The 1,080,307-nt window shown below is 40.7% G+C and overlaps 151 protein-coding genes, 14 long non-coding RNA genes, 1 other non-coding gene and 3 pseudogenes across 257 annotated transcripts; 92 read left to right on the top strand and 77 right to left on the bottom strand.

Annotated features, from left to right (window-relative positions):
* Positions 1–71,844: 71,844 nt before the first annotated feature.
* LOC130704239 (serine/threonine-protein kinase pim-3-like) lies at positions 71,845–75,512 on the bottom strand. Its single transcript, XM_057525710.2, is given in 6 exon segments — positions 71,845–72,699; positions 72,702–73,205; positions 73,891–73,990; positions 74,065–74,328; positions 74,415–74,635; positions 75,106–75,512. Coding segments are annotated over 6 exon segments (1,494 nt in total). The 5' UTR covers positions 75,227–75,512; the 3' UTR covers positions 71,845–72,415.
* Positions 75,513–85,103: 9,591 nt separating this feature from the next.
* On the top strand, positions 85,104–88,557 carry LOC130704268 (serine/threonine-protein kinase pim-3-like). Of its 2 annotated transcripts, none has more exons than XM_059496135.1 (5): positions 85,104–85,236; positions 86,500–86,711; positions 86,925–87,188; positions 87,293–87,392; positions 87,984–88,557. In XM_059496135.1, the coding sequence occupies exons 2-5, from the start codon at positions 86,505–86,507 to the stop codon at positions 88,553–88,555; spliced, it is 1,143 nt and encodes a 380-aa protein (XP_059352118.1). In that variant the 5' UTR covers positions 85,104–85,236; positions 86,500–86,504; the 3' UTR covers positions 88,556–88,557. The 2 variants fall into 2 exon arrangements, with proteins under 2 accessions (XP_059352118.1, XP_057381733.1); XM_057525750.2 differs by lacking the exon at positions 85,104–85,236 and adding an exon at positions 85,887–86,228.
* Positions 88,558–96,602: 8,045 nt separating this feature from the next.
* On the bottom strand, positions 96,603–100,644 carry LOC130704324 (striatin-interacting protein 1 homolog). The gene is given in 16 exon segments (XM_057525801.2): positions 96,603–97,144; positions 97,205–97,317; positions 97,442–97,646; positions 97,771–97,942; positions 98,024–98,251; positions 98,421–98,548; positions 98,612–98,728; positions 98,796–98,950; positions 99,011–99,021; positions 99,023–99,177; positions 99,260–99,414; positions 99,481–99,645; positions 99,723–99,898; positions 99,963–100,246; positions 100,304–100,420; positions 100,484–100,644. Coding segments are annotated over 16 exon segments (2,421 nt in total). The 5' UTR covers positions 100,562–100,644; the 3' UTR covers positions 96,603–96,982.
* Positions 100,645–100,696: 52 nt separating this feature from the next.
* LOC132088136 (uncharacterized) lies at positions 100,697–103,079 on the top strand. Of its 4 annotated transcripts, none has more exons than XR_009421392.1 (3): positions 100,697–101,077; positions 101,134–102,414; positions 102,487–103,079. It is a non-coding gene; the product is annotated as an uncharacterized LOC132088136 (long non-coding RNA). The 4 variants fall into 4 exon arrangements; XR_009421390.1 differs by having other exon boundaries at positions 100,702–101,327; positions 101,437–102,414; positions 102,487–103,077; XR_009421393.1 differs by having other exon boundaries at positions 100,707–101,936; positions 102,183–102,414; positions 102,487–103,074.
* A 2,025-nt stretch (positions 103,080–105,104) lies between these two features.
* Positions 105,105–111,405, bottom strand: LOC130704219 (dual specificity tyrosine-phosphorylation-regulated kinase 2-like). The gene is made up of 2 exons (XM_057525690.2): positions 109,324–111,405; positions 105,105–106,619 (listed from the first exon to the last, which is right to left on the bottom strand). Exons 1-2 carry the CDS (start codon positions 110,746–110,748, stop codon positions 105,438–105,440), a joined length of 2,607 nt encoding a protein of 868 aa, XP_057381673.1. The 5' UTR covers positions 110,749–111,405; the 3' UTR covers positions 105,105–105,437.
* A 1,416-nt stretch (positions 111,406–112,821) lies between these two features.
* LOC130704228 (OTU domain-containing protein 5-B-like) lies at positions 112,822–115,786 on the bottom strand. 3 transcript variants are annotated; one of them, XM_059496133.1, is made up of 8 exons: positions 115,523–115,786; positions 115,061–115,221; positions 114,744–114,996; positions 114,507–114,662; positions 114,261–114,417; positions 113,524–114,201; positions 113,245–113,463; positions 112,822–113,183 (listed from the first exon to the last, which is right to left on the bottom strand). In XM_059496133.1, exons 1-8 carry the CDS (start codon positions 115,652–115,654, stop codon positions 113,170–113,172), a joined length of 1,770 nt encoding a protein of 589 aa, XP_059352116.1. In that variant the 5' UTR covers positions 115,655–115,786; the 3' UTR covers positions 112,822–113,169. The 3 variants fall into 3 exon arrangements, with proteins under 3 accessions (XP_059352116.1, XP_059352117.1, XP_057381683.1); XM_059496134.1 differs by having other exon boundaries at positions 113,245–113,457; XM_057525700.1 differs by having other exon boundaries at positions 112,822–113,463.
* Positions 115,787–115,976: 190 nt separating this feature from the next.
* On the top strand, positions 115,977–125,438 carry LOC130704182 (dynamin-binding protein-like). Its single transcript, XM_057525658.2, has 17 exons — positions 115,977–116,124; positions 119,299–119,422; positions 119,545–119,725; positions 119,834–119,955; positions 120,048–121,233; positions 121,760–121,853; positions 121,919–122,087; positions 122,147–122,326; positions 122,403–122,552; positions 122,624–122,863; positions 122,952–123,188; positions 123,254–123,415; positions 123,475–123,657; positions 123,722–123,943; positions 124,009–124,198; positions 124,270–124,721; positions 124,778–125,438. The coding sequence occupies exons 2-17, from the start codon at positions 119,318–119,320 to the stop codon at positions 124,988–124,990; spliced, it is 4,086 nt and encodes a 1,361-aa protein (XP_057381641.1). The 5' UTR covers positions 115,977–116,124; positions 119,299–119,317; the 3' UTR covers positions 124,991–125,438.
* LOC130704276 (zinc transporter ZIP3-like) lies at positions 116,230–117,822 on the top strand. Its single transcript, XM_057525763.2, has one exon. The coding sequence runs from the start codon at positions 116,450–116,452 to the stop codon at positions 117,569–117,571; it is 1,122 nt and encodes a 373-aa protein (XP_057381746.1). The 5' UTR covers positions 116,230–116,449; the 3' UTR covers positions 117,572–117,822.
* On the bottom strand, positions 117,920–119,162 carry LOC132088135 (uncharacterized). Its single transcript, XM_059496136.1, has 2 exons — positions 118,399–119,162; positions 117,920–118,325 (listed from the first exon to the last, which is right to left on the bottom strand). Exons 1-2 carry the CDS (start codon positions 119,160–119,162, stop codon positions 117,920–117,922), a joined length of 1,170 nt encoding a protein of 389 aa, XP_059352119.1.
* A 148-nt stretch (positions 125,439–125,586) lies between the features above and the next one.
* Positions 125,587–127,735, top strand: LOC130704286 (solute carrier family 25 member 35-like). Of its 3 annotated transcripts, none has more exons than XM_059496138.1 (8): positions 125,587–125,723; positions 125,812–125,876; positions 125,932–126,006; positions 126,097–126,125; positions 126,184–126,361; positions 126,442–126,595; positions 126,651–126,715; positions 126,777–127,735. In XM_059496138.1, exons 2-8 carry the CDS (start codon positions 125,865–125,867, stop codon positions 127,083–127,085), a joined length of 822 nt encoding a protein of 273 aa, XP_059352121.1. In that variant the 5' UTR covers positions 125,587–125,723; positions 125,812–125,864; the 3' UTR covers positions 127,086–127,735. The 3 variants fall into 3 exon arrangements, 2 of the variants coding, with proteins under 2 accessions (XP_059352121.1, XP_059352120.1); XM_059496137.1 differs by having other exon boundaries at positions 125,602–125,704; positions 125,770–125,876; XR_009421389.1 differs by lacking the exon at positions 125,587–125,723 and having other exon boundaries at positions 125,778–125,876; positions 126,777–127,429; positions 127,506–127,735.
* Positions 127,245–134,381, bottom strand: LOC130704172 (histone-lysine N-methyltransferase ash1-like). The gene is made up of 6 exons (XM_057525643.2): positions 133,400–134,381; positions 130,165–133,336; positions 129,753–130,097; positions 129,464–129,690; positions 128,022–129,398; positions 127,245–127,954 (listed from the first exon to the last, which is right to left on the bottom strand). Exons 1-6 carry the CDS (start codon positions 134,105–134,107, stop codon positions 127,790–127,792), a joined length of 5,994 nt encoding a protein of 1,997 aa, XP_057381626.1. The 5' UTR covers positions 134,108–134,381; the 3' UTR covers positions 127,245–127,789.
* Positions 134,382–135,076: 695 nt separating this feature from the next.
* Positions 135,077–138,982, top strand: LOC130704209 (centrosome-associated zinc finger protein CP190-like). Its single transcript, XM_057525678.2, has 9 exons — positions 135,077–135,419; positions 135,480–135,607; positions 135,692–135,962; positions 136,027–136,452; positions 136,518–136,799; positions 136,884–137,360; positions 137,426–137,650; positions 137,718–138,078; positions 138,146–138,982. The coding sequence occupies exons 1-9, from the start codon at positions 135,297–135,299 to the stop codon at positions 138,469–138,471; spliced, it is 2,619 nt and encodes an 872-aa protein (XP_057381661.1). The 5' UTR covers positions 135,077–135,296; the 3' UTR covers positions 138,472–138,982.
* LOC130704337 (cytochrome c oxidase assembly protein COX16 homolog, mitochondrial-like) lies at positions 138,956–139,645 on the bottom strand. Its single transcript, XM_057525802.2, has 3 exons — positions 139,460–139,645; positions 139,194–139,308; positions 138,956–139,131 (listed from the first exon to the last, which is right to left on the bottom strand). Exons 1-3 carry the CDS (start codon positions 139,573–139,575, stop codon positions 139,069–139,071), a joined length of 294 nt encoding a protein of 97 aa, XP_057381785.1. The 5' UTR covers positions 139,576–139,645; the 3' UTR covers positions 138,956–139,068.
* A 576-nt stretch (positions 139,646–140,221) lies between these two features.
* Positions 140,222–141,296, top strand: LOC130704314 (ras-related protein Rab-9B-like). Its single transcript, XM_057525794.2, has 4 exons — positions 140,222–140,278; positions 140,361–140,613; positions 140,673–140,730; positions 140,791–141,296. Exons 2-4 carry the CDS (start codon positions 140,416–140,418, stop codon positions 141,183–141,185), a joined length of 651 nt encoding a protein of 216 aa, XP_057381777.1. The 5' UTR covers positions 140,222–140,278; positions 140,361–140,415; the 3' UTR covers positions 141,186–141,296.
* A 397-nt stretch (positions 141,297–141,693) lies between these two features.
* On the top strand, positions 141,694–145,257 carry LOC130704252 (galactokinase-like). Its single transcript, XM_059496404.1, has 11 exons — positions 141,694–141,890; positions 141,950–142,085; positions 142,231–142,268; positions 142,344–142,539; positions 142,628–142,760; positions 142,819–142,944; positions 143,015–143,196; positions 143,258–143,408; positions 143,470–143,590; positions 143,668–143,809; positions 143,869–145,257. Exons 1-10 carry the CDS (start codon positions 141,828–141,830, stop codon positions 143,785–143,787), a joined length of 1,266 nt encoding a protein of 421 aa, XP_059352387.1. The 5' UTR covers positions 141,694–141,827; the 3' UTR covers positions 143,788–143,809; positions 143,869–145,257.
* LOC130704248 (uncharacterized) lies at positions 143,928–145,647 on the bottom strand. The gene is made up of 5 exons (XM_057525722.2): positions 144,777–145,647; positions 144,512–144,718; positions 144,312–144,445; positions 144,065–144,253; positions 143,928–143,991 (listed from the first exon to the last, which is right to left on the bottom strand). The coding sequence occupies exons 1-5, from the start codon at positions 145,581–145,583 to the stop codon at positions 143,928–143,930; spliced, it is 1,401 nt and encodes a 466-aa protein (XP_057381705.1). The 5' UTR covers positions 145,584–145,647.
* Positions 145,648–146,163: 516 nt separating this feature from the next.
* On the top strand, positions 146,164–155,741 carry LOC130686704 (DNA excision repair protein ERCC-6-like). The gene is given in 19 exon segments (XM_057509849.2): positions 146,164–146,414; positions 147,430–147,526; positions 147,893–148,067; positions 148,219–148,238; positions 148,513–148,672; positions 148,845–149,168; positions 149,220–149,606; positions 151,281–151,929; positions 151,931–152,201; positions 152,265–152,862; positions 152,931–153,076; positions 153,133–153,312; positions 153,377–153,508; positions 153,569–153,743; positions 153,812–154,492; positions 154,560–154,657; positions 154,718–154,818; positions 154,886–155,417; positions 155,679–155,741. Coding segments are annotated over 18 exon segments (4,872 nt in total). The 5' UTR covers positions 146,164–146,265; the 3' UTR covers positions 155,415–155,417; positions 155,679–155,741.
* A 12,155-nt stretch (positions 155,742–167,896) lies between these two features.
* On the top strand, positions 167,897–180,116 carry LOC130704200 (guanylate cyclase 32E-like). The gene is made up of 19 exons (XM_057525668.2): positions 167,897–168,029; positions 172,455–172,814; positions 173,544–173,717; positions 173,796–173,944; positions 174,982–175,164; positions 175,252–175,369; positions 175,436–175,588; positions 175,679–175,784; positions 175,854–176,091; positions 176,180–176,347; positions 176,482–176,666; positions 176,759–177,302; positions 177,380–177,500; positions 177,565–177,762; positions 177,836–178,019; positions 178,097–178,237; positions 178,312–178,679; positions 178,742–178,932; positions 179,004–180,116. Exons 2-19 carry the CDS (start codon positions 172,505–172,507, stop codon positions 179,541–179,543), a joined length of 4,071 nt encoding a protein of 1,356 aa, XP_057381651.1. The 5' UTR covers positions 167,897–168,029; positions 172,455–172,504; the 3' UTR covers positions 179,544–180,116.
* Positions 180,117–181,405: 1,289 nt separating this feature from the next.
* LOC130703617 (putative inorganic phosphate cotransporter) lies at positions 181,406–183,705 on the bottom strand. Its single transcript, XM_057525052.2, has 11 exons — positions 183,571–183,705; positions 183,298–183,497; positions 182,995–183,231; positions 182,846–182,933; positions 182,544–182,773; positions 182,333–182,479; positions 182,134–182,266; positions 181,994–182,067; positions 181,889–181,936; positions 181,685–181,804; positions 181,406–181,614 (listed from the first exon to the last, which is right to left on the bottom strand). Exons 1-11 carry the CDS (start codon positions 183,656–183,658, stop codon positions 181,480–181,482), a joined length of 1,500 nt encoding a protein of 499 aa, XP_057381035.1. The 5' UTR covers positions 183,659–183,705; the 3' UTR covers positions 181,406–181,479.
* LOC130704125 (ras-related protein Rab-37-like) lies at positions 182,619–191,153 on the top strand. 3 transcript variants are annotated; one of them, XM_057525606.2, is made up of 8 exons: positions 182,619–182,743; positions 187,929–188,218; positions 188,277–188,387; positions 189,899–189,961; positions 190,068–190,113; positions 190,294–190,404; positions 190,476–190,614; positions 190,684–191,153. In XM_057525606.2, the coding sequence occupies exons 2-8, from the start codon at positions 187,931–187,933 to the stop codon at positions 190,790–190,792; spliced, it is 867 nt and encodes a 288-aa protein (XP_057381589.1). In that variant the 5' UTR covers positions 182,619–182,743; positions 187,929–187,930; the 3' UTR covers positions 190,793–191,153. The 3 variants fall into 3 exon arrangements, with proteins under 3 accessions (XP_057381589.1, XP_059352099.1, XP_059352098.1); XM_059496115.1 differs by lacking the exons at positions 182,619–182,743; positions 187,929–188,218; positions 188,277–188,387 and adding exons at positions 188,815–189,470; positions 189,583–189,693; XM_059496116.1 differs by lacking the exons at positions 182,619–182,743; positions 187,929–188,218; positions 188,277–188,387 and adding an exon at positions 188,813–189,470.
* A 1,196-nt stretch (positions 191,154–192,349) lies between these two features.
* On the top strand, positions 192,350–195,904 carry LOC130704083 (eukaryotic elongation factor 2 kinase-like). 2 transcript variants are annotated; one of them, XM_059496132.1, is made up of 9 exons: positions 192,350–192,484; positions 192,855–193,419; positions 193,482–193,884; positions 193,952–194,162; positions 194,228–194,449; positions 194,516–194,617; positions 194,683–195,064; positions 195,133–195,391; positions 195,448–195,904. In XM_059496132.1, exons 2-9 carry the CDS (start codon positions 192,961–192,963, stop codon positions 195,564–195,566), a joined length of 2,157 nt encoding a protein of 718 aa, XP_059352115.1. In that variant the 5' UTR covers positions 192,350–192,484; positions 192,855–192,960; the 3' UTR covers positions 195,567–195,904. The 2 variants fall into 2 exon arrangements, with proteins under 2 accessions (XP_059352115.1, XP_057381553.1); XM_057525570.2 differs by having other exon boundaries at positions 192,352–192,484; positions 192,833–193,419.
* Positions 195,905–198,342: 2,438 nt separating this feature from the next.
* On the top strand, positions 198,343–201,341 carry LOC130703774 (uncharacterized). The gene is made up of 3 exons (XM_057525234.2): positions 198,343–199,986; positions 200,062–200,927; positions 200,998–201,341. Exons 2-3 carry the CDS (start codon positions 200,074–200,076, stop codon positions 201,116–201,118), a joined length of 975 nt encoding a protein of 324 aa, XP_057381217.1. The 5' UTR covers positions 198,343–199,986; positions 200,062–200,073; the 3' UTR covers positions 201,119–201,341.
* A 1,274-nt stretch (positions 201,342–202,615) lies between these two features.
* On the top strand, positions 202,616–204,377 carry LOC130703784 (uncharacterized). Of its 2 annotated transcripts, none has more exons than XM_057525241.2 (4): positions 202,616–202,769; positions 202,832–203,007; positions 203,076–203,936; positions 204,016–204,377. In XM_057525241.2, the coding sequence occupies exons 3-4, from the start codon at positions 203,089–203,091 to the stop codon at positions 204,137–204,139; spliced, it is 972 nt and encodes a 323-aa protein (XP_057381224.1). In that variant the 5' UTR covers positions 202,616–202,769; positions 202,832–203,007; positions 203,076–203,088; the 3' UTR covers positions 204,140–204,377. The 2 variants fall into 2 exon arrangements, with proteins under 2 accessions (XP_057381224.1, XP_059352362.1); XM_059496379.1 differs by having other exon boundaries at positions 202,618–202,769; positions 202,864–203,007.
* Positions 204,378–204,788: 411 nt separating this feature from the next.
* LOC130703900 (cytoglobin-2-like) lies at positions 204,789–217,626 on the top strand. 2 transcript variants are annotated; one of them, XM_057525369.2, is made up of 6 exons: positions 204,789–205,018; positions 211,288–211,477; positions 211,580–211,630; positions 215,635–215,739; positions 216,121–216,241; positions 216,807–217,626. In XM_057525369.2, the coding sequence occupies exons 2-6, from the start codon at positions 211,293–211,295 to the stop codon at positions 217,023–217,025; spliced, it is 681 nt and encodes a 226-aa protein (XP_057381352.1). In that variant the 5' UTR covers positions 204,789–205,018; positions 211,288–211,292; the 3' UTR covers positions 217,026–217,626. The 2 variants fall into 2 exon arrangements, with proteins under 2 accessions (XP_057381352.1, XP_057381350.1); XM_057525367.2 differs by lacking the exon at positions 204,789–205,018 and adding an exon at positions 210,886–211,094.
* On the top strand, positions 206,861–208,051 carry LOC130703874 (uncharacterized). The gene has a single exon (XM_057525333.2). The coding sequence runs from the start codon at positions 206,876–206,878 to the stop codon at positions 207,620–207,622; it is 747 nt and encodes a 248-aa protein (XP_057381316.1). The 5' UTR covers positions 206,861–206,875; the 3' UTR covers positions 207,623–208,051.
* Positions 217,627–221,607: 3,981 nt separating the features above from the next.
* Positions 221,608–227,119, top strand: LOC130703236 (rab3 GTPase-activating protein non-catalytic subunit-like). The gene is made up of 20 exons (XM_057524785.2): positions 221,608–221,760; positions 221,833–222,015; positions 222,074–222,155; positions 222,222–222,345; positions 222,416–222,599; positions 222,661–222,997; positions 223,064–223,299; positions 223,376–223,580; positions 223,636–223,749; positions 223,809–224,184; positions 224,250–224,658; positions 224,728–224,882; positions 224,948–225,206; positions 225,266–225,451; positions 225,519–225,559; positions 225,625–225,757; positions 225,823–226,004; positions 226,068–226,289; positions 226,351–226,479; positions 226,561–227,119. The coding sequence occupies exons 1-20, from the start codon at positions 221,676–221,678 to the stop codon at positions 227,005–227,007; spliced, it is 4,089 nt and encodes a 1,362-aa protein (XP_057380768.1). The 5' UTR covers positions 221,608–221,675; the 3' UTR covers positions 227,008–227,119.
* Positions 227,120–227,221: 102 nt separating this feature from the next.
* Positions 227,222–228,405, bottom strand: LOC130703980 (apolipoprotein D-like). Of its 2 annotated transcripts, XM_057525448.2 has the most exons (6): positions 228,319–228,405; positions 228,133–228,224; positions 228,012–228,053; positions 227,659–227,872; positions 227,443–227,594; positions 227,222–227,368 (listed from the first exon to the last, which is right to left on the bottom strand). In XM_057525448.2, the coding sequence occupies exons 2-6, from the start codon at positions 228,211–228,213 to the stop codon at positions 227,222–227,224; spliced, it is 636 nt and encodes a 211-aa protein (XP_057381431.1). In that variant the 5' UTR covers positions 228,214–228,224; positions 228,319–228,405. The 2 variants fall into 2 exon arrangements, with proteins under 2 accessions (XP_057381431.1, XP_057381440.1); XM_057525457.2 differs by lacking the exon at positions 228,319–228,405 and having other exon boundaries at positions 228,133–228,274.
* A 234-nt stretch (positions 228,406–228,639) lies between these two features.
* Positions 228,640–231,040, bottom strand: LOC130703846 (apolipoprotein D-like). The gene is made up of 7 exons (XM_057525298.2): positions 230,894–231,040; positions 230,664–230,807; positions 230,413–230,583; positions 230,293–230,344; positions 230,066–230,217; positions 229,777–229,948; positions 228,640–229,115 (listed from the first exon to the last, which is right to left on the bottom strand). Exons 2-7 carry the CDS (start codon positions 230,784–230,786, stop codon positions 228,934–228,936), a joined length of 852 nt encoding a protein of 283 aa, XP_057381281.1. The 5' UTR covers positions 230,787–230,807; positions 230,894–231,040; the 3' UTR covers positions 228,640–228,933.
* LOC130704148 (uncharacterized) lies at positions 230,807–231,990 on the top strand. Its single transcript, XR_009004876.2, has 3 exons — positions 230,807–231,356; positions 231,451–231,594; positions 231,708–231,990. It is a non-coding gene; the product is annotated as an uncharacterized LOC130704148 (long non-coding RNA).
* LOC132088173 (uncharacterized) lies at positions 231,647–232,691 on the bottom strand. The gene is made up of 2 exons (XR_009421469.1): positions 232,191–232,691; positions 231,647–232,101 (listed from the first exon to the last, which is right to left on the bottom strand). It is a non-coding gene; the product is annotated as an uncharacterized LOC132088173 (long non-coding RNA).
* A 94-nt stretch (positions 232,692–232,785) lies between these two features.
* On the top strand, positions 232,786–234,290 carry LOC130703866 (3-hydroxyacyl-CoA dehydrogenase type-2-like). The gene is made up of 6 exons (XM_057525323.2): positions 232,786–232,935; positions 233,151–233,207; positions 233,276–233,383; positions 233,480–233,564; positions 233,621–233,910; positions 233,978–234,290. Exons 1-6 carry the CDS (start codon positions 232,927–232,929, stop codon positions 234,194–234,196), a joined length of 768 nt encoding a protein of 255 aa, XP_057381306.1. The 5' UTR covers positions 232,786–232,926; the 3' UTR covers positions 234,197–234,290.
* Positions 234,291–235,165: 875 nt separating this feature from the next.
* LOC130703414 (pre-rRNA-processing protein TSR1 homolog) lies at positions 235,166–238,065 on the top strand. The gene is made up of 7 exons (XM_057524911.1): positions 235,166–235,357; positions 235,418–235,688; positions 235,748–236,817; positions 236,880–237,097; positions 237,152–237,415; positions 237,487–237,796; positions 237,854–238,065. Exons 1-7 carry the CDS (start codon positions 235,246–235,248, stop codon positions 238,042–238,044), a joined length of 2,436 nt encoding a protein of 811 aa, XP_057380894.1. The 5' UTR covers positions 235,166–235,245; the 3' UTR covers positions 238,045–238,065.
* Positions 238,066–239,344: 1,279 nt separating this feature from the next.
* Positions 239,345–241,323, top strand: LOC130704155 (uncharacterized). The gene is made up of 7 exons (XR_009004877.2): positions 239,345–239,495; positions 239,549–239,620; positions 239,679–239,818; positions 239,889–240,072; positions 240,135–240,228; positions 240,390–240,479; positions 240,580–241,323. It is a non-coding gene; the product is annotated as an uncharacterized LOC130704155 (long non-coding RNA).
* Positions 241,324–242,345: 1,022 nt separating this feature from the next.
* LOC130704164 (uncharacterized) lies at positions 242,346–243,981 on the bottom strand. The gene is made up of 6 exons (XR_009004878.2): positions 243,933–243,981; positions 243,735–243,874; positions 243,481–243,664; positions 243,325–243,418; positions 243,074–243,163; positions 242,346–242,973 (listed from the first exon to the last, which is right to left on the bottom strand). It is a non-coding gene; the product is annotated as an uncharacterized LOC130704164 (long non-coding RNA).
* A 1,069-nt stretch (positions 243,982–245,050) lies between these two features.
* Positions 245,051–254,685, bottom strand: LOC130703454 (protein ecdysoneless-like). The gene is made up of 12 exons (XM_057524937.2): positions 254,474–254,685; positions 252,551–252,611; positions 252,407–252,463; positions 247,613–247,700; positions 247,319–247,497; positions 247,102–247,243; positions 246,810–246,989; positions 246,620–246,745; positions 246,372–246,552; positions 245,985–246,302; positions 245,730–245,914; positions 245,051–245,661 (listed from the first exon to the last, which is right to left on the bottom strand). Exons 1-12 carry the CDS (start codon positions 254,673–254,675, stop codon positions 245,461–245,463), a joined length of 1,920 nt encoding a protein of 639 aa, XP_057380920.1. The 5' UTR covers positions 254,676–254,685; the 3' UTR covers positions 245,051–245,460.
* Positions 254,686–254,781: 96 nt separating this feature from the next.
* Positions 254,782–257,540, top strand: LOC130703405 (xylosyltransferase oxt-like). The gene is made up of 2 exons (XM_057524899.2): positions 254,782–257,071; positions 257,130–257,540. Exons 1-2 carry the CDS (start codon positions 254,933–254,935, stop codon positions 257,538–257,540), a joined length of 2,550 nt encoding a protein of 849 aa, XP_057380882.1. The 5' UTR covers positions 254,782–254,932.
* LOC130703891 (alpha N-terminal protein methyltransferase 1-like) lies at positions 257,382–258,841 on the bottom strand. The gene is made up of 5 exons (XM_057525355.2): positions 258,613–258,841; positions 258,468–258,550; positions 258,229–258,412; positions 258,043–258,151; positions 257,382–257,970 (listed from the first exon to the last, which is right to left on the bottom strand). Exons 1-5 carry the CDS (start codon positions 258,713–258,715, stop codon positions 257,751–257,753), a joined length of 699 nt encoding a protein of 232 aa, XP_057381338.1. The 5' UTR covers positions 258,716–258,841; the 3' UTR covers positions 257,382–257,750.
* Positions 258,842–259,121: 280 nt separating this feature from the next.
* LOC130703689 (casein kinase I-like) lies at positions 259,122–261,255 on the top strand. The gene is made up of 5 exons (XM_057525130.2): positions 259,122–259,510; positions 259,590–259,928; positions 259,990–260,139; positions 260,204–260,374; positions 260,441–261,255. Exons 1-5 carry the CDS (start codon positions 259,429–259,431, stop codon positions 260,926–260,928), a joined length of 1,230 nt encoding a protein of 409 aa, XP_057381113.1. The 5' UTR covers positions 259,122–259,428; the 3' UTR covers positions 260,929–261,255.
* LOC130703515 (RNA-binding protein 28-like) lies at positions 261,170–263,566 on the bottom strand. The gene is made up of 8 exons (XM_057524982.2): positions 263,419–263,566; positions 263,178–263,346; positions 262,653–263,107; positions 262,422–262,599; positions 262,138–262,355; positions 261,929–262,078; positions 261,525–261,863; positions 261,170–261,467 (listed from the first exon to the last, which is right to left on the bottom strand). Exons 1-8 carry the CDS (start codon positions 263,527–263,529, stop codon positions 261,345–261,347), a joined length of 1,743 nt encoding a protein of 580 aa, XP_057380965.1. The 5' UTR covers positions 263,530–263,566; the 3' UTR covers positions 261,170–261,344.
* Positions 263,567–263,811: 245 nt separating this feature from the next.
* On the top strand, positions 263,812–266,892 carry LOC130703626 (splicing factor U2AF 50 kDa subunit-like). Its single transcript, XM_057525063.2, has 8 exons — positions 263,812–263,995; positions 264,289–264,588; positions 264,660–264,922; positions 264,986–265,199; positions 265,270–265,343; positions 265,637–265,759; positions 265,822–265,980; positions 266,050–266,892. The coding sequence occupies exons 1-8, from the start codon at positions 263,968–263,970 to the stop codon at positions 266,347–266,349; spliced, it is 1,461 nt and encodes a 486-aa protein (XP_057381046.1). The 5' UTR covers positions 263,812–263,967; the 3' UTR covers positions 266,350–266,892.
* A 6,447-nt stretch (positions 266,893–273,339) lies between these two features.
* LOC130703920 (uncharacterized) lies at positions 273,340–280,376 on the top strand. Of its 2 annotated transcripts, none has more exons than XM_057525388.2 (3): positions 273,340–273,529; positions 279,017–279,284; positions 279,595–280,376. In XM_057525388.2, the coding sequence occupies exons 1-3, from the start codon at positions 273,516–273,518 to the stop codon at positions 279,985–279,987; spliced, it is 675 nt and encodes a 224-aa protein (XP_057381371.1). In that variant the 5' UTR covers positions 273,340–273,515; the 3' UTR covers positions 279,988–280,376. The 2 variants fall into 2 exon arrangements, with proteins under 2 accessions (XP_057381371.1, XP_057381364.1); XM_057525381.2 differs by having other exon boundaries at positions 279,011–279,284.
* An 18-nt stretch (positions 280,377–280,394) lies between these two features.
* LOC130703714 (mucin-2-like) lies at positions 280,395–298,383 on the bottom strand. Of its 2 annotated transcripts, none has more exons than XM_057525167.2 (3): positions 298,179–298,383; positions 293,312–293,418; positions 280,395–282,039 (listed from the first exon to the last, which is right to left on the bottom strand). In XM_057525167.2, exons 2-3 carry the CDS (start codon positions 293,323–293,325, stop codon positions 280,881–280,883), a joined length of 1,173 nt encoding a protein of 390 aa, XP_057381150.1. In that variant the 5' UTR covers positions 293,326–293,418; positions 298,179–298,383; the 3' UTR covers positions 280,395–280,880. The 2 variants fall into 2 exon arrangements, with proteins under 2 accessions (XP_057381150.1, XP_057381158.1); XM_057525175.2 differs by lacking the exon at positions 298,179–298,383 and adding an exon at positions 293,560–293,677.
* Positions 298,384–299,990: 1,607 nt separating this feature from the next.
* Positions 299,991–302,970, bottom strand: LOC130703497 (centriolar coiled-coil protein of 110 kDa-like). Its single transcript, XM_057524956.2, has 3 exons — positions 302,786–302,970; positions 300,980–302,717; positions 299,991–300,876 (listed from the first exon to the last, which is right to left on the bottom strand). The coding sequence occupies exons 1-3, from the start codon at positions 302,861–302,863 to the stop codon at positions 300,818–300,820; spliced, it is 1,875 nt and encodes a 624-aa protein (XP_057380939.1). The 5' UTR covers positions 302,864–302,970; the 3' UTR covers positions 299,991–300,817.
* A 245-nt stretch (positions 302,971–303,215) lies between these two features.
* Positions 303,216–304,322, top strand: LOC130703857 (THUMP domain-containing protein 1-like). Its single transcript, XM_057525309.2, has 5 exons — positions 303,216–303,433; positions 303,492–303,698; positions 303,753–303,863; positions 303,944–304,026; positions 304,095–304,322. The coding sequence occupies exons 1-5, from the start codon at positions 303,275–303,277 to the stop codon at positions 304,306–304,308; spliced, it is 774 nt and encodes a 257-aa protein (XP_057381292.1). The 5' UTR covers positions 303,216–303,274; the 3' UTR covers positions 304,309–304,322.
* LOC130704005 (uncharacterized) lies at positions 304,306–305,097 on the bottom strand. Its single transcript, XM_057525480.2, has 3 exons — positions 304,876–305,097; positions 304,570–304,782; positions 304,306–304,509 (listed from the first exon to the last, which is right to left on the bottom strand). Exons 1-3 carry the CDS (start codon positions 305,047–305,049, stop codon positions 304,345–304,347), a joined length of 552 nt encoding a protein of 183 aa, XP_057381463.1. The 5' UTR covers positions 305,050–305,097; the 3' UTR covers positions 304,306–304,344.
* A 222-nt stretch (positions 305,098–305,319) lies between these two features.
* LOC130703530 (transforming growth factor-beta-induced protein ig-h3-like) lies at positions 305,320–307,995 on the bottom strand. The gene is made up of 11 exons (XM_059496383.1): positions 307,867–307,995; positions 307,708–307,801; positions 307,420–307,640; positions 307,163–307,352; positions 306,894–307,100; positions 306,678–306,814; positions 306,509–306,608; positions 306,198–306,412; positions 305,897–306,086; positions 305,623–305,829; positions 305,320–305,558 (listed from the first exon to the last, which is right to left on the bottom strand). Exons 1-11 carry the CDS (start codon positions 307,948–307,950, stop codon positions 305,470–305,472), a joined length of 1,734 nt encoding a protein of 577 aa, XP_059352366.1. The 5' UTR covers positions 307,951–307,995; the 3' UTR covers positions 305,320–305,469.
* A 1,773-nt stretch (positions 307,996–309,768) lies between these two features.
* On the bottom strand, positions 309,769–313,126 carry LOC130703470 (transforming growth factor-beta-induced protein ig-h3-like). 2 transcript variants are annotated; one of them, XM_057524942.2, is made up of 12 exons: positions 312,788–313,125; positions 312,586–312,679; positions 312,299–312,519; positions 312,044–312,233; positions 311,632–311,838; positions 311,402–311,563; positions 311,280–311,305; positions 311,122–311,221; positions 310,819–311,033; positions 310,538–310,727; positions 310,264–310,470; positions 309,769–310,133 (listed from the first exon to the last, which is right to left on the bottom strand). In XM_057524942.2, the coding sequence occupies exons 1-12, from the start codon at positions 312,893–312,895 to the stop codon at positions 310,045–310,047; spliced, it is 1,809 nt and encodes a 602-aa protein (XP_057380925.1). In that variant the 5' UTR covers positions 312,896–313,125; the 3' UTR covers positions 309,769–310,044. The 2 variants fall into 2 exon arrangements, with proteins under 2 accessions (XP_057380925.1, XP_057380921.1); XM_057524938.2 differs by having other exon boundaries at positions 311,280–311,563; positions 312,788–313,126.
* Positions 313,127–314,089: 963 nt separating this feature from the next.
* LOC130703387 (sorting nexin-14-like) lies at positions 314,090–318,276 on the bottom strand. Of its 2 annotated transcripts, none has more exons than XM_057524891.2 (15): positions 317,978–318,276; positions 317,708–317,912; positions 317,515–317,649; positions 317,219–317,457; positions 316,943–317,159; positions 316,764–316,878; positions 316,386–316,666; positions 316,207–316,262; positions 315,850–316,044; positions 315,467–315,779; positions 315,132–315,400; positions 314,873–315,030; positions 314,636–314,800; positions 314,381–314,562; positions 314,090–314,295 (listed from the first exon to the last, which is right to left on the bottom strand). In XM_057524891.2, exons 1-15 carry the CDS (start codon positions 318,091–318,093, stop codon positions 314,209–314,211), a joined length of 2,733 nt encoding a protein of 910 aa, XP_057380874.1. In that variant the 5' UTR covers positions 318,094–318,276; the 3' UTR covers positions 314,090–314,208. The 2 variants fall into 2 exon arrangements, with proteins under 2 accessions (XP_057380874.1, XP_057380871.1); XM_057524888.2 differs by having other exon boundaries at positions 314,873–315,057; positions 317,978–318,270.
* Positions 318,277–318,872: 596 nt separating this feature from the next.
* On the top strand, positions 318,873–322,260 carry LOC130703565 (uncharacterized). Of its 2 annotated transcripts, none has more exons than XM_057524996.2 (12): positions 318,873–319,022; positions 319,090–319,245; positions 319,311–319,629; positions 319,692–319,882; positions 319,964–320,030; positions 320,091–320,354; positions 320,420–320,825; positions 320,904–321,001; positions 321,082–321,313; positions 321,389–321,470; positions 321,914–322,092; positions 322,167–322,260. In XM_057524996.2, exons 1-9 carry the CDS (start codon positions 318,987–318,989, stop codon positions 321,243–321,245), a joined length of 1,701 nt encoding a protein of 566 aa, XP_057380979.1. In that variant the 5' UTR covers positions 318,873–318,986; the 3' UTR covers positions 321,246–321,313; positions 321,389–321,470; positions 321,914–322,092; positions 322,167–322,260. The 2 variants fall into 2 exon arrangements, with proteins under 2 accessions (XP_057380979.1, XP_057380981.1); XM_057524998.2 differs by having other exon boundaries at positions 322,164–322,259.
* Positions 322,261–322,506: 246 nt separating this feature from the next.
* LOC130703487 (chitooligosaccharidolytic beta-N-acetylglucosaminidase-like) lies at positions 322,507–325,008 on the bottom strand. Its single transcript, XM_057524951.2, has 5 exons — positions 324,856–325,008; positions 324,449–324,692; positions 323,192–324,381; positions 322,946–323,123; positions 322,507–322,855 (listed from the first exon to the last, which is right to left on the bottom strand). The coding sequence occupies exons 1-5, from the start codon at positions 324,939–324,941 to the stop codon at positions 322,652–322,654; spliced, it is 1,902 nt and encodes a 633-aa protein (XP_057380934.1). The 5' UTR covers positions 324,942–325,008; the 3' UTR covers positions 322,507–322,651.
* A 4,133-nt stretch (positions 325,009–329,141) lies between these two features.
* On the bottom strand, positions 329,142–337,111 carry LOC130703971 (uncharacterized). Its single transcript, XM_057525438.2, has 7 exons — positions 336,927–337,111; positions 333,928–334,346; positions 333,570–333,787; positions 331,089–331,185; positions 330,095–330,212; positions 329,861–330,017; positions 329,142–329,750 (listed from the first exon to the last, which is right to left on the bottom strand). Exons 2-7 carry the CDS (start codon positions 334,163–334,165, stop codon positions 329,367–329,369), a joined length of 1,212 nt encoding a protein of 403 aa, XP_057381421.2. The 5' UTR covers positions 334,166–334,346; positions 336,927–337,111; the 3' UTR covers positions 329,142–329,366.
* A 6,974-nt stretch (positions 337,112–344,085) lies between these two features.
* On the top strand, positions 344,086–359,323 carry LOC130703794 (calbindin-32-like). The gene is made up of 12 exons (XM_057525253.2): positions 344,086–344,318; positions 349,966–350,157; positions 353,504–353,589; positions 356,108–356,197; positions 356,438–356,524; positions 357,142–357,198; positions 357,339–357,422; positions 357,494–357,549; positions 357,711–357,756; positions 357,973–358,029; positions 358,421–358,492; positions 359,041–359,323. Exons 2-12 carry the CDS (start codon positions 349,986–349,988, stop codon positions 359,191–359,193), a joined length of 960 nt encoding a protein of 319 aa, XP_057381236.1. The 5' UTR covers positions 344,086–344,318; positions 349,966–349,985; the 3' UTR covers positions 359,194–359,323.
* A 1,190-nt stretch (positions 359,324–360,513) lies between these two features.
* Positions 360,514–363,139, top strand: LOC130703437 (large subunit GTPase 1 homolog). The gene is made up of 8 exons (XM_057524936.2): positions 360,514–360,711; positions 360,775–360,897; positions 360,959–361,261; positions 361,338–362,096; positions 362,164–362,431; positions 362,510–362,721; positions 362,780–362,916; positions 362,991–363,139. The coding sequence occupies exons 1-8, from the start codon at positions 360,595–360,597 to the stop codon at positions 363,094–363,096; spliced, it is 2,025 nt and encodes a 674-aa protein (XP_057380919.1). The 5' UTR covers positions 360,514–360,594; the 3' UTR covers positions 363,097–363,139.
* LOC130704137 (RNA polymerase II subunit A C-terminal domain phosphatase SSU72-like) lies at positions 363,065–364,163 on the bottom strand. 2 transcript variants are annotated; one of them, XM_059496070.1, is made up of 5 exons: positions 364,002–364,163; positions 363,725–363,868; positions 363,520–363,659; positions 363,331–363,446; positions 363,065–363,284 (listed from the first exon to the last, which is right to left on the bottom strand). In XM_059496070.1, the coding sequence occupies exons 1-5, from the start codon at positions 364,076–364,078 to the stop codon at positions 363,249–363,251; spliced, it is 513 nt and encodes a 170-aa protein (XP_059352053.1). In that variant the 5' UTR covers positions 364,079–364,163; the 3' UTR covers positions 363,065–363,248. The 2 variants fall into 2 exon arrangements, with proteins under 2 accessions (XP_059352053.1, XP_057381597.1); XM_057525614.2 differs by having other exon boundaries at positions 363,065–363,270.
* Positions 364,164–366,708: 2,545 nt separating this feature from the next.
* On the bottom strand, positions 366,709–368,476 carry LOC130703659 (pachytene checkpoint protein 2 homolog). The gene is made up of 7 exons (XM_057525098.2): positions 368,317–368,476; positions 368,095–368,254; positions 367,624–368,034; positions 367,361–367,554; positions 367,142–367,295; positions 366,977–367,086; positions 366,709–366,917 (listed from the first exon to the last, which is right to left on the bottom strand). Exons 1-7 carry the CDS (start codon positions 368,373–368,375, stop codon positions 366,749–366,751), a joined length of 1,257 nt encoding a protein of 418 aa, XP_057381081.1. The 5' UTR covers positions 368,376–368,476; the 3' UTR covers positions 366,709–366,748.
* Positions 368,477–368,836: 360 nt separating this feature from the next.
* Positions 368,837–371,345, bottom strand: LOC130703644 (bestrophin-2-like). The gene is made up of 11 exons (XM_057525083.2): positions 370,915–371,345; positions 370,735–370,830; positions 370,620–370,658; positions 370,450–370,557; positions 370,331–370,389; positions 370,112–370,266; positions 369,970–370,047; positions 369,751–369,906; positions 369,588–369,668; positions 369,360–369,520; positions 368,837–369,294 (listed from the first exon to the last, which is right to left on the bottom strand). The coding sequence occupies exons 1-11, from the start codon at positions 371,097–371,099 to the stop codon at positions 368,994–368,996; spliced, it is 1,419 nt and encodes a 472-aa protein (XP_057381066.1). The 5' UTR covers positions 371,100–371,345; the 3' UTR covers positions 368,837–368,993.
* A 177-nt stretch (positions 371,346–371,522) lies between these two features.
* On the bottom strand, positions 371,523–378,570 carry LOC130703110 (paramyosin-like). 3 transcript variants are annotated; one of them, XM_059496066.1, is made up of 22 exons: positions 378,355–378,570; positions 377,856–378,058; positions 377,590–377,770; positions 377,242–377,454; positions 376,833–377,018; positions 376,577–376,749; positions 376,418–376,511; positions 376,103–376,339; positions 375,907–376,043; positions 375,687–375,847; positions 375,489–375,619; positions 375,228–375,425; positions 374,833–375,156; positions 374,584–374,772; positions 374,312–374,504; positions 374,065–374,248; positions 373,812–373,987; positions 373,545–373,730; positions 373,201–373,475; positions 372,950–373,135; positions 372,659–372,884; positions 371,523–372,578 (listed from the first exon to the last, which is right to left on the bottom strand). In XM_059496066.1, exons 1-22 carry the CDS (start codon positions 378,382–378,384, stop codon positions 372,196–372,198), a joined length of 4,266 nt encoding a protein of 1,421 aa, XP_059352049.1. In that variant the 5' UTR covers positions 378,385–378,570; the 3' UTR covers positions 371,523–372,195. The 3 variants fall into 3 exon arrangements, with proteins under 3 accessions (XP_059352049.1, XP_057380733.1, XP_059352050.1); XM_057524750.2 differs by having other exon boundaries at positions 377,590–377,767; positions 378,355–378,569; XM_059496067.1 differs by lacking the exon at positions 378,355–378,570 and adding an exon at positions 378,154–378,292 and having other exon boundaries at positions 377,590–377,767.
* Positions 378,571–379,000: 430 nt separating this feature from the next.
* LOC130703327 (tectonin beta-propeller repeat-containing protein-like) lies at positions 379,001–383,415 on the top strand. Its single transcript, XM_057524810.2, has 13 exons — positions 379,001–379,514; positions 379,579–379,835; positions 379,892–380,014; positions 380,087–380,945; positions 381,005–381,394; positions 381,464–381,687; positions 381,784–381,913; positions 381,982–382,095; positions 382,162–382,371; positions 382,434–382,671; positions 382,730–382,932; positions 382,987–383,109; positions 383,201–383,415. The coding sequence occupies exons 1-13, from the start codon at positions 379,044–379,046 to the stop codon at positions 383,246–383,248; spliced, it is 3,390 nt and encodes a 1,129-aa protein (XP_057380793.1). The 5' UTR covers positions 379,001–379,043; the 3' UTR covers positions 383,249–383,415.
* On the bottom strand, positions 383,297–384,462 carry LOC130703933 (motile sperm domain-containing protein 1-like). The gene is made up of 4 exons (XM_057525400.2): positions 384,193–384,462; positions 383,767–384,117; positions 383,546–383,710; positions 383,297–383,478 (listed from the first exon to the last, which is right to left on the bottom strand). Exons 1-4 carry the CDS (start codon positions 384,320–384,322, stop codon positions 383,447–383,449), a joined length of 678 nt encoding a protein of 225 aa, XP_057381383.1. The 5' UTR covers positions 384,323–384,462; the 3' UTR covers positions 383,297–383,446.
* A 54-nt stretch (positions 384,463–384,516) lies between these two features.
* On the top strand, positions 384,517–387,923 carry LOC130703428 (gamma-tubulin complex component 3-like). 2 transcript variants are annotated; one of them, XM_059496068.1, is made up of 13 exons: positions 384,517–384,711; positions 384,802–384,983; positions 385,048–385,161; positions 385,245–385,347; positions 385,404–385,522; positions 385,587–385,743; positions 385,819–386,379; positions 386,447–386,621; positions 386,683–387,023; positions 387,089–387,309; positions 387,371–387,475; positions 387,543–387,620; positions 387,688–387,923. In XM_059496068.1, exons 1-13 carry the CDS (start codon positions 384,636–384,638, stop codon positions 387,865–387,867), a joined length of 2,412 nt encoding a protein of 803 aa, XP_059352051.1. In that variant the 5' UTR covers positions 384,517–384,635; the 3' UTR covers positions 387,868–387,923. The 2 variants fall into 2 exon arrangements, with proteins under 2 accessions (XP_059352051.1, XP_057380914.1); XM_057524931.2 differs by having other exon boundaries at positions 385,048–385,179.
* A 50-nt stretch (positions 387,924–387,973) lies between these two features.
* LOC130703953 (uncharacterized) lies at positions 387,974–390,106 on the bottom strand. Its single transcript, XM_057525426.2, has 5 exons — positions 389,940–390,106; positions 389,169–389,266; positions 388,913–389,107; positions 388,640–388,842; positions 387,974–388,533 (listed from the first exon to the last, which is right to left on the bottom strand). The coding sequence occupies exons 2-5, from the start codon at positions 389,263–389,265 to the stop codon at positions 388,378–388,380; spliced, it is 651 nt and encodes a 216-aa protein (XP_057381409.1). The 5' UTR covers position 389,266; positions 389,940–390,106; the 3' UTR covers positions 387,974–388,377.
* A 4,721-nt stretch (positions 390,107–394,827) lies between these two features.
* LOC130703732 (inositol hexakisphosphate kinase 3-like) lies at positions 394,828–396,837 on the bottom strand. The gene is made up of 5 exons (XM_057525179.2): positions 396,665–396,837; positions 396,340–396,596; positions 395,980–396,282; positions 395,766–395,919; positions 394,828–395,696 (listed from the first exon to the last, which is right to left on the bottom strand). Exons 1-5 carry the CDS (start codon positions 396,719–396,721, stop codon positions 395,307–395,309), a joined length of 1,161 nt encoding a protein of 386 aa, XP_057381162.1. The 5' UTR covers positions 396,722–396,837; the 3' UTR covers positions 394,828–395,306.
* A 372-nt stretch (positions 396,838–397,209) lies between these two features.
* On the bottom strand, positions 397,210–399,454 carry LOC130704114 (28S rRNA (cytosine-C(5))-methyltransferase-like). Its single transcript, XM_057525595.2, has 7 exons — positions 399,221–399,454; positions 398,885–399,161; positions 398,240–398,496; positions 398,064–398,182; positions 397,827–397,999; positions 397,630–397,763; positions 397,210–397,562 (listed from the first exon to the last, which is right to left on the bottom strand). The coding sequence occupies exons 1-7, from the start codon at positions 399,365–399,367 to the stop codon at positions 397,326–397,328; spliced, it is 1,344 nt and encodes a 447-aa protein (XP_057381578.1). The 5' UTR covers positions 399,368–399,454; the 3' UTR covers positions 397,210–397,325.
* Positions 399,455–399,684: 230 nt separating this feature from the next.
* Positions 399,685–401,914, top strand: LOC130703588 (4-trimethylaminobutyraldehyde dehydrogenase A-like). 2 transcript variants are annotated; one of them, XM_057525028.2, is made up of 8 exons: positions 399,685–399,994; positions 400,058–400,347; positions 400,405–400,536; positions 400,613–400,712; positions 400,773–400,900; positions 400,957–401,149; positions 401,226–401,448; positions 401,517–401,914. In XM_057525028.2, exons 1-8 carry the CDS (start codon positions 399,985–399,987, stop codon positions 401,734–401,736), a joined length of 1,296 nt encoding a protein of 431 aa, XP_057381011.1. In that variant the 5' UTR covers positions 399,685–399,984; the 3' UTR covers positions 401,737–401,914. The 2 variants fall into 2 exon arrangements, with proteins under 2 accessions (XP_057381011.1, XP_057381003.1); XM_057525020.2 differs by having other exon boundaries at positions 400,051–400,347.
* Positions 401,749–406,414, bottom strand: LOC130704063 (pre-mRNA 3' end processing protein WDR33-like). The gene is made up of 11 exons (XM_057525548.2): positions 406,303–406,414; positions 405,721–406,066; positions 405,444–405,575; positions 405,230–405,367; positions 404,999–405,150; positions 404,406–404,503; positions 403,979–404,339; positions 402,933–403,909; positions 402,707–402,874; positions 402,468–402,638; positions 401,749–402,395 (listed from the first exon to the last, which is right to left on the bottom strand). The coding sequence occupies exons 2-11, from the start codon at positions 406,039–406,041 to the stop codon at positions 401,929–401,931; spliced, it is 2,985 nt and encodes a 994-aa protein (XP_057381531.1). The 5' UTR covers positions 406,042–406,066; positions 406,303–406,414; the 3' UTR covers positions 401,749–401,928.
* A 743-nt stretch (positions 406,415–407,157) lies between these two features.
* LOC130703802 (uncharacterized) lies at positions 407,158–409,223 on the bottom strand. The gene is made up of 7 exons (XM_057525265.2): positions 408,697–409,223; positions 408,551–408,604; positions 408,259–408,376; positions 408,104–408,198; positions 407,925–408,042; positions 407,615–407,853; positions 407,158–407,521 (listed from the first exon to the last, which is right to left on the bottom strand). Exons 1-7 carry the CDS (start codon positions 408,805–408,807, stop codon positions 407,297–407,299), a joined length of 960 nt encoding a protein of 319 aa, XP_057381248.1. The 5' UTR covers positions 408,808–409,223; the 3' UTR covers positions 407,158–407,296.
* A 416-nt stretch (positions 409,224–409,639) lies between these two features.
* LOC130703942 (STING ER exit protein-like) lies at positions 409,640–410,632 on the bottom strand. The gene is made up of 4 exons (XM_057525410.2): positions 410,430–410,632; positions 410,209–410,365; positions 409,969–410,152; positions 409,640–409,903 (listed from the first exon to the last, which is right to left on the bottom strand). Exons 1-4 carry the CDS (start codon positions 410,545–410,547, stop codon positions 409,700–409,702), a joined length of 663 nt encoding a protein of 220 aa, XP_057381393.1. The 5' UTR covers positions 410,548–410,632; the 3' UTR covers positions 409,640–409,699.
* Positions 410,633–410,720: 88 nt separating this feature from the next.
* On the top strand, positions 410,721–412,041 carry LOC130703826 (nucleoside diphosphate-linked moiety X motif 17-like). Its single transcript, XM_057525279.2, has 2 exons — positions 410,721–411,640; positions 411,694–412,041. The coding sequence occupies exons 1-2, from the start codon at positions 411,032–411,034 to the stop codon at positions 411,985–411,987; spliced, it is 903 nt and encodes a 300-aa protein (XP_057381262.1). The 5' UTR covers positions 410,721–411,031; the 3' UTR covers positions 411,988–412,041.
* Positions 411,970–413,622, bottom strand: LOC130703748 (GDP-fucose protein O-fucosyltransferase 1-like). Its single transcript, XM_057525204.1, has 6 exons — positions 413,467–413,622; positions 413,152–413,391; positions 412,889–413,080; positions 412,642–412,814; positions 412,321–412,554; positions 411,970–412,254 (listed from the first exon to the last, which is right to left on the bottom strand). Exons 1-6 carry the CDS (start codon positions 413,564–413,566, stop codon positions 412,051–412,053), a joined length of 1,143 nt encoding a protein of 380 aa, XP_057381187.1. The 5' UTR covers positions 413,567–413,622; the 3' UTR covers positions 411,970–412,050.
* A 90-nt stretch (positions 413,623–413,712) lies between these two features.
* Positions 413,713–415,238, top strand: LOC130703812 (peroxisomal targeting signal 2 receptor-like). The gene is made up of 6 exons (XM_057525273.2): positions 413,713–413,881; positions 413,966–414,141; positions 414,206–414,319; positions 414,382–414,490; positions 414,568–414,761; positions 414,826–415,238. Exons 1-6 carry the CDS (start codon positions 413,770–413,772, stop codon positions 415,072–415,074), a joined length of 954 nt encoding a protein of 317 aa, XP_057381256.1. The 5' UTR covers positions 413,713–413,769; the 3' UTR covers positions 415,075–415,238.
* A 159-nt stretch (positions 415,239–415,397) lies between these two features.
* Positions 415,398–416,792, top strand: LOC130703884 (uncharacterized). Its single transcript, XM_057525343.2, has 2 exons — positions 415,398–416,346; positions 416,485–416,792. Exons 1-2 carry the CDS (start codon positions 415,680–415,682, stop codon positions 416,529–416,531), a joined length of 714 nt encoding a protein of 237 aa, XP_057381326.1. The 5' UTR covers positions 415,398–415,679; the 3' UTR covers positions 416,532–416,792.
* A 118-nt stretch (positions 416,793–416,910) lies between these two features.
* On the top strand, positions 416,911–417,717 carry LOC130704053 (uncharacterized). Its single transcript, XM_057525536.2, has 3 exons — positions 416,911–417,019; positions 417,116–417,277; positions 417,339–417,717. The coding sequence occupies exons 1-3, from the start codon at positions 416,962–416,964 to the stop codon at positions 417,428–417,430; spliced, it is 312 nt and encodes a 103-aa protein (XP_057381519.1). The 5' UTR covers positions 416,911–416,961; the 3' UTR covers positions 417,431–417,717.
* Positions 417,718–418,366: 649 nt separating this feature from the next.
* On the top strand, positions 418,367–420,688 carry LOC130703758 (mannose-1-phosphate guanyltransferase beta-like). Of its 3 annotated transcripts, XM_057525215.1 has the most exons (7): positions 418,442–418,527; positions 418,900–418,937; positions 419,048–419,274; positions 419,347–419,538; positions 419,636–419,791; positions 419,848–420,237; positions 420,331–420,688. In XM_057525215.1, the coding sequence occupies exons 2-7, from the start codon at positions 418,925–418,927 to the stop codon at positions 420,460–420,462; spliced, it is 1,110 nt and encodes a 369-aa protein (XP_057381198.1). In that variant the 5' UTR covers positions 418,442–418,527; positions 418,900–418,924; the 3' UTR covers positions 420,463–420,688. The 3 variants fall into 3 exon arrangements, with proteins under 3 accessions (XP_057381207.1, XP_059352343.1, XP_057381198.1); XM_057525224.2 differs by lacking the exon at positions 418,900–418,937 and having other exon boundaries at positions 418,367–418,527; XM_059496360.1 differs by lacking the exon at positions 418,900–418,937 and having other exon boundaries at positions 418,375–418,523.
* A 619-nt stretch (positions 420,689–421,307) lies between these two features.
* LOC130704034 (pre-rRNA-processing protein TSR2 homolog) lies at positions 421,308–422,092 on the top strand. The gene is made up of 3 exons (XM_057525512.2): positions 421,308–421,448; positions 421,518–421,574; positions 421,670–422,092. The coding sequence occupies exons 2-3, from the start codon at positions 421,568–421,570 to the stop codon at positions 422,026–422,028; spliced, it is 366 nt and encodes a 121-aa protein (XP_057381495.1). The 5' UTR covers positions 421,308–421,448; positions 421,518–421,567; the 3' UTR covers positions 422,029–422,092.
* An 827-nt stretch (positions 422,093–422,919) lies between these two features.
* On the top strand, positions 422,920–424,559 carry LOC130703739 (protein artemis-like). Its single transcript, XM_057525192.2, has 5 exons — positions 422,920–423,128; positions 423,193–423,451; positions 423,517–423,958; positions 424,029–424,277; positions 424,342–424,559. The coding sequence occupies exons 1-5, from the start codon at positions 423,005–423,007 to the stop codon at positions 424,417–424,419; spliced, it is 1,152 nt and encodes a 383-aa protein (XP_057381175.1). The 5' UTR covers positions 422,920–423,004; the 3' UTR covers positions 424,420–424,559.
* Positions 424,560–424,927: 368 nt separating this feature from the next.
* On the top strand, positions 424,928–427,631 carry LOC130704093 (uncharacterized). The gene is made up of 6 exons (XM_057525581.1): positions 424,928–425,195; positions 425,254–425,368; positions 425,429–425,502; positions 425,562–425,701; positions 425,762–426,491; positions 426,524–427,631. Exons 1-6 carry the CDS (start codon positions 425,056–425,058, stop codon positions 427,299–427,301), a joined length of 1,977 nt encoding a protein of 658 aa, XP_057381564.1. The 5' UTR covers positions 424,928–425,055; the 3' UTR covers positions 427,302–427,631.
* Positions 427,632–427,661: 30 nt separating this feature from the next.
* Positions 427,662–429,026, top strand: LOC130704024 (retinal rod rhodopsin-sensitive cGMP 3',5'-cyclic phosphodiesterase subunit delta-like). Its single transcript, XM_057525500.2, has 5 exons — positions 427,662–428,006; positions 428,082–428,144; positions 428,213–428,348; positions 428,424–428,545; positions 428,615–429,026. Exons 1-5 carry the CDS (start codon positions 427,966–427,968, stop codon positions 428,694–428,696), a joined length of 444 nt encoding a protein of 147 aa, XP_057381483.1. The 5' UTR covers positions 427,662–427,965; the 3' UTR covers positions 428,697–429,026.
* A 2,242-nt stretch (positions 429,027–431,268) lies between these two features.
* LOC130704074 (rap guanine nucleotide exchange factor 4-like) lies at positions 431,269–457,563 on the top strand. 4 transcript variants are annotated; one of them, XM_059496354.1, is made up of 22 exons: positions 431,269–431,421; positions 434,538–434,680; positions 434,780–434,895; positions 443,428–443,640; positions 447,075–447,267; positions 450,505–450,794; positions 450,857–451,103; positions 451,197–451,395; positions 451,477–451,622; positions 451,760–451,904; positions 453,436–453,630; positions 453,772–454,111; positions 454,674–454,764; positions 454,875–455,087; positions 455,168–455,314; positions 455,383–455,483; positions 455,585–455,710; positions 455,819–455,997; positions 456,070–456,175; positions 456,238–456,361; positions 456,449–456,574; positions 456,669–457,563. In XM_059496354.1, the coding sequence occupies exons 1-22, from the start codon at positions 431,384–431,386 to the stop codon at positions 456,791–456,793; spliced, it is 3,603 nt and encodes a 1,200-aa protein (XP_059352337.1). In that variant the 5' UTR covers positions 431,269–431,383; the 3' UTR covers positions 456,794–457,563. The 4 variants fall into 4 exon arrangements, with proteins under 4 accessions (XP_059352337.1, XP_059352338.1, XP_059352336.1 ...); XM_059496355.1 differs by lacking the exons at positions 431,269–431,421; positions 434,538–434,680; positions 434,780–434,895 and adding an exon at positions 439,217–439,373; XM_059496353.1 differs by lacking the exons at positions 431,269–431,421; positions 434,538–434,680; positions 434,780–434,895; positions 443,428–443,640 and having other exon boundaries at positions 446,120–447,267; positions 456,449–456,562.
* Positions 457,564–457,603: 40 nt separating this feature from the next.
* LOC130703835 (dermonecrotic toxin SpeSicTox-betaIB3-like) lies at positions 457,604–459,055 on the top strand. Its single transcript, XM_057525291.2, has 3 exons — positions 457,604–457,667; positions 457,742–457,899; positions 458,000–459,055. The coding sequence occupies exon 3, from the start codon at positions 458,050–458,052 to the stop codon at positions 458,920–458,922; it is 873 nt and encodes a 290-aa protein (XP_057381274.1). The 5' UTR covers positions 457,604–457,667; positions 457,742–457,899; positions 458,000–458,049; the 3' UTR covers positions 458,923–459,055.
* Positions 459,056–459,134: 79 nt separating this feature from the next.
* On the bottom strand, positions 459,135–460,295 carry LOC130686722 (alpha-(1,3)-fucosyltransferase C-like). The gene has a single exon (XM_057509868.1). The coding sequence runs from the start codon at positions 460,293–460,295 to the stop codon at positions 459,135–459,137; it is 1,161 nt and encodes a 386-aa protein (XP_057365851.1).
* An 881-nt stretch (positions 460,296–461,176) lies between these two features.
* LOC132087693 (dermonecrotic toxin LarSicTox-betaID1-like) lies at positions 461,177–462,505 on the top strand. The gene has a single exon (XM_059496361.1). The coding sequence runs from the start codon at positions 461,271–461,273 to the stop codon at positions 462,186–462,188; it is 918 nt and encodes a 305-aa protein (XP_059352344.1). The 5' UTR covers positions 461,177–461,270; the 3' UTR covers positions 462,189–462,505.
* A 252-nt stretch (positions 462,506–462,757) lies between these two features.
* LOC130703667 (alpha-(1,3)-fucosyltransferase C-like) lies at positions 462,758–464,544 on the top strand. 3 transcript variants are annotated; one of them, XM_057525111.2, is made up of 3 exons: positions 462,758–463,050; positions 463,108–463,162; positions 463,241–464,544. In XM_057525111.2, the coding sequence occupies exon 3, from the start codon at positions 463,265–463,267 to the stop codon at positions 464,519–464,521; it is 1,257 nt and encodes a 418-aa protein (XP_057381094.1). In that variant the 5' UTR covers positions 462,758–463,050; positions 463,108–463,162; positions 463,241–463,264; the 3' UTR covers positions 464,522–464,544. The 3 variants fall into 3 exon arrangements, with proteins under 3 accessions (XP_057381094.1, XP_057381101.1, XP_059352342.1); XM_057525118.2 differs by lacking the exon at positions 463,108–463,162 and having other exon boundaries at positions 462,758–463,009; positions 463,248–464,544; XM_059496359.1 differs by having other exon boundaries at positions 463,046–463,162.
* A 282-nt stretch (positions 464,545–464,826) lies between these two features.
* On the top strand, positions 464,827–468,181 carry LOC130703380 (ER membrane protein complex subunit 1-like). Its single transcript, XM_057524875.2, has 6 exons — positions 464,827–465,007; positions 465,072–465,181; positions 465,242–466,977; positions 467,034–467,463; positions 467,528–467,767; positions 467,865–468,181. Exons 1-6 carry the CDS (start codon positions 464,916–464,918, stop codon positions 468,023–468,025), a joined length of 2,769 nt encoding a protein of 922 aa, XP_057380858.1. The 5' UTR covers positions 464,827–464,915; the 3' UTR covers positions 468,026–468,181.
* A 106-nt stretch (positions 468,182–468,287) lies between these two features.
* Positions 468,288–470,326, bottom strand: LOC130703574 (BRCA1-associated RING domain protein 1-like). Of its 2 annotated transcripts, none has more exons than XM_057525008.2 (6): positions 470,187–470,326; positions 469,657–470,133; positions 469,500–469,592; positions 469,247–469,443; positions 468,867–469,189; positions 468,288–468,797 (listed from the first exon to the last, which is right to left on the bottom strand). In XM_057525008.2, exons 2-6 carry the CDS (start codon positions 469,945–469,947, stop codon positions 468,346–468,348), a joined length of 1,356 nt encoding a protein of 451 aa, XP_057380991.1. In that variant the 5' UTR covers positions 469,948–470,133; positions 470,187–470,326; the 3' UTR covers positions 468,288–468,345. The 2 variants fall into 2 exon arrangements, with proteins under 2 accessions (XP_057380991.1, XP_057380982.1); XM_057524999.2 differs by having other exon boundaries at positions 469,657–470,119; positions 470,187–470,313.
* A 1,713-nt stretch (positions 470,327–472,039) lies between these two features.
* LOC130703698 (dnaJ homolog subfamily B member 6-A-like) lies at positions 472,040–474,611 on the top strand. Its single transcript, XM_057525142.2, has 5 exons — positions 472,040–472,526; positions 472,601–472,718; positions 473,090–473,469; positions 473,542–473,848; positions 473,914–474,611. The coding sequence occupies exons 1-5, from the start codon at positions 472,220–472,222 to the stop codon at positions 474,008–474,010; spliced, it is 1,209 nt and encodes a 402-aa protein (XP_057381125.1). The 5' UTR covers positions 472,040–472,219; the 3' UTR covers positions 474,011–474,611.
* A 6,026-nt stretch (positions 474,612–480,637) lies between these two features.
* LOC132088187 (uncharacterized) lies at positions 480,638–532,299 on the bottom strand. 3 transcript variants are annotated; one of them, XR_009421485.1, is made up of 5 exons: positions 532,165–532,299; positions 520,980–521,017; positions 483,535–483,675; positions 481,736–483,378; positions 480,638–481,663 (listed from the first exon to the last, which is right to left on the bottom strand). It is a non-coding gene; the product is annotated as an uncharacterized LOC132088187 (long non-coding RNA). The 3 variants fall into 3 exon arrangements; XR_009421484.1 differs by having other exon boundaries at positions 480,639–481,917; positions 482,016–483,378; XR_009421483.1 differs by having other exon boundaries at positions 480,639–483,378.
* LOC130703706 (transcription factor Sox-21-like) lies at positions 499,340–501,562 on the top strand. The gene is made up of 2 exons (XM_057525155.2): positions 499,340–499,840; positions 499,946–501,562. Exons 1-2 carry the CDS (start codon positions 499,546–499,548, stop codon positions 500,836–500,838), a joined length of 1,188 nt encoding a protein of 395 aa, XP_057381138.1. The 5' UTR covers positions 499,340–499,545; the 3' UTR covers positions 500,839–501,562.
* Positions 531,688–537,044, top strand: LOC130703507 (transcription factor Sox-1-like). The gene is made up of 5 exons (XM_057524962.2): positions 531,688–532,131; positions 533,064–533,769; positions 535,119–535,313; positions 535,418–535,572; positions 535,701–537,044. Exons 2-5 carry the CDS (start codon positions 533,088–533,090, stop codon positions 536,481–536,483), a joined length of 1,815 nt encoding a protein of 604 aa, XP_057380945.1. The 5' UTR covers positions 531,688–532,131; positions 533,064–533,087; the 3' UTR covers positions 536,484–537,044.
* A 5,562-nt stretch (positions 537,045–542,606) lies between these two features.
* LOC130703370 (peroxisomal ATPase PEX1-like) lies at positions 542,607–569,883 on the bottom strand. Of its 2 annotated transcripts, none has more exons than XM_057524863.2 (20): positions 569,763–569,883; positions 569,472–569,705; positions 569,370–569,410; positions 569,240–569,313; positions 568,635–569,182; positions 568,238–568,554; positions 568,063–568,181; positions 567,891–567,998; positions 567,670–567,832; positions 567,428–567,590; positions 567,176–567,338; positions 566,918–567,102; positions 566,719–566,853; positions 566,591–566,655; positions 566,380–566,439; positions 565,360–565,549; positions 565,072–565,234; positions 564,368–564,479; positions 564,013–564,192; positions 542,607–542,743 (listed from the first exon to the last, which is right to left on the bottom strand). In XM_057524863.2, the coding sequence occupies exons 1-19, from the start codon at positions 569,844–569,846 to the stop codon at positions 564,120–564,122; spliced, it is 2,997 nt and encodes a 998-aa protein (XP_057380846.1). In that variant the 5' UTR covers positions 569,847–569,883; the 3' UTR covers positions 542,607–542,743; positions 564,013–564,119. The 2 variants fall into 2 exon arrangements, with proteins under 2 accessions (XP_057380846.1, XP_059352340.1); XM_059496357.1 differs by lacking the exon at positions 542,607–542,743 and adding an exon at positions 546,510–546,527.
* On the top strand, positions 554,102–556,609 carry LOC130703636 (transcription factor Sox-1a-like). Its single transcript, XM_057525075.2, has 3 exons — positions 554,102–554,432; positions 554,565–554,631; positions 554,731–556,609. Exons 1-3 carry the CDS (start codon positions 554,234–554,236, stop codon positions 555,887–555,889), a joined length of 1,425 nt encoding a protein of 474 aa, XP_057381058.1. The 5' UTR covers positions 554,102–554,233; the 3' UTR covers positions 555,890–556,609.
* Positions 569,884–570,111: 228 nt separating the features above from the next.
* LOC130703541 (uncharacterized) lies at positions 570,112–572,728 on the top strand. Of its 2 annotated transcripts, none has more exons than XM_057524993.2 (10): positions 570,112–570,408; positions 570,470–570,587; positions 570,665–570,873; positions 570,940–570,976; positions 571,050–571,196; positions 571,259–571,610; positions 571,695–571,774; positions 571,843–571,880; positions 571,940–572,153; positions 572,218–572,728. In XM_057524993.2, the coding sequence occupies exons 1-10, from the start codon at positions 570,252–570,254 to the stop codon at positions 572,549–572,551; spliced, it is 1,686 nt and encodes a 561-aa protein (XP_057380976.1). In that variant the 5' UTR covers positions 570,112–570,251; the 3' UTR covers positions 572,552–572,728. The 2 variants fall into 2 exon arrangements, with proteins under 2 accessions (XP_057380976.1, XP_057380975.1); XM_057524992.2 differs by having other exon boundaries at positions 570,113–570,408; positions 571,680–571,774.
* On the bottom strand, positions 572,680–573,676 carry LOC130704016 (uncharacterized). The gene is made up of 2 exons (XM_057525491.1): positions 573,414–573,676; positions 572,680–573,331 (listed from the first exon to the last, which is right to left on the bottom strand). The coding sequence occupies exons 1-2, from the start codon at positions 573,450–573,452 to the stop codon at positions 572,849–572,851; spliced, it is 522 nt and encodes a 173-aa protein (XP_057381474.1). The 5' UTR covers positions 573,453–573,676; the 3' UTR covers positions 572,680–572,848.
* A 128-nt stretch (positions 573,677–573,804) lies between these two features.
* Positions 573,805–579,007, bottom strand: LOC130703358 (uncharacterized). The gene is made up of 18 exons (XM_057524842.2): positions 578,803–579,007; positions 578,605–578,728; positions 577,923–578,089; positions 577,685–577,820; positions 577,463–577,605; positions 576,948–577,328; positions 576,751–576,886; positions 576,552–576,688; positions 576,355–576,475; positions 576,158–576,288; positions 575,691–576,090; positions 575,274–575,626; positions 575,132–575,208; positions 574,937–575,074; positions 574,732–574,854; positions 574,519–574,676; positions 574,313–574,448; positions 573,805–574,212 (listed from the first exon to the last, which is right to left on the bottom strand). The coding sequence occupies exons 1-18, from the start codon at positions 578,978–578,980 to the stop codon at positions 574,135–574,137; spliced, it is 3,117 nt and encodes a 1,038-aa protein (XP_057380825.1). The 5' UTR covers positions 578,981–579,007; the 3' UTR covers positions 573,805–574,134.
* A 264-nt stretch (positions 579,008–579,271) lies between these two features.
* Positions 579,272–583,123, bottom strand: LOC130704103 (uncharacterized). Its single transcript, XM_059496358.1, has 17 exons — positions 582,840–583,123; positions 582,690–582,756; positions 582,517–582,618; positions 582,383–582,461; positions 581,880–582,326; positions 581,535–581,816; positions 581,329–581,468; positions 581,093–581,270; positions 580,935–581,034; positions 580,611–580,876; positions 580,471–580,547; positions 580,274–580,408; positions 580,089–580,214; positions 579,862–580,022; positions 579,670–579,805; positions 579,517–579,607; positions 579,272–579,463 (listed from the first exon to the last, which is right to left on the bottom strand). Exons 1-17 carry the CDS (start codon positions 582,929–582,931, stop codon positions 579,408–579,410), a joined length of 2,535 nt encoding a protein of 844 aa, XP_059352341.1. The 5' UTR covers positions 582,932–583,123; the 3' UTR covers positions 579,272–579,407.
* A 129-nt stretch (positions 583,124–583,252) lies between these two features.
* LOC130702955 (receptor-type tyrosine-protein phosphatase H-like) lies at positions 583,253–591,390 on the bottom strand. Of its 3 annotated transcripts, none has more exons than XM_059496351.1 (21): positions 591,355–591,390; positions 591,172–591,270; positions 590,408–590,928; positions 589,347–589,694; positions 588,932–589,288; positions 588,526–588,867; positions 588,105–588,440; positions 587,689–588,048; positions 586,959–587,627; positions 586,184–586,900; positions 585,846–586,112; positions 585,660–585,787; positions 585,419–585,602; positions 585,266–585,362; positions 584,938–585,197; positions 584,804–584,883; positions 584,613–584,747; positions 584,432–584,551; positions 584,190–584,371; positions 583,988–584,123; positions 583,253–583,927 (listed from the first exon to the last, which is right to left on the bottom strand). In XM_059496351.1, the coding sequence occupies exons 3-21, from the start codon at positions 590,532–590,534 to the stop codon at positions 583,757–583,759; spliced, it is 5,016 nt and encodes a 1,671-aa protein (XP_059352334.1). In that variant the 5' UTR covers positions 590,535–590,928; positions 591,172–591,270; positions 591,355–591,390; the 3' UTR covers positions 583,253–583,756. The 3 variants fall into 3 exon arrangements, with proteins under 3 accessions (XP_059352334.1, XP_057380655.1, XP_059352335.1); XM_057524672.2 differs by having other exon boundaries at positions 590,726–590,928; positions 591,355–591,388; XM_059496352.1 differs by lacking the exons at positions 588,932–589,288; positions 589,347–589,694; positions 590,408–590,928; positions 591,172–591,270; positions 591,355–591,390 and having other exon boundaries at positions 588,522–588,661.
* A 1,135-nt stretch (positions 591,391–592,525) lies between these two features.
* On the top strand, positions 592,526–593,648 carry LOC130704042 (putative ATP synthase subunit f, mitochondrial). Its single transcript, XM_057525524.2, has 4 exons — positions 592,526–592,677; positions 592,863–592,961; positions 593,027–593,143; positions 593,206–593,648. The coding sequence occupies exons 1-4, from the start codon at positions 592,599–592,601 to the stop codon at positions 593,235–593,237; spliced, it is 327 nt and encodes a 108-aa protein (XP_057381507.1). The 5' UTR covers positions 592,526–592,598; the 3' UTR covers positions 593,238–593,648.
* On the bottom strand, positions 593,317–595,096 carry LOC130703995 (ras-related C3 botulinum toxin substrate 1). The gene is made up of 6 exons (XM_057525468.2): positions 594,852–595,096; positions 594,489–594,560; positions 594,313–594,430; positions 594,192–594,254; positions 593,990–594,124; positions 593,317–593,925 (listed from the first exon to the last, which is right to left on the bottom strand). The coding sequence occupies exons 1-6, from the start codon at positions 594,884–594,886 to the stop codon at positions 593,770–593,772; spliced, it is 579 nt and encodes a 192-aa protein (XP_057381451.1). The 5' UTR covers positions 594,887–595,096; the 3' UTR covers positions 593,317–593,769.
* A 467-nt stretch (positions 595,097–595,563) lies between these two features.
* LOC130703339 (myocardin-related transcription factor A-like) lies at positions 595,564–604,830 on the top strand. 3 transcript variants are annotated; one of them, XM_057524826.2, is made up of 8 exons: positions 595,564–596,420; positions 599,234–599,343; positions 599,428–599,575; positions 600,062–600,127; positions 600,207–600,338; positions 600,414–600,581; positions 600,663–600,764; positions 600,836–604,829. In XM_057524826.2, the coding sequence occupies exons 3-8, from the start codon at positions 599,434–599,436 to the stop codon at positions 603,352–603,354; spliced, it is 3,129 nt and encodes a 1,042-aa protein (XP_057380809.1). In that variant the 5' UTR covers positions 595,564–596,420; positions 599,234–599,343; positions 599,428–599,433; the 3' UTR covers positions 603,355–604,829. The 3 variants fall into 3 exon arrangements, with proteins under 3 accessions (XP_057380809.1, XP_057380815.1, XP_057380801.1); XM_057524832.2 differs by lacking the exon at positions 595,564–596,420 and adding an exon at positions 596,733–596,847; XM_057524818.2 differs by lacking the exon at positions 595,564–596,420 and adding an exon at positions 597,215–597,593 and having other exon boundaries at positions 600,836–604,830.
* An 852-nt stretch (positions 604,831–605,682) lies between these two features.
* Trnat-cgu (transfer RNA threonine (anticodon CGU)) lies at positions 605,683–605,770 on the bottom strand. Its single transcript is given in 2 exon segments — positions 605,683–605,718; positions 605,735–605,770. It is a non-coding gene; the product is annotated as a tRNA-Thr (tRNA).
* Positions 605,771–606,479: 709 nt separating this feature from the next.
* LOC130686730 (uncharacterized) lies at positions 606,480–610,798 on the bottom strand. Its single transcript, XM_057509882.2, has 9 exons — positions 610,594–610,798; positions 609,401–609,576; positions 609,214–609,336; positions 608,336–608,530; positions 607,955–608,141; positions 607,315–607,464; positions 607,044–607,181; positions 606,795–606,924; positions 606,480–606,718 (listed from the first exon to the last, which is right to left on the bottom strand). Exons 2-9 carry the CDS (start codon positions 609,554–609,556, stop codon positions 606,610–606,612), a joined length of 1,188 nt encoding a protein of 395 aa, XP_057365865.2. The 5' UTR covers positions 609,557–609,576; positions 610,594–610,798; the 3' UTR covers positions 606,480–606,609.
* A 1,871-nt stretch (positions 610,799–612,669) lies between these two features.
* On the top strand, positions 612,670–618,814 carry LOC130687819 (uncharacterized). Its single transcript, XM_057510979.2, has 8 exons — positions 612,670–613,213; positions 613,750–613,870; positions 616,145–616,255; positions 616,327–616,464; positions 616,687–616,781; positions 617,498–617,532; positions 617,601–617,731; positions 618,313–618,814. The coding sequence occupies exons 1-8, from the start codon at positions 613,088–613,090 to the stop codon at positions 618,399–618,401; spliced, it is 846 nt and encodes a 281-aa protein (XP_057366962.1). The 5' UTR covers positions 612,670–613,087; the 3' UTR covers positions 618,402–618,814.
* An 834-nt stretch (positions 618,815–619,648) lies between these two features.
* On the top strand, positions 619,649–621,014 carry LOC130687973 (uncharacterized). Its single transcript, XM_057511014.2, has 2 exons — positions 619,649–620,591; positions 620,677–621,014. Exons 1-2 carry the CDS (start codon positions 620,353–620,355, stop codon positions 620,789–620,791), a joined length of 354 nt encoding a protein of 117 aa, XP_057366997.1. The 5' UTR covers positions 619,649–620,352; the 3' UTR covers positions 620,792–621,014.
* A 1,409-nt stretch (positions 621,015–622,423) lies between these two features.
* Positions 622,424–626,421, top strand: LOC130688040 (uncharacterized). The gene is given in 15 exon segments (XM_057511038.2): positions 622,424–622,575; positions 622,639–622,857; positions 622,920–623,096; positions 623,150–623,407; positions 623,409–623,521; positions 623,589–623,814; positions 623,879–624,075; positions 624,140–624,320; positions 624,380–624,585; positions 624,649–624,894; positions 624,958–625,204; positions 625,350–625,465; positions 625,533–625,586; positions 625,646–625,787; positions 625,894–626,421. Coding segments are annotated over 15 exon segments (2,610 nt in total). The 5' UTR covers positions 622,424–622,530; the 3' UTR covers positions 626,077–626,421.
* Positions 626,422–627,123: 702 nt separating this feature from the next.
* LOC130687639 (guanine nucleotide-binding protein subunit alpha homolog) lies at positions 627,124–629,239 on the top strand. Its single transcript, XM_057510816.2, has 5 exons — positions 627,124–627,787; positions 628,037–628,087; positions 628,177–628,394; positions 628,457–628,622; positions 628,708–629,239. The coding sequence occupies exons 1-5, from the start codon at positions 627,317–627,319 to the stop codon at positions 628,897–628,899; spliced, it is 1,098 nt and encodes a 365-aa protein (XP_057366799.1). The 5' UTR covers positions 627,124–627,316; the 3' UTR covers positions 628,900–629,239.
* Positions 629,240–629,527: 288 nt separating this feature from the next.
* LOC130687856 (ankyrin repeat domain-containing protein 49-like) lies at positions 629,528–630,311 on the bottom strand. The gene is made up of 2 exons (XM_057511006.2): positions 630,108–630,311; positions 629,528–630,040 (listed from the first exon to the last, which is right to left on the bottom strand). Exons 1-2 carry the CDS (start codon positions 630,175–630,177, stop codon positions 629,544–629,546), a joined length of 567 nt encoding a protein of 188 aa, XP_057366989.1. The 5' UTR covers positions 630,178–630,311; the 3' UTR covers positions 629,528–629,543.
* Positions 630,312–631,032: 721 nt separating this feature from the next.
* On the top strand, positions 631,033–631,574 carry LOC130688077 (uncharacterized). The gene is made up of 3 exons (XR_009000303.1): positions 631,033–631,140; positions 631,238–631,377; positions 631,440–631,574. It is a non-coding gene; the product is annotated as an uncharacterized LOC130688077 (long non-coding RNA).
* Positions 631,575–633,856: 2,282 nt separating this feature from the next.
* Positions 633,857–634,670, top strand: LOC130688118 (uncharacterized). Its single transcript, XR_009000325.2, has 3 exons — positions 633,857–634,120; positions 634,191–634,374; positions 634,437–634,670. It is a non-coding gene; the product is annotated as an uncharacterized LOC130688118 (long non-coding RNA).
* A 3,121-nt stretch (positions 634,671–637,791) lies between these two features.
* On the bottom strand, positions 637,792–638,439 carry LOC130687956 (uncharacterized). Its single transcript, XR_009421470.1, has 3 exons — positions 638,363–638,439; positions 638,040–638,309; positions 637,792–637,969 (listed from the first exon to the last, which is right to left on the bottom strand). It is a non-coding gene; the product is annotated as an uncharacterized LOC130687956 (long non-coding RNA).
* A 1,020-nt stretch (positions 638,440–639,459) lies between these two features.
* On the top strand, positions 639,460–640,949 carry LOC130687604 (galactose mutarotase-like). Of its 2 annotated transcripts, none has more exons than XM_057510782.2 (4): positions 639,460–639,670; positions 639,731–639,998; positions 640,061–640,589; positions 640,643–640,949. In XM_057510782.2, the coding sequence occupies exons 1-4, from the start codon at positions 639,460–639,462 to the stop codon at positions 640,886–640,888; spliced, it is 1,254 nt and encodes a 417-aa protein (XP_057366765.1). In that variant the 3' UTR covers positions 640,889–640,949. The 2 variants fall into 2 exon arrangements, with proteins under 2 accessions (XP_057366765.1, XP_057366768.1); XM_057510785.2 differs by having other exon boundaries at positions 640,657–640,814.
* LOC130687755 (caspase-1-like) lies at positions 639,684–644,516 on the bottom strand. Of its 2 annotated transcripts, none has more exons than XM_059496269.1 (9): positions 644,301–644,516; positions 644,146–644,246; positions 643,662–643,798; positions 643,349–643,596; positions 643,116–643,291; positions 642,928–643,060; positions 642,643–642,856; positions 640,776–640,963; positions 639,684–640,712 (listed from the first exon to the last, which is right to left on the bottom strand). In XM_059496269.1, exons 3-8 carry the CDS (start codon positions 643,724–643,726, stop codon positions 640,930–640,932), a joined length of 870 nt encoding a protein of 289 aa, XP_059352252.1. In that variant the 5' UTR covers positions 643,727–643,798; positions 644,146–644,246; positions 644,301–644,516; the 3' UTR covers positions 639,684–640,712; positions 640,776–640,929. The 2 variants fall into 2 exon arrangements, with proteins under 2 accessions (XP_059352252.1, XP_057366928.1); XM_057510945.2 differs by having other exon boundaries at positions 642,647–642,856; positions 644,301–644,515.
* Positions 641,151–642,501, top strand: LOC130687659 (caspase-1-like). Of its 2 annotated transcripts, none has more exons than XM_057510847.2 (5): positions 641,151–641,339; positions 641,416–641,675; positions 641,736–641,911; positions 641,984–642,131; positions 642,194–642,501. In XM_057510847.2, the coding sequence occupies exons 1-5, from the start codon at positions 641,236–641,238 to the stop codon at positions 642,454–642,456; spliced, it is 951 nt and encodes a 316-aa protein (XP_057366830.1). In that variant the 5' UTR covers positions 641,151–641,235; the 3' UTR covers positions 642,457–642,501. The 2 variants fall into 2 exon arrangements, with proteins under 2 accessions (XP_057366830.1, XP_057366821.1); XM_057510838.2 differs by having other exon boundaries at positions 641,395–641,675.
* A 423-nt stretch (positions 644,517–644,939) lies between the features above and the next one.
* On the bottom strand, positions 644,940–665,901 carry LOC130688029 (integrin alpha-PS1-like). Of its 2 annotated transcripts, XM_057511027.2 has the most exons (20): positions 665,476–665,901; positions 654,178–654,305; positions 653,523–653,549; positions 652,125–652,228; positions 651,340–651,381; positions 651,158–651,243; positions 650,729–650,940; positions 650,219–650,426; positions 649,465–649,605; positions 649,179–649,320; positions 648,260–648,510; positions 647,890–648,121; positions 647,499–647,733; positions 647,159–647,381; positions 646,919–647,083; positions 646,589–646,812; positions 646,210–646,460; positions 646,025–646,119; positions 645,819–645,945; positions 644,940–645,734 (listed from the first exon to the last, which is right to left on the bottom strand). In XM_057511027.2, the coding sequence occupies exons 1-20, from the start codon at positions 665,655–665,657 to the stop codon at positions 645,513–645,515; spliced, it is 3,297 nt and encodes a 1,098-aa protein (XP_057367010.1). In that variant the 5' UTR covers positions 665,658–665,901; the 3' UTR covers positions 644,940–645,512. The 2 variants fall into 2 exon arrangements, with proteins under 2 accessions (XP_057367010.1, XP_059352247.1); XM_059496264.1 differs by lacking the exon at positions 653,523–653,549 and having other exon boundaries at positions 665,476–665,900.
* An 8,031-nt stretch (positions 665,902–673,932) lies between these two features.
* On the bottom strand, positions 673,933–674,538 carry LOC130688110 (uncharacterized). The gene is made up of 2 exons (XR_009000324.2): positions 674,206–674,538; positions 673,933–674,139 (listed from the first exon to the last, which is right to left on the bottom strand). It is a non-coding gene; the product is annotated as an uncharacterized LOC130688110 (long non-coding RNA).
* Positions 674,539–678,662: 4,124 nt separating this feature from the next.
* Positions 678,663–681,294, top strand: LOC130687558 (caspase-2-like). 4 transcript variants are annotated; one of them, XM_057510752.2, is made up of 9 exons: positions 678,663–678,906; positions 678,978–679,045; positions 679,155–679,296; positions 679,358–679,656; positions 679,737–680,088; positions 680,161–680,393; positions 680,475–680,623; positions 680,685–680,794; positions 680,851–681,294. In XM_057510752.2, exons 3-9 carry the CDS (start codon positions 679,159–679,161, stop codon positions 680,968–680,970), a joined length of 1,401 nt encoding a protein of 466 aa, XP_057366735.1. In that variant the 5' UTR covers positions 678,663–678,906; positions 678,978–679,045; positions 679,155–679,158; the 3' UTR covers positions 680,971–681,294. The 4 variants fall into 4 exon arrangements, with proteins under 4 accessions (XP_057366735.1, XP_057366718.1, XP_057366746.1 ...); XM_057510735.2 differs by having other exon boundaries at positions 678,663–678,910; XM_057510763.2 differs by lacking the exon at positions 678,978–679,045.
* LOC130687492 (solute carrier family 13 member 2-like) lies at positions 681,052–684,312 on the bottom strand. Of its 3 annotated transcripts, XR_009421441.1 has the most exons (14): positions 684,052–684,312; positions 683,931–683,984; positions 683,637–683,848; positions 683,453–683,570; positions 683,316–683,395; positions 683,121–683,252; positions 682,934–683,056; positions 682,658–682,849; positions 682,413–682,597; positions 682,097–682,343; positions 681,951–682,035; positions 681,461–681,894; positions 681,348–681,401; positions 681,052–681,263 (listed from the first exon to the last, which is right to left on the bottom strand). XR_009421441.1 is itself a non-coding variant. In XM_059496268.1 (12 exons), the coding sequence occupies exons 1-12, from the start codon at positions 684,169–684,171 to the stop codon at positions 681,730–681,732; spliced, it is 1,713 nt and encodes a 570-aa protein (XP_059352251.1). In that variant the 5' UTR covers positions 684,172–684,312; the 3' UTR covers positions 681,052–681,729. The 3 variants fall into 3 exon arrangements, 1 of the variants encoding a protein (XP_059352251.1); XR_009421440.1 differs by having other exon boundaries at positions 681,052–681,401; XM_059496268.1 differs by having other exon boundaries at positions 681,052–681,894.
* Positions 684,313–684,849: 537 nt separating this feature from the next.
* On the top strand, positions 684,850–690,224 carry LOC130687401 (uncharacterized). Its single transcript, XM_057510574.2, has 4 exons — positions 684,850–684,934; positions 685,168–685,752; positions 685,812–685,984; positions 686,044–690,224. Exons 1-4 carry the CDS (start codon positions 684,922–684,924, stop codon positions 688,510–688,512), a joined length of 3,240 nt encoding a protein of 1,079 aa, XP_057366557.1. The 5' UTR covers positions 684,850–684,921; the 3' UTR covers positions 688,513–690,224.
* A 510-nt stretch (positions 690,225–690,734) lies between these two features.
* Positions 690,735–695,505, bottom strand: LOC130687674 (mite allergen Der f 3-like). Its single transcript, XM_057510849.1, has 6 exons — positions 695,374–695,505; positions 695,110–695,302; positions 692,165–692,451; positions 691,845–692,098; positions 691,077–691,152; positions 690,735–690,971 (listed from the first exon to the last, which is right to left on the bottom strand). The coding sequence occupies exons 1-6, from the start codon at positions 695,441–695,443 to the stop codon at positions 690,883–690,885; spliced, it is 969 nt and encodes a 322-aa protein (XP_057366832.1). The 5' UTR covers positions 695,444–695,505; the 3' UTR covers positions 690,735–690,882.
* Positions 692,567–697,032, top strand: LOC130688089 (uncharacterized). 2 transcript variants are annotated; one of them, XR_009000305.2, is made up of 3 exons: positions 692,567–692,938; positions 693,025–694,891; positions 695,009–697,032. It is a non-coding gene; the product is annotated as an uncharacterized LOC130688089 (long non-coding RNA). The 2 variants fall into 2 exon arrangements; XR_009000307.2 differs by having other exon boundaries at positions 695,003–697,032.
* A 1,017-nt stretch (positions 697,033–698,049) lies between these two features.
* Positions 698,050–700,590, top strand: LOC130687512 (uncharacterized PE-PGRS family protein PE_PGRS54-like). Its single transcript, XM_057510694.2, has 4 exons — positions 698,050–698,386; positions 698,879–699,022; positions 699,097–699,467; positions 699,532–700,590. The coding sequence occupies exons 1-4, from the start codon at positions 698,107–698,109 to the stop codon at positions 700,237–700,239; spliced, it is 1,503 nt and encodes a 500-aa protein (XP_057366677.1). The 5' UTR covers positions 698,050–698,106; the 3' UTR covers positions 700,240–700,590.
* A 2,433-nt stretch (positions 700,591–703,023) lies between these two features.
* LOC130687503 (uncharacterized) lies at positions 703,024–705,179 on the bottom strand. The gene is made up of 5 exons (XM_057510683.2): positions 704,780–705,179; positions 704,351–704,716; positions 703,844–704,256; positions 703,667–703,787; positions 703,024–703,604 (listed from the first exon to the last, which is right to left on the bottom strand). Exons 1-5 carry the CDS (start codon positions 705,082–705,084, stop codon positions 703,292–703,294), a joined length of 1,518 nt encoding a protein of 505 aa, XP_057366666.1. The 5' UTR covers positions 705,085–705,179; the 3' UTR covers positions 703,024–703,291.
* Positions 705,180–709,358: 4,179 nt separating this feature from the next.
* Positions 709,359–737,176, top strand: LOC130687989 (uncharacterized). 2 transcript variants are annotated; one of them, XM_057511015.2, is made up of 12 exons: positions 709,359–709,708; positions 728,609–728,842; positions 729,008–729,693; positions 731,592–731,812; positions 732,108–732,579; positions 732,730–732,825; positions 733,050–733,424; positions 733,527–733,667; positions 733,762–734,829; positions 734,932–735,092; positions 735,162–735,582; positions 735,649–737,176. In XM_057511015.2, exons 1-12 carry the CDS (start codon positions 709,639–709,641, stop codon positions 736,483–736,485), a joined length of 4,782 nt encoding a protein of 1,593 aa, XP_057366998.1. In that variant the 5' UTR covers positions 709,359–709,638; the 3' UTR covers positions 736,486–737,176. The 2 variants fall into 2 exon arrangements, with proteins under 2 accessions (XP_057366998.1, XP_059352240.1); XM_059496257.1 differs by lacking the exon at positions 709,359–709,708 and adding an exon at positions 720,049–720,205.
* Positions 737,177–737,306: 130 nt separating this feature from the next.
* On the bottom strand, positions 737,307–739,011 carry LOC130687631 (acidic fibroblast growth factor intracellular-binding protein B-like). Its single transcript, XM_057510804.1, has 8 exons — positions 738,873–739,011; positions 738,584–738,815; positions 738,443–738,524; positions 738,351–738,379; positions 738,174–738,290; positions 737,832–738,111; positions 737,534–737,763; positions 737,307–737,465 (listed from the first exon to the last, which is right to left on the bottom strand). Exons 1-8 carry the CDS (start codon positions 738,985–738,987, stop codon positions 737,387–737,389), a joined length of 1,164 nt encoding a protein of 387 aa, XP_057366787.1. The 5' UTR covers positions 738,988–739,011; the 3' UTR covers positions 737,307–737,386.
* A 3,767-nt stretch (positions 739,012–742,778) lies between these two features.
* On the bottom strand, positions 742,779–744,179 carry LOC130688100 (uncharacterized). Its single transcript, XR_009000311.2, has 5 exons — positions 744,101–744,179; positions 743,780–744,047; positions 743,525–743,708; positions 743,118–743,462; positions 742,779–743,014 (listed from the first exon to the last, which is right to left on the bottom strand). It is a non-coding gene; the product is annotated as an uncharacterized LOC130688100 (long non-coding RNA).
* Positions 744,180–744,791: 612 nt separating this feature from the next.
* On the bottom strand, positions 744,792–752,285 carry LOC130687770 (thymosin beta-like). 5 transcript variants are annotated; one of them, XM_057510957.2, is made up of 9 exons: positions 752,124–752,285; positions 747,680–747,901; positions 747,128–747,241; positions 746,854–746,967; positions 746,615–746,728; positions 746,079–746,192; positions 745,748–745,861; positions 745,488–745,601; positions 744,792–745,408 (listed from the first exon to the last, which is right to left on the bottom strand). In XM_057510957.2, the coding sequence occupies exons 2-9, from the start codon at positions 747,822–747,824 to the stop codon at positions 745,383–745,385; spliced, it is 855 nt and encodes a 284-aa protein (XP_057366940.1). In that variant the 5' UTR covers positions 747,825–747,901; positions 752,124–752,285; the 3' UTR covers positions 744,792–745,382. The 5 variants fall into 5 exon arrangements, with proteins under 5 accessions (XP_057366940.1, XP_057366943.1, XP_057366948.1 ...); XM_057510960.2 differs by lacking the exon at positions 752,124–752,285 and adding an exon at positions 749,933–750,042; XM_057510965.2 differs by lacking the exon at positions 746,615–746,728 and having other exon boundaries at positions 752,124–752,284.
* A 724-nt stretch (positions 752,286–753,009) lies between these two features.
* Positions 753,010–758,664, bottom strand: LOC130687398 (structural maintenance of chromosomes protein 3-like). Its single transcript, XM_057510559.2, has 23 exons — positions 758,650–758,664; positions 758,508–758,580; positions 758,403–758,441; positions 758,186–758,325; positions 757,967–758,125; positions 757,753–757,864; positions 757,480–757,661; positions 757,180–757,419; positions 756,992–757,113; positions 756,828–756,935; positions 756,660–756,765; positions 756,484–756,587; positions 756,303–756,402; positions 756,053–756,219; positions 755,823–755,979; positions 755,599–755,766; positions 755,171–755,539; positions 754,681–755,112; positions 754,455–754,616; positions 754,068–754,382; positions 753,810–753,989; positions 753,592–753,738; positions 753,010–753,523 (listed from the first exon to the last, which is right to left on the bottom strand). Exons 1-23 carry the CDS (start codon positions 758,662–758,664, stop codon positions 753,410–753,412), a joined length of 3,711 nt encoding a protein of 1,236 aa, XP_057366542.1. The 3' UTR covers positions 753,010–753,409.
* A 322-nt stretch (positions 758,665–758,986) lies between these two features.
* LOC130687381 (uncharacterized) lies at positions 758,987–787,718 on the bottom strand. Of its 3 annotated transcripts, none has more exons than XM_059496255.1 (19): positions 787,541–787,718; positions 770,065–770,380; positions 765,725–767,977; positions 764,692–764,855; positions 764,377–764,491; positions 763,708–764,211; positions 763,445–763,587; positions 763,109–763,296; positions 762,652–762,956; positions 762,288–762,496; positions 762,037–762,181; positions 761,647–761,949; positions 761,400–761,527; positions 761,152–761,314; positions 760,705–761,067; positions 760,446–760,628; positions 760,268–760,378; positions 760,006–760,188; positions 758,987–759,922 (listed from the first exon to the last, which is right to left on the bottom strand). In XM_059496255.1, exons 1-19 carry the CDS (start codon positions 787,663–787,665, stop codon positions 759,725–759,727), a joined length of 6,099 nt encoding a protein of 2,032 aa, XP_059352238.1. In that variant the 5' UTR covers positions 787,666–787,718; the 3' UTR covers positions 758,987–759,724. The 3 variants fall into 3 exon arrangements, with proteins under 3 accessions (XP_059352238.1, XP_059352239.1, XP_057366517.1); XM_059496256.1 differs by lacking the exon at positions 787,541–787,718 and adding an exon at positions 783,345–783,549; XM_057510534.1 differs by lacking the exon at positions 787,541–787,718 and adding an exon at positions 774,107–774,286.
* Positions 787,719–807,279: 19,561 nt separating this feature from the next.
* Positions 807,280–866,073, top strand: LOC130687427 (uncharacterized). Of its 3 annotated transcripts, none has more exons than XM_059496266.1 (4): positions 807,280–807,297; positions 863,830–865,206; positions 865,269–865,620; positions 865,685–866,073. In XM_059496266.1, the coding sequence occupies exons 2-4, from the start codon at positions 863,841–863,843 to the stop codon at positions 866,058–866,060; spliced, it is 2,094 nt and encodes a 697-aa protein (XP_059352249.1). In that variant the 5' UTR covers positions 807,280–807,297; positions 863,830–863,840; the 3' UTR covers positions 866,061–866,073. The 3 variants fall into 3 exon arrangements, with proteins under 3 accessions (XP_059352249.1, XP_057366582.1, XP_057366593.1); XM_057510610.2 differs by lacking the exon at positions 807,280–807,297 and having other exon boundaries at positions 863,816–864,117; positions 864,400–865,206; XM_057510599.2 differs by lacking the exon at positions 807,280–807,297 and having other exon boundaries at positions 863,815–865,206.
* On the top strand, positions 814,737–830,756 carry LOC130687476 (cholecystokinin receptor type A-like). 2 transcript variants are annotated; one of them, XM_057510660.2, is made up of 9 exons: positions 814,737–814,886; positions 817,123–817,715; positions 821,501–821,615; positions 824,214–824,414; positions 827,254–827,318; positions 827,392–827,584; positions 828,998–829,412; positions 829,497–829,759; positions 830,281–830,756. In XM_057510660.2, the coding sequence occupies exons 2-9, from the start codon at positions 817,275–817,277 to the stop codon at positions 830,331–830,333; spliced, it is 1,746 nt and encodes a 581-aa protein (XP_057366643.1). In that variant the 5' UTR covers positions 814,737–814,886; positions 817,123–817,274; the 3' UTR covers positions 830,334–830,756. The 2 variants fall into 2 exon arrangements, with proteins under 2 accessions (XP_057366643.1, XP_057366635.1); XM_057510652.2 differs by having other exon boundaries at positions 814,738–814,886; positions 830,319–830,756.
* On the bottom strand, positions 830,854–833,716 carry LOC130687450 (translation factor Guf1, mitochondrial-like). The gene is made up of 12 exons (XM_057510620.2): positions 833,547–833,716; positions 833,267–833,454; positions 832,805–833,196; positions 832,464–832,735; positions 832,146–832,388; positions 831,977–832,091; positions 831,898–831,910; positions 831,741–831,837; positions 831,616–831,656; positions 831,344–831,558; positions 831,073–831,284; positions 830,854–831,006 (listed from the first exon to the last, which is right to left on the bottom strand). Exons 1-12 carry the CDS (start codon positions 833,615–833,617, stop codon positions 830,880–830,882), a joined length of 1,986 nt encoding a protein of 661 aa, XP_057366603.1. The 5' UTR covers positions 833,618–833,716; the 3' UTR covers positions 830,854–830,879.
* On the top strand, positions 833,944–835,204 carry LOC130687827 (vesicle transport protein USE1-like). 2 transcript variants are annotated; one of them, XM_057510986.2, is made up of 4 exons: positions 833,944–834,146; positions 834,234–834,362; positions 834,425–834,971; positions 835,031–835,201. In XM_057510986.2, exons 1-4 carry the CDS (start codon positions 834,048–834,050, stop codon positions 835,075–835,077), a joined length of 822 nt encoding a protein of 273 aa, XP_057366969.1. In that variant the 5' UTR covers positions 833,944–834,047; the 3' UTR covers positions 835,078–835,201. The 2 variants fall into 2 exon arrangements, with proteins under 2 accessions (XP_057366969.1, XP_057366977.1); XM_057510994.2 differs by having other exon boundaries at positions 834,026–834,166; positions 835,031–835,204.
* On the bottom strand, positions 835,325–838,448 carry LOC130687461 (ATP-dependent Clp protease ATP-binding subunit clpX-like, mitochondrial). 2 transcript variants are annotated; one of them, XM_057510641.2, is made up of 14 exons: positions 838,283–838,446; positions 838,087–838,190; positions 837,812–838,024; positions 837,603–837,751; positions 837,339–837,531; positions 837,072–837,269; positions 836,883–836,992; positions 836,765–836,819; positions 836,444–836,700; positions 836,076–836,372; positions 835,906–835,998; positions 835,793–835,841; positions 835,665–835,732; positions 835,325–835,597 (listed from the first exon to the last, which is right to left on the bottom strand). In XM_057510641.2, exons 2-14 carry the CDS (start codon positions 838,169–838,171, stop codon positions 835,520–835,522), a joined length of 1,845 nt encoding a protein of 614 aa, XP_057366624.1. In that variant the 5' UTR covers positions 838,172–838,190; positions 838,283–838,446; the 3' UTR covers positions 835,325–835,519. The 2 variants fall into 2 exon arrangements, with proteins under 2 accessions (XP_057366624.1, XP_057366615.1); XM_057510632.2 differs by having other exon boundaries at positions 838,087–838,448.
* LOC130687413 (threonine--tRNA ligase 1, cytoplasmic-like) lies at positions 838,525–841,861 on the bottom strand. 2 transcript variants are annotated; one of them, XM_057510590.2, is made up of 8 exons: positions 841,653–841,861; positions 841,147–841,278; positions 840,682–841,086; positions 840,292–840,607; positions 839,902–840,206; positions 839,570–839,833; positions 839,061–839,501; positions 838,525–838,986 (listed from the first exon to the last, which is right to left on the bottom strand). In XM_057510590.2, the coding sequence occupies exons 1-8, from the start codon at positions 841,707–841,709 to the stop codon at positions 838,723–838,725; spliced, it is 2,184 nt and encodes a 727-aa protein (XP_057366573.1). In that variant the 5' UTR covers positions 841,710–841,861; the 3' UTR covers positions 838,525–838,722. The 2 variants fall into 2 exon arrangements, with proteins under 2 accessions (XP_057366573.1, XP_057366564.1); XM_057510581.2 differs by lacking the exon at positions 841,653–841,861 and adding an exon at positions 841,428–841,643.
* On the top strand, positions 842,302–848,475 carry LOC130687685 (receptor-type guanylate cyclase Gyc76C-like). Of its 11 annotated transcripts, none has more exons than XM_057510909.1 (16): positions 842,302–842,458; positions 842,562–842,706; positions 842,778–842,900; positions 842,976–843,089; positions 843,155–843,258; positions 844,707–845,228; positions 845,295–845,439; positions 845,498–845,773; positions 845,930–846,062; positions 846,123–846,227; positions 846,301–846,538; positions 846,641–846,790; positions 846,852–846,916; positions 846,977–847,098; positions 847,161–847,279; positions 847,346–848,475. In XM_057510909.1, exons 10-16 carry the CDS (start codon positions 846,123–846,125, stop codon positions 847,405–847,407), a joined length of 861 nt encoding a protein of 286 aa, XP_057366892.1. In that variant the 5' UTR covers positions 842,302–842,458; positions 842,562–842,706; positions 842,778–842,900; positions 842,976–843,089; positions 843,155–843,258; positions 844,707–845,228; positions 845,295–845,439; positions 845,498–845,773; positions 845,930–846,062; the 3' UTR covers positions 847,408–848,475. The 11 variants fall into 11 exon arrangements, with proteins under 11 accessions (XP_057366892.1, XP_057366883.1, XP_057366859.1 ...); XM_057510900.1 differs by having other exon boundaries at positions 842,976–843,258; positions 844,707–844,787; positions 844,853–845,228; XM_057510876.1 differs by having other exon boundaries at positions 842,976–845,000; positions 845,118–845,228.
* On the bottom strand, positions 856,624–857,302 carry LOC130687940 (uncharacterized). Its single transcript, XM_057511012.2, has 3 exons — positions 857,148–857,302; positions 856,947–857,084; positions 856,624–856,874 (listed from the first exon to the last, which is right to left on the bottom strand). The coding sequence occupies exons 1-3, from the start codon at positions 857,209–857,211 to the stop codon at positions 856,639–856,641; spliced, it is 438 nt and encodes a 145-aa protein (XP_057366995.1). The 5' UTR covers positions 857,212–857,302; the 3' UTR covers positions 856,624–856,638.
* On the bottom strand, positions 857,585–861,370 carry LOC130687521 (PRKCA-binding protein-like). Of its 5 annotated transcripts, XM_057510705.2 has the most exons (13): positions 861,152–861,370; positions 860,554–860,580; positions 860,162–860,371; positions 859,574–859,685; positions 859,373–859,503; positions 859,079–859,298; positions 858,934–858,985; positions 858,724–858,857; positions 858,542–858,649; positions 858,393–858,478; positions 858,256–858,319; positions 857,998–858,186; positions 857,585–857,912 (listed from the first exon to the last, which is right to left on the bottom strand). In XM_057510705.2, exons 1-13 carry the CDS (start codon positions 861,196–861,198, stop codon positions 857,802–857,804), a joined length of 1,491 nt encoding a protein of 496 aa, XP_057366688.1. In that variant the 5' UTR covers positions 861,199–861,370; the 3' UTR covers positions 857,585–857,801. The 5 variants fall into 5 exon arrangements, with proteins under 5 accessions (XP_057366688.1, XP_057366690.1, XP_057366698.1 ...); XM_057510707.2 differs by lacking the exon at positions 860,554–860,580 and having other exon boundaries at positions 861,152–861,369; XM_057510715.2 differs by lacking the exons at positions 860,162–860,371; positions 860,554–860,580 and adding an exon at positions 860,757–860,819 and having other exon boundaries at positions 861,152–861,367.
* Positions 866,074–866,079: 6 nt separating the features above from the next.
* LOC130688085 (uncharacterized) lies at positions 866,080–870,436 on the bottom strand. Of its 2 annotated transcripts, none has more exons than XR_009000304.2 (4): positions 870,234–870,436; positions 869,621–869,948; positions 869,302–869,517; positions 866,080–866,202 (listed from the first exon to the last, which is right to left on the bottom strand). It is a non-coding gene; the product is annotated as an uncharacterized LOC130688085 (long non-coding RNA). The 2 variants fall into 2 exon arrangements; XR_009421442.1 differs by lacking the exon at positions 870,234–870,436 and adding an exon at positions 870,014–870,085.
* Positions 870,437–871,025: 589 nt separating this feature from the next.
* Positions 871,026–882,702, top strand: LOC130688018 (guanylate cyclase 32E-like). The gene is made up of 21 exons (XM_057511023.2): positions 871,026–871,477; positions 873,757–873,980; positions 874,248–874,415; positions 875,198–875,348; positions 875,501–875,578; positions 875,753–876,000; positions 876,066–876,211; positions 876,796–876,940; positions 877,461–877,551; positions 877,761–877,951; positions 878,144–878,323; positions 878,405–878,509; positions 878,772–878,843; positions 879,039–879,207; positions 879,357–879,555; positions 880,228–880,362; positions 880,572–880,684; positions 880,802–880,953; positions 881,031–881,274; positions 881,376–881,474; positions 881,535–882,702. The coding sequence occupies exons 1-21, from the start codon at positions 871,312–871,314 to the stop codon at positions 882,260–882,262; spliced, it is 3,804 nt and encodes a 1,267-aa protein (XP_057367006.1). The 5' UTR covers positions 871,026–871,311; the 3' UTR covers positions 882,263–882,702.
* A 1,527-nt stretch (positions 882,703–884,229) lies between these two features.
* On the top strand, positions 884,230–907,256 carry LOC130687390 (receptor-type guanylate cyclase Gyc76C-like). Of its 2 annotated transcripts, none has more exons than XM_057510546.2 (21): positions 884,230–885,826; positions 896,274–896,422; positions 896,484–896,909; positions 896,993–897,067; positions 898,449–898,698; positions 899,206–899,352; positions 900,622–900,818; positions 900,987–901,152; positions 901,292–901,479; positions 901,596–901,895; positions 902,395–902,637; positions 902,844–903,081; positions 903,485–903,634; positions 903,759–903,823; positions 904,341–904,498; positions 904,623–904,763; positions 904,846–904,969; positions 905,043–905,141; positions 905,221–905,365; positions 905,433–906,037; positions 906,115–907,256. In XM_057510546.2, exons 2-21 carry the CDS (start codon positions 896,315–896,317, stop codon positions 907,054–907,056), a joined length of 4,767 nt encoding a protein of 1,588 aa, XP_057366529.1. In that variant the 5' UTR covers positions 884,230–885,826; positions 896,274–896,314; the 3' UTR covers positions 907,057–907,256. The 2 variants fall into 2 exon arrangements, with proteins under 2 accessions (XP_057366529.1, XP_059352241.1); XM_059496258.1 differs by lacking the exon at positions 884,230–885,826 and adding an exon at positions 895,736–895,891.
* A 247-nt stretch (positions 907,257–907,503) lies between these two features.
* Positions 907,504–908,660, bottom strand: LOC130687888 (SUMO-conjugating enzyme UBC9). 3 transcript variants are annotated; one of them, XM_057511009.2, is made up of 7 exons: positions 908,596–908,660; positions 908,414–908,488; positions 908,238–908,321; positions 907,996–908,113; positions 907,825–907,934; positions 907,711–907,745; positions 907,504–907,648 (listed from the first exon to the last, which is right to left on the bottom strand). In XM_057511009.2, the coding sequence occupies exons 2-7, from the start codon at positions 908,477–908,479 to the stop codon at positions 907,570–907,572; spliced, it is 492 nt and encodes a 163-aa protein (XP_057366992.1). In that variant the 5' UTR covers positions 908,480–908,488; positions 908,596–908,660; the 3' UTR covers positions 907,504–907,569. The 3 variants fall into 3 exon arrangements, with proteins under 3 accessions (XP_057366992.1, XP_057366993.1, XP_057366991.1); XM_057511010.2 differs by having other exon boundaries at positions 908,614–908,632; XM_057511008.2 differs by having other exon boundaries at positions 908,414–908,643.
* A 181-nt stretch (positions 908,661–908,841) lies between these two features.
* LOC130687621 (E3 ubiquitin-protein ligase RMND5A-like) lies at positions 908,842–910,850 on the top strand. Its single transcript, XM_057510795.1, has 8 exons — positions 908,842–909,062; positions 909,163–909,308; positions 909,371–909,508; positions 909,576–909,846; positions 909,909–910,074; positions 910,133–910,235; positions 910,303–910,457; positions 910,520–910,850. Exons 1-8 carry the CDS (start codon positions 908,927–908,929, stop codon positions 910,620–910,622), a joined length of 1,218 nt encoding a protein of 405 aa, XP_057366778.1. The 5' UTR covers positions 908,842–908,926; the 3' UTR covers positions 910,623–910,850.
* Positions 910,772–911,674, bottom strand: LOC130687842 (fumarylacetoacetate hydrolase domain-containing protein 1-like). Its single transcript, XM_057511004.2, has 2 exons — positions 911,519–911,674; positions 910,772–911,435 (listed from the first exon to the last, which is right to left on the bottom strand). The coding sequence occupies exons 1-2, from the start codon at positions 911,587–911,589 to the stop codon at positions 910,853–910,855; spliced, it is 654 nt and encodes a 217-aa protein (XP_057366987.1). The 5' UTR covers positions 911,590–911,674; the 3' UTR covers positions 910,772–910,852.
* A 914-nt stretch (positions 911,675–912,588) lies between these two features.
* Positions 912,589–914,824, top strand: LOC130687649 (glyceraldehyde-3-phosphate dehydrogenase 2-like). Its single transcript, XM_057510827.1, has 5 exons — positions 912,589–912,607; positions 913,377–913,480; positions 913,543–914,037; positions 914,109–914,366; positions 914,436–914,824. Exons 2-5 carry the CDS (start codon positions 913,403–913,405, stop codon positions 914,601–914,603), a joined length of 999 nt encoding a protein of 332 aa, XP_057366810.1. The 5' UTR covers positions 912,589–912,607; positions 913,377–913,402; the 3' UTR covers positions 914,604–914,824.
* A 674-nt stretch (positions 914,825–915,498) lies between these two features.
* LOC130687872 (28 kDa heat- and acid-stable phosphoprotein-like) lies at positions 915,499–916,533 on the top strand. Its single transcript, XM_057511007.2, has 4 exons — positions 915,499–915,583; positions 915,676–915,767; positions 915,997–916,369; positions 916,444–916,533. Exons 1-4 carry the CDS (start codon positions 915,574–915,576, stop codon positions 916,506–916,508), a joined length of 540 nt encoding a protein of 179 aa, XP_057366990.1. The 5' UTR covers positions 915,499–915,573; the 3' UTR covers positions 916,509–916,533.
* Positions 916,534–920,213: 3,680 nt separating this feature from the next.
* Positions 920,214–947,748, bottom strand: LOC130688005 (ankyrin repeat and fibronectin type-III domain-containing protein 1-like). Of its 6 annotated transcripts, none has more exons than XM_057511016.2 (20): positions 947,597–947,748; positions 935,801–935,910; positions 932,450–932,930; positions 932,195–932,373; positions 925,955–926,062; positions 925,754–925,832; positions 925,344–925,447; positions 925,054–925,236; positions 924,830–924,943; positions 924,450–924,674; positions 924,263–924,336; positions 923,998–924,146; positions 923,748–923,880; positions 923,558–923,671; positions 923,215–923,430; positions 922,780–922,946; positions 922,210–922,708; positions 921,607–922,153; positions 920,925–921,536; positions 920,214–920,844 (listed from the first exon to the last, which is right to left on the bottom strand). In XM_057511016.2, exons 1-20 carry the CDS (start codon positions 947,725–947,727, stop codon positions 920,627–920,629), a joined length of 4,443 nt encoding a protein of 1,480 aa, XP_057366999.1. In that variant the 5' UTR covers positions 947,728–947,748; the 3' UTR covers positions 920,214–920,626. The 6 variants fall into 6 exon arrangements, with proteins under 6 accessions (XP_057366999.1, XP_059352243.1, XP_059352244.1 ...); XM_059496260.1 differs by lacking the exon at positions 947,597–947,748 and adding an exon at positions 945,980–946,047; XM_059496261.1 differs by lacking the exon at positions 947,597–947,748 and adding an exon at positions 944,356–944,499.
* On the top strand, positions 930,501–967,141 carry LOC130689538 (PRELI domain-containing protein 1, mitochondrial-like). 2 transcript variants are annotated; one of them, XM_059496272.1, is made up of 5 exons: positions 930,501–930,511; positions 966,050–966,163; positions 966,223–966,436; positions 966,519–966,677; positions 966,749–967,141. In XM_059496272.1, exons 2-5 carry the CDS (start codon positions 966,075–966,077, stop codon positions 966,893–966,895), a joined length of 609 nt encoding a protein of 202 aa, XP_059352255.1. In that variant the 5' UTR covers positions 930,501–930,511; positions 966,050–966,074; the 3' UTR covers positions 966,896–967,141. The 2 variants fall into 2 exon arrangements, with proteins under 2 accessions (XP_059352255.1, XP_057368461.1); XM_057512478.2 differs by lacking the exon at positions 930,501–930,511 and having other exon boundaries at positions 965,913–966,163.
* Positions 937,246–938,824, top strand: LOC130687924 (uncharacterized). Its single transcript, XM_057511011.1, has 2 exons — positions 937,246–937,330; positions 937,410–938,824. The coding sequence occupies exon 2, from the start codon at positions 937,425–937,427 to the stop codon at positions 937,905–937,907; it is 483 nt and encodes a 160-aa protein (XP_057366994.1). The 5' UTR covers positions 937,246–937,330; positions 937,410–937,424; the 3' UTR covers positions 937,908–938,824.
* Positions 949,991–954,886, top strand: LOC130688058 (phosphatidylserine synthase-like). Its single transcript, XM_057511058.2, has 14 exons — positions 949,991–950,193; positions 950,381–950,498; positions 950,561–950,674; positions 950,747–950,889; positions 950,964–951,078; positions 951,146–951,270; positions 952,823–952,953; positions 953,023–953,191; positions 953,260–953,349; positions 953,411–953,569; positions 953,646–953,686; positions 953,742–954,107; positions 954,180–954,408; positions 954,476–954,886. The coding sequence occupies exons 1-14, from the start codon at positions 950,095–950,097 to the stop codon at positions 954,611–954,613; spliced, it is 2,037 nt and encodes a 678-aa protein (XP_057367041.1). The 5' UTR covers positions 949,991–950,094; the 3' UTR covers positions 954,614–954,886.
* LOC130687595 (uncharacterized) lies at positions 954,889–958,476 on the bottom strand. Its single transcript, XM_057510771.2, has 8 exons — positions 958,260–958,476; positions 957,166–957,416; positions 956,452–956,718; positions 956,333–956,392; positions 956,063–956,253; positions 955,799–955,958; positions 955,520–955,720; positions 954,889–955,452 (listed from the first exon to the last, which is right to left on the bottom strand). The coding sequence occupies exons 2-8, from the start codon at positions 957,411–957,413 to the stop codon at positions 955,218–955,220; spliced, it is 1,362 nt and encodes a 453-aa protein (XP_057366754.1). The 5' UTR covers positions 957,414–957,416; positions 958,260–958,476; the 3' UTR covers positions 954,889–955,217.
* Positions 956,609–963,337, top strand: LOC130688051 (ubiquitin carboxyl-terminal hydrolase 20-like). 2 transcript variants are annotated; one of them, XM_057511050.2, is made up of 17 exons: positions 956,609–956,708; positions 959,819–959,943; positions 960,047–960,163; positions 960,225–960,405; positions 960,469–960,582; positions 960,657–960,781; positions 960,854–960,941; positions 961,008–961,227; positions 961,288–961,414; positions 961,473–961,586; positions 961,642–961,775; positions 961,846–962,024; positions 962,100–962,372; positions 962,438–962,627; positions 962,689–962,766; positions 962,839–963,041; positions 963,102–963,337. In XM_057511050.2, the coding sequence occupies exons 2-17, from the start codon at positions 959,824–959,826 to the stop codon at positions 963,188–963,190; spliced, it is 2,352 nt and encodes a 783-aa protein (XP_057367033.1). In that variant the 5' UTR covers positions 956,609–956,708; positions 959,819–959,823; the 3' UTR covers positions 963,191–963,337. The 2 variants fall into 2 exon arrangements, with proteins under 2 accessions (XP_057367033.1, XP_059352248.1); XM_059496265.1 differs by lacking the exon at positions 956,609–956,708 and having other exon boundaries at positions 959,689–959,943; positions 961,654–961,775.
* Positions 963,197–964,405, bottom strand: LOC130687809 (uncharacterized). Its single transcript, XM_057510971.2, has 2 exons — positions 963,958–964,405; positions 963,197–963,889 (listed from the first exon to the last, which is right to left on the bottom strand). Exons 1-2 carry the CDS (start codon positions 964,181–964,183, stop codon positions 963,264–963,266), a joined length of 852 nt encoding a protein of 283 aa, XP_057366954.1. The 5' UTR covers positions 964,184–964,405; the 3' UTR covers positions 963,197–963,263.
* A 13-nt stretch (positions 967,142–967,154) lies between the features above and the next one.
* On the top strand, positions 967,155–968,155 carry LOC130689547 (MORN repeat-containing protein 4 homolog). The gene is made up of 4 exons (XM_057512489.2): positions 967,155–967,307; positions 967,370–967,565; positions 967,636–967,745; positions 967,805–968,155. The coding sequence occupies exons 1-4, from the start codon at positions 967,298–967,300 to the stop codon at positions 967,957–967,959; spliced, it is 471 nt and encodes a 156-aa protein (XP_057368472.1). The 5' UTR covers positions 967,155–967,297; the 3' UTR covers positions 967,960–968,155.
* On the bottom strand, positions 967,348–973,153 carry LOC130689557 (nicastrin-like). Its single transcript, XM_057512501.1, is given in 18 exon segments — positions 967,348–968,224; positions 968,306–968,407; positions 968,469–968,708; positions 968,796–969,067; positions 969,124–969,242; positions 969,316–969,478; positions 969,548–969,726; positions 970,340–970,539; positions 970,595–970,706; positions 970,771–971,007; positions 971,069–971,389; positions 971,446–971,615; positions 971,679–971,999; positions 972,067–972,217; positions 972,272–972,417; positions 972,509–972,645; positions 972,721–972,844; positions 972,942–973,153. Coding segments are annotated over 18 exon segments (3,333 nt in total). The 5' UTR covers positions 973,111–973,153; the 3' UTR covers positions 967,348–968,054.
* A 63-nt stretch (positions 973,154–973,216) lies between these two features.
* Positions 973,217–974,847, top strand: LOC130689638 (abasic site processing protein HMCES-like). 2 transcript variants are annotated; one of them, XM_057512589.1, is made up of 5 exons: positions 973,217–973,301; positions 973,482–973,722; positions 973,797–973,994; positions 974,055–974,580; positions 974,719–974,847. In XM_057512589.1, exons 1-5 carry the CDS (start codon positions 973,282–973,284, stop codon positions 974,724–974,726), a joined length of 993 nt encoding a protein of 330 aa, XP_057368572.1. In that variant the 5' UTR covers positions 973,217–973,281; the 3' UTR covers positions 974,727–974,847. The 2 variants fall into 2 exon arrangements, with proteins under 2 accessions (XP_057368572.1, XP_057368571.1); XM_057512588.1 differs by lacking the exon at positions 974,719–974,847 and having other exon boundaries at positions 974,055–974,640.
* Positions 974,848–974,961: 114 nt separating this feature from the next.
* On the top strand, positions 974,962–976,591 carry LOC130689660 (flavin reductase (NADPH)-like). Its single transcript, XM_057512600.2, has 4 exons — positions 974,962–975,107; positions 975,178–975,373; positions 975,436–975,603; positions 975,676–976,591. Exons 1-4 carry the CDS (start codon positions 974,970–974,972, stop codon positions 975,822–975,824), a joined length of 651 nt encoding a protein of 216 aa, XP_057368583.1. The 5' UTR covers positions 974,962–974,969; the 3' UTR covers positions 975,825–976,591.
* Positions 976,592–978,129: 1,538 nt separating this feature from the next.
* LOC130687210 (puff-specific protein Bx42-like) lies at positions 978,130–980,309 on the top strand. The gene is made up of 6 exons (XM_057510352.2): positions 978,130–978,240; positions 978,301–978,921; positions 978,987–979,185; positions 979,253–979,569; positions 979,631–979,909; positions 979,977–980,309. Exons 1-6 carry the CDS (start codon positions 978,224–978,226, stop codon positions 980,176–980,178), a joined length of 1,635 nt encoding a protein of 544 aa, XP_057366335.1. The 5' UTR covers positions 978,130–978,223; the 3' UTR covers positions 980,179–980,309.
* Positions 980,303–981,079, bottom strand: LOC130687220 (uncharacterized). Its single transcript, XM_057510364.2, has 2 exons — positions 980,765–981,079; positions 980,303–980,678 (listed from the first exon to the last, which is right to left on the bottom strand). The coding sequence occupies exons 1-2, from the start codon at positions 980,943–980,945 to the stop codon at positions 980,464–980,466; spliced, it is 396 nt and encodes a 131-aa protein (XP_057366347.1). The 5' UTR covers positions 980,946–981,079; the 3' UTR covers positions 980,303–980,463.
* Positions 981,080–982,525: 1,446 nt separating this feature from the next.
* Positions 982,526–995,267, top strand: LOC130687275 (roundabout homolog 2-like). The gene is made up of 9 exons (XM_057510433.2): positions 982,526–984,016; positions 985,960–986,313; positions 990,532–990,706; positions 990,807–990,937; positions 991,596–991,774; positions 991,855–993,268; positions 993,371–993,486; positions 993,544–993,795; positions 993,878–995,267. Exons 1-9 carry the CDS (start codon positions 983,905–983,907, stop codon positions 994,745–994,747), a joined length of 3,603 nt encoding a protein of 1,200 aa, XP_057366416.1. The 5' UTR covers positions 982,526–983,904; the 3' UTR covers positions 994,748–995,267.
* A 96-nt stretch (positions 995,268–995,363) lies between these two features.
* LOC130687241 (activator of 90 kDa heat shock protein ATPase homolog 1-like) lies at positions 995,364–997,049 on the bottom strand. Its single transcript, XM_057510386.2, has 7 exons — positions 996,803–997,049; positions 996,659–996,738; positions 996,481–996,590; positions 996,211–996,418; positions 995,814–996,139; positions 995,613–995,749; positions 995,364–995,546 (listed from the first exon to the last, which is right to left on the bottom strand). The coding sequence occupies exons 1-7, from the start codon at positions 996,880–996,882 to the stop codon at positions 995,459–995,461; spliced, it is 1,029 nt and encodes a 342-aa protein (XP_057366369.1). The 5' UTR covers positions 996,883–997,049; the 3' UTR covers positions 995,364–995,458.
* A 551-nt stretch (positions 997,050–997,600) lies between these two features.
* Positions 997,601–999,273, top strand: LOC130687259 (sepiapterin reductase-like). The gene is made up of 3 exons (XM_057510410.2): positions 997,601–997,856; positions 997,927–998,850; positions 998,926–999,273. The coding sequence occupies exons 2-3, from the start codon at positions 998,239–998,241 to the stop codon at positions 999,142–999,144; spliced, it is 831 nt and encodes a 276-aa protein (XP_057366393.1). The 5' UTR covers positions 997,601–997,856; positions 997,927–998,238; the 3' UTR covers positions 999,145–999,273.
* Positions 999,274–999,383: 110 nt separating this feature from the next.
* On the bottom strand, positions 999,384–1,001,524 carry LOC130687250 (uncharacterized). The gene is made up of 4 exons (XM_057510398.2): positions 1,001,126–1,001,524; positions 1,000,821–1,000,998; positions 999,897–1,000,022; positions 999,384–999,781 (listed from the first exon to the last, which is right to left on the bottom strand). The coding sequence occupies exons 1-4, from the start codon at positions 1,001,286–1,001,288 to the stop codon at positions 999,385–999,387; spliced, it is 864 nt and encodes a 287-aa protein (XP_057366381.1). The 5' UTR covers positions 1,001,289–1,001,524; the 3' UTR covers position 999,384.
* A 692-nt stretch (positions 1,001,525–1,002,216) lies between these two features.
* LOC130687286 (SID1 transmembrane family member 1-like) lies at positions 1,002,217–1,007,403 on the bottom strand. The gene is made up of 21 exons (XM_057510444.2): positions 1,006,979–1,007,403; positions 1,006,688–1,006,887; positions 1,006,453–1,006,589; positions 1,006,211–1,006,363; positions 1,005,990–1,006,134; positions 1,005,836–1,005,919; positions 1,005,633–1,005,767; positions 1,005,434–1,005,540; positions 1,005,307–1,005,356; positions 1,005,148–1,005,196; positions 1,005,016–1,005,062; positions 1,004,844–1,004,922; positions 1,004,536–1,004,686; positions 1,004,224–1,004,427; positions 1,003,928–1,004,042; positions 1,003,605–1,003,844; positions 1,003,449–1,003,532; positions 1,003,078–1,003,328; positions 1,002,646–1,002,719; positions 1,002,472–1,002,511; positions 1,002,217–1,002,365 (listed from the first exon to the last, which is right to left on the bottom strand). The coding sequence occupies exons 1-21, from the start codon at positions 1,007,142–1,007,144 to the stop codon at positions 1,002,303–1,002,305; spliced, it is 2,574 nt and encodes an 857-aa protein (XP_057366427.1). The 5' UTR covers positions 1,007,145–1,007,403; the 3' UTR covers positions 1,002,217–1,002,302.
* Positions 1,003,700–1,006,560, top strand: LOC130687293 (uncharacterized). 3 transcript variants are annotated; one of them, XR_009000093.2, is made up of 7 exons: positions 1,003,700–1,003,840; positions 1,003,917–1,004,074; positions 1,004,996–1,005,205; positions 1,005,285–1,005,543; positions 1,005,616–1,005,740; positions 1,006,201–1,006,348; positions 1,006,423–1,006,560. It is a non-coding gene; the product is annotated as an uncharacterized LOC130687293 (long non-coding RNA). The 3 variants fall into 3 exon arrangements; XR_009000094.2 differs by having other exon boundaries at positions 1,005,613–1,005,740; XR_009000095.2 differs by having other exon boundaries at positions 1,006,426–1,006,558.
* A 585-nt stretch (positions 1,007,404–1,007,988) lies between the features above and the next one.
* LOC130687265 (three prime repair exonuclease 2-like) lies at positions 1,007,989–1,009,064 on the top strand. The gene is made up of 3 exons (XM_057510422.2): positions 1,007,989–1,008,385; positions 1,008,452–1,008,539; positions 1,008,614–1,009,064. The coding sequence occupies exons 1-3, from the start codon at positions 1,008,030–1,008,032 to the stop codon at positions 1,008,899–1,008,901; spliced, it is 732 nt and encodes a 243-aa protein (XP_057366405.1). The 5' UTR covers positions 1,007,989–1,008,029; the 3' UTR covers positions 1,008,902–1,009,064.
* Positions 1,009,065–1,009,358: 294 nt separating this feature from the next.
* LOC130687230 (glutamate receptor ionotropic, kainate glr-3-like) lies at positions 1,009,359–1,012,762 on the top strand. Its single transcript, XM_057510375.2, is given in 14 exon segments — positions 1,009,359–1,009,694; positions 1,009,793–1,009,954; positions 1,010,204–1,010,379; positions 1,010,456–1,010,574; positions 1,010,649–1,010,802; positions 1,010,872–1,010,978; positions 1,011,056–1,011,146; positions 1,011,202–1,011,360; positions 1,011,421–1,011,579; positions 1,011,581–1,011,853; positions 1,011,948–1,011,981; positions 1,012,050–1,012,138; positions 1,012,215–1,012,363; positions 1,012,416–1,012,762. Coding segments are annotated over 14 exon segments (1,995 nt in total). The 5' UTR covers positions 1,009,359–1,009,615; the 3' UTR covers positions 1,012,660–1,012,762.
* Positions 1,012,763–1,030,092: 17,330 nt separating this feature from the next.
* Positions 1,030,093–1,031,108, top strand: LOC132088155 (ribosomal RNA processing protein 1 homolog A-like; annotated as a pseudogene).
* On the top strand, positions 1,031,103–1,032,144 carry LOC130686737 (protein MAK16 homolog B-like; annotated as a pseudogene).
* On the bottom strand, positions 1,032,086–1,036,102 carry LOC130686745 (receptor-type guanylate cyclase Gyc76C-like; annotated as a pseudogene).
* A 5,355-nt stretch (positions 1,036,103–1,041,457) lies between these two features.
* Positions 1,041,458–1,043,729, top strand: LOC130686763 (glutamate receptor ionotropic, delta-2-like; the record flags this gene model as incomplete). Its single annotated transcript, XM_057509928.2, has 11 exons — positions 1,041,458–1,041,560; positions 1,041,810–1,041,985; positions 1,042,062–1,042,180; positions 1,042,255–1,042,408; positions 1,042,478–1,042,584; positions 1,042,662–1,042,752; positions 1,042,808–1,042,966; positions 1,043,027–1,043,174; positions 1,043,242–1,043,459; positions 1,043,554–1,043,587; positions 1,043,656–1,043,729. Coding segments are annotated over exons 1-11 (1,383 nt in total), but the record flags the coding sequence as incomplete, so codon positions are not given.
* Positions 1,043,730–1,047,607: 3,878 nt separating this feature from the next.
* Positions 1,047,608–1,049,762, top strand: LOC130687103 (CYFIP-related Rac1 interactor B-like). The gene is made up of 9 exons (XM_057510263.2): positions 1,047,608–1,047,997; positions 1,048,060–1,048,181; positions 1,048,318–1,048,420; positions 1,048,490–1,048,626; positions 1,048,703–1,048,924; positions 1,048,978–1,049,057; positions 1,049,130–1,049,256; positions 1,049,334–1,049,404; positions 1,049,510–1,049,762. The coding sequence occupies exons 1-9, from the start codon at positions 1,047,913–1,047,915 to the stop codon at positions 1,049,574–1,049,576; spliced, it is 1,014 nt and encodes a 337-aa protein (XP_057366246.1). The 5' UTR covers positions 1,047,608–1,047,912; the 3' UTR covers positions 1,049,577–1,049,762.
* Positions 1,049,763–1,080,307: the final 30,545 nt, after the last annotated feature.

The raw sequence follows: 1,080,307 nt of genomic DNA, 5'->3' as shown, positions 1-1,080,307 counted from the left end.
CATATTTAGAAATATAAAAGAGCGTCTTCCGCTCTCTTTTGTGCTCTCACTAGTTGCCTTCATTAAGACCAACACATTTATGAGGAAATCCGTACAATTATTTGTCGTTTCCCGCGTTTTTCCTTCGTCTCACCATGCGCGCAAGGGAAACGTAACAACAACAACAGCGAAGAGGCAAACAACCTCACTGTTATTATTTTGAAGGAATAGGATGGGAAGAGAGAGAGAGAGAGAGAGAGAGAGAGAGAGAGAGAGAGAGAGAGAGAGAGAGAGAGAGAGAGAGAGAGAGAGAGAGAGAGAGAGAGAGAGAGAGAGAGAGAGAGAGAGAGAGAGAGAGAGAGAGAGAGAGAGAGAGAGAGAGAGAGAGAGAGAGAGAGAGAGAGAGAGAGAGAGAGAGAGAGAGAGAGAGAGAGAGAGAGAGAGAGAGAGAGAGAGAGAGAGAGAGAGAGAGAGAGACAGAGAGGGAGTGAGAGAGACAGAGAGAGAGAGAGAGAGAGAGAGAGAGAGAGAGAGAGAGAGAGAGAGAGAGATTTGGCCTTCCATGGCAACGGTCAATGTTTGAATGGGGGAGAGGGGGAATCATTTCCTTCCGGATAGCAAGCAACACCGGCCAAGAAACCAAAAAATCCTTTATTAATTAAGGCCCAGATAGGCGGCCAAAAAAAAAAATAAAAATGAAAGCGGAAAATCGTGAAATGATTACGTATCGTGTAAATGGTATTCTGAGTCTGTGGCGCGGGAGCGGAAGTCATTTACTTATTGCGTCGAATCGAAAAATCTTTGATCCAAACATTTGGGGGGAAATACTGTTATGCCCACACAATCAGTTTAGGTTGTGTTAAGGCAGGAAAAAAAAAGTAGCGGAACTAACAAAAGAAAAAGAAAAACCAAAACACAAAAAAAAAAAAAAAAATAATAAGAGGAGAAAAAAAAAGGCTTCATTTCAAAAATGAAATTCACGAGCGCACAAGAATTGGCAATTCTTTTAACGCATTCAAAACAGAGCAAGATTAAAAAAAAAAAAAAAAAAAAGTTAAGAACAAAAACAAAGATAAATGACGGAGTCTCTAGCGCATTTCACTCCGTTATCATAATACGCTATTCAATTCGTTTTCTTCTCGAAATGCCAGGGTTTTCCCACCAGCAACAGCCTCAACAGTTTCGCAAAGCATCCGCCAGGGGCGCTCTTGTCGCTCACGCGGCTCTTTGATTATTATGAATGTTTCGGTATCCCCCCCCCCTTCCCTTCTCTCCTTTTTTTTTTATTTTTTTCAATGCGCATGTACGCAGACATTTCCTTGTTGCTGGGTCATGTTTTTCTGAGCGCGGGAAACGTGTAGAGAAGGCGAACGGAGGAGGAAAGCGGAGGGCGCAAAAAAAAAAAAAAAAAAGAAAAGGAAACAACAACAACGAAGCCTGTGGGTAGCAGACGGCGTGGGCGGCAGCAGCGTGAGTGCATGTGGGGGGGGGGGGGGGGGGTTGGCCTCCAAAACAGAGAAGGGGAGAGACAGAGGGATAAAAGAGAAAAGCAGAAAGAAAGAACAGGGGAGAGGTTGAAAGTTTTCTCTTATATTTTTTTTTATTCTTTTCCCCTGTGCAACTATATACTACACCACACGAAAAGCCATTTGGCACGAAGCGGGGGCTGCGCGTACGCTCCCCCAAACTATGCATGTGGGCTCCAAAAAAAAAAAAAAAAAAAAAAAAAAAAAAAAGAAACGCGGACCGGATGTCAGCAGATGGCGGGAAAATAAAAATGAGGGAGGAAAACATTTAGTTTTTTTTTTTTTTTTTTTTTTTTTTTTTTTAGAAAACCCACTCAAAAATATAAAGAATTCAGTCTTTTGACTTTTTTTTTTTTCTTCGGATGCTGTTTTTTTTTTTTTCTTCCGCCGAGCGTGATCTAATTAAGGACATTAAGTTCGTTCGCTTTTGTTAGACGTTTCTCCTTTTCTTCCATTGGTCGCTGAGCCTTTTGTCGTTTCGGGTGCCATCGCAAAGTCTCAGTGACTTCATTAGGGACAAGAAAAAAAAAAAAGAGGGGGGAAAAATTTAAAAAAAAAAAAAAACTTTTGCCAACCCCAAAAAATGTTGAAGATGAAAGATCGCGCCCTTTTCCGAGCTCTCCCCCCTTTCATTCGCTAGACGACAACAGACAACTTACTTCAAAAAAAAAGAAAAAAGAAAAAAGAAAAGAAAATGTACTACCACTACTACATTACTACGAATACTATACATGGCGAAGGCAACGTGTTTCCACGCTAGACCCTTATATAGGCCTACATAACCCGTCTGGCTCTTCCTTTTAAACGCTCCTTACTACGCGCGTCTGCCTTGCCGTCAAAACAAAGCCTACGGGCCCTTCGTCGCAAACAACAACAATGGCAACGCCGTTCTCTCTCTCTCTCTCTCTCCATACGCCCGTCTAGAACGAACCCCTGTTTACCATTTTCTTCTTCTTCTTCTTCGTCGCTCCTCGTGGAAACTATTCAAACCTCACGCAGCGAGAAGATAAACGCTTCTCAACCCTCTAAAAAGAAACATACTAAAGGGAAACCACATCCAAGTATTTTTTTTTTTTTTTTAAGCATCAAAACAAGTCTAGACCGAAGACGGTCATCAAAATTCTTTTTTATTTCTTCTTCCTGTTTTGCCTTCTTCCCCCACATGAAATTACGTCAACATTACCCGCTATCGCCATAGGCCTATTTTCACCCACTTTCTATTTTTTTTTTTTTTGTTTTTTTTTGAAAAGACGCTCGCTTATTTAGATCGATTTTTTTTTTTTTTTTGGGCCCTCCCAGTTGGAGGAAGTGAGTCTCATATGGAACCGTTTCTTTCGTCACGTTTTTTTTTTTTTTTTTTTATTTACGTCTAAGGAAAAGACAACATCAGCGGACGATGACAATACGCAACATCTCTCAGTGGGCACGCATTACGGACGTCATTTGTTCTTTCTCTCTACCCGTTTCTTTTTTTTTTTTTTTTTTTTTTTTTTTTGCTGGCCAGCCTATCCGGCAACGAGTGAAAACGACAAGAATTTCCCGTTTAATTTGAATTCCAACGGCAAACGAAATCAGTAGACGAAAGGGCTGAGCCTGTCCCCGCGCACAACAACTCTTTTTCTTCGTGCATAATTGAAAATGTCTTTCTCAACTATTCATTAAGAAAGCCAAGATGCACTCAAGATGAACAACAGATTTGTTTTTTTTTTTTTTGTTTTTTTTTTAGATCAAATGGTTTGTACGTATTGGACAGGGTAAAAATAAAAAAACAAAAACACGAACGACTAACTCGAGGAGGACCGGCGGACGTGATTAGATGTACAAAAAAGAGGTTCAACGATTGACAATAGCAATGCAACCAAAATCAGCAGCAGGGTTGCATTTTTCTCTGTCTTATCAAAAAAGGGAGAAAGAAGAGGAACGGACGCGCCATGACGTAAACGAAGAATACGGTAGCGCTGCGGGGCGGGCAAACTGCTCTCGCAAAGGGCAATGCGTAGATTCAAGAAAGAAATGAATTTTAAAAAGCGAGTTGGTACCCACTGTAGAACGACGGATACAAACACATGTTCCGCGCCGTTTTTTAAAACTCTAATATGTACTAGTACACGCACAACTGGTTAATAACAATCTTCTTCTTGTACGTGTTAGACCAAAAAAAAAAAAAAGCCACACTTGTTTCCGATGGTGGGAGAGGCAGTCAATTGCCATTCTCACCCGGTAGGGACATTGCTACTGTTACCGCCGTGTTCCTCCACATCAAGTCATTCACGTTGGCCGTTGACCGTGTCCGTCTTTTTTTTTCACGATCACGAAAAAATTTCCTTAATTGTACAAGGTCGTCTTCAACATTTGAGAAAAACAGATTTTTGTATTATTATTATTTTTTTTTTTTTTTTTTTTTTTGCTTTCTGGTTTGTCTCGTTTCCCCCCTTCGGCGCTTGGGGTTTTTCCAACAGTCATCGGATATCCGTTACGCTCTATTTGAAAATCAATTTCCAACAACACGAAAAGAGAAGCGACGATAAACAGCAATTTGACGAAAAGCCTTCCGGGAACTACAAAAGCAACAGCTACCCGATATAGAAAACCGGTGGCTCAAACAGAGAAACCTTGAACCTCAACGTCTTGCAAAAAAAAAAAAAAAAAAGAACAAAATGCCAACGTCTTTCTGCCTTTTCTTTCGTTTCCTGCATTGCTTCATCGCACTAAAGTCCCGTTTGTTTCACTACAAAATCTTCTTTGCCACAAAAGACTTTGCCAAAAAAAAAAAAAAAGATATTATTTTATTGAAAGATTGAAAAGAGATAACCGTACGTCATCAGCATCAAAAGAACAAACAGCAATCGTGCTCTGTGCGGCTATTTATTTTCAATTAAGGTTCGATTAGAATAACTATCGTTAAATGAACACAGCAACACGAAGCCCCACCTTGCCGATAAAGAAGACGGGAGCTTCAGCGCGTAACTTCACCACAAAACGTAAACCAACTCACATAACATCATTTATCCCTTTGAATCGATACGCGTGCGTCTTAAGACTCCACTCATTCGTTAGATGAGATATTTACTTTAAAAAACAAAAAAGATGAACCAGCGCTACGAGAACCCGCACCCTTTTGTAATAGCGTGACGTCACCAGCATTGCAACTCAAAATTCCAATCCAGCCAAAAATAAATGAATAAAAACGTAAACGATAGGTAATCAAAAGGAAATTGAACTACGACAACATCAGAGACACCATCCTCTTTTATTACGCAATATAAAATGTTAAAACGACAACGCCCCCATCTGCTACGCAGCAACGCAGTGGCTACCGATTTTTACACGTTCCAACTAACGAACAGCAACGACTGTTTTTTTTTCCCCCTTCCAAAATTTCGGAATCAAAACGAGGGAAACAACCTCCAAAGGAGCGAGATTCCTTTTTTTTTTTTTTTTTTTGCAACCCACGTTCACATTGCGCAACGACCGGATTATTATCAAAACGTTCAAAGTGGCGGAAACCGAAAAATGCAGAGCAATAGTTTTTCCTCTCGCACGTCACATTCAAAATTGAAGGAAAAAAAAAAAAGGAATGCTGTCCCCCCCCCCTTCCCCATCCCGATTCTCTTTTCAAATTTGTAGCAAAGAGCCGAAGGGGAGGAAGAAGGAATTCTCTTTGCCACTGTGGCTCTTTTAGCTGCAAGACTCGCCCGTAGCCTATCCGTCCATAGAAAGCGAAAAAGGAGAGTACAATTAAATGCATTGAAAGCATCAAGAAAGAAAGAAAGAAAAAAAGAAAAAAAAAAAAAAAAAAAAAAGGGAGAGAGAGAGAGAGTGTATATCAACCATTTCCTCGATACACACACAACAGAGAAAATGGATCTCTATTGTCATCCAGAGTTTCTATGTTACCTATAGATGTGCTTGTATATAGAGCTCTCTTGTGTTCCTCTTAAAGAGGAAGAACGATTGTATAGGGCTCCTTACAAATACTCCCAAGAGGCAGCGCAGAAGCTGGGGTGGAGGGTATACAGTTAAAAGGACTTTGGCGTTTATTTCGATTCTATTGTTACCAATTTTATTTTTTCCTTTCTGTATAACCCGCATCCGGTTCTCCGAGAGCGCGCCCTTCATGTCGGACCTTGTCGGCCAAACGACACACACATACTACATCGAAGAAAAAAAAAAAGTATGTATGTATGTGTGTGTGTGTGTGAAAGTTCGCCAGTGTGTCTGATCAATCCCAATCTCCCCCCCCCCTATAAGTTAGGGGGGAACAAAAATTGAATGAACAAAAATAGGTTACGTACTCGAAATGATTTTCATGGCAAAGGACAATCACGTCATCCGTTGTCGTCTTTCCCACTCGCTATTGTGTAACCGATAGTAGATCCCGTCGCATGACATCACCGATAGAATCACGCTGATTTGTTATGCTATTTCGAAAAGCAAAAGTGGAATGACAACAACAAGGGAAAATGAGAGAGAATCTGATCACCACAATCCCTCTCGTTTGGCTTGATTAGAAAACGGATCAAGACCCTTTCAGACGGGATTGAACGAATATCATGATATTCAGCTCGTTTCCAATCATTTTATTTACAACACGCATCGAGAAATGACGCACATCAAGACGGCAAAAGAAATCGACTTTAACCACGCACAACATCTACGTAAATAATAATAAAAAAAAAGGCCTGATCCATTCTTCTTCAACAAACGCACGAGTACACACAAAAAAAGCGGATAGCAATAACTTGTTGATGGATGTAGGCGGACCACAAACGATATACTACCGCTGTAATAAACAGATGCTCGTTTGAGCACCTCATTTGACTTTGCCCATACAACTCGTTTTTTTTTTTTTTTTTTTTTTTTTTTTTTTTATTAAACCAAACGTATACATCTCAACTATCTTCCATCGCTAGCCATCAGTTCTACACACGCAACAGCCATACGAATACAACCCCCCCCCCCCCCGGTTTACATTCTACAAGAAAAGAAGAGGAGGGTGCTGAGAAATACACATTGGGAACCTCTGCCCGCCGACGAGTAATGGCAATTTGATTTGAAGCCGACGACATCCCCAACATCAAACAGGCAATAAGAAAAACGGGCAATCGTTGCTACTCGACCACACAAACCATGTCGGCAACTGTTTTTTTTTTCCCTTGATTGTTCGGTTCTCTAAGGGTGTTGCATTTACGATGATGTAACGACCGCGCAATAGCTCATCCCATTTTTCAAAAAATGTTTTTATTTGTGGGTAAAAAAACAAAAAACAAACGAACATAACTTTTTTTTTGGCGGCAGTTCGTTTCATTCTCTTCTCCGCCTATAGTTTTCTTTTATGCGTCTTTTATTACAGGGGGGGTTATTTTGTTAGACCATTCCCATGATTTCCCTGTGTATATATATATATATATCACCTAGCCATGCATAGTAAAAGAAAAAAAAAGAAAAAAAAAGGCCACAGTCCGTCACGTCCGGTGTTTTGCTGTTTCTTAACTTTATTACGTTTCCCTTTTTTCTTATTGTGACATGCATCTTGTGTCACACGACATACGTAACATGTAGCCCTTTTTTTTCTTCTTGCGCGCTATTACTCAATTGTTATTACCGAGGAAAAGAGGCCGGCGACAGTTCCCAAAAGCAATAACCAGTAACATCAACAAGTCCCGTTTTTTTTTTTCATTCGTAATAAGGAAGAAGGGAGGCCCATTCATCAAAAGAAGAAAAAAAAAAGGAGCCATATAGGCAAAAACGTAATCAAGAATACGCCGTCACAATCAACTTCGGGCTACTTGGCCTACGCACCAATACTCGTTTCACTCTACGTGAGAAAATTCACCTTTTTTCCCTGTTGCCGAACCCATTAAGCTTCTCGCCTTCCAGTTGATTGATATACGGTTATTTCGTCAGCCAAGAAAATACAAAAATCGGTTCGGAATTCTTCTTTTTTTTTTTTTCAAAACAACTCGGAAATGAAGTTGGACCGCAATCGCTTTCGTTACAATCAATTCATTCTTTATAGAATTTCTTTTTTTTTTTTTTTCAATTGCGTCCTTCACTTTTTCGGTCGTGAGCAGCTGTCGGAAAATTACTAGGAGGGTTCCAGGATCAAAATGTCTCAGACGAAATTATCAAGTGTACGGACATGTTGGATTACAAGCAAAAAAATCGTAAGGGTTTCTCATACACAATGACCCCCTTTAACGCTCTTAAAAACCGAATAAGAACACGCGAACGAAGTTAAGTCGTCTAGACGATCGGAGTCTTAACATTTAAAAAAATGAAAACAAATAGCGTGTACTTGATGGTCCTTGAAGACGGGTATCGCACGAAGCCAAACAAACCATAATGCGAAAAGAAAAAAAAGTCGTTACGCGCTCTTAAACTATTAGCTCCGGTCGTAACAAAAATCCAAGCAAAAAAAAAAAAAAAAAAAAAAGGCGGGGGGACGTTGAAAAAAAAAAAAAAAAAAAAAAAGACAAATCAAACCGCAACAGGACAACAACAACCAAACTACGCTAAACGACAAAACGATCTTCTTCCAACATTTGGATCTGATGGAAATCCAGACGTGGCAAAGACGGAAGAGACACTTGAACGGAGGAAACAGCAACGGAAAACTACGCCCACTTCATTACATCGCTCTACTTCAAATTGATACTGACGGCCATTATTCCAAAAGAAACTTTTCTTTCTCAACTTGCCAATTACAAAACGAAGGAATGAAGAGAAAAAAAAAATAAATAAATATGCCCGTGTTGCCAAGGTCTCAGTGAGTCAGGAAAAGAATAAAGAGGCGTTAGGGATGAAAGTCAAACAGTTGAAATTCGTCAAAGAAAATGTGTTTGTTTTTTTTTCACGCACAGCGATGAATGGATGGCATTGATTTGGTGGCCTTGGCATCCAATAGAAAAGCCATCAAAAGCAGATTGGAAGGATACAAAATTTATTTAAAACCGGTATCAGCAGTTCTCTAGTGGTGGCCACTAATCACATTCTTTCTCAACATGCTAACCGTATAAATAAAGAGAGAGAAAAAAATGAAGGCGGGATAGTATGGAAAAAGATTACAAGTCAGCCGATACTTTGCTATTGCGGGCTACCCTCTTTACAACAGTAATTATTCATAGAATTGCCGTAGAGCCTCGGCCATAATACAAATTTTTAAGAAAAAAAAAAAAACACGGCACACGCTCCCACTGTTTCACCTTCCCCATTCCTGTAATCATCTCGTTTGAATGCATCTCATTTGACTTGTTGACGCATATCCCCTCTATCCATTCCTTTTCCCCGCGTTTCTTTTAGTTTCCCGTTGTTGCTAAGTGCCTTGTCCCCGGGTGCAAGGCGGGCGGTGCACGCGGGATTTATGACTTCATGAACATATCAGCGCTCCAATGCCCCCAAGAAAGAAAAAAAAAAACGGTTAACAGCTTTGCACGTGAGTAATGGCTCACCTTGTCGGCCGATAGAACAAGGAAAAAAAAAACACTTATTTTTGTAATCTTTTCATTTCTTGTAATTGATAAAAAGAGATGTTGGGTTGCTCAACGTATCCTGTAGTTTATTTGATAATCACAAAAGGGAAAGCAGCGGGGACCGGACATTGGGCAGCAACTGCCTTCGGAACATGGCCGTCAGTGTTGCGGGTATTTAAGCTAATTAGCATCGTGACTAGACGATTCATTTCTTTTTTCCTAATTTAATTTGATCCTCCTCTATTCTTTTTTTTTTTTTTTCGTGTTGTTTTAAATTATGGTCAGAGGCAAAAAGTACTGATGGCCAGGGAAAAAATGTGGGAACAGGACGGGGCTCTATTTTGAAGAGTGTGTGAACCAAACAAGAGCTGAAAAAAAAAATTCACGGTAGTAGGGTAGCCATACTGTCGGAAATTCACGACACAATGAGGTTGACAATCGTTTCAAATTTTGAAAGGAAAAAAAAATAACAAAAGAGAAAAGAAAAATGGAACGACCGAAAAATCGGTTGGCAACAACAATCCAGGGTTGCAATATATTTCAGGGTATCACCACGACTCACAAACGAATGCGATGTACTTCGATTGGTACACAAGCAAAATTAAAAAAAAAAAAAAGAAATATGAAAACGAAACCCTCACGTGACACCCGGGATAGAATTATAAGGTGATGGCAGTGGTTCCAGAAGTCTTATGTTTACCCCCCGCACACATAGCGTAGACGTCTAATACAGACACAAAAACAAGAGATAGGATTGTGTTTTTTAATATTAGCACTGTCGTGACCTCTCTGTTGTCTTTTCTTTAAAAAAAAAAAAAAAAAAAAAAAAAAAAAAAAAATGAGAACAGGTTCGCTCTAGACAGGGAAGAATTATAAAGAAAAGTCAGTCTGTGTCGAGTGGGGCTTCTCTTATTTTTTTTTTTTTTTTTTTTTTTGCTACCTTGGGGGAGAGGAAGGAGGGTCATGAAAGTGCTAGGAAAAGGAGGTGAAGTTTTCATTTGTTATGTCTTGTCTCCTCCTGATGCCTCTTGGCGATACCGGAAATGTCACTTTCTTTGATCCGGTTACCTTTTGTAGTATCAAATCGCACCCTGAATCCCAACTCCCCCTTCCATCGCACCACAAAAACTGCTCAACTTCTCATTTTTCTTGTAACTGTTTCTACTCGGGATATTTCGCACGATTACAACCCGATCCCGACTGCGTCCCCCCCCCCCCCCTCTCAAACGCACGCAACCAACCGAACTGGCTGTTTTAGTAGTTAGCAAAAAACAAAAGAGCTAAATCTATATACATGTACAATTTAATCTGATTTTTTTTACATCTTCCTTGTTTCGCCATTAAATTCAATTGCCTTGTACCTTTTCTCTACTTAAAAAAAAAAAAATGCACGACATTTCATCTATTTTTTTCATTCCAACACAGACACAGATCCCGCAGGATGTGGAAAAAAAAGCTGAGGCAAAGGCGAAAAAAGAAACCTAATTCCGGTCCGGAGTGCACTCCGGTACACAACACAAGGGCCGGATGGCCATTTCTGGATTTCTAGGACAAGAAAGTGTTCCTTACCGGACAATATGTTTGCAAGATATCACTAGAACCATTGTCAAGTATATCTTGACACAACACAAAAAGAAAAGAATAATTGCAAAATTAAAAAAAAATAATAATAAAAGATCAAATTCCTTCAGTTTCTTTTTTGTACTGTTCTATATCGAACCGGGAAACACAACCGAAGTTGATAGTTTCCAAGGGACGCTAGTTGGCCCATTAACTCGATCACTTCACGATCGAGCCATAGCTCAAAAGACCGATGACCGGCTGACCAATAAATCCAGTTGTCAATCCCCCACCCGCTTCCTCCCCAATCGGCAATAAACCAGGTAAGTAGCAGTCAGTCCCGATTGGCATGACTGCACCCTCCCCCAACGGCTTTAGTTTCCCTCTTTCCCTCTTTGACTCGGTAGATCCAAACAGGCTCAATATAGACCCTCGATTCAAATAACCATATGCACAGCTATACACAGTTGACATATGGGTGACCAATATAAAGAAGCCGAAGGTGCGCATCTATCGGTTTCGTGTGCGCGTTCAACTTGGTTTGCGTGAAAAGGATAAAAACAAAAAGGGGAAGAGCTCTGGACCCTTCTCCGTAAGGGCTAGATCTAGCCCTCATTAATCAGTGCCACTGCACGCAATCATCACACAAAAGCCGACAACAGCTCACCGGCCAAAACACGCGAGACAGTCAGGGGGAATTTCAGGAAAAAGAAAAAAAAAGAGGCTACAGAACATCACGTGACCAGTAAAACTAGCGAAAAACGTCATGCAATGATTCAATCACGTTCCAATTACAGCCATGTACTGATAATCTTTCTACGACGAATAGCGGCACTAGACGTTGCCATGTGTGTTTGTTTGGTGCCCGCCGCCCGTGTGTATCCAGCTTCCAATGCAGTCTGTTTCCAAATTATTGACTTCGTTTTCTTCCCTCCCCTCCCCCCCTTTCACCTCGCCCAGTCTGCGTAATCTCGGTTACCACTTTAGTCGCGATCGGTACCATGAAAGGCCATGTTTTTCAGACTTTGTTCTGTCTACAAGAGAAAAGCCATTTTACTTGTTCCGCGGAAAAAGGAGACCCTGCGGCACAGCCATGCTTCGATGCTAAGAGATACTCGATACGTTTGTCGGGTTAATCTGATTTATGTGGTCTGCTAAATAGGAGAAAAACGTATACTTTGGCATTGGATGCACCGCGTGTACAGGTATTATTACAAAACGGACCTAAATAAAAAGTTTTGCTTTCTTCAACAAAAATGAAAATTGAAGATGGAAACAAAAGAAAACATCGACACACACTCGAGAAAACAACAATAATACATGTGTTTGTGTGTCTGTGAACGCGGATGTGCTAAAGCACCATCGTCTAGAAAACAAAAAAATAAAAAGGGAGCAGAAAAAAACCGTGTCGTTACACATACACACACAAACACACGCTTGCCCCTGTTGTTTTTTTTCCGGACCCCAGGAAAAAAAAAAAAAAGAATTTCCATCGACTGGGCTCCATCAAGTCGAGCAAGCTACATTACATGTAACACTCCCACTTGATGATTATTTTTTCTTCTTTATTTTCTCTCCCCCCCCCCCTTTATTTCCTTTTTTTTTACGACAGATAATGTGTCTATAACGAGTATAACGTCATCATCGTAACGCATTGACGTCTTTCTGCGGTCGCTATTCCGCCCACCCCCTTCAATTCGTTACTGTCTGTTAATCTACGGGGAAAAAAACTGGACAGAAAAAAGAAAAAAAAATCCCGAGCTATTTTTTTTTACGTAACCAAGGTGAACACACCTGCACAACTAACCAAATAGAACGTATTTGGATAAGTCGATTGAATAAAAAAAAAAGTCAAACATTTAAATAAACGAAAAACCGGCACTCATGTGTGTCTAATTTCGTTTTTGGGACGCGCATTGCATTATAAAAAAAGACTAGGCAAAAGCAAAAGCAAAAAGCAAAAGCAAAAGCAAAAAAAAAAAAACGAGAAATGCTTTAACGGCAATTTGCTGTCAACCTGATTCATTTTAATTGCTACATTTGGTCAATAGAAGCAAGAGGATTGACTTGTCTTTTAATTGTTTACGAATCTGATCAAACGACTCATTACCATCACAAAACCACCAGCGTAAAACGTTTAAAAAAAAGTTACCAAGAAATGCCGAATACCAAACAAGAAAAGCAATCGACACCAATATCTTTTTTTTTTCGGGGGGGGGGGGGGGGAAAGATATTCAAATAAAAATATCCGACAGCAAAAAAATAAAAAACAGACCATACCCAACACACATTTGTTGGTCTAGTCATCACGGCTATAGTCTGCCCAGCTAACTTATTCATCGTTGGCCCTCACTTAACTATACCAACTATGGGCATCGTCAAAGCGCTACGCTGGCTCATGCCCAAAACGGGATACAAACAATTCCTTCGCTTCTCCGCAGCGCTTTTCAAATTGGTGTGATTGGTTCAAATGTTAACAGTCAAAAACAACAAAATAAAAAATTTTAAACAAGAAGTTTTCAAAATGTATGGCAATCAAGAAAAGGCGAGCCCATCAAATTGGGTAAAAACAACAGACAGGTGATGAGTCAGCGTCGTATAATGAACGAAAAAAAAAAACGGCCCAAAAAAGAAGTCGAAAAACAAGAGTTGCGTTTAAACAAACAAAAACAAAAGATGGCCAGCCCAGTCTAGACGGCCATAGTCCAGTTCAACATAGGGAAAAAAAAAAAAAAAAAGGAAAAACGTCGAACTGTACAAAAATCCAAAAATACCTTCCCATTGTTTTGTTTTAGGTATTTCTGCATTTCCTTAATTTTCTTCTTCTTTTTAACCAGCTGACGTCGTATAGACTGAAGCTTATTATGCAGTAGAAAAATTTACGATTATTCGTTTTCTGGAGAGAACGAGACATACGAAAAAAGAAATGAGAGCGCCAAAGGGCTAAAAGGGCTGTAGGCGTAAAAAAGAAGAAAAAGATTATCATTCCTAAGCTCTCGTGTTTCAGACATTGTGTGTGTTTATAAAAGATAAAAAGCAGCCCTGTCGTCTACCTCCATTTCTTGTTTCCATGGCTTCCCATGAATTTGGAATTCGATTTGGAACCAAACCATACATGTGAGATTTTGCGATGTGGACAAAACAAGCAAAAGAGAAAAAAAGATTTCCTAGAAACATAACGTCGTCAATAGAGTTGACTCGTTAATGCCATTTCCAATGAGTCGAAGAGGCTTCAAAACTGAATTTGATGGAACGCTCATTTACAATTCCATCGGCATTACAATAAAAAAAAAAAGATGGGAAAAACAAAAGTAACGACGGATAACAGAAACCTCGCGTTGGCATCAGTCGTTTCAATTTGGCAAAACTCCCTCACACAATCACGTGACTATTAACTAGAAGAAAGATGAGAAGGTATCTTAGACTTACTACTTGATGAGGGTTCTGTCTGCATTTTGCCAGTCCACGATGAGGCAGAAGTAGCCTAAAGAAAAAAATGTTTTGTAGTCGTCAGCAAATGTCATGTTGTTACCAATTATTACCATGTCCATGAATATCCATCACGATCACACGGATGCCATTTGTCCCTGCATGCCTGTTTCAGTGCTGACGTCAGCAGCAAAGATTAACGAAACTCTCACATGGTCCAAAAAGTATGAAACCACGTGTTCCTCGTAATCGATTCTCCTTCATCACATTTTTGTTGGCTGTCGGGTTCGTGTTGTGTGGCACGGAAGAAACAAAATACACAGATGAAGTGGATGTTTATCGATAAACAAATGTCTACTGGCCAACACAATCGTGTCTCGCCATCTTTGAGAGAAAGGATTTCGTCGACTTTTGGAGCGTGACTCATCACCTGAAAAAATTGAGACATCTGAGAATTCAACAGACGATCTTTCCAGAAAAGATCTTTTGTTTTTCGTACGGGAGGCAGGGAACGCAAACTGCTACGTTGCAAGTTGTTTTGCCAATTCTTTTTTTTATTTAGAATTTTATTTTCATTAATTAAAATCACTCATTACATAGAGTATGTTTCAAATGATACACACATTTCATTTTGAATTGTAATAAACTTTAAAAATTATAAATACGAATTAAATTTGGAGGGGGAACAATAAAATTGGTGAGGCAACAGGGATCGTTTTGGGCGCCAGGGTGGATTGAAGAATCCCCTTCTCTTTGGTCTCTCTTCCCCCTTTTTCTTTTCGTCAGTTGTTGGCCTTTCTGTCACACGGTCTAAGTACTTCTCTGTTTGTTTGTTATGAGTCTAAAAGTACATGCAACATCAGCAGCAGCTATATTTGCTCAGTATTTTTTTTCCTCCATTCTTTTTTCGTCCCTGTCGCGTTGATGTCGACGGCGTGAGATTTCCCGGGACACAATAAGGAGGGAGAGATTTTCATGTACAATACACCGCCATTTTCCTCCCCAACAGCTTTGCACCTTTGCTGGGTTTACAGTTAAGGAAATTCCCACCTCTTTTACATGTAAACGTCACGTTCTTGATGGTTTTCACACTATAGGCCGTGTTTTCATATAAAAGAGAGGAAACACATTTTTAATTCCTCTTTTTTAAATTCTATTTTTCCTTGTCGTAGAAGTTCGCCATTTTTCTTCACTACAGCACCAGACGACGCACACACACAAAAAATGAATGGATTTACAGAGAATTGAGCCATCGTTGGATGTGTTGCGTCTAAGTTGATCATCACATATTAAAATTCTGTAGGTTTCGGAGTGAAACCTAATACGCAGCAGCAAAAACGAATATCAAAAGCCAAGAAAGTGATCCTACGTCGCGGTTAAGCAACCAGCCCAATCACACACTGCTAACGAGAAAAGAGATCCCGTAAGGAAATAATAAAGCCAGCTGGAAACCCCCCCCCACTAAGAGGCTTTACGTGGCAGGAATGAAGGCTATCCCTTGGCTATAGATTTTTGGGAGAAGCACGTGTGTACCTGGCCTACACAGTAAACGATTCATTTTTCTATGCTCGATGGCTTCTGATGTGCCAGTCAAAGGTGCACGACCGCTAGCCACGCCATTTTTCTTTGTTTTCACGCGCCAATGGCAGATGAAAACAGCCAGTTCTTGATATGATAGAACACCTTTATAATACATTTTTTTAAAGGGACAAAGAAAAATGGAAATGTTTAGAAAGGAAATGATGAAGAATAATGTTTTGAGATATTCAAAGCTCTCTTCAGTGACATTTAATAGTTTGTTGACATTAAAATGGATGGACAGGAGTTATCGAAGCGAGAGCTGAAGCAGGTTAAGAGTAGCTCACCGTTTTTGAATTCTATTTATGGAAACGTCCTTCCCGAGGTCGAGTGTGGTCGTCTTATCCCGAGACTACAAAATCCCAGCAGTCTTGTGTGTTCTGCCACCTCGATTTCCAAGACACAAAGAATGTCGTCTCACTCGCTCCTTCTTACGGAACCATCTTGTTTTAGACTCGATGCGTAGTGGAAAGTTTAGTCGGTCGCATTTCAAATGATCGGGGCTCCTCCACAATTGGACCGCTTTTTTTTTTTCTCTCTTCTACTATAGTGGTTTATACAGTTTTCATGCAACTTGTTTGTTGTCATTGAAGAAAATTCAGTTGAACAGGCGGTAGAACGTAACGATCCGAACCGGATCGAATTCTACACGTGAATTGCGTTTAATCTCCCATTTCCAAATTGGCTTTTAACGACCTATAAAAAGCTTACCTTCTTCTTTTTTTTCTCTTTCTTAGACTTCTTTTGATAACTCCGTTCTTATTTGACATGAAATAGATTTTTCAAAAAATCAGAGAATCCAGTATCCATGTCGTATTCAAAAGTTTGGTTGACATGGTAGACGTTTGGCAACTCGGATCGATTCCCCCCCCCCCCCCCCCCTTTACCTTTAAAAAAGAAAAATGTTAAATAAATCAATAAAAAAAATTTGAAGAAGGACTTGCAATCTTTACCTTTTTTTTTTTTAGAGTTTCTGTTTTTCTTCTTATTTTGTTTGTTTTTTTTTCTCTTGTGAATGTGAGACGAATATGGACATTATACTCGGAACGTTACGAACCACCATTGAGAGTGCCACACAAATTCTAATGTACACAGACGTGTGACCTTTAGGCTGTCGCTGGGACAGTGATAAACGGCGACTTGTCCAGCAATGGAAAACACTCTTTCTTTTACAGCGTGGTACCCCCCCCCCCCCCCAAAAAAAAAAAACGAGTCCATAGATATGGTGTACGTGCGACATTCTGCTACCATCGCCACAGAAGGCTATTAAAACAGCATCATTTTCCCATTTTAAAAAAATCGATAAAAATATTAGGGGAATTCAAAACAATGGCAATGTTATGTCTTGCAATCTAGACAGTCGATGGTCCCATTATACCCATTCAGTTTTTGATAAACAACCGCGAACATATGAACATGAAAAATTAACAAAGAATCAAATGAAATATCAGCGAAATATTTCTCGTATTTTAAGGGTCCTTTGCGGCACGGTCGTTAAAAATAACCCTCCTAAAGAAAAAAAAAATGGGCTTTAAATGAGGAGGAATAGCCACAACAAGAAGGGAAGGAAATCGAATAAAAAAAAAAAGAAACGTAACATTTAAACGTAATAGTACAAGAAACACGCGCGAGCGGGACGACATTCTCCGCGAGTCTTAAATGCCATATCAATTTTTATTGGCGACTTTTGACTTCTCTCAGATATACAGCCCCTCCACACCCCCAAGGCTTCTCTCTCTCTCTCCTTTTCCATACAATCTCTCCATTCGTTAAAAAAAAGAAACTACTTTATTTTTTTTTTCTCTCTTATTTCTTCCTTTGTACGGAACAACCAACCCACACACACACACACACAGACACATAAAGCCATAAAAATTGAACGGTATATACCCGTAGTATGTCACGGGAGCGTGCGTCAACGAGTGGGAGGGGAGGACCTTATGGCCCGCCACCCCCGACCGAAATAATTGATGATCGCCCTCATCATCTTCAATATCCTCGTATAGGTCCAACTTGCTTTTCCTCGCAACAGTCGAGTACTACCAGTAGTAGATTTTTTTTTTATTCCTGAAAAAAAAATAAATGCCCCTATGTAGCTGTTTCTTTGCTGCTGTGCGCATGATTTATTTCCACATTATTGTTATTACCAAACATGATGTGTTTTTTTTTTTGTTTTTTTTTTCGTAAGAGATTCTTCCCCCAGACGAGATGTGTACATTGTCCTTGTTTGCTGCTTAACTGTACATCACTTATTTACCATTGGATATGAACGAAAAATGACTTATTCTTCTGCTGTCTACTCACGCCGGATTGGGAAAAAAAAAGGGAATTCATTTACGGGGTTATAGGGTCGACACGTGCAGGTCATTATTACGTAAAAAGAAAAAGGGAACTTTCACCATAGCGACATCGATACGTCAATATAACGGCTCTTGCCGTTGCTTCACTTATTTTGCGTCCTTCCTTTTTTTTCTTTTTCCTTTCACATATTATCAATCGTCAATTCCCGCCTCCCCCCTTTTCTCTTTCATTGGACAAAGATTTCATTAAAAGCCCCACGTCGTACGTGCAATAATGTGTAAATGAATATATATGTATATGGGGATAGTGGGTCCGTACGCAATTCTATACATTTCATAGGATGTCGATAAAGACTGGAACGACCTTCCATGTACAAGCCACGTCAGGCTGACCTTCTGCCATTTTTTAATGAGCGAAACGCGCTCGATTTGCTTATGATACACTTTCTTTCGCCAAAATAAGTAGCCTATGGCCAACTGATTAGCTGCTGTGGCGCACATAAAATTAGACGATGAGGTCCCTTCGTCCTTGTGGCTTTTCGCCCTCCGTCATCAAAAAGAGCCACACACACACACACACATAAAAAAAAGGACCTTTGTCACGAATTACGTTCAACATTTTTCTGTGGGCGATTTATGCGATTCGTTTCAAAGTTGTAACGGTGCGACGTAAGACCTGGGCCTAGTAGTAAAAGGTTTTGGCAACCATTTCAAAGGGCGGAAAGGCCTGTTGATTGAGACAATATTTCCTTGTAAGGCGTGTGCCAAATATTTAGAAAATAAAAAACGTGTTGTCAAACGAAATCTAAAAAAAATTTCAATCGTGTTGGCGTGGTCAGGAAGGCCTTGGCACGCGCCCCGTTCGGCTACAAGAACTAAAAACAGCAACACTATTCACGCGGATGGGGTGGGGCACCCATCATAGCGTCATCATGTGATACGACAAACAAGAATGGCGGGCACAGGAGAAGTCTGTCCATCTCGTCGTACTTTACACAAGTTGCTGAGTAGGCACTGTTGCTGGGCCAAGTTGTCTCGCTTCCTATTGGCGTTGCTGACGGCCCCAAAAATCGTTCAATTGGAGAAGCCATTGAGAGCGTCGTGAGCGTCCGCGTGAGGGACTCAAGCAAGAAAAAGAAACTTGGCATTGGCCATGGAATTTCGAACACACACACACACAAAAAAAAAAAAAAAAGAAAAAGAAAAGCTTCTCACATTTCAGTTTGGGCCCCGCTGGCACCAGTAGCTTTTGAACTCATCAAAGACGAGGGGAAGGAAGAAGAGGAAGAACAGTTGATAATAAAATGTGAGGGACAAAAAGGAAGCGATCCAGACACTCGCCAGAGAAGTCAGGTGTTGGGTAATAGACATCGGCACAGACGACTCTTGAAGAGTCTTTTTTTTTTTTCTTTTTTTTTTTAAATATGATTACACACACACACACACACACACCTAGATAGAAACAGCATACGTATAGACAGTGTCTTGTAGGATGTGGCTTTCTATTCCGACGGCGTGCCGACCACTTTGCGGTCGGATCCATCACAATTTGCCTACATTAAAAAAAAAAAAACGTCTTGAGGGGGGTTGGGTGTTTTTCTGTTGTTATGGAGTAGGAAAGACCGTCGAGTACAATCTACGACTTTTCGTGTGCTCAATCGCGTCACGACGCGTCTATAAGAGGAGCTTTTATATCATGTTGTGAACAACAACGAAAAAAAAAAAAAAAAAAGAAGTAGGGCGAACTGGTAAAGAGAACGGCGGCGGCATTTGGGTAATACCCAACCACTCGGGATAACAGCGGGAGCGCCCCCGCAAAAAAAAAAACTTCATCATTTATCTCTCTCCCTCCCCCTTCTACCTCATTTTATTTTAATGCAGTGTGTGCTTTTTTTTTTTGACGCCCACTCAGCCGCATACACACAAGAGCTTTATATACAGAGGTATAAAGCTATTACCCCCGTCATTGATTATTAGCGAGAGAGGCAAATAGTTTTTTCTTTTTTTGAGCAGAAATGAAAAGAGAAAATTTCAAACAGTGTGCCACACCCTGAAAATGTGTGAGGAACGTCGAAACATAATAAAAAGAAAACAATAAAAATAACTGAATCCATCGTAGCGATACGTACGTCAAACGGAAATAAAAATGTTTATTTGAAAGAAGAAGAAAAGTGCGGTCGGCAAAGTTTTTCTTTAATGCACACACACACACACACACATCACGGTTGAATAAACTCGGAAAAAAAAGCTCGGAAAATCCCCCCCCCCCCAAAAAAAAAAAAAAAAAAAAAATACAAATAACAATAATAAAAATAGAATAAAATAAAAACAAAAGAAAACACAGCTAGACAAAAATGAAAATAAAAACAGCTGAAACAACTTGAAAAAAAAAAAAAAGAAAAGAAAAAATGATATTTGTTTCTTTTTTTTTTTGTGTTTTTACGTAGTGCGTTATTGACTCACTTTTCGGAATAATGTTGACACTCTCTTCCCTGTGTGTGTGTGTATGTTGTTTTCACCAAAACATTTATTTTTTTTACAACTTCTAGCGCGATTAAGCACCCCTTCTTTTCTTTTTCCGTCGTTTTTATGACGCATTAACTTCGCTTATATACCGCATAAGCCCAAAAGGTATAGCCGAGGTAGTCTACACAAGCTCATAAATGGAACCCCTCAGACTTACAAACTATACATACACCTCTGTGCTCTATAGTCTATACGCCATTTATCCAAAACCGCCTTCTTTTTTTCTTCTCTTCTCTTCCTTAGCGCAACTGCGATTTTTATCTGTGCTTTATTTCCATGAAAATAGACTGCCGTGATAAGAGCACACGTATGCCCTTACGCCAAGAGTTGAAAAAAAAAAAAAGGGCTAGGGCTCTCTGAAAGCGGTGTAGGTAACAGCTGCCCATCGAGAGACATAGGAAGGGGGAACTGTGCAGTTCATTTATTATTATGATTATCGTCACAACCCCCTCCCACCTTCTTTTTTTTTTTATTTCTTCTATATTAACACAACAAACTTTTTTTTTTCCCTCCCGTCGAGCCCCTTGTTACTATTATAGACACTCCACCCCGATTTATTTATTACGTATTATATATATATATACATATATCTAGTGTAGGTATGATATTATTATGGACGTATACTCACGGAGGCAATCGGGTGCAATCTGTTGTCCGCTCTTGATTATACACACAACATATCTATGTTATAGAAAGGCCACCGCCGTTGTCGGCCCGACTTTTGTTGCATCTCTTAATGATCAACGGGGAAAAAATAAACTATTTTTAGAAATAGAAGGTGAGATAATAGTTTTGGTTTGTCTTTGTCTGTTTGGGCTCTATTCCTCGTTTGTTACATCGCACCGCAAAGTCTATTGAATAAGAGCAGCGTAACATCCAATTTCAAACACGCGTTTCTTTCTCCACTCGTTTCGTGCACAAGACCAATTTCAAAAAAGAAAAGAGGAAAAAATATATATTTTAAACTGACAGGACAGGAATAAATCAAAATGTCTATTCAGATCTATCGGTTGGCCATACAAGAATGACCAGCCCACCCACCATCGCACCACCGCTCTTCCCTTTTCTGTCTATGTCTAATAAAGCTCCCTAACAGAATTAGTGAACAATCACTTAAAAAACAAGCCCAGCACTTCACACTTCCTGGAGGAGGGGGGCAATTTGACTCTTGTGCAATAACAAGAAGAAAATGTTTTCTTATAGGACCAGTGTTATCGTTTCTACGTTCGAAAAAAACAAAGCCGTACAGATATTTTTCTTTTCTATTTTTCGTTTTTTGTTTAGAGAAGGAAACAAATTGGCCGCCTTGTCCGGTTGTGCTTCTCTGTTGTCGTTGGGCCCTTTCTGTTTGACTTATTTATAGACTTGCAGGACGAGACAGGCAGACGGCCATAGAAACAGACATGGGAAAGCGTCTAAAAATAAACAATCAAATGAAAGTTCGGTCCCCATTTTCCCTTTCGTATCGATTTCACAATAATAATCACGACAAAAAAAAAAACAACGAAACAACATCATTTGCGCACATCAAATACGCATAGCTAAACCCGGCTGGATGGACGTAACGCTTACACCATTATAAAGTGAAATCCAATGGAGCATAAATTTGTTTCGAAATTTGCCCTTTTTATCATTTTTTAGTTTGACGAAAGGGAGTGTGAAATCAAATGCTTTTGTTGCTTTTCGTCGATTTTCACGCATTGTCAAGAAAGTCTTAAGCGGAAGAAGCAAGAAAAAAAGGACAGGTGGTGAGCCCATATGATGGAACATAGCAGTCGAGACCTTTCCACACACACACCAGACGTAATAATATGAAGAAGGAGAAGGAGAAAAAAAAAAAAAAAAAAAAAGAATGAAAACAATATAGAGATATAGTGCTGCGGGAACAACAATAGAGACTATATATACGATCCATTTGAATAGGTCGTTTTCTTTTTTCTCCCCATCCGTTTCTCCGAGTTCTTGGTGCTCTTTAAAAGTGTGGAAGAAACACGTGAAAAGGAGGGGGGGGGGACAGCATGCTGCATGTACAGCCCCCGAAAAAGATGTAGGGCTTCTATCGTCTCGTGTACCCACTAACTGCAAGCTTTTCTCGATCAGTTTTCGCTGCTCGTACGCGTACATCATTCTAGCAGGGAGCACGTGGACTCTGTGTATCATTCCTTCTCGATCTCCTATTTTCAAAAGAAGAAGAAAAAAAATACCAACTGGGAACGCGCACAAACACACAAACACACACACACACACACACACACACATCAAAAAGAGAAAGACAGAAGTGAGGAGCAGCTGCTGCTGGTCGTTTTCTCTTTTTTCCATCTCTTTTACTAGCCAGCCCCTCGTCAATATGTTTTGAAATAAGAGTACATATAGACGGGAAAAAAAGAAGACAAGCTCCGCTTGTATAAGGCACCGGAGATCGTCAGTACGTCCTTTTTTATTCTCCTTTGCTCTCTCTCCGTTGTACACTTTTTTTTTTTTTTCCCTCTTGCTGCCGACTCGTTACTTATAACGTTATAACAGCCCTACAGTTCGGCGGCAAAAATGTCCTCGAGAGAGAAGACCTTTTTTTTTTTTTCTTCTTCTTCTCTCACTAGGCCATATAATATTAACCTTTCTTCTTTCATCTTCTCTTTTTTAAAGAAGTTTGATTTTTTTTTTTTTTTTTTCGTGTGTGTCTGGTTCTACGGGGGGAAAAGAAAGACAAGGTTTGTATTCTATACTACGTAAGCCTGCTGTCCGACTTAACAGTGGCGGACTCGCTTGTTGTCATCATCCCTTTAAGAGCAAATGTTTCCTGGACGCCCAATGCAACAACACCTGCCGTACATTTTCCTGTCTACCTCCTGCTGCACGCTTATTATTTTCTCTTTAGCTCCCCCTCCTCCCCCACCAAACAGACATTCGTTTTTTTTTTTTCCGACTAACGAAGGCACCGAAAAATAACGCGGGTTTGTTATTTTACTATACAGTACTACGTCCGTCTATTTCCAATTTCAATTTGTTTTGTTTTTTCTCTCCTTTTCTGCGTGATGCCTTAAAAAAGATCGAAAAAGAAAATCCTATTCTTATACGCTCGGATCTTTTTGCTCGCCCACGTCGTTGCCCGGGTAAGAAAACACCAGACTGGAATGAGGAAACGTACAGTTTGTCCTCTGTATTTTTCCAGGAATCGCCAAGTGCAAACAGCCAAATGCCGTCAAAGAAAGTGACTGCAAACTCGCCAAAATTTATACCCAAGTAATCCACTAGTTCTCATTTAACTTCCTAGTGATGATACAACACCCTGATGGCCCCGTACACAAGAAAAACAAACAAACAAACAAACAAACGCACAACTGCAATCGCGGATCAAAAACGTACCATTTTTAACAACGTACATTCAGTTTTCCTTAAGGGAAGGAAAAACCAGTTGTCTTTTGTGTGTAAAAAAGAATAGTTTTCTTCCTAACACAGCTGAGTATACAAATAGTAATAGTACAGGCCTGGGTAAAACACCCGCGAACTGACTCGGTTTTTTTTTTTTTTTTTTCTTTTTTTTCTGACTGACTGGGCTTCTTTAGCTTGGCCGGCTGTTGTGTCTCTCTGCCCCTTTCGGGCATGTTGCTTGTCTACCCACGAGAGTCTTAAAAAACTCCATCAGGGCAGACATGTGGCAGCGTAGCTGTCATCGTCAAGCGACAGGCTGCACGGGTTCCCGATCCACACACGGAACACTCATACCCCCCCCCCCCCATCCCTGCTCTTTTTTTTTTTTCCCTAAGTTTTTCTCCAGCTACTCAGAGACCTTCATTCCTTATTCCGTCTAATGTGCAGAGCCTAATCAGTCTTCTTTCGCCTTTCTTCTATATTTGATTCGATCCTGTTAGAAGGGCCTCTCGGTCGTTCTCTCCATCCTCTACATTGTCGTATCGTGACACGGGACTTTAGCTACTAAATAGTCTACATTTTGAATATTTGACATTTTCGTTTGCTTCTCTATCTCTATATTACATGCATTCATTACGAGTTCGCCTTCATTTTTTTTTCCTTCCCTTTTTTTCTAATTTTTTTAAAGGGGAAAAAAGAAATGAAATGAGGCGTGAGACGACGAACGAATGAGTCACACGCGCGATGAAAAACATTTCCCAGGACAGGATATGGGCATTCAAAAATTCAAAAAAAAAAAAATTTTAAAGAAAATTAAATAATTTCTTTTTGTATTTCTTTATAAAAAAAAAAAAATAAGGGGGAACGAAAAGAAGAGAGCATGAGAACCAGCCCCTTGGCTCTATTCTACTATTCCCTTCCTCTCTAGAGAAAGGGTTGATGGACTGCAATCGGCTCACAGATGGTAATGCACACAAGAAGAAACTCCCCCCCCCCCCTCCATACACACACACACACACGTTTTTATTCTCTCTATGTTTGCCTGTCCCTATAGCCGATCCCGGTCCCTGTCCGTTAAACGCACACAGAGGCACACCCACGACAAGCAAAGCAACATGGGCACACCCCCGCATTGTATGGAACTGCAACTACCCCCGTGTTTTTTTTTTTTATCTACATCGAAGATCCATATATTATCTACAGTATCTTTTTTCTTTTTTTTTTTGGTTTAAATAAAAAATAAAGTGTTCTTTATTTTGTTCCAGACAACGCTTCCTCGACTTATTCAGTGTGTACGTCCTTCTATTCTTCCAGCTTCAGCCTCTCTCTTTCTTTTTAGTAGAGACACCCCTAACGGGGAAAGACACACAATGTCTCTCTGACACACAATTCTGGAACTCGGCGATAAGATAAATATATTTTTTTTTCTTTTCTTATCTGTCTTTGTGGTTTCTCGCCTTTTTCTCTCTTTTGAATTTCAAGTGAAAATTCAACATACACCCCACATAAATAAGAATGTTTCCGAAATAAAACAAAGTCCTTTCTTGCAATCAAATAGTCAATGCTCCCTTACCAACAACAAAGTTTTTCACTAGCAGAAAAAAAAAAAAAAAAAAAAAAAAGATAATTGGGTGCTCGTTCGGTTTCGTGAATTGGCCACGAGAAATACTATTGGTCTACGTATGTTTGTAAGACGACCGAAAGAAAACAAAAAAGAAGCTATATGGTTAGACGAAAGGTCATCGTCTGGAAATGAGACGGAACCCAGCTAACAGACAGACATATAGACTTCCGGTTGCTCTGTGTGTCTATGTCTATGGCCTTATCTTTCCCTTTTTTTTTTTTCTTTCGGTTTGTGCGTACGTGAGTCTGCTGACTCTCCCTTAAAAACGAAAAAAACAAACAAAAAAAAACACAAGAACTCAACGTCTTTATTTGAGAAGCTTCGAACGCTTATTTGTTTGACTTTTCAACGACGGTATTCACATGCTTGGAATTTTTCTACCATTTCTCACGAGGAACGAGACCATCTTTTCCACCCTGGACTGCTATCCTCATCTGGCCGCCTCCGTGTCATACAGTCTTGTTCATGCATGTGTATAGCCCCCGTGCGTCCAACATTGTTCGGCGTCTACGTATGACGTCAAGCTCGGCAAGATTGCGTCATTGGTAAAGAACATCTCAACGTCGAAAACAGTAGGGGGGGGAGAGAGAAGGAAAAACAAAGAAGAAACAAGGAGACGAACGGAAGAAGACGTGGAAAGACAATTGGATCCCTTCAGTTTGCTTGGCTACACAAAGACACACATTTTCCATCTCGTGAGTCCCGAGAACGGTGGCTCTCGTAGCTCATAAATACATTTGACGTGTATATTTTAGGGAGACGGAAATATTTATTGATTTTCGTTTTCCAAGAAACGTTCGCTGAATTGCTTGATTTCACGAATTCTTAGCCTCGTGCAAGTCAAGTTCCAAAGTTCGCACTGCAGAATCAGACCGTAATAGGTTATACCAATTGTCAGCGCAATTTCTTGACCGCACGACCTCCGCAAGTCTGTGAAGACAAAACGACGACAGCAAAATAAAATATTAAAAAAAAATTGATCCAACAAATAAAGGACCTTGACGTCGCATCCTTTGGCAAACGCAAGAGAAAACAAAAGATTGCAACAACAAACAAAACAAAAACAAAAAATGGTGACCTCCAGTCCGCCAATCTTCCGCCCAACGACGGACGACTTTTTGTTTCATTCGGACAGTTGGTGCGCGTCACTAGCGAACTGGAACTAATATCATGGAAGGCAGCGGCTGTAGGGCTATCAGACTTTTTGCACGCACGCACGCACACAGTGGAAATAAGAAACTGCGAGAGAGACAGAGACGGAAAGGGAGCAGACGAAGGAAGAAGAAGAAAAAAAAAAAGTCTACGTTGAATGGATGGATGAAGGGATTCGCTAGATGAGGGGCAGCAACGGCCCTAAAGAAAATGTCTATATGAACAAGAGACAAGTAAAATAGAGCCGCAAAAAAGTTTGGCCTCAATGGCCGTCGTCTTGTTTGTTTTTTTATTATCTGTCCCTCTTATTTTTTCTTTTTTCTTCCTCTGGTAATAGAACGGACAAATAGTGACCATAAGATGGCCAAACAACGTCGTCGATATCGCGTCTAAAAGAGACACGGTGCAGCCCCCCCCCCCCCCCCTCCCGAAAGACTTAAGCCTCAAATCGATGCATCGTCTCACAGAGTTCTCTTGACCTTTTTTCTTTTTTTTTTTCTATCTCCTTGTAAACACGCCGCACGGGCTAGAAAACAACACCTCACCCCCACAAACAAGCTTTCGAAGGTGTCTACAAATAAATTCGATATCCCTTCGCTATATAGATCCTCGTGTCGTTTACGATCGCAAAAAAACAAACAAACATTGCAACCGAAATGTTGGCGTACAGGACATTTGGAATAATAATAATTAAAAAAAAAGATGTGGGCATGTCTCTGGTAAATACATAAAAGAGATGTCGATATCATCATGGGAAAGAACGGTGGGCGCCCATGGAATTGTTAGAGAACGCTCACAAATAGTATACACGTACAAATTATAAGACGAAGCCATCAAATGCAGTCACACACAATATTGGAGGGTCAAATTGAACGATGCCGTTTTTTTTTTCCCTCTCTCTTAATATGCCAGGCGCGCGCGTGTGTGTTAGACCTCAAATAAAAGAGAACGTGACTCAAGAGCCTGCAGGGGGGGGGGGACGAGCAAATCGGATGAAGAGGGTCTACCCTGCTTGGACGTTTGATGTACGTTAGCGAGTACGGGCCAAACTATCGACTGCTAAAGTCCAGAGAGAGAGAAAGCAAAAGTCCAGCCAAATACATATATTTTTTTTGTTTTTACCGTGCTTTGTATACTAGATGAGCAAAAGAAAAAAACAAAAATGTGCATAGGGAAAGAGAAATGGCCAGAGGTAGTTGAAGAGGGTCGTCTATGTTACGTGAGCACAACAAAAAACAATCGATACATCTGAAGAGAAGGGACGGAGAGCGAGTGTGATGTTATCTAACACGAAAATAGCCCTTCTTTATTTTCCGTATAAACTCATCTTCGGGTACCGATGAGGGCAATCATAAAAATCATCTTGTCCATTCAGTAAAAAAAAAATCAATGCTGCCATTTTCTATTGCACACGTTCTACTCTAAGCGGAAGAGTATTGACCAACGGATTACACGATTAACAGAAACAGGATGCGCTTTTTTCTTTCAATTTTTTATAAGGCATTAAGCTTAATCGTAACGACGTTGAGGAATCAATGCGTTTGGGTGGAAAAGTCATCTGCGGATATCGGCGATCGTCAATCGATTTTTTTTATCGGGGAAAACGTGTAGTCATGGAGAACTACCGCTTTGCCCCCTCGACGTGGATATCACGAATTCAGCAGTTCAAGTATCTACTTAACGGAAACGATAGAATACTGGTAGCAAATAAAAATGTGTTCTTTTTTTTTTTCAAATAGAAACAAAAAGAGAGTCGAGAGTTTGTGTAGTAGATTTCCATCGCAGTGGCAATAGCATAGAAATGATTGTTTAGCGGCACTGGTCAAACGCAGTTGAGCATGTCGACCATGTTAGACACAATAGGGATGAAAAAGCCCAGCGACCATAGAGATATAGAAAAGACCGCACGCACACATTTGCATAAGACAAGTCTTTTTCTTCGGTAGACGACAGGGAGAAGGCGACGAACGGCTACGTCTTTTTTTCTTTCTTTCTTTTTGTATAGATCGCTTATCGTTTCGGGCGTCGTGAAAAAGAGAGAGAGAGAGAGAGAGAGAGAGAGAGAGAGAGAGAGAGAGAGAGAAAAAGGAAGGACTTGACAGACGAAAACAAGGCGATGCGAGAGCCAAAATGGGCGTGTCACTTGCATCCCGTAATGCGTTTGCTGGCTGGCACAAACGAGCCTCTGATGGTGTGTCATTTGGCTCGGCAACTGCGTGTTGTAACTCGGACGATGACAATTCCCGCTCTCTCGATCGCGATATAAAAGAAACAACGCGGATATGGAGACACAAAAGATCAAACGAGAGAAAAAAGAAAGGGATTTTTAAAAAAATTCTTTCATAAGAAAAAAATAAAATAAAAATAATATTTTTCTTTTCTGTTATGTACACGATGATCTTTTCTACTCCCGCCGTTCCCCATCGCATTGTGCCGGCATCGTACACAACCCATGCCTGCGTAACGACCTCTCCCTTTACACTCGTTCTTCTCTTATTTTGTTTTTGCCTATTTTCCGATGCCAAAAAGGAAAAAAATAAATAAATAAAAATAAAAGAACATCGGGAAAAGAGAGTATGGATTTCTTTTCTCTTCATTATTACATGTGGTCCCCACGTATCGATAGGGCACATTCTTTATTTTGGCCGCTGCTGGTGTGGTATGCGTCACGTTCTCCTCTTCTGTTTCTTCATACTACTCTTCGATTCCTCTTCTATGTGTAACGTGCCCATTCTCTGCCTTGTCTCGTTTACTGAACTGGTTAAGCTAGCCATTTCTCTCCTTCTTATGTTCTATGTGTCTGTCTTTTTTGCCTTCATCCAAGCTCGAATGAAGAGCCAAAGCAAAGACCTCCCCACGCTAACAGACTACATAACCGTGTGGTCCGCGATTAAAAAGAAGAAAAAAGAAAAACGATTTAGCAGTCTAGACAGCCGCTGGAATGTCTTGCGGCGCGTGAACGGAGCGCCACAAGCCTCGTCATCCACTCCCCCCCCCCCCTCCATGGGATTCTTCGTCTCGTCGACTCTATCTCAACTCTTTTTTTTTGGCTCCTCTCTCTTGATGTCCTCATGCCACATCTCTTTCTCTTATAAACTACTACCCTCCTGTATCCAAAACTGAACCATTTTTTTTTTCTTTTTGTTCGGAGTTCTTCTCCCCCGGTCGGCAAGCGGACGGACTCGTAAATACGTCAAATGGCGTAAAATGCAGTCGGCTGCTGTTGCCTTATTTCAATACCCTTTTCTTCTTTCATTTTTTTTTTTGTGTGTGTGTATGTGTGTTGCCTTCATAATCTTTCCCTTATTCTCTTGCATGTGCCGCTTTTTGACTGTGTGCCCTTCCTCACACTTGAAATATTATGAAATCAAATAAAGATAAGGAAAGAATACAAGGCGAAAAAAAAGGGGGAGAAACGAGCAAGCATTGCAAAGAGTGAAAAAAAAAAAAGGAAGCTTATGTATACGGTTACGGGAGAAAACTTGCGAACCGTTATGATACGCATCTCGATATCCCAAACTCTGAAAAGCTCCCAACTGGAGTGTGAAATAGAAAGAAATCTTGCACACACGCAAACACACAGTTGAGTGAATACATGCGCGCACAGTGCTCAAGAGTTAAAGGGAAACTGAAAGAATGAAAACGACCGGATAAGCTGATTATATCTGGAAGTATTTCTTTTAAACTAAAAAGACGATAAAAAAATATAAAAAGATTAAAAAATTGAACGAGCAAAAATGTTTTGAATCGGCATTTATTATTATTATTTTTTTTTTTTTAAATAGGGACTCTATTTCCTTAACGTTTTGGTGGGAATTAAAAAATAAAAAGAGTGTGGGTTCCACCAAATCCTTTCCGTCTTTTTATATCGCCCGACTCTAGTCGCCGTGTAATGCCCGTCTCGTCGACAAGTCAGCTGGTGCCAAGTGCCGACTCGATCAACGGAATCGGATCATGCCGTACGAACGGCGCCGCTGACGTGTGACATCCTTCTTTCATATAAAAAGAAGACAACTCACACAAAAAAAATATGTCTAGATTTAAAATATAGTAAAAAAAAAAAAAAAAAAAAAAAGGACAAAATCTCCTCTCAAAAAAATGTTATCAAAAACCAAGGGCGGGATTTAAAAAAAAAAAAAAAAAAAAGAAGTGAGAAACCAAATAAAAAAGATGGAAATACCCATGTGAAATTCCACACTCACCAACGGTGGTGGTTAACATTATTGATCATCATTCGCTTGCGCCATATGATTAGTATCGAAATGTTTTGATTTTACATGCAAAGTACAACGGGTTTTTGCCGGTCATTATCGATGGTGTCTGCGTGGCTACGTCACATACTGTGCGCGGTTTTTTTTTTTTTTTTTTTTAAACGTAGTTACAGTTCTTTTTTATCAATTCAAAATCAAAATCAATTCACGAAAAAGCGGTTCCCCCCGTTGCCAATGAAGCCAATTGTTCTGTGACTGCCCGTCACAATGTTTTGTTGGCGGGGGATATGGACTTTAAGGCTGCGGCTTGACAACTCTTTCAACCAGACACGTATAGAGTTATAAAAGAGAACCCCAAATAATTGCCAGGAAATTCCAGTCTTGCGACCGAGCGCTTATTGAAAAAGAATTGAAGAAGCAGCTCGGGCTATTACATGCCCGTCTTTCCGTCTGCGCTGCCCGCTCCGATTGCGGTTGGCAACACAACCGCATCAACAGCGCTTCTGGCGCCCTGTTGTGTCTAATTGAAAGAAAACAAAAAAACAATACAAAACAAAGAAAAACAAGGAATAAAAAAACAAAAACAAAAAAGAAACATCTCCTTTTCGTGTTTTGATTGCGTCTAATTTCTTAAGGGCTCCTTTTTTGGTATGGATCACGACACCATAAATATTCATGCAACACAAGAATAAAACTCGTCGCTGTGTCTTGCAAAAAAAAAAAAAAGAAAGGCGAAAGAAAAAATTCTCATCAATGTCACGTGCGATCGCTTTTCCCGGAAAAAGTGCCTTGCGAATACCGGCCAGGAAAATGTTTTTCTCTCTTTTTTCGTGTGTGTGTGTGTCTGTATATCTTGGTTGTTATTCAAAAATGTTTGTTATGTATGTCGCTCCCCTCCCTCCTCCTTTCCCTGAAAGTAAAGTCCTCTTTTCTTTTTATTATCATTTTCATGTCCACAGACAAACAACAAACTTGTGAGGACGAGGCTTCGGCGCACTTGGGATCTATCGTATGGGGGTCAGGGCGAGGGCGAGGACGCGGTCCAAGGATAAAATCCCGTAAAAAAAATAAAAAAATTAAAAACTAGGAAAAATAAAAGGCCAGTCTACGTAAGATGCGGTAGGGAGATGTATGGATACAATGTCACAACGTCGCACAGTGCGAGATAAATGCATGGAAGACAAGCCGAGATGGGGGGTCTGATCAAGCGAAAGAGCCGAGACATGGGCAACATTGTTGTCGTATCGGATGGCGCATCCTGCGCTTGTTTGCGCAATCGGCAATTTGTACGTGTGGCTTATTGGAATGCAAAACGAAAGGAAATGCTATTTTGAAAATGCCGCTCCTGCGTGCGCGAAATTGAAAACAATAACAAGAGATAAATACTGGAAAAAGATTGGCTTAAATGGCTCGAATAAATGCAGCACAGAAACACATGAACGACAAACGCCATAACGAATGCGTGATTCTTGACGCACATGAAACTCGACAATGCCTTTTAAGTGACATAAATAAATTCATTAGAATTATCCCGAGACCGTTTTTCCAGTTACAGGGCGTGGCTGGATGGCATGACGCCGACAAGCACATCGTTTTGTTGGTTCCCAGTTTACAAGTTGATGTTGACGAACGAGAGAGGGGACGACTATTTTCTTATCTCAATGTTCAATCTTTCTACTCGTGCGCTTTATATGGCGACGTGATATCATTCGATGCAAGTGTTTGTCTTTTCCCCTTTGACACACACACAAGATTTGGGGTTTCTTACCACAATCTAAAGCGAGACGTTGACTTAACACAGTTCGAAAAAAATTGAATCAACACGGCCAACGACAATTTTCAACGACAAAAATGTTGAGAACGATACCACTGTAAATGATATTGCAATGGATATAATAAGATAAGGACCCATAAAAATGCATAGATGACGTGCACATGGAACTAAAAACGAGTTCAAGAAACAAAAAAAAAAAGGAGAAACGATATCTTGATTTAAAAAAAAATAAAACAAAAAATGCTGGCCGGATGCTATTGGGAGGAAATCGGCATGTTTGGCACGAGCGCGCGGTCTCATTATCATAAACGGAAATTCAAAACGCGGTAATTTTTTTTGTGTGTGTTTTCTTCTCTTTCTGGGGCGTTTGGTGTAAAGCAAAAAATAAAAATAAATAAAACGACCAGAAAAATCGGCCATCAGCAAAAAAACCCGATTTCGTAAACGAGGTATTTTTTTTTTTCATCAAACAAAATGATATGCAGAGGAAGGCGACAGTTGTTGCGAATAAGAGAAAAAAAACAAACAAACAAATCCGTTCAATTTTAATTTAAATAACTTAAAAGAAATGTTTTTTTGGGACGACAAGATTGACTGCACGTACGATCGTCTCTGATGGCATAGCCAATGCGGACCCACATACGCGATATTAGTAAACATTTCAATATATGTGTATACATCACAGTGTTACTATACACTAAATAGGAAACGCGTGTTAGCAACCAGACGTGGTGGCTCTCACGTACTCACTCTTTCTTTCTCTCTCTCTCTCTCTTTCTCTCTCTCTTCGTATGCAAAACTCTTCTCTAAAAGTTTATGTGTTACACGAGACGACCGACAAAACCAAGGCAAAAAAAAAAAAAACAAAAAAAAACCCTTTTTTTTTGCTTCTAGTATCTCATTTTTCAGCCTTTGCACCGCGGGGCAATTCTTTCTCAAGGAAAAAAAAAAAAAAATAAAAGAGAGACGAAAGATATAGAGTGGGGTAGGCACTGAAAATCTGGATGCCCCCAAAAAGAGCCATCAACGGCTTTCATCCATTTTTGATCGGGGGAAAGACTCGCTTCAAGTGACAGCGGCTAGTAAGAGTCTCTCTTCTCGTCTTTCTTTCATTCATGATGAATGATGGTTGACTATATTAACAGTGGGCTGTGCATTTTTATTTAAAAAAAAAAAAACTATTCCAATCTACTTCGCTATGTGGTGCTATTTAATTCAAGTCATTTTCGGTTACATTCGCCCTAGTTTTCAAAAAACGAATAGATGCAAGTTGGCAAATAACATGAAGAGCTGTCAGAATGTTTGCCGATGCAAAACTATAATAAGCCTGTGTGTTGTCTGGCCCTCTCGTTCTTTTTTTTTTTTTTTATTTTTGCTTGACTCGACCTTGTTGTCTTGTGACGTGTTTTGCAATCGCGATGAGAAAGGCCTTGCCACAGTTGATTGCATTTTTTTTTAAATAAGAGAGTTGCAAACGACAAGGCGGAGAGTACAGCCGCTTTCACTTCATTTCAATCGGAGGATCTCCCCGATTCCAGTGCGTCGTTCCTTACCATACGACCTTTAAGCGGTTTTTTTTTGTTTCTTACGTAACGTGCGCGTGCGACTGATTACAAACAATCAGAAAGTTGTTTGCGGGGAGGAAAAATTCGTACACGGAATGGGTGTATTTCATTAATTTTTCTTTTGGTTTTATTACATTACGTTTCTATAATTTAATTTAATTTTTTTTTTCACCGTGGTATTTCGTTATTCCGGCTTGTTGTTAGGCGGATTTTTTAAGTCCACCCCCCTTTTTTTGCTTCGGGAAAAAAAAATGTGGACCTTGCCCGTTGGGTTGTTGAAACAAAAAACAAGTTGAGGCTGATGACGAGTTGGCGTGTGCGCTCCGTTCGGCCCGTCCCGCGTGCATCAAAATTCTCTTTTGTCCTGTTCGAATCCACATTCCCCCCCCCCCCTTAACAATTTCCTTTTGTTTGTCTATTTTTATTCGTTGTCTGAACATTGGTATTATCAAAGAATGCGTTCTCCATCGTCATTGCCCTCTCCCTAAAAAAAAAAAATGGATTGTGCTCGACGAGCTACGCGACATGTTCGTTTCTCCAAAAACAACAAAGTCAGTTTGAATTGCTCGAGAATTCACTTAAGGTACACAGACATTGAGGCTACGTATCTAGGAAAAAACCAAAAACAAAAACGTAACACGCTAACATATTATGACGTCATGATATGTTTTTTTTTTTTCTCTTTTTTTTTTTTTTTTTTTTTCATACGTGGATTGAATTTCAACGACCATGCTGCGTAATTGTACAGTTTCCGGCTGTCCAAAAAAAAAGGGGGGCCCTCCAATCCCACCTCGTATTCATTCATTTCGGGCTACACATTTGGTGTTGTTTCTTTCGAAAGAAATAAAAAGGGAACCGATAGCCCATCAGTGGGGGCAACATTCAGGCACTTTAAAAGTTGTCGTTTTTTCTTTCGTTGCTACTGACATGTTCCAAAAGGCCTTTAGGGCCTCCCTGTGACGATTGTTATTTCTTTCGGCTCTTTCTTCCCCCCCCCCCCTTTTCTTTAACCATTATAAAAAGAAGTAAACGATACTGGCCAACATGAATGGGTGGCTCGTCTATAATAACCCAAGGTTCGTAAAGTGTCAGGGGGAGGTGGCGCTATGTGATGCTGCTCCGGAGAAGAAAACGGAAATGAACACACACACACACACACACACACAAAAAAAAAAACACAAAAATTTCAAAAAAGGAAAAAGAAAGAAAAAAAAATGAGAATCAAATGTGTGGCTCGAGCTCCGTTTCTTTTCTTTTATACCATCATTTTACGACATTTCGTTTGACGTTAGACGAGGGAGGAAATGGGCCGTTTCGTTCACACCGACACACATCCTTATACTGTAAATAGAGTAACACACATCGGCGGCCAGCCAAAATGAACCCCGGGCATTCCCCGGGCCTTATATAACGCTCACCGCTTATTGGAACCCCGGCTGCATTGTACGCTTTATTGTTTACCATTTTGCCTTCCTTTTGTTGTACCGTCTTTTTTTTTTTTTTTTTTTCTTTTCTTTTCTTTTGTTTCGCTTAAAACGTTTGACACTTTCCATGTCTGGCTACTAGAATTATTTACTGCCATCAAAAATAAAAATATGATAGCCCCCCCGTCTTTCGTTCATCCGCGTGTGATTCAACTGTTCGAGTTTTACCTTCCGCACGTGGAATGTCGTCCTGCCTCGGTTTGCTTTTTAAACACACTTCTCCGTCTTTCTTTTGAATGGCTCTTTTACAACATCTAATTAGTTGCAACGAAAAAAAATAACAAAAAGGAGGCAAATTTCTCGGAATGACATGATATCAAAAAAAAAAATAAATACTGAAAAATACATGTATCCTCTTTTTTTTTTTTTTTCTTTCTTTCTTTAGGTCTGTTGCTTTGTTACACGCTGAAAAGCGATGACATGTGAAAAGGTCTTAAAGGAAGCGAAACAAACAAAAACAAAAACAGTGTTTACTTGTCTTCCTTTTTGTTTATTTTGATTATCAATTTTCTTTTATTGGTTTCCCTTTTTACTACAAGTTTTTGTCGTTGTTCATCCCTCTCGTATATTTTCACGACTTGTTCCGGTTTTCTTCCTCTTCTCCCCCCCCCCCCTCCTGAAATGGTTGTTTTTTTTTTCTTACATTGCTGGTTTTTTTTTTTTTTTTTAAAGGGATGTCATCGTTACACCAGTACATAAGGCCCCACTACCGACATGATTACCTTCTCTCCTTTTATATATTTTTTTTTTGCGCTCTATTCATTTCTTTGGCGGCTGCAACTTACGCGCAGGGGGTGAAAAAAAAAGAAAAGAAAAGAAAAAAACAAAAAAACAAGCAAGGAAGTTTAAAGGAAAGAAGCTTTTCGGGTACTACGTGTGAACCGGCGACGCTGCGGGATCCCGACACGTATCCGTGCCCATCTCCAATACGTAATTACATGCCCGTTCTTTTTTACCTTTTGTCTACTCGTGCAGTACATAACAAAATACTAACTTTCTTTCTTTTTAGTTGGGGGAAGAAAAGATTAATAGACTACAAATACATTTCAATGTATTTTTACTTGAGGAAATGACCGTATGTCTTTTCTTTTTTTTTTTTTTTTACGACTCAAACGTTTACGAATAAGAGATCGTTACACAGAGAGAGAGAGAGAGAAAAAAAAACAAGTAATTATGCTATTATATAGGCTATTGTTCCCCTCCCCGTTGTGACCCTTTTGAAATTTATGCTTCCTTTTGTTGTTTCTAGTTTGTAAGTCAAGAGAATGTCGAACAACAACAAAAAAAATGCTCGCGAGATCAACGATTACGGCGATCGCTTATTACCTAAATGACAAGTTCCGACTTAATACAGAGTTGATTGATCTTGAAACGCCATTTCTGCCCCCAAAAAAAAAAAAAATAATAATAATAATAAAGTCAACAGATAAGCGACTATCACATTGACTGGCGTCCAATTCGTCGAGCCCTTTTTCATTTTCCAAGAATTCAAACTATTACTGGTTTCTACGTACAGTTTTTCCTCTTCCTAAAATTTCTCTAGAAATGATGGGATTGACCTCACGTCGCCTTTCCTCCGTTCGTGAAGATTCTCGTCACGGAAATAAATAAGAAGAGATAGACGCACTTGATCATCGAGTCGTGATGAATAGCCATTGTGACACGATCATGGTACAAAACATTCAACACGCGTGACATCCGTCGTCCGTAAAAGAACAAAAATTGCCCTTCCAAGTCCAGCTCTTTTACGAAAGCCGTCCAATTCTTTAGGATTATTACTGTCGCAACCCTTACGCCATTTGTTCTATTTACTTTCATTATCATCCAACTCGAGAGAGACACATGACGTGTCTCGTTTTCGTTTGCTCCCCAATTGTCCATCTCTTGAAGAAAGAAGTGCAATCATTTACCGAACCATTAAGTTTAATTAAAATTAATGATAACGCAATCAACTAGCTGGCATTTCTCCCCCCCCTCCCTCCACCAAATGAGCGTGTAACACACCGAAGGTTAAATCCTAACTAGCAACTTAATTGCCGCCGTTATTTCACAATACGCCGACAAAATATGTCGACACATTTACGCATCGACCTGGCTTGTTTTGAAAGTTCCATTGTCTTGTCGATCTGATGTCGTGCAAAGCAATCAAATCGGACAACCATTTTTCCTTTTTCTGTAACAGACGGGGGCCCTTTGATTAAACAAATAAAGCTTTTCGAACAGGAAGGGCGCAATGACCGGTCGATAGTGTTTGCATTTCCATGTCATTCCCTTTTAATCGTATCATCTGACAAGGTTGGCCTTTGCTCTTTGGCCTTCAATTTGGTCCACCCGCAAGCTATTCTTGTTGTCATCTTTTAAAGTACGGAACACACAAGACAAGTGGGACAGAATCGATCAAAAAGACGAAAGCAGTAAACCCCCCCCCACCCCATTGAATTAGCAAGATCGCCAATGATTACGACACGAAGAAAATACCCGTTACATAATCGTTTTGCAAGAGGCCTGACGCAATCTTCATTCTAGCTTCCCATATTATTATTATTTTTTTTTTGTTTTCATTTCCTCTTTTTAAGAAAGATAAGACATGGAGACGAAATGCCATTCCCTTCACGTCGGCCATGGACTGTACCCGATGAAAAATGCGCAGCTGGCTCGACTCTTCGCTGTCGTAATAATCGTCCACTATTATGTCACATTTCCCTCCCATTGGAAGGCGTAGCTGCGCGTACACTGTCCCCCTTTTTTTCTGATAAACAAAAAATAAGACACAAGCAACTCGGCTCTTCGCATTTCAATGTTATTCGAAATTGAAAAGATGGTGGATAGCGCAAACATGGCGAGTAAGAACTGCTCAATCAAAGAGGCTCAACTGAAACAGGGGGGCGGTACGTTAGCGTGCACAGACATCGTAACATTCAACCATAATTTCTCGTTACTATTATGACCAATCATCACCCTCCCCCCTCTACAACAATTACTTCCAATTAAAATTAAACTGATTTTGTTTCCTCCTCCTTTTATCTTAACACCTTTTTTCTTGATTCCTTTTTTTTTTTTTTTCGTTCAAACGAATCGATAATAAAAATTGCCGCCACGTTTGTCAACATAACTCTCTGATTTCTTTCTTCGGATTCTCCTGTCTGTTGCGACCGACTAGAAATTGCGTCATCAGCGTCCCATCGGGAACGCGCTAGACTGCTGCTGCTGCCACCGCTACTACTACTGCTACTACAAACGCTATTCCGTACGCAAGTTTCCGCTTGGATTCGCAGTTAGCTCTCCTCACAAATAGAAAAGTATAGTTGAATTGTACAATCCCAGTTGTCGTTCTCTAATTCAGATAGAAAACAACAGCCGCCATTGTCTGAGAGAGCGAAACAGAACGAGAAAACGTACAACGGAGGGTATAGAGGGGCATCTCATCTAGTCGTGATAAAGATATGCTAATGTGCCACCAACAGACAGAGCAAGTATTTGAAAGGAGGGTGAAAAGAATAAGAATAAAAAGCGTGCAGAGTGATAAGCCTCATCACACTCTAACAAAAAAAAAAAAAAAAAAAAAAAAGAGAAAAAAAAAATCCAGTTGAAGAAAAGAACTGTAAACCCCTTTTTGTTTTTGTTTTTTAATATTTCATCACGACGAGCAGTAGGCAAAATTGAACAAGAAAACTGTTAGAGGAGCACGCACACACACACACACACACACACCATCAGCTGCCGGGGATCTCACCAGGACCCTAAACCAGTCGGTGGATGATGAAAGAAAACTTACGCGCTCAGTTCCTCTTTTCTCTATACAAATTGAATGCCTTTCTTGTGACACACAGAGACACACACACACACACACACACACACTCAGCAGTGTGTGTGTGTGTGTGTGTGGCCTCTATATATCTCTTGAACGACACCAGTATATACACACCCTATGTTACGAGGCTATATATCACGGCGGTTCCAGCAACGGTGACAACTCTTTTCTCTCGTTTGTGTGTCTCTACGTGTGAGAAAGAGAGAGAGAGAGAGAGAGAGAGAGAGAGAGAGAAACGAAATTGAAATTGAACGACGACTACAGATGAGCTGAGACCCCCATTGTGTTTGCGTCGAAAACGAGAATGAAATGAGAAAAGGGATATCTGCGAAAAGCGGATTATTTGTTCCTAATAGAACGTATACAGTTCTTACTAAAGGACCTCTCTCTCTCTCTCTCTCTCTCTCGCACTTTACTAACTTTTTTTTTTTTCAATACACTTAAATATAAAAAAAAAAATTGCTACTTCTAAACGCATAGCAACAGTCCGGGAGCGTCTTTTTTTTTTCAACTAGGTCGGCAATGGAGTTTTTTTTTGTGGCTTCTTTTTATTCGTTTTGTGTTTTGTTTTTTCTCTTGGAGTTCCGTCTGCCAAAAAAAAAAAAAAAAAAAAAAGATGTGACCGATTTCGTGGCGACCTCTTCGCTCCTTGATATGGTGGTGAGCCTGTCACGTAAAAGATGAGTCGAAAACTCTTGCTTATGGCCGTACATAGTCCATGTATTATACCATAAACATCAGCATGATGGATGAGGAATTGAAAGTTCACCAGGTCCCTTTCGCGGTCGGTTTGGTGAGCCCGTAAGGGAGAATGGAACATGACGAATGCGACTATTTTGCATTCGACATTCCAAGGTGTTTGAACATTTCCTTCAGATAGTTTTTTCTTTCTTTTCTTTCTTTTCAAAAGGGAAACGGACGGAATGTTTAAGAAACGATGTGGCGACGAGGGGGAAGAGGCGGAACGAAAGCAAATACATCATGGATGCATGTTTTGATGCTAGTTGATCACTTCATCCGTGTTGTTGCCCTCATTTGTCCACAACGGTTTCAACATACCCTCAAGACAATCAAAGAAGAAAACATACGCACGTTCGCCATCAATTTGTTGTTGTTTTTTTTTCTGGTTATCGCTTTAAATAAAGAGCTCCTTCTATTTTTTTTTTTTTTTTTTTATTCAAAGACATTGTGATGTTAAGAGTCTTTTTTAATCGGCTCTTCCATCCCAATTTAACGACAAGGATATTCTTTGAATCGGTGAGCGATCGACCTCGTCCCATTAGTTATTTCGCATTCACCCACAATCTTCTCCACTTCTTTGCGCGATGGGCTTTGTACTTAAACTAACAGCAGATTTTGATTAATGGCCCTTTTTTTTTTGTTGTTGTTGTTTCGCTATGGCTTCAAATCAATAGGTTGAAGTAGAAAAAAAAAAAAGGGGGGCCAATCAAAGGTGAGCAACTGCCGCTGTTTAAACATAGCGAGAAAAAAAAAAATAAATAAAACATCTCATTTTCGAGAAATCAATCTGGATTCACAATCACGTCAACCACTTAACAGGGCAATCAACAAACAAAAAAGAAACGAACAAGGCGTGGAGCTTTTCAACTCGCCACTCCTCAACTTGTTCTTTTTAATCAAAAAAGAAAGAAAAAGATGAATTCCGGCTTTTCTGCGCGTACATAGGAAGAAGAGAGACAACTCCCATCGATGACGCTAATGAAATTGTAGGGTGAGCCTAGACAAGAAATATTCAAAAAAAAAAAAAGAAAAAAAAATGATCCCTTTTCAGCAAAGTAGTGGGCGGGTGACATCGCCTCGCTTTACCTACACTCGGCATTATCGTTTTTTGATCTATTCAAACGCACACCCAAAAAATTATACCCTCATTTTTGCTTTTTTGCCGCTATTCGTTATCAAAAAAAAATAAGAAGAAGAAGAAAATGACGGTGAAATATAATGAATCACGTTCTGCTGTTTTTCACGTTACAATTTTCGGTTTCTAGGGAAACGAGCCAAATGGGGGAGTGTTCTGCCCTAGCAACCGAAAGTCGCCAAGGAAGAACAAACGTTGAGGGGGAAAACAGAGAGAGTGTGCCACTATATGTGAGAGGTACAATCGTCTGCAGCGCGTAGAAAAGGAAACGGGAGGTAGGAGAGAGAAAAAAAAAAAAAATGTCTGACCTACTTTGAGTGGAGGGGTAGTGACGGAGAGGAGGGACAAAAACACTGGCACATGGGCGCATATATTTCGGACCGTGAGAGCGTGACTGAGCCGCCGCCCTCTCTCTCCCTTCGTTGAAGCTCCGCTCAATTTTTGTGCGTCGGTCTGTGTGTGTGTCTGTGTGTGCGTTGGCTTGTGTCCTAATACCCTCTCTCTCTCTCCCTCCCTTCTCTTTCCCTTATTTTTTTTTTGCTTCTCATTTGGTCCCGACGCCATTTTGTTGGCTGCTGCTGGCGCTCACGATATATCCCATGAGGAATCGGCTCATCGTGAGAGACGCGGGATTCGTAGGGGAAAAAAAAAAAAAAAAAAAGATCCACAAAGATGGAGTAGTCTAGACACTCACAGACAAACAACAGCGGGGGGAAAAAAATTGAAGATAAAAAAAATAAAAAAAAAAAAAGAGAAGAAGAAAAGAGTCGAGGTCGGGAGGCTGATTTTGATCAAAGTATTATCCGACGCGTGAGACGTCGATGAATTCGGCGGAAACGGGATGCAACTACGTCTGGCAGCTAAGAATAAAAGGCAACGGTAGCGACAATGCTGCCGGGATAGAAAAAAGGATCGGTATGGAGTGGGGGGGGAGGGGGGGGGGAAAGAAAACTTCCTGTTTGGCCTGGAACGTCATTGGCCTTGACTACAATCCGCTTCATCTATCCACTACTACGACCGTGATTACACACTACTACATGCAATCCCAGCATTCCGTTATTCCGGCTATGCAAAACGCATAGAACGAATACATTTTTTTGTTGTTGTTAAGTTTTCCTTCCTGGCCAAGAGTCAAGTGTTGGGGAAAGCTACGTAAGAGATGCCATGGTGATGGTCTCGGTTGCCATCACAGAAAAAAGGATGATGGCATCGCGCATCGGACTTCTTTTACCGTCTATACTTTTTCTTTTATCCCACCTCTTTTTCTATCTGCTACTCGCCTTTTTCGAATGTCATTCCTCTTCTCGGGGTATCGATCATCGGTCCCTCCCCCGTATGAAGAAAAAAAAAAAAAAAAAAGATTAGAAACATTATGTGCATAGCCCGATGACGCTGCATCCAGTTTCTTATTTGGTATTGAACTATAAATTTAGCAACGCACAAATAAAAAATAAAAAAAAGGGGGGAAAGCAGAGGGATGCCATCGCGACATGCCCCATACAAAAATTCAATCGGTTCAATTCAACTGTCTACCCAATGACGAGGGGGGAAAAAAAAACGTGCATGGCAACAGAAAAATGATGTGGAACGCACAAGAAGAAGAAGAAGAAAAAAAAAAAAAATACTCGATGGCCATGAAGTTGCTAGCAAAAAAAAAAGGGGACAGACTTCTCTCTGTGCGTTACGTCGGTTATACAATCAGCTAGATTACGTATAAATATAGCTAGACTGAATACGTCCGACGGTATATATATTTATATACAGGGTAGTAGTCGTGGTGGTGGTGATACGACTTTTGCTGACGATGGCAAAAGGTATTTTTCTTTTTTATTTCGACTGTTGTATTTGAAGGAGGGACGCGGGCGCGCGCGCACCCAACGGTGCCTCGATGATGGATCGCCCCATATCCAGCAGCTTGGAAAAAGGCATCCGCACAAGAGTACAGGCGGGGGGAAAAAAAAAAAAAGGAAAAGCAAAAACGAACGAATTTTCTTCTTCTTTCTTTTTATCCCAGACCTTCCTAATCATAAAAAAAGGAAGCCTGTAATCTGGCGTCGAGTCAAATAAAACAAGAAGAAAAGGGGAAAAAAAACAACAAAAAAAAACAAACAAAAAAAAAACAAAAAACAACAAGATACAGAACTTGTTTAGAACGACTTGAAAACAAAATGAACTGTGCGAACAATCTGCAAATGTAAATGGCGGTGAAATGAATAAAAATCATTTCAATGTGCCCTCTCTCTTTCTCTCACTTTTCTTATCCAGTCATCGATCAGAATTCGAAAAATGGAATAAATTTTCATGTCCAAATGTCGTGGCCCTTCACACTTTGACAACCACCAGGGACAGAACGGGGACACGCCGCTAAAGGACAACCCACAAAAGGCCAATGCCAATTTTTATAACAATACATACCACACATTGTGTTGTGTGTATATGACGAAGAACAGAAGGACGGGGGGATCAAACAGTCTTGTAAAAGACACGTAACAAGAGGCGCTCGGTTTCATGATCGTTTGATTCTTTTTCCCCCCATTTTTTTTTTTTTACGACGGGGCATAGGCGCGACGATATGCCCAATGATGGGACCCACAGGAAGAGGATCGTTTGGCCTATCAAAATACAAGGTTGATGCCCTTTTGATAACAGAGAGGTGGATAGCTTTAAAAAATAAATAAATAAAAAATAACAAATGATGTGCGGTAATAAATGGGGCTGATTGATCGGACGTGTTTTTATTAGGATCATCATCTGTTTACCCTTCCATTTTCCTGACGTACCTGCAAGCAATATGCTTGTATTGTGGTTTTTAGCTAAAGATCAAAACACAGCCAATTTTTACAGCTAGATCTTTTTTCGAAATTTAACCGTGAAATCTTGTTTGAGCGGGAAAAAAATAAAATAAAAACAAAACGAATGCTACACCGAGCAAGTGAACAAACCGGAAAGGTAGCTGAAACAGCTTCTGCTTAATGATCGTTGATACAAGGCGTAATGTTTTTTGTTTTGTTTTTTTCCTATAAGACACTCGAGAAATATGAGATTCCCCCCCCCCCACCCTTTGATCACGACTATCATCATCATCATCATCATCATCATCTCGATTTTCATTCGATCTTTCCCACTGTATCTCTCGTCAAACATTCGAATCGATCGCCTACCTCTCCAAAGAAATGATCATTTTCAAATCACCACTTCTAGATTTCTTGGATGTCGCTTTCTCTATTTTCAAACACATTCAAATAATGCCTGTTTCTATTTATAGAAACGATCCGATTCGACGATTGAATTCCCGCAATAAAAACAGCTAAAAAAAAGGGAGGAAGGCAATTGCAGCTAATTCGAAGAAATCGGGATAGTAAAAATAAAGGAAAAAACACAACCGGCACAGCAACGGACGGCACCGTACCGAGAGTAATAACTACAAAAGAAAGAAAAAAAGAAAAAGAAAAGAAAACGATGGGATTAAAAAAAAAAAAAATGGATGGAATGACGACGGCGGGATAGCGACATCGTCTCGGTAAAGTCATGCGCTAATACCGGCGCCTGGACGTCGCCTCACGTTATTCGCGCTTGACAACGCCAATCAAGTACAACACACATGCAACGACCTCGATCGCTGTGTTTCCTGGAAATCTAAGCAGCCATCTCGAAAAAAAAAAAAAAAAAGGAAAGAAAACGACCCAACAACAGCAACACACACACAAAAAAAGGACAAAATAGCTAAGAAACAAAAAAATGCCGCTCTATAGAAGAAAAGAAAAATATCAACGCCATTGGCTTGAAATACTGCCAGCTCTGATCACATATAGACACTTGCTGGTTAGGTAGTAACACAGAAATGGGAGGGTAAAGCAAAACAAAAAACAAAACAAAAAAAAAAACGAAAAAAAAAAAGGGCCCTGCACAATCCGGTTCTGTCGTAGACTTGCGGCTGGAGAGAGAGAGAGAGAGAGAGAGAGAGAGAGAGAGAGAGAGAGAGAGAGAGAGAGAGGAGAGAGAGAGAGAGAGAGAGAGAGAGAGAGAGAGAGAGAGAGAGAGAGAGAGAGAGAGAGAGAGAGAGAGAGAGAGAGAGAGAGAGAGAGAGAGAGAGAGAGAGAGAGACACCGAGGCCAGAAGTGATGAGATCGGAGAAGAAGAAGAAGATGAACAACCGACAGAAAAGAACGAACGAAAAAATGGACACACACACACACACACACATTTACAGACATTCCTCTGTCGGTTGGCATCAGCTGCATAGCTACCGACCCGACCGACCTCCTTCTTCCTTGTGTGTCTTTCTCGATTTATTTATAAATATATATCAACTGCTAAAGGTTCTTTTTCTTCGCTTACACAACCTTCGTTCGTTCGTTCGTTCGTTCGTTTTTGTTTTGTTTTTTTTTCGTTCTTCGTCTTCTTCATCTAATGCTATTTGATTTTTTCCTCACTTCGCCGTGCGTGGAACAACAACAAAAACCTTGCTCTTCTGGGAAATGATACACAGCCCAGCATCGCTGTTTCCAACGGCTCTTCGATTCCCTCTCACTTTTTTTTTTTTTTTTTTTTTTTTTTTAAAGCAGTTTGTACGTCCCTCTCTTTTTCTTCACGCTGTCTTTTAGAAGTCGTTACTAAGCAAAACCTTTTCCTACGAGGTGAATCGAATCGCAACTACAATCTTTTCGCGCATCGGTTCTCTACGTTTCATTCAACATCAAACTCCAAATTCGATTGAATTTGTTTTGTTTTTTTGTTTTTTTTTGGGAGGGGGGGAGAAAGAAAAATACAACATCCGCTTCTTCTTCCGAACACAACTTCCTCGTTTGGCTTCATTTCTTTGAAAATAGAAATTTTTAATGAATAAATATCGATTTAAAAAATAATAATAAAGGGGGGGGGGGGAGGAAATCTTGTTGGATTCCGAAGGGACGGTTCAGATCATTTGAAATGCGCAGATCGAATAAACGATGACCAAACCCAGATGTGGTGGGACGATAGGGAAAGGTGGTCTCCATCAAAATTCAAATCAAGACTCGCCGTAGCAACAGGGGATTTTTAAGTGAGGGGGAAAAAAATGGAGACTGGGAGGGGGGGGGGGGGGTTGTGAGAAAAGAAAACGAGAGTTGCTCGAGTCCCGGCTGTGACGATACCGCCAGGGTAGCGCGCACATAATCCGACTATTCTACATCATTCCCCTATACATTTTTCCCTTTTTTTTTCTATTTTTTAGAAAAGAAGAATAACAATAAAAAAAAAAACATGCTCCCCTCACTACCCCTCTCTCTCTCTCTCTCTTTTCATATTCTCTGGGCGCCAAAATGGGAAGGAGAGGAATCTCCTTAAAAGGTTTCGAGTTTTTCCAACATGTTGATGGCATAACACGAGCCCAGGCGGCTGCGCTTGGGCCCAGGGATCCCCTCTACCTTACTTTTTTTTTTTTTTTTTTTTTCTCTTACAAACTTCCAAGAGTTAGGCATACGCATAGAGAGGCATTAGAATAGAGAATACGAAGAAGAAAGAGAAATATAAAACTTTGGGGGTTTATTACCCCATTTATTAGAACACAAGGAATACGGCACTTTAGTTAACCTCTGGCTCGGCTGTGAAATAATTCGATTTTCGAAAAAAATGGCTTTAAGAAAAAATGAGCTGGACTTCACATTCCTCTGCCCGTTATATTTCAGAAAAAAAAAAGGAAAAAAAAACCATCTGATTTACCATCGTGTTCGATAGCGAGCGGCCTTCTTTTATGTTGTCCATCAATCGCGACCCTATCGAAGAGGACGACGCGCATCCAATGATTTGCATAACTTCCCATCGCACCCATTTTTTTTTCCCCCATCCGCTCCATCCACTCGCTCCTCCTTTTTTTTTTTTCTCGAATAATTCCGTTACAATCAAGCGTCACGACTCACGCCATTTTTTTTTTTTTTTTTTTGCCAAAATGAACGCTGGCGAATCGCTGTATCCCATTTTTTTTTTTTGGCACGCCGCGCGTCCTTGCCACCGTTACATCACTGTGTCTGCTCTCTTTTCTCCGAATTCCACCCACTTCTACCGAAATCTTCCCGCCAAATAGTCAGCCTGTTCTCCATTACGACATTGGCGAGCCCTTGGAGCCAGCAGAGACGCTGATGGATGATACGATTTCGAGTGTTGTTGATACGCGGAAGAGACGAAAGCAACAACACGAGAGAAAAAGAAAAAAACAAAAAAAAAACGGGATAATTGCACTATTCCTAGAAAAACATTGTCTTGTAACTATGCGTTTCTTCCTCTTTTTTTTTTTTTTCACATCATTCCTCGACTCGTCTTCATCTCCTCTCTCGCAAATGCGTGCAATCGGCAAACCGAAAATAGCGAAACGTTCAACTCCGGCTAAAGTTCAGTGCGGGTCGTGAGCAATAATTACACAGTTCACTCGAAATCTGGGTCGCGTTTATCAATTACTGTTGTGATTTATGTCCGGATCTGTTTGCTGTTTAATGTCATCCGAATAGCTCCTCAAATCAAGCCATCAAAAATAGAACCGTAAAGGATCCATTTTTCGATGGTTTGACCGATAAACGAACTGCCATCTCCCTTTTCCAATTGCCCTTCTTCCTTTGCTTAATCACCCTCTTTTTTTTTTCGAGTCAATTGGATGGATATAAATATCGCCAGTGCATAATAGTATTGATCACGATTTATGCACCCTCGGGTTACAGCACCACCGTTAACTGTACCATTGAAATGATCCTTGGCTATAATTAGTCCCATCAGTAAAGAGAGAGAGAGAGAGAAGCACGCAGAGTGCGCAAGTGCTGATAGTCCTTTTTTTTTTTCTTTCTTTCTCGTTTTCAAATCCTGCAGATGAGAAGCAAGAACAAAAAAGGGAATAAAGAAAAAAGGTGCGGACTCGTTATTGCGTGCTCATCTTCTAGGTCATTGCGTAGTATGTATTATAACTGTAATTCGAGTCGGGACAAGGCCCCCGTACGTCGATCGAATCAAAGATGGCCGAAACGATGTCTGTCCATTTTTTTTTATTCCCTTTGGCTCACGGGCTTTGGTACGCCCGTCATCAACTACTCTTGTAAATAAAAAAAAAACTAAAAAAAAAAAACTCATTTTTATTTATTTATTTTTATTTTTTTTTTTTTAAGATCGCCCCACCACTCTTGTCATATTGTTATTTTTGATTCCCTTGAAATCGGATCGGTGTTTCTTTTCGTTTCATTTGTAGCGATTCTAAAAAATGTTTTATCACACGAGCAAAATACGGCGAAAAAAAAAATAAACGTACGAGGAACGAGTGCGGACGATGTCAAAAAGTCTGTCACGGACTTGGGCGTGGTTGTTAGTCCGCCGGCCACTAAACCTACAATCCCCGGGACTGGCGTCTAAATCCCCAACGGTATCCCTTTCTCATGGGCACCGCCAAGTTTACACAGAATTTATTTTTTATTTTTTTTTTTTTCGTCGGGAAAAAGACAAAAAAAAAAAAAAAAAAAAAAAAGAAAAAAAGCGAAGCGATTCACGCGCACGACGCCCTGCATGTACTCGCGGTATCAAACATGCACTTTACCTGCATAACTGATGGGAGAAAAAAGAAAGAAAAGAAAGACTGGCCCTGCCTTGCTGGGCCGCTGTATTTTTTTGATCGCAGAGAGAAAGACGGTTTCACGTGACTGGAGAATAGAGGCCTTGGCCCAGCAGTCCTTTTTTTTTAAAGCTAGTGCGCACTTTGGCCGCTTGTTTTTTGTTTTGTTTTTTATACACGTAATTATTTGACATCTTCTTCCTCTTTTTTTCCCTAGCGTTTTAATTTTTACTTGATTTTTTTTTTTTTTATGAAGGGCGAATGGAATTTTTAAAAAAAATTAAAAAAAAAAAAAAATTATGCCAAATTACATAAACAAAAGAAACGTGAATCTCCTGATTGATGGCTCGGAGAAAACAAGGAGAGAGCGGAATGAGAAAGAATATAGCGCAACGACATAAAGGGGAGAGGGAAAAAGAAAATAAGAGAACGAGAGAAAGAGAGAGAGAGAGAGAGAAAAAAAATATTTGGAATGCGAGAATGGTGCCCGGGCGCCATGTTATATTCCTGGAACGAGATGAAAGTCTTTTCGGGAAATTGCGCTCTGCACTGCTGACATCCGAATGCAGACAGCGCATACAGTTGGCAACGGTAGAGATATAAATAAACACTTAATTCTAGTAACCGTATTAGGCGCATCACACACACACACCCAATTTGCTTTCATTTATAAAACAAAAACAAAACACACAAAAAAAAAAAAAAAAAAAATGAAGGAATGTTAATCAACGGCGAGCCGCGATCATCGCTGATGTCTCCCGTCGTCGTACCTTGACGTACCAGCACACAAACATAAAAAATAAAAATAAAATGCGGGTTTTGCCGCACAACAACAACACGCCCCGCCGTATGGAACATTTTCACTTGGTAACAACTAACGAGTTCACCTGAAGAAGAAAGTGAACGTTCGAAATAAAACAAGAAGGAAGGAAAGAGAGAGAGAGAGAGAGAGAGAGAGAGAGAAATTTTCGTAAGAAAAACCTTCAAGCTTCTCTTTCTTTTTTTTTTTTTTCTGTACCACTGTGTTAGTGTGTTACACACCCATCTAAACAATCCCTTCGTTCACCTTCGCACCCTCAAGAAATTTGTGTTAAAAAAATTGGATCCGGTATTATTAAACATTTGCACACACCACATCTTGAATCATGATATAATCTTGCCTTTTTAAGTGTGTTACAGGACTAACATAACCTTCCAATGATCAAGGTCGTTTTCGGGCGTACAGATCACGCTATGACGTCATCGCTGCTAGACACAAGAAAGAAAAAAAGAGAGAGAGAACTGCTGACGATCGGGTAAGGAAAAAAAAAAAACTTCGCCAATGGTTGGCGATTTAAAAGAAAAACATTTATGGGAAAGAAAAAAAAAAAAAGGACGAGCCCCGTTCTTTTTATGTGCGTGTGACGCCAGCAATGACGTCAGTGCTGCTGTTTAAAAAAAATATATATAAAAATGGAAGGTGGAAGAACGACGGAAGAAGTTTGGACATCATGCCCGTTATGTTGTCGACAGCCGACACCGTTGTTGACGCCCCTGCACCATGCTGGATCTGGCACGGACCTTCTTTTTAGCCGAAGACCGGGGGCCGTATATCGAACAATTCATAATATAAGAAAAAGAAAAAAAAAAAAAGAGAAAAAGGCTCTCCTGTCTCTCGTGATTCAATCACCACCAGGCTGTGTGTCTTCTTCTCCCTCCCAAACTATTATGACTAGCTCTTTTATCCATTCGTCTGCGCGCAGCGCACGAGAGAGAGAGAGAGAGAGAGAGAGGCTGGATTAGTCATCAACTTTCATCCATTAGAAGTGTGTGATCACTGGCACTGTCTTTTCAAAAACAAAACAAAAAAAAAGATGAAGGGGAGGAGGGAAGAAACGTGAAGACAAAAAGGCAAACTTACTACACCAAGCTCTTATGGTAGCGTGAGGTAGTAGTAGTAGTAGTAGTAGTAGAAAGGGGCACAGGGGAAAACTGGTGGGGCACGGTCACGATCGATACAGGTTGAGGACGGAGCATGTGTGTGTGGGTACATGCGAGCTGTTGCCATACGCCATTTAGAAAATACGGTTATCTGATCAAATATGCCTCTCTTTTCCTGCCTCGCTAGACCTTGAAAATTCATCTTTCATGCCACACCACCACGTCAATCGCCAAAGTACTCCCATACCAAGCGGACGAGGGAGAGAAATGGAAACAAATTCGATTGGATTACATTCGAAAAGCCCACCCTAGCAAAACGCTTTAAAGGCCTTGTGTGATGATACACACGCGTTTCCAATAGTTACACTTCAAAAAAAAAAAAAAGGGCAGCCCCATTCGTTACAAGACACATTTAAACTAGCCACTTTTACGCCATTACAATCATTTGCAATCAAGTTTAATCATTAGAAACATCCTTTCTTTTTTTTTTTTCTTTTTTTTTTTCACAAAAAAGAATTCAAATCGACGTATCAAACGTATCGACCCGACCTCACCGGTCGGTTAAAAGCGGGGAAGGCTTCCTACAGAAACTTTCGTCACTCGATAGCTTAACATAGACCTTCACTACAATAGGGCGGTAACCGCGTTAAAAAAAACACACACACAAAAAGTGGGGAGGTAAAAGAATAAAATAAAAATGGGAACGGTAGCCTTTGGTCTGAGAGGGAAATCGTGTTGCGCCACATCGCCCATCATCACCTAAACACGGACAGCAGAACTAAAGCTTTATGGCGAAAGAATCACACACATGAAAAACATAATACAACTATAAAAGTGTATTTGTTTTTTGGGGGAAAAAGAAAAAAAGGAGGGATGAACGGATGGTAGTGTAGTCAGAATAGACGCTCTCTCAGTAGCTCCCGACGTCCCCTCCAACCTCACCACACAAAAAAAAAGAAAAACTTTAACCGAAACTCTTGATTGCAAGTGCCAATAAAACACGCACGCACGGCACGCATTTATATTAGCAGGGCTATGAAAACTTTTTCTTCTTTTTTCACCCCCTAGGCCCCCATCCCTAATGTACATAAATCTTCTGTCGAGCGGCGTGATTCGTCGCAAAAGAAAAAAAAAATAATCTCAATGTTTCGGGACCCAGGATTTAAAAAAAACTTCCACCTTCCAAAGAAAAAGAAAAGCCCCGCAAAAAAACAAAAAAAAAACAAGGGAGGAAAAAAGAAGTTGCACGAACGATCGTAGCCCTTAACTTATTACATGACCTTCTCAATCAACTGAATTGTTAGTTCACAATCTCAAAAGATAGGTTATCATTGGCTTTCTGTTATTGTCAGACAACTTTTTTTTTTTTTAAGAACAAGTTGTACCCTTTTTTCTTTTTTTTTTCATCTTTTACTCAAATCTACGTACATCAAAACCATTACGAACTTCTCCCCCCAATTCCATTTTTTTTTTCTTCTTCGTCTAAAAAAGAAAATAATAAGAAAGTTTACTCGTTTTTAAACTGTTCCACACAAATCCCCTTTCAACCATAAATCAGAATCAGTCAAATTTGCCCTGCTTTACGCTGCCAAATGGCCAGAGCGTGGCAAGTCCACGGGGCGAGGACCACCAAACACGCAGGTCGTCTAGCGCCATCATTATCCAAAAAGAACGAAAAAGAAAAACCCGAGATAGCACAAACAAAACAAAACAAAACAAAACAAACACACACACACACACAAAAAAAAAAATAGGGAAGTCAGGACGTTGCGCGGGAGCCGTTCAATCTGCAATCAACGGGATATCGGAGAGCGATAGAGGCGCGAGTAAAGAGGAAAGAGCTGTGCGCGTAATTCAAGCAGCGGGAGAGGGGTTTCGTTTGATGTTGTTGTTGATTTCCAGTTTGGTCCTCCATGCCAACCACCCCGGCTCTCCTCCCCACCCTTTCCATAGATCACGAACTTTTAAAAGCACCACTTTTGAACAGAGTCAGCTCTTTTCTTTTTTCTTTTTTATTTATTTGCCTCCCTATAAATAACAGAAGCGCGAGCGTGAATGCAAGAAGATCATCGACGAGCAGGCGATTTATGATGTTGACTTGAACAAGAGAAAACAATAGCCATCATCAGATGACAGAGCGCATCGTCTTTCCACCATTTCAACACGAAGAAGGGCGTGTTTTTTTTTGTTTTTTTTTTACTTGGCCACCTTGACACCCTTTTTGTTTCTTCCTGTACGCGACACAATGAACCCTCGCCGCGTATCCCAAAATCGGCCAGACGACTTTGAAGTTTTAGGACGCTATCGAGTACGATCGTTAATGTTGAGCGTGTTTTGAAAACGAGTCTTGTACGCGACGATAAAGACCCAATATACACAGCAGTCTTGCCCCCCCCCCCTTTATTTGCCCAGTGCCGTGTATATTGTTTCCAGTTCGTATACAATCCCTCACTACCGTCCCACCTCTTCCTTTTTCTTTTTTCATTCCTAGGACAACTGTACTTACTATCCCTTTCTTCTTCTTCTTCTTTACTGTATTTACGTTCTCTTTTTTTTTTTTTTTCTTGCTAGTGCCCTTCACATCGATGCCACCAGCAGACCGTGACGTCTCCGGCAAAGTAAATTCAAGAGAGAGAGAGTGAGCTAGACAGAAGGGGTGGAAAAAGAAACGACAGAGGGATTGAGGTTCGTGTAACAGTCGGAGCTGGTTATACGCACAGTTTTGTATAGTAACAACCAGGGGAAGGAAAGAAAAAAAAAAATAATAAAAAATGGTTACTAAGGTTGGGCTAAGCTCCGCAACTCACTTTAGTCGAAGAAAAAGAAGAAGAAAAAAAAAAAAAAAAAAACGACGCTTCATGCAATCACACGCTATACCTCCGGGATAGAGCGAAGAGGGAGAAACAGACAGACGGAGTGGAAGAGGAAGGGAAGGGAGAGGAAGGGAGGGTTATCGTAGTATAGTAGTAGTAGCCATAGTAGTAGTAGTAGTAGTAGTAGTAGTCATCGTAGTAGGTATAGTAAGAGCGGGGCCAGACAAGCGTCGTAGGGGGGCCGTCCGAAACGGGTGAAAGAGGGGGGTTGCGGGAGTGGTGGGGTGGAGGAAAACCAAAAAATCGATGGCGGATCAATAAAATGTGACGACGCACCATGTATCTACAGCCGCTTGTAGTACAGGACGCGCCATTTTCTAGTCGCGTCGGCTAGACGAAGCGGGAGGAAGTAGAGAGAAGCCAGCGGATATGGCTAAAAAAGGGGGGGGGGGGAGATGATGGAGGAGGAAGAGGAGGAACTGGGCTGAACTGAAAGGCAAATAAGCAAAGAGCCGTCCTTCTTTCAGGCTCGTTTCTTGTCGCTGCAACGGTTACACACACACACACACACACACACACACACACACACACTGTACGACCCTGAGGCATAGATAGCGCTAGGGCTGGTTGGGCCCATGTTTGCGAGTCAGGCACAGGAAGGTCAGTCTGGCCGTCACGTGAACGCACCAGCGTCTGGTTCCGGACTTGTTTTCTCTCCCAACGTGTTTTCTAGGCCGTGCGCACGGCCGTCTATTGTGTTTTGTTTGTTTTTAGAAATGTCAAAAATAAAATTTAAAAAAAAAAAAACGGAAGTAAAATGAATTTTGTCGCAATCTTCAAATGTCTACACAACATGTAAAAATCTTTCGGTTTTTTTTCTTTTTCAAATCCCTCCCTTGCCCCTCTAATCGATGAATAAAATACGACAGACAAACAACGTCAAGCGAAAATAAAAGAGAAAACAGACGACACAATAACATTTCGTTCGCTCCCCATTTCCAGGAAAAGAAAACAAATCGATACTACGACGGGTAGTCAAGTACGAACGTTGCCGCCATTGTAAAATATGGCGAAAAAAAAAAAAAAAAAGAAACAATTTACACAAAAAAACACAACAACAAAAAAAGAAAAAAAAACCAGCAAAATAGCAAGGCAAAATAGCTGCCTGCTAAAAACAGCGCAGGACGCAAGGAAAACGGTCGTAGCTTACGATATTTTCTTACGTCAGTCAAGAGGAGATAGCGAGAAAGCCAAAGTAAATTGAATCAATGCACGAGACGCAACGCGGAGTGACGTCCGCGAAATCCCGTCTCGTCAAGAGCTCTTGACGAGGATCTCATGTCCCGAGATTTCTGCCGATGTTGCGCGAAAAGAAAAAAAAAACCAGAGGCAAAAAAAAAAAGGGACAGACATTCGCATAAAAAACATAGGAAAAAAAAATTGGGTGGATTGCAGACAAAATCCATCCGACGTGAGAAAAACTTGGGGCAAAAACAAAAAAAAAAAAAGAAATCGTGTAATTCCAGAGAACGTCCACTCTTTGCTTCTCCGGTCGTTGCGATAAAGGTTTTTTTTTTGTGTGTGTGTGTGTGCGCGCGTTGCGTTTCAATGGCACTTTTGGAAGCTTTCCAAAGTGGGGGGGAGATGAGCGTCTGATTCCATCTTACTACTTTACTATATTACATCAGACGACGCTAAGGTGGTGCATCAACACGCAGCAAATCTTGATGAAGGAAGTACACAACAGCAAAAAAAAAAAAATATTCAGTTGCGTCTTTGAATGTCAAAATAACGGCACAAAAAAAAATGTCTGGAACGACACAAGTGGCAAAAATAAGCGGAAGTATCCGCCAGATCAATTCCGGTAGGAGAATAGAATTAAAAAAAAAAAAAAATCGAACAAATAGAGATGCTACTATGTGCATTTTTTTTTCCTTCTCTAGAGGGTCCATTAGTGAAGGTATTCAACAACAAAATAATGCGGATCGATTCAGTAGGCAAAACGGAGATGTCCCCCTTTGAATTCCTCTTATTTTGTTTTTGTTGATTTACAGATTTTTGTTTTTATCGGCCACATTGCTGGATGCACTAGTCTCGGTGCAAGCGAACTTGGTGAGGGGGACAGAGACATCGTACAAGCCCCGGAGTTGTAAGGCGCAAGTGCGCACAATGTTTCGACGCATCAGCGCCATCGTCTCTCGTACGGAAACACACAGACAATGGACGGAGATAGAGAGACAAGCAAACTATGGGGGATACGATATACCTAGCCCGTCCATGTCTTTACGATGCGGTAAGAGAGAGAACGAGAGAGTGCGCCAAAGAAAAAAAGGAGGGAAAGAGACGATCAATATCTCATTCTAGTAAGAACTGTATCCGCTCTTCCCTTTTGCCTCGACTCTTCGGAGAAACTAACGCAAAGACGCAGAGGATTTTGCAAGTCTTTTTCCTACAATTACGTGTTAATCTACTGGAATGTCTTTAAGCAAACAGCTTCCTTCCGGGCTTTATTCTAATTTTGAGCAATCGATCGTTAATTTGTATATATATATATAAACATATATGTACATCTACTTGTCCCCCCCCCCCCCCCCCTTTGTTGTGTGTGTGTGTGTGTGTGTGTGTGTGTGTGTGTGTGTGTGTGTGTGTGTGTGTGTGTGTGTGTGTGTGTGTGTGTGTGTGTGTGTGTGTGTGTGTGTATGTGTTTGGAAGGGAGGAAATGTTGTTGCAAGAGCCCCGGAAGCGATACGAGATGTCATTCTTAGAGAACGAGAGGGGGGTGGCTTTCTTTCTTTCTGTGTGTGTGTGTGTATGTGTGTATAGACTACAATGTGCGCTTGGAAATTGAACAGAGTGATGAGAAAGAAAGACGAAAGTACTACAGTAGTAGTAGTAGTAGTAGTAGTAGTAGTAGTAGTAGTGGTGGTGGTGGTGGGGTTGGTCGTATCTGTCATGGATGTCAACTGGCACGACGATCCGACATTTTGCCGGATGACAATAAAAAAAAAAAAAAAGAAAGAAAGAAAAAGTTGGCCGCACGTCCCTGACGCAGCGACCAATAGCGGATGTTTTCTAGCCTCTCCGGTTGTACTGTCTAACTTAAGTTTTTATATGTATATGATGTAAGTGGACCGGCTGAGAGCCTAGAAAGTCATTCCGCTGGATTCGTCCGCTATCGGTCCGTATTGTTATCAAAGAGACAGTAGGACAACTCGTCACATTTTTTACGTGTGACCGGGTCCACTTTGATAAATTAACAGACATCCGCAAGTGGATCCGCACCACACGGAGCGAAAACCTGACGTAATGCGGAAATCATTGCCCATCCTCGTTGAATTTCTCGTTTTCATTCGACCTTCCATCCCCCGAACCCCCTCAAAGCGTTTCAAAATAGTTGGGGTAAATTTCAAAAATAAAGTTTCAAAAAACAAAACAAATTCCAACGGGAATCATCACATTCTCAAGCGCCTTTAAAAAAAAATCGATCAGTTCTCGATGAATCAACGTGCAAGTTGAATAGACGTCAACGGCATTAATACGAAACTCCAAATAGTGTTAGATAACTTTTTCTCTAGCACCAGAAGATTATTCACGTTACATCACATGATTACGGCTTTATTACACGACCCGTTGCCAGGCCAAAGGGCAAGGGAAGTCAACGAGAATTCAAAAACAAAAAGTTTTTCAAAAAAAAGAAGGCGAGACTGCATAATGGGCCTCTTCAATCAATGTTCCAAATTTCGTGTGCGTGCGTCTCTGCCTAAGTCCCCCCCCCCCAAACCACTCATCCTCATTCGAAAACAATTCCGGGAATTTTTGTTTCTTCGGACTCATCTCTTCCCGCTTTCGAGAGTTGCACGGCGAGTGTAGCGCAGCCGCATTCACGACGGGACAAAAAAACAAAAACATTAATACAATAAGCCTACCGTACGATTATTTAATAGTTATGCGCATATTGTACGTGAGAGGAAGACATTTATATATATAAAAAAAAAAAAAAAAAAAAAAAAAACTCTTTATCTCGACATGAACCCCCCACCCCCAAAAAAAAATCAACTGGAAGAAATCAAGAAAATTCGAAAGAAAAATGTTGGGCTGAATCTCAAGAAAAGTTAATCAGGCGACGGCCGATCATTAATGACGTCTGGTATGTGGATTCCACGTACCCATCCTAATACCCCCCCCCCCCCGCCCGCTAGCGTACACGATGAACTCACCAATACCAATAAGAATCATGTCACATCCTTTTTTTTTTTTTTTTTTCCTTCGAATTTTTTTTTTTCTGTCGCATTCTTTTCGGTTGATTTCCTGGAATTTTACCTCTTATTTTTTTTTTTTTATCAAAGCCCATCTCAAGTCAGAAAGAACATGTAACAAATGAACTTGTTTACATCCATCGTCGCGAGTTCGAAACTAAAAGGGCAGACGAACAACATCCCTCCTCCTGCCACCCCCCCCCCCGGAAAAAAAGGTGGAACAAGCAGCAGACCATCATAACACAATTTGTGAGTGGGAGAGAGAAAGAGGGCAGGAAAAGTGCTACGATGATAAGTGACTGATCTACTACTCGTTTCTCTCGGCACCGGCAAAAGCGATGGCTTCGCGTTTTGAACAAAAATTTAAAAAAAAAACGGACGTCGTTAGCTACAGACCAGAGGGTTACGGGGTACATATGGAACGACTTTTAACGATGCTACTCTTAAATTGACTGCCTTTCTTTCCTTGTTCATAGCGGTCGAAGAGAGAAAGAAAAAAGAAATCGTGCCTCACACTTCCCAATTCTTGTCCGTTAGTCTATTTCTAAAAAGCCTTCACAACATTTGTCTTTCCTGCCACCTCGTTATACAGAGAGCCGAGAAAAAAAAAAGTCAGTGCACAGTGTACGTTCAGCTCGTAAACAATAGAGAAAAACCCATTTGCCACGTTCTTTTCTATTGCGCCTCCTCTTTTGGAACAAGATCGAAAGTCTCAAGTTTCTTGATGGTCTTTTATGTGTACATCGATATGCAATTGGAAAAAAAAAAACAGAGAGAGAGATGGCAAAAGATGAACTGCAGATACACACACTCGTCTACCTCCAGAAATCGATGCCATTATTAGGGTCCTACGTTCTTTTATTTGCTAGACAGACAGCCGGAGTGAAAAGAATGGAGGGAAATAAAAGGGGGAAAAAAAAAGGACGAGACAGACTCGTGACACGCGAGTTCTCTTGATCTATCAATACCTGCCATAATGGCGGGTTTTCAAAAGAAAAGAAAAGAAAATAAAAAGGCGTGTGACGCTTTCAACATTCGACGCGCTGATATCAAACAATTTGATTCGCTTCCAACAGTCGTCAAATGACGAAAAAACAAGTTACACGCATATTACGAATAAACGAAACAAATTTGGTGGCCAGAGTTGGGAAAACGACGCCATTTTTCTTTGCACCAAAAACGATTTGCAAAAGGGTTTTCTCCAAACGCGTCATCAACGCAGTCAACGATCAACGTGACCAAATTCCAAAAGTGGGTATCAAGACGTTTTCAAAATGTTTTGCCAAGACGAATACAACTGGAATGACTATGCCATTCCTTTCATAATTCGTACGACGGCCCCCATCCCCCTCAAAAGAAAAATATCACACACAAAGAAGCTTCATCTTTGGCGACAGTCCACACTGCATTTGGCAAGTTTCACCTAACCACGAAAACCATCAACTAAAAGAGACAAGGTATTTAGACTTACTACTTGATGATCTTCAGCGTGTGTCTGCATTCGCTGCCAATGGGCGCCGAGAAGAACCAGGAGGCTAGGTGACGAAGTGGACATCTTGCAGAAACGCGACGACGGCCAGGGCCAAAAAAAACTTTTGCAGTCGTAGGCAAATGTCACGTTGTTACCAATTATTACAATGGCCACGAATATCCATCACTAGATCGTTTATTATACGGATGCCATTTGTCCCTGCATGCCGTCATTCCTTTTGCTGACGTCAGCCAAGATGGACGACAAATCTCACATGGCCCACAGAGGGAGAAAACCACGTGTTTCTCCACTAATCGGTTTTCTTTTCACCATTGTTTTTTTTGGCTACGTCATTTTTTTATGTTTTTGGTTTGTGTGGTAGGCAACCGAAAAAACAGAAGAGCACAGACATTGTAATCGTTAATTTACTGATACGTGTCTCGTCGCCTTTGACAAAATAATCTTGCTGACTGTCGGAGTTTGACTCATCACTTTACGAAAGATTGGGACATCTGAGACTACGTACAACAGACGATCTTCCCGAATCATCTCAGCGGGGGGAAGAGACTACAACGTTGCAACTTAAACTTTAAAACGTTTGCATTTTCTTTTTTTTTTTAGTTTATTCAACCTCAATAATAGTTGATTCAAAATCAAAATACGTCAAGGATTTGGCAATCGAAAAATAGAAAAGATTTTTTGAAAATGTAATTTATTGATTTAGATTGAAGTTGATGAATCAGCACATTTTGATGTTGAAAAATCACAGATTTGTGACAGAGAACGACACCCCCCCCCCCCCCAACAACAATCTTTGTTTTGTTTTGTTTTCTCATTTTTTTTTTTCTTCGTCAGTTGGCTGTCTGTCATATGTTTTAACTGCCGTATCTCTGTTTTGCCAGTACGAGTAGATGCAACAGCCAAAAAGGCAGAAGGCTAAATTCAGTGTTTTTTCTTTCGATTGTCGTCGAATGTGCAAGTAGACGACGCCGTGACAGTGAAACGAAAACAAAGTAAAGCGTGAATAGACAAGATTCCTGTACCGTTTGACAACAATAAACTGTCTAGTAGTGTGTACCCTACGTAGTTTTCATTCTCTCGCTTTTCACCTATTCCGTTTGCTGGATTTTACAGTTGATGATAAGCAACTGAATTCATTCTCGGAAGAAGTTTCTACAGGTCGCTGGAGTGGTACAACACAATTGCATTTACTGTTTTTGTTCACGATTTCATTTTATCTGATAGTACTTTTCCTTTATTATTATTATTATTGTCCTCCTCTTCCGTGAAGACCCAAAAGAGAATTCTTTGGTTTTTTATTTTCGGTCGTTTAGCAGACAGCGGGACGTTTCCCTTGATTTGAAAATTGCCCTACCCACTTAGACGGACTACAGAGGCAAAGCCATATGCAATCAGTGAATCGGAGCACACGTTGATTATGTAATCCTAAACACAGTGTTTTTGACTTAATCGTTTTCGATAAAGTCGTAAAGGCGAATAAACGTAAGACAGGAGTCAAGCACCGATGAAATATGGCAATGGTTTCCCAGTGTTTCCTCACGTTCATTCCCATGCCTATCAATCTGGGGGGAAAACCAAAAAAGAGAATAAACAACTGTTTATTGTCTTCACTGGGGGTTTCCCTTAGTCCCTTTCCGCCCATTTTTTATGCCTCGTTATTATCGTTGAAAAGTGGATCACGACTCGATGGTTTTCTTTTTCAAAAAAAAAAAAAAAAAATCTAAATGGCAAATTAACGATTTCACACGACGCCACAAACGGGCTTCGAAGTTATCACTATCGTAAATCACGGGCTGAAACAAGAGAAGGCGAGATACCGCAAGAAAGCCAATGGCAATGTACCCAATGACTCGCATACATCATCGGCGAACCAAATAGGTCCGGCTCTACCGAATTCAAACCTCCTTAAATATGTGCTACCTCAATAACTATTGGTGGTTTTGGAAATAGAGGCCATCTTCGCTAAGAGGCGAACGTACTCTAAGACAAAAAAAAAAAGAAAAAGGAGGAAATGAGACTTGATGCTCAGTCACGACTTAATGGTGAAGAGGGTCCTGAAGAAGCTAATTGAATCTCACCAGACACAATAGAGGAAGAAGCAAAAGTCAATGGAGCTACTAGTCGAAATGATTTTTGTTCTTCCCCTTTGTTCTTCCCATTTCTCGTCTTTCTTAATGATCAGGCTTCAAGTTAATTGGTGTCGGAAGTAAATAAGCCAACAGAAGTTTCCGTGTCCGCTTAAACTGCACACGCTTCTTTTACCTGATATGCACCCAATGCCCCCCCCCCCCCCTGAAATGATTCAATTAAATGCGACTACAAATCATTGATGTCTTTGCATAAATATTTACAAGATAGATGTTGGCTTCACGTTGAAAGCAATTCCAACGGTTGCCTAGTTACCGTTTCGAGATCCCATTTTTGTTCCCTCGCTTGCAGAATTTAAAAGCACGATTGGCAAATAGGAAATGTCAATTTAGGTGTGTGTGCATGTGCGTCGGCATTGAGGACGCCAAGGTCTGCAGGATCCAATCAACTGGCACGTGACGCCGTTTCCACTTTATTCGTTTTTATTTCCATTTATCAAAGAACGAGACAGTTTAAATACAACCGGGCGCTGTTGCTATCGTAACCGTTGGTCGTTTGCCTATTCGATCATCATCATCATTTGCTTGTCGTCAGCTGGCCGATAATAAAAAGAAAAAACGATACTGATTACAGACATAGGAAAAGGCAAAGAACAAAAAAAAATGGCGAGGGTCATTTGCACAAACGGCCGTTTTTCGTATGTGAGCCAGGGCCGAATGTGGCGGAATTGGACATAAAGAAGAACAGCAAATTCTGGAATGAGGGTTTTCTTTTTTTGCGCGCATTGCCGCCGTCACTCCCGCCCATCCAAGGGCGACCGTTCGTGCGCGTTCATATTCTGCGTCATCCTACCTTGACCTCAACCTACACGGACTGGACAGGGTTTTTAATTCTCTTCTGATAAATACACCATTTGTCTTTTTATTGGGTTCATCTTCTACCTTGAATTCCCCGTATCATCTTTTGATCTGATTTTTGAATTTTAAAAAAATTGTGTAGCCCCTTGACGTTTTCAACCGTGAAATGCTGCGTGAATGAGTCACTGGCGTTCGGCTGTCGACCAGAAATAAACCGTTGCCACCACACCAAACCGACGGTTGCGACTTTGCTTACGCTGCTCCTCTCGGATGGCAGGGCCAGCAAAGAACAAGCAACACGACTTCACTCACCCTCTCTTAGAAGTCAACGGCGGAGGAGGTGATGAGGCACTTTGCGCAGCATTTTTCCCTTTTAAAGGCCACGCGTGTAGTCAAATCCCGCCGCCCAGCTGACGTCATCGTGCATAGCAGAACAAGACTCGACTGATTTCTCTCTACCTCCCCCCCTCACGCTCTTTAGGCTCGTTTGAACGAGCTGAGGGAAAAAAGGATTTGAGCTGCTCGTGCAAAAGCGGACCATGTCTAGACATCATTAGGCGACATCTTGCTTTTCTTTTCTTTTTTCCCTTTCTAGAAAAATACAATTTTCAGAGAGAAAATTTATCGATCTGAAATTCTCCGTGGCTCTTTAAAGAAAACAATAGCGTTTATTCACAGGCGGATTGCGTCAGAGCCATTTTGCCTAGTTGAATCGGGATGGTGTTTGAAATACACCGGTTGCATGCCATTGGATGTAGAACTTTTGAGAATAAGCGCAAACGATAGTATATCTGTAGACGGCAGCGGTTTTCCGATGAATTTATCATGACAGAGAGGAGAGGCTAAAGCCCATTCCACCTCCGCCATAGTCTGCTGATTTATACATCCGAAGACGGCAGGGAGTTCCTTTTGCCTAATAATTCAGCTGCCTTATTTATATAGTGAATAGACTTCCTTTTATACGCCACTGGCTCTTAGGGACTTATACACTCCGACCGTAGACGGATGTATTGAATACGTAAAGGAGTTACGCGCAGTAGTCTTTTGGCCATTCACAAAACAAGTCTCCCCATTTTTAAAAATTTTTGGACAACGACATATCCTTCTTTAACATGTCAATTTTGCTCCCTCCTAAAAATTCTAATCGTAAACAATTCGCGGTTATTTTTTTTTTTTTAACAGAGTTTGTTAAATACAAAAAACAAGGAAAGCGGATGCGGTGGATGACTTGCGCATTGTTTTGTGTGGGACGTACACATTTGCTGGGTCTATAATCGTTATACGACCTCCATCTTCTCTAACAGATCGTTAGAGTTTGGTGTATAACACGTATCACACCCTCTTCATCTGAATGCAACTATAAAATTTTTAAATAGAGAGCCTCCCCCGCGCATATGCCTCCCCCGCAGTCTGAATCGCGAGGTTAATCAGTCTGTAGACTTGAAAAGTTTAAAGGACGCCTGCCCCCGTTCAATGAGCCTCGAGGCTGGTATAAAAATGTTTCTCTGAATTGGGCGAATGAAATGAGAAACCGGGTTCATCTTTAATTTCTTGTTTGGATAAACTCCTTTTTTACGATCACGTTCTGAATGATTATTATTTCCCAACGCCTGCGCACGTTAATAAAAGGGGAGAAGAGGGGAGAGATAGAGAGGAATAAAGAGATTGCCGTTGTCATGGCAACAGGCCACCAACAAGTTCCATCCGTACTCATTCAGTCAATCAGACATAATAGCTTATAGTGACGTACGGACACAGACTGAGCGAAGGCCAACTTTGAGCTGCGCAATTGGTCTCTTCTGGCCGCCTCTTTTGTTGTTATTGAATCGTCTAAACCACATCGTTTGGCGCCTGCTTTCTTTTCTTTTTTCATCCGAACGGGCTTCGTTTCGAAACGAGAGTCACAGGGTTCGTCTACGCACAACAGACGGGACCTATTCGCTATCAATTGAACGTTCAATTCATCTGCGGTCCGGCCAACGAGTACACGTCGTCTGCTAACCATCGATTATTTACGATAATCGAATTCTTGATCAACAATTTCCCCCCGGCGTTCGTGAACCTTTCTTTTATTATTTATACACCCAGAGAAAACAAATACCTGATACACAGATAGCATACAAGCTGAAAACAGGTGCTGTTTTGAGCGGTGGTTGCGTGAAACTATTCTTCTTAACTGTGCGCTCCATTTCTATAGACGGACGTAAAAATAGAGGCGGCGGAGTCCTGGCGTCCAACACCGGATACGCATTTTACGGCACGTGCTTTACAAAAGAAATTGGCATCTTAAAAGACGCTGAGGCAGCGAGACGTTAAAAACAGGAACGTTAGAATTAAAAGAAGAAAAAAGAACAGGGGGGAGCTATACAAGATCACCTGTCCAAACATCCGCTGGACAAACCCAACGGCAGTCGCTGTAAATTTATGCAAAACGCACGGGATCGCTGAAATTCTTTGAACAAGATGTGCGTCAATGTGCCCATTTTGTCGTGTTCAAACAGGAGGCGTCCCGGCAGGTGTGACACAGACGCAAATAGATTGTTGCTTGTTTTTCTTGGCTGTCAAAATAAAAACCTACGCACGAGCTGCTCTGCATAAAACGGGACGAGTTCTCCTGTGGGCGGTGTGCCTCTAACAAAAACAATGACGTAACTGAAGCCAATGGAAAACAAAAATCACGAACTTTGCGGATAAATGATTTTTATTATTTTATTTTTTATCGGAGAGGGAGCGATGCCATTGGCGTAACATACCCAACGACCTGCAACATAAATCCATTTTTTTTTTTTTTTTTTTTTTGCTTTTAAAAAGATTAAATATCCGAGTTTTAAAACTTGCAAAAAGTCCTGGAAGACGGGGGCCGCTACGGTCGGTTAACTTTTTATTTGGTCTGTGAATTTAGAGTTATAAACCACAAACTCGAATCAATGATTAATTCCTTTTTTTTCCATACGACTTTGTACGTCAGCCATTTGTGAACGGCTTCTCATTCAATTGATATAATCTCCCTAGGTTTTTTTTTTTTTTTGTTCTTTCTAAAATATTCCAATTCAATTATACATTTTCGAGGAAATACACGCAAATGAACCTCGCGCGCTTGTAACCGCACTTTAATATGGCGTTCTATAATCTCTTTTGCGCAATAAATAAAGCTTATACGCTGAGCCGGACGAATGGGGATCAATCGAGTTGGATCTAGATACAACCTGCTCCATCTTTTTTCGATTTATTTATTTTTTCTACACGGTATTTTCAAAGTGGAAAAACGGAATGCCTTTTAACTTGCTATCTTTTAGAATCTCTAATGCTAATGGCCGGCATATGTTTCCACTGTGCACACACGCATATTGGTTCCAACTGCGCATTCTCTGTGTAAACGTTGACGTCGTTTCCATGTCTGTGCGTACGTGTATGAAGGTTTTTTAAATTTTCATTCATGAAAATCCTGGAAAACCCAAAAACACCGGACAACGGAGGATTACGATTCAAAAAAAAAAAAGAGTGCTCTGCGCTTTGTTTACACAATGCGAGTCGCCGGATGCGTTTACCTGTTCCCACGCATTTACGAGATGAATAAATGACTAGTCTATTTTTACTCACATTGCACAACATGCAAATGAAGGCCATTTCAATGATTAAATAAGAAAATTAATTTTCCTGTTGTTAATTTGTTAGAATTTGAAATGTTCTAACTAAATCGATAGCGCTGGCCATGTGCGGAAAATTAAAAAAAAAAATTGCACAATTAACCACATCCCAATCTCCGGTACATACGACTTGGTTTTTTTGGACTTTCTGCTCTCGTCCGTTCCTCACTTTCAATCGAACAAGGCGCCCGGTTGTCGTGGTTACCGTCTGGCTCTACAACAAATATTGATATTGTCTCCTTGTGTACATAAGTGCAGATATTCATTTGGAAATCCCTTGTTGGGGACGTGGACGCATTTCATCGCCTTATTTGATTAGCGCTCATTGAAAATGTCCCGAATTTCTTTATAGACGAAAATGTATGAAAAAAAAACTGGGCGTGCGGGACGACGTAAAAGGGACTTTGTATATGTGGTTTCCTTGTTTTTTTTTTTCATTTGTTTCGATGGGTGGGGAAAAGAAAGAATTCAATTGCGTCACGTCCTTTAGCGCAATCGGGAATACCAGGAAAAACAGAGAAAAACAAATTTTTTTTTTTTTTCTGATTAGAATATTTTTTTTTCAGAAATGCGTGCAGCAAAACGCATTCGCGTGGAGAACGGTTTCTCACTTAGCCTGAAGGCTGTTCGATGATGACAGAGCTCTGTCACGATGTGTCTTTTTTGAACGCGGAACATGAACGGAGCAGCAGCGACCCAAGGCCATATCCTTGGTGATAACTCGTTTTCCTCTCTTTTGATTGTCTTCCTTTGTGTTCCAAGATTTCATTCATTACGCACCGAATGATAAGCTCAACGATTCTATCATTTTTCGGAAATGTTTTTATTTTCCAATTGTTTTCGGGAAAAGATTGATCGGAGAACGCTCACGTTACGAAACCAGTATTTCTTATATAATTATTTTAGAAAAACGTCTAGGCAGAGAAAGAGGATTCTTGGAGGCTCGTGAAGAGCGCGTACTTGGAACTTTGCGATTCGAACTTCCCATATGCAAATTCACCCATGTTTCATTTCTAAGAACCAAACATTCGTTCTAGGACAACAAATCCGACTAAATATTATGAAAAATAAATGTTATCGTTCACGTGCGGTCTTCGTGCGTGTTTTCCCGCAGCACACGTGTCAAACGTTATACGTTAAGACTAGGCAACGGCCACAAAAGACGTTCGATGCAATCGTACGCGGAAAACCGCTAACTGATACGAACGCTTTGTTGACGTGCCTCGGTATTTCTATTGGCTATTTAGCGCTGATCCCCATTTTTTCGACAAGTGCACGCGGCACACGAACGTTCTACATACCTTCGTATCATAAAAGAAAACGAAACATAATCATTCCGTAAAATTTCCACTGATAAGGGAACTGACGACCCATTTGAGACATTTCTTTTTATCTAATGTCCTTCATTCCCTACTGTCTTTTTCTAAAAAAAAAAATTAAAAGAAAAAGAATTTTGTTTTGTTTTCATTGTCTTGAGCCTTTTGTGTGTGTGTGTGTTGGGCTGATTTTCTACACAAGACGCTTTCTGTCTGGTTCTAGCCTTTCATGGCCAGTTTGTGAAAACCAGGCTGCTATTTATATTACTATTACATTGCTATTTTTACTCTGGCGTGGCACAAGCGTTTGTCTGTAGCGGGAATGCCACATGCTTCTTTTGCTTGCCGCGTGCACAACTCTCTCTCTCATTGTCTATTCTTCTTTTCTTTACCTTTTTTTTTCAAAATAGAATGTAGAGGAAAGAGAGAGAGAAAGAAAAAAAAATTGTATACCTTTTCTGGAGGCGTGGTTAGCAGGTGCTGACCGACAGCCTTGGAATCGATGACGTCATCAGCTCCTTCTGTCGGTTTTGGAGAAATAAAAAGCGACAGCTGTTTTCATTTATTTACTCTTCCCTCCTCAGAAATTTTCTTTAAACCGCACTGCCATGTTTTATTGGTTTGAATCGTTTTCCGTGAAAGAGATGTCTTATTTTTTTCTCTTCCAAACGCAATTACGTATCTATATCTATTGAAGGACAACAATGCTCGAAAAAAAACTAAAATAATTCCGTGCTGTGTTTAACGCCTGTAACGAACTCGCCGATCGAAGACGATCCCTTTCTACCATAACAATAGGCGAGAAAATGAGGACAACTAAAACGATTTTTTTGTTTGTCTCTACATAACGATATAAATAGCGAAATGGCCCTTTTCTCTCCGTTTGTTGTTGTACGAATTCTTTACGACGTGTTCGTCTGCCACCTGTTTTGCGATATATTTTTTTTTCTCTCTTTCAATCGACGTGTATCAATTTAAAAAAAAAAAAAAACATTATACGAAGTGCCGTCTTGTTTACAGGCTCTCGTAGTTGAAACTGTCTACAGTGCTGCACATTACGCAGGTGTTTTCTCTTTTTGGCACGCAGAAAAGCGTGCCCAAAGTCTTGTTCATTGTACAATGTGCGCTGGCTCTTTTCAAACTAAACAAATAAAAAAACAAATTATTATTTTTTCTCTAAAAATAGATTTCTTTTTTACTCTTAAAAGACAACACGCATCATTTATGAATGAGATGCAAAAAAAACAAAAACAGGAAAAAAAAAAAAAAATGGTTGACGGTGTGTGCTATGGTGAGGTAACCCTTAAAAAAACAAAATTCAAAAAAAAAGAAGGTGGGCGAAACTGCGCAGTCACCGTGTCATGCGCCCTTTTTTTTTATCTTAGATGAAAAATCTGTAAGAGAAAAAGGATTGACGTCATGGCCGGTGTGGCCTTAACGATGACGTCCGTTACGGGCAGGTTGCCGTGTCGTATGGGTGTGGTCTCTTTTGCCTCAAATGTCTACTAGACTCTGGCTGGTGGGTTGCCTTTTAGCACTCCCCATTGTCTGCACACGTGGAGATTTTTTTTTTTTTTGCTGATTAGGTGAGGTGAGATTAATTCGGACATCCCGGATACGTTATTGACGTTTCTATATCAGCGGCCTCTGTCCATACGTTAAGCTAATAAACAAGCCTCGGTTCGTGACGTTAAGAGCAAAGATTCAAAAAAAAATTATCGAACTGAATCGATATGTAAGACGAAAAATTTTCTCTTTTTTCGTACCACCTAATGTCATTTTAATGTTACATTTAAACAAAAAAAAAGATCCGACCTTGAGGTGTTTTGTGGATGTAAGAAAATCACTAGCCTTGGAGAAAGTGGGTCTCTCTTTTTCCCGCGGCTGGAATTACATCCCGGTACATACATTCGCTTGGTGTCGAGAAAAACAGAGGTGTGTTTCATAAATACCTGTACAGACTGGCAGTAATAGCCTTAGCAACAACGAGAGACGAACGGTTACGCAACCAATTTCGAAAACAAATCCCAAGTTCAGAAACAAAATGTCAAGCAATATTTGAATTTCGAAAAGATAAAGACAAAAACAAAAAATTGCTACGGGGGGGGGATAATAAATCATTAACGAACCGTGATTATATAATGGGCCGAGCATAAGGTAAAAATTATCAAACAATAGTCCATCATCCCGCGGGTTCAGTGCAACTGACCAAGGTCGGTTCACGCTGACGTGTTACATTCATGCGGACTCGCATTCCGGGTCAAATTTTTTTTTCCTCACTCACAAGCGAAAAAAAAAACGTTTTAATGCCAGACGGTTGAACAAGGAGAAGACCGCGTGCTCGCACTTTTTCCTCAATCAACATTCAGATCGCACACGATTTACCTGGAAATTAAAAAGAGAAAGAATCCGTTTGTTTTTATGTCGTGTTATTAATAAACAAGAATAATAAGGACACACCAGTATGGCAGGTGATCATGTGGCCCCGTTTAGAATTCCAAGAAAAACAGGGAAGGCTGCCGGACAAATGAATGTTGGAAAGTTGAAATCATTAAACGCGTTTTTTTTTTTGTTTTTTTTTTTAATTGCATTTCTTAGTATTTCTTAATTTCTATTGTTGGACATCTGAATAAAATGATCCGTTTCTACAAAAAGACCCTGTTGCAAATGCCGTCCCGGCCACAACTGGTCGATATCGCAATTTTTACGCAATGTCCAAACGGAAACGATTTGCCAAACGTCAATCCCCTAATGAGACGATTTCGCCTTTGATCACGACCAAAACAAAAAAGAGAGCGCCAGGGATAAAAATAAAGTGCATGAGTACGTAAAAGGCGCCGTTTTTTTTTTCTGTGCCATTAAAAATCACGTTTTTATTTGCTTAGTGCAAATGTTTATTTTTAGATTTTTCTTAAACAAATGTTAATCTTGTTTTGGTCATTGTACTTTTCCGATCGATTGTCCTCGCGTTTCGTGAAAACTATTTGTCGGCGCCTTAAAAAAAAAAGACGGCGAACGCAGACGTTCGTGAGATAAACGTCAACCTTGACGCTCGAACGCCATCCAACCCGAAATTGTAATGAAAGTTTCTTCATCCAAAACATGATACGTAGTCGAGTTGAACGACATAAGCCCCCCATTTACCTGTAAATAAAAACACACACAAAGAGAAGGGGAAAAGATCGCTCGTCCGATTAGCATTTGAAAACATTCGACGAATGTTCGTGTTGCTATTCTCAGCTCCGGAATGTCCCCAAATCAGTTTAGCCATCGATTGTGACGAAACCGGGGTCGGATTGTGAAAAAATACATTATTCTATGCGTGTTGCGTGGTGTTGCAATTTGCGCAGAAATAGCCATCAGGTAGTTTTAAAAAACAACAGCGTTTATTTTCGTTCGCGGAAGTTCTTTCGCCGATGACCGTTGCCGACGACAAACGGGAGCTTATAACGCCCTTGACGACAAGACGCTCCCGCCAACCGGATTTCACTAGCGCCAAACCAAGGCCGCAAAGTTCAGGCCCACCGACATCCTCGTGCTATTTGATCTGGTTAGAAAGATAGATACAGAAAATAGAGTCAGTACACGTGCCATCAAAACGAACTGGCCTGAAAAAAAGATGCAATGTCCAATCTTTATTTCATATCAGAAAACAATAGTAAACCTGGGTTTTTATTTTTCTCAATGTATATGTCTGACAATGTCCGTGCTAACGTCATAGACGATGGTGTTTCAGGGTTCACGTCGACTTGTTTATCATCGCTGACTCTATTTGTTTTCTCGTCTCTAGATTTTTGGGTTCTCCATTCACCTGAAATCTCTCGTCGTATATTGACCTGAATACATTTGAATCTAACGGTTGAGCGAATTATAATTCAGTCACGTTGGGCAAGTTTTCTTTTTTTTTTTTAGCTTTTCGTTGGAAGTCGTTATTCTATAAGAAGATTCTTGGAATGTCGTGAGCCGCCTTTCCTCATCTGTAAAATGTGAGCAACACTCTGCTTTCTTCGTTAGAAAGATCAATGCTTTCCCAATCATTTTATTGCCAAAATAAAGTCCTTTTCTTTTTTTCCAAAACAAAGAAGGGGAAAAGTCTGGGATGCCTGTGAATTGCAACATCATTTTCGCTTATCCCACACATTGTACACACGAACAAATACCAAAACGACATGAAAACTATTGCTTTAAAAAAAAATGAAATAATAAAAACAAAACAAATTTAAATGTTTGGGCGAAAGTACTATTTTTTTTTATTGTTTTGGTCGGTGACGACAGACATCACATTTTTTTAGTGAGAACAAAAAAAAAAGCAAAACAAAAATTGGTAGACAAGCACTTAAAATTGCAAAAAAAAAAACAAGGAACATAATATTTCAACCACGCCAATAAATTACTGTATACAGAGGAAGGAGGGGGGGTATGCTCGACATAGTCAATCAAAGCAACGATATGTATGGTATGTGTAGTATTATTAATATGCCTTCAAAAATAAAACATTATTCACGCCTAAAAAGATCCGAAAGAAAAATGGCTGGAAACAAGAGTCGTCATTTCGACAAGAGTTTCTGAATTCTTTCATATTTGAAAACAAAAATCTTACGACAGATGTCGAAAATTGATACCTAAAAGACGGATAGAGAGATACACACGCATCATTTTTGATATATCGCATTACGTCATCATTGAAATTCTATGTACATTCACATACACACACACACACACAGTCAAATGGATGTATAATATATATATTTATATCGAGTTCATTCAAAACGCCCAAAACGGCGGGGGGATTCAAGCCCCGCATCAGAGCACATTTTGATGATAATTTAGTTGCATTGCAGTTTTGCTTTATTTCATCTTTTTTTTTCTTTCTAAACACGAAAAAAAAAATTAAGAAGGAGGGACATTACCAAAGAAAAGGCAGGAAAAAAAGGAAAATCAAATTTGACTACGTCAATAAATTACAAAACACGCACGCGAATAGAACCGAGTGACCAGGGTTTTCTTTTTCCCGACAAAGCGAGTCCTCGACACACAGCGGAAGTAGGAGGAATAGTAATGAACTGTTAAAAAATACACATTTTTTTTTCTTTCTTATTTTGCTGCAGCATGGCACACACGCAAAAACCAAAAAAAAAAAAAATGAAACATTATTGTGATCATAACAAAACTGTGGGCGGGGATTTTTTTTTACAGACAAAAATATTTACAAAAACATTAAAAAAACTAAAAGGCGAAATCGCCCGCCGCAGCGGCCGAAACTGATCCGCTTTTGGCGCTACCGGCCACGGCGGCAGCGGCAGCTGCTGCCGCTAGAATTCCGGGCCGCACTGGTGGTGGATAATGTTGATGGTGATAACATTGAGACGAGGCCGACGAGCTGGACGATGAACCCAAGTCGGAACAGGAGGAGGCGGATGACGAACAAGACGAACAGGAATTACAAGACGAAGGTAACGATCCGCCAAACGAACTGGGCAGACCGTTGCTAATGGCTACGTGATGATGTGTGCTCTCCGTTGAGGCACCGGAATGCCCGTCGTCGTCGTACCGGCTGTCGTCGTACTGAGCAAAGCTTCCGTCAAAGACATTGCGATTGGGCTGCACGGTGTAGAGGCCGGAGCTGGCGGAGGGGACACGCACGGAACGGGAATCATCGTGGCCGTGGAAACCGCATCGACTGTCGATTGAGTTAAAACGTGGACGCCCGAAGGTGGAAGCATTTCCGATGAAGTCATCCACGGATGGGCGAGAATTTGTTCCAAAGACGGCCGATCAGTTGGTCGATACTCCAAGCAGCGGAGGATTAAATCTTCGCACTGCGGCGATAGACGAAGACGTCCGGGACTTCGAGTCACGAAGTTGACGGTCGCCCGAACAATTTGATCGTCTTGCTCGAATGGGATGTCACCACAGACCATGTCGTACAGTAAAATGCCCAGCGACCAAACAGTAGCCGGCCGTCCGTGGTATCTCCTGTGTCGGATCCATTCTGGCGGTGAATAGACTCTCGTACCTGTGTACGCCATTATTAAAAGAGAACAAAACAATTGTTTGTTAAATAAGGTTTTTTAATCACGCCAGGCTCTCTCATTGTATTTCAATCTAGGGCTAGCAGATGGTGTCCGACATTAGGCTATTACTCCCGATTTAATTCAATACGGGCTGCGAGGTGCTAAAGGGGCGGTTACAATCGGACACCTGTCGTCTATCGCATTCCTCCTTTTTTTGTTAATTGCCCTCGTTCTGTCAAATTCGAAATGGCTCAATTTGAAATTTGCATTTTCCCCCTCTTCAAAATGGCGCCAGAAAAACAGCTGATGATACACCTTTTGAACAAGTGTTTAAGGATGTGCTACGGTACAGGTCAAGAAAGAGGACCAGGTATTTCCATAGATGGATTCGAGTTTGCTTCTATCGTCCTTGCCTCCGGCGAGGCGAGATTCCTCATCTCTCGGAAAACTGGTTTCGTTGCCCTTTGCCCAAACAACAATTTTCTAGAGAAATATGTCCCCTACGGCCCTGTTTATCACTACCTGAGGGACCATTGAGTACGGGAGGAAAAAAAAAAAGAGGTCAACTGTCAATGAAGTGGTCGCCTAGCAACACCTAGCTGTTCACGTTTTACTACGAGTAGGAACAAACAATCTCTAGTGACCCAACGGCCGTTGAACTTGAACTAAGATCCGGCAGGAACTTACCGTCAAATTCAGTGTAGACGCCATCCTTGAGGTAGTCGCCCGATCCAAAGTCGATCAGTTTCAGACAATGCGTTTTTAAATCCACTAAGATGTTTTCATCCTGAAAATTTTCAAAATATTATTATTTTGAAATTTAAAAATAAAAAGGAAAAAAAAAAAAAAATTTGTTTTTACCTTGATGTCGCGGTGGATGACTCCGGCTCGATGACACTGGACGACGGCCTCGACCACCTGGCGGAAAAAGTTCTTGGCCGCGTGTTCCGGCAAGGCTCCTCGTTCGGTGATAAAATCGAAAAGATCTTGAGATGATTCAGCTCGTTCCATCACCAAAACGAAGACGTCATCGGCGTCGCAGGCGTCCAATAATCGGACAACGCCCGGGACGTGCGCCACTTGGCGTAGGAGGCAGAATTCCAGCGGAACTCTGACGCCATTCACCTGAGAGGGAAAATGACGTCATCATTATTGCTTTTTTCTTCGTGTAAAAACGAATAACACAATATCTTAAAAAAAAAATAACTTACATGACTCCACGTGGTGACGGAACTTTTGTGGATGTGTTTGATGGCAACGGGAAGTCCGTCGCGGATGCGATTACCCGCGTAGACGGTCCCAAATCCTCCTTTCCCAAGAACGTGACCGACGACGTAGGTTCGCCCAAAGGTCTCGCAGTCCATCAGCGCCATCTGAGAGGAAGGCGTCGCGACGCCCGAGGACGATGCAGGTGCTCCTGTCGCCATCGTTACTGTCACACAACAATGACGCAATCAGTCAAACTATTATCCCGCCAAAAACAAACAAAAGAGACAATGATCCCGCGCAAATGACGTCACAACGTTGCACCATTCTCTCAAAACCCCACAATTCTCAACACCACATTCACATCTTTCATATCGATTGAAAAAAAACAAAAAAAAAATTAAATTAAAAAATAAGAAAAGGAAGAACTTGCAAAGTAACCAACGGGTCACGATTTAGAAAGTGTTTTGTTACCTCCCCAACCATCGAGAGAGAGGAACTTTTCTTTACGTGTGTGTGTACTGAATCGAAAAACGTAATAGAAACGAGCCTTGCAGTAACAGCAGCAAAAAAAACGTACGAAAATTTCCCCGATTTCCCCCTTGAGCGTGAAAGATAACGGACGCCGTCAGTTTACCCACGACGCAGCATATTCGTCAACACACACAGAAAAAGTAAAGGGAAAAAACTAATTACCTGGTCGTTCTACGACGTTGGTGAGAGTTTTTGAATCCGTGTCGCCGCGTAGCATCAAGACGTTAGTCGTCGCGGCTGCGGCGGCAGAGTTGTTGTACAATTCGAGATTGCGCGACAACATGGCCGCGCCGAGAAAAACAAGAAACACAAAATTCGAACGTGAAACCGTTAAAAGTCAATTTTTGTTTTTCTTTTTTTAAATTGCAGATAAGTTGATGCGTGTCGAAACGCAGAGCACAAAACACACAAGTAATCCCCAATGATGAAGTTTGTGACGGATGAATTAATATTTTGTATTCGTCAGAAGTTGATGGTGGTGGCGTCTTGCGACAGAGACGGGGAAAAAACGAAATTTGTTCCCTCACTTTTTCGGGAACGAACGATCGACACAACCGACTCGGCCGAGAGCACGCAGAAGACTGTTTTCAAAACAACTACCACCCTCTCTGACTACCCCCCCAGTCACCACCACTCCATCCACCTCCCAACGCCCCCGTTTCCGATGCGATCTCTCTCCGGGCGACTGTCAGTGCAGTTTTGTAGCGCTCCGCATTGTTGTGACGTCGCCGAACGGCAATGTCCTTTCCGTCGATTGGTAAAATTCTCTTCAAGTTAATCGAATTGATGACTAGAAGATTCGCGATGCCAAGTGAAATGCAAAAATGATCAAAACCAGAAGATGGCGCTCATTAGATGAATATCGCACATGCAGACGTCTAGGAACTATTTAGTGAGGAGGTGCTGGCGTAGACGAACGTCTGGTTCGTTGTGGGTGGTTATGCACCAAGACCCTAAAAAACACAGAAGAGGAAGAGAAGCGATGCAGGGGTTGGGTGAGGAGGGTGCCTACACTACAGAGAGACCCGTAAGCATTCCACCCCCTTGGTGATAGCCAATGGGAGTGTGAGGCACGGCTCTGCTGTCTCCTTTCCCGCCCATCTCTTTTTTCCCGCCAAAAAAGACACAAGCAGTGCTGCCACCGCTAGTGGATCGATCTCTTTTCTCTCTCTGGCCCCCAATAGACACTCTGCAAGTGAATCAGCATATACGTCGGGTCTATCGGTCGACCGAATAAAAATAACAGAGGAGACGGACAAGCAATAAAAAATAAAACAGGCAATGCAGCGAAAGAGAAAGATTAAAGTGTAATTGAATCGAAAGTCTAGTGAAGTGCATAAAAAAAAAAAATTTTCAATATTTTTTTTTTTTGTAAATCGAAATTCTGTGTAACACAATCAGTCTCTCTTTTTTGCCTCTAACGCACACAATGTATAGCAGAGGCGTTTTCTCTTGATTATGATTTCGACAACGACGGAACGGTGATAGCCAGCGCCATCGCGACGGTGGGCGGGCCGTTTCCAAGAATGCGACAACTGACCGTTCCTGCCCTGACCAAAACCGAACGCAACCTGCTCTTTCTAACAACAACAAAAAAATTTATAGAATTTCACCTGTTTATTTTTATTTGCCTGTTTTTGGTTTCTTTAATTTTTACATGTCTAACCAAAAGTGTGAAATCGACGGCAAACTGGAATTCGGTTTTGGCCACACAAACGCCAAACACGCCGCCATTTTGAAAATATCATTAATCGTCCGGTTGGAGGTCAATGTGGAACGATAGGCATTTAAATTGTCCCTACGTACGTATTTCATTAACAAAAAAAAAACAAAATAGAGTTTGTTTTACAGATTTATTTGGCCATTGATTGATGAATGACGTCATTTATACCTCACCCTGTTCCAATTACGGAAGCAATCACTCTTCATCTTTCTTTTGGATAACTCGCAGCGTCTCGGAGCCCCGAAGTCTTCCAATTCTTTTTCCCTCCAAAAAGAAACAACGGGAATTTTGTTTTTTCCCTCCAAAATAAACAAAAACGTTACTATGTGTGTGTGTTGATTCAAAACAATTTTGGCGCGAACGGTTAATTGTTTCCCAACAGCGAAAAGACTGTTCGATATTTTTGAGGACTCGTACAAGATTTTTTTTTCAAAAACGAAAGAAAATAAAACTATGAATGCCTTCTCTCGTTTCTCGAGGGTGAAAACACGATGGCGGCGAAAGAAAAGAAAGAAGAGAAGAGGGGGGACCTATCGGTCATCAAAAACGGCCGCGCTCTTGAAAAGGCCGCCCCAAAAAAAGCAGCCCCCAACACTCGAAAATCAGAGCTCTCTTTTTCTCCTCGGTTCCCACAGTCTCACATTCTTATGTGTGTACCCTATATAAAAAATGTTTTTGAAGGCTCTTGTATACTCCATCAACTATGATGAAGCATTTTGCAATATGTTTGTATACGTAGTAGCGTGCATTTTGACGGTATCATTCACACGCTGTAGTAGTACGCTGTACGCCAAAGATGCGCTTTCGTTCACTCGGTTTGAGAAAATGTGCCCCGTCATTCAATGGGGAAATCAAAAATGCTGTTTAAATCGCAGGCACGAATTTTTTTCGTTTTAACAATTCCAGACATAGTCCCCTCCCCCACAGGAAAATAACGAACAGGTCGTCGAGTCCAATGATGTGCATTCTATACACACATGGTTGATTATTGTTTTAGTTAAGTATTTCTTTTTTGTGATTTTCTTCGGCTATTGTTGTTCTTTACAGTGTTTCCTCTTACCTTATGAATATTTTCATAGTGGAACAGGTGTCGGAAAACAAGCCAGCAGTTTAACATCCGAGACGGATAGCACCATTCTAATATTACGATGGCCGTGAATCAAAACAAAAAAACATGGATAATCATAAAAATTTATTTATTTTCTTTTGCCGAGGCCAAATATTTATACCAGCGTCATTTCGGGGTTTTACTTTTCTACGGGAAATTTACAAAATTTCCCCAAGCGACTTTCACGATTTGTCGAAGTGACATGGCACAAAAAAAGAAAAGGAGATTAAAAATGGAAAAATCCCGAACTTGCTATAGCGCCCGAGGGGGACAACATCGTGTTGTTCCAGCAAAAGACAAAAATATACACATTTTCTTTTTTAAATAAATACTTTTCTTAAGAGAATCGAGCCTCGTCTTTTTTTTTTTTGGCTTATAAATAGATTTGAAAGAAAAACATTCGAATGTGAAATATCGAAGAGGTCGGGTCAAAGTCGTCGTTGGCAACGCTTATCAGCGCATAAACAAGTTGGGCAACAATGAATATATATATTTAAAGCCCCACCACACATATAGAACGAAAGGAGAACTCATCGAAATAGACACTGTACGTATATATACAACCCTTTTGGTTTTTATATACCTGTCATTTTTGATTTACTTCGCAAAACCCAAAAATGGCGAACCACCGCTGTGTCGAACACAAGACAAACTACGTGTTATCATTTGACATTTTATTGTTTTTCATATTTTGGTGGTGGGGAGAAAGCGACGAGAAGATTGGCGAATTCGTTGGATGATTGCTAGTTTTTGTGTTCATCCAGCAACAATAATCTTAGGAATGACTCGTCAAAAACGTTCTGTTCAATGTCCTCTTTTCTTGTCTAAATAATTTCCCCTCTGTTATCTTTTCAGGAGTATCGTACACTGGTAATACCCAAAGATAAGTAGGACAATGTTGTTTGTGTCTTTTCATTCATTCTGTGATATTTGCACTTGGATTACGCTTTATCATGAAGAATTTTAATTTGAAAAAAATATTTAAAATGAGGTTAAAAGTGAGCGTCCGGTCTGGGGTGAATACTTTTGACGTTTGCCATTTTCATCGATTTTTGTTAGACAATTTCCGGGTCACTTCTATCCGCCGGATGCCGGAGTCCTAATCAGATTAGGGGGAAAAAAAAGGACAATATTTTCGGCATTTTTCATTCAGTCTCTTTCTTTTTGATGAATCACATTTTCGCTGATGTTTGTCTTTGCGAAAACGGAAACCAAGTTAATCAAAGGTCAGAAAACTCTTTTGAACCAAAATTTAAAAAAAACTGTGTTCTTCATTTTTTTAAATTATTATTTTGTACTAACTAAACGCGTGTGTATAAACGCTTCCCCCCTTCTTTAACTAGTATTGGGTTCGTGACGATTGAAATTGAAAACGGGTAACCTAAAACTTGTATGGAGTAGGAAAGGCATCGTTGGCTTGTTGCCGGGGTTCCGCTTAGAAACAACGACTTGTGACAAATGCTACTTGCCCGATAGTCATGTGTAACAAACATATCAAAATTCAAAAAAAAAGGCCAAAGGACATCTAAAAAATTCAGCAGATTGAATTTAGCTTCGCCATCATTTAGACCAATAAACGACATGATAAAAAAAAATAAGGGCACTAACAACTCAATCGTTTACACGTGGAGCATACCGGCAGATGTGGCCTCGTACATCACACATGTTTTAGCAGGTTGTCTGCTTGTTACCTGGATAAATAAAACGATTAACTAGGCAAACAGACATTTCCTGGTTGTTGACAAAACATTAGCCCTCCACCTTTTTTTTATCAATAGCAAATTGACATTTCCAACGAATCGATACTCAGGTGTGTAAATCGAGTAACGTCCAAGTGACGAAACGTAAGAAAATAAGGTAACAAGTGTGCAAGTATAGTTAAAAACAAAAAAAAAAGAAAGGAAAAACGAGGGCCATTGGGAAAACTAAAATTTGGCCACCCACGCAGTTGACGACAACTGTGTCAACGCCAGGGTGGCGCCGTGAGCGCGTCTGTTTCTCTCACGCCGACCCGTTAACGGAAAAAATTACGCACTTGAATCAATAGACATTGGTTTCTTAATTAACAAACAACTTTTACCCTGTAGCGCACACACGCACGTTCTCTCTATATTTTTCAATCCAAAAAAATGATGATCGAAAAGGTCAATCTGTTTTAGATCAACACATCGCCACTTTGTTGTTGCCAAGGGCTTTTGCATGTCTAATCAACACAATTGTCATTTGTCTTATGTTTCTCGTATGTTTTCATTAAATGGGTCGGGACAACATCGTAAGGACATTGGAGTAGCGGATCCTCCTTTTTTTTTTATTTATCTAAGATTATTTTTTTATTTTTCTTAAATAGAGACCAAGGTCGTTTTTGGACACATCAATGGATCGTGTCGCTAAGGCCCTTTTATTCCCATCAAAACAAACATATTAGATATTAAAGAGCACGTGACTTCTCCGTACTATACGTGTTATGCTCTCCGGCAAAACGTACACCGATCGACGTTAACTTGTTATTTTTTTTTTTTATCTAATTGAGGTCTACCAGAGAGAGAAACGTGGGAAACGAGTGGAATCGAAATCACACACACACAATCGCAAGAGTGTCGATTGGCACGCATCGCGATCGGGTTGCGACGTCGCGGCGTCGCCACAATTCAGACTGTGGTATCAAGAAAAACATTTTTACTTGTGTAAATACTCATTTTTTGTTTGTGCGTACGTGCAGTACACACTGCTTTTGAACGATAATAATCACGACCGAGAAAGCTTCCCCTTTTTTGGTTCAAACGCAGATACAAAAGAAGAACCCGTTCCGCTGTCAATTTCGCCGTCGTTTAAATACAAAAGTAAAGAAAACCCGCGAATCAAAAAGAGAGAAATTGCCGCCCAATGAAGGGACCACCCTTGAAGCCCTAAAAAAGAAAATCGGTCCCTCAAATTGCCCTTATATCGATAAAAAATTTCGTTTGGACGATGCGAACCGGTTAAGAAATTCGGCTTTTATTTCGTGTCTGAATAAAGACATCGGAATTCGTTTTGTGCCGTCTGATCCAATTGAGGAAAAAAAAGGGAAATAAAATATTACAGAAAACGAGGATGAATTGTGTTTAAGGAAAAAAAAAATCGGAACGCGTGTGTACACATCGACTTTGGTTCGACCTCACGCGAGTCCATACACACACACCGTTCAGTTGTTTCCTTATCCCGAGAATATTTCACATCTGTGGGCAATGTGGCGCCAGTCGCCTCCTATTGCACCAGCTAATATACATATGTTTTTAAAAAAAGAATTTTTTTTTTTCGATTAAAAAATAAAGACGCGCTTATGTTCAAACGTGATCGTCGATAAATGACCTTTTCACGGGGAAAATAAAAAAATAATGTGGCTTCTTAAAGGGCATTACCGACTCTGCAATCGAATTTAAATGTCAACGAAACCACATGATGACTCCCTATAATCTCACGAAATCACGTTTGACTTGCGTCATCATCTGATTGGCCATACTGTTTTCAAAATATTACAAAACACGTGTGTGTCGTTCACGAGCAACTGTTCGAGTCGACACTCCTTTGTAAATGTGCAACCTCTACCTGTAATTGAAAAAGCCGGAGGCATTCAAAAAGCCATTTTATCACATATGAATACATTTGAAGTAATCAATGATATCAGACGGCACGCCGACATTTATATAGGCTTTTAACAGAGTTTAAACATTTACGAAAATATCCAACAATTGTTTTTTTTTTTCAAATATTTGAGGTCGACATTTCTCGCCAAGAGCATACAAGCCTATAATTTATTGTAATAGACCATCAGTCTATACGGGGATTATCGCATTTAGCTTCAATCACAGAAAGTCCTCCCGTTTGACTGACGGTTGAAAAACTTTTGTTAAATGAGTTTCCAAAAATGTTGTGTCTAGACTAACCAATCTAAACGTGACGAACAAGCTTTCTCCCCAAGGCGATTTAATTTTTCTTTTTTTAAAAAATAATAAAATGTTATATATATATATATTTCCCTCATCATTAGCCTTGCTTATAATACGTTGAAGGTCGGACATTGACTGCGTGTTTTTCCCAACGCCCCCGGATAACGCATCGATTTCAAATGTTAAGGTATGATGTAAAAAAAAATGCGAATAAAAAATTGAATCGCTATCTTGAGGTGAAAATGAATTCATTTATCGTGTCCATTTTTTTTTAATATACAAAAACACCGTGGGAAAAATTCCTATCGACTTGTTAGTAAGAGTTTCTTTGTTGAGTTTCTATATCACCTGAGTCGATATACAACATCCGATCATTTCCGAAACGGATACGTGGGACCCCAATTGATTCATGATTATACCCTGTCATACATGTTCAAGTATGACAACTTGTTCTACTTGATGCCCTCCCTAAAGAGTTGGTGAGTCAGAAAAAAAATTAACTTCCAAATCATGTCGGCTATTGGGAATATTGAGAAACGTTTGTGTTAGATATTTAATTGCTTGCGTCGTTCCAAGACTAAATTTAAAGTTGATTATATTAAATAAGGAGGGACCCAAGACGGGGGGAAAGGTGACCTAAGAACGTGATTGAACTGAAGATCGTGAGCCGCACGAGCTAAGATCTTTAAAGATTTCAGGACGACGTTCTGTGACGTATTGACCCAATGACGCTGATGCTACGCAAGATATTTGTTCATCATTTCCAATTTTATGATTACCAAATAAAAAAGGTCATCGTGCTTATAGTTTCTAACTTACATAAGCTCAGCAATGGAACGTCGTTTCTTTGTGTCGCACACTCTAGAGGGAATGAGTCTTATGTGGTAATATTCAAGTCGATTGTGAGACGATCGAGTGAGGTGCATGATCCTTATTCACAAGAGACAGTCTTCCTCTCAAAGCCTTGTACAGTTTGGATTGAACAAGTGATTCAAAGGGTCAATGGATTTATCTCAATTTCAATGACCCTCCAAGTCATCCCTCCCTAGAAATCGTCTGAAACCAATGACCCCCCATTAAGAATTTTAAAGTCTGTTTTCATTAAGGTAAAAAGGCCAATATGTCGGAAAACAAACGTCCTCGCTAATTGTCTATCCACAGCAACACCTTGCTCAACATCTTGAAAACATTTTTTTTTTTTTTACGTTTTTACTAGAAGGCAGTGAACTTTGTTGTCGGAGGTAAAAGGCAAGTATTACTCCAACGGATTTTGCTTTTCTTCTTAGTCCTCGAGAGATTCCCTGAATTTTCAAAAATTTGTCCTCCCTTTTTTTTTTAATGAGGAAGGTAGGTCAAATGGACCAATGAACTTTGGATAAGAGGTCGTTGGGCTTCCAAAAGCCCCTTTTTAACGTTGAATGATCGATATCATGTAGCCACAACGTGATCGACGTTTTCTCGTAATTTTTACACAATTGACCGAGTGAAATTGAAATTTTCTCCTCCAGAGAACAATCGACAGCTTAAAAAGGTTACGATACGCACCTGCTGGAAAAAAAATGTAATAATTCTCGCGTGCAGAGAAAAACAGTTGTGTCATGCAATGACGTCCATAACAACGATTCATTTAACGCTGTGGCGTGAGTTGTCTAGTGCGGAGCATTGACGTCATAGGACACGAACGTATTGTCAATTTTTACAGGCACACACACAGTGACCGTACTACACACGGATGTATCTGCTACAACACCTGTTTGATAAACGGCACAACCGGAACGAGGATTGTTGCTAACTCGTACTCTTTCTTTCTTCTCAGATATATGATTTTTAATATTACGTTAAGGAAAATTTAAAAAATGTAATCGTGTATAAAAATATACCTTTGGTCGCCTAGAAGAGAAATTCCAGTTGGATCTCGATTGCGCCCGTGATCTTTTGTTTTGTCAGATAAAACAAAACAAACTCCAGTCATCTATTTTCTCATGTGAGTGCTCGTTATTTTTGTAGGCGTCCGGTTTTTTTTTTCTTCGGCACTCTGATTTTTCCTGGAAAAGAAACCTGGCCATTAGAAGCTTCTCCTACATTTTTATTGATATCTTAAACTAGTTTCATCTCTTCGTCTTGTAAGAAGTACTCTTACGAAACGTTCTTTGTGTTGTGACGTAAGGCACAACAGGCTATGCGTAAGCCTTGTATAACATGGAATTTTGTTTTAAAATTTCTTACATGGTTACAACGGTCTTCCGGCCGTTGAATTCGGGTTCGTGTTCAATTGGCCCTCTGACGCAATCCATCAAGGTCTCCAGGTAAAATTTTTTTGTTTCCTTGAAGTGATATGGAACTTGTGGAACCGGTCAAATTCTCGGAAACTGATAGGAATGCACTGCGTAAAAAGGATTTTATATAACGTCGAACTCTCATGACCTCTTCACGTAGAACATTGAAACTTTCATAATTCGTTTTTGGGTCTTGGGGGAAATTAAATAATTTCGAATTATACAACACAAAAATTAGGTAATTTTCAAATTTTAATTTTCATTCCCTAGATGCTCACCGTATCACATAATGGAAATTATACAACGGCTTAACCGTTACGCAACAGACAGTTGCTGATTAGTGTTTAGCACCACTGTAAAAATGGCGGGCAAATGTGCAATACCAGATAAAGGGAGAAAAAAAATTCCTGCAAAACAAAAAATGTTGATAGATAAAATAGACTTTGGAATTCTAATGTGATCAAAAGTAGTTAGCTCTTGATATTTCGTAGAAATGAAAACATCGAGGCAGAGTCGTGACTATGATGTATAAATATCCTTGGTGGCAGCCGGTTACCGGTTTAGCCCCCTCTATCCCTTAGCAATGTGTCGTCGTTGCTAGGCAAGTTTTCCCGTAGAGCCAAAGTGTCAAAGGCACTTTCACAGTTTTCTACGTCAACAATCTTACCGTTGGCATCTATTCTCGCTCGAATAAAAATGCATTCGAAAAAGGGTGGCAAAAAAAAAACGTACCCTCTGAACTCTTTTTTTCACGTTTTTTATGGAAGGGATCTTCACGAACGAGGATAATGGTTGCAGCTGTGTTGGAAATGTTGGACGAGTCACAATAGAAAATGTTAGACCTAGTGTGCAACAAATGAATGTGAACTATGCAAAAATGTGAGAATGAAATATGGCGTTTGCCACGTGACGACTGAATGACAAAACTAGGCGTCAATAAACTTGTCGATGAGGCGGCGGAAACGCAGGGTTGTTTTTCGCCCCCCTTTTCACCCCCCTCTCCCTCATTTTCAATTCTCAACCCCCCGTTTCAAAGATGGCCGCAGGACCACGTGGTCGATACCCACAGGGCTTTTTTCGAATGAATCAGCAAGGAACTGCTCGCGATCTTTAGTGATAGTGTCGATTCCGGCGTGAGTGCATCTCAATTTCCAATAGAATTTCGTCCAAATTTTTCCTCTTGTTTTAAGTTAAAATTTTTTACAATTTGCCAATCCAAGAAGAAGATTTGTAGCTCAGATAATTTCGTCTCTCATCAAGGTATTTAAAAAAGCTGATTATTTGTCTTAAGGTTATTTAGATTGCAATGTATGATATGTTGTTTTTGCTGGGAGTTTTTTTGAAAAGGAGGTGAAATTCCTTCGTTTCCCTGAAAATGAGACAAGAGATTTTTTTCCCTCTTATTTTTCCCTCCAAAAATGAATGGCTGCCAACGCGTTTTCCCGACCTTCTTGGAGGATTTTACACTTCCCCCCACCGTTTCTTTTCTTCTTTTTTGGCGGGTTCTACAGGCCAAGGAACCTTCACCGGATGGTGGAGGGAGGGGTGTGTTTTGGTATTCCCAAGAGAGCTGCCTTGCAAGGTAGTGTTTGTGTGTGTGTGTGTGTGTGAGTAGAAGAAGTGGAGAGTACAGACATTCCACCCGCTACCCCACCGCACAGTGGGCGTTAGTCTAGACGGAGTTGGGATTTGGTGCGCTTGCTCCGCTGACGCTACGTAGATCCGAACTGTTTCGTAGTTAATTTACCCGATTAATTATCCAGGGTGGGATGGTTTGAATCAAACCCTTGTGGGGCTTCTAGGATTTGTTCTTTGCCCTAAGGTCATGTCAACTTTGGAGTATGGGGGGCTATGTTCGATGGATGGCGGAGGGTTACATCGAGGCCGCGTCCATAAACAGGAGCGCCCACGTTGTGCAGCATTCAGTTCCGTTGGAGCTTCTAGCGAGTTCACAGTAGTGCTCTGTTTACTAATTACAGCAGCAACCTCCTTCCCGTGGCTCTTCTTTGCCCTTAAAGTGCCCCCGCGTTAGGAGAGTTAACTGTGTAGTATTTGTTTGGTGAATCCCAACAATCATTTCGAAGAAGAAACAAAACAAAAGACAAGTCTCAAAACATTTACAACCGAATCGTCAATTCGGTTTATCCTATTTAACGTCCCTTCAGAAAACGAAATAGAAATCATCATGTTTACCCGAAAATTGTGTAGTGTTCTGACGCCAGGCAAACGCACGGATAAAGACGACGCATACGGTAAGTCGATTTATTCCTAAGAAAAACGTATGCGTGACACGGGCCCCCATCAAGGAAAAATAAATTATCTTGGTTTTTTTCCCTTTCCCTCTGATCGGGGGGCTTGTCTTGGGCGCGCGCATTCCAATGCAGTGTACAACGGTCTTTGGCGCGCGCGCGCGCCCGCCCCAGCGTCTTGGAGTTTTCTAAGACACTGCGCGCGCCATCTCTTGACCTAAATTCGAAACCTTGACTGACTGACTCAAAAATGTTCTTTTTCTATTCTATGTAGTTGCCATGTCAAACGGAAATCGCCCGAGTATGTCGTCGGTGACTTCTCAGCCACTTCTGAGCGACCGAGAGACCTTCGCTCGTAGCTACCGAGTTGGTCACGTCCTGGGCAAAGGCGGATTCGGCACCGTCTACGCGGGAACTCGCGTCCGCGACGGCCTCCCCGTGGCCATTAAGCACGTCCCGAAAAGTTCCGTCACCGCTTGGGGCCAAGTAAGTTGTCGTTTGACTTTTCCTCTCGTTGCGTGATTTATTAAAACGCTCGTTGTAGCGGGGGGTTTCGCTTAACCTCCGGGTTAAACGATACTCTACGGGTGGTAGAAGCAAGCACGCTCTCTATGGGGCTATGTTCGTATAAGAAGATGTAACAATCTATGTATGTAAAATGTAATAATTTTATTTATTTATTTATTTTTTTGCTAACAGGTGAACGATACAAGAGTACCCCTGGAATACTGTCTGCTTCGTCAGGTGTCGCACTGCAACGGCGTCGTCAAGTTGCTCGACGCTTGCGACATGGGCGACGTATTTGTCGTCGTTATGGAGCGGATGGAATCGTGCAAGGATCTCTTTGACTTTATCACGGAACGAGGCGCTCTACCCGAATCTATGGCCAAGAACTTTTTCCGCCAGGTGGTCGAAGCCGTCATCCAGTGCCATCGAGCCGGAGTCGTTCACCGTGACATTAAGGTAAATATATTCATTTCTTTTTGATAGAAACTGCATTTTTTGCGCTTAGCAGGTTTTCTTGAAAAATTAGGAATTTTACTAACATTTTTGTATTTTTTTTATAGGACGAAAACATTTTGGTGGATTTGAAAACCCTGACCCTGAAGCTGATCGACTTTGGCTCTGGCGCGTACGTCAAAGACACCTACTTCACCGATTTCGATGGTGAGTTTCGACAACTTTTATGTCTTTATTTTTCCTCAAGTTAAGGTCCTTTTCGAAAAAAAAAAGATATCTGAGGTCCCGTGTTGGCAACAAGTCCACCGTAGAGCTTCCTCTTCTTGGGTTTCCGCCCCCTCCCCGTTTTGCTTATTGTGGAGGTTAGCTATTTTAACAGACCCGTCACACGCGCGCACATTCCCAGACCGATGACGCAGCTCTGACCAGTAGGGGATGGGGAGGGAGTTAGCTCTCAGAGTTATATACCGTTGGCTTTCCTTCTTTTCGTTCGCCTATTTATACACACGGAACAGTTGGCGCGTCACGTGATGGCCAAACTTCTGTGTGCAGCATGTATTTTCCTTTTTTCGAAGAAACTCGTCAATCTTCTACCAAAATTTGAGAAAGAAAATAAAAAGAGCAGGAGGCGTGGTTTGAGATAGCAACAAACGAACGCACTCGTTGACCCGTACTTGAGCCTTCTAAAACAGGAACTCAGCCATCCCTTTTTTTTCTCTTATCACGAGCCCTTAGCAACAACGTTCACTTCTCGCATCAATGAAACAAAACATTTAAATGTTTTCTTTTATTTCTCAGGAACGAGAGTCTATTCACCACCCGAATGGATCAACCACCGGAGATACATGGGCATGCCCGCCACCGTCTGGTCCATGGGCATCTTGCTCTACGACATGGTCTGTGGTGACATTCCTTTCGAGGAGAACGAGCAAATCGTCAGTGCCGTCCTCAACTTCCCAACTACCAGCTCGGGCCACCAACTCGTATCTCGGCAATGCCAGGATCTGATCCGAAACCTCCTCGAGTACTCCCCAGCCGATCGGCCGAGTCTTGAGCAAATCCTCACTCATCCGTGGTTCTATCCCGATGTGGAAGTGACCAAAGTCGACGACGCTTCACCAATAGATTGTCTTTCCGCAATGGATGCATCCTCGCCATCTGTTTTGCCTTCATCCAGCGCAGGATCCATCCCCGTCCCTTCCCCTCGTCGCGCCTCCTTCACGTTGGGAGGATCTTTGCCTTACTCGCTGACACCATCTGCATCGACAGCTTCTTCTTCGCGCAACAGCATGACAGAGGAAGTCGACCTGCTAGATTGCGAGTACGCCATGGAAGCAGTCATCTATCACGAGGAGCAATGGGCTCACTAACAGTCAGAACTCTGCTGTTGTTGACCCCTTAGCTTTAAATAACTTTCACATCCATCACCGTAGTCAGCGGTGTCTATGGACCAAAGATCTTTTTCCGTCTCTCCTGCAAGTCTTTATTTAAGAAAAAAGTGAAAATCGTGTAAAAAGGAAACAAAAAAACTGATGTTGTTTGCTGTCGTCTCATACTAAATGACGCAAGTCTTTCCTTCTTTTCCGGCACATCCTATAACGACCATGTCGGGAAAAATGGAGAGAGACACTAAGCAAATAACAATCGTGCGCTCAGGGTAATAAATGGAATCGTTGGAGAAGAGCAGTATGTGTGTGTAAACGGCACAGGGAGACGTCAAAAAGAAGAGTTCCTATGCAATCTTTAAAGAAGAAAAATCAGTCCTGGCGTGTGTATTATGTATAAAAAAGATATCATGTATGCCAACGTGCCTTACTCCTGAAACTGACGTGCCGAGTGTGTGATCCTCGCGATTCTCCTGTCATTCGACTATGAATTTATTGTACAGATATTCTGTTTGTAAATATGACGCGCCGTGTCAAAAGTGTGAAAATTCGCCTATTTTTCTAGCCAGAAATTGGAAATTTTTGTTTGTTTTTTGTGTCATTTCCCCAAACCGTTTTGTGTGTGTTCGAAATCAAGTGTTTTTTCGGTTTTGCTTGTGTGTTATGTGCCTCATGATAATATAACTGATGAAATACTGATTGCCTTTGACGTCATGATTGGGAAATTCCGCTTTATACTTGAGGCCGCGCCGCAACGTCGCCGTACTGCGCAGTAGCCTCGCTTTCTAACGGCAAGTGCTGCACGATTGAGGCCGTCTCCGTGCGCTCCCGCTAGAGAAAATGCGACTGGCTCCGTCACGCCGCCAGAAAGAAGTAGATCAGACGCCGAGTCGTATTTGAAAAAAAGGGTGGGATCGTGAAGAGACACACCCCTCGATCTCTTACACTTGGAATTGAAATCGGGGAGGGAAAAAAATCATCCGGTTTGTGTGTGGTCGATTCGGCGACAACAGCCGTTGATAATTGTCCGTGCGTATATACACTACCTTAAAACACATAATAGCTATTTTTAGAACTAACAATATAACGAAGACCGTCAAGTCAGGTGTGAAACAATGAAAGCATTAAAAGGAGGCAGCTATTACACGTGAACGAAATGGAGGGCGAGCTGGTTCCGCCATTGCGACTGATTTTTACCTTGGCCTCCACAGCCGTCTGCCGCTGCCAAGTCCCGCTTTCCCTACCGACACGATTGAATATTAACACCCCCCAAAAAAAAAAATTTTTTCCAGACATAGTGGCGATTCGTTTCTAATCCGTGAAATTTTCTCAAGACAAAGATAATTGTTTTTAATTTTAGAAAGTTCAAGTTCCTTCTTCGTTACCGTCATCGCTAGCTCATAATTATGAACGAAACCTTCACCATTTTTCCGGTTTACGAGACAACTAAAACGTTTTAAATACACATTTTGTGGATTGTTTCCTATCTGCTGTCTTTTGTCCTATTTAAACTCTACGTTTAGGAAACACGCGACGACACCGTGATGTTTATTCTACAGAATTTGATTACGTAAATGCTTTTGTTTTCTTTTCGTTGGAGTTTGATCAAGTCGAAAACGAAACGTTGACGATTTAAGCTGTTGTTTGTCAATGCACCAGATTACGGATGATCCTTCAGGACACGGTGCATCTTCTTGACGTCATTCAACAGGAGGTTCAGTTGGGTCCTTGTATTATTGTTGACATCCCAAACAAAACAAAAACGTAAAGGACAAAAAAAAAAGCTTTATTTACATAGCAGATTATACACTGAAGGTATGTATTAAAATATCAAAGTCAGCATTCTCTTAGATTGTGGTCTTAACAAGGCTACTTTTGAACGAACCCCACCCATATCAAATGTATTACTTTTGGATGTCTTTACCATATTAAGAAAACTAATACAAGTTTGGCAGCAAGCAAGAATTGACAGATGCCAATTGTTTTAAAGACAAACCCGGGAATACCCCGCTCCAGGTACGGCAAATGTACTCGGGTACGTGCCAAAACTTGCAATCAAGACCTATGTCATTCCACGTCATGTTTTTAATGAGCACACCTCAACTTGTTTTTAGTACTAAGAATTATCAGCTTTTCTCGTATTTGCTAGATCGAAGCCGATCCGAATTTTTTTCATTGCCTTTTTAATTTTTTTCAAACGAGTTTGTTGTTCAATTTCTCGAGCATTATCAGCACCAAGGAAAAAAGAAGGTAGAAACTGTGCAGGGGATTTCCATCGTTTCGTTTCATAAATAAAAACAAAACTACATGAGGAATTTTAGTTGTTGATCCAGTTTTAATGCTGCTGGTTACGTACGTAACATAACAACATGCGATTCGCTAATTTGTCGGGCTTAAAAAAAAATAAGTCCGACAAAAATAAGCCCGACTTTTTTTTCAAATTTTTTAAAACATAATATTTAGTTATTAAAATGTATCTTAGATTTCTAAATTGAACGAGGATCACGAAAATCAGGTTCTTTTTAAAGTGAGACTTGTAGTTTTTGCGGTAGAACCTTAGAAATGAAAAACGCTATGTTCATTGAGGCCATCATTTTTGCCATAATTTTATAACCGACCAGATTTCGCCAAATCTGACTTAATATTCGAAATCCTCGCTCAATTTCGATCAAAAAGGCTCAATTTCATTCAGTTCTGAGACATGTCCCAAATTCTCAAAAATTGAAAAAGTGAGAAGGCTATAGCCTTCTTACTTTTGTCAAAATCGGCCAAAAACGACATCTCTTGAAATTCGATGAAAATCACACAGTATAATGAAAATTGAACGCTGATTTCGATTTAGCTTTTGGTTTTCTCCTTAAAGCAGCCATTTTGAAAAGAAAAGAAAAGGAAGTTCTGTTAGCACCCTTTATTTTCTGCGCTGTAGCGTACTGGCGCGCTGGCATTGTGAAATATTCGCTGTATTAAAAAATCCGTTGTCTTAATGAAAAAAATAACAATTTTCCCGACATCAGCATTCAATTTTGAGTATATTCTGTGATGGTCAACCAATTCCAATGAGTTTCAGTTTTTGCAGGTAAAATTATTAAGCCCGACTAAATAAGACTGATTTTTTTTTGTTTTGTTTTTTACGTTTAATTAAAAAACCATAAGGCCAATCGAAAAATAAATTGAATTTTCGTGATTCATATTCAATTATGAATCGAAATCATGTATTTTAAACTAAATTTGAAATTTACCCAAAAATGAAAAAGTGCAAAGGCTATAGCCTTCCCACTTTTGCGATTTTTGGTCAAATCCGGACATTGGCTAAAAACACTTGATTCCCACCCGAAATTAAACGAGGATCACGAAAATCGGCATTGTTTTAATGTGAGACTTTTAGTTTTTTAGGTATGACCTTAGAAATGGAAAACGTCGTATTCATTGGGGGCATTATTTGTTTCATAACTTGACAACCGATTCGATTTCGCCAAATCTGACTGAATATTCAAAATCCTCGTTCAGTTTCGACCAAAATAGCTCAGTTTCATTCAGTTCTGAGACATGTCCCAAATTCTCAAAAATTGAAAAAGTGGGAAGGCTATAGCCTTCTCACTTTTGCGATTTTTGGTCAAATCCGGACATAGTCTAAAAACACTTGATTCTTACTCAAAATTGAACGAGAATCACGAAAATCGGCATTGTTTTAATGGGAGACTTGTAGTTTTTGATTTATTTGAATTCAAAGGGGTTGATGTGCAACCACTTTGACTGCGTTTAATTCGAAAATTACACAATCAACGGTAAAGCAAATATTTTATTGGAAACCACCATTCAGCTTGGGTTCTAACATGTTGCTTTTTTACCAGTTCCAAATCAATATTTTTTAGTCAAATTTTGTTAGTAAAAAGTCGGGCTTAAATTTCGTTGTATTTTCTTAGGAGCGAGGGTGTCTAAAGTTCCCTTTCAAGTGTGTTGTTTTAATTACTGGAACATAGATTGTCACTAGATGATGGTGCAGAATGTCTATAAATTTATCCAAATAAATTTCACACGATACAACCTGAATTCTCTATTTAAAAAAAAAAATGGGTCAAACAGCGTGCCATAGTAACAGGGCAATTCTATTCTTACTTCTTATACGTCCAATAAAAACGTTCAAGTTCATCTAAAAACAAATAAAGCGAAGGTTAATTGATGGCTTCGTTTATATTCCGCAATTTTGCAAGTCAAATTCGTGTAGACGCATGGTGAGGAAATCAATTTGAATGTTCACTTTTATCGATCTGATTTCGACCGCCATAGGGAGTGGCTCCAGGTACCGTTACGGATCAATTAAAAACGAGACAAATGTTTAGGACGAGAGAGAGAGAAAAGAGAAACAAAATTCACGCTCTGCGTGAAAGGAGCCCAAGGTACCAAACCCACACACGGCCACACCTGACCTAGACATTTTCTTTTTATGATACACGCGCACAACAACAGCCGGATTCCGGCGCAGTGAGAAACCTTTCTATCTTCTGTCTGGAAAAAGTGTGTTACCTCCACTTGGAAAAGGGAACAACAACAAAGAAATGAAGCAGCTTTTTTTTTCACGGTGAGACCACACCAACTTCATTGTCAACTTGCGAAAGCTCATCGCAACCATGGTGATATAGAAAGCACAGTTATGTCACAGCTTCGGGTTTTTTTCTTGGTGTATAGAGAGAGACCATTTTTAGTTTTTTTGCGTTTAGACAGGTAGAAAACGGGTTTATTTTTCTCTATTCTTTCGTTCATTACCAGCTTTAGAATAAATAAACAAAATGTCTGTATTTCATTTCTTTGATCGTTTTTTCTTTTGCTTTTATATTAAGAAATTTTCATTTTTATTTTCATTTCAGTCCAGACGCTCGTCAAAAATATGGCGGACAAGAAGCTTAAAAAAAGAAATGAGAACGTCTGTACGCACCGAATTTTGGTTTTTTTTGAGACTCTATATTCCCTGTGAGAGATAAAGGGAGCCGGATTGCATTGGATAAGGTTGAAATAGCTGAGCCTCACTTTCCTTCAAAGGCCGTCTGGCGCCCGGCGTTGCGACGTCACAAGGTGGTCCGTTGCGTTTGGCTGGTTCTGTTTTGGGTTTTTCCCACCCGGAGCGGCGGGAGCCGCCGCCGTCGACAGGTCGCTGCTTTCCCAAGATGCAAAAAGAAGAAGAAGAAAAAAGATGCGCAGTTTTTTTTTCCTCTCTTTTCAAATGCTCCGTGCCATTCCTTCCTGAGGCACTAGAGCGTTGAATGTCCAAATTTCTCCGGTATTTTTTTCTTCTATATTAAGCTGCTAACTGTTTTGATGGTGCAATGCCACCGGGCAGCTAGCCAGCTTATCACAACATTATAATTCAACCGTACCCACTCGTCGTTTTGTTTGTTCTCTAGTCACTTGTATTCCCCCCTCTCTCTGCCCTTGTAAATATCTTGGCTTTATTACGGAATAGTTTTCGATAGATTACGTGCATATAGACAGATGAACAATTCCAAATACCTTCTGAAAAATGTTCGACAACAATACAAAAATCGAGCGATGAGTGAGAATAACAAAAAAGGAGATGATTTTTTTTTCTTCCTTCTTGCTAGTCAGACGGGCAGGTGGTCAGAACAGGTGATGAGTCTTTTTTTTTTCTAGAACGAGGTTGTCACTGAGGCTACTCCAATCGGTTTTCCAGGTAAAAACAGCAAAATAGAGTCGAACCTGTGCGAGTGTTTGCGTATTGTAATGATGGTTTTTTTGAACCCTCTTCTTTCTCGGCGGAGGTCTTGTCAACCGACCATCTGCCAGACACAGGTGGGCATGCCAAGTAATGACGGCCTCGTTTACGGCACGTTACGCAAAAAAACATTTCGATACCTGGACAATGCTCGCTTAGATTATTTCCTATCTCGTCCTCCCAGTTACCAAGAACTGTTTTTGTTGTTACGTGTTTCTCAATGCCTTCCCAGGAACATTGGCAATACATGCGCAACCACTGCCCAAAACCCAAGGTCCAGCATCTCCCCCCACTGACTACCGCTACTACCACCCCCTCAAATTCAGCAAAAAAAAATTACACAAAAAACATTCCCCCACCAACCTTCTTTTTCCTTGACGACTGTGCGCACCGATAGGTGCGGACGTTGGACCGGGATTAGGTGCCGATAACCTCCCAAGGTCTCACTGCTACCCGCCGCTATTATACATATACGCCGTAATGTAGAAGCCACGACGGCACAGCATGGACCCAAAACGGCCGTGATAGAAAAACAGAAAATTATAAACAAAACATAAATAATAAAAAGGACAGACAGAACTCACGTTGTGGTGTGTGTGGCTTGACATTCGTCTGATGCATATACGCCCATCAACGTCGGAGAAGATTGCATCAACCATGGCAAGGTCAATACCTGGACGCGAATCATTAAATAAGTGCGTGAACAGATTAAGAATACCCCGTAGTTGGATTTCGTTTTGACCCTTGATTGCTCTCATATTCTTGTCTGTCATTTTGTTCAAATCGTTCTTGTTCGGTCTTGTCATCGTATCAATTTTTACGATCTTAAATAAACCTGTCAGTTGAAAATTCAAATAAACTAGATTGAGGAAAAAGAGAAAAAAAAAGCTTTGAAATCAAAGTTGTATCCCTTTCTTCTTCTCCCCCTTGTAAAATCTTTTGTAAACGCACTACTACAAAGGGTAACAAAAATAGGAGAGGGGATAGAAAAACAAAACCGACATTCCACCTGCTCTTCCAGACGGCAGCTGTTTCTTTTTTTTTCTTCTTTCGTATTTCCCCAATGAGGTAAAGAGGCCGGTAGGTGTCGATGGTCACGGCCGAACCAATTCAACCGTCCTTTTTTTTTCTATTTTCAGGTAGGTGTTGGTGTCTTCCTGATATGTATATATATACCTACAGGGTTTTTTCTTTTATTTAGTTCACCTTGTTCCTACACTTCTCTGCTCCTATATATAAACTATGGCCAACATGGTCAATGACGCGAGCGGCTCGGCATAAACCCAAGTCAACCGTATAACACGAGGCTCGAAAAAAAGAAGAGAAATAAATCTGGAAAACTATTGAGAAAAAAAATAGCGAACCATTTCATCTGTCCAGTCTAAAGAAAAATTGAATTCCTTCTCTTTTCTCTCCTTGAGAATGAATTTCTAGTGTTCAATGAGCGGTAACGCATCCCCCTTCTCTTTTTCATGTTCACGGTCGGGTTACACCATTTAAGAAAGGCCAATTGGTGGGGAAGCTTCGTCACAAATGTTGCCTCCTTTTTTTTTTCCTCCTTCGCCATTCCTTTTTGGATGGTTTTACTCGTATTCTACAACGAAACCTGACATGGAATATTTTCAAGACTGGGCGAAATGACATGAGTCCAATGTCCGCTAGCGCGCGCTCAAGAACAAGATTCGAATGCAATTCGCTTCTATTGCGTTTCGTGGGTTTCCATCCATCCACGCAAGTCCACCACGTACGCAAAAGCATATTTGAAAAAAAGAATAAGACGCCCTCGGTCTTGGCCGTCGCCTGGTGCAAGCGCGCGCGCGGCCGATGTACTCGCGGCCTTGGAGTTGACCTTCTTGCATCAAGGCTGCTTCACCAGTGTGAACCACAACTGAAGAACAGCATCTTCAACTGGAGACGGAGGAATGCTGTCCAGTTTCAAGTCCCCAAGACTTCATTTGTTTTTGAATTTCCAGTTTCTTGAACGACCGAATGTCAAAAAGTACAACGAGATCGGGTGCGTGTCCAATGGGAAGTGAAATAAACCATAAATGGTATACAAGATGGCAGCATGACGACAAGAAATATTTTGAAAATGAGGTCAGCGCAAAGTAAAAGGAAACCTTTTTTTTTCCATTCTTTACAAAGGAACGAGGAAAACCCATTTAGTTTTCACGGTTGCTGGGAATTCCCCTTGCCCCTATACACACCAAGATTACAACCCAGAGCGTTCAGCGCCTGGCACGAACGGGAAAGAGGCTCACGGCCGATTTTTCTCCCTCCATTTTCTTTTTTTAAAAAAAGAAATGACGAAATGAAGCAACAATGTTTTCCTTTCTTTTTTTTTTGTACAATGAGCCAGTACGAATGTGTACGAAAAATGCAATGCAAGAATGGGAAAAACCAGAAAAACAAACTTCTCTTTTTCGTTCTAACGGATGCTAAATGAATCGATCAATTTTATGTTACGGGACTCCTCTCTCTCGCGATTAAATAGGATCTAGCTCGTCATATCGCGACTCATGGGTGTTTCCTGCCACTGTTGTTTGCCTTCGTAAAAGAAGAAAAGGAAAAGCCCGGGCTCACTTTCGATACGCTCGCTAATTGGTCGTGCGACTAAGCGCGCTGGGGTAGATTGAATGTTTTGCCTCTTAAAAAACATTTAAATAGACACGGCAGGGGCGTGATCATATGAGATGAGAGGCGACCAACTGATCCCAGTCGATCGAGGCCTGAAAGACTTCCTGTTGAAGCCAGATCTCGTAGTGGCGCTTGAACTCGTCGGTCAACTCCACAGGGTGGCTAAGCACGCTGGTCAGCCAGTTATCTATCGGCTCGTATTCCGGATCCTGCCGATCGAATGCGGTTTTATGAACTTTCATCTTTCTCTCTTTCAAAATAATTCATACCATTACCACACATCCCGACGAGTTCTTATCGTAGCGACGACTGTTGAAGCGATCCACGGCCGAGCGTAAAGCGCATTCCTCCGCCTGGAAATCCCACGGTCTGGCATCCAGATCTATGAAAAAGAGAAAAAGAAAGCAAAATGAGGAGTGATACTAGTTTCCAAGTACGCAAATATTATATTACTATTTTCTATTTTGTTTTTCTTTTTGACGAAAGTATTTAATATAATATCTCACCGTTGCCGAAGGCCCAGTCATCGTTTAATCGATGACGCACTTTTTGATAGATGGCACTCATTGTTTTCATGTTTGACTTGCGCCACTGTCGACCCAGATATTTGGTTTGCATTTTCAATAACTTCAAAACGTACAGTTGTAGGAGTGCGTGCTTGACTTTCAAAGTCCTCTTCAGAATGGGCGCTGATTTGAAAACAACTAGCATCTAGACAAAAATGTAAACACAATTTAAAGAAAACCAAAAATAAACCGAAAACAGTCATCGCATCGTGACTTGACGAATATCGAGTGATAAGATTATGGCCTCCACGCCTCCACCGATAACGTACCATGATGCGCGAATGCTTCCATTTGGTTAGCTTATTAAGGATGCGCAGCAAGTTGACGCATGAAAACAGATTTCGCCAGCAGTAGGGAAGATTGGTACCAATTTCCAAACTCTCGGCTGTCAACTCTGGCTGGTCGCCAATGACGCAGGATGGGAAATCCAAGATAGCGATGCTGCAATCGCGATAATGTCAATCGTTTAAGAACCGGAGAAAAAAGAATACCAATATCAATGACTCATCCTTTACTACGTACTTGTTTTTGGCGCCTATGTAAGCCATGATGTTCTGATTGAAGAACTTGAGTACAAGTGGGATGCAATTGGCAAAGACCAGGTGCTGTGACATGAATTCAAACTGATAGACGTGATTCATCTTCAAGTGTTTCAGGAGAAGTAACAGGATGGCGGCCACGGCCTTCACCAAAATTTCCTTATGGCGGTTAACATCAATACCCAACTTCATCGACTGTAATACAGTCATCCTAGCAGGGAGAAAGGGGGAGAGAAAAATAAAAATCCATATTAGTCGTAAACGTTGGCCTTAAGGCCGAAGGGAAATTTCATCCGACATCAATAGAGATGGATTTCCCCAATTTCTAAAAATGGCACATTGAAATAAATCGCGATTTCCTTTTTTTTTTTAACACTCACGGCATTTCCTCCGGCAGGACGTCCGCCATAATATTAATAGAGTCCGTTTTGGCTTTGGACGTTGGAGCGGCAGCGAGTAGGATTTTCAGCAAGGCTATCATGTACTGAGGTAAGCTCGGCAACATGGCCTGCGAAAAATTGTACAGTAAGCAAAACTGTTGCAACAAGATGCACAGGCCCTGAAACTAGACCTGGTAAAGGATTTCCGCCGGAGTCAATGCTATCTCCTCCTGGCCTTTAGAAACCGGGTTTTTGTTGATATCCTCTTCTCGTTGGATTTGGATCTCCGTCAATGAGAAGTAAGTGTGCTGGGCATAGTATCATCATTACCAAAAGCGCATCAAGCGGGTGGAATCAGTTCTACACGTGTCATACCTGTTTCAAAACGCGCACTCCTTCGTGGATAGGCTGAGGAAGTCCTGCCAACGATACTCGATCGTTAGGCAGCATGAAACCGACAAATTTCATACGTGTAGTATCGAGAAACTGATCAACATCCTTTTGGCGAACTTTTGGAGTCCAGGGTAATGCTACAAAAATACAAAGATTTATGCTAGACATCAACTAATCTATCATTTCCCACTTGATACCTTTCCTAGGGAGGTGTAGTAGGTCGTGGGCTCGGAGGTTGAGGGATTTCCCCTGATTCTTCCATGGCTCGACGTTCTTCGATTTCCCTCAATTCATCATCAGCCTGATCATTATTATCCAATTCCATGGTTAATGATTCATCCAAGGAACTCTGCTTGACTAGGGTCTGAAAAAAGAAATATATAAAGCAGGGGTATGAATATCTTTCGCGAATGGAATGAAATAAATGATAAGAACTGTAGAATTACACGTCGGAACGGACGAGCAGCTGGACCTGGTTTCTGATTTTGAGCCTCCAGCAGGTCGGCAGCTGACGCAGGAGGGGAAGCTGCACGCATGGTTCGCGTTACTTCGATGGTATCTTCTTCTGGTAATGCCAAACCCGCTTCAGCACGATATTTCCCTATAAACACGATAAGAATTAGGGCCCTTGGTGACTAGAGTACGAAATCACTAGGCAAATAATTACCTTTTAATTCTTTTTGTTCTTTCATTCCACCAAGAGACACCAGCAACACTTTCCACAGAAGCAACAGGACCTTCTTCATTGGGAAATGAGGGCATGATCCACTGCAAAATTTGGTCACCATACTAAGCAGTTTTACAGCAAGCAATTCATCGTTAATTGGTTGAGCTGCAAAGGTAATAAGAGTGTAAAGAGGAGAATGGCGGACAACATGACTTGGCTTCATTATAAGAATTTTATTTTACCGATTTCAGTTCGGAATTCTTCTTGTATTTTCTTGAATTCATCGCTGTCCTCTTCTTGAGATGAACGGAAGACTTCGACAATGGTGTAGAATACCGATAAAATAATTCGAAGATCCCAGCTATCTGCTAAACTGACAGCTAGTTTTCTCATGGCTGTATTGGCAGCGCCACTGTTTCTGTACAAAATTTTTCATTTGTATCTTTGATTCTGTTAAATCCTCCCTCTAAAGTATTACTTACTCAATTTCAAAGTTCAGCAGTTCCAGAAATGTGTGAAAAATCCCAGTTTTATAAAGTAAGAGTACATTATTTCTAGTCCAATGCTGCTGCTCTGCATCACTCTGAACTTCACCCCAGCACCCTTGAGCTATGTAAAGGATTGCTCGAGCAGCTTTCATTCTCAAAGCTTTGTTGCTTAGCTCCAATTGTTCTGCAAGCTTGAGCAAAACAGAAACCCTCGTTGCATCATTCAAGGTTTGCCAATGTGGCCTTATGTGAAAGAGTTCCATCAGTTCTTCAAACGCCTGAGCAAAATGAAAGTTTCAGTGACCAAATTGTCATAACACACTACACTAAATTACCCTGATATTCGTTTGGAATTCTGGCCCCTCTGTGTAGCTGTAAAGTTCAGCAGTTTCATTTGCATGCTTGTCGGCATCATCATACACGAAATCCAAGTCGGGACAGTCAATAGTTCCCTATTAAGATTCAATACTCAACATGATATACTTATCTCATTTTGATGAAATAAATCTACAAACCTCGGAATCTTGACGTTGTCGTCTGAGAATCTCGCGTAATTTAGGTGGGCCCCTCCTGGCCCCTCCAACTTCATCCATTTTCAGACTTTACCGACCAGTTTATTTTTATACCCGTCACGAAAAGTATTTTTTGACATCTCCCTTCCCTCTGCAGAAGAAATAAAAGTGCACCAGAATGTGCTACCACCTAGCGAAAAAAACTAGAACTCGAATAAGGCGACCATGTTTCATTGATTTTGTTCTCTACGCGGCAAGAAGACACAGGAACATAGGCAGACGCCTACTTCGTTGATTGGAAGACATTCATTACATTTTATCGCCACCCGTGCAACGTTCACCGGCCAGGGCCTTCCAAATGCTCACCGAAACGCGATCCCTACAGGCTTGTATGAATATTGGAGCTCCTTGTACGGCTTGGAAATCATCTAGAACTCGGCCTATGGTGATAGACAATGAAGGCGAAATATGCAGTTTTTCAAAAGCTAGAGCTTGCTCCAAAAGCCCAACTGCGTATAGTCAAACAGGATCAAGGATAATATTTCTGAATCGTATATTTCTGGTACGATCGATATCGAGCCAGCAATCAAAGCCAAGGTACCAATATTTGCCAATATGTGACAACAACATTCGTTGAGTTCTTTGGATTTTAGAATCCAGGAGAAACCAATAGATTTCGTCGTTGGAAGCCCGTGGAGTCCAAACAGGTCACCGTTACGAAATTCGAGAAATCTAAAACCACAAGAGCCTTCTTCCTATTTATTACGCTGTACAATTGGAATACTGTAGTTCAGTGTAACCGCAAACGCCAGCTTGCACATCGATCGTCCTACTTCCGTACACTTCGGTGAGTATACTACACTTTTCGTTAATTACTTCGATTAGAGAACTAAAAACTAAAAACAAAAAAAAATGAAAAAAAAAAAAAAAATCATCATAATAATAAATCTCTTAAGCCCATTAGCCATGGCTTAGAACAGCCAATAGATGGACACATGAAGTGTGTGTGCGGACCAAATTGTAAGGCGATACCTAAACTTGGAGAGGGTTGATGCGATGTTGCGAAGGTTGGAAAAGCCCTGCATGAACTGATGAAACTGCGCATGATGGCAACGTGTGTGTTGAACCAGGACTACTGCATGTGTAAGAGACTTGAGTAGAAATATTAGGAAACCTTATTTGGGTCGAGTGTGATACTCGACCTTTATTTCGTGTTTCGTGTTTGTTTTCAGAAGTTTAAAGACCCTGGGCCGGGGCGGTACTGTCGCACCGACGGATGTCGTCAGACGCCGTGTCTGGAGCCTAAAATAAAAGCCTCTACACAGACGCTCTGCTCACGGTCGAGCTAAAATAAAAGAGACCGAAGAAAGAGATGAACCAAAAGACTGAACGAGCCCCTCCGTCTTTCGATGAGCAGAGCCTCACAAATTGTGAGATCGAAAGAGAGAGGAGACTGGTGATATTTTCTTTTTGTTTTCTAGCAGGATGGAAAGAATGAAAGAAACCGGCAGAGAGAAAGAAGAAAGTCTTGACTCATCGTGACCTTCTCTCGGAGAGATCTGACGTCGTTTCTTGGTCAAAACTTTCTCTGTTGGTCTCGAAATTAAAGTCGGCAGACATGATCTTTTCTTCTCTTCTTTCGATTCTCTTCTTTCGATTGGATTTCATTTTTCTTTTCCTTTTTTTTTCGTGTCTGATTTAGGGCAAGGGGCCGTCTCATGTCAAACACGAGCGGCTGCTTTCGATTTCGTCTGTCCCTATACCGGAACGGCAGTTTACCTGCAACACGAATGTCGCACGAATCGAATCAACGACTTCCATTTGATCAGAGACCAATAGCAACAATAAAAATAAAAAAAAAAAAAAAAAAAAAAAAAAAACAGCGAATGAATGAAACCATCCACTCCCTTCTCACGAAGTCACGCCATGCACAGGTAGGCCAAATTCATTTGTTTCGAATACGCGTTCATTCCTTTTTTTCTTCTTCTTCTTGCCTTGACGTACAGGATAAATCCTAATTTCAATGTTCAGACCCTAATCAAAACCTCGTCGGCCGTCTGGTAGACAAGTGAAAGAATGTCAGCCGGATATAATTCATTCCATGGTGAAGGACCTTCTTGGATAGATTCACGCCTGTATTTTTCACAATACACGATTGGCATCAAGGTCGTCAAACGACATAAAGTTGCGGTCAAGTTAGTTTCTTTCTCATCCGGTCTGACTGCTTTCTGAAAACGTAAAAAAAAAAAAAAAGACAATAAGAACATTCTCTCGGGAATTGTCTGCCTGCCGACAAGGTGTACAGCCAGAACCCAAAACTGCAACTATATGCTCTGAGTTATTGGTTCCCCTGGAAGAAAAAGAAAACATGACTAATTCTCACTGGTGAGTCAGACTACTTACGCCAACAATAATCCCACTCAAAAAATTTTAAAAAGAACAAAAAAAAAAAAAAGGGCGTCGAACCTTTGTTGCGATGAGCTTGAAAACTCAAACCTGTCGTCGGTCCATGTTATTTTTCGCGGAAAATAAACAAATACAATTTGAAATTTGACAAGCTTTCGACCCTGAACCGCCAGGAATAAATAGATCATCGACCAACCTTAACCCAGTTTTTATCCGAATCGGATCAGATGACGTCGCATTCGGCTAATCGATGAAGTGCGTATCACCCCTTTTCTGTAACCCACCAACTAGACATGTTTTTCTCGGTGCGTTAAAATGCAGAGGTCGCATCCATCAAAAATGAAAGAAATCAGGTGATTCATACGAGGTTTTTTTTCTTTTCGCTGTCTTGTCGACTTAAAATCACGTTCATTACTAACATACGAGAGGAACACAAAAGAGAATCGGAGAGAGAGGGGAAACATGAGGGGGGAAAATTGGTTTAAAGCCCACAAGACATTGTGACACAATCAGTCATTCACTTCATTATTATCGTTCAAAATACAAGGCCAAATACACAGCATTAGAGCAGCAGTAGCAATAGCAATACTCGGCACTTTCACACACGCACACACACGACGGAGCGTCAATTAAAAAAAAAACATGAACAAATACACATAGAGAGAGAGAAATAGAGAGATGGATAGAGAAGGACAGCGAGAGTCGACGGTCGGGGCAAGATGATTTTCGGATCTCTAGCGAGAATGAGAAGTGAACAACGCAATAAAAGCTTACTACGATGCATTTTGGTCATGACAACAAGGAGACTACGGAACAAGTTTGGAGAGAAGGAGGCAGATGCTTTCTGCTGCGGGAGAATTGCGTGTATGATTCCCCTCCGGGAATTTTTCAAGATCCTTCCGAAGACCCTGAATGATCGGTGGCTTTTTTCGTGCTTGGGGAAACAAACATTTCGCCACGGCAACTTCATGACCGAAAAGAGACAACGGTTTAAATCGACGAGGACGCAATGACGCTGGGTACTGAAAGAGAAAACATATTTTCCCCTTGAGGTGCCATCAACTATTCGCTGAGAGATGGTATTCCTTCTCTGCATGCGAGGATCCAAATCAAATGGTACGAAAATAATACGTTTTCTTCTCTCAACGTGTACAAGAAGAAGCAGAGAGAACGTTCGGGAGAGGAATCATGTTTGTCAACAAAACTATAATGGACATGCTAAACAATGCTACACTTGTTCCTGTTGCGGGTGTCATAACGTGAGTCGTCAATCGAAACGATTTTTTATTTCTGAAACAAAAGAAGGGCAAATTACAATGGGACCGTTGCTCTCATCGACCAAATTATTAAAAATATTGGGAAGGGGGATGCAAATATTTTTCATTTTTTTTTTCAAATCCAAGAAGGAAAAAAAATCATCATTCTGAGAGAATGTTGTGGAGAGAAACTACAGATTATTCGCCATCTCTGCACTTTTGTTTGGCTCTGGTCAAATGTAATCGCCCAAATGTCACATAATTCCGTCTTTTTTTTTTGTCTTTTTCTTTTAAATACATTAGTTTTCTTTTTAGATTTTTTTTTGGCGTGTCGATATGGCGACGTCCTAAGTCAGAACTTCGACCCAACACAATACACACACAAAAAAAAAATATTGCAAAAAAAAAGAAGGAAAAGAAAGAAAAAACAAACAAACAAATAAACAATAGTTAAAAACGTGAAAACTAGTCCAGAAATCAACGAATGAGCAACACCCAAATCTCCCTTTTATAATTATGTGTCTTTTTTTGTTTTGTTTGTAACCACCCGGAGGAACCTAAACTTCCACAGCGATATCCTTGCAGACAACGCGAGCGAGAGATCATCACGAATGAGCGAGTGGGTGTGGAAGAGAGCTTCTCTTATTCTTAAAAAATTTCGTCGTCGCCTTCTTCAGTCCGTTCTTTTTTTTTTTTTTAGCCCACCCTAATGTGTGACGTTCCATGCCTCGTTCGGGAGTTGAAATAAGAAGCAAGACAATTCGTCAACGATCCGCGGAGATCAGAATTTGATAAGGAGATGATAGAGACAGCCCGTTTTCATCTTCTTCTTATTCTTTCTTCGTTCTTTTTCTAAATCAGCGTGCACTAGTGAAATAAGAGATTTCTACGTCCTTCTTTACCCGTGAGTGTTTTGCTTTCCAAATAAAAATCAAAAAAAGAAAAAAAAAAGACCATTTCAAAAACAGGGTAACACAAGTCGACAACGGCTGATGACTTTTATCGTTTGCTGCTCCTCGAAATAGACGCGAGGGGAGGCAGTTGACGAGACACAAAGTAAAAGCGTACAAGGAGGACGCATATGCTGTCGATGGCTTCTTACGACGAATGTTTCGTCCGTGTCGCGTGAAATGAGAATGCCGGGGTAAAATACATATCAAGTAAAAAAAAGAGAGAGAGAGAGAGAGAGGGTGAAAGTGAGAGAGCGAGAGAAAAAAAAACAACAAACAAAAACAACAAAAAAAAAACAAGGAGGAGATTGGTTGTGAGAGCTGGGGTAAAAACTCTCAGTTTCATTAGGAAGAAACGCCGTTGGGGTAGCACGAGTGATCAATGACGGGTAACCGGGTAGAGTATCGTCTTTGCCCGGCCGCTGCTGCTGGACCCGTCAATGTCGAAGCTAGGGATCCGGTGCTGCCGCTGTGGGGCAATTTGGTCGCCACCGACATGCCAGAAGCGCTCGCCGAAGAGCTCCCTTGGCCAGCCAAAGCCAGCGCCTCATTCATGGCCGCTCTCCGAGTCCTCATAAAGACCCTGGTAGTTACCGGCGGCCAAGCTCCACCGCCGTTCTGTTGCTGTTGTTGTTGCTGCTGCTGCTGTTGTTGACCACTACCGGCTGCAGAGGTTGAGGTGCCAACCGAGGATGTCGATTGAACCAAGACTGTTGTCCCGTTGGCTGAAGTAGTGTCACCGAGGACCATCAAGTCACCGGTTCCGCCGCTCGAACGGTCGCTAATGCAACCGCCATTGCCGCCACCGGGACCTCCACCTAGACTATTGGTCCCGCTACCGACGCTGCCGGTACTCGAGGTCCGCCAAGGCGCCTGTCTAGCCGGACTCTCGACGGCCGTCGATTTGGCTGGAGTCCGGGGTAACCTCCGTCGGAGCCATCCGTGCCGCAAGGCCTCATCGGGTGTCATCCGGGTCTCTGGATCCCAGTCAAGGCATCGGGAGATGAAGTCGACAAAGAGGGTTTCGTCTTCGGACCATTCGGCGGCGCTGATGCCGCCGTTAGCGGCTGCGTTGGCCGTGCTGTTGGCGGTAGTGACCTTGTAGCCCTGTCCTTTGGCTTTAAGGGCCGTGGCCAAACTCCGGTAACCGGGTGGTCCGCGCGGTTTGCCTCGTCTAGACGAACCGCCCTGTAGCTCGATGGTGCCGTCCGGCCTTGTCGTGGCCATGCAGTAGCGGGGGTATCCCTTGGAGCTGAAAAACATTTTAGCTCTTTTCGATTGCTCGATGAGCCTCGGTGGCGGCATGCCCAGCAATTCAATCATGCAGGCCAGTTGGTCCGACTCGTCTTCGCCGGGCAGGAGAGGGTAGCCGAGATGGAGCTCCGCCAGGATGCACCCCAACGACCACATGTCGATGGGTAGGCCGTAGCGCAGGCCCAGAATGACTTCGGGTGCTCGGTAGAAGCGCGACTGGATGTACGTGTAGACCCGATGGTTCTCGTAGCAGCTCGAGCCAAAATCGATAACCTACAGAAACGGGTGGGGAAGAAAGAGAAAATGGAGAGCAACGTAAATATGAGAGAAAAACAAGAAACTACTCAACTAGAGTTGCTTGATTGTAATTACAAAGATTACATTACAATTGGGAACGGAATCGATTAGCAACAAGGTTGCCAAGTGACAAAAGAACCGGTTCTTATCAGTTCACGCCAATCTCAAAGACTAGCAAAAACCACGGGATTCATCGAAGCGACTGACGTCGTGCATTGCAAAATTGTCGATAACATCCTACGTCCGCTTTTATTTTTTGTCTTTTCAAGTGGCTGGTAAAAGAGGCCAGTAGCTACCGAATGTGAGCTCCCCAAACCCCCTAAATAGACGCGCGCAGATGCGTCAGAAAAGTAGCAGACCAAAACAAGACTCTCTCTTTGAAGTGAGCAGACGTTGTTGATTAAAAAACTTGGGGCGCAGGAAATGAAGAGTTCCAAATCGGGAACGGCCAAGGCGGAAGCTTCATCCGTTCAAACCGACCACTAATACACAACACACCTGACAACAAAGATGGCGTTATAAAGCGTTCCCTTCTTTTTGCACCTCCTTGGCAGTGGCCCCGTTCTATTTTTCTTTTTAGCGAATAAAATACAAAACACACACAAACAGAAAACTCATTCACACGAATCGGAAGCACCTTAATGTCTCTCATGTGGCTCGATGGCGTTCTCGACCTCATTCAGTAATGGACTAACAAGATCGTCGTTTTTTTTATCATTGACCATTTCAATATAGGTCAACGAGGAGGTGGAGGAAGTTGGGATCTGCCTGGACGGTTGATTGTCCAAAACGAAAAGACGTTCAAAGAGAAGGAGAAAAAAAAGAAAAGCAGAAGGGAAAACGGGGGAATAAGAGACCAGAGGAATAATTCCAAGGTTGGAGTGGGCGGCTCCGTCTTCTTAGCATGGCAACGTTGTGTACAGTGAAAGTCTCGAGGCTTTTAGGAGGGGTGCGAGACTTTGCTGGGGCGCACAACTTCATGGCCACCATATATTCTTTGAAATTTTTATATGTGCCCTTCACGAAGTTCGACCAACCGAATACTGGAATAATACTATCCTCGCCGATTCAAAGCGCCAATACACAACAAATATGATACACTCAAAAACTGGCAAAATGGGGAAAAAGAAAAAAAGAAAAGAAGTATGCGACTTGCTGCTGCTCCGAGCGTTCCCCAATCGGCGCCACAAATGACCGCCCTTGAACTGTGACGCCGGTTCCCAGGCTTGTATAGCGATGCAGACGACCCTCGAGTGCAGTTCACTTTCCAATTAAGAAAATCACAATGAACCAAGTGGCAGCAAAGCAAGCCTATCTCCAGTTGAACAGGAGCCACATCTGATTTTTCCCCCTTCTTTTTTTTTTTTTTTTTTACAATCTCATTCGTTGTCACGGCCAAGATGCGCTTCCACCAAAGAGAAACGTGAAAGCTGGCAACCCAAGAAACGGTTTCTCTTTTATCATCATCATATACAGCGCACACGGCAACAGCTCGTCGTCAGTTTCTTCAAGTTTTGTCTTGCTTAAGCCCGTTCTTCTTCCCGCACCTGTTGGTGTCCATTTTTTTCCTCTCTCTCTCTCTCTCTCTCTCTCTCTCTCTTTTACTCCTCCTCGGCTTTCTTTCTACACAGCTGGCTGGGCTCAAGAAAGCCTCAACAAAGGGAGAAAAGAAGAAGACGAGGGTTGGCAAACCCACACCAGGTGGCTGACCCAATGTGCTGGGAAGAAGTGAGTAAAGAAAAGCAAAAGCCACACGGAACCAGTCGGCAGCCCCTTCTAGGGTCAGTGCAGGTCAAAGTGTTTCCTGGGAACAAGGAACCCATAGAGGCGGATTCGTCTTTGAGAAAGGGGGAATATTTATGATTTAAATCCCACCATCACTACTCACTCCACCACCCTCTTTCTTTTTTCCGACATCTCTTTCTTTTGTCCGAGCGGCCCTAGTCTCAAATCTTTGTGAGTTCTTTCCCCCTCTATTTTCTTCTTCTTTCACACGTGAAATATACAGAAAATGGCCGTTTCCTTAGGAGAAACATTTTGCGTATGATTGGGATACACAGCATCGGTCAAGTTGCGCGTGCTGCGCAGACACTGGACAGACCCAGAAAATCGATCGGCAGTGTCACAAGGAAACCTTCTTTTCGCTGTCTCCGTTCGTTCTTTCTCTCCTTCCCCTCCAAGATAATGAACCCCGTGTGCCATAAAATCCTTCAAATTAGAACGACGAAGAGACTGTATTTACATGTAGACCTGTACACAATATTCGGTCAACGGAAATGTTTTTTTCTTTTTCGAGGGTCTATTGCTCTCTAACAATGCGGATCGAATAAAGCCACTAACTAGAAATGAAGCCCCTCTCACAATAAAAAATAACGCCGCGGTTTCCATCGAACCCGGAACAGTTAATCGAAATTTTCCATCATCCCGCTACATTCGTCGTCGAGTCCCGAGTGAGAACGTTTCGGTTTCTTTCCCAAGAGTCCCGTTTCTATTCCATGTACTCCCGGCACACAGCCGATGCCGTCCAGTTCATCCGACCGACCATTACATTCCCCCCCCCCACGCCCTCACACACAAAAAAGAAGTGAACGTATGGTAGTAGTAGTGGGTGGAGAAAGGCAGAAAGAGACATAGAAATACTAGATAAATAATAACATATAAAAAATTTATATCTACTCACTTTGATGCCACTGCGGCCCTGCTGCTTGAGGAGGACGTTTTCGGGTTTCATATCACAGTGGATGATGCGGTTGCGGGCGAGGGCCTCCAGACACTGAAGGAGCGAATGGGCAAACTTGCGGACCAGCTGCAGGCTGAAGCCCTGGAACTTGTTCTTCTTGATCAACTCGTAAAGGTTGATGGAGAGCAGCTCAAAGGTGATGCAGACATGATTGCGGAAGACGAAGCAATCGTGTAAATGAATGACATTCATCTTATTGTCCTTGTCTTGCTTCTTTAAATGCTCCAAGATTTTGATCTCCTCTTGGGCCTGGCGGTGGAAACGGGGCTGGTTGCGGACCATCTTCAGCGCCACGTAGACGTGGTTCTTGTGGTCGTAGGCTTTCACCACCTGGCCGAAGCTACCTTTGCCGATGACTTTGAGCACCTCGTAGCGATAGGCCACGTGGTCGTGGACAACGTGAATATACGAGTCTTGTTCGTCGTCGTAGCCCGAGTTGTGCGTCGACATGATGGGCCGCTTCTTAGCCATGGCTCCAATGAAGTAGACATGGGGGTAGTTCAGGATCTCCTGGCACTCGTAGGGCGTCAGCACGTTGCTGAAGTACTTGAGTACCTCCTCTGGTTGTCGTGGCTTGGCTTTTGGCTTTGTCACCACTCCATTGCCCGTCCCGTTGCTCTTACTGCCCGACGACGAGCTCTGCTGCTGCGAAGGTGGACTGTCGCTTGGCATTTCTGACGATTGAACGTGCGGGGTCAAAATGGGCAAGAGAGCGACTCCGGGTGGATGCGAGTTCAAATGTTGCTGTTGGCCGTTGTTCCCCAACGAGTTCAACGAAGGATGAGTATTGGATGAGGAAGTGGGCAGAGGTAGAGAGTGATGAGGATGAGGAGGCACAGCGACGGGCAACGATTGCTGATGCGGTTGCCAAAGCATCGACGATGAATCGTCGATTTGGCCTACACCACTTAGAGATGGCGGAGGAGGATAAAGCGATTTGAAATGTCCGATCGTCCTCTCGTCGAGGCCACAGAGATGTGGCATAGAAGGAGAAGTCAGACGGAGAGGATCCAACGGTCCACCCGCTAGACCCAATGCGGCTCCGAGTTCTACTGAAGGCGCAAAAGCGTTGTGCGGATGGTGGTGGTGTTGTTGTTGTTGTTGCTGGTGATAGGTCGGTCCACCGTTATTGCCCGTCGTGGCACCACTGCTGTGATTGTGGTGCTGAGGAGGATAGGCGCCGGCAATCGATAACGGAGCGCCGTAGGGCAACGTGAAGGCGAACGGATTGCTGTTCTCCTCAGAGTAGTGATGCGGGATGGCTGAAGGATTGAGAGCGTGGAGTTCGTCGTTGGTCGCTTGCTGTGCCGCTACGGCTGCCGCCAGTCCGCCCCAGCGCGTGTTCATGAAATAGCCCAGCGACATCGCCAAACCAACCCCCACACACAGCACCCGCCCTTTTTCCCCCAACACACACAACAGCTAGGGCTACCTTTAGCCTGGCTTATTCCTATCTACTTTTTTGTGTGTGGGGCTCAGGCGGAATAAATGATTCTGGGTTGTAATGGGACATACACAAAAAAGAAGAGGAACACAACCTCGAGCCTTTCTGGTTGTGAGAAGAAAAAGGCTCTATCACAGGAGCCTGATCATGGCTCCACTTTCTTTCTTGACTGATCACACAAACATTCTCTTCTGTCGTGCCTAGTGGTGTGTGGTTCTGCAAGTGATTGGGTTGGCTATTAACCACAATCAGAGCCCGAGCTGAGACAACAAAGGTTTGTGACAGCAATGGGCACTGTCTGGTTGGCTGTTGACTTTTCGTGTGGTGGCTTCTGTTGTACCGATCCCATCGGCGATTTCTTGTGCTGGTGTGGTTATCCTTGACAGAAAATGTTCCTGAAAGACAAAGGCAGATGATCAGCGTCAAAATCTCCACAAAAAAACCTTTTTCTTAGGCGTCTAAACAGAAACAATTGACCATCGTTGAGAACAAAAACAGCATAAAAACCCCGTAGGCAGCACAAGGGCCTAGGTCCTTCTTTAAAAATATAACTATATATATAGAATTTCACCCGCCATGTTTTTTTTTCTATCCCCCCTTCCCATCTCTCTCTCTCTCTCCCTTTTTTCTAGAGGGGGTATTTTTTTGTTGGATGTCTGGTCCCCTCCACCCCTCCCCCATATTATTCCCTTCCCCTTCCACCCCCTCACCATGGCTCCGACTCGAGTTGGGAATCCATCTACCCTCCAAACACAGACACACACACAAAGAGAACCCATACAGCCCGTAGATTTTTCCATAAACGAAGCATCCTACACACAAGTGTGTGGCGTTTTTTACCTTCACCAAGTCGACACAACACCAGTTTTTGGGTATCTTCTTCTGGGTAACGAGGGTTAAAACTGATGAGACTAAAAACAAAGGCGATAGGCAACCCAAAATGTCGGACTTTTTTCAGTGTGTGCACGAGAAATTCCTTCTTTGGCCCCACCACACACTCACACACACACACTCCGAGTTTTTTTTTCAGGGGTGGGAGAAGTGTCGTCGACCGGGCCCAAACGCCGAAATCACAGACACACCACACTCTGCAGGCCACACAAAAAAGACTGGAAATTCTCTTCTGTTGAAATTGTCTGGCCGTTGAGGGCGCCACTGCTTCTTGGCCCTCTAGTGTTAGCTTTTTTCAATATGGCCGATCTGTGACGTCAACTTGGAAAGTCACCAATCAGAAATAAGCTAGACCTGGTCTATAGTTTCCCCTATTCCCTATGTTTCCTTTCCAACCGCATTTTCGAGCCAAAAGCGGACTGAATTTCATGCCCTCTCTGGCCCAAAAAATATATAGGATTTTTCTCATTTCTTGCTTGTGTTGACCGTGGTACATGGTCGTTTTACGCAAAAAAGAAAATCGGTCGTAACCATTTTCCCCAAACGCTCTGCTCTACATATTCATCAAATAGTTTGTTGCATTAGATTTCTCTCGATTTTTTTGTTTTACGAAATATGCAGTGTGCGAAGAGGCGTAAAAACAAGTAGAATGTGGTACTGGCTGACAGTAAGTTTCCTATTATATTTGCATATAGCTTGATTTTTTTGTCTCTTTCATTTTCTTAAATTTTTCGTCGTCATCAAATAGATTTATATCTGCAGTACACGGGTGAGATATGAAGAAGAAAGCAGTTGATCTTCTTCCCATTGACACAAAGTTTAGTGTCAAGAGCAGAAACAAGGAAGAAAGAGATTTAAAACAAACACGAAAAGCCCAAGAGGTCAGTGATACAAGAAAACATATGATTTAGCTTTCAACAGACGGGAGTAGCTAGACGTGTTTCTAACCTACAAGAAAAGCAAAACGAAAACAAAAACAGAAGAAACGTGACAAACGAGAAAAGTGCGAGTTATGGCCATCACATCAGCTGGCTGCCAAGGTACCGCGGTACGGAGACGTTAGTTCCAGCATCCGCAAGACGAGCAGACGAAATGGAGAAAACCACGACGAAAGATATTCCAAGGCACCAGGGCAAGGGGGGCATCTGCGGCTATTTTGACAGAAAAGCTGTGTAACAAATGATTTCAATTTACTTTTTTCTATAAAGTGATTTTTTTTTCTTGCTTCACTGGATTTCGAACGCGGATGACATTTCCTTTTTTTTTTTTTACATGATTTGGCAGCCAGTTTGCGAGCATGGGCGCTGGAGGAGACAAGTATAAGGGAAAGTTCAATCCAATTGTGTCAGTCAGACGTCACTGCAGGTCTAAATGTAGACCGCAAGAATCAAAGATTAGCAATTTTGCATGGCAAAAATGCCTTTCTCTTGGCTCCTCTGGTACACGCCTCTTTAACTCCCTGCGACTGACGGGGGAAAAAGATAAGAAAGACAGTACGTAAACAAAACAACTGAGTCTGGGTTAACTATTGTTAGTTCCGTTCGCAGTGGTTAGGTCGCTAGATGGATCTGCCATCATACTGTCGCGACTACTCTGATCAATCGGCTTCTCTTCTTGCTGTTCTTTAGGGCTATCTTTCGTCTCATCGATAGGTTCTCGGCTTTTTTTCAGCTTATCCAGATACTCTTGTTGGGATGCCGCTAACACCTGGGCCAGAAGTCCGGCATCCTCCCAATCCGCTAAACCTTTTGCCAAAATACACCACAATTATTTCGAAAACTTTTCGTGAAACCAACGTCTCTTACCAAACATATCGGGTGGCAACTGTCCGAGAAATGAAGCTGTTTCAGCTAATTCAAAACCTGGGCCAAGTCCCCAATCAGGTTTACTCGAGTTCACCGTGACAGAATTCGATGTACCCGCAGCAGGCGATGCGATAGGGCTGGCTGAAGAACCATCTCGGCTACTAGATGTCGTAACGCTGCGTGATGTTGAAGCTCGAGGCGATGCATTTGGCGACTTCCGTTGATGTTCAACAAAGGAAGGCTTTGGCGAATTGCGAGCAGAAGACGTCGCTGCTGAGGTTCTGGGTGAACGAAGCTCGCAAGCGTTTGAAGATGTGGTTGCCGAGTGACCAGAACGTTGCTGTTGTCTGTTTCGTCGTTCGTTTTCTCTTAGCCAGTCAAGGTAGCTCTCGCGCGCCACTTGTTCCTCAATAGCTTCGTTCGTAGCTTCCCAATCTGTGGCTTTGACTTTGTCTTCCAACATGGCTTGCTCAATCAGCGTCTCCTCACTTTGCCGCATAGCATCACCCATTAATTTCTTGTCCGCTTGACCAGGAACAAATCCGGGCAACCCCAGACCAACGCCGACAGTTGCTTTATAAGGATCAACCAAACTATTGTAATGAACCCCTCGGTGGTAGGATAATCGAATAGGTTCGTCATCAGTTTGATGTTTTCCATGAAAAATGTTAATGGGATCTACAAGAATTTTATATTGATATTAGGAATTACTGACGAAGAAATTGAGGAAGACGTACCAACACTGTAGCAGAAGACTTCAATGTGTCTGTTGTACATTTCGCTCATAGCCTGCATTTCGATATGGTTCCCGTGAACATTTTCCAAACGTTTTCTGCTCACGTACGCTGCGAAATCTTCAGTCATGTACTGCGAAAAGTAGTCTCCATTGGCATCCTATTAGAAACCCAGATGCACGAAAGAAGAAAAAAAAGGCATTGATCATCTCAATAACTTTGTCGGAGTACAACATAAAAGTAACTTACAATATAGTCCATACAATGCTTGCGAACCATTGAATGCATTTCTTGATCACCATAGATTTGATCAGACACTGCACGAAATAGACACGCACCGTCTTCACCCATACGTTTGATAATGAAACCTCGTTTCCGCATTTTTTTCTCAAACCATCTCTCTTTCTGATGCCAAAAATAAAAAATAAATAAACAAGAAAAAAACAACTAACAAGGCGATGCCAAGAATGTGTTACTACAAAATACCTGTTCCCATTCTTCTTCAGAAATGGCTACATTAGAAGAGGAAGATCTGGCAGGTCCATATTCATCTCCACTGTTGTATCCACTTCCTGATTCATCTTCACAGTGGTAAGACGAAGAAGGTTCTGGTACTACATGGCTAGGTGTGGGAGAACTCCCTGAGCTGGACGAAGAGGCAACATTGTGTATAGCTGAACTAGTACTGGGTATGGCAGAGGTGGATGAATTTCTATCTCTGTGCTTAGGACGAACAGCTCTGAATAACAGAAAAATGCTTTTAGATCTCAATTAAGTATGTTCTTTTTTAACCAAATTCATACCTGTGCGGGCTCACTCTCATCCTCCTCTTTGTTTGACTGGGACCACTCTCTAGGTCATAATCTTCATAGCGAGAGGATGACTGACTGCTATGGCCATGGCTGTGTGTATGGCTTGTTGATGTTCTACCAGAGAGCCGGGCCACATTCAGTGGTTCTGTAACCTATGAAGAAATTTGTAAACAACAGTAATATTGAATCACAAATAAAAGAGGTTTGTAAGCACTATATAACTCTGTACTGTTATATTATTTTGCCTATCAGTACTGACTATATGGCAAGTGTGTAATGAACAAAGCACCATTTGCTTTTTATGTATACATGGTAGTCCAGCTGGGACCAGCCATTTTGAGTGTCTCGAATGACAATTGTGGACAGGAATTTAGTTGGTAGCCAAATATTATTATAGAGAAATTGCTTTAAAAAGCTTTACTGGAATATGAATTCTAAGAAACACTATGTTACCTGAGGTACGGGTCCAATATGTGATAGATGATTATTGCTTCCAACTGAGAGATGTTGGAGAGGGGATCCATCAGTATTGCTCTCAGATTCCGACCGCGCTTGAGACGACTTCTTTTTGGGCAAAATTGTCATGGTGCTTACGCAAATATAACTTTCTTCCCACTTTATACGTCTTCAGAACGAACTCTTAAAAGTTTAAAGTAATAATCCCTTATCTTTACCCACGTCTTTTCGCGAAAGATGGCCGTGATATTATTCTAAATAAATTATTCGAATGTTGCCACGTCGATGGAAAGGGAAAAAAAATTCGATCTAGTCTTTTCTTTAAGGGTTGCTGATTTTCTAAACTGTTGCATGGCTTAAATTAAATTTATTGTCTTAACTAAAACCTAGTTAGTTGCTTTTTGTTTTAGTTGTGAATTTCTTTATTAAAGTAGGCAACCAGGGTTTGATAAAATGTTGACGGCATATTCTAGTCTGCTCAGCAAGTATAACATTGTGACATTGAGGATTTGAGACGGCTTTTTCTTGTCGCAGTAGAATTGGTTTCCTTAAGGACGGTCAGCGTCTTACCAAGAATACGTGACGCGAAAACCTTGAAGGTAGGAGAATTCATCACATTGTCATAGATAATTGTCGTAGCTATAGCAGGAAGTAAAACGAAAGCAAAAGAAAATCAAACATAACAAAAATACGAAAATATAAATCGGCCGACAGAGGGTGTTGACCGATCTCGGGTTAATTTTTCGCTCAAGGCACAAGAGAAGTGTTTTCAAGTGTCGTTGTCTCAAGTAGTCGAGTTTTTCCGATACAGAGTGAACGTTCACAGTCACTGGCATCTGGTCTGGTGAATGGGAAGAGTGATTTGTAACAAAGACGATTCGAAAGACAAAACATTCCATTAAAATCCCGTCCTAGCCGTTAAAGATGGATAGCCAAGTTTTGCTGGTGGTTACTGCGCTGATCGTTTATATTGTTATGACCATATGCGCCCTGATCCCTGTATGTATTGTTGCCAAAAAATCATCAAAGGATTGCAATTTTAGTCGTGGCACCGAACGGATAATGTCTTTCTGTAATTGTATGGCCGGGGGTGTTTTCATTGCAATGTGCTTTCTAGGCCTTCTTCCATATGCCCAGGACAAAACACGGAAAGTGCTTGAAGACCTTAATATTACAACTGACTTTCCTGCGGCAGAGTTTACATGTATACTAGGCTTCTTCCTTATCATGTCAGTTGAACAACTTATCCTGCAATGTCAGCAATCCAAGAACTTACAGAAGGGGACCTGGGAAATTTCCCAAAATCTCGATGAGACTGAAAGATCAACTAAATTGAATTACTACAAGACGGTTAGAGATGAAAGTGCTTCTGAACAACTACTGGGGAAAAAACCGTTGGAAGTAGTCTCACCAGAGAGTCCTTCTGTTCTGAAAGAAGTCAATCTCCCAAGAATCTACCAAAATGTCCCCATGGTCACTTTCAAAGAAGAAGATAGCGATGAATCACATAGTCCTAAAAAAATACCCCAAGCAGGACCAAACTGTAGCCATCATCAAGTTGAAATGATACTCAAGAACAAGTCCGGGGGAACCCTTCGTCTAGCCTTGCTTTATATGGCCATCAGCATTCACTCAATGTTTGAAGGCATGGCCCTTGGCTTGCAAACAGATCCAATGAAAATCTTCCACCTGTTTTTCGCGATCGTCTTTCATGAAGCTCTCATTGCCTTCTCAGTTGGCATTACCATGGCTCGCCAACATTTGACCCTTAAACAAGGTGTCAAATATATTCTCATTTTTTCCTTAGCCGTCCCGCTAGGCATTTTTCTTGGTCTGATTGTTCAACAAGCACCCGGTACCGGAGGATCCGTCGCCTCAGCCATTTTCCAATCGCTTGCTGCTGGTATATTTATTCACGTCACATTCCTCGAGCTAGTTCCGGCTGAACTGGCAAATTCCAAAGACAGGATGGCAAAAGTCGCCTTCCACTTTCTTGGATTTGTTGCTATGGCATTAGTAACAATCACAATGGGTTCCCACCATTAAGTCGCTGACTTCTTTCTTTCATACTGATCTACATTGTTTGTTGTCTGTTTTAAACCCCTCGTTGACTCTGGCATGATCGCTGATATTGTATCCCACGTGTTCTCCAATTCTGAATTTGATAATCGAAATTTTGTTCATTTTTTTTTTTGCCTTTTGTTTCGTAAAAGACTAGTCGCCTTGTGAAGATCTGAAGAAAGTGCAATCAAGATGCGTGTGGAAGGCGGAAATAAAAAGAAACGTAACCGAGATAATGATACAATTTAAATTGTACTCCATGCTATACAGAACTACAAGACATGAAAAGAAAATTTGATATGTTATCGTGATTACACTCCGATCATGTACTGATCACAGTTGCAGCCGGAAGAGATAGAGAAGCTCATCATCTGGAGCAATTTCGACTTCCTCCTGAGAATCAGTAGTGAGTTTTCCGCGTGGCGCTGCAAATCGTGTAATGCCTCGCAATAGATTACGGTTGACGACTGTTACTCTCCTAAATTGCGACGGAGCCGACATGGCGTTGGCCTGCGCTTTACGTTCACGCTCAGCCCGATGAGCTGCTTCCCGCTTTGCTTTCTCTTGTTCCATAGTTTTTTTCTTGTCAATTACTACTTTGGCAATGATTTTCTTGAGCATGGCAGGATCGCAAGCATCAACCATTTGCAATACGTAGTAAGCGTAACGTTCCAGAGCGGCCAAATTACCTAACGGATCACAACTGCTACTTTTGGGAGCGATGAATTGTTTGTACATGCTATAGGTAAAAAATTAACAGAATGCTGCTTCGTTATTTAAATCAAATGCTATTTTCTATTTCGTAGTTTTACCGATGAATCATGGCAAATATTTGGTCATTTAAACCAGATTGCAATCCCCCTCCTCTATTGAAATTCAATCGAGAAGAAGGCGTTATCATTTCCAAATTCTCCCTGCCAACATTGCTTTCATTCTTTTCGATTGCGGAGCCGCAACAGCGATCCATCAGTTGACACGCTTGGAAAACCATACGTGATTGGGCGATAACATTGCGTTCCTTGTGAGCCAAGCGGCAACGAATCAAAATAGGATTTTGCATCACTTCCACGATCTTGTCTTCCTCATCCCTTGACGTTGAGGTCGACCTGGACTGTCGTGCGCTTCTCGGAGTTCGTGGTGAAACTTTGTGTGATATAATTTCACTGAGAAAAGATCGATGCTCTTCAAGACCGTCAAGCCAATGTTTTAGTTTTGCCCGCTTGCGAATCAATTCCTGATAAAGCATTCGACTGGTTTGGAGTTCGGCTTCTAGTATTCGTCTACGTTCAGCCATGAGCCTACCCCTTTTTTGTAACTCGAGCGTTTCTTGGTCGTCTCGTAGTTGACGTTGATGACACGCGTGAGCTCGTGCAGCTACGTCGTCGGATTCCCGTCTGAGACGGTCTCTCATTTTTCTCCGTCTTTCCTCGACTTCTTGGCACGCCCGCCGTAATTGTTCAGCTGTATAATCCAATCTTACCATTTCGCGTTTGAAATCCACGAAATTTACTATATAGTCGGGCAAAAGAGGAAGTTTTATCTGTTCTCGCTTGCCGCTCACTTCCTCCGAAGCCATTTTTACTTGTTTCTATCGATTAAACACATTCCTTGCGCTGTTTAGTTATACCGTATCTAGGCAACATAGTCCGGATTTTGCTTGTTCTTCGTGATTGTTGTTCTCCGTTTAACAAATCTTGTCTGCATTGTTTCAGATCCCGTAAGGGCCAGTCGATGGCGAACAATGCTGTCCGCTTGCCATACATTGGACGCGTTATCTACTCATTCCACTCGCAGCTGGAAGGGGAGTTGGCACTGACAAACGACGATCTTGTTCTGGTAACAACAATTTTTTCTTTATTCAATCCGTTTTTTATACAATAAATAGCGACACTCAAAACATTGACGTAAATTACTGCGATGTTGCTTTATGTGGACTTTTTTTTTCTTTCCTTATCCAGATTACTCAGATAGTAGACCGCTACTGGTTTTATGGCCAATTAGGCAACGATAAGGGCCGATTTCCGCAGAAAAATGTGACTGCTGTCACACACTTGCCTCCAGCTTTGCCTGGCCAACCTTATTTTGCCGCATTGGGAGATTTTGATCAGCAACAGGTTGGCGATCTCTCTTTTAAAAGAGGTTGGTAATCTAAGCTATTCGCAGCGTTTCTGCACCATTTCCTGTAATTAGACCCACCAAAAAAAAATTGTAACCTGCATTCCGCCTAATGTCGCATTCGTGATCTAGGTGAAATTTTAGTCGGCCTTAATCGTGTCGACACAAACTGGTGGTACGGTCGAAGCGCGGACGGCCGAGAAGGTATTTTCCCCACTTCCTTAGCTTGGCAAGTAGATCTACGTCCTGTCCAGGTATTCGTTCGTTCTGAAGTTGTTTTAGCAAACCTCTCCAGCATCTTGTCAATGTTTTTCTTGTCTAATTTTTTCCCCCTTATTTCTTTCAGAGCGCATCAAATAATGGAACTTTGGGCAGAAGAAGAGCCGTTGTTCTGCAACATTTAGTTGCTCAATTACCCGATGAACTAGATCTGAGAAAGGGAGATGAAGTTATTGTTACCGGAACAGCCGACGATGGATGGCTTTGTGGAGAATCTCAAGGAAGAACTGGCATTTTTCCATCTGGCTTCGTTTCCTTCATAGCGGAAGACTCACCAAGAATCTCTCAAGAACTCATAGTTGCACCTACCATCTCAGAACCTGCAACCACATCCTACACAATTAAAGAAGTTGAAAACTACATAAACGGTAGACCTTACGGGATCGCCTGTTATGATTTCCATGGCCAGCAGGACGATGAACTCGATTTCTATACCGGTCAGACAGTTTATTTATTGAAGCACGTGAATGCGGAATGGATGGAAGGCGAAGTTAATGGTCGAAAAGGCATATTTCCCACCCTGTTTGTTCAGATTGTTGTTGACTGTGATGGCCCATCGACGAATAATCCATCGAAGTCGCATGACTTTCTATTAGATTCAGACAAATCAAATAACTTATTGCTGGATTTTGATCCCCTATTAACGAACGATATTCCTCCCAAGTCGAATCTCTCCTCCAATGAAATCAACAATCGAAGAAGTAGTGCCACCACCTGGGGGGCTTCTGCTGGCAGTGCACAAATGAGCTTGGACAGTTTCATCACTCGAAATTTGAACCTGTTGGAATCGACTTCATCTAGCCAGGCCTGTGAGAAACAAAGGCCGGCGTCATGGTCACAAACGCTTACAACCCTGCAAATTGAATACTCAAAACAACCCGAACGAAAATTGCCTCCTATTCCGCCTCGACGACAGGAAATTCAATCCTTCAACGAACAAACGACCCATCATCATGTTGTATCAGCACAACAATCTGTACAGCCAACCGTAGAAACATTAGATTCCGAACTTGTCGAGAATGAGACGATTATAAGCGTGGGTGGTAATACCAACGATGGAGCGTGTGGAAGCATCTCATTGGAAATGAACGAAAGTGGCGCCTCACGTATGAGCTACACGAGACCAGCCCCACCGCCGCCCACGGACTATCCTCATCCGAGATTCAGCCGTCAAGATTCGTCGGATTCCATAGGAAGTCACCTCCATTCAGCTACGCAACCACTCAGGCCCGCACCTCAAATTCCTACTGATAGTAAGTTTTAGTTATTTTTTCTTAGAATCATTATTTTCTTATATTTTGAATTGAAGAAGGGGAATTTTTAATGCGTTACGGTAGCTAGAGGCTTACAAAAATTGCGCCTTACTTTTCTGATAGACCACACTTCAAAATTGATACAGCTGGTAACAGAACTTTGTGGCAAGATGTGGAAATCGTGGAGAGCAAACCTGAAAATAAATGCCGAAACGGGGGTGATAAGAAGCGTGATAAAAAGCAAGGTAAAGCCAGACAACGTATCACTTGGCACACAACGTGAATACAAAGACAGTTGGCTAGTTGTGGACAATTGGGTGACGTCGCGCAATTTGGTGTTATTGACAAGAACGGAAAGGAAATATTTTTCTCATCGCCATGTCACTGGGTAGAAACAACATTGAAAATTCAAAAAATTTTACTGTGAATTTGGAAAAGAATGGCATTCACGTGAGAATCGTGGCAGTGATCTGACAGTATCACGGGTTAAAAAAAATAATAATAACCGATAACGAATTATTTGCAGGTGGCGAAGATCGCGTGGAAGGCCGCCGACAGAGAATCGAAAAAGAGAGACAGCGAAAAATGGAAGAGGAACAACTACGTGATTTGGAGATGAGGTAACCAAAAATATTAGAAAACCCTGACCCACCTTTTCCCACATTTTGTTTTCCAAATTTATCAGGAAAAAAGTCAAAGAGCAACGAGAGAAAGTTATAACGGAGCTCTTAGTAACGGAACGTGAATATTGCCGGGATTTGAGGTTGACTTGCCAAGTTTTTAAATTACATGATCTCCAGTATCTCGAAGATAAAGGCGTTGACGTTGCAACTATTTTTGGAAACATTTTAGAAGTAAACTTAATTTATTTTTTGTTTACGTTTTAAAAACTATAGTGTTTTTGTTTTTAAAGGTAATAACACTGTCCGAGCGGTTTATCGACCTGCTGAACAAATGCACAACAAATTGTGAAGAAGACCATCCAACGGATTATTCTATCGGCAAAAGTTTTATTCAAACAGAACCCGAATTTCGTCGAGTATATGGCAGTTACTGTATTAATCACGATAATGCACAGTTCCTGTTGGAAAAGGTAATTGATCTTGTTCTTTTGTTGCTATCGTTTATGGAACTTAAGTAACCGTGCCATTCTACTTCAAATTTTTCAGTATGAAAATGTTCCAAGCGTCAGCACAGTGTTGGAAGAAGGTGTCGCTACCCTTCGACAGCAGATAGTTTGTTTTAACATGGGCTCCATCATAATTAAGCCTGTTCAGCGTATTATGAAGTACTCACTTATACTTGGTGAATTGATAAAAGTAATTTAACCTACAGGATATCACCCTATACAAGCTTAAATTTGTTAGTATCTTATTTCTCGTTTGCATAGTACACCGAGAACGACCATCGGGATAAAAGCAATTTGGTTTTAGCCATGGGGCTTATGAGTGCCGTCGCTACGTTTATCAACGAGAGCAAGCGCAAGAAGGAAATTGTTTTGAAATATAGAGATTCTGGACATGAGGAGAAGCTTAGTACGAAAATCTCCCGTTTAAGCATGCATTCGGTGGCAAAAAAATCTTCCAGAATCGGAATGCTATTGAAAACATCACTTGGCATTGCGCCGACGGTTCGTTGAATCCTCTTTTGTGGCATATCGTATAGCCCCCACTTCATTCTTAAAAATTTCGCTTGTTAAATACGATTTATTCTTCCAGACAAAAGATACAGCTTTCGAGGAAGTGGAGGTTCGTTTTGGAGAACTGTTTCGTGTCGTCCAAACAGCTCTGCGAGATATTACGGCAGTGTGCGATCAGCTGAAGATCACATCAAAAACGCATTTCGAAATATCGGAAGCCTTTGCTCTTTTTTACGGCGAGGCAAATAGGGTTCCATTGATCGATAATTTTCGCACTGCCCAACGCATGATATACTCTCAACACTGGAACTCGTTTGTGAGTAAATGTGCTTTGGCTATTTTCCTGCCGTTTTTTTTAATGGCATCGTTCTCCTTGTCTAGGACGCCTATGTTATCCAACATGTGCGTAATCCTTTGACGGCTCTTTGTGATGCTTGTACAGGCCCCGAAAGGCTAATTGTGAAGAGACGAGACAAGTTGCTTGACTCGAATATCGCTAGTGAACGTTTAGCTAGAAACAGAGATCCAGCCATGAGACGTACTGTAAGTATTTAATTTCCATTTAAAAGGATGTAGACGTTTATATTATCTTGTTTTCATAGCTTGAAGAGGAAGAAAATCTAGCCCGGAATACCCATTTGGCTCTCAATAGCCAACTGATGGAAGAACTTCCAATCATCACAGAGCATGGTTACAACATATACAGGCGTTGCATTTCGTCCTTTTTGCATGCTAGAAAATTGTTGGTTGGCAGAATTACTAAATCTTTATTAGATTTAAATGAGGTATTATAGATCGGAACTCACGAATTAGCGTTCGTTCTAAAAATTTTTGATGGTATCTTCTTAGATTTCCGATATTGCTAATCTTCAAGGAGAAATAGATGAAGATTTTTACGTGGCTTACGGCAGAGCCATTGAACGCCTATCAAGGGTTACTTTTATCAACAAATCTTTTCGTCGTACATCGTCTGTCGTGTCTACGGATGGACCCGTTTCACCAAACGATACTACTCCAGCACGCAATAGGCTTTCGTCAGCTTTAGGCAATCATAGCCCTGGAGAAGGAATTGTAAGCATCTACCAATACCTTACTCTCGGTTGTTTGTATATCTATATTAGTTTCACGTGACTCAGGTTGTGCAAAGTCGAGAAACTGTCAATTTGCTTCGTTCAAAATATCAACCTGAGCAGCTGTATATGGTGACTGGTCGCTGTGATATTAAAGAATCTATGGATCTCTCTGCGAATTCCGGCCTGATTGTTGGTGTCATCAAACGCGAAGATCCTATGGGCAATACAGGGCGCTGGTTTGTTGATGCCGGAGGTAGATTTCTACCAATCCCTAAAAGAAAAAAAAATGGGTAATTAATTAATTGATTCTTTTTTATGCAACAGAAGTACGAGGTTTCTTACCAGCCAAACACTTGAGCCTGGTTTCGTCACCGACATCAGGGCAAGCATCACGACTGGCATCATCTCATTCAACTCAACTATTAAGACCCGAATCCTCTGCATCTTTGGGATCGAATGATGTTAGCGGTGCATCTTGTAATTCAACTTCTTTGGAATCATTAAAAGAAACGCTCGTTTTCGACGAGGATCCAACTTCAACAAACATGGAAAATATTTATGATTTACCGCCTTCCTACGAAGAAGCGTTGGGAGCGGAAGGAGCGCACTCTCCCCATCGTTATTGCGAGATAGACGATCTAACTGAAGAATGTGACGAGAAAGAAGAAGGTGCAACTTGCCATTCCTCTGAGAAGGCGGAGAGTCCAATTTACGCCGTCATAGAAGATATTATTCCATCAATGGAAAGCAAAGATTTGCCAACAACCGAGAACAACGTAATGATAATGGTTTTTGATTTCTAGTTGCACCAACCTAAAAATTTTCTTTTTAGGTGTACAAAGTGGAATATGAGTTCCGAAAACGAACGAATTTGGAGATTGATCTGCATGAAAATGAGCTTGTCACCGTATTATGTAAACACGACGAGGCCGGAAATTCGGAATGGTGGTTAGTAGAAAATGATGAAGGAATTCAAGGATATGCACCCGCCGCATATCTAACCCAGTTAGCAACAGATACTGCTAATCCAAAATTGTTTGGTTGAATTACGTTATGAATTAGAATATCAAAATAGCTTCTACCGTGTGCTTCTATAAAAATTAATTTTCTTATATTTGTAGTGTTATCTAAGTGAAACACATTTTTACATATTTTAGAAAGCTCTAACTGAGGTACTCCTTTTCTTCATCTTCCTTATATTCCATACAACGACAAAAAATTAAAAACTATTAAAACATGATGGTCCTTAGCTGTTTTATGAAACAGTATTTTTTAAAGTGAGAAATAGCTCCCGTGCGCTACTGCTTTATGTGATCGAGCGTTTCAACATCGTCATCGTCGTATCCCTATTTAGACATCCTGATTCGAAATTGTTGCGTCTTTTCACCGTGCCTTTGTAAAACTCAATAAATTATAATGGTTAAAAATTTGGATTAGGCTATTCATGTCTTGTACTTTCCTGCAGTAACAATAAAATGCAAAATCTTGCCGTAGCTACCCGAGCTAAGCATAGTTCAACAAAGAGAAGTGAGTGGTCTTCTCCACATCAATTTCCCACGAACTACAGCTATGCTTTTGCCGCAATAAAAGATCGCAAGTGCAATCAGAATGCAGACGAATTTTTTTCAATCGTCAGGTGAACCCAGCGTGTGTTGTGTGGGTCCACATAAGTCGGTAATAATTAATAGCCAGTTACATAAAAAATTCGGCACGCAGCTTCACATGGGCTGGGAATAACCATAAAAGTGGCTTTATTCAGGTATCAAGGAGAATAAAAGGTACCTTGAGTTGATTGATTTTGTAGAACTTTAAATTAGCCCTCAGGAGTTAAGATTTCAGTAATGGAATATGCATTTGGTGGCTTAGCTGCTTGTGGGGCATGCCTTTTTACAAATCCATTGGATGTCGTTAAAACCAGAATGCAGCTACAGGTTCTTAATTCCTTTGTTTTGAGCTTTTTACAATTCTCTGACATCTTTCTTATAGGGAGAACTTCTTTCCCGAGGAGCATATTCAGTTCTTTATAAAAATTCACTACATGCATTTTATGTTGTAGCAAAGGTAGTCATACATTAAAATTGTAAGCACAACATAGTGTGGTGTTTGCAAACCAGCTATTTTAATTATTTCTTTATATTAATTTTCTTTTAGAATGATGGAATCAAAGGTTTACAAAAAGGGTATTGAATTTAAATTATTATCGTATTGAAATTGAAATTATGGAATTCAAACTTTTAGGCTCGTACCAGCTCTCTGGTATCAGTGGACAATGAATGGTACTAGGCTTGGCTTGTATCACTTCTTTGAAAATCAGGGATGGACACATAGCCATGGATCTGTATCTCCTTTCTATAGTATTGCCGCCGGTGCTATTTCAGGAGCCTTCGGAGCATTTACAGCAAGCCCATTCTATCTTGTAAAAACTGGTTAATTTAACTTAAAGGTTGTCATTTACTAAAGTTTCTCTATATATGTGTGTTTTTTGTTTTCTTAAAGATAAAGACACAGCTGCAAAGTCAGTCCAGTGAAGTCATTGCAGTGGGTTGTCAGCATAATCATACCGGATTTTTATCTGCTTTGCACAAGTTATACCGTGGCAGTGGAGTTTCGGGACTTTGGCGAGGAGTTTCAGCATCAATGTTGCGAACAGGTTAAGATGATAATAGCATCTTTAGTTTTATTGCTAAAAATCATATTTAAATCAGGCGTTGGTTCCGCTGCCCAATTGTCCACGTTTACTAAAAGCAGAGAAACTATCAATAGTTTAACTGTAGGGTACTTTTGGTTGATAAATTTTCAATATGAATACTAATTGATCTTTTCTTTTCCAGAAACTGCCACCCAATTCCTGGAAATCAACTCTTGCAGCAGCAATGCTTTCGGGAGTTGCTGTCGCAGCTGCTATGACTCCTTTAGACGTTGTGTCTACTAGGCTATATAATCAGACGCTAGACGTGCACGGAAAAGGAATCTATTACTCGGGCCCTCTAGACTGTCTCATCAAAGTATTCAAGGCCGAGGGTGTTTTCGGCCTATACAAGGGGTGCCTTGCAAATTATTTACGCGTCGGTCCTCATTCGGTTTTAACGTTGACGATTTGGACGTATCTTCGTGAGTCAAAGATTGAGGATAGGAAATGACGGGAATTCTAAAGGGAGTTATTAGTGTTCAATTATGGAAACCATCGATGAAGTTTTTTTTTTTTTGTATGCTTTATAAAAACGTTACAAATCTTTCAATAGGGTCAAACTCTAAATATAGAATAACGGTAGTAATTTACGAAACGGAATAGACGTGACTTGATTTCCATACGTATGTATTCAGATTTTCCAAGTTGGCGAACTGCAGAAAGTTAAACAAAAGTAAAGGGACAGGGAAGAAAGCACGTAACCGAGTCAACTATCACTAAAACAAACGTTTTCTTCAAATGAGATTGCTGATGACTTCACCAGCGGACACCAATCATCCGACTAAAGCAGATACAGTATCTTTTCTGAGTTGTATAATATATTTACATTTTTAAACTTTTTTTTATTTTAATTTAAAATTTTTTTTTCTAGTATGATGTGTAGGGGAGAAGTTGTAGAGCTTCAAGCATTGATGTTACAGATGTGTGATGTGAAGCAGCTAAAAGCATCGTGCAACAAATGAAAGGAGGATAATGTAGCACAATCTTCGAAGATTTAACACTGTACATGTTCGCGTCTGGTAAGGAGGTAACTTACTCGTTATACGAATCAATTTGTTTGTTTTTTAGACTCGGAGAAATACACAGCGTACAGCTGCGAGGTGTACCGAGTGTATCTTCGTAAATTACATACCTGTTCTTGCTTACTAAATGGTATTAGGTTGTCGAACTCACTCCTTTCCGTTTGGGTGGGCGGCCTCTCATTCGCCCACGTCCGCGGTGCAACAAGTGAGTGGCGTCTTCAGCAAGACTTCCTTCAGGTGCTTTTTTAATCAAAAGGTGGCGGAGAAGCTTATCAAGCCGCGATTTTTGCTCATCTATCTGTAAAGGTAAACCATATTGTATTTTTAATTTGTACTAGCATTAAGAAACAACAACTGAGATTTACCTTCAGCTGGGCTTCAGCGACCGAAGATGTGGACTGGGGCAAGCTAGAATTCTCTTGTTTCCGCTTCTTTAGTTTCTCTTTCCCATGTTTTTCATTTTTGGGTGTTGATTTAGCGGTAACGGATTCCGTTGCTTTGCGACTCGAGCTCGGAGGAGCTCCATGGGGTTGGTACGTTCGCTGGGGTTTCAGTCTTGTAACAAAGCGCTTAAAGGCAAAGCGACGTGTGCAAACAGAAAATTTCGCCCGGTTCTTTGTGAAAAGGCTAGCTGTTCGATCAACGCGGTATTCGCATATGTAAACATGCTCCTCAACAGCGTCTACCGGTCTCCCTTTACAAAACGTAGTAAGATCAAGGACCCAGCAACGACCAACAACCGCCCAAATAGGAATAGCTTCTTCCAACGGAGAGTGACATAGCTCATTGACAAAAAATTTCCGCGAAGGCTCGTGGTACGTATCTTGTGGCCTATAGAAATGGTGTCCCCAAACGAACTGTTTTCCATTTTCATCCGCCCACATTCTTTCAATCTGAAAAATGTCCAGGTTTGCAAGTTTGATGTGGGGTGGTAAACGTTGAGGTGGCCGGGGTTGTGGGAATTCTTCGCCCACGCCATTCCAAAGGGCGCGTTCGGAGTCGGGGGTATCGTGATCACGTAATACGTATACGCAGTCACCTTGTCGTAAATGTAGATCTTTGTAATATAACGAGAGATAGTAAATTTGTCCTTCGGGTGGGTTTTCAGGTTGCGGCACTAAAACTATTTTCAGGTCGTCAGGGCAGAGCGATAGTCCAGCACAGGCGTGGCAGACATAGTGTTCGGCATTCACGGCAGACTCTTTTCCAGATCCGAGGCAATCACTATGTTGCCACGTTTCACATTTCTCACACTGGACCATTAAACCTTCGTCGTCAAAGAGCCTACAACGGCAGTGAACGACTTCCTCCACGTTGGAGTGATTTTCTTCCATCTTTAGCATTTGCAGATCAGGCGTGGGCTCTGGGGGTTTTTCTGTATCTACTGTGATGTTCTCGTGTGGCAATGGGTCTTTCTCTGTAGCGCTGAGAGCAAATTCTTTTTCTTGATCAACGTTTGGTCTCGAAATGAAGCGGCGCGAGCGACCCACGATCTGGTTTTGCTGTTTCGCCTGCTTTATTCTATCTTTCTGGCGATCCCTCCAATCTCGCACTTTATCCAAGTTTCGTAGTAAGAAACAGCGGTGCTGCAGAACAAAGACTCGTTGTTGTGCCGACAGCGGACGCAAGTTTATCGATGATGAACAAATTGTCAGATGCGTTTTTCCTTGAACTTGTGTCTTACGTTTCCGCTTTTGCAAGCTCAGTTTCTGCGGTAGCTTTGATCCAGTAACGTCTTGCACCTATGTAAATGAAAGCGTTAGCTATTCCCATACGCAAAAGTGAAGAAATAGACTATCGGTAGTACCGTATTAACTCTTTGCGATTTGCCCCCAATAACACCTCTGCATTGAGGGCTACCGCATTTACATGGCTGACCTTCAGCGGGATTGAACAGCGAAAAGTTATAGTCGTAACTTAACTCCTCTAGCGGAGAGATATCTCTGAGGGCAAATAAGGCCATACGAGGCAAACCATTGACACTCCATTTTTGCATTTCACAATTTGGAGCGCATGAGTGATTGACAAAACGCCCTAATTTGGGAAAAAAAGTTCAGAATTATTTTGCGTTACATTAGAAAATTTTACGTAGTTACCATCGCCGCCCATTCGATGTCCGTCTATGACTAGCCCACCGTCGAGATGAAGGCAGTAGTGATGCGTGTCGTGAACGTAAACGGTGTGCATCCGCTCTTTAAATTCCTTATCTGAGACTACTTCACCAACATATTCAAGAATGAATACGCCGGATTTCAATTCATTGCGACATCGTACACCCCAGCCTTTCTCTTTCGTCATGAAACGTTCTAAACCTTGTGCCCAGCGATGACGCTGGATTCGCTGGTTCATGCATTTGTCCCCAACCGGGCACATCTGACTGTTGCATTCTGTGTATACCATTCGATTAAGACAGTCATCACCACAGCACTGGGCTTCAGCGTCTACAAAGAAACGAGTTCAAATTAATCGTTTGAAATTTTTACCAATTTTACAGTAGATTTTTATTACCTTCCGCATCAGGTTGTGGTAGGGTACAATTGCATGCTTCAGCGTCATTGGTAAAGGGAGGTTTGACGTCGTAGTAGACATTGCTCCGGATCTTTCTATAGTTCCAAGATGGAACCAAATTATCACGATCAGGCAACTTACCCTGTTGGTGAAGCCACCACACGTCGAAAGGTAGCTGGAAATCACGTTTGGTTCTCCGCAGGATGCGTTCGCAGTAGAAGGGTGGAGGCAAAAGGCCATGCTCATGTTCTTCCGGCTCATATGTCAGGAATTTAGTTCGATCAGTAGATACAGCAATAGTCCCGCTATTGTTTTCAGGGTCTTCTTTAAAGTAATTGGACAACAGGCCAGCTGGCAAGTAACGTTTTCTCACATTAGACATCCTACGCTTCTTAGGAAGGGAACCCTTGATTGAAAGCAGAGGCAACATTGGGTTTGATTCATCGCCCGAAGGCGCCTCGCTACTTGTCGGTTCTGGAAGGAGTCCATCATCATCTTCCTCTTTGCTGGGCATGAGTTTTGCTCTTTTCGCCTGACGGGAGGACGGGTTGCATAAGGCAGATTGCTCAATTTCATCTTTACTAGATGAAGGTTGAGGAACAGCAAGTGAAGGAACGGGACTTGGTAGTTTCTTGCGCTTCTTTTTCACCGTGGGGAATCCCGTTCGATTGAACGTTTTGCGGCGACGATGTCTTTTTTTAGCCATTTTATCTAATTGTGACTCCTCTTCTCCTTGTACAGGAGGCGTAGGAGTGGCAGATAAATTTAATTGGGTTTCTGTTTGTACGTGATTTACTGGCATTTCGGGTGCTGCTGTAATAGAAATAATTGCTTCTTCGGTTATTTCTAATTTTGCTTTTTTGGAACCCCGTCCCTTTCTAGGTTTCGGGTTTGACGCAATTTGAGGTTTACATTCATCTTGGTCGTCACCCATAGATTCGTTTGTTTCTATTGTTGTTGATTCGCCGAGGGCCACCCGTTTTCTGCTGCTTACCTGTTGTTGCTGAATTAATTTGGAGAGAACTTGGTCGTGACTAGGTTTTTCGATGGCGGATTCGCAATCATGCACATTGATGGAAGCGGATTTTGCAACTGGTGTCTCTGTAGAAGTCGCCAGGTGGTGATGGCGTTTTTTCAAAGGAAGCAGTAATTCCACTGCTGAAAGAGCCGAAGACGCAGCCGCCGAAGCAATACAGGGTTCCTCTTCTCTAGTCGCTTCAACATTGCAACTAGCCAGGACTGGGACTGATTGTAATGCCGTCCTTTTAGGCTTACCTTTCCGTTTTCCTACGGAATTTTTAACATTCGAATGGTTCACTGTATCTTCTACTGGTTTTTTCCGTTTCGTTCTGCTGTTGCCACTGGTGCAGTTACCAGTTGTGAAGGTATATTTCCGGCATTGGAAAATCCATGGCCGTTTTTCATTATTTACAGGGCCGTTATCAGCGACCGATTTCGATATGGTGCAAGAATCGAGCCTTCTACACAGCTGGTCTAGAGTACTTTGTAAACTGGGATCCACCGGGACGGTAAGTACTTTATCGTGGCCGCTGTTCTTGTGTTTCTTCCGCTTCTTTTTCCGCCTCTTGTTATGCAATTGTGGCGAGGGAGAGCGGGTGATTGTAGCTTTTAATTCATTTGTCAATTTTGGTTGATGTAACATCATGACTGGGCTTGTTTCACTGTCACCACTGTCTCTTGTAACCAGCGAACTAACTTGGGTTGTTATTTCGTTACAGAATGTCGATGAATCCTGTATAGGCACCTTGAGGGAGCATTTTACTTGACTGTGATCATTCTTAAGATGCTTTTTCTTGGATTTCTTCGTTCTTGAACCTTTGGATTTGGCCAAAGTAGTTTGGACGTATGTGACAGCAGCTCCATTAGGGGAATTTGTTACTTCGCCTGCTGTGTTCTTATTTTTCAGCCTAAGAGCAGCGTTCATTCCACGCTGAATCGCCTGTGCTATACTACTGTCTTTACCTAATCCGGAAGACAACGCGCTGGCAGTATCACGGCACGAACGAGGACGTCTACTTCTACTTTCGCTCTGCCGGTCAGAACTTCTCACATTTGTCATTTGAAGGGGGACATCTTGGTATTTGGTAGTTGAATTCTTTTGATTACTGCTAGATTTTCTGTTTGTTGGTTTTTGATGAAGTGGTGGGCTTGGTGAAGTGATCGGAGGGCATGGCGAAACGACAAGACTCTGCAGCTGGCCGCCAGTTTGGTTATTATTCCCTATTCCTGAAGGATGAACTGGTGAACTATGAACGCTGAAAGGTGAGCCAGAAACAGATTGGATGCCTGAATCAGGTGAAACGTGTGACTGGTGGCAATCCAGCCCTCGCATGGGTACCATCACGTCAAGGTCTTGATCCATGTGGCTGACGGTTACCGGAGCTAAAAGCGTAGCGTTATGGATAGCACTGAAGCTAGACGGTTTTGAAACTTCAATCGTACGCTTAATACTCTTGGAATCCGCTGTAGTCATGAAACTAGAAGGCAGAGGTTCATCATTTGGAGGAAAACACTTGCGAGCTCCTTTTGTCGGTAGCATAAGAGTGGGAGGAGGTGGCGGGGGTTCTCCGGATTGCGATTTCGCAACGAATTGCTGTAACAGGCTAGAACAATATCCAACAGACGGCCAGGCACTAACACTGGAAGCCGAGGAGGTATTGCTAGGTAACGGAGGATGACTTGAAATCCGTAATGCACTATTAGACAGTCCTGTCGCAATGTTATTGGCAGGTGATCCTTGACTGTCAAGGTCGAGCATACGAATGGCCTCACTAACGGCAGGCAAATACAATTCGTCACTGTCCGAGTCCAAATCGCTCATGGACGGGCCTATGTTAACGAAACCAGCAACCGGGTGAGATGATGGAGGGATGACTGTTGATCGGGTTAAAGACGTATTTGCATGGGTATTGTCCTTTTTCGTGATAACTGTACTGTACACGTCCATCACCGATGGTAAACAATCGCCTTTCTTAAAAACTGGGGTCTCAATAGCTTTCTTTCTTGCTTTATCCAGCGTTTTTGTCACAGTTACAGAAGGAAGTGACTTGGGTAAGCTACCTCGGCCAGGTTTTGATGAATCCATGTTTAACGGCTCCGACCTGGATTTCGCTCTTAACTGCCTAGTGCGCTTGACAGGCGTTGTAGCTTTCTACAAAAGAAAATAATGCGGAAATATGAAAAAGAAGTATTAAGTGGTAAATTTAAATATTACTTGATTATTGACGCCTTTGAGTTTATCAGTTTTGTTTGAAGTACCAACACTTTGATTATTTGCATTCATGCATACATTGTCTGTATCACATGCCTCAAAACTGGATGCAGTCATTGTTCTTGCATTCTCAAGCTTAGGTATCTTAGTTGTTTTTCCAACAGGCATATTGGTGATTTCTTTTTTTCTTCCTAATTGCAATGTTGATAGTCTCAAAGTAACTCGACCTTTGTCATAGTTAGCTTCTCGCACTGAAAAGCTTGTTTTATCTCTGCGTACAGTAGATTGTTGAACCTTGCTTTTGTTACTGGCACTAGAAGCACTACTTTGAGAGTCACTGTCACTGTCACTACTACTGGATGAAGATCCAGCTGAATCTGATGTTGCATCTGAGAGCTCAGATTCTGAACTCTCTGTTCCTGAATCAGGGACACTGCTACTACTGCTGCAGCTAGTGCGATGTGAGTTCCTTTCCTGGATCTTACCAGATGTGCTACCATGGCTCTGATCTTCTTCATCACTCTCTTCATCATCTTCACTGCAGCTTTCATCATTCAAAATGAGATTCCTTGAAGATGGTTCAACAGAGTCCCAATTTTCTGCTATGGTTGTCAGTGGAGGCAGTGAAATACGTGGGTGCACTGGCCCCGAATCCTGAATTGCTTGTATATCCACTGTTGATAAATCCGGAAGCGCATTCAAGTTGGCCATGGTAAAGCCAATGCTGGCAGATGAAGAACTTCGAGAAAGAAAACAAACACAGGATTGTTTGGCATTAGCGACGGTTACGATCGTATACAAATACGACACAAAATAGTAACTTTCTAAACCATTTTTTAAAACTCACTGCCTAATATTTTGAATTTAGGATCACATAATTAGCTTTAATTAACGAACAGCTACGATTTTAATTTTTCACAAACTATACAGAAAACATGAAGCGCTTTTTTTGTTTAGAAGAAAAGTTTTTTCAACATGGCGGATTCGATTCGGCGGGAGGACTCGGATTTTCAGGGGTTTCGAGATCGCAAATAGGCATAAATTTCTTATGCAAAATTCTTTTATTCTTTATATTTATTTGAATGCTGTAAATATAATTTTCGTAAAACCTATGTCACATATTTATAACACAATAACCAAAACATTTAAAATCTTTTTTTATGGTTCGGCCCCGATTGGCAGCGATCGAGTGGTCCGCCCCGCCACAAAAATGGTTGGGGCATTACTTTTTTGAACGGGCCGGGCGGGTCTCACTTCCAAGTTGCCCCGGAAGCCCTGAGCACCCTTCATTTTAAAAACAGGGCCTTGCTGGCCTCTGTACACGTCAAAACCTGATTGTCTGCCACAAGATCGATTATGGCCAAATAATCGATTGCTTATAATCGGGGTGCTGCACCCCGATTGAAACCTAGCTGTGCGGGGACTATTGGTTGCCCAGCTGCCCGAGCTCGAAAACCAAGAAGACCCGATTGGTGCAGGGTCGGGCCCCATTAGTATAATGCCGTACGTTACCGTTCGACTACTTAAGAAATATTACTTTTCAGAAAAAAAGGTTACATGTTCTCTAAAAATAAGCAAATTTTTTTAAGCGTCGCAGATTTTAATGAATGTCAGCATTAATAATATAGTCTATCGTTTGAATCTGGAATTCAACAACATTAGTCGTTACCCCGTTAGCAAAAGAACCGCTTCCCAAAAGTATTCTAACATCATCGAAAAGCTTTGCCGTTATGTTGTAGCATCTTGCCCGCCATCTTTCCTGATTTTGCCATAGCTGTTGCATGTTTCACGGTGTCTGTAGGGTTGTGCATCTTTCGTAGACAAACGACCGCCCGATTTGAAATTTTCATTTCGGAGTAATAATCATCAAAGCAGAAAGGTTATTTGTGAAGAAGTCACCATGGCGAGATCTTTTAAAGTCGATAATTGGGGTACCCTCCTACTACAAAGAATACAACAACTCTATGAAAGGGGCGAGCACTGCGATATCATGTTGAAGTTTCACACCGGGGAGGAGATTCCGGTAATAGCTTGCCTATTGTGATGCTTGTTTGAACGTAAAAAAAAAATTTTTTTTTCAAAGGTTCATAGAATGGTATTACATGCCTGTTGCAGCTTTTTCGCTGTGTTGGAAGGCACAGAAGCACTTGAAAATTCTACTTTGCATCTACCATCTGAGCTAAATAGAGAGGCCTTAGAACCAGTCATCAGGTTTGTGAGTTTAATGAATAGGAATTTTTTTCCAAAAAAGTTTTTAACACTTGTTTTCTTTAATTTGTTTTCATTCTGCTGCAGGTTCATGTATACAGGTCAACTTGATATCGGTGAAGGCTCAGTCCCGACACTGGTTACAACTGCCCAATTTCTTGACATGCCACTTCTTGAGCAATTGCTTCAGACACATGCTCTTGCAGCTACAAATAACGCTCCCATGCCAACTCCAAAGCCTAAAATAACCAGAACACCTGTCAGGGCTAGTTATTCTCCCTCACCAGCAAAAAAAATGAACAAGACTGCACCAAAACAGGAAATGTTACCTGCTGGACCGAGTCGAATAGATCTTGAGGTAGACCACCTTAGTTTAGCACGCTGTACCCTGTGAACTTGTATATTGAATTTATATTTACTAGGTTGGTGATTCTGCTTGTGAGTTTGGCAGTCTTCCTAAACTTTCTGAATTGTTGATGGATACTCCTTCTACCCCTATGAACCCGCCACTTTTGCCTCTCGTACGCAAGGGTAGCAATCCCCCTTTGATTAAAAGAGATCTAAAAAAAGCTGAAAAAACATTCGATGAACTCAAGAAGACAATCACGCCTTCAGCCGTTCGACGACCTATCAGCAATACTGAAGCCACGAAGACGCCAGAGGCTAAGAGATTACGAGAAGAGGATATAGAGAGTTTCAAGGAATTGCTGGCTGAACAAAAGAGAAGAAGTGAATTGGCAGCAGAACAGGGAGACGACACTACAGCAACGTATGACGCCGCTGCTGATATTGGTTTGGATGACTGGGGAGAAGAAGACGAGGACGAAGAAGGAGATTCAGTTAACGAAGTATACTTTGTTCATTACTTAAGACACTTGCATTGTTTATATGTGACCGTGTTCTTTTTATTTAGGGATCTAAAGACGATCTGCTTAGGGGGCAGCAACATAAGTCTATTCTGAAAACGGAAGCTATTTCGCCAGCAATAGAAAGCAAACGAGTTCACTTTATGGTAAATGATGAAACTGGTGCTAATGCATCAGCCTTAGATGCTAGTACTGTTGCAGAACATGTTGATAATGAAGAAAGAAACATGGAACAACTTATGGCCGCTGCCGAATCCGCTGGTGGAGCAGCTCTAGCTTCACCCGATAAGGATTCTTCCACTATAACGATTTTTAACGAAAACTCGGAGGTTCGTTTAACATTTTGTTTAACAATATGCAGGATAAAGTTTTTTATTTATTTGTTTATTTTTTCTTTTTGTTTCCTATTCAAGGTCTTGCTGCGCGAAGTTGTGGCTAGCAATACTTTGACAAGCCAAGTGCAAGGGCGTATGATAGCTGAAGTGCTTAAACGCAACCCAAATTTAGTTTCCAGTGGAAAAAACACTAAGCTTAAAATTGTCCAACGCAGTCCGTGGTGGGCCAAAGCTCGTGTTAGTTTTGTTCTTTTAAAACCAACAACAGCCGATGAGGAACATGCTACCGCAATTAGTTCAAAGCCCTCGATACTACGCCAGCATAATGCGGCCGTAGCCGGTGTGAGGAAAAGTGGAGCTTCAGGGTTGGGTTCGAGCGGAGCCATCGCTGTGAACAAGCGTGTTTCGCCCTTTGATAACGTAACTGGCCCTTGGATCTGTTATGACTGCTTGCAAACCACCGAAGATGGTCAAACAGCGGCGCTGAGGCTGAAAACTTATTTTGAGTATCGATGTCATCTGATTCAAACTCATGGTTTAAAACCCGATTCTCAGGTAAAAGGCAGTTTTTCGTTTTTTTTATTGCTTAGGTTAACATGGTTTTCTATTCTGTGAAATAGGCCTGTGAATATTGTGGCCACCGAGCCGTTAAGCGTAACCACATGTTGTTTCATTTGTTCACTGTTCATGGAGTTCCACCACCAGCTCACACAAAATTTCCGCAATGTGAAGAATGCGATTACGTCGCACTTACAGCTTCCATTATGCGTAAACATTTGCAAAAACATCAAGAAGGCTCGGAAAATCAATGCAGGGTGTGCAGCGAACCTTTTGCCTCACAGCAGGTACGCTCTGACTTTTTGGGATTGTACGTTGACCTATTTTTCTATTGCGAAAATTCTTGATCATTAGAATTTGCAACAACATCTTCATGCTACTGGCCATTTACGCGGCCATGTGCGCAACAATCCCTGTCCAGCCGAAGGCTGTAATCGCGAGTTTGCTCGTGGCATGAACCTTAAGGCACACATCAGGACTTGTCACAAGGATTTGGCCAAACAAATGGACGAAGACGGTTGGCCAGCAAGACTAGAGGCTGCTTCGGTGCCTGAAAGCGTTCACGAACCTGTCATAGAAGAAGAGGATGGCCAAATGGGGCAAGAAGTATTGTTGGAGACCCAATCTGTTGAGCAAAATGAAGCAGGAGAGATGACATGGGTGACGACTGGAGAACAAATGGTGCAATTAGCCCATGGTGACGCATTCTCTACTGGTATTAATGGTTAAACTTATTCGATGGCTGTCATTTGTTAACATTGACCTGTTATCATTTGTTGTAGAAACTACTCTAGTTACGGTAGATACCACGGGAACAGAAGCAGAAGCTCTGTCGAATATGGCGTCAACGATCGCTACCTCATTAGGTATTCCCATGGGTACGGCAACTACCGTGACCACAACCGAAGATGGGATCACCGTTGCATATTTGACAACCTCGGATGAACACGGTCAACAATACATCACGGTTTCCGGAGACACTGTTGATGGGGATACAGTGGCACTAGTTCATAGTGAGGACATGGTGGAAGAATCAATGCCCCAAGAAGAGACTGATCATATGGAAGAAGAATCCAAAAACATTGAAGAAACTATGATAGAAAACTAATTACTTTATTTTATCAGTTTTTTTTTTTTTTGTATTTCAAACTAATCTTCAAACATTGTGGCAAATGGGATTCTCTTCAGTTTAAAAGCAATCTTTAGCGAAAGGACGTTTTGCTTGTCGACGTCGGTGAGACGTAGTTATTAGGTGCATACACCCGACGAATTTCCAATGATTTTCGGTACAGTGGAATATCAACCGATTTAATGACGCGGGCGATCTTCATTCGTTTGAAAATACTGGGTTATATTCATTTAGATTCATTTGTTGAAGTAATCGTTTAATAGAGGGTACGTACCTTGGCTTTGACAAACGGAATGGGCACGGTTTGATGATGAAACTGTTGTAACTCGAGTTCTCCCCAAATTCTGACAACAACGTTGCGTGGTGGTATCTGAGACGTAAGGGAGAAATCTACACCAATCTTTAAAGATGAATTTTTTTCTATTCCTTCACACATGTAAACCCCATCAGTACCCAGCACGAGTTTGCCAATAAACTGAACATTATAATTACTCCAATTTGTCAAGTCTCTAACAACACTTAGTTCCTCGACAGAATGCATCACATGTGGCATCATTTCTACTAACTTCTACCAGTCTACTGAGTAACTTCTTCCCATGGTCTTGGTCCTCTTTTATTCTCCCAATTATTGATGTTTATCTGGATGAATGTATTAATTAATTAATGATTAAAACATTTCTAATTTGTGGACAGTTTCTAACCTCTTTCACTTTTTCAAATTCTGATTCTAAGGTGACTTCACTTTTATCCTTTTTTTTAATACCAAATTTTTCAGCTTCTTCTTTACTTAGGATCTGATTCCTACGAAATCTATATCTGCAACAACAAATTAAAATTTTTCACATTAATAAAAGGGTTACATTAGAAACGAAAGCCAATTTTGGACGTTAAACACTTGGTAATGGATAACAGCCAATACAAAGGTGGATTTTGCATTGCTATACATGATAGCAGTTAACGAACTTGCCTATTCTCTGTGAATTGTTTAAGACCGAACGACCCCCCGACCACAAGAACAAGAAAAGGGATGGAATACTTTACAGACTTTTTTTTGAAAAATTTTTGCAATTTCGTTAAAGACATTTTGGAACGACTTCGTCGTTTACCGGGAAAAGTTTTCCTCTGTTCGGCTGCAGTTTGCTTCTCTACTTTGTCGTTACCTAACAACTATGGCAATCCGTTTTACCAAAAAAAATATATAATTTTTTTCTGTTTACTGCTATTGCCATCTAACGGTCAAATTTCTAGTTAATGCCCTGCATACAGCCACCTAATATTTCTGCTGCATCGCGCTACCGCTGTAGCGTACTGGCGCTTGGGCTTATTTATTCGAGCTTAAATTTTTTTTCGGCAAAAACTGACACTTATCGGAACGGGTTGAATATCACAGGATATACGCAACATTGAATACTGATTCCGGGAAATTGCTATTTTTTTACTAAGTTAATCGTTTTTGAAATACACCGAATATTTGGCGTAATGCTAGCGCGCCAGTACGCTACAGCGCTAGTGCAATGCAGCAGAAATGTATTTTTTTTTGGGGGGGGTGTGGGGGTGGTGGGGTGGGGGTGGGGTAAAACGGATCATAAACAACAGCCACAAAGAAAACGAAACCTCTGGCGGCGGCGACAAGCAAACATAAAGAGATCTATTAGAAGTTAAGCAGACGAAATTGAGGCCACGTTAAAGGCAAAGCAGGAAACACATAAACAGTAAACAGTGGTCAAGTTAAACTCCCCCCTTTTTTGGTAAAAATCCTACTTCATGAAGACCACATCAAATTACAGTGTACAACAGAATGAATTAGTGTTGGTTTCTGTCTCCGGATTAAAGACGCATTTTCTAATTCGCATTCTCTAACATCATAGTAGGCTATATCTAGGTGAACATTGCTCTTGTACGAGCGAAGTATCAACACTAATTATGTCAAATCGAAGAAAACAACAAGTCGAAACAAGATCCGTTCTAAAGGTTTTGATCTTGGGGGATGGCGGTGTTGGGAAGACTTGTATCATGGGACGCTTCATCAATGACCAATTTGAAGATAACTCCTTCCATACTATTGGAGTAGAATTTCTTAACAAAGATTTTGTTCTGACTGGCAAAAATTACACTTTACAGGTGATGGTTTTTTCAGCATTAAAAAAAATGTTGTCTGAATGTTGAATTTGTTTTAATAGATCTGGGACACTGCAGGACAAGAAAGGTTCAAGTCACTTAGAACACCATTCTACAGGGGTAAAATTTCAACATTATTTCTCCATTTTTGCATTTTAATTAATCTTTTCTTGTACAAAGGCACAGACATATGCCTCCTTGTATTTGCCCTTGATGATAAATCAAGTTTTAACAACCTTTCATTATGGCGGCAAGAGTTCCTTCACTATGCAGATATTCAAGATCCACAGAGTTTCCCTTTCATTGTTGTCGGGAATAAGGTTGATCTTGGTCAATCTTCGCGAACTGTCAATCCAGAGGAAATAAAGCAATGGTGTTGCTACCATGGCAACCCACCGTACTTCGAGACCAGTGCAAAAACCAACGTTAACATTGCCGAAGTATTCAAGGAGTCCGTGCAACAGTGGATCAAGAGGGAGACTGATCTAGACGTAAATTTCAGAGCTGCCGGAAATACCCTTTACTTAACGCCGGATTCCCAGAGTAACTCACAGAAACGACGCTATTGTTGTTGACAAACTATCCCCTGATCTGTTTTTTTATGTGCCTTTGGTCCAGAGAGCTATCCGTTCCATATAGAATCCAAGTTCTATAATTGTACGGTCATATAAAAGATGTTACGCTAATGTGCTGCAAATGGTTCGATAAAAATTATTTTAGGGCTCGCGTTTTTTAAAGTTACAGTTACTGAAATCTGCAATTCGCTCTGCACAAAAAAATATTAGGATTGATTTGTCGCATAATACGTGAAATGATTCACGATATAGGTGATTTTAATTTTGTTTTTCAGAACTTTTAAAATGCAATATGCGTGTTATATCTTTCAGTTGTATGCACACACCATATTTTAGGTCACCGCAATGTTTACCTCATTGACACTGGCAAAGATTTTTTCGTGATACGTGTTTGGCATTCGCCGCCGAATCTCAAAATTAAAAACACCTGTTGGTTTCCTTAACGTACACAGTTGCCCATTTTTAAGTTCGCCACAGTATTTAATTTATAATCCTGTAAGATTTTCTCAGAAACTTTAGAGTGGAACGAATTTTAAAAAACCCCAAAACGCACCAACGTTCTGTTTGAAAATTTGTTGAAGCAGTTAACCTGGTTTGGGTAACTAACTAAATATTTCTTCGTTAAAACTGTTGAATCCATATATGGTCGTCTGCCACGATGAAACCACCTGTCTGATCCCTGAACCAATAACTTGTATACAGCAGGTATATGTAACCAACATAAAATAGTTGTATCATTTTTATGTTATTTTAAAGTTCAATAGATAGTTGACACAATGGCTCAAGAATGTGAAGATATAACAAGTCTGGTGAAGCGGGCGAGGGCTTTATTTTTCCAGAGATTCGAATACGAAGGCACAGTTGTTGTCTGTTCCCCAGGGAGGGTAAATTTGATCGGAGGTCAGTTGTGTATTGTTAAAACATAAATTGACCTTTACCGTTAACTTGAATAGCTGTGATATTTCAAATATCTCCTGGATGAACCCAGAAATTCTTATTTCAACAACTTGTAACAAAGCACATAAAATCCTATATTTTCTTTTAGATCATGTTGACTACAACGGTGGCTATGTTTTACCCATGGTAATAAAATGGTTTTCACAAATATTGTACACAACTTGCATGAAAGTACCATTAACATTTTAAAACTGATTTTAGGCAATACCAATGGCCACTGTATGTGTTGGATCTCTGAATGAGTTGTCAATGTGTCGAGTAGAAACTGATTCAACAATTCAAGGGATAGATGATCCTAAATATGTTGAATTTAACATCCCATCAGAAGCTACATTACTTGAGCCAGGATCTCCTAGATGGGCCAATTATGTTAAGGGTATTGTAGCTGGATTTCATGGTATGAGGAGCAAAAAATTGCTTGTTATAAAGATCTTTTCTTTGGCATCTATGTCATATTTATATACTTGTATTTTTTTTTCCTGTAGATCGTGTAAGCAATGGATTTGATTGTGTAATTACTTCTTCTATTCCTGTGGGAGCAGGACTTTCTAGCAGTGCAGCAATAGAAGTTGCAAGCTATACGCTTTTGGAGGAATTATTTAATAGTCCATCATCAAGGTTGGGTTTTGCTTATAAGCCTACAGACATTAGTAATTCCTTTGTCTTTCAAATTTAGTTTAAAGGAAAAAGCATTGGCTTGTCAGAAAGCTGAGCATGTGTTTGCTGGATGTCCATGTGGTATTATGGATCAGTTTGTATGTACGTATGCTGTTTCTGGATGCGCACTTTTATTAGATTGCAAGTATGTTATGTCCTACTCATTGATATTATAACAAAAGGAATATTCAAACGAATAATTATTAACCATTTAGGGCTATGGAAAGTCAAAATGTGCCGTTAAACGATCCGAACGTTTGTATTTTAATTATAAATTCGGGGATCAAGCATGAGTTGTCAGGAAGTGAATATCCTATTCGCCGGGCACAGTGTGAAAAAGCCGCAATTGCCTTAGGAGCTCCCTACTTGCGCGATGTTAGCCGACAAACGTTAGAAGGTAGGCTATAAAAAGTGCTATACAAACCAAATCAAAGGAATTTTACTGTTGGCTTTTTTAGAAAATAAAGAGCAACTTCCCAAAGAAGTATACAGGCGCACACTCCATGTTGTAAATGAGACGGAAAATACCCTGAAGTTCGTTGAGTTTCTCAAAGCAAAAAATTACGCGGAAGCCGGCCAATGTATGTTAAGAAGCCATGAATCTCTTAGGTAACGATGTACTTCTTCCCTTTGATTCCTGTGAACTTTATGGTAGCTGTTTTTTCCCCAGTGATCTCTACAATGTTTCTTGCGTCGAACTGGATGCAATTGTGGAAATAGCAAGTAAAACCGCGGGTATCTATGGAGCTCGAATGACAGGAGGAGGATTCGGCGGGTGTGTTGTTGCGCTGGTATGGAAAAATTTAAAAAAAAAAGTAACGGAATTTGTAGTATTTAATTAATAAATTTTTTATATTTGTTTTTCAAGGCCGAGACCGAGAAGGCATTAAGCGCGATGGAATCTGTTCGCAGTCATTGCGAACTTCGCAATATATTACCCATTTCATATATATGCAAACCTTGCGAAGGCGCCCGACGTCTAAATTAGGCTGTCTGTGGTATCAATATTTGTAGGTAATGTACGGTGACATGAAATGGATGCTTACTATATCATTTGTACTATCTATAGGACTGAGATGGTTTCTACAGAACGCGTAATTTCGTTTACTCTTTTCAGTCAAGTAACTGTTACACTTCAAACACATAATCTCCCTTCAGAAGCTGTTTTTTTAGTTGAGATGCCTTTTCTTCCCTACGCAAACAAGTGCAATTATAAGACACCCGTGTGCCAAGAAAAAAATTATTCAATAGAAGACAAGCCTTGCCTGATAAGTCGTTTGTGGTCTCCTTTTGTCTCAATATTACCCAACAGCGTTTGGAACTCCGCTTCAAACTGGTGTCGCATTTTCCGTTGAAGACGTTCAAGTTCTCGGTTCACTTCTTTCTTCTCTATTCCAGCTTCGTCAGCCGTAGTTGCAACTACATCTTTTAATTCCTTTAACTTCTCCTCATAGCTATGGAAATGGTTTGTTACAATTGTTGGTTGTTACTTTCATAATATTTTTCTTATACTTATTTTTTAGACGCCGAAGATTTGTTTCCGATTCTTTAAGGATCGCAGCATTTTGAAGATGCCTTTCTCTCACCTCCTTACGCAGCTCATTATATTGTTCATGTAAAAATGTTTTCCAAATCCCTTTAACAATCTGTTATCAAAGATAGGAAAAACGTCGATGTGTTATGAATATTAACATTTTTGGATAAGTGGATACCTTGTTGCTCTGGGTATTATTTTTTAGAATTTCGCTTTGGATTTGCTTTTGAAGTCGCAAAAGATTGTCCTTTTGACGATTTTCGCTAACGAACTGCCGGTGATGGGCAACATGTGCTTGGTTGAATAATGTCGAAGTGGTGGTGGCTTTTTGACGCAGACCAGCAGCTTTAACCAATTTCAGTTCAAGCTCCTCTCGGCTTTTAATCTGCACAAAGATAAAGAAGATGAGAGTCTGATAAAATGTTGTACCATAATTATGAAACCTGTTGTTTTGTTTCCAAAAACTGTCTGTTAATCCTTTTTTGGATTTCATTTGCGGATTTTCTCTTGGCGACTGCTAAACCAATCAACCGTTTTTCCTGTTCTTGGCTTTGCCTTCCCAGCATTCGAACTGTTCTAGGCGACAAATTGCATTGGCCAATATTTTTTTCGATAAAATGCATTAAATCTGAATCTTCTAATGAAAATGTTTTGACACCAACATCTTTGCTCATATTGTTTGTGTCCACAAATTTTTGTAGAATTCTTTCATATCTCTCTATGTCTTTAACCGACAAACTGTCAACATTCTTCAGCCTATTTTTTATAGTTTGAAGGCTTTCCTCCTGATCCTCTTCTTCACTTTCAGAATTGTGACCACATTGATGACTGGCTGCCAAATATAAACTGGATTTTTTGGGTGTTGGGTTTCTGAGATGTATTTTCCTAGAACTGCTTGAAACAACCTGGAATCTTTTTCCAGGAGTTAAGAGAATCTTAGTTTTCTGCTCTGCAATGGTTTGATAAGATGAAGAAGACATATTTTCTGTTGTGGTTGATTCCTCCAAGGATATATAACCATTTTTATCCATCTGCTTATCTTTCACAGATGTAGTTTGATATGTTGCAAATAATTTGGACCACGTATGGTTATCTTCACAGGGTTGATTTTTGGCAGGTTTTGAGCTTTTTTTGTCAGCTCTATTCCCTTCAATCGGAGAAGAAGTAACTATCATCAAAGGCAAATCATCGAAAAACGCAGATTCACAATTGCCTAAGCCATGTTTTAAATTTTTTTTTTGGAACTCCATTCGGAATTCGAAGCAACTAACCAAACCAAGTAAAACAACGGGTGACTAAAGGCTCGATTCACGAATAGATAAAATATTGACGAGCAGCTATTAAATTTTGAATCATGAATTAAAGGTAAACACTACACAGCCAAAGCGAACACAATACAACAATGCCAACTCTCATAATTTTTTCCCTAATTTGGGCACGACGCCACAGAACTAGCTCGCCTCTGCCTAGTTCTTCTCGTGAAGTTATTGAATTCAATTTTAAGTGGCTACTTTCTCACTGAAGATGTTTTAAAGTTTAACATACTGACAACCATAACTTTATATCAACGTGCTTATTGATCTGCTGAAATTTTTTAATTTGCTTAAACAATTAAGATAGCAAACATCCTACGAACAATACTAAGGAAAATAATTGGGTTATTTAAATTATACTTTCTCATTTTATTTTCCTATTTTTGCTTAAAACATAGTTTGAAAAATAGTCGGTTTGAAACGAATTACTCTAAAGAAATGTGGCAATGCAGCTTATGGACATCTAACGAGAAACATGTGAACTGTGAATAACGAACGCCTACAGCCAAAGATACCCCACTGTCTACAGTCGCTGAGAGAAGCACAGTACTTGCATCGTTCTTGTGTTCCCGGTTAGTGTTGGGTTTTCGCTCTGTGACAGCCCCCAAATCATAAAGGAATGGCCTCCGTGAAAGATACGGCGACTTTTTTCACTCATGGCGATTCGAAACAGTACGAATTCGTCCTGTCGCTCTACCCACAAGCCTTAAAACTCAAAGCCAAGGAGAAGAACAAGAAGCCTGAAGAACTGGTGAAACTCGACGCATGGTAAGTTTTTCTTTCTTCCAACAACGTTCCCGTCGTCCGATGTTTAAAATGTTGTGTGTATGTATTTGTACCCAAGATGTTGTCAAGCGTGTGCATTACTCATGGTTAGCCAGATTTAGCTCTCAAATCTCGAAGTATCCTGACAGTAAGAATCAATTTTTTTTTTTGGCTCGCTACCCGTGCCAGTCTAGCCCGCCTTTCGAACGGAGACCTCCTTTGTCGTTCGAGCCAAAGCCCCAAGCGCCATGGCAGCGAAGCCAGCCCAGTCATTGACCGCGCGTCGTGGAATAGGAGAGAGAAGGGAAGGGAGGATTTCCAAACCCGGGAACCGAGACAAGAATGTTTTTCCGTTCTCGGCTCTTTTTTTTTTCCCTTTGTCTCACTCCATTGCGCGCGCCCAAAACTCTTATTTTCTTTCGTTTTTTCTTCTCTCTCTCTCTTGCTCGGCCATCCGCCGCCGAGTCCGACCGACGGTCCACTGAAATTGTCTGCTCCTTCACGGCCCTCTTTTCATCTCTCGACCGCGCCGTGATACTCATGCAACCCGCTTTTTTGAGTTGCATTGACAGTACTCTCCGTCGTCTCGTTACGGCTGCATACTCTCCCCTTTCCCAAACTCTTGTCTAGTTCATATGGAACGCACGGCTACGCTCTCTCCACTCCCTCCCATTCCCTTGCCTCTGCACAGTGTCTCCCCAAATCAATAAGAATAGACTACCTCAGGCTATAGAAACCCGTCGACCTCGACTCTAGCGGCCGCTTTTATTTAGCCTCGACGCCAAGTGTAGCTTTAGGAAACGCGTATTTAGCCCTCTTTCCGCTCCTTCCCCCCGTTTTTTATCTCGTATCGACTGGGGCATATCAAAAGACGAGAGAATTCACAACAACAAATCCCTACATTCACATAGTTTGCCCACAGCCTTGAACTTGACACGCGATTAGATTTTCACGTGTGTATGTATTCCATGTGGTTCATTCATTTCTTTTGTTGTTTCCTTTTTACTCTATGAAATAGGTATCAAGAAGAACTACCCAAGAAAATTCGAGCCCGGGGTAAAGACGCACACCTGACGCACGATGAACTGGTTCAGTGTATGAAATGGAAGTTATCGGTATGTCATGCAACCTAACGGCATTTATACTTTTATTATTTTCTTTAGCTTTACTTTTATTGGGGAGGTTTTCTATTGTGTTAGTGACAGTCTAGCTAGTAGCGATGATCAGCACAGTGCCAATGCGAAAGAAAAGACGCCATAAAGGTTTTAACGATGCAGCATGGTCGATGCGGGTACATGCCCGGCACTGTCCTGTTCATTGTCGATATTCCTTATCGTCTCTCCTTCTATTTGTGCTTTGTTTTACGCTCATTTCAATCTGTTTCGTATTGCTACTTCTACCAATCTATAAAACACAACTGTAATAGAAGTACGATTGGTTGGTGATTGGCACGAGTTGCGTGTGGTTTCATGTGTAAATAGAGAGGTAAATGGAGACCACGGCTGCAGGATTTTGTCCAACAGAATACGCCCCAAGCAGTGGAGGCCGAAAGCCGCCAAGCATTCAAACATTTGATTCTAAAAGGCGAAAATGGCATCGAATCCGCTATTTTTAGTTTGGCGAAATTGAAAGGTGTTGGGCCGGCTACGGCTTCAGGTGATTTGAACTCCACGTCGTACTAAATTCCATCTGTTCAACTCCAAAATGGAAGCTAAATACCATATTGCAGTTGAACAGCAGACAAAAATGCAAAGATGTAGCTCTTAGATTACTTGTCAGAGCTCATCATTTTGTTGCCATTCTTAAGCCCACCTACTGAAATCGCGGGTAAGGTTCAATTTTTGTTTTTAATTATTAAGTGAGGTATTCAGCTCTTTCCTCCAACTTACGAAAGTAAAAGCAGAGAGGCCAGTGCTATTCTTTCATGATGGTAAGAACAAATTTTTGTGGGGTACGTTCTTTGTTTATTCTTCTGTCTGCTGGCTGTGGCTGATCTCGATAAAAGTTAATTCTAAGACACTTGTGGCATTTGTTTTGTTCCGTTTTCTTCCTTTTTTTGGAAGGCACATGTTGATGTTCTTATTTATGTTGGGGCTTTTAGAGAGGGAAATTTTACTCGCAAATGATCAACTTGGTGATGATCAACACCCCCAAAGCGGTGGCCACCGAGACCCGGAAAGCTCTGCGCAAACTACCCAACCTCGAATCCGCTTTGAATAACTTGAGTAGTTTGAAAGGCGTTGGAACAACCATGGCAACAGGTATGAAAACATATTTGTTTTACTCTTGTGTTTGTCGGTGATAAGGTTTTACAAATTGTTTGCAAAGACAAGGGCCTATTCACGATGACCGTAGGTGTATTTACGTCTTTAAAATTCTTAATTTTATTTCATCTTAAAACTGGCAACTAACTATTCTTATCTATTGATGTAGCTATTTTGGCAGCTGCTGCACCTGAAATAGCCCCTTTCATGGCCGACGAGTGTCTGATGGCAATCCCTGATATCGAGGGGCTTGATTACACAGCGAAAGAATACCTTAAATATGTCCAACACATCCGAACTGTGGTGGACAGACTTAATGCCGAAAACCAAAACAGTGCGTGGAGTCCTCATAGAGTGGAACTGGCCCTTTGGTCCCATTACGTCACCCGCAAGCTAGAACCTTCCCTGTTGGATGGTATTCCTGGCCTAGAAGAGGAGAGCAAAGAAAACGGCAAGGATAAAACGACCGACATTGCCAACGGATCCCCTGCAGGTAAAGGAACGAAATACTCATATTAGATTGTCTATTAATATTTATGTTTAGTCGCAGATGGCAAAGATAGTGAAGATTCGTCTTCTGGGCCACTTGCACTGGCTGTTACAGAAGATTCTTCTGAGGCAACAAACGATTCCATATCGGTGGTAATAAATTCCGAAGAGACGAGTCGAGAGCCCACGACGAATGGCAACGGCAATGATACCACAAATGATAACACCAACGATCACGACAGCAACACTAATGACCATGATTCCTCGTTAGTCGTACCAACGAATGGTGACAGTGTTGTTGGAGATGACAATGCCGTCGATGGAGGAACAGACACCACCGCCGTCGTTGGCGGAGGAGATGACAATGCTACAGTCGATCAAGAAGAATTGGAACCTTCGTCAAAAAAGATTCGACTCCAAGAACCCGAAGAGGGAACCGCATAATCTCTCTACCCTCCTCTCTCTTCTTTCACTTTCTATCTGTTCCCTCCTTTTCCTTTTATACAGTTATGATTCATTTTTTTTTTTTTTTTCATTTCTTTTAGAAAATCAAATTGAAATTTTTTGAGTAATTCTCTCCTTTTGTTGGCCAACTTACGAATGGAGACATACGATGATGACTCTTCCGACGTATTGCCAGTCAGTCACAGACTAAAAGGACTTGTACTTGCTTTCAGTGCCTCAACGGCGCAGGTAGGCCGATGTCAAAATATCCTCCCAAACCCCCTCTATTCTGTAGGAAAGAAAAAAAAAATATTGTTCTATACCACAACTTTCAGCTAGCAAATAACGGATCGGGGTTGTAGTACCCTTTGCTTGCCAGCTTTCGATACACCCCACATTCTTCCCTCTCTCTCTGGATTCATCATCTTACCCCACTTCATCGTCCTCTAGTTCCGGCAGAACGCAAGATGCTGCATCATCATTTTTACTATTGTCTTTATTTGGAAATTGAAAAAATAACCGAAATTGGTCGTAAATAACAACGTCCAACAAAAAACAAAATTCGTCATATTGGAAATTTGCTCTTAGCTTCAGATTCTTCTCTTTTCAATTTGAAAGTTTGGAACGGAAAGGGGAAAAAATCTCAATACATTTGCGGGTTGTCGGTTCTATATTAACATTCCAGTTACCTGAATCAATAACTGTTAAGGGAAGATAAATCGAGGCGGTCATGATACACACACATACAGCGGATGGACTGAAAGAAGTGCAAGCCAGCTATATCTTGTCAATGTAATTTCTTTTCTTCTTCAACATCTACCCACTTCTATATCAGCGAACCTATTTTATTATCTTGTGACTTTCTTTTTCCGACACGCTCCTTCCTTGCTCCCGCGTCAACTATTCACAATCTCCCTCCCTTAAGAATCCTACAACTTATTTTGATGAACTCGACTCGGATTGAAATTGACAATGGAAAGAAAAGGCTATCAATTGTTTTCCTCTATGCTGAAAGTGTTTCTATTGCAATGAAAATGAAAAAGGGTACTAGAAGTGTTGTAACTACTACTAGACTTGTTATATGTGCAAGCCTATCTTGTGTGTATTTCTGCAATTGTTCGTCACTTGCGACAGACTGATTTGACAGCTTCACTTTCCCACCTTTACATTGGGTTCCACACTATACTTTTTTATTGTCTTCGTTTTTATGCCGAAAACTTATTCCTTTGATTTTCCGTCAACTTCAGCTGTTTTTTTTTCCTTTATCCAACGGATTTCTTTTCGAATCTGTAGTGTCAAACTATTTAGTATCATGCCTGTTCGATTGATCTGCTGTGTAATGTCTCAGATCTTCGAAAAAGTACACGACTGGAAGTGTCTTTATTTAAACGAAAAACTCAAAAATTGAAGAAGCTTTTTCTTTTCTTACGGGTTCCTCAAGGGGTGCTTCTAAGTTTTTGGCAACGCACCAGTTAAGCATATGGATACCTAACAATAGCGACGGTTTGTTTACAACTTTTCGTTAGACACTGTAATATTTAGGTCCGACCAACACGTGTTGCAGAACGAGCAACTTGCTTTCTTGCGCAAGACGTAATTTCATACAATGGCAACACTGTGCTTCTTCATTTCAGACGAAAATGGAATGATTTCCGTTTCATTGGTGTCTTCGATTTTGAAATGGAAGGGGAAGGCGCCAGTTCCACGAGCTTCGTTGAAGCGCTTGAAAATGAAGCACCACGAGGTTTATCCCAATTTCAAATCAATCGTGATTTTATCGATAGTGTCCCTATCGAGAACCAATCAGAGGAATTGAGATGTTTGGGTATTACTGTGTATGATCAGTCGAAATTCGAAGAAGGCATTCTTCGTCAAGTTGATGATGCACTCGAAGAACAAGAACGTCAGAAGAAAGCTTTCGCGGCAAAAAAGTTATCGATTTCTAAAGATGTGGCTAAAGAAAAAGTTGCTAATGGGCCTCCTAAAGTACAACAAGAAACAGAAAAGGAAAAGATGGTCAGACTGGGTCAAATGACACCTTTTGGAACTGTTCTTGGTACTGAACAGAAAACTGATGGTTTAACAGGCTTTGAAAAATACCTACTAGAACAAGAGAAACTTAGAAATGACAAAGCGAAACTGACATCAAAGAAAGGAAAGGCCCTAAAAAGTGCAGTCGTTCCTGTCAAGCCTAGTCCTGGAGAACAGTTAGGCAAGAAAATTACTCATTTACACAGTAAGAAAACGAAAACTAGTGTTCACAAGAAAAGTTCTGATAGTGAATACATTCCAAACGATGAAGAGTCCCCTAAAGCAAAGGCAAGCACTTTTCAGAAAAAATGGAAAGAAAGAAGCTGAGGAAAACTGGAATACTGATGACAGTGACTGGGAATATTCTGATGATGAAGATGCACCAAAAAAACGGAAAACCAAAAATACTGGGCGTGTAATTGACGATGGTAATATGGACGACTATCGTAAACGGCTGGTAGAATGTTCTAATTTCTCAATGGAAAACGAAGATTGTGAAGAATTCGAAGGAGGCTACCGAATACCTCTATCGATATGGAGTCGGCTCTATAATTATCAGAAGGTTAGTACAAAATTCATATTGGTTTAAGAAGAATAAGATAATTAAAAATTATGTTCATAATAGGTTGGTGTCCGATGGATGTACGAATTGAGGTTGCAAAGATGTGGCGGAATTCTTGGCGATGAAATGGGATTGGGAAAAACTATTCAAGTGGTTGCATTTCTCGCAGGGTTGTCGCACAGCAAACTTATTACTCGACTGTCAAGTTATCGAGGGCTTGGGCCCGTTCTCCTCATTACGCCGGCTACCGTAATGCATCAGTGGGTGAAAGAATTCCACAAATGGTATCCACCTATCCGAGTAGCTATATTGCATGAATCTGGTTCTTATTCGGGTTCGAGGCATGCTCTCATAAAATCAATCAATTCAAGCAACGGAGTACTCATTACTTCCTACACAAGCGTACCCCAATGCTCTGAGAGCTTGCTGGGACTTGATTGGGATTACATTATCTTAGATGAAGGGCACAAGATTCGTAATCCGGATGCTCAAGCTACTCTTGTGGTGAAACAGTTCCGTACCAGCCACCGCTTTATCCTTAGCGGATCTCCTATGCAAAATAACTTGAAAGAACTTTGGTCTCTTTTTGATTTCATCTTTCCTGGAAAATTGGGAACCCTTCCTGTCTTTTTACAACAGTTTGCTGTTCCCATTACACAAGGTGAGTTTTATATTGATGTACCACAAATTTTATTTCATCAACATGCACTGAATTAATTTTTCCCCCAGGCGGGTACGCCAATGCATCTCAAGTGCAAGTGGCAACTGCCTACAAGTGTGCAACTGTTTTGAGAGACACTATTAATCCATACCTTCTTCGCCGAATGAAAGCTGACGTCAAAGATCATCTTCAGCTGCCAGATAAAAATGAACAGGTACCATTCGATGTCATTTTGCCACGAGAAAACTTCTAACACTATTAAATTTACAGGTTCTGTTTTGCCGTTTGACCCAAGAACAACGCCAATTGTATCAAACTTATTTGGATTCCGGAGAAATTAAGAGCATCATTGATGGACGCTTGCAAATATTTGTCGGTCTTACCAATTTGCGGAAAATTTGCAATCATCCGGATTTATTTGATGGTGGACCTCCTGGTTGCTCGAAGAAGGTATATTAGAAGGCCAACGTTACAATTTTTCAGATACAATGCTTTATAAAGTTAATGTGCTTAGATCAACGATAACGATCCTACTAAACAGTTTGGATGTGTGGAAAGATCGGGGAAACTGCTAGTCATTGAGTCGCTCCTGAAAATTTGGAAAGAACAGAATCACCGAGTTTTGCTCTTTTCACAATCAAGAAAGGTAAGCATTGAACGTGATTTTTATTTGTCGGCCCTAGGTGATCGTCTGTCCGCTTTATAGATGTTAGATATCTTGGAGGCTTTTGTACAGCAGCAAAGTTACACTTATTTACGACTAGATGGCACTACTAGCATTGGCTCACGGCAGCCTATGATTGAAAAGTACAATCAATCACCCGATATATTCGTCTTTCTGCTGACAACACGAGTTGGAGGTTTAGGCGTGAACTTGACAGGTTCCCTTATTTCCTCGATTATTTTTATTGATGTCTCAGGAAGTTCAATGATGAATTGTTGCAAATAGGTGCGAACCGAGTGATTATTTACGATCCAGATTGGAATCCGTCCACCGACAGTCAGGCTCGTGAACGTTCTTGGAGAATTGGCCAGCAAAAAGCCGTGACCGTCTATCGCCTACTAACATCAGGCACCATAGAAGAAAAGATATACCACCGTCAGATTTTCAAACAATATCTCACGAATCGCGTGCTCAAAGATCCTAAGCAGAGACGCTTTTTCAAATCAAACGATTTGTACGAACTCTTTACGCTCAAGGAAACCGATAACCAGTGTACTGAAACGGAAGCCATCTTCGCTGGAACGGGTTCTGAGGTAGCCACTAATCCAAATCCACAAGACGGCCCTGGCAATAGTAAAACTGATAAATCCACCGACGATGAATGGATGCGTAAATGGAAGAAGGAAAGAGAAAAGAGAGAAATGGAATGGAAGAAATCGTTAGAAAAACGCAAAAAAGAAAAAGAAACAATGAATGAAACGGAAGAAGAAAGAAAACAGCGGAAGAAACGTGAAGCCAAGGAAAAGAAGGAAAGAAAACGAATCAAAATCGACGGTGCGAAAGTAAAGAACGTCATTAAAATGAGCATCCATAATTCAGTTGCTGTTGATGGCGACGAAGGTAGCACGCCTTCCACTTCAGGCAATCAAGACGATTACGTTCTCAAGCGACTCTTTGCCAAAACAGGTAGATTTTTCTTTCCATTGGCGCATTAAATAATCGAAAATTCTAAATCTTGGCATGAACGCTTTAGGAGTTATGAGTGCCTTACGTCATGACAGTATTATCGATGCCGGCAATCCGGATTATGCGTTAATAGAAGGCGAAGCGGAGCGAGTTGCCAAAGAAGCCGTAAGTCAGACAGCCCGATATTCTAGTTTTTTTTTACGTCAATTGCTTTTTTTTTTCTAGGTTCAAGTTTTAAAGAGTTCACGTCGTAATTGTTGGGCGGCTGAAGCAGGAGTACCGACGTGGACTGGAAATAGTGGAGCCCTCCGGAGTTCAACTGACAGGTAGAATAATTACTTTGGCTGTAAGCGTTTTGCACATTTAAATTCGATCTCGTTAACTCGCTTTTAGGGAAAAGCCTCGGTTCGGTGCCAAGAAAAAGACAGCTCTTCCATCCGCCACCGCATCCACGTCAGCGCATCAGTCGGAAATATCAACCAATCCATCTGAATCGATTGCTGTCAGTCCAGTAATTCCAGGAAATTCGTCTGCTGTGCTAAGTTCACGGGATTTGCTCAGTAGAATGCAAGCGAGAAACAGGTTGTTGGGGCTTCCAGGTAGCGCTGTAAATGAATCTACCGACTCCACCTTCCGATCCGCCAGCGAGGAAGAGTCAATGATCTTGCAGACAGATGCTGCTCCATTAGAATTTGCCGTCGGTGTCGACTACCACACGATGACAGAAGAAATTCGATCGTTTGTGGCGTTTCGTGGTGTCACACCTGGTCAAGTGTTTACCACCGATCTCCTCAACGAATTTGATGGAAAACTTCCTCTTCGAGGTGCTCCTTTATTCCGAGCTATCCTCAGTCAGCTGTGCACCTTTACGAGAGACGTCCACAATCAGGGGATCTGGCAGCTAAAATCAGAATTCCAATAGAAAGTAAATTTCAATTCCACATTCCTTATATTTAACAACAGAAATGGATTCACCTGTGTTATTAATTAATGCGCACGTTGTATTCATTCACTGTTAAAATGTTTTCCTTTAGAAATTGCAAATTCTGTATTTGCTTTAATTGCATGATTTAACTCAATGGTGTATGTCACTTTGTTTGTTGCTTGATTGGTAAAATAATTCATGTTTTCTCTTCTTTTTTTTTCAAAAATGTCCTATTTTTCGCATCGTTCCTGTCGACGATAGATGGCCCAAGAACCACATTGCTTTCTCCGTTCCAGTCGGACGCTCCCCAGCCCTTCGATTAAGGTAGGACACTATATTTGAATATATATATTTTTTTTTTGTTATTTTTAAGGTAGTAAAAATGTGTAGTAGATTAGATCACGGTATGACGGTCCTGGAAAGGAGTTTATGCGGCTCCTAGTGTTATCCGGTCAGCTCGTGACTGCGGGTATCGAAATTGGCAGATCTTTCACTAGCGGGATTAAGCTTCGGTTACTGCGTTTTGTTCACAAACCCGTTTTTAATTTTTAGAATGGAATGTTTGAATTTGCATGTTTTGTCGTTCCTCTTTGTCGTCCGGACGCATATTTTTACGTTACTGGAAACTTATTAGGCCACTTGATTTTCTTCGCATCATTCGCAGCACGTTATGAGCGAATGACGCAATTTCTTTCAAAAATTTTTTTTTTTCAAATATCTTATCGTTTTGTTGCTATAAATCTTTTAAAGGTTTGGCATTCGCATTTTCTTTTAAATTTTTTTATTTCCTATTTTTATGCTTTTCGTCGAACAATCTGTTTTGGATCTGACAGCAAAACATTCGCTGTTGAAGGACTCGTTTTCCTGCCCATGTGATGGGCTCAAATTTTTGATTTATATCACCTGTTGTGCGATCAGTGAATTCGAAATGTCTTCATTTATCGTTTGCTGATCGACGTAGACGTACGGTATTAAAAATGGATTTTGAAAAGAACTTTACGTACAAACTCTTCCTGTCACGCGTGTGTCAGCGAGGCCATCTTATCACATTTTTACCCATGACGCTATTTCTGATGTTGCTGTTTTTTTTTTTCGAGTTTCACGAATTTTTGTTTTCTCATTGCTGCATCGCTGGCCGAAAATATTGCCGCTGCTCACCGTAACGTGTTTCAACTGTTTAAAGTTGAACCGCCAGTTGGCCGTCAGGTGCAATCGATTTCTATCTATAGCTCAGTGTGCGTCGAAATGAAACGATATCGTGGCAAAATTCTGAATTTTGCGTTGCGGACAAATAGGAATTGGTGGTACCAAGTCTTAATTTTCCGTTTGGTGTAAAGCGCAGCCAATCGCAAGTCAACTACAAAGAATAGCTTTTTCTTTCTTAAAATAGTCCCACAGTGTCCTGTTCTCCCGTTCCATCGATCCAGCGCCGTAACAATCTTCACGTTGCGAGTCGCACATTAAGGAAAACGAGCACGCGATTTCTACAACTGCTTACGCATTCTCCGCAGTTTGCAATTGGCGATCCATACAACCACATTCATTAAAAAAAAAAAAAAGAATACATGCAGTATGGGGGGCGCCCTGTCCAACTAAATTTAGGCACAGCTATTCACGTTTTGCATTTAATTCAAAAACATAAAAACAATTCGGTAGAAAAAATAGCATGATTAGGCTGTGGGACAATGGAGCTCCAATAAAAAATCTGTTAAGTCTTTCATACCTAGGAACCGGAAAAAGCGATAACCCAAACAAGTTTACACATGTATAACCGACACGCAAAAAAAAAAAGGCTTTCGAATTTGAACTCTGCCTCCTAGAAGAGAGATTGGCTGATGATGGCCGATCGTTTGATCAGGGGGGTGAAAGTCAGTGCAAGGACGAAAATCAAAGTAAAGGTTTTAGATGATGAGCCGAAAGAGTTGATCTTGAATGGCTGGAGGGCATCCTTATCGTCTGGCATTTGTCGACTGCCATTGGCGTGATTTTGTTATCTGTCTAATCTCTCTTTCTATAAATAGGCATCGTCTTTCTTTGGGTTTGGTCATCAAGGATGCTCAAACCTTCCCTAAAGTGGATACGATACACGCCAGAGTTCATTGCGTACAAGTCAGCCCTTTAAAAATCTTTCCTGTTGATTCAATTGTTTAACAGACATTCGTGATTTCGAACGTTATTTTGATTTCATGTTTGTCTTTTCCTTGTTACTACTGCCAGCCCCGTCAAGTTCAATTCAGGTGCCTATGCATTGTACAAAACATTGGGTGGGGGGGGGATTGAAACGAACGAATTAAGGCGACTGTATCCGCTAAAGTCAGACTGCAAGGAGAGCGACCCCAACATAAACAGGTGACCGTCTCGTCTGTGGTCTCGTCTGACCACTTTGATGATACCCCATACAAGTTTCATTGTTTTGGGTTTTTTTACGAAGTCTGGTTCCGATTATCCCGCGATGGTCATCCCAAGTCTGGGAATCCGTCGCATTCTCTTGTCGATAAATAAATGACACAAAATTCGTGTCATTAATTCTGTTTTTTTTTTTTTTTTTCTTTGCCCTTTTTTTTCGTCATCGGATAAGAGAGACCTCTGATAAGTCAGGAAAGAAACAAACTCGGATGTCATGATTGGTCACTAGACAGGTTATATCAGTCCTTCTTTTTATTATTTATGGCATTTTTTTTTCTTTTTGTAATATTTTGCTTGTTGATTTCGCAATTGCACAGGTGTAGATTGTTTTTCCATCTCAAGTTACAATCCAATACCTGTTGTTAGATTTGTGTGATCGGCCATCCCACATGGTTGGACTTTTTGACGGCTGGTGATACTGACACTAGAACAAGAGTGAACGAGTTACAAAAATAGCCATTCAAATCTCGACACTCTCCCAAAAAAGGAATTTGCTTTTAAAAATAGCTGGAATGACTGGTCACTACAGTTCGTCATTTTTTCGGGTGGATGGCTAATCGAATAGGACGTGTCCTCAGTTTGAGTTTAAAGCGAATTTTATAAGAATGAATACGGGCACAATGTTACACTTGCGTTTTAACAGAAAAGAAAACAATATATAAATTTGTCTGCTGGCCTACGTGCTAAAGAGCACGTAGGACCCCCAATTTTGACGTCAGCAGCAGACGTTCATTTTCGTAAATTATCGTCCATATATTTTCGAATTAATAGCTTTTTTTTTCGCAATTTATTGTACAAAAAAGAAACGGCGAATAAAAGATATTTCATCAACGAATCGATGCGTAGTTCCTACCAAGAATTACGTCTTGATCGTACACACGTAGGCATCCAATAAAAGATGACGCACGCAGTACATCAAACGAATAAAAAACGATATAACCAAAGAAAATGAGAAACGTTTGAGTCTACATTTTTCTTTCGTTGTATCTGTGTATGACTAGCCTTTAAGTTGCTAACAGTAAGGGCGAAGAGGAGGACCGCTCGTTAAAATAAAAGAAAAAAAAATCGGAATTCTCTCTCAACCGAAAAATTACACGAGTACGCAACACCTTTGGCGTTGAGGTGGCCATTGTTACTTTCCCAAGTCTATTTTATTATACCCCCCTTTTTTTTTCTTACCTTTAATGACCCGAAAGCAAAGACCATTGGTCCGTTGTCTATTGAACAAGTAGCCAAACGTGTACTAAAAAAAAAGGACATTATCAACGTTTTCTTAATAATTTCATTTGCCTTTTTTCTTCTTCTTTCAAAGATGAACATCTGATCGTTTGAAAAATGCGGTCGATCAACAGCTGTAGTGTAAATATAGGGATTAAAATTTTTTTTTTGTTTAAAGATTTTCTTTTGCTGCACAACTTTCACCCAGCGAAACGTAAAAATAAAGAACGAAAAAAAAAAATAATCGAGCAATGTAAAGACAAAACTCTCTTCTTTGGCTGCCACGAGACTTTCTTTAGATTATGTTAATTGACAGCAAGGTGCCGGGATGTCGTTCCCGGATCTACGCGACGCAGTTCGATGTTAGGAAAGAAAAAAAAAATAAACCTTTTTGGAAAACGGTCGCCTTATATAAAAATAGAATTAGAGAGCGGAATGACGAAATCAAATGCGCTTGATAACATTTCTTTTACTGTGCCAGACACGAGACGGGGACAGAAACGGGATTGAGCGTCACTTGACTGAGCTGTTTAAAACTCAATGTTTTTGTTTGTTTATTTCGAAAAAATGTCCTTGACAGGTTGACATCGAGTTTCATAAAACTTCTATAAATAGATTTATACGTAGCTGTCGATAATTGCCTCTCTCCTCTTAGCAAAAAAAAAAAAAAGGAAAGGTGTTTATTGCGTGACTGGGGTAAAAACAATAAAAAAACAACGTTTGTGTGGACCGATTGGTTGGCACAATGCGCGCTTCTGGTTCTCTTGAATAATACGTGAATTTTTAAAGAAAATGTGATAGAAAAGTGTCGTGTAAAAGTGGGTACAAAAAAAACAAAAAGAAAATAAAACTCACGGCCATCGCTGTTCAAGTTATTTTCTATCCGGAGGGTTTAATTCCGCACGAGACAACCTGTTTCTTCTTGTTTTTTTTGTTTTTTTTTTTTGTCTATTTGAGGCCGCGCAAGGTTTTTTTTTTCGGGAATGTGTTGTACGTTTGTTCGAGTCTACCGAAATTATTCTTGTCTGCTAGCCAAACATCGGGGTTTTTCTTGGTTTTTTTTTTTTTTTTTTTTTAATTGGCCGTGCGATAGCTGTCGGCGTTGCTATTCTTGGCTGTTTTGTTTTTCTATTTTTTTTTTCTTCGTGTTATTGCATTTGAAAGAGCTTTCAGTATAATAAGTAACGGCGTTTTCTCCTTGATGGCTGGCTTAGCAACAGCCCCAAAACATGACGCTATCGGATGGCTTGTGTTTTTTTTTTCTTTATTCCATTTCATCGTCAAATATTAGGATTATATGGTACCTGAAAAGGTAGGACCTTTCTCTCCGGCAAGTTTTTTTTTTTTTTTTTTTCACTTACAAAAAAAGTAATGCGAGTGTCCCTTTTGTTTTAATTTCTTACCTGTAGAAAAAATCTAGACACACAGAAAATGAAAAAAAAAAAAAATCCAAACTCGTTGTCTTGAGCCATTGACGCCACAGGTGATGTAGTGCACCATTGCACACTCGCTTGTCTCTCTTTTTCTTTTTCACTTTAAAATACAACGCGCATACGTACAACCCAACATCATAACACCAAAGCCCATTGCCATGCATCCTTGAATGGAAACTCCAAGTTGCTAAGCAAATGCAAAAGAGAAAAAAAAATAATAAAATGAAGGGGGGCGCTGTCCGAATTTTACGACTGTACAGTCTGAACGCGTATGTTCCTTTAAAAAACAAAAAAAAATTGTGCTTTTCCATGTTCTGCCAGACTTGCAGGGCATGCGACAAAACGTGTTTTGCTTCAAATCGTTCAAATCTCTTTCGGTTCGGTTGTCTTGGTTCACCTCTTCGTTTCATTTGGGTGTTTTTCTATAAAAACCAGACGAAGAAACACAAAACATCTCCTTTCCCTCATCTGTCTCTCTTTTTTTTTTTTTTTTTTTTTTTAAAAAGGGCGTAGAAGAAAGACACACAAAAAACATTGGTCACGCTCAAGGACCCTGAAGGACGTTCGCTGTCTTGTCACATTGCGCTTGCATTCTTCCGCAATGATTTTGTTGGGTCCCAAATGTTTCGGGACACGTTTTTTTTTCTCAATGGTTTCGTTGCGTGCCTCATGGATGAATACGATTCAATTTTTTGAAAGGGAACATTGTGGCTATTTTGTGTTCTGCGAATAATTAAGAAGAAGAGTTGATTTCCGTGTATTGTTTTAAGCTAATAGACGTGCATCTGACTTGATGTCTCTGGAACACAAGATCAAAAGCAGGTTTTCTTATTTTCATTTGTTTTCGTCCGCTTGTTTTATTTTTCCTTATCTCTTCATTTAAGTCCTGATTTTTTTGCTTTTAATTTTTTTATCGATCTCTGAAAACGGACGAAAATCATCAAAGTTTAGCCCGTCCCTTTTTAAAAAGAGCTAGTCTCGAAATGGCTGTGAACCACCTGGATTGTTTGTGTGTACCCATTGCCCGGTACCTGCCTTTTCTATAACTAACCGAATGACCTGACCATCTTATTTTTTTTTTCAAATTCTTTTCATGTGGCTGTCGTACTTTTCCTTTTTTTTTTTTTAAGTGGTCAAATGCCATTTTGGATATACGATAGGACAAGGGGGGCAAAAAAATAACTGCATTTCAGTCAAGTAACAAATTTCCAGGTAATAATAGTTGGAGTTCTTCAAATGTTGGACAATGTTGAGGCTGATGTGTGTTCCTCTTGCACGAACCGACGTCACTCGATGGCTCAACAAAGAGAGGAGTACGTGACCACTCGAGTCACGGATGTTAAAGATACGCGTGCCAGCGTGGTGCCTAGATCTTTTATATATATAAAAAAGATGAAGTAAAATAAAACATGCGTTTTTTTTATGATTGAAGAACGAATCTTTTCGGTAATAAAGAAGGACGATCAGCTAAGCTAATGACAGACACTTATGCATCAAATGTATTCGTCTTGAGCGAACCCATTTCCACTCCGTTAGAGGCACAACGAACTCACCTGGCGTTGTCTACTAAATTCCAGCATGCGAAAAACATCGAACCCGCTCACAGCGGATTTTTTCATTTTATTTTTACGGATCCTATTGTAAACGAAAAGTCACGTAAACGTAATTATCAATGAGAGTCCCTATCTTTTCTCTTTGTTAGTTTTCTTTTTTTTTGTTGTTGTTGTTGTCGTACCTCCCCTAGTTAAACATCCAGATGGTTTTGTACCTTCTGTGTTGTAGAGTTTTCACAAGTCGAAACGCGAAGAAAGTCGGCATTTCAACGAAATATTTAATGCCAAATAGCAACGTACCTAGCGACCCTTCGAATTGAACGTTCGTCGTTCTTCCATTTCAACGTTCTTTTTCATTTTATTTTTTTTTTTTTGCACGAATAAAGGAGATCTTGGCTTCACAGTTTGTGCGGCCGGCGTCTATATCATATTTTTTTTTTGGCTGGATGTACTGTTGTTCGTAGTGCGTTGCCATCCGGCCCAGCCTTTTGAACCCCCCGCAGGTTAAAAAGCTATTGGCCGAGTGCAACTAAACAGCTTTCGTCTAGCTGGAACACCTTTTTTGAATGGTTTTCTCTTTTTCCTCTCTCTCTCCCTTATAATATTTCTCATACATTTAATACCCAACGACCCGAACCTCCCCAACGATCCGACACGTCTCCCTTTATTGTTTGTTTCGTTGGCTAACAAAAACAAACGTTAAAAAAAAAAAAAATAATTTAAAAAAAATATAAATGCTTCGTCATTTTCACCTTTTCTGGTTGCGCAACTGGCGGTCGCATTATGTACATTCTTTTTTTTTTTCTCCATTGGCATTATGCAGTAAAACTATATCTTATAACTGCTATCTAAAATGGTATGACGCAACAACACCTGTGGTTGTTACAACAAAGAGGGCTATGTGGTATTAAGGTTACAAAAAAGAATTAAATAAAAAAAAAAAAAAAGAAAAAGACGTTTGAGGAGGTACCATAAATTTTGTGTAAGGAAAGAAAAAAAAAATAGTTCTTTCATACCCAGCGGCCCGACCTTGACTCTACTTCACATAAGCCGTTGCGATGGCCAACCGGCTTCCCTATTTTTGGTCATAGTCAAAATGATCGGGAGGGCCGCTGTTACGGCATCGGCAGTGCGTTGCGTGAGGGTACCATTATCTATATATTTTTTTTTTTTCAAATAACCTTTCGTGTACTGAGCCGTCCATTCCGCTGGATGACGCAACACGCATTTCTTTTGCGCCAGAATGTAATTTATTATCATTTCCTTCATTTTTAAATTTTTTTTTTTTGCCACTTTTTGTTGCCGGGATTGCAAACGTTTGTTTCTATGCGAGTAGCAACAAAGTCTTTTAGGCCACTTATCCTTTTGTATTCATCTGGCGCATTTTTGCCAGTGACGTCAGTCCTTTTGAAAATTGCCTAATAAAAAAAAAAAAAAATCTCTGTCCGGAATGAATGGAAGATTTTAGTTCGTGAAACGGGGAGTTCCTCTGTCGAGAAAAAAAAAAAAAAACCTTTTTTGCACAGCGGTAAATTACTTTGTCGGACTTTGTACGTGGCGCGCATGTCCAAAATGTCTCCTCATTATGGCCGGCATTTGTCAGACAAGGAGGAAAGAGGTTGATGGCGTAATCGTCATTCCTTTTCAAACGAAAAAAATAATATAAAAAAAAAAAAAACATTGCGAAAATGAAAAGAGACTATTTAAATGTTGAATAATGACAACTTCCTTCTAGCGCGCGTTTTCTTTTTCCTTCCTTTTATTTTTTTTTCGAATTTGTTTTATTGCATTGAGGGGATGTCCCGGTTGATTGAACTATTTCCGCTAGCGTCACGCTGCACGACGTTTGGTTGCTCGTTTCTTTTCTTTTTTTTCTCTAGTTCTGCTTGTTGAACAGCGACGGACTTTGTGCTCTTATGGCTGGTGCTTAGCCACAAGGTCCATTCGTAAGAGGAAAAAATACAAAAAAAAAGAACCTACCCCACAACAAAAACGAGCAAATCCAGTAGTAACCGGTTTTTTTTTTTGTGTGTGTCCAGTACGAGCCTCTCTTTTTTCGTTGCGGTTAAGGCATAGCTTATTGGAACGGGTGGGAAAAACTTAACTGGAATTCTGCAATAAACCAGATATGGAAGTGGCCAAAAAAACATTTTTTTTTGTGTTTTTAACGATCGTGATATCGGAAGGTTCTTTTTCAGTTATTTTTATTCGCCTTTGTTTGATATTTTTGGGGACTTTGTACGTTTTCCAGTAGAAAAAAAAAAATCTCACATTGCGTAGTGGTAGGGAAATTTGTGTTCCACTTGTCGGATAGGTTGGCAAAATAAAAATGAAGTTCTCAGATGAGCGTACGGCTGTAAACGACCTGTTTCAAAAAGTGGACAATGTTTCAGGTGATCGTTAATCGAATTCCAGGGACATGTCAATTGATTGCCTTTGTTTTAGTTGAAGGTATGATAAACGAAGAGAAAGTCATTGTGTCCTCGTTGAATGATTTATTCAGCCAACAGGTCAATAACACTTCGTTTTCTATTGAAGTTTTATTTTTAGTTAGCGCGCTAAACCTTTTTTACCTGTTGATGAATTTAACCGTTTTTTTTTTTGCTAGTTCATTGTTCTTGCCACTTTACAGACGCTCCGTTTTTGTTTTTGCTGCTTTTCTAATGTTTTCATATTGAATTAAAAACAGACAGCTCTTTTCTTAGCTGTTTTTTTTTTTTTTTAATCCAAAGAAAACCAAAAGGATGAAGTAAATATTTGATTTTGGATAAAAACCCGAACTGGGACGCTGATTGGTCCATCTGCCTTACGTGTGTCCATATCGTGCAGCCCAAACATGGGTCTAAAACAAACTGACAGGCAGTTTCTATCTGCTTTTTTTTTTTTTTTTTGGTTCATCATCAAGGGCGACACTGCTTTTAGGTGGCTCTTGGAACAACAATAGATGCACTCTCCATCACTGTGAGTCTAATCAACCACAATCCAAATAGACATCTTTTAGCCCATCATCGCCGTCATTCTAACACAAACGACCTAAAATAGAAGAGTCAAAGTGATGGAAGGCACTGCCCAAACCGACCAACATTACGCTCTCTGCCTCGGGTTTAAAGTGACAGATCCCAATCGAAAGAAAGTTTTCAGTCGAAATTCGAATAGATAACCACGCCCTTGTAGCAGCCACACGTATCTACTTGATGTAATGCGGCCAACAACCAAAGTAGAAGGGACGCCCTGCTGCTGATGGCGAGGCACGAGAGGCTTCGAATTTGAACGCAAACGGAACGCAGCTCCAACAGCAGGGGACTTGGCTTTTGCCAACGCACAACTTATTCCACTGCGGGTAGTCTGCAAAAATAAAGAAGGCCGCTTGCTATGTATCCAAAAAAAAAAAGGAGACTCGTTAGTCTTTCTAAAAATTCCTTCTTTTTTTTTGCTGGCCTTAGTAACAACCTTTTTATTTAGTTTTTTTTTTTTTTTTTTTTTTTTTTTTTCTATTCAACGTCTTTTTTTCAGATAAATTTTTTTTTTTCCTCGTTCTACTTTTGGCTCCTTATACTTTCACACATTAGAACCCATCCAGCTGGCGCTTTTTCCGCTCCCGTGGCTCTTTTTTTTTTTCTTTCTTTCTCCATCTCTCGCTCTGGCTGTGTATTTGTATTTCCAGATTACTCCCCCTTTTTTGGGGGAGGGTAGGGGGTCTGCGTGTGTTTTACCTGATCGTGTAGATCTAAATTGCCTTTTCCACGACATTAATCTGCCATTGCTCTGTCGATAGCAAACGGGGAAAAAAGTAGGAAGTCAATGCCGAAATAGGAAAGGAAAAACAAAATCACTTTTTTTTCTCGTTCTCCATCGTATAGTTCAACCTCTAACGTTAGAGGGTCGCCGATCTCTTCACGAAAAAGTTTTTTTTTTTTTTTTTTTTTTTTTTTGCTGCCTTAATTTTGCTAAATGCGGTCATAAAAGAAATGGATTTTATTTTTCTTGACATGAATTTTTTTTTTTTTTTCGTTTCACTGAATTGCCAAACATCCGATGGGCCTCTTTTATAGGCTCGATGTCGTAACTGACGTCCCACTCTTATGGCCATGCAAGAACGTCTAGACATCCGGTTGAAATAGCCATGCCTATTATTAGATCTTTTTTTTTTTTTTTTCATTGTTCTACTCGATTAACGGGCAATAGGCCGTTTGTGTTTCTCTTTTTAACGAGATAGCATCGTCCTCGCATTTCCATTTCCTAGTTCCGCCTCTTTCGATTTATATTTTTTTTCAATTCCGCACAACACTTGTGAATCTCTGCGTGAACGATTCAATAATTTTAATTGAACATAAAAATCACGGAGTAAATTGTCACCGTTAAAAACTGAAAAAAAATCTTTCTTCGAAAGTCTTTTGTCTTCCAACGGATAACAGCAGGAACTGCGCATAATGTCAACAGTGCTGTCTGCCTAGTCAGATTGATTTGTGGTATTATGCTTTCACATATAAGATGCCGCTGCTGATGTTTTTGTGTTGCATGAATGATTATTCTTGTCAGTAGCGGCTATAGAGAGAGAAAACAAAAAAGAACATACATGCAACCTCCAAGCGAATAGGTAAAGGCAGGTGGTGCTCGCACAAAACTTGGTCATAGTCTTCCGGTTATTTTTCTCTTTTGTAATCCTTCGATGCCATCGGCTCTTTATTCCCTCGGTAGCCTTCACGAATTCAAATCGCGCAGATGATGGAAAGAAGGGGGAGGAAAAAAAAACAAAACAAACAAGATAAATAAGAAGGGAAAAGAGATTTAACATGCGGCTGCTGGTGGGCAACTGATCCTTACGGTAACAAACAGCCAAAGGGGAGCGAAGGCTAACCTTGTTTTCGCCTATTTTGTTGTTGATGGATAGCGCGAGGGCATATCCCGCAATGAGAACGAGTCTTTTTCTACAACAACAACAACAACACAGAGTGCCATTGGGCATATCACTGTGAGAACACGCCTTCGACAGCGCTGATGATGATGGCCAACAAAAGGTAAACTTCATCTGTCGTCCCTCAGATTCAAGTGTGTAAGGGGGGGGGGAGAGAGAGAAAGAGAAGGAGGAAGTAAAATCAGAAACACAGAAGAAAAGGGAGGAGAATGAAAGGAAAATAAGGGACAAGTGTGTTGGCTCAAGCGTTTGACATATAACGGCGAAGGTTGTGACTCAACGTACATCAAATCGCTGCCGAGTCGTGCACACCTGTCTTTTTACACCTTGTTCTTCTTGTCGTTTTCTTTCTTTTATTTCTTCCATCATCGCTTCGCAATCGTTTTTATTTTGGATAGGCCGCATCAAGTAAAACCCCTTGCGTTTAAACTAACCTTTAATACAATTTTTTTTTTAAGTAAAGACGAAAACCGATCGCCAATCAAATATTTTTTTAAAGAAAATACTTAACACATTTTACGGTGTCTATTTGGCCGTTTCTCTTTCTTTGTTTTATCTTGGCTTTATTATTATTATTATTATTTTTTTTCGTTCATATTTGAACATGCACATTGGGTGTCTGCGGTGCCGTGTGGCAGCCTTGCTGGCTCTCTATATAGCTCTATAGTCAACTGGTCCGTGTATAGGCTGCCTCAGTGACTGGCCAACTGGCGACCAGATCGGATCTTTTCCTCCCCAAAAGTTCTCCAATTTTTGTTGTTGTTCTTCTTCTTCGTCTTCTCCCCTCCGTTTGTTGTTTTATTCCTAACCAGTTCTTTTTAAGTTCTGGATATTTTTGTGTGTCCCATCATCAACTAAAGAGAAAAGAGGCCTACCATCTTTTCTTTTGGTTCAACCGTTCAACCTTGTCGTCACGACTCCACTTTCCGAATTGATTGTGAACTCTTTTGTTTTCGAAAGAAACACTGTGCACCGAGCAACAGTGGCGTATTGTATCCCATTTCTTTTTTGTTGTTTCTTTTTGAAACTCTACGGCACTGACAACGACACCCCGTGGATTGGCAACAACGAAAATTTATCGCATCCGGTAAGCCACGATTGCGTGTTTATTTTGGGGGTCCTTTTAGCTAACAGCATCAACTTGATTGGCATCTCTGGCTAAGAGAATCTCAAAGGCTAGAGAGAGAAAAGAGCGGCCAACAATAGTATGCCGACGCGTTATTATTTGTCAGCTTATAGCACATTCTTTATCTGCAGGTCCGTTTTTTATAAAAAGAAAATTGTCGTGCTAAAGGCATGATTGGATTTGAATTCATTAGAAAGACGTTGAATTTTTTATTTTATTTTTTTCAAAGGACAAAAAATAAAATTCATCGGGTACGAAACAAGGAGAGCTCTTGATTATTCAAGCTCTTGACGTATACGTTCCGATCGTGCTGCTCGTCATGCAAACGTTAACTTGAAAACAACGATTCATGACAGTTTTCGCTCCTTTGTTTTTGTGTGTGTGCGTCTCTTAAAGGAAAAAAATACAGCGATCGATCCAAATAGATAGCAGGAAATTGTCTCAAGCGTATTATAGCAGAACGAAGGAACGCATCCGATATGCATCTCGTTCAAGAACTAGCGTCACGCGCGATGCATAAAGAACGTCGTAACTGCCATTTTTATGGCGCTTTTGGCCATGTTTCTTTTTTTGGCTCGCTTGGTAACAAGGTGTTTGAAAAAGAAAAATTATTTAGCGAATATCAAAAACAATTGCAAGGAGAGCTTTTGGTGTTAAACTGTTACTCTAAATGTCTTTTTATCTCGGGTCCCTTAAAGGGTCGCGCTCGATTTTTTATATTTTTTTTATTGCCTTTTGGTGAGCTTGTTGTGGAACCGATCTCGCCAATCAATTCTTTGTTGTATCTGGTCATGGCCATGTGCGTAACAACCATTGGTCCCGAAACGAAAAGAAAAGAACTTTCGACAATCAACAGCAACGCCAACCAACCATCTTCTCCCGACTTTTGTTATTTTTTTTTTTTTTTTTTCGCCTGGCTGTCTTCAATTGTTTTTTTTTTTTTTGTGCTCGTAATTCACCGGGATACGTCACTTGATTAAAGGATGTATTGAGAAAGAGCTCCCCTTTTTTTAAAAAAAGGGGGGTGGGAAGACAAGGAGGACAATTGACAGGTACTGTCTTCCCCCCCCTCGAAGGTCCTCTTGTCGCGAAGGTCCTTCGATAGAGAAGACGAAAACAAAACACAAACTTCATTCCGTTAGCGATGAGTAGCCTAGTAGCTTAGGATGAACTAAAGGTCGTTTTTCTTTGGGCCGGCCATGGACAAACTATGCAACATTGAGGTGGGAATCGTTATAAAAATAGGTCTGGCTGAAAGAAAGAAACGAAAAAATGTTAATTTTTGTTCTTCTCCCTTTTTCTTTTAAAAAATCGCCGACATACAAATTTGTAGAGAAGCTATTGCCGAAAATTGCCATTCAGTTGAGTTTGTGTTGCGTTTTTTTTTTTTTGCGGTTGGCACATTGTGGCGAAGTACGCGCCCAAAAGAAAAAAAAAACTTTCTTCTCCCATTTGTTGCCCAGTGTTGAAACGAGCCAATTTTGAAGCGCGTTTTACTTTTGTACCCGTTGCCCTCCCGCTCGTTATTTTCCCTAACATATGCACGCCATAACTGACGTTCTTCTCTTCAAGTTGGATTTGTTTATTAACGTTAGAAAAAAAAACAAAGAAGTTTTTTTGCCAGCTGTTTCCCTCGTACAAGTTGCCATGAGTTTATCTTTTTAACGGCGGTTTGTCACGATCCAGATTCAACTTGTTCCATCGTGAAGGTTTTTTAGTTTGTTCGTACCCAAATGTTCAGCATAAAAAAGGGGGCGGTTGAACTTGCTGTTTTTGAGGTATCGTTCTAGACCTCCACAATGCGCGAATCTGTTTTCTTAGAGCTTATTTAATTGCTGTATATCTACCTGTAAAGTAGAGCTTTTGAACGAAACATTTGTGTTTCGGAAAAATCGAACAACGGACAGGGCGAGAGAGAAACTCTGAACGTTCGTTGGACAACCAAACTCGTATGACTTGAGGCGTTATTAAAAACTGGTTCTTTGTGACTGTTATATCCCCCACCCTCCGATCTTAAAGGGAAAAAAAAAAAAAAATTAATGCATACATTTATTTTAGAGTTCTCCAAACAGTGATTGGCAAGTTGAGAATTATAGCCTTGTAATAGTGGCAACATGTAAAAGAAAAACAACAGAAATTCGATCACCTTTTCAAAATTCAACAGGTGGGGAGAGGTGAACGTGTTGTTTTTCGTTAAATACCAACTTAACCATCGAGTGGTATTTCTTGAGTTCGGACCAATCGTGACACATCTCTTTTCGTTTTTGTTATCAGTTTATTCCCATCTCTTTCCAATTTTTATTATTATTTTTTTTAAAGATTTTTCTTAGGGATAGGTAGGCCAAGTTTCTTATGATCTGCGATAGTCTTACCTAGAACTAGTAGATAAACGTCGCATCCTCCTTGCGGACATTTCCCTTGCTCACGGCCACCACCAACTAATTAGCGACCTACCATAATGGAAAAAAACCGGAGGGGAATGACACTGCATTCAGAGTTTTTTCTTTTTGCGTTTAACATTTTGCTATGGGGATACCATGAAATACTTTGTACACGACAAATTCTTCTATAAAATAGTTTGTTATTAACAAAAAAAAAAAAAAAGATGGCGCAGTTCGTCCTACCTTAACCTTTATATCATTCGCTTTCACTATCGTTTGGGCGTACAGCCGATTCCGTACACGTAAGATTACATAACGCTCGAAAAGGATACATACTTAATTTTTCGTTCCATAAAAGGAGACGTCACGGTTCGTTTTTTCTTCTTTTTTTTTTGTGATTTAACAAAATGCATTCGCACTGGGGAATAAAGAACGATGTCTTGTCACGTCCAACTCACGTTGTCCTCACCCCTCTGTTTCTCTTTTCGCCATAAATTTTCATTTTAAATAAGGAAAAGGTATCAGAAATAGTCGTTAGTTTCGATTAAATAAAAAAACCAGTACTAAAGTTTTCAGCATCACTGCGAAGTTGTAATTATCAGTCGTCGCCCTTTTTGGTTTTTCAGACGAGTTTTACCTGTTTTGCATTCTGTTCAAAACGAAATGATTTTCCTCTTTTATTTATTTATTTTTTTCTTGTTGTTGGTCTTGTTTCACTCAATTCTTATGTAATCTGGTGATAAGCAAATCGAGTCAAGTCCCTCCAAAACAAAAGACAAATTGAATTTATAATTGAATGAAAACCGTGAAATGCGACGTTAGATGAAACTTCCTAATTCAAACGGGAGTTAAAATAAAGGTGGGCCAGTCTGCGCTCTTTGCCGTTGCCAGAGTTTAATGGAACTTGACTGAAAACCATTTCCGTCTTATTTTCGGCGGTTCTTATTTCATCTTGTGTTTTTCCCATTATTTTTAGATCTTTGTTTCTGTCGACTGCAGACGGTAAGCGCTTGTACCTAAACAACCCATCGTACGATAATAAAGGAAACTGCGTGGGAGGAAAAAAATTGTATTAGGGGCACAAGAATTAACGCTCGTTGCTACCCTTCTTTAACAAACGTGTACTGTAATACCCTGGAAGGAACGCAATTTTCGTTGTGTAACTGAATGATTTTCTTTTTTTTTTTTTTTTTTCCTTTTTACACCTTTGCACCCATTGAAATGATACCCGTTTTAGTTGATGGCGTCGGGTTTGCCATCGTTAAGCACTGGATGCACTTTTGCCTTGAAAAGGAAAGGTGTTGGAGACGGCCATAAAAACGACCAATGTGTTCAGGGGACAGGCCGTCGCCTTCGTGTAAAACTGTCGTTAAAATTACAAGTAGAAAAACTTCGTTTTTTTAAAGGGGGGTTTGGGGTGCAATCAAATTACTTAACAGATAAAATAAGGTAATTTTCTATCCATTTTTGTTATGGTTTATTCCACCTTAAAAATAGGAGGATTTTTATTTAGAAGAAGGAAGCCGTCCAGCAGGCTAAAATTAAATCGTAAAAATTGCAACGTAACACAAAAAAAGAATGTTAAGGTTGTGCACAAGTGGCAGCTGGTCAGTCCAGGCCGCCTTTTATTTATATACATATATTGTCCAGGGTTTGTGGACACGACATATTTCTTCTTTACAATCTTGTTATTGCTTTCCAAACTGATTTTCACGGCGCGTGTCTTAAACGGCGTCGATTCTCCAGGTAGCTCCATAAAATTTAGGGGAAAAAAAAAATCCTAAAAATTGCCATCCAAATATAAAACCAACCGGATGACATAACATATTTGATAATCCATTGCAAAATAGTGTATGAAATGGTGTAGTTCTCGTCGCCCTTTTCTTGTGTTTTCAAGGATGTTTTCATGGTCTGGCAGATGATTGTTTTAAGCGTGTCTTAATCGTTCTATACAATTTTGCAAAAAGATATGTTTCATCATAAACCTTATTGTTGCTCAATTCAGTTGTTGTTTTCAGATCCGAACCGTGACCGAGAGGAAATGATTCGAGACTGATGATGACACACCCATCCAAATCGCCGACGAAGATGATGATTCACGCTCTTTTGCTCTGCCTTGCATCGTGGACGGGCATTAGCAGCGCTAATTCAGCAATTGCCTCTTTCCGCCTCAACATCAGCGACAGCGATCTTTTACGTTTAATGACTGTTGAAGAACCCAATGACGGCTCACTTGAATCCTGTCCCAACGACGAGGAAACCTTCAATTTCGCCGATCCTGGATGGCCGGACCAATCGAAAGGCGCCGGCAGCAAGTCGCCCGTCAGGCAGCGTTACAGCCAGTCCAATTATCTCATTTCGTCAGGTGAATTGTTTTATTTTCATTCCAAGAAAACAAAAAATAGTAAGTGGCCTAATGGGATGATGTAGACGATGTCTGCAAGGCCTGGATGTAACGTACACTTTTCGTGTTTTTTTTTTTTTTGCGCCATTTAATCATTGACCGTTTTTGCGTTTCACGAGGGGCTGGTTTGGGTCAATTTTTATGAGCCCCACACACACAAAAAAAAACCGTTGGTATTACGTCGGTGGAGATAGTGGCCCGTTTCCTGCGTCAATGTCACGTAAACGAGCAAAAACGGCTTTTTATGGCCCCATTTTTAGGCGAAACCGCATCCGTCAATGGTCAACTTGTAAAACTGTGAGGAATAAAAAGAATGCGCGCACACCTTTAAAAGATTAGGGGCGACAATCCAAATTAAGGAACAATGCGGTCATCCTAGTGAACTGTTTTTTTTTTTTTTTTGGGAAGCAAAATGGCGTTTTGCGTTCGCCATTGTTGTCCTCGTGTTAAGATGTAGTGGAAATGCGAACGCTGGAATGCGTATCACTTTGGCAGAGATTCATAGACTCCCAATTTTCCGTGAATAGAATATTTGAAACACGATTTGAACTTAAGGCGATATCATCAATCTTGACCAACACATTTGGAGTTTTGTCTCTCCTAACATTTTCTTTTTTTGGAACTCTTTTTTTCCTCATGGCTCATTGCTGTGGCGCAATTTTTTTATATGCTGAACGCGACGTCCAGCAGACCAGCCAGTTACGGACCCTAAAGTGCCGTTGACCATCGGTTACCTGAGTTCTTACCTGAGCAGCAAGATGACGCTGGGCGCCATCCCGCTAGCCATCGAGACCATCAACAACGACCCGAATCTTTTGCCTGGACGCAAATTGCAGTTCGTCGCTGCAGATATAGGCGATCCTGGTACGTGATTTTTATTCTTTCAATTGGAGATTGTAATATAGATTTTGTTTTAAAATGGGACATTTATTCAACGTGCAGTAGGCAATGATGGACTGACAGCTTTGGCCATCCGGCGGATGACCGAAATGAGGGACAACAACTCGACAATCGCATTCATCGGGCCCGACGGACAGTGCGCAGCTGAAGCCCTGGTGGCAGCCGCCTGGAACCTACCCATGATTACTCACGTACGCAATGATTCAGCAATTTCTTTTCTCTTTTTTGTTTCCACCCTTTTCCTTTGGGCTTCTTATTTTGTCTGAAAGCCAATTGGCCTAAGGTTTGTTGGTGTAGAATCCTGTCTAATCCGAACTACTAGGTCGCCGTCGATTATAGTAAAGTGAACCGGGATAGTGGCCTATAAGGACGTAGAAGTCGCTCACCCTGGGTGTAATGGTTCAAAGAGCTTCTCTTGAACGTTCCTGATTTGATGTCTTGTGTTAGTTTTATTTCCTTTATTTTCGTCTTTCTTTTCATTCCTCTCTTTTTTCTTTTTTTTTTCTTGACTGTCTGGGATGGCCGTAATTGAATGGAAATGAAGTAATTACCTATTCGAGTTGTTCCAGCTTCGTAAGACTTTCTCCTTTGTCCAAGACTCGTTTTATTTTTCCGTTGAAAAGCAGACACGAATAGACTTAAGAGTTGGGATTCGTCCTAAAACAGGAAAATTATGTCAGACGGCCCCATTTGTCTTCTACATTTAACTTTTCGGAATGATTTCTTTTTTTTTTTTTTTTTAATCTATGCCTTCCGTCAGGTGCGCTCCTAATGTTTGGCCCGGATGGCCATGATTTGTTCCCTCGTCGTAACAGTGATACTCTAGTGTCGTTGGCATCGAATAATCTATGAGACGAGGTATTTAGGCTATTTGATCCTTTTCTTTAGTTGAGGCAAGTGTAAAAGACTCGAGTCGATATTTTTGGGATGCAACCGGGCATCCGAGTAGAGCCTAACCGAGATTAATCATTGACATTGATCAGGCCCATCGTCAGCATGCATGGTATTATTTCATTCATTTTCTCAGAAACAGGATACCTAACCTTTCCGGTTTTTGTTTTCCAAACAAGTTTTTTTTTTTTTTTTTTGTTCCTTTCTCAATTTGGTTATTTTGAAAAGAGACAAAAATGTTCATTTTTGTTTTTTCTATTCTTTTCTGAATTTTGTTGTTTTTTTTGTTACGTTTGTAGAAAGTCTTAACATTTTTACATGTAAATCTTTTCTTCAGAAATGTTCAGAAACGAAACTGTCAGAAATGCCACAGACATACTTCACGTTTGCTCGCACATTGCCGCCGTCTTCGAAAATCTCTAAATCAGTCATGGCTTTGCTGGAAAAATTTGGCTGGAACAAAGTCATCATCATCGTTGGAAGGAGGAACGAGTGGATTCAAATCAAAGATGCCATCAAAGTATGTTTATTTTTTGCGCAACCAGTTTTTTTTTTGTGACCAGTTGATCGAAAACAAGAAGTAAAATTCCTCGTTCAATTTATGCAGGATTCGGCGAGAGACAAGAATATTGACGTGACCGATGTGATTCAATTAGACGATTACATTCCCAATCAAGTAGAAACAATTAATAAAATTGCCAGGAAAACGTACCAACGCACTCGAGGTAAGCTTTGCTGTCCTATTTTCATTTAACTTTCGATTTGATTATAGCAATTGATTTGCATTTCAGTTTACCTGTTTATCGGTGAACACATCGCCCTGGTTGACTTTGTCAAAGCTCTACATGGCCTCCAAGTTCTTGGAAACGGGGATTACATGGTCATTTCCATCGACGATTTCATATTCGATCCGGAAAGCAATGCTCAAGAATACACTAGCCGAAGTAAGGTTTTTTTTTTTTTTTTTTTTTTGTTTTTTAAACATTTAAATACATCAAGAAGAGTGTTATAAGCGTTTGTGTATGTTCCAAAAGACTATCTAGATCCTTACCTATCGGCCACGAAAAAAGACGATGAAATTCAGGCTTTTCGCTCGGTTTTGAAAGTGACATCCTCTCATCCGCGCAATCCCGATTTCAAGTGAGTCTTTCTAATCGCAAGCGAATGCGAACGTCTAACGCCAACAACTTTTCAAAAAAATTCCAACAGAAAAGTCCTGGCCAAAATAAAAGAATATTCGGCACGCCCACCTTTCTGCGTCCCGTACCATCCAATCATCTTCAACGACATCGAAGTGCCCATTCATGCTTACCATGCGTACGACGCTGTCATGATTTACGCCAAGGCATTGACTGAGACCCTTCGCGATGGCTACGATCCGCGAAATGGAACCGCCATTATGGAAAGAATACGCAATCGTCCTTACCATTCAGTACTCGGGTTTGATGTAAGTCAATAACAAAAAAAACATACGTCAGACAAAGCCTCGGACCAGTTTTCCTACAATTTCATCTTTTTTTGTGTGTGTTTTCAAGGTATTTATCGACTCGAATGGCGACGCGGAAGGTAATTACACGGTGGTTTCTATGCTCCCCTTTCACGGAAAACGGTCTGAGGCGTCGGACGATGCAATGACTTACGTCATGCAACCCGTTGGGTATTTCCAGTACAATTCTAGCAGCAATTCTCCAAACGATTTGCCCGTAAGTTTGTTGTTTTTTTTTTTTGTCTGGTTATCCCCACTATTCGCGGTCTATAGCATAAAGAAAATCATGTTTTCTAAAATAGTTTTGCGCTGTTTTAACGAACATTCTTTCTTTTACTGTTACTTACCTAGATCTTTCGATATTTCAACTCGAGCCGCCCAATTGACTGGCTCGGATCAGGACCGCCCATCCCGGAACCTCCTTGCGGCTTTCTCGGTGAAAAATGTGTCCAGGTTGCGACACCCGACTGGAGAAGTTTCGTTATTTGTACCGTCTCAGGTGTTGTGCTCATTGTAGCCATCGGCCTCGTATCAAGGTGGGATTTGTCTCGTTTTGTTTTTTTCCCGTTTATCCAAACGCTCGAACAATTTATTTGAACGGGGAATTCTTTCATTTCCTCTTTACTAGACATTATCGTTACGAGCACAAGTTGGCTTGTTTACTCTGGAAGGTCGATATCCGCGAGGTTATCATAACCAATTTTCCGGACGGTAGCAATGAGCCGCCCCCGTCTACGATGTCGGTCACGTCCGATCATCCCGTCACGCGACGTTCTCTTCTTGCGTTCGGTGGTCATCACGGTTCCAATAACAATAACAGCAGTAATGGAAGTCTTGGACCATCTCCTGGCGTCAAAGGCGACCCTATCGGTGATTTAGGATTGAAGCGTGTCTATACTAGAACGGGCAGTTACAAGGGTAACCTGGTGGCCATCAAGGCCATCAGCCACAAGAATGTCGATTTGACTCGAAACGTACGCAAAGAACTGAAAGAGATGACAGAGATTCGCCATGAAAATATCGTTTCATTCATCGGGGCTTCTGTTGAATACGGAGGCGTCTTTATCTTGACGGCCTACTGCGCTCGGGGTAGTTTAGAGGACGTCCTACAAAACCCCGATTTTAAATTGGACACAATTTTCATCGCATCTCTCGTCGCTGATTTGATCAAGGTATTTATAAGGGTTGAGCGTTTTACGTTTACAAAAATGTCCGTGTAACGATCGTACATTGTTGCCGCTTCGTACAGGGAATGATCTTTCTCCACGATAGTGAAATTGTTTCACATGGAAACCTGAAGTCGTCCAATTGTTTGGTCGACTCGCGTTGGGTTCTACAGATCACCGATTTCGGCCTGCACGAACTCAAAGGTAAGAATCGATTGCAATTGATTTGGAAGTAAAAATTATTCATTTTTCTTTTTCGAAATTTTAGCCTCGAGTCACGAAGCTCGTATGAGAATGCAGTGCAGCAAGAGATTATTGTGGAAAGCGCCCGAGTTGTTGCGTAACCACAATCCCCCACCGCGCGGAACCCAGAAGGGTGACGTCTTCTCCTTTGGCATCATTCTCTATGAAATTATCGGTCGTAAAGGACCCTGGGGTGACTTGCTGTACACCATGTCGCCCAAAGGTAAAGACAGCTGACGTAGGCATAGCTGAATGCCCCTGTGCTAAATCCGCGTTCACATTTTTGCGATGGACAGAAATCGTCGAAAAGGTAGCGCATCCGGAATGGTTTTTCTATAAATTCTTCCGTCCACCCATTTCGCAGTTGGACTGCAAAGACTACATTATCCGATGCATGCAAGATTGCTGGCATGAATCGCCGGAAATGCGCCCTGATTTCAAATCCATCCGTGGCCGACTAAAGGAAATGGAAGCTGGATTGTAATTCAATATTTATGACAACATAGCGAAAGTGGTTACTAATTATTTTCTAATTTTCGTCGTTTTTCATTATTCAGGAAACCCAACATCTTTGACAACATTATGATTATGATGGAAAAATATACTTATAATCTGGAAGGATTAGTCCAGGAACGAACAGATCAACTTGTCGAGGAAAAGAAGAAGACAGAAGCTCTTTTACATCGAGTCTTGCCAAAGTAAAATCAATTTACATTTTCATATGCCAAAGAAAATGCTTTACATTCGGAAATGTTTGCTTCCTGCTGTCCAGGTCGGTAGTGGAATCTTTAAAACGAGGAGAACCCGTGGAAGCAGAAAGTTTCGACTCTGTTACAATTTATTTCAGTGATATTGTTGGCTTTACGACGCTGTCCGCAGTCAGTACACCGCTGCAGGTGGTCGGCCTGCTCAACGAACTTTACACATTGTTCGACTCGATTTTGGAAAATTACGATGCCTATAAAGTTGAGACAATTGGTGACGCTTACATGGTGGCCAGCGGTTTGCCCATTCGCAACGGAGATCACCATGCAGCTGAAATCGCCTCGCTAGCCCTTCACCTTCTCTCGGAGATCCGCAACTTTCACATTCGCCATCGACCGGGTGAAACGCTTAAATTGCGTATTGGCATCCATTCTGGTATGCTTGATTTTAATAACTTAATTTCAGCCATGTTAACCTAAAGACTGATTAAAATCCAGGTCCTTGCGTTGCTGGAGTGGTTGGATTGAAAATGCCAAGATATTGTCTTTTCGGTGACACAGTCAATACTGCATCTCGAATGGAATCATCTGGACAAGCTCTTCGTATTCATATTTCTGCAGCTACCAGAGAGCTTCTGAATAGATTAGGTGGCTATATCATTGAAGAACGTGGAATGACATCCATTCGTGTAAGTTGCAATAATTAAAGATGGTTGGCCAGCAAAATTTAATTTATTTTTGCTCATCAATTGAAATATAGGGCAAAGGTGAAATGATGACCTATTGGCTCGTTGGCGAAGAATCGTGGCGCACGAGAGGTGGTCGCATTGGTTCAATTGAAGGAGAAACATCACAAATTCTTCCAGAACCTGTGATTGTTGATCCATCAGTTTCACATGAAATTCCACTCATGTTAGAAGATGTCCAGTCACCAACAGAATTAGACCCTATTGACACATCCCCAAGTACATGGCTATTGGGTGATTGTCCAATGGCTCCCAATGAAGATTACGAATCAAAGATGCCACAACTCAACAATGGAGTCAACATTGGTTTCAGTGATAGAAACCGTTGCCCTTTTGGCCATTATCAGAGCCCCATGCCTCTCACTTCTTACCAACAATCCATTATGGAGATTCCATGTGCTGCTTGCCAACTCCAGGGAAGCATGTGCAAACAGCAACGGGTGCTGTCTTCGCATTATCGTTCTGCTCCCATTATCACTTCCAATCCGTCACATCATCGTGATTCTTCTCCTGCCCTCCCGTTGCGGACTACGAGCCCACAGCCTTGTGTCTGAGCTCACTTCCGAGTCTAAAACTGCCTCTTGAACGATATTCTCCAAGCTGTTCCCTTCTACTTCGTTCGACAATGATTCGTCCACTTGTATTTGTTTTTGAAAAGACATGATAGTTTATTCTAGTCACGCGAAGCGTCTGCTACAAAGCAGTAAATGTATAATATGCGGTATAGGCAACTGCCATGCGGCTATCGGACGGCTGTGATAATTTTAATTTGCTTGCGTTAACGTTTACCGTTTTCCATTCGCATTTTCGTTGTCCTTTTTTATTATTTACATCAGTCGTAGTATTTTTTTATTGCTGGTTTTTCTCGTATTTCTTAATGTGTTCCACAGGCCACAGCAAAAGGTGTCACTTGTATTCTATTTTGCATTGTTTACGGAAGAAGGAAAAAAAGGCTAGCAGCCGATCGAAGAGATGGGACACATCTCCCGCCAGATTCTGCGTTTTGATCCAGTTGATTATCCAGTTGCTTTATTTTGTTCCACGTGCGTTATTGAGATCGTCCTTTTTTTCTACCTTAAAATCGCACGTTTTCTGTAAATAAACAGTTGTCGTACAAATGAACTTGCAATTGATAATGGCTGCCAACAGAAAAAAAGGATGTGGGGGAGAGGGGTGGGATGCCTGCAACCCTTCTTTCCTACACCCAATTTGTTTTGTCAAAAATACAAAAGATTGGTTTTCATGTATGGAATGAAACCAGAAAGTGTATTCATGGATTAAAGTTGATATTCATTTTTAAAGTAAAATTTTAAGAATTATGAGAAAAAGTAGAATATTTGGAGAAATGTTTTAGACGACAATTGCAATGTTGCTTCACTCGTTGTTGGCTCGTTGCTTTGCTCAGTGGACACATAGATAATTATCTCTCTGCTTAAGAGTCTGGACAGTTTTTGTTTCTGGAAAAGTCGTACTGGTCACTGAACCCTATATATAAAAGATTTTGACACAACTGGGTTCCTTTTTTTTAAGGCAGCAATGAGTATATGTTAATACTTAAAAGTGAATCAGTTTCTTCCGACTTGTGCCAGCCCACGTCGACAGTTGCCTAGGAGGTATGGAAATGAAAACAATTACTGAATTTAGTTTAGAAAATTGCTTAACGTGTATCAGTCTTAATTCTTTGTTCGTGTTTCCATCCAAGACTAATAATGATTCCCAAAGCTAAGCATACAATGGTTAGTTGAAACTAGTTATGTAGGATTGCATAGGCAACACATTTTCCAATATTGAGATTTAACCTGCCCATCAGCAATGTCGTTGAGAACTATCTGTAATCGAAGGTCAATATCTTCTTGCAGCATGAGACTAATGTTGGGGTTTGTGGCGAAATATTCAAAGGGAAACATTGGGTGTTAGTAAAACAATTTGGATTGTTCCCTTGCCACAAATTCGGTGCTTACTCCCATGGCATATCGTTTCCAACTACGGTAATTCGCCATTTTATGGAATAGCCATTTGCTTCAGTTAGCACACTGGGTCTCCATTTCATCTCGGGTAATCCAAACAGCAGGAACTCACCACCCGTGTAGTTTTATTGCCAATTTCATTTATCCATTTTTACACAACGCTGAATTTTTCTCATTTCATGATGGCGATTGTTCCCAAAGTCAACGAAAAAACCTTGTGAAAACGACCACCAGTTTCATGCATTTACTGTTTCTTTTTAGATTGCAAAAAACCACTAGTTACGACCAGGTTGAACCCACCTCCCCCGCCCCCCTCCTGAAAAAAATCTTGTGGCGTTTCTTGTTTTAATTTTCTATTGTTTATGTGTTTAGTTCTTTGACCATGACATTATACATGCCAATCTTTACAGGAACACCATAGGATACTCACCTTGTGACAGAACAATGGCAGTTGGCGGTTAGACGATATTGTGGTGATTGCAGCTATTTGGTGGTACGTATACATGTCTAAATTGCCCAGCTACTAACTGCTTTCCGATCTTTTCGCTCTATTCCATTGTTGCTCTTCTCCCGTTGCAAAAACAACGTAAAAAGAATTTGTCGCAACGTAAACCACAACCGAAAGAAGGAATACTATTCGCCATTGATCTACTGATCCCTATATCGTAAAAAAAAAAATACAAGAAATGTGAGAAGGAAATGAGGCCAAGGTTGTGTATTAGAAAAACCTGTGTGGTGACGATCTGGCTGATGACGTAAGGAGCTATGAATCCGCAGGTGCTTGCCAGACAATTTGTTATCCCCATAAGTACTCCAGCGTGTTCTGGGGCAATGTCGATATGGTTAACCTAGGCACAACGTGTAGTCTTAACTTTCTTAATAATTTTATTTTTCTATCACGGGCGTGAAACATAAAGTCTCAGTGGGCTTACCTCGAATCCCGAATAAACTGCCCCAATGAATGCTGTAGCTAAAATAATCTGAAAAGAAAAGCAAATTGTTTAAATTAGTTATGATGTCGATGTGCGTAGCCTTACCAATGTAACTGTAGCTGCTTGATCACATCCAGTGAACGATGCACCCACAAATGCGAAAGCTGGCGCTATGAATCCTGTGACCAATTTATTACCATCCAAATGTTTGTAAGTTATTAGAAGTGGCATCGCTTGTAACATACCGATAGTGTTAAAAAGCTTCCTAGTTTGCGTTGTGCTCAAGATATGTTTGCGTCGAAGTTCATCTGCAGCACAGCTGAAAAGGATGGAACACAGCCACATAGCCATGTAAGGCATTGCCGAAAGCAAACAGTTCTGGAACCGAACAAAAGCGACTTGAATTCAAATGTTAAACGTGCAATCATGTAAAGCTTCTTGTACTGCTTTCATGTTAAAGTGAAGGACAGTGTTCAAATAAGTTGGTAGTTCTGTTAGAAGAATAGAAAATCCCCAAGATTTCCCAATATGAGCGATGAGAATGGCCCATACGTGAACCGAGGTGGCCATGGCCAGCCAAGGAGTTTGTATCTAAAATAACAACGATATTAATCATAATAAGCTGTTTTAAAATGTATTGAAACACAAGACTTACAGTTGAATCTCTCTGCAGATTACCGATTGAAATTTGGATGAACTTTCTCTCGTCCTCGGAGATGTGGGGATCATTTTCCGGGCTGTCTGAAACCGCCCACCACCAGCCCAGGAACCAGATGACGGCCAGGAAACCGGGAACATAAAAAGCTAATGGCCAGCCACCGTCTAAGTTGACATCACATAGGAAGCCGGATAAAGGTAAGGCCACTACAGTTCCGAATTGCATGCCTATATTTAATTAAGCTTAGGATAATGATGACGAAAGTGATGTGGGGTTTATGTCGACTGTGAATTCCTTACCGGCCAAGACAAAAGCACCAATGGTAGATCGTTCCTGGGTAGGTACCCATGCGGAAAGCATGTGATGCACAGCGGGTAGAGTTACACCCTAGCGTAGAAGCGCATTTTTCAGATTACATTTGATTTGTTTATTTTTATTTTTTTCCTACCTCTGCGAGCCCTGTCAATATGCGAACTGTAATCAATGTGGTTGTGCTAGAACGAGCAGCCAATGGAGTGGCGAGACTCAAAAGCCCCGTAAGGAAAATTCCGATACCCAAAACGTATTTGCCACCAAATTTTCTAGCTAGCAATCCGCCAGGTATCTGCGTTATAGTATAACCCCAGAAGAAGGAACCGAGAACGAATCCTTGAGTCTCGATATCCCAATCGAACTCACCGTCATTCTAACGCATAAATCAAGAAGATGTTTCGTTTGTTTGAACAAAGACCGAAAGTGGCATTGTCTATACCGTAAAAGTTGTTGCGGCATTTCTTATTGGACACACAGTAGATGTCGGATTGCGTTTCGTTGTATTGACTATTGTTGCTGAAGACGATGGCATTCTTACCATGTCAACGATGGTAACCGAGAGATTAACACGCGCCATGTACACGGCAGCCAAACCGAGAAAAGCCATAAAGGCGAACTTGTGGCGTGAACCGAAATAATCTGTTTCATTTGTTTGTGACAAGTTAGTAGTGGAAGAAAAGCGTAACAAGAGTTAACATTTGATTTGATTTACCTGTGGGCTTGTGTTCTATCATTTTGTCGGTGGTACCATAACGTCTAAAGCGAGCGTCGCAATTTAAGAGCAATTCCTGATTGACCATATTGATCAGTTACAAACTCAACGTATCGCCGGCTAGTGTTATACTGTGTAAAAATATAGGAACAAACTAGTTTTGTGACTGCCCAACTGAAATAGGGTTAAGCCACCTGTTCGGCACATAACATCCCATCTGTCGCTTGCAATGTAACACACACTAAAACGTCTGGCTAAACCACCTTTTTTTTTTGTTGCCTACAAACAATTTGAAACATGCCAGATACAAAACGTATCATCCACTGTAATATATCACTTGCTAATTATTAGCTTTACTATTCCCTCATCTCAAACTGTTCTTGTTTCTCACGTTGTTTCTCATGTTCTATTTTAATGAAAATTCGGCTTGCAAAACAATGTGGGATGCAATAGAAACAGACGTTTCACAATCATTACATGGAAGTAATAGGAGAATAGATACGACAAAAATAGTTGCAATTAGCGCAAATGATCAATAGCAACTTCGAACATCCTTTTCAATTTCAGGAGAAACGCGTCGTCTTCGCTTGTTAATTATTATTTCTTTATGTTGCCTCGTACCCTTCTGTCGATTTTCTTCGAAAGTTGCTCTCACCTTTTCATTACGCGTTGTCGTATCCGCGTTGTATTTTTGATTTTTTTTTTTTTCGAACAAACTGCAAGCCCTACAAATTACTAGTTTCGTACTCGAGGTAACCTACACTTTCATTTTCCTGAAATACAAAGGCGAGGGGTTTACACAAAAAAAGCCATTCTAGAGAAGTTGGTAAAAGATGTTTGCATCTGTTTCAGAAGCAAACGTCTTCGCTAAACGTGTACGAAGGAAATCCTTATAAAAACGAAACACGTATTAGATTTACTTGGGACTGGTGGAATATAAATTTTATTAACCAAGCCTTTGGGGGGGGGGGGGCATTCGTTTAGCTCTGGCTGGAGACGAACGACCGTGACTCGTAATAAACTCTCTCCGAGATTCTTTCGTGCGAGTTTAGTCCCATTTATGTTCAAGTGCAACTACTTGAGAATCGGTAGAACTCTTATGATGGGATACGCCCTTGTCCAAAAACTAGAAAAACACTTTAGCAAGAGAAAATTAAACAGTAGAAAAGAATTAGATTAGAATTGCCAGTCACAGAAGCGACGGAAGATGAAAGGACGTTGTTAAGTTCAAGACCTTCACATTATTAGCTTCTCCACTTTTGTCTGCTGTAAAAAGGGTGCCGTGTCGCGCTGGTCGCTGATACCAATCAACAACTGAATAAGCTTTATAATTGGATCACTTAAGTAAGAAGGGCGGAGAGCGTGGGCAACATTAAATAGCACTCTGGCGGCCTCTTTGTTCATAATCAATACGTAAATTAAAAGCCATCATATGTGCTGCCAAAGTGGAAATATCAACAAAAGCGTGGAACCCGAGGCGATCAACGGAGAGGCTGCATCGGTCGACCTTATATGGTTCTCCTGTTCTCATATTGCAGTGTTTTGCTGTTTCAGAACATTAAAATGCGAATACTTTATTTTATGGGATGACGGATGCAACAGCTGGGCGTTGCGTTTAATCCTTCCCTAGAAGGTACGCATTTTGGATTCGTTGGTGATAACTTGTGTTTTAGGCACTTCGGTGTCTAGGATAACAACAAGAGACTTTTAATTGAAAGCCTCCTAGAAAATTCTATATTTCAATTTCATGGGATGCTAATCGCTGTTGAGCCCTGTCAAACGCCCTTCTTCTTTCGCTAGGTCATTGGGAACTTGCTCGTTGTTTTTCTTTGTCGTTTTCTAGAAATCTTTTTCTTGTACACGTTGCCTATCATTAGCTAAGCCTTTTCTTGGCAAAACAAAAACTGGAAGGAAAAAAGAGATCGTTACGGTTTCGTTGCTGGAGTTTTTTTCCGCCACCCTAATCTTGTTCGTGTCTTATCCTTTTCTCCGAGTTTTTTCTTTTTTATTCTTTGCTCTTGAGTAGTATTGCGCATACCGCTAATGCTGCCGTATTCAAGTAAGTTACTTCATCTTAGTCTTACCAACCGTAAAACAAGCTATCCATTATATCTTACCGCCTTTTTCCTCACCGCTGTCAATGTTATGTAATATTGTTAATGTTACAGTTTGCTATTTGGTGGGATTTATCGATTGCGTTTTATTTTTCGTCGTGAATGTTTTTTTTTTCCCAAGACGAATTTATTTTAACTTCCATAAAAATTCTTTGCCTTTTTTTTCCGCCTTGGGTGGCATTTCAACTTATTCACGTAGGCATATTTTCAAATTTAGATATTCCATTCACTGCGGTAGTTCCCACGGTTTTGAAATGTGTTTCTTGGCGTCCCAGTTTGTAAAGGTTACCTACCTAAAAACTATAGTTGATGGATTTTATCGATTGTGTAAACACTTACCGATGGGTACACGAACTGATGGGACTGTACGCTAACGAAAATCTGGCCAAAGAACACTGAACGTATACACAGAAGCCCTTTCACGCTTAAGGTTTGGTGGGAAACCATTTTCTTCTACTGTGGATGGTTAAGTCTAGCGCTACGCCAACGCTTACGCAAACAATTCTTCATGTACGCATTTAGTTGTGTTTCCCATCTTTTGGCACGATCAACTGACACTTGGAATTTTGGGTTTCCAGTTGGTTTTTGTAACCCTTGCCTTTTCGTGAAATTCGGTAGACCAAAACCCCTGTTGCATTAGTAGTCCGACAAAGGCACGAAGCAAAAAGAAACTGCAAAGTTGGCCAAAGACATTGAAAGTGTGTCCTGCTGGCATAACAAGGTTAACTTGAAAATAATGGCATTTAAATTGGAAAAGGTCAATAGTTTGACGTAAGGTTATTGAGCTAAAAAAAAAAAGTTTTCCTTTCTACGAGTTAAACAGGAAAATAAGCTTCCTGCCTAACTCGATTGTTTCCAACTTTGTGTGCAACGTTCCGCTACTCAATACGTTGGTTGTGCGACTGTGCAAGGCGCAGCAACGTTCATGTAGCTACTCTCGAAACGGTTAACTTCCCCAAACTTCGGAACAAGTTTGAATTTAAATGATAACGACATAGGCAGTCTGTTAACTAATCACGAGCCTTTGTCAACTGTACGTAATGATAAAACTAACCGTAACGAAAAGCTATAGAAAGTAGATGTCCAAGAAAGACTTAGTCTTACAAACATTGGCGTTTTATATCTTTTAACTATTGACAAAACACCCACAATTTTTCTGAGGGAAATCGATCGGTTTCCGTCTTCGATCCACCGCGCACGGTCCCTGCGGGTTCCATGGAATCAGACAACCATGGACATATGAATGATTCACGAAGCACCAACAGATGATCTTGCGTTGAAAGATTGAAATCATTGAAGCTCTTATTACGAATTCTGTACATCTCCCTGCCATTTCTCTGTGTTCAGGGGGCGCTTCCTTTGTCGATGTGCATCTTTAACATCTTGCAGCGAAGAACCCCGTCAAAATCAAAGGGAATACGTCAACGAGAATGCGGCAGAGATATTAAAAGGAAGAGAGCCAAGTGAGAGACGATCGATGGTCTCAACTGGGGAGCAAGCAATTCAACGTGCACGGGTAGTCTTGTCTATTCCCGGACGAACCAAAAATAGTGCGGCGAGATTAGAGCACATTGCCCGTTTGTGGCACTGCGTATTTTTGCACCGCGTTAGGTTTGGCCGGGTGTTTTCTCATAAGTCTCCTCCTACTCGCGCCCAATCGTCTTAGCGTGAACGTAGCAGTAGTGTCATCTTACTGCTACTGCTGCGCGCCACACGATTCTCTGACTCACGACAACCCAGTTGTTGTTTCAGTCTTTATCGACTTGACCGGACTATCGCCCGGCGAGTTTTACCAACCGCAATTCCACTTGCTTTCGGCAGAAACGTAGAAGTTATCCTAAATTATTCAAGTTGTGTCCGAAATACTATTATTCCATTTCAAATATCCCCCCCTAATTTTTAGGGCAGTCGGAACGAAACATTGTGTGGTTTATTTTGTGATTTAATTCTCTCTTGACACGCTGGAAATCTTATTGATCTCTTCAATGCGATAGCGACGCGTCGACAAACCGCAAATCGATTTTCTTATTTATTTTTGACTGGATCTGTAAAAAAAAATTATTTATGGGCCCGTTCACCTCTTGCTGTACCGTTGATGGACAATATTGCTCCATCATTTTTTTATTTACATTATGCAGATGAAAGCGCTTGAAAACTAAACATTTGAGTAACCCTATTTCAAAGGAGTTTCGGGTTTTAATCATCTGCAAGGAGGGCTGTTTGCCATTTCATTTGATACTTTAGTAATGGCAAAACCGATGTTGGATGGCGACGAAACTCCGTCAGATGGTATCCCAGAGGCGCATAAAACTTTCGCCAGTATGGGACTGGACGAGCCTGATGACGAAGTCTTTGAAGAAGACGATTTCGGTACTTCAAGATCGTTCCATTCCCGACTTGATCATACTCCCCTTCACCCAGTCGATTTGAAAGTGCGCAAAGAGATAAGTGATACGGGCTATCGGGGATACGTTGCCGCAACACCACTGGCTCCATCGGCAACTGACGTTTCTATAGAAGAAATACTTCACAAGGTAATTTACGCTAAGTTATACCACTTGCTAACATCCTGTAACAATTTTTGTTCTATAGACTATCCTGGTTGGCGATAGTGGCGTTGGAAAGACTTCGCTCCTCGTCCAATTCGATACGGGAACTTTCCATCCATCTTCGTTTGCTGCCACTGTTGGCATTGGCTTTACGGTAAGCAAAATCTTCGCCACTTTAGCATGATATATTATAACATCCGGTTAAAAAAAAAGGGGGGGGCAGCTTTCGTTGATTCACAGTGTTTCGGTTAACTAGAGTATGCGGCAAAACAAAGCGTTAACAACAAAGAATAAATCGTTTACCTAGCCTGAAAAAATAAGAGGAAAAACCAGAAAAACAAAGTGTTCGATCGATCCATTGGATGCGCAGTAGCGTCCTGGTGCAGGATCCTTAGAAACGCGCCCATCGGGTATGACGTCATTTGAAAAGTAGATAATTCGCAACTGCAGCGTTCGTCGGAAACTGAGAAATTCTCAACTCTGATTTACACATCACGCGATCTATTTCCCGAGACATAGTTGTATAATCTTGTTTTAAGGTAACTTTCTTTTTAAGTCGTTTGCGTTCGTTTGAATCGAGCCTGTTTTATTGCATTAGTAGCGCGTCTGTTTTCGTCAGTGAAAAGCATATGTTTTTTAACGTCGCCCACTATTACGCACGCTTGTCCCGGCCAAGTGCAACAACGACTGGCTGAAATTCTGGGGAGGAGCAAATTGGGTTACTAGGTAGGGAAGAAGGGAAAGGAGGTGATGGACAAGTGCTCTACTTTCCTTATCCTTTCTCGCCCCCCTCTTTGGGGTTGATCTAATCAAACCTATCCGTCGACAACGCAGACACTTCCTTTCGCCGGTTACCGACTTGTGGCAGTTGCCGTTTATGTGTCATACGCTACAAACACGTTTTACGCATAGCGACTAGTACAACCTCCAATCAAACTGGAGATTCAGCTGTTTTTGTTTTTATAGGCTTGTTTTTTTTTTTTAGTAAAGGGATAGAATGTTGACTCTAGCTCAGCTTGGTAGTAACCTGAAACGACAGACGGTGTCGAATGATTTGAGCAACAAAGAGGCACAGTCTGATCCATCCACATACCGATTTATTCAAGTTAGGGGCAGCTCGTTCCGCACGAAATCCAAAGATAATCGAATCAAAATTAAGGACACAAATAACGTCCACTACGACTTCCGGGGACCTTCAGCCGTCAACACAGATGAGCAAACGTGCGCCCAATTTAAGGTAGCTGAGTTTGGTGGAACTAATTCAAGTCAGCCAATCCTTTTGTGGCAATCGACCATTTTATAGCTTTCGGCTCATTTGTGATCATATTTCTGACGTCTTGTGTGTCCAGGTGATGATGCTGGGAGACTCAGGGGTGGGTAAAAGTTGCCTGTTGATCCGCTTCAAAGACAAGACCTTCATGTCGGGTTCTTACATCGCCACAATTGGTATAGATTACAGGGTAAAAAAAAAAACCTTGATGAGACTGACGTAGTTTTTACGATAATTGCTTCCTGCCATCTGCTCACTAACTGAATTGAGATTATTTAAACAGCTGGATGCCAAAAATAATTAATTCTCAGCTTAAATCCTTTGATCCCTCGTGACCCAAATGAATCCATCCAACTCAAATTTAATTGCATTTCTCTGTGTGTTCATATATTTAGAATAAAGTACTCGTGGTTGACGGTGCCAAAGTAAAGTTGCAGATATGGGACACCGCCGGCCAAGTAAGTCAACAAAGTTCATCTGTGAAAGCTTATTCTTCAGAATTTCATTTTGTTCCTACACGATTTAGACAATAAGTGCTTATAAAAAAAAAATTTTTCTTTTCAGGAACGATTTAGAAGCGTAACACACGCGTATTATCGCGACGCTCATGGTATGGAAAACTAAATTTTTCTTTTTTTTTTTTACAATTCAGAAGAAACTTAAGAGGAAACAGTTTATCTGCATGCGACCGGATGCCGTTCCGTTTGGTTCATATCTAGGGAAATCATTCCTTTTTTTTTCTTTTCGTATAATTTATGTGAAACGGGGGCGACGTTGTGCGTCCTTACAGCTCTGTTCCTCCTCTACGACGTGACCAATCGCAAAAGTTTCGACAACACTCGAGCGTGGTTGGCCGAGATCAATGAATATGCGCACCGAGACGTCATCATCATGTTATTAGGTACTTGATACAATGCAATTTCATTGAAAAGTTGAAGCTAATTGTGCAAAAATAATATTCGTTTATGACAGGAAATAAATGTGACAGTGAGGACCGCGTTGTGAATCGTGAAGATGGCGAACGACTTGGTCGGGAGTACAAGGTTAACTTTATGGAAACATCTGCCAAAACTGGCCTTAACGTTGACGTTGCCTTCACCGAAGTAGCCAGGTTAGATTCGTACTTTAAGCGACTCACATTTTGCATTTCAAACAAATTTATTTTGCATGACATTTACAGAGCGTTGAGGGATAAACGTACAACAGTCAGCGCTTCGTACGGCGTCCAGGAATATGTAGAGCCCAGACAGTGGTCGCAAAATGTCTGCTCTGCATGCAACACATCCTGAACAATGGTTTTCGAAAGATAACTCAAACGGGCAAACTGTTGTCGTCCAAGAGTCGTTCATTTTTAGTCATCAACGCGCAACACGTGACACAAAGAAAAAAAAATTTCTCTCCCTCCTCCACAAAAGAAAAAGTAATATCTCGATTGGTGTTCATCTTCGTTTTCCATCCGATTGTGTCGTTTTAAATTATTTATGTATAAAGACTATACGGTACACTTTCACAATGAGAATGGCACTTTGTTCCATATGTACAAAATTCGTTTTTCCCTTTAAAAATTCTAAATAACTGTTGCCGTATTCACGTGTGGTGGCACGTGGCTTCTGTAGCTTTAGATACAATACACGCTGTATGTTCGTTCGATTACAAACCAAAATGGTTTACTGCACATCTGGCATACGAATGTGTTAACATTTGTATAACAATTGAGTAGTTGCACGTACTTCTGCACCTAGCAACTACGTTGTCAGATAGGCTCATACCTTGCTATTATTATTTCATATTGCTATTATTATCTCATGCCTTGGATAAAAAGGATTAGCCTGCTAGTCGCACTGCTGTACGATCGATGATTAGCTGCCTGCATCCATGAACCTAGTGGCCATGGGGAGACTTACCAACAAAATACGAGCTACGTTTACCTCTTCTCTACCTAAGTTTGTGGGTCGATCTTCAATGTAGTGAACGGTATTACAGATCGAATTTTTGTGTGTGCCATTTCAACTCCTTTATAGTAGGCATGGCTCTTCTTTCTTCAAGGCATATCCGTTGCGGGATGAAGATGTAGATGAAGAATATTGCGAACCCGTTGAGATGAATCTTGAATCTTGAGGGTGGTGAGAGGAGAGATGGAGGGAAGGAGAGCTGGGAAATTGGAGGTGACGGGTTTTGAACCCGGGACCGACAGAATGCAAAGCGCGGGCGATAACCATGTAACCAGGACCGCACATCTGAAATAAAAATAGGTTTGAGTGTCACCCGTTCAAATAGGCAGCTTATGTACGTAGTAAGCGTAAGTGAGGTATGGTGCTATGGCATAGGTGGCGGCTGTCACGCTGAATTCACGAGTTCAAATCTTTCTTGTTATGTTATTTCAATATTTTTTTTTTGTGTTTAGCAATTCTTTGCCTCTGCTCGTCCTACCCCCAACAGTTTTTGCCCGTAACGCACTTTGTATTTGCTATTTAACGCACCGGGTATCAGTACCCGTCGACTTACATGCTGTCGTCCACCCGTTTCAAGCGAAGCCCGTAGACTGAAAAGTTGCTTAAATCCGCGATCCACATTTTAGTCTTCCAAAAGCCTCATCCCGCTGATTCACTACAGCCAGTTGCGGTCTGAATCCTTTATCAGGTAGCCCTCCCGCCAGTCAAGCATAGCAAATGCACAATGTGACGAACACACAAAATTCCTCCCCATTTTTCCTTGTTTTTTTTTGGCGCCTAGAAGAGGTCTGAAACAAGCTTACAGAATTTTACGACGGTAAAAGTTAATACGGACACATATAGATGCCGCTCGAGTTCCCATCTGTTAGCTGTCAGATTTTCCCACAAGGTGTCCGAATGTATTTGTATCGCCACGCTGCTGGTTGTCCTTGAGATATTGAACAATGAAGTTGATGTGGACGAAATGTCGTGGAATCGCACTTAGTATTTAAGTTTATTACATCCCCTGAGCTTCGTACAAAACTAAAGGTAAGAATTACGTAATTCAGATCAGTATTGTTAGGTAGTAGTGGGCCTTAGGTTCCATAAAATTTCGCAATCCAAGCCAATCTTGTTAGATTATCAAAAACATGCATGGTGTGTTCACGTCACGTACACCTTGCATATGCTGGCTATAATGAGTGGGTAAGTGAAAGACAGAACAGTGTGTCCTTCATTTAAAAATCAAGAAAACTATAGTTGACCTTATTTCTTTACTTATGTGACTGTTACCATAACTTAGTGGGAAAATTATTTAAAATCAAATGTGGGGCAGTTGTTTCAAGTTCATAGTTCAATGAACACCTGATAATAACCTTTTTATCCTTTTTTTTATAGGGTGTTTTTCTTATCTCTCTAGCAATCCCAGATGACATTGTACAAAGTCACCATAAAACTGCCAAAAGTAGTGCCTTTCTGTGATCCTAGCTCACCTACAGTATTTGTAAAAGTACCATTTATTAATCATGGCTACTGCTGAAATTTCACATCACGAAGACCTTGTCCTGGAACCAATCTCTTTTACTGATATTAAATGGAATGTATCTAATGGAGATGAAGCCCATGACTTTCCTGAAGTTCATCTGGATGGAACCCAAGTGAAATATTTTTCTGCTGCCATGGGTATGAGCTCGAAGCGCAAAAGAGAAGCGTCACTTTCTTCTTCAGCTGCAAGCAACAAACAAACAGTGCAAAATAATTGGCGCCATGCCCTGATGAAAGCGCGGTCTCATACCGACCCTTGGGAGAAATTTCACTTGGAGCATTATCCGACCGAAAATGCCAATCGTCATCGGTATAATGCGTTGCAAAAAGAATGGGTAGTCGATCAAGTCAATGTTAAAGTGCAAACCGAATCTTTCGCTCATGGGGCCATGAGAGAGTGTTACCGTATTAAAAAGCTGAGCAATTTCAGTCATAACCAGGTACACTTCTTTTGTCTTCGTTTTTATCCTCGAAAAATTATTTACTTTTCTTGTTGATGCAGGATTGGCGACGGGATTCTAATAATGCTGTTATTAAACGTTTTCTTCAACCTGTTGATCGCCAAACGTACTTTGATGAAGTGAAACTTCAAATGGATGCAAAGCTATGGGGAGAAGAGTTTAATCGACATCACCCACCTAAACAAATAGATTTTTTTCAAATGGCCGTCCTAGAATTTGTTGATCGTCCTGATAGACCATTATACCACATAGAAAACTTCATAGAAGGAAATTACGTTAAGTACAATTCTAATTCTGGCTTCGTACTTGGTGACGATGCTCATCGTCACACGCCACAGGCATTGAGTCATTTTACTTTTGAACGTTCCGGTCACGAACTGATGGTCGTGGACATTCAAGGTGTAGGGGATTTATACACGGATCCTCAAATTCATACTGTCTCAGGTACCAACGCTACATATTTTACTCAATAAATATCGATTCTCAACGTTGTGTTATCTTCCATGTTTAGGGACTGAATATGGCGACGGTAATCTGGGAACAAGAGGCATGGCCTTGTTCTTTCATTCACATATCTGCAATTCAATTTGTACTAATCTTGGATTGACGCCATTTGATTTGGCCCCTTCTGAAATTGCTTTGTTGACTGCCAATTCGTCCGCTTCAAACGATGTCGGAACTGTTTCACGTGGAACGGAAGAAATAGTAGTTTTGCCTTCTCAGTGAGTTAAATTTCGCTTTAAACTTTGAACTATCTATCTGTAATAGCCGTTCAACTCTCATTAAGATATCAACGAACCCACCTTCACGAATTTCTTCGCATGAGATCTTCATCAAGCATTGGCTCATGTGCATCGCTAACAGATAGCATAGGTGAGTGGACTGCCAATGATATTGTGGAAGATGATGGCAACGATTCGGACGGAGGAATCCAACTTCGCTCCCGCCTTTCTTCAATCGGAAAGAATAGCATTTACGTTACGTCCTGCGACTCACCTAACCACATTGAGTGAGCTTGGATTTAAAAGAAATTCATTGGGTTACCCATAATATTCTTTTTTTTCTCCACTCACAGAAATAGCTCGGACAGTGTCCCTCGCCGACGTCCACGTCTATTCTCGGAATCGAGTTCGGCGTCTGTTACTAATAACGATGAAGCTGACCGAGCAGCTTTTAGGTATCTTGAACATATCTAAAGACTGTTCATATGCCTCTTGTTTAAACGCGATGTTGACGTAACAGACAATCGATTGATAAGAAAAATCGCCCGTCGGGCGTTTTAGCTGAAATAGAAGCTAGAAAAAAATTATGGGACGCCGAAGAAGAAGACGGCGAAGATTGCGATGAAATTCGTAAGCAACGTACAGGTGGTTCAGTTTTGGGACAGATTCACTTAGATATGGCCAAATATCATGAAATGCAACGTTTTACTAAGCCCGACTCAACCGGCTACGACCATGAAGCTGCCTTCTACCATTTACGACACGCTGCTGATTGCGGTAATCTTGAAGCAATAATTACGACGGCGAGAATTGCGCTGCACCTGCCACATGATGTTCTTCCGGATTTGGATTTGGAAGAAACAGACAAAAATATCGACATGGGTGTAGATTACATGCGCATGGTATGTTTTCATTGATTTTTCATGTAAGTGCAGGAATTCGCTAGAATATGAATGTGTAAAATCCACAGGCGGCCATTGCGGGAGACCGTGCAGCTCTAGTATACTTGGCCAAAGCATATGATACTGGAAAAGGATTAGGAAGCCGGCCCATATCATGGACCGAAGCAGTTCACTGGTACACCGAAGCGATAGAGGCTGTAAAAACCAGTGACGAGGAGGGAAACTACGATGGCACTATGGACGACCCAACCTACCAACTACTAGGCCGTTTAGGTGAAATGTACCGAGACGGAGGACATGGCTTGGAGAGCGATCCAGCCAAAGCAGGTTAGAATTTTTATTTTATTGTTTTGGACGGCGTATTGAGATCGAAATTTTATTAGCCGAATACTTGAGTAGCGCTGCCGACTCTGCCATGGCTGCCATGAAGGGAAGATTGGCCAATAAGTATTATGCGTTGGCTGAAGAGATGAACGCATTGATTGATAACGATGAAAATTGAATGACTGTGGTTTGCACTAGTCGAGGTTTTTCTTTTCAACTCTTATTTTTCTGTTATCAAGGATCTTCTTTTAACAGTGATATTTGCAAAGGGCATTGTTATGGGGGGGGACTTTAGTGTTTGTTTTGTTTCTTTTTTAAGAACTAACTAATAAAACTTTGTGGTTGACTAGCTGGCCGTGAACTTTACGCGATGGGGTGGGTACACGAACGTAATTTTCTTCCGCGCAGTTGTCTTGGCGCCGTGTTGTTCTAGAGTAATTCTGTTTTTCAAGGGTAAATTTACCTGATCTATCCGTGCCCCGAAACTACATTAGCGCACATTAATTTTAACATTTTGCGCAATAGCGATTTATGTCGAGACTTCTTCAGGGAAAGCGGCCCCGGTGTACTGTTACCCTCAAGTTATTTAATCCTATAAAGGCTCGCGTTGTTTTTCACCAAATGGGGTTAGAATTACATTCTGCTGGTAGAACATTAGTAATCGATACCAACAAGCTATGTACATCACTATTTGTGTGAAGCTTTATACGGGGCATGATCGGCGTGTGAAATTCCGTTTGGCTACCCGCTGTTGTTTACCTGAGGCTGATTAACTGTATTTTACTCATTGCCCTTTCGCTCAGCAGTGTCAACAACGTTGGAAGTAGCCGGACGTGAAATCATACTTGGTTGGCACGATCGCTAATGTCAGTTTTTATCGCTCATCATTTTTCATATTAGTAACAGGGCCGCACCTTCCCATTCGTTTTCTCCTCGCTTTCTTCTAGGATGTTGCATAAGCCGTTGATGACGACAAGGTCTACAACGGGAGTCGAACTCGTCGTTTTTACTCATGCAGTTTGGGGTCAAAGAAACGGATGGGAATCTGCGATTGCGTGTGATCGCTTTCAGAATTTGAGAAAACTTCGTGTCAGGAGTAAATAGGAAGAGACCGGTACTTCTTCCGCCTCGCTCGTTCCCAAAGCCAGCGCCTTCCGTTTGACCGGCAGTTTGAATGTGGCCTAGTCGTGCCATTTGAAATCGCCTACAAAAAAAAGTGGCGACCGTCTTTTTTGGTCGCACGAAAATTACTTATTCAAATTATCCGTGTTTGACCAAACACATGCTTCCTCATCGTTAAACATGTCACGATGAGCCCTAGTGCGATGTCCACCGTTTACGTTTTTAGTTTCTTTCGACTTCCTTCGGTGTTGAAAACTAGGTCACAATTTTATGTCCATTATTTTTTTTTTTTTCGCTGTTTTGTTTTATCTTTACTTTGGAGCGAGGAACGTCAAAAAAGGGATTTTGAATTGAGGTCAGGAGAAAGCAACGAGGGGATAAGAATGGAAAGATTCTCTTTCACCGGCCAGCATTTTCGAAATTGGAATTTTTGTGGGCAGCTGTCGAAGATGGGCAAGCGATGTGGAAATTTTTCGCTTGACCCAACTTTCTCTTTAAAAGTCTTAGCCTCCAGAAAATAATAGCGTAAACCATCCCCCTCTCTTTATTTTGGCGTGGATAACTTCCAAGGTGACCTACATTTGGTTGTTATTGATTTTGAAACTTTATCTCGAGCGATAAGACATGAAAGGACGTCTTCCGGGTTGAGATGAACACGTACAAAAAAAAAAATAGAAAAAAGGCATTGCAAACAAGGTTTACGGTGTGCTTAACGACATCCGTTGTTCAAGGTACATTACAAGTCCTATGGAAAGCCATGGTTGAACTTGAACTTGAGCCGGATCCTGAGAAGTTCATGAAGAAAACACCGACAATTTCGTAGAGGTCGCTCGTATGCAATTGATCTTCTTTCTAACCGTTACGGTTATTTTGTTTTTCGTGCGCAATGATAAGTTTTTTTTTTCTGCCGTGATCTATGCATATTTGCCAATCGCTTAGGATACAAGCAAACTGGATGCACTTCCAGTCTCGTACGTCGAACTGTAGTGTAACAATAATATCTTGGTGAAAAAATTATATTATTAAAGTTGGGATAGATCTCGGTGCGCTCTTTCAGGTTGATAAAAAAAATTGGAATGAATGGATGACATAAATTACAGGGAAAAAAAGAGTTAGCATCTGCCGCCCTTAATTTAAAATTCATTGTGGTTCGTTACTCTTTTTTTTTTTTTTTCCCTAACCATTGTGGATTCGATTGATGTATGTTATTCCATACATAGATTTTTTGTTCGGTTTTAGCATGAGAAATCAGACAACAAAAGCAATAATTTTTTCGAAAGCCGATGGTATTCGACCATTTCCTCAACGGATTGCATTAGAAGGAAGGAACTGATTCCCAAAGCCCGGAAGCCCCCTGATTCCCCACTATTCAAGCTCTAAAGTTCGAAATCTTCTGATAGGAAACTTGTAACAAAAATTTGAATTGCTAAAAAAGGGGCCGCCTGTCACTTTAGAATATTGTTGGATTTATCACACAGACGAACTGACCGAATCCGTACAATGTTGACCTACTCTCTCGTCTTGGCGATAACAAAGGTGCTTGTGTACAGCGCATATCATCCTATTTTTTTATCGACCTCTAACAAAGGGAAAAATGCGACGGAAACCATCGAAAATTGTAATAACCGTGTTGTTGGTAAATTTTCTACCATGGCCTTTCGATCGATTTAGACGGAACTGGATGTGTTTTATGTACTTGCCAATTTGTTTTGAGGGTGGCTGCCAAATTCAACGGAAGCAAATATTGAGATTGCGGTTTGCCTTATTTACATTATGGTATTCTTACTGAATACTGTTTCTTGTCTCTTTTTTTTTCGAAATGCGCAAGTGCGTTGGCCTTTGAAACAAAAAAAATACTTGTATCCCTCCTCTGGCACTTGTGTAAGAAGCGCCGTTTTCATTTTTCATCTTACTGGGCTTGCTCATCGTTGGTTCACTTCGTTCTAAACATTAAAGATGCTCCTCACGAAACCGTATATGAGCGCGTTAGGCATTGATGTCGAGTTGGGAAATGTACGAGTTCACGGAACAAATGCCGAAAGGCCATTCGACACTCTTCATTTTGAGTAAAGTTCCACCGGTTTCTTTTTTTTTTTTGGAAGTTGTAATAACGTTCACTGCTTCTATTTAGTTTCTTTCTGTTTGTTGAGAAAGAAGTAACGGTGAACCTATTCTGACCTCTGAACTTTCCAACCAAGATCACCGTTCGATGGGTGCGGTTTTGCTGCTCGTCTTCCCTCTCTTTCCGTGCGTACGATCAACATCCATTCAAAAATACCCAGTCGATCCGTAATTTTATTTTCACGATTTTTTGTTGATATTTCCCACCCATGTAGGTGGGAAAAGCACGTACGTAAGGAGTGCATATCTATTTTAAATCGGCCTTTTACTCTTGAAAAGGGAATTTGAATTCCGCGCTGGCGTCCGGAGATCGTCGAGAATACCGTTCAGTACATTTCGTTTAAACATCCTATTCATTGGCCTTATTGCTAGAAAACAGACATTTGATTGCGACATTTAAAAGGAGGAAGACCACGATTTGCTTAAATTGGCAGGTGGAAACAGCCATATCGTATGGGATGTTGGTAGTGGCTTGACCTTTTTGAACTTACCATTGCGCACAACCGCTTGGTTCTGAAAACTTCTGCCGCAAACGTTATTCCGTTATATTTCCGTCCACTTTTACCAGTCGATCTACCGCTCTCGGATTCTGTTATCGCCAGACTAGCTACCTTCACTGTTTAATTCATAATACGGCTTAATTTCTGACATCAACATGCACCATTGATTTGACGAAATTGCCAAATCTCAGGGACTCCCGCAGTCTGTAATGGTCGTTGACGTCATACTTGCATCTTTACGCAGATAAAAAAAAAATTACCATCTTTTTTTTGGTTGTGTGTGTGCAGTGAAGGGAAAATATCGTGTCACTAGATATCGTTTCCGGCTGTCAGTCTGAACGGCAGCTGTGTCTAACTTTCTCATTTATGCAAACGAGTTTTCTCCAAGGTTTGGCGCGACCACTTGATTTAACCGCGTCTGTTTTTCTCGTCTGCGGCACAAGCCGATTTCTGTTTTCTACGTCATACCGAACCCACTAGACTTCCTATAGTACCTTTCGCTAAGCAAATGGGTGTCGAAAACTATCAGGTGGGTGGGCCGGTGGTATGGGTGGAGAAAGAGAGAACGGAGAGGGGGGCGAAAGGCGGAGGATCCGCATTGGGGCCTAATTATTTACAGCCAAGCACGTCGCCAGGTAGGTTTTCGATAGGTATACAAAAGAGGACCACTATGGAACAGTTTTCATCAGTCGTTCGAGAGACATCCGAAGGTGAACTTGGTCCCAAGTCCGGTGCAACGCAAACTTTATTTTTGCTTCCAGTACTCCCACTACGGAATACAGTGTTCGAAGCTTGAAACCCTCATCTGAATTTGTCGTGATTTTAAATACTTTCAAGAAACCTTTTTTTATCACGGTAACTAGAATGATGCAGTGATTCAGTTCTTGAAATTTCAATTTACTCACGGCTATTGTTTTTAAATGAATTTAGCTAAATACCAAGATGTACAAATTATCAAGAAATTGTTTGCTGTGCCTCTTATTGGCTGCATCCATGATTGCTGCATGCTCAGCCGCTGCTGCTGCTGATCCTGCTATTGATTCCAAACCGGCTTTGCTAAATTCTGCCGATCATTCGGAGAAAATCAAGAGCAGAGAAAGTCATGCGCTCAAATCTGAAGCTTCGTATGCCAATTATTTAAAATCACCGGCTGCCCCGTCTCCAGTCCCAGCAACATTACCGCCACCTGTAGCAGGAGTTTCATTTCCGTCACGAGCTTCACCAGCTGTGCATCCATCATCTCACCCGATTCCAGTCCCTGCCCTGTACAGTAACCCTCACGAAACCACCATGGGCTATGTCTATTATTACCTGCCTCAAGTGGCAGAAAAGTACTACCCCAAACTTAAGGATTTGATGCCTTACGTCAAAAATTACGGACATTCCCTGTCTCGCTTCTGGAAAAACATGCCCAGCATGCGACAGATGGCTGACAGGACTTTCGACATTACATCAGCCGTTGGATTGGTCCTTTTAGCTCCCGTCATGTTGATTTCCAGCATTCTCTTCTTGGGTTTCATTGTCGTCCTCTTCCTCTTTCCCGCTGTATCAGCTTTTGGTCGAAGACGCATGGGGCGCGACCTGTCTGGCGTAGAAGATCTCAACGAAGTTTTTGATTTCGATCGCTTTTTGCCAGCGGAACAGTCTAGGAGATTAGCTTCGTTAGCTGCTCGCGTAGACAACGTGCTTGACAACTACATGCGCGCGTTAAAGAGCGACACATGCCTCGAGAAATTCTCATGTCAAGCTGGACACATGACTAGCCGATTGGGCAAGTTTACAGAGCCCATTATCACGTAAGTTCTTTTTTCATGCTTAAAGAAGTAAAACGTAAACCATGGTTTATAATTTATGTATATTTTATAGATTTCTGGAGCCTCTAGTTCCTTCTTACATGTACAAGAAGCTAGAAGCGTTCAAAAATGGCGCTCGTAGTGGCAACGCCGATTGCAGCGAAATGAAATGCAAGCTTCCTTTCTTTGGATAGAGAAAATTTACAGCCTCAAATAATTGAAAACATTCATCTAATTATGTTTCTTTGTTTTTTGTGTTCTTGTTTTATGTGTAACCTGCCCCCTATTTTTTTAACTTATGTGACTTGAAGTCCTTTTTTTTTCATGCTAAGGCAAGCTGGCCTTGCTGGTTTTATCCATTATGTTCAAGGAACCTGATCACTGCGAGCTAAATAATACGAATAATGTCACATTGAATTCCATCGTTTTGATCAATATGAAACGTTTTGTACCGTATGTTACAAGACGGCGACATATTAGCCCAGTAGAACGTTCGTCTGCTATTGAAAATCCAAACAAAAGTTCAGCTCACAGAAACCCATTACAGTTCTACGTAAAACGTCGTAATTTAATAGGCTGCAGTGTCAAACGAATCAAGCTGGCATTGCATGAATGGTGTCATCGTAAAAAAGCATGTTGAAGATCAACTTGTACAACCTGGTAAATTGATTTAAACACACTTAATGCAGCCATGTTTGTTTCTGTAATCAATGCTACTCTGAATGTGAATTATCACATGTTAAGAATGTTAGATATAGTCTAATGGCACACTCAGTTGTGCTTTAGCAGGAAGTAATGTAATTAGTAGTTTAACTGCTCTTGGATAAAATTTTTAGCTTGTCTCTTGACATTTAGAATCTTGTTGTTTGTTGTCTGGCCAGTTATTGGCATGCAAAATTCTTAAGATAAGCAGCGGGAGGATTACATATGTTCGTCTAACGGTAACACAAAAAAAAACATGCAAAACTTAGACAAGGATATCAACATTCGGCATACTTGTTGATTGACCGGTGGCCTAGTAATTGACTCAACCTGACACGGTGGACGTCATGCAATTTCAGACATTTTGTCAAACAAGTCATCTCATTCGTCACACTTTTTTTTTCTTGAAAACTTGTATCAAAGATAGTTATATCTGCGTACCCTGCGGTTATCGTAAGCAGAGGAATGGTGAGAAACCAAACATTCCGGAAACTTTCTAGCCGTTTCCAGTGTGCAGAGTGGTCCTACAAGTCAGTGCGTCTGCTTTTTTTAATGTTAGTTCTTTTTGTTATACTTTAGGTTCGATGAAATCGTATATCAAATCAGGTAATTTAAAAAAAATGTATGACATACTTCCCATTGTAATGCAATAATTAACGAACAAGTATCATAGCTAATTTCCCTTAGAATGTATTACTTCGATAGTATTTGTCCACATTTTTAGAACGGCCTTTAACCTACCAAGAAAAAATGGCCGCCGGCATGTGTAATTCTAAAAAATTGGCTCTGAAATGAGGGCAGTATCAGTGGATGGAGTTTTGAAGATGACAATCGGTAACTTTGCCGTAAAAACGAGTTTAAAAAATAAACAATGGTTATGTTTAAAACGGAATTGTTTGCAAGATTCAAAAGTGGGTAGGTATACTTCTTATTGGATATCCGACAAGGATTGCACATTTTTCAATTAAATTTTTCTTTTTGTTTGCAGAAAGAAGCTATTTCAGTGGGTTACAACTAACAAAAACGTTACTTGTCTGGCAGCTGAAAGGGAATGCCAAAAGTGACTAGGTGGTCAAACAACTTCAAAAGGAGGAGGAGACATTCAGTCCGAATCCCGAAAAGAACACGAATTGGATGAGCCAGGTATTGGGTCATAGTTCTTTATACGTAGTCTGGAACATGAATGGTAGCTTCAATTCTTGTAGAAAGAAGATCACTATAAAACATTTCTCGACAGTCGTTAGACGATCAGCCAATGGTGAACTTCTCGTGGCAGCGAATTTCTTGTGTTGTGTTCAATTACGGAATACAGTGTAGTTTCACAATCAGAAATCCTGCTTGAATGTAAAGGGATTTTTATTCTGAACAAGCATTCTTGACGGTAAATAATAAGTGTACGAGAAACTTAAAAATTTCTAATAATCTTTTTCTTTAATTTAAAAAATGTAGTTCACCTTTTGAAATGGCTAAATCAGCGCTGGAATGTTTGCTGTTCGTATTTTTAGCTTCGTCCGTAGTAACTTCATGTTTGGCTACTGCTGGTGCTGATCCTGCTCTCGATTTCAAACCGTCTTCTAAAAATCCTGTAGAACCTGTTAAAAGGCTAAGAGGCCGTCAGGGACAAGCTCTCCAGTCCGAGGTCTCATATGCCAATTATTTCCCAGCTCCCACTCACCGTTACCCCGCACCGGCATTTATGTCCTCTGGAATTAGTTACCCTCCGTTTGACCAGCGATCGACCTATGGAAATTTTTATCCCGCACCCGCCCCAGTCCTATACCACAACCCACACCAAGTTCCTGTGACCCCGCCAATGGAGGATTTAGCTCACGTTGCTGAGAAATACTACCCCACATTCAACGATTTGGCTCCTTATTTGGAATCTCCTGGAAATATTGCCTCCCGAGTGTGGCAGAAAATTCCTCCTGTGCGTCAAATCGCCGACAGGACAATCAAAGCCATCAGTTCAGTTATTGGACTGACTGTTATAGTTCCTGCCATCATATTAACAGCTATTTTATTCGCGGCATTTTTGGCGATCCTCTCTCTTTTTCCAGCTGTATCGGCGTTTGGACGCAGAGACTTTGGTCGTGATTGGTCTGCCTTAAACGAGCTCAATGACATCCTTCACTTTGATCGCTTCCTGCCGTTACAACAGTCCAGGGCTTTAGCTTCGTTAGCGGCTCGTGTCGATAGTGTACTCGATACCTACATGGATGGTTTCAAGAACGATGCATGCCTCGAAAGGTATTCTTGCGAAGCAGGAAAAATGACTAGCCGGCTAGGCAAGTTTACAGAGCCAGTTATTTCGTAAGTTCTTTAAAAAAAATAAAATAATAATCTAAACGTTATGCATGTTAAAAAAAATTACTTATTTTTTATTTTCTAGGTTTCTGGAGCCTCTAATTCCTTCTTACCTGTCCAGAAAGCTGGAGGCGTTCAAAAACGGTGCCCGTAGTGGCCTAATGGCCGAATGCCGTGAATTGAGATGCAGCCTTCCCTTTTTTGGATGAAAACAATTTTTCGTTGCCAAAATAGTACAACTTTCAAGATTCTTTTAATCATTTTTTTGTTACCGTGCATTTCTTGCTTTTAATTTATGAAACTTTGAAATCGTGTCTTTTCCCTTTATTAATATCCCAAGCAAGCTGGTCTTGGTGTTTATTTATTATACTATTTATATTTTATTCGTTGTTTTGTCGTTTCCCACCAGAGGGCCCAAGAATACAAAGAACGCCATGGTTAATGTAAGATTGACTGTAAAATTACTATAGTAAATAATGCAGGAATTTATGTGAAGCCAGCTTAATTCAGCGAATGGCTATATTCTTTCATAAGAACACCACATACTCGATTAACTAAATATATTCAGATAAAACAATGATACAAGAGTGCCATCCCAAACAGCTGTAAAATCTCGTCAAGCCTAAGGCACACAGTGGTCGCACGCCATTGAAAACCATGATGGCCGCCTTAAGCGGAGGAATGGTAACATAAATGAAAAAAAGAATTTTGAAAACTTAAGGCATGCAAATAAGAACTGGTGACGTATGCTGAAATTTATTGTAGTGTAATTCTGAAAGTATTAAGCTCAAGTAGGCATTTATGAAAGCTTGACAACGTCGATATCAGTTTCAGTCAGTAACAGCAGTGCAGTGCAGTACCGTCTCGCTTTGTGGACCCAGTCGTTCATAACTTTCGTGGACAATACCGGCACATACAAATTTTTCTTGTGCCAAAACAATTGTGAACCCGCCAAGTGTAATAGACAAGTGGCTAGAACAAACAATAATTAAAACAGAGTGTCAAACATTTTCTGGACGCGTAGCAAGAAAAGTGCCATGAACAGTTGCCACGGCGAGCCGAAGACGAAATCTATCGCCCGCCATGAGGTAAGCCCTGAACACTTTTTGGCAGATTGAACTCTCGATTGTTGTTTGAATTGAGCTATTCCCTCATACTGATCAGGAAATTTGATTTTGTTTGATGTTACCTCTTGTTGTAGTAAGGTTGGCTTTTAGCTTTAACTCTAACAAATTGAATGTCACAAAAGAATAATTGAGTGAAAAAAAGCGGAATGAATTCTATGAATCCAGAAGAGAGATTGGAATCGAGTTAGGGCGGGTACTGGGGCACAATTATTTATGGCGAAACACGTGGCTGTGAGCTAGTTCCTAGTTTAGGTTTGGTAAGCAGACTACTCTGAAACTTCGTTCTCCAGTTGTGTGAGGATCAGTGGAGGTGAAACTTCTATGGTCTTGTGATACCAAGCCCTTTTTTCAACTTTTCTTTCTATCTTCCTTTAAAATAATAATAAAAGCTGGTAAACGGCTTTTAAGATCATCTTTAAGTTGGCAGTATTCTTCCAGTTTTTTTAAAGGTTCGTTTTTTTTTCAATTTCGTAAACTTTAAAGGTTTTTGACGAACATTTGCCATTTTCAACAGCAGAGGATGAAAATGACTAAATCATTCGGAAGTCGGTTGTTCTACTTATTTATGGTTGCCTTGTTGATATCCGCATGCCTGACGGCTGGAGACGTCATCAGTGATTCACGAACCAGTTTCAGACCTGTTTCTCTACTCGTCTCAGCGTTTCATGGAGTTGTCCTGTTTTTCCCTATTTTGTTCTTTGGCGGAATAATTGCGTTCGCCCTAACTGTTCCTTCCATTTCTGCCGCGGGTCTCTTTCCATTTGGACGGCGAAAGAGACGCGACCTGTCGGCTGGAAAACTTTCCCATGTTGATTTTGATTTCGATCGTTTTTTGACACTTGAACAGTCTAGGGCTCTCATTTTGTTGGCCGCTTTTGTAGACAGCGCACTTGACACTTATGCCCGCCATTTTACGTAAAAAAACAGCGCTTTAATAGGTCGAATAACTTGTTTGGCATTAAAAAAAAAAATTATTTTAATTGTAAGATGTACAGGATGTTACATATCACGCCCTACTTTTATTCCCAGTCTTGTTTTTGGTGGTAGATTTAGGTCGCACTAAATCTACATTTGTTTTCAATGAACCTGTGCAATGAATGTGAACATTTTGTGGTAAATCCAAGCCTTTCCCTGCAGGCATAGGAATTTTTTGAATTTCCGTATCTGTGCCAATATAGTCTGCATGTTGAACTGGTGGCCATTGTTTGATAGTTTGTTTCCTGAATTGGTGTTATCGTAAGATCAGATAGTCTGGCAAGTGATAGCGTCTGTTTGGAAACCTTTGATGAATGGAAGAGGAATGACGAGGGAAACATATATCCGATGAGTTGCAACTTTGAATTTGCTAGGCTTGTTGATCTTGAAAATAGCCGTTGGGCTATCCGATGTAACATGGGATTTTGCAGTCGTAAAAACGTTGCGGGCTGTTAGGATGTTTAAACAAAAAGATACGAATGAATAGGTGGGGTAAGAAAGAACATGTAGAAGAACACTGGGGGGCATATTGTGGGCATTGAAAAAAAAAAACACACGTGGATGTGGGCTTTTTGGTTAGTTCACCAGTCCATTCTGGAACTTGTTTGCCACAGTCGTGCGTCGATGACCGGGCGGAGTTGAACTCGTCTTGCTGTTACCCAGACTTTTTTTTTTTTTAAGCCTTTGTGATTTCTTGGCCTTAAACCTCATGGAAATTTCATCCGATTTCTATTTCTGAAAGGATTTTGCTTCTCGGTAATTTCAGCAGTGCTTAAATATCTTTTTTTAAAAATACTGTTTGACGTTTGATTGTTTTCCCGCTTTTGTTACTTGAGGTTGGAAATGACCGTACCATCAAGGAATTGGTTGATGTGCTTAATATTGACTGTCGTGACAAATGCTGCTTGTTTGGCAACCGATTCTGCCCAGAATTCAAACTGGCAAAATTCCATAGAATCTGTTGCTAAACTTAAAAATCCAGCCATTCCATTACTTAAATACAAACGCTCGCCTACCGACGATACGGAAGCAACAACCAGCCAATTGAATTCTTCTGTCATTGAGCAATCCACTTTTCCGACCGTCTACCGAAACCCGGAAGAGAACGCTACTGGCTCTATCTATTACGACCTCGTGCAATTGAGAAACAAGTACTACCCCAAGATCAAAGATTTGATGCGTTACGTCCAAAATTTTGAGAATGCGGCGTCCCGCGTGCGCGAGAACTCGCCCGGATTAAATCACATTGCCGAAAGGGTAACTGACGTCAAAGCAGCTATTGGATTCCTCCTTTCTATTCCGTTAATAATATGCTGCAGTGCCTATTTCTTAAACCTGCTCGTTCTCGGTGGCATTGTCATTGGTTTTAATGGCTGGGATTTGGGAACTCTGGGTCGCAGACGAATGTTACGCGACTTGTCTGCCATAAACAATCAGAGCCAAGTTTTTGATTTCGATCATCATCTGACATCTGATCAGTCCATGACCCTTGCTTTATTGGTTGCTCGCGTGGATAGCGTGCTCAGCAACTACACCCTTTCTTCCGAGGGTGACACACAGTCCATCCGCTTTGTTGAACCGGCCGGATGACTATGGAGTTCCGCGTGAGGGCCGCATTTTTTTGTTGTTGAAATCTTACAGTTAAAACTGTTGTGTTGTGTGTCCTATTTATTATACATTCCTGTTGAACGACCGAGTCCCGCTGAATTTAGACCGCGTCCTAGAAATCTACTACGTTTTTGTTTTTTTATGTAAATGAACTCGTGATTGTGACTTGCACCTTGAGTGCTTTGTATTCGTGTGGAAGCGATGGCCTTTATCATTCCTAGAAATTTTGAAAACTGTTCCACTTTTTTATTATGTCTTGCATTCTTCTACGAAGTAATGTATTTTCATAGAAGAATAGTCAATCGATTGAACTCGAGGGAAATTGTTTTAGCGTTTAATTCTTTTGTCATTTTACGCGAATGTCGTAAAATTTTTAATAGCGAGGAAATAAAGTTGGCTAGGGAAAAACAGTATGGATGTTGTCAGATATTAGAAGAAAAAAAAGGGCAGGTCGCTGTACTTTTTTATGACAGCCCGCGAGGAAATTTTGTCAAAGTTATGAGACAGTTATGCAACATTTTTTTTTTTTTTCTTGTCCGTCGTCAAAATTTACTTTTTCTAAAATTATGAAACACTCCGTCTATTGAGTCCGGACGTCATTCGTATGCGAAGCGCTACCCGACAAGGTACGAAAGTGTCACTTCCTAGAAGGGGACAGTGTAAAGTGCCTTTCTAGAAAATGGAAAGAAAACATGGACAGTTTTTTGGGTTTATTTTTCACGCAAGAGATGTGATTGGTATTCGGGTCCAAATACCTCGGTATAATTTGAATCGTGATGAAAACAAAACAGGACAACGCTATTGGCAATTCAGGTTTAGCTACGCTCTCAAATGGACGCACGAGCAGCCACGAATTCAATTACGATGTATTTTCATTGTCCTTTTTTTTTTGGCAAATTAGAAACACCAAAAGGAAAGAAAAAGTACTAAAGAATATATAAATGTTTAATTTTTTTTTTCTTCTTTTCGATTTTGTGGGTTTAAGTTAGTATTCTCAATTGCTGCCATCCACCTTGAATCTTTAATATTGTCCACACGGGTGTGTGAACTCCTGTTCCAACCCGAGCTTCGTGTGTTACGGGTAGCATAATAGAACATCGACAGGAATAACGATCGATGGGCTGTACGTTTCATTAGTCATAGCCGCCATATGCATTAGGAACGTTGGACTTCTTTATTATGTAGCTACAAAAATATGCAAGATTCCTAAAGTCAGCTGGTTTTTTTAAGACTCTGATGTGAAAGAACAGTGTACTACTGAATATGTTACTCTAGATGAATATCTGTATTTTTTTTATATGCATCTAGCTATTGTCTGTAGTCAGCATATTCGATAAGGCACTCCCCATGAATTTTTAAGCGCTATGTGAATACACCACCCGCCGAAATGGAATCAAAATTCCCAGCCAGTGGAAAAATAGAGGCCATTTCATTATTAATTTTTAAATATCTGATGGTTGAAATAAAGACAAAATATTTTCGAGATGGGTGGAAACTATAAAACAGAATGGATACCTGCAACGAGAAGACTCCACGCTTCATAGCTTGCACTATAGCTACATGACCTAGGCTATTGCATTTAATGTTTTAAGTGCACATTGTCCTCTGCTCCTTTTTTTCGTCTCTAACCTCCGGGAGTATTACAGAAAAAAAAAAGAGACAAAAAAAAAAAAAGAAGCTTGGCATATTTCGCTTTTCGATTAATGTAATAGAGGTAAAGATGTAGAATATCTCATCAAGGCGCATAGCATACCTGACCGAATTGTCTTCCGGCAGTTCGTGTCACGCGTATGATAAATGGGACATGTTGCATACCGCCGTTGATTTCCGTACTAAACTATTCGTCCAAAAATAGATATTTATTACTTTTGAACGCGTCAAATATTTCCAATAAAAATAGTAAAAGGTTTTAAAGGTTGCCATGAAAACGCAATATTCCGATAGGGGAAACAAAAAATTTTTTAAAATGAGCATATTCTACTGACATAGTTGCATGCCGAAAAAGATATTTTTGGGTAATTGAATTAGAAAATGTGTTGAATTTATCGGCTGGGAGCATGAAGAAGAAAAAATGCTGCGCAATCTATGGCAGGCCGCCAGCCGTCGTTCAACACCCCGCCCAGATTCAATTGGAATTTTCTGAAAAATCGTAGGGTGGGACAACAAAAGGCAAATTGGCTGTTATTCTTTTCGTCTGATTCTTTATGCATTGGCCCCCCCCCCCATGCTCCTCAACATTTCATGGCCTATAAATCAACGACATCTTCTTCTGTTTGTCCTGATCTATTGCGTTCACCGAGCGATACAGATAAATAATTTCTCGCTATTTCCCATCCATTCACCGACAAATGTGGGAAAAAAAGAGATAAAAAATTGTATGGGGACACTCGTATTTTTTATGGTTTGTAATCTAGAATGCTTTAGACACATGGCTTTCATTCTCTCTCTCTCTCTCTCTTGGGTAACATTGTCATGTACGATGGGGAATGCTTGAACAAAGGCGAAGAAAATAGGGCCTTGTGATCTATACCGGGGAACTACAGCCTATCAACCGACGAATAAAATGTCCGGGCACTGTGTGAAAGCCAAGAAAAAACAACAAAAAAAAAGGGAGAGTGTTTTTACCTATAGAAATCGACTGGGCGAGTTATGTCCTTGTTTATTCAATGAGTCGTGATGCCGGATTACATTTTAGTCGTCTCCACAGAAACGGCCACAAAACAGGAGAGTAGGAGTAAGAAAGAAATACAAAAAAGTTACCCAAAATGTAAATAAAAAAGAAAATATTGATCTCGGATTTTTGATGCAATCCACGCCCAGTGGTTACCGAGAACATATCTTCAATCCTGGGCTTATACATTCATGTGGGTTCACATAAATTGTAAATAGACCATAAATGCATATATGTATGACTATGTAGGCCATTTTTTTCTTTTTTTTTTATTTTTGTAAAGAAAAATATTTCAATGGCAATACGTTAACGTTCATTTACTTTGCTTTGAATTACAAAAGGAAACCTATTTTATTTCCGCGATATTCCGCCATTTACCGTCGTCTACAGTGTTAGATTCTCAGAAGCGCTCTGCGCGCAGACTCGCTGTTAACGTTGAGGGAGGGAGAATGCTATTTGAACCGGCTTTATCGTGGACGAAAGTCTAGTGAGGGAGCGCTGAGCTGACGAACGCGACCTCAGTGGCGTAACGTACGAATAAGGAGAGCTTGTCCCCCTTCAAACTTGTATACCAAGTCCGTTGCGAAAAACACTGAACTAGATTGTAAAAAAAAAAAAAAATAAGCGAAGGGAAAAGCTAAAGAGATCAGGCAAACTCACGTCCCCGGCCCAAAAGCAACGCTTTCATTTTCTTATCTTGTTTATCCAGTCCGTCTAGTCCGCTCCTTCGGCTGAACACGCCAAACAACTGAACTTTGTATGCGCTTAGACTTTGTTGTACGGGTAAGCCACGAACGATTCGTTGTTTTCGTGCTGGTTATTTGTTTGTTCCCCGTCTGTTGGAACACCACCCCCCCCCCTCCCAAAAAAAAAAGAAGAAAAGAATTTTGTGTTTTTTTTTTGTTTGTTTGTGAAAGAACGTAAATCGAGCGGAAAAAATCATTCCATTTTTACATTTTCTCGTTCATTTCTTTAGGAAAAATGGGCAACGCACACGTCGGTCACAGTGGAAACAGCAAGAAAACGGCCGACAAAGATGTAGTGAAAAACGATGACGACATCGTTACTGCAATCCAAGAGTCAACGCAGTTTCCGGCTGCCAAAACGGCGATGGCTTCCGTCGCTGAGTTGACGGACCTTCAAAAGACATTGCTTCAAGACAGCTGGTAAATGTTAACAGAGGCATTCAACCTCCCGCCCGTTGTTATGAATGACATGAGAGACTATAATTAACTCTTTGTTCTTTTTTTCGCTATTCGTTTTGCCAGGAAACGTCTTGAAAAGGATATTGCCCAAGTTGGAATCATCGTGTTTATCAAGTAAGAATTGCACATTTCATTATTTATTTATTTTTAGCTATTTGCGTCGCAGTTTCATTTCCCTTTCATTCTTACTCCTTTGGTTTTTTCGTTGTCATTGGCGTTTCGCAAAAGGCGGCTGTCTAAAACAAAATCTTTAATTGCGTTTTGAATTTTTTAACCGTAATCCAATTAGGAATAGTTGAATTTTGGCCATTTCGTTACCACGCAATTTACCTTGCTCATGTGTCTTAATGAGTTCTATTATAGAAACGAATTTTGTAGAGAGCTGAATATTTTACAAGGAAATGAAGCATACTTCGTTGGCACGTGGACAGCTTCCCTTTCATATGGAATGCGGGATAAAACGTATTGTGCGACACTCCGTCTCGTAGCACAAAACAAACTTGCGCTTCATTGAAAACATGGAGGACGGATATTCCATGATATCGGGGGGGGGGGGGGGAAGGCCCTACTCTTTTGACCTTACTAAAGAATGAAAACTATTGCCTAGTCCTGTGATAGATCGAGTTTCATTGCGACTCTTTTCTTTGATTTCTTTAGCGCCGACAAAAGGAAGTTGAAGGTCCAAAGACCTAGCGGAAATGCCTCGTCTCAATCTCGGCAAACAAACAAAAACACTTTCAGTATTAGTTCACAACAGTCGACTGCTCAATAGCGAAGAATTTCAGGCATTTATGAAATGCGCATCGGTATAATTAAATGATAATTATTAATCAAGACACGGCCTACTTTCCGCGATTCGTTTGTGGTTCAGCCATTCTTACTATGTTTATATTAATGAGCTATGCACCGTACGATGTGCATACCATGCCTTATGTTCTAATGAAGCGCTTGATATGGTCGCACATCAATGACGATGTAAACTTTCAAAGAAAAGAAGAAAAAGACGGTAAAAAACGTAAAGAAAAAGACAAAAAAACACATTACCGATGAGAAAGTGGCCAGGTGCCATGTGTACTCGCTTTTTGTTAGTCCACTCTAGCGGAATAGCAGATGCGGATTGAGTTTATAAGCAAAAGAAGTTTTCAGCGTACGCGATCTATACCCCAAATTGAATGATGCTGCTGTCGAGGTCAAGTACAGTTCATGGTGAAGATTCCCACTAGACCTCGATTGTAAAAAAACAAAAGAAGAAAAAATCTGTTGTCACGCTAGATTGATTTGGCACACGCCTCTTCTTTTTCCCTTCGTTGTTTATAGGAATCGCGGAGTTAGGTTACACACTCTGGGAAAAAGACTTTTAGCTCGAATCCTATTGGGATATTATGAAATGGTGTTAGCGTGAAACCTGGAAAGATTGCGCCGACACGTTTTCGCTTTCACTGACATGTCATATCGGGAATTGACCGAATTCTATTGGCACTTAAGTTGCACTAGATCAATCGATCGTCCTACCACTTTCTTTCTAGACGCGCTCCATGGGTATTCGTTCATACCCGTTCACTTATAGGTCTGGGATTTTTGCGACGACGACTTCTGCGAAGTACGTTCGTAAAAAAAAAAAAAAAAAAAGGTTCCGCCAAAACAAAGTTAGAACGCCGTCAGGTAATATGTATAAACGAAGTGCTCGAGTCTGGCGGAGAACGTTCCGCTTAGCAACGCTGACTTTCAGTTTTTAATGTGCTCATCGTGATGGAAGCCATTTAGCTGAACGCTAACGGCCGTTGACCGTGTTCTCATAATGGATTACAGAATTGGGCAAGATCAAATAGTCATTCTTCTTCATCACTTACATAGTCGTTCTATAATGGCATTGCCCATTTCGTAATCTCTCTTCTTCAATTCTTTATGGCGATGGACGATAAATAATTATGGATATTTTTTTGGCCGGGAAAAAAGTGCGTGATGAACGACTATCGTGTCATCCCGCTTTCACTGATTCCCTTATCCTTTTCACAATTTTTTTTACCTTGGCATGATGCACAACTTTATAGTTAACTGCACGGGTTTTTGATTAATGTAGAATTTTGACTTTGTCAACATTTGTTTGGCCCCACTGAGTGACAGCACTAATAAGTGAAATCCAAAAATTAATCCATTTCATAAGCTGTACTAATGAGACGCTCGTGCACACAGCTTTAGCAATCGATTGTTTTATGGAGGTAAACGACTATGCCCGCGTTCCTAGTGGGAAATAAGAAATAATTAAAACATTCCAAGGTTCAATTTTGAAAGCCTTAAAATAAAAAACGAATTATACCGCGCACGCTTTAAGAGTGCAACGAAGCCTTGTTCAATTTTGTGATGCGGATTGTTAAAGTGCGCTTTTTCCTGTCACTATTTAACGACTACTTTAGCCGCCAAGTAAATAATGTATGTCGAATTTTTTTTACATTAAAGAGGCGGGAAGAATTGAGCGCATCCCTTTTTATTGGATATAAAACTACATTTGGCACTCTTAACCAGATCCCCCTCGACCTTCTCTCTTTTTTACTACGTCTTTGACGACGAAGCGTCAATACAATGAGGATAATTCCACGTGCCATAGAGCTTTGTAACTAGTCGTGGATTACTTGAAAAATGGATAGAAAAAGAAGGGAAAAGCTTCTCCTTTTCCGTTCCTAATTAAGAAGTCTGCACCTGAACGATTCTATTACGTCTCTAGTTTTAAGTGTTGGCATCAAAAAAGAAAAGCCATCAGCCGTTGACGCTCTTCTAAATGGTCTCATTTGATATTGGGAGCGTTGCGCTACCATTATTCATCGTTGGCGCGTAGGGGCGGAAGTTTATATTGAATAGGGGTACACTTCTGAGCAAGGAATTGAAGTTGGGCGTCGGAATGACGAAACGCTGGAAATGACTTTAGTTTGCCATTTGATCCTTTTTTTTTTTTTAGCTCCATTTGCTTTCATTTTTTTAGGGTTTCATTTCTTTTAATCGTCATCCTAACGGCGTGCATTTTTCGTCGTTCAATCAGAAATGTACCTCAAAATAATGCGCTTTGCTTGTTTCGCTGAAATCTGCCTTTCTCGTGTACCCTTAAAAACAAATTGAAGGACAGTGACATGCAATTTCATGAATCATTTGTTTGCGTTTAGGATGACTATTTATACAGGAAGATAAAAGAATAAGTAGCTCAAGTATACGAAAGCAATAAAACAAATCTGGGATCTATTCCAAAAGGTAGATCGATTTCTCTATATGACATTGACAAGCGTCCAAACTTTTTTTTTTTCTCGTGAAATAGCCCTGCATAGCAAACGCAAGTTCAATGGTTTTAACCTTGTGTGCACGCCAGAGGTAATTCTAGTAAGATGCACACAAAAAGGAAGTATAGACGAGATGTTTATCTTAAAAAAAGATTGCCTCTTACTTTCTGTTTTGTTTTATAGGCCAATATCTCATTTAATATCAAAACGCAGTAACATGTATCTAGTCAATATATGTGTTTATAAACATACGTCTACACAAAAAAAACACGAAAAAGGTTAAGAAAAAGAAGGAGACGGGGGATTTACCTATGATCAGAATTCAAGAGCATGTCATCCGATATTGGCTGGATGAGAATCTAAAACCATCTTCAATAACGTCTTTTTCTTTGGGAGGGTAAAAGAGGTCTGCTTTCATGACCTGGATTCGTGGGGTATTTTTTTTATTAATGGCGCTCAGCAGGATAAGTCAATAAGACGGTCATAAGAAAAATGTTTCACCATGTTCAACTTTGTATATGTTGCGATAACAAACGAGGCTTCAGTAACAAACCTTCAACAGAGATATGAAGAAACCGACATTGATCGATATGCTCACCATCGTTTGTATCCAGCGCCATGAAACTATCCCTTAAACCATCCATGCCTTTATGTTTTGTGACGTCGAACCCCGAGCTTTAGATTTCTCTTACAGCAGGTGCATATCGAATAGCGCGTAATATCAGCTGGCAGTTTTCCTTCGAAATATTTATTCACTTTTCCCTTGCATTTCGATTGCTTTTCTGCTATCTGTTTCTGTTGTTGTTGAAAAAAAAATTGTTTTTCATGTCGTTACTATTTTTGTTTTTCTAGTTTGTTCGAAAGCCATCCGGATATGCAGTCAGTCTTCTTGCCGTTTACCGGTCTCGTCCTTGATGATTTAAAGAAAAGCAAGCTTCTCTCGGAACACGCTCTCAGGTAACAGCTTTTACCCCTCTATTCAAATAAATAAAAATGACGTGATACTCTAGTCTAAATAATTGCGTGGCCACTGTGTCTTGTCGTGACGAAGCAATAAAGTTATTGCCTCTGCGAGTGGCTTTACGTTCACTGGATTATCCTAGGTAACAGCATCGGGCACTGTTCACAATGAACTGGCACCATTTGTTTCCAAGTGCGAATGACATTTTGTTTCCGTCTCTTAGATTTCGTCCATATACTTGTTTCACTTTAGTCAAGTTGTAACGATTTCTAAGAGTTCCTTAAAAAGGAGTTTTCAAAATCTATTGCGAAACTCAAAGTTGTTCAAGCTTTATTTCAATAATAATTAGAAATCCTTTTCATTTACTTTATCTGTAGAGTCATGGGTGCTGTGCAACGGGCCGTCCATCGTTTGGACGAACCCGAGAAGTTACACGCCTTCCTATCCGATTTGGGCCGCAGGCATGATAAAAACGGAGCTAAATTGGAGTACATTGACGTAAGTTTTCAACATCCATCATCATTTCCTCTTCCTCTATACAAAATTACAACGGGGTACCTATAAATCATTAAGATCGTAAAAAATAAAAAAATAAAAAATGTAAACTCCCTTCTTGTCCATCTTGATCCTGGGATATTTGCCAAAGAGATAGAGGGTATTTTCTTTTATGAAAATACTCCTCTTTTATTTTTTACTACTTATGTCTACGCCATCTTGATTTTCTTTTTAACAACAAGTGAACAAGCAATCCAAGTATGCCTTAAAAAAAAAAGGAATTGTAAGCGAACCGGAAAGCCATGTGCAACAAGAAAAAAAAAAATCGGTGTCTCGTTGGGTAGTTTTCCTTATGTTATCTGATTGAAAAGCGAAACCCTTGCCAGAAGTGTGATGTACTATTTGCGCACCCTCGGTTATCATGACGTTAACTAACGCGTTCGTGATAGTTTCTTTTTATAGCTAGCAATTTTTTTTTTCTGATGACTGTGTTTTTCTTTCTGCGCTGTTTTGTTTGGTCTGGACCGTATGACATCTGCTGCGATCGGGCGTTTATTTTTGTGTGCAGTACATTGGGCCACAGTTCTTGTCTGCCATTCGACCGATTTTGGGAGACGATTGGACACCAGAGGCGGAAGCATCGTGGACGTTGTTACTCGGCTACATGATCGCCACGATGAAACAGGCTTTGCTGGAAGCGCGCAATGCTTCCGCTTCAGAGGCTTTGAAACCGATGAGACTGCCTCCTTCGTCATCTTCGTCTTCAGCAACTGCCACAAATGATTGATAAATTTTCTTTGTTTTTTTTTCTCTATGACATCTCTGCTAACGAACAACTAGAACCCCCAAAAAATGGGGGGGGGGGAGGGAGAGTCGTTTTATCTCATTAAAAGCATCAATTCTAGGAAAAATTATAAAAGGACGTAGGAAGCGGATGAGAATTGGGGACATAATCCGGAGACAAAGAAATGGAAAGTGCATGAGCCGTAGGATTCTTTGCTAACGATATCATGCAATTGACACATTCATGTTTGAAATCACGAGACTACTCGACACTCGGCCAAGTTCAATGTTTCCTAATGTTCAATTCCGTCGTGTTCCTTCATAGCTCAAAAAGACAAAAAAAAAATGAGAATGGAAAATTTCACTATATTGTGATATTAATAAGAGCTAGCTTATAGAATGTTTGAAGCAAATGTTTTAATCTTTCGTATTCTGTGTATGGTGTTAATGTGTTTACGGTTTCCTTGATGTCATTTTATTTAATTTTCTCGCATCTCATACGCTTATTATGGAAAACAGCAAACGTATGTTTGTAACGTTTACACCTATTTTGGCCTGCTCCTAACTCTGTTGGAAAAGAGAAAAAAAGAATTATACGTAAGCTATACGCGAAAAGAATTCGATCACGAGATATTCAAATTGATGAAATTATTCTCGTTCTAGATATCTCCTGCCAAGTGGAAGTTTGTGAAAAAGTGTAGCGCCAAGATTCGATTGATCGCAATGTGTTTTTCTTCTCTCTTTTTTTTTCAGGATTCCTACTACGCACTAAAATGAAGTGGAGCTTCGATAGGGAATAAATGAAGCGAATGGCAGAGGAAACAAGTACAATTTTTCACTTGTTAGGCAGCATAGTGAGCAAACTCGGAATCTCTATGTATCGATCTTCCATAGTGATCTTGTCTGTCTACAACCACATCACCAGGGAGTCGTTAATATCACAGTTGCTGGCACCGGACCAAACTGCTAGGTAATGCACTAGGTCTCCCTTTCACTTTGAATTATGTTCACTCACCATGTTTGTGTAATTGGTTATGCAAACTTAGGTAGTCCGAAAATGGAGAATGTGTAACTAGATATTACGAAACACTTGGGACTCTTCCAGCAATGCTGCCTAGCGACAGTCAATGTTGAACTATTGCGACATTATTTTATATCGGACCCTTTGACATGTGTTGGACAACAGAAGGAAATGAGCGCGTTGGTGTCGGAGTAGGTAGGAAGTCCGTCAACGGTATACACCATTCCCCCCCCCCCCCTTCGTCACGTTATAATCGATGTGACATTAGCAAAGCCGTTGGTGCGTAAATCGACTCCCATGTTCGTATCTATTCATGAAGTTTTATTTGAACGGTTGTCATCGTCAGCGACGCTGCCTGTCCAAATTGTCTTGTTGAATCTCGCGGCCTGCCACAAGATCGAGCGCAAATCTGTATGGCATTGTCGGCTAGGGATCGAAAATCCTCCTACTCGTTGTCCGTTCCATCTTCTTTTAGATTTAATGTGACAAGGAAATGAGACGTGCAGTCACCCTCTTCTCGTCGTTAAGCTACAGTACAATATCAATCGATTATACAAGACTTTTTTAAGCTTGGGATGCGAGCTAGGGACAGTGTGTCATCGGATCAATAAAATAAAATGGGTTCGACACCGGTGTTAAGTAAAAATCCATTTTCGTAGGGTTTTTTACTTTTTCTTTTTAGAGGCAAGTCTCGAACTATACGATCCCTTGGCCAAAACTAATAATATACCACAAAACTTCTTCACGTCATTAATGAGTGGCAGTACTGTATGGCTTCTTGTGGGTGTTGAAATTCGGCTTGATCCACCGTAATTAGCCCACATTCTCTCTCTTTCAGCTGGTAGTTGCTTCCGAAGAAAGATGCTGTAATAGAAACACCGGTAACCGCAAAGAAAAGTTGTATAGAATTTCTAATCGCCTCCATACATTGGAAGTCTTTTGTGTACACAGTCCTATGCTTGCAATATAATGGAATCATCCTCGTTGTCTTAGTCCATGGCTAAGACATGGAAAATCAACTACCAGACATTCCATGGCTAGAGAAAAATGGTAAATATTCCAAATTTTTAAATATTTTTCTGGTTTATTCTAAGAGTGTTCTTATCTCTTAAATACAAAGCAGGTGGTACCTGATGCCGTGTAAAAGATCTGATATTGCTAGATCGATAACCGATGGACGTCGACGTTGCATGGAAATACCGAGAAGGACATTGTATATCTTATGTCAATTAGGCGTACAACTGAAACCTCTCTCTCTGCTAAACCACTGGCTTTTCCTACTTCTTTAGATCTCGTATCTTTGGTGGGTATTCTTTGGCGAGTGACGTAGTGTAAGCATGTTTCCATAGAGCTTCATATTGACCCTGGTGCTTCCTTTCACCACAACAAGCTGCATTGGTTGTATTTTTAGACCTTACTATGGAACAAGTTTCTGTTGGTTACCAAGATGCCCGGAAACGAAAATTTGATACAAAGGTGGTCGCTATCAAGAGTATTTTTTAAAAAGCGGAGTGTGAAATGCACAACTGGTACGAGGGTCAGCAAATCAGCCAAGAACGTTTAAAAAAAAGGAAAGAACACCGGTATGTAATAAGGTAAAAGTACGTAAGCTCTAAGCTGTCCTTTCTTTTGTTCAAGCATCTAATACGGCATATCCTGCTCGGTTATTACTAGCTACCTGGGGCTGCGTAATCCACCGGATTTGTGCAAATTGGGGAAAATCTAATTCTCTGACTAATCCTGCTTTGCACAATACCTGTGACGTGGACGCGGGGAGGTTTTCCTTTAATAATTATACTTTGCAAAGTTGATACACCTATCCGAAAAATGGATGATGGTAAAATGATGAAGAGATTACGTACGGGTTAACAAACCATATTGCGCAGGCAATCGATGAAGTAACATGTTAATTTATTATTAAAATTCATTAATTTTGCACCGTAACTTAACGTGGGCTCGACAAGAGCAAGCCAGAAACAGAAAGGCTAAATCTCAGCAATGGTTAAAAATGCTTTCTATGATTTCACAGTTACGTTATTAATTCAGTCGTCTGTTTAATGTGTTTTTCATTATTACTTTTCAGTTCTCTCAGAGTACAAAACTAGAATCTCTTACGAAAAGCAAAAAGGGGCTTAATTACATGACTTATCGAAGTTTCTAGTTTCAAACAATCTGCCCTTTTAATTAAAAAAATAAGCAAATAAAAGAAATGTTGTGCCAAATGGGTTAACCAAATCTCAACAGTTTAGGTCACGTCTTGTTTATTGATATTAGCATTCACAGCGGCGTAAGGCAGAAGAAATCGATTCTTTCTATAAGCGCGAGAAAGGTGAATGTGTCATGGAATGAGATAGCTATATTGAGTTACTGACAGAAAAAAAAACGAATAGATGAAAGCGTTGCCCAAAATCAAAAAGAGAAAAGAAAAGAAAAACGCCGTGACGGAATCAACCTCGTGTTGCTGAGGTGACGGAGATTGCCAATATCATTCACACAGTGGAGGAAACTATTAAGTCTTTAGCTCGTGCCGACTCTTACTATATTCGTATTCAAGGAACACGGATCTACGGTGGCGAGACTTTTACCGACTCAAACCATTTAAAAGGTTTCAAGATGTTCTCTATGGGTAAACACTCAAGTGTCTTCATTCGGAAATAGGAGAAATGTTATAATATAGCCCACGGTGTCTTGACTGGCGTAGTATATGCTCCGTTATTTCTCTTTTATGTCGGGAATTGCGAAGCGAAAGAGCAGTTGATTTAGAACTCTATTTACAAAAGGAAAGCCCTTACCACCGAGTCGAGAAGCGAGATGTATATTCGCTGTCAAGGATCTACTCGGTGTAGGATTTGAATTTTTTTTGGTTCCAAAAGAACGCAGCTAGCAAATAGCAATACATGTTCTTTTGGAACCAAGTTGTACGGAGACTTTATGTTCTAAGCATGCTTCACCTTCGTCTGCCTATGTTCCTTCTTGTTGTAAGCTTTGCCAATCCCCTTAAACTTTGAAAGATCCTGACGGCGTCATTACGTGACGCTCATTGCTTTCATATTCTATCTTGTGAAACAAAAGAGCACCAAGTTTTTTTGCGTCGAATCTTTGTCGAAAAAAGTAGTATCGGAAAGCTGTCTCATAACTATTCCCGGCACTGTATCGCATTCGAACAGAGCCATGGGCAACCTCACTGGTTGGGCGTCGTAAAAGCAGTAACTTTTACGCAACCGGCAAGGATGGGGTAGGAAAAGTCAACAAACTTTATGAGGCAGACGTACCAAAGAGGGGGGAAGGCTGGAATGTTGTAAACGAGCGGAAAGAACGTTATTTTATAAAATGGGCTAACAGCAAAAAAAAAAAATTATGATACACTATAAAAATACGTGTAACACTCCACGAGCACGTCAAACGCGCTTCGCTGTTTGTAACATATGCTTAACGTGCATTTGTATACACAAAAAAAATATCTGGAAATTAATTAAACCTTGGCAAACATAACGGATCAGCGCCACTTTAAGAATTAATGCATTTGCTTGAATAGCATGGTAATCAGCTGATTCCTGTCCCAGCTGTTCAGTTTCTTTTAACCAGTCAGCGGGTTGAAATGTAAACAGAAGTTTCACCATTGTCAAGCTTACCATGTCGTGTGAAAGTAGGCTTCGTTCGTCGATTGGCGAACTAGCTAAAATTAAACGAATTCTGTTTCCTTACCAAGAAGTTTATGGTAGTGCTTTCAAATGTTGGGGAGCGCTGTTGTCCTTGAAATTAACTGTTACTTTATAATTTAAATCATTAGATGACGATGATGAACGCTGGTCTGATGCTGAGGCCTGGACATGGAAGGCAGATTTTGATGATGCTAGTGAATCAAAAGAGGATAAAAATTCTTCTAATTGGATCCAATCTTGTTTAATTTCAGTCTCTGATCAGTCTGAAGTCCTTGTGATAACCCATGAAGACAGATATGTTGTGTTGTCTTGTAATAGCTTTGCATTCTTACTTTTTTAGTCATTCAATTAACATGAATTTTATTTCAGCAAAATGGGAGAAGAAGAATCAAAAAGAAGTTCAAAGATATTATCTCACCTATCCCATATCAAACACATCAAATGGAATTGGGTATGTTGAATTACAGTTGAAGTGCCATATGTTGAAAGTTTATCACAAATGCTCTAATTTTGGCAGGGAAACTATCACCTCTGTTTTGTGTGTACCAATTAAATCGTTGCAGAAAAGTAGCGAAGGGATGCCTGATTGGATCTGTGTTATTTTGGGTTTCAATACTGGATGTGTGCGAATGTATACAGTGGTATGTTAATCAAGGCATTTTTATTATATACCATAGGTGGCTCACATTTACCATGGTGCATACAATTTAGAACGGAGATCTGTTGATGACTGAAGCATTCCACGATGAACCTGTTCACCATCTCAAATTTCATCGTTCACCTGCAAATCCTGCTAATCAGGAGTTTTCGGTTTTGTATCAGAAAATCATAATTGTTGTCGAAGGTATAGGACTATTTAATTCACTAAGAGCGTGCCGAAGCCATATAGCTAAAGGTAATTCTGGTTATTCTCTTGCGTTAATTATTTCTTGTAATGCTTACATTCGCAATTCTAGGCAGAGCTCTTTATGGAACGGGCGACTTGCATTCCCATCATCCGCCATTACACTATAGAAAGCTTTCTCTACAAGAACAAGGCAGAATAAATGACTGCTTCGTTCTTGGCACAAACGCGCCTACCCAATTTGACCACCTTGTAACGGCTTCGGTTGCAGGAGGATTCCAGGCACGTTACAATAATTCCCCCCCTGTTGCAACTGGAATTCTTTCCTTAGGAAGCCAACCGTATTGTGCTTGGCATTATGCTGTCGAGGGCTCGGCTGCGCCTCTGCTATCTGACGTTGCATACGCACTGGCAAGCAAAGTTACTTCCAAGTTATTTTCTAAAACAAGGTATCCGTTGAAAAAATCAATTTCTTGTTTCCACATGATTCAGATAGTGAATCTTTCCATTTCTAGTGGCTGGTTGGGTTGGGGTGGCGGAGCTACCGATTCAACTTCACCCAAACCTAAAGACAAGCAATTAACTGAGCCTGCCACACCAGTGTACCCAAGATATGGCTTGGCGGATTCCTTAAGAGAGGCTTTGTCGGTGTCCGTTTCACCAAATGAGAAATTAGCTGCTATTACCGACTCTTTGGGAAGAGTGGTACTCCTTGACCTCCTCAGAGGAATCGCAGTGCGAATGTGGAAAGGTAAGAAATTTTGAAATTCGTTCCTTCGGGTGCATGCAGAATGCACTAACTCTCTTTTTAATGTTTTAACGTAAAGGGTACCGAGATGCCCAGTGTGCATGGATAACAGCATGGGAAGAAATGGTTCAACCCCGTGCCAAAGTTTCAGGAAGCGAGACTTCCGCTACGCCGAGAATGGTTTCTTTTCTTGTGATTTATATAACCAAACGAGGCATTCTGGAAATATGGACACCCCAACAAGGAACCAGAGTTGCTGCCTTCAACTGCTGCAAAGGCGCCAAGTAATTCGGCATAAACCTAGTCAATCAAAAGTTATTAATGGTTCATGTCTTCTAGGCTTATTGGTACAAATGCTGGTTCATCGATCGATAACGATCAACTACAATGCTGTCTTTTAACTCCGGATGGAAAACTCGAAGAAGTAGTTGTTCCCTTCCATTGCTCGTTGAAGTATATCTACCTTAAGTCTGACCTGCTTTGGAATCTAACTGTTTCATTATTATCTTTAGAGGTGATAGCAGCCAGAAAGCTCGCGATCTCCATGTTCTGCAGCAGTTACGTAATGAACTACTACACAGTGCTAGTACGACGAGTTTTGACCTATTGATGGATATCCGTCATGCGAGCATAGTCAGCCAAGGTTTAGATTTACTTCTCGAATGCCGGCATCCTGTAGATCCACACGCCTTTGTCAAGTGTCTGGATTCCATCATCAGCCATAAACAATATAGCAAAGCAGATGCTATAGACGCTGAAAGCCGTTTGCTGTTGTCCCGGATCCGACTTCTTTCTAGGCTTGCCCGTCTTTACATCCACTTAAAAAGTATGCAAAGCCAGCCGCCTGATTATGACACCGTTATCAGTGCATCACACATTTCTTTACAGGTAAGCACGTTGCAAACAGCCGCAATAACCTTGATCACTTACAGTTTTAAATTTTATTCTCGAAGGATGTTGCAAACGCCCTTCATGTAAATGAGGATGAGATAGCGCGGACCGTTCTACACTGCACTACAGTCACAGCACAGCTACCTAATTCTCAGTCAGCAATTGAAATACATGCCTTCCTCTGTGCCTTTGAGTTATCTATAAGCCATGGCACTTCAGAGGATTGCGTCCGTCTCAAACCTACTCTTTCTCACGATGATCGCAAAGCTTTAAGCTCTTGGATATGGGGAACGATTTTTTCACGAAATATTGATCTTTTGGATGAATTAGCAGTAATCCTCAAGTCATCATCAATTTCGCCTGAAGATCTCGTTTCCATGCTGATGGATTACTGGCTACACCTTAATTCTCCAGCTCTGCCAAACCTTCCACATTTTCACAAATTACTAAAAATATTGTCCAACTCTGCAGGTTTGAATTCATCTTAAATCCAGCAGTGTTATTTTACCGCTTTTTCATCTGCTTTTCTGCATATTTTAGGGCCTGAATATTTTAGCAATACGGAATCTCCTTCGCCTTGGTGGCAGAATCTTCAACATCTACTTTCAAAGAGCTGCAACCTCGAACAAGCCTGTTGTGCAGCCCTTGTCGTGCGTTCCGTCATGGCCGAATTTGAAAAGCGAAAAATTAATCGGGTAATCAAGTCACTAAGCATTTCTTGAATGAAACCAACACACCTCCCTTACAACTTCATTTATAGTTGAATGATAAAGGTGCTGAGAATACCGATGTGAATATGGATGACTCCATGAACGATTGGGAAGACATGTCGATTGACTTCTGTTCATGGAACGTGTTGTCGAAGCAGCTGGAAGATCTTTCTTATTTGTCGCGACTAATACATTATGTTCCTGCACACCTACGTGAAGCGCAAAGTCGAAACCTCGACTACGTGGTTGAAGAAAAGGATTTGGATAAATTGGAATTTTCCCTTGCCACAGTTTTGCAAAAAGGAAGAGGTATATTTTGCAACTTTTCAAATGGTTTCGTTTACTGATTCACACACTATATCTGACAGGTGCGGTTAGTGAGTTGATAGCCCGTTGGCTTACCCAAAATTTGCTTGAAGCGGAAATTATATTTGAAACGGCGACAGAGACACGAGAAAATTCTGATCAATCCATCACCGATGCTGATGCAGAATTAGCGCCTGAAGCTGATAAGTTATCTACAGGAACCTCAGAAGAAACCAGTGTCATCCAAGGTACGTGGTAAAAATATCAGTAGTTAACTATTCCAAATATTAAGCAAATGTGTATGCAAAATCCTAGATCTGTTTCGTGACCTCAGCCAACATTTACCATTCAGCACGGTAAATCGGTTTTATGTTGTAGATTATCACAATGATTATCAATCTTTCTATTTTTTATTATGTAGCAACATGATGTTATTTTGTTGAACGTTGCTGTCGAATACGCAGCCATGTGGATCAGGAATCCTAAAAATATGAAGTTACTCCAGCGAAGTTTAGAAACTATTTTACCTATCCGTTCAAATCTTCTACGTCATGGTAAGTAACCCTGTAAATACGCAATTTGAAGTTGCATTTTTGATAGCCTTTATAAATTCTTACAGGAATATGTCGCACGCTTTGGTCCATGTCTTTCTTTCCCATTTTTCAAGACTTGGCAATCCTAATTGACAAGACTGGACGTCTACCTAAAAATTTTACATCGCGCAAAATCAGCCTTCCTTCACCCGATCAGGCGGTTCCTTTCTTGGAGATAACCATGAAACTTTTAGATACTGCAACTTCGGTAAACTGATATCTTACGGTTTAAAAATCTCAGTAATTTAATGAGTAAATGCCTAACTTACAGTCTGCCATGTCATGTGAAATCGAGCCACCGCTGTTTATTCGCTACGACGATATCTGGTCTACGTGTGAAGGTGCAACTCCAATGCAAGAAGTAGCCATCCGACATCGGCTGATCAATATTGATTTGGTTCTATTGCATCATCAACTTGCCCAAACACTCCATCTTGTCGCCAGTTTGGAAATCAAAGGGGTGCATGTTTTCTCTCTTTTTGATCAACGAGTGGTAAATATCAATATTGGAATAGTGTGAAGAGCTTCGGATTTACTATCTCTTCCCATTGTAGGGGAGATCCGCTTTTTTCAAAGACCTCCACAGCTATCCTCCACTCCCTTCGCAAGAGGCAGATCCAACTGTTGTTCACAACCGCTTGCAGTTTTTGAAACAGGTTATCAGTAAAGCCATTGAATATATGGTAAGAAGAAGAAGAAATTACCATAGACAAATCATTTTAATCAAACCATTTATGGCTTCCAATCTCCTTGTCATAAACCAGGAACATAACCAGAGTTTAGCTCTCGACTACGTAAACCAAGCCGTCAAACTAGGATACGAATGGAATGTCGATGTCGACGAGTTAAGAATCAAGTACGTAGACCTTCTATATCTCAACCATATGGATCATTTAGCCCATGAAGTGCTACCATCGATTGGCTCCAATGAAACACTTGGCTCAACACTTCTTGTTGCTGCTGGAAGGCGACTCAAAGATGTTTTGAAGCCAAGTGATACTTCAGCGCTGAGTCCTACAACTACTGCATGGCTCAGTGAATTATCATCAGACACCAGAGGTGCTGCCCTGGAGCCAAATCCGACTGCAACTAAAACTCTTGCTTTGTTAGTGGAATGCCTCCGTCGTATTCCAAACGAAAGTAGTGATCATTTCATAGCTAACGAACTTCATTCGCTTTTATCCGCTTTACATAGCACCAGCCTAAACTGAACGTGTTCCAGATATTCCCCCCTCGCTTAGAGCGCCCATATATTTCGATTCCTGGATTTTGTTGTACTGACAAATATTCAGACAATGGAATAGACAGAAAATTATCAAGTAATGATATTTATCCAATCCCCAAACTTTTACAAACAGAAGAATAAGTATTTAATGTTACTAAGTTTTGGATTGGTAATAACAATACTGCTTCTAGGTTCGCTGCTCAGTTCTCTGGCAAAAACCATTCCTGCGTGTTGTTTCTTCGGCCAACAGTATCGTCTGCAGATCCCCTTGGGTTTTTACAAAACATGGGATCGGTGCTTTTGAAGGAGCTGATATCGATGTTGAAGCTTATCAGTTTTGCCCGAGCCTGTAAATCGCAATACGTCGAGCTTCGTGTTACTAGACGACGAATATTAGGAGTTAGTTCAATTGACATCTTACCTGATTCCGAAGCGATGGTGTCAAGTACGGTTGTCTGGATAAAATGGTAGCCGATCGTCGATGACCAAACAAGACTTTCTGGCATCTGAAAATCGCTCCGTAATTCTCGTAGTCGGTAAAGTATACAGTGTAATCAGCTTTTCCAAGTATATCTGCATTGAGAAATTAGCCTTCATGTGGAAACATTAATTTATATTTTTAGCTGTTTTCAAGTACTGTCAGAAAATCGAACGTTCATAAAACCAGGTTCAGTGGCATTAACGATTTCCAGCGTCCCTATGTTGCCTGGCGTTTTTCCCGGTTCACGCTCATTTATCGTCTGATTTTGGCTTTGGATGACCTTTTGTATGCCGTTCTGGTTGACGAAATAATATGTCCAGCACGGCGAAGACAAGTCAAATTTTTGGATCACGTACCACAGACCGGAAAACTAAAAAATGTACATTAGAATATTCCTCTTCCGCTTCTGGTTTTGTTACCATTGTGATATGTTAAATTAATCACAATGGTAAAACGCAGGAAAAGGAAAGGATGATTCATTATGTGTCATCGTGGGTGTGGTTAGTTACCTTAGTGAAATCAAAGTTGGATACAGGTTTCACTTTCGGGCACTGTGCAACAAGATTTTTTAAATTAAAAACGAGGTTGAAATCAAGAATAACAAAATGGTTCCAGTTGTAAGTTAATAACCTCTCCCCAACCGTAATCATCCGCACGATTCATCTGCACGAGATTCAGAAAGGTGATGAAGAATAACACGTGAATCTGCATCGTAATTCGCCCTGTGAAGTATGAGGAAAGAAGTTGTCGTGGTGGTAAGCTCTGCTTTTTTTATTTTTTGAACTATTTAACACAATGTAAATCGCCAAAACTTACTTCAGTCGACAACTATCTGACAAATCCTGAATGTGGAATCAAGCTTAGGAGCCAGCGGTTGCTTTACTTACCAGGACAACGTGAGTGGCAGAATGATGAGCTGACCACCGGTAATAGCCTTTATATACAATCAAACATGACAGCTACGACTCACATATAAATTGCTTTGTCCATTTTGTACACTTTAGGTTTGAATTCAATCGACATAAAGAGCGAAAGAAAATATACCCGGTGACCTTCGCAAGGCCTCCATTCTCCACATGGCGGATAAGGTACATATTCAATCATTACTATTAGTATTTGAATAGATTGTGAAATCCATTGAATGGTGATAGCCGTACATCCGGCGGATTGTGCATTGGAGAATGATGAGAGTCAATCTGTTTGCACGAATTTATTTCAGTTACAATGGATTACACAAAGACTAGTTGATGAGTGAAATTTGGAGAAAAAAAAAGCAATAGTCTATTTTTTTTTTTTAATGTGTAGGTAATTAAGTTGATGTTTACTATCTACGTAGAGCGCATTATGCTTTAAAAAGGCGCTTTGAGAACGATTGATAAAAATGAATCAGGAATAAGGGGAGTAACAAGCAATATCATTTTTCGCTGAATCTTACAAATTTTCCTCGATTCTTCGTAAAAAGGCGGATTCATTCGGGCGGTTTCCAACGGTTACAAATTCGACGTCTCTGTTAGCATTTCCTGCCGGAGCCACGGCATTATTGGTTGATGTAGAATTGGCCAAACGATTGACGATTGTACCAACTCCTTGGGCAACATCTACAACGCCGTTCACTAAAAATGAAAGAGACAGAATAACATTGGGTTGAGTGCATTTAAAATTAAAGTAAGCGACACAAGGGTAGTTAAGTTATCGAGTAATCTTTTCATGTCAAGTGGGTGGTAGGAATGCGTATAGAATTATTTTATTCGTTCATGAAAAAAAAAAAACCTGTTAAACGCGTGCAGTATGTTAGTGGTGAAATTAATGCAATATTTGCTCTTTATCCTCGTTCTGTTTTAACAGTTTAAATTAGCGAATATGGCAATTAGTCAAAGCGAAGCCTTGTCGTGGTCACTTTTGTCATTGATTTGTTTTTCGTCTGATGTGTTAGGATATTTGCTGGCAGTAAAAAAAAATTATTTTCTCATGCACACTATGCCCCTCACCGGTGTCAGTTTGCCTCCACCGGGTAAACTTACCCCGTTGTTAGGGCAAATTAAAATATGAACAACGAAAAAAGCTCCCATAGTTTTTCTGAAGTTATCCTCATTTTTTCTAAATTTAAAAATAAATAAATGCAATTACCGTAAATTAAATTATTATTGATACAAAGTTAATGGGTTAATTGATTGGAGTTAGCTTGTGTTATAGGAATTGGGCAAAGAACTCTGGAAATTCTCAAAAGCATCTAATCAACAACCTGTCCCTGCAGTTAATTTAACTTAATCGTACCAACGGTTTTCCCGACGTCCTTGGCAACGTTGACGACATTTCCTGTACTAAACGTATTTTGATTGACCTCGACATTCAGCAGACTCGTTGAAGGAAGGGTCTTGCAATCAGAATGTTCAATAATTGAGAAATCGTGCGGATCCACTCCGAAGCTTTCCAGTTTTGTGCGAACCTGTTGTTATGAATTTAAATTGGTTAAATCAAGGCTAGCCTAACGAATCAAGCAGGAAACGTCAATTACTGTCCACCAGATTATACTAAGTATCTTGTAAAACAAGAGTTAACTAACCTTATTAATGAATGGTTGATCCAAGGTCGGGCGACGAGACAGAATAGAAGCGGAACGACGATGGCCAAACAGAATACTTTGGCAACTGTAAATGGCTGCGTAGTTATCGTAGTCCGTTGAGAAAACTACATAATCGGCCTTGCCTGCTAAACCTTCAGGTAAAAGTACAAGTTTAAAAATTATTGACTTTTTTTTAACTTGTTAATTTTCAAAGGAAAATTTCTTACTCATTGGAAAACGTACACGCATAAAGCCTGGTCGGTTCAAGTCGGGTACATCCTACAGGAAACCGAAATAATATAAAATCATGACAATAGGGCAAAGAAACCTTTTCGTGTAGAACATACCAGAGTCCCAGTGTAGCGATAGTTGTTGTCAAGCCCAACCGTATCCAAAGCGACATGGTCGCGTGACTGGACAATTTTCAGCGAATCATCGGTCTTGTTGCGAACAAAGTCATACGTCCAACAAGAGGAAGCCGTGGAGAACTTTTGAATGACGTACCAGCGCCCAAGAAACTACATCATATCGATCAAACCATTTGCAAAGTTAAACTATTCTTCTTGCTGCAAATGAATTGATTATTTTTAAATCGTACCTTTGACATGTCAAAATCGTTGACGGGATCAACGCGAGGACATGAACCCAGATAATAAGTGTGGCAATGGACGCCAGCAAGCCATACCATTAACACCATCACAATAGATGTTTTGATCGCCATTTTTCAACTCAACAAGCTTTGCTGGCACTGCAAAAGAAGACATTCCAGACACGTTCTGTTATTAAAAAAGCACGTGGAAATTTGTAGTTTCAGGATAAAACAGTTACCTTCGGATAGAAGCAAAAAGGCAAGCGTTGTTTATGAGTGCGAGAACTGAGAGCTACTGAACAAAAGAAGCTTGTGTAGCCTTGTTTTAAGGGCTTGAAAATACGATGGCTACCGAGTTCACTGTTCTACAACTGGTTTCTGACTACCATATCCGTAGCCTTACGGCCACAGACCACTCCTCCATCCTCCCTTTTCCTCCACTCATCCTTCTCTTTCTCCTTTTTTTCCAAAGAAATAGAAAAAAAGGAATAAGAAATAAGAAATAAAAAAAAAGAAGAAAAGAAACAAAGAAGAAAGAAAAAAAAATAATAAAAAAAAAACTAATTATAACACGCTCTGCAACCAATAAGCAAGTGGGAAAACACTGTGGGACCGATAACTAAAATAAGGATATCCTGTACGGAATTAATTAAAATTCATCTTGGCATATCTTCCTAATGACTTTCGTCGCCTCTACGACAAGTAAGAAAATATGTTTGAATATTAATTTCGATCTAGCCTGTTTTACATTATTTTGAACTTCCATTAATTTAAAGTGATTTTGGATACTGTTAAGTTTTATACAGGTTGTCTAATAACTTGTCATGGGTGGATGAGCAATGAGTCATCATATTGACAGTTGTTTTACGTCGTATCCTGGAATTACCCATCAAGCGCCATGACGCATGCAGGAAGTGTGCCACGCGTGACTTTTCACTTCGTAAGTACATTAGTGACTAGAGTTACTTCGTCATTTGAAATTCAACCGCAAATTGTGATTCACGAATTCTATTAAATACTTTTTTTACGCACTCTCTTTTCAATGGAAACAAGGTGGACATTGTGGCTGAAAGAATTAGATGACGTCATCAATTTACGCATGCCATCGTGATCAATCTGCTTGGACTACGGAATGAGATCCTTTTTTGTTATGGCATATCCGAGTCCAGCATGCAATAACAAGGTGGCTCCTTGGGTGATTGGCCTTTCATGCAGTGAAAACCTTTGCCACATCTGGGTGAACAGGCTTCCGGAGGACACAGGAATTTAGCTATACAAAACTGTTATGAGCACAAGTCAACTGTATTGAAACCAATAACAAAGAACGTGCCTGCGATGTGTTTATGCTGACGGGGAGCTTCTTCATTGGCAGCGGTATTCTCACGTATTTTTTCAGTAACTTTGCTGGTCATAACCGACAAGGACATCAGCAACACCAATACCAGTCCTGTTATTGCCAGTGGTAAAATCTTCATGATGATTTGTAGGCTTCGAAGAAGATTGATAAAAAAGAAGACTGCGATGGCCTTTATATACCTAGACATTGGTGCTAAAGTCGGTCGGTCTCGGTCATTGACCCTAAAATAGTTTTCTAAAAATCGAATGATTTGGCAAAAGGTCTCCGTATCAGGTATCCATCTTTCGACCGTTATTTGTAGATTAATTTTTCTAAATACGATGCTAGTGCGTTTTCACCATGATTTCGGATGACACCGTTGTTTTCGTAGCAAAATAACATTTTAGATTTTCCTTATTATTTGCAGCACACAGTTCTCCTTTTTGCCGTGGTTACGTAGCCGGCTTTCAACATATCAAGTCCCAGTCGAATTGTGCCTTCAATTTGTTATCTTCATTGTCGGTATTCCAACATACTGTTACTATGGGAAGTTTTCAGTGACCAAAGTACCAACTCCACCTTTTCGTCTATCACCTCGCCGCTGTAAGTAAAGTAATCCATTCCTCCAGCTTAGCTATTACGATACCTAATAGTTATTGCTAGATGATAAAATCATTCCATAAATCTATTTGCTAAACCTATTGACTATGGTGCAGCCCGTTCAGATTCACAACGGGATGGGTTACTTACCAGGATGAAGTGACGGTTTAAAGGGTTTGAAAGCTGAGTTGTGAGTTCAGTATATTGGAGCAAAAAATGTGCTGCAATAGAAAAAACGGGTAGTCGTCTGCTGGCTACATCCAATCTCTCCATTTCACGGCATTGTGCGAGATAAGGCTTGTGTAATTCGAAAAACCTCTCCTTTTGGTTCACAAAATGTTGAAGGTGATAAACCACCATTTCTCAATTAATATAGCCTATTGTAAAACACCTTTAAAACCTTTAGCTTTAAAATAGTTTGAAGTAAAATTATGTCACACATGAAGGTATTTGCAAATCAATTCATGAGTTTACTTATAGGATATCTTTGTGGTGATGTAGATGTAAGGTTGTGATTCAACATGATTTCACTGTTGCATTTTAATACTGCCCTTTAACAGGGTGTTGTTGCACTAGTGACTGGTGGAGCCTCAGGTTTGGGCCGGGCAACTGTTGAGGTATAAATTATTTTCTTTATTAGGCCTTCAGAAAGGTAATCTTGTACTGTTAACCTCATCTTATGCAGAGAATTGTTCGCCAAGGTGGGCAGGTAGTCCTGTGCGACTTGCCAACTTCCCAAGGATCACAAGTAGCTGCTGGCATGTCAGGGAATGTAATCTTTGCTCCCACAGATGTAAGGCAAAAATATATACTCAAATCAAATCGACTCAAACAAAGAATCAGATGTAGAGATTAGTTGTCACAGTAGCTACAAGTTCCTTCCTATTAGGTTTCTTCTGAAAAAGATGTTATGAATGCTCTTTCAATGACAAAGGAAAAGTTTGGAAAGCTTGATGTTGCAGTAAATTGTGCAGGTACTGGTTCTCTTTTGAAAGTTTATAGAGTTATAGCTAATGATTCATAAATGAAGGCATTGGTGTTGCCTTCAAAACATACAATTTTAACAAGAATCTCCCACACAAGCTGGAAGATTTCACCAAAGTGTTAATGGTAAACACTGTTGGCACTTTTAACGTTATTCGTCTGGCTGCTGGCCTAATGGGCGAGAATCAGCCGAACGAAGATGGTCAACGAGGAGTGATAGTTAATACTGCATCCGTGGCTGCTTTTGAAGGTCAAATGGGGCAAGCTGCCTATTCTGCAAGTAAAGGAGCCATTGTTGGAATGACGTTACCGATCGCACGAGACCTCGCTTCTCAGGTAACTTTCTAAGAGCTCGATGTAGATAACGTATAAAATGTTTAGCCATACGTTTATTATTATATAGGGTATTCGAGTTTGCACCATTGCACCTGGACTATTCAAAACCCCTCTGCTCGAGTCGTTGCCGGAAAAAGTTCAGGCATATTTGGCGAAAACTGTGCCCTTTCCACAACGTTTAGGCAAACCAGACGAATATGCAATGATGGTAGAATCGATTATTCTCAACCCAATGATGAACGGAGAAGTCGTTCGTGTCGACGGCGCTATTCGCATGCAGCCTTGAAAGCAGTGATTGCTTGGCAATTAAATGAGAGTGAACAAGTCTTCTAACAAAGATAATCTTGCAGAAAATAGTAATAAAATCTTTATATTGCGTATCACGAGAAATTTCGCGTTAGTTTTTGCTGTGCCGTACCAGTCGAAACTTACTTTATTAGAGGAGAATCTAAAATTTGTATTATTTCCTTCTGGCTACATCTCTAACAAAAACTGGTATTTAGGAAAGTTCGGCTTTAGTGGACGGAAAGAAGTTTCAGTGGACAACACAAGAAGCAAAACAAACCACGGATTATACTGAACGTCTGATGAAAATAAGGAATCCGTCTCCATACTAATTGCTGATTTGAAAATTAGAACTTGATTCAGTTTCTTTACGAGAAGAGTTATATAACATTCGCCATATCGCGGTGACAAAGCGGGTCGTAGCCGGTTATAATAGTAATATTGCAACCAGGCTCAGTCAGAAAATTGACAGAGAAGACTGATGGCTTTAGATTGGTGAAAGTGGATTTTGACGGAAAATTAGCAACAAGTAACATTTTAAAATGAGATGCATTTCTAAGATACTTCAACGACGCATTCAAAACCCTTTTCAGTAACATTACTTTTTAGTATCTTTTGAAAAAATTTAAGTTATTTTTATTTTTAACGTACAAAAAAGCGGTTAGTAAATTACAATTTCAAAATTCTATAAAAATGTGTAGCGTGTTTACCGTGATAAGTCTTCTTTGGACAACTTAGCTACAACTTACCTTTTCCCAGGCGCTTCGCCGATTATTTTTGTGAAAGTGCTACTTGCTGATTTTTAATTTGCTATGATTATGATTTATGAATCACGAATCCATGATGGTATGATAATGAATAATGATATCATGATTTTAAATTTTTTATGACTTATACTGGCGCAGACTGTAGAGCAGCATCATCTTGTTAAGCATTTTCCTGGTAAACATTTTGTCGTCTGCTTGTGATATTGTGACCACGTGTGTGACAGAGATAGACGTAGTAAACCTTCATCAGTTTTGCATTGAAACTAGGATTATTTCTAGTAAAATGGCTGGAGGTGAACAGGCGTCACACAGACCTGGCCTTTTGAAACAACAAAATAAATCGCATAAAACTGGCAGGCACAGAAGCAAAAGTGAAATTGATAAGAACAACAAAGGTGAGTGCTGAAGTTTATAGTTTTAATGAACAGCTGTCATTCAGAAAATTTTGATTTCAGGTAGAGTTCATGTTAAATTAACAGCAAAGCGAAAGAATCAAGAATTAAAACGTGATGAAAGAAGAAAAAAAGCCAACCAATTAAGATCCAAAAAACGAGAAGATATTCTGGCTAAAAAGAGGGCCATAGGGGGAAGTGATTCAGCACCTTTTCTATCTGCTATTATTCCACTGGGAGAATCTGCCAATATTGAAAAATTGTTAAAACTATTGAAAGAGTGTGATGCTGATGCGAAAGTGGAAATTACAGGCTGCAACGTAATGAACATTAAGTAATAAAATTTTATTTTTCAGAATTTTCTCAGAAATGTAATTTTGATTATTTTTTAAGTATACCACGTTTTAGACAGAACTTCAGCTTGATAATCCCCCAACCTGGAGATCTTTATGCCGCACTGGATGCTTGTAAAGTAGTTGATAGTGTTATATTTCTTGCATCACCTCCATCGGACAGTGACAGTTGTGTGTCACATTCAACATGTAATGAAAGAGTGCTAGGGTTTGACAGTAGTGGTGAAGAATTACTGTCAGCCATCATGGCACAAGGGCTTCCATCTCCAATTTTCGTTGTTAATGACATCGATGCGATTTCTGCAAAGAAACGTAATGACTATAAAAAACTGCTTCTAAAACAGTTGGATCAGATGGTACCTACAGAGAAACTTCAAATAATTGAAAATGAGAGTGATGCTCTCAGGCTGCTTCATCAAATTGGATCCCAAAAACAGCGACCTGTTTACCAGCGAAATATGAGGTGCCATTTCCTTTGTGAAGAAGTAAATTTCAAGCAAAATCTGGATGATCCAACCGTTGGTACGCTAGTTGTTGATGGATATGTGCGATATCAACCTTTAAATGTAAATGGCTTGGTTCATATACCGGGATGGGGGGATTTTCAAATGGAACGAATCGAAGTCCAAAGAAATCCAAGAGAATTTATATTCCTTGAAGAGGCCAATCCCTCACTTCAGGAAACGCTGAAATCAGAAAACGATCCTGACCCCATGAATGGCGAGCAGACTTGGCCGTATCAAGAAGAAATGGATGACCAGAATTTGGAAGATGGCAATATAGAAGACGAAGAAGAGACAGAAACTAAAAAGCGAGTCCCAAAGGGTACATCAGAATATCAAGCTGCATGGATCAAAGATGATGATAATAATGTCAACAAAGAAGAAGATGAAAAAGAAGACGACGACAGTGACGATTGGGAAGACGAATGTGAAGACGATTGTGAAGATATGATTGAAGATGATGATGAAAGTGGAACTTCATCTGAAGAAGATGAAGAAGACGAAGAAAACGAAATGGAATCCGTAGAAATGGAAGGCGAAGATACTCATGTCTATGACAAGAAAGTTAATTTCGCTGATGAAGAAAAAGATCTAGAAAGAATTAAAGGTATGCGTTAAAACTAATGTGAGCCATATAATAACAAACTAAAATCAATAAAAAAATTGCAGAAGCTCGAGAGGATGAGCTTTTCCCCGATGAAGTTGACACACCGCGTGACACCTTGGCTAAAGTGCGCTTTCAGAAATATCGTGGTCTGAAATCCTTCCGCACGTCACCTTGGGATCCGAAAGAAAATTTGCCCATGGACTATTCTAGAACTTTCCAATTTCAAAACTTTCAGCGCACTCGAAAGCGAATTTTGAAAGAAGAGCGGACGGGAGCTAAGGTGATTAACTCCTAGTAGGCTTAAGAATTTCTTTTGAATTTCATTTCTATGTAGCCTGGATGGTACGTGAGAGTTCATGTCAAGAATGTCCCCAGTCATTTACCAGCGAGCTTGCAAACTGGCTATCCATTAACACTGGTCGGCATGTTGCCTCATGAACAGAAAATGAGTGTGGTAAATCTTATTCTCAAGAGGTTCAAGAATGCTCGTGATCAGCAAGCGATTCCTTCAAAAGAACGATTAATCTTTCATTGCGGCTATCGACGTTATGCTGCCTCCCCCATTTTTAGTCAACACACTGCAGCCAATAAGCATAAAGTACGTTTTCCTGTTTTTACTCCACTTTTCTTATTATCATTATTTGTTTTTCCCAACATTCATTTTTGTAGTATGAGCGTTTTTTTCGACCGGAATCGGTGGTGGTAGCAACCCTTTACGCTCCAATTATCTTTCCGCCCGCGTCTGTTTTGGTATTTCGGGAAAAGAAAGATGGAAGCCAAATCATGGTTGCGACTGGATCGGTATTGTCAGTAAATCCTGACCGCATTGCAGTCAAACGAGCTGTGCTGAGCGGAGCACCTTTCAAGGTACACCGTAAATCGGCTGTTCTCCGCTTTATGTTCTTTAATCGCGAAGACATAGATTGGTTCAAGCCAGTTGAGCTGAGAACAAAATATGGTCGACGAGGTCATATTCGAGGTAATGCATTGGTTTGTTTATTTTTCAAGGTTGTTTTAATCTTTTCCTTTTCTGCAGAACCACTTGGAACACATGGGCACATGAAATGTGTATTTGATGGGCAAATTAAATCGCAAGATACCGTTATGATGAATCTTTACAAGCGTGTGTTCCCCAAATGGACTTACGACTCGAATGTTGCATTTCCGCCTCCTTTATACAACCATGAAGCAGAAATGGAGGATGCCGCCAACCAGTTGATGTCATAAAAATAAAACGGTTAGCACTCATCGTTGGAAGTTCGTTTCTTAATTAGTTTATGTTGGTTGGTTGAAGTTTCGGTTCTTAGGTTAAGTTTGGCCTTGCTAGATTAAAATTACAATTATAAAAATTAAAATTAATATTTTAAAACATAGTCTGTAACGGATCTCCGCATTTGCTATTGTTGGTGACGACGGATAAACTTAACCTAAAATAAGGTAACTTTGCCAGTTATTTCGTGTCTTTTAGTATAGGAAGCCTCTTGTGAAATCCTGCCGGATGGATGTCCGCAAAATATATAAGAAATGCAGCAATCTTTTTTTCATCTTTTATGCGTGGATGGTGACTGACACTGACTGGATTGACACAGTTTTTGTAGTAAGCAGGGTCCTGTACTTCGGCTATTCTAATGTTTTGAAAGAGGGGGGGGGGGAGCTACAGTCAGCGAAGACCGTGACGATAGCCCTCCTCCTACCAAAAGAGGGTGAACGGGAACGTTCCTCCTTTAACTCCTTTAACAAGGAACACGAAAATGGAATTTGTTTTTGCGTAGAATTTATAGTTTTTGAGTAATCTAATACAAAAGTAGGCCCGAATCGAAACCTTTACTAGCGCGCCAGTACGCTACAGCGCTAGCGGGACACATCAAACTTCTTTGATTATTCAAAAACCATAAACTCTACGTAAAAACAAATTTCATTTTCGTGTTCCTTGTTAAATTTTGAACAAGAATCATATTTAGTTATCTAGATCTAATGATATTATTTTTTAATAGCAAAAAATTTTAAGCCCGACAAAATAAGCCGGGCTTCTGTTTTTTACGGTTTATTCAAAAAGTATAAGCCTAATATAAAAATTTACCCGATTTTCATGATCAGCGATCAATTTCAAATGGGAATAATGTATTTTTAAGTAAATCTAGAATTTGACGAAAATTGAAAAAGTGAGAAGGCTATAGCCTTCTTACTTTTTCATTTTTGGCCAAATTTTAAATTTTGCTTAAAACACATGATTTCGATGCAGAATGGAGTGCTGTTCACGAAAATAAGGTTTATTTTTTAATAGGCCTTATAGTTTTTGAATTAAACATAAAAAAACAGAAAGTCGGGCTTATTTTGTAAGGCTTATGTTGTCGGGCTTAAAATTTTGACCTATTAAAAAATAATATCATTAAATATGGATAAATCTATATGATTCTGATACAACATTAACCAAGGAACACGAAAATTATGGCAATCCGTTTTACATAAAAAAAAAAAAAAATGTCGGAAAAAAAAATCGCACTTTTTTCTTTTTTTCCGACACGTAGCCATCTACCGCTCAGACTCGTTATTACTGGCGTAGGCAATTTCAGTCCATTGGATGCCATTCGCAGTTAGTTCAGTAGCGTGGATGGAGAGAATAACGCGTGGCTGGAGGAACAATTGAAAAATGGATAAGATAATACAACAAAAGGATGGTAAGTATAAACATTATTATATTGGTTTTCAAATATTAATTATTGTTTATTAGATCAAATTATGAAGCTGCAGGCCCAATTATTGGAACAACACAAAATATTAGATAACAGCAAAGCTAAGGATGGTAAGGCCTAATACGTAATGATTCTATTTATTTGCTTTTATTCATTTGTGTTCTGTAGCTCACATTTTGAGTCTACAAGCTGAGCTAGGGGAAAAGAACAAATTGGAACGGAACAGTTTCCAAACAGTGAAGGAGGTTTTTCCAAACTCATCCCTAACTGAACATGAGGATGAATTGGCATTAGGCGAACACAGTCAGGTACCTAAACATTTCAAATAAGAATACAAAATAAGTATAGAATTTTAACAAACAATTATTTATTGTTTAGTTATTCAGTCCACCACCTGACAGTGTGTTATAGTTAAATTCTGTTAGTGCTGCACTAAAAGAATTGTTAGTAATAAGTCCATGCAGCGAAGGAAGTGAACAATTGTGGGACTGTATTTGGGCTGAAAATGGGTGTGGTACGGAAACCCAGAAATAGCACGAGTTCAACATAAAACATGAATTAGGTACTTTTCGGTTTTTTGTCTATCGAAAAAGTATTTTTAATGCTATTTTTTTGCATTCACAGATTTTTAGTGGGGGATCAAGTCAAGGCTGGAAGTGTTACAGGATGGAAGAGTGAGCCTACAGTTGAAAAACACTGAAAGTGCATTACCATTAAGGTATGAGGTAAAGTAATAGAGTATGCAAATTGTCTAATGAGAAGTACCATCTTGTGTGAATGAATCCTGTGTAACAGCAATCCTTTATAGTTCTGTCACAGCTAGAAGCCTCAAATAATTCTGCTTCTCTTGCTAAAGAACAACTTGTCCTTTACATTCAGAGTGTTGGTGAAGCTGGGTACTTAAATCGCCCTAAAGATGTTTCGTTTCGTTGGCATTGCAGCGATGAACATCATACATGGACTTTTTAGGTATGAAAGGAATTTTCTTGAAAATTTCGAATTTATGACAAAGCATTTCTCCTGCTTTTTGCTAACCATGTCTAATCTAAAAAAAAAATTTATCCAATAGGAAAGGATTTTTAACATACTGGGAACACAACTATCAACAATGCAACATTCTAGGGGTGCTATTTTATCATTCAAGAGCCTTATACAATGATTTTCATCTGCAATTTGTATGGCCTTTCCCAAGCTTCTGCTAGAAGTTGAATCTATAAGTCATGTAAGTCACATGAGCAACAATTGAGATGCTTAATGGTGTTGTTTTTCTTTTCTTAGCATAGGTTAATAGTAACATTGGATCTGAAAAGATTCTTGGTTGGTGCAAGACACTGAATAAATTGTAAAGATTGAATGGATGACATGACATTTCTATACTTAATTTGGATTCCCGAGACGGTATTTTATATTTAAAAAATTGAAGTGCATATCTGGGCTCCCTTCCTTTCCGTAGCCCCGTTTCCCCTTGACTCGTAATAAGCCCGTAGGGGGTCATGCCCCTACTGTACGGTATATATAAAAACAACATATACCGAGGTTTGGAGGGCTCTGGCCGGAAAGGGGACGTGGGGTGCTGCTTAGTCCGATGATGTGTTCACGGAGGGCTCTGTGGCTGCCCACAAATCCGAACTAAAGGTTAATCGCTCCTGTAAAAATGTTCCAAATCTTCAGCTCTTCTTCCGGCTTCTCTTAGCCAATCACCGGGTAATCTCCCCGGTGGGTCAACAAGGCAGTGTCTCCCCCTGCCTGGGTTGACGGCAACTTTTGAAAGGGCTATTGTGCCTTTTTAAAGTTGCAAAAATAATTGTAGTGTGCAGAGAATTGTCAATAAATTTTTTTTTATAAAATTTTTTTGCAAAATTCGTTTCTTTCATTTTCTGTGTTAGCTGTGTTCACACATTATATTTATCAACTTTTTTTTTTTTTTGCTTTGCTTTATTTGTGTTTGTCACCTTTGATGGTAAGCATTGTTTCCATTGGTTTATCGTTTATCTGTAAGCATTCTATTATTATCCAGGGATCGAACCCTGGATGTTCGGCATACCGCGCTGATGCTCTACCAATGAGCCATGAATCATATGATGTCAAGTTGGCTTTTTTCTAGTCACTTGTGGACTTGCATTTACACTGAGAATAAAACTGAAATGCAATTCTGCAATATACTCTTCTACATTTAATCTACTTCATTTATACACATCTACTGAGGTTTGAACCCAGTGTAACAGGTATCGCAGCTAAAGGCTCTACGACAGAGCTATGAACGTTATGAAAGCAAAAGAAAGATAAACATATAGTTGTGAAAGACTGCATAAACATCCTAGACGATAACATATGATATGCGATAATAAAATATTTAGATATATCTCGTGGCTCAATGTTAGAGCATCGGTGTTGCACGCTGAATGTCTGGGGATCGGTTCCCATACGAGTAAAACAAAATACAAAAATAACTCCAAAAAATACCCAGATATTACACGTTGTTCATTGAATCCAAGTTGAAGAATTCAAAGAGTGTAATAAATAATAATTGAATACTTACACATAAACGATAAACCAATGGAAACAATGCTTACCATCAAAGGTGACAAACACAAATAAAGCAAAGCAAAAAAAAAAAAAAAAGTTGATAAATATAATGTGTGAACACAGCTAACACAGAAAATGAAAGAAACGAATTTTGCAAAAAAATTTTATAAAAAAAAATTTATTGACAATTCTCTGCACACTACAATTATTTTTACTTTAAAAAGGCACAATAGCCCTTTCAAAAGTTGCCGTCAACCCAGGCAGGGGGAGACACTGCCTTGTTGACCCACCGGGGAGATTACCCGGTGATTGGCTAAGAGAAGCCGGAAGAAGAGCTGAAGATTTGGAACATTTTTACAGGAGCGATTAACCTTTAGTTCGGATTTGTGGGCAGCCACAGAGCCCTCCGTGAACACATCATCGGACTAAGCAGCACCCCACGTCCCCTTTCCGGCCAGAGCCCTCCAAACCTCGGTATATGTTGTTTTTATATATACCGTACAGTAGGGGCATGACCCCCTACGGGCTTATTACGAGTCAAGGGGAAACGGGGCTACGGAAAGGAAGGGAGCCCAGATATGCACTTCAATTTTTTAAATATAAAATACCGTCTCGGGAATCCAAATTAAGTATAGAAATGTCATGTCATCCATTCAATCTTTACAATTTATTCAGTGTCTTGCACCAACCAAGAATCTTTTCAGATCCAATGTTACTATTAACCTATGCTAAGAAAAGAAAAACAACACCATTAAGCATCTCAATTGTTGCTCATGTGACTTACATGACTTATAGATTCAACTTCTAGCAGAAGCTTGGGAAAGGCCATACAAATTGCAGATGAAAATCATTGTATAAGGCTCTTGAATGATAAAATAGCACCCCTAGAATGTTGCATTGTTGATAGTTGTGTTCCCAGTATGTTAAAAATCCTTTCCTATTGGATAAATTTTTTTTTTAGATTAGACATGGTTAGCAAAAAGCAGGAGAAATGCTTTGTCATAAATTCGAAATTTTCAAGAAAATTCCTTTCATACCTAAAAAGTCCATGTATGATGTTCATCGCTGCAATGCCAACGAAACGAAACATCTTTAGGGCGATTTAAGTACCCAGCTTCACCAACACTCTGAATGTAAAGGACAAGTTGTTCTTTAGCAAGAGAAGCAGAATTATTTGAGGCTTCTAGCTGTGACAGAACTATAAAGGATTGCTGTTACACAGGATTCATTCACACAAGATGGTACTTCTCATTAGACAATTTGCATACTCTATTACTTTACCTCATACCTTAATGGTAATGCACTTTCAGTGTTTTTCAACTGTAGGCTCACTCTTCCATCCTGTAACACTTCCAGCCTTGACTTGATCCCCCACTAAAAATCTGTGAATGCAAAAAAATAGCATTAAAAATACTTTTTCGATAGACAAAAAACCGAAAAGTACCTAATTCATGTTTTATGTTGAACTCGTGCTATTTCTGGGTTTCCGTACCACACCCATTTTCAGCCCAAATACAGTCCCACAATTGTTCACTTCCTTCGCTGCATGGACTTATTACTAACAATTCTTTTAGTGCAGCACTAACAGAATTTAACTATAACACACTGTCAGGTGGTGGACTGAATAACTAAACAATAAATAATTGTTTGTTAAAATTCTATACTTATTTTGTATTCTTATTTGAAATGTTTAGGTACCTGACTGTGTTCGCCTAATGCCAATTCATCCTCATGTTCAGTTAGGGATGAGTTTGGAAAAACCTCCTTCACTGTTTGGAAACTGTTCCGTTCCAATTTGTTCTTTTCCCCTAGCTCAGCTTGTAGACTCAAAATGTGAGCTACAGAACACAAATGAATAAAAGCAAATAAATAGAATCATTATGTATTAGGCCTTACCATCCTTAGCTTTGCTGTTATCTAATATTTTGTGTTGTTCCAATAATTGGGCCTGCAGCTTCATAATTTGATCTAATAAACAATAATTAATAATTGAAAACCAATATAATATGTTTATACTTACCATCCTTTTGTTGTATTATCTTAACCATTTTTCAATTGTTCCTCCAGCCACGCGTTATTCTCTCCATCCACGCTACTGAACTAACTGCGAATGGCATCCAATGGACTGAAATTGCCTACGCCAGTAATAACGAGTCTGAGCGGTAGATGGCTACGTGTCGGAAAAAAAGAAAAAAGTGCGATTTTTTTTTCCGCCATTTTTTTTTTCTTCATGTAAAACGGATTGCCATAAAAGTAGGCCCGAATCGAAATCCTTTACTAGCGCGCCAGTACGCTACAGCGCTAGCGGGACACATCAAACGTCTTTGATTATTCAAAAACCATAAACTCTAGGTAAAAACAAATTTCATTTTCGTGTTCCTTGTTAAATTTTGAACAAGAATCATATTTAGTTATCTAGATCTAATGATATTATTTTTTAATAGCAAAAAATTTTAAGCCCGACAAAATAAGCCGGGCTTCTGTTTTTTACGATTTATTCAAAAAGTATAAGCCTAATATAAAAATTTACCCGATTTTCATGATCAGCGATCAATTTCAAATGGGAATAATGTATTTTTAAGTAAATCTAGAATTTGACGAAAATTGAAAAAGTGCGAAGGCTATAGCCTTCTTACTTTTTCATTTTTGGCCAAATTTTAAATTTTGCTTAAAACACATGATTTCGATGCAGAATGGAGTGCTGTTCACGAAAATAAGATGTATTTTTTAATAGGTCTTATAGCTTTCGTTCTTATAGTTGTCGCAATTGTGACCCCTGATTTCTTTGGTAGCTTTAATGGTTTCAAACATGACTGGAAATAACACGTTGAGTTGCGAACCTAAAGAGCTTATGTTTTGTGAGTCTAAATGCTAATTATGTCCAACATCGAAATGGCTAAATTTTTTTTCTTCTATATGGAACAAGGTCTAGGGACAGCCCGTGCCTCGCGTCTGCTCAGGTAATGACCCCACGGAGTCATTTCGTTTGTTATCGACTTAATTTACGAGAGGTATGCAGTGTGAATCCTGGTGTATCTTTTGAAATAGCAGCAATTACGCTAAATGATATAGAAGAACACACAAGAGGCGAATACATAAATCCGAAATGTATTAGGAATGGAGCTGGAAATGAAAAAAAAAGTCCCGTTATACAAACCACCTCCACCGCGTTGTGTATCACAGAGGGATAGCAGCGACTGGCTTTGAGAAATGTGTCAGATTCGAAAAGTTGAGGGACCGAGATTTAGGAAGGAAAAAAAAATTATCAAAGGTTGAATACGAATCGTAATAATAAATTAAACCTCAAATCACCCAATCGTATGGATAAGAGGACATATAGCAGATGAAGAGACATCAAGAATAATTACATTGGAGAAAGAAAGATGGAAGAAATCGGGAGGAGAAAAAACAAGAGCCACACATCTCAGTCGGTCTGCTTTTTACTTGCCGAGATTTGGCTCCTAGGAAGATTTAACTGATTCAACAAAATAGATGCTGGACCAGGCCCGCCACGCTGCATTGTATAGGAAGCCAAAAGGGATTCAAGTGCAGCCGAGTCTATTTTTACGGGTTGAAAATTTTCAACGTCGCTAAAACTCTCACAACCTTCACTCATGACTGACTCCTGGAGAGCGATAAAAAAAATGGTTTGATAATTAAGGTGTTTAGGCATGGAATTTTGGAAAAATTTACCTTGCGGGTAGGGTTGTCCACAGAGGTACGAAGGACATCTGTGCTTAACAACTCTTGATCCATTGTTTGCATATAATTGTTCATCTCTTTATCGACTAACTCTTCACCCTCTTCTTCTTCACTGTAGCTGCTCAAACAAGAAGAATTTGATTCCAAGTCCCAATTGTCTTCCGGTAAAGCGAAATCTGGTGAACAAAAATTAAATATCATTCATTATTAAGTTCTGATCCGAAGTGATAGCAAAAATCTTTGTACCGAGAATCCCCTGCATTGCAGATGCGAAAGAATCTGGATCAAATCCGACGTGATTAGAGAGTTGGGACATGTCTGAAGTGTTGGAGTGCGTTGACGTCTTCCTTGAGGCGCTGGGCGGGGCGAGGTGCGAAAGCTTTCTGGATTTCTTCCTGCCGTTGGACGGCGTAAGACCTTCATAGTCTGACTTCCGATGGAGGAAGGTTTCAAGTTTAGGCAAAATTTCGGCCTTGGCCTCGTCATCATCAACTCCTAACAGACCGAATTTATCGCCAAGGATTTCATCAAGGGTAGCAGGATCAACAGACAACCAGGAATCATCTGTTTTGCACAATGAAAATAATGTTGAGTTAATCGCGTCTATCAAATTGTAATGCGTGAAACGCTTACCGTCATCCGCAGGTAAATGAGTTTCTTCTTTTTTGAATTTCTCAGCATCGGCAAAAACGGATTGCATCAATCGTAGTATAACAGGTTTTTTCGCTGGGCCTTCCACACCTACGCTGTTCATATAAAATTCTCGGGCTTTTTCTAAAAGCTCATTGTACGGTTGTGAACTTTCTAGGAAATCCTACAAAACCAGACCAAATTCATTTTATATTAAATATTAGTGCTTTCAAGTTTCGCAAATAACTTACTTGAAAAAAACCCTTTTCTTTAAGGGTATTAAAGAAACGTATCCAACGGGAATCCATTTCCAAAGAATAGTCACCTCCTTGTTGGTGGAGGGATTCCTCGTTTGCTAATAATTCGAATCCCACGGCCTAGAAAAATAAAAACAAGGTTTTAGCAGAATGTTTGCGGAACACTAATTTTAAAATGACATACGAGTTTCATGCCAAGTTCGGACCCCGTTCGTTTGGGATCGCCATTAGGTGGTAACGTCCAACCAGTCCTATGATCTGGTTGGTAGTTTCGGTGAACCAGCATGGCGTACAGACATTTTGTGAATGTCACTGAAGTCCATACTCTGGTTTCTGGCGGAAAGAAACGCATCGCACGAATAACCTATTTGGATAGAACAGACGGCAAAAATAAAAAAAAGATATATTAAAAAGGTGAAACTAATACGCCTTGATAGCCAGAGGCATTTTAAACGGACGGGGTGCTTTTCCAGTACCTGCAGTTGGGAAGCATCGCGCTGGCAGAATGCGTGGATCGCTGGCGCTATCAATGCTGGATAAGACTGTAATAAAGCGGCGACACCAGCAGGGACGAAGACATTACAACGGTGAAGACTGGAATCGATCTGTGAGACGCACCTGAAAAATTGAAAATGAAAAGCGTTACCTTCAAACACTGAACGGCCTTTATTAAAGTTTGAAGTTAAAACTTACTTGTCAATGCGTTGTCGAATTGGCTCTTGGATAGGAGAGGGTGCTATGGTCAAGTGCGGCATGGAACGGACAATATGAACAGCGTCCATCAGTGAAGGCTGGCCTGACGGTAAAGGAGTGATACTTGATGGACGATCGGCTATACTGATCACGTGAACTTGGCCAACATGAATGAAGACCTGGAAACATTTAATGTAAAAGGAGAACAAAACATTTAGCATTCAGACCGCCTTACAAAAAGAAAAATGAATAAAAGAAAAAGAAAAGAACAATGTTGTGCTAGTAATGGCTTACCCGATTGATGCAAGTTTCTGGGTTGGCCCAACGCGGAAGACTATCGGCAGCTTCGACCAGCAGGAATTCACCATCTGAATCAACAATTCTATCACGGAAATAAAGAAAAATAGACAACAAAACTGGTTAGAATTTTAATGTCTCGAGCGCTCGAAAAAACAACTGTAAAGGAAAAGACACGGATCCTCGCAACTAACGGAAAGTTAAGAAATTGCACAAATTAACGATTGTAGAAATTGCACAAATTAACGATTGTAATGCCACAGTAGATGCTTACCAGATTGCAAGAGCGAATGTGTTTTTTTAAGAGATTAACTGCGAGTGCGGCAGAGCCAGCAGTTGCACAACTTGGAGCAAGTTGGTGACATGTTGAAGATTAGAAAAGTAATCAACGAGATTCACGGTAAAACAATAGATCGAGTGTGGGGATTAGGAAAGAGACTTCCTCGCGAGAGAATGAGCGAATAATTAAAAATAGCACGGTGGCGCTGATGTACCAAAGATCGGAATGGAAGTAGAGGGAAAAAGGAGGATCGGAGAGCTCCTGTTGCGTCTACGTGAATGGAGGTTCGGCGGAGAACTGAGCAGTTCAGGTGGACCCGCACCTTCCTTTAGAGTTGCCTTTGACTAGTCTGTCCAGGGCCGGCGCAAGGGGGAGGGTGTAATGTTTGGTGAGGAGGGGGCGGGCTACGGACGGTGGTGGTGGGGTGGGAGGTAATAGGGGGAAGAAAGGGGAGGCAGGAGCGAGAGAGAAACAACAGCCGACAAGGTCAAACGGAAGCCCGGCCGCAGTGCGCCAGCGCTGCAGCACGGCGGTTAGAAGCCGTACAGCATAGACTCAAGAGAGAAAAAAAAAAATCGAAAAAGAGAAGAAAGAAAGAATAAATCGTTCACCAGTCCCGCCGTTGCTATAGCCGCGGCCGACTAGACTGGCGCGTATGATGGATCCCCCCCAAAAAACCTCGGCCTTGGGGGGTCGTCCCCGGCCTTGAAAAGAGGCGTACTTCATTGGCAATGACCCGCTTTTCTTCAGGGACGCGCTGTATACAATGCACAAAACCAGCCAAAAAGATTAGGTTTCTCACCGTCGAGCTCGTACAGCCTCTGCAGGAGCTTGCTTTTCTTGATTACCATTACACAAGACCCCCCTCTAAAAACCCAAAAACATTACGTCGAAAACATACCTTCCCGTATACGATGGACTTTGGTTTCTATACTACACCTGAGACGTGTCCGAGAATATGGACACTTTGAGCTACAAACGTAAGCAGAGCCAAGGTTGAAATGCAGGAGAATAAAACGATTGCCTCCTTGGTCTCACAGACTTAACCAACCTGGAAAAAATCAACACATGCATACTCAATAAAGTGTCGTCGAAGAATGCAAATGATTCATAACCTCGTCCCCTATTGAAAAAAATTAAAACGAACGAATAAAAGAGCTGCGCGTTATTTCTGTTGCTTTAAGCTCCGACGCAAATTCTTCTCCGTCCACACGACGATGTTCTATTTTCTTGGGCGTCGGGACGTATAGAGGAGTAGTTGTAGTAGGTAGGTTTTTTTCCGCAGCTGTTGCGCCATTCTAAAGCTATCTTTTATCCCGAGGGAGTCTCACGTAGTGCGTCTACTGCTATGCTGTCTGTGTTATGACGGAATCTTGAATTCGCTACAAAACAAGTGCACGTTGTCGACGCAGTTGGCCGTACCAGTTTTCTATTTCTCCCATTTCAAAATAAGTTTGCCTTCGTAAAAGGTGCGGCAATAACAACGTGCAGACGAAAAACCCAAATAACACGAAAACAACAAGATTACAAAAAATAAAATAAAGGCGAACGAAGAGCGGCTGACGTCACGATGTTCGTTCATTGCTCCGTCACGTCACCCTCATCATGAGTCCGTTGTTGATTGAATCACTTGTGACACGAAGACCGTAATTTCTCCTCCTCCTACCCCTCCCCCCCCCCAGAACCAACGCACACCCATAAGACAAAGACTGTCCGGAACGGTTGAATCGTTTCAATCTTATTTTAATAGCATTGACCCGTTCACCCAGCCGGTTGCCCGCCTGCATGCCCTGCCTCCGCCTGGGCGGCATTTAGAAAAGGGCGAAACTCCACCCTTTTCCAATCCCTCGAACGCGGCGATCTAACGGTGTCTGCGCATCTCGTGAGGCCGGCCGTTCATGAGAGATACACACACACACACACACACACACTCTTACGGGTCTGTTAGATCCCGTTATGTTAAGAGCATCAAAAGTCCTATAGCCCATAGCCAAGAACACAACAACATCTCGGTATGAAAAAGAAGAAGGAAAAGGAGAAAGAGAAAGAAAGAAGGAACCACAACAAAGGAGCTTTCTGATTACTAGCGTGAAGCGAAAGGGCCACTGGGTTAGCTGGTTACTATTTCGTTCGTGGCCAATGCACTCTGGCGCACGTTTCGGCACAATCTTTTCAATTTTATTATTATGATTTTTATTTTTTTGTAAAATTTTCTTGTTCTTTTTTTGATGTTGCAGCCATTTCTCGAATTTTCCGCGCCCGGCTTTTTCAACAACAAAAAGAAAATAACAATAATAATGGTGAGCTACAAAAAAAAAAAGAAAAAAGAAAAAAAGAAGGCACACAAGTCAATGACCTCTCGACGGCTTTGGCCTGCGATCCGGCCGTTCTAACAGACGCATAAAAAATGCCAGGGGATTGACGATGCCGCTTTTATCCAATTTTCCACGTGGACTCACTACGTACTATTACTATATACTGCATATAGCCACAGCATCCCCAAAATAAGTCAAGACATTGAGCAAGAAATTTGTCTTTGTGACCGCGAAAGAAAAAATAGCTGAACGAAAAAAAAAAAAAAAAATGAAAAGAACTAAATTACAAAAGAAAAAAAAATTTTACATTTACGCAATCAACCTGGAGACGTAAATGAATTCCTGTCTTCAAGGCTCTCGTCTGACCTTACTGGTATATAATCAAGGGCGCAGATGGAGTGCCGGTATGGATCGGTTTCGGGCAAATCAGCACACAACACAGACACGCAAACAGGCTACCCACATAAATAAGCATATTTCGGAAACTAACATGGCCAAGTTCACGTCCTACAAGGCAAAACTATAAACAAATATCTAAAGAAAAAAAAAATAAGGAACTAGAGTGGAAAAAAAAACGGCACAGGAAATTCCAACGTCTAAAGCTGTTTAGCCGACAATAGAAACCGAATACTACTAAGTGTACCAGTAGTAGTATCCGGAAGCGCTCAAAATTCGGCAAAGTATATATCGGTAAAGCGGAATAAGGTTTAGAATCTGTTTCCTAGAAACGGTTGTGTGAGCGTTGTGGTCCGGTCTTTGCGGTTCTAACTCTCTCGATGGATGAACAGTAATAGTAGTAACACACACAAGTGACCATGGATTCCAGTTACAACTAAACAGATAAAGCGTGGCGGCCATGGAATGTCGTGAGGCAATGTCAATATGCAAAAGGGAAAGAAAAATTATCGAAGGTATTTTGCCAGACCCGAAAACGAAATTCTCGCAGCTAGCGCAACGAAACTACGAGTTTGATGGTTTTGACATACTGACTGATGGATGACGTAACGCAGTACGAGATGGTCATCTCATTTGCATCTCCATCACATCGTCCTGGACAACAAGGAGAAAATGAGTAAGTTGTAGAGTCTTCGTGAGCACCATATAAGGCATCGTGCAGCTAAAACTAACGTTCTAGAGTGAGGGGTGTGAGGGTCCTTGATTTTTCTCAGCTGCCCAGCTCCATTCCGTCATCCGACCTTGGGCCTTTCGTTTGGGTGACTGGTGGAGACTGCCAAGTCGTCGAATCCGCTGTCGGGTGGTAAAACACAACCACGAATGTAGAGTCTCTTTCTCGCTCACTCACTCTCATCTTACGACCTTGTAGATATCATCATCTCTCATCGAAATGATAGAGACCTAGTCCTGACGCTTCGCCGTCGCCACTAAAACATACAACGATTCTCTCTCAAAAAAAAAAAAAAAAAAAAAGCTGAAAATAATCACGTTGAAAAAAAGAAAACGGATGGTAGCGGGGCGGGCGAATTAAAAGCAGTCATCGGTGAGCCTATAGCGATTATGTTTCAATGCAACATAACACTCTTGGCCCTTGGCGCATGGTCACGGCCGGTGAAAATGATCACCGCCCTTGAATCGTAGATGGAAGGGCAACCTTCAAGCACACTCTCCGCCTTTTAGACGCTCTTCCAAAAAAAATGTATGCGTGTTTGTCAGTAACGTGCCTTAAATTGAAGGGACGTCTATTTTGTTTTGTTTTGGTTCTTTCCCTTTTTTTTTATAAAGCATGTCCCCGACATCAAGGTCGGATGTCCTGCCACCCCGTCGATAGCGCCGTGTTCCATATTTCGTTGGACAGACACACACGCGCAACTTCCTTCCGTTTATGTTGGACGCTTCTCGACTGATTCCGCCGACCCAGAAACCGTGTCAAGAACGCACTCCAAGATTAGGCAGAAAGATTTGCCGGCTATATCACTACCTGCTGTGTGTTTATGTGTGTACAAACAGCACATATACGCACATAAAAGTGGAAGTCAGAAAATAGAAGAGGAGCTACATTCGGGAAGCGATTGAAGGCTGTCCATGAAAACAGGGTCAGCCTTCATTGACAGGTAATTCCGATTTTACGATTTACACGAAATCCACTAAAGAATCGTGTTGATCATAGTCTCATTAAACAACTTATAGCCGCAAGTTCCGCGAATGTTAAAATTGCAAACCCCTCAGGGAAAAACCCACCTAATGACGACATCATTTTCGGTCACGGAGAAGCTGCGAAGCAGGTGGACGATGAACCTTAAAAAATCGGGTGGGGGGGAAATGGCCAATGCGTTTGGATTAGCATTTTGATTACGTAAGAGAAATACAACAACGGAAACTAACCACTCATCCTCGACGTTACAGCCATAACGAGTTTTCCCGTAGAGATGTGGTGGGTTATCTCCTGAAATTTGAACAAAGGAAATAAATTTCTCGATATAATTTTTTTTTAAATTTAAAACATTGCATATTCAACAAAGACTAGACAATTAATCTTGCGTGTATGCATTCGGAAATGTTGGTCTGCCCCCCCCCCCAAATTATACAACATATCGGGGGAAGTAACTGTCAATGAGAGTGCCGAGTTTGACGAGCGCTGAGCCGTTTGAGAAGAACCGTGGTCTTTCCGTTATGTGTTGCCTGAGTCCTAATTGCAAGTTAACTCTATTCCAGTTGAAAGACAGCAAAAACGCCCAATGGTAGAAGAAGAAAAACACGAAGAAAAAAGAAAATAAAGAGGAAAGGAATAGCAAAAACAAAATCTTCCCCACCCACCTGAGGGGAATTAGCCCGTTGCGTTAACGTACACCCACAACAACACCAAGAAAAAAATTTTTAGACTACGATACCAATAAACAATGTGTGTGTAGTGACATGATAGAACAACAAAAGTACTGTTATTCCAGGAAACAAAAATGCGCAATATAAGAATGTTAAATTAGAAGAAGAACAAAAAAAAACGCATTATAATTTCAATGAGTTAAGGTAGTCGAGAAGCCGGATCAGCCCAGGTGTCGAGCCACACCTGGGCCAAGGTACAGTTTGAAATCGAAGAATCTTACCAGGGACACTTTAATCATGCAAGGAAAGAAAAAGGGGAAAAAACCGGCATCTTGATTGTATTTCAATATAATCAACTAAATCTTACTTGACGTTAAAAAAATGATTATTCACAAGCCAATCGGCTAATGGAATTTTTTAAATTCGCTCTACTACAAGTACGAAATTTGCACTTTGGTATTTTTCCTGAAAACATTCCTATTGTGACCTTAACCGTTGATGACGTAACAGCTGTTATAAGAGGGTTCTACCAAGAATAAAAAGTAATTTTCCCCCAACAAAGTGAAAACCTTTTTTTTTTTTTAGCTGCGGCTACTACTATTTCATTTCGTCATCATTATCGACCATCAGACAGGTGATGGTCGGGGAGAGGGAATCCACACAAAGTGAAGGCAAAAATGGTTCCTGCTCAAGGGACGACCCTAGTTCTTTTGCCTCTTACTCTCTTCTTTGTTATCTCTTTTGCCATCTATATCGTAGACAACAGTTACAAGACATAAGAAAGAAAAGAAACCTGATTTTTGTGTGTGTGAGGGGCGCACCGCTTTTCTTTTTATATTATTATTAACTTGAGGTTAGATAAGCCATTTGGCCTTGAATCTCTGCTAGAGAAAAAAGAGAGATGATCTACGAAATTGTCTTTAGAAAACAAGTTTCGAATAGCATAAAACAGTTTCATTTCGCCCCACGCCCTCAAGCTCCTCCTTTTCTTTGAAAAAAAAGTTAAAAACCTTCGCCTCCCCTCTTTTTTTAAGTTATTCAACAGCTGACCATCGTTATCTTCCCTACAGAAATCCAATCAAAAACGGCGAACAAATCCAAGTTTAACCTTGTACCTAGAAAAATGGTCGTCAGAGAAGCCAACGAGGAAAACTTTCACCCTCGTTTAAAAAGAAAGGAAAAGAAATGTTTCACCCCCCTCTCGAAATTCTTTTTTAGCCCACCACAGGGCATCATGACAAAAGAAAAATCAAAATAAACTAAAAGGAAAACTGTAGCCTAGACAGACGTTCAAGGCCGAATGATGACAATGGCCGCACCCCCACTGTACGGTGTTAGGCGCCAGAGCCAAGAGTTATTATTACGAACCCAAGGAAACCGAGTGATTGAAACCCACCGTTATCTAGTGGTGGCAGGCAAGCACAAAGAGACACGAATCTCCTACGTTGGACAAATACTGCTATAGGGGCATACATGTATATTTACCAGCTGTCCGTTTGGTGACTACTTTCAAGTTGATAGAGTCCTCATGCCAAATATAGTTTTGACTTTGATCTTGAATAAAGGTGAAACATCTCGTTCTGAATGCTTCTAGCTCTTGCAATTGGTCACCATCTTCGGATATGTTGGGAAATAACCAATATTCGACGGTGTCTTCAGAATCCACGTGCGAACTAGTCTGCGCCATGACTAACTGAAAGAATCGCCTCGCGGGGCCATAGCCATCTAACGGTGGTTATTGCAAATGTTATCCAGGAACCAAATTAGTCGACCGGCAGACGACAAAACATAATATCGACAGGAAGCCGTTAAGCCGTTAAAGTGGACTGTCTGATTAGATATTAAATATCTGTTGTAGCATCCGATACCTAGACATATCCTTTTTAGACTATAGATGGGTTGTTGTACAAAAATTGACGATCGGTGGAAAGAGTTGTTGCAAAAATGACGCAGAATTTCCTCCGCTGCCTCATGTGTCGTCAGTTTCGGACGTATTTCCTACTTGTGATAGCCATGGCTTTCATCTTTCAAAGTTTACTTGTGTTCTATTTGTTGGCAAAAGTTAAGGATACTGACGGCCCTACTGAATTTGGATCTTCAGACTCATCAAGAATTCAGCAAGCTTTTGTGAATGAGAAGGAACCTAGTGTTTCGAGCAAATCAGCTTGTGGAATATTGAGCAAAACTGCTCTTTCAGCTATCAAGAGAGCAACTACAAAAAAGTGCAAAGAAGAGTTAAGTGATATTGCCTGCAGACTAAAAAATTATCAATTGGTACCTGAAAGATTACCAAATTATTGTCCCCGTAAGGATTCTGTTCCTGGAAGTTCTTTAGGTTGTTTCCACGATAATAACCAGTCAAGGCTGCTCTCTTCATATGGTGTCAAACTCCCAGGATTGACCAACCAAAAGTGCATTGACCTTTGTGCTCAGTCAGCATTTATGTATGCTGGTACTCACAATGGCAAAGAATGCTACTGTGGTAACAAAAAGCCGTCATTAGAGCATCTTCTTACGAGAACATATTGCAGCGTTCCTTGCGATGGCCAATCTAGTCAAACTTGTGGAGGTGTAGACGCGACGGAAATATTCGATTCAGGAGTTCCTACGAGAGATTCTGCAAAATTGCAAGCACCGATCGTCAATGGTACTGCCAAAATAGCGTTTATTTTGACCTTGAACGGTCGTGCGCTGAGACAAGTCACCCGGCTTCTCAGAGTCATATATAGGCCACATCATGTTTATTTGATCCATGTTGATGCCAGACAAGATTTCCTATTCCGCAGTTTACTGCAACTGGAGCTGAGGTATCCTAATATCCGAATAAGCAGAAAACGGCAGTCATCCATATGGGGTGGAGTTTCCTTACTTGACGTTCTACTCCAGTCCATGGAGCAGTTATTGGAGATCGATAGTCAATGGCAATTTGTTTTCAATTTGAGCGAATCTGACTTTCCCCTGCGATCAATCGAGAGTTTGGAAGCCCTGCTGGCTGCTAATCCCGGGAGAAATTTTCTTAAATCGCATGGGCGGCAAACCCGGCAATTCATCCATAAGCAAGGACTGGATAGAGTATTTCACCAGTGTGAGAGCCGCATGTGGCGAGTGGGTGACCGCAATCTACCAGCTGGTATTCGAATCGATGGTGGATCTGACTGGGTCGGACTTGCGCGTTCAGTCGTTGAGTTTGCTACCTCACCTTCTTATAGTAATGACCCACTTTTGCGTGGGCTCAAAGAGCTTTATCGTTACACCCTCCTGCCGGCCGAATCCTTTTTTCACGTTCTTATCCTGAATTCGAAATTCTGTGACAGCTACGCAGACAATAATTTGAGAATGACACTCTGGAGGAGGAGCCAAGGTTGTCTTTGTCAGCACCGTCATGTTGTTGATTGGTGTGGCTGCTCACCGATGGTTTTCCGTACAGCAGATTGGACTCATCTGACGTCAGTAATGTCCAAATCTACAGTGTTTTTCGCTCGCAAGTTTGAGGCAGCCATTGATCAGAGCGTGATGAATCGTCTGGAAGAACAGTTAACGAACGCTTCATTAAGTTACCCAGGTTTGGATTGCTATTGGGAAAGCGCTTACCATAGAGCCGACCTAACACCGAAGCCTAATCCGGCTCTTTTAACCGTTGCGCTTAGCCTGGCGAAACATGCAATTTCGCTGTTGTTACAAAACAGTGTTGCGGAATGTCCAGGCCTCAGGCCAAGCCGGGTTGTTGCCATCACGTCCTATTTTCGGCATGATCACTATGTGGGCGACCTGATACACTTTGAAGTCGATGAAAAAGACGTCGAATTTGAAGCACTAGTCAAGCCTCTTACCAAGACAACTCACTTGATGGAATCCCCAAGAATTCTTAGTACGCTACAAGTCGGTTCGGATTTCGACCCTAAAGAACAAATTTTCAGAAACCGTTTGGGTGTGCTCACTTCTACGTCTAAACCAACTGTAACCTATAAATGGACCGGTCATATCAATACCACTACAGCATCTCAGTTAGCTCATTTAATATGGTTCGACCCGGACGACAACGTAAGAGCCGTTCACAATGTAAATGTGACGGATGCGTCTAAGGTAACGTAGGCTCCTCGTTTTTCATGAAATTTTGTTTTGAACTTTCATAATTCTTTAGATGGGCAATCAAAATCTGGAAATCGACCACCCTCTGAAACCGGGGGTGTGGTTAGTTGCTGTCATCTATGATGGGAAAAAAATTGCCACAACTGAGTTTCTAATTGTTCCCCAGGCTGGCTACCAAAGCACACATTTTGAAACCAGGATCAGTGAATCTCAAAAGGTGTGGGAAAAGTATTTACCTGTTGATGCTAAGTCGGCAATTTATCGCCGAGAAAAGGCATTATTAATGAAAAAAGACATATCGAAATTTGTGGATAAGATGACTGCAGAATATTATGCCATTCAAGATATTTGTTACAAGGATCAGCCACCACATTGTGCGACCATCGGATTTCATGACTGGCAGTCGTGTTTAAGCACGGATTGGAGTTCTTTTTCTCAAGATCCAAAATCTAAACTGCTATAAGTGTTACTGTTTACCCTTTGATCGTTTTTGCCTTTTATCGTTGTCAAGGGGCAAGAATATGTGCCAAACAAATGTTTCATAATTGTCCTCGCCTTTTCAATTTGCTATTCGAGTGCTTTAGATTTGCTGTAGCAGTATTTCCTTTTTCCTTCTTTTTTTTCAGGCAAAAAAACAATACCAGCATTGATTTTCTAGTACTTCTTATCCTTTTTACACTGGTTGTATCGCAAACATGCGCACTTCGTATAGGTCAGAAGGAAACCTTTGCTGCTTCTGTTCTTTAATAATACGGAGTCCAGCTTTCTTGATCAAATCAACAACCAATGCATGTGGCCTGGTTACAGATGAGTCAGTATTATCCATCTCTACCTCACCACTTGAAGTGAGATTTTCTTTCAAAACAATAAGACCTCTAGGTTTGAGACCCAATCTGATAGATCAAAAATACAGAAATACTTTAAGAAATGGATATAATTTATACAATGTAACATTGTATGCTCACTTGCAACGTTTAAGAAATGATACTAAATCGTCATCAGTCAAATGTCCCAATACCCACTGCACCCAAATAATATCATAAACAGCAACTTCAGGTGTAAATTTCTGCAATCCTAAATAAAATCATTTCACAGAATTTGTTTAAATTTTGTTTTAACTAAAAAAAAGAGACTTTGAAAAATTTACATACCTATATTGAAAAATTGACCTCTGTGATTTGTTGGCTTCAAAGACTTCTTGGCTTCTTCTAGAAAGTGTTTATCCTGCTCAACTAAGTCTACAACAGAGAAGTTTTTCATTAAGAAACCCTGTGTAACCCGTCCAATTCCTGCTCCACCATCTAATGCTCTTTCTTTGCCTGGACATTCAACAAGCTAGAAAACTTCACTAACATAACTTTAACATATAAATCCCAATCACCAAAATTACCTGATAAATAGAATTCAGAAAACGTTGAGATCCTTTAAGGTCAATATCTGAAATGCTTGATAGTCCTCCCAACATTCCATCAACTAAACATTTTTCAATTCCAATAAAAAATATGTACAGAAACAATAATAAATTGCTGGAATACCTGTAGGAGGAACTTGCTCCCAATATTTGGCAGCATCCAAATAAAAGGCTGATTCTTTTGAATCAACTTCGTTGTTGAAACCAGAATTTGCGTCAATATCCATTCCCCTCGAAAGTACTTTTCTCGCTTACACGGGGCAAGCGTACACAAACTGATTTCCCGGTAAATAAAATCAAATTCAACAGCCTTATACGGTGCTGGAGTGAAAGCCAAGTAGGACAGAGGACGAAGGCCCAATAAGCGCAAATGTCAAAACATCCAAAACATATCAGAATGCCAAATTTGAAATAAAATTTTTAAAAAATTTTTACAGAACTTGATAATGACACTCAATTCAAGATCTTTATAAGGATTTAGTTGCAACGAATATCATAAGTTTGACTAACTTTTGTTTTGTCAAAAATTAATTTCCCCTTTAAATATTCGGCTTTCTAGTTTCAATCAACGAGTGGCAATGCTGTGGCTACGGGCATAGTCAGCCCCCTTTTTTCTTAACGGGAAAATTTCCCTTCCCCTTCTCCTAACCTGAAGTTCTTTCTTTTTTGGAGCAAAATTTGTGAGTCCCTTCTCTAACGAGAAACTCTCTTGTTTATCCACAAAATTCTAAAACATCTTTGTTTTAATCACCGAGAGGATGCAGTAGTTTGATCAGCTGTGAAATCTTTCGTCTTTATACTGAATTACTTTTGCTTTTCGTCCTCGAATTGGTTTTCAAAAAGTAAGCTTCAGTGTGACGGGCAAGAGAAGTTGTCTTTGTTGGCCTTGCCCTCCATTTGTTTACCACTTCATTTCTGCATCTGCCCATTTATATTTAAGATGACTATGGAATTACGAGTCGGTAACAAGTATCGGTTGGGACGCAAAATTGGCAGTGGCTCATTTGGTGATATTTATCTTGGTAAGTTGTTTTTTTTTACATGTTTTCTTTTCTGTGTATGTCTTGGACCAGTTAGTCTCAATGCAAAATTCACATTTAGGCACCAACATTGCTACTGGGGAAGAAGTTGCCATCAAGTTAGAATGCATAAAAACCAAGCATCCCCAACTCCATATAGAATCAAGGTTCTACAAAATGCTGCAGGGTGGGGTGGGAATCCCTGCTGTAAAGTGGTGTGGCTCTGAAGGAGACTACAATGTCATGGTGATGGAACTTTTGGGACCAAGCTTGGAAGACCTCTTCAACTTTTGTTCCCGAAGATTCTCCCTGAAAACAGTTCTCCTCCTGGCTGATCAGCTTGTTTGCCGAATTGAATATATCCATTCTAAGAATTTCATCCACAGAGATATTAAACCTGACAATTTTCTTATGGGACTAGGTGAGTTCTACTATTTTACATTTTCCCTACCTACAGACCTTACAGTTCTGTTGTTTTCTAGGTAAAAGAGGTAACCTTGTTTACATCATTGACTTTGGTCTGGCTAAAAAATACCGCGATGCTCGGACCAATGCCCACATTCCCTACCGAGAGAATAAAAACCTGACTGGAACTGCAAGATATGCTTCAATTCACACACATGTTGGAATTGGTAAGAATGGCTTGGCAACAATTGGTGCATTGCAAATATTAAAAATTTTACTATTTCAAAACAGAACAAAGTAGACGCGACGACCTGGAGAGCCTTGGCTACGTGTTAATGTATTTCAACCGAGGCTCGCTTCCCTGGCAAGGTTTGCGTGCAGCCACTAAGAGACAGAAGTATGAAATCATTTCAGAGAAGAAAATGTCGACATCCGTCGAAGAACTTTGCCGCGGATATCCCGGTAAGTTTTTGGTTCTACATTGCTTCGATTATAGATTAAACCTCGAACTTCCGTGTTTATTTGCAGCTGAATTCGCCACATATCTCAACTATTGTCGGTCGTTACGCTTTGAGGAAAAGCCAGATTATCCATACTTGCGACACCTCTTCCGCAACCTGTTTCACCGGCAACGTTTCACATACGATTACGTGTTTGACTGGAATATGCTCAAGTTTGGTGGAGCCCAGAAGCCAGCCTCTGGAGCTAACGGAAGTAGCAGTAATGGGTTAGCAACAGCTAATTCAGCCCTCCCCGTCGCACCAAACCCAGTAGCAATGCCCGTTGACGTGGCTGCATCATCTGAAGATAAAGAGCAAAGAGCTCGAGCCTACCGGAATACACCCATCGCTCAGTGGGTGGGTCAGACAGCAACTCTGCCACCTGAAAGACCCGTACAGCCAGCGACCAATCCACCAGCCCCAACACGGCCCTCGTTTTCGCATCCAACCAACCCTCTACCTGCCACGTCCGCTTCGTGGGCTGCCCGTTCCCGTGCGGCTCGTACCCAACAGTGAGAAAATGAAAGAAATGATTTGCAGGCTTTTTTTAAATATCGAGAGTAACAATTGAGTCATGAAAATATGGTTATTGTTACCACAACGTACGACCAACCCTTGTTGTAAATGTTTATCATCCATTCTCTTCCTCTGATCTTGCCACTCTATTGCATCCCCTCCCCCTCTCCTCAGTTCTCGATTTGCTCTTCGTAACGTGTCGCAGCCTTGAAACTTGTGTTTTTGAAGTTGAAATGATGAATGAAGAGAAAAAATTATGTGTATGTTGTCACACCTCTGTAAATTACGCGACAAGCTTATCGGAATACAAATGGTTTCTAAACACCAGCCGCCTTCCGCTTGTAGCAGGAGAAACAATTCACCGAACACAGCAACGAAGGAGAATGATTGTCAACAATTTATTTATTGTTTTAACCTTACGAATCAAACCATTTGCCTTTCTTTCCAGCAGCATTAGCTTTTGTTACTTTAGAAGCAGTACTACCACTTCGAGGTGTACCGATTTTTTTCTTCACGGCTTTTGTTTTGGAACCAACACCCTGCATTCAAATTATTGGTTACCAAATCTGATCATTTGTTAAACAATTAATATTTACCTCCGGTCTTTTCTTCTTCATTGAAGCTTTGCGGTTTTCAGGATTTTTGAACATTTTCCTTCGAATTTTCGGTTTCTTCGCCGGGACACTATCCGCGTCAGGTGCACTAGGGCGTTTGCGATGTCGAATTTTTGGTCCTCGATGCGACGGCAGTCCTTTTATTTTAGGATCGGCTTTGGCACCACTATACTCTTGCACAGGTAAATCAACTGTAGACGCGCCACTAGGGATCGTTTTGTCATTCTTTCCCTTTTTAACGTTTTCGAGACTTTTTTGTACACGGTTTTGTTTGGCCTTTACAGCAGCACGGTTTTCCACGCTGAACTCAACAATAGGACGCTAATAACATACCGAATATCTATCAGTTAAACATATCTCAAAAAGTAGAAATGACGGGATATTACCTTGTCTTTTGAAAATAAAGTTGGATTGTTGTTAATGTTACGCAATGCGAGGAGTGCGTCTTCGTGTATTGTGAATGTTACAAAGCCATACCCTTTAGAGGGGTGTATATTTCCTTCACCAATTACTTTCATATCTCGCATAACCCGTGCCTTAAAAATATAAAAGGTTACACAAGTTCTATGCTTCACGTATCTCAAAGTATACATACCTCTACGATTTTAGCATCTGGAGAGGAATGCTTTTTGAAAAGTTTTGCCAACTGTTGATCCGAAAGCGACGGTGGTAAATTGTGAACACAGAGGCGTTCACGTGAAATAAACATGTGGAGATTTCGAAGCATTTGTTTTTTCCAAAGCTCATTTTGTTGTCGCTTTGCCATGTCAGTTGGAGAAACTCCTTGGGCGGCTAAGGTTCCGGGTCTAATGACTAAAAAGAACGAAGAGCACGTGAGACATGATATTTTACTGTTGAAAATTTCAATAGGTTACGCACATCCTTCGCGTGCAAGAAATAGGTTTCTCTTATCCTTATGTTCTTTCTTTTCAGCCTCCTGTTTTTTGTTTTCTAGGTCTTCTCGAGTAACTGCGAGAACAACGTCTAAAACGCGGCCATCCAACTGCAAATAAGGATTACGAGATGCGTCTAGGCATTTTTGAGCCGATTCAGCATCCTAAAAAAAAGAAATGTATCAAATAGCTTTTTCTTCCAAAATAGACAACTTACTTTGAATTTCACAAAGCCAGTGCCCTTAGGCCTCTCCATAACTTTATCCACACACAACAAAGCATAGTGAACACTGCCAAATTCCTCAAAGAAGTTTTTCAAGGATTCTTTCGTGGTTGTAAAGTCCAAATTTCTAATGAACAGCGTCTTTCCTTCTCCTACATCACTTTTCCTTTCTACTTCAGCACTATCACCCTTCCAGATATTTTTTTTCTCTTTATTAGGATTTTCATCATCACCCGAGCCCTTCTCAACTTCACTATCTGAGCCCTCCTCAGCATTAATGTCTGAAGCTTTGTCTTCTTCCTCATCAGAGTCTTCTTCATCAGAGTTTTCTTTTGTTTCATTACCTTCAGCCAGTGGTTTCTCATTTGGTGTCTGGACATCTTCAGTTTGTTTATTCTGAGTAGCATACTGTTGCTTGGGGATGGCCCAGTCAACAGCAATTGGTCTCCCTAAAAAACAACAACAGCATTAAATGTCAGAACTCCTTTCTTTAACCTTGAAGTACACAGATTTTCTCACCCAAGAATGGTTTTGCATTGCATTCCTTAATCGCCCTGGCCGCACAAGGAACAGTTTTATACTGGACAAAACCACAGCCAACCAATGTACCATTGGGTTTCCTTAATAATTTGACATCTTCAATTTCTCCATATTTCAAGAACCAATTTCGCACTGCATCTTCTGTTGCCTGTTATGAAATTCAAAAGGTGTTGTAAGCGAGATATGTACAAAAGTAAAAACAGAAAGGTTTCTGGCTTACTTTAAAAGACAAATTGCGAATAATTATTCTTCCTTTTTTGTTGGGCTTCTTTTTCTTTGACGCGTTGGTTTTGTTATCAACAGATTTTTTCTTGTTTGAAGGATCGTCCATTTTTTAAACGATGCACGTGTTTGTCTTTTTAATTCCTACACTAGCAGACGAACACGTCAAAAATGAGGACTACAGACTTGCCATTTATTTAAATGCTCGTCCTTCAGAATTGAGAATTAAGAATTAAGACTCCAGCGAATACTACACAACAAATTCTCTTTAAGGATGAATTTTTTTTTTAGAACTTGTCATTTTAAGTAGAAAATAGGCGTTTTTAACGTGCCATCTAAACAGTAATTCAAAAACTTAAATAAGTAACAGCGTTGCCTTCGTGCGTCGAGAAGTAGAGTCGACGCCATTTACCTAGCCTTTTTCTCAACTATACCGGCTCACAGTTACGGTGAAATTTACTTTGTTAAAATCAGCCAAGATTACGTTCTCCCTTCCCCCGCTGTGTTTATCGTGTCTTCATATTAAACTTGTATCTGCATAATCACCATGGGAGAAGACAAGGATGACCGCAAAGGTTTATTATTTTTTTACTTTAATTTTATGAATCTCATGTCAAAACCAATCATTGATTATGAAGGACGGACTCCTTATGATGGTTGGAATCGTACAACAATGATTGAATGATCTGTTTATATTTTAGCTAGAAAAATCCACATTCCTGTAAGAAGGATATCTAAGCAAAATATGATAAGCAACTGTATAAACACCATAACCTTAAGATATTAAAAGTACATCCACCCATGAATAGCTAAGATAGCTATAGCTTAAACCTGTGTATCTAAACTAAAGTTTCTAACAATTTTTCAGTTGACAGGGAGAGAGACCGTGACCGTTCCAGAGACAAAGAAAGAGACAAGGAAAGGGACAAAGATAGGGAAAGAGATAGGGACAAGGACAGAAGACGCTCCAGGTCTCGCGATAGAAAGAAGAGATCCAAATCTAAAGAGAAGGAGAAAAAGCGCAGTAAATCCCGTGAACGAGACCGTGAACGTAAAAGGAGTCGTTCGCCTGTAAAAAAGCAGCGCCGAAGAAAGCCTTCTATTTACTGGGATATTCCCCCTATTGGCTTTGAGCACATCACACCCATGCAATACAAAGCAATGCAAGGTACTGTCAAGTTAAGCGTAATAATGTTTCACCGTTGATAATTAATATTAATCTGTATTTTTTTTTTGCAGCTGCCGGACAAATTCCAGCGAATATAATGACAGAAGTAGCCCCACAAGTCCAGGTCCCAGTAGTGGGTAATACCATCACTCGACAAGCCAGAAGATTGTATGTTGGAAATATTCCGTTTGGAGTATCTGATGTCCGCGCTGCCGAGGAGGAAATGATGGATTTTTTCAATCAGCAAATGCACTTGTCTGGTTTGTCACAAGCCCCTGGTCAACCAATTCTAGCTTGCCAGATCAACTTGGACAAGAACTTTGCTTTCTTGGAGGTAAGTTGAACTGATCGATGCAAGTTTAAGGTTACTTAATGTGTTCGTTATTTCAAATTATAGTTCCGATCAATAGACGAAACTTCTCAAGCCATGGCCTTTGACGGTATCAATTTCAAAGGCCAGACTTTGAAGATTCGCAGACCCCATGATTACCACCCGACCCCTGGAGGTGGTAGTGGTGGAGGTGGAGGAGGAGGTCCCGAAACGACTCCTGGTAGCATGACCGGCGGTATAACCGAAAAAAGAGCAGGAGGAGGAGGTGGTGGAGGTCCAAGTACGAATTAACACAATATTAAGTAGCATACATTTTGGTAATGGCTGTAATGACTGTTTTTCGTGCCTAGTGAGTACTATCGTTCCGGATACTCCGCATAAGCTTTTCATCGGTGGACTGCCTAATTATCTAAACGAAGAACAAGTAAGTTCCCTGATTCGTAGATGTGACTGTAACATGTGTGTTCGATTGGGAGAGTTAAAAAAAAGAAAGAAAAAATGGGATATGTGAGCGTCAAGTTGAAGCAAAATCGATTCTGATGAATGTCTTCTTCTTTCGTTCTCCCTAAACAGTGGTCACGTGATCCTTAAAACTGCCTACCTATTCAAACCACAACCTTGATCCGTCTTCTGACATCTCCCCACCATCGATCCCTAGATTGTTATTTTTGAAGGTCGACTCTAGGCACGCACGCAAATTGTCTCATTCGAATTTAGGTAAAGGAACTGCTGATGTCTTTTGGACAACTCCGAGCATTTAACTTGGTTAAAGATACGGCGACGGGGTTATCCAAGGGATACGCCTTCTGCGAGTATGCTGACGTCACCGTCACCGATCAAGTATAATTTTTGTACTTCCAATTCCCTTTGATTTTTCTCTGACGATTTATCTATCTCTTTAGGCTATTTCCGGGTTAAACGGCATGCAGCTAGGAGACAAAAAGATCATCATTCAGCGAGCCAGTGTTGGAGCCAAGAACGCCGCCGCCTACGCCCAGATGCCAGTCCAAATCCAAGTGCCGGGATTCAATCTTGCAGCCGGTCCTGGTCAACCGACAGAGGTGTGTTATCGTTCTTATCTTTTTTTTTTTTTTTTTCGTTAACTGTAAATGAGTTTTGTTTCGTAATAGGTCCTCTGTCTGTTGAACATGGTGACTCCCGAGGAATTGAAGGACGATGAAGAATACGAGGAAATTGTGGATGATATTCGCGAAGAATGCAACCGTCACGGCGCTGTTCGCTCGATTGAGATCCCTAGGCCGTTAGAGGGCGTCGACGATGTACCAGGTGTAGGCAAGGTCTTTGTCGAGTTCGTCTCGGTCAGCGATTGCGTCAAAGCCCAGCAGGCCCTGACGGGGCGTAAGTTCGCCAATCGTATCGTCGTCACGTCATTTTACGAACCGGAACGCTATCACCGGCGGGACTTCTGAGCCATGACGGCCTTCCTCATGAAGAAAGGAAAGGATTTGCTAAGTGCGCTCTTTTCTTCACCCTTTTTTTTTTATTTTTGATCAAGCAAAATACGTCATGACTAGCTACCGTTTGATACGATCTAACGTCAATGCGGCATGCGGGATTTTCTTTGAATTTAACTTGTTTTCTTTTTTTTTCATTTTCCTAATGGATTTCTTCATACTTAGTGTCAAATCGATTTCCCCACCTATCTGTTTGGCATATCGGCGAAAAATAACAACTGTGTAGAATTGTTCAACCACATTTCCCGATACACACATGTGCGGTAGCATTAAATTGCCACACATCATTCCATTATTAAAGGCCCATCATTGGTACCATGTCCAACAATTTCATATCAAATCTGTATTTCCTCATTCTTTATTTTACCAAATTGGTCAATACCTTGAATCGTCCGTTCTTGAGTAGTTCGTCATTAAAGATCTTCGAACTACGATAACACCTGAAGTTCTTAGGAAAAAATCGGTATTTTAAAAACTCAATATATGACTTAAACTGAATGGAAGTGATGGCGGCTCTCTTCCACACAAAACATAATTTTAAAAAATTGGTGGAGCGTTAATTTTGAACGATAATTCAAGTGTAAGGAAACAAAAGCTGCAGTATCTCCCACCAACCATCATTGCTATCCAAATACTGTATCGAAAACGACCGGCATAACCTGCGGTCGCATACTGGCGGAACCACCAACTGGTCTTACTACGACTATCGACGACTTGGCGAAATTAAACCCACTTAATTATATTTTTATAACTACAGACGTATAAGAACGTGTGCAGTTTAAACGCATCCAAATTGGGTCTCCAACGACTGTTTTCTGTTGGCAACGGGTAAAAAAAAATGTAATCAACTAACGAGAGACGAAACTATTTGGGATTGTGAATTGCCAAAGCATCTGCCCAGCTAGGTTATTGTCCCCCCAGTAGGCTAAGGGCAAGTGGGGGGGCTAATAACATGTAGCAATCTGGAAACCGAAACACTGGCCAAGTATTTCAAAGTTGCATTTCGTGGGAGACAGGGAAGCATCGAACGGAGGAAAAAAAAACCGTGGGATAAGCGTGATCTCAATACATAGCCATAGGTATAATAATGAGCGTGAACCAAAGGCTTGTTAATACGTAAATGACCGAATGATGATCGCTACTGACCCGAACGAGCCATTTCTTGCACACATATTTTTAGGTTTGAATAGAGCTGAACTTCTTACCTGTCTTTCCAGTGATGCGATTGAGATTAAATTGTTATGTCCCTTTTTCGTGTAATAGCCTTTTCTTATTTAGAACCATGTACGAATTTCTGAATGTTGCGTCTTGTCGCCGATAGGTGCTGGGTTCTCTGGCGGCCCTAGAATAAGAAAAAATAATAATATTACTATCACGTCCTCACTAGACATATTAATTGTCGTTTGAAATATTTATTTTCGTCTTTAAGAAGCGTGAAATAGAATCACGATTTGGCTAGTTTCCTCTTATCGATGCAAACCGCCAAAAGTAATTTTTTACGCGTTACCCCTCTCTCCGTCTTTTTGCGGTAAACAATTGCACATTTATCTTATAAAATGTTCTTAATAGTGCAAATGAAATACTTCCTTTTGCGCTATAACTCTTTTTCTCGAAAAAAAAAAACACGAAAGAGAATGAATTCAGTCTGCATGGCCAACAGTCGTGCCCTTCCTAATCCTCTTATACTATACGTATTGCAGCTAAAAAAAAACTAAAAGGAAATCAGAATTAATGGTGTCCTTTAAAGGCATTCACTACAATAAGCCTGTTGTAAAAATAAAACAAATCGAAATAGCAGCGTGAATTGGCAGACATTGTGTCCATTTTCTTTTACGATGTCAAATGTCTGTGTGTGGCCACTAGATTGGGCGAGGGACTTACGGTTGACCGTCAGTGATTTGGCGATGGAAAAACGGCGAAAGGAGAAAAACACTTACAGACACATACAGAGAAATTAACGCAGGTGGTTGTGAAATATTTCATAAGCAAAAAAAAAAAAAAAAAAAGCGAACAACCTTGCCTTCGCGGTCGTTTCTGGCATGGGGATTTTTGCGGTGTTCGTGCAATCACCCCAAGTCATTTACGTTTCTAATTTTTGGAATTTGACTATGTACATATTCACGTACAACTGGACACAAACAAAATAGAATTTTGGGTTTGAAAAGAAAAACAAACAAACGAGTTGGAAACCGACAAAAAAGGAAAGAAAAAAAAAATTACGTAGCAAAGATGATGGTCTCGTAACAATTCGATTTGGATTTCAGCAGCATTTTTAACGATCCCGACAACTCTTTCGTTTTTGTGCAATCAGTAAAAGGAAACAAAAAATATTGCAACCAGAAGAAGATTGTAAAAACAAAAAGGAAAAATTAAATTAAAAAACAAATCTTCCATGTTTTTTTATTCTTCTCGAAACGAATCAAGGAATTTAATGTAAACGTACTCAAAAATGGCATTCTACAAATTGGTCGCAGCATTTTTTCTTTTTTCACATTTTCTTTCACGGCATTTCGTTAGTTCCTGAACTGAACCGCCAAGAAATCATACCATCTGGGTGACAGCCACCTCGGATGTGTCGCCCGTAAGAAATGTACAAATGTTTTGCTCATGATTCACAGGCGGCGCTCTACCGCAGTTCAAGCGCCATATCAAAGTATTTCTAAAGAATCGAAACACTGAAAGATATGCAGATGTAAAACAAACAGGACATAAATTTTTTTTTAAGTTGACGAATTCTCTTAAAACCAAAAACAAGAAGATGAAATTATCGCATCCTGTACACGGGAAGCTTTTTTTTCTTCCCGTGAAAAATTGGGGTTTTTCAACTGAATAAAAAAGTGTAGACTACTGTCTTTATAGTTAAATTATTTTTGAGGGCTCCGACTACAAGCAGCTGCCTTGATTTATTATTGTAGTTTACTTGAGTGGCAATCTTTTATTTACACGTAATAAAATTGAGTTTCTCCTTTGAAAAATCTTTAAAAAGTTGGCAGACTGCAATGCAAAAGAAATGGAAAAAGATGGACTGTTGTAACAATACGTTTATAATTTTGGAGGAAAAAGAAATGTGGTCGGCCTCTTTTCAGGCTGAAAAAAGGGGCATTTGTTGCAGGTTTTGTCTGGTGACAGTACGTGCCATCACTAGTCTCCGTTATCATTTGTATCGCTCATAATACGTAAGGAGAAAGCACCTTTACGTTTTCTTTCTTCGCTTTGCTATAAATGTGCCGTATAAACGCGTGTACGTAAAAAACAGTTTGGTGTTACTTAATAGAGCAGCGGTAGCAGCTCTAGAAATGCATGAAGCTGTTCGACTTACTTCATTTCCTCCGACAAAAGAAAACACCAACTAACAGACAATAATAATTCGAGCTAAAGAAAAATGATTTAAATGAATAAGAAACGGAAACTTGAAAAGGGACGATGACAAAGAAACAGAATAAAAAAGAAAAAGATAAGAAATTATTATTATTGATTCCGTTACTATTGCTACTGTTCTCTTGTATCGTCTCATTTCCGGCTGGCCGAATGACTCATTTTAAATGAATTTCTTGTTGGTCCATTTCAAATACTTAACGTGGCACCACTTCCTACACAGTCCATTTCACTATTGGACTGCACAAACCGTTTCTTTTCTAATACATTTTTATTTTGCTTGTCTTCTGCTTCGATGGTTCGTTTTTTATCCTCCCAAGACAACAAAGAAAATAAAAGCTAAAAACACAAGAAAGTTAAGGACGTTACAACGATATTACAAGACTGTTTTTTCTTTTCTAGACGCGGGCATGCACGTACTGCCCGGCAGCCAAAATATAGGCCCGAGTTTGGATATAACAGTACCAAGAGTTGTGTGATGCACGCGCCCCGGAAGGGCTTTTAGACGTGACCGGAAACGCGAGATTGTGCTGCCAGCAGCAGTTGGAACAACGTCACGTCATGTGACGGTATGTGAGCTTATTAGTTATTAAACAAAATCCCGGCTCAAAATTTAGTTTTTTTTTCTCGCCTCTGTTCATGTTGAGCAAGGACGGAAGAGAAAAAAAAAACGGGACTGAAACCAGCGCCAGTATGTACAAATCGCTTGATACACGTAAGAAGAATAGTGACATTCTGACTGGAAAATTATAAACGAGAAGGACGTTTGGATTTTTTTTTGTTTCACGTTCAGTAACGAAAGCACTCAAAAATAACGGGAACGACATCAAGTTGAAATGCAACTTTTTGTATAACTGTCTGAAACGCTGTCGACGTTGTTCGTTTTTTTTTACATCAAATAAAGTTCGAGAAAAAAAAACTTGAAATAGTTCGGTCGATGTCAACAAAATGTGAAAAGCCGGAAAACGGCGAGACAAAGTTATCGAATTGAACGTAATCAAATATATTAAAAATGCTAGCCATACGGGCATAATCGTCTACTGACGCAATAATCAAAAGCTCGCAGGACTATTTTCCAAAAATTCGTAGGCTTTCACAATGAATGAAACGGTATAACGTCGAGCGAACAACGTACCGTCAGCATTAATCAACATCGATGCCTATCTTGGAATTTGATGTTTTCTTTGGCAATCTTCTCCAACGTGAAACAGTGACGTGATAAACAATTTATAGAAATTCTTTGAAATGTAATGCACTGTTTCTGATTAAGACTATTCGTGGGGGTCGCTAGGTCCAAATTTGTACAGACAGCCCCCCCCTCTTTCGCCTCGTCTTTAACGAAGTGACGCACCGTGAATCAGTCACGCCGTCACTCAGGTGCGCACAGTTTTATTTTTCGCTGATTCAATCGCAAACTTCACCAAGGCGCGTCGGTAATCAACGGATCAAGCCAAAAGGGCGCCATTCCAAGTAGAACGAGAAGCCATGTAACACAATTGCATTACCTGCCAGGTGTGTATACGTGCTATTCAAATAAAGCGGTTAACGCATTCTAATTAGGCTTTCCTTTTTTTGCCGCCTTTGACACGTTCTTGTCCGCCGCGTTTGTAACAATAAACGGACTATCATTTAAAAAACTGGAAAAAAAAGAATCTTCATAACAAAAAATGTGAGCTGAATTGCTGTACGCACGTTCGTAGCCTTTAATCAACTAGACAACATAGTGTAGGCTAGCGGTTCCTTATGCAAGGAGGCTCATTGTTTCGTTATGGCAAATAACGTTAATAAGTAAACTAGAATGAACCGTGTGGAATGGAATGACACTTGAATATGAGGATGTAACTAAAGAATAAAGCACAGGAATGAACGAGTAAAAACGTCCGTAGTTGGAAGCGGAATGACGTCCTGGTTTTCTCTCGCCATTTTGGATGCATTTTTCAATTGTTTTTACACGATTGTTGTGTTATACGAGCCTGGAACAACGAAGAGGCGTCGCCTTCGTTGACATTGTTTAAGCAAGAGAACCGTAAAAAAATGCAAGGCGGATAGAAAGTCGACAGCATCTGGACATCATTCCGTGGAAATGAAAAAAATTCGGTCCACTTTGACGAGAAAGAAATTTTTTTTCTTTTGGAATGGGTCAAATAACAGGCGAAACAAAAATTTTTAAACCTAATTTGCACTTTGTTCCGTCATTGCGTCATTGAATTTGTCGCAAAAAATAAATCTGCTAACCAGAATCACCAGCTATTTATAAAATTACTGGTCAAACACCGGAACAACTTTGAATTTGCACGGAAGGGTAAAAAAAATCTATCCATATAATTAAAAGCTGTTGAAATTTAACCGGATTCCCTGTATGTATACATTATATGCGGATGGACCTTTTAGTTCATCTCACGAAATTCATGACATTAATGAAGTCAAGCGATGATAATGAGCGCGTTTTGCCTACGGTCGCTTTCCTTTTAATTTGTTCCAGCGTGATACCCCCTGTCGTGACTTGTTTGATCGATGAAGTGGAGTGAAACAACGAAAGGTAGGCGCAAATAAAACAAATAAAGAAAAACAATAACTTAAAAAAAAAGCAAGAAACATCTCAGAGTACGCAGCGTCAATGACGAACCTATAACTTGTTGCCTACTCATACCCAAGAAACCGCCGTTTTGGCCGGTACAAAAATACTTCTAGAAACGAATCGTCATTGAGGTCAACAAGACAAGGAACGGTGGAGATTTTTCTGCCATTCCAGCAAAAATTTTAAAAAGGTATGAATTGCAGCTATTGTCCAATGGGGAACGTGCTAACGAATTGGAGCGTGTAGTTTGGCGCGTAGTTTAATTGATGGTAGATCAATGAAAGCTGCAATGACAGAAAACGGCTGTTCTAATTTTCTCTTCGTGTCTAAAACAAGCAATCTGATTGCAGTGGAAATTTACTATCCTCCTGTGCCAAAACAAGCCTATAAGCATTTTCACCGCGAGAGAGAGAGAGCCCCAACGAAAGCACAATTTTCTCTTCGATATGTTTAGACTTCCCCGTTTATTTTATTGTGAATTTATCGATTGTCCAGTCAATATAAAACTTCTCTTTTACTTTCCTAATGGAAGATGTTACGGCTAATGTTCCGGTTCAATTCGCGAATGTTTCTTACTGAAAGACTTTCTCTTCGACTGTTATTGAAAATAGCATCCCCCGCAACATAAATAGCAACAGATGCTCAAAATGACTTTCGGATTTAAACGGGACCAAAATAAAAAATTAGAAAAGAAAACACAATTTGTATCAGTGGTTGCACCCCCTTGAAAGAACACAAAGAAGAATCGCAATTCCCATCGGCAGAAGAACTACCAAAGGTGTGTTTAAGTCTAAGGTGTGTGTGTGTGTGTGTGTGTGTGTGTGTGTGTATCAAGTTCTTGCGGTGCGGGACCCAACCGTGAGCCGGGGCCTTTATTAAAGAGTCTTCGCCAGTAGCCGAACTGCATCAGTCGCTTTGCGCCACTCGTTGATGACGCTCAACACTGTGCTCGTCTTCTCTTGTTGATTTTCTTAAAAGCCAATTGTTAACAAACGTAGCACGAAAAGCAAGTTAGAAATTCAGATCCTCTTTGCCAAAACATCTGATTTTTCGAGTTTACTGAGGCACTGCAAGTGTCGCAACGAGATCGAATTAATCAAACAAATCAAAAATCTGTTGGACGATTGAAGTTAACGATTCGCCAGTGTTAAAGATCCCACGCTACACAATGTCTTTGACGAGGTAAGATTTAAAAAATTAAGAATTTAATTTGTTATTTTTTTTTTGCGGTGCTGGTTTTGGCAATTAAACTGATTGAAATGGGAAGTGGTACGACTTAAATGTTCTGCTTTCTTCGCTCTCACTGAGAAAGCCTCGAGCGAGAGAGTAAGACAGGACACATTCCTCAAATGAATTGTACCGTACTTCTCTTTAACGATACTGCGTGTAAAAAAAAAATACAAACAGATAAATAATAGCTGGGGGAAAAAACAAGGAAGAGTGCCTTGCTGGACTGTGCATTTGCCCGCCCGCTTGACCGGCAATAACGTGCAATTGCACGTAAGAGCAGCCAAAGGCTCAACCGTCGCAAGTCCGTTCTAACGGCCTTGCGGTCTCAATACGACGTGGGTAGGAAAGTATTTTTTGAAAAAGAAAAATCTGTGAGCGATGGCTTTAGCCACTGCTGTTTGTCCGGCGTCAACAACACTGAGACGGACAGTCTAAGCTGATCCGTCCTTGGACATTCACTAAAGACTAGCCATCCGCAACGAATCGAACGGAGTTTTCTCCGCTCTTTTCTCATCTTTCTCCCACCCATGGTGATGCAAGAGAAAGGCCAGCCTCAAGTGCAGCTGTTTCAAACCAGCAAAAAAAAAATGTATTTCTTTATTTTTTTTTAAATGTGGACTTGTTAAGAAAAAGGTTTCGTTGAGTGCAGCCTCGCGATCCAATGTCTTTGTCCACTGTTTCGTCAGTTGACCATCAAGATTATTTTTATAAAAGGCATTGATCTGGCAACAGGTCATTAGCATGAACACTCGCCAAAAAAAATGCGTCTTTGTCTTTTTTAACGGATGATTTAAAAAAAAAAAATAATAGGGAAAACGCATGGATGTAAAGAAAAAGAGATTATGACATTAATGAATGTATTGCGCTCTCGATATACTTGCGGCGAAAAAGAAAGAAAAAACGGTAGGAGAACCTACGCACTCAAATAGTTCCTCGCGGTCCATTTCCTGTCTTTTACAGCATTTAAATTGCTCCAGCTACCTGACTATAGCGAGTACACCTTTTCTATTACATTCCATTGGCTACGAAAAATAAAAACGAGCGACAAAGAGTGTTACTCCAGCGTCTTGCATCATTCCCGATATATTTAAAAACAAGTAATTTCTCGTTTTCTTTACGTGATGACGTCCTGTAGTAATGCTTTTTGTCTTATTTTTCTTGCCATTTGGTATTTTAATTATCACGTTTGCGAAACTCGTATCCGTTTGCCTCATATTCCTCTACTCCGCTTAAAATCACAAAAAAAAAAAAAACCTTTGTGGCATACAATACGTTTTTCTTTTGTTTGTTTTTTACCTGTTTCATAATTCCAAAAGCTTCTAGAGTGATACCACTTTGCTTCTCATTACGGAATGATGGACATGATTTAAAAGAGATAGCCAACATGATCAAACGTTCGATAACACGAGTATTTTTTCGAGTAGACACGCACTATTAACACAAAAGCGTTACGGCTCCAACAGCTAAAATTGCGCAATCAAAACAAGTCTAACCGCATTCAATTTTGCTGACAATAGCGCGTCAGTTCTGCCATTTTCTCAAAAAACTGACTACAGGAACCTGTCAATTACAAAGTTCTGCGCTTGTCAGATCCAACAATTTCCCTTTGCATGGCTCTGATTTTTTCACAGACGTCAGTGAATACAACAAGGATCAAAGAGAAGAAAAAAAAGGTGAAGGAAATTCCGCGGTGCCTTTTTTTCTAACGCATCTTTTGTTAAAAACCCCTCCCAAAAGGAAGAGCTTAATTACATAAGAAGTGGAAGCTACACGTATGGGAAAAAGAAAGAAGTGCTACATTGAAAACGATGTAGCTTAGCAAACAATTGCCTTCTTCATTTCCACGATTAGATCCGTCTAGTGAACCGCCATGCGTGTAATCATCTTCGTCAACATGTTCACCCCGGTGAGTAGAAAAATACCGTGCGCAGTCGGTGTATCATAGCCCGGCCAATCGGTGCATTTTAGACACACAAAGAAAACATTGCAAGTGAAACACAAAACTTTGCTACCGACGGCATTTTTTTTTTTTTTTTAGCCGGGCAATAAAACAAACTTCACTCGTTTTATTCGAGAAATTAAATTTCTCTCACGGCTTCTCGAAAAATAAAAAGGTCGGACAAGAAGGTCACGCATACATTCGAGAAGTTCGACTAACGCCACTTTTCCAGTGAAAGTGAAGATCATACACTTTACACACTCAGAGCATTAAAAAAATAGAAGATTATCGAATTTCTCAGAGTGTTTCAAAGAACGACAAAACAAAAAAAAAAAAAACTTGCGACTTTTCATGCTTCCATGCTGCGTGATTTTCCGTGACACGGGAGGACTTTGAACGCGGCAAAGGCAAGAAGTTGGAGGGTGAAGACATTCGTGCCTTCTCTCCGATATTGAACTTGCGGTTAGCAATTGGCAACGATCAACATGTTTTTTTGTTTTTTTTTTAAGTATTAACAATAGCATCAAGTCACGAAAGGCATTTGACACTGTCAAGCAATTGTTCTGGTCAATAAAGGGAGACCATCAATGCAATCATGCATTGACGCGTTTTACAGTCGGGAAACAAAAGAAGGAGCAAGGGTACGTCCTTGACGTGCTAGCCGTGTCCAATGTGATAAAAGGTGAATAGCCTCATACCTTCCATTTCTCTACTCAAATTCAAAAATGCTACTCGTCACATTTGTTTTTTTTTCCCGAAAAAAAGAAATCCTGAGTGCGTCTAGTTTTATTCGGATTTTAACTTCTTCGCCCTACGGTTGGGAACATCCAATAAGTTTCTTATGAGTTGTTTAGCCGACAGCTAAAACTCACATGACAAACATGCAGCAACATGAAAAAAAAAAAAGTAGTTCCTGGAAGGGGGAGGTTTTTGTTTTCTACTCGACCAAACATAAAAACAGGAGGGGGAGAATAAAACGTACGAGAGGAAGAGCGCAGAAACTCGCTGTTGGGTTTTTACTGGGGTTTTACTTCAATGTACCGCAACTGATAAAAAAAAAGAACACGACAAGTCGCCAAAACATTCAGATAAAGCAAGTAAATGGATTTCCGGATTTCCAATCGAAATGGGGGAACAGGTCGGAACAACAATGCAAATCTCATTACCACACAAAAAGTGTAACGGGGAAAACAAGCCTTTTCTTTTTTTCAACATCATCTTTACTCGATCGCGTTCTTCCAGATAATTAATGCCCACCCGATCAATAATGAAGAGTGAATCCTCTCGTCAAGTTCAAGTTAACATGGCAACTGGTTTACACCGTTAAAAAAAAAAAAACGCTTTACGAGTTTAAGTCTTTTTTGTTGTTTTCATTTCCTCATTACCCCCTGGTCAATTGATTTTTTTGTTAAACCGGTGCTGTTGTTTTTGCTTCTAAATAGCCAAATTTTCTCGTGACGTGTAACCGCAATGCAATCATTCGTGACGGCAACCTTCACCTGCATGTCACGCTCCGCCTATCTCCCTATCATCTATCGTTTCGTCTGTACAGAACACACAGAGCATTTTCCTCTTTTCACGTTTACTCAAAATTCTTTGACAAAGCTAAAAAAATTTAACTTCAGATGCACCGAAGCGGATTGCCGATTTGTTAAATCTTGAAATCGGAGATTCGTCGTGTGACAGGTGAAAACTGACACCCCCGAAGACGAATCTTTTCGCATCTTAGACATTTCTAAATTCTCTTATCGAATTTTCAATCGAAAACAGTGGTGTGGCACGAAGATATTCAATAGATCTTTACCACGATAGAAACAGGTTCACTGACAAAATGTTTCTCAACAAGGAATGTTGTAAACATTCCATTGGATACTTAATTTTACCACATCGTGAAAAAATAAAAAGATGTTGGGAAATTCACAACAGGAACAACATCAGCGGAATGGGAATATCATGAAACAGTCACTTACTTTTGTGTCGAAGATTCAGATAACGCCCCACATTCCAATTTTGCCTGTAGAGTAAATGTGCAGATCGACGCTAGTGGAAGGTTGTCTGCTGGCCTATGGCGGAAATCAAACAATCTTGAGTTTACTATCTTCCCTTTGGGCACATATTTGGTTAAACAGTTTTACAGCGAAATTATGCGGCACTGTTTCTCTCTTCTGTCTGCGTTTTGCAGTCATTGCCACTCGGGACGTAATGACGAGGAGAGACAGTTAAAAATCGTGAAACGATACCACATGTCGTTTCTACTTAGACTTTGAAAAAAAAAAGACTTTTTTTTTACCTAGTTTGGGCATTGTTTAAATGCATGCTGATTTTCTTTCACGATCGGTTATATCTCTTCTTAGAAAAGTCATGCCGGTAGAAAAACACACACGAAAGAACACTCGGGTTTGTTCTATGGCCGTGTTGTCCCGAAAACACGAATAGAAAAAAAGCATGCACAGACACGAAAAGAGATAATGGACGAAATGGCGCACAAAAAAAGGTCAGGGTTCCGGTACTAAATGTCGAGACCGATCTCCTCCACCGTACAAAACTTTTCCAATGGATGACCGACGTTGCAAAATTTATTTTTTCCACTCCCACGAATCAAATCCCTACCCCTTTTCTTTCCCGGACGCCAATGCACGTGTATTTCTTACCCACTCCTCAAAACTAGAAGCTCTGCATTTTCCGAATTGTAAAAAGAAAAAAGAAAAAGAACAAACAGAAAACAAAAATTATATAATGTTAGCCGCCAGGTTGATTGGTATTTAGCTTCCAATTTGTTCTTTTAACATTTCTAGACAACAATGTTGATAAACAAGAAGGAAAATCCAGTACAAAAAAGCAATTAAAGTCGTGAACTTCTCGGTGGACCTAAATAGTTTGAATACCACAAAGCCGTTTTCGTTTTGTGGCATTGGAATGATGATGGTTCTCCTTGTTCATCTTCGTTCTCCTCAAAAAAGCATTAACTATAACAAACAATCAGAGGAATCATAGTCCTACATGCCTCAATTACATGAACTGCTGTTAACACTTTTGCTAATCATCAACCCCAGTGGTGATCACGAACGAGATTACCTTTAGGCTAAAATTCTATGGCGCAGCCTTGAAAGGTCAACAAACCTCGGGCAAGGTTGTGGCCGTCTCGACAGAAATACTTTGGCCGTCTTTCTTCGGTGCGAATTTGATGGCGTATCAAACGTTTATGAAACGTAAGACAGTGCTGCCTCTATAGTTTAAGAGTCGTCTGCTATTCTGTTGGAAACCAGCACACAAGAACTGCCTTAACTCGGTTGGTGGCCAGATTGATGTTTTTGCCCTCAGGTTGCTTGAGATTTTTGGTTCCAGACGCAACCCTATTCTAAAGATAAAAAGAAACGATTTAAAGATGGTTAAAACGACCAAGAAAACTATATCCTATAATTTGTGTGCATTACAATAATTTCTTTAAAAAATCTCAGTTTCTGCCACGTATATTAAATGTATTTGTTCTTCAATTTTAGAATGATACTATTGCCAGTTATCTTGATGGTGATGACCGGTTGTTGGCCGGCGTCTGCCGATCCCCGGTTGAACAACGCCATACTGTGGAAGCGTTTGGGTCTGAATCGGGCCATAGGCAGCGAAAGGCCGCAAATCACGTCGAGCAAGAAAAAGGGCGAGTCAACCGTGTACTTTATTAAATTGCCGCCTCAACCTCACTACTATTCTGCGTTTAACCTTCTGCCATCATCCGGCTACCAGAAAAATACACCTGAACCTTTTGAAACGGTAAACATTTTCTTCAAAATATTGTTAGACTGCAAAGGATGCTTTATTATATCATTATGCAAACGTCCTTTGCTTCTTTTTTGTTAATGGGAGGGCATATCGGTGCACTTTCAATGAAAAAAACAACAAGAAGTTTTAAAGAAAAGAAAAAGGACTGGTGTATGCTGTGGAACGAATTGATTCGCTCCAGCAAGAACAGAGGGGAGTGCACAGATAATGGCTGAAATAAAAATAAACTTAGCTGTCGTAAATTGTTGTGCGCTAGTCTTGTTGATGTTGACAGTCTTTTTGACGTGATTACGCTGATTAGGTGTCGGTCGACTTCACGGCAAACGGGAAACCGGAGAATGTTTACCATTGGAATCTACCCTTGGGTGTGACCTTGCCTTCGACAACAACGACGACGACTACAACGCCACCTCCTGTGTCTAGCAGCCCTTCGCCGTTGAATCAGAAGAAGCCCTATCGGCGTAATTATTACAACAACGGCAAACCACACAAATTATATTTCGTCAAACCTTCTAACCGTGCTCCGGTGACCACCACACCGACGCCCATTTCGTCGACCGCTAGCAGCACAGAGGCACCGCAATCGACCACTGTCGCCACCTTCTACAAGAAATTTCAATTTAAAAAGAATTTCAAAGGCAACGGGAAACCAAATCAACTTTACTTCGTCCAACCCGCCCATTTCAGTTTCTAAACATCCCCCCGCATTTTGTTTTCTTTATTTTTGATTGCCTTGTTGTTGTTGTTGTTTTTTTTTCGTGTTAACGTTATTCTATAGCATGCCATTAGCGAAAAAATAAGCAAAACATAAACGAAAACTAAAATAACAAATTTTGTTTTAGAAAAGCGCGCGCGCAAAAGTGTCTAACCCATTCATCAGCTTGAAATGTGCATCATTGTTAAATTAAAATGACCGTGCAGAAATGAAAAAGAAACGCGAGTAACGTATTTTGTTTTCCATTCTCGTCTGCTCCACTCTCTTTTTTTTAACCGTCATTTCACTGGACTTTTTTTTGTGTGTGTACATAAACGGTGGAATACGTTTGTTATTTTTCGTTATAAAATAAAATTGCGAAAAAGAAAATGTTTTTGCTATTTTTTTTTTTCTAAAAGCGGGGGTTATGAGTGTATTTTCTGATTCACGGCACGTTGTCACATATGAACTGGGGAAGTAATAAAAAAACACAACAAAACAACGGCAAAATCAACAAGCAAAAAAGAAAACAGGCAAAACTACGTTCAATTTCACTGCAAATATTAATACTATTAACGATAATGTTAAAAAAAACAAAACATGTTTTATATAAAGGAAATGATTAAATAACCATTCCGACTACGGCATGAACCCAACGCTCCAATGTCAACATTCGAGTTTCCGGGCGGTGGCAATCGAAATTACAAAAATATATTTTAAACTTGACGGCATTCACTTTATTTTCTTTATTAGCAAAAATAGCACGGCACAAGTCATGACAACATCGGTGATTAAATAAAGAGCGTGATGTTCTCCTTCGTTTTTCATCCTTTTAAATTTCGTTCCATTTTTTTTTTTTACTTTTAATCATAAAAAGTAATTAAAAAAATAGATTAGCGTCTGATAAATTGAGCTCTCTTGAGTTTCGGATAGATTTGATGTAAGAGATCCAAATAATTGGGTGGTCTGTACGGAGCTGGTGCCGAGTAGATGCCGCCCGGTTTGCCATTAAACACGAACGGTCCCTTGATGTTGATAACACGTGAATTGGTACGCGGTGGCATGAGTGTCGTGGTCGATAACGACGTGTCCAAAGATGAAGAATCGGTAGTTTCCGTCTCGGCCACACTGCCCGGTCGTCTAGTGGTAGCCACAAAGATGGGCGATTGCTTGAAATAATCATCAGGTGAGTCGTCCCTAAAGGGTGTTCGACCCGAGACGAACGAACTCACTGGCAATTTGATGTAATAGATTGGCGAATTAGGCATCTGACTCAATTTTTTGCTGGACGGGCTAGCCCTGACAGCAGAGGGCGTTTTGATCTTGTCAACATCATTTTTCGCTGCTTGTTTTTCGGCTGGTGTTTTGGCTTTGATGTAAATTTTTGTTACGCACGGCTCTGTCGTTGTAGTCTGAGGTTCGGTCGTCGTTGATGGCTCCGTTGTTGTTGTTGTAAGCTCGGTTGTAGTTGTTGGCTCGGTTGTTGTTGTTGGCTCGGGTATTGTTGTTGTTGGCTCGGTGCTAGGAACTCTCGTCGATCGCTGAAGATGAGGATTAATGTTGATCAAAATGGCCGGTCCTTTCGAGCCGGGACCATTTCGCGAATAAGAAATAGAACCAGCTGGAAGCTTCACCCGACGAATGGGACTCTCTTTGCTGACGGGAGGAGCTGTTGAAGGATTTGTTTCGATAACCGCTACTGGAATGGTATGATTAAGCTCTTCGGGGTTCTTGGCCAGCTTTGGGAAGTAAATTTCCTTCTTTCCGTTACCGGCCTGATTGAGTTGTTGCAACAACGCCGCCATACTTACGCGTTTGATCGAACTGGCACTGACAATTTCGGCCGCCCTCGAAGATGAACCTGCTTCTTCATCTCGATTCACCTTGAACGATTTCAGAATATCCAAAGGACGCCAATGGTCTTTACTGAACATGCCACTCGTTCTGAAGACGCGCATGTTGCTGAACTGGGCCCGGGCCTCGGTGGTCGTCATCAGGCAACAGCAAACAAACGATACGGCAAAAAGGAATGGCACTTTGTAGTCGGTACACCTGCATCGTTACACGGGGACAATTAAAAAACGTTAATTAAGTCATTTCCATCAAGATGGGAATGAAAGTGAATGCCGGCTGTGCTATGTAATTGTCAGTTTTAATGAAAACGTAGAGAACAAAACAAGAAAACAAAAGAAATTCTGGCCGTATTGTTTTTTATTATTCTTCGGTTAAGGGAGAGACGAGAATAATGTGTGTCATTCCGGACTAGATTCGAACCATTTGTTTAAAAGGGGTCCACTACATAAAAGCGGGTCCTCAAGCGAAACGGGTGTCATCTCCCGCAGCGTAACAAATGACGTGCTCTTTTACTTTTTTTTTAAGTACCTAACGCCGCCTCTGATAGGCGCTTTAACGTCGCAAACCAAAGTCCGTTTTCTTTTGATCTTGAATCGAAATGCTTTTACATTCCATTCGCCATTTTTTTTTCCCCGTTGAGATCAAAATTGTAAACAATTGCGTTGATTACAAAACAAATTGAATACCCACAGTTATTCTTTATTCGGGGAAATCTGTCTATTTCATAATTTATTATTCCAGTGTTGCTGAAAACAAAACACACACACACACACACAAAACACCGTTACAGCGTTCAACCACCTCCCTCCTGATATTTTCGGTTAATTGTATACTATTTTGTTGGTGTTGCATTTTTTTTGCGCGTATAGCGGCACGCGGACACGAATCACTCCCATTAGCTGGATAACAATTTAACATTACTTTCATTCCCTTTCTTTTTGTTTTCATTCCATCAAAGACACAATGCCAAAAAAAAAAAGGAATAGACACGACTAGATGGTCCAATTAAACAAAATTGTAGATTAGAGGTCACGCAATAATAATCTAGACCCGCAGGGTGGAAGCTCACATCTTACTCACGTGCGTCAGACGATATAATTTTATTTTTCTTTAGAGACTAGACGTGTCACTTTTAAAGCGCCACTAGTCATTTTGTTTCGCTTTGTCTTTTTAAAATCATTTCGACAAATTTCTCGTGAATTTCTCAACGTTATAAGGCGGGCAACTGCGGTGCCGCGGGAAGACCACACACTAAAAATACACTTCGTTCAGTCTGGTGGGGTACATGTAGAAACTACACCTGGCGTCAATCAACCGGTCGCCAATGATGGGAAACCCGTCGAGACAAAAAAAAAAAACAAAAATTGGCTCGCAGTTCGCACCGTCACCTTGAGAAACCCACACCGAAAAAAAAAAAAAAGCGAAACTTCGACATTATAAACATCTGTCATCCGCCTTTTAGCGCGAGTTTAATAGACGCTAACCCAACATCTAAAAAAAAAAATATAAATAAAAAATACCGTTGCAAATAAACCATGGCTTGTCGGATGCAAAATGTAATTTACGAGCTCTCCGTAAATAAAACGGCCAGCACCTGCTGCTCATGTGGACTCCGCCTATTCAGAGAAAACATTTGCCCGGAGAACGTGGTTCTCTATTCACCCATGTCATCAGGGTTATATTTGTTACTTGCACTTCTGCCCAAAAATGAAAGCATCTCTATCATCCTATTTTTTTTTTGCGCCACTCCACTATTACAGGTGAATAGGCGTAATGACTTGGCAAAGAAATGAACGCGTGAATGAATGCATATACAAGCCAAATAGCTACTGCTGTGCATGTAAGAAGCGCCTTGCCCGGCTGATAACATCTTATATGTCTACGTGATTCGTTCTATTAGTATTGCCTGCAGAAGAAAATGCATTTTTTATTTGTACAAGAAGAGCATCAAAAAGTAAAATGATGACGTTATACGCCCGTTAGGCTTGTATGCGCAGGACCCCACGTCGCCAAAAGATTTATTGTTTGCCTACACAATGATGATTAAGGGTCATTCACATGTTTTTCCTCTTTTGAAGGGATTAGAATTTTTTAAGTTATATATAAGGGGTGATCGTAAAAATGAAGATTGTTTTTAATTCCGAAAAGTATAACGACAGTCATTCCTTCTCTGTTGTCTTAATGGCTTTGGAGACTCTACATGAATAAGAATCAGGCGAAGACAGTAGCACTTTAAGGTCGAAAACGAGTGCGATGGCATTCGAAATAATGTGGGGGAAAAAAGGAATGATAAAAAGAAAAGGGACTCTAGCATAAAAATAATTGTTTTGATACTAAAGAAGGACTATCCCGAAGGCGAGAAAAATATACGAAATTACCGAAAGGTCACGTTTGAATTGTATCATTTCTACATCGCTGTAGAGTTGAATTCAAATATTTAACTATCTCTGAGATCCTCTCTTTTCCTCCAAAAGAAATGAAATGATGCCTCAGTCTGTCTGAAATGATTGTAATAAAGAAGAGTTTACATCGCGCTGGTGTGCACCAGTATCATTTCACGCGTATAAATAAATAGGTACAGCACCCCCTCATTCTTCTTACATGTACCAAATTAACGGGCGGTAGCATTTAGAGTGTGAGAAATGGGTTTCTTTTTCTCTTTTCTCAAATCCGTTGCATCCCGGATGACCGGAGAAAATTCTATTAGTAATTACATCGAAAATGTACGGTAGCAGCTAGATGTAATGTATACGGTAGCTTGAAAATTGAATAAGTATACACAACGTCGTGTATAGAAGGGGCTACAAGTATTTGGAAGATTCGTTATACGTTCCTCACAAACCTACCGGCCACCGGGGTAATATCGTCGACATTTCAAAAATAATCGTAATGAAAAATAGAGGTCATAGTAAAAAATTACACTTGGAAATCATCATCATTATTTGGAGTGTCCCGTTTTTGATTATTCTTTTTTTTCCCTTTTCTCGCCTTTGTGTTTAGAAAATTCATTACATTCTTCGGGAATCGTTTGTTGTACTCAAAACGAACGGAATGATGGCACGCGGAAAAGCCAGGTCATGCACGCTGGTATTTTTTATACGCAGGCGTTGATGGTCGTGTTCCGCGTGAATACTAAATAGGTACACGTGTAAGCTGTCGTGTTTGGGGCGACCCGAATATGCTCAACTTCGTTACGGTAATGACCTATTCAAACACGAGGCTTTTGGACTGTCGACAGCGTCAAAAATGATGGCCAAAATGGCCGGAATGGGGTCAAATAAATGGAAAAGAAACGCTGTAAAAAAAAGGCCACGAATAGAATTCGGTAGACAACCATCGCATAGTACTCCAAATTTTGCAGAAAACTAATAACCAAGTCCTGAAATTGGTAATATAAAATGCAGTAAAAATAAAACGACTAAATCATTTGGTTTCGCATCGTTTCAATCGTTTGGGTGAAGATGAGCCAACAAAGAATCAGCACGGTTGATTGTTTTTCACAAAAGGATTTTTGGTGGGTTTTTGGAACGCTGGAACGACGATGGAATGCAACACTTTACGACGAATTTTTGTTTTTTATAGTACGAATATTGTCTCTTTTTTTTCCTCTCTCGTTTAATCAACTTTGTTTTTCAATTAAGTGTATCGATATTAAACAAATCGTGTTGATATAGCCAACACGTTAGTGGGCGGTGGAGTGGTGAGACTTTTATGTAAATGCTCTCCAACACCAAGGCCGTCCGATCGCCACCGTGGGAGTGTCGGACCGTCTTCCATGCAATTTGAACTGTTTGGAATTTTGTTAAACCATTGGATGCTGACCCGTTAGGAAGGTTTATATAAAAAAAAATACGATTAAAGGTAAACATGCCTATAAAGAATGAGTTTCTCTTATCTACACAATATCCCGCTGCGGTGGATCGAACAATGGAAGGGATTGTGTGCCAGCTGAACTGTTTGTGTATGACGCATACAATAAATGGCCTTGCCCTCAGATGGCCATGTGTGCTGTTGATCCGTTGGACCGGCCAACTCAGCAGGTGAATTTTTAATTGTTATTCCATTTCAACGGCATTGAAAAGGCGTCGGGGGGTCATGAGTTGCTATTTTTAGAAATGGTATGTCAAAGAGAGGGGAAAGAAACGCAATAAAAATTGTTTGTCAATTGATTTCTGGCGATTGAATCGCGGCTGGGATTCTGTTCCATCACCAATTGATTGAAGTGATGCAGGTGGTTTTTGAAATAAGCACGTCCTCAGGTGCAACATCTCTAGCGATTTTAAATGAAAAACAATCTAGCGCAAAGGTCCAAAAATGTGGAATACATTTTCGAAACAGGTGTTTCAGAAAAAATTTAATTTTGTAGTTGGGAAGCGCGCAAAATGATTTGAGAGTGGTGTTCGCGGATACGAGTGGGCGTCACGATGCCTAGATGGCAGTAGGAACTGAACGAACGCGTGATTATTGGGAATATTCGGGAAAGGTAGAAAAATATCGTGACGACGACGCCACTCTGCGGTTCGAATCAAAATTATTCCCACCAAACGAAACGAGTTAAAAAAAAAAGGACGACAGGATGAAATGTTACGAATGAGGTGATAGTCATTTTCGGGATTTTATGGACGTGAATAAAAAAAAAATGCGGACTAACAAACAACATCTTAAGAGAAAAGCAGAAAACACGCGTCATATTGGTACGACGTGTTTAAGTGGCAATCTCGAAACAAGATTTTCAGAAAATAAATGACGTCGTAACACAGCTTTTAGTGTTTACCTTGTTTTCCGTACATAACAACACCCTCCCCGAAAATACATATTTTTTTTTTATGCTAACGGACAACGTTAGTTACGGACGGATTGTAAGACTTGTGAAAATCATGATGAGAGAAATGGCAAGGATAAAAAAAAAAATCTTACATATTCAACGTCGATAACCTCCACCTTTATGGTATCTCTTGTTTTTTTTTTTATTGTTTACGTTGTTACAGCCAACGTTTGTTTACCTAGATGGAACTGATCGAAAAGTCAACGATCCATAAGGTAATTTCGAGAATCTGTGTGCCATTTTTTTTTTTTTAAAGATTCCGCCAGCACTAGTCGCTCCATTGCTTGCGGAATGCCGAGACTAGACGTAGTCGGATGAAACTGGCCCATTTTCATGGCAACACAATTTTTCCCACAATCGCTGCCAGCGCATTAGGGCACGATTCAATTAAATTTTTATGCATCGAAAAAGAAGGTTAGAAACGATCAATCCGAGTTGGATGCCTCAAAACACGCAATAGTTTGAAAAAGCAAAAGAAAGGCAAGAAAAAAATGGAGTTTCATTCAAAAAAAAAATTGAAGATAAAATCTGGAAGGGCATCACAAAGTCGACCGAATTCTGCCGCCGCTAAACACACGAATTATGATCGCTCATTCAATTTTTTACTTAACGATCTTCTTGGTAGGACAAAATGGTCGCTGTCACTGAACCTTTGTTATTAAACGTTTCACCTGACATGAGTCGCTAACGACTTGAGGTTGATGCCTTCACGGACGTTTGTTCGAACTATGTGTTATTCGACTAAGAAACAAGTTTTTCAATTTGTTTTTTTTTTTTCGACAATTTTATCGCCAAAGTTTACGAGACAGGATGAGTCCGTCGCGTCATTTTTATCGAAACGTAAGAAAGAAAAAAACGATAGAGACAAGACGTAATTGTCCGTTCAAATAACTGTTTTTCAATTTCCTCCTCCATTTTTTGTCCTATCATTGACTCGAAAAAACATATTTAAAAAAACAAATCTATTTATGTAGACGAACCAGCTTCCGTATTTGAATGCGTACACTGGGTCAGTGCGTCGCGTTTAAAGAGACTACTGCCTCGATGGCCTGTTCCAGTTGACGGTGATCAGCACACAAAGACGCAGAGGAACAAAGAAAAGCCAGCAGGAAGGCTACAGACGTTAACGAAACACGATTAAGAATAAGAAGCGAAACGAGAGAGAAGGCTGAATAATAAAAAATAAATTAATAAAAGGTGAGAAAAGCCCAGCGATAAAAAGAACTAAATGAAAACGAGCGGGAATTTTCGTAGTCAGCTGCGTGTTTGTATACTTATACGGGTGGGCTAGCAGCACACGCTCCAACAGTTCACGCGGTCAGTCGATGAAAAAAAAAAAAAAGACTATTCTAAGTATTTAGCGACAGGTGTTCTGATGTTGTCGGGGCCAGCTAATGAAGTTGAACAGTTCGCCTACAAGAATCACACAACGGTATCGATGATGATTCCGTTTCGGCGCTGGCCTTTTCTATTTCAAAACTACAAAAGTTCGTTCCAACGTTGCGCACTAGACGCACGAACAGAAAAACAACTATGTTACTAACTTTACACGCACGTACGGTAAACAAAAAAAAATAGACGTTAGACGATTCTCTGGACCACACAGTTAATTTTCGTGGATCTATGTGATTAGGTAAAACCATTCGACCTCTAACCTCTCCCCGCTAATGAAGAATCTAAGATTTTTCTAAATTCAACAAAGTATCGAGTGCCCAGTTTTAATATGTGCATAGAACACAATATGCTAATTCGCATCCCTCCCCGTCTGCTTCTACAATACCCTTGGTCATCGCGTATCCATCAAAGACTGTTGATGAAACGGGCAGTTCCAACACGCAATGTTTTTTTCATGAAGAATCAAAAGCGTTTTTGTTCGAAGTTATTTTTGAATCGCCGCGCTATCTATAGGATATAATTACGACGCCCCACCCTCTTCCAATCAACTCCCACCTTTGTTACGAACCCTCTCAAAATCGAAAAAAAAACAAGAGATCGTTGACGTGTCGATGAAGAGTTGCACTTGACCGACCAGAACGTAAAAACCCGAGTATTAGTATGTAGTCAAACAATCTACCTCTTCCTAACCTGTTTGACTACGCGAGGACGATAAATGTACTGGGTTTTTTTTTTCTCTTTCGTTTGAAATTTAGCCAAACAAAAACTTAGGCGTGAAAAAAGATGCGAGTCATCGACTGTTAAACATCGCACGCAACAAACACGCCCGAATCGTACAGACTTGATTGTCACTCGCCGCCAATCTAAGTGATCACGACGTGCGTCATCCACCGTGAAAGCGCACAGTATGGGTGTGTGTGTGTGTGTATACATTCGGAAAACAGATACACCTGCCACCCCATCACGCGCACACCTGCGTGTCTCCTTGCGGTGAGACTTGTACGAGATCAATTCAATCTCTTTGTTTTCTGTTTCTTTTTTCCATCTTTTGTGACTCGAATTTCCACGTCACCACAAAACAACGCGGCCCTACGTCTACACAATAGATTGGAACCTAGATCACGTAGTCTTTTGTGTGATACGGAACACAGATACGCATTTTCTCTTCTCGAAATTCAACCACAAAAAAAAAAAAAAATGGGAGGAAGACGAATGTTTTCGATTGGCCTTTTTCAATTGTTTTCTACTGCACACGACTCACTCTCATTCTCACGTTGACAAAAATTGCGATTGCTTTTCTTGTTTCCCGTAGGTGGGCGTAATCGTAAGATAAAACACGCTCATCACGTCGAAATAAAACAAGCGTTTGTTTAACAGCGCAACAGGGGACATAAACTGAGATTCAATTCAGAACACGCCGAATGCTTTATGTGTTTTAGTGGACCGCGAAAACGTGTTTCTCAGTGGGGTCCCTCTCTTTTTTTGCCAAATTGAAGGGGACAAACGGGTATATGTGCGCAAGACGGCACAATCTACAAGGTGACAACGATGGCGACCGAAGTGGACATCGTTTTACGATATCTATTTTTCATGTCTTTTTTTTCTGATTCTCGAATTTTTCACTGTAAAAAAAAAATTCATTCAAAGCGATTACGTGTTGCTGGGCCACGTACAAGAAACAATAACCGTAGACTCGTTTGTGCAAGGACCGTCTTTTTCACTACGAATGGTGCCCCATCATAAAAAAAAAAGTAGAAAACCGTAAAACAAAAAAAAATGCTAAAGAAAAAGACATACGACATTCGAGAAAGTCAATAAACGAATGTAGCTAAGAGGTGGACTGATTTTTTTTTTGTTTTTTTTTTTTTTTTTTTTTTTTTTTTAACAAAAATTATGGCCGGCGCCCACGGTGATGACGGCCGGAAGGGATATTAGATGGATTGCCTATATATCGTGACCTTCATCTTGCGTGTCACTCACACGGTCCACTTCAACATTACGAATCAAAGTGAAACAAGTCAAACATGTAGCGCTCATCAACCTGAATTCATCAACGTTCGTTCTGTGAAAGAAAACGAGTTGAATCATGATCTCCTCAAATGATGAGAAATCTTTTTACTTTCAAAAAACGAAGAGATAAAGAACAAGACACAAATGAAAACAAATGAACTTGCGAGAGGACACGACAACGCGTTCGGTCGCTTCATTTCGATATATTGTTGGGCGTCGCAAGAGCCAAAAGATGCCAAAAAAAAAAGCGCGATAATGAATGATGAAGAGGCTGCTATCCATCAAACTGAATACAGGATCTTGTCAACGCTGTAGATGACTGTCGAAAATAGTTTGTATTTATCTCTTTTCCCCTCGTCCCGGACTTCTCTGCACATCCAGGAAAACCAACGACAATGACATTCATTTTTTGTTAAAAGGAAAAATCTCGAGTTGGACACACAAACGGTAGGTAAATTAGTCGTTGAATGGAGGGCCCCCAAAAGAAAAGATTTCGCGTATTTCAGCGGCTACCGAAATTGACTGTATACGCACCACACATCACAAAAAGAAATGTCCGAAAAGAAAAAAAAAAAAGAAAATTTCTTTAAAAGCCAATTTTCTTTCTTTAGAGGAGGACTGAGATGTGGGTAAAGCAATAATTTTGAGAGAGTCACGACCCTATTGAAACGGACATTGGACATAACAATCGCATAACCAACTCTCCGTTTTTTTCAAAACATTAATTTTTCCCGTTTCCCTCCTTGCTTTTTTCCTTCTACTTGTCCAACGCCATAACGTGTAGAATAAAAAAAAACACCTGAAAATGTTTGGAGGCTTTTGTTGTCTTCCCTCTATTGTACGTGTCGGGGCTACGAACTTGAAGGTATGCAATAAGACCTGTCCCGAAAAAGGTGAGATATGAAAACGAATCATCTCCGTGCTGCCGATTGTTAGAGGATTGGACCAGGTAGGATATGGTATGATGACGGTTGAACTTTTTCTTCTTTACCTCATCGTCTAAGTAGCACCCAATTTCATCGATCATCGATTCCTCAACACCATCACTATCATCGCCAGGGCTACATAGCGCTGGATGGAACAATAGTTTACGTCAAACAACGACTATTACGCGTCTGTAATGATTTGTCGGCGCTACCAATGAGACAAGCCATAAAAAATGGTTGAAAGGAATTATAGTAGATGATAGTGCTCAGAGAAAAAGAAAAAAGAGGCCTCGTGTATGACCCTCCCCAAAGTCTTGATGAAACAAATTGGGCTTTGAAATGCGCAGGGGGAGGAAACAATGAGAAAGGGGGATGACATGTTGCCCTGGAGCGCGTCCGGCACCTCCGGGAAACAGAGAAAAGGAACGACAAAAAATAAATGCACGAAGACATATAGCCCACGTACGATGAGTTGTAGAAAGAAATGAGTTATACAGGGATGGAGGGCGAGAGTTTAAAATCCCTCGTCTTCTACGTTTCTCACGCCGCCTGCGTATAGGTACACCGACAGCGCACTTCTTGGTACTTAACGAGCCTTTTGACATTAAATTTAAAACACAAAAACGTTGTAATCATGAAAAAAAAAAGGAATGAAGCGAAAAAGAAATGCGACTCTAGGTTGGCGGTGACCTAGTATGGAGTGGTATTGTAAAGAATGAAAACTAAGTACGATATTAAAAAATAATTTTTTCTTCTTTCTCTTATTTTGATGCGGGGGGGTTTCTGTGATTTCGTGGGTGCCGCTTTCCGCATGACCACTAATGCTCGTCTAACGACGTATTTTCTTTTTCCTCCAAAAACGGATTTTTATTTGAACTAAGTTCTTATTGCGCGAGCGGCGCGCAATGCCCCGCTTAAAAACATCGATAAAAATGCCCGCCCGCCAACAAGCCATCATCACGTTATTCGGCAAAATTAAAAAATTTCCAGTAAATAACTGTAAAAAAAAAAAAAAAACACAGAAATATTAAAACGATGTTAAGCCTACTCAGAAATCCTTTATCTCAAATCAGGTGAATGAGAATGTGGGTGGTTTGGCGGAGGCGTACCTTCGTCATTGACCGAAATATCGTACCTGATGGCCCATCAATCATAACAAGCCCCCCAACACACAAAAAGAACAGTAGCAGCTATTTGCTTTTGCCATCTCACTTGGTATATCTATATATATATATCTTTTTTTTTTAAATATATATATAAGAGGTACTTGGCAACACTAAATTGCTACTGTTGTGTACACCTGATACGGCGATTAACGAACCGCAAAAAAGGGCCGAGAACATTTCTTAGATGAAATCAGAGCGGCAACTTTTTTCTCTGCTGTCTCTCACCTACTGGTGGGTTTGTATTTGTTTTCAGATTTGTTGTTTTGCGACCCACATTGAATGGCGTCGCAGTCGAGCGTGAACGCGCCAGCAATGATGAATGACACGCAGCGCGGGATGAAAAAAAAAAATGGATACGCCAAAGAGACTGTGACAAGTTCAACGACGCGCTAATGTCGCGATTCCAACACTATGACGTCACCTCCATCCAAACTCTTTTTTTTTTTTTTTTTTTTTTTTTTAAGACCTTTCTAAAAGTGTGTTCCGGGCGTTCGTATCGAGTAAAAATAAAGGTATGTGAATGGCAAGAAACGAAGCGGAGAAGCGACTGTTGTCGCGTTCGTCGGGCGTGACGATCGACACAGTGAGAGAGAGATACAACGAGAAGAAGATCATCTTGACTGATGTTCTAACGGAAAACAAAAAATGGCAGAGAGTTTGTGTCAGAAACAAAATCCGGGGCGTCTGAATAATGATCCATAGGACTAGCAACAACAAAACAAGCAGCAAAGAATGTAAACGATGTCATGCCAAGGACGACAATCTTTTAGCATCAGAAAAGCTTCCATTCCACAAATGACGTGAACGAATTAACGAAGCGGCTAGTCTAGCACGCGTTTAATCAAGCCTACGACCTGTTCCTTTTTCACACTGTTGTTTAGACTCGAATTGAAATGTCTAATATCAAAACTTTTTTTTTTTTTCGCCCCTTATTCTACCGGCCGCTACTTTTTTTTAATGCATCTCGAGTGAGATAGCGCTCTAAATAGCGGAAATACTGGCTACTACAAACAGGTTTTAGTGAAACCATCCATCAGTTTTTGTTTCGGACGTGTGTGACGACAGGCCCGAAAAAAGCCCGTCACAATTCAAACAACACTGGGGATATATTTCTACTCATGCAAATGAAATAGAAAAAAAAATCGTACCTGTTTCGAGCCATGGCGGGATTATTTTGTGTTGGACAGTCGTTTCCTTCCTGCTGTGCGATCGGCCGGCCGGTTTGGTAGACTGGAAGAATCGGACCTGGTCAGACCTGGTCAATCAAGAAAATAACAGGCACTTGATTCGATGATCGATGACAGGAAAAAAGGACGCAATCAGAACACAAAATGAGCTGAAAAATGTCTGACTGATGTTTTGCAAAAACGACAGAAATCTAAATAGAATCACTCACGCGCAAGTTGTTTACTAAGCAAAATTGACGGATGCAAAATCAAAATTCTAGCAAGTGAGAGGAACGACGAGGATGGGATGGCTTTAAAAAATAGGAGGAGAGAAAAGAGGAGGTGAGTACGAGTGTTGTGGGCCAAGCGGCCGGGAGAAGACTGAACGTTCGGTTTCTCCAAGCCGAGGGTTTTTATATCAGCTAGATAGCCCGCCTTATTTTGTTTTTTCATGCTTATTCTAGTAAATACATGTATACTATCTTTTTTTTTTTTTGTTTTGTTTTATTCTTCTTCTTTCTTTTTCTTCCTTTTCTCTTGTGTACTTTCCCGTTTTCTCAGTTTGGATTTGGCATTTGTTTTTTAATAGAAAAATGCGAGGGATCAAGCAGCAAAAGAGAAAGACCGGGGCAGGTGAAATGTGCGTGTGAGTGGGACTGCGACGGCCCACTAGTCGCAGAGCTAGCCGGCCGGTAGACACATGCACCAGTCTGGGCAAATAAAATTTCTATTTTCGTATAACATGATCTCTCGAAACCGTCACTGTTGATTGGATCTGTTCCGTCTCGTTGATAAAGATTTTTATTTTTTTAAAGGGACCCGAAGACGTCATTTAAGGAAATTCAATCTTTCGCCTCAGGGATTACGAAAGACCTGGGGAGTCCGCTTAATTGAATAGCCATACAAACCACTCTGTATTCAACACGAATCAAAGCGTCACGGCCAAACAAACAAATAAATATACACCTCAGAAATATCAATAAACAAAGCAATGAACGATCCAACTTCTGAAGACCGGTCAAGTACGTACTCGAGTTCCTCAAAAGCTCTTTTCACAATTAAGAAAAAAAAACCGTTAAATTTGGACAATCTAACCGTTTCGACGTTTGGATCAATCACGAACGTTATCTACGCACATTCTCAAAAAGATGCTGAATTCTGGTTTATCACAAATCAAAGAGCCTCCTAGATGTGAAATTCCAGTTTAAATATGAAATGAGGAAGCCAATCGAGATTGGCGACAGCGGAATATCTAAGACTCGTTTCTTTTTCTTCTTCTTTTGAACGGTCACGCGGAGACAATTATCGAGCGTCTTAGCGCTACTGTGCTGCACCTCCCCCCATTCTCATTGCAGCGTGTCCAGCGTGGAAATCGCTTGTCATCCGAGGGTCCCTCTCTTATGTTCTTTCAGCAACAACAATAACCAGTCAAGTGATAGTTGAAGAAATGCACCGCTATAGACACCCCGGAGATTGCGATGAAGCGGGCAATAATTAATATATACACGTACCACTTGTTATTTAAAAATTTAAGAGAAAAAAAGAGGGGATAGGCAATCATTTCGTGAAAGCGTATCAAAAAAAGGTCCCCGTGAAAATGAATCTATTTCCAACGAGAAAAAGGAAGCGGGACAGTACACGAAAGAATAAACAAGTTGCAACAATTGTCGTCACATCGCGGCGTTCCTTCCCTTCCTAACGAGCCTGCGTGATTGCATAAAGAAAGGTACCGTTGGATGATGTCATCATTTTCGTTCGGTCCATCTCTGACGTCCGTGAATGATTGACGATAATTTCTATAGAACGGAGATTTTCTTTTTTATTTCTTTTTCTCCCATATTATCGCATCTAACCACGTAATTCGCCTTCTCGCAATTTGGAATTTAAAGAAAGAGGAACAAAATAGCAAGGACGCAGCCTTTTCACGCGGGATGCCAATCAGGTACGTTTCAATATTTTGACTTTGCATTAAGAAGGAAGAAAAACACGTTCTCATAAACTGTTCCGAGGTTGTTGCTATTTCCCCAAAACTATTTCTCGTCCTTAAACTATGCAAGTATTCACGGCATGAATAGAAAAGCTCATTATCTCTTTCTTTCTATAAGCGAGGCCAGTAGCATAACATGAAGATCATTTAACTTGGTGGTTTTCTCGTACTTGTTTTCTTTCTTCTTGTCGCAAAAGAAATTGGAGCTCATTATCCTTTTGCACAAAACAAAAATGAGTTCCTCGTTTCTTTTTCCCCTAGTTTTGCTTATTAGACTAGACAAATCTGATGCGTAATGTACAACGGCCCAGTCATTAGTCAACGCTTTTACGCAAGCTGTGACCAATGCGAGGGCCGTTAGTCCACCAAAAGAAAAGACTTGTTCTACCTTTTTTCGGCTACTTACGACGACAATTTACATTGTCCACCTCCAACCCAAAACATTTGAATTGAATGAGGCAAAATGAAAATCAAATTTTCTGGAATTGCCGAGGTCAATTTTCCGCCTTTCATCCCGATTTCTCCGACTTCATTTTTCTTTTTCAATATTGGGCAAAAAAAAAGAAAAACAACAATAAAGAAACGAAAAAATTCGGCGGAACGGACAACTGTTGATAGAGCTCATTGATCAGTTCACGGATATTGGCGTGGCCGGATAACACAAGCATCAGCCTCGTTTTCACGGCTAGTTAAAATTGTTCGGTCAACCTTTCCCCACTGAAACGTTTCTCGTTTTTCAGTCCAATTATGAAAGCAAAGCTCGATCAATCGAATTAATATCGTTCACGCTGGAAAAAAAAACCAACAATCTTTTCTGAATGGGTCGCAATTATCTTCGGTTCACATCATTCTGCTCGACTTCTAATGCCCTCTCTCTCTCTCTCTCTCTCTCTCTCCCAGTCAGGTGGAAAACAAACACGCATGTCCGACTTACAAGGTGGGCCAGCACGAGGCCGTCAAACAAAATGAATGAGTGAAATTTTTTGGTTGATGGGGCTATGCGTAAAAAATCCAAACAGACGTAGCCTTTCATTCTATAAATTTGGCAAAATACAAACGAAGATTAAGAGGGAAATGAACAACTCATTTTGGATACTATTGTGGTGGACGATAACTGTAACCAAATAAAAAAAAAACCCAAACTAAAAATAAACTTGGAAATAGGAACAAACACCTCAACATATTGGGTAAGAATTTTTTATTGTCTTCTCTGGCGCTTCTTTTGTTTATGTTTGGAGAAAGTTGCTTCCGCCGATGACATTCCGTCACCGCCTTCTTTTTCCCCAATTCCTTTTTTTTTTTTCCCTACACCCAACCACGATTCGTACCCAGTGGGCCAGGAAACAGCTTTTTTGTTATTGTTACCGTCATTCTATCTTATTTTTCAAAGTGACCTTAATACACCTAGTACATAGACACAATGCACATAAATGCAATTCGATGTGCCTTCACAAATCGTATTTTCTATTCGTCCTCATGTTGTTCACACATCGCCAAAGATTCTATTTCAAATTGCCTAACTTTTAACTATCTATGTATAATAAAGTCTTTAAAAAATGTGAAGGGAAAATGAACGAATCATTTTTGGAAAGAAAAAAACAACACAAACCGAGAATGTCTGCGCCATGTTCCCAAACTTTTGTGGTTTCAGACTCCCTACTCAAAGACTTGGGGAGTCTAAATATTTCTCCTCATCTTCATACGCATCCCTCAAGGCGACTTCCCCTTTAAATCGTTTCTAATTCTCATTGAAATGAGATTCCCAAGACTGGTTCTTCTCGACAAGACGAATAAGAAAAAGTCATGCGTTCGACGTTCTTCGACACCCTCTTTGCCTAGATTTCCTACGGTGCGTGCGGCACGTAACACGAGGGCCACACACAGGTGGTTAACTGGTTATTACCATTAATCTATTCATCGGATGTCAGAGACAGGGACAAGGGTGTATGCTTGTGTTTATTTTTCTACCCCTCACTCCGCCCTTCCCTCTGGTTCTTGTACCGTTAACCTTTCTTTGAAGCCGGGACAACGAGAGAGATTCTTACCCCGAGATGATAGGTACTAACAAATGGACTGGTGATATTGATGACTGGCGCGTTCGTCAAAGAACAGATACATTACATTTAAAATAAAAAAAAAAGAAAATAAAAACTAAAGGGAGAGTTGGTATGAGAAGAAAGAAAAAAGTACGTCACATCGATCACGTTTCCAAAGACACTGGGTACATCGGCAGTGACCGCAGACGTTCCACTATATTCATACACGGCTTATAAATGTGTACTCGATTATGGTCTGATGTGCATCGAGGGAAACCGTCAAGTGGTGAATCATGAAATCCCCCCCACCCACCCAGCCCTAACAAAAAAAAAAAAATAAAGTAAAAAAAAAATAAATATGAAAAACCAAAGAAAAGATGGTGTTGTGCAATTAGATACTATTCTGGGTTGCACAATGCGAGCGGGAGGTGGATGTGAGAATTTTCTAACACCTGAAAATGACTGTGATGCACGAACACACTTTCGGCTCGCTTCAAAATATGGGCTGTACCAATCTCCCCTCCCCCCCCCCCCAAAAAAAAAGTAGTTTTCAAAAAAAAAAAAATAGAGAAAATGAAGAATGTATCGACATCGCTCTCCCTCCATATTTCGAGATGACATGGAGAAAAAAGTGCAATTGAGTGGAGAAAAGCAGACCCTGATTGGAAAAAATTCAGTGAAGCGACATGATCGCCATTGATTGTTTAGTGGACGAAGACCAAACGACCAAAAATAGGCATGAAAGACAAGAAATTTGGCGCCAAAACGTAGCGGCCATGCACAATCGCAGTGAAAGCTCAGTCTGAACAATTGCATGGGCACTTACCAGTTAATTCCAGGTTGCAGGAAGCAGCACTCCAATTTTCGACGAGAAAAGATCCTACAGCTCATGTTGACCAACCGTTGCAACGAATGACCGACTTCTTTTTTCTTTCTCAGCTACGACACGTGAATCACACATTTCAGAAAGAGGCGACTGCTCAATAGACACGATGGAGCCTGAGAAGGCAACCGCACACTCTTCGCAGCTAGTACCCATAAACATCACATTGTTTTGCAACGTTGCAATGCCTTTAAAATTTTTATTCGCTTAATCAGCTGGCCATTAAATCAGACACCGAAACCTAAACTGCTAAACAGCTTCCCAAATCGTAAAAAAATGTCCGCTCAGTTGACTCAAACGCTAGCAACACTACGTGTTAGAAAGAGAAGAAAAACAATAGACCAACGTTACTTATGGAGAGGTACTTTAGCGTGAAGTTGGAATAATGATTCGGTTTAGTAATTCAGTGAAATGTTGGCTGTTTTTATGTCATACTGGCCAACACTTTCCTGATAAGGACATTGAACGACATGTTTGCCAGATGACGTTGCAACTCCGTTTGGCCTTATTCTATCCTTGCCAAATCTAATTATGCAAAGAATGGAGAAAGCCTAAATACCTTGCACGAATTTGCATTATTAGCACATTAATTCAAACTTGCCTTTCATATGCTAGAATAACTTTTTCTTAAGGAATCATTTCAGAAAAATCTTTAAAAGAAGGTCATTGGTAAAAATTCATCACGACGTTTACCGTCGTCTTCATGACACAGTTTCGTATGCTTTGGTTAGCACTAGCATCGCGAAAAGGCTAAATTCCATTACCATGCAAGAACAAAGGAAGTGATTAAGCTAGTCTATTGTTCTTTTTATTTTGATTTGATTCTTTTTTTGTTTTGTTTTTACTTGCATACTACAGATACTACAGCTCTCAAATAGAGTACATTGAGAACGGAAGCAGGATCCATTACCCAATAAAAAAGAAAAGAAAAGAGGTACTAGAAACTACGGCCGTCCATCTGAAAACTAGATCACTTTTCAGCGGTTTGTCAGCGTCTTCTCGTACAGGATGCTTAAGCATTAACGATGAGAGGATTATTTTTGCAAAGAGGCGGATGAGATTCTAGTAGTGGTACCGGTGGTGGTACCGGTCTGATGAACAAGCACAATCTCGTGAACAGGTTGTACAACATTGGTCACTCAAAGAACAACGACGGTATCCTTTTTCATTTGCAATGATTATCATTGGCTCTATTAGAATTAAATCACTTGCTTTGATTTGTAAATGCAGAATTTATCTCCATTTATGACTAAAGCCATAAATGGTGACAGTAAAATAGGTGGCAATTTGCCAAAAAAAAAAGAACAAAACAAACCAGGAGGTCTGAACGTCCTTGTCGGTGGCTGTAGGGCTTCCTTCTTAGGGCGTAGCCTTCGCAATTTTCGTGATCTAGATTTTTTTAAAAATCTAATCATCTATGTTGGCACGCGCCAAACGTATGAACCGATTTCCAAGGGATTTTACATTTGAAGTATCATTCATTACTGAATTTATTGTTCTTTGTTTTATTATTCGATTTAGTTAGAGCAGCGGAAGTTTCCCGAAAGTGGAATTTCAATGGAACTCCTTCTTTTCTACTGGCTAGGAACTGCCTGTAAACATCGTGTAAAACTAGGGAGTTATTTATGCATGTGCATCACGCACTATTTCCCTCGACGTGGCCGGCTTTGATTTCACATGGTACTTCCTGAATACGTACAATTTTTTTTTACTTCATTTTGGTTCTTCTTTTTAACCTTTTTTTTTGTTTCAAAAAATATATATTAAAGCAGTGAAACGAGAAGTTCCACAGAAATATCAGCGAGAATTTCTCGGCAACAGGCAAACGAGCTTCACTAATCACGGCGATTTTCACAGCGTGAGTTTGGCTATAACATGGAAGGAAGTAAATGGTCTTGTAACACGAAGACGAGTCACCGACTTGATTAATAATTGGGGTAGCCCATCGCGGTAAGTAGAAGATGATGCAACTCGGAACAAATCGAGTTCGAGAAAGAAAAAAAAAAGAGAGATGCTGAGAAAATTGAACATCGCGGCTGAAACCGCAATGGATGGAGAAAAAAAAATATCGGTCAGTGGTGAGTTGCCTCACGTATTTCATAAACGGGTTCAATGGATCTCCAGGAGCGTGACGGTTCCTCCTATACACGCGCCCACTGCGGGAAGGCTGCTGGTCGCAAATAAACCCATTCTGCTGCACAGACCTCCACAGTCATTTACTTTTTTGTGTTGCGTCCATCAACGGATTTGCTGCAAGATTGAGTTCACCGTTCCATTTTTTTCCTTCTCTTCTTTACTTGCCTATTTTATTTGATAATTCTCCATATCATTGCTTTTTTTTATTCTTATACTTAACGGGTTTAAGAGCGAGCACACAGGTAGGACTTCCGGACAAATAATAAGGGAAATATAGGAGATCATAAAAAGTTTGACTTTCCAAAAACATTTCATGCACGGGGAATGAAAGTACAGTTGTGCCTGTGTTAATGACCAAACCTACACCACAAAATAAGAGCTAGGCGACTTTCGTTAACCAACACAGACATGGACTGAATTTTTCCGATAAGTAGTAGATCAGTAGATCAGCAACGCCAAGGTTTTCGGGTCGACGGCTTATGTTTGTTCTTGCCGTGTAATGATCCTGCCAACAAACGAATACGAGAAAAGCATTTAGCCTTTACGCTTCAAACGATAAACTAAGACGCGTAAATGAGGTGGAATGCGCGTGGAAAGTCGGTTTTTACCATTTGATGGCGCAGCACTGAAAGACGAGAAAGATCCGCTGGACGAAGGGCTTCGCTTGCGATCAGCTGAAGAAGGGGCCAAACTAGACGGAGAGGTGCGTGGATGTGCAGTGGAGGCTGAGCTTGGCCGGCTACTATTTTGGCTGTCGTGTCTAGTCAATTTGCGCTCCAGACTTTTGACAGTAGCTGACGAGAGAGAACGACTTCTTGGCCGCATACGAATCGACACTCCCGTAACGATTAGGCCAGCTTTTTTCTCCCTGTCACGTGCTATAACTAACATTCTTTCGTTGACATCCCACTCGAAAAAAATTTCGTGCAACGAATGGATTGCTCCGTTTAGCTGCTGAATTAGACGTTTATGCAATTCAATATCGCTAGGCAAAATCGTCATGTTACCCTGGTTTAATTCTTTGAGACAGGTTGTCGTGTCGCGAATGGTTTGAATGATAGACTGCACTCGATCGGTGGTTAAGAGTCGTCGAGTCAAATAGCCGCGAACTAATGCAGAAAGACGGCCAGATTCAAACAGGCTCCTAGCCTTGGCCGAACGGTCGAAGCTCTGCTTCAAACTGCGGCAAGCTGGACTTTTATTTTCGGCAACTGACGGCTGCTGCAACGCTTGCGCTTGCATTCGTGTCATCAGTTGTTCTTCTTGTTCTTTAAATAATTGCACCAATCTCTCTTGTTCTTTGGCTTGCTTTTCTAATAATTCGTTCATGAGTCTTTGTTGTTGCGTTAAAAATTCTTCAATCAAATTCCCAGATTTGGGAACATCTTGAATTCGGGGTGAGTTTCCGTTGTTATCACAGTTTGTTGCTATACTTTCAAGTTTCGATTTGTTAGCTTCAAAATTTGGCTTGTGCGAAGTGTTGGCTTTTTGTTTTTCAGTCGAGTTTCCGTTGATTACATCTTCAGTGTTTTTTGGGGGCAAATTTAAGTTCATTAGATTGTGCGCTGCATTTAGACTTCCGTTATTTCGATTCTTGTCCGATACAGTGGCGGAATATTGAACTGCTGTTACCTGAAGCATGCTCGTTTGCTGATTGCCCCCCTGGGAGGAATCAGCACCATTTCTTGGCAAATCATCAGAATTGGAAAGGTTAAGTCTAGGCACATCCAAAATGGTCGCTCTCTCTCGTTCGGCTGCTTTGTTCTGCATCATTTTCAACAACACCGGACTAGGTGCTTCCAGCGTGTATGACAAGCGTCGTACTCTTTGAGATTTTATGGGTGTAGAACAATCCAAACTTGTAGAAATGTCGGTGTCAGACAAGGTCAATGCACGAGGTGTAGAAGAATCTGAAGAACTAGAATCTGAGTCTGAATCTTGCATGTAAGGTCCTAAATCAGTGCTCATTGCTGATGATTCTGAAACGCTGACATCTTTGCAATTCTGCTTCATGGATAAAAACTTCTTGTGAAGATCCTCAATTGAAACTTCGTCTAGTAATGGGGTGGATGGTAATGAGTACGACGTTACTGGCTTTGGTAGCTTGGCTGGCTGAGAAAGTGAACTGTTAAGCCTCACTGGTGTTTGTAGAAGAGGTTCGCTTATTAGGCGGTACTTCGATGGCTCTACCTTGGAAACATTAAGTTCATCTAATGTCACACATTTGTCAAGAATAATCTGGACTTGTTCCATAAGTTGAGCCCGGCGTTTTTCTTTTAAGCGGCATTCAACGGCAATAGCTTCTTCTCTAAGCTGTCGCATCGCTCTTCGTTTGTCATCGTTCAACTGACATGTATCACATTTTATTAGTATTGCAAGAATAAATCATGTCATATAAAACTTGGAAAACTTACAATTGGCGGTAGAATCGGCTTTCCATTTACTCGAATGCACGAAACGTAACGATTTTCTAATGCATTAGATTCTGGCATTTTAGACAAGCAGATTTCATTTCAAACAGTAAACGCTTGCTAAAAAAAACGGATTATCAAATCCTTGAAATCCAACGCAAACTTCGAACAGCTGTCAAAGCCAAGGGTGCATTCACAAATCACAAGTGGTGCTGTTGCTGGAAATTAAAAACAAAAATTGAAAACATTTCTACATTGTTTTGTGAATGTAAAAATTTGAAAAGAATGTATGACACATGAAAGATAAAAATATTTAAGTATTTTTCTGCCCTTGATTTTTGTGTTTTCCGGCTTTTTCTGTTTTATTTCTTTTTTTATTGTGTTCTATTGTCGACTGCTTCTTCCCAAAATTTGATTTTGTAACCACGTTCTAGTGGTTCTAGTTCTACTGATAGCCACGCAACACGTAGATAAATAGGTTCTTCTTTTACAATGTCGGAAGCGGGAAACAAACGCAAAGCCAAAGACAAGGCGTTTTATATCAAATCTGCAAAACAGGCTCGAAAATCTGCCAATGAACTAGGACCTGGCCAAAAAGGCTTCCTTTGTACATCGAACAGAGAAAGAGATGGTGTCAGAGAAGCCTACAATGTACATAGAAACGTTTTAACATGAATTGCATGAAACTATACATTTGTTTGTTTTTAAGATTTTAAATGAACATGCTGACATCCTCTATGGTAGTCAAGAACCAAACAAAGATGTTGAATCTTCAGAGGTTAAAAAGGAAGAAATTGAAGATGAATTGACCAAGGAAATGGATGAACTCAAAAAAAAACAGGCACAGCCTGTTTCTGAGAGAAGATTTCAAAGTGTTATGACCAACATTAAAGGATGCATCTTCATTCGATCTACTGTAGGTTTCTTTCTGTTGTTTTGAACCAAAATAACACGTCTCTTTTTGTTTTAGTTGGAGAATCCTTCAGAAATTGTTGATGCGATCATTTCTGATATTGAAAAGAAACAACAGCAAACCACCAAATTTCTTCTTCGTATGCTTCCCATTCAAATCACATGCAAGGTATTTCAATGAATAAGAAAGATATTATACATTGTGTACAGCAGTATTAATCTCATTATGTCATTCATATACAATTACAGTCTGTAAAAGAAGACATCCTTAAAGCAGCCGAAACCCTTGTTGACAAAATGGCTAACCATAAAACCTTTTCTCTTTTAGTAAAGTAAGTACCAGTATAAGTATTTTATAAAAACGGCATTTAAAAATTTCATGGTTCCCATTTCTTATTAGGATTAGAAACCATAATCTTAAACGAGATGACCTCATAGTTCCAATCGCCGAAATTGTCGCAAAAAAATTTCCTGAAATGAAAGTTGATCTTGATAATCCAGAAATAAGCATGGTTGTTGAAGTTCTAAGGGCAACATGCTGTTTAGGTGTGGTTACTAATTATTCTGGTCGTGCAAAGTACAATCTTCTAGAAATTGCTCAGAAGGCAAAATAAAATTTTTGACTGCAGTGTAATCCCATCTCCACTACGTTAAGGTCTTAAATTTTCATACAGATGAGGTGCTTTAGAATTCTCAATTTGTGTTTTGTTGCATACTGCACCAGGCTGTATAAATACTGAGGCATTATTGGGACCAAACTTATACACTGCTTTCAATAAAGGGTTAGGGTTATTTTCCTGTTTGGAGATCATTTCCTGCATTTTGAAGCTACATTACAGAAAACATAATATGTTGGTATAAATAAAAGTGATCACCTTTAATAGAGGAGGAAATTGAATAAATTCTGGCAAGGGTTTTTTAAGCTTCTCCAATTCCTCTGCCTTCATAGTTCGGCTAAGATAGAACTCCTCTTCATCTTTGGGAACTAGTTTGAAGTCATTCTTGTAAGCAGTTTTGGATAAGTCATACTCTCCATAAGGTCTTCCTCTAAAAACTTGTTCAACAAGTACCCTACCAAACATATTTTCCTGTACAGCAAAATGTAAAAAAGAATAACATAACAGAAGTCTATAGTAAATAACTAACACCTGATTGTTTCAGCACTTCAGCAATGCATTTACCTCATCCATGAGAGGCTCCGCTCGAATAATCTTGACGTACGAGACTTCTGGATACCTCTCAAATTTACTTCGAACAAGAATTCTGCCTTCACCAAAATTTTTCAAATTCCCCACTATTTCCCATAACCTTTTCCCAATATAGAAATTTCGCTTTCCGACATAAACGTAAGGCATTTTGAAGTAATTGTAAACCGAACTCACAAGCGAATTTTGTCGTCTGCAATCTGGCGAAGGTTGTAATAAACAGAAAGCGTATGTCTCAGTTTTGCCAGCTCTGGTTTCGTGTCTAATTCTTTTTTGCAAAAGGAAAAAACAAGAAACCACCCCACCAACCACGAATTTATTTATTTATTTTTAACGAATCTCAAAATTTTTTTTTTAAGTTGATGAAACCTAAAAATCTAAATATGCAAGGAGACCAGAAGGAACATGGAAGTTTGGCAGTAAACATGATTGACGACAAAGTCGGCATGATGTATTTCTTTTTTTCTACATCCAACTTTCTCCTTACATCCATGAACAACTTTCTATATCTAAGTAAAATGAAACAAGACCGAAGAAGATAACACGGCCAAAAAAGTTAGATGCGAGAGCTCATAGCACACGATTAATTACGTGAATTACACCATTTGATGCAGAAATATCAGCTTCAATTACATCAGCATTGGCAATTTTCACTCCACCTTCAAAATAAGAAAGATAGTAGATAAAGTCACACAAATTTGTCAATATTGTTTTGACGCTTACTTTCGTTTGCTGTTACTCCAATACTTCCACCTCTAGCGAGATTGAGTTGTCCAGTAGAAATACCCCTACTAAAAAACGAGCTCGGGATTACATGACTAAGCAAAACCTTTTTTAACTCTCTTGGGTTTGCAATCAGAGAATCCAATGCTCCTTCAGGTAGGGCTGCAAAAGCATCGTCTGTTGGTGCGAAGAGTGTAAAAGGACCGGCTGCAGTCGGGTGTTTCACAAAAATTAGATTCGATCGAGCGTTTTGTAAGTAAAAAAATATATATACCAGTGTCAAGATGGGTTTTCAACCCAGCAACGTTGATGGCAGTGATCAGTGTTGTGAATTTCCCTTTGGATGCTAGCACTTTGACGATACTCTTATCGTTATCCGGTACAAGAACTTTGTCGATTACGTAAATGATGCCATTTGAAGCTTCCAGGGTCCTCAATCTGAGAGCTCCGTTAATAGTTACCATCTTTGTATCAGTAACCCAAAAAGTTCAGAATCGTCAAGTATTAAGTAACTTTGGTAGTATTGACTAAATTCATGTTTAGAAAATATTCGCTAGGCTTAAGTATTCTTTAACCTTGCCGTTGTTGTAAATGTTGATACGAATACTTTCGCCGGCCAAAGACTTGGTAACCAATTCATTTTGGATAGCGGCAGGCGGTAGAGCTGAACCAACAACATGATAAGTCAAAACACGTTTAAGAAGATCAACATCCTGCAAAAGGGCATTCAGGGTGACTGGATCGACAGCGTTGAAAGCATCATTTGTCGGAGCAAAGACAGTAAACGGGCCTGGAAGATGGACGAATTATTGGCAATGATGACTAGTTGATTCTGGTCCTACGGTATACCTATGTGATTATATACAATAAAAAAAAAAAATCTTACCTGGTCCGGAAAGTGCATTTGCAAGTTCAGCTTTCACGACTAAGTCCACCAATGTAGTCAAACCGTTCTTCGTCAACACAGAAGGGATGTTACCAGCTGTCTGGATGAAAGAAAAACATTTTTCCACCAATTTTTTTCTTCCACAACTAAACACTGAAAAATAACCTACTGGAATCGGATGATTGGTTGCCGCTTTGTTTGGTTCATTAGCCGAACGAAGAATTACAGAACTGATGACGTGAATGACTCCATTCGAAGCAAAAAGATCAGCGTCAGTAACTTCAGCATTCCCAATAGTGACTCCATCTTTTTCACATCAATCAATTAGTTACAATTTGTTTTGTTTTTTTGTTGTTTTTTTCCAAGACATTTTCCCATTACTTACTTCGAGCCACAACAGCATCAATGTTACCACCAGCAACAACTGGTACAGCACCGGAAGCCAGTCCTCGGCTATAGACAGTGCCAGAAACAACATGTGTCAGTAAAATTTTTTTTAGTTCTTCCGGGTTGGCAATCAATGAGTCAAGAGCACCGAGTGGAAGGGCTTTGAAAGCATCATCGGTTGGAGCGAACAGTGTAAAAGGCCCAGCTAATACAAAGCAACTTAATAGGCAATCCAAATTTCTTTCACATCATGTTCATTATACTAACCACTTTCAACTGTGGAAGTCAAATCAGTAATTTTCAATGCCGTGAGCAATGTAGAGAAAATTTTTTTCTTTTCCAACACTTTCACTATATTGCTTTCTGGCTCTGGTACTAATACTTTATCGATCACGTAAATAATACCATTACTTGCTTCCAAGGTTTTCAATCTCAGCGCTCCATTAATTGTTACCTTCTAAAGAGCGAGTTCTTGATGTCAAAAGTCTTACATAAGTTTTTCTTAAACTTGAATAGTTACTAACCGCCGTATTTCCTGAACCATAAACGTTAATGCGGAGTTTTTCGCCTGATAATGAACGCGGAGTCAATTCATTTTTTATAGAAGACGGAACTAAAGCTGATGCAACGACGTGGTAGGTTAAAACATTCTTGAGGAGAGCAACGTCATTTAAGATGGAATTAAGAATCGTAGGATCGACAGCACCGAAAGCGTCATTAGTCGGTGCAAATACCGTGAACGGTCCTGAAATTTGATTAGTACGATTACGTTACTACCATGGAGGAGTGTCATTAGAAAGTACGGCACTTACCTGCTCCAGAAAGAGCCTCTGCTAAGCCAGCTTTGACAACCGAATCGACCAATGTCGTGAGTCCATTATTCCTCAGAACAGTTGGAATGTTTCCTAATTCAATACATAGAACGCAATTAAATAGATTGGAAAAAACGTGGCATTAAGGTGGGTCCTTACGCTGGAGAATTGACGCTGATGACTACCGGGCAAGGCTAATGAAGAAGCTGCGAAGAGAACAACTGAAGTGACAACAATGAACATCGTGGTGAGCAAGTGATTCAAGAGTCAGATGAAGCCCGACTTTGCTCACTAAGTTTCAAATCCTCTACCTTTATAGGTGCTAAGGGATGGCCTCGTGTAGAGAAAGCTACAATTCTATTACCCAAATAAGGAAATGCTCTGTGACCGTCGTGGAGTTCCGAGTTTGTTGTTCCTACAAAGCATCCTCCGTAGCTTATGTAAGTGTTCAGCTGGTACGCTTATATAAGTTTCCTACAAAAAGACAAGGTGACAATCAGTCGATGGATATGGTCATCTAATAGCTTCGCTTTTGATTTGATACAATTTTCTTTGTGCAACAAACTAAAATCTTTTTTATATAATTCCTTTGCTTTCCACGAGCTTCTTTTTGGAACAACTTGTTTAAGCTAAGAGAAATAAAGCTTCTATAAGTTGGAATGTGTATGGTTTGGAACAACTTATATAAGCTAAGACTCTTAGCTTATATAAGTTGTTCAACAAAAGGGATAAATCGTGCCTGTTTGTGGAACAACTTATATAAGCTTAGAGAAAAGAACGCTTATATAAGTTCTTCCATTAAGAGGCTCGTGGAAACAAACAAATTATCTGTAAAAGAGATTTTGTGATTTTCACCTTGGATTCTATCCATTCGTGCTGCGAAGATTTCTATTGATACTACCCTAAATGTTGATGTCAAGGCCAATTGCACCTTCATTTAAAGCAAGGCCATCATGAAGCTTTAATGCTATGGAATCCAAAATTCTGAAGTATCCATTTCCCCGTACGAAACCTGTTGAAAGTGTAATCATTCGACGAAAAACAAAAAAAGGTGCTCAATTGATTGATGTTTGTGCGAAAAATTTATCGGGGCTACGTACTATAAATAGGCCACGTAGTATGAAGATATTACAAACCCTTAAATAGCAAAAAAATCTACAGTCAGGAAGGGAGATGACTATACTTACGCACCTTTGCATAGGGTTACTCAAGAACAAAATGCTTCTTGAGAATCTCTCACATTTTGAAAAAATAGCAGATTGAACCAAGATGGAGTCTTCCATTGCCAGCGCCATCGAAAATCACGTGGAGATAGTAACAGAAGTAAATACGAATAGTTACAGAGGCGTTCAGCGGCTTATGGTAAAGAAAAACACAATGCTCGTAATGAACTTAGTCATTGCGAAGATTCCTGCACTGGAAGCCCAGAACGTCTGTAAAAAAAAGCCGAATCCTAGTATTAGAAATGAAACTGGAAAGGAACAAGTCAGTTCCCACGATGGCACAACCAAGTGTACGTATACAGAGGCAAAAAAATCCTATCGGCCATTCCTGCCAAGCTAAAAGAAAAAGAAAATAAATAAGGCCAACCATTGAAACAGAACTCTATTCTTAAGATGTTAAAGAACGAGATCCTTACCGCTGTAAAGCCTCCGATAAACAAATTGGGCCCAATCTATCCATGGAAGATTTCCAATATACTCGAAAACGCCAATAAAGATGGGGCCCACTTTTTACTCAACAAAAAATGTAATACCGAACACGTTATAATTTATCTCCTTGTAGTAAATGAGAGGTCTTGATTGATCTGCTTACACTCCTTAAAAGTATCGTCCACTTCCCTCTTATCTTTTAGTGGCTCAAAAAGAAGGGAAGGATCACCTGTGGTGTACCTGTGCATTGCAAAGGTGGTAGTTCAGCATTTTTTATATTTGCATTCTTTTGCCAAGTTTTTCTTTCTTGATATCTGTGCAAAACTGTTCTGTCAGTTCAATAAAAAATAACTTCTACGCGGATTACTGTTCAATCACGTTTTTAGTCTGCAGGAGGAGGAGGCGGAAACAAGAATGACAAGGGTATATTCAATTCAAATTCAGCCTGCTGTCCTTATGATTACAAAAGAAATAGAATCAGCAGCGTAAATCGTATAGATGGAATACTAACTAACTGTGTCTGCGTGACTGACAAAAAAAAATGATATTTTCTCAAGTTTTATCTTACACACCCACTCCCGCCAACGAGTGATGGAACCTAAAATTGCTTTTTGCAATATCAGGTAAGAAATTTCTAATCACGGAGACATAGTTTTTCTCAAGGAACGAAGGAAGAAGATAAAAATTAGATTAAATTGTTGATGACGTGAATTACACCGTTTGCTGCAACAAGATCGGCTTCAATTACGTTTGCATTTGATATTTTCACACCACCTATCAAAAGAAAAGATACATGAATCTACGTAAAATGCTTTTCAAAGAAGAAATTCCAAAGTAAGAAATAAGTGATACTCCCAAAGAACAAAACTAGATGCTAAAATTTAAATGTGGTCATGGAACTTACTTTGGCTCACAGTTACAGCAACTTTTCCACCTCGGGCGAGATTGAGATGACCACTAGAAAGTCCCCGGCTATACACGGTGGTGGGAATGACGTGACTAAGCAGAACCTTTTGCAATTCGCTCGGGTTCGTAAATAAAGAATTCAATACACCAGCCGGAAGGGCTTTGAAGGCATCGTCGGATGGTGCGAACAGAGTGAAAGGTCCGGCTACAACCAACAAGCAATCCATGAAAGTAAAAGCTGTAACGTTCTAAGCATAGAATAATTTACCAACCTGTGTCAAGATGATTTTTCAATCCAGAAACAACAAGCGCCGTCATCAAAGTCGTGAATTTTCCTTTAGTTTCAAGCACTTTAACGATACTTTTATTATTATCTGGTATGAGGACCTTGTCGATTACGTAAACGATGCCGTTTTCAGCTTCCAGAGTCTTTAACTTTAGTGCCCCGTTAACGGTAACCACCTTTCACATACAAAATGAAACCGCATTATTCATTTATGTATGACACACTAAAGTGAATTCTTTTTCGTTATCGGTGCTCCGAATGACTCACCTTCCTGTTATTGTACTCGTTGATGCGAAGACTTTCACCGGATAGCGAATTTGTAACCAGTTCGTTTTTCATAGATGCAGGAGGTATGGCGGACGGAACAATGTGGTAAGTCAGAACACGTTTTAGAAGATTAACGTCTTGCAAAAGCGCATTCCATGTGACCGAATCCAAAGCGCTGAAAGCGTCGTTTGTCGGTGCAAAGAGCGTAAACGAGCCTGAAAAGAGACTTTCGATTCTTGACGGACATGGCCAGAAAAAACTCTAGTTTTTAAATTAATGACTTAAGCGTGAAATAATCCTCACCTTGTTGAGAAAGTACATTGACCAAACCAACTTTCACGACTAAATCGGCCAGTGTAGTAAGCCCATTCTCGTTCAACATTGATGCAATGGTGCGGGCTACCTACAATTGGAACATTTACTCAATTGCGATTACACTTCTATTACATAATGCTTATTACCCTTGTTTTCTGTTGATTAACAGGAGGTTTTACTGGTTGTATGTCAACAGTTTTTGATGGTTGGATGTTAACAGCTTTTGAGGGTTGGATATCAACAGCTTTTGATGGTTGGATATCAACAGTTTTTGATGGTTGGTTGTCAACAGCTTTTGCTCGTTGGCTGAAAACAGCTTTTGGTGGTTGACCGACTGGTTGAATAATTACAGAGTTAATGACGTGGATGACTCCATTAGACGCAAAAAGGTCCGTCTCGATCATCTGGGCATTGCCAAACATGGCTCCGTCTGGTAAACGAATGGAAATACAAGATTGGTCAATAAACTGTAATGGTTTTAAATTGTCTTTCACTTACCAAAACCTACAGCAGCTTTAACGTTACCACCGGCGATGACAGGGACGAGACCAGAAGAAAGTCCCCGTTTGTAGAGAGTACCAGACGCAACGTGAGATAGCAAAACTTTCTTAAGTTCTTCGCGATTGGTAATCAAAGAGTCTAGAGTTCCAGCTGGGAGAGACCTAAAAGCGTCATCGGTTGGAGCAAACAGCGTGAACGGTCCCGCTATTGTGGGAAGAACAAAATACGTAGGGTCGTTATTCAATCACATTTGAAAGTTGCATTCGTGGAACGTTCTGCAAAGAATAAAAAAGCTTTTGTCTCTCTCTATCTTATAAAGAAAGATAAACAAAAGGCAATAGAAATCTCTTCGAGCTATAAACTTTCAAACATAACTATACACCATAGAATATACAATAACATAACTAACCATTTTGAATGGTTGTTGTTAAACCAGCAACGGCCAACGCAGTCAAAAGTGTCGTAAATTTGCCTTTTTTTTCCAAAACCTCTATGATGTTGCTTTGGGGCTCGGGTATAAGAACTTTATTGATAACGTGGATGATGCCATTGGTTGCTTCTATAGTTCTTATCTTTAACGCTCCGTTGATGGTCACCGTCTGCCATCAAGTTGCAGATGAGTAACGTTAGTCTAGCATATGCTACGAATTAATTTCTCACTTACTTTTGCATCTCCAGAATCATAAACGTTGACGCGAAGGCTTTCTCCTGAAGCGGTGAGTGGTGTCAACTCATTTTTGAACAATGCAGCTGGTAGAGTTGATTCCACGACATGATAGGCAATTACTTGTCTTAGAACTGTAATGTCACTCATAATGGCATTGAGTGTTGATGGATCTACGGCGCTGAAAGCATTATTTATCGGCGCAAATACAGTAAAGGGTCCTGTAAAAATTACAAGAATTTTTATCGATCGAAATATCAAAAAATCTTAGAAAAACAGATGTTTACCTGGACCGGAAAGCGCGTCTGCCAATCCAGCTTTTACCACCATGTCGACCAGGGTTGTTAGGCCATTGTTAGTTAAAACTATTGGAATACTGCCCTATATTGAAAAAGAAAACATTAAAGCTTTGAATTACAGATCTTCGCATTTAGACTAATAGTAAATACAATATGGAATTTTAGAAATAAAATAAAGATGAAATCTTACCAATGAGAACTGTCGTTTAATCCGTGTATGATTTGTTTGATAACCATCAGAATTCGCCGAAGAAGAAGCGATGAGAAGAGTGATGAAAGCAACTATTAGGCACTTCATTTCGAAGAACTGTTCACTAGTCTAACAAAGTCTATCTGATCAGAAAAGTTTGAAGTTTCAGGCTATATATGAGCTCCGGAATAGCCTCCAGCATGTCACTGTTTGTAGAGAAAGCTACGGTTTGGTTCGCCAAAGATGGAAAAAGATCATCCTCACTCGCTTTATGCTCGTTTCTCCCTACACTCTACCTGATGCTTATATTTTTCCCTACTGCGCAAGGTACTGTCAAAGCTTAAATTGTTTATGATTTTTCAAGCATACCACGTGAAAAAAATAAATACACAATGCTGAGCACGTACATGGATAGCGGCAATTCCGGGGAAAGCTGCAACGCTAAAAATCGCCATTAACTCGCATCATCTTTAACTGGCAATGCTTGTAGCTAGTACATCACATTGTCTAACACACACAACTGAATTTTTTGGAAATCGATCAGCAATAACAGTTGTCTCTATCCAGTTAAAAGGTAGCGGAAAACTGCTCACGCAACATGATAGATTAGATTACTAAAGTCGTGATGGAACCAGTTGCCGGGCCCAGTAAAGAACAATTTATAATAGGGATAGTTAGACAGAATGAAAGAGACAGGAAAGGTGGAAGGGGTCAATAACCGAAATGTCGTGGAGACGGTAGACAGTTCATCCATCAAAAGAAAGGGAAAAAGGGGTTCTCTGAATGGCCTAGTTTTGTCTGAATGGCTTTTCACGTTCCCTTCACGTCCGCGGGCACTGTCTTCGTATTCTAATGCCAGATTGTCTTAATCTACATACACGGCGATAGACGAACCAAAGAAGAAATGAATGTTGATACCTTCAGCCACTGCCATCCTGCCTCACGACCCCTTCTGTGCGCTTGTCATGATCGCCCTTCCACTTTCTTCATCTGACCCTTGATAGCATCGGCTGTTTTACAACTTTCTCTGCGGCTGTTTACAATGGAAGGAGATAATGAACACGAAATGAAGTGGTAGCTCCGTGTCCATGCGATATGGGAAAACAACCCTGTAGCGAGACCATCTAAAAAAAAAAAAAAAAGGAAGTTGTTAATAAAAAGTCCTTTTAGCTTACAAAACATTTCGCAAGAATGTAATGTTACCTTTTTGTAATTCCTGTTCAAGTGATTACCGATCTCAGTTCCACTTCACGCTCTAGTATCACAATGCAGGACACTGAAAGACTAAAAGGGGAAGAAAAGTAGCTGACGAATTTTCTAATCATCAAGTTAACAAGTCAACAATACAAAATAATTCATCAAATTTACAAAGAAGAAATTGTGTGAATGGAACCAGTGGTCATGGGTATGTGTGGATTTCATTACTGTGGGGATGGGTCGGTGGCATCATTTGAAAATAGTTCGGGAAACATTTCATTTAACAAGATGTCTAATACAATGTAAGATATCTGAAATAGAGAAACATTGAAACAGGAATTATTGTGTCAAATTCCGTACTGATTAAAACCTATAATCTAAACCGATTGGACTTACTTGCTTGTTCAGGACGGGAAATTGAAGACACTGAAACATTAGTTCGCATCTTTCTTCAACGGGGTGGACTCCAAATATAGTTTTCATCCATCCAGGAACACTTTGGACAATAGAGTTCCATGCTGCCAGCCTGTATTGGGACTTTTCGCTGCTTTCGGAAGAGCTATGGTTAAGGATAGTTTCTAGAAGCAGATGATATTACAACATATAGCCTTCATTTAAAGCAAACGTATTCTAAAATGATTGAATTATTACCGTGCAGCAAACTGATAACCAGCGTAACTTTCGCTGGGTGTAAAACACTATTAAGTTTATCTCTGACGTATTTTCTTGTGTATGAATCAAAATAAACGCTCGTCAGCGAGCGAAGTCCCACAAGCAAACTGCACAAGAGCTGAGGTATTCGCCAGATTTTCCAAGCTGAAATAACAGATAAAAAGAAGAAGCCTGAATTACAGTTACTTCTCTGAACAATTATGTTTCTTCCTTTACCTGCAAATAACAAACAATCATATGGACCACATATTTTTGGAATATAAACTGCACGGGCGAAAGCATCACGACTAGAAGGGACATCTTGTGGTAGGAAGGTTTTTGCGTTATCTTTGAAAACGGGATGGAGTTCTTTGATAACAGGCAAGGAAACTTCACTAGAAATGTCTCGAACTTCAGTTTTGCTGTCAAAACCAATATATATATCTAGCTATAAATACGGACAAAAGCACAACACGAATGCAGATTGGTATACCACCTTGGTTTAGGTTTCGGAGCTTCAGTCGACGCTATAAACGTTTGTAGGAAACTTTCTAAGTCCTGTCCCTTCTCTTTACGCAACTTCATCGGTACGTGTCGCATCATCCGACTAAATCCTAAGTCCGGAAGTAGATTGGACCCCATGGCTGAGCTATCACCAGTTGCTTGACATGCCGAAAGATCCGAGAGAGTCAGAAAAGAGAAAATGAGATCGCTTCCTTTCAAAGCTGGCTGCTGAAGTAATGTCCGTAGAAAGGATTCGAAATCCTATGAATTTTCAGATTAGTTATTAAGTACAAAAATAAATAATAACTTCTTCATTAAGTATCTTACAACTCGAACGCTTTCCAAAAATTTCAAGCTCCGAGTTCCAAACATCTTTTTCTGAGGAAGGCGATTATCAAGAAACTCTCCGTGGAATTCAGTTAACTTGCTTTCTAGATAAAAGAACTCGAGATACGTTCGAATTACGGTCCAGCGATACTCTTCTGGATCGTCCTCTGGTCGTATATCACCCCTTTGAATTTCGACTTCGAATGCCCATATGGCTTTACCAGCAGAATCCACAGCCGAAACCACTCGCGGAATGGAAGTTTTCCATGCTGTTAGATCTCGTCCCGATACTGGTATCAGATCAGCATAAGCACTAGGGATTTATGATTGTGAAGTTAGTTTTCTACATTTTCTGCAACATGGATTGAAATACAGATTTTTACCCCATTCCGTCGTCTGCATCCACATCGTCGGTGATGAAATCCGCCTCAGTTAAATCTATTCCTGTGTCATAATTTTCTTCTTCGGGTTCCAATAAAGAATTACCAGCTAGTTTGGCGTCTGATGTTAACCAATTTGGCCGTAATGCAGCACGGAGCTTTTTTCCCCATCCCGTAGAAGTAGTTTCACCTTTCTTTCTATAAACAAAAAAAGAATTACCCTCATGTGAAAATCATGTCATCATTGTGCAGTAGTGGCAGAAAGTTTTGAAAGGTAGCGGCCTTCTAGTTTCTCAATCCAAAAGCCATGAATAGGAAACAAACTTTCATTCATCAATGTGTACTTGTTGCAAAAAATACTTGGTGTTTTTAGATGATCCTCCTGACTGCTGTGCGCCGGTGACTAGTTGATAAAACTTTAGAGGCAAACACAAAAAGAACACAAATTAGTAAAGTATCTAATAAAGCGAAATAAAACACAACTAAAAGAAGCTTGTGACAAATAACGATACTCTATGTATGGGTAATTGCGTATCTACCTCTGGACTGCGGTAAAAACGAGGCAAAATTTTTTTCTCTAGAATGTCCATTACATAGTCGTATGCCTCAAACAGTGTAGGACTCGTTCTCAAGCGTACAATATCCGCTGTACTTGCATATACGATTGCTTTCATTTCACGTTTCGATTCATTTTCAAATCCGATGCAGTCTGGAGACGTATGACTGAAATATATTTCAAACATTTTCTGCCCCATAAGTTGTAGCCGCTCCATTTGCTCCGGTTTGAGATCAGGGTTCAACAGCTTTTCATTAAACTCGTCTAATTAAACAGGAACCAAAAAACAATACATTATCATGACAAAACGAAGAAAGTGGCAGTTAAAGAATAATCTTGGTTTAACAGAGTAGTTACTCACCGACGGCAAAACAAAATTGCAGATACTTGAGAGTGTGGATTCGTTTTAAAAACTGCATAAGTTGATATAAGTGCGGCGGTATTTTCAGGATTGATGAAAGACTAGGGTAAAGACACTGTAAAACAATCCCAGATTGAGGAAGAAATTGTTTTAAATTTAGATAATGGTAAAAAACATACCAGGTTTTTGGTATTAGGGTGATAATCTTTAGTAAAATTGTTCAATATTTGAACACCAGGTTCCGATTCCACCGTTTGATTTGCTAACAACACAGTACTATATTCGTCTAACCAAACAATTATGATCCGGTTTATGTTCTCGGGATTGGCTAATGCATCCATGGCATTCTGAAGAATCTGGCAGCTGAGAATATCGCGCAGTAAAATAGAAAAAAGCCTAGAATAATTGGAAAAGTTAGCGAACACAAAAAGGCAAATCAAGTTGGACAATCTTACTTGCTGGATTTCAGCTCAACAGGGAGAAGATCTTTGAGGATCAGCTCTGAACACTGTTTGAGATATAATTCTTCTGTTTGTCTGCTTGATAATGCTGGATGTAGATTTGTTCCAAAACATTGCAAGACATGTTTCTCTGTGTCCACAAAATGACTATGTTCACATCCAATAGTGAAACACTCCAAATGCCATAATAGTGCTGGAATAACCTTGTCAATGATCAAACTAGGGAAGTCAATCTAGGAGATAATAAAAAATTTAAGCACTGGTTTTGCTATGTGTTATTTGGATAGTACTTTGTCAAGTGACACATGTAATCTGACAATTATGTGTCTTAATATGTGGCGTATTTCATCAAGAAACTGATCTTCTTTAGTTTCAAGTTTAGAGTGCCATTGAATAATGAACTTCTCCAGTATGCCATCCAAGAACTTGATAGATTAAGCAAATTATAAAGCTGTGATGAAATTTTGTAAAAACTTTTCTTACTGCTTCTAATGCCTGATTCACTTCAGGAGAAATAGTATCACCCTTGGTTAAAAAGTATGGGGTTGAAGGCTTAGCCAGAAACTTTGATTTTTGTTTGATTTCTGGAATATCAGCCCCTAAAAGAAGCTGGTTGAAGTAGATGATGAGTATGGGAAGTTTGAAGGCAATTAGACACAGCAAAACAAAAAGCAGTGCAATAGGATATCTAGATAACAGAAAGACTTCAGCTTTTAATGCAACAGTGTCCCAAGAGTAGAAACATTTATTTACCCAAAAAAGTACCCGTAAATTATACTGGATACACCTACGGAAATTTGGAACGCTAGTAGAATGTCTCGAGTCTTCAGTGAAAAAATCCAGCTGAGCACCTCTTTTCCATTACACATTTTTTTTCCATTACACAAGACACATCACACGATTGTTGATTGTCCGTGAAACGGTAAGTCAAGTCCGTTAGCCGACTTTTCCATTTTGTCTGCTATGTATACATAAACGTTACCGCCACGCGGAGAAAAATATGCCTAGAGGCTACTTGTTTTTATTGTCATATCTAACAAATCTCGTTACGAACTGTGATCAAATAACTTATGATTGCCAATTAAGAAAATTTAAGGCAGCATTATCACGTATATATTACTCTATTTGCAATAGCCTGTCGATAGTATAGAAATTTAGAAAGGTTCGGCCCCATTTTCGCAGAAAACCGGTTTACCCACGGATTGCCGCCAAGAATACGTAACATTTTCACCCATAGGCAATCCGGGTAGACTGTATCTCCAAATGGGTAGGCTGGGCCGGTTTTGGTGAGCAATCCGAGTGTACCCACCATCGTCTTGGAAAATGGTGGTTTGATTCCCTGTCCTCGGAATGCTACTTCGAGGTTTTGTGGTGGGGCTTTCGTGGCGTAGGGCACCTGAATTTTCAGTTCGAATCCCGTCGGGCTATCTGAGTGTTGCTACTCATTGGTAAGCAAGAAGTAGGCTGGCCATAGGTAACTCGGGGAATAAGCCCCACATTGGGCAAAGGGGGACGGGGCACGGGGTTAGAGTTAGCCAGACTTAGGAATAGGACAGCCACTGAGATTTGGCACTATCTTTTCCTGCTTTTGAAATCCTTAGTCACGTTCTTGGATTTTTCCAAAATTTGCATTTGCTGGCTCATTACCCTAGGGGAAACCTTCTTGGAATTTCGTTTTAGTTTAAGATTTACAAATCTTTCATTTTAAAAAATCAAATTATTCCTTGAAAAGCTGCCATTTTAATGTGTTTTTGTTTTTGCAATGTCGAACGTCGTATTCCCCAGAGTGATCCGACAAGTCAGGAAGAATAAGAATACTATATCGTAATTTGATATTAATCTTACACCTCCACTTCTTTCTATAGAACCGAAATGATGCTCTTGTCCAGCATAAAATCAAGCCATGTTTTCTAATTCCCAAGGAAAAAGAATATCATCCCCATCCTCCTTGCACAACTTGCTTTCCATCTGCTTCTAATCCAGACACATGTGCTTACGAAGAACTAGGTGTGAGAAACCTGGTATATTTCATAGCTTATACACACTTTTTTTTTTATGTACTAACCATACACATGGTTTTATTTAGCTGGCAGCTGTTCAGCCAACTAGAAAGTGCTTGGTTTCACTCCATCATATTTTGCTACAAAATTTTAAAAGCCTTCAAGTCCATTGGGGTCAGCTTGAACGTTTAGATCAAATGAGAGTTCCTAAACTCTATATTGGAATTTGTCATGGCAAATGGGATGCACAAGTTTTAGGATACACCCTAGCTGTTGGGCTTCATGAGCCCATAAAATTTTTGGAACAAAATACCCCAAGCAATGGGATAGCAGAAATTGCTGTTTCTCATCAAGAGCCAATTGGTGCAGCCTGTAAAGTATTATTCATAAACAGTGAACATTCAGGTATATTAGTTTGATGATTAGTTTGTGTTTCTGCCTCATTTTCCCATGATTATTTTACTCAGACATCCATTTGGAGGCCATTAAAAATTCAATTAGCAGTAATCAGCAACTTGATATGTTATTGGTCCCAGTCTCAATTTGCTACGAGTTGCCACTGGATTGTATTTCATCACGAGGTTTAGATGATCACATAGCATACAGTGGATGGAAACCTAGCATTCGAATTAGTTTTTCGCTGCCGCATTCCTTTAAGGTGATTATTTTAGTCACGTCACTGTCATTATTTTCTGCCCACTACGTTAGTGCCATACTTTCTGCCATTTACCCCTTCCAGGATTATATTTGCAAGAATCAGAGTCAAAGCAGTATGATCCCGCATTTAAAACAACATTTACAGCATGGTAATTCGAGTTATTCGTGGTTCAAGCTCTTTTCAAGCTTCATCGATATTCGTTCTTTAGAAATTTGGAAAAACACCCCAATCATGAGTGTTCATGTCCTCGCAATGATTTTGCAATACCGCATTCAGGCCAGGAATCTCGAATTACATATTTGTATACGATTGATGAATGAATTCCAGAAAAAATATCACCAGCATCGTGACCTGGCATTTGTTGGAAAACTTGATAATATCACCCAGTATAGTATCAAGGTTTTATCCCTTGGAGGGGTCAGTCCTTTCACGTCCGTTGCAGTAGACGTGATGAAACTGGAATCCCTCATGAGTAAGTTATGGTTTTTTTTTCTGCTTTATGTCGGTTCTAATTCTTTAATTCAATTCTCCAAAAAGTGAAAAGTTTGTTTTCTGTGATGCACTTGATGGAAGTTGATTTACATTCGGATACCTGTCGAGTCAGTCAGACTGCATTACTAGAAAACTATAGGAAAATGGTTGGAATTTTACGCTATGAAATCGATTTCATCACTCCACCGTGTGTGCCAGCTTCCGTTGTTGAGAAGCAAGTACTCGACTACTTAATAGATAATCAAGTGCTCTCTCAACAATCAGACGAGCCAAATTCTAGTGAGCAGCAAATGGCGAAGAGAATAGCTTACTATTTGGATGTGGACTCTGATGAAGATGAACATTGGGCAGACAGACCTGTCATCGAAAAATTTCTTTACGTCAACATTGATAACGCTCTGTCGCATAAATGGATTGCCACAATCGCAACTAAACTCTTGGACATTTACTAGTAAGTATTGTATATGTTAAAACGTAGCTTTCTCATTATATTGCGATGTGGTGTACAATGGTTCTTTTGGCAATCTAGTGTTGGAGCTAAACAACTATTGGAGCTTCGTAAAATGGACGTAATGGAAGAAAAAATGTTTATCAAACGAGTTTTGGAAGCCCAGGAAGGAGACTCAAGTGGGTTTTTAATGAAAAACGTTACACAATGCTATTCCCACTTAGGCATTTCGCTAATGATTGAATGTACAACATTTTAGTGGGTGATGCAGAAGCCGCTGTTCGAAATGCCTTAAAGGTTTTTGAAAACGAAGGCATCATCGAATGTTACAGCCACTCAAATATTAAGATCCTGTATTTGAAAGATCCGGTCAATGATGACCATCTCTGGCGATTTATCCATAGCATTGCAGAGCATTGCTAGTTACTGTGTATCATGAACACAGCAAGAAAACGGACGACTTGTCCCGTTTACCAAAATTCGATATGCAGGTTTGTCAGTCTTATGAGAATAGCCCTCTCTTAATTCCGCACCATATTGTTTTTTGTTTTTTTTTTAATTCGCAGATGTTTTTCAAATTGTTTATTGGAACTATCCTGTCCATTATTGCTACGCAAGGCTGATGAAGATGTCGAATAAAAGAAAACGGTAAATAGAGCGAATTTCTTTAAACCTTTGGAGGTAATGGGACGGTGATCCAGTCTAAGTATAGGAGGATAATCTAGATAGCCAAAGACTTCTAGTGCTTTAGGGGATACAGGACGGTACTATCCTATCAGCCCAATGGCGATTGCTGAACGATGTTTTAGAACTGATTGTTCTAAAAAACATTATGTAGCCGAAGAAGTAAAGGATAGTAGCAAAATCGTTCTTGTTGCATATTGTCTTTCATAACTGTGTCAGTGAACTTGGGTATAAGAAATTATTAGTATTATTCGCTGCATGTGCATATTTTGCTATGTAAGCACTCGTTTTGCATGGTTGCGTTAAAATTAGCTGGAAATCAAAACAGGTTTCCGTTAGAAAAACGTTCGGATTGATATTTAGCTTATCTAATTGGTTGTTTTTTCTTCAAATTGTATTCGCTGTAGCCATGTCTGCAACCCCTTCCCATAACTTCACGTGCAACGTGGATTGTAAGGTTGGGTAAGCAAAAGGGATGGCAGGTGTAGAAACAGAAGAAAGACAGTCATTTCACTGTTGTCTCTGGGCCTAGCAACACTTCGTCACCCTATGGAACCATTTTGAGATCATCGATGCCGTTGTAAAGGTATTACTGCTCGAGCATTTTAATAGGATGCTGTCATGAACCTTTGTTAATTGTCATATCTGTTTTGGTAGCAGACGCGACGTGAATGGAACTACGCAAGTCATTAGGAAATGATGGCAGAGAGTGAATAATCATCAGAAATTCAGGAGGACATGTCGCCGATTTCGGTAAGTCCATTTTCGTTTATCTCTACTTGAATGCATGTGTAGCCTCTTAGGCATTAGTTTAAGTGTGTTCGTCGAGCGAAGGGCCAACTTGACAAGACGTTAGAGGCTCAACATTTTTTAAAACTCTGGTTGCCATTTTTTTTTTTAAGCCTTGTACAGACAGTCAGGTTTATCTCGTCATATTTTGAATGGCCGTCTTTTGCTGTGAGCTTTCTTGGGTTAAAAAGAATGGAGCCTGAGCAAAAGCTTGTCAATTGCGACAATTTTGTTTTATTTCGGTGATCGATCACTATAGCAACCAGCAGACATCGTCAAGGTGACATTTCAAGAACTTAAGGGCTCTATCACCTTGAACATTTTTGTTGATTCCGGGTACATGTTGTCTACTGCAATTAGAGGAAGCAATAGCCGTCGTTGTGGTGACACCACTCTGGCTGAAGGGCGTCTGCTTGTATTCCACGTTGTACTAGTCGTTCGCGGTGATGATAGAGACGATGTTCGGCAGCTCTCCATGTTGTGTCTGGATCGCTCCATAGCCTCTCTCCTACAGCTGACATACGAGGCCACAATTTCCCTTCGATAGTCGTGCTGTCAACCTGAATAGCATTTTTTACATGTTGAACACCTTTGTTCCTTTTGTTTTTGAAAAACTTTTTTAATTGAACGTTCAAATTGCGCTGTTGTACCTGTTCAGACCATATGGCGCCTTCACCACCTAATATCTGTTTTGGGTTGTATGTCTCGTTGAAATTAACAATTAGTTTACGGGGGCTGTTTTCGTAGACCTTTTGCCAGCCGATGTATGGTGAACACCAATTGTTTGGCCCATCACCAACCCATTGTCCGTAACCGCAATCAAGGTACCTTTTGTTTTGAGACGAAGTTGAACATTTCAATGGAGTTACGTTTTAGGCATATTGTTGACCACTTACCATGCGTCGTAATTTGACATAATCAATTTGAAACCTTGACGGTACAATTGGGCGATACTCTCGTCGGTAGCGGTTGTCCAAATGTGAATGACGTATCGATTCTTGTCCAGATATTTGTCTGCACGGCCATCCTCTGTAAAACCGCTGGTCCAGAGAACGACGGGTTGTTCATTGTCATAAGCTTTGTCCAGTTCGGCTAACGCTCGATTTTGAAAATAGGTCCATACATAGAGGAAATCTTCTTTGCTTCTGTTTGTCCGTCCTTGCGTTTTTAGCCAATCGGTAATTTCAGTCGTTTCGTTCCAGCACGTGAAATGGACTTCGTCGCCACCCATGTGGAAAATGTCGCTGACGAACAAGTCTCGCATGTCCTGGTAGATATTGCTTAATACGGAATAGATGTTGTCGTTAACGGGATTTAGCATTCCGCATGGCGGTTCCACGCAGTATGTTGACCATGGCTCCTTGTTGATGCAAAGTGCTAACTGACCCATTCCAGCACGTTCCCCCCATTCCCATCCGCTTCCAACGTGAGCAGGAGCGTCGAATTCTGGCACGATTTTGATGCCTCTAACGGTGGCGTAATGAACGAGTTCTTTAATATCTTCAGGTCGGTATACTTTGTCGGAAGAGTAAGCGCCGTAAAGGGCCAATCTCGGTTCCCGAGTAGATACAAAAGGGAAAGAATGCGTGTCCGTAAGGTGCCAATGGAACACGTTGAGTTTATCGTAAGACATGGCGTCGAGAATTTTCTTGATGACTGGAACGCTTACGTAATTACGTGACGTATCGACGAGAAGTCCACGATGAACGTAGGCTGGCGAATCTGAAATGTTGGCGTCCGTTAACATAATCATCATTCCCAAGGTGTCATCCCAGGCCATAATTTGTGATAGTGTTTCAAGTCCGTGGCGAGCGCCGAAGAAGGTAGTAGCCGTGATTGAGACGGACGTAGTGCTACGGGGACTAGCGGGCGTTGCGGCCGTGGCAAAAATCGTTTCGACGTGTAAGTTGTAAGATTCGTCAGTTGTCATCTCGATGCGTTCTTCACCCGACACGATGGATACTTGAATATTGATGTAAGGTCGTTGTGTCTCTTTTGTTTGATTGCGACCTCTGTGCGTACTCGGAATGCCCTTGCGGATAGTACTTCGTAGTACTTGAATGGCCTCATTTGTCAATGATTTGACCTATAAAGAAAAATTGTTTTTGAGTATCCACTTGTGTGTTTGAATTTTACGATTAGAGATGAATAACCTTTGGAGTCGGAGCCGAAATGCGATTGATTCGTATGTCCGTTGGATGGAAAGATACGAGGGTTTTTGAAAGGGAGATGATACTGCGAGGTTTTGGCCACAGGGTGGACTCGCCGTTGCAAGTTAACTTGCATCCAGCCAAAGTTGGATTGGTCATGTCGTCTCCATCTTGCACGGGTGAATCTTTTGCCACTTTGACGCACCCTCGGCCCGTTCGGCACGCCCAAGCCCACGGCGACTCTTGTCTACATAACGGATTATGTAAATTTTTTTTTATTAGAAAGCAACCTACATTTCCTCATTTTGCTCATTCTTTGCGTAAATCCCCGTCTTTTGGTTGCATAACACACGAATCTCGAAAGTCAAAATAATATTAAAGAACTCAATCAATGCTTTTTTCATATTTACCTGGCCGATTGTTTCACACTTTCCTGCGCGATGACGCCAATAGCGATGAAGAACAGGCCGACGAGTAATAGAAATTTTAAAGCCATCTCTTCTACGCGGACAATGGCAAACGTGTGGATTGAGATACAACACTGCGAAACTTCTCTCTATCACGCTACCGAATCCCAGAAGGAAGGCGAGCCAACTAACCCCTCAAACGCGTTTTTGTTTCCCCCCCTAAAAAAGAATCGTTCGCTTTCGCTTTGCTCGTAGAACGTTTGCATAAAGGGTGTGGTGTATCAGCGTGCCGACGAGCTCCTTGCACTTGTCCTAACAAAGAACAGTCCTTGAAGGCCCTCAGCTGTTAACCATGTGACGTTTGATCAGTTCACTCTTAACTAATTTTGTCGGGTCCGGTTGTGTAGAAATTTATTCGTTGTACTGAAACGCTAGATGCCGCAGCAGTTTCGCAACTTTTTTTTGTCTATTTAATCCTTCGCCTTCAAACAGGTTTTATTTCTTGAGTTTCTTTTGCTGGGAAATCACATTTGATTGGTTCACACTATTTGAACTTTTTTTTTCCCTTCTTACCTTGAGCTTCTAAACATTTTTTTTTTTTGTCTTCTAGTTCTATTCTGTTAGAGGCGAGGGTGGGGCTAGTAAATTGATCTTGAGCTTGACAACCATGAGACGATGTTGAAGGTTACGGAAGGGATGGAATAATACGTTACCGCTACCCGTCAGTGACTTTGAATCTGGCCGTTTGTCTTGGCTCATTCGTGACTAAAATAACAAGAAGGTGACGACAGTTCCCCAAAGATGGCGCTAGGATTTATTTTTTCACGTCTAATATCAAAATAATTTTTCGCCTGTTCGTGAGCTTTTGATTTGAATTGAAAACGCCATCTATTTGGGAATCTATAGCAATCTTGAGTCGATTGATGGTTGACACTGTTTTATTTTCTCCAAAAATCAGTCTACGTTAACCGCCTTCCAACTAATTTCCTTTTTATCTAGCTTGACAAGTAAACTAGTCTTTTGGCGTGCCTCTCATTTCACCGCTTTCCTAACCAAATATGGTTATAGCGCTCGGGCCGTTTTCTATTATTCAGAGTTTGCCATTTCAACGCTAACTCGGTTGGTTTGCATATTGCATATGACCTCTTCGCCTCTCCATGGGGATCCTATTCAGGTCCTGTACGCTTCATACATGTCATATTGCTAAACGTGACCGAGTGCCTATTTTTTTTCTGCTTTTGTTCCCCTTTTTTTTTAAAAAAAAATAGCAGTGACATGCTGAGTACCATATCAAAAGCAGATATGTTAATGTTTTTTTTTTTTTGCGATGGCGACGCGTCTTTTTTCCTCTCTCTTTGTCGGCAGCCATCCAACTGCCTATGGTAGAAAACGATTGTTTGCATCGATACCTCTCGTAAAATATTTAGGATCTCGAGATGAAACAGTTTTGATTGGGAAGACTACGATCGTGTTTTACGAAATCTTTTTTTATTTTACGGAAATTTGTTTTGCCATTTTTGTTGTCGCATGACGTATTGTTGAATAGAATCGTGCAAAAAAAAAACGGCGTTGTTAAATATAATTCTCATAAATCGGTGATCGATCCGATGATGTTGTATGCAGCCGGTTTGGCGTGCCTCGTATGCGCGTACGTTGAATATAACACGAAAGGGGATGGAATGCAAATATTTCACACTCGCTCTCAATGTCTTCCGCGCACGATCCGCCTGGTTGTTTACTGGCCCCGTCCGCAATTTATAGCGAATGTGTAATAGCAGCTAGCAGTCCGTGTCCAGTTGGAAGATCGATGAACGCGTTCATGAGGCGGGAGGGTGGGCTTCATAAACGACGAGTGGACGTCCGCCTTAATTAAGGAATAATCTATACCTCTTTTTGCATTCGTATTTTGTTTCCAACAAGTTTTTGCGAATTGTTTTTTTACGAAACTTTCAAGTATTGGCATTTTCAAAAAGAATTTCGATAAAATTCGAAAATCTTTTTTGTTGATAAAAAAAAAAAGCGTGAGTAGATCGTGACCGTCTACAACCAAGTGGCCTAAAAGATTGTTGAAATTGTTTCTATTGATCTTCACGCAGAATAACAAAAATAAAGGGAATAAAATTGTTTTTGTGCTCGTGTGTATTGACGCAATTGGCCCACCCTTCTAGACTCATTCCAAACTAGGCGATTACTGAACCCATTATTTCTCCACCAAAAAGGAAAAGTTTTTTTTTGTTGTTGCCTTTTTTTTCTTTTCACTGTGTCGAAAAAATTATCTATGAATAATGGATTGAACTTTTTTTTTAACCGTTCGTATGTCAGCTCTCCCACTCTTCTTGCATATACTTTTGACGTGAATAGCGTTGTCATTGTTGCGGCAAACTATTCGCCAAACGCAGATTCGAGCCGTAGATGAATAGGATTCGTGTCGAGTCATCTTAACTCAAAACGGAAGTATAATAGACCGTGCGTTGTGAAATATTCCACGTTTAACCTAGCAATAGAAAGAACTGTAAAAACGAGTGAGTAGAAATACGCTGTATACAAGTTGTCCGTGTCAGCCAGTAATCGTAAATCATCCAAAAAGCTTGGACTCTTCGGTCGTAGAGGGAAAGCATAACAAGCCATAAGTCATTAAGTCGTTGGGGGTCGCCATAGGCCTGTAAAAGACGTCCGACACGATCTTTGCGCCACCGAAGGGTGTCGGGGCATTCTCTATTTCTTTTTATTCTCCGGTCTCTTGGAATTTTTCAAGCCTATTGTACCTGATTTTTACAGAGTACGGGGTCCCCCGTGCGTGATGCGTCTATAACCGACACAACAACATAACGCTTTGAATTTTTTTCCCAGATGTTTGTTAAAATGGCTATGTGTATACATCTTTACTTTATGGGCAAGTAAGGCAACTGGAAACTATTGCCTCTTTGATCTTTGCGTGAATCACATATTAAGGGTTAAAAAGAAACTGCATAAGTTTTTCGAAACATCTTGAAGTTTGGCTGCTGCTCCATCATGATTGGCTGTCCAAAGTTAGCATCTTGAAATCTATGTAGACACAAAGCCATCTCAAACAGCTACGCACATGTTTCTGTCCCTTTTCTTTTTTTGTGTGTGTGTTTTCTGCCATAGTTATTGATCGTCTGTTTTTTTTCCTTCTCATCTCGAGAATGGAAAATACACATACACACAAAAAAAAATAAAAAGGCGGAGAAAGAAAACGAGTGCAGTAACGCAACGCGTGATCGAAACGGTTGGCGGATCGTGTTGTTTCGTTTGGCACAGACGCGCATAGCTACAAACTGAGTGGTTTTTTGCCCAAAGCTCTTTTGCAGGGAGAGAAGAAAAAAAAAGGTTGTTATTCTTATGACTGGTCCTTATTTTTATTTTTTTTTATGTTATCAATCCTCCCGTCTTTTGGATTAAAAGATAACCTCACTTGACGGGCTGTTTGTTTTACCTTTACATTTCACTCTTCTGGTAGTGTTTGTTTTTCCTTTTTCGTCTGATTATTTGGGAGTTTTCTGATTAACGAAGAATGAGGAAGACTTTAATTGCCTACATCACCTCGTTGCTTAACCCAAAAGGAAAGAAGATTGATGACGAAAAATGGTTTCAAAACCGTCTGTTGAATTTCAAAGAAAAAATCTGTTGAAAAATTGAAGAAAAATTCGGATGTGTAAAGCGCCAAAAGAATCAATGAACGGTTCAAAGCCTGACAACTGGTTGGGATTTTGTTACGTGTGACAAACACGCACGGTCGTATCCAGTTCTTTTTGTTTTCCATTCGAGTTGCTCTTTATTTCATCGCGTTCAAGTGTTTTTCGATGAAGCTTTTTTTTTTTGTTTTTTGCCGAGTGTAAATGACATTGAAGAACGGTTGGTCGAGTCACACTCTTGGTACGCTAGATAGAATTGAGAGAGCATCGGAAGTCTTTTTCAATGAAATGGCGGATGCGTTCAAAAAGAAGCGGCTGATCGCATTTGATTTGTTGCGCTGAAAAGAGGAAGTTGAAAGGACGGGATATTGGTGATAGACTTCGTCGCTTCGGCGTTTCACAACGATATTTTCAACATAAAGAAAAACGTAATGAAAATGCTTCGTGCATGTAGGTGAAGAATCTCGTGTCAATTCAAGTGATAAGACACGAAATCAATTCGGTTTATTCTTTTTTTTTTTTTTTTTGAACTTTTTTGCAACTTGAGAGCCGATGGCAAAGAAGAAGGTAAAGAAAGGGAAAGTATAAAAAGGTTTGACGATTGAACTGAACAGCCTGTTTTTACGTGAATCATTATAAAATATATGAATGTTATATTAATTCCATTTTCGTGAAGGGAAAGAAGAATTTGCTGGATATGATGGTTTGCGTGAGAGTCGTGTCTCTTTGCTAATGATGGCACAATGGCATATAGAAAATTTGCGTAATTCAAAATGCAGAACAAGAGGGTGTAGGGGGAGGGGTGGGTTTTTTAAAGACACAAGAAACAAGGGACTTGAGTGGATTGATTTCTTTTTTTCAAGGGCACTTGAGGAGGCACTTGGTGGAATTATTGGCCAACTGGTCGAAAGTCAGCAGATCGGCCGTTTGAATGCTGTTGGCCTCCAAGAGTTGACGGCCCAGAGTCAAGTTGCCGGCCATGGCCGGATCGATGATGTCCAACGTTTGGAGTGGCGCCAAGAGCAGTTCTTCGGCCGCCGATGCCACTTGACCGGCCCGTTGATGGAAGAGCATCGAGTCACGTTCCAAGAGTTTAGAGATTGCGCAAGAAAAGACGCCATTGTCGCTGGCCAGCATCGAGAGCTGGTGGTCCAAGTTGCTTTCGGCCTCGCGGATGGCGCGCCCGAGATCGAGGTGTGCGGCTGCGATAGCCTGCGACAGACTATTGCCAACTTTTTGCAACTGGAAAAAAGAAAATCGATTTAAGATGTATCTTTTTTATTTTGCGAGAGAAAGATATATATATATATATATTTTTCTTAACAAATAAAATGTTTAACGTAGAATTTTACCTCTGCGGAAGATGGACCGTGGTTCGATTTCCCGTTATGTTGATGTCGATTTTTAGCGCGAATTTGATTGGTCGTCGGGCTTCTTTCCAATAGAATCTCTTCAATGACGTTAAGCTGATCTTGAATCTGTTTTACTCCCCTCATCAAACCTTCGGGACTTCAATAACATTACAAGGGAAATTGTATTTTTTTTTTCCTTCACGTTATTCAAGTAAAATGTTAAATGGTACGTACGATTTTTCAGGGAAGTTGCGAAAGACATCGTCCATTTTCCCGTGGATTTGGGTCATTTCACGTTCAATTCGCCGTTCGGTCTGGCCGAGTCGTGATTCGAGCAGCGTCATTTTTTCGCCTGTTATTCAATAATTGCGATATGTATAGTGTCTGGACGAAAGATCACGTGAACGTTGCCCCGTAGTCAGAAACTCTAGAAGACGATCGTTCGATTCTCGAATTTTTAAAAAACCATTGGCATCGTAGTCAAACGGTTGGAAACCCATCGATTTTTTTTTAGATATAATAAGATCTTTTTCTTTATTTTATGGTTTTTTGTTTTAATGCTTTTGATCCCCGTATCCTACCCGCAATCGGGTCAGTGATATACCCAATGATTTGAAGGCTGGCTGCTCATGCTAGAACAACAACTCGTTCAATCTCTTTGAGATGCTTTTGCTGCCAAGATCTGCAGCCATTTCTGTCGACTAACTTTAACGTTATCAGAATAACCGTGATCTGTGCCAAGTCCGATGTGTACGACATGATGAGGTACAAACACGGGATAGGACAAAGGAAGTTTACAAAAAGGGTCGTCGATGACGTCCAGACAATTATTATTTTATTTTTGTGCTCTTTGTTCTCGTTTCTTTTGTGTTTGCCTCTTCTTGTCGCTCGTTGATTGTTTTTTTTTTTTTTTTTTTTTGGGGGGGGGTGCCTGTTGTTCATTATCCCTATGTAGAGGATGTCTAACGTGCCATTTCCCAATCGGGTCTTTAAAGAAGACAACAAAGTGCAAACTTTAGTAATATCTCAAGTTCCTTGCCTATTATATTCGATCCCAACGGAAAGAGAAAAGAATTCAGTATGGGAACTTAACGGGTTTGGTTTCTCTCATGCGTTCAAAACTTTTGCCCTTTTTCGTTTACAGAAGCATCAGCTGCTTCATTTTTTTTCGTTTTGTTTTCAAATGACTCTCGCAGTCTCTTTACTAGCAGTAGAAAAGGAAACTTACTGATAACTCCGAGACGGCTGTCAAGTCTTCTTTGAGTCTCGTCCAGTCTTGTGGAAGACAGTTCCAGTCGTTGATTGCTCTGACTCAGTTCTCCCAACTGTAACAAACAAAAAAAAAAAAACAAATGAAAGGGGGGAAAGAAGGAAAGGGAAGTTGCATCAACAAAATAATCCACAAGATGTTGAAACTGCGACAAATTAGTTGGGGATACGTGTAAGCAAACACGCACGGGGTCATCCATTTGTCCATGTCTAAAGCTGAAATGAAGACCGTAACCACCACGATCATCCGTCATTGGGGTGGCAAACGGACAGCAAATAAAGCGTATTGGTAATCCCATTAGATCAGCGACATGTTTTTGGGTGTAAAGAACATTCGATTAAGACACTTTCTGTATGATTCAATGTCTCTCTCCCCCCCCCCCCTCCTTTCCAGTAGTTGCGTATCGACTGAAAATTGATTTGCCCGAATGGATTTCCAAAAAATGTGAACTTTGCGGAAATCTTGTCTACAAAACTTTTATGCGACATTGAAGCGGATTTATTGAGGAAACGTTCCGTGAGCGAAGCGTGCGGTGCTCGGCATCAATCATTGACGTTTGTCTTGTTGAATCTGCTTTCTTTTGATTTTTTTTTTTTTGTCTGTTGGCATTTCTTGTTTGATGTGACAGGTTTTATGGCCTGCATCTTGATCAGACGATTTTTTTTCATCATTGAATACCACTATATTTTTGAAGAGCCAGTCATCATCATTTTTGTTTCCGTTCTTTGCCAGAAGCCAAAAAAGTGAACGTCCAGTAAAGATAGACGATCGTGTAGAAAAGTAGTACTTTGTCGTTGAGCCAATTTTACTGTTTTGCCTGAGTGGGATGAGATAAACGCATTATACGACGAGATATCCATCAGCGTTATATCGTTGATGGATCCTCGTCAACATAACAGTAAAAAAAAAAAATACGAAATTGCTTCTCACTTCTTTGTCTCCTAGCCTTTCATTTGTGTACAAAGCCAAACGATCGATAACTGATTGGTCATTCACAAAAGCTGAACGCATCGAACGTCCCTCTTTGAATTGTCCAATCACCGTCCCATCTCTTTCGTTTCGAAGACTGGCCGCGCCTGAGGACGTGATTTTTGCTTTTTCGTGCACTCGGGGAAAAAAAAAAAAAGAGAAACGACGTAATGCGACGCGGAAGCAGTAGAATTAAATGTAATGTAATTTCGGACGTCGTCTGTATGTATTTCACGCGCTGTGCACAAACGCGTCCGATGAACGTGCGTCCCATTAATGGACGGGCTTGACTGCCGAGCTTTAAAAAACAGAGAAACCACATCCAAACGAGACGTGTCTGGCGCGCGGATTAGCCGACGATCAGTCCGTGCGTGCCTGTAGGCGGATTTTAAATGACCGTTTTTAGTTTTGGCACAGTGAACAAATATTTGTTTTCCTTTTCCCCCTTTTTGCCCAGTGTACACAATAAGAGACAGCCGGCGACATATGGGCATGTTGTGTCGCCTGGAATGAGCCGTCGCTTCGCTGGATTATTCATGACAGCGAATGAGCGTGACTCTAGTTTTCTTCCGTCTTCTCGATTTCTGCCCCTTTCCTCAGTAGACACATCGGCCGACTTTTCCCTCTCGTTTCATAGTTGAGCTGCTAATGCTGCTACAGTCTTTGCATCGGTGGTTCGTGAGCAGAAATAAACATGAATACATTAACTCTAGTTACGGGAATCGACCAAGACACTGGGCATCAAGAGTCTTCGTGTGTTACTTACGCGCGTGCGACAAGAACGAAAATCAGTCGAGCAAAAAACGGAAGCATGTAGACATAAATATATGATCGGATGAACTCGTTACCTTACGAAATGAAGGCGAGTTAACGAGATGCAATCAAGAACGTGACTTGAAAGTGTTTTAACATCTATTGGTGTGTGTGTAGCATTCTCATCATTATCTCACTTTGTTCCGCTGACCGTAGGCTGAAGCATTTCTTTAATAGTTGATTGAATTTCTTATCATTTGATGATCCGTTTCAAACCCTTTTGTATTTTTTTTTTTTTTTTAAAGGCCGTTTAATTTAACATTCACGCTAGAATAAGCCAATGGCGTGTAGGCTCTTATTTTTTTTTTTTTTCGGGAGGAAATGATGAGATAATTCTTTAGTTCACTGACGGCTTTTCCTGAACATAAATGTAGTCTTCCCGCTGGCATCGATGTCAACATAAATAAGACGTTAGCACGGAACGTGAGCTGTTTAGCCGGATGGGCTCGCCCGTCGTTTCTCGTTAAACAGCGTACGTCTCTCTCCATTTTTTTTCCCCGCCGATAACTTCGGACACATTTAACAATGCAATAAAAACGTGAGATTCACGACAAAGTGTGTCCGATTTGCCATAGTGACTTGCGTGCCGAAAACATGTCGAATGCATAAAAAAAAGCGGAAAGCAGCGGGAAAAATCAGCGGGAGTTCGGGTCTTACCGTTTGAACCATCATTTGGAGATGGGGCTGGTTTTTGGCCACCTCGAAGAGGGCGGCGGCTATCTGGGCGTCCCGTTCGGCTATCACTTCGGTCACGATGCGCTTCAAGAACGTGCCGTCCTTATTGAAGTAGTGACTCATCGACGATGACGAGGAGGACGGAGCAGACGATGTCGTTGATTGTAGCCATTTGCTCCTTTTTCGTACTCGTCTTTCTCCTGTCATTCAAAATAATTAGGTTTGTTGTGTCGTCTCATCTGACTCTTTAAGATAATATTAGGCGTTGTACGTCGAAAATGTCGGAATTGAATTATCTAGCGGACCCGTTCGTTCTAATGAGAGAAATCAAGTTACGCACCCGAATTGGCCAGGCTCTTGATTGTCATCATCGGACTCTGATCTTGTTGATTGATCGACGGATCTGTTTTCGTTAAAATCCGGGATTTGCTGGCAAGTCCTTGATGATGGTTGCCGTTGTCGCCGCCGTTGACGTGGTGGCGATGGCCGGAAGCTGTTTCAATTCCGGTCGCGCACACCAAAAGTACCATTACAAGAAGGCATCCGATCCTGCCCACTTGTCCCACTAACGCAATCATGGCCGAAAATCGTCCTTTTTCTTTTTATATTTTTTTATTTCTGTTTTTTTTTTTTTAATGGTACCACCACAGTAGTTGACTGGTTTTGCTCGTTAATGTCCCGTCCTTGTATCGGATTGGTTCAAGGCGGTCGGTTCCGCTCGGAGACGTGACCGATCGATGGAACCTTCGTTTTCGCGAGCTGTTGGTGCAGGCAGGGTGAAGAAAAAAAAATAGGGGCGTACAATATTAAATCTAAATCAATTTGATGGTGATAGAAAAAAAAATTAGTAATGAGAGACGTCTGATTTTCGTTTTATTAGCAAGCGAAAAATGCGTGAAAATCAAATCGCTAGAAAAAAAATACGGCGTTAAATGATGGATGGCAAATAGCTCATAACGTGACATATTCCAAACAGCTCTAGAATGATTATCGTAACCCACAAACCCAGAAGTGCGACGTATTGCGTCAGCTTATTATTATTATTATTTTTTTAAAATGTAATTCTCGTTCATCACGCCAACGGTCGTACGCTCGTGAAAGCTTCCGATCCATAAATATGGCACTGCATCACATTCACGTAACGGAGAGACGATGACGAATGATAACGTTTGCCCTGCGTGTTTTTTATTTTATTTTCACGTCAAATGTCATGGGTCTCTCATTTATGTGCACCGAATAATGCTCTTTGCATTATTGTTGCTATTATCTTTTGACGTAATCAACAACTTGACGTAAGAGATGAACGCATTTGCTTCTTTGTTTTCATTTCGTTATTTTTTAGCTTCCGTCATTATCACGATGACAAGACCTTTTTGTTCGGTTTTGAATTGTTAAAGAAGCACGAAAAAAAAAATATCTAAAAGAGGGAAATTTAAAAAAACAAGCTTTCTGATTTGAGAAAAAAAAACGAAGTAAGGGATACGTTGTTTTTGCCAACGCCCTTCCCGCCATGAATGAATTACCCGCAGCTGTGTTTGCGCTGCTGGTTTCCCGCTACTCACAGTCGACGGGGGAAAAAAATCGAACGGTGAGAGCATTCTTTTTTTTTTCTTCCTGAATCTTCGTTGTCTCTTGAAAGATCTGGTTGAGTAAATAGACAAGGGAGAAAGTAATCAGTAAAAAAAAAAAAAAAAAAAAAGCTAACGAAAGAAAAGGAGGGAGGAAATTATAACGAGGGCATCAAATCAGATCTCCCTCCGGTGCGATTCGACTAAGATAACGAAGCGGTGCCGTTAATGACGTCAACGTTTTTTTTTTCTCTCAAAATTTACGGGGTGTACCCTGTGAGGCATTCACGCAGTACAGAAAATGTAGACACGTAACAAGCGAGGCGCCCCTTTTTTCTTTTTTTTTTTTAAATATCATTTCTGGAATTCATGTTTCAAATCGATTTTGACGCTATGTGCCTCTCATTTGGATTTGAACATTTTTTTCCCCTGTTAGACTTCCGTCGTGAACTGTATTTGTTATCGTTTTCTTCCGAATCCCGGAGATGAAAGACCCCCCCGAATGTCAGACGTAGTCCATCAGTCCATGATAGATGGACGGTCACGCCCGTCTTCGCGCATCTGCCGTTCTGTCCTGTTTGTTTTTTTCCATTCTTGTTATCCTTATTTCGAATCAAGTCGCTGAACAAATCTATGGGCAAACGCAAAACCATCAATGATGTGCGTCTTTCTATCAATCGATGCCATCTGACAAGCTTTTTTTCCGTCCTTTTTGTTGACACACACAATGTCGCACACGCAACATTGCTGGCCTGGCCATTACCAATAGTTGTACAGCTCATCTCGTGAGAAAGAAAAGCTCAGCTGGGCACGAACGATGGAAGCTTGGGGCCGGATCGATGATCGTTACCATATGCGTATGCATCAAGATGGTGAAACAGTTTGAGCTCTGTGGCGTGAGGTTAGGACATGCGGATAAAGTCTGCAAACATTTGTTTTAAATGCTTGCAGAAATGTTTAACAATCCTTGGGCGGAGTGGAGAGGATTGGCGCAGGGCTTTCGAACTAAGCCAAAAATCTTTTTTCCTTTTTGCAAATATATTTTTATTATCAATTCCATCGACTGTATGAATGATGAAGTTGATGGATTTGGTTGATGTTGTTCTTTGAACATGGCACGAAGGAACTAGAAGGAAAGACGCTGACGTCCCCTTTCATTTATTATTTTTTTTTTTGGTATGGACTTTCCCGAAAAGAAACAACGTGAAAGATTTAAATAGTAAAGATAGAAAAAAAAACGAATAATACAAAAGAGAGGGGTATTACTACTCCATTTTCTAGAGAGAGAAAAAGGGCGGAAAAGAAGAGGGCGTCTCCTCCCTGTGTCTGATCGACAGCAGTCTACACTCAGCAGTTAATAACGTTCGGACTCTGGCGAGTCCAGTATAGTGCTACCGAAGGCTCTTCTTGTTTGCATTTCTTCCAACATTTTCTTTTAAATGATTTTTTGATTTTTCTTTCGTTGAAATCATTTCGACGTTTGAAAGTCTAACAGTTTTTTTTTTCTCTACCGACGTGTTGACTTGAGGCGGTTTTCCAATTACCGATGCAAATGGGAAGAACAACAATTTCCCTCACTTAAAAAAAAAAAAAAAAAAATTTCGCCCCTTTTGTAGAATCAACCCATCGTCTTCGCTATCTAACGAACCCGAATAGCGCATTTTGCCATAACATTTAAAGTTAAAATTCTAAAAACGAAAAATCATTTTTCAGTGCGCTTCCCAATCAGATTTGCATTGGGCGTTGAAATAGAATGAGGTTGATCGCTTACCTGATTTGAATATGGAGAGTTTGAACCTGTTGAAAAACAAAATGTATTCACCCGATGATAAGCAACCAGTTGATGTCAGATGGAATCAAAAGGCCCCTGCGCACTTTGAAGGCAAGTCGTCGACTAACCGAGCCGAAACAGTTCTTTGCGACCGCAGACCAGGAGAGATGAAGAAAAGACTGGGCAGAAAGAGAGAGAAACGAAATCCAGAAACAAGAACGGGAGAAGAAGAAGCTGCTGGAGGCTGTAATACCCAAGTTTTGCCGCCGAAGCAACAACACACACACACACACACACACACACACACACACACAAAAAAAAAAAAAAAAAAAAAGAACTTGAAAAGGTGAGAGAAAGAGAGTCTATAGCAAAAGGACAGGCAGACCAGTCCCGATGGTTTCCGCGGGAGGTAGGAGGAGGCTGTGGCTCTTCTGTGACTAAACCTCCCTCCCCTTGCCATATCTCGACGGTTTGAATGTGGTGAACAAACTCTTTCTAAGGGAGAGAGGGGAGGTTAGAACGAGAAATGTTTCTTCTATGCAAGTTTGTCTTGCTCAGTTTGAAAAAAAAAAAAGCCCAGCCACGAGACGGGTACGCCGCATTGCCGTCACCGACATTGAGCTCTCCGCCGTGTAATTGATGTTGCTTGCCAATACTTTTTTTTTTTTTTTTTTTCATTTTTCTGTGAATGATGAGGTCGATGAGAGCAGCTCAGCTGCCACCCTCCATCGCTTAAATCCATGTATACCGACTCGTACGGTTGCCGTATAATCGATCGTTAGTTTTACCCGTCTTGTTGGTTTTCTTCTTTCCTCCGACCACATACGATCCGGCCAAAATACACACGAATGAATCATGCGTCAAGCTGGGCGTTACAAGGCGGAAAGCTATGACGAGACCCATGAAAAATAAAAATAAAGAACCGACAAAAAGAAACAAAACAAAAAAAAAAAAAAAATTGTGTGGATGTCTGTAGGCCTACTGTTACTACATCATAGAGTCGGGAGGTTTTTTGGCAGACTCGCGCGAAACAGCGTGAGCGCCATGCCGTTGCGTAATATCGTCTGGTTTTGTCGTTATCGCAAACGGTTGGTTAGCGCATAGCTGTCTCCATCGTCGGCTGTCGGCTGTCTTGATATCCTCTCTGTTTTTTAAATGAGGAATTAAAATAGAAGGGACAAAAAGAATCGCAAGTAAATCGCATTGCCGAATGATTTACCTTATGTGATTTCGCTTTGTTGAGCTGACAGGGAAAGAGGCCTAGAACAACAAACTCACGTCGGGTTATTAAGGAAATTGGATTATTATTAATTTTTTTTTTTTTCTGATTCGCTAGACATAGGACACCGTGGTTGACAAGCACTATGACAAAGAACCTTGTCAGCCTCTCCAGCCTTCGTTGTAGGCAGTGATTGGGCAAACATTTTTCAATCTTAGTTTTTTTTTGCACCGTGCCCGGATGGATCTCATCACCTTTTTCATTTTTGTTTTGTACTTTTTCGATATTGATCGTGACAGATGTTGAGGTTATGTCAAGACTTTGTTTTTTTTGTTTTTTTAACATGGAGATTTTCGTGAGCCCTCGGGAAACAGGGTTCAACTTTTCAGTCTGACCAACATGCCATAATTTTTTGTTTTCTTCGAATTTTTTGTTTTGTTTTTGTTTTTCACTTAGTTATGTTTGACTTGGTGCTTTCATCCCTCTGTGCCGTTCTTTATCGTTCGTTATTCTTAAGTCATTCTCTCTATATATTTTTTTCTTCCTAATGCGATTTTACGAGCCTTCGGCTGATAGCCGACTACAAACAGAGCCCATGCCAATTTACGACGACAGTTGCCACTATGCCCAAGCCTAGTAAGTCCCAACTCTTTCTGATAAAGTGAAAAAAAAAAATTACCTGCCCGGTGTTGTCTATTAAAACAGCCAAGGTATGCAACTAAAAAACATTTTTTTTTTCACTTCCATTGAGTGCTGGTGGAAAGTGTGACTGAGCTGATTTAAAGTCGTTTTTTTTTTTTTAAATATTTTTTTCCTCTCTAAGTTGATATTTTTTACCTTTTTGCTATGCATATTGGGTCTTCACTGTTCCCTCCTTTGATGCATGTTAGGGACCAGTAGCCTTTGAGGTATCGTTTATTTTTTTCTTATTTCGGGACTTGATGTTTATTTTTTTTTTTTTTGGTAACGATTTATTTATTTAAATCGTTTCAGTTCATTCAACGAATTGTATCCGCATCAGCATCGACCTCATATACAGAGCTGAATTATGAATCACCTGAATCAGGTTCTTTTCACTGTTAGTCGCCCACCTGTGCCCGGATGGTGGCCACCCGTCATACAAGTTCCGAAATCCCTGAAAAGGAATTATCTTTTTCCTTCTTCGCTTATGTACACAAGTTGTTTTGGTAGCGTTAAAAATTAAATTTCCCAAAAAAAGGGGGGGGGGTGTGTGCACAGGGGAAGGAAAAGCGATTTGTTTTCTTTTTAAACCTGACGTTTTCATTTAAATTTACGTGATGTAGAATCACACGGATATTAAGGCCCGTGAGAAATTGCCATCCATTTGAAACGCCAGCAATTAAGCGTTATTTCATTGAATATCAGCAAAAGATGTAACCGGCATTCTTTTGTTCAATCGGATGCACTTTTCTCTCTAGCCATTTTTATCTTTTTTAACCTCTTCGGAGTTCCAGGTGGAAGAGGCGATGAACTTGACATTCGTCACTAGTGTCACTGCTGGTATGCCTGTTAATCATTTTTATGAAGGCAAACATTTTTCTTTGCCTTTCCCGTTCATTTTTTTTTCTTTTTTATGGCCCACCGGGTTGTTTTGAATATCAATCAAATGGTAATAGCAGCAACCGCGACTGCAATAGGACCTACCTCGAATTCGATTGTTGTAGAACCGGGGGAAAAGACCATTCATGGTAGCACTTGATTGTATAGGCCATACTCTAGTAATAGTAGACTACTAGCGTCTTTCGTTGAAGCTCTGCGGGACTAGCGCCCTTACGGGGATATAACGAAGGAAGCCGGTTGTTAAAAAAAAAAAAAAAAAAAAAAAAAGCGATGTTATTCCATCCATAAGTGGGGTTCCCTGCGCGCTTGGTTGGCCTATTTGTTTGCGTACAGGCCAGAAGACATTCGGTGTCGATCGGTGAACTGAGATAACATAAGAATAGCACCTTAAAAAGAGGAGCCATTTTCTCCAGAATTGTGTACAGGTCATTTCCTTAAGGGAAAAGTATGACAGTTTGGGTTAAAGGATTATAGATTGGAATGCCTGTTTTTTTCTTTTCTTTTTTCGTCGGTTGAAGAGATAGCAAGGGTGGGGCATCTATCTGTTATTCCGGTTGGAGCGAGTATTTTTGAATTAGCATAGGTGAGTAAATGTTTGGATTTGTGTTTGTTTTGCCACTAGAGACTTATTAACGGTTATTGACGTTGTTCAAAATCAACACGGCGTACGGGGATTGTTTTTGAAAAATGGTGGCACAGCGCGTCGAAAGATAATGAGTCACGTTTGGTTTGTTTGTTTCAAGTTTTGCCTTTTCCCGCGTGTCAATAACTGTGCCGTATATTTAGACATGTGTTTACATCAGTCGGAAGCTTTCAATAAAGTTGACGGTCTCTCGTACCACATGGATCTATTTATAAGTCTAGTTCGACCACCTACAAACACATTCCCGCGATGGGACGTCGATGACAGAATTCTTACTCTTAAATATTCATTTTTTTTTCTTTCATCCTGCGTCATATTGCGAAACGATCGTTGTAACATCATTTCGACAACGGGAACGTTGGTGTCGATGTGTCATCAGCACCGTTATGATGGGCCTTAAAAGAAACCATAAAAGGATAACTGCCATGTGAACAAACGAAATTTTTGATCTTCTTCTTGATGATGATTGCCTATAAATTTTCGCTCGCATTATATTATTACTCTTACGACGTGTGTTGATTGAAGTTCGCAAAGCCCGTCCCTACTTGTTTGAACATGTTGCGTATACCTTGTTGGACGATGTTCAAAAGAACAACAACAACAAAAACGAAAATTTATGATTCGACATTTGACGAGGCTCTTCCATCTTCGTAACCGATTGTCAGTTGTTTGAATACGTAATCGTTATCCCTTATTTATTTATATTTTTTTTTCCTTTTTTTTTCTGAGTATTGTACTTCGCTTGTTGATTTCATTCATTCTCCGTTTCTTTTTTGTTTTGATCGCGTAGGCAAAGTTGTTGTAGGGTTTGTCTGATTGTCTTGCGCGGTGGTCCAAACGGCGCCAATTTTTCAAAAGGTGTCGGCAATTCGTTTTTGAACGAACGCACGCACACCGCGCACGTGCGTGTTTCCTTGAATCTAAGAGGGAACTAATTTGCACATTATCTCATGCGTTCCTTGTTTTACACAATAATTTTGCGGTCAAAGTTTTTTTTTTTTTTGTTTGTGTGCGTTGCTTTTCGAATTTCTATTTTTTTTAAATGGAAAAATCGATCCGACTTGAATTTTGATGTCGTTTTCAAATGCAAATAGCTTTCGTGCCGATTGAATAAGAAATTATACTCCCGTCATACGTAGTAGAAAGAAAGGGACTCACACGTAAACGTTCTGTCATAACTTCGTCTGCAAACTTTATTATGACGCATCTATTTTTCTAGGTATTTTGCGCTCGACATTCAACTTTCAGGTCGCTGAGCTCTTCCGAATGGATCAGATTTTATTTCCCCCTCCCACTAGAATTTTTTAAAATTCAATATTCATTTTTTTCGGTTTACCTATGGCAAAAGGGGATCACCGAAAAGGATCATAAAAAAATGACATTGGTACGGATACAAAAATATTGGTGAATACCCTTTTGAAAGCCTTGATAGGATTGGATTCTAGATGGAATCATCAGCGAACTGTAAATGATTCCATTATTGAATTTACTGATTTCCAATCGCCATTGGCAGACTTTAGCGCCATTGAATTTTTTTTTTTCCATGCCGCCGAACATCGGATCAGAGTTTTGAAAATTCATATTTTTTTTTCTTTTTTCATGAGCACTATTCCGCCTATTCCGCCGCTAGATTAAGTAAGAATTCACGTCCGTTGTTGCTTTATCGGAAGCTCTGCATAACATTTCGATCGCCGAACGCTGAGCCCCTCCACTTCGAATGGCTTTTAGAAAGAAAAAAAAAAAACGCTGGTTTTGCCATATCCTTCTTCCGTTGCGGAAACGACCAACGCCCCCGTGCGCACACATTTTAACGAATACATGAATATATACCATCAAGACGGCGCTGAAGAAAAACTGATGTTTAAACGGTGACACACTAGCGGTAGCCCGGTGAAATTCTTGTTTTGTTTTATTGTTTTCGTGCTTCCAATGGTTTTGTTGCAGAGGTTTTCTTTTATGGATGTAAAGACTGTATACCTAACTTTCCGAGAAAAAAAAACTGAAAGAAAATAGCGGCCCAAGCTGGTTCACCCTCGTAATGTTATCGATCGTTGAGAACTAGAAAGAAAACGGACAGAGCGATCCAACGTTCGAAACTTCATCTTTTTTTTTTTTTTAATTTAATTTTTCGCTTCTCATAAATAGCATATACTTTCGGAAGAGGGTGCAGTGTGAGCGTAAAACTCAATTTCGATTTTTTGTTGGATAGAATATAGCTGTATAGACTTATCTCTAAGTAGGTACTCTCTACAGTCGTTTAGATAAACCAGGGAAAACAACATCAAACATCCGATTCGAAATGAAGTTTGACGTTCGTGATGTGACCGTCGCACGACTAGATCGACGCGGCCCCTCCGCGAACAGACAGACGTCATAGTTCGACAAATCAAAGAAAGAAACGTACGCTGCCTGCCAGTTAAATTCCAAAAACTTTGATTAAAACATGAAAAGGAATAATTATTGAAATGCTAAGAGCTAGTTGATTAGCTCTCCTTCTTTTTCTCGGTTGCGTACACGTAAATAAACAGAAACAGATGAAGCCCATAGCAACGCTGAAACGGCTATTGATTTGAACGAGATTCGTTAAAAGTGTTGATGCTTTCGTTTTCATCCGAAAAACTAAGGAAACTATCAAAAGGGAAGAATACGGGGTCGTGTGTTTCAGAACCCGAGATCAGGTGCCCTTGTTATCCCTTCTCTTGACAAGACCTTGTTTCTGCCAGGGCATGGCAGACGTGGTGAAAGCAAACATCCCGCACAGATGGTTCGTACACTCGTTTTTACACGATACCTTTTTTTTTCTGTATCATTTGGCCCTTGCAGCTGCATCGATGTCCCAATACTTATTTACTCTTCAGAGAAAATTCCCGTCGCTAAGTGAAACTTTAATTCCTGTCCGTGATTGGATCGAATTCCCTATAAACCGCTAACCAAAGAAAACAACCAGCTTTGACCGGCTGTCTATTTATTTTGTTTCGTTTAATCCCGTCTGAATAAAGGGAAGCACGACCGCAATAACATTCTCAGCGTGTGTTTGTCCTAAGCCATCGTCAATAGCTGTTCTATGTCTTTAGCGTATGTATCTATTTACACTGAAAATGTATCACCCTTCTCTTTTGAAAAGCCTGCGCTATCTACACGCCGAATTGTGATCGATACGTACCGCCAACACCGCTGCTTTATGTGTTCCTTTTCATGATAATGTGGGGGGGGGGGGCAGTCTCTCTCCCGTGCACGAGGACCCTCCCGTTTTTAAAGACTGCACACTAGAGACAAGTGGATCATTTGAAAACATTCAGCTGGATCCCCTTTTTCTTTTTTTTTTTTTTTTTCATTGAACTGTTTTTTCCTTTTCAATTGCGCTCGTGTTTCCGGCTAAAACACGGCCGTGCAACCGCCCGACAGAGAATGACTCCGTTATAGAACTTGGTGATCGAGTGAGTGCCAACCGTTGTGTACATTGCCGGTTATTTTGATAACGATATATCACCGTGAACGCCATAGAGTTGCGAGTTAGAAACGGAATACGCGGCGATAGCATCTGCCGTTTGTTTTGCTGCATCGCGCATGAGCACGCGCTTGTGTTTGTTGTAGTAAGAGAGAGAGGCCGAAGAGAAACGTGAACGGGGGGGAGCCTGCACGCGCACGCAGACACAATGAGAAATGTATCAAAGCTGGCCAAAAAAATGCTAAAGGTGTGGGACGTCCGACAGTGCCGGCTCAGTTGACGTTCTCCCGCCACCGACCGGACAGCACACCCATCCCCAAAAACAATTTTTACTTCTTCTTTCCCTTCACGTTTTTTTTTGCTCCCCACCCACGCACCGTCAGTAGTTTGAAAGGCCTTTCGTTGACTGCATCTTCGTCGCCAACGACGCCTGTCTTCTGTCTCTCTTTCACGTCGTCAACGACTGTTGCCCTTCATCACCGTCAAACGAAAGAAAAAAACGTAGGTGGAGTAATTAATATTAGACTTTGAAAATTAAAATTAGACCTAGACTAGAGCCTACTAAGCTTTTTAAAGCGAAATGGTTCGTTTTTGATGCGATCCAATTACGAATTTTCTTTGTGCATAAACTGGAATTCACGAGAAAAAAAAATCGGTACACTTCGAGTAAGCGGACGCGGGAGTATTGTTTTATTTATTTGATGGACGGTATAGTGTTTTCCTTTTGTCTATACTGGGATCAATAAGCACACCTATATCTCGATCGAAGTTGCTGGTCCCATTTCCTTTCCCATTTTTTTTTCCCACGGTCTCTTCAGTTCTCATTTTCTCCGTTAGAAAAAAAAAAAAAAATAGAAATAAGAGCGTCGTTCGAGGAAGACAACGTGCTACCAGTACTAATTAGTATTCCCTTCTTACAATAAAGATGAAAGAAAGAAATCTTCAATGCACTGCGTATTGTCCGTCTCTTAGGGAACTATACGTACGGCAGTGATTGACGTGAAATTAAAAGTTAATTGAAGTCTAATCACGACCCCCAAAAGCCAATTGTGTGACGATGCAACTGGCTTTCGACGCCGCCACGTCCTTTTTCTGTATAATATAACGTTGGCTCCGCTTTTAGTGTGTATAGCTTGTAAAAAAAAAAAAAAAAAAACGTAAAATAAAAGAGGACGTGCTGTGTTCCATCTCCTTCATCGTACGGTTCCATTAAGGCCACCCATCTTTGCGGGGGTGCCGGAACGGGCCAACAAAGCCAACCGTATAGTTGCCAAAGAGAAAAAAAAAAAAAAAGGAAACGAGACATGTGTCGGAGACGAGCATCCAAAGTTATATAGTCGTGGTGATTCGATCATGCACGCCAAAGATTGGAAGTCATGAAAGAAAAATGAAAGGATGATCGAATAAAGAATTGGAACACACGAACAATGGGCAAAAAACGTTTTATTTTTTTTTTTATCTGTTTAATTCCACAAAAGTAGCCATCCATTTACAAAAGAATAACTTTACTTCCCCCCTACCATAGTGGCCAATCATCTTTCTAACTTAAAAAAAAAAAGGAAAAAACTCAAGTTGCTGTACTCTCCTTTTAAAACTAGCGTCCACCAAGTGTACACGTAACTTCCTTTCTATATTCCGATGTAGTACGTAGTATACATAACACACGACTACCGAAAACTTTTATTTTTCTTTCTTTACCTTTCGTCCAAAGAAGAGAAAGAAAGAAAAAAAAAGAAAAGAATTCTTGTCGTAACTTGAGCGAATGTGTCGGTTGCCGAAAGGTAACACAATACCGCACGAGCGCGCGCGTCTAGGTGGTTCGGTAGTCGCTATTGTACCGGCCATATACATCCCATGTTAGTTTCAGTGGCACGCTGTCTATATACTCAACTGTATATGGCGTTGGACATTGCATAAGATGTGGACGGGAGGGACGAGGAAAAATAGTTTTTGCGTATACCAGACAGACAGCAAAAACTTCCTCGGAGAATAATAGCGCCACTTCCGTTTCAATGCTTTGAGACTAGAAGTAAAAAGCCGCAACATGACGTGACATGTCTCTCCGACAAGGGTAGTTCAACTCCCTTTTCTTTTTTTTTCTGTTCGTTTTCGTACGTGTATATGGCATTATGCAAATAGATGGTATCGTAATGCTGACAGCCTAACCTATTACGCTGATATGCAGCTATAAAGCTTTTACCGAACGTCACTCTCCGCTCCGTTCCGGAAGACGTGGCAGCCTATTACTAACCAATGACGATCTATATCACGCATTCCTGTTTGAATTTCCATTATTTATTTTTTTTTATTAATAGTTGATTCTTATTCAATTAATATGCGCATATAGACAAGCAAGAGATCAAATCATTCGCTTCACCCTAAGCAAAATGGAGTTGTAATCGTAAAAAATGCTCAATTTAATAGACGTGTTGATGTTGCTGCTATATGTCTATGTTTACGGCTAGACTTAATTGTTAGTTATTATGTGTGCAAAAAAAAAAAATAGAACGGGCGTCGTTCACTTGCTGGATTTTTGCGTTATGCAAGTGGGCCGGAGGAAACACTTTTTGTTTGGCCGAGGAAATTCGGGGAGTGACAAATGGACACGGACCAAGTTAGTGGCTTGAAAGCCTACCGGGGTACAATAGATCACCATAGCAATGCGCCATTGTGATGCATCAAATACGCTATTTAAAAAAAATAATAATAATAAATAAATTTTTTGTGTGTATCCCTCATCGTATTCGCATGTCATGGAGTAGGAAATGAGCGCGCGCACGCTCGTACGGCTATACTATATATGGGCGATAACTTTTCTGTTCCATTATACACGTCGGGGGCCGTCCATTTGAAGGCTGAACGGGCCTGCACGCCAGCAGCCCAGCAGGTGGTGGTCTGGCTGTTGAATTATTTAATTTGTTGTTATGTAGACTCTGTACTCTAAATCGTCCGCAGCCGAGTCTACACAGGCTATGTAAACTGATGGCGAGCTCTGCTTTCTGTTTCTCGCGTGACTCGTTTGTCTTTTTTATTTCGTTTTTTTTTTTTTTTTTTTTTTTTTTTGGCCACACAAATCAAATGTAACCAAGAGGACGTCAGTGAATTTTTAACGTCAAGCTCGTATTTCTTTTAAAGACTAGTGTGGGAATAATTGTCCACCGACTGTGTGAATATTATTTCAGACTTTTGTGGCTCTGTCTTGTTGATGTATGTCAGTGAAATGTAACGTACACGGATATTCAAATCAGATGGACGATGCGCTTCACAATTTATACGGGTGGGAAGAGCTAGAGATTGTTAAGGGACGGACAAGAAGCTTATCCGTACGGAAAAGATAAAAGATGGGGAAAAAGAATGAAAGGGAGATGATAGACGAGAATATGAGGGAGCTGGAAAGAAAGATGAGGGCGTCCGAAAATCACCACAGCCACACAAACATCCCCCCCCCCCCCTCCCCCGCCCCGTTTGTGCCATCTACGATGTGTGTTTGCTGCTCTGGCAGATGAATTTATTGATGCGTAGGGGAGGCCTGCCTCAAATGTGTGCGCGTGGAAAATGGGCGAGGCCGAACGGCAGTGGCGTGAATCATCTTTGGCCGTCACCCGTCCAGCAGCTGTGTCAAGGAGGCCAGCATGGTCGTTGTGCTAGATGGAATCACGCCGTTGCCACTACGAGGGGGATACATCCATAAGAAATGCTGTCTGTTGTTTGCTCTTTAACATCCCTCTTTCGCCCCTATAGCTATCGGCTTCAGCATATATTAAGACCTATAGATGGCCAAAGGGGTTTCCCATTCATCATCACGTCTATTTTATTTATTTTTTTCTTTCCAAGTCTATCAGAAAATAACACTCTTCCTGTCAAAGCAAAAAGAACTGAAAGACTAGAGTTTCAACTTCCCCAATTTGGTTGATTCTATTTTTATTTTTGTTTACAATTTCATTGGCTCGTGTGTTTGCGTACGTAGATATAGAATACGTGAGTGCTATTTGCTTTAGTTATATTGATTGAAAGAAACATTTACCCTTACTATACTGTCTACTGCCGGTAAAGGGATATCATTTCTATGTCTCGATATCAATTTTTATCGCTTTAGTATTTGAATTGATCAGTTGGGCGATCTGTGCCCAGCGACTGCGATCAATCGCCATTCACCTCTGGTAATCGGACGTCTTAATCGCATGCACAGAAAGAGAACAAAATGCTTTTCCATTTAACATTGACTGTTTACGGCGTAACGTAAGCTTTCATCAGGTTATTTCATAGGTGTACAATCCACTGCTAAGTTCGTGTTACCCATTGATAAGTGCCCTAAAAATCTATGAAATCTTCTGAGTCTGTTGCATGTTTCGAGCTTTAGTTGGCTGGCGAGGTCTCATCACCGTGAGCCAACGTGAATGTTGTAGCACGCGCGCCCCACGTCGGTCCTGTTCGTCTTGCGTTGAAGAGCTCGCGTGTTTCGTTCAACGGACAAAGTCTTTTCCTCCTCTCGTTTTTTTTTTTCGACCACCCTTAAAGCCCCATATGGTCGAAACATTGAATTCAGTTTCCTTCTCAACGTTCGTAGGCGTTATCGTACGTACAACATCTTTAACTATATTGGCCATCGCTATTGCTAGCCCTGATTTTTTGTTTCTCTACAAAGGTTTCTTCTATCGGTTGTCTAGCACCAATCGTTTATATATATATATATTTTCGATCTTGCAAGACTTGTTTTGTTTGTTTGTTTGTTTGTTGTTGAGTTTTGATCCTTATTCGGATGGGCTAGCAAGATCGCTGGGCGTCTTACACGAACGCTAAAGCAATGCGAATAAACACGGAACAAATAAATACACCAATTTATGCGGGCTCTGTCGTCGAACAATCGACTCAACAACGGACACGCCCATTTTAACAGACCTGCAGCACGCTAGAGGCGATCGGACTGTAGCTAAGAAATTGCGCTCTTGTCAAGCAAATAAAGAAAGAAAAAATATGAAAATTAAGAAAAAAGAAACGGGGAAAAGAGGAGACGCCTAGTGTTTGAATTGGCACCGTTAGTTTGAGAGTACATACAATCTGCAACGCAACTAAACGAGAAACTTTTGCAAAAGAAAAAAGGTGGAAAAGTTCGAAAGCAACAAAGGGCGAAACTCTGGCGTTGGACAAACACGCAAACGTAGGCTCTCAGTGGAGCGGGTCGTCAAGAGGAAAAGTGGAACACGAAATGCGTGCGTTCACCAACAATGTACCCCCCACTTTTTATCCTGCTGCAAGAGCTATATGAAGAGCAATAACGTTGCAATAATGGCTAGACGATTGTGAAACCATATAAGCTAATCATACTACCAAATTTTATTTCTTCTTTTTCTTTTTTTCCCTCGTGCGCCTTTTAACTTGAGTTTGCGAAAGCTCCGTCTGAGTCATCTTCTGCTGATCAAAGGCATATTTTATGTGATTTCGTTGAAACCCAAAAAGAAACATAACGGTGAACTGTTTGGGATGCGAAAAGTAATTGACGGTATCTATCATCAGTCTTTTGTTGCTGATGACGTTGAAGACACTCCCTCAGGCTATTTATGCGCTACCGTTACAAACCGTTAGCAGGGATTTATGATTTCCAAGACTTTGATCGATGCAACATGTTTTTTTATATATAGATATATTTTTAGACGAAAAAAAAAATCGAGTCAGTTTGCGGCAATTTATGTTTTTGATCCGTTTTTAGATCGATTCGCTGTTAAACGAGCAAACAACTGTCAATTTGTCTGTCCCTCTCGCGTCCCACGCTTTGTGATAAAGTGTAGCTTATTGCGTTATTATTCAAAAATGGCCTTGTTTTCAGTTTCCTGGGCTCGCAATCCAGTTAGCCATGAGCTCTGACAGCTCTCGGTTTCCCAGGAAACGCGAATGAATTTTTCTTCCTTGCTTCCCCTAGACGGTGGGCACATAAAACGAAACGTCATATGTCACGAGTGTTTTTGAATTATTAAAATGGCATCATTTGCAGAACCTTTTTGTACGTCCCACTCTGCCCTCATTCTTGGTAAACTGTCTTGCCCTGATGTGTGATAGCTAACTCTCTTTTTATAAGTCATAATACCGCCATTAAACTTTAATCGTTTTGCCTTTATGTGCGTTGACAATAGTTTTATCTTTTTATCGGCAGTGAAAACAAGAAAACAAAAGATGAGTTCCGGCAATCAGAAGAACTCAGCAGCCCAGCAGAAGAACAATTTTCGAGTCAATCTGGACCGTTGCACCAATTTCATGCGCCAGTTCCGCGATCCGGAGAGCCGCGAGTTGACCAAACTGTCGGCCAACCAGTTCATGGATGTCTGGAGCCACTACGACAAGGACGGTAATAATCCAACAATTGACCATCGTTCAACAATAGATTGCGTACGAGTACATTTATTATGTACATGGCTCCCTTTTGTTTTATATATGTATGTTGTATATATTTTTCAATTGTCTCCGGTTGTACATGTCAGGATGTTTGCGTTCTATATTGACTTTACCTAACGGCGCTTTATACGGCGGGCAGTCACGGTTTCAAACAACTCGACTCCACCCATGAAACGTCGTGGTTTTTCTGTTTTTACTGGCTTCATCAACCCAATCAAAAGCTTGTAAAATCAAAAAAAAAAAAGAGCGCAGAAATGGGAGAGCGGGTCACATTTCTGATGGGTGCAATCCTTTAGTTTATTTGCGGGGTACCCGTTAACAACAAAAACTCTGTGGAACCAATAAGCGCATTACAAGCAAAAAGCGACATTGGAGCCAATAACCAGAGCCAAATCGTTGCACTGGACTTGGCATTGGCACAAACAACTTTATTCTTCAATTACAGAGAGACATAGTTGGTCGGAGCTTCTCGGTGAACTTTTGCTGGCCCACATCGTGATTGCGACCCGATTGCTTTTGCCTTTTACCCGCCTCCATAAACTAACTTTCACGAGTTGTCTTCTGTGTATACACAAAACCTGCTATCGAGCCGCTTGTTCTTGATGGCCATTGCGGGATTTCTCGTTCATGCCGCAAAGCAAAATGCAAACCCCTGTCTGTCATGTGCGAATTTTCTAGGGCGATATTATTCCCGATAGGCCTTCAATGACTATAGATCTGTACGATACAAAAGAATAGTGAACCGTTTGCCTTGTTTCGTGTAGAACCACTTCCATTCTATCCGTAATTAAGTCAGTTTAATGGGGGGTAAAGAAATAATTGATAAGTTTTTTTGCGAGCGTTTTCATTGAATGAAAGATGGCGAATCTGTACGTGTATTGTTATAATGACGCCAGTTGTACAAAAGGCACGTGACGTGCTCTTAAAAGAAAGTAGCGCCAGTGATTTCTTAACCGTACGTGAACTGAGATCAACGTACGTGTCGGGTTATTACGGGCCGCTGCGTGCAAAGTTGATATTTTCCCCGCGGTGCTCCGGATGTCAAATAGGTTGAAAAGAAAACGCACCTTCATCTCCTTTCTCTGATGTATATCTTTATCTTTGTTTCTTCTTCTCCTTCTTCTTCTTCTGTAGTGTGCACAAAAGGGAATACGAGAATCAAAGAGAGCCAGCGCAGAGTTAAGTCAACAAAAGAAACTGTGAGCGAGAAGGAACGGCACACGACCAAACGCGCACGAAGTGCACTAAAGTTCAATAAAAAAAAAAGAAGAGGACAGCAAAAAAAGAAATGAACTTGAGAAAAGAAAAGAGACGAATAATAATAGACAGAGAGAAGAGTGAGAGACTGAATGAAATTTTATTCAAAATGACGAGCCTGACGGTGGGATAGGGGGATAGGGATGGCGTGCGCGTTTCCTCGAGCACGGGATGCTGGCGCATTGCGGAGAGACAGACGAGAAGGGCTATTGTTGCCATTGCCATCTTATTTATTTATTTTTTATTTATTTATGTATGCTTTCTTTTATTTATTTTTTATATCGGGGTCTTGTCGTTCGGCCTGTCCTTGTTGAACGACCGAGGGCTTACGGAACAGCTAACATTCACAGAGATGAGGGAGGGGAAAAAAAGACACGGAACCGAAAGATAAAACAGCCACTCGTTCATTGTATATGTCTATAGAGCTGTGTTACTCTGTTTTCTTCCCTTTTTTTTTTGTTGCTGTTGTCGCTCGCTTTCCTCTTTATGCGTTATATTACGCCAAACCCAACGGCACGTAATGGAAAGAAAAAGAGGCAAAATATTACGGACACTATACGGCTATGTTTGACCAGTCACGAGCAATTTTTACAGCCCCTATCCAATTGCGAGTCGTTCCCTTTTATTTCTACTACTCTGTCGCCTTGTTTTGTTGCAATGCTGTTATCTGTGACTAGCATGTAACAGCATACATGAATCCTAGCGAGGGATAATTCACTGGAAGTGCTGTTAACAAAAAAGAAAACTATTCAAAACGGAAGTGTAAGCCGGAATAAGAAAAAAAAAACAGCTCGAATTCTAGCATCACGCCACATCTATGATTGCTCGTAACATGTACGTAAATTTATTCGTTTTGGTGGTACCTATAACTTGAAAGACGCAATTCCCTGACGTCAAAAGGCTCGTGGAAATAGCTCGATATAGACGGACATCAATTCTGGGCTTTTCTCCATCGCATCTACACAATGTCAGACACTTTCATCACTAGTCCGTCTACTATTTTTTATCTTCTTTATGATTTATTGTTGCGCGCGTTTACTCGATCGTTCTCATTTTCGTGGCAAAGCCGGTGATTAGTACTTTGCTAAAATCATCATAAAATCATTGGGTCAGATCCATTTGCGCTTGGTTCTTCTTATGAACTTTGCTCTCCTTTTGCTCATTACATCATCAAGCGTGTTCTGGCCGTACACTTGCGTATACGTCTATCAAAGTGCTCCCTTTTTTCCTCCCTATTAAACATCATATTTTTTTTTTTGTTTTTGCTCCCTTTGCGCTTTGTGGCTTACGCGATGCATTTGTATAGACTGCATAAATTGTAGAAGCACTCGACAGCTGGCCAAAACATACCAAATTATGAAGGCTTTTCGTTTTCCTGAAAACTTTAGTGGCCGGCTCTTAGCGTCCCGACAGGGGCAGTGTTTTTACTTTTTGTCTGTGCGTCTTGATAGCAAATCGTATAATGCTCCTTTTTTTATAAGTAACTACTGCCACTATTAGTATTGCGAGTGCCTATTAGCGCCAACATTTACTACCCCTAAAAGAAAAGCTTAAGGCTTCCCAAATGGCACCGCTGTTTTGCCATATATTCAACGCACTTCGTTCGTTAAGTCTTTCAGCTTTCTCTACCTTTTTCTTTTTTTTTTTTTTTGAATAGATGGACAGTAAATTTTCTCCTTTATTGGAGAAGAAAACACAAAAGAAGCTTGGCGTAACATGAGAGCACACTGCTCCGCTCTGTACCAATGCCTATAACTCATTTTATCTCGTTGTAATATTTTTATTTATGAGCGGATGCCGACTATGTGTTTTCTTCGTTTTCTCAATTTTGTTTACTATACAAATTTATTCTTTTTTCAAAGAATAATAGTGGCTGAGCATAACTCGGACCTCTGTCCGCTGCCCGATTTCTATTTATGATCTATAGCTTTCCTCGAATCAACACCTTAGATGACCAGACTGTTACATAAATGTTACATTTTGTACATTACTCTATTATGAATGATGCAAAGTGAACCTAACTCTCTCTCTCTAAACATTAGGTAATGGCTACATCGAAGGCACCGAACTGGATGGCTTCCTGGCCGAATTCGTTTCCAGTGTCAATGTCTTGGATGTCGGTCCCGAGGTGAGTCTAACTAACTTCTTCACATTACTATGCGAAAACGTATCCATGTCTAATGCTTCTATAGCGTCGGAATCGCTGGGGATGGTTGAGCAGGCAATACCGACTTCTTTTTTAGACGTTGATAAATCACCCTATTTACAAAGTTGAATTTTCCATGACGTTTGCATAAAAATCTGAAAGGCCTCGCAACCGGTAAAATATCCGTTGGGAAAGTTAAACCCAAATTTCCTGTCGACAAGGAAGGGACAACTCAATTGCAAGCAATTTGCATAATACGGCGCTGCGAGGCTTGCAGCGGAATCGAAAAAAAAGACCTATACTTCTTGTCAGCTGAATTATTTCCTTGCCGCTGCCGCCAATAGACTTTTAAATGCATACCAAATAGGACCATCATTATGCAGAATAAGAAGATTTTCAACTCAACTTTTGATGTCAATTTTCCTCAAAAAAAAATTCTCATCCGTACAAAAGATTAAAACAATACGCCCGGGTCCTACGAATTCGCAAAATGTCCTTTTGACATCCGCCCTCGTAAGATTAGCATATCTTTGCCCCGAAAAGTTGATAGCCAAGACTTGGCATGACACAGCAAAATAGACTGCTTACGTATTCACGTATCGTATTTCATTGGTGTGAGTGGTAGAATAAGCTTTACTCGATTCATGGTTGCTCTGACTACATCATAGTCATAGTTATCATTATACGCCCGGCGGAGGGTCGCCCTTTGCTTCGTCTTCTGCGGCATTTCCCTGCGCTCAATGTCCTCGTCGTTTGTGAGCTCCTTCATCATCGTTATTAGATGGATTCTCAATTTACCAGCAGACCTGCATTGCTGGACTGCAGAGCATTAATGTGGAAGACGATGTAGTGATGAAGGATCGCTGTTACACGAGTAGAGGGTAGCTCCGTTTTGCCAAGTACAGTAGTTGCACGACTGGCACGTAACATTCTTTCCCCAAGTTTGGCAAAATATCGAGAAAACCTGGAAACTTGGTCCACACACTTGACAGGTCCCTCCCCCTCCACCTAAAGCGACTGGGTAGGAAGCAGCGTGGATCGATGCGTGGTGCATGCGTGTCCATATACAGTAATAGCGTAGCAGACGGGCTCACTAACTATCAAACTGGTCGTTGACAGCGTCCAAAATGCTTCGAATGATGAAACTAGTGGGTAAGGCTAAACCTCCCAAAAAAAGGGACAGAAAAACAAAACAAAATAAAAAATGATAATAATAGAAAAGGGGGGGGGGAGGTTGAATGTCGGCGGTGAGATGCAAGTCGATAGTTGGCCAGGAGACTTTTATTGCACGCTTGTTTTTAATGGCTCGTGAATAAAAAGCCCGAGATATCGGCGCATGCAGAGTTTATATCTGTTGACATGTCGTGTTCGTTGCCATCTATGTGTGTTTTTTTTTTTTTTGCGTTTATTACATTTAAAGAACGCGGATCCGCCTTGGGGAGATCATTTTCCATTTCAACATGACTCTACAATCAATATTTATGCTGTAGCTCTCTGCGCATTTTTTTATTTTTCCCTTTCTTTTTATTTATGCTTTTGATTATTCGACCCTTGGGGTGCTCAAGGACCTCAAGTCCACTCTGTTGTATGTGTTCTATAACTCAATCAGCCTGCGCCAAAAAGATATTTTTTTTTATTCCGTAAAAACAAAAGTAGAACTGGAAGAAAAAAAGAGTTCCTCACACTTCCACTTCTCAGAACGTTAAGTGCATCAGGAGTGAACGCTTGACTTCGTCTTAGACCCGTTTGATCGAATTTACTTAGACAGCCCACCTGGAACTGCAGCACTTCACTATGGATCCAAAATTATAGATTCTAATTTAGCCAAATTTTGTTGCCTGCACTGCGTGAATTCGACCTTAGAATGATCAATCATTTAGCTGTGTATGCTCTGAAACACAGCTTGAAGCTATAAAAACAGCGGGACAGGTCTGAAAGAACCAAAACTAGCAACTGGAACGGGTTAAGTCAAAACAAGAAATTCACTCACCAATAGGACGGATAGCCATCGCCATCCGAACAGAATGGATATGTAGATCATATAAATGTATTGCTGTCAATCGACGAAATCTACAGTGAACGACACGCAATGGCATTGTATCGAACTTGACGATCGATCAGTGGCACCACTGGCAAATTGTTGTTGTTTTTGGGTGATCGTATTATCCTGCTTTGCGTGCGCGAGCTTTTTACTTCGTGTAACGTGTGACGATGTCAAATTTGAGAGCGGATTGACACGACCATGGGCTTGTACCTGCTTTAAACGCATAGTATGTTTGTCTTATTGTTCACGTTTCTCGTTCGGCCAGATTCGTTGATGTGAAAATAGCGCACGACCTCATTTGTTTGGCCGGCACAGGCGAAAACGAAACGCCAATCGATAGAATGTCATGTATGTTTTGATGAAGGAGAATTGGCCCTGTTATATGCAGCGTCTGTTTATGTTTATTTGCTTTTCTCTATACTGATTGGTTTTGTTTGTTTATTCGCTTGATTGTAGGTCGTATCGGACGCCATGCTGGCCGAACTGAAGCAGTGCTTCATGGAAGCTTATGACGACAACCAGGATGGAAAAATCGACATTCGCGAGGTACACATGACGCATGTCGCGATTACTGGGCGAAGATTGACAGTTATGGCATGATTGGTTCAATCGTAACACGATGAGCATGTTTTTGTTGCCAAACGAACGTGCTTCGTTTGTTTTGTATCATTAGTCGGATGTTCTACATGCTTTTTTTTGTTTGCCTTATAATTGGAATAACAATAGTCTTTACATTTTTGATTGTCTTCGTTTCTCGGAACTCGATTGTACGTGCGCTCTAAATAGTTGGCCCAACTACTTCCCATGGAGGAGAACTTTCTGCTACTTTTCCGCTTCGACAATCCACTCGACTCCAGCGTCGAGTTCATGAAGGTAACAATAAACGTAATGGGAACAACTGACAAGCTGACAACAAGGCGAATTATTGTGTGTGTGTGTGTGTGTGTGTGTGTGTGTGTGTGTGTGTGTGTGTGTGTGTGTGTGTGTGTGTGTGTGTGTGTGTGTGTGTGTGTGTGTGTGTGTGTGTGTGTGTGTGTGTGTGTGTGTGTGTGTGTGTGTGTGTGTGTGTGTGTGTGTGTGTGTGTGTGTGTGTGTGTGTGTGTGTGTGTGTGTGTGTGTGTGTGTGTGTGTGTGTGTGTGTGTGTGTGTGTGTGTGTGTGTGTGTGTGTGTGTGTGTGTGTGTGTGTGTGTGTGTGTGTGTGTGTGTGTGTGTGTGTGTGTGTGTGTGTGTGTGTGTGTGTGTGTGTGTGTGTGTGTGTGTGTGTGTGTGTGTGTGTGTGTGTGTGTGTGTGTGTGTGTGTGTGTGTGTGTGTGTGTGTGTGTGTGTGTGTGTGTGTGTGTGTGTGTGTGTGTGTGTGTGTGTGTGTGTGTGTGTGTGTGTGTGTGTGTGTGTGTGTGTGTGTGTGTGTGTGTGTGTGTGTGTGTGTGTGTGTGTGTGTGTGTGTGTGTGTTAATTAAACAGCATCGCTGTCTGTCTGTCTGCTACACAGATCTGGCGAGAATACGATTCTGACGGCAGCGGATTCATCGAAGCCGACGAATTGAAAGTAGGTCACGTCGCTGTTTACTCTCGTGTATACATCGACTGCGTCATTGATCTTTTTCTTTAATTTATTGAACGAAAATCTAATTCGAACGTTTCCCTTTTTTTTGCGTGTGCTTTTTGTCTATGATTCGTTTAATTAAGAACTTCCTGCGCGACTTGTTAACTGAGGCTCAGCGTGAGAAAGAGGTCACCGAAGATAAGTTGATTGAATACACGGATACTATGGTAAGCGATGACTAAACCAAAAAAAAAATCATATAAACTTCCAATTCTAATATTTTTTTTCACGTTAATAGTTGCAAGTGTTTGATGCCAATAGAGATGGAAAGCTCCAGCTCTCCGAAATGTCCAAGTATGAATTATTTCTCGTTTCTTTTTTAGGCATTCCCGTTGAAATGAATTCTTTAGACGACAGAAAAGGAAATAGTTTCCCAATTTTTTAAAATTTATTTATTTATCTTTTTGTTTTGTTTTTTGTTTTATATCATAAAATATTCGGTTATTTGTATGTAGGCTGCTTCCAGTCCGCGAGAATTTCCTCTGCCGCCAAGTTTTTAAGGTAAAGATTTTTTTATATCATTTTTAAAAAATGACGTGCATTCTATTTGATTATTTACCGATTAAAGTAAATTACTATCCATCAATGCGTAACGACACGTATTAATCTATTTCTTCCCCCTTTTTCGTTTTCGTCCATTTCATGTCCGATATATAATGGATATCCTGCCATTCCTGACATCGTTCTCATTGCTCACGCCTGGGGTGACGCTTACAGGGCCCGACAGTGCTCTCCAAGGATGATATCGAACGAGTCTTCGCCCTCTATGACAGGGTAAGTTTCTAGCAAGTTTTATATAAGCTGTTGGAGTGCTGTCGCATTGCGTTTGCGGACCGTAACCACCCTTGCCTCCCTCACTCCAAAGACCACCGCGTTGGTGATGTTGTATTTTCGTGGCGAAGCTCCTTTTGCTTGATCCCGCTTCTATAATTGTCTGCTCTGTCGTCCCGAATCCTGAGAATCGGAAGCCACTCTGATGAGTTTGGGTATCCCTTGGACGTGGACATTGCTGTCGAGGAGACTGAAGATTCAGCTGATCCTGCACTTCATACTAACAGTTCCTTTCACTATTTAAAGCTGATTTTATATGGATACTGAACTTATTTCTTTATTGTACGTCTGCTTTTTAAAATTAATTGAAATTATCGCGTTTTTCCCATCGCAGGACAATAACGGAACGATTGAGAATGAAGAACTACGTGGATTCCTGAAAGATCTGTTGGAACTGGTGAAAAAGGCAAGTTGTAGGGTTAATAAATATTTGACAATTATGCTTGATTATCTTCTGCTGTTATATGCCCGGACGAAAGGGGCATTGACGTTGAGACATAAGTTAGAACTGGAATTGCATTGCTAACGATCTGAGCAACTTGGTTGGATGGCGGGTTATACAACGACTGGCTCACGAGTTCACGCTCATTTATTACAACGGTCTAATTCGCTAGGAAGATGAATGAGGGCATCCCTTTCAATTCGCTTTGGTCTTTTACCTCATACACATTCAGTCATAGGTCTGTGTCTCTCCATACCCAATCAACTCATCTACCTTTTACCCGCATCGTTAAAATTTTCACACAGTAAGCGCTCATACCACCCTCTCAATAGCTGTCGGACTTGGCGCTATAACATATGGTCATGGACTTAGCGCTATCTGCGATCTCTTTTTAAAAAATCAAATAAAACAAACAAAAAATTATAATGAATGCAAATTCCGTAAGCAAGCTATTTGCTATTGCTTTCTTTTTTGTTAACGTCTTTTATTTTGTATGAAATTGAACCATGCAGGATTATGACGCCCAAGATCTACTGGACTTTGAAGAGACTATTCTTCGTGGCTGCGATTTTAACCGTGACGGGAAAATCAGCAAGAAGGAGCTTACCATGATCTTGTTGGCATTGTCCAAACATAGCCAAGACGATGAAACAAAATCCAAGTAGAGGCAAGAGAAAACGTTCACGACAAGTTCCGTACGACATCAAATAACGATGTTAATGAATACGAAAAAAAAAAAAGTCTCCCATTTACAATGTATTGCCCCTCGTGAGTCAATTCTTAAGGATCTGAGAAGAGCAAAAAAAAAAAGTAAAAAATATTGGCTACCGCTGACCAGAAAAGTCAGTAGGAGTGGAATTCGACTCTATACATTCATTTTGATTGAGTATTTATTTGAAGGTAGTATTACATTGCATCGCTTGTTGGTGAGCAAAATTTCAAACCAGTGGTCGACGTTTGTTACTAGTCTATTGGGAATCTGTAATTTTTACCCCTATTTATACCACGTTTGTTCCAATTTTTTCCCAATAAATTGTCATCTCTAACCAAATCATCTCTAGTAGATTCTTAACGAATCACTCCCTATTGTCTGCTTTCCTTTCTGTGGCTCTACTATTTTCCTTCCTCTTTCATGAATTCGTTTCTTCATGTTATACGCGAGTTAAAAAAAGAAAAAAAAAGAAGACAAAAAGAAAAAATCGGTGGTTCACACCGTTTAAATATACAAAATTTAAAAAAGGAAAGCGAAATGAACCAGTCTTTTCTTCTAGTTATTTCTTTCTGTTGGAAATCAAGGACTTCTAATCGTTATAAGTAGTCAAATTTTAACGTGATATCTTTTTGAAACATTCAACAACAAAAAATGCGATACCAGAAAAAAATTTTTGAATATAATCGGGTATTAATATAAAGGATTACTTTAAAAGGAAAAGAAGTTATTTTGAGTGGGAGTAAAATGAAGATGAAAAAAACTCATATTTGTCATATTTCTTACAATTAACGAAAACTATATGAGATGTGATCAATATTGCACCGGATTATATTCAAATATTTGTGTCTGCTTCCATAGCAGTACATCTTTCGGCTAGTAGTAAAGAAATGTGTAAGCTGTAATGTCAGGACAGTCCTGCACGAATGGCACCTTAAACAACTCTACAAACACATGCAAGTTGTAAATTAGCTATGCTTTTTACCTTGCTATTTTATTTTTACCTAACTATTGTTACTCTTAAAATTTTATCAACAAGCAACGTATAAACGGGTCGTTAACAGCCCCCACAATAAACTATTTATGTGTAATTTTCTTGTTTGCCTTGAGATCTGCTTGCCAGTATATATTTTCCTCGTTCGAAATGTCTTCGTATTCTTTCGCTTTTGAACTTTTTCCATTACTACGTGGTCTGAAATGGCAACACTAGATGACTCTCTAGACCTTTTATGTCATTACGCCGTCTGCTGTATACCTCGCGTGCGCATAATTATAAAAATTTCTTGTTAATGTTTGTGTAATAGAGACTTTTGTTTTTTAAAAGTTTTGTAAAAAAAGCTATAAGTTCTCACAAAACATGGGCAAGAAAACAAGTCCACTGGGTGGGAAAAAAGGCATTCAACTTGGAAGAGCAATCATTAAGGATCGCTTTGGCAAAGGAAAAGGCAAAAGTCGTAAAGGCGATCCAACTATGGTAATGAGAAAACATACATATTTGCTTGTGTATTACACTAATAGATATTCTCTTTCTCTTCAGTTACATACATCAGAACTTGATGATGGGTATGACTGGGGTCGTCTGAATTTGCAGTCTGTGACAGAGCAAAGCCAATTAGATGAATTTCTGGCAACAGCAGAACTAGCTGGAACTGAGTTTGCAGTTAGTAAAACTTAATTGTATTAACAAAATAAGGTTAATGAAAGCTGTCGTGCATTTTTAGGCAGAGAAACTTAATGTTACATTTGCCAAAACACAAGCAACATATGGCTTGCTAAGTGCAGAGGAGAAATCTAAGGTTAAGCTTGCCCAAGCGCAGAATGCAGCTAACCTTAAAATACCAAGACGACCATTGTGGGACAGAACAACTAGTGGGGAGGAACTACAACAACTTGAAAGAGAAGCTTTTCTGGCATGGAGAAAGGGTCTTTCAGAATTGCAGGAAATCGAGGGTGTGACCCTAACACCTTATGAGAAAAATTTGGATTTTTGGAGGCAATTGTGGCGTGTGATTGAGCGAAGCGATGTATGTTTATAATCATTTTCGTGTTGAATTATTGTGTGACTAAAACCTATTAATTCATTCGTATTTCTATGTTTAGGTGGTTGTCCAGATTGTTGATGCTCGAAATCCCATGTTGTTCCGTTGTGAGGATCTAGAACGATATGTGGTGGAAACCAGTCAAGAAAAAATGAATTTGATTTTAATTAATAAGGCCGATTTTTTGAGTGAAAAACAGCGTCAGCTCTGGGCCGAATACTTTGATAGCATTAATTTACCCGTGGCTTTTTTCTCGGCATTAGAAGAGAATCAAAACAACCAGTTACGCAAATTAAAACTGTTGGAAGAAGAAGAAGAAATAACTGAAGAAGAAATAGAAGGTGAAGGTGAGTATGAAAATGAAGACGAAGAGGAAAACGAAGAGGAAGAGGAAATCGAAGAGGAAGACGCACATGAAGAGGATACGAATGTGTGCGAAGATGGAAACCAAAATGATAAGCAGGATGAAAAATGCTCTGCTGTAAAAAACAAACCTGATACTAACCAACAAATAACTGAGAAGAAAATATCGACATCAGTGGAGCAGGCGAAAGATACTAAAAATAGCTTGCCAATAAAAGATCAAAGTGATCCACTCAAAATAGGCAGTCCAACTAAAAACAGTACTCGATTACTCTCTGGGGCGGAGCTCGTGGAACTGTTCAAGAACATTCACAAAGGAAGAAAAGTTCAAGAAGGGCGATCAGTTGTTGGACTTGTGGGATACCCTAATGTCGGCAAGAGTTCCACCATCAACTCTTTACTCACGTACAAGAAAGTGTCCGTCTCGGCTACTCCCGGGAAAACTAAACATTTTCAGGTCAGATTCGACCGATACGTATACGAACTAAAAATTACAAATATTTATTTCTTCTTTTCTCTTCCAGACCATAAATATAGATGACGATTTGATTCTCTGCGATTGTCCTGGATTAGTAATGCCTAGTTTTGTTTCAACTAAACACGAAATGGTCATTTGGGGCATTCTTCCTATCGACCAAATGCGAGATCATGTTGGACCAGTAAACTTGATCGCTTCTCTTATCCCTCGCTCCATTCTGGAATCAACCTATGGCATCTTCATTCCAAAACCCAGTGAAGGGGAAGACGCAAACCGATCCCCAACTTCCGAGGAGTTACTTAATGCCTACGGATGTAATATTCTAACAGCGTTCAAATTCTGTTGTTTTTTTTTCGAGAAAGAGAACATTCTAACAATATTTATCGTTATAGTTATGAGAGGCTTTATGACGGCGCGAGGCTTACCAGATAATCCACGTGCGTCGCGATATATTCTGAAAGATTTCGTTCAGGGTAAATTGCTCTATTGCAATCCACCTCCAGAAACAGACGCAAGTGAATTTCAAGAATTTACTCGAGCTAATAGAAGCAGACCGCTTAAACCAACTGCAACTCCAACACCCTTCCAGTTGAGAGTTACCAAGGTACTTCGAATACGTTTAACAATTATGAATCGTATCTAATTCTATTGCATGTTAACAGACTAATTACAACAATTCCCAGTCAATTGACCAGGCATTTTTTAGCCAATCTCTATCGACCGCACACAGTAAAGGTCGCGCATCTACCCCAGGTGAAACTCATACAAAAGGAGTTACCGCAAACTTGAATTTTCCTGGGTAGGTACTATTAGTACAAAGTACATTTTTATTATAAAGACTTACATTTTGTTTGTTTAATTTATTTTTATTAGTTCATGCAGTAACCTGAATGAGCTTGGTGATAAACCTTGGAAGAAGCACAACAAGAAGCATAAGCGCGAAAAGCTTCGGAGAGTGTATGCTCACTTGGATCAGTGAGCTTGTGTATCAATTACTGGAAATACAATTTGATGGTCATGTGGTTTCTGTATATAATATTGGAAATGCGAACTAGTAGAAAAGAAGACAATGCAGTACTGGGCGTTGACATTTTGCTTCAAAATCTTGCAGCAGTTCATCTATATCATTGTCTAGGTCATCACTATTGGCCATCTAAATATAAAAAGCTGTTGAAATTGTCAAAGCTAACTAAGTTACCTTAAAATGAATTACCATTGATACAAGCTCACACATTAGAAATGCACCAATTGTTGCTTCTTCATGGTTGTCTTGAATTTCTATGTTAACTACATGGACAGGGGTAGTTTGACTATCTCTTCCTTCAAGGCCTTTCTTTGTTGTTTTGAAATAGAGAAAATGTTATGTATGGTACGGTGGGAAACAATACACAATGATTATTACTTTCAATCACTTGATCATATACTCGTTCTTCACAAGTAAGTATAAGATTAAACTGTTCAGAAGTGGTCTGAAACCTTTCGGGATGAGGTTTAATTCTCCTATTTCGGTCCAACATATGAAGAAGTCCGTTTCGTGTATACCTACAAGCAAAATGTAACTTAAAATGGTAACTTACTTTCATTTTTTGAATCTAATTTTGTAATACAGCTCTCTGTCTTTTTGTAATAGATCCTGATAGATGTCATCATAAGGTGTCCCGAATTCATATACATTAGGTCTGTCTGGAGCTGCTCCTGGCAACTTCACCTTATCTCCTGTTCCAAACGATTGGACTCTATATCCTTTTTTGCTAAAAAGGTAATATAAAGGGAGTTTCAGAGAATGGAATACGTTAACAAAAAAAATTTTAGTAAAATGTAGGGGAGAGCATTGTACGTTTTGCACTTGTACATGTGCAACACGGAATTCACAAACAATTATACCTTAAGAAATTATGTGCTTCCATACTACGATTCATGTTGCTTGAACAAATAACAGCTAATTTTAACGGTTGTGGCATCTTTGTAGATAGGGTTTATAACCCGTAAGGAATAGTGGAAAAAGATGTAGCAGACGATGCATAAATGCAGTCAACATCTCTGTAAAACAATGCCTTAACTGTTGTTACATTTAAGTCTGCTAGAAGACATACTGTTTTTCAAGTTACCTGTGGTATTTTACTATTTTTATATTTCTAAATCAATTTTGTTAGCCTTCAAGGACTAAAAAAAAAGAATAAAATTCAACAGAAAGCACACGGCATAATCAAAATTGAACGTTAAAATTCATTAAGTGATTTGTTTTCTTGTCAAACTTTCCGTTAAAAGAAAAACGAAAAGAAAATGCTCTTAGCAACCAACTTTGTTTTTTTTAAATGTTTTTTATGTTTATTTAAAAATCTCAGATTAGAACTGTTTAAAATTGACGACAAAAACGGTAAAAATTTTGGCGCGCTAGTAAAGTTTAGCGCAATAGTGCTTCATCTCAATACTCAATATATTAAAAAACTGCTGCTTTGATGAGAAAACGAATAATTTTCCTGAAATCAGCGTTTAGTTATAAGTATATTTATTGTAGAATTCCAACTGGAATACTTTTTTCATTAAATTGTTGATTTAAAAAATAAGCCCGACAAAATAAGCCCGATTTTTCCAGCATTTTTAATTTTGACTGTGCTGCATCGCGCTAGTGGTGTCACGTGCTGGCGCGCTAGTTTTTCATGCAATGCAGTCGGGCCTATTCTGTTGGGCTTATTCTGTCGGGCTTAAAATTTTGACTTTAAAAAACTGAGTCCTAGTTCTTCTTTAGTCGTCGTTATCACTAGAGGGCAGCACAGCGATGTCATGAATAAAGAAAAGTCGGGCTTATTATTCTGTCGGGCTTAATAATCTGTTGGGCTTAAAATTTTGAATTTAAAAAACTGACACTCATTCGAATTGGTTGAGTATAACAGAATATACTCAAAATTAAGTGCTGATTCCGAGAACATTGTATTTTTTCATGAAATCAACCGTTTTCGAAACGCACCGAATACTTGTGCTACATCGCGCTAGCATTGCCTTAAATATTCGGTCTTCGAATCTGAATAACGCAAAAACTATTCGTCCCATGCAACAATGAAGCTGATTTTCGTGATCCCCGTTAAATCTTGAATAAGTTTCATACATTTTTAGCTAAAGTTAGATTTTTGCCAAAAATGAAAAAGTGGGAAGGCAATAGCCTTCTCACTTTTGTCAAAATCGCGCAAAATATGAAATTTCATGGAATTGAAGGAAACTTACCAAAAATAATCAGCGTTTAACGCTGATTCAGAAAATAGCATTAGTTTTTCCCTTAGTGGTGTAGTTTCTGAATAAATCGCAATTAAAATGATTATAGTTTATTTACCGTCGCGAACTCCATCTATTAACAGAAATATCGTAAAAATAGGTTTCAATGCGAATCCTAATAACGCGAAAACTAATGATACCATGCATCAATGAAGCCGATTTTCATGATCCCCGTTAAATCTTGAATAAGATTCATACAATTTTAGCTAAAGTTATGCGAATCTGAATAACGAAAACGATCCCATGCAACAATGAAGCTGATTTTCGTGATCCCCGTTAAATCTTGAATAAGTTTCATACAATTTTGCCAAAAATGAAAAAGTGGGAAGGCTATAGCCTTCTCACTTTTGTCAAAATCGGCAAAATATGAAATTTCATGGAATTGAATGAAACTTACCAAAAATAATCAGCGTTTAATGCTGATTCAGAAAATAGCATTAGTTTTTCCCTTAGTGGTGTAGTTTCTGAATAAATCGCAATTAAAATGATTTTAGTTTGTTTACCGTCGCGAACGCCATCTATTAACAGAAATATCGTAAAAATAGGTTTCGATGCGAATCTGAATAACGCGAAAACTAATGATCCCATGCAACAATGAAGCTGATTTTCGTGATCCCCGTTAAATCTTGAATAAGTTTCATACATTTTTAGCTAAAGTTAGATTTTTGCCAAAAATGAAAAAGTGGGAAGGCTATAGCCTTCTCACTTTTGTCAAAATCGCGCAAAATATGAAATTTCATGGAATTGAATGAAACTTACCAAAAATAATCAGCGTTTAACGCTGATTCAGAAAATAGCATTAGTTTTTCCCTTAGTGGTGTAGTTTCTGAATAAATCGCAATTAAAATGATTTTAGTTTGTTTACCGTCGCGAACGCCATCTATTAACAGAAATATCGTAAAAATAGGTTTCGATGCGAATCCTAATAACGCGAAAACTAATGATCCCATGCATCAATGAAGCCGATTTTCATGATCCCCGTTAAATCTTGAATAAGATTCATACAATTTTAGCTAAAGTTAGATTTTTGCCAAAAATGAAAAAGTGGGAAGGCGCTTGACGCATGAGTATACTTCATAGTCAGGCTAAAAATCTAGCTCATTTCGTTTTTTGGTGGAGGGCTTTTTAAGGGCGTTATAAGGGTTTTTGTGCTTTCCATTTCCGTTGTGCCGTAATTTGTTACGTTTATTGGATAACTCATTATCGCCATTAACGAACGCTGGCTTCTATGTTGTTACGAAACATTCGACTAATTTCATTTATGAATACTTGGCGATCAAGAATGGATCACTTAGTTGATGCAAAAAAAAATTAACTTTTTTATTCAATGCATAAAACCACGCACAAGTCATTGATGTAGATCACGATTGCGGCATAACATTTCGGTCATCGAACTGTTTTTGAACGGTATACTCCATGGCGTCCAGAAATAGTGGTAATGTGTTGACTGTCTCATGAAAACTAGTAAAGATGGAGCAAGCAAGGAAGGGTATTTTCCGCAAAGTTCGACCGCTTAGACCTTGGCTCAGCCTTCAGATTCATTATCACATTTTACGAATATCGTGCACAGTTTTAAAAAGAAATATTACCTCGACAGATTCCATAATTTCATGGTGTGGATATCCGCTTCTTGGTTAAATCCTGCCACCTCCAGCTCTTGGATCGTTTGCAGGTTGCCAATAGTTTTTAATATTCCTGTCTAAGAAAAATGTTTTCCAATAAATGTTGTTGCCATCAGACTTATAAACACTCACCCTAAATAATTCTTGAAGGCAAGAATAATATATTGCATATATTGCACGAGGAGTTGGAAGTCCGATAAACTGTTTAATATCTGCTCGATCAACAAAGGCTAAATCTATTGTCCCCGATATGTTGGATGTTGAGAGTATTAGCACATTGGGAAACCTATAAGCGAAGATCGTATTACGCTTTACAAATGCACTTGCCTAACGTAATTACTATACCAGTACCGTTTAATTTGATCAATTTGTGTCAATAGGGCGTTGACTACTCGGACACTATCAGATGGTTCGTTATTACTGCTTGCTGATTGGCGAGCTCGTGCCAAACTTTCAACTTCGTCAATGAGTACTGTCACTAAGCAATCTGGGTCTTCAATTAGCTCTTGAATTCTGGCAAACATTTTCATCACGAGTTTTCCACTCTAATTGTAAAAATCACAGGTTACAGCAGGAATTAGACAAACCATTAAATTTACAGTAGAATAGCTTGCCTCTGAAAACCACTTGGAGAAGAGACTGTGGCTATTGATTTCAACCAGCTGAGAATTTGAATATCTATGACTTAGGCGAATAGCCATTTTATGAGCAAGGGCTCTACAGAGAGATGTTTTTCCGGTTCCAGGAGGGCCATGAAGGAGTACAACCCTATTCCAGCTTATGATGTTACTATTCACTCCACAATCTGAAAACAGCATGGTAGTCTGTATAAAATTCAACAGCTGCATTTTAATATTGTTGTCATATATCAATGTTTCCCATAGTCCGTGGAACTCTGATGAAGGAAGTTGCCAGTGTGTGGCTGCTGGTACTTCATCCTCTTTGTCATCAAGTTCCTGCAACTCAGGCCCACTGTCTTCTATGGTGAATATATGATACTGATGTTCAACGGTCCCATTACATAGCTTTAAGAAAAATTTTAGATTTGATAGCTGTCTTACAAATGATGATACAATATTACTTACAGATATTATACCTTCCATGTTTGTGTCATCGTGAAAAGTTATTGATTCTACATTTGCGCACAAAATACTTATTTCGTTGGCTTCTCCACGGTAGTCTTTAGTTCCATATTTCTCCACGTATTCCTTCAAATAAGGATTCAGCTCTTTTCGTGTTAATCGACTGCAGGTGGAAAATTAGTTCAGTAAAGGTAGTGCAACATGCATAAGTATGAGTATAACTACCTGGTTTGCTTTTTGAGTACTTCAACATTAATAACCTTCTGACTCTGATTGCCCTTCATTCCTTTTTTTTAAATTTGTACTTCTAAGTATAAGAATGGCTTCAGTACAGCAGAAGCACCTGTCTCAATTCGAAAATGTTGTTAGCCTTGCAGTTTGGGTTTTCTACCGCTAACCGGACGGCATTGCCAAATCTTTTATAAATTGTTCCTTATTCCTTCGGCTGTCGCAGTTTTGCCAGCTTTTGCTTTCTTCTTTTCGTCGTGTACTTGTGCTGTGCCAGTTGTACCAGAATGTAATTGTTTGCAGTAGGCCTACTTGTATACTGTAGCTTGTAATTGTACTTACTAATTAATTACTTGTACACTTATACTTAAATGTTTTTTGTTGTTATTGTTCAGTTGTTTGCTATCACCAAACTTCAATAGCAATGTCATCGCCTTCGATGATCAGTTAGATATTATTAAAAGAAACAAAAACAAAATAAATTTGACCTGCATTGCTTTCTTGGTGCATCATTTCGATATTTCCCAATAAGAAAGTTTGAATCGTAAAACTACGAAACCAAAAAAGAGTGACAGACAATCTATAGGTTTTTATAAACGCTATTTGAAAAGGGAGCAGAGAAAGAAAAACCCAAGAAACTTTAAGATTTAAGCATCGACGATGCAAGATAGACGCTATAAATGTACGGATGACTGCGTAATGTCACTGGTTTCTGCATGTGTACGTTTCGGAGATATTTTACACATACCGGTTGGGTTTTTCCAGTATCTTGCAAATCCTTGTTCCGCACCATTTTGTATAGGCATCTTGAACGTTGTAGAGATTTCGCTAAATGAATGTGGTGGGTTATCATGTTCATGTTGTTGAACACTCCGTAAAGTTGCGTCACTGTTGATGAAAAACGGAACCGCAGCGGTTCCGTTAAGGAGTGACACTCTCGCAGTACGCCGTAAGTTTTTTAAGGCGCTGAACTTCCTGTTTGATGAATTTATTTGATTAAGTTTTCAACTAGTATAGCATGAACGAATAAAACTTAGTGCCTCGTTGCAGTTGAACCATATGGACAGTCGGTGCGTTTATTTTTCAGACCCTTATCGGCATCTGGATCCTCTTCCTGGAGACTGTATTCTTCCTGATTCAGGAGCTCGTGGGAGGCTGAAGGACATTGTTCCGATAACGTATCTGTACCTAATTGTATGACCTACATACATTATTCTTCTTTAATCAGAAAAATCTCAGTAGTACTTCGGCTTATTAATAACACGTACCTGAGCATGACGGTTTAATAGAAAGTCTACATCGAAATGTTCGTCACCATCACCATAGGGACATATCATTTGTTCAGCCAGCTATAATAAAAGAAAATGGAAATCAGAACAACGAAAACGACGTTTCTAAGTATGTTCAACAGCATAGCAAGAGAAACGGTACCTTAAGTAATCCCATATAGAAAAAAAACTTTAGTACTAGAGAAAACCCATAGTAGAGGTCTGCCGTGAGACCATCCTCGGGAGACGTATGCTCGACAATACGCTGATGACCCATGATGCAGGCAAAGAAAAAAGAATACACAGCCAAAGTCACAACCTATTTCTTAGACTGTTAACTGATGATCAATTCCTTATGAAAATAATTTTTGCGCTAGCGTACCTGCGTGTAAATAAGTGGAATACTGATCCAAGAATAAGTCCATAAAGTACCACATTTCCCACGAAAATCTAACAATTCCTGTATATAGTCATGCAAACATAAACCTCTGGCGGAAAAAATGCAACGAAAAAAATCGATATACCTCCATAATAAGGTTAACGGCGTACGTATCCTTGATATGGCCTTTCATAAACGCTTCTTGCAAATTCTGAGCGAACCACAGGCCGGGTAACCAATACAAACTCACATCCGATTCAATTGATTCGTAACATCTCATTTCCGTCTTCGTCATAAAGCCTACATTGTCACAAAATGCTTTACCGTTTTACTCAGACGTATTATTCACAACAAAAACACAAACCTGATTTGACGGCGTCCTCCAAGGTTTTCTTACGGTTACTGGCACTAGTCGACAGAGAACTAGCAACGAAAAGAACATGTATAATAAGAAGGTAGAAGCATGTTCAGAAATACTAGTACCGTATCAGCAAAACAGCCATTAGATTACAATGACGAACTAAAGTTTTCTTCAACTTTCGGGATTCCGAATCCGTACCCCCAATATAGGCAGCAACGGTCAAAATCAATCTTTAAAAGTAAAACCAATTAATAATAAGATTGATTAATAACATATGCGTAAGCTGTGATACCGATCAGGCCAAGGCAAGGCCATATATTGCTGCCACCATCTGTTCGTAATAATAAATGTAGAACTACATCACCAATAAACAGCTTCCAAACTTTATCAAACATTAACAGAAATACCTGGCTGCGACAGTTGCAACATAAAATCCCAAGATGAATGGAAGAGATATCATTTCCAAATATCGCTCGAAATAACGGACCAGCTCTTCAAACAGTCTATGTTTAAAAGATTACTTATTTTAGTAGGAGACAAGGGTACGAATATCATTATCATTATCGTTACACACAGACAAAAGTTACCTCTTTTCATCTTCGTTGAGGGCACATCGGTATACGACAGTCAAGGTCAGGTATGGAATGAGTAGGAGAATGAGTTCTTTATAGCACAATTTGTAGAGAGAACTCCGCCATTTGAACAGTGGAAACACGGATTTAAAACAATCGAAAATGCCACAATTTTTACTCTGAGAGCCAAATACCTTCATACTATACCGTAACAAGGACTTCAGCCTTAAACTGGCACGACAAGTGGACAAATTCGTCTAACTCTCTCAATTGAGGCAAAAATACCGAGTTTCCGTGAACACGTCATACAGTGCAACCTGCAACGCGGGTAACGAGGCAGATAAATTTTAAAGACATGTGGTTTCTATTTCGTCACCACATGTATTTAATGGTCTTCGTTGTTCTGTCCTTTTGCGGTCGAACGTTCTGCTCCTGTCAGAAAGTACATAGGGTGAAAACATATTCCATTTAATGTTGTAGAACTTTTTCCTTACCGCTAGTGCATTTTGAAAACGTGAAGCTGAAATGCGAAAAATGATTAGGATGCAAACATCTGCGAAAGCATCAAGATAATTTACGCTCCGGTCAAGGTGAAGCCGATCATCGGTATTCGTATTTGGATATTCGAGCATACATTTTTTGCATATATTGCTCTTTTGGCCATAGTCTAAATACCATACAGTGCTACTACAAAACACGGACAAACACGACAGTACCCTACTATTTGAGTATTCTCATCTAAGCCTTTCATAGAGAAAAATTTCCATACAAACCAGGAATAAAACCACAAAACATTTCGTGCGTTTCAAACAATTTTCGTCAATCAAATGGAGAGAAAAAAAAAGGCTCACGTGAAGTTATTTCGGGAGTGATACGTACGTGGCGTAGGCTAATTTCTTTACAGGATGTGTTTGGGCAACTGGACGCATCCCATTCCTCCCCCCCCCCACCCTACAGCTAGTTGAATATTAACTTGACCCTCCGCTCTTCCCCCCCTCGAAAAAAACGTCCGCGTTTGAAATTATATCACAAAAGTTAATGCGCTCAGTAAAGATAGGTGAAATTGACACGCGATTTTGCAAGTTCCTCAAAAATCTCTCTTAAAAGAGGTTATGGCAAGTTTGGACAATCGGGCAATTATGGCTCACGGACAGAGAATTAAGTAGAGGCTACATGAGTGATAATAAACTTAAACGACTCAAGAAAACCAGTTCAAAGAGACTATTTCTGTCGGGATAATCTCTTTTTTAAAATCTGACTATATGGGCCCTGACAAAGGAGAATGTGAACGAGAGATCAATGGGCTTGTCCATCGGGCCTGATGGGTGAGCTATCAAAACGACGAACACTTGAAACCAGCCCGTCTAAACGGGTAGATTCGCGATGAAGTGTTTGTGGACCCAAAGACGTGTGTGATGCCACGGTATTCAGTGAAGCATGTAACTGTTCACGTAAACCGGCTGCGTTGCCTTCTGTGTCGCGAAGATGACGTGACAGTAATTGGCGTTGACGCTCACGAGATGATACCTCTAACCTGGTAGGCTCGTCACGACTTGGAGTCATTTCGGCCGCTCGTCGAGCCTGCAACTGCAATATGTGACGCATCAAATCTTGAAGTACGACCTGAATGGCGTCCGGATCGGCGCTGCTTGTCTCTCTCATTATTGAAATGTCTGATTCTGGGAAAATATTAATGGGGAAAACATGTAATGTTGTTGTTCAGCGCTAGTTACGGTAACGTACTATAAAATTCACATACCCATTGTCGTAGACAGTGGCTGCAGAAATCTTACACCGGTTCCGATTGCATCTTGAGATTTATTGCTGATATTGCCTTGGTGGGTGTCTTCGAGAGTTCGGATGAAACGCTTCAACGTTGAATATAGAACTCCAAAACGGCTATTCAGCTCTCGTTTTTCAAGCTCCAAACGATGCATTTGATCCGTCAAATTTTGAGCTTGTGAATCTGCTTCGCGCAAGCGAGTCTACAAGGTTTCATGTAGCTTGAAAAAACGTTCGATGCTTAAGCTGGAAAAATAAAAGCACGAACCTTGAGGATTCCAACTTCCTTGTCGGCTTCGATAAGGCGACTATGAAAGTTATGGCGCTCCTCTTCAAGGCGTTTTGACCGGCCAATTGTCTTCTGGACCGTCACATCCATCTCGTCTAATCTTTGCTGGTGTAACGAATGCTGTGTACCCGATTGTTGAAGTTTCTGAGTATACTGTTGCTCCATCTAATAAATTTTTAAAACGTACAAGGTAACTGCGTAAAAATAGCTCACCAACAATGTTTTTTCACCTGCTGGTAGTGCATTTTTATAGCTTGAACTTTGTTCATATACTTGGTAACGGCTTGTTCCGCCAAAATAGTACGATTCTGTTCGGCTTGTAACTGTTCAACCAAAGCTTCGCTTCTTTCTTTCCAGCGGTTCTGAACATCTTGTGAGCGTTCTAGCTTTTGTTGGTTGATATTCAAGTCCTCGGTCAGTCGAGCTACTTGCTGGTCCGCATCTTTTACTAAAGTACGCAGATGGTGAATTTCGCGCTCAAGGACACCTCGATTTTCTTCAAGTACTGAAAACCAATCAATAAAAAACGGGAAAATTAAGGCCGTGCTGGGTAAACAAAAGTATGCGCCGTTACCTGCAATCCTCTTGCGTGCTTCCTCTAAGCACTTGACAATATCTTCCCGTTCTGACTCAAGTCGCTTGATCGATGTTTGAAACCCAACTATCGAGTTGCGCAATTCGGAACGCTCGTTCTGCAACTCATCCAATATGCTTCCTCTGTGAATGCCTTCCTTGCGCGCATCGTCTCTTTGCGATTCCACTACCATTACATATATGTAAAATCAGTAAGAAGATAAGTAAACATGGATGGCCAATGAGAACCGTAATAAGAAACTTATACTTTTGCTAAGTTGAATCTGAAGCGCTTCCAATTGCCTCTGCGCTTCCTTCAGCTGTCGGTTTGTTGCGGTAAGTTCTGTCTTTGCGGTGCCAAAATCTTCCTCCGATCGCTTCAAATTCTCGTTTGTCACAGCCAGAATTTGCTCTGCCGTCTGCATCTCTTTTGTACGGCTTTCCCTGAGGAAACATTCAGGATAACATAATTCACGGTTTAGGCTGGAATAACTTCTTGCGAGCATTTTTGGACCACTAACCCTGCCGCGCGGAGCTCTCCATGCAGGCGTGAAATCTCCGCACGGAAGTTGTCCATAGACTGGTTATGTTGGGCCTGAAGCTCGGCCTCTTCACGGCGTACACGTGCCAGTTCTTTTCGTTCAGCTTCTAACTCTGCTGCGCAAGCGCTCAGCTTTTCCTGGAGGCTTTTTCTTTCACTCTGAGCTATACCCAAATGTGCAATATACCGAGGATATCAAATGATATTATGAAACGTATCTTACTTACCTTGGGTTAGTTGTTGCTGTTTTTCACTCTCACGCTTGTTCAGTTGCTCTTGAAGTTTTGCTAGCTGCTGAGCCATGTCCTTTTGCATTTCTTGAACTGTTTTGCTATGCTGGGATTGTACTAATTCGATATGACGCTTGTGTTCTTGTTGCACTTCCGCAAGCTTGTTTTGTAGTGTAGCTTTTTTCTCTTGCTGAAATATTGTTTTGAAAAATAGAAACAATTATATAGGGTCTTTATGTTCCAGAAAAGTGTCATGTCAACCCTTTTACCCTTTCTTTCTCCACACCATGCATTAGAACAGTCTTTTCGTTTGCAACATCATGCAACTGTTTGTCCAAGTCATTTATGTCCCGAGAAAGATTTTTATTCTCTTCCTGAAGTTGGGTCACGGCAAGATTGGTTGACTCGTTTAATTGTTGCAACTCCAATAACAAACTTTCTTTCTCAGCTCCGATCGTCTAGTAAAAATAGCGACACTAAAATAATCGACCACCCAAATGTTAAAATGAAACTCTTGCCTGCATTTCTTTCGTGACGCGTTCGAGTTCGATTTGAAGCTCTTCGTAATTAGTTTGAGTTGCTATTAGCGATACTTGAGTCAAGTGGTTGACATTCTGAGCTCCTAGTAGCTGCTGATGGACAGAACGGGTTTCTTCTTCCAGACTGCTAATTTTTAAGCGAAGTCGATCGACTTCCTCTTTCCACGATTGTTCCCGTTCCTTCGATAAAGTAAACTCTCGCGTTAGCTTCCCAATTTCTTCCATTAAATGATTATTGCCAGTTTCAATTTCGGCATAGCGTTGTTCCATGGACGTCTGTTTTTCTGTCAGTTGCTCATTTATCTAAAAAAAAAAGGACGATTTTGTTAGTTTAACTTTTCCCTTCGATCACTGAATGGAAACAGTAAACAGACCTGTATCAGAGTATCTATTTGCTCTTTCGTTTCCACGTTATCGATGTTTGCAACGTTCAGTGAATGTTCCAAAGAGGTGTTGAATGATTCGAGCCGCGTCCGCAATTCTTCGGCTTTGACCAATTCATGTTTCAGGGCTGACACTTCTTCATTTAATTCCTCTCGTTCTCTTAAAAAATCGGAGCTTTCTTTCCTTATCTGTTCCGTGGATTTCTTTCCGTTACTATAAACCCGAAAATTCTGAGATGTGCGTTATATTACTTGTTCAATATCCGCATTCAACTTTTGTATCTGGGCTTCGTCGAGAGATTTGAGAACCTGCAAACGGCAAAGTGAATCTTCCACTGACATTTTATCCATCTGAATACTTCTTGATTGGTCTTTCAAGCTTCCTGTATTTAGTTAGATGAATTAGGTTTTGCGTAATTGAAATAACTGAGCAATCATTATTCGTCATACCTGCTTTTTCTTCAAATTCTTTCAATTGTTTGATAAGAAGATTTCTCTCATCTTTTGAAAAGTCAAGCGCTACAGTCAATCGAGTTCGCTCTTCACGCATTTGGTCCATCTCCTTGCGAAGGCGATTTAAGCGTTCTTCGAACGTTGTAATGTTGGTACGACTATTAGAATATACCCAGAATTAAATCTAACCTATAGAGACTTTCAAAAGATATCATACCACATTTGGTTGTCGCACGATAACTGCTGAATTTCAGTCAGCAACTCCGTGTGAGTGCTTTTCTGGTGAGCTTCTTCTGCCTTCAAATCTTCGAGCGTCTCTTCCATAAGCTGGCGATTTGTTTTTTCTCGGTGAAGCTATCCAATTATACAACAGATTGCCTCACAGTTCAATTGGGATACGGATAAATACTTACTTCATCTCTTAGCTTGCGTAGGGTTTTGTCCTTTTCTTCTAGTTCCAATTCAATATCTTTCTTTAGCCGTTCGGCTTTTAGTGCGCTCTCGCTTTGTAATTGTTTTTCGTGGTTCAGCTCTGATAGTTGGGCTCGCAAGTCTTTTAACTCTTTCTGATAAGCTTTTTCACGATTCTCGAAGTCGCCTTTACCTTGGTCCGTCTGTGCCATCTTTTGTTGAAACTCGTTAACTGCACTCTAATTTGACATACATGACGATAAAATCAAACAAAGCGCTTCGTTTAATCATTTTTGTCTTTCTTTGGGAAGACATACTTGTAACTGCTGGACTTCACTTCGACGTCGCGACAGCGCAGCACGCACCGCAGTTAGAGTACTCTCTGCCAAAAGAGGCAGGTTTGTCCAATTACTAGAAAAACAAACGGCGATCAGTGGCTGAACATTTATAGGCACATAAATAAGTAAACCAGTTACGTTGAAGTAGCTTCTTCACTATCTAGTTGGACCTCGTAGTCAGGACTGTACAGATCCGAGTCGTCGACAACCAGGCGACCAATCGATCGAAGAGCACCCTCTAGCTTGACAATCAGCTCCTCCCACTGAGGCCCGTCGCTTGAATTTTCTTCTAGCTGATGGCAGTGGCTTTGCTACACAATAGTAAGCGAATCGATTAAACAAGTCAGATTAGGAAAGGGGTGAAGATATAAGTGAATTGCCACACAAGACTAACCAGCTGATCGATTGTCTCCGTCAACGACTGTATAACATTTTCTCGGTCATTCAGTTTGTCTTCAACTTGGTTTTTAATTTCCAATGCTGATTCCACTCTGTTTGACAAGGAAGAGCTTTCGCTGCGCGCTCTCTCAAGTTCATTTTCCAGATTTTTGAGCCGTTCGGAACACGCCTCAAGTCCAGCCTGCAATACAATCGACGTTGACGCAAAAAAATAATTAGAATTAGTTTAAAGTAAAAAAATAATTAGAATTAGTTTAAAGTAAAAAAATAATGATAATAAACCCAAAAACCCCAAAAAGAAAACATGCAAAAAGATCATTAAATACTCTTGACGCGCTCCTCGATATGCGTGAACGGATGAGCAGTAGGAGAGTCCGGAATGTAATTAAATGTTGAAAACTTACCCCAGTCGAACACGAAGGGCATCCCATTTGAGAAAGTAGTAAAACAAAATTACACGAAGCGTCGCGTGTCATGTTGGAAAAATCCATGTGCAAGCGAGTCAAGATGCTTTCCACCTGGTTGCGCATATCCATGTATTCCCGACGGAACGAAGTCATTTGCTCCCATAAACCGACTTGGCTCTCGTGCTCAGCTAGATACTGCTTCACGTAGGCCTATAATCAAAACAATAAAAGAAACGTTATGATTCCGGCCATCTAGTGAACTTCTTCCAATATTTGTCTTTAAAAGTCAAGGGAAACTGAACAGACTTCGTTTAATTAAATTATGAATTTTTTTTTCGATCTTACATCTTGACGTAGTGATGTTTCCTGTCCCTCATCCTGACTCTCATCTTCTGCTCCGCTTTCGGGTTGATCGGCGGCGGAAGACATAGCTGAAGCTCGAACGGAGGATGACAGGTTATCAGCTTCACTTGAGGTTGGCAAGGGACAGGGTAATGAAAAATTGCCAAGGTTGATAGTATTTCTTCTAGAAGTATATATGAAGAATAAAAATTATATACCTTCATAGCTAAAAAAAAAAAAAAAAAAAAAAAATTTAAATGTTCGATTACCTTTCTATACAGTCCTCAATGGGAGAAAAGACACACTCCTCTGAATGGCTTTTCTTCTTCCTATCTATGGGAATAGCTAGATGAAAACTGAGAATGTTGCAAATCTTTGTTACAGCAGGTACAGCTTGCAACTCATCTCCATCATTTTCTCTAACTAGAAGTGAGGAATCCTGACGACTAGTGCAAACAGTCTCCTGCAATCTCTGTTGACAAGAAAAGCAAATTGGTGGTACCAGTAGATCAGTAAAACTAACTCCCAAACAGTGCCCAGCAGGCTAGGAGGCACAAGAAGGTCTACTTTTGCTTGATCAATAGGTTGTCACCATGGTGACCGTGTACTGGGTTTGTCTGATAAACACCCCACAGCAGGTTGATTGAACAGAAAGACGAGACGCATGCCAAGAAACGATCGAGGAATTGCTACAGTCATGCAAAGCAACCGAACACTCTCCAGCGGGAACAATCATCAAATGTTTAATTGGCCTCATTGAGGTCACACCTTGGTTAACTGTTTAAAGTTCTCCGTCATTGCTGCAATCGATGGTGTCGTGTGTCTTTCTCGACTACACTCTATGGCACAGACATCCTGCGACAGGCATCAAATAAGCGTTTGTCTTCCTTGCATTTGGAATTTCCCTTCAAAAACAGCCTGAGCTTCGGTCTTCTTTGAAACACGAGTTGTTATGGTTACCATAGTGCACGAAGCGACATCGCCAATTTTGTTTATTACGCTATTAAAGCACTACCTACTAGTGTTTTGGTTTGCCAAAACAACAAAAAAAGCTGTGCAAAACGGAGCTTCCTCAAAAATCTTCAACTCGTTAACGACTAGCATTCATACTATTCTATGTTCGTGATACACCGGGTTGCTTATCTTATGCCGACAAAATGCACATAACTTTGCCTTGACGTCGTCGTCCGTTAGGGTCTAGTTCTCTAGTAGTATTTTTAGCCCAGTTGCTGAGGTGAGGTAGGGCAAATGATTGTTTCAACACAAATAAATAAAAATTCAGAATATGCCAATTTTAGCCATCCAAATAACGAACTCACCTCCTATTAATTTCTTTTAACCGGTTGTTCTAGATTTACTTAAACTCGCTCTTGCGCATCGATACTCCTGAACGGTCTTTTGGCTGGTCGAAGTAAACTGGAAGCAGACGCTCCTGAAGAGCTAGCTGTCAAAAATTGATGTTTGTCGTCGGTGGATATTTACAGTTGAACACACTGACGATGGTGATGCCTATATTGAAAGAAAATAGTGGAAGTCTATATGTAGTCACAACAGAAGGCAAAGTCATACAACTATTGAACGGTTCGTGGTCCGAGTTGGCGGACGAGTGTAACAAAGAGTTACGTGTTAAACGCATTAGTTGCTGCTCAACTTCTTTGTGGGCTATTTGTGGCGATCATCAAGTGCATATGCGATTGGAGTCGGAGTTGCCTATTCGAATCAGAGAAGAGGCATACGAAAATCAAAGATGGAACCCGATTGACGGCTTCTGTGATAAACTGTTACCCACAGACCGACCATTTTATTCAAGCCAAGATGGCTTAACTGACAGAGACCTCAAAATAGTTAAGTTGCCTAGCCAAGCATGGGTATGGGATGATCAATGGCACCTTGAGTTGCTGCATGAAGGGCAACACCTTGATGCTGAGGTATGCTTCATCATAACAATATCATGATGGACACAACAGCGCTTTCAATGTTTTTTAAAAATAGGGTTGGATGTATGCAGTTGATTTTCCTCGAGCTTATTCCAATACAAAAGCTTGGAACTCCTGTGTCAGAAGGAGAAAATGGGTACGAAATAGGCGATATAATGGTGTTCGAACTTGGGTTTCACTACCCCCAGTGATACTCAACGATACGATGGAACCATTCATCGATATTGCAACGGGTGGTGCCGAAATACCAGGCGCTGTGTCCGGCTTCGTGGCTGTATGGGCAGTCACAATTAATGGTCTCCTACTCTACAGGTATTACAATTACCCTTTTAATTCTTTCAAATGTTTGAACTAATTATCCTTAACAGAGAAGGGGTAAATTTGTTAACGTGTCCCGATGGTAATAGCTGGAGGAAGATAGATACACCGCAGGGCTGCGAACCATGTCAAGTCAGTGTCAGCCCTCAAGGTGTCGTATGGATTTTAGCTTGGTAAAAAAAAAAATTATAAACAAATATTAACACTAGCAATGTACAGCGTTTCTATTTCTTACCGTTTTTCAGGACCGGCCAGTTATTGACTCGCAACGGGGTGACCTGGAATTGTGAGACAGGTATCACTTGGTACGAGGTACCTCCTCCATTCAAGGGACTCTCTTTCAGTCATATATCAGTGGGACTGAATTCGACTTGGGCTGTCAGCCGCGAAAATGAAGTCTGGTTAAGAAAAGGGCTGGATTCCTCCATCCTCGGCTCAAGCTGGACAGCCATGGTTGGCCAAATGAACTTAGTTTTTACCGGATCTGACAAACAAGTATGCGGACTTTTATTACAAGACCAAGAACTTTACTTACGGACAGGCATCAAAACGGAAGAATCCGGAGGACGGTCTTGGAAGGTGCTCAAAACGGATGACATGACTTTCGTCTGGCTGGCTTTTGATGGAAAAGGTTTCATTCACCGTCTGGAAGACGGCACTGATTCTTATTGGACAGAACCTTGGAGAGCCGAAATTTTACAGAAGCTGCGTGAACGCCATAGTGAGTGGAAGGACAAATTTGCTGAATATTCCACGGCAGCTGAAACTACTGATTGGATCAAGAATGGGCGAGCTTTGTTACATAATCGTTGGGTCAACCTTGGGTTACGCTGCTGCAGCCAAGAACCGTTACTGGATGTAGAAGATTTACGGCTATTGGCTGTTGAAATTACTGCCGTCCGACGTACCGGGGATCTCGGACTAGTCGTCCACCATCTACAGAATTCACCAATAAAGCTTTCATTTACTAGTGAAGAAGAAGTTGAAGACTGGGCAGCTCACTTGACGAAAGTGACTCGCGCCTCGCGCCAGTGCGTAGGAATTTTCGCTCAATCGATCTGGGCTTTAACAGATATGGGTGATCCATTTGTTCACGAATCACAGGTTCGCTTCAACTACTTTTCTTGTTATCTCGTTTTTCAAAGTGTTTCATTTATACATAGGTGGAACTAGAAGCAAAAGACATTCCTTACCAAGTTGAAATGACTTCAAATGCGGGCAATCAATCATCATTATTTATCCGCGATATTCCAGACGGTTTTTACCGAGGCTGTGGAATCATTATAAACGGTGCCGTGGCTGCCAATGCAAATCGTTTTTCTGTTAATCTCCAGTGCGGTCCAACTATTCATCTCCATGAGGTATTCACGGCCAAGCGGGATGTGGCCCTACACATTAATCCACGATTCGATTCCTGTCCTGGATCTGTCGAAGTTGTGCGCAACTCGTACTCCAATAACCTATGGGACATTGAAGAGAAATCGGGGGTCTTCGACCTACAACCCGGAAACAGATTTACTATATCCATTCACTGCCAGAAACAACAATACCTAGTAAGTGAAGGCAATGACTTTTCTTCAAACGAAAAGGGAAGTAAGTTATTTTCTTTTTTCCTTTTGCAGGTCAAAATCAACGAAGTCGTCTTCACGTTTGCGTATAGACTTTCTCCTTTCAGTGTATCTCATCTGGTCGTTAAAGGCGACGTTAACCTCTTTTCAGTTACGTACTCAATTCCCAAAACCTCTGTCCCTTCACATGCATTGTGGACGCAACTTGGCGGACACTTTCGCCACATGGAAGCGTCATACAGCGGCATTGTCTGGGCTTTGGGTCAGGATGGAACTTGGCAAGTATTTTTTGTTAAATTTTTTTTCTTCTCCTCAGTCTTCTGGTTTAGCTTTTGCCTGCTAACTCTCAGCCTGAATCTCTCACTTCGCTCTAGCTGGATTCACACAGGCTACCACGGGGGCGGGTTTTTCAAAGGAGTTTTTGATGGAAGTTCTCATGGAATCCATCCCGTCACTGACGAGGGACTTGTTAATCTTTATGAGAACCAACGTTGGAACCCTGTGGTTCGACTCACTTGTTTACATACCTACTGTCGAAGAAAATTTAAAATAACTCAAGTCGGTCCTTGCAGGCCGGATTCTCAGCTCGTGGTCTGCCCACTGATAGGCCGCCCTGGAGCGACATAACCGGATTCCATACTTACAGTAAAGAAAATATGTCGCTTCCAAATCGAAGTTGGAGCTGGGTATTATAAACTTTTTTTTTAAATAGGAGAATGTCATGAAATTTCAACTTACCTTTTCGTTTTCAGATTTCTGAATGGCTCGTCGATTATCATCCTCCCGGTGGAGCAGATAGGGAAGGATGGCAATATGCGACCGACTATCCGTCTCGTTACCATGCACACAAAGGTTCCTTTGATTACGTCAGGCGTAAGCGCTGGCAGCGCAAATGTCGGTACACAAGTACTGGACCATGGTTTCAGTTTGGTCTTACTAAGTTGTTAGACATTTCGATGCAGGTGTGTCTTTTAAGATTTTTAACTTCAAGGGATTAGTCATGACCATCGTTCGTTTCACTTAGGTCGATCACAGCGGAAGTCCAGAAGAGCCGCTTCTATTGTGGGCTATTGCAGCTAATGGTTCCATTCTACGCCGGGTAGGAGTGACTGTGATAAAACCACAAGGTGATTCATGGGAAGCCGTGTTAGGCGAGCATGCCTTCCAGTCTTTGTCGATTGGAGTAGAGGGACGGGTGTGGGCCATTACTTCACTGGGAGTGCCAGCTTTGCGACACAGAGTAACCAACATCAATCCTGATGGTTGGTTAGAAATTCAATCCATTTCAAGAGATCCCTTCACTTCAATATTAAAATTTAGGCGTGGCTTGGCTCTTGATGGATCGACCCGAAGGCACTGCCGCTCTTCGGCAGATCTCAGCAGGTGATATTCAAGTATGGGCAGTAGACTCCCACGATCGTTTGTACCGACGCAAGGATATTGTTTCTATCCTACCCGAAGGAACCTCATGGGAACTAGTCGATGAACACGTCTTACACGTGTCTGTAGGGAAACATGACCAAGTACGTTTTGAACTCCATCAGTTTTTGGATACCTAAATCAAACTAACTGTTTAGGTTTGGGCGGTATTGGATACAAAACTGAATGAAACCAAAATAAACGAAAAAGGTTCCATTTGTATCCGAAGAGGAATAACTGCATCTTGTCCTGTCGGCACTGGATGGGAGTTTGTGATTGGGGTAAGATTATCACAAACCACAAATGCAAAAAACCCTCTTTGTATGTGTAAAATTATAATTTTTTTCTTGCAATTCGTTATGAATTTTACAGGGTGGTTGGAGCTTTGTCTGCAACCGCGGGCACGACATTCCATTTTAACAAATGCGAATTCAGTATTCATTTGCATGTGTCAATCAAGAGAACACCCGTGTTCAGATCACTTTATAAATTATCTAAATGTTCTTTTTTTTTATGAATTCGACATTAATGAATCTCAACAATTATTCTCGCATTTCGTAGGCGAATACAAAGTTGCCCATTCTTTGCATTTTCAGTAATTTTCTATAGGAGAAAGGCTTATACTCGAAATATGACCATCGTAACCAGACCTTAAATACAATCATATCAGAAAAATCAGTTACTTGATAAATTATCATAAGTCTCTTATATACATACCAAGAGAATAGGCAAATACCAATTTCTGCTGGGAAGACAAGTGAAACAAAGACCACAGCGATGATGATGGGCTGCTTTCAGATTCATCAGAAGGCAACATTAAAGCTATAATACAAATAATTGCTACCACAATAGCAATATAATTTGGCCCAGCAGTTTGATAACCTATAGAAATGCAATGTTTTAGTGATGGTTAAAGAAAAGCAAAAGCAGTGGAAAACCTAGTTTTGCAAGGTTTTCAGAGGAAGCCTGGATTTGCACGATTGGTGCACTTGAATCACCAGATGAGGCTGCAGTCAGCTCTGTAGAGAATTGCTTGTATGTATCCTGACTAGTAGCACTAGATTCTGAGATTCCTGAGGATTTTCCTGGTAATAAAGTAACTGATAGATCCTTTTTCCCTAACAATTGCCTGCTAATGTGATCATTCATTTGAATCCTGAACTTGTCTGTAACATGATAGCAGGTTGGTAATATAGAAATATGACGTATAACTATATCTACACAACAATGGGGTTTAATGGATCCTTCAGGGTCAACAATCCTGTACTTGTGTGGTGCATTGCATAGCACTAGGAAAATAAAAAAATTTCTAATGTTATCTCCATATGCCAGAAAACAATAGAAACAAATTCTTTTTACCACACCTTTGAAGTTCACCACAAAATCATATGGATTGTAAACAGTGACCATTTGTTTGTGTGAAGACGATTCTTCAGCGAAGAAATTAAGCGAGGTCGGGAAAACAAACACGGGTAAACGTTTCAACTCTGTCATTTTACACACTATCTATATGTACAAATGGTCTTTAAGAAAGATCTACAATCTAGGAAGCTGGATAATTTTCTTTATTTGTAACGCAGTGTCTCGAGTCCTAAACACTCTCTATTTTGTCGTTGTCCTTGAAAGATGTTTCGTAAACAAAAACTTGCGTCATCTAGCGGCATAATTCTTTACTATTACTATAATGGGAAAAAGCAGTAGATCATTTTAGTTTTTTTTTGAAAGTCTGCTAATGTTCGTTACCCGCGTTTTTGCTTATGTATTTTGTGTATAAAAATAAATACATTAGTTTTGACAAGATTGAATAATGGATGAAAATACAATTCCAGCTCTCGTCGAGAAACTTTGCAGATCCTTAAGCAATGGAAAATCCTCAGAAACTAGTATTTTGATGACGTTTTTTACTTGTTTAAATTGTCTGTTGTCTGACCAGATGGGACGAAAACCAACAATCATATTTTATATTTTAACAGGTAAAGAATACGAAGCAAAATACAAGCTTGCACTACAGTTATTGTCATCTCAGCAACTCTCTTTGCACAACCATGAAACAGAGTTTTCAATTGTTCAGAACATAAAAAAGTTGCTTGGTAGCAAGGAACGGTATCAGGATGCTAGAAAGTTTGATGAACTGTACACCAGATTGACCTCAAGTGTGAGTCCAAATCTTCACAATTGTTAGTGTATAAAACTAATAATGACCAACCCATATTGTTTAGTCAATCCTCAAAAACAGGAAAGCTGTTTTGGAACTAATGTACTATTTGGCTCAAACTCCTGCTTCAGCAGCTACAGAACCCTTGATTCGCCATTCATTCACATTGCCATCATTGGTGACATTTACTTCTGATGCAAGATGCTCTAAAAAACTTCAAGATATTCTTGTGCATTTTACATTTTTTGTTTTTGTTTTTAGACTACAACAATTGTCAAAACTCCTAAAAACACTGAAGCTCCTTATTGTCCTTTGGCTTCAACAACATTACAAAAGAAAACTTCTGCACAGTCAACACTTTATGGTATACCTTTTAACAATTGTTAAACAGCAGCATATTAAAGAGATATCATTTTACAGGTCATTCAGATGTCTCCAACCAAGTTTTACTGAGAGAAATTTTGTATGCATTTCAAGGCATTCAAGGTCAAGTCTTCCAGTGGGATGCAACCCATGAGAACCTTCAGCTTAAATCAACTGTAATCAAATAGCTGCATAACTTATTCTGTGGATCATCGAAAAAATGTTTTGTTTTTCCCAAAGGTCAAATTGCCAAAAGCTTTGAAACAGATGATTCTCAGTTTGGTTGAGCTAGGATGGCTTTTTCACAAAGTTCAAAAATATTGTGAATCCCCCAAAACTGAATCAACATGTGGCTTAGCTGCTAGAGCTTTCGCCGCTGCTTTGCAAGAGGAACTGAGTAAGAACATCCTTAAGCTAAAAGTTTCTCTTTTCTAGCATTAACAGAATGCATAACTTTAATTATCTTGCTCAGGTGAATATTACAGGCTGCTAGCAGTTCTTCAGTCCCAGATGGAGGTACAAACTATCAGATCGGGTGATACCGTTGGAGTAGAGACGCAAGGTTTAACATTCCAGAGACTGTTAGTATGGACGAAAGAACCTAAAGCCCGGATGAAACTGCTGGCCGCTCTGGTGGAAGCTTGCCATGGCCAACGAGGCGGAGCTCTGGCTTCAGTCATCCATTCGTTTGTTTTACAAGGCAACGCCACCTTGAAAACTGTTGTATTGAAAATTCTTGTCCAAGTATGTCGGCCATTGTATGAGATGCTGATGCTTTGGACCTTTGAGGGTGAATTGCGTGATCCTTACGGCGAGTTCTTTATCGGCATAAATCTCGCCGTAGATCCTGGCAGTTTGTGGAATGACAAGTACTATGAACGTTCTACCATGGTACCCAATTTCTTCACTCAAGAGCAGGGCCATCAAGTAGCCACCACAGGAAAAAGCATATGCTTTCTTCGCGAGATATGTCTCGATAAAAGCCCTATACCTGGCTTGAACCAGATTCGCCGTACAGCTGAGGAACGTAGTGGTATGAAGCGATGAACATAAGTTTTCCATCTTTTATACATCTACATGAAATTTTTCCTTGAATCTAGAATCGCTTCTGTCCCTGGATTGGGAATCGATAGAAGAAGCTTACAGCACTGCGTCTCAATATTTGTTACAAGTCTTGCTGGACCGCTATCATATCAAGCTTCATTTATGTGCGCTACGTCAGTACTTGTTACTTGGCCAAGGAGATTTCGTCAATCATTTAATGAAGCTTGTCGAGTAAGGAACGTTGGTAAAACAGATCTTTATGCAGATTATAACTATTCGTAACTCTTTTTAGACCCGAGCTGGACAAACCAGCTAGTACACGAATGAGCCGTTTGTTGGCCTCCATTCTCGACAAGTGCATCCGCTGCACCAACAGCCAATACGACGACGCTGACGTTCTGAGAAGGCTTGACGTGCGCATCAGCGAACCGTCACAGGGTGACAGTGGATGGGATGTTTTTAGCCTCGACTACAAAGTGGATGGGCCACTTGGTACCGTGCTGACACCCGAAGTTAAAACCCGCTATGAAACACTATTCTACGCCCTGTGGCGATCCAAACGGATGGAATGGATTATGTCCAAATTGCGACATCAACAGTTGACGGAGGGTCGACAGCTCAGAGGCTTATTAGGTTCGTGCCTTGATAACATTTGAAGGAGTAAAAAAATTCACAAGGGGAAAATGGTTTTATGGCAGAGGTCCAAGGAGTACTCCATCAATCCCAGCTGCTACTTTCCGAGATGATTCACTTTGCCCAAGAGATGAGTCACTACCTGTCTTTCGAAGTAGTGGCCTGTGCTTGGGAACAGTTAAGCGTTGCCCTGCGCAGTTCCAAAACGATGGATCAACTCTTGACCGCTCACGAACACTTCCTACAGACGGTCACTAGCCGAGCGCTTCTCGACGAAGAGTCCAAGGTGAGACGTGAATAATAATTTGTGAAAATATTTTCCATCATCTCCCATTAATGTATTTCAGGATATACGAGATCATTTGAGAGGCATCCATGAAGCCATGCTGCAATTCAGCCAAATCCAAGAAAGACTATTTTCGTCCGCCATTCTCGAAGTGGAAAAACGCCAGGTAAATAAAGACCAGTAGGTCGTGAATTCAAGTTGATTTTTCTCTTTGCATTCTGTTTCTGATCTAGGGGAAATCCAAATCGAGTATCGAGACATTTCTCCCCAGTATCAAAGCCAAACTGTGTGCTATCAGCGCCTCGTACCAGGTAAAAGAAGTGAACCTAAAATAGTAACACCCAATTTTCGCTTTACATTCTTTTATGGCTTCAAAAGAACTTTGTACAGACGTTTCTCTTCATGCTGTCGTCTCATTCCGACCCCAATTTGCAAGGACTCGGCGTCCGGCTCGACTTTAACGAGTGCTACCAGCGTAAAGATACTCGATTGAGTATGTCTTTGACATATTTTCATAGAAGAATGACTACCTTGTCTTTCCCGTCTCAACTGCACTAAAGCCACTACGTAAACACAGAAAAAAACAAATCTAATAAATTTCTTTTTCCTTATTACTATTTCTTTCTGTTTTTTTTTTTCGTACCAAGAAATCGGTGATGCTATATAAGATAACAAAAGAATGTATTGCGTGGCCGAAAAGAGACATAAGAGAATGTTACGCGAATGCTTTTTTCTTTTCATGTATGGTGTCAGTGTGGTGTTTGTGTGTGTAATAATAACTGGGGTTTTTTCAAATGGGGAAACCTGCTGTAGAGGACAAAAAGAGAGAGGGGAAGAGCAGCAATACGGTTGGGGTCATCAGAGACTCCTACATGTTTGTGTGTGCGTGAACATTGATTGCAAAAAGGTCTGGCTGTATGTACATCGCCATGTGAACCGTTGCACAGCATTACGGCCATTAATGAATGAGTTTTTTTTTCGTAACTTATATGCTTATTCGAAAAAAACGAGTTGTTATAAAAAAAAAGAATAAAATAAATTCAAACAAACAAGAAGTTGTTCATTCCTTTAGAGGGGGATCTCCGGGTTGCGGGAGCGGACAAAGTTGAGCAACTGCTCGCTGTCCTCGCAGATGAAGGGCTTCTCGTGGTTGCAAGCAACGTCGTGCCACTTGATGCCATCGTTGTAGAAGTTGTTCAAGATGGCCAAGCAAGGCTCACCTTCCTGTAAAGGCATTTTTAGAAAAAAAGAGGAGGTTCAAATTTTTGGACAGGTGTGGACAATGTGATCAGATTAACAGCGTGTTTTAAGAATAAGGGCGGATGCTTACATCGTCTTCGCGGTTGTCGGGTTGCGGGCGACCATCACCACCGGTGTTGGACCAGTCTCCAAGAGCGCGCTGGTCAGTGGGAGGAATCTTGGCCTCAGAGCCGGACCAGAACCATCCGTTAACGATGGTTGGCTGCAAGTCAGCGCGGTTGCATCCGTCGAAGTCGCATTTGCGGCCGCTGGTCCAGATGAACTTGACGCCATCTGGTGAATGAACAAATTTTTTAGGATGAAATGAAATTGTATAGATAGTGTGATAAAAAAAAGTACTTACAGCGAGCCAACTGCTGCTTGATGAATTCGTTCTCCTGGAGGGTCTCGAGGCTGACGGCGTCCATGCAGTGGCGACGGCAGACGTTACGGGCGTCGAGCCAGTCGACTTCCAAGGAGGAGGTAGCCGGGTGCAGCCAGCTGAAGAAGTAGTTGTGGGTGTTTCCAAGGGGATCCGTCCACAGGGCGTGTTTCACACCTATTAAATCGATCATGTTTTTTAAAAATTCGAACGTGGACACGGGAAATGAGTAACTCACGTTTGGCACAGGACTTGGGGTCGGGCAGGGCCAGGACTCGCTGGGCAGTGACGGCAGTCAAGCCGCAAACGATCATGAACAATGTCTGCAGCAACATTCTGCGAATAAGAATAAACGTGATTCTATCAAATCAGGACAGCAGTGGAAAAAACGGTTCGAATTGGGTTGCGATCGAAGCTGAAGTGAGCGACATAGGCGAGCGTCCGCCGGTAGACGGAAAACTCATCCCTCCCCCTTTACCTGCACAAAGCCTATGCCAAATGAGAAGGTAACTTAATGGAAGGTGTATGTTTTTAGAGGTCGAGGTCGAGAGTTCAATGAACCGTAACGGATGGCGCAGAACGAATATCCGGGTGTACGTATACCTGTCTCACCTCCTCTTTTGCCTCGGGAGATGAATAAGAAGGGCAAAGGAAGATGAAAGACAGAGAGAGCCTTTAACTCTTGACCCACAAAGAAAAACAGGACCTCCCCTCCACCTGCTTCATCGGTCATGTCATCTAATGTCAATGAACTTTGTGCAAAACAACCCCAACTCGCTCGTTTTGATGCGTATCGGAAATTTTCTTTCCTACAATTACAGGAAGAACCAAACTGGAAAATACTACGAGGTTTCAATCACATCAACATTTTAGAGTTCGAATTTGAAAGCAAATTTACTTGTGTTACGAAAACATGGCAAAAATAGAACAAACGTAAAATTTAGATTAGCTATTCAAAAATATGTTACGAATAAAACCAGTGGAAAAATTTAGAAAAATGATTAAATACCTTTGATCGTGAAATTTGAAGTGTCTTCAAAAAATCAACAAGTTTTGTTTTTTTTTTTGTTTTCGCTTATCTTGTGCAGCACTGGCTTTTGCTGCTCCTGTCTGAGGTATGACCGGCAATCGACGCCGTCCGCAGGTATTTATGCCCGCAACGGGATGACGGGAACGCGTGAGGTTTTGTGTGTGTGTGTTGCGCGTTTCGGTTAAGGGCGGGAGACAAGAGCGAAGAGGTGGGGTTTTTTTCGAACAAAGAGGAGGGAAACCTGCCCGCAAGAAGGACTGTGACCCACATTCTCAACTCCGGCCAGGTCTCTCTCTCTCTTTCTTTACTTCTTCTTCTTCTTTCTTTCTTTCATTAACTTCTTCTTATCCTTAAAAGAGTTTTCAGAGTTTTGTCAGTATGAGAAGAAAGAAAGACCTTAAATAATAGCAATCTTTTCTGCGCAATTTAGGTGAAGACCCACCGATAACCCACATCGATGACGCTGTCGTTTCCTACGTGAAACCAGCCGCAATTCAAACGGATTTTTTCGGGCACTCCCACACCAACAGAAAACGTGAAATTGAATACGGCACGAAAATTTACACCGAAATATTTTTTTTTTTCGTTTTCCAATTTGGCGTCCCAGCCGAAAAAGGGGACGCTTTTTTGGCAAAGAAAACCGGATCTTCAGAAAAGGGGAGTAATAACCCAATGATTAGATTAACATGCAGTTTGCATTCTTGCAACTGTTGTCAAATATTTTTCGTTTGTTTTTGTTTTTGAAACCTCGTTTTTGTTTTTTATATCTGAATTCCAAATTGATCTTGAAACTAACAGTAAACCCGGTAGTCAAGTTCTTTTCGAATCCAGCGATCTCTGACTTTTGCGTCTAGAAACAACCAGAAGCCAGCAACAAGAGCATCGATTCCTGGCATTAGAAAATGACCTTTCCAAAAAGTAGATTCCAATTCTAGTGTATAGAAATGTAGCTAAACTATGTTATTCTTTTTTTATATTCACTGTACACGCATAAACGAGACCTTCGATATTTCGGGATTTTTTATTACAAAGTTTATGTTTCCGATTATTGTTGTATACCAAGGTCATCAGGTCACCTGGTAAGGGTCAACAATCAGCTAGCAAAATGATATAAAAAAACGTACATGTGCATGCGGAAATGTGGATTCAAAGCCGCAGGTGTGGGTCATTACCGACCATGGAGACGGACAACGTTCTATTGAATTTAACCTTTTTCTTCCTCTTCTTCTCCCCCTCAATCCCTTTGTTAATGTTTCATGTGCGTCCGAGTTCTATCGTGATCCAAGCCTTGAATAAAGGAACTAACGGGACTGCAGCAGCGTCCATCTCTCTCCCGTACGCTTCGTCTGCGAGCTTTAAATGAATACGGTGGATACGCGGCGTCTTGGGCCCGTTCCACTACCTCACAGCACCTTATACGGCCAAGGTGATATGTATCTTTGAGACGTCCCTTTATTTATCTCTTTGTCTTCTTCTCCTTTTTTTTTTTGATAAAAACGATGTGAAATGTTCTTCAAACGGTACAGCGGAAATATTTCATGTGCAGAATGTTCCTTTTAGAAAATGCGTTTTAACAAACATATAGCGGCCGTGCACGATTTTTCTGACCGGCCGCCGTTAGCGTGAAAAGAAGAGGTGGAGTAGGAAGAGCGTTTCTCTTTTAATGTTTTCTGTTTAAATTTTTATTTTGACCCTGTCAACTCACAACCTACTTTAGCTTTTTCGAATATAGTTGATGTTCTGCTCTGTCCGGATCCTGTTTTTTGTGATATTACGGAGCGGCCTGCATGAAATGCTATTAGAGCTTTTTATATATCATTCCCTATCTTTTGACAAAGGGACATTAAAGCTTGATATTCCTCTCAACATCTCTTGTATTTTTATACGAGTTATCTTTTTACTATGTTCCTTCTTTTAACGTGAAATTGACGTTGAAAAAAATCAATTTCGGGGCAAAATAATAGTGAAACTGGGATTTTGAAAATGCACTCCCGAATAAGCGTCTGGTTGCACGCACAAAGAAAAGGCGAACTTTTCAACGTTGAAAGAAACAGTTCAGGAAAACATTAATCACGGAAATCGCTTTCTCCTCCGCCTTTCCTTTCGCTGTTGAATTTACAAGCATAAGTAACCGTCTCGCTAATTACAAATAATAAGACACGCAAACGTAGTGTATAGGGTGAAAGGTGCGTTTAGGCTACGAACGTGAAAGGAAAAAGAAAACAAGAACGAGACGGATGTTTCGTGAAAGTTGGGCGCGTTCGTTCGTTTCTCTTTCTCGCCCTCTCTACATCATTTACGTCTACCTTTTTTTTGTATTTCATCCGAGAATAAGAAGCGTCATTAGGGTTGCTCCTACTACAATACAATGTCGAAAAATTTTCGTTTTCAAACTCACGAAGAAGAGATCAAGTCCCTGCCTCAAGTGTTCAACCACAGGTGAAAATGCAGATGAAACAATAGATAAAACATATTTTTTAGTTGCCGATGCCCTCCGGAAGAGAAAATGAATCTTTTTTTCTTTCTCTACTTTTTCTTGTTCTATTGACGCAGATGAGATAACAACTACATGTCAGGATATGCTACCATACTCACGACCTGTACGACTTTCACTCAACAAAAATGATTTGTCTGTTATAGAAATTCGGGAGTGTCGCTCACGGGGTTCATTGTTTCACTAGACCTGAACGAGTTTCTGCATTTTAACCAAATCAGTGCATTTGATTCGACAATTTGATTCTTTCTCATTTCTATTTTCTCTTGGAAAACAGGAAAAGAAAACTATAGCACTGAGATATTTTGCTAGCTCTTGTAGAATCATACTGATGTAGCAAAAACGCCAGGTTGTTCTAACGCAATCTAACCAAAATTTCAGACTTAGAAAGAGTATTATACATTTGTTTGCGGCTTTCTGTTGAGGGCCAACAATCGGGACGAATATAGTTTCTGTCATCAAAGAGAAATGATGGAAACAATTGTGCTTGAGGATAAGCAATCACAGAAAAAGAGGAACAGAAAATATTGAGGGGTGGTTTTTGAGGTTTTATTGTGTTTCCCAATGCCCGTGTCATTAATCTGAATGACAGTGTGTATGCACATATGCGTCGTCTATGCATGTAATAGTCTGGTTTTTCTTCTTCAGGACGTAGAGAGATATAGGCCAGTGTACCAAAAGTTTAAGAAACTTGTTCTGTGTTAATGTGTAGAGAGACAAAAAAAACTAAAAAAATTAATTTACTATTCTCCTTTGGGTTTTTTCGGCCCTGGGACGTGTTATTTTTCACGTAACATACACACCGGTCAGTTCGTTGACCTTGCACTCTAAACACGGACTACTATTCTTTGGGTTTAAATAAAAATTATTTTTATTACGGAAGTAGGAAGCAAAGATAAAAACTATGCCTCTTTTGTTTTTAGAAGGAAGTTTGTTGCCATATTTGTTCACAGTCCAATACGCGTAATTTACAAGTGTTGTTCATTAAGCCCACCTGTCACATTAACAAGAACAGTTAACCTGTATCTGTGTGGTGACGCGTTTGTAAATAGTTCTAACATATGGACAAGCATTCAAAGTATTTCATTAGTTCAAGCAACAGAAATGGGTTGATTGCCGCTGCGTACTTGATGTTTTGTCAGTATTTCTCATGTTGTTATTTATTTATGTCCAAAAAAAGATATCATCCTGAAACGAAAGAAAATTACTCACTGCTAATGCCAACATTGCTTCCCAAAAAATGTTATAGACTTTTTCTTTTGCCAATTCCGTTTCGCTTGTTTCACGTCACGCGCGGACGATCAGTTCAACAGACATCTTTTTTTTCCCCTCAATAGATCCAGACGGAAACGTTGGTTTCCGGAGTCATTCCTCCTAACTCCGCATTCAGGAGCGTGAAGAAAAAGAAAAACAGTCAAGACAAGTTATCCATCGTTCTACAATTCATTTTACAGTCGGTCTTCATATTCATTGCGTAACCGAGTATGACGATTGGCGTGACTAACACAGTCACGATACGGAAGATGATGGCATTCTTGCGGCACTGGATATTTTTCAATGACCGACGATCTTTTAGAGCTCGAGGGCAGCCCGATATCCGTTTCCCCCGTCCCATCTAATTAATGATCGATCAGGGAAAGGTAGCGGAAGTAGCTCTTCCAGACGGTATCCGTATTTAAAAGTGCATAAAACCCAAGTCATAACATAAGAACTGTATATAGACAACACGAACAGAGAAAATGCGGTTTGTATACGGTTTCCGAAATGGGATGCCAAATGACGCAGTACCGTTGCACGCCTTTTCTGTCTAATCGCCCTGCGGTCTACTCCCGAACGCGAGAACTTGTGTGCGTATACAGTACTCGTCGAATCGTGAAATACGTTTGTAACGGAGTGGCACTGGCGGTGATTATCATAATCATTATTATTTTCGTCTTTCAATTGTATGAACCCTTTCTTATTACATTCGACTCTTCGTCCAACAATGGCGCCGGTTCCTAATGTCGAATTTACGAGGATATAACCACATCGCCCAAACTATACAGTTACTTTCTGTGTACGCAAGTTCAACTAAAAATAAATGGGAAAATAAAAAAGAAAAGGGAAATATAGAGGCATCGGAAGAGCAACAAATGGAAACACCAAGTGAAAAGAAAACAATGTATTCAATTTCTGGTTTAAGTTCTTTTTTTTATAAACCAGGGCTGCAACATTACTGTAACGATATCGGTTTTCAGTAAAGACTTTTTTAGCGAATATGTAAGCGTTGGTGTTTCATGTTTTTTTGTTTTGTTTTTTGTTATTTACTTTCCCAATTTAACACGAAGCAATTTTTTTAAATTTTATAACTCATCACCGGTCCAATGAGAAAAATTTGGCTAATGTTTTATTTGTTTTGTTCTTTTCCAAATGTCGCCACGGCAAAGCAATTTCATCTACTCACTAAAACAAGTGGAATGATGATGAAAAACAAACAACGATTGACCTTTTCCTCTTCCAGCTCCCTTATTTTTCGTTTGGCTCTGTGACAAAAAAGAGCAATCTCCCATGGCCTATATTGGAGAGAAGAAGATTAGACATAAAAGCAAGGAATATCGGAGGAAAGGAATAATAATAATAACAAAAAAGAAGCAGACTAGCATTTCTTAAAAACATAATTCCCCCGATATCCCGTCAGCCGAAGCGTGCAGAACTGGCTGAGTCAAAAGAACGGATCAAATGACGTGCGGACTGGTGGTGGCTGTAAGACGAAGCAGGTGAAACCGGTTTACATAACTATAACTGGAAGCACCCATTTTCTTTTCCTTTTACATCCATCGGTTGTATCTTGTTTCGTTTGCTTCTTTTTTTCTTCACTCCTTTTTCGAGAGTTCTTCAATCAGTTCGATGAGACTTTTCAATCCAAAGATGAAACCGTCATCCGGCCCTGTGTACGTCTGGGACTCGGCCGCCATGTCTCGGTGTGTCGCGTGTGCGAAATCAATAACACGTACGTCAATTTCACTCGGTTGGTCATCCAGGCCGTCGTAGATGACCAGCAAGGAACTGGTGAAGAACCGATAGGAGTCCAGCTGGTTTATAACGGCCAACAACCTGCTGAGGCGATCCAGTAGAGGCAGAAAGATGTCGGTTCGCAGACGCTCGCCGTTATGGAAAAATTGCGTCAAAGAACGGCGAAGCCCATCGTCTGTCAATGATCTACCATAATATTTGTTTCGGCACAAATACTTGTTGGTCGAAACCTTCATTTAAAACGAGAAAAGGAAAATTTAACTTTAAAAGGACACCTGATAATTTGGATATGAATATACCTGAAAGACTTGCATGCCACACAGGCGAATGCCCAAAGATCCTGAAGTTGAATTTTCAACTTTCAGACTCTGACTGCGACGTTTTGACTCAGGGGCGTCATCGCCGTACTGTCGAATACCCATTTTAACATCCAAGACGCAAGGTCGTTTCCGCCTGCCAAACGCCAATGAAGATCTTAATCATGAAAAGAAATTGTGGCTATAAGCTAATTACCTCCACGTGAGGTTCTCGAGGAGAAGGAACTCAAAGGACGGTAAGTTTTCGAAATGGCACGGGGAGTGACTCTGTTGGGAGTGGATGGCGTCCACGTCTAGCCCAAGCATTTTGGCTATGTGTCCTCTGTGGCAGTGCAGAATCCAAGGGTTGTGACTATGACTTGGCCTTCTTTCGATAGAATGCTCCACACATGGTGAAGAACTTACAGGTGTCATGCTGGTATCATCTTCGAAAATATCTTCATCACTGGATGTCTCCACACACTCAATATCAATGCATATCCCATGATGCCATTTTATTCTACTTATACAAATTCAAGAATAAATTTAATCATTAACTATAAAAAGTATTTTGTACCTATGTTTCACTGGCATAGTTCCTTCATATGCAATATAGCCTGCAGGAGGAAAGGTAGTTAGGGTGAGGTAGCCACCAGCATCCTCGTTGCAAGTCACCTGGATTGTTCCACGGTACTGGGCAGTAAATGGAACAAGAATTTCTGGCAAATTTTCATAGAAAGCTTTCTCCTTGACAAGAAGCGGCTTGCAGACTGTAGCTTCATCGAGGCAGAGCATAGAAGAGTGGCCGCCGACTTGATGCACGAACGGCTCCAGCTGTTGTCCACCATTCAGTACCAAATAAGTGTTGATTTTTTACTATTGATGGACAACTGAAATCTTACCTTGAGGGACACCTGAGGAGGAAGTTTAGGCTCCTCATTTCGACTGGGAGAATCCATCGACTGTTGCTCGATGAGTAGGAATATAAACTAAATAACAACCATGAGATATATAACTTGGATGTATCAGAGACGACCTCGGTATAGTTTGGCACGCCGTTGCCTGGCAACAGGCGCTACATACCAGACGAAAAGTTTTGTTTTCACTTTATTCTTCACCGGATTTTGATTTTGAATTTTTAGACAGAAATGCAGTTTATACTAGAGGACGAATAGGGCTGAATATGAGGAACTATAATTTCCGAAGTTATCTGAACCATTTTGGAAGTCAAGTTTTTGGTGCTGTTTAAGGTTGTAAAAAAAAAACATGCAAATAAACGTAAAAGCTTGCATATTCGATTAAAAATGCGTGTCCTAAAAAAGCCGACAGAAAAAATAAAAAATTCCATAACAGTCCTATCTTTAATTGCTACGTGACAGATCGTAGTCTACTTTAATAATCAACAATACGAATGAAAACGAATAACAACATTTCGAAAGACTGACGATTCATAAAGACATGAGAACACTGACTGTATTTTTAAAAATCAATGCCAACTTATTATTTTACTCATAAGAACAAAGAGTTCTTCTCAAAGCATACAAAAATCTCAAGTTTTCCAGCTTAAATTCTCCGCACAAAAAGAGCGATAAAAAAGCCATTTGTTAAGTCCTTATCAGCTTCGGCTCGAACACATTTAATGCCTATTATGTCATCAGGAGAATTATCGTAACGGTTCGTTCCTCGTCTCGGCCACCAAGGCAATGCTTCTTCTAATTGAAATGATTGTCCAATTTTTGTCAGAATTTGCCTCACAACAGCTTCGTTTTCTTCTTCGTAGATCGAACAAGTGGAATACACCTAGTAAATATAGAAATGAAAAAAAAATGGAGGTGGTAATCTTATGAAAATGAATAAATATTATTACAATGCGTTCAACTGAAGGGAACGTGGCCGCATGCTCCACCAACCGTGACTGCAATGAGCTTAAGCGTTTCAGACGAAGTTCCAAAGTGTCCCTGTTTTCCGATTTCCGTTTTGGACCCAAACGACTGACAATCCCTGCTAACAAAATGGAAATGTCTCATCCGTGCTGTGCCACCCACCTTTGTAGTGAAATCTTACCTGTTCCGGAACAAGATGGATCCACAAGGATGTATTTCACGTCTTGATAATCAGACGGATTAATGGTAAGAAAATCAGCTTGTTGAACTGTTACCTTTGATGCGTGGGTATTTGATATGGTCTGCCGCAGAGTTTTGCATCGTTTTCCGTTTCGTTCGATCGCAATGATGGGACTATGGTTACAGAACGACGATTAATATTATTAGGAAAGCAAAAAGAAAAGTATCATTTGAATACCTTTGGTTATTGGATAAGGCAGCTAATAGAGAAGTTTTCATTCCAGGCGCGGAACAGGCGTCGATCATCTTGCCGTAAAATGGGTTGCATTTTAACGCGACTGCTGACATACAGCTTGCCTTTGGAATTCGAATAAAATGATAATTGGAAGCAATTCACTTTTTTTATAGACATACTTTATCCTGCAAAAGAATGGCTCCACTTTTCAACAGGTTGTGATTATAAAACTGTGCAGTAGATGGGAAAACCAGCAGGAAATCCAGATGAAAATCCAAGATAAATTCATTTTCACCGAGGCTTTTAACTCGCTCGATGAAACCTTCGTAACCAGACCTTTTTTTTGAACGAACTTGTTTCCATCCTTCTCCAGTCAACTGGTTGCAGACTTTTTCGGTAGTGGAAACCAGCGTGTTGACACGTACATAACGCGGAACTGAAATAAAAGGATAAGAAAATTGTTTCCTTTCCCAGAAATTGTATTGTGAAAATGAACATGGCAAAGATTTTAATCTTGTTTTGGAGGTTTATCATCTTGGAATGCTTTATATATGTATGCTGCTATGATCAACTGAACCATTATGATGGCCACCACAACAGCATAGATATAACTCTCTGATGATGGGATGCCAAAATATTTATCTAAAAGATAAATTGTGGCAAAATAGGAAGCTATAGGTAGGGAAAACATTGCAACACTGAAGAGGAACAAGGTGCATAGGGCAGAAGATGAGTTGTGGTACTCCGTCTGGTAAAATCCTTTGTTTGTGTTAGGCTCCATATTTCACGACTGAAAATAGAAAAGAGAGATTTGGTTAACCTACCTGAAATTTGTTGCACAGAGTCAATTTCCTCTTGGGAATTTCGGCTGTCTAATGTCTGCCTGAGTTCACTTTCTAATTCTAGAATTATCCTGATGGCTCGAGCATTTTCCGGTTTTAAATAACCTTTCCCCCAAATCAACTCTGTGATGAGAATCCTAGCCAAATGAGGATCAAAAGGTTGCACATTTTGGAGCCCTGGTGTGTTGTTAATTAGCTCATCCAGTTCATTCTGGTGCTTAGAACTCTCAGCCACCAGTGCATAAAGAGGTTTGACATCCTAAAGTGATTTCGAAATTAAACAACAACTATACTCCCACATCCAGAGGGTTGACTTACACGAAAACCAGACGAGTAGATAAGATTTTTAAGACTTCCTTTCCTCTCTTCTGCTGATTTTAAAATTCGAGCAGCTTTTCGGTAAATTTCCGGAACAGTGGCACGTTTTAGTCGAATCTGTTGAGAAGCATTAATTGTTACGTCCATTTAGTAGTTTATCACGTGTCAGGCCAGCCTTCACGTGAGTTGGATACGCACTAAGCTGATTGGATACACTGTAGTTTGATGCACAGGTCTTGGAGAACAACTAACTCAAGCAGACAAAGTTTAAAATCAGAGTTTTGCCAAGTTTTCAGATTAAGGAGAAAGGAAAGCAACTGAAAATTTATGAGAGATCTCGTTATATTTTTTATTGTAATTTGAAATGGAAAAAATTAGAAATTTTAAAATAAAATATTTTTGTCACTTGTCTATTAAAAAATATTTCATTTTTTCCGTGTACGTGTTGCCATTGGAATTCACAACAATCACATATTCCCACGTGTCCTGAAGTCTAATGCGTCAACATAAAAAATGTTGTTATTACCGACTTTAGCAATGAAACAAAGTCTTTTTAGATCGATACCTTTGTCTTCGTTTAGTACAGTTCATGTGAAAGGTGGGCCCTACAACTTTGTCGACGGACAGAAAACTGACTCCGTGGATTCAAATGGATTCACAAATGTTTTAAACCCTGCAACAAGTAAACGTCTAGCAAAGGTAGCTGTGTCTGGAGTAAACGACGTTGACAAGGCAGTCAAATCATCAAAAAAGGCTCATAATTCATGGTCTATGGTACAATTTGCCTTTAAGTTACATTAACTTTCCCTGGTTGCTGACAATGTGCTAAGTTGTCAGGTTTTGAAAGGGGAAAACTGGTTTCTCAGTTGGGGCACAAGATAATAAAAAATCTGGAAGGTTTAGCTCACTTGGAGGTTGAAAACAATGGAAAACCCATTTGGGAGGCTAGACTGGATATCCAAAGCTGTGCCGATTGCTTTCTGTATTTTGGTGGGATTGCTTCCACTGTCACTGGAAAACATATACAGCTTCCTAACAGTTCTTTTGGATTGGTGAAAAGAGAAAGTCTTGGAGTTATAGGAGCAATAGGTGCTTGGAATTATCCTCTGCAGACATGCTCATGGAAAGTAAACAAAATTGAAATAATTAAAAATAGTTCTGTGATTGATAACTAGTTATAACAGGTAGCTCCTGCCTTGGCTTGTGGAAACACAATGGTCTATAAGCCATCAGAACTCACTCCTCTCACAGCTTTAGCATTGGCTGAGCTGGCAACTGAAGCAGGAATTCCCAAAGGTGTATTCAACATTGTTCAGGCATGGCGAACAATTTGCTTTCGTGTACTTTCGTGTGTTTTTTTAATACGTTAAATTTTTTGTCCGAAACTTATAGGGTTCAGGCGATACTGGAAAGCATCTATGTTGTCATCCTGATGTAGCCAAAATATCTTTCACGGGATCCGTACAAACTGGGAAAACTATCTTGAAACTCGGTATGGAAAACTAGTAAGCCGATGACGGTAGCTAATAATGACAATTCCTGTTGGTTGAAGCTGCCGACGATTTGAAACGGGTGACCTTAGAACTTGGTGGGAAGAATCCGCTCATCATCTACGACGATTGCGACCTTACAAATGCTGTTAAAGGAGCCCTTCTTGCTAATTTTCTATCACAAGGACAAGTAACTAGTTTTTGTACGAAGAAACAAAATTATCTTTAAGTCTCTCGTACATCTAGGTATGTTCAAATGGTTCTCGCGTCTTTGTTCAACGTTCGATTGTTGACAGATTCACCGTTGAGTTTGTTAAAGCTACTACTCAACTAGTAATTGGAGATCCGCTTGACAACAAAACACAAGTAGGGGCAACCGTCTCAAAAACCCATGCCGAAAAAGTTCTTGCCTACATAAAAGAAGCAGTAGGAGAGGCATGTAACTATAAAATGATACCATCTTACATACGTTAATCAGTTGTATAATACTTGGCTAAACAAACAAATATAGGGAGCTGTTCAGTTGTGTGGTGGGGAAAGAGTCCACATACCCAAACCTTTTCAGAATGGTTACTTTATATCGCCCTGTATTTTAACCAATTGCCACGACGAGATGACGGCTGTGCGGGAAGAAATTTTTGGGCCAGTTGCTACCATTTTGCCCTTTGATACAGAGGAAGAGGTCATCCACCGTGCCAATCAAACTCCATATGGACTAAGCGCGGGCATTTTTACAAAGTTTGTTATAAAATTTATGAAATTCAAAATCGAATTCAGCTAACGAGTTAACGTATTGAATTTCACAGTGACCTTAAGAAAGCACATCGAACTTCAGATCGTCTGCAGTCAGGCACGATATGGGTGAACAATTTCAACATCACGCCAGTCGAGCTGCCGTTCGGTGGATTTAAACACAGCGGCATAGGTGTTGAATGCAGTACGGCAGCAATTCAATGTTACACTCAATTGAAATCTACGTACATTGAAATGAACGACGTTGATTGCCCTTTGTATAATACTCAATAGCTTATGTGGAAATTTCCAGCGAGGACTGACCTTTTATTTAGTTTTTTAATTGTGTTTGGTCCTAGCAGTCAGTTGGTACGGTGAACATGGCGAGAATTATCCATTATCGTCTTTGTACACATTTTATAAAAAAAATGGCGAGAAAGTAAGAGATACAAAATCATCCATCGTTTGTAAAGCAATGTTTTTTTATTAGTAGTTGTTGTACCCTCCTCTTCGAGGCCGCCGACCTCCTCCTCCCCTTCCGTAACCTCCTCGACCACCACCGCCACCATCTGGATTCCAACGACCCGATGGAGGCTGATGATGTGGTGGTGGTGGTGGATGGAACTGTCCAGGATAGTTCGGCGCGAAGTGACCTGGTGGACCTCTACTGCCATATTCTTCATCGTTTCTATCGTAAGGCCCAGGCGGTTCAATACCTCCGACGTTACCTCCTCTGTAATTGTTCGGACCCGGTCCCCACCCAAAGTTTCCATCTCCATGTCGCTCGTTCATTTGAGGGGGAGGTGGAGGAGGATAACCACCTTCCATCCGCATATCGTCTTCAATCGGCGGCATGGGGGGACCTCCGTTACCCATATAATGCATTTCTTCTTCGTTTTCCATTGAAGGCGGACCTCCCCAGGTATTTCCACCCGGTCCGTGATGCCCTCTACCTATTGTTCCAATTAAAAGCATTTTCATTTTAACCGAGTAATAGAATTCAAACCAAAATTATAATTTTTTACCTCGACCAGGAGGTGGAAGTGGAGGTCCACTTTGATTGAATCGGTCTTGATGGTGAGGTGGCTGAAAGTAGGGTCTATTCATTGGGCCCTGACCATGAGGTGGTCGTGGAGGAAACCGATCTTGTGGTTGCTGTGCTGGATCAAAAGGTGGACGATCCCAATTAGTCATCTCTGGAAGAACGTTAAGAAAACAATTGTAATTAACTGAGTTGAGCAAATAAGCCATGTTTAAATCAAACCTTGAGGAGGGGGTTGTCCTTGCCAACCTCCATGATGATTATGGTGGTGGTGATGCTGCTGCTGATGTTGTTGCTGCTGCTGATGATGGTGGTGTTGCTGTCCGACTCCCGGAGGTAGTGGATGACGAATTGGTTGGACCGGGTGGCCCCTCTGCTGGAATTCGGCAACTACAAAAAGGTTTAGTAATGCAGGAAATACAAAAGGGCAATCATCGAAAAAGAATACCTCTGGGAAAGTCTCCTAGAAGGCCACCGGTTGGCGTCGGACCGATACCCGAATGACCTCTGGCATAGCCTGGCGAATCATCTAGGACGGGTGTACGAGAACGCGGATAGAAATCGTCATCATCCAGTTCACGATCTTGATTGTATTCGTCGTTCGGAACTGTTACTGGTTTGGATTCCTCCTCTTCTACAGTCACTTTTAGGCCCATTGAAAATAAAACTTCGTTCAACTCCTCTTCGCCAGTGCGGATGGCTTTGTCTAAGTCCGAGTCGGCTTCGATCGATAAAATCGTACCGTCGATAATAATTGCTGTCGGGACCGGTAGTTCAGCAGCTGGCACCGATTGGACCGTGTCAAGTAACTCCTGCATTTTTTCTGCATCGTTTGCCGGCATACCGAAGAGGGTAAGTGTTGCGCGTCCAAGCTGTTCCATTCCGAAAGCAACGGGGTCCACGCCAAGAACATAATCTTCATCATCAGATTGGCCAATGGATGTTGACAAAACATTGGGTGTGGGTAAAATGGCTGGTTTTTTACTAGCGTTACTATCGTTCCACTGTGCCTGAAAGTGACGCGGAATAGGTTTAGCGTAGGGTACTTTCTTGATGGGCTTTACGTCTTGTGCCAACGGCTCCACATCCAGACCAGGAATCATTCCCGCACTCAACAAACTAAGGCTGCTTTGACTTAATTGCCCATCTCCCCCCTCGGTTTCCACTTTGTCCTCTGGTCCCATGCCGGGTATATTGGGTGCATGGTGATCGTCTAACAGCTCAGCGTCTTCCGGCATCACGCCTGGAGGCAACGTGTTGAGATTGTATTTGTCTCTCATCTTGTCGCCCGGTCGGTTTCGCGTCCAAAACTTTGAAGTGTGATCATTGGAGCCCGAACACAAAATGTGGCCGATTGGATGCCATGCCAAAGACCAAATGAGACTTTCGTGAGCTTGATCGATGGCTCCAACTTCCTTATCCGTTCTACGTTAAGCAAAAAGTGGAAAACTTGGAAATATTATTGGCCGATTTTAACCTATGATCTTAACTTACCCAACGTTCCAGAAAAATATGGCTCCGTCAGATCCACCACTACAAAAAAGCTCTTCGTGAAAAGGATGCCATGAGAGACATGATGCCTCCTTTTTGTGGCCACGGAACGTTTGTAACTCCTGGTCCAGCCGGCGAATATCAAAAAGCTTAATCAAGTGATCTCTCGACGCGGTAATGAGCCATTGGCCGTTCTTGTTCCATTTTGCGTCCATTACGGTGCTCTTATGTGCATGTAGCGTAGCTAATGATTGACCAGATTTAGGATCCCATAGTTTAACTGGCTGCTGATTATCTTTGCTCCCTGATATGACTAAACCCTTTTGAGGGTGCCAATCGACGCACTTGACATCAGCACCGTGTCCTATTGAAAATAAATTTATTCACATCATGCATGTACAGTTTCGAAAAAAAAAAAATTATTCAGTACCTCGAAGAATTTTTTCTTCCTGACAGCGGACAAAATCCCAGATTCGTACTGTTCCGTCGTCAGAGCACGAGGCCAGTTTTTGATCCGTTGGACTGAAACTGTTCATAACATATAAAAAAGGTGGAGCATTTTTAAAGGCCCATTTAAATTGGCTCACGACTGTCATACTACAAGTAGGAAATGAAAATATTTGGACTAGTGGTAAACAGAAAGAATGGTAAAACGAGAAAAGGCGGGGGGTCCTAAGAAAATTTGGGACTGTAGTCTCCGTAAAAGTTTCGGCTGTATATACGCCCTGACGACTATACAATATTGGGTGCGTAACAGTCGCATTCCATAAAATGAAGCGTATGAAATGTTTACTTCAAAGTTTACAAAGAGGGTTGAAAAGAAGTGTCTTTTATTGTCCTCAGTTGCATCTATCACAGATCAATTATCTTTTTTTTTTCCCTTTACTAACAAGTGAACTTGTATTATTGGACATTGGGCATTTATAGAAGAAAGGAATGGGAAAGTTTGGAGGTTATACGTATCACAGCCATGGTAAAAATGATTTTTATTTTATTTATTGATTTTGTTTTTGGTTTCAATACCTGATGCCCCGAATGGCTTCTTTGTGAGCTTGAAACATTTTGACGTTGTTCATATTAGACTGCCAATACTTGATGTAACCACCATGGTCACCGGTCACCATCCAGATATCGTTGTGAGACCAAACCATACTACGTACTGGGCTGTCGTGAGCCTATTTGGAAATCCATAGAATCAAAAGGTATAACAGCTTCTAATGATTTATTTGGGTGCAATTTCCTCAATATCCGTACCTGAAGAATGGTTTCAAAATTGAATGTCAAGCCGTTCCACAGTGTAAATTCACCGCTCGAAGCTCCTGTGATTAATCGACGGCCTTCGGGCGTCCATGTAAGGCAAAATACAGGGCAACGAATTTTATTCGTCGCTACCTTTTAACGGAAGCGAAAACAAAGAAAAGAAAATGAAAAATGTTCAAATAGAGCTAATGTGTGTGGTATGCAATACTTTAGTAAACCGTGTGGTTATGGCATTGCTGGGCATATCCAAGTAGCAAGAGGGGGGGACCATTTCTGGATAGTAACACACGTCGGGTTGAAGGCTTCTTCTGTCTCTGGCGTCTCGCTGCCAGACTCTCGTCTAAAATCCAAGCAAGATAATACTATTTAACAAAAAATTGTATTGAATAAAATCATAACATGGTTAATAATAGTAGTAACTTAAAAAATTGTAATGTTAATTAGCAAAAGGGAGGCAATCCTTGTATTTACACCCTCTCAATTACCTCTAGCATTCGAATTACTGATGAGTAATAATCTACAGTCTTGCGCATTGAGCTCTTGCGTAGCTGTTTGGAATCATAGTCAGACCTGTCTTGGCCAGGCTTTGGGTATGGTCTGTTGAATGGATGAAACATATGACGGCCGGGAGGAATCGGCGGTCGCAAAGGATCACCTCCTGGAACCACTCTTGGTAATCCAGCTCCAAGGAAAGAGTTACTTCCAATATTAGCAGGGCTTTGACTGGGACCAGTGGCATGTCTCGACTGAAAAGGTGACTGATTCATGCCATTGGCAGCAGGATAATATGCCATTTGGGTTGCCATTTCCAGGAAATAGTTTGTTAAATAACTAAAAGGTACACAATGAAAAAACATTAGCGACTGTTGAAAACATTTTATGTAAACACGGGGGAAAGCGGTGTCTCCATCGCATGTCAACTACTTGTTTGTCAGAAACAACAGATGCCATGAATATAACGATTCCTTTACACACTGGCATTTAGCATTAAAGGATGATTTTGTAATTTCTAGGCCTATCTCGTCAGAACTGAAAAACGAAAAATTATGGAGTAAAGAAGTACTCACCTAAAACGTTTAAGAGTTGTTCTAGCTGTAAAGCGCCATTTTGTTTGGCTGGAAAACAGAGTTGTCGCTTTATGCGATCTTCCTTCCAATGAGCCGGGTTGCCATAAAGTAGAGAGAGCATGGTGTACACCCTTGTACACCGTAGAGAGCGTAAGGCTCGGCGCCTAGGGCTCAGCCCCGCGTAAACCTGCGAGCTTTTTCATCGACCCCGTGTGGTGTTTTGGTTTCGGTGCGAGGATTGCAGAGCATACTTGCATATTATTATTATTCATACATTTAGCTTAAATAATTTAGAATAACTTAAATGTGAAAATTACCCCCACCGAACAACAGAAAAATTCAACACTAGTTACGTAATTCGGCTTGACCTATCAAGCGACAAGGTCATTGATAGGGTAATTGTTTTCGTTTTGCTTTGGTTTTGGCGCCAATTCATCTGCAGTTTTACAAGATGGTGGTGGTGCTTTCGGAGTTCCGGTGCACCGTATTCAGCCCTGTACCGCACCGAGTATGGATTGCCCACACCTATCCTGCCTGTTCTTTTTTTCGGGGATGGGTCGTGGTACCCCCAATTTCATGGCGCCAGGGGCTAACTCCTACATGCCGTAATAGTTAGCAACACATGGTTCATCTGCCACCTCCCCCTTCCCTAAAAAGTATATCTATATATATATTCGTATTTCGTAAAATTTTAAACTATTTATAGTATATCCTTCAGTTATTATTTTTATTGCGAACTTTTATTTCAATAGAATTTGTATTGTTATGAAATAAATACAATTGCAACTTAAGGTAGAGGGTTTTGACATGAATCAAAGTTGCCAAATTTTTTGCAAGGAAGCAATTGAATTCCCCTCCCTCGCTTTTTTCTTTTTGTTTATTGTTTTACGCGTATTTCGTCGTTATAAATACATGAATGTACAATATTTACAGCTGTCCAGATACCGGGAGTGGTAAAAAATTTATATTCATGCCTCATGGTTGTCGTTCCACATTAACCTTGAAGGTTTTCACAATAGCCATTTGAAATGAATGTTGCTTCTGCTTCAGTGTCTTCTGCAGTTTCGTCAATGTCGATGCTGCACAATTCTTCTCGTTTGTTGACTCTTGTGGGGTGATAATGATTTATCCTGGATGGTGACATTATGACATAACTATTTCTGATAAGCTCCTCGTAGCTAGGTGGCAATTCGGTATCCATAATATTCTTTTCCCGCATCTGCAAAAGGGTTCAAGGACAAACCAAACATGTTGTGTTATGTAATCAGCAAACGTTGTAAAATTACTGAATTCTTAAATTTAAAATTCTTACGTGTCTAAAGAAATGTGCAAAAATGCAACAATAACAGCAAACTCCCAGCAACAAAACAATTCCGAGTGTGAAAAAAACAAAAGCGCTTTGAGCGATCCAATCTGGCACCATGGATGATGGTTTCTTCACGTCGTAATTTTCTTCTGGCAAATCGGCTTGCTTTTCTAAAGTACGTTGAGTTCGAACGGGGAAAAATTCTTCTTTTACAGGTAAACTTTTTGTATTCTGGTTCGTGCTTTCTATAATAGAACAAAGAAAAGCCTGTTAAATTCACTGTACCTAGATAAATATTTATGATAAAATGACTCACGAAAACGAATGGGAACATCCACGAAACGTCTTGAGTTGACGACAGCATCTGTCACATCCATCAAAGTTTCGAAAAAAGTCACGTTTTTATGCAGTTCTTGCAACCATTGTAAAGACAACTGCAACAGAACAAAATTTAGTTTTAATATTTTTGTCGATTCTTTAACCACCTTGAAATACCGAATAGACTTTACGGTACGCGTGTTGAGCACTAGTGCAACCATTAGAGCATGCCATTATCTTCCTCGGTTCATTGCCATATGCCTCTAAACAAGCTAAAGATAAAAAAAATTTAAACCAGTGAGTTTTCATTACAGCTATGCATTTTTATTTACATTGATGGCAAGTTTTCAGTGCAGCCATGTCGTCAAACTGCACTAAAATGGACGCTGTCCTGTACGTTTCAAAGAAACGACAACCACGTTGGCAATCAAAATTGAAATCGTAATCCACCTGTTTGTTTTTTAATGTAATTTAAGTTAGAAATACTATCCATTAAAAAGGCATGAGTGCATTTGCCAAATGTCGATGTCTGTGTACGTATTGCCATTTCTCCGATTCCGATGAGAAAATTAGTTGTGTATTTGTCTTTCAGCCAACGACAAAATAAGAAAACAAAAATTTTACCTGCGATGTGCCACAAGAAGACACGCAATCTGATTCAATCATGGATGCATTCATCTTTGGATATAAAGAATTCATTACTCATTTGTTACCACATTCTCATAAGTTAAAAACTTCTTTAGTTATTTATTTATTTTTTTGTAAGTTACCACAAAGATGTCTCCAAAGGCAAAATTTTGAAAAATCTGATGAGCCATCAAGATTATGACAACCTTCAGGCAAAAGATGTTTAAAAACGGGTGTTGTCTTGTCGTTGACATTATAGCATAGGAATTCTAAGCACTATTGTAAGTTTTCACTCCGTAATCGTAGCACAGACAAACAATAAGTAGAGCCAACTGCTAATGTCAATCACTGAAACAACGCCTCAACTTATGACTATGGTATTGGATCCTACGTGAAACATTACAAATGTTGCATGATCAAGGGCAAACTGCAAAACTTTAGACAATTTCAAGGATTCGACCTAAATGGGCCTCATCCAAAACGAAGAGGGGCTGATTCTTCAGACATCTGAGCGTTCACGTAAGAGCTATTATCAAATATGTCATGTCAGAAGTTAACTCTATGGCACGCGCGATAAGAGGTGTTCTCAGGCAGTGGAACGCGTACCTAGCTGTGTGAATATCCGTAGGTTATTCATAACAACAATTATTAACGATGCGTAGAGAACAGCGAAGGATAATGGGACAGCTCATTTGCGTAGCAACAATTCGCCTTCAATTAACTTGGAACTTGCAAGGTTATGATATTGAGGTGGGACGGCAAACAGAGATTTTTATCTATCAGTAGTCTATTCTACTATCTTACTAAACCCAACGAACACAGTGACATAAAGTGACTACGTCAATTTTAACCAACGCACAAGATTATAATAGGAATTTTTCTTGGTCTTCTGTGGCTCTTGACGTACCTGTAGAATGGCAAAATCTAGCCAATCCTGCCTCACCTCCTCCTACCAGGCACGCAGTCGATCATATGAAAATTTAATCCTAAAACATGGGTCTTGGAAACGTCAGTATATTTTCCCTTTGTACTCGAATGATACAGCTGGCTGTGACTATTCCTTTAGTTACACGTTTCGTCAAAAACATTTATTTAAAGTTCGAATGATATTTAAAAAAAAAGGAAGTATTTAATAACTCAGTAGCTTCATTTATCGATCAACGTTCCCCGGACAAGTTTTTTCTGTGTTTCCGTTTCGGGAACGTCTGTTTTGCGTTTCAGTCCTCCTTTTCTTTCTAACTGCTTCTCAATGATGCGTGCATTGTTAGCATATGAATCTGCCACTTCTCGCTCTTCCATTTCGTCTTCTTCGTCCTCAATAGTTGACACTGTGACGGATGAGAATTTACCCTGTAAAACAATACAAAATCTAATTTATTTATCATATTCTAAGATGTAAATAAACAATAATGTACCATATTTTTGGTATGTTTCGTAACCATAGTCTTCTGTGGTTGTTTTTGCGCACTTTCTGTGCTTGTGCTTAATGTGTTAAACATGCTCCTCAATTGCCCTTCACCTGATCTCACCAAAGCACCCTTTAGTATGAAAGTCACGTTACTTTTTGGATCATGCTTGTAATAAAGCTGAAGACCACACCTATTTTTTTTAAAGAATTAGAGACTTGATTTCAATTTTATAATAATACTAATTACTTTTTGCAGGAAAATCTGTGTTGTTTTTCAATGCCTTCTTCCCGTTTGATGTATACAATTTCATCAGGATCACATGTGACTTTATTCACTTGTTTTGAACCATCAATGACACGAGAACCATCTCTTTTCCTCAGTGGTAATTTTTCGAGCAATGAATCTAAGGTGGAATTGAATCAAATAAATAACATTGAAGAAATTTGTCAAAATACTAGAAAAACCACCTAAAATTAAAGTAAACTGGCCACACAAGCAGTAATAAGATTGAAGAGGCTTTTCTTCCTGTTCTTCTTGATCTTTGGTATCTGACACAACAATACTTCTGGAAACAACTTTTGGCATTGTGTCAGTTAAAATAAGATTCGATGTCTAATTGAATATTTGAAAATCTTGCTTAGCTTTAATTTGATTTCACACTTCACTTCAAAATTTTCATTTGTTCGTCTGCTATACAGGCATGTAGCGCCATCTGGATTAGTATGACAGTACGCTGTACAGTACGTTTTTTAACATTCATTTATTTTTGTTGTCGTGTTGCACAAGACTTTTCATGTCCAGAATAACAATACCAAAGGCCATAGCGTTGCAGTTTATGCAATGCGAACCCAATCTCTACGAAGGCTAAATAAACATAGTTTGCTGACGCTCTGCCCTGCCGGAACACTTTCTTCTCGACGAGTAGTTCTTGACAGTGGCAGGCAGCAATAATATTTGTTTTCATAATCATAGGTGACCAATCAAAATCTAATTCTTTATCAAATGGCTGGCCACAGTTCACCGCTATGATATTAGAACATAACAGTTCCAAAGTTACGTTTAAAAAAAAATGAGTTCTCCCAAAATTCCTAAAGTGCAAGTTTACCTAAAAAAAACAAGCAGCCAACGAATTTTGGCAAAATTTGGAGAATGTATTGTCAAGTTCTTCGGGTTCGCTGACAAAGGCTCGGGATACGTTGGATTAACTCAAGAAAAAGACGGATTCGTCGTTCATGAGCTGACTTCGTTTGATGATACAAATGCTATTCTATTGAGACATGCATCAGAATGTCCAGTCTACAAAATGACGAACAAAGCCACCCTATCCCAGGAATCAAAAGACAAAGGTGTTGGAATTGGAGTTGCAGTTTTATTGGCTAGTTCAGATCAATGTGTCCTTGTTACCAGAAGGGCACCTCACATGAGAACATTTCCAGGTGTATGGGTGCCACCAGGTGGGCATATAGAACCTGGGGAAACATTACTTGGTGCAGGACTGAGAGAGTTAAAAGAAGAGACAGGACTGGAGCTAAAAGACACCGATCATCACTTGCTAGGACTATGGGAATCAGTTTATCCCCACAAGTTGGAGTTTGGCCAGCCAATGAGGCAGCACCTTGTTATCTACTTGGTTCTAACTAGTAAACTGTCATCTAGAGAACTAACTGAACTAATCAAGGTACTTATTTTGTACACATAATTGTTACCAAAATTTGATTTGGTTTTCTAAAGTTGGATCCTGAAGAAACAGATGCTGCCATGTGGCTTCCCTTCTCATTTGTGGAAAAACTTTCAACTGGACATTCAGTAGAAGATATACCCAAGCATTTGTCTGTTCTACAATATGTAGATGGAAAAAATGAGCAGTATAGCATTGAAACTGGACCGATCGTAGAGGCAATCGCTCCTCCGCCAGATTCTTCTCTTTTAGACATTGAGCGGCTTACGTGGGGAACGAGATTCGCTCTTCAGCAGTGGATGAAATGGAATCAGAACAAAACCAACGAGTACGGATCGAAATTGTAAACAGTTATAATCACTTCAAAGTTTATACACACGAGATTATTTCGGTTTTGTTCAACGTTTCATCTACAACTCTTCATGCTTTTGTTTGGTTGCACTTGCCCTGTTTGAAGGAAATCCCCAGAAGCCAGACGGCAAACCATTAGCGTCTCGCTCACGTTTGGCAAATGCTGTAAATGACGAAATACAATTGCCAATGAAGTAGTTTGCTCGTCCCAATATGGCTAGATCGACATGAGGTTCTGGATTGGCTAACTTGTGAACAGTAACCTGGATTTAAAAATAAATTATAGAAGAAACTGCTCTATGGCCCCTAAAAAAATTATGTAAAGCAACCTCCATTCGCTTCAAAGCTTTGGTCAAAAACGGAATGAGATGGTCGTTGTCGGAAGAGACAAACACCGATTTCGCATGGTACTCCTTGACGGCGAGTTTTACTTGTTTTGCTATTGCGTCGTGTGTCGGGAAGCACATATCTTGCGATGCAATTCCAAACTCGTTGCGGTAACCCAAACACTGAGGAGCAGAAAACAAATTCGGGCTGTGCTCTAGGTGTTCACAGGCTTTTGACTATTGTAGGAAGAGCAAATGTTTAGTTAACCCAAGGGATTGAAAGGTTTTCGTCGGAAAATATATTAATTAGAAAGCCATACTAACCCAGTCAACGCCATTTCGCAAATGGATTCCAACAAATGATCCGATTGGAAGTACATTACGGATGAAATCTATTGCTCGGTTGGCTATGCGCGGAGTCCAAACAAGAAATTTTTGTAAGTCCTTGTTTTCTAGCTGAACGGGAAAGCTAGCTGGAGCTCCGGTAAATGCGAGTACTGAGGAAAAAGGTTAAATAAACAGAAGCCTAGTTAACTTAACTGATAAAACATTTATTTCATCTAACCTATACCTGGTGACTTTTGTGGTGGGTATCTACTGTTCCATTTTCTAGCCATGTCTTGGTGATGTACATCATAGTTTAATGGCCCATAGAACTCAGATTGAACAAAATCTACATTGAAAGTATCCCAAAAGGGCCCAAAGGGGTTTCCTTCCTTGGCATTGCAGTCTGTACCCTGGCCTCTCGCCATGTAGCAGAATGCTGTAATATAATTTTTCTGTATTAAAATGAATAGTAATTAAAGTAAGAAACATAACGGGTGAACAATGTACCTGTTCGTTTCCCTGGAGGCCAGACTTTAGGAGCTATGTTTGCTATAAATTCTTCCATTGTAACAACACGATGGAACTTCAAAAGAGGTTCCAATTCAAAATAATGAGAAAATGGAACTTGGACTGATTTAGGTTCCCCAAACCTATATTCTACCCATGGTGGGAGGGCAAGTGTTCTGTTAAGGGCTTTGGCAAATGCAAGTGACCCAAGAAAGTGGTCCGCTTGGTTACCAAACCTTCCTGTAAAGATAGCCAAGAATGAAATTTTTAAATTCAAATTATGGAAATAAATGGAAAATATAAGCAATTTCATACCCATGCATGGACAGTAGAGAATATATCCATTCGGATCTATGTCCACACCTGCGGATACAGATACAGAAAAAAGAACGTGAATAAGTAATTTTAACATCATGTCTGTACCCTTTTATGTTACTTCTGAAATTTCAAACGCTACTGACAAACATATGATAGATGGCGATCCTAGTAGTTCGTACTTTGTTTGTTAGATGGCTTCCATCCGGATGACAGATAAACAAAAAAAAAATTCTCTGATCATGTATCTTCATGCCAAAAGAACTTGTACAGAAAAGTATCGCAAAGACAAAAAATTAAATCATGGATCTTGTTTCTTTTCCCTTGAACGATTGCCACGGATACTCCGTTAAGTTTTCACCATTCATCGAACGAAGAATCGCTTGTGTAGCTTCAAAAAATTATGGACTTTCAGGTAGTAGAAGAAAAAAAAATACTTAGCAACCATTATACATTGAAAAACTTTGACTGATACTTATTAATGGCGAAATTTACCAAGGGTCGGGATTTCTTTTCATCCTTGACCTAAGCCCAAGCAATCACTTAACACTAGCTGTTCAGAGTCAATGGACTGATGGGCTTTTTGATTTGGCATTTGCTGAAGATCATCCTGATATAGTACTAACAGCCTCAGGTGATGGAGGAATCCAACTGTGGGACTTGAAAACCCCAGAAGTATTTCAATAATGTTCATTGTACCAAACAAATCTTTTAAAATAATATATTATTGGAATATTAGGTGCCAAAGCTTGTGTGGAAAGAACATTCAAGAGAAGTGTGTTGCTTGGACTGGAATCAAACAAGACAGCAACAACTTGTGCTGAGTTCCTCATGGGACAGGAGTGTCAAATTGGTATAACAAGCTTAGCAATTGCTTGTTGAAAGAGAATAGTTTAATTATAATTTTTATTGCAGTGGGACCCTAAGGGCACCAATAGTCTTTGTACTTTCATAGGACATTCTGATCTAGTCTATAATGTTTCTTGGTCTCCACATTTACCGAACTGCTTTGCTTCCGTATCAGGTGAGGAAACGGAATAAGGAAAAATATCGTTGCCGAAAAATCAGTAGTAACCCGCAATAACCGTCTGTATTTCAAAGGTGATCATACTTTGTGTGTGTGGAACAGCACTAAACCAGGTCAGCCTGTTGTTAAGCTAACAGCCCATGCATCAGAAGTTTTGGCATGTGACTGGTCCAAGTATGACCGTAACGTCATCGCAACAGGAGGCGTAGACGGCAGGGTGAGAGCGTGGGATTTGAGGAACACCAGTACTCCATGCTTTGAACTCATTGTAATTTCCAGACATTATAACATTTATTAGAATAAAACCTGTGACTAAAGTTTAATTTTCCTAGGGGCATGAATATGCCGTTAAAAGGCTGCGTTTTTCGCCCCATCAAGCACACCTGTTGGCATCTTGCTCTTATGATATGACAACACGTGTTTGGGATACACGTCGTCTTCAACCAGAAGTATTTGCTCATCATCGTGAGTTTGTTTATGGACTCGATTTTAGCTGCCTAACACCAGACAAAATGGCGGATTGTTCCTGGGATCGTACAGTCTCCATTTATACCCCACCGTCTGTGTTGAACACTGTCTAGAGCTGATATTATTTGGCACAAAATTCGCGCCAAAAATGATGGCGGGTATTCTTACAAGTTTTTGTGCAACTCTCCACAAGTTGTTATTACCTATTGCATAATTATAAAATGTATTGAGAATTATATTGAGAATCCGAATACAAATAAATGAATTTTTTTTTTTTAATTCTGTTTTTTTCCCCCTAGTTTCATTTCTTCTCTATCTTGTCGGTTTTCCTCGAGAAAATTTGCCCGGAGGGAATAGGAACTATTTTGTCAAGAACAAGTATTTCCAGGTGGCGTTCGCGCTTGAGGTGTAGGAATACTATTGAGGAAAAACCCTTCCAGCTTTCACTGACGCCACACTGTTGTGAAAGCTCTTGTTGGTAGTCGTTTTCAGCGTTTGTCCTGCCATCCCTCGAATCTCGTGTGTTCCGGAGAAGAATCAACTTCACGAGTGCTCTTCAATCATTTTACGAGACGACTAGGTAAACCCCAACTTCCCCAGAACGAGTTTTGGAGAGAGATCGTAATTAAGATCATTACGTGTTAACGGGTGACTGGAGCCAATTTTGGGCTTTAATTTAGCAAACAAAGAGAAAGGGGCGGGTGTGAAACGTATTGTAATGGGTCAGAAAAGCTTGAATTTCTCTGTAAACAAGTGTATTCGAGCTCAGTATAACTCTGACCTATGTCAAGTCACTTATCAAACAACCCAACCTTCTTGTAAGTTTGCCGAGCCGAGAGAAGAGCCTGGCGTTCAGCAACAACGACGGTACACGACCGAGGAACTTTCCCGTTGGATCCAGCGCTTCACCAAAGCGAAAATTGCGTCGCGGAAGCAGCACGACTTGCGACGAGAGGTTTTACTTCACAATGCCTTTATTTTCGCCCAGTCTGAGGTCAAATGTCGTCAAATGGAACGTCAGAAGAGGTGGAAGGAATTGAAGCCCTTGCTGTTCTTGGAAACGGCTACACACGACGAGCTGGGAAGGGAAGGAGAGAATAAAATGGCGACGTCGGCACACAAAATGGCGGATGGCGTTCAGCAAATGGCGGTCGAGGAAGAAATGGACTTGGAAAGACCTTCAACGCCCCTTCCTAGCGTAACGGCAGCCTCGAAACGTCATCGTTGTGGTTGTTTGCCGTCCAACAGATGTGATTGTGGCATGGAAGATTCCAGCATATCTCAAGCCCACAAGAAATTTCGCCCCTCATCACGAGATGAAGATGACGATCTGAAGAGTTTGGACCGTTTCCTTTTGTCTCTGCATTGTAACACTCGTCAAGTCGGTTAGATTTTGCGCCGTTTTATCGATATATTCATAATTTCATTTTAACGTTTTTCTTTCATAATGTCTGAGTTACGGCAATTGATTTTTCCTCCTACAGTGCTTTTGTGTTATGCCTGGGCTTGTTTTTGTCTTACAGTCGACTGGGAGAACATCTTCATCTACCAAATGTGCCCAACTGATTGAGATGTTGCGAATATCCTGCACCTTGTCAACATGTCCATAGCTGAGAGATATGGATCACTTGGTGCCCATGAGGTAGTTGATGACTCCATGAATGAGGTGAAAGAATGAAACATGAACCGACTTGCTCAGGTGTGAAACTTTTCCCTTTGGGCTTAGCTCCAAACCCATAAGTGATCGTAAATTTATAAACTTAAAACATGTTAACTCAGCAGCATCAGACACAAAAATCTACATAACAAAGTGTTGGTTCATATTGAATCACTGATTTTCATAGCAAAGTATGTGAAAATTTTCCATGTACAAAATGACTTTGCAACTTTTGGTACTCAATATAAATGGTGATTTCGAAATTGTAATTTCAGTGTTGTGTGTTTTGTTCACATCTACTAGTTTCTACTTTTTTACAGAATCGCTCACGCTTGTGTCCTTGATGGTTGAAGCGACCGTATCCTTGGAGCTGAAATTCGTCTTGCCATTGCCTTATGTCGGTATGACTTCCCTATTGGGGATAGTTTGCAAAGGGAATGTTTCTTTGTTTCTTTTTCTCGACCCTTCCTCGAACCATTGTTCCGTTTGTTTTTTAGTGGGCCGTGGCATCAACAAAACAAGAGACCAGTTTTTCCCTAGTTGGACGTTCCTCCAGCATTTCCAGCTGTGCGGAGACACTACTATTCCTTACAATATCGAAGTTGTTGATGGTCAAATTCTTTATTTTTTCATCGTCTTCCTGAAAATCGTTAATACCGGTGAGATTCCTAGTTAAGCGAGGGGTAAAATTTATGCATTTCTTTCCTTTTGTCGATTCAGGCCAGAGACAAGCAACGGGCGATGATGGAACATTGGCTTTACCATCCCTACAGTTCCACGATAACACGCCTTCCATTTCCTATGTCTCTTGATGTTTTGGGGTTAACCCTGGGGTACAATGGTAAAGTGATTTTTCGCTTAATTCTTCTTGGTAGTTATCTCAGGAAGGCTATCGGCTAGTCGAAATTCTCCAACCAGTTTGCCAGTCTCAACATGCAAGGTCGGATCCGGCTGAGTAATTACGATTGTTGGTAAAACACTTCACAGTAAAGATGGCAATGGCAATAACTTTTCTGATTTTTTTACTCATAAGGAACGTACGGTCTGTGTCAGTCATAGTAATGGTCACTGAAAATAAACTTGGTTAAAACAAATAAAATTATTCAACTAAAACTTGGTTGGTTTGTTCACCATGGTTGTGAGAGCGGAATTGCACGTCATCATTCTTGTGGCCGCCTGATCAGTGATAACCAAAACGAAATCTATTTATACCTATCTTCCGAAATTTTTGTGACAAATAATTTTTTTGCGTTTTTACTGAAGTCAAGGGAAAGTATTATCTTAACATTTTCTCGTATTGATTGTTTCATTAGAAATTTCCACCAACTTGTAACGTTTTCGATTTGCTATAATATAGAAAACGTGCCGTTATTTCTCATTGAAGTTGTTTACAAACAACATGAGAAATAAAGAAATAGATCGAAACGTCATTGCTCCCACTAGAGAGTCAAAAATAAAATATTTCTAGACTGATGTTGCTTCCCGCTTGATAAATCAAAGGGCCTGGCAATATTATTTTCCCTCGATTTATGGGCTCCCATGGCAGCTATCTGCATGCAAACTGAAAGTGTAAATTTTTTAAAATGAACAAAAAAGTTGAAATGCACAGTGGACAACCGCAGTTTAACTAGCCAGACGAGTAAAAAATATTTTTCAAAATGAAACCGATCGAATCGCTGCTTAAATATTTGCTACTTTTACGTTAACATATCGCTCCATCCGCAATCGATATATGATGGTGGTGTGTCGTCTGCAACCCTGTGGCTACAGAAACAGTTTACGTGTAAACTTCGAAGTGTCAAAAAAGCTTACGTGAGGAAAGGCGTATCAAACTATCAATCGAATACGTGGCAAAACAGACTGTTTTCCTTCACGAACCAGTTGGAAAAGATCACTTCATCTTCTGTACGTAAGTAAAATGTTTCTCCGTTCCAAATAAGTTCCGAACGTATATATATTGTCATATACCGAATATATGTTTGAAATTTCATGCTTTACTTACCTCGGGTGAGAGGATCGTTATTTCTCAAGCCTGACAAGAGTCGCTTCATTTGACCTCTCTTTCACATGTCTTGCTCTGTGAACCGCGTAGCACATCAGTTTATGTGTTTGACTGGGTTTCCTAAGTTGTGTTAGTTTGTTATAATGGCAATGAAATGTCTTGGTAGTGCATTATCTGAAATAGTTTACACGTTTCTAGTTCTGTGTAGCTATCATGTATATAGTACCCTGTATTATGTTTCTCGCAACTAGATCAGCTTTTTCCTTGTGTGCTTTTCAGCATTTATAGCAATATCTACACCAGCATGGGAGGAAAAGGTAATTTATTTAATATAGTTTGGTGGCTATTGCCACAAAACTATATTAAACTTCGCGCGCAACTTGATTTAGCTTGATTGTTGAAATTACATGTACTCCATATTTTACAGATGTAAAGCTCGGCACAATGAAGGCTCTTATTCTGGTTGGAGGGTATGGAACACGCCTTCGCCCTCTCACACTCAGTAGACCCAAACCTTTAGTTGAGTTTGCCAATAAACCAATGCTTATGCATCAGATTGAAGCATTGCTTGAAGCTGGAGTCACTCAAGTTGTTTTGGCTGTCTCATATAGAGCTGAGCAAATGGAGAGTGAACTAAGGGCCGAAACGGACAAGGTCTCATTCTTAAACGTATGAGCAGTAAATTTGCCCGTTTAATTTTAACTCCTTGTTTTTCGCGCCATTTAGTTGGGAATTACGCTTATATTTTCGCATGAAACGGAACCTCTTGGTACTGCCGGTCCTTTGGCGCTAGCCAAGGATATTCTAGCCTGTGGCGATGAACCTTTCTTCGTTCTCAATTCGGACGTCATATGTGATTTCCCATTCAAGGAAATGGTAGATTTTCATAAGGCTCACGGCAAAGAGGGCACCATAGTGGTGAGTGTGATGAAGGATTGCAACTGTTTCTTCCACCTTAAGCGTTTATCTGACGACAAAAAAAAATGTAATAAATCACTAAATTTATCTATCTTAGGTAACGAAGGTGGAGGAACCTTCCAAATATGGTGTGGTTGTCTACAGTGATCAAGGCCGAATCGAAAAGTTTGTAGAAAAACCAACAGAATTCGTCTCCAATAAAATCAACGCAGGAATGTATATCTTTAATCCTTCTATCATGAAGCGCATTGAGGTAATAACATTGTGCTTTAAAAAAAAAAGTGATAACAAAATTTTTAGTTACTTTAGTTACGACCCATGAGTATTGAAAAGGAAGTATTTCCCTGTATGGCAAATGAAGCCGAATTGTTTGCATACGAGTTACAAGGGTTTTGGATGGATGTTGGACAGCCTAAGGATTTTATTACAGGCACATCTCTTTACTTGAAATCTGTGCGTGAAAAAAACCCTTCTATGCTGTACACGGGTCCCGGGGCTGTGGGCAACTCATTAGTAGACCCGACAGCAGTTATTGGTGCGAACTGCCGAATAGGCCCGAACGTAACTATTGGGCCGGGAGTAGTAATCGAAGATGGTGTTTGCGTCAAGCGGTGTACTATCCTACGAGATGCAACAATCAAATCACATTCGTGGCTAGACTCTTGCATAGTTGGATGGAAATGTGTTGTCGGACGATGGGTATGTTTAATTAACGTCATTGGTCTTGTCTATTTTTTAAATTTTATTTACCAGTTCGTTGGTTATTACTATTTACCTTTGAATTCCTACCAGGTCCGACTCGAAAATGTCACCGTTCTAGGCGAAGACGTCATCGTCAAAGATGAGATTTACATCAATGGAGGCAAAGTTCTTCCCCATAAAGCCATATCTGACTCTGTCCCTGAACCACAAATTATTATGTGAACTACAATTTACAAGCATAATTTTTTTGTTTTGTTTTTAAGATACATGTTTTACTTTGTGCCTTGTTCTCCTTCTGTTCTTAAAAAAAAAAAAAAAAAAAAAAAAAAAAAAAAAAAAATTGGTACAAGTTTGGGAAATGTGGTTTGGTCAGGGTTATCTGCTGTGTATCTACAATATGAATAGCTATTCTGACCACTTGCAGAATACAAAACATTCCTACAGTTTTTTATGTATTTTCTTTAACAAATGATGTTGAAATACACAGTTATTTAAGTACTACTACTTGTTTCGGTCTGCAATGGTGCTTTCTTCAGTCTTTCAATTTCTTGTTGTACTAAAATATCCATTCCTTCCAATGGATGATATATTACATGGATAGTTTGGGATCCTGCCATCATGGCAAGCATAGAAGCAGCAAAGAATTTGAGGTATGTAGGCAAACTTACTCCTGCTGGCATTTTGTTCTTCACTCAAGACCTAAAGCTTTCTTTGCTAAATTTTCTGCTTGGTGCTTCTTGAATGTAGAATCTGAGGTAAAGTAAAAAATTTTTTAAACATAACTTACAGGACAATTATTTAATAATTAGGACATACAGAAATTTGTTGATCCCACTTTCCAATGTATCATAGAAAACTCCAGAGCAGCGCCTAATGCAAAGAAGATGGGTAGGAATCGATAGATACCCAGATATTTTTTACCCGGCCATTTGTCCAAAAAATTCCTTAAATTGTTTGACTGCATTAAAACACTAGAAAAGATGTATGGGACAAATACAGCAACTGACACCTAGCAAACGATTCACTCAAAAACTTGCTTTCATGTGTATTAGTTTGCCTTCCGTACTGACCGACTGTCGATCATGTTTTCATTTTGTTCGTCGTCTGCTTACACCTCTGACAACGTGACACATGTTCTTGAATTTGCAAGCATGAGTTTGTTTTCGACAGTAGTGGAAACTCTCTTTAATAATTGGACTGCACTGCAGGTATATTTTTGAATATTTTTCCCTATTATAACTTTTCGAATGATTCAGTTTGTTTTCTGGTTATCATAGCTTGCAGTGGAGCACCAGTTGGGTGGAACACAGAGCAGAGAAATAGCAAAATGGATGGTAACTGTTGTTGAGAATTTTTTTAAAGAAAATGGTAGTCTTTTGCAATTTACTTTCATGAGGAGTCACTAAAAGATTTTTAAAAATATTTGTAGACAATGTTTTGGTTCAGGAAGTTGCAGAGTACATGGAAGATCTTATGAATAATGAATTCAACACTTTGTGTGAAGATGGCAGTCTCGAAGAAATGGGGGAGAGCTTGTGTAAATACTTCCAGTTAATCAAGGATGGAAAAGAAGAAGAGGTCATTTTAGAATTAAAGAAATTTAAAGGCAGCTCTGTTCATCTCTCCAAAACTGCCTCAAATCATGACAGTTCTACTTTGAAGGAAGACAATGATCTTGAAGGCTCTTTGCAAAATCAAAGAGAAGATTTGGATACCTCAAGGAAATCAACTAGAAATGAGCCTGATGAAGATGGTTGGGTAACAGTATCAAAGGGTAAAAAACACTGAAAATTTGATCAGTGTACTGTAAAGATTCAGACTTAATCTGAACTTAATACAATACTTAAATGTATTTTGTTTTCTAAAATTAAATAAAATAATTTTTCATAATTTTATTTATTTATTTTAATAATAATTTTTTAAAAACCAAATAATACTTTTTGTTTTGAAATTTGGCGATAGTGTTTTTGCATATGAACATAGCTACCACCACTAGTATTTTCCAGGTTTCTCCGCTAGTCGCCCACAATAGCAGTCCAATTGTGTTTCGTCTGTTACCGCGTCAAGATGGTAGAAGCTAGTGATTAGGAATTGAATTTGAAATTACGTAAGCAATTTTGACAATTCTGTCTAATCTGCTTTTAATCATGTTAATAAGTTTTCAATATGAAGCTCTTTCTTGATTTTGGTTGCAAGACGAACATTTACCGATGATGATTGAAAGGCGAATTTTAGAATGCGAAGCCTAGAGATTCGATGAACTGTTCATCTTGAGACTCGGTTGCTGCATGGGAAATAGCTTTCCAAACTGAGGTGATGTTATCTTGTGATTATAAAATGCTTGGAGCTTTAATCATCTCTTTAAAAAAATTTGTTAATGTGAAAGATAGATTAATTTTATTTGCGTGAAAAAACTGTCACCGTGTGTGTAGCGAAGTGAGAAAGTTGGCATATGTGTAATGCTAGCTGAATAAAATAATGAAAATGAAACAAGTTCTTTTTCACAAGTCACTGATGCCCATTTATTTGTAATATATTTACAAAGTCTCAAATACTAAAATAAAATTAAAATTATTTAATTTCAACGACTGGCAACAATGTAGTAGGATAGCAGGCGGCAATTGGTTTTCGAGGGAAACTTTGAGGTTGCGCAATGTACGATTCGAGCCAGATATATTAAATCACTCAACCCAAAGGGTTTGGGAACTCTATATAACCTAGGTTACCAGCATTCCTAGACAACAATATACTGCTAATAACCAGAATGGCACAGCATTCCGAAGACCAGATGTTCCAGGGCGTGATTGACGAAATTCCTTTTATATCGGTTGATTATTTTCTAGACGTACAATCATCTCTGGCTTTATTCCTTTCTCATTGTCATGCTGGTAAATGCCTTTTATAGTGGTAATGGTCATTCCTTTTTAATAGATTTTATCTGCATTTGCATAGATCACATGAAAGGACTGGATTCACATGATTTGTATCAAGCTCTGCAGACTAAACCTGGTGTCTTCATCTATTGCAGTGAAAAAACAAAACAAATTCTTACTGAATGGCCAACCTACTCAAAGCTAGGTCGCTACCTTAAAGCATTGGAATTGAATCATACCATCAAAATAGATTTTCCTGGTGATTCTTGTAACGGTAATGTGAGCACAACTTTTTGTGTGACAACAATTCCATCTGGCCATTGTCCTGGCAGTGTAATGTAGGGCCTTTAATCACCTCTTCAAATGACATTGGACATAAATTACTAAATTTTTTATATATTAGGTTTTTATATGAAGGTTCTTTTGGCACTATCCTCTATACTGGTGATTTCAGGATAGCTAAGGGGGATTGCAGAAAGTTGCAAGCCTTCATGTCAAATCCTTCAAGACCAGAATATGGACTGAAAACTATTGATCATGTTTACCTAGACTGCACATTTTGTTCAGATAGTGCAAAAATATTTCCATCCAGACAAATAAGTGTTGATGTGACTATAGCTTTAGTCAGTAACTGGATTTCTAAAAGTCCAGAACACAAGGTATTATTCTCCCTTGCTGGGCGAGGTTTTGGTGCAGAATTTTTATTTGTTGAAGTGTATCGGAGACTGAATATTCAAGTTCACATATCAGAATTTAAACATAAAATCTACAAAAATTTGACTGACCTAAGAAACGCCATAAGTCGTCAGCACACGACCAGCGTTCACGCGTGTGGTGAAGGCACGGTCAGAACTACTCTTATTGCTACGCGACATATACTGTATATTGCTATAAGTCTCATATTTTGAATTTCAGGTGTCAGCAAAAAAACAGTCGCTATGTTTTAAAGACTCTGAAAAGTTGCTCACGATTCGACTAACAACCCAATGGCATCTAATGGAGGGGAAAAACGTCGATCACAGAGTAGTTGTTGACGAAGGCGGAATCCAACGAGTACTCTATTCCATGCATTCTTCGCTTGAGGAAATTCAAGATGTGGTAAACACCCTTCAACCGCATAAAGTTACACCCATCGCCAAACCGAACAAAGTGTCGAAAGAAAAGGTTTTTATGAATACGACAGTCAACATTCCGATCAAACTAAAACCTCCTTTTTTTCATTTTCAAGATGCAAGAACTTTTAAATTGTAAAGTTATTTTACCCGTCAACCGGTTCCGCTCGCGTGAGAATGAAGATTATTCCTAGGTTGACGGGTCATATTCCAGTGCAACAGGGAAAAACAGGGAGCTTGAGTATACATGGACATCAAGCAATGATCCAAAAAAATTTTCGATATTGTTTGAGAATTTAACTGACTAACTATTTGACCATCTATCAAGTTGTATGACTCCTTGCGAAAAAATAATGTGCAGCTATCATTTTGTGAAACAAATTGTGATACTTTTTTAAATGCACCATATGAAATTATGCTCTTGCGTCTAGCCCTACGGTCTGGGTAGGAATCGGGATCTTTACTAACAACTGCCGTAGCCTACAGCAGAGGTGATCTCTTCCTATTGTACACAATGAAATTTCAAATTTGCAAAGGAAACAGGAGCTGATTGTCTCAGCGAAAATTCCCTTGGGTATCTTTTTTCCTATCTTGTATCTCTTTTCTTTCCTTTCCTTTTCCATGTTTCTTTTTTGTTTCTGTTTTTTGCGTTTTGGGGTGGTAAGCTCCGCGTAAAACTGGCGCCATCGCAATTAACCCTTCCCTTGCTGGTTCAAAAATCAAAAGATGAAAAAGTAGCAGATACGCAGAAGCACGTGTTGGGTCGAGCCAAACAAAGTTGGACGTATTTGAGTGTAGCTCCTTCAAGCCTCTATTTCCGTGTTTTTTAAATGATGAATTTTAGATTTCTGTGCCCAGAATTTTCTTGGTCTAAGGACATTTTCGTGTCCTTTAATAAATTGATTGAAGCCTCACTGAAAAATGAAGACTTCCGGGAGCAACTTGAAGAGTTAATTATTCGGTCGGTCAGGTAACATTTCCCATCAAATGGTACTTGCAGTACAGAATTGAACCCAACATCATTTTAGGTCAATCAGAAAAGAGATTGTAAATATCCAATCTTTGCCAAATCTAAATACCTGCATAAGTCTACTGAAAGAGTTTATTAGTAATTTGAACGAAGTTCACAGCTCCTCTGTAGAGGTAGGTACTGTATGTTTTCAAGGTAATTCAATGAGCTATTAATGTTTGTTATTTCTTTAGGCAATACCAGATTTTGATATTAAGATTACACCATTGTTCTCAAAGTATGCTGAGTTGGTAGTGTTCCAATCACGGTAAATGTTCATAGTTGTTCAACAATTATCATTTGGCATTGACAAATGTATCATTTTAGGCAAGCTGAATCGCAAAAAGAGTATGAACTCCAAGTTTGTAATTTTCTGAATAGTTTGTCAATGCATCCTTCCCTATGTATGACTACACGTCAGCGTTCTGCAGCAATTTTGCAAAGATTGCTGTGTGATGAAGTCACAGGTTGTTATATTTTCTCAATTTAACAAAATCCTTACTATAACATTGATTTACTATATGAAGAACCTGTAGAGCTGGAAGTATCACACTGCAATGCCGTTGGAACACAAAAATCAGCTGAAGACTCCAAAAAAGAAAGTAAACAAATAAAAGAAGACATGAATTATCTCGAGCATTTCGACGAAAAAGAAAATGGAAGCCACGCTGAAAATAACCATAAAAATGAGGAAAGAAAAAATGACAACCATGTAAATAGCGAACCTTCCGCTATACCCGAAACACCGTTAAAGTCATCACAACCTGTTTGCATAGGAGTGGCTTCCATAAGGGGTATAATGCCTCTTTCAGCTGGATGCTTGTTTCCTCTGACGCCTCCTGCAACCGAGCCCATTGATACTGGCGTACCCTCTAAGCCTCAAACCGAAATTGTACCAATTTTTCCAACTCCGTCACAGACGCCGCTTGCCGAATTTCAAAAATCACTCCGTTTACGCTTTCCTACACCGTTTGTCATAACTCCAACCGAGAAACGAATGCGCCGGAATGTCTTGCGTACCATTCGATCTCATCATCGGCCCCAGCCATCTTCTTGGAGCGTCGTTGAAACTAGATCACCCACTCGTTCCTGTAACCTTAGGAAACAGTTATTTCTTGACACTGACTCGTGTCAAAGCTCTGCCCACTCTTCATCAAGTCAGTTGGCTTTATATCTTTCTCCGGATGACGAAAAACATTCCACACAATCTTTTTCATGTGACGATACTTTGAATTATATCGAAGAAAACAAATTGAGAAATCTTCGAGATGTTGAGTCTCCCAGGTCCTCCAAAAGAATTTGACGTCGGTGGAGAACTATCCCAAATCACCGACTCAAGAAAGGCACGAAGAAAGCTATACTGAACTGAAAAAGTCGATCGAAGGTAACCTTATGGGATGCGAAGCTAGCCTATCTGATGTTGAGCTGATGGATGAAATAGAGTCAGGACTCAATCCAGACGATGGCGTACTTTTTATTGATCCTGAATCACTAACAGCAAAACAAGATAACGACGCAAAGATTGAACATCTCTTGCCGGTAACAGCATCCACCATTTCCCAAGATGAACGGGTCACGAAGGCATCCGTTTCTTTCGTGTTTAAGAAAACGCCAACCCGATCGCCAGAACAGCAGTTGGAACGTAGGAGGAGCTCAAGATTGGCTAGCAAACCTTTGCCTTTGAAATTTACGAGTGAATCGCTTCCTGTTCGAAGACTTAATATCAAGAAAAGTCCTCTCAAACGGGTGCCATCCGGCGAGGAAGAGGGGGATGTTCTATTCCCTCTGAACAAAAAATCGCTTTCCGAAACCATTTACGACCTGCCGAAACAACTTTCAGAGACGCAGCCATTTATTATCGAAACTATCGCTGCACAAAATTTAACTGACCTTCCCAAGCTTGTAAGCTGGCCAAAAATACGTCTTCAAATCCCATCTTGTTGGGCGGATATAATTGAAAAACACGTCAAACATCATCATCCGGATGACATGATTAAGTTCCAAGAAGATTCCGGTTCACGCTGGCCAACTGTTTATTGCAACTGTGCTCAAGCCAAACAAGGTTAATTTTTACTAAACTGATGTAGGCTCTTAGAAAGTAATCTTTTGGTGCAAACCACGAACAATTATAAGAAGAAAATGTGTACCATTTATTGTATTCAATATCCTTTCGTTCAAAAGAAGTGTGTACCGTTATTCGGTTTTATGTTTTATTTAACTTTTATATTTTCTCCCTTTTCCCAATTGAACTGTTATGGCTTAAGTTTAAAAAGAAAGTTTTTTTACACAAAATTTGACTTTGTGTACGACTTGGTTTCGTTTCAACTCAGAATCAGAAGGTTTTTCTTTCATCATGTTGTGTTTTGTGTGTTTGAAATACATGAAAGTGGCAACGTCTATCGGAATTCATCCTTATTGGTTTTTTGTTGACATTGCATCGGAAGTTGTTACTTGGCGGGGTAACCGTTGGCGGCTCTACATATTAGAGGACCTTGCTATTGATCCAAGCCCACCAAATCAATTATCCTTATACTGAAAGTTTTACCCTCTGCGTGTGGGTTGTGGGCATAAACACTTTTGAGAGAGAACTCATCCTATTCGGACTTGCAGTCAAAGTACTGCAAAAGTGTAAATTGAAGTAAGATTACGTTAAGGCTGGTTGGCTGGTCGCCGTCGTCCTCGTGTCGACCGGCTGTGCGCCTGAGAACATCTTAATAAGCCACGATACGCAATGCCGTCCAAAGCCGAAGATATTTTGTCGGGGTTCAGAGTGTAAGTTCATCTTGTGCATCATTTGCATGACTTCTGTTTTCGTCTGATAAAATACAATTTTCGGTTATCTTGCAGGAACTGGATGAGCCTTCGGGAAGTGGACACTGGCAAACTGCTTTGGCAGAATACCGATGACTTGTGAGTTTAAGTTTTTCGCATGAATGAAAGAATACTTGATGGTTGGAATTTTCATAAACTAATTTTAGATCTCAGCCGGATGTTGAGCACGAAGCACGAGTACCCAAAAGTATTTTGAATTGCAGAGCAGTTTCACGGGAAATAAACTTCTCTTCTATTGAACCTTTGGAGAACTTTCGACTGGAACAGAAAGTGTTATTCAAGGTATGTGCTTCCATCTTTTTATTCTGCGCAAAATGTGGTTAGCAACATGGCTTAGTATCTGTCATGCTAACTTAGGGGAGAGCGTTGGAAGAATGGACATTTGATTTCGGATTTGTCATACCCAACTCCACAAATACCTGGCAATCAATAATTGAAGCTGCTCCAGAATCTCAAATGATGCCTGCACAAATTTTAAAGTAAAAAAAACTACTTAAATCGTTAAATGTGCTTGTAAAAAGTAAAGCCAAAATCTTTTTGTTGTGTAGTGGGAATGTCACAATCGAAACCAAATTTTACGACGACAACCTTCTAGTCTCCACGTCGAAAGTGAGGCTGTTCTACGTCTGACTCGATCTCTTCCCTTTCCATTTTATTCTTCTTCTTTCAGTCGTTTCCTCGTTTGACGTTGTCCCGTTAAGTCGCTATGGCAATCGGGATAAGCGAACACTGGCATTATGATGCGCTTTTTACACAGTCCTCACATTGTGTGCCATCTCCTTACGCAGCGATTTCGGTTCTCCACGAAGGTCAATGCAATTCCGCTCACACATACACGCTACACACGCTATTTGTTTGCGATCACCTGCCATACTTCTCGGTCAATATCTCATTTGCTGCCGCTGTTATTCCTGCGCTCCAAGTTTTACCCGTTGACTGTCAGTACATAATAAAACTCAACTCAATCGGTGTATAAACTGAGCTCATGTTGGTGGTACCCTTAATCCTCGGCTATCAGGATGGGTTACATGGAAGGCATTTACTATAAAGAACATGGTGGTGCCGTTCGAAAAGGTGGATGATGGTCATGGCGCTGTGCGGGTGTACACATCAACGATAGGCAAAGTGGATGTCGTTATTGAGCGGATTATAGTGACCTACTACTCTTGTCGACATCCTTTGCATCTGCCGTCGTCTACTTGACATGGATAGCCATCCAAAATGCAATTATGCCACAGCCTCAACTCTCTCCTTCCCTCCCTAGTCGAGAATTAGATTTCCTCGAGCTCTCGCAATCGCGTGTTCATCAATTACAGTTGACTGGTGAATTACATGTCCAGCAGCAACCCCGCCAACCCTTTTGTGGACAATGTTTGAATTATGGGACTTGCTGAAAGGACGGACGAATATTTACGGCAAAAAAAAAGTGTTTATTCAAAGAGGGGAGGCTCGAAAGACGAGATGAAAGGCGACATCACTCAGAAACCGTGGGGAGGAGTTGGGCGTATGTTGACTTGAACAGAATAAACTCTTGTGTCGTCCTTGATGAGACTGAACATAAGTAAGTTGTAGCATGTTATTCGTGAGTGCCTCAATCCATCTACTTCAAATATCCATAGCCCCGACTTAAAAAAAAGAGAAAAATAGTTTTTTTTTATATATTATTATTAAGAATGTCGTGGGCTGTTATTGACAAGCATATTTTTGTCATAGTTTTTTTTCCCGTATCAGAAGCAGTGGGAGGAAGTTTGTTTCGTATCCCCGCAAAAATTTTTAGAGCGTCATTTTGCTTTTAAAGTTTTGTAGAGACTCAAAGGAATGGGTTAAAAAAAAAGAAAAAGGGGAAAAAACGGGAAAGTTAAAGGCAACCGCAGCGCGCGTGTCCCGGATCAAATGGTTGCAAGCCGGATTATTAGTACCATTCGACTTGTGTAAGCCTTATTGGGTGCGTGCGGTCCATCCAGGGGGCATGAAATAGCTAGATTTCTCCATTGAATGTAGACAGATCGCCTTCCCTCGTTTGCTTGTCCTTTTTTCTTACGTGTTTCCCTTCACGGTTATTCTCATACCCAACACTCTGTCCAATTAATCACCGTAAGTCTTCACCCGAATTTCTGGAACTTGAGAAAATCCTCCCACCTTTCGCTTTGTTTCGTGCCTTCAATTGAGGGCCTTACTACTCGATTGTTTTTACCGTCTACTGTTTGGTTGACTGAATTTTTATTTGCTTTCTCTTTTTTACACGACAGCCGTCCATGTCTTTGGGAGGGATATACAATGTACTTGCCATCGTGTAGTCAATGATTTTGGCCACGCCTTGATTTAATCTGATGGTCCATGGTTGCTCTCTATGGGGAGGAGATCCCGCAGAGACACAATCAGCAACAGCTTTTAGCCACTGCTCTTTGTGTGTGCTCACTTTCATGGACGACACACAACAGTCTATGGAGGGCGTGCGCGCGCGCGCACGGACACAAATAAGCGAAAAGAGACGGAAGAAGGAGTTCTTAACATCAATAGCAAAATGAGAAATTTTCGTTCTCTTCTCTTTGGTTGAGAAATGTCAGTGTGATGAGATGAGACGCCAACGTGATTACAAGCAGACAATCTTTATTAGGATGATGATGATTAAACCAGTTTCATTGTTAGTGCTTTCCTCTTATCTCCCGCGTAGATATGAAACGGAACTGATACCCAACACCACCCACACGGTCGATGAGGTTTTTGGCTATTTTAAAAAGAAAAGAAAAACTCTATCTTTTACTTTGTGTGTGTGTGTAATTCTCGTGAGTCTCTTTTTTTTTTCCTGTTAACATTTGCGCTTGCGCACCGGCTCTTCAATGTTTCTCGGTTCAATTGGGTCTCTCGTTCGCCTCAGCGTTCGGTGTCGGTCTTGTCGTTTTCACGCACGTGGATGACGGACGCTGTGTTCTTCGCGCGTCTACCCCACCTTTTCACTAGTAGCTGCGAGACTTTCGGGCGTTGCGGCGGTCGCCCATCGTTCCCCGCTCTCTTCCCGATTTTTTAAATTTTCAGATTTACTCGTTTTACGCGCCACGGAACATTGAAATCTTGTTTCCCTTTAGTCGTCCAGCGTGAAATTTTCTATTTTTTTGCGTGTGATTTGCGTGAATTCTAATTGATATCGTTACCTTCCCCCTTCAAAAAGAAGAAAAGAAATTTGTTTGAATGTGGACAGGTGTTGGAGTATCAACTTAACAGTGGCCCAACTGCTCAAGATGCCTTGAAAGCATTTCCCCTTTAGTTCAATTGTCCATTTGTAGTCAGAATTAAACACAATCGGCCGAAAGATAGCCATGGATTCTCATCATTGGGCGTCGTCTTTCGATACAAGGTAACAGACGAATGGCGCCGCCCGTTTGTTTGTTGAACGCTATCTGGGTATTGCCCTCAATCTGAGGTCAAACGGTAGCAGATGGTGAAAAGCGATCTGCTTGATTATGCATGACCCGTTTGATATCGCCGTGTTAAGGGAAACGCTGACGTGTGCCAGCGCCGGAACCACCTGTTTTATGATTCAGTTTTGATTTGATCTTTTCTTTTCAAAAATATTCCGCCGCATTTCGTTCAAAATGCGTTTGGAAAAGTACGCAATGTTATTTCGATATCGTCACAGTTGATTTATCTTGTTGCATTTTTTTTTTGTTTTGTTTTCTCGTGGCGATATAGCCTATCGATTTTTGTTTTGCCGATTTGTCGGTCGATTTGTGTGTCTCCCTGTGTGCGGATGTTTGCCCCAAGTTGAACTTGATCGATAAAAGGTGTAGTCCCGGAGTCGAGCTCTCCCCTTCCCATTCTCCAGTTCGCTTGCGAGTCGCTGTTGATCACAAATAGGGAGAGCGTCATTTCCTGTCTCATCCTCTACGTTGCTTTTTAGTCGTGATTATATTCACGTTTCCCCCTTTTTTTTTTCGTTGGCTCGTGCCTCCATTTTCAGAAGCTACTTGTTGTATTCGCCTCTTGATTTTATCTTCTGCATCGGACGGGGTATTAAGTAAATTGTTAGTTCCCGCAAGATTTCTAACGGAGATTTATCAAGTGACCGTCTTTTTCCTACTGTTTGAGAAGGTGTCACATGATAAATGATCCATCGCCCACTCCTGATTTGTAGTTTAGATGAACATTTCGAAAACTTAAGGGGGTATCATCTACCGTTCCAGTACAAAGCCAATGGAAATCGAAGAGAAAAATTTGTGTGTCTGTCTGTTGAAGCCGATCGTCTTGTAAATGCGATATGATTTTCTGGATGGCAGTCGAAGGGCCATAGTAAAATGTCATGTCTTCTGGCTAACGAAATCAATCATCCACGACAATGACAATGGCGACTCGCAAAGGCGGATCAACTTTCTCCTACTTTTTTTTTTTCTCGATGCTATCGTGCGTCATCTCCGATTAGATCTAGACGCCAATCTCTTGCTATTGATGTCCTCTGAAATCCCTAAATAGAGGGGACGAGCAGAAAAATAAAATATAGATGGATGAAAAAGTAACGTGGGAGAAGAGCCAGTGGGTGCCGACATAATCACCTGCTGATCCACTCCCTGAACAAAAAAAAAAATGATGTATTTATATTAAAAGCGAGATCAATCGGGCTGATGTTTACTTCTCGTTAGAAAGAAAAAAAAATCAATGTTCTATACTGTTTATCTAAGCATGAGGCGAGGTCTCAGCTGATGTCGGAAGTCCATCCTTGTGTATTTTTTCATTGTACCATATGAAGCCTCTTCCGCCTTTTTTTTGTGTCCATGTTTCATCGTTGCCTTATCGATCGTTTTCGTAGAAACTGGCTTGCATATTATCTCTAGTATATAACATAACGTAGCGAAACTCGCCATGGGAGATAATCAACAACTAGGAATCGAAGTTGCTGGAGGGGGGAGGAGAACAGTTGGCTAACAAATCCACAAATGGGCGTGAAAGAGAACAGTCAATCGATGGTAAAACACACGACCGTGAGATTAGCTCAGCGACTCGACGCAACAAGTGGCACCTGTACGTCTCCTTGATACATAAAACCTTAGATTTTTTTTTTCCTCTAACTGCATTTCTATAATTAAACTTTGTTTTGCGATGCAGACACGTAGGGTACAATAATAAAACTTCATGTTAAGGCCAAAAATGCATTTCCCGCGGCACCGTGATCCGCGTACTGCTTTCAAGATCCGCAGCCAAAGGACATGGGGACTATTTTAAAATGCGTGGGTCCCATCCTAGGTGATATGGAGGGGGGGGGGGGGCAAAGAAGAAGATCAATACGGAAAGGCAGGAAAGATTATTCCACCTTTGAAAAGGCAACCGTCTTTCTTGGAACGACAGTGAAAGCTGTATTATTTCGTTCGTTCGCACATCGCCTAGTTTTCAAACTGTACGAAGCTATTCTAGCAATCACGTTGGCCCCACTGTTTTTGCTGTGCCAAACAGGAGACGAAATGCTTTTGAATTTCGCCTTTATTTTGTTCTTGTTGGGGGTGCTCGTGCGTGTCCTTTCACATACCACGGTTGCGTTTACATAAACATCGGTTGGCCTCACACAAAAGCTGGCGATGCTTTTCTTTTGCCTTTGTTGATAGTCTACAGGGCTTCCATGTTAGTGAGTAAGTAGTTGGCCATACACGGGAATTGTCTACTTGGGATAGCCCACGCTGGATACCTGAGCATCTTTACTGTTGTACTTGTGCCATCTCTTGTGCAATGCCATCGCATTTACAACAGTTTTGAGCAAGACATAAATCATAGAAAGGGAGTTAGGGAGCAAGGAACTTTACTATTGGCTGTAGCCACTCAGACACGGGAATTTTCTTTTTGTGTGTGTGTGTGTGTGTGCTGACAGAGAAAAGCCAAAGATGAGTTTCATCATCTTTTATACACGTTACTATGTATCTATTTTTTATGAGGCTTTTGTATTTCGGCGAAATCCTCCTACGTGCAGCGATGCGTGTGTATTTTACCATTGTAGCCCATTGTACTCCATCCAATCGGATTGGAATTGGTTGATATAGTATTGGTCCCGCCCTATGTGCTACGCATACGTACATGTAGCTGGTCTATAAAAAAAAGGGGGGGGGGGACAGAATGAGAAAGAATTGCTGGGGCACATCCATCTTTTTTTTTTTTCAGACGGAAGGAGAGGCAACTTGTAGCCCAGCGATCGATTTCCATTTTCAACCCTAAACATTTTTTTTCTCTCTTTTTTTTATTTACGTCTTTTCTTTATGATTAGCTTTATCGACTATCTATATACGGTCACTTGCCATTCCTCCGCTGATTCCGATCAGACTTGTCAATCGATTTCCAATGGCCAACTTTGCATGGTTGCCTTTTGGTGCTCTTCTCAAAATGATCCGATTGCTCCCCATCTTTTTTTCATCCGTCATTTGCTCTTAGTTGCAACTTTGAAAATGTTACTAACTCAGCGTATTTTCATCTTTTTTTTTTTTTTTTTGTAATTAGATCGTCGGAGCGTCGAGCCGGAGACGTGGAAGTGATTGCCGCTTACCTGCACAAATGGCGCTGCCTGGATTCGCTGAGCAACTCGTTGCTGCGGCGTCTCGCCTCCGCCGCTTACCTCGAGGATCTCGACGACGGCGTCACACGTAATCATTGCCAACGTCCTACTTCTTTTTTTTTTAAACAACAACTGCAAATTTATTACTGATTAGCCTAACGTTTTTTTTTTATGCATTTGGTTATAGTTTATCGACAAGGCGACCGCGGGACCAACTGGTATTTCATCCTCAGCGGCGAAGTCGTCATGACCACGTGTAGCGACCGCAGTGACACCAAGGACACCAGTAGCAGTTTCCGCCATGTAAGTCCATTTTAAAAAAATAATAATCTATTTTTATTTCTATACTCGTTTACTCGACCGAAAATGGCCTTTTACGTAAAAGCAAAAGGATCTTTTTTTTTTCTTTTGCGTTTCTATACAAATGTCAGGCAGTCAGGGAAAGAAAAACATGAGCAAGTGAATGTTAAAAAGAATTTTAACAGGCTCCAAAAAAAAAAAAAAAAAAAAATGGCGGATACGTTGAAATTGACGAGTTCTTGCATCTTTGCGTCAACGTGCCGAGCAACGGCTCGTCGGTCTTAGATATTCTCTCCCCCTTTTCCTTGTGTTTGCCGATGCGCTGATTGTTTACCTGCTCTCCTATCCCATCCCGAAAGTTCCGCCCTTTTTCTCGTTTTAGTTCGCCCACGCCGATTTTTTCAAATATCATCTAAAAAACGTTCTCTTTGTGTGACACACACACACACAAAAATCCAGGGCGTTCGTATGAAATAAAAGGACTATCTATTTCCCATTCGGTTGGGATTTCGTTATTGACATTGCGGCGGAAGCGAAAGTCGCGTCATTTATTCAATTCAACCTCCTTCTCTTTCGCCCGGCTTTTTATTAATTTTTTTTTTCAACGTGAATTCATTACTGCCATTCGTCGTGTGCGATAGCCATTACAAACATCTGGCGTTGACCTTTGCGCAATTGTGTCCCATGTGCATCGTTATCGTTATAATGGCTTTATTATTTGTGTTTGATGAGTCCTGGTGCGGAGCCATTCAACCAGTTTAATTATTCAGTTGATTTATTGTAAGAGGCGATCGGCTGCTATTTTATTTTGCCTGACGTTCACGTGCATTTCGTACGCAAGTTTTCATATCAGCTGACAGACAGATGAACAAACTCAAGTAACATTTACGTTGGTGAATTATTCCATCTTGTGCCTTACTTCTCCAAGATCGGCGGCGTTGCCCCGTTCAATTCCAAGAGCTGGCGCATTGTAAACACGTTATTGTTTGATGGGTTCGGGACTGTGCGCGTTCAGCCAGTGTGTTGACCTATAACCCCCCATCTATTCATCCATGAAAAGTTGATGAACGGCAAAAAGGGGTTTGAAACTCGCGCAAGTTTTTTAGCTGCAGCCTTCAAAGAGACCTTTATGCGTCTGTCTCTTTATACGTCTACGATGTAGACGCAACGAAAGAAACTAAAACAGCCTAATCTTTCGTACATTTGAAATCATTTCTAAATCTCGTCGAAATATCAATTATTCCGCGGCATTTTTTCTTTGACGTTGTTTTATTATTAGCATTCAAGTAGAACAGCCAATTGAATTTGAACTTAATCATGTTTTAAAGAACCCGCCGTGTTGTATGCCACTGTCTCCCTTTTGCTATTCGCCTAAGTGAATCGAGCTTCCATTAGCTATTCGCGCGAGTGTCTTTGCACCAAAAAAGAAAATGAGTGCGCACTTTAGGCGATTGGCAAAAAAAAAAACTGGGCTTGAGTGAATATTCCTTTGTTGCCTTTCTGGCATTTTGCCTTTTAAACTTGTATTTTTTGTTTGCGAAATGTTTGGGGGAGGGATGTTGCCTTGCGTGGGTCGTGCGTTTTCTTTACGGGCGTGCAAAGGGAAATAGTCAAGCGAACTCTGGAGCCAATTACGGGGGTCTCGCATGAGCTAATAAATTCAATCTCATTTGAAACTTTGATCGCTTCCACCCTCTTGTCGTCTTTTGCTGTTCCATTCAATTGCGCTTGATAAATGGCCTTCGGCGAATTTTGCGCCAGTACGGACTACCACTCTCTCTCTCTCTCTTTGAATCAACCGTTTGTCTTTGCTTTACCGACTCTGCATTCTAGAGAAGAAAAAGAAATACTAAGTCGATTTGATGGCACTTTTAGTTCCTTTTTTTTTTTTTTTTTTTTATCTTCTCCTTTCGCCCTGATCCGGTTAGAAAGCAGAACTAAAAACATCCTGCACAAACACGTTACGTCCTTTTTTATTTCTATGGAAGAAGTCTATTGTCATTGCCAAAAAGTGTCCAGTGTGATGCAATTTCCTTATGGTAGGACAACATGATGGACTGCGCTCTTCCGCCCTTTTCGAATCGGGCCGTTTAATTTGAAACTGGACCTTTTACCTCTTTTTTGAACACACACACACACACAAAAAAAAATAGCGAACGAATCGAAAATTTTCATCATCCACTCGTCGATGCTACTCTCTGACAAATAGCAATGTCGTGTGTTTTTCCGCATAGCATCTCCTCGCCCGTGCAAAGGCAATTTCAGATAGGATCTTGTCGTCCATTTGAACTGTGTTTTGACGATCGATGCGGACCGGCGGAAACGACACAAACCGTTTGCAAAGAGCGGGGGGGGGGGGGGTATACAAAATCAAACGGATGGAAAGAATCAATAGACCCCCCCCCCCCCCCCCCTCTCGCACCACTTCTCGAAGAGGTGGTGCCACCGGAGTCTACGGTAAACAGCAGAACGTTGAAACCAGAACGGACCTCATTCCGCCGCTGCAATGCCTTCCGCCTTTATTTTGTTTCTTTTCATTCTACCGACAGTGGTGATTTTTTTTTTTCCCACTTCTTTTACGGGGTATGGCTTAGTCGACAATAAATGCAACACGCATTCACCAGGCCGTTGTGGCTTTCATCTAACGATTTGCTTTGTTCGATTTTCTTTTTTTTTAAGGGAAAAAGAAAAAGTGTCGAGTCTTACGCACATGACATCCAACAAAGCGAATAAAGACAAGTGGTGGATTATTTATTGTCGTTTAAGTTTTTTCCTTTTTTTTTTTTTTTTTGGCAATGAAAAGTCTCGAAGGGGGACGAAACTCTTGAAATCTCTTTTTTTTTTTCCAAGACAAAAAGAAGAAAACGGCTCGTGTGCTCACGTTTTGTTGCAGTTCAATTCTTCCGCTTTTGTGCGTTTCTTTCGAGCCTTTTTATTTTCTTCGATCAATTTCCTCGTTTCTTTTTTTTTTTATTTTTGCAATTGATTGGAACACGGCCATTGGCCTGCATCCATTTTTATGCGTAAACCCAATAGCCGCAACGAGGTCATGCAGTCGCTATCCCACCTCAGTTGTACAGTTTTCGTTCGTTCGGGAAAGGATCCCCCCGCGTGAAATGACATTTCCCCCATGGGTTTGGCCATTATTACCGACATCGATCGATCCGCCAACTACAACTCACACCTTGTCGTTCTAAAAAAAAAAAAAAAAAACCTTTTGCGACGCCCATTAAATTCAGCCGCTGCGGGAACTACCCGCGTGAATGGGCCCAACTTGAATACCTAACCCTTTTACACTTTTTCCCCCTTTTCGTTGTCTAAATTATTATTTATGAGTATATCATTTTGGTTTTATAGTTTTCCTTTTTTTTTATTTCCCCTCTATACATGTAATAGCATTAGATCACGCTCTCAGCTGCGTTCCTAGCGTGAATCGACACTTTCGTGACCATTTGCCGACTGCCAGCCTTTTTTTTTTTTTTTTCTTTTCATTCTCCCCTCATCGGCCTTTCTTCGCCTCCTCTCTCTGTGTTAAGCTATTTTTATTTGTTTTCGCTTGCATCTGGCCTTTTGTTTTGCTACTTCGGTCGGACTCGCGTGTTGCTGTGGTTGCAGCCGACGCCTATGTGCCGTGTCATGTGACCGTGTTGGATAATAGTTACCCAGGTGACGACAGGCTCACACAACACACACACACAGGACATTCTATGTCAAGTGTACCGTCGACTCTAGACGTGGGCCCGTTGACTCGATCGTGCAACAATCGTGTGTTGTCTTCCCCCTTTTTTTATTATTATTTTCGGAGTCACCGGGTAAAACCATCGGGCACACTCAGAAATTCGAAAATGAGAGTTTGCGCGTGTGAGTGATGTGTAGCCGAACGGAAATTTGGTGCTATTCCGCTCCAGAAAGTAGGACAGCATCCTTAAAAAGGAAAAAATAAATTGTTTGCCCAGCGTGTTCGCGCCGTTTGAAAACGTGAAACGCCATCGATCCAAGCAACCGGAGTCATATGTGTGCGTAGCGCGTGATATGCTAAAGTTCTCTCTTTTCTCAGGAAGTGGATGCAGGAAGATGGGATGTATTTTTTTTTATATAGCTTTTAATGACCGACGACGCTGAAAGAAAAAAAAAGAAAAGTGAAGTGTCTCCAACGAGCAAACAGATTTCCAACACTTTTCCCTAGACGTTTCTTGTCTCGGCTTTTGTGATACGCTACATGTAAATATTTCAAGCGGACAGGCAAAGAAAAAAACAAACATTAAAGGACCGGGAGGGAAGTAGTCAATATCGACTGGCACCGAGACGTCCAAAATGTCAATTTACCAAACATTGATCCATTTCCCTGTCTGTCGATTCAGCTTTTGTTGGGTAGCGCCTCGCAAAGTGGGTCTACTACGCCAAGAAAAATAGGGAAACCGATGGAGCAAATGTTGCCCTGGCGTGGCATTTATCATTGCAATCGGCCTGACCTCCTAGCCGTACGTTTTCTATTTTAAATGAATCACTTGTTTGTGAATGACTTTCGTGTCGTACGCTATTTGTTTTTTCACTCCAAACAAACATGTCTGCCGTCGTAAAGGGACAGCTCATCGGTTATCTTTATCGCCATCTTGTTTTATGTGAGGTCCGTGTCCACAAATGTCCCACTACAATTATTTCGTGTGTGACACATCATCAACGCGTGACGCCGTTCTTTAACTAGCACAGCTCACACACACACAGACACACCCCGTGGTCTGTTGATAAACGTGTACATATTTGTATGCGCAGCAGGGCCCGTAGTTGTGTTGTCTAGCCGTTAGATTAGCTCAGCAGATAACGTCGAAAGAATGATCAAGTTTAGGTAATTATCAAGTCAATTTTGTTTTATAACCCACATATTGAGGACGACCTGTCCGTTGTGTGTTAAGAACAATAAAAGTTTTGGATTTCCTATCCTTTTTTGTTACGTGCCATCGTTCGATGGATTGTTGCCGGAATGAGGTACACCCCTGAGCCCCTATTTGTTGGCGCTCGTAATTCGATCGCGTGATCCGCATCCGCAATAGAACCGACATGGGGATTTGGGCCGACAATTCGATCCGACTCCGTGTTTACTTTCGTCTTCGTTTTTTTTTTCCTTTTTTGTTTTTTAAAGAGCGATAAAGCAGTGGCTAAAAGTTTGCCAATTATTTCGCTAATAAACTCAAATTTGATTCATTTTTTGAAAGAACTTTTGGCCCATGTTTGTTGTTCCATGTTTGCACAAACGGGACGAAACTTTGTGAAAGGGTGTTCCGCTTAATGGGCTGAAGTTAATTTGATTTTCATACATTGCGATACAACATACTTTAACAATTGAGTCTTTGTACGCAGAATGCTGGTTGGAATTGTAATTGGGTGCGGGGATGTTTTCGGCGGAAGAAGCGCCAGCGTGAAACTGATGGACCGGCACTAATTATAATGGGTGGACGTACACTAGAATAACCCCCGCGTGATTGGATTTCGTCCGTCCCGCACTCTCGTTGGCCCACTCATCCACCACCAATGTTTCCTGTGTGTATACACCGTGTTAACTTAACCACCATCCCAATGATGATACGTTAGGATGGATAAAATAGAGACGAGAGAGAGCAAAAAGAAACGAGATGTGATAACGAACGTGTCCCGCATCGCATTCTGTACGTGAGCTTTGCACTTGAATGGAAAATGTGCTCCGACATTAGCGCCGACGTTGAACGGAAAGACGTCAAAAATACTTAATTGCGTCGATTGTCAATAGCGAATGGATTGGCCTTGGCGCATCAATCGAATGCTCCTTGTATGTAAATTAGCGTGAAAGTGTTTGCCTTTGATGTGCACGTTGTCTTGACTTCGATTTGCGTACGCGATAAGAGCTCCTATCCGTTCGAAAGACATGTCGTTTTATTTTTATATTTCTATTTCATCCAAACTCAATTTCGCTGCTAAAAGCATCGATCGTAGACTTTTATTTTTAAAGATTATTCCATTTGCTCGCAACTTCTCCTCTTTCAAAAACAAAACAAGAAAAAAAATAATATTTAACATCTGCTTCTCTATTACACCCTTCCTCTTGCTGTCAACTCCACTTGGTGGATGTATTTAATTATCCGCAGCTCGTGCAGCTCAGCCGCACTGACAACTTTTTCCGAACGGACGAATCCTGAAATTTTTTTTTCTTTCTTTCTTTCTAAACCAAGTCGTCGAAATGATGGTATAATAAGGCACAGCTCTCATATTGCAAAAACTTGGTGTTGCTTTCGATCCCTCCCCACCCCCCAAAAAAAAATAAAAAGAGAGGGTCTAGACTGTGTGTATGAGCAGACGTCTCTTCTCATGCATGTAAAACCATATCCCTTATAGCACAGTATGCGGTTGTACACACTCATCCGGGCGGGACTGTTAACCGCTCATTTTGACTCGTCCTTTTTCTTCGCCTTCAAAACGGAACGAAAAAAATCAAAAAGATAAGAATTTTTTCCCGCCGATGTTTGCATGGCTGACAGCCGCTGTGACTGAGAGGTTCACGATCTGCTTTCTGGCGAGGGTATGAGGGCAGGAAAAAGTTTGTTGCAATAACTTTTTATGTGTGCGTGAGCAGGAAATGGTGAAGTAAAGAACTCTATTTACTTTTTTTTTTTTTACTTCCTGTCTGGGAAATGAAATGAAAATCTGAATTTCGATGAATCTTTTATAGCGAGTTGCTACTTTCGATAGATCTTTTTAAAAGATTTGTGTGAGAATGTGGGATGGATTTCTTTGGAAAGGGAAAAAACCTGTGTGATGTGTGCGTGTGTGTTCACCCTGATATTTGAACGCGCCATATTTTTTCGGTGCTGAAATTTTACTTGTTTGACGCTTCGCCGAGCGTTATATATCCCGAGACAGGCTCCTCATCGATCGGCTCAGTATTTTTTGTTGTTGTTGTTGTTGTTGCCGTTCGCGCGGCTGCTGTGTTGTTTGCTCAAACTACGAAATTGGTTTCTGTGTTGTTGCATACATTAAAAATAGAGTAGGAAAAAGGCTATGCGACATGATCGTCGAATGCGAAAACAGCTGGCGTTAGGGTGGCCGTAGCTTCGGATGTATAATGGAGAGGATGCACGACGATTTTATAAGTGAAAAGTTTTCATCTGCACGCATTCGCAATTGAACCAAAAATCGAATTGGGTAATGGTGCGTTAAAAGGTAGGAAAGAAAATCTCTCGGTAGTTTTTACTGATGCACGTAGTAGCAAACGGTCCTAAATATAGTTTTGAAACAAGAAAAGAAAAACGTTTTTTGGAATCGCGCTCCGTCATTCTGACGCATCCTTTGCGCTTACAGCGCATGAAAAGCGAAAAGAAACGAGGAGGAGCTAGTTAGCCATTGACTATTATGGGCTAACCTATAAAAAAAAAAACTGGTGACATAGGGTTCTTTTATGAAATTGCACGTCCGCCAGATGAGTTCTTCTCTATACTTTTTTTTTCCCCTCTTCCTTTCCATCCGCCTTTAAAAAAAAGAAATCATGTAGAGCTACTGTATAATCTGTTGCCGCTTTTTACGGATTCGATTACCTCGCGGTAGTCGGTTAGCGTAAGCGACTTTGCTTCGGCCGCATTGAACCGAAATGTCTCGTACGAAATTGGGGCTTAGATGGTAGACGTTCATTCTATTCACTAGATGGGGAAAAGTAAAAAATAGAAAAAAGAAATATTATTAGGTGAATCCGGATAGAATTGGAGATGCGATAGATGAGAGAGGGAACGGTCTGGGCTAAACAAGAAGACAAAAAAAAAAAAATGGGTACACAACATCAACAACAGGAGCCGAAAGATGACGTCGTCCATGTCGTCATAATTGGGACGTCTTTTCTTCTATTCGATGGCGGAGCGATGGTCGATTCGCATCCATTTGTTCCTTTCACTTCCTGCTGCTACTCGAGCAACAGCGTTTTGTATTCCGTCTACAGCCCTCCATCATTTTATCAAGTCCCCGCTCACCCTGTTTTATTGAAATTTGAATCCAAAGTCTGCCTCCTTGTTCCCCCCCGTTATATCTCTCATGTTCCATTTTCGTTGCGTCATTCTTTATATTTTTATTTATTGTTGTAATATTTACTTAAACGTCGGAACATTTGTTTACCTTCCCACTTTGTCTCATGCTAAGTTCAGAACCCATCGCTGACGCAATCCCTTATTTTTAGTTATTTTTCATTTCAACCAATTGGGTTCATCTAAAAAAAAAAAAAAAAAAAAATGCGTGAAATGGAGAAAGAAAAACGACAGTGAATATCGACGAGAAATAGCATTGATTAAAAATGCGCAGTTTTGATACGAATCGCACCCAGCTGTGCTCATCAAAATATTCATGAACTCTTTGTTTCGATTGCCTGTTGCAAAACATCATTTTTGCGCCCGAATGCTTTCAATCAAATCTTCACCTGTTCTTCTCTTTCTTTTTCCTTATTCAAATTATATTTTTTAAAACTCCCTACTTAAAAAAAAAAAATAGAAAGAAATTAAATACCTATTTTTTATTTTCAAATAGCATTCGTCGAATAATGGACCTTCACCATCATCCTCTTCGTCGTCGTGTTCGCCTCTGACATCGGCAGCGACTTATAGTCGACGGTTGCTCGGACGCGGCAGTTGGTTCGGTGATTCGGTTCTCGACGATTCGCCGCGCGATGCCACCGCTTCCACCCGCGGCCCGTGCAAGTTGTTGCGCGTCGAACAGCGTGACTTCCGCTCACTATGGCAGGTAAGGCCGAAACAACCCAGTTTTTTATAAGCCGTATATTGTTATTCTTTATTCCGCCGTCTATAAGTTAACGATGGCTCGTGTATAACGAAATACGTCGTTATATCCATGACGAAAAGAAGAAGAAGAAAAAAAAGGGGGGGGGGGGAGATGCGCTTTTTTTTTTGTTGTTGTTGGTAGATTGATGATCCGTACCGGAATAATGCCTGGGCAACTGTCGTTTGTTGTTGCTCTCGGCTTGAAAATAAAAAATAAAAAAATACAAGGCAGGCGATAGTAACAACAACATTGACGTCGTTTGGCCTGGCCTCCTTTCTAATGGGTTATAGCCTGGCTCCTTAGAGAGAGAGAGAGAAGAGGTAAAAGGACTTGATGCGAATCATCACTATATGTCGTATTGCATATGGACCACTGCGAAAAAGGGCCGGATATAAGACACACACATACGATGACGGTCGGTGTGTGTGTGTGTGTGAGAGGTCTATATGGAAGGGGAAAGACATCGATCGGTGCGTCTGTAAGGGCAACTAGCAGAACAAAGGGAAAACTAAAAGGAAAAAAAACAAACAATTGCATAAGAATTATAAGCAAGCCGTAGCATTATACATAGACAGAATTACTTGCTCTTTCTACAAGCAAAAAAAGAAAAATGGCAAATCTGATTGGATCGATATTTCAATACGATTTTTGGCAATAACGTCCGTGTATTAAATGTAATATCATCCTAATTTTCTCGATCCGCCCAACGATGACGGCCATCGACGGATGACGTCACGTATGGTTGATGGAGGGCCTATGTATGTTGCCAGCCGTCGTGCGCAATGACAGCCAATAACAAAGAGTCTTCAGCTATTGGCGAAAAAAAAAAAAAAGAAAAGACTATCAAAATCAGCAGCTTTACATAGTGGCCATTTAACCGACAGCTGCCACATTTCTTTTTTGTTGAACAAGTCGTTCCGTCCACATGTTATTCGGCCGTCTGCTATATGTAGAGGGGCTACGGAAAAGACCGGACTTTTGCTATTCGTCGTGTTTTTTTGGCAGACTCGAGGATGACAGGTTGACAACACGTGGTTCGCATATAGACGACACTTTTTCTTTTCTGCGTAGGTCCCCCCCCCCCCCCCCCCTTTTTACTCGGAACATGTTTCAGCTGGATCTCATTTGTTTGGTTCGAGGGATAGAGACGCGTCATGTTTAAGAGGGAAGTAACTGGGCACGAGTGAACTGTGCCACCCGTCGTTTTTTTTTTTGTCCAAGTCAGCCGGAAGTTTTTTCCACCATCCGTTGCATACACAAAAAAAAAAATCGAAGTTACACTGAAAAAAAAAAAAAAAGAGAACGAAAAAATCTTTTCTTTGCTCAGTGGAGCAATTCGCTTCTTTTTTTTTCCCTTTTCCAGTTTGTCTGTAACCGGGCAAAAAAAAAAAAAAAAAGAAACAAAGCCGGCGCATCCAGGGAGGGGGGGGGGGTCTAAAAGGAGAGACAGCCGTTAGCAGTTGTTTTGTGCATACTCGCACACAACTATACGTAGAGCTATATAGAAAACAGACGGTTATATGACCTATATGTCAAGTGCTGGACCATATGGTGGCCACCTTTTTTTTTTTGCCCGTGTGTATTTGTCTGTACAAAATAAAAGGGGGGCATTTATCTCCCCCCTTTTCGAGTTAAAGTTGAAAAAAGAAAAATTTAAGTCGTTTTCAAAGTCGGTAGGAATGTTCAATCAAAATGGATCGGGTACTCACGTAAGGTGGGATTCGTGGGAAATTGATGGTAGTCGGACGGATCGCTATCGGAAACGTGTAAAAATGCAACGGTCGTCCATTTTGGCCGCCATTAAGGAACGAGGCGACTAGCACCGACTGGCCAAGCGTTTTTTTTTTGTCCGTCTTCGAACGGATCATTTTTCACTTGTTCATTTCACTGTATTATTATTACTATCATTATTATGGTTGGGTGGGGTGGTGGGGGACGTTTAAGAGAGCGCGATTGGCTGAAATGGAATCGAATAACCCAAAAGCAAAGATGGCATCCGTAAAAAGCAGCACGTGATTTTCTTCTTCCCTATCCCCCTCTTTTTTTTTTTTTTTATTTAACAACAGTTATAAGAAGAGGAAGGGGGGCAACTCCATCAGTTAGGAATCAATGGATGTTTTTCATTTTTGAAAAATAGGGAGGAAAACTAGGCAGGGAAAGAGAAAAAGAAAGAGCGTGGCGGTGTCGAATTCTCCGTGTGATTGTATTTCCTTCTCTCTCTCTCGAAAAAAGCAGTTCCGCTTTGTGTCATCCATTTTAATGTTGAAAACTTTCCCCCCCTCCCCTCCGCACAACCACCCGATCTCTCTATCCCCCTGAGAAAGCGCTCGTCTTGGTCCCTCGTTACGTTAAACGCAACAGCTTTGAAGAGAGGCCATCAAGTGTTGAGCCGACGAGAAGAAGAGGTTCAGTCGAGAGTAGTCGAGCCGAGTTGCAACAAGTGTCCCATCCACCCACTTTTTTTTTTTGTCTCTCCCGCCCGCAACAACTGCCCAGCAGTTTCTTGTTCCAAGAAAAAAGCGGGACCCGAAAATTGTGTTGGCGTTTACACACATCGATCTTTTCCCTGTGTACATGTGCGTGGACCATCAATCGAAATGACGAGTGACGATTTATTGATGGAGTCGGTCCCGATGGACCGTCTGTCCAGTTGCTCGCTGGACAGCGTTATCGGCTACTTGGATGAACTTTTGGGCAGGAAAGACGAGACAGTCGATGAGACAGCCATGCGATCCCCATTTCCGATGCTGTGCGACGTGAAGGATGAGACGATCGGCCGCGTTAAGTTGAGCTCGGATCGCGTTCGATCCAATTTCGCGGACGAAGAATGCGCCCAACGAGTGATGGACTTGTCTTTTGCATCCGTCTACGAAATGCCTTCGTCGTCGAATGTCGGCCATTCGATGGTGATGCCCGTCCGATCGGTTATTGGATGTCAAAAAGTGATGACCGTCCTCAGCGAATCGCACGATGCGCCCGAATCGCTGGACAGCGGAGTTGAAAGTAACAAGTCCGACGACGAGTGTCAGACCAACGGCGGCCATTCGCCCGTCGCATGCTGCGCCAGTTTGGGCGATAAAGGTCGCAATTACGCCATCCCGTTGCATCAACACGATTATCAGAATTTGATCAGCTGCTCGCCGTTGCAGCAGCAGCAGCAACGTCGGCCGGCCCGCCGCAATCATTCGACAGCGTCATCCAACTGTCGAACGGGTCGAACCAATCGAAACCGTCAAGATGGTCCGATTGGCAACGTTCACGATCAGAAGCCGATGAAAGACGATAAATTCTACGAGATCTGCTTGGGTCATTTGTGTTTGCAAATGGAAGCCGGAAACAGCCAGGCCGGAACTGGACTCGGCTTTGATCGATGGATCTCGATTTTCTCGTTGCAGAAACACCAGGACGAGCTCATTCAACTGTCGGGCAGCCCGTCTTCTCCGTCCGCTTCGTCGCCGGCCAATCACCGCAAACACAGTCATCATCATCAACCGCAATCTCATCAGCCAGGTGGCAAAAGGCAATCGCAACGGCATCACAGCACCGGTGGCATCAGCAGTCGTCAAGGATCGCAAGAAAACAACAACTGTAAGTTCATTTTTCACGATTCTTTTTAAGTTTTATGGAGAAAAAAAATTCTGATTTGAGTGGAGAAGCTTTTTAAGAAATTAGTTTGAAGAAAATATGAGATAGAAAATAAGGAGAGAGAAAAAAAAAAGAAAAGAAAATCCTGTTCTGATATGAAGAAAGATAAGAAGCTTAGAATAGGATACCTATTATGAGCCGGATAACACAGGTCCTTGGATATATCTACTCTATTCTTTTCGAACTTGTTTTTTTGTTCGCTGTGTGTGGCTGTGTAGACCAAAGAGGCTGATTGCCTTTCTTTACGTTTTATTATTTCTTCAAGAAAGAACAATGGTCGTATTTCTTTTTATTGAGGATACAGGCCCCTATATATATATATATAGGAAAGAACCCACCCGCATGATTGTGGTTGGATGATTTACTGATATTTTTTGACTCTTTTTCATTGGGACGTTCTACAGTTCCAATGGCTTCACAGAAAAAGAATGGAATCTTTTCTTCATTTGTCGTTCTCTTCGTTATGGACTTTGTGTGTGAAACAGACAAGGGTGGCCTTAACGAACACGGGGACACACCCTTGCAGCATATAACCCACCTCTAGTGGCTGGTCCATGACGTTTCCCCTTCTCCGCTTCTTTTCCTTTTCTTCCTAATAATCAACACAGGATTTTGAGTTTTTCTCCTTTTTTTTTATTAATGCTTAGATGTTTGATTGGTTAGTTGATGACGATGCAAGACGATCGTGTTATAAGGAGTAAAGGGGGAGGGAGGGGAGAGTTGGGTAAGCAACCGAGCGTAGTAAATTGAGTCATCATGGCGTCAAGACAAGTCATCTTCATCCATATGTACACCGTTACACTGTACGTATCTCGTACCCGGCAGGTTCCCCTTATTACGTTGGCCCAATGGGTGTCTTTAATAATGACGTATACTCCCGCCCCTCCTTCTGCGACGGACGCAAGGAACTTAATATCTCGCCTTTTTGGAAAACGATTAAACATTGAGATTGAATGTATCACATTTTGCGTTTCATTTAGAAATAGAGCTAGTGGCAGAAGTTGGAAGAGCCATGACAATAATCCGGATTTCAAACCCAAAAAAAAATGAGGAGGGTGGGCGTAGAAAATGTTTGATTTCATCGTGTGGGTTGACTCGATATTTCTAAGAATTTGACAGTCTCAATCAAAAGTTCTCAAATGAGTAGTAGGTTGCTGAAACTTCTGGTGAGGAAAATGACAACGAAGAGGACCCTTAGTTTCCGAATCACAAAAGACGGTTGAGTTTGACATGATACGCACGTACACGCCCCTTTCGATCTCAATGCACTTTTCTTAGTTTGTTTTGTTTTGTTTTTTTTCTTCTTCTTCTTCTTCTCATTTCCTCTACGAAGCGGAAGGGCATCGTCTGAAAACAGAGTACAACATCCGAGTAGGCAAACAAAACAAGAGGGACAACATGAGACAATGCGATAGATCTCGTGGCCTATTATGTTATAAGAACATCGGGTTTTCTTTTTTTTTTTTTTTTTTCGCTTGAATCTGAGAACTCGATCGTGAGAAAATCAAAGAGCTAAAAAAAAACTAAAACAAAGATACTCAAAAGAGAAAACAATCAGTTGTGAAAAGAAAAAGCTTTGCACAGTTTTTTTTATTGCAGGTAATACCGAAGTTTCACACAGAGAAATGGCCAATCAGTACGTTCGAAACGGAGCTTTTTAGTGCAGGTGTGTGCGTGTCTAATTATGGGAGGATCAAAACCAGTAGCCGTTGGGACGGCGATCTATTTTTTTTCCTCTTTTTTTTTTTACTAGTACTTTCCTGTCGTGATTCTTTAATGAAATAGCGGTGACGCCCTGGACGAGTGCGACCAGCCGCGAAGCTGGAAAAAGCGGGGCACCACACCCACACTGATATTATATACATCAATAAAAGAAAATGGTGGGCTCTGGCTGAGAGCATGGATAGATACTACCCTACTTTAGTTTTTTTTTTTTTTTTTTTTTTTTTCTTTTTTCCTTTTATTCTTCTTCTTTCCATATGGACTTGGCTTGTTGTTCTGGTTTATTTATGAAGGAAACTGGAATCCGCAATAAAGGCCATTTTTCCTTCTTCCTTTGTTGAGATTGGGTTCAACGAGTCTGACAGTCGCTAAGGAAAACTAGACGCAAAGCATAACTTGTGAACGTTTAATCACACAACCTCCTTTTTTCAAATACATTTTGTGTGATTTAACCGTTTTCTTTTTATTGACGAAAAACACTTCCGGCTCTCAGTGGGGCCGTCGTTGGAAATCTCGTGTTTCAGACAACTTCGATCCTCTTTAATAAATTGCGTTCGGTTGTTGTTTTTTTTTTTTCTCTACGCAACTTTCGCGGTTTCAATTGGCCCTACCCGTTTTTTTTTTTCTCTCTTTCATTTTCTTTTTAACGAATTCAGCCACTTCCTGAAGAACGACCCTAAGTTCTCAACTGGCAACTTGTCAACTAACTTATGTCAACTGCGCGGAAACAGTGTACACATAAGAGAAAAGCCCAAATCGATAGAGGCCAAAAGGAAAAAATAAATAGAAAGAGCTTTTGAAATCGTGACTCGTTCTCAAAATTCCTGCCCCCTCATTTCTCACTTCCGATCAACTTCAGGCCACTAAATCAAAAGCAGACTTTTATTTATAGAACCACTTTTCATCGCTTGAAATAATAATAAGAATCAATCAAGCAAACAAAGAGTGTTGTCTTTCATTTTTTTTTTTAAAGCAATATTATTCAATTATAAGCAATTGGCTTAGCGAACTGATGGTTGACAATAATAAAAAAAAGAAAAGGCCGCACCCACGTTACAAGCGTGGGATGTCAAACGGTCAGCTGAAACATCATTGATTGTCCCATCCGTTTGAATAATTTCTTCATCTAATTGTCGGGGAAAAAAAAACGGTGACATTTTGTAGAACTCCCGCACGATGTATTGACCGCGTGACTGAATCGATTCGAAATCCTCCTCTCTATTTTGGATATTATTACGTCAAATGTGGTGAATGTATAAACGAACGATGTATGCAAAGTTTTCCTTTGATCTTTGTGTACAACGCCCAGAGTCGGTCATACGCACCAGCTCAGTTTGGACTTGGTGGACCGGCTGCCCAGCAACGAGAAATTTGATCATGCATCTCTTAGATGAAGAAAACAAATATTGCAATAATAATTTTATTTTTTTTTTTTTTATGCTCTTTTTTTTTCTTTAGCTAATAACGGAAGGAGTAGTTCGACGTCCGGCGGATTGAGTATCCCTTCTAGGGAGCCGTCGCTGGCCGACGCGAATATCAACAGCACCAAATCGCCGTCGCCACAGCGCCAGGAGCGAAATGCGTCCGTTGTCAGCGCGACGGCCGTCGATGGCGGTGCGACGACGGCCAGTGGAAACGGACGCAGCAATCCTTCGCCACCGAGCAACGCTCAGCAAACAACGGCTCCTGCCGGCCAACCGACCGGTCAAACGGGACCCAACAGCAATCAAATCGCCCAACTTACTTTGGTAAGTGCAATCAAAATCTGTTTTTTTTTATGTGATTTTCGATTTGTTTATTCTCGTTTTAGTCGCCTAGCGAACGCGCCATGATGATGGGCAAAGTGCTGAAAACACTGATCCTGGCGTCGTCGTCGGCCTCGCCCGCCTCGGCCTTGATTCGCGACCGTAAAGTGCCCGGCCGAGGGACCGTCCGCCACTGTCTTGTCGGAACGGAAATGGTCGACTGGCTCCTCGGGCTCAGCCCCGAAGTCCACAGCCGAGCTCAAGCGTCCGCCATGTGGCAGGTCCTGCTGGACGAACAAGTCATCTTGGCCCGTAAGTGAAATGAAAAATCCCTTCACACTTCTTACATCTTGTTTGCTCACAACTAATTCAATCGTTGGCTTTTTTTTTTTTTACTGCTGCCAGTTTCGAAGGAGCACCAGTTCAAAGACAAGTTTGTCTTCTACCGGTTCCACGACGATGCCGAAGGTCGTGGAGATGGTCCAGCCGGCCGAAAACCCAACGCTGACGTCGTCCGCGACGCCCAACAGAAGAAGGACGAAGTGATCTCGACGCTGACTCAACTGGCGCCCGATGCCGTCCTCAAAGCGATTCTCAGAAAACCGTAAGTATTATTAGATTTTGAACCCCCTGTCCGCGCACGAATGACGCTCGCAATGTCACTAACACAAACATCGTTAAACAGGACTCACGACCGGTCTCCGGACGACTTGGAGATCATCTACGAGGAGTTGGTGCACATCAGGGCCTTGTCTCACCTGTCCACTACCGTCAAACGAGAGTTGGCCAATATCATCGTCTTTGAATCGCATCCGCGAGCGGAAACCGTCCGTAAGTCTTCGTTTACCCTCTGTCGTGTCTCACGTCGGTCCAATCCTCTTTACCCGAACTGCCCGCAAAAAAAAAGGTTCACACGCAATTCTGACTCGATTTTTTTTTTTTTTTTTTTTTTTGCGATCCATCCGCAGTGTTTAATCAAGGAGACGAAGGTACGTCGTGGTACGTCATCCTGAAAGGTTCTGTCAACGTCGTTATCCACGGAAAGGGCGTCGTCACTACACTGCAGGACGGAGACGATTTCGGCCAGTTGGCCCTCATCAACAACGCGCCGAGGTAAGAAAAATTTAAGTCAATGTTTGTTTTGTTTCTGAAGCCTTCCGCGGGCACAAAGTTTTGTGGAAAGCGGAGAGCGACAATGATGGATCATTTTCGATTAAATAATCTGGCGGCCATAACGAGCCTCAGGCAGTCTAGCGTACGGACGAGAAGCGAAACATTTTCAGTTCGTCGGGACCAAACTTTTCACCATGAAAGCCTTTCTTTTTATTATAGATTTGATTTCCATGAATCTTATTAGAAATGTCTGACAATCAATCCGCAGATAGTCTTTATGCCCCCAAGTTCCGTTTGATCCGAAGAAATGGGGCCTGCCATCAACCAAGTCATAGGACAGTCCTCGCCCATTGACTGTCACCCCAGCAGCTCAAACTCTATTCGAGATGGCCCTCTTGCGATGATTGTTAGATAGCTAAGAATAAAACGAATGTGACGCTTGGGAGGAACGGCCTTCCCGTTTTTGATCATCATCATCATCATCACTGATTGATCATCTACGATCCACAGCGCCCCATCCACTGCAACCGGCCAGATAAACATAGCCACCAGTACTGTGTTTGGCTTATACAGTGTCGTTACGATGGCCGGCCTCCTTTTCCGCCCGTTTCTCATTTTCCGCTTTACGGTCGGTCTAGTTTCTAACACAAGGGACCGCGGGGAGGGTAACGGGGGAAAACGAAAAGAAGATGGGCAATATGGATCTGCCGGAATAGCCCTGTCACGAACGTGATCGTGAGTCCGCTTATATCCGGAAACAAACGATCGAGCTCTTGCCATTATGGATTGAAGCAGAAGAAATGAAAAAAAAAGGGAAAATTAAGACAATTGGAAAGAGAGCAGGGGAACGAAAAGCGAAAATGGTGTGGGTTTCTATGCTCCCGAACCATCGGATGCTATTTTTCGTACAAGTTGGCCCCCACTCACTTGGCACACTATTTTTGACCCCCGCGACGACTCGAGTGAGCGAACCCACGCATCCATCAAAATGGAACTCACTTACCAAATGATAGCCCTGCAGTCAAAAATAAAAACGAAACACAATTTGTGAACACCGGCACGCGGATCTGCCGAGTCCCGCAGGCGGCATGTGAGGAACGCAGTAGTTTTATTACGTTCGGGAAAAAAAAAAGAAGAGAAAGAAAAATGAGCGGAGTACACAATAGATCGATAATAGGCTGACCAGTTTGCACACATTACTGAGTTTTTTGTGTGTGTGTCGGACGTGTGCACGTTGACCCCGTTATGACTAGAAGGATAGATGGCGAGGGATACGTTGCATCATCGGGCCGCACCCGCGAGAGTATGGCGTATTTTCAATTCTATTCAATGCGAATTCTTCCCGTCTAATGGAATGGATTTTTGCCAGCAAAAAAAAAAAAAAAAAAAACGGTTATTGATGTATGGTATGTCTGCATAATATTCATTGGTAGATTGTGTGTATGTGGCTCCATCTGGACGGTGGAAATCTTGTTCAAATTGGATATCGGTTTACGAAATAAGAATTTTTTTTTTTTTTTCCTGGTTGCAGGGCTGCAACAATCATCACAAGGGAAGACGGCTGTCAATTCCTGCGCGTCGACAAGGACGACTTCAACCGAATCCTGCGCGACGTTGAGGCTAACACGGTCCGGCTCAAGGAGCACGGACGCGACGTCCTCGTCCTCGAGAAGGTCAGCGCCAATCCCAGCGCTGCCCATCGACATTCCGCCTCGTCGCACTACAAGTAAGGGGATGGAAAACTTCAAGACGCACTTATTTTTTTATCATTTATTTTTTTTTTATTTTACTGGACATGGTCTCAGGATGACACGTGGCATTCTCTTGACATTCTTTTAATTAATTCATTTTTTTAACGTACGCGCAGGTACACGGTGATGGCCGGCATGCCGCAGAAGATGCTGGAGCATTTGCTGGAAACGCGATTGGACGCGAGGCATCTCAGCGCTCGAGACGAGGATATCATCCGGCCCTACTCGTCGGCCACTGACATGTTCCTCGATGACTTCCTCTTGACGCACATTATGTTCATGCCGACGCATCAGCTCATCACGGAGCTTATGAGAAAATATCGGATCGAGTCGCCAACGCAAGATAAGGAGTTCGTCGTGGCCAGCAAATCGCGCGTCGTCAATTTCGTTTACCAGTGGGTTACCAGCATCCGGGATCCTGTCTTCGACGAGACCATCACACACTCCTTTTTCGAGGTACGTTTTTATTACGATTGCTTATTTTTTAAAGCCATGCGCGTTAAGATACCCCCTTTAGTGGCCGTCTGGCCAAACATGCCCGCCACACGTCTTTGTACCGAATCCCCTTGCCTGTCCTTTATCAAGTGCCATCATAATGGCTGGCTTGTGAATTTCGATTATTATGCAAGTAACGTTCGTGTCTGTGGGGATCTTTAAATACTGGACCGAAATGGCATTGTCCGTTCCCCCCCACCCTCTCGTGCACCTGCCCTTTGGGGTTAACAAACGAGGGATATAAGAAAATAGGAAAGTGATTATCGGTGTAACCCACACCATTCGAAGTACTGAACTGTTTGACGCCCTCGGGCTTTCTGTGGCTAGCTCCAATGATTAGTGTGGAAACGAGGGGCCACAAACGCCCAAAGACTCTGGTCTGACGTAATCATCGTGAACAATAGCTCATCCGGGTTGCTGTTTTTGTCCACCACCATTGCCTGGCTAAGTCGATGGGACTTTTATTGATTATTTTCTTTTGTTTCTATTTTTTTTTTCTTCTTGCGTGTCCCAAAATGAATAGCAATTGCACAGCGAGGTCCATGCTGACGCCCGACTCTACCACACGCTGAGAGAAGAGGCCGCCATGCTGGATCACGTTCAGGAGCTACTAGGTAAAAAAAAAAAAAAAAAAAAAAAAAAAAAAAAATTAAAAGGCGATTACTTAATTAGATCGAATACTAAAACTCGTCCGTGTCTTGTTTTATTATTTTCTGTTTTGAAGGAGAGTACCGTGCGGCCAGACAACAGGGTGGATCGTTGGCGACATTAACGTGGACGTTGCCTGCCGGAGGGCAATCGGTCGTCCTGTTTTCCGCGGTCAACGCGGCAGCCACAGCTGCTGCAGCCGCTAGCAACAGGAAGAACAGTGGAGAATCGAGCGCAGCCAGTGCCTTTAGCTTGGAGAAGCGACGCCCTATCCGCGCCGACGACGACAGTAATGATTTTTTTTTTGTTTGTTTGTTAGCGTTCCGTTGAACGAAATCTCAAGATCACGCTTTTTTACTCGTTTGACAGTCATCTTCCGGGTGTACTGCGCCGACCATACTTATTGCACGTTGCGGCAACCCGTCAATGCCACGGCAGAGACCATTAAACTCAACGCCGCCGACAAGTTGGGCCTACGCCACGAGGAACTTGTGTTGGCTGAAATCAAATCCAATGGTACATTTGAATTCAGAATTTTTTTTTTTTAGGGGGATGGTTTGATTAATTGTTTTGTTAATGCGCAGGTGAGAAGTCGGTGATTAGCGATACAGAGGTTAGCATTGCCACTTGCTTGTCCATCAACGGACGCATTTTCGTTTCACCTAAAGACCACCTCGACGCCATGGTATGTTCGTTATGCAAAAATAAATTCCACTTTTTAATTGAATTAAGAATTTAAAAAAAAAAATGTGTTTATTTGTTCCGCGCCATGATGACATCATGAAGACGGTGCTGCCCGACCAGGAAGGACCTTCCGACGGGACGTGTAACGAGCTGGAAATGTTTAGCACGCGAGAGTTAGCTTATTACATCACGCTGATCGATTGGGATCTTTTCTGCTCTGTTCACGAGGTAACCACTTGGCCATTTTGTGTCGCTGCATTCTCGTATTGATTGATGGCGCTAACCAATCAGCTGATTAAACTTTTTCGATTCAAAACTTAATTCTCTCTGATGTAGTATGAACTTTTGTACCACGTCGCTGGAGCGCAACCCTTCCGCAAGATCAAGTCCAACTTGGATTTATTTTTACGCCGTTTCAATGAAATCCAATACTGGGTCGTCACCGAGATCTGTCTGGCCAACACTTTGGGGAAAAGAGTCCAGCTGTTACGCAAATTCATCAAATTGGCCGCTTAGTAAGCAATCGTTTGTGATTCGTTTATGTTCGTTTGCTTAACCGTGGGTATCTTGTGTGCTTCTCTTTCAAGTTGCAAAGAGTTCCAGAACTTGAACGCTTTCTTTGCGCTCGTCATGGGTCTGAGTAACGTGGCCGTCAGTCGATTGACTCAGACCTGGGAACGTCTTCCGTCCAAGGTAAATTTCAGTTAACTTTGATTCTTAACTTGAAATTTCATTGAACATTTTCTATCGGTTAGTTGAGGAAAATGTTTAACGAGTTTGACGGTTTAATCGAACCATCACGCAATCACCGGGCATACCGGATCGCTGTGGGGAAACTCCAGCCACCCATTCTTCCCTTCATGCCTTTACTTTTGAAAGGTGCGTCCGACTTATTTATTGTATAATTTAACAAAACGTTGACTGTTCAATCTCCTCTTTTTTTTTTTTTGATCGATCGTGTGACAGATATGACCTTCACTCACGAGGGCAACCGGACTCTACTGGACAGCGCTGGACTGATCAATTTCGAGAAGATGCACATGCTGGCTCAAACTATGCGGACTCTTCGCTACTGCCGAAGTCGGCAACTACGTAACTTTTTTTTTCATTTTTTTTTTTTGTTATCGATTGAACCACCCAAAGATCATCATTTCTAAGCATTTTTTTTTTATTTCTTTCTTTTTAGTGCTGCAACCGCCAACTCCGCGTAGCGAGCAGGAAGTGCGCAACTACATTCGTAATTTAAGGGTCGTTGATAATCAACGCATCTTGACCGGCCTCTCACAGCGACTCGAGCCGAAACGGGCCTGAATCCTTTTGAAAGCACATCACCACGCAGCCTACTATTATTTACTCCCAGAATTCCGTCAAAAGAAAGGTGACTGTTTTTTTTTTTTCAAACTAGTAGATAGATGAAAAAGAGGATACTAATTGGACAGACATTTTTTTGCACAAAACGCTTACATCTTTCCTTTGCCTCTATCTCTCCGATTGTGTTTCCAAAGTCCGAATTGCGATACGTTCTACGCACATCATTCTTTCTATAGGCGTCCTGATTATTCTATTTTTGCTATAAATCTTACATCAAAACATATTTCTACTATTTTATCAAAAAAAAACAAAAAAACATAAATATATATATACATTTATCAAAGATATCATCATGCCCTTTCCTATCCAGATCCCTGTGTGTGAATTTGCCTCCATTTTTATGCTAGGCGTGTTTGTTACATTCTTTATCATTGTTCTCTCAGTCCACACCGTTTTAGCGCAAGTTTAAAGAGGCCTGCGGACGTCAAAAACTGTTAATTAGGCCTATATCTTGGTTTTGAGAATGCTAGTGAAAAATCTATGCCCATTCCGAGTTCATTTGTCGTTTACGTTTTATAGAGCCAGTTCAAATTTGCGCCTTGTTGTGGTACGTCTTCATCAACCAATCTTATTCATCAACGTCCAAATTATAATCCATGTTCCCTATATAAACTTATCTTGTGACACTTTTGTATTATTTCAATTTCGAGTCTTGGCCATCCTGATCTTGAAAAGGGGAAAATATATATATATATATGTTTCAATCATAATTGCTTGGCAATGAGTTGTCCAACAGAGATCTAGCTGTATCCCCCCCCATAGGTCTAGCCCCAATCCATTTCACTTCACTATTGCCGTTGATTCGCTGGAATTGGTAGGTCAACAGAACATGTCTTTATCATTATTGCTGACAGTTTATTATTCTTTTCTTTATATCTTCCTATTAAGGTGATCGATTCGGACGACCCCAACGTAGCCTACGTTTTAAGAGAGTTGATTCGTACGACAGCTTGGAAACGCCAAGGATTGCCTGTTCAAATCAGTCTAACTTGTACCAGTCAAGAGCTGGCATTGTTTGATTGCTACCATTTACGTCGCACAATTCGGTAAGAACATTTGTTTTTCCTAATTCCAGTCGCACTGCATTGAAACTCTTCCTTGTAATGTTTCTCCATTTTTTTTTTTTTTTTTGGTGCTTTTTGGCAGTGAAAAATAAGGTTCTCCAATTGCGACTCATTAGTGAACCAATCCGGAAAATGTTCATTAGACGCTCAACTTTTCTTTCGTTCTTGATTGTGTTTTGCAGTGCCATTCGGTATAGCACAGGAATATCGCGTCCAGTGAGTGTCATAGCTCACATGGTGAACACTCCCAATTCTATCCGATGGGCTTTAGCACAAGGCGCTAATGGCATTGAAATCGATCTTAAATTCGACGATAGTCATCCTGTTAAATTTCATCATGGCTTCCCTTGCGATTGCACCTGCTTTCTGAGTCATGCAACATTTCACGACAGCGGATGTATGGTTCTCGGTGAAGGTTGTTCCGCTTCGACCAGTGTCACGGAAATGATAGACTTCTTGGGTAGCTCTGAGATTGTCTCTTCTCCATTAGCAATTATCTACATCGACGCTAAACTGGACAAATCGGTGCTGAATTATGCCGAGGCCGGAGCCAATGTTGTGCGATTGTTTAACGAGAAAGTCTTTGGACGGGGATATCGCGGCGAAATTATTCTTGGTTCTTCAACTATTTCACGCTCAAATTTTCTACGTGGTGCTCTACGTGAAGCCGCCAATTCCAACTATGCCGGACGATATTTCTTTACCATTGGCCAAGAAGGGAAAAAAGCGGATAAGGTCTTGAAGAGCTCGCTTCAATTGGACACGAGAAATATTGTTTACAACACCGGAGCAAGTGCATGTTTTCCTTACAAGACGTTCTACAATGCAATTCGGTATAGCCTTCAGTCAAAGGCATATGCTGCCGTTGGCATTTGGACTGTAGATCAAGAGGCTTCCATCAAAAACTACCTCGATGCTGGCGTCGATTTCATCGTAACCAACAGACCTAAAACGGCAGCTGACATTATAGGCCGCGAGAATGTTCCTTACCTGAAACAGTTGTGATACCTGTGTTAACAATTTGCAGCCGTTTCGCCTCCGCTCAATTAGATATTTAAAATGATTATTTTAGCTTTATTTTCCTCTTTTAATATTCGTATTTAATTAATTGGTCTCACAAATAAAATCTCTGATTTATTCCAACGCAAAAAACGACCTGCCCCAAATACTAAACATCATGAATTAAAGAACTGGCAATGACAAAGTACATTTTCGTTTTAACCGAACCACCTGATTAACATGGGTTTGGCTTCCCAAGTGTGCTCAGCATAGGACTCTTTAGTAATCCCATCCCCGTCGGAAAATGTAATCGTTTGGCAAGTTGCCTGGTTGTCCCACCAATTCTTCATGTCTTTGTAAATTTTTTCAGGCTTGGTGGGATCGTGAAGCATACGGCAAAGCTCACACATGCTGTGTTTTGCGGCTTCAGTGCTATCGTGAGTAACATAATGTTTTTTCCACCAAAAGTATTGGTTGTAAAGCGTGTCATTTCCATCCAGCAGGTTCAGATAATCGGCCAAGTCCCTCACCGATTGATAATCAGCAGCGTTGATGTAAGAATGTGGAGGAGCCATACGTGCGTGATGACCGTGGAGGTCGAAAACAATTGGAACAATGTGATATCGCATTTGATCAAAAAACTTTTCCGTAACGTAATCCTCGCACAAAGTGTTTTCTAATGACAGATAGAATTTATAATCGCGCTCCAACATTTCGTGACACAACTCAGAATCTGTTCGAGAACAGCGCATTGTTCCGCACTGCCCGTAAATATCGACGTCGATCAACGTTTTCAGTCGATCAACGTATTCGTTCCGAGCGCTAAGAGATTTGCAGTTGGAGACGAACCAAGCAACCTTTTTCGTTTTTGCAGTTGCGGAGTTAACGGTATTCAGTTGGGTTTCAGCGATTAGTTGCTGAAAACCTTCAGTATCCGTCAGCTTTGTAACAATAGTAGGATCCGTCAAAGTTATCCATCCATATGGGTAAATGATATCCGAATCCCAGCGGTAGGTCATCGTCCAATTGAAAAATTCGGTCATGGAGTTGGTGTTAACGTACCGCCAGCCGGGCGATTCCCTGCTCCAGAAAATGTAACGTTGGTGGGGTGATCGTTTAGCTGGAAGATCCAAGGGATCCCACTTCCGCTGATTGAAAACTACAGCATCGTAACTCTCATCAGGTAAAAGGGTACGATTTGTGGTTGCTTCACACTGCCAAACGGGGCATCCGGCTTTCAGGAAAATGTCTTTTCCAGTCCCAATTTCGAACGTTTTATTTCCAGTGTGTTCCTCGTTCCAAAAAAGAATCGTCTTCCAATTAACAGCGAGTTGTTTGTTCCTTTGATGGTCACCTACTACATTGCCGAGGAAATTCATTCGAAAAGACGGCACACTCTGTTTTTGGCAGTTGAAATCGCTTGAACAGTCTGATACTTGGTCTGAGATTTGTTTTAACCAAAACAATCCAAAGAAACAGGTGAGTGTTATCGACAGTAAACTAAGCGCTGCACCTCCTTGGCAAAACCGAGAACTATTTCGCAAACGAGAACGATTCATCCCGACTGTTGCATCAATGCAGTTCACCCCCAACTGCGGCAAATAATACTCAAATACTGGTCGATCCGACCAGCTGTGAAAATGCCTGTCAAACACATCTGCTTAGAAAGTGGCACGCTTAAAATCTGTGTCGTCCGGTATTTCACGGTTGTGTGGAAATGACCGGCCAATGCCCACCGTTTCATGCCGAGTGGAGTGCGGTATTTGTTGTTAATTCAAAACCCACAATAAAACTGGACTCTTTTATTTTTTGCAGCTATGATACTTGTTTGTCAAGATTTTTTAGTTCGAGGCAACCGCTCCTTGCGTGCACTTCATTATTGTACGAGCATCGCTCGTTTGTCTTGTAGTACACGCTCACAGGAGGGAAAAAAATTCTTTCCGGGAAAAAAAAAATTAACGGTTTTCTTTGGGAACACCCATGAAATCCGTTCTCCCAAATATACGAAACAGTACACGCTCCAAGCGAGTTGTAAGATGGTCACCATCAGTTTCCTTTGGACCGCAGGTGCCACAGGTGATTGAAAGTTCCCCGAACGGATTGTACTAGGTATGAAGAATCAAGGGTCTTGGTCACCTTGAACTTTTAATACTTGTTTTCAAATTTTGGAGTGACACGTTTGAAAAGGGCAGGGACTTCTCCATTTCTGAAGCAAGCTGCCTCCAGGCAAGGTAAACGAACTAAACGTTGATGCTAACTAGTAGAAGTAACACTATGTATTCTATTCTTTTTGACAGAAACCCAAACTGAAATTGTCTGACAAACGTTTGAGAGTCAGCTGAACCTTATTGGAAATGCTAACGGTACTCCTCACCTCTATACCGTGGCTGTTTCTCCACTACGCCAACTACTACATGGTCGGAGCATCGCGTCCAATAACCGTCATCGCCCATATGGTCAACACACCAAATTCCATTCGATGGGCACTGGATCAAGGCGCCAACGGCATTGAAATCGATTTGAAATTTGAAGGCAACGACCCTAGTAAATTTCATCATGGATTTCCTTGCGATTGCACTTGCTTCCTCCATTTGTTTACCAATGGGGACAATGGATGTGGGGTCCTCGGGGAAGGTTGTTCTGCTTCGACGAGTGTTACTGAAATGGCAGACTTCTTGGGTAGCTCTGAGATTGTCTCTTCTCCATTAGCACTCATTTACATTGACGCTAAACTGGACAGATCAGTGCCGAATTATGCCGAAGCAGGCGCAAATGTGGTGCGATTGCTTAACGAGAAAGTGCTTGAACGTGGTTTTCGCGGCCAGATCCTTCTCGGATGTTTAACGATATCCCGTGCTGATTACCTGCGTGGTGCCCTTTACGAAGCTAGTAAGTCCAAACATGCTGATCGATATTTCTACACGATCGACAACGAAGGGAAAAAGGCAAAAAGGGTTTTGAGAAATTCGCTTCAGTTGAAGACCAGAAACATTGTTTACGACACGGGTATAACGGCATGTTTTCATATCTTACCGGTAGCATATGACAATGCCATCCAGTACAGCCTTGATATGGGAATGTACGCTGCTGTTGGTGTTTGGACGGTCGATCGAGAATCTACCATGGCGCACTACCTGGAGGCAGGTGTGGATTTTATCTTAACAAACAGACCAAACGTGGCTGCTAACTTGGTTCATCGAGATTACACCATCGCTTTGCCTGGCCAAGCAATGAAACCTAAGTCATTTCCAAAACTGAATTCATATGTTTAATGTTGCGAGCTGGTTATCGTCGCTGCAATCGTTTTTGTAAAGTTAGGTCTTCCATAAGTACGTGACTCGTTATCCACAATGCTTGCTATTCTTGAACAAAAATTGAAATTGGAATCACGAAACTATGTAGCTTCCCAAGCTTGACAGCCAATCTTGTCGAACATAGGCTTCCGGAAAATTCATGAGAATTGTTTACATTTTGGTGACGGATTCGGAATCATCCTTGACTCGAGGTATTAACTGGTTCAACTGGTTTTATGTTGTCGATATGGAATATCAAAATCGCTTTTTGAAAAACAGCGTAATGCAGTCCACTTTGCTGCGTCAAAACTCGGATTATTGCCTGAAGCCTGGTGCCATAGTCGTTCTTGATTATTTCTTTTTTTTTTTTTGTTAAAACTATAGTTGTCGTTCATTCGTATAAAATTTATTCTGTGCATTGTGCTAAAATCCAACGTTAGAAACAAATTCGTGATTAAAGACTGGCAACTTAATCGAAAACAATTTGTACCCACAATTGACTACAGTAGTACTTTGCCAACAGCGAAGGTGTCTGCTATTATTTTTGTTAGTTGAAAACAACTTTAAGTTTTAAAGGCCAGTGAAAACCAGTTTAGTATTGCTACAGGCTGAATAAATTTTCCAAAAGAAGAAATAGCTATGTAGTGAAACACGTTTGGAGAGCCGTAAACCGACAACGGTGCAACAGCTGGCTGAGCTGACAACACACCAGTGCTTTTCTCAGGTGGATATGGCCAATACACATTGTGAATAGACGGTGTTCTTCTTAGATGGCTTTTGTCACTTGCTTTGGCTTAAAGGTTATAATATTATGGAATATCTTTTATTTTACCAGCGCAAGGTACATCAGCTGCAGTTGAAACTATAATATAAGTAAAGATATTTCAATTTTGTCTAGTAGGTAATGTGAAGACGTCTTGGGAAACATGAATGCAAATTTTAATTAACATTTGGTATGTCTGGTGTGAATTTATGTATTCATTATTGTGTTGGTTAGGAGTCACTGTTAAAACAAGATGTTTTCACAATAGATCACAGTTGCTGACCCTTTTAGGATGTCCCAATTCCGCCGCTGCATAGTTGCAGTATTGATCATCATTCTTTTAACGCGAGTATACTACAGAACGACATTATTTCGAAAAGGCGGTACTTTTTCAACTGTTAATTTGCTCAGTACTTTGCCTGACCCACAACCAGTAAAGAAGATACTTTTCTGGTATGAGCAGTACAAACCACCCAAACGACGAAATAGCTTTGAAATTGCACAGGGACCAACCGACATTGCAGAAGATGCCTATCGTCTTATTCATTGCCAGTTACAGTGTGATGTATTTAACCGTGGCCGTATCGTTAACTGGGAACTATTGGAAGAATATGATGCCATCATCTTCCACCAACATGGTTGGACACCTTATGATGTACCTGTCAAGAGGTGGCCTCATCAGCACTACGTTTTCTTAAGCATGGAGTCCCCTGCATGGAGATTCGTAGATACTGAATCGATGAAAAATTTTTTCAACCGGACAATGACATATCGCAGAGATTCTGATATTTACAATCCGTATGGTTGGTTCAGTGATCTTACAGAAAGTGTCACGCTTGACTCGTCACGAATAGATCCTGTGACCCTTAGGCAACTGAAGCGTGATGCTCTCTTTGATAGCACCAACTATGGGGCTGGAAAAACGAAAAAGGTTGCTTGGTTCGTCTCCAATTGCAAATCTCTTAGTGCTCGGAACGAATACGCCGATCGACTGAAAACATTCATCGACGTCGACATCTACGGGCAATGCGGAACAATGCGATGCTCTCGTTCAAATCCTGAGTTGTGTCACGAAATGTTGGAGCGTGATTATAAATTCTATCTGTCATTTGAAAACACTTTATGTGAAGATTACGTCACGGAAAAATATTTTGATCAAATGCGATATCACATTGTTCCAATCGTTTTTGACCTCCACGGTCATCATAAACGAATAGCTCCACCACATTCTTACATCAATGCTGCTGATTATCAATCAGTACGAGAATTGGCTGATTATTTGCTCTTGTTGGATAGAAACGATAAACTTTACAACGAATATTTTTGGTGGAAAAATCATTATGTAGTTGGTGGGGGTCCCGGGGATACCACAGGAGGCATGTGTCGTTTATGTGACTATTTACACAAGTCAACTTTACCATTGAAAGTTTACCAAAATATGACCCAATGGTGGGATGTGCAATCCAAATGCCGTACAGTGGGCTTTATGAACAATACCTTGATGACGAAAAACAATTCTGATTTTTATTGGGAATCCTTTCTTGCATAATCACATATCGTTCGTTTTTGGTACATTTTCTTTGTGTTTTTTTCTCTATTAAATCATTCAAAATGGAATTTTTCTGCCGTCCACTTTTATGCTCGTGTGATACGGTAATTGGAAGAATATTTTTTCCTCGAATAAATTTAATGTATAATTACACGACCTGAACCGTTTTGTCATATGCTCCAATTCTCTTATCTAGTCCCGGGTCATTTATTTTCTCACGCGCTCTGCAGACTGCCTGAAACCCAACCCGACTTCTGTTTAGCCTTCACCTTCAATTATACCCGGTGCTGTCAGTGAATTTGCAGAGAAAATTTTTTTCCCGGCTGCTTCGGTTTTTCCTGTGGCATTCTTAAAAACGGCGCTATTTATTAATATTGTTTAATTGGTTTCCGCCATGAAAACCTTTAGCTTTTCATTATGTATAGTATTTATTGTGATACAAAGAATCCACGGACTCTATGAAGACCAAATCGGAAAATTTGATTGGTACGACAAAGGTTTCTCATTGACCTACAACTGCTGAAAGTAACATAAATTTCGTTTAATGCAGGCGCCAACAGTACATCGGGAAAGTTAAACATGCTATTTTTGATTCTACGGGGAAGAAAATTGTTGTTGGCACAGAAGAAAACACATTAGCTCTTCTTCATGCTGGCACAGGTTAGTCTTACGAATTTTTTCTGCTTCCATACAAAAAACGTAACCAGTCATTTGTCTCAGGAAAAATTGAGTGGCGTCATTTGCTGGGTAATAGCGCTAAAAGCAAAATTACTTCTCTTTTCTTACTCGGTAATGGAAAAGTAGCATCTGTCAGCAGTTCCCCTACAATAGTAAGGGTATTTGATGTCTCATCTGGAATCCTTCAGTGGGAAACTGCTGTTGCCAAAGACATACAACCTGTTGTGTGCAAGTGGGCAGTCTCAAAGAGAGATGTAATATCTGTTGAGATCAATCCTTCCAGGTCTGGCTATGACCTCCTCCTGTCTGAGTACAGCTCAGTTAGTGGAACAGAAAATGTTGCACCAGCTACTGAATTGCCATGGTTCACTCCAGGAACTAATTGCCAGCTAGTTTTCCCACATTTGGTCTGCTTACATCCTCAGGATGATGCCATCAACATTGTGGACATAAGAAATTCTGATTCTCACCAAAGAATTGAGTTACAGAATCTTGGTATAACTGTTGGTGCTGACCAGTTAGTCACCTTGGGGGTTACGAAAAATTTCGTGTCTTTGAGAACAACAGATACGTTCTCCTTGTATAAAGTAACTGATGAGGGGCTCCAAAGAACCGGTGGCGAATGGTCTGGAGAAACTGTATTGGTGAGCGTTCCAACAGTCAAAGATGCTGAAGCTCAAGGCCAATACATGGCTGCCCTAATGAAACGTGAAAAAAATTACTCAGTTAGAATCTACGATTTGGAAGCCGATCAAGTACTTGATGATGTCAGTGGAGATCTGAAGTTGCCAAATCAAGCTGGTGAACCTGATCTGCTTTCGACCTTCTTGATGAGAAAACCGAATGGAGAGCTAAGCTATCGCTATGCCATCAGCACCACTGACAATTCTTTCCATTATGGCTCCAAAAAAGAAGTGTATTGGACCCGTGAAGAGGCTTTGACTTCCATTGTCCAAGTAGAGATGGTTGATCTTCCTGTGTCTTCCATCGAAGCATCTATTGAAGAAGAATTTGGTTCAGACCAGCCATTAAGTGGCATTTTTGGTCACACCATCAGACGGCTTAGTTCGCAATTTCGGCAACTTTTGATAGTCGCCCAACAACTCGTAGCAGGCCAGATTAGTTTGGTCCGTCGTGATGCTGCTGGAAGCAACAACAAGGCACTTGAAAGGGATCGTTTCGGTTTGCACAAATTGATTCTTATTCTTACCCAACCGGGTAAGCTGTTCGCAATGGACACATTATCCGGTAGGATTGTTTGGCAACGATTATTGAAGAATGTCAACACCGATAAAGTTCGCCTTTACGTCCAGCGAACCAGCATTCATTACCCGTTGGAGCCACAATGCACTATCTTAACCAAAAGTTCCAGTTCTAACCAAGCCGTACTTTTTGTCTTTCATCCAATCACTGGTGAGCCGGCTCAGTTTGGAAGTGAAGGCTACGTAAATCTGGACTACAATGTGCAACAAGCACTGCTTTTGCCACAAAACGAGGAGACCGAATACATGAAACCGCTGTTGCTGCTAGATGAGTCCGCTGCTCCGCATGTCTTTCCACCAACTGAATCAGCCATAAATCATGTAATCAAATTGTCCAACAATTTATTTATGTTCGTAGCAGACACGAAGAGCTGCGTATTGCGTGGTTATTCGCTGGCCAAGAACACAGCTGATCATTTGTCATCTGCCGCAGTATGGCAGTTGCAGCTTTGTTCTTCGAGTGATTCAGTAGAAGAAGAAATTGTTTCCATCGTCTCTCGTCATCCGGAGGAGAAGGTACTAATAGGCAGTCCGTAGTGTCTCATTTAAATTCTATTAAAATTTAATTGCAGGTGTTCTCACAAGGTCGCGTATTGGCCGATCGTAGCGTTCTGTACAAGTATCTCAATCCCAATATGGTGGTAGTGGCAACAGCCGGGGCAAATCATCCGCACCATCGTGGGTACGTCAATCTGTACCTGATTGATGTTGTTTCGGGAGCAGTGGTCTTTTCCACTTCTCATCGCCGTGTCCAGCCGCCTTACCATGTTGTTTACGCCGAGAACTGGGTAGTGTACTCTTACTACAACGAAAAATACCGACGAACCGAATTGGGTTCGCTCGAGTTATTCGAAGGGCAAACGCAGAGCAACAGCACCGCGTTTTCCTCTTTCACGGCTCCTCAACCGCTCGTAGACCGACAAGCCTACATCTATCCGGCCCACATCTCGGCCATGAAAGACACTTTCTCCGAACAAGGCATGACAGCAAAACACATTCTTCGTAAGTATCATAAGTCTACTGACGTTGTCGCCATTGTATAGCTATATTTGACATCGTTTTGCAGTTGGACTAACAAATGGGTGGATCCAAGAACTTCCACGAGTTTTCTTGGATCCGCGCCGACCAGTTGTGGCTGCTGCTACTCCTGAAATGCGCGAAGAAGGTATCATGCCCTATCTGCCCGAGTTGCCTGTGCCAGCCGAAGCCATCATCAATTACAATCAGACAGTCTCCAACATTAAAAGTATTTACGTTACTCCGTCTTCACTAGAGTCTACTGCACTTGTCTTCGTCTGCGGTTCGGGTATAAGCTCCATCTCATTTTTCGTTTCTTTCGTGTTCAAAGTGATTTGATCTCATCATTTTGTATCATTTATTAATTTTTTTTTTCATACCTGCAGATATCTTCTTTACTCATGTGACACCCTCCAGGACCTTTGACGTTCTCAACGATGATTTTGAATATGGTTTTATCGCATTGGTTTTGATTGGATTGACACTAGCTTCATTCATAACCAAACGATTAGCTGGCAAAAAATCACTTCGTCAAGCCTGGAAGTAAATTCGAAAGTTTGAATCAGTATGGCATTGCTGACCTATCATCATATTAAGAATAACAGAAAAATGCCCATTCCCCTCTCTCCTGTGTGTTTGTGTGCGTGAATGTGTTCGCTAGCTGTTGGGAGAATCCATCCATCAGGTCAGCTGCCCGTTTGTAGTTGGGGCTAGTCAGGTTTCCATTAAACTTTTAAAACGCCAGTTTGGTAAGTTGTCTGTATTCAGGGTTGACGAACAAAGACAAATCACAAATTCTTTTTTTATTTTTTATTTTAATTTTTCTAATCTTTTTTTTTACTGCGAAAGTAGCTTCTGAGGAAGAAATCAAAATCCGAAAGGATCGACCAGAGAAAAATTCTCGATTGACGCCACTAGCCAATCAACGGAAAGTGATTTTACGTGAGACATGTTATACTTGAGAGTTGGCTGCGTCTTGGCCCTAGAATCATACAGAATGAAATGGGAGCACTGGGCCAATGGACTGGTAGGGGAGGCGTGATACGGGATCTTTTTACAAGGAGAGATGCTCTCCGGATTTGGACTACGCGTCAGCAATGTACCACCACCGTGCTTGATCCATTGCGTAATGTCGGCCTTGCTAGGTGTGGAGAACAGGCCGTTGAGGTAGAAGAAGCAATTATTGAACAGACCGGGTAATTGGTTAGCGACATTTAACCGACTGAGAGCTCCCCCCGCCGGTGCCTTATTCAAAGTTCCGTCAATTTCATATTGGCAAACATCTGTCAAACGTTCCAACTTTGCGCTTTCCTCTATCCCTACAACAGAGAAGTTGATTAGCAAACAGGTACATTAAGACACGAACGTTATATAAAATTATTTCATACATTTAAAATCAACTATAAACTGGCCTAGAAGGACGGCAGAGTAGAAATGCGCGTTAGCCTTGATTGCGTTAATAGGATCATCCAACCGGACAGCTAAATGAGTGACTGAGCTGGAATAGGTAGTGGCTATCTTGAAATTAAGATTGCGTGCAAGTTTGCTTAGTCCAGGGTAAGATTTTTTCCCCATGTTTAAAACAAAAAGACAAATTGTCTGTAAAGTTGTACGGACGTTGGTTCGATCGGGATTGCTAGGAGTTGCTGGGATGATCATCGAAGTTTGGAGAGCAGCAGTTATATCTTCATTGTCTTTTGAGCATAGATCTCTGAGAAGAAAACTTCTTAAGACGGCTTTAAATAAAAAAAACTTTGAGTGTATCTACTTTGGAGTGAGCCCACGACTGTTTCGGGCGTTCACATCTGCGCCGTGTGACACGAGGAGCCGGACAATATTGGTTCGGTTACAAGCAACGGCATCGTGAAGGGATGTCTCATTCTGGCCGCCAGGAATATTGGGGTTTGCCCCATTTTCCACGAGCAGAGCTACTATCTCCTCGTTCCCGCAGCTGACTACTTCGTGCTAAATCAGAGATCAAATTCTACTGAAAACAGTATTGGAATTAATGCATATTTTACCAAGGGTGTCCATCCGGCATTATCTTGCGTGTTCGGATTAGCCCCGAGTTCTAACAGTTCTCTGATTCTTTGTACATCCTGTTTAAGGCAAGCCTTCAAAAATTGAATATAAGATTTACATTTACAAAATTCTTTCTTTCAGATAAGCCACACTTACCACATGCAATTGAGTTTCACCCTTCACATTACGTTTGTCTATTCTTGAGGCACATGTTCCACTGACTGAAGTATTTAAACTTTCATTGAGGCTTCCTGTCCTTCCACACCTCTTGACTGTGTGAACAGGAATTGCAACATTTTCAGTTTTAAGTGTATTTTTTTTTGTTTTAACAGGGTTATTGATTATTGATGATGGTGTTGCTGGTACCAGCTTCTGGCTTGATTCCTTATTACTATGAATATCATTTTGAATTGTCGCTGTTATATCGATTCCAAGATATTCAGCCATAGGCAGGTAGGCTTCTATAAGGTTTTTAATTAAGGTATCTGGTCTACAGGTGTCTGGCAACGATACAACACCACAAGCTGGGCAGGGTTTTCCACAGTGGATGTTGGTGCATGACTGACAAAAAGTATGGTCACATCCTCCTAGTATATGGGGGCTGTAAGCCAGTTTCTCACTATGCAACAAGATCTAATATATGAAACATTAAATTTTTAAAATTATAAATATCATAATGAATGTACCAAGATTGACACTGTAGATGTTTCCCAAGTTCTAAAAATGATTGACGGCTTCTAACAAACTTATCATTTACGCTGGCCATTTTATGGTTCTCTTGTTTAGGTAATTTCCCGCTTTATTTACAGCTGCCGATTCCGTTTCTCAACATTGCCAATAGATTTTTATAGAAGCACAAATAAAAAACAACAAACAATTCATTTTGTAATTATGAAAAAAAAGTAAATCTTTTATGTTATTTTCATTTTTAAAAATCAACAGATTACAATGTGCAACAAGAGTAATTCCGGCATCGACGCTAGATCCCAGAGGCAGGCTCCTCAGTAGTAGTCTGTATCCAATGTATGGAACCCATTAAGCCGTTTGGTGCTCGACTAGTGTGTGTTGTTTTACCTTTCCTTCACACCTCTGTGTTGGAAACAAAACCCATCCGATCTCCAATTATATTACCCAGTGGACCCGAAAGGCGAGTCTTTTGATCTCTTTTAAAAGATTAAAATATATGTTTATATATGTGGTTTGTTGTTAGAAGCCTCAGTGTTAGGTTTGTTTTGTTTTTTGTTGCCAGACGGCGAAAGTTCAGTGTGGTGGTCTGTGGGTTACATTTCTCCTCAGTTCTCTATTAAGTCCGATTAAATGATAAGGTTACTTAAGTTTCTTGAGTGTTGTGATATACGATATGACCGCCATTGGGGCTGGGTTATCAGGGCGCATTTGTTAATATTACTCTTACAAAATAGCCAAAGACACCGTATATTTGTCGGACTAGCGAGTGCAGTTATTAGTTCTAGAAAGGCTAAAGCAACGGTAACAGTCATCGAAACAACGTTCGATGGGTGTATTCCCCACCCCCCACCCCATTATTCGGCTAAGTTTGTTGCCCTGCATGAAAAGATGAGGGAACAAAAGGGCCCGCGGCTACATTGTCTGTTTTCTTATTAGGTCTCTTTTTACTGATACCAATATGTACCAGATCACTTGATTGGTATACATATTGCGTACGTCTACTAGCTAATAACTTATCATATACCGTACTGTAATCAGGCCAATGTCTGTCTGCTTCTCGTGAGCAACTTCAAGGTTGGGTAGAGTTTGGTATAGTTGGTTAACAGCGACGTTTTTAAGTGAAACCTTGTAAGGATTTTCTCTCTCTCTCTCTCTCTCTCTTTCTCTCTCTCTCACACCGTTTTCCTTTCGGGAGATAATGGCCAACAGAGAAGGTCCAGTGGCCAAACGGACGGACAGTTGCCACCAATCGTAACGGCCTTGCCTTGTTATTTATAAGTTCTTAAGCATCGCCGCAACGCGTACAACACCGTCTAGTGTTAGGCTTTCGCGGATTTGCAACCCTCGTATGCGATTTGCGAGCGTTAAAAGGGATGTATAAACGATGACTATAACCTTGCCTATTGGTTCTTAGTCCCTACCGTTCGTTGCCTTGTATGGCCCGATGAGCGGCGTTTCGAGCGCGCTCCGTGAATACTTGATCGCTGTCCCGTTTCACTTGATTCACGCCGACTGTTAGAATTACAAAAAAGGGGCTGAATGTGGGTGTCATGGGAAAACCTTAGATAGCACGTCGAGTTGACACAAAAATTAAATGTTAAACGTCATAAAAAAACAGGCTGTAAACTAGTATTTTTCACCCTTAGTGAGTGTTCACCACGGGAAGAGCTTCCTTCATTAGCTGAAGTTGATCTACAACCCTGAGAAAACCTCGACACAGCAAGCAAAATTGTTTTCTTTCTGTTGACATTCGGGTGTTTGTTGGAAAAGGTGGTTGAGACATCACTCCCCCACCCCCTTTTTGGTAGTATTTCCATATCAACAGACGACGTTGTGTTGCTGGTCGCTAGGTGGCTTCTGTTCTTTGGGAATTTACTAGAAAAAGGGTAATGGAAAACATGGCTATCGCCATACTCAGCTGACATCTCCACCGAACGTATTTTGACGATTCCGTGGCGTTTGGTTTTCTGGCCCCATCCAGTGAAACTCACATTATTGCCGTCTGTCTTACACGAGTGATTTAAACGAGGCCATGGGTCCTGTCCGGAAAACCGATGGCGCCAGCAGTAGCAACGGTGCGGAAACGACCAAACCGTACACCAGACGACCACAAGATGAAAGGTGTCGAAAGCGATTGCGCGTTGAGAGGGATTCGGACGAGGATGTGCAAATTCTAGAAGACGAAAAAACAGGCCTGCCTTCTGGCAGAACCAGCCAGAAATTTGCTGATAAAGAGTCTGCTGCATGTAAAGAACGTGGAACAAGTGGAAAAAGTGGTTGGTTTAAGAGTTCTAGTACTAGTGATAAGAGCAAAGCTGAATGCAAAGGAAAAGGCAAAGGTTGTGCTCTCCCATCATATTTTTCCTGTACTGTGTATTCAGCTTGGTATTGGTAACTTTTTTTTTGGTTGTAGGCCTCAGGAACAAAAGTACATCAGCAGCCGAGGAGGCTGGCCCATCCACCACAATGGTAGACTACTACAAAGTTCTGGAGATACAGCGTTCTGCCACAACAACAGATATTAAAAAATCGTATGTATTCCCTGTATACATTTCTTAAGCAATTTTTTCATGTATTATTGACAAATCAGATTAGAATTTTTTTAGGTCATTATCTTTAAAATAGCAAACATAACCTAATTTTATGTCCAGCTTGCTGTCTCTTTCTGATGTGGTAGTGATTTTTGCCCAGCACAATGAAAACATCCCACTGTTTTTATTTTTAGATACAGTAGAAAAGGTTGCACTAACAGGCATTGGCGTAGCTCCGGTCACGATTGTAATCTGTGATGTCACAACATTCTTAGCAACCTAATTGTCATACCTTAGCAACAAAAAAATTTTCTTTTTGGACATGCTACACAGAAAATCTGTTCAAGTTGGAAATGCTTATATTTTTGCAGATATCGACGACTTGCCTTGAAATGGCATCCTGACAAAAATCCCGACAACCAAGAAGAAGCGACGGGTCGGTTCCGTGAACTGTCCGAAGCGTACGAGGTGCTAATTGACGAAAAAAAGCGAAAGATATACGACCAGTATGGCAAAGAAGGATTGTTGAATTCAGGACGACCTTCTAGTGCGCATCACAGAACACGTAGTGATCATGGGGCAAGTTTTGGAGGATTTGATACCTTCGGATTCGGATCACCGTTCGACTTTGGTTTTGGCTTCCCCGGATTTGCATTCAGAGACCCAGAAGAAGTTTTCAAAGAATTCTTCCGGGGTGATCCTATGGCTGATCTCATGGATGATTTCTTTAGCAATGATCCATTTTTCGGAGGTAAATAGAAGTTCGCCATGTTAGTTTACTGTTGTTTTCTTATTGTGTATTTTATGTTATTAAAAATACTAGGCTCGAGGAACCGAAGCAACAACAATAATCGAGCTCAGAGACCATCTGTTAGTGGTGGATTATCCCGGCAACCCAACAATTCTCTCGCCAGTCCATTTTTCTCGCCCATGGGTTTTGGGTTAGGTGGTCCTATGGGTCTGAGTAACTTCTTCGGTATGCACGACAGTATGGGAACTGGCATGGGAGGCTCGGAATTTTTTTCAACCACCACCTTTGGCGTCGGAGCCGGTGGACAGCCTGTCCCCGCCGTCAAACGAACTTCGACTTCTACACGGGTTAGCAACGGGAAAAAAATCGTCACGAAAAAGTAAGTTTTTACTTCACCCTGTTGATTTGCTTAAGGGAAATCTTTAATTATTCTTTTTGATATAGAGTCGTGGAGAACGGAGTAGAAACAGTCACGGTCAGTGAAAACGGCGTACTTAAATCGAAAACCATCAATGGTGTTTCTCAGGCTATTGCATACTAATGTCATAAGAACTTGAATCAGAAAATAAGATTCTTTCCACACATGACAGATTTACGATTCAACTGTGGAAGGAAGCGTCTCAATTTTCTCCGATCATATGTGTATTGTAAATAGGTCCAAAGGCAAAGATGAAGAGCAAAAAAAAAAAGAAGGAAAAAAATTACAGCATTGTAACATGGGGAAATTGTTGGTTCGAGAGCGGGGAATTATTCCCTACTCGCCCTTGCTGTCGAAGGGAAAAGAAGGAATTTTCGCTGCTTTCTTGGTTTGTAAAAAAAAAACGCATGAGTTTAAGAGAAATTTTATTCTCTGAAGATTAAATTCGCTGATCGTTACTGAAATTACTGGGTAAACGTGTATGTCGGTTGCCCTTTCTCGCAACCTTGTGCTTCTTTTTTTTTTGTTTGTTGTTTTCTTCCGTTCATGTGTTCCACCCAATTCGGAGTAGCCTAAAAGCGAATTGAAAATTTCCTTGCGTAAGTGATCTTTCATGGCTACTTGCACCATCGTTCCCCTGATGAAGAAGAGACTATGGGAAGAAAATAGCACAGCGTTTCTTGTATTCTTTATTATTTTTACATACGCCAATACAACGTGCTGAATAATTACTTTTGTGTTTAATGTAGAGATATGCATAATGAAACAGTCAGCATAGATAGAAACCATCAGCTTTGGTGATGCCGCTCATTAAATGTATGGGGTTTCGTGTAACAAATGAACGTAACTTATCGGCCGCATTCTTCGGTTAGTAGAACCGTAAACGTTCGATATCGTAATTAGCGTTCAATTTGAGATATACTGTGTTATTTTTGTTGGATTTTAAAGATTTTGTTTTTGGCCGATTTTGACAAAAGTGAGAAGGCTAGTATAGCCTTCCCACTTTTTCATTTTTGCCCAAAATTTAGATTTGATTGAAAATACATTATTCTGATTCAAAATTGAACGAGAATCATGAATATAAAGTTCATTTTTTCATAGGGCGTATAGTTCTTGAATAAATTGCAAAAAACAACTAACCCAAATATGTTCGCTAACAGCATTTTTTCCGGCCAAAAAACGAAATCTTTTAGAATCCAACAAAAAAGACACAGTATATCTCAAATTGAACGCTGATTACGATATCGGTGTTTGTTTTCTAGTAAGGCCAACTATTTTTCAATAAACGGAAAAAATGCTGTTAGCGCACATATTTGGGTTAGTTGTTTTTTGCAATTTATTCAAGAACTATACGCCCTATGAAACAATGAACTTTATATTCATGATTCTCGTTCAATTTTGAATCAGAATAATGTATTTTCAATCAAATCTAAATTTTGGGCAAAAATGAAAAAGTGGGAAGGCTATAGCCTTCTCACTTTTGTCAAAATCGGCCAAAAACAAAATCTTTTAAAATCCAACAAAAATAACACAGTATATCTCAAATTGAACGCTAATTACGATATCGGTGTTTGTTTTCTAGTAAGGCCAACTATTTTTCAATAAACGGAAAAAATGCTGTTAGCGCACATATTTGGGTTAGTTGTTTTTTGCAATTTATTCAAGAACTATACGCCCTATGAAAAAATGAACTTTATATTCATGATTCTCATTCAATTTTGAATCAGAATAATGTATTTTCAATCAAATCTAAATTTTGGGCAAAAATGAAAAAGTGGGAAGGCTATACTAGCCTTCTCACTTTTGTCAAAATCGGCCAAAAACAAAATCTTTAAAATCCAACAAAAATAACACAGTATATCTCAAATTGAATGCTAATTACGATATCGGTGTTTGTTTTCTAGTAAGGCCAGCTATTTTTCAATAAACGGAAAAAATGCTGTTAGCGCACATATTTGGGTTAGTTGTTTTTTGCAATTTATTCAAGAACTATACGCCCTATGAAAAAATGAACTTTATATTCATGATTCTCGTTCAATTTTGAATCAGAATAATGTATTTTCAATCAAATCTAAATTTTGGGCAAAAATGAAAAAGTGGGAAGGCTATAGCCTTCTCACTTTTGTCAAAATCGGCCAAAAACAAAATCTTTTAAAATCCAACAAAAATAACACAGTATATCTCAAATTGAACGCTAATTACGATATCGGTGTTTGTTTTCTAGTAAGGCCAACTATTTTTCAATAAACGGAAAAAATGCTGTTAGCGCACATATTTGGGTTAGTTGTTTTTTGCAATTTATTCAAGAACTATACGCCCTATGAAAAAATGAACTTTATATTCATGATTCTCATTCAATTTTGAATCAGAATAATGTATTTTCAATCAAATCTAAATTTTGGGCAAAAATGAAAAAGTGGGAAGGCTATAGCCTTCTCACTTTTGTCAAAATCGGCCAAAAACAAAATCTTTTAAAATCCAACAAAAATAACACAGTATATCTCAAATTGAACGCTGATTACGATATCGGTGTTTGTTTTCTAGTAAGGCCAACTATTTTTCAATAAACGGATAAAGTAAAGATTCAACGCTAGCGCGCCAGTACGCTTCAGCGCTAGCGTGACATGTAAAACTTTTTTGATTATTCAAAAACCATCAACTCTACGTAAAAAAAAATTTCATTTTCGTGTTACTTGTTAAATTTTGAACAAGAAACATGTATAGTTATCTAGATCTAATGATATTATATTGTAATAGCAAAAAATTTTAAGCCCGACAAAAATAAGCCGGGCTTCTGTTTTTTACGGTTTATTCAAAAAGTATAAGCCTAATGTAAAAATATACCCGATTTTCGTGATCAGCGATCAATTTCGAACCGGAATATTGTATTTTTAAGTAAATCTAGAATTTGACGAAAATTGAAAAAGTGGGAAGGCTATAGCCTTCTCACTTTTGTCAAAATCGGCCAAAAACAAAATCTTTTAAAATCCAACAAAAATAACACAGTATATCTCAAATTGAATGCTAATTACGATATCGGTGTTTGTTTTCTAGTAAGGCCAGCTATTTTTCAATAAACGGAAAAAATGCTGTTAGCGCACATATTTGGGTTAGTTGTTTTTTGCAATTTATTCAAGAACTATACGCCCTATGAAAAAATGAACTTTATATTCATGATTCTCGTTCAATTTTGAATCAGAATAATGTATTTTCAATCAAATCTAAATTTTGGGCAAAAATGAAAAAGTGGGAAGGCTATAGCCTTCTCACTTTTGTCAAAATCGGCCAAAAACAAAATCTTTTAAAATCCAACAAAAATAACACAGTATATCTCAAATTGAACGCTAATTACGATATCGGTGTTTGTTTTCTAGTAAGGCCAACTATTTTTCAATAAACGGAAAAAATGCTGTTAGCGCACATATTTGGGTTAGTTGTTTTTTGCAATTTATTCAAGAACTATACGCCCTATGAAAAAATGAACTTTATATTCATGATTCTCATTCAATTTTGAATCAGAATAATGTATTTTCAATCAAATCTAAATTTTGGTCAAAAATGAAAAAGTGGGAAGGCTATAGCCTTCTCACTTTTGTCAAAATCGGCCAAAAACAAAATCTTTTAAAATCCAACAAAAATAACACAGTATATCTCAAATTGAACGCTGATTACGATATCGGTGTTTGTTTTCTAGTAAGGCCAACTATTTTTCAATAAACGGATAAAGTAAAGATTCAACGCTAGCGCGCCAGTACGCTTCAGCGCTAGCGTGACATGTAAAACTTTTTTGATTATTCAAAAACCATCAACTCTACGTAAAAAAAAATTTCATTTTCGTGTTACTTGTTAAATTTTGAACAAGAAACATGTATAGTTATCTAGATCTAATGATATTATATTGTAATAGCAAAAAATTTTAAGCCCGACAAAAATAAGCCGGGCTTCTGTTTTTTACGGTTTATTCAAAAAGTATAAGCCTAATGTAAAAATATACCCGATTTTCGTGATCAGCGATCAATTTCGAACCGGAATATTGTATTTTTAAGTAAATCTAGAATTTGACGAAAATTGAAAAAGTGGGAAGGCTATAGCCTTCTCACTTTTGTCAAAATCGGCCAAAAACAAAATCTTTTAAAATCCAACAAAAATAACACAGTATATCTCAAATTGAATGCTAATTACGATATCGGTGTTTGTTTTCTAGTAAGGCCAGCTATTTTTCAATAAACGGAAAAAATGCTGTTAGCGCACATATTTGGGTTAGTTGTTTTTTGCAATTTATTCAAGAACTATACGCCCTATGAAAAAATGAACTTTATATTCATGATTCTCGTTCAATTTTGAATCAGAATAATGTATTTTCAATCAAATCTAAATTTTGGGCAAAAATGAAAAAGTGGGAAGGCTATAGCCTTCTCACTTTTGTCAAAATCGGCCAAAAACAAAATCTTTTAAAATCCAACAAAAATAACACAGTATATCTCAAATTGAACGCTAATTACGATATCGGTGTTTGTTTTCTAGTAAGGCCAACTATTTTTCAATAAACGGAAAAAATGCTGTTAGCGCACATATTTGGGTTAGTTGTTTTTTGCAATTTATTCAAGAACTATACGCCCTATGAAAAAATGAACTTTATATTCATGATTCTCATTCAATTTTGAATCAGAATAATGTATTTTCAATCAAATCTAAATTTTGGGCAAAAATGAAAAAGTGGGAAGGCTATAGCCTTCTCACTTTTGTCAAAATCGGCCAAAAACAAAATCTTTTAAAATCCAACAAAAATAACACAGTATATCTCAAATTGAACGCTGATTACGATATCGGTGTTTGTTTTCTAGTAAGGCCAACTATTTTTCAATAAACGGATAAAGTAAAGATTCAACGCTAGCGCGCCAGTACGCTTCAGCGCTAGCGTGACATGTAAAACTTTTTTGATTATTCAAAAACCATCAACTCTACGTAAAAAAAAATTTCATTTTCGTGTTACTTGTTAAATTTTGAACAAGAAACATGTATAGTTATCTAGATCTAATGATATTATATTGTAATAGCAAAAAATTTTAAGCCCGACAAAAATAAGCCGGGCTTCTGTTTTTTACGGTTTATTCAAAAAGTATAAGCCTAATGTAAAAATATACCCGATTTTCGTGATCAGCGATCAATTTCGAACCGGAATATTGTATTTTTAAGTAAATCTAGAATTTGACGAAAATTGAAAAAGTGGGAAGGCTATAGCCTTCTCACTTTTGTCAAAATCGGCCAAAAACAAAATCTTTTAAAATCCAACAAAAATAACACAGTATATCTCAAATTGAATGCTAATTACGATATCGGTGTTTGTTTTCTAGTAAGGCCAGCTATTTTTCAATAAACGGAAAAAATGCTGTTAGCGCACATATTTGGGTTAGTTGTTTTTTGCAATTTATTCAAGAACTATACGCCCTATGAAAAAATGAACTTTATATTCATGATTCTCGTTCAATTTTGAATCAGAATAATGTATTTTCAATCAAATCTAAATTTTGGGCAAAAATGAAAAAGTGGGAAGGCTATAGCCTTCTCACTTTTGTCAAAATCGGCCAAAAACAAAATCTTTTAAAATCCAACAAAAATAACACAGTATATCTCAAATTGAACGCTAATTACGATATCGGTGTTTGTTTTCTAGTAAGGCCAACTATTTTTCAATAAACGGAAAAAATGCTGTTAGCGCACATATTTGGGTTAGTTGTTTTTTGCAATTTATTCAAGAACTATACGCCCTATGAAAAAATGAACTTTATATTCATGATTCTCATTCAATTTTGAATCAGAATAATGTATTTTCAATCAAATCTAAATTTTGGGCAAAAATGAAAAAGTGGGAAGGCTATAGCCTTCTCACTTTTGTCAAAATCGGCCAAAAACAAAATCTTTTAAAATCCAACAAAAATAACACAGTATATCTCAAATTGAACGCTGATTACGATATCGGTGTTTGTTTTCTAGTAAGGCCAACTATTTTTCAATAAACGGATAAAGTAAAGATTCAACGCTAGCGCGCCAGTACGCTTCAGCGCTAGCGTGACATGTAAAACTTTTTTGATTATTCAAAAACCATCAACTCTACGTAAAAAAAAATTTCATTTTCGTGTTACTTGTTAAATTTTGAACAAGAAACATGTATAGTTATCTAGATCTAATGATATTATATTGTAATAGCAAAAAATTTTAAGCCCGACAAAAATAAGCCGGGCTTCTGTTTTTTACGGTTTATTCAAAAAGTATAAGCCTAATGTAAAAATATACCCGATTTTCGTGATCAGCGATCAATTTCGAACCGGAATATTGTATTTTTAAGTAAATCTAGAATTTGACGAAAATTGAAAAAGTGGGAAGGCTATAGCCTTCTCACTTTTGTCAAAATCGGCCAAAAACAAAATCTTTTAAAATCCAACAAAAATAACACAGTATATCTCAAATTGAACGCTAATTACGATATCGGTGTTTGTTTTCTAGTAAGGCCAACTATTTTTCAATAAACGGAAAAAATGCTGTTAGCGCACATATTTGGGTTAGTTGTTTTTTGCAATTTATTCAAGAACTATACGCCCTATGAAAAAATGAACTTTATATTCATGATTCTCGTTCAATTTTGAATCAGAATAATGTATTTTCAATCAAATCTAAATTTTGGGCAAAAATGAAAGGAAGGCTATAGCCTTCTCACTTTTGTCAAAATCGGCCAAAAACAAAATCTTTTAAAATCCAACAAAAATAACACAGTATATCTCAAATTGAACGCTAATTACGATATCGGTGTTTGTTTTCTAGTAAGGCCAACTATTTTTCAATAAACGGAAAAAATGCTGTTAGCGCACATATTTGGGTTAGTTGTTTTTTGCAATTTATTCAAGAACTTGGGTAGACCATGAAATCATGCAAGGGTGAAAATTAATGAACAGTTGTAATTTTCAATTTGAACAGATAGAAGAGAAGATGCCTTATACGACAAGCACTTTTTGTTTAACTAAAACGTAAAACAGCATATATATGTAAAAGCTTGAAGCCACTCTTGTAGTGGTTCAATCGCAGGGGAAATATCAATGACTTCCATGTTATTACGTCAAACCTATAATCTGTTGAGATGATGTACGTTGTTTTGAATGGCGAGAGGAGGGAAGAGGAATCACTATCATCACTATGTCCAACGTACGGCTTACAAATGTCGTCAATTTCAAGCGACTGACTGTCTGATGCTGCGTAAAATTGCCGATTCTCATTCCACTAAGTTGTAGTACACAATCATCTGTATCCCTTTTGGTACGGCGTGTCTCCTAAAATTTTGGTTGCCATATGGTTTTACGTTGAAAAATGGATACCCGATTTGCAATAAGTAGAATCTTGGAAGGAGAAGATTCTTGATGATTGCCTAAATGCCCATATATATGAACACCATTGGTTAGTTATTCCTTTTTCGAATAACTAAACAGACTGCTATGAAATCACTTGGCTGAAAACACGTACAACATGGCAGCCTACTGGAAATCTAGTTTACGCAGAGAACGTAATCCTCTTCTGGATAAAACAGCTTACGCACGGTAGCTGATGGCTTTCTTACGAAGGTCTTTACGCAAAGAAGCTAGTAGCTGTAATAACAGTGAATGATAGCTATACAGCCTCAGTCTGACGTATCTATGCAGTGGAGACAATGAATATTCAAACGGACGTTGCGCTAATTTGGCACGATTGTCCGGCCAGTTGGGTCGACTGACAGCTCAGCCTGCAGAACTGAAAAAGAAAAGAATATGTAAGATGAGAGCGGTTGAGGGGGTAACACGCAATATGCAAGAAAGCACATACAAAAAAATAATAATCAAAGCTTTTTTCAGTGATGGCATGACAGTCAGAATGAAGCTTTTCATTGGCCATGACGTGTCGACTTTAGGACGATACAAGAGAAGGCCCTCGGACAAAAGGTCTCCAGCCAACCTTGATGCTGCAGTTGGTTGTGATTACCGCTTTATTCACCACAGATCCTCCAACTAAAAGAGAAAAAAAAATAATAATAGAGCATACTCTGTTTTCAAGTGTAAAAAAAGAGGAAGACATAGCCTAAAAAACAGGTAAAAAGAAAGGACACCTTACAGACTATCTTCTTCAGTCTATTGAACAATCGAACGAAGCCCTTGCTGTTTGCTCATTTCCAGGAAACTCGTTTCACTGTCTGTGCGCATTTTCGGGGGGAAAACTAACTTTAACACCAAAGAGGAGCCAAGTAATGTGGAATGTCCTATATTTAAAAATGGAAAATAATCCTTTTCCATAGACGTATTTATTCCTTTACAGGCAAGTATAGCATTGCGCCATAAAAGGTAAACCATCTCCACAGCACATTTCTGTCTAGCTTCGGTTTCTCACGGCGATACGATAGTTGACGATCTCTTAATTTTCAAGTTTCCTGCAAAAGAAAGTCCATCCTATTCAAGTTCATTAAGGCATACATCATTTTTCTTGGATTTTTCTTGGATAGTCTGTTTAGCATTTTCCTTATTCGGGAAGGGGGTGCGAAAAATATCGTGCTCAAAACCCAAAATAATGAATGACTGCATTTGTTACCAACACAACAGCAGCGGTCATCCTGTAGTGAGCACACTCGTGCTTACACCAACACAAAGACGCTCGTGAATGCGCAAGAATGCAATGGCAAACACCGTGAAAAATTCTTGAGAATGCCAGAGAGTCCATTTAGTTCTGGAGTTTTCCTTTTTTCTTTCTTTCTCTCTTATGACGGCTATGTAGCCCATAGCCTGAAGAGGAAGACGACATAGACGGAAAAGAAAAAAACGAATTACCAGAGCTGACGCGGTACACAACAACGTATGATGCTGTCGAGGGGCAAAGGGTGCCACATCAACACGACACTATGATGGAGAAGTGCTCGGCGGGATTTCGAAACTAGCGGGCGCGCACCACTGACTCGTCTTAAGGTGGGCTACCCCAAAAAGCCCGTTGGCCGGCCAGTCGGCTTGGTAATGAAGCTTGAATGGTGCAGATCTGTATGCGACCGTGCCGAAAAAGGGGCGACATCACTTTATAACAGATAGATGACAGCAACTTCCATTGAGAGAGGGTCGTTCCGCGTGAAAGGTGGAAAAAAGACGACAGACTTGGAATCGCTTTTGAGCGAGTGTGGGAGAAGAAAGAGCTCTTGAAAGAAAAGTATGCGGACACGGCCGAGTGTGTGACAACATGGCGGGCGTGCATGCCGGTCACAATGCATTTTGGTGGCAGGCATACAGCGGACGGCCAGAGGAAAAAGTTCATGCAACGGACAAGGGGAGTTTGAGGGTCGGCGTGAAATGTCATTTGTCAAAGTGCCGATTCGATCCGCTGTCACTTGTATCCCATCGATTCAATGACTTTTGGTCGTCGAGAGTTGAACAATTCCTAAACGCTGCACTTCCCCATCTGTATGAAGAGGGGCCAGAACAAGGGGGAGAGACCTAAGAGCAAAAGAAAAACGCTCGGCCATGAAGAACCGTTGACAATAGAGTAAATTTAATTCGCTATTTATATATATGTATAGGAAGAGAGAGAGAGAGAATGTATATTACATTCTCTTCATAGAAATAATGGAAAAAGAGAATTCAAATGTATACCTTCAGTGATGCGCAGGCTGCTTTTCGTTTTCTCTTTTTTTTCTTTTACTTCTTTTCTCCCATCGCTCTCAAATGTTGGCTGTTGGGTTGGGTGGTTTCTTTTTGTGGGATGCTTAATTGTCACCTCGCTGGCTCGTCCCTCTAGAAAAGGCACAATGTCGAACGATTTTATTATTTTTTTATTATTATTTTTAACACAGTATTTGAATTAAACCACCCCGCCCTGACCGGTTCATGGAGAGCATTGACATTCAATGCTCCGAGAAGTGAATTTTTTTTTTTTCAATTGTCATTGAATACAGCAGTTCCCACCTTTTTGTTGTGTGCCTGGCAGAAACATTAGCGAGCATTTATTTCTTTTCTACTTGGTATTCACCATCGCCGTCCCGCGCTAACTCGTTTCACTATCCATAGAAATCTCTAATGCGATGGTGGACGCTTTCGATATGGTCCGCCGCGACGCAGACACACAGAGGAAATGAGAGAAAAAGAAAAACAACAATACAAGAAGGTTTTCTTCTTCTTCTGCTTCACGGGTCCTCCTTAAACGTTTTCAACTCGAGTGGGTTTGAATCGAGACAAGTAACTCGGACACAATCAGAAATAACTGAAAAGGGTGTCCGTATCTATATACAACTCCGGGGGTGTTACCCGTGAAAGAGGGGGGGGGGGGGTGGCCTGCATTGTATTTGAATACAGTGCGTCAAGAATTGTATCCTTAATAGTATCAGTAAGTAGTCACAGTGGTCACATTTCCACAGCCATTTGCAATGTCGCAGCCCATTCGGACGTTTTTTTTTCTCTTTTAACATTCTTTTGTATGGCCTTCCGAATTCACCTTTTATTCTCATTCTGTTCGCCAGAAGAGTGGCCTTTTCTTCAAAACCACCTGGGTATTCGCGGCATTTCCGACCGTCAGCAAAAGCCACCGTGTATACACCAAAGCTACTGGACTATTCGGCTCGCACCTCCAGCCGTTGGATGCGCTTTTGTTATAAGGCTATGGATACTCTTCTATAGGGATATACACTTGCGGAATGTTATTCTCTGTATGCGCACATCGGACGGTCTCCATTGAGTATTCATTTCAAATATACAACGTTGACAAAAAAAAAATGGTGTTAGCCACCGAATGGGTGCGCTCTCCCTAGGTGGTTTTCTTCCGCATCGTATAATACATTCTCCTTTCATTTTTTTTCCTCTCTTTTTTTTCAAAGTTTATAAAGTAGCCTTTCAGAATGACGATGATGACGATCCGAGCCATTGAACATCCTCCGCAGTGCATTTAGCACATGTCAGCTTCGTCTCCATTTAGCTCCACTTGTTCTTTTCTTGAACATTTTATTTCTTTTTCGTCTTTCTTTGCTTGACAGAGAAAAAAAAAAAGAACAAGAAGGTTCTCAGCTACTATCAACAAGAAGGAAAGATTAAGAATAATAAAAGAAAAGGAAGAAGTAAAAAATATATTCCGTTTTAAATATCTGCCTGCTATTGGTGCATATAGTGTCTCATTATTTAAAAAAAAAACTCGGAATAATATGTATAGCAGTGCATTGTGTAGAGAGAAAACGGGAATTATTCCAGTCGGACGCTTCCCATGTACGATACGTTGGGTCAGGAGAACAAATCGTCAGTGACGCTCAATTGATTTTTTTGTAAATTATTTCTTTTACCGAATTGAAAGAGCTTACTGGACTGTACGGCATCTGTACGCGACCGACTTCAAACACGTCAGAAGGTGAGTTTGCCAATGATGCCCGTCCTCTCTTTCTCTACCCTCTGATTTCTATTCTTCTTTCCATTTTCGCTTTTAGATGTTGTCGATCCAATTCGACAAAGTACGAATGTATTGTTGAAAAACCTCGTCTAGATATAAAAGAGAATCCAGCGAGCAGCTCATGCTATATAATTTGTGATCAGTCATTACACGTGAAAGGTTGTCTCCTCCCTCCTCTTTTGATTGCTGATGGGACGCGTAGAAAGCGGCCGGGCCGTTTTGTCCGTCTGTTCAGCTTCTCGTTTTTCATCGTAATGATTCTCCTATTTTCGTTATTAATGATTCTTGATTTTGACGAAGTACAAGACACACATTTAGTCTCTTTTTCACGCTTTGTTTTCTAGGTTTTTTTTTTTTTTACTCAGCCCACTCACTTCAACTCTGTTTCACTTCCGGTTAAGCTTTTACGTTAGAAAAACGAACCAAAGTTCAGAGAACATCGACGTACATTCAATATGCACAACATGAAATCTGAATAGGGAAGAATTTCTATTCACGTTCAATCGATTCGTGGAAATCCGATTAGTCAAATATTGGCTGGGTCAAAAATTGTTGGAGAAACGCAGATACCTTTAATCGAACTTGAATGCAAGAAATACATATTTCTCAGGAGAGCGAAAAGATACGATGAGAGGGAGGGAGTTATTACTATCCATGTATGGTTTATGAATGATAAAAAAAAAAAAAAAAAAGAAAAAAATTGATAGAAGGCAGCAGCTCTTCCATGTTTTTGTATCGTGTCCCGGTAGGCCGACAACAATGTTTTCATCAGCGTATAGACGAAAATAAAAAAAAAGAAAATGAGATGACTGAGAAGAAGAAGCTGCAGCCGTGCACAAGGGCAAAAATGGAGGGGCGGATGAAGTAGGAAAAAAAAAAATAAACTAGTGGTATTAAAAAGGAAGAAGCAGGGTTGAACTCGATATTGAAAGTTTCAACTGACACAAGAGAAGCTTCCAATATAGTACACACAACGACAACAACGGTGAAGAAAAAAAAATAAGGAAAGACGAAGGCATTGTGCCACGTCGTCTGCTTATTTTTGTATAACCTTCCATTTCATATTTTTGCTCGTCTATGTGTGTGTGTGTGCGGGCGTTGTTGTTGTTGGAGAAGCCATGCATCAATCTCATCTTGTACATTTCCTATATAACTCCGACCGGATTCTATACACGCACATCCGTGGTTCTTTCTCTCCTTCGTCCTATATATTTTTACTACAATGCGTCAGAGATATATACATTTATACACTCATATTTTCCCCATTCACTCCCACTGATATGTTAGCCCTATCCTCTCAGGGCAACCCCTTTCCTTTTAGCAGACAACAGACACACGGTGAAAAAAGCAAATGAATAGAAATATACTACTATATCTGTATTTCGGTATTAAAGTGATGTGGAAGATGCCTTTTGTAGCGTTTTTCTAAACTCCCTTTTCCCTCCCGATGGACACACAAGAAAAGGGAAAAAAAAAAAAAAAAAAAAGGAAAAAGAAAATATACATCCCAAGTAGGAAAAAATAGATGTAACAAAACACATATGCCGACGCATTGAAAGAGAGTAAAAAGTTGGAGAGAGGAACTATATAGAATGGGAAACCAAAATTTGAATATACATACACAGAAAGAAAAAAAAAAGAGATAGGATAGAGGGCTTGCATTGTGTCTCTACAAACACAATTGCCCTTTGATTGACCCAAAGCATCGATGCAATGCTCTTGCTCACCCCCCCTCCGCTTTGTACATTAGCCTGTGCGTGTGTGTGAATGTGAATTCGTGTACAAGAGGGGGTAGCTTTTTTAATGTTATTATTACAATTTGGTATTAATAATTGAATGCCCATTAACGGGATGGAGAAGCCATTCGATTCTCGTCCTTACGTTCGTTCTTTTCTTTTTGATTTCTTTGTGAAACGACTCGAGTTGCGGGAAATTATAGTCCGGCCAAGTTAGGCCGCATAAATCTGGTCGGCAAGGCTTCTCAAAAAAAAAAAAATGCAAGTTAAGGCGCCCATAAAAAACAAACTAAACATTTACAGCTAATCAGTAGAATAGCTTTTTCATCGATAAAAAGCTATTTAAGACAGCAGTGCGTCCTGGGTATATTAATAAGACATAACAGAGAAAGGAAGCCGCAAATGTTTCGATTCGGATGTGTCAAATAGTCTTATTGCTTGGGATAAGGAGCTCTAAGAGAAACGAATGGTAAACCCGGTGGCACAGAGTTTAAAGACAGGATCATTCTCAGATTGAAACTTGCTGAAGAGCGACAACAAGTAAGAAAAGAAAAACAAATCACGAAGCAAATAATACAATAGAACAACTCTTTCCTACTCTCAAGCCGTCCTGTAATTTTTTTTCGATCTCTATCGACGGTTTCCCAGGAGAAGAAAAATACAACAGGAAACTATCGTTGCGTTCAACGAAGTCCAATCGTTCCAGATGTACAAGAATCGGTAGAATTTATGCAGACGTCTTCCAGTATTCAAATACTTAACACTCGTACATGTCTGTACGTGTGTGTGTGTGCTGGTATCGAAATACGTAGTTCATTCAATTGCTCACAAGTGCAAATAGAATCTTCATGCTCTCCCTTCACCCGAGTCAACACCATTTTCCTAGCCGGGATTGATTAAACAGAGTGATAGTACTTTAGTACTGGAATTGGTCTGCTCACGCCAAGGCTCTCGTCAGTTATTCACTAAAGTAAGTTACGCACAAAGCTTCAGTCTTCCGAGACCTTTAAACTACAGGCTGATGGATTCGACACGCAAAGCAAATAAGCTCGCGCCGACTCAGCACGTCGCACTGTTAACTTGTAAATCGATTCTCTTCTTATGACATTACTGAAGTCACGATCAGATTTTTTTCTTTTAAAGAAAAATCATTTCAACAATTACGAGCTATAAGAATTACATCAAGCGGGGAGATTTCTCTTTTGTCCCCAGGTCTATCGGTTCCGATAAACAAAAATCCAATCTTTGCACGCGGCTGAACGAAAAAATGTGATCGTGACAGTTGGAGAAGGAATAACCGACATTTGTGACAAAACACGTCGAGATTTAAGACGCAAAAGATCAAAGTTCGTTCTTATGGTAATATCCAGGTGGAGAAGGACGGCCTGGTTTCTCTTTGGATCGGTCGATTGACCGAAATGGGAAGGCGGGCCATCAAGTCCCAAAGAAAAAAAAAAAAAAAGAATGGGGGAAAGAAAAATGGAAGAATAGAAAATAAGCGGGCAGATTGCGTGCTGCGTAACTTATTTCCTCGAAGCGATAGTTGCATGAACTATTGTTGCCAGAAAGAAATGTCGAGCGCCAGGTCGCAGTGTCAGGCGTAATAACGCGGGCCCGGCGTTACGTTCGTTAAGAGACGCAAAAGGGGACCTTGACGCGTAAAAGGAGCGGCGATTGTCGTGTTAGTTCCCACGCCACATGCACGCGCATATTTGATGAGTCCCCATATACGCACGCACCTGGCGGCCAAAGACTCGTCCAGCAATACAAGCCCAAAGCCCAGTCCAGCAGCCAGTCAGAAGCAACAACGGCAGCTAACCTTTTGTGTGTCCAGTGTGTTTTTGAGACGTGTTGGTTCGCTGGATGAGCGATTCAAACTGTTTTTATTTCATTTTCCTGCCTCTTTTCAATAACAAGCTGATTCAGTGGCATTGTGTACCCCCCTCTTCTCCTTGCCGCACGGCCTCCGACCGTCAGGGCTCACATAACCCTCCTGTGTCTGTGCTGTGCCCTTCTCTTTCTTTATATTCCCCCTTTCTGTCGCTTATTATTCTCTCAATATGGATGCAGCAACTCTTTTTCTCCTTCCCGTCTGGTATTTATAATAAACATAAATATATGACGCTTCTTCTTTTCGACTGAGTGTGTGTATACACACAGTGGTGTATCTCTTTCGGCCATCGGGGTTCCTTTCAAGAGAACGGGCTGTGTACTATGCACAATCGCGGACAGAATGCGTACAACACACGGCAGAATATAGTCCCCCCTTCTCTCTGCTGTATATGGCGGCGTCAGGTGTCACTTCCAGAGGTTTTCTTTGGGGGCTTTCCTTTTCTTAACATTTATATGTACACAGTAGACACCAACCAGTTTTGTAATGGTCTTCTACGCTCTCTGATGTCATCCCTATATTCTATAAACCCCTCCGTTTTTTCTCTTTTCTTATTACAAGATTTTTTCTTTTTTAACAACGTCCAATCAGACGACACTGACGCGCAGAGCTTCAACAACAACAAAAAAAAAGGGTCTGCTACAGAATAGACACAAACGTCTTAAAAAAAACAGTATCTCAACATTTGTTTAGAAAGAACTTCCTTTCTACTCGCATGCAGTAGGAACGACATCCATAGAGGCTGGCTAATTTTCGAGCTGTGATTCCAAACATTTGCTCTTGTATCTTTACTGACAAAAGCCTACACAAGAGGGCACATATAGAGATTCATACGTGATGCGTAAAAATGACGCGCAAGAAAAGTCCCACATAACTCAATTAATATGCAGATATTGCTTAGGGAAGCGGGTGTAGACAGTAAGATGGCAGCAAGTGTCATGACAAATCTTTGAAATATAATAAATAGGCCGGTCAAATTATTTTGGACGCAAGAAAACCGAAAAATTCGACAACAACAAATGCCTCCCCTCGAAAACATTCCGAGTTCCCTCCCTAAGCGTCTGTATAGGCCCATGACGAGCAAAATTGAATACTTGTGTTGATTGATAACAAGATATGTGTCGCTTGTCTTCCCTACATTTGAAAGAAAAAAAAAAAAGGATCTTTCGTGGGGTGGCCACCGTCACCGCCCGCATAATGAATGACTTTTGCGTGGTAATACTCGATGTGAAATGTTATTGATGCTTGTCCGCGCAATACACGTCAGGGATCGATACGATTCAAGAAAAAGCACCGACTTTTTCAATGGCTGGCAAGAATAACATTACGAATTTGTTTTGATCCCGGCGACAAATGGGAAAGAAACACCGGGAGAAGAAAAGAGAGATCTAACAAGACGTTGCTAGAAATGGTAAGGTAAACTAAAAATGGAGGGAGAAAAAAAGAAATGAGCGTGAGGGGAAAAGACACAATAGATCAACGACTGCCATAGTATGATGGTAGAAAGCACAGACTGATGTGATACGATGATGATGTATATCATATTTCAGTCGGCGTGCGGGAATCGGGACCAAAAGAGCTGCACAGACGGGACTTTCTTTCTCTTTTGTGTAAAATTTGCTGCTGCGTATAGATGTACACAGAGCGTATATAGTTCGAACAAAAGCTGAAAGTTGGCCGTGTTTCCAGAGAGTGACTCCCTATCCTTTTGCTAACAACAACAACAGCATCTAGCAACATCGTCCATATGTGATGAATAGGGACCCGGTCCGCTTTTTTTTTTTTTTTTTCTTCCCTTCCATTTTCTTTTTTGCCCTGTATAATTAATTGTCGAGCGCCGGTCGTAATTGATACTTGCGTCACGGATGATGTGAGGGGTTGGAAAAGAAAAACTGATGTCCGCGCTCTTGTTGTGATTTATGGACTTTTAACGCTGAACACATCCACTTCCAAACGCACACACACGTACAGTAGATTATATCAAATAGATAAGTATTGATGTCTGTGTGTGTGTTTGGATTTTCATTGTAAGAGGTTTGCTAAACTTTCTGTCGATTGTTAAGTGGGAAATGCACAAATAAAAACGGCCTATTCTTGTTCGGTCTTTCTACGCTCTTCCAACGGCGTGTTGTCTGAAAATTACGGCGCTTGCTAAAACTCGACGTTAAATTATCAAGACTTAAATTTGTCATTTTCTTAAATTGAGCATTTCATAAAAAAAAAAAAAAAGCAAACGAAGGTTTTCATCTGTTGTGCTATGTGGAAGCCAAGCACCGAGAGAGAAAAGGCCTACAAAGGAGGGAGACGATGCGATGCACTGGATTTCCTTCCGAAACTCGTTAGCCACTTGACACAAATGCAAGCGCATAGGCCGTAGCATCGGACAAAGTGAGTAACTAGCTGGCACCGGTTATTCATCAAATCAAGCGCGCTCCTTCATTTCTCTTGATAACAAATGCTTGATCAATGTCTCGTGTACAGTTACATAGGCGGCGGCAGATTGCGATTTTTTCAGTCAGCGGAAGCGATAGCCAAGTAAATTAATGATGCTGCGACCAAAGTGAAAATCCAAAAATAAATGCGGAGATTCAACGATCGAACAAGGAGTTTGTACCGTGGGATCGGGCCGCTGTCGGAGCATATACAAGTGGACAATCGTCTACAACTTACTAAATTCATTTCCCCGAATCGCAAGAGAATGTCGACGTCATTTACGTTAATTTCTGCGTTGCGAATAAACACGAAACTAGGCAATGGCGGAGATTCGATGCCGATGATTCGAAAGCGTACACTTTAGACCGCCAGACGGTTCTTGTGCAATACAATCTAAACCGCAATCAGACAATGCAGTCGAGCTCCCACGTACCACGATTTTGTGGAACGTATTTCTTTGGACAGCAGCAGCGGCCATTGTTGTTGTATGGCAGAAGAATAAGAATAACAAGGCAAGAGGGGAAATCTCATCCAACGCCGCCCAGTCATATTTCGGTGAAATACTCGTGCTGCGAAGGCGGGATTGAGAGAGATTCTACAGCCACGACGCCGACGATAACATTATTTATATTCTGGCATGTTCAGCTCAAGAAAAAAAAAAACGGACAAAAAAAGATGGAAAATAAAAAATGCCGTGCTCTTCAAAAAAAAAAAAAAAAACGGGAAACTTGCGACGGACAATCGAACAGAGAACACAATCAAAATAATAAGAAAATGGAGAATCAGAAGAAGAAGGTGATGCGTCTGTGTACGTCGGTGTTCACATAGAGAACTTGTTATTATTATACGTGTTTGGTATTAAGAAAGAGAAGAAGAGGTCGAATAGAGACGACGAATCTTTTCTCTCTTTGTTCATCATTTCATGGAAAAATAACAGCTTGGGTACTGTGTACATGAAATAAGGAACAAGAAAAAAAACGAAGAAAACCAGCCAATCACGCATAGCTTTGACGTGTACGTTATTTAGAAAACTTAATCCATCACACACCCAGAGCGGTGTCTTTCTATTTTCTTTTTGCGACTGTATAGCCAGCAAATGTTTGGAATATTCCATGTCCATGAGTTTGAACAAAAGATTTTTTTATTTATTATTGTTATTATTATTCAATACAAGTACGGTGTGTTAGTGGTGGGCCTGCGCAGAGAGACTTCGCCTTTGGTAGCATCGGGTTGAGACCATATGCATAAAAAGCCAATGACTATTGAATGACTCGAATGAATAGTGATAAAACACCCAAAGCTGATTTACCAAGAAAAGCTCAATAAAGAAGAGGGGCAAAAATCCCACTCTTTTCTCATCATCTACTAGAGAAGTTTTTCTTCTTTCCTAACTTGTTACATTTGCTTGTGTTACATTCTACATTTCAACAACTCAAAAATGAAACACAATCAAATGAAAAGTAAAAAAAATTCCATAATGAAAGTGAAAAGCCAGCAGAAGAATAGAGGCCAGCAAATTTAATCAGAAGTGGAATAAAGACATGGAAAAAGAGAGCTCCACTCTGGCAGCCCAACAACAAAAAATGAGGAAATATACACATTGAGTTTTCATTTAGAAAGGATTCCCTATTGACCCAGAAGCAGGAGCAACTTCACAACAACAAAAAATTGAAATATTATACAAAGATATAGATGGCTTCTATCTATATGGTCCCTGTGTATGCAATCGAACATACTTTTGAGTTTCAAAGGAAAGGAGAGAGAGCCGATTGACAGCGAACGGCAGCCCCCCCAACAACAACAACAAACATCGCCGATGAAATGGATGAGATAGACGGAGCCGGAGAGATGTTGTTGGCGCGCCTCAACACCTCTCCATCAATAATGACATCATCTTTCAACTATTATACGAGACCTTTAAGTGTCTACTGAGAAGACCCTAGCCATCATTGCGGCGAAAGGGTATAGAAATGAAATTTCCAACCCCTTTCTTTTTCGTATTCGACTGATGGCCGATGAGAGGCTCTCCCCACTGACGTGGGAAAAAAGTTACATCATTCAAGCACGTTTGAGGGGGCCGAGGTTTACTTTTCTCAAATGAAATGCGCCGTGCACATCAGTGTAACAGGCCCTACATGTCAAGTGGCAACTTCAGTAGTTCAGAATTGAACGCATGCAGTTAGAGAGCATATGGGTTTTTGCAAAAGTGAGCTCGGTCTCTGTTGTTGCAATAAAGGCGAGCAAAAGGGGTTATAAAACTGATGCGGTTGGTTGTGTTTACAAGTCGACCCCATTCAGTGGTACACTCACCATGGGGGATCTATCAAAAGCAATTGAACGGAATAAAACGGCTAGCGGTAGCTTACATAACATTGAATCTTGTTAACGTGAACTCTGGGTACAGTGTTTTAAAGATCGATCTGATTTCACTCTAATTCGTTCTTTTCACTCTGTGTCTGAATGGGTTTTAACAAAAAATCTATTGTTAAAAAAGGTTTTTCTAATCACAGAAATACTAGACCGGAGAAACACGGCCGTGTTTACATTGTCGTCCCATGAAAACGACACAGACAAATAAAAAAAAAATACAACAGTATTTTCTATTTATGTTCGAAGAATTGCGCGAGTCAAAGCCTGTCGAAGATCGAATGATCCATCATTTATATACACTAGTCGTAATGGTTTATCATTTCGTCTGGTGCACAACACACACGTACACAAAAGGAAGAGATGGGGCCCCCAACATTTACCGGTGTATAAAAGAAAGAAAAAAAAAAACATCAAACAGCAAAGCACACTGAATCTCATCATCTTTCTCCCCTAGTTTTTTGTGTGTCATGTTTTCTGTATATGTGTGCGAGGGTGGATGAAGCATTATTTTGTTGCTTCCCCAACAGTTTGCTGATATTATGACAACTTGAATGGCTCTAATGTGCTCCATTGAATCGGTACCAAATCCCGGCCCCCTCTCCCCTCTCCCTTCTTTCAGACACCCCCCCCCCCAACTATTTTCTATCATTTTTTTTTTTACTTTTCATTTTACTAGCAGTAGTACTCCATTGCCGAAAATTGTTCTCTCTGTACGTGTGTACTATTGTTGGGCGAGCCGGGAATATACATATATAATATTCGTATCGTAGATGTGTGTAGGGGAGGGAGGGAGGAAGAGAGAGAAAAAATGGAAGGCCGGAAACAGCAGTGTTGCCAGAGTGGTTCTTTGTCGCGTCACTTAGCTCCCTGCCGTTCATCACTCAAGTACCGTACACTATTACACACATATTACATCTTTACGCGAGAAAAATCCAAAGACCGGCTACGGGCTATAAACGCAACAGCATACGGAGGCCTTCGTGGGCCAAGTGTATCGCATTGAAAACAAATTTTTCCCTTCCTTTTTCCCATGCGCCATCAGCTTCTTATCTGTAACTGTATCGTTGTATTCCCAATTCTTTTTTTTTCCCTATCTCCCTCAGACTTATTCTTTTTTACTGTCTGCTGTTGTCCATTGAAGGAAAAGAGGCAGACAAAAAAAGAAGGTTCAGGTCGAACAATAAGAGATTTAAAAAACAGCCAAAAGAAATAGAAATGGATGCATGAGAGAGTTGAAACATGAAGTAACATTGCCGTAGCAAGTCGGGCGTTGGGCCAACCTCTAATGTTGTATCAATAAGGTTTCCTATTGCTGTGCCGAGAGCTTCAATGGCATCTCGGCCTCTTATGCGCATCCACCCCCTCAACGTCTGGATAAACAAACCACTAGAAAAGCAGCAGATAGGGCAACAACAACAACAACTAGAAGAAGGCGATGAAAACGTTCCACTTCACCAAAATACTGGCTAGATATAAAAGAAGAAGAAAAAAAAAACGAAAGAGGAAATTGAATAGTATAAAGCAGAAGAAAGGGGGGAAAAAAAAAAGCTCGTCTTAATGGAAACAATTCAATACTCTATGAACCAACTGCATAAAAGCCACGTTGAATGTTATCGTATTTTATGGCACTGAATAAGTCGCCCTCTATTTGTTGTTTTTTGCCGTGGCTTTTATTTATTTTTATTTCTAATAATCAACACTATTTCTTGTAAGGAAAGAAAAAAAAATGCGTCTTTATACACATTATTTTTTCTTTCCCTTAAAAAAAAAAAAGTGGGGGAAGAAACGCAGATATATAGGCATCCATTTGCTGTGAGGTTTTCCCAGTGCTGAAGTTCGTCTTTCATCCCTTTTGACACATTGTAGGAATTTCTATATCCATTCCTTTTTGGATTATGGCCAACAACAGCAGAACTTCAGCAGCCTATACACACTGCTCATTTCTTTTCTTTTTCTTTTCTTTCCCAATTGAACGCGGCAGAACGAAACGGAATAACAAAGTGCGCACAGCTCTAAACCGCGTCTTCTCGACTGGGCAAGCACAAAAAAAGAAAAAAAAAAAAAAAAGATAAAACAAAATTAAATAAATAGATGAGAGCTGCTGATATTTATGGCTTGAATTCTTTCTTGTCCTGCTAGTCGTCGTGTAGAAATATCAAAAGAACATACAGCAGGGAGAAGAAGAAGAAGAAGAAGAAGAAGAAGAAGAAAAAAAAAGGCTTGTTAGTGCCGCTACACCGCGTGTCTATGTCTAATGTGTTCCAGCAGGGGCAGCGGTGGCTCTTAAACACAATCACCAAAAACATCAAGCTCAATAGGGACATTGAATACAGAGAAAGTTTGGCGAAGAAAAAAAAAAAAAAAAGGAGCTACGTATATATATATATATATATATATAGCCCTTTACAAATGATTCCTTTATTGTCAAAAAGAAGGAAATCGAATAATTCGAACGGCTTCTTGTGCTTCTGAGCGCGAAAGCAAACGACTCCTCCAGCACAAGTCACGAGGGGGTCCTTGAAACATTTTTTTTTCTTGAATAGTTCCAGACACCTCTTTCAATTGTACCTACACGACGAGCGTGTCCATTTTATGTAAGAATATTTTTTCAAAAAATAAAACGCGCTGCAACAGATGCCATATTTAGCATTCTTATTCAACCTTGTCTCCGTTTTATTGGGTAAGGAAAAAAAAAGAGGCTGTCTATTTGAAAATCATGGGATTCTATCCAAGGGCCACAGTAAGTGTCCTCTCTTTCATTTTTCACGCTGATTTTTTTTTTACTATACATATAGAGTGTGTCAAGCAGGCTTGCCTAATTGCTTAATGGTTCCCTTTTACATGTCCCCCCCCCCCTTTTCTCCAGGGCGACGCATCTGGAAATTTTCATTTCGAGCGTCGAATCGAATCACAAGAATAATACTACAAGAGTATCATAAATATATGCAGTAATAGTCGGTCTCGATGGGGCCCTCTTCAAAAACGCTGTCCCCGTATTGGAGATGATTTTTTTTTTTTTTTTCGGGTGCACTCTAAAAAAAAAAAAAAGCGCAAATCGATTATCATCTGATTTTACAGTGAAATATAGCGTCTAATATCACGCGGTTGTTCGCGGTGGCAGCCGCCCCACCTAACAGCACACGGCCCGAAAACCGATTCAACATACTCATCAGTTTCGGTATAGGCATCGAAACGTTTGCGCTCCTGCGTTCAACCAGCAACAGCCCACGATTAAACACGGGGCAAACAAGGTAGCTATAACAATGGGGCATCTATCTAGAAAAAAGGGGAGGGGGGTGGTTGAAGTAGACAGGGTGAGGGGGTTTTCAGTTCTGGTTTGGCTGCTGCTGAGCTCCCAACACAGATACAGGGAAAATTGTTTCGATTGTTACACGAAACCCGCCCACATGCACGCGGCTCTAGTGAATCGAACGATGGGTGGCAAGGGACGACGAACGGGGGTGACAAAAACGTTTTTCCTCCATCGAGAGGGCGAGGAAAACAACCCGCATCAACAACAGCATAGACGACATTTATTCGGCTATAAAAAAAAATAAAGAAAAGAAAAAAAAAAAAAAAAAAGAAAATCCCATCAATTCTGAACAAACGGCGACGAGTGGCGTCGCTTGGGCGGCCTTCCGCCCGTTCAACTCTTCACTTGCCTCACTTTTAGACCTGCGTGTTTGTGTACAATGCTTATGTGTACAAAGCAGTCTAGATCATGGGCAACAACAACTCACAAAAGACCGATGAATCTCATTAATGAAACAGGGACAGGGACGGGGGTGGGGGGGGGCGGCGAAATTGCTACAGCACAACAAGCTCTTCAAAAACTAGCACGTCGAAGAATAGCCGATTTTCAACAACAACGTCAACGGCGTTCCGAGCTCTTGTATTATGTTAACTATCGTAACGACAACACACACACAAAAATACGTGTAAAAAGAAGGAGGCTCGTACCGGTTGTGGAAGAAGGATGAGCCGGATGAATATAAACCGTACAAGAAAAGCGAGCGACCGAGCTATTCAAAGATTCAAACGCAAAAAAAAAAAAAAAAAAAAAAAAAAAAGCGATAGAAAAAGAAAGGGGTTGTTGTTGTGTTTGGTAGTGTGGCGTCGTGGCTGTTGTTGAAGAGTTTTGTCCACGACGTATATACGGTAAACATCGGCCCGTATATTCGACCCGTACACAAACTAGACGCCTCACAACGGATAAACAGTTGGGACCGCTTTAGGTGACAGCGTGTGCGCATTGAAAAAGTCTTCCAATTCAACAGCGTCAATCCTCCCCCCATCGTCTATTACTATACCCCTTTCTATAGCCTTCACGTTTGGCATGATAAATGCTTTATCGAACGGATGGTGACACAAACACACATACCGTACACACACATAGCTCAAACAAGGACCTCTATATATACATATATATTTATATATATATACAGGGCTCTCTCTCGCTCTCCCCCCTTTCTATTCTTGTCGCCCACTCGTTTTGCTTTTTTTTGTATTCGGGGTGGTTTTAGATGTACTCCGCATTGAGGCAAACCTCAGCAATAGAAGCGTGTGTGCGCTTGTTGTGTATAAAGATTTAGCAATGACGCGGACGAGTGGACGACGCGCAAGTCGTTAGACGGCCCCGAATAAAAGGATTACCACATGTGCGGACAAGAGCGCCACTGCAACTGAGGATGACACATGTATACATACACCATTATGGAAGCATGTTCACCATTCAAAGAATGTGCTCGGTTCGCTATAGAATCTTTTCGTTTTTCGAATTTCGCGCCTTCTTTCAATAACGGGGATTATGAACTCGACACTTCATGTAAAAAGCGAATGGGATTTTCAAAATCTGAAGATGAAAGGTAATAAAAATGTACAGTAGGTCGGGTTAAACGACGTGAGGGTGAATGAAGTTTAAGTGGTTAGTGTTCTCTTCCGGAATCGAGGAAAACGAGACGGTCCTATTATAATGTGCCATACAAATAACCTCTTTTTCCCTCCTTTTTTCTTGTGTGTGTGTGTGTGTGTGTGTGTGCGTGTGTGTATGTGTGTGTGTGTCCCCAAGTTCTTTTTCAATTTACTTCTTCTACGATTTTTTTTTCTTTTTCTTTGAAGATCCGAATAGTTTCTTTTGACTGTTTATCTTCTAACTAGACTATAAGGAAACTGGGTGCAAGTCGAGAGAACAAGAGCCGGAAAGAGCTGCCAAGAAGAAAAGGAAGACGACGGAAAGACGAAAGAGGATGAGGAAGGCAAAGAAGAAAAGAAAAAAACATTCGATTCAAAGCTCCGCTGTGTTTTTCAGTTGTTTCGCCAGGCACCAACGAAGAGCTACGCAGAACAATTGGTCGGAAGTATTGTCGTAGCTCCACCCATGTTGTATTCATTCGGTTAGCCCGGCCGGCCAATGAGGGCCAACGTTCTCCGATACCAAGAGCCGGCCCACTCACGGCGGGTGGGCTTTCCTTCCCTCCCCTCTCGTCCCCCCCCCCTCGTCTCCATCCGTCTTTTTTTTTTTTATTCGGGGCCAACCCCTCAGAAGCAGCAAAATGGTGTGCAGCTGCCGTGTGAAACCTCAGTCTCAGTCGAACTCTCGCCACTGACGAACCATTTTTTAGAAAAGCGCTGGCGAACCATTTTTCCCAACCGCAACAAGAATTCAAATCGCCCATCTCCAATAAAAAAAAATCAGAAAGTGACTTCCCATCGTTTGAATTTTTTTTTGTTTTCGTTGTTGTTTTTTTTTTTGAAAACATAAATCGATCGACTCCGCCGCCAACAATTGAAACTAATCAACGAAGATGATGGACATGTCAGTTATGCAGTCTTCTCCAGGCCTCTTGATGGCTCACCATCAGCAACAGCAACATCATCATCATCAGCAACAGCAAGCTGTTGCCATGAGCATGATGCAGCAACAACAAACATCGCCCGGACACGGCAAGAATGCCGGCGCAAGCGTAGGCCTGTCCGGCGTTCTTTCCGATCACATCAAGAGGCCCATGAACGCCTTCATGGTCTGGTCTCGTCTTCAGCGCCGCAAGATCGCGCAGGACAATCCGAAAATGCACAACTCGGAAATATCCAAAAGACTCGGTAAGTTCCAACACAACAAATTCAATAGTAATAGAAACGAGAAAAAATTTGTTTTTCAAAGATAAGATTCACAAAAACTAAACGGAACAATTGTTTAAAAACAAGGTGCCGAATGGAAGTTGTTAAACGAAGACGAAAAGCGGCCGTTTATCGACGAGGCCAAACGTTTGAGAGCGTTGCATATGAAGGAGCATCCGGACTACAAATACCGACCCCGTCGCAAACCCAAGCCCAGCATGGCCAACAAAACGGCGGCCTATTCGTTCCCGATGCCCTACTCGCTCGGCGGTATGAACCCGCATCATCACGCAGCCGCCGCCGGACTAGACACCCTTTCTTGGCTATCGGCCGCTCAGCACGCCGCCTCCGTTCAAGCCGCCAGCGTCAACTCGACTTTATCGGCCACAACGACGACCACCAACAGCACGACGGCCGGCAGTTTGTCGTCGTCTACTTCATCTGTTGCGTCGGCAACTCCTTCGCTCGATTTGGACAAGAGCCGCTTGTTTGGATTCCCTTCGCCGTACGGCACTCACCAGCACCACTATTACGGTATGGCTGGCCTGCCAGGAATGCCCGGCTTGGCTGGCTTGGCCGGACTTCCCAATCTCAACGCAAATAATAACGGACACAGGATGTCACCGGACAGCAATTCGCCCGTCAGTCGAATGGACGGATTCGGTATGAAAGGATCACCGTCGCCAGTTGCGTCCGTCAATTCGACATCCGGCGGCAATGGAAGTAATAGCAACAACGGCTGCGTCGTGAGTACGTCGGCCGGAATCCCTCAACATCATCAACAACAGCAGCAATCACCGGCCGCTCTCTATTCGTCATTGATGTACACCAAGGCTAGCGCCGCAGCCGCCGCTTCGTACCACCAGGCGGCCCAAGCGGCCGCTGCCGCCGCCGGTATGCAATATCCTGTCGCTCCGGCTGGATATCCCTCCCTAGATCAACTAGCTGGCCTACGAAGACCCGTACCCGTTCTCTACTGAATCATCTCTACTTGCAAAGACATCTTTCTTCTCTTTTACTCTATTTATTTATTTTTTTTTTTTTTGAAAAATCTACAAGAAAATCAGATGGATGTCTTTTTCATTTGGGTATTTCAATGAGCGTAGAGGGACAACACCGGTGATTCCAGGCATCTTATTTAGAACTGCACTCCCCAGCAAAAAAGAAAAAAAAAAAAAAAAAAAAAAAAAAAAAAGAAAAAGAAAAAAAAAAAAAAAAAAAAAAAACAACAAAAAAAAGTCAAATTTGGTGTAAATGTAAACTTTTTTTTCAATTTTTATATCCCTCCTCCTTTTTTTTTGTGTTCACCCCACTACCCTTTTCCCAAGAATTTACATTTGATGTTCGAACGCATTAAGATCTGAAAAAGCAAAGAAAAAAAACCGACGCTGTTTTTTTTTTTTTCAAAAGTGCGTCTGCTATATAGGCCCTCACATTATGCGTGTGTGTGTGTGTGGACGCGTGAAAGAGTATATTTTGTTCCTTTTGACTGTCACAGCCCTACCGACTCGTTCATTTGTTCGTTAATTTAACAACTTGAGTTTTGTGTTTTGTTGCTTTTCTCTCGATGTCACCTCATCACGATAGCAGTTTCCCTCATATACTACGTGTTTCTCATTGTCGTCTACTCTTGTACATACGGTGTGTCTTTGTGTCCATGTAATTACAACGAGCTCATTATAAACGGATAAAAAGAAAAAAAAATACTTTCTACTCTCAATTTCTTAAAAACATAATCAAGACATCCAAGGCGTGAGCGTTTCTTTTATCCACTTATTTGTACTAAAGTTTGTCAGGTGGGTCTCTGTAAAAGAAAAAAAAAAAAAAAAAAAAAGACTTGCCTTTCAAACCCTCCCCCGTATCCTTTAGCATATTCCCTCCCCCCCCCCCACCTATTTCTTTCTTTTTTTTTTTTTTTTTTTACTCTTTCACCTGATTGATGATGAAACCGAAGCGTATCATAAGGCGAGTCGGAACTGTAACTGCTGTCCCTGCCTCTTGCTACTTCTTCCACGTTTTCCCATGAAAAGAAAAGAAAGGAAATGGGGAAAAAAAAAGGGGAAAACATACAATGGCCGCTCCCCTTTCTTTCTTTCTTTCTCTCTCTCTCTCTCTCTCTCCCCTCCCTGTAATACCTTTATATTCTATTGAAGGTCTTCATTTATTACTCTTTTCTCTGTGTACATAAGATCCAGTACGCTTTTATTTTCCAGGGCGACTCGTCATAGTATAACGACCTATTTTACTTATGTTTCATGTCAGACGTTTCGGGGAAGTGTGCGGGTGGGGGGGGGGGTGTGCTGACGTAACAGGTCATTTATGTACGGATCATTTCGCCTATTAAAAGAAAAAAACAAGTAAGCTCTCTCCCGCTGGGAACCGCTGGGGGGAGGTGCAATATTTTTCATGCAAGTAGGCCTTGATGGGCAGAAGGTCATGCCGGATGAGAAGGCGGAGTAAGGTCATCGTTTTTTGTTTTGTTTCTCAATTAGGCTCAAAATTTATGTGCAAAGTGACGAGACAACGAAAAAAAAAAAAGGGGGAAAGATACAAAAATCGCATTTCAAATAGTGCAGAAATCAAAAAGAAAAAACACCACGGGTGTCAAGATGAAACAAAGTAGATATCTCCTTAGTTGTAATGTTTTCCTATTATTCAACTGTCGCTCTTCTTTCTCGTCTTTTGTTTCGTTATTATTATTTTTCTTTTTTTACCTTGTCCCCAAGTGTTGTTGTTTTTTTTTTTTTCTTTTCGAGGGAGCTCATTCTCCGTGTGTGTTACGTGAAATTCGGATCAAAGTGGCAGCCAGACACATGCCAGAGTTGCGTGATGGCTGATAGCGCAACACGCAAAGTCCGCTTCTATAAATATAGCCCACGAAAAGGAAAGACAAACGAACAAGTAAAAGAAACCAGACGCATGAATAATTCAAGTCGGGTCGCCACCTTGTTTTTCTTTTTTTTTTTTTTTGCAGGTAGATGCAACATATTTAGAGCAACAAAGAGAGAAAAAAAAAAGGGGAAAAGACACTGACACTCGACACGGGCGCGCGATAGATCTGTCAATAGCGTTCGAAATGACAACTCAAAAAGAAAAGCTATGATCTAACGTCAAAGCTTATGATCATATACGGCACGGGAAAAAAAAACAAAAACAAAACAAAAGACGAAAAACAAAAACGTCTGAGCAAAAATTCCAGAGTTCGTTTATCATCCGTTGTCAAATGGAAACGCAAAAAAAAAAAAAAAAAAAAAAAAAACTAAAATAAAATAATATAAAAAAAATAAAATAAAAAATGAAGCTGAATAGCCTAAAGGGAGTATGGAGATTTATGGGCGAGGAGCATGCTTTAGAGACGCATTTAGGTACGTATAAAAAGGCTCCTAAAAAAAAAAAAAAAAAAACAAAAAAACAAAAAAACATTGAAAACAAGAAAAAAGCGAAACAAACAAACAAAAGAGAGAACAGGAGAAGAGTTATGCCGAATTTAATGCGTAGAAACAGGCGGGCGCGCGCAGGAGGCGAAAAGGGCCGAACCCTTTCTCGGATAATTAGGTTTCGTGTTGATCTGCCTCTTTGAAAGGCAAATGATCTCATCAAGCGGTCGTAAATAATTGGCGGTGCCCATACGGCCGTGTCGGCACCGTCGCTGCCAAGAAGAAGCTACAAGAGGAGTTTCCGCCCAAGCGCTGGCCCCGTCCATCACGCTTTTCGAAACAGGGCGAAAAAAAACGGCAGCGCTGCCATCATCACCGCACTACACGCTACCACTAGCCTACCGCACCAACACCAACTTAAAAAAAAAAAAAAAAAAAAAAAAAAAGAAACAAACCAAGCCGCCAAAAGGCGCAAGACGCGGTTGGGTTTTCCGAAAAAAGCCGAGTGTCGGCCACCGTCGTCTCTTCAGCGAGGCCGTTTTTTTTTTTTTTTTTTTTTTTTTTTTAAATGCGCCAACTTCTAATGGGATAAATACAGGGTAGAAGCGCATCATCGACCAACGATGGAGAGAGAGAAAAAAAAAAAAAAAACTAGCTCAAAAAACACACACATGCAAAGTTAGGTAAAAAGGATGCCCCCCTCTTATGTATATTGCAGTGAGGCGGTTCGACTCTTATGAGGTGGGAGGGTTTTTTATCTTTCTGTTTTCTTTCTTTCTTTTCTATTCTTCTTTTTTTTTTTTTTTCCCGAAAGAGAAGGAAAATTGCAGTCAGTCCTGTATAATTAAGCCTATTCGTTTCAAACAACGAGCCGATGTCGGTTGCTCGCTCGATGATGGGAGCGCGCAACGAGCGCAACCAACTCGGAACCGAAGAAACAAAAAAAAAAAAAAAAAAAAAGAAAAATGAACATTTCCCGATCATTTTTGTTTTTCTTCTTCTTTCTTCAAAAGGTAGAAATGCAAAGTGTCTTTTTAACTTTGGTCGGCTCTCTTGTTCGCCTTGTCTATTAGACAAACATGCGGGCGTGCACTGGGCAAATACAAAAAAACACGCACACACACACCACCACCACCACCACCACCACCACAGAGCAGCCACGATACATCAGTTCAATTCTCCAACTCGTTTGTTGCTTTTCTTTCGATTCTCTTCGGTTCACTTTTTTCTTTTTTTTTTTTTTTTTTCTCCCTGGGTACGTATATAATAATAACACGCTGACGGCTAAAGCTCGAATCACACAAGAGGAACGTCCGGGAAGACTACAAAAAAAAAAAAAAAAAAACTGTTTCCTCTCTGCCCGCCCACTCAAACAAACAAAAAGAAAAGAAAATGGCCGAAAGGACGGCCCTCTTTTACACGTATGCGGTCGGCCTCACGTGTCGTCCCGTTGCTGGAGTCTTAAAGAATACTCTGTGCGTACATACGCTATGTGTATATAGCTAAATCACGCATGTACATCATCACCCCTACAAGTCGTGAAAAAGGGGAGAGAAAAAAAAAGAAAAAAGGGCTTTGTCGGCATCGATACTGCTTGTTTAAATATTTCCCTCTTTTTAAACATTGCTAACACGACGATTTCCTCTCCTGTTTTCATGCCGTGCGGTTGCGTGGCGCGATGTCATTCTCTTGTGCCTACACCAATTTTTTGGGGGGTCTCGTTTTTTTTTTTTTTTGTTTTTTTTTTGAAGTGTACGGTTGTTAACTTTATCCCGCGTATTGGGATTGCATACGCAGACAGTGAACTACGACGAACATCCCGACTGTATGAGATGAATTTCGCGCAAAGACATTCGCTAGGAAAGTATTGGCGTAGACATACGACATTTTCATCATCAATAGTTTGCATCTATACGAAAATTGGCTGTCCTCTCTTCATTTCCTCCTATCGTTGGCTCGCTCTCCTTCCACCCCTTTCTAAAAACGGACAATGGGAGACGAGAAACAATGAAATTGAGGAGATAGACATGAGGAGAAAAGTAAATGGAAAACAAGCGAAAAGCCAAAAGCTGACGTGCGTCGCTTTTGTGATGACGACAGCAACAACCGGGAGGGACCAACGAGATGAAAGAGAGACCTCTATATAACTCTAGTTATGCGTACATGTATGTATGTATATACTGTGTTATGTTATCTATTTGTACGGTACACGAAAGAGGAAGAATTATTTATTTTTTATTTTTTTTTTTTCAAAAAAGAGTTAGCGTGTCTTTCGACCATGCAATATGCAAACGCATAAAGCGGCAGTACAGTCGCGTACTGGCTCTCTTTTTTTTTGTTTTTTTTTTTGTCCCTAAAAGCAAACAGCAGAAAGAACGAGAAACGGCATCCAACAGAAGCTATTGTTTTCCTTCTTCCTGTTTCTCTTTTAAACTACACTGTTTCTGTCATCAATGCCAGCAGCGAATATTACGATGGAAATCTCGGCCCCGGCATTAATCATTCGAACGGCCGGCAGAAATGCAAATGCAAAACTCAAAATGTTGTGTACAGCGCAAATGAAACTGCTGACATAGGCAGACGGTAAAAAACAAACAAACAAAAAACAAACAAAAACAGGACATTGTGGGAGATTTCGTAAATGGCCGAATCGTCAGTTATCCCAATCAAACAGAAACAGGAAGGAGAAAGGCAAAGATGGAGCTGGTTTGATTAGAATTAGATTCTCGTTTTGGCTAATAGAAAAAATAGGGGGGGGGGGAGAGAAGAAACTGGATGGCAATCAAAAGCGGACGTAGGATCCCATGTTGATTTCCATCATTTTTTTTTTTTTTTTTTTTTTTTCAAAATGCGCGTATTTGAATTGCGGTTGGCGCAAATCCCCCCACGATGGATTCTGGCCAACCGTAACGACCCGTCGGGGTCGCTGATCAATGAAAACAAGCGACCAAACAAACAACATTGCATCAGCATTTTTTTCGCCCATCGTATCGCGAGTGTGAGCGCGAGTGTGTGCGTTACAGCTATTTGTACAAACAAAAACACACGATCGTCTCAATAACCAGCCCTTTCCGGTCGGAGGTGGGACTTTCGCACCTGATCTACCACGGCCACGAGTTGAATCAAAATCATGTTTGACGAAACGAAAACAGCTTGACAGTTGGAAGGTATTAACTAACTGTATATCCATTGGTATTTTGCAACGGTTTTTCTTTCCTTTTTCTTTTTCTTTTTTTTTTTATCGCCAAAAAAAAAAAAAAAAAAAAAAAAAGAAAAGTTCTTTTCCAACCAGTCAATGAGACAAGTGTAGAAATACGCACAGTTTCGTTTTTGTTGCTCTTTTTCTTTTGATTTCATTCTTCTGTTAAGTTGGTTTTTGAATGCTACGTCTCTCAGCGTCAGGTCCCCCCCCCCCCCGCCTTTCACACACACACACACACACACACATACCATTGAAAGGTGTTGAGTTATGTGGATCAATGGGAGACAGAGAGAGAGAGAGAGAGAGAAGGAGGACCCCGGCATGTACGACCATCGAAAGAGCCATCGTCAGTCGACTAAATACCAGAAGAAAAAAAAAAAAGGTGAGAAGAAGAAGAAAAAAAGAAACGGTTTATTTTTTCTTTACTGGACCCGAAACATCCCCGACGAATTTTCGTCGTTTGACATTCCTGGGCTTCATTCCTCCACACACCTAACCCCCCCCCCCCCCGCGCACCTCCTTCTTCATTCCTCCTATTCACCTTATACCAGGTGAAGATCAGGTGAGAAAAGAATTTGCCTCCGCTTACCAAAAACCCAACAACCATTGATTCCCACCCTCCTTTTTTCTTGATCAAAAATGATTGCAATTTCGATTACATCCTAAGTGAAAACCCAGCAACGATCAAACCCATCAGAAATCGTCTTTTTTTTTTTTTTTTTTTTTTTTTTTTTTTTTAACCTTTAGGTTGGGCGATGGCCGGTATGAAAGACACCGAAAATGTGTTTGGCATACGTGCGAAAGAACTCCCTCAATTATTTTTTCCAGCAACCGAATTGTCCAGGACAAATACGTCGAGGAGAGCCATCAACTGGAAGTGAATTTCTTGTTCCCTACGTATTTTTTTCAAATGTGTTTTTTTTTTTTTGTGTGTATGTGTGTGTGTGTGTGTGTGTGTGTTAAATTTTCAGAAGCGGCTTCGACTTTAGCTTCACACGGAGGAGAATGGGCTCCCTTGACCGGCCTGTCAACCCGTTTATGGTCAACAAAAGAAGATCGCGGGGTGGGTCCTCCCCCCCCCCCCTTTTTTTTTTTTTCTTTTAGTATAAAATATACACACGTCGCGAGTACAGAGCCTAAAAGCTTGTTGAGAAAAGAATAAAAAAAGGTTGGAATACTATAAGAAACGAAGAAAGAAAGGGGCGAAAAAAAAAAGAAAAGAAAAGGAGTAGGATGGACAAACCGAATCGCTTAAAGAGGCATTTTTCTATTCTTCTTTGGGCTATTCTTCGTCGGTCGCGGAAGACACCTGGACCACAACTATTTCATTTTTTTTTTTTTTTTTTTTTTTTGCAAGGGGGGGGGGGGGAATATCCAGGAGGTTTTCTTCTTCAAATCAAAGATGGAAGGTAATAAGACATTCGCACAGCCCAGTACTTTGAGGGGGCAAAAAAAAAAAAAAAATACAAAAAGCTGGACCCATAGATTTTGGGATGCTGTTGGTCCTCCGATTGGCCTTCCCCCCCCCCCTTTTCATCTCTTTTGCGCACCTTTTGATGAATTCTTTCTTCAAATTCGAAAGCCGAGCCCTTGTATCCCCCCAGTTGGTCTTCTCGTTGTTCTTGTTCCAGCTTCTAATCTCCTACACAAGTGGTACGTCGTAGTCAAAAGCAAATGGGCTTGGAAGAATAAGCCAAGGTCTAAAGAGGCCAAGCAAAAATATAAAGAAGTGAAAACAAAACACCTTCCTCCCACCTTTTGTTTTGTTTTTTCTTTCCAAAAAAAAAAAAAAGCGAAAAGAAAAACAACGAAATTAAAAATTGAAACAAAAATTTAAAAAAAAAAAAAAAAAAAAAAAAAGGTTCCACTTTTGGTTCCAGTCAAAGAGGCACATTGTTTCTGACCAGCCCAGCAGACATCAAGTGACTGGGTACATTACAAAATTTTCAAAAGGCTTTTTTTTTTTTTTTGTTTTTTTTTTTTTAAATCTTCATTGTGCAGGCAAGGTTTTTGTTTCTCAATATGTCAACACAATAACGTCGTCCATACATAAAGACGAAAAATAAAATAGAATAGAACACCGCGATCTCGGTGAACCTTTTCATTCACAGCAAACAACAACAAGATAAAACAAGAAAGAAAAAAAATTTCGGGAAAAAAAAAAGAAGCCAAACTTGTAACGAGATTTCTCTTCAATCAACAGGGAACCCCCTCTCCGTTTTTTTTTTTTTTTTTTTTTTTTTTTTTTTTTGTTTTTTTTTTTTTTTTTTTTTTTTTTTTTAAGGCCACTCTTTTATGTAAACGAGAATAGTGGAACATAAAGCTTGACAAGTTTCAATGGCCCAAAGGGAAAGACAAGGGGGAGATGCAACGATAGTTTCCCAGCCGGAATAATCCGCTTCCCGCAAACGAGAAAAAAAAAAAAAAAAAAAAGAAATAATAATAAAAACAAAAAATATAAAGCCATTTTTTTTTTTTTTTTTTCTTTTTTTTTTTTGTTTTTACTAGAAAATCTATACACGCCAACGCCTCGGCTATTTTTGGTTGCGTTTTACTTGTCGTTGGCTTTTGTATTGCAAACTGTTGTTGTTCTTAGCGACACTCGAGACAGAGAGAGAGAGAGAGAGAGAAACAAGTGCGGAATAATGCGAGACCATTATCCGAGTTCCCCTTTTGATAATTCTCGTTCAACGTTACGCTGTCTCCTTTCTTAACTTTGTGTCTACACGTTAACTGGCGAATGATAATAACATCAAGAGAAAGGAGCCCATAAAAAAAAAAAAAAAAAAAGGGAACCTCTATTGTTTAACTGTCATCCTCGAATTGTTTTTAATCGTCTCTTGTGCAGGACACTGAACGAAAAGAATTCGTCAAGATGATGCCAGGCTATAAGAGATCAGACAAAAAAAGTGGTTGAAAAAAAAAAAAAAAAAAAAAAAAATGAATCGATAGACGACAGATACACGGGCGGAAGAAGCGCATCCATTGTTGGTTTGTTGTTCGTACCACACAAAAAATTGTGTGTCCGAAAGGCGATGGCAAACAGAACCTTTAATGGAGGTCTGCGAATAGGAGCATTAAAAAAAAAAAAAAAAAAAAAGAGTACAAAACTAAAAGGACCTAGAGGGGGCAAAAAAAAAAAAAAAAAAATCGAGCCAAAGACGTGACGTGTTCATTCCGCACAACATAATAGCCAAAAAAAAAAAAAAAAAAAAATTCAAGAAAAAAAGAAAAAGAAAATGGTCTTATTGTGATGGCTTTTGTTTGACCCTGTGGGCTTTTAGTGCCGAGGACAAACCATCACCACTAACCATCACTACGAAAAGAGGAGAGAATAACCAAAGAAGTTCTCAACAACAAGACAGACACACACAACAACAACAACAACACAACACAACGCGCACACACACACACAAAAAAAAAAATCACTATAGCTCTGCTCACCTCGATATGGTGGCGTGTGTGTTGGGACTACCAAAAGGTGAAACTCAATAAGATGACGGGTCGTAAATGGGGGGGAAACGACTTTTCAAAAAAAGAAGAAAACAAAAATACAAAAATGAGACGAATATGAAAAAAAAAAAAAAAAAAAAAAAAAAAAAAAAAAAAAACACCTTTTCCCTTTATATTCTTCTTCGTTTCCAATTGGAGAGAAGCAAGAACACATGTCCGATACAGACACTTGTAGTTATGGCCAGTTGTATATAACGTTCGTATCTAATCCGGCTGTTATACACAACGTCAGCTGTAAAAGTGGGAGAAAATGAAGACGAAGGAGAGGAGGAAGGAAAAAAAAAAAAAAAAAAGAGAGATACAAATCAAACCAGCGGTCAATGAATATTGCCCAATCAATTAGGCCTTCTTTTTTTTTTTTTTTTTGTTAGCGACACCCTCGCACAAAGGCCAAAAGAAAATAAAAAGGTCCAACCAACCAAACCCCCCCCCCCAAAAAAAAACGAAATACGACTTTTATTGTCAATAATAAAAGAAAGAAAAAAAGGTAAGTCGAAATGAAATTTAAAAAATAAAACCCATTTGTTTTTTTGTTTGTTTGCCCAATCAATTTGTCACACGTTTGTAACTGCGCTTCATTGTAAAAGCGTAGAATTCAAGCGCGTACAATCTACCCGTATTTAGGCACGTCTTCGCGCACGATTTGACACGTCGAAACAAAAAACGATGGAGGAAAAAAAAAAAACGACTTCGCGCAAACAAGAAAAACGAAAAATTCAAACAAGAAAAAAAACAAAAAAAAATGCAATCAGAGGAAACAATATGTATGAGTTGGCCACGTCCGAGGCCAGCTGTGTAACAAACAAAAAAAAAAAAACAAAAAAAAACAAAAAATAAATCTCAAATAGTCAACGTCAGTTGTAGTGGTGGACGAAACAACTGAAATCGTTTCAATCAGACACCGGTCGTCCGTTTCATTTCCTTCGCAGAGTGATCTTGTCAGTGCTGTGTGTGTGTGTGAGAAACAACGAAGGGGCCCACCAACAAACAAGCTCTACACCATCTGATTCACGTGTGCGTACTACGTCTCCCCACACGTACAAAAAGAAAAAGAAAAAGAAAAGTGGAAATCAAAAAGCAAAAAAAAAAAAAACAAAAAAAAAAAAACAACAGAGAGAGCTTTCAAATCAGCTGTCAAGCTGATTTTCCCTCTTCTCTCTCTCTTTGAATCTACATATTTGATTGACGTAGAAACAGAGAGAACCGCTCTGATGGAACACGGGCGTTGAAGTCACCGTTGCCCTTTTTTTTCTTTCTTTTCTTTCTTATTATTTTGAAACCAGAAATAAAAGCCAACGATAGAAAAGAATAGGAGGAGAAATCCCTCCCTAAACGAAAAAAAAAGAAAATGACACGCGTCATTGACGTCAGGTAAGAAAAAAGAAAAAAAAGGGAAATGAACTAGTGTGTGGTGGATAAACAAGCATTGTCAAGTTATAAGAGGAGAATGAGAGAGAGAAAGAGAGAGATACACTCACACTTAACATAGAAAAAAAAAGAAAAAAAAGAAAAGAAAAGGTTTTCCACGGCACGCTCGATAGATAGGAAGCAACAAGAGAGGTGTTATTACAGTGAGAAAAGAAGAGGATCGGAGCACCAGAGTCCTCCGAAAAAGAATGTATTTCACTGGAGGGAGGGCCCCCTAAAAATTTGTGGTAGACGTTGTGTGTGTGTATGTAAGCGCTGGTCTAAAAAAAAAAAAAAAAAAAAAAACGTGCCAATGAAGTCGGTTGCATTCTCGTCGTTCTTCTCACGACCCCCTTCAACCTCCTTCTCGCATTTTTTATTCTTTCATTTTCAAACAGTTTTCTTTTCTATTGACGACGTTGTTTCTCTACCAGGGACGATGGCTGCTGGGAAAAAAAAAAAAAAAGACCAAAAAGAGAGGTTGAGGACGCCCCGTGAATAATTAGCACCTCGGCCCTTTTGCGGTGAATATCGATAATTTCTTTTTTCTTTTTTTTTTTTGAAACAAACTTGGATGTTTGATGATGAAGGTCCCACAGCTCTCCCTATTACGAAAGGGGCTCTCTTTTTTTTTTTTTTGTCCCGTCGCGAACGCGAGAGTCGTCGGTCAACCGCTTACAGCGCCGTAGGTGGCGCTTATGTTCTCGCTTAAGACTTACTAAATTATTCTTTTTTTTTTTTTTTTTTGTTTTTTTTCTCTCGACATTTTCTTGTTTCTCTCTCACTCTCTACGTGTCTCTCTCCTTCTCTTCTTCAGTCGCCAAAGGGAAAAACAAGAGGGACGCACCGCTGCGATCGTCCCCGCGTTCGTTTCTGTCAATTTCGTATGCAAAAATAAAAGCGTAAGAGGAAACCGACGGCGGCAGTCGCGTTAATTATGCATATCTTATGGACACACGCACAGACAGAGAGTTGCATTCGTTTTTTTTTTTTCTTTTTTTTTTTTCTTTTTTAACACAGTCAACCTCAGGATACAAATACGACTATGCGCTCATGTTGCATCCCTGACAAGTTTCACGCGTGTTTTCTTTTTACTTCCTTAAAACAAGAAAAAATATACAAAACGGAAAAAAAAAAAAAAAAAAATGGAAAACGAAGGAAAAAGGCGTTTAATCGTCCATCGATCACCACCTCTTAGCTTTGAGATCAGACGCGCTAACGACGGGGGATTCTTCTATCCGAAATGTTATTCAAACAACAAGAAAAACTCTTGTCTTTTCTGGCTTCATCCCCCCCCCCCCCTCCCCCTTCATTTCTATACAAGCGGAGAGAGTGATTCGAAAAATGGTTACTTAGCGAGTTTGTCGAGGATAACACGCTGACTTAAATTATGCGCAAGATGTGGCTTCGCAGGGGTGGCAAAGGAGATGCTCCACTCCACTTCTGAGGATATCATCAAAGAAAGGAGAAAAAACACTGCCGGGTTTCTTTTTTTTTTTTTCTCCCTCGGCGTGACACACGTCCCATTACACAAACATGAATTCAAACAACAACACAACAACAACAGCAACACATTATCCGCCTCTACTCCAACCCACCACTCACATGTTTCCCTATCCGTGTTTCTTTTTTTATTTGATTTTGAGCTTCAGAAAAAAAACAAAAAAACATAGACGGATCGAATCCGTGATTTCTGTCCGCCTATTTCATAAAAAAAAAAAAAAAAGGCAGATGAGAAAATGACAAGAGGCTTATTTCTTTCACGTCTACCCCAACGGTATGTAAATGACGTATTAAAGACAATGTGCGTTTTGTACAATACTTTTTTTATCTGATATTGTTTTCAATTCGAGAAAGGGACGACTTGACAGCTAATAGGCTTTCGAGGCTGATTGGATTGTTTTGACACGTGTGAATAGTTTATACACGTCTTGACGAGTTCACAAGCCGACGTGCAGCTGAAACATGGGCAGGGAGGAGGAGGAGGAGGAAGAACAAAAAAAAAAAAAAATGAAAAGGGAAAGGGGGGGGGAGTATATTTCATCGGCATGCCATAGCCGACATTCTTTAGCGTTGTGTTCGAGACGGATTGACAATGTGACATTTGTTGCCTCAACTACCTGACGCGTCACATCAGCCACTATTGGCGTTTCTCGTGTCTTGCCAAAAGCTATTACTCAACATCCGGCCTTTTTACAATATGCGGTCAGAAGGCGAAAGAAAAAAAAAAATTCAACAGAGCAAAAGAGAGAAAAAGAAAAAAATCCTCTATAGGTAAAGTGCATCGTTTACAATAGAGTCAACCAAAAAATATAAGGGACCCACAAAAAAAAAAAAAAAGGACTTTGGCGGAGTAGGAGGAGAAACCTACACAGGTGGGAGAGGTGGGCACATCTTTAGCCCTCCTCCCTCTAATGTTGAGGCTGTATCAGGTGTTGTGCGTTAAAACGAAGATGGGTCCAGCAGCCGAGAATGGAACAAAAAAAAAAGGGGGGTGGGAGAGGGGAGGGTAGAGAGAAAGAAAGAGGGATCTAAGGATAAAAGGTAGGAACAATGGCCCCCAAAAGTCCGTTTGGCAAAGTGGTTTGGGCTGGACTCGGCAGGCGGGCCCTGACACCTTCCCATTCTTTCGGAAAATGCGACATTTGTCTTGTTTTGCGTCCTTGTGTCTTTGGCGCGTACGACCTCCACTACATGCCCAGTTGTCTATCTCTTTTGTGGGGGGGGGGGGGGGGGGGGCAGGAAGTCTCTCAGGTGAGAGCCGGTCTATCCAAGAACGAAAAAAAAAAAGGGGGGGGACCGGATGAGAGAAGAAGAACTAAAAAAAAAAAAAAAAGAAATACCACCAACTGTTTTTTGTCTTTTCTATATCGAGACTTACAATTTCAAACGGGAGGAGTTACTGCTCTATGAATCACAAGGAATTCAACCCCCCCCCACCCCCCCCGCCCTTGGTCCATAGACAGAAAAGGTAAAAAGCAAAAAAAATGGCGTTTCCCTTCGGAGATACACGTATGATTCTATAAAGACCCGACTCGAGGTGATTGCCTCCTCCTTCCAATTGGGTTTTGTTGTCCAACTGACAATGACGTGCGCTGGCTTTTCATCTATTTTTTTTTTTTTCCCTTTTCTTTTCTTTACAACATCAAAAAGATTCAATAGTCTTTTTATCATGCATTGTAGCAAAAAAACTTTAATAGCATCATCCGAAAGCTTATTATCAGAGAAACAATGTATCAGCTCATTGGATCTTGTTCTCTACAGTTGTCTCTTTTTTTTACTCTTTTCTATTCTCTTTTTTTCTTTCTTTTGAGTTTGGAAAAAAAAAAAAGAAAAGAATAAAAGAGAAAAAAAAAATATATATATATCAAAGCTCTTTGCGCACATCAAGGCTCCAGCGCAAAGAGGCTAAACGCGCGCGCGTCTTTTACCCCCCAAGATGCTGTCAAATGATTCCCTATTCGTTTTCATTTTATTTTTTTCTTCTTCTTTTTCCATCTTGTTCTTTTAAAGCTTTTTTCTTTCTTTTTTTTTTCTTATCCCGAAGAGACTCTTTTTCCTTGCCTCAGCGGGAATCCCATTAGTCCGGGCGGTGTGTTCGGGTTGGGCGCAATGTCACGTGAAACACCTCGGGAAGTCTCATATCTTATGTGTTGCCACCAAGGCAAGACACGCACTTGCGCACCAAGTTTCCAAAAAAGAAAATGGGGGAGGTATAAAGAATGAAAAAAAAAAAAAAAAAATCACACGGTGTGTGTGTGTGTGTGTGTGTGTGATGGTGGTTCGTGTTCGACACCGACACCATTGGATATATGATGTCACTGTCCAATCGCGATCACATCTTTCCGATCGTATCTCTTTCACTCTACTTCACGTGGTGTCTCGTTTGGCTCTCTTCTGAAGCTATAATCATAAAAAAAAAAGAAGAAGAAGAAGAAGAGAGGAATGAAGGAGAAAAAAAAAAAAAAAAAAAAAAACATGATCGGTTTCTTTCTTTCTTTCTTCGGATATAATCGATACGCCATGAAAAGATGGGGATCACAAAACGTTTCTTTTACAAGGTACACAAACGAGATTCCTTAGAGATGCGGTTGGCCATCCGATCGCCGCCGCCCTGCGCTAGAATGCGTCCACCTACACACCCAGAAAAAAAAAAAAAAAAAAAAAAAAAATGCAACCCCATTTTTCATTTGAAATCGAAGGAAAAACTAATGGGCGGTTATAACATTCGCTCGCATTTTTTTGTGTGTTATTTATTTATTTATTATTTTTTTTTTTGATTTGATGGTCTGCTCCCATCTATCAGGTCACAAAGGTCAACCTGCCGTTTGGAATGTGTACAATCTCAAGCAGACGGTAATTTCCTCCACTTCTTTTTTTGGCTGGTTGAACGCTGGACATTCAAGAAGAAGAAGAAAAAAAAAAAAAAGAGAATCGACCTTTATGGATACGGTGTCAAGGGAGGGGTGGTATTTGTTCCTACGAGCTTTTTTTCTTCTCCAACGCGCTTTTAGGGTGTGCATGGGGCTTTCCTTTTTTTTTTTTTTTTTTTTTTTTGAGAATCCAATTGAGAAGAAGGCTATACTACTGGGACAGAGTTACTGTGTCACTGTATAAGCACATACTAGAATGCGCGTACTATAAAAGAAAGAATAAAAAAACAGGGGGGTTTTCTCCAGGATTTGTCTGTACCCTACCTGGAATGCTGCAAAGGTAAGGGAAAAGAAGAATAAAAAAAAAAGAAAAAGGAGCGGTTCACCTGACAGACTGCTTGTCGCCTAGCTTCTTTTTTTTTTTTTTTCCTTCTTCTTCTCCCTATATTCCACCCCCTCAGCTGAAATAATAATAACAATAAAAAAGATATAGGGAAGATGAAGAAGAAGAAAAAAAAAAAACGAGAAAAAGGTCCTCTCCACCTTTTCTTTTCTTCAACAGAGGGGACACACCATCATTTACGGCCGGAAGTGCAGTCTCTCCTTTTTTTTTTTTTTTTTTCTTCTTCTTCTCTTGTAGTTGTGTCCAGTCTTCTCCATGCATGCCATTCTCTGCTGCCTATAGACCTCCGTATCTATTCATCCACTTAAAGAGGTGGTTGGGGTTCTTGTTTCCTCCCCCCAATCAGCCTAACCTATTCAAGTTTTATGTCGCTGCTGTGCCCGAACCTCGAAGCCTCTCGCAGCACACACACACACACACACACACAGGTGACACTTCAAGAGTCTTTCTTCTTCTTTTTCCTGAATGGCTGCGACGCGTCGGGTCACAATGTTGCACACACCATGATTTACACACAAAAACCAGCCTTTTGTGAAGCCCTTCTTCATCCTATATCCTATCGTTATTTTTTTTTTTTTTTTCTTCTCTTTTTACTACGGCTCTTCTGTTCTCTTCTTTTGGCTATTGCCTTTTAGCCTACGCAACGAGCAAAAACATCAAATTATACGCCGTTACAACACGCCGCTCAGTCGATCACCGAATGTCTTCGAGTCGCGATATACTCCTCGTTGGAAGAAAGGATACGTTTAAAAAAAAAAAAAAAAAAAACGTACAAAAGGATTTTAAAGGGGGGGGGGGGGGGATGCGCGTGTTGTCACGACCGAGCAGCCGGCTCTTCTCAACAAACAAAAAATAAATAAATTCTTTTTCTTTTCTTTTCTTTTTTTTCCTGCAGTCCGAATGGCCGTCAGAAAAAAAAAAAAAAAAAAATATGTTAAAGAAAATTGCGCTCACGGGGTTTTGTAACAGGGCAACAGCCCAAACAACAAGCAAAGACGGGATTGGACATGGAGAAAGGGGTTCTAAAAAAGACGTGGTGATTAGCATAGCAAAGGATCCACCGCTATGGTCACGTAAAAAGAGACGAAAAAAAAAAAAAAGAAGAGGAAAAAGAAAAAAAAATGGTTAAGAATAGAATTGAAAATTATCAGTGATTTTTTTTTCTTCTTTTTCGGGAAGATAAACGTCTGTATAATAATACAAGAATGATATTTTAAGCAGTTAAACAAAAAAATAAGACACGCATAAGAAACAAGTGCCTAACAATCATTGCAAAAAAAAAAAATTTCCAAACAAAACAAAAGCTGCTCCAGATCACGAAAAAAAAAAAAAAGGCAGAGCTGAGCGCAGCGTGATTTCAAATATAAACGAACGTTTCATGGCTAGGAAGTTGCGTTCTTCAAAAAAAAAAAAAAAAAAAAAAAAAAAAAAAAATGGTGGGCTGGCACGTGCGTTGCCTCTCATTCGGCCCAAAATGATAGGATTCCGGTTTTACGGAAATGTAAATCGAATTAAACGATACGATACGCCCGCGATTACAGCGCAAAAGTTTCCATTATGATGTGCGGAATGTTTACATCAATTGATGAAAAAAAAAAAAAGAAAAAAAAAAAAAAAAGTAAAGTAAAAGCGGAGTCGTTGAATCGTGACAAGTTTTCGGTTGAATAAAAATTGACTAAAGAATGGGCACCACCCAAAACGGTGGACACACGAGACACCCACAAACAGAACCACAACAACAGAGGAAATGTCTAAAATTCAAAAATAAAAGCAGAGAATTTCTTTTGCTCTGCGTTTACGAATAAAAAAGAAAAAAAAAAGAAAAAAAAAGAAGAAAAACAGAGGAATTCATAAAGAGATGGATTCGATCCGGTTCAACAATAAGTGTAAAGAAATGGCCATCAGTTGCTGGTTGAAGTTCATATCAATAGAAAAGAAAAAAAAAAAAAAATATTCGTCGCTTTTTTCTCTTCCTTTACTAAACTCTTGGACGACATTCATCATGGGTGGATATGAAATGCACAACAAAAAAAAAAAAAAAACTAAAGAACTAAAAAAAAAAAAAAAAAAAAAAGAGAAGCTGACTCGGCACTTAGCCATCGCGTAGCCAACAATAGGAGGAGACACACACACACACACACAAACTAGCTAGAATGGATTTCGATAAAAGACGAAAAGAAATAAAACGATGGGGGCTGAAACACGGGATCTAAAAAAAAAAAAAAAAAATACTGGAGAAGAAAAAAAAAATGTCCAGCATTTTTTTTTCCCTTAAAAAAAAAAATAATAAGAAGACGGAACACACACACACACACACACACACACAAAAGTCGTCATTGTCAGTTACAATGCAAACGCATCCTTCCGGCTGTGGCTCGTCTTATAGGGGGGTCTCTCTCTTCTCACCGATAAAAATTGTCATTTAAGAAAGAAAGAAACGATGGACGATGCGCCATTATCGCTCTACGGTTCTCGTATAGAAAAGAAAAATATATATAAAAAAAAAGAAAGAAAAGAAAAGAAAAGAAAAGACAGACGACACAAACAACTGATGCTGGACGATGGTGCGCATCAGAAGAGAACTGGAAAGAGCACCACCACCACCACCACCACCTGGGCAGAGGTCGCTATTCTATTTATTTCTCTCCTCCTTTCCTCCCTCCCCCCCCCCCAAAAAAAAAAAAAAAAAAAAAAAAAAAAAAAAAAAGTTTATTTGATAGCAATACACACAGCAGCTTCTGAGATCAACAAAGCGCCAAACTCAGTAGGGGACGCCCCCACTCGGTCGAACACAAGAGAAACGAAAAGAAACCCACCGCCACCGAGGCACACACACACCTGTGAAACGAGGATTTGTCAGTGGATGGGCCAGTATATACATATATATATATATATATATATATATATACGCTACACCGGTATTATACGTATGTGTTTTGTGTGCAAGGCATAAGAAGTCTGTCTAATGATACGCTTCTTTTATATAGGTAGCAAAGAGAGAGAGAGAGAGAGAGAGAGAGAGGCCCTTTGGTTCCGGTCAAGCCCCCCGCCCCTGCTTGTGTGCTGCGAGATAGGACTATAAGGTATAAATAACCTCACATGTCGCAATGAATTCAAACAAAATTTATTATTATTTTTTTAAACATTATTTTTACTTGGAACGACAACAACGTATTTGTCTCTATTAGTTTGGGCGTTTTTATCAAATGACCGCCATCAAAAGGAACCTGTGGGCCGTGGGAAATGCGCATTTGCGTTTTGCTCACTACTTTTTTTTTTTTTTTTTTTTTTTTTTTTCTTGTTCAGTCAGTTCGAAAAAACAAAAATCTTAACCAAAAGCCATTCAGTCCTGTTCCCATTGGCAACCAAGATGAAGATAGAAATCAGCACACACACACACACACACCTGAGGATTCCGTCTCTTCGTCGTCAAGCCGTCTACCATCAAACCGGGTTGCCTTGCCTTGGAACTCTTTTCACCCCTCTGTTCACCACTTTGGCTTTTGTTGTCAAAGAGAAAAGGAAGAAGAGAGAACGCAGTAAAAAAAAAAAAAGCCTTTACTCACTTCTGCTATTCTCTTCAAAGAAAAACACGTTTTTCTTTTTTTTTTTTTTTAAATCTGCGTTTTAAGATGTTTCCAAAAGGCAGTACAAGAGGAAAAGGTAAAAAAAAAAATTCGATTGTCCTTTTTGACTAGATTAACACACACACAAAATGCCTATCTAGGGGGATATATCTCCTCCTTGTCCTCCGCCCTTTTTCGCAGTGATGCTGCGAGAAAATCACATACGAAGATGATAAAGAAAAAAATGAGGGAAAAAAAGAAAAAAGAAAAGGCGGAGATGCCAGTCTCGAAGTCAAGAGGATTTGCGTACGTCAATCACGCCCTGCGATAGGCTCTGCTCAAATACAATGGTGCCGACAAATCGACAAGCACAAGAAGAACACCACGGACCGTACGTGCATTTTCACAACGGTGAGGAAAAAAAAAAAAAAAAAAAGACATTATTTTTTTGAAAATTCAAAAGAGACTCTGTGCAAGACAAAATAAAAAAAAAAAGAAAACTTTGAAACTGCCCATCACCTGGATGGAATGATTCAAAAAAAAAAAAAAAAAAGGAAAAGGATTTAAAGGTAGTGCGTCCAGCACGTGCAGTGGGGATTTGAATTCCCCACCAAAACAAAAAAAGGAAAAAGAAAAGCAAGCGGAAGAGCGATCGCAACGCTACGATTCCTTCCTATTCATCAAATGATGTCCAGGCAAAAAGCTTTTGATGTAATCCTCCTATTCGAATTGGGGGAGGGCATCAACGAAAAAAACAGGTGGGAGGATGAACGTGAGCGGATGTTCGGCTCGTTCGTTCAGTCCGCGCTACTTTCAAATGAGAACTCTGCCAGAGATGTGGGTAGTCACCATCCCTCCCCCCTTCCCTTCTCTTCCTCCCCAATAACATCAGCCATGAATAGATTGTCCGGGAGCACATGTGTTTGTTCCGACTCGTTCATCCTCCTTCGGTCAAGAATGAAAATGCGCACGACTATGTTGTGTGTAGCACAATCGGTGTGCGTGTGTATAGATTGCCATTCGATCTGTGTTGTTCAGCTGCACTGCCGACAACATTTTCCCATCGATCGGAAACAGGGGAGGGTCGGCGCAAAACGGAAAGAGGACAAACAGAGACCGATGCGCAATAGAGAACTTGTTCACCATTCAAAAGAATCGAATGTGCGCCCAACCTCGTATGAATCAAAACTAAAGCTCTTCTTCCCCGCTCGATTGCGTCACATCATGAGGAGAGATCCTCGGCAAAGAACTAAGAAATACAAAGCGGGAATTTGTCCTACCTTTTACGTCGCTGTTGATCCCGTCCCTCTCGAAGAACCTGAAACATTCAAAAGAAAAAACACACAAAACGTTAGTTATCGGCAAATGATAATCAACATTAAAAAGCTTTTAAAAAAAAAAAATGATATGTCCAATTAAACATGTCGATTACGAGGCAACCTGATTCTTCGATCCCAATCCTCCCCAAAAATTGGATTGATAAAAATGCGAAGAGGGGGGGGAATCGATGCTTCATTTTGATTTATACGTCAAACATTGCCAATAGAATTTAAATGGCTTTGCCAATATTACAAAAGGTTGAATGGGCCAAAAAAAAAAAAAAAAAAAGAAAATGCCACGAAGGAGGGAATGTGTAGCCTGCGCGTAACAATGGCCGCGCAGAGTGAGACTGTGTATAGCTGACGCAAATAAATATAAAAAAAAAAAAAATAATAATAATAATAACTAACGATAAGGTGAGAGAACGATACAGCGAAGGTTATACGTGCAATGACAGTATCTTTTGTTATCCTCTTGTTCTGCTCCGCTTGCGCGCGTGTGTGTGTGTGTGTGTGTGTGAGAAAAAAAATGTTGTAGACGACAGGGGGAAATAGGAGAGAAGAATTTTTTCGCATCGATACAATAGGAATCGGAATGAAAAGGAGAAGAAACAAGCCGATGTGTGTGCGAGCCGATCGTGTCGATTTCAAAAGCTCTAAAAAAGCGTATGTGCGTGTGTGTGTGTCACCCACACACCACACACACACACACACACACACACATGGCATAAATAACAATCCTCTGGTTATACGACGTCGATGGTCTCTCGCCCACCCTGACTTTCATCCATCCCTTCCAAATTCAAAGGCAACCAGGGTGTCCGTTTTCATTCTGCTTGATGATGGGCGCGTTACAGAGTCTATCCAGTTCAATGCATTCTCGGACGGACACAATCCCGGCATGAGGCCTTTCCTCACATACGAAAAAAAAAAAAAATAAATAAAAAAAAAAAAAAATAGGGGACTGACGACGACGACAACAACAACAACAAGCCTCCATCATTAGGCCGTGGGGCCCCGGTGTTGTTGGGGCCTATCGTCGGAATGAGACAGCAGCAGGAAAGCGAAGCGTCAACATCATCCCGACAACGATTAATATGCCGAGTCATCTCGTTCTCATCGAATTCAAACAGAAGCGGCAGAAGTCGACGAGCGTGGCGGCCCTACATTTCCCATCATCAATCGTTCTTAGATTACGAGAAGAAAAAGGAAAGCGCTACAAGTTAAAAAAGAAAAGGAAAAAATTCAAATGATGGGGGGGGGGGGGGGGGGGTGGGAGGAAAGAATCAACTGGAATAGGAAGGGATAGGTTAATCCAATAGAACCTCTCTTTAATCATTCGCTACAACGTAATCCGGGATTTCTTGTCACGTTCGTTCGTGAGATTTCGTTTCGTTTTTAAGAATTTTTCTATTTTTTTCAAAGTCAGTTCAAGATGGTGGAGATTACGCGTTACATTCACGTTTGGCTCGTGCGCGTACCTCCTCAGTGGGAAATGATTGAAACGCGTCTTTGGGAGTCTCCCGTCATTTGCACAACAAAAGAAAAAAAAAAAGAAAAAGAAAAAAAAATATTCGAAATCGAATACTAGAAAAACCACTAGCTGACAGGCGTGGCCTTTTTTTTCTTCTTTTTTCAATTAGGCAGTCCGCAATTGTATTGCACAACAACCGCCCTGCATTCCAACGTCGACTGCATCGCTCTCATTCTTTTCGAAAGACACAAATGAACTTTCACGTGCAAACTAACATCGTCCCCCATGACCGCGGAAGGCTCATTAAAGGTTACAAGGTACGCAAAATCGTCTGCTGAAGACGCACATACAAAATTCTTGACGTTTCAAACGATAAATACCCGCAGTTTCAACTGGTGAACTGCAAAAGCGGAGACCCCTATTTGAGAACAAGTATAGGGCCTATGCGCTATGCCCTTCGTCACGTTGAAGGGCTTCAATCACGCTCCATTCAAACGATGTGATGGATTCCAAAACAGCCCGAACGTTCATGCTTACAACTCTTTTTTTTTCTTTTTTTCTTTAAATAGGAAGGCAGCTCAAGTTTCCCAACCGACATATCAGCAATACATACACACCCATCTAAATATATGAAATCCTCTGGCATAAGAGATCTCATCATCTCGAATCGGAGGGGAAAAAAGAGAAGGAACCGCGTTTTGAATGTACACGCGCGCTGAAATCAATCAATTCTCGGTACGGCACAGACACGCATGCGACACGTGTGAATTGTGATGTTTGAGGCTGTCTGTGTTGTATACCAAAGAAGAAAAAAAAAAAAAAAAAGAAGAAGACGATAGGAGCAGAGATCGACGGACACAAAAGCATACGCTCCACTTCTTTTCAATCTATACAGACGTCGAAGAAGACGACAACAACAGCCGATTGGAAGGAAAGAAAGAAGATAAGAGATAATACCGAGTGCAAGACTCTTCTTCCTCGAACGTACAGCATTTGCATTTGACAGCGTCTTCTTTTCTTTTTTTTTTTTTTTTTTTCGAACGAGACGAAAGGAAAAGAACGACAGACAACATTGAAGAAAACAGCCCGACCTTTTTTTCCTTCATTTTATAAGACAAGATCAACTTCGGGATATCCAACCTAAACAGTCTCCGTGCAAAAAGAGTTCCCAAATTCAAACAGCCCTTCCCCGCATTCAACATCATTCATTGCGCATAGTTATTGCGTTTTTTTTTTTTTTTTTTTTTTTTTTTTTTAAAGTACATTGCATCGAGTTTTCTATTGCATTTGTAACGTTCTTATTGATCGGTTGATAATGGCATTTCTGATAGCAGACGAGGCTCAATGGCCAGTTCAAAGAGCGATGCACAAAACGAGGAATTTAAAATATATATATATATATATATATATATATATAAAGGAGGGCAAACATTTTGCGGTCTGAAAAGCAGCTTACAAGCTATCTCTATTTAACATGGCTATGTATAAATATTCTAGGATGTGCACTGCGCATTACATCCGACTGGATTTTGAGTGGGTGGATACACCCATTCACGAAAAAAGAGAAAAAAAAAAAAAAAGGTCGTGGTATACGCGTATCAGACACTGGCCGGATATCTCACGCTAAACAATAATGGACGTGTATACCACTGGACAAGATAGGTGGAGCCGACGGACAATCAAAATAGGGAACAAATAGTGAAATGTTATCTACAGGTAGAGGTTGTCCAGTGAACTGGACAGATTCCTCATTCACAGAAATGGAAGAAGAATGAATTAAAAAAAAAAAAAAATGAGATATTTTATTGCACAACTGCTATCCCAATGAGAGAAAATCAAAGGTTTTCACTAGCAAAAGGTCGTAGTGTCGTAGTGAGAACAGCAAGTATAGATCGTTGTTTATTTCTCTCTTTTTTTTTTTTTTTTTTTTTTTTTTTTTGGCTTTCTCTAATGTGATTGTACGTGTCTCCTGAACAGGACAAGGGCGCGGTTTTTCACTGAGCGACAGTGCGAGTAGAATGAGACGGGCCGGCCAAAGGGGAGAACTCACATTCACCCTGGAAACGGCTTCAATGAAGCGCACACTACACGGCTGAATTGTAACCAACTCCCATACATTTTGGCCAGTCCTTATTACTTAACTTACTATCACGTCCCTTCCAATCCCCTTACTCTCCCGTCCCTTACATGTCAACTGAGGCATAGCTCCTGTTGCTGCTGGCCCCCTGAACACTCGGTCCCATTGTAAATGTGTCTCTCTCTGTGTTGTACCTGATATTTTCTTTCTTTGGGGAATAGGAAGAAGAGACGAAGAAACCCGGGTCGTTTTTGCCAGACAAACTGGAGCCGTGAATAGACTCCCCCCCTTTCTTCTGTGTGTGTATATATATATATATTCTATGATTTTGTGTACACGCATTGAAGGGGCATTGAGTGAAGAAAAAAGAAATAATAATAAAAAAAAAAAAAAAAAAAAAAAAAAAGCCCCATTGACTTCTCTCTTGGAATAGATTGGTGTTTAAAAAGAAAAAAAAAAGACGGACAATAAGGCATCAGCGGCAATGACCTCTCACCTCGACGCTCCCTTCATTCAACTGGGCATGCACATAAAGAACACAAACCCAAAGGAGTTTCGATTGTTAATCAATAAATTTTTTTTTTTTTTTTTTTTTTGCTTTCAAAAAAAAAAAAGCGAATGGAAGTAGAAGAATAGAGGAGAAAAGCCCATTAGCCGCGGTCAAACCAGAATCCACCTTTCTCCATTTTTTGTCCCATACATCAAATCGATGGAAGAAAGCCAAGATAAACTTATTTCTTATTTTTTTTTTTATTTTTTTTTTTTTTTACAACAGGTCAAGCTGCATTTAGTATTTATGAGCATCCTGTGTACGGGTGGGGTATCTCGTTGCTGCAAACAACGACGATCGCAATTGTAAAAGAAAAAAATGGGAATGCAATTGCTTTAAATCGAAAAAGAAGGGAAGATAGGTTTCTAATGACCATTTCTGCTAAACTCTCAGGAGAGATCCAATTGCAAATGTTTTGTGGTAAAGTGTCATTGACAAAAGGCTGAAAATTAAAAAAATTGCCAAAAAAGAAAAAGGTGTTTAACTTCATTTTTTTTTTTTTCCCCAACCAAAATATTTGTCATCCACCCCCTTTCTTTAAAGGCTAATGACTTGGCTTCTCTGTCTAACGTTTTAATGGCAGGAGAAGCAAAAACAAAACAAAAACAAAAAAAAATGTCAAGAAAATTCAATTTGAGATCCAACAAAAAAGCAAATCAAAACTATTGGAGCATCGAATTTCGGACGAATTGACTGACCAAATTCTGGCTCGTAAAATTCAACGATGCGAGAATGATTCACATTAAGCCTATCAATTCTTTTATCACAGTTTTACATCAGTCGTATTCCCCCTATTTTCTTCTCCTATTGTTAAGCCTTTGTACCGTTCATACATTTCAGGGCTATAAATAAGAACGCTGGCATTAAAGGGGAAGGGGGTCTTCATAGGCTAACTACTAGACACTCGTGTCTAGATGTGCAGCCAAGTTTCAAACAGGCGGATTTACGTCCAAGGTGTGCACACAATGGCGATTTAAAGGGAAAAGAAATAGAAAAGAGACACACATATCTATACAGGGCGGGAATAATAACAATAATAAAAAAAAAGGGAACGTTACTATATACAGGGACACAGAGAAAGAAGCTTTGCTGTGTGTGTATGTGTGTGTATATATAAATACACACATCTGTGTGTATGTGTGCAATGCTCCGTTCACAATGAGAACCTCATGGCCGGGAGGAAAAGAGTAGAAAAAAAAAAGAAAAAGGTATTAAACAGAGAGTGAGAGAGGAACTGAAAGCAAAAGGTTTATGGCCAGTTGAGGCTGAATGAGAAAGTAAGGGGGGAGGTTTGGTTGTGTGTGTGTGGAATAAAGCGACTTGTATGCATCGGTCATACACACTGAGGGGAGAGAGAGACAGAGAGAGAAAAAAATAAAAGCTACTCTTTTTTTTCCTCTTCTTTAGAGAGAACAACAACAAGAATAAAAAAAAAAAAGGAGAAAATACATGAGCTGGAACGCAAACTTCTCGAGCTCTCCCTCTCAATCCGTATAGAGGTAAAAATTGACACAAAAGAACCGTAACAAACGATGGTCAATATAATCCAATCCTCGAATCATTCAGTCGTCTCTGTTTACTATTAGCCAGCCCCTACGTACTTTTCTCCGATTCTCTTATACATTTTTTTTTTTTGAAATAAAAAAGATCCCATGCGATATCGGAACACATTGCATGGCCTCATTGATTTTCGTTCTTCATTTCGGATTATTACATGCAGATAAAAATACGTTACGTATTGACGTGCGATATCGGACCATCTCTTCGATGAAAAGCTCCAAATACGCACACGAAATCACGAAAGGGAATTAAGAAAAAAAAAAAGAAAAAAAAAGATGGAAACTGTTGCCGGAACTGTTACCTAGCAGCATCTCCTTTTATTCCACCCTCCTTTTTCATCGGTTCATGTCCGATGCGCAAATAGACACACACACACACACGCACACACACAGAGACATACGGCAAACGCGGTACAAAACTCCCTTATTTCGTTTGTGTTCTGTTGTGTCTTTGTTACACTACACACTATGCTGCACATTATACATTAATCTTATTCGCGCCATTGAATGAAAAACTCTTATAGTCCCTTCAAACCAATTTTTTGTTGTTGCTGTGTTGTTGTCTCTTTTCATCCCCCCAACCCTTCAGGGTATATCAAAGCCATTCTTAGATATTATTATCATTCTCCCCCCCCCCCCCACCCCCTTTTTGCATTGAACGTGGACAACAAACGGGTGTGAATTGGCCCAGGTAACAACAGAGAAAAGAAACGAGAGGACGGGATATGAAGGGAATAGTTGGAGGGGGGGGGGGGACACACACAAACAAAAATATGAAAGAAGAGAGTCCACGCTCTATGTGTGTGTATGTGTGTGTGTGTGTGTGTGTCTGCTTTCCTTCCTTTTACACAACCATTCTTTATTGGCGACAATGGCCAAATCAAATACATCTAATATAAATAGTCTTGTATAGCGAGCAGCTCTATACCTGGCCACGTATCGAAAGCGGGGACGACAAAAAGAAGAAAATGTACATAAATAACACAACAATCCTACGTGTATGTAAGCTCGCTTTTGATTGCTTCGAATAAAGATGATAGAGTGCGTGATGTCCTCCCCAATTCAGAGCCTCGACTGTTTTAAATACGAAAACGGTGTACGTACGACAAAGAGGACCCAATTTCGCTTATTGTTGTTTTTGTTTGTTTTTTGTTTTTTTTGTTGGCTAGTTGGACGTGAATTAAGATTTTCTTTTTAAAAGAAGCAGAAAGGGAAGGCTTTATTAGCCGAGATAATAAAAACAAGAAAAGGAGAAGAAGAAAAAAAATGTTTAAAACTCCTTTAAAAGCTTAACTGACATGTGCTGCTGCTAGCCCATCATTTCTCGTCCACTAATGTCTTGCAGAAGAAGCTAACACATTCAGGTAATAATCCGAGCTGCAAGGACTTTGTGGCCACTCTCTGACCGTCTGTATGCCACGCGGCATGGCAAAAAAAAAAAAAAACTCCCCATCAAATAATATTTCAAAAAAATAATAATAACAATAAAAAAAAATATTTTAAGAATTTCCATTTAGTGGCAACGATCGTCGGAAAAAAAAAAATAGTGTTCATTCGGAGGGTTGATTGAGCGTGTGTGAGCGTGTGTGTGTGTGTGTGTATGTGTATGTGTGTACGCATATTTCTTTTATCGGCCAGTTTCAATCTTTATGAGCCAACCGCTTTGCTTTGCTTTCTTTCCTTCACAAATAAAAATAAAAGGGCCAAATGAAATTCAAGAAAAGAGAAGAAAAGAAAAAAAAAAAAAAAACAAAAAAAAAAAACTCTTAATGATTTTAACGCGGTTTCGATGGCGGATAAGACGCGGGGCTCGCGCGCGCGCGTTCCGCCGACCTGCGCTTGTCAGTGTCCCTACAGACCCCCGTAGAAAAATGTTTTCTCCAGCGCGTTTTCTTAATCTCTCCTCGGAGGATTTGACACCTTTTCTTGTTCATCTGTTTCTTTTCTCCAAGTCCCATTTGTAACTGAAAATAGAAAATACGACAAGAAGACCCCTCCATCTATTTTTTTTTTTTTTTTTTTTTCGCCCCTTTCAAAGTAGAAGCAAAAAGGGGGGGGGGGGACAAAAAGAATAAGTAAATGGACACAACCATATTCCTGCTCTACGTCTTTCATTCGACCTTTTTTTTTTTTTTTTTGTATCTTGGGGTCTATTGTTTCGCACCTGAAGTCATTTCCGTCGAGATTTGTTAAAAATAGGAAAAAGGGAGAATAAGAAAAAGTGAAGCCGGACAGGATGGTCAAGGAAACCCAATCCGCCATCAGCTGCGTACGAGGACACACGCGGAAACGTTCGACGGTAGCCGAGCATATCGTAACCATCCGATTGGCGAATTCAACAACAAAAAAATAGACCAAGAAAAACAAAAGGAAAATATGGGGACAAAATATAACATACGCATGCACATTGCACGAACTGCAATTGCAATTAACCTTGTTCGTATTTATGATTTTCTTCGATGAGGTAAGATGTCACTGGGGACATCTTACCTCGCCTTTCAACGCATCTAAAAAAAAAAAATCTATTACGAAAAGAGGTGAGGGTGAAAGAGGATCAATCTCAAGGATAAACACAAAGGAGATTTAGCAGCAGTCAAAATGTTATTAAAAAAACGCTCGGATCCAAGTGGATCGAGGTCGTTCAAATGGACACACGTCGAGAAATCGTAAATCTCTCTCTACAGGCCACCACCAAAACAAGAGGCAGCAATCAAAATTTTAAAAATAGGCAGAGTTTTCAAAAGAATTTGAAATTGGAGAGACAAATAACAAGACGCAGTTGGTCGGGTCGGCGGAATCTATGGGCGATGTACTCAAAATGAATAAGAAAACAACGCGGACGTTAGCCTACCCTCTACTTATTTCGTGTCCCGAACATTAGACAACTTTTCGTGCGCGCACTTATTTAAATTGAGCGAGCAGGGCGGAGAGACACACACACACACACACACATACGCGGGCATATACACGTCGCATTCAAAACTACAAAGTACAGGGAGTTCTGTTTTACTCTGATTGTGGCTTTAGATACTAACTCATCGATCTGCATGTAAACGTGGCGACACAAAAGAATCCCCCCCCCCCGTTTGAATGAACGAGAACGAAATATACGGCGTGCGTTGTTGTTTTCTGCCGTATTATTCGTTGAAAGTAGAAGAACTTCGTTTCTTTTTTGTTTTCCTCGAGAAAAAAAAATAAAGGAAAGAACAACAACACGTAGGTACATGTGAAAAGTCTCTCTCATTAGCAGCAGGGCGGCCGCGCACGAATCCGCAGCACAACACAAACAGGAGGTTCAAGTAACAAATAAGAAAAAGGAAAAAAGACGGCGGCTTTTTAATTAACTAATGACAAGAGGCAGCCACAACTTCCCTCCTTCGTTTTTCTTAATGTATTTTGCTTTTTTCCCTCTCACTTTGCGTAACCCAACAACCGACTGTGTGTGTGTGTGTGTGTCTTTTTAAACTTGAAACGCCGAATGTCCTCGCCCGCCTGTTCTGTGTTCCTTCGACGCTTTCAAAGTAAAAAAAAAATGTTGGAAAACAAAACAAAAGACAGGAAAAAAGCAACTATTTGGAGCAAAAAAAAGGCGGATCACAAAAGACGTGAAAAAAAAAAATGAAGGGCTTTCCAAAAGAGTTCGAAACCCCTTTCCAATATGATGGGGTTCTTCCCTCCGTCACAGCAATCAGACAAGCTCGTAAACGAATATAATAGACAGGCTTAACATCGCCTAATCTCGTTATACGTTACACCAAACGAAAAAAAAGGGCTATAACTGAATAATATCAATAACAATAAAAAATAAATAAAAATGTTCCAATGGTTAAAAATTATTATTTTTTTTTTACACGGAGGATTTCTTTTGTCGTTCAATATTTCTTAGGGGGGGGGAGGGAGTTGTAATTGCGCGTCGAATAGCCAACTGTTTACGAACGTTAGTGTCAAAGTCAATCGTGCAGAAATATCGAATTTTATTTTTTATTGGGAAAGAGAGAATCGAAATGGAAAGAAATTGTGTGTGACAAACACACACACAAGGCAACAACAGTACGAGCGTATAGTTGTCGCTTCTACCGTATTCCTATTATGTCCAGAGGAATGTCAACTTCCGGCCAACTCTATTCTTCTCTTCCCTTTTTTTTCTACGTTTCATTTTACACACATACACACAGACAATTTCATTCTTCTTTTTTTTTTTTTCACCTATTATACGTCTCTTTAACTGTCGGGGGCCCCTCTCAAAGGCCGAGTGTATACGCAAATAAAATACATTGGAAAAAAGAGAATCCCAGTTGGGGGTTACGACCCTCTGCCCCCCCCCCCCAAAAAAAAAGTCCACAATTTCGCTGGTTGCAGTCTCATTCCTATTTCTACATTCATAGATTTGGAAAAATGGCCGTCCAGCTTTTCATCCGCAAAAAAAAAAAAAAATGTCAATTGAATTGAAAGCTATTAACAGCTCGAAATTTGTGATTACAGATTTTGATTGCAAATCGATTGAATATTCGGTCGTTCCATGATGATTAGTCAACTAGAGCTGTAAAACATTTGCGGATAAATAGGTTTAGACAAGCGAAAAATGCGAGGGCGTTGTGAAAAGAAAGTGGGCGGAGTCAAGTTGTTCCGTCAGAGACCTCCGTTCGCCCGTACGGTACGGGAATGAAGAAAAAACAATTTTTAAAGAAAAAAAAAAAAAAAGGAGTACGGGAAAAAAAAAATGGGGAGAGAGAGTGGGGGAGAAAAAAAAGGGAAATCCATACGAGGCAGCCCTCCTCGAGGACGTCCCTTTCTCTCTCTTTCATCCATCTCGTTCGCTGCAGCTCTATCGTACCAATGCGGATGGTTGTGATTGGACGAGAGGACTTGGTTCTGCGCTGCCGCCCTTTTTTTTCTTCCCTATCGCCCTGCCTCTCTCCTACACCTACACACACACACACGCGACAAGAGCGCTGCTTATAGCTCTTGGTGTATATTAGCCTCAGCGGAAACGGCCATCGCTTTTCCTCGTCCTTTTTCTCTCACTACATCCACAGCAGCCCGTCTGGTGTGTTCGTGTGCCAGCTCGCTCTCCCATTTTTTTGAGTATCTCGTCTCCCCATTTATTTTTGTTTGATTATTTGTGCACTCGCTTCGAGCTCTCTCGCTCTCTCCTCCCCTCCTCTGCCACTACACACGCGAGACACTCGACCAAGGTATCAACGTCAATCTACCCCGCAAATCAAACGAGGTGTCATCGCAAAAGGACATTGTTTCCAAGTGTGGGCCAGCATCATAAAAAAAAAAAACTGTCAGTGAAAAAATTTGCATGTGAAAAAATCGTCCTTTGCGCATCGAAAAAGTGAGTGATCAAGTGGCCTTTTAAAGACAACATCTACCAGCTAAGAATAACCACAACAAGTCGTCGATAAAAAACAACAACAACAACAACAAAAAAAAAAAAAAAAAAAAAGGTAAATAGAAAGAAATTATGCGTATTCACTTACATCTATTCCGGTGGTGTGAGGGGGTCGGGCCGTGTCAGGTCGGATGAAGTTTAAAGGTGTAAGACGAAAATTGAAGAAAACACAGTCGGAGGAATTAACGGCGGCGGCGTCCTGTTTCAAACAAGGCCAAAAAAAAAAAAACGACCTGTGTAAAAAAAACAAAAAAAAAGAAAAAAAGAATGAAATTAAAATCATATGCAAACAGAGAAATGTTCAAATGACAAGACACGTAACAGTTTGAAAACAGAAACACACGATCTTCTCAAAGGAAGAAAAATACATATTTTAAGAAAGGGGTTAGGGAGGAGTATTAACGGATACAGTGTACATGTATGGCTGATTCTAACAACCACGCCTATTCGTGTTGTCTGTCTAAAGTAACGACGCCGACGAACGTCTTTCTTTCTAATTAGCCGGTAGTTGCCGACCTGTTCTCTTCATTTCATCCTTGTTTTTTCTTTCTAAATACAAGCCTGAAAGACACACACCTGGAGGCGCCGGTATATGTAACACGGGCAGCCCGCGTCGCATACAATAGGATTGGACTCTCTCATGTTGTTATTTATACTTATGTGTGTGTGTGTGTGTGCCATTCGACATCCTTGGCTTTTTTTTTTTTTTTTTTTTTTTTTTTTAACTAAAACTGCCTTTTCTTGCGACCACACCATCCGTCACAAATGTAAATACATAACTCTAGTAAAGGGGAAGTTCTAGCTGCGGTTTCTCTTCAACGGCTGTCACACAGTTAAAACGTAATTAAGGATGATCCGTTACGGATGTTTGATTTTTAAAACCCCTCGTCAATTTCTTTTCTCTTGTTAAATTTTCCCCTTTTTTTCTCCAAAACTTCGCGGTTATTTAAACTCAAAATTTAAGCTTTTGTTCTGAACAATTTTTAGGCAGAAAAAACTCAATTAACGGACATGTGCGACGAAGGATCACCGTTTGGTCTGTCTAGCGCCCTAGACCGGTTGAGCGCCATGAATGCTTCCATGTCATCACCAAGCCTGGCTGCCCAGGTGGCGGCCTATCACCACCAACAGCAACAGCAACAACAGCAGCAACAACAGCATCATCACCAACAACAACAACAACATCGTCATCAACAGCAGCAGCAGCAGCACTTGCAGCATCAACAAAGCCAACAGCTTGTGCGCAATCATCACATGATGCAGAGCTCACTGGCGCACCAACACGCAGCCGCCGCCCATCATTTTGCGGCTTTCGGCCCGGTCGGCGTCCATCAGCCGCATCACCACCCGTCAGTCCAGCATCACGTGGGCAACGTTCTCAATTCGGTGCCGTCATCACCGGAATCGTCGCCCTCGAGTTCGCCGATCCCGCATCATCAACAGGGCCAGCCGTTGCGCGATCACTCGATCGGATCGCTGTCCATCAGTTCGGGCTCATCCATGATCCATCAGCAATCGGTGGCCGGTATGACGATGGGCGTCGGCGGCAATAAAACTGGTTGCGGCAACAAGAACAGTGAGGATCACATCAAACGGCCGATGAATGCCTTCATGGTCTGGTCTCGTCTTCAGCGCCGCAAGATCGCACAGGACAATCCAAAAATGCACAACTCGGAAATCTCCAAACGACTTGGTAAGTTCATACCAAACTTAACGCGCAAATTAAATTACATAATATCATCCCTCAACAACAACACAAAGAGAGAGAGAGAGAGAGAGAGAGAGAGAGGACGGGATTGTTGGCAATCAATTCTGCCTTTTCCTTCTCCATAGTCGTGAAAATAAAATTTAAAAAAAAACAAACTCGATTTGAATAAGCCACAAAAGGACAGGCAACTCGGGAAAACTCTTGGGTGCTCGTTTTTGTTGCGTGTGCGAGTGTGTAACCTTTAACGAAAAAAAAAAAAAAGGTCTCCCCGGTTACCCCACCTCCCATACAAAGATAGACTTCTCTTTTTGACAGCAGTCAATTTGAGATAGCTTTTTTTTTTTTTTTTTTTTTTCAATTGAAACCATTTGGGTGGGATTCTTTTTCATTTGTGATTTGATTGTTGGATAAAAAAAAAGAAAGGGAAAGAGGAAAAAGAGAAGCGGTTGGAGTACAAGGGCGACGTTATTTCTGTCAGTGACAGGCTCCAAGTGTTTAAACAAGGCGTCGGGGACAATATGCCTCTTTTTTTTTTTTTTCAAAAACATTTTGTTATTGTAGATTCTCTCTATTTTTGGATTTCATTTTTTTTTTTCCTATTGCATTTGAAGAGACACATTTTTTTTTAAATTTAAAAACCTAATGCGCCATCCTCCCTTTTTTTTTTTGGATTTCTTTTCTTTGCCTGAAAAATGTTGACAAAAGAAGTGGAGGAGTAGGGTTGGTGATATATATTCAGCGGTCGCCTCGTTTCATTATACTGTGCAAACAACAGGCAGCTGTCCGTCTCTCGTAAATCCGAGCCAACCCTCTCTCGTTTCATTCTTTTCGCATTTTCCCGCCGATAATTCGTGAAGCGTCGAATTCATCCATAATCCGCCGGATTGTTACATTTCCATTGTGGGATACGCTCTGTACAGTTAACAACAGAAGAGAAAAAAAAAAAAAAAAAAAAACGATGGGCGGAATAAGGGGGGGGGGGATGATGTCGTATGGAGGGACTTTTTTTTTTTTTTTACATATGCCCATTTATATAATATTATTTTCCTATTGACACACTGTCTGTGGAAGTCCGTCTCTATGCGCTACAGACAACAATGGAGGGTGTATCAATCCCGACGGATCAATCATAAGCAGTACGAGATTGTGTACATTAGACATACCCGTTTTGATTTATTCATACGGACACAATATCCATCAAATAAAAATGACGCCCATCAATGCGGTGTTTTATGAACTCGCTCAATAGCTGAACAGACCAGAACAGAGAAAAAAAAAAAATATTTTGCTTAATAGAGCCGCTTTTTCTTTTCTTCTTCTGATTTAATTTATAGGCGCCGAATGGAAACTGTTGACCGAGGACGAGAAGCGGCCATTTATCGACGAAGCCAAACGACTAAGAGCTCAACATATGAAGGAACATCCCGACTACAAATACCGTCCCCGTCGCAAACCCAAAACTCTTCGCAAGGATGGCTACCCGTATTCGCTACCTTATCCATCTGTTTCCATGGACGCGCTCCGTGCAGGTAAAAAAAAAAAAATGAAGTTGCATTTGAAACAATAAATGAATAAAATAAAAGTGCCTGATAAAATTACAAATATTAAACAAATCGCATTTGTAAATAAATAGGTATGGCCAACCCAATGTCACAAATGAACTCTTACTATCCGGGCGCCGCAGCCGCCTATAGTTCATTGAGCGCAGCTAGTATGGCCGCCGCCGCCGCAGCCGCCGCCGCCCAGCAAAATGCAATCGCTGGTCTGGCCAATCCAAATTCACAACAGGTAAGAAAAAATACAACAGGCCTAGCCAATAGTTTGAAAACTATTTTCCATTTTTAAAAAACCTAAATCAAAAAGACGATTCCTATAAAAAAAAAAATCTAATTGTTTCCTTAAAAAAAAAAAAAAAGGTTGGTTCATCGCTGGATCGCTACTCGGTCGAAGCGGAAAAATATCGCGCTGCTGCCGGTTACATGGCAGGTCATCACAATCTTTACGGACACGGCACAGCACCGGTTGATCCCGTAACGGCCGCCGCCGCTGCAAAGTACCTGGAATCGTCCGGCAAAGGGTTCAACACGAGTGGAAGTAGCACCGACGGTGGCTCTCAAAAGGGCTCCGCTTTCCTGCCGGAATTGAGCGGAGGCAAAGCGAGCGACAGCAGCAACTATCACAACGGCAACAACAACAAGAGCTACTCGGAGAACGGCAGCAATAGCGACAATTCTGCCGCTGCCAAGGCCTACCTAGAAACGGCCAAATTGTACATGGACTCGAAGAATTACGCCGCGGAAGTTCAACGGGCCTATATGGACGCTGCAGCCAAGTCCATCTACGGCGATGGCAAGATCCATGACCAGCACAACAGCAGCAGCAACTCGGAAGGCGGTGGTGCGAGTTCGATGGACGGCTCAGGGACCATCAAGGGCGAACGCTCCGACGGATCATCTCCGACGGGCATCCATTCGTCCAGCTCTCCATTCTCAAACCCGTCGGCTTTGGCCAACTATTACAGTCAAGCGGCCGCGGCGGCCGCTGCCGGCCAGGCTGCCAGTAGTTCCGTGGCCAACGGTGCGGCGGCCGCAGCAGCTCTTTCGGGCATCGTTCCACTGTCGCTGTCCCAATACGCTCCACCCACCGGAACTTACCCATCATCTGGCGAGTACAGACGACCACTGCCTGTTATTTTCTAAAGTAGATCCTTCAATTCTTTTGAAAGTAAAAAGAAAAACAGAGAGATACGATTCCCTACACTTTAGCTGTCGAGATAACTGCGTCGCGTTGATGCGTTACGACATGATTCAGCATTGAAATTTCCTTCTTGTTTGTTGCTTTTTCTTGTTTGACAAAAAAAAAGGAAAGAAAAAGGAAAAGGAAAAAAGAAAAAAAAAAAAATCTTTGCTACAATAGCCTGTAAGTAGAACAGTTTCAATTATTTTGACGGTTGAAGTGTTTTCCCATTAAAACGAGATTCCGAGAAATTATTAGAAGATAATGGGGGAATAGATTCAAAAGGGCGTCTTTAGTTAGAAACCTTGAGGGATACGCCCCCCACATCTGCTTTTCATCCTTCAATCTCTCAAACAAAATACAAAAAAAAAAAAAAGCAAATGACTTCAACACCATTCTAATATCTGTGATTCGTGTCGTAAAGTTTGTCTGCCCCACGCAGAACAAAACAAAATTATATATAAAACAAAAAAAAAAACAAAAAAACAAAACAAATAGAACAAAAAAAAACAACAACAAAATAATGAACTCAAATTTTCATTTAATAAGAATGACAATGTAGTCCTTCCTCCTCCCCCCCGTCCTGCCACTGTGTTTTTTAGAGATCTGGAACGTATTTCACTTGCAACAGGTGACACTCGCCCACCCCAATCACGCTGTATTAACCCTTAAACTCTAATTGGGATTTGTTATTAACCTTAAAAATAAATAAAAAATTTTTTTTTTTGATTCCTTGATTTGACGTTTGCACTTTTATTGTCTTAAAAAAGAATTGTTTCAAATATAAACAACCACGGCTTTGATGTTCCTCACGATATCGTTTTCCCTTGTATTTCGAAGTGAATTTTTGTTTTCCTAATTTAATTAAAAAGAGACGAGTGAAAAAAAAAAAATGAAAAAAAAAAAATGATGGCAAAATGTTCTCTTGATTGTGATTTCCTAATGTTTCGTCTCCCTTACTTATTTTTTGGCTTATTTTTGGTACACTCCTATTCCCACTGTTCCATCGTGTCAGTTGGAAATTCATTTGTTTTCTCACTATTAAACTCGATTGCAATTTCCCGTCTAACTTCGCGTGTTTTTCGTTTCTTTTTGCATTGTTTGTTATTCAATAAAATTCCTTAGACGACAGGAAACCACAAACTATATACACTGGTATGATCGACTCATTTGACTACACCTCCACACCAGCCCTATCAATACGTTGTCTTGCATAGAAATCATCACACACACACACACACACACACACACACACACACACACACACACACACACACACACACACACACACACACACACACACACACAAAAAAAAATCCTCCTCTTTGTTTGTTGATCCTCGTCCTGTTTCATTTTAGTCCTCGTTCGAGATTGTCTTTTTTCTGGCCTCCCTCTCATTTTAATTGAATATTACCTATCGTTGTACAGTTCTCCCTTTTTTTTTTTTAAATAAAAAATCCTAATATTATGTCTCGTTAACGTCAACAGAAAGAAGAAGCTTTTGGTTCTTCCAATGGAAACAAAAAGGAAAAGAACGTGGGAAAAAAAGAAATACACTGTTTAATCGCCATGAAAAGAGTTTAGTCACATTCACACAGACCCCCCCCCCTCTTTTTTTTATTAGCTGTATCGTCAACAACACGATCTTGACGACGTCACCAATGGGGAAAAAAAAAAAACGAACGTCATGTTGGCTGACATTTTAAGAACCTCATTAGGACACAAACTTCTTCTCTTTGCCCTTTTCTTTTTTTCACGACAGCTTACGGCCAACAGCAGCCGCCCATTGACCGAATTGAAAAACGAGACAAGAGATGCATACAACATTCAACGTGTCTTTGTGGACGTTCCAGCCAACCGTCAACCCTACGAAGCGTCATTCAAAATGTAGTTAGGGGCAAAAAATATGAGGGAGAAAAAAAAAGAAAAACAACTTGCGCATAATAGAATCAAAGGTTTTTTTTTTTTTTTTCAAAAAATGAAATCTTGTCCTCTAGTGATTTTGTTTTTCACGAGAACATCTTCAACAACAAAAAAGAGGCTATTACGTCACAGAGTCTAGCGCTAGTGGCAAATTATCTATTCATCTGCGTACTGCGTAACATGCCATCAAAAGAAAAAAAAAAGAAAAGGGGGGGGGGGGGGGACGTGATATCAAGTGGGATCACCATCTTTAAATGCGAAGAATAGCCCCCACCATTTGCGGAGAAATGGTAACATAATGGACCGTATAGTGATGTCAACCCAATCTTCTCGGTTCATTCATCCTTTTCCTTTCTCTTATTTTCACACGAGGGGAAGGAAAAAGAAGACGACTACACTATGATGAAGAATGTCAAAAGCAAAAAGATGGTACACCTCCCTGGCAAAAGCGTCAACACTCTTAACTTCCTTTCCATCGGCCCTGAACCATTGACACTCCGATAACCTCCTGCTCCTGCTCCTCCCCCCCCCCCTCAAAAAAAAAGAGAAGGATAACGGTGTGGTGCTATCCCTATAAGCTACACACACACACAGAGCAAGACACGTTACATACGGTATATGTATATATATATATATATATATATATATATATATGTGTGTGTGTACAGTATAGTGGTGTTTTGTACCCTGTGTGCATATATATCTATCTATTCACTATTCTCTCATTCTTGATGTGTATTCAACGTGTTTAGTTGTCTAGTGTGACGGATCGGCAGCCGTCCGCCACCTACCACATCATGACCCATCGTCAACGGGAAGAGAGGTGGAGTGCCAAGTTCCGGCTACACTCTTTTTCTTCAGTTTAGCCATGGGTGGGCACCTCTCTTCACATAATGCACACGGAAGAGGGCAAAGAAAAATAAAGTGTACTCTACGTACATGCGGCGAAAGAAAGAAAGGGCAAAAAAGAAATGCTTAACCCTTTTTTTCACAGCTGTGTGCTGGTGGAATTGAATAGAAAAAAGAGAGCAAAAAATACGTTTCAAAGAGTACGACCATTCAGGCCTAGTCTATCATGAAAAAAAAAAAAAACTTTTTTCAAACTTTTGTTCAATTTCCTGAATGAGCTTGAACTTTCCTTAGACTATTTGCGTTTTTTTTTTTTTTTTTTTTTTCACCTCCAAACTTTTTTTTTTTTTTTTTTTTTTTTTTTATTTACGTGCTGTTTCAACTCTGCCATTTTAAGTGCCTGGAATATCAAAAAAAAAAAAAAAAAAAAAAAAAAAAAAAAAAGAGCAAAAAATGGTCCAAATGGCCTAAGAAAGTGTGCTACAACATGCGAGACGATCCTAACTGGAAAGAGTTGACGTCGCAAACCGAAGAGGTCGAAAAAAAAAAAAAATTTGTACTTCAAAATGATAATCATAAATCATGAAAATTGAGAGAGGGGAAAAAAAAGGATAGCGAAGCAATTGGGGAAGAAAAAAAAAATGAACGCATCATCAGTCGTCGCTCTCTCTCTGTCTACTGACGCACGAATTTCCGAACGATATCGTAAAAACGAACAATCTCTCTCCGATGCCGACCTACACTAGACTCTCGACAGACATTCCACCGACACCCACCTTCGATTTTTACGACAGCGTTTCGTTCGGAAAACGAAAAATCTCACGCAATAAGGTGATGCCTGATAGTAAAAAAAAAAAAAAAAAAAAAAAAGAAAAATTGTAAGTCAATGGTCACACGGCCGACATGCATCGAGCACCGCCCTGGAGCTCAATATTAAAAAAAAAAAAAAACACTCCCACCATCTGATGGCGAGCCGACATCGACCACAATAGGCGTGACCAACTGCGCAGTAATGAAATGATTCAAAGCCGATTGATAGGCTTGTCTCGTTATCCCCATTTTCCCCTCTTCATCTTTCTTTTCATCCACATCTCTCGCGTCACGTATCAAAAGGTGGACGAAAAAAAAATTGTAACAACCGGCTGTGCGATTTGCGTCATCATCTGACGTAGGGCAGTTAGCAGCGTACTCAAAAGAAACTCGTGGCCCACAAGAGAAAAGTCTTGGAATCATGAGACGTAAATAAATAAGAAACAAACAACCTGCAAAACGGACCCGAGCCGGACGAGACAATCAAAATTGATGGGAGGGTTCGGTAAAGTACGGGTTTGCAAGTGACAAGTAAATGAGGGAGCAATTTTGACACTCCAGTGCTGTTTCGAATATGACGAGATATAAAACCAGGTGGGCTTTTCAGTTCCTTTCTCGTGTGGCATTTAAAAATTCGGCTGCACGTTCAGCGGTCCACCCTCTTGTCAAAATGATGGCAATTTTTTTTTATTTGAGGGGGCAGAGGTGTGCTAGAGAAAAGCACAGTAGGAAAGAGGGCCAAAGACACGGTTACAAAACATAAAAATGACAGTCGGACACGTGGCCGGTTAGTTTGGCTCTAACAAAAGCCAAACAACAGTAGAGGGAAATCACGCAAAGATCCATACAGACACACGCGTGCATTACGACAGCCGGGGAGATAATAAAACCTGGACGCATGTCCTCCCCCGATTATTATTATTTTTTTAAAGAGTTTTTTGCTACATCATCCGAGTGTAGGGTTTAAAAATAGTAAGGAAAAAGAAAGAAGAAAGCGAAACGGTAATGTTTTCGTGAGCCGTGTTCTCTTCTTCACCAGTTTAAATGGACACACGCGCCATGTTTTTATCTTCCATTTTTCATTGGGAGATCCGGGTAATAACAGCGTACTAGGCAGACACAATTAAGTAGAGGCTATTGTCGATCACGGCGTGAATCCACCCAACGTCCATTTTTGAAGAGCCACATTACGATGCACAATTACCGTTTTGTGTTTGCAAAGTACGCCATTAGAAATTTGTGCATCAAAATTTGATTCAACGTCCTTAGATTTTTCTTTCCACAAACAAAAAAAAACAAAAAAAAAAGATGGGATGAAAGAAAAACGCGCAACACGCCAGACACGATCATTCAACAGAAGCCATACGTATAAAAAAAAAAAATGATCCTAAAAATATATTTTCAAAAAAATACTTTCGGCATAACCCCAACACCTGTGATACAACACAACCACGAAAAAGAGTAGGACGATTCGACGGTCATGAATTGCAAAGAAAACGAAAAGACGAGAGAACAAGACCTTCTGCGAACTCTTTGCCAACAAAAGCAAAGAAAGAAAACAAGAATAGGAAAAGAAAAAAAAAAGGAAGCCCTCGTAAATAGATTGGTTTAAAGTTGCCTGTTTTGATGCACGCATCGGCCCATCCAACACTAACTCCGCCAGTCTCACAAAAGGGCAGGGAGCCACTCTTAAACAGGGCGTCGACACCGCACAATGACAACCATTCAACACTATACTCTCATTCTGCCATAACTACAACTATTTTTTTTTTCGCACTCTCTATTCTCCCTCCCATCACCTATGCACGCGCATATATTTTCGCATCTATACACCACAAGCAGCTGCCAAAGTCTTTTTCTTCTTCTTTTTTCCCCCCTTCATTTCAATCGACAACGACAACACAACGAACGAGGACTGTGAATAAAAGGACGTTTCTCTCTCTCTCTCTCTCTCCCCCCCCCCCCGCCCTTTAAGAGAATTGAATAAAAGCCAAGATATAATATAATACTACGCTATTATACAGTCTTTTTTTTTCGCTCGTTTGGGAAACACACACACACAGACATGAAAAAAAAAAAAATAAAACTTAATCTGGTGTGAATGGCAACGACATGATTACTTTGAGGGTAGCCTTTTCTTCCCTTGTTACATAATACCACTACCGCACCCTTTTTTTTTTTTCAAGTTTTCCCTTCTCTTCTTCTATACCGGAAAAAAAGCCAAACTATGTTATGCACCCACACACAAGAACTCACGAAGAACTTGATGGTTTTCACCAACTGAAAAGTTTTCATCTGAAAAAAAAAAAAAAAATTTGCTTTGATTGTTTTTCTCCTTTGTTTCGTGTTCTTGCCGATAAAAAAAAAACCGCCTTAATTCTTTTCTTTTTTTTTTTCACTTCCAACTTCGCAATGGAGGAAGGCGTTTGAACGTCGAAAAAAAGTTCGTTCGTCTTCAATCAATAGTGTCATGTTGGAGCGCATTATAAAACAACATAGAGACAGCAAAAGAAGAAAATTAACACACGCGCGTGTAAGAAAAACGGTGCGGATGAAAGGCGGCCACAGTGTACAAGTCCATCCACATTTTCCGGATGAAACGGGAAGATGCCAAGGCTCTGAGGGCATGCAAACCGCGCACCTGTTTAACGACGAGGACCGGAGAAATTCGACAGAGACGAAAAAACAAAAAAAGGGAAACATCACGAGAAAAAAACAAAAAGAAAAGTAAAGAAATTAGTTTCCAATTATATAGAGATGTTATCGTTGTGCACAATACGAATGTAAAACATTTGGATGGTGATAAAAGACATCGACGAGCATGAGATTGATTGGCTACGCCTAGTCTCCTCATTATTTCAAAAGATAAAGAAGGGGGACCTACGAAATTCATCAAAACAAAAAATCCGGCGGTATTGAACGAGTCGATAAGAAAGAAAAAAATGTCATCAACGACAAAAGAGAGACGGCAAATTCTCTATCGCTTTGTTTTTAATTGTATGCACCTACCAATCTCATTCTTTCCCCTTTCCCTCCCAAAACTGGACATTGTGTATGTACACACGAAAGGCTTTTATAGACGCGTCGCAGCGTGAACAGTCGAGGAGGGGGGTTCCTTTTTTTTCTTTTTTTTTTGAAGGTAGACTGGCCATTCTATTAATACAAGTCGTTTATTTTTTACTTTCCTCGCCTTATCTGACTCGTGAATTGAGCGAAAGGTCCCGGCTGCTGCCTTCGGGAAAGGGACCCCGAAAGAGATCGAACCTACAGGCTGCGACAGCCACCACAAGCTCTGAAAGGAATTAATGAATCTGCTAGCGACCATCACGCAGCGTTCACTCTACACTGTACGCAAAAGAGAATAGAAAGAAAATAAAGGCTCAAACACAAGCCGTTGTTGTGTATAAAAAGACAGTTCTCCCCTCTCACAAGCAAGCCCCTCGGTTTTCTTTTTTCTTTTTTTTTTTTTTTTTCTCGCATTGTTGTCCACACCTTCATTGTGTGCGGACAAGGCTGCCCCTCCTAAGAAATGAGAGGGTTGGGTGGTGGTTGAGGATCGAAGAGGAAACTATCCTCCGCCAACTTGTATAGAAAAGAGGCAAAACGAGGGGAGAAAAAAGCCAACGACACACAGTGCATGGAGGATATTAGACACAGTGGGCCGGTGTTACCACGGTGAGCACACACACTACCACACTTTGCAACTCAGCTTTCCTTAACATATAAATATATCCTTTTCAATCTTTTGTCGAGCAGCGATGGCGGCCTATTGTGTCGATCGGGCCGCATGTGTGCGGCTGCTGTTGCCGTCGTGCGCTCGTCACCGGGCCACCGCTAATTAACGCAGCTCACGGTGTGTGTATGTGTGTGTGTCCATCATCACACACATACACACACACACACACCTTTTTTATTCTTTTTTGATAGTGAAAAGAGAGTACGCGCGGCAAAGAGAGGTACACAAAAGAGGAAGAAGAGGAAGAAAAAAAAAGAGTTTTCCGCTTTTAAAGATCCTGTCTATCGAGTCAATAACAGAACGGGCCCGTCTCCGATTTTCTACACCAGCGCCCGCTTGTACTTCCTCACTGTTTATGTATAAAAAAAAAATAAGGCAGAGGTGAATAAGGGACAAGAGGTGATTGTGGTTGCCGTTATCATTCGACGTGAAAAGGGGCCACGGCAATAAAGGAAAAAAATGCTATCGATCAAACAAGTCGCAGTCAAATTGAGTGTCGTGATCCACATCAGTTTAGACGAAAAAAAAAAAAATGGGGGTGCGGATCTATAGGTGTGTTCAAGTAGTAGGATGCTATGTAGGTCATTGTCAAAAGACAAACCGGAAATTCAACATGAAACGCGTATTTCGCAGGTGCGAAATAGCGGTGCCTTAAAAAACAGTTCAAAAGAAAGTGCACATTTTTTGCGATGTCACTTTTCTTCTACTCGAGCTCAATAGCATTTAGACTGGAACTGAAAGATTCAAAATAAAAACTCCAACAACAAGAAAACAAAAAAAAAAAACAAAAAAAAAATGCTGGAATCAATTCAAAAGTGACCCTCCTAGTGTCCGGAACTTGTTTTTAGATTTTCCATGATCATCGTCAATAAAAGAAAAATTTCCAATCGCTTTGGATTGAATCATTTACGGAGAAACGGGCACCGAAAACAATGGCCGCAAAAGATAAAACTAGCACCGAGTGCTACTCTTTTTTTTTTTCTGTACGGTCATAATACATCAATTGTTTCGCTCCGTTCCACGTAATGATGATGGCTTTAAATCTTATGTCAGCGTGGAACATTAGAACAAAAGAAAAAGCCATTAAATAACAAATTCGACAGCTTTACAATATAAAAAAAAAAAAAATGTTTCAACAGACAAAAAAACAAAACAAAAAAAAAAAGAACCTCTCGGAATTGCGTGATCGTTCGGGAAATGACAACAACAAAAAAAATCGGGAACGCATTTCTTTTTGTTGTTGTCGATTTGTACGTTTTTGTTGTTGAGGGGGGATGAGGTCCGTTTGTTACCATGGGCGTCGACTGACAGGACATACAAGCGGCAACGGGAACAATGTTTTCGATACGAAAGGTATTTATCAGGGAAAAAAAAAAATAAAAAGGGATGACTGTTTTCGTTGCACGGTAGCCCCCTATATGCTGTGTCTACTATTCAAAAGCGACCCAATAAATATGTTTCCTACAGTACACGGCGACAGCAAGAGAAGATGAAAATAAACAAAATGTATAGTTTCGCTGCGAAGTCACGAGCCAAAAGGGAAACGGCCGGCTGGAATTTCCCCCTTTTGTATTTCCATATTATTATCATTATTTTAGCTACTTTTCTTTTCTTTTTTTTTTTTTTTTTTTTTTTCACAGAAAACCCTCATTCTTTCATTCTACTCTTTGTTCAGATACATTTTTTTCCCCCATTTTTTTTTTTTTTTTTTTGTTGTTCAGTATTTAAAAAAAAAAAAAAAAAATAGAACAGCAGCTGATTGAATGAATAGTCAATCCGCTCTGCTGCCGTACACTGCACAAGCTATACTCGTTTCGGACAAAAGGTTAAATGTCTTTTTCCGATATCAAAAGGCCTTGCTAAGGCTACTGTTGTATAGCCTACATAATATACATAGAAATGGGAGCTGAGTTGACGACAACATGAATAAACAACAGCGCACGACAGCGACGTATAGACTCAGGGCATTGAAACTGAAAGGGATGAGCGAAAAGGCCTAATAAAACTAAAAAAACAATAATAATAAAAAAAGAAAGAAAGAAAGGGATGATTTTTTTCTTTCTATCGTTTCAAAGCAGTTTCGAATTGAGAACAGATTTTTATGGAGATGGCCGACGAAGGGGAGAAAAAACAGCAGCGCACACGGCCCAAGAGAGGACGCAATCGGGCGTTGCTAATATGTTGAAAAGTGACAACCAAATAACAACAATAGGCCAGAAATTCAGCGACCCCTCAAAAGGGATGAGAGGACAGCAAAAACGCATGGCAACAAAAGACCAAAACAGATCCGGTCGTCGTGACTTTTGCAACTGAAGAATATCAAGCAAACGGAAGTGTAGCGGGTTCAGTTGGGTCTTTCACGACATTCATTTAGAATAAATCAAGTGCTTCGTTGAACCCAACAGATCACACACCCAAAAAAAAAAAAATCGAATGATCGCAAACACTTGCTCGAATAATGTGAATTCAATCAATTATTAAGAAAAGATGATAGAATCCATGGTCAAAAAGAAAAAAAATGCCTGTAAAAATCGAATAGCCTAGATGCCATCGATGGCGAGAGGGGCGGCAATCTCTTCGGTTCCCGCCACGTCTGCGTGACGTCCCTATGTATGGCGGATGAATACGAGCCCAACGTAATCCGTCCTTTATCAGGCGATGATGGAAAACCAGTCAATGATCCAGTCGGCTGTCACATCCCACAAAAAAAAAAAAAATTGAATAAAAGCAGAAGACGAAGAAGAAAAGAAGTGAATAGACCAGACGTGCATTCATCATCACGCCATCAAATCCTGATCAATAATTTTGACTTATTCGCCTTGCATTCTCTGTCCTTTGAGAGAGTCTCGCATCTCACTCAAAAAGACAACAAAAAAAAAAAAAAAAAAAAAAAAATCAAAGATCGGAAGTTATTCTTTAGCGGACGTACGTGAATCGGTTTGAACATTACACGGCGCAGAATAAATAGATGCCGCATACACACTGAAGGCGTTTTCGTTTAATAAGCACACGTTAAGTAGACGACTACGGATCATAATAGGTTCCATTAGCCGCTGATTCAAACAACTGGAAAGCAAGTCGGGGAACGCTGCGTGACAAGATTTTCCCTTTGCAGGCAGCAGCAGAGCGAAATTTCCGGCTCTGTGTCTTCTGTCTGCAGCAAGCAGCAAAAGCTTTTTGTATGCGCGTACGGGGGGGAACAATAAGGCCTCTCTCTCTCTCTCTCTCTCTCTCTCTCTCTCTGTCTCGTGTCATATCTCATAGCGTACAGACACACAGAGCTGCGGCCCCCTCCCTCCTCCCATCGACACACACACAGACAGAGAGAAAGAGAGATGCAATGACACGCCAGTCGGCTTTTCATTGGCTCTAATCGGCTTACATTTCAATAAAGTTCCATACTGCTGGCGTTCGCTCTTCGTTATAGTCACGGGCGCATTGAAAGAACCAAAAGCTCAGACGACAAGGACAGATAGACAGACAGAACAGAACGGAATGAGCGAGCGCATATAGATGCAGACTACATTATTCAGGTGCACATGACAACTTGAGTTGTATTCGGGCTGGCCGGAAAGATATTCAAACGCTAATAAAGTCTTGATCTGTGCAATTATTACTTTGGCTGGTGAAAGAATTTCAAGGTTAGTGGCCTATCTTAATCAGTCAGAGTAGAATGAATTTAGCGAAATGAATTAGGGATTTTAAAAAAGTTGGAAACGCCAAACTCATTTCGCCCTCTATGAGCTACGACCAAGAAAACAGTAGCTGAGCAAGAGAATCAACCCAATGACCTTTGTGGACAAAAACAAATTGTTTAAATGTTCAAGAATTGTACTGTTTTTAATGTCAACTCAGCAAGTGGCTGGAGCCTTTTATGGAGACGCGGGGGTGTTTTAAATTCTCCTCATTTTCACGATTTCTCTTTGTCCTTTTCAAATCCAAATTAAAAGAAAAAAGAAAAAAAAATCATCAATAGTCTTTAGAATGAAATGTAAAAGGCCCTGAAAAGAATGGGCGAAAAGAGATTTTTCAAAAAAAAGATTGTAGGAAAAAAAGAAAAAAACGAAACCTGCTGTTTCTTAGTTGACTGCTTCTGTCTCGAAATGAGATTGTTTCAAAACGTTCTCGGCTGCCGGCACAGTTGGGGGGTTTACGATCAACGAAAATTTTTAGATTCTCTTCACGTTTCGTCAAAGCAAAAGAGGCGAAGAAAAGGAGAAGAAAATAACCTTTTGATTCGATTTGTAAAGAGCGGAGTCCCCTTTTTCTTCTTGGGCAGTAGACAGGGAGAATGAAAAAAGACTAAAGACGGGACAGTGTCTAGAACAACAACAAAACAACAAAACAACGACAACGACAACGAGCGAAACAATCGAGAGCAAAAACCGATTCAAAAATTAAAAAAAAAAATAAAAAACGCCAGTAAAATCATGGGAGCTAAAATAAAAGGTACTTTTATCGTTATTCAATTCTCCTGCGCTGAAACCGTTTCTCATTTGAACTTGCAAAAAAAACAAAAAAAACAAAGATGGTGGTACCACCTCTGGGCAAACACGCAACAGAATCGTTCAAGAACCACGCACGCAATAAGAAGATAGCATTGGTCATCGGTTGAATGCTTGCTCAAAGTTATCCTTTAAAAAAAGAAACAGAAAAAAAAGGTCGGAACAACAACAACAAAAAAAAAGGCAGCAGAAACAACAAGAAGTTGGAACTCTAGTGCGATGGACCCAAAGCCTCTTATTGCTGTGTTCACGTTCCATCGAGTGTTTTACGTAGTTGCATTTTCACGCACACGCGGTCAGTTACTTCACATCCCACCTTTTATTTATTTTTTTTGTTTTGTTTTGAAAAAAAAAAAAAAAAAAAAAAAAAAGGAAAATTTCCACGACTGGCCCGGCCGTCCACCAACATAACACGGTCTTCACTCTTTTGAAGAAGACAAGTAGCTTTTATTTCTCTTTCTTTTTGGGGGGGTTTTCTTTTCTTTTCGACTCGATGAGGAGGAAAGAAAACGCTGTCACGGCTCACGTAGTTTTTTTTCCCCTTTTTCTCATAGAAAAAGCCGGACGAGAAGGTAAGAATAAAAAAGAAGGAGCAAGAGAGCTTTTTCCTAGACACCTGATGGGCCTCGACATCCCATCGAAAAAGATCCAACATGAAGCAAAAGAGCTTCGAGCGTGACAATCTCTTTTGCAAAACGAAACGCCCTCTTTTGTGTCACTCGCTGGCGCAAAAGAATCTCTCTTTTTCTTTCTCTCTCACTCTCCTCTCCGATAAACAAAACAAAATGGAGGGGGGTTTCAATAGATAGGCATATAGTGCACAGTGGAAGCCAACGTCTTTTTATGACTCTTGCAAAGCTCCCCCCCCCCCTCCCTAAAAAAATTTTTTTTTTTTTTTTTATCACTGCCTTTTCTCACAGCAGGTGTCGCTGAACGGGACAGAATAGGGACCGCTTACCACCTCAAACACAAAAAAAAAGAAAACCGGCTTCCATTTGTTTTGTTCGACCTTTTCTTCAGTTCGTAGCGAATTACCAGCGCAATGTCTGCCCCCCCCCCCCCTTTTATTCTCATCACGGAGCCTGTTTCCTTTAGTGGCTACTCCAAAACAACTAATTAGATTCGCTTCCTGAAAAAAAAAAAAAAAAAAAATAGAGACACTGAGGCCTATAGTCGAGCAATACGTCAAACAACCGCAATGACGAAGAACTTCTCATTGCAAAAATACGCACACAAAAACAACAACAAAATAAAAGTTCAAATGCGAAACGAATTGCCTCAACAACACACACACACACAAAGGTTTTTTTTTTTCATTAAATTAGCCAAATGCGTAGCAAATATGCCACTCCATTGAAGTTGACCCCCATACGTGAAACGAGTATACAATAGGGAAAAAAACAGAATATTAGGGCGTAACCGAAAGGAGGGGAACTATCTGTTGTTCGCAAACGGCCGGGGACACAGTTTAAAAAAAAAAAAAAAAAAAAAAAAACAATAACAAAATATATCCATTTGTTGTACGGCTACCACTAGCAGTCGTAACGGTAGGAAAGAACAATATGCGTCGTTAGACAATAAAGCGTAACGAATGTGGAAGACTCGCATAGATTTCGGTACGAAGCCAAACAAAAAAAAATTGCTTTTCGATATTTTTCAAAGTTGATTCACGTTGGGCTACCAGAAAAAAAAAACTGTTGTGAGTTGTTATCACGAGCGTGAACTGACCGCGACCCTAGGATACAGAACCAAGACGATGCAAGAAAATGCATCTATCATAACAAACATGTCTTTAAAAACCTTGTTATCCGGGAGCTAAAAATAAGCGACAAGATAGAAGACGTTGAAAGAGAGACATGACTTGCTGAAAAGAAAAGGATGACAACTTGTTACAGCACAAAAGGCAGTTTTGAAAAAGTATGAAAAGGCGGGAACGAGAGGATGTCATTGCAAAAAAAAAAAAAAAAAAAAAAAAGGTTTTATGACGCCCAATTTCTTCTTTTCCTTCTGTGAAAGTAGCAACAGAAAAGCACAACATATCGACCTCCTTTTCAACAGCCTTTTTTTACAATCATACAATACTTCATTAAGTTGATCGCGACGACGTCAATGAAAAGCCAAAAAGAGCCTTCTGTTTGGTACACAATACGGTCAAACACATTTCACCTACACCCCGCCAACATCTTTGTTGTGCTTTTCAACTCGACATCAAAACGTGATTGAAACAAGAGGAAAAATTAAAACTTTTGTTGGACTGTTTATGTTTATGCACGCCAATTGTTGATGGAGCTTCTTTCCAACCCAAAAATCGAAGAAACGGTGTTCTTGTCAAAATGCCTCAAGTACAACATGCAAAAAAGAGATTCTTTTTCAATAATTCAGGCGAATAACACTTTTTTTTTTTTTTCACGAGTCGTTTCTCCAAAAATTCCCTGTGATTTAGGAGGCGGTCGACTGTAATGGACTAGTTGTTACAAAAAAAAAAAAAAAAAAAAAAAAAAAAAAAAAAAAAAATGCTCGTAATTTCCTTTCTTTTAGCCAAAGTTAAACGAGTACACAAACGAAAGAAAAGAGATTAAACAAAGCTAACAAATGCTCGGAAATTTCCAAATTAAAGACAAAACTTTTCAAAGAATACAATTTTAAGAAATTTTCGTACCAGAGCTGATTGAACCTGTCCCCCCAAAAAATTTTCGCGTCACTTTGTTTTCTCTTGATGCTTACGAAATGAAAGATGACAAAAAAAAATCTTTAAATGAAAAATCAAACAAGAAGGCAAAAAAAAAAAATTGTCAGTGTGTCGTTATAGATTGGGTGACGCTGCTGCTTTTCTCTTCTTCTTGCGCCTCCCCAAAAGAGACAAGAGAGTTTCCAGGATGGACATCGTCCAAAAAAGAAAAGAGGTACGTCTCGGCAATGCTTATTTTTGTTCGCTATTCCAAAAACTATTGTCATAAAATTTGAAAAAACCCTTTCTTTTCTTCTTTTTTCTATTTCATGAAAAACCTCAAGTGTGCCTTGTTGCTGTTAAAGACACTTGATTTCTACGAAAAGCGAAACAACAGCCATCACTTCCCTGCAACTCCCTTAAACACCAAATAAAACCTATTTAAAAAAAACGGGAGAATAAAAAAAAAAAAAAGTAAACAATCAAATAATGAGGGGACAACGAAGAACGAGGAGACGACATCGACATCGGCCAAGGAGCAAGAGAACAAAAAAAAAAAAAAAAAAAAAAAAAAAAAAGAGAAAGAAAAATTTGGGAGGAGAAACACAAGATAAAGAGAAGATGTGTCCGGGAAAAAGTGACAACTTCTTCCACACTTCCTCTACTTAAAAAGCATCTCCATACACATAACAGTGGCAGAGCTTTGACGACAACAAAACATGACAGCGAGACTGAAACGACAGGAAGAGACTTCAACATTTTTTTTTTCCCCTCTTTTTCTTCCTGAGCTCAAAACTTTCTTTTCATGTTGGATTTTCTTCAAGAAAAACGAAAGACTGTAACTAATGGCACATTCAAAAGCCCCCCAGACTTTTGAAAAGGCGTACGGAAAAAAATGAGAAGGGGCGGCAAAATCATCTCAATTAAAAGTCAACAGCCTATAAAAGAAAAAACGTGGGAGGGTGAAGGGGGCTGCAAGAACGTAAGTGTTGACTCAATGCAGTAGCAGCAAACAAAAAGAAAAAAAAAAAGGCTGTTATTTTTCTATGAAATGTGAATGGAAAGCAGAAAACAAGTCGACTGGAATGCACCCAACATCTCGACGTAATTAAAAAACACAACTCAGGGATATCTTTTTTTTTTTTTTTTTCTTCAAATTTCTTTACACTTTTCCCGTTCACCTGTGCTCTCTCTGTCCGTACGCGTCGTCATCGTTGTTTGTATGTATATGGTACGTATACAGCCGTGACATTGCGGGTTCTCTTCACATTATTCGATCCCCTCACCCTTTTGTGTACAAAACGAGAGCCAGAAGGAATGCACACATTCTTTCGTTCTGATTATCCCACTCTATTTGGAAAACTTTGTTGAGCTGCTGTTAGGATGTCAAAGCAAAATCGGAACAAAAGGCTAGAACATTCCTTCAAGTACGCTTCCGTTCGATTCACTACCTCGCAGAGCACCAGAAACCCCGGAGAAAACCAAAGAACAATAACAAAATGCAAAAACAAAAGCGGGAGGCTTCAATATCTTGTCTGTGTCCGGTCGAACGAATGAAGTGCAACCAAATCATTAGAGACCTCTCTGATCTACTAAAAAACCGCACGCTTTCTTGACTACGATTTTACCTATTAGCCCCTCCAACTTTTCCCCAATATTTTTTTTTTTACGTACAACGTCCAGCGTGAATAGCAACTTTCATCGTTCAAACTTGTTCACAACTAGAGCTCCTTTTCAGCAAAATATTCAGAGCTTGCGCTGATCAAAAAGCATCTCATTTCGACAAAGCAATAACCAAACAGAGACCGCTTTTTCGATGTTCCAGTTTAGTTCCGGGCACTAACCCAACGACGGAGAAATTTTTTGAACACGTATACGAAAAAAAGGAAAAACAAAAGCGAAAATAAAAAGTCGGTTCGAGTCAAATCCTTAAAGGCATTACAAGGCGAAAAGTCGTGCAAAATTCGTGATTGAAAGAGGCCTTCTGCTGACAGGTAACGCCACCTAGCGTGAAAACCACGAAGCTGATAGCGAACACACCAAAACTTCGCTTGTTCAACATTCAACCAACGCGTCAAGTTCGAAACGGCTCGAACTAGATTAACACATACAGACACAAAAACCAAACAAACTCAACAAATATTCTTGGAAGTCACGTTTTTTCTAACTGAAATGAATGAAATAGTTGTAAAGTAGAACCTTCATTCACTTTGTCAACAGTAAAACACGCATGCTTACTGCTAGTAACTGCCGCCGCTGGCTAACGCACCTGTGCAATCAAGTTAATTCATCGCTAGCCGAACGGATAAAAAACACCAACAATTGGTTAGCATGTGAAATGACAACATCAATATATGAATCAAAGCGACAACCTGAGCCGGGAACATGCGGAAGGCGCACGTTTTCGCTATTCGAAATGTTCAACATGTCCTAATTGATGAACCGTGTGAAATTCCCGTACAAACAAAATCATTTTTAAAAAAGGGGGATTGGGAGACACAAGAAATGACGCCTGTCATACGAGTGTATATCACAGTGATAGGCAAAAGGGGTGATGCGGGTTAAAGGCAGAATGCCAAGTACCTCCGGTGTAGGGAGGAGCTTGTCATCCCAGGGTAGAAAGAGGAGGGCATTGTTTTCTTTGCCAATGGGAACAAAAGACACGTCACGTGAGCGTGCACGCATATGGGAAGAGATCGCCAATCTTGAGCAGGCTGTAACATAAACGTCGCCACCCCTTCTTTTCTTCCATTCTTCTCCCCTCTCATTCTTCTTTCTACCATCTTCCCAAACGAACCGAAGGCGAAACAAAAAGAAACACACACAAAGAAACACACACAAAGAAAAAGGAAAAAGAAGGCAAATAGTATACTAGGGAAAAGAGATTCCCGCATTGGATCTCTGCGTCGGCGCGGGACTGGTACACACTCCACCCCCACCCTCCCATACGCTTCTCCTTTGCCAACACCCCACACCTCCCCCTACCGACCAGCCCTCGAGTGGCAGGCTAGCGGTCGTGCACGTCCTATAAGGTCTCGTGTTCGGTCGGGTCTCGGCCGTATATCACATTCAACTACAACGGTGGCAGCAATTCAGTTCGTGACCAGTTTGGCTATTACCGTATGCGTGTTTTCCCGCCGCGCGACACGTGTGCATCTGGACAGTGTTTCTTTGTAATTGTCATATCTGCCGCCTACAACAGCCAGTGCTTACTGTCCCAAAATGGCTACAATGTGTGTGGAATCGTCATCGTCGACCTCGTCATCGCCCGTGGACGGACACGTGAGGGACGTCAACAACATCAACAGCGATCACATTAAAAGGCCAATGAACGCTTTTATGGTTTGGTCAAGAGGTCAGCGACGTAAAATGGCTCAAGATAATCCGAAAATGCACAACTCAGAGATCTCCAAACGGCTCGGTAAGTCGCGGTTGTACCGGTTTGCCTCAACTACTCGTGTCTTTCACAAAAAAAAAAAAATGAATAAACGAAATCAGATTATCAAGATCGTAGTCACCCCGTCAACGAACATTTTTTTTCAAATAAAAACAGGTGCCGAGTGGAAGATGTTGACGGAACTCGAGAAACGGCCCTTCATCGATGAAGCTAAAAGACTCAGGTAAAAGGAGAAAAAAAAAGCGCAACGTCAAAATTGTTTTCAAAATGATTTTACGATGACAGCCAATACAAAAAAAACAAAAAACATTGAATTATGCAGGGCGCTGCACATGAAGGAGCACCCTGATTACAAGTACCGACCTCGTCGCAAACCCAAAACCGGATTGAGTAGCAGCAGCAAACCGAAAGAATCCAGCCGTTATCCGTATTCGGTAGACACGGGTTCGCATCGTCATCACCAAATTTCGCACCATTTGCCGACGCATTCTCACCACCACATCCAACCAAACAATACGACAATGTTGCCCAGTTTCAACCGTTCCCTTTTCTCGCCACCTGACCCGATCGGTGGGACGATTCCAGCAGCGCACACAAGTGCTTCTTCGTCATCGGCTTCCTCGTCGGGCTCGACATCGGCCGTTGCGAGCGACAGAACGGCCAATGAAAGAGCCGAATTCAACTATTCGCGTATGTTATTCGCTTCTCAGTTGCCCAGTCTCCATTTGGGTTTCGCCACTCTCGGCCATCCAGCGCTACACGCCGCGACCGCCGTCCAAATTCCTTGGTACCACTACAGCATGGATTCAAGTGTTTTCAATCCGCTGACTCATCCTGCTTCGGCCGGTCTTCAACACCATTCAGTTAACCATCATCAACAACAACAATATCTGGCCAGTTTCGATTCGCAATTGGCCGCCCACCAGAAAATGATGCGCTCCATACACGAGTCCGTTTCATCGAAGAAATCTCCAGTGCCAGACGACAGGGTATCACCCACGTCAAACAACAACAGCAGTCGACCCATATCGGCCGCTTCCAGTTACGATTCGGAATGCCCCATCGTAACGGCCCGTAGCGGCACGCAAAGCGTCTCCTCCACACCGCACAATCTATTAAGCGCTCCGGCATCATCGACAGGAGCTGTGCAACTCCTGCCACCACCTCCACCGCCATCGATGGCTGCCACCATGGCAGCGGCCGCCGCGGCGGGTCTCTTTCCTTTTCATTACGGAGCGGCTGCGGCAGCGGCAGCAGCAGCCGCCGCGTCTTATCCTCACCATCCATCGACCAACAGCAGCCCAAGTGGTGGTAGCAGCACATCGGCTCATTTGGGCTGCAGTTGTAGCCCACTGTGTGTTAGCATGAACCACCACCATCATCACCAGATGCACGCAGAACAACGAGGCGGAATGATTAACGCAACTTCACCTATACCAACACCTCGCCAACATCGGTGTTCATTATCCAGTATCTTGTAAAACTCGAATCACAACATTATTACTTTCGATGTTGTAGCCCAGTGTTCGTAGCCAGCGTAAAGACAACAATTCGTGAATTCTCTTTTGAACTTTCAAAATTTCCCAAAAATTCGATTTGAAAAAAAAATAATGATAACTTCGAGAATAAGAATAAAAGTATTTAAAAAAAACGAAACAAACAGAAGGATTGGAATAGATAACCGGATCCCCGAAAGTTGTTGTTTAAGCGATCCGTCCCTGACTAGTTTGAGCTTTGCGTATTCGGTTTGCTTCTCTTTGTCATAGGCCATTTCATGTTTATGCTGTTCTAAACCCTTTTCAAATTTTAAACCTGTCTGTAAAAATAGCAAGAGAAAAAAGGGAAATTCTCACGGAATTCCAGTAAAAGGGCAAAAAAAAAAGAAAAAGAAGACGACAAATAAAAAAAAAATAAATAAAAATAACAAAAAAAAAAAAAAAAAAAAAAGAAAATCTGAGAGACGGCTGTGTTCTTGTGTGACTGTTTAAATGTGTGCATTCCTATGATGTTGGTGCCCATTGTGTCTGTTGCGGGGCAATTGGTGATTTGGTTTTGTTAAGTGTTTGAGGGACGAAAAGAGAGAATAAAGAATAACACAGCAACACCAACAAAACAACGATAACAGGTGGAGTCAAGTCAATGCCAAATTCAGAAAAATCCTGTTGTGTTTTAAACGTTGTGAAATACCCATAATTTAAAAAGGGGGGAAAAAAAGAATGGGCCCGTGGCCTGTTGGCTCGTGCGCTTGTCCAGTTTGGCATCAAATGTCACTACGTACGGGAATATAAGGCGGATAAAATAAAAGAAACGACGAAGAGAAAAAAAAAAGGGACGACGAGTTGGAATGGAGGAAAAAAAAAAAAAAAATGGTAAAAGGACAACCTGCACAGTTGGAGCGAACCAAAAAGACGACGAAGCAAGAAAGAGAGAGAGAGCAGATTCCCGTCAAAATGCTGGCCCACGAGTTCCGGGCTTCGGGTTGTCTGCTGGCCCAACTCAGCAGGTGATGTGACAAGACCGCAGCAGGACCACTCGTCGTAATGATAGACAAGTGAACTGACAGCCCTCTCTCGACGGTCTACTAACAAGAAGAGGAAAAAAAAAATTCCATAAGAATGAAACACAAACCCCCCCCCCATCTATTCCTTTTCTTCTCTCTCTTTTTTTTTTGTGGTCTATTTTTCACTGAATAGAATCATGAATAGTGTAATCCACAACAAAAAAAAAAAAAAGGAAAGAAAAAATTATAATTGACTCTACTATGCATCACAAACATTCCATATGCGTCTACCCTCGTCTCTTTCTCTTCATACTGTCTCGTCTCCTTTTCTCGTTTTTATTTCCAATTTTGTTTGGCGTTTTTCGGTTTTGGAATTTCCCAATCTTTCTGACCTTCTACTAACGATTGAAACGTCCAAATCGTCGTAAAAATCAAACAAACAACAAAAACCACATTCAACCAAAAAAAAAAAAGGCCTTTTCTCTTTCTGTCTGTTTTCCATATCGTTTCCCTCATTCGCAACCGCAACGGGGGGTTTATACTCGAAAGAAAAGAGCAGGCAAACAAGCGCACACAAAAGGCAGTGTCGTCACGTTGAACCCCGTTTTGGCAAAGCAATTTCAAAAACAAGAAACATTCCCGGCGCGTTCGAGCGCTAAACACAAGGCGACCATTGCAATTACGACTACAATTATATGAAATGGAACATCGTAAACCAATAAATGAATAAATGGCGAAACTAAGTGAGGACTTTGTGGCTTAATTGCCCTCAATTTTTTTTTTTGTTTCCCACCACCGCTTCATTTTTTTTTTTTACGAAGTTTAAAACACAATGAACTGCAACCCGTATCCCGACAAACAACGCCAAATAATAATAATAATAATAATAGCAATAATACTAAAGAAAGACAAGAGAACGTCAGACCAATGGGTGGGCGAGTGGGGTGATTCTTTATCTACCGTTTTGTCGTTGCCCATTGTCAACGCGGGCCGAAAGATTTTTCCTTTTATCGGAGGCCTGAAAAAAAAGGCTCAGTCGAGACTAAAGAGAAAATGAAACGAAAACGAGAGTAGTTGGAGCGGCGCTTTTGCGTCATCAAAAGGACACCGCCAAAAACCCTCGCCGCACACAACTGCCGCGATCCCGTCCCCATCTCTCTCCCAACCCCCCAACCCCTACCCCACCCGATATCGTTTCGCTTTTCATTTTTCAAAAAGTATAATACTGTGTCTTAGACACACACACACAGACCTGCCACCACACTTGCACAGACAAAAAAGAAGGAAAAAAAAAGGGCGAGTGAAATGTAACTAATCAGATGGGGAGGGCCAAAAAAAAATATGGGCGGTTTCGTTTCATCTGCCGGCTATTCTCTTTAATAGTTTGTCTTTTTTTTTTCTTATTTGTCTTTGCGTTCTTTTCTCCATTCCGGCACTTTGGGCAAATAGAGACGGCCGTTCTATTATCGTCACATCATCACAGAGCTGATTGTTGTGCATCGCACAACTAGAAACAAAAGCCCCTCCACACACACTCTCAATGATATTATTATGACGTCAAGTAAAAAGAAGATGCGACAAACATTGCGCCACCATCGCTTTTAAGTGTTTTAAGTGGATTCCGGTTGTTAAAAAAAGGAAAGAAAAAAGGACTGACAATACGGACGCATTAAACAGTGTGATGTCGCAACACGGCCTTTTTTTTCAACAATTTGTTTCATTTCTTTTTTTTCGTTTTTAATTTTTACCAAAACTTGACGAGGCTACTGACTTGACTGACCTGACTTGACTAGGAGACCAAATGTGCTCCTAGTTATATAAGGCACGTGTTGGGACATTGACAGGTGTGCCAGTGGGGCGACGTACTTGTCCCAGTTCGTAATTTCGTTTAGTTTGTTTGAATGTACATTACTACGAAGGGGCTTTAAACACATGCCTAGCAAATGGACGCCACAAATACACATTCGAGTTGTTGACTCAGCTATGCTGATTCAACAAAATTTCGTGTGTATGGCGATTCGGAGAGATAGAGAAACGAAGGGAAGAAAAAGAAAATTCATTCACGCTCAACGTGAACGAAGCGCACAGCCAGAACTTGAATGCAAACGCGAAACAGATGTCACTCTGCTTCATCCATTCGCTAATGGTATGAACAGGTGATTCTGTAAGCTGAGAACGAGTGTGATGCGGTACGTTTACAACACTGTACAAGGTCTCAAGGTAGCTACAACAACTGTTTGTTGCCGGGGTACAACTTGAATGATTGAAATCGCTGGTCGAGGCCGGCCAGCGATTTCAATGACTTGCGAATCTTGCATACTTTTTTTAAATACTTATTTTCAAGTGAAACGAAAATCAAGCCACAAGAGGCCAAAGATGAAAGATCAATATTGACCAGAGCCCAAAATCCTTGGGGGGATGCATAAACAGAAACAGTTCCTCAAAACCTCGAGATGGCACAATCCCATTCAAGACCGGTGCATGCACATCGCATTCGTCACAAATCAAAACGGATGCGTCCTCCGTCGTCCGCTTATTTTTCCTTCGCTTCGCGAGAAATTGCCACAAAAGACGCTAGAGCTCAAAACACAAAACGCTTTCAACGAAAAAAAAGAAAAAAAAAGTTAAAATTTGCTGAGTTTAACTGTTTCGACCATTTCCCTTCATCTTTTACATGCCTCCCCTCACTCTCTCCGGGCCGGCCCCCGACGTTAAAGTTTGAACGATTTGGACACAATCGCGGTAAGCCAACACAGCCCCTGGACGCTGAACAATCCCGACTCCAGAGTTTTCTATCTATTGTGTTTTTTTTTTCTTCTTCTTTCGTCCCTGTTTGTGTACGTAGAGTATACATATGTATAGACGCACAAAGACCAAGAAGAGAGACGGTCGCATCGCTTTTGTATTGTTATTGAAAAAAAAAAAAAAACGGACAGTGCAATACGAGGGAAGGTCTCGATGCTGATCCCAGCACCATGGAACCACGGTCGCATAACCAAAGATAGCAAAGAAAATCCTCTCCCCTTTCCTCCTCGAAAAAAAAAGGGAGAATAAGAGGAAGGACAAGAGTCGAGGACACGAAGCTGCAATCAGATCAGCAATTTGTCGCTGTTGCTGGCCCAGTCGCCTGGCCTGAATGCCGTCTTTATTGCACCTATTGTGTGTCGGTTGCTGAGCTGACGGTGGGAGGAGAAGGATAACTTTAGGTTCAACACACAGACTTTTGTGCGAGTGTGTGTGTGTGACAGACCAGCAATGCGCTACACTACACGAATGGTAGTGGGCTATACGTGCGCGTAAATGGCAGCGCCTTTCACAGTTCAACGCCGCTCAATCGCCCCCGACCCCCACCGCAGACAAGTAAAGAAAAGCAAGGGACAACACCTCTCCCCCCCCCCCCCTTGGAATAGCGCTTGCCAAGGAGTATACAAGAATAACACTATAGAGGCCAACCTTGTAGATTATATTGTGTGTAACCCGATTGCCAGACACAAACACAAAACAGCGAAAAAGAATAGGCGTAGCGATGGGAGAAAGGGGACACACACACACACAAAAAAAAGCGGATAAAAAGAGAGAATGGATCGGTCATCAAAAAGGCTCGACTTGCACGATACAGTGAGCAACAACACGATCCACTATGTCCACAATACGTTGATCCACTGTTTATGCAATGGCGGTGTAGATTGACCCGACTGACCACCCACCCTGGCTCTATCGTCGGGCTAGAAAACAAACATCTGACGTGTGTATCCCATTTTCTTTGAACCAGCCACAACGTTCGCCCTTCTTCACCCAACCTTTGTGCGATGAACACACATAGTCTAGTGAAAAAAACAAAAACCAAACTGAGCGAACAGAACATAAAAATTCAAGTACAAACCGTCTGCCATTACTAAACGAACGAATCGATGAAAAACGAAACGTCTTACTAATAATCCCAACATGCGCTGAAATCAAATGAATCAAGAAAGTGTAGCGCATGAAAAAAAAAGGTGGAAATGCTTCTATGACGTGGCCAGAAAAGTTGGTGTCGACTCGGGCGACGCTACGAGGTTCTTCTTTCTGTGCGCGCACTGCACTCATCGGCCCAGTTAGTCGTCTATTGTGAAGCCAATGAATGGGCTTTCATTGGCAGTCAATTACCCCCCTCCTTTACACATACGCTAACACGTCGCCATCATCACCTCGACGCTCCTATACACGGACACAACCCAACGGCCGCACAGACAAAAAAAAAAAAAAAAAAAAAAAGAAAAAAAAAAAGACGGGCCCAAACGATGGTTTATTCAGAGCACACAGTGCTGGAAAAAATGCCGCGAATCAAAAGGGGGAAAAAGATAGTCTATACACCAGCCAATATGGTACGCACGCATCAATTGCCAAAGGGAGGGAAAAGGAAAATTGAGGGGAAATAGAATATAAAAAAAAGGGCAGAGGAAATGCCATGACACAGAAGCAGATGCCGTACGCTTCCGGTCACGTTCACGTTTTCTATTTTTCCCTATTACCTAGAAATATCCCTTTACTCAGTTGGCAATATTCGTCCATTAAGACAATGAAAATCGAAAGAATGAGCTGGCGAATAGTTTCACGAATATTTCCAATCTCCCCGATTCAAAATCTCCCTTTATTTTGTAAAACAAACCATGGAAAACGTTGGGACAAGCGTTGGTTACTACAAGGAGAAGAGCATCCAGTTTCACGCGGAACTGTCGTTCAACATTTAGCAAGTCAACTTGGTCAAACTACAAGTTTTTGAAGTTTGACGAGGACGAATACAAGATGGCAATCAACGTTTAAAGACACACGGTTCATCGATTGGGCTTCGCTCCCGCAGCAAATCGACTTTCTTAGAAGAAAAAAAATTTGCCAGTTCGTAAACGATTTTCCCAGTTCACATTTGAGACAAAATGGGAAAAGAGAAAACGAACAAAAAAAAAGTCAATAGGGTCGAGACGGAGCGATTGTAATTGAATTGACCAGCAACTGCGGATTTCAATCTCCACGATAACAGAGGGGGTAGAGAAAAGTGAGGCGACATCATGCACCGACGCCCACCATTTGCTTTCTTTCCATCCGCATGAGTGCTAACACAAGGGCCTTTATCCAACCCCCCGACGGGGATAACAGACACATGTCTGCCAACCGGTTAACACCAAACCGTTCATCCCCCTTTATTTGCAATCACAAAAATTTAAAACGAAAAAAAAAAAAAAAAAAAAGAAAAGCCAATTGGCGGAAAAGTCATCTGGTGATCTAAAAGAGCGGAATCAAAAGTGATTTCGCATCATCAAAAAGAGGCAAATGAAAGACAGCGGCAAGGCACGATGCTTCTAGGTGTTTCAAATCTCGTTCGTTTTCACGCACGGCCTGGCATCGCACGAAGCCGGCCATGCGTTCAACGGACTAAACAAGAAAAGAGGGATCCGAAGGCTTGGTTAGCGTCAATGGTACTTGAAAACGTCTCTACGTAGCGCTTTGCCAATCCTCGAACTCTAAACAGAAACCCTGTTATCTTGGGCGTCCCATCAAAACGCAATTTTCAAAAAGTCATCTATGGCGATAGAATCGTTACAATTGAAGCCGCATTCAACGCTTTCGAGCAGAAGTTGACATCAATCAAAGCAACCGAAAAAAGAAAAAAAAAAAAAGACGATTGATTCCAAGTTGCCTAGAGCCGCTGATCGGACGGCGATGGTGGTTAGTACACTGTTCCGGTAGCGAAAATCACAAAACGGATAGAAAAAAAAAATAAAATAAAGAAAAGAAAACCCCTTGACGGATCAACAAGCGCCGACTTTGTAGGAGAGAAAAAACAAGGCGGCCAACTGACATAACTAGTTGTGACAACAAAAAGAGGGAGACCCGACAGAGTAGGGCAACGGAGAAAATGAATCAACGAGAGATGGGGAAGAATCAGCTACTATCTTGTCGATCTTCTTATTCTTCTTTCTTTTCTTTCCTTCTTCCTATCGCTAGCTATTCTCTCCTGTCGCCTACCAGCAGTTCCGGTAGCTGGTGGGGCTGCCGCGCGCGCGGGCTGGAGTGGGCTTTTCATTTCCGGCAAAAAGACGATGTCGTCGTCGACGACGGTTGCCTCAATGTACCAACTGAATGGGTAGCATCAACAACAACAACAGCAAAAAAAAGGAAGGAGAAGTTCGAGCACGGTGGGCTCCACAAAAGGAGGCAAAGAAAACACAGTATATATATCAAGCGGCTATCGTCTCGCATCGGCTGGAATAATAACAATAATAGTAATAATAACGCTACAAAAAGAAGATCGGCTTAGTTCTCTATTCCATTTACTCGAAAAATAAAAACGAGAGTAAAAGGAATAGAAATGAATGCGCACAGTTTAGTAGTATATCGCCTGTCACAGTCGCACAACTGATGGGGCGAAAAGCAGAAAGAGAATGACACAAAAAAGAAACTATCATCTCTTTTACGACACGGTCGCCACTGTCTTGTTGATAAACTTCACAAGAGTTCCAAAAAAAAACTCGATCCAGTTTAAACCTCCTTTGTTGCCTCTTATTCCAACTCCGTGTTTAAAAGTCAATCCGATGGCGAAACAGCGGAAAAATTCGACGACGTGTCGGTTTTGCTAACAAAATCCGAGCATTCAGGGCATCCGAACGAAGTTCTAATCTTCTTAGTCTCCCATTTTCAATTTTTTTTTTTTTTTTTTTTTAGAGTCGTTATTAAATCGCTTATCAGTTACCGACTGTCTGCACACACACACACACACACACACATGCACGTAAAAGAAGGGGCGGGCTTCGCACCCCTCGCTCCCCTCTCCCTTCCGCTGGAGGTTTTCACTCGTCTATTTATTGTGTTATATTGAATTCAATATAACACAACGAAAGAAATAAAAAAGGGCGAACAAACGCCAGCTCGTCGGGTGTTCTTATTTCACGTGTGACAGCTATGCTTACCCCCCACCCTTTTCTTCCTCGACTGGCAATCATTGAGAGAACGTCAGTACACGATAAGATCCGCCGGAATTTTTCGATTCTTTCCCTCCCATCGGTAAAAAGATGGAAGGATTTCTCTTTTCCGGAAAAAACGAAAAAGAATGCATGAAAGGTTTCCTACCTTGTAGGTGAAGTCGCTCCACGTCGCTCGAAGACGTTCCACGTAGAATGATGCAGATTGCCTTCTTCCTCCTTCTTCGCCCGCCGTCCTCTTTTTTTTTTTTTTTTTTAAGCCAGCGTGACCCGCGCGGGACCCGGCTCATCGGTCGTACCACTGCGTCCAGCGTCAAAATTCTCGTAACTGCATGAAAAAGAATCAAATATGAAAAACGGATAAGAAAAACATAAATCAAAAATATGTCCCGTTACTGGATTTAATTCCTTTCTTCTATCGAGTCACTTTATTTTGTTGGACAACAAGTCAGAAAAAAAAAAAAGAAGTATGGGATATATAGAGAAGTAAACAAATGACTTGCATTCGATCGTAGCGCTGCCGCTCCGAAGCCGTGACCGATGGCCGGGTCTCCCGTAGAGCGTTCATAAGCAGCTGATGAGTGATACGCATTGGAGACGGTTTGTTGTTGTCGCCTAAAGCCAAAGCATACAATAAAGAAAACATGCATACAACATCTGATAAAGGATTCGGCAACGTACAAACACGGCTCGTTATAGCCTTTCCTTATTTCCTCCCGAAAATTGTCGATGCACAAAAATATGCAACGAACCAATGAATAATCCTGGCAATTTGTTAACGCTCTTATCGCGCGACATTCTGGACATCCACTAAATATGCGACTATATGTCAAGCTTCGAGCAGGACTGTCCCCACGAGCGACGTTGCAATTCCAAGGAAGGTACAAAAGAGACCGAATTCTATGACTGGAGGAGCAAACTGGTACCATAAATCTTGATCAGTTCTGTTGGAGAAAAGAAAAATAAGAATTAAAAGCAAGGAATAAATAAAGTCCCCATACATCTTTTCTAGACTCTTTTGCTGCTGTTTTTTTCCCCTGTAGCTTCTCATCAGAAATCTAAACTCGGTACTCATACAATATTCATAATCTACGGGGAAAAAATAAATAAAGAATTTTCCCTTTACTAGGCTCGATAGGCTTTTTCTTCAAATAGAATTTTTTTACGGCACGATTGATTCAGTCAGACTGATTGTTTGGGTTCTTACTTTGAGTCAGTTGATGCACGGCCTTTAACTGGGCTGTATAGAGGACCGCCTGCAGGTCCGCGCCCGAATAATGTTTCGTCTCGAGCGCAATTTCATCCAATCGGACGTCGTCAGGTAGATGGAGTTTGGAGCTGAGCGCCTTCAAGATGTCTAACCTTTCATCCTGTGGTAACAGAAATACAAACACATTCTAGTATTTAAATCAAATTAAAAGATAGAAAGCGGAAAAAAAACAACAATAAAAACACGTACATAAAAAACAAGACAAGAAGAAGCTTCGAAAAGTACCTTGCCCGGCAGAGGGCAACGGACGGAGACGTCGAAACGGCCGGGGCGGAGAAGGGCAGGATCAATCAAGTCAGGTCTCGATGTGGCCGCCAGCACCCATAAACCTGCTTCTTGGCCCTCCACCCCGTCTAATTCCGTGAGCAATTGATTGACAACCCGATCCGTTACACCTGTGCTGTCATGGCCCCGCCTGCAAAATTACGAAGATAAAAACGTTTTCAAATACAAGAGCAAGCATAGACACATGGAAGAACAAAAACACGGAGGGGAAGAGTAGATGCGGGAATTATTATTTCAGAGAAAGAAACTTTTAAGAGCTCCAAAAACAGAATAGGTTTTGTGAGACATCAACAAACAAGAAAAAAATAATAATAAAAAAAATGGGTAAAAATTGTATGAATAATAAGTCCCCCCCTCCCGCTGTGGCTTTTAAAAATAACACGAAAAAACGATTGTGAAAATCAGAAAGGGGAAAAAAAGGTGTCCCCCTGCGTTTTCTACATCTGATAGCGGATACGAGAAACACTGCTGTGGAGTATATGGCTAGGTGCTGGGACACGCAGCAGGCGACCGAGTGTATGCATCATCTTACACACATGAAGCTCGCTGTCGGATAGAGCGGTGTCGATCCACAAAGGGGCAAAAAACATACATCTTTGTTAAAGACGGTCGCGAGCGAAACACAAATAAAACAGCCGAACCCCAAACAGTGAAGGAAAAGAACGAAAAAGAAGGACCCCAAGTGAATGGGTGCTTAATGAGCAAGGCTTTGTGTTCGAATAACACACCGCCCCATGTCACAATGACACCTTTTGATAAAGGCAGCGATGAAATATTACCACCACCTTCGACTTTCTCCCATCAAACATGCTCTAGCCCATCCAAGTAACGTTCGTTAATTCTGTGTGGCTGATTCGCTTATACTGCCACAACATAGCCCATGATTATCAAATTGTGTTTTTAAATGGCTCGTTTAAATTCTGAATATTAAAAAATCGTAATAATGAAGGAACACGCTACCTCGGAGCAAGGCTGTCGAATTCGTCAAAAAACAGGATACACGGCTTGGCACTTCTGGCCCTGGAATTCAAAATACAACAAACACGTATTAACAGATTAAATTGAAAAAAAAATAAATTACTAGTTATACGCTAATTATTGATAATACCATACGCCAAAGCAAAAGCTAAATTTTCTACGCAAATGAGTAGTGATTGGGAATAAATTTTACCGTCGGAAAGTATCACGAACAGCTTCTTCACTAGCTCCGATATATTTGGAAAGTAATTCTGGTCCCTGTTTGGAAGGGAAACTTCATATTAAAGTTTCATTTGGGAAAAAACCTTAGTTCATTCTCACTTTGATGCTGATAAAGTTGACTTCACATTCAGTAGCTACAGCTCGAGCCAACATTGTTTTACCGGTACCAGGTGCACCATACAAAAGAAGGGCAGATCGTAGCCTGATAGGACAATGGGCGAACAACTCTGGGTACTAAAACATGGCAAAATTTTAGTTACAAACAGCAATCCAAAAACGTAAACAACCAATTTTATACCTGGGTAGGCCATTTAAGAGTTTCAACTATTATTTTTTTCGCGTGGGTGAGACCCCCGACGTCGCTCCAAGCGATTCGGTTATCTACCGAAGGCTTCAAATCAATGCCATGTAATCCGATAGGAACGTTGTCTTCCACGGCAAGTTCCAAATGCTTGGCTTTCACCACAGTTTCGCTTACAGAGCCTGTAACGTTTTTAACGTGCAATGTTAAAAGAAACATAAGCGGAAGGATTACACTAAGTAGGTCTTCATTTACCTGCTTCAGATGCAGCAAAATGCGTAGCTTTATCTATTAGGTGACGAACATCAATGGCCACGTATCCATCCATTCGGGAGACTGTAGTATTCAGGTTAATATTATCTTCGATTTTCAAGCCATCCGTTTCCAACATTTTTCGCACCATCTCCAATCGCATGTCCTAAACAAGATTTTATGTGAAATTGCGATTCAGATCTGCAGCTGAAGAGCTACAGCAGGGTATTCATTCAGGTAAGGATAGGCAATTACTTTAGTAAGAGGAGGGATTGACAACTCGCATGTGAAGAAATGATTCGATTCATAGTTGTAAAGCTTCGGGTGCAGTGATTTTCCATTTATAGCTGTCGCAATGATCATGACTTGATTCAGAAGAGGAGCGCTCTTAGCAAGTTCTAAGATCAGCGCGGCAAGTCTAAAATATCCGAGAAACATCCGTTGTCAAGAAGACATATTAGTAAACAGTAATCAACAAGAGAAAAAAGAGAGCTAACCTTCTGTAGTACCACGCTTCTCCGCTTAAAGTGTCATCTTGATCGTTTTGTGGAGCACTCACTAAGAGATCAAGATCGTCTAGCACCACGATCGAGGGTTCCCGATCGAGTAGTTGTCGAAACATTATTTCCCAATCACGTTGGAGTGTCTCTGCTCTCTTACCTTGATAAAAAAGATTGTTTTCACTCAAAAGACTAATTTATAATAGTCGGGCAAATACCTTTTAATGATGAGCAATCTATCAAAACTGAGTGAACATAAAATGGTTGACTTTCTAGTTGATTGCAAATAGTACGTGCAATACTGGTTCTTCCAGACCCGCGTGGACCTGCAAATTCAAAAAATAATATTAAACCTCTATTGATAAAAAATTCTTATGGCCTCATTGATACCAGTAAGAAGCAAATTCCCATGGCGGCATCCCGTGCACGAAGAGCACACATTGTTATCAATGAGACCAAGGCCAGTTTTCAGGAAATTCATGGCTTCTTCGAGTATTCCGCTAACCCCACTGAAACCAAAGGTCGATTATGTGACTACTTTTTTGCTAAAGATATTACGACATACCCGAGTTGTATCGAATGTTTTACGGGAATATGGAAATCGGTTTCCGGCAGCTGTAAATACTGCGGCGCATTCGTTAACCGTATACGCTTAACTTTCAGCTTCTCTAGAATTTTGGTCAACGAAGTTTCATCGATACGGCAAAATTTGGAGTTTGGGCTTTTTGATTCAATTCCAATAAATATGCGATTTGTTTTCCCCTTCACTAGGCAAGGAATATCCAAGTGCTGTCCGTGATTGAGAAGAAGGTTAACTTTGTCCTTCGTAACCGACTGTAACCACATTTTGACATCTTTTTCAAGTTCTTTTAAATCGTAGTCCTAGAAAAGTATTTAACAATAAGGTTTAAGATATTTTATGAAATCTAAATATATATATATGTATAAATACGGAATATTACCTCAACAAACGTGTAAAAGCTGACATCTTCGCATCGATTAAGAGGATCATCAAGTTGAACCAGCATTTGAGTACGCTGTTTCACGTTTAAACTTAGCTGGCGAATAATAGCCTCCGATAAATAAATGGCATTTGAATAGATTGGCCAGTTTTTACTACTCTCGACGAAATGTATAGTAAAATAGGAGGTGCGCTCATGATTCTTAATGCTGCCGACGTAGTTCTGGTTCTTGTCAAACATGCCACAATGAACCTTAGACAGAAATGCCTGATAAGGTTGCATAACAATATCAGGATTGTCTTCTAGAGCTAATCTGAGAAAGGTGTCTTTTTCTTCAACTGGGAGTATTCTGAGTTCTAGGGCAGTGCTAATTAATTTTTCAGGAGTTTTGGGAAGATGTTGATTCAGCAGATTTAGCAGAACAGACTTTAGCGAAGATAACTGATGATCAACTACTGGACCTATATGAGGTTGAACTTTAGGTGGACAGACATGGACTTCAGTGTCTACAGCAAGTAGTGCAACAGGTTCTTTAGGCTCAAGTTCAACTGTGAGAAAGACAAAATTTATATGAAACCAAAATAATAAAAAGTATCTACCCATACTTATTTTTACAGAAAGGCTTACAAAATCACTAAGCCATATGGGTATTTTTGCTCCAGACCAAATAACACGAACTCTAACAAATGTTTTGGTAAGAACAAGGAATATTGTGATTACGTTTGAGTTACATACTTATTCAGGAGCTCAGACTGAATTTGATCCACGTTCAGCTCCTACAAAAGATGTTAAACCTTTGACGTTGGCTACATAATGTTTTTAAAACTAAACCGTTACCAGTAGTTCCCAATCCTCTTCCACACATGGTTCAGCTATGACTGAAGATGCTATTGGCACATTTTTTGAAAAAATTTCAAAGGCTGTCTCCAAATCAGGAACCAGGCCATTTAATCTGGCAAACTGTGCACCGATAACCACATCTTCGTTCTCGGCAAGTCCATTTTCTCCTATGCAAGTAGCATATACAGGAGGTGCAGAAATATTGGACTGCTGGATTTTTATTGTAATAATCTGAAATCAACCATATGTATTCTACATGAATGAAAAACATTTCCAAGTCTCATTTACCTTAGAAAAGTTAATACCCCATTTTTGGGGTATTGTAATGAAACACGTTTTTCTGGAATCAGTATGCAAAGTAGCAACCCACATGGTAAGAAGTAAGAACCAACATTCGACGATTCGAACTTTGAACAGACGATCAGCTGTTCGTGATGAAATTTTTCCCCTCCTTTTTCAACAATAAAAAAATGTAAAATCAAGAATTTCGAACAATGCAGTGTTAAAAAAAGTAACTATTTTATTTTCCATACGATTTTTGACATTATTGTATTAGAAAAATGAGCTAATATTCAAGAACTTTAATATTTTATCACTGCCTTTTGTAAATGGCAACGTTTAATTCGGGCGCCAGAATTTCAATGTGCAAGGTAAGGTAGAATCAGGCGCTCAAAAGAAATACCATAGTGTTTCGAATGTTTTAGACGTAGAAACATTATAAAGGTTGATCGTATCGCTACACGTCGGAAGTGTGATAAAAGCTTATACATAGAACCTATGTTAAATATGGACAGTGAAATTATATATGAAGCTTTAGGTGAAGTTCTACCGATGGAAAAGAGGAAGGGTGAAAAGGAGTCTTTTGACGAAGGATTTGGAGCTCCTGACGAGGAAAGTTTTTCAGTTCAACCATTATTCAATCATTCCATGACAGGTAAAGCATAAATTTTTGCCAGTGTTTCCTTTTTTCATCAAATGGTTTTTTCTTTCACCAGATGAAGCTGTGGTGGAAAGTATCTTTAACTGCTGTGACAAGGCACAAACAGGATATGTTCGAGCTTCAATCTTAGTTGATTTCCTTTTAAAATATGCCTCTGAGAGCCATGAAATACGGTATTGTTTGTTTTCTAAAATGGTATTGCAGCACCCAATACCAAAATGTAAACAATATATATGTATTCTTTGTTTAGGGAAATGTTTCAACATATGCTGGTTGCACTTGACCCTTTTAATAGTAATCCAGAGGTTACAGTTGAAGATTTTCAATCAGCTCTCAAACTTTGTATTAACAAACTAACTTCTAAAAGTGAGGACTCATCATTTATGTTGGATATCAGTGTGTGTAATAGTAACCTGCAGTCTACACAACAGCATTCCATTTCTTCTCCATTCCGTGAATGTATGAGCAGTGTATGATTAATGGTGTTTATGCTAATTCCATTATTTATATTTTTCTGCTACTTAGCTGATTCCAGGGACTCATCCACTTCAGAACTACAATGGTATATTAGGATCAATGCAACCACAATTTAAGAATGTCTATCACTTGAACAATTTCTTCTGCACCTTCATTAGTGCATTGGTTGATGTGAAAGAGCTTCAATTCCAGTATAACCGTCTTCAAGAACAGAACACTTTGTTGCAAGAACAAATGGATGCAGTGGAAGAAAGCAATATCTCTCTGAAATCCGAGAATTCTTTGTTGAAGACCAAAATAAACAGGTAAAATAAATTGGTTTGAAAAATTTAGTTTTTGTTTCAACTAAATGTTTGAACTGCATAAGGGTGGAACTAGCAGTGGCTGAAATTGGTCAGCAATCTCAAATGTTGCAGGAAGACAACGGTCAACTTCAAGGTCGTGTAATGCAAATGAAAGATGATTTACAAAAGATGACAACGCAGTACGACGTGTGTCGGAAAGAACTTGAAGACAAAGTTCTAGAATTAGAAACCATGCAACTAAATCGCACAAAAGGAGAAGAACGTTGTGAGCAATTAATTGATGCTATTCGACACCTTGAAGAGATAATACGCATTAAGGAGGAGGAATTAGAAGTCAAGGATAAGGAAATTCAGCGCATTTCACAAGATTTAATGGACCAGCAATTGTTATCCGATCCAGTGGCATCTAACGAAGTACGTATTGAAACCTCTTACCTTTCATAAAGATTCCCGCTATTAAGGAACGTGATGATTGATTCGTAGTTTGATCGCGATAAGGGACAAGAAACGGGGGAAACTCTTGCGGCGGAATTGCAGTCGTCTTTAGGCGATACCCCTTGGAAAAAACAAATGGGGAGGTGAATTTTCTTTTCACTATCAAATATAAGCTATTAGGTTTACCTAACAACCTTTGGGCCTGTTACAGTGTTGCAAAACCTGACTTCATTCATCCAGCTGCTTGGAGTAAGTTAAACTTTCTGTTTTAAAACCTAATTTACTAAAATGACCCTGATGATCGTTAGATATCATGCTCAATGAGCCAGAGTATGAGGATGAGCCCGTGAACAGGAGTTCTTCTTTTGGCGATTTCCGAAGTACGAGCACAGTAAAAGGCAATGAGATCTCCGATCAACAAACCATGGTCACCCGCAGCCAGGCAATATCCAGCTTAGTTAACTTGGAAACAGAAGATACCAAAACCGATCTCAACGAATTTGTTCATTCTACTCCCATCAGGTTCGTTTCCGCTAAGAAAAAAAGTTGTAAGTTTGCAAATTATATAACAGTTTGTTACGTCTAGTAAAATTGCACCGGCAGGCCCCGTTTGTTGGAATCGCAAACAACCGTCGGTCAAGAAGTCCAAGATGTCGGAAATGTTGGGCGTTTTAACATGTTGTCTTCGAATTCTCTTCTATTGCGCTGCTACAATGGCGTTTCTCGTTCTGGTCAGTGTGCTTATTTTATTGCTTCTGCTGTCCATGTCATCAACAGCCACTTATGGCTGTGGTGGCGCATCAACAATGTACCCACAACTGGGTTCCCCATACTACTCTTCGGCTTTCGTATCTAAGGTATTCGAAATTATTAAACCATACTGCAACATTGAATACCATTCTGGTTGCCCTCCCGTCTAGAACTCGCCTTTTCCGTTTTTTTTTTCTCTAGTCTGAATCTGCTGTCCCTATTTTTCTCAGCTCACTGTCACCATTTTGTCTCCACGATGATTTATGATAGTTCTTCTCTTAACCCTCTGTAAATCGACTGTTTGAAAAACGTGAATTTCGGCCATATAAACAAACGACACAGCTTTATATCATAAAATTGCACTTTAATTGCTAAAGGTGACATGTCAATATGTTTTTACAAAATCGATACAATTTATGAACAGTTACCGAAGAATAAGAATTTTCAAGGATTTTCCAGGACATGTTTTACGCAAAATTGTTTGAAATACCTGTTGGTACAAAGTTCGTCCAGACCTCAGAGGATGACATGGGAGACGTAGCAGCTTCGTTTACCATTGGGATCACTGGTGCCAGAAGGTAATCCCTGGTAACGTACAAGATTTGAAAGGGCTGCTTGGTCGTTGTTTTGGTTCGTTTATGACTGTGCATTTCGTCCTTTATTTCCTCCAGCTTATGGGCAGTTTTGTTGGCAGACGCCAACATTTTGGTCTTGAGGGTATCTTTAGCCTCTTTCAAGTGCTGCTTAGTGACCAACAGCACATTTGCCGTCTTGTTGATTGAAAAAGACATTACGTCCAACAAGAACGTTTTAGTTTCCACTGCCTTTACTACCGTCTTGTTAAATTTTTGTTCGAGATCTTCTGAGAAGTCGGTTGACTTCTCCGTCGTATTTTTCTTTAGGACCATGCCATTACAACTACCCATGGTAACCAGCAGAATGCTTTCCAACTGTTGAGCAAAAAGGATGGTTAAAATTATGTTCTTATAAATGGAAGAATTGCGACTAAATCAAAATGCTGAATGAAATTACGATAAACAGTAGTTGGAGAATTCGGTTCGATGAAGCCATTTGTACGACTAAAGTTGGAATCTACGTCTTGAAGAAATTTGCTGAAGTCGACTGAAGTACTCGAATGACGATAACATTTTGCTGTGTGCTTTTATACCTAAAAATTGGAGTAGTGGGCGGGCCGTTCTGACCCTTATGAACCACATGCAGCCATTTGCTTAATTTTTGGGATTACATTCGAGGTCACTACAATTGTTTGCCAACTGCAAACTCTTTAGGGATTCTTTTATGGCTTTTGTTCATGTAAAATTTGAAGATCCTCATCAACTTTTGACCTTCAATTGTACACCTAAGAGAATGAAGTGCCGCTTGTTGTCGAATTGTAGACTTACAGCAATCAAGACGGAAAAGGTTTCTTTTCTACGACTAGTGCATTTGATAATCCGACTAAGAACAGTTGGCAATCTAAATCGTTTTGGTTTCTGAAAATAACAGCTTAATCGAGAACAGAACAATCCATAAATCCTCTCCCCCAAAATCCTTCCTACTAGAATGGCAAGCTAAAAATGTCCTTTACGTGTCAATAGATATATCAATAGACATTTTTTTGCTTGAGTTGTTCCAACAAATAAAGACAGAAGATCGTTAAATCAAATCCATTTTAAACCAGTCTTACCGCCTTAATCCGCAGTGGAATAGCACGACACAGATACTGGGGAAAGAGAAGTTTTAAAATGTGGCGCTACATTTGTCCTCCGTTAGATGAAAGCCTTGTTTTGACATAGTGAGCAATGCAGGTATACAGAAAAATATATTGTGCCTGAAAGAAATAAAGAATTAGCATATCAAATAGCCTTATACTTTTCGCAATTAAAGTATTACTAAGTTGGAATATAACGTATTGTGATTTAATGGCTTACCTCTGTTTGAACCATTGATGTGCGGAAACGTCTTAGATGACGAACTGTCCTTGGGACGTCAACAACATCAGTGATGAGTACTTGTTGGATTAGGTAATCGAGAGCTATGTATGTACCAGTTCTTCCAACTCCAGCACTATGAACGGAGACAGCTTTGTTACTTTTACAGTCAAAATACGTGTTAATAATTTAATTGTCATATTTACCTGCAATGGACAACGATGGGTGAGGGGGAGTTCAGTTGACTAGCTTCCCTGCGAATAATTTCAATAAACCCAATTAACTGTTCAGGTTGCTCAGGAATCTCAAAATCCGGCCATGCTGTAAAGTGAAATTGCTGGATCTCTTGCCACAGGTCAGGAGACTAGACGAAAGGAAGAACTGAAGTTGGGACTTTTTCAATTATTTGTTTAGCATACCCTAGTTATAAGAATGTTGCGTGCGGTGTAAAACGAGTTTACACTTTCGTTAAGCAATTCTAATTTTAAGTCCCCATAAACTACCGATTCACCTTGGTTGGGCCAGTATTTTTCACATTTTTTCTAATTTTCAATAAATTTGTAAACAGGTACAATCAAATTATGCTATTTACTGCAAAAAGTTGAATTAATAATGTGGGCATACCTTGCCGTTTTCGTGAAGTGAAGTAAGCATTGCGATCAGTTTTACTTTTTGTTCCCAGATCATTCGCCAGAAATCTCCTACAGTATTCTCCTTTGGGCCTTGAGCAGCAATGTACTCGTTTTTTGTTTCATCAAATCCCTAAAAAAAGTTTAACGTTAGCGTGGCACTTACCTACAGGTAAAGTGAATACCTTACTGGAATAATGGAGGCGTTAATGTAACTCTCGTTTTGGTGTTGCTCGGAGTGAGATAATACGACACGGTTGAAATCATCTGGCCAAATACAAAAAAGGAATTACATGTTTTGAATATTTTTCAGTATAGAAAGCAAATCCTACATGGGTGGGTGTTCAAAAATCGATTTTTGATTTTATTTTCCGACCGTTGGGCCATTGTTCGAGCAATTTTTTTTGCTTCAATTTCTGACAAATTATTAATTAAAAAGAATTCCATGCGAGCTTGTCCAACATCGAAAGAACATAAGTCTCGAACAAACATTGGTCGTTTTGTCATTTGAGGCAAAGTGTTTAAATCGTCTTCAGCATTTCCCATGGAGCTCTGGCGGCTGTTGGACGAAATCCTGTTGAAGTTAAAAGACGGAAGCCTACTGCGACTTATCGATGTTACTCTGTTGCGGCTCTCAGTTGTCAACATAATATCGATACCTTCCGTTTGATTTTGTTTCGCTTCCCTTATGTCACATTAAATTTAACTCAAGGAAACAACATGTATCATAGAAATTTTCCGGTACTGACCTTCTCCTTATTCTTAGAAAGACGAATGCGATGATGATGGCCACCAGTAATAAAATTACAATTGCAATGATTGGCACCAGAAACTTCTTGGGGCAATTTGCTTCAAACGATTTTTCTCCCGTCGAGTAGCGATCACTTCCACCTTCGTATTGTGTCCGGATGCTAACATAATATATTTCACATGGTTTCACGTCAAATTCAAATCGGGATGCGAGATTTGACATATGCCTCGCGACTTCCTTGTTTGACCGCACCTTCCTCATAAAGATTTGCCATCCGAGAATTTTGGAGGTTTGACAAACTGGATGACTCCAGGTGATGACTGCTGTACCACGCTGATCAGGGCTAGCTTGTTTTTCAGGCCGGATAGAAAAGTCAGTGGCTACTCCATCCGGAACGTCTGCAGTTGTATAATGGAATAGTCGACAACGTTTTTTATCTTCTATTACACCTAAGAAGATTATTACCCGGTAACGTGTTGACGGTTAGAGGAAACACGCCCAACGAAATATTATAAGTGGCACATGAATTAAATTTTTTCTGGAAGCGCCACTCCATGTTGCACAAATTTCCACTACAACTTGGTGTTTCGATTAGACTACAATTGCAAAAGAAAGGGTCATTTAATAAGAACTGCGAAAAATTCTTTAGGATGGTAACTTACCTGCCCAGAGATGACCGTCCTGCTGAAATAGATAGAAGATCGCGACAATCAATTGGAACACGCCATTCCACAATGGAGCCATCAAAGGATGAGTTCCTCGGAGCGTTAACCACAGGATTCCCTTACGGTAAAGATGATTGAATTAAAAGCACGGTTGCTCGCAACTATGGCGACAGATAGTTCTGATATAAAAATACCTGGAGGAGGAGTTGTAAATCGCACTGTATACACGCCAACTGTAACATTATAATTTGTGCATGGTACAATGTTAGAATGATATTCCCAATTCACGACGCAAGTCCTCTTGTTGCATGCTGCATAGACATCCGAGAGGCTGTTAAAACAAAAAATTCAGCATAAGCATGGTAAACGTGTAGAAAATTTAACAGCTTTTACCTCAAAGAGATAAGTATCTGATTATTGATTTTTATGGGTATTATTACGTTTTTCACATTTTGGCAGTGAACGGGAATTTCCCATTTGATTTGAAATCCATTTGACGAAGTGTCTACAATTTGAACATTTTGGATTTCTTCCACGACAAAAGCAATGTTTTAAAATCTTATAATCAGTTGTAATTGATGTTTTTTTACCTTTGGATGGAAGTGATTGCAACATGAATGGTAACGACTCGAAATTCTTCAGAAGTGCACTATTTCTTCTTTCTGGATTAATAAGCTCGATGGAATAGTTGACGCACGATTTTAACGCAGACTGAAACTGCAATGCTTCGTACGAGCCAGGACATCCATTGCTACTATTTTTATTGAATGTCAATCTGCGCCTTAAAATTCCTTTAAAACACTTAGAAGGTATTTGACTACTATACACATCCTGTTGCGTATTAGTTTCAAACACAAACAACTCGTAGTAGGAATCAGTGTTGCTTGGAACAAGTGGACAAATGGGCTCGTTCCATTCTAACTGAATGTCTGCATTCCCCACCTTGACAGAGAAATTTTGTATCGCGTGTGCTTCAATGCACAATGAAAATTTCATTAATTAAAAATAAATTAATAAAACGAAAAGACGAGCAAGATTTTATTTTGCCTTACTATAGAAAATAAGGCTAGTTAATTAGTATATACGACGATAAGATATATCTTACCATAGTATGTTTCGGCGTCCAATGTGACTTTTTCTTTATTTACGTATATAACATGAGGTATACAACGAGGTATCAGCGCCTTCGCAAGACGCAATTCGCAGATTTTTTCTGTTGAGTTACACGTGGCATCGGCTCTGGAAAACCTGTAAAAGATGAGAGAATTTGAAACGACTGTGTTAAATGTGAACAGGCGTATTATACGCCCAACCAAATTGGACCTACTTTGCAATTTCAGAGGTCAGAACTGAAACTGGATGCATGTACTCGGTTGTAACGCAGTCAATTTCCCAAGTTAATTTTACAGGATAATTTTCATCATGAGTCAGCTCAAACGTTGCAGAATTTTCAACAATGGACACTAAAAATGGCAGATGCCAAAGCAGAATGCTATATTACATAATAGTGTGATTTATTTCAAGTTTAATTTTAAAATAAACAATATCTATAGAATAGAAGTTACCTGTAGTGACATTAAATTTTCGTTTCCCAAGAATAAAATTGTAATTCGTACAATTTTCGATCGGAGAATAGCAGTATTTACACGCTATATCTTTGTTAGAAAGAGATTGACACCACTCATCCATCACAACTGTTGAGTTATCCTGGTATGTTTCTGTCGCTGAATTTCTAACCATAAAACATTTTTCAAGCATATTGAAGCCATATGTTAAGGTGACTGCAATTCGTAGGCCAAACACACAGAAAGAATGTACGCAATGAAAAGAATTACTAAAACACGTGTAGTCCTTAGGTGGTAACTCGTTGGAAAGAGGGAAGGTAAGAAAGGAAACAGCTGTGCTGAATGTTGTGGGAAACCATGGAGGGGTGGTAAGATTTTCACGTAAGTATCTCAGAGAATGAGAAAAATCGATATTTCAACCAATGCAAAGACGTAAAGGCAACGAATTTCAAAGATGTTCGAAGAGGGAGGCAGGGGAAGGAAAAATTTATGGCTAAAAAAGCAAATGATAAATGTCACCAAAAAGCTACCAAATAGTTAACGACAAGGTGACATCACCAAATAAAATTAAAGAATGCAGTGCCATCGATGAAAAGCATTTCAGAAAAATTTTCAATCTTTTTCTACTTTGTACGTAACAAAATAAAAAAAATTAAGATAGATTAGTACAAAGAAAACTAACCGGGAAATCTGTAGCGTCCTACTCCGATTTGTATATTCGCCAGTGTCATTTAGCTTAATTTTCCAAGTGAGGACAATTTCTCCTGTTGATATTGTAGCATCGAAATCTTTAATTTCTGCAATTCCTGTGACAGAGTTTAAACTTAAGTGCTCGTTAAAATACATGATTGAGTATTTAGCTTAGTTTTTCTGTTCTTACTAAAAGTTTCAAAGTTAAGCAACCCTGATAAATAAGACACAGTTTTTTCAGAATTCCCGTGCAAACATTTTCCCATCCTTCCTTGTGAACCTTCTTCCATGCACAAAACACATGTATAGCTTATTACTGCAACTATTATTACAGTCTGCAGCAAGTAATGCAATCGCCAGAGGGTCATCACTCTTCCGTATCAAGATTAAAATTATAAAGACGCACTCTAAACGCTATTGGTTTCCTTCTGAACTGAAAAGTTCAACGAAACTGAAGGTAACAAGGGAACAGAAATGAACTGCAAACAGGCCATTTTTAGTTGCGACATTAAATAGGAAACCGGAGCAACCACAAACAGGATCAGTCGACCCTATCTGCTTCCTGGATTTATCTGTTTTCAATATTGCAACCTCTTTCGGGAAATTCTGAAAAAATATACCATAAAAGGAAAAGAACGCAATTAAGAAAACTGAGGCAATCGTGGTGAACCAGCTGTTTTTGCTTTTGAAAAGATTAACAAGTGTCGTAACAATGAATTTCCAATTCTTCATACATGTAAATATACAGGAAAAAAATCAATCAAATGACCGTTCTGTAAAACGCAGTTAGCATCCTCACGCCACTTCGCTTAGCAGTTGTTTGTTTCCATTAGTCAGCAAGTTTTCTGCATCTGAATGCTAAGTTAGTCACTATTTATAATAAAATTCATAATTTTAGAAAAACCTGTGTCCGACGTATCTTCAACGTTTCCAGAAGAAAAAAGTCTAGTTTTGGCAAAATGAGACATACATCGATATACATATTCGTACTGCTCCTGTAGTTTCAGCAGAGAATCAGTACAACTGTCTCCAATGTGAGAAATATGACAAACAAAACCTCGCTTTGAATCATGTTGATCCGGCATTCTCTCATGCACAATACAGTAGAAAAGATGTCAATTTCTTTATGTACACGACCTGCTTGCATCAGCCAATCTACGGCGATGAAAGTTCCTGTTCGCCCTACTCCAGCGCTGAGAAATAGTTTAAAACTTAAGTCTAATACTGAGTTTAACTTTGGAAGGAATACCTGCAATGCACCACAATGGGTTGATTTGATGATGATGGTGTCTCATTGATTAGAATTCGAATGACTTCAACAAATCGAATCAGAATTTCAGGACATTCAGGAACACCAAAATCTGGCCAACCTTTTAAATAAGCTTGTTTCACTGTTCGGGATTTTTCGCTCTTCGTGAATATGCACGAAATGTTAACATTAAACAATACATTTCCTCATAATGGTTTGTCCGTTACCAATTTGACTTCGAGGCTGCGAACGGTATAGTTTTCAAAATCCATTTCATTCAATTGAGAAATGGAAAGGCTGTCACAAACAAGTGGAGTTTCCGCATCCTCTGGCCAATATCGATCACACTTGGGCTACCAAGAAAAGTAAATATCAAATAAATTATATATTTTGAGCAATTACGGTATTTTACTTTGCCTCTCTCTTCTAGGCCTGTCACCATAACGATAATATGGACATTTTGTTCCCATACCATTCTCCAGAAATCTCCTATGGTACAAGTTTTCGGTCCTTGAGTTGCAATGTACTCCTTTGGGTCGTTGAAACCCTACACCAAGCGCAACGATTTTAAGGAATTTAAATCACATGCATTTTGCCAATTAATTTTACCATGACATACGACGCGTTGATATAGTCCGAGTCAGGAGTGTCCGATAACAAACTGAGGGGAACACGAGTATGCTCATCTTAAAAATAGAAGTTCCCCGGGGTTAAATGTTCAAAACGATAGCGATAGAAAAGTATCTTACAAGGCAAAATGTTAACGTAGCGATTTTTTATTGTGTTTGGAGACAACAAGGCGATGGGAGCCTCCTTTGGGCGACGAGCATCGGACAAGATGGTCAGATCTTGAAATTCCATTTCTAAGAGGTGCCCAGCCAAGGAACAAAGACGTTGCGTAACTGTTTCTAAATTTCGTACTTTTACGGGATGAGAGCGTCTCCGGGTTATGTTACCCAAAAACGATGATTTTAACAGGAAAGTTTGCTGTGCAACTTGCGACTCTTGGCCACGCCTAATTTTTTAATTCGTGAAACTTGTATACAATGGTAATCAAACTAGAATTAGCGTACCTTGAGAGCCACGACCGGAAGCAATATAAGGTAACGCAGATGAGCATCATAATAAGAATACTAGAGACGACGATTAGTCCTACTGTGACAGCATCGTATGCTATCGCAAAAATGTGTCATCAGAATGCAAATAAACCTTTGTGTAAACTGCATATTACTGCTGGGTGTTTGTATGGTAGCTAATGACGAGTATAACTGTGGATCACGCTGGATTTTTTCTTGATTATCCAAAATTCCAAGACGGACCTCGTAATTCGTTGCAGGCCGCAGCTGACAAATCATTTCCTCATGTATTTGTTTATCATATCTCAACCACCACACTTGCTGTCCAACTTCCTGAATAGGTGAACATAATTAAAGATTGTCTGAATAATTCAGGTGGAAGTTAAGGTACCGAAGGAGGGTCCAAATGAATTCGAAATGATACACCACAGTTGTCGAATTGCCTAAACTTGCGATTCAGAGAACACTTCACAATCAGGCATGTTTGATTTATAGCCGTTACGTTGGTTTGAACGTCTTTAATTTCAAAACCTGGTAAAAAAAAAAAAAAAAGAAAATGTTAGTACTGGTGTTATCCGGTACGAACTTAGATTTTACCATGGGTGTCGGTTCTACCAGTGTGTTGAGCTGGCTGTCTCGATATGATTTCATTTCTGTCGTCAGTACCGATGCTCCAAACAGCAATAGAATAAGTTGTGCAATGACCAACGTTTAATTCAACGCGTTTGTCATCAGTAGTCTCGTTAATACTACCTAATTTGTCGACATTTAAATTGTAGCGATATTTCAGATTACAATTCAAGGTCTCAGGTGATGGTTCCCAACGAATCACCAAGTTGTTCTTGTCTACATCGTAAGATGATTCGATTTTGGATGGCCCTACATAAATTCCAATATGTTCGCAATCCATGGTTAACTTTAAAATAAATATTTCTAACGTACTTTTTACGAATGGTATCAGTTCGGTTGTCTTCGTCAGGTGACTTTTGCCATCAAGAGGGATGAGGCTGAAGTTGTACGAAAAACATGGCTCGATAATTAATTCTGCATTTTCATCCTGACCGCTACCGTAACAGGTGAAATAGTTCCGAGCAGGCCATAATTTTTCTAGTTTCACTTTGTGTTGTCCAGAATTTCCTTGCAGAGAACAGTTGTAATTAATAACCACTGTTTGTTTTTCCGTTCCCCTTGATAGAACTAGCTTCCGTGCTTTTTGTTGATTCTCGTGAATTTCTTCAAACCAAAAGACCGTGATATAGTCTTCGTCGTCGACATCAGTTTTCCATTGCGCGGTAAAATTATGAATTTCAATTGGTACTGGTGATGTGGATTCTGTTGAAAGGATGGTAGATAAAGGAGATGTACTAATCGAAGAAGCCATTGATGTCACTATCGATGGAAAACAATTACGAAACGATTTCAATTTGAATTTAGAAAATGTATACCTTCAACAGTGTTGACTACCTTCGCTTCTTTTGTTGTGGACATCTGACTGGATGACTTAATAACAAAAATGCCTGAATCCTATATAAAACAAGTTGTCATGGAGAAAAACTATAGATATTTACGATTGCATTACCGTCGAAGATTTGGTCATTGGATGCGTGGTCTTCGAAGTCAATGGACGAATTTTAGTTGTAAATTTTCCATCTGGAAGGAATTCATGAGTACTATTGGCCTCCTTGGAAAAAAAAAATACTATTAATAAAATACAATGAACATGTGTTGAGAAAAACTTGATTCGTGTTTTACAGGAGTGTTGATTAGTGTTCCATAAGTGATGACTGAAACATAAGCAGTAATGATGACTACCAAAACACTATGGTAGGCCATTAGATGGTTAAAAACAAAAGTAGGTTGTTGACTAGAATCACGTGTTATCGAACGAATCCATGCACATACAAACTGTAATTGCTTTTCTCTTTTTCACGGGATTGAATGGCACGAACGAATAGCACCCTCTCACTTTCTATTGGCCAGGCAGTCTTTTGCATCCAGAATAATATATCCTACCTTCTGAAATATCCGTTTTTGATTGGGAAACACAAATTTATGTAAAACGCAATGTTTCTTTCGCTAGAGCCACAATCACAGAGTTGGTGCACAAGTAAACCGAAACTTCCGCACCCGACACTGTCTTATCGTTCTCTAGTCGAAAGAAAAGGGAAAGATAGCACAATGTTCAAACAAAAAGACAAAAAAAAATCTAGTTCCTATGGCATATTACATGCACAGGGAACTTTTTACTGTAGCCACAAAATCGTTTCGCATGTGATTGCGTTTTCAACAGGCGTTACCTCTACAGTGCAATGCGATATCATCTCACATGTATATTTACGCCCCTGTTTTAATGGGGTCCGCTTCGTCTGTTCTTACCCGGTTTAAAACCAAAGCCATGTCTTTTTCTAGTACAAGTTTTGGTCACATCATAGATATTGAAGGCAAAGGAAGAAAATGTACACAGATTATAGATCAAAGATTATAGACCAAGTATTGAAAGATTGCAATGACTCACTGATGAAATCAGAACCAGTTTTTCCGGCGGTTGAATGAGCATCGAGTCCACCGCGAGAATCGCGACGAGCACGTAACACAAACGTTAGCCTAACGTTAGTTGTTATCTAACCACTCGTTCACAGATTGTATAGACAAGAGCTTGTTATAAACCTACTCACAACCCGTCCTTTTGACACCGAATGCTGTTCACACGAAGTTGGCTTTTTCAAACCCCAACGAAGTTATAGTTTTAAATATAAAACCATACTAAAAGAAAAACGAATATTTACATCGGAAAATGCGCCACGAATTCGTGAGCTTAATTACACTGCACTAAATGCAGTACCTCGATCTTTCTGAAAAAAAGAGAGGGGAGTGAGAGCAATACTGTCAGGCGATTGATAATCGGCCGAGTTCAAAGACCAACGATCTTTCAATTGTAAGTCATTACGGCAGTAGCTCTCGATGCATTTGTAAAGGAAGAGATATTGTTCCTGTAAATAGAACAGGGAGGAAAGTAAGAAACATTCCACTTGAATTAATTTTCAATTTACCTCGTTCTGCACCATTCGATCACGATCCTCGCGTAATTTCAGTACTGTACCAAACACGTCGACAATTTTCTTACGTCGCGCCTGTTCCATGAGAATATCTAATGCTATCAAAGTTCCTGTTCTTCCAACTCCAGCACTATTTGGTAATAAATTAAGAAACTTTGAATCGGTTGTTTTTGCTAAGGGTTGTTGGATGATTCACCTGCAATGAACAATGATGGGACAAGCTTTCCGGTAAGTATTATAGAGTGAAATGCTTTCAGCTCGCATTGTGTGAATAAAATTAATGAGTCGTTCGGGGTTTTCTGGACAACCGAAATCTGGCCATTCAGTATAATGCATTTGTCTTGCAAATTTTGGTGTACTTAATTCGCCATTAGAAACCTGAACAAGGATAATATTGTCATTGGAGAATAGAAAACTTGTAGTAGGCGAAATACTTACTCGTGTTATCAAGAAATCCCGAACAGTATAACAGCTTTCTCGTATTTCATTTACCAGTTCAACGTACATATTGCCATATTCACACGATAAACTAGACGGCCAGTACTGCGCACATTTTATCTAAAATCCAACGCACACTGAGAACCTGATAAAATTTCAAGATAAGACAGACTTATCTTACCCGTCCTCTTTCCTCTAAGGATGTGAGGGCCACAATCACTTTAACATCTCGTTCGAAACACATAAGCCAAAAGTCTTCAATGGTTGATGGTTTAGGGCCTTGAGTGGCAATGTAAACTCGCTTTCCTGCATAACCCTGTAAAATACAACATTCAATTAATTAAATTTTGTGCACCTGTGAACAGAACGTACCGATATAAATGAGGCATTAATGTAATCCGTGAATGTTGGTGAGTCCAGTGCGGTAGTGAGTATAACCCTCGTATGATCATCTAAAAAGATAAACTTTACATTATGTGTTTACGAGACGAAAAATATAACCTTACACGGAAGAATGTCAAGGTAGCGATTCTTGGCTTGATTCTCAGGCAATTTGGCCACTGAACAACTTGCCTTATCTGCCGACATTGATTTTATCAATTCAAATTCCTTGCTAAGTTCGTAATTAGAGTCTGCTTCTAACCACTCGATTACTCTTCTCAGTTCGTTCACTAAAATACGTTTTCTACCGTTCATTCCTAGTGGCGTTTTGTTAACAGATGTCGGCTTATCTTGGTTGAGTGTGAAACTAGGACTCAATATAGTGCTGTAACGAAATATAGAGATTGTAATGCATTGATAAGGATTAAATAACCAAGTAGCGTATGCGCATACTTTTGGCTTTTTCGACGTAGTACAGCAATGTAAAAAATCGCGAGCGCTAAGATTGGGAAAATTATTCCGCAAACTAGCGAAGTGGTGTTCATCATACCTATCAAATGGATTCCCTTGTTAGAATGTACCAATAATAAAGTGATAGTAAGATACCTGAGGCCGTGTCCCATGTGAAGGCATGTAAGATAGGATCGCTCACGTAAGTTTCTTGTCCGAAATTGCAAAAGGTGACGATAGAAACATTATATAAATGTTCTTTTTCAAATCCATCGTTTAACAAAATCCATGTTGAATTTTTCCCCCAGATGGTCTCGTTGTAAACACCATCCATTGATATCTGAATTAATATAACGCTATATTATTTAGTTGGAAGTGTTGTTGAAATAACTCTTACCGATTTTTCTATGTTGACTTTGTATCCTGAAATGCAATCGTCAATTTCAGGTTTGAGCCATGATACGTTCAGCGTCTTTTCATTGTCTAGGCTGCTTACGTTGACTTCAGACTGTACAGGTGCGGGATCTATACATAACAGAGAAATCACAATCTTTACATCGACCTTGAACGAAAATCGTCTTACCAACAACCTCTGTGTAGGCAAAGACATGAGGTTCGCTTTCATGCAGATCAGACGTTGAATTTGCCAGAACATTTACTGATGCGAGAATTCTTGTGCATGGTCGTAAGCTATCCAATAAAGCATATGTCTCGCTGGTTAAGGTTTCCTTATTGTTCCATAGGACTCGGTAGCCTTCGACACATTGAGGATTCGTTTTCGGTACATCCCATTCAAGCAAAATGCTAGTTTTTGTTCCATTCCATCTCAAGTTATCTACAACTCCCGGAACTAAAACAATAAATAAATAAAATGCCAGTTTAACATTTAATATTAAGCTGTGAATCCGTAAAATAACTTACGCTCAATTCCAGTGGTAGCTGAAACAATGTTATTACTTCCAGGTCGGACGTCCAGATTGGGGTACTTTATATGCACGGCAAGTGTATAGTTAGTGCATGGGATAAAGGACACTCCAAAGTTGATGGGATGATCGCCATTTCCGCAGAGTATCGAGTCGGAGATGTTAAGAGTTAAATGGGTAGCGTTTACATACGTGGGACAATCTGGAGGAAGGATGACGGAACTTTTCGACGATAATTCTGTGAGATTCCACACACTAATCGGTAAATGACATGTTGGTTTCGGCCAGGATACGGTTATCCATCGCGTACCAACATCTTGCACAGTCATGTTGTTAACAGACGCCTCGTTTTGCAAAGGAAGCGTTTGGGTTTTCGTTTCCCACCCCAAAAGATTTTCATTGGCACTTGGTAATTGGTAAACGGGTAGGATCTTGATGACGTAGGGTGCGCAAGAATCGAATTTGTAACCACGATCGCAAACAGATTGATTCAGCGTCATAGATACTTGGCCGTTTGGAATTTTGTCGAGACACTTGGGTTCAATTTTTAAAAATGTCTTGTTGACATGTGCTGTAAAATTCCAGTTTGGCATGACGGTAACGTTATAGTAAACGAGTTCAGCAGAAGCACGGCATGATGGTTCAAACCACGTCAACGTGAGCGAATTTGTACCCTGGGAAGCTACAATCGGCTGTTCAATTTCCCCGTCATCACCTAACGAAAAGAGAAATATGAAGTAAAATTAGATAACTTAGCAAATGGCATTTCATACCCGATTTGGATCCTATATGGACAACTGCGCCGATTCCCGTTATTATTGAAGCCCCTATGCGAAACCGTGGCACTAACGACACTGAGTAATTTGAACAAGGAGAGATTTTAAATCCGGCACAGGGTAAACTGCTGTTAAAGCCGATTACAGAGCGATCTGTGCTGCAGCTTCGAGATAAATTTTTCGACTCGGAAACGCCATTGAAGACATTTGTAATGTTTAAATGGTATTGCGTGATCAATTTTTGGCATTCACGAACTGAAGACTGCCATTCAAAGGTAATCCAATTAATGCCGGAATCTTGCGCATTTATAATTACCGTGGCATCTTGCCCGGGTGTTGTTGTCCTGTTTACAAGGCTGGTACGTCCTACTGGTTTTTTTATATCAAGCAAGATTTCGAAAGTGTAATAATTGCACGGGACCAAGATCTGCTTATTGAAACAGTCGGAGCTCGTGTTGAAGCTGATAAGTGTGTCGTTGTTAGAAGCCGCAGGACAAAAATATTGCAGTCTTCCATTCCAGCCCGTTTGATTAGACGGAATGAAATTCATTGTTACCCACAGACCAGTGACGTTTTTACGACAAGTTTCTTCTGATGCTTGCCAATCAAAACTGATCCAATCTTTGCCAGCATCGATGTTTTGCGTCACCGGTGTTATATAGTCACCTGCATACAGAATTTTCATTACTGTTTTAATAATACTGCTCTTGTGTTACATTTTTATCACCTGGAAGAGTTTCGGTAGTGGTTACAGGATTGGCACTTCCGTTTAAGCTGTCAAAGAACTGCGGAATAAGGTATATGTCATACTGTGAGCATGGGTAGATCCCAGGGCTAATCCAATTGCTTGGACATGAGCAACTGGTATTGAACATGATGTCTTCGTCATTTTTCAAGTTACAGTAGCAATCTTTCATTGATATGAATTGAAGGTTATCAACTTTGTTTGAGTTAAATGTACTGGGAGCAATGCTAAGCCAAAAACCAGTTAAGACTTTTCGGCAATCCTCTACAGATGTCGTCCAATTGAAACTTATCCAGTTAGAGCCAGTTTTCATCCATTTAACAAAAGCCGTTACGTTTTCACCTATTCAAAAAGGCGTTAACCTTGTCGGAGAAAAATTGTTTAGCAGCGTGACTTACATGTGGTCCTGCCCGTTGCATTGTCACGGTATTCAGTATAGAAATCTTCGAATATTTTTGGTATGATGGCGACGTGATAATCTGAACAGTGTGGCACTATTATTCTTTGATCACAATCAGCCATACTGGTGTTGAAAAAGAATTTTGATCCTGGGGTGTTTGGGGTATTTGTGTTGCACTCATAAAAATTGGAGCTGTTTTCGCGTACATTAATTAAATTAAACCAGAATCTAGTGGTGACCATTTGACATTGTGGTACGGACAAGTTCCATCGAAAGGCCAACCAATCTGAACCGGATTCGATTGGTTCCTCAATGTGTGTCTGCAAATACTCCGCTGTTTTCGCACCCGGTGACATAAAAAAAAAATTAGTTATTCATTGTTGAACAAATAAACAATAAAGTATTATCAGATTACTGACGAGGTTTGGTATTGAATGTGGCCTTTTCGCTGGGCTGTGATTGGTACGCGCCAAAGAACTCCTCTACGATAACAACAGAGTAGGTAGAACAAGCATCTAGTGTCAACAGTCCTGGACAGATCTTGGAGTCGAAGACGGTCATCTCAGTCGAAGATCGGTTTGTACACTTCAAAGGGACTTGAATTGTTTGGGTGTTATTACTTCCACCGGGAGAAAAAGAATAGAATCTCATATGGTATGAAGTAATTGTTTGTTCGCAGAATTTAAAGTCCTGCCAACTCACAACGACCCAATTACTTCCCGTCTGAAGGACTTTAACGTTCTTAGGTGCCGCGTCGGGACCTGCCAACAATTGTGATTAATATAATTTTCTGCCACACGTATTAAACCAAAAAACAAGTCAAACCTGGCAAGGTTAAAATCGAAGTGTTGACAGGATTCCCAATGCACGAGGAATATTGGGGAATCATCGTGAATATGTAGTTGCTACATTCGCGAACGGTAAAGTTTTCTTTGCAACACAGCGTCGAATTGAACAAAAAGGAATGATCTGTTCCATTCAAACAATCAATTGACGCAGAGCAATTTTGAAGCTCCGCAGGGGCATCTTCTTTGTCAAAGGGACCATCAAGAGTCACGTTCAATTCAGTTAGATTTTCATTCGCACACAGTATACTTGAAGAAGTTGAGTTGAATGGAACAGCAAACCAACTGCTGCCAACCTGTGCGGGCCCCAATACTAGTTCCATGGATTTACATGGACCTGTAAAAAGCGCCAATTAATACCTGTTATTTAATTACACTTTTAAAACAAAAAATACATATAGGTGGGGTAGTTGTGGGGGTAGTTGCTAGTGTAGTAACAATAGTGCTCCTTTCAGAGGTTGTCTGAAATGGTGTTGTTCCTGTCGTTAACATTGAGGATGTCGGAACACGTGTTGTCGGGTAAGTCGAATTTTCGGTAAATGTAGACCCTAAGGTTGTATCATCGTTAGTAGGGGATGATTTAGCTGAGTCGTTTATCAACAAAGTAGTCGATAAAGGAGTCCCAAACGTGTTATCTGCCGTGGTAGGTGAAGCCGTCTTTGAGTCCGCAGCATTGGGGTTCACAGATGATTGTCTGTTGGAATCTAAAGTGGTCGAAGTTTCATGAATGAAAATCGAGATCCCTAAAGACAAGTAAATCAACAGTTAATAAATCATGTTTCTCCCTCCTTTTAATTATATAACCCGAGTAAATGCATGAATGTAGAAAGGGGAAAAAAAAGAAACGCTTTACAGCATCGCACTTGAATTGGAGATTAAAATTACAAGTTTTTTTTCGTCTTTTATCTCTGTGACTCCTAAGCGAATGACATGGTAGAAAACCTCCTATATCATTAAGTAAATATAAATGTCAATTTAAGATTGACGGCTGTGTAGGTCACTGCATAAAAATGTCGTCAAAAGCTATGAAGTCAAGGACGGAAAGACAGGTGACACATTGATCGTATCGCACGATTGCCGTGAATAGGCAACTAATGGGACATGTTGCATAACAGACCGTTATCAAAGTAACTACGCTTGTGCACCCAAACAAACATGGTCACAGAACAATATCGGAAGAATGATCGGCACAGGAAGGTGAACGGCAAATTAGTTAAATGTTGCCAACCTTGTACATTATCTGCTTCACAACATATCATGCATTCGTCCATAAATGTACAAGGAAAAAAAGGTTATTTCGTTAAAGCCCCCGTAAAAGCCCAGCTGTTGCCTTGATGTCACACATATTTCGTATCGCAACTTCATTACGCAATCGCTTGAAAATTCGATTTTCAATTCATGAAAATTTGCAAACAAGGTTCATCGGGTGCAGGCATACACCTTCTGAAATTCCTACCAGAATAATTTGTTAAGTTAGCACCTCCGTCAGACGAATGCGGTAGAGCGGACGAAAGTCCATTTCCATTTGCGCGAAAATCGCAATTAAGAATAAGCAAGGCAATCACTGCGTAGGGTATGAGCATGACGGATACAGCTAAAGGATAATAACCTGCCACCGACAATATTGTGTGCCAAGTGTTCAAGATTAACTGTAGAACAAAGTCTTGTTAACGAAATACAATACTGAATTGTGCTACAAACTGCGAAGAGTGAGAGAATAGATAAAGACGTGTGCAACTAGTTACGAGATAAGATAAATACCAAAAATATTTACCGGGTAAAATCACAAGTTTGTAACTGCATGAGAGCTTGTCGAATATTTGATTTCCTCCAGATCCATTTCATGCCATTCACTTCCGGTCTAGATTGATATGTATCACAACCAACTGCCTTTCCGGAGATGTAGATAATAAATTGTGGTTTTGGTTTTACCGCCAATACCGCTTCACGCTGCTGACACACACGGCATATGCAATTCTAAGACGACGAATAGCCATAATTATTCAAAAGTATTGTTTAACAAAATAAGTAACCAAACTGTAATTTATTTGACAAACTCCCATTTATGCCACTGCTTTTTTCGAATTTTGTTATATCGACCGTGCTTATGTTTCACAGAGAATTGATTTTTGGAGGCATTTACTGTGCGGTACATGGTCATTTGACAATCTAGATACTCGTTTGTACTTTGCCACATGTCAAGAATTTTCTGTTTAATACCTGAAACTGTGCAATCTTCCTCCATCAGACAATGGGTGATTTCAAAAGGACCTTGTCGAATCCTTTCCAATTCGTCGAGGTAGGCACAGCTACCTAAAGCTGAAATTCAGAGAGAGAGGAGAAAAAAGAACGTAAGATTGTCAATTTTCCACCTAATGTAGTTCAAAATCTGTAGATGCTTACCTAATCCTAAATCATGGACCAGACTGCGTACATAGAACCCTTTGCTACACGATACCTCAAATGTTAATTTGGGAAGTACAAATTCAATAACATTGAAGTCATAACAATTCACCAACCGTGGGTTCGGATCTACCGGTGTTCCTTCTCTACAAGAAAGATATTGTGAAAAAATTGGCTTTCAGAAATAGTATTAATTTAATTACCTAGCAAGATCCGACAACCTTTTACCTTGAAACTTCAAGGCAGAGAAAGGTGGTGGCTTCTGTAAAACCTGACCTTTTATTGCTGCAGCAAAGTTATTTATATCAGAGAGTGTAATATGATCTAGTACAGAAAAGTTTTGTTGGTAAACTGTTGCGTACAAATTAAACAATTTATACCAAAAGATTTTTCCATGATAGTTTGGCCTTCCTTGTTATAGGAATCAGTTGCTCTACCAAACACACAACTAGAGCGATAGACTTTTGATCCACCTAAGAACGCAGGTAGCATCGAACATCCATCGTTGATCCCAACCACTAGATATTTTCAACTTAGCAATTTAAAAGAATGCTCAGCTATAAAAATAAATAAACTAAGAAATATAAAGATACAGACATACCCAATACACCTGTGGCATTTAGGTCTAAAGTTCCTCCATGGCCCATTTTAATAGGTGTGTCACTCGCAGTTTCTAACAATATAACAAACAACTCAAAAAAAAAATTACAAGGTATGTTACCCAAATATTACCTCTATTTAATTTTATTTTTATGACTTCTAGTAACTTGGAGGAAGTAATACCCCGGGGTTTGAATACTGGAAAAATGCCTTGTAACCGAATGATACTCATAATTACGCTGAAACGTAAAAAAATACGTTTCCAGTATTTCATAGGAAACTATCGGAACATAGACTTTGTATTAATTCCACTTTAAAGCAGTAAAGTGCCCAGACACATAAGAGAAGGTAACAAGCATGGTCATATGTTCTTATATGAATACTGTAATGAACATGGACAGTTTTCAAAATTTTGCATATTATTAAGTGCCAGATTCACTAATATTAGGCGAGTGAGAAAAATAAAAAATTCTCTTCAAGGAAGAAAATGTTTTTTTTAATTATGTTTGCGTGGGTGATAAATTTTATTGGATTTTATCAAATTTAAAGAGTAAAGTTTACAATAATGGCAACCTCAAATGTAGTCGTCCTGATCAGCCACCATCTTTCCAGGTTTTCCTCTCGTCTCTTAACAGTGAATTACAATGGCGTGGGGCGAATATCCAGCAGGCTATAATCCAAAAGTCCATGGACCTTATGATCCAGCCCGCTTCTATGGAAAAGGTTAACAACGCGTTGCATTATTTAAAACAAATTTTAGTTAAGGAAAATTAGCTGTATGCTGCGACTTGTTTGTTGTAAAACCGGGTCGTGACCAAATTTTTCTATTTCACCTTGTTTGCTCTCTTACTTTGTAAGAAGTGATCAAATGTGGAGATACTGACGTAAAATTACTTTTGTTTCTTAAGCTGACACTGCCCTAGCCAATGTGAAATTGGGAGAGCTTGGTGCGTGGCTTGGACGTAGAAACCTGAGTTTGGGAGGTATTGCAGGAGGCTTCAGCCGTGGTGAGTTGCACATACGATTTCTTATCATCAAACTTGATATATAAAACTAAGTAAATTCTGCTAAGGTTTTTGGCGCTGGCAACACAAGTACCTCCAGCCCAAGAAGGTTGGAATTGCCCCATTTGTGCAATTAACTGTTGGTTCCATGATTTTCTTCTATGCCCTCAACTACGGAAAAATGAGTAAGGACCACAAAAATTAATTAGAACAATCAGATTCATTAACTTGAAAACTTAATTTTCAGAGCACCACCGTAATGTTAAATACCACTGGTAAAAGTTGGTCATGCAAGCAGTCTGACAACTCCATATTGTATAGCCATTCAATAGCTTATAAAAAACAATACATACAACAAAACAGTTCTTTGTTATTTTATTTTTTTTTTTGTTGTTGATGTTCAGCATTACATCTATGATGGTATCCAAATCAATTCCTACAAAGTCTGAAAAAAAAAATAAAGGTGATCAAAAATGATAGGTGAAACATGAAAGAAGAAAAGTCTGAAAAAATTGATGTAAGCTAAGGATTAACAATGGCAAACGCAATCGAAAGTCTCGAGTCGGCACTAAAGTTAGAGATAGAAAGCCCTGGAACGTAATTTCAATTCAGCGTTGTGCGCGCACCTCGACAAGTTTTAGGGGGGGGGGGATTAATTCACCTTTAACAACTCGCAAATTGTACAAGAAGAATTCGCAACCAGGAGTGTAACGAAGAAAAAGATTACGAAATTGAACTTAAAAGGTTTGATGACATGAATTTGGCCAGAAGAAAAAAAAAACAGAACAGATGAAGGGAAACGTCTTGGTCTTCACAAAAAGCCGCACTTGGACCCTTTTTTTGGTTTGGGCACGGGGCAAAGGACAGCCCTTATTGCTTCGTCAAAGACCGTCTTCAAACCTTTTTGGGTCAGAGCACTGCATTCAAGATATTTGACAGCACCGACTTCTTTCGCCATTGCAAGGCCCTATAGCACAGTAATGACCAAGAGTTAAAGCAATGAACAAAACAAAATGTCCAAGTTTTCATACCTGAGGATAAGTGATTGGAGAAAGTTTCTTTTCTTTTAATTTCTCGACAGTATCTTTATCGTCACGTAAATCGAGCTTAGTTCCGACTAGTATAATCGGCGTATTAGGACAGTGGTGACGCACCTCAGGGTACCACTGCAAGGTGGATGATTCATAAAATACATTTAAAATGAAATAAATTGTTGTGTTACGTTTGTCTTACTTTGGCACGGACATTCTCAAAAGAGGCAGGGTTGACCAGAGAAAAACAAATTAGAAAAACATCCTAGAAAAAAAAACTATAATGAATGGCTCACGTGCAATAAAATTTAAAACAGTTTTACCGTTTGAGGATATGACAGGGGTCTTAATCTGTCGTAATCTTCTTGACCAGCTGTATCCCACAATCCCAGATTGATAGGTTTTCCATCCACCATTACATTTGCAGAATAATTGTCGAACCTGACATAGATAAACTAAATATCATTATAGTTCAAAATTTGTGTTAAAAAACACTTACACTGTTGGGATGTATTCTCCAGGGAAGGCATTGGTGGTGTAACTGATGAGCAAGCATGTCTTACCTACAGCACTTTAAAAAGAAAGAGGCAACATGAGTGCCAGGTAATCTCCCACTCGTAGGACACCCCCACTGACTCTGTAATCACTCCCAATATGGCAATGTTTATAGGACACAGCTAGTTGTGGAAACTTGCAACAAGTGAAGCATATTTTTTTTCGCAATCAAGTCATGACAGCAAGTCGATCAAATTTTGAATATAGAGCTCTACGTAAATTAAGAACTCCATTTGCAAACGGGGTGGTTAATATTTGACGTCCTTGAATAATAGAGGTTGATAAGGATATTGGAGCTGTAACTCACCCGTCGCCTACCACTACACATTTGATGGCTTGCATTCTGCGTTAGACACTGCACACGTTTAACCAAAAATTGTGGTAAAAAAAAAAACAACCGGATGAAAAACGTTATTAGTAATAGGTCACAAATTAATAACGTAAAACAAATTTGTGTTCTTGCTCGCTCTCTGCTACTATAATGATCTAATGAAACTCCACAAGAGGAAAAAGCTACTGTCTGGGTGGGGGCTGGGGGATATCGCGCGTGGTGCAAATAATGCCCATCAGAGGGCGATATTGCTATGGAGAAGGTCGACCCTACCATTGCCATCTACCGACCACAAATTGAGTTCTCTCCAAGTACATCAGTTCCCGTCAAGCAAAACAGCCAAGAAGTGGAAATCTATGATGCAGGGGTTTTCCCGAATGTTTCTTTCTTTTTTTTTTTTTATCAATACCCGTTTTAATTATACGTTTGCTGGTAGTGCTCATTAAACTAAAAGATTGCATCAAATTGTTTCGTTCTTGAATCCCTGTAGCGAAATAATCTCTACAAATCCCTTTAGGTATCTCTGGTGAAGGTGGCGATAGAAGATCAAGAAAAGATTGACAAGGGCAACTATTCAGTCAGTTATCATGAAACGACCTGTCAGAAAAATCATCAAACGTCAAAAACGTGCGGATGTGAAACCGACACAATTTTTCATTCGTTCTCTGCATATGGGTTTAATTGTTCTGCTCAGCGCGTGTCGGATGAATGGGCCATCAGTTATCCGAGACGACGATAATGCTGGCGTACAACAGCACACACTGTTCGTCATTTTCGGATGTGCAAATATATGTATAGCGCAAAGTCCTTTAGGAGGGTATTTTAAAGACAGGAACGTGCAGAAGATCGAAACGAGGACAAGCATTAGATTTACGAGAAAACTGAACAAGGATTTGGTTAAACATTTCTATTGAAAACCGTACGGGTTTAATGGGTTCGTAAATAAAGCTAAAAAGTAGGTCTTTTCCAGCTCTATCTTATAAGACTAGCAGCTAAAAAACACGGACTATAAGGGTATCTTGTCTTATCAGAAAAGTACAAAAGACTATAACGTGAAAAAACGTTGGGCGAAAGTGGGTTCTGCTACAATCTTTCCATTTGAGCTTCGGCAACCCAAAAACACTCGAGCACGTCTAGCTTTGGTTGTGACAAAGTGGTTTCTATTTGACCCCACGAATATTTCATCGCTCAACACCATGTTCAAGTTGAGAAACTCGAGTGGTGGAATGGCGTTGTAGAAACAGAGCCGTGAGTGAAGTTGGTTGCGTTTGCTGAAACTCAGCAACAGAAACCCCGTGAGACCGACGTACGGTTCTGTGCGCTCGAGGACAGTGAAATGCAGTAACGGCAACGTTGCGTACGTCAATCCTCTGTCATGGAGCTGGAGTCGTACAGCTATTGAGTTTGTTCGTGAAAATAAAGCTGTTTTAAAGGGAATTTCTACGTTAAATTGGATTTGTTTTGTGTAACTTGGTGATTTTCAACTTCGGCTATCGTGGCAGCTTTTCGGCAAACGTCGGCCTCGACCAGGCTGCGAAATATTCAGTAAGTTGTTACCAGCATGTTTTGGTTGAGGAGCTATGGCTCTCTCTTGTACTGGCTGCTGTGTGTGTGTGTTGCGTGTGTATGTTATGAACAAAATCTGAGGTGTCTTGTCGCGAGGGGTGGTGGCCTTCTGCTGAGAAAAGAGCCTGATAAATATTTATTTCTTTTGGTTGGTGCTTTCTCCCCGTTCCTAGTGAAACTGTTTATAGGCATCCATTTTGCCAAGTCTATAGATGCTGTGAGGTGGTCTACCAGTACAAGCTGAGGTGGATATCTTATACGATCAAGGTGCTTTACCACACAGCTTAGTCTAGTTGAAACCCAGAATGCTAGACTAAGATACTTTACAACTTGGGCCATTACTCTTTCTATCTACAATCATAGTCAGTCAATAATCAGTCAGGGAAATTGTGGTCTGAAAACACAGGTGTGTTTTATCATGTGAAACGATCAAGTGCTGTTGTCTGGATGTTGTGCAGCTGTGCCTCAGTTTCTATTGTGTGCACGATTGTAGAGAAAGAGGGTAAAACAAAAAGAGCTCACACCCTTCTCCAAGCTCTGCAGTTGTGATGAAAAAATTCATCCCTTCCATTCTGGCAGCTGTTTGTCTTCCAGGCAAGACATTCAGCGCGGCTACTATCGTCCCGACGCCCGTACAGACCGTCAACGATCACGACGCCTTGCTTCTATTTTTAAACGAAACGCGTCTGCTGCCCGGAGCTTAAGGGGGGGGAAAGAAGTACAGCCTCAACGTGAAAAAGGAAGCCACAACCGTAGTCGAATTTTCCCGTCCGTCCTTAGCTTGTTAATAGTTACCCAGGCATCACTGGCTTAGATTTCTTTTTCTTCTTTATAATTTCGGAGTCATCTCTTTCGACTGGGCTAGCTCCCCCTGTCCCCCCTCTATGTCCGACCATCATCCACCAGTCGACAGTCGCAGGCGCCCGCGTGTCGGGCACGGATCAGCGCAGTCCTCCTACGCGCTTCCACCTTCGACTTGCTAATCATGTGGCTACATTGCTGAAACATACAACTGGAAAATCCCTTCTTTCGTCCTCCCCTTGTCCCGTTGGTGTCGATTTCCCACTCAAATGCCTGTGAGCACCTTGACGGACACTGTCGCAACAACAACTTTCGGCAATCACGCTGCCGCTAGTTGCTCCTATTGCCGTGGTGAGAGCCTCTTCTTCAACACAGCGCAAAATCTCTTCTAGAGACTTTGTTTTTGTTTCGCCCTTTCCTTCTTTATGGCTAGCCAGGTTTTAAATTTAGCCCGCCTCTCAAAGACACATTAGCCTAATTATATTCGCCTTGCTCAACAAGAGGAAAATGCTTCCCTTTTTTATTTTTCAAATTAGGTAGAAGGGGAAATAGATTCTTCACTCTTGTGTGTGTGGGTGTGTGTGTGTGTGTACATATACTCGCCTCCCGACGGCGCCGGAATGTTTGTTTGGGCATGTCGAATGTATTTTTACCGACGTTGTACGCGATCCCCAGTCAGATTCAACGAAACCGACCCAAACACACACACACACACAAAGGAGGAAAACAAAAAAGAGTTGGCCAAGAGAGAAGAACAGTGTTAGTGGCAGAGGGTACGGAAGTGCGGCGAAGGATGGCGAGAAAAGTCATCCGCATTGTTCTAGAATTTTCAAAGTCATAGAATTTCCTGTAGATTTTCGAAGCGAAACAAACAAGCAAACAGCATTTTTCCGATGCGAACAGGTTAGTTTAATAGACGTTATAACGTGAGAAAAATCCAATCGTGAGTTTCGGATGCTTCGATTAACTCGTTTATAACTCACGTCGGCCGTTGAGTATTTTTCTTATCTCCTAAAATAATGGGGAACCAATTTGAAATTCTCTCATCCTTGAAACAAATCAGCCACCGGATGTGTTTGCACACGATTGACCTATTTGATGCCGCCCTCGTTCACTTTCAAACCCATCCGTCAACTTCTTCCTTAAATGTTACCTTGTGTGTTCCCGCTACGTTCATCGCTCTCTCTCTCTCTTTGCCAGTTCCATTACGTTTGGGGTGAAGACAAACACAAAAGGGTCGGATGGGTACGGTGGAAGGACAGCTTAAAGCAGACCGTCAGATGACTCAGTATGCAAATATTTCGTTTAACATCTATAGTTTTTTCTTTGATTTTTAAAAACTACATTTGCTGTTCTTGTTAGTCATTTTAATAACGCAGACAAAATTCTTATCCAGTTATTGTTTTTTCCTGGCCGTGACGACTTATTTCGGGACACGCCATTGATTCCAATGCCACTTAATACCGCTGACGCGATGGCCGTGTTTTTCTTTTCCTTCTTGTTTCCCCCTATGACTCTGATGTCATCAGCAAAAAAAAAAAACAAAAAAAAAACGTTTTTAAAATAAATGGGTTTTGTCGTTTTGGGCGGGGATGCCTGTCGATCCTGTCCGGACGTTTTACCTTTGGATCCGCCCGTTTATATTTATTTGCCCTATTTTTTTTTTCTCCTTCTCCAATAGTTTGGCAATAGGTCGAGGAAATTTCGGACCTCTAAAAAATTTTCTCCTTTTTGCAAGGTCACAAGAATAGATCCACGATAAGCACAGAGTCATCACTACGCAGCGGATCGAAAATAGCGAAACCCTTTTTTTTTCTGTGGTTGTCTGGTTATTCCGGACACGACCTTGCAATTCCTTCAACGTGTCCGGCAGTAGCATGTTTGATGTGTGTTTCGTCGCAAACTAAAAGAATTACACCCTGAGGGATGGCAATTATTTCTGGACTAACCACTTTCCTTTTGTTTTTTTTCATGTTCTTTTAAAAAACTAGATTGCGGCGGTCCTTGCGAGTCGCATTCGTTGGAAGATCGACGTTGGACGGTCCATTTGGATCGGGACCTGCTCCATTTCCTTGTCTCCATTTATCCAGATTGGTTTGAGGTGTGTAAAAAGGAGCTATCTATTGTGCAATAGGTGATAAATGTTTCGTAATCAACAAAACTAAAAATGACGTAAAAACCAAAGGACCGGATGAACAACGAAATGCTGTCTGAGCACGAAGGAGGCAGTGACAAGTCGGAAGACTCCTCCTCATCCGATTCAGAGGCGCCCTCCTCGCCGCCCAGGGTGGACGACTCGCCGCTCCAGAAATGCATGGACCGCAACAAACAATGTGAGACTCTCGCATTTGTTTACTTCCGTTAAGAAATAGTTTTACAACTTTCTCTCTAGTTTTTTAATGAATTTTATAATGGCCGAAAAAAAAAATGTCGCAGGTCATAAACGCTTTAGGGCAAATCAACCTCATTAAAAAAAAAAAATCGTAACGACGTTGCGATTTTGTCGAATCACCACAAAACCAAACGACAAAATGACGCCGTTTTAGATCGTATTGTTTCATTAAAACCGAGATTATGATAGTCATTATGTTTTGAAAAAAAAGGGCTGGTGTGGTTGGCACAGGATGGGAAGCCAAAATGTTTCATCCGCTATTTGTTGACGATATGAAGTAACACATTTTTTCGATATAAAGAAAATGGTTGGAAAACATTTGGCGCCGTCTCAGTGCTAGCGTCACTTTGATGAGAAATCATTTGCGATGGCAACATAGTTTTTCTCGCCGCATTTCATTCACGCTGTGTTTGTTCTCTCTTTGCAGCCCTGAAAGTGAAGCTGATGATGAGACGGCCTTACATGCAGTTAGTGGACCAAGGAATAATGCCGCGTAAGTGATACGGCATTCTTTTTCAATCTGCTTCATTTCCGTTAATGACATTCTTTTTTGTGGCTTGCGTAATGGACAGCATTAAAAATTCCAGCTTCGTTCCACGAACAACGACAGAAACTACAGCGGGCTAAAATGGGTGACCTGCTTAAGCACAAAATTCAACACAGACCGGACAGGACTGAGCTCATACGCCAACACATCCTCGAAGGTATATATTTTTAATTGCAATTGATTACAGCATTGTTTTGAAGAAAAACGTTTTCTTTTTTTTTTTTAACATCAGCTGACACTGGCAAAGTGGATCCTTCGCTGGCTGAACGTCAGCGTATGCTAAAACGGGCCCGTCTGGCCGATTCGCTCAATGACCAATTGTCTCACAGGCCTGGGCCGTTGGAGTTGATCCAGAAAAACATCCTCCATACGGACGAAAACGTTGAGCGAGCTGTTAAAGGTATGGAATGTTAAAAAAAAAAGAAACTCATTCCATTATGTTGCGCATTTTTTTTAAACGCTTTCTTTTGATCTCATGCAGAGGGCCAAATTTCATTTCGAGCGACTTGTGAAGGTTCAGCTATCCGACCGTCACATCCTATTCGCTACGTTACGCCCGAAGGGGACGATAGCAGTTCAGAGGGTAAAATAGGACAATACCCTTTCATGTTGCTCGTTCTTATTTTAATTTAATCTAAAAATTTTTTTTAAAAGGTGCATTGTCGCCCAGCCAGGACGGATCGTTGGATGGATGCCTAAGCAATGGAGGTATGACGGGCATTAGTGGTACGACAGCAGGGCCTTCTTCAAGCCCTGCGACAGTAGCATCAAGCCCTGGATCGCTCAGCTCTGTTGCATCACCGGCCACATCGTTGGTGGTGGCGCCATCTCCACCTCCTCCTCCGCCCATGCCTACTCGGCAACCGCAGAAGAAAGTAGAGCAATCTGTCCCTCCACCGCCGCCTCCTCCTCTTCCAGTTGTGCCTTCTTCCTCAAGCTCATTGCCAGTAGTAATCAAAACCGCTGTGGACATATCCAAAAATCGCAACCGGAAAAAGTCGAAGCAGAAATGTCCACCTAAGCCTCGCACCATTAAATTCCACGAGTACAAGGGTCCGCCGAACGCTCAAAAGCAACAGCCACCCGTCCCTTCGGATGTGGAAACGTCTTACGAGCTTTTGCTCCAGCAACAACAGTTGTTCCTCCAGTGGCAGCTGGAGTGGCAACATAAATATCCACAAATCATTTTACCGGCCAAAGCTCCCTGTAGTAGTCCATCGGCACATAACGCCGCCGCAGCAACGGAAGATGCAGCCTCCCTTTTGTCCGCCTCTCTACCGTCATCGACCTCTTCCATCACAGCGGCTCCTTCACCGGCTCCTAGTACGCAGAGTGAATCCATAACATCCGTCATGTCTGCTACGCCAAGCAGCACGACACGGATCACAGTCCGGCTAGAAGAGATGAAAGTGAGCGATTTAAAAGCTGAATTGAAGAAGCGTAACTTGCCCGTGTCCGGTTCAAAACCGCAACTGATCGATCGACTCCGGCCGTTTGTCGGTGAAGACGCAACACTAACTGCTAGCCGATCTTTATCTCGACGCGGATCGCAAAGCCAATTGCAACAACAGCCACAGCCAGCTGCGCAAATGTTGATGGCCGACGACGTGGGTCCTATGCCATCACCTCCGACCAGCAATGCCTCGCGCCGTGTTTCATGCAGCAGCCTGGACGGAAGCATCAGCAGCTTCCGGGCGGGCAGCAGCGACATGCTACTTCCTTCTCTTTCACCGACCAGCTCGGCAGCATCGTGCTCCATGTCCCCGAGTCCAGCTTCCGTCCGCCCACCTTCCGTCATCAACATGGACATGGACATTGAGATGAACGATGCCTCTTCCAACACGCTGGATGCAGCGGAAATCAAATTGGAAGCTCCGCCCACACCGCCACCGCTTCCGCAACAGCCGGTAGAACAACAAATCGATGACTTGGTACGCGGGTTGCAAGAGGAGCAGCGCGTGCTGCTGGAACAGCAACAGATGCTGAGGCAACAAGCGGCAGCATCGGCACAGGAAGAAGCTCAACAAGTCGCCAATGCGACAACGTCCAACGATCCAAAGTCGCAACAAAAGTACCTGTTGCAGCAACACCTCCAGCTCAAGTTCCAGCAGCAGCAGATTCAACTGCAATTGGAACAATTACAGCAAATTCAGCAGCAAGGACCTCCGAGTTCTCCGGCGACATCGGGCAGATCCACATCGAGTCGGATGGCGGCCCGAGCCAACCGGAACGCGGCCAAACTGCAAACGTCCCGTAACAATGCAACAACGTCGTCACAATCATCTGGCGATGTTCCAGAATTCGCATCGCCTTCGCCGTCTGAACCATCGTCCGAGCCGTGTCATCCTCGGAGACCTCCTCCGCCCAACTACAGTGAAGCATCCCGCATGCTCCAGCAGCCGGGCAACACTACGTCGGCCGGAAAGCCTCGCGTGTCTATCAAATCGCAACTGGTGGATGACGTTCTAGACATACTTATCCGCAACGGGGAGCTGCCTCCCAGCGCCGCTCACGATCCTATAACGCCCACGACGCCTCGTGATCCTCCACCTATGCCTCCACCACTTCCATCGCATTTGTTGACTAAACAGCACCAGCAGCAACAGCCACTCTCCCATCCAGCCGTCTCCGCTACCGAGATCAAATTCCCTTACATAGACATCAACGAGCTTGGCCTCAATCTCGACCTAGATTCGCTAGGTGAGGCCATGGAGCTAGGCGTTTACGAGAACCATTCGACAGGGCCGACCGTCACGCCTTCGTCGGCCGCTGATGTACGCAACGATGAAGTGACGGCCATGGAGATGGATGTATCCGATTGGCTCGATACGCTATTGCCACCGTTAAATGGTTCTCCATCGTTGCCGCTGTCTTCAAATTCGTCTGTGGCCTCGTCGACGTCATCATCCACGTCGGGGTTCTCCAGTCTGGGGTCCGATCAGCATCCGTATTTGGTACAACAGCCGCATCAGAGCTTTTCGCACACGTCCAACCAGTTGAATCAGCTGAATCAACCGACGTTGCCCCATCAGCAAATATCGGGCGACCCGCTCTTTTCCAGTTTGTCCTCGGATCCTTACACGGATCTCTTTGCATTGGAGGATACTGACATGAAATTGCCCACAGGACTGGGTAACACTTTGTCCTGGGATAGGCTCGACTTTACAGCCTAACAATTCATTGTTATTTTTTTGCTATTTCCACCCCTCTCAAAAATCAAACCATTCATCTACACGCAATCTTCTCCTGCGCGAGACCAGTAGCTCATTGAATTCACCGCTACCTTGCCTCTAATCGATTGTTACTTTCTCTTCATTTCTGGCCATATGGCAACTACAATGATAGATTTGTTTCTCACAGGAGATGGAAGAAAGTGAGAGTTAAAGCCTTGAAAATCAGGGTAACGAGACAAACAAAATGATTTTGGTTGCCCTGCCACAGTTGTGTGGTTTTTTTTGCGGTTTCCCCATCATCCTGTCAGGTTAAAATTTAAAAAAGAAAAAAAAATACCTTAGTGTGTGCGATTGAGCACGCGATATTATTTTTAATTTTTTTTTAATTTACACAATTCGAGCCCACCAATTCATAATATTCTTTTTCTTTAGTTTTCCAACATTCCACGATATCCAGATGATTTTTTCTTTCTTTTGCCGTGACTCTCATTTGTCCCCGTTTTTTTAGATGCGAGGATTTATCGCGCCCGTTCTATCATTTTTCAAAATGTTATTTTGATTTAAAAAAATGGGAATGAGTGAATTATTTAAAAAAGAACCTCCACACCACCACAGCAGACAAAATGCGGTTTTGTTAACTCGTTTGTATTCAATGGATCAATAACAGACACAAAAAAATGGAGAAGAAAAATGGATTAACACGTAGAACGTCCGTCACCCTATTATTTACCAATGGAGAAAGAGAGGAAATGATCTCCTCCTTCTCTATATGTATTGACCAGTCTTATAGTGAAGTTGACCAGTGTCCCATCCCTTCCTCCTTTAAAAAAGCTTGTTTTTCATTATTGTTGTACGAGATATGTGTTTGCTCGCTCCCGCGTTCTTTAACGTTTTTTTGCCTTGGCTTGGTTGTTTATGTTATTATTCATTATCCTCCACTTATTAGAGCGTCGTGAAATCGATGTTCCTTTAAAAAGAAAAAAATGAAAAAAAAAATACGAGAAAAAAAAAACGCTTAGCAATTTGGGAATGTCTCAGAATGCGTGAATTGTTTAGATTGTTTCTAATGAAGCGTGCTCGTGTTTCGATCAGATGGCCACTAATTTGATGAAAAGAAAATGTAATTCTTTATTGTTTTCCATGTCAAAGCTTCCGATATTGCGATTATAATTGCTACTAAAAGCGATTTATTGCGTGCCTCCCCCCTGCCTCTCTTTCTTTCTATTCGTTTGAACGCGTGTAAAGTTAAAAAATAATGACGTTTAGAATGCTGCGTACGTGTTATTAATCGATACAACCTGTCTACATAATAACTGCCTCCCGTCTTTTTCCTTCATCCATTGATTTCCTTGTTCTTCTTTTCTCCCTTTTTGTTTGTAAAGTTATGCGATTGGTGTTAAAACCAGAAAGAATTCGTTTTATTACCTCCGCTCCTCTCTTCGCTGATACGCTGGTGAATTGTAATTCTTAATGTAAATATGCAAAACAGCAAAAAAAAAAAAAAGGAAAAAGAAAAAAAAAATAATAAGAACGTTCTATTGTCCAAATTATGATGGTACTCTTTATTTATTTCTTTTCATGAGAAATGAAGGGAAATTAAAATTATCCTTTTTGATGTGTTGGCGTAATTGCAAACATGCGGCATCGTTGAACGTGGTGGTTGAATTTGGAGGGAGCCATTCGCGATTTCGTCGAGCTCTGAGTTGCTTCTATTGTCTGTCAATTACGCGTAATTAGAATGGGAAAAGATTAAAAACAATTAACTGACGTGCCAAGTTTTTTAGCACAAAGCGTGGAACCATAGATACATAATTAGACTAATTAACACAGAAGAGTTGAAACAGTGGTGAAACCAACACGATTGGGCTTCTTGCTTTGCACGTTTTTCTTTGTTCTGGACCATGTTTTGATTGTGTTAAAAACAAAAAAAAAGGAGAGAAAACAATAAAGGCCAAACGGTGTTTGTTGTAATTAGCCAAAGCGTGTTTGGCACGTGGTTTTATATTCACGTTCTCCCATTATCCAACAATTTCAACAATTATTCGTAATGGGACATTGGAGTCGGCCATTGGCATGGCCTTGCCATGTTTTTCGCAAGATTTGACCTATTTTACCGAACGTGTCCAGCTGTGACCAGTGGCTTGGTGATCCTCTACTGCTTTCCAAGGGTAAGTCCAAATTCCAAACTTGTTCTGTTAGTTACCAACGTATTTGGTTTAAAATTGATTCCTACGCGTCGAAACTTTCGAATTTTAATCTTGTGATATAACGAGTAGAAAGAAAAAAAATTTGATAACGAAAAATCTTTTTATAAAATAAAATTAACTTTGCCCGCTATGAGGATTGAACTCATGACCGCTAGTTTGCACTTTCTCCGCTATACGAGACTAGCGCTCTACCACTGAGCTAAACAGGCTCATGTCCGTTTATTTCGCCGTCTCCCTTTTGTTCGGTGGGTCTTTTAAGTGGACATTTTCTGGTGAACGATAAGTTAACTTTAATCTTCGTTTTGATTCCAAATAAATCTTGCATCACTAGATTTTTTTATAGAATTGGAATAAGGTTCGCGTTTACGTACCGTTATTACGTAAAGTTCACAAGATAAAGTTGAGCACACTGTATTGAACACAACTTATATTCGTCGAAGCCACGTCGCGTATGACCGATCTTTTAATCGCTATCAGCTTTTGTCTAGAATTACATCACGTTGACGAAAACTCGTTCAACAGTTTTTGCTCGTCGTCTTTCTCATTTCTTTTTCGTGTCTATGTCAGCCGAAACGTCATCATTATAGCAATAGTGACGGTGTGACACTTTTACAGCGTAATCGCTCTTGTTGCCATGGTTACCACACGTACTCGAAGCCTTTCAGAGGTTTTTTGTAATAAAAACCCATCTATCAAGAATTCTTTCAAGTATAAAAAATAACTTGTTGATTGATGAATAACCGTGCAGCTACCCGCAACTATAAATCTCGTCTCGTACGTCAAGTGACAGCACAAGGCTACAGAATTTCTCCATTATCCTGAATTTGCATATTGCTTTTTTCTCAAAAAAAGAAGGGCTGTAAAATATAACAAGTAAACGTATATTTTTTTTTGGCATGATTTGGCGTCATACAGTTTAAATATATAAGTATTGAGGGCGAAAGAGAGCCACGTCGTTACAATAAAGAACGGTTAGTAACGGGCGTAGGTAGAGCGTGACTTAGTTTTTTTTGGATGGAAAGGAACAATAATTAAAAATCCCGAGGTATCAGAAAAAGAACGTCAGTTGACTGTATCGCATGACCTTTGCCAAAAATAGCCAAAAGAGGCTGGCGACGAAAATGACCGCAGAGCCGGCCCAGCCGAGTAGCATCGACCTATCGTTGACAAACAAACACGGAGTTAGTTTGACGTCATTTTTATTTAAATGCAAATAGAGAAATATAATTGTACCAGCTGTTGGTGAATATGCGAGCCTCGTTGTACTCGGTTGAATTCACTAACGGGTCGTCGACGATGCCGGTATCACGCCGGGTGTTGCGCTTACAGTGCATGATGACGAGCGAGAAAACGGCAAAGAGGGCTGAAAAACATGGGAAAGAGACGCCAAAGGCGAATTTAATTCTTTTCCCCCAAAAAAGTTCTTCTTATTTCCACGAAAAAAGGTTTGCGTTAGCCTAAAGAAATGCAAATTCACAATACCTGCCAAAATGTACATGACTCCTGTTATAAGCACGGCGCTGATTTGACGCTTCATGATGCCGAAAGTTCCGAGCAGAGCCGCTGATGCCAGCAGGATCACACAGACCATGGCGCAGGAGATCGATAAATTGTGCATCTCTACAAATAAATAGAACGTTTTCTCGTGAATTCTTTGATATTTTTCTAAGTCCTCATGGGGGAGGGGGGTTAAAACATGCAGTCCAGTAATTAAGGAAACTTCTTTCCCGTGATCTATTTTTATTTTACTTACTGGATTGAACGTGATGGTTTAGGTAGTTTGGCGTCACACGAAATGCGTCATTCTCGATGCCCGAGGCTGTTGCAGCTGCTCCCGTAGAGAGGTATTCCGTACAAGCTTCACGGTCCAGTCCCATTTCTTGTAACATTCTCAGTTGGTCGTCTATACGAAGAAAAATGGTTGCATTTTTTTATTTAAACGATTATAATCTTTTGATGTAAAGAAACGGGAAAAGCCAGTTATTTGATTTTGAATTGAAGATGCGCAAAACGGTACGTGAATGGCCAATTCACGCGTGAAAAATGTAACGTGATAAAAACTATTAGGAATTTTTGCAATAAAGAGGTTATTGAAATCAAAAGGAATTTTAAATGATTCATTTTTCATTTAACAGGCATTGTATCAAATACGGTTTAAATCAACTTTATGGGTTGTAATTTTTTTTCGTTTTGCCTAGGGAAATGAAAGATGAATAGATAAAAATCCAATAATAAAAAAAAAATTCCTTATTTAGTTTATAGTTATATTTAGCTAAATCCCACTGTGCGGAGGGATCTGTAATGGCCGTTGCGTGTTTTTTTATCCTCCGGGGGGATCAAGTAACGAGGGATTTATGTACACAGACATAAATAAAAAACAGAAAGAGACCCACTCTGCAGATCGACACAAAGATGCCAGATGCCGCCGTGCAGCGGGATCAGATAGAACAAAGAATCTGGACGGCGGCGGGAGCGTTTCTTTCGTTCGTGTGTTGTCATCACGTGCCTTCTCTTACGTCTCGAGAGAATGCGGGACTTGTTGAACGATTCATCCGGATGACTAAATCCATTCCATCTTATCTATTCGTTTTTTTTTGTTTCAAAAGAAACATAAAAAGTTATTCGATCAAACATAGAAAACGTCGTCCAATCAACAACGTTGATGGATCAATTTTTTTTTGGCGCTGCCTCATCGATCTTGCTCATCCTCTTGTTTTCCCGTTGTTGGGTGGTGGTAGTGGTCGTGATGAATGAATGATGGAGCGTACGCGTACCTTGGATACTTCCTCCTGGCGGTCGATAGAGGCGAACTGGACGTAATTTGGGGCACCGAACGGCCTATCCAATGAGAGGCCCTCGCTGGCGTTTCGTTTGGCCAGGTGAAAATTAGATGGAACTCGAACTAATTTAGCATTGGCGGTCGATGGCCAAGATGATGACGTCAATGGATTTAACAGGATCCGCGCCACCTATTTACGGGAAATCGAAGATTTTTTATTTTGTTATTGCTAATTCTTATGCCGCGCATCTCATTTCGCTTTGCGTGAACGACAGCTGGTGACTGTTCGTTTCAATTAAAAGATATTTTTTTTTTGATAAACAAATATTCTTCGACGTCATTGAAAATCCCGCCGCGCGTGTGTGAGTGGCTTAACACCACCTAGCACGGCGATTAAAATAGAGGAAAATATTATTCTTCGTCTTGTGCCATGTAACCACACACTGGTGGTTTGGTGGTGGTGGTGGAGGGGGGGGATCGTAATATTGATCCTGTACAAACTCATCAGACATGCAGACATATAGATGCCCCTGAGGTTGCCTAAAGGGAATTTTTACTACATATTCTTTCGTATTTTTGCAAACCGTATTTTTTAAAATAATCTATCCAAATTTTTTTTTCTTGGTTATATGTGCAACCGTGGACGGAGAGTAGTTCACAGTTTTGTTTTCACGGATCCTTTACTTCTTTAAAGAGGATAATAGGCAATGTTATTATCAACTTTTTTTGGGGGAGGTATGTTCTTATGGAACCATTCCCTAGGACATTAAAGAGAGATCCCGCGCCCCAGGCGATAGCGATGAGTCACAGCGGCAATGCTAATGGACGTCTATGTATTAAAGAAATAAAGATGGAGTAACATAATAGTCTTACGGTTTTGTTAAAGAGCCAAGTAAGCCGATGAGTTCCGTTACTGCGTCGAGCGATAGCGTCAATCGAACTGACATTATAATCGATTCTCTCCCAATAATCAGTAAAAATGGAAGCTGATAAAGCCTTGTTTAAATGTAAACAGTTATTTATAAATGATTTTATTTTAATGGCAGGAATGGATAATTACAGCCGTTCCGAGTAGAGTGAATGCGACGGTAATCATCAAACATCCGAACGTTGGGCGACATCGTTCACGACGTCTCGTCTGTCGATGGCCGGGACGTTTCAAACGAACCGTTTCCAATCCTGACAATGCAGCCGTTTCACTCGGCTCCGACGACATGGTATGTAAATCTACTTTTTCTATTCGAAACATGTACAAAGCAATTAATATTTAAAGTCAACCTTTCTAAATAATCACACAAATCCATTATTTTTTTTTAGCTATTATTACGTTGACTTCTAACGTCTATGCAATCATTTCTTTTTAAAACAAGGTTTGTGGACGCTCAGTGCCAACTGGTCTCTCCACGTACACACACTGTCCAATCGATTTCCTCCTAGCACCCCCCCCCCCCACTGAAGTGGAGGTGGGAAATGGAGTGTCTGATACACACATGGAGGGGGGAGGACTCTGCGGATGTAAGGTCGGGAAAATCGTAACATTTACTTATAGGGAAATGAAACACCTTAAAGATCCTAGTGGCGGCCTATTCCCTACTGTAAATAGTAATCTATTACGTTCGCATTCGGAAACAAAGACTTGGCCAATGGATCTCTGATTTAGGGAAACGGGCGACGGAGGTAATCCTTTCTTTAGGACTTTTTATGTATTTATTTATGGAGAAAGTCTTCATTTCTTTGCGTTTGTGTGATCCATAAATTGTTCATTAGCTGCGAATCCCGTCCGGCTAATGGCTCGTACATTGGGTGGGCCGTGATTTTGATATTCTCAGCTCCATGGCAGGAGAAACGAAGGCAAACTTTTTCATGGTGGTTCGCGCTAAAACGGATATCTCTTACTAGACATGAAGAGAAAAAGAAAACACTTTGGACGTTCTGATGATGTGGTACATCCACGGCAGCGATACCGTTCTCGATACGTGAGTTAAAAGGCCAGCTTGAAAACTTTTTCTCGATAAGAAACAAAAGTCTTTATCACGCCACAGGGCGCGGGTGTGTGTGTATCTAAAATATTTACAGTCGACACACTCTTAACATGATTCAGCCCTTATATATCAAAACTGTAATCCATTTGCGCAGGACGAAGAACCTCACAACAAAAATGGGACAACCATTTTTTTTTTGTTGTTGTTACGACATTTTTATTTGATATGAAAAATAATTAACACACACAAAAAAAAAAGGGAAAGGTTTTACCTATAATTGAATTTTTATTTTTGTTTTTCTTGAAAATTGTTAATGGCTTGTTGATATGGTTGTTGCCAGTTGCCTTGGCTGGCCGATGACAATCAATTCCATCCACAATTTTTTTTTTTTTTCAGTTGACAACAGCTGTTGCACTGGAACGTTTAAAAACTTTTACTCGTTGCCGGAGCCGCTGAACGGAGACTGAACACACGCACAACCACTGGAAATATATAAATATAAGAAGAAAGAGCAGGGGAGCCAAAACGTGCGCAAAAAAAGAGGGGGGAATTACAAAATCCTTGTAGCGAGGAGTCGTTTTCTTGCAAGGATCTCGTCTCTCTTTTGTAGACCTTTCCTTTTTTTTCTTCTTCTTCTCACTCACGCAGACATTGGTTTCCTTTTTGCTTTTCTTCTGTTATATATATCTACGCACAGAGTGAGACAAACGGTGTGCGCCGACTCGGTTGGTGTGTGTGCGCGTGCGCATACATTTCTTTTTCCTTTCTCTTGAAAGAAAAAAGAATTTTTTATTTTATTTTTAAGACAAAAGAAAACGGACAAACAAAAGAGAAACGGCCTGTTGCCAAAGAGTGTATTGTGCTTCTAAACATTCCTTGTTTTCGCTCCCTCTCTTTTTTTTTTTGTTTAAACAAAGTTTTACAGTTTCCCGGTGTTCGTGTTGTTTGCCTATATTATTTTCGTGTGCGATAAAACGATTACTAATTTTAGTTTTATATTTTATTTTATTTGCAGGGTAAAAAAGAAATCGTATTTATTTTGAAATTCAAATGCGTCGTCGCCTACCGCCATCTACCTTTGCATTTGGTAAACAACTACCCATTTTTTTTTCTTTATGGGTGACACATTTCATCATGTCGGTAGCTTTAACGGATTCTTTCCAATCAAGTGGAAACCAAAAACCGCCCATCGGCAAAATGCAGCGCAATGCCGGCCGTTGGTATAAACCTTTTAAATTATTCAAAAAAAATAAATTCTTTGTTTTACGTTTACAGTAGGATGACACGGATGGACGTGGGAGTCGTACGCAACGGCTCACGAACGTCCTCCCACTCTTCTTTTCGCGCATCACAAAATCACGCACCGTCCAAGGCTAATAATACACACCTGCACACAGACCAATGGTAAAGCACACGAGCTGGACGTATCCTCTTTGCGCGTTCGTGCGTGTCCTTTATTGAATTGATGTCCATTTTATTTGAAAATTTCTTTGAAAAATTCTTTTTTTTACGAGGTGGATGGCATCTGCTGGTTGATTGCACTCCGGAAAAAAAAAGAAAAAGTCCTTGGAAGCGTCATGTACCCATCCTCAAATGCGGATGACTCCGCCTCCCACTCACGGTCGTGAATATAAATTTTTTTTTTCTTTCTTCATGCCGATATGGAGGAGGAACAGAATGAAGGAATGAATGCAACCGACAGGAAAGATACGCTCTCAAAAGCTCTAACCAGAAAAATTCCGGAGGAGCCTTTAAAAAACCGTCACAACAATTCGTGTTGTCCTCGGAAGCAAAACTCCTTCTTGTAGGTCTTCCTAGTTGTACTTCGTTCCTCTTGTTCCGAAGTTACTCACCTGAGGGCAGGAAGATTTCTTGGAAACGACGAAAAGGAAGAAGAAGAAGAAATAAATGAAAAAGAAGGTGGACGCCTTGAAGCGGAAAAGAAAAATGGTAGAAGAAGGAGATAAAACTAGGAGAAAAGAAGAACAAGGTTCATATGAATTGTAATTACATGCCAGGTAAGGTAGCCTCAGGTGGTTTTACCTGGTGGACTATCTCCTTCCCGAAGGCAACTCGTGGATGGGTGGGTGAAGAGGTGGAATGTGGGCGGGTAAATTCGAGAGAAAGAAATAAAAAAAGGAAGAGAAAAAGAGCCGAGAGGCATAAAGTGGGAGAAAAAACATTCAAGAATCTCCAGGTACATATAAAAAAAAGGTGGGGGTGTTCTTTTTTTTTTTTTTTTTTTTTTTTGGGAGGGAGTTGAGGGCATCGAGCCAAACTATTCCTCGGGGCGGCTAGACCCAAAACCAGTCGTCCAGCAACTGTGAAGCCCTCAGCAAGTGTTTTCTTGAAACTCTTCAGTTTTTATTTTTCCTTTGGCTGAACTGCACAATTCGTTGTTTCCTCGAATAACGAAGCCTATTAGCTCAGGATATTTTATTAGTCTAATTTTATTTTAAATTTGCTGAAGAAACTCTTCATTCCATCATTTTCGTAAAAGAAAAGGATTTGAAAGTTTCGTTCCATTGGCACCGCGAAAATCTTTTCTTGGAAGATCCTCGTCGATCTGTGTCTCAATTCCTCGTCGTCAATCACCTTGAGTGTACGCCATCTTGTTTTTTGTTTTGTTTTTTGCTTCTAAATGTGGGAGAGGCGTTGATGGAATATCGTTAACCAAAAAACTCTTAACCATCACCCAAACTGGAAACGGAATTATTAGCGTAGTAAAAAAAAAAGCCAAACTCAAACGAAGCAAAAAGAAGAAGATGCCTTGTTCGGCTTACACGCTTTCGTTGGCCACGATCGCCGCCGTGATCTCAGTGGCGTTGATCGCGATCGCCTTCTCCACGGATAATTGGAGTCGGATTACTGTCGATCGTCTGAAACTCGAGGTAAGTTTATTTTATTTTTTATTATTACTCATTTGTTATTTTGGGTAAAAAAGGTTTTTCTTGTTGTGGTTATTTTCTTGTTCGCTTCTTTGACTTTAATATGGCGGCTCGTTCTGCTTCGCACCTATGGCGCCATATGGCGTGCATGTAGAGGGCGTTGGCACTTGAAGCGAGAAACAAAAAGAAAAGAAGGGCGAATACTATTTTCATTTCTTTTGTAAATGAAGAAAGAAGAGACTAGCATGAAAGATTGATGCACGCCACGTTATTTTCTCTTTCAAAAGAAACCTCAAGTTTCTTCACGGCTCGGTCTAGTGGCAGCCATTAAAATCAAAGTGTCACGAACGTTGGAAAAATTGAATTGCAAACTTATCTGCTGGAGGTGTGTCTAGAGTGATTGCATTTTCTTTTTTCTCTCGTGAAACCTCATCATACCCAACCACCCACACATGTATTATCAACATTTTGTTTTTGTTTTGTTTTGTTTTTTTTCGTAAGAAAATGGCTGCAATTCTTTTGTTGTTGATTGATTACAGCCTCAGGTGACACGAGGCGATTTGGCGTTGCAAGGTGAACTGGAGAGCAACATTTTATATTTCTCCAGAACCAAAGGACTCTTCCGTATTTGCTTTGACGACAAGAAAGTTCCTAAAGGAGGTCAGTACCTTTTTTTATATTTTGAATGTTGTTTTACAATTCTTCTTTTTCTTGGCTTAAAAAAAAAAAATGGTCGGTCGCGATTGGGTAATCTCGAAATGTAATGGAGGGTGACAACAAACACCTTAAGAATTTTGGGAAAAAAACAGTTCAGCGACCTGTTGACTATTATGCCATTAAAACGTGTAAATAACGAAAGTGGCTCCAAGTAGCACCATGCGTTTAAAAAAGTATCCAATGTCTTCGTTAACATTCCTTTGGAAAAAAAAAATTATTGGTTCTCAGACGAAAACCTTGCAGCTCGCTCTAAAACGAATTATAATTGACCGAGGGAAAAATGTGGTTTTCACTACTCTTTGTGGAGATCCGAGTCAGTGTTTTTCTAGGTATGTGTCGAACCAAGGAAAAAAAAATCTGTTGAAAAGGATGTGGTGGGTGGAGTGGGAGAATCCCGGGAAGAAAAAAACCTTGGCGGTCTTTTGGAATTTTATTTTCTTTTTTCTCGGGAGTTTTATTTTTTTCGGTCGTAACATCCAATATAAAGCGAACATTCTTTTTTTTTTAAGTTGTTAAATAAGAATTGGTTTCGTCAGGCTTGACTTATTAAGAGACTTGGGCCAAACATTTGATGTCGTATTTCTTCAACAAAACATTAAAACCCTCCTTTTTAAATTCACTCAAGTTCAAGGGCGGTTACAACCTCCATGTAAAAGGCTCGCGGTACGGGACTAAATATTTGGGTCTTATCTAATAAGATCTTTAAAACCTTAGATGACTTGTATCCCGATGGCGAGTTTAAAAAAATAAGATGCCCACGTTAAATTTAGTTTATCAAATGTTTCGAAAATAATTCTTGTCAGGTTCAATAGACTTTGCATAGAAACAAAAAGGTCGACAGCAAACAGAATAATCTTGTGGGCCGAAAAGATTTTGTTTGTTCAATATATTTTTCTTTTCTTTTTACAACTGGGTTATAAGGTTTCCAAAGTAACTGAACAGCTGTGTAGAGTCATCCGGTTCTCTGTGTAACGAAATGCCGCTAAGTTGGACTTTGGTTTGTTTTTCAGGTCAGACACACGGTTTTCTAACATAAAACACACACCTTTACAATTGTTGGTCGAACAAATTCTTCTCTTTTCCCTCTCTCGAATTGTTTGTTTTTTTGCGTGAGACATCCCCTATGGCTAGACACGAAAAAAAAATAGTGTGAGAAAAAAGAAGGTGTACTTGATTTCCAAGAATTTTTTTTTTTAGCCGCCAAATTTCGAGAGGAGGGATTTGATTTTTTATAAAATTGTATAGAATTTCTCTTCATATTCGTCTAGTTTTTTTCTTTTTGCAGGTCAAGATAACGGGGTTTTAAAAGAAACCAATTGCACGTAGATGGTTGTTGTAGAAGATGACCCCCTTTGGCTAGTTTGTACGTGAAAAAAATTAAGGGCATCTACGGTGTATGTCGGGCACTTAGACGTCTACTTGATTTATTCCTGACTTTTAGAGCGAAAAGAGTAAAAAAATGAGCTCCTCTTCCGCACTTTCTCTCTGCTAAATTGGGTGTACTTCAATCTTTTCTCCTACCTACAATTGTGGCAAATGGCATGGATCTTCGGGGTTACAAGAGAAACTCGAAAAGATCCGCGAGTGCTCTTCGAGTCATTTGAGAAAATTCAATTTCCTTTTTGCTAATGGATACCTTTGAAGAAAAACACGAAATTCAGCGGAGAAGATGAACAAGAGGATATTGTACCGCTAAGAAAGTCGACTATATAAATTCGGTGACCCAGTAGAATGAAAAATTTATTTTTCAATTGCGTAGGAATCCAACAATGAATTGTTAAGCAACCGAAAAATAAAACAAAAGAAGTCACGCTGTTTGAATTGAGCACAAACCGCTGCTTTCCCCGTGACAAAACTTTGAAAGGGTAGAACAATGAAAATGACCGTCGTCTTTCGTGTTGTTTGTGTGCAATGGTCGAGTTAACTGTAATTTATGGTAGACGCTCTAAATTGCTTGGGTGCAAACTTGAACGCTCACGAAAAAATATTATTGACGGGTCGACTAGTTCCTGGTTGGCTGTCAGGTTTGGTTTTTGTATATGGACGTTACGCATCGGATGCGGGCTAGAAACAGGAAATGGTGTTCTCGTTTTTATTCAGTCTGCAGAAACCCACCTGTCTTGTACAAGTCGTTCCCGAAATTCTCGTTTTCTTGTTTGTTTGTTTTTTAATTTCACGCTTTGGACTTTTTAAAATAAAAACTTGCATTTTATATAGTGGAGACGTATCGCTCGCCGGTCGAGACCATCTGCACCAACATCGATTATTACATTCCCGACAACAAGGGCGACACGAAATCTTTCAGCGAAGATGCTATGGCCCGACTGCGTAAGTTTACATTTCTCAACCGCATCTTTACAGACAATTTCATAATTATTTTTAATCGTTAAAAAAATTAGATATGGGCCGCGCCATGATTGCTCTCTTCATCGTGTCCTTTTTCTTTGACTTTGTGGCCTTTTGGACGGGCGTCGTCGGCTGCTGGCGCCGCGGAGCGGGCAACATTACCAGTACCGCAATCCTCATGCTTCTTGCCTGTAAGTATTTTCGTTTCAAATCGTTTAATTTTTGGCTTCAAGGGCTTTGAACTTTTGTCGTTCGTTTAAAAACAGAAAAATAAGGGTCGTGAAATTTGATCTAGATTCTCTTTTTTATTTTTAATGCATTCATCGTCAAAACGGAGAATGAATGAGGGATGGAACAAAAGTTTGTTTTTCATTATAAAGAAATGTATTTGTTTTTTTCTAAACATTTTTCAGGTCTGTTTAGCGCCGGCGGCATGGGTCTGTGGCACGGCGTCGAATTCTACGAGAACGAGAAACTGGTGGGCGAACGCGAGTTCCTCCGCCCCAAGGTGAAGAATTAAATCGAAAACATTTTTTCTTTGTGTGTCTGTTCCCGATTTCTTGTGTGTCCTGTCACGTCTTTCTCCGTGCGGCCTGTCCATTCAGTGCATCGAAATAATGTATCCAAAAAAAGATGTAAAAGAGACAAGGAAGAAGTTGTTAAATCAACTTTGATGTTTTTGAAGGGGAGGAAGAAATGCCATGCTGGCGACTCACGTTCGACCTCATTGTTAAGAACCGGTCTATCGAGTGGTTCTACTCTTTTTTTTTTTGTTACCCAATAACAGTTGACTGCCCCGTTACACATATATCTATTTTTTTCCCGTAAATAATAGGTTTTGCGATATTTTCTTTGACTTTACCTTTACCCGAATTTTCGCTTCATCCAACGGTATTAATTTGTTAGCATAAAGAAAATTACCGGTCGTAAAAGAAGAAGTGTTCCGCTACGGGGTCACGCTAGTATGTTTGCCCTATAAAACTTGGAAAAAAAAGACAATGGGAATGAAAAAGAAACACACGCGAGAAACTTGATTTGATTTACTCGGCTACCCTAATCAACTTTGGCCAGGACTTGGATCGTCCCGTTTCTTTTTCCCCCACCTTATTTGGATTGTTTCTCTATACGATACTGTGTGACGGTGTAACACTAAAAACTTGAACTTTACAGTAAGGCGCTTATTGCCAATTTATTAACGGGAGTTATCTTCTTTTTATTTTGCAGGTCTTGAAAGATGCTTCCAAAATCGATTACGACTGGTAAACCCGCCTTTCACTCTGCATTTTTTTAAGTGCAATGTTTAATCCATTATCGTGTACGTCAACAGGTCGTACATGATTGCCTGGATTGGTGTCGGTTTCGCCCTGATCTCGTCCATCCTCTTCTCCTGCGCTGCCATTTGCTTGCGCCGCGAACGCGAGAAGGAAGAGGCCGTCAATATGCAGTACCTCATGCCTGGTAACATTTTTTTTTTTAAATTTTATCTAGTGCTCAATGCCATTCTAGTTATAGCTTTAAACCTCCATCTTTGATTGTTCTTGTTTCTCCCTTCAAAATGTCAAACAAGAAGGGGGGAAAAAGCAGAAAAACTACCGTGAGAAGTCGAGCTGTCACGATCAGAGCTGCACATCCTGTCTTACTATGTTGTGCAGCTCCCATAAGCAGACAACTGTCAGTCTTTGTTTTGCACGCAAAAAAAGGGGGAGGGGGATTTCGGTCGTGATGATTCGTTGTAGCACAAACGCGGGTACTACATAGTGTCATGTCATTGTTAGTGAAAGAGCAGGGCTTGATCAAGACGTCTGACGTTTGAAAAAAAACAGACGCCAGATGGCAGACGGGTTACGTAGGAATAAGAAAGAAAAAAACTTCTTCTTTCTGAGTTGTAAAAAAACTTTTAAGATAGCGTTGCGCTCCCGTGCGTTCACCCACCCACAGTCTCGTTGATTCTAATTGATCACGAAGCTTCCTAGTGGTGTAATGGACTGACGATGTTTCATGCTTTTCTTTTTCGTTTCATGTGATTCTCCCCGCGGCAGTTTATCCTCAAAAGCAGCAGTATGCTTATGGCTACGCTTATCCAGGACCTTACGCCTACGGATCGCAGTACGGACCGTACAATTACTAAAAGAAGAAAGTGAAACACGATACAAACAAAAAGGATCGTTTTTTTTATGACTCGACGGCCTTCTCTCTATGCAGTTTTCCGTTTTTAAAAAATTTCATGTTCCAACAAGCGAATCGACAGTATGTTTTAATCCGGACGATGCGCTCTCTTGCAGATTTTGTTTTCCATGTTCGATTGTTTTTTTTTAGAAACCAGATTTGTCGTCATAATAAGCAACAATAACAAAAATCCCATTTTTCTGTAGTTTAAAGATTGGGGGTCTTACAGGCCACAATCCATTGTGCCGATGTGTAAATAAAGGATCCATTCTCCAGCAGTTCCCTCAGACAAAAACAAAATTTGCTCCTCCTGTGGCCCTGTACTGCTTCTTTTTCTTTTTTGTTTGTTTATTCATATACGGCCCAGAATAATAATAATAATTATAAAAAAAAAAACCTTTTTCAGCATATTTGATAGGAAAAGAAGTAAAGTAATGTAATACGCTGATGCACGGTGGAGAATTTTTCACACTTTTTTTACCCATTCTCGACAAATACATTCCCCTCCCCGATTCATTGATGTGTGTTTTTTTATGTAACTTTGATTTCCTAGAAACGAAATAAACGGCTTTGTGTACTGCCACTCCCCGTCTTTTTTCAACACGCATTATTGGCAACGTAATCATTCCCTGCAGATCAACAATAAATTTACGACAGATTTGACTTGGGGAATGGATATAAAGTTTTATTCTAAAAAAACAAAACCGCAGTGTAATCCAGGTATTACTGGTTCACTGGATCGATAACACCAAGACCACCGTCTGTATATCTTTCAAATCGCATTCGGAAATAGCTCAAAGATGGACGCGAACTATGGTGGTTAAGTCAGCCAGGCGGATCACAGCTATTCATAATTTATCACCACATTGAATGCGAATGGCTAGTCGACTCACTTGAATGAGTTGGCCTGGAAACCGTCAGTTTTGACAAAAAAAAGTTATAGATTATGCATACTACTGTGCGTACCACCATCAAGCGGGATGATTCATGTTATGCAAGAATGCGTATTACATATTAATTATTCACTTCTCGTCATTTTTTTTGCCTAAAACTACTACGTGCTTTAACAGTCTTCTATTCGTGTACTTGAACGTCTCGTGAATGTGATATCGAGTTTTGACGTAAGTTTAAAATTTAGATAGAGTTGTAGCTTTTGTCCGCTAGATTCCCTTACTTGCTAGCTCAATTGAACCAAAACAATGTGGAAGAAAAAAGCCCAACCCATTCTTTTATAAATAGTTTGTTGCTGGACGGTCAACGTGAAAAATTCCACCCAACGCGATCAAAATTTGTTCTATACGAAGTGATCCATAAAAATTAAACAAGAAGGTTGGCGGTAAACATTTTTTCTTAAACCTTCTAGAACTTATCATTATCTCCAGGAGCAGGAAAATCGCTTAACTATATAACCGCTATTCAAATACTGTAGAGGGTTGATGGCTGATCCGGATCTGAAATCAATACCAACGAAAACCCTGAAGAAGGTTGTGCGGGAGTGCACACTTAGCGCTTTGATATCTTCAGATGAAGGTCAAATCTTTTTCAAGTCATACTTGAACCAACATCCTGAATTCAACAAGTATTGGACATTCTACAACTCTGTGGATGAAATAGTTTCAAACCCAGATAATCAACAGCATCGATTGGTTGCCATAAGTGAGTGTTTTGAAAAGCATATTGCCATAGGAGCTGATTCTGAAGATAGGGTTGATGGCTGCCTGAGCAACAGGGCTTTTGTTGAAAACCTATCAAAAGCCATTAAGGATAACGATAGTGAGAACATTCACACAACTTTCAAAGGGATACAACAATCTGCTTTTGAGTATCTCAACCAACAAGCTTTCCTTCCCCTAATACCACAGCTTAAATTAGAATATTCATCTCGAAAAAAAAGCTGTGATCTGAGTTAAACCATGTTGACAATTTTCTGGGAAGATACATCCGTTTATTACTTCATCTCTACCGTCTTTGCCATTATCTGTTTAACACTGACATGTCTTTGGAATGGGAAAAATATCATCCCCTGTTCACCTCCAACTGCAGAGGAGCAAAAAATTGATGAAATTCAATTTCTGAGCTCAAGAAAACCTCTACAATTGGCCAAACAATTGGAAGAAAAACTTCCTGAAGAAGTAAAACTCTTGGAAAAACAGTAATAAAAATAACAAGTTCTTATTTAATCCATAAATGATAATAACCTTTTCATGATTTGCCGTTTTTCCTTGCTTATTTTAAAGGGTTGAAAGTGAACAAATGGAAGCTATCTACAAGCTGATGCAAAAGCATAGTGCCCAGTTTGGAGATACCACTATGGACGACATGAAAAATCAAATGCAGCTATATGGTTTCTAAGTTCGTTAAAAACATTAAGCTCTATATCTGGCATCTGCAAACATGTTGGCCTTCATTTTTGTTTTATTTTCGCAAATTGCACTTCAGAATCGCTGCAAACTAGCCATTGTATCTGCTCCAACTCCTACTGTTTCGCAATTCTTCAAATCAGTCGAAACGCTTGTTGTGTTTCATCCGACTTCCTAAATCTATTGCAATATTAAAGTATGTTATCCGAAATGAACCTACCGCCATGTATCATTTATTGAGGTGAACCGCAGAAGATAATGCTAACCGGTATTGCTGTCTGTGATCAAGAAGTTCCGATATCATTGGAAGTAGGTTATTCACTTATCATAAAATGGACAATATTACATTCTAGATACCTACTTGAATTTTTAATGGACGACTAGCCTACCTGCTAGCCGCACTACTATACGCCCTACTGGTCTTAGACACAGTAAGAAACCAACAAAAACTTGCGAGTATCGGAGAGGGTCACATACTCGATGATTAGCTGCCTGCATCCATGAACCTATTGGCCATGGGGAGAACTTACGAATAACCTACGAGCTATGATTACCTCTTCTCTACCTTCAGTTTGTGGGTCGACCTTCAACGTGTAGTGAACGGTACTACAGATCGATGTGAAACGTCTGTATACGTGTAAGTGTATGTGTATGTTTTATTTAGTGTGGTGCCATTTCTTTAGCCCCTTTATAGTAGCCTTTTTCTTTTTGATTGATGTGATGCATAATCCGCATCTTGCATAATCCGATGAGATGAAGAATCCTGCGAATCCAATGTGACGAAGAATCTTGAATCCGTTGAGATGAATCTTGAATCTTGAACGATGAAGTGGGTGGGAGGAGAGGGTGGTGGGAGGAGAGCATGGAGGGAAGGGAGTGCTTGGAAATTAGAGGTGGCGGGATTTGAACCCGGGACCGACAGAATACAGAGCGCCGATAACCGCCATTGTGCCAGGACCGCACATCCCAAACAAAAATTGCTTTGTGTGTCACACATTGAATAGGTAGCTTATGCACACAGTAAGTGTAGCTGAGGCATGGCGCTGTGGCATAGTTGACAGCTGCCACGCTGATGCTACGGGTTCCAATCTTTATTGTTACATAACAAATTTTTTTTTTAGTGTTTAACAACGTACTAATAACTGTAAACTCGTTCAGGGCCAGGGATAGGTGCCGCTAGCGTATTTTAACGTTTTTTTTCCCTTAATTTTAATCTGCCAATTAGTCCGCGCCATTATTTTGCCCGTCTAATCTTAACCCTTTTTTTCAAAATAAAAACACTCTTTTTTTTGCCCGCAGATCTCTCCCTGCCGCTGTTTCTGACCGTCAAAAAGCCTGTTGTAGGCGCCCTTTACCTCTGCCCGTCTAACCGCTCGCACCCATCCATGTAATACAGGTAGATAGGCAGGCATCCATCCCCGTACGATTACTCGTATCTTCGAGATTCATAGATGATTGGCTTGTATCATCTTATAGACCCATGATGATAAAGTGGTTTGTAATAGCTATCCCGTATAATCGTATACTCCAACGTTCAGTAGTCTCGAGGCCTTTAACCCTAAAAGCAACGTGTATTTATTTTTGCTATGAAAGCGGAAATGTCTCGCATCAAAACATCACCACTAGATGGTAGCAATGGTTGACGTGACAGAAGGTAAAAAAGTACACACTTAAATGGTCGGCACAAAGACAGGCCAAGTTTTCCATAACATCTAGGCATCAAACGACAAAATGGCTCGATATTCTGGTTCAAAAGAACTTCATGGAACTTGGCTGGTAGCATTATCGTTGTTTTTTCTTGGTTCACAAGTTTAATGAATTACAATTTTGCTTCCTTAGATAGTCAATTGTCAGGGTCATGCAGCAGACGGCAGCAGTTTACAGAGTTTATTAAAGGGAATCGAATTTTCGTTAGATAAAGGTGGTTCTGTATTTTGGCAAAATGAACACAATGTTGATTTCCCTCCTTCATTCTGTGATACCTATGAAGTCTGCTCATCACATTATTCAACCTTCCTCCGCTTTGCTGGATTCAAAGGAAGTGTTATTGAATTTCGAGTAGGGTATTATTGTTATGTAATAATGGTAAGTTATCATTACAATTCACTTTTGTATCTTAGATACAAACACCTTCTATCCAAGAATTGGTTCTTCTTTTTGAATCTTTCATCATTTTAACATGCAAAAGAATTGCTACCAAGAGCCAAAGTGTTCTTGATAATTCATTCAGTCTTACACATGCATTGGAAGAAGGTTATTTTTCAGATTTTGAATTGTGTGCAGCAAATGGTCATACAGTAAGTTTTAATATGTGTGGTTTTTTAGTTTTACTCATAAATTTTTGAAATAGTTTCAGGTACACAGAACAATTCTCTCCCTTAGTCTAGGTGACTTTGATTGGCAATCCTTGAATGGATTACCCGAAGCTGTGCTTTCTACAATGTTACATTTCAGCTACTCTTACCATCTTCCACCAACATTAAGCAGCCAAACAGCAAAATTGTGCATTGAGCACTTCCAAAATCAACCAGCACTGGAAAACCTTGTTAGGCTGTGCCAATCTTTTCTGAAAAACACAGCTGCACGAGCTGAGCTTCACGGCCTGGTTAAACAGCATTCATGCTTCATTAGAACGTATGGTCTCCTTGTTTGATAGCAATAATGAAGCGGACATGCTCGTAAATGCCGCTCGCCTGTGGCAAGCCGTCAAACAAAGTTTAGGGTAAAACAATATTTCTCTTAACAAATCAAATTTGTGGGTTCATGCACTGGTTTCATACTTTATGCAGAGAGGGTGTCCTAGTTGTCGTTCGGTTTGTCCAGCTGTGCGTGACTTTCACAAAGCACAAAACGGATTTTTCTTCCGAAGAACGCCGGGAGATAGTGACCTTTTTTCGTTCCCGTCTACCGATTTTCGTTTCACAGGTTTACCGCCTCCTGAAATGTTTTCGCAATCTTATTGGTGGACTTTCAGCAAGTCAAAACTTTGTCCTAGCCAGCTACATAGCACCAGAGGTTATCTCTTTATAGTTCATCTTATGATTGTCTCACGACTAAACTCGTCATGCTGTAATTTCAGGTGGAGGGCGCCTTGTCTGTCATTTGGGCATTAGCTGTTGAATGTTTAAATATCACAGAACAAATAGTTCTTTTTTTCCCGATCGAAACATACACTGGTCACCTTATCGCTGATACCTTGCTAGATAAAGAAGCTCACAAACTGAAGAACTTGCACGAGAAGCTTTTACTGGCCGTCAAATTTCTTTCTCATAAAAAGTTAGTACATTTAGTTTAGTTTTAATATTGTAATTCCCATCTTAGAATTTCTCTTCACTTTTAGAGAAAAGTATACAGAAATGACTGTATCTTCGCAAGTACGTTCTGTAATGAGGAATATCAAACTATTTGTCGAAGAGATTCCGCTAGTTATCTTTCGTTTAGAAGAAATAATTGCCTCCCTGGATGAATCTCTGACAGTGGCTGAATTTCAATTCACCTTTTATAATGTTTCTTCAAAAATAGTAAGACAAACTTCCTTTACGATTTTCTGTTTAGTTAAAATGAAAATAATTATTGACAGAACGAAACAATTCATCATTTGAGAGAGCTTAAAACGGAGCCTAATGTTCGCGCCTTACTTCAGCAAGTCTGCGATTTGGTTCAACGAGAAGAATTGAACTTGTCACTTGTTGCACTTGAACTATTAGACAACTCTGGACCGTCGACCACACAATTTGCAGCTTCTCCACCTAATGCCGACTGCGTTGGAGCCGACTCTTTGCTTACGTAATTAGAGCAATAACAGTGTGAATCTATAAAATTTAGTTTCCATGACAAATGATATTTCAGGAATAGTGAACTGAGTATGTATGGTCCATTGTGTCGCGAGCCGATGGCGAGCAATAGCCCGCTTGCACGCCAAGTATCGCTGCTTCTCGAAAATAAGAACAACTCGGATTTAGAATTTTTACTTCCGTCTGATGCCGATACGAGCCAAGTGGTTCATGCGGTTAAAGCACATCGTGTGGTACTGGCTGCAAGATGTCGTTGGTTCCATCGTGCCCTCTTGTCCGGAATGCGAGAAGCAATTGATAGGTATTTACATACGTTCTTTGAAAGTATCACCGTTTTACTACAGCTTTTTTTTTCTATTGCAAGGAAAATCACATTGCCTGATTGTTCATCTCAGCTGCTATCGTTGTTTCTTCGTTTCCTCTATGGTGACCATCTGGATCAAACAGCCATTAGCAACGAGCAACTAATAGAATTGCTAATCATGGCCGACCGTTTTGAGGTAGAACAACTCAGTAGTGGTTGTCAGACAGTTTTGACGTCTCGCTTAGACAACTCCAACGTCTTGTGTATGCTGGCCATTGCTGACCAATGGTCGGCTACCCAACTTCAGGTAATAAAGAATTGTTTTTCTTAAATGGCTTGTATGATGTAACCTGAATCTGTTAGTTTTGGTAATGCAGCATCGAGCAAAAGTGGGTAGAGTTTATACTTATAATTGTTTTGTTTTGTTTTTGTTTTGTTTGTTTTTTGCTTAGGAGTCTTGTATTAGTTTTATATGGAAACACGGAGATATGGTCGACAAGGAAGGGCTAGAAGATCTTCCTGCTCATTTGCGGTCCCAAGTGCAGCTTCATACGTCAAATTCCAATTCGTATTAGCCAACCATATATTTATTTGTTTTCTACTTATTGTTCAACCTAAGTATTTGTAATTTTTAGATCAAAGCATCACTGGTTAGATTCGTTGCGTTATGGAAAAGACGCCGACATATGGTATTGAAACGTCCATATTTTTTGTCGTTTAGTATTTAGAAACTAATTCTCGCGTTCAGGCGGGCCATCAATAGTGACCGAAGTATTAGTAGCCGAAGCAGCAGCAGCAGTTCCAGTAGTAGCAGTAGCAAAGAAAGTGTCGATCTTTTACAAGAATTGACGAACGAAATGCGGATTGTGGTAGCTGAGGTCGAACAAGAGGTACTGGCAATTTGAACATAATATGATTTTGTTTTTCACTAACGAAGTATCTGTTTTTTTTTTATTACGCATTTATTATTATCATTTTTTATTGTTAAATATACAGCAACAAGAACAGCTGCTGGAAAACTGTGTTTCAGCTTTAGAAGATATTTTAGGTAGTGAAGTGTCTCGGCCTGAGCTTCTGCGGTTAGCCCTGGCGGCCGACTGTGACATCAACAGAGCTGTCAACTATTACCTTTCCCAGCCGGATACTAGTAATCTTAGTAGCAAAAGTTCTAGTAAATAAACATTCTATTTTTATTTTACCCACCAATGATGCATACGTATTACATTTCCGACGATTGTCCTGGTGAGACACCTGCCCGATGCTTTTTTCCGTTTCTCTATCCTTCTCTCGCCCATGCATCTTCCCCTATATCATGGTTCAATCATTTAACTTTATTTTGTTACGTTTTCCTTCAAGCCTGTATTTTATCTGATCTTTAATTCATGAAAGATCTTTCTATAATTCCTCGATTAATCTCGTTACCTATTACGTCGTTTGTGCAATCGTGGTTTTTAATTCGACTTTATAGAAAGGGGCTATGTTATTATCGAATATCCCCATTTCCGCACTATTTGTTTTTTTTTTAAATTACCTTATCTTTCGAATACATAATTATTAAGAGTGTGAAAAAACGTATGCCACGATATATAGAACATACTGTGATAGCAAGCGTTTGCACGATGACATCTCAATAACAAAAACTGAAAGAGCAAATGGAGAAAACCAATATGGGTGTCAACAGGTTATCGATTTTCATACAAGATTTCGCAGATGCGCTCAATGGTAGAGATTTCGCACCTCGAATCGATTAATAAATGTAAAAGCTGATTATGCAGGTTTCTTAAATCTTTTCATCTTTTGCTTATTACTAACTACCGTAACTGTAGTATCTATTATGGATAAAGCAGTGCATGATAAAAGATTTCAAACAAATTTAGATTGTAAAAGTTGGCAATCCATCTTTCGATCGACAGACGACATTTCAATACAAACAAGCAGATCAGTTTTCGCTCAGACTTTGCCCTTCTACGAAATTGAGATCAATTTCCTTGTTGAACCAGTCGCGAGAACTATAGCTAGCCAATAATACGTACAAGATCCTACATTTGTCTGCCTTCATAGCAGATATGGTGTAAACGGTCAACACCGCAACCCTTAAGTCTAACTATGGAAGGGTTTGCACAATGTCTACAAGCAGCATGCCTTAAGTTTTTCGTCTATGTTATACTTCGTTGTTTTCCATCCTGTCGTTTTGGTGGAAATAAAGGGGTAAGGTTGCGATTTCGCGCCACCAGATGGTGGCGTAGGATTTTGCTATTGCAACGCCCCCCACATAACAATATCTTGGCTTTTGTTGCCGTATTCATTTTGAACTTGTTCTGGATAGTTGCAACACAAATAGGCGGGGTAAACAAATTACGTTTTGTTCCGGTTTGAGTGTCATGAGCAAGTGATAAACAAGATATTCAGTCTAAAAAAAATGGCGGCTCTAATTCACTGCTGTCTGCACTGGAAGTATTCAGACGAAGAGATTGAGCAAATAAATAGAAGCCTGAAGATCGACAAAGCCATCGAGAGAGAGAAGCAGAGCAACCGGCGCCAAGTTAAACTTCTGCTTCTTGGAGCTGGCGAATCGGGCAAATCAACATTTCTGAAGCAGATGAGAATCATTCATGGAGTCAGATTTGAAACAGAGGCCATTCAGGAATTCCAGTCAATTGTATACCAGAATATCATTCGAGGCATGAGAGTCCTGGTTGATGCTCGAGAAAAATTACAAATTCCATGGGAAAATGAAAACAATGCCAGTCTAGCCCCATTCCTTCTTAGAGTAGACAACGTCATGCAATTTGACACAAAAGTGTTCATGGAATATGCCGTCTACATTCAACAACTATGGCAAGATCATGGTATTAGAGAAGCTTACGAGAGAAGAAGAGAATTCCAACTTGTAAGTCTAACCAGGTTCATACTTTTATTCATTTTTATTACCATGTTAGCTTTATTACAAATAAAGTTCTGGAGCATTAAGCAAAATGATCTGCTTTCTTCAGTATTCGAAATTCATAACAGCAAATTTCATGTATCTTCATTATTTGTTACATAATCTGCAATACCAAGCTGCCATAATCATCTACTGCACATAAAGTGAAAAGGTTGCATTATTTTGCATGCGACTAATGACACATTTTCTTTGCAGAGTGATTCTGTAAAGTATTTTTTTGAAAATCTTGAACGGATCGCTGTAAAGGTAAGTTATGGAAACAAACGATTGCTACCAATTGCAATCCGCCGTGTTTTTTGGTGTTGCTTTCAATAAACTATTTTATTTATTTGTAGGACTATCTGCCGAATAATCAGGACATCCTTCACGCGCGCAAAGCAACCAAAGGAGTAACGGAATTCGTTATGAACATCAATTCCATCCCGTTTCGGTTCGTAGACGTTGGCGGCCAACGGTCACAAAGGCAAAAGTGGCTTCAGTGTTTTGATTCAGTAACAGCAATCCTGTTTTTGGTATCCTCTTCTGAGTATGACCAAGTTCTAATGGAAGATAGGTAAAAGTGTAAAATTTTGTTCATTCCTACTTCGAAAATGCTAATATTTTGTGGTATCAAAGACGAACGAAACGACTAGAGGAGTCTATAAACATATTTGATACAATCGTCAACATTCGCTATTTGCTGTCTGTTGCCTTTATCCTATTCCTGAACAAAACAGATCTTCTTACTGCCAAGCTTTCGACACGAGCGTCAAATATTGCTCACTATTTCCCTGATTACAAGGTAATGCAGTTCCTTTATATTAATTTGTATAAATGTATTAATGTTTTTTAAAATATATATTTGCTGTATGTTATGTTATTTGCAGGATGACCCATATGATTTGTCTAAAGTTCAAGCCTTCATTTTAAACATGTTCGTTTCCGCCCGACGTAATAGCCATCAAGTCCTTTACCATCATTTTACCACTGCTGTGGATACCGAAAATATCAACAAAGTTTTCGGTGCTGTCAAGGATTTCATTCTTCAAAAGCACCTGGAGAACTTAATGCTCCAGTAAACCTATACATTCTAAGACGGAATAAGTCAGCTTGCCGCTCTAGAGTCTATAAATGCATGTGGCTCACTAGAAGACTTATTTTTGTGTCTAGGGTCTGTAAAGTGGATTTCCCATCTTGTGTACATAAGATATACCAAGTGTCCTTGAAAATTGCTCAGATTATCTTTGTCCAATCTCCTCATCCTTTTTACCACCCATGTCGATTGTTTGCCTCCCCCCCCCCCTTTTTTTTAAATAACAAGACAGGTTACACGAAATTATTTTTTTTATCAAACCAATTGCCATGCTCGTCAAGCACTGTTAAATGATAGTCAACCTCTAATAAAGCATTCCTTGACTCATGCTCATTGTGCAGTTAAGGATTTCTAATGTAAAAGAAACGAAGTAGCATAGATAATGTAAATAATAAATAGGAAATCAAATTTCGCTCTACCCTTAAGGAACTTCTGTTGTCTTCCTTGTGTTTTAGAATTACTATAGGCAAGACCATCACCAAATATTTACTTTATGCTGAACTGAACAGCATAAAAACAACAGGTGGATTTAAAACATTTTAGGCTATTTTAATATTAAACTTTCTTGTGGATTTTACCTTTAGAAGTAACATATTACTGAGGTCCGAACGTCATGACTGTCAAACGAGTTTATATTTCGTTCAAAGCTTCATTTACCATATCAAAAAGTCGCGAGTACGGACCACATCTACGGGAAATTTCACAAGCTGTTTCACCATTGTTACTTAAAATACTTGGATTGACCAATGGGTAGTTTAACAAGACAACTAATGTTTCATAAGCAGTTGAATTAGATGACGCCAAATGCAGAGGTGTAAGCCCACCCTTTGTAACTGCATTGATACTTGTACCCCATTCCAACAATAATGACACACACGAACTGCTATTCCATTTGCTAGCTGAATGCAATGGTTGCCACAATTCATTAGTTACTGCACCTATGTTGGATTTGTGTTTCAGTAATAATTCCACAATATTCACATGATTTTCATAACAAGCTCTGTGAAGAGCACTATAGCCATCCCGATCTTTCACGTGCACCAGAGCTGGATTATTTTGAAGTAAATTTCTAATTATACTTATATCTCCTTCAGCTGCAGCCCAAAGAATTTCCTTTTCTGGAGTTTCTGAAATAGGATTAGGAAATAATTCATATTTGTATAAATAGATATAATGGAATATATACAATTTTACCATGGGGGTTCCGCTCCTCCTCAACATCATCATTGTCGCTATCAAGCTGCGTTAATGACCGCGAACACATTTGCGCCGAATAAGGGGATAACACAAGAACAGTAACGATCAATTTATTTAAAATTCCGGTGCCTTTGTTGTGAACTGTCAGCGAATTACAGAACTTAAATTAAGGTTTGCTGTGCTCACAAAGCAATATCGTCTGCTACGGAACGTCAAATATACGAAACATGTTGAGTAGCCTAATAACGTGTATTTTTTATATTATAGTGGTGAGTGTATGTAGAGAACTAACTAGAAATATGACCGGTAGATGGCGATAGCATTGAGTCAACATACACCGAATATTTCTACTACATCACGCTAGCGCTGTACCATACTGGCGCGCTAGCATTGCGTCAAATATTCAGTGTATTTCAAAAACGATTAACTTAATGAAAAAAATAGCAATTTTTCCGGAATCAGCATTCAATTTTGAGTATATCCTGAGATATTTAACCAATTCCGATGGGTTTCAGTTTTTTCAGAAAAATTTTTAAGCCCGACTGAGAAAAGTCGGGCTTGTTTAGTCGGACTTATTTAGTCGGGCTTATTTAGTCGAACTTATTTAGTCGGGCTTAAAAATTTTTTCGGTCAGTTTATGTATGGCAATCCGTTTTACCCCCCCACCAAAAAAAAATATCGGCCTTTTTTTTCTATTTCACTGCTATCGGCATCTAGCGGTGGGTAGCAGTAAAACAGAAAGAATGGCCGATATTTTTTTTTTTTTGGGGGGGGGGAGGTAAAACGGATTGCCATACATTGCATCAGACTTACCCATTCGCCAACCCAAGTGTGCATATGTCTTTCTTTGACAATTATTTTATTTTGCCACTGTGTTTGGTAAACTGCAATTATGCCCAATATTTTTGTCTTTGCATTTTAGGTCTACTCTTAGATGAACTATACCTGATCCTGTGTTCTAAAGTGATCTGCTTTTACAGCTACATTTCTGTGTTCTTTTTTGTTGGTCTATGGTTCTGAATTGAGGCAGGTATATCTATTATGCTATGTCACTAAGTACTATAGGGAAAAGAATAACTGAAATTGATTGAGATCTATTCTGATTCTCCTGATATCCATCTCAACAGGTTTTTATTTGCTTTTGAACATCCATTTCATAGTGGTACATGTGGCTTAGATTAATATTACCATACCATAAAGACTGCCGAAAATGGGTGTGGTACGGAAACCCAGAAATGGCATGAGTTCAACATCAAACATGGATTAGGTACTTCATGGTTTTTTGTCTACCGACAAAGTATTTTTAATGCTATTATTTTGCATTCACAGAATTTTAGCGGGGGATCAAGTCAAGTCTGGAAGTGTTACAGGATAGAAGAGTTGCCCTGTAGTTGAAAAAACACTGAGAGTGCATTACTGTTAAGGTATGAGGTAAAGTAATAGAGTAATGCAAATTGTCTAATGAGAAGTATCATCTTGTGTTAATAAATCCGGTACAATCCTTCATAGTGTCACAGCTAGAAACCTCTAATAATTCTGCTTCTCTGGCTAAAGAACAACATATCCTTTACGTTCCGAGTGTTGGTGAAGCTGGATACTTAAATGGCCCTAAGATGTTTCACTTTGCTGGCATTGCAGCGATGAACATCATACATGGACTATTTAGGTATGAAAGGAATTTTCTTGAAAAAATTTTGAATTTATGACGAAGCATTTCTCCGCCTTTTTGCCAACCATGTCTAATCTACAAAAAAAAATTTATCCAACAGGAAAGGATTTTCATATACTGGGAACATAACTATCAACAATGCAACATTCTACGGGTGCTATATTATCATTCAAGAGCCTTATACAATGATTTTCATCTGCAATTTGTATGGCCTTTCCCAAGCTTCTGCCAGAAGTTGAATCTATGAGTCATGTAAGTTACATGAGCAACAATTGAGATGCTTAATGGTGTTGTTTTTCTTTTCTCAGCATAGGTTAATAGTAACATTGGATCTGAAAAGATTCTTGGTTGGGGCAAGACACTGAATAAATTGTAATGATTGGATGGATGACATGACATTTCTATACTTCATTCGGATTCTCGAGACGGTATTTTATATTTAAAAAATTGAAGTGCATATCTGGGCTCCCTTCCTTTCCGTAGCCCCGTTTCCCCTTGACTCGTAATAAGCCCGTAGGGGGTCATGCCCCTACTGTACGGTATATATAAAAATAACATATACCGAGGTTTGGAGGGCTCTGGCCGGAAAGGGGACGTGGGGGTCCGCTTAGTCCGATGATGTTTTCACGGTTGGCGACGTGGCTACCCACAAATCCGAACTAAAGGTTAATCGCTCCTGTAAAAATGTTCCATATCTTCAGCTCTTCTTCCGGCTTCTCTTAGCCAATCACCGGGTAATCTCCCCGGTGGGTCAACAAGGCAGTGTCTACCCCTTCCTGGGTTGACGGCAACTTTTGAAAGGGCTATTGTGCCTTTTTAAAGTTGCAAAAATAATTCTAATGTGCAGAGAATTGTCAATAAAATTTTTTTTATAAATTTTTTTTTCCAAAATTTGTTTCTTTCATTGTCTGTTTTCGCTGTGTTAACACATTACATTTATCAACTTTTTTTTTATTTAGCTTGCTCAATTCAACTTTATTGTTTTTGCCACCTTTGATGGCAAGCATTGTTTCCATTGGTTTATCGTTTATTTGTAAGTATTCAAATATTATTTATTACACTCTTTGAATTCTTCAAGTTAGATTCAAGGAATAACGTGTAATACCTGGATATTTTCTGAAGCAATTTTGAATTTTTATTTTATTTTACTCGTATGGGAACCGATCCCCAGACATTCAGCGTGCAACGCCGGTGCTCTAACATTGAGCCACGAGATATATACAAATATTTTATTTTCGCATATCATATGTTATCGTCTAGGATGTTTATGCAGTCCTTCACAAGTATATGTTTATCTGTCTATTGCTTTCATAAGGACCATAGCTCTGTGGTATAGTCTTTAGCTACGATATCTGTTACCCTGGGTTTAAACCTCAGTAGATGTGTAAAAATGAAGGAGAATAAATGTAGAAAAGAATTTTGCAGTATTGCATTTCAGTTTTATTCTAAGTGAAAATGCAAGTCCGCAAGTGACTAGAAAAAAGCCAACTTTGCATCGTATGATTCATGGCTCATTGGTAGAGCATCGGCGCGGTATGCCGAACATCCAGGGTTCGATCCTTGGATAAATATTGAATGCTTACAGATAAACGATAAACAAATGGATACAATGCTTACCATTAAAGGTATCCCAATGCTTACCATCAAAGGTGGCCAAAACAATAAAGGTGAATTGAGCAAGCTAAATAAAAAAAAAGTGATAAATTTTATGTGTAAACACAGCGAAGGCAGACAATGAAAGAAACAAATTTTGGAAAAAAGGTAGGGTAAAACGGATTGCCATAAAAAACTACAATGCCAAAAAATATGGCAATCCGTTTTACACAAAAAAAAAAAAAATCACACTTTTTTCTTTTTTTCCGACACGTAGCCATCTACCGCTCAGACTCGTTATTACTGGCCTAGGCAATTTCAGTCCATTGGATGCCATTCGCAGTTAGTTCAGTAGCGTGGATGGAGAATAACGCGTGGCTGGAGGAACAATTGAAAAATGGATAAGATAATACAACAAAAGGATGGTAAGTATAAACATTATTATATTGGTTTTCAATTATTACTTATTGTTTATTAGATCAAATTATGAAGCTGCAGGCCCAATTATTGGAACAACACAAAATATTAGATAACAGCAAAGCTAAGGATGGTAAGGCCTAATACGTAATGATTCTATTTATTTGCTTTTATTCATTTGTGTTTTGTAGCTCAAATTTTGAGTCTACAAGCTCAGCTAGGGGAAAAGAACCAATTGGAATGGAACAGTTTCCAAACAGTGAAGGAGGTTTTTCCAAACTCATCCCTAACTGAACATGAGGATGAATTGGCATTAGGCGAACACAGTCAGGTACCTAAACTTTTCAAATAAGAATTCAAAATAAGTATAGAATTTTAACAAACAATTATTTATTGTTTAGTTATTCAGTCTACCACCTGACAGTGTGTTAAAGTTAAATTCTGTTAGTGCTGCACTAAAAGAATTGTTAGTAATAAGTCCATGCAGCAAAGGAAGTGAACAATTGTGGGACTGTATTTGGGCTGAAAATGGGTGTGGTAGGGAAACCCAGCAATAGCACGAGTTCAACATAAAACATGAATTGGGTACGTTTCGGTTTTTTGTCTATCGAAAAACTATTTTTAATGCTATTATTTTGCATTCACAGAATTTTAGTGGGGGATCAAGTCAAGTCTGGAAGTGTTACAGGATGGAAGAGTGAGCCTCCAGTTGAAAAACACTGAAAGTGCATTACCATTAAGGTATGAGGTAAAGTAGAATATGCAAATTGTCTAATGAGAAGTACCATCTTGTGTGAATGAATCCTGTGTAACAGCAATCCTTTATAGTTCTGTCACAGCTAGAAGCCTCAAATAATTCTGCTTCTCTTGCTAAAGAACAACTTGTCCTTTACATTCAGAGTGTTGGTGAAGCTGGGTACTTAAATGGCCCTAAAGATGTTTCATTGCGTTGGCATTGCAGCGATGAACATCATACATAGACTTTTTAGGTATGAAAGGAATTTTCTTGAAAATTTTTTGAATTTATGACAAAGCATTTCTCCTGCCTTTTGCCAACCATGTCTAATCTATAAAAAAAATTTATCCAATAGGAAAGGATTTTCAGCATACTGGGAACACAACTATCAACAATGCAACATTCTAGGGGTGCTATTTTATCAATCAAGAGCCTTATACAATGATTTTCATCTGCAATTTGTATGGCCTTTCCCAAGCTTCTGCCAGAAGTTGAATCTATAAGTCATGTAAGTCACATGAGCAACAATTGAGATGCTTAATGGTGTTGTTTTTCTTTTCTCAGCATAGGTTAATAGTAACATTGGATCTGAAAAGATTCTTGGTTGGGGCATGACACTGAATAAATTTTAATGATTGAATGGATGACATGACATTTCTATACTTCATTCGGATTCCCGAGACGGTATTTTATATTTAAAAAATTGAAGTGCATATCTGGGCTCCCTTCCTTTCCGTAGCCCCGTTTCCCCTTGACTCGTAATAAGCCCGTAGGGGGTCATGCCCCTACTGTACGGTATATATAAAAACAACATATACCGAGGTTTGGAGGGCTCTGGCCGGAAAGGGGACGTGGATGTCCGCTTAGTCCGATGATGTGTTCACGGAGGGCTCTGTGGCTACCCACAAATCCGAACTAAAGGTTAATCGCTCCTGTAAAAATGTTCCAAATCTTCAGCTCTTCTTCCGGCTTCTCTTAGCCAATCACCGGGTAATCTCCCCGGTGGGTCAACAAGGCAGTGTCTCCCCCTGCCTGGGTTGACGGCAACTTTTGAAAGGGCTATTGTGCCTTTTTAAAGTTGCAAAAATAATTGTAATGTGCAGAGAATTGTCAATAAAATTTTTTTTATAAAATATTTTTTTGGAAAATTTGTTTCTTTCATTGTCTGTGTCAGCTGTGTTCACACATTACATTTATCAACTTTTATTATTTTTGCTTTGCTTTATTTGTTTTTGTCACCTTTGATGATAAGCATTATTTCCATTGGTTTATCGTTTATCTGCAAGTATTCAATTATTATTTATTACACTCTTTGAATTATTCAATTTAGATTCAAGGAACAACGTGTAATATCTCGATATTTTTTGAAGTAATTTTGTACTTTGTTTTACTCGTATGGGAACCGATCCCCAGACATTCAGCGTGCAACGCCGATGCTCTACCATTGAGCCACGAGATATATTTGAACATTTTATTATCGCATATCATATGTTATCATGTAGGATGTTAATGCAGTCTTTCACAACTATATGTTTATCTTTCGATTCCTTTCATAACCTTCATAGCTCTGTGGTAGAGCCTTTAGCTGCGATACCTGTTAACCTGGGTTCAAACCTCAGTAGAGATATGTGTAAAGATGGAGTAGAATAAATGTAGAAGAGTGTGTTGCAGAATTGCATATCAGTTTTATTAAAAGTGTAAATGCAAGTCCACAAGTGACTAGAAAAATGCCAACTTGACATCATATGATTCATGGCTCATTGGTAGAGCATCGGCGCGGTATGCCGAACATCCAAGGATCGATCCCTGGGTAATAATAGAATGCTTACAGATAAACGATAAACCAATGGAAACAATGCTTATCATCAAAGGTGACAAAAACAAATAAAGCAAAGCAAAAATAATAAAAGTTGATAAATGTAATGTGTGAACACAGCTGACACAGACAATGAAAGAAACAAATTTTGGAAAAAATATTTTATAAAAAAAATTTTATTGACAATTCTCTGCACATTACAATTATTTTTGCAACTTTAAAAAGGCACAATAGCCCTTTCAAAAGTTGCCGTCAACCCAGGCAGGGGGAGACACTGCCTTGTTGACCCACCGGGGAGATTACCCGGTGATTGGCTAAGAGAAGCCGGAAGAAGAGCTGAAGATTTGGAACATTTTTACAGGAGCGATTAACCTTTAGTTCGGATTTGTGGGTAGCCACAGAGCCCTCCGTGAACACATCATCGGACTAAGCGGACATCCACGTCCCCTTTCCGGCCAGAGCCCTCCAAACCTCGGTATATGTTGTTTTTATATATACCGTACAGTAGGGGCATGACCCCCTACGGGCTTATTACGAGTCAAGGGGAAACGGGGCTACGGAAAGGAAGGGAGCCCAGATATGCACTTCAATTTTTTAAATATAAAATACCGTCTCGGGAATCCGAATGAAGTATAGAAATGTCATGTCATCCATTCAATCATTAAAATTTATTCAGTGTCATGCCCCAACCAAGAATCTTTTCAGATCCAATGTTACTATTAACCTATGCTGAGAAAAGAAAAACAACACCATTAAGCATCTCAATTGTTGCTCATGTGACTTACATGACTTATAGATTCAACTTCTGGCAGAAGCTTGGGAAAGGCCATACAAATTGCAGATGAAAATCATTGTATAAGGCTCTTGAATGATAAAATAGCACCCCTAGAATGTTGCATTGTTGATAGTTGTGTTCCCAGTATGCTGAAAATCCTTTCCTATTGGATAAATTTTTTTTATAGATTAGACATGGTTGGCAAAAGGCAGGAGAAATGCTTTGTCATAAATTCAAAAAATTTTCAAGAAAATTCCTTTCATACCTAAAAAGTCTATGTATGATGTTCATCGCTGCAATGCCAACGCAATGAAACATCTTTAGGGCCATTTAAGTACCCAGCTTCACCAACACTCTGAATGTAAAGGACAAGTTGTTCTTTAGCAAGAGAAGCAGAATTATTTGAGGCTTCTAGCTGTGACAGAACTATAAAGGATTGCTGTTACACAGGATTCATTCACACAAGATGGTACTTCTCATTAGACAATTTGCATATTCTACTTTACCTCATACCTTAATGGTAATGCACTTTCAGTGTTTTTCAACTGGAGGCTCACTCTTCCATCCTGTAACACTTCCAGACTTGACTTGATCCCCCACTAAAATTCTGTGAATGCAAAATAATAGCATTAAAAATAGTTTTTCGATAGACAAAAAACCGAAACGTACCCAATTCATGTTTTATGTTGAACTCGTGCTATTGCTGGGTTTCCCTACCACACCCATTTTCAGCCCAAATACAGTCCCACAATTGTTCACTTCCTTTGCTGCATGGACTTATTACTAACAATTCTTTTAGTGCAGCACTAACAGAATTTAACTTTAACACACTGTCAGGTGGTAGACTGAATAACTAAACAATAAATAATTGTTTGTTAAAATTCTATACTTATTTTGAATTCTTATTTGAAAAGTTTAGGTACCTGACTGTGTTCGCCTAATGCCAATTCATCCTCATGTTCAGTTAGGGATGAGTTTGGAAAAACCTCCTTCACTGTTTGGAAACTGTTCCATTCCAATTGGTTCTTTTCCCCTAGCTGAGCTTGTAGACTCAAAATTTGAGCTACAAAACACAAATGAATAAAAGCAAATAAATAGAATCATTACGTATTAGGCCTTACCATCCTTAGCTTTGCTGTTATCTAATATTTTGTGTTGTTCCAATAATTGGGCCTGCAGCTTCATAATTTGATCTAATAAACAATAAGTAATAATTGAAAACCAATATAATAATGTTTATACTTACCATCCTTTTGTTGTATTATCTTATCCATTTTTCAATTGTTCCTCCAGCCACGCGTTATTCTCCATCCACGCTACTGAACTAACTGCGAATGGCATCCAATGGACTGAAATTGCCTAGGCCAGTAATAACGAGTCTGAGCGGTAGATGGCTACGTGTCGGAAAAAAAGAAAAAAGTGTGATTTTTTTTTTTTTTTTTTGTGTAAAACGGATTGCCATATTTTTTGGCATTGTAGTTTTTTATGGCAATCCGTTTTACCCTACCTTTTTTCCAAAATTTGTTTCTTTCATTGTCTGCCTTCGCTGTGTTTACACATAAAATTTATCACTTTTTTTTTATTTAGCTTGCTCAATTCACCTTTATTGTTTTGGCCACCTTTGATGGTAAGCATTGGGATACCTTTAATGGTAAGCATTGTATCCATTTGTTTATCGTTTATCTGTAAGCATTCAATATTTATCCAAGGATCGAACCCTGGATGTTCGGCATACCGCGCCGATGCTCTACCAATGAGCCATGAATCATACGATGCAAAGTTGGCTTTTTTCTAGTCACTTGCGGACTTGCATTTTCACTTAGAATAAAACTGAAATGCAATACTGCAAAATTCTTTTCTACATTTATTCTCCTTCATTTTTACACATCTACTGAGGTTTAAACCCAGGGTAACAGATATCGTATGGACTGAAATAGCCTACGCCAGTAATAACGAGTCTGAGCGGTAGATGGCTACGTGTCGGAAAAAAAGAAAAAAGTGCGATTTTTTTTTTCCGCCATTTTTTTTTTTATGTAAAACGGATTGCCATATACTAAACGTAAAAAAAAAAAAAAATAAAGTTGGGACACATTAAAATTTTTTTTATTAACTACTCAGAAGTAAAAATTGGTTCTTGAAATGTATGAAACTGCGTAATGGTCGTTAGATGGTGCTATTTATTTATTTTTTTTTTATTGAACAACTGCAGACACGTAAGCACTTGCTCATGTCTTATTCTCTCCCCGTCTCCTCACAGTGGCAAAAAGTGATGTATGTAGGTATTTGAATCCCCTGCAGAAAAATACCAGACGTAGATAACTGATCCTTTTCACGAAGAGGATAATGAATTCCTTATCGATTCAAGTGACACAGGAAGTATTCGGTGAAATAAAAACGTCGGACGGAATCCAACTTGTTACCAAATTCACGTTGACTAATCCACTTGGAGTTAAGGTGCAACTCATCACCTATGGTGCCTCAATTACCAATGTTTTCGTTCCGAACAAGAAAGGAGATCTTCGTGATGTCGTACTGGGTTTTGACGATATGGCAGGTAGGTAAATGGGTTAAGTTTGAATGCTTGTGCATGCTACATTTGAATGTTTTCCCACAGGGTATGTCAAATCTGAAAACCCTTACTTTGGCTCTACAGTAGGGCGAGTAGCCAATAGAATAGCAAAAGGGCATTTTAATTTACAAGGTATAGAATATCAACTAGCAAAAAACAACGGCGATAATCACCTGCACGGAGGAAATGTGGGATTCGATAAGGTAGTTTGGCAAGCCTATGCTCACCGAGATGGAAGGATCACTTTCACTCATTCGAGTCCCCACATGGAAGAGGGTTACCCCGGTCATCTGTTCGTTCAAGTGACGTACACGTAAATATGACAACACGCTTTAACAATGTAGGAAATATGCCATTAAAAATTGGTGGCTATAGGTTAACCGATTCCAGCGAGTTAATAATAGATTACAGAGCGCTGGCAGACAGGCCAACACCAGTCAATCTCACCAATCATTCGTATTTCAATTTGGCCGGTCATAATGCTGGAAGTCAGCAACTGCTGAATCATCACATTCTACTATCTGCTAATCAATACACCCCCGTTGACTCTGGGCAGATCCCTACTGGACAGCTCGCTAATGTGGACGGTACGGTTTTTGACTTAAGATCAGAAACGCTACTGAGAGACGTTATCGAGAAAATTCCGGGGGGTGGCTACGATCATAACTTTGTCATCAATGATAGCACGATCAAGTTCGACAACAAACTCCCCTTGGTAGCCAAAATTTGGCATTCCGAGTCCGGTCGAATGTTGGAGTTATTCAGTGATCAACCAGGTTGTCAAATTTATACGGGTAATGGCTTTCCAGCAGATGGTTCGTTAGTTGGCAAAGACGGCTCGATTTACTCAACTCACGGTGGATTGGCCATTGAAGCCCAAAATTTCCCTGACGCTGTCAATCAGGTAATTTCGCTTCTTTTAACAATTACCCTGTACCAGTAACAAGTACAAGTCAGCTCTGCATTTCCAGCCACATTTTCCAGAATCTGTTCTTCAACCAGGTGAAGTGTATCATCGCACTATCGTCTACAAGTTTGGTATCCAATAGTGACCAGATAAGTGGTGGAGAAATTTCTTTAAATTTGATACCTTCTATTTTTTTTTTGTTATCTTGTTATTGTCCCGCTATTGAAATACATTGCTCAATTCGAGAATTGCTGATAAAGCATTTGCCACTATGCTCTGTCGTCTCCGGTGAATAAACGGCACTGCTTTTAGCACGAAAGGTTTCATCTAATGCAGCTTACTGGTTTACTTGTGACTGGCTTCTATTTGACCTGAAATACAAACATTGTTTACAACCAGAACTTTCCAAGAAAGCAAAGCGGATTAAATTAAAAATAGTGGAAAACAGGAAATGTAAACAGACACGCCTTTAATTGATAAAAGGCACATAAAAAAGCAACACCATTCAGATAAGAAGGCAAGTTAAAATTATTCTCTGCGTTAACTTGTCATCTCAAATGGGTTCTCACTCAGCGAAAACGCGTCCGATAGGCCACATGCAAATTTGCCCAACTCTCTTAGATAAACTAATTTTACTTCAAGAATGAGTTCAAATGATTTTGTTGACGCCCAGCCAGTCCCTCCCGTAGAGGCTTCAATTCTAAACCAAGCGACTAACGCAACATCATCGGCAACGCAGTCACAGCAGTAAGTAGAAAACTATCTTTTATCAATTTAGTAAACAAAAAATTACAATTATCAGATCGACAAGCAACTTTTCAAGCCAGGATTGCGTGGATTACCCTATTACCATCGTACCTGTAGATAAAGACACCCGATGCTACGATATGAACCACAAGAGACGCGGCGATGCATACATTTTTCATCACACAGAATTCGATTTGAATTTACAGTTAGACAAAAGAGAAAACGACGGGGACTTGCTCAAAAGGTTATCTAATGTTTTAGATGATCGTTTGGAGTTCACAGTTAAGGTTTTTACAAACTTGAAATACAAAAAAATCTGCAAGGAAATCACGAAAGGTAGGTGGGTTAAGAATTCAATTTCGTGTGTATCATACTTTGTTTTACCATTCATTTCAGCGGCAAACGCAAACCACCAGAACAGCGACTGCATTCTGTTTGTCTTCATGACTCACGGATTCAACGATAAGCTATATGCCCGTGACACGCACTACAATCTCGATCCATTGCGATTACTGTTCACCGCTGAAAAATGTCGCACTCTTGCAGGAAAACCAAAAATATTCATCGTCCAGGTTTGCTTTTCCATTAACAACTATCGTAGTAAATCAAATTTCTCGTTTACAATGAATCTAATCGGCTAACAGGCGTGTCGAGGTGATTCGGTGGACGGGGGAACCCTTATCCCCCTTCGTGCCAACCGTAGTATTAGCGCAAGTGCAATGGATGGGCCAAACATTCCATACAAATTATCAACACACGCAGATTTTTTAATCGCATATGCTACTGTTTCTAGTATTCTGTCAAAAATCTACTTCAGTCGTTGAATATCTTAATCGATTATGTTTTTACGACAGATTACGGCGCTTACCGAACCTGGTTCCTCGAATCTCTTTGTAACGTCTTGGACTCGGAGGAAAACCAAGAAGACGATTTCCTCTCCATGATGACAACTGTCCAAAGAAAAGTTGCCATTTCATTCGAAAGCGAACTTGGGGAAAAACAGATCCCATCTTTAACAAGTTTGCTCACACGCAAAATTTACTTTACGCGAAAGAAAAAGCCTCGAAATTCGCTGACGAACAGAATGTCATGCATAAATTCGAATGTTTCCGAATAATATGTGGCATATTTTCTGATGCATTTAAATGGACACTGAAAATTACACAGGGTGCGTTAACAAGATTTTTTTTTAGTATCTGGGAGATATTAGTGGAATGCCGTACAATTCGCTTTAGAAGAGGTAGTACTAGAGCGAGATTAAGTAAAAACTTGTATGGTAGTTTACGTTCTTTTAAAGAACTACTTACAGGTGGGTTTGGAGGGGAAATAGACACGGCGTATGAGTTGGCTTACGACGCATGGAATTTGAGAATACCCTCTTCCCAGCGTGGCCACTTTTAGTAGTACCATTGTCATCATCGAGAGCAAATCTTCTTCCCGGCCATATGTTTTGAATATTTCACAAAGAGCTTCAATGAACCATGAGCCATTTTCCGTGTTGCGCCAAGACACGTATCCTATTGACAAAAGCAAACAAAGACAATAAATTTATGTTAATATCTCTAGCTAAATAATAATTCACAATCACCGGGAATAGTAGAATAGGCCATCATGAAATCAGCCATTGTTGGGATGGAATATTCTTGAGGAGCAACTGAGTCCATTTTATTAGAATCGAACTGCACGGTTAATCCCACATCCTTTTTGTTGCCTTGACATGCCTGTTAGATGTATGATGAATTAGGCGAAAACTGTTAATTCTAACAATCGAAATACCTGTATGAAGAACAGTTTTGGCTTTCCTGCTAAACTTGGACATTTATCCGACGTGAACGGACGCCACAGGTCGTCGAAATGGTAGAAAGAATCCGATGCATAAATTGTACCATGCATTCCATGTGACAGCACGATGACCACGACGCAATCATTGTCAGTGTGATCATGCTCTGCCACTAACATTCAAAATCAAATCACTATTCTTGCAGACGAAACACGTAAGGTAACATTACATTGCTTGATTTTCCTGTTGACACTAGTAATGCCATAGTTATGGAAACACGACACCTCGAAATCTAGTTGGGATAACACACGTTCCAGATTCGATACGTCGGTTTTCGATCCAACTCGTTCACTAAGATTCAACGATGCGTCGAAAAGATCGTGGTTGAAAATGTAGGCTTTACCTCTACGCTTATGTTGCATGTTGTAAACACGCGCATCACGATCGACTGGAATAGATACCTGGCGAGTCGGTTTTCTGAAAATATCTAGTTTTGTCAGAAATGTTAAAAGCTAAAAAGAAAAGTAGAAATAATGTCATACTCATTTTGTGGATGAACAGCAGTAGGGGTGTGTTCCCCGGTAGCATTTGCGTCAGTTAGGTCCATCTTCGTGTTGTAGGCAAGTGTGCAAGTGTCAGCAGTGAACGATATTTCGATGCACGAGCCAGTGAAGGACCACTACAGATAAAAGGAAACAACTGTTATCACAACGAACCATACACTGAATCTAATGATAGACGAGCTACAAACGGGATAAAAATGTTTGAAATAGTACTCTCTGAAAAAGGGCGATATGGTATTCTGATAAATATCGTCTTGCGCAATTTTTCAGTTACCATGTTTTTGTGCCACATTTTTATCATCACGGACTTTGTTTCGCACTTGAAACTATCATAAAAATTTTTCCAAGATTTATTTTTCGTTGCATTTGGTTGCTAAACAGCTATCACGTGGTTATGGGTTGAAAAGGAAAACTAGCAGTATCATCTGGAATTGCTAGATTAGCAAACAGGATATCTACTTACGTTGGAATCGAACAAAGCAGCTTCTGGCCCATCACTTGTTTTCAAGACACCAAAACTGTCTTGCCGTGCTGGCCTTTCACATTTTCAAATCCTTGGCAAACCTTTATTTAATAAATTATAAGAGAATATTTTCAAACAGTTTTCTATCGTAATACTAGCTTGAACGAAAATTAGGTGTTTGCCGATTAGTTGAGAATAATTATCCGGTGCGAGGTGAGCCCGAACTTCTTTAATGTCGTGTGTATCGAACGGATTGCTTTTCCCACTTTTATCCGTTTGACATTACGACCACCAGAAGACAATCGTAGTGGCGGTAATCCATCTTCAGCACTAGTGTTGAGAATAAATAATTAATTACATGGTTAAGAAGGACAAACAAACACCTTATCTTTTTCTATGAAGGTTCTTGATCGGAATTCGGCTGCGGCTCCAAAGGTAACCGATACAATTACCGGATATGAGACTGAATAAGCTGTTAGGATGCCGTAAGAGTCCATAACTGACGATGGTTTTTCTTCAGAAATGTATTAGAATTACATTCTGAGAAAAACTGCGGGCAGGGAAATGGATTCTTTAATTGTACATCTGCTAATGTTTTTTTTTTTTTTATATTTACTTTTTAACTGATTATGTACAAAGAACGACGACTGTTAGAATTCAGTGACACTGTATCATGAGACAGTTAAAAAAAAAAAAAAAAAAAATTCAGTGAAACGGCAATATTTATATCGAACACACTGAGCGCAAAAGTGGACAGACGAAAAAAAATAGTGCGATATGGAATCACGATTGAATTCTTTTTTGTTTTGCTTTTTACTTTCTCTTCTTTAACTTGAAAAGGAATAAAATATGTCTACAGAAAATATTGGGTTAGTGTCACACAGAAACAAGCACCCAATAAATGAACGAATCGAACATTTCTCTCGCCTCTTTTTTCTTGCCTTCTTTAAAAATCACGAATATAACTATGCATATATAATTACAGGTAAAAACACAACATGGGGTTCGACGGTGGTGGTTTGATGGACAGTGGAGGGCACAAAATTCGTCAGACTTTCAAACAACCCAAACTGGACGCTCAGACACGTGCACGTCTGGCACTCAGCGGGTTGACGTAATGGCACTTGATAGTTCGTCTTGATTGAGTTGGCATTGCACCATCAACTCAATACAACGCATCAACATTTTCTCTTTGTTATTTATAAATTAAAATTGTATACAATATATGATTCTCTCCTATACATCTCAACGACTCGTTGGTTTGCGCGAGATCACTACGTCACACACTCATCAGAGCCAGTCACGAACAGGATAATAAAAAGGCACATATGGAAAGCCGCTCTCACCTTTCGCTTTTACGTGGAACACTATGAGATGTATTCTCCGTTGAGTTCTTTGTCCTTTTGCAATAGACTGCCTTTCAGGGTAGGATCAGGACGCTTGCGCTTGAAGAATCCCAGTCTCCAAAGCAAGAGAATCAGGAGGACTAGCAGCAGAATACCAGCCAACACGCTGACGATGATGATCCACAATGGGACGGCCGGCGTTTCGCCCGTGTCCAATCGGTCGGGATAGGCCATCGTTTCAGCCTTGATAAAGGGGATTCCAGGAATTAATCAACCAAGAAAATAATATAAATCGAAACATAACTAATTATTTTAAAAACAACTCACGTAATCGAAGTCATCTTCGATCCGCTGGGTAATTTCCAATGACGGATCCAAGGAAATGTGCGCTTTGGAACGTATTCTGACAGTGTGGATTCCCGGGAAATCTTCTACGAGAGTCGCGTTCCATAATCTAATAAAAAAAAAAGGAACAAATTGAGTTACGACCGCTGACGACGCAAAACTGGTTTGAAAACAAAGCTCAAATGGACCTGGCTCGGATTTTAATGACAGCTGACTGCTTGCGCTGTAGATTTCTAATGTTACAACGGAACATGAAGCACTTTGCCGTTCCACGGTCACAATCCTAAATAAATTTTAAAAAATAAAAAAATTACACAATTTAATTAGGAAAATGAATAATGGAGCAACTGAGGATCAAGATCTGAGTCGTTACCATGGTAACGACGTGCCTGGTTTTGCCTTCATTATCGACAATGGCTTCAGGCAAAATGACGACTCCTGCTTGGCGCTTCTTACGAGTAGTATTAACCGACGTCGAATCGATTTCATTTTCGTCAATGTCACTGATAGTCGGAACGGGTAAGTGTCTGGCCAGATGTTCGATAGGAGCCTCGACGAATCCGGGCCGTTTAGGGAGGTCAAGAACGTTAACTTGCTTCGGATCCATAATGCATTCACCATCACCTGCGCGTTAAACGATAGTTAAAAAACCAGCTGATTGTCTTTTCCGGACAGAATTTGATTTCGGAACGCTCATCAGCGTCGGCATTTTACGACAAAGGGTATATTTTTTTAATGAAAGGATCGTGTACCGTCGACTTTAGGGGTCTCATCCATGTAGAGGAGCCATTTGCCGATGGGCTTCCCGTTCTCAACTTGGTAAGGCCAAGAAACGACAACCGACAGGTATGGCACTTTCCACGGTCCGGCATTGTAGATTTCGTAGCTGTGCAACAAAGGCTGTCCAATTTCGTCTCGGTACTTGATGGTCGGTTTAACTTCACCACCGAAGAAGACCTGCTCCGGACGGCCCAGTCTGAATAATCAGCCCAACGCATAAATTAGCAATTTTTACGCACGAGAAATAAAATGCCTGATGAGAAAAAAGAAGCTCCAAAAAAATGGGGCTTTTTGTTAGTTACCCTTTAATAGAGATTTCGGCACGTTTGACGACGTTAGCAAGAACTGGAATTTCTCCTTGAGGGTCCAGTTCCTGAGATGTTGTATTGGTAAAAATGAGGAAAGCCAGGCGGGCTTCAGAATCCTCGACGGCGCTTGGATTGAAGCGAAGTTTGACGTATCCAGAGCTGCCCGTCAATAGGAAATGAAAATATATATATAGTCTGGCAAAACAGATTCAAGTGGCAATCTGTCCTCGTTACCCGTGTTTGAAGGGGTTGCCCAGCGAGCATGTAACCATGGTGCTGTTGAACGAATTGCAAAGCAGTTGATTTGCTTCCGAGACGCGTCCGATGAAGCTCAGAGTGCGTGGATGAGAAACATACAAACCGGCCTCGTAGGCCGACTCTCCCGTGTTCGTCACTGAAATATCGAGGACGACTTCCTGCAGTTCCCCGAGCTCCAAAATGGAAACTCCATCCTCGCCTGAGGTTTGAAACAGAGAGGGAGAAAAATTTTTAACGTCACGTCAAACAAATGGTGGGGTGGCGAGTGAATCATGAAGTCGGCCTTCCTTTCGGGTTATCCATTACAAGACAATACCTTGAGGGAGATCGAGGTTGGCTACGGTAACCATGTTACTCTCGCAGACATCATTATCGCCGCAGTCCTTTTCGAACGTGGCCTGGAAGGTTTTGGATGCCTCCTGCTGGTTGAGGATCGGATATTGGTTGATGTTGGGCAAAGGGTCGCCTTCACGCGGGCTCCTCGGCTCCCGCTGAACCAGCGTGTAGCCCATGCGGAACTTTACGGCCGATTGAATGTCTCGCGTCCCCTCCTGCATACATAATCAAGTTTCATTCCAATGTTGTTGTTTTTTAGTTTTCTTTTTAATTCCGATAGGGAGATGAAAGGAGGGAGAAAAACGATCGATAAAATTCCATCACAAGAAGAAGAAAAAAATATGATGGGCATGAGCCAAAGGAGAACAAACCTTGACGAACGCCGTCTCCTCAAAGCACTGCTCGGTGCCGTTGCGAACGCCCCTCAGCTGGATTTTCCTCTCGACAACATGGGGTTTCTCCAACAAGCCGTGGGCAAAGCGCACGCGGGAGAATTTGCGCCCGCTGAACGTCTCGGCCTCGATCCGGTACTTGAGTTCTAGATCGTTGGCTCGCAGGAAACCCTCCATTGAATCCATGGCGAAGCAGGCGTTGAACGAGAAACTAGAACGGACATGATGTAAAACATGTTCGATATAATCATGACCTCATGGGCACCAAATATCATTTTTTTTTTTTTTTTTTAAAGAAGAAATCAAAAGGTTATCTCGTGTTGTTGAAGGCGAGAGAGACTAAACTCACCAGACTTCGGTTGAATTGGGATACTTCTCACATCCGGGACTGTTTGGGTCGATATTTTTCAAATTCTCTTCTGGTTGGACGCGAGTCAGGATGCCGATGATGGGCCTCGATCGGATGAGGAAAACCCGATCGTCTTCGTAAGCGCCCACCATCAAATCTGGATAGTCATTGAGATCCATATCCAGGCCGCCGCTCAACGAATAGCCGAATGTAGATGGAGGAACACCGGGTATATCCTCCGCCTTCAAAATCTACATTTTATAATCGAATTTTAATTTAAAGTTTTAACAAAAAATAAAACGAGAAAGATTTAGGACAGCTGCTGATATTCGTGGTTCGAACAGAAAAAAAGAAACACAGCAATCCATAAAACGGACACGATGCAGACACGATCGACTACATCTTCCAGTAGGGTGAATAATACTACGGATCCGATTGGGAAAACTTGTTCGACCGCGTGACAAGTACCGTACACGCTCACAAAGTTTGGGCGTGAAGCAAGAGGCGAGAGAGCACCATTATTTTTTCCCTATCATTATTATCCCGTCGTGAAAGCGCGGAGGCCGATACAACACCAAGAAAAAAGGTAACTCGTAAAACGAAAGTTGAAGAACACGGCAGCAGAACGCAACCCCAGTTTGGCGTGGTTTATGGAACCCCCCGCTTTTAGAAACACAACTATTACTCTCAACTTCAACGTGTCCAGTAGTACGCGTATAAATTTGCGCATTTTCCCTCTGTTTCTTTTTTTTTAAGAAACAGAAAGGCAAGTTGCACAACCCTCTACCGCGCTAGACATAAACATTTATTTCCTACGGGACAAAAGGTTTGCATGGAAATGTATATGGACGGGGAATTGCGAGATAAATGGGACAATATTAAAAAGGCAGATGTATCTTGTTTCTCTACAATACAATACCTGGGATGGTTCGGTAATGATGCCATGTTTGGAACCGAGGTAGATGTAGACGACGCCCCTGCCTTCGTACGGCGCGCCCACGGCCAAGTCCTCGTACCGATCTTTATTGATGTCTCCAAGATTGGTCAACGCGAATCCGAACCTGAAAGAAAGAAACACGATTCAAGTTTTGGAAAGAGGTGAAAGAATATTTCAAAAAAAAAAAAAAAAAAAAAAAAAAAAAGCAATTGATGGTGGGATGTTTTCGTGTGTGAAATTCAAGTGAATAAAAAGAGGATGAACATACCTGGATTCAGGCTTGCCTACTAGTTTGACGTAGGGCGTGTTGGCCGTCAAACCACCATCGGGCGGGTTAGAATAGACATAGACGGCACCGCCCGCTTCTCGATCGTAGTAAAACGGAGCGCCTACAATCAGATCGGCTCGGCTGTTTTGCGAGTGCGTAAGGGAAAAAAAACCCAATCAAATCAACATCACAAAACGAGAAATCAACCAAATGCGTGTACAGAAAAACAAATCACACTAACAAATTGGTTGGACGTCAAAGCAACCAGCACATCCCATTTTTGGGATGGTATCCTTCCTGCCAGGGCTATATTCCAGTTAGACTATCTATTTCATCATCAACATGTCTAAGGAGGATGGAGAGCGCGATAGGAAGACGGGAGGAAATCAAAGAAACTTGACGCACACCCGTGATGTTCTCATGTGCATCTTGCAACGATGGCATCCTTTCTCCATAGTTATGTAAATCATCATCGAGTGAATTCAATTTTCTTCTAGTCACGGTTCCTCCCCCTACCCCTTCCTTTCATTCTTGCCCAGCCATCAAATCACGGCAATGAATAAAACATTGCCAACGCCAATAGACAGAAGAAAAAAAAGGGGGCGTTCATCGATGTAGAAACATAACATCCTAATGACACATTTGCATCGCCACTAAAGGCGGAGAGAAATAAATAAAAAAGGCAACCACTCCCGCTGGGCACGAATTGCCGATGATGGCAGTAACAACAATCAAGAGAGAAAATCCAACTCACCTGTCACCGTTGAGATCCGCCGTGGCGACTTGGTAGCCGTAGCTGGAAGCAAACTGCTCGCCGCTAAGGACCAGTTGGACGCGCAATTGGCTCTCGGCTTTCTTCACTTTGGTAAAGATGACCACCTGGCCGGTTCCATTGGATCGGGGCGCGCCCGCCGCGTAGCTGACTTTACTGCCGAAATACTTGCCCGAAGTGACGCTCATTCCTGTTATTTTTTCGTGCCATTCCATCGGCGGGGGGTGGGAAGCGCGAAAATCAAAACAACAAGAAGCGATAAGATTAAACATTTAACGATGTGGCATAACAAAGAAAAGCCCCAAAAGATGACACTAGCAGATACAGTCATCTTAAGCTATTGAGGCCTTTTGTTTTGTTTTTTTATGAGCTGGCTATTCGTGCGGGAGCCGCTGTAGGCCGGCTCAAGCGGGCTCAAATAATGTTGAAGCGCACAATAAAAAAAGAAATAGAAAAAGAAGGGGAAACGAAAAAAGAAAAAGATGGCCGTACCTAGATAGCTATATTTGTCGACGGGCGAATGATCCTGGGTTAGCGGCCCGTAATAAAGCGTCTTGTCTCGGTGGAGGAAATCGTCCGACACGGAGACGGCGAAGACGGTGCCGCGCCAGGTGTACGGCCCGGGCGTGCCAATCAGGGCCGTATCGTCGTCCAGCAGCATACCGGACGTTCCAGCTTGACAGTAGCCAAATTGCTCATGAGCCCTATGTGGTGTGGTAGGGGTATAGTTAAAAATCATTTGATTTATTTTTGGAACTAAACGCACTGGGCCTCAAAAGAAACACAAGTAAAAAGAAAAAAAAAAAACAGCAGCAGCAACATTCCAAAAAGGCCCCGAAATGAAGGAGATAAAAGTAGACGCTCTCGCGTGAAACAAACGAGCGTAGATAGTGGAAGTAGTTGAAAACGAATCTGGCATACCAAGTGGTCGGACGGCCGCGGCAAGGCTCCCAGGTTTCGTCATAGTCCAAATTTTGGGTCAGCGTGTAGCACAAGCCCTGGCCCCACTGTCAACAACAAAATGAGCGCATAAAAAGAAACAAATGAATTGACATTGTGCCATTTGGAAAGAAAGAACAAAAAAAAAAAAAAATTCAATTTACCTGGTAGTCGGCGCCTTTGCGGATGTAGCGATGAGCGCAAACCTTGAAAAAAGGAAATCAATTTAATGAAACTGTCCGCATTTAAAAGATTTGCCACATTTTTTGTGTACGCTTAAACTAATCTACCTAAAGTGCAGTTCAACGTATTGACAAAGGGTGGGGCAGTTCGCAAAAGGCGGGGAACAGAGAGATAAGCGACCTTTTTAAACCCGCAAAGGCGGAGTACATTTCGCATCGAGTACAAACTTGCATCCAGTCCCTTAGTAAATCTAAGGACCCTCGTATTAGTTTAAACGAACGATAAGAATTGGTCCCCTCAAAAACCCCATCTGTTTGCCTATCCATATTTTTCCAGCAAAAATAAAAAGGAGACAATATTGATTCAGTTGGATGCCGGAGAAACATGGAATGGAACGCTGGGTCAGTGTCCTTTTTTTTTTTTTTTTTTTTTTTTTTTTGCTAGGCCACATCTTCTGGAAGTTGTGGAGAATTTCCAATATTGACTCAGCAGTTGAAAAAGCTCCCAAATAAAGCGACTGATTGAACAAGCCCATATATATACATACCCACAACAGGTTCTTTTTCTTTCGAGTTTTTGTGTACAAGCTCCAAACGCAAAGGCTCCTCCAAAAAGAAAGATTCAATAGCGCGTTATTTAACAGGAAGGTTCTACTCAGAAAGGCAAACAGAGGGCCAGACGAGCGGCCACGTGTATATAAGAGAGAGATAACACGTTTCAAAAAGTGAAAAAAGAAAAAAAAAAAGAAAATAGAAGCCGAACTCACCAAGACTTTGCGTCCAGGTCCTTGACTCCGTACGGTAACGCCCAACCATTGACCGTCCTTGATCTCGTCCGGCAGCGGAGGCACTAACTGGTTCGATCGGATATCTAATTTGATCATCAGCCACACATCCGCAGCAAAGACGCATTTAAGGGAAAGAAAAACATGACATCATCAGCATTTGTTATCGACTACAAACATGGATTCGTTGAAGACTAACTCAGAGAAAAGAGGAGAGGTTTCAGGGATAATATCTTTCTAAGAAAGAAAAATAAGGATAAAAATAAATGCAGAGACATTCGATTCAAAATTGGAAGTGTTGGTGTTGTAAATGTGTTTTTTGTCTGTGCATCTTTGGAATTTTTTTTTCTCGGTTGTTTGAAAACATTCCAAGAAAAAAATAAACAGTCGAGCAAAAAATAAAGTGAGAGAAATTTTTCATGCCTTTCTGAAAGGGGAAAAAAAAACACAATCGTGGCGTACGCTCGCCCATTTTTTGTTTGTTTGTTGTCAACAACACACAAGGCATGTCAAACTTGGTGTCAAATGGGAACAGTGCACGTCACGATTGGATTCCGCTCAACAACGAATAAAATAGGGTCGGGGAAAAAAAAAGAATCACCATTTTGGTCAGTTTTTGTTTGCGTCTGCGCATCAAATGAATAAATCAAAATAGGAATTTCAAGATAAAAAAAAAATTTTAAAGAAAAAAAAAAAGACAGGCATGGAAGAAGTTGAATGTTTTTCAAACGTGTTGAAAGTTGTGCGCGTGATTGTAGCCAAAAAAAAAAAAAAAAGCTGAAAACAGGAGAGAGCCAAGCGAGTGAAATCATTCAAAGCGTAAGCATCATCAATAATAAAAGAGGGCCAGTAAATTTCGAAAAAAAAATAAATAATAGTATGCAAGACGATAGTGAAAGAAGAACAACAAACGACATGCTTTTTCACGTCCATCAATAAAATAATAAATTGAAAGAAAAATAAATAAATATTTAGAATGTGAAGGAAAACAATGCAAATCCAATCAGGTGTTGTCTAGTCGTCTGCGTAAAAGGGTAGATGTGAAAAATGAATTTCAAAAAAAAAAAAAAATGAACGAAGGTTTTTTTTTTTTTTTAAAGTTAGTCTTTCGAAGGTGTTTGATGTTGCATGTTTCAAAAAGCACCTGAACCAGGAAGAAAATTCTTTTCAGGTTGTGACCGTTGAGCGTGTGCCAGAAAGATGAAACATCAAACACATCGATAGTCTTTTCTTTTCTTCTTCTTTCGTCAAAAACGTGAAGGTGAATAAATTTATTTAAAAAAAAAAAAAAAAAAAAAAAAAAGAAAGAAAGATGGAAATCAAAGGATGTGATAAGGATTTAATAAACAGACGGTTGATGGGTTTGACGGATCGACTTACTCTCGTCGTACAAGTAGCTCTCGGCGTCTGTGTGTGATGATGGACATTGAGACAGATTTGTTTTTTTTTGTTTTATCGTGAAAAATAAAAAAACAAAGAAAGAAAGAAAGAGAAAGAGAAGATGAAGGTGGTATACAATGAAACATATTAAATCAACACGTAACGCCATTAAGGTCGAACGGAAAGATGTATCGACACATACTAGACTTTAATGAGCACTGGCGAGATGAAACAAATCGACAGTCTAGAGAAGATGAAAACAAACACTACAGCTGCGATGATGGATTGATTGAAAAGATTAATAATGCTGCCGAAAATATGTAAATATTGTTTGGACTAGCTGTTTGATTAATATCTTTGAAATGAAAGTTGGCCTCATTAAACAAATCAATTGATCGATAATTTAGCGTCAAGGTAAGTCATTAATCGGCGCGAAAGAAAACAAAAATTGGTGTTAAAAAATTTCGACTACTAAATACTAATTTCCTCTGTTTTTTGTTTGTTCAACTGCCTAATAAAGCTCAGCGCAAGATCGATTAACGAAAATATAAATAAAGAAGAAAATGATTAAAACACTTTTGATTAATGGCAATAGTTTTAAATTGAAGAATTAAATAAATAAAAAAAAAGAGAGATTGGATCAAGATGTATGTACTTCGTTTCCCGTCGGTGACGACTTGGACGCAGTCGTTGCTCCGTGTCGTCATCGGACACCTCCACAGCGCTCCAGAACGGTTCGTTCCCGGTTGTAAGTTCTGGTCCAACGGGGCTCCCACTAGCAGCCTTTTAACAAAACAAAAAATCAAACAAAAGAACAGGTTAATTAATCATCCAAATATGGCAGGCGGGGCAACAGCAAAGTCTCTGCATTTTATTTCAACATCCGTATGCATTCGTCCATCCAATGAGGGGGGGAACAAAAGAGGGAAGTCTGAATCATTACACACACGAAAGTACACTGCGCCAAAAGATTGTCATCGTCAATCTCTGTCGGCGGGATGTGTACACGTACGCACTAAACACACAAAGATACGCTGCATTTATTCTAATACCGGCCGATCACGAAATAATGCATTTGCCAGCACACACAAAAACAAGACTGTCGGACTTGTACTATTATATGTGATGTCATGCAATTCTTTGCCGCCCAACCGCAGTGACGCAATCAGTTAGCGCCATCTTTTAGCGCTATTGTTTGCTGCGTTTAATTGTCCAATATGTCACGATCAACGTAAAAGGTAACATGACACACCGGAAGTCGATGGCTGTAAAAAATAATCCAAACATGGAAAATTATAGAAACTGCCTTTTGTTCACAATCCTCCCCCCCCCCTTCCCTCCCCTTACCAAACCAGAAAAAGGTCTTGCAAACCACCAACCGGATGACGTAATAAATTTCATTGCCTTTCCTTTGTTTCTTTTTCGCAAATGCTTTTTATTTGGGTAGAAAATGTTTAGATGATGTCATCGGATACGGCTATGTGTGTACACACACACACACACACACAGTATAAAGTAATTGAAATCGAGAATCTCCAGCGAAAGGTTCGTAAATCGCGGTTTATGGTACGCACGAAAAGTCAAGACTCTCTCGCGCCCACGGTCCGTCCATTGCATCCGACTGCAATGCTTGCATACGAAATTTCCACGAATTGAAATGGTTTTCCCTGACACCGATTCATCCAACCGGAATCGCTCTATTATTAAACAACAACAGAACAACAAAAAACAAGGTGAGGCTTTTGTTGACCTCCTCTCACGCCGTGCTAAGTGACCGGGAGCCACTAGTGTTTAACGCTGTTGTTCCAGTCACGAAAACGCAATGACAAGACAGTCAATCCATGGCCCTCCATCAAAAGCCAATGACGGATGATAATGATGATGATGTCTCGTCGTCATTGCTCTCTCTACAACATTTCGTGTTACTTCCCTACGGTCTATCTTATTCCTATCTTGATTAAGCACAATGCCATGATGACCTGAGGCTAAGGCAGGGTCTGACAAAAATCTTGATCCCGAACCATAGACCCTCATGTACTATGCGCTCGACAATGACGGATGACAGCACCCACCCAAAACATAGCCTCAAACGCTAATGACCTCTGGTCGTAACCCCCACTCGTACGTTCAACGTGAACAAAAAAAAAAAAAAAATGCATGTCTTTGTGAATCAGCGTCTGTCTTTCCTTTTTTTTCCTCTAGATTTATATCCAATCAAGAGAGAATCTTTCGAAACGATGACGTTTCTCGCGTGTAGAATCATCAAGGAAGAAGACACGTCAAGGATCATCTTCTAACCATTTCCAATTGGTTCCAGTAGATGAATTCCGACAGTCTTCAATATTATTCTTCAAAAAAAAAAAAAAAAAAAAAAAAAAAGGGACGACCCGGAATATATTTCTTTTTGCTTACGCTTCAGCTACGCTTCTAACGAACGAATGTTTCTCTCGTTACGGCCAGTCATCCATCATCAGACTCTTGAGATGCGCCATCACACGCAGTCGGTTGCTGCGCGTGTGTTGTGCGGGACTGGCGAGTTCTGAAACGTTGTGACTCGGGTCACAAAAAAGTCTACCCCCAAAAAGAAGCGTTTTTGCACCTCGTGTTACTCCCATCCATCAAAAACCAAGAAACGCTTTTTCCAGAGTTCTTCCGTGTTTCAAACATTTTCTTTAATTCCGGCCGCATTTCACGAAGCTTTGTTTTTTTTTTCTCTTGTTTGATTCAACTGATTGGGTGGGTACAAACGCAGCTGAGAACCTTCAAATAAAAAGGGGATCGCATAACTACGCCACAAAAAAGGATTATTGTTGTTGTGGGGGGAAGAGAGAGAGAGAACGCAAGGCTTTTGTTTCACTTGGAAACGGATCCAATGGAGCGTGAATTTTAGTACACAACATAACCGGACTGTTGAAACGCCACTCCCACGCATGCAGCTCTTCCATTTCCTGTCCAGTTTCGAAAACACGATCGCATCTGAAAAATTGGGAGACGAGAAAAATGACCATTCCGCTCGATTGGACGATTCGCAACGCATTTCCGGAGAGTGAGAGAGACAGTCGGTCAAGTGAACTTGTAATGGAGGGTCAATATAGAAGCGCAAGTAAAAGGATCAAATAAGAACAAGAGACCAATTGCAGTCAGTACATATCTCTTTTTTATTGCTGATGGGGCGACTACAAACGAGTCCCCCTCTTCTCTGTCATCCGTCCGCAATGGCAATTGGCTTGGATATAGTCGGACTTCTCAACGAATGGAAAATAATTGAGAGACGTCGCTACCGAGCGAACACACAAAAAAAAAGAGCGAGTGCGCACGATCAAAACAGCAGATGGTCAGATCAATTCCCACAATGAGATAAGGACGCAGATGCGATCAGCGGAAATCAGGCAAAAAAGTCAAACAATCAACAAGAGATTGAGGTTAACCAACTCGACCTTTTTTTTTTCGACGTTCGTTGAGGGCGCATATTGACTCGGTCAAAGTCTATCCGTCAAAGTCGATTGGGACAAACAACAACAGCCCATAGAAGTAAAAACAAGCCCAAGAGTTGTAGAGATAGAAGGGCCATTTTCGACGGGCCTTTGACGTCATTGACGCAACAAGAGACCGCGTGTGTACAGAGTGGTCATTCCACGAACAAAATGGGCAAAAAAAAAAGGCCGTTAATTCTGTTGGTAGGAAAGAATCGGATAAAGTGACGAGAACTAGCAAACTCATGTGAAAACGGGGCCTGGCCGTCCCGACGGGTGGGCGCCTCAGTACAACAAAAAAAAAAAATAAAAAAAATAACGGCCATCACCATCTTCTTTCTTGAGATATGGGAGGCCCACCAAAAAAAGAGAAATCGACCGTAACAACAACAGAAAGAGAAAGGTGCCGTGGAACAGAGGGAATAAGCCAGGGGGACTCACGTTCAAACGATTCCCGCCCGCCAAACGATGACGGATCTTCCCCCCTCCTGTCTAGAGGAGGAAACAGACAGACAGTAGATGTCCTAAACAACTGCCAAAAGGAAAGAAAGAGCTATTTTTCATCGCGCAATAAGTGCTGGGCCGTCGCACCTCCAAAAAGAAAAAAAAAAACCATTTCCAATGACTTCGTTTGGGCTTTTTTTTTCTTTTAAAACGTGTTTGATGGTTTCGCGTTATTTATCGACATGTCGTTAGCACAAAAAAATAAGGAGCTTAAACGTAGACACACTAGTTAAACACATTATTTTTTTGGTAAGAACATCCAAATGACAACCCGACTAGTTCCTTACGAGGGGCCCTTGTAAAAAAACCGCAAATAAACGAACGATAAAGCAAAAAAAAAAAAAAAAAAGAAAATAACAATACAAGGGTAAACGATCAGTTTGAATAATGGCAGGTCAGACAAGCCACATTTTACAACATTTGCTATTCCATCGTTCTTAAAAAGGCTATTTCTATAACAATAACATAATACCTCATTACCTGATTACTTTTTTTTTTAAAGAAGATCCATGATTTTTTTTTTTTAACGTCACATGTTTCTGTGAAAAACGACATGTACATAAATCAGAAACTGGGTCCCAGAAAAAAAAAAAGGTGTTTGGAGGGGGGCTGGTCCCAAAACAAAAATGCCCAAAAAAATAGAGAAGAGGTGCACTCCACCCAGCCAAAAATAAAAAGGCACAAAAGAAGAAAGTGAGGTTTTACGGGCGGCTCTTGTACGTCCCTCTTCTTATTGCTTTCTACACCTAGTCGCAATGTTTCGAGCAGGTTGAGGAATGGATCGCGATGGATCTTTTAAGTGGTGGACACACAAAACGCGGAAGAGATGCGAGACAACGCCCAAATCCCTCCCCTATAAGAAGAAACATTTTTCAACACTTTAAGCTCTCTCCTTAAAAATGAAAAAAAAAAAATCCGTTGCAGACATCACAAACCAATTGCTGGACGGCAAATCCAGTTGTCGACAAAAGAAGAGTCGGTCACGCGTAACCGAAGCGGTCGGTCGCCATCCAACAAAAGAGCCTGGCCTTTTTACACCGCCAGATTTTGATGATAGACATTTTCGTTCCGATATCATCATCCGTGTGTAAGTACCTTAGTGTATAGTACCACTCTTAACTTGGAGACGCTCAAGGCGGGCAAAAAAAAAAAAATTGGGCAATCATTTTCCCTTTTTTTAAACTCTCCCCCACGGAGGTCTAGTTGAACATACCCGGGAGCAGTGGAGCAACAGACAAAAACTTCTTTCTTTTTCTTTCCCCATTTCACTTTCAACGACTGCCCTTATCACACAGCCCAAAATCTTAAAATGCAAACAATTTGAATGGATTAAAAAAAAAATCGGCAAAAGGGAAACAGGAGAGGATGTGCATTTTTTTCTTCAAATTCAAAAAAAAATACTTCCGAAGGAGAAATGCGGAGACAAGTTTTTCAAACGTGAAATCCAAACCCGTCTGCTATGCAGGAGATCCTTTAGACGCGACACGGTGGAGAAACTTAATCCCCTTCTTTCTTCTTCAAAGAAGAAGAAAAAAAAAGGGCGTGGATATTTCTTTTTTAGGGGGAGATTTTTCGGGACAAGAGACTCAACTGAAGGGTGGAGGGAGATATCGAGTATCGCTTGTCCTCCGCCACTGATGCATCGTAATAACACCCAACAGACGTCGTTGGCGTCTTAGCCGCCGTTTGTTGCAATACGCACAAGATAAATAACAACAAGAATATATCGATCTAAGGTCAATCACTTCCAGCTCGTGACAGTTCTTCCCTACATAAAATGGTGCGGGTATTTTTTCTTTCTTTCTTGATTCTGGGCCAACAAAAACATGAGCCCGTATAGACAAGGAAAATATTCTATCGTCGGTTATATCGATCGCTTTGAACGGTAAACGATAGAGAAAGCGCTTGACACACAAGTGATTTCTCAGTTGTCCGGGGCGGCTTTGCTCGAGGAAGTAGCTCGTTAACGGCTCCGTCGACTGGAACAAACAAGCAACCAAACACAACAACAGAGAGAACTAGCCTGGCACACACACACACAAGATGCCTGTTTTTACTCAAATAAACAAGCTGGATCGATACACACTAGGAGAGTGAACAACGACTGGAAGCTTGTCTTTCTCCAGTTAGATGCTTCCCATTTACTCTAACGCAATGGAATAAGATGGAAGACGTTCCGCTTCCAATAAGGAACACAGGAAGAGAAAACAAACTGATGGAGGGTGGAAAAAGAAGGACAACAAGATGAATAGTAGGAGATAAAAACGACGACTGGTCTTGTCGTCGGGGCAAAGTGTAACAACGACAAGCACTAGCTTTGATTGTACCAGCAACATCGATGGAGAAGAATAAAAAAAAAAAATCCGGGGGGAGAGAGAGAGAGGCTGCCAAAAACTGGCACGATTTGTCTGCGTTCCAGACTTTCCATCGGATGATGGGGCCCCCCCGAAGAAAAATCTCTGTTAGCTCCTTTAAGGCGGATGAGTCATCTAAAAACTCGTGCAAAATCATCATTTTTGTCATCATCGCTAAACTTTCTCTGTCCATTCTTTTTAAAATTCCCTTCCCACGTATTATTTAATTCAAATGACGACATAACACGTTTTCCCCTTTTATGGACATTTTTGCTAACGTGTTGCCATGACAAAAACGGCCAGGCTTTTTTTTTTTTTCGAGGTGTACTGTCGTAAAAACGCCGTGACGCAAAGACACTTGGGCTTTTAGAATTCATAATAGCACAAGGCCGCCGAATGGAAAGGAATGGGAGAACGGAATAAAAAAAAAGGGGGGAGAAACAAAGCAACACACACATAAGATTTCGAAAGTGATTGGGGTGGGGATTCGTTTGGCCTTTGCCGATCACGAATACGGGACCACAAAAAGCCAAGGCTGTACGGTGGATGGAAACTTTCACGCTGCTGCACGATCGTATGCGTTAAAGAAGACGAGCCTTTATGGCTGCCGAATGTTTCTTTTCCTTTTCCAGCTTTCACTCTCTTTTTCTTTCCTGTTCTTTTGTTTTCGGATGCTGTTTTTTTGCAATAGATTTGACCCCAAAAAAAAAAAATCATTTGCACGGGCGTCAAAACTTTCGAAAGTCGAGAAAATCACGGTCGGCAATTCGAATAGTCATTAAAAAAGGGGGGAATGAAGTAGAGGAAAAAAAATAAAAATGCTGAAAACAAGGGAGCCATTCGTCAAGATGCGTGACAGCCGGTTTTCGTGTGTAACGCCAACTCATGGAAACTTAACCGACAACAAGAAAGAAAAAGAAATAGGGGCTCCATTTTCATTAGTTAGAAATTGATGCCAATGTGTTGTTCTCCTTTTCTTCTTCTCACAAGGTAAGAAAAAAAATTTTTTTCCCACATTAAAACCGAATTCTAGAAAAACAAATTTTAAGTTGCATATTGGTGGGCAGGTTTTGGCGGTACAAAACGAACAGCTTCATCGACCGGAAGAGACGCCCCTAGACTTCCGAAAGAACGAGCTGACCAAGCCCCTCGTTTCTCACGAATTCCCCCAGACAAATCGACAAAATGTGGAGGTAGTTAAACTTTTGAAATCCCTAAATTTTCTTAGGAAACAAAAGGAAAACGTGATTTATTTATAGTTGCGAGGGGGTTTCTTCTTCTGCCATTAACATTACAATAATTCATCAGAAAATGTTTGTCCCGGTTGATTTCAGAGGCATTTTGACCCGAGGGGTTGGTGATGGGTTACCCGATTCATAATACACCCGTTTTCCTAGATTATTATTCGAGCAAATGCATAATGCATGGAACGTGCTTTCCAGGACGGTATAATCACCCCCCCCCCCGTTTTTTTTTCGTCATGCAACCAACAACGTGCTCGAGATTATGAAAAAATAAAGGGAATGTTTTGTCGATTTTCAAAAAATTCTACGGAAACAAACCGACACGTCCAATCTTTTTTTTCTCTTTTTTAACAACAAGGCAATCAATCAATATCCAAGGAAAAGAAAGGAATTTAGACCAAGCAGGTAAAAATCCGTTGTTTTAACCTCCCCTATTTTACGCGCCATATTTGAATGCAACGTCACGCGCAAAAAAAAACAAAAACAAAAAAGGAATGTCGACGAACGTGTTCCCAAAAAAAAAAATTTATATTCCCGTTTCTTTAATTATCCGTCAAAAACACTGTACGATGTACTTGGACAACACAATGCGATAAAAAGAGTCCAACCAGTTATTTATCAAGAGGAGATTGTCTCGTACTAGGTCAACAATTTAAATGCCAAGCATTTCACCGTCACTTTCAATTGTGTGGGTGATGTCACTTGGAAAAGAAAAAAAAAAATTCTATTTTCGAGAGAAATTGGGGCACCTCCGCTGTCCGAAATAGAAAATCTGGCACGTCTTTTAAAGAAAGATTCATAAAAAACAACGGCGCAAATAATTCTGGCGTTCCAAATAGCACTGCTAGCTTCTCTTTTATATATTCTTGGACTGTTGGTGGAAGGACAGACCCCAATACGAAATGGCGTAACGGCGGCCATCTGGAAAGATATCCAAGAATGTGTCTTCTCTCTTGGCTTTACTGACTACTGATTCTCTCAGGTTCCATTCTTGCACGCTTTTGCCGACACATTTTTACATTATTCTATTCTCTTTTTCCTCTCGGCTTTTGGCGGCAATGGCGACGTGTGTCTTATTTCGTCACGGCTAACATCCAAAAATAATTCAAGAAAGAATTTCGCTGACAATCAAATTGCATTAGTCACGAAAAAAAAAAAAAATCTTTTTCTTTTGTTGTGTTGTTGTTGTCGTCTTCTTTTATTTCCTAGTGCGGTGGTAGTGGTTTCTTGGGCCAATTGACGTGTCTAACGAAGAGGATATAGCACCAACCGACCACACCACACACACACAAAAAAAAAACTCGCACCGTCACGGAGGGCCGGGTCGCGTGTAACACAATCAATCTACCTGTATACCTGCGTCCCTTACGTATGTTATTATTCTTTACATCATCATCATTACGCCATGTTTAAAAAAAAAATGTTATTAGTTCGCTAGTGGACACGCACGCATTTCAAACGTGGTACTTGAATTCAGTGTTACTGAATTTTTGCTTATTTTTTTTTTTCTTGGAAAACGATGACAAAGTTGTTTGACGCCACAACAACTCGTCATCACCTCCCCCCCCCTTCTTTCTAGGTTGCCAGTTGAAGTAGCTCCTCTTCCGCACGTCCCCGAAAATTTAAAATAAAAATTTCCCATTCGTTTTCTCATCATATACAAATGAGACTAAAAGAAATGATGGCGTCGCATCCATTTAAGGTACGTCGGAGGTTTTCAAAATTTTCCGGTTTGGAAAATGTTGGTGACCCTTCATCTTTAATTCATCGAGTGGATCAACCAGACGATTCATCATTTCTTCGTTCACATTTCCTCTTCTATCTCATTCCAAACGATTTGATTTTGATTTTTTTTCTCTCCTCTCAAGAATAAATATCACAACACGCAAACAACACCTCCAAGTCCATCAAAACAAAGAAGGAAACCCAGTTGATTTTGTTTCATCCAACAGTCGTCTTCTTATTGAACAAGAAACACTTTGACAGGCCCAGAAAACAAACGTAGACGACGCCTTTTTCTCACGCCAAATACACAAGAGGTCGTAACAAACGTTTACAACTTTCAAAAAAAGAAATACTTGGTACTCAAAATGTCCGTCTGTTGTTTTGTCCCCACTATAAACACGCAACTTGAGCGACTGCCAAAGTGTTTCTTTGGACGATTGTGACTCACGGTCAAAACATTTTAAAGGTAAAGAAAAAAAAAATCAATTTCTCGTTTTGCATTTCCAACGAAGATGGACAAAAGTACTCCCCCCTTTCTTAGCCTCGGTCGGAACTATGTGAAACGTCAAGGTGGGAGCAAAAAGGACGCTCTGGCGCTTTTTACCTGTGATGTGTTTTTAAAGAAAAGGTGAAGCAAGAGGGAGGAGGAGAACACGAAAAGCCCTACAACAACAAAGAATTCCTTCTTTTATTGAAGGCTAGAAAAAGAGACGAGGTATATAGCCATCTATGTGTGCGCGACACACAACATGTCAAAGAACATGAACTCGAAAAAGAGAATATTGAAAAGGAGGAAACGGGTAGACGACAAGTTCTTCTTTTACCTCTTTTTATACTTGATTCTTTAGACAGCATTTTCAGCCCCCCTCCAACGAAACGCTTTGCCCCTCGACATAAAAAAAAAATCCGTTTGGAATTCCAAAAAAAAAAAAGAAAGAAAGAAAAAAAGATTGATGGAAGACATTTCCCGATAACCGTGAAAAACAATAGACGTCTACTGTGCGTCACACCGGAGACGACCATACGACCACAAACAATCAAAATAGCGAAAATTATTACGTAATTCGATGGCGATGCCCCGTGAAATTGTAGATTTCAAAGTCGTCTCTTCTCTTCCCCCTAGGAAATTCAACAACAAAAAAAGCGATTTTGTTTGCGGTGAGAAGGGGGGTAGGCTAAAGAAGGAAAAAAATATTACACGTGAGAGAAGGAAGGGGGAACAATACCTGGCGTAGGTACGAGAAACCCCCCGCTCATAGGGAAGTGGGATGATCTTTTTGTATATAGTCTTTTACTATCCCTCTCCCATCTATTTTTTTAATCTTTTCTTTTTACCGGTTAGTTTAAAAAGAACTACAGCATCGAATATCTCGATGGAATAGATGCCACAAAGATACCTGGAAGGAAAAAAAGGGGGGGGGGGGGTTAAGAAGGAGAATTTCCCCCCACATTTTCTTTTTTTTTTCCCCCAATGTAAAAAGAAAAAGAAGCAGAAGGAAAAAAAAGAAACAAATTACAATTTGATTGTCTGGAAAAAAAGAAACGGGAGAGTCGGTTCTGCATCAAAAGATTTCGTTGGTTAAGAAGAAGATCTACCATCGAAAGAAAAAAAAAAGAAGTAAATCCTTCTATGCAAAGTCAAAGAAGAAGCGATAGCGGTTTATTTCTGCTCAGCTGCTAAAGAAAGGGGGGGGGGGGTAAAAAACCGGAATCTTCCGCCAAAAAAAAAACGGACCAATCCTTTTCGAAGAAATCAAAACACAATTTTTTGTTCGTATTATTTTTTAAAAATTTGTTTAACGAATAAACCATTTTTTGTTATAAAACCGTTTCTAATCGAATTGAAAAATGCGTACGGAGTAATTAAGAAAAGAGAAAACTGTGAAACGAAATGATTGTGTGCGAGCTGGTGATTGACAACTGACGTGTTGCCCTTCGGGGCGTACAAAGTAAACGCGGTGCAGCCATCGGACCGCGGGAGTAGAGATGACGAATAACTTTCTGTGATCGTCAATGCGTCAAATCATTTTGACATATTTTGCCCGGAAAAAAAAAATAAAACTTTCACTTTCGTTTCTCTTCCGAAAAATGAAAACATTGTTTGATCATCAATAAAACACTGAAAAGTCTTTTTCCCATTCCGTGTTAAAAGCTCGTTATTAAAAAGGAAATGGCTTTAGGGAGGAGGGAGTATTTTGTTGTTTTAAAAAAAAAAAAGCTATTTTTCCCCGGCGATGTGGTCGACCAAGCAGACATACAAAAATAAAACAAAAGTAAAAAAAAAAAGGTAAAATTAAAAAAAAATGCCTTGTTGGATTTGTGGAAAAAAGGGATCTCCGTAATGGGGATAGAAAAAATCACTAATTATTGTAATGGCGATTCAACTAAGGAAATGGGTGGCATACACAAGATATTACATGTGAAAAGAGATTCGAAATATGGAACACGCCATTGGTCAAGCGCACGACCTTGAACGGTTTTACGACGTTTACTTTCGACTAGATGACCACAACAGCCTTTTTTTTCGAACAATTCAACATTTAATTGAATTTATGATTCCATGGATGAACTAATGTAATAACGGTCGACTCAGCAGGTGAGTTAATCGAACGATAAAATTCGCTTAATGAATGATGGCAATAAAAAAACTTACCAATTGTTGAGCACGGCGCCTGTTTCGACGCTGATGGATTGATGTTCTGCCACCGAATATCCGAAATATGAGCCAGCCATGCCGTTCTTGATGACGGGGATCCTCGGCTCCAAATTGAAGCCAATCACCAATGTTGAAAACAACACGCCCGCCAACAACGTGTTCACCAATTGCACAATCATAGTTTTCTTTTTTCCTGTTCCTGCACAATGCGAAAATGAGGCAAAATTTGCAAACCAAGGTCACACGTGCAGCACGAGGTCACACAATTCAGGACTGAAAAAACAGCGTCCAGATATTCATTCAACCATGTTGCTGAGAAAACATAAAAACGATCAACACACAACTGTTACGAAATTTTCTCCAAGTTTCACCAAACTCGAAAAAAACTAAATTCTTCCTCCACCAAGAGACGATTTCTTTTACGAACCGTACCGCAACGTGTTCAACACTGGACTGAAAAGGTTTTCCACACCACCAGAACTTTCATCATGTGGCTGCTTCATGCTTTCCGATCACAGCGCCACCGCTCGACCAGATGTGGCAACTCGATATTTCTCAATTTTCGCTCCAATTTTTTGTTGTTTGTTTGGCGGCATTGCCCATAATGTACAAATGCAGGTACACCAAATCAAGTCATTTTCACACACACACGATTTTTTTTCTAAATATATAAACTTATAATATAATTCGTTAACAAACAAAAACACCGGGACAACAATTCTGTTTTTTTAATACTATTTTTTGAAGAAAATGCAAGAAACGTACCCCCGTGTGTGGATGATGGCATCGTGGCACAGCCGGGGTCCACAGCCGACACAAAGAATGAAGAAGAACAACTTGAGTTGTTGTTTTTTTCTCTTCTCCTTTTTTTTTCCTCCTTCTGGTTTACCTTTTTACGACGGTGATTATGATTTCTTTCAGCTCGTATTACCGTTTTTGTTGTTGAAGGCGAGTCTTTTTTTCTTTTCCCTCGTACTCAATTGCAGCAGAGGAAAGAGAAAAAAAAAGAAATTGTTCCAACTCTCTAGAAGAACTCTGCAACCATACGAAGCCGTAATCATTGTCCCAGACATGTTGATGTCTCTTTCTTTAAGCGGTCGGGAAGGTTTCGAGTTCACGGCTCAAATTATTACATGCCATTCAGCTGCAATCACGCCCACTTCTCCAGACAAGTCGGGGAGGCTCTATTTGTTCAATGTGCAAGGAAGAACAGAGGCAAAGTAAATAATTTCAGAAAAAAAGGTTTGAATTTCATTTGGCTCATTAGCATGCTGCTCCCCAGCATTTTGATGAAGAAATGTCTGCTGTTGTATGCAAAACCTCAATGCCATTCAAGCATAAGAATTTCTAATGTTGATGCAAATATTTCTAATTAGAGTTGGAATAGTTTTTACCTGAATAATAGCCACAAAAACTGGAAGAGAAAAATGCAATAGAGATCATCAGATGTCGTGATGATATGTCTAATTCTTCCCTTGGAGCCAATCAATTATGTAAATCCATGCAATCCACTAAGCATTTCATAAAATTTTTGTAAGAAAAATGTTTTCAGGCATAACTGGTGTAACCCATGCAAGGCGCCATAAAAATTTAGAATATGTCGAGAATAAGAAAATTGTGGCTTGACTAGAATACCTTCAAACAAAATCTAAAAATAAATATGATTTCAAAAACATTCCACTTGGAAAAGCAATTCTAGTGGTTGACCCCGAAAGAAACTGGGTTACACACCGTACACAGGTGATTATACCCAAAAACAAAACAAACCCTTTTTACCCTGAACGTATGTCATCAGCTTGTTGTTGTTTCTCACGCGGGATGTATTTGTTTCCCAGTCATTAGGAGAGTCGAATACTCTTTCTTGACAGACGTATTCATACGACAGAAGAATTTTTTCTTTGTGGACGAACGTTACACGACATGGACCACCAGTGTTCCAGCTGGTTGTGAAACTATCGACGCAGAGAACAAGTTTTTTTTTTTTTTTCATACCTATGTGGAACAAAAGCAGCTGAAATCAGAATGCTCTTGTTTCATCTTGTAATAAAATATTTGTTGAATGTAAAGCTTCTATAGTTTTATGACAGTTGTTTTATCAAAATCGTTCATCGCTTCGTGAATAACATGCGAAGAAAACGACGTGGCCACCCGGAATTTCAAATTGACGTCACTTTTTCTTTTCTTGTTTGACGAATCGAATAACTTTGAATACAATCTGGTCTTTCTGAATTTTCCTCTAGTTTTCCTATCAAGATGATAGGCAAATTTAGTAAAACTGGGCTGCTGGATCCGTTACGACTGGACAAAAAAAAAAGGTTTGGTGGGCGTTTTTCTTTCTTGACATTGGCCGGCACTGGTCCAGCACATTTTTAAGTTCTCCATGGAGCCAACGGCGCCACAACACTTTTAAACAAACAGAAAAGAAAAACTATTTATGTGTACATTCAGTTACACACCATACAACTGCCGAGCTTGACGAAATCCAAAACGCATAACTCAGAGATATCACGTTCGGGAGTAAAATATCACGAAATATATATTTTTTTTAAATATCTCCAGTCGAATAGAGAAGAAGAAAAATAAGGCGCAGCAAAAGAAATGTGTGGGTTTATCATGTTGCATCAGTTCCGTAGACTCTTTCAACAGATTCCATTGCAATGATTCAACCTGTGCATTTTTCTTTGTGTCCTTACTTGAAAAGTGCAGGCACAAAAGATGTGCAGCACTTGCGGCCATTTAGGCGGAATAAATAAACGTGACGATGATGTGATTCAAGAAATATTTAACATTCGCTATTATTATACTTGGTCACGACGAGGGCAGTGAACACACGTCCAGCTCAAATAATCAAAATGCAGAAAATAGAAATTGGAGCAAATCTACAAATAGATGTGTGCGGAGAGCGTCTGGTATTACATGTCGCCAGAATTGTTCCAGTTTTGCACACAACCGAAACCCAGCTGATCGTGCAAGATACAAGACTTATCAAGAAAAAGCCATGGGCGTGAAAATATTTTAATGCATTTTAATGGGATTTTTCTTTTCGTGTATTTCCGGGAGGTATTCACGCCTTCGTGCATATCCTCCTACGTGATTTATGGATAACAGTTGCGCCTGGGTGTACACCGACTGATGAAATCAAAAAGCCGTCATGTTTTCTATAGTCATCGCATTCAAAGCATTTCTTTCCCTTCATTTATTTTTTTCAGTTACCCAATCACGAAGAGGGGGGAAACGAGGCGGTATAATTTTCACTTTGTTGTGTGCGTTTCCTAAAGGGGTAAAAACATTTGATACTCTTTTACGCCGATTGAAATTGGAGAAAACTCTTATTTGTCCATAATATTTTATTGCTTGCAATATCAAGTTGCTCGCAGCTCTGTAACATCAACCCGTAGGTTTGTATGGAACAAACAAATTAAATACGTACCTATATCCAATTCTATATTCAGTTAAATTGCACGCCATGTAAAACTTCTGTGACGATGGGCGTGTAGAAAAAATACCGTGACAGATATGGGGGTCTGATCGCTTGTCATTCTTAAGTTGGTGACATCCATCACGTTTCTTTTGCAAAGATCTCACGCAAAAAAAAAAGTTTGACCTGGCAATATAATCCTCCCCTTTAGTAAAAAAAGGAAGGAAGAACAGCAAATGTATTTAGGATGTGACCCCTCTTTCATCCAAGTCTTTTTCTTTGTCCAAAAATGGCGTAGCAGTTGTTACTTTTTCGTCATTGACACTTTTGTTCTGTTTTTCAACCTTATTTTTTTTTTTGCCCAGTTGCTTTCAAAATTTCTCCCTCATCCGCGTTCTTTCAGTCCGAAAATGTTCCTCAGGGGGGAGGGGACTGGTCTCCAGTTATAGATGCAAACAACAGCAGCAACGGATGATAATAATAGCTGGGCAATATACAAGAAGGCGGCAAGTCAGTGTATTTTTTTCTTCTCAATTTTTTTTATGACTTCTTTTTTGAAATTAAAAAACTAAAAAGAAGAATACATCTCCTTTTTTTCCAGTAGCTGCCCGTTCTTAATTTTTTTTGGCGGGCAAATAGCTGAAGGGATTTCGAAAATGGTTTGGAAACACGCAGGGATCTATTACAACAGTGCATTCCTTTTTTATTATTATCATTTTCAAACTGCGTTTTCTTGGCTCCATATTTAAAACTTTGACGATTAATGGTGCTTTTATAACTAGAGAGGCATTGAAAATAAAATTCTTTTTTTTTTAAGTTTTATTTGGGGCGTACGTGTTTGTTATGGAGACGTGTGAATTCCTTTTTGGCCGGGTAACAAACGCAGGCCATGCGTATGCACACACGCTCCGGAGCGCGGAGAATTCCGGGGGAAAGACAGCGATGCTGACGTTGGATGACAAAATGATTGGTCTCGCCTTCTGTAAAAAGAAACCCTAAAATGGGCTTGACATTTTTCTTATTTCACAAATTATTTTTATACGACAACCAATGCAATTGCTCCACATGAATTTCTTTCAGAAAATGTTGGGAGCGTGTTTCATTGGTGTCAACTTTTAACACGTCATTCGACGTGCCTCATTGTCTGCCAGCTGGAACTTTCTGTGTAAGAGGGGAGGAAAAAAGAAGTTAATCTAATAGTAGATTATATGGAACAGTTTTGCTTCTCCCCTTCTGAAGGTTACGTCATTGGAAAAGAGACAATGGCGACCCACCATATGGTTCAGTTAAAGATGATGTTTTTTTGCTGTTTGGAACAAGAAAAGGGGCAGACCGCAGATGTAGAATGACATTGTTCAATTTTAAAACTCGTACTCGACTATTTATGGGATGGTATTGTCTGTCGACGCGATAATTTCACGCGCCAATGGCGTACTATTAATACATGAATAAAACGTCAAATAAAAACGAACAAGAAGAATTGCTTACCATTGGTAAAATGCTAATTTACATCCTTTTTTTTGGAGGCGCGTTTTGTAACACTATTTTTAGTGGAAAATGTTGCATTCTTCGAGTTTCTAGCAAAATCTCTTCATCTTTTTCGTCGACAGGAGATGTGTTTTTACAACATCCTTAAAAAAAAAGAAGATTGTAATTTATAACATACTGACTGCAACCCTCATCATATTTTTTTATTCCTTTTCTACCTTTACGCAGACAATAACAGCAGACACAATGAAGATGTTTGCATCCCTTCCAACACCAAAAAGAGAAACACATCAGGTGGAAAGACGAGGAAGATGCGGAGTAGGGGGGAAGAACATTGACCAAAAATGGTTAAAGGAAAAACAGACGTTAGTCTAATAAGACAGTTTGAGGGAAAAAAGTAATAATCCCTTCTTTTTAAAGAGGAACGCTTCTTTTATCTGAGTTCCCCTCTCTGCATTGCAGAAGATGTTCCATCTTCTTCTTAATGTTTTCTTTTTAACTTTTATTATTTTTCTAAATTTTCTTTTTTTTCTACATGGCACTATTCTTTTTTTTCTTGAAAGGCTATTTAAATATTTGTAGACTACGTATAAATCATACGTCCATAGGTTTTTTTTAATCATCATCATTTATTATTGCGTCATCGCGCGAATGCTGGACATAATTCTACCTCCTCTTTTTTCACTCGACATCATTTGTCATTGTTGCATTATAGAAGACGATCTAATGTGGTGGTTTAATTGCCCTTGTCTTCATTTTATTCTGTCAGACTAAAAAATAGTAAGTTACAATGTCCTTGTTTCATTCCAAATGGTAAACACATTATTGCGTAAAATATATATATTAACCAATCATCACGATAAACGAGCTCGTTTATTATAAAGCACGAAATAACTTTACCAATTTCTTTTTGGTTTTAAATGGAAAACGAAAACAATAAGGAATGCCATGTTTATGACTCTGAGAAATTATCAAATGTTATGTGGATTACACAATGACACGAAAGGGCAATCATGTGAACTCGGTAAATCCCTCTTTTTTTAAATTTTGATCCGCTTCTCTTGTTTCCTATTATATTGTGTGTACGGGTGTTATTTCGAGATTTTAACTTCTATTTCTTTGAACAAGTTTTCTTGTATTTTTTTCAATGAATAAAATAAAAAGGAAATTTTGTTTTAACCGGTTTTCTTGTTTATTAAGTGGTGGCTCTTGTTTTTCTTCTTTGCTGATTGTTGGCCGTAATCTCGTTGACATTAAAAGCTATTTCCGATATCTTCTTCAATGTTGATTGCGATATAAAAACCTATATTTGCATATCTTCTCTATTTATTTTTTTTTGTTATTATCATCATTAATTTTGTTGGAGAAATCGTGTATATTTTTCGAAAATCCTTCTACCCCAAGGACTTAAATATTATTTCTTTTAAAAAATAATAAATAAAAGGGAAATAGAAATTATCAGAGAGCCTTATATATTCCTATACATGTTGTGTTGTGACGAGGCCACATAATAATCTAAAAGGACAAGGTAGAAGGGGGAAGAAATAGAATAAGAAGTCAACCGCCATCGAGGTCATTAGTAGACGGCTCTGAAGGCAGACTATCTATTATTCAAGAAAGAGTCTGATCCGATCTCTTCCCTTGCCATGGAGAAAGAACTCGATTTTTCCCCCTATAAAAATCAGATTTCTTTAATACACAAATGTGTTTATAGCCTCCTATTTCTCGGCTGTGAATCCGTGAAAGAGATGTAGACATCAAATGAATAGATCTCGAAATTCTCGCAGACCTACAAACAACGAAGAATTCGAGACACATAAATAGTTAAAAGAAAAATCGGACATAAATAAAATCAAAATGGTTTTCTTTAGAGAAAAGTTTATAACATCCTATCAAAACATTCCACACATCATCTGATTGTGGTGAATATCTGAGAACTCTTGATTAAAATATCCATCATTCGTGTAGGTATTACATTTCATTCGTCTACACACAAAATGCCACTTGATCTGTGGGTTTTGAATGAAATCGCGGATAGGAATGTTCATCGTTTATTTTCGAAAACAAAAACAAGCGACTTACATATCTGGTCAGACGAAAAAATTGGAATCACCTCCAAAGGGGGGAAGCTTGACCTGACCAGTTTCTCTCATCAGAATGCAACAACTGCGTTACTGATGGATGATTGCTTTCTGAACGCCCGAGAGGTGGAAATGGTTAAAACACACGCAAAAATACAACGAAATTCCGTACCGACGCAGGTGTGCTGCTGCACATAAGACAGGGCTGGCCAAACCGGTCAAGGGGACACGAAAAAAAAAATATACCCAGGAGCAGAGTGGATGGAGACATCACAGAAAATAAGATTAACAGTTCTCCCCCACCTTTGGCTAAAGTTTTTATTTCTTTTACGACCGGCGCTTGTTTTTTACCTGAAAATTGTAAGACGGGCCCTATAGTCATTTATATCATTCAACAGTACGAGGCAGGTAAAAGGCAGCAGCCGAAAAATATAAAAAATAAGATATTTTTCAGATAGCCGGTTGACGATGACCTGATTGCATTTCGTTTCACCCTCCGTCTGTTTCGTTTCTTCAAGAATCGACCGACCAGTGAATACAAAAGTTTCTTGTCTCTTTCAGTTTATGTCGACAAACGCGTGTGGTAAAAAGCCTCTTCGTAATAAATAGTTTGTATACACTTTTTCATTGTGTACACAATCGGTCAATATGTTAAGATCATCCTCTGTCATTTGGTTCAAATACTTTTCTATCAAAACATTGGCTTTTCTAGTATCTTCGTGTTCTTGGCTGTCCTGTTAGATGATTATGCAAAATGAAAATAATCTATTGTATTTGTTGGTAGACTTGAGTAGACAGTAAACTTATCGGTGATTTAGCTAGTCTGGACACAACCCTTTTAGATGTTGAGATTGAACCGATATGGTCGGATATATGGAGGAGCTATTGACCTATCTGAATTGATGAGCCCAGGTCTATTACGATTCGACGTCACCCGAAAAAAACATTGGGTGGGGTAAAGAAATTTTGTTTTCCCTACCGCTTTAGAATTTTTTAGCTTTTTTTATTGTTTGAAGCCGAAAACCCAGAGGGCGTCTCTGCTCTTCATCTCAAAACAGCAGGCCCTTTCTTTTTGTACAGTGCACCACAGATATATCTGTCGGCCATGATGGGCTTTTTATATCTATACAGTTGATCTCTTATCGGATATACAGACAGAGAGAGCGCCTCTTGTATTGTGGCTCTGGTTTTTTTATTTTATTTTATAGAGGGGGCATGGTTAAAGGATGGCGCCAGAATGAATATTTTTCAAAATGTATGGGATTGTATTTTCTTTTTTCTTGAAAGAGTATCGCGTGCTTGTAAACAACTTCAATTCAATCGTGTTCGTCTCTCTTTCGATTTTAACATATGCCAGTAGAAATGATTGGAATTATCTTTAGTACCGTTGAATATGTGATGGGCGTAAAGGCTGGAAGGTCATTGAGTGTTTATTAAACGATTCTCGTTATTCTGTCTGTCTTATTATAGAGATACGTATCTTAATTTGACTCTTAGTTTAAACGACTAACGAAATACACAATGAGCATATCTTTATGTCTCCGACTTTAATTACATTTGTGCGGAGAATGTACGAGACCATAAGCTCCAATATCCAGGCGTATGTAATTTAAATTACTTCTTTCTTCAAGGGTCGTTTGCATACACGTTAAATAGTTAGAATCGAAGAAAAAGCTATCAAAGTACACATTTCAAATGAAAACGTATGATTTGGAATGGAAAAAATGATGAAATCTTGACCTGGAAATAATTCTTTACAATATAGTATTTGTGTTGTTTGGTAACCTCCATCAAAGCGATCTCTGTTGAAACAGATGACCTCTTGATCTCAGATTGCTTTATCGTTGTCTGGTCTTCTCAACGGGTTATGCAAAACGAAATAATAATAATAATGATGATACAAAAAAAAACACAATTGAAGAGAGCTGTTTTCTAACATGTTGCAGACGCTCGTTATCTCGAGACGATCGAGATAGACGTAAACATCAATGTTGCATTCGTGGCGGCCTCCCAACTTCTTTTTTTGTTAAACAAGACACACACTTGAATAAGTCTGACAAGAAAAAAACCCAAGTGTATTCAAATGAAACATAGGCAACTACTGTTACGTTACCCCCCCCCCTCCCAAGAAAAAAAACATTTCCACTCGACCTATTACTGTCCTCATGTGTTTATAATAATCTTTACTGATGGTTAATAACTTTAGTCGAACTCGTAGGAACACTTAGACATGTTGCACAACTGCGCTGCATTCTGGGTTGAACTTGTTTACGCTTCAGATGGATCGAAATCCGGACAATGTGCTAAAAAGGTCATGAAATTTCTTTAGAAGATGTGAAGCATATGCAATGATCTCCTCGTTTTATTTTCACACAATAGTTGTAGATTTGAATAGCATTCGTGTCCTCCCATTCCCACACGGGAATGAAAATTCACAATCCTTTCATTACCATATGGTGTGTGTTTATTGTTTTTCTCTTGCACAGTGTGTGACGAATGGAAATTCATTGACGTACGTGTAAAATTTGCCTCCCAAAGAGAAGTGGGCATTTTTCACAGGGCGGGTGTTAGCTTTTATTATAATTGTCACGTTTCTTGGCAAAAGAAGAGCTTTTTCATCATAAAAACACACAATAATGTGTGTACAAGATAATGAAGTAGGCGCCTTTCCCAACGAACTCGACGTGCGTTTGCAATTCTAAACATCAGCTGTGTCTGTACCACAATATTCTTAACATACTGCGGCATTGCCAAAGCTATATTCATTTTCACGTTAATTTTTAATGATGATTATTAAAATTAGTCACGATATAGCGTTATGCGTGATTAAGAATATTACAGTATTATATACGGTGTACAATGTCGTTTGTCAAAGTGGCAAGTCATTTGTGGAACTATTTGTAAGCTTTCTTTTGGCTTCGTCGTCTGCTACTGGCTTGATTGGAATACACGGAAGAAGCCATTTCGGCTGTCCAATTCAAATGAAAAACGCTCACATTCATCCTATACAGCAGCAGTAAAACATTCTAGTGGTTAATAGCTGGTGCAAGAAAAAAAAACAAGGTTCCAATTGTAAGCCAAATGTTATGGCTTCTGAAATAAGGTCACCAGCAACAGACACGTAGAACGAAATCATCACCTAATTTGGTTACCCCCTCTCTAAATATTTCAAGTGGATTTTTCTTGCCCCCCTCCTCTCCGAAAAGAAAAACGAACAACTTGATTTTGCATGAATATCTTTATTCCAAGGTCAGTTACTTATTCAAATATTACACTTTGGTTTCTTAAATAAGATCAAATCAACAGATGAAACGAAACCACCGCCTAATTTGGTTGCCCCCTCTCTAATTATTTAAAATAGATTTTCTTGCCCGTTCCCCTCTTCCAAAAAAAAAGAAAAGCCTTGATTTTTTGCGGGGAAAGAAAACGTTTTTATTCCAAGGTCAGCTACCTCACTCATCCCCATACGAATTCGAAGTTTTGCAATCGATTTTATTTGGCTGCTTTCCCAAAAAACATCTGTAATGCATTTTTTTGTTATGCAGAAAAAAGGAGACCATCAATATATTTATGCCCAATTTATTTCTTGTTTTTTTTTTCTTCTTCTTCTCCCCCCGATTAGTATGCAAACAAGGCTCCACCCCTCCTCTCTCACGTTCTTTTGTTCAGCGCGGGTTTTTCTTGGGTGTTTCAAAATATATTCTGACACATGGCGCGAGCTCTTCTCGCATATATGAAGGATCGCCGGTCGGGAATATTGATGAGATAATTTCGTTTTTTTTTTGTAAAATAAAAGAATAATTTCCATGTTGTTGTTGTTGTTGGCCATTATCACGTCTATACGCATTAAAAATGCTGCCGCATGCGCCATGCTCGGTTGCAGACCCCACCCCTATACCGTGTATAGGGGGGAGGGGGGGGAATAGGTAATACAAGACCAAAAGGAAACAAATTTCTCGAATAAATCTCTCCTTTCCTCCATTTTGATCACAAAATTTTGTTTTCCCTTATCCTTTTACTGCCTTGCTTGGGACGGGGTAATTACAGACTCATTTGTTTGGCATTCAACATGGCGATGTGTGTACATCACAAAATATATAACAAATGAGCCTGCTGAGCATTACAAAATGGGGAAAACTTGGCCCGCCCTCATTGAAGTTCATCAGAGATGTGCATGATGGCGGTCAGAAAAACAATGAGAATTTTATGTTTTTCTCTTGGGAAAAATCATCTCATTTTTCAAAAACGACATTACAATTGAAAATCAGGACGACGAATGTACGTTCACGTGCTTTGTTAAATTTGCATTGACGTTAGATTTATACTAATGTAGGAACAGCCTGCAGTTACCAATTACGGTTAGCAGAGATTGTGGAATTCTTGTTTGAATCAAGTCTTCATTAAATTCAGATATCTCTTGCAAACGGGAAATCAATGGCGGAACAAACTTGTTGGTGGAAATCTCAACAAAAAATTCGACTAGTTAATTATATAAATTGACATGTGGTCGATCGAAGTGGCGTCAAAGTTTAATGCACATGTCTAACTTCATTTTGTGCTAACCTGTTTTCTGTTTCTTTGTATTCGATTGGAATTATTGGAGAAAAAATGTTTAATGCGGAAAACCGCCGACAGGCTCAGACCTAACGACGGTGAATGCAGACAAAAGAAGCGACAGATAATTGAAAATATTCTCAGCATCACAAGTTTAACATGGTGTATTGTTTCATTAATTTTGCGTTCCCGTTCGATTGTCTTTCAACAGCCCATATTTCATTGGCGATATCGGTCAAAAATCTCTTTTTCTTCATCCGGGAACGTGTGAATTTCAAATGAAACCACATCTATTCGAGACGTATCGATTTGGTAATCAGAACGGAGCAAACCTGTTTCCCCTGATTTCCAAACTAACCCTTTCCTACCCTTTTAGAAAGATTGACCCTCGTAACTATGTTTAGACTGAATTAAAACTGCCAACAACAGGCAGCTTCTAAAAACGAAAGAACGAGTTCCTGATGGACATCATGGTGCCTGCGTGTGTGCCAGATTGAATCTAATTACGCTTACGAACTGCGTCCATCTAAAATAATCATAATTCTTTTAAAAAACTATAGTGGATTACGTTCTCCATTGTTCTTTTAGTTGTCTGGTTCATATAGCATGTGGTATAATATACTTTTATATAGGTGGACGGAGATGTGAAAGATGGGCGTTTCCGGCTTTACAATGGAAATTTTCTCTGAACGTTTGCATACGTATGGTGATGATGATGAGAGTCACGTTGATTATGTATTTCAAATTGTTTCCCCTCTTTTTTTTTAACTCGCCCTTTATATTTTACACAGGAGATAGAGAGCTCCACAGATGGGCGGAGATGATACGAACGGGCGGCGGCGACCGTTGGCGGCGACTCCTTGACAAATACTCCGATCGCCGCCCATTCTGTACAAGACATCAAACGCTGCTGAAGTTGTTTTTTTTCTTCAATGCTTAATTTACGGGAACAAGAAAAACCAACAGTCGAGACTCTTCCATAGAAATTGTAGAAACACGGAAGAAAAAAAAGAGAAAAAAAATATTTCAAGGCAATTCGTGACGAGTCATTATTATTGTTTGCCACATCCTAGTCAATCTCTTTATTTCAAAATTGTTGAACGCTTTTTTTCGGTGCTTGTGGTCAAAGAATTCGTGTTTTTCTATTTCGAAGAAAAATCGGGTTGGAATTGTTGTATAGCTCATGTGATATTTTAATTTTGGGAGTTTTTTTTTGGGGGGGGGGGGAGAAAAAGCGAAGAAGTAGAGAGAACCGCATTCTTGTGACGCTGACCACGAGACGTGTAATGAATGAAATATGAATTATTTATTTCCATTTTTCGAAGGGTAAGTCGGTGAGCAAAACGAAGAAGCTGACAGGAAAGAAAATACCTGACCTGAGTGCTTGACTGGAAACGTACATCATCTTTCTCTTGTTTGAAGACTTCTCATAGAACGCCAGAAGTGCGCGCGTGTTCTTGTCGAATCGCTTTGTTATTGTCAAACAATCTCAGTCATCTTTCTGAGCAACTATCCAATTACCAACCTGTTCAGTCCAGACCGGTAAATTCAAATTTGGCAGCGATCATGCGAAGCCATCTAACGTCTACTTCGACAAATTTTGATTAGCCATCTTTCAGGGAAGAATGGAAACTAAAAATTAAAAATGTGGGGGCAAAAAACCATAAAGCTTATCAACAACAAGATCTGACATATCAGTTTACAGTTAAGTTTCCGGTTTAAGGCTTAGCATCTTTTACGTCAGAATATTGAAACGAGGACAGTAGTGCCTTGATGCAGCTCTAAAATTTCACATGTATTTCGCAATAATGCCTGGAGGTCCATAACACGATCAAACATGTCGTCCAGACGCACAAGTCTAAAGTCCCCAATACGCATTTCATAATAGTAGGTGACAACCATTTGTTTCGAAATAGTTGAGCGGGAACGGAGTAGTTCAGTTGTTTTCTATTTAGTAGTCGTATCGCGCCAAGAAGTTTATACTGATTCGTCATTTGTTTTCTCATGTGGCATCAGTTAGTGGCAGGTATTATTTGCATATAGAAACACCCCTAGTATGTCTATGAATCTTTTTTTTTTTTTTTTTATTTTCTTGCTATATATATGACTACTGTTTTCTTTGCCACTCTTGTCAGAAAAATGGAGCAGTGTGACCAGGATACAATATTACGCTCATTGGTAGACTTGACAAAGCTGCTAGATTTGAACCCCAGATTCCTCTCTCTTCTGCAGCAAAAATATCGGGTTTTCTCACAACAGATGGTTGAGGATATTTTGGTATTTAGCTGTGAAAGGTCTGCAAATTATTGTTTTCTAATCTTGCCTTTTAAAATTCTAGAAAAATGAAACTCCTGCATTAGAGTTGTGTTTCATGCTTGTCAAAAGAGGCCCTAATGCCTACAGTAATTTTGTGGGTGCCTTAAGAGAGACAAATCAGTTTGAAGTGTTATCTGTCTTGGAAGTTACCCGTTCCAATTTGAACCAGCCTGCCCACCAGTTTATTCATTCCAGGGAAACAAATGCTATTCCCATAAGAAGGAGAAATCAAAGTGGGGAAAGCAGAGAAATCAGCAATGGAGACTTCAGTTTGCCAAATTTGCTCTACTCATCATCGTCACCACAGTGTGATGAATACAGGTTAGATTGTATTGACTTGCCATTGTATTGTTTCATAAAACAAAAATGATTTGACATCCAAATTATGTTGTGTAAATCAGGAGAAGAGTACTTCAGCCTCCGAATTACATCGAAGTGGATCCTTTTCAACCCGTTCCACGCGAACGCAGCAGTTCGTTCCGAGGTTCCCCTGTGACAGATGCTTTACCACCTGATTATAACCTGCTCGATATTCGCGTGACGATCGGAGACGAAATTAAAGGCCTTGGACAGGATATCTATCCAAATCGAAACATATTCCCCAGGGGTCTAGCTTTGATTATGAACTTCGAAAAATTCAGCAGCGACATTGTTGGTCGCCGCGTTGGGTCGGAGAAGGATGTCATCCATCTTGACCAATTGCTACAGCAACTTGGCTACAGAGTCATTATCAAATCTGATTTGACTTGGATCGTAAATCTAAAAATAAAGCCAAAATTTTTCCTGCCACTTCCAATCGTATTCTGTTTTCGTTCGCAATTTTAGGAAACTAATGACGAGCTGGAATTGTTCACGAAAAGCGAAGACCACACTGATGCGGACTCTGTGGTCGTGGCTGTCATGAGCCACGGGAAAAGTGGAACTCACGACGAAGGAACTCTTATATACACGAAAGATTGTAAATTCTTCTCATCCGAAGACCTGCTCCGTCGCTTCAATAATTTAAATTGTCCATTGCTCAAAGGCAAACCGAAGATTTTCTTCTTTCAATTTTGCCGGTATTCTTGGTTTTAAGGCTAAGGAGTACAGTAAGGTGAAAAGTAGTTTCTTAATTATCTTACCATTTTTTTCGTTTGCAGAGGTGATAACATCGACATTGGCCATCGAATTGCTCCTGTAGCTTTCCAGTCTGGGCGAACGGTTACCGACGGTAATCCCGTTCCAACGTCCCCAACAGAAATCGAGAGGTCTTACGGTGATATGCTCATTACATATTCCACACTTCCAGGTATTCCGATACATTTTCTAAATTTACACCGTGGCTGTTTTTCATACTCTCGGTATTGCAGGTTACGTTTCCTATCGTGAGGAAAGCGAGGGTACTTGGTTTATTAAAGCCCTGAGTTTAACATTCATGAGAGATGCTCATGAATGCCACGTCGATCGTCTGCTGCAAATAGTATAATAAAAACAATTTTTGTCGTAGAGAGGGAAAATAAATTGTTGATATTTTAGGTTGATGAGCAGATTCGTCATTGGACTGGAACAAAAAATGGGAAGCAAACCTTGGAGATCATCAAGAGGGGTTTCAACCGTAAATTCTACTTCAATCCTGGGCTCTGGAAGATCCAGTGATCTCTGTTAAAGCTCTCAAGTAAAATATTTTCAACCGTTTATCAATGAATTAATTGTGGTATTATTAGTACTTATTTGGCCTTCCATTTCAACCAAGCAATTTATTGGAATTTGCAATCAAGTGTCTTTCACAGTGCACCTTACACAATCCTTTAAAGATTTTCTTATCTTCACTTCTACAATTTCATGTGAGTTTCTGTGAATTTAGTTATGCTCAACTTTGTTTCGGAATGAACTTTGTCTCTATCAGCAATGAAGAGAATGTTGCTGTTCCCGTGACTTTGGTATACTTTCTGCAGAAAAGATTGATATGTTTAGTTATTATTTAGTTTCTATTTCCGTGCTTTCTAATGCTCTGTAATATGAAATATACAGACCGCATTTTTCTTCGAACTTGCTAGCTCTTGCTCCAGCAATTTAAGTTCGTCAATCTGTAGGATAGGTAAAACCCTAAATATTCGGTGGCATTAAGTATTCTAATCAACCGTACCTTTTTCTCTCTTTCCTCGTGGCTCGCTAGTTGGAAGTAACTCGTCATTTTGTCCGTGACAAAAAATTATGTTGAATCGAACTTATTCGAATTCATCCGTCAATTAATGCCGACAATGGTGTTTGTATACACAACAGCCACCTGGTGCCGATAATACATACCAAAATATCTTTTATTTCGAATGTTAAGAAAATGGTGAACAGTCATTTGATATAAGTATAAATCGGTAGATTCGTTGTGTGTGTAACAAATAATTGTCTTTGATGTAACTATGGCAAGGCCGGCGTTGTAAACGTCGTCGGGAGGCTTAGTGAAGTTTCGTTCATTATTAAGGGAGACTCGGTATGCACAGGAAAAATTCCTCTGCCAATAGTTTCCATTACAACACAAACGATCAGAACAGCCATAAGTTTAGTCACGACCCCAGCTTTCATCTGGAAGGGCATCAATATGAAAGGTAAGTTTATTAAATTAAATACTTGACACTTACCATGTCTAATGGTTTCATTTTGGCACTGTTATAGACAATGGCGTTTGCAGGTGTGCCAACTGGAAGGATGAAGGTATAACAACATCTTTACAGAAAAGAATTAGAAAATGTACCAATATATATAATTCTTAGAAGGTTGAACATACGTAGCAGCTGCTGGAATCATCAAGTAGAGTGGATTGACACGAATAGTCTCTGCCATTTGTGCCAATATTGGAAGAACAATGTTGGCTGTTGCTGTATTACTCACAATCTCAGTCATCCAAGTAGTAAGCATACAGCAAATAATTAGTATAGAAAAAGGAGGTAAAACTTCTAGAGCTGATAATTGAAGTCCAAGCCATTTCGACAGACCCGATGTTTTAGAGGCATCCGACAGAGCAAAGCCACTTCCTAGCAAAGCAAGTGAAAGAGTAAACTGGTAAATTCATTAATACCTCATAGGTATTGTTTAGGAAGTACCAAGTAAAAGAACTAATCCCCAAGGTAACTTCGCGTGCATGAACTCCCATGTGAGCATGGCGGCATTCGCTTTGGGTTTTTCGTTTTCAGTGCCAGTCCTTCTGAAACACCAGAAATCCGGTCGTATAGGAAGAATGTACAAGATCAAAATGACCAGTAAAACTGGTACAGAATCTCCAACTTTCCTAAAAGATCAGAGTTAAGCGAACGGGTCATTGATAGATTTTGAATTTCATATCCGTTACTTTGAGAAAAGCGAGCCCCATCCGGCGATGAATTTGGGATCACGAAACATCCAAAGCATAACCAAAATGGGGAAAAGGATAAGGAGAGCTTTTTCGTTGAAGCTAGTTGGGCCCAATTCACGATATTTTGTCCGGATGAGATTTTTCACTCGGCTGTTTTGGCTCCCATCTCCATTTTCAATTGTTTTCTGGCTATATACGGTTAACATCGCCGTATATTAATTCAGGGTGACCAAAAAAAAATGCCTGATTCAAAACTCATAGATTTACTACTACCATTGAAAGCCGGAGAGAAGGTATTGCAGCCAAACCCAAGTTAGAAAAGTGCTTATCAGTACGGCCGGCATCAGGACTACCATCCACGAAGAGAACGATAGGTCGTTATCTTCCCCATATAACCTAAGTTAGGAGTTGAATAAATTAGAAATGCAAATCGCTCTGTTACTCAACCGTTTCCTTATACTCTTCAACGATTCCCTTCAAGGCTAGCTGAGGGGTGGAGCCTATCAGCGTCCCAGTGCCCCCAATATTAGCCGAATAAGCAATCGAAAGTAAAAGAGTGACACGAACTCGTCGCACTTTGCCGGCTTCTTCGCTGTACAAAAATTAGTTCATGAAAAATATTTAATTAATAGAATTTTAATATCACAACTGTTACTCTTCGGTATATTCGCGGTCGATTTCATTTGCTTCAGCCGTAAGTTGAACATTGTCACCCTTTTCGCAGTCACTAGAATTCTATCATTTGAATTAACCAGGAATAACTGCGTAAAAACGTAACCGCAAAGATATTACCTTTTGAAACAGTTCTTGAACCAAGGCTTCGACTATTGGACAAATCATAGCGCAAGCTCCCGCGTTAGACACGAACATAGATAAAATCATCGTCACGCACATGAAGCCCATCATCAGCCTACGTACCCCATAAAAAGTTTTAAATGACATCATGATAGGTACAGTGGATGATGTGTTATTTTACCATTTTGGATCGGTTCCCACTAACATCAAAACTCTAAGGGCGATCCGCTTGTGCAAATTTGAGTATTCGACAGCGAGACCAACCATCAGTCCTCCGATAAACATCACCACAGTCTCCGAGAAATAATTCACGCAAACCTGACCTGTATTCATGATGCCTAGTAGCGGGAAGGCGATAATGGGTAGTAACGAAGTGACAGGCAAAGGAAGTGCCTTGTGTAGTCCGGTAGAGAAATATTAAGAAACTTCGTACATCATTTAACTTTATGCGTTCAACTATGTAAATGTTCAGTACCTCAGTCATCCAATAAACCGCCATTATGAGAACTACATATCCAGTTAAAGCTTCCTATGGAACCGTTGGGTTGATAAGGCCTTTTCAATTGAAATGGAATTTAAAATAGATTTAACGAAACCTGAGTCCCGATTAGAGGAACTGGCAGAAGCAGGATGGGCGTCAATACAACGAAAATCGTTTTCCAGTACGGGAGGATGTGGAACAAACACAAGCGGCTGAATTTGCGACTGAATTCCATTCTAACAGCCTGGAAACTAAGTATAACCGCAAGAGTTGGAAGTCCCGTGTTTCTACGAAGGTCCTCAAGCCCTCTAGAGTGTATTTCGTTGGGCCATTGTTTTAAATTATTAGTTTCGTCTTGAAACTAACTCTCTCTTACGAAGACTGTCTTTCAGGCAGCCTTGAATGCTAATTTCGTGCTCCACATAAAGAAGCCCATCCCAATATGGTCTGAATTGCGTATGGGTTATCGAGAACTTTGCTACCCCAAACAGTGTAAAACGTGATGTATGTTTGATATTGGCAAATAGACCAGACAACCGAGTGCAATATTCTGATAATAAGTAATAAAAAAGAGGGAAAAGGAAATCACATTTCGGACTTTGTATTGAATAACAAATATGAACAATTTCACTGCTAGTGGCGGCAGCCTAAGAGCGGCTTTAATTTGGCATTGAATTTTTAATGGCCATGCTCACTGGTTTTTGCCTTAGGAATCGTCAAATGCCAAAGGCAGCAAGCACGGCAGCAACAAAGATTAGTTTGGTACTCTGGTAGTCTGGTTGCAACACTCGAAAATCACCTCAAATTGTGGGATACGACTGGGAATGGCGTGGAACGAATATGAAATGACGCTTACCAACACAGTTTGTTTTGTTGCATATTTTGATTTTTTTGTCGATAAGAATTCACGTTGCAAAAGCCAGCAGAAGCAAAGTGTTAAAGGCAACGTTGTAAAACGGCAGACGCAGTTAATGCCACTTCCAACATGGAACAGCCACGTGAGTTACAAATTTTAAATTTGTTTTCCAGAAATGTCTAAAATTAAAAAGCTTACGTATTTTTACCGCACTGTGAAACGTGTTCTTATATTACGGCTTGATGGTTTAGTTCGATAGGGATGTTGTTATTTTGTGTGATGGGATCCCAATGTTTCTAGTTACCAGATTTTTCCTTCAACATTTTATCAGCCAGTTTCCTAACAGTCCGTTTTTACTCATTGTTCTTTTTGCAGAACCGGAGGACAGTATACAACAACTGTTGATGCATGGACCAATCTATGCTGTGTCAAAAGTTATCAAAACTGTACTTGATTCACCCATCACCCATGTTGCAGCTGCCAACAAACTTCATGTGCTCTTCACTCAGAAAGAATATGTCACGGACACAACAGTTGATTGCTTTTTAAGCAATTTCTTAATGAATGTTTTAAACCTGCCTAGCTCAGAAGAAGGCAAAAAGACTGTATTTCTTGAAATTTTGGATGATGTGATCTTTGGGAACGATGACTCATTTGTTCTACTACTGATCACAAGAAGTTTGATACAGGAAAAAGTCCCCACTGAGACATGTGCAGATATTCTCTGTTATTTGGCATTGAAGTTTCATCGTCAAAGAAATTTTCAGAAATTTGTTACATTGTTGATAACTGCTGTTAAAACTAGCAAACACTCTTTACATGGTTTTTCACTTCATCCACGTGTGCTAGAATGTATGGGTGAATGTACAGTGAAGCTACCCATCACACAGAATTTGACTTTGTTGAATTTACTATGCACAGTGCTAGGAGAAGATTGGACACAAAACATGGATTCTGAAGGTACTGTGTTGCTTCTAATATGGTTATCTGATAATCTGAACATTTTTCTCTTTGTGTAGGAGATTATCCTCAACCTCGAGTAGCAGCGCAAGTTCTAGGTGTCCTTTTGCTCAACATAAAATTAGCCGACTATTCCATCCGCGACGAGACAATGGATGACGCAATCAAAATATTTGGCACAGTAAGCGAAAGGCAAAAATCGCTTACAGAAATGGCTGTAAAAAATCCTAAGGTACGTATGATTGCATTATGATACAATTTTGGCCTCCCACTTAATGCTTTTGAACACAGGGATTCGTGACACCTTTGTTGACACTAGCATTTGCTTATGGGGAGCTCCATCAGCTACTACTGTTGTATAGCCCGTTGTACGCAGAAAGACAGTCCACAAAACCGGAATGCGTGGTATCGGATGTCCAAAACGACGTGTGGGATTTTAGCTTTTTCCATACTTACGCTTCAAAAGAGCAATGGTTACAATTGGCCGAATTAACGCTAAAATCCCATATCGATTTTTGGGCTCCTCTTGTGTTACAGAAAATCCGTTACTTAATTCTTTTTAGTGGTCGTGATCGAAATAACAAGGAAAAAATATTGAAGAAACTCATCGGTTACCTAATCGAGCACTTTGACGATTGCCAGTCACTATGGCTCAACAATTTGAAGTACATTTTACCCTTCATGGCTAAAGAGCAAATAGGAATCCTCGGCAAAAAGATTAGTGAATCACCCGAACTCTGGATGAAAGCCCTATCGGATCCAGATATTACTGAAAAACGCACATTACAAATGAGTTTGGTCTGTGCTGTATTTGGATCTATTCACGATCACTGCAGGAAAAGGAAAGCAGAAGAAGATACTTTAGCCCTTTCCTCTGGCACATTGTCTGTGCTTCAACTGTTTGCTGTGCGTGTTGACATTTGGGTGGGCAGTGTCGATCGAGGCAATCAAAAAGTCTCTGGCTGGCTGCGACAGTCAGCTGAGCACATTCAAGAATCTATGCGTCAAGTAGAATCGACCACCACCGAACACGATGTAACTGAATTGCTACGCCCGTTGGACTTGTTGGAGCTGTTACCACTGGAATACGTTCTCGGCCCCGTTCATTCCGGCATTCTGATGGGTCTACTCAGTCTACTTGTTAGTTGTACCCAGGAACAAATCAAGAGTCGGCTTTGGATGATGATCGTACGGCTATTGGACACGGAAAAGAATTCTCCCATCTTCGAGTATTTTCCTTGTACAGAATTTATGAACTGGGCCGTTTCCAACACGAAAAATCTACCCGATTGCGCCCTTATCTTCTCTACATTGTTTGACGAAATGCTTCGATCACCCAAGTCGTCGAAAAATAGTTTTGCTTGGATTCAAACAGCTGATCTATCAGCGACAGCCCTTCCCGTCACAATTCTATCTATGAAGAGGCTGATCAAACACAAGAAGATAGACGAAGAGATTTTCAACATCATCCGAAATCGTTTCTTAAAGACATTTGAAAATGAAGTTGAAAACCATTTGATTGATGTGATGGAAGGAGCCCATTGCCTTCTGGAAATGTATAAGGAGCACCTAACCGAAACCGCCAAAATTCCAGACGGTGAAAAACAAGAGAAAACAGAAAAACCACAAGAAATCAAGGAATTGCTACAAAGTCTACCCAAACTGGTAGAAGCTGCTCGCAAAGGTTTACTTTCAACTGATGAAGCAGCGGGTTTGTCTTGCGCTGGATTCCTCAGCCTTGTTTTAACACTTCCGCCCAAACATCACGGCCGTGATATCAAAATGAATACCTGGAACGCTTATCGTGCAAGTCTCAACTCTTCTCGATGGGACGATCGTCTTCTTTGCCAATTGATTGCCAAGTCAAACCTAAAAGAATTTTACGTGATTACAAATGCTATGATTGACGACCTTCAATCGGCTTCAGTAAAAGCTTTACAGGAGGAAGGCAATCAGGATGAAGTATGCTGCGAGGTAGACGTCCGTCGCATCAGTTGTTTCTTCCGCCATCTTGTGACGGCGGATATACCTCCGAAAGAAGATCGTTTCGGTGTTCGACTGCAAGTCATCCAAACGGCCTTGCCAGTCATCCAACATCTAATTTTATCCGTCTGTCGCAATTATTCAAGTACATCCATCGACCGTGTCGTCCGTTTAGCCCTACCGCCCATGGGTATTTACCTGGCTCTGTTGAACAAGAACGATTCTGAAGCTTATCCGCACGACATTACATCATCTCTTCATGCCTGTCTCGCCCTACCGCTAAACGTAGACATGTCTGCTGAGCATTTCGATTCGATTTTCACGGCCATCTACAAAACGCTTCATTATCTATTGACGAAGCATCAAGAAGTGGCAGCGGATCGTGTTCCTGTTTTGCTCCAAGTTTATCGGCGATTGATGGCGTGCACGTGCTCACGCTCTGACTCGCGGCGTTCAGCAGGCGATTCGGAAGTGGCCTGTTTAACGGATTCAGCCAATCGCTTGGCCCGTCTTGCGTCCGTGATCAACACGCAACAATTGCGGTATCGTCGTGCTGCAGCCTACATCATTGTTGACCTACTCAACGAGTTGAAGAAGCAGCCGTTGTACCCGTCCGTCAAGCAAGAACTCACGACATCCTTGTACCACCTGATGGACTTGTTGGACCAACACGCCACCCGATACCTCATGGCCGTCCTGCCGCCTGGCATCCACGAACTTTTCCGGCTCGAGTACGAGCACTTTGAAAAGTTTTACAAATTCAAAGGCAAAGTTTAAGCGGTGCGGCAAAGAAGATGACAATATACAAAATAATTTTTTTTTGTCAATTTCCAACAAATTATTAAATTTTTTTCTGTTTTGCAATCGAGCCAATTTTTTTGAAGACTAATAATATAGGAAGCCATTGTTGGGGGAAGAAGAAATTAGTTGCTGATCAGTTAAGCAAAAAAAAAAAAGAAAGGCGATGATTGGCTGCCTTATTATGATAATTACGAGCAAGTCCGAAGTAGAGCGATCAATACCGACCAAAGGGGTGAAACTCTTCTTTTTATTTTAATTGTTGTGTTCTCTTAATGATCTTCTCCTCCTTTCTCCTTTTCTTTTGAATTTCTCTTGTCAACTAATCGAATGACTTCCCCCCACGTTCTTTCTTCTTTTCTCTTCGTTTGTTCGTGGTTCATCGATCCACGCACGAGTGAGATCGTGACAGAACTGGGCTACTACCAGGGGCAGTTGAGGGTGGGGAGGGGAGCTAATTTTAAGTTGGGGTAGTACGCGATGACTCTCATCCGCACGCCCGCAAAAGTCCCCGGATTCTTCACATCGACGTCGTTTTGGGGTCTTGAACGCAGTTTGAAACGAGTCACCCCACCTTCTTTTTACGATAAGCTTTTGCTTTGTTTCCTTTTCGAAACGTTCTTTCTCTCGTCTGAAATTTTCTTGGTTTTCATCGCGACTTTTCTCGTGAGCTTTTGTATTCCGGCCGGATGAGCAAACGATTGAAACATTGACGCGTGGAATCCATTTGAGATTTCGTTTTACGCTTTGTTTCTTCTATACATTTCTCGTCGACCTACCTCTATTGTTTGCATTTTTGTGTCTTGTCTCGTCATTTTATTCTATGCCTTGTTCTCTTCTTTGTATGTACAATGTACAGATTGATTAGAAGCGATCAAACGTTTCTCTTAATTGGAAAACGGGGTGCTCGAGCTGCCAGCGTTTTTCAATCGAGAAGAAAAGGTCATGTATTCTGGTGAGAAAATCACGAATTTCTTGTGATCTCGCTCATAATCAGCTGATTGTGTGTTTGTCGGGTCCAAACGCCATCGCGATGAATTTTGCTCTTGATTAAAAAACCGGAATTGCTGCGTCCCTGCCTTCCGGATTTTAAAGCGGGGTCGTTATTGCCGACGAACATTAAAAGAAGAAAATGCGCCATCCCGACGAATGAAAAAAAAGGGCAATTTCAACTTGAGCGTGGAACCCATAAATACGCTTTATTTTTTTTTTCTGTGCTCCGAAACTTCTTCGGATACTTGAATAATTTAACTCGGTTTGATTTTTGCCCTTTTTGCGATGAGACTTGATCTTTCCGATTTTCCAGTTCATTTATTCATTACGTGCGTCGCTGACAGTAGCTAATCAGTGTTGGGTAGCAAAACAAGTTTCACAAGAACTTGTTGGTTCCCCCTTTATTTTGTTGTTTTTCGTGTGTGGGTTGGGTCCAATTGGCTGACGTTGGGGTGTCTGTTATGACCGTCTGCGGTTGCACATTCTTTCCTGAGGAGACGTCGCGGGCCTCACCTTTAGGGGCTGTGTCCAATTAGTTAAAGGCTACGTGATTCCTCTCCACTCACTTTTCTTGTCGACAACGACCACGGCTTCCTCTTTCTACTGTGTCTGTCGTTTATCGATTGAGTAAACATTGCGTGAGTCGTGAGCTGGCCCCAGCGGGACTGCCCTCCAAAGTTCACACGCACAACTGCTTGCCCCCCACTTTTTTTTTTTCCTTTCTTTTCTTTTTTTTTTATACATTTGTTTCTTTTTCTTTTAAGGAGCATTAAAAGCAGAGGACCGAAACTGACGTCACCGTAAAGTGTATCGTGACCCGATGTTCACACGGTATCTATATATCTTTTTTTTTCTTTACAGAGCACCGTCGCCAATGGTACATCCTATCGACCGGATATCCATTGGAAAAAAGAATAGAACTTTGGTCAGTCAGTTTCGTCACCCGTAGCAGATATCCATTTGGGCCTCTCGCACATTTTTTACTCTTTTTATATGATACCAACGACAACGATCGATCAATACGTCACCGACTCAGGTGATTTTTCTTTTTCCTCGCGAACTTGAATTCGGACCCGTTTGACTTATCGATTCCGATTGTTATCTCGACGGGGTAAAAAAAAAAAATACTCATCTCACAAAAGCTGCAGACTGGACAGCATAGCCGGAAAAGAAAGGGAAAAGAATAATAATAATAGTAAAAGAGAAAAAACGATTAACATGTGAATGTATTGAGGAAAAAGAAAACCTGACAAAATTCCCACCACGTCCTGAAACCGGCCCCGTTTTTTTTTTTTTAATGTCTATACTATTTTATTTTATTTATTGTGCTCTCGTAAAAGGCAAAGAGGAAGTGTTTCACTTCCTCTTTTTGATAATGTCCAGCATCCAAGGAAGGAAGTGTGCCACATTAGTGTACAATCCAGGCAAGCCGGGCCGAGCGCAACCTTGTTAAATGAAAAATCATCTTTAGTTTTTCATCTAAATCGTAATTCGGACGCCATGCTCTCCCTAAAAAAAGGTAATAAAATTTTACGTAGAAAAATGCTTACCTATTCCGCCTGAAACGACACCTGTTAGGACCATGACACCATCCTGTTCCACCACCAGGGGACCACCGCTGTCGCCCTGTATTTATTTTTCCCCGCATCAGGAAGAAAAGAAAATGAGTCCACATATCAATGGTTTTTAAATCGTCAACACACACACACGGTATTAATGTAGACTTGCAATCCCATTTACTTATTTATTATTCAGCGCTATTTTCCAGCAGTAGACATTTTTGGACGATTTAATGATGAGAAGGCAATCAAGATGACATATAATTCTTGTTGCCTAGGAAGGATTGCATAGTTAGAACCTTATTTCACGAAGAATGCGACCCCAATAACACAGTTGCACATGGCGCTCTCCATAAAAAGAAAATCTCGTGAGCTATTCCTTTTCGCACCTGATGGCAATTCTCAGACCTCGTCGTACGGCCGAAATGAGTTATAAAAACATCCCCCACATCGTACTTACTTTTTTTTTCAGACCTCCAACTAAAATTTTTTTTTTTTTTTTTTTTACTAGACGGCTTAAAGAGATCACGGATTTTTGGACGACAAGAAAAATCACGAGCCAAAGTTTTCTTTTTTCAAAGAACAAAAGGGTCAACGTGTAGACGGGCCAACAATCACAACGTTGAAGCGAATTATTTAATCAAGAAAAGTTTCTCTGTCGTCAGGATTCATAAAGAAGGAAATTGAATCAATAATTGTCAGCGAAAGGGAAACCGTGAAATTAAACGAGTGCAAAAAAGAAAAAGGGAAAGGACGTACCTGACAAGCGTCTTTACCGCCTTCCGGCCATCCAGCGCATACTTTCGTCTTGTCGATGGGGATGGAATAGCCGGCCGTAAGAAAACGTTTCTCGCATTCCGATCGGCTCATCAAAGGCACCTGGACTCGATGTAATTTCGTGCTCATATTCACACCGTCCTCGTCGTTCCAGCCCCAACCGGCCACTGTGGCCATTCGGACCTCGTTGATCCGTGAATCGTCTTCCTCAACAACAGCCAACTTGTTGTGGAAACCTGTTTCATTGAAACATACGCCGTAGAAAGTACCAGGTGCATTACAATGCCATGGTACAGCTTTACCTGTTTGGTTTGAATGAAGAGTTTTGCTGGAGCGGCCGTTGGCTACGATACGGTGTGAGGAAGCAACCGACGATGAAAGATCGGGCAAACAGACGGGCTCTACGAAGCCTTTACGCCACTTGAACGGCCGCTTGAGCCGGATCAAAGCCAGATCGAGTCGCGTGCCGTCGACGTAGCCCGGAGCTAATAGGACCTCGGCGCCCTCCGACACTTGACGCTTCGACGCTTCCGACGCCAACGAAGGATCCAATGAACCCGCAATAGCCACAATTTGGTGGGCTTTGTTACTGTCACACATGGTACGTAGTTAAAAACAAAGGAAATACTTTTATTTATTTTTTTTATTTTTTAAAGAGTTGATTAATCGATTTTTATTTTTTACTATTGATTGGCAGATTTTTTTTTTAATTGGACGCATTGATTTCTTTATATATTAAAGATTCAATGATGCGTCGTTTGCTAATAGACGATGGATGTCTAAGATGTGTCCTCACTTCTCCACTGGGGCAAGAGGACAGAGAATCGAAAAGAATAGCAGCCAATTATATTACCGAATAGTGAAACGACATAGGTTTCACTCAACCAGAAAAATAACAAAAAAAAAATCTCTACAATGATGCATCTAGAAAAGAAAACGGTTCGCAACAGTGTGTGTGTGGAGATGCCTGGGCTCTTGGAAAATGAGATGCCTTCTTCTCGCTTTAAGCCTCGGAACGAAAGAGCCACAATCACGGGAGCGACACGAGAGCCTTTGGCTTAGACGCACTTTTTCCGGTAGCTTTAGCTAATCAATAATTCTAAACTTTTTTTATATAAATTTATAAACATCGTGCTTCATCTCTTTCTCTTTATTTGGGTAGGATTCCCGTCCGCTACATTACAGCTACACATGTTATCTGAGCACATCTCTCTCAGCAATCGCTGCTATCCGCACGCTGCTCGGTTGAATCGATAAACAAAATGAAAAAAAGAAGAAGGGAAAGTTCATTATCATATCAACCGCTGTGTAGCGCTCCATTTTGACTGGGTGATGCGCACATATCAATAGATTCGCAACCACAGCGGAAGAAGCTTCCGTTTGTAATAGTTCGTCGCTCGCCCAACATCCTTGATCGAAGAACGTGAATAATAAAAAACGAAAAAGGAAGAAAATATCCAAACAAAAAAAAAGTTGAAAAACAAAAACGTAAATCCCATCGCGTTTATTCTTCGCGGAGAGAAAGAGACTTTTGATGACGACGAGAATGCAAATCCAAAAGAAGAAAAAAAGAGGCGAAGAGAAAAGGGTCGCGCGGGAGTTTTAAAAAAGAAAAAAAAAACCGACACCGTAAATCCCTTTTTTTTTTACCACCGCAGCCGCGACGTCGTTTTCCCTTCCCTTTCTCCGTGTGTGTTGGTGTTGATGGTAGCACAGAAAGAAGGAAGAGAAGCGAAAAATCGATAAATGAGTTTGATTGCTCTCCCCACTCTCTCTCTCTCTCCCTTCATTCTCTCTACGCTCTTGTGTTCAGCCACTCGACTCGCTTCTGCGATTTGACGCTTGTACACCACCAAACAAAAAAACAAGAAAATCTTCCGCTTTTAAATCGGCTAGATGGATGGTGTTATCTTGTGCATATATCCCTCGTTCGTGAATATTAACGCAATGTCGAAAGAAAAAAAAAAATAACTGACGGACTTCCCTATACGGCACAATGGAAATCAATGCCCCGTTCAAGTGTAAAAACAACAACACACAACCACTACCAACAAATAAAAAAGTGTTGATGCGTTCACCTGGAAACGACAAAGACAAAGTGAAGCCAGACTTTGGCGAATCGTTTGGCGACGAAAAGACAGAGGGGGGTCCTGCTGTAATCAATGAAAAGTCCTTCATTGCGCTGTACAACCCTAAAAACTTGTCTTTGAAGAAAAGGAAAATGCGAAGCTTTTTTTTTTTTTTTTTTATAAAACATAGATCGGATAAAAGAAGCCTCAAAACGCAAGAGAAAAAAAAAAGATCTCAGTGGAACACTGGTGCATGGGTTGACAGCGGGAGTTGATGTTTGCTCCGGCTCTCCCGACCGCACCGCATCGCCGCCGCCTCTTTTGTTTAAACATTCTCTCTGTGCGTCCTCGTTTTTATCCTCGTCTGTCTCTTCTCAGTGTACTAAGGCAACCAAAAAAAAAAAAAAAAAAAGAGCGAATGAAAAGGGTGGAAGAAAAGAGTAAAAGAGAGAGGGACGGAAGAGACGCCGGCAAGAGAGAGAAAGGGGAGGAATTGAATTCATTCGACAACTTGCGTAGAAGAAGAAGAGACGGGCGAATAAGCGGCGGTCCCTATTGACGTCAACGCTCAAGTCGATTGTCTTTGCGTCTTGCGCCTCCCCAAAAACATGAAAAAAATTGCATTTTTTTTTTTTTTTGCTGCTATCCTGAATTAAAAAGCTCATTAGCTTTTGAACTTGGGAAATTGAGGAATGGGAAGAAACGTTCATCATTTTTTCTTAAATCATTTAAAAACTAAACAAAAAGGAAAGCTTTTCCCCCTTTTTTATCGAGTCCTTCGGTTAATAAAATAATGCTTGGAATGGCGACCGACTTATTGTCAATATTACAATCAAAGTTCCATTGTTCGTGAAAAAGCGGGCGTGCACTACAAAAATACTGCTCTCCCCAACGTGCATTTCTAAAAAATTCTACTAAATTAGTTATAGGCAATGTACATCATCGAACGCAAAAAAAAAAGTAATTGCATTTTTCATCATCCTTTTTATTTTTTAAATGCCTAAATATCCAAAAGAGGTTGCTAGACATATCTATCTCTAATCGTAACATTATTTATATATTTTTTTTCAGAAGGAGGAAACCCAATATATAACCAAATCAGGCCTTTTGCAGTATAATGAACTTCGCCTCCCACTAGACCTTTAAAACTCATCCAAATAATTATTGGGTTGTTGTACCTGCCAATACAGTGAGCGGCCGTAGCCAGCCATCGGTCGTTGAGGATGGCCGCACCACAGAGCTGTTGTCCTCGAGGAGATTCCAGAGATACGACGAACGGAAGTTGACCCCAATCCGCCGCTACTCCGCCAACGATTTTGCCGCCCGCCAGAGGAGTCAACAGCTTGCTCTTTCCGCACGCCACCTTAGTTGCTGATGGCATTCGTGATGACACAAACGTTTTACAGGTAATCCATCCACTGAATTTAAAACAATCTACCTACCATTGAGGAACGATGCTTGACCACCTGATAACATGAAAATGAAAAGCAAAATGGGAACAAGTGTAAACATGGTGGTACACAACGTGAAATGAGCGATGGAATGATGGAAGCATCCGGTCCTCTAGTATTTTTATAGAGATGGTGCTCGCTTTCTTGCCGTGTAACCACTATGTGTTAGAGCATGAAGCGTATTAGTCGGAGCACCTGGTTGAAGGTATACACCTGCTTCGTAATTATGGTTTAGGAGAAGCGCAGCAGCACGGATTTGTTTTTTCTCCGTTTGAACCCGTATCATGGTGTCATGTGTGATGTACAGCTACAGGTGAATTTCTGTTTGCCTAAAAGCCGCAACTCGTTAAGTATGGATTACAAAGAAAAGAGAAAGGATAGAAGGCGTCGTTGTTTCAAGTTCAATGTCCCGGTACTTCCGGATCCACAAACCCATTGCAATCGAATTTGTGTTGGTTGATTGATGCATCGTTGTATCTAATTAGTGGATTTGAAATTTGGGAATTTTGATCATCTGCTGGTATACTCTTAAGTCTTCTCGATTTTTGTATGCAAACAGCCCCCGTGAATACCGCGATGGCGGTACACTTGTTCAAACATTGATCATCCGAACGTTTCACGAAAAGTTAACGCTTTCATTTGTGATGAAGATGACGCATCCGCGCTGTGACATTTAGAACAAAAAACGAAAAAAAAGTTTTCAACTGTTGCACTTTTGTTTTTTTACTGGAAAACAATGATACGGGTATATTTTTGTAATGGGGTTTCCAATTGTATCCGACTTGCGGGGAGTCAATTTCCAAAAAATCCAAAAAAAAAATAGACGCTGATTTTCAGTCCCACACAACGTGCTCAAATAATGTACTATGTTCTGTAGAAAAACGCAGTCTATACAATAGGAATAAGGTTGCTAGCGAGTTTGGTGTAATTCAAGCTTTGGCCCCGGTATTCAATTTAAAATGGAACTTCCAGGAAATCGAGTCGACATTTGCTATGTACATGATTTTTTGCACACAACAAACTGTTTCGGATGTATTGTGTAATTGTTTCATTTTTCACTTGACCGGCAAGAGAAATGAATTTAAGGTTCTGCCCTCTCCCCTCCCCCGAGTGAAGGAGTCGGGTGGTACGAGTACAGAGTCCGTTCGTTATTTTCTTTACACACTAATATTACAGTGTAGAGCATAATTTTCCTAAATGATAAAGTGTCTGTTACTTAAAGGATATGACGCGTAGAATGTTGGCACATACCCTAAGTCTGAATATTAACAAATAAAACTAAAGGTCATTTTTCGGATTGAAAAAAAAAAAAACCATCTTCTTATCTTTTCAGGTATTATTTCTATTTCTTCCAATCAACAAATGTAACCGCACACGTAATTTATTATTGCCGAGACGCAGTTTTACCAACATACTGAACAAGGAAGCCCACATATAATATACAGGATAGATAGGTTCAGATGATAATCGATTTAGGTATATTTTTTTTCATATTGTTTGGAGCTTATGTTGCCTGACCCTCTTGCAAAAGGTATCTAGATAATTCGATAAGGTATTATGACATTGTCGTGTATTTACTGGGTCGGCAACTGGATGTATATTGCATAGCTTTTTGAAGTCGTATACGTAAAGTACATTTATTTTTCCTTTCCGCCTCTCTCTCTCTTTTTCTTTTGCTCATAGATTTCCGTGTTTCATCGTTGCAGTGCGTTAAAAACATCCTTTCCGATCAATGTCTGTCATTATCGAATGATGTAATCAATGGACGATGAACCAAGAAAGAAAAAAGCTCTTGTAAAAAGAGTGCGTGTGGCAAAGTTTTTTTTTTTTTTGAGACTTGAAAAGAGAGAAGCGTACGAGAACACGAAAAAAAAACTCTGTTGTGTGTGCGTGTGGGATTGGGAGGAGTGTCAAGAGGGTGGAAGGCAAAAAAAGAGGGTGGTCTGAGTGTGCGTGCAACGCCAACTCTCTTCTTCGTTTGTTCGTTCTTCTGCTGCTTTCGCGTGTGTGTGATAGATGGAAAACCGCGCGTAGCTTATGGGCTGCTAGCCTCGTCTGGGGCCCTCGAATATATAACCAGCCATCACCCTTCATGATCTTCATCAGTTTTTTGAGAAAATCCCGACCGAGTTGGTTTGATTGAACCAGACGACCGATTACGGCAAAAATATTTTTTAAAAAACAAACAATAAAAACGTTGTGTGTGTTGGTGTTCGCTTTATTATTCAGTTGGTCTTGTTAAAAACACTCAACAAAAAGTGGAAGACCACGAAAAGATTTAGAAAAAGTGACAATCTGCTTTTGTTGTGACTTGTTTTTTTTTTTTCGTCTCGCCGTTTCCCGCTCTGGTGTTGAGTGCAAGGGAGGAGAGATTTGTGAGCCTTCGTGTTGTGTGCCATTGTGGTTTTCTTCTTCTGTGAAACGCGCGTGTGTGTTAGTGAGTGAGAGTGTGTGTAGTAGTAGGGGAAGGGGGAAACCGAAGAGAACGAAAGAAAGGATAAAAGAGAAGAGAAAGGAGAACCAAGGTGGAGTCGTTTGGGAACTTGGCAACGCCGCTTGGCGTTGGCTTGAGAGCACTCTCAAGCGCTGTGCAGCACAGAGCAAGCAACATAAAAGAAGTGGCGAGTTGAAAGGGGAAGGAATCGTATACAACAGACACACACACACCACACACACAGAGTATACACACACAGACACACGCAGCCACACAGCCAAAGGTGAAAAATGGCTGCCGCCACCTCCCTTCAAATGCATCTGCAACATAGCCCGCGCAAGAAGAATTTCGGTTATGAAGAAACGATCCGGCTACTGGAACTGTGGACTCACTACACGAACGGAGGGACGCACCCCGAACTGGGCAAAGGCCACAGGACTGGCCGGCTGTGGCTGGTTATCAGTGAACGAATGAAGGCCATGAACTACAACCGCGGGCCGGAGGAATGCAAAGTGCGCGTCGGAAACCTCAGAGCCAAATACACCAAACTCAAGAGAGGATATCTTGCAGGTGACTTAACAACTCTCAACTCGTGTGATTTTTTCCCTCCATCCAGGCATCTGTACGCAGCACCTCCTGTGTTGGCTACCCCCTATGCCTAATCCACGATTCCTTTGTGTCTGCATCTCACAGTTTCTCAATACCAACATCATCTTGTCCGAAGTTTTCAGTGCACATAGACTCTGCAATTCATTCTCTCTCTCAGTAACGGCCATGCTCAAGTGCTGTCTGTGACAAATCATACATGCCCGAACTGACCAAAGAGTGACAGTGTGATTGAAGCTCGGTTCATTCAATTCCTCCCATTTTGGCAGGGTGTTCGAGTCTGTAGACGAGGCAGAATGCTTCTGCGTTCCTAACCCTTGATTCTGTTTTACTCAATATTCTTCGTTTTAAGAGAAAAAAAAAACAACAAACAAAATAATATCTGTGGCTTATGACTAAATTGGATTGTTGGTTTTCTTTTTTCTTTCAATTCTCTGATCCCAACTTACCCTGTAGGTGAAGGAGTTCCAGATTGGCCATATTACCCAGTCCTTGCCAAATTCTTGGAGGGCAGAACAGAGTTTGGAGACTCTTACGATGCAGGATCCCACTCTTACACAGAACCAGAGGCCAGACCTGGGGCCTCACATCATCATCCAGGTGAGAGTTATTTTATTTGTTCTTTTTATTTGTGGTTGTCCAGGGTTGTAATGTTATTGTTTTTTTTCCTCCAGGTATGTTTCTTAGTATGTCCATGGAAGAGCCCAACGAGCCACTCGCCTGCAATGTAGACGGAGGTGGCGGCCGGAGGGGTGCAGGCGGAGGAGCCGGAGGTGGATCTTCACGATCCAATGATGACGATAGTTCCGTTTCGATGCCCGAATCGGGCTCGTCGGCCGGCAGTGAGCACAACGACGCCCCTCCTAACGGACACATGGCGGGCGCAATGGGTCCCGCCGACCTGCCCGGTCTCGGCGGCCACCATCCGCCTCTACTTGGCCCTTCCGGATTGAAACGTCGGCCAGTTTCTCCAGCTGATGATCCGCGCAGACCAACAAAACGGCCGAAGCACGGCACGAGCAACATGCTCCTCTCGTTGATGCAGGTTCGTTGGATTTTTAATTTCAATTTACCTAAATATTTGATCCTAGTTTCATTTTACGGCATAGGCCATGCTGAAGATCGAAGAGGAGCACCTGAAACTGCAGCAAGAACGAGCAGCCAGCGAGGCAGCCATGATGCAAGCCGTGACGGCCTTTTTCTCTAACATGACGCAAATGTTTGGAGGACATATGCCCAGTTTTTCGTCAAAACCGGAGGTGCAAAACAACAACAGCGCAGGATCGCAAGGAGGTGCGGGAGGGAGTGGAACAACAGCTGGAAGCAGCGGTCTACACTCTGGAGGGGCTGGCGGCAACAACAACCAGGCATCTGGTTCCAAGACGCCATCCAATCCATCTTCTTCGTGTTCCAACTCTCCTGCCTACTCGCACACCTACAGCAATCCGCCGATGGTGGGCAATTCTGGGATGAACAAAATGCACGGCATGGACGGCCCTGGTGCCGCCACTAATATGGGTACGGGTTCAGCAGGCCACCACTACCCCTACGGTGGCATGAACCAGCCGTCTCCATCGCCATCCAGTGCCGGACAGATGGCAAGTCCTGCTTCCTATCCACTCTCACCGGCGTACCAGCAAGGTGTCGTCAACACGATGATGGGCGCCGGTAACAGCGGGACGGGCGGTGGTGGTGGCGGATGGTACAACAACGGTTCATCAGGCAAGGGCGCTGCATCTTCCAATGCTCCGATGGCCGTTCATCCCTTCTCCAGCGACATACTGGGCATTCCCAAGAGCAGACACGATACCATGTAAAAAAAAAAAATTGGGGATTTTGTTTTACATCCACCACCACCATCGCCTCTTCATCTCCCACTCCAGTTGTTGCGTGTGTGTGCGTGTGTGTGTGGGCCATCTCGTCTCTCTCCGGCAACATCAGCTACCACCGCTATACTACAAAATAGACTACATCGTGGAAAATTAAAAGATAGCAGAAGAAATGAAGAAAAACCTTCCAATCTCACACTCACGGAGCTTCCGGAAGGTGATGATGAATTTACATTACGACGACGATAAAAATATGAAAAAAGCATATGAAGAGAAACAACAAAACTGAAAAAAAAAACTAAAAAAACACAAAACAAAAAAAACTAAAAAAAAATCTAATGTTTTCTTTTGTGTGAAGTGTGTCCGGACTCTTCCTTCGTAACTATTGTTCTAATTTCTATCCATCTTTCTTTTGTGTGTCTTTGGGACTCCAACACAAATTTTTTGTTTCCGTGTGTGAGTGTGTGTGTGTGTTTTATTTTTGCCTGTTGGACACAACAGCAAACAGCACACTCCGCCTGGATGGGTCGTTAAATTTTTTTATTCCTTTTTTTTTTTTTAAATGTGTAACCTGAAATTATTTTCTAATTTAAACACCCCACCCCTTCAGTCTATTTTGAATGTTATTATCCCATTTTTTTCCCCCTTGGTTAGTTGAATGCGTAACCAAAGTCCATCACTTTCGACCGCTTCGTACCCTCCCATTTTTGGTTCCTTTTTTTTCCCCATTTATTATTATTATTAATATTTTTCGTTCGTTGATTTGCGATACTTTTGTGTCAAATTTAAGAGGCAGCTTTTTATATCGTAAAGAGCCGAAGTTTAGTTTATTTTTCGCCAAGATCCAAAGGGCCAAAAAAAGAGGAGAAAACGGTTAGTTCAAAATGTTTTGCACCTAGTTCTTCCCCCTCCCTTGTCATCCATCGCTTCCGGAAACACACATTTACACACAAAATTTACAACAATAATTTAAAACTAATTTTTTTTTCGCCCCTGTGTGTCTCCTGAATTTACAGTCTAAACAGAACAACGTGGATATGCTTTAAAGTAATCGTCGATTTCCTTTTTCTATTTTTTTTTTTCAAACGAAAAAAAAAAAATCAACTCAGCTGCTATTGTTTGTCCCATTGACGTTTCATTTCGAAGCCGATCAAACCAAATGTGTTTTTCTTCTATCTGTGTGTCTTTAATGGGGGAAAAGGAAGAGTTTCCTTTTTGTAAGGAGGAGAGAGAGAGGTTCAATTTGAGGGGACAGGAGGAGGTGACACAAAAAATGTGTGTGTGTGTGTGTGTGTTTCGGCCGTGGATCTATTACGATTATGTAAGATTTTTTTCTTTTGTCATTTCCACGCCCTCGTCTATCTATCTTTATATCGGTGAAGTAGTTTAAAACAAAACAATTTTTTTTTTTTTTTGAATTTTAGGGAAAAAAAAAACGGCTTTGTGTAATGTACTATGCAAAGTGCAAATGTTGTCCTTTCCCATTGTGCTGCTGATGTTTGTTCCTCCCTTTTTTTTCGTGTCACTTTCAATTCTTAATTCTAATGTCCCCCTTGTTTTTCATTGAAGCCACCGCTGTGCTGCGTGAAAAAAAAAAAATTGACGCCATTCTGCCACCACCACGAACCACAATTTCTTTTTCCTCTTCCTCCAATTGATTCGATTCTCACCTCCTAGCCCTCCATACCATAATTAACAATAATATCTCGTGTATTCACGCATGCATTGCATTAACCAAACGCTATGTAAGGAATACTCATGGTTATATTATCTTTCGTCATGTTTTTTTTTCTACCGCGTGTCCCATTATGAATTTTTTTGTTTTCAAGTCTGTCCTCTTTTGATTTTTGCAGCAGGTTTCTAGCGATGAAATGAGAAAAAACCGACCTCCGTTTGATCATTCTTGTATACCCATGTACTCTTTCTCTTATACCTAACTTTTTTTGTTTTCACAGCGTGCAATTTTGTGACTTGTTGAACCGCCTCGTCCCCCCCTCCGTTCGTTTTCCGGCTCTTTCTCTCAACTTCCGTATTTTGGTAAATATTTCTCCCCTCAACCGCGTCATGATCAGCCAATCATTTTTTTTTTTTCAAAAATTCGCCGGGTTTTTTTTTTCTTTGTTTCGCCGGTAACAAAACAGAAAAATGTTGATGCCATCCTGTTTCTCTTTTTTTATATCACGCAGGCAGAAAAAAAGATCCCCTTTCCTCTCGCCGTCTTATTTTCTAGATTCATTTCTCATTGATGCAAGATTTCAATGGAGTGTGCAGTATTATTATCTTACCAATATGGCGGATTCTTTGACTGTATTTTTTCTTGAATCATCCGTTTTATTTTTTTTTTTTTTCAGTTTATCATCATTTAATCGCTCCACGTTTATTTTTTTTGTTCATGGAACTTTATTGAACTGCCCCGCAACTTGACCTCTTTCGCTCTTCTTTATTCCTCCACCACCCCAAACACACAACACGCCGCCATTTAGCTGTTTAGACAGGAAAGTTTGTACTGTGACGTCGTTTAAAAAAAGATTTAAAATGAAAAGTGAACAAAATTTTGACAAAAAAAAAAATAAAACAAAAACTAAAGAAAAGCCAGATCGTCTCCCACCCAAATCCCCCAATTCAATTCTAACCTGTTTTGAGAAAAATTAAGGAAATTTTTTCTGCGCGCGCTATTGTTGCTGTCATTTATGTACGGACGATACGGATGATACAACATTAAAAAAGGCGAAAATAAACCCGTTTGTAAAAAAAAAAAAAAGAAAAAAAAAATTAAATTGACAAAATTTTGCTTCCGTCAAGTAAATTTTCATTTTTTGAAATTTATACACACACACAAACACACGCAAAAAAACAAACAAATCAGAACAACATGTTTCCTTAAATTAAAGTGTTTTTATGTTTTCAGTGAATCGTCACCATGCTGACCCAAACTCGAACGTCTCAACACACAATTTGAAATAGCCGATTAGAAACAAACTAGAAAGGCTTCTTCCTTTTTGTTCTGTCTTCATTTTTTTCTTTTCTTTAGCAGGTCTATTCAATACATATCCGAATCGTCTTGTGAGAAGCTGTGCTCCGTTAATGGCGAGGGGAATGAATTCCGCCTGTCATCCGGTCGACTGAGCGCCAATGGAGGTAATGCTGTTGCAGCTTGTGAGGCCGCAGCAGCAGCGGCACTAACAATGAGACGTTCCGATAACCGATCACGTTTGGCACCTGCTTCCGCAAGCATTTCTTCATACTCTTCTTCGTCCTCTTCGTCTTCATCGTCCTCGTCTCGGATGTGCGCAGCTGCTGCTTTCGATTTGGGTTGCGGGTGCGCTGCATCAAAAGTTCGCACCGTTCCGTACCTGTGTGAATTGCAAAATATGAACATGGTATGGTCTACAAACAGGATTTCCAATCGACTGACCAGTGCTCGAAAAACATGTCTCCCGCCTCTTCGCACAGATTGTGCAAGACACAACAAACTTGAACCACTTTGGTAAAGTCCATGGCCAGATCGCAACCCTTAAGCAACAGTCCCCATCGACCTGCATATCAAAAGATTGAAGGAGAGTGGAAAAGTGGATGAGTATTAGTAACAAACCTTTTAGTCTTTCAAAACTGGTTTCTACACATTTGTGAGCGTTTTTGAGGTGTTGATTGAGTGTCTTGTATGATTCCCTATCGCAGACTTCATCCATGCGATAAGGCGTCAAGAGCCAATTTTGCAACGGGAAGGTGTGATCGGCGAGGAAATGCAAGTCTTCGTCAGCCGGGAAAAGTTTGCCTTTTTGGGCCGTTTTGTACAATTGCGACGCTTTGAGTACTGCCGTGTTGTCTGTACTGCCCGGCTGGCCGATACAGACATAGCCTAATTTGTTGTTGTAACCAGCTACACCCAGCAGAACGATAGAATTCCAACCGGACGAATTCGTGTAGCCTGTACCGCAATTACGCGGAGTAGCTACTGGTAAATGTGTTGCACCGACAACGCCAATAGTGTCAGGGAACAAATACCTGGATATGAAAAACCCGTTAACATAATGTCATTGCATTTAAAAGCTATCGAAGAACAGCAACAAAAAATGTTTTAAAATTTGTTATGACACACCTGAGCTCAAATTTATCGGCCTCTTCGCGGAAACCTGGTCCCGATGGCAATTGGACAACCTTGCCAAACAGGATATCCACAACTGCATTACAAAATTGTTTAAATATAATGGCAACTGAGCTTTTGCTAATGCCAAAGGTGTGTGCAATGACACTGTAGTCATTCTTATATTCATTTTTGGAAGCAAGCAATGCCAGGGCTACACCAACACGCTTTTCCAGAGGTACGTGAGCTCTTAAATTGGCATCTCGTTTTGAAAGTGTGGGTCTGAGAGCATTACAAAGGTAATTGAAGGTTCTTTTACTGACATGGAACTCTTTTTGAAACTGAGCTTCAGAAAAGCGAGGAACTTCTCTCTCCCAAAACCTGTTCATGAGAAAAGCATGAGTTGGTAAAAATCCAACATGAGGACTGTCACACTAGTCTTACTTGTTGCCCGCTGGTGGTGGTTTCACTATTCGAGGGACAGGAATCGGGATTGGAACTGGAGGTGGTGCAGCTAGTAAACGTTGAGATTTATCTTCACGAAGCTGCATTAATCTCATGAGAAGCAGCATCCGAGATCGTCTGAGGCGTCGTGATCGACGGTCAATCTCGCGGGTTGACGCTACATACGAGTTGAGCGTAACAAGAAAGGCCGAAGAGACCTGAATGAGCTGCATCACCATTTCTGGCGGCATAGCACTAGCCAGCTCTTCCGGAATGGAAGGTGGCGATTCGTCGCTTATCTTCATTTGTAAAAAGCACCCTTTAAGTGCTTCTATTAGAAAAGCAAAACGTACTAACTTCACAAAAGACAAAAAGATGTAAAACGCCTATTGACAGTCGCTTGCACCCAAACGCATAAATGCCACGAATTTAAGCGGTGGTTCTAGTCTACTTTAAAAATTACCAGTGTCTGCGCAGTCGCATCTGTCACAAAAAGGTCTGTAAGCTTTTCATTCTCATTTTATTGATTGTAAGTGATGTTGTCGATGAATATTAGATGGGTAATGAAGAAGAATATCGACGCAAACTTAGATTGGTTGCTTAAAGTTCTTTAACCTTGAAGTTTCTTTTGCTTTTCTCGTTTTTGTTTGGACTGGGGGGGGGGGAAGGTTGTCAAAGAATCAAGTAGAACTCGTAGAAGAATCAATTCTCGTCTTGTGGTTTAGTATTTCCCCTGTGATGAAAACATGGTTGATATTCCAGCTAGTGAGAACGCAAAAGCCAATCTAATTTAATCCATCCATCACCGTCTTACGTGTCGCGGTGACTGCTGAATAAAAGATTGCTACTTTTCCAACTGTTTACAATTCTTTCATCTTCTGGACTCTTATTGCTTCTGTTAGAATTTTCGCTATAATTACGAGCTGGGGGGAAGAGGGGAGCCTTATTTCGCCTGCAGTCTTAATTTAGATGATAACATTGATCCATTTTAGGTGTAGTAGCCATTTTTGTTTGGAACATCGTTCGTCATCATTATAGCGTTCACGCTATTTGGCTTTCATGAGCCAAAAATACTGGATACACAGTTTTGAGCTGATGTGAAAATTCACGTTCATTTTCAACCGGAAGGGTTTATTCGAATAAACTAGTTCATTCCTCTTTGAAACTGTTTTTGCCAATCCATTATCCGCCACTCGGAGCGGCTCACTGGAGTCGGTGACCGCACAAGTAGCGGCGGTTTCGCGTTCACTGTATATATATTTTTCTTAATAGATAAATTCTGTTCTATAATTCTTTTTTGGATAGTTGGAAACAGCAGCTGTTGCTGCTCGAATTTCTGCAACGTCAATTCTTTGCTGTTGTTTTAAATTTCCTTGTTTGAATGACGCTACTGTTTAACGAGGAAAAAATTCAGAGTTGTTTGGCTGATGCACCGACACGAAGTCAACAGTCATATGCATCTCATAAAATGGTATACACGCTGACGTGAGTGGCGTGAGCCATGTTTCGGTCTGTTTCAACTCACGTGCTGCCGCGGATACAATACATTATTATGTGTATCGCTACGATCTTTTAGTTGCCGCCGTACTGTCGCCGTCACGATTGATTGCCGTTGAATTTATGAACTAACTATGTCCGTATTGAATCTACTGAATCATCATTATGCTTTTATTACGCCGAAAAACAATCTAATCTTTTTTTTGCTGATTGCCAAACGAATCTGAAAAAAAGGGAGAAATATGTATATACACAACTTTGGGAAATTAGGTCAAGTCAGGCTTTCAACGTCTTGGTTAGTATTTTAGTTCTTTTCCGTCTGTCGACCTTTTTGATCTTTTGTGGCGGCTGACGACGTCAAAGTTTGAATCGCCGATTTGGAGCCCGATGGGTGGGAGACGCGCTTTCTCACGCTCTTTTGCCTCTTACGCCATTGCTAAGCGTAGTCAAATGAGACGCGAAATCATCTTTAGTCGAGTATTTTCAGAAGGAGTGAATTATGTGTTCGGGTGGAGATGGCAGGACGTGTCAGCGCACACGCTTGTCGCTGTTTATTGCATCATTCAGACACATATAGGCTTGAGTCAGTTGAGGCGAAATTATATCTGCATTATTCATCAGATTCATATGCCTCCCCCTTTTTTTCACGCTGCCGAGCTCTACAAAAATTTTAATTGAAATCTAGCATGGCGCCGTGTGCGCAGTTTTTTTCGTTCTCAGAACCGGCAGCAGGAATTAATGAAGCGTGCTTGATGGTGTGCACGTGGGCACTGCCGAAGTCAAAATCCGTTCTTTTCCAGATATTCAAATGTGTTCGTGTTTTGATGTATTTTCCAAATTGAATTCAGGGGCATAGGGTCTAATAGTTGTAGGGGCGGCATCATGGTCGAAATCCCGCGTGAACTCGTACACCTGCTCCTGCTTTGGAAATGGTTGGTTTCGTCTAAGATATTTACGACGGCAGTATTTTGCGGTCGGGAAATTAGTACACGCGGAAACCAAAGAAGACGAAAAAGAAAAGAAAAATTTCCTGCTTATCGTTTCCCTCTTTCATTTCTATTTCACTGGCCGCTAAAATAAAAACTGGTCAAGTGGATTCCAAGAAAGCGATAAAAAAACATAAGTTCCTTGCACTCTCACTCGTTGCACAGTTTTTGAATTCAATCCTGACAAATCATTAGGCGTCCAGGTTATGCTGATACACGTACATGGCATATCCGGCTCGATGGGTATGTGTTGCAACATCCTACAACGTAACAGAGTACAACGTCCGAATGGTCACACCCAGCGACCCTGGTTTGTGTCTGGCACGGTGGTTCTTATTTTCGGTTTGTAAATATCTTATTAAAGTTAAATTGAAATAGATAAAACAGCAAAACGTATGATCCATCACATAAAAGGTCTGCAAGTTTTGCACGAGCCAATTTCAGTTTTCTAAACCAGGTTTTAGACACATTTTTGTTGCGCCGCTTTTTGTTGTTCATTTCTCTTCCAATAGTCGTGTTTAGCTCTAGATCCAGAAAGCCGATTCCACATTCTGGTTTATTTTTGTTGTAAAATAGTTGAAGTAAACTGGAAATGAGCCGTGACAGGCAACGACCCGACTGCATTTTGCATTCGGTGGCTTTTTGCCCGACACTTTACGATTCTCAGGATTACAAAGACACTTTCATTTTTCTATTCAATCATCATTCAAATTTCACGCAGACTGCCTATTTTTACCATTAACCTCCATTCTGGTTTATTGTGAAAACAAAACTCGACGAGACAGACGACATTTCCACAGTAGCCACTTTCACCGAATTTGACATTTTTTCATTTCAGGTGAGACCTATAAGACATTTTATTTTTCCTAATCTGCTTTAGAATTAATCATACTTTTAATATTGAAATTGTCGTAATGCTGACTGTTTAGATCTAATCGATTGCCATGATTTTAATCGGCAAGCAACGAGACGCCAATTTACGTCACCCTGTGCATATACGTAGTTTCGAAACAGACACTTGATGATTCTTCGATATTTCAAGCACTCACACTTTCATCTGAATTATTCATGACTTTTTAAATTTCTCTCCAAGTAGAACTACTCGTTTTGCAATAGCATTTCCTTACAAAAGAGACCTTTGTTTCGGTTCATTTGATGGTAAACAATCAAAAACATGGTAGTGGCAAAAGACTGGATTCTCCCACAGCTTTCCCAAACTTTACTGCTATTGCCTCTTAATTCTATGCTGATGACGAACAAAAGTGTTGGACAAATTGGCAGCAGTATAGAGCCTTTTTCCCTTTTGTTGTTGTTAAATTACAATGTTTTGGCTGCATCATCATCAACCACAGACGAAAAAAAACTCTTATTTTTTTAAAATGTAGGCAATGCAGCGTTTGAGACTTGAACGGGCGACCACTCCTTGTCGCTTAGAAAGTCATCTGATACAGCTGCTCGGTTTCATGGGAGTCTTTAGTAAAAAAATGTTAAAACTTTCTAAAAACGAAAAGACGAAACCCACGAAAGAAAAAAAATGCAAAAAGCAAAACACGATTGCAGTCGTTGGTTATCAGGAAATGTTTGATGAAAAATGTCGACCACGATCATCACGACGAATATATGCAGAAAAAAGGACGTGCATCAGCACCTGACGTCCATTGACGTCGAGTTTCTAAATTTCTCACGACTAAATTCGATTATTAGTCCCAAGAGTCCGGTTTGATTAGTCGGCCATCTTTGTTTGATTTTCAGATAGCTTCGACAATGAGCTTCCACATTCTGACCGCGACATCTGTCATCGTTGACTTGCAAACGAGTTATGCCGTTTATTTGATGGTTTCATTTTCATTCCAACACACTACTATTATTATTATTTTTTTTTTTCGTGATATACATCGCTGTGTTACATACGTACAAAAATACATTTGTTTCACGGTGCGGATGCAAGAGAACATAGAGCACCCTGTTTTCGGATTCGCCTGCGGCCAAACAGCTGTGCTACCGAGAGAGCGCGCGCCGTCCATTTTGAAGGCAGGGCTTACACACCTACCACCTAACAGCCATAACCCATCTGGCAAGCGAAGCGAACGGACGTGCTTCCAACAATCGCTTCCTCGCTTTGCACTCTGTTGTCTTTTGGTTTTAGTTTTTTACTTCGAATTTCGGGCTTTCAACAAGTCCCAAATGAAACAGTCTGCTGCAATTATTTCTGTTTGTTGTACATTTCAATTCTAGTTGAAAAGAGGATTTGCTAATGTTGCATTACCATGTGCTGAAGTGAAAGTGTGTTCGTGAAAGAGTGAGAAGGAAAACAAAATTGTTCTTTTTATTGCCACTAATCCACACACCTGAACGAAGAAAAAGTTTCCTTCTGGAATGGAATCGGTGCAGAAGCCACCGCGTAGTGGCCATTTGGACGTCGGCGCCTCGTGGGACGACTTTTACGGTAAGGAACCAACATTTCTTTTTCTCTCCCTTCATTAACGACGTTTTGCTTTATGAAAGATATGATAGAATGCAACCTTCTATTTAGCTTATCGTAACGAAAATATCAAGGCCGGTTGCACACGTATCGCTAATTTGTATTCGTCATGTTTTTTCTTAGAAAACGAGAGAGAAAACCAAAGAGAAAAACGGGGGGGGGGGGGGGTTCGATTTTCGATCAGCGCCTCTGGCGGTTGCATTCAAACGCGCGAACGAAATTCTTTTTTTTTTCTTCTTTCCAATGTGTGTATGCTATTCCGACCGGAAGTTCAACCCTCTGGAAAAAAGGAAACAAAACAAACAAAAAATGTTGTTTTTCAAGTTTTTTTTTCCTTTTTTTTGTGTTAGTTTATTTGGGCACCGCATCCCAAGAGTCACACGCTCTCGTTGAACATACGCCGAAAAGATCGTGAAACTCCCGGATTTTTCGGCCATTTTCCATTTTTTTTTTATTGAAGCTTTTTATTTTTTTTTGAAACCGCGTATGAGTTGATTGACCTTGAAATCCTTGGCGACAATGAAGAAAATGGCTTCATTGTTTGTTAGGGACGTCTTTATTTTTTTGTGTGGTATTTATGTGCGGAATGATTGACTTGACCGACGTTTCTTTGTGTATATACTAAAAGTCGAGTCGTGTTACAACGAGCGCCGAAAGATGAAAACCAGTGGCAGGCCTTAATTTTTCTGTGTGTTTGTTTGTCCTTGTGTTACCATCAACCCCAAACTTCGTAACGCAATGTCTGCTGATGGCCCTTTAATGATTTTTCCCAAACAATTTCCTAAAAGCTCTCACGGATCAATGAACTTGCCTCACTATTTTCTTTAAAAAAAAAGTTAAAGACACGCTCGATTACAAGACATTGATTGTCCAGTCCCGGAGTTGTGAAATCTAGGACAAGTTTGTTTCCATCCAACTGGTCAAATAGGCCATTAAAAGAGAATCGTGATGTATTGAATCTTTTTTTCTTTTTCCAAAACTAAGGGGAACTCATCCCATAAAATGAGCATCTGCTGGCTCCACTGACCAATTGAGTTGACCATAGCTAAACGTTGTCATTCGTTTATTTAAATTTTTTATTGCTTTCAATCATAAGGCAGCCTTGAATTGGGTAGCCTCTTCTTCAAAGAAACCCCCCCCCCCCATCTTCCTACAGGATAGTTATTGAGGTCGTTGACGAATGAAGTTGTGGGCCAAAGTGAAAATATATGGGGGGGGGGGGGGAACAGAATTCCTTTTGATTTTTTCTCTAGCATCCATCAGTTTGTTGTTGTTTGATGCGGGACCATATCGGCAGACGGGAACAGAAAAAAATGGACTTTTGACAGATTGAGTCATCTTCGTGTCTCAATGCCAGGAGAAAGAATAGGATGAAAACAATAATTTAAATTCAATGGTTGGGAAAGAAATTCTTGTATTTTTATATGGTAGTCGACGAAGAAAAAAAAAAAGATGTGTCATTGTTGTTGACCCATCGTCGGCTCGAATCTTCTTTCCCATTGTTATTGATTTCATCCTGCGATACAAGATCAGGTTGGAATAGTAAGGTGGGCTGCATCTTTCGAATACTTGCCACATAAAGAAGGGAATATCTTTGGAAAAGCAACAACATCACGTTTTTTTTTTTCATTTTCTTCTCCTCATTTTCCCTATCCTTGGGTGAACGACATTTTTTTGCTGTCTGGTTGTGCGAAGCACGTCTTGTAAAAGAAAAAGAAAATCCCTCGCGAAGGTTAAGAAAAGGGAGGGGGTTTATACAATTGCATGTATATTACATTGATATAGACTTTCTCTGAACAATTTCATCCATCATTGCGAAGCGCACGCAACGACTAGTCTACCATCGACCCTCCCAAACTTTTGCCTCTTCCCCCCAGACAAAGCGCCGCCACGTGACCTACTTTGAACTTTTTTCGTTAGCCAACCGAAATTGCGTTATTTTATTTGAGACCACATCTAGTTTATTGACTAGGTTGGCCCCATAGTCAATCAGTTGCCGACACAGTAGTAGGTCACATCAGAAAAAAAGGGAAGGGGGAGAAATGAAAACAAAAAGTTGATTGGGTTGATTTCTTGCAGGAGGGAGACCTGTCCACCCCTACACCCACAAAAAAAAAATGTTCATCGTTGCCTGCACGGATAACTTGTTATTGAGGCTCCTGTTAGTATTACGGAAGGGTCGGCCATGTGTTCCGGTTCAACAAGGAACGTGCTTACTTTTTAAGGGGGGCCCCAATGTGTCTGACAGGGGGTACCGTATCCACGGGGTGTTGGGTTTTTTTTTTTTTTTTTTTTTCTTCGGTCCTAATCTTTCTCGTTTCTTTGGGAGGTTTTTTTTAACCCCTCGCGGACGAAATTGGCCGCGTGTCTAGTACAACCAGCAAACGAAAAGGGGATGACTTTGAACTCTCTCTCTCTGGTCGTGTCGCGCAAGTGATGGATGTTGTAGTCTTTGCCAACGTGACAGATCTCCCCTCCCACCCATAGGAAGCTAGAGGAATAATATAGTCTCCCACCCCCCTCTCGGCCATGTTTTGAGGCTCTTCGTAATTGATGTGGTTTTGATTCTCACACAAACACTTGAAGCGTGTGTTCACACCTAATGGATTGTGATCCAAAAGGTTTTCAGCTCTCTCTAATGACAACATCCGTTTCTCAAAAAACGAAAAAATTCTTTGACAACTCGCAGGACTCGCATGTTGTTGTTGTTGTTGTTGTCGAAAAATAAGGGAGGAGAGCTTTTGGTATCGTGCAGAGGATAAACCGCATTCCGCATCCGTTAAAAGCCCCCCAAGAGTCAAGAAGAAAGAGATGATGGAGCAGCTGCTTTTCCCATTTCCAAACACTTTTAAGGATTTTTCCATTTTATTTTCTGTTGCCTTTGAATGAATCAGCAGATCTCAGGTTTCTTTTTCGGACGGTCACATTCCGTTCTGTCCTCATTGACTGATAATTGATTCTCGAAAACACAACAACCACAAAAGTTGATGTTTTTTTCTTGTTTCGTTTATTCTCATTGAAAAAAGACTCGCCGCGCTCGCGCGCGCGCCACCGACGACACATCATCAGTGATGTGAACTCGCGTCAAAACACATTCTCGTCTAGTTTGCCAAGCTAGTTAGCCGTGAACAGTAAACTGGTAGTTTATTGTGTTAGTTTTCTTTCCCTTTTTTTCTTATTTTTTTTTGGGGGGGATATCAGTTTATTTAGCTGTGTTCGGTAGGGCGCTGTTAAAATTTGTTTTTATGTGTTTTTCACGTGGGAAATGGGATGATTGAGTAAAATAGTTAATAAATGTATTTGTAGAGCTTTTCGTTCAACACGAAAAAAAAAAAGGGACAGGAAGGGTTGCCGAAAAAAGAAAAGAAAAAGATGGACGGAGAAGAAGAAACGCCCCTATAGATATATACCCTTTATCCGTGTGTGTGAGGTAACACAAGATGCTGATTGGAAATGCTATCCACCTTTTTTTTTTTTTTTTTTTTCCTTTGTTTTCGGAGGGAGATGCTCCTTAATCACACCGTCATCTGTTATTTTCAGAGGGGGGGGGGGAGAGATTCAAAAGAATCAAACGAGAAAAATAAATCAAAACGATAACTATTTAAAAAGACATCAGATAGGATAGATTTGTTTTTTTATAAACACGTCTACAAACTTGTGTGCACAGTTGGGATTTATTTTTATTTTTTTCTTAAAGGGCAGTTCTAAGGGAGAGAGAAGACCCACAAAAAAAAAAGTGGAACGAACCCGCGTGACATCCGAAGTTAATCGTGCCTATTCTTTTGGTCCGTTCATCATTTCTTATTCGCTGTGTGTCCATGTGTGTGTGTGTGTGTGTACATTCCCTTTTTTTTTAAATGGCGCAACGGATCTTTTGACGTAGTACTTGCTCTGTGCATCTGTTGAAACGTTTCAAATCAGTTTTTGATTTGTTCATAGGCAGCGACAGACGAGCAAATCGAATGAGACGTTCACCCCTCCTTTTTCTTTTTCAAATGCCCTAACGAAACAAGGGAGGAGAAATCGTGCATAAAAAAGTAGAAGAAAAATGGTGTGACGTAACGGCTCTCGTCATTCTGATTTTTCGGAATGAAGCCAGTGGTGCGTTTTTTTTTTCTTCTCTCTTTTAAATTCATTTTCTTTTAATGGTGACCCTCCAGCAGTTGATCAATTCAGACAGGCATTATAAAATATGCAGTGAGACTTGTATCTCTTTTTTTTTTTTCCCTTTAAGTCGTTCCTCTTTTTGTATAGGCAGAAAGCAAAAAAAAAAAAAAAAAAAATGAAGAAGAACTGTTTGTGACCTTGTCTTAACTTTCGATTCACATGGTGCACGGTCGGTGTGAATCGCTCTCTACGATAATTATACGACAGTCGAGCCAAAAGACATGCACTCGGGGGTCTGCCCTCTTTCTTCTTCTTTTGGGTGGAGGGAGTTCACGTGAGAGCGAGAGTTGCTGTGTTTCTCAAACGTAAACAAATGCCATGGTTCCATTTTTTGAGACGTTTCTTCTTCTATTGGCGTGCCGACCTAATTAATTCAAGATACCGGAGGAGAAAAAAAAAACATTTTTTGAAATGATGATGAATCGTATTCGTTAGAGCCGAACCCACGACCACGGAGCTGTCAAGTCGTCGATATAATTTGCCTATCGCCTCCCTTCCCTCCATATTTTCTTCTCCTTGAATTTCACTTTTTTTTTTTGTTTTTTTTTTGTTTTTCAATGCCAAACATTGAAATTACGGCAAGCCGTTGGCCTTGCACTGTTGTCAACACAAAGTTTTTCTCTAGCGAAACGTCTTTTATATCGACCTTCCTACCTCTGGTGGTAGCATTTTGTGTGTGTGTGTGTGTGTCTGTACAGGGTACGCAGGTATAAACGATCAGCTTTCAGATTGGGAAAGAGAAAAGACGAGGGGACTTCTTTTCAACAGCAATTACACGGTTTTTTTTTTTTAAGACCCGCCCTTCTTTTTTTTTTTTTTTTTTTTATTGTAGTCTCTTTTTGAATGTTAACAAGTGAAGATGGGAACACTGTAGCAAGTACCTTAGGTTACACCAACGACTACTGATGACCTCTTTTCTCCTTGTTATTATACCTGTTAAAAAAAAAGAAAAGAAGGGAGGTAAATGGGCGCGCGCGTGTGTCTGTTGTAATTGTGGACTTTGTTTTGACCCCCCTCTGGCGGATCTTTTTGAATGGAACCATTTTTCCCGCCGACAGGTAAAGAAGATAGTAACCTCTGATGGCCTCTGACGATTTTCTTTTTGCTTTGAGGTCCATTTTTCTCCTTTTGAAATGTAGGGAAGAAAAAAAAAAGAAGATTGAGATCAAATAAAGCCGTGGGCGAGATTTGTTATACTCTGGCCATGTTTCAACAGCTGCGTTGAATCAATCGCGGCCGAGTCTTTTGATTTTTTGTTTAGTTTTGAGGGGAAACATCTTTCCCTCATTTCCTTGGAAGAAAACAGTCGTAACGAGAAAAAAAAAAGAGAAGATTTTCGTTTAAAAGAACACGCCCTTTTTAGTCATTGAAGCCGCATCGAATTACACGGCCAGCAGATGATGACCTTTCATTTGTGCGACCTTCTTTTTTTCTTCGTAGACAGATGTGTGTGTGTGTGTGCAAAAAGAAGATGATTGCCGGCTGCGGTATGTCCTGCTTGCGTTTTGCCTCTTGTTATTTGGTGCCGGTTTTCTCTGCATGACGTCGCCCCTTATTTCCGATGTGTCGGTTAGTGGTGAACTGAATAACTGCTGGTGTGAGCTCACATATTTTTGTTGTTTTGAGGAAGAGAGAGAGAGCCATTCGATCTGCCGTTACAAACCCACCACACGGGGCAGGCAGATCGCGTGTCTTGGGAAAGACGAAGAAACCTCAGTTCTCTTCTTATAACCACCAATCATTGTCTTTCTCCATTTCTCTTGTCTCCTCCAGATAGTTTTCACACGCTCCACCAACAACAGCCTCCGCCGTTTACCCGTCGTAAGAGCACAAGAAAAAAAAAAAAAAGAGTCCAAACAATCTCGATGATTAACACACAAGGCAGTACACGAGAAACTGGTTCAACAAACTTGAAAGAAAATAAAAGCAACGAATAGAAACACACCCCTCACTACCGGCAGGCAAAAGCTCTTTTTTTTTTTTTTTTTTTCATTCTATACTTAAACAACAACAACAACAACAAAAAAGCCGGTATTTTTGTTGTTGGGTACCGTTTGTTTTCTCGGCGCTTTTTTAAAAAAATTATTCGGGGGCGTCTCGTTCAAACTGATGGACAGCCTCTCTTGCCAATTTTCTGGAGGGGGAGGGGGAGGGTAGTATTTTTTGGCAAACGCAATTGATCGTCCGTGACACGATCACGTCTTGCCTCCTTTCACGGCATTTTGTTGCACTCTATTTTCTTACCATTCTCTTTGTCTGACATTGACGTGACCTTTTTTCCCCCTCTCTTTTCCCATACGGGAAAATTTCATTTTAAAATGATTGAAATGAAAAACAAAAAAAAAAAAAAAAATTTAATCATTTTCAAATACTAAAAAAAAAATGGCCTCGTAAAAGATAAAATGTCGAGGGACGGAAATATTTTCCACCCTGAAACATAATAGGCCTATTTATATCCCCCCTCCTCTCTCTTATATCTAATACATGCACCACCCGCTTTGCCTCTCCGAAAAGAATGCATTTTTTTTTTCCACCCCACACTCTTTATCTTGGGTGTGACGAGAACCAAGCCGACCATGTTTTCCGGCGTTTCGTGCAGACGACTAGTTAGAAGGAAAATAATCTTTTTAAAACACATTTTTCTTTTTTTTTTTTTGTTTGTTGGTGGGTTTCTTATTTATTTTACTTACAAAAAAAAAAAAATTAAAATGAAATAGAGACCTACTGTGAAACTCAGTGAGAGGAGCACTTGATTGGAATGATATCTTCTTCCAGTTGAAGCCGGAAGTTGTACTTGAGGTGGTCGATCCAACTTGGCGGTCTTCCTCTTTTCTCTTTTTTTTTTATTTTGTTTGTTTTCTCTGACGAGTATATATATCACCTGCCTCTGATTGGTTAGACGAGGACGACGGGTTCGGGTTGACACCAAACCATAACAAAGGGAAAACGATAGACTCTGTGCGGTGGGTGTCCCTTTTTTTATTTTCCAAATTCTTTTTCCTGGACGTATTGGACCTTGTTATATGGCCGGGCTATTTCTTTTTTTTTTTTTTCTCCCCCCCCTTTTTTTCTTCCCAATGAAAAGCGGTTGACAAAGAGGAAGGTTTCTTTCTCCGCAAGGTAACAGGAAAAAAAAAAAAAGAAGAGGAATTCCGCCCGCGCCCTTTTTATTTTATGTATTTAAAATAAAGTAAAAAACCGTAAACTAGCAAGGAAATTCCGATCTTTTTTTTTTTTTTTTCACCCCTGAAAAAAAAATTTCATTTTTATGAGGATGAAGGGGTTGTAAAAGCTCCGGTGTCCTGGAACTTTTTTCGATAGCTGTATAGTGTTCACGCGTTCCAGGATTCCAAACAAAACAAAAAAAAATCGCGCACGTCCCCGCAGAGGCTCTCACACTCGATCCGTTGGTTTGGAAATTTCCATTTAATTAATTTCATGGCCGTTATGTCATTGCGAATTGCAAACCGTATCTTTATTTCCGCATTTTTTTTCTTTCCTTTTCGCTAACGAATTCATTTCTTGTTTTTATTATCATCTAGAATAATTTGTTGATTATTTTTTTCGGGACTAACGTTCGCTACGTTATCGGAATGTTTTCATTTGCTTTAGGGCATGTATTTAAAAAAAAATAAAATAAATAACAAAACAAGGCAATTAGAATAACAAATTGCGCGACCTAGCGACTTTGCATACCTTTGCCGCCATCGATGCTATGAAGAAGGAGAAAAAAAAACAAAAAACAAGGAACACAGCTGGCGCCGAGTCATTTGTCACGTTGAAACACCGATGATACACACACACACACACACACACACACACACACACACACCCTTGGCTGTATCCGTGTAACCTATAGGTGCAGGATGAAACACACCATCCATCTATTTATAGTAAGGGGGGGGGGGGGGAAGAGATGCTAGTCAAGAAAGATGTCAGGGTAGAGTTAAGGGGGAAAGAAAAAAATGTAGAGACGTGCACAAGGGTCGCGCCAGTTCGAAAGGTCGCACCAAGAAAGAAATGGTTCGCCCACACAGACGGTGCGTTAATTTTCGTCGTGTTCCATTTCGATGTTTATCTCGCAAAACTCTCGGACTGAAACTGTTTCCCCTTTATATTGTCGTATCTATCAATCTGTTTCTTGCGCGACAACAACACACACACAAAAGAGATTTTTCTTCTAGATCACCAGAAGAGGGGGGATTGAGTAAGAATTTCGGGTATTATTTATGCAGTCACGTGATATTTGTATACGTTTGAACGTGTTCTCTATCTCACGGTAGATTTCTTATCAGCGCCGCTCTTGAGCGTCCCTCTTTTTTTTTTTCTTTTTTTTTTAAATCATTGCGGTACGTTGTGTGTGTTGGACCTTTTTTTTTCTGTTTCTCTTTACTCATAATGACATTACGAAGATAATCTATTATTGTATCTCTTTTATTCTTTTGGGCCAAAATGTCCTTTTTGGTTCAAAAGAAACCCAAAAACCGACCCCCCCCCCCCCCTTATATACGGGTGAAACACACACACACGCGGGGGTTACGATATATTTTCTAAATGTCGGGCTGTAGGCAATTTAAGAGATGAGAGACTTGATTTCATTCCGTTTTTTTTTTCTTTCTTTCTTTCTTTTCATACCCAAAACTAAATTTTGTTTTTTAAAATGTTGTTTCTCCCATTTCTCTTTTCTTCTTAAATGAGATTCTTTTTCATCATCCGAAGGTTTGAAAAAAAAAAACGATGACTATCGGGAACAGATTCCCCGTAGTTGTCTGCATGTTGGATATGTTTTTAAGTGTATAATATTTATAAGGCGTGTGTGTGTGTGTGTGTTGGGTTTGTTTCCCTTTTGGCCTATTCGAACACACCGGCCACAGGTCGCACGAGGAATAGCCCCAAATGGAGAGAGAGATGCCGGCCCGCCTGCTGGCCTTTTGTTGAGGGTTCGCACTAAAAAGAAAAAAAAAAAAAAAGAAAAAGAAAAGTTCTTTTCTTTGGGCCGAGAGAGAGAGAGAGAAAAGAGGTTGTCCTTTTTTTTCAAATTTATTTCGGTAAACCTCGCGCAAGCCTCAAAGTCAGGGGGGGAAGGAAACGCATCTTTATATTATTGGTTGCATTCTTGTCTAGTAAATAATTTTTTAATATTTTTATGGTGGTCATCTTTTTCTAAAGATGGTCTACATGCTATTCGCCTCGAGTTGTTTTTGCTCCACCTTATTCGGAAGTGTGTGATTTGTCAACATGGACGATTGAACACGTAGGAAACTCTTAATCTTTTTTTTTTTTTTTTTTTTTTTTTTTTTAAATTGGAAGCAACCGTTTGATAAAGTAGAATAGGATAAGAAAAATAACAACCGTCATTTTTTTTTATTGTATCAGCAAGAAGAACGAAGATAAGAGACAAAATTCATTGTGTAAGAAGGAAAAAATTTAAAAAAAAAAAACGGGAATTTGTTTTTTATTTCTTTCTCCCGGCGTGTCGTGTGGTCCGGCTCAGTTCTGTCCAAATTTTTTTTTTTTTTTTTTTTTTTCATTTTCTTCTCTCTCTTCTCTTTCCATTCCCCCCATTTGACGAAATGCCATCTGTGTGGTTGAGGTGTAGGCGCCGGGGCTCACAGGGAGGGAAAAGAACCCAAAAGAAAAAGAAAAAGACGGGCACATTTCCCAGGTTCTTTTTCGAACCACTTTCTTCTTCTTCTTCTTTTCTTTTTTATTTTGTTCCTTTTTCGTTTTTTCCTCCCCTCTTTCTCTCACGTTTCATCTGGCCTTTTCCTCTTTAACAACTCCATTCATCCATCAGTTTGTCTTCCTTTCTACGGCTTTATCCCGACCGCGGCCCGTTCGCCACCATAGCCAATCCCCCACCACTATGTTGGGGGCAAAGAGAAAGACAGACGGACTTTTTGAAGGGACTAACTAGAGAGACACGAGAGAGTGCAGTTGGCTATCGAGAGAGAGAGAGAGAGAGAGAGAGAAGGGGGGGGTTCGTCTAAACATTTCTGGGTCCAGCCAGCTCAGTCGACGTTGGTAGCTCCAACCAACCACACGTTTTTGAAAATATATTTGTATTTTTATACCTGCACGTTGGTGTGTGTCTGTGTGTGTGTGTGTCTCTGCGTGTGTGTTTTGTGTTTTTCAAGTGGCCGCGGTGCTAAACGTGCCATTTTTGAAAAATTGAACACAACGATCAAGAGATTTTGTTTTGTTCAAAAAAAAAAACAAAAACAAAATCATCGGCTTTTTGATTTGGAAAGGAAAGGCGGGCCTCATGGATTGGAATTGATTACACCTAATTTGGTATGTTTAAAAAAAAAAAAAAAAAAGGATAGAAGGTATTCCCCGATGTCACGTCAACCGAAAGAAACACTTGGCTGTCGATTGATCAAGTGGCTTCATGGTTGCGTTAGCGGTGATCCCTCCATCTCTCAGGTGGTGTCCAGTTTATACGTTTGTTACCGTCTTGGCAAACAAGCGACCCTGGCTCTTAAAAAAAGGAGAAAACTCGTTTTTTTTCTTTCTTCTCTTTTTAAATCTCGCTACTTTGTTGTTGTTGTTGAGGGAAATGCAAATAACGAAACACACAAAAGCAGGGCGATTTCAGCAAGCATGACCGGTTTTGTTTTTGTACATGTGTGTGTGTGTGTGTGTGTGTGTGTGTAAAATGTCTTCGCTTTTCAAATGTTCTTGTTTCCTTTTGTTTTTTTGCGCCCTTGGAAAGTCTTTCAGAGAGAGAGAAGAGAGAGGGTGGCTTTCAGAAAAAGGCCGTGATCGAGTTACATCACATATGCACAATAGTAACGATACATTTTAAAGAAAATAATAAATGTAAAAGAAACAGAAAAAAATTGAAAGACCCAGCGTCCAATGTATCGTGTATCCTATTTTCGGTTGTTGTGTGTTTAGGGTAGGCATTTATAGCCATTTATCTTTTTGTACTTAATCCGATTAAGGATGTACGTTGCTCATCTTTGGACCTCTTGTTTTTTTTTTCTTATTACCTGAAACGCGTAGATTGTGTTTGTCGCACCGTCTTGGATATACCGAGGGGGGGGAGAGCAGTGCGCAGGGGGGAGGGAGAAACTCAAAATAGTTTGTTATCTTATCATTTTTTGTTTCACCCGGGACGCGTTCAAACATCACAATCCCCCCCCCCCCTCTTTCTCTTAAAGTTATCCATATTTCTCTCTCTTTTCTTTGTCCTCGTGTCCAGGTGTGTCCGAGAGAATTGTGGACATCGTTTTCTCCCCACCCCCACCCCCCTCTCCGTCCCAACCAATCCAATCATCTCGTTTTGCCGTTTTCTCTCAGTTTTTTTTTTTTTTTTTTTTTTGTCTTTTTATGATCGCACAAAGTGCATTGACTCGATGGCGTTGCTGTTGTCGTCGTGTGGTGGATGCGGTGGCTTGTTGGCCGCAAGCACGCACACATACACCCCCTCTGGATGTGTGTGATGAGGTTTGGGCGCGAGCCTTTGGGTGTGTGGTCAATCGATCAACTTCTCGCAATCCACGGCTCGCATCTTTTGCCGTTGACGGAAGATCAATCAAAAAGAAAACGAAGAAGCTGGGCCTTCGCTTGTTGCAATAAACATGCACTGTTGCTTCGGTTTCTCCACATTTTTTTTTGTATTTTGACCCGACCGAACAAATTGTCACGTTGTTGATTTTATATTGTTTTATTGTTTTTTGCCCTCTTGCGGGTGGCAGGCTTAGTGTTCCGTCACACACACACACACAGACCGCCCACGAAACTTGCCACCCCGATGAAACTACAAGAGTCGAGTCCTTTTGACACTGACTTGTCAGCACTTTGTAAAAAAGAAAAAAATTGTGTAGGCCTTGTGAATATCGCGTAGATTTGAAATGCCGGGGCTGTTATTTGTGTCGAGCTGGAACGACCTACAAAAAAAAAATGGACAGTTTTCTTTCAGGCCCCTTTCAATTCTCGATGAGGATAAAAAAACCAATGGAAGGCTACGAGTACTGTCTGTGTGTGTGTGTGTGTGTGTCTATTTTTAATTTTCCGATCGGCCGACCACTTCCTTCTCTTCCTCCTTCGGGGTAGAAAAGCTGCAAGTTCGGATGAACGCATCCAACTAGAGAGGGAAAAGACAAGCGGCTCCGTACTTCTTTTGCGTCCTTGGATACTAAAGCCCCGTCTCTTAATATTTTTTAGGCCGCCCATCTTCTTCTTTGGAGGGACACTTTATTTAAGGGAGGGATTCTCGGGTCTTTTGCAAGCAAAAAAAAAAAAAAAAAAAAAGGAAGAACAGCAGTAGCAGCCGTTATACTGGTGGATCCATCCACCCACCCACACATAAAGAAAAAGATATTTTTCTCATTGGCCGTTAGCAACGGAGTTGTATGTGAACATGTCGATTCCTCTTGTGTGCGTCTACAAAGAAACAAAAGTTCGTGGCCCTTTTTTTCTGGTCGAAAAGCCGATCCGTTTTCCAGGTTAATTTCGAGAGTTCACGGAACTTAGACATCAAAAGAAGGGGAACAAGACACGGCGATGGATGGCCAAGAAAAAAAAAAATAAAATAAAAAGGGAATTTTGAATGAGGAAAAGAAAGAAGCGAAAAAAAAAAAAAAGAATGAAGGCGGCGTGGATGGATAAGCACAGGCCGTTGACTTTGGCTGATGATCCAGTCTTCTTTCGTGTTGGTTTCCTTTACTTCTTTTTATTGGTTTTTTTTTTGTGTGTGTTGTTGTTGTTTGTTTCCTATCCAACTCTCGCAACGTCGTGCGTTTTGTTGTTGTTTTTCTTTGAGTTACATCGTCGCAGAGACTTGGAAACGAGTGAGTCAGGATATTCGGTCTCGTCTATTTATGAGGCAAAGGCCCAAAAAGAGAAGAGTAAAAAAAAAAGTTCGAAATGAGGATAGGCCAAAAAGGACACGGGGACTCTCGGACTAGGCGGAGAGTTATTTCCAGCCGCAGGAGCGGACGGGAGCATCCGCCCTCGGACGCGCGGTGTCAATGTATCAATTAAAGCTCATCTCTCCACCTTAAAAGGGGATGCGCCTTGTCACTGTCTCTCCTTTTTTTTTCTTTTTTCTTTCGTCTTGTGAGGGCTGCCTTTCACGATGAAATAAAAGGAAAAACGTCTCCATATGTGTGTTACAAAAAAAGGGGCTTTTTATTGTACGTAATGTAGCGGCTATCGAATGATCACGACCGATTCGTTCCTTCCGGTCTTCGTCCAATTGTCGAAACTCGTTTGATTGGAGAGAACAACATATTCTTTTTTAAAGCAAAATCTCCTTTACGCTAGTTGTCGTAAAAAAAAAAAAAGTAAAGAGAAAATGCTGTTAGTGGCGCGGTTGTTTAAATGATAAAAGAGACGATCTAATCCTTTTGCCACCTCCTGAAACTCGTTTCTTTTCATCGCTGGTGGTGGTTGATTGTTCCCAATGAGCCCAGGTGTATGTGTCATGTTCCCATTGTCGTCATCGTCAAAGAGACAGCCATAAAAAAAAAAAAAAAAAAAAATGGGCGTTCAATCGATGACTCCGCCATACGAAAATGGCCCGAATTGAGAGAGAGAAAACCCAAAATGCCTTTGGTCATCATCAATTCATTTTCATTTTCCCCCCAAAAGTTCGGGAAAAGAAGAAGAGGAAATGATACATCGAAGGCCTTGCTCTTATCCGCTTTGGATTTGGACGGAAGAGCGGATAAGATGTGGGAGAAAAAAAAAAAACAGAAGAAAAGCGAGAGAAAGAGAGAGATGGGTAGTCGTGATTATAACGAGAAACACGCGTAGCCAACGGCCGGGGGAATTGGAAATGAATTGAACTGACACTGTCGAGTGACACGCGGCCAAACTGGCTGTTGATATTTCTTCTTCTTTAATACCTTGGGACGTGTTTCTTTAAGGGGGTGAGGGGTTAAAAAGTCTTCAAGGGGGGAGTGTTTGAGGGCCGAAGAAACAACAACAACAACCAGCCACTTTTCATTTCAGATAACACGACCTGGAAAGGAAAGTGTGTGACTTGATGAATCTCTATGATAGAAGATCGATCTCTTTGACGACGACGGCCGTAGAATTTCCCTTTTTCTTTCTGTTCTTTTACTTTGCGTTTTGTGTTTGTTTTGATAAGCATTGACGGAAAGAGAAAGTGTGGACGGGCCAGCACCTCCGTCTGACGCGCCAGGGGTAGTTTGACGTGACTTTTTGTTGTTGCTTCTGCATTCGACCGTTTCCTTTTTTACATTTTTTTTTTTTTTCACGGCCAACACGTTTTTATTTATTTATTTTTAAAAATTTCTTATTTTTACAACCAAAAAAAAAATGATAAAATGGGGAGTCTTGTGCTTGGATGGTAGAAGCTTTTTTCTCCCAACTGGAATCTAATAAAATAAATAAATAAAACTCCACCGAGCTCATGCAGTCAACACGTTGAAATTGGAAAAAAAAAAAAAATGTTCACTTCCTTAATTTGTGTTTGATGAATACGAATTTTTATTTTCTCCTCCAATGGCAGGGCGGGGGGGGGGGGGGAGATGTACAGTAAAAGGAAACGATGAGATTTTCACGGTCATTCGCCACGCCGTGTAAAAGTTAAAGCGACACGAATTGCATCACTAGATTCAATCAACCCCCCTAAATTAAAAAAAAAAAAAAAAAAAAAAAAAAAAAAAGAAAGAAAACATCCATCCATCCTCTTCGTGCCTGTTTTCATTTCGGCTGAATGTCCCCACCCCGACTGTTTCTTTTTTTTTTTTTTTCTCAATAGGCGCACCGCTACACACGTGTCTTTACGGCCCCAAACGATTAACGACAAAATACCCCGAGAAACACAACGAGGTTATTTATACATCAATCTCAGAAAATCGTGATTGAATTTCACATCGTTTTTTTTTTTAATGTATTTAAAATGTTTAAGAAGCGAGCGTGAACGAGCCACTAAATAGCCCCCTAATCTCCCGTAATCGACTGTCCCTTTTATTATTATTTTTTAGCCGTCCGCTATTTATAAGAAATATATATCTATAATAATAGATGCAGCTAATGCGAGGATTTCAACAAGATTTCGCCCGTTGTTTTTCTTTGAATGGCCTTTGATTTATTTTATTTGACTATCGAATTGTTTTATTTGTGCGGTTGGCTGCGCGAAAGTTTCACGGCGGCTCGTGTCACGAGACACAATAACAACAAAAGGATCATTAAAACAAGAAAAGAGGAGTCGGGACTCCCCAAAAATGCGTAGATTGTGCGGCGTTGTTTCGGGATTTCGACTGTTAAACCTCTGGCCCAACTGCAAAGGAAATAACAATCAATCGTAACGTTTTCCGTGCCGCCTGTTACGTCGTCGGCAACCAAGTCTCGAATCTTTCGAAAAAAAAAAAAGCCAGGGGTATAAAGAATGGATAATCTTTGATGCGATATCGGACGCACTTGGGGTAGTAAAAAAAAAAAAAAAAAAAGAAAAATCTAAAGATAGGGAGAGGCAACAACAACAGAAGAAAAAGACAATGATTCGTTTCGTTTTTTTTTTTCTTCTTCTTCTTCTTTTTTCTATCGTCGTCCGTAACAAAAGGCACCGATTATCTTTTCCACGCAACACACACACGTGTCGGTCGTGACGTGCAGCTTTTTTTTTTTTTTTAAACAGAACACACATGAGAAAAAAAAATTCCAGTGAATATAGTGGAAGACTTTGTTTCATTTTTTTTTGTGTGTGTGTCTGCCTTTCCAAGATTTGGATTGCAACGGCACGATTTTCGTCTTTATCCACACACAAAAAAAATGAGGTTCCACTGAACGTTTCAAGAGGTTTTTTAAAAACGCTATTGTGTTCTCTTTTTCTTGCTTGGCCTGACGCACGCGTCTCTACGAGTTTTTTCTTTTTTTTTTTTTTTTTTGAAATGCAATTGGCACTCGTTGGCTCGATTTTTTATGATCAAGGAAAAATCTACAAATGCAACATACCAACTAGGGCGAGTAGATAAAAAAAAAAACAAAAAAACAACAACGTCCTCGCATCTCTCTACCTGGTTTCATTTTTTATTTGCTTATCGCACGTCCATAAGTCGTTCCCAACGTGATTTTTAGTAGGAAGTGCAAGTAAATAAAAGAGAACCATTTTCCTGACCATGCCACACACCACATTGGGGCAATAAGTGGGCGAGCCCATCAGGAGGAAACATGACATTAAAGATAATAGAGCTCAAGATCTTAGAGTCTTGTATGCATTTGGCTTGTATTTTTTTTTTTTTTTGTTCTTCGGGAGTTCGTAAAAAAACGCATTTAAATACAACAGGAATAGAATCAAAATGCGCTATCTCAAGTAGCTAGCTGTCGTATAACGTTTAAGTAGATCTATGACGAGAGAAAGAAGGAAAAGAGAAAAAAACGAGTTTCTGGTCGTTCTTCTTCCGTCTTTGGTCAGGGAGGGGTATGTCACTTTTTTTTTTTTTTAAAGAGCTTTTCTGTTACGCATCTGGAATCTCGATCGACTGATAACACCCCAAACTACTACAACAACAATCTCTATGTGAAAGGGGGGGGGGGAACACACACACAAGTCGGGACTTTTAAAAGTAAAGGAAGAACAAGAAAACTGAATTTTTTGGTTCTTGGGCGTCTACTTTTGAACGGACGCTCGTTCACTCCGGTCTTGTCCGAAAATGGACGTGTTGACTGACCTTTCCTCCTTTCAAAAAACAAAACAAAAAACGCACTGCTAGTAAACTATATATCTTGCCCTAGAGATTGACGTGAAAAAGAAAAAAATCATTTGAAAAAATTTTTCGAAATAAAAACGTGCGGCAGTTCTTTTTTTTTCTCCGTGTTTTTGTTTGTGTGTCTTTAAAAAAAAAAAAAAAAAGGGCCTTTTCTGTAAAAACCTTTTTCATGGTTAGATGGCACGATTGGATAAATAAAAAACAACAACAACTTAGATGCTAGTTGGATTGGCAGTGGTTCACGTTTTTTTTTTTTTTTTTATTTGATTCAAACGTCCCGCTGAAAACATGGTCGATTTAAATCTTGTCTCTTTTTTTCTTCCTGAAATCTGCTTATCTTTTATATTTATTTTTTCATGTCGAGTCTTTTGTTTGCCTCTTTTGGGCTGGCGCTGTCGATACGTTTGGCGTGCCGACAGCTATTTCAAGAAAGAAAAAAAACAAACCAGAAATGTATTTTTTTTGTTGTTTTTGGCCACCTTTTACGTTAAATTAAATGGAGAGAAATGGTGACGTTTGATTGTCTCGAACATTGAAACAAATGACGGAGCCACTAGAAATTTGTCGTCGAGCGGAAACGACTTGATTTGTACATCCAAATGGCATCAATAGGGAACACATCGAATAATAGTTTTCTCTCTGAAATTATTTTCTATTTCAAGAATCGAGAAAGAGGTGGCTGGGTGGTCTGGCTTATTTCACCTGCCTTCCTTTTTTTTTATTTTTTTTATAGTTGAAAGGGGACTGGCTATCACTTGCGCGACGACACGACATTGACGTAGAAATTTGAATATCAGAAAAGAAGATTACCGAAACACAAACTGTAGGGGGAAGGGAAAAATAAATACAGGCTAGAGATGAATGTTGTCAAAGGGAGCTATTTCCTTTCAGGTATCTTCTTCTTTTTTTTTTTTTTTCTAAATAATAAAGGCTCAGCTTTTAGTGTTTTTTTTTTTTTTTTCTTCTTCTTCTAGAGAATGTTGGGTATAGAAGAGGAAAGAAAAGAAAAAAACCCGTTAATTTTCAAATGTTTTCAGGGGGTAGTATGTTGTGTGTTGGAGACAGACTGCCCGACGACACAACCAGTTTTCTATCTAGTAGAGTAATATTCACCGTTATTTTTAGTCTCTCTCTCTCTCTCTCTCTCTTTTTTATTCTGCCTTGTACACTCATCTACCCCCAACCCCTACTCGTCCATCCATTCGGTCCAGGCCCACTCTTCGGAACACATTACAAGCTCTTGAAGACAAGTTTTCCGTTTTCTAACAATGAAGATCCACTTCAGACGGAAAACAAAAGAAAAACGAAGGGGTTCTCTGAACTTTACTTGGGAATTTTTTTTTTTTTTTTTTTTTTTTTATTTTGGCCCCCTTTTTTTTTTTAAATTTAAATTCTCTAAAATATATAGCGTCCTCGTCTTTGTGTTGTGTGGTTTCGTTTGAAAAGAGCGAGAGAGCCGAAGGTTATATTTACTGTACGAAGCTCCAACACCCAATGCAACAAACATTAGGACACGACTAGCATTGGGCGTTGCCTTTTCGTGTTTGATTTCGACATTAGCATGCCGGTCACGAAATGATTAGCTCGTGTCTATCTAGATTTTTAGTGTTTAATTTAGCGCCAAAAAAAAAAAAAAAAAAAAATGACGCAAAACCCGAAAGAAAAAAAGAAAAAGAATAAATAAAAAAAAAACAAACTGAAAATGTTCATAATTCGGGAATGTTGGGCACTAGTACAGTGACACGCCAACCAGCAGTCGCCGTCAACTTGTCGACAATGCATCACGAAAAATGCTGATGGAGTTCTATTCTTTATTTTTAAATGCTTCCACGTCTATGCGATATAGAGAGACGTAGGGGAAAAGAAAGAAAAAAAAAAAAGAGGGGCATTCTTCCAAGAGTTGGACGAATCCACTTTTGATTGACATTTTCCTTCATTATTTTCATAGTTTTTCTTTTTTCTTTTTCGTTCGTTCGTTTGTTCGTTCGTTCGTTCTACTACATTACAGGTTCGTCTAGCGATTTGGTTCCGACGCTAATGGACATCTTTGACTCGATGATTGGGAACCAACAGCACAACATGTCGCCGCCCTCACCGACGTCAGATTCCTCGTGTGCACCGGCAATGACAGCCCAACCAGCCGCTACTAATCAACATCTTTCGTCGAATCCGCAGCCGCGCCATTTTCCCGTTTTGAAAATCGTCGAACCTGGCGATCCGTTGCCACCACCACTCACCAATGGTAATTAGTCAAATGATCTCTCTCTCTTTGCACATCGTCCTTCTTTTTTTTTTTTCTTTAATTATTTTCAACTTGATCCCCTTCGCTAATCACCTCCTATCGACTTCTCCGTTAATGTGTTTGTTTACGGGTTTTGTATCTCTCCCTCCCCTCTTTTCCCTTAAGGTGCGATCAATAACAACGTGACACGGTCTGGCGGCGTTCGAAATGGAACGACGACTTCGTCTCCCCGCCGTTCCGTGTCTTTCCGTTCGTCTGAATTGGCGCCAGGCAATGCGGCGGGAGGCGGAGCTGGAACGGGAACGATGACATCAACGGCATCGTCCAGGTGTGGCAGTTCGTCTTCCTCGTCGTCGTTGACGTCACTGGCGGCGCCGACCAGTGTCCATTCGGCCACCTCGTCTTCGTCGACATCGTCGACATCGTCGGGCCATTTGACCTCGTCGTTTGCCTCCTCCTCCTCCTGCCATTTGACTTCGGCCGAAAGTCTGGACGACGCCGGTGGCGTTGGCGTCACGCTGGCGGCGGCCACCGCATCGACTGGTGGTGCAGCCACGGTCGGGGCCGGTTCGGGTTCGCCCAGCAGGAGACCGCGGAGCAGCGCCGTCAACAGCGATCTCCATCACTTGAGGCACTCGGGCGACTCGGGTGACAGCGGCGTCAGCAGTCCAGGCCCGCCCAGTTCGGAAGCATCCGAGCAAAAGCATTCTGGCGAGGAGGAGGAGGAGGAGGAGGAGGAAGACGATGGTGACGATGGATGCAGCGACAATCTCTCCTACATGGACCGCGTCGTCATGGAAGTCGTCGAATCTGAGGCCGTTTATGTTCGCGATTTGCAACAAGTCGTTGAGGTAAAACGCACATAAAATACCTTTTTTTTTTTTGTTTTGTTTTGGTTTGGTTTTGGTGCTACACCCAACGCCATCTAGAGGGAGGTTCCTACTGTAATTTTTCATCTCCGTACCGTCATCATCATCGTGTAATCATAAGCTTTCCATCATTATCTGCAGAAGAACAAAGGCAGTGTATTTTGTGTTTTAACACCAACGGACAACCGGTGTTTGACGGGGGGTGGTGCTGCCATCCGGCCGGAAGTTGAAGAAACGTGACTTTGCATGGCACAATGCCGCTTACACATACACAACAAACATTTAGATGAAATATGAGCGCTAAGCGAGCAGAGAGAGAGAGTTAGAACAGCCATTTTTTGTTTTGTTTTGCTTAACAAACGCTGTTGGTGGAATATGAGCCCAAGGGAGGGAAACAAAAAAAAAAAAAAAAAGGAATAAAACAAAACACAAAATTTGGGTTTCAAAACATCCGACTTCAAAGGCCGTTCGTTGATGAAGCCATTGGCTTTTTTTTAAAAGAAAAAAGAAAATTACAATATGCTACTACATCTTGCCATATACCCATCACGGTCGCTTTCTCTTTGGTCTACCTCTCTCTTTCTTTTGAATGCTCATCTCTGACATTTTAACATAAAAAAAAAAAAAAAAAAAGAGTTGAGAAAAATGCCTCCGACTTTTTGCTCTCTCTCTCTCTCTCTCTCGACAGTGGTTTTTAAAAAAGCCTTCTTCGTAGAAAAAAAATAAATAAAAAAATCCAAGCGAGTATATTATTATTATGGGCCTATCCGTATTTGGTGATGTATCTCGTCGTTTTTCTTTAAGCACCACATGCCCATATACAGCGAGGTAGACTTACCGTGGTAGAGATCTATTCCATCATCATTTATTATTCACGACGAGAAAGTAGATGCCACAGTTGGGGGAAAAAAAACACAACGTATGTGAAAAAAAAAAGACTTGTCTACAACAAATCCTCCACGCATCCGTATTCGTCGCCACTGCTATTACGTACGGTTTATTTTTGTGTACGTTTAAAAAAAAAAAAAAAAAAAAAAAAAAAAGCGGGGAGAATGGAATTGATCGTTTATTCATCGTCTATCTTTCGTTCTACGGTTTGAGCACATCACGATGCTCTTTTTTTTTTTGTTATCCCCCTAACTTCTAGGGGATCAACAACACAGAGAAATATCTCCATAGAAAAACGAGGTCCCTTGTTCTCTTCGGGTTCGTTGACTTCTCCCCACCACCACCACCCACCGCAAACTCAAAGTTTAAAGCGCTCAAACGAAATCGACGGAGGTACACAGACACACACAAAGAAAAAAGATGGGAATGCTCCAAGAAAAACAAAAAACACATTGAGTGTCTCTTGTGTGTGTAAAGGTAGAAAAAGAGAAATTTTGGGGGAAATAAGAGTTAACCCAACCCTAGCCTACGGCGATTAGTGTTGATGATCCAGGTGTGTGTGTGGCCCACCCATTTTTTTCTCCTCCCCTTCGCAACGACAAGACGTGCAACGTGTCGTAAATCGTCTCTCGTTTCTTCAGGGAATTTCTCGACACGTCCCAATAATAATGAATCACGTTCATGTATTTTTCTTGTTTTTTTTTCTTGTGAAAAAGCACCTCCTCTGCTCCTCCCTCCCTCTATTGTCGAAACAATCTGACGGGGCGACAAGAAACAAAAAAAAAAAAATCACGAAGAATTACAACACGGCAATAAATAATAATGGAAACAAAATGATTGGCTACTTTAGTAAGCAGATTGGAGATTGACGACTTGAACGCTCGTTCATTTTTTTTTTTTTTATTCTTTTTATGTTTTAAGACTTTGAAATGACTCGTTGGATATTTTCTTTTGGTTTTGAATATTAATCGTTTTATTTTTATTATTCACAGGGATATCTGTACTTTTGGCGAGATGAAGGAGAGAGAGCGCCGTTGAGCTCGGAGCAGGCCGCCGCCCTGTTTGGCAACGTCGACGACATATACCGTTTCAACAGCCAGTTCCTAACGCAACTCCAGTCTTGCGGGCTCGATCCCGTCGAGGTGGCCCGCTGCTTTGTCCGCAATAATTCCGGCTTCACCATCTACACCGACTACTGCACCAACTACCCCAGGTGGGCTACCGTTCTCTCTCTCTCTCTCTCTCTCTCTCGCCTAGATTTTTTTTTTTATTTTCTCTTTGCATCCGACTATAATTACCGTGACCAGAGAATAACATGCCATCTCTTTTGTCCGATGCCCACCCATTTTCACCAACCGCATCATAACAAATAGCCGATCCATCAATTTTATTTTTATATTTTTTCGTTTCCCTTGCAACGCCTCTTTTCTTTTTATTCGAAATCCCCCCCCCCCCCCCCTCTTTTATTCATTGGTTGGGCTGGCTTTCATTTTGTTCATTCAAATTAGGAAAGTGTCGGTGCTGACAGATCTGATGAGAAACGAGGCTGCCAGCCGGGCGTGCCGCGAGAGGCAGACGCAACTGCAGCACACGCTGCCGCTCGGCTCCTACCTGCTCAAGCCCGTCCAGCGCATCCTCAAGTATCACCTGCTGTTGCAGAACATCGTCAAGCACTGCGATCGGTCGCAAACGCCCGGCTATTCGGACATAATCGTGGCTCTGTCGGCCATGACGGGCATAGCTCATCACATCAACGATATGAAGCGAAAGCACGAACACGCCGTGCGCGTCCAAGAAGTGCAGAGCCTCCTCGACGGTTGGCCCGGCGAGGATCTGACCACCTACGGCGAATTAGTGGCCGAAGGCTCTTTCCGCATGTACGGCGCCAAAGCGCCCCGTCACGTCTTCCTCCTCGATCGCATGTTGCTCATCGTTAAGCGCAAGGAGGACGGAACTTTGGGATACAAAGCCCACATAATGGTACGTTTGGGGTTAACGTTATTTTTCACTGTCGGCCTTGTTATTTGGCCATTATTAATTCTCCTCCTTTTTTTTTTTTTTTTTTTTTTCTTTCGCATCTTTATGGCTTGAATGCGATCATATTACCATACTTGTTTATCTTCGATGCAGTGTTCCAACCTGATGCTGATCGAGAGTGTTCCAGGAGAGCCGTTGAGTTTCCATGTCATCCCATTTGACAACCCACGCCAACAGTACACCCTCGAGGTACGTAAATGAAAATGAAAGAGCGCAAAATAAATAAAAAAAAAAAAAAAAAAAGCAAGTTGACCAATCTCGTTTGATGACCACCCCAGCGAAAAATGCAAATGATACACGCACACACGCACATTAAAGAAAAAAAAAAACAACAACAACCTTTTACGGTCTGCTTGCGTTAGATAAATATTTGTCATTGACAATGTTGTTGTTTGCGTTGCCAAATAAAACAGGCTAGGAATTTGGAGCAAAAAAGGGAATGGGCGCTCCAGTTGAAACGTGTCATCCTGGAAAATTACGATGCTGTCATTCCTCATCACGCTCGTCAGTTGGTCCTTCAACTGGGCCAAGATCAGCGATGCAACCAAGAACGGCCGGCTAGCAACAGCGGCGGTCACAGTTTCGAGCGCGGAGATTACGCTTACAGCGCCACCGCAAGCGCTGGAAGCAACAGCAATACGTCGTCGGCAGTCCACCACGTCAAGAGACACCAACACTCGGCACCCGAGTACCTAGAAAGGCGTAAACACTCGACCGCGGGCTTGACGGCCAAAGGCAGAAGTCGCAAAGGCCGCAAATCGAGCCATGATGGATCCAGCCCGCGTGAAGTATGATTTTTTTTTTTTTTTTTTTTTTTTTTTTTCAAAAACCCAATTCTCACGCATATTTTTATTTTTGTTATTAATTGAAAATGCAATTTGTGCTAATAGTCGCCGCTCATTCCACGACGATTGCGGAGGAGTTTGGACTCTCGAGATAGGAGCGTCAGTCAAGACAGGAACGATCTCGATCACGAGCGTAAATTCAGCACACATAGCTGTCCAACGGCGGCGGAAACAGCTAAAAACAAGGTATATATCACCCCTATTGTGAGCGCGGTTTTCTCTTTGCCGTGGTTTCTACCTGCGGCTCTCGTTTCATTTGGCCGGCCGTTTTACGTTTCAGGTTCGCAAATTCGGAGCGTGGCGGCGTCGTTCCGAGCCTTGCCGGGAAACGAGTCTGGCGGTGGACCAGACTGAAGCGGAACCAACGAGTACAAATGCGGCTAGCAGCGATGGCAAAGTGCGTGACGAACAGCCACGGGAAGTGAGCGGGAGGCTTGAAATTGCCAGCCCGTCATCGTCCAGGGCGCTGGCAGCCGACCCGGAACCCACGATGCAACCGACTTGCTCACCGCAACAACTACAGCAACCGCAGCGAATGGTCCCCGAGAGCCTGGAACGCATCGTCGAACAGCTAGTGTTGCAGAATGTCGAAATCCAGCGGATCCTCCAGCGCAAGAAGCGCAGGGCGGCCGAACGCCAGCCGTCCGCTTCGTCTTCGTCGTTGTCCTCTTCCCGCCCTTACACCCGGTCGGAATCGACGACGCTGGACGAGGGCATCTACGACACGCTCATGTCGCCCTCCGCGCCAGAGATGATGGAAGCTGTTGAAGGCGTCCTGTCGGACATGGACGGAGATTACGTCACGATACGTAACGTGGGAGACGGGCATTTTAGTCGATGTCATTTACGCCGCTCTCTGGGTAATAAGATACCAGAAAGGATGGCGGACTCGTCACACTTGGCCGGCGCTGGCCCGTTTCCATCGCAGCAACAGCTGCAGAAGGCTACCCTTAGCCGTTCGCTGTCGTGTCCAGCGCGTGGTCAGCAAGCCGTTCGAGTGGTCAAGAAATCTGAAGCGTCCGTCTCCGAGAGCTCCGGTGCTGGTGGCAACAGATCACTGGCGGCCGTCGGTGGTCGCATTCAGAAGCTTTTGAACCACATCGGTTCGCCAGATCACTGGTCGAACTGGATTCGTTCCTTGTCGCCACCGCAACGTCGCAATACTACACCCGGTGAACCAGATGCCAGCAGCTGCAGGAGTCGGTCAAGGAGAGATCCGATCGAATTAGATGTCGATCCGATGAACATATCCACTAGCCCTTGCGTGCCTTCCGTATGGCTCCAACTGCAGAGCGAGCATCTAGCAGAGCCGGGCAAGAAGTCCGGTTCACTTCCCCGCAGTTTCCAGGTACACGTTCGTGAAACTTTGGATGAGGGCGGGAAGGACAAAATATGATTGATTCTAGCAATGGTAGAGAGCTAACGAATTTTACGATCTGAATCTGAATAGACTCCACCCGATTTGAAATCGCGTTGGATGGATCGACCAATCACCATCGCTTCTGATAGGCCGGCTCCCATAGACCTCCAAACAGACGCTTTAGAGCTGTACATCCGCTCGCAACAAGAACGTCCATCCGATCAGACTGACCAGCACTCGGCAAACGAAGGGTACTCTTAATATCTCTATCCTTCATGACGTGCTTTTGATTTTAAATGTCCCCATGATTTTCACGCTAGGTTCGACGATAGTTTGACCGACATTCCCAGTACTCCCCGTGTCAGTACAGACAACATCCACGTCCATCCCGACTACAAGATTTACCGAAGGAGTGCGTCGAAATCATCGTTGAAAACCGTGTTGTCCTCGGTGTCTTCTAAACTGCGTTCAGGATCGGAACATTTTTGGGGATCGCTCTTCAGCCTGAGTCACGATGATAGTGCCGTCACTTCGCCCTCTTCCGCCGGCCGGCAACACAGCAAAGTGATTCACTATCTGGCCAACCGCTACGCGCTGTTGTTGAGGCAGCGTCACAATAGTCTGCAGCACCATAGCAATCCGACGGCGGCCGCTCACAGTGCCGTCATTGGGGCCCGTATAGCTAATTTGTCAGATTCGGCCGATTACGTCATCCCCAAGTACAGCTCGCCCACTACACCCGTAGGTCCATCAAATCAAAAAGACTCTTCCACGTTTCTAATCGAACTATGTATTTGTAATTAATAGAGCTGTTATTCGACATCGCGTTCGGATCTATCCTCTTCCAAATCGACGGTATCCCTGGCGTCGAAGACGACCTGGTACGGTACGCTAGAATCGACGAAAGATGCCGCCATGCAGATGATGATGATGATGGACACTGACGATTCCGGCAGCGAACAAGAAGACGATGAAGATTCTGCCACGGGCATGGATGGATTTTTTTACGAGCGAGCTTTTGAAGCCGTGGAACAATTGCTGGATGGAGCTGCGGCCGACTGGTGCTGTCGTGACAGTGCGATCTTTAGCGACAGGGACGAAACGGGCAGTGTGAGTGAGGCGGCCATCGTCAAGACCAAACCGCCGCCGCCCCCTGTTGCGTCCAAATCGCAAAGAGTCCACCACCAGCAGCAGCAAAGCCGACATCGAGGTATGGCCATTTTAGATCGGATGCGATCGCTCGAAGAAAATGGCGGCGTTAAGTGCTCCGGCAAGGAGGTTTCCGCCAGCGCGTCGCTGGAAAATTTGAAATCCATCAGCCAACGTCGTATGGAGTTAACCCAGGCGTTTACGTCGTCCGGCAAACCGGGAGACGAGAGCGAGACCAGCTCTCAGCACTCGACGTCCACGGTCAACACGGTGGTGGAAGTCCATCCGGCCGGAGGCGGCGGACTTGCTGACGATTCCATTGACCCTCATTCGCCCATTCATCAACGCCGCATGGGTGCGACGGGGATGATTCAGCCCCAGGTGAGGAAAGGCTTGGAATCACCGCCAACAACTTCCGAATCGGCCAACACTGTTCCTTTGCCTAAAGGATGGGTGAAGCATATCATCGGTAAATTACAAGGCGACGCTAAATAGCTTTTTCCTTGTTTTTTCTTATTCGTTTTTTCATTTCTTTTAGAAAATAAGGGGGGGGGGGCAGAATAATGAAAACTAATTTTGTTGCTTCTTTATTATGAGAATAAGCCAGTGCAATCCTTTTTGTTTACTATTTACCTCAACGAATCCTCCCCTTCCTCCTCTGCGTTTGACTTGATGACACCAAGTCGACTGCCCAGTGGAAAGACACTGCGCAATTCCTTTTGTAATTGACATTTAGATTATTTACTTTGCCAAACAGACACACACACGGAATCGTAAAAAAAAAAAGAAAAATATGACAAAAAAAAGAAAGGTGAAGTCTTTTTCTCTAATACCGAGAGCACTTGTTCCTGCCTCGTCAAGAAGCGGTGAACATGTCGCATTAAAAAAAAAAGCGCAAATTGATCTATGAATATTACAAATAATAATAAAAAAAAAATTAACATAACGAGTCGCGTATTGAACGTATCCCGCACAAAAAGAACAATACTTGACGGGTATGTTTTGTTTAGAAATCCTAGCCTATCGATCAAACACTAACATTATTTACTACAACACGGTTATTTAACACATTCTTTACCCAACCTTCCGTACTTCATACATACACTTTGCTTTTACGAATCGTTTCACTTTTGTACATAATACCCGACCTAGTCAGTTACAAGCAATACAAGTTTCTATCTATCTACGGGATTTTCACAACTGTTGATTAATCGTGATTTCAGTAAGTGCCAAAGTTTTAAATGTCTGTTTGCTAATGTACCTAGTTTCTTTTTACAGAAGGTCTCCGTGTTCGCATGTCAATTTTTGAGACGGCGGAAAAAAAAGAAGTTAATATTTCAATGTTTCACAGGTTTACAGCACAATAAAAGAACGGTAACGTTGCATTTATACACAACTAATTGTGGTAGATTTTGACTAGGCAGCTGGAGATTACTTTCATATAACGCTCCCACACCGACGCTGTTGCTGAATCGCTAGATGGATCAACAGAAAACGATGAGTAAACTGTTATTAATTTGACGACCAACGTGGTATAGAAAACCTTTTAAACAGCTGGACTCCGGCGGGCGTATAATAATCAAGAAATAGTCTCAAATCTCTTGATGTCCACCTGGCTTGCCTAAGTGGTTCCACACAGCGCTCCACCAAGTCTACGAAGAGCGATCGCAGTTCCCTTGATCGATTGAGATTGCCAGCCAACAGAACTAGCGAACGTGAATGAGTTTTAAAAGACGATTCCATATCGGCATAAATCTTGTCCGTCAGGCGTCCCTAAAATGATATTTTTTCGCTTCAGAAGCAGACAAGAAAAAAGTAGTTTGACACAATGAATGGATTACCTTTAGCTGGGAACAAACTAGATGTTTCAGTTCTTTTTCTTTGTCAAGCAGTATGCGTACTTCTCTGAGGTCGTGCAAAAAGCTTCTGTCGACATCGAGATCGGTTTCGATTTCAGTTTCTGTTTCCAACTGATGAGAACTAGCATGACAAGATGTAGAAGACCAATGCTCTATCATCTGATGAGCACAGTGATAAAAATCGGAGAAATTCAAATACTGTAGTTTTCTCTTGGTTGTTTCGAAACGATTAACAGCTATAAAGACAACTGCAGCATATTTCCTGGTGAAAATTAGTAATTCGTAGATTTTAAAAATAAATAAACAATAAATTAACTGATTCACTTTGACAGTTCCGTTGAGAGAAGGAAATTATGCTGAATATTGTTCACAATGTGGCCTGGTAACTCTTCAACAAGCTTATGAATTCGCTTAACATTATCAAACTGCCTCCTACATGACCTGGAAAGACACATACATATATGATAACCTGTAGCCATTGGATAAGAACTTTACCCACACCTCAGGGATATTGCCGTTTTCTCTGACACCTAGGTATAAATGTATACACCAAATTTAATCATGTTTTTTTTTCTATTTCTTGATTTCCTTACTTCATCTAGATCTTTTCTATGCCTAGAGGAGAGTTTCTTTCCAAGTACTTCTCTAACAACCACATCATCCAGCTCGTAATATCTGAGAATTCCAGAGGACAAATAAAATGGTAAGCCAAAAAGAGGAAAATCTCAGTATACTTTTCAATTAGCAGCTGCTGAGTATCTCCGTCCATCTGAAATGTCCATTCCCCAGCTGCTGTTAACTTGAGTGGAGTATGTAACGTCTTTTCTAACATATGAAATGTGCGGTAATGATCAAGGACATCTGACATCAAGAGATCCATATTTGCTCCCCATTGCTGTAGGATTCCTCTTTGTTGTAAAATATCAGCAGCCTCGTGAGCAGAGTTACCGTCAACCCAAAGTTGATCTGAAAAATTATTACCAATTTTAGTGTGACATTTAAATTTTTTGAGAATAACAATACATATTTCTGGGTCGATGATGGTTGTATTTCCCACAAACACATCAACACTACACTCCATGTCAACAGAAACGTAAACAATAATTAGAAAAATTAGGGAAATAAGAAAACAGCTCATCGACAGTAGCTGTTATATTTGCTCTAGTGCATTTACAGCGCTAGATGGCGGAACATCCCATACGAACACACATCTTTTACAATTTTTGGTCTTATAGTTGTTAAATTAAATGCCAAAAACAAACAATTAAAATGTCGCTAAAAGCAATTTATTTCTTTTTATTTTCAAAACGGTTGGTTCAAGGAGAAAACCGATAGCTGAATTGAAATCAGCGTTAAATTTTCATAATACTGTATGAGTTTCATCGAATTCCAAAAGATGACGTTTTTGGCCTATTTTGGTAAAAGTGGGAAGGCTATTATGGCAATCCGTTTTACATTAAAAAAAAATGTCGGAAAAAAAAAAATCGCACTTTTTTCTTTTTTTCCGACACGTAGCCATCTACCGCTCAGACTCGTTATTACTGGCCTAGGCAATTTCAGTCCATTGGATGCCATTCGCAGTTAGTTCAGTAGAGTGGATGGAGAATAACGCGTGGCTGGAGGAACAATTGAAAAATGGATAAGATAATACAACAAAAGGATGGTAAGTATAAACATTATTATATTGGTTTTCAATTATTAATTATTGTTTATTAGATCAAATTATGAAGCTGCAGGCCCAATTATTGTAACAACACAAAATATTAGATAACAGCAAAGCTAAGGATGGTAAGGCCTAATACATAATGATTCTATTTATTTGCTTTTATTCATTTGTGTTTTGTAGCTCAAATTTTGAGTCTACAAGCTCAGCTAGGGGAAAAGATCAAATTGGAACGGAACAGTTTCCAAACAGTGAAGGAGGTTTTTCCAAACTCATCCCTAACTGAACATGAGGATGAATTGGCATTAGGCGAACACAGTCAGGTACCTAAACTTTTCAAATCAGAATTCAAAATAAGTATAGAATTTTAACAAACAATTATTTATTGTTTAGTTATTCAGTCTACCACCTGACAGTGTGTTAAAGTTAAATTCTGTTAGTGTTGCACTAAAAGAATTGTTAGTAATAAGTCCAGGCAGCAAAGGAAGTGAACAATTGTGGGACCGTATTTGGGCTGAAAATGGGTGTGGTACGGAAACCCAGAAATAGCATGAGTTCAACATAAAACAGGAATTAGGTACTTTTCAGTTTTTGTCTATCGAAAAAGTATTTTTAATGCTACTATTTTGCATTCACAGAATTTTAGTGGGGGATCAAGTCAAGTCTGGAAGTGTTACAGGATGGAAGAGTGAGCCTACAGTTGAAAAACACTGAAAGTGCATTACCATTACGGTATGAGGTAAAGTAATAGAGTATGCACATTGTCTAATGAGAAGTACCATCTTGTGTGAATGAATCCTGTGTAACAGCAATCCTTTATAGTTCTGTCACAGTTAGAAGCCTCAAATAATTTTGCTTCTCTTGCTAAAGAACAACTTGTCCTTTACGTTCAGAGTGTTGGTGAAGCTGGGTACTTAAATGGCCCTAAAGATGTTTCACTTCACTGGCATTGCAGCGATGAACATCATACATGGACTCTTTAGGTATGAAAGGAATTTTCTTGAAAATTTTTTGAATTTATGACAAAGCATTTCTCCTGCTTTTTGCTAACCATGTCTAATCTAAAAAAAAATTTATCCAATAGGAAAGGATTTTCAGCATCCTGGGAACACAACTATCAACAATGCAACATTCTAGGGGTGTTATTTTATCATTCAAGAGCCTTATACAATGATTTTCATCTGCAATTTGTATGGCCTTTCCCAAGCTTCTGCCAGAAGTTGAATCTATAAGTCATGTAAGTCACATGAGCAACAATTGAGATGCTTAATGGTGTTTTTCTTTTCTCAGCATAGGTTAATAGTAACATTGGATCTGAAAAGATTCTTGGTTGGGGCATGACACTGAATAAATTTTAATGATTGAATGGATGACATGACATTTCTATACTTCATTCGGATTCCCGAGACGGTATTTTATATTTAAAAAATTGAAGTGCATATCTGGGCTCCCTTCCTTTCCGTAGCCCCGTTTCCCCTTGACTCGTAATAAGCCCGTAGGGGGTCATGCCCCTACTGTACGGTATATATAAAAACAACATATACCGAGGTTTGGAGGGCTCTGGCCGGAAAGGGGACGTGGATGTCCGCTTAGTCCGATGATGTGTTCACGGAGGGCTCTGTGGCTACCCACAAATCCGAACTAAAGGTTAATCGCTCCTGTAAAAATGTTCCAAATCTTCAGCTCTTCTTCCGGCTTCTCTTAGCCAATCACCGGGTAATCTCCCCGGTGGGTCAACAAGGCAGTGTCTCCCCCTGCCTGGGTTGACGGCAACTTTTGAAAGGGCTTTTGTGCCTTTTTAAAGTTGCAAAAATAATTGTAATGTGCAGAGAATTATCAATAAAATTTTTTTTATAAAATATTTTTTGCAAAATTCGTTTCTTTCATTGTCTATGTTAGCTGTGTACAAACATTACATTTATCAACTTTTTTTTTTTTTTGCTTTATTTGTTTTTGTCACCTTTGATGGTAAGCATTGTTTCCATTGGTTTATCGTTTAACTGTAAGTATTCAATAATTATTTATTACACTTTTTGAATTCTACAACTTAAATTCAAGGAACAACGTGCAATATCTGGATATTTTTTGAAGTAATTTTGTATTTGGTTTTACTCAGTGAACCGACGAATCATATGCTGACAAGTTGGCTCTTTTGAGTCACGAGATATATCTAAATGTTTTATTATCACACATCATATGTTAAAACTGAAATTTATTCTTGCAATATATGTTTATCTTTCATTTATTCTACTTCATTTTTAAACATCTCTGTGGTTTGAACCTTTAGATGTAACCTGTTACATCTAAACCCCAGTAGATGTTTAAAAATATAGAATAAATGATAGAAAGATAAACATATATTTGTGAAAGACTGCATAAACATCCTAGACGATAACATATGATGTGTGATAATAAAACATTTAGATATATCTCGTGGCTCAAAAGAGCATCAACGTTGTCACGCTGAATGATTCGATGGCTCACTGGTAAAACCAAATACAAAATTACTTCAAAAAATATCCAGATATTGCACGTTGTTCCTTGAATTTAAGTTGTAGAATTCAAAAAGTGTAATAAATAATTATTGAATACTTACAGTTAAACGATAAACTAATGGAAACAATGCTTACCATCAAAGGTGACAAGCAAAAAAAAAAAAAAGTTGATAAATGTAATGTTTGTACGCAGCTAACATAGACAATGAAAGAAACGAATTTTGAAAAAATATTTTATAAAAAAAATTTTATTGACAATTCTCTGCACATTACAATTATTTTTGCAACTTTAAAAAGGCACAATAGCCCTTTCAAAAGTTGCCGTCAACCCAGGCAGGGGGAGACACTGCCTTGTTGACCCACCGGGGAGATTACCCGGTGATTGGCTAAGAGAAGCCGGAAGAAGAGCTGAAGATTTGGAACATTTTTACAGGAGCGATTAACCTTTAGTTCGGATTTGTGGGTAGCCACAGAGCCCTCCGTGAACACATCATCGGACTAAGCGGACATCCACGTCCCCTTTCCGGCCAGAGCCCTCCAAACCTCGGTATATGTTGTTTTTATATATACCGTACAGTAGGGGCATGACCCCCTACGGGCTTATTACGAGTCAAGGGGAAACGGGGCTACGGAAAGGAAGGGAGCCCAGATATGCACTTCAATTTTTTAAATATAAAATACCGTCTCGGGAATCCGAATGAAGTATAGAAATGTCATGTCATCCATTCAATCATTAAAATTTATTCAGTGTCATGCCCCAACCAAGAATTTTTTCAGATCCAATGTTACTATTAACCTACACTGAGAAAAGAAAAACACCATTAAGCATCTCAATTGTTGCTCATGTGACTTACATGACTTATAGATTCAACTTCTAGCAGAAGCTTGGGAAAGGCCATACAAATTGCAGATGAAAATCATTGTATAAGGCTCTTGAATGATAAAATAAAACCCCTAGAATGTTGCATTGTTGATAGTTGTGTTCCCAGTATGCTGAAAATCCTTTCCTATTGGATAATTTTTTTTTTGTAGATTAGACATGGTTGGCAAAAAGGAGGAGAAAAGCTTCATCATAAATTCAAAAAATTTTCAAGAAAATTTCTTTCATACCTAAAGAGTCCATGTATGATGTTCATCGCTGCAATGCCAGTGAAGTGAAACATCTTTAGGGCCATTTAAGTACCCAGCTTCACCAACACTGAGCGTAAAGGACAAGTTGTTCTTTAGCAAGGGAAGCAGAATTATTTGAGGCTTCTAGCTGTGACAGAACTATAAAGGATTGCTGTTATACAGGATTCATTCACACAAGATGGTACTTCTCATTAGACAATGTGCATACCCTATTACTTTACCTCATACCTTAATGGTAATGCACTCTCAGTGTTTTTTTCAACTGTAGGCTGACTCTTCCATCCTGTAACACTTCCAGACTTGACTTGATCCCCTGCTAAAATTCTGTGAATGCAAAATAATAGCATTAAAAATACTTTTTCGATAGACAAAAAACCGAAAAGTACCTAATCCATGTTTCATGTTGAACTTGTGCCATTTCTGGGTTTCTGTACCACACCCATTTTCAGCCCAAATACGGTCCCACAATTGTTCACTTCCTTCACTGCATGGGCTTATTACTAACAATTCTTTTAGTGCAACACTAACAGAATTTAACTTTAACACACTGTCAGGTAGTGGACTGAATAACTAAACAATAAATAATTGTTTTTTTAAAATTCTATACTTATTTTGAATTCTTATTTGAAAAGTTTAGGTACCTGGCTGTGTTCGCCTAATGCCAACTCATCCTCACGTTCAGTTAGGGATGAGTTTTGAAAAACCTCTTCACTGTTTGGAAACTGTTTCGTTCCAATTTGTTCTTTTCCCCTAGCTGAGCTTGTAGACTCAAAATTTGAGCTACAAAACACGAATGAATAAAAGCAAATAAATAGAATCATTACGTATTAGGCCTACGATCCTTAGCTTTGCTGTTATCTAATATTTTGTGTTGTTCCAATAACTGGGCCTGCAGCTTCATAATTTGATCTAATAAACAATAATTAATAATTGAAAACCAATATAATAATGTTTATACTTACCATCCTTTTGTTGTATTATCTTATCCATTTTTCAATTGTTCCTCCAGCCACGCGTTATTCTCCATCCACGCTACTGAACTAAATGCGAATGGCATCCAATGGGCTGAAATTGCCTACGCCAGTAATAACGAGTCTGAGCGGTAGATGGCTACGTGTCGGAAAAAAAGAAAAAAGTGTGATTTTTTTTTTTTTTGGCGAAATTTTTTTTTTTTTTTTGTGTAAAACGGATTGCCATATTGCCATACAAAAAAAGAGTCTGTCTTTACGAATAGTAGATATGCGTGGATATGCGGAAACGAGACGCAACTTTCGCCATCTAGTGGGATAAAAATACACTAGTTGAAACATAATAGCTACTGTCGACCTGTTGTTTTGTTATTTCCCTAATTTTCAAAAATATAGTTTACTTTGTATGTTGATATGGAGTGTAGTGTTGATGTCTTTGTGGGAAATACAACCGTCATTTGAACCAGAAATATCTAACTGACTAAATCCCCATGTTTCTCAACAGCGTTTTACATTTTCCATTTTAAGCAAAACATTTTCATTTCCCTGAAATGTAAATTGCTTGGATAAAATGTTGTTTGTATCTTCTTCCAAGTATGGTGTTTATTAGACAAGCTCCAGTTGACTCCCGATGATTTTGAAAAGAAACTATAGGATTAAATAATGATAAAATAAAATTGCAGGGTTTTGATAGTTCGAACTGATCAAGGTTTCGACTTTTTCCATTTTTCATAAATGATTGAGACAGCACTGGCAGATAACAGATAAGGTATGATGAATCGAATCTGTGTGGAATGAGGAAAACGAAGCTCTATAGAAGATATTTGCATTTTCTTTTCTGGTAATTAACTAGAGAAAGATATAAAGGCAACCGCGAGAAATTTAGCAAAGAAAAGAAGCATTGAATTTGGGGATTGGGATAATCAAGCACCGATATGGGATAAGTTTGAAAATAGGGTGATAACACCAAATACTTCCGAGGCGATCATTGCTGTCATTGATCGGCAACCGGTAATGCAGAAAAATAAGATGGCGAGAAATTAATATCGGAAGTGCGGCAAGTGCTCATGAATTATTTCACTTTCCCACGCAAATAATGATATTCTCATTTAAAAGAAAAAACAAAAAAAAATCGTATTCAAAGGAAGGAGTCCAAACTGAGCAACCAATGGCTGGACTCGAAACCATGTATGGCAATTTAAAATAGTTGAATACATGTCTTCCAACCCTCGCCACCGACCATATGACACTTGAAGAGAATGCGCGTGAACTAGTTTTAGTTCTGCTTTTCTTGCTCGATTGCTGAAATAACAGGGGGAAAAAAAAGAACGCAAACGTGAGTGAATGAAAGATTATTCAACTAGTATTTGTATGAATATACCTTCTTTTGTTGGCAATGGATTCTTTTCCTGGGTTTCGGCGTGCTTCAGACTGGCGGGGTCGAAGGTCTCGATGCCTTGGCGCAATTGCTGTTGACCTTTCTCTTGAACGATATCTGTATTTTCGGGTACAGAGAAGTTGTGGAATAAGTGAGCGATAAATAATAACGGCACCCCGATGGGAAAGTCAGAAAAATCAGAGAAAAACGAAACGACTGCCGTTTAAATAAAAAAAGAAAAACAAATGGCTGTTAATTGTTACCTTCCGTTGCAGGAAGGATGATCTTCTCCACGGTATCGGTGGGCTTCAAGGCAGACTTGTCGAATGATTCAAGACCATGAAGCAGGTTTTGCTGCGTCTTTTCTTGTTGGACAGCTATACACGAAAGGTCGAGAAAGGACAACAAACAGTAAAGAAAAAAAAAGTGCCATTTAAATTCAAATGTTTTAAACTCGTGAACATAGCATAAGCGATAGTGAAAAACCTTCCCAAATGTCAAGCCCTACCCATCACGAGACTCATTGATGATACGACCCCACACCATGAACACGGCGTTTTGGATACACGGCGTCATAACGTTTATTCACATTACCTTCAGCGTCCGGAAGGACGACTTTCTCTTGGGTCTCTGCGTGCTTCAGTTGAGACGGGTCGAACCCTTCGATTCCCTTCAAAACTGTCTCCACAGCTTTCTCCGTGGCCATTTCTGTCACGGAATAGAGGGGAAAAAAAAAATTTAAGAACAGGTTAATAATTGTGCTTTGAATGGGAAAAAAAAAAAAATTAAAATCCTCAATGGTCGAGCATTCACCAGTAGTTAAGCATGGAATGCAGCTTTAATGTTCACGATGCAGGGCACTTATTTATATATATATATATAAAATAATTACAAACAAAACAAAACAAAACAAAACAAAACTTTAAAGAAAGGGCTAAAGTTATCACATCCGAGCGCACACCGTTGGAGGAGATTAATTCAAGCATGTTAAGTAGCCCAGTAGAAGGGTCCGTTTTGCGTTGTTAACTCGGCCGAGCTAAGATGTTTTGTTTTTTTCTAGTTAAATTTTGCAGCATTCTTCCGGTCGAGCAGTGTGGAATTTAGGGCGTTGTGTTCAGCGATCAAGTTACCTTCGGCATTGGGTAGAACGCCTTTCTCTACCGTTTCCGTCTTACGGAGGACGTCGGTATTGAAACCCTCGACACTTTGAATTAACTCGTTGTGCTGCTTCTCCTGTTGCACATCTAACACGCACATACTAATCATTTTTTTGGGAAAACTTGGACATCTTAACGAATTAGGACTCGACAAATTACTGCTGTGGTTTTAAGAAGCAGGGATTGTGGGGCGAGTTGGTTTTTATGTTTACCTTCGGCATTCGGTAAGATGACTTTTTCTACCGTTTCCGTCTTTCGAAGGGCGTCGGCACTGAAACCTTCGACACTCTGAATCAACTGGTTGTGTTGCTTCTCCTGTTGTACATCTAACACACGCATACATAGCAGTCGGTAAATCTTATCATTTTGGGGTCAACTTGGTTGGTAGCATGTTGTAGAAATGCCACAGTTCCGTGGAAGTTAGCCGTTATTTTGTATTTCTTCACAGAAAGACGTGCGAAAGATTGGGGTTAACGTTGGATTTACCTTCGGCATTGGGCAGAACGATTTTCTCAACCGTTTCCGTCTTTCGAAGGGCGTCGGTACTGAAACCTTCGACACTTTGAATGAACTGGTTGTGCTGCTTTTCCTGTTGCACATCTAATATGCATATAGTTCATACATACTAATCATTTTTTTGGGAACTCGGTCGACATTTTCTTAAGGAACTACGTTTGCGATGGAGCGTTACGTGTTTTCGATGAAGCACGTACAAATATTAAATTAAAACGGAGCAGGGACTCGCTTTAGATGGTCGTAATTGACATCCGGCTCCCACGCAGGGTACAAAGATAAGAGCACTAAAAAAAACCATTACGCCCACCATACAAAATCTTAAACCTGTTCGTCAAGTGAACTTGACAAAGTAGTTTATCAAGTGATACGAGATGTAACGATAATTGCTAGCAGCAATAAACGTCCTCGAGGAAAACGAGTAGAAAAAACGTGACGGGTACACAATCAAAAATAATAAGAACCCGATTTAAACAGGTTGATGGACACAGACAAAAAACAAATAAGCAAAGATTATCTAGTTACCTTCAGCGGTGGGAAGAACCACTTTTTCTTGCGTTTCGACGTCCTTCAACGCTCCAGTGTTGAAGTGTTCTAGTTGGCTCTTGAGGTTTTCAGCCACTTTGGGCAAATCTTCCAACTTCGGGGTTTGAACTTGTTCATCGGCCATTTTGTTTAATAGTAGATATTTCCTTTCGGTAGGCAGAAGTCAACTGAGCTCTAGTTTCGTTGATCGGCGTCGCGATACTGTGAATAAACAGGAAGAAAAAGAGAACGGATGAATGTAGAACCGACTAACCCTAGAGTTGATAGCGTATTATGTGAAATGTGTTTCAACAGTTGGTCGAGCCAACTGTGCGGTCACACGTCCCACGTACACGCAGTAGACCTTTTATCGATAAACCGCATTTCCTGGTGAACGCAAAGCTAGTTCGTGAATGCATGATTGATAGTCTCTTATCAAAAACCTCGTCTTTCACCACCTGAAATTACTACGTGATACTGTAGACTTTGCCATATTAAAGAGTTTTTAAGTGCAAGAAAAACATTTCTTTACAATTATAAATCATTTTTCTTTCGCATCTTTATTAGCATGTGGGATGTTTTGTTCTTTTTTATTGTAATCTTTCGTCCCGGTACCAATCGCAAAGAGCTCATTACAGAATGGGGATATCGCCCCGGGCTGGTGGCTTCAACAATAGACGATTATGATTGCCATTACAGAGAGACAGTGGTGCCTTGAGACTGTGGGGGATGGAGCAGCATCTTCTTTTTTGTTTTATAGAGGCAAAAAAGAAAAAGAAAATAAAACGGTCACGACATCTTTGAAATGTGGGCAAAAGAATTTAGAAGAAAGGCCAAGAGCGGGACTGCCAGCAGAATAACGCAAGTTCCTCACGCTGAACGAACCTCCCAGACCTCCTGGTAAAACAAAATAATAAAAAAAGAAGTGCGGTTGGCCTCACTCTCGTCAACGCAATCGTTTCCCAAATTCTCTAACGACAAAATTATTCTTGCGTAAAAGCGACACGCAATCCTTGCAGACTATTTTGGATTTAAAATCTGAACAGTGTGTTGCAGACAAGAGGCCACGAAAACGATTTTCAATCCGTGCAATTTTCGCGTAATTTAAACGAAAAAGAAAAGAAAACAAAAAAACAGACGTTCTGGCAATTGAAGAGTCACGATCCAGGTTATACCAAGTCACCTTCAAACAACTGTTTAAGAAAAAGAAATTGAAACCATCAGGTATACGAAGAGGTAATCGTCCTTCTTAGATGGCCTCAGAATTTCTCTCACACCTTGGGCACCAACCAAGAGCTCCACGAAATGGCTAACTGTTCCATTCCCAACGAAACGGGTGGTGCCCTAGAAACGGCTCGTAAAAAAAAATGGAAGGGGGAAAATCACAGCCATATGGTCGTCTACATGCTCTGTTTCTGTGGGTTTTTTCACCTGGAAAGGATACCGACTTTCTCAGGAATTTCAAGACGGAACAAAATGATGCAATACCGCTAGATGTCACTAGATCGAATTACGAGTAGATAAATTTTCGGGGTAAGAAAAGAATAAAAAACAAAAAACAAAAGGTAGCTGGTTGCTCCATCGTCTGTTTTCGGAAAGAGTCGGGAGTTCGTCGACCGAAAACACCTCGTGCCGCTCACTGCTGGTTGATCGGAGACGGCAGTAAATTTAGCTTCCGCGCCCACACATGTGTCCAAATGTCTGCTGTATCTGCGACAACTTTACGAAGCGCATTATTATACTTTGGTACATGGCAAACAAATGCCCGTTTCTCTTTTTTTTCTTTCTTTCCACTGGGGGGACACGTAGTAAAGTATATTGAAAGGGAGGACAACACGCACTCGTGTCTTTTCCCTCAAGTAATGACATTAACCAGAAATATATCTTCTTTTTTTCCGGGTGTGTTCGTTCCAAGTATGGAAAAGAAAGGGAGGAAAAAAAAAAAAACCCTGTCCTGGTCGAGTTCCAGACATTTCGCTTTTCTCCAGCGTCTGGCTCACCCTTCGCACTGATGAGTGTCGACTCTCCATTTTTAGGAAGTACAACAGACCTTAATGTACGCAAGCAGCTGTGGTAGTTTTCTTTTCTTCTTTTTTTTTTTTACCTCGTCTTCTTCTTGCCGAACGTTTCACCCATCAAGAAACTTCGAGTGCGCAACAAAATCAGCAGACTGAGGGGCAAATAGCCGGAATAGGGAAAAGGGGGCAAGGGAACTAGTCAACCATACAGAAACGAAATGATTTGGAAACTAACCACGGTTGCTGCAAGGAATATAGCCACTATCGACAGATGTTGCGTTGGCTGTTTCGTGTCTAAGTTTGCGGAGTACTGAACTGGAAAGAGCAGACAGCAGCTAATGTCCGAAGGAAAAAGAAAAAAAAATCCGCACGAAACAAAATTTCGCTGTTACGTTTGGCCTCAAAGACCGCAGGGAACACTTTACGCCCCTTCCGCTTCCGTTAATGGCGCCCACAGTTGGAAAAATTATACGCCAGCTGTTGATATTGTTCCCAGAGACGACGACGGGAGAAAAACCAAAAATTCACCCCAACCCGACAGCCAGCAGGGGAAAAAAGATGAATAGATACATACAAAAAACTCCTTATTTAATACAAGACGACCTCGTCAGTGAAAACAACAACAATACGGGCCCTTATGATGAAGAGGAGAGGAAGATTTAAATATTTAACCACGAATAACCTCGAGAGGTATCCTCTTGATCTGCGCAGCTCTCTCGTCTGTCTCTCTCTCTCTCTCTTCCCTGTTCGTTTCTTCCTTTTCTTTCTGTTTTCCATTCGGCTTTTGTAGTGTATACATGTACGTGTTTTTATCCGCTTCAAGTCTTCCCCCCCACTCCCCGCAGTCCGGTCATTACCTAGCCGCCGGGTATGATTCACGCACAAAGCCCTTGCGTCAATAAAAACGAAAATCTCGGTTTATTTGTATATACACACCACCAAAATCCGTAGCCCTTTTTCGTTTTTTATACATAAGAATTCCCTTGGAAAGAGGGATAGAATCTCCCTCCATCAATGAAGAAGAATGTAAAAGATTCCCCCAGACGAAGGTAACATGCGAGGGAAGCTATCGTTGGGGTGAACCAAACGGTGACTGAACAAGGTGAAGCGATCCAGTCGAGCCATTTCTGAATAGATATACGTGCACATAACCCTTCTTCTCGGGGAAAAAAAAATTTGTTTCAACCCAAATAAGGAGTTCTCGAAAACAGGGTTGAGAACGAATCTTTTCGATCAAGAGAACCTGTAAGCGTGGAAAGAGGAAAGCTGGAAGAACGTCTATAAGATACCACAACGGCTCCGGTACCCAGACAGGCACGCTGTCGGACCAACCGGCGTGACTCGGAAAAAGAAGGTCGCCTGCTTTCGTCCTTATAAGGACGGAAAACATTTACAAAAAAAGGCATATAAAAAAGAACGAATCGAAAGAGGAGAACACGAAGCTTGGAAGTCCTTGGAGGCGATACGGATGACTCATGGCAAAAAACGAACGATAGAAGGAAAGAAAAAACCCCGGCGCAAACTCCACAGGTAGACCCCAGACGAATGCATTCTCCCAAGCTATCAAAAAGCTTGAATCTCTATACAGTCATTAAAGCAAAACAAAAAATATTAATTCCTTGAATTAACTCGTTAAAGGAATACTTAATCGAGTTCGAAGAAATTCCACGGGTTACGCTAAGAAAAGTTAGACTCACTTCAAAGTCGCAATTCGTATCTAGTTAACATATCATCAAGTCAAATCAACGGTCGCTGACTCATGCGAAACCTGCACGTTTCAAGTTTTTCGGAGCGTTTCGTACACACACACACACACACAACTGTTTTCCCCTCCCCCCTTCACTTCAGCCTTGCAGAGCTGGCAGCTTTAATGACGTCTAGTCTAGTCTAAAATTGGATTCCACTGTGTGGTGGCGTCGTTGTTTCATAAAAACAACAGCCAGAAAAAGCTGAATATGTAGGATGAGGATGTGACAGATTATATTATTCTAGAACACCGCAATCTCATTTCGTATAATTAGACCGCAGAAATATTTTGAAAAAGAAAGCCAAAAATCTCTATAATATTGGCATTCTGTTTCAACATCAACGTCGATAAAAGTAAGAAGGAACTCACCCGGCTGTCAGAAAGAATGCCACGCCCGTTAACGAATGAATCTAACCAAAAACAGCTGACATGTTCATTTTTCACCCTCGACATTTCAACAAGAAAGTATAACTCTACCAGCTTCCCATCCTAGAACTAGACTTGAAAAACATTGCCCAACCAACGTACGAGCTGGCCATCTGTCAAACAAAGGAATTTCGACGCCAGTGGGGGGAGGAAGTATGTTTTCGAAGAATTCAAGGTGACAGAAGCCCCTCGTGATTGAATCACAAGACTTAATGAAAAAAAAAATGCGACTACTGGATGGTTTAAAGATTACCTGCACGTTTGGCTGAAGAGAGAATACGCCCTTTGACAGTTGGAGTCTTGGATGAAAGAGGAACGACGACGATATCACCAATGAGGAAAACGAAGAACTCGGCTGTGGACGTCTGAACCAGCTGATACCTCACGAACGACTGAGTCAGCAACCGCCAGTTGGTGGGGTAGACTTTTAATGTGGCGGGGGGAGAGTAGAAGGGAGATGGAGAAACCTAGTCGTGGTGAAGGAAATTGTACCGGCATTTTTTTTTTCTTTTTCTCTTTTTTGCTGTCAACTTGTGCCTTAAGGCGCTTTTTTTTTTCAAGATTTCAGAGACATCTATCGTTTGAAAACGTATTTATTGTCGCCGGTAGCCATCAAAGAAATCAAAGGAAAAAAAATCTCAAAATAAAATTTTTGACGTTCAGTCACGCGTTTTACATTGACATTTCTAGTTCATATTGGTTTACCTTTGATCTTTTTTTTCATGCTCTTGGTTTGTAGTTACCAAACCTGTATCCCCTAGTTCACATTATACATAAGCTAGCGTCCAACCAGTTTTGACATGTTTGGAAGCTCTAGAAACGTTAATCTCGATACTACGACATAAATAAGAAAGAACACCTAAAACTCTTGGATGTAAGACGAGAACTTGTGAGTCAATCGAGAATCAACAAAATCTTCTCAAGTTTCGTTGGAAGGAGCGTTGCATAAGGGTATTAAACGAATGAATTACCTTCGTTGGACAGCGGTTTCGCTACTCATTGTATGTTGATACTCAGTTCGTGCAAGTTGTTTTAACTTAGAACGACGCTTCTGAAATACTTTGGTATTTTGTTTGAGAAAAACCAGATTGAAATTCATTCTTTTCCAAATATAAAAACCGGTCCCCAGAATCCACGACCAAGATTTTTTTTTCTTTTGCCATAAATTATTTAGAGAATAAACAACATGCATTCGGCGAAACGACAGCAACGAAACGTTGCCTTCACTACGAGATTAATGTGTATTGAAAATATTTCGCCCAAATGTAATTTTGAAGGGTGTCAAGACACCTTTAAAATTCGTGCGGCTTAAACGAGGGATAACTAAAAAATAAAACCTGCTCTGGTAAAATGCACACGTCCATCAACCCCCCGCCCCCCGAAAAAAATGCTCATATATAAAATTAAAAGAACAAAACGCATAAGGACACTTAACTGTTGAGCGTAGATAGTTAATCAACAAAAACGGAAAGTTTTCTTAGTAAAAACTGTTTCATACATTAAAGCGACTGAGGGAGGCCATAAAAGCTGAACGGGATTTCACTGAAGGCTGGCTCCGCTGCTAGGTGAACAACTGCTGTCGGTTGATTCGCTTCCGTGGTTGCTTATAAAATCATGTGCCTCTTCTCTTGTAATGGAAGTGATGCGGCTGATCTGTGTACGGTATGGTTACACAATTTAAAAATCGTTTGTTTTTACAGCGCAGTGACATGCACACGTACCTGTGTAGCAGCATCGAAAAAGACTCCTATAATGTTGTCTGCGTGTTCCAACAATTCGGGGCGAAACGTGATGGCGATGAACTGAGACTTCTGAGAAAATTTACCAACCATGTCGGCCACCTTTGAGCGATAACTTGCATCTAACGCCTAAAGCGAAAGCCAATAGAAATCAACAAGTTCCGCCAAGATTATAACAGTAATGTTTGAAGTCTTTTTACCATATCAGCCTCGTCAAGAAGATAAAATGGTGCACGATCCATCATGAGGATAGCAAAAATCAATGCCATACTAACGACCGATTTTTGACCACCCGAAAGACTATTGAAATCTTGAATACTGGTGGTATTGGAAAACGACACTTTGACAGCGACTCCAGTGATCCGATCAACATCAGGAATCTGGAAAAGAAGATTGAAAAAAATTGTTTAGGTTTTCATTTTACACACCACCGAAACGAAAGACAAAAACTAGCATGCCTGGGGCTCGCCTTCGTTTTCACTGTCTGAGTCACTTTCTTGGCCGTCGCAAGTCCATTTTAGATGGCCAATCCCCGGGCTAGGAACCAGCGTTTTGAACATTCTGCGGAACGATCTGGCCACTTGCATAAGCGAGTACTGGATAGCATTATTTTTCGTGCTATCCACATTTTTAATCAGTTCAATGCACTGACGATGACCATTCTTCAAACGAACCATTTGTTCCTTCAAATCCTCCAGCTTCTCTGCTGTGAAAGCGTAATCCAAAGGAGCTTTCTGATTGACTCCTTCAAAGCGCTTTAGCTCGTCTTTAACCTGTTTTAAAAACGAAGATTAGCACGTCTGCAAAAACGTATTACTTATTTCTCTTTTGTTTCTTCCGACTACCAAGATTAGTTCTCGCTCCAGCTTTTTTACGTTGTACTCAGCGTAGATATTCATAACTTTCTTTTCATTTTCTTCTCTAAAAGTTCCAAGGGTACCCAGCGTTGAAATGACAACCTTCAAAGCAGCTTCTTTGCGCTTGATGGATTCTAATATCCTGTTTATCTACGCAAAGGAAAAAAACAAACATATCAGCGTCAAATGCAAATCCAACTAGAAAAATACGTACAGCATCATGACGCCTGTCCAACTCTATTTGTTGTTCGTGTCGTCGATTTTTGGCACCGTCTAACTCGTTTTTGGATTCGTCAACTGCCTTGGACAACTCGGCGATTCTGTCTTCAATAATCCCAATTTCTTTACTATTTTCTTTCATCCTCGATTCAAGTTTCTTAAGATGTTCATCCATGTCTTTTATTGCTTGCTTGTTGACTTCGGCTCCATACGGACCGCAGTCGTTTTTCTCACGGATGATACGTTCAAGATTTTGTTTTGTTCGCATGAGGTGGTCATTCAATTGTGACTCTAGGGAATTCTTCATACCCTCAAGCTTCAGTCGGGTAGCATTTACATTTTTAAGATTTATTTTGTCGCTTTGAATTCTTTCATTCAACTTGTCAACCTCGGACCTTTCCTCTGATCCAAGTTCCGTTTCAAAGTCCTGTTAGTGCAACATATGTTAATTTATTTTTTTCTAACCAAAAATTTTCATTTGTTACCTTCTCAAGCTCGTCCTCTAACATTTCAATCTTAGCACGGTTCGCTTCCACAGACATCATCAGCTTCCTGGTTATCGCTAATTTTCCTTCTAGTGCTTGCCTTGAAAGAGATAAGGTGCTACGTTGCTTCTTCAGGTCTTCTTCAAGAAGTTCTACTTTTGTTTGGCTAAGCTTTGTTTCAATTTTTTGTAATTCACTTGCATTTTCGTTGCATTTGTAATCCGCGACTTGGATTTCAATTTCCACTTCATGCAGGTAGGCCAATTCAGTTTGTTCTACTTCCCTTGTTTGTTTCAATTCAAAATAGATCTTGGAGCCAGAATGAGCAATATTGCGGTAACCACCATTAAGAACACCGTTCCTTCGAACCTAAAATTTATAACTTACTTGGCAGAACAAACAAGACATGCAACTAATAATATATTTACCGTGTCTCCTTCTAACGTGACGCAATCTATGTCATACGTTTTCGCGGTGCGTAAAGCAACATCGAAGTCCCTACACACAAGCACACGGCCGAAAATCTGTTCCACAACAGGCGTCATTTCGGGGGCACAGTTCACTATGGTCATCATTGGCATCACATCATCTTGATTCTGTTTGCCAGTTATTAATTGGATTAAAAACCTCTGTATAGTAATGAACTGCATACCCTGATGGGGCCGATTGGAGGAGTTCTTTTAAGCCGATTGCGAGCATAGAAATTAAATGAACCCGGTAAGCCAAACCCATTTTTGTAAGGTTCCTTATTAATCCATTTCAGTATCTCAGAAGCCGCTTCATCGGTATCAGTGATACTGTAGAAGAGTCTGCGAGGGGTAATGTAAGTTCATGTTAAACATCATTTCTAAAAGTGTATGAAAATCATTGCAATATCATAACCTGTTCCCCCCCACAGCGTCGATGGCACAGCATACTTCATCTGCACATGTAAACTGATCGATCAGTAAGCCACGATACTGAGATGCCATATCAAAGGCAAGGGTGCCTTGTCCTTCTCTTTTCATGTTATCAAGTATCATTGCAATACCTTCCAAGACTTGGGTTTGCTGTAATAATAGTTTTGCTTATTAAGTATTAAGCATCTAGCTATAACAAAGCAAACTCAAACAACGTAAAAGTTTGCTTTTACCGAAAACATTGCACTCCTAAGTTGGCACTTGAGTCTTTCCAGTTTGTCATACGATTGTTTCCAGTGGTCACGTACGTCGCACTCTTTCCGCCATAATTCACTAAAGTTAATAAAAAAAAAAAAAAAAAAAAAACATGTCAAGGAAATGTTCTAAACTGAAATGCAGCATTTGATACGGTACTTGCGGGACATTCGTAATCTCCTTTGCTCCAATAGTAAGTCTTGCTTACGTTGATTCAGTATTTTCACCGAGTTCAGAGCTGCCAATTTTTCATCCTCGATACCCTGACGTTAACACACGACAGAAAAGGATGTTACGTGAAGTATGAAAAAGAGAAGTTTTTCGTGCCAACATACCGCTATAACGGTTTCCAAAGTTTTTGCCTTCAATTCTTCGTCCTTCATGTCTTCGGTGATATTTCGCAGCTCTTCCTCTTCTTGGAGAATGAGCCGATTTAATTTACTGTATATAGAGAATTTAGAGACTAAGGATTTTTCACGATGCATAGAACTACCATTTCAAACCATTGTTCGTCTTTAATCCAGTGGTTTCTTTCCTGTATAGAAGAAAATAAGGCCTCCCGCCCAAGTTTTGTAAAAAGTTGTTGGCGGCGCTGCTCGTCCAGCATCAATCTAATTTGAACCAAAAGGTTTAGAATTAGATATCATTCAGAATAGTTATACCCCACCTTGCATTAATCTCGAATTCTTCACGCTTTGTTGTATCGTAGTCATTACATACAACTAAAAGTTCCTCGTTCTTCTCGGATATTTCTCTTTCAATACGCAACAGCTCCTCGCTGAGCTTCTCCTGTAATTCGCGCGTCCGTGGAAGTAAACTTAGGATTGGGTGTATTACTTAAGTAGAAATGCTTACCGTATTGTTATTTGCTGATCTTTCGCGTTTGTCAGTTAGTTCTAGCTCCAGCTTGCTATGTTCCAGCGCAAGGTCCTGAGCAATTTCTGCTAGATATTTCAGTCTCCCTTGAGCTGCACGAAATTCCGATTGGTACAATTTGGAGCGTCTCTCGACTTCGGCTACGTTTTCATTTTTTTGTGCCATTTCAGCGCTTGCTGTCTGGCCTTCAGTTTGTGCGTTACTCAATTGCATCTTCGCCTAAACAGATTGTAAACCATGGAATTACACGAATTTTGTTAAATTACATTTGTTAGTTACCTTCGCTATGCATTCTACCAGTTGTGCCTGTTCTTTCCTAGCCAAAGTTGCTTCGACGGCTCGTTTCTTTGTATTGATTTCTGACCACTTCCGATATTGACGTTCATCTTTTTCTAAACGCGTGAGGTCGTCTTCCGTTTCTTTAACAAGTTCTCTCAGCTCCGTGATTTTAAATTCCGCATCTAAAAATATAGTTTCAATAGAAAACAATGGTAACACGGATGGAATTAAATTTGCCTAAATTCCCTAAGCCAATTGCAAATTACGGAAAACCTTTGAGAAGTGAATCATCTTTAGGTCGAATTTCTTTCCATAAACCAGCCCCTGTTATTTCTGAGAGTAGTGCCAGTCGTTTCTCGTTCGACAACATCGCTAAATTATTTATCTGCAAAAAATAAAAAGATAATAATAATAATTATTATTGCATCCACCAGTTAGGCCACACATTCAAGCATAAAGGATGTGTTTTCAAGAAAAAAAACCGTACTTGTCCTTGCTTTATAATGTAGTATGGGTTAACTTTGGAAAACCCAGCAAATTGCAAAGCATTCTGAACTTGATGCTTCAAAATGCTACGTCCATTGAGCAGGTAAACATCTTTGGTTGATGTTATTTCTCGCCTTAAGCTCACTTCTTTTGTTTCTTCCTATTAGAATTTAAGGGAAACTAAGGCTACTCGAGATCTGCATGATAGCACTTAACTCACTGGTAAACGTCTATCTTCATTATTGAAAATTATTTCAACATAAGCAGATGTGGCACGGAACCCAGCTGAGCTATGCAGGAAATTCTCTCTTTCTCTCTGAGAAAGGTGATGAAACTCGTGTGACAACACAAACCGTATGGCTTGAAAACATTTTAGGAGAAATATTAATACTAAAGAAAGAAAGAAACAATTAGAGTTGGTTTCTGACAATACGTACCACACATGACATTAGTTTTGCCAGCTCCATTTCTCCCAACTGAACAGAACAATAATAAACATTTGAGACATGTAATCCAACATTTAATGTCAGTGAACACCATACCTATTACGTTGAGACCCGGTTTCAGACACAAAACTGTTTTGTTTCTGAAGGTTTTAAATCCCTCGATAATAACCTATGATAAAATTGGTTAAATAAGCTGCCTTTATACTCAATCATGAACTTAGCGAAAAAAAGTATGTACTTTTTCAATGTGCATTTTGACACCAATCAATTTGTTTTTTGAAACGCAGTACCGACTACCGAGAGTAGAACACGTGTTCCTACTACCCTCGACACACGAAGTTCAACAAGTGGCGCGAACGTGGAAAAATAAAAAATAAAAGTTTGAAATAATTGCAACGTTGGTAAGAAAACCGCCAAATCCGTTTTTAACGCCATCTGCCGCACGTATTGCAAGCGGTTAACGCTAACAGCATTCGGCAAACAAATAATAAACTAAAAAGAAAAACAACGTTCGAGGCCAAAAAAATAAATCAATAAATAAGAAAGTTGATTACTGATGCTTCAAAGATAGAAGGTAACGATCAGGGAAAACTATATATTTCAGTCGCATTTCATAATATGGATAGAAGTACACCAACAGCTAACTCGTGTTAATTTGCTTTACAAACACATGGAATATATCTGGAGCTTTATGCTGAATATAATTCTGTCGCCTCCTGCAAGCAATTCGTATGGAGTGACAGTTTTTTTTGTATGTAATTGAAAAGAAGAGGGAATGAGAGCTTCGTCGAGGGAATGTTAACCTTTTTGTTTTAACACGACGGCATGCATGAGACTGGAACTAGTCCATAGGTCTTTTTTTCTCCAGACCATCACCTTGCAATACTAGTTTCGACGAAGCTCGTGTATCATGGCGTGAATTAACAACGCAAATCTCGGGTTTTTGCATAACCTGAGTTTTAGGTGAAATGTTAGTCAATACAATAATTAAAGACATTATACATAAAAACTGTAGTTATGGCGTATGGAGGGAGTGGGGGAGGGAAGAATTGGGTACATTTCATGTATAGAGTCCACATCCCTTATTAAAAACATAATGAGGAGGATAAGGGACATGGCCACTATACATTCAAGGGATAAAACTCAATCCACTGCGCTGAGCAAAACAATACTTATTTGACCGACTTGTCTGATTTTACTCGATGTGTCATACATGACAAAGATAATGGATAATGAAAAGGAGTTATACAAAAAAATGCATAGTGGAACTGAATTAAAAAAAAAAAAAACAGTCAAAACATGACACATTCCTTTCATTTGTTCAACTTGTGCTGGGAGCGGCTCTTGATGCGCGCTTGTAGCGTCAACAACAATCCGGCTAATACATCGTGATTGTGGAGCTTCTTTCCGAAGATAAGACGCCGGACGGAATCGTCGTAAGTCAATAGAGCCACCATGTTTTGCAATAAGAATCCTTGGCAATATTCCAACAACTGGACAGCGTTATAGACCTAAATGAAATTTATTCAGATGTTATTAGATTTCCGCAACGAGGAGCGAAAAGCCATTGCCAAATGTGAAAGTGGTAACGTACCTTAGCGTGAATGTACATCGAGACGATATTATCCAAATCAACCAGAGTGGAACACCTAGATTCGCAAAAGCGGAGTAATCCGTCAAGCTGAAAGAAATTGGCCGCAGCCATCAGCTCCAACACGTCATTCTGATTGACGTCCAAATTCTCACATCCTCCTTTGTACAAGTAGTGCATCACCATCTGCACGCGAGAAAAAGCAGACGACGAAAGGAAAAATCAGCATGAACTGTCAAAATAAATAGTGATCGTTTTCTCGCACCTGGAAAATATCGTAGCGAATATCGTTGATTTGAATAATTGGTGGGTTTCCCTCGCAGAATTTGGAATTGAGCATGCTCTTAAATCGGGGCGAGGCAGTGATTAAGATGAGCTAATAATCCAAAAAATATCATCAGTCAACTTGCCCTGCTACTATTAACAGTCCATTTTTGGCAAACCTTGTGAGCGTAAAAGACTCGGCCCTCAACGCGGAACTGGACGTCACTTAATTCTGGATTGTTGACAAACTTTGGATCGATTCGAGGCCCTCCGCAAAGTGATGTATCACGAATCTCTTTGATTGTTTCTCTTCCATAACAGGTTGCAAAAATGTCGGCCAGCAAGAGAGTCGTCCCTTCGTTCTGTTTTCGAAACGAAAACGGGTTAATGATTGATCGTACAACAGCAATAGTAATAAAACTGAAGCAACATTCATACCTTGCTGTAACGGAAGATGTTAAAGATGATGGGTAAACACTCGTCAACAAACTGGGTCGAGTAGTCATCAGGTCCCCAGACTTGTAGAAAGTCCTGAAGCAGCTGGTCGATGACATTCTCCAGCGAATGTTCGTGCGCCGTTGCTAGAGTGTGCATCCAGCAGTGAAGGGTCCACGGGACCCCCAAGTTGCGCAAGTCCAAGGTAATGTCTAGATGAGCATTTTCAGCACTGTGATACATGGCTTCCTGCAGGGCTTTGATCTGTCCTTTGTTCAGCTTGACAACCTGCAACTTATTGTCACCGCCATTGGCGCTGTTGCTACCCGACCTGGACGAGTCGCTTGAACTACTGGACCCCGAACCCTTTTTTCGTGTTCAACATGGAATTGAAAGAATTTGAACGATAAGCATTTCGTCAGATGTTTAAGATTCGTATGAACGTGGTACCTGCGAACGGGTCGGTCTACGATCCGAGGTTAAATGAGAGGCCCCTTCAGCCAAAATCTCCTCCAATGATAGCACTTCAGCATTACTGTTACCGTTGACCGGATGCGAGAGCAACTTGTGCAGCACAGCTCGTTGACCATGGGCGGCGGCGACGGCCATGGCACTACAAGAAACGGAAACCACAAAAACCAAACCAGTTAAAAGATTTGAAACAATAAACATCACTTAACGGTGCTCTTGTTGGTTACCTGTAACATCCTTTTTGGGCAGAGCTAGAGTAGCACAAAGTGTCTCTTACTAATGTCGATAGGAATGGCCGCGCTCCATGCGCGAGCAGCATTGAAATCATTTCTAAATTTCCTGATCCAACGGCCACCTGTAAACGTAAATGAATTTGAAAATTAAAAAAAAAAAGAACAGTTTGTTACGAGGGATAATCGAACGTGTAAGTTCCGAGAAATGAAAATGAATAAAATTTTACGAGCTCTTTCGTACCTGTAACGGCGTTTCCGTGCACTTGTCTTCACTAAGTCGAGCTCCACCTTCCACATTAGCCCCTCGTTCCAGGAGCAATTTGGCGATATTAAGCTGACCTTGGACGGCCGTATAAGTCAACGCCGTCCAGTGTTGAGTTTCGGGGTTCGGATAGGCTCCCGGATGCGTTTGCGCTCCGGCAATCGTGGGCGTTTCCGCATCCACGTCGGCTCCGGCGTCCAAGAGCACTTTGGCCAAAGTTTCGTCTCCGCGGATAGCGGCCAGCATCAAAGGTGTCAGTCCGTGTTCGCTGACCGTGTTAATCTATTCGAATAGACGTTGAAAAAAGAACAGTTTAGCTGGTTTCAAACGGGAAGACAAGTTCTGTTAGTTTGTTTTTGTTTTTTGTACCTTTGTGGATGGCAATAGCTGCAAAGCGTGCGGAATAAGGTCGCTACGAGCCGAACTGAGCATCTTAAAGGCCAAATCGATTTTCAGTTTGCGTGAGCACTCCAAATCGTCCATGTGGCGTCGTGGGCAGAGAATCTCCTCGAACCTGTTTTCCATTCATGCAGCAGGAAAAACAAAAACAGACAAAAAACACACATGTTTAATTGAATCAAGTGGGATGACAGTTGGATTGGGATATTAAGGCCACATACCCGTAGGCTCTGATGGGACAATCGACTCCGGGTAGAAGAAGTCTAGCAGCTTGCGCAACATCGTCTTTGTCCAATACGGACGAATGGCGATGTTCTGCGTGCGCACTGGCGACCCGGACCCATTCAATCAGCGGTGGCAACACGATGTAAGGCCGCTCGTAGACCAGTTCCTGGATGGGAGCTCTCTGTGCGTGTTCTGCGTGTTCCAACTGTTTGTGATGGTAGACAACAAGGGAAGAAAAAAACAACAACAAACAAACAAAAAGAACGCATGAATACAAAGACAAAAGAATTGTCTCTTCTTCTTCCAAGAATCAAATTACGCATTCAGATTTTATTTTGGCATTGCGTGTGGGCCACATACCTGCGAACACCGCATAAAGTAAAAGAGGGCATGAAGAGCAGACGATGCCCAGGTGAGAGCCTGTTTGGATCCTCCGTTGGGTGTGGCTCCTGGGCACGGAGCGCTATGGCGGAAGTGGAACTGAGTGACCCGTTGGAGAAGTTCGTGCAACTCGTTGATGGTCCCGACGCAAGTCGTCAGTAAACTTTGTTCAAGTGTTTTGGCCGAACGGCTGTGGTCGTCGCCGTTGGAAGAGACGGATCCGGAGCCGCGCAGTCCGCTATCCAACCCGGACTGAGACGGCCACCTCGGAAGCGACAACGCTCCTAAGAAAATAGTTTATTTTATTTTTTACGATACCAAATAAATATATTATATATTTTTTTTTTCTTTATAGTTTTTTTGTTTTTTTTTTTGTAGTCTTTAAATGGGACGATAAAAAAACGATCGAAAGGAATTCAACAAGCTGGGTAATTACCAGTAGCAGTCCTCCCGGCGTTCAGATGAGCGTAGGGTTGTAATAAGCCCCACAGATCGCCATTGTTAGCGATGGCGTTTTCCAAAACGGAGGCCGTCAGCAGGGTCTCTTGATCCGATGGCATGCACTGCATCATGATCTCTTCTAGCAAATTTTCCAAGCCAGCGGCCAAATAAACAGCAGCATAACTATTAAAACACACACAAAAAACGTCTAATGAAACAAGGTGCTGAAGGACAGATGTTTCTCCCCGATTGCACGGGTGTGTTCCATGACGTGGTTTATTTTTAAAAAAAAAAAAAAAAAAAAAAAAAAAAAAATTTAAAACTCCCTTACTCGTGAATGAATTTTCCCAAGCGGACGTCGCACATCCAGCGATGGAATCGGCCCACAGAGAGTTGCAGTGCCGCTCTGGCCGATTTACTTTGGCGCACCATATCGCCCGAAACGGTGAACATGGCGGCGGCGCGCAAACACGCCTGAATGGACACCAATGACAAAATGAAAGAGAGAGAGAGAGAGAAGCCCGTTAGGAAAAAATATTCAAGTCATTAAACGATTCATTTTCGTTCATCATCCACCAAGTGAAAATGAGTTACCTTGATGCAACTATCGGCCAATGCTGGCGACAGAACGATGCGCAGAGCCGAGCAGACTTCCTGTTTGGAACACATGGCCAACGGACGGGCGAGTCTTTGGGTTTCTCTGGCGATGCGGACCAAAGCGCGCTGGAGCAAATAGGAAAGGCGTGGCACCGTCTCCATCGAAACGCGTTCCAGGTGCTCTTTGATGCGCCCGTTCTGGATGACCCTGAGGACATCGTGATTGGACCAAGGCAACTGTTGGAGTTCCACCAGCCGATTGTAAGAGTCGACCCAAACGAACTCGTCGGCAACTGTCACGTTGGTGTTGATCGTTTCCAGGGAGGAATGACGAATGAGTCGGCGCATCGGCTCCGCTCCGCCCTCGCTCCCGCTCAAGCTCGAATAGGTCGACGTCGAGTAAGACGTACGCGATCCGTGCGAGCGCAACGTCAGCTGCTCGATGGCCATTTTGATGTCCTCTAGCCCGGTGGCGTGTTCCAGCTGCGATGACAGATCATCCTGTGCGTCACACACATGCAGACAACAAATCAAAAAATTAAATAATTTTGAAACCAGTTTTTTTCAACGGCAAATGCTGAAACGAAAAGACGTTGACAAACACACACACGCCACATGAAAATTATGAATCGATAATCAGTCAGTTTTAGAACGTCAACGACATACTTTGACTCCGGTGAGACCCCGATGGCGCGACACGGCCTTGCCGGCCACTACTCTTCTGTTATTGTTGGTCTTGGGCGGGTGACTCTGCTGCGGCGTGACACAGTTGGCCGACATCCTATTTTGAAGTGTGAAGAGTAGGCAAACGAAACAAGAAAGAAAAAAAAAAAAAATACAAAATGCAATCATTACATAAATTCAATGCGTTTCCTTTTTTTTTTGTGGGTCAATCGGCGAATTTTTTTTGCATAAAAATAAGCAGCTATGAATTTTAAATGCGTTTCAATTCTATTTTTTTCGGGAAAAACGAATTCATACTTGTCATCTTCAGGTACGGCGTTGAGGCAGGTGCGGTAGTGCGTGTGCCTGGGCAGGGTCTCGGCGGGTGGTGACGAGCTCGTGTGTCCGTCCGACATGCTGGCGTGACCCGAAGACCTGTTCTCGTCCGACGACGATCCTCCGTACATCGACTCTTTGCGACGCTGGCCAATGCAATGGTGAAAAGAGTTTTCAAAAAAAGAAAAGAACAAAAGAAACAAACACTAATTAAGAAACGACCGTAACAAAACAAAACAACAAACTTCAAAAAGAATATACAAAACACGCAAAGACACGAATTAAGAAAAAGAAGAAGACTTTTTTTTTTAAAGATATATTTTTAGTTTCCTATAAAAGGCCCGAAGTTCCTTTTGTTTTCTCTTAAATAATAATAAACAAAAAAAAAGGACCGAAATGCTTTGTCGTACGTGATTGTAAATAAAACCCCTTTTCTTTTAATATTTTATTTTTTGTCTTAACAATGATTCTTGTTTTCTTTAATAAAAAAAAACAAAACAAAACAAAAAACTTAGAAAATCGTACGCGTTCTTTCCAGGAAGATAAATACGTGTGCACCATCAAATCACCAGTTTTTGACCAGAGGCTACTGAATAATTCGAAGGTGTGCTGTGTGCAATAAATTCGTGCGCTTCTTTGAAACAAGACTTACGGCAAAAATAGAAAAAAAAAAAGGACGGAAAGAAGAAGAAGAGATGGCAGCGCCAGTGCGGAGCACACACATTCATCACACTCTCTCTGCGTGTATGTGTATGTGTATGTGTATGTGTCTTGCCAGCTCGATTAGGATGATTTGAATACGATTATGACTAATGTTCTCTGATACTGCGAATGAGGTGGAAAAGACACTGACATACACACACACACGATAGATGGTGCGTTGTTATTTTATTTTTTTTTCCAGCGGATGTGGTGATGACGAAATGGGCTGATGATGATGATGATGGAAGTGAAAGGTTATAAAAGCTACGTGCGCGCACGTTTTGAATGGGGAAACGCTTTTTTTTTTTTTTACCTGGATGAGACGCAGCTCGTCGACGCTGATGTGGTGCGGGAAGCTGAGGATGTTGCGACGCCGCGATTTCAGTTTGGTGGGCGGTCGCTTGCGGCTGACGACGCCAACCGGATCTCCATCTGAAGAGCTTTTTGAAAGCGATCCGCAATCGGTGACCGATTCGGGTGACATGCCGGCGCCCAGCACGTCCGACACATTCGAAACGCCAGCGGCCATCAGTCTCCCCGTTCGGGACGACGTGGACGAATTGGATCCTCCTCCTCCTACGTCGATAGGCTCTTCTTGATCGGCTGCAGGTGTCGACGTGCTGCTGGCCGCCGCCAAAGCGGGCGACGAGTCTGGACGCACCAACATCATGGACGGATCGGCCAGCCGAAACAGGTAAGCACTGGCTTCTGCACTAAGTAAATCCTTGTTGTTGTGACGGCCAGACAGCGACGTCGTCTTGGCCACCACCGACGGACTGCTCGTCCTGACCGACGCCGTCACTATGGCTGCCGTCGCAAAGGCTTCGTCCATGCACAAGGCGTCGAACTGCTGCTGCAACTTGTTGCTGACATCGACGATGTTATCCGAGGGGGGCGAGCAGGAAGAGGAGGACGATGCGCTCGTTTCCGAATTACCGGCACCGTTGACCTCTGCCGACGAACTGGACTGTTGGCTCGCGTTGCCACACACCTGCCCTGCTGGCGGCAATAGGAGCGGACTGGTTGTGGCTGGTGCGCCCGTTGCCCTGGCGTTGACGGATTGATCGCTGGCCGCCGTCGATTCGGCATGCCCCGCGGACACGAAGAGCAGCGAAGGCTCGTGTTTGCTGCTCGTGTCTGGCGATGGCCCACTACTGCCACCACCGTTGCCGCCATTACTACAAGAAGCCGATGGCTGTGAACTTGCTGCTGCCGCTGCTGCTGCTGCTATTGCTGCTGCCGTGGCTGTTGTTGTTGTTGATGGGGAGACACCAGAGCCCGCCGGGGTTGATGGGATACAACAGGAGGAGGAGGAGGAGGAAGAAGAAGAAGAAGAGGAGGACGAGGAAGAGGAGGTGGTGGATGAAAATGAAGGAGAGGCAGCAACAAGAGCGGGTGAAAGAGGAGGCTGTTCAGTCACCCGACTGCTGACCACGGCGGATCCCGTCGCTGCCGTTTGTTGTTGCTGACCCAGACCTTCGAAACTCAGGTTGGGCATCCGATGGGTCAGACTCTCCAACTTGGCATTATAATAAGGATACTGCAAATGATGGATCATCTGTTGCTGTTGTTGAGACTGTTGTTGTTGTTGTTGCTGCTGCTGCTGATGCTGCTGGGGCTGCGAGTTAATTACACAACCTTGCTGCAACGATTGCGATGCGTGTTGTTGTTGTTGTTGTTGCTGCTGCTGGTGGTGAGACTGGGCCTGCAGCAATTGCTGTTGATGTTGTTGTTGCCCAATCGTCTGTTGCTGCTGTTGTTGCTGAGTTTGATTTCGATGTGGCTGCTGTGGGTGGCACTGGCCAACCGGACTGTACAACCTCTGTGGCGAAGGTGCGTGTATAAGAGAATTGCCATTATTGGCGGCTGCATTTCCATTGTCCAATTTGGGAGACGAAGACGATGAAGGGGAGGTGGCCGACGACGAGAGCAAAGAGAAACGATCACGCGGGTCACGTAGCCCTCCAACTATAGCTGCCGATGCGGCGATGCCATTTATTCCGGCGACATTCGGCCGCTGTTGTTGCGGTTGCTGAAACGATGGCTGATGCTGAACAAGACCGCCACTGCAGCCGGCTGCAGGCGATTGTTGCGTCTGTCGAACGTTATTGATGATAGAGGCCGGCCCGCCCGGTCCCACCGCCGGGCGTGTCGCGTAAGACGGGCTCGCCCCGTTGTTGGCCAGTCCGTTGAACGTCTTCGGTGACGATCCAACGATCGACGGAGACGAGCCAGAAAGACCCGCGTTCGCCATGCTGCTATTGCCGGCCTGCTGGCCAGAGGGCGGCGGACCGTAGTAATCCCATGCATCACGGGCGTCACGGGCCATCAAATCGCGACTACTGTTACCCGTGTTATTATTGTTGTTGTTGTTGTTGCTGTTGTTGGACGTGGCCAGGCAGACGACTTGGCTTTGAACAAGCCGTTCGCGGGACACGGAACGAACGGCCGCCGACGCGCTCATGATGGATGGAACTCCCGCAGCGCCGATCATAGCGCCGCCGATGTTGGTGTGGCTCGACGAGCCAGCGCCGCAGTCCAGTCTGGCGGAATTATTCCGGAAAGCCTGTAATGTCCAGCGCATTTCCAACGCAGCAGGGGTAGAGAGCCACGCAAAAACCGTTTTCGATTCAAATGTGTTGTTGTTGTTGTCCGTCCATTTTTTTCGAGCAAGAAGGCGGGTAATATGGAAAATACATAATTAAAGAATAAAACATCAATTAGGAAATGCGTTTTTTTTTTCTTTCTTTTCTTTGACTAGACTAGTGGAACGAGTCGATAACACGAACAAAAAAAGAAATCTACATCAACTAGACGGTTACGTGTTAAAGACGAGCTAAGACGCTGATTGTCATCATGACAAAGACATCGGCATTCACCGAAATTGAAATGCCTTGAAGGAAAAACAAAAAAAAAAAAAAAAAATTTGAATGGAACCATCATGTTTCTTTCCTTTTTACGCGAGAGCCAAAATTCGTTAATGAACTTTGGCGCGCATCTTCTTTAAATAGAATAAACGTGAGCAGTGTCAAAAAAAAAAAAAAAAAAAAGGGAGGATCACGAAACGCGTTTCTTTAAGACAAAGGAAAGATGAACGAATCATCAACATAGGAATTCCCCCCCCCCTTTTTTTTTTTCTTTAAAATAAAATATGTTTAAAAAAAAAAAATAAATTTGACGTCGAATGCTGCAGTTCTGCTCGATAGGTGGTCACTGTCTTTCTGTTTATCTCCTATTAAGAGACGGCGCTTCGGTCAAGCGTAACAACGCAAATGCATTCGAGAGGCAAACGCGACTCGACTGTTTTCTGAACAAGAATGGCAGGTAAGAGAAGAAAAACAAACATTCCATTTCAAAAAATAAAAAACAAAAGGCAAAAAAAAAAAAAAAAAAATAAAAATAAGTGATTGCCTTCGGGACAGCCCAAACGGTAGGCGATTTGATTAACCGTGAAACAATCGATAGAGACACGTAACAACAAAGTAACTGAGCAGACAACCGGTTACTCATAGAAAAGAATAGGCTACCGCACATTTGTTCCCCAATTTATTTCATTTTTTTTTTTTTTATTTCCTTTCCATTGTCTACGGGTGTATGGCTCGCTGCTGGAACAAAATTTCCACTGAATCGTGACGGTTGTTATTTGCTACCCAAAAAAAAAAAAAAAATGAAGTAAAATCTATCCCTTTTTCCCCCTTTATTTTTTAAACGTCGTCTAGAAACATACGAGTCATGTCGACTCCCAACTGGAATAATTTCGAATGCATGACGTCAGCGTAATGCCTGAGAGAGAGAGAGAGAGAGAGAGAGAGAGAGAGAGAGAGAGAGAGAGAGAGAGAGAGAGAGAGAGAGAGAGAGAGAGAGAAAAGGGAAAATGCCGTCAGCGGGTGGTTTGGAAATTGTGTTACTGAATTTAAAAAATGAAAAAAAAAAAAAAAATCGTTAAAGGGCTTCTCTCGAGGTTGCCGATTCGGGGAGGCAAATGTTCAATTGGCGGAAGCAGGCGTTACCTTCAGAATCATCGAAGGGAAAGGACAGAGAGAGAGAGAGAGAGAGAGAGAGAGTCTCTCTAACGAAAATGACATTTGAATGGGATCGGAAGCTCTTGATCACGCATCGTAACGAACATTGGGGTCAATGTTCAGTCACGAAAAGGCAAACACAGAAACGACGCTGCCAACCAATTAGCGAGTTCGACTCTGTAACTAGCGAAAGGGGCGCAAAATAATGTCGGAAGAATCTCATGGAACACAAAAAAAAAAAAATTGGGAATACGAAAGGGAGACACGTAAAAAGCCCAACCAATGAATTTTCCATTAGAAAGTGGCCAACTTTAATTTTCTTTTATCATCAATTATAATTTTTTTTTTTTTTTTTTTTTTTTTTTTTTTTTTTTTTTACTTTCATTGTTTTCCTGCTTTGCCTAATTAGGACTGGTATAAAGAGGGGTTTATGAGCGCAGTTTGTAATGGCCCATTTGTCACAGGGGCTCGTTACAACCAGCACTTTAAAGCGATTGGTTATTTTTCTTTCACCATTCATCGTTTCGAAAAACATTAACGAGCCGTTGAATAATTAGCAATTTTGTGTGTCTGTCTGTGTGTGTTCCAATCCGAAAAATAATCTAGTCCTTAATTTTTATTTTATTTTTACCTGAGTGTTTGCCGCGTTGTTGTGGGCGGACGTCATTTTCAAAACGGGAGTTGATCCGCCGCCCAGGTCGCGTGACGGCGATTTGCCGTTCATCATCAACGCAGCCGCCGTTTGCTGCGCCTGTGACTGGTGAACCTGTGACGGATGTTGACCTACTCCTCCAGCTGACGCCGCATTATGTTGCTGCTGTAGCTGCAGATGATTCTGGAAGGCCGGAGACGACTGATGGTGAAGGAATCCATTCGCTCCGCCGTACCCTCCTCCATTCTTCAAAAGGATTGATCCATCGGCGCTGAGTCTGTTCAATTCGCCAGGCCTTTTCGTTATCAATTGAAAACAAAAACAAAAACAAAAAAAAAAAAAAAAAAAAATTATTATTTAAAAAAAAATGGGACAATCAGTCAAAAGGGGGAAAAAAAAATAAGGTAAACCACGAGTGGGTGGCGGTAAAATGCAGAGAGTAGATCATAACTGACTAATGATTTCTAGTCATCGAGCGGGAAGATCATGGGGGGGGGGGGGATGGAAAGCGTCGTGATAAAGCTCTTGCGCAATCAACCGATCAACCATCGCTCATAACTCATCCGTCAACGTCTTTACAGCGCCCACGCTGGTCCACGTCACACAAACGTTAGCCGAGCGCTTATTTATTACGCACATACATCGTGTAACGCCATCCGTGGTACGTAGCGCGCACGCGTGCCTTTTTATTACCTAAAAAGACACATCCCCGCCCGTTTCAAAATGTGTGTATTATCGGGTGGTGGTCAAATTGAAAAAAAAAAAAAAAAGGAGAGAAGTACGTCACGACTGAAGCGCCAGTTTGATTTCATCATTCACATTTCAAACGAAACTCCGAAAAAAAAAAAAATTTACATAAACGGAGGCCAGACAAAAGAGCGGCCGTATGCATAATGCGCTTAAGAGCCCCAAAATAATGTAAAGGAAAAAAAAAATGATTGGCTAGAAGAGTTTTTTTTTTTTTTTCTTTTCGGTAGATAAAAGAAGAAGCCACAGAGGCTGTTTGAATCGGTTACTTGAGCAACTAAAGAAAGCGAGAAATGAGAGAGAGAGAGAGAGAGAGCTCAGCCTTATTTTTCTAACATATTCAAGCAGATACTTGAAAACATTCAATAGGCGAGTACGCACACGTCATCGGGCCATTTTCGCTTCTTCCCGGCCCGACAAGACAAAAAACAAACAACATCGGATCTACTGCCAACTCTCTCATCGTAACCACAAGGCCGTATCCGATACTGTTATGCACGCTTATTTCTTCTCCTTTTTTTTTTGCGTTTTTCTCCCGAGTATGCGCGCAATTTTCTAAACATCATCAACGGAATGTTTAAACCAGTGAAAACGTCTCAACCGAAAACGGACGTACGTTGTGTGTGATTTACGCCAAGACAAATAAAAAAAAAAAAAAAAACCGAACGTAAGGCGCTCCGTGTGGACAAAAGACCACGGCCAAGAAACGGGTTTGGCCTACACAGCACGAACGTTCGTGATGTACGCGTGTAAAAACGATTGGATGACCGCGGCACGCTACGAAAAGAAAACAAGATGATGATGCGGAGATAATATTCAGGTCGGCATTGATTTCCCGCTTTTTTTTTTTTTTTTTTTTTCTTTCTTTTTTCCGAAAACCGTCAAAGGCGGGGAGGATGGTCAGATTACGAAGCGGCAGTTCTTACATCGTTGACTATCAGCGCACCTCTCGTTCTGATTTATAGATATTTTTCTACCTACGTCTACCGGATACACAGCCGGGCATGAAAATGTAAAGAAAATGAATCATTTTTCGAGCCACGCCCATCGACATCCTCCCCTCCTCAACGCGTACAATAGAATTGAAACTAACAAAAAGCAAATCACTCATTTCATTTCGAATGCAAAAATCTTTCATCGTGCCAATCTGCTGAGGCTGTGCGTCATTGAGTTTTTACGTTTTGCCGTTCATTTATACACCTTTGGTTCTCTCTGTCTAATAACAGCATCACTTTCCCATGTTCATATTTTTTTTTTTTTTGGGGGGGGGGGGGGAGGGGGAATGCACCGCAGAACGGCGATGATGGGATTCTTTCGTTCAACAATGCCTCGTGAAAAGAAACGCATTTTGCCTTCATCTAACGTACAAACTTATTTTTTAACGATTGTTTTCTTTTTAATAAAGAAATGGCCTCGGCAGGGAGAATCACGAAGTCGAAGAAAAATGAAAATTGCATTTTCCTTTTTTTTTTCCCTTCTCCATCGCTTATAGCGGAGGGAATGTTTTGCACCTGATTTGCGGTTGTAACGGATTGAGGTAAATACACGTCGCAGTACGGAAGTCATCGACAACAAAAAATAAAAGCGAGACGATAAAAAAAAAAAGAAAAAAAAACAAACGTCTCGAATGTTTTGTTACCAGAAACAAAAATCGTAAATAAAAACGTTGCCAAACGGCAATGATATTTATTTATTTATTTTTTTTTTTTTCGCCTTCCCGCGAAGGTGAAGCAACTCACGGTGACCTGTTCTTTTTTTTTCCCCTCCCTCCCTCTCTCCCAAGAAGACGCGAACAAGGTTGAAAACACCAGTCCGCCATTCTTCTCGGAACTTGTTCGGTCGTACGTGTCACGCCGATATAAAACTTTAAATTCCTGTTAAAAATAGTTTGTGTACGACGCCCAGAAAGAAATGGCATATCTTTTTTTAAAGCGATCGTTCTTCCCTGATTGCGTCGGGAATTTTGTCCCGATATATCGGCCACAAGCGCGGCACACACGCCTCGTAAGGAACTAACACGTTTTGGGCTGCTCGCACACACACACACATGTGTCTATAACGTTTGTGCGTACAATGGATGAATGACTAAGTGGGCGAATCACGTCACACCGTTTCATTTCTTCATTTGGGCTGCGCCACGGCAAACAAGCGAGAAGCAAAAATAAAAATGGGGGCAAATAAAAGAGACTCGTCTTTCGTGATGAATACGGTCAGAAGAAGAAGACGCGTAACCTCATCAAACGACCAGCCGACCTTATTTTTTTGTTTTGTTTTCCCCGTCATCCGTTCGTCTTTTCTTGTTTTGTTTTTTCTTTCCTTTTTTTTTTTTTTTTTTTAATGAAGCCTATAAATGGGAGCGTGTAACCTAACCTAGAAAAAAGAAAAAGACGATGCGGATGAAAATCCTTGCCGCACGCGCGTTCGTTTTTACAACGAATTAAAAAGAAAAAAAAAAAAAATATTTGGGATTTGTTGTTGTGTTTCTCCGGCGTGCAATTGCTGAAGAATTATCATTTACATAGAAATTATGACGGTGCTCCCCCCCCCCCCCCCCACCTTCTATCTTTGCGGTCTAATACGTCTTTCATGGGGGGGGGGGGGGGGGGGGGGGGGAAGGTTGTGATATCCCGACTGCGTTGCTTTTGAAAGATAAAAAAAAAAAAAAAAAAATAATAATAATCGTGGATTTTTTTTTTTGTGTGTGTGTCTGTCAATCTGGCTGCAGGGAAGGCTGATGTGCGCGCTCCGTGTCTTTGTGTATAATCATCATCATCAAACCCTCTCTCTATGCCGTAAGAACGAAGAAACATGTGATGGTGCACAGTTGCATCCCCCCCCCCCCCCACCAAAGATGTTTACACACGCTACGAGATTTAACAATAAGGTAGGTATACATTTCCAACATGAGTTTTTGTTTTTCCTATTACCTTCGTCCTTCCATTTCGTGATGATTACACGACAGCACAGCTAAAACGAAAAAAAAAAAAAAAAAAAAGCAATAAAAGAGCGAGAGCTGCTCCTGATTGCCCCTAGTAGCCGACGGGCAAAAGGTGGGCCCATCAAAAACTGACGAATGTTGCCCAATTTGATTTTTGATCAATGACTTTCAAAGAAAGAGGAGGCAACAAAAAGATATTCTTTCGAGAAAACGAAAAGGGAACAACAAGAGCGGAAAACATCCCCCCCCCCCCCCACTCAAAGTTCCCAACTTTTTTTTTTTTTTTTTGTTATTAGATGATTTCCCTATCGAAGTGATGGATGGACGATAGCTTACCATTCGTTTGCGGTGGTAGAATCGTATCCCAATCCTCGCTGGAACGCGTCTTGCAATCGATAGCTGAACACGTTTTCAATCTGGCGGCTCAGCTTCTGATTGGTCTGTCTCGTATCGCGCACCGTTCGTTGACTAGCGCTCTTTCTCAGCATGATGGAAAACACTGGCCACCTCAATCAATCGATCGATCGCCCACCCCCCCCCACCCCACCCCGCCCCACAAAAACACAATTGATAGAATGCCACGTATGAAATGTGTGTTCCGGGATGTTTGACGTCGCGATTCAAAACCCGTGATTATGACACGAGAATTCAAACACTGCACGAGAAACTTCGATCCTCACACCGTGAATAAAACTTTTTTTTTTATTTTCTTAAAAAAAAAAAAAGAGGCCGCTTTAAAAAAAAAAAAACATTTCAGGGGAAAGGGCAAAAATAAAAATCAGAGGGTTGAACGTGAAAAAAAATCCCGGGATTTTTGAGGGGCGTCGAATTTTTCGTTGAGAAAAAAAAAAAAAGAAACAGCGTGTGGCACACACCTCACTAATGAGAGGTGCTACAAACGGACAGAGAAACGATCGTGTTTTTTTTTTTTTTTTTGTTCTATCTTTCTCCTTCTGCAATTCTAACCTCCACTCGTTTCTTCACAAAAGTTCACTTCAACAAGTTGACTAGGCAACAGCCATCGAACGACATACACCACAAACCCATTTCTCTTCCCTTTTTGTGTCTTTCACTTCCTCTACTCCCGTTGGTTGGATGAATTATGTCATCCTATTCTCAAGACGCCCTCCAAAAAAAAACTTTAATGAAAAGATGACGGCGGTTGATTCACACACACACACACACTCGGGGGAGGGACGCACGTGAATTCAAACTACCGGGAGCGAGAGGGGGAAAAAAAAGCAAACGGTCGTGCCTCGACGAAGGTTGTGAACAGTACTCGCCGTGAAAGACAAAACACCGACAGACTATATAGGCAGGCAAGCAAAGTCGGCGATGGCGATGGCGGCGGCGTCGGGCGTCGAGCGTTCGGTATGTATCGGGAACGTGAACCCGCAGGCCAAATAGAAACAACAAGAGATTTTCATTTTTTTTTTTCTTTTTTTTTTCACCAGCCTTGGCGTGGTAAGAAACAAAAAGGGAACTAGTGTACAGACAGACACACACATACACACACACACACAAATATTTCATAGTTCATTGTTTTAGCTAAACAAGAGGCGCATCTAATATGGCTTCAACCCTGTCCAGTGGGCCAAGAATAAAAATAAAAACAAAAGATGGACGAGAATTGTGTGTGTGTGTGTGTGTGTGTGTATCTTATTTTTATTTTTCTTTCTTTTCTTGTTGTTTGCAAATCAAAACGGGAAAAGAAAAAAAAAAAAGGAGATTGTAGGACAGTCGTTAGCGGGGGGTCTACGGTAATCAGTTTCTCTCATGTCATGGAGACGCGTGCATGTACAGTAGGCTACGTACGCACAGATGGAGCCATATTGAAATCGAAGTAACGGGCAAAAAAAAACAAAACAAAAAAACGTTGCATTATAGATTGCGCGGGTCTAACCTATTTGGCAAGACGTTGCGCTCTAACCTGGATACGAACTTCGATGTGTGTAACGTATGGATTTTTATTAGGCGAGATTGTATTGGGGAAACGAGCGCGTTAAATCGATCCTTTTGGCGAGTTGGACATCATCAATCTCGAAACATCCATTGTGTTTGGCCATCATCATCATAAACAAACGAATCACGGTGCAAAAAAAAAAAAAAATAATAATTCAAAAGGCATTCTACTAATTGGATTCATCATCTCTTGCCTTCTACGCCGCCCCTCCTTCAAAATAAAGAGAGAAATCACGCAACATGTACTTGGCTATTCATTCTCTCGGCCAGCGTTTCGGACGTCCGCTATTAAATAAAAGCGCAAACAAGTCAAAATAATGAAAGAAGAAAAACCAGATTTTTTTTGTTTTTGTTTTTGTTTTTGTACAAATAATGAATGGTTCTTTCATTTCGCGTTTCATGTTTTTGTTTTTGTGTTGATGTTCCAACAGTTGAGCGCGCTAAATCAGGTGTATTACACCGCTATACCCAGAAGCGAAAAGAAACCTGGAACGCGCGCTAGTCTGAGCCCTATCTTCATTAGTTATTCCCCTCTTCTGTTTCTTTTTTCTTTTTTCTTTTTTTGTGTTTTCCCAAATGAAATGCATAGCTAAATACAACGAAAGATAAGAAAAATCGTAGAAAAGGAGGAGTTGCTCCTCTTTTTTTTTTTCCTTTTTCTTGCGTAGGGAACAAGGAAGAATTTCTCGGTGGTTCTCGCTCACGGGTAATTATTCTTCTCGAGACATTTGTTTTTTGTTTTTGTTTTTTTCCCCAGGTTTCTTCAGAGGGGAGGAATAAGAAAAATTAAGACTAAAGCGTAAAAACAGACGAAACGAAGAAAACCAGTTGGATATGCGGAAAAAAGGAAACCAAGTCCACGAGAATGATATTACATGTTCGCTAATGATCCTGAGCTATCAAGCAAATTTACCTTACTCGTTTTTTTTTTTTTTTTTTGCGGTATGCTCATCAACGAATATGATACAGCACATAAAAAAAACAAAAAAAAAACAAAAGAAGGCCTTTCAAAAAATAAAAAAATTGAGCGCGTTTCATGGGCATGTGTGTCAAAAGATTTTTTACCTAATTCCTCAACTTGCAGACAAAACAGCAGCTTCATCCTGTTCCACATCTTTTTATTTTCAGCTTCTTTGTTGTTCCCATCTGATTTTTTCTTTTTTTAGTTGTTTTTCCTCTTTCGTGAGCCAAAAAAAAAAAAAAAAAAAAATTCAATTTGCCGTTTATTGAATTTTTTTTTTCCTGTTCCCCTTTCTTTTCATAAAGGGATATCGATGGATCAGGTTTTTCTTTCTTTCTCGCTTCCAGCAATCGCGTAGTTAAAAAAAAAAAAAAATGTGAACGGTGAGACAGTGAAGAGCGCGCGGGTTTTATACGATCGAATTGAGGGTGCGCTTGCTGAGCTCAGCCGCTCCCGCAGGGTCATTTGAATTTCCTTGCTTTTCTTACACGCCACATAAAATCAAAAGTAACAAACAACAACAACAAAAAAAAAAGCTGAAAATAAATAAATTTTAAAAACAAAAACCAAAAAAAAAAAAAAAAAAAAAAAAAAAAAATCTGCAGAAGGGACGATTGATTGTGTTCCATCACGCGCTGGAGCGGTTTACTACGCACAAGAAAAAAAAAAAAAAGAAAATTTAAAGAGGCGGGTGCACACAGTTTCCTTCTTCTTTCTTTTTGTTCAACACTTGGCGCACGGTGTGTTTGTGACGACCGTAGCAATACCCGACGCCACTGGCAACATTTACAAGGCGATAATAATAAATAAAAGGAGAGAAGAAGAAAAAAAAAAATAGACGGAAGAGATGAGTGTTGAGAGACCAACATCATCTACATAAGACGCACAACAGCGTAGTAAAAATTTATACATAAAAAAAAAAAAAAGAAAATCGATATAAAATTTATATATACATTTCCCTGTTAAGTACTAAGAAAAAAAAAAGGAAAAAAAAAAAAAAAACAAGATTCGGGAACCCAGAAAAAAAAAGAAGAAAAAAAAATAATAATAAAAATCCGGAGGCTGGTAGTCGTTCGTCTATTATTATAAGGAGGCAACTAACCAAAGCAGACGATTCTATAAAAAAACCTGTACGACTGGCGCGTCCATAATAATAGCCGATACCTATATGTATATATATATATATATATATATAATAAATACTATATACATAAGTAATAATAACAGTAAAAAAGACGCACGCCAGAATTATTTCGTTTTATGTTTCCCATTTCTTTTTTTTTATAGTTCGTTTTTTCTTTTTTTTTTTTTTCGTGTACGTGTGGCGTGTTGTTTTTCTACGCCCCGTAAAAAGACGTCCATTGCTTCGATACTACGCGATGGCATGACACTTTGGCGAACATGATGGATCCCTTCACTTCTCAGACCTAGATACGTTTGTACGAACGAACAACAACCGCAAGAGGTTGGAGGTAACAACCAGGTGAAGATGAAGGGGGGGGATAGCCTCCGGATTTTTTTTTTCACCGTTAATAACCCCTCCCCCCCTTCGGAAAAAAAACAAAACAAGAAAACACTGGCCTGTCAAAAAAAAATCAGAGGGTAGGGAGGGACGAAAAAAAAAAATAAAAAAATCCGTGACGAATCGATGTAATCGAGAAAGAAACATAAGGGACCGAGAAAGAACAAAAAAGAATGAGGGGCTGTAGGCAACATTTTTTTGTAATTCCCGCCCCGAAAAAAAAAAAAATCCAAGGACCAATGGGGGGGGGGGGGGGGGGGCCCTTGGTCTTTTGCAATTTTGAATAAGAATGTAGAGGAGGAAACCTGCAGTGGTGAACTACAGACGTAAATAAGACAGGAAAAGAATGAAACAAAACAAAACAAAAAAATCAGGAATGCAAAAATGTGTTCATTTGCATAATGGTCTCAACTAAATCAGCATATAACTGTGTGATGAGCTGGCGGTCATGAACAACAATAGAATTTCAACCACAACAAAAAAAAAACAACTTCGAGTCGCTTTCATTTCTTTATGCATTTTTAAAGTACTTTTTTTTTTTTTTTCTAAATCAATTGATTTTTCATTTACGCCATTTGCTATTTGGCTATCGCTTTCGTCTTTCAAAGAAAAAAAGAATCGGGTTAATGCGACACACTTTCTCGAACGATGGTAAAAAAAAAAAAAAAAAAAAAAAAGAAAAGAAAAACGAAAGAAACGCATTTCGCTAGGCTTTATTATTAGATTGTTACGTGCGCGGCGCACTGAGTACATAATCGCAACAGGAAACGGTGCCGACAACGCGATCAAGCTGCGTGCCACATCGTACGCGCATATTGATGCGTCTTTCTCTTTTTATTTCTAAATTATTAAGGATTTCAAAAAAAAAAAAATGAAATAAAATAAATAATACGTTTAATAATTTCCCCCTGTGACGACAGCAAATAAACAAAATGTGGAACGACTTTGGGGATCGAGAAAGAAAATGTTTCTTGCCTTTGACCTCCTCATTTCTTGTTCTCTTTTCTTATTGGGTGGTTCTTTTTCGTACGCGTTAACGTGTACGTAGGTGAGAAACATTGTGCATGTTAAAAAAAAAAAAAAAAAAAAAAGAGAAAGACAAATGAAATACACACAAAGGAGACAACGCAACGTCTTCTTCATTTGTTGTGAAATTTCAATGGAGGAGGGCGACCTCCCGTACGTATTCGTGTACCCAAGTAGAGGCGGGCGTCGGCCGCATTCTGCGAAACGGCGCCAACGCATCAACGCAGCAAAGTGGGGTGTGAAAATGGCTTTATCAAACACAATCGAGACATTAACGCACAGTGAAAATGGAGAGTCGAGAGTTTTTGTTTTTTCTATTGGGGTTTTTTTTTTTTTTTTCATGACATTTAAAGAACTCCGAAAGAGAAAAAAAATTGCCTGGGGCTTTCTGATTTAAAAGGAAATGGCCTGTTCGAGAGATGTAATCGAATTCAAAAGAACAAGACAAAAAAAAAAAAAAAAAGGACATGTACATTCCCAGTTGTGGAGGGGGGTCGACCCCCTCAACTCCTGGAACGCAGCAAGATCCTCTCAACACATCATCAAAAAACAAGGAAAAGAAAGAAAAAAAAAATATTTTAATTTTTTCCACCCCCAATTCTCGTGTTTTATTTCTCATGGAGGGGGAGAGAATGAACTCACGCTGAGATTCTATGTGGTGATATATTTCCTACCTTTGACTCCTTTTTTTTTTCCCTATTTTCTTTGACCGAGAGGTTATGGAGGTCGTTGACGACGCTGGAAAAAGAAAGGGGGAAGAAAAATCCCAAAGAGCCATCACACAGGACAGACAGCAAAAGAGAGATAGGAACGTTAAGAGACAACAACAAAGACATATTACAATAAAAAAAAAAAAAAAAAAGAATACCAATAGGGGAAATGTCTTTTGAATATTCAATTCTACCAGCAGACTTGGATGTAATGGTAGATATATTCAACCCCTTCTCCTCCTCCCCCCTGTTTGAACCAGCAGATTTTTGAGGATTCTTACATCCTTCCATCGAAAACTAAGAGATTCCAATTGTGATGAGTGCTCATAAAAAAAAAAAAGAAACAACAACAAAAAAGTCCACGCTTACGAAAGAGAATCATTCAAAAAATTGTTCAGTGGCCCCCCCCCCCCACACTGGATCTTCGACCTCCCCCTTTGATGACAAACGATCATTTCTCATTTCTCTGAAAAGACACAATTTGAAGCGTGCCAGTTATGAAAGCCGGACGGCTGGCGGGCTCAATGTCACTCTGTTTATGCGGTTAAAAAAAAAAAAGAAAAAAGAAAAAGGGAAAAGACGACAGAGAGCTCGGGTCACTTAGGCCCTCCGCTATCAAATTCATTTCTTTCTTTCCCCATTTAACTTCTTCCCCTTTTTGTATCACAAAGAAGAATGTCGTCCTAACAGCCATACAAGGATACAGACTAAATGAATCGTTTTGACTCTTCTCTTTCTCTCTCTTTTTTTCTTGGAAGCTCCTGGAAAAAAAAAAAAACTGGATATTTCGGATGGGGTTGCAAGGACATGAGAAGAAAGAAGTCGGGGTAGCTTTACCTTGACAATAGACGGGGGATAGAAAGCTTTAAAAAATAAAAAAAATAGACCTCCGAACATTTTTTTTTTTTTTTTTTTTTTAAGAATTCAAAACTAGAAATGAAAATGTCTTTTCATTCGGTCTGGTTGACTTCTATTTATTCCCCCCCCCCCCACAAAAGAAGAAGATGGATACTATCTTTTCAGATTGCTGTCGAGTAAAAGCGCTGATGGCTGGAACTCCTGTCCACGGTCCGTTACACAAGAAAGACAGGGGGACGTTTTTGATTAAAGAAAAAAAAAAAAAAAAAAAAAAAAGGAAGCCGAGATGACCCCCCCCCCCCCCACAAATGTCGGGACTGATAGCGCACAACACGCAGCCTCTCCCCATCTAATACTAATAACGGACATAAACAATGTCGCGTGATTTGTTCTTCTTGTAAAAAAAAAAATAAAATAAAATAAAAAATCATCGATACACGAATGTTGTTTCGTGCGGTGAAATGTATGCAACGATTTGTCGTGTCTTCGATTTTTTTTTTTTTTCTTGTTTTCTGAATAATTATGAAAATTAAGCGAGAGGAGGGAATCGTTGTAAAGATACGTGGCAGAAGAGAGAGAGCCCCTGCTTCTATGAATGGTTAACATATTTATTCATAAGTAAAAAGAAAGATATAACCCTCTCAGTCATTCCCTGATTCCTTTCCCTCTCCCTGCCAAAGGGTCTTCGATTGCTGATACATTACTACATAAATGATTGCATTTATATATTCCTTTTTTTTTTCCTATTTCTCCCTTCCCTTCGGAGATTCAGGAATGAACCTACAGGGCAAATCATCGGTATGTTATCCAACCCTCCCCCCCCCCCCCCCCACCAGTCGCACAAATAACAAAAGATATGCAAAATAGATGGGGAAAAACGTTCGTTCACGACGCCAAGAGACGTGACGTGTTTACCATATGGTGGCAGCACGAGCTCTTGTTTATTTGTATACAACCTCTGATCAAATTCCCCCCCCCCCTTCCTCGATCGAATATTTGTTGAAAAACGAGATTTGAACCTGTTCGGGACATGTCCCCAGTTGCTTCTTTCTTTTTTTTTTTTTTTGTGTGTGTGTGTGTAGTATTTGTAAGCAAAATAAAAGAAAAGGGGGAGGGAATAAACAAGACGATTCGTGACTCGGCGGGAGCGGTTGATCTCGAAAAAGAAGAAACAAACGTTACCATAGAGTATCTACTATTGCTACTCTTGTTATCCGTCTACCTCACAAACATGCCTATATAAAGAAGGGCGGGCCAAACCAAAACAAAATAATATGTAAGCCCCACAGGATTTTTTTTTCCCCTTTTTGAACCCAAAAAAAAAAAATAAAAAAATAAATTCTAATTCAAAATTTGGTGGCTCTACGTGTGTAGTCAATTTGAATTTGAATTAGGTAACAACGGCCCTGCAACGTTGGTCGTCCATTTCTAAGTTAAGACGCCGATAGGGCCTATAGTGGCCGTGACTAGACGTTCAAACAGGACAATAACCAAAGCCCCTTTCGTTTCTCTACAAGAAAGAAAAAAAAAATCAAAAGTGAACGCGGAGGGGAAAACAACAAGCTTTTTTTTTTCTCCCACTAGCAATCGACCACCTTCGGTATTGTACAGTCGGCTATAAGAGAAGGGAACAATCAAATTGACCAATGCTGGAGGAGGATCGTTTCAAGGTTTTCTTCTTTTCCCCAACAGAAAAAATAAAATAAAATATGGGACACACGAACTCTTCCTAGTCTATCAAGTTGAGGATGAACAGATACATCCCCCCCCCCCAAAGAGGCGGTTATAAAGCTCCTCCACTAGAAACTAAAGTGGCTATCCCCCCACCCCCCTCTTCTTACTTTCAAAATTTTGTTTTTCTCAGGGACTTATAAATCTAGCGCAACTTGGAAGTACAGCCAGACATGGGCCAGAATGTTTGAGAGAAATACAAAAAAAAAAAAAAAGTACAATAAATACATGACAGGTATAAAGACAGATCCCCACCAATTCTTTCTGTTAGTTTGTACAGCCCCAACGGGAAATCTTGCCGAACCGTTTCTTTCATCAAATTCATTTTTGTGTGTGTGTGAGTGTGGTGATTTGCCACGTTGTGGTGAGGGAGGTTTACCGTACAGTAGTTTAAAAATAAGTAGATATTTTTTTTTTTTTTTTTTTTTTAAGTTTTATGATGGGGGGGGGGGGGGGCACATGTGTGAGCCACAAGGCAAAATTTCTTCTTATTCTTTTGGCGACAAAAAAATGCGACTCTATTTTTATAGCGCCTGGGTTTGGTGATCAATAAATACCACGGGGGAGTTAAAGAAGAGTACGTAGAGAGGTAACCGATCTTTATGGTTAAATACCCAGAGGCTTTTCTCTTTTAAGTTGTCGACATCCAAACACAAGAAGTTTGAAGGGGAAAAAAAAAAAAAAAAAAAAAAGAAGGAATGAAATCAAATTTTTCAATCTTAAAATATGCAAAGATTTTCTCTTTCGATTGTAAAATTTTTTTTTTTGTTGGAAATTATTATTATTATTTTTTTTTTTTTATACCTGATGAAAGAAAGCGAGTGGGACCTGGGATCGGGCAGACCGACAGGTTCATTGGACGGCACCAGGCTGTTGTTGCTCATGGCTTTCGCGAGATATAACACCAGCGTTCGGTTATCAACCAACTGCTGTCGCGCATTACCACATCAACGTATGCAAATTTGATAAGGCAAACTTTTGCCTCACCTCCGCTGTTGGCAGTCCTTTCTTGAAATTGCAAATTCTTTTCTAAAAGCACAGACACAGACACTATACAAGTCCCTTCAGGTTTGATCAGTCTGATTGTCTCACAGATTCACGCAGAGTTCTCTTCTGGTTCTTCTTCTTCTTCTTAAAAAAAAAAGGGGGGGAGGCGAAGAGGGAAAGAAAAACGGAATAAAAACCCCAAAATTAAGGTCAATTCTTGTTTTAAAAGAAAAAGCGCCTCGATCCTCACAGCTGAAAATTGTCGTGTTCGTCTGGCAACGATGATTACGATTCATCCAGCACACACACACAGGGGGGGGGGGGGGGGGGGACAGAAAAAAAGAGAGCTGTGAATCTGCCGCGAAGACAAAACTCCTCGAAATGAATCATAAAAAACAAACAAAAAAAAAAGCGAGAAAGAAGAGGAACACACAACGAGAAAGGAGAAAAGGTCACCAGCCCTCAACTAGACGCTACTTATATAGCCGCCACTTCGAAATGAACACAATCAAGAAAAAGAAAAAGATGAACCGCAATCAACAAAAAAAAAAAAGAAAGAGAAGAGACAAACTCGAATGAAAAAAAAAAAAAAAAAAAAAAAAATGGGAAAGAAAGAGGTGCTCTTCACGGGATTTTTATGGATTAAATAACGGTAGATGGGTTTGGTAGTGGTAGCAGTTGTAAGTAACAGAGTCAGTCGTAAGCTCCTTTTAGTGCAGATGAAATCTTGGCGCCTAATGTAAAATGTTTTCAAAAAAAAAATCTAGAGCTGGTGAGAGCCTCTCGTTTCGGTCATTAGATGAATAAATTTTCGAAAATTGAACGTCACGACTAGCGGTTAGTTAATGAAGAAGAATAAAAAGAAAAAAAAAGAAAAACTACAATCGATGATAAATAGTTGGTGGAAAAAAAAGAAAAAGAAATAAAAACTGGAAAAGGGAGTCTCTATTGGATAACACCCCGCTGTGTGCGTGAATGTGTTTGCTTTATTTGGCGAGCGAGAGGGGGAAGCATCACTTTAAGAGGTTCGCGTGTGCTCCGTCACTTTGTCGTGTTCCAGCTGAGAGAACATTCACGCCGGCCACATATTACACACACACGAAAAATAGCCACACACACACACACACACAGACACAAACACGCGGACGAAATGGCTATTCAATTAGTCGTCGATAAATCATTTGATTTTGTTGTTGTTGTTTTTTCTATCTTCATCGCATCGATAAAATGGCAGGTGGAACGAAAATTTCGGTTCGAATTGTGAGACAACAATCGACAACAGTCGATGACGTGCGTGTAATCCAAACGTTCGATTCAAACTGTTGGCATCACGAGATGAAACTCGACACTTTGACACACTAAAAAAAAAAAGGATTTCCTAACGCCAGTAAAAAAACAAAACAAAAAATGGGGTCAACCGTGTCCAACGAGCGTGTCCAGCCAAAGAGGGAAAAAAGGAAAGATTTCTTGAGGGGGGGGGGGGTGCGCGTTTTTGCCAGTAAACGCGGCGACTGGCGCTGACGAGGAGGTCAGGTGAACTGTTGATCCGTGGACCCGAGTGGCCACTGTTGTATCGCGGCTTGGCCAGGTGCCCGCAAGATGGAGAGGTGGATGATGGCGTGTGTGCGCGTTGGGGGGGAAGAGAGTTCCAACACAACGGCCGAGACACAACAACAACCACCAACCACTTCTTTTTTTTTTTTTTTTCTTTCTTTCTTTCTTTCTTTCTTTCTTAAGGAAATGGGGAGGAGAGGAGGGGAGAGAAAGGGAGGCCCATAGATAGGGATGAAATAGAGGAACAGTGAGCAGCAATCCGGTTTGAGATAGATTAGACGCATAGACGAAGACGAAGAAGAGAAGGGTATCTAATGATTTACCACACAGGTAAAAGCTGATGGTTTTATATAGGAGTTAAAAAAAAAAAAAGAAATTTAAAAAAAGAAAGAAAGGCAAAAAGAGATTGACGAGAGGAGAAACAGACTCGATGGACTGTGTCTATCTTGTTCGTTCGTTCGTTCGTTCGTTTCCCTTTTGGCTGCAGGGCCTTTATTTAAAATAAAAACGCTCACACATGTTCGATTCCGCGGGGCTATAGAGTCGACTAGTCAAATAAGAGAGAGAGAGAGAGAGAGAGAGAAAAAAAAAAAAAAAAAAAAAAAAGGTGAATCAAAATAATTGATATAAAAGTCAAATAACGACTCGCGGGAGGCGGAGTGAAAAAAAAAAAGTTAATTGGATGGCGCGATCAAAAAAAAAAAAAGTCTGGCGCATTTTGGTCGAGACATTGGTAAATGTTTAAAGCATCATCAGGGGGGTAGGAAGAATAATAATAATAAAAAAAAATAAATAAAACTCGTCATCCTTTTACGTGCCTCGATTGAAACAGATTTGAATCTCCCCCCTAAACTCTATTTCCAGCAGCAGGTGCCTTGTGCTTTAGACGGCCTCTGTCCATCTGTCGGTAGCTCCTTTTGGTTCGATGGAATTAAAGAGAAGAAAATCGTTTTGGACGCGTTTCGGCTTTTTCATTTCAAATTGTATTGAAATGTTAAAAACAAAGATGGAAAAATTTCAAGTTGTTGCGCCCTTTCGTGACGCGGCTTTTCAATGATTTTCAGTCTCACTCGGGTGTAGGGAAAGACCGTACCACAAAAGCCATAACTATCAATCGAAAAAAAAAAAAAAAAAAAAAATCAAAAATGCCTAATGGAGATGATAATCTACCGTGAAACCCGGAAAATCATCAAAGAATTTCGAAGGGGGGGGGAGAGAAAAATGTAGATCGACTTGAGAAATACCTGGCGGGTCGAGTAATGTCCGTGATGAACACATCGCAAACGGATATATAGCTATGCTGTTGTTGTGTGTCTATGTGTGTGTGTGAACAAAAAAAAATATTTCTTTTACACGTACATCTTGTTCTTTCCATTCGGCAAAAAAAAAAAAAAAAAAAAAAACATGAGGGGGGGGGGAAAAAAAGAGATAACACTACCCTTCACGGTGTAGGTGTAAATGTACCGCCGATGAGTCTTTAACGAAAAAGAAAAGAAATGTTCCATCTCCTCTGGCGCACACAACGTCTCCAGTCTATTATCATTCTCTCATAATATAGTCGAAAATCTTCTTTTCTTTCTTTCCTTTGAGGGGAGAGAAAGAACAAAAAACAAAAAATGGTTGGTAGAGATCTATTCTTTTCGGGAGAGGGGGTATAGATCTCGACCCTCTTACAAGGGGGTTACCTGAAGCAAAATGTTGCATGATTGGATACGCTACACACGTTTTGGAAGGTAAGAGAGAGGGGGGGGGGGGGGCTGTTGGAGTCTATTTCCCTTCGTTAGAAAAAAAAAGAAAACGAGAATCGGCTTTTGGAAATTAATTCCCGCCCTCAATTACTCACGGCAATAAGACGAGAGATAGAAAGAAAAAAAAAAAATTCCAGATCGTTATGTATGGCTCTCTTAATGTCTGCAGGTAGACGATCTCAACGTAATTGAGAAGGTGAATAAAACTGGAGGGAAAAAAGAAAGATTTCGTAAACCAATGTGCGTGGTTGGTCTACATCAATTGGGGTTAAAATTCAAATTAAAGTATTGTGTGCCGTCGAAAAAGAATTTCAAAATGAAAAAAAAAAAAAAAAAACCTTATTATGTTGAAAACTTCGGGACCTACATAGCCGGACTGACATTGAGAAAGAAAAAAAAGGGAACAAATCCTAACAAACACAGAAACCTACAAGGGAACGAGATCTTCTTTGTCTTGTCTTCAGAAGAAAATATAAAAAACAAAAACAAAAAACGGAGCATACGTGTAGATATAATTAGACGGTGCGAGTGGAGGTGGAAGATTACATGGAGAAAGAGCCTCTCTCTCCTCTTTCACCTCTTTGGTGATTCTTCTCGTCTAAAATAGTGTTCCTCTTTTCTTATAGAAACAGACAAAAGCCCATCTTTGTTTTGTTTCTTTCACTGCTTTCCAAACGCGGAATAAAAAAGAATGAAAAGATAGGGACTCACCTTCTGGGTTTCGGTCGAATAATTTCGTGGCTTCCATTAACGACCTGGCTGAGACCGGGACCCCAGAAATGGTCAGCGTCACGGAACTCGGGTATAGGATGATGCGTCCCTCCACCACTACTCATTGTGCTTTCTCGTAGGAATTGACCCAGTGGTGATGATAATAGTAGAGTAGAATCTCCTTCACCTGAAAATGATAAAAAGAAAAAAAAAGGAATTAAAACATTGGAGCAACTTTTAATTGTCTTGGATTATTTTATCTTCGCTCGTTCATTTCTACGTAATGGCGACACTTCAGTTTGGACCAAGATTGGGCAATTGGCCATTGATGTCGCCATTATTCCAGTCTTTCTAAGCGCCCATTTAAATACGACTATTGCCATTTCGGTCTTAAACATTCATTTGTTTTTGTTTTCATTTTTCTTTAAATTTGTTTTGCCAATCAAAAAAACAAAACTGGGTTCAATGCACGTCAAATTGAAGCCATAGTAGGTTCATGACAACTATGGAGTTAGGGAATTTAGATCCGAATCAGACAAACAGGGACGGCAAACGCCATAACCAAAACGCCAGAGAAAAAAGATAAAGAGAAAAAAAAAGGTTCGTCGAGGTGGGTACGATCACGTTCTTGATTGCCAATCTCATTATGGGTACTATGGGTGGAGCTGGAGGGTCGTGAAGGACATGCAGGATTGTGTCATGCGTCAAGTGCAACGCCCATGCAATGTCAGAGAGACAGGTCAATCAACGACAAGCCATTGTTTGCAAAACTCGAAAACATCAAGGCTCTTTAAGAGGTGCATACATCACACAGGAATGCAGCCAACATCTCCACGCTGTTGATGCGTTGATGTCTGCCAGCAAACGTTTCGGCAGATAAATGCAAAAACGATTTCTTCGTTTGATAGTTTCCATTGTCACAACACCTGTCCTTACAGTGAAGGAATAAAGTACACATTTTTAGAGGTTGACCTCTACTTTTTTCAAGGAAACACCACACGCTGCAAGCACACTGTCCAAGTGGAACACGAGGTTTCAAATGGCGGCGAAAGCCGGTAGAGAGAAGGACATACGCCATCTATCAACAGCGGTGAGAACTTCTTGAATCAAAATCAAGAATTCGAAAACACAACAAAAGAAGGATGCAACTCGCTGAATTGCGGTCAAACATACAGACCGGAAAACTGCAATACACTAAAATGTTCAAGAATATATTCATGTATATCTTTTTTTATGGTTTTAAATTTGGGCCAAAAATGGTAATTTTGCAGTGCTGAAAAAAAAAAAAACTTAAAAAAACCAAAAAAACAATTAAAAACAGAAATGCTACAAAAAAAAACCAAAAAAAAAACCTGGTATTCCTCCATGAACGCAACGAAATGATCTGTGGTTTCGTGGTTAACTAGTTATATACCTAAACAATGAAACAAGATTCTTTTTGGGTTCTCTTCCCCGACGTCCCATCTTATCGCATCTTTCACGACCGGTTGCTTTCTAACCACTGACCGTGGCATTGCGTCATTGAAACGCCACAGCGTATTCATTCAATTCGTCTTCTCACCATGGAAATTGAGAGCATCACACATATCGGTCTCATTCAAGTTCATACATACCAAAACTTAAAAAAAAGAAAAAAAAGAAAAGAAATGGCGCCCAATAATTAGATTTGCCTCGCGGGGAGTGTTTGCTTCTTTTTCTCTTCCCATTTGGAACTTCGTATCGTCCAAACAAGACACATAAAGACGAAAAAAAAAAAGAAGAAGATTGCGTGAAGAACAATCACGGAGCTGGGGGGCAACTGGAGCGCAGCATTAACCGCTCGGTCTTAAGAGCAGAAACCAAATAAGTAGAATGAAGGCCAGCCTCCCCCCATCCAAAAAAACGAAAAACTAGAAGGCAGAAAATAAAAAGGTGCAACATGTTATACAAATAATTTTTAAGACCCAATCAGGTAGACTCGAAATGGCCATGGTGATGCAGGTGCGTCGCTTCGCCGCGGTTGGGCCAGCGAAGAAAAAAAAAACAAAAAACAAATCTAATAATTGAACACGCCGCGGTCCTAACTGTTGGTCATGTTCACAAAGTTCACGGCACATTCTCGTTTCAAAAATTGCATTTACATAAAAAGAGAAGCGTTTTCTAAAAGCCTCGGTGATGAATGTAAAATAACACCCGACATTCAGAGACAATACAGCGAGAGGAAGTAGGTTACGCTTTAAAGGACGACACGGTCCCGGAGCTTTTTGGTAGATTACCGTTAAAGTGATCTGGAGGGGCCCCCTGACACAAGAGTCTGCCCTAGATCCCCGTCCGGCGCAACGCAGTTAAGACCTCCACTATGTAATAATGAAGATAATAATAATAGCAGTAGACCCCACAATACCCGTGAATACGGCTACCAAGTTGTACCGTATCTCATTTCATTTTTAACTCATTCTCTGGGCCCGTCTAGGATATCGGCACTGTTCAAGAATAGCGCAGCGGGACAAGAAGATGGTTGGCCAAGTCACAGTGATTACGTATTCGACTGTGACTAGTCTTTTAAGACGGTAGAAAGCAGAGCCAGAAAAAGAAAAAGAAAAAAAAAAAAAAATAACTAAAAGAGCTCATCTCCAATTTTGGGGAGCTAATGACTCGTCGGCGAGCCGAACGGGCCAGTTGCACGGAAGTTTGATATTGTCTTTTCGTGTCTTGCCTTATATTCTTGTGCCCGCAGCCATGGCCATTCAAAATCACGAGCTTGCGCGTTTCGAAGCCAACGTCTACAACTCGGCTAGTCTTTGAACTGATGCTATCTCATTCTAATAAGCCCCCCTCTTCGACTTCTAACAAACAGTGGAGAACGAGCAGTCGCTAGAGGAGAAAGGAGGGACACAGTGAGAAGAGACTCCCTGAATTACGAGCGGGACGGATCGGAATGGCTGTGCGGTTGATTGCCATCGGTTTCATCGACAAATGGCCAAATTTGGAGGCAAACAGAGGAGCAAAAAGGGGCGACTGACAATCAATCAAGATGAATAACGCGCTTCTTTTCATTTTTGTTTTCTCCATCCTCCGCACACCTACCTCCTCCCTGTGTCGAGTTACGAATTCCCGAAAATGGGCAGTTTGGTTTGAAACTTCCTTTTACTGACATATGTAGATCCTTCCAGTTGCGTTCGCCACCCACAAAAATTGTTGGAAGGTCAACACTAAAAAATTCAATTACGGGGACTTCATTTAGCGTGGACTCCTTTATTTCTTTTTCTTTTTCTTTTTCTTTTTCTTTATTTTATTTTATTATTTTTTTTTTTTTCGATCTTGTTAATCCCGCCCGAGGACGGGACAGATATGATTGGACAATGCAACTTGCTCACAGAAATAGAGCAACCGGCCTTAAAATTTATTATTTTTTAAAACTCAAAACTTAACATTTTTCCTAGTACTTCCTACCTTTTGTTCTACAATCAGAATAAAGGAAATGTACCGCACAAATACCACATTGGCGCATCACTTCATTTCTCCGAAGAGCTCGCCATCATCTAACAGTCACGCCGACCTTCACTAACCTTTAGCAAAATACGCTGCGCCACATTTCAAGTGTGTGCAATTCGAAAATCTTTTGCTTTAAATCACGACACAATTTGCAAAAAAAAAAAAAAAAAATGAATAAATAGGCATTTTAAAACACCTTACGTATTGAAATGAGAAACACCCCCCCCCCCCCCACCAAAAAAAAAAAAAAATAAATAATTTAAATGGAAGAATGTGATATTACATCAAATATTCCAGTGTGCTCTAGTGATGGAAGAGAGCAGGATATAAAAAAAAAAAAAAAAAAAAAAAAAAAAAAAAAAAATTAACAAAAGGTTGAGATCGTAGATCATTCCGTGCCTTCGGGCGAGGACGTTTCGCTAATCACGTGTACACGCATTCCGGAAAATGGCCAAAGAAAAAGAAAGAAAATGTGACGCACGAATTTCTTTTGCTGGCCAGGCGAAAGCGAAGAATAAAAACAGAGGGGGGGGGGGGGGGGGGGGATCTTGATTAAAGCAGCTTTAAGCCAGGGTATTAAAAGTTTATTTGCCCCAAGAGGGATATTGAAGTCCAGCCCACATGTCGCAATCAAAAAAAAAAGTCGACTACATTAAGACTTTTCTTGAATATTTAAGACGGGAATAAATAGAGGGCGCGGTTAGATAATATTCTCGGTAGTTATAGTTCTACGCGAAGAAGAATAACAGCATTTTAGATTTCCTTTAAGAACAGAAAAAAAAAAAAAAAATTTGCGTTGTTCGCCTGTCCCGCCTCGATTACCTAGAGAAATGGAACGCGCCAGCCAATAACGAAAAATAGGGTAGACACGTTGGCAGGCAGAGAGAGAGGGAGAGAGAGAGAAGTGAAGCTGCTCTTGGTAACCATCCAAAAGCTCATTCCACCTGTGCCTTGCCTCTTCCAGAGCTATTTATAATAAACGATGATCAGAACGTATAGACGGAGCATTCCACCTGATATGTACGATGTCTATCCACGCCTTTCTTTCTTTCTTCTTTTTTTTTTTCAAACCGATCGGCCAGGAGCAATAACATCGTTCATAGACGAAAGAGAGAAAACGGACGTTCGAAAGAATTCAATAAAGAAAAAGGTGGGCCATCAAATCAAACAAAATCAGATAATCCAAAAAATATTTTAAAGAGGCAGGAACTCATTTCCTGGTAGAAACACATTTTGTTTTGTGTGTTTTCAAAAAGGAATAACGAAGCTCGTTCCGCAAGTTTATGAAATAAAACAAGAATAACGTGATGGAATGCCCCGTTCGCCAATAATCAGTCTTCGTACGTTTTCAACTATCGACTCTATACAGAAATTGATCAGGCCAATAAATCATCATAAAAATTGCCGTTTGTTATTAACCACTGCACACACACACACACACAATTCAATTTTTTTTTAGGGGAATGGGGGGGGGGGGCTTTTTGTTTAGTTCTATTCTGGGTACCATCTCATCGCCCCTCTTCAGACGAATCGTATAGTCAACTTCTCGTGAGCAGACTGAATAACAAGCGCCCCAGCGCATTTCGATAATGATAGGTTCCAAAGAGAAGAGAAGAGAAGTCGAGGATAGCACACGGGGCAAAGCTTTATTTGGAAATGCCAGCAGATTCTCATTAGGAAATGCAAAAGAGACTTTCAGTAAAAAAAAAAAAAAAAAAAAAAAAAAAGAACAAACGAAAAGCACACAACGAAAACAGGCCTATTGAAATGAATCACATGCAAAAGACGTCCACAATGCGTTAGATTCATTCTTCAATCCCTTATTCTTTTTAGCCTGGAATTTCTACCTGCCCCGAGACACACACGGTAATTTATGCGATTGCCTAATTTCGCTACGGAAATCAACCGAATGTTTGACCCAATCACGAAGCTCTGCAACCACCTGTCGAAAGCCCCTTCTTCCAGTCGAACGTTGCACATCATTGACGCTTTTATTTCTTGCGTTTTATCTCCCCCCCCCCTTTTTAAATTTTTTTTTTTTTTTTTTTTTTTTTTGTTCTTTCCAAGGAACGCCAATCGACGACATTGAACAAGATAAAATGAAAACAAAAGGGAGCAGGCATGCAAGAAACGGACACGCAGACGCAAAAAAAACAAAACAACAAAAAAAAAAAAAACAAAAAAAAAAAAACGCTATGGACAATGAGATCCATCACCGTCAAAGAGTACAAAGCTACGCGCGTCATAGGAACGACACGGGCCGACTCGACGGACATAATAATGAGCGGTGAATAAAGAAAAAAAAAATTCCCTTCTTTTTGTTTATTTATTTATTATTATTATTATTTTTTTTTTTTTGGCACATCCTTTTTCTTTCATCTCATCTATTTTGTTGTTGTAGTTGTAATAATTGCCTTTTCTATCTCAGCTCTTTTAGCCGGAATTGCTTGAACTGGAGCGCCGTTGGCTGTTTTTATATTCAACTTGCCAAATAGAGGGGAACGAATGTAATAACAAAACGAACTCTCGATTATTTCCTCCCCATCGAATCACTTCTTTCAACAACAGCGACTTTGAAAGAAAAGAGATTCAAAAAAAAAAAAAAAATGCGCTTGGTCATCGGGTCATTTAGCCATTTTTTTTTTTTTTTTTTTTTTTTTTTTTTTTTTTTGCATATGACGCGGACATTGGACATTCCTCATTGTCCGCACACATTCTTTTGGATATCCGGCAGCGCTGTTGTCACCAAATTATAAATGGCCCACCGTCAGCAAATGCCATATCTATGTTACATTCACGTCCGTTGTAACGGTGAAACCAAAAAGGCCCACCTTAGCCATTGTCTTTCCATTTTCCCCGATCCTTTGCACGACGAGTGGAATTCCGCCACTGCGCACTTTTCGTCCGCTTTAAACCAAAAAAAAAAAAAAATAAAAAAATAGATATACAAGCTAAATAAAATAAGAAAAAAAAAAAAAAAAGCGCAAAACTCAGACGGTGGCATTACACACATTCCTTTCCCAACTTTTCGCCAGCGGATCATAAATCAGTTGTCGTCCCGGTTTATCAGCTGATCCTCCTCCGCGGACAGCCATCCATTCGGATTTCTCTCAAAAGTTAATAGCTGCCCGCCATTTGATGTACGTTCACATGGCCATCGTTTAAAAGAAAAGGCAAAAAAAAAAAAAAAAAAAAAAAAAAAAAAAAAAAAAAAAAAAAAAACGCAGCAGCGTAGAGTGTGCGGTTGTTTTTGGCACACCTATAATGATTACACGTCGGGACGATACAACAACTACGGCGGTTGCAGACAGCCCAAGGAATTATCTGCAAAGAGACGTGCGTTTAAAATAAATAACTGACCGATCGCAAGACAGCCAACAGCAACTATTTGCATTTGGATTTTTTTTTGTTTTTTGTTTTGTTTTTAAGTGACTGGGTAGCAGAGGAGGGACGCATAAATTTGAAAGAAAAAAAAAAAGAGAGAAACAATAAGACGTGTCGCTGTTGTTTAATGGGAGAGATCTAATGAGAAGACGGACGGCAAAACAAACGAGCTGATTGGGTCGGCTCGTCGTACAAAACCAACCATTGGCTATTTTTTTGTTTTGTTTTGTTTTGTTTTTTTAATGGCTTTTTGTAATACTTTGTCTCATCGCTACTACCATCTCTCCATGCGAGAGAGAGATAGAGAGAGAGAGAGAGAGTAATTATTACTAATCTCACGAAAAAGAACGAACGAAAAATGGCCTGAGCTTAGCAGAGTCGTTCGATTAGCTCTGGCCCATTACGAGCCCTCCTCAAACAAACTCTCCGTCACGGTTATTATTATTATTATTTTTTTTTTTTCTGATTTTTTTTTTTTTTTTTCAAACATTTTTCAATTCGTCCGAGACGAGCGCGCAGACTCTTAGCTTATTCTTACTGGCTAATAGGCGATCATGAGAGACCTCTTCTTTTTTTTTTTTTTTCAAGGAGAAAATCACAACCTGTAGACTGTACAAGAAAAGGAAAATAAAAAAAAAAAATTCTTAAATAAACTATCGTGCGAAAAATAAATCTATCGCAAGAGCCCCTCCTCTGGCGCCAGCTATTTTCTGGTGGGGTCCTTAATTCTGTTCAAAGGCAACCATCAGCACAAACACACAGAAAGAGAGAGAGAGAGAGAGAGAGAGAGAGAGAGAGAACCCTCAGCTTTGCTATATGTTCACGGTGACCAAGCAATGCGGAAGTCCGCCAGCAGCTAACAGCCCTCCCAATGGCAGCTCTGAATGGTCAGCATTTTTCAGATCGGCTAAAAAAAAAAAAAAAAAAAGAAAAAAAAAAGAAAGCTTCGAGCGACGTCGTTCGTCTCTTACTATCACGCGCGGACACACCGGGAACGCACCTTTTACACCTCCCCCCCGGATGATTCTCTCGGAACAAAATAGAAACCGTTTTGCATTGATAGAGGCCAATCTCTGAAATGGGGGATTCAAAATGAATCGCCCAGCATAGGTAAATAAATTTATACTTAATTCTTTTGAAAGCGCTGATTATTTGCTATTGCAGCATCTGTCTTTCTCTCTCTCTCTCTACATCTATTTCCTCCTGTTCTTTTTTTTTTCATTCTCATTCCACATTTTCTTTTTTTTTTTCTTTCTTCTTCTATGTCTATTTCTCTCTCTCTCTCTTTCCACGTCCTGCCACAAGGTATGCATATCTCAGTGGGGGTTATCGCGTGCTGCCTCGCAGCGTCGTCGTCCTTCTCTTTCCTCTTTGGTATGTTGGTGGGTTCGTTGGTTGATTCGGTTGGTACCAAACCTTATGCACAGGCCAGTCGCTATTCTAAAGTTCTTCTTCTTCTTTTTTTTTTTGTTGTTGTTGTTGTTCTACACGAAAGGATAAAGAATAGGCTCTTCTTTTTTTATCTATCCTTTAAAAAAAAAAAAAAAAAAAAAAAAAAAGAAGCCCATTTCTTTTTCTTTTTTTTTTCTTCAATAAAAAAGAAAACAAACGAAGGAAAATGCCAACGCCTTTTGCACCTTAAAGGGAAATCTCTTGCGGCGCCGTTGCCATCGTCACGACACACAAAAAATCATTGCTGGACTCGGCACAAACACGAAGGCAAAAAAAAAAAAAAAAAGAAAAATTAAGCAAGAAAAATGGCTAACCGGCGTGAATAGGCTGTTGCAAAAATGAAACGATAAAATCACGAGATCTCCAGCTCCCGGCCAAAAACATAAAAAACAAAAATTCCTCGAACGGCTCGCACCGTATACGTAGGCAAAATAACCGAAACTGGGATAGAGGCAAGAGGAATGCAAGGTCGTGCAAGATGACGGCTCCAAGATTACAACAAAACATTCAAGATGGAGGAATGAACTGTGTAAGAAGAACGCACAGCCACACTCGGTCACGAACTTCCCAATGTCAAACAAGAGTCGAGCTATTTTTGATGCATCTCCTTCATCGGCCGGTACAAGAGACAAATATATTTCATTTTTTTTTTCTTTCTACCTTTCGAAAAAAAAACATTTCACGCACGACACCGATGAACGAGCAAAAATCGTTTATCATTTTCCCAACCGATAAGGTAAAAAAAAAAAAAAAAAAAAAAAAAACACCCAACTATTTTCGTCCGGCATTCCAAAGTCTGTCGATATTTAAAACGAAAAAAAAAAAAAAAAAAAAAACGGTCACGTTGCGTCACAGTGAAGTGCAAAGCAACACTTGAAATAGCGTTACTTGAAAATGAATAGGGGCAAGAATGTCATCAACCCGCAATCCCCCGATTGACGACGGTGGTGGCGTGCAAACCGCTGCCAGTTGCGTAGCCCGGCTTTTGTTACCTTTTTATTTTTTAATTCGTTTCATTCACGGCCATTCATAAAGAGCGAGAGAAAAGGAGACAACGAAATCAAATGGATTGGAATGTCGGTCCATCCATTTCCTTTTTTTTTTTTTTTTTTTTTCTTTTTTCTTCCCCCCCCCCCTTTTTTTGTGTAATCAACAGACGCATTCTCCCATGCGCGATTAAACGCGCTCGACCGGTCCAGCATCTCAATGAAGCCCCCCAGACGAGCGTGAATGAACGTTCTCCAAGCATTTGCCCTAACTGAAAATTTAGGAGATGCGGCGCCGTTTTCTTCCTTTTCATCCATTTCCTCTTCTTTTTGAATATCATCCACAAAATTTTTTTTGTTTCTTTTTTTTTTTTTACGGTTGACAGAGAAAAATTCTCAGGGAGGGGGGGGGGGAGGAGGGTCTGCATCAATAAAGTGCACAAAATGAAACGCGCGCTAGACAAGCCCAACGTTCAGACTTCACCTTTCGGGCACGCGTTTGAAACGCGCGCTCTTCCGAGAAGAAGAACAAACAAACGACGTTACACGCCCCGAAAAACAAAAAACAAAAAAAAAAACGGGAGGACCCAAACGATTCCTCCTGCTGCTTTTACTGGTTTTCTCCAATACCACACGCGACTAGAACTACTCCCATTCCCCCCCCCCCCTTCCTTTTAGACTCTGAAAATTATGACGATGATGGTACATTTAAATGAGAATTTCAGTGCGGCTCTCGGCCGTCCATCTCAGCGACGTTTCAAAACATCCGACATAGAGGGTATGGCGGCACATGTCTACTAGCTCTTACACTCATATGCATATATGCTAAACAGCAACAACTAAAAAAAATCATACATGTATATATTTTAAAAAATTTATCGTTCTCCGGGAAAGAAAAAATCTTTTTATTTTGATTCACCCTCCCTACTCGATCTGTGATTGCATTCTATTGAAAAAAAATAAAATAAAATAAAAGATAGACCTTCGACAAAAATGTTTTCCGTTTCTTGCGCACACAAAACCGCAGGAAGAGGGGAGAAATGGAAAAAAAAAAAAAAAAAAAAAGAAAAAAAAAAAAGAAAAGGGACAGGGGAGGGAGAAATGAATCAAAAGCTAAAAGTATTATAAATCTATCGATAGGTCATCATACTACTGTTTTATGTATGGGAGTCTACAGGCAGGGATCGATCCTCAATTTCGTCTCATATGTTAAATTGCGGCGTTTTCTTATTTTTATTCTTCTTCTTTTAGAGGGGGAGGCTGAGGGCCGCATTGCGTGAAGACGGCCCACCGAAAGAAGAGAAGGGGAAAAGAAAGGGAATACATGTAGATAATATACACACGTGGAAAGGGAGGAGAAGGAATTGAATATTTAGCAAGGCAAAGATTGGTTGGCAGTCAAGCGGTGCCACATAGAAGCTGATGGGAATATTAAAGAAATCTCAACTGTTGATGGACAGCTAAATAAATATCCATGACTTGAAAGGAAAATGGAAGGTTTTTAGAAAGAAAGAAAAAAAAAATGAGAGGTAGGAGAGGCTTCGATGATGCGTCCGGATTCCTCCAACGACATCAGCGCCCTGTCACACACACAACGGCCGGACACGTGAAAAGTTGTTATTACAGCCATCGTGTGTCTAGCGTTTGTATGGCCGCGTATAAATAATACATGCGCGTTTGAATAGAGGTACAGAAACGCGTGCGACAGGTCATCGGCATTCCAATGGCAATTTCTACGAATGGATCCGTAAAAAAAAAAAAAAAAAAAAAAAAAAAGAAAATGCCGATTCTACCGGCGCAAAACGTATCCCTCTTCATCTCGCGCCAATTCCATCTGTGTTTCATACCCATCAAACATATGCAAAGGAAAAAAAAAGAAAAAAGAAAACAACTCATTTGCTCCATTAAAGAACGTTAATTTGTTTCGCCCCCCCCCCCCAAAAAAAAAAAAAAGAAAAAGCTTGGCGGCCAAACGAACTGGTTACACTGACTTCCTAACTCTATATTTGGTTCATCCAATCTCTTTGAGGTTTTTCTCAATGGGATTTGTTTTTCATATTTGTGATTCTATTTTTTTCTTTTTTTCCTCTTCAGCTACCATCAGGAATAATTTTGTTTTTTTGTTTTGCTTGTACCCAAAAAAAAAAAAGAGTGGAAATAATGGGCAGATGCTTTATTATCCAATCAGCAAACAGGTAGGAATGCACCCACGTTTGGTCATTGGTTTCAGGCGCAAGATGAATTCACAGATTCATTGAACGAACGCTCGTTGCATAACTGAACAGGTGTCATGGACTCTACGTACCCTGCCCGTCCCTTTAAAAACAGCTCATTTGCTTACAAATGGCAAAGGCTTTACATTAAAAAAAAACAAAAAAACAACAGTTCGCGTGTGCTGCACAACATGTTTCCCCAAGATCTTCATCGTTCAAACGTTTAAGTGGAAAACCAAAAGAAAAAAAAAAAAACAGTTCAAGGCAATTGCCAGACTGAAGTTTAAAAAAAAAAAAAAAAAAAAAAAAAAAAACTCCTGAAAAAAGGAAACAAGGTGCCAACTATAAACAATATAGTTTAAACGCCAAGTTACCTAACCAAAAAAAAAAAAAAAAAAAAATAAAGGTAAAATATGTGATGACCTCTTGCACGCCATTTTCTCCAACGGGAGGAAACATAGCCGTTCAGAAGTAAAATCGTTCAACAGCCCACGAAAGGTGATGCACACAAACGTGCATAAAAAAAAAAAAAAGAAACAGTTAGACCGGGAAAACATTGTTCCAGGGGTCGTGACGGTGAAGGCGGAAACGTCACGGACTCCCTATTTAAAAAAAAAATATATATCTAAACAGCAAAAGGACGCAATCAAAAAGTCGAGTTCATTTTTGAAAAAAAAAACAAACAAACAAAAGCAAAAACAAAAGTTTAGCGCGCGCGAGCTCCGAACACGCAACCCTCAAATCCCGCACGGATTTTCCTCGTGAAAATCGGCAGCACGGTCAGAACACGACCAGAATTGAAAAATAAAAGTATCCGGAAGGATTTGGGCAATAACACTGAAATAACTTGTGCGTGTGTGTATGTATGTGTTTGAGGTTTGTTTTGGTTCTTTTTTTTTTTTTCACCTCTCCATTAAACGAAAATTTTAAGTTAATGCTTAAAAAAAAAAAAAACGACCGCATACCAACAGCAAAAAGTGCTGCGTACCGAAACGGAGGAGGGGATTTAAGGACGGGTCAGGGAAGTAATAATTACAAGAAAGAAACGCACCAATTAAAAATAGACGGGAGGGGGGGAAAGTTCTTTCTTCCTTCAATTTTACACACAAAAAAAAAAAAAAAGAAATTTTTCCCAAAAATAGACGAGGCAAAAAAAAAGATTTCCGTAACACACACACACACACACACAAAAACGAGAGACCTACCATCAAGAAACAGGCAGCGATAAATTTCCTGACGGTGATTTTCATAATATGACCCTTCCATGTTTTATGGTCTTGTCCTATCCCCTCCCATATTTCTACCTTCAACATCTTCTGCCTTCAAGTCGACTCAATAGACATTCATACATTTCGTATTCTTTTTTTTTTCTTTTTTTTTTTTTTTTACCAGAACTTCAACAAACACAGAAGAGAAAAAAAAAAAAATGGAGACGAACAAAACGTACAATGTTTGCAAAGCGTCCACAAAGCAGACAAGAAAAAAAAAATTCATGTAAATATTTCGGGAATGGAAGGAGGAGATGTTGATAAATCAAAAAAAAAAATAAATAAATAAATAAAATAAAAAGGAAAAACGGCTGGCCACCAAATAAAAAACACTTGCGTGCGCATCGTCGTCTATACGGAAAAAAAAAAAAAAAAAAATGGTGTGTGTGTGTGTGTTAACGATCTGAGCTACGAGAAAATGTTGTCGGTTAACATGCGCAACACAGTTTGAAGCGACTCATTTTTATTCTGCCACTTCTTTCGTTGTTGTTGTTGTTCGTTTTGTCTTCCCATTTAACTGCATCGTCTTTTGTTTTCATTCGGTTACATCAGAACGTGTTTTCCCTTTACTAATATATATTTCTTCTTTTTTTTTTTTTTTTTCTTTTTCCTTTTGGCTGTCCCGAAAATGTGAACGTGTCAAACAAAACAACGAACAACAAAGAGAGAAAAAAAAAAGAAGGGGGGAAATCGAAAAGAAAACGGGCCGATGATAAATGGGCCCTACACAAGTCCGTCAAGTCGGAAGATACATTGCGCAACAGGTATGCACGCATCGCCGTATCAAATAAGAAAAAAAAAAATACAACATTTTTTTTTTTTTTTTTTTTTTTTTTTTTTTAATTTTTTTTTTTTTTTTTTTTTTTTTTTGTTTTGTTTTATTTGTTTCGACATTTTTCGCGCTAGTCGAAAACGTACGACACAACCAAACTACTAGCGGCGGTGGCGGCGGGCAACACAACACAAGAATTTTTTTTTCTTTCTAAAGGATTTACATCTTTCTTTTTTTCTTTCTTAAAATATAACGCTCATTCGCCTTCGGGAGAACGCGGTAAAAATGGGGAAGAAAAAAAAAAAAAAAAAAAAAAAAAGGGACCCTTGACCGGACCAAGCGGCGAAGAGTCATCAACCGAAAAGAAAAATCCTTTTCCTTATATTTTTAAATATAAGCTAGGCGCGCCGATGCTTTTATCGTTTGTGTAGGGGCATAGCAGCAAACGCGGGCGGCCCATAAGATCAGGGCAAAAAAAAAAATAAAAGGCAATGTTCATTACCATATTTTGAAGGCTTAGAGATCGAACTTTCGGTGCCAAGAACACGCAAAACAACGACACGTAATCGATAGCTTTAGAAAAAAAAAAATAAAAATAAAAATTTTTTAGAAATGAAACGGGGAACTCCTGGCTATGCTATCGGATTCTCGTTTTGCCCCCGCTGGCTTCGTTTGATTCCTGTTTACTTACGTCAACCGATTACTCTTGAAATTCCATCGAAATATTAAACGATTCTCGCGTGATTTCCAATTATCGGTGTGACATCATTTAAGAGTCGCTTACTCCACTGCTGATTAAAAAAAAAAGGCGTTTCAAGTCGGACTCGGTCAAAACAACTTGACGCCCCACAGCAAATAGGAGTGATAGGAAAAAGAGAATTCAAAAACAAAAACAAAAAAAGGGGGGGGGGGTGACCGTCACGAACAGGTGAAGGTATTCGAAAATGCGATAAGATGTGTAGAGAATCGTGAACGCGCAACGGACATTGTAATATAAAACAGAGAGAAAACAAGTGTCAACTTACCGTTAGGATTTTAAAAAATAAATAAATAAACCAATACAAAAAAAATAAAATAAGGAGGAACACGATAAACAAAAATCCCAGCGTTCAAACGTGTATGCGCGCACAGACTGTCTCGATGACAGTTGCTATATAATCCGCTGAATTGGTTTGGTCAAATTGGCACAAAACAACTTGTTTTCGTTGTCTTTTTTTTGGGGTACGGAGTGAAAAAAAAAAAAAAAACTGATTCGGCAAACACAGACAGGGTCAACTAGACACTCGAATTCTTTGTCGATCCATCCTGTTCAAAGTCTGACTCGTCACAAGTAGATCACTCGTTTAAAAAAAAATAAATAAATAATAATAATAGAAAACCGCACTTTTAAAATTTGCGCACTGCCACTGACTAAATCATCAATTATGTTTGTTTGTTTTTGTTTGTTTTTTTTTCAAAATCAGGCCAATAACACACTGAAACCCCTAAAATTCCCTATCTTTAACCCGTACGGTTCACTCACACACACGCGCGCGCGCAAATTCCTTGGTGAAACACCTAATTCTTCTATTGGCAAAGTGAACACAAGACGAGATGACACTGTAGAACGGATTTAAATTTTCAAGAAAACAAAAAAAAAAAAAAAAAAGGGGAAAAAGAGTGGACGTTGTGTGGGGGGAGGGGGGAGACTGCGAGGTCTCTTCTCTCCAGCGTGTCCTCCGCACATGTGACTGGGAGCTCTGGCGAGTCTTGTAAGAGAGTGTACAGTGTTTGGGCACAAAGTTTGAAGAAGTGAGCCTCCTTCCTCTCTTTCTATTTCTCCTTCTCTCGGCACGCCGATGGGGCGTAGTAGAAGGAGGAGGAGAAGTGGAAAAAGAAGAAGAAGAAGAAGAAGAAAAAAAAAAAAAAAAAAAAAAAAGGAAAAAGGGGGAGGAGTTGTTGGTGGAGAACTGGAAGACCCACTCGCGCCACCACCAGCAAAAGAGAAATAAAGAAAAGGTTTTTATTTTATTTTATTTTTTTTTTTTTTTTGCTATTGACTGCTGGACTCTTGTATGTCTGTGTGTGCAACGCGGACGCGCTTAGCAAGATGGGCATACAACCGAGAGAGGGAGGCGGGGGGGGGGGGATTCTAAAAGAAAATAAAATTAAAATTCATTTTTTGTGTGTGTGTGTGTGTGTCGAGCTACACAAAATGGCACATCAAAAAGGAATGCCTCAAGAAAGAGAAGACGTTCTACCTGGTCTTTGAAGAAAAAGGGGGGGGGGAGTATAAGGTCAGATAGGAGGAGGGCCAGAGCAAAGTACTGGCCAAAAAGGAAACAAAAAAAAAAAAAATTGCTGATGGCATCCAGGTGAACTGCTAGTCCTCCCCCCCCCCGCCTGTCTATAAGGTAATAGTGTGCATACTATTAAAATTCAAAAAAAAAAAAAAAAAAAAGATAACCTGCATCTAAAACAAAAAAAAAAGGGTCCCAACACAAGTTGACCGCATATAGACGTGTGTCTCAACAGCCGACGACGATGTCAAAGGAGAAGCGTCCAAGAATCAATTTGTTTTGAATAGATTTATAGAGTGCGAGTGGTGGTCGTACAATACTAATGGAAAAACGAGAATTCGAGAACTGGTATTCTTGCACCTAATTGATTAAAAGGCCAATAACTTTGAATCGTTTCAGGTTTTTTAGTTCTCGAATTTTTTGGGGTTTTTTTTGTTTTTTTTTTCCTTCTTCTTCGAAGAGACACGCGTCCGACACGTCATTTTGAAAAAGAAGCCCTTCGACATTTCGGATTGTATTTAAAAATAAAAAAAAAAAAGAAAAACCAGAGTCACTCCCGCAGAGACACATGCCTAACGCGCCCCACCAAGTTGATCGATAGTTTGAAAATGAGTTATGGCCCCAAAAGTCGACCTCTCTGTTTCCTCCTCATTTGGTTATTTGTCAATGGATTTATCGTCCAGTCATCTTCCATCAACCAGTTCCCTTTTTTTTTTTTTTTTTTTCGTTCGCTTTTAAAACATTCCTTGCGACACCCGCTAAAATCGATAACAACATGACACACGGTCCCATTCTTTCTTAGAAGCCGAAGCATTTCGAACCGGAACATCATTCGTACAAGAGCCTCCCCCCCCTCCCCCCTCCAACTTTTGAAACTTAAATGAAATTTTCATTTCGATTCAAATAGTCAGAGACTTGTGGCTTTTCTTCTTCCATTTTTTTTTTTTTTTTTTTTTTGTTCACAATGAAAAAAGGCGTACACAACGATGAAAGAAAAGAACAAAAAAATTATAGATCATCTTCATTGGGACGGCACGCAACTCGTTAAGGCATTCCTGTGGTAGTGAGACTGGAAGACAACAGACACTTGGGGTACAACAAATGAAATTGATAACCCGTGGCATCGGCCGATATCTGAGCGGGACAACAACGATCTCACATTTTTTTTTTGTTTTTTGTTTTGTTTTATCTTCCGTCTCTTTCTCGCGTCTATTATGCGCAGTGGCCCGTTTGTCTCTACAAGACCCATAGAAAATAAAATGTGAAAAACGATGAACTCGTTCGAAATTCACGGTCGCATTCCCATCTATGTTTCCTATTGATCGTCTACATTTACTATTTTCTGCTTTTATTATCGATTTCTATTCAATCGACGACTGGAACATTCAAAAAATAATAATAAATTGGGCCGTAACGTAGACAACAAGCAAAAAAAGGTTCATTTTTTTTTTTTTTTTCGTGCGATGACAATCGAATGTACATCCAGAGGGCGAGATATTTAAAAAAATTTAAAAAGACCATAAGCGGAGGAGGAAATACATTATCTTGGCGACCCCTTGAAAGAAAAAAAAAAAAAAAGGGGGGGAAACAAAGTATGCAGCGGAACGAAGAAGAAGAAGAGTCCCTCCTCTTTCTCCTGTTCCTCGACAGTGAAAAGAGTTTCAAAGAGGTCAGAAAAATTGCCAAAAAGAAAAAGGGAAAAAAAAAAGAGCTGCGGATCATTTTAGCGACACTCTAAAAAGATTAGGAAAGTTCCAGGAAAAAGAAAAGGAGAAAAAAAAAAAAAAAAAAAAAAAAAAAAAAAAAGGGTGGAGTTCGGGGGAGTTCGGGGGGATTCTTTATGATTGATATTCCCTCCTACTCGAAGACATTCCTCCGCGTCTTAAGTTTCGCTTGGCATTTTCACATTTTCGAGCGAAGAGATTCAAGTAACGAGAGACGCGCCCATTTTTTCCTTACCAATAACGTTCGGCCTTTTCGACCACCTGTCTCTTACATGTTAACAAAAAAAGAGCAGAGTCATCTTCATCGACTTGCACTACTGGCCTCTCTCTTTCTCTTGTAACATCAACTTCTATCGAAAAGTCTTCCTCGCTGCTCTGATTACCCGGTAGCAAAAGACCGTTACGTTAAGGAAGCCGTAGCTTCCATAAGATATTTTAGGGGGGGGGGGGAGAGTTTAGGATGACACAAAAATGCGCTGACAAATCAGGAAAGATTGAATTTCATTCGCTTGAAAAACAGCTAACTCTACGTCAGTTGTGCTGTGATTGTAGGCCTTTAGTTTAAAAAAAAAAAAACGGTATCAGATGGCGGCAACAATGTCGTCATAAAAATGTCTTTTTATTCTCTTTATTGTTACCATTTCATTTAGTGAGATGGACGGGGGGGGAATGAAAACGAATAATCCTTTCCTCGCATTTTGATTGGCCGTCGCCAAAAAAAAAATAAATAAATAAATATAAGAGAAAATTCATTTTCTTTTTTTTTTTTTTTTGGCCCGTCAAGTGAACGACTCCCAGGGCGCCAACTTCAAAAGCGTGTGATTCCTCGCCGCGTTGTCAAGTGGGGACGATATGCAGAGCCAACGTCCCCAGTTGGCCAATATTTTTGGCAGCACACAGCACAGAAGCTCCATCTTCCTGTGCCTCGGTCCGCGAAATCTCTCTCCCGCACCACCACCGCCACCCACCCCCCTCGGTGAAGGCGCACACACACACACACACAAAAAAAAAACGGACACCTCGGAACGTGACAAGATGAATAAACCAACCGGCGGTTGTACTATTCTCGCGTTTTGCTACTGTTGGGAGGGCCAAAGTAGATAGGACATTGGCGCTACCATATTGTACAATTTTAATTTTATTTTTAATAAAATAAAAAAAATAAACATGTTCTTTTCTTTTTCTAGTAGAGTGTCTTTGGTGAAAAAAGGAAGGGGATTTTTTTTTTTTTTTTTTTTTTTTTACGATGGATAGTCGCCCCCCCCCTTTCCCTCCCCACCACTACTACACTGAGGAACCCCATTTTACTGTACTTTCCGGTAAGGTGAGACACCCATAATCAACGCTGTTGCAGCTGTCCACAAGTTGTTGTTGTTGGTGTTTGTTTGTTTTTTTCTTTTAAAAAGACATACATATACATATATAATAAAATCTGACAAACAACGGCATTTTTCTTTTTTTCTTTTTAATTTAAGAACAAAAAAAAACAAAAAAAATGAAAAATTCTTTTAATGCTTTATGGCTTTTGAAATTTGAATGTTGTGCGGGGTTCGGGCTCGACGTGTTGTGTCAGGCAGACAGTGTGTCGAGAGGTTTTCCTCTTTCTTATACAAGAAAAAAGAAAACATTTTCACTCGTCGTCTCACCGTCATTAACATTACAGTAGAGGTAGAATACGAAAAGAGGCGAACAAACAACAACAACAACAACAAAAAGACGAAGCATCCACTCGGCATGTGTTTTATACAACGGACTCACGGTGGGGTGTTGAAAAAAAGAAAATAAATAAATAAATAACAAAAAAAGATGGGCAGTCCAGCGGGACCACCTCCCTTATTTTGAACGACCCCCTCGATGTCGACGTCACATTCAATTCTTCGGCTACGTTCTGCTGTTCCGACCAATCAATTCCAACTTGACGAAAGGGCATTGCGCTGCATAAATCCTATCTACCTCCTGTGGCCCTTACAACGTGCCGTCATATTTCCCCCGCATCCGACGAGAACAACAATTCAAGAAAAAAACAAACAAACAACATCTAAATCACAGTTTGAAAAAGCAATGAAAGTAGTCCCTTCTTTTCTCTTTTTAAAACCACTCACAACATCCTACGTCTATTCGGCTCGTTTCATTTGTCTTTAGAAAAAATATCCCGAGCTGCTCAACACACACACACACACACACACACGCACACACACAAACACAGTTCAGACAATAAAATAATAGCCATAAGTATTTCGTGTTGGTTGGCTAGTTGTAGACACGCAAATGAAACGAGAGAAACAAGACGAAGGGAAACAACCAAACGAGAGAAATAAAGATGCTAGTAGCCACGTCTATAAAAGAAAAAAAAAATGCCATTCGAAACAACGAGAATCGAAAACACTGCGGCTTTATGGCCAAATGGTAGCATTTTAGCCTACCGGGTAAAAATTGCTAATGACTTCTTCCCAGTTATGACGCAAGAGTCAACACTTCCTCCCGGACTATTATCTCTCACATGAACAATCAGCATTGAACCATAAATTTAAAAAAAAAAAAAAAAAAAAAAAAAGGGGAATCTTATCTATTTGTTTTTCAATTTTGTTTTCGAAAAAGGGAAAAATGATGGGCCTATTTTCTCGTTTAAAATTCGAAAGGAAATAAAGTCCGTGACAAGTCACGTTCGATGCAAATACATCGAAGACAAAACGAAAACGGACTAAAGCGGAGCACAAAAAAAAAAAAAAAAGAAAAAGAAAACGGCTACCGAAAGAGAACACACGCTCCAAAAGAAAATCAAATATACGGCCAAGAAGTTGAGGATAACAAAAAAAAAAAAAAAAAAAAGGGAAAAACAACAGCGGCGACAGGGAGCCAACGTTCCCTGTCAACTCGCTTTTCGCTCATTACATATTCTTCTCTCGCGGACGTGTTATTACGAAACGGTCAGGCAGGCCCATCAGGAAAGATCGAAGGGAAACGAGGTGGGCAAACAACGGCAGACCCGACCCAAAACAAAACAAAACCAAAAATACAATAAAATAAAAAGCTTTTTTTCCCTAATGGCGATGGAATTTTTCACGACGACCGTCACGGCGTGAAACGAAAACGGAATGTTCCACTCTACAATCGTTTCTACTTTGTTTAAGGCCACGTTCCATTCTTGCCATTCATTCACTCAATCCGATGACTGAGCCGTACAATTCAAAGCCAAGGCAAACCATTTCGAAAATGCTCACGACGCAATTTCGTTCCCCCCACCCCACGCAACTATCAACGAAAATGAGAAAAGTGAATCGTTTACGCGACGTAAGGACACACAGCGATCGCGCTGTCATCCAATCAACATGCCTGAATTCATTTGACGCCAGATATTTCGATATGTAACATAGTTTAGACGAGATACACAGAGGAAACGATGGCCTGTTGGCACCCACCGCCCCCCCCCTCTCCCTTCCCTTTACGTTGCGTCCTAGAAATTGAGAACAAGGACCGGCCCTGTGTTGCGACGACGTCCGGCTCACAGAAAAATAAATGAGGCTGTGTGCCTCGCGATCCGCGAAGGAAAACACGAGAGATGAAACAATGCGCATTTCCTCTGGACCCGATCGTAAAAATTTCAGAGAAAAAAAAAAAAAAAAAAAAAAAGAACCGTTGTTTTCGTGGTCTACATTTTTTTTTTTTTGTTTAACGCCTGAAATGAGAAAAAAAAACGCGGGACAGACACGTAACGTCGAAGCAATCTAGATCATCCATAACGCAGGTTTTTTCTTTTTCTTCTTCTTCTTATAAATATGCGTAAAAAGGCTACAAGTATTTATGTTCCAGGGAGGAGAAAAGGAGAAAGAACGAGATCATCGTTCCTCTTTTTCTTTTTTTTTTTTATTGGGGCCATGCATTCCGTGATTGAAGTTTGATCGCGTTCAGATGTTGATGAAAGAAGAATTTTATTTTGGCCGCCTCTGACATTGTCAATGTTATGATTTTTATCTCTCGTCTTCTTCAGAGAAACATCTTTAAAAAAAAAAATAAAAATAAAAAAACGTTGGCAAGCAGGAAGGAATGCGCAATGGCCACAAAAAAAAAAAGAAAGAAAGAAAAATTCCGTGAAATTCTTTTACCTCCACACCAAAATTTAACGAAAAAAAATATATATATATACGTATATATATAAAATGCAATAAACGATCCGATAATCAAAAAGTCAAATGCCCGTCGTGCCAGAGGTTCAAATCGGAATAAACTTCCATCACTTGCGCAGAGTTTTCAATGGCTATAAACACTTGTCAGTTGACCCTCAATGTATAAATTTAAAAAAAAAAAAAAAAAAAAAAAAAAAAAACGCCGAAAAATTTGAATACAGAGGTAATGCGTACGGAAATGGGCTCGAAGGCGTCTCGGTCACATCTATAGCATTCAAAATAATGGCTAATGCGCCGACAGCTGCGAGAAAAAGAAAATCTCTCTACGAGAACTTAGGGACACTCGCATGTGTTTCTGTTACGGCTTCACACAACACACACACACACACATACACACGACGATAATACTATCCGTAATCTCTTTCATTCTTCTTATAAAGAATAACATAAAAAAAAAAAAAAAAACAGCGCATTTTTCAACACGCGTGTAAATAAAAGAAATAAGAGATGGCGCATGCAGAAGAGGAGAGAACGAGACGTCGGTCGCAAATCTGCCTGGCGCCGGGTCGAACCTTAACGCACTATGTAGCTGATGGCCATATGTGTTTTGTTGCCAAACTGTTATCGGCCTCGCTCGCTCTCTCTCTCTTTTTCTCTTTCTTTCATAACAGTTTGTCGGCTGTTTAACACACGCCAATAACAGCACCTTTCAAATTCATGTACACATAAAAATAACATTGTGTTTTTTCTCCCGCCCTCCCCCCCCCCTTTATAGGCACACAACGTCCAAACGTGTGTGCACGTAACTGTTCAACACCACAGAATCGAACGGAAAAAAAAAAAAAAAAGGAACCGGATGTCTTCCCGATGTTGACCCAATCTCAGCTTCATTTACTCTCTGGGTCAAGACTTTTTTTTTTCTTTCTTTCTTTTACGAGCAGAGCCCCGCCATTTTGCGCCCATAGACCGGCGGTTTGATGGACTCGCAGCGTTCGACTCACGTGCGGATGGATCGAAACAATAAAAATGTAACACACACAAAAAAGGAGCGTTTTTTTTTTTTTTTTTAGATCACACACACCAACTTATCCCCATCATTTTTTTTTCCTTTCGGTTGGAGCGGTTCATTTAACCGTTACGAGGTTTATGATAATAGGTTTAAAAAGAATTCCGGGAAGAATCTGACAAATATGAAGAAAAAAAAAGAAAAGTGTGCAACTGGAGTGTGTCACGAGGTCTTCCTCCTTTTTTTTTTTCTGACTGGAAATTCCTGCACACGTTGCGAGGAAGAGAAACAAAAATGTGACACGCGAAAGCGTGAACAATTCAATTCCCGACAATTTTTTGACACGACCACAGAGAGCGAGAGAGAGATAGAGATGTTCTGTTGGCAGCACGTTCCAAACTGGCTCTACGATAAGGCATCTCTTCTCCTTATTGTTAAACAAAAGAGGTTCGCGTTCCTACGCCATTCACGTTTCAATTGCGGCGTGGCTGAGTTGCTGTTGTCGGGCAGGGTCAAATTCGAAACCATAATATTAAAAAACAAGAAAGAAAAATGGCACATTTTTTTTTTTTCTGTTGCGGTCACACTTGCGTGTGAATGCTTCCCCCCTCCCCCTCCAAGAAGAAGAAGAAAAAAATATGTTGCCCATTTTCAGGAGTGTGTACTCCTTTCAATCAAACGAGAAAAAGAAGTTTCTCGGCTCTTCTATCCTCCCCGCCATTCAAGACGTCAAGTGTTTGAGGTTTGTAAAGACACGGCGTCAGTATATATATAAAAAAAAAAAAATATGTGCGTCATCGTCTGACGAAGGAAATCGAACATTTCCTTACCCAGAATTTTGGTTGGTAACAAATGCCGGATATACGAGGGCAAATTATCCGCTTTGCGTGGAAACCAAATGAAAAGAGGAAAATATCAAGACAGAGTGGGGGGGGGGGAGGGCAGTAAATCTATGTTGAATGCGGATCTTATCCAATTTTAGCTTCGACGGTATGTCAGCCAACTGATTGGGTGGAGTTGTTCGAAATCCCCCCCCTCCCCTTAGTTTTCGTTTACTTTTGCGTCTCTTAATTCTTAATGAAAACAAACGACGTCTGGGCCTTTTCGAATCCTCAACGCAATCAGCAAATTCCCGACCCTTAACCTACCATATAATTGTGTTCGCTATGGTGTAACGACAAACAAAGACTCAAGCCTGCATACCCCCCCCCCCCCTACAATTGGAACGAGAAACTGCCATGGTAACGACAGAATGTCAAGTGTTTATCGACTCAAGATTCCACAACGGGAGGGGGGGGGGGGCGGGGTGAAATAATATGTTGTACCAAGCCGACCATTATTGCGCTGTTTTAACGACAGTCAATGTTAACACGCACAACCGTGAAACGAAAATGTACCGTTGATTGCAAGTACTTTGTTTTTAAACGACCCCCAAAGGACGTGGCATCATGTAGATCGATCCATCGTCATTTGGCAAATTGAATTTCGGCGTTTGCCACCTACTTTTAAAGATCGGGCAGCCATTGTGTCGATACGTGAACGTTTAATGTTATGACCTCATTCCGACCTTATCCTCCCTCTCGTTTTTCTTAAGAAGGAAAAATACATAAATACAAAGGCGGAATTCCTGCAGGCTGTTCGAGCCGATCCGATTGGTCCAGCAAGGGAAACGAAAAGAATAATAAGATGGTAGGAATGCGACGAGGTCTGCAACATGCTTCAAAGAACCGAGGGCTGTCAAAATGTGGGGGGGGGGGGGGGGGGGGGAAAGCTCAAACGTGGCCTCCCTCAGCAAAAGAAAAAAGAAACAGAACTCCAAAACCGCCTAACAGCAGGAGAGAAGGAAAGACTCTCTCCCGATGGCACGATCCTTAGCGTAGCACATCAACTGTTCCTCTTTTTTTTTTATGTATTCACTAAATCATGAAAAAGCCAAGATTCCCCAACGCAGCCGCTTAACTACCCCCGCCTCGCCTTGGTCAGAAATCCGTCCCGACAGCGGCCACAAAGGACTTTTCAGTCCGCCTTCCATTATCCCGGTATATTACAACGTCCGTTTCAAATCAATTCAAATTCCTCCCTCCAAAACAAAAATGTTAATTGTCATTCCCTGTTGGAAGTTGTGGCATGTAAGACAGTCCTACTCATCACCTAAGGTGGCTACATATCTAATACACATCTACGACTGGTTTATAGCAATCCTTACATGGATTTTCAATCGGAAAACGTTACGCGATGTTGTCAAAGGCTTTCTTTTTTCACCATTATCTCCTTTTTTTTTAAACAAGTCTTGTTGATGATGCAGTGGGAAAGGGCGGGATGTTATGTTACCCGCGAGAATTCGCAATGGGAGGACAAGGAACTACGCGCAAACTTGCTCTTTTTCGTTATCGCACTCGACGAACATATCGCTTCATTTGCATGCCTTTCCCCCGAGACAAATAGAAAGAAATAATTGATGAGATGAGCACTTACCAGTGAAGAGTGCAGTGCAGATAAGCAAATGTCATTTCCTTCCCACCTTCTCGTTGAATGTCAACACGCCGACCACTAAATAATGCCGGCAAATTTGCTCGCGCCAAACACATCTAGCCGCCATCTAGTGAATAAAAAAAGAAATTCATTAATAAAAAATGAACGCCAGCAATTGAATAAAAGAAACTGATGCATTATTTCATTAATTGTATATGCCAAGTCAAAATGTTTCTCACTGACGTTGGGGGTCACAATAAAACAATATGCCCCAATAGTCTTGAGCCTTAATTGTAGTGTAGCAATTAGCAAAAAGAAAAGTCATTCTTCAGTCAAACAAAACAAAAACAAAAAAGAAAGAAAGAAAATACGTAATAAATTAACGCCGTCAGCCATTGGCCTACTCCGAACCGTCTCCTAATTGTCCGGGAATGACCTTCCTATTAAGAACTTGGGATTGATATACGCGGAAGTTTTCCCTGTCCGGACATCCCGAATGAAAACGCAAGGCAAAAAAAAGCAAAAAAAAAACAAAAAAAAAAAAAAACAGGGCCATCTGCATTATTGTTGTTTAGAAAGTAGGATCTCCCATCTCATTGCAGTTGTGTCGCATTTCGATGAGATTTAGCGGGCGGGCGAGCGCTAGCGTCGCTGCTCCGAAATGTACGCGATAACATCAGCCCCATTGGTAGACAATGATTCATTGACGTGGCCAGCGGGTCGATTACTTATTCCGACACAGGGAACGCGGGGTGGAGGGGGGGGGGTCCCTTTTATTTAAACATTGACGGCCAGTAAATAAATGCAGAGAAAAACTTGCAGAGGATAATCAATCGGACGTATCTATTCGTAGTCTATACTGTTTTGTCCAAGTAGGTGGTCCACGTCAATGAACGTCGGCAACAAACTCAACGAAGCAACATAAAAATAAATAAAACAAATAGAAACTAAGCATAAAGATGGACGCCAATACCAACTTGTCGTGCGGGGTATCAGAACTTTCGACGAGCGCAACGCAACAAGAAAAGAAACAAAAAAAAAAAATGGAGAGAAAAAGAAGTTGCATTTGGCGTTGAAGAAAAGGCACGCTAACGTTCGATCAGCGACGCATGAGTAACGAATGCAACCTCAGCGACGCTATTGTCTGCCCCGTGCACGTCATTATCGAGAGGGCGGGACAGTCCCGTAAGTTCTAAAAAGCCCTTCACCGGCAAATCTAATTTCTTTAATTCATCTCGGCATTTAATTTAACGCGTAATTTTTAACGAGCGATAGAGATTTCGCAAAATAAAACGGGGCTCACTTGGAGGAGACGTACGCAAATCGTAGTCTATTATTAACTTAGGCGGTAGCTCCTTGTCTGTTGACAAGGAGTGGGAGGATGGCTCGTGGTGAAACGCACAGAAACGCGTGTCACTTCCGGAGATTCAAAGTTTGAATTAATAGGGAGCGATGCCACAATGAAGCAGAGACGACTTGACGTCGTCATCTTGACGTACAAAATTTCATTTGCTTCTCAAGAAGAAAAAACAAGCACCTGCATTTTGCGGATGCGCGTATAGTTAAAACCTACCCGCTCGCCCCGAACCGTCAAAAATCGTTAAATAAAAATAAGCTGTTAGAATTTTTTTCTTTTTTTTTTTTTTAATGCTGATACTACATCAACCTCAATTCAATTGGATTCAGCATCTCGTGGGCTCGTTAAGAAGGAAGACATAAAACTCAAACAAAAGGCTCCATAGCAACGGAAGAAGATGATCACTAACTCAATTTTTTTTTTCTATTTTTCGTTGGCCTGTAGGTATATCGAGTCACTCATAACACAATAGCGCCAAACGGCATAGTACGTCAGGTTGTACACGTCCTACACCCGTGCAAAGACGTAATAACGAAAATATTTGTATTTTCGATAAATAAATAAAATGTAAAAAGTCTACGTTGCCACGGGCTGGGCGTGAGTGCGACCCTGATCGATGTCCCCCCCACGCTGGACCTTTACTGCCAGTCGCGTCCTGGATGCTGCACGGAGCGGCAGCGTTTTTCGCTTCCTGCCCCAATTTTCCGGTTTTCTTTTCTTCCTTTTCCGCCCCCTTGTATCAAGTAAAGCTCTTTCTGTTTTGTTGTTTGGCGAGTGTTTGCTTTCACCACCACCCCCTACTTGTGTCATCAAATCTGCCACGACATCCCGTCAGGTAGGCACTTTCATGAAGTGTACGATTTACTTGCGCATAAAGGCTTTTCTTCTCTTCGTTTTTGAATGATTAAAATTTCAAAAACCAAAGTGAAATCTAAGGAGAATTTTTTTTTTATTTTTTTTATTTTGAGACTCGTAGCCAAAAGCCACTTTTGAATACTAAACTTTAGAACGGGCTTTGGTGAATAATAATGAAGAGGCAAATGAAGCCAAAATGCACAAGAAGGCGAACAACAGCGTCCTTCAAACGCATTTTCAAACTTACATAAGAAGTTTGTTCAAGAGTGTACATATCTTAGAGATATAACTAAGCCTTCCGTATTTCCCTAATCGCCCTCTTTTACCGCTGACTATGGACTAGAGGTAATGTTTCTCCGAATCAAAGTTGGATTAAGGATAAACATTTGATAGAGCAGACAGTGGGCGGAAACGTCTACAAAACAGGGTCGGTTAGAGAAAACAAGGCCGGATACATGTCAACCCGCTTTTTTTTTTTTCTTTTTAACAAAACAAAAGGTAATTTTTTATACAGAAAAACAATAAAAGAAAAATGCTGTCAAAAGACATTCCCCAAAAAGAAAAAAAAGAAAAAAAAAGCTTGGAATTTAATTCAAGTTGATTTTCAACTGTCGCCTTTGTTTTTGGAAATGCGTAGTACGTCGAAATACACGACAGCTAAAGTCACAGCTGGCCGGGACGACCAGACACTTTGATTTTTGACCTTCAAACAATTTTTTTCCCCAAAAAAACACGGCAGCTTTCCTTTTTTTTTTCTGTCCGCTTATTATTCTCTATCGTGTTATCCCCTTAAAAACACAAGGATGGAGTCCGTTCCAATTCACGTTACAGCTTCTTCCTTTTTAGGTATTTTTCAATATTTTGTTTGTTTGGTTTTTCCCCCCTTCCCTTACCCGTTTTAACACGAATGCACACACATAAACTTTAAAAAAAAAAAATAATAATAATATTTCCCGAAAAAAAAAAAAATTATCTGAAAAGTTTAAGGGCAGATGTCGTCCCCAGTGCAGCATCTTAAGACTTATTGAGGCTATAACAAACTATCGGCAGCCCGTAATATTTTTAGGGGTGATGGTCGGGGCAGATTCATTTATAGACACGCAGCTCGTATCTTTTGGAGTTGTTTCGTCTTTCCTTTTCCTTAGCACGTTCCACAACACGTCGCCGGCTTTATATTACCACTATCCGAAAGACGTGCGCTGACAGATGGGGCGATTTTTGAAACGGTTGGGGACGGGGGGGGGGGGGAGAGAGGTTGAACTCGGGGGTGCTCGAGCATCAAAAACACTGGCGTCCAATCTCAATTTAATCAAACGCAATGGGCAAAACAAGTTGCCAAACGCTGATCAATAAAAGTCCTAGCTGTCGTTTCTTATCAATTGGCGATCAAAACTTTGATCCATCTGTCTCTTTCCTACTTGCCGCGAGGATTGTGAACGACAGATTTTCGCTTGTGAACACGTCACGAGCAGCTGATCAGCCAATACGTTTACCGAAAAAAAAAAAAAACAAGCCGTGAAACAAGAACAAGAAAAAATATATATATACCAGTCATGCACATAAGATTGCAATTGTGCTTTGTAATGACGGGAGAACCATCCCTCAAATGATGCACTTTTAGGGATCTGTCAAAAAACGGGATTACGATCGAATCTTTGGGGAGTGAAGCGACTGTCTTTGTTTTTTTCGAAAAAAAAAAAGATAAGACGCGAAAGTGCAGCTCGATTGATTCATTACACGAAGTTATTAGTCTCATATGCGAAGGGTTGATGAGCAAGAGATTAGAAAGGGTAAAGAGGGCAGCTATTTTAAAAAACAAATAGCGTCGCATTAAGCTTTCAAACTAACGAGTGGCATCGCTGGAAGCGTACCATCCGTTGCGGCGCCATAATCAAAGGAAGTTTGCCAGGAAAAAAAAAAAAAAAAAAAAAGGAAAGCTGACAGTTGTGAAACGCATGTCATTCTAATAAATTTCAGGCTAATTTTACGAAACAATTTCGAGATCCTTGATGGCGAAAAAAAAAAATTCCGACACCTGCCCGTCAGTTACGCCCTCAAATGAGTATAGAAAAAATCGGCGTGCAAAATAGTTCAACGAAAGAAAATAAATAATAAGCCACGGTTAACAAATCAAAGTTGGCAAAAATGGCGCATATCTTTACATTTAACCTAACCATTCATTTCTTTTCAAATTTTCTCAAACAAAAAAAAATTAGATTCGGGGGAAAAGAAAATGGTGGTCAAACAAACATTGGTGTTCTTCGAAAACAACTGCCTGTCGTGACGTGAGAGTGAACGAACGACATTCGATACAACAACTCGCACGTAATCGTCGCAGTCCATGCGCTTTCGTTAACAATTGCAAACCATGTTGTGCTCGAGCAGCCGCAACGACGCCCTCGCAAACTGTCAAACAGTGAGGAGCAATAATGATCATAGCAACGGCACCGATAACAATTACATCAACGAGACGGAAACCTCCGTGGGATTCTCGTTTGCCGACGGGGCTTCCAGTCGGACCACTCCGAAAGCGATCAACGACAGCGACATTGCATTTGACGGCGGTACCACCATAAGCAACTGGAGCGACTTGTTTGCAACAGCCGGCTCAGCGCTAGCCGGCCCTGGCAGCAATGCCACCCTAACGGCAGGGGGAGGTGCAGCGAGCGGAGGATTCGGAGCCGAAGTGATGATTCCCCTCTATTCAGTCATCTTCATTCTGTCCGTGTTGGGCAATATACTCGTCATCGTGACGCTGACGCAAAATCGCAGGATGCGCACTGTTACCAACGTCTTTCTCCTTAATCTAGTAAGTGACATTCACCGTTTCTCATAGACAAAAACAAAAAGAAAAAAACAAACACATAATGTGATAGAAAGGCTATATACCAAGCGATAGACGATCATGAACCATGTCACCCTCCCTCCATTGCCTATCGGGTTGATTACCTCCCCCAAGTCCCTGCACTTTATCACGTACGAGCTGCCATTGAAACCGATTGGGCCCGCTAGTATATTTATGTACACACACATAGTGTGTGTATCATAAAACGGCAGACGGATCATCTCTTGTTTTTGTTTTTTTTTTCCTCCGCCGAGGAAACGAGCTGGAAGTAAACTAGTTTTACGAATTGCCAATTTTCTTTTTTTTTTTCTTTTGCCTTCTGGATAGTGGCGCAATGCACATCCTTTTGGGGCCGACGCCATTCTTCGTTACAACGTTTCGCTTTTTATTAGAAGAGACTTCCAACACGGTTGAAATTTTAAATAAAACAAGACGAGGAGAAAAAAAATAATAAATAAACAAACCGGATCGAATGCGAGTTCAACATTCAAATGTCAAAACATTTCGACGGTGAAGCTGTGAGAAGAAAAACGCTACACTCCCAATTGCATTCGAGACGGAAACGTGCAAAACTTAGTTGACGTCGAACTACATGGGACGGCACGTCCAAGTTGTAGACTGATGGCGTGTTACGGCCATCGATCTCGTCCAATTCCCTACTGATTTTTTTTCTTTCACGCTTTTTTTTGCTGTTTGAGTCACGCCCTTTTTCCCTCCTGACAACTAGATCGCAAGTCTTCTGTCGTTTTTCTGACCCTTTTCGTATCGCCCTTCGCTCCAAATCTGCTAGATGTCTTTCTGCTCTGATGCCCTTTCTGCTGCATAAATCGTTGATACAGAACTTTGCCCTCGAATGCAAAAGACTGTACTTTAACTGAATATTCAATCAAGGGCGGTATATCAATGCCATTTTCTTTTTACTGTCGCACGCCACAATTCCGTCCGTTCTCGCTTATTCATGTTGTTTTCTTGACGCCAAAAGCATCTACGTCCTCGATGTGGTTTTCCTTTCAGCTTGAATATTTTTGCGATTGACGTCTACGCGAAAATAAGGAAAGGAAGTTGAGAACAGAATACAATAGGCCTAACCAGCTGTGCGATCACGAGAACTACAATGGTCTGGAGCCAAAACGGAAGCGCATCTAAACATTGCAATAGGTAAACGCTGAACATTAAAACACGACTGGTACTGTCACTGACGCTGTTTTCCTCAAAGCTTTTTTTGTCGGAGAAGAAAATAAATGAAAACTTTCGCAAAGATGAAAAGATAGCCGTAATTGAATTCCATGAACATGCATTTGCAACATAAAAGGGGGAAAAAAGGGGCTTGTGATCTCAGGCAGAGTTTCCCCATTTCTTGTTTAAAGTGAAATTGTGATGGCCGTAGAAGCGAAACTACGCCCTATCTTTCTTCGTTCGCAATTTGTCAGGAAGACGTCTCACGAAACCAGAAATTAGTTGCAGAAAAGAAAAGGCTAATAGCGTTTCGAAAGAGGTAAAAAAAAAAAACGATGAATCAAGCAAAGGCAAAAAGGCAAATGCATCAAAAGGTTCCACGACGTTTTTAGTATAACGACTTGAAATCGAATGAGTATACAAAAGTCACCTTCGTACCCTAACGTCCGTGATCGCGAGGTTCACCCTATCTAATTCCACATTCCATCAAATTGACATTTCCTCGTGCAGTTTGTTTCTTTGCCTCTCGCGCATTGATCAGAAATGAGTTCCATGGAACGATTCCAGCTGGGCTCATCAATAAAATTGAGGCCACCTGTCAGCCAATCTCTTTTCTAGTTATAAAAGAAGTGCATACAAGTCCAGAATGAAGAGGGAAGGACTCCGAATCCAATCACCATTGGGCACTGGCTGGATAACCAATCGATCTGGCAAAAGCTTACACACACACACACACACGAAATATATTGACAATTTCAGGAGCAAAGTGGGTGGGAGATGGGCCAATATTGTGCAACGTCAGATCCTGATCCAAGCGCTATAATTAGATATGAACAAACAAAAAAGGAAAGCGAGAAGGCCAATCTAATTGAAAGAAACCATCTCGCATGCATTTCTTCCTTTTGAAATAACAAAATAAAAATGCTAAATCTGCTCAAAATTCAATGCGGGGTATCTGCGCTTCACCCGTGTGATATATACACTTTACGCAAGATCCTTCTTTTAGAATACGAAATGTAAAAAGGATCAACGGATTTCGAAAAGGCGTAGGACAGAAATTCGTTATCTTTACATATGTACAAAGCGGGGCACTTGCACGTGCACGTGCAGTTTGTTATTCACCCTGAAAAATGTTGCACGAACCTCCGTGAAATATGTTTGGAACGTTACAACGGGAGCAACAGACGACACGGCCGGAAGTGTCAATTGATTTTGCAATATTTCTTTAGGAAAAAAAAAAACGTACGAAACTCGAGCCAATACGTGACGCTTTCAAGATTTTCGAATCAAATAAGAAGTAGTTCAACTTGTCGAGGCGTATAGGATACAAAACATTGACTATTTCTCTTACATTCACGCAACTTTTCTATTTCACTTTCATTTTCAAAGGTTTCAGATACTCAGTTGTTTTTTTATTTAAATGTACGACTTGTTTATATAAAAATGCGCACAGGCTGCAAACAAGCTGCAGCAAGCAACAGGCAATACTTTAAGAAAAGAGAAAAATTATTCAACTGTAAATAACTTTTCAATTTGTACATCCTTCAGCGGAAGAAAAGAAACGGAGATTGGGGTAAAAGCGAACGGATCTTACAGCAATGGTAAATAAAAAGAAAAATCGATATTCAGCAAGCCGACATACGCGCAGACCCAAGTTGGTTGGGTATTTTGTGAGTAGGCCACCGATTGACTCATCCCTTTTCATTCTGTTTTTTTTTTTCTTGTACAGTCTGTCACGCAAGGTTTACTTCCGTTTGTTGCGACACAACAGCAGTGAGTGATGAAGAATATTGACCCGTACCGGATGTCGGCCCATCTATTATTTGACTGCGTCTATTGACCTCACTAAAAACAAACTCCACATGGGGCTCCGGTCACCTCCCCCCCCCCTTTTTTGTTGCTTTTCCGGGAATCGCATATTAACGAGGACACATTTGTACAATTCCTTATTCATAAAAGAATGCATTAGATCGCTGCCAGAATTGTTCGAAAAAAAAAAAATATTCCACATGCCTCGAAAAAGTTGGCGTGAAAAGATCGCTAAGTCGGCAGACGATGCCGGCGGAAATAAATGGGATACGTCCGTGTCGAACTGCTGGGATGGTCATTGTATCTATCGAGTTGCATAGCCAACAGCTATTGTTACTGCACCTGTATTTACTGCCCACTAAGAATAGGATCCCTGATAAGACCTTGAAAACACTTGAACGACTCGGCGCATACAGTCAGCATATGCCTGCAATTAAGTTCCCGCGGCGCAAAGAGAAAAGAAAAAGTGCGTGACTGGCACGGAAAGTCTGCAAGAGAAGCCCTTTCTGCACGTACGGTTAGATCACGAAAGGACGTTCTTACATTCAAACGTCCTGCAGCCATTAAAAAAAAAAAAACGTTTAGAGAATAGCTGCAAATGGCTTCAATTGGGAAGTCGATATTTGTTACATGGAATGGCATCAGCCGAATAATGTGCAGACACGAAGGAGCGAACATGTTACCCCTTATTCACATCCATTAAAAATAAGCAAAACCTGTCATCTGATTCTTTTCCATTCATTTTTTTTTTACTGATTTAACAGGCCATTGCTGATTTGCTTCTCGGCGTCTTCTGCATGCCATTCACTCTAATTGGCCAGCTGTTACGAGATTTCATTTTCGGCAGCTTCATGTGCAAAATAATACCCTACTTTCAAGGTGAGTCAAACACAATCATTGATAACCCCCTAACCCCACTAGCTGGAATTTTCAAGTACGAACCGACTTCTCCTGACTCTAGCCGAAAATGTGAAAATTGACATTCAATGGCGTCATGCCACAAAGAGAAAAGGACAACAAGTTTATTTATATAATTCGTTTGGGACCCGATTTGTCTAGTGCTAAAATAGCACGCGAAAGCGAAGCCAGATTTTAAATGAACACTGGTTTTATTGTCATGTCGTAGCCAGTTGACACAGCAACCTCAAAGGTAACAAAAGGCGTGTACTTCACCGATATACGCAATCTACCCATCCAATTACATTTGAGCAGCGTTCGAATTTCCATCAACTTGTCGCTGCGCTGCTTTGAAATTACAACCACATTAGGTAGAATCGTTTTCGGAAGCAAAAGAGACGACATCAAAAAGATGGTAGTCTGCAGAAAGGGAAACTAGCGGATTGATTTTTTCAAGTACAAAAAAAAAAAAAAAAAAAAAAACAACGGCGTAGTCAGCGAACTTTTCCCAGCGCTTGTTGTGAATCCAAAGCGTAAAAGCATTCGACTGCTGAAAAACGAAAAAAAAATTTCCCATCCCGTTTTCGTAGGCCTAGAACTTGATTGATTCGAGGAACCAAGAATACTAATTGAAACAAGGATATTCATGAGGTTATTCATGACTTGGAAACATGTAGAAATAAACGAGTTGCTACGCAATTGCACGATCCCCAGTTTACATATTCACGACTGGAAGTTCACGTGGGTTCCGAGTGAAACCTCACACCACCTTTCGTCTAACCCAATCAATGGCAATTATTTTTTTCCGCTACTACAATCAGTTTTGAGAATCACGAAAAACAGTCATGCTCAACCTACGATAACGATAAGAGAGATTCAGCAGCTATTTATCAGCCAGGACAATCAAAAGGTGAACTCCATGAAAAAAAAAACGCGGTTCTTTTAATTGGCAAGAGGTTAAGGCAGTAGAAATATAACAAAGGAAAAGAATTCATAAAGTGCAGCACTGCAGAACACAAATTATGCCAATTTTTCCACTTTGCTAAATTTCCGTCTACGGGGCTCATTAAATCTTCAAATGACTTCCCAGCTATTACGAACTTAAAGGGGACCAAGAAAACAATTGTTAGTATGCCTAATGGGTCAACACAAGCATAGCCTAGATATCGTTCCCCCTATCAGTTCACGAGACGTGAACGACCGGGATGCTACGGGATACCTAAAAAAAACGCAATATGGGCGAATAAAGCATGGAGATGGAGGGAAAAATTTTCATGATTTTCGTGGATGACTAAGCTACCATTACATTTAAAATAAACTGGGTCAACAGGGGTCAATAACCTTATAGCACTTTACTGCCTATGAATACTGAATGATATGCTCACCTCCAATGACTAATTATTTTAATACAAATTGTATACTCGACTGATCACACCCACTTATACAAGTACTCAAATAGCAATGAATTTTTTTTTTTCTTTTTCAACAGCTGCGCTATGGTCATCTCAAAGAAGATAATTTACATGCAAATCCAGATAAGCTTGAGATGACTGCTTTTGATCTATCTCGGCTATTGATTAGTATGACCCGTGTTGCCGAACCCACGGTACATCCTTTCATCTTTCAAACTTGTTGGATAATGACAAGGAAATCACGCATCTTATGCTTTCATCTTCTTGACATAGCATTTCGTAAAAAAATGCAGCGAAATACTTCGTTAGAACCTTGTACAAATTTAGCTATTCCAGTTAAGAGCCACTCTCGCAGCTTTTCACGCAAAATTGGTCTACTAGATCAAATGGAAGACAAAATCGAGCGCCTCGCAAAATGAAAAGTGGTCACAGATTAAAGCGGCTATTAAATTCAGCGATGGAAATTATTTACCGAATGCGCGTAGACGGGTTTTTAGATCAACGGGTGCGTTTACCCCTTTAAAAACAACTTCCCGGGGATCGTAAAATCCAAAAACGAGTTCACTGAAAGTCAAGTGGTTTTCAAGAAAAGGCTATAATTTTCAGTTTGTCGCATCCATTTGGCAGGTTGACAAAAAGTAGCATACGTTAGGAGACAAAAATAAACAGAACATAGAGGAGAACGTTCGATCCTATGCGCATGTCCACCAATCATTAATGAATCCTTCAATTACAACCATTTCACGTAGGCAAAAACAAAGCATTCATTTTAACAAACAAAAAAGAGCGCGTTACTTCATTTTTGGCATACGGGTTGACGGTACATTACACGACAGCACAAGTACGAGTGATCTCTGTACGGTTCTATCTTTTCAATCAACAAAGACATAGCTAGTACGCCCCCCAAAAAATTCCAGCTGTCTACTTGATCTAAACGAATTCTCTATGACAACCCAATTGATTTGTTTACCCATTCATCGTATTCCCAGCTTTTATTTATCAATCACCAAAATGAAAAAAAAAAAAAAAAAAAAAAAAAAAAAAAAACTTTTCTTATCCACCCAAATATACCCATTTCACATACTCCCCAACTACAGACTATTGAAAAGAATTTTTTTCCCCCCTTTTTCTTCTTTTGTCTGGCGTGAAATAATGGAATTGGTTGCAGCTGTGTCGGTGGCGGTGGGCGTTTGGACGCTAGTGGCCATCTCTCTCGAGCGCTACTTTGCTATTTGTAGGCCGCTCAAGTCTCGCATCTGGCAAACAAGATCTCACGCATACAAGATGATCATCGCCGTCTGGATTCTCAGTCTCTCCTTGTGTCTACCCGTGGCAATCCTCAGTCGTCTCAAACCAATCAGAGAAACAGGTAAGCCGCGTACTCAAGCGAAAACGTACCTCTATACCAAAAATAAGTTAATTCAACGATAAAAAGGAAAGCGATAAAAGGTTAGTGACGTTGGTGTCACGACCATGTGCACGAGCTGACATTACAAAGCCGACCTAAAGCCACGTGTGCAATAACCAGTAGAAAGTTACGACTTGCACCAAGGCAAACGTCGTACGGTCAAGATAATTCTGAAGTATTTCTATAGACATCAGGGTATTTTGCTTTGTAAGGGGTACTGTGTAGGGTTGTTCGTTGATGTATAAAATACGAGAAAGGCGGACATATCCAACTATTCCCGACGAACTTTGCGAAAGCAAAGGAAAAAAAAATTGGGAAAAAAAGAAAACGTTAGATGTCCCTAGTTGTGTGACATTAAAAAGGAGAAAAACACAACTGCCGAACAAACAATCAGATTCCATTATTTAAGCCGGCTTTTCAGAAAGGAGGCACCAAATACGGAATACGAAACAAAAGATTCATCCACCAAAACACGAGATGAAAGCCACTACTCAAGTGACAATCAACGAGTTCAACGGTTCAAAAGTTTATAGGCCAGCTTTCATTTCCTCCCACATCTTGGACGAAAATGTCAGACAAGGTCACATTATTAAGGGATAGGTCTGAATAATCAATAAAGGCTCTCCCACATTCTCCAAATAGGATACGCTGTGGTGACTAAACGTTTGTGTTCTCTTTCGACTATCCTCTGTCTAGCCTGCGGACTTGTAACAACATGCAGTTCAACCTACGAATAAATTTACAGCTTGCCTTTAACGTCATAGAGGGCCCATTAAAGCAACACGTCTTGCGTGGAAACGAGAGGTCCAAATTTGAAAATGCATGGAAATTGCTGTTCCGACACATTACATACGTACAAACAGGAATCGGTTTGAAAAAGTACGAGTCTTGAAACAACCATACAAAAGATGTTCTGTTTGCAAGACGTCACGTCTACAACCATTCCTTGCTTGCAAAAATTACAACAGCAAGAAATTCCTAGACGTTCGGCAGATGTAAGATACGTGTCCCTTGGAACACGTGTCTCGACATTAAAGAAGACGTGGGTGCGTCACCTCTTTAGAATAATTAATGTCCTAACGATACGGATGGAAACTTTTCACAGAGAAGACACCCAGTAAATGAAAAAAGAAGAACTACGAGTGTTCCATTGAAATATTCAATAAAGAAAAACTAATCGACTGACACAATGGCCGCCGTCTGCCAGTTTCACCCATGAATGAACACATGATGAAGCCTTCATGGTGAATCGCAAACATGCGAAATGAAACTATGACTTCAACGGACAATTACAGATTCGGAAAGAAGGCGAATATAAGACGCAATAGAAAAACAGATTCCAGGGACGTTGTCATCAAAAACCGTCACACCAATTTCAAAGCAATTAATCAGAAAGATTCGACTCACCATGCTGTACGGTGGCTTTAGCAGTAATGGATACTTTTTTGGCGCGAACGAAGCCAAAAGTGCTGTCGTGGTACAAGTAGAACGTTCTGCAGGATTCGAAGCCATAATTCTGCTGGAAAACAGACAAAAGATAATATCAGCAATTGGTACATGTGTTCCTGTAATAAATACAGTTCAATAATTTGTCACATGCAATTACTTACTCGGCACTCTCAGTGTTGACTCGCACCACACTCTATCACGTCACCACGACTAGTAGGAAAATGACGAAAACGTATTGTCACTCCGCCGACAATGGTTACCCTACCCAACAGCGTTGTCACTAATATATATTATTTTTATGGCATTTTTTTATTTTCCTATTTTAATTAGTTGGATAGCTACAGGATTCTAGACATCATTGTTGACACACAGCAAAATAAGCTTCTTTACACAATAACAAAATGTTCAATAACGGTTATGCTGAGAAAAAGTTGTAATCCAACCCTGCACTAAGACGATGGACATGGACAACGTGGAATGAGATAGCTGTGTTGATAAAAGTCGAAATGTTTTTCGGTTCATTACCTAATTCCACAATTGCCATGCACCAACTAGCTTAGTTACTTAATACGTTTCGTGACGTTCACATGCCATCAAGGAGCCAAAATGCGAAATTCCTCTTTATCTCGTATTCATCAAATGTACTCAAATACATTTTGCAGCTGGTTTCTCGTTAATCGAAGCCCAAGGGGACAAGGGCTTACTGGACGCCATTACCCACCCACACTCCAACTGAATAGTAATCAGGTATTTCAGTTCACAAGCCAATCCAAAAAAAAATGCATCGTCATCGTCGTTCCGTATTTAATTCTGTGAAGAGATTCAATCAGTCGTTGATGAAATGGCGGCATCACGAAAGCCAGCTTCATTAAAGTTACTACGGGTTAATGAGGATTATGCCTTCATTGATTCATCTGATTACACATCTAAGCCTACGTTTTATTCGTAAATTTAATTCTTCGGCAGGCATTAAGCCCTTGGGTCGGTTTCGGTAACCTTCGGCAAAATCCTGGCTGAAAAGTTGTGATGTCAGTGGTGTGACTACCCGATCGGAAATAGTGCAGACGACTAAGCAAAATTGACAACTAATGGAAGTTACTTTCCACGAAAGAACATTCCGTAAACTTCTAAGATTTCTAAGAGTAATCAATCCGTTTATTCACTGTGACAGCATGTTACCTGTGTGCTTACGACGTGTTAATTGCGTCGAACTACAGCGTGTTTCGAAACTAGAAAATCATTTGCCATTATCGTTCTCAGTATAACTTAGGAATACAAATGCCAAGTTTAGCTAACCTGCAATCCACTTATAAATAAAAGAAACTAACGCGATGTCGTTTTTCAATTTCAGGTCGGCATAAGTGTCGAGAAGAATGGCCTGATGCCGTCAGTGAGAAAGCCTACAATCTTTTACTGGTATGAAACCTAAATTGTCAAGTCTAAAAAAACCTGAACAACATAATCAATCAAAGTGAAAATGTTACAATAGGACGTCATCTTGTTAGTTTTGCCCCTTCTCATCATGGGGCTTGCCTACTGGTTAATCGCAGCACGCCTATGGAGAGGGTTGCGTCACGAAACAGGTGGAAATAGCAGCACTAACAATTGCAGTCGCTTGCAGATAATGATGGCAGCTGATGTTACCGCTCCGCTTACCAATGTTTGTGGTTCGTCTTGTACAGGTAAGGACACGCAGGAAAGATCACAATTGGCTTCGTTTTTCTCTCCTTTTCTTTCCAAGAATCAAAACTCCTACATCAACGATGAAAAATTCGTTGGTTAACGAGAAAGGCGTGATAATAATAGAACTTGTGTGTGACTTGAAGCAAGCTTGTATCATAGCAAATCTCCAACATCTTACACATCAAAAGCCTTGAGATGGAAAACTATAAAGAAGAAATAATTAGATATTTACTCAAGTTTAAATCATTTTACTTCTGTCACTACTGAAACTATCCGCAAACAAGGTGTCTGTGCAAAACGAAACGAGCAACTCCAATCGGCATATCGCTTTTTAAGTTTTCCTAAAAATTAACGTTTCGTTCCACCAAAAGACAGAAAGAAGAGGGGGGGGATGAGTAAACGAAAATTGCAATCTTAATCTATCTCAAGGCTATTATCAATTTAAATTGGCTTAATTTACTATTAGACCAATTAGATTTCCACATACGCACTAAATATTTAGCTGGTATGGTGGTGGGGTGTTTAACTCAAACACATCTAAGATATCATTAAGCAACGTGAACTAATCGTATCACAAAAAACGGTGGGTTTTAATAAGTAGAGAGTTCAAAGCAATTTTTGCTCGAGTCAATCAAAAGTATTGCCACAGGGATTCACAGCATCAACGGCAGGCTACTGCCTACTCTCATATACTTCTTCATTTCGCCTGAGCGCGCAGATTACTTTCTAAGGCACCGTACACAGCGCCAACTTTTGAATCATTTGAAACTTGTGTGTCAATCTGTTAAAAATAAAATGCGTTACTAGACGTTTCCCCTCCCCCCCCCCCCCACTATAATGGAGGGTTTTTAGTTTCGCTTTCCAAGCATCCGTATATCAGAATACTGTTAAGAATTTATAGCTGCTTAACCACCGGCTCGGAATAGCGTCTAATCGACTTCGGGGTTGTAAGAGTTCACCTTCCACAAAGAGTCATAATGAAAGACGTTATTTTGCTATCTACGTAAAAATCATATCATCCGCTTTACGCCACTTCTTGGTAATCCGCCGGAAATGTCACGTCCCAAGCCACATTAGATTGAAGAGCGCGACAGAAATCATTAAGGCGTCTCTTTTTCTCCCTGTGCGCAGATAAAAAATCGATAATATCTGATTGGGTATGTCTTCCATCCCCAAAGTTTCTTCACCCGACTACATAGTCCAACTTCTGGACCGTGTCTTGGCAAACGTCAATCATATTGCCGTCAGTGACAGTTCATGGTTCAATATAGGGGGGAACAAGTCATCTGACAAATGGCTTTATTTCCGAGCGCGTGCCTGAAGAACCGGGTCAAAACTGTCAGATCCAATAAAATGATAAATGCGTTTATAAAAAGATTTTAAACTTCAAGATAACATTGTACTAAATTTAGAGAGATACCAAGAGCCTGAAACGTCGATCCAATCGGACATGATGACCAGCCAGCAGAGCTACCCACGCACAAGTCCAAACGCGGCCAAAAAATCTACTGTGATCCAGTGGCCATTGCGGAGCAATCACCGACGTCTCTGTTGTCATCCTCAAGTGGAACGAAGCGTCACGCATCAGCAAAGAAGTGGCAACGAAATAGCGTGGAGAGGAGGTTCGCAGTCACAACAGGGTAACCAACAAAGGGCGACCTCGACAACCGTCCAGATTATGGACTATCGTTTAGCAGCTCGCTATGGCGTCCGATCTACATACACGGACAAAAGTGTTTGGGCAAAGAAAAAAGTCATCAGAATGCTCTTCGTTATCGTCTTTGAATTCTTCCTGTGCTGGGCGCCATTGTACGTCGTCAACACTTGGTAACTATTTCAAATACTACAAAACGCGTAGATTCAGAATCTTAAAATTGCCTTCATCTACCTGCGGATTAAATGTCACTGTAGGTACACATTTGATCCAACGAGTCTCTACGAGCAGATGGGTCCCACGGAAATCGCGTTGACTCAGCTTCTTGCTTATCTATCGAGTTGCTGTAATCCCATCACCTACTGTTTCATGAACGAAAAATTTCGCAATGCATTTCTCAGCGCCTTCGGATGTGGACCACAGGGTCGAGGTTTCGGAAGAGCACCCAATCGTAGTACCGATCTCCTGTCAGCTTCCTTCAACGACAGCTTTAATCTTGGTCGCCGAACTACGAACAAAAGTAAGTAACAACTGTATACCATTCAACTAACACCAATCTACACTCCCACCTTCCAAAAACATGAGGCTTTGTTTACTATTCGCTTATGCGCTTCCGGCTGTTGCAATTCCAAAGCTTTCTATTTACGTGATTTATGGTCTACTCATACCCACGTAATCTTTTGAGTTACGGCTTTGTCTCGCTCCATATACAGAAAAACAACTCTATTACATTGCTCTGAGCGGCTTCCTAAAAAAAAAGAAAAATGAAGGATTCATGTCGTCATAGCCTGTAAACCTGAAACACCGCACAACCTTCGCATGATTTTTCGTTGGATTACCTGAACTAGATATGTTGCAAGATGTTGGGTAGGAGTAAGTTTAATGTCGCTTAAACATCTGGTGGATGGATTTTTAGATTTTTAGATCTTTTTTTTTCTTGCGCTCCCGCTCGTTCAGTTTCTCCCTTTGGCCCCGTTGAAATTAGCGGACAGCAGCTACCAAACCCGTCGTTACCCCATCACACTTGGCATGTCGTTGTAGGTCAGCAGCGCGATCGTCATCTCGTCTTGTTACTCCAGGAAACGCACGTTTGACCGCCAATGCCACGACTGTCGTCGAGACTGCTCTTTTTGATGGACATTCTGGGGAAATCGGAGCTATGCTAGCGGCGTCCAGATCCTTTCAAGCGGATTAGGATTTGGAAAAAAATGAAAACTTGTTCATTCCAACCGCTATCGCATTTCCAAGCTGCTGCAACCTAGCAAAAGACAAGCTGAAGAAATCAAAGGCGAAGCTACCATCCCTAGGAAACATACACAGGAATACGATGTTTTTACATTGTCCGATCTCAATTCGACATTTCATGTACGTCACTTAAACTATTAATGTGATCAATGTTTAATAGTTGGTTAATGTTACCTTCCAATTCATCCACTCGGCAAATGTAAGGTACACGCAATATATCGAAGAAACACTGATTTTTTCATTACGTTGCCAATATACGGATTTACTGCCAATAGCCGCTATGAATATTTACAAAGTCTGGTAGACAGCGGATGGTACATGCTGTCGCGGGGGTCACAGGATGACACGGAGACGAGGAAAAGATGCAAATTCGCTAGTCAGAACTGGTTCATATTTTAGCGCTTCAACACTTTTATAAATGTGTCTCTGGGAAGTTCTATATTGGCAATGCTTTTCATTCGCTTTTTGCCTTCGGCTTGACGCTTCAGGAGTTTCATCCGGCGCGAGATGTCCCCACCATAGCTAAATATTTAAAATTTCAGGGATATATGGAAAATCAAGCACAATATCTAACTTGGTAAGACGTACCACTTGGCTGTGACGTCTTTTCGTAGAGCGGCAACGTTCTCCCGCGCCACCACTTTGCCTCCGACAGCAGCCTGAATCGCCACTTGAAACATTTGCCTTGGTATTGTTTCTTGCAATCGGAGACAGATTTCTTTCCCATATTTCCTAGCTTTACTAGCGTGTACGACAGTGCTTAATTCTTCTACCACTTCGCCATTCAGCATGATATGCAACTGAAGAATAAGAATCTCGTTACGCAACAATTAACTTACTAGAGGTAGATCTGGCATACCTTGACGATGTCCGACGCTTCAAAACCGTCTTCTTCGTAATCGAAACTAGCGTAGCCGGATGAAAGAGATTTAAGGGCATCATAAAAATCAACGGCTATCTCATTAAGAGGAAATTTGAACTGCATCATGACACGTGAATTGTCTACGTTTTTGGAGTCCACCTGTACACCTCTTCGGTCCAACGCCAGTGACATTATTGGGCCCATATAGATATCTGCCAGAAAGTAATTTTTTTTTTACGTTACACGAGTTTAATAGTTACACCAAGTACCTGGAGTTATAATTGTTCCTAGTACCATTGGCTCAAAATACCTTTTCAAAGAAATAAAATGTTTAATTTAGTCTAGAAACCAACTTTAAACATTACACATATTAATACACTTTTTATGCTATTACTGTTCAATAATGTTGGGATCTGGAAAGAATGCTGGATTATTAACTATAATGTCCCTCTCTCCATATTTCTTTATATTTTTTTCACCATGTAGCCGGACTGAGTTGAAAAGCAAAGCATTAGTTATTATCCGATGTCTAAATAAGTCAGCTTACTCACTTTTGTAGGGTACCTGCATTTGTAAAGTAATATAACCATTAGTAAAACACCAACTAATTTTTAAGAGAATAGAAATTACACTGGGAACTGTGACGATGACTTCAGCTCCATATTCTTGCTCGAGACGTTGATTGAATACTTCCATGTGAAGAAGACCTAGAAAACCCAGACGCCAACCTTGTCCGAGGGCAGCGCTGGAAACGAAAGCGTCAAAATAGAAACAGTTTAAAAAATGAATATATGTATACCTCGATTCTTTGGCAACGGTGACACTGGAATCATTTAGGGTAAGCTTTTCTAAGGCGCTTCTGAGAGCTGGAGTTTCAGACTGATCCATTGGATAAACGCCAGCGAAGACCATTGGTTTGGATTGCCGAAACGAGGCTACCTCTTCGACCTCTACCAAACCCTTTTTAAACAATGTGTCGCCAACTTTTGCCTCTGTGCTAGATCGCATATTACACACGACATACCCCACCTGGCCTGCCTGTCTGTATTGAAAGATATGCACACGTCGTAATTCAGTTAGTCTCTTTTCATCAATACACAACTAAAGAAAGACTTACAGGCACGAAAGGCTAACTTCGTTAGGTCGTAGAATGCCAAGCTCTTTAATTTCATATGATTTGCCGGTATGCTTTGCGCTAACAGAGTCGCCACTTCGGATCACACCGTCTATTACTGCAATGACTGCTATTACTCCTCGGTATCTGTCGTACCAGCTATCAAACAGCAAGGCTCGAAAAGGTTTTGCAATATCGCAATGACTGGGAGGAGGAATCCGTTCTACAATCGACTGAAGTACCGAATCGACATTTAGCCCTGTTTTGGCTGAAATCTAAAATAGAGAAGGTATTTGTTGTTTGGAAGGTTAACGAGAATGAAATTCGTAAAAATTAAATATTACCCGTAAAATATCCTCTGATTCAAATTCAAAAACATTTTTCATTTGAATGGCAACGCTTTCGGGATTAGCGTTTTTAAGATCTATTTTATTCATCACAGGGACGATGGCCAGATTTTGAGAAAATGCGAGGAAAAAATTGGCAACTGTCTGGGCTTGAACACCTTGATTAGCATCAACTAGAAGGATAACGCCCTGACAAGCTGCCAAGGATCGCGCTACTTCAAAGGAAAAATCCACATGCCCGGGTGTATCAATCAAATTCAACAAATAGTCAATTCCTTGGTAATTGTATACCAATGTAGCAGTTTGAGCTTTAACTGTGATCCCTCTCTCTCTTTCCACCTGTAATCTATCCAGCATTTGAGCTTCATGACTACCTTTGCCAATCGTGCCTGAAAAAAAAAATGTGATCAGCTATAGCATCACTGTTTAGTTGAGCTGGGATATTAAAAAGCATCACACCAGTAAGTTCTAAAAGCCTGTCAGCAAGGGTACTTTTTCCGTGATCAATATGAGCTATGATAGAAAAATTCCTGATCCTCTCAGTAGGGAATAAAGTCAGGTCGATTTCAGAATTTGGTTTACTGGAATAATGTTGCAAGTGACAATGGAAACAGCTAGTTGTTGGCAAAAGAAATACGCGTTTCTTCCTAAATAGAATCACGAAATAGAGTTCAATTCTCCTTCATTTTCATACTCACAGAGGGAACTTTCTTTTACGAACGAAATTCACTCATCATACCATGAAACGACTTTTGCATAGTTGCGGCTGCAGATTTTTAAGGCATGGTATGTTGAACGTGATTTCCACATCGATAAGATTATATTACAAAATTACTGATACACTATGTTATATAGCCTTCCCAGCCAACAATTAGTTATGCTTATTTTCGCATAAATAACAAAGGAATAGAATTTGCTATGCGGCACAACAGTAGCAGAACGTGGTAACTTACGATTTCAATTCAAAGCTAGCTACACTAGAACGGCAGGTGACCGGCAACCAAAATACCCAAACTTCTCGTCAGGCGCTGTAGCGAGCGCCAAAATAAAAACCGAAGTAGCAGTGCGCAGGCCTACATTAATACTTCTTGACGAAGTACCGGAAGATGAGTTGAGTTGTTTACATCTACGTGTTCAATTCGTCGAGTGTCAAATCTCCATTCGGCATTTTTATATTTTTGTGTCAGCATATTATAGAAATCTGAAGAAACAGTAGATTAATCCACTAACCACGAAGAAAATGACACGAACTCGCTTGGAAACAAACTTCATCCGCCTCTTGGAGCAATGTAAAACAATTGCCAACAATGGGAAACATACAGAATGGAGATTTGAGAAGGTAGACAAGCTTCTTAAATGGTAACGTTTTTGGCAACCGACGGTAACTCACTGTAATTATCTTTTAAATGTTTTTCATTATTGTTAGTATATCACAACCCTTGAAGAGCAGCTGACAGAATTAAAGAAATCCCCAATGCAACCACAAAAGGATGTTCTGGATGACTACACAAAATCAGTTGCATTTTTGAAAGGTCTTACAATTACAGAAAAACTGGTAATAATTCAAATTAAAATTTTGCCAGTATAAATTGTTGTTCTGATCTGAAACTTTGTTAGCCTTCTGTTACAGACAAAGTTGTGGCTTCCCAGTTTCTGTCCCCTTGCTCCTCCCCATATGGGGACACAGTTTCAAAAGAAATTCGGCATAAGGTATCTGCCCAGTATAGCAATCAAGTAAGGGATGAGTTGTTGACCAATAAACAACCTCCAACAAATGAAAGTATTTCAGTTGAAAAAAATCAAGAATTTGAGAACCCTGCATCAACGTTAAGGCAAAGGAAAACAGAATTGTTGAGCACCATCAAACCGAATGCCACTTCTACTCATACACAAGATTTTGAAGGAGTTATTAGTAGTGAACAGCAAACACAGGAGGAAATCACAAAAAATTTACTTTCCATGGCTAAAACCATGAAAGAACAAACAATGGCAGCAAATTCAATCATTAGGCAAGACTTAATCACACTTGAAAAATCTAATGCGCTAGCTGAAGAAAACCAGGTCAACCTCCACACTCAAACACAGAAGCTTCAAGAGAGAAGTGGATTCTGCACCCGTTGCTGGGTCTGGTTGTTCTTGTTGCTTGTCTGCATGTCTTTCATAGGTAATTGATTAGTTTTTTAATTATTTGTATGATATGATATCAAGCTTTTTTCGATCTAGCTATGATTGTCTTTATGCGGATGTTTAAGAAGAAGAAGACGTCCTAAGCAAAGGCCACAAATAATGGTAACAAAATTTTACCCTAATAAGTTTCTGTCTGTATGATGAAAACTGAGGTTCTTATAAAAATATGTGATGCACATTTCTTGCTTTCACATTGTTAACTTATACGTGTGATGCGATACTGTGAAATTTGCTTTATACCTCGTATGTATAAGCTATTACAACAATCATATGGGGTTTGTGCATAGAATATTCTTTGAATACTCACCCGTCGGAAATGGATGCTAATTCTTTGAAGTATATCGACTTTATTGAAGGCTTCGAGTCCCATAAACAAAAAGAGGTTATAATAAAATGAGGCAACAAGAGAGGCTCGGTTCATAAAAAATTTTACATGTGGACGTAGTCTAGAATTCCCGTGTATATACGCCAGAAATAGCCCCGGTGGAAGGAAAAAGAAACATCAACTGATGGTGGTGGTTTCGCTTAACCACGTCCTGCTTGGGCTTGTCCCAATTCTTCATCATCCACAGTTGCTTGACCGTCGTTGCTATTACTGACACTCTGTAAAAATAAAATATCATGAAACCATAATAGGAATTCGGCAACATAAATACAATTATTAGCTTACTTCAGCTGAATGGATGAACAGAGGTTGACTTCGGCCATTTACGGCGTCTTCAGTGACATGGACCGACACTAAAGGATTTTTTAAAAATATTGTTAAAGTCAAATAAGGCACACAATCATAAAAATTACCGATATCGGAACCAGGGATCTCGAACATTGCGTCGAGTAAAAGAGTTTCCTAAAATAACAATGTCCATGAACATAATTAAGTGTGCTTAGTATACTATGCGACAAAAATTTACCATAATTGCCCTCAGCCCGCGAGCGCCGGTCTTTTTCTCCATTGCTTGTTTAGAAATGGCTCTGAGCGCTTCTGGCGAAAACGTCAATTCAACCTAGAACATAATATCGGGTGTGATGATATAATTTTTAAAAAAATATTATAATTTAAAAAAAATATATTATAGCATACCTTGTCCATTCCAAAAAGCATCTGGTACTGGGGGACTAGCGCGTTTCGAGGCTCAGTAAGAATCCTAACCAACGTGTCTTGGGAGAGAGAATGGAAAGGTACAATTACTGGGAAGCGGCCGACAAACTCCGGGATCATTCCGAAGTCAATCAAGTCTCTGGCTTCAACGGCGCGAAGAAAGGCATCTCTTTCGCTTTCATCATCGGCTACTTCGGAGGAAACCTCTGCCATTCCTGCTTGTGTAGCAGCTCGTCGGCCGGCACTGCTGCCAGACGAACTAGCCCCGAATCCCAAATACTGTGACGATGAAAAGACATAAAATATTAGTTCAGTATCTTCTGGTTTATTGAATAATAGTCTTTTTATACCTTTTCATTCTTGCGACGTGATACAATGCGGTCTAGCCCTGTGTAGGCGCCTGAAGCAACAAACAGGATATTAGTTGTATCAACTTGGATAGTTTCCCCGCGAAGTTTCCGTGGAGCGTTTCGCTCAGGAACATTGACAATTGTTCCCTCCAGCATTTTCAGCATTCCTTGTTGCACGCCTTCTCCTCCGACATCACGCAACTGATGAATTCCAGGGACGGCGCCAATCTTGTCAACTTCATCAAGGAAAACGATGCCTGATACGCAAGAAAATAGAATGACGCATACAGTTTCAGTCGCATATGTCGTTCTAACGAATACCTTGCTGAGCTTTATCAACATTGTAATTTGCATCCTGTAGCAATTTTGCTATCACCTAAGGGTGCAAAATAGTCATTAGGCGGTCATTAATGTTTCTTTAACAGATTATGTTACTTACACTTTCAATGTCTTCACCGACATATCCAGCTTGTGTCAGTGTTGTACAATCGCAAATTGCAAACGGAACGTCTAAACATTGAGCGATGGTCTGTGCTAGGAGGGTTTTGCCTAAATGCATCACAAATTAACATCTTGCGTCTGTCAGTTATGACTGCACCGCAATAGCTAAATGCAACTATATGTATACCTGATCCCGTGGGTCCCAACATAAGTATGTTACTTTTATCAAGACGTAGTTCATGTGAACTTGTATCCAATATATCACTGCCAGACGATGAGGAGGAAATCTTTGGTTCATCGGCTGGCGATAACGTCTGTTGTTGGGAGGTAGTGCCAGATGCACCTAGTCCATGAGACTGACCTAATCCAGTTACTTGAAGAAGATCTAATTGGAGAACGTAAAATTACAAAAGGCATGCAGTAAAAAATGTTACAGGAAAAAAAGCATATTTACCAGCCCAGGCTTGAGGTGTTGCCCTTCCTCTTCCACCTTGATTTGCTACAGGCACTTCCTGCTCCTCAGTCCCCTTCTTTGGATGATTAGGTAAATTGTTGAAAATTCTTTTATAGTGGTTGTAAACAGCAACTGATAGAACTTTCTTTGCCCACTCTTGACCAATTACATGGCGGTTCAAGTACTCATATATCTAAATAAAACATTTCATTACAACAGTCTATAGATCCACATCCCACTTTTGTCTTAGTTTCTTTAGAATACCTTTTTTGGTGGTGGAGGAGCTTTCTTAAGCTGACCACTCTTAATTTCTGCTGACTCTTGTGATTCTTTAACTGACTTTTTCTGATCAACCTCTGAGAGAACCACAAAGAAGTGGTGACATTTTTCGCATTTTACAAAACGAGTAGAGGCTGTAAAACATAAAGAATGAAGAAATGCTTTTGATGGCTCAAATGATTCTAAAAGCATACAAACAAAGGTTTCAACATTGGTGCATGGGTTTCCACATTTAGGACAGCAGAAATGATTGTCTTTTCCAGTTCCCTTTGAAGAGCTCCCTGTCCTGCCTTTACCCATAGTGGGTGGGTCAGTTGGAATATTTGTTCCTGCCTTGCATAGCCAAAAGCTTGAGTAAATCGATCTTCGTTGGATGTTTTTGATGGACTGTGTTCCTTTGTTCAGGGCTAGATACGAAAATATTATATTTAGGTAAAGCCAAAATTGTTAATCTATTACAAAAAAAAACCATGATAAAATCTGTTGCTCGTGCTTGTCCATATTAGTGGTGATATTTTGTGAATGGTAAGTAACCTATAGCGAGCTGCAGACATCCTTGAGTCAAGCCTGCGACTGTATCAAAACAAATTGGCGTTCAAGGTCTCTGGTATTTACGTCTTTACGTAATACGTTCTAGCCACCAGTATTCGGGTGACAAAACTCACTTGTTTACGTCTGTTTAAGATGAGGGATAGCTAATTTAGGTAACTGTCAAAATGATTGTGGCACGATTGAAAATTCAGAAATTTTAGAATAAGTAATTTCGTGATAACACGAATCTACCCCGACCAGTTGCTAACTGGTCACCAGCAGTAATGAAACTGCAAGTCAGCTGCGAGGGGTTTGACTATCAGCTGCGAGTTTGAGTCGTCACAGATGACGTCATAATCGAAAGTGAAACCATTGGTTCCAAGGGCATGACATTGTATTTCCAACACTCCCATAATTCCAAAACAAAAAGTTTCAACCAGAATTGTCAATCAAATCCAGATAAACATAATTTGAAATTCAGAATTCAAAGGATAATAATAACAAAACGGGAAGGAAAGACATGCCCCCACGGCACTGTGTTTTTAGGATACTGTTCACCTCTTCGTTTTGATCATCAAAACGAATCTTCGCTATTCAAAATTCTCTCTTTTGATAACTGTGTGAAACGTTCGATAACCTTTGCAATCGTGTGTTCGCCATGAACTTTGTTGTCACGAGTGCGAATATTAACCGTTCCGTTGGTTTGTTCCTTTTCACCCACCACAAGGATGAAGTTGTGCTGACTCAGTTGGGCATTTCTAATCTTCTTATTCATTGTATCGCCAGCGTCAGTGTCTGCCGTTATACGGAATCCCGCAGCTGCAATTTGCTCCCTCACCTAAGTAACACATATAATTATTATTAGTCTTATTGTATTATTGTACATCGAGGTATATATGGTGATGTGCATACCTGTTGAGCGTAGCCATCAAACATGGGACCAACAGGAACCACCACACACTGTCGAGGACTCAGCCAAAACGGCCATTTTCCAGCATAGCTTTCGGTTAAGATGGCAATCATGCGTTCCACAGAGCCAAGGATAGCACGATGAATGATGACAGGTTTCTCCTTCTCGCCCGATTCGTTAATAAAACTTAAATTGAAACGGATCGGTAGCTGGAAGTCCAACTGAATAGTAGCACACTGATGCGGCCGGCGCAAGGCATCCATGATAGTGATATCGATTTTCGGGCCGTAAAAGGCACCATCTCCAGGATTTAATTGCCAAGCCTCTCCAAATTCGTTCAAGCTTTCAGTTAGTTCTTTTTCAGCGTGATTCCAGGTTTCGATTTCTCCCAGGTACTTTTCAGGTCGTGTTGAAAGGCGAAGCTGGAAAGTAAATCCAAAAATCTAGGAAGACAAAAAAAAATCATCTGTGAACTTGCATTTTGCGTGTTCCATCGCATTTCTTGAGTAACCTTATAGACGTCTCGCAGGAACGCTAAGGCGCCGTTGATCTCGCTCTTGATTTGACCCATAGTGCAGAAGATATGGGCGTCATCCTGCTGAAAACGCCGTACTCGAGTTAGACCGGAGAGGGCTCCAGATAACTCATTTCGATGGAGTACTCCAAAGTCGGCTAAACGCAACGGCAGTTCGCGCCAAGAGCGAACTCGGTGATCAAACAGCAAACAATGACCGGGACAATTCATTGGTTTCATTGCATAAGTTTCTTTTTCTACCTATTGTTTCGGTTAATTCAGGTTACGTAAATGGTTTTCGTAATTAATTAATGAAGATTATTGCATACTTCAAAGGAAAACATATTCTCCGCATAATGCTGCCAATGACCAGACGTAAGCCATAATTTGGAGTTGTAGACATTTGGAGTTATAACTTCTTGAAACCCGCGCTGTCGGTACTCATTTCGAAGGAAATCGACGAGCGTATTATAAATATGTGCACCGTGTGGAGTAAAGAAGCAGGCTCCGGGACTGAGCTCGTGAAAGAAAAAGAGCTCGTATTCTCGTCCTAGTTTCCTGTGATCCCTCTTGGCTGCCTCTTCTTGAATTCTTTGCCACTCTTTCAGCTGTTTATTATCCGGGAATGAAATACCTGTTCAGGCCAAAAATCCAGTTTACTTAAATTAAATGCTTAAAAACAAAACAAAAATATAAATAAGTGAAATCGATTATGATACCGTAAACTCTTTGAAGAGATTCGGCATCTGCTTTGCCTTCCCAGTAAGTTGAACTGTTTTTGGTAACTTGGAAAGCCTTTATTTTTCCTGTGTGTCTTACATGAGGCCCAAGACACAAATCTATCAATGGACCACACCGGTAAGCAGTAGTGGTCGGAGTGTCAACCTTTTCGTTCAGAATACGAACTTTGAATTCGTTATATTTAAACATCTCTAACAAATCTTCTTTTTTCATTTCAAGGCGTTCAAAGGGCTGTTTTTCCTTAATAGCGGTTTTCATGACATTCTCAAGAACCGGGAAATCAAAGTTTGACACCTGATTTTTACATTACGTTATTAAATTAAACTTTGAATTTTTATAATATCTTGTTATTAAGGAATAAAGATTACTTGTTGGTCTTTAATGAACATGTCATAATAGAATCCATTTTCGATGGGTGGTCCATAACAGAGACAACCGCCGTAGCAGCGCTCCATAGCCTCTCCCAAAACATGGGCAGTGGAATGCCAAAAGACTTTTTGGGCCTCTTCATCATCAAACTTAAGAAGGTGAAGGGTACAACTCTCCTCCAATGGTCGATCAAGGTCCCATAGTTTGCCATTTACTTTAGCAATAACTGTGTTCTCTGCTAGACCAGCACTAATTCCACTAGCAATATCAAATGGGGATGTACGCCACGAGCTTGCTTCCACAACCTTTCCATCAGGTAGAGTGATTTGAATCGGAGTGGGCACCTTTGCTGCAATGGCTGCATCTGCTTCAGCTTTCAGTTTATCCCATAGAGCAATACGATCCTGGAGTAATCAGATGATATTATTACTATTTGTGCAAATTACGTTTGTAATATGGCTAACTTGGATGTATGCAGGCCATGGGTTGAGCTCCTTCAGAGTAGTCTTGACCTCCGCTTTTGGCTTGGCTTCTCCCTTCTGCTTAGCTTCTCCTTTAGGTTTACCATCTCCTTTAGGTTTTGCCTCTGCTGGTGCCTGCATGTTAAATTACCATGAGTATTCTTCTTTCACCAATGTAGAGGATTCACAAGTCAGAACAGCAGAGAAGTACAACTATGAACAAATATGCTATATCACTATCTAGGCAACTATACTATTTCATGTCACCGGTTAAACAAACCCACCGAGGTTTGAATTGTTCTCCTGGGCTTGCTGAACCGGAAGTAATCGGGATCACGTCTATCAAATGGCTGATGCAATATTGGCACCAATAGACCAATATTTGCATGAAATTGACTGAATCGGGAGGAAAGTAACCAAACACCTCGCGAGAACATGACCGAAATAAGCAAATACTTCTCTTGAGCCACAAAATCAGTTTCCAAGTACAATAATGAATGTTTTCATGCCTGAGGTTGGTTGTTAATGTCCATATTTGAAATCTGGTCCGCCACGTTTTCAGCCATGAACGACGAAGTGAACGCGAAGACTGTACTGATATTACTGAGTACTTGCACAGTGACTGCGAAATTGTTGGTATGTAACCGTGGATTCACGGGCCTTAGGCTAGACTGTTGGGGCCCTGAGAGTAAGGGTGCATTTTGGCGTCTACTTTTAGTTCAACTTTTTTAGTGAACTTGTATTTTTGCGTCAACTGTCCGGTAGATGGTTCAACTAGGCGACCGTTTTGGCGACAACGCCAGTGGGAGGTTCAACTGAAACAGTTGAGCTTTTTCAACGGTGGTCCAGACCACCGTTGACCGTCAGTTGAACTGCAACTCCTCCCCTTTCTCAACTTTTTCTCAACTCTTCTGTTTTGGCGTCAACCTTGACGAAAAGTTGAACTAAAAAGGTTCAACAAAAGGTTGACGCCAAAATGCGCCCTAAGAGCATCAATGGCGAACTACGCGGAATGATGATGACTGAAGTGCGGCGTGGTTCGAATTATCGTGGATTAATTTTACTTTCGGGGCATAGATGGCGTGCTGGACGTTGTCATATATTATTAATCGTTTATGGGACAATCATACGGCAGTTGGGACATCTGGCTGTGTTGAGGGGAACTGACACTGTTGAGGCTGCTTTCCAATGCGGTGGTTGCTTAATAACATGTGGTCATGGCGTCCCCTTTGTTCGGCGATTTCTGGTGTTTCTTTTTCATAACTGTGTTGAATACTTGTGTTCTTCCTATCTCCCGGTGGCGTGAGCGTGTGATGTGAGTGTTTAGGGATGCCATGGTCTTTAGTTTCCCTGGTTGGGGCGCACTTTGTTTGTTTTGTTTTGTCCTTATGGTTTTGCTTTTCTTTTCCTATGATTAGGTTGGCTTGGCTGTGCTACTGGTGAAGCGTTTCGTCGACGTTGGTTGGATGGTTTTCCAACGGCACGCTTATTGCCATGGTTTGCTATTCCCATTTGCCATTTGTGTGTAGGTTGGAGAGGGTATTATTCGTGCTGTGTGTTTTGGTAATTTAAGTTGAGGTGGTTGTGCATGTTCCATTTGCAAAATGTGTTCTTGACTTCTTTACTTTATATAGGCTGCAGCATTGGGAGTAAAGCCCAAATTGTGTTGTTTCAATTGGAGCCTATGTTTATAGACCTGATGTCTGGCTAGTTGAGTTGCCCGGGAGGTTCTTTGTCACTAAAGTGACAGGGAGCTGGTATGGTATCCATGTTCTATTATTTTACACTTTGCTTCTGTCTGGACATCTGCACTTTCGATTTACTTTAACTAGGTTGGTGTGTCAGGGAGAGTTGTCTCCTCTGGATATCGATTGTGCCTGGTGGTTCCTAATTCTTGGATTGGTTCCTTGCTTACTGGTATGAGTGCGAAGCCTTCCACCACTAATGTAAGTGTCCACTTTTTGTTTTTCTATGTTATGGGGGGTAGGTGTGTCTGCTCCTTTTCTGTTAGGTCAGCTGATGTTAACTAACGTCGCCGATCCGATGAGCTGTAATCTTGCTTCCTGCCTAAATTGTCTCGGTCTCTAATATGCTGCCATCAAGTGGCAACAAAAGGTACAGCTAATTTTAAAATTTCTGTTAAGATTCCATCTGCTGGGCACAAAAATGCCACCTATCTCCCTGCCCTAGACGGGCCCAAAGTTACTAGTACAATAATAATGTCTGGCCATTGTATTCTTGTATTCACAATTTCGATACACTAAGCAGTGGACGCAACCATTTCTGGTTTTTAGCAAATGAAACAACGTATAAAACCATTTCTGGTTTTTATCTAGTGAAATTGTGATACAGTGTAAATGATTTTACGATTATCCGGTGCCATTTTCTTGGTTGCTCCCTGTACTGTTACTCAAGGAATTAAATATTTCCTGAAGTGGTAGTACAGTTTTATTCTGGTTTCTGTCATTTTTCCATTCTGCGCAACAGGCTGAGTCTGCGTTGATAGCACACTTAATTTTTCTTAGATGAAAAAATGTGAGCGTTGTTGCAAGGTGTCGTGCTGTTTCTAAAGGCGACTGAGAAACTTGAGGCGTCCTCCATTTTAGGGCACGGCAACAAAAATCGTTAATTTCGCTTTTCTCGCACTCCTCTTGTTTTTGCTCTGGAACGGAAGTAGTTTGGTTTTTATTAACGGTTTTCCCGAAAGCATATGCGCATTTAGATGTAAAAATGCCTCCGGAAGTTGTGTCAAAACAAAAACCAAATACGTTCATGTTTGCCAAATACATTACTCCACAGGTACCAAAAAAGAGCACAATTATCGTTAGTAAAATCAAACCGATAGTGAGCATGCAGAGTTTACATGTACGTCCCCTCGCTTTGAAGCCTCCGGCTGGAGTATCTATTTCAAAGGTATTTGGCTCTCTTGCTGTCTGCGGTTGATTTTTTGGTGCGTCCGTTTGAGCGCCTGGTCGATCCGCTGGTCGAGCGGCTGGTCGAGCCACTGGTCGAGCGGCTGGTCGAGCGGCTGGTCGAGCCACTGGTCGAGCGGCTGGTCGAGCCACTGGTCGAGCGGCTGGTCGAGCCACTGGTCGAGCGGCTGGTCGAGCGGCTGGTCGAGCCACTGGTCGAGCCGCTGTCGCTTGACAGTCGCACTGGGGGTTTTCATAGGTCATCGTCGGGTTGTGCGAGTGATAGTAGCTGATAGTTTCATTGGAGCCAAACTGGGCGGGAACACTATCAGGGGAAAATTCTTCACGAACCTGATGAAAATGGTAATAGAAATTCGAAGGCGTGTTTGGGCATTCAGACGATATTGTTGCAAGCTATGGGGACCTTAGAATAGAATTTTAAATGCTCATATGCTCGGCTCATATGCTCGGCTCGCAGAGAATTGCTAAAAGTTTGGTCCTTGGTACCAGTTTATTTGGGCATCATTATTTAAGACATTTAAGAAATTTTTCACGAGACTTCGGATTTCAAACTATTTTTCGCATGTATTTCATTGTAATCATATGTAGTTTAACAATTATGTTTTTTAATTAATTGATGTTTGTTATGAGGCCCACAATACAAATTGTGATCGTATCCGACATTGCATCTAGCAGCGCCTCTATCGCATCTTTATGGCACCATGACTGGTGGTAACTAGATGTTGTTCAGCTGCCTTGACACTACGCGAAACACTTGGTTACCCAACACATCACAGGCTCCAAAACATACGTATACCAAAGAACTTAGAGCGAAAACGACACCTAGAAATATTATGATTATCCGCAACATTGCAAAACGAGCAACTGAAATCCTTTACGCGGCGACTTCGACTGTTTTCCAGCCAAAAACACCCAATAGACAAGGTATACAATGGCTTCAAAAATGCTAAAAATTTAGTTTCTGAAAGGATGTGGTGTCTTTCCTGCCCTCATCCATTTACGCTGGTTACGCGTACAATGCTACCATGGTTTATACGCAAGCTCTGGCTTTCCATGTTAAGAAACATGGCTCAAGTAGGAATAGTGTAATGGAAACAGCCTTGAACTGATCACTCCTATTCAACACTATATTGGAAATTCAAAACTTCGCAAGTAAGCTATTTATAAATTGCCTTGAGGTGATTGCTGATAAAGTCATTGTTGCGGGTGTTCGAGGAGGATTTATTTCCTTTAATGCAAATGGAGATACCAAAGACAGCTACATCGCTGTGGGCTCTTCAGATTTATTCCCATCAAAACTCAATTCATCCGTAGACGTCCAAATGAATTTGATGGTTCCCTTTGGCCTTTTTTTTGTGGAACTGTAATAGGACCAAAAATATGGTTGTGAAAGAGGTGTCGTATAACAATTTTTCCTCTAGATGTTCTACCCGACTTCTGAGCTGAATCACATACTTCAGACCTGTTTTGCCGGTTCTGAAAGCAATTCTGAAGATCAATTGATTTATGACGTTAAATTACTCAATGACAACGTTAATATTACCATGATTGTTGCCCATCTGCTCACTTTGGCCGCGATGGTATATCTGTTTACACATCAAGCCAAAAAACTAGCCGCAAAAATGGACATCCTCACAATTAAAGTAGCCATATCGACGGACGCGGAACTTAGTGCTCATCTCTTAAATCTGAAACAGGTGAAAAATCGGAATTGAAATGTAGCCTAAATATAGTTAAATTGTACCTTTTTTAGGCCAGTTTTAATAGATGATTCTAATTGCAAAGAAAACTATTGCACAAAAATAATTCGATTCACAATATAAAACAAAATTGATAATTATTTTTGTTTTTAGATGCGGGTTTTGAATCATCCTTTGCACCCAAATAAGGTAGTTGACGACTGGCGAATGAAAGTCTGGAACAAATATCAAATGGACATCTTCGTGGCCAGCACTCGATTGTGAAACTATTGGAGAAATTCGCCAAGTAAGTTAACCTTTTGGTTGTTGTTTTAATGTACATTGTTACACTATGGATACGATGTAGATGCGCAGGCTTCAGCACGATAACATAAATCCATTTATATGCGCCATCGTTGAACCTGCTCGGATATGTATCATTACTGAATTTCAGTCCCGGAAAAGTCTTATGGTAATTTCCTTTGTTATTGCGATTCTATTATGACCCGCACAACACTTCTACGCAACCGTATTTTTTTTTTCAGGACTTTCTATCAACATCTAATAACGATTTGAACTGTAAACTGATTGCTTCTCTTGCACTTGATTTGGTGAAAGGCATGCTCTACATCCATAGCTCCGATTTACGCTGCCACGGAAATCTTAAATCTGCGAATTGCTTGGTCGATTCAAATTGGACTCTTAAAGTAGCGGATGTTGGTTTACACAAATTGCGGAATGCTGCGAAAGACTCTAGCAAGAACGAAAGAGACTATTACTTTGGTAAATCCAATTTATCCTGTATCTTGCGTAATAAACGTGCGGGTTTTTGGCTATAGCAATCTTGGGTAGCTTTTTAAAGTATCTCTGAATATTTCATTTCAGATTTACTATGGACAGCCCCAGAAATCTTACGTAACCCATCCTTAACGGGCATACCCGAAGGTGATGTCTATTCTTTCGCCATCATTCTGCATGAAATGGTCTGTCGGCAAGGTCCTTTTGCTATCTATTATAACCTTGGTGATCCTGCAAGTACTACCTCTATTTTTAGCTGTCGAATTACCTATTCTGATTTAAACAATTTGAATTCAAGGAATCATCAATCAAATAACGCATACCGTTCGAGGATGTCAAATTCCAGCACGGCCGCCTATTGAAGTATTGAATTTGATCCTTTGAGGTCGCAAATGTTTTAAATCAAAGTTTGTCACGAAATAGAATTTAGACTGTCGCCTGGCATACATGTTTCCTTGTATGATTGACTGCTGGATTGAAGATCCCAATGAGCGTCCTAATTTCACCTCTGTTCTGAACTATTTGACGAAACTAGGAGGGACCAGGTAAGATCTAATTAACTACTTCTAATGTGCAAATACATCTAAATTAAAGATATTTATTGCAGCACGCATGGTACATATAAAAAAACGTTAGCGTTAGAAGACATGTGCATAGAAGAGGAGAAGCGCGCTTTAGAAGAAGAAATTCAAGAAATTGACGAAAATAGACAGAAGAAAAAATACTGTACCGTAGGTGACCTCGTAACGGGAGTAGTGGGCAGTACTATAATGCCTACCTATTCTATCTTAGGTGACGGTGTCTTTAGCGTCACGATTGTAGTCCACGAGCTCGGAACTGCGCATCCAGATTAGTGAAGCCAGCTATCAAGAACTACAGCAAATTGGAGGCTACATAACTGAAGAACGTACTGATAGAAATGAGGCTGCAGAATCATTCAAAACTTATTGGCTGATCGGGAAAACGTCTAAAGCGGTGCAGAGAAGAGAAAAAGATTGTTCGAGCGTGAGATCTCTTTGTAATCGGCAGTCAGTCATATCTTTGACAAGCACCGACATCTACATCGATCACTCGATTGACGACGATCCATCAAATCTAAATTCCCATAGAAAGCTGTCAAGCCACCAAGCAATCTCAATTTTAAACGTAAGGCTTGTTAGCTATTATCATATATCTCATCCCCTTTGGCAGATTCTAGGCCATTTTTGCAAACAGTGCCGTGTTATTCTGATATCTTTCGTGATAGGATACTTGCTATTGTCCTCATTTCTCATTTCCTTTCTGTCCGCATTCCTCTGTTCAGTCATGGAAAACTCGCCCCTGATAAATTGTTTAGCGGCTGATTTCATACATCTTGGTGTCAGGCCGGGTTTGCTTTTCTCCGATTAGCTTTGGCCATCACTTATGGAGATGATGGTTTGCTTTTCAAGACCTAGTTCTTCATACTCCAACGCTTGGTAACTTTGCTTGATCAAGTAAGTGAAAACATGCTGGTGTATATCCTTTTTCAATCAATAGTCATTACTGGTGGCAAGGCATTTGGCAAATGGTTCAAAACATCTTTAAAATGGTTGGGAAATTTAACTCTTCTCCCCCAACCTAGACAGATTTGGAAATAGAACAAGCAATTTTTGCAAACACTACTCCTGATTATCAGTACCTTGGCTAACTCTTCAGGAAATAAGTTTTTTATATGACACTGAAGACCAATGGGAACATTTGATACAGCTGTGCTTTCATTTGCATTAATGATGACTTCATAGTGTTTATGAATAGTGATCTACTTCTTCTTTCTTCCAACCCCATGTGCCAGATATTCTAGGCTGTTCCAAATAATCCTTCTCACAAACTCGATTAAAAAATGATAGTGTAACATGAGCAATTATATAACAGGTACCAAAAATTACAAGCCATTAAAAATTTATCCATTTTCCAGGTGTTAATGCCAGACCGATTCCAAGCCATTGCGTTGAGGGCAGTAGTACTGAACCTTAGAGCTGTCATGTGATCAACATTGGAATGGACAAGCCTGGAAATGGTCTTAGCTAGATCCTCTTGTATTAAGGGGTTTGTCTGACATCCACATAAAGTAGAACAGCCCTTTCCATAATTTCATGAGTTCATCATCGGTAAAAGCTACATGCAGGTTTTCAGCTTTCTAGAATAAAAATAATTTTACTGTATGCCTCTGTAAAAATACCGCCTTTGACTGTCGATTACGGTGCCATCCATCTTCTTAATTTTTTAAGCGACCGATCACGAATTTTTTTTATTTGATGCTAACTTTCTTGCAAAATAAATTTCTGGCGTCATCCTTTTATGAGCATTTACAATTTTCAGTTTAGGGTCGTTTTGGCTTTTACGCGTGCTTTCGTCGAGATTGCCATAACTGCAAAGGGATGATGTTACTATCTAGCAGACGAGTATGGCAGGCTTCAGCACGCTAAAATTGTCCGTTTGGCCAAGTAAAGTTAAGTTAAACAGCGCCACCAGGTGTACGGAATACCTAGAGGAATCCGAGCAGCTTATAGAACACGTTTTACCCTATCATTCCGCATAATGTTTCGTAAGAGTCAGAAAGGTGGTTACGTGAATCCCTTCGGAGTTAAAATGAGTTTCTTTTTAGTTTTTTATTCCATCGCTTTACGAATCTTGTTCACTTATAATGAAATAGGTGTGAAAATAAAGGAGAAAGGAGTTTCTAATAATAACTATACAACTTTTCGAACTCACATAAGAATAACAGTTGAAATTCTTGCATGCCATTTCCGTTCTGCAATGAGTTTGCATAAAACTTCCATTTCGCCGCCTTTCAATCTACAAGTAAACAGAAATTTGGACTTGGAATGCATAGTAAAAAGCAAGAAGATAAACCAGAGCAGAGGGTGCCTCTAATGACCCATGCTCCCAGTACTGAAACCTGGAATAAGAAGGAAGTTCTTCAAAAGGCCGAACCTGGAAAGAAAAGCAAAAAAAGAAGTACAATTTTCTCAAAGTTAACAAACAGGCACAGGACATCAAACAATGATAAAACAAAGAATTCTACTGGTCATCTAGACGCGACAAACACATTAAAGCCACCAGAAAAGACCGAAGAAAACAAAAAGGAAAACCCAGAAACTGTCAATGATACTACAAACCCAGATGCCACCAGAACTGAGAAAAAAAAATGGTGGAAATTCAGTTCGTCCAAAAACGTGAAAGTGAAACCTGTTTTTGACGACACCGAAGAGCAGCCACACGTTGCAAACACATTAAAGCCAACAGAAAAGACCGAAGAAAACAAAAAGGAAAACCCAGAAACTGTCAATGATACTACAAACCCAGATGCCACCAGAACTGAGAAAAAAAAATGGTGGAAATTCAGTTCGTCCAAAAACGTGAAAGTGAAACCTGTTTTTGACGACACCGAAGAGCAGCCACACGTTGCAGATAAGAAGCATGGACGGAGGAATTTTGCGAATTTCCTGAAACACAGAAATACCTCGTGTAATGTTAAACAAACAGGAGCCGCTGACGGCTTAGTGACACCAGAGGAGCTTTGTCACAGGGCCGTACCGGAAGCATGTGCACCTAAGCCACCAGAAAAAACTACAAAAATCGAGATCAAGAACCCAGATGCCGTCCCTGGTATTGAAAATGAAGAGCCCCTCAAAGCAGAGAAAAAAAGGTGGTGGAAATTTTTTTCATCCAAAACCGGGAAAATGAAAACTTTTTCTAGCGATACCAGACAGCAGCGAGATGGACACAAGAAGAAAAGTTGGTGGAAATCCACCAAGTTCATTCATCGCCGAAGTACATCTCGTAATGATGAAAATGTAGAAGAGACCAACGACCCAAAAATACGAGTATCAGAAGTGAGCACGGATGCAGTGAAAGCTAGTCCCAAAATTGTTGAACCTAACAAAATTTGTGCAAAGCCTATGGAGGGTGCAAACGAAAGTGCGTCGTTAAAGTGCAAAAACTTCGATGAAAATCGGTTTGACAGAAAAATCGGCGCAACAAATATAACTGTCGATCAAACGACAAATGAACCCGAAAAGACCCGAAAGAAAGAAGTATCTAATGAGAAATTTCGAGAGCTCCCACGCAACCCTAACGCACCATACTGGCTGCAATTGAAAATCAATAATCAATTGGTGAACATGAAAGTTGATTCCGGCTCTGGTGAGTCATCGATTACCCAGTATACATGGCAAATCATGGGTAAACCTAAACTAGGGCCTACCAACATTGGTGTGGCGGTTGGTGTTGCGGGTAAACCCTTAACGATAATTGGAAAACTTAATGCAGAAGTGCAATACGGCCAACGGATATTTCGTCTGCCACTGCTAGTGGAAAGCAACCCAAATTCATACGCAAATGTCCTTGGAAGAAGGTGGCTTTGTTGTCTTAACCTAGACTGGAATACGTTTTTCAATCCTGCCAATATCTGCTTTCGAGAAAACACTGAAACTTCTAGGGAGTTGGCTTTGGAATTGAAATCCTCCTGTAACAGCCAAGCATCTTTCATCAACGTAACTATGAATGGTGTGCCAATAAAAATGATGGTAAACACCTGGTACTTTCGATCTTTTATCGGTCACGATATATGGACAAAATTAGGAAGGCCCCAGATACAATTAAGTAAAAAGATTTTAGAAGAACTAAACGGAAAACGGATATTAGAAGAGGGAAGATGCACAGTCAAAATAGAATATTCTGGCCAGATACGCATCTTACGACTGGGTGTACTGAAGCGTAGTAAGCATACCGATTCCAGTGCGATACTTGGAACTGATTGGTTTCAAGCGTTACCGCTTGATTTTAATTATATTTTTGGGGCGATTAAATACTGTAAAAGAAGAAGTGAAAATCGGCAATCAAATGCACAGAAGCGAACAAAACTGAACAAATTTCTTCGGAGGTATTTTTTTACAGAACCCAAAACCCCTTTTAAGGATCCAAAAGAAACATGTCAAATATGTGAACAGGTTTGGGATCCCGTACCCATTGCTAAGGCTAGACTTGACCAGAAAGAGAATACTTCCATAATGTCTGAAATGCAACCAGAGGCCGCTGATGGATGCCTGCCACCAGAAGAGCTATATCGTGATCATAACGCCGAAGTAGAAACTCATGGAGCGAGTGCGCCCAAGAGCGCGATTCCGAAATGTGAAAACGTTAATGAAAGTGAGTTGGCAGGAAGCCTCGATACAAGCAATCCAGTAGTGGATCCAACAGCAACTATACGTAATAAGGAAACCGAACTGTTTGACGAAACGTTTCTTCAGCTACCAGCCAACCCTAAACGGCCAGTGATCCAGTTAGAGATCAATGAAGTAAAACTGAACATGTATTTTCATTCCGGCATCCATCATTCGGCCATTACCACCGACATTTGGAATGAAATGGGAAAACCTAGCTTAGAGCCTGTCGAATTCGATTTGGCAGGTCTCTTTGGGGGGAAGAACATCAAGTTATTGGGCAAATTTATGGCCAATGTGCAAAATGGCCAACACATGCTTCGTTTGCCACTGCTAGTGTTTAGCGATTCGAACCATTATAATTTTATAGGGCGAAGCTGGATCCCCAGTCTAAACTTGGACTGGAACAAGGTTGTGAAGCCAATGACAATAGATTTTCGAGAAGATACTGAAAATACGAGGAAGTTGGCCCAAGAATTATTAACCTGTTGTACCACTCAAGAATTTTACGTCAGAGTAAGCGTGAATGGCGTGGACACAAAAATGATGGTAGATAACGGGTCTTCTCTATCGATTATAGGTAGGGATGTATGGAAACGTTTAGGGAAACCAAAACTAGAACCAAAGAAGTTGGTCTTATTAACAAGGGGTGGAGGACGAATAACGACGAAAGGACTATGCTTTGTAAACGTGGTGTATTCTGGTCAAAAATACGTTTTACCATTGTACGTATTTGGTCGTGTACCGTCGTGTACCGCTTCTCTTGCCGTAATTGGAGCAAATTGGTTTCCCTTGCTACGCCTCGACTTTAATTCTATATTTGGTACGGTTCGATATTGCAAACGAGGAACAAGGAATCCAAAACTATCCTTTAAACAACGATTCGAAAGGTGTATGGTATGTGGATACGTTTGGGAACCCATACCGACAAAAAAGCCTAAAAAATACAAGAAAATAATGAACATCTGTATGGCGACCAAAAGAAAACTGCAAGCATTAATCCGATAGCAACAAAGAGTTTGCACTGTGAATAATCCAGCTGTTTGAAAGACCAATTTCAATACTTGAAAAATTAAAAAAAAAACAGAAAACAGAATGAGAAGGAAGATACTAATGGAAAAACACATTCAGAAAATCTTTCATTTTTACATGCTGGCATTATACTGTTCGTGTCCAATGGGAAAATCGAAAACCAACGTTGTGTGTCATGGGAAAATCGGGAACCTACTTGATTCAGCGCTGATCAAACTGAGACAATGGAGACTTCCAATGAAGACATTAAACTGGAAAGTTGGTGTGTCATAGGAAAACCGGGAACCTACTTGATTCAGCGCTGATCAAAATGAGACGATGGAAACTTCCAATGAAGACACTAAACTGAGAAGTTGGTTTTCAAAGGGGATATCGGAAACCAACGTGATTCAGCGCTGATTCAGCTCCACAAATCACCAGTTTTCTCTAGCTTATAGGGTTCAAAATTGCATCGCTGTAAATTTGATCCCTGCGTGTCGCCCATTCTGTTGAGATCGTGGCAAGATTGTATCAGAGAAAATTCCCGAAGAAAGCCAACAAGTGCATAATACTTGCCATTCTTACTGAGAAAAACTGAGTCAAAAGAGACTGCAGATAAACTGGAGTTAGCCCATTGGACAGTTGCTCCTTTCCACTATTGAATAAAAATTTTGTATTAGGCTCTCCGCATACTTCACTTCCGCATGGACTATCAAACTCTAGACTGGTAAGCATGCCTTTTTCTTGTGGTAATGCAATGGAATTGATTGGCGTACCCATAAATGGAGTTTTTCACTATCACGCGTAATGGCTTTCGTTCGCGTACACGCTATTCCAATCGTTTTCATCCTCTAAGCATGTGAGTATTGAAGAGAATAATGGTATTGCACTTATATTCGTTAAAAGTGCTTGCCAACATCTCAACAGTTACTTACAGCAGAAGGAAGAAGGCGACGTGGGTGGAGTGTATTACCAATGCAAGTTCTATACGCGCTTTAATGGAAAATTCTATTTTTGGGTTCGCAAATGGATTCCATAGGATAACTATAGGGAAAGAATGTCCTTACAATCTAGCTTTTGATAGGGCTGAATGGAAGTTGAGGTTGCTTAGTGTTTCGAATGCAAAATTTTAATCCCGGTTGGAATAGTAGAAACTGTCCAATGACCTATCCGTTAGTGTAATTCCAATGAAGACCTTAAACTGGAAAGTTGGTGTGTCATCGGAAAACCGGGAACCTACCGGGTTCAGCGCTGATCAAACTGAGGCGGAGGAGACTTCCAATGAAGACACTAAACTGAGAGGTTGGTTTTCAAAGGGGATATCGGAAACCAACGTGATTCAGCGCTGATCAACCTGAGGCAGTAGAGACTTCTAATGAAGACACTGGGAAGTTAGTGTTCAAAGGAAAAATTGGAATTCTACGTGATTCAACGTTGTTTATACTGAGGCAGTGGAAGCTTGCAATGATAACCTTAAACTGAAAAGTTGTTGTTCAAAAGGGATATTGGAAATCAACGTCATTCGGCGCTAATCAACCTGAAGCAGTGAAAACTTCCAATGTAGTCACTGGGAAGTTGGTGTTCAAAGGAGAAATCGGGAATCTACGTGATTCAGCGTTGATTAAACTGAGGCGGTGGAGGCTTCTAATGAAGACCCTACAAACTGAGAAGTTGTTGTTCAAAGGGGATATCGGAAACCAACTTGATTCAGCGCTGATTCAGCTCCACAAAGCACCAGTTTTCTCTAGCTTATAGGGTTCAAAATTGCATCGCTGTAAATTTGATCCCTGCGTGTCGCCCATACTGTTGAGATCGTGGCAAGATTGTATCAGAGAAAATTCCCGAAGAAAGCCAACAAGTGCATAATAATTGCCATTCTTACTGAGAAAAACTGAGTCAAAAGAGACTGCAGATAAACTGGAGTTAGCCCATTGGACAGTTGCTCCTTTCCACTATTGAATAAAAATTTTGTATTAGGCTCTCCGCATACTTCACTTCCGCATGGACTATCAAACCCTAGACTGGTAAGCATGCCTTTTTCTTGTGGTAATGCAATGGAATTGATTGGCGTACCCATAAATGGAGTTTTTCACTATCACGCGTAATGGCTTTCGTTCGCGTACACGCTATTCCAATCGTTTTCATCCTCTAAGCATGTGAGTATTGAAGAGAATAATGGTATTGCACTTATATTCGTTAAAAGTGCTTGCCAACATCTCAACATTTACTTACAGCAGAAGGAAGAAGGCGACGTGGGTGGAGTGTATTACCAATGGAAGTTCTATACGCGCTTTAATGGAAAATTCTATTTTTGGGTTCGCAAATGGATTCTATAGGATAACTATAGGGAAAGAATGTCCTTACAATCTAGCTTTTGATAGGGCTGAATGGAAGTTGAGGTTGCTTAGTGTTTCGAATGCAAAATTTTAATCCCGGTTTGGAATAGTAGAAACGGTCCAATGAGCTATCTGTTAGTGTAGTCGAAGTCTCTAGCGTCTCACTTCTCTCAACAAGGGCAGAGATATGTGTAAAAAAATCCTTGTAAAGCTAGTAGGGTATAACTGGCGTTGAGATAAAGAAAACCTGTACATCTTTCCGCCTACCGGCTTTTGTCTTTAATCGAGGTCAGCTATGGAGGTGCGCGACCTGGAATGGAACCGGAGAAGACTACAGTTCTCAAATTTTTGGCTGAGATTATGTTAAGGTTCGACCACAGAAAACTGCTGACACGAGTGAAGAAGCGCATTGTAAGTGCCACTACCACTGTGAAAACTGAGTAAAAAAAAATACCTCATGCATTCTGTAGTTATCCTGCTGAACTGTTGCTCATATTAAACGATTGAATAAAATTTTCTGCTTAAGCCATTCGTATTTTTCACTTCCACTCAAACTACCAAACTCTAGAATTGTAAGGTCTTTTTTCATCTGTGGTAATCCATCGCAACCGAATGGTGTACCCATATACGGAGTTTCTTACTATAAGGGCTTTCATTGATGTACACACTTAACAGTCATCGTTTTAATCATCATATCAACATCTGGCAAGCCTGATGTGTATATTAAGAGAGTTGTCATTGCACTTATATTGGTTAAAAGTGCTTCCCAACTACAATTGCCTCCAGCAGACGGCTTAAGCGATATATATTCCAATTACTCGAGAAGTTATGTAGCTATGGAAAGAAAAATATACTGCATTGGCTACACTACGCTATCTATTCACTCTGGGTTCGTAGAGCTCCAATGAGGAATATTTTTCTTTTTGGAAGTTTTTTAATGATATCATTCAGGGACGCGATTGCGTCAGAAAATAAAGACAGAAAGCTTTCGTCTACGATGGAGTCAGAAACACATTCACGTGCTATTTGTTGCCTAAAATTCATGGTTTTTTTCATCATCTTAATTCCTTCTAACAGGTCGAATCACAAACCATCATAAAACGTAACTGCGATAACTCTTATCATTCCCTTTAATCTACTTCATATTTGGCAACATGAGGTAAACGAAATCTCAAGCTTCGACACCATAATTAACGGTATCTTTTTTTTAGATACATGAAAGCGACAGTTAGCACCTTATAATATAAACCCAGATTTCAGTTTTCTTTCGTCGAAACTCAAAAGGTTATCTTGCCCATCGTAATTTTAAAAAATCGTCATTGTATATTAGTTCAAATTTGCGGAAATGGTGCAACTATTTTATTAGGCAATAAAGTGCTGGGTGGGAATTTTGGAAAAGTGTTATCTACACTACACCTTTAATATGCACTCCTTCTCGGTGCCTTGGTTGATGTGGAGCTTTAGTTTATGCAACAATTTCGCAAGGCAACTGCCCCTCACATTTGACTATTGGGTGTACGGAGATGAAGGTATTCTTCGATTTTTTTAGCACTCAGATATATCGAAGTGCAGTTGCAATAACCAAAATCCAAATGGGTATCGTATTTTGTCCACCAATTGCAGAATTACTAGTGGTAGTAGTAGTTCTACTAGTAGTTGTGGACCCCGATTCTCCCACATAACCAACATTGCACTTATCAAAATCACAGTATGTGGTCATTTCAATCGGGTAGTTCCAAGGCGCCAGATAATTTCTTCTGCTACAGTCTCGCAGGATGTGGACATCACCTTTACGACAATTGAAAGTACACGTAGTTTCAGGTGCTAGATTTACATCGTTTGTTTATGAAAATTGCTTACCAGTTGCATCTTCGGCGTATCTTGTAACACATGATGTAAACTCAGCAGGGCAGTCACCAGATGGAAGAGTATTTGTGCCATATTGACAGTTTTCATTGTATATGCTATTGCTTGATGTGCAAAAGTGGCACTTTAATCCTAGATTTAAAACGCAAATTATTACGATTTGAACGAGCGGGTAAGACATTTAGTTTGACTTACCGTTAGCGTAATTTGTTAATAGAGCGATAAGCAAAGAAACGTAGATTTTGGAAATCAAAACCATTTTAAAAAGCAAGGTTTAAACAGGAAGAAATGTTGGTAATAGCTTTTAGACGTGACGATTCCACTGGTTCTCTAAGTTGGCACGTCTTACTTCAGCTGCTCACGACTTAGTTATATCTTAGTTATACGGATAGAACTTGCTTGTTCAATGAGCTAATTTAGCACCTCACAAACCAGAAACCACTGATAAGAAGTGGGCTTCATATTGGCTCTGCCCTTATTTCACTTGTTGGCGTCAGACATCATAAATTTCAAAATTACAGCGCTAAGCTATGTTTTGAGCGTGGGATTATTTAGTTAAAGCACTGAATTTCGATGCCCGTTTGTCGTACTAACGTGAAACTGTCCCACAACAGGATTCAAATAGTGACCAGTTCCTTTTTTAAATATATATTTAGAACTTTATCGGACGGGCTTCCGTAGCTCTGTACTTATCCGATGTTAGTATTAGCCTTAACAGTAATAACGAATTTGATTGGAGTGTTTAAAAAACATATACCACGGGACTCTCTTTGGTCTTGGATGACCGTGGACAGAGAACAGGACTTCACTGCATCGCAATTACGTCCAATAAGAGCTCATTCGCCTGTTTCAGTCCATTGATATAAGAGGTTGATTTTCACCACTGCTATTAACTATATTGGATGTTTCTTTAGCTTCCTCGGCCACATTGTATTCCTCTGGCTCTTCGTCATCCTGGGACTAATAAAACAAACATTGTCACACGAAATCCACTTTTCCATTATTCATAATAATGCCATTTTAGAAGACTAAATCATGTAATTACCTGAAGCAAACCGCTGACAGATTCATAAGTGAATGCACCTTTAGATAAATCCACTTCGATTGGAAAGAAACGCTGCCCATCCAGCAGTTGGTGACATTGATCGTAGAAAGTAGTCAGATGATTCAGGAGCCTTTGAAGTTGTTGTACAACATCTTGGACGTGCTTGTTATCAAGTAACTCGATTTTCACCTAATTGGCAATGTTGAATCTCAGACGGTTTTTTTTTCCATTTGATTAAAACAACAAAGTTTTGCATACCTGAACATCAGACCGTAGAGCTGCGAATCGAGCCCTGGCATCTTGCCGACATCGAAGAACCAGTCTGTGTGACGTAAAGCCAATCGATAAATCAAAAGATAGCACATGCCTATTGGCTACATATTCCATTTTATTACCGGTACTCGTAGTTTCCAGTTTCGATACGATAGGAAGGCTCTTGCAGTGAATGGTAGCTCTGTTCCTCGTCGTCCATTTCCTTCACCTGATTTCATCACATTGTCAATGAATGTATCCATTTAAAGCCAAATATAGTTTTATACGGAACCTTTAAGCAATATGAGAGGTATTCAAACTTTGCGTCGGCGTACCGGCCGATGGTCATCCGTGTGTCGGGAATAGCCTTATGAAGAAAAGTACCCAAGTCCGCCAGTACCTTGATTTTGCGAGAAAATTGGAGTAAAGAGTTTGTCAGGGGATGGACGAGAAAGTTGGCAAATGTCCAAATACCGGCTTGAGTTGTTTAATCATTTGGACACCGTAACGTTCCATCTGCCGATGGATCTCTCCAAACTTTGTGAAAACTTCGCTGGCTCGCGGCTGTAACTCACGGACGCCGATTGTCGAAAAGATGTTACCGAAATCTACAACACAAGAGAATATTAAAGATTTTTTTTCATCATCCACTCTTGGCAAGATTTCCAGTCGTATATCTTTTACCTTTATACGTTTGGGACAGATCGTAATAAGAACGAAGAAGACGTCTAGTGTGCTATAATGAAGTCAATTCCCGCGCCAAACGACGAATATAACGACATCGCGTCAACAGACGTAACAACTTGAAACTAATGACAAGTAAATATACCTCGACCAACCCTCTGTACATGCCCTCACAACGCTTCAAGTCTTCTAGGCGTTTCAGCAAACTGTCGTTGCAAAGGATGGCCCTTGAGAGTCCTAGTGCGTCGGCCGTCGAGCTGGACATGTTCTCGACGAGGCGGTGCTTGACTTTCTTCAATATCAAATCCAAAGTTTTGCCTTGGGCAGGTTCCGCGTGAAGCTTGTTGTAGCGAATCGTGACTGAGCTGTCGTCAAGAATCAAATAAAGGTTAGAGAAGATTACAATCATTTCAAACTTTTATTGCATGTGATCGTATACCTCTGGGCTGCTTGGATCATCTTTGCTACTTCGGATTTTGTTTTGCCTTTGACTGAAATGTTATCCACTCCCGTTATTTCATCTCCACTTTGAAGAGTTCCTTCTTTAGCAGCTGGCGTATTGTCAAAGATCTGGAAACAAACAGAAAGAATGAAAACATTGGCAGCTGACAGAGTCCACGTGTAAGGATTTGATCGATACCTGCACAATGTAGAGACACGGGCAGTAAGGTGCACCTCCTCCTATGCTGATTCCAATCAGATTGGAGCCATCTTTTTCAAGGACCACCGAACCTGTCGTAATCGTCATTCCCCTGATGGATAGATAATAGTGAAAAGAGGCTGGTTAGTACATAAGAATTTTTTTCCCCCTTGCAACGGAAGCAATACTATGAACAAAAGCATCACAGCAATCATACAGTTGGTTTGATAGCAAGCAAGCTAACATACAAAATTGCAACACTAATAGCAGGATTCATTGCGGTTAATTCTAGACATTTACTGCATTTCGAAACAGCTTTCTACTGGTGACATTTTAAAGATCCATACCTTGTTAACGCTCTGGTACTACACAATCCAACGTAAATTACCAGACGTACTTCCCACAAAAATAGCGAGATTGGTAGGTTACAAGAGGATTATCAATACAGGACGATTTCCACTGGTACAAGGGAACTGAATTGTTATGTTAGGCTACAGGGATAGCTGTAAATATCGATCACCTAATAGGTGCTTTACACGCACTGCCAAGTTGTCTGCAGTTCTTTGTAACTTACGATACCGCACTTACTGATGGTTCTCTGGCCAGAAAAATCCACGCATTTCTTCTTCAATGTCTTCGACTTCCAGTAACATGCAAGAGGACGATTCAAGCTCGTCTGAATTCACGACATCTGGAAGGTTGTCGCTATCGTTATTATCGTTGGTCCGATTATTGCTATCAATAATTCCATCTGATGCAGGACTGGCTATCGACATGTCGTCTTCCCAGTTGGATGCACTAAAAATTCGATTGCCAGTAGGTCGATTGAAAGTGGCGCCGAGGCGGATACAAGAAATGAAATGGACATGAATGACTGAAATTATGTGAAACGATTGGGTCGCTAAGAAGATGGAACTCATTTTTTATAAGTTTGTCTAACGGGCTACAAAGGTGATGTCTAAATGTGTGAGGATTTTTACCCAGTTCCGCTGTAAGTCGTTTCGGGACTATGGTATACATTTTAAAACACGGGAAATGGGTGTGCATGAATAGCACAAAGCGATGCACACATGCAAAAAAGAAATGAATTAGATATGCAGCCGTGAAAGACAAATAGCAAAAGTTGAAAATGCATAGCATTAATTGCGCCAGATAACGTCCAAAAACAAAAATATTGATTTACATTGAATCTTCTCTCATTGGTAGTTGAGCAGGGTAATAAGGCCACATGTTTTGCCTTCCGAAGCTGATGCGCACGAAAAGAACGAAAAGAAGAATGGACTGGTACGACGAAAATTAACATAAAACACACTCCTTTCGCTTGTTGATGTTCCACACTGTTCAGACTCTCTAAAAATATTTTTTTCTTTCGAAGTACTGTAATACGGTTGAACGACAAACGAGTCTGTTTTTTTTTTCGATACCAAAACTCGATTGCAACTAAGGAAACGGAAAGAGCTTATATTCACAAAACAAAGTAACAGATCCCTTTCCATGCGACAGATAACAATAATTCGAAACATCGAACGGAATAAACTGATGACGTAGAATAGAAACTTGCGGTCGTAATAAACTTACATCTTGTCTTCTTCGAAAAAGAAGTCTGGCTCGTAGTCGGACAACATTGTTGTACCCGTTTCAACGTTTGTCGTTTGTTTTTTGCTTTTACGTCAACAGGACTACAGAGATGCAGTTTGTTTGTCGAAACAGCAGCGACGAACCACCACACAAGTTTCAGGTCGCCAGTTGGCACAGCTGTCGTCTGTACTGCGGGCAACCTCCCATACAGGGCCGTTGGTTGCCCCTCGATCGTGGGCCGGCTTCCCCCCTTTTCCCGTTTTGATAACAACCTAGAGGAGAGCTACACTCTATGTCGTTATCGATCGAATGCTGTTTCACGATCCGGCAACGTTTCGTCGATGAAGTTGCATCAAAACGGGCGGATATGCGCGCGGCGACGACGCTGCCCTTGGTGGGTTTTATTTTTTCCATACATCAGTTCTCCCTCCAATAATGTATACGTACACGCGTTCCTTCTCTATTCGGTACTGACAGCCGGCCAAACTTATCGATTCGTCCGATGGGGTTCATGTCGCTCGACTCCTATACATAAATGAGACGGGCTGAGTGCCGAGCGTTACATATCGCAAGCAACTCCCAGCTCGAATGTTAAATGATTTTCTCATCATTCAAATTCAGTGCAAAATAAGACCCCGCAGTTTTTAAAACTGCGACGTCTCTTGATTCCGCATTGAATTAAAATTTTGTTTCCCATACGTTTTAAAGTTAAGTACTAGAATAACAAAATCTATCCAATGCAAGGCGCCTTCTATATAGACGCTAATTTTTGGCAAGTGGCAGCTAATCAATAAGAAATCCAGCAAATGTCAATCTTGACGTTTGACGAACTGATTGCCTATCATAGGCCCTTTAACGGCGTGGAAGCCAATAGAACGCCTCTTCTACCGCTGGTTGCAAAAAGAAGTTATCATCATCGATCCAAGGCTCTCACATACAAACAAGAAAAAAAAAAGGAACGGGCGGTGGAGTTCTTGTCTGGCCAACTTTTCCATGATGATGAAAAGCCCGCAGTAGCAAACGACGTGAAAAAAAGGGAGAAAGTTTGACGGCTATAAATGTACCGTCTTGATGAATAACAAAACCCCAAAAGGCCGGTAATGACGACAGGTGGACGTCTGCTCAAGCTAGGATAGAGTAGATTGGAAAAGAGGGTAGTTTTAGGGGTTGGGTCGCTTTTGACGATGTTAGACGTATTCAAAGTCATGATCCAACGGTAGCACATGTGTATACATGTCTATATTCCGTGAACCGAAATAATGCGGAGGCCACGCGCACTCTTCCGCTAGTTGGCGCACCGATAGGCAGTCGGGAAAAGGGGAAATTCGGATACGTGTGCATCAATGAATAATGAAGAAGACGACGACGAGCACAGGATCGAAAGAAAAATGAGACTGAATAACAATAAGCGGGAAAAGGAGGGGGGTGGAACGTGTAGAAAAATATGAGGGAGGTAAACGAGCGAATGACTTGTAGTTCAATTCGGGCACGTAGCAACAGCAATAACGAGTAGACTCTATGTACCTTTATATAATAGAGAGGGAAAGAAAAAAGGTTTCGTCTTTTTCGCGGGAGGAGGTGTGTAGGCGGGAGAAGAGGTGCGTTCGTACCGAGTGCGCCGGCGTTGTACAAATGATAAAGAATATTTTTCGATGCCTATGTGCGCGTACTTTTATAGCTCCTGAAAATGTGTGCATGGCCTTTGGAGCCCAAAGTAACCCAAAGAGACAAAAGCGAGATCATCGATCGAGTACGACCCGACCCTTTGTCGAGGGAAAGGCCACCGACGCCTCAGAACTCGCCGTGTGGCCTCCGTCGTGTTTGATTTCTTTATTTTTCTTTTTTTTTTTCTCTCGTCCTTCCCCTCCTTCGATATTCGCCTCCATTGTAATTGTAATTCGTAAGGCTAGCAGTGTCAAACGCAAAGAAGAGCGGCTGCTTTTTGGATGCCGTGCAGCAAACCGAAGCTGGACCAAAGGGGCGTCGAGCGGCACAAACGGGGGAAGGGAGGTCGAAGCGTACAGCGACGGCGCTGATTGTGTTTGATAGAAAAGATACCATACAGAGAGAGAGAGAGTTGAAAGGGAGAGAGGTATTTTTTTCCGCCAGGGCCTGGACGCAAGTAAACCCCCGTTCGGATTCAACAGCGCCACCTCAACCGATTCGGGCGCAGCTAAACGTGGCCGCCTCTTCACACCATCTTTCTCTCTTTCTATCGTTCGGCTTTTGTTCTCCTCATCGCCGAGTCATCGAAATCTTATCAGGTAAAATTACTATTGTAAGCATGTGCCCATTCATAAATTCCTTTGTCACACATTTGACATTTTCAAAATTTGTTTTCAATTCAAAATTGCCTCTGTTCGTTTTACAATCAGGTATTGTCTCCTTACAGGTGACTTGGAGCTTGTCGGCGTGATAGAGAGAGAGAGAAGGGTAAACGCTAGTTTAGAGAGAGAGGCAGAAATTAGAAAAAAAAACATGTAGGATCGATTGCAGGGTTATCCCGAACCGTCAAGCTTCGTCCAGCTGGACGATACTTGACGACGCAGTCCTATCTTTTTTGTAATCTCTCACCCTTTTTCCCCCCCCATAATTAAAATTTAAAAAAAGAAAGAACCTTTATCCGCTTCTGTCTCTCTCACTGCCCAAGTTGACATTGACGCACACACCCAAACAAGCAAAAAAAAAAATGCTGTGGAAAGCGGCGCTGACGCGGCGCATTAGCCGCATGGTCTTCAAGTGTCGACTGAGTTTGACGAGTCCCGCTAGGACGACGCCAACAACGACGCGAAATTCATTCGGCAAAGGCAATGGTAAACGAACATCGTCGGGATCCTCGGGCGCTACATCAGCCGTGAGGGCGGACAACGCCTACTTGCTGGCCGTCTTTTTCGTCTTCTTCCTTCTGGTGATGATCGTGACTCAAGTGATGGTGATGCGCAGCGAATTGTCCAGCAGCACGGCCGGTAAATCTCACCCTCGCTCCTTTCGGCCACTGTCGGCGCTGTCACAGTTGCCGTCGTCGTCGTCGACGTCGACATCTTCGTTGTCCTCCAAACGCCATGAATTGAAACGTCCGGTGGGGCCGTTCCGCTTCGGCCGCCAACCTGCGCCTTTTGGCCGGGTACTGGCAGCCGATCACGCTGACCCGACTGCCGTCGTCGGCGACACGAACGCTTCTGCTGGCGGCCCGCTGGCCCGTGGTCCAGCTAATCTAATTCATGAAACTTCCAATACTTTGACTGCAGGCGAGTGGCTCAAGCGCCTTCCGCAGGAGCAAAGTCGAGACGCTTGGGTCAGCCAACTTTGGTTTTGCTTCCAGGGACGTTCGGTCTGTCCGTGGCAGCCGGTGGCTGGACGCGAAAAGTGTTTTGTCTATTCGGCCTACCTGGACGACACGGTCAGCAACAATCCTGGCGCTGGAACGGTACGTGTCATTGGGGTGGCCAAGACAAAAAAACCGGACCGTCTTTGGTGCCAATTCGGATGGGCGACCAACGGCACCGCAAACTGGACCGCAGTTCCGGCTCAAATTAAAACAATACGCGAGCACTGGAACTTGCGCTATAGCGCTGTCTTCATCCTGTGTCCATTGTCTTCGAAAAATTGGCCAGTCAATTATTCCCGCTCGCTTCCAGAATTTGTTTCCATCTCAACCAATGAGCATCCAGCCATGCCGGATCACGATTTGCCCATCCGAGCGACATCTACCATGTCTGAATTCAATGCCACTTACGGTCACTGGGCAGATTCACCCACCGGCAATTTATTGCCCATTATTCGATACTCAGATGATCTTGAAATCCGGAACAATCCAAAACATCAGCTGAGTGTCTGCGTCAAACCGCTTCACTATAGTTTCAATAGGGTTGATCAGCTGATTGAATTCATCGAGATCCATCGGCTCCTTGGCGTTTCTCATTTCACCTTCTACAACCATACGGTTGGCGAGAACTGCGATTGTGTTCTCCGCCGCTATATCGAGCAAGGTCTAGTGGAAGTTCTTCCATGGAGCCAGCTCGATGTTGTCTCACAAAAGGAGATCCGCACGGAAGGTAATTTTCGTTTAAATGATTCCCACGATGTGGCATCCTACATTTTTCTTGATGTTTCGCAGGAATCTTCGCCTCGCTCAACGACTGCCTCTACCGGCACATGTTCGACAGTCAGTACTTGCTCATGATCGACCTAGACGAGTTGATTGTTCCACGCACTAAATTCACGCTCACCGAGTTGATTGCTTCCACGTTATTGGCCAATAACACTGTTGCCAGCGGTATCCATAGCAGCGCCAACAGTCATAACGGTTACCAAATTGGCGCCTACTATTTCAGAAATGCCTTTTTCTATTTGTCGTGGCCCGACGATACCGGCGTCCATTCCGCATGGAGCGCCACAACTTCCAGCCGACATCTGGATTTGATCAGTTTGCGCAAAACGAGACGCAACTTCAAACTTCATCCTCACCGGTTTGCTAACATTTCGATAGTTCAATAAAAATGAATCCGTATTGATCGCGTACCTTTCCGACAGAATCCGATCCAAATACATCTGCCGGCCCAGGGCCGTCGTCGAAGTTGGCAACCATTTTGTGTGGGAATTTCGAGCCGGACACGTCGCCGCCCACGTGCCGGACTCGCTGGCCGTGATGCATCATTACCGGACGTGCGAGTTTGGCGGCGACACTTGCCTAGCCAACCCTTCCATTCAGGACCGCTCGGCCTGGAAATACGGCGACGCTCTAGTCAACGCTGTCCGTCATAGATTTGAACAATTCGGACAGTACTGTCCGGCTCTTTTACCGATAACTGCTAATCAACAGCCACTGCGAACGTCATTGGCTACCATTGCTACAACTATTGCTAATGCTACTACAACTACTTCTACCTTGTCTCCATTATCCAGTTGACGCGTGCTTCTCTGCTTTCCTTCCCATTCCATAATCATGCGTGAAGTTTCGTTGATGAATCCTCGAAGGTTTTTTTGTTTTCTTTCTAATGTGTCGGCTGCAGTATGCGAGTAGACATCATTTTTATATACGGGTCCAAAACCTAAAAGAGGAGCCAAAAAAAAAACGAAAACTCATGAGATATATCAGTAAGTGGGCGGGTTGAGATAAAAAGTAAACATGATTTCTCAAAAAAAAAAACACGTCAAAAGAAAAAGAGGATGCCCTAACAAAAGAAAATGTTTTCCATGGAAATAAACTTGCTTTAAAAAACAAAACGAGTATTTTCTTTTTTATCCAATCGACTGATTAATTGTTGTGAAATATCGATTGCATCGCGACATGTATCCGTCTTGACGGGGCGATCGATTTTGGGGAAAGAGAAGAGATAAGCTTATAAAATTACCGCTAGATGGTAGCCTTTATGGGCTACATTCGTTCGGGAATGATTGTCATTTTATTTTTATAACACCAAGCCATAAAAAGAAAGGAACGAAAAGCCCTTGGAAAAAAAGTAGAATTTCAAATTAAATTTCGTTCAATTTCAATTCGCATCCCCACGAGGATTTGTAACAAAAAAAACTAAAAAAAAAACTTTTTGGATATGCATCTTCAACTATTTTGAAAATGCAAAACCAAGTGATGCTGAAATATGTGTCCAGGAAGAGAATTTGCTAAACAATGCGTCACATTGTTGGGATTATAATTATTATTGGTGGCATATCAGTCGTCAGAATTTGAAAATGATGTCCCCCCCCTCCCCCTCACCTTGGCGATTCGGCGCAGGTCGAAGAACTATTAATAGTTTACATGCTCTTGAAAAGCGAATAGTTGCTGGGGAAATGTGCGTGGGCCCACCACCTACTGGCAAGTTTGGCAGTTGCCAGAATTGCCTTGTTTCAACAGCAGCTGGTGTCGATCTTTTAAGCAAAAAAAAAGTGAGTGGGCATTGGCCACAGGGGTAAAAAAAATGTTTTTACTGAACCACGACACGAAAGATCCAAAAACAAAAGAAATTGTGTCAAAAGGGAAAATTCAGCCCACGCGCAGTACACCCAAGTTGGTGAATATACAGAGATTCATTCTTATGAACTGATTGATAAAAACAAGAAAGATTTGCGATAGGCCAGATTTGGAAGCGAGTATACATCTACGTGTACTAAGCCTCGATAGGATTAAGTACGCGGAGACTATGCGTTGAGAGCGACGTCCTTCTGAGCGTACAACGGAGCTCATCTCTTTCATCTTTTTTTTTTTTCAATTTAGGTTTCATCGCAAGCAGCAAAACATTCGGCGCGTGGATGATTTATTTGTTAAACCTTTATAGAGAAAAAAGGAATCGCCCAGCAACTTTATCCGCTTTTTTATATCCTACTTTAATACAGAACACACTTCTCACTAAGCCTCCTACATAATCATAGAGACTATAAATATCTGCCAAGTATTGAGGAGAGTTATATTCGCCCGTCGAATATGGCAAGGAAATCACGTGAAATATTCATTTCCCCCGTAGTCTTCTTTTTTTTTTTTCATGACGCCGGATAAAGTTTGCCATATGATGCAAAGCGCCTGTCCGGCTCACGTAGGCCTTTTTCTGTAGAAGACGAGGGCCATTTGCTATTCTAATTTTTCGATCTTTTATTTCTCGTTTCCTAAGCAATTTTCTACAACCGCATTTAAAAGCGCAATGCGTCAAACAGGACTGACGTACTACGCTAACACTCTTTTTATTTTCACAGCAAAAAAGAATAATTACTTTCCCTAATTATTTTAGACGGTGGCTGGATTGCGGTACAGAGTGAGACGCTCCCAAAGTGACTTGGCAAATGTCACCATGCTACAGCATTACTTTATTTGATTCATTAAGCTTTCTTGCACTGTTGCACGAATGGCTATTGCCTCAGTTTATTTGCAAGCCACGCCTACGGAATACCGCCCACTGGTTTTTAAGCAAAGTTTTGAAAATGCCCTTGTCGTTGTCTGCCATCTACTGCTGATGAGGCCGTTCTACTTTGGTATCATTGAATATTTTAAGCAAGCGCACACGCAAGGCACTCTATGCCATTCAAGTTCAATTTATGGAAAACCATTGCTGAACAATGTTATAGCATCCTATTTTATAATGTATGACTTAGGCGAGAAAGAGCAATCGATTGTTTCCCGTCTTTGAATTTGTCCCTGGCAAAAGGGGACCGCCAAGGGAAGGAAATGCTCCTTGCAGTCGCCATTTTCCTCCCGTGTTCAGACACGCATGAGACCCGCCTTAAAAATAGCATTGCAACAAGCAAGGGAAAATATAACAAATTGCAGAGCGAGAAACAGAAAAAAAGCAAAAAAATAAAATAAAAATAAGATAACTTCGTTGATGACCTGTCACCAGGCAACCGTAGGCTTTTGGTACAGCCTAGTTTAAACATGACGGGACAGAATAATACACCAATCAAATTTCCTAAAGCAGGTCGATTGCGTGGGGAGACAAACGACGAAACGTGGATGCATTTTGATCCAACAAGTGACATAAAAAAAAAGGGCAAAACGTTGGAAAAAAAGGCCCCATGTATGTCGTCGTCTTTTGCAAAAATGATACGATCCTAATTCATCATTGTTTGTTTTAAAAGAAATATCAATGAAAAAGTATGAGAAAAATCGATTCAGTCTGGAGCTTATCCAGCAAAGTAAATAAATCTGTTGAATTTAGCAAACCCCGAGCAGTGTGTACCTATTTGAAATGGGCGACTTCATTACTGACTGTTTTCTTTATGTCGGTTTGGAACGCATACGTTACCGCTTTATGCAAAAACGGGGAAATGTATATGAGCAAGGATGACCGTTCATCAAACTTTAATGTACCAAAACAACAGACGAGTCAAACCCGATAGACTCTGTACGTAGAAGGGGCAGATGTACAAGGAAAGGCCCTATATGCGTACCATGACGATGCAAGGTCCTGCTCTACCCGATCTGAGCACCAGTCGGCCCGCGCTCCTCTGCTTGGTCGGAGCTAAATATGAACGTCTCCGGCTACGGCCGATTAAAAACCTAAACCCACACACGACTCTCGCAGTTCCATTTTAGCCAATATCGTTCAGTGCTAGCGAATGTGGTTTTGCGCAATAACTTTTTGACATATCATAACAGTCTTAAGTGATTGGCGGAGCCGTTTACAGCAAAGGTGTAAACGAAAGTGAAATCATTGACTTACCCCAGGTGAAAGTGTTGAGGGTGCTGGTGCGTTGTGAAGTTGCCTCCCCCTTCGGTTTACAAATCAACGAATTGGAATAATGAGTTGCTGGTACAGTAGTGCCTGTTTCTATGCTCGTCATCAAATATCAGAATGGTGGTTCCAGCTGGGATCGACGTAGTGACAATTAAGTTCCTTTTTTCCCCATTTCATACGTTGCTGACGGCAGAACGATTGCTAGAAAAAAGAAAAGAAGTGAGAAAGTCGGTAGTAACACATAGGTTGTACAGCCTCCTGCAGAAATTGCTCTTTATTCTTTTGGGCTTTCTTTTATACTTACAAAAAAACTTGTCAACGATGTATACCGTTCACACCCGGTACGTTTATGCGTATGTATGACCCACTTGAGCGTTCTTCTTGCCAGTCAGGCGCTGAACGGTGGGCAGCCGTCTATCACGCTCGGCGTTTTGTCATTATTAAAGGACTCGGCAGCTGGAGCCAGCCGCCAATCAGGTAAAAGAAAACTAATTTGTCCTTTCCTACTGGATGTTCTGTCTTGCCCGAACCTTAAGTAGCGTCTTGTATCACCCAATTGCGATGACGAAAGACGGCAGAAAATGGCAATGGGTTCATCGAATCAATTTGTTCCAAATCCGCCAGGAATAGCACTAATACAAAAAGTAATGTAAAACTGAGGTTAAAAAACTGCGTTAAAAAAAAATTGACGACACACCACAACCCTGACTTCATGTAGGAATGCGTAATGAGGGATTTCCCAGGTTTCGTCGTGGGTTCGTCATTGACAACAAGGTGATTGTCTTGTAACAACGTAACACGTCGAAAGACTAGGACACGATGCAAATGAGCCAGCAGGTGGTTACTGTAACTATCGATTGTTCCCGGATGATCCTAGTAAGAGAGACATGGAAAAATAGAAGAGCAACAGACCTCACCATTTCTCTGTTCGACTCCCGCATTTCTTCGCCATCACACGCCGACATCCGTACGACAAAAGGCGGCTTCCCCTTTCGGTCTATTTTTTCATTTGCCCAGTGGTGTAACAAGTCTCTTGGCGACGTGGTGTATTCTATACAGATCGGGCTTTTTCACGTTCCTTTTTTTTTTTGTAACAGCAGCAGTAATTGGCGGTTTGGGTCCATTTCATCGCGTTTCACTTGACGAAGGCAAACCTCACGCCTCCAAGTAATTCGTCTGAAAAGAACTATTCACTTTTTTTAGTGGTCGTACACGAAAACGTTGGATTTGGGGATTTTTTATCTTACCAGCTATCAACCCTCACGAAAAGCTTCAATCGCCCAAGCAACGAACAACCCGTGTAAGCCTCGTGGGCTTTTTGTTCTGTTCATACGTACTTGCAAGTGTGGTGGTGGCTGTTGTCATACGACGTTTGGTAAAAGTTTTCCGTCCAAAAAAGAAAGGGAAGAAATAACGAAACGAGGAAGTTCAGTAAGGTGTACATGTTGCCAGCCGATTGTAGCTTGATCGCATGACAACTTTTTGCAACACACTGACGAAAGTTCAGACGTGCACTAAGGCAAAATGGCGGGATGAAAATTAAGCAACAATTTAGATGATTATTTGATACGATCTGGCAACTTCCTTTGCTTTTTCCACCCCTTTATCTATCGTATTTAAACTTCGATTATTATATTTTGACTTGGTATACTGTTTTTTCTAGGCCTTTCCCTCTCACTGTAAGTTACAGACGACGCTGCTAGAATACCAACTCCTAGTGGCAAGACGTTAGAGGTGGTCAACGTTTAACGAAGTGATGTAACGAGCAAAGAATAAACCACTCGCATCGCAACTGGGACATTAAAAATCGTTATCTGAATTTTTATGACAACCTTTTGTTCCCAGATTACTTCAGTTGAAAATCGAAGTTTCATTATCTCAATGTTCAACTGAGGGGAGAGGCATACATACATGTCAGACAAAGGAAACGTGCAATCGAAAGTGCATAATTTATGAACTGCTTAAATTCGGGGCGAAAGAAAACCCAATAAAAAAATGAGGCTGCCTTCAGTACATTTCGAATGGATGTTGGTTAATCTAATGTTATCCTTCTACACCTGGCAACAAGGCAACGCTGACAAATTCACTCTTGGATACCTAACGGGGGCATCGAGGAGACCCTGGGATAAAGAATACTCTCGTCCGGGACTCTCCATTTCAGGTGAGTTTATAATTATATTTTTTTCTTTAGTACCTGTTTATTATGGTAATTTTTCGCCCGTCAATTTTTTCAGTCGCATTACGTTCATTTTCCCGTGCTACCTCTTTCTAGATGTAATATCCTGATCGATGGCACATCGATTCTAATATTTTCAACCCCTTCAAGAGCTCTAGGTGAATTACATATCATGTTTCTTGGAATTCAACGTATTGAAGTCTATGTCTGTGCAACTTTGTACTTACAACATATTGGCAGAAAAAATTTTGGGTTGGAAACAATGTAGTGGAATTTTGTAAATAGTTCTAATGCCTTTTTTTCATTTTTGCCTACGGTTTCTCCATTGCCCTAAGGGCTCAAGTAGGTTAGGCGCGCCGACCTTTTTCTGTAAGTGATGCTAAACAGCACCGTCTCTTGCTTGCTTTTCACCCTTCACGAGATTTTGCTTGCTGTTACGATTATCAAGATTTTCTTGGAAAAGAATTCCTAAATTTATTTTGCGCCCACTTATAATAGTACAGACGTGCTTTTTTTTACGAAAAGAAAGCACATGCTTTTAGCAAATGAAACCAACTTGAAGCTTGTTGACCTAGGTGTCAAAGGCACAAATTTTCGGCTCCTCCCACCTTTTTTTGCCAGTCACCTCAGAAGAGTTCTGATGCGACGAAAATCTTTTCGAACTTCATGTGATCGTGTGGTGAGCTCAAGTTTCATTTGTTATTGATAAGTCATAATAGAAAGAAATTTCCATCGTAGGTACTTTTTCTCTGTAGAAGATATTAAGAGATTTATCTGAACTAAATTTTTTTTCACACTGGTAATGGCCAAAAAAGACAACGACATGGAATTTTCCAATGGAGTCGTTTTCTTTCCTCTAAAAGCCATGTTGTACAAAATTGAGTAATGATTGATCTCTTTGATTTAATATTTGCTACATGAATGGAACAATTGCCCTTTGCTGTCTGTATAAAGTGTGGAGAAAGTTAGAAAATTCATCTTGAGTGTCTTTAAAAACAGGCAGCCATTTTTATTTTTAAGATGCCTTTAGCCACAGCATTTTTTGGAAAAGAAAAATACCAGTTTCAAGCAAAGACAAACTTGAACACAGGTCTATTGACAGTTGAAAGAAACAAGTTGAAAGCAAACCAAACGTACATTACGTAATGGTATTGCTACGGCATCTTTCAAACAGACTTGCATAAAGTTGTTTTTTTATTCATTAACTTTCAATTTGTGGGATGTGCTAGTTTGTATTTCAGTTTTCAAAGCATCCTGTTGTTCCTTTTCATTAGGTTTTTGCTTGCTTTTGTCGTGTTTTGTCCTTTTCTTCCATAACCAACTGCTTCCTGTTTTTGCGTCGTCTGTATTTTCTCAGTGTCTCACTGCTTTCCTTTTAGTTAGACTCTGCGTACCATCATTAGCTTTTTTTCTTTTCTTTTTTTCATGTTATTTATAGTACGGTCACGCCGTTGTTTTGTTTTGTCGCTAGTATAGTCACAAATGCAATTTGTTTCATGTAAAAAGGAAAAAGTAATATTTTGCATGACACGTGAAAGCTCTTGGGTTATTTACGTAGAGAACGCATGACCGAGCCTGTCTAGAAAGACGATATAGCTTGATAACAAGTTGAAGAGTCCTCATGGACATTTTCGTGCGATAAAGCAAGGCCCGAATCAAATAAAAGAGATCGATAATAAAAATGAAAGGCGAAAGTTAGATAGAATGAAAAGGGTATTTTGATCAAGTCTCGATCTTCAAGCCCAGGATAACGAACGCACAAAGAGTGAAGGATCGAAGTCGTGCGTCGTCGACCTTTTTATCGGGGATAGGAAAAAAAACTGTGGTGTAGGGAGACAAAGCGAACTAGTCGTAATAATATATAAGCAGTAGCTATAGCAGTATGTTATACGTAGATCTATATAGTGGTGCGTTGAATAATAATCATCTTTGCAAGGATCTTCTCCATCCATTCCCTGAATTCCCCCGCCATATTAAATCACTTAGGTGAGTCGACGTCTTCGTCGTCGATATTGCTTTTAGCCCTCCACGTTAATATTTTTTATTGGGATGACAAGACGAAGGGGAAATAAAAGGTACAAATACTCGGCAAAGAAAAGGAAAATTTCAGCCTTTTTTTGCACATGTTCGCTTTAGAGGAAAAATCGAATGCCATTTATTCTCTGCATTTCAAATCAGATAAAATCTAAATGGAACTGCATCGTATGATTATATTTTCAAATCGTGCCCTAACATCAGCATTGAATGCTTGTATGCAATTTCAGGAGCAATTTCGTTGGCCATCGAAGATGTCACCAGGCAAAAAATTCTACCCTATGATCACACGCTGGATATGGTCGTGGCCGAAACGTATGGCGAGGAAGAAGAGTCTCTCCTTCAAACGGCTAAGCTGTGGACACTCAACGTTTCAGCATACATCGGACCACAAGAGTCCTGTGTTCACGAGGCTCGTATGGCCACTGCTTTCCGTCTTCCCATGATTTCCTACGTAAGCTCTCGTTTTAAATAGATGTTACTGTAATCCATTATCGAATCAAAGGCTTTTTCGAGTCCAGTGTGTACGCAACGCTACGACGAAAAAGCTTTTAAATCATTATCGCTGTCATGGCGTATAAAATGTTTAAAAATCAGTTGTAATCATGTAGAAGAAGCTCTATATCTTTGACTTCGCTTCTAAACGCTATCTGAAATGGCAATTTATGTTATTGCTCTTCATTCTTATTTTTTTTTTTTTTTTCTTTCAACGCAATTGTAGTTCTGCACGCACGATGAAACTTCCAACAAGGAACTTTTCCCGACATTTGCTCGAACTCGGCCTCCAGATACGCAAATCTCCAAGTCGGTCGCTTCCGTCCTGAAAGCTTTTCACTGGCACAAAGTCGCTTTCTTCCACAAGAGCACCGACGACTCCGAGTACGCCAAAGTAAGTCAACAACACCTTACTCAAACATCGCACCAACCGGCATTTTCCAATAAGAAAAAAAAAGTATTGGAATGAAATAGAGTGGAATAGACTTATTTGACTCTGAAACTCTATCCATCTATTTGACACAAGCTCTGTGGCGATTGAAAAAGATGCGCATACGTCATGAATTTGAGGGTATCCATCTTGTCAAACTACATAGAGTACTGAAGAAGCCAATAGCGCTTTTAACCATAAACGAATATCGAATAGAAGTCGGTACGTTATACAAATATTGGTAGTACGCCCGCGCGACTCTTTTGATCTTTTTGGCCCTCAATATGCTAGAGTGATGCTCTTATACGCTGCCGGTAATATTGATGTACGTACTTAAACTATTGTTATCCATTTTTTAATGCACACAAAAATAGTGCGAGGGAATCATCCATCGTGGTCTAGATTCAACCGATCGATTGTACACAATTGTACACGGGAAGTTATTTGATATGGTTTCGAGTTTCAATGTGCTTCCAGTATAATAACGACCCTAGAGAAATAAAGAGAGATACACTTTCTTCCGGAATAATAGCTCCCACGATTCTACACTGCGACACGTATACAAGGAGGGAAAACCCAACAGCCGCGATAAACTAATAATAATGGGGAGGATGCGTGTAGTTCTAAATATAGGCGCGTGAAAGTGCAGTGCATTAGCGACCACACTTCAGCGAGGCGTAAAAAATAATTAAATAAAAGTTTATCTGTTTTTGTGATAATTTTTTTTTGTTTTCCCTCCATTTTAGATTGCACAGACGGTGATGACGACGCTAACGGCCGAAAACATCGAAGTCAAATTCCGACGTTCTTGGAAAGTGACCTACCATCACGGCTGGGATGACTGGATGACGAATCCATTCGAGAAAATGGTGGACGAAACATACCAGGACATCCGCAGTAAGTACATAATGCGCCGACTAACAGTGTGTCGTAATTAATAAGAACATTGGACGAGGGGGGGAAAAGAAAGACGGTCACATATAAGAACGCTAGCCACGTATGACGATGCCCTTCATTAAAGATGTCCCCCTTTTTTCTTCTTTTCCCAGTTTACGTTGTTCTGGGCCCGTATCACGAACACATCGGTCTTTTAACGGCCATGGAAGACAGGCGTCTCTTCGACCGAGGTAATGGATCCATGTGTAATTATTAACAGAAAACTTCACCCTCTTTTATACTTGGATATTTAATGAGATCGTCTCTTAAAAAGTGAATAGTTTCTCATTTCGCTTGAAAATTAATTTTCTCTAAAAACCTTTTTTGTAAAATCCAACTTTAACTTTTGAAAAAAAAAAAAATAGGAGAATATTTTGTTTTGGGCGTCGATTTGGATCGTTACGACGCTGACAACCCAAGTAAATACTTGCGCGGATTACTGAAAGACGACCTCGACCGGAAAGCCATCGAAGCGTTTGAGAATTATGTCGGCGTTGTCGGGTCGCCATCGGGCAGCGATTTCGACAATTTCACCCAAATGGTCAACGATTACCTGGAACGGCCGCCCTTCAACTTCCCCAATCCGCTCACCTACTTTGGAGGCGTCAAACGAGTTCTGTATTTATTCTATTGATTTATAGCTTTAACTTTAACTCACCTGTTGACTATGACGTAAAGATTCGTGCGGAGGCTGCTTACCTGTACGATGCCGTCCTGCTCTACGCTCACGCCCTTCGTGAAGTCCTACTTGCTGGGGGTGATCCGTATGATGGCCTTGCCATAATGGAACGCATTCGAGGTCGAACCTACATGAGTGCTATGGGGTAAGTGTAACTAGAACGCTGTGTCTGGTTTTAAAAATCTTCATTTGCGTTTTTTGCCAATTGTCGTTAGACAAAAGCATTTATATTATTCTTTTTTACACTGACCGGTTCGCCACAAAAACTTGATTTCGGGTTACATCGGTGTTGAAATGTCCTTAGTTTAACATGAAATCAGATACGAGGAAAGTCAACCCGTCACTTGTTGATAAAGAGCTCCTGGATAAAACGCATTAATTAACTTGATGGCAAAAAAAAAACGTGATGTGACAGCAGTTGGCTCGTTTCCCTGGAGAATGTTGTACAACTAGTAAATTTTGACTTTGATCTGCAAGACGTGCATGTTAAGAACTAGTAGACCCGTTTGACACGATTGGACGTAGCTTGAAGTCCGATTCGAAAGCGGAAAACTGTTTCTTTTTTTACGGGGAATAGCCAATAACATTGCAGATCTGATATCAAAGCTTTGATCTTAACCAGTAAATGCTCGAAAAAAAAATCTTGCCGCTAGAGCAAACAAATGGAATTTCAGATGTTCAGCGTAACCCAGACGAATTAATTTTGATCACTTATTGGCGTGTACGTAGGTACGTCGTTTACATGGATGCTAACGGAGATACTCAGGGGAATTACACGCTGATTGGAAGGCAGCCGTACGAGAGCACTAACCACGAGGATGGTCTCTACCCTGTCGGCGTCTTTCACATTCCACGGAACCACAGCACGATCCCGGTGAGTCCGTTTACAGCGAAATGGTGCAAGGGAAAAACAAAATGAGTTTCAGCAAACAGATGATCATTACGCAAAAGTTTTTTATGATTGTTGTTTTCCGCGAAAAGTCATGATTCTTTCCGACTACTAAAACTTAAAGGAGAATGCGTTTGTTGTCTTTAACCATCTCCTGTTTGCGATTCCTTCTCCACTCTTCTGGAAGCGTCATCGCCTGGTAACACGTAATCAAACGAGACAAAGGATTGCCAATTTACTGCAGGACACAAATAGAACTTGGCAAATAAAGAAAAGATGATTGAATAACATTCAACAGTAGGACATGATCACATAAAAAGAGAAATGATGGCAATCTTTAAAACAATGTTTTAAATCTTGTGTTTTTTTTGGTTCGTTGCCAAATGTTTTTTTTTTTTGCGCATGTGACATTTACCACTCGTCAGTCAGTTTCGCTTCACGGTTGTCAGAATCGTTTTTTTCTTGGTCGTTCACGATTTTTACGATGTGTCCCTATTTCTATCAGGAGCTGCATTTGGTGGCGCCAATCATGTGGAGAACGGGCAAAATTCCAATCGACGAGCCGCCGTGTGGATTCCGCGGCGAACTGTGCATCTGTAAGAACATCAATAATAATACTACCACGTTTTCCCTTTTTCATTATACATGTTTCATTGAATTTGAAAAAAAAAAAATTCAATGGAAAAACATGGTGAACCTTTTCCCAGTAGAAAAGTACATTTATTATTTAATCCGGTCGGATAACTCGATAAGATTATGTGTACAATATGAATGAGTGTACGAAAATGTTTCATTGTGGTAACAGCTAACACGGAAGAAATTGCTTCTGGAATTGCCGGCGGGATTGCTATCGTTTTTATCATCGTCGGACTAATCATCTACCGCAATTGGCGCTACGAACAAGAACTGGACTCGCTCCTCTGGAAGATCGACTATAAGGACATCCAAATACCAGACCTACCGGCCGTCTCATCCGGACAGGGCAAAGCTCCTCGGGTAATGAATAAACTTCTTATTTGCTTACATTGAAAGTGGTGAATGAAGCGAAGCAATTTGAAATTCCTCTTCACTTGCCTTTTTGGTTTCTGAGAAATATTTTCAAACATCATGTCTGTACTTGTTGCTTTGTATGTGAAGCTACGGCAACCCAACTGAATCGATTCTTTTGTTCTCGATTGTATCACGCAGAGTCTTCATCCTCTCCTGAGAACAAGCCAGGTGTCTCTCAGCTCGAATCCGGAGACGGACTTTCGATACTCGGCTATTTACGGCACGATCGGTGTTTACAAGGGCCGAATTTTTGCCATAAAAATGGTCAATAAGAAATCCATCGATATGACACGATCCATGAAAAAGGAACTGAAATGGGTAAGTTATCGTTGCAACAAAAGCCTATGTATAAGTTTATCATGCCAACGCATCTTTGATTGTACCCTCCCCTAATTACAGATGCGAGATCTGAGACACGACAATCTGAGCGCTTTCTTTGGTGCATGTGTTGATCCGCCTAATATATGCATCGTGACTGAATATTGCACAAGGGGCAGTCTTAAGGTAAATACACTTTTCGTCGTCGAGCTGCTTCTCTATTTTTGATTACACTACTACAAAGAAGTGCTACTGTGTATCGACCGAAAAGCATATAGACGCAAGGAGAAACGAGGAGAACGCAAAAAAAAAAAATATATTCCAGGAAAAAAAAAGCCAAAGGACGAGGGGAAAGATGAATGATGACGATCGATAACTCTTCTTTTTTTTTGTTCCGTACTTTTATTTATTTATCGATGTGGCATTTTTTTTCGTGTTTTATTTACAGGACGTGTTGGAGAACGACGACGTCAAATTGGATAACATGTTCATCGCCTCTCTGGTGGGCGATATAGTGCGAGTAAGTTGACATTAACTGATGAGGATAGTGCGAAGACAAAAGCGGTTTTCCTACATTGCCGATCTTTCTACAAGGGCTAATCCATAAATTAGCCATGTCTTGACTACATCGTGCAATTGTTTTTCTTAACATCACTACCTTCTCGGTTGTACTTCCCAAAGTGACAAGCGTTTCGTTATTTTGTCATTTCAATAGGGCATGATTTATTTACACGACTCACCTGTCAAGTCTCACGGTAATTTGAAAGCATCCAACTGTTTGATTGACAGCCGCTGGGTTCTCAAAGTTGCTGATTTCGGCCTGCACGAATTCAAATCGGGAGCCGAACGCGTCACCAACGATGACTCCGATGACTTTAGCCACGGTAAATGTCATTCTTTTCTTCTCCTAAATATTTTGGCAAGAAACACGGGAACGCTCTTGCTAAAAAAGAGAAACATCTCTACAATGTACATGTAATATTTCTTTTTAACCTGGCGTGTTTGTCTATTGGGTATGTCTCTGCATTGGCAGGATTGCTTTACAGGTCGCCAGAATTACTTCGCCTGACCGACCCACCTTTGCAAGGCACCCAGAAAGGTGACATTTATAGCTTCGGTATTCTTTTGTACGCCATTCACGGACGTCAGGGACCTTTCGGCTTCATCACACTTAGCACCAGGGACATTCTCAAGAAGGTGACCGAACATGCTCCTCCTCTGCCACCGTTCAGGTCTCTTTTTTATTTTCCTTTTCTTCCAAATTTGTTTAGTTTTTAAAGAGTTACGCTCTATTTCTATAGTTTTATCGATAATGCGGTCCAAGTACGCAATAATGGCAAAGTTAAAAAAACATTGGAGAAAGAGGGCGCTTAAAATGAATTGCTTTGGGCATATTTTTGAAGGAAAACTGCTGATGTTTTTAGACACGTATTATAGATTGACGTTAATCCCTTTGATCATTACTGGCAGTTGCTTGCCAGGATGGTGTAAAGACCAACGATATCAATAATGCTTTCATTACTTGGGGTTAAGCCGAGTATTTTTATAATAACCAGCAAAACAACGTTCGTCTAATCAAGGATCTTGCAATAGCAGCATATTATAGCCCGATACATTTTGAGCTGAGCCAGCAGATTAGATCGTTATGTCTATAGTCTTTATGCACGCTTGAACAGCCTTGATATTAAGCGTCGTGACACGTAAATCTCTCTAGCCATAATACAACGAAAAATTCCTGTTTACTATTACGGGCTTATAAATACCCCAAGGCCTTTTAGTTATGATGGACATTTCACCCTTTTGTAGGTATTCTGAGCGAGTTGACAAATAACTTGTCACTCTATAGAGGCAACATACTCTCGGAATAATGAAATGTAAAGTTGGTATGTTTTGTTTATTTACAGGCCTCGGATTGAAGCGATGGAGAATTGTCTCGATTGCGTTTGCACCGTCATGGTCGAGTGTTGGCGGGAACAGCCGGACGAACGGCCCGACTTCAAAACCATCCGCTCCAAATTGCGTCCAATGCGCAAAGGCCTGTAAGTTCTAATTAATGTAGTCCATGACTGGCAAAGAAGTCCAGCATCAACCATTCAAGTGGATTCGTAAAGCCAACGTTGCTGCTCATATTAAATGGATGATGTTTGTCGCTAAAGATAGTTAATAATGAAATGGCTAAGAAAATAATGTCGATATCTTTGTTCTGAAAGTGCCTGTTTGGTATGTTTTGTTTCTCTCTTTTTGGCAGGAAGCCAAACATCTTCGACAACATGAACTACTTGCTGGAGAAATACACCAACAATCTCGAGGCGTTGGTCGACGAACGGACCGAACAACTGCTCGAGGAGAAGAAGAAAACCGGTATACGAAACATCATAATTTTTCATATTCACGTGAAAGTTCCCCCTCTTTTTTTCTGCACTTTTCCTGACGACTAATGCAAATGCGGTCATGCTGATTTGATTCTTATTTTCTTAGAGGCACTCTTGTATGAAATGTTGCCCCGCTACGTGGCCGAAAAGCTCAAATGCGGACACAAAGTGGAGGCGGAATCATTCGACTCGGTTACCATCTATTTCAGTGATATCGTCGGTTTCACGGAAATGTCGGCACAGTCAAGTCCGCTGCAGGTAAACAACGTTTAAAATTCAAATGAGAATCGAATCGATAAGCAATCATTTCCGCATGACGTAACAAAAAATAAAAGGTGGTGGATTTCCTCAACGATTTGTATACGTGCTTCGACTCCATCATCGGAAATTACGATGTGTACAAAGTGGAGACCATTGGCGACGCCTATATGGTCGTCAGCGGCCTGCCCATCCGGAATAAAGACCAGCACGCGGGAGAAATCGCTTCCATGTCCCTTTCACTGCTGCGGGCCGTCGTCAAGTTTAAAATACGACACCGACCTCATCAAACGCTTATGTTACGCATTGGTATCCATTCTGGTGAGATATTCAAGTTTTATTCTCAGAGTCGGTCCTTTATTGCTTCCGGTGTATGCCGCACAGTTGATCAATCACGCGTTTTTCTCCCGCTCGTATTTAAGGTCCGGTATGCGCAGGAGTCGTTGGATTAAAAATGCCACGCTATTGCCTCTTTGGCGACACCGTCAATACATCGTCGAGGATGGAGTCAACGGGCTTACGTAAATCTTTTTTATATCTTGTGCCCGTTTTACAAGTGACATTTATTGCTTGTTATCCAGCATTGAAGATACATTGTTCGACGGCTTGTAAGCAGCTGCTGGACCGGCTGGGCGGCTACATCCTCGAAGAGAGGGGCGAAATCAAGATCAAAGGCAAAGGAGACATGGTAACTTACTGGCTGGTCGGCGAAAAGACCGGCAATCAAATCCGCCAACGCGGCAAAGCTAACGGCCCTTGGTCCAATCGACCCAAGAGCTCGTTGAGGAACGCCAGCCACAAGTTGGCACGCAATCGCCACAATAGAGAAGATTTAGCGTGTAGCCTCGATTCTCCGAAGAAATTAAGATTCGCTGCGGATTCACCTACCGTTCCATCGGCTGTGGATGTAGAGATCCTTAACGAGACGATGCCCTTTGCTACGACGAGCAAACGGAATTCCTGTCCTAATCTGAAGGTGAACGCACAGGTGGGCAGTTTTACGCTGATGCAGCCGAGTTTCTGCAGATCAATCGAACGCAAACTCTGTTATCAACCTCATCGATTGAGCACAACGTCTTTGGTAGAAGCCATCACCTTGAGTTCCAGTAGCTCGGCTAATAGAACGCCCAACGGAAAGTCTCAGCTGCATTTCACATTGTCATCTCCAATGGCGTCGCGGGTTCGTGGAGAAAATCCTAAAATCGAACTGAGCCCTCCTGAAGAATCGATAAACGATTGTTGGCCATTGCTCGATCCCCATTACGCAACAAACGAATACGGGAGGGACGATAGGGAAACAAGCGTATGAGCGCACATCAATGTCAATGTTATTTTAATTTATTTTTGGAATTCCGGACATCTTTATATTTTTTAAAGTTTCAAATCTTTTCTTTTAGCTTCTTGATGTGTTACGTTTGTGATTGTTTCATTTCGATGGGGAGTCGGCCCGTAGCCATCTGCCGGCAAATCGGTTCAATCCCGCCGCGTTCCAAACGAAAAAATCCAACGGGCCTGACCTTCAACAAAATTCCTAAAACAAAAAAAAAAGAACCAATTAAAAGAAACGCGCAGTGAGCTATCAACTTTCATGACATCGTTCTCTATGACGAAATTCACGTGAAAAATAATTTGTCTCTTTGACAATTTTTGTTATCCACCCAAAGAACCTGCCGTTCTACCAGTACCGTGAATTGGCAAACTGTAGATACGCTGGACCAGTTTGACGACCGACATTTAACACGGAAGAAACAAATGAAGCTACGGGATAATTATGAAAAGGAAAAAAAAAATGAACAAAGCGAAACAGAATGAAATGCTGCAAAAAAGAGCGTTTTGAGTAAACGAACGGGAAGCGATAACGAGATAATAACGCTGCGTGCCATCGTGAAACGCCAATAAAGCAGTAGCTACCCCGCCCTTTATTTGAACGAAGAGAAATGAGCCAAAGAGAGAGAGCACAGCCGAACGACCGGTAGATGACTCTTACGGGACAAAAACGGGAGCTCAACCAGCTGTGACCAACTTTCCTTCATTCCGTATTGCCATTCAGTGCTTGTCCGCCCCTCTCTGATTCGTCAAAGTGTATGACGTGAATTGACGACTTTCACTCGTTTCGTTTGTTTTTTTTTTCGAGCCAGAAAGTTCCGAATATATTTGACCAAAAAAAGAAAATACATAAAAAAAAAAAGATTGGAATATGATGTTTTCCCCTCATTATGTTATATGCTGTTGTACGTAATGCGGCCAATTGCCCTCGTATTCTCATTCGACGGCCCCTTCTCTTTTCTCATTCTTGGATTTTGAAGGCCCGCCTGAGTGTGTCTGCCGTGCATACCGTTGCGGAACCAACTCGCTGGGGTCCGCCTAGTACATTACATAATTCGGGCAGTGATTTCGCTTCATGCACCCATTTTTACTTTTACTCTGTTCTTTTAACTGTTTTTTTTTTATTTTCGAAAACTCTCGTTTTCCGGATCCCTTAATGTTCTAGTTCCGCACTGCAAAACTCCATTGACGGGTGGACGTTTTCCGCCATTCATTTGCGCTTGACAGAAAGTATTTCATCTTTCGAAAACGAAAAGAAAAAAAATTTGTTTTCAAGTAAACTGAGAGGTATGTGTGTGCTAGGGCATGTATACGTTGCCGCTTTTGGAAGGGGGGGGGGTGGGAGATAGTGAATAGAGAGGGTGAGGTGGATTAGGGGGGAGGGACGTACTGTACACACATTGGACGACTCACGCGGTTTCGCGCTCGCTCGGGCTCTCTTTTTTATCCACCAACGCACGCCAGCCGAGACGGGCTAGTATGTGACCCGGTTTCTATCGGGATAGACGTGTCCGGCGTGAAATGCAGCTCGTCCCCGTGAAAGTTTCTCTTCTTCGTCTCACCGCTCGTTGGGATCATTAAAGCGGTTCGAGGCTCATCAAAAAAGAAGGCATCCACTTGCTGCTAAACAGCAACGCGAACAACAATAGCCGCCGATTCATTCCGGCAATTACTCAATCAAGATTTTTCGAGTTCTATCCCGTTTTGTTTTGTTTTTCCATTTTATTTTTGGTGCCTTCCCGGAACAAAAATCACGTCCAGCATAAACACGCACCTCGTCAGCGTTCCCTTTTTTTGACACATTACCAAGAAAGAAAGGTAACCAAAAAAAATGGTCGCACGTGCCCAGACGTGAGTGGATGTGATCCAACAGCCTGTTTTGTTTTTTTAAACCAAAATAAATAATAGAACTTTCGGTCTTGAGAAATTCAAAGAAACAAAAGTGTTTGGCGTGTGTCTTCGCGGATGTTGCGTGTCAGCTCCACCACCAGAGTTTGTGTGTTGTTTTAGAAAAAAATATATCGCCTTTCTTGACTCGTCTTCAACCGTGTTCATCATGACTTGTGGTTCCTGCTGCTCCACCACGTCATCGTTCCACCTTTAAACACGAAAACAAAAATGCAGGGAAAGTGACCGCATTGAAGGTGAAAGAAAAAGGCTAAAAGAGAAAAGAAGAAAGAGAAAACAATTGTCGTTTGAAGGGAAGGATAACAACGGAAAAGAAGAAGAAGAAGGAAGTCCCACCAAAAAAAATCTCTCTTGGTTAGTAGTTATTTACAAACCGGTTTGGGTAATCATCAATGAAGCGAAGCCTAGGCCTAGGTAATTGGCCCACTACTTAAACATTTTGCGGTAGCGGTGTGCAACAGTCACAATTTTTGCAATAGCTGATTCACTCAGTTTGTGCCAAGGTCCCTTGCATCCAACAACAACCGCCTGGCTCGTTCTGGTAATTGACCGACAAAAGTTCATCAGCACACACAGGCGTGTTTTCTGTGCTGACGGCCACACGCTTTCACTGTTCACACATCAAGAAATCGCCCCGTTTCAGGAGCCAAAAAAGCCAACGGAAGGCGCCCTAAGGAAACGGTTCCGCCCTTTGAAAACTCGAAACGGATCCCCTTCACAAAATTTCGCATTTGAGAAAATAGTTTTGTTTTTTCGGTCAGCAGGGTTACTGTGTTTTGAACCATAATTTCTGGTTGGACGTCTCTATAGTTCGTTGCATTTGTTTTGCCCTCTTCCCAGACCATCACCAAACCAAAACAAAAACTACGGGAATGATCGAAACACATCAAAAATGCTGTTGGCCGCTCCGTTTAATCGAACACTCTTCAGTTTATCGCCCAGCATCTTATGTGTTTGCCGGCAACAACCTCTTCCCCGCTCGTTCACGGTGACTGTATCGTTACGATCATCGTTGGGAGCAAACGACGAAGGCAATAACGAAGAGGAAGTTACAGAAGAAGAGTCACGGTGCTATTGACCAATTCGACAAGAAAAAAGAAATCCAGTTTTCTTTTGTTGAATTCTTTAAAACACTAAAGTGCTTGTGTAAACAACGGGACTAAAACAAGACCCTACAGACACAAAAGAGTCCGTTTTTTTATTTTTTAAAGAACAGAATCAGAATCTCGGAGAGGCTTCCAATAATACGTTTACAGACGACAACAAGAGCAGACGAAACAATAGATATCAGAGCAGAGAGGGAGAGGGAGAGAAACCAGTTGAACGAGAGCGTTCATTTCGATTGTTTTTATTGGGATTTTTGCCGGGCATTTTCTTCTTCCTCTCTCTCTCTCTGTGTGTGTTTGTGTGTTCCCTCTCCCCCCATTCTACTACTTGCTCTCTAACCGTACATATTTTCTGGCTCTGACGTTTGGCCCTCGCGTAGGATTGTGTTTGTGTGTGTGTATCAGCTACGTCCCGAACGGAGGTCATCAGAAATTCTGTTCACGTCCAGTTTTTCTTTTACGGACGGTCGGGACTTTTGTATATCGACAACTGAGGCCGACTTAAAATCAACATACACGTTCATCCAAACAAGGTAAGGTTAAAATCCTCGTTTATTTGTGTTTGTTTTTTTTCCCCTATCCTTCCAGTTGAGCATTTTCGTCCGACTTGTATTCGTTTTGCTTGACAATCAGTTTCCTTTATGAACAATTGCGACTGATGTCCAAAGCCCAATATAACAGGCACAAGCCCGCGCTCTAATTATACATGCCCTTTTCAGTAGAGTACGGGTTTTTAGCAATGGATAGGAGAAGTTAGACTGACAGGATCGCTACTTTTGGGTCCTTTATTTTGTGTAAACACCGCCTCAGAGACCACCAATGCGTCCCTGTTTTTAATCAGCCTGCTGGTCAATGTCTCGTTTGCACAGTGGCTTATGATTGCTAAACCCACAGTCACTACATGTTTCACTGGAGGATGATAACCGTTGATATGGGTGATAACAAGAGAGGAAACTACACCTCCAACCCGACGAGTAATCTTCCACTGACGATAAGAAACTTTTTACATCCTTTTTGAAATAGAAAATCAGCTGAAAAAGATCGTTTTATTTGGTGGGTTTATATATATATATATAAATAGCACGGAATGCAAAAATAAGCTATTTATTAAATAAGCAAATAAATGGACTGGCTTGATTGACCTGATTAACTTACTGCGTCCTATCTGCCAGTCTAAAACTGTAACATCGACTCGAACGCATTCCGTTATCGTCGTGCGTGGCTGTTTCATCCGGTATGGAAGCAGCAGTTGAAATGTACTCCAATTAAAGAACCAATTCAGGACAGTTAAAAATACGTTTTTTTTTGTTTTTTAGTTTCATCTTTTAATTAACTGTGGCATTTGATTATTGGTCTCGTCATCAACGGAATTTTCTTTTTCTTTGAAACGGAAAACAACCGGTTCGTTCCGGTACAATCCATTCGTTATATGGAGTGTACGGTGTGCGTGTCTGTGTGTAATTTTCACCGTCCGATGACAACGATTTCATGTCTGACGTATCCATAATCAATCAGACTGATTCAAAGGGTAAAGAACAAATTTGAAGAAAACGATGATTCATCATCAGACTAGCTGACCCTTTATGTCATTTTTTTTATCTCTCTCAATATAGCTAACGATTTCCAAAAAGAATTGGCACACGCAAAAAAAAATATTGACTTTCGTACGTTTTTTTTTATCGTCTGGCGGTCACAACATCTGTCAGCATTAGTCTCGATTCATTTATTGTATTCCGTTTAGCGTTTCTTTTCATGCCGAAATTTCCAATTGTTACGGTGTATAAAACATACGTGACTCTACACCCAAGAAAATCCCTTTATGATATTTATTGCTGACTGTAATGGGGCGTTCACTGAACTAATCGTTTTGTCTTTTGATTTATTTTTACTTTCTGTTGGGGGGGGGGAGAGAAACTATCTTCTTCAAAGTTAATTTTTTTTCCAGGTATCACGAGAGTAAAGGTTTAAAGTCCATGGCCAAACAGTATATCTTTTTTGTAGAATTGAACCTGTGACCTCTTGGCTATCAATCCGAGAGATCAAAGTAACACACAGGATTTAAGGTTGCTGTCGTTAATCAGTTTCCATATATTGGAGCCGGACGGCCAGTTGGACTAAAGAGAGAAAGTGGATAAGACCCCGTTTTTTTGCTAAGGGGATTTTCATCTGTGAGCTTGCGTCTGTTTCGTCTTTCTCTGTTAGTCGTCGTAGTAGACCCAATTATATTTATAGAACCAGTCGACGGCGTCTGGCATAACATTTAACATACAAACACACGACAGACGCATTTTTCTTGCTGATGCCATCCGATTGGTTCACTATGTCTGACAGGCTTCAACCTTTTCACGAAAAAAAAGTAGATGACCGACAAAGAGAGACAGTGACGTGTTGCATCTATTGATGCTATGTCTGCACAGCCATCTTAATCGATGGCACGTAGCCCACACACATATTTATTGCCGCTTGCTGCTGGAGACATAAAAGACGGTACTTCACTACTGACATTCACCGTTAGCATCCAATCATAACGACCCAGCTGTCCAGCATCATCAAGCCAGCCAATGGTGCTTTATAGCGACCAAGAGGGGGCCTACAAAAAAAAAAAAAAATATACCAGATCAGATGAGCTCAATCAACGTCACGTAACAAGGTAGCGGCGGTATATACACACAGCCGTGCCTTACGTGTCTTGTTTAGACGGAGTGAGCCACATTTTTTTTCTTCACCCATTCTGGTGATCGTCCAGGTCTGTCCGTTTAAAAATAAAACAGCGTGAATAGAATGCAAGCAAAAATAAAAAAAAAATTTATAGACAAAAAAAACAAAACAAATGCAAAGCGCGAAAAATCTCTTCGAAAAGGTTGACGACCTTTTGAATAGTTGTTGTTTTTTTTTCGCTATTTCAGCTAGAAAAATGCGTGTGACCTGTTGACGGATGAGGTCCCCTTTTTACTCTGTTTATCAAAGATGTTCAAAGACGCATGTGGCAGCATACGACGGGGAATATATGATATTGCCGTTAAACCAAACATTTTTTTATGGGAATAACGTCATAGTTTTTTTCCCCATCGTAGACGCCATTTTCCCGATGTTTGCGCTATCGCACGGATGCACAATACAAAAGAGGCCAGAAAATGTATTCAGGTGTCACCGAGATTTGTGGATAACAAACAAAAACCAAACGACAAAGTGCATCGTCTTATTGCGATTATCTTGCTCCACTTCCTCCCGTTTGAGTTTTTGTTAGTTTATTTTCGTGAGTTCTGAACGTTTTTAGATACGCGCAAGGTAATGCAAGTCGTGATGCGCAAGGTCGTCAGAGGTCAAAACAGTCTAATGCCTATCAGGCTTCTGCTTGCTTACGTCAACAGAGAACGGTGAAAATGGGCCATTGAAAAAAGCAGAGCTCCTTGTTCCAGAACTTCTACGAACAGTTTTCTAGCTTTAGCTGGAAATCGTTAGCCATCGATGACGAAAGAGATAAAAGAGAACATTTTAAGTTGTTGGACGTCAATTTACATGCAAGCTTGCTCGTGCTGTTACTTCACCTGCCTTTTTCAGCGAACCCTCGAAGCAGATCCGCACATCCATCAGTTATCGACCACCACCTTTTCTCCATTTGTTGTATAGTGGATCTTTGTTGTGGTTTGACAACCTTAAAGTATTGCTTTTTAAAATGTACCCTAAATGAACCTTAAGCGAATATTAGCATACGTGTTCAAAGTGATCGTTGCTGCGGGACAAGCATAAAATTGACTGACGTCAAAGACCCCCTATTCTCTTTCGCATTTATCTAAAAATTGCATTCGTTTTTAAGAGGATTTAGTGGACAGATGTTTTCGTACATGAATCTAAAATACCGATATTTCGTACCCAGAGACACCTGTGTTTGTATGTCACGTAACAGCGGGAGACGTCATTGTGCGGAACGCGCCATCGATCGTACGAATATAAAATCAGGCTGCCATTTCAATCGAAAAATTTGATGGCTCTTTTTTCTTTTTTAATGGGGCTGTATATTAACGATTTAAAGAGAAGACTTTGGCATTTCTCCATATTAGCTGCACGGTGTTGTAAGAGCTGTACCATATTGTTCGGCGTTTGATAAAATCCGAGTCAGGGCAACACATGGTGAAAAAAAAATTCTGTTTTCTCTCATCTAATATTCTTCTTATTGCGAATCCCCGTTGTCTTTTTATTAACTCACAAACTCGAGGCTTGCTCTTAAAGAATTGTTCTTCACAGTTGCTTCACAGGCCCTGAAATTCGAGTGCGCCATAGCAGCAGATTTTCATCGATTTCTTTTTTCCTTATTGCTTCACATTTTTATTTACAAAAAGGAAATTTTTTGAGACGTCTTTTTTAAATCGTAAAAGTCTATTGTATCGCTTTTATTTTAGCCTGTCTGATTTCTCAGCTGCAGGAAACTGTGCCGTAACGACATCGACGAATCGTTTCCGATGAATCTCTCTTGATTGATTGCCCGTCTGGCCGGATGTTGCATGCTCAACTGGTTATATTCAGTTGCTCGGCTACACTTGTGGTATTCATTTACGAACGACTATCCTGTATCCAACCAGCCCCAAGTCCTTAACTCATACCCTTTTTAAGGCACTGAGGCAATGGATGTTGTAGACGATTTAGCCACTGGCAATCCGTTTGGGACGGCTCGTCTGACAGAGACGAAACTGCCATGCACCCAATCAAAACGTTGTGTTAGAAAAAAGACAAAATCGAGGAAATGAAATTGAGTCTATAGAGTAGTTCCTAGGAAAGTCGGGAAAGTTTTCAGATCGCGACCTCTTGAATGTTGCGTGCCATCAGCTGCTTAATCGATTGAACAGGAAAGCCTCCACTCTGTGTCGTCACTCTCATTTGAAATAACTCTCGCTCGTACAAAATTAAAGAACAAACAGTCGTAGGGTGTCGTTAGCTAGCAAACAGACCTTGGGAATTGCCAAAGAGGAAAGGCGATGCGAAGGAAACAAGAGCGACGCGTTGTCGTTGCAGATATTGTTTCTATTTTGGGAGAAGAAAAACGTGAAAAAAAAGAGCTTTTTTAACGTTAAAAAACCACAGGACGCTGCGGTGGCTGCAAAATATGTTTGAGTTCAATCGAAAAGAAAACCGCACATCCATTGGTTTCGATTTCATATGATTTTGTGTTCCCCACCAGTTAAAAAAAAATAATCCAAGCCAATCTTGCCTTTCGATGTTCCCATTGGGTCATACGTTTAATGTGCGTGAAGAAGAGTCTCAATAACCCAAATGGGATATTTTTACCGAGAGGATCAATGTAAAGTTTCTGTGACTGGCAAGTGTAATCTTATCTGGTGCGTTCTCCATTTTCAGCCGGATATAGTCTACACACAATCCTCCGCTTCCGCCTCAGCCTTTTTTTTTTTCTCTTTAGCCATTGCCGCTCCGTTTACTCTATTACGAATTTCGACACGCTGTTGTGCAGCACGCAGAGCGTACACACAGACACACAATCTCCGTTGAAGAGTTAACCGCGCCAGGGCCACGACGTTATGCATTTTTGATTTGATATGGTGACTCTTCATTCGCCTCTTCATGTCTTATTACTACGATGTAGGCGAACTCTGGTGTACACCCGCTATTTTCATCGGCTTGTTGTAATACGAATCCCGATGGCAGAGCATTCAGGGAGCACCAAACAAACCCAAATTATCCCGGTTTACTTACTTTTTTTTTCTTTATTAAATGTTTTCCATCTGTATTATAGCCAAATGCTTAATCGAAGCGATTCGTATATATAGCAGCCAGCAATCTTGTAGCAATCAAAAGTCAACTGATTAGAACGTGAACCGGCATCATTATTTTTTTTTCTGTCCTTCCCCTATCTCATATCCTTTTTTTCTTTTTTCGTTGGAAATCTCGACTTACAAGCTCACATTGACATTACCGCATCTGTTGTTGTATTTTCCTTCGTGTGACCAATGGCTGCGAAAAGAAATAAAGCTCGGGTCGTCCGGGGCGGCGGCGGGTCGGCAAAAGGTTATCGGGCGGTCATGTGCATCCGCCCGAACGTTCGCTTTTGGAATCGAATTCGAGACACTTATACACAGAGTTTTACATCAGTGGACGTGTTTGTTGTTTGAAACGCGACCGTTGAGCACCATTACCAGGAACACGAAAAATCAGAAGAAAAAGTAGCCAAAGAAGAAGAAAAAAAAGAACGTCGATTAAAGTATCGGATACTTGGTGGACGTTGGCGTAAGTGCGTGGAATTGCGGGGCGGGAATTGCGAAGCGGGAAACAGAAAAAAAAAAAAGAATTGACTTGTTTTTATTTTTCTAACAACGACGCACTTTACCAACCCCTTTCGCTCCGGGGTTTCCTATTTATATACACATCTTTTCACGCGGTAGTTTTGTTGTTTTTGTTTTTTATTTCATTTCTCGTTATGGTGGCAATTTATTTTTCTTTCCTTATTCCTTCCACTAAACCAATTTTCGTTATTTTATCTAACATATATTACAGTTTCATTTTCCGAGCACTCCAATTGCCACTATTGAGTGGTCCAGTTGATAATGTCCAAAAATCGAATAGCCAACGATGGCCAACGCCCATCAGAAAAACAAGGAAGAAACGATGACAAGTAAAATGATTAATAATTGATAGAAAGCAGACTGTCATAAAAAAACAAACACACGAGTTAAAAAAGAAACTAAATGGGTTGAAATGCAATCGATCAGCAGCAGTCCAACAACTCGACGAACCCAACGGATTGTTTAATCGAAGAAAAGGCGTGCGCCCTTACGGTCCAACGACAGTTGGTCTAGTATAATAATCTATTTTATGTAGTTTACATCAAGGATTGCTGGGTCGCAGCAAACTTTTTATTCCATCATAGACCCCCCACCCTCCTAGACACACACATACAAAGAGAATCAGAAGGCGCAGAAAAGGGAGAAGCCAAACAATATCTAAAAATACGACTGGCTAGACTTTTTCTTTCAGTAAAGCACTATAGTATACATGCCATATCGTATAGGCTTTGTGTGTGCGCAGTCAGGATTGCTCCCTTCCCCTCTTTTTTTTTTTTTGAAATATATTTTCTGCTCGCGTGTGTACGAAACAGTGCGTACGTGATGGAGTGCAGTATTTCGTGCTATAACAATCGGTCCATGCATATATGCTCTTTTTTTTCCCACATGTCCGCCTGGCATTCGGAAAGAATCTCGCCGCCGTGCGGAAAGTTTGAAAACAAAAGGCTAGTGTATCTCGTTGAGCAAATTACATCATCCGATTTGGCCAAATGTGTATATACAGAGTAAAGTTGCATAGCATAACGGCAGCGCTGGCGAAATTCGACAACTCCCGCACATCCATAGAGAGTGGTCGGGTTCGTTGCACTGTGACGTGCCATTCAACGCCCCCCTCCACCCACCGCTGCCGACAAATAAGTGTAAGGCCATGTCATCATCATTGCCGACAGGCTTTTGGAAACAAGTTCTTCCCTAATCTACACGCAAGTGTAGAGTTTCAAAACCGAAACGCTTAGACCTTAACTACAGCGTCGGGTCCATTACCGATCCTCTCTGTTTTTATTCCAAGAGGCTAGCGAACTAGCGCGAAGAAAGCCTCACGGTCAGCGCTCTTTTTCTCTTTCCAATTCGATATGTAACCCCATCACGGGAAAATAGCGCCAAGTTGGAGGGCCGTAACGTTTATATAGTTTTTTTTTCCTCTCGCGATTTTATATGGCCGTGCACGATGGAACAACGTGATCGTAATTCAGCAGCCCTTTTTCTCAACCACCCATCCCAAACGCACGATCGTTCCCCTTTGAGCCTTGTAGCCTAGCATTTTGGTCGTTTATCAGTCGATAGGGTTGCCTATATTCTGTACGTCCCATCCAGCCAACAGCATCCAGTTGGAAGGCAAAAGAAATTCGGGCATGAAAAACAGAAGCAGAATGTTAAGATATTCTCTTCTCGTCGACGATGGCTCCACAGCGGCTCTCCATCAGATGGAAAACTCCGGCTGTATCCAGCATCCGCTTTTTGTTTGCACAGAAAATATCCAAACCGTTTACTTTCTCTGTGTTACAAAGCTGCAGCTTTTTTTTTTCTTTTTCTTGGGCGGGATTGTTATCGTCTCCTATATTATCCTTCCGCATTTTTTTGTGTGTGTTTGCGTGTGCGTGAGAGCCTCCGCTCCATAGTCCGGCCATGTCATCCGATATTGGCCGCCGCCCGGCTTTAAACAGTATAAAAAGGGTGGGTCTATCTTTTTGTTCGCCATATTTCCTCTTGGCCTCCTCTAGTCCAACGTTTTATGCGCTATGTAGTTATAGTGTACGCTTCGGCGCACGAATGTCACATTTGAACGCGTGTGAAACGAACATGGCCCTATCCCTCCTTATTTCGCCCTAGTTTTCTTTTTCTCCATAAAGGGCCTTATGTCTATGCATACACCGTTATGTGTATACGTGTGTGTGCTGTTTGCTCGCTGACTGGAAGATATGGCTAACGTTTCAAATGGCGGCCGTGTTACTAACGCAGCAAAGGACAGCCTCTTTTCATTTGTTCTATTGGTGACTCCATCGTCCGACATCACGTTCATCCACTTTCCATGTATGCTCCTCTTAATCGATCGTTAAGTGGACAGTTGTTCTCATAGACGAGGCCGTTTTTTGCGTGCTCATCGCTAACTCGTCTCGTTACGAGTTCTGCCGGCATAGAAATGTCTCTCCGTCTTTAGAAGCAAAAACAAATGCGTACAAAAAAATGCGTAAGAAGACCCCTTACGAGATTCCTAAAGGCTCTTTTGTATTCTTGTTGTTGGTAAAAGTTTGTTGTCGTTAAACATCCACGGTTTTTAATTTAACGAAGAAGAGAACGGCATCAGCTTTCAGTTCACATCCCATCCGACGATACAATCCTATTTAAGGATATCAGCTTCTCCCATCACCAGTCTAAACTTATAGCTGAATCAAAGTCCTTATTGGAAAGATCTCATATTATTATTTAAATGGCAGGCAGGCCTTTGTTTTTTTGCGCAATAATTCAATGGTATCTGCGTTGTTCTTTGAATTGGTTTGATTTCCCTAATGTCATCTTACATTTGGAGGCAAAAAATTCAGAAGCGCAATGCCGCACCAGGCGTCCCTTCGTTAAATAATTCCGGATTGTCCCTGGAATCCTTTAGCTACCAAGGTCCTTGTGCAAAGAGATCTCCCTAAAAAAAAAAAAAAAAAAGGTTTTCTTCTTGGAAACGAGGGTCTCCCTTCTCAGCAACACGTCAGTCGACATTTCGTGATAAATATTGCACTATCCAGCTTTGCCCCCCAGTGTGTAATTACACGTTGCAGTTTATTTGCGCTTGTCTTTGTTTTGGACCGACTGTGGATGTTTTAAATCACCCGAACAAAAAATGGAGACCTCTTGGACGAAGAAAGGGAATTTGGGGGTCACGTGGAAGAAAGAAGACACAAGTGGTAACAATGGAGAGGAGGTAAAGGGCAACACAATGTCTTTTTAGCTGTTAGTCTTTTCGCTGTATTGGATAGATAAGCGTCGACAGTTTGGCAAAGAAGGAAAGAAAAGCGCAAACTTATACACAGACACACTGGCGAAATGGATAAATAACTCTTGTTGTGATGCCCTTTCGTCGGGTATTTCCTTCGTCCTCAAACAGCTGAGGCCATCCACGGACTTGGTCGTCGACTCGATTTCGATATATGGAAATCCTTTTAGCGTTTTACACAATGTAACCGATTCGAAAGGAACGATTCCATTTTCTTTTCCTCTCGTTGCTGCCCATCAACAAGGACAAAAGGTAAATGAACGCCGCCATTATCAAGCAATCACGCAACCACTTTCTTCCTTTTGCTGGCCAGATAATAGTTGATTGAAAGTTAATACTGTTTGATTAGTAGCTTTTCAATTGGTTTGCGGCCAGTGTATGAAAGATAGGCCATCAAATAAATTCTAAATGATTATGGGGTTGACGTGTCAAGTTGTTAGCCTTCATACCAATCATCGCTAATTGGCCACCGTTGCGTTTGCGGTCGTTATTCCAGTGCAGCGGGCAACAAAAGAAAAAGTGTGTTAGCATTATCCGTTATTACGTTCCGCGTGCCACAGTGGAAACGGTGGAACGGCGTGAATATCTCCCGCTGAGGGGCATGGCGGCTCATCCAGTTGTGCCTTGTTTATTTCTCTTTTTTTCCTTTTCGGTTGTTGTTGGACGTTGTTCATTTTCGCACACACGGCGTTTTTCAATTCTTTTTTTTTTCTCTCTCTTCCTCCTGTCTCTGTCTTTCCATTTTGGTCATTCGCCATTATTGTTCGTCGTTAGAGCGACCTTGGCTCTTCATTGCGTTGCTATGGTCCCACAAAACCAACCGACACACGGTTGTCTTTCTTTTCCCTCCATTTTACTTTGTTTAATGGTCACTTTTTTTCTTCTGTTCTGCCATTTTCTTTCGTCTGCTTAAAACAGCCAAACCGTGCAGAAGTCTCTGTGCATGGCCACTGACTGGACTTTTTGTTGTTATGGCGTTTTTACTATTTGATTTCATGTCATCGTCAAGCCCGAAGCCAAGAAGAGAAAAACATCTCTTCAATGTAAGGTTTTTTTTTTCTTCTATGAATAGATATCACCTAGGAGTTTCAATATAAGGTTAAACAGTTGCCATACAGGTTTTTAAGTTGGCAGTTGGTTGCCTTTAGTGCTTGCTATTGATTCAAAAGCTTAGATCTATAGGATAACTTGATCGTTTTCTTGAGAGCCCTGGCCAATTTTGATGATAGATCTGCTCAACTGTCGCCCTAGATGTGTGTAATGCAAACAAAGCTATTCATCATCCATGTCAGACTGAAAGTTTATCCTTTTTTTTTTCTTACGTTTGGTGAGGGGAAAGTTGGTACACAAAAGCTGCTGTCATATTCTTATTATTGATCTGATGAATGTTTTGTGTGTTATATTCTCAACTCGATGACATTACAGGGCCGGCGTGAATTGATCGTCCAAAGACCATCAGACAAAACATGTCTGGCCGAAGAGAAGACTTCCCTGTTATTGTTGCCGATCAACCGCTGTACTCGGCGGTTACGTGTTCGCCACTCAAACCGACCAGTCATCGACAACAGCGCAAGGTAATACCCGTGAATTTATTTTCTGCAGCTCATGTTGATCCATCGTTTGAATCTGTTACAGGTAATGCCCGTGAAAACGGGGCTGATGGCAACCCGCCGCCAATGGCAACAGTGTTGGTGGTGGTTGGTTTTACTTTTCTTTGCGCTATTGCTAATCGGTCCGGCGGAACCGCAGACGAGCAAACCGATGGTCAACCTCACCATCGGCTATTTGCCTACCATTTTGGGCGAGCATCGCGACAAGCAAGGCTTATCAATTTCGGGAGCCATTACCTACGCTCTCAAGCGTATTGAAGAACAAAAAATCCTACCAGAGGGTGTCTCTTTGGTTCTTCAATTCAATGACACTCGATCCGATTTGCTGCTGACCACGAAATCCCTCACCGAGATGATGTGCCGAGATGTTGTAGCTGTTTTTGGACCTGAAAACACCTGCAATGTCGAAGCTACCATCGCTTCAGCCTGGAACAGGTTGATGATCTCTCATGTGAGTTATTTTTAAATTCTTTTTTCTTTGGTTGAATATATCATTCTTATGTTTTTCTTTTATGATGGATGATTTTGAAACAGAAATGTGCCGACCACACCGTCTCGGACAAGAAGAAATTTCCGACGTTCATTCGGACCTATCCAACGGAGACCCAGGTCAGTTCAAAGTTTACATTCTTTAGTTGTATCTCATTCGTATTTATAACCGAATCACCTGCGGTTTGTGTTTCTATCGTCAATTCGTCCACAATCGTTTTGGACTAGCTGACCCTTTTTCTTGTCTTTTGATCAGAGCATCAACATACTCGATAGAGGATGTTTCGAACTTTCTCAAGTTTTATTGCTTTGTACCTTTGTCTCGGGAATTGTGCGAAGATTCAAGCTCTCTGCGTGCAGCAACGAAAATTAATCGTTAACGTTTCATTTCAACCAGCTTGACGACGACATTCAATAGTTAAGTAAAAACTGGGCGTTTGCTATTTAGAATTCTAAAAGAGCCAAATGTAACAGGATCCGGGTGCCATCAGCATTTGTCATTCTTCTATTATTCCGTGAATGTTTCCACGGATAGACGGTGGACAGTAGAACGGGCGCAAATGCAGGGCTTAATGACATTTGTATTCGTGCGTGGCAAATCGAACAGACCTTGAAGACTTTGAGCGTCAGGGACGAAATTTACAAATGAGCATGGCGACGGACACGATGGCTCGGGCGGTTCTCTCAAAGTTGATGGTTTTTTTTGTTTTGTTTTTTTTTGCAAGCTGTTTCTTTATCTCTTGATACGTTTGTTTTATTCCTCGAGAAACGAGTGTGTACGATATAATAGTGCAGCCTGTTTTCCTTTTTACTTTTCTGGGAATAACGAGAGCTCTTTGATATTGAATTATGGCTATCGAATTTTGACTGACTGTGTTGACCTTCTCGTTTTTCCTGATGTCGCCGCCAAACGGCCCCTTGAGTTGTCCCGCACGATAGATGTTGACTGTCGTTGTTGTCTTAAAAGAACATTTAGGCCACAAACGACTTGGCCAACATTTGCCCGCTTTTGGAAGGTATGGCGCAGTTCAGCCTCTTGTCATTCAATGCCCTGTCTAATGATAATTCATCGTGAATAAGGACGGAATCGCATAGCGTAAAACAAGTTGGGCGGAGGTCAACAGCTGTGCTAAGGAAAAATGTCCCCCCCCCCTCTCTTTTTATGCTCGAGGAATTTCTCTCCTTTCTAGAGTGATGTCGTGATTTTTAAAACGGGATTCCTTCTTTATTCGCATTCTCACCATTTCACGCTCTCTATTTGCCGACTGTGACGTAAGCTCTTTTCAGTTGGGCACTCTTTGCTTTCCTTTTTTTTTTTTCTAGAGTATGCCACATGGTGCGAGTTCTTTTTTTGGATGATGCGCTGAGCCTGTTGCACTTCATTATTATATCGTAAGAAATAATAGAAGACACGGAATTATTTTAATGAATGTGCCTAACCTCTTAAATAATGGGACATCAACTGATTTCGTAAATGATTATTTTATTCATATGTTTTCAGGTGACGAAATCGATCGTGGCCCTGCTAACGCACTACCGCTGGAACAAATTCTCCATTGTGGCCGAAAACTCGCCGCGATGGCAGACGGTGGCCGATTCGCTGGAGGCTCGGGTCACGGCCACCAGCAGCATGAAACTCAATCACCGACTCAAGTTCGAGGACATGAACCGCTGCTGCGCTAATCGCGAATCCTGCTGTCACAATTCGTGGACGTTTGACATCCTCGAGAAGACGCGATCGGACACTCGAAGTAAGCACTTTTACTTCGTGATTGAGTCACAATTTTTTAAGAGGCCTTTTAAAGGATGAACGTATTTCGTAACTTTCGCTTGGTTTGTATGCCAACGGCCGCTAGCAAATCTCTTTCGCAACGACTATCAAATCTGACCCTGTTTGAGCATTAGAAATAGTTGGGAATTCAGATCTTCTTCTACTCTTTTCTTCCCAGAAAGAGAAAGAAGCGAAAGAAAGATGGGAGAAAGAGTCTGCCTTTTTGGCATCTTTGGCTGACCTCCTTAAATTTCTGTTTCTCTTCCCCTTCAATTTTTGGATGTGTGCTATTTGGCGTGATTCTGCTAACAATCCCATATGCATCTCAAGGCAGATTCCATGTTTTTGTTTTTGTTGGGGACTCTGCATATATCCCGTTACACTTTCGCTATTTTCCATTTTTTTTCTCTCTCGCTTTCTCGCTCTATTTAATATTCGTTCTTAAAATTCTAACGTTTTGTTTTTCATTTTATATTTTTAAAGACAGTTTACGTCTTCCTTGGCGAGCCGCACAACCTCTACGACTTCATGACGACGATGCAGATGATGAGACTCTTCACCAAAGGAGAGTACATGGTCATTTCCGTCGATTGGGAGACCTACAGCTCGGAGCGAGCCAGAGAATACCTATGGAGTTGAGTCGATTTTTACTTTTTTATTATCTTCACTAGTTGCTTTAGTTCAAATTCCGCAATGTTACATCACACCGTAACAGCGTGACAATAGCATAAATAATGGGCTAATCTTTAGCGTACTCAAGAGCGCAATTTTACTAGTTAATTTTTTTTTATTATTCCTTTACCAAGTATATCGCGCAGATATATATCCCTAGAGGGTCTTTAGAGTCTCATTGTAATGTTAGTACCTGACGTAAGTGTTCTTTATTTCGCCCTTCATCTACTTGATTTTTTTTTTTTCTTCTAAAACTGGGATGGCTGGTGTGAGCATGCGCAGGAGAAGAAGCAAAAAAGGAGACATTTAAAAAAGGAACTTCATGACGCGCAATGTGCGTTATCTCGCCAAGTCACTTCATGTATGTGAACTGGTTGGAAAGAAATGAAACAAGAAATTTTGAAGAAAAAAAAAATGAGGTCAGTGGCGTCGGTGGCGGCCATGGAGTGCAGGGTCCGTGAGTACCGGCTATTAAGCGTTGGATATGTACACACGCACACTGGGTATAGCATGAGATAAGAGATAAAGCCTCTTGCGTTTGTGGCTCTATAAGCTGCAACAACTGTAATAATATGAAAATGGAACCTTGTTGTTTGACTTGAGCGAGCCAATCAGAACAAAGGGCTGATCGTCTCACACTGTTTTCTTTTTTTCAGTTTTCTTGTTATCTCGGCAGGCCATTAGATGCCACGGCGTTACAAAAATAGCCTTTAAAAACGCGCTAGATTTGGTGCACACGTCAGCAGAGTGCATGCTGACGTGTCTGACCTTTGATTTTGATTTTAAAAAAAAAAAAAGCAAAGTGAAAAACACAATGAGAATGAATCCCGTTTATTCGAATACTGCCACTAGAAAATGTGGAGCAGTCTGACATGTTCGACAAACAGCAGCAAAAGAAATTGATGACACAGGGGATGCGATCTGTTAAGCTATCTCGGCTTCGGGAAGAGAATGGTTGGCAAAGAACCAGTTACATATAGATGTGTTCGTAATGTAGTAGTAGGCTGGATCAGTCGTTGATCCACCATCGATTCGTCTTTTTGTGGAAAGAGTTCATTTGTTCTGGTTCTTAACACTGCCGTCGATGCAAGGCGGGACAAGGCAAATCAATTTAATGTTTTTCCGATATAACAACCTGTCAAGTTGTAAGTAACTAATGTCTCGTGTTTATTATTTCCCCCCTTTTTTTTTCTCTATCTGTCTGTTGCGCCAAATCGAATGGCGGAAGCAGAACAGACGATGGTGAGCGAAATCCGCAACTGCAGCGAACTGGAATCGCCCAGTCCGGAAGCGGCCAAATCTCTTTTAATGATCGTGACTACGAAACCAGATGAAGGTTTCACGCAATTCTCCAAGATGGTACGCAAACACAATAAGGAGCCTCCGTTCTATTTCTCCGAACCGGAAATCTTCAAGACTTTTGTTCGGGTACGTACTAAAAAAAAATAATTATTGTCAACGTTGCAATTTTTGAAACGGTTAGCAACCATAGCTAGTGGGCAGCAGTTTTTGAGCTACGAGTGCCGATATGTTATTTATTATTTGAGTCAATCGATCACGATGATGAATGACCTTTCACGATTGGAACACACATAGCACGTTCCCATGTACGCTGCCCATTTGTACGACGCCGTGCTCCTCTATGCCAACGCGCTGGCCGCCGTGCTTAAAGATAACAATTTAACCGAACCAGCCAAAATTGTGGAAGCGGCCAAGAATGGAACACGTCTCTTTCAGCATATTCGCGGTCGCAAATATAACAGTAAGCCTTTTATATATTCCCTCTTTGTTTGATTGCGCTTGTACATCAATTGAGAGTTTTTTTTTGTGTATTTTTGGTATTGCCCGGGCACTTTGCTAAAATTGGCTGCAATTCTTTTCTCTGTTGTGCACTGACCCAGGCGTGACTGGGGCGTCCATCAGGATCGACGACAACGGCGACTCGGAGGGCAACTACACGGTGCTGGCCGTCAAGTTCAGTAATGTTTCCCGGGCTATCGCCGTCTCCAAAATGGTGCCCAGCACGTTTTACTGTCACTACGAAATGGTGCCGGTCGGCCGATTCGATTACACCAATTCAACCACGCCGGTAGAGTATATTCTACGGCCATGACTGTCTTTCTCTGTAAAGAAATAAGACTACAACAAAACTGAGGGTTAATACCTTTTCATTGCATTCGCTTTGCTTTTGTTTTTTCTTCAAAGAAATTCACTCTAACCGACAAGATTTCGTGGGTGGGTCAGCGCGCACCAATGGACGAGCCTCCGTGTGGCTACGGTAATGAAAAATGTAGTGACGGCGACCGCCGCCTAAGAGATTCACGAATTGCTGCTGGAGTGCTAGGTTGTATTTTCATTGTGGCCGTCATCGCGACCCTCTTCGTCTATCGCAAATGGAAGGTCGAACAAGAGATTGCTGGCCTCGTTTGGAAGATCGATCCCAAAGACATCATACCAATTTCGTGCCAGACTGCCGACGGGTTCATGGACAAATCCACTAGCAAAGTAACTTCTGGCCTTTCTATTCTTTCTTTTCTTGTTTATACAAAAATCGGTTTGTGTGTCTGCCGGGGTGTCTTTTATATGCCCATTATTAGAAGACGAGGATAGCGCACGAAAAGAAAAAAAAAAGAAAAGGGATACACACACAAACAGAAGCCAACTCGCAGCCATCTGTTTCACTATTATTCCAGAACTACGAGAACGAGTTGTTACTGGCCAATCATTTTTCCTTGTCAATAACAGGTCCATTCTTTCCGAAAAATATTGGTTTGGAGATTTCAAAAACATCTGTTTTCCATTTCGATCGAGACGTACAGTGTATCGATAATGATAATCTAAGCACTCGCAAAATCACCGGCATTCTTTTTTATGTTGAATTGAAGGGCATCTATTTTTACGGAAAGGGAAGACATGTTTAGTTAAGAATCTAGAATGGTGTTTGAAGGTTTAATATCAATCAAACTGCCAATCTGCAACTGATACGTATCTCTTTGATTTACAGTTGAGTTTGGCGAGCGTGGCCGTGGATCAAGTTTTCACCAAAGTGGCCACCTACCGCGGAACAATCGTGCGCACCAAGGATCTAGTCTTCTCCAAGCGGCACGAAATCGGTCGCAAGACGATGAAGGAGATGCGCTTGATGCGCGAAATCCGGCACGACAACATCAACCCGTTCATCGGCGCTGCTGTCGAACCCAACCGTATCCAGATCGTCTCCGAATACTGTCACAAGGGATCCCTACCGGTAAGGCCAAAGACAATCAATCAGTCAATATCCAAGACATTCGTGCAAGCTCCGAAAAGCGTTAGATTTATGGAGTCATTAAAAATGTTCCAAGAACAGAAAAATTCCACGTGAGAGAAAAACTCGTTACATCGAATCGCGGATGCGATGCAGATAGCAGGCCGTTTTCTCTAGTTCATTCTTTATTGTTTTTTTTTATACGACAGGACATTTTGGAGAACGACGACATCAAGTTGGAGGCAATCTTCATAGCGTCAATGGTCAACGACCTGGTCAAGGGTATGATGCATCTTCACAAAACAGATCTACACTTCCACGGCAACCTCAAGTCGTCCAACTGCGTCGTCACTTCGCGCTGGGTTCTCCAAATCACCGACTACGGCCTACACGAGTTGCGCGCCGCAGCCGAAAAGGATGCCATGGGAGATCACGAACTCTATCGCAGTAAGTTACAACACCATCCTACCATGTCGACTGTTAGGGCGTTTTTTTTTTTGTGATTGTTTTTCTGGTTTAATCATATGCCCGTGAGGTGCAACGTCATAACTTTTCAACCCCTAGCAACTTGAGAAACGAAAGCTAAACGTTTTTGCATCCGTAGGGAATGTAACAATCTACATTCTTTCTTTCTGTTATTATTTATGACCTGCTTCACTGGCCATATTTTTTCGAAATAACCCGTCTTTTCTGTATTTGATTTATTGTTGCTGGTTCTTTTTCATTTCAGCATTGTCTCCTCCCACTATGCGTAACGTGTGTATGGCCATCGTTAAACTGATGGCAACATAAAAATTTGAATCTTGGTCATTTGAGTTTTCAACTGTCATTGTTTACTTTGAACCAACAGATTTGTTATGGAAGGCGCCGGAATTGCTGAACGACCAGTCTGGTTCAGTTCGAGGCTCACAGAAGGCTGACGTCTACGCCTTCGGCATGATCCTCTTTGAGATTCTGACTCGACAAGACGCTTTCAGTGGCTACAATTTCGAGCCAAAAGGTTCGTGTTAGTTTGCAAACGCCTGACTCGCACAACAACCTCCCTCATTTCTCCTCCCTCTCAACAAATAACTTGGTTAGTCTTTCTAGCTTTTAACTTTTCCTTTCACCCCGGTTTGAAATAGATATCGTCGACAAGATTGGAGCTGGACCGGCTCCAGGAGAGAAACCTTTCCGTCCCGATCTCCAGGTACGAGCATAAAATTACACTATTATACTACAACGCATGGTGTAATTGTGTGCGTAATCTACAAGGTTTACTTCTTTGGGTATATTTGTGGTAAAAGTACCAACGATACGCCAGTTTATGGCCAGTTTGGTTATTATCGATCGCCTTGGCTTTTTTTTTTCACGAGCGTGAAAGAATGCTATGAAACGAAAGAGAGATTCTGTTATTTCGCCTGCACGTCTGATGGTTATACCCCTCTCCCTTCTGCTTATACGATTCGTTCGTCGAGAGCAACTGCCAAAGTCGTTTCGGCTCGTAGTTCGTATGAGCCGTAACAGCACCCGACGTCCCTTGAATTACTAGCCTCATTTCCTTATCCGGTAGATTGTAGTGAACGAAATCTGCTGGCGTCGCGACAATGTTTTTTTCCTCGTTCATTTCTAGGCTCTACGAAATCATTTCTCTAGATCTTGATAGCTATATTTTATTTATTTATTCATTACTACCTATTCTTTTATTTTTCTTTTTCCCTCCAAAGATGCTGCAAGAGTATTGCATCTTCGTGCAACCAGATATCGAAATGGGCTGCCCGGAATACATTCGCTCGTGCATGGAAGATTGCTGGGCCGAGTTGCCAGACCAGCGCCCGGATTTCCCCACTATTCGCGACCGACTTCGTAAAATGAGAGAAGGAATGTAAGTTATACAATGCTTTTCTTTCTTTTATGTTTGGCATATACAGTGTGTAACATATATAATGACGCGGCGTCTAATACGATTTCTCCTCTTTTTGCTATCGTGTCGTTTCATCAATCCACAGGAAGCCGTTTATTATGGACCAGCTGATGGAAATGATGGTGATCTATGCCAACAATCTCGAAGTTTTGGTGAACGAGCGCACTCAACTACTCTACGAAGAGAAACAAAAGACCGAGGATCTCCTTCATCGCATGTTACCCAAGTCAGTGCCTACTCTTTTTATTATTACGTTTATTAGCTTCTCGAGAAAACAAGCTCACATGATAATTGGCATTGACATTTAGACCCGTGGCCCAACGATTAACGAGAGGCTATGGTATCGAACCAGAATCCTACGAGGCTGTCACAATTTATTTTAGTGACATTGTCGGTTTTACGAAAATGTCGGCTGAGAGTACGCCGTTTCAGGTACTGTTGTGCAATGCTTTTGAGATTTTCATTTAGTGATAACGTCAATTTGCATTTCATTCCTCGATAATAGGTGGTTAACTTCCTGAACGACCTGTACACCTTGTTTGATTCCATCATTCAAGGTTACGATGTGTACAAAGTGGAAACTATCGGAGACGCCTACATGGTGGTAAGTACAAGAAGCTGTTTCACCACAACTCGTTTATAACGATATCCTTGATTGCTTTAACAAATGAATGGTAAAACAGGTTTCTGGTTTGCCTTTACCAAACGGCGACGCTCACGCTGGGATGATTGCATCAATGGCACTTGATTTGCTATCAGCCGTCAAGAATCACAGGGTGTCCCATCGACCTAAAGATCCAGTTTTACTCAGAATTGGCATCCACACGGGTAATTAAAGACAATACATTTTATTTGAATTGGAATCTAAAGAATCCCATTTAAAAACAAACAACAGGACCCGTGGTTGCCGGTGTGGTGGGCTTAACAATGCCTAGATATTGCTTGTTCGGTGATACAGTGAACACAGCTTCTCGGATGGAATCGAATGGTGAACCATTACGGATTCATATCAGTTGCGAGTGTCGGAAAGCCCTAGAAAAAATTGGTGGTTACGTAACTGAAGAAAGAGGTCTCGTTGCCATGAAGGGCAAGGGCGAAGTGTTAACACATTGGTTAATTGGCGTTACCAGCGGTGCTGTCAAAGCACGAACGGACATTGGAACTAACCAAGCCCCACTCTTTTGTCGACCCTCTGGTGCGATTGGAGCCAATAACGCCAACGGCAGTGCCGGCAACATGTCAGATCTTCGAAGAAGAAGTCCACGGATGCTCCACAGGGCTGAATCCATGCTGACACGAAGAGTGTCAACTGATTCGAGGCCAGTTGGTAGTGGAAGCGTTCGGATGAGCTCGTCACTGGCTGGGCAACAAGGACGAATTCAAGGGCACCCGAACAGGCTGTATCACCATGACAACAATTCGGCCGAAATATTGGAAGGCTCCATTACCGATTCCATATGTAGCAGTACCAATAGCACCAGTCAAGCCCCATCTCCAATGGTAAAACCTTCGCCTTCTCAAACGCGTACAATATCCTCCTGATTTTTCCAAATCATTTTCTTTTATCTGGAATTAAGTTTTACAATAGGAAAACGAGCCAATCAGCCAGGTCTCTGCGTTCCGTTCGCACATCAAAGTCAAACGCGAGCCTTCGACGCAGTTGCTTATTAACACGTAGCGCCCATGCTAGCCAAGTTCAGATAGTTGCTGAAGCGGCCAGTGAGAGTGGGGATGCGGACTACCGAAGTGGAACGACTGCCAGTCCGCTTTTACCTCAACGTCGATGCCAGTCACTTGGTCGTTTTCCCGGTGACGAAAACCAACACCACCATCAGCAAAATCAGCAAAGAGGCATAGCTTCAGAGAGCCATGGACCTCGACAGTTTCTATGCGTTCCTCAAGTCTTCCCTTCCCGTGGCAACAAAACGACCCAGCGTCGAAGGAAAGAATCGAAATCTTTGGATCTTTTTCCGTCTGAATTAAGGTCAACTCTGAACGAGCAGTCGCCTTTGCCTAGTTGCGCGTCTCAGGGCGACACCGAAGATGAACACACTCGGCTTCTTGACGGATCTGATGATCACAACGTTGTTTTGACGATCCCTAACGGCGATCAACCACAGCAAGCCGAGTTGTCTCGACCAAACGGACATATCAAGACTGCTGGCTATCAGGCCGTGAAATTAATTCACAATGATGACGAAGGAATCGACGTCAACTCCGAGTCGCTCATCAGTCGTGATCGTACTCGGCCCCGACCGAGCCTCACAGCTTGTGGACTATTAGAGCCGGAAAAGAGGTGGCACTCGTGCGAACAACTGCATCATCCAACATCCGGAGAGAAACGCGGTAAAGAGAACAAGGACACGGCCATCGCCTCCACCGTCAACAAGAGCGTCAAGCAGTGGCTAGTCAGTCTGTTCGGCGTGGGTCACGGAGGAGACACTTTTGTCCGAAGTTCACAGACGGGAACGGAAGAATTCTCCGACCTCCACCGTGATGACAGAGAAAGTGTTGTGTGAAATCGCCATGCTACTTTAATACTTCCCCAGACAAAATCGCTTTACTCGTTTCGTAATTCGCATATTCGCCATTTTTTAAATGCCATACCCGATCTTTGATGTTCATGTATCTTATTGAGTCGGAATGTTTTCTTTGATTGTTTGTATCGGTAATATTGTCGCTGCTGAAAACAATGTGATAAATCGGTTGTTGTTTTATAGTTTGGTTTGCCTTTTCAGTTGTCTAAACATTTTTATCATCCCTCTGCGACTGCAATTGGCATTGAAGTCAAACCTATTGAATCAATACCGAATCGGATAACCCTTCATTTACTTCACTTAACGTTTATATTTCTTATCCCAATTTCTTTCGAAAAGACGATATTTGAAACTTTTGAACGATAAGCAATAGTTTCCGGAGGTAAAGATGACAGTACAGTGACAATTAAAAATCAAGAAAACAGACCGTTCGTAAAAAAAGAAGGGAAAGTAGATTTATCCAATTTTCTTCGACAACTTAATTTAGTTCAGAAATTAAGAAAGTAAATCAGTACTGGCTGCCATGGCCTTGGCTTGTGCTCTGACACGCTTCTCATATTCAAGGCGATTTTGACTAGGAAAAAATTAATATTATAAAAATGGATTTCATGTGACACCAGGTGATTGTTCTCTTACCAGTAGATTGTATAAGCTTCTGCCTGAGCAGGATCCTACAAACAAAATCAAAGGTATGTTGGAGTAATATGAAATGCTATTTTTTCGTAGAATATTCTTTAGAAAATCAATCACCTTAATATTGGGGTCATTTAGAAGGTCTTGAATGCCAAGCAAAATTTGTTTGATGGTAATGGCGGGTCTCCAATCTTTTTCTTCATCCAACAATGATAAACAAACTGTGCCTAATATGAAAAGGTGAATTGTCAGCTGAATAAAAATTCAAGTGATATAAATTAAAATCACCTGATGGATATACATTTGGATGGAAAAGAGGAGGTTCAAATTTACATTTTGGGGGAGACGAAGGATAGTCATCTTTGAAAATCATTCTGAGCTTGTAAAGGCCATTTTCCCAAGGAGTCTAAAAACATAAAAATTGTACTATTGCAGACCTTTTTTAATAGACCAAACAATGCATATAACAAGACTTGAAATCACATTTAAAAATTTTTTTTATGTAACAAGTACAGTCACTTCCACCTTACCGCTTTCTTGCCTGGAATAGCACATTCCCAGTTCATTAAATTCAGGGTTCCATCAGGGTTTTTAGTTGGTCGAGCCACAAAACCCTAAAAAATAACAAAATCATGAATCATCTACTGAAAAATCCGTGTTTTTTTTCTTTGTGTTTTTTTTTTTACATGCCCAGCTAACGACTTACAAAGGGATGATCTTTCCTCCAGCCTTTTCGTTCCTCCGACAGTCGAGCTATGGCAATGCCAGACATGTTTGGTCACTAAGGCGTTAAAATGATCAATTTAGTGAGAGAATAGTTGTTTGTACTAGAACGCCAAATCAAGATAATGTTTGACAACCAAAACTACTATTTCTTTGAAGGCTAACTGTTCAAGTAAGTTTTACCGATGTTGGGTTATTAATTTCGAGAAATATCCTAGGCAGCTCTCAGCGTTGCCGGACATTTCATGCCAATTTCATTTTACCAGTTTTATTTTTTATGCCTTTATTGAATGTTTATCCATAGTGTTTTTTTTTTATTTTGTCGAATAAGTTTACTTCTGAACCCACGTTTCTTAACCTTAAAATGGGTGCAAACTGGATGCGCTGGCATGAGAAACGTCCACAGTGGCTGAAGCTCGTCCTTAACATACGAAAACAAATACAAGCAGCTACGCTCCGCCTTCATACCACAACGTGAAAACACAAAGACGACGTAATGGAGGCCTGTGTTGCTGTTGAGAAAGAAATTGATAAAATTCTAAGTAAATTTGCTAGTATACGTGAGAATGGTTCAAAAAACATTGAAGAGACGATTGATTTTCTTTTGTCTATCAAACCGGAGTTGGAACAAGGTATTAAAAATCCCAAATCCTCTGAGGAGCCTAATAATTTTTTTGTTTATTTTTGTTATCCATTAGTAATCATTACTATTTTTGGTTTTCATTGTGGCAGCTCAAACAGATTCAGAATTTAATGAGCGCCAATTGTTCATAATCCACCTTGCAGTAGCAAAAGTTAAGGAAACAGTTTCTCGATTGGCCAGTGAGCACCGAGACCTCCATAGCTCTGTTTCGAAAGTTGGGAAAACAATTGACAGAGTATGTATATCTATCAAAATATTTTTAACATGTAAAATTAACTAATAAATTTTTATGTAAAGAATTTCACCCAAGACTATGCTTCTACAAGTTTTGATAGAGTTTTTTCAGGAGTTGAAAAGGAAAAATTACTTAATCAAGTCATTTGCCAACACATGTATAGACATGGATTCTTGGAAATAGGTGAAGAATTGGCAAGGGTAAAAATTTTCTTGTATATAAAGAGCAATAGCAGTGATTCTTAAATGAGAGAAAAACTTTATTTAGGAATCTGGGTTAGAGATCCATGAGAACAGCAAGCAGCCATTTATGCTGCTTAATGAAATTCTAGAGAAGTTGAGACAGAAAAATCTCGTTGCGGCGTTGGAATGGGCACAAACTCACAGAGAACAACTTATGGAACAGAATAGTAGCCTTGAATTTAAGCTTCACCGACTCCAATTTCTTCAACTGGTATCTGAAGGGCCAGAGAAGCAAGCGGAAGCACTTGGTTATGTACGTAGACATTTTCCGCCTTTCGTGCATCAACATGAGACCGGTAAATCTTTTTTTTTTTTTTTTTTTGTTCATGCTATATTTATTGTCTTATTTTATTTTAAGATATCCAAAACCTTATGGGAGTTCTAGCCTTCATCCCGTATGGTGTTCACAACTCACCGTATAAAAAACTATTTGACCCGATTCTTTGGACAGAAATATGTGAGGTGTTCGTGAAAGACGCTTGCGCGCTTCTCGGATTCAGTGTCGAAAGCCCGTTGTCGGTTTGGTATGCATTCAGTACCCTGTGGCCTGTATTTATTAGTAAAGTGGGTATTCCTTTACAGTGTTAACGTGGGATCCATATCCCTTCCAGCATTATTGAATATAAAACAAGTTATGGCCCAAAGGCAGGTCGCAGGAATGTGGAATGCCAAAGATGAACTTCCCGTAAATACCAACATTATCGTCTGCCAATATCTTGTTGAATTGCATACCTTGATTTTTTAATTTTTAGATCGAAATTGATGCGGGCAGAGAATATCGCTATCATTCTATATTTGCCTGCCCTATCCTCAGACAACAGGGATCTGATTCTAACCCACCGATGCGGCTGCTATGTGGACACGTAATCTCGCGCGATGCCTTGAACAAACTAAGTTCCGGAAACAAGTAAGATATTTATCAATATGTTCAATCACAAATTAAGAAAAGCTAATGTCATTTTCTTAAAGCGTTCTTAGAGCAATCCGCACCGGCCAGTCTGTTGCTAGATTAAAATGTCCTTATTGTCCACGAGAATTCGATAGTAGTGAAGCTCGACAACTTCATTTCTAATAGCCTATATTTCGGTAACTTGTTGTCGCAACAGCCGAGAATAATCTGAGAAAATGTCTCCATACCCGTCTTTGAAGAAAGTAAGAAGACAAACTTTGGCTCGGGTCTAATTATTAGATTTTCTTAGGTTTATCGATTGAAAATCTCCATGACCGTTCATATTTGTTTAATGTGTAACTATTCTGTGAATCATTTACATAATTTCTAAATTCACATTATTAAATATTAGCTCATTTTTCAACCATAAATTTCATTGTCAACACATTTGTGATCCCACCCTCTATCACATCCCCAACCTTAACAGGACCAACACCAGATGGAGTACCTGTTAACACAACATCACCGGGTTCCAATGTAAAATATGTGGAAATGTAGCTTAGCAATGTAGGAACATTGAAAATCATGTCCTTAGTTAGACCTCTTTGTCTGGCAACTCCATTGACTGAGCACCAAAGTTCAACATTATGTGGATCCAAAATTTGTTCTCGTGGAATGAAGGGGCTAACAGGGCAAGATGTATCAAATCCCTTTGCAAGTGTCCAAGGATGGCCTTTCTTCTTTGCCTCATCTTGGAAGTCACGGGCAGTCATATCCAATGCTAAACAAAAACCTCCTACATGACTCATAACATCTTCAGGCTTGACCTTTGTGAATTTAGATTTGATGACAACACCCAGTTCAATTTCGTGATGAAGTGATGAGCACCCAACAGGTATTTTTATTGGGCTTCCTTCTTCGACATAGGCAGAAGTTGGTTTTAAAAAAAGAAGTGGCTTTTCTGGAATGGCATTCCCCAACTCAACTGCATGCTCACTGAAATCGAAATATTTGATTGATTAGTTAGAATCAAACTGTGAGTAATCTTAAAGGAATTAAATATGTTAGTTCTAACTTACCTATAATTACGACCAACACAAATAATCTTTCGACCGAAATCTACAAATCTCAATAAGTTAGCAGACGCCATAATTCAGTATACTGTTTGCAATCTTATCAACAAAACGATAGATCGACGTTGGAACCTACAGGCAGAACAAGAGCCCAAATGCTAATTCGGTGAGCCAAGTCCATTTCAAAGGCGAAAATGTTAATCTTTGTACCGTACTAAAAGTTCTTGCGTTTCAGTTACTTGTAGCGATCTGCAAGTACATAAGAAAGAAGCGAATATCTTACAAAAAATCTTAGATTTTATTTATTGGGTCAGCGGACGCCCCGACGGAAAAAAAAATTGATAGTAAAAATTTAAAAAACTATCCATTTTGCTTGAAAATGAATACTTTTGTATAGTCTTATGTACGTATATTCTCATACGTGCAACGCAAAATTCGTTCGTTAACGGCATACTTGAGCTTGCCACAGAGTAGTCCTCATTCAAGGTGATGTTGACTTTCAAAGTCCTAAAGGTCGATAAAAGGCATCTAAGTTTAGGGCTTAGACCTGTGAAATAAAGATATAGATGAAAATTGCTTAAATGAAGATACAAATTCCTTGATCAAGGCTTACTGGGGGTATACCAACTTTACCGAAGTTTTTGCTCGTCATATTAGTGGTTCATATCAGCCCAACTTAATGATTAGGCAATACATTATTTACAGTGTAGTAAGCAAATCCACAAATGCTTATTTTTAAAACGGAGATATGCAAGTAATTCTGTTTTACATTAAAAGGCAATGTTTTTACAGCTATAGACATCTGACGGCCTGCTTGGAGCGGGAGCGCATTATTGATTCGTGCAGGGTAGGAGTTGGCAAAAAAAACGTAGCCCAGTCCACGATCACGTGCCTGTCCTTCAGACGCCCCCCAGTTAACGCAAGCCAAAATAAAAGCTGTTCTTGTTTTTCAATAGCGGATATGCCAACTTTGCGACACTAGACGAAGTATAGTAGATGCTTCAATTTTGGCTTGTCATTCCCGGCGAAGTATTGAATCGCAGGACCGGCTTTTAGACTTCACAGACGTTTCCTGTACGCAATACTTGCAACAAGGTGAGTTGCCGGTCTCCGGTGATATAATCTATAGCTGAAAATTGCTTAGTTATTGTATAATATAAGCTACCATTATCCTACGTCAGTATTGATAGTTAAAATTAAGTTTCAAAATTAATTGCTTTAATCATTCAGGACATTTCGTATTTTGTATTGAATTGTAACCAGCGCTTTAAAAATGCATAAATTTTTGTTCACATTGACGTTCTTGGGTTATTCTTGTGGTTGTGGGGCATGGCATTGCAAACAACGACAAACATATGTTTTCTGGTAGAAAAAATGGCGTCTCGCTAAAACAAAAAAAAAGGAAAAAAGTTGCTTTTGGAAATTCTATCGTTTACTAAATAAAGGTACCGTTAAGCATCCACTAGCAGCCATTCTAAATTTGATCTAGAATGTTGTAGATTTTTTCTGACAGAAACTCCGGCATCCGTGTCACGTCCAAACGCGAGTCGCTTGAAGGTCAATACAAGGGCTTCCATCTTCCCCAGATACACACACCACGTAGCAGTTACAGTAGTGGGGGTGTATTGATCCTTCAAAGTTATTTTTGGATACAAAGACTTGAATTTTCGTAACGTTAGTTGAGCATCTCATTAAAACAACATATGTATACTTAAATACGATCTATTACCGCACGGGCACCGTTAGCGTCTTCTGCTGGAATCAGCTGTTAATTGAATGCAGAATTTCTGTTACCGGGCATATTCGAATTTCGTGTGAACAAGTTATTTATCCGTTAGTGTTGACTTCTTTTTCGTTTTTGCAGTTCTATTCCCTTAACTTCAACCAAACATGTCGAAAATCGGTATTAACGGATTTGGCCGCATCGGTCGCTTGGTGCTTCGCGCCGCCATCGAAAAGGGAGCTACGGTAAAATAACTAATAAAAGTATCGCTGGCAGAAATTTTCTAATTTTTAGATATTATAACCAGGTTGTTGCCGTCAATGACCCCTTCATCACTCTTGACTACATGGTCTACATGTTCAAGTATGACTCTACTCACGGCCGCTTCAAGGGTGAAGTTAAGGAAGAGGCTGGCAAGCTTGTTGTCAACGGTCACCACATTCAGGTCTTCAGTGAGCGAGACCCCAAGAACATTCCATGGGGAGCTTCTGGAGCTGAATACGTAGTTGAGTCCACTGGTGTCTTCACCACTTTGGAGAAGGCTCAAGCCCACATTGATGGAGGAGCCAAGAAAGTCATCATTTCTGCCCCATCTGCTGATGCCCCCATGTTTGTTGTTGGTGTCAACCTTGATGCTTATGACCCATCCATGAAGATCGTCTCCAATGCTTCTTGCACTACCAACTGCTTGGCGCCTTTGGCCAAAGTCATCAACGATCAGTTCGGCATCGTCGAGGGCTTGATGACCACTGTCCACGCCATCACTGCCACCCAAAAGACCGTCGATGGACCTTCTGGCAAAGTATACAGTATTTATTTTTGTAGTTTTTACTTGTGGCCATTTTTAAAACCTTACATCGAACGTCGTTTTAGTTGTGGCGTGACGGTCGTGGTGCTGCCCAAAATATTATTCCTGCCTCGACTGGTGCCGCTAAAGCAGTGGGAAAAGTTATTCCCGAACTGAACGGAAAGTTGACTGGCATGGCTTTCCGCGTACCCGTGCACGATGTCTCTGTTGTTGATCTAACCTGCCGGCTGTCCAAGGAAGCCAGTTATGATGAAATCAAGGCCGTCGTCAAAGCCGCAGCTGATGGACCCATGAAGGGTATCTTGGGCTTTTGCGACGAAGAGGTAAAATTAACCCTGTCATTTTTTGTCTGTGGAATGAATTAAATCTTTTTTTTCAATTTTGTTTTGCAGGTTGTTTCCACAGACTTCATCGGTGACAACCACTCTTCCATCTTCGACGCCAAGGCTGGTATTGCCCTTAACAAAACTTTCGTCAAATTGATTTCATGGTACGACAACGAATTTGGTTACTCGTGCCGTGTTGTCGACTTGATCAAGTACATGCAGTCCAAGGATTAAGTTAAAATTATAGCTGCGTTATGGGATAAGTCATCAGCATACATTTGCAGCAGAAGGATCTGTTACTAAGTCTGTTAATGTTGTCAAATTCTCCATCTTTCATTCTTGCTACCACATTGGCTACAACGATTGGTGTTTGTCGTTGGTTCTTTCTATAGTCGGAAAATCCCACTTTTAGATGTCTGTTACATTGGCTACAGGAATATAAACGTTTGTCACAAATGAGCTAACTGATAGTTAATTCTAATGAAAATTGTCGGTAAGCCAACGGGCATAACATGAAAAATAAAAGCATTCACGAACATGGTTCGACAGCTATAAGTTTACTTCAACTAGAAAAAACTGTTTCTGAGAGATCGTATTCATCAACTTCGTCATAAAACGGAAACTTTTCTAATGATTTGACATACCAAGAAATGGGAAATTAAGCCCGAATCTTGCATGAATTGGTGCCTGTAACCCGCTGGAAATTACTTGTCTTGCGTTTTCCTATTGGGTTACCTGTCTGATTTTCGTGTCCATCCACAGACTGGAAACAGCAGAAATTATTGCAGTTGACCCAGGTCGTCTGAAAAACTGGGCCTAATTAATTCCATACGTAGGGTAATTCCATTTCACGGCCAAAACAAAAATATTTTGCCATTTTCGTATTCTCGATAGTGTTGAGCCGTAGTTGTTTCCTAGCTTGAACAAAATAAGGAAATGCTATAGTTTCAAAATATTGCTTCTTTCTGCAAAAACAACATTGGTTTTGAAAAGCCGGTGAATGAAAAGTTGCGAACGTCGTGGCAGACCCGCAGATGCACAACACCAAGCAACAGCTCAAGGGCGCAATTGTACAAAATGCAAGGAAATAGTGGATTCTGTTTAGCCCTTAACCCAGCCTCTCAGTGGTCCCATATGTTGAGAAGCATTGACCGTCGTTTTGTTGCGTGTTGCTCTGTCATATTACATTTTCTAAATCAACAGAATGCCGCGTGGTAAATATTTATTTTATTTGGTTAAATGTTATTGATCAAATAAGAGAGAACAGGGCCAAATTAATGTAAGGATATTCTGTCCTAAAACCCAGGTGGAAAGGTGAATAAAAAAGGTAGAGCAAGGCATTTCACCAGCCCTGAAGAGCTGGAGAGGCAAAGAAGAGAAGACCAACGGAATTGGAGGGTAATTTGTTATGCATTTTAATTCTTCCTGCTTTTAAACTTTTCATGTAGACACTAGTTTTTAAGCATGTTTTCTTCAAGAATAATGTGACATCCTGATGCGGTTTACAAGAATGTTTTTCTGGTGGTTATAAATTCGGCAATCATAGACATTGTCCACAACCAAGCCACAAACATTGTACTCAAATTTAATTCCCTTTTTAATCACCCATTGCTTGTTTTTTTTGTAGGCCAAACAAGAGGAAGCATCAGATTCTGACTCTGATGAGAGCAAGTCAGACAAATCAGGCTCAGGCTCTGGTTCTGAATCAGAAGAGGATTCAGGGAATGTGAAACCTCCCAATGCAGCTGTTGATATTGAAAATCCTAACCATGTGGTTAAACAAGCAAAAAAAGTTGGAGAGTTAGACGTTAATGATGCATCAAAACCTGAGCTTTCACGTCGTGAACGGGAAGAAATAGATAAACAGAAAGCTCGAGAGCATTATCAAAAGCTTCATGCCCAGGGTAAGACTGATGAAGCCCGTGCAGATTTAGCTAGGTTAGCCATTATCCGACAGCAACGCGAGGAAGCTGCCAAAAAGCGCGATGACGACAAGAAAAGTAAGCAAATATGATTTTTTTTTTTTTTTCGTGTTAAGTGCAGTTTTACTGATACAGTTGTATTTATTTTTCAGTGAAAGAGGCTGAGAAGGCAGCCAAGACTGCAAGTATTCAAAAAGCAATAGGAAAACGGACATGAAAAATACATCGTGGCTTAACCATTACTAGCTCCACTCACTGTTCCAATTGTGGCCCATTTTTATTTTTTTTTTGTCTTGTTTCCACGTGTTCGTCTTCTATTTGATAGCTTTGCAAGTGATTGCCAGCTTTTACATACAGTGAAGGCGAAATGAGAAACCAATTTTGCTGCTTGAGCAAATGAGCAGTCGAAATAAAAAGAAAAGGATCTAAGGCAGAAATGCATTTACCAATAACCATTCAAGCTGTGCAAAAAGATTGAAATTATTCAAAAATTAACAGCCGGCTTTTGTTGAATCGGCTTAAGATATCGGACAAACGTGAAAAGCAAACTATGTTAACGGTAATCGTTTAAAGTAGAATATTGTGAAGTGTCCTTACAAAAGTCCTACGTAAACCCAAAGACAACAAACATGAATGGCATTTGAAAATTATTCTGAAAATTTAGGATACGAAGATTTAATAACGAAAAAGTTTTGCTTGGCAACTGAATTGACTTGAAACCAATAACGGTATTAGCGAGGTTCTCGATTGCTGCGATTATTTTACTCAAATTGTGTGCAGCGATTTGAGCAGGGCGGGTTTCCCGAAGCGATGCAATGGATCAAAGAGTAAGTATGATAATCGTGGTTTTGATTAGGAGAGTAGAGTGACGTTCACGCAAAAGAACAGCGTAATTGGGATTGGGAGGAGACGTAATAGAAAGGTAGTTGCCAGAAAACACGTGTTTTAGGACCGTTCGTTGCGTAAGGGAAACGCGTTTTAGATTCAACAAATGTGTTCCCCGTTGTGAATTGAGCTGAGTTATAAAACCGTAATCTTAAATATAAAAGTATGCACCGAATATTCGGTGACTAGCGCTGTCGCGTACCGGCGCGCTAGTTTTTGTGGTTCCAAAATTCCCGAATTTTTTGTTTTTCCCAAATAATCAATAAATAGGGATAACTATACACGATTTAGATTCAAAATTTTACAAGAATTACGAAAATAAATTTTTTTTTTAAGAGTTTACGGCTTTTGAGTAATATCAAATATAAAAGTAGGTGCCATAGAAATTTTAAGCCCGAAAAATATAAGCCCAAAAAAATAAGCCCAACTTTTCTTTTTTTAAAATAATCTCAGTAAATCTCGATAACTATATACGATTTCGATTCATAATTAAACAAGGATCACGAATATGATATTTGTTTTTACGTAGAGCTTACGGTTTTCGAGTAATCTAACATATATATGTAGGTACGACATATATACTAGCACGACGAAGCACAAATATTCAATATATTTCAAAAACAGGTGGCTTAAGGAAAAACTTAATCGCAGAATCGAAATCAGCGTTCAGTTTTCATTATACAGTGAGATTTTCATCGAATTCCAAGAGATTTTGTTTTTGGCCGGTTTTGACAAAAGTAAGAAGGCTATTGCCTTCCCACTTTTTCATTTTTGGCTAAAATTTAGATTTCGCTTAAAATACATGATTTACATTAAGAATTGAACGAGAATCACGAATAGGACGTCTGATTTCTCTTTGGACCGGTAGTTTTTGAGAAAAACGTAAAAAACTGTCGGTCAGCTGAAATTAATTGTTCATAAATTACGTTTATTCCAAAAACGGCTAACTTGACAGAAAAATAAATGGCTTTTTCTGAATCAGCGTTAAATTTGGGCTATAGGCCCTACTGTGTGATTTTCATGGAATTCCAAGAGGTGTCGATTTTTTCAGATTTTGACAAAAGTGAGAAGGCTATAGCCTTCCCACTTTTTCATTTTTGGCTAAAATTTAGATTTCGCTTAAAATACATGATTTACATTAAGAATTGAACGAGAATCACGAATAGGACGTCTGATTTCTCTTTGGACCGGTAGTTTTTGAGAAAAACGTAAAAAACTGTCGGTCAGCTGAAATTAATTGTTCATAAATTACGTTTATTCCAAAAACGGCTAACTTGACAGAAAAATAAATGGCTTTTTCTGAATCAGCGTTAAATTTGGGCTATACTGTGTGATTTTCATGGAATTCCAAGAGGTGTCGATTTTTTCAGATTTTGACAAAAGTGAGAAGGCTATAGCCTTCCCACTTTTTCATTTTTGGCCAAATTTCAAATTTGGATTAAAATACATGATTTCGATGCAGAATGAAGTGTTAAACTCGAAAATCAAGTATATTTTTAAATTGGCCTTATAGTTTTTGAATTAAACCTAAAAAACAAAAAGTTGGGCTTATTTTTTTGTCGGGCCTATTTTTTTGTCGGGCTTATTTTCAGTAATGACAAAATTTTAAATTTGGCTCAAAATACACCATTTCAATCAAAACTTGAATGAGAAGCTCGAAAATTAAGTTTATTTTTTCCAACTGACTTTTTTTTTTTTAAACGTAAAAAACCATAACATAAAGTTGGTGTTCCTATAGCACGTTGTTTCCGTTTATTTCTTAAACGGCTCGTTTGACGAGAAAATAAATCACTTATTCAGAATCAGCATTCAATTCTGATTATGCTGTGTGATTTTTTTTTCAATTTTAAGAGATTTCGTTTTTGGCCGACTTTGACAAAAGTGAGAAGGCTATAGCCTTCCCACTTTTTCATTTTTGGCTAAAATTTAGATTTCGCGTAAAATACATTATTTAGATTCAAAATTGAACGAGAATTACGAATGTGAGGTCTGTTTTCTCTTTGGACAGATATTTTTTGAGAAAAACGTAAAAAACTGTCGGTCAGCTGAAATTAATTGTTCATAAATTACGTTTATTCCAAAAACGGCTAACTTGACAGAAAAATAAATGGCTTTTTCTGAATCAGCGTTAAATTTGGGCTATACTGTGTGATTTTCATGGAATTCCAAGAGGTGTCGATTTTTTCAGATTTTGACAAAAGTGAGAAGGCTATAGCCTTCCCACTTTTTCATTTTTGGCTAAAATTTAGATTTCGCTTAAAATACATGATTTACATTAAGAATTGAACGAGAATCACGAATAGGACGTCTGATTTCTCTTTGGACCGGTAGTTTTTGAGAAAAACGTAAAAAACTGTCGGTCAGCTGAAATTAATTGTTCATAAATTACGATTTCGATGACGATATTCAAATTTGACTTGAAATGCGTGATTTCGATTCAGAATTGAATGTTGATCACGAAAATCAAGTTTATTTTTCAATGGGCCTCATAATTTCTGAAATAAACGTAAAATCAAAAATTTAAGTTGGTGTGTTAACAGTCCAAACTCTACTCCTAACGCAAAAACCAACTCCCCTTTGTTAAACCTGACATGACACTCTAAAGGTGTATTCGATTTCGATTACACTTGACTTGTAGGTTCATGCTGAATGACAATAGGTAGAAGTTGAATAGCGAGATGCCTATTAATGAACATCATTTGTATTTGTTTCAGCATTCACTCATATCACAGACAGCAGTTATAAATCAACATGTTGCTTTCTCACATTCCTGTATCGTCGTTCAATTCGTGGTGCGTGTCAATGAATACACATGAGATAAAGGAGGGAGGGGGGGGGGCAACTGGCGAAAATTGATTGGAATTGACAAAGGATAGGTATTATTAATAATAGTTATTGTACTTTATAGAATCAAATCTCCGTTCAGACGAGTATTCCGGAATACAAAGCTGGTGACCAATCAATTTGTGCCGCATGAGCACGTGAATCTGATCTTCACTGTTTTATCTTTGATTCCCTTGAGAAGAGATCATTGCCATTTGTCCATGGATCTACTGGCGTGAATTTTTCCTTTGTACAAAACATTTAACAAGCAAATATCAACAGATGACGTCATGATTAAGAAAACAGTAATTACATGTCTAATCAGTGTGTACGCAGAAATCGGTGGTTACATCTACTACAATAAATACCGATTTCAATAGCGTGAGACGGAAACTGTGTTAAAGATAATCACAAAAGACCGTGAAAGATAACTATCCCCTTGTCTACACCCTTGAAAGATCCATTTGGATAGAACACATGGGGCTAGATGAATTCGATTACTAAAATCCATATGATGGCGGTTAAATAATCTTACTCTGTCATCTGTCAATGTCAGCATCCAGTCAACGATCATCTGAACAGAACGACCCATTTGAGATTCGTAGTTTTGAGATGCAATTTTACTAATCAGAGGGCAGCCGGTTGAGGCTTTTGTTGACGCCCACTCTGTTCAATGGCCGCGAGGACGTCCTTTTTCTGTCTGACGTAAAGTCGCCCTTTCTTCCACGGATTTTGTAGATGAAGCGGCCGGAAATCGTCTCGCAGACATCTTTCTCTCGCTCCAATGACGGCCACCAAACAGAAATTTTTAAATTCTTCGGCAGCGTACACAGGGCCATCTTTGCCTGGAAACGTAGAAAACCAAGTCGTTAGTATTTTATATTGGTTCCAAATAACCAGAACATCAATCAGCAGGTGTTAATACCTTTCAAACCAACAGCCATGTTTAGTTGGCGCACCACTAAATCCACTACCTCGCGAGCGATGGTTCTAGTAGTAACATGTAGTTTCACACTTGTGCCATTGGCTAAACCGGATTCATAGGCAGCATAAACTTGGATAATTCCACTAGCAGAGGCTTCTCCGCTTTCGACATCACCCGAGCGTATACTTCCGGAATCGGGATCACCGTCAACCGACGAAAGTGAAGTCAGCGATGGAGTATGGCTCGATCTCGACGGATGGCTGCACTCGCTTTCCTGGCTGTTGGACCTCATGCTGCCCGTTGAGCGGCCCTTCTTTCCGCCCGATCCGCCTCGTTGCAGTTTAGTGGGCGGTGGCGCTGGAGGCTCCTCAGATGATTCTTCATACTTCGGTTCTTGCTGTTGTTCTTGGTCTTCCTGGCCGGCTGCTGCGTACACAGGTGTATTATCGTCTGTGCCTTCAGCGTCCAAGAACGGCTGAAATTCCAGATTATTCAACTGATTTTCACTTCGTGATATGCATTTACGAGCTCCATTTTGGGCGATGAGAATGGGTGGAGTCGGAAGAGTTTCGTTGCTACGGCTATGCTGTTGCTTAAAAAGTTCACCAGTTTCTGTCAGAAATGAAAAGTCCGTTTAGATGTGATATTTCAAAGATAGTGAGAACGCCATGCATTGAATTACCTGGCTGAGTATAGCGAGCTCTCGAACACGAGCATGAACCGCAATTGGAAACATAGCCGGGCAAATCCAGTGGGACGGAACATTCAGGGCAGACAGGGGTCCGAGATCGGACTGTGTTGATGCGAATGAAGGCTGGAGAATCACCCATAGAATTGCGATTGCCGAGCAGTTTGTTATCGCTCTTCGTTTTGACAAGGACTCGATGTTTACCGCCAGGTATGCCGCTCACAATCCGACTGTCATTATTCGCCGCTATCGAATGATGAGTTCTTGTAGAAGAATTGCTCGTTTTCAAGGTGAGCGTCGGACGCCTAGCGGGCTCTTCAGCCGACTCAGTCGGAGTAGATAACACAGGAGTAGTAGGAGGAATTTGTTGAGACAGAGCTGCAATAGCAACTCCTACTCCAGTCATGGTTCGATCTCTTGCCAGCGATAGGACGTCCATGACCCAACGTGATCCTCTCCATGTTGAATCCACCTGTACTTGAACATCCTGAAGCCGTTGGAAGCGCTGCTTAGCTTCCGCTAACTCCACGCTTGAAAATGCCTGCGGATAACACATGATTAGACGTCAATCAACTATCAATGTGATGATAAACTGACCTCGCGCATGGCCAGCTGAGCCAAATTGGAATCCAATTCCAAAATAGAACTGAGCCGCGAATAGCGGCCGATGAGATCACGCTGGTAGGTGCGCAAGTGTATCATTTCAAAGACCTGAAGGGGTACTGACAGGAACTCCGGACGATGAAAGAGTGCCTCACTTTGACCAGCAACGGCGCAAACGCTGTCCGGTGGCGGAAGCAACAGAATCACTGAGACGTCTGGACTCAGTTCAATGACTTCATCTTCGTAAATACGGTGCTGCATCACAGAGCCTTCGATACCCATGCTTCCCAATAATTTGCACGCGGCCCTCTGCAATTGACTCTGAAAGAGCAGCTGGGCTGTGCTGGGTTGTAGGTTAAGTTTTCCCGTCAGACCATCCATTACTGCGTAATCCGTCCTGTCATCTCCACCGTCGGCATCTCCATTATTCATCTCTGTGTTTTTGTTTTGAGGCTGGTTTTTAGCCAACTTCTTGATCCACTGCCATTCTTCACTGAAAAACGAAAGAGCACACGTGTTGCGTTGTTGTTTGAAAATGAATTGTCAGTAAAACATTTCACGTACCTGGAAACCCACGGATTGTCTCGTATTTTGGCGTGCGGCAACAGGTTGGGCGCGTCCTTGGGCACGAGAACGCGAATCAAATCGACCGAGCTCTTCATTTTCAAGTAGCCCAGGTAGAGTCCGCGCGGCAGGGGCTTGTTGCTGACTTGCAGGAAATCTATTTGTTCCTATTCCAGAGTAAAAACACAAATGAAATGAACGTTCATGGGGAATGGATGTTTTATCTTCTTGCCGAAGACTAGATCAACGACCTTTTTTTTAAAAAAAAACAAAACAAATGAACTGGTTTATCGATTCTAATATGGCCATTTAAGACGACCAGTTTCGTATCTGCGTCGCTGTTGAGAGCCGATTAGAATCATCAACATTTTCTGACGAAGTAACTCGTTTTCTTTGTTGACTTTTGGCTTATCAGTCTTGCGGAGAACTTCTCACCTGGAGAGAAGCGAGGAGGAGATCGCCGGCCGTACTCTCTTCGTGCGTGACGATTCGCCGTTGCACTTTAGAGAGCGGCAGCCACTTGAAGTTCAACGAAGACGGAATGGCCTTGATATTGGACAAATGGCAGGTACTCGATATCACCAGGGTCCCTTGGCTATCTTTCAGCGGTTGGTAGTGAAGCTGACCTAGATCTTGCAGGCCCAGGGCGCTCTGCGTTTGATGAACACGTACGTGGTTTAAAGGAGATAACAACAACAAGAAATCGGTCAATTTTCTGAACCACATAATGGTGCGAATGTTCCCAATTTTGAACATCAATGTGAAATATGAAACTGACTTGTAACTGGGCGGCTGCTTGCAATATTTTAATGCGGAAATGGGCGTTTGCCGAACTCGAACTGCGCTCCATATCATGACGGAGAGTTTTCACGTCACTCCAAGTGCAACCAATCTATCGAAACGTCATGATTTGTTTAAGAACACACGTTCCAAGGCTGAAATGATGGCAAAAAAAAAAATAAGGGTACCTTCATAAGCCAGTGGAAATCATTATTAACTGAAGCGGGATAAGTATCGTCGACTTCAACGACAGGTGGAAATTCTTCGGTGGTCACCAAGACCTTGTCTTCATGGAAGACGATGCAAGCAAAGTAAACTCCCCTAGTAACAAGACAAGCATTTAAAACAATAGCGTCTAAACAAATTGACGTCGTCAAACGAAAAGCAGAACACAATGGACCGTGAAGATGGTTTTTAATGGGCCAGCAATACACGCACCTGCGCAGATTCTTTTGAAATTTGACATTGGCGCCGAAGAACTGCCTTAGGTTAATTTTTGCTGGATTCTTGCGCTGTTTCTGAGCCTCGCCCAGGCCGTCTTCCAGCTGTCGGATTTCCGAAGCGTAATCAGGCCGCCATGTCCGCACCTGGTCAATATTTGCGTGAAAACGGGTCGTTAAAAATGAGGCACAATGTGTCTGCGTGAAACGAAACAAAAACAGCCTAGATAAGACTGTGTTTATCTGTTTCCGGTTTCTCTTACTCTACTAAATAGGTCGTCCAATATAGGTAAACGGCCGGCGAAACGCGGTTTTCGGCCGTCTATTATCCGCCAGACTATTAGATGATGAAAAAAAAGAGAAAATCACGTTAGAAATCTGATTGCGGTGTTGTGATTCCGATGCGACGAAGTTTTGCTTTGTTTTGCTCGTGTTGCTAAAAACCCCCACCTGATAACAAGACAGATGAGGGGAGAGTGGTTTTGAACGACCCGTATCCCGACAGGTTGCCGGCGGCCACTCGAAAGTAGCACCGCGAATTGGATGGACAAGTAGAGACGGTCACGTTCACCTCGTTAAATTCATCGCCTCCTCCGCTTCGCTTCCAGATCTGTGTGTCGCGCACCTCCAGCTCGCCACCGGGGTATGCAAAATCCGGATGAGTTGACCATTGGACTTTTTGAAATAGCGAAACAGAAATAAGGGAAATAAATACACATAACTGTAAAGATTGTTGATAAAGACAACGGACCGGTTAAAGATAAAAACATATTCTACGCTGAGCAAAAAAAAATAAAAGGCAAACGCACTGCCATGTTTGTCAAGCTCACCTTTAAATTTAGTGCAAATGCCACCAGAATCTGCTTCAGGTTGAAGCCACCAAATGTGGACGGAATGTTCCCCAACAACTTCAACGCGGGCCTGGTTCGGACTGTTGGGCACCTCTGATCAATTCGGAAGCAACGAGACAAAACAAAAAATGTAACTCGATTAAAATCTAATGAGAAATAAAAGAAAAGAAAAGCCAACATAAAAAATTGCTGTTTGGACTCACTGAGTTGTTCCAGTCCGGTTTTCATTTTGCGGAGGATGCGCACTCGGCGCTTCCATAGGGCGACGTGTTTGTCCAGCTCGACTCTGACCGGACTAGACGACGGCTGACTTTTCTCTTCCAGTTGTTTCTCGGCGTCGTTGAGTAGTTGAACGAGATGCAGACTCAGCGATTCTTTACTGCCATCTGATTCCGATGATGACGAAAGGAGCGCCGTGGAAAAAAAAAAGAAAAAAAGAAAACGAATTATAGCGTCAGCAAAACAGAATGTCAACAATTCGATGGTCACTTACATTCCGTTCCTTCTCTGGCTCCTTGTTGGATGAGTAACTTGACCATTTCTGCATTGTTCGTCAAAACGGCCACATCCATCAAGGACAGACCGTCACTGTTGTAACTATTTAGCAACGACACACACGAAAAGGAACGATGAATAAATTTGGTTTTAATGACCGTTGGACTGTCATCGTAAGCGTCCATCTCGATTAGGCAATGCAATTCTAGTGAAGGGTTCAATGAACTCGAATAATCACTGCTGTTTGACAAGCGTAAATTTACAGTGCATGTGGGTTTCCCACGCATCTTCTTTGACGATGCGACACGAAGGGTAACGGTGCCGTCACGACAGACGATTTATGTCGGACAGAAAAAAAGAGTCACGTTCGTCTTGATGAACGCAAATCGTGTGGATTTCTATCGTTACCTGTTAATGTCGACCTCGTTGTCCTCGAGGATCGCCCTGGCCTTTTCCACCTGGCCAAACTCGACGGCGGCAAACAGTGCTGCCAAGATTCACAAGGAAAAAAAGCATACAATTACATGATTAATCATCGTTGTCTTGAATTTCAATGGACGACTAAGATGAACGATCATTCCTTTGTACTTTTCTCTTTCGTTAACTCACCGTGCAGATGAATATTGATTTTCGTCAGTTTCTCCATTTTCTTCAGATCCGTTTTTGTCAGGTGAAGTCCATGGACCAGCAGCTCCAGTGATGAATCTTTCTTCCTATCTGCTCGATGCAAATTTAAAAAAAATAACAAACACGGTTAAGAAATAAAAAAAAAACGAAGAAACACACAATGGAAAACACAGCCAACAAGATAAGAACGAATCATTGCGACACCTACAAAGAATTTCGCCGGGCACTGCGGGGTCGACTAAAAGCTCTTGCCAATGATCTCCGCTATTCCGCACATTGACATCTTTGGCAAAAAACGAACTAACGCTAGTTTTCCGTCTGATTGATGAGTTTGTCCCTTGACGGCGCATCATCACCATCGTTTCGGGTTGGCTCAACGTTCCCGGGAAATTAAAACGATTGCCGCCGTCTGCACTACCAAAACCGACGGGAGCCGACGTCGGTTGTACGGGAGATTTCTCTGGAATCCCCAATCTATCGCTACTGACTGTTTGAAGGACCCTAGGTGGCCGAGGTAGCGTTCTAGTGTTACTAACACGATTCATCTTGACGCTACACAATAACAACAACACCTTTGAAAAAAAAAAAGAAAAAAAAGGGATCGTGTCTCGCCAGCCGATATTGCACCAATCCGAATTCGCGGCCTACTCGGCGTCAAGTGGCGGTTGCCATCTGACAATACGCGTTCAGAAAAAGAGAAATCCGCATTCCAAATTGATTTTTTTTTGTGTGTGTGTGTGGTGTTTTACTTCTTTGAGGGGTTTTTTTATCGTCCACAAACGGGGGAGTAGAACGACTTATCCGCCGCCTTTTGTTCTTCCTCTTTTTTTTTCTGATTTTTTTATATTTTCGTTTGAGGTTTGCCCTCTTTTTAGACCGCCCATTCGGGCCAGCAGTTGAGTGAATATTATATTCCACTGCTGGAAAAATTTTCACGATCAATAGATAACACCAAAAGGGGAAACGGAACGGATTTTCGGTTCACCGAGTTAGCCACAATAATCCCAAAAAAATTGTGAAAATAGGAGACGACAAAGATTTTCTAATCGACATTGGCGGGAACACGTACGTGTTCGTTCACCACCGAGCGAACGAACAAGCGCACAAAGGAGCTGCACACGAAAAACAACACACAAAGCAAAAAAAAAAACTGGAGAGAGAAAATATAGAGGGCGGACCCCCTAAAAAAAAATAGAAAACTTCCAGTATATACACAGAGTACACTACACGCACATATACTAGATCATATAAACAAGCCAAAGTTGCGAGATAAAGCACAAACAGTTTGACGTGCGCCGTTTGGGGCCAAGGGGAAAGAGAAAAAAAAGAACGACCATGGGTGTGTACATGAGAAGAGGGATGTTGGCGTGAAAGGAAACTGGAACTGACCAAGAGACTGAAGCGGGAAGAGGGAGGCATATCTCTTGTAGAGTATATAGACAAAAAGAAAAAAAAAGGGACTTGCCATATAAGGAGAGAGCAAGAGGAAACCACCAAAGTACCACATGTGGTTTGATAAGCGTTCGCGTTATGTCTCTGTATATATTCTTTTAAAAAAATGGTTAGCTCGTAACGGGGGATTGGGTGGCAGCAATAAGTACATAAGCAGAATTATTATTATTGCTATTTAGAGGCTTTAGGAGAACCAAAATAGCAGCAAGGATTTAAATAGAGAAAAAAAAACGAAGGAGGTGACTACCGGAATGAGTAATCGCATAACCATTCTTCCGCATTATAAGCATCGGCCACTATCCTTGAACGAATGCACAACAGACCCGCCCTATCGGATTGCTATGAAAAAGGAAACCTTTTAAAAATGTTACGCGCTGTTGTTTTGCCTCCATATTGCATTCGCTTGTTATCTCCGTAAAAGATTGCAGCTATTGTGACAGACTCGAGGACTTTACAAGCAAAGTTCCACGATAGATTTTGGTCAACAACTTGAGAGCCGATCGGATGACTTAACTTTTGTAACTTGAAACGGCTTGCTTGTTCAAACAGAAATAACAGAGAGAAAAAAATATATATATGGATCTTCACAAGTGATTGTTCCAAAATAATTTCGAGATAAGTTGTTTTGCAATTGGGCATTCAAAATGTTGTGTTATCTACAATTGCTTGCAAATAGTACAAAACAGTTTGTTTAGCTCAGTGAGGGAATAATAGAATCATCAGAATTTCAAACATTTCTCTTTGTTGAATAGGCGCATCACTTTGTAAGAATGGTTAATCATCGCTTATTCTACTGGAAAAGTTTGGCTCGCATTCCGCGAGATCGTGACTTTTCAATTTCAAGAGAATTTGATGCTTGGGAAAAAGAACAAATAACTGCATATATTTTTGTTAGGCAATCCTTTTAGTTGACTTGTACCAGCAACGTTGCTGTGCAGAAATCCCCCCACAAAAAAATAGAAGGTTGCGACCGTGTAAATACCTTGAGAAACTCGAAAATTAAATGAAACCAAAACACGGAATAAAGAAAGGAAAAAAAAAAAAAAAAAACAACATCGTGTTTGGTGTTGTGTAACGATCGGTGTAAACACTTCTTTCGGGATAGGGCGACGGAATAAGGCCAGCAGCCTTGCTAACTATATTTATAACTCAAAGCCGAGAATCTAGGGAGAGAGAAAAATAAAGGAAGAAAAATAGACGGCAGAGTTTACTGTTGGTGTTTCCCTGTGTTTCTTTACTGCAACGATGGCCATAAAAAAAAAAAAGCTCGTGTTTTGACGCTGATTACGGGCTGTTGGTTTTCTCTTTGACTAAACTCACTGACTGAAACGTACCCCGGTCAGAGTTGACAACAAATAAATGGTAGCTACTATTGTACGGTACAACAATCGATTACCAGCTACAATCACAATTGAAATTCAGTCGAATGCGTCGGAATCTTTTTCTACAGACGACACAACAAAAACGTATTGAAAGTCGTGGAAACCACAAAAGAGAAGAGGCACTGAAGAGCAAGGCCATTATTGTTTCGGCTTGTCGTCGAGGCCAAAAAGTGAGTAGCTAGGAAAGGACTCCCGAGAAAGGCCAATTGACGGTTTAATCCACAGTTACAATGGACACCCTGTGTGTCGTCAAACAGCTGTGTAAAAACGTTGAACAATGTAACGAAACTACCTGAGCTCATGGGGGGGGGGAGGGAAGAGAGAGAACACAAAGTATATGGATATTGGGTCTGTGTATCAATGTCGATTTTGGACACGTTGAACTCACCTGTTGTCGGCGGTATGAGATGCATCACGCTCGTACGTCACAGTAGTCCACAACACACACACACACTTGAATCAAACAAAGTCGGTGCTGCCAAGTCGACAGCGAGTTGCACAAATCAGATCAAAAAGCAAGTATCCATTTGTTTTTGTTGTTTTTCAACGATTTCAACTCAAGTTGGGTAAACGATGAGAGAAAACAACACGTCACTTGAAATGGTAATAAAATAAAAAGCAGCAACTTGCAATTGAGGAGCACAACGAGAGACTTAAATGGAGGCTCAACAAACACCCGCCATGGCATGCATCCTTCTGACGTCTGGTAATACAAGAGTCAGCACAGTCGTGGCCCCCACAGCGTTTTTTTTTTCTCTCATCGTCCCCCTACGCTCGAAGCTATTCATACGTTGGGAATATACCTGGTTGAAAAACTACACCACGCCAGCCAAAAAATAAAAAGAGCCCCTCTACGTACGCAGGTGTGCCAACTCTCTCGACAGGTAGCAGTACTGTGTTTTTTTTTCAAAGAAGAAAAGGAATACAGTATCCGTCAATCGAAAGATGCTGCAGCTTTTGCACACCTGTAGATCATACAAATTCTCTTTGAAATCAATCTAACCGTTTTTCACTTTTCTTTTGTTTTGTTTTTTATGTTTCGTTCGCAGAGGGCGCGACTTTAACGGTCGAACTCGTAGCAGTCATGTCGTTCTAGGTTTACTCAAACACTAAGTCACATAAGTTGGTCTGCTGTACGTAAATTGCGCGGAAACTCTGGAAACTTCGCCAACGGAAAAAAACAACGAACATCTTTTGTTTTCCCCTAACTGTCGATTTCTTAATAAAACAAGAGGGGGAAAAAGTGAAATTTAGAAAAGGGAAAACGAGGGCTTTGACTCTGACGGTCACCAAGACGAAATGAAAAAGAGGAATCTGGTGGGTTTGTCAGACCACATTTTCTTTTGTTGTCGTGCTGCGGAGGAAGTAAAAAAAAAAAACCTTTTCGACAGAAGGAACCCGAAAAGAGAAAAACGGGACATTAAGAGCGTGTCGTGTGTGCAGTAAAGTAAAAAAGGGATGCCATTTCTTCTTTAGAAAGACACAAACATGACGGCAGGTGGTGCTGTGTCAAACTATTATCTGATGGTGGTAGGGCACACGAACGCACACCAATTGGTGAAATCGAACAAAAATAGAATTTCGTAGCTGTTTCTGAGACAGGAATTTGTATGGAAATGGAATCGTGCGTCATCCATCACAAAATGAGGTTGTTTTTTTATTCCCTACTTTGCTATTGTTGATGCCTTACCTTTAGTTTTGCTGATCACGTCAAAAGATACACGAGTTTCGATCAACATTTCGAAATCGACCCTGTCGTGTCGAGCTGCATCCGATGGATAAGTTTATCTTTGTTACACTTTCAAAAAAAATATAGACGCAGTCTACAACGAATGCAATGCGTTACGCCCAACTTTAGTGATAGTTTCATGTATCGTAGATACTTTGCAACTTGTTTCTTTAACTGCAGATTGATAGCGATCGTCAATCGCACTACAATTCACCATGGATTACGTTAGATGTAGTGAGATAGTCGGCAATAGAAATTCCGTGCAAAAAAAAAAAAAAAAGAAAAGAAATGGCCGAGAGGGTAAGGTAATAGTAGCTCTTTGTGATAAAAATACAGGCCGGGAACAATAGGCATTATTCCATCACGCAAACGTATAAATTGTTGGCAAAATAGCGATAGCTATTGCAAAGAAACGAAGACTGACTTATGCGTTGTATTTCTTATTAAACTATACCCCGCGTGTATACCAAATGGGATCCCATTTAGGAAAACCATCAATCAAAAAGAGTCAAACGCAACAACGTAAGAAAAAAACTCTTTGGGAATATTAATCGCACCATTGCGTCAATGACGTCAGCAACAAAAAAAAATGAACAACAAAAAGCATCGACTCTATGGTTCCCTGAATTTTTTTTATACAGCCACGTAATGCACATGCCCATGAAATGGTCTTTGATTCATTTGAATACATCATCGTCATTCTAGCGGAATTATTACCCACGAGGAACTGAAACGTCACAATCATAATCGTAAGCTCACAGCTGGGAAAATATTTTGGAATCAAATAGAATCACTCTCCCCACTCAAACTTTCCCTTTTTTTCTCTCGCTAAAGGAAACAGTCGGCCAGTGTTGACACGTGCAATCAAGTGAGAAAAGAAAAGAACATTGTCAACCGTTCAATAGGACGAGAGGGCTTGACGTTGCCCGCCATCTTGTCATCTTAACGTACGATATAAACCGGTTATGTCCTTATAGCTATAGTACACTGATAAATGAACGTAAACGTTTCATTTTTTTTTTCTTGCCTACGATTTATGGTAGCGTCACCCTTGCGTGCATCATCTAAGCTCGTTATACAGGAGAAACCTTGAAAGCGCGCGCCATCTTTGCGCGTGAGCGGGAGCCATCCGGTTCGTGAAAAAAAATGTATGCCGATAAAAATGTTAATTTTCGCTTCCATCCAAAGCTCGTTACGTAGGCGCGATGGGGAAGAAAATTAAGGGAAAGAACCACATCAACTAGAAATAATATCCCGTAAAATACTCTATGAAAGAGACGGGTTGCAATTAACATGCGGCCAGCAGTCAATTTATTGATGCAACACCAAGGGGAAACCCACCGCACTCGCATCCAGTTGGACGTTTTTCTTTAATAATTCAGACAAGAGCTGCTTCGTTTTCACTACATTAGAGCGCAATCCCCTGACGATGGCCAACTGCACGTTTTGTGCATTAGCTTCTACCGAACTCCTTTTTAGTTTCACATTTGATTTTTTTTATCCACACCTGCCTTTGTGATCACGTTCGAACTCGCAAATACCATGGATCACGTCCTTTAGGATGCTAAGCTTTTTCGTTCTTTTCTTCAGTATGACATTTTAAGTAATGGAACAAAAGAAATGAAAATGGATGAAAAGAAGGATTTCGTTGAAACTTACCGTGTGATGTTTTACGTTTTCCGCTAACAGACGGTGAAGTCGGAAAAGCTTTGCCTTGTAATTCCGGAACAGCTAAATTGACTCGAGTTCCGGCCGTTGTTGCACCTGACGTCGTAGGAAGGACATCCGGTGCTTGCTGATTATCCGCGAGGGATGCTTTGCCACGTAACGAATCATTACTGAAAATTTGAAAATAAAAAGGACGATGACTTTCATTTGAAACTAATTTTTTTTTTTGAAATAAATTAACCAAACCTTTCTAAACTGTGCCGGCGAGGTCTCGTCGTTGGCTGATGGATGTCGTTGTTGTTGCTGGCCAGCAGCTGCAATTGAATTTGAACTGGACTCGTCTTCATCACGTTGGCAGGCGGTTGAAGTTGTTGATTGCTCTTCGCACCATCAGCCACTGTTCCTTGACTGCTGTTTAGAAACAATTTCGGAAGTCGGTGGCTGTTGCCTGGTGAACTGTTGTCAGCGGAGGATCTTTTGTTCCGAACTCCGCCCACAGAGGAGCTAGGCGATCCGGGATCAGAAGATCCAGATCCCAGTGGTTTCGATCCAGTGATGGAAGATAAGCTCAACAAATCACGGATGTCTTGCCATTCGTTAGGCGATGAATCGGATGAAGATTGCGAACGATTGCCGGACGGCGGGACTGTCAGTCCGTTTTCCCCTGCTGCTGCAGCCATGGCTCCAACAGCTGCCGAAGCCGTGGCCATAGCCACAACTGCCGTCGCTGCAAACGAGATGATAAAGTCGTTAAAAATTAGTTAACGAGATGCAGCAAACATGAAATGTTAGATCGTCGTTAACGCAGCCTTGGCCTTCTCCTGTTTCACGATCCCCCCTTTTTTTTTTACCGCGCTCGCTAACCGTCAACAAGATCGAAATTATGTAATTTATATACGATCCCGTGCAGGGGAAAAACATGTCGTCCCGCCTCTTTTACATTTTTGTCTTTTCTGCTTTTCAAAATTGAAACGAACTGACGTTGGGGGATTTTTTTACACGCGTCTCACGTCTACGAAAATGCGATAACGAGTTTTTTCATGTGTCCTGAATTATCAAGAGAACGAGAGACATGTTAATTATCTATTTCAAAGTAACAAGAGAGATTTGTCTCCGTAGCGAACAAAAAAAAAATGTCTTCCGCCACCACACCTTTGAATTACCGAGAATTTAATAATGTTGACATTGTGACATTGTGATTGACGTATCAGTGACAGTTCGTAACTTTAAAGAAACGTACAAGTAAATTTTCTAGAAAAATAAAACTAAAAATTAAAAGTATTACAAAATTTTGAAGATTGCTATAATCATAAATCTATTTCACGCTCTCAACGGTCTACCAACCATTGATTAGTTCATGCGACCCCATTCAACCTGGCATCGTTTGAAGGCGGATACATTTTTCAGCGTGAATATCGATCCTGCTTGAAATTGCCAACTGAATCCATAAGATTACAAGTTCCTGAATTATGCCCACGTGTTATACAATTTCATAAATCAATCCAAATTAAGAATAGCTTTCAGAGAAACGGGTGGGTTCCAGATAAAACGTCCATCAAGAAGAATGACAATTTCTTTCTTTTTTTTCCCATTCCAAATCAATAAAAATGATTTATAGGATACATGTCAATCATCCAGAAAGAACCAAACATTAATATGCCTTCTATTTCTAGCTACATAACCGCAGGCTGAGCAACGAAATTATTTATATCGATCGCCATAGCTTTCAAAGATCTTGACGTGCCGACGGAACCCAATTTATTAGTCAAATTCCCCCCTCCCACGATTTCGTTTAGCATTTCTTGCCTCTCTCCTACCCGCAATAAATTTATTCTATTAATACGTATACGGCACGGAACAAATCAGCCCTCGCAAGATCGTCAATCACTCACAGAAAACTCCTCCATTAATTCAGTTATACAACTTCATTTGGAATGTCTATGACTGCAATCCGCTCATCGATGAGGTGGGCCTTATTAGTCCTGATCCATTTATGAAGCTGTGGAACGAGCAAAAAGACCAATAATAACCAATGCCAAAAAATACAAAAAAAAACATCCGGAATATGTAACCGGTTAATCGAGTTTAGCCGATATCGAGCAGTCACGGACGATGGACACAAACACGTTAGCCTTTATACAAGAGGAGGTGGAATAGACAACTATTGTCCATTTTCGTTTTCGTTCCTCGAATAGCTGTAAGCCCACTGGAATTTACACACACAATAGAAAATCAAGTCCCTTTTTTCTTTGTGTGTTCCGTGAAATGTAATCCTGGCGAAGTCGTTCTCGCAGAACAACGTTAAAAAATAAGTTAGAAGAAACACCATTTCGCCAGAAAAAGAACTGGACATCCGAGTAGCGTGGGAGTTGTTGTTCCGTTAATGTACCGTCAATGCTGGTTATATAAACGTATACGCTGCTTGATTAGTATTTCAGTTGATGTGCCGTGACGTCAGCAATCTCGTTACGCAGGCAGCAACGTAATGTTATTTGTATCGTTATTCTGCGGCTTTATCGGCTACTATAAAAAGAATAGATTTCGGGTACTGGAACTGACAGCCGAAGCCAAAAGGTTCTCTTTTTTTCCAATCTGCTATTGTACCGTGTCTTATACAACAACAGTTCGAGACATTCGTTCATGATCGAGACGGAAATAATGTGCGGGAAAAGAAAAAAAAACGGACATGGATTCAATCAAGAAAAAAAAAAACAGGAGATATTTTCCGGTACAATACGAAGAATGATGCCCAACCTTAATACTTTTCAATCCGTAAAATCAAACAATAATAAATTTAGCTCTTTTTTAAAAAAAATATTGTATATGTAACTACACCTTACCACGGTGCTATAGTAAATAGAACGTGAAAACCAAGTTATGATTCGCTTATCCTTCGTGATTCGCGAGACGACCTTGTGCACGTACACAAGTGTATGTATATTATTAGACGGGGACATGGAAGTTATGAGTTTTCTAACGGTAAAAAACGAATAGAGTACGATATTGCAGTCTATGTTTATATGGATGTTATATCAAAGTCCAGTCGGAAGTTCTTGGCTGTCTCCGAGGGGGCTTCACTCGGTCGGAATCGATCTCCTAGGTGACGCATCTCTTTGTTATTGAATGCGCTTAAACTTGTCTCCCCCCCTCCCATTGAAAAGCTATAGCTTTCCGCCATGTAACTAACACGATTTATAAATTGAAATGGTGTGTGAAATCACAGCTTTAACGTATTTATCACATTTGAACCTCGTCATCCATTTTTAGCTCTATTACATAATTAAAACATGGAAGAGTTCATGACTCTCGCCAGTGTTCACAATTGTGCAAACAAGTTTTTATTTTATTTTTACTTTACCGGCTCGATAGCCAAATTGGATAAATCAGCCAGTTTTTCAAGTGGAGCTTTTTGTTTTTAAGGACAAGAGACTCGATGTCCTTGTCTCATCATCGCTTTTGTTTATCCATTGTGTGCAGTTCAAATATTGGGAAAAGAATACCCAAATTGGACACAACGAAAACGTTGAAACACTGCTTCCAAAATTTGGCCAATCTTTTTTGAACGCTCATGAACGAAGCTATTTAAAATATACAGACCTGGAACGATGATGCTCGGCAGTGTCCTGGATCGCAGAAAAGGTACTGGACGTTGCGACGGTGCCATCGAATGGAGTCCTCCACCAACACCACCCTTGTCGTTGACATTGCTAAATAAATCAAAATTGGATTTCAATGGAGAATTGACATGAAAAACAATGCAGAAAACGAATTGAAAAACAAATTCCTTTTGTGCCAGACGTCAAAACTCGAAGAGCGAAAATGATGAAATTGACTTTGTTTTACTCTTGTAATTCTGCGGGAAAGGTTTGTGCAAGTATGTGCCAATAATGTCTGGACGGCTTCGCTTTTATCTATCCGAGAAACATAAAGCTCTTTTCGTTAATAAATATGAACTAATAAAGCTCCGTACGGAATCGCCTGGATAACGATGACGGAAGAATTCTTTGCGCACCAGCGAATACGCCTGTTTCTGCAGAAAATTTGCGCCGAACAACATCAAAGACTAAGCACGAGGAAAAATACGACATAACATTATTTGTTGATGTGTGGTCGATGATTTCATCTCAACGCGATTGAACTAGCAAGAGCAAAAAAATTCCGATTTTTTTTGTGTGGCCTATTCGCTTATTGTCTGCAATTGCAACTCGTAGTGTGGAGATGAATATCGGGCTCGTGAGAATACAGGATAAATCAAAACAAAGAAAGAAAGAAATCGATCACGAGATTCAGTTACCAAGGTAACAGACGCGTTGTAGATCCGGCGTCAGATCACCTAGTGTTACGTCTATGTTACAACAAATACGGCCATCATAATGAAACGATGCTTGCGCTCTGTGTGCATTACGTTAGGAACCTTTGTACAGTCGATTAATTAAGGAATAGATAGACTAGTCGTTAATGAGTCGACGTGTCGAGTGTGAGAAACGTATGTTTTAGATCATATTTCACTATTGGATTTATTCGACATTTGGAAATCTATTTGCGTTTCCATTAAAAGGGATTTTTTTTTTTTTAATTCAAACGCCAACTAAAAAAGTAGGTAATGCAAATGAATCGTATGGAGAACCAGTTGCCGAGATAGCGTGCATACGTAATGATTGCCAATGTCAGATATGGTAACATAAAAATATGCGCGAAAACTCCAAAAAAGGAGTCGTGAAATAAACACGAAAGAATTTTTCTTCGAATTTCATCCGCGCACATAAACAACCAAAGACTTTGTTTTTCTGACAACGATTTTTTTTTAAAATTTTGTTTAGCTTTCTTTGGGGAGGACTACAACATTTTGGCAACAGAATACTATTTTCAAAAAAACGGATCATCAAAATGGCCTCGGAAAGATAAGCTCACAAAAGAAAGGTTTCCACACAAGTGTGACAGGTCTTATCATTTTCATGGAGATCCCATTAGACACATGCAGAGATAGCAGGCTCTAGACGCACTTTAACAGATTACGTTGCACAATACGGTACCTCACAAGAGACAGTTATTCACCTTTCCTTTTTCAAAGACTCGACTGCGGTTCAACATTCTTTAACCTCCATCGCAAAAGGACGGAAAAACAAGGTAAACCAACACAAGTGAATTTTCGTTAATAACCTCAAAAGATCATCTGTTTCATTTCCTTCCATTATTGACGTCGCAGACGAAGGACGCCATAATGGGTGGCTTGATTTCTAAAAGGATTCTCATTGCAAACGGATACCATCACGATATTTACGCTCGAGTGGACACGGATAAATCGGCGGCCATCAAAAGCGGAGCCACGCACATTAGACTGCCGTCGGCCGACGACAAAAATGCGACCGTCAACGAATCCATCACTAACGAACTCTTCAAAGAGAAATTATTCATCAAGATGGCGGCCGGATTTCGGGCCTGTTTCCGCATCAACACCTCCGCAAAAAATTCAAACGCCGATGGTGAGGTCTATGTCACGATCGCGTTATCCAACGGTGAATTCATTTGCAGAGGATTGGCTGTACAAGTAAACCGCTGCTTAATCATCGATAGTCAAGGCAACCTGCAAATAGTGCAGCATTCAATTGCGAGCCAATTGGGTGTAGGCACCAAATCGAGCGCTACATGGAAAGACATCATCATCGACGGCATCGATCATGGTAAATTGAAAAAGAACGTCTAACGTGCCCAACTCATTAGCACCGTAATTAGCCTTACGTGCAGCCGTGTAACGAATAGCTCAAAAAAATCGTGAATACTTAAAAAACAACAATCGATGGAGTAATTCCATTTGAATTGCAGAGACACGTAACAGCTGAATAGGTCTAATCTCCATTCCCTTTATGATGTAAACCCAGTTGTGTGTGCAACTGCGCAACATTCTTCAACATAAAAAACATTTAAAAAATAACCAAAAAGAGGACGTCGACCTGTTGTAACATTTCGTAATGTGCGATTGAGAGGTCGTTTAAAAAAAAAATTACGTCCATTTCTTTAACGACCATATTGTGCGTCCATTCTCCGTTATTGTGAGACCTTTCGCAGCAATTGAACACAGTGGACTTAATGGAATCACTTGAAAAATGCGTAGCAATTTAGAAACTGTTTTCTCTGCACCCCCCCCCCCCCCTTTTTCAGCTTGTCGAGAAAGTAAAGGCTAACTACACAATCGGATTCCATTAGTTTTTGGCAAAGGGCACGCCAGAAAAGTATTAAGCCTGCAATGTTATTCCAATCGTCATTCGACGGCAAGCGTACTTGAGTGGCCTATAAAGAAATCCTTGTCCAACTATACGATGCCAACAGACGAGCGTCGCCAGTAAAAGGAAAAGGATCACCAGGTCACGGGTAATAGGAGCACCAGCAGCACTCACCACACCCTTTAGTTTTTATAAAGAGATTCGAAGATCTCCAATAAAAAAAAAAAGGAGAGAGAGGGTGGAGAGTCCGAGTCGACGTGATCCGATCCGAAAAGTGATTACAATTGCCGTACATCAATCACCATCGGTCTTGTGAAATGGTACCAGCCAATCGATTTCATCTTGTCGTATACAATGCGTGAACTGTAATAGAGTTTTCTATACACTTGAGTCTAACATCGATTTCTCGTCTCTCGTTACGCCATATAGAGTAGATGTGTTTACTTTTCAATCATCTTTTTGTTTATGTGTCATCAAGTTCAATAGGAATCCATCGCATTTGACTATAGAGTGTTTGGCTAGCTGAATTTAACGAGCGCTAAAATGATAGGCATACTCGCGACGATTGCCAATGCGCAACGTACCGTGTTTTATTTCACTAGCGAACGCTCGACGTATTTCGGCCAATCAACGTGCGCTCTCAAAATTGAAATCATTTGATCACGTACTAACGCACCCCATTTTGCCCGCTCGATCGTCAGTCTCTCTTCCAACTAAGTGGCACATTTTTTATGGCCTTGCAAAGACGACATTCTTTTTTTTTTCTTTTTTGTTTAACCAAAACAAAATTTTTTTTTTTTTTTGCAACCACGCCCAAACTATGCACTACTACGTGGGAACAGTTCATATGTTGCAATATGACATTATTAGCCATTGGAATTGATGTGACACGCGCGTCGCATTTCGAAAGATAAATGTCGCCATTGCAAACAGCCCAATGCGAGTGTGTGTGTGTGTATGTAGCCAGCCACACACACACACACACACACACACGAGGATATCCATCGTTTTCCCTAGCGCATACAATGGATGCTGGAACGAATGACCAAGAGATCTCATTCGGACTTGGAGAACATTTTGGTAACGTCGAGCTATTGGCTCACCCATAACTACGTGTGTAGCTCCTGCTGTCCGCCGAGAGACCATGACGTCGACGGACGTGTTGTAAATAAAAGAACTGACGGTGGAAGCGAATCACGTCTCAATAATAAAAAAAAAGGGTGGGCCAACAAATCACACAAAAGAAGAAATGAATATTGTAGAAGCAACATCATCATCATCTACACTATATCATCGGGTGCAAGCTTTGTGACCAGCCTTTGCAAAAGGCCAGCAAACAAAAACTTACGTCGTATCAAAGAGACCATAAGAGCAGGGATTTCATAGTACTCTGTATTGTTGTATAGGATTAGACTATGTTTATATGGGCGCACGTGTCGTTTCTAAGCCGGTCGTACACGATTAGCCTTGAAGTCAAAACATTCAGAGTAAATTAAAAATGGATCAGTCAACAATGGAAGGTGCATTCCGACGCACTGCGCTAAACAGGGCTAATTTAATAATGAAACTAAGGTCATGTACAGTATTGAACCCTGAAACATTTGGGCTTGATGCAGAAGTGGTTGAAAGAGATGGAAATTTGATGACGAAAAATCATTTGTACTAAGAGACGACTTAAGTACTTTCCGAGTGGCAGCGAGCTGTTAAAGCTTAATGGAACATTACGGGATGAACAGGATCATAAGAGTGCTTCTAGTAATGAATAAAGAGATACCTTGAAAGTTCTATAAGTTGGCTAAAGAAAACTTTTTTAGCTGCGAAAACTGGGGGATAGAACGATGGCGGACAAAGTAAACTTGCGACTGCCAGACTTCTTTCCAACGCCCGGCCCTCTGCTGACAATTGTCAATGACGCGAGAAGAATAATAAAGAAAAAGTACGTGAAAGAGACTTTGGATGGTAGGATTAACTTTTCACTTGTCCAAACTTTTTTTTATTGCGATTAACAAAAGAAAAATTCTTCTGGTGAAGATAGTTAAAATGCAGATGACATGATGTATGAAATCTCAATCTACCTGACATAGGCAATTCATTTTTTTTTTACTAAGTAAAAAGCAGAGAATAATCAAAGCCACAAAGGAAACAGAAGAACTGCCAGGTCGACTGTGCAGATTATGCTAAGTTCAGTTGTGAGGTAAGATCTCTTTGTAAAGATCACGTTCCAGACGATTGTTCTGGTGTACATACTGACGTCCTGTGTGACACAGTGGCTTCTATATTGTTCTCACTGAAAGACAAGATTTTTGTAAAGCAAAGATTTCTCCAGTTTGACACGATCTTTATTGACAAACGTGTGACGCACAGAAGCTCATGATCCTACTGTTCTGTAACGTTAGTCGCTGTCTACATGTTTACATCTCCAATGTAATTTAGGGATGTGTCGATGGCGATATATTTACATTTGCGAAATGAAAACAACACGTCCGAAAAAAAAGCCTGTTATGTAGACGGCCCAATTGTGTAACATCCAAACGTAAAGCCAGCAGCTACGTAAAAGCTCGTGTATAATTAGTTGCAACCCGTATCCAATTAGTGGACGCCATTATGTGGCAGGAACACAACAACGTAAATTAGAGAGGGGGAAAAAAATAATAAAACTCACGACAAACGAGCGCATGTTTAGCGCCACCATTACCATTTTTATGGAGTCTTTTCCCATGTCGTCCTTTATTTAAATATAAAAAAAACAAAACAGACTGCTCATGCAGGCTTGCAGTCCAATGCGGGATTTCACTGAATTTTGGTCAATTGTTTTTATAAAAAAAAAAAAAAACACTAGCACAGCAATCGTTTGAAATAAACATAAAATATTCACGCTGTCATCGGTTCGATGGACGATGGCAGATGGACACGCGACTCTATGATTGGTCTGTCATTGTTACTTAAATAAGGATGAGTTCTGAGGCTTATTTTTATTTTTTTGTAATCAATCGGGGAAATGAAAGAAAAGAAACAGGAAAAAATATCGATTATTGGGCCGAGCGTTCGTTTTTGCTGGGTTCGGGAAAAAACAAGAAGTAAACAGTACGGTCAGACTTGGTGATTATCTGCTCATGGCGTGATGGCGTGTAGCCCACATCAACAAAAGAAACCGAACGGAACACAAAAAATGAATCGATTTCCTATCGCTTGTTTTCAAATGATATCAAAACTTTTGCTTTCCGTTCGTGAAAAGAAAACTTTGCCCGTTCTCTGTCGATAGGGAAGCTACTTTATTTTAAAGAAAAGAGGATTGACGAGAACAGCTTTCAAAAAATCATAATGACGAACCATCGTATCCGCATGGCACGTCAATAGAAACAAATGACTCAATTAATGAAAGGGAGTGAGAATCCCCCTTTTTTTAATTATGTCGTAAACGCGTAGTTATGAATCGCCTACCTGCCATGAGTCGATTGTTGGCCGCTTGGACGAAGTCTTTTGCCCGTTAACTTGCGTCGGAAAACTCGGCGGACGCGCAAGATGAGAAAGACGGCCCGGTCGATGGACAATTGATGCTTTTTTTCAGCACCTCCACCACTCGCCGTACTCATGGCTACTTTTTACGCAAACAGTTATACTCGATCGAATAACGTGAACAATTGTCTGCAACAGTCCCGAACAACGGCCATTGGCCAACGAAAACGCGATTTTTTTTCTTAAATCGTCACTTGACAAATATCCACATCAATTACACGATAATAAGAAATCCCATGACCAACAAAAAAAAATTCCCGATTGTCTTGGCGACGCGTTCAACCTGCCGACTTTACACGAACAGCAATATGAAGAGGACTGCTGGATACAGAGCTAGCAATTGCGGGGAAAAGAGGAGGGATTGTATATCCAGGGCACACAAGGACTGTATCGTATGCGCATCTCTCCAGTCGGGAATGCCTCGCAAAAAGAAAGGACGGCACGCCTGCGTACTCTGACTATTGCGTGCGGGAGTGTTGAACGCTGGCACTTTATTAGTATTTAAAAAGAAAAAAAGAAGCAAAAAGAAAATAGCAAAATAGCAATTTTTAAATCAGCACAAACTATAACGCCAAGCAAAACAAACGAAGTGTGTTGCGAAGAAAAAAAGGTCTACGGTTTTCAATCAACTCGTCGTGTGTTAAAGGAGGGGGGGGGGGGGGGAGGTGTATATATAAGGCTCTAACGTTGTTATACGCTTTACGTGTTTTTATAGACTCTCAGCATTCGCGGCCATTGCTTCCAAAGAGTTTTAATGCACCGTGCAAGACTATGTACAGATCCAGCGCATAACGTTGGCTACACGAAGAGTGTCCTTCCATCCGTCTCTCAAAGAATTATACACGCTACTAGCAATAGCCCGTTACGTTAGTCGCAATATCTTAATTTATCTTTTTCTTTCCTATTCTTTTTTTTCGTTTTCAAAGTCATTTCTCTGGAGGACGATAACAGAAGACACGTGTAATTTCCTTTTCGTCAATAATAAGAAATGCTAGTGATTGAAAAATGAAAGATCCGCACGATTCGATTGCCGATAGGATGTTCACGCCGACAGCCCTGGAGAATCAAGTGAATGTTTGATTCCCTGCAAGTCTCACGCATCAAATCGTCGATGTTCTATCAACGTTTTGAACGAAAAAAAAGGCGCCTTCAGACATTTTATAGTCAGAAAAAAAATCTATAAATAGACTATCATAAATCATGATGTAACAGTTCATGTTTTTGTGGCATATAAAAGGGAGACGGCAATGACGTCACACTGACTGACCAAAAAAAAATTCAAGATGAAATTGAAATTGACAGCTTCTGTACCACCAGCGATTCGAATGAACATGTCCCAGTTTAAATCAGTTGCGGATGCCCCAACCCTACTATCTCGCGTCCATCTTTCAATGGATGCGACATACCATATTTCATGTTAAAAGAGAACCCGTGTCTTTTACAGGGTCGCATGCAACTGATATTACGAAGCAATTCCGTAGAAACCCACTTTGAGACAGACCTTTAAAATAACGGATACAAAAAATGTTTGCTTGATGGTCAAGAGCAACAGCTAGAAAGAGAAATGTCATGGATGGATGTGTGGATAACGTGAGTGGACTCTACACGGTGATTCACGGACGCATCGAAGCAATCCAATCGGAACCGAAAAATGTCCCGAAATCATAAGGACTAGTCACATCGATATTTCTAGCGAAAGAAATCACACAAAGTAGTGACTGCAAAACCTCTATTTTTAAACTTTAAAATTCGCCTCTTTTGCATTGAGAGCGCCGCTTGAACGTGCTGAAAGGGTTACCCTCGTCATGGCCTATTTCGTACACAGTCAATCGGGACGAGACAAAAAAAAAAAGATGTAAGAAATCCAGGAGTCAAACAGGCAATTGTGTAACAAGGAAATCCCTAGACAAATCAAACAGTGACCGTGCTCGATCTATCGTCCCTGACTTGTTTCTCTGCGTTCGTCTGGAAAAAGAGCGACAAGCGGCGACTAGATGTACTGGTATTTGGAATTCTTCCTAGACGAAGAGACGCATTTTTCGGTGAGCTAAAAGCGACACTAGACTTGCACTGATTTCCCTGAAGCCCCCGAGAACTGATTAGCAAACACGGGCATGGCAGTATGCGAATGACACTCGCAAAACTGGATGGCGATAAAAAGACAAATATTTTTTTCTTTTTTGAATTTAGAAGGGTAGTTACAACCAAAACAGGTCAGATGATGTTGTACAAAATAGATGGTAATCGATGACGTAGATAGTCACGTCTCTACAAGGACAACCAGCGAATTGATCGAGCGACTATGCAATGAAAATCAATTCAAGTAGATTGGCAATCTACTTTTTAAAGAAATACATCGTCGACAGTAAAAAGGAAAAACAAACATGAACAATAAAAAAAAAAAAGGAAACTCACATCGAGTGAAGACGGACAACTCGCTATCTCTGGCAACGGGGGTGTTCGGTTGCACACACATGTAGGCGTGCTGGTGTGACGTATAGATCGACGACATGGAATGGCACTTTCAAGGCTCCACGTATGCCCATCGTCAAAAACTTTTTCTTGTCTAGACTCGTCTACATTTGCCAACGGACACACAAAAATGGGCGGATTTTATGACCCTGAACTAAGCAGCTGGGGCCCTAGAAGCGAATCTAGAGAATTAGTTTATGCCACGTCACCTGTTCCTGTCACACGTCACTGATCTGTCAAGTCGTTAACATTATTAAAACGACATCTTTTCTAATTAAAAAAATCAAGTTCCCTCTCTGAAGTGTGTGGTAGAGATTAGAACAACCTTTTTTTTTTTCAATCTATCACGCTGTTCGTATGATGATTCACCACGCACCCACCAGCGGCAGAATTCCGACACCAACTACGTGAACCGTGAGATATGACGTCATAGGAAAACTAAAGGCTTTGGTGTGAGGGGGGAAGGGTGTTCACCTGGGGCGCTGCCAAAATCCGGTGGGCAGAGAAACAATTGGAAAACACATGCACTACTAGTGTCTTAATTGATTCAGCAACAATGCTGGGGCTATGTCTCACGCTCATCCCGCGTGAGAAGACACATCCAAGGTATCTGACGACCGAAGGATCGAGAGCTAAATTTTCACGAAGGCAATGCATGGAAGAAAAGGAAGAAATGATGTTGCCCTGGGAATGTTCGAAGCTTCCTGGCTGTCTCTGTAGTTTTTATTGCGCGCAGTGGGAGGAGACAAATAAATCATGTAGCATTTTAGTTGTAATGCAATTGCATTTTCAATGATTTTCTTTTCCAGAATGGAAATGCCATTATCGAATGTCTGCAACAGCGCAGGTAAAAATAATAAAGACAGACATGGGCGATGGGTTTTCAATGTTGGATATAGAAGGAGAAGATATATCCATCAGACGCTTACGGAAAATATAAACACTTTTTTTTAAAGGAATTTTCGTTTTTTTTTTTTTTTTTTTGCATATGATGGATTTTCTTTTTGTTTTAAGTGTTTGTCTGATGACGGCAATTTTTTTTTCTACATTTTCGTTTTCCATGAAAGGGCACGTCCTTTGTTGTTGGATTATTATAAAGTGTAATTCGGAATAAATCCACACCTGCTTGAGAACTCACAGCCTCCGACTGTCAACAAATCCCTCACTCTCTCTCCCTCTTGTGTTTTTGTCCAGGAATAATAATAAGCTGATCCTTCTACTGCCGGAATCATATGCGTCACACTGTAATAATAACTAAGCTCAACATAATAATGAGGCATCCGTAGGCACAGAGCGAAAGTGGATAGCGTACATCATTGTAAACAGATATAGCAAAAAAAAAATAAATAATAACAATAATAATGAAAATAAATAATTCTTTTTGTTTACTGCCAACATTTACCCCCTGAAATTTCTTGATCTGATAAAAGAACAACATGCGAGCTTCTTCTAATGGTTGTTTTGATCATCTCCGTTCCAGACCCAATAAAACTCGTTCTGATTGGCTGTCTATCCGCAGGAAACAAAAAAAAAATGCGTGCAATAAGAAGCGAAATCCAAGACTCACCACACCAATTTAGCGAAACACTGCATGATGATGTCATACACCTTCGCTGCCGGTTAAAATCACACGCGGGAATTTTTCGGACCGAGCCGATTAATTATGACACACACGAAAAGGCAGGTCAACATTCAGTGATCTCGACGAGAAAAATTGTTTAAACACGCCACTGTTGCCATTGATTCCTTACAGCTGACGATGCGAAAAAAGACACGCTTTAGTCCCGCCGCCATTCGGGAGTATGTCGTGTATTTGGTCGGGGGCTAAGGCGTACGTGCAATGGCCTGCTGTGCAGCACGACGTGTGTCGACGAGCAGCGAATACAACTAAACACGCCCGCACAACAGGCTTTCATCTGACTGACTAACTATAACTCTGTCTGCCATTTCTCCTTTCTTCTTCTTCTTCTTCTTCTTTTCTTTTCTCCCGTCTTACTAAGCTAGTAGGAATGTTAAATGCCCGTGAGGCATATTTCGGGACTGTATAAAGCCAAGCACGCGAAAAAAAAAAGAAGTACCGCAGAAGTGGGAGGAAATAAATGGCACTCGATTTTTACACATACCACTGCATCCGCATGTTCGGTATAACTACTTCACCACTATACATATCAGGTGGTTTGGTCTAGAGTTTTAGTTATTTTAATGTTTCCCAGTCGCCCTATGGGAAAAAAGCGTCAACAGTGCAAAGCGCAGGTTATGTCATTATTCCACGCCGTGACTGCCTTTTAATACGGCCATTGTTCCCTCTCCCTCTTTTTTTTTTGCTTAGAAACAACAGCCATCGTCGCCTTCTTGTCGTGCGGGACTACCTTTGCCGTTCGTCGCTCCCGAATTATTTTTTATGCCCTGTGGAAATCATTTGATTTTCGCATTATAGTTCAATTCCAGAAGAAGGTTGAAAATTCAAGTAAAGCAACTTCTCTTTCCTTTTTTTTTTTTTTTTTTTTTTTGTTATTTAAAAAGGATTTCCTACTGTATCTGTGAGTATTTGTGGAACACACAAATATATTTGCCCCCTAGGCATTAGAACTCGGACGAACTAGTTTGCGGGAGGTTACGTACGCGAATCCGCAATTTATGTACATTACTAGATCATTACGTAAACCGTTGCATGGCTTTCAAACAAAAATTAGAAAGGAATTTCGAAGGCCGCAGGATGAATCGTGAGAAACATTCCAAGGCATCTTTAAAATGTTATCATATTTTTTTTTTCTCGAATTTCTATCCATCTTCATTTTCGTTTTGCCTTTTCTTGTTGTTTCCAGCTGAGAAAAGAAAACAAGGAAAATACGTAGAACCCTTTTAATCAGAACCTCGTAGAAGACAAAGACTGATGATCACGCCTCTTTACCTCTCGTTTCGTTTGGTTCTTTCGTCTACTTATTCTCCACGTCAATTTTAATTACACTAATCGAAAAGCTTCCCTCTTTCTATCTGCTTGTGTGCTTTTGATCAGCGGTGAAACCAACAGCATCAAAAGCATTTCTAGAGGAAGCCCGTTCTTTTTCCCAAATCAAACGACATTATGCTAATTCGTGCATAATCAGGACTTCAAACAGCAAATTGGAGGCCTATTCGATTCATGGAAAAAGAACTGATGTGTTTAATTCAACTAAAATTGTACCTGACGGCCAAGATGTCAGACACTTTATCGATGGTATCCCAATCGGCTAGCGTCTCTTCGTTTTTCATCTTCCGGGAAACGCGACGCGGTAGTCCCGTGACTGGACGAATTTGAAGAAATTCCTGTTTCATAGCGTCACGTGAGAGAAACACTGAAAATCCACCACATCACCGAAGACGCACAAGAGAATTATCACGGGCGTTTAAGAATCCAACAATTAATAAAGGAGATTGGATTAAAATCGATCTCTTCACTCTGATGGACTGGCTTCAAATGTCTGCTATGGTCCTAGGTCCTTTTTGTTTGCCCGCGTTCGAATGTATACATGTCCGGGGGATTTCTACTATGCACCTATATGTACGTGTTTTTTATTTCAACTCACGCTTCTCGGGCTGACCCATCCGCCTTGGCCCTTTCTTGTCCCGACATACAAGAAAAAACATTCCCTTTTTTTTTATCCCTTTTGGTATTTTCTTTTCTTAAAGTAAAAGAAAAATAAATTTTTTGTTACAACGGGGTCAAACAAGTTATACGGGTGGCTCCTCCTTCTTTTCCCTCTTCAGCAGCGAACGACGATTCGTGTTTATTTCGACAAAAACACGTCATAAAAAAATTACGTACGTTATAATGGCAGTCGTGGTATGTAGTCCGACTCCAATTGACTTCAAGGCATAGATGAATAAACGCGTTCCAAAGTCGGCCACCGCACGTTTCTAGTTTTTTAAATTTTTCTGTTGTGATTTTTGAAAAACGAATTCGTGGTTTGCCAGGACGCAAACGTTTTAGCAAAAGAAAATGTCGGCAAAATAAGGCGCATGCAGCGAAAACCAGCAGGATCCCATCAACGATGGAAAATAGCATGTTTTTAACGAGATGTCACGAAGAGTTGCCATTCGCTTCCGGGGATGTTCGACGCATTATTAACAATACAATAATAAAAGAGGCAATAACTTGTGTCTGTGCTATATAACTATCAACAGAAGAATGTTGACCTGTTTGAGTGTGCCCTGTATGGAATGCCGTTTTTCTCCATCGAGTCCCGTTGGCTGTTATCATGTCAGTGCTTGTCAGCTAATCGTTTTTTGGGGTTTCTCCATCCATCCCTCTTAGATTATACCAAATGATCTTTTATAGCTCGATTCCGACGGCTATTTATCCAATGGCAAGCAGATGGGACAAATTTCAATAGACATAGAACGAGACGATCCTGAATATGCAAGCGTAATATTGCCAATAGCAATTTTGATTCGTTCCATTATTGAAGCAAGTGCGTATAATCCTTTCATCGCGTGATTTGAGTCTACTGCCATTAGATGAACCACATAGACGCGTACAAAAGGAGGCGATTGATGGAACCCGCAGCATCTGCTCCTACTTTCCATAATAAGTTATCAGCCGTATTTTCCCACACACACACGGAACATCCGTTTCCATCATACAGGTATACATAAAATAAGGATTGAAAGGTAGGGCACGACCCATATTCGTGGAATTTAGATAAGCATCCGGATCATTGGCGTTTCTAATATGTCTGATTATCTGTTTTATTATTTTGCATATTTATTCATGAGGAAGGCGGACTGCTGTTGTGACGAGAAACCCATAATCTTACGTTAAGGTATTTGAACGAAACAGAAGTGACCCACTGCCGGCGGGAATCGAAGTGTATAACGGGATGCAGCAGCCAGCAGCGGCGTTCACGATGCCCAATTCGAACCGAATAATTTATGCGTTGAGCCAAACACGCGTGAATAGATGGGCAACGATTGGCATCGCTGTTTGTAGCTCCTCGCGAAAAAAAAAGTAAAACATCTTACATCCCTCTAACGTATCTCCACAGCAATCTAGTTTAGATGGTTTACAATAATTCTTTTTGTGTGTGTGTTGTTGCTTTCTATAGAGTCTTTCGTATTGTACCGGCATGGCTAGCAGTAATCAACAGAAGCGTCACATATCCAAGAGTTATTGACCCGTCGATGGCATTTCGGAGAGAACTATTTCTATTGAGAATAAATTTATTGCAGCATCTCCATTTTGATAAGTACAATAATGTGGCTATAATTTCATGTGTTGCCAGTTTGGCACGTTTCGGCTGTCACTCGCCCTGTGTGCAAAAAGAAGCTTCATGATTTATCCGTTTTTGTTGTCATTGCTCGCATTTTTCTTTGCCCAACCCATTCATTTTTTTTCTTTTTTTTTTTTTAATGATGCCAGTGGACATAGTGCCTTTCAATCTCTTTAGGCCATCAGTTTCATCTGTTCCGCTCACGCCAAAAACAGCACAGCGGGAAAATATTTTTCTTTATTTTCTTTATTTTTTGCATTAGTGATGAAACGCTCGCGTGCAAGCACAATTCCGAGCGGCTCGTGAGTTCATTTTGACAGCTCCTTGCTTGTACGTCGCACCTTCTTGAGCTTGACGCTAAGAACAGAGGGGCAGGCAGCATCGAAATCAATAACACAAGCTCAGCTGAAAATTTTTGGTAGCTGTATCCAACATGGAGGCAGGAGCATTCGGTGCCGGAAAAGCAGGAACAGCTTTCAACCCGGTGGAATTTGTGCAACGTCCTCAAGTCATCCTTAGGTTGCTGAATATTGTAAGTTTATAAAGCTATTCACAAGTAGCCACGTATGCATGTCGCCTGATCAAGGCTGAAGCCAGCTTGTTACGTTGATCGTACGCTGGTACCGCCTCTCCCTAGTCTTTTTCTTCAGGTGTATCGATTCTATACCACTTTTTATTTTTTTTCACTTTTTCATTTTTTATTGCAAATCTCTTTGTAGCTCTTTTCGATCATAGTTTTTGGTTCCATATCATCCAAAGGCTGGACTTTGGAAAATCACAAGGAGGTTTGTCTCTACTATTCAGATGCCAATGCTTGCAACTATGGAGTCGGGATTGGTAAAATGGAATTAACTTATATTCATGTGTGTTGTGATTAACCGTGTACTTGTGGAGTGCAGGTGTCATTGCCTTCCTGGCTGCAGCCGTGCTGCTTGCTGGCGAGTATTTCTTCCCCCAGATGTCTTCGGTGAAAACTAGACGTCACTATGTTATGGGGGACCTTGGTTTCTCTGGTCAGTACATAGCTGCAGCCCAAGTAAATAAAACAAATATTCCTGACCTGTAACAATTTTGTCTTTTTCTAGGATTCTGGTCTTTTCTTTATGGTGTCGGTTTCATCTATCTTGCAAGTCAGTGGACCAAATCTGAAAGCAAACCTGCAGCGCTAGCTGCTGGCAATAACCTGAGAGCTGCCATTGCTTTTTCATTCTTCTCCATTTTCACCTGGGTAACTATTTTTTTTTTTTCTATTTCTTGACATAAAGTTCCTTTGATGCTCATCTTTCATGCTTCATACTATAGGCTGGCAGTTCTTTTTTTGCCTATCAACGCTACCGCCAAGGCGCTGAATCGGCCTTTGCTACTGCCTACGAAACAGGAATGGGAGGAGCTGGTGGAGCCACGACGCCTGGATCAGGTAAACTATTAAAAAATGCAGCGGTTAGCTATTTTTGCTTAAGTTTCTATCTGATACATTCCGTCAGCTGGTGGCTATACCTCGTTCCCTGGCATGGGAACTACCGCAGATCCTGTTGGTGGAAACATGGCTGGTGGTGGAGGAGGCTATCAAGGCCCACCATTTTCATCGGCTGCTCGACCAGGTATTACCGCATAACGCTTAATTCTTTCTGAAAGGAAATTCGAACCATTATCCTCCTCATTTATAGGTACCATTGGGGATTACCAACCACCAACATATTAAGGAGCCGAACGCACAGGCCCAAAGAAGATAAAAGCGGCAGCAAGAAACAGCCTGATGCGGTACGGCATTCCAGAACACTGATCTAGAATCTCGCAAGTTTTTTTTTCTTCTTTTTTCTCAGCAACCAGAACACTGATCTAGAATCTCGCAAGTTTTTTTTTCTTCTTTTTTCTCAGCAACTTAATCGTTCAAGAATAACAGAAATACGATCCTAGTCTTCGTTACTCTTAACGCGGGAGGCTTACCAAGTCATTCAGCGAATTCATTTGACCATCATCCCATACCGTACTCTCTTTTTTCTCGCTCGCTCTCATAACCTCTCCCCTCTTTCTCAACTAGTATTAATTGCTTGGCGTTTACACAGAAAGAAATTCTTATTTGACAAAGAGGGGAGAATCACCAGCATCGGTCGTTCTATTATTATCGAGAAACTAAATGTTTATCAAATTGGTGTGATTGTAGACTAGTCCGTTTTCAAGCTATTGTTTACTTCTGCTCGTTGGTGTGAAAATCATCGGTTCGAACACACAATCTATTAAAACCTCACACTTTGAACGTTCGTTTTCCCCTTCACCATTAAACCGCCAATCCCATCACTATTATGATTTACAGCAATAAAGACTTTCATTCAAGTTAGACGTATCCACACCAAAAATCGCCTACATGTTCCCCTCTGACATCCGCTTTCTTTGGCTAGTTGATATTTAAAAAGAACTAAGTTCCACCTATAGTTCTTCGGACTAGAATCGAACGTGTATTGGAGATATCAGTGTGTATCTCCTCCTTCTCCTTAATCACTCGTCGATGTATTATAGAGATGTGTTTTGTCTTGTTTTATTTGTTGTTTTGGTCTGGCGTTTCAAGAAAAACTAAATAAATAAAAGTATCATCGGATTGGCCTTCAAGCAGCCGTTTCATCCTTCTATAACCCAAATTTATGGCAAAGATATAGATGATTGTTATGATACTTGTTTCAAATCAATGCGATAGCAGCCGTAGGCTACACGATCAACTGCTGCATTGCGACAGATTTAAAGAATTACAATATTATAAATATCCGAACATAGAATAATTATTTTAGTTAATAGGAACCTTAGTGGTAGAACAGGTTGCTTTTACCTGCTGTCACGGAATGGGATAGGAATTTTACAAGTGTTGCAATGTATTACCTCTGGAACCTGATATGTATAGTATAACATAAGGTAGTACAAAACCTAAGTCTGTGTAGGTTGACTTTGTGTTCAGGAAATGGACGAGTGGACGTGAGTGATAATGCCAGTGTGACACATAAGCTTGTTAATCTGCAGCAATCAATTTCGGACTTTGGCAGGTGGCAGCACGGAACCGTTGCCATGGTAGAACAAAAACAGCAGACAGTGTAAAGCGATAGTCATTTTCGCACTTCTCTTTAAACCGTACGATGGCAACAAGAAAAAGAACTTACTCAAACGTTTCGCAGGATGAAGACCATTTTTATGTGATTAATGAAAGACCTGTCGACGATATTTCACTAGATTTTTTTTATAAGCCTCATACCATTACTTTGTTAACAACGGTTTCATCATTGCTCTTATACTCGGCTTTCACAAGGTAACGCACGCTTTTATTTGTAGTCAATTAAAGTTTGTAATTTAACCTTTATGAGACGCTTCCACGCAGGAACGATGACGATTTTCGAGATAACGTGTGGGCTGGAGTTAGATGTGTCATTTTCATTTTCTTGGTCATATCTGTCCTTGCCTTTCCAAATGGACCTTTTACAAGACCTCATCCGGCTGTCTGGAGGATGGTGTTTGGACTATCAGTTTTATATTTAATTGCACTACAGGTAAAATTTGCTACACATTATTTTATATATATTTTCTATGTTACAAATTTGTTTTTTGGTCTCTCCAGTTCTTCCTATTCCAAAACTATCAGACTGTTAGAAGTATTCTGGTGTGGACAGATCCATCTCTCGAAAATTTCCACATTGATATGGACAAGGTGAGAAACATGCATATTAATTGATGTTAGTCAATCCTAATTTTTTTTTTTTATTGTAAAGGAATATGGTGTTAATTGTTCTGATGTCAGCCTAGAAAGGATTTGGTCCCATGTAGATGTATTTGCTGCTTCACATTTTTTTGGATGGATAATGAAAGCTTTACTTGTTCGGCATTATGGAATTCTGTGGACGATCAGCGTAATGTGGGAAATCACTGAGGTATCCGAACCAATCTTTTTGGTTTTACTTTTTTTTTTTTTTTTGCTCACTGTCTACATTCATTTGGTTTCCATAGATTGCTTTTGCTCATCTACTTCCTAATTTTGTTGAATGCTGGTAAGTTAGTTCTATGAAGAATTGTCAACCAGAATTTGAACACAATTGATTTTAGGTGGGATGCCATTATCCTTGATATTTTGCTATGCAACGGCCTTGGCATTTGGGTTGGAATGAAACTCTGTCATTACCTTGAAATGCGTGAATATAAATGGGAGTCCATTAAAGACATCCCAACCACATCGGACAAGATCAAACGAGCTGTTTTACAGTTCACCCCGGAAAGCTGGACACATGTTCGCTGGCTCGATCCCCATTCTTCCTACATGCGCTTCCTTGCTGTTTGCCAACTAGTCTTATTTTGGCAAATCACGGAATTGAACACATTTTTTCTCAAGCATATTTTTGAGCTTCCTCCGAATCATATGCTCAATTTGTGGCGCCTTGTCGTTATTGGGCTCATAGTCGCCCCGTCTGTCAGGTATGTAATCAAATTCCATCTCAATTTAGTTAATGAATGCACATACTTTATCGCTATGCTTCGGTTCTAAAGGCAGTACTATACTTATGTGACGGACCCCCGATGCACTCGCGTTGGCACTCAGTGTTGGGTATTTGGAGCCATTTTATTCACAGAATTGATCATTTGTATCAAATTTGGCAAAGAAATTTTTGAACATACCCAAATCTTGACGATTGCTCTCTGGTTGGGCATTCAATCTATCCTTTCTATGATCTGTCTATATGGTTGTGTACTGTATCATCGCCACGAAGAAAAAAAGGTATACCATTTTTGTGTAATAATTTTGCAAGATCCTAAATTTTTTAAAATATGTATCTATTTCTTAGGCCAAGGAAGGAAGGCTACCCAAACCTAATGCCAAAATCGTCATAATCAATAACGGAGCGATTAAGAAAAATGGTGCTAACCAACAGCAACTTCCAAGTCCAATCAAACGAAAAACTAAAGCTTTCAAAGCTGATTAAAGCCTTGAAGATGCTACCACTCTCATCTCTGTGAATCTTTGTCTCTCTAGGAGAGATTATTTAGATCAATTAATCGGTTGCCGTAGACGAAGCACGTTTTCTCGATTTTCGTGAGAAAGTGCATTAGTATGCTTTTTTCTTCTTTTTCACTCAACTTTATCAGCCATCTCCCCCTAGTCTCAACTAAGCTCAAGTCTAAATCAAATTGACTCATGTCCCGTTGTCTCAGCAATTAAAATGGGACTACTCAGAATATATTGTAAGTAATGAAAATGTTTAAGAATTAGGAGTTTTATTTATTTCTGCCAATGTCTTATCAGGATTGGGAAAAATTATTACTTTTCATTTGACTAAATTTCACACATTCACAGGACTTGTCACAAGTGAAAACGATAGACTTATTTCAAGTAATGACATAACCATTTCAACAACACAGAATTGCAATCACTTAAATGTAAAACATTTAACAATCCTATTGACAACATCGAATAAACAACCTTCGGGGCATTCGCATTCAAGTAGACAGAAAATATGGCAATATTGGACAGAATTTCTTGGACGATCGTTTAGGTTTGGCGGGAAAAGGTGTGCACATGTGCACGGTCTACAGACGCCTCATTGATTCCTTCTTGAACTTGTTTGCGATGAAACTAGAAAGACTTAGACGAGGGGTAACTTTTGGACCATGTCGGTTAGTCGCGTTAGGACCTTGCACCGCCACACGCTGTTCAGGACACATTAAGAAACGGCTGTTGTGGATGTCAGTAGAAAGCCTTAGGGAACTGTTGGGGCCGTGGACTAGATTGCGTTGTGGACCGTTGGGCGTAACGTAGCTCTCACTTCAAATACAAAGCCAGTTAGTGGTGTAAACTTACAGTGAAAAAAATCTTGCAATAAAAAGTGTACCCCAAAAGTGAATCATTGTTTCCACGATAGAGGGATGATGCCGGTGTGCTGATGGGTTGGTGCATCGGTTTGCAACGATGGCTAACGTCATTCGGATTCAGCTCTTGCATCGGTGAGTAGAGATTTGCTATGTCTTTGAAGGTAGATAAAACTGACGGGCTTGATTTCAATGATGAAAGTGTTACGGTGTGTTTAATACCACTTCGTAATTTTCATGAGAAATTAGAGAAGTTTAGAACGAAGTTAAAATGCGATTGACACGAAAAATTTAAGTCATACCTCAAGGTCAAATTTTTGATTGTAGAAAAAGATTCGTCACGTTCTTGGGAGCTTGACAGTACCAACTGAGCCTTTTGCAAATCAAAATCGGTGCTCTCTAAAGCCAATTGAATTACGGTTTCTTCCTCGTCAGGAAAAAGTTTTTTGAGTTCTTCTTTCACTATACAAAAATAAATTTACACATTTAAGTAAAAAAAGGGCAATAGAATTAACATCTCTGCTATCATTGCAGTTGCCATGATAATAGCAGCTATTCCCTATTACTTGTTTGCATCTCAAAGAGCGAGGGGAGCTTCTTTATGACGACAACTTCTTCTTCAATTGGTTCATTCTCAATGACACTTGGGGCCGGTGACATCACACTGTGCCGTGGAGTTAATGGCGTCGGTTTATCTTTTTTCTGATGGCCAAGTGTCAGCAGCTGCTGCGTCACTTGGTTGACATTATTGTCCATTCTGCTTTCAACCGAAAATGGATCCCCCCGTTAAATCTCTAAGATGGTAATGAGATGAGCAAATAGACTTTATACGATACCCGACGAGCAGATCCAGCAAGAAGGTTTCCTCTGCTTTCGGGAAAACGCTTTTCAAATACCTTAAAAGTGATTAGTAGTATTATCGTAACCATATAAATTCACATAATTTTTTTATCACTTTAATTTAATCTTAGGAGAATGATGCGGACGGCTTGGTAACGGCGAATGCATGGGTGTATTACTGGTCGTAGAGAAGGCTCCGCCGAGTTTGGAATTCCGCCCATCGCTTGTAGTCTCACTCCAAGCATGAAGCGAAGATGGGACATAGAATGTCGGTGGCAGGTGTCGCATAGGCGGAGTGGCTACTGACGCTGGGCCAGGCATCGTCAACGGATATTTGAGAACTTGAAGGGCGCTAACAACCACAGCTTCACGGTAATGATACCTATCATTGAGTTACAGAGCAAAAAACCTTGAAGGGAAACATATCAGAACGCCAACTCCAAGTAACATCTCCGTCATATTCACGTGGCAAATAAGCTTTGACAGATAGAGTTCCCGCTGGGGGATCAATATGTCAGAACGATAAATCTTTAAAATGGGGACCACTGACTCTCGTTTCCACGCGAGTGGAGTCGACTTGGAGCTACTTTAAATATGTTTCTACACAAGATGCGCTCGCCATTCCATTTCCACCTCAATAGGTACATTTAGACAAAGATGAACCAATCGTTGATGCCGACGAGGCGTATCGATCGAGACGTTCATCATCAGAGAGGCGGTCTCTCTGTTATTATTTGTGTAGTCACCCTTTTCTTGGCATCATTGCATCTGGAGCCAATCGATCAGCTAGGGGTTGGCTTTCTGTTTGGATTTTTTTTTAAAGACTCACTTGATCAAAAGCTCTCTGACGTCGTATTCCCTTGCGGTCGGAAACAAAGAGCAGATACGTTGAAGCATGGCTTCGACGTCGGGGCAGTCTGGCTTATCAGCCTGACGGATCAGTTGCATTATGTCCGCACGCTTGTTCAAACCACCGGACTGAAGGAAGACTCGAGGCGAGTTGGGGGCCGATGCGAAACCTCTGCTCGCTTGTAGAACGATGGCGTCTCGTTTGGCGTGAGTTGCGGGAAAGGCCATTTCCTGCACAAGATAAAGTAAAAATTCATGTTTCTTACCTTTTCTTTTACAATTGTGTCAATCACAGACTTTTATGACTGGCTTTCCATTTATCACCGCATAGTTAGGGGGTTGGGTTTGGACATCTTGTAGTAACCGCTATTTGTTTATTGTCTCATCGTTTATTGATGTATTTTTTCCCTATTGGATGGGGGGAGCGCTGCAGACAAGACGCTCGTTAATACTGCAGTTGGACGTCAGCCCTTTAAACATTAAATAAGTATAAGGATCCGCTCTTGTGGTTCTATAGCTTTTTGGAAAAGATTCATTCCCCTTCTGAAGTACTGATCCCGGCTTAGTTTTCAATAGCATGTTTAAGTATGTTGTGAATGGGCTAGCAATGGAGAATTGAACCGACTCTAAATCCCTGCTTCTTAATTAAAGAAAGGCCAAAATCTAGTTCTAATGTACAACCCTTAATTCAACACATACATCTAGCGAAACTCTTTAACAAATATCGAACATCTCGGTAAACTAAAAACTCTTGAGCTTAAACTTAGAGCCTTACAGGTGCGATCAGGAACAACAACTTCTGCACACTAATATGAACCTCTGTATACATATTTGTGTGACATGGACGTGTGATACTCGAGAGACAGTGTAAAAAGTAAATGAGAGTGGTGGCAGAGGAACAACAGTAGCACGGAATTTGTTTGCATTGTGGTTGAGCAATCCCCCACCGTACCAAATAGAATCCCCAATTGGCTAGATCTTTTTTTCCCGCCGACAGCGCAACGCGGTATCAACAATTTTCCATCTCTTATAGTACGCAAGATTAGAAAATAAAAGAAAATCGAAACAACTTACGAGGTTGTTGAATGATGGCTATTGGGAAACACTTTGCTGTGGTTGTTTTTAGTCACGGTAGAAGGATAACAACAAGAGCAGGCTGCACGCGTGTGTGTCGTTTCTCTTATTCTTCAAGTCAACTAGGAGCGCTGCCGGGCAAGCACACATATATATAGACATATAGAAGACTCTAAATCCTCCTTTTGCCCGTGATACCTTCTCTCATACATATACTGTCTACACAGAGCTGTGTAGTAAATCCTCTCTCCCCTCTAGCTCCTAGCTACCACAGTCCAATGTGTAGATGGAAGTCTGCGAGGAGGAACAGGCCTTTGTTGGGGCCCGATTTATTGATTGAACGGATGGAGAAACAATAACGCGCATGTGCAACGCGATGAACCCTCCCACCTTTTCATTTTGCTGACGCCGAGCATCTAGATTCATACGATCACCTTGTTATTTTTTTTTTCTTTTCTATTTCTTTTCTATTTCTCGTTTGCTCCAATGAATTTTAACGGTGCCGTCGTTAAAACCTGTTAGTTCAAAACGTTCACCTGTGACGTGCGCGAACCATATGTATAGCGTCACGCTAGTTGATGTCCAATTGCATGCAACACGACAATCGCTTGATCCAATTAGATCTCATTAAAGAAGGATAATGGCCTTTTCGATTGTATATGACGGGTATTAGGTGGTGATGAATGAACCAAATAGAAGAAAAGAACTTTTAAAACACCCTGCTAGTCATATACCATTTAAAATACAACGGGGAAAAACGATTGGGCATTTAATTTAAAAAGGGTTACGCAAATGGCGCGATATGGATTGCGTCCTGCCTTTGAGGATTCTTAGCCATTTTGTCTATATTCGATTAGCGAAACAGTTCGCAAGAACCCTAAAATCTCGCAATCCAATTATCAGGATTCAAACTTTGCATTCTTCACTGCAAAAAAAAGGGGGGACATGCTGTGGCATTGACGTAAGAGGGAAGCTAGTTCAACTGCTGGGAAGTAAAAATTCATGGCTGTAATTGAATTACGTGAATAAGGGGATGTAAAGAGTTTCATCAAATCTTGAAAGTTCGGTGTTGCTTTGATTATGCTTACAAACATGACTTCATTCTTACGTTTAATGTATGCTTTTTCAAACGTTTTGTTAACTAACAGTTTACCGACGTCCAACTGCGTTCGTAAATAACAATCGTCTTTGATAACCTTTATTTGAGCAATCAATAATTTCAAATGTCGTGCTATTATTAAGGAATACGCCCAAGAACCGCACGAGTGATGGAAAGGTTAACAGCTGTTAAATTATGCTGAATTTGATACTTTCATGTGAGAAAAATTATGAGTTTTTCCTTTTTTATTTCTTTTCCGGAAATGATTTACGTTACTGTTATATGGCTCTGGTAGTTTTATAATTGTCCGGTAGGTGGTTTTCATATCTAACCTGTCGTGCTCGTGTCGAAATTCGAAGTCTTGACGTCTCCGTGAGTGTGCTGTTATCTTTCTGATGTGGGAAGCTATAGTGCATTAACTTTTAGTTTTCACGTTATCTCGTGAGGACGTCATTTGCAGATAAGATGGAAAAAAGGAGCCAGTGCATACACGCTGAACATTCTGGGTTTTCTGGACTTGGAGAATTATTATCGAAAGCAAATCTGAATGGGGTTTCAAAGAGTCTCACGTCCCTTGCAGAAGACGTAAGAAAAATTATTATGTTTTTTAATTTTTTAACATGAAACAATAATAAAAAGTTTTTTTTTTTTTTTTTCAAATAACAACATTATGTTTCTGTTTTGTTAGGCTCATTGTCAAGCCTGTAAAATTCCAGGTCGTAACCTCTGGCTTTGTTTACATTCAAAATGCTATCGTATACTGTGTGGTGAGGCTCATAAAGATCACAGTAGCGACCATTTTCAAGTTTGTAAAGAGTTCAATTCAAAATTCAGCATATACATAAACCATAACTATCTAATTCCAGGACTGCAATAATCATTGCTTGCATTTGAATTTAAACACCTTCAGAATTTGGTGCTATAAATGTGAAGGTGAAATGTTTCCTCTCAACAATGACCCAGTCATCAACCAAAATTTGTTGACCTTGTTTTCCAAAGAGAATGTACAATCTGATCACCTACCAAGAGTAAAATGTGAAACCCAAGGTACCACTCAAAATTATTCCTATTTGAAGCACTATGTTAACATGTACCATTTAAACCAAACAGGGATTGTGGGACTTCAAAATTTGGGCAACACCTGCTATTTGAATGCTGCACTTCAGGCTTTATCAAATGTGCCTCCTATGACCCAGTATTTTCTTGAATGTATGCCTCTGACAGGTATTACCAAATAATAACTTGTTCACAGCAAATAGTTGTTTATGACCCAAAAAACATCACATTCTTTTACTAAGATCAAGATAAAGAAATCAAAAGAACTTCATTAGCCAAAGCATATAGGAACTTAATCCAAAATATGTGGAGTGAACATCCTCCCCCAACAATTGCACCGACTTCGGTTCTATATGCAGTTAAGCTGGTAAAAGAAAAAAAGAAAAAACTATTTTGAAGCACTATCCGAGTAGCCGATTCTTTTGCATCGCAAATGTAGGTATTTCAAATGTTTCGTGGGTTTCAGCAACATGACTCGCAGGAGTTCCTCCGCTGTTTTATGGATCAGCTTCATGAAGAGTTAAAAGGTAGGATGGACACATTTTTTAGAAGTCATTAGCCACTTTAAAGTTTCTCATTTATTCGAATAAAAGAACCCATATTGGATGCCCGAGAGCGCGAGGCACTATCCGAGAATAACCAGTCGGACGAAGATTCCGAACAATCTGAATCCGAATCATATTTGACCTGTGATTCCGGTGTTAGCGATGACGAAGGGTCATCTCAATCAGGTACAAATGCAACCTATCGCTCCGGACGTCGCAAGAGGACTAGAAGTTCATCGGATAGTGAATTCTCCGACGCGTTGGACAGGTAATGTCATTAAAAAACGCAAAGTTCTTAAGCTTAACATTTTCAGTATTCTTGTTTTAGATCTCCGTCTCCTCGAAACACATCCGTCGAGGTATCTAACAGCTCATCTTTGAAATTTCGTAGTATTGTGTCAGATGTCTTTGACGGACAAATTCTAAGCTCCGTCGAATGCCTCACTTGCAATTTGGTATGATTAGAGACACAAAAGTATTCTAGATTGTTGTCATCTAGCCTTGATATCTTAGATTTCAAACCGAATGGAGACGTTTCAAGATCTTTCTTTGCCTATTCCCAGCCGTGATCAACTACATGTCATTCATCAATCGGTGCCACAGACATGGAGTCAAAGTGAAGACGAGGTAGCCTTATTTATTAAAGAAAGTAGTCGTTCCAGCCTATCACAAATGTTTCTAGAGTGTTAAACAGGGTTGGATTTCTTGGATGTGGAGTTACGTTTGGGGTTGGTTCTGGGGTCCAAACGGTCGCCTAAACGACTGTTTGTCTGCTTTCTTTAGCGCTGATGAACTCAAAGGCGATAACATGTATAGGTATTATTAGATACCAAGGAGGTTCATAATCTAACAATGATGAGAAAACATTTGTTTCTTTTCATTCCAGTTGTGAAAAGTGCAAAAAGCTCCGCAATGGTATAAAATTTTCTACGATAGAAGTTTTGCCAGAAGTCTTGACTATTCATCTCAAACGCTTTCGCCATGAGCCAATGTTCAGTTCTAAGATCTCCTCCCACATATCTTTTCCGATCCGAGGCTTGGACATGAAGCCTTGGTTAAGTCGAGGTATCATGTAATTCTTTCTATATCTTTAGCCAAGCAATGGTTTGATAATCTTTGTCCCCGTTTACTTAATTTTAGACTGTTCCTCCAAAATAACCATTTATGACTTAATTGCTGTCATTGTGCATCACGGTACTGCCGGTGGCGGTCATTATACTTGTTACGCTCTCAATGAACCTTCCTCTCAGTGGATAGAGTTCGATGATTCTTCAGCTAGACCAGTGTCGATCGAAACAGTTGCAAATTGCCAAGCCTATGTCTTGTTTTACCAAAAGAGGCGATCCAACGAAATGGCAGACTTTCGCCGGCATATAGCTAATCTAACCCAACAGGAACTAGATGCTCAATCAAGTACTATAAAGAAAATTTCATGTTTATAGTTTATCAAAAAGTTATTAAAAGTCTACTTATTCTAGATGGAGGCCTGTTGCAGTTTTACATTTCCTCTAGATGGTTTTGTAAGTTTAAGACATTTGCTGAACCTGGATCAATTCACAATCAGGATTTCCTGTGTCCTCATGGAGGTGTCCAACCTTTGAAAATCGAAAGACTTGAAGAAGTGTGCATACCAGTCAGTGCTGTTGTTTGGGAAGCCCTGCATACAAGGTACTATATTTATTCATAGAATAAAAACGAGCAGTGTATCAAAGATGATTTCGGCTGCTAGGTTTGGTGGTGGCCCAGCATGTAATCGACTTTTTAGGTGCCCTATATGTCAACAAAAGCAAGAAGTGATGGACAAGAGGTGAGGTGACTTACCGTCACATTATGTTACGCTCTAGTATATGAAAACTCTACATACATTATTGCCTTTAAGACGAAGGGAAGAGCTCGACACATTTCTGGAATTGCAAAGAGATTTTCAGAACGAAAAATCATCTGTTCCTATTTATGCCATCGCTATGAATTGGTTTCGAAAGTGGGAAAATTTTGTCAAGAATAGGGACACCCCTTTACCCGGGCCGATAGAAAATCTACCGATAACCATTTTGCGCAACGGAAATCGGGTCCTCAGACCATGTAAGTTAAAGTTTAAATTAATTATTTTGTAAAAATATTAAAACAAGGTGTTCTTAATAGCTTCTGATTTCGCGCAACTGTCGGCCGCCCTTTGGCATTTGTTTCATTCACATTACGGCGGAGGACCTGAAGTCATTATACGTTCATAACGTTTGAGATCTTCAAAGATATTATTTAGCCACATTCTGTTAGTCCAACCTGGCGCTCGCATATCAGCAGCATTTATAAAGTAAGGCATACAACCCACAAAGCAGAAACAAACAATACAGAGCCAACGAACTGCTCATTTGAAATTAGATGTGTCACAGGTCTTTTTTTGATTTGAGATAATTTGAACAGTTGATAAATTGCAATGACAATATGTAAAAGATCCGGTAACATGAAGAAAATGTCTCGTAGCACTTGATGCAGTTCACCTTCCTGTTTGATGACATTTGTAACAAACTGGTCCCATCCAGCTGTTAGTACATGAAGGATGGCTATATCAATGATAACAAGCAATTTACCAGGTGACAATTCAACATTGAGATTGGCAAGCTTCAACACATAATAAGTACTGCACATTTCTGTGAAGGAAAAGAACATCTGATGATAAAACTGTGAATAAAAATCATCATTGTAGTAGTTAACATATCCCCAAAATGAATAATAGTGAGAGTAGACAACACTTCCAAACAATATAAACATGGTGAAACGAAGCTCTTTTGTACTCCACAACTTCAAAAGATACTTCATCGATTCATAGCAAACAATAACATACAGGACTGTTAGCAACCAAATTTTGGCTGACTGTTCTGTTGCATTAAAGTACAAGTGCTTGTAGCCACTAATTCCTGCCTCATAGTTTCCTAAGCAAAACAAAAAAAAAATGCTACATCAGAGACATAAACATAATTCAATGACTTTATTGACATACCTTTAAAAACTGTATCCCAGCACGAGCAAGAACATGTTCTTTTGTCAATGGTTCTATTGTATTGCTTCCACAATTTTGAAAAAATTATCATGTGAATAACGGGAATCATGAATGGAAGCAAAATGGCAAGAAAAATAACCCAAAATGCAGGCCTTTTGTAGGGTGCCCATGTCAAGACCATTCTAGATTGATGAGAAACGAAGTTTCGAAACATTTTCCAGGGCATTTATTTGGTTGAACTGATGGACATCAATTACAACTAGAGTGTTGGTTGACGGCCAGAGAGAGGGTGGACGGGCAACATCAGCTGTTTTCTTGACGGGCAGCGAAAGTGAGGGGATGGACGGGCAGAAACAGTGAATGGGTCGGTGGGCAAGAAAGGGGAAATCTTGATTGTGAAAAGAATTAGAAGTAGACGGGCGAAAAAGGAGTGGATCGATTTTCTTAAAAATAGCGTAAGAATACCCTAGCGCCACCTATACCCCGGCCCTGGACGGGCCCCAAGTTACTAGTAATACATTTGAAAACCAAAAATGCCTACAAACATCGTCTGCGCTTTCGGCGTTTTTAAATCGCGAAAATTTACACTGGCGCCAAAACGAATCAATATTGGAGAAGTGAAAAATGTATCACCCCGATCCTGTCTTTAATAGAACTTTTTCTAAACGTCTTAATTTTTATGTTTGTTACTTCTAAACCAATAAACAAGGTAGAGATTATTAGCTATAATACCTTTAGCACGCATTTTGTTTAACTTGTTAAGCCGATAAGTTTAAGTCTACCCTACCTCTTTCATTATCAATGCCATAAATTTTTGAAAGGGCAAGGAGAGGTAAGGTAAAGGCTAACGAAAAATATGCAAATCTTCGAAATTTTTTCCCACCAAAAACGCTTTGTTTTTTCCTCGAGAAAAGACTAGAGAAACAATAAAATGCAGTAACGGGGTGCGAGGAAGGGTTAGGAAAAATTTCAGTTTGTCTTGCACTTTCCACATTCACATCAGCAGTCATCACATACAGACAGGCAGGGACAGGCTTGAAGAAGAGGTCTCTCATCTTTGCCTCCGTTGCTTTCGAGGACAAGTGGACTTTGGTTAGGCCATTTTATTGCGCCAATTTCATCATACCTAAAGTTTTACACGTGGTAGCTGCTCGCCGGCAAAAGCAAGTTATTGAGAAACAGTTCTCTGGAAACAGACGTGTTCAGTCGGGAGAAGACTTTGAACCGAAGTAGCTGCAGTGAACCTCGTGAATGGGTTGAAAAATTTTATGTCAGCTTTGGTTTTAGGCAGTGGTGCATTCGGTCACGTTCGACTGACCTAATGTTTGAGTATTTTCACTGACAACGTGGTATCCTGGAAAATCTCTAGAAAACGTTCATATATTCCGTGAAAAAACATGCCTTGATGGCAGAGTAACAAGTTTTTCTCTTCATTGGGGCTCAACTAAAGGAACACGTGGTTTTGGACGGGTGCTAGAAAGCTTAATTGGAAGGTACTATAGTTCTTTTGTTTTTGAGAAGTTTGTTCCTCTTTCACTAATCTGTGTTCTTTTGCCGTTTGGTTTGTAAAATTTCTTCATTGTAAAACTACGTACGCTCGACTAATTATCCCTTGAACTGTGATCGAAGATAGTTTAGATTATTCATCTAAAGAATTAGTCACGTAGACACCTATGTCTTGCAGATAAACATTGCGTTGTTATCCGGATCTTGTTTGTCTGTTTATTAACGCAAGCTGCTGGAGTGAATTCTTTTGTTGAGAATGTTCGTTTAATGTTTAAAATATTATGCAAACTATATTGCTATTAATTCAAGCTCAATTTTTAAGTTAACTGGTATATAATACGGCTTATAACTGAAGTTATTTGTGAATGTGATTAACCCACCTAGAATGGGACAATGATCGCAAGTTGGTTGCAACCCTGCGTAGTATTCAAGGCCGGAGACATACCCGTCTTTACCGACAGTCGCTCTCGGGCATGTTGTTTTTCAACTCGTGTTCATTGCATGTGCTGATCTCAGTTCGAAATAAGCTCTTCTTTCACTCTGTTGCTTTCCAAGATAAATTCGACGTAGTTTATAGGGTTTCTGTACGTGGAATTTAGATTTAAATTAAGATGAAGTTTTACGAAATGGGTATAGTTTTGAAACATCCATGGGAGCAGGTCGTACAGTCGTTTTGGCAGCGTTATCCAAATCCCTACAGGTAACTAGGTGTATTGTTTCTTGATCTTTCTTAGATTAATTGCTTGAATTGTGTTGCAGTAAACATGTTTTGACTGAGGATACTGTACAGAGAGAGTTGGTATCTGGAAAACTACGCTCTATCAGATTCCTGACTAAAACTGGACAAGGCCCACGCTGGGCAGACAAGTTTGTCCCTCATCAACTTGTTGGGATAATTGAAGAATCTATCGTTGACCCTAAGAAACAGAGTTTAACAACTTATACCCGCAACATTGGTTATAACAAAATAGTGGTAAGTGCATTTACTCTTTAATTATTAATTTCCTATAAACCAACGAAATACTATTCTCATCTGTTATTCATTTCTGTAATAGAGCATTACAGAGAAGGTGGAATATCACCAAGACCCAACTAACCCCCAACAGACACTTGTGCAAAGGCAGGCCTGGATTGAATCGCAGTTCCATATTGGAACTCTTAGACGCCCAATTGAGGCTTTCATATATGATCGTTTCCGTAAAAACTGCACCAAGGTAGGTGGACTTCACATTTTTCCTGATGCTGAGTTTCATATGTCAAGGCTGCTTTCTATTTTGTGCTACAGGCTTCAAATGGATTCCAATGGGTTTTGTCCAAAATGTGGACCAAGGAACCAGTCAATTCCCCAGTCATTCTTAATGATATTGCGCTAGAGGCAGCAAGACGAGCTACGACAATTGCTTCCCATGCAAACGCAAGACTCAGTTCTTAGAGAAAAACATTCATTCGTGTCTTTCAGTTGTATTGTTGCACATTCGGAACGCCATTAGCCTTTATATGCAATATTTCAGATCATCTTAGGTGGTTTAGTTGGAACTCCTAAAGACCAAATGTTTATCAGTAAATCATGTACACGAAAAGCGGTTACTTCTAGGAAGTCGTAACATTACCTTGTTTGTAACAGTATCGTCACCTTAGGTGGTGAAAAAAAAATATATTGTTTATGTTTATTGCTTTATTCAACTGGAATTTCAATGTTTCTTGTTTTGATTATTGATTTATTACGTATTTTCCTGTGTGACCCATCCTAATTAGATTTGTGCCTTCCCCGTACAGAAATAATCCTTTTAATGTTCAGTACTTCGTCTCCGTGGAAGCAGCAAGGACGCTAACAATGGCGTTAGGTAAGTTTTGTTTAATTATTCTTTGTTAAATGCTTGAAACTAATAACTCTTTTTTCTATTAGACGCAGAAAACAAGGATGCGGTATATGGTTCGTTCAAATACAGTGACGGCAGTGAATACATAGGCGAATGGGACCAGAATGGGCAACGGCACGGTGTAGGGCAACTTACTACTCCGGATGGTTCGGTATATTCTGGTCAATTTAAACTAGGACTATGCTCGGGTTTAGGTGTACTGGTTTTCTCGGACGGTGCAAGGTAATATTGCCACGAGCACTTAATTTTTCAATATCACGAGCTTAAATGTGTCTTATTTTGTGTGTCCAAGATACGAGGGAACATTTTCCGAAGGCTGGTTTCATGGTCCAGGAGCGTTCTGGAGATCAGACGGTATGAGATATGAAGGTGAATTCCGTGGCGGTCGAATTTGGGGCCAAGGTAAGCAAACTAAATTGAATTAAGTATTTATTCTAGTATACATTTATTATTTGAACAAGGCTTAGTGACTTTTTCGGATGAAAGCAACGGATTTCCCCGACACGAAGGACATTTTCAAGATTGCAGATTTATGCGCCGAGCCAAGTGCGGTGATGCAATTCAACGAGCTCAGAAAGTCGCATTAATGGCTCGCGCTTTATGCGATGAACACTAAGCAGTTCAGTTTTTTACTACCATCTCCTTGAAGAAAGTGATTATTCGTGAACCAGAATCAACAGATTTTATTCAAACTTAGGTATATTACTTGTTTTATCTGGTGATGGCTGTCGTTGAATTTGCTAGCAGTAGATGTTGAAGAGCAGTGGACTGTTTCATCCGGGCTTGCAGTAATATATGACTGGCTACTCCGATACGAACGTCCATTAATGTCAGCTCTCCTTTTATTCGAATTAAAACTTTCTTCAAATTAACTAGGGGAGCTATTGATAGGGCGAAAAAAGAAGTGATGTAGTTGAAGTGAAACGAGAAACGTATTTGAATTTTAAACGGCAGTAACTTACTTCCGTCAGTCATGTTGAGACTACGTTCATCAAGCTCGTTCTTGATGTGCTGTATCTCGTCATTTAATTGATTTAATTTATGGTTACGTTCCTCTATCCCGACTGTAAAGTAAAATATTGTTTGTTTGTTTTGAGAATATCCCATTTTAGGTCATTGACTTACCACTGAATTTGGTGTATTTTTCTTCAACCTGTTTAAGCTGTTCCTGAGTTTTGCTGTACTGAGTCAACAATCCACTGAGCTGAGAATTTAGGTACTTTTCTCTAGTTTCCACACGTTCCATGTTCTTCTCGATGTCTGTGCTGATCTTTTGCAGCATTGTTCGAGATGAGCTCATCGTATTTGACACACTTGCACTGTATTTTGATAGCAATTCCAGTCGTGACCTCCAATCCCGGGGATCTTTTTAGCACCAAAAAACAAACTTGTAAGATATTTTTTTTTTAAACGTGCGGTAATTGGATGGTTGTGGGCCTTGGAATTACTTACCAGGCTTCATTGCAAGCTTAAGTCGTGGAATGACACGTTCAACTTCAATCTTCCAAGCTTCAGCATCCGCCTCCGATTCCAGTACGTCAGCTCGCATTTGACTCACGTGTGGGGTAATAGTTTGGACGTTAAGGTTGAAGAAATCTTTATCGTACTCGTCGTCATCACTTCCATATTGAGCGGCCATTTCTTCCTCAACCTGATCCAAATCAAGTTCATCTCCACTTCCATTCTCTTCCTCTACCACTTCCTCTTCGTCCTGTTCCTGAGGCCTTTAAGATACTGGAATTAGATTTATGTAATGGGTGTTCGCTGTCTTTTTTCTTACTGATCCCACAAAAAGTTGTTGATTTTCAATGCGTAGTCAGCCAACCGATCAAGAACGAAAACAACGTGCTCGCCGTAGCCCTGTTTCAGTCTATTCGGTGGAAACTCGATAGCGACTCCCTATATGGGTATATGGGAGTGTCCATTAGTTTTATGAATTTAGTAAGGGAATTAAAAACTAATATTATCGTACTAAACGGCGAACGTAGTCCAATATATTTGAGATTGTGGCATTGGGGTCATCGGATTCCTGGGGAGTGTCGAATTTCTTTTTGCCTTTTCTTATCAACCATGCAGCTGTAACAACAAACATGTAAAATTGCTCCCCCGGGTTGGTAGGTATAGCAAAGTAATGTCTAAATGTCAATCATTATTCATATTTAATGATTAATGTTTAGCAATAGGTTCTGTATTAGAAAGTGTACCTTGGAAAAGGTTTAATGTTGAATTCGTTGGCAAATTCTGTTTCGTATTTGAGGATCTTCATCTTGTCAATCAAATCTTCCATTAGAGTAAATACCGCAAAAGAAGCACCTGGGCCCAGTTGCCCAATATCACTGTCAGTGGTTGTCTCATTTCGGTTCCCATTTACACCAGAATCAGACTTACGAGATGATTTCTCCATTTGCACTTTTTTTTTTTAATATTTACCTAAAGCCTCGTATTGCACACGTACTGGTCTAACCTGTTTGTTTTGCCTCCATCGGTATGGTTTCCTTGGTTACCACGGACACATCAAACTTACCATTACAATGATATTGGTGTAATAGAAAACCACTGGCGTTAGTCAGTCTTTCGGAATTTGTATTCACCGATTATCATTTTTCCATGAAATCAATCAAAACTAAAAAGGGGGTACGTTGCATATACTCACACGAAGACATACCCAGTCACTTCCATTCAAACTTCGCACATGCACAAGCAAAATATAATATGCACACAAGGAAATATAATTAAATGACAAAAGGTTAAAGTGTGAAAAGCCGTCCAAGGCAGCAAATCACATCACATCGGTAGTTAATTGTTTGCTGAGATACTCAACAAACTATTAGGCGTTATTAAACTAGTTACAGCTGGACAGTGGGATGAGTTGAGCCGTAGTTGAGAGTAACCAATGGAATGTGATTTGCTGCGTTGTCCTAGCAGGCAACTTCTTCGGGACTGTAATTAATTTTTCAATGTAGAGGTTAAGGTAGGACTTGCTATAATTTTTGTACTCTTTACCTTGGAGGAAAAAGAAGAGCTGAATTTGTTTCCACCCAATAGGTTACCGCAAAAGATAACAAAAAGACTACCACTCCAAAGACGAATACGGACACTGCTTGGAGTGAAGAAGCTTTTAGAAATATTCGAACTGAGAAAGTCTCCCATCTGGATTCTGTCCAAGAAGAGTATTCTCCCGATGTCCAGTCATAATCTATTACAAAATTTAGGTATATCACATTATTTAAAATTGAAATATTTAAATAGACCTTCAATTTCAAATGCTGGGCTAACTGCATACGATGTTTTGACAGTGCTGCGGTAACATGTTCCGCTGGAATTATTTGATTCATACTCTCCCATCCAGTAATAGTGGTAAATCTGTAGAAAAATACCGACAAGGTAAACAACGCAGAATTTTTGGATTGGCAAAAATCATACATACTTCATTGTGATCACTGTTGATGCAAGCCGTCTTGTTAATATCAAGCTGTTGTCCACTGATCATCGCCAAAAGATGTCGGGTCCGTAACGAAAGGGCCTTGTAGGCACCATCACCATGCGTCACACCCACATAGGTCGGCAAAATGCTTCCAGTAGCTAAATTGTTCCTGCCGTTTAAAAGCCAACTGAAAAGGCTGCAATTGGCGTTGATCAGGTAACACTCGAGAGTGCTCTCCAACTACAGGTAAGATTCCCTCTGTAAAATGCATTTAGTTTTTAAAATGACAAAAAAAACCTACCAAAGTCACGTTAGCTACGATGTCCATAGGCATTTTGTCTCCTGTCGCCAACTCATAGATTGTAGCTGATACCGCATAAGCAACCTCAGCCAGGTGCTTTGATAACTTCGAAGAACTAATTGTCTGAAATGTATCCCATTCGTTGTTGTAAAATTGATTAGTAAATGCGTTCTTGTGGTTTGAAATCAACAGCCCTGGGATGCTCAAATCTTTTTTAAGAAAACTCTGAAGAGAGGCTGGTGGCAGTGGGATTGAAGCATCGACAGGCTCTGCAGTCAGATTACCCTGGTTTTTCCTAAGGACATTGATCAATTCCATCACCTAGTGAGTAGAAAACTAAGTAATATTGAAAGTATTCTTAAATCAGGATGGATTACGTTGGCGTTAACGCGGTTGTCACTCCTGGATTTTGGATCCGTATGCAGATAAATCTTTTTATCAGCATGAGGAGCTAGAGAACCAAGTTCAATCCAATATTTAACATGTTCGAGTCCAATTAGAGGACTTTGAGAAGGGTTTTCGTCTTTTAATGGCTTCGGGAATTTCCCTGTATAAAAGAAAGAAATTAAATAATTTGACTTGTTTTGCAGAATTGGAAAACGAAACCAACCTAAATTCATGTCGTATGCCATGCGACTAGATCCGATATAGTCAAAAGCTTCACCATTAAAAAGTACTAGAAAAACATTTTCGATTTCTTGACGACGGATATCGAACTTGAACTTGTTAATCATATCTGCAATAGCTATCAGAGTAGCCATTCCCGTGATGGCTGTATCGGCACCAACTGATAGACCATCGAATATTGATGCACTGTCCATTCGGGCAGAGACGAAGATGACGGAATGATTGCTAACGGGTCCGCTACTCTTGTTTGCGGCCAATACAGGGACAAAAATATTGACATTCCCCAGAGGATCACAGTACTCGGCTATAAAATCAGGTATTTTCTGTTAGTTTTATATCAGAAGCTGATGTAATAGTAGACAATTGCTTACAAGGTTGTGGATTGAGTAGCATGTTGAGACGCCCACGTCGAAGACAAGTAGGTGTATCTACCGCGGCCCACATAAAAGCTTTGAGTTCAATAGCACAGAGAGGGTAGCTGGGTGGAGAACCTTCAACCGGTCGATTGAACTTGAAAAAGCACTGTAAAACACTATTAGATCACTTAACACGTAAAACGAAACCAAAATAATTTACATCGTCAAGCAAGATTGATTGATTTAGGTTGGTTTCATTAATGAAAAAAATTGGGAATTGGAAATCTTCAAATAAAATTGCATCTCCTGCAGGATTCCATGGGTTGGAATCACAGTAGGACGAAAATGCATCATTTTTATACAGTCCTATGAACAATAAATAAAAGTTAAATTATACATAAATGAAAAAATAAAAATAAAGTAATAATAGTAATAAAATTTTTTCAAAGCCACTAACCAGTAATTTTGTTGGGACATGTTAAGTCATTGGAATAGGGCGGTGCTGGAGCTGGATTATGAAATGTAGTATCAGTTTTGTTTAGAACTACTATGCCAGCAACTTTGCCTGAATTTTTCAGTGTCATCAGATTTTCTCTGAAAGTTTAAGAACAGTGTAAACAAGCTATTTTGAACAGGATTGCTGGTACAAAGAGAAACTGTTTTCCAAACCTTCTAAACATGTTCGGAGGTAGTAAAACCATGTATGGTGCATCAGGGCCAACCTCAAGAAGCCAATCAAAATCCAGTTTTGTTCCAATATAATGTACAACACCTACATTTCCTGATTGGGAAGCTGAAAATAAAATATTAACAAAAGTTTTAAAGGTTAGATATCGCTTATGATACAGTAAATGTAATTAGCATCGATCTGTCAAAATCGGACTTCTTACATGAACAACCGATCTGATGGGTTCCATTTAACCTTCTAAAGCAACTAAAACCATCGTCAATTCGCTGATAAATTTTTTCCGTGATTCTTTCACAACTCAAGTCAGTAGCTAAGAAAATAGCACTAAATAATAACCAAAAAACTTTTTTGACATTTAAAATGCCAGCCATCTTTTACAGTGCTGTACGGCTGGTTTTGCTTGGCAGGTTTTAGTTGTCTGCCCAGCTCCGGAAAGAATGAAAACTATAAAGTAGGACAGCCAGCGCAAATCGTAGCAATAGCTCTGTTCAATCATAATACCGCCATTTATTAGCTTTGACTCTGTGCTTTAAGTCTTTAAAATGTGCGGCCGAACTGCTTGGTATTACTTTATCTTAAATATTTATTAGAATTATCATGCATAGCGGTAACAATTTTTGCTGTCACTTTTTATTTTTTTATTCTTTGCATGAAATCAAATCACTAGATAATCGTTACAACAACGATTTTTCTCTAATTTATTTGCCTTCATAGAATTTGTTCATTGTTTTTCTATGCTTAGTACGTTATCGCCTGATGTATTATGCAAAGCATGCACTTACAAGAAAAGGAAATCTGATTGTTATACTCAAGTTGAGTGGAGAGAAAGTAGTAATGGGAAGGAATGTAATCCATCTACCAACTTTGTCCCAACTTTCTATGGGCCTGTAATAATTTCGAAGAAGCATTTGGACCCAAATGCTGATCCAGATGACAGAATTCTAATGCCTATGATGTGGGGAATTATTCCAAGATGGCATAAAGTACATCTCTCTATTTTTTCTCTAAACATTTCTGTTGTTTGATGTAATGTCTCATTGTGGCAAATTTTTCTCAGGGACCTCCAACCCAGCACAAGATGACAACAAACAATTGCCGTGTTGAAGGAATTACTGAAAGTCGCCTTTACAAGGATCCATTACATAAGGGTAGACGCTGTGTAGTACTCTGTGAGGGATTCTACGAATGGAAAAAACCTAAGAGTAAAGGAGAAACTAAGCAACCATACATGATATATTTCCCCCAACCTGAAGGAGTGAGGGTCCTGCTAATCATATTTGATTCTGTTATGATAACTTTTCTTTTTTTTTATTAGCGATCGATTTTTGAGCCAGAGACGTGGGTGGATTGTTTAGACAAGCTCTCGTCTAAAGAAGATGGCTGGAAAGGACCAAAACCACTCACGATGGCTGGTCTATTCGATACCTGGAAATCACCTGAAGATGGTAGCATCATTTATAGTTACAGTATAATAACCATGGACTCTTCTTCGGCATTCGCATGGATCCATGAAAGAATGCCAGCTATTCTTGAAACGGAAGATGACGTCCGCGATTGGCTTGACTACACACGCGTTCCTGCTGAACAAGCCCTTGCCAAATTGAAAGCTTCATCCATATTAACTTGCCATCCCGTGTCTACCGATGTGAACAATGCGAAAAACAAAGGGGATCATCTCACAAAAGCCATTGATTTGAATAAACCCAAAAAGCTCTCGGGTAGTGGAAAGTTTATGGCAAACTGGTTGAGCCGAGGAAGTCCGGTTAAAGCAGAAAGAAATGAAAGTCCCCCCAAAGAGGGCGTTAAACGTCGTTCGTCAATGGATAAAGATCCAGTTCAAGGTACGTCTGCCAAAAAAGTCAAGGAGGATAAAACGACCGTCTAAAGTTCTCTGCGGAAAAATGTCGCTTTTTTTTTTGTGTCCCTCTATTTTTCAGAGTGTAGCGACTATCTTTGTTAACCAAGTGTTTAAAATACAGATTTATAGGATATGTAGTAACATTCCCTGGCAATTCACAACTGACCGTTCAAACAGGATGTCAGCCGTCCGCCGAAGCCATCGAAAATTTCACACTGATAAATATTTATGTAATCTACCTCCGTTATCAGACATGTCGTATCTGATCGCCGTTGGCGACAAGAGAACTCTTGACTAAAAGGACTTAGTTTATCAGAACTTCAAAGTGTCTCAAGAATTCAACATCTGGGCTGTTAACGTTCGCGATTTACGATGAAAATTGCTGTACTCGGAGCCACAGGTGGGACAGGCGTTCAGATAGTGAAGCAAGCACTCGCAGGCAAGCATGATGTTGTTGCTATAGTACGTAATCCAGACAACCTTAAAGAGATCCAGAATCCTCGTCTCAAGGTAAATTTTTTTTCTAATTATTCTAATTTTCTTCTAGAACACTTTATTGAAGTGAATGCCATCTGCACAGGTTGTCAATGGTGACATTTTCTCTGAAGTCAGTTTGACTTCCCTTTTTAAGGACACTGATGCCGTAATTTCCTGTCTAGGCTTCAAACGAAGCTCGGCAGTAACTGGCTACACGGAGTCCATCAAACCAATCATAGGAGCAATTAGAGCTGCTAAAGTCCCAAGACTACTTGTTATGACAGCCTATTACACGGAAAGTAAGCACAACTATCTCTTGAGAAAAATAACACTGGCACTAATTAATTCTCGCTTATTGTAGTATCTTCCAGCGAAAGTCAAGGGTTCCTTGTGCGATGGCTGGTAATACCTATGCTTCGACCGATTTTGATCAACATGAGGCAAATGGAGAAGTACCTTGAAACAGAATGCGGTGACATCAATTACACCGTTATTCGACCCCCTGGACTAACCAATGGAACGGCATCAGGTAAATTCGAAACCTATACAAACATTCGATGGCTGTTATAGTTAAGTTAAGAGTTCCTCGTTCTCTAAATAGGCCGAAATGTTAAGTCGGAGATTGGTGCTTATTTCTTAAAAGATAAATCAAGTTCTACTAGAATGCCTCGCGCCGACGTAGCGAAATTTATGATCGACTGCCTTCCAAAATCGGATTTGTTTCAAAAAGCTGTCGCAATCGGCATTTAGTAATAACCTGCTTTATTGCACTTTTTTATTTCGCAATCAGTAACTTGCAATTTTATAGTCTTCAAAGAAAAAAATACCAATCTAAAGCGATTGAACTTCATTTTTAATTTCCCCCCATCCTTTTTCCCTTCATGGAAAGAAATCAATTTGGATAGAAGTAATGTTCTTACTGAAGTTCAGTAGGACATGCGTCGTTTCTACAAGAAATTCATCTCGCTATGTTTTAAGTGGATGCCAAAGTATCCTATTTCTTCCCAAGAATAAGAAAAAAGCAGGAAGTTTTGAAAAAAAAAAGTTTCCGTTAGTTGAAATTGAATTTTAGCTTTGCTGCCTCAAATGCCTTTTCGCTAGATTTCCCTGTCATTGAGTTTTTCAAACGAAGTGTCACGTGCATGTAAAAACTCTGGCCCAGATGCCATATTAGGTTTACGAGTGTACGGTCACGTCTCGCTAACTTGACCTAAGCACAGATGTCATGCTGAGTACTCTTTATAGGGTAGCATTTTGTGCTCAGGGATAGGTAACATCAAAGACAAATGGGAAAAAAGAATAGAGTGTGCAACATATCATCAAGTAGCTCATCACGAAACATCCTCTTCACAAACAATTATCCTGGGAAATGTCGTAGTTCCATGATACATTTTCTTAAGAACCATAGAATATCGGATGTTGTAATGAGATGCTCTGTGCTCCTGCGTAATTAACATGCCCCGGGATAGAGCTGTCTCCACGCAAATAACTTATATAATAAACATGACTGCCGTGAGGCTTATCTGTCAGTAAACTTTACCGCCATATGCGTCCCGACATCAAATCAAGTTTCCCTTCCTCTCAGTCAGGCCTAGCTAGAGCGCACAGCCTACTGTAGGTATCGATCCATCCGCTCAAATAGAGCTCACCCTACGTATACGGAAAAGAAAGGGCGGAACCGTAATCAAGAATCAGATAGATATGCTTTAGAAGAAAACTTTCATAATGAAACTTTTCCATGGGGGACTCGTACAACACAACGAGTTCACGGCTACGTCTCTTGCTGCTTCTTGATTTCCTCCGGAAGCGCAATCGTCAAACGTTTGAAACTTCGGTGATGTCCAGAAGAGATCGTCGCATATACACAACAACTATCTGTGTATTATCGGAAAAATACATTATAGATGTAAACCTCCACTCCTAAGATTTATTGGGGTACTGTAGAGAAAACCAAAGAAACCGGCGGAAGAGAGACGGAGATGAAGCAAGCTCACGGTCACCGCACACATTCATATATCATTTGTAATACGCAACTCACTGATTCACATCGCAAACCAGTTGAAATGAACTCTATTCACAAGTATATCAAACTCTTACGTTGGCATTTATGACCGGAACTGAGACTATTAAGCCTTATCCGCTGATAAATCAGATGTTCCCTCCTGCAAACCGAGGGACTCACATTATTTTTATGACTGTGTTATCCCATACTGTATAACTTTGTGTATGTGTGTGTATGCCTTTTTTTTACACGTTGAATGCCTAGTTTTCACAATCGATTTGGCATAAGGAAAAAAAAATTTACAAAAGGCCAACGTCAGCCACGACTATATACGCCCAAGAGTCGAGAAGCGTTGATTGCAAACGGGAAGTATGCGACTTTTATCATGTTTGCCTTCTAATTAGGTGTTATTAGTGAGTGAGTGAGAAACTGTGCCCCATTGCAGCTGACAGGAGTTCGCATTTCAAACCTTGGCATGAATTACATTTTTGTCACCACCCCACTCACGTCTTTCATATTATGACCGCGAAAATATCACGAATAGAAAGGCGTAAGAAGAAAGGTTATTGGCTGCACGTTTTGTGGAAAATGGAGAAGAATATGAGAAAGCTGGTTTGTGTAACAAGAACGGCGAGGTTGCTCTTAGCTTAAGTATGTCTATTTATTCCGCCCATCATTAAACCATATTGGATATCTAGGGGGTATACGCACATGGCGTCATAATCTCCTAAAAGTTTTGGGATCGATAGACTTTTGAAAATTTCAGTCACGTCGCTGAACAAGTACCGGAGTTGGAGAGGAAAATTTTGTACCCTATGGTTCTACTAGTACGTCGTCTTCATCACAATGCATAATTTTGATTGATGTTGTTTTTAACTTCTGCTCAAATACGTCCAAGAATAAAATACTTTGGAAAACGAAACGTTTTTAGCTTCGAACTTAGGAAAATTTTTTTATTTGGATAAATATCCAGCCGTCCACAATGTGATTTGCACTTTCCATTTCCCAAAAGCCCCAAAATAAAGTACAATACACAACATAGAAATCTGGCATCGCTGTGTAAATGTTTATTCTACGAGAATATAATTTTTGTATTTGGCAACTTCTCGCTGACAGACAGACTCGACTTTGGTGAAAACAGAAAAACATGGCGTCCCTATCGAGGTAAAATTTGTTTAATAAGATTGCTCTAAATTTTCTTGAGAACATTCCTATTTCTCATAGCTATCTTCCGGCGCCTACGCAGTTGACATGGGATCGAGACATCGAGGAGCAAAAAGAGCGGGCAAACCGTAATACAGCCATCGTGGCTGCTACAAAGGCGATTCCGCCGTATGGAAATCGCAGTTCATGGGTTCCTCGAAATGTGTCTGACTTTGGCGATGGAGGGTCTTTCCCGGAGATTCACATGGCCCAATATCCATTGGACATGGGTCGAAAGGATCAGGCTGGACAAAAGTCTAATGCCCTAGCCATTCAACTCGATGCAGAGGGCAAGATCAAGTATGATGCCATTGCCAGACAGGGGCATGGAAAGGACAAAGTAGTCTTTTCCAAATTCACTGATCTTCTTCCTGCTGAAATTACCAATGAAGATGATCCCACGCTTCACAAACCTTCAGATGAAGAAATTGCAGACATCACTGAGAAAACTAGACGGGCCCTAGAACAGATTACACACGCAAAGGTGGAAGCTGCCCTGCCAGTTCGTGCTGCAGAAAGAACTGGCCCTGCTCAGTTTATTCGTTATACACCTGCCCAACAAGGTGATGAATTTAACTCTGGTGCCAAACAGCGCATTATTCGCATGGTAGAAGTACAAAAAGACCCTATGGAACCCCCTAGGTAAAATATTTGAAATAAGAAAAGCTTATTTTTCCCCATTCTAAATATAATATTCCTGTCATTAGGTTCAAAATTAACCAAAAAATTCCCCGTGGGCCGCCATCTCCTCCCGCTCCCGTTCTACATTCCCCCACCCGCAAAGTAACAGTTAAAGAACAGCAGGAATGGAAAATTCCGCCTTGCATCTCCAACTGGAAGAACGCTAAGGGTTACACTATTCCTTTGGATAAACGTTTGGCAGCCGACGGCCGAGGACTTCAGCAGGTATTATCCACAGATAAATATGCCAATATTCCCGACAAACTAGACAAAATGACGCTATTAATCACAGGTTCACATTAATGAGAAATTCGCCAAATTGGCGGAATCGTTATACATCGCTGATCGAAAGGCCCGAGAATCTGTGGAATTAAGAGCTCAACTTCAAAAGAAGCAGGCTCAAAAGGAGAAAGAGAAAAAAGAAGACACATTACGACAGCTTGCCCAGCAAGTTCGTGAAGAGCGAGCTGGTCTTCGACCAGGTGGGGGAGGTGCCGCTGCTCGTGAAGACGATGACGATGCAGCTGAGCGTGACAACTTAAGACAAGAGCGGCATCGCGAGCGACAACGTGAGCGCAACATTGCACGCGCTGCCCCTGGTGATAAGAAGTAATGAATTCAACGTAAATTTATTTTCGCAGGTTTTATTTTGAAACTTTTTGGTGCGTAGGTCTAAACTTGATCGTCAACGGGAGCGTGATATCAGCGAGCAGATCGCATTAGGTATGCCTGCTAGAGCCTCGGCTAGCGGAGAGACCATGTACGACCAGCGGTTATTGAACCAGACTCGCGGTATGGACAGTGGCTTCGCCGATGATGAGGCCTACAATGTATACGACAAGCCATGGCGCGAGCAGGGGACTCTTTCTCAGAACCTTTACCGTCCGACAAAGAACCTTGATCAAGACTTGTACGGAGATGACTTGGACAAACTTGTTAAGACCAGCAAGTGAGTTTTTTGTTCATTCCGCTAATAATTTCCTGGCCAAGTTTTTTATCTGTGCTTCTCGTTTTAGATTTGTACCTGATAAAGAATTCAGTGGAACTGATCGTTCTGGTCCTTCGGGCTCCCGTAGTGGCCCAGTTCAGTTTGAAAAGGAAGAGGATCCTTTCGGCCTCGACAAGTTTTTGACGGACGTTCGCAAGGCCAGTAGCAAGCGACCAACCGATGCGGATCGTTCAGAAAAGGACAAGGACAAGAGGAGGCGTCGAGACTAAATTTTCTTTTCCGTTTACGATATCGCGACTTTGTTTAATTTTTCTCATTTTAAACCTTCTTAAAAACAAAACAAAAATAAAGCAAGTAAGCATTTTCAAGAAGACCACAATACATTTCAGATGGAATGTTACTGACTAGTTGTTTATTTCTCTTAAATGATTGACAATTGACAAGCTTTGGTTCAAATATTGTTGAAAGTTACAAGACATTTTACGTAAATGTACACAATAATCAATAATTAAGCAGAAGACTTGAATATCACCAGACAAAGGAAGTGTAAAATATTAAGAAAATAGTCCAGTGGAAAGACCACGATAAAAACACCTGGCCTCAAGAAGCCTGTGTAGTTGCTCTATGCTAATTAATCGAACATGTGCTTCTTCACTCAGCTGCTGTCTTTCTTGAAGCAATCCAACTAGAGTGTTGGAAGTGTTGTAGATTTGCACAAGAAGCCATTCTTGTAGTTTTTTGAGATCATCAATGCAAAGGTTTTCGGAAACTAGAAGAACAAAAAACATTTGATAGGACAACTTATCAAATAGTGAACTTGGGGAAAGTAGGGTATAGTAACGACAAAAAACATACCGGAAGACGACTGTTTAGTGCTAGATTTGAGCTCGTGTTGGACGCAACATTGTGTTGGAGATGTAGCAATTTCGTCAGAATTTTTCAGTGGATTCCGCGAACAGAATATGGCAGCAACGGTTGTATTTGATGGTGAATCGTTCAAAAGAGGTAAACGACTTTCTTCGTGGCCGATATCCATGGCGAAGACTGGCCAAATTACGTCAAATCTCTGATAGGACCATAACCATTACGCTTTCTTCCCCAATAAGAAAGCAAACAAGGGAAACAGTGTCCCCTATCACCTTGACAGATCAAATTAATCCGTGAGATGGCGGTGGCGTTCGATCGCAACTGTAACAAATCAAGAGCTTTAAATGGCCCTTTGATAGACCCTCGGTTCCAGAATAACAACAAAAAAAGGGGAAACTTGGAGCGAAGGATAAGGAGAAACCAGAACCAGCTTTTGTATGTATTTTTTTTATTATATACCATTGTGCATGTACCTATGATCACTAGACAAAACGAAGGGCCACTTTTTCATTCATCAGTTTCTATTTGAAGTGGTGTATATAGCAGACTAAACCCAACAAAAGAGCTGCACAGATCACTCTGCTTGTTCAATGGCAAAACCATCATCATATGAACCGAGTGTGACAGATGTTCAAAGAGCAGAAAAAAAAGATTATTCTTTCGTCTGTACTTGTAATGATTGTAGTATAGACTCATATGTAGGGGATAGAAAGTGCCAAGTGGATTTTGGTAGCATAGTTGGGGGGTTATACTGTATGTGATTATCGAGTCCCGAAAGTCCCGTAATGATATAGTATGTCTCCTCCCTCTCTTTTTTGTATATCCGGAGCCTCAGAGGTCTCCCGGAGAGAGTGAGTCTCTTCTTTCACTTCCACATTTTCACTCCCGACGGGAATCATCCACCGTTGCTGCTGTTGACGACGGTTTTTATATACTCCCTCTAGTTTTTTTTTTCCTCTCTCTCTTCTTTCATTCTTTCGTTCTCTTTATGTATATCCTTTCCCCATATATTCCTCTGGTTTGCGGGTCGTAATTTACAGCTCAAGTCTCGGCCAACTGCTCCCTCACTCATCTCTTTTCTTTTTTGTATTTTAAAAGAAAAGATGAAGCGAGCGCCAAACAGTAAATGGTTTAAGAAGAAAAGAGGATTTTCTTCGTCCATTCTCTTTGGGTTGCAACTCTTCACTAATGACGACGAAAAGACAGAAAAGTCTCGTTTTTAGTGGAGGGATGAAAAGAAGATGGACGAAACGGATTATGGTGGTACGAAAAAAAAGGCCGTTCGTTTATTATACACACGCATTGCAGGATTTTCATTGACCATTTCTTACGATTAAAGTCTCGTATATTTTAAGTTATTTTCAGTAGTAGATCACAGAGTTATCGCGCTAGGGAATGTGTTTAGTCGTTTTTAACAACTGTCACAATTTTAACTAGACCTAAAATAAAAGGTATAACGTAAATAGCCTATCTTTAAAGGACACAGCAGTCTTTACATATCTGAAAGTCATTTATGATTTATGTGTTATAAACATATTATTCTTGGAGCTTCTCGTCTGAGAAAGAAAAACCTCTTCCGTCTGGAATTCGTTTTCCTTTGCTGGAGCTCTATAATAGCACATAGCGTACACACACACACACACACACTAGTCGTCGTATATATAAACAAAAAAAAAAAAAGAAATGGACGTTGTGCATAGTGAGCCCCAGTTTATATAGCATAACATTTTTTTTTTCTTCTTCTTCTTTGGGCTTATCATTTATTCAAAATCAATATGGCTATACTGCTGCTGCCGTTGACGGTGTCCAGATAAAAATGGGAAGAAAATATTATTTCAAAATAGAGGGAGGCGTGTTATTGTTCCGACGTTGGCTCCTCTAAAAAGAAAACGATATTCCAAAAGTTCTATATTTGTTTAGATGTTTTTTTCTTTTCTTCCTTCGTATGTTGAGACAACCTCTTTTGCCAGTTTTTTTAAGGGCGAAAGAATGGGACGACCAGAGGGTGGAAAAATATCGTCTGCTCCCAGCAGCAGTTGATGACAGATGACAACATTTTCACACACTTGTATTTTTCTTTTTTCTTTTCCATCAAAAAAATCCCTCCTGCTGGGATTTTCATCTCGTCACCCTCTGCGAGACAATTTCAACGACGTAATAATGCAAGAAAAAAATAGAGAAAAAAATGCAACGTAAGAAAAGAAACTTGTTTTCTCGCCCTTTAACTTTATTGTTACTGCGGGGAATGAAAGACTTTTGCCCGACTCCCAGGCAACCCTTCAGGGCGGCAGTATGAGATATATATTATTAATGATTTCGATCGAGAAAAGAAAACGACATGTTAGATTCCGCCTTCCTTCCTCCTGCCTCGTGACAGCTGCGAGCGTGTCAAAAGTTTCTGCGTTCGTAACAAATGATTTTTTCGTACACACTCTTTAACATAACCCTCTCTCTCTCTCTCTCCCCCTATGGTCTACCACCTTATAGGGTCTCTTTTGTGTACTCGGGAATCGTTTTAATCCGTCGGGTATTTCCGACATACCCTTTCGTTAATATTTGAATTGTACTAGGAAAAGTCATTATCAAGCTCGGTAATTCATAGAATTTAGGATTCGACAAATAGGTGTTGAAATCGCAAAATAAATTGAGAGGGAACACAAATGAAAAATAAACAATAACAAATAACACGAACCTGCTACGCTTGCGCAGCATTGCCGTTTTTCCTCGTTGACAGCGAACAACGAGGGCGCTCTTGTCTGGGCACGTTCAGTGTGGCAGTACCCGCCGTCGATGTTGAATCTCTCGTCTGTCTCCTCGTGTTGAAACGTCTCGCTTTGCAAAAGGGTTTTTAAACCAGTCTCGTTGTGTGTGGTATTCTTGAAGTTTTATTTTACTATCAGTGGACATTGACGAGAAAAAAGAAAATTTTAATTTCCTCGTGGCTTTTTCGTGTGTGATGTTTCTGTGAACGGAAGAAACAAAAAAAGTGATAGAACCAACATATTTTTGGAAGGTTGCCATGATCGGTTGAACCGGATCCTCGCCCTTCCTCCTTTTTCTATTAAAGGGGGAAAAGAAAGAAAAACAGTTTTTCTTTTCTTTTTGGGTTCCGAATTAGAAACCCCCAAATGGCTGCTGCTACTTGTCCAACTCCCAAGATGACTACCACATCCTGCTGCTGCCTCTTCATGTCCCGTTTATTACTTTACTACTGGCTAGCGTTCATCATCCAACCAGGAGGTAGTACCGTTAAAAACATGAATAATCTCATTGAACATTAGTTTTTGTGCCGTCTTCTAACAATATGTCTGCTGTAGTGTGTGTTTTGAGCATGGAGAATTTGTCAAATGGCTTTTGATCAATTGAAGGAATGTTATTCATAGGGCCTTCTTCCCGTTTGATATCTCTCCAAGAGAATAATAACAGGAAGATTGAATTTCCTTCGTTTCAACGAGATCAAATCGCCAGTCTTGTTAAATTATTTTTTTCTTTCTTCTTCTTCATTCGTCAGTAGTTAAACTTGCTAGACTTATTGTCTTTGAGTTTGTTAAAACAAACAACCTTGTTTCGTTGACGACAAGTTGTTTAGTAGTTTCACGCTCCAGGAGCCCCAAAACTTTACCCAAATTTGACGTCAACTCTTGTAAGCCGTCGTCGTTGTTTCCATGGCAATTGAAACTCGAAACTCTTTGTCGTCCCGTGCAACGTGATTCTCGCCGAACAGAATATTCATTTTTAATTAATTGCCGGTCGCTTTTCTTTCATAAATTCATGGCAACTGCTTTCATCCAGCCTTTCGGCGTGTTTCTTAGACCGTGTTGTGTAGCTAGATTATTTCAGTGTTTTACTTAATTGGATAAATTTTTCAAGCCAGATTCGTTTCCTTCCCCTTGAAAACGTTTTCAAAGGAAACTATTTGAATAATAAGAGCGGAATTCAGCCTCGTGTGTACAACAATCTGTTTCGAGAACATGTTAGAATTTGCCTTTTGTTCTTGTTATATTTTTTAAATTCAAAGATTACGACCAAAACAGTTTTTTGGCAGTGTCATCCGCACTAAACCGGAACAATAGACGACCGAATCACGCGTACGAACATTTTCCATCCATTCGAGAGAAAGGGGTGAGAACGAAGGGGATATATTTGATTTAAAAAAAAAGGGAGGATGAAAGACGAAGAACAATAGGGACACTCACGAGAAAGACGAATAAAGTCCCAACTTCTTGTTTGCAAGCAGCCAATCAAAAACCGCGCCTTTTTTTCTAGTAGTAGGATAGGGAGGGGATGCTTAACAAGTGACTTCGCTAATGACCTTCTTATATGCGGGAGCCCTTTTCGCTGCGTATTTAGAGGGCGAAATGGCGTCCAGTCAACTGACCAACTGTTTTGACTGTAATTGGAGTCTTGAAGCATGATGCTGTTGTTATTGGGATTCAACTTTAATATGTTGATCCCTAGCAGACGAATATGATAAGACGTACCGGTAAATAATGAAAAATTTAAATCAAAAGAAAAAAAGAATGAACGCGTACAACAGAAATGTAATAATGCTCCGTACGTTTTATCAACTATTCAGCTGATAGAAAGGGCAATAACTTTGCGGAGGAAAGGGATATATAATCAAAGATGCTGGGCACGGAAAAACTTTTTCCTACTCCTCCCTCCACCCGTGTGTATACATTATAAATAAGACGGGTTGCTTCTTGTTTGGCTTCTCCCCGCCCCCTCTTTACTATTATTATTAAAAAAAAGGCATATCATATAAAAGGCGTCGCTAGGCTTCTGGAAGCTAAAAACTTTTAAATCAAAAATAAAAAGTCTTCATCGGGATGGGGTAGAGTTGCTCTTATTTGCCTTGTAAGAAACATGTTTCCTGTCACGTCAACATTTTGATTTTCTGCGACAGACAACAGTTGACTACATCTTAAGAAAAAACGGGAAAGGGGGGAGCACGAGGGAGAATAATATAACGAAACTCTTATTGCCACCGAGAGTTTGACGTCGGGGAAATAGGGATCGTCATGGCAACACGATGAATAGTCGTCCTAATTGAATCGACTAAAAACTAGCAACGCGGAAACGGATAGAAAGCCGGCCAATGACTTGAATGCATAATGAATCGACTATGTGTACATGCCCATTTTTTTGATCCGTGATCTTCTTTTTCTTCCACATATATTTAGGAATAGCGGGCCAGCAGAGCGGTAATCGAGCAAGTACAACCCTTCTGGTCCCTCCTCGGATTATCGACGACCCGACGAACGTGACGGTTTTGCGTAACGAACCAGCCACTCTGCGATGCGCTTTCGATGGTATACCTCCTCCGGAGGTGACTTGGTATCGAGAAGGCGAAGCATTAGAACCTCGCGGACATCGACTAGTCCTGCCCGATGGGGCGCTCTTCTTCCTGCGAGTCACGCAAAGCCGCGGCGGAGGTGGTCGGAGTGGCGGCGGCGGCGACGCCGGCACGTACTGGTGCGTTGCCCGCAACGCCGCCGGCCAAGCCAGAAGCCGCAACGCAACTTTAACCGTAGCCTGTAAGTCACAATTCGCCTTTGGCTTTTTATTATTCCATTATCTTTTATGAATGTTTGATTTCCCACGTAATAAGCGTCCCCTTCCCTGGTTTGTATTTGACGTTAATCTGCGATTCAAAAATCCCGCGGCCTCTCGTCTCATTTATTATGCAATGCCACTCGGGTCTTTATCATCCATCGCATAGATCCCCCCCCCCCCCCCCCCCCCCCCCCCGACTTTTTTTTTAAAGCATTAAACTCTAATACCATCTGATAACATCGGATGGTATTAGAGTTAGTAGAACAGCAAGGACGCCCAACAACTTTGCTTTCAAATGTCATCGTCTCTTTACTGTACATTAACCTTATCCATTAGAGTTGCGCACATCAGCAGCCGTACGAAAGCCTCGTATAACTCTTGGACTCTTGTATCAAATAACTAAAGAGTCGCGACACACACCGAGATTCTTTTTTTTTTGGGTGGTTACTTTTGTTATCAAATATCCTGATGCGTGCAGAGTTTCTCTCTAAACAGCGCATTCGATTCCTATCGGAGTGAACACGAAGAAAAAGGGAAAAAAAAAAATGTAATGTGTGTACGGGAAGGGCGCGCCGGTTAGAGATGGACGTCGCGTGCTGTTGACACACACACACTCCCTGGAACTATATATCGTTTCATAGAGCAGACTTATTCGTCCCACCTTACACCCTCCATCCTTTTTGGATAACAAAGATATTGTGATAAAAATAACACGCGAGGATTTCCAGACCGTAGAAGACAGTATTTTTTCCTCACTGATTTTCATTGGGGCGCCCTCCTGCGATGGATGGAACAAACAAGACCCCCTTGAATTGGCAGCAAAGAAAATAGGGTCGATGTGTGTGTGTGTATATAAATTTATACAAGAGAGAGAGGGGAGTACAATAAAAGGGGAGGAAAACGATGTCGATTCTCTCGAAAAACTCTTAACGGTGCAGAGGAGAAGGGGACTTTTGGTGTACTCGATTTTTTACAAGCATTTTCCTTCTATACTGGGCCGCCTCCCACGACAACCAAAGAACTGTGATGATGACGACAACCTCTCCCTCCTCCACCGGAATACAAGAATACTACTCCTGTACCTTAGAACTTACATGCACATTATATCAGGTCCCCTTCTTTTTTTCTTTTTTTTTATTCCTCCCTTCTTTTTTACCCCATCAACTCTCTGGGGTAAATAACAAAAGCGAATCCGAGTTACAGAGAGACAGCCGCACGATCAATACTTTTGTGAGGCCTACGACGCCCCAATAACGACGTCTTAGAATATAAGAGAAAACTTTGTGCGTCGCGTTTTTTTATTTTACGGCTAACGGGAGAAACCTCTTTTTTTTTCGGTTTTAGAAGATTAGAAAAGATAGTGAGACATTAAAGTTGGTCGATGATATAAAAAAACATTGGTAAGTGATCGTCAAAGTTTTGTGTGTTTTCTTTCCAAGTGGAGGGTCTAGTGAAGCGCTCCTCATCTTTCTGTCTGGTGCATATTATGCTAATGTTATCGGCTTGTCGCCAACGTGTCGCATCCAGCTCTCTCGATCCAGCGCCTAGCCGTGTGTATTTATCCACCCAACCGAGCTGTGTGAAAAAGACCAACGTTCGAGGAACAACGCTTCAGGGCACACGCCGACTTTTTTTTTTTTCCGCGTGTGTCTACGCTGTTTATATAGTGTGTGATTCGATTTTTTCTCTATCTTAAACCGATAACACAAAAAGAAAAAGAAAAAAGGGGGATATCCAATTTTTTGTTCCCCCCCCCCCCTTTTCTATTCCTCGGTCTGTTTCTTCAGTCGGCCCGCGACTGATTCGATTCCGGGGGGTGCGCTCACCAGAGCGACACATTCAAGAGGAAAGACAAAGGAGTTCAAAGTCGTTTCTTATTTTTCCCTATATACACCAGAAATAACAACACAGTAACGCGGTGGATTATAAAAAAAAACCGTCAAACAAAAAACATAGGAAATTACACAGACAGCCGGAATAAAAGAAATCAAAAGGATTTTTTTTTTAGAGAAATGTGCGGTAACAATAGAAACACGCATTGAACCGCACATCCATCTTTCGTTTGTAAAGTGGCGGGCAGACGGAAAAAGGATGGTCTGATTGGCTCATCCGTCGCCGGATCACGCGGTCTCGATTCATCAGACTCATTCTCCCCCACCATCCACTGAAAAGAGGGGAGATACAACATCTATCTAGCTTCTTCCTCCGTTTGCTAAAGAGGACGTGGGGGGATTGTGTCTAAGAAAAAAAGCAAACCAAGAGCCGGACGATTTGTATTATTGAGCTGGTTTGTGGGTGCACACTTTTGCAGCTCCAACATATTCTCAAAGCCAACTGCTTTTTATATAGGAAGCGTTTGAGCGGTCGGAATAGTGGACCGGTGTGGCGCATCAATCACACGTAATAAAAAAAAAACGGGTTTCTTTTCTTGGTGCTTGGCGCCGTTTGTATATACAGATGGATGGATTGAGACTAGCACACACGTCCAACGGCTATTATACTGTTACACTGGTATAAGATTTGCGCTCGACTGACTCGATCCAGCTGCTCCCCTCCATCATCTGTGCCCGTTGCATCAATATCCCGCATTGTCCGGTCTTTCCCCTTTTCTTGTTTCTTTTTTTCTTTTAGATATTTAATCTCATTACATTTTCGTAATGAAAAGCATTTGGAGTGGGAGTAAAATATTGATTGAAACCATAGGATAAAATCCTGCGTTACAGTACGAAACACTAAAATACCTTCTGTAGTTGCGTAAACCCATTATCGGGCAATTTAAAGTCGGGAATTTGATTTGAAAAGGGCAGTTTCACCTCGTACACGTTGAACTAGAAATAGCACACACAAACAATCGAGTACGCAAGAAAAGAATAGCGGGCGGGGGGTAAAAAGAAAAACACAATCAATACAAAGTGGCCATATCTTCAGCCCGTAAAGCTCGAAACGTCGCGCCTAACACACACACACGCAGTTAGATGTCGTAAGCTCAGTCCCCTTTTTTTTTCCCCCTCGCCTGGAGGAAATGGACGAGATTATTTCCATCATCTTCAGCGCAAGCGAGACGTTCCCATTTTCGTCTTCTTTTTTTTTTTTACTACACAAAAGAAAACAGAATAGACGAAAATGACGGTAGGAATATTGGGAAAACGAAGAAGGCGCGTAATGATGTCTAATCCAATTGCTTTTGCTGATGCGCTACTAGCGGACGTGTCTCTCGGTACAATGTAACGCCGGAACGTGCCAGAACTAGTCGCTATCTAACGAAGAAAACTATTCCAGGGGTGAGGATGAAACACACACACACGCGATCTGTTCAATAAGAAATAAAGGGAGCACCTCTACTGACATTTAATCTGATCATTCACACACCACCCCTTTTTTTCTCTTTCTTTTGCCAAAAAGAACAAAGACAAAGTTTGTAGTTTTACATGTGTTTTGAACTATGTTGCAACGCCGGTCAGATTGGTCAAGCGTCGCAAAAAAATCAAGACAAAATAGTGGGCCTATTTTTATTCGTGCGTGAGGGGGTTTGTTCTGGCAAACAACAAAGAGAAGACAGCTTTTCGGCCGTAGCATGTAATATTCGAAGAACATCGTTTGATTTTCCAACTGCCTGGTCACACAGAGGACGAAATGAATCCCCCCTTCGTCCCATTTCTAGTTAGGAAAGAAAGCGAGGGGAGGGAATGTGTTCTTACGCCATCCGCCATAGGATGTAATATGTAGAGAATATAAGCCGAATCGATCCAACTGACTGGACTCGAACGTGATGCCGTACAGTGGCCTCCGCTCTGTGTGTTTTTTCTTCGACATTTGTCCAACGCGTTTCCTTCTTTCGGGAAAAAAGAAATAAAATGCAGCAGTGCAACTACTATGCCCCATTCTCCAGAGACTAAACTTGAAAGACGTCCATCGAGTAGTAATAACACTAGTTTCTTCTTCTTTCCCTTTAGCTTCTTTTATCTGAAAAAAGAGAAAGTTGTACGTGTAGCCTTTTTACAAAGACCCCGGAATGTTTGCCGGATGTCCACATAAAATAAAAAAAAAGTCGGCCAAACAGGGTCGGACAGACGGAAGAGACGAAACTTTAAGTTAATCATACGGTCCGAAGGAGATACTTATGTTTAATGCTCTTTGTTGTTATCAGAAAACGAAAAATAATTAAAATGGTATTTTAAAATCATTTTTTTTAAAAACAGATTTGCAAGCTGATTTCCGTCGAATTCCGGAATCGACTCGAGCTGTTGTGGGTGATCCGGCTCGTTTTTACTGTTTAGCACCGAAAGGTCAACCGGAGCCGGAGGTGACCTGGCGCAAAAATGGCGTCCCCATCGAAGGATGGGATGATGAATTAGGTTCGCTGGACAAAGAAAGGTAAATAACAATAAAGCGATTAGACAACGCTGCTCTACATCTATTCTTGTTTGAAAAACGTGTTTAAAGCCGTTGTTAATGATGATATGCGTTTGTTTAGGGTGCATGTTGAAGAGACGGGCGATTTGATTATACGGCACGTGCTGGCCAGCGACGAGGGAAAGTACCAGTGCGTCGCTCACAACATGGCCGCTACTCGAGAATCACCGGCCGTCTCATTATCCGTCTACGGTAGGGGGAAAACAAAAACAAAGGGTCTGTTTTCCGTTTAAAAAAAAAGACCCTCGGTAGTTATTAACAGAACTTTTCTCCCAACACGAGTTCATTTCAATTTCCATCTGTAAAAAAAAAAAGGGAAGTTTAGCGTGTTGGACGGAAAGGGAAAAAAAAACTTTTATTCAAAACGCCGACATCAACAAGATTTTTCAACAAGTTTTCGCTTCCATTCGTGCCTCGGTCGACTGGACCTCATACCGTCTCATTTGAATGGCGGCGCGAAAGTTGAAGTAGAGTGAAAAAAAAAATCTTAACATTACCATCGCGTTCGCTCGTCCACTTGAATAGAAAGAAACTCATTCCAATGGTACCAGTCTGCGCTCGTCGTTAGTCATCGAGCAAAATAATTAGTTGGACTCGTTCCTTCCGGCGCATGGAAAGAACTCAAGTAGGGGAAAAAAACTCTTATCCTCGATCCCCCCCCTCATTCGTCAGCATTACGAAATCACGCAGATATCTATTGAACCATCCGCCTTTTTTTTTTTAAATGAAAGGAAAACAAAACAAAAGGGAGCTTGATGAATAGGAAAAAAAAAGGAAGCGTCATTTTTGTTTTTCAATTTGATCGGATGTTTGAATGTTTAAAATTTTTGTTTTTATTTATGTGACATAGTTCGTCCTCAAGTGTCCGTTCCTCACACGGAATTGGTTATCGTGCTTGGTGAGGAAGCCGTTTTCGAGTGTCAGGCATCCGGTGATCCAGCACCGAGACTTCTATGGCGACGATTAGATTCCAGTACAAGTTTAACTCCGCTTAAATCGGATGATACCGCAAATCGATCCACTTTCAAGGTAAGGAAGGATCAAATCAATAAAAAAAAAATCAAACTCATCCGCATTTTCATGTGTTGCTTCAACGGGGGTAAATAAAGATCCAACATGTCGCGCTCGTTGATGCTGGCCAATATGTCTGCGAAGTGGAGAATGCCGTTGGCAAGGCCTCAGCTGTTACCGTATTGACTGTTCTCGTTCCACCCAACTGGAACGTCCAACCGCCTCCGCAAATCCAAAATGAAGCAGGACAATCTTTGAGCGTTGATTGTAGCGTTAACGGCATGCCACCTCCATTGATCTTTTGGCGGAGGGAAGTCGGTTTGCTGGACGTGGGCAGTAACGGTAGCCGATGGCAAATTGCGGCCAATGGAACGTTGAGCATCCGCCAACTTGAAACGGGAGACGCCGGTCCGCTTTATTGCGCTGCTATTAATCCGGGAGGAGCTCTTTTGGCACGAGTCAACCTGGACGTGACTGTTCCAGCTATGGCAGTGCCCATCTACTTTCAAATCGGTCCTGCTAATCAAACGCTACCCATCCGATCTCCGGCCCTTCTTCAGTGTCACGCGCAACCGGATGGGCCTGGACAAGAAGCTGATATCCGTTGGACTCGTAACGGCCAGCCAGTCAATCAGAGCCAGCCTGGACTTGGCATTTTGCCAACTGGATCGCTACAGATCGATCATCTCCAGCCAGAAGATTCCGGAATGTATACATGCTGGGCAACGAGCAAACATACCACTCAAATCTCTTCCTGGACAGCTACTTTGCTTGTCGAGAACCCCATAAATCCCAACGTGGCATTCAATCGAGCGCCTTCCGATCCATTGGCGTTGCCCGGTCCACCCTCACAGCCCGTACCCACCAACCAAACTGCCCATTCAGTGACCATTACATGGCAAAGTAGCAGCCGGATGGGCGCCTCGCCACTCGTCGGCTACACAGTCGAAATATATAGCCCGTCATCTGAGGCACTGTTGCCCGGCTCGTGGACTTGGGGTGAAACGAGCAATCAATCTTCATGGCTAGTGGCTGTCCGGAAGCTGAAAGCCAATACGTACACGATTGACGGACTGAAAGCGGGCAGTTGGCTTCTTTGTCTCGTCCGGGCCGAGAACTCTCACGGCCTCTCCCTGCCCAGTCCCGTCTCCCAATGGATCCACTCTGCCGCTCACTTGGCAGACGCCGACGTCGCCCAGACCCGCGACCTTCTTTCCGGCTCTCTGATGCAGCTGGATCGGGTCCAGGCACTCAGTTCCACGGCCGTCGAACTCCACTGGGACATTGTCGACGGCGAGAGCTACATCGAAGGCCTCTACCTCTTCCATTTTGAAACATCGTCGCCCACCTTGCCCGTTCGCACGGCGCACATTGTCAAGGATCCCGGATCGATGACCTACACTCTGTCGGATCTGCGGCCAGACACCAACTACACCGTCTTCCTCGTTCCGTTTTATGGTACGGTCGAAGGTCGTCCGTCCAATAGCCGGACAGTTAGAACCAATCCAGATGGTATGTACAATTTTTTTTTTTTAGTTTGAGTTTATATATATATATTTTTTTTTTGTTGTTTTCATAAACCTCCATACGCCCTTATTTGTTTTGCATGTATAGCGCCCAGCGGATATCCGCAAAACGTCAGCGTCAGGCAATTCAACGAAAGCAGCGTCCTGGTTCAGTGGTTGCCTCCGCCGGTCGATCAACGTAACGGCCTGATAAGCGCCTACCAGGTAATTTTGAATTGAATTGAAGCCTTTGACATTTAAAAAACATCCGTTTGCTTTTAGATTTTCGTCTACTCTGCCGAGACGAACATGCTGTTAGCCAATTTGACGCTACCGTCGTCGTCGACGTCCATCGCCGTTGGCGGACTTGAAGGCGGCACTCGCTACGCTTTCCGGGCGGCCGCCTGGACTCAAGTGGGATTAGGTCCTAGTTCCCCTGCAGTGATTTTAGCCATCGAAATCAATCAATCGTCGTCAACGGTTCCAATGACGGATCAAGAAGCTTCCAATCCATTTCCGACTCACGTGGCCCAGGTAAAAAGAAGCTAATCAATGACAAGCCAACCAAAAACAGAAGTTGGTTTAGTAAACGTTTGATCTATCGATTGTTGTGCAGGAAACTTTGATGATTATTCTGGTGGGTGGCACCCTGCTGGTTTTACTTTTGACGGTGATTTTGGTGGTGATTGTCCGGCGGCGGAAAGTGTGCCGGGACGGCAGTCGGTCCAGGTCGAGTGCACGGGGGAATCAAAGCAATCACCTGCTCTGGCCGCTTCCGTCGCAACCGTGGGCCAATAATTCCTCGTCCAACGACCCGTCCAAAGACGTCCATCCCCAACTGGGACCCGACTACGCCGAAGTGTTTCACCACGCCAATCCCAGCATGTCGTCATTTGCATCGTCATCTCAACATCCGCAGACACTTCAACCGGCCAACATGACAGCCGCCTCTGCATACGCTTCCACCACACTAATCCGCAACTCGTCGGCGTCATTACCGTTTCGCTATCAGCCGTCGGCTGCTGGGCGCAGCGTCCCTCAGCTATTGGCCGAAGGCTCTGTCCGTAATTCCAGCCAACCGTTGGTGCCCAATTGGCTGGAATTGTTGCCCCCTCCGCCGCAACATCCCCCGCCGCCATTAGTGGCTGCCGGCAGTAAAATAGACTATCAACCACCTTTTTTAACTGCTACCTTACCGTCGACCATTCACGCTGCATCAAATACCTGCGCCGCTCCGCCGAGTTTTAATCCGGCTGGAGGCGGACAGCATTATCCTTTCCGCTCGTCATTCAACAACGCTCAATCACAGCCGACGCTGCTGGCCAACCAACACCCCCGCAATTCCTTATTTTTGCGACAGTCGCAACATCGTCAATCCAGTCGCTACCAAAGCGAAGATTTAGTAGCACCCCAAGAAGTAGAGGGCCTCTACGCCACCTGTACCTACGACCAAATCGAACCGTACCCGCTATCGTCATATCGTTAAAAATTAATTGGAAACCCTTTCATATTCGGCTCTAGTCACCGTCTTCTTGTCTCCAGGTGAGCGGTTAGATCGATTGATTCACTACCCCGCCATGAGGTAATTATTGATTCAATTCATTTTGACCCATGAAAAAAAGAAAACAAATCATTGACACTGTGGCTGCGTGATGTTTAAAGATGACACACATTTTTTGAAAAACCAAAAAAAAAAAAAAAATTTCGCTTGGCGTTGTGAGCGTTTCATACCTTTGTGTTTCTATATGTTTTTCTTCTCATTATTAATATTATTATTCAGTCTCTTTTGATGTGAAACTTTCAATGTGCTGTGATAATTTTCCAACAGGTCAACAACCCATTTCTACATGGCTGTTTTTTTTTTCTTTTTTTGTTTCTTGATTGTAATACTCTGAATGGAATTATATGGATGTAAATATTTGTGGCTGTATGGTGAGAAGACGAGCTACCATCCCACAGCTTGCGCCACCTTCAACTACGGGCAGTAAATAATGGATTGAAAATCTGTGTTTCGATACGGTTTCATTCATTTCCACCTACTTCCTCACAAAATCAAAGGTTTTTGATCCAAGGAAGAAAAGAAACAAGTTTTTGAATTAAACTAGACAGCAGACAAGTGTAAATAGCTCAAATACAGGCGACATGTTTTGTTTTTATGTGAGAGCGATAGGAGGTGACATGCCCGTGTTATGGACGATCAAAGAAGAAATGCTCCAAAACCAAAGGTTCGTTTGATCGCTTCCCAGTAGTATCTCTGCCATCCTTCCACAGTCTTGTCATACTCGCTGCAATAATTAATTATAAATTAATTTATAATTGCTACTTTAATAGTTTGTTTATGCTTAACTTACATAGATGGTATTCCAGTCTGGTTCAGCGATAATTCCGTGGAATCCCCTTCATCTTGTAGATCTGTAGTCACCGTTGAATGATGACCTTCTGGCCAGGTTTTAAATCTCCATTTTTGGACTATCTTTTTATTGGGTACCTAATTGTTAGAAAACTCATTCATTAACTGCCATGAATGTTTAGAACGCAATTTCATATCTTACCAGCTCAACAAATTCCCCGGTTATGTTTCCATCAAAGAGGCTAAATCTCCCGCCGACCGAAGAATTTACTTGTGCCGGGGCGCAGGTGAAGGCGCGCATCAATTCGGGTTGGGTAAGGACATTGTACAATTCAACTGGTGGGCATTTAAAATTCTGTTTGCAAGTATATGATTTCATCTCGACTTTAACTCCTATCTGTAACTGCTTCATGTCTGGGGTACTAAAAGAGGACGGCACTTTCACGGCAGGGTCCTTAACCACTTTGATCGGTGCGCCATTCTTAACTTCGGCATCCTTCTTCGGTAAAATCATACCTTGGGTGAAGTCTAAAAAGCGATAAGAAGAATGCATAGTTGTCATAAGAATTCTTCAAAGAACACAATTAACAGCCACTGACCTTCTTTTAAACTTTTAATGTACTTAGCAAGTTGTTCTTTTAGCAGTTTGGCTCCAAGGGTACGCATCATCTGCTTCAGAGCATCTGCATCAGGCCCCGTAGATGTTGTGGTTACATTGATATCTAGCTCATCTGCATTGTTTTCATCACTCAAGTTAGGGATGATGACTGTGCCTTCAATGCCTTTTGTAGTGCCACTCACTTTACCCTGGAATTTTGAGAAATGGTTACAGCCAAAATTTGACAACCATAGACAATCAACGTTATTACAGTCCATTTGAGTTGCAAATGCCATTCGAAGAAAAAGATAAGCTTAGCCTTGCGATTGTTGGCAGATGCTTCACCCTCCATTTTCTCAATTTCAGTTATAACACAGCTGCCTAGAAAGTCAAAGTAGGAGATAAAACAACCTTCATGTTTGTGGAATCTTAAATACAATAAAGGTTACCAATGTTGTCACTGATCTCCAAGCCATTAAGAAGCTCTTCTAACTTGTCCTTAGACCATTGTGAAGCATTCTTCTCAGTCCTAAACAAGTGCCGAATTAGTGTGTTTCTTTCGTTACATAAACAAAGCTCCCGGTATATTTTACCAGTGCCAGTTGTTAACGTTAGTTGCGTCGGGCCTCTCTTCAACAATCCAACGAGGATCTCCTTCACCCCATTTAGCCATCGTTATCCTAATTACGAAGACACAAACTATTTCTTACTCACAGAAGTATGACAGGACTGTGTGCGGTACAACTTGAACGCACCGTAGAAAACGCGGATCGCTTTCTGTTAAGGATCTGTCGGTACGGAAGCAAATTGTAACCAGAAACTTCTACAATGTGCTCGAAATTTCTTTCCGCCATCTCGCAACTGACCCAATAACTAGATTTCGTCTGCTTGTTCTCAAAGGTGTTCGATGTGTGGGACAACGGGTAACATAAGAAGACTAATAGCAAATAGCAACAAAACGCCACAGAATAATTAGACAAGGATTTGAACCTTACATATACAACTTTGAATCTCCACTAGTTCATTTTTATTCCGTTTCTAATTTTTGTTACCGAAAAGCGTATGAATTTTGCAACCTTTGTTTCATCGTCTGCTATGATTGTAACTTGGTCGCGCCGGTTTGGTTCTTCGGATTCCGGTGAGGTGTTAATATCATAAAAGTCTATAGTACCCCGGAATCCAGCGCGCACCCCCCGAAATAATGTAATTAAACCTCTATTGGAAAACAAAAAAAAAAGAAAAAGAAGAAGAAAAAGAAACTGAAAGCAAAAACAAATGACTTTACGGGGCGCAGTAGTAAACCGTGACACTAGTGCTCTCCGGGTTTGGGGGTGCAATAGCAAATTTTGATACTGGCGCCCCCAGATCCCGGGGTGCAATAGTTTTGCTATACATCTCTTAAATTAGCATATTTCGTTTCTAGTGTGTGCTGTTGCTCACACGTCTGAGAAACTGTACGTTTATACTTAATGGATGACCCGTGGGCATCCACCAAGGATGAGAATTACATATCGTCCACAGATTCAATGAATGTCGTTCAAGGCTTTGACAATAACTTTTGCCCAGCTGACCCAAAAGACGTCGCCTCCATAAACGCATCATCTTTCCAGCCTCTTCCCGATTCTGAAAGCTATTTGGCGAATTTAGGTATGTAAGGGTTTAATTTGTACTTTTTATTTTATCTTGTGGTTTTTCTGAACAATGTGATTGTTTCTAGAATCCAAGTTGGGCAAACTTCACAAGAAGTCAACCAATAGCAGTGCTGAGAAAAAGGATTTGCTCTTGTCTTTGGCAGGGGCCCGTGAAGGGCATATTGATCGCTTGTTAAACACTCAATTCTCTCAGTGGCAAGGAATTTGTGACGACAACTATTTCGACAATCCCGTTGAGGAATCTCTGTCAGGGACAGTGATTAGACACATAGCACCTCATTTACAAGCTGTTTCTACTGGAGAACGGGTACACCTTTTAAAGGCTGATCAGTTGCAAGAAGCTAAAGGCGAAGAAACTACTGAACCAGAAACCAATCATGAGTGAAAGTGATAGTGTATACATGAACTTCTCAAGTATGGAAGATCCTGTGTCAATGACAGAGTACTGGAACAAGAAAACCTTTGCTGTAGTGACCGGTGCCAGCCGTGGTATAGGGAAGACTCTGGCAGAGAAAATTGCTAAACAAATAGCTGCTGAGTCTGTCCTTCTACTGATTTCCCGTGATGAGAAAAGTTTAGGTTCGTTAAAGCAAGCCATCGAAACCGATCGACCGGCAGTACGCGTTTATGTTGGCGTGACTGACTTATCCATCTGTGACGAATCTGCTTTGAATGGTCTCGTGTCAGCTGCTCTTGCTGGCGATTCAACTGAATCCTTTGCCCACGCACTGTGCATTCACAACGCCGGATCGCTAGGCGACGCTACCAAGCGTTGCAGCGATCTAACGCAAACGACTTCGTGCGTTGATTACTTTCGACTCAACGTTGCTTCTGTGGTCGTACTGAATGCGATTTTCTTACGTCATTTCGCCGCGGGAAAACAACAGCGCAAAACGGTCGTCAACATGTCTAGCCTTTGTGGCGTGCAACCGTTTGCGTCTTTATCCCTCTATTGCAGCGGCAAAGCTGCTCGGGACATGTTTTTCAAGGTACGAATTCGATTAGTATTGATTTTCGGAGAATAGCGAGCAAGTCCTTTTTACTGCCGACTTGTGTCTGGACAGGTTTTAGCTAAAGAAGAGCCCGAAGTTCGAGTGCTCAATTACGCACCCGGCCCTGTGGAAACGGGCATGCGAAGTCAGCTTCTCGATCAGTCATGGATTGACGAAATCAAGTCGGGCGGTCTCGGCCTCACGACCACAGCAACGTGCGACCGACTCATGGCTCTTTTAGCTCGTGATTCGTACGCCTCCGGTGCTCACGTCGATTACTATGATTCATGAATGATGAAGCCGTGACGTTCACGACATTCCCACAAATCGAGCCAGACCTATCTATCTGTCTGTCTCCCACTGATTTCTTTTGTGTTTTGTTCGCTTTTCGATGTTTGCTGTAGATGTGCTTTGATGGAGCCCAAATTGACAAACGAAAAGAAAACGAAGCAAAAGAGAAAAAGAAAAATTTAATATTTATGTACACACACTTATAGGTTAACGGCGATTGTGATGGAATTTTGTTCGCGTTCAGTTGGACAGTTCGGTGAGTAGGGCGTCGGAGACGAGATTGTAGATGTCGCGCTTGATGCGTTCGCGGTGATAGGGTTGAAGCTCGGCCAGCATTCCGGCGATGGAGGCACAAAAGAGACTGGTCGAGTCTTCGTGATGGTGGTGAACGATCCGTTGTCGTTTGGAGGGCGGACAGTGAGAGACATCGACCGATTCGACCGTGGCCTCGATGGGCAGAGCGCAAATCTCCCTGTCACCGCCATTGTTGTTGTTTTGCTGTTGTTGTTCACGTCTGAGCTGTTGTTGTTGCCTCCGCGTCATGGCGGCCCCTCTGGCCACCAGTTCTTTCTTGATGGCCACCATGGCGCGGTTCCCGTTGGACAGGTGATGCGGGGCCCCGTCGTCGGAAACGCTGCTGAAAAGATTGACACGCAACACAAAACAAAGAAAAGTTGAAGTTGTGAGGGGAAAAAACTCGTTTTTCACTCGATAAAACGATTTAAAAAAAAAAAAAGAATGAATCTAATCACCTGACAAACTCAATGTTGCCCCCATCAGAATTATTGCGCTCGTCGTCCGACTGGAACTCGCCTTCCATATCGTGCGGGTTAATGCACATTTCAAAATGGTTTTCATTGCTGCTGGACGTCCGATTACTGTGTCCGTAACAAAAAAAAAGTAAATAGAAGCGAGAAAAAGGAATGAGTAAAAAAAGAAAAAGAAAAACCACTAGATTTCAACCTTCAACGTTCCGTCATCCGCTCGCTTTGGGGGTCTGGAATCGTGACCGAAAGTCAAGATATTCTTCTACCACCTGCCTCCCCCCCTCCACTTCTCCTGCGTCTCCCTTTTTTTTTGTATCCCCACCCACCTTTGCTGGCCTGGCCGGAGCCTCTGAGCATTTGAAGCCTGACAAAATCCCAAGCTGCCAAAAAGTAAAGCCCACAAGGAGAACAACAAAAAGGGAAAGAGAGGGGTGGTTGGTAGTGGTGGGCGAGATCGGGGGTCTCCGACCGCGCCACGACCAGAGCAGTGCCTCCATACTATTACTTACTGCTACTACTTACTGCATTCAAGAACCGAACCCAACCAACCATCACGGCCGTACGTTGCCTGCGGCAGATCAAGCTAGCCGACCAGAAAAATAAAATAAAAGGGAAACAAGAAAAAAAAAAAAAAAAGGAGACTCGATGCCTGTACAGTAAGGCGATTCTACTTTCAGCTGGCCGGCCGGTCGTCTGACTGGACTAGTTGGGTGATGGTGGCATCGTGACAGTCGGATCACACAAGGGCGGGTTGGAGAGAGGTATCGAGTGGGTGTAGGAGGAGGATGATGACGTATAGTAGTGCACACACACACACGTAAAAATGCTATGCTGGTTACTTAGTCCCCTTCTTGTTTTTTTTAAAGAAAGGGGGTTTTATTTGTGTAAAGAGTAATTTGTCATATTTACCCGTTGGATGATTTTCGCTTGATGAAAGGATTGAGGAAGGACATGAGTCCGACGAAAGAAGTGGCATCCGGCGGCTCGACAGTTGAATTGCCATTGGTGGCCCGGTACTTGTCGTTTCTGCCCAATTCCTTGACGTACTTATCTCTCATATATCTCCATCGCTCCTTGGCTTCTTCAACTGTGTCCACCGAAAGTGAGAAAAAAAAATGTAGCGTAACGTCATAGCGTGTTTGTTTTCGTGTCTGTGCAACGATGATAACACGAGATAAATTCGGTTGGACCATCGCAGAGGCTGACAAACTTACCGGATTTGCCGACTGCGTCGGCGATCTCTTGCCAGGCCGTGTCGCGCAGCTGATTGTCTTTGTTCGATTTGGTCGGACAGGCGTAGAGGACTTCGTGCTGGCGGACCTCTTCGATCAACAGTTGATCGGCCGCACAGGGCGTTCGCAACGTGGACACCATCATGCGCTGATTTCGCGTCTCGCCTGCGAATCTCGTAACTAACTGAAACTGAGCGAGCCACAAACACTGCTGGTAGTTGGTGGGCGCCAGCGGACGGCGGAGACGCGGCAGACGGAGGAGAGCTATCGAAGTCGACTAAGTGCCTAGACGACGGGCGACGGCTCAGGCGACGTGTTCGTGTTCACGTTCTGTTATCCTAGCTCCTCTCCTCCCCCTTCCAAAGGAAAACTATAAGAGGGGAGGAGGGGGTCTGCGCTCTGTTCTGACGTGTACTGTTGTACACGTACACGTCATGTCCGCCTAGTCACCGCAAAAAGCCCTCCGGCTTCTCTGGTCTTCCGGTCCGTTCTCTCTCTCTCTCTCTCTCTCTCTCTCTCTCTCTTTCTCTCCCTTTTCTTCGCCGTCTCCTATCACGGCCAGATGGCGATGAGGCGCGCCGGGCAGCAGGGCAGCAGGCGATCAGGCCGGGACTCGTAGACCGTAAAGAAAGGGCAAAGTCGACGCGGCAGCAGCGGTGGAGCTGTTAACCACTGCTTTCCTCCTCTTCTCTCTCTCTGTCTCTATCTTTCTGTCTCTGTGTGTCTGTCTCTTTCTATCCTCAGTTTTCTCTATCTCTCACTCGTTCACTCTTTGCTCTCTTGCTTCTATCCGCCTTAACACAACACCCACCTTAATCGCCTTGAGCTACTTCTCCGTCTTGGCCAGCCATGGAAGACGACCAACGAGACCTGAACCGACAAGAACAACAACCGTCAAAGAAGACGAAGAAGAAAAAAAAAGGAGGAGGAATTCTTTAAAAAAAAAAAAAAAAAAAAAAAGGGACAGGATAGGTTCATCTCGGCGTGAACGACCAGTAAAGACAGTGAAGGTGATATGCTTTTTTTTAAACATTTTTTATTTATTTTTATTGTAAAAAGTCAGTCATTAGAATATTACTATTATTGTATGGGGTTTGAACACAGCATCATTGTTCTCCTTGGATTTTTGTTTCTCCTCCCTCTTTTTTTAAATATCCATTCAGAAGACCGGAATATCTCGTCGTGATTTGGATTCAATGTCGTCATCCAGCGTCAACAGGAACTTAACAATTAATAGTAGAAAAATTAATGACTTTTTTCCATTAGACTTGTTTTTTTTTTTTCCAAAGAATGGAATTTCAATGTGTCAATTTAAATAGTGTAGTTACCATAAAGAAGAAAAAAAGACCTGTCGATGATAGAAAATGCCTGCGCACACAGATAACACACGCACGTAATAAAAAACAAATCCAGTTTCAGTGACTTGATTTACATAACGTAAAGCACTGTGCAGAGTACTAGAGTAAAAAATTCTTGTAGAATATCGCTAGAAAGGAATTTACCACAAGTCGTGCGTGTCATAAACATTAGCCACCAGACATTCTTGATTGAGCATCCGCGATTCGGCTGGACTTTTCTGCAGATATAAAAATCGAATTCTTTTAAACAATTCCGAATACGGTCGATTTTCTCAGAATTCATTGCTATTCATTTAACTATGTATACTGTATATTTTTTTATTTATAGGATTAAAAATGAAAAGATTGATGGATGACCAACGAGGATGTAATGGTGCGGTCAGACTGTGGACGGCACGCCCCTGAGGAGTCGCCGGCCAGCTGCTGCTGGTTTGCTGCACCCGTCGTCGTTGTCGCAGCCCGCTGCAGTGGCAGCGACAGTCTATACCCATACCTGCGCTTACGGCTTATTCAGAAGCAACAGACAACAACAACAGCGCAACTTTCTCTCTTGGGGCCTTTGCGTGTCTTACGTACCTCCCACTTGGCCGCTTTTTTCAAAAAGAAATAGGAACCGGTCAGCCAAAACGCCAGGGCCGCCAGTAGGAACAAGAAAGGGTAGATGCGGTGCGTGACGAAGGCCCACTCCCGCTTGTGCATCTTCATGATGACGTAAAAGACGGAATAGACAAACAGGTTGATCATGAAGACCGCCAGAATGTGCGTGTTGAAATCCACGCTGTCCATCACCAGTTGGGTGACGGCAAATGCCACGTTGCAAACAACCCCTGTGTGTCATCATGTTCAAAACATGCGATTGAGAACTCATTTGCAACACCTTAAAAAAAAAAAATATGTCTCATGGAACACGAATGGCGTAATACCAATCCGGCAGCCCCTTCACTCACCAACGACCACCAAGGTCAAGCGCTCTAGATACAGCGGTCGTGACTTCCAGCAGGTGTTGACGTGCTCCACCATTGTTTCTTTGTCTGTTGAGTGAAGGGAGAACGGCAACAATCAAGTGGTACGCCGGCTAGTTCTTTTTTTTTTTATGTACTCACCCAACTTCCAATGGCCCATGTAGTAGACGTCGATGGCCAGGGCGACGCAGGCAATCAGGTGAACCACAGTGAAACCCAATTTGAAGTAGAATTCGCTGGTGAAGGTCGTCCCGGCTCCGAGCAGGACCAACATCGCCAGGACGATATAGGCCATGTAGGACTTGACGTTGATATCGGCGTGACGTGCGTGATACAGTTTCAGGGTGCACAGCACTGCTAATACGTACATGAATGAGGTATCTAGAAGAAAATGATGAAATAAATCATTTTGATTTTGAAAATTAATCCAGCGTTTTTTTTTTTTGTTGTCAGATTTGCCGTACCGAATTGGTAATTCATGCGGGTCGGACAGAGGTGGTAGCAAGCGCTGAGTATCCCCTCGACGATCAGACCGAAACCCATGGAATACGAGAGGCCGTAATGAGGCGGAATGCCTCTCTGCGGATGGATCCCGCCGTCGTTACATGCAGGTATAATCAAGAGAGAGATGGGGAACGGGGATGAAAATTTATCATTTAATTCCATCGGACTTGCGGCAGCGCATCCGCTTTGGGCGGAGCTTTCAAATGAAAACAACAGCGACAAAAACAAAAAATGATGTGTGTCTGAAATGACTCACCTCGATGCCGTTCTGCTTGCTCATCTTCATCGTGTGGATGTAATCCCGACGTTTGGTGATGAGGACGAATATCGTGCCCAGAACGATGTAGCCAATGTTGGAGAAGAAATGGTTAAAGTCGCTAAAGTCCATGACCAGATGGTAGGGATAAGCGCAGGCGAAGTTGTAATAGCACATGTCCTGATCTCCCGTCGACACCATCATCTACTCACGTCATCGTAAAAGAAAAATAATAGCCTCTCTTATTTTTTTTTTAACGTCATTTTACGTAAGTGGACGGATCAACTTATGAGTAGTTTCTCAATTTTTTACGTCTTTGTGGTTCCAAACGAGCTGGATTGCTGGGATGAGGTAGAAGACGGCAATAATGCACAGCTCCGAAACGTAGCGTTTCGATTTTTTGTTGTAGAAATCCGGTTGGTGTTTGGTCATCTCCGAAACCCTTCTCCACCGTTTACTGGTCCTATAAAAATTGCCAAGACACAAACAGCCCCCCGTAAAAAAATGGGCGAAGAAAAAAGAAATACTTTTTTTTTTTTTAGGAAAGTCTGCAATCGACCCTTATTTATTTCGGGCTTGTTGTCTGTAAAGGATTTTAATTTTAAATTTTAAAAACTTACAGTTTATTTTCTTGCCGTGTCGGGCGAATCGGACTAACGGTGTCACCAAAGACGTCGTCGGCGTCATTAGATTTCGTTTCTGTCAAATCGTTACAATCGCACACGTTACTTTATATGGCAATTTTAGTGTGTGTTTTCTTTCTCTTTTTTAGGGATGAAGAAGACATAGTACCGTGACAGCTCATATCCAGATGTCCGTCTTCCGTCGTTGTCGTTTCGCTATTTCGGGGTGTTTATTCAAAAAAATGGAAAACCCGTTTTTCTTTAAATGTTAACGTTTAAGTGCTGCAAAATTGTACTTTACCTGATGTGAGACTCGGGTACTTCAGAGATCGGTTCCAACTCGGATTTGTCTAAAACAGGTAGATAAGCAAATTAGCAATCTAGATTATTTGCACAGTTGTCTAACACCAATCTCCCCGTACCCGTTCATCTTTGCAGATAAAACTTTTATGCAACTTACGCATTTTCACCGTGACCTCCCACTCTCGGCGGGCCTGTTTGGTTCGTTTCCTAAACATTACAGCATCAAGGGGTGTTATGACCATCTCTCCCAAAAAAGGCGAATTACACAACATAAAGTAGGGCACCTTCTAACTTCAACGAGGACGCATGTGGCGATAATCAAAAGGATAAATCCCGCGTAGACGCCCAACGTAGCAACAAAGATCACGTAACGGAATTGTTGGACGGACACCTGGTAAAATTAATTAATAATTGTAATGTTTTTTGGGGCTTTTTAATTCTTCTAAATTAATTTTTTTTTAAGCAGGTTTATAGCGGACATACAGTTTCCTGGATAGTGAAAGTGACTTCTTTCGTGCGGTTAGTTCGCCATGGCGCTAAAGTCCGGCTGTTCACGCATTTTTCATCATCCGTGTTGACGATGTAGACTAGGTAAAAACCTTCTGGATATTGCTCTTTCTGCAAAGTAATAAGCTCACGTTGTGGGAGAGGCGGAGTAGGTGTTAGACAGGTAACGTTAATATCACCTGAACGATTATGGTGGATTGGCCAGTCATCGTTTGTCGGAAACCTTCGTATTCAACGTTGTAAATCGTGTCGAAAATCGGACACTGTAATTGAATAAGATTTTTAGATAACCGAGTCCGGAAAAACTAAAAGCAAACTGATACGAGGACTTACTTTAGGACTTTGCACCGATACTGTCAGACAAATATCGTCGGGAGATTTGGAAGTAACAGCCACTTGTGTCACTGCCGCAGGAAATGTGAATTTAAATATGCGGTTTTGTGAGGGGGTGATCGACATGCGACGCTCTTCATCCAATCTAAATTATTATACAATCTTTGTGTTTTATTAGCACAATGTGACGTGAGGATGCTAATCTTCATAGGTACACTCACGGCACAAACAACTGACTATCGACCGTCATTTTAAGGCTGAAGGTGACATTCGATCGGCTCGAAGTTGAAACATCAACAACAATTTGATTAACCGATTCTGCACGTCTCGTAGGCTGAGGACACAATGTTCTTCGAAAGGTATTGTATCTTCTTCTATCATTCAATAAAAAACAAGCGAAATTCATTATTTTTCATGTCTCCTCATTTTTAAGTAGCTGCTGTCAGTGAAGAGAATTACTTACTGGTAGCCGGAAGACGATTCCAAGACATATGGCAACTCCCACGAAGTCACTGCTTTTTGTTGTCGCACAACAAACAGAATCGGATGTTCTACGTCAGCGTCGGAACTGTCGACGCTGACAGCAAAATTTTTTTGGGGCTGGATACAAAGAACCGTAGGTGTCAATGAAGGTACTTGATTAAAGTTATTTACTATAATTTACTGTGTTAAGAAGAATTATTTGTGAATGGACTTACATCGGAATAAGAATATATCAGGCGAAATTCTAATGAGCTGTTAAATGTTTTGGAATAGATCTGGCTGAAACTGGCCTGAATCACTTGGACGCAGTTGTTTTCACGAGTGTCGTCGGATGAAAGGCAAGTCATAGCATTTGTAGATTGCACCCTTGTATCCGTCCAATTTGCAGGTATCACTCTGAGTCCCTTGGAGTTCTCTTTTCCATCCAAACAACATAAAATTAAATATTCAAAATAAAATCATTTGTAAACGAAGCAACGGTGGAATTAATTACGTTTTTCATTTACCTTCTTTTAGAAAATCTTCTGGCTGCTGATGGATTTCACTTCCTAAAACCCCGTGTTTGGCAGGTTGAATCAACAAATAAGGTACGATCAACAGATACAAGAAGAAATTTTGCTTTTCTAACGTAAACTGTCGAGTCCAGTAACTGTTTGAGTTACGAATGCCCATCGTGGGCTGACATCGAAAACCTCGAACTACGAAGGAACACTAACCCCAATTAGAGAGCTAGACGGCGGAGAATAGCAGTTCTTATCGTGCCTAAATCTATTATTTTGTTTGACATTCACCTTGATAACGAAGTTCGAGTGCACTACGATAAACAGGGAAACCTGTGCCGTACGCTGCACCCTTTAGAATAAGAATCAAAGGTTGGTACAATGTGCCAATTCGACTGTCTGACACAAAGTGTGATTGAGGGTTTAAGCCGTTGAATCAGAATTGGACGGACATAATGCGCAGCTGGTGGTGTGTTACCTGTTTCGTGATAACGCATAGCATTTTAGGCCACGATGTATTGAGCACTAAAAACCAGCAATAGCTGGCGAGCAATCTCATCAATAACCGGAACTATGGTGGATGTTGTCAGGTCATTGAATTAAATGATATATTGTCTGTATCCTGAAAACACGTTAGAAATTTGTAATTTTCTTTACCATAAGCAGGTCGTGCTGTAGACTATCCACTTGATGACGAGTAGCTATACAATATGGAATAGATTAAAGCATCATTTATCACTTTAGATGCATAGTTTTATCCGGATTTGTTTTCTCTTTTGAGAAAGAAGGATTTGAGGCAGCATTGTGCCATTTCGAAACTAAAAATAGAGGGGAGTGACCTGTTTTTTTCATACCAAACTCAGGCTATCAGATAAGGTTGGGTAAGGTAAAAGATGGAAAAATAAGGAAAGGTTGGAACAAAAATAAAAAGCAGGAAAGGGTAAGAAAGAGACAGCAATTTCAAGGCTTCTCAAGGTTGTTAACCTTTCCCCTCGAGGTCATTACTGATTTTGGGATATTTGATGTTCATTTCTAGTCGCACTGTATTTCGATCACCATGTCTGTGCCTGACGCTGTTTCGTTAACTGTTTCATCAACTGTTTCATCAACTGTTTCATCAACTGTTTGCATCAACAGCCTTGTATTCTTTGACTTAGAAACCACGGGTCTTCCTGCTGACCATCCTGCAAGAATCACAGAATTGAATTTTTGTGGAGTTGATCGATTGCAGTTTATGGAGTGCAAGTCCAAAAAGATGCCTCGTGTCACCAACCGGCTGAATTTATGCATCGATCCTTCCAGGCCCATAGATCCAATAGCAACTAACTTGTCAAAACTCGATAATCGCAATTTGGGTAAACAGAGCAAGTTTGATGAGGATGTCTTCAACGTTATTGTCAGCTTCTTAAGCAGGTAATGGTCTTTGATTTTTAACGTATCCAGAAATTTCATAATGATTGCAAACACTTTTTATCTCAGGCTTCAAAAGCCCATCTGTTTGATAGCCCATAATGGTATGAATTTTGACTTCCCAATCTTCAAGGCAGAGATAGCTAAGTTTGGAGAGGTAAAGGAAATTTCAAATTCATTGTTCACTCAGCTGCTCTTCATTTTTTTGTCTTGATTTTTTTTTTGTTGCAGAAGTTTCCTCAAGACCTATATTGTGCTGATTCTCTTAAAATCTTCGGTTTACTGCAAGGTGTATCTACCGAACCCCCCAAACCTAAAAAGATGCGTAAAACAAAGTCGAATTCGCTTCGTTTAAACGAAATTTACCAGAGAATATACAAGAAGAAACCAGAAACGTTGCACGAGGCAGAGGCTGATGTACGAATGTTGTTTTTGTCGGCCATCGCGACCCCCGAAGAATTTTTGAAGGCTGTCGAGAGCAACGCAGTGCCGCTGACTAGTATACAAAAGTGCTGGTAGATCTCATGAATTCTGCCTGGTTATAGAGAAAGGATGTAGGTAATTTGTATAACTGATTCGCACGAAGGGTGGAAATACTATGCCATGTTTGATTGATTATCTAAATTGTTGACTCCCCTGCACGCAGATTATTTCGTGGACGTTTTGGTGGTTTATTGAATTTGAACAAATAAAAAGAAATGTGATGTTCCAGCAAACAATGAGGCTTTCGTTTAAGTCGCAAATGTAGCGCTCCGAGATTTGAAGAGAACTTCTAACAGAATCGTCATGGGATTGTCGATTAGTAGCTCCAATTAATTTCGTTGACTGTATTGGTGTTTAGGATGCTCAACGTAAGGTTGGTTGTCTATGTCCTTAAACCTCAATTCAATTTCGTTTAAAACTAATTTCATTGCCATTCCTGTATTATTTGCAAACGCCTTTATAAACGCCGCTCAGGTGCAGGAATTAGCAGGTGTAGTTACAAAAGCTAGTCCCACAATCGACCGCCTTCGTCTTGCAGAGCATGTCGACAATGGGTTCTATTGAGGTGTATGATAAATGGCCCTATACTGCTGAACCGAAGGCTTCGACGTATGCTTATATTCCTCTATAAAGGCAAAGACGTGTGTTGCGAAACCCTCATTAGACAGAGGGATTCGTTGCCAAACGAATAGGTTCAGTTTCTTCAGACCTTTGCCTCTGAATTAAGTATCAGCGAAGAGCTGTAAGAAAATGCTGTCGTCGTGGAAAATCATTGTAAAGATTTTGATTACCGTGCATCGCGCTATGGGAATTTTTTGTTTTAGATTCGGTATGTGTTACCTGTTAGAAGATCTTTTGTGTTCTCTTTTTTTATTGTCTTTTGTATGGTCTCTTTCCGGTGCTCTACCTGATGGGCTGTACTTGAAGCTCTGATTTATGATGAGGGATTGGACCGACATCAGCCAAGTAGCAACGTAGAATCATGGATGAGTGCTGCTGTTGGCGATGCTAACCGTGTTTGCCGTCCAGCATTAGCTAGCTACAAAACATTCCAGATCTCGAATGATTCGCAGTTGCCCGGAATATTAGGTAAGATGTCTTCGGATATAGCCGCACCTGCTTGTTTTGTCTGTACGTAGTGCAAGACTATTCACATCCGCTTTATTGATTGCCTTTTGAATTAGTTAAGGGAATCGTGAACAATTTCGTATACGCTGTTAGATTTTCTTTCATAAGGGACTTCTGACAATGAAACATGTTCTGTAACCTATGTGATATTGAAGGGTACCTAGTACGTCATGAATAAGTAATTTTATTCCTCCTTTTCTCCCACACCAGATCAAGTACAGTCATTGGACGGCATGGTGGTATCTGTCATCGAATGTCGAATTGCTGATATTATCGAAGCAGTTTTGTTTTCTTCTATGCTACCATTTCTTCGGCTGGACTTTTCGCCGTGCCCTGCAGTAACTAATGAATGGGAAACTGAAGGTTTAGAATTTTATCAGCTGAATGTAAATCTTCCCCTTCATACTTACTCACTTCAATTTTCTACCATGTATATTTTTTTATAACTATACTATTTTAAAGGACTTTAACAGGGATACCTGTGGCACTCTTAGTATCACCCGGTGGTTGGAACAAAATATGTGTTTCCCGTTCATGGACAACAACACAAGACTTTTCCTCATGGACAATGTAACGTCTAGGTAAAAAACTAAATAAGTATTTTAATACCAGATAGGTGATCAGTATATGTTTCTTGTGTGGATAACGGTAGCAGTGCAAGTAGAGAACTGCAAGAATGTGCTGGTTTAGATGATCTCCAATGGAGTAACGTCTCCTATCCAGTGACGTTCAATTCCCCAGATCTACCTGACAACGTGAAATGGCACCGTTTATTGAATGGGAAGCATTTACGATTAACGTCACTTGAGGTAAAACCAATGCCTTTTCATCATCGAATCCTTAATAGTAAAACCTCGTTTGGTTTTCGGCAAGTTCAGCGACCACCTTTTGTGATTTTTGAGCGCGACTCGTATGGATCTGTCATCGCGTACAAAGGATATTGCTACGAAATCATTAACGCGTTGCAAGAAGCATACAACTTTACGTACGTTTAAGAGACTAGTAGCACTGCCAACTGTTTCTTCATTAATGTTATTTAGAAATTTTAAATTATTCTCGTAGATACGAAGTCGTCTTCCCTGTTGACAAAAGCTATGGAAAAATAATGCCAAATGAAAGTTGGGATGGAATGATTGGATTGATTCTTGAGCAAGTAAAGGTCATCCTATCCTGTTCTATTTCATGCGTCCAATTCTTAATTTTTGTAGGATGCCGACATTGGTTTGGGCCCGTTTTCTGTTACTTATTCTCGATATGAAGTTGTCGACTTCTCCGTAGGGTTTCACGAAGAAACGGCCACTATATTGATCCCGCCACCCGGTGAGGAAAATCGCTTGCTAGTTTGTGTGAAGCCATTTGTTTGGGAGGTAAGAAAGTCTTCAGAAATCACATTTAAAATTAGCACTAATAGAAGGCTCACTTAACAGGTTTGGCTTCTATTGAGTGTTTTTGTGGTAATCCTGCCCGCCATTGTCTGGGCGCATTTTAAGTGTTTACAATTCCCTCATGGGGAAAAAACATGCCCAGGCTTAGCGAAACAATACGTCTTCGTACTTGGAGTACTGATCGGCCAATGTATTTATTTTTAATTACAGGCAAAGAGCAGATCTCATTATTTTTTCTGTAAAATTTCTCGCTTTAGCCGGGCAAAAATTCGCGTCGTTTGGGTTTTCACCTCGTTTGCTAGGAGCCGTTTGGTGTTTAAGCGCTGTCGTGTTTGCAAGTGCATATGTTGGAGTTCTTGTTTCATTTTTGCGTTTTCCAATATTAACGCCTATTATCAATAAGCTTGAGGAATTGCCGGTTTCCCACCTGAAATGGATTATTCCACGAGGAACAGCTCTCGAATCACTTTTCTCGGTAAGTGGGTAGAGCCAAATGAAGTGCTCATAACCTGTCGTTATTTTTCATGTCTAAAAAATAATTAAGAATGTTAATGCCAATCTTTTAATAGGAGGCGACAACGGGAGTTTACAAGACTATTGGGGGTAAAAAAAAAAAAAACATTTCTTTTATCCTGATGTATTTGTGTGATAAAGTAGATTTGAATGGACAGATGGATTGTTAGATACTCGGGGCAGCCTTATAGATTCCGGCCTGGATGGAATTCATCAAGTTACTCAAGGCAGCCATGCGTATATTGATGCAAGTTCATCTTATTTTGTACCCCTAATATGCTTTGTTATTTTAACTGCGTACGTCTATTTATTCAATCCAACAGGAAAAATCTTATCTCACTTCTTTCATTGCTGAAGATTACGAGCGCTCGGGCATGTGTCGTCTCAGTTTTGCCTATGAAGAATTCTTCAAAGTCAATTTAGCATTCCCGTTACCAAAAAAAAGCTCCCTCAAACCTTTGCTGGATAAAAAGTAATAGTTTAATTCAAAAATGCTTTTGTGGTAGCTAAGATTTATTTTCTAGGATTATGCAGATGATGGAAGCGGGTGTTGGAAACTATTGGAAGAAAATTTATTGGCCGTCTTCTGGTGGTAAATGCGGTCGGATCATACAACCCATTGGCGGACCCAAAGGTCTTGGCCTTTCAGATTTACAAGGTGCTTTCCTTATTTTAGCTGTCGGATGTGGATTGGCTCTTCTTATCTGTTTTGCAGAGAGGTATTCAGTCTCTGCCTTCCTCTGCTATTTCTGTAGTTCCTTCTGGTGAGCTTGTGAAATGGAAGTGCAATCAAGAAATCGACAGTAACTTGTTCAAATCTTCGATGGTTACTGCTTTCGTTATCTGCTAAAAGTAAAAGGAAATCGCTATTCGTACGTCAAATGATTTTCGCTACCGAAAATGAAAATAGTGAACTATAATACGCCTTCATTACCATAAAAGTCCTGTCTTTGTTTTGCGGAACGGCCTTGGAGCTATTTTTTAATAAAAAAGCTTCTGAGCTCTAGCTTATCATTTCTTAAGAAGGGAAGGTAAGGTAGAAACAAAAACAAACACTTCTTTTTACTAGAAAAAGTATTATGGCATTGCTGAAACTCAACATGAGAGTTTCAAATAAGAATTGTACTTAAGGTCTTTTGCAAAACAATCACATTCTTTACCAGGAAACCATAAATTTTGTAAGAACAGTTTCCCGATAAGTCAATGGTTTTGCGAGCCGAGAACGAAATAGTAAAATACTACAAGTACCTACTGTTATATTTGATATTACTCAAAAAACGTAACTTTTCTTAAAAACAAAGTTTATTTTTGTAAATCTTGTAAAATTTTGAATGTATACCGTGTATAGTTATCCATATTTAAGATTATTTAGGGAAAGAAAGAAGTGGGGAATTTTGAAACAACAAAAACTACCGCGCCAGTACGTGACAGCGCTAGTACAATATACCGAATATCGGTGCATACTTTTATATTTAAGATTACTCTTAAACCATAAATGTTGCTTCAAACCAAATATCATATTCTTGATCCTTGTTAAATTATGAATCAAAATCATATATAGTTATCTAGATTTAATGATATTATTTTTTAATCGGAAAATAAAGAGAAATTTTAAGCCCGAAAAAATAAGCCCGACTCTTTGTTTTTTAGGTTTAATTCAAAAACTATAAGGCCAATTAAAAAATAAACTTGATTTTTGTGTTTCTCACTTCATTCTGCATCAAAATCATGAATTTTAAACCAAATTTGAAATTTGGGCAAAAATGAAAAAGTGGGAAGGCTATAGCCTTCTCACTTTCGTCAAAATCTGGAAAAATCGACACCTCTTGGAAATCGAAGAAAATCACACGGTATAGCCTAAATTTAACGCTGATTCAGAAAAAGTGATTCGTTTTCCTGTCAAGTTAGTTGTTTTTGAAATAAACGTAATTTATGAACAATTAATTTCAGCTGACCGACAGTTTTTTACGTTTTTCTCGAAAACTCTTAGTCCAAAGAAAAAACAGACCTCATATTCGTGATTCTCGTTCAATTCTGGATCTAAATAATGTATTTTTCACGAAATCTAAAATTTAGCCAAAAATGAAAAAGTGGGAAGGCTATAGCCTTCTCACTTTCGTCAAAATCTGGAAAAATCGACACCTCTTGGAAATCGAAGAAAATCACACGGTATAGCCTAAATTTAACGCTGATTCAGAAAAAGTGATTCGTTTTCCTGTCAAGTTAGTTGTTTTTGAAATAAACGTAATTTATGAACAATTAATTTCAGCTGACCGACAGTTTTTTACGTTTTTCTCGAAAACTCTTAGTCCAAAGAAAAACAGACCTCTATACCAATCTCATATTCGTGATTCTCGTTCAATGTATTTTTCACGAAATCTAAAAATTTCAAAAATGAAAAAGTGGGAAGGCTATACCCTTCTCACTTTCGTCAAAATCTGGAAAAATCGACACCTCTTGGAAATCGAAGAAAATCACACGGTATAGCCTAAATTTAACGCTGATTCAGAAAAAGTGATTCGTTTTCCTGTCAAGTTAGTTGTTTTTGAAATAAACGTAATTTATGAACAATTAATTTCAGCTGACCGACAGTTTTTTACGTTTTTCTCGAAAACTCTTAGTCCAAAGAAAAAACAGACCTCATATTCGTGATTCTCGTTCAATTCTGGATCTAAATAATGTATTTTTCACGAAATCTAAAATTTAGCCAAAAATGAAAAAGTGGGAAGGCTATAGCCTTCTCACTTTTGTCAAAATCGGCCGAAAACGAAATCTCTTAAAATTGAACAAAAATCACATGGCATAATCAGAATTGAACGCAGATTCTGATTAAGCGATTATTTTTCTCGTCAAACGAGCCGTTTTTGAAATAAACGGAAACAATGTGTTGTAGGCGCACCAACTCTATCTCGCTAGTGCAATATACCGAGCCAAAAACGACACATCTTGGAATTCTATGAAAACCACACTGTACAGTGAAAATTGAATGCTGATTTTGATTCAGCTGTTGGTTTTTCTCTTAAGCCAACAGATTTTGAAATAAATCGAATATTTGTGCATCGTCGTGTTAGCGCTGTAGCGTACTGGCGCGCTAGCACTATGGCGTACCTACGTTTATATGTTAGATTCCTCGAAAACCATAAACTCTACGCAAAAACTAAAAACATTTTCACGATTCTTGTTAAATTTCGAATCTCAATCATGTATGTAATCAAAATTTATTGAAATTCTTTTTTTAAAGGAAAAGTCGGGCTTATTTATTTTGTCGGGCCTAAAATTTCTATGGCACCTACTTTTATATTTGTTATTACTCAAAAATCGTAAACTCTTCTTAAAAACAAATTTTATTTTCGTAATTCTTGTAAAATTTTGAATGTCAACTGTGTATAGTTATCCCTATTTATGGATTATTTAGGAAAAAGAAAAAAGTCGGGCATTTTGAAACCACAAAAACTAGCGCGCCAGTATGCGACAGCGCCAGTGCGATACGCCGAATATTCGGTGCATCTGCATCCTTTTCGTTTACAAAGTTTGAACAACGTCCGGGAGGTGGCAAGGCGTTTGTGTAACGAAAAACAATTAGATAATTGTTCGAAGTCGCTAACTAGCGACTGATGGACAATTGAGATTGTCGTACAAGTGGCGAGACCTGGATCTATAAGGAGACCTTTTTCAGGTTTCAAAGTGACAACATGTCGTCGTCTTCTAGTATTTCGTCGAGTATTTCAAGAGCCGATTCCGACTCGAGGGCAGCAAGCTACCGTCATCACAGCTTGCGCGGTTACCCACGGGCCGAGAAAGGAAAGAGGGACGTGGAACGAGAGTTGGACCGCCGGGGAAGACGCCGAGACCAAAGCGAGAGTCGCAGTCGCTCGCGTAGCCGATCGATCGTACGTAGTCGAGAGATCTCAGCTGGCTTGACGCACCGTCGCAATCGTTACCGAAACCGGAGTCCCTCATCCGATCACGCCCGCAGTAGCAGCCGGTCGGTCGATCGCTCTCGCAACCAGCGCAAAGTGGCAGCCCCGCCTGAGAGGGTCGAGTCGGATTTGGAAGTAGGAAGTGCCGGAAACCTTTCCCGTGCTCAAGAGCAAGAACCCCTTCTCCCGAAGGGCTTTCAGCTCGGCAAAGCTCGTTCCAAGGAGCTTCGAAGCTGGATGACTTCAACTCTAAAACCGGCGGAGTCCAGGCAACTACGAGAGAATTTCGTGCCTTGCTTTGAAAAAAGTTCCTTCGACTTGCATGTCCCGGAGCTGGGCCCTTCGATGGCACATAGACTCAAGGAGCGCCACTTCTGATGCAGCCGCTATCGACCCGCTTCTTGTCAGCGCAGCAGAATCAGCTCTGCAGGGGGGGGGGGGGCCATGCCATATTATGGGGCCATGCCTTCCACAATATCACGGCCCAGAGGAGAGAAAATATGCTGCGCCAGACTGACCCCCGGTTCGAATCTTTGCTATCCGAATCGGGTCGATTTAGACCAAAAGAATGTGCACTTCTTTTCGGCCATACTTTCCTCAGGAGTATGGTTAGAGACGCTTCGGATGACCAAAAACTTAAATTCTAGGTCAACCTGGGGGAAGACGGTTGAATCCCGCTTCGTCCTATAGGCCCAGCAGAACCAGCGGTTTCAAACGTGGCTCGAGGAGCGGGAGATTAGGATCCGGATTTAACTTGCAAGGCAACTTCAACAGACGAGGCTCGAAACCCAGCTCGTACAACCGCGGTTCCAGGTAACGTTGTTGGGGGGAGGGTGCGAGATTTCGCTTCCTTTTGGCCATCGCTTACAGCCGATAGATGGATTCTGGATTCGGTTTCTTTAGGGAGCAATCTGTGAGGCGGAGGTAGCATCCCTTTTGGCAAAAGGAGCCGTGGAAAGGATCCCGTTAGATTGCATGGGCTTTGTGAGCGGTTTTTTTGTTATTCCTAAAAGCTCGGGCGGTTATAGACCGATTATTAATTTAAAAAACCTTAATAAATTTGTGTAACAGTTTCATTTTAAAATGGAAGGCGTAAGTGTGATGGAAGGATTGATAAGGAAGGGGGACTTTTTTACGAAGATCGATCTCCAAGACGCGTACCTTACCGTTCCCATCCACCCAGACCACAAAAAGTTTTGCAATTTATGTGGGAAGGGTCGCTTTTCCAGTTTTCTTGCCTTTGCTTCGGGCTTTCGTCTGCCCCTTGGACATTCACTAAAATTTTGAAACCGGTGGCGGCCCTTTTGAGGAGAAAAGGAATTAGGATTGTAGTTTATTTAGATGATTCTCTTATATTGAATCAGTCCAAGGAGGGGGCGGAGCGCGATTTTGTTTTGGCGGTAGAATTGCTACAAAAATGTGGGTTTTTGGTCAATTGGGAAAAATCGCTAAGCGCGGCCGAGCAGAATTTTTAGGCCTCGTGGTGGACTCAAACAAATTAGCTCTCTCCCTCAAAAACAAAAAGGTGCGTCAGATTGTTGAGATGTGTCGCAAGGCTAGCGCCGCTAGCTCCGTCTCTTTGAGAGAGCTGGCGAAGATTTTGGGTAATCTAGCCTGGGCAATACAAGCGATTCCCTTTGCCCAGGGCCACTACAGGTGTGTCCAAAGACAGTTTTTGAAGGAATCGGCACGAGTCAAGGGGGAATTAGCGGCAAAAATTAGATTAGACGAAGAATCGCTTTCTGATCTAGATTGGTGGGCGTCCAATGTGGAAAGATCCAACGGTAGACCGCTTTCGACTCTAGAGCCCGACTTAATCATATTTCAGACGCGTCCCGCTCAGGGTGGGGCGCAGTATTGAACGACGCCACAGCGAAAGGGCCTTGGACAGAGCATGACCAATACCGCCACATCAACGAGCTAGAGCTGATGGCGGCCCTTTATGCTCTGAAATCGTTTACAAAATTTTCTTCATGGGTCTCGGTGCGGTTGATGAGGGACACCATCACGGCGGTTCACTATGTGAACAAGTCAGGCGGCTCGAGGTCTGAGGGCTTATGTCGAATAAGTGCGCAGATCGTGGCGTGGTGTGAGCCGCGTGCGATCACTATTAACGCTGTGTATCTTCCCGGTGCACAAAATGTAATTGCAGATCGGCTATCAAGAGCGCCTCTGGACTCGAGCGATTGGAAGCTCAACCCGGAATTGTTCAACAACCTGAGAGCTCGTTGGAGCCTAAGGGTAGACCTGTTCGCTTCGGCTTGGAACAGCCGGCTAGGACAGTTTGTCAGCTGGGACCGTCAGCCGGGCGCACTGACGGTAGACGCGTTCAGTATCGGCTGGGACGGTATAGACGCATACGCATTCCCGCCGTTTTGTCTAATTCAGAGGTGTCTGATGAAGATAATGAAGGAGCGGGCGGAGCTGACATTAGTGACTCCACATTGGCCAGCCCAACCATGGTTCCCGTCACTATTGGAACTGGCTTGCGAGCCGGCGGTGATTCTTCCGAAAGAGAAGCTGCTGTGGGGACCGATGGGCCAGCTACACCCGCTGTCGGAGTCACTGCTGCTAATCGCCTGGAGATTGTCAGGGGACGACTTGAAGGCAGCGGACTTTCGGACGGCGTGGTCGAGCTTCTCTTGGGGGGAGCCCGTAGGACCACATCAGCTACTTACCAGTCGGCATGGAAAAGTTGGCACAGTTGATGTGTTCGAGAAGACGTTGATCCCGTGTCTCCGCCTCTAGCTAAGGATCGACGACGTCGACATCGGCAAACACCCTCTCGTGGTGAAGCTGATGAAAGGGGCGTATAACCGGAAACCCCCGAGCCCAAAGGCCTAACAGCGAGCTGTCGTTTTCAGGTTTGCCGAAGAAATTGGCCGTTCTATTAGCCCTCTCAACTCTATGCAGAGTGTCTGAGCTGGCTAGCATTGTCAAGGATTCCATCGCAACCGAAGATAATCAAGTAAGGTTCGCCTTAACCAAACCAAGAAAGTCGCAACGAGCTTCCCCGCTACAAGTCCTCTCGTTAAGGAGATTGCAGCCCGTTACTCTGGCTTGTCAAGTTGACACGCTAAAGGACTACATTTCAGCGTCAGAAGGGTTTCGCGTAGGAAAGAAATCGAACTTGCTGCTGTTGGCGCTACGTCCTCCTCACTGTTCAATAGGCGCCTCAACGGTAGCGCGGTGGATAAAGTCGGTTTTGTCTGAGGCGGGGGTATACACGGCTGTCTATTCCGCCCATTCGACGAGGGGTGCTTCCGCGTCTAACGCGGTTGGTTTGGGAGTACCAACGGATGTTATTTTATCCGCTGGGTGCTGGAATTCGGAGTCGACGTTCACGCGTTTTTACCGTCGCCCGGCTGCGGACGCATCGGTAGCGAATGCGTGGCAGGGAATCTGTTAGGTTCTCGGTCCAGGGTTTGTGCTTTGAAGTCACCTTATAGATCCAGGTCGAGCCACTTGAACGACAATTAGATAATTGTTCGAAGTCGCTAACTAGCGACTGATGGACAATTGAAATTGTCGTACAAGTGGCGAGACCTGGATCTATAGTAATTTCCCACCCACCGTCCCATCTAGCTCTCTAATGCTTTTCTCTCTCACTCTTTTCATTTTATAGTTTCCGGAGAGGAAATGGTGGGAGTGGCAGAAACCAGCCATCGTCCACTTAGGCATCAGACTGGACAACCAATTTAGACCGAATTCCATCAAGTTGATTACATGGATTGTGTTTATTCCTCCTTATTTGAAAGCCTCATAGGTCTGAAGGGGCCTTTGTCCTAATGGCCTGAGGTGACTTCTTTTTTTTTTTGTACTTTGAAAAATCAGCTGGGTAATACAAGGTCAACACCTTATAGATCCAGGTCTCGCCACTTGTACGACAATCTCAATTGTCCATCAGTCGCTAGTTAGCGACTTCGAACAATTATCTAATTTTGATAAGTGCAATGTTGGTTATGTGGGAGAATCCGGGTCCACAACTACTAGTAGAACTACTACTACCACTAGTAATTCTGCAATTGGTGGACAAAATACGATACCCATTTGGATTTTGGTTATTGCAACTGCACTTCGATATATCTTAGTGCTAAAAAAATCGAAGAATACCTTCATCTCCGTACACCCAATAGTCAAATGTGAGGGGCAGTTACCTTGCGAAATTGTTGCATAAACTAAAGCTCCACATCAACCAAGGCACCGAGAAGGAGTGCAAATTAAAGGTGTAGTGTAGATAACACTTTTCCAAAATTCCCACCCAGCACTTTATTGCCTAATAAAATAGTTGCACCATTTCCGCAAATTTGAACTAATATACAATTAAGATTTTTTAAAATTACGATGGGCAATATAACCTTTTGAGTTTCGACGAAAGAAAACTGAAATCTGGGTTTATATTATAAGTTGCTAACTGTCGCTTTCATGTATCTAAAAAAAATTTACCGTTAATTATGGTGTCGAAGCTTGAGATTTCGTTTACCTCATGTTGCCAAATATGAAGTAGATTAAAGGGAATGATAAGAGTTATCGCAATTACGTTTTATGATGGTTTGTGATTCGACCTGTTAGAAGGAATTAAGATGATGAAAAAAAACCATGAATTTTAGGCAACAAATAGCACGTGAATGTGTTTCTGACTCCATCGTAGACGAAAGCTTTCTGTCTTTATTTTCTGACGCAATCGCGTCCCTGAATGATATCATAAAAAAACTGCCAAAAAGAAAAATATTCCTCATTGGAGCTCTACGAACCCAGAGTGAATTGATAGCGTAGTGTAGCCAATGCAGTATATTTTTCTTTCCATAGCTACATAACTTCTCGAGTAATTGGAATATCGCGTTACTAAAATTTTTCTTCAAAATTTATGTCGCTCTAAAACTGTAGGAAACTAAGCAGGAACATTAATTCACAAAGAAAGTAAGAAGTAAAATCCAGCATCGTTTAATCCTTAGACTTGGCAACCTACGATATCGAGCCCCCAAGCCCACGTGTCCAAAGGAAAATTTAGGAACTTAAGTGATTCAGCAGTGAGAAAACCAAGGCAGTAAAGACTTTCAATAGCTACATTAAACTGAGAAATTGCTGTTGTATGCTAAACGTGTTTTTAAATATCACTGTTATATGTGCAATAATCCTGAGTAGTCTGATAAGACTCGTACTGAATTGAAATCACTGAACTAATATCAGTGATTGCATGAATTGAAGTAAAATTTTATTTGGGTACAATTTCCGTGGCTATACATACAAAGAGACGTGTTGAGCCAAAAGAATAAATAAAACTTTTTCAGCTCTTGCATAAGAAAATGTAGACGATAGAAATTTCAAGTAAACGAGTAGGTTGCTAATTAAACCGTGTCTTCTATTCCCCGACAGAATACACATTTTTCTTTTGAGCCATTACGGAACCTCCACTTCTATTCAGGCCCATCAAACCAATGACTTGTAATGACACTCTTCTTCCTACAGAAAATCAGTGGCGAATCCATGAAAAGAATGTTTCGTTCAAGTGTGTGCAGAATTTCTATTCGCTACACTCTCCACCCGAATCGCTTAAGCCGTCTGCTGGAGGCAAGTGTAGTTGGGAAGCACTTTTAACCAATATAAGTGCAATGACAACTCTCTTAATATACACATCAGGCTTGCCAGATGTTGATTTGATGATTAAAACGGTGACGATGTTAAGTGTTATGTTGATGTTAAGTGTGTACATCAAAGAAAGCCCTTATAGTAAGAAACTCCGTATATGGGTATACCATTCGGTTGCGATGGATCACCACAGGTGAAAGAAGACCTTAAAATTCTAGAGTTTGGTAGTTCGAGTGGAAGTGAAAAATACGAATGGCTTGAGCAGAAAATTTTATTCAATCGTTTAATATGAGCAATTGTTCAGCAGGATAACTACAGAATGCCTGAGGTAATTTTTTAAATCAGTTTTCACAGTGATAGTGGCACTTACAATGCGCTACTTCACTCGTGTCAGCAGTTTTCTGTGGTCGAACCTTAACATAATATCAGCCAAAAATTTTAGAACCGTAGTCATCTCCGGTTCCATTCCAGGTGCGCACCTCCATAACTGACCTCGGTTGAAGACAAAAGCCGGTAGGCGGAAAGATGTACAGCTTTTCTTTATCTCAACGCCAGTTATACCCTACTAGCTTTACAACGATTTTTTTACACATATCTCTGCCCTTGTTGAGAGAAGTGAGACGCTAGAGACTTCAACTACACTAACAGAGAGCTCATTGGACCGTTTCTACTATTCCAAGCCGGGATTAAAATTTTGCATTCGAAACACTAAGCAACCTCAACTTCCATTCAGCCCTATCAAAAGCTAGATTGTAAGGACATTCTTTCCCTATAGTTATCCTATGGAATCCATTTGCGAACCCAAAAATAGAATTTTCCATTAAAGCGCGAAGAACTTCCCTTGGTAATACACTGCACCCACGTCGCCTTCTTCCTTCTGCTGTAAGTAACTGTTGAGATGTTGGCAAGCACTTTTAACGAATATAAGTGCAATACCATTATTCTCTTCAATACTCACATGCTTAGAGGATGAAAACGATTGGAATAGCGTGTACGCGAACGAAAGCCATTACGCATGATAGTGAAAAACTCCATTTATGGGTACGCCAACCAATTCCATTGCATTACCACAAGAAAAAGGCATGCTTACCAGTCTAGGGTTTGATAGTCCATGCGGAAGTGAAGAATGCGGAGAGCCTAATACAAAATTTTTATTCAATAGTCGGAAGGAGCTATTGTCCAATAGGCTAACTCCAGTTTATCTGCAGTCTCTTTTGACTCAGTTTTCCTCAGTAAGAATGGCAAGTACTATGCACTTGTTGGCTTTCTTCTGGAATTTTCTCTGATACAATATTGCCACGATCTCAACAGTATGGGCGACACACAGGGATCAAATTTACAGCGATGCAATTTTGAACCCTATAAGCTAGAGAAAACTGGCGATTTGTGGAGCTGAATCAGCGCTGAATCAAGTTGGTTTCCAATATCCCTTTTGAACAACAACTTTTCAGTTTAAGGTTTTCATTGCAGGCTTCCACTGCCTCAGTTTAAACAACGTTGAATCACGTAGAATTCCATTTTTTTCTTTGAACACTAACTTCCCAGTGTCTTCATTAGAAGTCTCTACTGCCTCAGGTTGATCAGCGCTGAATCACGTTGGTTTCCGATATCCCCTTTGAAAGCCAACCTCTCAGTTTAGTGTCTTCATTGGAAGTCTCCTCCGCCTCAGTTTGATCAGCGTTGAATCACGTAGGTTCCCGGTTTTTCGATGACACACCAACTTTCCAGTTTAAGGTCTTCATTGGAATTACACTAACGGATAGCTCATTGGACAGTTTCTACTTTTCCAAACCGGGATTAAAATTTTGCATTCGAAACACTAAGCAACCTCAACTTCCATTCAGCCCTATCAAAAGCTAGATTGCAAGGACATTCTTTCCCTATAGTTATCCTATGGAATCCATTTGCGAACCCAAAAATAGAATTTTTCATTAAAGCGCGTATAGAACTTCCCTTGGTAATACACTCCACCCACGTCGCCTTCTTCCTTCTGCTGTAAGTAACTGTTGAGATGTTGGCAAGCACTTTTAACGAATATAAGTGCAATACCATTATTCTCTTCAATACTCACATGCTTAGAGGATGAAAACGATTGGAATAGCGTGTACGCGAACGAAAGCCATTACGCATGATAGTGAAAAACTCCATTTATGGGTACGCCAACCAATTCCATTGCATTACCACAAGAAAAAGGCATGCTTACCAGTCAATCTCTTGATAGTCCATGCGGAAGTGAAGAATGCGGAGAGCCTAATACAAAATTTTTATTCAATAGTCGGAAGGAGCAATTGTCCAATGGGCTAACTACTGTTTATCTGCAGTCTCTTTTGACTCAATTTTCTCAGTAAGAATGGCAAGTATTATGCACTTGTTGGCTTTCTTCGGGAATTTTCTCTGATACAATCTTGCCACGATCTCAACAAAATGGGCGACACATAGGGATCAAATTTACAGCGATGCAATTTTGAACCCTATAAGCTAGAGAAAACTGGTGCTTTGTGGAGCTGAATCAGCGCTGAATCAACTTGGTTTCCGATATCCCCTTTGAACAACAACTTCTCAGTTTGTAGGGTCTTCATTAGAAGCCTCCACCGCCTCAGTTTAATCAACGCTGAATCACGTAGGTTCCCGATTTCTCCTTTGAACACCAACTTTCCAGTGACTACATTGGAAGTTTTCACTGCTTCAGGTTGATTAGCGCCGAATGACGTTGATTTCCGATATCCCTTTTGAACAACAACTTTTCAGTTTAAGGTTTTCATTGCAGGCTTCCACTGCCTCAGTTTAAACAACGTTGAATCACGTAGAATTCCAATTTTTTCTTTGAACACTAACTTCCCAGTGTCTTCATTAGAAGTCTCTGCTGCCTCAGGTTGATCAGCACTGAATCACGTAGGTTCCCGGTTTTCCGATGACACACCAACTTTCCAGTTTAAGGTCTTCATTGGAATTACACTAACGGATAGCTCATTGGACAGTTTCTACTATTCCAAGCCGGGATTAAAATTTTGCATTCGAAACACTAAGCAACCTCAACTTCCATTCAGCCCTATCAAAAGCTAGATTGTAAGGACATCCTTTCCCTATAGTTATCCTATGGAATCCATTTGCGAACCCAAAAATAGAATTTTCCATTAAAGCGCGTATAGAGCTTCCCTTGGTAATACACTCCACCCACGTCGCCTTCTTCCTTCTGCTGTAAGTAACTGTTGAGATGTTGGCAAGCACTTTTAACGAATATAAGTGCAATACCATTATTCTCTTCAATACTCACATGCTTAGAGGATGAAAACGATTGGAATAGCGTGTACGCGAACGAAAGCCATTACGCATGATAGTGAAAAACTCCATTTATGGGTACGCCAACCAATTCCATTGCATTACCACAAGAAAAAGGCATGCTTACCAGTCTAGGGTTTGATAGTCCATGCGGAAGTGAAGAATGCGGAGAGCCTAATACAAAATTTTTATTCAATAGTCGGAAGGAGCAATTGACCAATGGGCTAACTCCAGTTTATCTGCAGTCTCTTTTGACTCAGTTTTTCTCAGTAAGAATGGCAAGTATTATGCACTTGTTGGCTTTTTCGGGAATTTTCTCTGATACAATCTTGCCATGATCTCAACAGTATGGGCGACACGCAGGGATCAAATTTACAGCGATGCAATCTTGAACCCTATAAGCTAGAGAAAACTGGTGATTTGTGGAGCTGAATCAGCGATGAATCACGTCGGTTTCCGATATCCCCTTTGAAAACCAACTTCTCAGTTTAGTGTCTTCATTGGAAGTTTCCATCGTCTCAGTTTGATCAGCGCTGAATCAAGTAGGTTCCCGATTTTCCCATGGCACACAAAGTTGGTTTTCGATTTTCCCATTGGACACGAACAGTATAATGCCAGCATGTAAAAATGAAAGATTTTCTGAATGTGTTTTTCCATTAGTATCTTCCTTCTCATTCAGTCAACAGTTTCCTGTTTTTTTTGTTTTTTTTTCAAGTATTGAAATTGGTTTTTCAAACTGCTGGATTATTCACAGTGCAAACTCTTTGTTGCTATCGGATTAATGCTTGCAGTTTTCTTTTGGTCGCCATACAGATTTTCATTATTTCTTGTGAAATTTAGGCTTTTTTGTCGGTATGGGTTCCCAAACGTATCCACATAACATACACCTTTCGAATCGGTTTTTAAGGGATAGTTTTGGATTCCTTGTTTCTCGTTTGCAATATCGAACCGTACCAAATATAGAATTAAAGTCGAGGCGTAGCAAGGGAAACCAATTTGCTCCAAGTACGGCAAGCGAATCGGTACACTTCCTACGACTAAATACGTACAATGGTACAACGCATATTTGACCAGAATACACCACGTTTACAAAGCATAGTCCTTTCGTCATTATTCGTCCTCCACTGCTTGTTAATAAGACCAACTTCTTTGGTTCTAGTTTTGGTTTCCCTAAACGTTTCCATACATCCCTACCTATAATCGATAGAGAAGACCCGTTATCTACAATCATTTTTGTGTCCACGCCATTCACGCTTACTCTGACGTAAAATTCTTGAGTGTTACAACAGGTTAATAATTCTTGGGCCAACTTCCTCGTATTTTCAGTACCTTCTCGAAAATCTATTGTGACTGGCTTCACAACCTTGTTCCAGTCCAAGTTTAGACTGGGGATCCAGCTTCGTCCTATAAAATTACAATGGTTCGAATCGCTTAACACTAGCAGTGGCAAACGAAGCATGTGTTGGCCATTTTGCACATTGGCCATAAATTTGCCCAATAACTTGATGTTCTTCCCGCCAAAGAGACCTACCAAATCGAATTCGATAGGCTCTAAGCTAGGTTTTCCCATTTCATTCCAAATGCAGGTGGTAATAGCCGAATGATGGATGCCGGAATGAAAATACATGTTCAGTTTTACTTCATTGATCTCTAACTGGAGCACTGGCCGTTTAGGGTTGGTTGGTAGCCGAAGAAACGTTTCGTCAAACATTTTGGTTTCTTTATTACGTATAGTTGCTGTTGAGTCCACTACTGGATTCCCTGTATCGAGTCTTCCTGTCAACTCACTTTCATTAACGTTTTCACACTTCGGCATCGCGCTCACGGGCGCACTCGTTTGCGTTTTTCTAAAATTCGGCGACCTTGGAATGCAAGTCGTGTCTAGATGAGTTTCTACTTCGGCGTTATGATCACGATATAGCTCTTCTGGTGGCAGGAATTCATCAGCGGCTTCTGGTTGCATTTCAGACATTATGGAAGTATTCTCTTTCTGGTCAAGCCTAGCCTTAGCAATGGGTACGGGATCCCAAACCTGTTCACATATTTGACATGTTTCTTTTGGATCCTTAAAAGGGGTTTTGGGTTCTGTAAAAAAATACCTTCGAAGAAATCTGTTCAGTTTTGTTCGCTTCTGTGCATTTGATTGCCGATTTTCACTTCTTCTTTTACAGTATTTAATCGTCCCAAAAATAGAATTAAAATCAAGCGGTAACGCTTGAAACCAATCAGTTCCAAGTATCGCACTGGAATCGGTATGCTTACTACGCTTCAGTACAGGCAGTCGTAAGGTGCGTATCTGGCCAGAATATTCTATTTCGACTGTGCATCTTCCCTCCGCTAATATCCGTTTTCCGTTTAGTGCTGCTAAAATCACTTTACCTAATCGTATCTGGGGCCTTCCTAATTTTGTCCAGATATCGTGACCGATAAAAGATCGAGAGTACCAGGTGTTTACCATCATTTTTATTGGCACACCATTCATAGTTACGTTGATGAAAGATGCTTGGCTGTTACAGGAGGATTTCAATTCCAGAGCCAACTCCCTACAAGTTTCAGTGTTTTCTCGAAAGCAGATATTGGCAGGATTGAAAAACATATTCCAGTCTAGGTTAAGACAACAAAGCCACCTTCTTCCAAGGACATTTGCGCCAGGAGAAAATGAATTTGGGCCGCTTGTCACTAGCAGTGGCAGATCAAATATCCATTGGCCGTATTGCACTTCTGCATTAAATTTTCCAATTACCGTTGTGGGTTTACCCGCAACACCAACCTTCCCAATAATGTTGGTGGGCTCTAGTTTCGGTTTCCCCATGATTTCCCAAGTATACTGGCCAATCGTTGAGTCACTAGAGCCGGAATCAACTTTCATGTTCATCAATAGATTATTGATTTTCAACTGCAGCCAGTATGGTGCGTTAGGGTTGGCTGGGGGCTCTCGAAATTTCTCATTAGATACTTTGATTGTCTCTTCGGGTTCATTTGTTTTTTCTGGTGGCTTAGGTGCGCATATATCCGGTCCGGCCTTGTGACAAAGCTCATCTGGTGTCTCTAAGCCGTCAGCGGCTCCTGTTTGTTTAACATTACACGAGGTGTTTCTGTGTTTCAGGAAATTCGCAAATTTCCTCCATCCATGCTTCTTATCTGCAACGTGTGGCTGCTCTTCGGTGTCGTCAAAAACAGGTTTCACTTTCACGTTTTTGGACGAACTGAATTTCCACCATTTTTTTTTCTCAGTTCTGGTGGCATCTGGGTTTGTAGTATCATTGACAGTTTCTGGGTTTTCCTTTTTGTTTTCTTCGGCCTTTTCTGGTGGCTTTAATGTGTTTGCAACGTGTGGCTGCTTTTCGGTGTCGTCAAAAACAGGTTTCACTTTCACGTTTTTGGACGAACTGAATTTCCACCATTTTTTTTTCTCAGTTCTGGTGGCATCTGGGTTTGTAGTATCATTGACAGTTTCTGGGTTTTCCTTTTTGTTTTCTTCGGTCTTTTCTGTTGGCTTTAATGTGTTTGCAACGTGTGGCTGCTCTTCTGTGTCGTCAAAAACAGGTTTCACTTTCACGTTTTTGGACGAACTGAATTTCCACCATTTTTTTTTCTCAGTTCTGGTGGCATCTGGGTTTGTAGTATCAGTGGCAGTGTCCGGGGTTTCCTTTTTGTTTTCTTCAGTCTTTTCTGGTGGCTTTAATGTGTTTGTCACGTCTAGATGACCAGTAGAATTCTTTGTTTTATCATTGTTTGATGTCCTGTGCCTGTTTGTTAATTTTGAGAAAATTGTACTTCTTTTTTTGCTTTTCTTTCCAGGTTCGGCCTTTTGAAGAACTTCCTTCTTATTCCAGGTTGCAGTAATGGGAGCATGGGTCATTAGAGGCACCCTCTGCTCTGGTTTATATTCTTGCTTTTTACTATACATTCCAAGTCCACAACATTTCTCATTAGATACTTCGATTGTCTTTTCGGGTTCATTTGTCGTTTGATCGACAGTTATATTTGTTGCGCCGATTTTTCTGTCAAACCGATTTTCATCGAGGTTTTTGCACTTTAACGACGCACTTTCCTTTGCAACCTCCATAGGCTTTGCACAAATTTTGTTAGGTTCAACAATTTTGGGACTAGCTTTCACTGCATCCGTGATCACTTCTGATACTCGTATTTTTGGGTCGTTGGTCTCTTCTACATTTTCATCATTACGAGATGTACTTCGGCGATGAATGAACTTGGTGGATTTCCACCAACTTTTCTTCTTGTGTCCATCTCGCTGCTGTCGGGTATCGCTAGAAAAAGTTTTCATTTTCACGGTTTTGGATGAAAAAATTTCCCACCACCTTTTTTTCTCTGCTTTGATGGGCTCTTCATTTTCAATACCAGGGACGGCATCTGGGTTCTTGATCTCGATTTTTATAGTTTTTTCTGGTGGCTTAGGTGCGCATATATCCGGTCCGGCCTTGTGACAAAGCTCGTCTGGTGTCTCTAAGCCGTCAGCGGCTCTTGTTTGTTTAACATTACACGAGGTGTTTCTGTGTTTCAGGAAATTCGCAAAATTCCTCCATCCATGCTTCTTACCTGCAATGTGTGGCTGCTCTTCGGTGTCGTCAAAAACAGGTTTCACTTTCACGTTTTTGGACGAACTGAATTTCCACCATTTTTTTTTCTCAGCTCTGGTGGCATCTGGGTTTGTAGTATCAGTGGCAGTGTCTGGGTTTTCCTTTTTGTTTTCTTCAGTCTTTTCTGGTGGCTTTAATGTGTTTGTCACGTCTAGATGACCAGTAGAATTCTTTGTTTTATCATTGTTTGATGTCCTGTGCCTGTTTGTTAACTTTGAGAAAATTGTACTTCTTTTTTTGCTTTTCTTTCCAGGTTCGGCCTTTTGAAGAACTTCCTTCTTATTCCAGGTTTCAGTACTGGGAGCATGGGTCATTAGAGGCACCCTCTGCTCTGGTTTATCTTCTTGCTTTTTACTATGCATTCCAAGTCCAAATTTCTGTTTACTTGTAGATTGAAAGGCGGCGAAATGGAAGTTTTATGCAAACTCATTGCAGAACGGAAATGGCATGCAAGAATTTCAACTGTTATTCTTATGTGAGTTCGAAAAGTTGTATAGTTATTATTAGAAACTCCTTTCTCCTTTTTTTTCACACCTATTTCATTATAAGTGAACAAGATTCGTAAAGCGATGGAATAAAAAACTAAAAAGAAACTCATTTTAACTCCGAAGGGATTCACGTAACCACCTTTCTGACTCTTATGAAACATTATGCGGAATGATAGGGTAAAACCTGTTCTATAAGCTGCTCGGATTCCTCTAGGTATTCCGTACCCCTGGTGGCGCTGTTTAACTTAACTTTACTTGGCCAAACGGACAATTTTAGCGTGCTGAAGCCTGCCATACTCGTCTGCTAGATAGTAACATCATCCCTTTGCAGTTATGGCAGTCTCGACGAAAGCACGCGGTAAAAGCCAAAACGACCCTAAACTGAAAATTGATAATGCTCATAAAAGGATGACGCCAGAAATTTATTTTGCAAGAAAGTTAGCATCAAATAAAAAAAAATTCGTGATCGGTCGCATAAAAAATTAAGAAAATGGATGGCACTGTAAAAGACAGTCAAAGGCGGTATTTTGACAGAGGCATACAGTAAAATTATTTTTATTCTAGAAAGTTGAAAACCTGCATGTAGCTTTACCGATGATGAACTCATGAAATTATGGAAAGGGCTGTTCTACTGTATGTGGATGTCAGACAAACCCCTTAATACAAGAGGATCCAGCTAAGACCATTTCCAGGCTTGTCCATTCCAATGTTGATCACATGACAGCTCTAAGGTTCAGTACTACTGCCCTCAAAGCAATGGCTCGGAATCGGTCTGGCATTAACACCTGGAAAATGGATAAATTTTAATGGCTTGTAATTTTTGGTACCTGTTATATAATTGCTCATGTTACTCTATCATTTTTTAATCCAGTTTGTGAGAAGGATTATTTGGAACAGCCTAGAATATCTGGCACATGGGGTTGGAAGAAAGAAGAAGTAGATCGCTATTCATAAACACTATGAAGTCATCATTAATGCAAATGAAAGCACAGCTGTATCAAATGTCCCCATTGGTCTTCAGCATCCTATAAAAAACTTATTTTCTGAAGAGTTAGCCACGGTACTGATAATCAGGAGTAGTGTTTGCAAAAATTGCTTGTTTTATTTCCAAATCTGTCTAGTAGGGGGGAGAAGAGTTAAATTTCCCTACCATTTTAAAGATGTTTTGAACCATTTACCAAATGCCTTGCCACCAGTAATGACTATTGATTGAAAAAGGATGTACACCAGCATGTTTTCACTTACTTGATCAAGCAAAGTTACCAAGCGTTGGAGTATGAAGAACTAGGTCTTGAAAAGCAAACCATCATCTCCATAAGTGATGCCAAAGCTAATCGGAGAAAAGCAAACCCGGCCTGACACCAAGATGTATGAAATCAGCCGCTAAACAATTTACTAGGGGCGAGTTTTCCATGCCTGACCAGAGGAATGCGGACAGAAAGGAAATGAGAAAATCGTCGAAAGCATTCACAAATCTTGAAGGAATAAAAACGGACATTTTCAGTGAACCAATCGAAGATGTTTTCGAAGGCGAAGGCGGCGAGGTAGTAGATGAAGAAGGCAGGGATGTTACTGATCTCGTTGATCACGATGTAGAAGATGAAAATTTTGACCTAGAGGTAGATATTTCCGATGAAGATAATCCTTCAGACAAAGAAGATGAAATCTCTGACGACGAAGAAGACGAAAAGAAGGTAGCGGTGGCTCCCAAACAAATTGCCAAAGTATTTCATAAAAACAGAAATCGCTATACCCACTTCTTCTAAGTTTGCTTCCGACTTCGTTCTTTTATGGATATGTTTATATTTTGCTACCCATTTGCGCGTGAACTATTTTCATATGTAAGCAACTAAAGAGCAAAAGTTTTCCTTCTGCACCGTACTCGAACAAACTAATGTAGTTCCTAATTAACAGAAGTTTTGAATGTTCTTAGAAGGCTCCAAAGTCGAAACGACCCGAAATGACTTTCGAAGTCGAAAATAATTGGGAGGAAGAAGCAGTTCTTCTCCCCCAGTTTCCATGCAACAGTTAAAACAGAAGCTGAAAGCTGGAAAAATGCAAAAAAATTCTGGATGGACTGAAAGCCCAATAAAGGCGAAATAGATTGTAATTCCCAAGAAATTTAAAGGCTCTCAGCAATTGCAGTCTACATAAGCCACGTCTGAGGTAACGCTTTCTAATGTTTGTCGCCATTCATTTATTATTTTAACCCATTCCTTCCTGTAGAGCAAAAAAACAAATTCATCGACGAACAGTGGAAACCGGCGAGTCAATTTTGTACTCAACATAAACACTGCTCAAGGTAAAACTTAACGGATATGTTTGAAAATTAAAATTCATAAAGCTCTTGTATTGCAAAAATACATCTGGATTTGATTACCAATGTAACTTCCGTACGTAAGCTGCTCGTGCATTACACATAATTCTGACAGGTTATTGCACACACTGTTTGATGGAAACCAGTGTTTGCAAAACCCGTTGGCAAAGTCATTTACATGTCTGGAAAGATTCAAGAAGAAAATAAATATTTGGTTTACTTCTCTTCCGTAAGAAGCTAAAGACTATCAAGAGCCTCTATGGAAGAGTCCGGGGGTTCCGCATGATCCGGATCGTCAACCCAGCGGCGGTGGTGTGTTAAAGCGAAATGACGTTAACACCATAAAATTGGCTCCATCTCCAGTAACTCGCAAGCCCCAACGCACTGGGCGAAAAGTCTTCTAGATTCTAAAATGAAGTTTTACGCATTCCAAATCATAGTTGTTAAAAATATCCTCTTGGTTTGTTGGAGGTCGAAGAACAGAATCAGCTATAGAATTCCGGCATGATTTTGAAACAGCTCGGGTTACACAACGTCCGATACGGACAATAGCAAGTATCCCATCACGAAAGATATCAGAATAACACGGCACTGTTTGCAAAAATGGCCTAGGATCTGCAAAAGGGGATAAGATAAATGATAATAGCTAACAAGCCTTACGTTTAAATTGAGATTGCTTGGTGGCTTGACAGCTTTCTATGGGAATTTAGATTTGATGGATCTTCGTCAATCGAGTGATCGATGTAGATGTCGGTGCTTGTCAAAGATATGACTGACTGCCGATTACAAAGAGATTTCACGCTCGAACAATCTTTTTCTTTTCTCTGCACCGCTTTAGACGTTTTCCCGATCAGCCAATAAGTTTTGAATGATTCTGCAGCCTCATTTCTATAAGTGCGTTCTTCAGTTATGTAGCCTCAATTTGCTGTAGTTCTTGATAGCTGGCTTCACTAATCTGGATGCGCAGTTCCGAGCTCGTGGACTCCAATCGTGACGCTAAAGACGCCGTGTCACCCAAGATGGAATAGGTAGGCATTATAGTACTGCGCACTACTCCCGTTAGTCACCTACGGTACATATTTTTAAAAAAATGTGTGCAAGAAAAGTTAATAAGTGCATTTCATTCGGAATTAGTTCAGACACATCCGTTCATTTAAAACGTGAAAAATGTTTTCAGCTTATCATTTTCTAGAGACAAGCTGTCGGTTGTGCAATTCCGCGTGAAATGATATTTTAAAGTAAATCTTACCGGTATGAACGCCAATGTGCACTACTAGTGGCTTGCCTCGATGTCCGATTCCGGAACCTTTCATTTTTTCCACATCTTCCAAAGCCCTAGAGGCAATTTCTCCAGCAGAATTCTTTCCATGGGTAGGCTGTATACCTGAAACCTTTGCAAATCCGATTGTTTTAGCTTTCATCATAGACAAGCTTTGCGAAGAGATAAGGCCATCAGAGAGAATGCCCTACAACCTAAATAAATTACTACGAATTTTTTGTGTACCACAATGTAGGCATCTCCGATCGTTCCTATTTTGCAAACATCGTAGCCCCTGGCGATGGAATCGAACAAGGTATAAACATCGTCTAAAAGGATCATGGTCTGCATATCAAATGAGATTAAAAACCATGCCCACCTTTCTCGATCTTTAAAAGTTGACTCACTCCTAGCGGTTTCCTTTCAGATGCTATTTCTGTAAACCCTACCAAATCCGCTTCGAAGACAGTCACGTTCTCCCACAGCTCCGCTTCAGCTGGCAGTCCATTCGCCAAACAGTTAGCTACTGATCTATGCAAACAAAGAATAACTATCTATAAGGTAAAAAGAAAACATAACGAGAGAAGTTACTTGAGAATAATACGATGCAGCACTTCGTCAATTTCTTGAATTTCTTCTTCTAAAGCGCGCTTCTCCTCTTCTATGCACATGTCTTCTAACGCTAACGTTTTTTATATGCACCATGCGTGCTGCAATAAATATCTTTAATTTAGATGTATTTGCATATTAGAAGTAGATAATTAGATCTTACCTGGTCCCTCCTAGTTTCGTCAAATAGTTCAGAAGAGAGGTGAAATTAGGACGCTCATTGGGATCTTCAATCCAGCAGTCAACCATACAAGGAAACATGTATGCCAGGCGACAGTCTAAATTCTATTTCATGACAAACTTTGATTTAAAACATTTGCGACCTCAAAGGATCAAATTCAATACTCCAATAGGCGGTGGTGCTGGAATTTGACATCCTCGAACGGTATGCGTTATTTGATTGATGATTCCTTGAATTCAAATTGTTTAAATCAGAATAGGTAATTCGACAGCTAAAAGTAAAGGTAGTACTTGCAGGATCACCAAGGTTATAATAGATAGCAAAAGGACCTAGCCGACAGACCATTTCATGCAGAATGATGGCGAAAGAATAGACATCACCTTCGGGTGTGCCCGTTAAGGATGGGTTACGTAAGATTTCTGGGGCTGTCCATAGTAAATCTGAAATGAAATATTCTGAGATACTTTAAAAAGCTACCCAAGATTGCTATAGCCAAAAACCCGCACGTTTATTACGCAAGATACAGGATAAATTGGACTTACCAAAGCAATAGTCTCTTTCGTTCTTGCTAGTCTTTCGCAGCATTCCGCAATTTGTGTAAACCAAAATCCGCTGCTTTAAGAGTCCAATTTGAATCGACCAAGCAATTCGCAGATTTTAGATTTCCGTGGCAGCGTAAATCGGAGCTATGAATGTAGAGCATGCCTTTGACCAAATCAAGTGCAAGAGAAGCAATCAGTTTACAGTTCAAATCGTTATTAGATGTTGATAGAAAGTCCTGAAAAAAAAATACGGTTGTGTAGAAGTGTTGTACGGGTCATAATAGAATCGCAATAACAAAGGAAATTGCCATAAGACTTTTCCGGGACTGAAATTCAGTAATGATACATATCCGAGCAGGTTCAACGATGGCGCATATAAATGGATTTATGTTATCGTGCTGAAGCCTGTGCATCTATATCGTATCCATAGTGTAACAATGTACATTAAAACAACAACCAAAAAGTTAACTTACTTGGCGAATTTCTCCAATAGTTTCACAATCGAGTGCTGGCCACGAAGATGTCCATTTGATAGATTTGTTCCAGACTTTCATTCGCCAGTCGTCAACTACCTTATTTGGGTGCAAAGGATGATTCATAACCCGCATCTAGAAACAAAAATAATTGTCAATTTTGTTTTACATTGTGAATCGAATTATTTTAGTGCAATACTTTTCTTTGCAATTAGAATCATCTATTAAAACTGGCCTAAAAAAGGTACAATTTAACTATATTTAGGCTGCATTTCAATTCCGATTTTTTACCTGTTTCAGATTTAAGTGATGAGCACTAAGTTCCGCGTCCGTCGATATGGCTACTTTGATTGTGAGGATGTCCCTTTTTGCAGCTAGTTTTTTGGCTTGATGTGTAAACAGATATACCATCGCAGCCAAAGTGAGCAGATGGGCAACAATCATGGTCATATTAAAGTTGTCATTGAGTAATTCAACGTCATAAATCACTTGATCTTCAGAATTGCTTTCAAACCGGCAAAACAGGTCTGAAGTGTGTGATTCAGCTCAGAAGTCGGGTAGAACATCTAAAATTGTTATACGACACCTCTTTCACAACCATATTTTTGGTACTATTGCAGTTCCAAAAAAGAGAACCAAAGGGAACAATCACATTCATTTGGACGTATACGGATGAATTGAGATTTGATGGGAATAAATCTGAAGAGCCACAGCGATGTAGCTGTCATCGGTATCTCCATTTGCATTAAAGGAAATAAATCCTCCTCGAACACCTGCAACAATGACTTTATCAGCAATCACCTCAAGGCAATTTATAAATAGCTTACTTGCGAAGTTTAGAATTTCCAATATAGTGTTGAATAGGAGTGATCAGTTCAAGGCTGTTTCCATTACGCTATTCCTACTTGAGCCATGTTTCTTAACATGGAAAGCCAGAGCTTGCGTATAAACCATGATAACATCGTACGCGTAACCAGCGTAAATGGATGAGGGCAGGAAAGACACCACATCCTTTCGGAAACTAAATTTTTAGCATTTTTGAAGCCATTGTATACCTTGTCTATTGGGTGTTTTTGGCTGGAAAACAGTCGAAGTCGCCGCCTAAGGGATTTCAGTTGCTCGTTTTGCAATGTTGCGGATAATCATAATATTTCTAGGTGTCATTTTCGCTCTAAGTTCTTTGGTATACGTATGTTTTGGAGCCTGTGATATGTGTTGGGTAACAAAGTGTTTTGCGTAGTGTCAAGGCAGCTGAACAGCATCTAGGTACCGCCACTCATGGTGCCATAAAGATGCGATAGAGGCGCTGCTAGATCATAAGAATCATCAATTAATTTAAAAACGTAATTGTTAAACTACATATAATTACAATGAAATACATGCGAAAAATAGTTTGAAATCCGAAGTCGCGTGAAAAATTTCTTAAATATCTTAAATAATGATTCTGGACCAAAAAAGCTGGTACCAAGGACCAAACTTTTAGCAATTCTCTGCGAGCCGTGCATATGAGCCGAGCATGGGCATTTTAAATTCTATTCTAAGGCCCCCTGATTTGCAACAATGTCGTACGAATACTTACACACGCCTTCGAATTCCGATTACTGTTGTCATCAGGTTCATGATGAATTTTTCCCTGATAGTATTCTCGACCAATTTTGCTGCAATGAAACTTGTAGCTACTGCCACCCGCACTACCCGACGACGAGGCATGAAAATCCCCAGTGCTACTGTCACTCGCATTACCCGTCGATGACCTATGGAGACCCCCAGTCCGACCGTAAAGCGGCTCCACCAACTTCTCACCAGCGACCAGCCGACCAGTATTCCCGGCCAGCCGACCAGTATTCCTGGCCAGCACACCAGTATTCCCGGCCAGCACACCAGTATTCCCGGCCAGCCGACCAGTATTCCCGGCCAGCACACCAGTATTCCCGGCCAGCACACCAGTATTCCCGGCCAGCCGACCAGTATTCCCGGCCAGCACACCAGTATTCCCGGCCAGCCGACCAGTATTCCCGGCCAGCACACCAGTATTCCCGGCCAGCACACCAGTATTCCCGACCAGCCACCGCGCCAGCGGCCCGACCAGTATTCCCGGCGCCAGCGGCCCGACCAGTACTCCCGGCGCCAGCGGCCCGACCAGTACTCCCGGCGCCAGCGGCCCGACCAGTACTCCCGGCGCCAGCGGCCCGACCAGTACTCCCGGCGCCAGCGGCCCGACCAGTACTCCCGGCGCCAGCGGCCCGACCAGTACTCCCGGCGCCAGCGGCCCGACCAGTACTCCCGGCGCCAGCGGCCCGACCAGCGGCCCGACCAGCCGCCGCGCCAGCGGCCCGACCAGCCGCCGCGCCAGCGGCCCGACCAGCCGCCGCGCCAGCGGCCCGACCAGCCGCCGCGCCAGCGGCCCGACCAGCCGCCGCGCCAGCGGCCCGACCAGCCGCCGCGCCAGCGGCCCGACCAGCCGCCGCGCCAGCGGCCCGACCAGCCGCCGCGCCAGCGGCCCGACCAGCCGCCGCGCCAGCGGCCCGACCAGCCGCCGCGCCAGCGGCCCGACCAGCCGCCGCGCCAGCGGCCCGACCAGCCGCCGCGCCAGCGGCCCGACCAGCCGCCGCGCCAGCGGCCCGACCAGCCGCCGCGCCAGCGGCCCGACCAGCCGCCGCGCCAGCGGCCCGACCAGCCGCCGCGCCAGCGGCCCGACCAGCCGCCGCGCCAGCGGCCCGACCAGCCGCCGCGCCAGCGGCCCGACCAGCCGCCGCGCCAGCGGCCCGACCAGCCGCCGCGCCAGCGGCCCGACCAGCCGCCGCGCCAGCGGCCCGACCAGCCGCCGCGCCAGCGGCCCGACCAGCCGCCGCGCCAGCGGCCCGACCAGCCGCCGCGCCAGCCGCCGCGCCAGCGGCCCCACCAGCCGCCGCGCCAGCGGCCCCACCAGCCGCCGCGCCAGCGGCCCCACCAGCCGCCGCGCCAAAAACCAGCCAAACGGAAACATCAGAAAAGGAAACGGAGACAAAAAGACCGCCAAATGCCTTGGAAGTTGATACTCCAGTCGGAAGCTTTAAAGCTAGCGGACGTACATGTAAAGACATAATGCGCACTATCGGTTGCATAGTACTGATGATGATTCTGACCTTTTTTTGTATCTGGGGAATAATGCTTTTGGCACACGTGTACCAATTTGGTTTTTGTGTTGACACAACTTCCGGAGGCATTTCTGCAGTCACATGCGGATATTTTTTCGGGAACACCGTTAAATCGTAAAATCAGTTACACTGTATCCAGACTTGCCGTGCGATCAATTTTTTGAGTTTGATCGTACTCAAACTTATCTTCGCGATTAATTTCCTGCGCCATCTATCGGTCAATAAAATAAACATGATTAAAATTGGTACAGATATTTGTTCTTTGAGCTTTAATTTAAGATTTAAGCCGTTTTCTTTTGTTAATTTTCTTATTTTTACTGATATCGAACAAGCCAAAAGCATTAATTCGACACACCAATAATTGATTAACTCTTACAACCATTTATTGATTTTAGTCATTTTACCAATTATTTAGCATTTCGTTGTTAATTTAAAAAAAAAGTAACATTTCAAAATGTTTGTCAGTAAGTTGATATCTCTTCGCGGTAAAAATTAGTCTAGCTTGACTAAAAAGTCTCTCAACTGCGGCGGAAGAGGGCAAAGTCACGTTATATCGTCTAAAAAAATTACATTAGTGATGAATTACGTATAATGACAATACACATAGAATGTCGGCACGGCACTTACTTATACATCTTCATGATGTTTGGATAATTTGGTAGGTCATCTAGATTTCCACACATCTTAAGGAATGTCTCTACTTCATCAATTACCTTTGACTTTTCATTTCGTTTAGTAATTGAGGCAAAAAAAAATCCTTCGCCGTCTCTGTTTTTTTTCCGGACTGGGATCTGATATTGAAGAGGAGGTCCCGTCACTTGAATCATCCGAACTATAAAGAACGAACAAATGTAATGAAATAAAATTTGCGTCAGAATTATTACTCTTTAACTGTACATTATAATTTACGATTTGAACTCGTTGTTTAGTCCCTGAAACCGGACAAATTCTCCTCTGAGCAAAGTTTTTGCGCGACGAACATCGTCTTCATTATCCAACCATGAGAGCTTAAAAAACGGGTTGGTAATCGTAGCCAAACGTAGCTCATTCTCTGAGAACATGTGTTCAAATCTAGAATTATTGCAAAAATATCTTATTAATCTATTCAACTATTTTTAACTCGGAATTGAGAAAAAAAACAAAAAATATTACCTCTCATAGATAGCGTCAAGCAGTCCAGTGATTAGTGATTGACATTTAATAATCGACGAATTGTCTTGTAGCAAAGCCAGTTTTTTTTTTAAACAGAAATTGTTGGAAGTAGGAACCCCAAGCCGATATTCTTCTCGCCTTGCAACACGTCTAACGCATCAGTGATATATCGCATTATCTTCGTGTATTCCTTCAGGAACTGCTCCTCGTTAGGCGTGAAAGGAGTTAAACGAGCGCTTCAAAAAGTTTTCTCATTGCTCGACTCTTCGTTCTCAATAATCGGACAATGCAGCGTATAGCGTAATACTCTGAATTCCATCTTGTTTCGTTTTTTTGAATGAAAAATTGTCCAATTAGTTCTATTATGAGGTCCGAATTCAGGGAACTTGATGTTTGTTTATTCAGCAACAGTTGAATGTTTACAAGCGTCGAATTTCTCAATTCTTGAAATGTGTGATCTTGAATCTTTGATATATCAGCCTTCGCTATCAAACTCAGCAGATGACAGGCACATTTTCGGTGCATAGGTAGAGTGGGATTCACATTGTTAGCGAAATAGTCTTGTGTGATTCTATCGTCAATAATTTCACCAATTTCGAAATATAACATGTCTTCTTCGTCAGATTGTTCAAAGTCATCATCATCATAATTGGGCACATCAGATGCAAATGCAGATGCAGATGCACTCTCCCGAAACGCCTTTAAAAAATTTGAACCGTTGTCAGTTGTTGCTCCTCGCAGCTTGTCAACAACTTCATATTCCTTGTGGAGATCTTCAATCATTTTTGTCAGCACGTCATACGTATGGCGCCCTTTGATCCGTCGTATGGCAAGACAGGCACTTCTTCGTTTTAAGGATTCAACGTCAAACCAATGAATCGTCTCACCGAGATACGATTTCCTTCTACTAGTCCATGCGTCTATAGTCGTTGCTGCATCTGTAGATTTGCTAAGAGCATCAATCAGCTGTAACCTTCTTTCATTGTATATAGTCTCCAGTCTGTTTGTAAAAAACGTTCGTCCGTGTAAAACTAGAGTCGGGGCCATACTATTAACTAGTTGTTTGAAACCAGGTTTCTCGACGGTATTTATTGGTAAGACGTCAACAACGAGGAAATTCTAAAAAGAAATATCAACATTTATGAAAGAAATACATTAAATAGTCTAAATGAAATGAATTAATTACCAACACCCAACTATCAAGATCTTCTTGTGTAATTATGGCACGTCTATTTACTGAAATAGGTGTGTTGTTGAGGCTTGTTGGATTATCCAGATGTTTTACAGCATCTTCCCAAAGTTTAAGATGTCCAAGCTCCTTATTGGGATCATGATTCTAGATGGGTATTATTAGTAGCTCCAATTAATTTCGTTGACTGTATTGGTGTTTAGGATGCTCAACGTAAGGTTGGTTGTCTATGTCCTTAAACCTCAATTGAATTTCGTTTAAAACTAATTTCATTGCCATTCCTGTATTATTTGCAAAGGCCTTTATAAAGGCCGCTCAGGTGCAGGAATTAGCAGGTGTAGTTACAAAAGCTAGTCCCACAATCGACCGCCTTCGTCTTGCAGAGCATGTCAACAATGGGTTCAATTGAGGTGTATGATAAATGGCCCTATACTGCTGAACCGAAGGCTTCGACGTATGCTTATATTCCTCTATAAAGGCAAAGACGTTTGTTGCGAAACCCTCATTAGACAGAGGGATTCGTTGCCAAACGAATAGGTTCAGTTTCTTCAGACCTTTGCCTCTGAATTAAGTATCAGCGAAGAGCTGTAAGAAAATGCTGTCGTCGTGGAAAATCATTGTAAAGATTTTGATTACCGTGCATCGCGCTATGGGAATTTTTTGTTTTAGATTCGGTATGTGTTACCTGTTAGAAGATCTTTTGTGTTCTCTTTTTTTATTGTCTTTTGTATGGTCTCTTTCCGGTGCTCTACCTGATGGGCTGTACTTGAAGCTCTGATTTATGATGAGGGATTAGACCGACATCAGCCAAGTAGCAACGTAGAATCATGGATGAGTGCTGCTGTTGGCGATGCTAACCGTGTTTGCCGTCCAGCATTAGCTAGCTACAAAACATTCCAGATCTCGAATGATTCGCAGTTGCCCGGAATATTAGGTAAGATGTCTTCGGATATAGCCGCACCTGCTTGTTTTGTCTGTACGTAGTGCAAGACTATTCACATCCGCTTTATTGATTGCCTTTTGAATTAGTTAAGGGAATCGTGAACAATTTCGTATACGCTGTTAGATTTTCTTTCATAAGGGACTTCTGACAATGAAACATGTTCTGTAACCTATGTGATATTGAAGGGTACCTAATACGTCATGAATAAGTAATTTTATTCCTCCTTTTCTCCCACACCAGATCAAGTACAGTCATTGGACGGCATGGTGGTATCTGTCATCGAATGTCGAATTGCTGATATTATCGAAGCAGTTTTGTTTTCTTTTATGCTACCATTTCTTCGGCTGGACTTTTCGCCGTGCCCTGCAGTAACTAATGAATGGGAAACTGAAGGTTTAGAATTTTATCAGCTGAATGTAAATCTTCCCCTTCATACTTACTCACTTCAATTTTCTACCATGTATATTTTTTTATAACTATACTATTTTAAAGGACTTTAACAGGGATACCTGTGGCACTCTTAGTATCACCCGGTGGTTGGAACAAAATATGTGTTTCCCGTTCATGGACAACAACACAAGACTTTTCCTCATGGACAATGTAACGTCTAGGTAAAAAATTAAATAAGTATTTTAATACCAGATAGGTGATCAGTATATGTTTCTTGTGTGGATAACGGTAGCAGTGCAAGTAGAGAACTGCAAGAATGTGCTGGTTTAGATGATCTCCAATGGAGTAACGTCTCCTATCCAGTGACGTTCAATTCCCCAGATCTACCTGACAACGTGAAATGGCACCGTTTATTGAATGGGAAGCATTTACGATTAACGTCACTTGAGGTAAAACCAATGCCTTTTCATCATCGAATCCTTAATAGTAAAACCTCGTTTGGTTTTCGGCAAGTTCAGCGACCACCTTTTGTGATTTTTGAGCGCGACTCGTATGGATCTGTCATCGCGTACAAAGGATATTGCTACGAAATCATTAACGCGTTGCAAGAAGCATACAACTTTACGTACGTTTAAGAGACTAGTAGCACTGCCAACTGTTTCTTCATTGATGTTATTTAGAAATTTTAAATTATTCTCGTAGATACGAAGTCGTCTTTCCTGTTGACAAAAGCTATGGAAAAATAATGCCAAATGAAAGTTGGGATGGAATGATTGGATTGATTCTTGAGCAAGTAAAGGTCATCCTATCCTGTTCTATTTCATGCGTCCAATTCTTAATTTTTGTAGGATGCCGACATTGGTTTGGGCCCGTTTTCTGTTACTTATTCTCGATATGAAGTTGTCGACTTCTCCGTAGGGTTTCACGAAGAAACGGCCACTATATTGATCCCGCCACCCGGTGAGGAAAATCGCTTGCTAGTTTGTGTGAAGCCATTTGTTTGGGAGGTAAGAAAGTCTTCAGAAATCACATTTAAAATTAGCACTAATAGAAGGCTCACTTAACAGGTTTGGCTTCTATTGAGTGTTTTTGTGGTAATCCTGCCCGCCATTGTCTGGGCGCATTTTAAGTGTTTACAATTCCCTCATGGGGAAAAAACATGCCCAGGCTTAGCGAAACAATACGTCTTCGTACTTGGAGTACTGATCGGCCAATGTATTTATTTTTAATTACAGGCAAAGAGCAGATCTCATTATTTTTTCTGTAAAATTTCTCGCTTTAGCCGGGCAAAAATTCGCGTCGTTTGGGTTTTCACCTCGTTTGCTAGGAGCCGTTTGGTGTTTAATCGCTGTCGTGTTTGCAAGTGCATATGTTGGAGTTCTTGTTTCATTTTTGCGTTTTCCAATATTAACGCCTATTATCAATAAGCTTGAGGAATTGCCGGTTTCCCACCTGAAATGGATTATTCCACGAGGAACAGCTCTCGAATCACTTTTCTCGGTAAGTGGGTAGAGCCAAATGAAGTGCTCATAACCTGTCGTTATTTTTCATGTCTAAAAAATAATTAAGAATGTTAATGCCAATCTTTTAATAGGAGGCGACAACGGGAGTTTACAAGACTATTGGGGGTAAAAAAAAAAAAAACATTTCTTTTATCCTGATGTATTTGTGTGATAAAGTAGATTTGAATGGACAGATGGATTGTTAGATACTCGGGGCAGCCTTATAGATTCCGGCCTGGATGGAATTCATCAAGTTACTCAAGGCAGCCATGCGTATATTGATGCAAGTTCATCTTATTTTGTACCCCTAATATGCTTTGTTATTTTAACTGCGTACGTCTATTTATTCAATCCAACAGGAAAAATCTTATCTCACTTCTTTCATTGCTGAAGATTACGAGCGCTCGGGCATGTGTCGTCTCAGTTTTGCCTATGAAGAATTCTTCAAAGTCAATTTAGCATTCCCGTTACCAAAAAAAAGCTCCCTCAAACCTTTGCTGGATAAAAAGTAATAGTTTAATTCAAAAATGCTTTTGTGGTAACTAAGATTTATTTTCTAGGATTATGCAGATGATGGAAGCGGGTCTTGGAAACTATTGGAAGAAAATTTATTGGCCGTCTTCTGGTGGTAAATGCGGTCGGATCATACAACCCATTGGCGGACCCAAAGGTCTTGGCCTTTCAGATTTACAAGGTGCTTTCCTTATTTTAGCTGTCGGATGTGGATTGGCTCTTCTTATCTGTTTTGCAGAGAGGTATTCAGTCTCTGCCTTCCTCTGCTATTTCTGTAGTTCCTTCTGGTGAGCTTGTGAAATGGATGTGCAATCAAGAAATCGACAGTAACTTGTTCAAATCTTCGATGGTTACTGCTTTCGTTATCTGCTAAAAGTAAAAGGAAATCGCTATTCGTACGTCAAATGATTTTCGCTACCGAAAATGAAAATAGTGAACTATAATACGCCTTCATTACCATAAAAGTCCTGTCTTTGTTTTGCGGAACGGCCTTGGAGCTATTTTTTAATAAAAAAAGCTTCTGAGCTCTAGCTTATCATTTCTTAAGAAGGGAAGGTAAGGTAGAAACAAAAACAAACACTTCTTTTTACTAGAAAACGTATTAAGGCATTGCTGAAACTCAACATGAGAGTTTCAAATAAGAATTGTACTTAAGGTCTTTTGCAAAACAATCACATTCTTTACCAGGAAACCATAAATTTTGTAAGAACAGTTTCCCGATAAGTCAATGGTTTTGCGAGCCGAGAACGAAATAGTAAAATACTACAAGTACCTACTGTTATATTTGATATTACTCAAAAAACGTAACTTTTTCTTAAAAACAAAGTTTATTTTTGTAAATCTTGTAAAATTTTGAATGTATACCGTGTATAGTTATCCATATTTAAGATTATTTAGAGAAAGAAAGAAGTGGGGAATTTTGAAACAACAAAAACTACCGCGCCAGTACGCGACAGCGCTAGTACAATATACCGAATACCGGTGCATACTTTTATATTTAAGATTACTCTTAAACCATAAATGTTGCTTCAAACCAAATATCATATTCGTGATCCTTGTTAAATTATGAATCAAAATCATATATAGTTATCTAGATTTAATGATATTATTTTTTAATCGGAAAATAAAGAGAAATTTTAAGCCCGAAAAAATAAGCCCGACTTTTTGTTTTTTAGGTTTAATTCAAAAACTATAAGGCCAATTAAAAAATAAACTTGATTTTTGTGTTTCTCACTTTATTCTGCATCAAAATCATGAATTTTAAACCAAATTTGAAATTTGGGCAAAAATGAAAAAGTGGGAAGGCTATAGCCTTCTCAGTTTTTTACGTTTTTCTCAAAAACTCTTAGTCCAAAGAAAAAACAGACCTCATATTCGTGATTCTCGTTTAATTCTGGATCTAAATAATGTATTTTTCACGAAATCTAAAATTTAGCCAAAAATGAAAAAGTGGGAAGGCTATAGCCTTCTCACTTTCGTCAAAATCTGGAAAAATCGACACCTCTTGGAAATCGAAGAAAATCACACGGTATAGCCTAAATTTAACGCTGATTCAGAAAAAGTGATTTGTTTTCCTGTCAAGTTAGTTGTTTTTGAAATAAACGTAATTTATGAACAATTAATTTCAGCTGACCGACAGTTTTTTACGTTTTTCTCGAAAACTCTTAGTCCAAAGAAAAAACAGACCTCATATTCGTGATTCTCGTTCAATTCTGGATCTAAATAGCCTTCTCACTTTCGTCAAAATCTGGAAAAATCGACACCTCTTGGAAATCGAAGAAAATCACACGGTATAGCCTAAATTTAACGCTGATTCAGAAAAAGTTATTCGTTTTCCTGTCAAGTTAGTTGTTTTTGAAATAAACGTAATTTATGAACAATTAATTTCAGCTGACCGACAGTTTTTTACGTTTTTCTCGAAAACTCTTAGTCCAAAGAAAAAACAGACCTCATATTCGTGATTCTCGTTCAATTCTGGATCTAAATAATGTATTTTTCACGAAATCTAAAATTTAGCCAAAAATGAAAAAGTGGGAAGGCTATAGCCTTCTCACTTTCGTCAAAATCTGGAAAAATCGACACCTCTTGGAAATCGAAGAAAATCACACGGTATAGCCTAAATTTAACGCTGATTCAGAAAAAGTGATTCGTTTTCCTGTCAAGTTAGTTGTTTTTGAAATAAACGTAATTTATGAACAATTAATTTCAGCTGACCGACAGTTTTTTACGTTTTTCTCGAAAACTCTTAGTCCAAAGAAAAAACAGACCTCATATTCGTGATTCTCGTTCAATTCTGGATCTAAATAATGTATTTTTCACGAAATCTAAAATTTAGCCAAAAATGAAAAAGTGGGAAGGCTATACCCTTCTCACTTTCGTCAAAATCTGGAAAAATCGACACCTCTTGGAAATCGAAGAAAATCACACGGTATAGCCTAAATTTAACGCTGATTCAGAAAAAGTGATTCGTTTTCCTGTCAAGTTAGTTGTTTTTGAAATAAACGTAATTTATGAACAATTAATTTCAGCTGACCGACAGTTTTTTACGTTTTTCTCGAAAACTCTTAGTCCAAAGAAAAAACAGACCTCATATTCGTGATTCTCGTTCAATTCTGGATCTAAATAATGTATTTTTCACGAAATCTAAAATTTAGCCAAAAATGAAAAAGTGGGAAGGCTATAGCCTTCTCACTTTCGTCAAAATCTGGAAAAATCGACACCTCTTGGAAATCGAAGAAAATCACACGGTATAGCCTAAATTTAACGCTGATTCAGAAAAAGTGGGAAGGCTACAGCCTTCTCACTTTTGTCAAAATCGGCCGAAAACGAAATCTCTTAAAATTGAACAAAAATCACATGGCATAATCAGAATTGAACGCTGATTCTGATTAAGCGATTATTTTTCTCGTCAAACGAGCCGTTTTTGAAATAAACGGAAACAATGTGCTGTAGGCGCACCAACTCTATCTCGCTAGTGCAATATACCGAGCCAAAAACGACACATCTTAGAATTCTATGAAAACCACACTGTACAGTGAAAATTGAATGCTGATTTTGATTCAGCTATTGGTTTTTCTCTTAAGCCAACAGATTTTGAAATAAATCGAATATTTGTGCATCGTCGTGTTAGCGCTGTAGCGTACTGGCGCGCTAGCATTATGGCGTACCTACGTTTATATGTTAGATTCCTCGAAAACCATAAACTCTACGCAAAAACTAAAAACATTTTCACGATTCTTGTTAAATTTCGAATCTCAATCATGTATGTAATCAAAATTTATTGAAATTCTTTTTTTAAAGGAAAAGTCGGGCTTATTTATTTTGTCGGGCCTAAAATTTCTATGGCACCTACTTTTATATTTGTTATTACTCAAAAATCGTAAACTCTTCTTAAAAACAAATTTTATTTTCGTAATTCTTGTAAAATTTTGAATGTCAACTGTGTATAGTTATCCCTATTTATGGATTATTTAGGAAAAAGAAAAAAGTCGGGCATTTTGAAACCACAAAAACTAGCGCGCCAGTATGCGACAGCGCCAGTGCGATACGCCGAATATTCGGTGCATCTGCATCCTTTTCGTTTACAAAGTTTGAACAACGTCCGGGAGGTGGCAAGGCGTTTGTGTAACGAAAAACAATTCACATTTTATGCTTCAATGTATACACCCAGTATAGAACCTGATTATCACGGGATTGGATGTAAGCAAACAGTCAGATTTTAGCCTACAAACCTTATTCCATTTACCGCGTACCACAATCCACAGCCCACGGTGATATCTAATCAATTCTAAAACACATTAGACAGCTCAGCAGTGGAGTCGTAGTAGTAGCTTAGGAAAGTGTTCCTATATTGAGCAATGGCTTCGTTTGCCTGTTATTTGTGAATCTGAAGAGTGTTCAGCAACTCTTTCCTGAAAAAGAAATATTCTACCGAAATAATGGGTAATCTTCTTCGCCTCCTAGCACGAGATGAAGGGACCTGTTTCTCGCCACAACGCTACGATTTATTTTTGGATTTTGAAAGTAAGTGTAGTTTGCCATTTATTTTTTTTTTACCAATTAAGATGCAAACCGTTTTACTGCAGATGCTCAGCCAACCGAGTCAGAGAGAGAGATGTTCCTTGAAGTTGACAGCGTCCTGAAGAAAGGTCAGGCTATACTCAGTGAGATTAGCCAATACAGAGGGGCCAGTAAAGAAATCAGAGAGGTAAACTCAATTAGTTTTCTTTTCAGTATTGGCATCTGATACACATGAAAGTTTATGATAAAAAATAAAGTTTTGCAGGTTAATTTTTTTTTGTCTTTCTTGCTTGTTTAAGTTAACTGGGGATTTTATTTACCAGGCAATTAGCAATCCAGGTGAAGATTACCAGGAGAAAGCTAGAGATGCTGTGTTTCCCCTTGTTCAGCAGTTGAGACAGTATTATGATTTTTCATTAGATATTGGTACATTGATTTGCATTAATCTCCTTTTATCACATGTTATGTTTGGCTAATATAATATGAAAATTATAGAAACTGTGGTGCCAAAGATTCTCTCCCAGTTGTGTTCAGGGAGCATGAGCCCTACTCAACATTTGGAGAAACAACAAGCATTGGTGAAGCAGTTTGCAGAAATTTTAGAATTTGTCTTGAAGTTTGATGAACACAAGGTAAAAATTTATTCATTCATTTGTAAAAAAAAAAATAAAGTTATCGATACAAGCTCAATAATAAAAAATCTCTTAGATGACAACTCCATCTATTCAGAATGATTTTAGTTATTACCGACGAATCGTATCAAGGCATAGCCTCTCTGGCCCAATAAATGACGAACAAGATCTTTTTAAAGTAACAGAGAATGACGAGCAGATTAGTTCAGCTTTAGCCAGTCATATGTCATTATTCTACGCTCAGCCTACCCCTATGCTCAAAGTGCTCAGCGAAGCCACCATGAAATTTGTGGCGGACGTAAGTTCTGTTTGTAGATTTACTGCTATATCAGTTACTGATTTAACCTTTAGAATAAAGACATTCCCGTGGAAAACACAACGGAAACACTGAGCACAATGGCAAGCGTCTGTCAAAGCATGCTGAAAGATCCGTAAGTTTTGATGCAACTGAGATTTTTAAAATGTAGTAAGTTTATGTTACTCAACGTCTTTTATGTTTGTAGGGATTTGATTGCTCGTTTTGTGCGCGAAGAAACGTACCTGTTTGTACTGCGAGTAATGGTTGGTCTCGTCATTCTCTATGATCACGTTCACCCAGTTGGTGCTTTCCAGAAATCTTCCAATGTTGATGTGAGAATTATCGATTAATTAACATCGGTTTTTCTCCCAAGTTTTTGTATTTACCTTTCACTGATTTCCTTTTAAAGGTTAAAGGTTGTGTTCGTGTGCTAAAAGAGCAACCAAGCTCTCGGTCTGAAAGTCTTTTGAATGCTTTGCGGTAAGGATTTCTTCTTCAACCTATGAAAACATTTTAATTTCAGTTACATTCGTTTTTAATCTTGTATAAATGATGTTTATATATCTATTTTTTTTAATTTTTTAGATATACCACACGTCATCTAAATGACGAATCCACCCCAAAACATATAAAAACCCTTTTAGCGTCCTAAATTTTTGTTGCAACACCTCATCGTCCTGTGAAAGTCCTGGTCAGTTCGCGCTGCAATCGGTCAATTATCATTTCAAATTCTTACGGTCCTCTGTGATCATTTCGGTGGCCGTTGTTTAATTGTCGCTTTTTAACTGTTCAACCTGCCAATCCCTTAGCCGAAATGCATTAGCAAAATCTACAACTTTTTCACCCATGTTTTTATTATTATTATTGTTCCTTGAGTGTGAAATAAGAAGACGGACCAGCCGCTCCTTTTTTTTCTATCTGACGGCGTACTTGTGCTCATTTTTTATGGCATCGAAGTCTTTTAACCTTTCATCGTCAGAGGAGGAGGATTCGCATGTCTGTTCCATCACGCGGTACGAAGTGAAGAGTTCTAGAAAAAGAAAAGAAACAAAAATCCAAATTCAATTTATCACGAAAAACTAATTGTCTTTATTGTTTTAAGTGTTATGTAGTCAATATTTCCGTGCCATCTGTTGATCGCGCTGATAAGAACAAAAACAGAAAACTTGACGCTGTATGGTTCTCCTTAACACCGGCAAAAAACCGGACCAAGCTTGTCCTACATCGTAACACAAACTCCTTTTTTCTGTTAAAACCAAAAACAAATACATACTCTGTTGTTCAAAAAGTTATTGTATCAAACATTTTTTTTATGTATCTTATCTTTTTTCAAGCCTTGAAACTAACGGCAAAAGTTTCCGTGCGAATTAAGACAATTGAGAACGTGACGATGACGCCCAACGGAGTTTGTCGGATAATCTTCCTCGAAAGTTAAGTTGCCACTCCGGTCAAACTAGTTTCAAAAGGAACGTGTTGGGCAATTAAATAGTTTGTCAACTACTCGTGTCATTTCTAGCTGGCGTTACTCATCACTATTACACACGAAACGGTATACAATATCTCTTATGAAGTGAACAAACACAAACTAGTAGGATAATAAACAGAAATCGGATCAAGTAGTCAAGTATTTTATACTATAAAGTTGTATCTCGGTTCGAGAGTATCCGTTTGAACGAAGCATCAAATTCACTATTCAATACCTAGTTCTCGAAATGAACGCTGATACCATCCGTGATTGTAGAGCCAGTTGAATGGCACCAGCGAAGTTTCAAAGTAGGGCGAAAGAGAGTGTTTATGAGCGTGTCCACTAAATGAGTTGGGAGAAAAAGGTGATGAAATGGCAACTAAAAATGGAAGCGGCACGTCGGTTTCCACAGTTGAGCAAGATTCATAGAAAAAAAAATAGCTAAAAGAAAATTCATTAAAAAATCGTCCAAGTAGCATAGCGCAGGGAAAAATTTATAAAATACATCACGACAAGGCCGGAGGCTGTAGACAGCTATGCTCGTTCTTAGAAATCAAAGTTGGACTTCATCTACCAATCCGCGTGTAGGCTTGCTTTTACGTTTGTAACATTAATTACCCGTCGGGGTTGCGCTAGGTGTTGAGCCTAGCTCTGCTTATGTATGTGCTTGTTTGGTTTTTTCTCTTCGCTGTATCTGACGATGTCGGCTGTTGAAACGTAGCAACAACTTTGCAGCAAAACTTGATTGCTAGTTCCGCTGATGAGTCATCAAACAGAAAGTACCAGCAAACATTTCCACGCGTCAAGAACGGCAGAGTACATATAGAAATCGTATTTTCTGCGCTGCACAGTTAAGCGATGTTGGTTAAAACAAATGCCCTCCAATGTTGGTCTATTTGCTGTCGCATGTGACAAAATACATAGAAACGGCAAAGAATTTGCTTTTGCCCATCTGTTTATCAGATAGACAGATGTAAAAACACCAAGTGAATACAACGAGAAATTATGGAGGTTGGAATATGGTCCCATTAAAGATAAATAGAAGAACGAGTTACAAAAGCCACTCTTGTTCTGTTGTCATACATGCATACGGTATGATTAAACGGTCAAATGCATAGTAAACGTGGAAATTAGGGATGCAAATACGCCAAAAGACGTCCTTCCTCACCGGCCTAACCAGCCTTTCCGAACTATAAGCAGCTTGCGTTTGCTTTCATGACTGGGAAAAGACAAATCTGATATACATATCAATTATTCTTTGCTGATCCTAGTACCTCACAAGCATCCGCATTGCAAGGTGTATCTCAGTCACTTTCAAAAAGAAAGGAAAGAAAAATACAATTTTTGAAAAACTGACGATCTTGTGGCTAAGTAGCCATACACACATTGGCTTCCACGCTTCGGCTGGCTATATAAATATAAACTCGATGAAAGAGACATAAAATAGTTTTTTTTTCTCTTTGCATGTCTGCGTACTTTGATTTGCTCCCAACCAAGCAGCAGTGAACTTTCGAATAAAAAATAACCTGACTGAAGCCGTAGTGCATACACACCAATATTTTAAACACGGCTACGACGCGGGGCTTATGCAACACATTGCAGAATCGCAGCTAAAACTTGTGTGTCGTCAATATTTAAGAATCCGCCTTCTAGAAGGCCAAAGGTGTTTTTTGTTTAAATTTCAGCTTACACGGACGCGAAAGCTAGTCTCTTTAGCTGTCTGTCGTGATTTCTACACGTAAAAGTAGGAACGTCAGTACAAAACGCAGTCAAAAGTGGCAGTTTGGCCCCCAAAACGTATATGACAGCCTGTATGGCTGTAGCTGATGAAACGCTTGCACGATGTTAAGCAGATTTCGACAACCACAGAGTGTCTCCTCTTCCTCTCCCGATTCTGTCGGCATTCATTGTGGTAATCTGATTACGGTATCTTGAGGTTATTTCCTCAGTTGCTACCAAAGTGCCGTATGGCATTTCTCGGCCATCGAAGTCAGCTTTCCTTCGCTATAGAGAAAAAGAGAGGGAAACAACAAGTGAGAGACAAAAATAACTTATCGCAGGAAAAGCATCAGCAAGAGTAGCTTGTTTGTGGCCTGGCCAACTGGAAATGGTGCTTCATTTCGTTCTGTAATCTTGTGCACTGTATACAAAAGGATCAGGTAGAAAAGGTACAGGTGGGCGCACCATTCAAACGGCCTTTCCATTCTTTGGTTTCTTTTTTTTCTTTCCACATCGGGAATCAGAAAATTAAGCCTTTCCTACAAGTTGGTACGTAACTTTTCGAAACGTCGAAATGAAAAAGATGAGGGGAAACTGAGTGGAACTGAAAGTGACAGATGTCAAAATCACGAACATGGGACAAAAAAAGGGAAAAATATATTATGTAATTTAGAAAAAATCGATCAAAAACCAATTGCTCGAACTGAATCCAGAGGAAATGAATAATACGACCTACAAAAAAAGGAAGAAGTGTAGGCCTTATATTTCTATAGACGATACACGGCGAATGATGGCAAAAGCCCTGACTGCAGGCATCGTCGCCTTGTGCTCATTATAAAAGAATGCATTTCACACCTGGAAGCTCATTCGCTGCCCGTATTAATCCAAACTTAATTGGCCTAATGAGTAGTGCCTCCCTTACCGAACCCTTCACAAGAGAAAAATCATTTCTCTTGTCCTTTTTCCTTAGCTTTAACTGTATGGCCATGGAGCACCATAAGAAGTAGTGATATAATTGCATGGGTAGCCTACCTTCCGTTGGTGGGTCCTTCCACGTTGCCTCGTTCAAGCTTCGCTGGAATAATCCACAGGAAAGAGACGAACCGTGAGAGTCGAGCCGGATACGTTTGGGCTTGAAAATTAAGCGGGGCGGAGAGAGAAGAGAGGAGCCAATTAGCACCTGACAATCCGCCGATGGCTGCCGATTGGGACTCCACGATCTTCCCTCAGCGACGCCCACTATCGCTTTCGTCACAAGTTCCGAGCACGTTCGTTGGAAATCTGTGAAATTAAAAGTAAGTCATTTATTAATAAATTTTAAAAACAGAATACATAATCCGCCTTATCATTAGTCCGTTTTAGGAAATAAAACAAATAAATATGTTGAACAATCCATTGCCACTTATTTCACGTTAAATATAAACAATAACTTGGAGATGGACGTTTGGTTTTGAATGTTTTGGCCATCAGTCAGACATTTTCCTTTAACCGTTAACAAAGGGTAAGGATGGTAGGCAAATCTCTGTGTGTTTGCCTCTCGAAAATCTCTTGACTTAGTCAAGCCACAAAAGGAGCAATGAACCCAGTTCAATAAAACAATTCAAAAAGTTTTCGCAAAGTGCTCCTCCTTGACTATTCCATCTCGGCTGTCGTTCCAACCGTCCGCGCTCTGCACACCCGTAGTACATTTAGCCCTCGCCATCAGCCGCAGGAGCTTTCCTCAACTCTCCAGCAACTTCTTGTATTTCCCTGCATGTGTGTGTATTGCCTTATTGTCATTCTATACCGAGAGCCAGCTAGCTAGCTTGTTTTGGCTGGATGGTCTCTTTGACTAGATGATGGTCCTCGTGCGATCGTACATTCCGAATGCAGCTGCTGCGCCAAAAAAAGAAAGAGGAAGGCGAAAAGCTCTGCCGCCCAAAAGTTTTTGTCTCTATGGAACAAATGGCGATGATGGCTGCTCGTAGAATGGCGACGGCCAAGAGGTTGAAGAAAAGATGCGGACCAGAGATATATGTGTACACCTCCATCCATTCTATTTAGACGAGGATATATCAGGGGTCACGACAAACGGCTTCGAAGGAGGTGGCGACTAGCGCTGGCTAGTTGCGTCGACTTTTTTTTTTCCCAGGAAACTCGTGCGCGATTCGTCGGATGAGAATCGTTATCTAACTCGCTGATCATCTTGTGAAAAAAAAAAAAAACGCAAAGAAAGAATGAAAAAAAAAAAAAAAAGAAATGGCAGGACCGTGAGCGCTGTTCCGCGCGCAAGCGCCTCGTCATTCTCACGGTTGGCGCGGGAAATAGGCACGGCAGCCGCAGTCGGCTCTGCTGCGCCAGTCTCTCCCATTTATGCGCCTCCTTCCTTTTTTTCTCTCGCCATATTAACAACACGAGTTGAACGAGGAAAAATCTACTTTTAATTTTTTTTTTTACATTGAGCAGCGAACGCCATTAAATTTTTTTGCCTCTTGTTCTAATAATGCCAATCCTCTTAGACATGTAATGGTAGGGATTGGTACGAAGTTTGAAGAATAATTTTGGATTCAGACAGAGTTTAATTACATTTTTAAAGGAAATTCGGATGTTTCTGAGTCGTTCATTCTTGTCATCCGATGTTCTCTGTGTACCTAGGAGACACTGTAGAAGGTGACTGCGGCACAGCCAAGTCCACTAAAAGTAATAAAATAAGCCACGCATAAAAAATCAGTGGCAGATGGTGGTAGCTATTCACATATCTAACAAGATTTTGTTTAATTATTTTAAAAGGACCTTAATGCCCGTGCAACTTTGCTGTCTATGTCACTGTGCTATTCCGCTGACACAAAATGGATTCAAAGGTCATTTAGCAACTCACCGGCAACAAAATGTTGTTGGAGGATTGTCAAAAAATGAATTAAGATCCAAAGTCGGATGAAACTGCACATGAATCGATGACCTCAGTTTTTGTGCCTTTGCTAATTGGGCTATATCAACATGCCACGGGGGCTTCTGTAATAAAATGCTGCACAAACAAACATAGACACGAGCACGATAAAGTACGGGCAAGAAGCCTCAGGCATCATCATCAAACCGATGGTAAATTCCCGGTGCCTTCCATTTTTTTTTCTCGCCATATTAACAACACGAATTGAACGTGGAAAAATCTACTTTTAATTTTTTTTTTACATTGAGCAGCGAACGCCATTAAATTTTTTTGCCTCTTCTAATAATGCCAATCCTCTTAGACATGTAATGGTAGAGATTGGTGCAAACTTTGAAGAATAATTTTGGATTCAGACAGAATTTAATCACGTTTTTAAAGGAAATTCGGATGTTTCTGAGTCGTTCATTCTTGTCATCCGATGTTCTCTGTGTACCTAGGAGACAATGTAGAAGGCGACTGCGGCACAGCCACTAAAAGTAATAAAATAAGCTACGCATAAAAAATCAGTGGCAGATGGTGGTAGCTATTCACATATCTAACAAGGTTTTGTTTTAAAAGGACCTTAATGCCCGTGCAACTTTGCTGTCTATGTCACTGTGCTATTCCGCTGACACAAAATGGATTCAAAGGTCATTTAGCAACTCACCGGCAACAAAATGTTGCTGGAGGATTGTCAAAAAATGAACTAAAATCTAAAGTCGGATGAAACTGCACATGAATCGATGACCTCAGTTTTTGTGCCTTTGCTAATTGGGCTATATCGACATGCCCCGGGGGCTTCTGTAATAAAATGCTGCACAAACAAACATAGACACGAGCACGACAAAATACGGGCAAGAAGCCTGATGCATCACCACCAAACCGATGGTAAATTCCCGATGCTTTTAAAGCCAATGTAACTTTAGCTTGAAAAAAAAAAAGAGATGCACATACGAACGATGGTGCAGGAGGACTTGAAAACCAAAGTTTTAAGACCGGTTGGACATGTGAATTGGAAATCATGTAATAGTAACCAATATTTGTATGGACACAGCACCGTTATATTCGATGCATCCACCGTGGAATTTATGCTCGGCAATTCAAAAGATAGGACCCATTAACGATCGATAATAATATATCGAAAGTGATTGGAGAGAAAATAGCCGACAGACAAGCGCATCAAATTCAAAACTGGATTTTAAACCATAAAACGTTTTCAAAAGTTGGCCGCAAGGAACTGTCCGCAACGGGAGGCGAAACAAAAACGGGGGAAATAAAGGGACCCTAAGCGGGACCCAAAGTCGATCATAACGTCTTGATTGACTATTCAGCTCGTCACCAAAACGAACCAAAAAAAAAAAAAAAAAGACCCCAACTAATCCCCATCCTCCATGTTTCCTGATTGACCTTTGAGTTGACAAAGCGGGAGGGAGAGGTCCTTCGTTCGGTCCATCGAGTCCCGAGAAAGCAACCGAAAGGAATAGAATTCATCGGACGAGCGGATGGCACTTGAGCATCGTAAAAAGTGGCTTCTTCCATGTACGCTTGTATGTGTGTGTGTGTGTGTACAGTGAAATTTGCGTACGACGTTACATGTCTTTCGTCTATTTGATTGTTTTTCAAGTTAGGCGGTGAATTCATGTGCGCGGCAAACCAACAGAGCCGTCGGCAAGGGACAGGAGGAACATGTCCATATAAAAAGAGATAAAAAAAAGCGATACAAATAAAATAAAATAACAGTAAAACTCTGTTCTAATTCGATTTTGTACCATCACCAGTGGACTCTCTTACTTGTCCTGTCCACCAACAAAATGCATCAGTTAGAAAACCGCGTTGATGTTGGTCTTGATATATTCAAATTGGCCGCCCTTTTCCCTTTCGACCCTGGGCTCTTACATGCACGAATAAAAATGAAATCAAATAAAGCGGATGGTCGTGGGTTAGGAAAAGAAAAGACTGCGGTGACCCGATAAAAAAAAAAACTACAAGAAGCAAATAAAGAACAGGGGAAAAAAAAACATAAAAATAACATTCAAAAAATGTCTGATTCGATTGGCAACTAAAATCCGTAATCCATTCCGCTGGTGAGGGAGGCCATCCCATTTACATATGCTAGCCCTTAGTAGCTGAATGATGTCGATACAAGAAAAAAAAAAAATTCACTAGGAAAGCCACTGGGAACGAGAGGTCTTTTCTTTCTCTAGGACCATGAAAAGAGAGAGAGAGGGGTTAAGGGGGGAAAGGGGATGAAGAACGGAAAAGAGCGTTCGGTCGCTCGTGCTGGAACATCACGGACCGAGAGTTAAGCAACTTGCAAACTTTTGGGGCTACGATGCATACATAGATGACGAACCGCGGAGAAACGGGAGCAAAATGCGAATGTTCTGACTTTATATATACGAGAGACAGAGCTGACCTGACTTTAATTGAATTCGAGCTGCCACCATCTCCATCCGCCCTGTATTTTTTTTTATGATTTTCCCTTTTTTTTTCAGGGAAAAAAAAGATAGAATGGATGATGATGGCTCGATATTCATGCAGTCTATACACACTGAAAGTCGTCGGTTTGGATAGCGTTCATTCCCGGAGGGAAAGGCGTACACATCAATACAAAAACGTATACATTTAATTCAAATATGATTGCTATAAAGGTGATGTGTAGGCGTTGCGTATGTCGCCATATTTGCGTGTAGCGGATACACGGGAGGGGGTGAGGAAGAAAAAAAAAAAAAGAGAAGGAAATGTTGAAGAAATTGACGAATGATACGACAATGATAATACCGAGATGAATACTTGACTTGGCCCAAAACTATCTATATGTATAGCCATCAAGGATGTATACAGTCGACCACAAAACGATTTCACTTGCAAATTTCATGCGGAACTCGGGGCAGACGACGATGAATAGGGAATCATCTACTACTGCATCGGGGAAAAGAAAAAAGAATGAGCCTTCAATAGAATCAAAATCCCCCTGTCCGAAGCGAGTTTGGCTGGACGTCGTCCTCAATGTATAAGATGAATCTTCTGGCTCTTCCTCCTACGCAGCCTTTTTTTTTTTTTATTTTTGCCTCCCTCTTTGCTTGTTGTAATATTCATACCACTGAACGAGACGAGAAAGAAAGTTTGATAGCAAAAATTTCGGCGTGTACAATATAATCGTCTTGACCGATCGACCAACGGCTGACGATCTGAACTACCTCCTTCAATCGAGCCAAACTTTACGCGTTTAAATAAAAAGAAGATAGGGGACCATCGTTATATGTTATAAGAGATTGATACAAAGCGATCAAAGAGCGTTTTTAAAAAATATATCGTACGTATAAATAGATGCCGGCAAAAGCTTCCTGGCGTTGAGCAAGTGGAGAACGTCTTTTTCTACAACAGTAAAGAACGATGTTTTTCAGACTGTTATTTATTATTAGATAATGAAGTGAATTAGAAAGCGGCCCGTTTAAATTTTGCTGCCCTTTTCAATCTGAAGAGAAAGATAAAACTCTTAAATAGCGCCAAATGTTTTTTAAGCGATAAAATACACGTAAAGAAGAATGAAAGAATAAAACAGTTAACGCGTTAAAGGCTTTCACGTCTAGCAGGCAGTTTGGAATAAAGTGAAACCGACATGATCAAACGGGAAAGCAACACAGACGTCGAGAGAAAATATCTTGTGTGTATGTGTTATTGCGCTTGTATTATTTTCTATGTACAACTCTAACGCGCGCGCGTGTGTGTGTGTGTGTGCCGTCTATTTTAACATCACGCGGCCACTTGTCTCGCGGGAGTGTTATTATCGGACAGGCCAGCAAGAAAAGGGGCCGGCAAAAAGGCCCAGCATGCATCAGAGCGCTGTTCCTAAGGTACTTTCTCTTCTTTTCTCCCCATTGCCGATGTTGTTCCTGTTGTGTTGCTCTTCTCTTTCTGTCTGATGATATTTCCCTCTCTCCACAGTGAGCCTCTTTTTCACACAATAGCTATTGCTAGACTTTGCTCCCTTCCCCCACAGCTATTCTCTTTCTAGCCATAGATTCCCGATAATCTCGAGGGCGACTAGAATGTAACAAACAGTGGTTTCCCGGAAAAAAAAGGGGGCGACCCTCAGTTCAAAATGGCCAGTCCAAACAAATCGAAATCAACTGAAAAACACTCATGGCGGAGTCGAACAAAACGACCGGGGTGTTGCCCCCAATGATCGAAAGCAAACTAAGCGAAATACTTTTGAAAAAAAAAAAGGAAGCTTTGAAATCATAATAAAAGAGTAAAGCAACGTTTCTGACTAAAGTCCTGCCAGTGCCTGAGGTCCAGAGGTCCTTCTTTTGTACGCGGCCAACCACCTCGAAGTTGTGATTTTCCCTTTTGTCACCTACGGCGCACTCTAGTATAAAGACTTCTCGACAATCCCTGGCCCCCGTCTTGCCGTCTAGACGCACTACATCGCAATATAAAACGGGTAACGACATCGAAGCCAACGCCATTTTCAATTGGATTCCACTCACGTTGGCCATTGAACAAGAATTATTGTACCATTTGCCCCCGTCCTGCAAAAAAGTGTTAAGACATCCGTTTCAAATGCACAGTCAGGACGCAGTACATGTTGGACGACGATCGCAAAAAGAAAAAGAAAAACATTTTTTATTATTAGCGCAGCTAATCAAGTTGGCTATTTGAAATTCAACGGGCTATAAGGTTTACATACACCGACGTCTACCCTTGCTAACTGCCTGTCAATAATGGCATGAGATATAGTGGGAGGCAGTTCTCAAAATGGATTTATTTGAATTAACTGAATTTTTAGTGAAAGTTTACGGTGAAACGAAGAAATACCTGTTGAGCAGTACCATCTGCAGTGCGATATTACAGAATCCTCAACACCTGCCACGTTCGTAAGCATTGAGTGCTTTGATACGATGCGTATGGGTGTTGGGGTTAATCGTACAAGAGATTAAGTACACATGTGCCTTGGGGGAAATGGTGTCGCAAATTTCCGAGACGCTCATCATGTCTCCCGTCTTCTAGTTTTCACTGCTATGAAATCTTCTCAATTTAAGCGGAGCGAGAGAAAGTGGCAAAGACGCTCTGCCCGGGCGGGGTATTGATGAATGGTGCAACTGCGGATTATGACAGCCGCAATAGGAACACGAAACACCCTGACGGAACGCAAATCGTATTCTACAATTCAGATTTTAAACGATAATTTTCAATTTGAAAAATCTCTGTCTTAAATGAATTTCTAGATTTCTTCCGTATAAATCCTAGTGCAATTATTATTTCATCTTCCCCTTCTCACTAGGAAAAAATATATAAATAAAATCGCCGATTTGAATGAACGCATCGCAGCATACGACCATGTTTTGATGCTAATGCTGCGCTCGTTGCTTCTGATTAATTCCCCGGATACAAGCACGGACCATTGTACGCCAAAAGCGGGCAAAAGCAAAAAGAAAAGAGGGACGCCAGCTAATGAGCAGAGCGCTCCATCTCTCTCTCTCTCTCTCTCTCTCTCTCTCTCTCTCTCTCTCTCTCTCTCTATAGGGTGAGGTGATGACGTACTATATCCATCTAAGGTATAGATGTACACACGGGAAAGTGGGGTGTCGTTAATAAGGAGCTTCAAGAGCTCTCTCTTATAGATAAAGAGAGAGAAGCAGCTAAAGAAAAGGTGCATCTAGGAGGGGGAACGGGTTTAGTTGAAGATCTGCCCACAGGTGAATACATTTGATCCCGAACTCTTTTCTCTTTCGCCCCGCTTTTGATTGACGTGAAAGCTTTTCTTTTCATTTGAGATTTTCAGCGCTGTACACCTGGTCAGATCATCCCATCACGCACCGCACTCCCTCGCAAGGCGGAACGCTTATGGATCGGATAGCGTGGGGGATATCGTTTCCGGCTGATTGCGCAATTCCGTCGTCAACTGCGTCTAATAGGCTGTGATGACGACAGCGTAAAAGCAATGCCACTTGGTGCAAACTCGATTTTGATTGCAAGAATAGAAATGTGGCCAACAAAAAAAAAATATGATGGTACGAGATATTGTCAAATAAGTAATGGGCAGGAATACAACACACACACACAAAGTCGAGTGGCAGTGATGATGTCCAAAAAAAAAAATAATAAGAAGGGGATAACTTTGTCCCGCCGATTTCAAGAACCAGGGTGTTGCTTCCCACTTTTTAGGAAAAAAAAACGAAACTTTTCTTTTTTTTTTTTTGTGATCAAGTTGAGACTGTTGTTCATATTACACGTCGCTTCTTATCTGTGGCGTGCCTTTCCCTATTTCGTCCACGCACTTTTCAAAGTTGATGTCTACAGCTGTTGTTGCCGGGTGATGCAACAGTGCCTTACATATTAGAGTAAATAAGTCATGTGTCTCACTTTTCATACTTTTTCGGTGTCCCTGGTTTTCGACGTCCTACGAGTCACACACGTGCCAACGTGATACACCTCAACACTTTGCACAAAGACATTCAAATCGACCGCCCTTTTCTTTCTCTTTCAAGACGAAAGACAGGATCACCAGCGTTCTGTGTGATCCTTGAAACGTAACAACGAAACAATTGAGCGCAGAGAGAGAGTCAAAGTCCCTAATTAGCGCAGCACGCCAACAGCATTGATGCTCAATAGCGTTGTACTATGTAGACCCATCCGTTTCTTCCCTATGCAAAACGGCAGGGAAAAAAAAAAAATTCTGTTTACGGTTGAAAGGATAATTTCCATTGAACTAAGATTAGGACTGAGATCTACAATGAAACCCTTCATTCTCGTTCTCCGTAAAAAATATTTAAAAAAGGTATATACATTGCAGCCGCACGCCCACGTAAAACGCGTTGGACCCGCCGTGTCCATAGGAAGCCAGTTAACGGTACATATACGGCAAGGCATTGCCTGAAAAAAAAAAAAAATAGGTGGCAAAGCCCTATGATGTATGCCCTTCCGCTAGGGATGTACCGTACTATTACAAAAGAGGGGGGGGGGGAGGGGGGTTCAGGTCATTAATTAACGTCGAGTTAGTTAGCGCTAGCTCTTGCGTGTTCCCTCTCTTTATGTCTCTTCAGTTCATCCTAACACGGAACTGAAAGACTCTTCCCCTCTTCCAGACCCAGAGGGCTAAATCCCCCCCCCCTCCCCCATCTATCGTTTCGTGAATTTTTGCGTGTGTGGGAGGATATCCTCTATTTCCACGTCGGGAAGCACAACCCACAGGTTAATAAAAAAAAAAAATATTTATACAAATATACCGGCATGGAACCGAATCGGCAATAAAATTTAAACACTGGATTCATGTGCGGATGGCTTTTTGATCCACATTCGAGATGATCGTCGTCGCCATTTGTGTCCCGTTTTTCTCCACGCCTCAGACATCACCCTTTTCTCTCCCCCCCTCTCCGTCCAGTTGGGCGTTGTTATACAGTTAATGGAGACAAATTGCCTGCGCGCGTTATATATATACAGTAGATCCCTCTCTTGCTTGTTTCGATGCGATGCTGTATCCTCCGTCTAATTGTCGGCGACTTTTTCGGGCGCTACGTCTCTTTTTGTTGTAGCCTTTACGGACGATATTTCTACAGCCATTCATCATTTGTTTTTCGCCCGTCTCACTTTTTTGCTAGCTCCAGCCATAAATAACGTATACACAAGGCTAAAGTATCTGAACAACAACGATTATCTCCAGTTGTTGTCCAAATAAAAGACTGAATTCAAACATTCATACGATCAGCGTTTTGTTGAACGTACAAGAAGAAGAAAAAAAGGATAACGGTCAATCAAATACATAACCTTTTAGCCTGTATACGATATACATAGCCATCGGATTTTCATTGGATACTATCAATAAGATATAAAGGTGGACGATATATCTAGAAAAGATAACATTAAAACAAAATAAAAAAAAGGCAAAGGCGAGTGAGAGAGAGAAACGCCGATGATAAAAAAAAAAAAAAGAAGCAAATGGTTCGGATGGCAGGTTAGAAAGGTGAACAAGATTGTGCTGGAATAGGGGAGAGATGTGTCAGCCATCAAGAGAAAGAGAGAGAGGATAGATAGTCCCTGTCTTTATTTCAATATTCCATGAGCAAATGTCGTTGATAGAAACGCTGATTGGAGGGAATGGCCTTCCGTCCGCTGTCAAGAGGAAACGCCAGGGGGCCTATGGCGGGCGTGAGCAGGTGACAGCAGACGGACAGATACACGCAAACTGTCAGACCGATATCAAAGGTAAGAAAGAAAGAAAAACAAAAATCAAAACAAAAAAAAAAACTTCATCTGGGACTATTGTGAATTATTGAACGAGCTCTTTATGGAGTGGGCAAACGGACAGATTACGAACAACAATGCGGGGGGGGCATATTGGGCAAACGCGGTCTGAAATAAACGAAAACATGGCGGCACAAGGGCGCAATGACATCAGAAATGTCCGGCAATGCTGAAGGCACTTTGGGTGTTTGTTTTGGGACTCGATGAAATATTACCGTTTGGAATGGGACCCGCTTGAAATAAACCTTCCGAACGATCTCTGTCTTTTTGTTTTCACTAGTTATGACCTTAGAGGAGTTACTAGAAGATGCATGGCATTCATGCGGGAAAGGGGCGCACGCCAGAAGGGTTAGAGGCTACATCCGCTTTGCCCCCTTTCCTTCCGCCCAGCCAACGGTTTAGAAATTTCATGATGCCTGATGGGACAAGGTAAATGGCAGAGTAGGTAAACCTGGCCAAGGCCCGTCGCTTATAACTGTCGGCTGGTCGTTGTGGGGCTTCTATTAATTCTCCCACAAAATCTCATCGATTCAAAAAGGTCTACTCGCAGTTAGCGGAGAGGGCCACTTCCGCGCGCCGGAGGCTCTCAGATTCCGAAACTTCGCCATCACCGACTCAAAAACCCTTTCTACAATTGCATTGTCAGCTTGTGTTTTATTGGTGTGACGGGGCCCAATCTTGGAAAGTCGTCCCATCATCAATGCATGTGTCAACGTTTCTCGTATCCTACAACTGCGCGTATACCTGTGCTAATAATTACAGATTCTCAGTTTTGGCGATCGTTCATTCGCCCGCGCCCTTTCGGCTAGAGATTCGATGCGCACAAAATCAATTCGCAATGCCTGCAGATCATAAATTTTTCAGCGTGGAATACAAAAAAAAAAAAAAGGGGGGGGGGGGGGGCCAAAAATAAAACAAGAAAAGCGCTCGTTATTAGAAGAGTTTGGATTTTTTATGCGGGTGTAGCGCAGACTTGTATAGTGATGGATACCTTTCATTTAATTAGGCTGTTAAAAAAGTTATCCGTCTACAACGTTGGGGGCGATGATGCGCATCCCCCGAGCCGCCAGTCGGAACTGATGTTCAATACGAGCATTATTTTCGTTCCCTATTCACCTTTATTTTTACTCGTTTTTAAATTTCTTTTTTTGTTTGATTTGAAAAATTTGACTTGTAGATTTCTAACAAGTTGGAGAATCGCAGTTTGAAACGTTAGCCTAGTTTATCAAGGAGGCTATTAAAATAACAAGTTGACACGAAACAGAAAAGCGCCAAGAGTTTGGGGGATGATGGAGTCCAACAAGTTTGATATGCCCTTTCGTTGGTATCAGATGCTCAGTCAAATCAACATAAGGAATAATTTTTTTTTCCCTTCAAGATAAGATCCTATTCATCAATTTTGCTGTTGTTTTGGATGATAAAATGAAGTTTGTTAGGCCAAAGTTTTTCCTCTTTCGTTCAGTTTAACTTCTCTTGTTAGACTCTGATATTTAACGTCTGCAAAACGTTATCTCTCAATTTTAACAGAAGAATCTGATGATCGAAATGGCGAATTGAAAATTTTATTGAAAGGGTTAAAAGCAAACGCGTCAATCCCCAATTTGAATCTCAAATTCGTTTGTAATTTCAGTTACAGTTTAAACACGCGAGAAAGACAAATAGGATCGAGGCCAGAATTTCGAGGGCTTGTCGGTTATCCTTAGTTGTCTGTAGAATATTCTACATTATATAAGAGAAGAATTATACTATAGACTACAAAGAGAGATAGCCGTGGTGGCGAGGGCAACTTGGGCGCCATACAATTTGCGGAGCATTGTTACCTTCTCTCTTGTCTCCCATCTCTCTCTCGCCCTCTCTTTCCTTACGTGTGTGTTTGGCTAAAGCATATACGTAAAGACGATCGAGACAGACACAATGGTGCATCATCAGTTATGCATATCACGTGACTTTGGCGTTGAAAATCAACACGCATCCGGCTCTTTCTCTCTCAATTTCCTACTTCCCTCTTTTTACGACTGGCAGGTCCACGCTACGCGCACCCGAGTTTGCTCTTATTTGCTTTTCTTCTTTAAAAAAAAAAAAAAAAAAAATCAAACAAAAAAATGTTACGCCTCTTCTTTGGCGAACAAAAAGTCACCGTAAGGAAATTTATCGCCTTTTAGAGCTGTTGCCGGCCATACATTCATTGGTGCACGCGTTGCCGAGACCCCAAACTAAACCGTCACGAGAAAACAAGGCCGAATCAAAAGCCAAAAGGTCTGGCCAGAGAGTCATCCTTCTCACTTACGGTGAGAACATAGATCCTTGCTTCCGTGGCGTATGTCTCTAATGCGAATCTAAGAAGAATTAAAGATAAAACACAGAGGGAAAAAAAAACAAACAAAACAAATAAAACAAGAAACAGCGCAGCCATTTCGTTTTCGATAACTTGCCAGATGTCGCTTTTGCTTTCTTGTTTTCTTAGACAAACACACCCACAAAAAGATACCAAGTCGATGACGTTCATTCGCAATGAGCATCACTTTCTGTCTATCATTTAGACAATTCAAAAGGACTAAAGAAAAAGAACAAAATGATCGAGATTCGATCAATGGCAACGCGTAACAGTTCAACGACACCATCTTTCACCTTTACGTAACATCGGGTCTCTACGACAAAAAAAAACATTTTCGGACGCGACGTGGCTATAAAAGCGGACGCAATACACGAAAAGAAGATGTAAAAGTTCAATCGAGAAATCGAAAATCCCCAAGAGAAGAAGAAGAAGAAAAAAAAAAAGCCTACAGTCTCTTGTTAGTCTGCATGCGAGGGGGGGGGGGGGGGGGACTGCACCGTTGGTTTTGTAGGGCTGCGTGTGTTGGGCTTAATCATCACGCCCCAACACCGGTTCCCAGCCGCCCGCTCTCTACTGGATGCGGACGATGCGGTGTACATGCTATTATATAGTGATCTTATTTATGCCCCTTCGCTACTGCTCCTTTTTTTTTCTTCTTCTTCTTCTTCTCTTCTTTATTCTTTCTATTCTATTTGCTGCCAAACATCCGCGTGTGGCGTAGAGTCTAGAGACATTCATCAGAGGATATATTGTTTGCCCGGTATAATGCTTTGCGCCCAGCCTTCTCCCGTCGATCATCGGGGTCCCTGCACCATCTTCTTCTCAAAATAGCCCAGTCCGATCTTTTAAAACGTGCATTTGTTGAGTGGGAGGGGGAGGGGGGGGGGGGAGAATCGACCCACTGTTGTCAGAAGGCCACACAATCAACTGCTAAAACTCTTTGGCCGCTTTCAGAGCTTTTTGAAATGTAATTTTTCTCGTATGTTGCAAAGCGTGGCGAGTTTTCAACAATTTTGGCGAACTGTGCCCCAGTTGTCCGATCTCTTCTATGTCATCAATTTGCATATCATAAATTTCATCAACGAGAGTTTGTGAGCGCCGCAAAAGCAGAAGAGAATCAGCCGTGCTCAAAAAAAAAAAAAAACATAAAGGGAGGGTTTGGTTGGTTAGTAAAGAATGAACACAAGGGATTGAACGGAGGACAGAGAACTCGTCTTTTATAGCCTAAAACGCAGCAATCTGCAACTGGAATACCAGATGAGACTCACGAAGTGTCACCGACTGAGAGAGGAGGGGGCTGCGCAGTTTGCGCAACCAATTGCAATTGCGTTTGGCCATCGTTCTCCACGAGACGGTATCTAAGCTATTATATCTCAATGGAACGTTTCTATATATATATACATATATATAAAAGGGGAACAATGCAGACGTGTAAGCTGAAACCGAGAGGGGCTAGCGGATAATCGTGACCGTCACCACATCGTCCGTTCGAGGGGTGAAATCGGGGCGGATAAAACAAACGTTCAAATGATGAGCTTTTTCACCCTCTGTCAATGAGGGCCTTCCCTCCCTTTTCCACATAAAGATCAAGCGATAGTCTTCTATTTGAGCTTTTATTGCGGCTACATCCGTTAATTCAACGATGAAAGAATCCCCTAAACGAAAATGACTTCAATGAGTATTTCGATTTTTTTTTTTTTTTTTTTTTTCTGGCTGCTATAGTTTCAACGTTAAACGAATAAAAGAACAAAAACAAATAGCGACGCCGCTGGAGAGTTTAAATAAAAAGGAAAAAACGGACTCAAACAGCAAGGGATTTGAGTTGAGATGGATGTTGCAATATTCAAGTACAGAAACCTGTGGCCTCATCTATTGCACTCAATTTAATCGAGTTCTTCCTCCCTTTTTGTTTTCTCCCTTTCTCTTTTCCAAGGTGGGACCCCCCATGACGTTCGTGTCGACGACACAGACCTGAATCAATCTATTATTCCCGAATCAGAATCTTTAAAAACAAAAAAGCGCCACGAAGAAAAATGCATAGATTTTGTAAAATATTTCGTGGTATGCAAAATAATAAGCCGCAAATGAAATAGGAACTCAAATCATTTCTTTTAAGGCATAAACATTGCGCTATTGTGTCATTTCGTTCACGTAACGATAGATTATATAGACAGGCTTTCAAAAAGAAAAAAAAAAGCCTCCCACAAATAAAACACGCACACAGATAATAGATATGATGATGACATTGATAAAGATTGAACACACGCCGAATTGACGTTCAACATAGGCCCGTTGCGCAACGGTAGAAAAGAGAGAACGCGTGATTTTTTCTTTTCCTCCTCTGCATTCTACCCTCATTTTCAAAACATTTTCAGTCCCGTTGAGTAATAGGAGAGAATGGGGGGGGGGGAAGGAGAGGGTTTTCTATCCTGCTGATTAGATGTATATTGCAAGATTTGAAGGCCACCTCATAGCCTGTTTGGTATATGATATGCGTGTCGTCAGGTAGAGGGCCAATAAGTCATCTACAAAAAAAAAATGTTTCTTCCACCTCTAGTCCGTCCTCGCACCATATCCTTTTGCTGTCTTCCCCTCCCTTTGCTCTCATTACGCGTTTGCATGCTTTGCTACATTGGATATAGTCACTCCCGCTCCTAGCCTTTTTTTTTTTTATAATTCCTCCTCCCCCACCTGCCAGAGAAGAGGGGGGGGGGGGGGGATTATCGTGTATCTGTTTCACTCCCGGAGCTGATGCATCCACCACTACCACCGACGTTAACCGTTCTGTTTTCCTCCTACCGACCAGAGGCAATTTTTTTTTTCAAAATTCGTTTCCTTTTATTTTTCAATTGTTTGTGGGAGTTTTTTTTTTTTTTTTGACCTTTCATAATCCATTTTTTTTTTCGTTTCTTATAAAAGGAGAAGAGGGGAAACCACACGGGGTGTATACACTATCCCCATCAGCAACCCTTTCGTGACAACATGCAAAGGCCGGATCATCGGTGTACAGTAGTCACCTAACCGCTGCGGTGTGCGATGTCTGACGGGCGCTCCGTGGTTGGAGAATAGTATCGGATTTATTATTTATTTATTTTTTTTTTTACGAAAAAGAACCTCCCAAAAAATATTATAGTCATACCTACAGCAGGTCATTTTATCTCTTTTCCCACATTCCGTTTTTGTTCTCGAAAAATTCAACGATATGGAAATGAGAAAAATTTGAATATCGTTGCGAAACTGGCGTACTGACTACACGGCAATAAGAAACGAAAAAAAAAAAAAAAAAGAAAACACTACAGCGAGTGTTTGAATCCATTTTCTTTATCTTGTGTCGGCTTTTGCGGTGGTAGGTGGAGTAACGCGGTGTGTAGACAGTGCAAGGGATGCCACCTAATCGAGTGGTGGAGGTAATTACGCGAGCACACGCGGTCGCTATTCCGACACACACGCAAGTGGCAAGCGCGCGCCGCTGCCACACGAGCTTCCATTCGTATATAGACTGGCCCCGTGGTGGGAACGATGATGATGATGATGATCCGCGTGTGTGTCTGATGATGGTGCGGTGTCGGTCGTAACAGGTACGGCGACGCGGCAACAGAAAAATCACACACACTCAAAACGGGCTGGCAACGAGAAAAAACACTTTGACAGGAACCCAGAAAAGAAAGAGCTCACGCAATCATCCTACTCGAATATTCCGATGAAAAGCGTACTCAACGCACCCCTTAATATACACAGAAAAATGAAATGAAATTATGTTTTATTTAATGCAAAAAAGAAAATCATTAAATAAAATGTTCTATTCGTTTTCCTATTATCTCGTATTTTCAAGGCTAATAAATCAAAATTTAAACATCAGTTAATTTTTACGCAAAACGAAGCTCGGCCAAAGAGTTAATAGTAGTATTACGATAGCTGTTAGTTCTCCCTAACTTGCCTTCGCAATTACTGAACCTTCTTAAAATCAACGTCATCACGCCCGAACATTTCGAAAAGACCAATGGGTAAGAGTATCTCTGTGCAAAGACGTGTCGCAATTGAAGGGACGTAGCGCCAAGAGCGAGGGCGTGTAAGAGGGAAAGTAACGGGGTAGGCAACCGGCAGGAAGCGGATTGACTGATTATCGGCAGCTTGAAACGGCCGCTGAACTGGTTTTCGTGCAGAACCTTACTCACGACGACACGACCCCCTGCTCAAAGTCTCTTTGATCAACTCCATCGACATATGCACAAAGTTTTTGGGGGGGGGGGGGGGGGGGAGGCAAGGCCATGCCAGATGTATATAACCGGCCCGCTCTGTGGCCAGCCTTTTGAAACGCGCCAGCATCCGATATGCGAAGACTTGCACTGCATGGATGAATCTTTCTACCTCTATATTATCTATGGCGAGGACGGGTTGCACTGGCGGCTCAATTAGATATGCTCGACAGCCTGTCAACCCCGACAGAACGTCCCGTTCAACTCACCCCTTTGCCACGGGCATGGAATGAAGAAAAAAACTACAGCGGGAATAGATCGGGGTGTCCGGCTGACGGTTTCATCGTAAAACTCGGGACATCAGTCACCGAAAAGCTCAGAGTTTTGGGTTCCAACGATTTTACACCGGGACTTTTGTACACCGGGACTTTTGTATGCAAAAACAATAAAAGGGACTCTTTAAAGGTAGGACGAAAAGTGGGACAATCGAATCTCTTCGAGCCAATAATCTGCATACACAAATAGTCTACGCTAAATAAGAGAGCAAGTCGTTCGGACTACACAGCACAAATTTTCGTCCCCTTTTTTTTTTTAAATTCTCCCTCTAAACTACACGACGTACGCTACAGCGGTAGTGTATATAGTATTATTGAAGTTGGTAAAAAGTCAGGTCGGGGTCGTTCGCTTCCGCCATTCCGCGTTACTGGACAATGGGCATCGCTCTCGTGAAATTTCAAGAGAAAAGGCATTCGGATCAATCGACATTCGACAAACATTTCAGAAAGACAGAAAAGTACAACTTTCTCGCTTTAATGCTGGAACGGTCTGTACACGATCAGGCATGACGTGATTGAGGCCACTAAAACTTGCCGCACAAGAAGAAGCGCATCGAAAATGTCAATTAATTTCAGAGTTTTGGCGAGAAAGCCAAACATCTATTTGTTCTTTACGTGGGTGAGGGACGTTCGCGAGCCCAGACGAAACGGGGAAAAAAAGCAAATCATAACCAAAAAACAAATAAAAACAGAATTTTCAGGTAGGAAAGAGGGCTGACTGGCTATCAACACAGAAAGGCCGATCGTAAAATCATCGGCAGGGGGATGAAAGAAGAAAAACTCAAAATTTTCCCATAAGGCACACGACCAATGCGAAGCTAATGGAGTTGTGCCACAAGCTAAAGGGCGTGTTACTCCCGACCAGAGGAAATTTTCAAAAAGAGGCTCTCCCCCACATCACGGCAGAATATCGTTATAGACACAGATGACACACGCATCCCCCACTCGCAGGCCGAGCATGTAGAAAATCATCCAAAAAATATGTGCTACGCAGTACACGCATAATAAAGACTATAAACACATTAGACGTAATAATAAACAATAATAATACGGCCGTGCGCACGACCATTGAATCCGTTTTTTTTTTAGGTCCCTGATATTTTTATCCGTTGGAATTGGACGAATGAAAACAAAATTTCATCGCTTCCTCAATATCAGGAACGTTACAAACATTAATAGCTAATGCCAAAAATGTCAAAGCGAAAGATGCGTGGAGCGCACGAAACAAAATTGAATTGCTCGATGAAAATAAAGAGGCAGACAATCACAAACGTTCCAGAAAGTCGTCATTTTGCCCGTTTGAGCTGCTGATAACGTCCCCGATTTTAGCATTGCTGACAATCTAATAACATCAGGGCAGCGGTCCTTAACAACGAGACCAATAAGAAACTGGTCTATGTAGGTATAATCAATTGGGGCAGTATTAAATCTGAACGTTCTTCCTCCCACCGTTGGCCCATCATCTCATTAAGGTATTCCCATAAAACAACAATCAAGAGATAACTGTACTCTTGTATGTAGATGCCCCCCCCCCCCCCCCCCACCGTTTTCATTAAGGCACAGTGGGAGCCGTAGTTTTGACGAGAATTGACAACAGCATCCCATTTCGATGAACGTATGGAATGTTGGGGATATCAACTGGCCTGGAATTGCAGCTGGGCCAAATGAGCGAAGCCCCTTTTTCGCCTGGCATGAAAGCTATTCCGCCTGACGCGCACTCCGTGCCATTCCCTTCTCCCAAGTGCTGATCATTCCCAATGAACATTTTTTGAAGTAAAAAAAGAAAAGGGAAAGAACTCGATGCTCTCTTTACAAAATGGGATTTTCGTCAAATTACATTATTAATCAAAATAATGACGCCATTTTAAAACAAAAGATCCAAAATTCAATGTCTGTATAGTAAACGTACGGCAGTAAACAATGGAAGTTGTTACGAAACAGCAACCTTATTATTATTAACCTAACTTAAAGCACAAGATCTCGATAACAAAAGCTAAATCTGAAAACGATTCGGGCATCATAACACACATAGTCAAAGCCTCTCGGCCGGCGGCTCCTATTATCCTTCGGGCCTAAAACTCCTCACCAAGGACACCACGTCTCCGGCTACTGAAGGAAGAAGAACAATAGCAAAAACAATAGCATAAATGATTCCTCTTTAGATTGCCGCATATCAACCAACTCTTTGTTGTGTTTTTACCAAAAGCGAATTTTCTCCTTTTCATTTTTAAGAAACCAAATTGATTCGTTTTGTGCCGCTTTTGATTTACCTCCCCTCGTCTTACCCAATAACAAAACGTTTCCTTCGTTCACGTACAAAATAAGATGAAATATTAAAACAGACGACACGACAAATAGCGAAAAAAAAAAGGGGGGAGGCAGAAAAACAAATTGGGGCACTGATTAGGCAGGCACGATGATATTTCCATTCTCGGTAGTCGCTTGATTGATTCCAAATTCTTTTTTTTTTTTCCCGCTCACAAAGTTCAAAAGCGCAAAAGCCTCTGTCTATAGTGATCACCATGGAGTACATATATTTTAGTTGTGTGTTCATTACTATCTGTTCCATGTAGAAAATGATGAGAGGGGAGGGACAAAAGAGCAAGAGGCAGAGTAAAGGCTCATTATAACGTTCAGCTAGCTCATTTGTGCAAATTCACAAGGATCAAGAGTTCTCGGCTGCCTTTTGAGCCATCGTCAGTTTGTAGAACAACTACTATATCCTTACCTCCCCCATCATCAATCCCCCACCACCAATCGAAAAAAAACCCCTTCCTCACTTCACCTACGTGTATTTGCAGGTGAATATTGCGTCTGGTTAACTTGCACGACATCATCTTCCCGTCTGTTGCATTGTACACTGTGCCCAACTACATCATCTCAGAGGTCTGTGACGTTTACGAGAATCCAAACAAGTTTATTGTCCAAAGCATCTCCCTTATCAAATTCTTAATGCTTGGCAACAGTTTACCGGCAAACTTTTTCGTCTAGGTAGAGTACGGAAAGAAAAAAAAAAATGAAGAATGTAACGTTCTTTCGTTTTTACTCGATGACATTGGCTAACTTTTTCTGCCTTTTGAATTCATTGGATGTCGTCCGGTTCACTTGATCGCGTAGTCGCAAGATACTGCCGGACATCAGCGAAAGAAGACGGGGAGGATGAAAGAGTTGACATGTACAGTAATAAATGATGATGTCGAGAATCTTTGTCGGGATCCGCATAGACCAACGTGAACGTAGACGACATCCCTTCGTTTAGACTTAAACGAGGTCTCTGCATGTATTCGCCCCCCCCCCCTTTTCTATCATTAATCGAACACAACTTTTACTTGTAACAACGTAAAAAAAAAAATTATAAATAAACAAAATGTAAAGTTTAACGAAAGTTGCTGTATAATATTCAAGGGGTATTGAAGTTGATTGTTTCAAGAGGGACGGTAGACATTGAGCAACAGCTGTTTTTATTTTTTACGTTTTGGGTCACTACTGCGATATTTCGTATCTATTGACACTTGACTCTGTTAAATCATCAAATGACTGTAGATTATTATTCCGATTTAGCAAAACCGCCCCCCCCCCACAGCGCTCTTTGTAGAATTAGGCTCGTTCATATTTGTATATGCAACTCGCGGTGGCCACTGTTTGAAATTCAAAAGAGCCGCCCGAGACGAAAATGTGCCACAACGACTTGTACAAATAACAGGCGGGCGGGTTGGTCAAACAAAATGCTTTAGTTCTTGCCACACACACACAAACCAGGCCGGACCGGCGTAATACATTATAGGAGGTACATGGAGCGTGATGAACTTGCTCGCTAGACCTTTTCCCCATCCATCCGTAATAGAGTAGCACAAAAACAGGGAACAAATAAATAAATAAAAATAAAATACTGGCATGAAAAGAGGACTATATACCATAAGGTATGACCCGGCAAATCTACTCCTTCCCAAAAAGTAGAAGGGAGGGGGGGGGGGGGGGGAGAGAGGCACCGAATCCTCTGGAGGGGAACGCATCACTGAAGAGACGATGATGATTATATAAGAGGGTGGAAGAAAGGACTAGAGGAGGGCGAGAGAGTGCAAAAAAATGACCAAACCCTTGATGCTTCCAACAACACAGACCCGTACGTGTATATACTCTTAGACGAAATTAATAATGCGCTTAGTCCTTTTCTCTGTGCGTAACGTCAGAGGGAGCAAAGGAAAAAAAAAACGGGATGTGTAGGGAACAATCTGAAGGCGAAGGGGAGAGATGCGTTAACTCGGCCGTGATACATCAGCACCGTCCATTCAATGTGAAGTTTCTCTACAATGCGCACGAAACTCACTCGTTCGAAAAAAACGGGACAAGCAAAAACAAGGCCTAGATTTCTTTAAATCACGCGTGCAACGAGAGCATCACGCAAGGATGTCTCCCACACGTCCCTCAAAATTGACTGAATTCAAAAAGAGCATCGACAATAATTTGAATCCTATTATCTTTCCTGCAGGGATATAATGTTCACCAAATCCACATCCACCCAAAAATGAATATTTTAAAAAATAACGCAAAGTTTCTGGACCGTATGTATAGGTCCTTTGCATACATAGGGTTCGCCTGGGGGTTGTAACAAGGTTAAACTTTCCCAAAGTCGAAATTCTTGGCCAACAAGAAGTGCCCCCCCCCCCCCATCCACTTGGCTATTTCAATCATGGTCTGTGCGTTGATGTGTGCACATCTCGATTTTAATAGGCCTAATGACCAAGTAAACTGTGCATGAGACGACGGTATTCCCTGGCCATCTCACTGGACTCTTGCGTTTGGGCACTGGGCCGGTTTAACGCGGAGGCATAAATTTCATTCGTCTTTGTACTTGGGCCGAAAAGACGACACACGAGGTGAAGACCGGAACTATTAGAGTGTGTGTCTCGACGACCCCTGTCCGCCTTTCAAAACTTTATTGAGCACGACACGGTTAGCCCACCCTGCAAAGTTGATTTCTTCAACCGCCTCGCAACACTCACCATATCAAATATGAGGCACGCGGAGGATAGACCCCCAAAAAACGGTACAACGTCATACATCCTTGCATAATAAACTAGCCAATTTGACAAAGAGCTACGATGAGCCTTTTCCGATCATTCAGAAAAATTAAAAAAAAATTCAAAATTCGCGCAATTGAGCGGGAAAAAAAACGGAACAATAAAAACCCGTGAGGTAATAACAGACGGCGATAGGCCTATTACAAAATCATTGTGGGATAGCCTGTAGCATTGCCTCTTCATTCAACAAAAAAAAAAACAAAAAAAAAACAGCCATCCCAGTAGTTTGTAGTAGAGTAGTAGTGGCAACAACTTACTTCTTCTTCTTCCACTAGTACTATTATTACTACTACCCCTACTACTACGACGACTACTAGTAGATGCAAAGTTAACTTTCGCCTTTTATAGGCCCTACCTTTTTGGGTCCTTGTGGGTCCGACAAACGTTTTGGCTGCATGTTTGGATGTAGCCATCCCCATAACAAGTTTCCGGACAGAAGGCGGAAGGCCATCAACGCCTTCACTCTTATTGGGTTGCACTAAAAAAAAAAACCGCCACCCACCTGCGGAATAAACAAGAAACAACAAAAAAAAAAAACAGGTTAACAATTAAGTGACAATATAATCGAGGACATTTCACTTGCTACCAGCTTTTTTGTTTTGAAACACAATAAAAAAAGGGTATTTTCCATCAAATGATTAAACTAACTTTAATGTAGGCATTAACAACAGGACGATGACAATGACGAGATTGTCCCGAAAATGGAGTTTCGTGTAGTGAACTTTGTGAGTCAAACTACGAAGAAGATATCGAAAGGAAAAGCAGGTTATGTGACCTATCTGCCCTGCGGACCCTCACCGGTCCGAAAAAAAACTTTCCCCCAGCCAAGATTAGAATCGAATGCGTATGGCACGGAGAGCGGATGGTGCGATGATGATGGAATAAACGATTTCCTTCAGGAGAGTTTTATACGTCCTCTGCTATACTAGAACCGTGTCTCCCGCACTACCACAGAATGCACAGTCAGCAACGACGTATCTATTTGACCATTAAATAGTCGAGAATAAAAATCAATTGATCAATTTAAATCATTCATAACTTCTTTAGATGGCGAATTGCAGAGGGGACCGTGCATATTTTAGTGGTTCAAAGATGAGACGGAGTTGTGCCCTTGGAACAGTGTCTAGCGGAAACAAATCAAGGTAAAGAGCGCGCCGTAGATGTATAGATATATAGCATATATATATATACACAACACATATCGAGGTGATGAAAATTGCACGAGACCAATCAGCGCACATCAGCGCCACACTCCTACGGAGACGAGCAGTTTCTTTTTCGGTGCTGCACAGCACCACAGACTGTTGTCGGACCCGTTCCCGAGACAGCTCATCGACCACTAAATCATTCAATAGCCTATAGCATTCACAGCAAAGATTCAGAGCATCTCTTATCGTGCAGTCCACCCGATAGACTATGTCAATGATCAAGACCCAAACGCTGTTTCTTTTTTGCAGCTTGTAGTTGGCACTTGGCGAAAAACAAACAAAACAAAAACGGGTTTGATCAGCGCGAATAATATTTTAAAAATTAAAATCTGCATGACACCCCCGTTCGTTGCGCTAGATCTCATCACGACATGCCCGACACAGAAATTCCCCATAGCCTATTACACATGATATTAAGCAAGCGCTGGTTGGACAGGGGTGAAGGATTCAAAAAAAAATTTATGTTGAAAAAATAAGTAGACAAAAAAAATCACACCGGAATCGGAGGGGGGGGTGGAAGGCGGAATATAAAACGATATAGAAGGGGAGATGGAAAAAAAGAGAGACGAGGCCTTGTGTCTAATTTAAATGTGGGTACCTTTACCGAATAGACACTGAGGGTAGAGCATAACACGCGTAGATGCTCGTCAATTAATGAGTCGTCCGCGCCATCACGCAACACGAAGACCCACTCACTCCCTCTCAGCCTTTCTATGCATCCGCATCAATTTGAATAACCCTCTCTTTTGCTACGACGGCAGAGCCGCAGGGCATCCAAAAGTAAATGGCGTTCAAATGTATAGACAATAAGAGAGGCTGTTGAAGGCGAATAAGCAAAAATTAGAAAGAAGAATAAATGTTTCAATCACCACGTTGGCGTTGTGCGGCGCCCAGGACGCTAATATCAAATAGATCTTCTCGAATATATCTTGTAGGCGTGTATCAATTGAAAAATGCAACGGTTGTAGAGACGCTGGATGCGGTTTGTGTACAGAAGACTAATTAGCGGCTTCGGCGGTGTGACGAAAATTCAATTGTCGAACACGTACGCAAACGCGTCGTAGTTTTAAAATATTGACGTAATCGAATCCGGATCGCACGCAGTCGATCAAAAGTAACAAAGAGAGAAAAAAAAAAAGCCTCGACTAACTAGGCCTATTTTTGATTGCGTATTTTAAACGTTCAAGTTACAGTTGATAAAAAGTCCTCTTAAAAGACAAGCTTTCCAAACATCGTAATGAATAAAAAAACAGTTCCAAAAAAAAAATCCTGGCTGATTTATAAAATAATAGTAAGAAATAAGATTACGACAATAATGTGTTATTGAACATAATCTGTTAATGCGATTATTCAGGTATAAAACAGTTATGGATCTATAGCGCACCACACCAAAGGAGAATACTCCGTGTGGATTTTTAATACATGCACAAGCTCTTACACGTGAATGTTATAGCAAGCCCTTTTACCCTCGGTGAACTATTTGAGAGGGTGCCCGACCGGGTTGGAGGGTCAGAGTGTGCCTGGCGGCCACACGTGCAACATCCATCCTCCTCCGGTCTATACCGAAACAGAGACACACAGTCAGTACAGTACAGCACAAAAAAAAAAAAAAAATTAATATACGTTTACAAAGTTTTAGTTGTGTGCTGTTTTGCAACATTCATTTGAAGACTTTCGCGAAATTACTGTTCCAGAGTTTTTCTTAGATCGAAAAGAAAAAAGACTTGAAACATTGATCTTCGCATTCCAGTTCGCCACGGGTGTTTTCGAACAAAATTTTTAGCCGCAAATTGAAGGCTTTCGTGTGACATTGGTTTTAAATAACCCGCAAAGAAAAAGTGTTTCGTCGTTGCAGTTTTTGTTTCAACCATCAGTTCAGCGTCACCTGTTGTTATTCTAGTCGTCAAAGGTAAGCTGCGCTTTGATTATTATTTTTACAAGTAAATTGCCCCTCGTGATTGAATATTAGGCCTGTCATAATACAATTATACACTTTGATTGACTATATATGTACAAAAAAAAAAGACTGTAATATCCTAACGGACCACCCAACGGCCCATTCAGAACGAGGAAAAGAGACCCCAATGTGCGACGCAGAAATCTTTGGGCCTACACGTAGGGATTTGACCGTACCCTTTACACACGAAACCTATTCCAATCAGTTTCTGCTATTCGAATCTTTTTGATTTAGACGACAGCTTTTCTTAAACAACGCCAATTGGGGCTAAATTTAGGCCTGTACGATGCACGACAGAGGGGAGAAAGAAAAATTCGGGATGTGTTAGGTACAGCAACGACATCAGTTAGAAAAGGTGATGGGGTGGAATTGAAAGCGCTGGCGCAATTAACAAGCCGTCAGTCACAGGAGCAAAAGAGCGGATAGTGATAGTGTACAAGTAAATATATACACCGTATATTTATATAATAAAACAGAGCCAGGCACCGAGAGAGCCTATCATGTTTCTTTTCTTCGTGCTTTTCCTATTTCTATTTAGTAGAAATCATAATATTGGGAGCTGGCGGTAGACACAGTGAATACACCAGTTAAGCAAACGGAGGCCTGACATTGGTTTCTGTCCAACGGATTTTTTTTCCTTTTTGTCTTATTCAAAAATAAAAGTGCCTCGGAGTAAACAGAGAAATGAGTTGATCCATCTGTTTCTGCTGGCTGCCTGTTATATGGGAATGTGTGTCAGAAGGCTTAAGCCACACACACACACACACACACACATAGAAAAATGCAACAAACAGTAGACATATATAGAAAGAAAGAGACGTTCAAGAGCCAAAGCAAGCCTCCGTCATTCCATATAATCCGGCCTAATGAAAATCCCATTTTTTTCCAACATATCGCCCTCGCGACAGGTCGATTTCGGCCGACGTTTCTTATCGTTTACACGTTACACATACAGTACGATGGCTCGTCTTCTATCCTTTTTCGTTTTAAGTGGGTAATTATTTCGATGTTATTACATTGACATATTTTGGTTTATGTCCAGTACAATTCATTTACGTGGGGATCTTCGCAAAAGAAAAACCGCATTTCACGCCGACGGAATTCACAAACTTGCCATTTGTTTCGTGCCAAAAAAAATTTTGAAACAAAATTGAAACGATGCCAAAACGTAAGAATGCGTTAGAGGACAAATCAATCGGTACCGCTAAAACAACAACAAAAAGTGCCTGTTAACTATTCGCATTTCGAAAAATTGATTCCCGACCACTTGAATTATGCGAACCAGTTCAACAATCCGTCATAGTACGCCAATAAAAATAGGGAATGGAGATACTTAGAAAGTGAAAAGAAATCAAAGAGTACATCCAGCTGAACTGTTTTTGGGCCTATTCCTCATCCACGTATACCCGCCGTTCTGACTGCTGGTAGATATATAACGATTTGTTGATCTCGAGACCGGTTAAAAAACGAGAGGGATCCATTGAGAAAGAGGGTAAGAACGGAAAAATAGGGGAGGCTTATATTAACGATCATCACGGTGAGTTGTCTTTGTCTGCCGAGTGTTGACGGCTGATATAACTAATAGCCATTTAGAAATAAGAAAGGAAATACTTGCGAGTCCAGCAGCGTCCCTACCCGACGGACCGCAATCACAACGGCAGGTTAAGGCATTCGACCACAAGAGCCATAGCAAATAGATACGTACCGAATTTGAAATGAGCCTCGTCGTCCGATGATGGTCCCACTTTTCAATGTTTCGATCGCAGCAGCGGACAAGATGAATTCTTGTTTCAACACAGGAGCAAGTCTCACATCGCGATGGTGATCCATTTGTCCTGTTCTTCCTTCCCTCTTGATCTTCGAATATGAACGATCGGCTAAACTGAAAGAGAAAAAAAAAAAATGCATCGATATATTAAAAACGATTTCTGAAGC

This window comes from Daphnia carinata, chromosome 7 (assembly GCF_022539665.2).
Source record: "Daphnia carinata strain CSIRO-1 chromosome 7, CSIRO_AGI_Dcar_HiC_V3, whole genome shotgun sequence".
NCBI classification, from domain to species: domain Eukaryota; kingdom Metazoa; phylum Arthropoda; class Branchiopoda; order Diplostraca; family Daphniidae; genus Daphnia; species Daphnia carinata.
The sequence above is the reverse complement of the archived record's forward strand: the minus strand, read 5'-3'. Positions and strand labels throughout refer to the sequence as shown.

What these genes read in the sequence shown, in the direction of transcription:
- LOC130703980 (XM_057525448.2), bottom strand. Translation starts at nt 228,213, where the DNA reads ATGCAGATTCACGTGTTATTCTTCATCACCTTTCTGAATCTCGTGCAG. An exon ending in ATGATTACGGTTGGGGAGAG is followed by an intron (nt 228,054 to 228,132) that starts GTTATTAACTTA and finishes CTTGTTGCACAG; the next exon opens with TGCCCGAAAGTGAAACCTGT. An exon ending in CCAACTTTGATTTCACTAAG is followed by an intron (nt 227,873 to 228,011) that starts GTAACTAACCAC and finishes TACATTTTTTAG; the next exon opens with TTTTCCGGTCTGTGGTACGT.
- LOC130703387 (XM_057524888.2), bottom strand. Translation starts at nt 318,093, where the DNA reads ATGTGTAATGGAAAAGAGGTGCTCAGCTGGATTTTTTCACTGAAGACT. An exon ending in ATTTACGGGTACTTTTTTGG is followed by an intron (nt 317,913 to 317,977) that starts GTAAATAAATGT and finishes TCTGTTATCTAG; the next exon opens with ATATCCTATTGCACTGCTTT. An exon ending in GGATCATCTAAAAACACCAA is followed by an intron (nt 316,045 to 316,206) that starts GTATTTTTTGCA and finishes TTTTGTTTATAG; the next exon opens with AAAGAAAGGTGAAACTACTT.
- LOC130704209 (XM_057525678.2), top strand. Translation starts at nt 135,297, where the DNA reads ATGGCGAGATCTTTTAAAGTCGATAATTGGGGTACCCTCCTACTACAA. An exon ending in ACACCGGGGAGGAGATTCCG is followed by an intron (nt 135,420 to 135,479) that starts GTAATAGCTTGC and finishes TTTTTTTCAAAG; the next exon opens with GTTCATAGAATGGTATTACA. An exon ending in AACCTTTTGCCTCACAGCAG is followed by an intron (nt 137,651 to 137,717) that starts GTACGCTCTGAC and finishes CTTGATCATTAG; the next exon opens with AATTTGCAACAACATCTTCA.
- LOC130703626 (XM_057525063.2), top strand. Translation starts at nt 263,968, where the DNA reads ATGGGAGAAGACAAGGATGACCGCAAAG. An exon ending in ATTATCTAAACGAAGAACAA is followed by an intron (nt 265,344 to 265,636) that starts GTAAGTTCCCTG and finishes ATTCGAATTTAG; the next exon opens with GTAAAGGAACTGCTGATGTC. An exon ending in ACGTCACCGTCACCGATCAA is followed by an intron (nt 265,760 to 265,821) that starts GTATAATTTTTG and finishes CTATCTCTTTAG; the next exon opens with GCTATTTCCGGGTTAAACGG.
- LOC130687381 (XM_057510534.1), bottom strand. Translation starts at nt 774,258, where the DNA reads ATGCTGAGAAAGAGCGCTAGTCAACGAACGGTGCGCGATACGAGACAG. An exon ending in GCACGGAAACGCCGTTACAG is followed by an intron (nt 761,528 to 761,646) that starts GTACGAAAGAGC and finishes TTACGTTTACAG; the next exon opens with GTGGCCGTTGGATCAGGAAA. An exon ending in GAGTCTTTTACGCTCACAAG is followed by an intron (nt 760,379 to 760,445) that starts GTTTGCCAAAAA and finishes TTGGATTATTAG; the next exon opens with CTCATCTTAATCACTGCCTC.
- LOC130687639 (XM_057510816.2), top strand. Translation starts at nt 627,317, where the DNA reads ATGGCGGCTCTAATTCACTGCTGTCTGCACTGGAAGTATTCAGACGAA. An exon ending in GAAGAAGAGAATTCCAACTT is followed by an intron (nt 627,788 to 628,036) that starts GTAAGTCTAACC and finishes TTTTCTTTGCAG; the next exon opens with AGTGATTCTGTAAAGTATTT. An exon ending in TTGAACGGATCGCTGTAAAG is followed by an intron (nt 628,088 to 628,176) that starts GTAAGTTATGGA and finishes ATTTATTTGTAG; the next exon opens with GACTATCTGCCGAATAATCA.
- LOC130687275 (XM_057510433.2), top strand. Translation starts at nt 983,905, where the DNA reads ATGGCTGCTGCTACTTGTCCAACTCCCAAGATGACTACCACATCCTGC. An exon ending in CGTCTCATTATCCGTCTACG is followed by an intron (nt 990,938 to 991,595) that starts GTAGGGGGAAAA and finishes TATGTGACATAG; the next exon opens with TTCGTCCTCAAGTGTCCGTT. An exon ending in TTCCGACTCACGTGGCCCAG is followed by an intron (nt 993,796 to 993,877) that starts GTAAAAAGAAGC and finishes ATTGTTGTGCAG; the next exon opens with GAAACTTTGATGATTATTCT.
- LOC130704314 (XM_057525794.2), top strand. Translation starts at nt 140,416, where the DNA reads ATGTCAAATCGAAGAAAACAACAAGTCGAAACAAGATCCGTTCTAAAG. An exon ending in GCAAAAATTACACTTTACAG is followed by an intron (nt 140,614 to 140,672) that starts GTGATGGTTTTT and finishes TTGTTTTAATAG; the next exon opens with ATCTGGGACACTGCAGGACA. An exon ending in TAGAACACCATTCTACAGGG is followed by an intron (nt 140,731 to 140,790) that starts GTAAAATTTCAA and finishes TCTTGTACAAAG; the next exon opens with GCACAGACATATGCCTCCTT.
- LOC130687492 (XM_059496268.1), bottom strand. Translation starts at nt 684,171, where the DNA reads ATGGAATTCAGTCGCAAATTCAGCCGCTTGTGTTTGTTCCACATCCTC. An exon ending in TTCCTCTAATCGGGACTCAG is followed by an intron (nt 683,985 to 684,051) that starts GTTTCGTTAAAT and finishes ACGGTTCCATAG; the next exon opens with GAAGCTTTAACTGGATATGT. An exon ending in AAATGAAACCATTAGACATG is followed by an intron (nt 681,895 to 681,950) that starts GTAAGTGTCAAG and finishes ATGCCCTTCCAG; the next exon opens with ATGAAAGCTGGGGTCGTGAC.
- LOC130703812 (XM_057525273.2), top strand. Translation starts at nt 413,770, where the DNA reads ATGGATCTTGTTTCTTTTCCCTTGAACGATTGCCACGGATACTCCGTT. An exon ending in GGGACAGGAGTGTCAAATTG is followed by an intron (nt 414,320 to 414,381) that starts GTATAACAAGCT and finishes TTTTTATTGCAG; the next exon opens with TGGGACCCTAAGGGCACCAA. An exon ending in CTGCTTTGCTTCCGTATCAG is followed by an intron (nt 414,491 to 414,567) that starts GTGAGGAAACGG and finishes TGTATTTCAAAG; the next exon opens with GTGATCATACTTTGTGTGTG.
- LOC130703891 (XM_057525355.2), bottom strand. Translation starts at nt 258,715, where the DNA reads ATGGATATTGACGCAAATTCTGGTTTCAACAACGAAGTTGATTCAAAA. An exon ending in AGGTCAATTTTTCAATATAG is followed by an intron (nt 258,152 to 258,228) that starts GTATGTAAATTT and finishes GATTTTATTTAG; the next exon opens with GATTGCAGAAATTTACACCT. An exon ending in TCATTTCTTAAACGTTGCAA is followed by an intron (nt 257,971 to 258,042) that starts GTGAGCATACAA and finishes TTGATCTATCAG; the next exon opens with ATTGGGTCTCAAACCTAGAG.
- LOC130687427 (XM_059496266.1), top strand. Translation starts at nt 863,841, where the DNA reads ATGCTGTGGAAAGCGGCGCTGACGCGGCGCATTAGCCGCATGGTCTTC. An exon ending in AAAGGAGATCCGCACGGAAG is followed by an intron (nt 865,207 to 865,268) that starts GTAATTTTCGTT and finishes GATGTTTCGCAG; the next exon opens with GAATCTTCGCCTCGCTCAAC. An exon ending in TTCAAACTTCATCCTCACCG is followed by an intron (nt 865,621 to 865,684) that starts GTTTGCTAACAT and finishes CCTTTCCGACAG; the next exon opens with AATCCGATCCAAATACATCT.
- LOC130703617 (XM_057525052.2), bottom strand. Translation starts at nt 183,658, where the DNA reads ATGGTCAATCAGGAATTGCTCTTAAATTGCGACGCTCGCTTTAGACGT. An exon ending in TATTGACAGGGCTCGCAGAG is followed by an intron (nt 182,934 to 182,994) that starts GTAGGAAAAAAA and finishes CTTCTACGCTAG; the next exon opens with GGTGTAACTCTACCCGCTGT. An exon ending in TTCACTTTAACATGAAAGCA is followed by an intron (nt 182,267 to 182,332) that starts GTACAAGAAGCT and finishes GTTCGGTTCCAG; the next exon opens with AACTGTTTGCTTTCGGCAAT.
- LOC130704024 (XM_057525500.2), top strand. Translation starts at nt 427,966, where the DNA reads ATGCCGTCCAAAGCCGAAGATATTTTGTCGGGGTTCAGAGT. An exon ending in ATTTTGTCGGGGTTCAGAGT is followed by an intron (nt 428,007 to 428,081) that starts GTAAGTTCATCT and finishes GTTATCTTGCAG; the next exon opens with GAACTGGATGAGCCTTCGGG. An exon ending in ATGCCTGCACAAATTTTAAA is followed by an intron (nt 428,546 to 428,614) that starts GTAAAAAAAACT and finishes TTTGTTGTGTAG; the next exon opens with TGGGAATGTCACAATCGAAA.
- LOC130687265 (XM_057510422.2), top strand. Translation starts at nt 1,008,030, where the DNA reads ATGTCTGTGCCTGACGCTGTTTCGTTAACTGTTTCATCAACTGTTTCA. An exon ending in ATTGTCAGCTTCTTAAGCAG is followed by an intron (nt 1,008,386 to 1,008,451) that starts GTAATGGTCTTT and finishes TTTTTATCTCAG; the next exon opens with GCTTCAAAAGCCCATCTGTT. An exon ending in AGATAGCTAAGTTTGGAGAG is followed by an intron (nt 1,008,540 to 1,008,613) that starts GTAAAGGAAATT and finishes TTTTTGTTGCAG; the next exon opens with AAGTTTCCTCAAGACCTATA.
- LOC130687924 (XM_057511011.1), top strand. Translation starts at nt 937,425, where the DNA reads ATGGGTGGCTTGATTTCTAAAAGGATTCTCATTGCAAACGGATACCAT.
- LOC130687241 (XM_057510386.2), bottom strand. Translation starts at nt 996,882, where the DNA reads ATGGCTAAATGGGGTGAAGGAGATCCTCGTTGGATTGTTGAAGAGAGG. An exon ending in GGAGATCAGTGACAACATTG is followed by an intron (nt 996,591 to 996,658) that starts GTAACCTTTATT and finishes TTGACTTTCTAG; the next exon opens with GCAGCTGTGTTATAACTGAA. An exon ending in CCGGGGAATTTGTTGAGCTG is followed by an intron (nt 995,750 to 995,813) that starts GTAAGATATGAA and finishes TCTAACAATTAG; the next exon opens with GTACCCAATAAAAAGATAGT.
- LOC130687631 (XM_057510804.1), bottom strand. Translation starts at nt 738,987, where the DNA reads ATGAGCTGTTTTCTTATTTCCCTAATTTTTCTAATTATTGTTTACGTT. An exon ending in CAGCAGCTGCTAATTGAAAA is followed by an intron (nt 738,525 to 738,583) that starts GTATACTGAGAT and finishes TGGAATTCTCAG; the next exon opens with ATATTACGAGCTGGATGATG. An exon ending in AAAACGGCAATATCCCTGAG is followed by an intron (nt 738,291 to 738,350) that starts GTGTGGGTAAAG and finishes GTGTCTTTCCAG; the next exon opens with GTCATGTAGGAGGCAGTTTG.
- LOC130703689 (XM_057525130.2), top strand. Translation starts at nt 259,429, where the DNA reads ATGACTATGGAATTACGAGTCGGTAACAAGTATCGGTTGGGACGCAAA. An exon ending in ATTTGGTGATATTTATCTTG is followed by an intron (nt 259,511 to 259,589) that starts GTAAGTTGTTTT and finishes ATTCACATTTAG; the next exon opens with GCACCAACATTGCTACTGGG. An exon ending in CAATTTTCTTATGGGACTAG is followed by an intron (nt 259,929 to 259,989) that starts GTGAGTTCTACT and finishes GTTGTTTTCTAG; the next exon opens with GTAAAAGAGGTAACCTTGTT.
- LOC130687595 (XM_057510771.2), bottom strand. Translation starts at nt 957,413, where the DNA reads ATGGCCTTTCCCGCAACTCACGCCAAACGAGACGCCATCGTTCTACAA. An exon ending in TTGCTGGATCTGCTCGTCGG is followed by an intron (nt 956,254 to 956,332) that starts GTATCGTATAAA and finishes GGTTGAAAGCAG; the next exon opens with AATGGACAATAATGTCAACC. An exon ending in ATCAAAAATTTGACCTTGAG is followed by an intron (nt 955,721 to 955,798) that starts GTATGACTTAAA and finishes AAAATTACGAAG; the next exon opens with TGGTATTAAACACACCGTAA.
- LOC130687674 (XM_057510849.1), bottom strand. Translation starts at nt 695,443, where the DNA reads ATGTTTACACTTGTTCCCATTTTGCTTTTCATTTTCATGTTATCAGGT. An exon ending in TCAAGCATCGTTCCTCAATG is followed by an intron (nt 695,303 to 695,373) that starts GTAGGTAGATTG and finishes GAATGCCATCAG; the next exon opens with CAACTAAGGTGGCGTGCGGA. An exon ending in TCTTCATTCAAACCAAACAG is followed by an intron (nt 692,099 to 692,164) that starts GTAAAGCTGTAC and finishes TCAATGAAACAG; the next exon opens with GTTTCCACAACAAGTTGGCT.
- LOC130703470 (XM_057524938.2), bottom strand. Translation starts at nt 312,895, where the DNA reads ATGAAGTGCCTAATAGTTGCTTTCATCACTCTTCTCATCGCTTCTTCT. An exon ending in ATGATTCTGGAGATGCAAAA is followed by an intron (nt 312,234 to 312,298) that starts GTAAGTGAGAAA and finishes ACTTGATGGCAG; the next exon opens with ACGGTGACCATCAACGGAGC. An exon ending in AACAACAACCATTCAAAATG is followed by an intron (nt 311,839 to 312,043) that starts GTTAGTTATGTT and finishes TTCCCACAATAG; the next exon opens with CGGGACCGTTCACGCTGTTT.
- LOC130703339 (XM_057524818.2), top strand. Translation starts at nt 597,512, where the DNA reads ATGCCTGTGAGCACCTTGACGGACACTGTCGCAACAACAACTTTCGGC. An exon ending in CATGGACCGCAACAAACAAT is followed by an intron (nt 599,576 to 600,061) that starts GTGAGACTCTCG and finishes CTCTCTTTGCAG; the next exon opens with CCCTGAAAGTGAAGCTGATG. An exon ending in CGTTGAGCGAGCTGTTAAAG is followed by an intron (nt 600,582 to 600,662) that starts GTATGGAATGTT and finishes GATCTCATGCAG; the next exon opens with AGGGCCAAATTTCATTTCGA.
- LOC130687940 (XM_057511012.2), bottom strand. Translation starts at nt 857,211, where the DNA reads ATGGTTTTGATTTCCAAAATCTACGTTTCTTTGCTTATCGCTCTATTA. An exon ending in ATTAACAAATTACGCTAACG is followed by an intron (nt 857,085 to 857,147) that starts GTAAGTCAAACT and finishes TTTTAAATCTAG; the next exon opens with GATTAAAGTGCCACTTTTGC. An exon ending in ATACGCCGAAGATGCAACTG is followed by an intron (nt 856,875 to 856,946) that starts GTAAGCAATTTT and finishes ATTGTCGTAAAG; the next exon opens with GTGATGTCCACATCCTGCGA.
- LOC130687401 (XM_057510574.2), top strand. An exon ending in ACAAAACATGGATTCTGAAG is followed by an intron (nt 685,753 to 685,811) that starts GTACTGTGTTGC and finishes CTCTTTGTGTAG; the next exon opens with GAGATTATCCTCAACCTCGA. An exon ending in TGGCTGTAAAAAATCCTAAG is followed by an intron (nt 685,985 to 686,043) that starts GTACGTATGATT and finishes TTTTGAACACAG; the next exon opens with GGATTCGTGACACCTTTGTT.
- LOC130704074 (XM_057525558.2), top strand. Translation starts at nt 446,277, where the DNA reads ATGACGAGTGACGATTTATTGATGGAGTCGGTCCCGATGGACCGTCTG. An exon ending in TCCGCGAGCGGAAACCGTCC is followed by an intron (nt 451,623 to 451,759) that starts GTAAGTCTTCGT and finishes ATCCATCCGCAG; the next exon opens with TGTTTAATCAAGGAGACGAA. An exon ending in GGGAACGTCTTCCGTCCAAG is followed by an intron (nt 456,176 to 456,237) that starts GTAAATTTCAGT and finishes TCTATCGGTTAG; the next exon opens with TTGAGGAAAATGTTTAACGA.
- LOC130703370 (XM_057524863.2), bottom strand. Translation starts at nt 569,846, where the DNA reads ATGTGGGTTGCTACTTTGCATACTGATTCCAGAAAAACGTGTTTCATT. An exon ending in AAACATTCGATACAACTCGG is followed by an intron (nt 568,182 to 568,237) that starts GTATGTCGTAAT and finishes CTTTGGTTTCAG; the next exon opens with TGGGGTTAGCGGAATACTCG. An exon ending in TCAACTTTATCAGCATCAAA is followed by an intron (nt 566,656 to 566,718) that starts GTGAGAATGAAC and finishes CCTTCCAAACAG; the next exon opens with GGACCAGAATTACTTTCCAA.
- LOC130704182 (XM_057525658.2), top strand. Translation starts at nt 119,318, where the DNA reads ATGGCGAACAATGCTGTCCGCTTGCCATACATTGGACGCGTTATCTAC. An exon ending in CACAGTTCCTGTTGGAAAAG is followed by an intron (nt 122,327 to 122,402) that starts GTAATTGATCTT and finishes CAAATTTTTCAG; the next exon opens with TATGAAAATGTTCCAAGCGT. An exon ending in TACTTGGTGAATTGATAAAA is followed by an intron (nt 122,553 to 122,623) that starts GTAATTTAACCT and finishes TCGTTTGCATAG; the next exon opens with TACACCGAGAACGACCATCG.
- LOC130704276 (XM_057525763.2), top strand. Translation starts at nt 116,450, where the DNA reads ATGGATAGCCAAGTTTTGCTGGTGGTTACTGCGCTGATCGTTTATATT.
- LOC130688058 (XM_057511058.2), top strand. Translation starts at nt 950,095, where the DNA reads ATGGAGGCAGGAGCATTCGGTGCCGGAAAAGCAGGAACAGCTTTCAAC. An exon ending in CTGCTCGACCAGGTATTACC is followed by an intron (nt 951,271 to 952,822) that starts GCATAACGCTTA and finishes AACGTTTCGCAG; the next exon opens with GATGAAGACCATTTTTATGT. An exon ending in ATAGTCGCCCCGTCTGTCAG is followed by an intron (nt 954,108 to 954,179) that starts GTATGTAATCAA and finishes TCGGTTCTAAAG; the next exon opens with GCAGTACTATACTTATGTGA.
- LOC130704016 (XM_057525491.1), bottom strand. Translation starts at nt 573,452, where the DNA reads ATGGCTTCATCGAACCGAATTCTCCAACTACTGTTTATC. An exon ending in TTCTCCAACTACTGTTTATC is followed by an intron (nt 573,332 to 573,413) that starts GTAATTTCATTC and finishes TTTGCTCAACAG; the next exon opens with TTGGAAAGCATTCTGCTGGT.
- LOC130703758 (XM_057525215.1), top strand. An exon ending in TAAGGGCCGAAACGGACAAG is followed by an intron (nt 419,275 to 419,346) that starts GTCTCATTCTTA and finishes CGCGCCATTTAG; the next exon opens with TTGGGAATTACGCTTATATT. An exon ending in AATGTGTTGTCGGACGATGG is followed by an intron (nt 420,238 to 420,330) that starts GTATGTTTAATT and finishes AATTCCTACCAG; the next exon opens with GTCCGACTCGAAAATGTCAC.
- LOC130687476 (XM_057510652.2), top strand. Translation starts at nt 817,275, where the DNA reads ATGTTGTGCTCGAGCAGCCGCAACGACGCCCTCGCAAACTGTCAAACA. An exon ending in AATAATACCCTACTTTCAAG is followed by an intron (nt 821,616 to 824,213) that starts GTGAGTCAAACA and finishes AATTGGTTGCAG; the next exon opens with CTGTGTCGGTGGCGGTGGGC. An exon ending in TCGCCGAACTACGAACAAAA is followed by an intron (nt 829,760 to 830,318) that starts GTAAGTAACAAC and finishes TTGTTACTCCAG; the next exon opens with GAAACGCACGTTTGACCGCC.
- LOC130703507 (XM_057524962.2), top strand. Translation starts at nt 533,088, where the DNA reads ATGTGCGACGAAGGATCACCGTTTGGTCTGTCTAGCGCCCTAGACCGG. An exon ending in GGAAATCTCCAAACGACTTG is followed by an intron (nt 533,770 to 535,118) that starts GTAAGTTCATAC and finishes TTTAATTTATAG; the next exon opens with GCGCCGAATGGAAACTGTTG. An exon ending in CCAATCCAAATTCACAACAG is followed by an intron (nt 535,573 to 535,700) that starts GTAAGAAAAAAT and finishes AAAAAAAAAAAG; the next exon opens with GTTGGTTCATCGCTGGATCG.
- LOC130687461 (XM_057510632.2), bottom strand. Translation starts at nt 838,171, where the DNA reads ATGTCTGCAGCTCGCTATAGGTTACTTACCATTCACAAAATATCACCA. An exon ending in CAATGTTGAAACCTTTGTTT is followed by an intron (nt 837,752 to 837,811) that starts GTATGCTTTTAG and finishes TATGTTTTACAG; the next exon opens with CCTCTACTCGTTTTGTAAAA. An exon ending in GCGGGCTGAGGGCAATTATG is followed by an intron (nt 835,842 to 835,905) that starts GTAAATTTTTGT and finishes TTGTTATTTTAG; the next exon opens with GAAACTCTTTTACTCGACGC.
- LOC130686730 (XM_057509882.2), bottom strand. Translation starts at nt 609,556, where the DNA reads ATGTCGTCGGAGCCGAGTGAAACGGCTGCATTGTCAGGATTGGAAACG. An exon ending in TCTTTGTGTCGATCTGCAGA is followed by an intron (nt 607,465 to 607,954) that starts GTGGGTCTCTTT and finishes TTCTTCGTATAG; the next exon opens with ACGACCAACTGAGAATGTTA. An exon ending in AGTCATGTACATTTTGGCAG is followed by an intron (nt 606,925 to 607,043) that starts GTATTGTGAATT and finishes CATGTTTTTCAG; the next exon opens with CCCTCTTTGCCGTTTTCTCG.
- LOC130704053 (XM_057525536.2), top strand. Translation starts at nt 416,962, where the DNA reads ATGGTTGAAGCGACCGTATCCTTGGAGCTGAAATTCGTCTTGCCATTG. An exon ending in CTTGCCATTGCCTTATGTCG is followed by an intron (nt 417,020 to 417,115) that starts GTATGACTTCCC and finishes TTTGTTTTTTAG; the next exon opens with TGGGCCGTGGCATCAACAAA. An exon ending in CCTGAAAATCGTTAATACCG is followed by an intron (nt 417,278 to 417,338) that starts GTGAGATTCCTA and finishes TTGTCGATTCAG; the next exon opens with GCCAGAGACAAGCAACGGGC.
- LOC130686722 (XM_057509868.1), bottom strand. Translation starts at nt 460,295, where the DNA reads ATGAATTTCCTCGGCAATGTAGTAGGTGACCATCAAAGGAACAAACAA.
- LOC130703953 (XM_057525426.2), bottom strand. Translation starts at nt 389,265, where the DNA reads ATGTTGCTGCAGACATTGTTCATGATCGTTTGCGGCTTGACTGCCGTC. An exon ending in CAAGCAGCAGTTGGCTCGCT is followed by an intron (nt 388,843 to 388,912) that starts GTAAGTACTTTT and finishes TTCATTCACCAG; the next exon opens with ATGGCGTCAAGTTCATCTGG. An exon ending in CCGACAACCGCGAAGACGAT is followed by an intron (nt 388,534 to 388,639) that starts GTAAGCATCCGC and finishes ATGCCTTTACAG; the next exon opens with GAAGGTGAGCCTTGCTTGGC.
- LOC130687503 (XM_057510683.2), bottom strand. Translation starts at nt 705,084, where the DNA reads ATGAAGATAAGCGACGAATCGCCACCTTCCATTCCGGAAGAGCTGGCT. An exon ending in GCCGATAAATTTGAGCTCAG is followed by an intron (nt 704,257 to 704,350) that starts GTGTGTCATAAC and finishes TTTCATATCCAG; the next exon opens with GTATTTGTTCCCTGACACTA. An exon ending in CAGTTTTGAAAGACTAAAAG is followed by an intron (nt 703,788 to 703,843) that starts GTTTGTTACTAA and finishes TTTGATATGCAG; the next exon opens with GTCGATGGGGACTGTTGCTT.
- LOC130704125 (XM_057525606.2), top strand. Translation starts at nt 187,931, where the DNA reads ATGGCAAAACCGATGTTGGATGGCGACGAAACTCCGTCAGATGGTATC. An exon ending in CTGTTGGCATTGGCTTTACG is followed by an intron (nt 188,388 to 189,898) that starts GTAAGCAAAATC and finishes TCATATATTTAG; the next exon opens with AATAAAGTACTCGTGGTTGA. An exon ending in GTATTATCGCGACGCTCATG is followed by an intron (nt 190,114 to 190,293) that starts GTATGGAAAACT and finishes GCGTCCTTACAG; the next exon opens with CTCTGTTCCTCCTCTACGAC.
- LOC130703900 (XM_057525369.2), top strand. Translation starts at nt 211,293, where the DNA reads ATGGGCAACGCACACGTCGGTCACAGTGGAAACAGCAAGAAAACGGCC. An exon ending in ACATTGCTTCAAGACAGCTG is followed by an intron (nt 211,478 to 211,579) that starts GTAAATGTTAAC and finishes TCGTTTTGCCAG; the next exon opens with GAAACGTCTTGAAAAGGATA. An exon ending in CTCTCGGAACACGCTCTCAG is followed by an intron (nt 215,740 to 216,120) that starts GTAACAGCTTTT and finishes CTTTATCTGTAG; the next exon opens with AGTCATGGGTGCTGTGCAAC.
- LOC130703497 (XM_057524956.2), bottom strand. Translation starts at nt 302,863, where the DNA reads ATGCCAGAATCTAATGCATTAGAAAATCGTTACGTTTCGTGCATTCGA. An exon ending in AGCCGATTCTACCGCCAATT is followed by an intron (nt 302,718 to 302,785) that starts GTAAGTTTTCCA and finishes GATACATGTCAG; the next exon opens with TTGAACGATGACAAACGAAG. An exon ending in CAGTGCTGCGCCATCAAATG is followed by an intron (nt 300,877 to 300,979) that starts GTAAAAACCGAC and finishes GTTTGTTGGCAG; the next exon opens with GATCATTACACGGCAAGAAC.
- LOC130703732 (XM_057525179.2), bottom strand. Translation starts at nt 396,721, where the DNA reads ATGGATTCTCCCAGTCGAAATGAGGAGCCTAAACTTCCTCCTCAGGTG. An exon ending in ACTATGCCAGTGAAACATAG is followed by an intron (nt 396,283 to 396,339) that starts GTACAAAATACT and finishes TTGTATAAGTAG; the next exon opens with AATAAAATGGCATCATGGGA. An exon ending in CTCGAGAACCTCACGTGGAG is followed by an intron (nt 395,920 to 395,979) that starts GTAATTAGCTTA and finishes GGCGTTTGGCAG; the next exon opens with GCGGAAACGACCTTGCGTCT.
- LOC130703437 (XM_057524936.2), top strand. Translation starts at nt 360,595, where the DNA reads ATGGGCAAGAAAACAAGTCCACTGGGTGGGAAAAAAGGCATTCAACTT. An exon ending in GTAAAGGCGATCCAACTATG is followed by an intron (nt 360,712 to 360,774) that starts GTAATGAGAAAA and finishes CTTTCTCTTCAG; the next exon opens with TTACATACATCAGAACTTGA. An exon ending in TCCAGTTGAGAGTTACCAAG is followed by an intron (nt 362,722 to 362,779) that starts GTACTTCGAATA and finishes GCATGTTAACAG; the next exon opens with ACTAATTACAACAATTCCCA.
- LOC130703995 (XM_057525468.2), bottom strand. Translation starts at nt 594,886, where the DNA reads ATGCAAGCCATCAAATGTGTAGTGGTAGGCGACGG. An exon ending in TGTGTAGTGGTAGGCGACGG is followed by an intron (nt 594,561 to 594,851) that starts GTGAGTTACAGC and finishes TTCTTTTTAAAG; the next exon opens with TGCTGTAGGTAAGACATGCT. An exon ending in TTGAGAATGTCCGTGCCAAA is followed by an intron (nt 594,125 to 594,191) that starts GTAAGACAAACG and finishes TCCACCTTGCAG; the next exon opens with TGGTACCCTGAGGTGCGTCA.
- LOC130687259 (XM_057510410.2), top strand. Translation starts at nt 998,239, where the DNA reads ATGAGTGAAAGTGATAGTGTATACATGAACTTCTCAAGTATGGAAGAT. An exon ending in CTCGGGACATGTTTTTCAAG is followed by an intron (nt 998,851 to 998,925) that starts GTACGAATTCGA and finishes GTGTCTGGACAG; the next exon opens with GTTTTAGCTAAAGAAGAGCC.
- LOC130703515 (XM_057524982.2), bottom strand. Translation starts at nt 263,529, where the DNA reads ATGGACGATCCTTCAAACAAGAAAAAATCTGTTGATAACAAAACCAAC. An exon ending in CAATGCAAAACCATTCTTGG is followed by an intron (nt 263,108 to 263,177) that starts GTGAGAAAATCT and finishes GTTGTTTTTTAG; the next exon opens with GGAGACCAATTGCTGTTGAC. An exon ending in CTGGCTTTGTGAAATTCAAA is followed by an intron (nt 262,600 to 262,652) that starts GTAAGTTGTCTA and finishes TCTTTTTTTTAG; the next exon opens with GATGCTGAATCGGCTCAAAA.
- LOC130687521 (XM_057510705.2), bottom strand. Translation starts at nt 861,198, where the DNA reads ATGTTGTCCGACTACGAGCCAGACTTCTTTTTCGAAGAAGACAAGAT. An exon ending in TGTACAGAGGGTTGGTCGAG is followed by an intron (nt 858,986 to 859,078) that starts GTATATTTACTT and finishes ACTTCATTATAG; the next exon opens with CACACTAGACGTCTTCTTCG. An exon ending in TGATTAAACAACTCAAGCCG is followed by an intron (nt 858,650 to 858,723) that starts GTATTTGGACAT and finishes CGCAAAATCAAG; the next exon opens with GTACTGGCGGACTTGGGTAC.
- LOC130687413 (XM_057510581.2), bottom strand. Translation starts at nt 841,580, where the DNA reads ATGTTCTCGCGAGGTGTTTGGTTACTTTCCTCCCGATTCAGTCAATTT. An exon ending in TGTTCATTAAAGACCAACAA is followed by an intron (nt 840,608 to 840,681) that starts GTAATCTTTATT and finishes TGTAAAAATCAG; the next exon opens with GTGTCAAACTTTGATTTCCC. An exon ending in TCCTGCGAGACGTCTATAAG is followed by an intron (nt 839,502 to 839,569) that starts GTTACTCAAGAA and finishes TTGTCTTCCTAG; the next exon opens with ATTTTTGGATTTACTTTCCA.
- LOC130704219 (XM_057525690.2), bottom strand. Translation starts at nt 110,748, where the DNA reads ATGTCGCTGGGCTATTTCATGAACACGCGCTGGGGCGGACTGGCGGCA. An exon ending in AGGGCCGCAGTGGCATCAAA is followed by an intron (nt 106,620 to 109,323) that starts GTGAGTAGATAT and finishes CCGTTTCTGTAG; the next exon opens with GTTATCGATTTTGGCTCGAG.
- LOC130704200 (XM_057525668.2), top strand. Translation starts at nt 172,505, where the DNA reads ATGATGACACACCCATCCAAATCGCCGACGAAGATGATGATTCACGCT. An exon ending in TCAAGAATACACTAGCCGAA is followed by an intron (nt 175,589 to 175,678) that starts GTAAGGTTTTTT and finishes ATGTTCCAAAAG; the next exon opens with ACTATCTAGATCCTTACCTA. An exon ending in TTACATCGAGTCTTGCCAAA is followed by an intron (nt 178,238 to 178,311) that starts GTAAAATCAATT and finishes CCTGCTGTCCAG; the next exon opens with GTCGGTAGTGGAATCTTTAA.
- LOC130702955 (XM_059496351.1), bottom strand. Translation starts at nt 590,534, where the DNA reads ATGCTCATACCCTACGCAGTGATTGCCTTGCTTATTCTTAATTGCGAT. An exon ending in TTAATGCCTCATTTATATCG is followed by an intron (nt 584,748 to 584,803) that starts GTACGTTCTGTT and finishes TGTATTTTACAG; the next exon opens with GGTTATGCAGGAAAGCGAGT. An exon ending in ATCGAATGGTGCAGAACGAG is followed by an intron (nt 583,928 to 583,987) that starts GTAAATTGAAAA and finishes TTCTATTTACAG; the next exon opens with GAACAATATCTCTTCCTTTA.
- LOC130687398 (XM_057510559.2), bottom strand. An exon ending in GATCAGCAAATAACAATACG is followed by an intron (nt 757,114 to 757,179) that starts GTAAGCATTTCT and finishes CGCGAATTACAG; the next exon opens with GAGAAGCTCAGCGAGGAGCT. An exon ending in GAATTCGAGATTAATGCAAG is followed by an intron (nt 756,936 to 756,991) that starts GTGGGGTATAAC and finishes GGTTCAAATTAG; the next exon opens with ATTGATGCTGGACGAGCAGC.
- LOC130703933 (XM_057525400.2), bottom strand. Translation starts at nt 384,322, where the DNA reads ATGACAGAGTTGAAACGTTTACCCGTGTTTGTTTTCCCGACCTCGCTT. An exon ending in TTTTGTGGTGAACTTCAAAG is followed by an intron (nt 384,118 to 384,192) that starts GTGTGGTAAAAA and finishes TTATTTTCCTAG; the next exon opens with TGCTATGCAATGCACCACAC. An exon ending in GGTATTTGCCTATTCTCTTG is followed by an intron (nt 383,479 to 383,545) that starts GTATGTATATAA and finishes ATTGTATTTAAG; the next exon opens with GTCTGGTTACGATGGTCATA.
- LOC130703784 (XM_057525241.2), top strand. Translation starts at nt 203,089, where the DNA reads ATGGCTAAATCAGCGCTGGAATGTTTGCTGTTCGTATTTTTAGCTTCG. An exon ending in TTTACAGAGCCAGTTATTTC is followed by an intron (nt 203,937 to 204,015) that starts GTAAGTTCTTTA and finishes TTTATTTTCTAG; the next exon opens with GTTTCTGGAGCCTCTAATTC.
- LOC130703428 (XM_057524931.2), top strand. Translation starts at nt 384,636, where the DNA reads ATGGATGAAAATACAATTCCAGCTCTCGTCGAGAAACTTTGCAGATCC. An exon ending in CATTTAATGAAGCTTGTCGA is followed by an intron (nt 386,622 to 386,682) that starts GTAAGGAACGTT and finishes AACTCTTTTTAG; the next exon opens with ACCCGAGCTGGACAAACCAG. An exon ending in ACAGCTCAGAGGCTTATTAG is followed by an intron (nt 387,024 to 387,088) that starts GTTCGTGCCTTG and finishes GTTTTATGGCAG; the next exon opens with AGGTCCAAGGAGTACTCCAT.
- LOC130703487 (XM_057524951.2), bottom strand. Translation starts at nt 324,941, where the DNA reads ATGGCTTTAAAATTTCTATTACTCGTCGGCCTGTTCTTCATCGCTATT. An exon ending in ATGTCAAATTACGACGCATG is followed by an intron (nt 323,124 to 323,191) that starts GTAAGTGGTCAA and finishes TCAAAACAAAAG; the next exon opens with GTACCTTGATTGCGGTTACG. An exon ending in GCGCCATATGGTCTGAACAG is followed by an intron (nt 322,856 to 322,945) that starts GTACAACAGCGC and finishes AATGCTATTCAG; the next exon opens with GTTGACAGCACGACTATCGA.
- LOC130687604 (XM_057510782.2), top strand. Translation starts at nt 639,460, where the DNA reads ATGAATTCCTTATCGATTCAAGTGACACAGGAAGTATTCGGTGAAATA. An exon ending in GGGTTTTGACGATATGGCAG is followed by an intron (nt 639,671 to 639,730) that starts GTAGGTAAATGG and finishes GTTTTCCCACAG; the next exon opens with GGTATGTCAAATCTGAAAAC. An exon ending in TTCGTTCAAGTGACGTACAC is followed by an intron (nt 639,999 to 640,060) that starts GTAAATATGACA and finishes TGGTGGCTATAG; the next exon opens with GTTAACCGATTCCAGCGAGT.
- LOC130688005 (XM_059496259.1), bottom strand. Translation starts at nt 942,017, where the DNA reads ATGAGTACGGCGAGTGGTGGAGGTGCTGAAAAAAAGCATCAATTGTCC. An exon ending in CGCCGGCACAGTTTAGAAAG is followed by an intron (nt 932,374 to 932,449) that starts GTTTGGTTAATT and finishes TCAAATTTTCAG; the next exon opens with TAATGATTCGTTACGTGGCA. An exon ending in CTCATCTGTCTTGTTATCAG is followed by an intron (nt 924,337 to 924,449) that starts GTGGGGGTTTTT and finishes ATCATCTAATAG; the next exon opens with TCTGGCGGATAATAGACGGC.
- LOC130703866 (XM_057525323.2), top strand. An exon ending in TAATCTTTGCTCCCACAGAT is followed by an intron (nt 233,384 to 233,479) that starts GTAAGGCAAAAA and finishes CCTTCCTATTAG; the next exon opens with GTTTCTTCTGAAAAAGATGT. An exon ending in CACGAGACCTCGCTTCTCAG is followed by an intron (nt 233,911 to 233,977) that starts GTAACTTTCTAA and finishes ATTATTATATAG; the next exon opens with GGTATTCGAGTTTGCACCAT.
- LOC130689547 (XM_057512489.2), top strand. An exon ending in GTTTTCTCGGACGGTGCAAG is followed by an intron (nt 967,566 to 967,635) that starts GTAATATTGCCA and finishes TGTGTGTCCAAG; the next exon opens with ATACGAGGGAACATTTTCCG. An exon ending in CGGTCGAATTTGGGGCCAAG is followed by an intron (nt 967,746 to 967,804) that starts GTAAGCAAACTA and finishes TATTTGAACAAG; the next exon opens with GCTTAGTGACTTTTTCGGAT.
- LOC130703739 (XM_057525192.2), top strand. Translation starts at nt 423,005, where the DNA reads ATGGCACAGCATTCCGAAGACCAGATGTTCCAGGGCGTGATTGACGAA. An exon ending in CCTTTCTCATTGTCATGCTG is followed by an intron (nt 423,129 to 423,192) that starts GTAAATGCCTTT and finishes GCATTTGCATAG; the next exon opens with ATCACATGAAAGGACTGGAT. An exon ending in CATTGTCCTGGCAGTGTAAT is followed by an intron (nt 423,452 to 423,516) that starts GTAGGGCCTTTA and finishes TTTATATATTAG; the next exon opens with GTTTTTATATGAAGGTTCTT.
- LOC130687286 (XM_057510444.2), bottom strand. Translation starts at nt 1,007,144, where the DNA reads ATGGGCATTCGTAACTCAAACAGTTACTGGACTCGACAGTTTACGTTA. An exon ending in AATCCACCATAATCGTTCAG is followed by an intron (nt 1,005,768 to 1,005,835) that starts GTGATATTAACG and finishes ATTACTTTGCAG; the next exon opens with AAAGAGCAATATCCAGAAGG. An exon ending in TCGTTTGGAACCACAAAGAC is followed by an intron (nt 1,004,428 to 1,004,535) that starts GTAAAAAATTGA and finishes TGACGTGAGTAG; the next exon opens with ATGATGGTGTCGACGGGAGA.
- LOC130703574 (XM_057524999.2), bottom strand. Translation starts at nt 470,266, where the DNA reads ATGGCCAGCGTAAATGATAAGTTTGTTAGAAGCCGTCAATCATTTTTA. An exon ending in CATCTACAGTGTCAATCTTG is followed by an intron (nt 470,120 to 470,186) that starts GTACATTCATTA and finishes CTTGTTGCATAG; the next exon opens with TGAGAAACTGGCTTACAGCC. An exon ending in GTTTATAGTTGATTTTAAAT is followed by an intron (nt 468,798 to 468,866) that starts GTATGAAATAAT and finishes TCTCTGTTGTAG; the next exon opens with GGATAGAGGAAAGCGCAAAG.
- LOC130687621 (XM_057510795.1), top strand. Translation starts at nt 908,927, where the DNA reads ATGGAGGCCTGTGTTGCTGTTGAGAAAGAAATTGATAAAATTCTAAGT. An exon ending in CAAACCGGAGTTGGAACAAG is followed by an intron (nt 909,063 to 909,162) that starts GTATTAAAAATC and finishes TCATTGTGGCAG; the next exon opens with CTCAAACAGATTCAGAATTT. An exon ending in TAGGTGAAGAATTGGCAAGG is followed by an intron (nt 909,509 to 909,575) that starts GTAAAAATTTTC and finishes AACTTTATTTAG; the next exon opens with GAATCTGGGTTAGAGATCCA.
- LOC130687856 (XM_057511006.2), bottom strand. Translation starts at nt 630,177, where the DNA reads ATGTGTTCGCGGTCATTAACGCAGCTTGATAGCGACAATGATGATGTT. An exon ending in GGAGGAGCGGAACCCCCATG is followed by an intron (nt 630,041 to 630,107) that starts GTAAAATTGTAT and finishes ATCCTATTTCAG; the next exon opens with AAACTCCAGAAAAGGAAATT.
- LOC130687755 (XM_059496269.1), bottom strand. Translation starts at nt 643,726, where the DNA reads ATGGACCTAACTGACGCAAATGCTACCGGGGAACACACCCCTACTGCT. An exon ending in CAACAGGAAAATCAAGCAAT is followed by an intron (nt 643,292 to 643,348) that starts GTAATGTTACCT and finishes TTTGAATGTTAG; the next exon opens with TGGCAGAGCATGATCACACT. An exon ending in GGCCTATTCTACTATTCCCG is followed by an intron (nt 642,857 to 642,927) that starts GTGATTGTGAAT and finishes TTTTGTCAATAG; the next exon opens with GATACGTGTCTTGGCGCAAC.
- LOC130687390 (XM_057510546.2), top strand. Translation starts at nt 896,315, where the DNA reads ATGTCTGGCCGAAGAGAAGACTTCCCTGTTATTGTTGCCGATCAACCG. An exon ending in GACGCGATCGGACACTCGAA is followed by an intron (nt 898,699 to 899,205) that starts GTAAGCACTTTT and finishes TTTTAAAGACAG; the next exon opens with TTTACGTCTTCCTTGGCGAG. An exon ending in TGGACAAATCCACTAGCAAA is followed by an intron (nt 901,896 to 902,394) that starts GTAACTTCTGGC and finishes TTTGATTTACAG; the next exon opens with TTGAGTTTGGCGAGCGTGGC.
- LOC130703698 (XM_057525142.2), top strand. Translation starts at nt 472,220, where the DNA reads ATGGGTCCTGTCCGGAAAACCGATGGCGCCAGCAGTAGCAACGGTGCG. An exon ending in ATGCAAAGGAAAAGGCAAAG is followed by an intron (nt 472,527 to 472,600) that starts GTTGTGCTCTCC and finishes TTTTGGTTGTAG; the next exon opens with GCCTCAGGAACAAAAGTACA. An exon ending in AAAAAAATCGTCACGAAAAA is followed by an intron (nt 473,849 to 473,913) that starts GTAAGTTTTTAC and finishes TTTTTGATATAG; the next exon opens with AGTCGTGGAGAACGGAGTAG.
- LOC130703874 (XM_057525333.2), top strand. Translation starts at nt 206,876, where the DNA reads ATGACCGTACCATCAAGGAATTGGTTGATGTGCTTAATATTGACTGTC.
- LOC130703942 (XM_057525410.2), bottom strand. Translation starts at nt 410,547, where the DNA reads ATGCCAAAAGTTGTTTCCAGAAGTATTGTTGTGTCAGATACCAAAGAT. An exon ending in CACAGATTTTCCTGCAAAAA is followed by an intron (nt 410,153 to 410,208) that starts GTAATTAGTATT and finishes TAAAAAAAATAG; the next exon opens with GTGTGGTCTTCAGCTTTATT. An exon ending in CGAAACATACCAAAAATATG is followed by an intron (nt 409,904 to 409,968) that starts GTACATTATTGT and finishes ATTGTTTTACAG; the next exon opens with GGTAAATTCTCATCCGTCAC.
- LOC130687819 (XM_057510979.2), top strand. Translation starts at nt 613,088, where the DNA reads ATGCCTTGTTCGGCTTACACGCTTTCGTTGGCCACGATCGCCGCCGTG. An exon ending in CAAGAAAGTTCCTAAAGGAG is followed by an intron (nt 613,871 to 616,144) that starts GTCAGTACCTTT and finishes CATTTTATATAG; the next exon opens with TGGAGACGTATCGCTCGCCG. An exon ending in GCGAGTTCCTCCGCCCCAAG is followed by an intron (nt 616,782 to 617,497) that starts GTGAAGAATTAA and finishes TTTATTTTGCAG; the next exon opens with GTCTTGAAAGATGCTTCCAA.
- LOC130687512 (XM_057510694.2), top strand. Translation starts at nt 698,107, where the DNA reads ATGGCTGCCGCCACCTCCCTTCAAATGCATCTGCAACATAGCCCGCGC. An exon ending in CAAGAGAGGATATCTTGCAG is followed by an intron (nt 698,387 to 698,878) that starts GTGACTTAACAA and finishes CTTACCCTGTAG; the next exon opens with GTGAAGGAGTTCCAGATTGG. An exon ending in GGCCTCACATCATCATCCAG is followed by an intron (nt 699,023 to 699,096) that starts GTGAGAGTTATT and finishes TTTTTCCTCCAG; the next exon opens with GTATGTTTCTTAGTATGTCC.
- LOC130703236 (XM_057524785.2), top strand. Translation starts at nt 221,676, where the DNA reads ATGTCGTGTGAAAGTAGGCTTCGTTCGTCGATTGGCGAACTAGCTAAA. An exon ending in CAGATATGTTGTGTTGTCTT is followed by an intron (nt 222,016 to 222,073) that starts GTAATAGCTTTG and finishes ATTTTATTTCAG; the next exon opens with CAAAATGGGAGAAGAAGAAT. An exon ending in GTAAAGCCATTGAATATATG is followed by an intron (nt 226,480 to 226,560) that starts GTAAGAAGAAGA and finishes GTCATAAACCAG; the next exon opens with GAACATAACCAGAGTTTAGC.
- LOC130703541 (XM_057524992.2), top strand. Translation starts at nt 570,252, where the DNA reads ATGTTAAATATGGACAGTGAAATTATATATGAAGCTTTAGGTGAAGTT. An exon ending in TTCTTCTCCATTCCGTGAAT is followed by an intron (nt 570,874 to 570,939) that starts GTATGAGCAGTG and finishes TCTGCTACTTAG; the next exon opens with CTGATTCCAGGGACTCATCC. An exon ending in TCCACTTCAGAACTACAATG is followed by an intron (nt 570,977 to 571,049) that starts GTATATTAGGAT and finishes CACCTTCATTAG; the next exon opens with TGCATTGGTTGATGTGAAAG.
- LOC130687103 (XM_057510263.2), top strand. Translation starts at nt 1,047,913, where the DNA reads ATGGGTAATCTTCTTCGCCTCCTAGCACGAGATGAAGGGACCTGTTTC. An exon ending in CCAGTAAAGAAATCAGAGAG is followed by an intron (nt 1,048,182 to 1,048,317) that starts GTAAACTCAATT and finishes TTTATTTACCAG; the next exon opens with GCAATTAGCAATCCAGGTGA. An exon ending in AGAAATCTTCCAATGTTGAT is followed by an intron (nt 1,049,257 to 1,049,333) that starts GTGAGAATTATC and finishes TTCCTTTTAAAG; the next exon opens with GTTAAAGGTTGTGTTCGTGT.
- LOC130704228 (XM_059496133.1), bottom strand. Translation starts at nt 115,654, where the DNA reads ATGACAATTTTGCCCAAAAAGAAGTCGTCTCAAGCGCGGTCGGAATCT. An exon ending in AGCATTGTATGGACTATATT is followed by an intron (nt 114,418 to 114,506) that starts GTAAGTTACTTT and finishes GGTTTCTAATAG; the next exon opens with GATGCCAATGGAGACTACTT. An exon ending in AGTCTTCTGCTACAGTGTTG is followed by an intron (nt 114,202 to 114,260) that starts GTACGTCTTCCT and finishes AAATTCTTGTAG; the next exon opens with ATCCCATTAACATTTTTCAT.
- LOC130687210 (XM_057510352.2), top strand. An exon ending in ACGGCCGAGGACTTCAGCAG is followed by an intron (nt 979,186 to 979,252) that starts GTATTATCCACA and finishes TATTAATCACAG; the next exon opens with GTTCACATTAATGAGAAATT. An exon ending in GCTGCCCCTGGTGATAAGAA is followed by an intron (nt 979,570 to 979,630) that starts GTAATGAATTCA and finishes TTTGGTGCGTAG; the next exon opens with GTCTAAACTTGATCGTCAAC.
- LOC130703835 (XM_057525291.2), top strand. Translation starts at nt 458,050, where the DNA reads ATGTTCATTAGACGCTCAACTTTTCTTTCGTTCTTGATTGTGTTTTGC.
- LOC130689538 (XM_059496272.1), top strand. Translation starts at nt 966,075, where the DNA reads ATGAAGTTTTACGAAATGGGTATAGTTTTGAAACATCCATGGGAGCAG. An exon ending in CGTTATCCAAATCCCTACAG is followed by an intron (nt 966,164 to 966,222) that starts GTAACTAGGTGT and finishes ATTGTGTTGCAG; the next exon opens with TAAACATGTTTTGACTGAGG. An exon ending in TCCGTAAAAACTGCACCAAG is followed by an intron (nt 966,678 to 966,748) that starts GTAGGTGGACTT and finishes TTTGTGCTACAG; the next exon opens with GCTTCAAATGGATTCCAATG.
- LOC130703794 (XM_057525253.2), top strand. Translation starts at nt 349,986, where the DNA reads ATGAGTTCCGGCAATCAGAAGAACTCAGCAGCCCAGCAGAAGAACAAT. An exon ending in GAAAAATCGACATTCGCGAG is followed by an intron (nt 356,198 to 356,437) that starts GTACACATGACG and finishes CGCTCTAAATAG; the next exon opens with TTGGCCCAACTACTTCCCAT. An exon ending in TTGAATACACGGATACTATG is followed by an intron (nt 357,423 to 357,493) that starts GTAAGCGATGAC and finishes TCACGTTAATAG; the next exon opens with TTGCAAGTGTTTGATGCCAA.
- LOC130703588 (XM_057525020.2), top strand. Translation starts at nt 399,734, where the DNA reads ATGTTGTTATTACCGACTTTAGCAATGAAACAAAGTCTTTTTAGATCG. An exon ending in AGAAGCAGTAGGAGAGGCAT is followed by an intron (nt 401,150 to 401,225) that starts GTAACTATAAAA and finishes AAATATAGGGAG; the next exon opens with CTGTTCAGTTGTGTGGTGGG. An exon ending in AGCGCGGGCATTTTTACAAA is followed by an intron (nt 401,449 to 401,516) that starts GTTTGTTATAAA and finishes TGAATTTCACAG; the next exon opens with TGACCTTAAGAAAGCACATC.
- LOC130688029 (XM_057511027.2), bottom strand. Translation starts at nt 665,657, where the DNA reads ATGATTGTGCAATTGGTGAACACGTTGTTGGCGGGCGTGTTGTTTTCA. An exon ending in CAACCTCGATCTCCCTCAAG is followed by an intron (nt 647,382 to 647,498) that starts GTATTGTCTTGT and finishes TTCAAACCTCAG; the next exon opens with GCGAGGATGGAGTTTCCATT. An exon ending in GTCATTAAAATCCGAGCCAG is followed by an intron (nt 645,946 to 646,024) that starts GTCCATTTGAGC and finishes TTTTTTTATTAG; the next exon opens with ATTATGGAACGCGACTCTCG.
- LOC130687770 (XM_057510957.2), bottom strand. Translation starts at nt 747,824, where the DNA reads ATGGCCGATGAACAAGTTCAAACCCCGAAGTTGGAAGATTTGCCCAAA. An exon ending in CGTTCTGCCCAATGCCGAAG is followed by an intron (nt 746,968 to 747,127) that starts GTAAATCCAACG and finishes TGCGTGTGTTAG; the next exon opens with ATGTACAACAGGAGAAGCAA. An exon ending in CATCCTTCCTGCAACGGAAG is followed by an intron (nt 745,602 to 745,747) that starts GTAACAATTAAC and finishes CCGAAAATACAG; the next exon opens with ATATCGTTCAAGAGAAAGGT.
- LOC130688051 (XM_057511050.2), top strand. Translation starts at nt 959,824, where the DNA reads ATGGAAAAAAGGAGCCAGTGCATACACGCTGAACATTCTGGGTTTTCT. An exon ending in GCTTCATGAAGAGTTAAAAG is followed by an intron (nt 960,942 to 961,007) that starts GTAGGATGGACA and finishes TTCGAATAAAAG; the next exon opens with AACCCATATTGGATGCCCGA. An exon ending in CAAGAAGTGATGGACAAGAG is followed by an intron (nt 962,767 to 962,838) that starts GTGAGGTGACTT and finishes ATTGCCTTTAAG; the next exon opens with ACGAAGGGAAGAGCTCGACA.
- LOC130687659 (XM_057510838.2), top strand. Translation starts at nt 641,236, where the DNA reads ATGAGTTCAAATGATTTTGTTGACGCCCAGCCAGTCCCTCCCGTAGAG. An exon ending in TCGGCAACGCAGTCACAGCA is followed by an intron (nt 641,340 to 641,394) that starts GTAAGTAGAAAA and finishes TACAATTATCAG; the next exon opens with ATCGACAAGCAACTTTTCAA. An exon ending in CAAAAATATTCATCGTCCAG is followed by an intron (nt 641,912 to 641,983) that starts GTTTGCTTTTCC and finishes ATCGGCTAACAG; the next exon opens with GCGTGTCGAGGTGATTCGGT.
- LOC130687649 (XM_057510827.1), top strand. Translation starts at nt 913,403, where the DNA reads ATGTCGAAAATCGGTATTAACGGATTTGGCCGCATCGGTCGCTTGGTG. An exon ending in CCATCGAAAAGGGAGCTACG is followed by an intron (nt 913,481 to 913,542) that starts GTAAAATAACTA and finishes TATTATAACCAG; the next exon opens with GTTGTTGCCGTCAATGACCC. An exon ending in TGGGCTTTTGCGACGAAGAG is followed by an intron (nt 914,367 to 914,435) that starts GTAAAATTAACC and finishes TTTGTTTTGCAG; the next exon opens with GTTGTTTCCACAGACTTCAT.
- LOC130703884 (XM_057525343.2), top strand. Translation starts at nt 415,680, where the DNA reads ATGGGTCAGAAAAGCTTGAATTTCTCTGTAAACAAGTGTATTCGAGCT. An exon ending in TTGTAACACTCGTCAAGTCG is followed by an intron (nt 416,347 to 416,484) that starts GTTAGATTTTGC and finishes TTTGTCTTACAG; the next exon opens with TCGACTGGGAGAACATCTTC.
- LOC130704005 (XM_057525480.2), bottom strand. Translation starts at nt 305,049, where the DNA reads ATGCCTTACGTTTATGTCGGAAAGCGAAATTTCTATATTGGGAAAAGG. An exon ending in CGGAGCCTCTCATGGATGAG is followed by an intron (nt 304,783 to 304,875) that starts GTAAATGCATTG and finishes TTTGCTGTACAG; the next exon opens with GAAAATATGTTTGGTAGGGT. An exon ending in AATTTCCTCCTCTATTAAAG is followed by an intron (nt 304,510 to 304,569) that starts GTGATCACTTTT and finishes TTCAAAATGCAG; the next exon opens with GAAATGATCTCCAAACAGGA.
- LOC132087693 (XM_059496361.1), top strand. Translation starts at nt 461,271, where the DNA reads ATGCTAACGGTACTCCTCACCTCTATACCGTGGCTGTTTCTCCACTAC.
- LOC130687827 (XM_057510986.2), top strand. Translation starts at nt 834,048, where the DNA reads ATGACACGAACTCGCTTGGAAACAAACTTCATCCGCCTCTTGGAGCAA. An exon ending in CAGAATGGAGATTTGAGAAG is followed by an intron (nt 834,147 to 834,233) that starts GTAGACAAGCTT and finishes CATTATTGTTAG; the next exon opens with TATATCACAACCCTTGAAGA. An exon ending in TTACAATTACAGAAAAACTG is followed by an intron (nt 834,363 to 834,424) that starts GTAATAATTCAA and finishes AAACTTTGTTAG; the next exon opens with CCTTCTGTTACAGACAAAGT.
- LOC130703565 (XM_057524996.2), top strand. Translation starts at nt 318,987, where the DNA reads ATGTCGAACGTCGTATTCCCCAGAGTGATCCGACAA. An exon ending in TCCCCAGAGTGATCCGACAA is followed by an intron (nt 319,023 to 319,089) that starts GTCAGGAAGAAT and finishes TTCTTTCTATAG; the next exon opens with AACCGAAATGATGCTCTTGT. An exon ending in AAAACAACATTTACAGCATG is followed by an intron (nt 320,031 to 320,090) that starts GTAATTCGAGTT and finishes TTCGTTCTTTAG; the next exon opens with AAATTTGGAAAAACACCCCA.
- LOC130703802 (XM_057525265.2), bottom strand. Translation starts at nt 408,807, where the DNA reads ATGTCAACGACAAGACAACACCCGTTTTTAAACATCTTTTGCCTGAAG. An exon ending in CCTTTGGAGACATCTTTGTG is followed by an intron (nt 408,605 to 408,696) that starts GTAACTTACAAA and finishes TTATATCCAAAG; the next exon opens with ATGAATGCATCCATGATTGA. An exon ending in CTTCTTGTGGCACATCGCAG is followed by an intron (nt 408,377 to 408,550) that starts GTAAAATTTTTG and finishes AAAAACAAACAG; the next exon opens with GTGGATTACGATTTCAATTT.
- LOC130687872 (XM_057511007.2), top strand. An exon ending in AAGACCAACGGAATTGGAGG is followed by an intron (nt 915,768 to 915,996) that starts GTAATTTGTTAT and finishes TTTTTTTTGTAG; the next exon opens with GCCAAACAAGAGGAAGCATC. An exon ending in GCGCGATGACGACAAGAAAA is followed by an intron (nt 916,370 to 916,443) that starts GTAAGCAAATAT and finishes TTTATTTTTCAG; the next exon opens with TGAAAGAGGCTGAGAAGGCA.
- LOC130703454 (XM_057524937.2), bottom strand. Translation starts at nt 254,675, where the DNA reads ATGGCGCAGACTAGTTCGCACGTGGATTCTGAAGACACCGTCGAATAT. An exon ending in AGTCACCAAACGGACAGCTG is followed by an intron (nt 252,612 to 254,473) that starts GTAAATATACAT and finishes TTCAAATTTCAG; the next exon opens with GAGATAACCCACCACATCTC. An exon ending in AAGAAAAGGGTTTTTTTCAA is followed by an intron (nt 246,553 to 246,619) that starts GTAAGTTATTTG and finishes CTGGTTTTGTAG; the next exon opens with GATTTCCTAGAAAGTTCACA.
- LOC130703414 (XM_057524911.1), top strand. Translation starts at nt 235,246, where the DNA reads ATGGCTGGAGGTGAACAGGCGTCACACAGACCTGGCCTTTTGAAACAA. An exon ending in TGCAACGTAATGAACATTAA is followed by an intron (nt 235,689 to 235,747) that starts GTAATAAAATTT and finishes TTATTTTTTAAG; the next exon opens with TATACCACGTTTTAGACAGA. An exon ending in AAGAGCGGACGGGAGCTAAG is followed by an intron (nt 237,098 to 237,151) that starts GTGATTAACTCC and finishes ATTTCTATGTAG; the next exon opens with CCTGGATGGTACGTGAGAGT.
- LOC130703971 (XM_057525438.2), bottom strand. Translation starts at nt 334,165, where the DNA reads ATGATTGCGTTAGTGGGACAAGTGGGCAGGATCGGATGCCTTCTTGTA. An exon ending in CAAGAGCCTGGCCAATTCGG is followed by an intron (nt 333,788 to 333,927) that starts GTGCGTAACTTG and finishes TTTGAATGACAG; the next exon opens with GAGAAAGACGAGTACGAAAA. An exon ending in CGCAACTTCCCTGAAAAATC is followed by an intron (nt 330,018 to 330,094) that starts GTACGTACCATT and finishes ATGTTATTGAAG; the next exon opens with TCCCGAAGGTTTGATGAGGG.
- LOC130703358 (XM_057524842.2), bottom strand. Translation starts at nt 578,980, where the DNA reads ATGACCCTCTGGCGATTGCATTACTTGCTGCAGACTGTAATAATAGTT. An exon ending in AGGACGCTACAGATTTCCCG is followed by an intron (nt 578,090 to 578,604) that starts GTTAGTTTTCTT and finishes TTTTATGGTTAG; the next exon opens with AAATTCAGCGACAGAAACAT. An exon ending in CCCATCGTTGTCCATTGCAG is followed by an intron (nt 574,449 to 574,518) that starts GTAAATATGACA and finishes CTCCGTTCATAG; the next exon opens with TGCTGGAGTTGGAAGAACTG.
- LOC130689660 (XM_057512600.2), top strand. Translation starts at nt 974,970, where the DNA reads ATGAAAATTGCTGTACTCGGAGCCACAGGTGGGACAGGCGTTCAGATA. An exon ending in TCCAGAATCCTCGTCTCAAG is followed by an intron (nt 975,108 to 975,177) that starts GTAAATTTTTTT and finishes CCATCTGCACAG; the next exon opens with GTTGTCAATGGTGACATTTT. An exon ending in GACAGCCTATTACACGGAAA is followed by an intron (nt 975,374 to 975,435) that starts GTAAGCACAACT and finishes CGCTTATTGTAG; the next exon opens with TATCTTCCAGCGAAAGTCAA.
- LOC130703405 (XM_057524899.2), top strand. Translation starts at nt 254,933, where the DNA reads ATGACGCAGAATTTCCTCCGCTGCCTCATGTGTCGTCAGTTTCGGACG. An exon ending in ATGTGACGGATGCGTCTAAG is followed by an intron (nt 257,072 to 257,129) that starts GTAACGTAGGCT and finishes ATAATTCTTTAG; the next exon opens with ATGGGCAATCAAAATCTGGA.
- LOC130703748 (XM_057525204.1), bottom strand. Translation starts at nt 413,566, where the DNA reads ATGATGTTAAAATTACTTATTCACGTTCTTTTTTCTGTATCTGTATCC. An exon ending in GCCTCCAGGGAAACGAACAG is followed by an intron (nt 413,081 to 413,151) that starts GTACATTGTTCA and finishes ATTATATTACAG; the next exon opens with CATTCTGCTACATGGCGAGA. An exon ending in AAGCTTTGAAGCGAATGGAG is followed by an intron (nt 412,255 to 412,320) that starts GTTGCTTTACAT and finishes TTTTAAATCCAG; the next exon opens with GTTACTGTTCACAAGTTAGC.
- LOC130703667 (XM_057525118.2), top strand. Translation starts at nt 463,265, where the DNA reads ATGTCCCAATTCCGCCGCTGCATAGTTGCAGTATTGATCATCATTCTT.
- LOC130704337 (XM_057525802.2), bottom strand. Translation starts at nt 139,575, where the DNA reads ATGTCTTTAACGAAATTGCAAAAATTTTTCAAAAAAAAGTCTGTAAAG. An exon ending in AAACAATTCACAGAGAATAG is followed by an intron (nt 139,309 to 139,459) that starts GCAAGTTCGTTA and finishes TTGTTGTTGCAG; the next exon opens with ATATAGATTTCGTAGGAATC. An exon ending in AATTTGAAAAAGTGAAAGAG is followed by an intron (nt 139,132 to 139,193) that starts GTTAGAAACTGT and finishes ACATTCATCCAG; the next exon opens with ATAAACATCAATAATTGGGA.
- LOC130703636 (XM_057525075.2), top strand. Translation starts at nt 554,234, where the DNA reads ATGGCTACAATGTGTGTGGAATCGTCATCGTCGACCTCGTCATCGCCC. An exon ending in AGAGATCTCCAAACGGCTCG is followed by an intron (nt 554,433 to 554,564) that starts GTAAGTCGCGGT and finishes AAATAAAAACAG; the next exon opens with GTGCCGAGTGGAAGATGTTG. An exon ending in GATGAAGCTAAAAGACTCAG is followed by an intron (nt 554,632 to 554,730) that starts GTAAAAGGAGAA and finishes TGAATTATGCAG; the next exon opens with GGCGCTGCACATGAAGGAGC.
- LOC130704268 (XM_057525750.2), top strand. Translation starts at nt 86,162, where the DNA reads ATGTTTACCCGAAAATTGTGTAGTGTTCTGACGCCAGGCAAACGCACG. An exon ending in GGATAAAGACGACGCATACG is followed by an intron (nt 86,229 to 86,499) that starts GTAAGTCGATTT and finishes TATTCTATGTAG; the next exon opens with TTGCCATGTCAAACGGAAAT. An exon ending in CTACTTCACCGATTTCGATG is followed by an intron (nt 87,393 to 87,983) that starts GTGAGTTTCGAC and finishes TTTATTTCTCAG; the next exon opens with GAACGAGAGTCTATTCACCA.
- LOC130704063 (XM_057525548.2), bottom strand. Translation starts at nt 406,041, where the DNA reads ATGGCAACCCAAATGGCATATTATCCTGCTGCCAATGGCATGAATCAG. An exon ending in AGGACAACCCCCTCCTCAAG is followed by an intron (nt 402,639 to 402,706) that starts GTTTGATTTAAA and finishes ACGTTCTTCCAG; the next exon opens with AGATGACTAATTGGGATCGT. An exon ending in ACTTCCACCTCCTGGTCGAG is followed by an intron (nt 402,396 to 402,467) that starts GTAAAAAATTAT and finishes TTGGAACAATAG; the next exon opens with GTAGAGGGCATCACGGACCG.
- LOC130689638 (XM_057512588.1), top strand. Translation starts at nt 973,282, where the DNA reads ATGTGCGGCCGAACTGCTTG. An exon ending in ATGTGCGGCCGAACTGCTTG is followed by an intron (nt 973,302 to 973,481) that starts GTATTACTTTAT and finishes TTCTATGCTTAG; the next exon opens with TACGTTATCGCCTGATGTAT. An exon ending in ATTTCCCCCAACCTGAAGGA is followed by an intron (nt 973,995 to 974,054) that starts GTGAGGGTCCTG and finishes TTTTTTTATTAG; the next exon opens with CGATCGATTTTTGAGCCAGA.
- LOC130704248 (XM_057525722.2), bottom strand. Translation starts at nt 145,583, where the DNA reads ATGGAGTTCCAAAAAAAAAATTTAAAACATGGCTTAGGCAATTGTGAA. An exon ending in TTTTGGAAACAAAACAACAG is followed by an intron (nt 144,719 to 144,776) that starts GTTTCATAATTA and finishes ATCTTTGTGCAG; the next exon opens with ATTAAAAGCCGAGAGGAGCT. An exon ending in CTTCGGCGTCTAAAAAATAA is followed by an intron (nt 144,254 to 144,311) that starts GTATAAGAAAAA and finishes CCATTTCCATAG; the next exon opens with CTATGAGGAGAAGTTAAAGG.
- LOC130703110 (XM_059496066.1), bottom strand. Translation starts at nt 378,384, where the DNA reads ATGACGGAGAACTTTAAACAGTTAACCAAG. An exon ending in AAACATCACTACGTCAAGAT is followed by an intron (nt 377,455 to 377,589) that starts GTAAGATCGAAA and finishes TTTTGATTATAG; the next exon opens with GCCTACGTGAAGCAGTATCT. An exon ending in GGAGAGCTCCGCGCGGCAGG is followed by an intron (nt 373,988 to 374,064) that starts GTTAGTGGTCCA and finishes ATGTTTCCTCAG; the next exon opens with GGAAAGCCGTACAAAAGAGA.
- LOC130687220 (XM_057510364.2), bottom strand. Translation starts at nt 980,945, where the DNA reads ATGGATATCGGCCACGAAGAAAGTCGTTTACCTCTTTTGAACGATTCA. An exon ending in CACTAAACAGTCGTCTTCCG is followed by an intron (nt 980,679 to 980,764) that starts GTATGTTTTTTG and finishes TTGTTCTTCTAG; the next exon opens with TTTCCGAAAACCTTTGCATT.
- LOC130687989 (XM_057511015.2), top strand. Translation starts at nt 709,639, where the DNA reads ATGGAATCGGTGCAGAAGCCACCGCGTAGTGGCCATTTGGACGTCGGC. An exon ending in TACTGCACCAACTACCCCAG is followed by an intron (nt 731,813 to 732,107) that starts GTGGGCTACCGT and finishes CATTCAAATTAG; the next exon opens with GAAAGTGTCGGTGCTGACAG. An exon ending in CGGAAACAGCTAAAAACAAG is followed by an intron (nt 733,668 to 733,761) that starts GTATATATCACC and finishes TTTACGTTTCAG; the next exon opens with GTTCGCAAATTCGGAGCGTG.
- LOC130704172 (XM_057525643.2), bottom strand. Translation starts at nt 134,107, where the DNA reads ATGGCCAACTTGAATGCGCTTCCGGATTTATCAACAGTGGATATACAA. An exon ending in ACATCGAATGGGCGGCGATG is followed by an intron (nt 129,691 to 129,752) that starts GTAACTACGTAA and finishes TTCCCAAATTAG; the next exon opens with GGCGTTTTGTCAATCACTCA. An exon ending in TCGCTGAAGCCCAGCTGAAG is followed by an intron (nt 127,955 to 128,021) that starts GTAAATCTCAGT and finishes TTACCTTTACAG; the next exon opens with ATAGATGAGCAAAAATCGCG.
- LOC130704093 (XM_057525581.1), top strand. Translation starts at nt 425,056, where the DNA reads ATGATGAATTTTAGATTTCTGTGCCCAGAATTTTCTTGGTCTAAGGAC. An exon ending in TTCACAGCTCCTCTGTAGAG is followed by an intron (nt 425,369 to 425,428) that starts GTAGGTACTGTA and finishes TTATTTCTTTAG; the next exon opens with GCAATACCAGATTTTGATAT. An exon ending in GCTGTGTGATGAAGTCACAG is followed by an intron (nt 425,702 to 425,761) that starts GTTGTTATATTT and finishes TACTATATGAAG; the next exon opens with AACCTGTAGAGCTGGAAGTA.
- LOC130703846 (XM_057525298.2), bottom strand. Translation starts at nt 230,786, where the DNA reads ATGGCGATCAAAACATCTATTGTGATGGTGTTAATGGTATGGCTTGCT. An exon ending in ACGATTTTGACATGTCAAAG is followed by an intron (nt 230,584 to 230,663) that starts GTACGATTTAAA and finishes GATATGATGTAG; the next exon opens with TTTCTTGGGCGCTGGTACGT. An exon ending in GGACGTCGGGAAAACCGTTG is followed by an intron (nt 229,116 to 229,776) that starts GTACGATTAAGT and finishes TTTCATTTTTAG; the next exon opens with TGAACGGCGTTGTAGATGTT.
- LOC130703659 (XM_057525098.2), bottom strand. Translation starts at nt 368,375, where the DNA reads ATGAAGGGCAATCAGAGTCAGAAGGTTATTAATGTTGAAGTACTCAAA. An exon ending in ACATGGAAGGTATAATATCT is followed by an intron (nt 368,035 to 368,094) that starts GTAAGTAATATT and finishes TTTTTCTTAAAG; the next exon opens with CTATGTAATGGGACCGTTGA. An exon ending in GCCTTCAAGAATTATTTAGG is followed by an intron (nt 367,087 to 367,141) that starts GTGAGTGTTTAT and finishes CATTTTTCTTAG; the next exon opens with ACAGGAATATTAAAAACTAT.
- LOC130687250 (XM_057510398.2), bottom strand. Translation starts at nt 1,001,288, where the DNA reads ATGATGGTGTCCACGTTGCGAACGCCCTGTGCGGCCGATCAACTGTTG. An exon ending in CGACGCAGTCGGCAAATCCG is followed by an intron (nt 1,000,999 to 1,001,125) that starts GTAAGTTTGTCA and finishes CGGTGGACACAG; the next exon opens with TTGAAGAAGCCAAGGAGCGA. An exon ending in AAGCGAAAATCATCCAACGG is followed by an intron (nt 1,000,023 to 1,000,820) that starts GTAAATATGACA and finishes TTACGGACACAG; the next exon opens with TAATCGGACGTCCAGCAGCA.
- LOC130687842 (XM_057511004.2), bottom strand. Translation starts at nt 911,589, where the DNA reads ATGGCGTCTGCTAACTTATTGAGATTTGTAGATTTCGGTCGAAAGATT. An exon ending in TGTGTTGGTCGTAATTATAG is followed by an intron (nt 911,436 to 911,518) that starts GTAAGTTAGAAC and finishes TTTCGATTTCAG; the next exon opens with TGAGCATGCAGTTGAGTTGG.
- LOC130703380 (XM_057524875.2), top strand. Translation starts at nt 464,916, where the DNA reads ATGAAAACCTTTAGCTTTTCATTATGTATAGTATTTATTGTGATACAA. An exon ending in CTCGTCATCCGGAGGAGAAG is followed by an intron (nt 466,978 to 467,033) that starts GTACTAATAGGC and finishes ATTTAATTGCAG; the next exon opens with GTGTTCTCACAAGGTCGCGT. An exon ending in TGTCTTCGTCTGCGGTTCGG is followed by an intron (nt 467,768 to 467,864) that starts GTATAAGCTCCA and finishes TCATACCTGCAG; the next exon opens with ATATCTTCTTTACTCATGTG.
- LOC130687685 (XM_057510909.1), top strand. Translation starts at nt 846,123, where the DNA reads ATGCGCAGGCTTCAGCACGATAACATAAATCCATTTATATGCGCCATC. An exon ending in TAACCTTGGTGATCCTGCAA is followed by an intron (nt 846,791 to 846,851) that starts GTACTACCTCTA and finishes TTTGAATTCAAG; the next exon opens with GAATCATCAATCAAATAACG. An exon ending in ACGAAACTAGGAGGGACCAG is followed by an intron (nt 847,099 to 847,160) that starts GTAAGATCTAAT and finishes TATTTATTGCAG; the next exon opens with CACGCATGGTACATATAAAA.
- LOC130687973 (XM_057511014.2), top strand. Translation starts at nt 620,353, where the DNA reads ATGTTGACAATTTTCTGGGAAGATACATCCGTTTATTACTTCATCTCT. An exon ending in GTAAAACTCTTGGAAAAACA is followed by an intron (nt 620,592 to 620,676) that starts GTAATAAAAATA and finishes CTTATTTTAAAG; the next exon opens with GGTTGAAAGTGAACAAATGG.
- LOC130703327 (XM_057524810.2), top strand. Translation starts at nt 379,044, where the DNA reads ATGTTTGTCGTCGGTGGATATTTACAGTTGAACACACTGACGATGGTG. An exon ending in AATGGTCTCCTACTCTACAG is followed by an intron (nt 379,836 to 379,891) that starts GTATTACAATTA and finishes TATCCTTAACAG; the next exon opens with AGAAGGGGTAAATTTGTTAA. An exon ending in TGTTAGACATTTCGATGCAG is followed by an intron (nt 382,372 to 382,433) that starts GTGTGTCTTTTA and finishes CGTTTCACTTAG; the next exon opens with GTCGATCACAGCGGAAGTCC.
- LOC130687558 (XM_057510763.2), top strand. Translation starts at nt 679,159, where the DNA reads ATGGAGCAGTGTGACCAGGATACAATATTACGCTCATTGGTAGACTTG. An exon ending in TTCTTCTTTCAATTTTGCCG is followed by an intron (nt 680,394 to 680,474) that starts GTATTCTTGGTT and finishes TTTCGTTTGCAG; the next exon opens with AGGTGATAACATCGACATTG. An exon ending in TACATATTCCACACTTCCAG is followed by an intron (nt 680,624 to 680,684) that starts GTATTCCGATAC and finishes TCGGTATTGCAG; the next exon opens with GTTACGTTTCCTATCGTGAG.
- LOC130703920 (XM_057525381.2), top strand. An exon ending in CACCTGAACCTTTTGAAACG is followed by an intron (nt 279,285 to 279,594) that starts GTAAACATTTTC and finishes TACGCTGATTAG; the next exon opens with GTGTCGGTCGACTTCACGGC.
- LOC130703644 (XM_057525083.2), bottom strand. Translation starts at nt 371,099, where the DNA reads ATGAAGGTATTTGGCTCTCAGAGTAAAAATTGTGGCATTTTCGATTGT. An exon ending in CTCAACGAAGATGAAAAGAG is followed by an intron (nt 370,831 to 370,914) that starts GTAACTTTTGTC and finishes TTTTAAACATAG; the next exon opens with ACTGTTTGAAGAGCTGGTCC. An exon ending in ATGGCTGTTTTGCTGATACG is followed by an intron (nt 370,390 to 370,449) that starts GTACTAGTATTT and finishes TTTCGTTGCTAG; the next exon opens with TTCTCTGTCGACTAGTGCCA.
- LOC130704042 (XM_057525524.2), top strand. Translation starts at nt 592,599, where the DNA reads ATGGCGTGGGGCGAATATCCAGCAGGCTATAATCCAAAAGTCCATGGA. An exon ending in AGCCCGCTTCTATGGAAAAG is followed by an intron (nt 592,678 to 592,862) that starts GTTAACAACGCG and finishes TTGTTTCTTAAG; the next exon opens with CTGACACTGCCCTAGCCAAT. An exon ending in CCTCAACTACGGAAAAATGA is followed by an intron (nt 593,144 to 593,205) that starts GTAAGGACCACA and finishes CTTAATTTTCAG; the next exon opens with AGCACCACCGTAATGTTAAA.
- LOC130704252 (XM_059496404.1), top strand. Translation starts at nt 141,828, where the DNA reads ATGGTCGTCTGCCACGATGAAACCACCTGTCTGATCCCTGAACCAATA. An exon ending in TTTAATAGTCCATCATCAAG is followed by an intron (nt 142,761 to 142,818) that starts GTTGGGTTTTGC and finishes TTTCAAATTTAG; the next exon opens with TTTAAAGGAAAAAGCATTGG. An exon ending in GCACTTTTATTAGATTGCAA is followed by an intron (nt 142,945 to 143,014) that starts GTATGTTATGTC and finishes TTAACCATTTAG; the next exon opens with GGCTATGGAAAGTCAAAATG.
- LOC132088135 (XM_059496136.1), bottom strand. Translation starts at nt 119,162, where the DNA reads ATGGCTTCGGAGGAAGTGAGCGGCAAGCGAGAACAGATAAAACTTCCT. An exon ending in ATATTTGCCATGATTCATCG is followed by an intron (nt 118,326 to 118,398) that starts GTAAAACTACGA and finishes TTTTACCTATAG; the next exon opens with CATGTACAAACAATTCATCG.
- LOC130703530 (XM_059496383.1), bottom strand. Translation starts at nt 307,950, where the DNA reads ATGTTCATTGTTGTCACTTCAGTTGTTCTCTTCGCAGCTTCTTCATTA. An exon ending in ATCAGCGTCAATTCTCCAGC is followed by an intron (nt 307,802 to 307,866) that starts GTAAGGACCCAC and finishes TGTATTGAATTA; the next exon opens with GGAAACATTCCAACTGTTCT. An exon ending in GAAAACCCATCTTGACACTG is followed by an intron (nt 305,830 to 305,896) that starts GTATATATATTT and finishes ACCCGACTGCAG; the next exon opens with CCGGTCCTTTTACACTCTTC.
- LOC130687450 (XM_057510620.2), bottom strand. Translation starts at nt 833,617, where the DNA reads ATGTGGAAATCACGTTCAACATACCATGCCTTAAAAATCTGCAGCCGC. An exon ending in ACCGTTGCCAAAGAATCGAG is followed by an intron (nt 832,092 to 832,145) that starts GTATACATATAT and finishes TTTCGTTTCCAG; the next exon opens with CGCTGCCCTCGGACAAGGTT. An exon ending in GATCCCAACATTATTGAACA is followed by an intron (nt 831,657 to 831,740) that starts GTAATAGCATAA and finishes TTCTTTGAAAAG; the next exon opens with GTATTTTGAGCCAATGGTAC.
- LOC130687888 (XM_057511009.2), bottom strand. Translation starts at nt 908,479, where the DNA reads ATGTCTGGCATTGCCATAGCTCGACTGTCGGAGGAACGAAAAGGCTGG. An exon ending in GGAGGAAAGATCATCCCTTT is followed by an intron (nt 908,322 to 908,413) that starts GTAAGTCGTTAG and finishes GTTATTTTTTAG; the next exon opens with GGTTTTGTGGCTCGACCAAC. An exon ending in TCCAAATGTATATCCATCAG is followed by an intron (nt 907,935 to 907,995) that starts GTGATTTTAATT and finishes TTTTCATATTAG; the next exon opens with GCACAGTTTGTTTATCATTG.
- LOC130704103 (XM_059496358.1), bottom strand. Translation starts at nt 582,931, where the DNA reads ATGCAAAAGACTGCCTGGCCAATAGAAAGTGAGAGGGTGCTATTCGTT. An exon ending in CTACGTTAACATTTTGCCTT is followed by an intron (nt 580,548 to 580,610) that starts GTAAGATACTTT and finishes TCTATTTTTAAG; the next exon opens with ATGAGCATACTCGTGTTCCC. An exon ending in GCAGCCTCGAAGTCAAATTG is followed by an intron (nt 580,023 to 580,088) that starts GTAACGGACAAA and finishes ATATTCACGAAG; the next exon opens with AGCGAAAAATCCCGAACAGT.
- LOC130687809 (XM_057510971.2), bottom strand. Translation starts at nt 964,183, where the DNA reads ATGCCCTGGAAAATGTTTCGAAACTTCGTTTCTCATCAATCTAGAATG. An exon ending in CTGGGATACAGTTTTTAAAG is followed by an intron (nt 963,890 to 963,957) that starts GTATGTCAATAA and finishes TGTTTTGCTTAG; the next exon opens with GAAACTATGAGGCAGGAATT.
- LOC130703706 (XM_057525155.2), top strand. Translation starts at nt 499,546, where the DNA reads ATGATGGACATGTCAGTTATGCAGTCTTCTCCAGGCCTCTTGATGGCT. An exon ending in GGAAATATCCAAAAGACTCG is followed by an intron (nt 499,841 to 499,945) that starts GTAAGTTCCAAC and finishes TTTAAAAACAAG; the next exon opens with GTGCCGAATGGAAGTTGTTA.
- LOC130688018 (XM_057511023.2), top strand. Translation starts at nt 871,312, where the DNA reads ATGAGGCTGCCTTCAGTACATTTCGAATGGATGTTGGTTAATCTAATG. An exon ending in CCTCCTCTGCCACCGTTCAG is followed by an intron (nt 879,556 to 880,227) that starts GTCTCTTTTTTA and finishes GTTTATTTACAG; the next exon opens with GCCTCGGATTGAAGCGATGG. An exon ending in CACAGTCAAGTCCGCTGCAG is followed by an intron (nt 880,954 to 881,030) that starts GTAAACAACGTT and finishes AAAAAATAAAAG; the next exon opens with GTGGTGGATTTCCTCAACGA.
- LOC130704286 (XM_059496137.1), top strand. Translation starts at nt 125,787, where the DNA reads ATGGAATATGCATTTGGTGGCTTAGCTGCTTGTGGGGCATGCCTTTTT. An exon ending in CAGCAAGCCCATTCTATCTT is followed by an intron (nt 126,362 to 126,441) that starts GTAAAAACTGGT and finishes GTTTTCTTAAAG; the next exon opens with ATAAAGACACAGCTGCAAAG. An exon ending in AGCATCAATGTTGCGAACAG is followed by an intron (nt 126,596 to 126,650) that starts GTTAAGATGATA and finishes TATTTAAATCAG; the next exon opens with GCGTTGGTTCCGCTGCCCAA.
- LOC130704137 (XM_057525614.2), bottom strand. Translation starts at nt 364,078, where the DNA reads ATGCCACAACCGTTAAAATTAGCTGTTATTTGTTCAAGCAACATGAAT. An exon ending in ATATGATCAAGTGATTGAAA is followed by an intron (nt 363,447 to 363,519) that starts GTAATAATCATT and finishes CAACAAAGAAAG; the next exon opens with GCCTTGAAGGAAGAGATAGT. An exon ending in TGTGTGAGCTTGTATCAATG is followed by an intron (nt 363,271 to 363,330) that starts GTAATTCATTTT and finishes TTTTATATTTAG; the next exon opens with ATGGCCAATAGTGATGACCT.
- LOC130703857 (XM_057525309.2), top strand. Translation starts at nt 303,275, where the DNA reads ATGTCGGAAGCGGGAAACAAACGCAAAGCCAAAGACAAGGCGTTTTAT. An exon ending in GTGTCAGAGAAGCCTACAAT is followed by an intron (nt 303,434 to 303,491) that starts GTACATAGAAAC and finishes TTTGTTTTTAAG; the next exon opens with ATTTTAAATGAACATGCTGA. An exon ending in GCATCTTCATTCGATCTACT is followed by an intron (nt 303,699 to 303,752) that starts GTAGGTTTCTTT and finishes TTTTTGTTTTAG; the next exon opens with TTGGAGAATCCTTCAGAAAT.
- LOC130704083 (XM_059496132.1), top strand. Translation starts at nt 192,961, where the DNA reads ATGGCTACTGCTGAAATTTCACATCACGAAGACCTTGTCCTGGAACCA. An exon ending in TCAAATTCATACTGTCTCAG is followed by an intron (nt 193,885 to 193,951) that starts GTACCAACGCTA and finishes TTCCATGTTTAG; the next exon opens with GGACTGAATATGGCGACGGT. An exon ending in GAGCGATCCAGCCAAAGCAG is followed by an intron (nt 195,392 to 195,447) that starts GTTAGAATTTTT and finishes AAATTTTATTAG; the next exon opens with CCGAATACTTGAGTAGCGCT.
- LOC130704114 (XM_057525595.2), bottom strand. Translation starts at nt 399,367, where the DNA reads ATGGACGTAACAATTAATGCTTCTCAACAGATTCGACTAAAACGTGCC. An exon ending in CCATTCTTTTGCAGGATAAA is followed by an intron (nt 398,183 to 398,239) that starts GTATGTCTATAA and finishes CGAATTCCAAAG; the next exon opens with GCAAGCTGTATGTCAGCAGT. An exon ending in TCCATCTTGTTCCGGAACAG is followed by an intron (nt 397,764 to 397,826) that starts GTAAGATTTCAC and finishes TTTTGTTAGCAG; the next exon opens with GGATTGTCAGTCGTTTGGGT.
- LOC130703826 (XM_057525279.2), top strand. Translation starts at nt 411,032, where the DNA reads ATGAGTTCTCCCAAAATTCCTAAAGTGCAAGTTTACCTAAAAAAAACA. An exon ending in AACTAACTGAACTAATCAAG is followed by an intron (nt 411,641 to 411,693) that starts GTACTTATTTTG and finishes GGTTTTCTAAAG; the next exon opens with TTGGATCCTGAAGAAACAGA.
- LOC130703774 (XM_057525234.2), top strand. Translation starts at nt 200,074, where the DNA reads ATGTACAAATTATCAAGAAATTGTTTGCTGTGCCTCTTATTGGCTGCA. An exon ending in TTTACAGAGCCCATTATCAC is followed by an intron (nt 200,928 to 200,997) that starts GTAAGTTCTTTT and finishes TATATTTTATAG; the next exon opens with ATTTCTGGAGCCTCTAGTTC.